Source organism: Giraffa tippelskirchi, chromosome 8 (assembly GCF_054371585.1).
Source record: "Giraffa tippelskirchi isolate mGirTip1 chromosome 8, T2T-mGirTip1v1.2.pri, whole genome shotgun sequence".
Lineage (NCBI taxonomy): Eukaryota > Metazoa > Chordata > Mammalia > Artiodactyla > Giraffidae > Giraffa > Giraffa tippelskirchi.
This window is the reverse complement of record NC_137282.1, coordinates 6,198,103-7,351,535: the sequence shown is the minus strand read 5'-3', so window position 1 is coordinate 7,351,535 and position 1,153,433 is coordinate 6,198,103. Positions and strand designations below refer to the sequence as shown.

The following is a 1,153,433-nucleotide window of genomic DNA, read 5'->3' as shown; positions in this document are numbered from 1 at the left end:
AATACATAGCAGAAGTTATGTAAAGTCTTCAGAAAGCCCCTTCTCAGTGAGAGAGCAGTCTATATTCTCTGCCCATCAAGATAAAAGCTCTGTCTGGAGGGAAGTGCTGTTTATAGATCCTGGGACTGTTCGTCTTCCAAGATGTTGGTAAAAAAAAAATTAAGAAGGAGTAGTGTCTGTTCTATGAGAAGGAAAATAAACAAAAAGCCCTCTCTGTTTCGACAGGTAAACACTGTTAGATGACTCTAGTTGTTGGCTTAATAGTTTGAAAATAAAGGATGCTGACTGTCACCTCAACTGGAGTAGAAAACATGGCATCACGTGACTAAAGAATGAAGCAAATGACGGACAAAGTAGATCCATTCATTAAAATCTTGTTTAACTTTGCATTGTAATACTTGACCACACTTCCTAAAAGCTCTGACCAGGTATATTTATTATTTTTTAATTTTTTAATTTTTTTTTAATTTTTTTTTTAACTTTTTACTTTGTATTGGGGTGTAGCTGATTAATAATATGAAAGTTTCAGGTGAACAGTGAAGGGACTCAGCCATACGAATACCTGTATCCGTTCTCCCCCAAACTCCCCTTCCATCCAGGCTACCATATAACATTGAGCAGAGTTCCGTGTGCTATATATACAGTAGGTCCTTATTAGTTATCCATTTTAAACATGGTAGTGTGTACATGTCCATCCAATGGACACAACTCCCTAACTATCTCTTCTAACCCCATGCTTCCCCCTGGCAACCATAAGTTTGTTCTCTAAGTCTGTGAGTCTCTTTCTGTTTTGTAAGTTCATTTGTATCATTTCTTTTTAGAGTCCACATATAAGGGATATACAATATTTCTCCATCTCTGTCTGAAACTTCACTCAATCTCTAGGTCCATCAATGTTGCTGGAAATTGACCAGGTATATTTAGACTAGGGGTCCCCAACTTCTGGGATCTAATGCCTTGATGACCTGAGGTGGAGTTGATGTAATAATAGAAATAAAGTGCACAATAAATGTAATGCTCTTGAATCATCCTCAAACCATCCCCCCTCAATCCTGGTCCGTGGTGAAATCGTCCTCTGGGAAACCAGTCTTTGGTGCCAAAAAGGTGGGGGACCGCTGCTTCAGACCATCAGAAGGACTCGCATGTTGGAATGCGAGTCAGGTGGGCTAGATCCCACATCTGGATTCACCTTGTCCTCAGAGGGGGCCCTGGAGAGATGGCTGGTCCCCAGCTTTTCCACCACAAAGAAACTACTTTATAATTTTTGCCCTGCAGACATGAAAGATTTTGTTAGTTATCTAAACAGTTATTAATACATCAGGCTAAGACGCGGGACCCCAGATGTGTGTCCATTGGAAAAGAAGCTGTCTGGGCATGAATTCTGGCCCCGTGGCTTACCAGTTATATGATCTCAGGAGAGCTATATACACTCCCTAAGCCTGTTTCCTCATTCGGTGTGGCGAGCATGTAAATGTATATAACGTATAACAGCTGAGAGCAGCGCCTGCAGCATGGTAAAAGCCAAAATCTTAACAATGATAATGATAATAATGACATTATTATTATTATTACTTGAATTAGCCAGACAGAAGGGCCAGTCCCCCCGAGAGTTGGTCAGCAGCCCCACCCACACTGCCCAGAGGGACACAGCAGACTTCGGTCCGAGTGATGCTGCTTTATCTTTAAGGGGGTGTGGTGTGCCCAACAGGAGTTCTTGTGCACCAGGTTGGGGGGGGGTCCTGTTTTTCAGGGGCAGGGGTCTGAGCTGACTCTGCTTGGGTTGTCCAGGTTGGAGCAGGATTCGGTTAGGGAGTAGTATCGTAGGTGGAGGAAGTGAAACTGGAAAGAACAAAAAACAACCAAGAAGGGATGAGGGTCCTCCTGGTCAGAGAACCAGACTTCAAATGGTGGTTGTTCTCAGAGGAGGACTCAGACCTACACGAAGGGGAGCGGATGCAGCTGGTGGGCAGTGGATGCTCACGGTGGATACAGACTGAAGGCAGCAAGGCCAGAGACGCTGCTGCTCCCCAGTGGGGCTGTGGACCCGAATGTGTGTGTTCCTACAAGGTCGCTGCAGTTGTGTCCGACTCTTTGAGACCCCATGGACTATAGCCCATCAGGCTCCTCTGTCCATGGGATTCTCCAGGCAAGAATACTGGGTTGCCATTTCCTTCTCCAGGGGATCTTCCCGACCCAGGGATCGAACCCGCATCTCTTATGTCTCCTGCCTTGGCATGCAGATTCTTTACTGCTAGTGCCATCTGGGAAGCCTGTGGGCCCAAACAGGTTAGGACACATTTAGGGTTCAAACACGGCTGGGTCTTTAGATTCAAGGTCTTGAGTGCCTCTAACAAAAATGACGTTTCCCATTTGTAGTCACATTATTTTTCTATTTCATCTCTGATCCATTCCAGATTTTAACCAAAGATTCACCCTTATCAAAGGGATAGAAGAAATTTACCCAGTGGCTTGAATTACAGATATGGTTGTGATGCTAGAAAACGGTCAGGATGAGTACACATACAGGCAGTTACGTTTTTAAGCCAAGGTGGACGGCTCGCTGGACCCTCTGTGCAGTGACAGGGTCACAATCCACATCCCCAAAAGTCCTGCAAATGTCATCAACAGGAAATCTGATGGATTTACTGTGAATGGATCCATTGTGAGATGTCAGTGTAATTGCGCTGATTTCAGATGATTCTAGTAGAAAAAAATACAGGGAGACTTTTTGTGCCTAGTTAGCTGATGCTGACCCACTGGGGAGAAACATATCTTTTCTGCTGAGTTTTTGAAGTGATGATAATGTCTTACCTACAGCTGAATAGCTTCTTGACAAACCCAGTAGATGCTACAGAACTTCATGCTCACACCCCTACCCCACGTCTTGAAGCCCTCTGGCTCCTAAGATGCCTGGTTCCTGTCTTTCTCACCGTACCGTCCAGTTTCCTTCATAGAACCTCTTTTCTTTCTTTTTTTTAAATTAGTTTATTTATCTATTTTTTAACTTTACAATATTGTATTTGTTTTCCCATACATTAACATCAATCCACCATGGGTGTACATGTTTTCCCCTTCCAGAACCCCGCTCCCACCTCCCTCCCCATCCCATCCCTCCGAGAACCTCTTTTCTTGTCCAGTTAATTCTAACGTCCCCTGGATTGTGCTCTCAGTCAGCTCCTTTCACTGTATATGCCTTCACTCTCATTTAAATGATCCCATGTTGTACGTGGAGGTCTCAGCCTGAGTTCCAGATCTCTGGTTCTGATGGAAAACCAGACCTGTCTGATGGGTCCCCCGGATACTGTAAGCTCAGCCATTTGCACACTGAATTTCCTGTTGGCTTAAGGCAACCACAATTCACGCCCTCCCTCCAGCCCCCGCAGAGCGGGGACTGTGTGGACCTCCCTCTTAGGGCCTCACAGAGGCCTTGGGGGGAATGTGCTCTGAACAGCTAGGAGCTCTTCCAGCCAGAAAGGCTGTGATTAGGCAGCTATCACTGCCGGCCCGCATACCCAATTTCCTGCTCATGAAAATCACATCATAAATTCCTTATCTGGCATTCAGAGTCCCCCGTGGCCTGGACTCAGGCCACTTCCGGACTCTTACCCCGCTCTCTGAACGTGCCCTGAGTTCTGAACCATCTCAGGACGTATGCAGCCCTTTCTTTTCTGGCCTCACCGCTCACTGCTTCTCAGTACCACCCTCCTATCTTCTCTGCCCATCAAAAGCCTACTCTTCTCTCAAGACCCATCTGGAAAGCTACTTCTAACACGAAGCCGTCCACGGGCATCTTGAAGGGCTCTCTTTTTCGAGTTCCTATAATACCTGCTCCATCTTTCCTGTGGCTTCCCTCATAGCTCACTCAGTAAAGAATCTGTCTACAGTGCAGGAAACCTGGGTTTGATTCCTGAGTCAGGAAGATCCCTAGAAAAGGAAATGGCAACCCACTCCGGTATTCTTGCCTGGAGAATCCCATGGACAGAGGAGCCAGGCGGGCTACAGTCTGTTGGGTTGCAAGAGTCAGACACGACTCAGCGACTAAACCACCAATCCAATCCTACTAGATTAAAAGGTTAGGGTCGTGCTTAGTCGTTCCATGTGCCTGGCACACCCTAGCTGCCTAACTTACTGGTACACTATGAAAAGCGATTTGCCTAAAAGATTTTGGTTGTGTTTACATAAAAGCTAAACGTGTCTCATACAGCATGGAGGGCAGCGCTGGCATTTTGGGGTTTGAATAGCACCTCTCAGAAGCACGTGTGCGTGAGTATACACAGCAAATCCCTTGTGTGCCTGGGTTTAGATATGTATGAAGAAAGGGAAGGAAATACCCTTGCTCCTAAAATCGGCAATGCTAGCTTGCTGCATCACCTCTGCCTTTCTGTGTCTTTTCTGTCAGTGGTGACTGCACTTCTTGGGCTTCCCTTTACCAGTGATAACGGAGCTCTAATGCCAGAGGTGCGAGAGACTCAGGTTTGATCCCTAGTTCAGGAAGATTCCCTGAAGGAGGAAATGGCAACCCACTCCAGTAGTCTTGTCTGGAAAATCCCATGAACAGAGGAGCCTGGTGGGCTACAATCCATGGGGTCACAGCGTCAGACATGACTTAATTACTAAACAAAAACAGGAATTGCACTTATTGCTTCTCCTTTACGATGAATTATCTCTGACCTATTGATTTTGGCTATCCTTGCCCCTCTCATCACCAAGTGTTAATATTTTACATAGTAGCTTTCCTGTCCTAACATCCTTGTTGTTTAGTTGCTAAGTCGTGTCCAACTCTTTGCGACCCTGTGGACTGTAGCCCGCCAGGCTCCTCTGTCCATAGGATTCTCCAGGCAAGAATACTTCAGTGGGTTGCCGTTTCCTTCTCCAGGGGATATTCCTGACCCAGAGATCGAACCCGTGTCTTCTGGATTGGCAGGCAGATTCTTTACCACTGAGCCACTAACATCCTTGAGTACACCTTACACAGCCTATGTCTATTGTCAGTAATAAAGATTCTTACAGTAACGTCTGTTATTGAAACACATTCTCTTTTTAATGCAGATCTTATAACATGTATTTACAGCAGTGACAGGGCTTAGAGTAAGGCCTGGAAGTTGGACAGGACTTTGAATTTACTGACTTAAGTGATAAATGATCTATTTTTTTTAAAAGATGCTAATAATGCTTGGAAAGAAGCAATAATACTTAAAATAATGTATCCATCAGAGTTAAAAAGGTTGTCTGCACAGAGTTAAAAGGGCTGTGTTTACAGAGTTGTTTGTACACTTTAGAGACCCAGGGTGTCCAAGGGATATGTCTACAAGCTGGTATTCCTGCTGTCCAAAAAGACAGGCCCGGGTGAGCTAGATCTGTATAAGGGTGGATTACCGCGACTGCTGCAGAAATAAAAGGCTCCGTCTTGAGCTCATCTGTGTTTAGATCCCAGGATTTTATGTCAGGCGGATGCAGACCACATGTGAGTTAGTCTCTGGTGCTGCCCCGCTCTAGTTTTTTTCTGTGATTCCCCCTGTAAGGCGTTTCTTGTCTCCTGGGGTTGGTGGGTGGGTGGGGGATGCTGGGTGCACAGAAGCAGAATGGCAGCGTCGCCGGCGAGCCGCTTGGCGTGCTAGATGCTTCTCGGTGAGGTCTCGCTGATCCTGTTGACAGCAGGGGCCCACGGAACTGCTCCAGCCGTCTGGCACTTGGGGAAGAGTGCTCAGAGGAGGCCCAGGATGGGAGGATATCTTGTCCTTCTTGTCCTGCTCCCGGACCGACCTGGGGGGAAAGGGCACAAAGAATGGAGGGTGTAGGATTGCAGATAATACCAAGCACCTCATTGAGTCTGATGCCTTATGTTAAGTTATTACAAAAGGAGCACCAGAAATAAAAAGCATACTTTTCCTTCCCTGGTGGCTCAGCTGGTAAAGAATCTGCCTGCACTGTGGGAGACATGGGTTTGATCCCTGGGTTGGGAAGATCCCCTGGAGAAGGGAAAGGCTACCACTCCAGTATTCTGGCCCGGAGAATTCTACAGACTGAACAGCCCATGGGCTCACAGAGAGTTGGACACGACTGAGTGACTTTCACTTTCCTTCCTACCTAAAACTGGGACCTCCCCTAGTCCCCACCAACTCATATAAACATTTGCCCAAGTCACCGTCTTGGAGTTACCCTGAGTTACTCCCTTTTTGTTCCTCCCTCTGCCCTGCAGCACGACCACCACCCACTCCATCAGAAAATGCTCTGTGGTTACATTCCAGTTTATATCCTGAGCCTGCCTCCTCTCCCCACCTTTTCTGTTGCCACCCTGGGCCTGGCCACCGTCACCCTCTGGACTATATACTATACCGTGCTATAGCACGGTTTCCTCACCAGCCTTCCTGCTTCCTCACCTGCCTTGCCGAGTCACTCTTCTACATGACAGAGTCATCTTTGGAAAATGTAAACCAGATCGCATGGTTTCCAAGTTAAAACCCTCCAAAGACTCTTCATCGCCCTTGGCATGAAATCCAAAACTCTCACCAAGGCCTCCCCCAATTTTTTTTTTTTTAAAAGCGTCCCTTACTCAGTCAACACATTTTATCTTATTATTTTAAAAATACACTTATTTGGCTGCACCAGGCCTTAGTCGTGGCATGTGGAATCTAGCTCCCTGACCAGGGATCGAACCCTGGCTCCCTGTGTGGGGACGGTGAGTCTTAGCCACTGGACCACCAGGGAAGCCCCAGTCAACACATGTTAATTGCCCCTCCACTCTGTTTGAGTTACAGGGCTTATGGAATGAGGTCTTCAATGTGTGTGATATTTGGTGTAGAAAAACAAAGCTCGCCTTTTTAGGTCACACGTTATTTTCCTCAGTTTAAGTGAAAATCTACTTGGCAATACACTGCATACGTGTGAGATGCTATGGACTATAATTAGACCCAATCTGAATGACCGCACCCCCCACCCCCTAGATCCCTGCTTGAGCAGGACAGACCTCGCCCATCAAATGAGTCCCTCTGCCTCCACAGAACAGTTGCTGTGATCTAAGAAATCAGATAACCCTGATGATTAGAGCTATTTAAAGGAAGAGTCAACACACTTGAGTGACCCCCTGACTGCGTCTCTTAGTAAAACAGTAATTGAGTTTCAATGAATGGGCTTCACCACTGTTCCCTCTGCTCCTGGACGGCTCTGGGTCCGGCTTCTCGAGGATCCTGGCGAGGCCGAGCAGTCTGACCTTGAACTGGGTGAAATATTTTTGTACTTTAAAGCTTAGTATCTATGCAGTATACATCTGAAACGGTTATTAAACAAATTACATATTAAACTATATATAATTTGTATTTTCTAAGTATAAAAGTTTGACATCGTATGTATTGTTTTGCAGTATATGTATTTTTATTCATTTTAAAAATCTGTTACTTTTCCCATATAAATTTTTAAGTTGATATGTTGTATATTCCTTTTATTTAAAGAAATCTTTTTTTGGCTGAGTGGCATATGTGTAGCATCTATAGTATCTTAGTACAGTATGTTTTTATATGACTAGTTCCACCCCCACCCCCATGAGGATAAAATCACTCTGGCATCACGAACTTCCTCATTTCCAGAACTTTCTGTGTATTTCTGTACTTTTAACAACATTATCAGGACCTGTGAAGGTGGTAGCACTTTTATAAATAGGTTATGGAAATTCACATAACATATTTTGAATCCTAAATCACTATGTTTGTGAAAGGCATTTACATAAGAACACGTCAGCTAAAAGCTGAAACCCACGTAGAAACTATGAAAGTCTAAGGGAACCCATTCTTCCACTGCGGTCACTGTCTCAGGTCCATTTGTCTATGTCCATTGTAGAGAGCGGAGTTACAGGGCTGAGCGGGGATGCTCTTTCCCTTGCTCTGTTTCTGTCCCTGGGAGAGACTGAGGATGACCCACACCACCTCATACCAGTGCCCCTATCAAACAGTGCTCCCCAAATAACCTGTATAATCAAATAGTATCTACTACATAATAGCCAAAATAACATCTACTTCCTTTCTGGGTAGCACACCCACAAAAAGTATTATGTATTCTCACACTATGCTAGGACTTAGTTTTGTAGTTTTATCATTTTTCAGCTGTCTTATTTTCTCATTATTGTACTAACTATTGTGAAAATGTACCTTAGCATCAGGTACACCTTAGCCAGCCCTTCATGACTCGAGACATGTGTGTCAGTGTGAAACATATTGATACCTAGATCACTGTGCTGATCCACTAGTATCGAACTGAGAAAGACTGGAAAACTTCTTCAGATACCTTGACAGGTGTGTTACAAGCCGTGGAGAAAAGGTGACTAATCCTGACTTGATCTCCCTTTTCCTTGTGTAGGACAGGGAAAGAAACAATTGTAGCCACGGGGGGTGCCCCCTATCTTCCCCACGGCCAGTCCCCATGACCTAGAAGCTGAGTCCCCTGGAGTCCGGCACAGCAGCCCCTGCTCAAGTTTTTGGTCCATACTTCAAACCAGATTCTGCACTTAAACCCTAGTAAATAGAAATTCCGGAGACATCATTGAACAGAGCGATGGCAGACACCTCAGCAGAGGAAAGAAAATCAATGCTTTAACAATCCTCCTATCACTGCCTGGAGCGGGGGATGCCGGTGACAGCTGTAAGGCTCTGAAGAGGTTCCTTATTCCCCAGAGGGCTTGGTGGTGCTGGCTCTAATCTTTACAGGACTCATCACTAACCCAGCCTCCATGGGGGCCTCCATCTGCCCAGTGGGGACTGTCACATGACATGGATGGAGGAGGCTTGACCAATGACTTGTACCTACATATGTGTGGATGCCCGGTTAGCTATTTATTGACCATCTCCATTGCTTGGCCACGTTTGGGGAACGCTTGCTTCTCCCCCTCTTTCCCAAGTCACAGTTGAGTTCCTGTGGGGACCTCATCACGAGATAACTCACTCAAGGGTGTGGGGGCTGGGAGCCGAGCCACCGAGGTCTCAGGGCCTCCTTGGAAGAGGGATGACCTCGTCTGGGCTGGGGGCCGACGAGGTAGGAAGCAGGCTGGCTGCGGGACTGCTGGCTCCTGGGGGTGCTTCCTGCAGGCAAACAGGTGCCTGCCTCCGGGACTACTGCCCTGTGCCCGCAGGTCCTCGGCCTGCGGACTTCCAGCGCTCTGCTTGGCCAGGCAGTGGAAGGGGCACCAGGAGCCAGAGGGCTGGTTTCTAGCTCTGGTCCTGCCTTGGCACAGCCGTGGGGCCTCTGCAGACGGGATGGCAGGTGGAGAGGTGGCCTCCTCCAGCGGGACACTGGCCCTCCCGAGTCGCCTTCATTATACTGGGGTTCAAGATACCCCCAAACTCCGCCTCCCGCAGAAAACCTTACAAGTCCAGGGCACCCGTGGCCCCGAGGGCATGTGTGTGTCGGGGGCTTTCTCGTCAACACCCTCCCGCCTGCTTTCCACCCCCCCCCCCACCAGTTCCCTCCGCGGCCCCCCAGCGGCCGTCAGGGGTCCATGCAGACCTCACTCTGCGCAGCGGCTGGGCTTGGGACTCACTGCTTTCCGACCTTCGCGCGCGGCGAGTACACGCTCTCTCCGGGGCGGGCGTCCTGACCCCCCCTCCCCCCGGCCGCATAGACGGCGACTACGGGATTCATTTTCCTCAGCGCCGTCTGCAAAGTTTTGGTGAGTGAGTCGGCCCAGGGCGGGGAGGGCCGCCCAGAGCCGCGAGGGGCCAGACGGGTGGGAGGGAGGGGGTCCGGAAAGAGGAAGGATAACCCTCGCCGAGGAGACACCGACCTTCTCTCTCTCGGCCGGAGCCCGGCTGCCGCCGCGTCCTCGCCCCCCTCCCGCAACTTCTCTGGCCTCGGGCGCGCGCGGAGCCGCCACCTGCGGGGTGGTCTCGGGCGCGCCCGGCGCCCGGGGAGCCGCTCGGGCCGGCGCGACCCCCGCCCCGCCCGCGGCTCGCCGCCCCCCCACCCAGCCCCGGCCCCAGCCCCGGCTCCGGGCTTGGCGGCGGCCCCGCGCTCCCCGCCCGCGGGTCCCCGGAGGCTCGGCGGCCGCCGGAGCGGGAGGTGGAGCCGAGCCCGCGGCGCCGCGCAGGAGGAGCGGCCGGCAGCGCCCCGCGGTAAGTCGGGGCCGGGCGCGGGCGCCGCGGGGGCATCGGGGGCGTCCCGGCGCCCCCAGGCCCGCCACCCTCTGGGGGCTCGCGGAGGGCAGGGCCGCGCGCAAGGGGGTCGCGCCGCAGGGAGGGGAGGGAGGGGAGAGGGGCGAGGGCGGCCCCCGGCGCAGGTGGGCGCGCGGGGTCGCCGGCGAGGCTTCCCGAGAGGGGTCAGGGCGCGGCCGCGCCGGGGTCCCTTTGGCTTCACCAGCCTCCGGCGGCGGCCTTTAGCTATTTAATGACTTTATCGAACATGCACTTTAAAAGTAGCCTCTGCACGTGCCCGCGTGACCCCTTTGCCGCTCCAAACCGAGTCGTCTTCGCTGGGATGGAGAGGGCGCGGGGGGCAGCCGGCCCTCTGGCCTGGGACCCGGGCCGGGGGCGATCGCGCCCGAGGGTCGCCGCGATCCGGGGTGCTGGGAGGAAGTGCCGTGTGCGGCCCGTGGAGGGACCACTCGAGGGCACTGGTCTGGGGTGGGGCGGAGGGCGGGGCTGGGCGAGGAAGGCGCTACAAAGACGCCCGAAGTTGTTGTTTCCGCGGCGCTTCCTGCACCTGCACTGGCGTCGGGGACTTTGAAGTTATCTTTTCATCGACGAGCGAAGGGACGGGAGAGGAGGAGGCCAAACAGCGGTGTGCAAGCCGAGACAGCGAGCCCTGGGAAGCACCAGCTCATGATAGAGAGGGTGTTTCGCAAACGCCAGTTTTATTCTATTTCAAAGCCTCGGAGAGGTTTTCACTTCATGTCATTAGAGAAGTCTAGACAATAAAGATAATTAGCTGTTCTTTCACGTCTTTTTTTTACTAGAAATTGAAATTCAGTTCTGCCGATTTCTTGGAGTTTGTTCACATTTTCATTCCAGAAAGTCGTAATTATCCTAGCGTTACTGGCCACAATGAACGTTATGAACAAGCCCTGCGCAGTGCTGTCGTGTTGCTAATTGGAAGGAGAAAAGTCTTTCAAACTTGGATATAGAAGCATAAAGCGAAAACATGAAGCTTTAGTTTTAGAAAGTGATTTGAACACGTGTGATGGTGTTCAGCCGCTATGTCGTGTCCGACTTTCTGAGACCCCATGGACAGCAGCAGGCCAGCCTCCCTGTCCTTCACTGTCTCCGGGAGTTCGCCTAAGTTCATGTCCGTTGAATCGGTGCATAATAGGATGTGGGGTGGCCTGTTGTGCTTCCAGAGAAGGTCGGTTCCTGGAAAACCAGAGATGGGCCACTACGTTTGAAATATGTGATGATTCTTTCCATCCTGTATGTGGTCTCAAGTGTACGGTATTGAAATGCTTTAATTCTGTTCATCTTTGTGTTCCAAACCGCAAACTGTGTTAATGAAGTTCAAAGCAAAATCTCTAGCTTTTGAATTCACCAGATTATACTGAAGTGATGGGAACTTTGGCTTTGCCATCTCAGACTCCTGGTCTCCAAGCAGCCTCCCCTTTGTTAACTGTATGACCTTGCACAAGCTCATAGCCTTGGTTTCCACTTTGTTAAAAGCCAATAATATCCCTCACTTTATGGAGCTGTTAGGGAAAAGGAAATAACAGTGAGGGACTTATCCTAGCGTCCGGCGCACAGTAACTGCTCTGGAAAAGTTGTCTCTTGTCTTGCTTGACTTCTAGGAACCCGCAGGTGTGGCGTGTTTCAGCGTAGTTGTTGTTTTTCATTTAAACTTCCTTCTGCCTTGCCATCTTCCTTCCTGTCCATTCATTCAAGCGCCCTTGATTGAAGAATCTCAGATGCCGCTCTGTCTGGGTGTTTGGAAACAGTGGGGGTGGGCGATACTGCAGGTTTTTCCTGTTGGTGAGATTTCATCATGAGGTCACAGGTGGATGACTTGTACTTCCTAGTCTTCATGGTGCTCCAGCTCTGTCCTGGTGTAATGTTGTCACGTTGGAAAGAAAGCACAGGAAAGTGCACGGTGCTGGCTTGTGTCTCCAGGCCAGCTCGGGGCCTGGCCGGGTGGGGCTGCATAAATATTTGTGGATTTGAAAGACAGGATGTAATGAAGTTATTCTTCAAGTCACATTTTTTTTTTTCCTAGTGAAAGGACTTCTGGTTTCTAAATGATGGCCCTACTGTATATTCGGGCAAATGGAGGTTATTATGGAAGGCAGCTCAGGTAGACTTTATTACCTATCGATTTACCCTGGTGGTGAAGCAGTCTTGGAAAAACTGCAAAGGCTAGTCTGAGCAGCGGCTCCACCACTAGGGGCCCCCTCTGCATAGTATATCAGCCAGGCTGTTGTTCTTTGCCATTATTATGTCCTTTAATGCAGCTGTCCCCAACCTTTTTGACACCAGGGACTGATTCAGTGGAAGACAATTTTTCCACGGACTGAGGGGTGGGTGGGGGATGTATTTGGAATGATTCAAGCAGATTACATTTATTGTGCTCTTTATTTCTATTCTGATTACATCAGCTCCATCTCAGGTCATCAGGCATTAGATTCTGGAGGCTGGGGACCCCTGCTGTAATGTATCAATAGCAAAGGAACTGAACTTCTCTGGTTCTCCACATGGAAAAGGGCAACCTGTGTGAGAAGCATTACTGAAGGCCTAAAAAGTATGTGCAGGTGGTCTTAAATATCAGATTCAGTACCATTTTAGAATAACTTTAAAGGTTTAAAGGAGATTTAAGAACTGGATTTTTTGCTTTGTATATCCTTATATTCCAATAGATGATTTTAAAAGCTGTCTAAAAATTCAAATCTATGCTTTTGGCTTAGTATTTTCAGGGTTTAGGGAGAGTATGTTTTTGGTTGAGCTTATTTTTATCTTTTAATGTGCTTAATATTGCTTTGTTTCCTCAGTTGGTACTTGGAGCACTAATTACTTGCTTCTCAAGGAATTTTTCCGGCCAGCAGAAGCTGCTGGTGTCTTTTTTAAAAAAGGGGCCGCATGAAATTTCACACATAAAAAGTATGCTTTATTATGTTCTGAGAATGTATCATTGAAAAGCATTTTTCTTCTGGGAAGTTTTGAAAAACCCTCTTATTTCCAGATTCTAGCCTGAATGAAGCTAGTCAGGCTTGACACTATTGGACAACTTGAAGATGTGCTGGTGTTTTTTTTTGTCAGATGAAATTTGCTATTTGGTAGGAAGAAACACTGACAAGGTATGTAAGCAAACATGATGACTGAAAATATTGACATTGTTTGTGAGTGAAAAGGAGAATATTGTGGTTTCAACTTTTCAGCAAAATTATAATTACAGTGACAGACTAAATACCAGTAATCGGTGAAGTTAAACTAACAACAGTTACAGAAGCATTCAGTGCATTGCAGGCCCCAAATCATACTGAGGGGTTTCTTCTCAGTTCAGAAAGTCAGCAGACTTCTGATTCTGATTTTCACATGATGGAACTTTTTTTTTTTCAGTATTTTTAATGGACGTGTAGTTGATTTATAATGTGTTAATTTCTGCTGTACAGCGAGGCGATTAAGATACATGTTCTTTTTATATTGTTTTCCACTATGGTTTACCATAGGGTATTGACTATAGTGCCTTGTGCTATCCAGTAGGGCCTTGTTGTTTATCCAGTCTGCATAAAAGCTTACCTCTGCTGACCCCAACCTCCCACTCCATCCCTCCCCCAACCCCTCCCCCTTGGCAGCCACCAGTCTGTTCTCTGTGTCCGTGAGTCTGTTTCTATTTCACAGATATGTGATCATTGGTGTCATGTTTTAGATTCCATCTATAAGTGATATTATATGGTATTTGTCTTTCTGACTTATTTCACTTAGTGTGATGATCTCTTGGTCCATCTATGTTGCTGCAAATGGCATTATTTCCTTCTTTTTTATGGTGGAGTAGTATTCCACTGTGTGTGTGTATATATATATATATATGTATATATATGTGTGTACCACAGCTGCTTTATCCATTCATCTGTCGATGGACACTTAGGTCGCTTCTGTGTCTTGGCTATTGTGAATAGTGTTGCTATGAACATAAGGGTGTATGTATCTTTTTGAGTTGCAGTTTTGTCTGGAAAATGTCACGTGGCGACCCTTTAAAACCAGGCAGTCTGGTCTTTGCTGCCTTTCTGTCAAAGTCTAGATTATTACTAAGAACTGGGAAAGAGGGATAACTGCTTCGTTATCTTTGAAGGATCTTCGAAGGTTGTAGATCATTCTTATTATCCCTTCCCTACGAGTAAGCTAATGTCTGGGGGTTATGTTTAGGATTCTGAGCACATCACAGAGTCACACAGACCCTGTTTGCACAACAGCTCTTCTCTGGAGCTGGGCGAGTGGTGCGGTGGCCCTCAGACATCCAGCAGTGAGGGCACCCCATATTCACGCCTCCCACTTCCCCCCAGAAGGTGGCTGAGGTCAGCCACAGCGATGTGTGTGTAGAGCTGCATGCAGAACGTTTGAGTTTGGACTGGAGCCCCAGAGCTGACCAAGATGATGGCTGCCTGGGGTGGGAGGAGACACCTGTTTACACCTGGGAGTCTTTTTTTAGGAACTTGCGCCTGGGTGGTGCTGGGTGCTAGAGTTGGCAAAGAAAAGTTTGTTTGGATCCTGCGACTTAGTGACACGTTGCTTTGCTGCACAGATCATTTTAGTCGCTGTTTTCAGATAGTGGGAAACAACCTCTGGTTATCCCGGGGTCATGTCTGATCCTTTGTTTCCTTTTCACACCCAGGGGTATTTGAGTTGGTGGAGGAAGAGGGCAGCAGGAAACAGGGAGGAGGGGATGGGAGTTGTCTGTTTACACTGGACACTGAGAGGCACGTGGGCACATGCCGTGCAACTTGCTAATAGCGGCCGTTCAAAAGAACCCGCCTGGCAGTGCAGGAGATGCAAGAGATGCAGGTTCGATCCTTGGGTCGGGAAGATCCCCTGGAGGAGGAAATGGCAACTCACTCCAATATTCTTGCCTGGGAAATCCCGTGGACAGAGGAGCCTGGCGGGCTGCAAAGAGTCGGATACAACTGAGGGACTGAGCACAGCACAACACCCTGGTGCTTGGGGGAAATCCACATCTACTCCATTAATGAACTTACTAAGGTGACGGCCTTTGACCTGGGTGCTGCGTACTCGCAAAGGTGACCTTCTGCTTCTGTCTCCCGCCCTTTAGAAACTTGCTTCAGTTGGTGTGTCCGCTGACATCGGTGAACAGGCTGCTGCCAGCCCAGGAGATGCCCCTGTGAGCTGAGCATCCATGCCAGGTTTCGCAGCGTGGGAAACAGAGTGTAACCTCAGCCCCCTCACCTCCCGCAGGGCACTCTTGTGGGGGCACAGGTTGCACAACTGTGTGTGAGGCTTACACCTGTACAAGCGGTTAGCACAGTGCCGGGCACCTGGTTGATGAGAGATGTACCTTCGCTGATGCTGGTGGTTACTATTATTTATTCCTGATAGCATTGCTTTCAGGGTAGAGCATACCGGTAGGGATAGCAATCTGGAACAGAGGGTTCAGGTGAGCTTAGTGCTTTATAATAATGTCTGAGGAAGCAAGTGATTCATTCATTTCAGATTTCTTGCTGCATTTCCATTATAGTTCTTCTCTTCATGTGACAAAAATGGCTCACACAGAGCCCTTAACCACGTGACAGCCTCTCTCCTAAATGTGGGCCAGGAGTTGCTCATGTGACCAGCACAGCAACCTTAGAAAGACACACTCTTATTATCTGCATTTTGCAGATGAGAAAACCAGGATGTAGCGAGGCGAGTTACCTGCCCAAGGTCAGCTCAGAGGTGGCGGCCTGGGCCTTGGGTCCACGTCTCCCACCCTGTGCTGTCTTTTCCAGCATCAGTACTCCTTGAATTGGTAGCTCGGAAAACGTCTTAGTGTCCTGAGGGTTAGCAAAATGTGAAAACATTGATTTTTCCTTAGATTCTTCTGTTTGTATCCTTTTCTAGACACGATGGAGCAAGATGATAAATAGACTGTTATCAGTGGGTCTGCTTCAGCACTTTTTATTTGTAGATCTTTTTATATGGCTTTTTCTAGTAGCTTGAAATACAATACAGTGTGGTACGACTTACTTTTGCACAAGATTTAACGTTTTAACAAGGTGCTTTGTAGGCATGTTATAAGCGGAATGTATGAATAAAATCCAGCGCATGGGTTGCAGAATATTCAGGTGTGAAGGCTGGAGTCAACCACTCATGCATTCACTTAACAGAAATTTCCCACCTCTTTTCTGAAGGTGCTCTGCCAGACACACGGAAGAGACGGCAAAGGTGTGGAAGGCTGCAGGGCAGAGGAAGGCTCCAGGCCTTGAGCGGGGCATTGCTGGGGTTTGAATCTCAGCTCTGTTGCTCACTGACCAGGGGTCTGGGTCCCATCAGTAGACATCTCTGAAGCTTAGTTTCTTGTATGTGCGTATGTACATAATGAAGAATGTATGTATGTATGCCTGTATGTACACAATGGGGAATGTATGTATGTATGCATGCATGCATATACATGATGGGAAATGTATATGTGTATGTACATAATGGGGAATGTATGTATGTATGTATGTACATAATGGGGAATGTATGTATGCAAGTATGTACATAATGGGGAATGTATGCATGCATGCATGTACACGATGGGGAATGTATATACGTATGGTACATAATGGGGAATGTATGTATGCAGGTATGTACATAATGGGGAATGTATGCATGCATGCATGTACATGATGAGAAATGTATGTGTGGATGTGTGTACATAATGGGGAATGCGTGCATGCATGTATGTATACACATAATGGGGAATGCATGTATGCATGCATGTATGTACACAATGGAGAACATATGTATGTATGTACATAATGGGGAATGTATGTATGTACATGGTTGGAAATGTATGTATGTATGTACATGATGGGGAAGGTATGTGTGTATCATAATGGGGAATGTATTTATGTATGTATATATCATAATGGGGAATGACAGTACTCTGTTGGCTATTGCAGAAATTAAATGAGATGCATGGGGAAGGCATGAGACTCCTAGAAGTGGGGAGTCCTGACCCACAGTGGTGCCTGCCTCTTTTCCTTTCCTACCTGTCTCTTTTCCCATCCCCAGTTTCTGGGGGTGGTAGAGATAAAGATGCTTAGCATTCTAGATAGAATGATTCAAAATCTTCCTTTCTGGCTCTCCTCGTGGGGCTGGGACAGACCGGGTACCTAGTAACACGGGAGCTGGGCCCAGTGTAGGGCTTCTGCCACGTGGGTCTGCTACCCAGGAGCCCAGAGGAGGATGGATTCCAGGGAGCCAGGGCAGCTTGGAGCCCAGGATAGGCAACTAGGGGTCCAGGGATGAGGATGAGGGTCTTTTGGGGGAGCAGCCAAGAACTGGGGTCTCAAGAAAATTGGAGCAAGCCACACCTGAATTTGAGAGTGGCTCAGTGGAAGGGGTCTGGGGTCTGGGTGGAGGGGAGGCCGACACGTGAGCAGCTTGTTTTCGGGGGCATGAGGGGGGTCAGGCGGCTCAGATGTGCGGGCTGGCGGCTGTGCGAAGGCACGAGGAGTGGCCTGCAGCCCCCCGGACCGCCCCCCGCCAGTGCTGCAGGGCCAGCTACAGACTCCGAGCTCCCTGGCCTCCCTCTACAGGGTTTTTCCAGAAGCACCGCAGCCCCTCCCAGCAAACAGCCAAGTCAGGATGATTAGTTGTTGCCAGTTTCCACTCCAGACCTTCAAGGGCTCGCTGGTATATCACAGGAGAATAAGCCTTTGCTTATTCCAGTTGGAGATTCAGTTAAACACACCCGGATCTGTTCTGGCGAGGCAGGGCGCCAGGCCCAAGGGGCGCCGTTCAGGGTCCCCCTGGCGTGTCTGTAGTGTGGGCTGTGTTGTAAGGTCGGGGGTGTTTTCGGGGAGATGTTCCCAGTGGTTTTATGATAATGGGCTGCCTTGTTTGGTGTCCGGGGGTGGATGCCATGTGTGGTAAGGATGGAATGCAGGCTTTGCAAAATCATTATAGCCTGGGAACAGCACCTCAGCCAGGGAACAGGAGGCCTGACTCATTTGTCCTGCATTGGCACGTGGTCATAAACCAGCCCGTCTGTGGATAAGCAAACAGAACCTGCCCAGGTGCAAGAGAAGCTTGATTCAGGGTTTCAAAAAAAAAATGCAAGAATGTTTAAAAAGGTACTGAATCAGGGAACTGTTTGTTTAAAGCAAGCTACTGTAGTTTTCAAAAGCCCATTTAATAGAATTAATAGTGTGTATTAAAATGAAATGAACAGGCAGACTTTAAAAAAGCTACAGAAGGTTAGCTTTGTGGGGAGCAGGGGAATCCTGCTCATGAAATCCAGGTTGGTTCCCAGGTTCTTGGAGAGCTGAATAGAATGGATGTTTCCTGATTGCTGTAGTAAGTGAGACCCAAGAGATGCGGGTTCAGTTCCTGGGTCGGGAAGATGCCCTGGAGAAGGAAATGGCAACCCACTCCAGTATCCTGTGTGGAGAGTCCCATGGACAGAGGAGGTTGGCGGGCTACAGTCCATGGGTTTGTAGAGAGTCAGACATGACTGAGTGAGTGGGCGTGCATGCACACACACACACACACACTGGTAAGTGACAAAGTCTGGGAGGAAGTAGACTGAGCGAGGAGGCAGCACCTTGGGGGTGGGCCTGGGCTTGGAACCTGTTCATCCGGGTTCACACTCCACCCTTTCTCAACTGTGCTCCTGGGCAAGTCACTGAATTTCTCTAGGTCTCAGTTTTCTCATCTGTAAAATGAAGATAATAGTGCCCATTGCATTGGGCAGCTGGCAGATTGTTTTAGACAATGTCGGTGGACTGCTTGGCACGTGGTGGAGATGTAGTGGCATCAGCTGCTGTGACTGCAGAGCTGCCCAGGGAGGAAGGTGGGAGGGAAGATGGGGACCAGGAGCTCCTGCATCCGCCTGGGCCTGCATTCTTCAGTTCCACTCTTGTCTAAAGTTCTAGACGATTCTAATCCAGTGTGTCCTGAATGTCCACTGTGTATATGTCCTGATGATAAGGTGTCTGGGGGTAGACTCTGATCCCATAAAACTGCCCTTGATGTCTTCATGTAGGTCATGGTCTTAGGCCAAGAGGGGCAAGACCGTGACTGCGTCTTGTTAAAGAAGGAACACCTGGGGACTTCCCTAGTGGTCCAGTGGTTAAGAATTCGCCTTGCAGTGCAGGGGACGCTGGTTTGATTGAGGTTGAGTAACTAAGATCCCATGTGCCAAGGGACAGCTAAGCCCATGTGCCACAACTACCGAGCCCTTGCAACACAGCTGGAGTCCATGCCCTGCAATGAAAGATCCCACATGAAGCAACTAAGACCCAATGCAGCCAAGAAAATAAATATTAACAAAAAGGAAAGAATGGCTAATGTCTCTCAGCTATTTCAGTGAGCTGCCCAGATGATAGTAGCAGGCCCTGTCTTATTTCCTATCTACTCTACATACAGATGGGTAGAAAATAAGTACTTCTTGGACATCATAGACATAAATCACTCAAAATACCAAGGGTACCTTTGGCTGTCTTCTTTGTGTAGAAGTGAGATTTATTTACGGATGTGTATGGCTACATAAGGGGCTTCCCAGGTGGCTCAGTGGTAAAGAATCCACCTGCCAATACAAGAGACTCAGGAGACGTGGGTTCGATCCCTAGCTCGGGAAGATCCTCTGGAGGAGGAAATGGCAGCCCACTGCAGTATTTTTGCCTGAGAAATTTCATGGACAGAGGAGCCTGGCGGGCTACAGTCCATGGGGTTGCAAAGAGTCGGACATGACTGAGCAACTGAGCAGACATGTGTGTGCCTATGTAATGAGAAGCCAGCAGAGGAGGTGTGTTTGGGGGGATATTTCTTTGGATGTACCTGTGACATGCAAACTCTTGTGTCTGAAGCGTGTTCTTTGGTTGGGAGGGTCCTTCCTTGATGCTGGGAAGAATTGAAAGCAGGAGGAGAAGGGGACGACAGAGGATGAGATGGTTGGATGCCATCACTGACTCAATGGACATGAATTTGAGCAACCTCTGGAGTTGGTGATGGACAGGGAAGCCTGGCGTGCTGGGGTCGCAGAGAGTCGGACACGACTGAGCGACTGAACTGAACTGAACTTTGTATGTCTTTTCACTGAACTTGTGGCCCATAGGTTTCTGGGCCAGAGTGATGAGAGAGCTCAATTTACAGTTTTTCTTTGTTTTGTTTCTCTCCTCCACATGGCATGCAAAGTCGCTTCAGTCGTGTCTGACTCATTGTGACCCCATGGACTGTAGCCTGCCAGGCTCCTCTGTCCGTGGGATTCTGCAGGTGAGAATACTGGAGTGGGTTGCTATCCCCTCTTCCAGGAGATTTTCCTGACCAAGGGATCTAGCCCAGGTCTCTTAGGTCTCCTGCGTTGGCAGGCGGGTTCTTTACCACTAGCACCGCCAGGGAAGCTCTGTGTACACAGGTTGCTTCAGAAGGAGTCTAGATTGACGGAGAGAGGTTCCCCCAGCTGACTGACCCTGTGAGTCATGTTCTTAATCTCTAAAGTAGGAATTTGATCATTGAGACTCAGGGGCCATTTGAATGCGAAGCAGCGAAGTGGATGGACTGTGAATGGCTCCATCAGTCAGATTGGTGGCCGAAGCCAGAACCCGAGCTTAAAACTAGTTCCTCCCTTGGACCACGTGAGTTGATTCCACATCTTGGGTCTTGGTTTGTCTCAAAACTGAGTTTTCTTTGTAGAGAGGGTATTATTCACTGATGTAAATAAAAATCCTGGGTGTGTTTTCTATGACTATCCTTGAGTATAGAGGAGAATTTATCCAGCTTCACTGGAATTACCTTGTTCTCTTCCTCCAAGAGTGAGTCTGGACCAGTGCCTGGGCTGTCATTAGCTTCCTCAGGACCTTTATGCCGAGCACGAGTCTCACGATCTGATGGAAACGGGGCAGAGGCAGGAGGAGACACAGGATCTAAACATGTCTGGTCGCCTGAAAGCACCGGGAGGTGATGGTTGGGTTTGTGGGGAGGATGCTGCCTGGGCTGGAGGTGTGTGGGAGGCACCAGCTTTTAGAAACTCTCTTCCCTGGTCTCTGTAAGTGATTTAGTGATCCTGTCGTTATTTTGGGGAGGGGAGGGGCAAATGTAATGCCAGTGTGAGGTGGACAGGCATAACTGCAACTCTTAATCACTTAGGAATGAGAGTCAGAGAATGAATGGAGAGGCTTTGACTAAAGCCTAGCTGTCCACTATGTGAATAATGCCTGGCACCAGTCTGTCTACATGAACTAAAAATCTTTGAAATGGCAAAACTGTGCATCTGAAGGGAACACTTGGATTCTGGAGGATTTGTCGACTTCATTTAACAGTCTTGTTGGTGACTTCTTGGAGTTGAAAGTCATTGGGGGTGTAGGGGGGAAACACCGCTTAGCAAGCATACATCAAAAGAAATGTTATCTCTCAGATCAGTTAGAGCAACAGTATTTTGCAGAACTAAGAGCGCATTTGAGATCATTTGGACTGTCTCCTGGTTTTCGGAACAGAAGGAAGCCCAGAGAGGGGACGTACCTTGTCTAAGATGAGGCAGGTGCTAAGTGGAATGACACTGTTGGGAAGGGAGCCCAGGTTACTCGTTTCCGTCTCGCTGCTCTCTATGGGCCGTGCAGTCTCCTTGGGTACCAGGCCGGCTGGCAGGTAGTGTTAGGTGCCCCGACAGTGATGCCACCTGTACAGCTCTCACGTTTTCCTGAATTTGGTTGGGGAGCTCCCTTTGAGTGCCTGGCGCTGTTCTCGGTGCTAGAGATATACGTAGGTAGAAAGACAAGGTTTTCTGACCTCAAGGAGCCCACAGTCACGTTGAAATATGAAGAAGAGGTATATTGTCAAGCTGTGGCTTAGGGACACGTGGGACATTGTCCCTGGGATGGTGAGCGCTCAGTGCCTACCTCAAGATCAACAGGATTTGTTTTTATTTCCTGTTGATTTTACAACGTCGGAAGTGGGAATGATGGCCATACGTTTCGTGAATCAAATTGACTCTGAATGATTCCAGCTTTGTCTGGAGTCAGTCTGTACACATCCAGCGAGAGGTTTAAAATTTGAAACCCTCTGTCCTCTGCACTTGAAACGCATGGTCTTTCTGGAAACACATGGTAAGAATAGTTCCGGATGAGTTTGTTTATGGACACAAGTTAAAAATCGGATTGTTTATGCCAAAGAGAAATAAGATGTGAATATGGGTGCCACTGAAGCTACATCAGGTTGAATAATAGTTTTTAAAATTAAATCCAGGCACATTTTTTCCCCCACCGTGAGTGCAGAAGCTTAGGAAGAAATCTACTTAGGTACTCAGTAGTATCCGAAGCACTTTATTTGTGGAAATTTTTAAAACGTCTATGAAAATACTGGAAGAACCAAGATTCAGGTAGACCAGATGCTGTGGCAGGGCAGGTGGCATGGCAGGGAGACCCTGTGTCCAGGCGTGGCACCCCTGTGGTACCAGGCCTGACACAGCAGAGGCCTTGTGTCATTTTTGGACGAGACCGCAGACCCTCGGGGCGTGGGGACTGCAATTCACACAGTCATCTGATGCCCTGCGAGCAGCGTGACTCTGTGTAGACACAGAAGGAAGGTTCTCTGTAAACACGCATGGAATGAACAGAGACATCAACTTCAAATCCACAGGGCTGGGAAGAAACTGTGTTCGCAAACAGGACAAGTTACCTCCCAGGGTCCCTGCATGTGCGGGTAAAGCTGACCTTGGAGAAACCAAACAAATGACCCGCCCTTAAAAATCCTTTTCAGTATCACATGCTGTTCACAAGCATGCCCGTTTCTAACTCGGTTCCCACATACTGTTTTCTATCTTGGTGTTTTTTTCCAAGCTACCTGTAAACCAATTACGCATTCATAATCTTGAGGCAGGCTGGCTGGATTTAATAGAGTCAGGAAGGCTTCCAACACATTAAGTGTTCTTGAAGGTAATAAAAAGGAGGACTAATTATCTCACTGAAGTGATTATAAGAGAGACGTTGGAGATCTTGACTCATGGGGATTTTGACAGCAGTCAGAGTGGTTAAGACGCTTTGAGAAATGGCAGAGCTGACTTGTTTCAACCAAGTGATTTCCTTGTGTCTATGGTGTGGGTGTATCTGTAGTCCACTGAGCAAGTGGGCAGGCTAAGTAATGCATGGTGTGGCCGGGGCTGGAGCGGGGATTGGACAGTGCGTGCCTGGTGCCCACCGTGGGAGGCTGTGAGGTTTTACCTTGAATGATGGTACCTCTCCTGCAGCCATCTGTCTTGTTCTTTAACAAGCAGTATTCCTTACCAAGCCTGATTTGTGTACATTGATTACACCATTACACTCGTTAAATATTAAAGTGTTTTCCCCCTTGTGTGAAGTCTAATTAGGCAAAGTGCTCTGCACAAGCCTGGCATTATCATTCAGAGTAATTGCCTGGTCACTACATGTGACATACCTCAGCTTCCCAGATCATTTGTCTTTTCTTTTTCCCTCCTATCAGAGTGCCCATGTACCAGATATAATGCAGCAAAGTTTGATGGAGGGTTCAGCACCGTCAGGCCATTAAGAAAGGTCCTGCTGCAAAGGTTATGAGATCTTTAAAAAATGAGTGGAATGATGTATTGTCTAGAGTTGGCATTTATTCATGAGTCAGGCTTCTGGACAGATATTTCTGATGAAACTAATTTTTACTAAGTTGATGAATTGTAAAATAGCTTTAAAGGCTAAAAATACAAGTGACAGTGTTGTTTGGAAGAGAAAACCTGTCAGTAAGTATTATAGTTGCACTTTATACATGCTGCAGATAAAAAGAATAATTTTAGGTGTCAAACCAGTATCTCCTGATAGTCCAGTGGGGTGGTCCGTTAGTTACTTTTAAAAACATATTTATTTATTTGGCTGCACTGGGTCTTAGTTGCAGCTTGTGAACTCTTTATGTGTGGCATGTGGAATCTAGTTCCCTGACCAGGGGTGGAACCCAGGCCCCCCTCCATTGAAATTGTGGAGTCTTTAGCCATTGGACCACCAGGGAAGTCTCCATTACTTACTTTTTCAGCTTATTTCTTCTGTGCAGTCTTAATTCAGAAGTTAATTTCGTTGTGGATTTCCTAGCAAACATTTTGTTCGTATGAGGCCAAAGGTAAGATTATGGATCAGGCTAGTGTCTCTGATAAGTTGTCCACATCATTTTGAGATCCCTGTAACGAATGTTGTCATTTTTGAAAGTGTTATGGTACTTCTTCAGTATTTACTTTTCTAAAAGAATCCACAGTCTGTTGTGAGCATGTGCACACATGGGCACACACATGTGCAAAGTGTAATCTGGGGTTGATGGGCGTGAGCCAGCTTAGCAATAGGCCTGGTTTATTGCTTACTGTTCTCAGGGAGAAAAGCTTTTAAGGCCTGTTTCATGTGATGTGCGATTACCAGGCTAATAGATTTTTCCTTCTCTTGGTCCCAGCAGCTCATGTAGGAGTTTTGAAAGCATCTTTTCCCCTTCACAGTTGCAAACAGCACTAGCACTGCCTGCCCTTTATGCATTCTGGAAAGAAAGCAGCCTGTATCGCCTTGAAGTGAGAGTTACTTTGAGTTGTTTTTGAATGCGGTCAACTCCAAATGAGATTTAGCTGCGAGTTAAAATATGGATATAGAGATCAGAGAACAGAAGGGAACTCACAGATTGTCTGGTCTAACTTTTCTGCTTCCTGCGTGGGGACGCCGGTGCGGAGAGGTCTGCCCTCCTTAAGGTCACGGGGTGTTAGCAGGGGTCCCGCGTGCCTGCACTTGTCTCCAGGCCTGATGACAAGTCTCCCAAGGTGACTGTCAGATCAGGTCCCATCTCCTTGCCCTTCATAGGTGTGGTATACCTGAGCTTCAGGTTAGAAAGGTCTTGAAGGAAAGGAAAGCTTGCTGCCTTTTAACGAGCTCAAGGTAGAACCTGTCTGGGGTTACAGAAGAACGTATATTTTGTATCTGCTAATTGCCATCTTCCTAGAAATGGAGAACTGGGTGCTGTGTCTCCCTCTGAGCGGTTCTGAGTTCAGCGGGGGGTGGGTAGGGACACAGCTGTCTGCTCTCCTGGGATGATGGTCCAAGGGAAGGTGGCTTGCCGCTCGGCCAACCTGGGGCTCAGCTGGAGAGTCGGGTTCTCTGTTCCAGAAGCCCAGGGTCTGGCCTTTGTCAGCCTGCGGTGGCGTCACCAGGGCTGAGTAAGTCATTTCACCAACATGCCAAGGCGCAGAGCTTCGTTTACCTTGACGAGTGACTGTCTCGGTGGTTGGTAGGAAGCCTGGTGGTTAAGCACTTGGGGTCTGAGGCCTAACGTACTTGAGTTTGACTAGCTGCCAGGTACGGGGCTTCCCTGGTGGCTCAGAGGTTAAAGCGTCTGCCTGAAATGTGGGAGACCTGGGTTCGATCCCTGGGTCGGGAAGATCCCCTGGAGAAGGAAATGGCAACCCACTCCAGTATTCTTGCCTGGAGAATCCCATGGACGGAGGAGCCTGGTAGGCTACAGTCCAGGGGTCGCAAAGAGTCGGACACGACTGAGCGACTTCACTTTACTTACAGGGTTTAAGCAAGTTACCTTAGCACCTGAGCCCCCGGTGTTTGGTCTGTAAAGTGGGAGTCGTAGCAAACATTTATATTGTACTCACTCAGTGACATCTGCCGTCTCAGTGGTTCGTGACCATTAACTCATGGGGTCTTCACAGCAACCCCAGGAGGTGGGTACTACCGTTATTCCCACTTTACAGGTGAGGAGACTGAGGCTCAAAGAGGCTCCGCGAATCGCTCGTGATGACCGCTTTTAAGGGGTGAAGCGAGTAGGATTTGAATCTTGGGGCCGGTTGCTCTGTGTCTCCGTCCTCTGCTGCCTCTCCGTCAGGTTAACCTGATTGTGAGGATCAGGTGAGATAAGCTGCCCTCGCTGATGGTGAGAGATCTGACGTCGCCTTAACAATAGCAACAGGAAAATCTCCGTGGTCAGCACTTTCTTTGCCCTTCAAGGAGCTCCCAGAAACCAGATCATAATCAGAAGGTCGCTTTGGCAATTACAAAAGTCACGCAGAGAGAGGAGCCTTGACCGGACGTTCCTCGGTGTGGACGGTGTTGGGGACGGCAAGAGCTGGGGGGCTGAGCAGATGAACCAGACTCCTTTCCAGCTCGCGGGGCCTGGGGACCTTCTCCCCTCCGGTGGCTCTGGGGTTCCAGACAGCAGCTGTGATCTGTTTGGTCTCATCTGTCACTGCTGCAGCACTGACCTCCGCCACTGAGGTTGGCGGTGACACTCACGCCTCCGGGGCCACCGCTGGAAGGCTCATACTCTGACCGGCTTGCTCCACTTGGTATCAAGTTCATAGGCTCGTTGTCAAGTGCAGGCTCCTTTCCAGATTGTTTGCCGTGGAGTTTACATATTACGCTGTGTCTGCTGTTTCCTTTTAAATTCATTAGTCATGGTAAATACATGCACATGTAAACATGCGTGTCTCTTTTAGCTTATTATAACCAAGCAAATGGCCGTCCAGGGAGCATCTAGTACTTTCCCTCTGAAGCCCTCATGTGTGCTTCTGGGTCACATTCCCTGCCTTCCTCCCCCACCCAGGACTAACTGAGCTTCCAAATATTGTGTTAATCGTCTCCTTGCTTTATTCGAGTTTACCGCCGACGTGCATCCCCACATGAGTTACTGTTTTCTTTAAATTTATTTATTTTTAATTGGAGGGTAATTGTGTTGGTCTCTGCCATCCGTCAGCATGAATCAGCCAAAGGTATACATCTGTCCCGCCCTCTTGGACATCCCTCCCACCTCCCACCCCATCCCACCCCATCAGGTGGTCACAGAGCACCAGGCTGAGCACCCTGTGCTATACAGCAATTTCCCGTTAGCTATCTGTTTTACGTATGGGGATGTATATTTATTTCATTGCTACTCTCCCCATTCGTCCCACCTCTCCTTCCCCTGCTGTGTCCACATAAGATTTATTGTTTTTGCGACAGGCTGTTGAATTGGAAAACTTGACTAAAGCCCCCAGATGTATCAAATAGCAGTGACAAAAATAAGTTGTGAGAAAGGCCAAAATGGGCATTTCAGAGGCTGTGTCTGAACACGAGGTTCACAGCTCTTGAAAATCCTCCTTACTCTGAGGGTATAAAAAGCATCGTTCTATTTGTGGAGAAGCCTCTGCTGTGAGTCTGCACCAGCCCCTCCTCCGGGAGGAAGTGAGGTTGGGGGTGCTGCCCTGTGTCCCCTCAGCTGGGCGCCTGGGGGGCCGGCTCTGAATCTCGTGAGATGTTTTGGGGGCGTGGAGAGTGAGAGCAGCTGGGACAGGGTCGCCCACTGCCACATGTGTTGGGGTGATTGTGAGTGCTTCCCCTGGACCAGGTGTGGCCCCTGCAGGGAGGGGGACCAGCCTGGACCTTGACCCCTAGCCAAGAGCACAGTCAGAGGAGAGCTTGTGGAGTGAGTCTCAGGGGCTGGGTCCATCACCCATAGCACAGGATTTGAGGGGAGCCCCTGTAGTACCTACAGAAGTACCCGTGAGAGTCAGAGAGTCAGGTCTGGGTATCTGCTGGTCCAGAGAGTGCAAAGCCTTCTGTACTGGTGAGGAGTTAAGTGTGCCGGCATATAAGTGAAAGAACAATGGTAACACAGTAGAAGTTAATTTCTCTCTTATGTACAGTCAGTAGGAAAGTGGGCAGTTCAGGGGCTCCACAGAGCTGTCAGGATCACACCTCCAAGTTCACTGCCCCATGGCCCAGGCTCATGACTGTGATCCTTGTGCTCAGGGTCAGAGGGGCTGTTGCAGTTCCAGCCATCACATTATAGTTCAGGCAGACAGAGGCAGGATCTGTTCCCTCCTTTTTAAGGATACTTTCAAGATACACACCCAGCATTTCTATTTATGTGTCACTGGTCAGAGCTGAGTCACGGGGTCATGCCCAGCTCTAAGAGATCTTTGGAAATATGAGCTTGTTGCTGGATCACTATGGGCCCAGCTTAAAATTGGGATTCTTTTTGTCAAGAGGAAGGGACTAGTGGATATTGGGAGGCACCCGGAAGTCTGTGCCACTTCATTTTCATGGTATTAGCAGCCAGGTGGCTGTTCCAACCCTGGAGGGGAGGTAACCACAGCCAGGAAGGAGAGGTGGGGAGGGAGGGGGAAGGCAGAAGCCGATGCTTCTTACTTGTTTGGCTTGACTTAAAGGATGGATAATGTACTGACTTGACATTTTATTTTCTGAATCATCATTGTATTTTTGACTTAAAGTAACTTTAGGAGTTTCTGTTACCTACAAGTAGCCAGAGAATTATGGGACCTACTGAAGTTTCCCTTGGGTAGCAGGGGGAATACATACTGCTTGAATATTATATTGATTTCAACTGAATAATGTCTTTATTATGCAAGACCTCCATGCCATCTTCACACCTAAAAAATTAATAATCATCCTTTAAAAGTTGCCTAATAGCCAGGCCATGTTTAAAATTTCCTCATTTTGTAACTAACTGTGGTGATGGACGTTAACTGGATTTACTGTGGTGACTGTTTTGCAATTTGTACAAATATTGGATCATTGCATTATACATCTGAAACTAATTATATTGTGTTAGTTGATACCTCAATTAAAAAATGCATATTCTGGGACTTCCCTGGTTGCCCAGTGGTTAAGACTTTGCCTTCCAGGGGAGGAGGTGTGGGTTCGATCCCTGGCCAGGGAGCTAAGATCACAGATACTTTGAGGCCAAAAAGCTAAAACACAGAACAGAAGCAACACTGTAACAAATTTAATAAAGACTTTCAAAATGGTCCACATCAAAACATTCTTAAAAAAATTCATACTCGAACCTCGTAAATCTACTTACAAGGATTCATCCAACAGAGATCATCAGACTAGTATCCAAAGGTATGTATGTAAAGCATGTTCACTGAGTCATTATTTATAGAGAAGAAAATCCTAAATATAAATCAATGGGAAGTGGTTAAGATACTCTGGTGTCTCCATTCAGAGGAATTCTTATTAGCCTTTAGAAAGAATGTAGATGGTTAATGATGTACAAGTAATAAAATATATTGATAAGTGAAAAAAATTTTTCCTTGATTGTCTCAAGAAATATCTCTTTTTTTGTGTGTGTCTCATTTTCAAAAGGTGAACGTGAGCGAGGTGTATTCAGACAGTGGAGAGCTGGCATAGATTAGCCCACAGTATTCCCCTATCAGTAGAAGGACCTAGACCCCTCTCAGCACAGAGGGGCTTTGCTGCACTGCCTCTATGATCCCGTTTTAATGAATCTGGAGGAGGTTAGCAATAATCTGGGTTTCCTTGGTGGCTCAGTGGTTAAAAAAAAACCACCTGCCAATGCAGGAGACTCAAGTTCGAGCCCTGGGTCAAGAAGATCCCCTGGAGAAGGAAATGGCAACTCAACCCAGAATTCTAGCCTGGGAAAATCCCATGGACAGAGGAGCCCGACAGGCTTCAGTCCATGGGGTGGGAGGCTACAGTCCGTGAAGTCACAAAAGAGTCAGACATGACTGGACAACTAAACAACAAGTAAGAAGCCACATTGGCATGGCTGACTCTGCAGTTAGAAACTCTGAGGCAGTGCAGTTTGACTTGCGGCTTATCCTGGACACAGAATCGGTTTATTCTTACTGATGGAAAGTATAGGTCTTCATAGTGGGAAATAACGGAATCTGTTTTACACTTCAATAGAATTTCACATTAACCACTGGTCAAGTGTGGCCTTGAGTGTGATTTGTAATGGTAACATAACCACAGGGAGTGTGTTCCAAACTGGCAACGGTGCTTTATAAGATGGTGTATTTAAAATCTATGGATAGGATTATATTTTTATTTACCTTAAATTTACTACACACCTTCCACATAAAGCACTGCTGTGTCAGACAAAAGCAATGGAAAACAGTGTCTATTCTTAGGTCATTATTGCCTATTCTCCCCTATTCTTGCCAAATGTTTTACTCTTGATCAACTTACTAATTCTCAGAAATCCTCTTTCAGTGCTATACCATTCCCAGACATTTCAATCTAAAGGACTGGTTTAGGAGTATAATCCTTTGAAAGTAAAGATTCTCCAGTTTTTAGGTTCAGTTTAGTTCAGTTCAGTTGCTCAGTCTTGTTCGACTCTTTGCAACCTCGTGGACTGCAGCACGCCAGGCTTCCCTGTCCATCACCAACTCCCAGAGTTTACCCAAACTCATGTCCATTGAGTCGGTGATGCCGTCCAACCGTCTCATCCTCTGTTGTCCCTTCTCCTCCCGTCTTCAATCTTTCCCAGCACCAGGGTCTTTTCAAATGAGTCAGTTCTTTGAATCAGGTGGCCAAAGTATTGGAGCTTCAGCTTCAGCATCAGTCCTTCCAGTGAATATTCAGGGCTGATTTCCTTCAGGATTGACCAGTTGGATCTTTTTGCAGTCCAAGGGACTCAACAAGAATCTTCTGCAACACCACAGTTCAAAAGCATCAATTTGTTGGTGCTCAGCTTTCTTTATAGTCCAGCTCTCACATCCATACGTGACTACTGGAAAAACCACAGCTTTAACTCGATGGACCTTTGTTGGCAAAGTAATGTCTCTGCTTTTTAATATGCTGTCTAGGTTTGTCATAGTTTTTCTTCCAAGGAACAAGCGTCATGGAATTTCATGACTGCAGTCACCATCTACAGTGATTTTGGAGCCCAAGAAAATAAAGTCTCTCATTGTTTCCATTGTTTCCCATCTGTTTGCCATATTTTATCCTCATACTTACAAATGAATTTAAGATATCTACATGTTCTACCTTTAAAAAGAACAAATTAAAAACGATAAACTCAGTATCATTGAATTTACAAAACATTCAGTTCAGTTCAGTTCAGTCGCTCAGTCGTGTCCGACTCTTTGCGACCCCATGAACCACAGCACGCCAGGCCTCCCTGTCCATCACCAACTCTCAGAGTCAACCCAAACCCATGTCCATTGAGTCGGTGATGCCATCTAACTGTCTCATCCTCTGTTGTCCCCTTCTCCTCCTGCCCTCAAGCTTTCCCAGCATCAGGATCTTTTCAAATGAGTCAGTTCTTCGCATCAGGTGGCCAAAGTATTGGAGTTTCAGCTTCAACATCAGTCCTTCCAATGAACATCCAGGACTGATCTCCTTTAGGATGGACTGGTTGGATCTCCTTGCAGTCCAAGGGACTCTCAAGAGTCTCACCAACACCACAGTTCAAAAACATCAATTCTTCGGTGCTCAGCTTTCTTCACAGTCCAACTCTCACATCCATACATGACTACTGGAGAAACCGTAGCCTTGACCAGACGGACCTTTGTTGGCAGAGTAGTGTCTCTGCTTTTTAATATGCTGTCTAGGTTGGTCATACTTTTCTTCCAAGGAGTAGGCGTCTTTCAATTTCATGGCTGCAATCACATCTGCAGTGATTTTGGAGCCCAGAAAAATAAAGTCAGCCACTGTTTCCGCTGGTTCCGCATCTATTTGCCATGAAGGGATGGGACCAGATGCCATGATCGTAGTTTTCTGAACGTTGAGCTTTAAGCCAACTTTTTCACTCTCCTCTCTCACTTTCATCAAGAGGCTCTCTAGTTCCTCTTCACTTTCTGCCATAAGGGTGGTGTCATCGGCCTATTTGAGGTTATCGATATTTCTCCTGACAATCTTGATTCCAGCTTGTGCTTCCTCCAGCCCAGCGTTTCTCATGATGTACTCTGCATATAAGTTAAATAAGCAGGGTGACAATATACAGCCTTGACGTACTCCTTTTCCTATTTGGAACCAGTCTGTTGTTCCGTGTCCAGTTCTAACTGTTGCTTCCTGACGTGCATACAGGTTTCTCAAGAGGCAGGTCAGGCGGTCTGGTATTCCCATCTCTTTCAGAATTTTCCATAGTTTATTGTGATCCACACAGTCAAAGGCTTTGGCATAGTCAATAAAGCAGAAATAGATGTTTTTCTGAAACTCTCTTGCTTTTTCGATAATCCAGCGGATGTTGGCAACTTGATCTCTGGTTCCTCTGCCTTTTCTAAATCCAGCTTGAACATCTGGAAATTCACGGTTCATGTACTATTGAAGCCTGGCTTGGAGAATTTTGAGCATTACTTTGCTAGCGTGTGAGATGAGTGCAGTTGTGCGGCAGTTTGAGCATTCTTTGGCATTGCCTTTCTTTGGGATTGGAATGAAAACTGACCTTTTCCAGTCCTGTGGCCACTGCTGAGTTTTCCAGATTTGCTGGCATATTGAGTGCAGCACTTTCACAGCATCATCTTTCAGGATTTGAAATAGCTCAACTGGAACTCCATCACCTCCACTAGCTTTGTTTGTAGTGATGCTTCCTAAGGCCCACTTGGCTTCACATTCCAGGATGTCTAGCTCTAGGTGAGTGATCACACCATCATGATTATCTGGGTCATGAAGATCTTTTTTGTACAGTTCTTCAGTGTATTCTTGCCACCTCTTCTTAATATCTTCTGCTTCTGTTAGGTCCCTACCATTTCTGTCCTTTATTGAGCCTATCTTTGCATGAAATGATTGGCCAAAAAGTTCCTTCGGCTTTCAAGTAAAAATAAGACACATTTTTAATTTTTACCAAGAACTTTATTGAACAACATATTCACCGTTTTGTTCTACTACCTTCTGCCATTTTTTAAGCAGCTTCATAATCCATCTTTCCAAATCTTTTACGTTTTTGAGCAGAGAACTCTTCCAAGTGCCTATTACAGCCTTCCAGGGAATGAAATTTTTTCCATTAAGAAAACTTTCTAAGACTGAAATAAGTGAAAATCCCAAGGTGTAGTGTCTGCTGAATGCCTCGGATGAATCAGAACTTCCCAGCTAAGCTGTGATAGTTTTTGCCTGGTCATCAAAGAAACATGGTCTCATGTCATCCTGATGGAAGATTATGCATTTTTGTTGACTAATTCTGGATGTTTTTTGCCGAGTGCTGCTTTCATTTGGTCTAATTGGAAGCCATACTTGTTGGAATTAATCATTTGGTTTTCTGGAAGGAGCTCATAATAGAGGACTCCCTTCCAATCCCACCATATGCACAGCATTACCTTCTTTGGATGAAGTCTGGTCTTTGGTGTGGTTGGTGGTGGTTCATTTCGCTTGCCCCGTGATCTCTTCCATTCCACATTATTGTACAGTATCCACTTTTCATCGCCTGTTGTAGTCTGTTTTAAAAACGTAATGTCTTGTTATGTTTACGTAGAGAATCGTATGCAGAAATACGGTCAAGAAGGTTTTTTATCACTTAACGTGGAACTGAAACTTCGAGGTGACGAACATAACCATGCTGGGGCAAATGATTTTCGACACTTGATTTGGCTGAGTATGTTGGCTGCTCTCAATTAATGTCTCGATTTGATTTCTATCAACTTCAACTAGTCTACCTGACCATGGAGCATCGCCTAATGAAATATCTCCAGCAAGAAACATTGCAAGCCACTTTTGACATGTTCAATCAGTCACAGCACCTTCTCCATACATAGCACAAATTTTTTTTTTTTTGGTTTCAGTTGCATTTTTACCTTTCTTGATATCAGTTCAGTTCAGGTGCTTTACCCTCTGAGCCACCAGGGAAGCCCTTTTAAGGGAGCCCTTCTGTTTCCTAGGTGGCGCTAGTGGGAAAGAATCTGCCTGCCAATGCAGGAGACACAAGAGATGCTGGTTCGATCCCTGAGTTGGGGAGCCCCCCTGGAGAAGGAAATGGCAACCCACTCCAGTGTTTTTGCCTGGGAAATCCCATAAACAGAGGAGCCTGGTGGGCAACAGTCCTTGGGGCTACAAAGAGTCGTATACGAGTGAGCGACTTTCACTTTTCCATTTTCCCACATTCCCTAATCCCAGTAGGAATCCCAGTCAAATTTAGTTCTGCTACTGAGTCCAAGCCCATACTTCCCCCCACATGACACATCAGGTAAATCTAGTGACAAGTGTTGGGGCAGGGAATAATAACTTTATTTGGAAAGCCAGCAGTCAGAGGAGATGGTGGACTGTTGTGCCAAAGAACCACCTTACCCAAGTTGGAATTCAGGCTTCTTTTATACTGAAAGGGGAGAGGGTGTAGTTGGTTGTTGCAAACTTCTTGGTACAGGAATCCTTTGTTCTTGCAGCTGTCTACAACATCAGATCTGGTAACCATGTTCCTGTAAACCTCTAACAAGACAGAAGTTACTCTCTGTTCTGCAACTTTTTATCTCTGGGTGAGTAGAAAAGGGTTATTTATACCTTTAAAAGTCAGTGCCTTGAGAGTGGGCTTCCTGTATATTTCAGGCCATAGACAACTTTTAAACTGGTAACAAGAGCCACAAGATACAAAATTAAAGTAATAATGAGTCTGATTTGTTCTTTCCTATTACAAACTTCTGATGCTTCCACTCCTCTCCCCACTCCTCCTTCCAGGGATATTTGCCCCAAGTCCCTGCAAGCCTTAGACTGTGTCCTGGTGGCTGAAGGATGAAGGAAGGTTGTGGTCATGCAGGCATGGTGCAAGAGAGCTGCCTGTGAGCAGCCTTTCCAGGTTAGTAAGGAGGTTCTGCCCAGTGGCAGTTGGAGTCTGGTTTGCAAGATGATCAGAAAATGGAAAACACGCCAGTTACTTCATTGTGGCTGACAAGCACCAGCAACTTAAAGGATGCACTGTAGGAACGCAGTCAGAGTTCCTGCCGCTCCCACTCAGCAGCCACTGGCCGGGGCTGGAGGTCCAGCTGCCGGTGGCCAGTCCATGGCTCTGCACACAAGGAAGATGGCAGTCCGCTCAGAGCAGAGACCTGCTTATTTCCTCCTGTGGGTCTATCTTATAATTTTACTGTTTTTTTTAAAGTCTTTACTGAATTTTTTACAATGCTGCTTCTGTTTTATGTTTTGGATTTTTTGGCCAGGAGGCATGTGGGATCTTCTCTCCCTGACCAGGGGTCAGACCTGCACCCCCTGCATTGGAAAGTGAAGTCTTAACCCCTGGACCTCCAGGGGGGTCCCTCATTTAACTTCTATGCTTATCCCCTCACCCTGTTTTTTGGGGTACAGTCCATTCAGAAGAGCTGTCACTTAAACATGGTTATTCTCAGCATGTACATAATACACGTTTAACAATGCAGAACATTTTTAGGCATCTAGCGTGAGCAGTTTCTCTATTAACGACTTGATTGGAGGGCCTCCAGTATGCAGATTTCTCAGTGCTGTGTTTCAGCCCTTTCCAGAGCCAGGGTCTGCACCGGGAGCCTAGCCTGCTTCCCAGCAGTCCTGTCTCTGCCTTCTTAATCCTTAGGTTGGCTGAGATTTGGGGATGGTGATCCTGAGAGTCTAAAGGAGGGAAGATGGTGACTTGTGATTTTGGCTTCGTGATCTTTCTGCTTTTCTGTCACGGAGGCAGCTGAGAGTTGGGGTTGCAGCCTGGAGATCTTTTAACTCTTTCATGGGCACCATCAGAAAGATTGGAAGGTTTTACCTGGGAGGTCTCTAGTCTGGTGGGCTCCCCTGGTGCTCTTCCCTGTGATCCCCTCTCTGCCCGAGGGGGTGGCCTGGTCCTGGTTACCTATGTTTCTCCTGGGTGAGCTCTTGGGCGCTCCCTCCAGGGAGGTGTCCCTCCCCCATCGAGGAGCCTGGGATCATCTCTGTGGGACGCACTTTGACCCTTCTTCCTCATTGCTGATTAGCATCTCCAGGAGGAGCCCAGAGTCACCCAGGCACTGGGTAGTGGGGATTACCCTTCCCTGGGAGGTCAAGGACTGGGAAGGGAAGTCTTCTCACATTGTAGGTGTGCTTCAGCACTCCTGGAGCTTGCTTCTCTGGGGCTGGGCAGTTCACGAGAAAAACATCGTTCGATTGAAGTCAAATGCCTTGGTGAGGTCCTGGGCTGTTGTTGATCTGAACCTCGATCGAGTCTAGATCTCTATGGAGTTTGCTAGTGTTCTCATACTGAAGCTTCTCTCAAGATCCTGGGCTGTCTAGTCTGTTTGAATACTTCTGGGGGTGGCAAGCTGACTGCTTTACAGTAGGGTCCATTCTGAATCTGAGAGGCCCAATTGGAAAGTTTTCCATATATTTTCTATAGCTCCTACCCATTGGTCTTAGATTCTGCCCCTTAGAGACATGAAGAGCAATCGGATGAGAATGGGTCCGGTTTGCAGGTGAACCCTGTCTGGACCTGTGAACCCTGTCATGTAACGAGTAAACACACATGTAAATACCAAAGTATCAGAGTGAGGGGAGCCTCCTTTTTGAATCCATGTCTTATTAACTCTCTTGGGTTAATATGCCCAGAGCATCTCAGTGCATGCATTAGCTTTCAAAAGACACTTTCTTAGCTGGTAGCAGTGGCACATTTCAGCCACACTGGGCTGCATCTGGTAGGCACAATTTAACCGCTTTATGCTGTTATGGAAATATCCATGGAATATTTTGTCAGAGGACACAGAGGAAATTTGTGTTAATTGCCTTGGGTAAATATATTCAGCTTAAAAAAAGAAAGGGAACAGTTAAAATTTTCCTTAGTAAACTCACCAGTAACATGACATCTGTAAACTCACAGGTCCTTGCCTAATGGACAATTTTATTTTCTTCCTTTTTTATTTCACCTTCTTGAAAGGCCCCTGGCTGGGATGAGGTTAGGTCTCCCAGGGTCCAGGAAAGGGTTAATTTCTTTTTTCCGCAGTGCGGTCATACACACCTAAAACCACTCCAGAGTTTTGGGGAGAAATTGTAAGAAAGTATTAAAACTTGAGAAATGAATTAACAAGCCACCTTTTTATGCGGCAGCAACGTGCCTCTTCACTGAATGAATAGCACTTTATCCTCCACTGCAGAAACCATGGGCAGAAATGTGGGGCCAGTTCTGTATCGAGGCGGGTGCCTGTGTGTGAACGTGTGAGTGTGTGCTTGTGTGCTCACGTTAGAACAGACTCATGCAGAGAAGTCTGACTTAAACTCATAGGACCCTGAAAGAGAAGGATTCAGAATAAATCTGTATCTTCAGCTCACACCACTGAGTTTAAGCCTCTTAAACTTCATTCTTACTACAGTTCTAATAATTCCTGCTGTACGCATGGAGAATGATCCTTATTCTGTTACTGAGTACAAGTTTGTGTGCCCAGCCCGCAGTGAGGCCAAACAATCTGAAACATCAGAGTTTGGAGCAGAGAAAGGTTTATTTCAGGACCATGCAGGGAGATGGGTGGCTTGTGCCTGCCAAACCCCTCAACTCATTGAAGGGTTTCAGCAAAGCACTTTTAAAGGCAAGGTGAGGGATGAGGTTGACTCTCAGACTTCTTGGTGTGGGAATCCTTTGTTCTCGCAGCTGTCTACATAGGTCAGATCAGGATATTCAGGTGAACCTCCAAGGAGACAAATGTTACTCTGGATTCTGCAACTTTTTATCTCTTTGTGAATGGAAAAGTGTTATACCCCTAAAGGTCAGAGCCTTGAGAATGGGCTTCCTGTATGTTTCAGGCTACAGGCAACATGCCTTTACAAAAGGTGCAGAGCCAGCATGACTCAGCACAGGCCACAGGGCACGAAGGTTCAAGTAAAAGGAACAGATCTAATGTGTGTTCTTACCTATTTACAATTCTAGCTTTCACCCTGTTCATGGCTTATTTTTAAGGCTAATAGATGTGTTAATATTTTTCCAAATCAGACACCTGAAATATAACTGTAAAAAAAAAAATGAGTCCTTTTGGAAAAATGTAGAAATGTAACATCCCTTTGTGCAGTCAGGTGTGACGTTTTACACAGACGGACTCCCTCAGTCCTCAGGACAGCCTGATGAGGTGGGCACTCCCACTAATTCCATTTTACAGACTAGGGGGGTTGAAGTGCTAGAGTCTCCCCAGCTTGTCCAGGCCTCAGTTCTGCTCGGGGAGCCCAACTGGAGGCCCTGTGGTTTGTTACGGGTGTGGCTCCCGGAACTCCTACCCACCCTGTAGTGACATCTGCACGGTTGAGCCAGGGTGAGGCTGAGAGGTTCCAGCAGGGGGACTCAACAGTTCTTTTGGTGGCTGAAGGAGAAAGTTCTGGGCTCCTCTCGCGTGATCTGAGGGGCTCCCGTGAGCAGGGCCGTTTTGCTGAGATTCCCGTTCCTCCCGAGTCAGGGCCCCGTTGCCTTCAGAGCACTGCTGTCACCTGTGTGTGGGGAGCAGGGTGGTGGGACGGGGGAGGAAGCCGCGGTCGCCTGCCCTCTGTCCGAGGCCGCCTCCACTCAGGCGTGGGTACCTCTGCCCGCCCTCCGGTGAGGAGGACTCGGTCACCCCTGCTGTGGTGACGGCGCCGCGGCTGTCTGCAGGGAAAGACGTCATCCAGCCATGGTTTCAGGAGAAGGGGGAGACGGATTCTCATGGGCCGTCAGTGTCCACCCTGTGTTAAAAAAGAATATAATTATCTTGGTAAAAATAATATTTCATCTTCATAAGGAATCTTAACAAATAAAGAAAGTATTTTAAAAAGAGAAAAAAAAATCACTCCTGATTCCACTGAAGCAGACCTTTTTTTTTTTTTTTTACTTTATTTCCTAGCGTAAGGCGAGTGCAGAGAAAAAGAGAGTGAGAGCCAGGCAGTCAGGCAAGAAAAGGGAAGCTTATTAGAGGGAAAAGAGAGGGTGACTGCCCCCTAAGGAGAACCAGCGTCCTCCCTTTCTGACGGAGTCCTCCTTATACCCCACCAATGAAAATTCCCTGAAGGGAAGGGAATTCCAGCCCGAGGTCTGGAATCCGGTGATCTCGCAGCTTTGAGAAGACAGGCATCAGTGAGATAACAGGATACCATTTGGGCAGTTTGGTCCGTCTCACAGATCACTGTGATTTTATTCTTTGCGAGGTCGACATAACGAGCCTTCCTATCACTGAGACCCCATGTGGGCCCTATCACATTTAAACATTTTATTTATGTATCTGACGGTGCCCGGTCTTAGTGGCGGCATATGGGATCTACTTCCCTGACCAGGGATGGAACCTGGGCTCCTTGCATTGGGGGCGCTTGAGTCTTAGACACTGGGCCTCCAGGGGAGTCACAACTTTTTATTTTAAACTATCACCCACTCCTTCCGTAAAGCTCTCTGATCTCCTCTGGGGGATTACACCTCTCCCCACCTGGTAGAGTCTGGGGGGGCTGGTGGTTGTTAAGAAGAGGCTTTGCCCCCGGGGTAGGCCTGTGACCTAGGTAAACAGTGTTCCTTCCCAAGGATTTGGGGAAAGTGACAAAGTTTAAAACTACCAGAGCTCGAGCGCATTTATTCCTGGTAGCGGCACCTGAGTGACTGCTCCTGGGTGAGGACTTGCCCGAAGCGCCTTCTTTCTTGCTTGTTTGCCAACTTGCCTCCCCAGCTCCCAGGATCGTAGTAGAACTTCTTTGGGTCGAGTTAGTCAGAACTGTGGTTTGCAGTTAAAGATCTCTAACAGATACACTTGCTTTTTTTTTTTATTGTTGCATATGGTTTTATTTTCTGTTCAAATCCCATCAAATAAGATTATAAAAATTAATTTTCAACTACTTAATAATGCAATCATTTGAAAAATTAAAGTAATACATATGCATTGTAGAAAAAATTTAAAAAAAAAACAGCCATCGTTATAATCCTACCCTCTTTTTTTTTGTTTTGGGGGGGCTAATTACTTTACGATATTGTAATAGTTTTTGCCATACACTTGCTTTTTAAGAGGAAATTTCTGCCAGCGTTCGATATACTTTCCTTCCGTTGTCTCTGAATGTGTTTTTATAGACACAGTATTTATATTGTTCATGCTTTTATGCCTATCCTGAAAATAAGTCTTTTTCCCATTTCACAAAAGTAGCTATCCAATACTGAAAGTGTGGATGTTTCATATTTACTAAGGTAATTAACATTTTTGTGTTAAATAAATGTCTTTTTCTTTATTATTCATCATTTTAGGAACATAGGGCTATTTCATTTATTCAGGGTCCTGAAGATACTTGTGTTAACATTTAATTTTCACTTTCCTTAAAGTTTGTAACTATTTACAATACCTTTTTAAAATTCAAACATGCAGATTCAAGTGTATGCTTTCTAACATACAGGGGATTCAGGCAGGATTGCCAGTATCTTAGCAAGTCTCAGGCCCGTAACTTTTCCAGGGTAAATGGCCATGGTTACTGGCCATGGTTACCAATTTATGGTTTTTGCAGAAATTCAGATTTATTGGTGCATTGTCATGGGCTCTGGTTTATCTAGTTGGCTTTCAAAGCCACTCTGGACACTCTCTAGGGTCTTGGGCAGCCGGCAGGCAATGATTCTGAGAAGTTTGTGTCCAGAACCGCCTGGCTTTGACTGTTCTAGAGGGTCAGCTGCCCTGGAGATGCTGGCCGAAGACAAGAACTTTCGAATTCTCCACCCATCTGAGAATGAGCTTTCGTCCATGCTGTCTGAAAAAGATGTGTGTGTGTTCCTGGTCTGACGTGGCTCGCTGGGTAAGGATGGAGTCAGGCTCAGGTTAAACCTCAGGGGTCATGGGTAGGTGACGGTACAGGCCAAGGCTGATGCAAAGTGCCACAATGCAGGGAGGCATGAGGGGACACCAAGAGGGGGTGAGGCATCGCCTCTAAGGCCCTACCGTCCTCTAACCTCCCGAAAAGTCACGATATCCAGGGACACTATGGAGCCCGAGACCCTTGGGCAGAGTGGACTTACTGGTGCCTTGCTTTGAACTCCCTGCAGCTTCGTCACCCTTCTCATTCATGAGCTGCGAGTGCTGTGGCAGCAGAATAATGACCTGCAAAGATGCCCACCTCCTCATCCCTGGAGTCCATGGTATCTTACATGGTAGAGAAGGCTTTGCAGCTGTGATTGAGATCAGGGGCCTGGAGATGGGGAGATTATTTGGATTATCTTGGGGAGGGACAGTGTAATCGCAGTGTTAAGAGACTCAGAAAAAAAGATGTGATGGAGAGAACAGAGAACCCATTGACACGACACCAAAAAAAAACCACGACCTGCCATTGCTGGCCTCAGAGGTGGAGCCGGGAGCCACCAACCAGAGAGAAGGCGGCCCCCAGAAACCGGGAAGGTGGAGAAATGGTTTTCCCCCAGGAGTCTCCTAGTGCTCAGAAGGATCCAGCCCGGGAGACCCATTTTGACCTGTGACCTCCCCCAGGAGTCTCCTTGTGCTCAGAAGGACCCAGCCCTGGGATGCTGGGGCCAGCCCAAGAGACACATTTTGACCTGTGACCTCCCCCAGGAGTCTCCTTGTGCTTAGAAGGATCCAGCCCTGGGATGCTGGGGCCAGCCCAGGAGACCCATTTTGACCTGTGACCTCCCCCAGGAGTCTCCTTGTGCTCAGAAGGATCCAGCCCTGGGATGCTGGGGCCAGCCCGGGAGACCCATTTTGACCTGTGACCTCCAGACCTATAATGCAATAGACTTGTGATGCTTTAAGCCATCACGTTGGTGTAATTTGTCACAGTGGCCGCAGGAAGTGGGTGTGAGGTTGGTTTCCCCAGGGGGCGCCTGGCTCAGGGCCTTGGACACCGAGAAGCCAGGGCAGAGGTTTCATGCAAAAACCCTGAGCTCGGGCACAAATGTACTCGCCAGCCAGGAAGTCCTAGGGTTTTAGAAATGGGCTATTTGAAGCCCCTATCCTTAAAGAGTGGTGATAAAGTTGGTGATAAAAATAGAGTAGACTACTTCTATTGATAGAAGAAAGTCTCTGATCTTTGAAAGACAGACATTTTAAGAATGGAACTATAGATCAGAGCTCTATTTCAATCCCACTATTTTTATTTTCACTTAGATTTGGGACCAGGACAGTTTACAAATTATAATATAACCAGGGTGTTTATAGACTGTTCTCACGTACAGTGCCATTAACTGGTGAAGGTGTGTCATTATGCTTCATTTTGAGCTTCGAGAAGGAGGCACTTTTTCCAAAGTGCAGGTCATGTAGTGTGGGAGGAGCTGACCATGACCTCTGTGCCCTGAACTAGGAAGTAAGCCTGTCCGCTTACCTTCCTCCCCAGCCTTCATTGCCTCTTTTTATTCCGGTAGCATTGCCTCCTTAGTGGTTACTTTCATACATTCCATTTCCTTTTTTTTACTGTTGCTAACCTGAGAACTGATGCAGTTAGCCACCCTTGAGGTCTGAGATAAACATTTCTTCTTTTTCCAAATAGTCCCTGTGTCTGGAGAGGATGCATGTGATGTGACATATCCATATCACATATGGATGCGAATACCCAGCGCTAATGTTGAAGTGAATACATAGTGTTGTAATGCTAATGTGGACTTCCCTGGTGGCTCAGCGCTCAAGAATCCACCTGTGAAGCAGGAGACTCAAGTTCGATCCCTGGGTCAGGAAGATCCCCTGGAGGAGGGCATGGCAACCCACTCCAGTATTCTTGCCTGGAGAATCCCATGGACAGAGAAGCCTGGAGGCTACAGTCTATGGTAGTCTACAGTCTATGGGGTCGAAAAGAGTCGGACACAACTGAGCAACTTCATTTTCTCTTTCTTTCTCTTTTTGGATGGTGAGGTGGGATTTATGCCCGTGTGCTGCCCTCTCTGGGACATGGCCTGGTGACCTTGGACTGATTGGCAGCAGGCAGTGTCTCTTCCCAAACAGACGGTGTGACCTCCTGCACCGTTGGTGGGAGTGTAAATTGGGGCAGCCACTATGGAGACTTGTATGGAGGTTCCTTAAAAAACTAAAAGCAGAAGTACCATATGATCCAGCAGTCCCATTCCTGGCATATATGGGGACAAAACTCTAAATCGAAAATTTGCGTGCACCCATACATTTGTCACAGCACCATTTATGATAGCCAAGACATGGAAGCAACCTAAGCGTCCATCAATGATGAACAATGAATGAATAAACAAGATGTGGTTCATGTATACAGCTGAGTATTACTCAGCCATAAAAAAGAATGAAATACTACCATTTGCAGCAACATCAGTGGGCCTAGAGATTGTCATACTAAGTGTAGAAAGTCAGAGAAAGACAAGTATCACATGGTATCCCTTGTATGTAGGACCTAAAAAATGATACAAATGAACTTATTTACAAAGCAGAACTAGACTCACAGACATAGAAAATCAATTTATGGTTACCAAAGGGAAAAGCAAGTGGGAGAGGGATAAATTAGGAGTATGGGATTAGCAGATACAAGCTACTTAAATATAAGATAGATAAACAACAAAGACTTACTGTATTAACACAGGGAACTATATTTACTATCTCAGGCTCCGGGAGTTGGTGATGGACAAGAAAGCTTGGCGTGCTGCAGTCCATGCGGTCACAAAGAGTTGGACATGACTGAGCGACTGAACTGAATAACCTATCCTGGAAAATAATTTGAAAAAGTATATATGTATGTATATATGGGCTTCCCTAATGGCTCGGAGGGTAAAGAATCTGCCTGCAATGCGGGAGACCCAGGTTTGATCTCTGGTCCAGGAAGATCCTCTGGAGAAGGGAATGGCAATCCACTTCAGTAGTCTTGCCTGGAGAATTCCATGGACAGAGGAGCCTGGCGGGCTACAGTCCATGGGGTCGCAAAGAGTCAAACCAGATTGAGTGACTAAAACTTTCACTTTCTTATATGATTTGCTGTATACCGGAAACTAACACAAGCCTGGGTCTCCTGTGTTACTGGAAGATTCTTTACCATCTGAACCACCAGGAAAACTCAAATCAAACTCTACAATTTAAAAAAACAAAAGAACCACCCCTCAAATCACAAGGGTGTGGCACTAAAGAGCATCTGTGGTTGGGGAATGCTGACAGCCCAGAGCCTGTGTGGAATGCGGTTGAGGGGTGGAGGAGGTGCCCCGTTTGGGACTGGGTGAGCCAGGGCAGGGGGTGCAGGATGGACCAGATCTGCTCCGGTAGCAGCAGCGGGCTGTGGAGATGGCGGTGGCAGGGGACCCCCAGGAGTCTGGGAGGAGGAAGACGCTGGAGACCATCAGGGGGGTCGTGAGCCCTGGCCTCGCGTGGAGGACCCGGTGGGGATGGTGCTGGGTGGCCGCACAGCGGGGTTCCTGTTTCTGGCGGTGCCCCGTGTACGGCCCCGGCCTCGGGCCGTCTGGGAGGACAGTGCCGCGAACCCCTGGGTGTGTTTTCCGGGCGCCCTGACTGGGCAGCTGAGCTCAGACAGCCTCGGGGTCTCCCAGCCACTGCAGCGCTGCCTTCCCTGCAGGCTGCGGCTCAGGGTCCTCATTGGGGCTTTTGCTGCGATGGTTTGAAACACGGGACGGAAACCTCCTCCTTCAGGGATCCACTCTGCCAGGGTGCCCCAGCTCATCTGGAGAGGACAGGGGTAGTCTGGGCCCCTCTGGGCCCTGAGAACACGTACTTGGGGCTCTCTCCGTGGGCGGAAAGGAGGGGGAGGAGGGAGTCCTAGACGCCCAGCAGGTGCCTCTGGCTCCTCAGCTCCACCCGTCTGGAAGGGGAGTCTCCTCTGTAACTCACCAAAGAGGCTCAAACCCATGCAGTCCGCTGGTAGGGAAGTACTCTCTTGGATTCAACAGTATCTCTCCAGGTGGGATAAATGTGGTATTTTAGTGTGAAGTGGCTCAGTTTAAATGCTTTTAGCCAGAAGCCTTCTCTCCCTACTCTGAAACCCTGTGAGCACCCCGGCTGTGGCCCACGTGCTGGTCATGTCCCGTCTGGTGTTAGGATTATTCCTCTGAGTTTCTCTCTCTCCTGATACATTATCACTATTGACTGCTGGGACAAAGGCCTTACTCATCTGTTTTATTATCAAGGACACCTCTTCCCTAGCACTTCTGGATTAAGTTTGGCTGCATGTAATAGAAAACCCAAGGGTCTTCCCTGGTGGCTCAGTGGCAAAGATTCCACCAGCAATGCAGGGGCTGCAAGGAGATGGCAGGTTCGATCCCTGGGTTGGGAAGATCCCCTGGAGGGAGGGCATGGCAACCCACTCCAGTATTCTTGCCTGGAGAATCTCCATGGACAGAGGAGCCTGGTGGGCTACAGTCCATGGGGTCGCAGAGTTGGACACTACTGAAGCGACTTAGCACACACGTAATAGAAAACCCAGACCTCTGGATTGAAATGTAGGGGTTTGTTTTTCTCCTGTGGCAAGACATGAAGAGGAGGTAGTCGTCCAGGCTGGTGTCCAGGAGGTAGTCGTCCAGCTGGAGTCCAGGAGGTAGTGGTCCAGGCTGGTGTCAGGAGGTAGTGGTCCAGGCTGGTGTCGGGAGGTAGTGGTCCAGGCTGGAGTCCAGGAGGTAGTGGTCCAGGCTGGAGTCCAGGAGGTAGTGGTCCAGGCTGGAGTCCAGGAGGTAGTGGTCCAGGCTGGAGTCCAGGAGGTAGTGGTCCAGACGGGGCAGCATCTCCATCCTTAGCTTTCTGCTCTGCTTTTCTCTCCTTCTCAGGTCTAGAAACAGCTCTGGTACCTCTGTCCTTACGTTGCCTTCCAAGTAGTAAGAAGGGTGAATGGTGAGGTCGAGGGCGTGGGCTAGCTGAGCGTGCTTCTCTCATGCTTAGAGAGAGGGCAGCTTTCTTCTGCCCACACCTCCTTGGCCAGAAGTAGGCCATCCTTAGCCACAAGGGATCTGGGGAAACAAAGTTCCTTTGTTATGGAGAGTACATTACTGCCTGGAGCAAGATTGGAGTTGTAATGGTTCTAATTGAGGGACTAAAGAAGAAGGGAGAAGTAGGCAGCTAACTCCTACGTAAAAATGACTCAGATCAACACTTAGCAAATGAGTGGTTTTAACAGTGGACAGGAAGCTGTGTGGCAAGAGGCAAGATGAAGGTCTAGATCCCGAAACTCAGGATCGTTAGTGGGAGGCTGCCTTGACGTACTCCTTTCCTGATCTGAAACCAGTCTGCTGTTCCATGTCCAGTTCTAACTGTTGCTTCTTGACCTGCATACATATTTCTCAGAAGGCAGGTAAGGTGGTCTGGTATTCCCATCTCTTTAAGAATTTTCCAGTTTGTTGTGATCCACACAATCAAAAGGCTTTGGCTTAGTCAGTAAAGCAGAAGTAGATGTTTCTCTGGAACTCTCTTGCTTTTTTGATGATCCAACAGATGTTGGCAATTTGATCTCTGGTTCCTCTGCCTTTTCTAAATCCAGCTTGAACATCTGGAAATTCATGGTTCATGTACTATTGAAGCCTGGCTTGGAGAATTTTGAGCATTACTTTGCTAGCGTGTGAGATGAGTGCAATTGTGCGGCAGTTTGAGCATTCTTTGGCATTGCCTTTCTTTAGGATTGGAATGAAAACTGACCTTTTCCAGTCCTGTGGCCACTGCTGAGTTTTCCAGATTTGCTGGCATATTGAGTGCAGCACTTTCACAGCACCATCTTTTACGATTTGAAATAGCTCAACTGGAACTCCATCACCTCCACTAGCTTTGTTTGTAGTGATGCTTCCTAAGGCCCACTTGACTTCGCATTCCAGGGTGTCTGGCTCTAGATCAGTGATCACACTATCATGGTTATGTGGATCATGAAGATCTTTTTTGTATAATTCTTCTGTTTATTCTTGCCACCTCTTCTTAATATCTTCTGCTTCTGTTAGTCGATACCATTTCTGTCCTTTATTGTGCCCATCTTTGCATGAAGTGTTTCCTTGGTATCTCTAATTTTCTTGGAGAGGTCACCAGTCTTTCCTATTCTATTGTTTTCTATTTCTTTGCATTGATCACTGAGGAAGGCTTTCTTATCTCTCCTTGCTATTCTTTGGAACTTTGCATTCAAATGGGTATATCTTTCCTTTTCTCCTTTGCCTTTCACTTCTCTTCTTTTCTCAGCTATTTGTAAGGCCGCCTCAGACAACCATCTTGCCTTGTTGCATTTCTTTTTCTTGGGGATGGTCTTGATTGCTGCGTCCTGTACGATGTCACGAACCTCCGTCCGTAGTTCTTCAGGCACTCTGTCTATCAGATCTAATCCCTTGAATCTATTTGTCACTTGTTGAGACCCGCCTGTAATTCAGAGCCAGCCCTCCACTCCTCATACACACGGTACTCAGGATAAGAGTACTGTATCCACAGAACTCAGCCAGCCTTGGATCCTGTAGTACTGAAGCATTTCCTGTTGAAAACAATCTGAGTATTAAGTGGACCAACGCAGTTCAAACCCATGGTTGTTCACGGGTCAACTGTATCCTTCCTTCTTTTGGGTGGATGAATCAGTTTCTCTGGTGTGTGCATGTGTGTGAAGCTGAAAAGCAGTCCTTTTTCCGGAGCGGAGCTCTGTTGTGGGAGGCAGTGTGGGCAAATTTAGAGATGGCTAAATGGTTTGGACTTTATCAGATAAGTGATGGCACACTGTGAAATGTTTAGGGCCAGGGAGGTGACAGCATCGCAGCAGTGTTTCTGAAAATTACTAAGTGCTCATGATGGGAAAATATTGCATGCAGTAATTACCAGCTCATATAAAATAAAAACAGTACATTGATGGCAAGAAAAAAAGATAATCTCTTCATTTCGAGAACACAAAGGCACTTCTTGCCGCCACGCATTTCTATCGATTGAGCATAGCTCTGCTGGGCTGTGCTCAGTCGCTCAGTCGTGTCTGACTCTTGCGACCCCATGGACTGCAGCCCGCCAGGCTCCTCTGTCCATGTTGATTCTCCAGGCAAGAATACTGGAGTGGGTTGCCATTTCCTCCTGCAGGGGGATCTTCCCGACCCAGGGATCACATCTTTAGAACTCATAACCCTCCAGACTTGTTTCAGTGGAGGGGCCGGGAGAGGCCACCCTGACCAAAGGGCTGAGTCCGGGGTGAGTGGTTCGGAAGAGGAAGGAGTAACCCAGGCTGCTCTTAGAAGGAGATGAGAGGGTGCGGGTGGGGCAGGGGAGCAGAGTTTTGGGAAGTATCCGCGGTTTGCACAACAGACAACAGAACTGTGAAATTATTGGAGCAGGGTGTTGACAGGAGTGGAGGTCATCAGGGAAGGTTCTAGGCGCAGCGCTGCCTTTGAAGCAGAGTGCATTCATGCTAAGTTGTTTCAGTCATGTCCGACTGTTTGCGACCTCATGGACTGCAGCCCGCCAGGCTCCTCTGTCCCTGGGACTTTCCAGGCAAGAATGCTGGAGTGGGTTGCCATGCCCTCCTCCAGGGGATCTTCCCGAACCAGGGATCGAACCCGTGTCTCTTAGGTCTCCTGTATTGGCGGGTGGGTTCTTTACCACTAGCACCACCTGGGAAGCCCCTCTGGAGGAGCAGCAGCAGCTCATTTTTAAAGGACAGGCTGAAATGGGGGCGGGGAAGCCACAGCCCTCTGGGTGTGAGCGCAGCTGCTGAGACGCCTCATTCAGAGTGAAGTGAGTCAGGACTGGTCTCCTGAGGCCAGAGGAGGGACTCTCAGACTTGTCCTGTGGTTTCCTTTGTACCACCTCTGCCTTCTCCCCTTTCTTCCACCCTCTCACTGCATGCGTTTCTTAGTGCTGCCGAAGGAAAGTGTCACGCACTGGGTGGCTTCAAAAACAAATATACTGTTTCAGTGCTGAAGGCTAGAGGTGCAGCCTCGAGGCATGGTCAGGGCCAGGCTCCCTCTGAGGCCGTCAGGGTGGCGGCCTGCCTGCCTCCTGGTCCCAGCTCCCAGCCAGCATCCTCAGGGCCCTGGGCTTGTAGCCGCATCTCTTCCATCTCTGCCTCTGTCCCCACGTGGTGTCCTGTCGGCGTGTCTCCGTCCTCCCGCAGTCATCTGCTTGTAAGGACACCAGTCATCTGGAACCAAGACCCACTCAGCTCCGTGTGACCTCAGCTTAACTCATCACACCTGCCACCATCCTGTGGGGTGAGGGTGGGGACACAGTTCAACTCCGATACCCACTACGTCTTCATCCTTCTTTACCAAACCTTCTAGGGAAGTGTGGTGTGCAGCATCTGGCGTCCCTGAGCAGCTGCCTTCCACCTGCACCCTCTGTGGACGTCCCTGCCCGTGACCCCTCTCCCATGCCCCCTGCCATGTGGCTTGTTATCCCTGTCTACTCAGCTTGCCCCCCGCTCCTGCGAGCAGAAGTCACCCACTGCTCTCTGGACCCTTCAGAGACTCGAAAGGAACCTCCTGGGAAACACCTTAGGAGCCCACAGCCCAGCACAAATTCACTATCAAGGAGCCATTGGAGTGGATGGTGACTTGGTGGGCGAGCATTCCTGGAAGACGCGGGGTAGGGTGTCAGGGATGGGAGAAGAGAGCGCTGGAACCTGCTTCTGAAAAGACTGCTCTTTGTCTGGGGTAGGCCCGGGGCTGGGCTTCCCGATGAGGCTGTTTCTGGATGCTCTGCACCGGGCTCACCCACAAGTGCATCCAGCAGCCAGTTAAGGTGACTGGACTCATTGCCATGGTTACACCTTGGGGTGCTTGCTGCCAGGCTCCATCCTCTGCATAGCTTTGGACAACCCCATCCTGTGTTAGGCCTGTGCATTTAGGTATCTCAGTGAGATGGTCCTCTGCCTTTAATAACATGACTAGAAACTGTACATCCATGCAACTTCGGGGGACTGTTATTTTGGCCAAGGAGGCAGTTTTTAAAAATGCAGAGGTTGGCTCTTCTGTTTCTTTGATGATGGTGCTTAGAATGGAGAGGCTTGGTGAAGACGAGGAGTAGCTTGGTGGGAAGGTCTTGGGGGCGGGCTGATTGGTAGTTTAGTAGAAGCAGTTCTAAGACCACGTGGGCCCTGGGAGAACAGGCAGAGTGAATTTCCGGAAGCAGAGTGCCCACGACTAGAGGGGACGCTGTGGATGGACATGGCTGCCATTGCTACCTTTCCTTGGCCCCAGTGGGCACACGTATTCTCTTGCGCTTCCTGTGTCATTGGGTGGATGCTCAAGGAAGGAGGTCTGGTCTTGGATAGCTCTGAGCTCTAACCCTGGTCTCATGGCTTCATCACTCCTGCCATCTCGGGCATGCAGCTTCCTCACCCGCAATGTGGAGGGGACACCACCTTTGAGGCTGTGGGAAAGAGTCAGTGAAGTAAGATATTTGAGAAGTGGCTGGCCCAGAACTGCCGGGCATGGAGGAGATGCCACATGCTGTTCGTTTATCCCCTTCTAGGTTTGAGGAGCGTGGAGACTGCAAAAGACAGGAGGGAAGTGGCAGCTCTGGGTTTGCCAGGGCCAGCCTGGAGCAGAGAAGTACACTGTCTGCGTGACCCTCCGGTCAGTTGTGAGATGCTAAACCAGGTTAAAAATTCAGCCGTGGAAGCCTGTGGGCTCTTAGGGCTTTTCCACTCTCTGTCCTTTGTTTTAGAGCCGAAGATATGTTTGGAGATTGAACGTCTGAAAAATGTTGATTTTTTAAGAGCCATTTTAAAAATTGAAGTGTAGTTAATTTACAGTGTTGTGTTAGTTTCAGGTACACAGCAAAGTGATTCAGTTATACATATATATATATATATATATACACACACACACACACATATACACACGTATATATTTTTTTCTTTTCCAGATTCTTTTCCATTACAGGTGATTTGAAGATATTGAATAAAGTTCCCTGTCCTTGTTGTTTGTCCCTTTTATGTATAGTACTGTGTATCTGTTCATCTCAAACTCCTAATTTATCTCCACCTCTACCCCCCCACTATCCCCTTTGCTAACCATGAGTTTGTGAGAAATATTAATTTGTAAATGTAATGATAGTGTTGCTTTCGGACTTTATACTGTAAAAGCTTCCTTATAAGCTGAGGTTTTGTTTGTGATGTCCCTTTAAACGGACAACACTTGGGATATATTACTTCTTGCCACTCAACACACAGGATTTGCTCAACCGTATTTTCTCACCAGCGTGGATTGAATCCTGTTAACATTTATTGTTGAACTTGTTAGAATCTCCTCTGTCTCTGTTTCTACCTCCTCACCCCCCCACCTTCCTGCAGGAGGGCAGTGTTTTCAACTGCTGCAAAACTGATTGATTGAACATTTCAGGCTGCAAATATCAGTTCTAAAACTTTCAGTTTCTGTATTTCCTGCCCTCCCCTGCCCTAGCACTTACTCAACTATCATTTTGATGATTATTTACTTTTTTACTGGGTCTGACTTAACCCAAGGACCATGAGTTATCCTTTTAAAGACATGTAGGAAAGTGAAGTTGCAGTCCCCCTGAAATAGATTTTTATTGAAAGTGTAAATTAAGGAAAAAAAGACTATGGAAAGATTGACCCAAATCTCTGGAGAAAGTGAGCCAAGGTCAGTCTTCCTAGGAGATTATAGGGGCTGTCTGCAGTACTTTCAGGAAGAATGGCCAAGAGACGCTTAGTCTGTTGAATTAAAGAGGAGATGGTGAAATAGACACTCTACACAGCGTTGAGCAGATTCTCCTTAGCCCTCGTGTATAAATATAACAGGAGGGCAAATGCTAATGATAAATTCAGGAACATTGCCTCAGCAACTGGCAAACAGTCATGCTAGGAAATAATTACAGGGTTTCAGACAGTTTAACACATTATTATGCAAGAAGTGTTAAATGAAGAATGTTTTTTTAACCCTTCAAATGTTCCTTCTCTCTTCCTCCTTCTTACAGAAAGTATAGAGTACATGCCACAAGCACTCAGGGTCCACTCCCTGGAATTCATAAATATTGTGCCATGCTTGCTTCAGATTTTTTTTTTTAAATGAAAGGAGTAGGATGTTTCCGATGGATGAACTCTTTGCTGCCTCCTCTCCCGTCCCAGAGGAAGCTGCTGTGGTGGGTTTGGTGAGCTTCCTGTCACGGGGGGTACGATTGTTTGATGACTGAGGTGATGATCCTGTCCTACAGGAACCGTCCTTTGTGCAGATGACTTTCCTGCCTCTTGTGTTAGTCCCTCAGTCGTGTCTGACTCTTTGTGACCCCAAGGACTGTAGCCCACCAGGCTCCTCTCTCCACGGGGATTCCTCCTCCAGGGGATCTTCCCGACCCAGGGATCGAACCCGGGTCTCTCGCATTGCAGGTGGATTCTTTACAATCTGAGCCACGAGGGAAGCCCAAATCCTGCTTCACCATGGGCTTTGAAAGTCAGCGGGGTGCCGGGATGCTCAGCGGATCATTATTTCTTGACATATGGATTATAAACCCTGTTCACTCCCCATGCAGAGTCATGCTGTGTTCATTTTTAATTATGCATTTTATGGAATGACAGAGACAACCATAATGAATTTTTGCCATTTTTTTTTTTTTAACACTTGAAATGAGAAGTGGCAGATAGTTTCCAGGGGTATGGAGTAAGCTGATTTAGTTGTCATGTTTTCCAGAGACATGGGGTAAGCTGGTTTAGTTGTCATGTTTTTCCTAGAAGTATTCCTTAGGGAGGAAGAATCAAGCCTCCAGGGAGTAAATGCTTCGTACGTACCATGTTGCCCCCCTCTCGGCTGTGACATGAAAATAAGTCATTACTCCTGGACATAGCCCCTTACCTGGCCTTCACTTGGGTTTGGTTTATGTGCTATTGGAGCAGAGGGTCTGAAGTGGAAGGCCTTAACCCCCTGGTGGCCCATGGCTCTGTCCCGAGCTTACCTACACACTTACCTGGGTAGTTCTCAATTCGGGCTCTGCTTCTGAAACACTTGGGGGGCCTGGAGGATGCCAGGCTGCACCCAGGTGGCCACACCCCCAGGGCTTTGGACTCACCAACTGCCCTGCCGCCGCCCCCCCGCCCCCCGGCTCCAGGAGTTCAGCTGACAGTACCTCTTCCGATGGGCTTTCCTAGACCAGCCTTTCTAGAATAAACACCCCCCCGCCCCCCGCCCAACCAGCAGCTGGACTGAAGCGTGGCACCCAGTGTGTTTCCTTCCTGGCGCTAGAGCCATCGGAAATCGTCTGTGAATCTGCTCCCTGGCTAATTGTCTCCCCTCTCCCCACTAGGAAACGGGCCCCTTGAAGGCGGGCCCTACTTACTGTTTACACCATGTTCCTCTGCCTGGCACGGCGCCTGGCATAACACATACATGGGAAATGGTTGTCAAGTGAGAATGTGAATTCTGATATCAAAAGGCATTGAAGGGCCACTGGGCGTAAGTTTGTCCTTTTACTAAGACCGGAAGAACGCTAACTTCTTTGCTGAAAACAGGCACCAGTCTCTTGGGGAGTGTTTAATTGGAACGTTGGGCAGTGTGTCCTGGAGCCCTGTCCTGGGCCTGTATCCTGGCCTTCCCTCATTATTTCCTAATGAATAGTAATAATTATTATATAATAAAGATACAGCCTCAAGCATGTATACAATAATAATAGGCTCTAAATGTTAGTCATTCAGTTGCGTCTGACTCTTTGTGACCCCATGGACTGTAGCCCACCAGGCTCCTCTGTCCATGGGATTCTACAGGCAAGACTACTAGAGTGGGTTGCCTTTGCCTTCTCCAGGTGGTCTTCCTGGCCCAGGGACCACACCCAGGTCTCCTGCATTGCAGACGGATTCTTTAGCACCTGCGCCACCAGGGAAGCTTCGTCTGACCAGATCCTTTCCTCAGGGGTGGGGAGATCACATACAGGTGATGAAAGAGGCTCAGAGCAGGTAAGTAATGCGGCTGATAAATTAGGATGTTGGGATTAACAGACACATGCCGCTGCTGCTAAGTCGCTTCCGTCGTGTCTGACTCTTTGCGATCCCATGAACTGCAGCACGCCAGGCCTCCCTGTGCATCACCAACTCCTGGAGTCAACCCAAACCCATGTCCATTGAGTCGGTGATGCCATCCAGCTATCTCATCCTCTGCCGTCCCCTTCTCCTCCTGCCCTCAATCTTTCCCAGCATCAGGATCTTTTCCAATGAGTCAGCTCCTTGCATCGGGTGGCCAAAGTATTAGAGATTCAGCTTCAACATCAGTCCTTCCAATAAACACCCAGGACTGATCTCCTTTAGGATGGACTGGTTGGATCTCCTTGCAGTCCAAGGGACTCTCAACAGTCTTCTCCAACACCACAGTTCAAAAGCATCAATTCTTCGGCACTCAGCTTTCTTTATACTCCAACTCTCACATCCATACATGACCACTGGAAAAACCATAGCCTTGACTAGATGGACCTTTGTGGGCAAAGTATTGTCTCTGCTTTTTAATATGCTGTCTAGGTTGGTCATAACTTTCCTTCCAAGGAGTAAGTGTCTTTTATTTTATTTATTTATTTTGTTTTGTTTTGTTTTTTTTCAGTTCTACCAGTTTATTGCTACCAACCCATCTCCCTCCACCCTCATGCACGCGTGCTCAGTCATGTAACCCCATGGACTGCAGCCCCCCAGGCTCCTCTCTCCATGGACTTTTCCAGGCAAGAATACTGGAGTGGGTTGCCATTTCCTTCTCCGTAAGTGTCTTTTAATTTCATGGCTGCAGTCACCATGTGCAGTGCTTTTGGAGCCCAGAAAAATAAAGTCAGACACACTACTTACATGTAAAATCCTGGAGAAGGGAATGGCACTCCACTCCAGTACTCTTGCCTGGAGAATCCCACGGGCGGAGGAGCCTGGCAGGCTACAGTCCATGGGGTCGCAAAGAGTCAGACACAACTGAGCGACTCACACACATACACGTAAAATAAATAATCCTCAAGGACCTACGGTATAGCTGTATAGACTGTACAGGGAACTCTGCTTAATGTTCTGTATAACCTAAATGGAAAAAGAGGCTGAAAAAGAAAATACATATATATCTGTGTGTGTAACTGAACCACTTTGCTATATACCTGGAACTAACGCAACATTGTAAATCCACTATACTCCAATATAAAATAAAAATTAAAAAAATAAAATTGAGGTAAAAAGTAATAGGTAAATAAGTAAATAGCGTGACCTTGTCCACATGGTGGTACAAGAGGACGGGGCTGGGTGCCCGCTTGGGCGCCGTGGTGGGGTTAGGGCCCTGGGCGCTCGCTGCCCCTCCACCCCATGCTGACGCTTTCCTGCGGCTCCTCTCTGGCTGACGGTGAGGACCGGGCGGCTTGGCTCTGCTCCACAGGGAACCCTCCCTCCTGGGTGAACTACTGCGGACCCTCATCACGGCTGACCATGAGTTTCAGGAAGAGATCCGAAAGCCTGGAGTCATCACGGATCAGTGCACCAGCATCTAAGCGCCTGACTAACAGAGGTGAAAATCCATCACCTGGATGGGCCTCTGTGCGGTGTGTGGGGGTGGGTGCTGCCCTGGTGCGGAGGCAGTGGGTGGAGGGTGGGTCATGGGTGCTGAATTGACTAGCTGGTTTCATAGCTTAGTGTGTGCGCTGCGCGTGTTCCTCTGCACGTAGAAACATTGGATCGTTCAGGCATTAAAACGTGAGAAATAAAACAGTCGTGAGATCGGTTACCATGACCTCGGGACTGGACTAACCTGCATTTCTCTGGTTCCACCTCCCGCCTTCTCCCCCAACTTTGTCCCTGTCTCTGCCAGCTCCTTGTCTTCGCTCACAATGGAGCTGCCGAGTGGTTTTGCTGTTTACTACGTTTAACAGAGTTTGAGGGTGGATTTTAAGTGATGTCAGTTAAACCTTTGATCCCCACCATCGATTTAATTTGAATGTGGCTCCTGAGGATGGTGACCACACGCTGGGCACCCAGGATGCCCTGGGGGGGTGTCTGCTGTCCCTGCACAGTTATCAGCAGTGGTGCCCTCACTCTCCAATGTGTGCCCCCTTGGATGATAAGTTACAGAGGCCGCCTTCTCCAGAACGAGCTTCTCCCAACTTCCCGTGTTTGATGAGCGACTTGAAGTAAATGGTCTCCACCTCTGACGCCGCATCACTTACAGCGGTGCTGGTCCGGCTGTCATTCTCCCTGCTGCTGACCTACCCACAGGTATTGGTTGCTGTTCAGTCACTCAGGTGTGTCCGACTCTTTGCGACCTCATGAACTGCAGCACGCCAGGCTTCCCTGTCTTTCACCATCTCCCGGAGCTTGCTCCGACACATGTCCATTGAGTCAGTGATACCATCCAACCATCTTGTCCTCTGTTGTCCCCTTCTCCTCCTGCCATCAATCTTTCCCAGCATCAGGGTCTCTTCTAATGAATCAGCTCTTCGCATCAGGTGGCCAAGGTATCGGAGCTTCAGCTTCAGGGTCAGTCCTTCCAGTGAACATTCAGGACTGATTTCGTTGAAGATTGACTCGTTTGAGCTCCTTGTAGTCCAAGGACTCTCAGGAGTCTTCCCCAACACCACATGTCTTCCTCTAAATCAGGCAGCTTCATAGGAAATAATTAGTAAGCGGGTTGGCATCTGCAGTATTAACTAGGCCCCTTAGTTAGCATGCATGCTTAGTTGCTCAATCGTGGACTTAATCCGTGGACTCCTCTGTCCACGGGATTCTCCAGGCAAGGCTACTAGAGGGGGTTGCCATTTCCTTCTCCAGGGGATCTTTCCTACCCAGAGATTGAACCTGGGTCTCCTGCATTGCAGGTGGATTATTCACCCTCTGAGCCTCCAGGGAAGCCCTTAACTGGGATTCAGAGGTTGGCGCTGGCTCTGTGTAATTGTGCGTTTTGGACACACAACTGCCTGAGCTCTCAACCAAGCAAGGATTTCCTGCCTTCAGCAGCAGAATTTCCACCGGCAGTGCTGTGTTCTCAGATCCTGTTGAACCTCACGCTGCTTCTCCCTTGAGCTGCCTTCTGGATTTCCTGGCCTCGGATGGCTTTGGTCAGCGGATCAGAGAGGCCGCCTGCTCCTGTTGGCTGGACCCCTCGGCTCTGGGACAGCTTCCCCAGGGCCTCCCTGCAGGCCCCTTTCTCAGATATCCTGAGGGTCACGAGTTTCCCTTCTGTGATGTATTTTAGCCTGAGGACTGTCTGTGGTGTTGATTTTTGCTCAGATAGGATGTGGAGGGAAGTGACAGCCACCACACCAGGCCTTTGCTTGGCGTTGCCTTCGCCCCCCGCCGGGGGACCGCATCCTGGGGGGACCACACCCTGGGGGGATCTGGCCTCCAGACACCTGGGGTGCGGCCATAGACGTTTATTATCCCTGTGACAGCGATCCCCCTCCTTCCCTGGAGGCTAGAGACGTAAGAAAGAACTCTTCTGGGGGCCTGGTGGGCTTCAGACGAGGGACAGGCATCCCGAAGCCCCGCGTGAGGGACAGGCACCCCGAAGCCCCACGTGAGGGACAGGCACCCCGAAGCCCCGTGTGTTCCTCTCTGCCCCTGACTCTGGTGCCTGGGCTCACATTCCTGGCACCCTGAGTGGAGGCAGCCCCGACAGCTCTGGTGGGTGTGCTGGGGGGGTGGAGGACTGTCAGCCTCCCTCCCTCCCTCCCACAGTTTTCCTTTTAGGAAGTCAAATTTCCTTTGCGGATGTTGAGGAAAACGCTGGTCCCGACGAGAACGCAGATACGGCTGAGCCGGACTTTGGCTCACACTCTTGGCTATTTTGTGAAATCTGTTAGAACCGGAAACAGAATTCTTCCTAATTTAATTGGAGGGGTTCTGGGGATTCACTGGCAGACAAAGAAAGAGGGGCATAAACACCTCCCCCCCTACTGTGGTTTACTCGGTAAGGCCAGGTGTGATTTGGGGAGGAGAGGGATTAGATGTATTTTAAAATAAAAAACCAGCATTCGTGATGCTTTGGAAAACTCCATCTAAACCCGGCTTAGCTGGGGCTCCAGAAGCACGCAGCACTCAGGGGCACTTTGCTTCTCTCTCTGGCAGCATGTTCACTGGGTGATGTTTTCCAGGCCATGGGGGCGTGGGGGGGGAGGGGAGGAGAGAAGGGTGTGAAAGCGACCCACTGAATTGCCTAATTAACCATAAAATGCAGCCAATTTGGAGCATTTTCATTCTTCATTCAAAACCTTGAAAAGCTCTCCCAAGTACAGTACGGATGTTAGTCTGAGAGGCCAGAAAAGCACATCGGAATGGATGCTGCCCTCCAGGTGTGTGTGTGTGTGTGTGTGTATGTGTGTGTGTCTGTGTGTGTGTTAGTCGCTCAGTCGTGTTCGACGCTTTGTGACCCTATGGACTGTAGCCCGCCAGGCTCCTCTGTCTGTGGGATTCTCCAGGCAAGAATCTTGGAGTGGGTTGCCGTGCCCTCCTCCAGGGGCTCTTCCGGACCCAGGGATAGAACCTGGGTCCTCTGCATTGCAGGCAGATTCTTTACTGTCTGAGCCACCAGAGAAGTCTCCGCCCTCCAGGAGCCCCCAGCTACTGGGAGGATGCGCTGTCCAGATGCCCACACACCGTGTGTGTGACGTGAGGAATCTCACAGGGTTGGGAGGAGCGTCCAGGGTCCCGTGCGCAGAGGACCCTGCTGGCCGCCGTCACCCTGGGGAGAACTGCAGTCAGTCACAGCCAGAAGCCCCAGGCTTGGCTCTTGTGCATGTCTTGGTTTAGAACATGTGGTTTTGAATGATTGAATCTGATAACTTTTATCCATCAGTGAGACCTCCAGCCCCAGGAGGATGCTCTGTATTTGACTGAACTTGGTTTTCCTGTGCAAGATGCTTTGCTGTGAGTGGTAATCAACCCTCCTGTTGGTCTCAGGGGAAGTGAGCCCCTTCTTAGGGTGTCCCGGCCTTGGGCCAGCTGCCTTCTGCATTTCCTTGACTTGGATGATTTTGGTCAGTGGGTCAGCAAGGCAGCAGCCTCTTGTTGGCCGGACCCCTCGGTGCTGGGAGAGCTTCCCTGGGGCCTCGCTCACCCCCCTTTCTCAGACATCCCGAGGGTTATGTGTTTCCCTTTCGTGGAGTATTTTTAGCTTGAAGACCATCCAAGGTGTTGATTTTGATCCGATGACAGGAAGGAAGTGGAAAGGATGCTCAGTGGGCAGGGGCCTGAGGAGGATGAGTCATGCAGGAAGAGATCCCGTCCTGGCCCTGCTCTGGGTGGGGGCTGCTGCCAGACTGGGCTCCCCTTGTTCTCTTAAGGGGAGACTCTGAAACCCAGAGTTTCCCTCCCCAGACAGATCTATGGCTGCTCAGCCCTTGTCTGGAAGGGAGCCACCACATGGCATGTGAGCCGTTCAACTTGGTCTTAAGGGTGAGGTCTGGGGCTGAAGGTGGAGCTGGGGGAAGGTGGGAGAGGACGTGCGTCCGTGTGCACGTGCCAGGGTCCCAGGTGGCAAAGCCCAGGTGAACGCAGGGCACACTGGAGGGCATGGAGTGTGGAGGGGGGAGGTGGGAAGGTGGGGGGAGTCTGGGAGCACAGGCAGGCCACGTGGACCACGGAAGGCTTGTGTGAAGGACTGTGATGAGATCAGAGGCGTTTTCAGGAGGTGAATCTTGCCATGGTGGAAGGGGGTGAGGAGGGACTTCTGGAGGAGACCGTGGTCATGGTCTAAGCGGGATTCAAGGCAACACGTAAAGCGGCTGTGAAACTGGTCGAGTGCTTTGTGAGACTTACAGGGATCTCAGTTCTTGCAGGAAACAGTGTCTCAGAGGAGTAATTTAGGGGGTGACTTGAGATAAGAATTTTCCTTCATGAATCAGCAAAGTTTCTTGAAGATTAATGTATCTGTGGAGGTTACTTTGTGCAGTGTATGTTAGTATGTCGTGTGTGATATTATTGTCTTGTCGAAAGCATGTACTGTGGATTCAGAGCCCAGCCTCCAGCTTATTAGCTTCGAGACCTTGGGTGAACTACGTTAGCCTTCCTGTGCTTCAGTGCCTGCTCCCTCACAAAGGTTAATATCACCATCATCTGTAACATTTATAATATTTAGAAAAAATGTCTTATCACCGAGATACAGGATCTTTTTGGGAGCCTATGTATTCCCCTTTAAGAACTGCCTTCGGTGGAGAGTTAACAGACACTCTATCTCACCGTGATCTTAAACTCCTAAGGGTTTATTTTCTTAACTAGAAGGCTACTGGTAGACAGTTGCTGACACTGCTTTGATGTCCTCAGGACACCTGAGAGTCTCTTGGCCTCCCTCCTTCACGGGCTCAAGAAGGCTGCTGCCACTCAAGCCATCATGTCTGTCTCAGTGAAGGACAAAGAATGAAGGGGGAAGGTCAGAAGGGTACCTGCAGGTTCAGTAAGCTAGAAACCCTGTCTAACGACTTCCAGTAATGTCTTATTGGCAATCTCTATCTTCAGGGGATTTGGGGAAAGGTAATTTTCTCCAGGCACTTTGCTCCCCTCAAAAATACAGATGTTCTGTTGCTAAGAAAAAAAAGAAGGGTGGATATTGTATGGGCAACTGATGGTCTCTGCCACAGTGGGACCTCACTGCAAGAAAGCTGCCTCAAGGGCTTAAAATAATTTTGCCTGTTTCTGTGTTAGCAGTTGATCGCTGTCTCCCAAATGGACAGTTTCTGGTAGTCTAATCAGTTAAGTTTTTAGCATTTATAAGTTTTTGCTTGTAAGAAGTTTGTTCAAAATAGAAAAGGCAATTACAGAAAGAGATGGGAACATAGGCTGTTTTTAAGCTCAATTAATTGTCAGTACAGGTGTAGGGGGGAGTTGTAGTTTTTACCTAAAATCCACTCTGTGGGTTGAATAACGAACGATGCTCTCTGACTAATGGTGAGGAATCTTTGTTATCTGGTCAATCCCCTGCCTATCATATTTCTATACTATAGTCAGGCTGACGGTGACATAGAAGCACTTCAAATATCATAGGAGATACAAAGAAGGAAGGTAATTGGCCTGATTCTGTAGATAAGAAAGACTATCAGGCAAGAGTTACACATAAAGAGGGACCATGGCAGTGAGTTATAAGGACCTGCCTAACCTCAAGGCTGAGTCAGAGTTGAAAGCAGGTCCGTGAGCCCAGTTTAGAAAGACACACGTCTGGAAATAGGAGGTTTCAGCTCTAGGCTCAGAGCTGCAGTAACTGATTTATATAACTGAAAAAATAACCTAAGGACTTCCCTGGTGGTCCAGGGGTTCAGAATCCACCTGCCAATGCAGAGGACATGGGTTCAGTCCCTGGTCCAGAAGGATCCCACATGCCGAGGGGTCATGAAGCCCGTGTGCCTCAGCTGCTGAGCGCTCAAGCCCTAGAACTGCAAGAGAAAGGCTGAACACAGCAACTGGAGAGTAGCCCCTGCTTGTGGCCACCAGAGAATGCGCACACAGCAACGAAGACCCAGCACGGCCCCCAAAATAAAAACAAATAAATGAAAATGTTTAAAATAACTTAGGCCATTTGTGCAGTGGTGAAGTACTCGTAACATAAACTTCACCGCCTTAACCATTTCCGAGTGGGCGGTTCGGTGGCACCGAGGGCATTCAGATGGAGTCACCATCACCACCATCGTCTGCAGAACTGTCTCATCTTCTCCGACTGAAGCCCTGTATCTGTTAAACAACACCTCCTCCTTCCCTGCCCCACCCCAGCCCGAGGCAACCTGCCTTCTCCTTTGTCTCTGTCATCTTGACGGTTTCAGTTAGCTCAGATAACTGGCATCATACAGCGTGTGTCCGTTTGTGAGTGCCTTCCTGCACCAGGAATAGTGTCTTCAGGATTCATCCACGGTGCAGCCCGAGTTCAAACCTCCTTTCCTTATAGAGGCTGAGTAATACTCCATTTTTTGCCTACCCCACATTTTATCAGTTCATTTGTCGATGGACACTGGGGTTGCTTCCACCTTTTGGCTGTTACAAATAGTGATACTGTGAACATAAAGTCTGCAAATATTTCTTTGAGACTCTGCTGTTGATTCTCTTGGGTATATATCCTGAAGTAGAATTGCTGGATCTGTTTTTAATTTCTGAAGCACAGCCATACTGTTTTCCATGGTGGCTCCACTATTCTGCATTCCCGCCAGCGACCCACAAAGGTAGTCGTTTCTCCGCATCCTCAGCAACACTTGTATTCTGTATATTTGATGGTAGCCATCCTAAGAGGAGTGAGGTGTGAGCAGTGCTTCCAGTTAACTTCCTTTTGAATCACTGCTTCTCTGCTTAATCCTCCGGCGAGTTACTCTGAGAGCTTCAATTTCATTTTCCACGCAACATAAATGCGGAGTGGAGGGGTCGGATGGATATTGATGAGATAAAGCCCATTCAGATATTCATTTTTCAGCCCTGCTGCTGCTGCTAAGTCGCTTCAGTCATGTCTGACTCTGTGCGACCCCATAAACCGCAGCCCACCAGGCTCCCCTGTCCCTGGGATTCTCCAGGCAAGAACACTGGAGTGGGTTGCCATTTCCTTCTCCAGTGCATGAAAGTGAAAAGTGAAAGTGAAGTCGCTCAGTCGTGTCTGACTCTTAGTGACCCCATGGACTGCAGCCTACCAGGCTCCTCCATCCATGGGATTTCCCAGGCAAGAGTACTGGAGTGGGATGCCGTTGCCTTCTCCTCTAGTTGAGGGACTTCAGGCAAATATCTGGCTCTTTATCTGTAAAGAAAGGCGTAACTGTGGGCACCTCAGCGGACTAGACACTTACACTCACCTCTCCCTAGCTCCTCACAACAGCCTGAAGTTTCTTCCCAGCTTTACTGAGATGGTGTTGACATGCAACACATGCAGGTTTAAGGCTACAGTGTGGTGACCGATACAGCTGCACGCTGCGACGTTCGCCGCAGTCAGACTAGCTAACGCCTCCTTCCCCTCAGATTGCTATTCTTCTGTTACAACGTTTAAGATCCACTCTCTTGACAATTTTAGAATAAAGCATACAGTCAGTTATAGTCACCGTCCCTGGAATGTATGCATCTTACGTTTGGAGTTTGGGAGTTTGTACCTTTGAGCACCATCTCCCTATCGCACCCCCCACCGGTCCCTGGCAATCACTATTATACGCTCTGTTTCTCTGAGTTTGACTTTTAAAATTCTGTGTATGAGTGAGAACATAAGGTACTTAATGTCTTTGGCCCATTTCCCTCAGCACAACTCCCTCAAGGGCCGTCCACGCTGTGGCAAATGGCAGCCCTTCCTTCTTGCTCATGCTGACTAAGGTCCGCTTGTCTGTATCTGCACACGTGACCCTTTAGGCTCGTGTCCACTCCTCCCCAATGGATGCTTAGGCCGTGTCCGCATCTTGACTGTGGTGAGTAATCCTGCACCGAGCCTGGGAGGCAGCTGTCTCTTCAAGACACCGGCTTCATCTCCTTCGAATAAATGCCGGGAAGTGGGATTCCCACTGCCCCCTTCCGCTGCCACCCGTGACCGCCCATGCTCCCCTTGCGCCTGGCAGATTCAGGCTGCTCTCAGCTCTCTCGTGGGGGCGCTGCTCCCCAAGTCTGGACAGCTCGGGGCCTCTGAGCCTTCTCAGCCTCTGGCCGTGTTTTCCGCTCTGTTTGTGATCTTCGTCCTGGCTTCCTGGGACACCGCTTCCCTCTGGTTTCGCGTGTCCTTTAGAGAGTCCTCTTTGAGCACCCTCTCTCTCCCCTCCTCCTAGTCCTCCTCACTTTCTCCAGGGGGGCGGGCAGGGGGCACCCTCACCATGCATTTTCAGATGACCCTTGGGTCTGTATGTCTGGACCTCACTTTCTGAACTCCAGGCCCCTCTTTACAGCTCCCTCCTGTGGTCCTTCTGGTCAGTGGGTCCCCAGGTGAGCTCCTTATCCCTTCTCCACTGGCCTGGCCCCGGTGAGAGCCTGGAGAATTGCCTTGCAGAGTATGGTCACCCCCCGCCCCGCGGCCCCAGGGGCTCACCTGAGTCACTGCTGTGTCCGGACCCCTCTCTGTGTTCCTCCTCCTCCCCTGGAGCTCCCATCAGGCCATCAGTCAGCCCCTCCATCCCCCTTTTTCCGAGGCCAGCGATCTGGCTGTCACTGGGGACTCCCTGTTGTCCCTCTCCCCATGACCCACTGAGGCTCCCTGAGCTCCCGCATCCTCACCTCTACATCCTCACCACCGCTTCCTTTTTTGGGCTGTGGTCACCTCTCCTTGTCACTGTTGTCTTAGCCCTGTTCAGTCGCTCTGTCCCCATCCTGGCTTCCCTGGTGGCTCAGCAGTAGAGAATGCCTGCCAATGCAAGAGCCCTGAGTTTGATCCCTGGGTTGGGAAGATCCCCTGGAGGAGGAAATGGCAAACTGCAGCAGTATTCTTGCCTGGAAAACCCCATAGACAGAGGAGCCTGGTGGGCTACAGTCCATGGGGTCGCAGCGTCAAACACGACTGAGCAACTGACACTTCACTTCACCTGCCCCCTCCTAGGCATCCTCCACTCTGCCACTAGACCCTCTGGTGCTGCTGCCCGCAGCTGCTTAGAACTCGTGCCCCCTGGCTCGGAGATCAAGACCAGTTCCTGTGAATGGCACACGCAAGCCTCTGCCATCTCTTCCCACTGTCCTCACCTCCTGCCCACCAACCCCTTCCCTTCTGAGCTACAGCAAAGCACTCAGGGTTGCTTTTCATGCTGGTGTGTGTTTGGATGTGTTTTTCTCTGCTGGAAATTCTCTCCCCACCTTGTCTTACTGGGAAATTCCCGCTCACCCTTTGTGACACAGCTCCATCCTCGTGGCCTCTGTCGTAAGGAGAGCGGTCAGCACTTGTGTGCTCATTCTGCGTGCTCCGTCACTGCCATACATCCTCTGCAGGAATTAATTTGCTGAGTCCTCAAAACAGCCTGTAGGGTCACCACCAATATTATCACCCTCATTTCACAGCTGGGAAGCGGGCACAGAGGGTAAGTGTCGTGCTCAGGGTCACACTGCTGGCCCAAGGGTCACACTGCTGGCCCAAGGCTGGTAGCAATCTGAGGACAGGCAGTCTCACCCTAGACTTCAGGCTCTGAACCACTGGGGCAGCGCTGGCTGCATCAGACAGAGGCGGCCGCTCGCCCTTGGGCTGCTCCGCCCCCGCCCGACTCACACACATCTCTGTGATGGCATTCGGTACGCTCTCTTGCAAGTACTCAGGGAGCCCTTAGTCCCGTTTATGTCTTTGGCACACAGCAATCAGAGAAGAAAAAGAAACAAAAGGAATCCAAATTGGAAAGGAAGAAGTAAAGCTGCCACTGTTTGCAGATGACATGATATGTAGAAAATCCTAAAGATACCACCAAAAAACTGCTAGAGCTCATCAATGAATTTGATAAAGTCACAGGATACAAAATTAATAGAACTCTGTTGTGTTTCCATACACTGTTATGAAATATCAGACAGAAATTAAGGGAACAATCCTATTTACCATACCATCAAAAAGAATAAAATACCCATGAATAAACCTACCTAAGGAGGCAAAAGACCTATACTCCAAAAACTGTAAGACACTATGAAAGAAACCAAAGATCACATAAACAGATAGAGGCATATATCATGTTCTGGGGTTGGAAGAATCAATATTGTCAAAATGACTATACTACCCAAGGCAACCTACAGATTCAGTGCATTTCCAATCAAATTACCAATGACATTTTTCACAGAACTGGAACAAAAAAAATTAAAATTTGTATGGAAACTCAAAAAACCCTGAATAGTCAAAACAGTCCTGAGAAAGAACAGAACTGGAAGAATCATACTCCCTGACTTCAGACTATACTATAAAGCTTCAGTCATCAGAACAGTATGGTTATTGCCACAAAAACAGACACATAGATCAGTGGAACAAGGTAGAAAGCCCAGATATAAACCCATTAACTTATGGTAATTAATTTACAACAAAGGAGGAAGGAATATGCAACGGAGAAAAGACAATCTCTTTAATAAGTGTGCTGGGAAAACTGGACAGCTCCATGTAGAAGAAGTTTTGAACACTCTCTAACATCATATACAAAAATAAACTCAAAATGGATTAAAGACCTAAATGTTAAGACCAGATACTATGTAACTCCTTGAGGAAAGCAAAGGCAGAACACTCTTTGACATAAATCACAGCAATATTTTTGGATCTGTCTCCTACAGTAATGGAAACAAAAGCAGAAATAAGCAAATAGGACCCAATTAAATTTAAAAGCTTTTGCACAGCAAAGAAAACCATAAACAAATCAAAAAGACAATCTATGGAATGGGAGAAAATATTTGCAAATGATGCAACTGGAAGAGTTTAATCTCCAGAATACACAAACAGCTTATACAGCTCAATATCAAGAAAACAAGCAACCCAATAAAAAATGGGGAGAAGATCTAAGTCGACATTTCTCCAGAGAAGACATACAGATGGCCAAAAGGCACATGAAAAGATGCTTGACGTCACTAATTATTAGCGAAATAAAACTGGAAACTACAACGAGACAGCACCTCACATGGATCAGAACGCCGCACCTGCCACTCCAGTCGTGTCCGACTCTTGCGACCCCGTGGACTGTAGCCCTCCAGGCTTCTCTGTCCATGGGGATTCTGCAGGCAAGATTCCTGGAGTGGGTTGCCATTTCCTTCTCCAGATCAGAATGGCCAACATCAAAAAGTCCACAAATCATAAATGCTGGAGAGGGTGTGGAGAAAAGGGAACCCTCCTGTGCTGTTGGTGGGCATGTAAATTGGTGCAGGCACTGCTGAGAACAGTATGGAGGTTCCTTAAAAAACTAAAAATAGAACTACCATATGATCCAATAATCCCACTCCTGGGCATGTATCCAGAAAAGATGGAAACGTCTGTATCCCTGTGGTCCAGTAAGGCACATGGTACATACTCATCAAATCTTTTTTAAAAAGAATACCTGAAGGCATATAATGAAAATTAGCTGAGTGAATGATTAGTGAAAACATTCTGGGTAAGTTGTGGGTAAGTTGTAAAGCAGGGATCAGCCAGCCACAGGCAGATCTGGCCTGCTGCCTGTCTCTGCATTGCCTACCAGCTAAGAATTTACAGATGAATATTTGCAGTGAGGGTGGTGATAGGGAACCTTGGCTTTTGGAGATGAAAGCCAATTAGATAAAATGTAAATCTCCCAAGATTTCTGTTCTTCCTTGTTTGTAGATCTGTTATATTCAGTTGATGTTACTATCTTTAGAATTTGATCAGTAACAAATTTGAGAATATTTGTGTGTGTTCCCTTGTTATGTAAGTCACCTACATAATAGCCTCAATTTTGCTTCTTGGCCTGCAGAAGCTAAAATTATGCGCTCCGGCCTTTGATTGCTGACCCCTGGTCAAAGTTCTATTTAAATAGTAGTGTTACTGTTATCTCATCATGTATTATGATGGGAAAGGGGATTAAAAACTGATATGTGGGGGGCACATTTGTCTGATTGGGTGGGATGCAGTTTGTGAAGCTCTGGACCGAAGTGCTAAACACATGTGATTGTTCTTTCTCCTGCTCCTAGACCCAGTGTAAGGTAGTGCCTGGTTGGCTGGTTTGAGGACAAGTGACTTAAACAATATGGGGCACGGTGTCATGCCCCACTCAGCTCTACGGGGATCAGTCAGTAGTGTTCAGGACAGATTGTATACAGTTTGAGTGGGAGACAGAATCTTTTTCACATTGGCAGGCCCCAAATTTCTGATGAGTGACCTGGGAATGCAGGATATCTGAATTACTCATGATGCCAGTGCGAAAAGGAAAACTTGGCAGGAGCCACATACAATCCTATATACATATAGAAGAAGGGACTATTTATAGGCCTATGTCAACATATATATATATATATATATATATATATATATATATATATATGCTATTGGCCTTGAATCTTTAAAGTCTTTAAAAATTTATATTCAGAGTGTTTTTCTGTTCGTTTTTCATTTTGTTTAGAAGAAACTCGAAATAAAACGAAACAATACCACCATTTTTCCTTAGCTCTAATGGCTTTGTGACAGGATGAAAGCTCGCATACTGTAATATTTGATTTTTCTCTTCCTCACATGCTGTCATTTAGAAATACTGCAAACTCTTCTGTAGCAGAGGGAAAAGCTTTTGACTGCAAATTTATTAAAAAAAAAAGTGTGCATTACATCATGTGAAACATAGTAACGTTTGGAAACCATTCTAAATCACACGCGTTCCTTGGTCTTTTTCTTGTTGTTTCTCTTATATTATTAATCTCAGCCCTAGGCTGCAGTGTAGTTTCCAAAATGGTTTTAGAAATCTAAGAGCCAGTGTTTTTGTTTCATCGGGCTTCAAATTTACCTTGAATGAAAACTGCCTTTCTTGGGTTATTACTCTGGAGCTGATTGTACATTGTAATCAGAACATTTTTAGGCCTAGAAGGGGCCAACCACCTTGTTTACAAGAAAGAAAGATGAGAGAGATTATGAAATATACTCACAGTCATATGACTAGACGGGTGGAATGAAGGCAAGAAGCAAGACGAGACCCACACGCTCACATTTCCTAGTTGAAAAATTTCCCTTTTGTAAGTTTTCAGAGATGAAATCATCCAGAAACTGGGGTGGGAAAAAATAATAAAAGTCCAAGTTCTTATTTTTTAACTTAAGCTGTTATGATTTAGATGATTTCCAAAGCTGTAGAAACCTGAAAGTAAGTTGGTGGTTTTAGAAAATAATAGCAGTGCACTTTGGAAAAGCTCTGAGTTTCACACTGATGTTTCTATGGGCACATTTGCTTGGGATTTTACATCCTCACGCACAACATTAGGTGATGTTACTACCAGACTCTAGGCAGATAAAGCGAGATGGGAGCTCTGTGCTGGCCTGAGAGCGTTTGGTCGGGTCTCCCAGGCTTATTTGACCTGGAGGGGCTCTTTTGCAGACACAGTGCTCCTGTGTCTTTGCGTGGGTAGCGTGGCATAAACGTCTGGGGACCTTGTCCATTTGTGCAGGGGCTCCTTTTAGAACATAACCTGTACGTCTGTGCCTGTTCTTTTCTTCCTTCTTTGTATTAATGTGCTTTTCCTTAAGATAGCCCCCTGCACAAGCTTCAGGGCAAACTGGGAATAGCCGAGTTACGCCAGAAGGGCTCAGAAGCACGTATTAAGGTAGTCAGTGACTTCTTGCAGTTGACTTAACATTTAAGGAAACCCGTACCCTTTTCCTATTCTAGAAGCTCTCACGGACAAGAGCTGAATGTTTCCAAAAGCTGTAGTGCAGTGTGCAGCTCTAATAAATATGGTGCTTGTCTGCCCTGGAAAGTCACAGCCTTTGCCAGTCCTGGCTTCAATCCCAGATCAACACCATCATAGTCTTCTTACATGCAGTTGTCTGGTTTGGCTTTTTCCCTCTTGAGCTTTTTTGAGAAATCAATTAAGAGAGTGGAGCTCTAAAAGGTTGGCCATTAAGGCTCATTCAGTGATTGCTTTTGGATGCAGAAGTTGAAATGGGGTAGAACTCTTACCAAACAAGAGGCATCAGGCAAGGCTGGTCATTAATACAGTACTTACTGCTTTTACGTGGGCCATTGCCAGAAGCATCCTCATTTTCTGGAACACCGTGTTCTGACTCTGGTTCCTACAGCTGCTGTATCTTTCCAGCCAAAAGAAAGCGGAATGTTGTGAAAACATCAGGTGAGTTTGGGGCCAGTTACATGGTTATCTCAAGTTATAAGTTGACTTTTGCCTGTTTAACCTACTCAGTTCATGGTTGGTGTATAGTTGCTCCTGGAAAGAGTTTCAAATGTGAAATATTTGTTGAGAAACTCAGTGTGCCTGTTAGCTTAGTTACCGAATACAAGGAGAAAGTTTTAGTTGCTCAGTCATGTCCGACTCTTTGCAACCCCATGGACTGTAGCCCACCAGGCTCCTCTGCCCACGGAGTTCTCCAGGCAAGAATACTGGAGTGGGCTGCCATTCTCTTCCCCAGGGGGTCTTCCAGACCCAGGGATCGAACCCAGGTCTCCTGTATTGCAGGCAAATTCTTTACCATCTGAGCCACCAGGGAAGCCAGGTGGCAAATGGCAGTCTTCAAGGGAGCTGGAGTTAGATGGGCATCAAGTCTGAGTGATCAAGACTGGGGTTGGTGTCAGGGCTCAGTTGCAAAGGCTGGTATAAATCTGGTTGATCCCAGACCTAGATTGCAACAGGAGCTTCCCACCAAAGAAGAGAGCCCCAAGGAGAGTCTTGGTAAGGAAGCTGGGTCATTTGGGCAGGCCTCAGGAAAGGCACGATCAAGGCTGACGATGAAAGAGGAGGCTGCTTTAGTCGTGGCCCATGTAGCCAGATAGGAGCCGTCTGATGCAAGGACTTAGTTATGAAGGTCTTTGGAAGATCTGAAACCTGAATGGAGGGTGATGCGGTCACCCAGAGATGAGCAAATAGCAGAAAGCCACTGCCACCCTGAGGCCAATGGAACAAAGGGGTCAGGCGTTGGGGGGAGGTGGTGGTTGGTTGTCACCAGAGGCCACAAGCTGCAGCTCCCTGGAGGCTCCTGTGGCAGCTGAGGCCGTGGAGGGAAGGCCTGTCTGGTGCCACTGCTGGAGGTGCATCCAAAGGAGAGAGAGGACAGGGGAGAAATCCCCTGACTTCCACCTCAGCCCGTTGGCGGATGGCTCTGGAAAAGGTGGTTTTTAGCAGAAGGGCAGGGAAGGGACCAGCGGTAGGCCTGAGGCGGGGGCCAGGCTGGAGAGAGATGCAATCCCAGTGGGATTCCTGCTCACCCAGTGGACCTGCTGGAGCAGCCGGGCAAGCCTTCCACGAAGGGCGATGAGGCCCGGGCATTGGGCTCCCCTGACTTTCCAGGCTTGTGCCCCTCGTGGTCAGAGACGATGCCTCTTCTCCAGCCCATTGGGAGCTCAGCCAGGTGTGTGTGGGGGGGCCGGTGGCGCCTTTTCAGGCTGTGGATGATCTTCTTGGATTCCGACCGCCACGTGAAGGCGCAGCAGCCAACCCTCCCCCAGGGCCCCCCAGAGCCCCCCGGATCGACGATGCAGAATTCCATGGCAGCCAGAACTGACGTAAAGTTCTGTATAAGGGGCTCCCTTCATGCCTTTCTGTCCTCTGGATGGCTGCACAGGCGACACTTTTCTGAGTTAGTCGTATAAATTCTCAGCCATGAACTAGGATGTCCTCTGTCTCTGTCTCCCTTCCAGCCCCTCTGGGTAGAAAAGCTGCCACTTTAAGCCTCTCTGTCACTATCATCACCATCGCCATTGGCATCATCATGGAAATTTGACAACTGTTAGTAGAACCTTGTGTCACCTGCATTTCTGGGAAGGGACGAAGTAAGCCGAGTTCGGCTGTAACAGTGGTAATTGTCACTTGTTGAACGGTTAACACACCAGGTACTGTGCAGAGTGCTGTAAGAACAGCTGGGCCATAAATTAGGAGTTCGGGATGACCAGATCCTTTGTTGTTGCTGTTTAGTCACTAAATCGTGTCCGACTCTTTTGCAACTCCATGGACTGTAGTCCGTCAGGCTCCTCTGTCCATGGGAGTCTCCAGGCAAAAATGGTGGAGTTTGGGTTGTCATTTTCCTACTCCAGGGAATCTTCCCCACTCAGGGATGGAACCCACATCTCCTGCATTGGCAGGTGGGATCTCTACCACTGGACCACCTGGGAAGCCTGAACAGATATATACTGCTGTCTATAAAATAGTTAAAAAACAATGACCTGCTGTACGTATAACACCGGGAATTCTACTCAGTGTCTTGTAATAACCTATATGGGAAAAGAATTTGGAAAAGCGTATATACAAATAGGTACAACTGAATCCCTTTGCTTGAAACAAACTTGAAGCAAACACTTGAAACAAACACAACATTGTCAATTAACTATACTTCAGTTTTTTAAAAAAGCAGTTAATGAGTAAAAAGAACAGCCTGGGCATGGTTCTCAGATCTTACTGTGAATCAGAATCACCCAAAGGGCTCGTTAAAACTCAGGCAGCTTCCCTGCCTGACGGGCGCCCAGTCTGTTTCTGGCTCAGCGGACCTGGGTGGGGCCTGAGAATGTGTGTTTCTCACTTGTTTCCAGACGAGGCCGAGGCCACTGGTCCAGGATGCGCTTTGAGAACCACCGCATCAGTGCTCCTCAGAGTTACGGGCAGGTGTCTTCCTGTCCGTCCTGCAGAGGAGGAGCTGAGGCTGGGAGAGGTCACGCCACTACTTCAAGGCCACGAGACTGAGAAGCGGTGTCGGGGGGTCCTTGTGCGGGTCAGGCGCTGGTGCCCCCGGCCCTGACCACGATCAGGCCTGGACCATCATTAGGGCATTGGTGCTGCAGGGCGGGGCGGTGCCACTCTGAGTGGCCACCCATGGAGTTTGTAGTTCGGTCATACAGCCCTAGTGGGACTTCCCAGGTGGCTCAGGGGGTAAAGAATCCGCCTGCAATGCAGGAGACTCAAGAGACTAGAGTTCGATCCCTGGGTCGGAAAGATCCCCTGGAGGAGGGTTTGGCAGCTCACTCCAGTCTTCTTGCCTGGAGAATCCCATGGACAGAGGAGCCTGGCGGACTACAATCCATAGGGTCGTGAAGAATCGAACACGACTGAGCACACACACGGCCCTAGTGAGTTTCTGTCTCAAATTTTATTCTGTGGTGAAAGTGGATTGATGGGTTACATTTTTTGAAAAATTGAAGTACAGCCGATTTACAATATCGTATTAATTTCAGGTGTACAGCACAGTGATTCCATTATACATATATCATACTTATCTATTCTTTTTCAGAGTCGCTTCCCTTACAGGTTATTACAAAATATTGAGTAGAGTTCCCTGTGCTATATGGTAGGTCCTTGATGGTTGGTGGGTTACATTTCTGCAAACATTGGGTCCTGTTTGGATTGGTTAGTGGACTTTCACTTTTGGTACAAGTGCCCCTGTTGGGTGAGGCTGGCTGGGTTGTTTGGGGCTGTGGGGCCTGGGAGCCCTATTCCACATCCCTGGGGGGAGGGCCCTGTACATGACCGGCTGACCTCTGGGCTGGGAAACCCCTAGGGGCCCAAGGCCTGCAGTGTGGACATTCACCACAGAGCTCAGACCTCTTCCCTTCTGTCTCAGGGTGTGGACTGTTGCCTGGCATTTTGTTTCAAAATAACAGAGGATATTTTTGTAATAAAATCAGTTTCCCTGGTGGAGGATGCTATGACTCTTCCTAGTGACCCTCACAGAGTCCTGAATTCTCATCTCCCATCTCGGATACAGCAACTCACAAACTCTGCCTGACTTCCCAAGTCAGTCCCTGAGCTGACCCGCCGGCAGGAAGACCCAGGGTGTGAAGAAGAAAGAGGTTGGGAGCTTGTGCCCACATGCCATCTCCTTCCTGCTGGATCTAAATCACGTATGAATTATTAATTCCAAGTATCTTTATTGTTCCATCTGCAAACTGCAAATGTGAATTCCAGACATGTATTTTTAAACAGCTCTGTTACGATCAAGCAGATTTGAATATCTCATGTAGTTTATTACAAATGGGCTTTGGTTATAAAAGAGAAAGCTGTTTTAGAAATGGTTTCTATTTTTTCATTTTCGAGAACTGTAGCCAAATTGTGAATTAGGAGAAATGTGAGCTGTTGGCTGTTTAATAGTTCTATATATCACATTTGTAGAAGCTTCCATCATGTTTCCTGTGCAGAAATAGCAAGTTAGGACCCAAGGTGGAGAGATCAACATCCTGGGACCTGGGTTAGATTAGAAAGATGGATGAATTTATAACAATGTGGACAGTTCATTTGGATGATAGAGACTTAAAAGCAGCTTTATTTGGCTGTTAATGTAACTAATGCATTGAGCCTTCTGGAAAGAAAAGATGGAAAAGTATATTTTCTGTTACTTTAGAAAGCACTTCCAAAAGTATTTGTGTATTAATTCCTGATCAATATGAGGCAGTCTCTTAGAAAATAACTACTTGTGACTTTTTCTTCAAAACACAGTTTTCTTCAGACTCCTGCAAATTTGTACCTTCAGTTTTCCAGTTATCTCTAGAATACAGAATTGAACTTTATGTAATGGATTTAATACATAGGAGGTTCCCACCATCTTTCATTTAGAATTTGTAAGTAGAAGTCGAGTTTTCTGCAGTCCCGTGTAGGTTATTTATTTTCACATGGCAAACCTTCCTCAAACATAGCGGCTCAAACAACAGTCATTTATTATTTACACGCAAACAGGCAGTTTGGGCAGCGCTTGGCGTGGGAGGCTCGCACACCACGCCAGGCACGCCAGTCATGCGTTCAAGGAGTGGGAGGGGAGGATGTGGAGGAGGGAGGTGGGGATGGGGTGGGCGGGGGAGGGGAGGGGGAGCGTGGAGGATCCTCTTCCGATACTCCACGTGCAGGGCTGGAGGTGGGGTCCAGCCGTGGCCTGGGCTGGGATGTCTTCCTGCTGCCTTGGGGGGTCTCCGAGCATGACTTCTGGGCTCTGTTGGTTTCCCACACTGGAGGTGTGGGGACCGCAGACTCTCCCTGTTGACAGGAGATGGGCCACCCCCCTAAAGGAGCCTCTGGTAAACATTTAGCTGTGGCTTCTAAATGGAAGACTTAAAACACATTTTTTAAAAAAATGGCAGTCTAGTTGATTTACAATGTTAGGTTCATTTCTGCTGTAGAGCAAAGTGATTCTGTTATACCCATGTATATACTTTTCCATAGTCTCTTCCATTGTGGTTTATCACAGGATATTGAGTATAGTTCTCAGTGCTGTACAGTAGAAGCTTGTTTATCCACCCTATGTTTAATAGTTTGTATCTGCTAATCCCAAACCCTGAACGCTCTTCTCCTCCCAATCCCCTCCTCCCTCTTGACAGCCATAACCCCAAGTCTGGTCTGTTTCTGTTTGGTAGATAAATTCACTTGTGTCATATTTTAGAGTCCACATTTAAGCGATATCGTATGGCATTTGTCTTTCTCTTTCTGACTTCACTTACTTCAATTAGTACGGGGCTTCCCTGGTAGCTCAGTTGGTAACAAATCGGCCTGCGATGGAGGAGACCCTGATTCGATCCCTGGGTCGGGAAGATTCCCTGGAGAAGGGATAGGCTACCCACTCCAGTATTCTAGCCTGGAGAATTCCATGGACTGTCTAGTCCATGGGGTCACAAAGAGTCGGACACGACTGAGCAACTTTCACTATCACTTGGTATGATCATCTCTAGGTCTCCATCCATGCTGCTGAAATGGCATTATTTCATTCGTTTTTATGGCTGAGTAGTATTCCACTGTCTATATGTACCACATCCTCTTTACCCATTCCTCTGTTGATGGATACTTAGGTTGCTTCCATGTCTTGGCTGCTGTGAATACACAGTAGAAGACTTCTGATCGCTTGTGCGTTGGGAAAGGCTGCCTCGCTTCCCATGATCACAGGCTTGACTGGGCTCGGTATGGGTATGGGAGGCACTGCTGAGTGGTGTTCATCAGGGCTGCACCTCCGTGGGCCCAGGTGAGCTGGGTGAGGCCATCCTGTCGGGGCAGTCGGGACGGAAGTCATGCTGCGGGCACCGGAGGGGGGGCCACAGGTGCTGCTGCTGCTGCTGAGACAGCGGGTGGCCGTGGGCCCACGGCGCTCAGCCCAAGTTTGGAGAAGACGCTGATGGTGGGCCAGGACGGCTTTTGTTTTTCCTTTTCTTTTTTCTACTTTTTCATGGCTGGGAGAGTTTGTAGGGTGGAGGGAAGGAGCCGATGCCCAGTGTAAGGCGTGTCCCCGTGCACCTACACGTCTGACTTCCTCCTCTGTCTCCTGAGCACAGGGGACCTGGCCCGGTGCCTCACACCGCCTCGAGACCCTCGCTCGACCTTTGCTGTAGGACAGAGGGGTCCCACCTGGAGAAAAGCGTTGTTCACAGGCTGGCTCAGCAGCCGCGGTGACCCCTCTCCTTCCCTTCAGGGCGTGGCCCTTTGCCTGCCATTTTGTTTCCCAGTAGACCGAGGAGATTTTATTTTTTTTAGCATTTAAAAATTTTTAAAATTTCTATTTATTTATTTGTTTATCTTATTTACGGCTGCACTGAGTCTTCGATGCTGTGCATGGGCTTTCTCTGGTCGTGGGGAGCTGGGGCTGCGCTCTAGTTGTGGAGCCAGGGCTTCTTATCGGGGTGGCTTCTCGTGTTGCAGAGCACAGGCTCTAGGGTGGATGGGCTTCAGTAGTTGCAGCGCGTGGGCTCAATAGTTTGGCGCTCGGGCTTAGTTGCTCCACGGCACGTGGGATCTTCCTGGACCAGGGATCGAACCTGTGTCTCTTGCATTGCCAGGTGGATTCTTTACCATTGGACCCCCAGGGAAGCTCAGACCACGGAGATTTAAAAGAAAAAAAAAAATCAATCTGCCACGTTAATGGAAGCTGTTGCCTGCCGGTGACCTCCACTGGAATTCATAATGACTTTTTCTCCTCCCTGTGACCTCAGAGAGCTCACCAAGATCCCCTCTTCCCAGATCATCCCCCGAAGCAGAGCAGCCCGTAGGATGACCTGGGGCTTGGAGGGCTGAAGCCCTCCGCAGCTGGCCCCAGGACCAAACACTGTTCTGGTCGGAGAGTCGTCTTTTCAGAACGTCAGCTGGTCATCTATAAAATGGGGTGTGAACACCTACTAAAGGGGTTGTTGTAAGATTGATCACTCTTGTAAAAGTGCTCTCTGAACTGTAAAAATTGTAAACTGCAGAGTACTATACAGATGTAAGGGAGCAATTATTTGTAGTCCCGTAGGCCAGTGTGGGTATTTACATTTTATGAGAGACCTGATATTTTTTTCTGAGGGTCGTATACTATCTCTTTCGGTCATTTCCCCATTTTTGACTTATATAAGAAATATACCCGGAGATGTCAGCAATTGAAAAATTGCAGTGACTTTCTGCTTCATGATCTACAGTTGCAGTGGACACAGTAATGAGAGTGCTCTCTCTAGGTAGTCTTTTTCTTTCTAAGGGGTAAAAATCATGGACTCGAGTAGGTAATAGGGCTGTGGCTTTTCAGCTCTGGAACCTCATGTCTTCAGAAGCCAGACCACAGAGGTGTGCCACAGAGTAGGTGCTGTTCTTCACGTTTCTGCTTACCTGATCTCATCCAGTCCTCCCGACTTGTAGGGGATTATAATCTGCATTTTACATAGAAAGGAACTGAAGCTCTGGGTCTGCCTGATTCTGAAGGCTGGGTTCTAACCGTAACTCCACACTCCATGTTATAAAAGTGCAGTTATTCTCATCAAGGGTCTCCTCCCAGCTATGTTCCTGCCGCAGTGAGGTCCTTGTGCAGAGTTGTGGGCAAGATGTTTCAGGAAAGTGTTGGGCTGCCTTGGTCCAGGTTTTGCAGAGCCTGGAAGCTTAGGCAATGTTCAGTTCAGTCGCTCAGTCGTGTCCAACTCTTTGTGACCCCGTGGACTGCAGCACGCCGGGCTTCCCTGTCCTTCCCTGCAATGTTGGTTTCTCTTTAAGAAAAAGAATATAAAAATGTGAATACAGAATTAGGTACAAAAGTGAACATTTGCTTAGAACAAGAAAAGGAGTCATAACACATTACTAGAGCTTTGGAAATACAGCTCCTTTTTCTCCTGGGCTCTCTGGGGGCAGTTGGCCAGAAAAGCTTCCCCTTGAAAAGGCTTCCTGACCAGATTGCAACAGTGATTCTTCTTCCCCGGGGCCAGGGTGAGGGAGGGTCCAGCTGCGCACCCTTCATCCATGCCCCCGGGAGCGAGGCAGGGCAGAGGATGCTCTGGGTCCCAGGGCTGGGACCAGGGACGAGGTTCTGCTTCTGAGCTGATACCCTGGGGACCCTGGGAGTCACCCAGTGGGAATGGAACAAGTCCTCTCCCACCCTGAGATAATGCAGGTGTTTGCTGGCCTTTTCTTTTCAGGATTTTATGGTTCCATGTTTTGTCTTTGTCACATCTAGTTTGATCTGGTGAATGTTTCGTGGTGGTGGTTGTTGCTCGGTCGCTAAGTCGTATCTGACTCTTTGTACCCCATGGACTGCAGCACGTCAGGCTCCTCTGTCCTTCACCATCTCCTGGAGTTTGCTCAGATTCATGTTATTGAGTTGGTGATGCCATCCAACCATCTCATCCTCTGTCATCCCCCTTCTCCTCCTGCCTTCAATCTTTCCCAATATCAGGGTCTTTTCCAGTGATTTGGTTCTTTTGCATCAGGTGGCCAGTATTGGAGCTTCAGCTTCAGCTTCAGCATCAGTCCTTCCAATGAATATTCAGGGTTGATTTCCTTTAGGATTAACTGGTTGGATCTCCTTGCAGTCCAAGGGACTCTCAAGAGTCTTCTCCAGCACCACAATTTGAAAACATCAATTCTCAGCCTTCTTTATGGTCTAACTCTCACATCCATACATGACTACTGGAAGAACCATAGCTTTGACTAGATGGACATTTGTCGGCAAGGTGATGTCTCTGCTTTGATCTGATGATGCTTTGTGGTAGGGATCTAATTTATTATTATTTTTCCAGGTTTTCTCTAGATGCTTCAATCCATTTGTTTACTAGTCTGCCTTGCCCCACTGATTTGAAATGCTACTTGGACTGTGTATTAAATGATTATTTATACTTGGATCTGTTTCTGGGCTTTCTGTTCTGTTGCATTGACAGAGCTGTTTATTTCTGGGCTGTTAACTTCCTCAGTCCTTGAACTTCAGTGTATGTTTTTATAGTTGGAAGGTGCAGTCGTATCCTGTCCCTTCAATAGCTTTTTTTTTTTTTTTTAAAGTTTCTTGACTCTTCTCACATGTTTTATTATTCCAGGTGACGTTTAGCATCATTTTTGCCAAACTCCAGAAAAAAATTCTGTTGGGATTTGATTGAATTCGGATTAATTTTAGATTATTTTCTAAAGACTTGAAATCTATCTTATATTGTTACGTTTTTCAGAAATGTGGAATTTCTCTTTATTCCATTTTCTTTTTTTGTGATTGGTGTGGGTTTTGCTTTGTTTTTTTTGGTCTTTCTGGTAAAGTTTTGATGTTCAGTTCTGGGTAATTGTTTTTATTTTGAAAGGGATCTTCTGTCACTCTCCCATCATCTCTTCTCGCTGGCTGTTGTTGGTATGTAGCAAGGCTTTTTAAAAAAGAATTTGACTCCTCATCTAACCCATCTTTGGAGTGGTTCCTGATGACTTTTGATTCATCAGAAACGCTGTCATGACTGGCCCCTGTGGGAGGAGGTCAGGGCCTGGTGACCTCATGGGGCAGGATTCCTGATCATAAATGGTGTGAGGGAGCAACAGCTGGACGAAGGTTGGGATGCACAGAACTAGGGGATTTGAAATCCCTGAGAGCCTTGGCAGAGTGTGACTCAGCGAAGTGTCTGTTCCGCTGTAGCACAGATCGGGTCTCATATCCTGAGCTGGCACGGGACTGGGGGCTCGTGGCCCTGACGCTGCCCGGCCGCTTCCCACTGGCCCTGTCTATGCCGTCTGATGACCCACGTCGGTGTCCCCTGGTTCTGCTCCCTCCTGGTGGTGCAGGATGGCACCTGCCAGACTCGCCCCGAGGCGTGTGGCCCTGGGGTCCCCCTGCCGTTGGACTGGGGGCCCTGCAGCGGGTGTTAGCACGTGCCCGTGCCATAGGATGTGAAGGTGGGCAGCCCAGGTCCCCAGCCGCGCTTGGGCTGTGCTGGGGTGGGAGGGGCCCCACACCCACCCGCTGCCCATCTTTCCACTTGGCTTCTGCTCTCATTTTCTGTGCCTCTTTTTGCCTGAGAATTTCCTTCTCTCTGGCACTTGGCGGCGGTGGCCGTGGTTGGCAGGGGGTGGGGGTTCCTTGGGGAGATGGTTGAGCCTCCCTTGCACTCCAGTGAGCGGAGAGGTTATGGTCGTAGTATAGTCAGGTATTCTGCAAGTTAATAGGCTTGGGTAGGTTGACATGGAAACCTAACTATTCTAAAATTATTTCTATAGAGAACTACATTCCCAGTTTCAACTAACTAATTTAGAAATGAACTTTCAGAACAAAATGTGTGGGTCATTGTGCCTGTTAGTTTTAGAATTTTGGATCTAAAAGATGCTCTTTGAACATCAGTAAGTAAACCCAATCAAATCTCCACTGATGTGAGAGCTCTGGAGGGCTGTGATTTGAGTCCATTGGCTTGGTTTTTAAGGGGGAGGAAATCTTGATCAGAGAGTGTGAAGCTGAACAGTTCCTTGTCTGGAGTCAGGCCTGGGAGCCCACCTTGCTGCCGTCTCTCACCCCTGCCTGGATGGAGGAGCACTGTTTTGATTCCTCGGGGACTTGGGTCCCAGTGCCTGTTTGGGGTAGAGAGCTGGGTGGGGTGCAGGGGAGCGTCTGCGTTTCCAGGACCCTCAGCTCCACCATTGCCCGTCAGATTCCCTACTTGTGACCTCCTTAGAATGAGAGAACATCTGAAGAGCGGCAGCAAGTCATAGCTTTTTAGAATTGACAGGTGGCTGCTGGGCATCCTGGATCCACCTTCTCAGTGGCCTCGTCCCTAAAAGTCTACAGACAGTAAATGCTGGAGAGGGTGCGAAGAAAAGGGAACCCTCTTGCACTGTTGGTGGGAATGCAAATTGATACAGCCACTCTGGAGAACGGTGTGGAGATTCCTTAAAAAATTAGGAATAAAACTACCGTATGACGCAGCAATCCCAGTACTGGGCATACACCCTGAGAAAACCATAACTGAAGAAGACACATGTACCCCAGTGTTCACGGCAACACTGTTTACAATAGCCAAGACATGGAAGCAACCTAGATGTCCTAGATGAATGGGTAGAGAAGACGTGGTAGACATACAGAGTGGAGTATTACTCAGCCATAAAAAGGAACGCGTTTGAGTCAGCTCTCATGAGATGGATGAGCCTAGAGCCTGTTACACAGAGTAAGTCAGAAAGAGAGAGACAAATATCGTATATTAACACGTAAATATGGGATCTAGAAAGATGATACTGATGATCCTGTTCATAGGGCAGCAAAGGAGACTCAGACTTAAAGGACAGACTTTTGCACTCAGTTGGGGAAGGAGAGGGTGGGATGATTTAAGAGAGTAGCATTGAAGCATATACATCACCATATGTAAAATAGATAGCCAGTGGGAATTTGCTGTATGACACAGGGAACCCGAAGCCCGTGCTCTGTGACAACCTCGAGGGGTGGGATGGGGTGGGAGGGGGGAGGGAGGTCCACGAGGGAGGGGACGCACGTATCCCTGTGGCTGATTCTTGGTGACGGATGGCAGAAACGATCACAATGCTGTAGAGCAGTTATCTTCTAATTAAAAATAAAATAAAAAATTGAAAAACGTCATTGATCTGCCCGTGAGGTTAAATTGCTGGAATTTTTCCCTGGCTTTGTGGCAGTCTGGAATTCCTTACCTTTAAGAGTTCTAGTAGGAAGAAGAATAGCTACTGGTTTTCAGAACTGGATGAAGTTTGTTTTCTCTTGTATCAGTTGCGTAACACATGGGTCTGTTCCTCGGCTGTAAAACAGGGATCATGACGGGTTGCGATGACCTGGCCTCATTCCCGCTGGTGGTAACGGGGCCCCGACTGTGTGCTTCCCGTGTTGTCCTGGGTCCCTGCAGCTGGGGGTGCTGTCTGTGCAAGAGTCTCTTCCTGTCTGTTCCTCGCCGGCTTTCTGGGCCCTCCCTCCTTATCTGGGGCTCTTCTCTCACTCCAGAGAACCCTGATTCGTATTCTGAGAGCTCTCCTTCATGGGTCAAGAGGTGTAGAATTTCTGTTTTAAGTTTTTTAGGATTTTTGATTTGTTGCCTTCCAGAAACCAGTTTGGATTCCTCTCTGCTGTCTCAGAGTCCTTTCATCTTTTTTTTCTTGACCTTTTCCTGTACGGCTTCTTGGACCTTCTTTTTTACTTTACTAAATGCCCATTTAAATTATCTTCAATATTTTTATACATAAAAGCCTATTAAATTATATATTTGTGCCATATATTCCAAAGGAGACAATGTGTTTAAAAAATGTGTCCCTGTTTGGGTTTTCTCAGTCTGAATCCTGTAGTTAATGTTCTTAAAACCATTTACAAACATTAAATGATTAAGTCACCTCCGCAGTCCTCTAACACATCAGTGCTGTAAGGGGGAAACTCCTTCACTGCTCTAATGCAGACTTGTATTTATTTTTTACATTAAAAAAACTTGTTTTATTTTTTAGATTAAAAAAATTCACTTAGGGAAACTTTGGGCATTAAAAGTCAGTTTATAGTAGATTAAACCATTAGTGTATCTAAAATAGACCAGTAGCAATGTTACACTATGTCTATTCTTAGGACCTTCTTTTCTTAATAATCTGGGGATGGAGGGATATTCCGCGAGCTCGTTTCCTTTCCGTGTTGGGTGCCTGCTTTGCAGTTGTGTCAGACACCATCAGTTTCTGCTCAGCTGTGAGGACAAAAGGGACTGAACTTTCTTAACTGAGCTTCTCTTTGTGCAGCTTCTCCTGGGATGGTTTTCTCTCTGTTGCTCATTATTTGAAGAGCTCTCAGTCTGGAGTTTTCCGCTCCCTCTCCGGACTTTTGTCTGGTTGTGAGGTGTCAGTATTTCACGTTCATTCCCACCGACCTGTCTCCTTGAGGCCACAAAGCAAATATACAGACACCTCTTTTTACCCCAGGCCAGTGTCTGAGCCCTGGAGGGCTGGGTGTTAAGGTTGGTGGGATTGCCTAACAGTTGGGATTAGTCCCTGAGGACATGACTGAGGAAGTGTGTTTATAAAGGGGCTGAGGTGGCCTTTAGTGGGGTTGTTTTTCAGGTGGTTTGAAAATTCCAGTCATCTATGACTTCCCAGCTTGCCTACAAAGGAAGCCTCCTCACAAACCTGCTGAGCTCTGCTTAGTAATTTTCCCTGGTTCAGATGTGCATCCATTTACTCTTCAACATGACTTTTTTCCACACCTTTTTTTTTTCCTGCTCAAACCTCCAACATCTCCCACTATTCCTTAATATCAGCTGGTCATCTTGCTTCTTATTTCACTTGAAGTGGATCCATTTGGAAGACAGTGAATCTGTCCTTTCAGCTAAAAGTACCAACCCACCACACCTGTTCTGGACTCTGATTTCCTCCCCATTGAAACACACACACTCTTACCCCAGCGCCTGCCCCAGGCCTGCCCTCCCCGTACTGGGTTCCAGCCCCTCTCACTCACTCAGGGATGTCTCTCCAAAGCTGGTCCTTCTCTCCTGCATCATTAATTTCCCCTCTTTTCTGGATCAACCCCCTCAGTATTCAGAAATACCTTCCATCTGAAAAAGATGCACTCTTGAATTAGAACCAAAATCGGATGATGTGAGATAAATAATAACTGAAATAGTTAGAAATATATTAATAAAATCTGATACAATTAAAAAAGCATAATACTTTATTGTGAAACTACCACCTGCCCAAAGAATTCTCTAGGATCTGAGTTACCTGTTTCTTTCTCTTGACAGTTCTGTACTATCCTCACTAGTTAAAGGGGTTTATTATTTTTTTTTAATTCAAAACAACAATGTGTCTTCTGAAAACACACACACGTGAACCCACTCTGTCTGTACAACCCTCTACTTTCTCCTCTCCTTTCCTGCAAGACTTTTCAGAACAATTATCTGCGTTCTCTTCCTTCCTTGCATCCTCATTATTTGGGCTTTCATCCCCATCACTTTACTAAACAGGTCTTACCAAGGTCACTGCTAACTCTTACGTTGTTCAGCGCAGCGGCTGGCCCTCGATCCTGGTCGCGCCTGATCCACCAGCAGCCTTTGACTCCACCCTCCGCTCCTTCCTTCCTGGCTTTCTTCCCTGTGGTCCGGGGCCCAGCCTCCCAGTTCCATCCTGTCTTTTCCCCCTTTACCTCGTGCTGATGGCCTTTGCATGTTACTTTTCCAAGTTCGACTCTTTCTTACAATCTGCCTGTTTTTTCCCCAAATTTTTTACTGTGGTGAAATACACATAAAGTTTGCCATCTTCTCTATCTTGAAGTTTACAGGTCAGGGGTATTGAATGCATTCGTAATGTTGTGCAGTCATCACCGCTGTCTATCTCCACAGCTCTTTTCATCTTATTCAACTAATTGTCAAGAAATATGTGTTGAAGGAGCAAACCAAAAGACAAGCAACGTAGTTAGAACATTTCTTCACAGAAGGGAATTTGATACAGTGTATCGAGAGAAGGATGCAGACACGGTTAAGGTGATGCCGGCATCTCCCAGCCCACCCTTGGGGTGCAGAGCGTCAGTGCCCTGATGGAAGCAGATGAACGGACTCTGACTCTCACACGCTTGGAACGAATGCTCAGCTTTCCCTCTGTGTTCCGAGTGCATCTGGACACAGCAGTGCGGAAGCCAGCCCCAGGCACACTGCACTCAGCCACTTTGGCCTCGTTATCCCTCATGTGGTTCTGCTGTGTCCGGACCCCTGATAATGATGACAGACTGACAGCTCTTGTCAGAGAGACAGGCGCAAAGCTGAGAACCTGAAACAGTCACTGGCTGCTGTGGCCACAATCCTCTCCTCCCGTGTTGACGTCTGCTCTTCTGAGACTTAGCCAGGTGGGTTGTGAAGACGCTGTAGTTACGGAGCTCAAACACGTACACTCGTAAACCGGTGAAGTCTCAGAAATCTGCATCACCTCTGTCCTTTGCATCCAAATCCGTTTGCGGGGCAGTGGTTGGAGGAGCATGTGGGTTATCTACAGAAAAGACAGTCGTCACCCAGGGCGTGTGTTCTCACTGCCGGTGGGCACGTTGGCCTCTCGTTTTCTCTAAGCCTGCATCATAAATTGGGAGCTCTTCTGAGATGGCTTCCTAGACTCACTTCTAACTTCTGAAAGTGGACTCGAGGAAGGACAATGTCAAGGTTGTTTTTCTAACAGTGAGTATGGCGCTTACAACCCAGAGTCTCCATTCCCTCGACAATGGAACTGTTACTGCTGATCCGTGGCCCCTAAGGAACCAGCTCAGGGGAGAAAGAACTGATGTCTCCTCTCGTTCTTGGTTTGCTGCTTTTGAGTTGCTGTATTTTCTGGTTTGCCAAGATTTTTAAAAAGAATTTATTCAAGTATAGTTGATTTATGATATTGTGTTAATTCCTGCTGTGTAGCAGAGATTCAGTTATACATATGTATACATTCTTTTTCATATTCTTTTCCATTACGGTTTATCACAGGATATTGAATATAGTCCCCTGTACTTTACAGTAGGACCTTGTTCTTATCCATTCTATATATAATAGTTTGCATCTACTAATCCTGAACTCCTAATCCATCTCTCCCCACCCCCTTAGCAACCACAAGTCTGTTCTCTGTGTCTGTGAGTCTGTTTCAAATTGTTTGCCAAGTTTTTATACACATCATTTAAAGGCTTTTCCTCTTTCTTTATAAGTTTTTTTTGTGTGTTTTAATTTTTGATGAGGGTAGCAGTAGCAGTTTATAATGCTATGGTTGGCATTTAGGATCAATAGTGGCTGATGAACTATTAAAAGATACATTTCTCATTTACGTTTCAAGAGGAGGGTATTATATAACTGTCATCTTTAAGTAACTAGAAAGAGGGAAAGTATTGGCAGTGTTTTGTGCGTAGTCTCTCTGTGCTATTTAGTGTTTCATTTCGATGGTTAATGGCATTCTCTGGCTGCCCAGGTCGAATGGCAGTTTCCAACATCTGAAAGGCATTACGGGAAATACTTTGCAGCCCTATTAGGAAGGTGCTGAATGTGTCTGAGATATGACTCACTCCTTAGTGGGAGGGAACATTTCTCAGCAGCTTCCCGGCTGTGTGAAAGCCAGAGTGATTGCTGAGTACTCATTCATTTCTCTATCCATTTCTTAATCCAGTAGGTGTTGATTACATGTTCTGCTTCATACCGGTCATGGTGCTAGGTAGGCACCTGCCTGGGGTAGAGTTCATCTCATTTAGACGGAGCAGCGATGGTGGAGGGATGCAGCCGCCAGAGCTTTTCTGGGAATTGATGGCAAGGTCGTCAGGTGGGGGCGGCAGGAACCTGGAAGGGAAGGAAGAGTCAGGCACGTGGCCTGAAGGCGCTGAGCACCTTTGCCGTGACGGGGTGCCGTGGGCCTCAGCAGTGCCCTGCTCCATCCTGGGAGATTTCTCTTCTTTACGCTTCTCTTGAGAAGGAAATAGAACCATTACTTATGATAGTTAAAAAAAGAAAATCTCATTGCTGCATAGAACAGAATGATGAAATTAATTGTGGTACTTACATTCATGAGATGGAGTTCTCTGCAGTCATTAAAAATTATTTTGCTAAAGATTGTGTAACGGTGGAGGGAAGCTCTCACCATGTAATATGTGGGGAAGGAAGCCTATAAAGCCGGATGATCTCACCGTGGTAACTCTTGTGTTCTCAGTCTGGGCCGCCCTGCCCTGCTCTTGACCTTTCTGTGCGAACAACCTGTTAGGGCTTCCCTGATGGCTCTGTGGGTGAAGGATCTCCCTGTGGTGCGGAAGACACAGGAGATGCAGGTTTGATCCCTGGATTGAGAAGATCCCCTGGAGGAGGAAATGGCAACCCACTCCAGTATTCTTGCTTGGGAAATCCCATGGACAGAGGAGCCTGGTTGGCTACAGTCCAAAGGGTCTCGAAGAGTTGGACACAACTGAGCAACTAAGCAAGCACGCAGCGTCCTGTGCAATCTACTTCTTCACGTTACTGCTCATTGTCTTTCTCTCCTGATAGAATTTAAGTTGCAGGAGGGCAGGGAGTTTTTTCTGTCTTGCTCTCTGATATGTCTGGCACATACCAGATCCTAATAAATACTGTGATTGTTGAATGAATGTTGAAGGAAATGGGTTTGGATTATAATAAGATGACTGTTATTGACTATCCCCTTTTACTTTTCAGAACTTTTCATATTTTCCATAACAAACATGGATGACCTCTATAATTAGAGAGAAAAAGCTTTAAGAAGATATTATTACTTATGAATTCTTCGTTTCGACCTAACTAGTTTATCTGGGGATGGCTGAACGGATGATTGGAGCCTCAGAGCCTTCCAGCCGTGAGCAGTAACCATCACCTGGATAGCTCTCCGGACCCTGGCGTCCAGCCTGGCTTTAGAGCATGACTGTGGCGGGGTTTTGAGCCTTGCTTGTTCCATTTCCCCGTTTCCCCATCACACCCCCGGCTCAGGGCTGCTTCCAGGTCTCCTCCTGCTTTCTCCTTCCCAGGCTGTACTTTTCCTGGTCTCCATTTCAATGCCATTCATGGCTCTCACTCTCATCTTTGGGGATCTCTTGTTTGCCGCTGACATTAACCAAAGAGGCCAGAGCTACCACAGTTGGGAATCACGTGGAGTCTCTTTAAGAAACAACTGTAGAAACACCGTAAACACACATGGTATTCTTGCCTATGGGCTATCTTTTCTCCGCAGGCAAATGACAAGCTATTGGAGAAAAAGGTTTCTACTTTCTACTTCTCTTGCTTTCACTAGTGCATAGACAGTTCTGGTTTCAAAGCTGATATCACGTCCTTGGCTGCTTGTATATAAAATAAATGTCATTTCTGACCTTCCGAGATTGCATGAGGATAGTACGGGGGATGTGCCTCAGGAGGCATCATGTGTGTGTGCACGTATATATTTCATGACAATTTGTTATTAATAATTCAAAAAGCTGATAAACTAAAGTGAAAGGTCCAGGATCTAACTTGATTGCTGTAACCTTCTGCTATTAAAATTGTATGGTTTTTAGGCAGGACATACAGATCAATTTTTAGGAAGCAGTTTATTACATAACAGATAATTCAATTCAGTAAATGTTTATTGAGATTCTACTCTTTATAAGGTAATTCAGTAAGCACTGAAGGGGATTGTATAAGTCAGCTGAAAATAGTCTATGAAGTGAGATACTAAGGGCATAAACAATGCCTAAGAGAAAAGACATATTGTTGGGGGTTTAAAGGAAGGAGACATCACTTGAGATCTGGGTACAGGTGAGGGTGGATGGAGTAGGGGACATTATATATGGGCCCCAAATTATGACTTTTGTTAGGTGGAGATCCTAGACATGGGGGAAATAAAGGATTCCAGGTGGAGGGAACACAGCTGACAATTGATGGGAGAAGGTTTTGGGTGAAGAGGGACCTCCTGGGCAGGGAATGTGCAGGTGAGCGCTGGCGGAGGAAGCCGGCAGGTAGATTTGGGTACCACGGGGAAAGCCTGCCTGCTGGAATGGGAACCTCTTGTTTTCAGCCTCGCAAAGGACCTTTGGATCTTCTCCCACATTAGAAATGGGGTTTGAAAGGAAAGGTTTTCAGTTGGTTTGATAAATAGAAGTGGAACCATGTGCTTTTGATATTTGTCAAATTTATGGCACTGCCTTTCATCCTGAAATGAAATTTATTAAGTGAAAAGACATAAAATCAAAGAGAAAGTTGTTTGCTCCCAGAGACATATTTTTTTTCCCTCCGTGGTTGCACAGCCACTGGATTGGTCTAGTGCTAGAATTTGCAGATTTACTCACCAGATATTGGGAAAATGGAGGTAGATTTTACATGGCTGAACTGTTTCCTCAAAGCTGTATAGCAGGTTATTACAATGCTTTTGAGTCCTATCTGTGTGCCTGGACTTGCAGAAGCCTGCTTAATCAGAGACCGTATGAAGGTTATCAATATGATTGACACCATTATGTGCTGTGAGTGTCCTGATGTTTATGCTATTTCTGTCTGTTGCTTTATGCAGCATTTGTTTCGGAGTCAGTAAATGATCGTCTATGACAGGTTTTAAAAGCATTTTGGGTAGGAATTCAAGCCATGATCACTGGAAATTCATAAACTATTTTCTCATAGTATTTCAAAGAGTTTAACAAATTTACATTCTGAATCCTACACAATTTGTATCATCTTTTTTGTTTAAAAATAGATGTACAGTTTGGAAGTACACAGCTAGGAATCTTTAGATTTGAATTTACTCATGAAGTTGGTGATCAGTTCCTTACCTTTTTTGGTATTACTTTAAAAAGATTCAACTTGTTCCTTTTTAAAAAAATTTTTAAATTCTAAAATATATTCAGAAAGCAGTTTGAAGACTCATGTGAAACATTTGCCTATTTTTGTAAAGTTCTGAGTGTGTGTATCTGAGTAGGGCTGTGTGTGTGTCTGAGCTGGGGCTCTGTGTGTGTGTGTTTGTGTGTGTGTATCTGAGTAGGGCTGTGTGTGTGTCTGAGCTGGGGCTCTGTGTGTGTGTGTGTGTGTGTGTGTGTGTGTGTCTGAGTAGGGCTGTGTGTGTGTGTCTGAGCTGGGGCTGTGTGTAATTGTGTGTGTGTGCGTGCCCCTGTGCTGAATGAGGACTCTGTGTGTGTGTATGTGTCTGAGTGAGGGCCCTGTGTGTGTGTGTGTGTGTGTGTGTGTGTCTGAGTAGGGCTATGTGTGTGTGTGTTTCTGAGCTGGGGCTCTGTGTGTGTGTATGTGTGTCTGAGTAGGGCTGTGTATGTGTGTGTGTGTGTGTCTGAGCTGGGGCTGTGTGTAATTGTGTGTGTGTGTGTGTGCCCGTGTGCTGAACGAGGACTCTGTGTGTGTGTGTGTGTGTGTGTGTGTGTGTGTGTGTGTGTGTGTGTGTCTGAGCGAGGGCCCTGTGTGTGTGTGTGTGTGTGTCTGAGCGAGGGCCCTGTGTGTATGTGTGTGTGTGTCTGAGCTGGGGCTGTGTGTCTGTGTGTGTATGTATGTGCTGAGTGAGGACTCTTTACAGAAACAAGCTGATGAGTGTGTGGCCCTCCACTGCGTCTCTGAAGTGGCTCCAGGGGCGAAGGTGTGGTTGGAAGAGTGGGGAGGGGACAATCACTTCTTTATACAATTTTTAAAAAATGATGAGAATATATATGATTTTTACCTTTTGCGTTTTTTAATAAAAAATAGAAAAACTTGTCAAAGCTGTTTTTTTCCCTGTGTAGCTGACTGTGTTTTACATTTTGGAGCCAGGTTTTTTGTCTCCTATTGGAATAGTTACAGGATACAACGTATGTGGTTCAGGATTTTACTTTCTTAATCCATTTCCAGCATCTTTTTCATATTTGAATTTTTACAGTTCCTTCTGTTCAACTACCTATCCTCATTTGCAAAAGAGTTGTAATCTGCACTTTAATTACATTTCCTTTGAAAATATTTAGTTGAAAGCAGTTTCATGATCTTCACAAAGTTTAATACTTTTTTCATACACTCTTTCAGGTTTCTGAATTTCTTACCAATATTCAGTGCTCATAACGGAAACATGTCCCTGGTATAATCTTACATTCCCTTCTCTGTGGTGTAACTTTGGGTGATTTACAGCCTATGATTTCACATTCTGTCTCTCTTGGAGCAGCCGGCGATCTTCTCTGCTTTCTGGAGGTCCTCCTCATTCCAGTGAGAGACATTAGGTTTTGAGTTGCAGATGGTGTTTCCTGACAGTCATTCTGTGGTCATGTTGGATTTAGGGTCTTAACCTGTCCACACTCTAGGCTTCCCTGATAGCTCAGTTGGTAAAGAATCCGCCTGCAATGCAGGAGACCCTGGTTTGATTCCTGGGTCGGGAAGATCTGCTGGAGAGGGGAAAGGGTACCCACTCCAGCATTTTGGCCTGGAGAACTCCATGGACTGTATAGTCCATGGGGTAGCAAAGAGCCAGACATGACCGAGCGACTTTCACTTTCCTTTTCAAACTCCAGTCCTGCTTGTTCAAAGGGATTCCCGACCCATTCCTCTCAATTGTTGTGTGAAGGAATCCTTAGTACACATTTGTTAAAATTGAAGTATAGTTAATTTACAATATTGTGTTAGTTTCAGGTGTATAGCAGAGTGATTCAGTCAAACATATTTATATATATTTTATGATTCTTTTCCATGATAGGTTATTACAGGATATTGAGCAGCATTCCCTGCACTGCACAGGATTGTTGCTTATCTGCTTTATAAATAGTAATGTGTGTATGTTCCTGTCAAACCCCGAATGTCTTTCCCCTCTGTGTGTCCCCTTTGGTAACTGTAAGTTTGCTTCTATGTCTGTGGGTCTGTTTCTGTTTTGTAAATAAGTTCAATTTGTATGGTTTTCTAGAGTCCACATGTAAGAGATCACTTCACATTTCAAGGTTGAAAAGAAATTGTCTTTGGGGTTAGTAGGGCTTCCCTGGTGGCTCAGACAGTAAAGAATCTGCCTGCAATACAGAAGACACGGATTCGATCCCTGGGTTGAGAAGATCCCCTGGAGAAGGGAAAGACAACCCACTCCAGTATTCTTGCCTGGAGAATTCCATGGACAGAGGAGCCTGGCGGGGTACAGTCCATAGCGTCTCAAAGAGTCGGACACGACTGAGCGACTAACTCCTTCATTTTGGGGTTAGTAAGTTAGTAAGTGCCTTGGGTGAAATAGCTTGCACAGAAGGAAGTAAAAGAGATGGAGGTTTCTTCCTGGGACCTGGAGCAAATAATTGAATCTCTCTGGGTTCCATCCCTTAGTTGTGAACGGGGCTAATGCACTGGACACTGTGATTCTCTGCAGCACTCTCACTTTATGGTCTGATTGCACAGGGCTAGTGACATGTGTCTGTGGGGTCGCACAGAGTCAGACACGACTGAAACGACTTAGCAGCAGCAGCAGCAGTGACATGTGCTTTGGGGCTCCAGGAGGTACACTGATGGTTGTCTGGGTCCTCTGCCCCCAGTATGTCTGCCTAGTCCTGTGAGCATAAGGAAGACGTGGAACATCCTGCTTCTACCTACCATCTCACACCAGTGGAGGGAATGGTCTCTCTCTAAGCTTGCCTGGTATTAAACTAGACAGACGTCTGGAAGTGACTGTCATGTGAAAGTAGACCATCATGTGAAACCTGTCCTGAGGGGAATGTAAAGAGAGAGGAAGCTTGGACCAGAAAGATCCAAGTAAAAGTAAGAAGTAAAAATAAGTAAAGTAAGAAGTCTGGCACATCTTCAAGGATGGGGTTAGATGACCCCATTCATGACGGTGAGACCAGGGGGTCGCCTCTTGTATGCTGACGTGTTGAGTTTAAATGGATAGAGGCTGTGGTTTGTGACGGGAAAACACGTTTTTAGTTATCCGTTATCCCAGGTAACCAACGCACACCCTTCCACAGTGTGTTAAGTTTGGGGGAAATTCAGGTCCTTTGGGAGGTTTATTGCGGGAGGATCATATCTTCCCAGGTGACCATCCATCCAGGTCCTGATGGCAGAACCGAAGCCCCTGAGGACTGTGGCTCTGCCCTGAGCTGCACGTCCGTGACGATGGGGGTGAGGTCCACGCACCCCGGGCTGCATGCTGGGAGGAGGAGGGCGTGGGGTGACTCATCTCTGCCGGGACACTTCAGCACAGGCTGTGAATATGAGCATTTATTCCACCAAAGTCCACCCAGGGCCTCAGGACCTGTGAGATAGTCGCCCTTTCTCGATCCTTCCTCCTGAGTTCTGGCTCCTGTGTGTTATCTTAGGAGGCGAGCTGGTTATTAATAGGCATTTGGTAACTATTTTAAACACTGTGTGAAGAGCCTGAAAGAACCCCACGGCATTTAACACAATTCAGTCGTGAATACTTTTACAAACAAGTTTCTCTCTTATTTTTTATAAGTCCCAAATTTATCCATCAGGATAGTTTGAAGCTGAGTAGAAATGCCATTTCTTTATGCAGCAACCCTGTAAAACCAGTCATGTCTTCATCCTGCTCCTTGATTTACAGCTTTAGAAAATGTTTGCAACAGAAAATAAGCCTGGGGAGCATTTGGGAGAGAGGACGTAATGACGGCAGAATCACTAGGTTTCCAAGGGCATCACCTGGTCAAGGACTGCTCTCTTCAGCAGGGGTCCCTCTGCGGATAATTGGAAAAGTCTCTGAAACCAGTCAGCACTAAAGAAAATCAACCCTGAATATTCACTGGAAGGACTGATGCTGACGCTGAAGCTCCAATACTTTGGCCACCTGATGCGAAGACCTAACTCATTGGAAAAGACCCTGATGCTGGGAAAGATTGAAGGTGGGAGGAGAAGGGGACGACAGACGATGAGATGGTTGGATAACATCACCCACTCTATGGACACGAGTTTGAGCAAACTCTGGGAGATGGTGATGGACAGGGAAGCCTGGCGTGCTGCAGCCCATGGGGTTGCAAAGAGTCAGACAGGACTGAGCGATTGAACAGCAACCAGGACAGAGTCCTCTTTAGTCTTGCACAGAGAGGGACATCTCCCTGTTGTCTTAACATCGCCAGTGTCTGCTCACACCCTGACCCGAAAGTGGGTTCAGGATCAAATCAAGCGTTGGGAACAGAGACTTGTAGGCAGTGGGGGCAGGGGCTGGTTTGGCTCCCTGGCTCTTTGCAGCGCTCATACCTAAGATTCTCTCACGATGAGCTGGCACTTTTTGCACCATGGAAATGTAGCGTTATGTTTCCCCTGGGTTGTTTCAGGTAATACATCTGTCTCTTTAAGTCTTCCGCCCTGCTCTCCTCTCCCAGCCCCGGTCAGTAAGCATTCTTCATACCTTCCTCCACTGTGTGGGTCTGCAAGCTTGAGGCAGCCACTGCCATCCGGGCCACGCATGCCCGGCATGTGAATCACGCCTTCTTTGCAGCCTCCTGGACGGTCTATTCCCAGTTCGTGAAAGCCTGAATTCACATTACCTGGAAGGGAGCCCACTGGAGGGACCCCTCTTTCTCGGAAGGCAAGGCGGATGGGGTGGTGGGTCATTAGTTGTATTCAGTGTCAGATTTGCTCTGGAAATCTTTAATCATAATGAATGATATTTCAATAGGTTTGGCGTTCAGATTTTCTGGGCCCTGGGGGAGAGGTTTAAAAGAAAAATAACCACCCAGAGGAAACAGGGTTTTCACTCTGCTGGCCTTGAACCATGGTAGGAGCTGAAAAACATACAGAAGTGCAGACCTGACCCTGAACGATGGAAGATGGAAAAATCCATTGTCAGCATGGTTATCTTTAAATAGGTTGATGCTATTCCAGTGTTTTCCCAACAGTAACGGGGTGTGGGGTTGGGGATTCGTGGCATCTCAGAGGCCTGCTTGATGGGGAGCCTAATAGATACATGGACGGGCCCCTAGACACCGCATTTTGCATCCTCTTCCAGGTGGGTACAGCCCCGGCAGATTTTTTTCTTTCCCTTTTGTGGTTACAGATGTTTGCCTGCGTGGGGTTTCTGCCTTGGGGGTTGGGGGTCTGTGAGGGGAGAGCCAAGGAGGAGGGTTTTCCTCTCTGGGGGAGCGGAGGCTCAGGGTGGCTGGACACACAGTGTGGCCCCCCCGTGTTGGCCGACCAGGACGGCTCTGCGGAGGCCATCGCGGGTGGACTGTGTCTCCTTGTGGTTCCCTTGTGGATGGCGGGGACGCAGCCAGGCAAGGCCCCTGTCCCCCGAGGAGTGAAGCCAGCGGCTCTCCTGCTCTGAGATGGTGATTGCCTGAGCCTCAGCGTCCTCCTAGCAGACGGCCTTTCCGTGCGCGGGGCCAGTGCTGGGTTCCACTTTCGGACTTAAAGGCTTCCTATCAGGAAAGAGAAAGTGGAATAGCGAGAGGCCTTCTTGTGAGGAGCATATCTGTTTACTGATAACATGGTTGTTAACTGTTTAGATGGCATCTAGTCTTGGACGATGCAAACCTTTTTAAACAAAGCGTCACCTTAGTCTTTTAACTTTGATTTTTTTTTAAATTAGTAAGAGTGTTGGGAACATATATTTATGTTGCCGAAAGGGCAGCAGCTGGTGAATACGCAGAGGGACGGCTTTAAACGGTAGGTGGAGGAGGAGTCAATGCTGGCTGGGGGAATCTACAGATAAAGAACCTCTGACTCCCAGAAGAGTGAGCATTAAGAGGGGGAGTGGCTGAGTGGACTGTGACTTTGTTCCCCAGATCTTGACGTCTTAGGATGAAAGCGCGCTCTTGGGTCAGAGTCAGGCTCAGAAGATGCTGGGCTTCCCTGGTGGCTCTGTGGTAACGCATCCTGTCAGTGCGGGAGACACGGGGTTCGTCCCCGGTCCGGGAAGATCCCACGTGCACGGGCTTGCCACAACCAGCGAGCCTGTGCTCTAGGGCCTGGGAGCTGCAGCTCCACAGTAGCCCCTGCCTGTTGCAACTAGAGAAAAACCCATGCGGCGGTGACGGTCCAGCGCAGCCGAAAACAAACATAAAAGAGAAGATACAGTTCACACGTGAAATTTACTGGGGCGGCAGAAAGGCAGGATAGCCATAACTGTGTGTGCCAGCGACTTCTCTTAGAAACTGACATATACCTGACCTTTAGGGTTCATGGAAGGGAAAGGCTGGAGCCTCCCACAATAACAGAATGTTCTAGGTGTCTGTCCCATTATTTTACAGGGAGCATAACACAGATAGTCATGAAATAGATCAGGGATGAATATCCTCCTCTCTCTTCCAATTCAGGCTACATGTTATCTGTGTTACTTAAAAGACTTTATAGCAATAATAGTGCCGTATTACAGAACATTTGAAAAGTCTCAAAAAAAAAAAGTGCGAGCCATGAAACCAGAAGCCTCATACAGACACTGTTTGGTGCATACTTCAGATTTTAGATAGTTTTGCATTGTGATTTTTGATTTTTAACCTCCGTTTTGTACACAGCTTTGCTGGCCGGTGCGTGGTGAGTCTGTGGAAGGTTTTTGCAGCATCCTGCTGAGGACCTGTGCTGGGTGGTGTTAGCCTGAGGTACTCCCCGTAGTGACTCGCCTTCACGAGGTCTGAGCAGAGTGTTGCTGGCTTCCTGGGCCTTCGAAGGACCAGCCCACACACATCCAGAGTGAGAGGGTTGAAAGGCCCCTTCCCCATAGCAGGAGGTCTGTCTAGGAGCTTTTTGGGGGGTGCATGCTCTGTTTAAGAACTTTTGTTTGAGAACCTTATTTTTTTTTCCAGTGTGTTGTTCTGGGCAGGTGCTACGATGCCATCACTTTTGACGTTGGGGGTGACATGGAGAAGGGCTCTGAGAACACTCCCTTAGCTGATGGAGCTGTTCACGAGGAAGAGGATGGCTTTCTTTGCTGGCAAGCATGTCTGTGTGGGGCTCTCTGGTTCACTCAGAACCCCAGACTGTAGACATCATGGGACCAGGAAACTCTGATTCGTGGTATGGTTGCCTCCAAACCGACAGGCAGCAGGAAGCCTCGCTGTTCCCCATAGTTTTGAAAAATTAGAATCTTCTGGAGGATGTGGCAGCATAGCATTATGGAAAGATTATGGGCTGAATACTGCTTCTGCCATTCATGAGCAGTGGTAGAAGGTGTAATTATCCCCAATTTACAGGTGAGGAAATTGAGGCTTAGGGGGATTAAGTAATTGGCCTGAGGTCACGTAGTTAGAAGAGTTGGGACTCACTCAGGCCTGTCTGGACTCAGCCTGCACTCTGAAATCTGCTGCACGCCCTCGACGTCTCTCTCCATCCCTGCCTCACTCTTACTCTCCTTTCATTTCTCTCTGTCTTCCTTCCCTCTCCCCTCTTCTCTTTTCCTTTCTTACCCTCCGTCCCTGCCTCTCTCCCTCCCTTCCTCTTTTCCAGTGATCTGTGGCCAAGTGTAGGGGATGGTACAGAACACCCTTTATTCGTGTGTATATGAAATTGTGGTTACACACGTAGACCGCAGAGCCTTACTAGGTTCACATCAAGGCCTGGCCGCATCCTAGCTGTGAGCCTGAGCAAGCTACTGAACTTCCCTGTGCCTCAGTTTCTCCATCTGTGAGCCTGAGACAGCAGCACGTCCTCTGTGTTGTTAACATAATAAATGCATCATCCCCTAGAAAGCATTTGGGGCAGAGTCTAGGATATGACGGGCATTCGCTGCATGGGAGCCGTTACTGTTTTGTCATGATTTTGCCACTGTCTCTTCAGGCTGGTTAAGAGGTGGATACCTTGTGGCTGGTGGGACACTCAGCCTTGTCCCCATGCAGGTGCCTAGATGCCCGGGGTCTCTGCAACGTTCTCAGCAACAATGCTGCTGAATGTTCTCAACAACTAAAGCAAAACTGGGTGATCAGCCAGTCTTAAACTAATAGTCTTAGCAGTGATTAACAGGGTATATGTCCTATACTCTTACTGTGCAAAAAAGTAAATGAGAATTTAAGATGATAGGTGATATGATGAAAAACACTCTCAAGGTAATTTCTAGGTTCTGGGCAGATTCAGTTTAAATACTTTCGGAAGCAGTACAGAGATACGAGCTCTGGGGGGGGTTGATACGACTGACTGCTCCTCAGGAGACTTCAGTTTTGTTGGAAACATACGATGACTTGCGGACGGCTTTGTGGGAGTGCTGGATTTGGGGATGAGAGTTCATGTTTTGGGTCCATGTGTGGAAGACATCATCCTCTAGGATGATGACCTCGTTGGGGTGAAGAAGGAGATGCTTAGAGTGTTACAGACGAGAAATAGTGGAAAACACGGGCACAATGGGTCTGGGTTACAGAGTTCTGTTTTTCAGTAGGAATTTAAGAGATAACCATTGCACCCTCTTCTGAGAGATGTCTTGATAAACCTGCCCGGAATATATATGTCCCCCAAAGGGTACACTGGACATTAAAATGCCAAAGTCATCCTGCAGAAAACGTAAACGACAAGGTCATGCAAGTTGGAAAAACCTTTACCTTTTCAGTGAAAGATGAACCAGTGATCTCATCACTTAGATGAGTAGAAAAATCATTTATGAAGGTAGTTACTCACAGCTTCAACAAATGTAACTAGCCAACAGGTACTGATTTTGACTGTCACATTCCACGGACCTGTTCAACACAAGGTGTACAGAGTGGAAGGTGAACATAGTGTGTTAACGTTTTAGCCTCAAAATCCCCCCAAAGGAGCTGAAGCTTGCCGTAATAAATGACTCGAGTGCTGAAAATCTGGTTGCACAGAGAATTTGCTTGGATTTTGGAATTCCTCTTGACTTTTCCTGGTAGTTCCGATCTTCTGAAATATATCTTAATAAACTATGGTTGGGGCTTCCTTGGTGGGTCAGTGGTAAAGGATCTGCCTGCCAGTGTAGGAGACACAGGTTCCATCCCTGATTTGAGAAGATCCCATGTGTGGGAACAACGAAGCCACAACTGTTGAGCCTGTGCTCTGGGGTCCAGGAGCCCCAACTGCTGAAGCCCGCGTGCTCTAGAACCCCAGCTCTGCAAAAAGACAGGGCACCGCTAGGAGAGGGCACCGCTAGGAGAAGCCCCCGCACCTCATGTAGAGAGGCCCCCCCACTAGCGACAACTGGAGAAAAGCCAGAGAAACAGCAAAGACCCAGCGTGGCCAAAAAATAAAAAAGTGTGCTTGGTTGAATAATAATTAACTGTATTTTCTCTATCATTGTTCTGCCTGAATAAAATTTCAGGGTTGAGGGGAACCAAAAAATCAGCCAAGAACCACCAAAAAAGCTGGTGTCTAGGTCTTCTGTGTATCAGAATCTGGTTGGATTCCCAGCAATGCACAAAAGACTCAGACAGGGAGGCCAGTTGGACCCTCCGCTGACTTTGCCATCGACTTTTTCAAGTTTGCCGCACAGACCCGTATTATCTGCCCCATACAATTCCTTTTGTCTTCATCTCCCAGCTCCCTCTTCGGTTACTCTGCCCATTACACTGGCCTTTTCCCAAAACATCCTAAGCGTGTACTCACCTTTGTACCATCTACTTTCTGTCCCCTCTGTCTAGAATACTCTTTCTGTGATACATTTCTTTCGCCCCAGCTCTTAAGATGCTCACTCACCCTGTCTGGTGCTAGACGGACCTTTATTTTCTCTCCTTACACTCAAAGTGGTGTTCTCCCGGTTTCTGACTTGCATTGTAGCTCTTGAGAAATCTGTTAATTGTTGTTTCTTAATTCCTTAGTCAGCTAATTGCTGTTCCAGTGCAGTTAGATTGCACATCTGAGGGTTCAACCAACTTTGGATTGAAAATATTAAAAAAAAAAAAAAATCCAGCAAGTTTCAAAAAGCAAAACTTGAATTTACCTCATGCCAGCAACTATTTATATAGCATTTACAGTGTATTTACAATTATTTACATAACATTTGCATTCTATTTAGCATTATAAGTTCTCTAGGAATGATTTAAAATATGTGGGAGGATGTGCATAGGTGCAAATACAATGCCATTTTACAGAAGGGACTTGAACATCTGTGGATTTTGGTATTTGCAGGGCGCTCCTGGAACCAATCCCTCTTAGATATTAAGGGATGGTTATAATCTATCTTTTCATTCTGGCTGTATTTAAGATCTGTTTGTCTCTGGTGTTCTCTCGTGTCGCTGTGATATGTCAGGAGGTCTTTTGACGACTCTGTACGGAATTTATTAGGTCTTCTGAATCTTTGGATTGATGTCTTTCATCAATTCTAGAAATGTCCAGCCATTCTCTTCATTTGCTGCCTCCAGTTCGGTCTCTTTCTTTTCTCATGGGAATCTAATTAGATTTGTCAGAGGCCTTCAACATTATCATGTCTTTTAATACTTCCTTCAGTTTTCCATCTGTGTCTTTCTCTGCTTCATTCTCAATAATTTCTTCAGTTTGGTCTTCAAGATGTATCTTCACTGGTGTCTAATCTCCTAATAAACATGTCTGTTGCATTTTAAGTTTCACTTTTCTTACATGCTTTGATTTCCAAAAGTTCTATTTATTTAAAACACCTGCTTATTTTTATTTTTGAGTTTTCTGTTTCATATTTATCTTATCAATTGTTAATTTTATTTCTTTAAACGTAATTGCATTGTATTTTGTGTTTGATGATCCTCATATTTGAAAATCTTTGCTGATTCTGTGCGTGTGTGTGTGTGTGTGTGTGTGTGTGTGTGTGTGTTTTCTGCTGATTCTTCCTCCTGTATATTTGTGACTTTTAAGTGTGTCACAGTTTTTTGAAAATTTATCTGTGGAGGTTCTTTCAGGCCTAGACTAAAGATGGATTCTTCCAGCGAATTTGTTTGCTGCTGCCTGATTTTTTGGGGAAATCACCAACCTGGGAGCTCCTTAAAACACATTTTTGTCTCGAGATTTACCAGGTCACCAGGCACTGTGAACTTAGACTGCAGGTCCCATGTGAGGGCTAGATCTTGATAACAGATTTTTAGGGGAGATTGTTTTCTCCATGAAGTCACAAGGTTTGAGAAGTCAGATTTGCTTGCAGTTCCTTGGAGGCAGCCAAACTGCTTGTTATGTGATGACATTGCACAAATTAGTGTGTGTGGGGGGCTCCTGTTCCAAGGTACTTTATCGCTATCATACAGAAAATTTTCATAATTATGTTAAAATCAGAGATGACTGTGGAATGAGGCATCTCAGATCCCTGGAGGTGTGTGATGCACAGGTACCCCCACCTCTGATTAAAACATGTCGCTGACCCCATCCTGCCCATCTGTTACCAAACGAAACTTCATGTGCCCAACTCATAGTGAGGCCACGTTGAAACACTGGAGTTTGGAGCAGAGAATGATTTTTTGTGAGGCCATGCAATGAGACAGGTGGCTCACGCTCCCTGAAAACCCCTTAAGAAAACGTTTTTAAAGGCAAGGTGAAAGAGGGGCATGGTTGGCTGTTGCAGACTTCTTGGTGTTGGAATCCTTTGTTCTCGCAGCTGTCCAGGTAGGTCAGGTTACAATTTCCTGTAAACCTTCAACAACACAAATGTTATTCTCTGTTCTGCAACATTTTACCTCTATATGAATGGAAAAGTGTTATACCTTTAAAGGTCAGAGCCTTGAGAATGGGCTTCCTGTGTATTTCAGACTATAGGTAACATTATTACCTTGAGGCAAAGACATAGAATACAAAGGTTAAAATAAAAGAAACAGACCTTCTATGGAGTCAGGTTTGTTCTTCCCTATTACACATCCAGGCCTGGCTCAAGGGCTCCATCCTCTGTGAAGACGTCCCTGGTTTCCCATGCTAACTCCAAAGGCATCTCCTCTTTGGAATTATCTTAGTACGGTGTGCATTTATCACAAATTCACTCTTATCTCCACACCAGGCTGAGAGCCCCATGTTTTATTCACATTTTTCTGTTCCGTAGCACTCAGTGGAAGGCCTTAAGCAATAGTTGGAATATTTTGTTCAATAATTAAAGGAAAGGATTTAATTGAGTAACAGGATGAGCACCTACTAAACACAGGATTACAAGAGGCTTGCAATTTGAATGGTGCTTAAAGATTCTCTAAATCTCCCACTTGTAGTTCAGAAAGGTTGTTAAAGTGGGTGGGGGCCTTCTCTGGGTGATGGCACCCCCCCATCCCAGAGAGCCTGGGTTTTTTCGCACTGTCTCAGTGTCTGGAGCTTGGAGTGGTTTGGCAAAACTCTGTCCATGGTAGAGTCACAGATGTCCGTTATAGCAGAAAATCTTTGTATCATTCTAAGAAAATGATTTCTGTCCGTCATTGTTTTTTTCAGAGAGAGATTAGGCCAGAATGTTCTACAAAAACTACTGCCCTAAAGTTTATTTGATTATTACTCAATATATTTGACTTGATTTTTAAAGTAAATGAATGCCTATTGCAATTTTCCTTCCTTTCCAATTCTTTTCTAATATCGGGTGATTTTAGATTTTTTTTTTTTTTTCAGTAAAACTGGAGAAATGTTTTTTTCAAGTCTTGAGTTTGCTTTATCTGATTCTTCAGGAAAATTTGCTTTGTACTGAGAACTTTTGGCAAACTACCTGATCTAAACTTTGAAGATCATACAGGACCCTCGTTTTAAAGATGGGGAAGCTGAAGTGAAATAACTTGTCCTGGTCACTCACCAATTAAGAATGGCACTGTTATGATTTGCTTCACCTGAGCTCGGAGCTCTGCTTTCTTCCTTGGACTCCATACACTCACAGCTTCAGCTTAATACTAGGATTTGGTCTGGTTTTAAATGTTAGCCATTAAACATGTTTAAATGCCTTGTCTTCCCATTTGAAATTCAAAGCTAATTGTGATAGTCTCAGGATGTGACCTCACTGGAAAGTAACTGGGCATTTCTAGTTCTTGTTGTTTACTTTGTATTAATATTTGCGGGAAACAGCAGGAAAATATTATCTGTCCAGTGACTACTACTGACAGTGACTAACGCTTGTGTCTTAGTGCGAGGTCCGAACACACTCAAACGTTGTCCTGGGTGTGTTCTCAGTGATCGTTGGACAGGGCACTTGATGCAGTGGGCACTGCGAGGGGGTTGCAGGGCTCTGATTGGCAGGAGCAGTGGGGACACAGGCTCCTGTGTGGACCACCTGGGACAGCTTCCTCCATAGGAGGAGGAGTTCCATCACGGGCTGGGGTGGGAGATGTGAGGCATGCAGGCAGTCCGGAACTGCAGCTGATATCGTGCGCTTGATGATGATAACTGGAAAGGTGGGTGGATGGTTGGATGGAGCCGTCTGACACCCTAGAGAAATGTACAGGTGAAAATTCTGACTTGGTGCTTAAGGCTCTTGGAAGGGATTAAAGCCGTGGGGTTGGATCAGGACCGAGGGCGGGACCTTGAAGCACACAGTGGGCCAAAAAGCAGGAGCCTCTAGGTGGTAGCAGGAGCAGGTGCCCTCGGAGCGGGGGTGCAGGACCTCTACACTGGAAGGGACGGTTGCCATCCGAGGGTGTCCCAGCAGTGCCGAGGGAGATCAAGTCACGATGAAATTGAGCAGGGCTCACTGGATTCATCTGGCAAGGTGTGAGGACTGTGAGAGAATGAAAACTGACAGGAGAGGACTGTCTGTTGAAAACAGGGCTGGAGGAGCAGTGGGGAAGGTAGTATTGTGGTTGGGGGAGCGAGGCGGATGCAGGTTCTGCCCAGGGGGGCAGCAGACCTTGTGGGCGCAGCTCTGAAGAGAAGGGGATGGGTGCACTTTCATCAGTTCATCCTTCACCTCCTTGGCTCTCCCACTTGTGCTACGTACATTGTTGGAAATGCCGAGAGGTGGTTCAAAGCAGAAACCTGGTGAATGGAGACATCGGGGGGGGGGAAGAAGAGAGGCCAGTGAAGAGGCCGTGGGCAGGAGAGGCCCGGGCAGGCTCGCCAGCCAGGTGGGGAGGGGGTTTGAAGAGGGGCTGGCCGTCAGCAGTTTGCATTGCTCGAGTCAGATCAGGAAAGTTAATGGCTTAGGAGTGTCTACTGATTTTGGCAAAGACTATTATAGATACGTGGTGGGATCAAAGTCCAGTAGGCACAGGAATGCTGAGTGGAAGCGCTGGCAAGTGGGCAGAGCTGGTGCAGGCCTCTGTTCCTGAAGCTGCCAGATTGGGCATAGAGAGGAATGTGGTCTAAAGGGTGGTATTGGAGGCCAATAGACTCGTGCTGTCTGTAAGCTGACGGAAGGAGGAAATAGAGAGAGCGGTGAAGCTCTGGAGGGGAGAAGGTTTAAGGAGCGAGGGCCCGGAGGAGGAAGGAGGTGGTCGGGAAGAGACACCTTGCCCGGTGATCAGGAGGGACGGGGGTAATGAGAGGGACCTGGATGTTTCCAGATGGACCCCAACGGCTGTCGTCGATGGCTGTTGAATCCCAGGGTCACTTGTAAGTTGCATCAGCTTCCCCCCCTCCTTGATCTTTACCCCAAGCTTCCTAATATTAAGGGAAGTTGTTACCGCCGCCTACCTTGCAATTCAGGAGTGTTGCCAAATCCAGCCTGCCTGCTGCCTGTTCCGTAAAATAAAGTGTTATTGACACGTAGCCACGTTCATGCACTTACGCATCATCTCAGGCTGCTTTTGCACAACAGCAAAGCCTAAAATAGTCTCTGTCTGGCCCTTTTCCGAGGAGTGTGTAGACCTCTGTACAGGTGGGAAAACCGAGGCGGACCGAGGATGCTGACTTCAGAGGCCCCTCTCCCCCCAGCGCTGGGGGCACTTCTGCATTCTCCAGACGCTGCCTGCTCTGAGAATTACCCGCTGACTCCTCTCTCAGGAACTTGAACTGTTCCGATTGGAGATTCGATCAGATGTGCACGAAACCTGGCCACACCCGCAACGATACCTGTCCGGGTGCTTCCGAAGGAGCCCTGCTGATGCCGGCAGACTCTGCCTGCCCTGCTCTCTCCGGGACTGGGATGTGCTGCCTTATTCTGCTTCCGTTGGATGGCTTTTCTTCACTTTTTCTGAGAAGCCAAGACCCATTTCCTCTCCAGAATCATTACCGGAAGCCCCACGTCTTCCTCACCCCGTTGGTTTTGTTTCTCTGCCTTGAGTCTCCCCAGCGGTTGCGTGTGTTGTCTCCACCCTTCTTGTGCGTTTCCGGTCTCGTCTGTGTCCTGGGAGAGGCTTCGTTGTGGTGGGGCTGCGGCGTGCTCTGCTCCAGCCCGGGGTACGGGGACCACTCCGACCCTGAGTCCCACAGTTGCTCAGCAGGTACGGATGCCCAGCACATGAATTTTGATGAAGCTGAAAACATCTGAAGTGCCGCAGAATCACGCTCTTATGCACGAAGTGGTGCTAATTGCTGACCCTTCTCAGCGACTCTTGAAGCCAGATCCTCTGCTGACTCTTTCGCATTCACTTTGACTTGCTGAATACAGTGCAAGCAACGTGTTTGCAGGCACGTTTTCCCTGCTACCCTGCTCTGTTTCCAAGAGAAAATACACCTCCATTCAAGTCTGGGTCTCTGTTGGATTTTGAAGTGCTTCTGAAGGTGAGACAGGCTGGGGCCTGGGACCCTTGGCTGCAGTGCTTGCATCTGGACAAAAATATGGGGAAACTATAAGGGACTGAAAGTCACTGCGTGCACGTGCAGTTGGGGCAAATTATAGACACAAGATACAAAAAGACCCCAAAGCCCAGCTGCCACTTCTGAAGAGCTGGAAACAAAAGCAGGGGTTTGGGGGCAAAAGCAAGGTCCTGCACATGCCCGCTGCCCTCAACACCACCCAAGGGTGTGGCCGACCGCCTAAGCCATACCTCTGGCTGACCTCTGGGCCTGCTCCTACCCTCACCCCATAGGAGGAACCAGCTTGTCCCCGCTTGGGGAATGAGCCAGCAAGGGAACCTATTACTTGCTTTTCCCTCCCCACTGCTGCAGCAGGAGCCCCAATAAAACCTTGTCTGAATTTCTTGTCCGGCCTTTTATCAATTTCTATTGATTGGGCAGGGCCAAGAACCCTGGTAGATAACAAAGGGACCGAGATGTGAATAGCTGCAGTTTAGTTCTTCAACTGAAAATTTATCAGGTTGTAGCTGTATCTCCTTAGCCCTATTGTCTAGAATCTTGTTCCACAAAGTGTGGTTGGCCCGCCTCAGTACAGGTGGCCCTTGGGACTGCCTTAAAGATGTGGAGTCTTGGGTTGCCCCCAGACTTACTGATCCGAATCTGCATTTTAACGAGGTCCCCTGGGATGCGTACACACGTCAAAGTTTGAGAAGCACTGCTCTGGCCTATTGACCTTATGTTTCAGACGAACACACAAAATCCAGAGCCCTACCTCATAGATGTTTTATACCTTTTTTATCTTGTAAGAATGTGGTTTTATATCTTATGATGAATGTTTCCCCTATCGGAAAAAGTTTGCCATTTTTCTCAGTTATTGTTGGAGGTAGATCATAATTAAGAGACTGAGTGTGCTTCTGAGTATGCTTTTACTCTTTCTGCATTTAATTTCTGTCCTTATGTAGAAATAAAGTCTAAAATCCCTCCTGCTGCCTTTGAGGATACTTTGCAGCAAGTGAACAACCTCTACCCTCAACCGTAGACTTAATGCTGTTTTGTTTTATTTTCAAATCTGTATTGAATTTGTTACAATTGCATCTGTTCCATGTCTTTTAAAAAAAAATTATTTCATTTATTTAAATTGGAGGATAATTACTTTACAATATTGAGTGGTTTTTGCCATACATCGACATGAATCAGCCCTGGTTGTACATGTGTCCCTCTGTCCTGAACCTCCCTCTCACATCCCTCCCCATCCCACCCCTCTGGGTGGTCCCAGAGCACCGGCTTTGAGTGCCCTGCTTCATGCATCGAACTTGCACAGGTCATCTAGTCATATGGTAATATACGTGTTTCAATGCTATTCTCTCATATTATCCCACCCTTGCCTTCTCCTACATAGTCAAAAAGTCTGTTCTTTACATCTGTGCTTCTTTTGCTGCCTTGCATATACGGTCGTTGTCACTGTCTTTCTAAATTCCATATATATGCATTAATATACTGTGTTGGTGTCTCTTTCTGGCTTACTTCAGTCTGTATAATAGGCTCTGGTTTCATCCACCTCATTAGAACTAACTCAAATGTGTTCTTTTTTATAGCTGAGTAATATTCCATTGTGTATATGTACCACAGCTTTCTTATCCATTTGTCTGCTGATGGGCATATAGGCTGCTTCCATATCCTGGCTATTATAAAACAGTGCTGCAATGAACATTGGGGTACACGTGTCTCTTTCAATTCTGGTTTCCTCGGTGTGTATGCCCAGCAGTGGGATTGCTGGGTCGTATGGCAGTTCTATTTCCAGTTTTTTGAGGAATCTCCACTCTGTTCTCCATAGTGGCTGTACTAGTTTGCATTCCCACCAGCAGTGTAAGAGGGTTCCCTTTTCTGCACACCCTCTCCAGCATTTATTGTTTGTAGACCTTTTAATGGCGGCTGTTCTGACTGGCGTGAGATGGTACTTTATTGTGGTTTTGATTTGCATTTCTCTGGTGATGAGTGATGTTGAACATCTTTTTATGTGTTTATCAGCCATTTGTACGTCTCCTTTGGAGAAATTTCTGTTTAGTTCTTTGGTCCACTTTTTGATTGGGTTGTTCATTTTTCTGGTATTGAGCTGCATGAGCTGCTTGTATATTTGGGGATTAATTCTTTGTCAGTTGCTTCATTGCTATTATATTCTCACATTCTGAAGGCTGCCTTTTTACCTCGCTTATAGTTTCCTTTGTTGTGCAAAAGCTTTTAAGGTCAATTAGGTCCCATTTGTTTATTTTTGTTTTTATTTCCATGTTCCCTGTCTTGATTCTTTGGCACCATGCATGTGGGATCTTTCTTAGCTCCCCGAGCAGGGGTTGAAGCCGCACCCCCTGCTCTGGAAGGTGAAGTCCCAACCACTGGACTGCCAGAGAAGTCCCTTAATGCTGTGTGTGTGTGTGTGTGTGTGTGCGTGCGTGCACATATCATTCCCCCTTGATGATCTTGGAAATTGCTTGTATGCTTAACTGTGAATTCTATACTAAGTGAAGTTTTGTCATTTTTCGAGTCCTTGAAAAAAATGAGGAACTAATTAAATATAGGAACAAGTCAATAGATGAATAAAACTACCTTTCTTTAAAAGTGCATAATTCATTCATAACACTAATTGTTATTGTCCTTCCCACCGGTTAATCCAAGCAGGCAGAGTAAAACATTATAGCATTTATTGATTTTTGGACAAGTCATGCACACGTACAGAATTCAGACCATCTCATTCCCATCCTCATCTCCCAGCTGGGCATCTCTTTGTACAAGTTTCTTGGGGACACTCTAAGAGGTAGCATAAATATTAGGAGGTTCAGTGTGATTTGGCCAAGAGGGTGAGCTCTGACGCCAGACAGAGTCTGAAACTCAGTCATTCACTTTGTGACTTTGGGCAACCTCACTGTACCTCAGTTTTTCTCATCTGCAAAATGGGTATATGAATGAGGTCTCAGAATTACTGAGACCAACTGATGAGATAATTCATGTAAAGTGCTAAGAACAATTCTTTGCATGTAGAGTACATGCAACAGGTAATAACGATTAATATTAAACGGGAACACTTTTTTTTGTCCTTATCCTGTACATAACTAGTAGCATATGGTGTGCACTTCCACATCTTGGTTTTTTTTTTTTAACTTAATGGTATGGGGATTGGTTCATTTTATTACATATAGATCTGCCTCATTCTTTTTAGTGGGTCCACAGTATTCTCTTCTGCGGATATAATTTTATGTGTCTAGTCCCCTATGGGTGGACATTTAGGTTGTTATGATATAAAGAGCCTTGATATTATATTGGTATTATAAAGAGCCTTAGTGAAATGGCATGTGTACATGTACTAGTGTGTCTGTAGGATAAATTTCTAGAAGTGGAATCTAGAAATGGTTGAAGTACAGGTTTTTGTTTTGCTGGATACTGACAAATTGCCCTCCGTAGAATGATGTACCCCTACCAGCAAAATAGTCTCATATACTTGTTTTGACAATCAATGTTTAATTTTTAAAAATACAATTTTGTATTAGAGAAATGCAAATCAAAACTACAGTGAGGTTCCCTTCACACCAAGGATGGCCGTCATCAAAAAGTCTACAAACAGTAACTGCTGTAGAGGGTGTGGAGAAAAGGGAACCTTCCTATACTGTTGGTGAGCATGTAATTTGGTGCAGCCACTATGGAAAACAGTAAATGTGCTCAGTCATGTCCAACTCTTCGCAACACCATGGACTGCAGCCCACCAGGCTCCTCCGTCCATGGGGATTCTCCAGGCAAGAGTACTGGAGTGGGTTGCCATGCCCTCCTCCAGGGGATCTTCCCAACCCAGGGATCGAACCCAGGTCTCCCGCATTGCAGGTGGATTCTTTACCATCTGAGCCACCAGGGAAGCTGAAAACAGTATGGTGTTCCTTAACAAAGTAAAATAGAGCCACACGTGGTTGCTGTGGTTTGCCAGGTCCAGTGTGGGGAATGCCCGGGCCCACAGAAGGTTTGTGCTGATTTAGGGGCCCGTGGACAGTTGGGGTTCCCGGGTGCTCTGCAGTGGGCTTCATCACCGCTCTGTATGCTTGCCTGCTGCTGGGAGCCAAGGAGACCTTGCAGGCGTTCCCTGAAGCTCTGGACCACAGATTCTTTATCAGCATGGCACTCGTCCCTTCTCAGCAACTTGACAAGATCTCCGCTGGAGGAACGTGTCTCCCCCACCCCTTGGGAATTTAGCCCAACGCAAGAGATGCTGTTAAACTTCGCAGTCAGTGCCATTCCTGTGGCTCTTACTATGGGGCTAGTCTTTTTGTCAATTGTTAATTGTCACCAAGACCCAGTGAGACAGGTGAAATACTGAAGCTTAGAGAGATTAGCTGACATGTAAACTGGGAAGGGCGCAGAACTGAGATTCTTGTCCGTGTCTTTTTCATAGTGAAGATCGTCCTTCCTCGTCCACTGTGCCATCCTGCCAGCTAAAAATAGAAGTGCCAACACCAAGGCCAGGAGCTGTCACATTTGTCTGACACAATAGTTTTTTTCTAAATAAGGGCTTATTATGACCCCTGGTTCAACTACCTGTAAGGTAATTACAGTCAATTTTAATGTTGCTAATGATTTTCAATATCTCCTCTAATTATCTTTATTACTTCTCAGAGGACTAAGGCCTTCATTCATTGACAGGTTGTCAGAATTGCCCTTAACTTCCCAGCGATCAGCAGTACCACCCAGGGTCTCTCATCACTGGTGATGAATAGAGCTCTCTTTTTGTCTCTCCCCCTCCTGGCGGCCCAGCAAGGTCATCATCCACTTCTCTTAGGATCCTCAAGAACACCAGGCAGCATTCTTATTGCACACATATCTGTATCTGCAGGATTTTCCTGTCTTCCCACGGAGTGATATTGATAGTTCTATCTTCATTAATTCCTCCCATCGCTGCCCATTTTCTTCCTCCTTTGTGTACACCGTCTCTTTTGAAGTGTTCTATAGGCTTATTGAGATTTGTCGATTTCTCATCCTTCATTTATTTCTTGTTATTCTTCTTTTGGTTATAAGGCTTACTGTATTCTGTGCCTTCCCTGGGCATTATTGTTGCTGTTTTCCTGTCCCTTTGCCCCAGTTCTGATCGAGGCCGTTCAGGGTCTGGGTTGGGTTGTGGTGGAGCAGGGCCAGGCCAGCACTGCCTGGGGGAGCCCACAGGGACTGTCTGGGCTTCTAGACTCAGAGCATCACTCAGCTCTGCCCATCATTCCCTTCCTAGCTGCCCCAGGCCCCCGCCAGTGCCCAGCTCGGCTTTTCCCAGGGGCCACAAGCCAGCTAGGAAAGAGAAAGCAGTGCCTCCAGCATCGGGCAAGGAGAGGGTCGTCTCTGTGGTCTCTGGTCTTTCCTGAGTGGGTAGTGGGTTCCACGCATGGCTGGGCACCCTGGGCTTTGATCCAGGTGTCTGGGACCCACTACCTCGAACCTCACACCAAGGCTGTAAGGGTCGTTACTCTCTGTGTTTGCCGGTCAAGGAAGCTGATGCTCTGAGAGGTTGAGATCTCGCCTGTGGGTGCTCCGGGGTTCTAGCCGTGTCTGAGCCTCCACAGTCTGCATCAGTTCCACTGCAGCACATCTTTTCTCTCCAAAGGCACTTGATACTTGAGTGTTTTCTGCACTTTCTGTCATCTGCATTGAGTTAGTGCCTTCATGTCCTCCTTAGAGGGTGTCTCAGTGGGTATCTTAATACTACTGCGTCATGCTCCCTGGAGTCATTTATTATTCCCTGTCTGACTCATGGGGTTTCCCTGGTGGCTCAGTGGTAAAGAATCTGCCTGCCAGTGCAGGAGGTGCAAATTCAGTCCCTGGGTCAGGAAGACCCACCCGGAGGTGGAAATGGCAACCCGCTCCAGTATTCTTGTCTGGGAAATCCCGTGGACGGAGGAGCCTGGTGGGCTACTCCATGGCGTTGCAAGAGATCGGACACAACTTAGCGATTAAATAACAACATTTGACTCATTAATAATCTCAGTACATCATTTCCCTTGTTCACTATGTTAGAATCAGTACCTGGTGAACCCCGTTTCCCAGGCTCCTGCACAGTGAGAGCAGGCCTTAAAGTAATGTCACATGGGGCCTTGACCATCTGATAATGTCAAATCAAGGTCATTGATTATTTTCCTTTTAATGAGTTAAACTTTGATGCTTAAAGGATTTTTACATGGATTTTTCGCTTTTATCGGCCCTGTTTTTTTACATTTAGACCCGGGTCTTGCCTAAACAGAGCATTCTGTAGGTGTTTACACAGGAATTTTATTATAGGTAATATTGGGCTGACTGCAGACTGGGTAAGACCTTGAAAAGTCTAGGGTATGTCTCAGTTTCATAAAATTCTTATAGTGAGTTTTAATCTGCAGTGGAAATTTGCATTGAGGTACTTTTTAGTTCTGTAATTCCGGTTTCTGATAAGTTTTGATTTGGTAAAGATCAGTATTTTCTTTCTCACTGTCTTTAGTTGAGGGGTCTAAGGATGTCATTAAAGTGTATTTTTCCTGGGTAGGAAGTGAATATATATTAATTATGGGAAACGTAGAAAGTGCAGAGGTATATAATGAATAAAATATTAGCCACCTGTAATCTCACTTTCTCTTGACCATTTGGGATTTTTTCCCCCCAGTCTTCGTGTGTGTGTGTGTGTGTGTTGGGGGATTTTTTTCCCCCCAGTCTTCGTGTGTGTGTGTGTTGGTGGGGGAGTTTCCCCCCAGTCTTCGTGTGTGTGTGTGTTGGTGGGGGAGTTTCCCCCCAGTCTTCGTGTGTGTGTGTGTTGGGGTTTTTTTTTCCCCCCCAGTCTTCGTGTGTGTGTGTGTTGGTGGGGGGGTTTCCCCCCAGTCTTCGTGTGTGTGTGTGTTGGGGTTTTTTTTTTTCCCCCAGTCTTCGTGTGTGTGTGTGTTGGTGGGGGGTTTCCCCCCAGTCTTCGTGTGTGTGTGTGTTGGGGTTTTTTTTTTCCCCCCAGTCTTCGTGTGTGTGTGTGTTGGTGGGGGGGTTTCCCCCCGTCTTTGTGTGTGTGTGTGTTGGTGGGGGGGTTTCCCCCCAGTCTTCGTGTGTGTGTGTGTTGGTGGGGGGGTTTCCCCCCAGTCTTCGTGTGTGTGTGTGTTGGTGGGGGGGTTTCCCCCCAGTCTTCATGTGTGTGTGTGTTGGGGTTTTTTTTTTTCCCCCAGTCTTCGTGTGTGTGTGTGTTGGTGGGGGGTTTCCCCCCAGTCTTCGTGTGTGTGTGTGTTGGTGGGGGGGTTTCCCCCCGTCTTTGTGTGTGTGTGTGTTGGTGGGGGGGTTTCCCCCCAGTCTTCGTGTGTGTGTGTGTTGGTGGGGGGGTTTCCCCCCAGTCTTCGTGTGTGTGTGTGTGTGTTGGTGGGGGGTTTCCCCCCAGTCTTCATGTGTGTGTGTGTTGGGGTTTTTTTTTTTCCCCCAGTCTTCGTGTGTGTGTGTGTTGGTGGGGGGGTTTCCCCCCAGTCTTCGTGTGTGTGTGTGTTGGGGTTTTTTTTTCCCCCCAGTCTTCGTGTGTGTGTGTGTTGGTGGGGGGTTTCCCCCCAGTCTTCGTGTGTGTGTGTGTTGGTGGGGGGGTTTCCCCCAGTCTTTGTGTGTGTGTGTGTTGGTGGGGGGGTTTCCCCCCAGTCTTCGTGTGTGTGTGTGTTGGTGGGGGGGTTTCCCACCAGTCTTCGTGTGTGTGTGTGTTGGGGGTTTTTTTTTCCCCCCAGTCTTCGTGTGTGTGTGTGTTGGGGTTTTTTTTTTCCCCCCAGTCTTCGTGTGTGTGTGTGTGTGTTGGTGGGGGGTTTCCCCCCAGTCTTCGTGTGTGTATGTGTTGGTGGGGGGTTTCCCCCCAGTCTTCGTGTGTGTGTGTGTTGGTGGGGGATTTCCCCCCAGTCTTCGTGTGTGTGTGTGTTGGGGTTTTTTTTTTCCCCCCAGTCTTCGTGTGTGTGTGTGTTGGGGTTTTTTTTTTCCCCCCAGTCTTCGTGTGTGTGTGTGTGTGTGTGTGTGTTGGTGGGGGGGGTTTCCCCCCAGTCTTCGTGTGTGTGTGTGTTGGGGGGGTTCTTTGTGGTTTGTGTGGAAGTGGTGTGACTATGTGTCTGTGTATTTTATCAGATCCGAGATCACACCACATGCACAGTTTTGTATTCTCCTTTCTCATTTAACATAGATAGATTCTCTATCATTAAAACTCTTTATGAGAACAATTTTAATGGCAACTTAATATTTCATGGTATGTATATGTCATCACTTACTAGCCATTCCCCAGTGGCAGGCATCGAAATTGTTTCCAGTTTTATGAATAATGCTCTCAATAATACATCTGCTTTGTCCTTGTCTGGATCTATGATTGTTTCATTTAGATTGATTTTTTTTGAAGTGAAATTAATAGATCAAAGACTATGATCACTTTATTTTTTCCTCTTTTTTATTTTTTAAATTGTGAAAATGTGATAATGCATTTATAGGAGGTTTGGAAAATGCAGAATGAAGTTACATGTAGTTCCACTAAATATTACTACTGTTTTTTTAAGTAGGGATAAATTAAGATTTTTAGTTGGAGTTTCAGTATCAAACTCTCAAAAGTTAATAGAATGAATAGACAGAGAAGTAGAAGGACATAGTAGGCCTGAAAAGCACTATGAACCAATTCAACATAATTAAGGTTTATACAATTTTCACACAAGAGTTGGATAAAAATTCTATTCAAGTTCCATAGACTATAAACCGGGAGACACTAGACTGTATCCAGGAACGTAAGACCATGTGCAAAAATTTCATGGTCTAAAGGTATTGAAATCATACAAGAGTCTGTTCTCCTATCACTGTGGAATTATGTTAGAAATCAATATCAAAAGATATCTGAAAATAACCTACACATTTTTCAAGTGCAATGTGACACTTACCAAGATAGATCTTTGACTTAGCCATTGAAAGCCTCAGTAAAGTTAGAAGCCTGAAAACCAGAAGGTGATTGCAGAGAAGAAAGCATTTAAATGAGAAATCAATATCAAACTGAGAAATTAGTATCAAAGATACTTTAACAATTCCATGTGTGTGTGATCACTTTAAAGGTATGTGATACATAAGTTGAAAGATACATAATGCTGGCCAAATTATTTCCCAGTTAGCATGTGTAAGTTATTATATATGGAATGGATAAACAACAGGATCCTACTGTATAACCCAGGGAACTATATTCAGTACCCTGTGATAGAGCATGATGGGAAAGAATATAAAAGTGAATGCATGTAAATATGTGTATAACTGAATCACTCTGCTGTACAGCAGAAATTAACACAACATTGCAAATCAACTACACTTCGATAAAAAAAAAATCAAACACTAAAATAAATAAAGTTTTCCAGAGTGAATTTCTATGCAGTCAGCAGTGGGAAGGGGGAGCTAGAATTCATAGCCCCTTCAGGCATCATGTGCTGACCTGGCTGATGTGAGAAGCAAAAACTCATGGTATTTATTTGCCTTTGTTTGATTGCCAGTGAAGTTAAACATTTTTATCTGTATATTAACTTTCAGTTCAGTTCAGTTCAGTCGCTCAGTTGTGTCCGACTCTGCAGCCCCAAGGACTGCAGCAGGCCAGGCCTCCCTGTCCATCACCAACTCCTGGAGCTTACTCAAACTCACGTCTATCCAGTTGGTGATGCCATCCAATCATCTCATCCTCTGTCATCCCCTTCTCCTCCTGCCTTCAATCTTTCCCAGCATCAGGGTCTTTTCAAATGAGTCATATTATTTAATACGCGGTAAAAAATGCTCTACTTTTTAAGCTGTTGAAGTATAATATATTCCTAACAGTTTATAGTGTAAGTAGGTAGGTGTTAGTCACTCGGTCGTGCCTGACTCTTTGTGACCCCATGGACTGCAGCCCACCAGGCTCCAATGTCCATGAGATTTTCCAGGCAAGGATACTGGAGTGGATTGCCGCTTCCTTCTCCAGGGGATCTTCCCAACCCAGGGATTGAACCCCGGTCTCCTGAACTGCAGTCAGATTCTTTACCGACTGAGCTACAAGGGAAGTCCTAACAGTTTATAAGGCATCTTTATAAAATAAGGTTATCGATTCTTTCTCTATAATAGTTTTGAAAGTATTTTCCTAATTAGTTGCTGCCTTTTATTAATATTTTTTGATGTTCGTGTGTATGTGTGCTAAGTTGCTTCAGTCATGTCCGACTTGTTGCGACCCTATGCCCTGTAGCCCGCCAGGCTCCTCTGTCCTTGGGGCTTCTCCAGGCAAGAATACTGGAGTGAGTTGCCTTGCCCTCCTTCAGGGGATCTTCCCAACCCAGGGATCAAACCTGAGTCTCTTATGTCTCGTGCATTGGCAGGCGGGTTCTTTACCCTAGCGCCACTTGGGAAGACCTTTTGATGTTTAGGTGTGTTTAATTTGCTAATTTTTATTTATAATGTTAATTCACTCTAAGTGTATAATCTTTAGAATATATCATTACTATGTAAAAATAAATTTACTAATTTTAATTTTTAAGAAGTCAATTTTATCTTTTATGGATATGTGACTTCTGTCACAGTTTTAAAAAGTCTTTCCCTACAGAAAGGAAATAATATACTTAGCTATTTTTTTTATAGCTCCTTGAATGGAATTTTTAAACTTTGTGAGTTACTTGGAATTAATTTTGGAGTATATCTTTCTAACTTGATTTCCTCCTGTAGATAATCAGTTGACCCAGCAATTATTTGTTGAATCAGCCATTGAATCCACCACAGAGTTTTGTCATCACTTCATCATGTATTCCTGTTTTGTGTATCTTAGAGTCTGTTCCTGTGATATTTTGTTTTACTGATTTGCTTCTGATTTAGCCTAAAATTATATTTAAAAAATATTTTTTTGAAATCTAGTTGATTTGCAGTCTTGTGTTAATTTCTGCTGTACAGCAAAGTGACTCAGTTATTCATATATACACATTTTCTTCCCTACTCTTTTCTGTTGTGAGTTATCCCAGGATACTGAGTATACGCCCCTGTGCTGTGCAGTAGGATCTTGTTTCTCCATTCTCTGTGCAACAGTTTGCATCTGCTAACCCCAACTTCCCGTTCCGTCCCTCCCTTACTCACCCGCCCGCTAGGCAACCCCAGGTCTGTTCTCTCTGTCTGTGAGTCTCTTTCTGCTTTGTAGATAAGTTCATTTGTGCCATATTTTACATTCTTCCTGGAAGTGATAACATATGGTATTTGTTTTTGTCTGACTTGCTTGACTTGGTATGATCATCTCTAGGTCCATCCATGTTGCTGCAAATGGCATTATTTCATTCATTTTTTCTGACTGAGTAATAGTCCGTTGTATATGTGTATATACCACATCTTTATCCATTCATCTGTTGATGGACATTTAAATTACTTCCATGTCCTGGGTACCGTGATTAATACAGCTATGAACTATAGAGGTGCATGTACCTTTTTGAATTATAGTTTTGTCGAGATATATACCCAGGAGTGGGATTGCAGGATCATATGGCAACTCTATTTTTGGTCTAAAATTATACTTTTAATTATTGTAGATCTATAGTATGTTTTATTATTTGAGAGGTTGTATTTCTCCTTCTTATAGTGATTTGCCAGAACTTTCTTATTTTAACCTTTTAACTTTAAAAATATAAGTCAAAGAATCACTCTGCCAAAATCTTTATCCTCTATCTCCCTTGACCTCTCTACTCCCACCCTCAAGCAAAAACAGACAAAATGGAAACCAAAAGGAGACACAGACAGCTCTGGGATTTGTAATTGCAATTGTGTAGAACCAAGAAAATGCTTTTAGGCAGAACTGAGCTCATTTAGTGACTATCTGGAAAGGCGCTTTCCCTTTGAACAAAAGCTTCTTAGTTTTCTGTGCTTTGCTTAATCTACAATTTTGTCCTGTCAGAGGTAGTTACCCTGTGTCTCGGTCTGAGCTCCAAAGATGGTCTGAGTCTGTGACTACAGCCTGATAATGGCCAACAGTGGCCAAAGGCTGCTCATCCACGGCTCTCAAACTGGCATGGTTTTTACACTTTTATAAGCTTGTAAAAATCAAGCAAAGAAGGGTATATATGACAGAGACCCTTTGTGGCCCACAAGGCTCAAAATATTTACTGTTTAGAGCTTTACAGATAAAGTTTGATGAAGGCATCTGCAGCGAAACACTGGCACGCAGACAGCCCTGTGAAGGGCTTTTGTTTGCTTGTTTAAGGCATTTAAGTTGATCTTATGTAAGGAGATGGGTGAACGACTACAGGTTTTGTTTCGTTCTTCCTTTGTTTTCTCCCTACATTTCAAAATGTTTTCATATGCTTTCTTTTTTATTTTTAAACTTTTAATTTTATATTGGAGTATAATTGATTAACCACGTTGTGGTAGTATCAGGTGGACAACTGAGAGACTCAGCCATACATATCCATGCATCCGTTCTTCCACCAGCTCCCTTCCCATCCAGTCTGCCACGTCTACATATACAGTTCTATACAGCAGAACCAACTGTTATACGGTAGGACCTTGTTGGTTATCCATTTCAGATACAGCAGTGTTTACTTGTCAGTCCCAAACCTCCCAACTATCCCTTCCCCCAGTCCTTCCCTTCTGGCAACCATAAGTTCTCTCCCTAAGTTTGTGAGTCTGTTTCTGTTTTGTAAATAAGTTCATTTGTAGTACTTCTTTTTAGATTCTGCATATAAGGGATCCAGGCTTCCCTGATGGCCCCATGGCAAAGAATCCGCCTGCCAATGCAGGAGGCACTAATTCGATCCCTGGGTTGGGAAGATCCCCTGGAGAAGGACCTTGCAACCCACTCCAGTATTCTTGTGTGGGAAATCCTATGGACAGAGGAGCCTGGTGGGCTGCAGTCCATGGGGTTGCAAAGAATCAGGCATGACTTAGCGACTAACCAACAACAACAACATATAAGGGATGTCATACAGTATTTCTCCTTCTCTGACTTACTTCACTTAGTATGACAATCTCTAGATCCATCCATGTTGCTGCAAATGGCATTATTTCATTCTTTTTGATGACTGAGTACTATTCCATTGTAGGTATGTACCACATCCTCTTCGTCCATTCTTCTGTTGGTGGACATTTAGGTTGCTTCCATTTGTTGTCTTGGCTATGGTAAACGGTGCTGCAACAAACACAAAGTGTTTTCATACACTTTACACTTTAAAAAGTGCCTTGGGACTTCTCTGGTGGTCCAGTGCTGAGGACACGGGTTCAGTCCTTGGTTGGGGAACTTAAGATTCCGCATGCCATGTGTGTGGCCAAAAAATAAAAAGAAAACTTTTTTTTAAAGTGCCTTGAGTGTTGCGAATTCTTTTAAAGAACTTCTTTTGGAAGGCTCAATCTGCTTATAAGAACATCCCATTTTTATACCCTGTGTTCCGAAGCAGGGCTGTTGAGGTCAGCCACTGCCCACACGGGAGTATCTGAGGTGCTCCAGGCAGACTCCCAGGCCTGCCCCGTGCTCCAAACCCCAGCAGCAGTGCTGTTTCATAGACCTCTCCTTAACTAGAGTAGGGCCTTTCATTAACCTGATGTGATCTGGTTTATTTATCCAATTAACTTCCATCTACAACTGACCCTCCATCTCCATGGGCTCCGCATCTGAGGGTTCAATCACTGCAGATTGTAAATATTTGAGACAGGAGCATCCAAGGAATTTCCAGAAAGCAAAACTTGAATTTGCTGTGTGCCAGCAACTATTTACATAGCATTTACATCAAACTTACAACTATTTACATAGCATTTACGTTGTATTAGATATTAGAAGTAGAAGTAGAATATCTGGACGTATTGTAAAGCAAAGGAGAATGTGCATAGGTTTTAAGCAAATACTGCAGCAATTTACATAAGGGACTTGAGCAATCCTGGATCCCAGAACTGATCCCCTGCAGATATTGAAGGATGACATACTGGAGACAGCTCAGACTGCCCTGGGCACGGGACTGGTTCAGGTGGGTGTGTAGCCCTGCGGAGGCTGCGGGAGTCCTGAAGGAGCCTGAAGACTTTACAGGGTCTTGAGGATGAGAGATGGTTGGCAGGAGACAGACGGGGTCTGCAGGTCACTGTCAGTGGGAACACGGGTAGATTCCATGTCCCAAGAGACCTGGAAACCCCGAGGAAAGAAAAGCAAGACAGCAAAATAATACCAGTTCTGCCTGGTGTTCCAGAAGTTTCCATCATTGGTGAAGAAAGGCTGGAGAGGATCAGTGAGACCCGGTTTCGTGTCTGAGCAGCCTGAGCCTCACAGCTGGGACCAAGTGTAGGGCTTGCCTCCCATGTCTTGGAAAATGTGATCGTTCAGGCATTGAGTCCAGCCTTTTGGATAATCTGAAAGGAAAAACAACCAAAGTTTAAGTCTTAAGCTCCTAAGCGTACTTTTTGAAATATAGAAGGTGTTTGCTAGATGTTTCATAATCATTTCTTTTTTCCCTCCAAATGTAGCGTTGTTCAAGAGGAGTGTAAGGCCCTGCTGAATTTGGTTAATAGAATTTACAGCAGGCAAGTCAGGCAAAGACCAGATTTCATGGAAAAATTTCTAAAGCAAGGTTGTTGGGAATTTAAATTAGATTTGAGTGTGGCTGATCGCTCCTGGAAAATACAGTCGTGGCTCACTAAATTAGAATTTAAAAATTCTGCCGGGATCTGCCTGCGGTTAACAGTGTTGTTTGCTGATGCTGTGGGGGACCGATTTTGAGTTTTCATCCCAAGTATATGCATTTTCCAGATGTAATCATTGTCCCCACATAAATGAAAACATGACTGTATCTGGAGCTCAGAGCTCTTACTTTGAGAACATGCCCCCCGGCAATTGGGTATTCAGTCAGGAATGCTCAACCCTATCCCTGGTGTAATTTTCAAGTTAATTGCTCATAGTCTCACTTTACTAAAGTGTCTCCTATCTTTCCTAATAATGCATTAACTGATTCATCAGGTCTTTAAATCTTTAGGAAATACTCTTTACTAGAAGCTTATGGCAAAAATTTCATTATGCTATCACAAGTCTCAAAATAATACTCTTTTGTATATGAATGAAGCTGTTGTTTTTAACATGCAGTGCTGCATGACTTTAAGTTATGTGTAATGAACATAACTGATTTTGTTTTAATTGTAATTTGTTAACTTCTATACATAGCATTAAAAATTTGAAGTTGGAAAAACACACCCAAAACTCCAAGGAGTCTTTGGAGAAGTTCCCTCTCAAGAAAAGTATAGTTTTAAGAATCGAGGAGACAAAAAAAAAAAAAGATTAAAATATTGGGAGATTTGTCAGGATCTGTCCATTCAGCTCACATATTTCGTAAAATGAGCTGTGTGTCTGGCAGGTGCTGTTGGATGTGACGTGAGATGGTGATGTAATAAGTTGTTTGTTCACTACAACACCCTTGATGGAAGTCAGAGCTCTGTCCTTGCAGACCGTGTAGACCAGGCGCGTTGACGTTTAGTGCCCTCATCAGCACGCAGGAGGGCTCGGTGAGTCTCATGAAGGGGAGGGGAGGGGTCAAGACCTTGGAAGTGTCCTCGGTGGTCTCTCTGATCCCTCAGATCCTTGCCAGGGCAGGAATTCACTCCTCTGCAGGTCACTAGGACATATACCCGAAGAGTTGTGCATAATATAATCAAAGAATTGTACATGTACATAATCATGAAGAGTTGCACCTAAACTCCCTCAGAAAGGGGTTTCTAGACAATCTTTAAAGATGTGCACATTTCTTGGGGGTATATTCCACTCCCAGCAGAGTGCCTGGCACGTGGTACTCTGCAAACATTTGTAGAGAGAATAAGTGGACTGTAGAGTAGGTGTCTTGAGACTGAATCTGGGGTCTCCCTTTTCACCCGTGCAGGTCTATAGGTGGGAGCCGTCCTTTGTTGGTTGGTGACTGTACAAGGCATTGTGTTAAGAACTTCCTCTGCCGTTGCGTTTGATCGTCACAAGAAGGGGCATGAGGAAGGCTTAAGCTGCGATCTGTGAGGTGGTGCGGTCTTAGGTGACTCGGTGGTCTCAGCCCAGGGCTGGGTACCAGAGAGGCCACACAGCATTGTGTGTGCGTGGGCTCCTCACTGTCCACACCTGGACGCCACAAGCCTACCTCTGCTCACACTTGATTTGTCAGAGCTGATCATGTGGCGCCGTCCAGGTGCAGGGGGTGGAGAAGTGTGCCTTCTGTGCACTGGGAAGAGGGGGAAGACTGGAAACTGATGTATCACGACAGTGGCTCCCATAGGCCCATTGTACAGATGGTAAAATGGAGTGCAGAGGGGATGGGTTACGGTCCAAGGTTATATCGCTGGAATGTGGCGGAACAAGGCCTGGGACTGAGATGTGTTTGTCTCCAAAGCCCATACTCTTAACCACAGATGCAACACCGCCTTTCTTAGGGAGATGGATTTTCTTCCTCGGAAAACTTGACCTTAATGAGGGGCTGAATAATAAAAGTACTGGATTGGGGGCTAGGTGCCTGGTTTCTGGGACTGCTTCTCTCACCAATTCTCTTTGCCACTTGTCTGGGTGACTTCCTCCCATGGGCATAACAGCTGCTAGGATGGTGACAAAGTGCTTTGTGTGCTGCCCCTGGAGAGGTGTGAGGATGTGATGCTGTTGTTGCTGACGCTGCCGCCTGCACTGCTCTTGCGTGGGCTTTGCACATGTAACAGCTTCATGATTCCTACAAGGAAACTTTTTAAACAAGCTTGGTACATTTAGTTGTTTCCATTGTATGAAAATATATCTTACAAAATAAATTTAAAGGTTTCAGGCATTTCATTAGACTGAAGTGATGCCAAGTTGCAACTAAAATTATAAACTCGCAGCTTTTATTCCCCCTTCCTCCCGTTTTTTTACTGTATCAATTTTTGAAAAACTATTCTGTTTAAAGAATTGTTTCATTGAAGGAAAATTGTTTTACAGTGTTGTGTGAATTTCTGCTGCACAACAAAGTGACTCGGTTATTGTCGTTCAGTCACTCAGTCATGTCCGACTCTTTGAGACCCCATGGACGGTAACACACCAGGCTTCCCTGTCCTTCACCATCTTGCAGACTTTGATCAAACTCATGTGCATTGTCCGTGATGCCATCCAACCATCTTGTCCTCAGTCTCGTCCTTCTCAGTTATATGTGTATGTCTGGTGGTTTATTTGGAAAAGGCAATGGTAACCCACTCCAGTACTCTTGCCTGGAAAATCCCATGGATGGAGGAGCCTGGTGGGCTGCAGTCTATGGGGTCGTGAAGAGTTGGACATGACTGAGCGACTTTACTTTCACTTTTCACTTTCATGCATTGGAGAAGGAAATGGCATCCCACTCCAGTATTCTTGCCTGGAGAATCCCAGGGACAGGGGAGCCTGGTGGGCTGCCGTCTATGGGGTCGCATAGAGTTGGACACGACTGAAGCGACTTAACAGCAGCATGGTGGTTTATTTGCTAAGTCGTGTCTGACTCTTGCGACCCCATGAACTGTAGCCTGCCAGGCTCCTCTGTCCATGGGATTCTCCAGGCGAGAATACTGAAGTGGGTTGCCATTTCCTTCTCCAGGGGATCTTCCCGACCCAGGAATCGAACCCGGGTCTCCTGCATTGCAGGCAGATTCTTTACTGACTGATCTGTGAGTGGAATATATGTGTATGTGTGTATATATATATACACACATACACATATATATTCTTTTTCATATTCTTTTCCATTATGTTTTATCCCAGGATACTGAATATAGTTCCCTCTGCTGTACAGGAGGACCTTATTGTTTCAAGAACTATTCTTTTAACAGCGAATGTTCCAAAGAACACTTGTAGATAATACAAATGGCTATGTCCCTGTAACTCCAGGAAGCTGTAATACTTTGCCATCTGTCGATGGTGAATGGAGGGGGTCAGAGTGGTTGTGTGTTGTCTGTGGCCTAATTAGGAAAAGCAGCCCTATTCCTTTGTGGGAGTGGAGGAGAGGGAAACTTTTTTTTTGTCAAGTGTTAAATCACTGACGTGGCTTCCTGTTGCCTACACTTGGCGTGATTGTAGTTTTCCACACTTGCTTGCATCGTGGGGAACTCCTGAGCTCATTGCTTTATGTACATCTCTCCTCTTGACCCCACACACCCGATCCCAGCTCATCCTGGAAAGTGGAGCCCCCGGGGACCCCGATTGTAGGTCACATCCCTTCAGATGTGACATCATGGATTTTTACAGTCCTCTGACTTCTTCCTGGCAGTGGCTAAAACTGCAGTGAATAATCAGAGTAGAAAAGAAAAAGCTTTCTGTGGAAATTTGGGAGCAGAATTCCCATTAATTAAAATAAATACCCAGCATATTTTTCTCAGAGCCCTTCATATAGACATGTTTGGCCTTCATTGTTTAAATATAACCCTGCTAACCCAAGGGCAAGTTATCTGTGCCCCCTCCTCTCCCGTTTGGACATAAAGCCTGTGATTGTTGATTGTTCTGGTTGGATCATTTGAAAATGAGATTTCAGTTTAGTAGAATATTTCCATTTCAGGGTAACAGGCCTTTTTAATTTTGTACTTTTATAAGAGCTAGGAAAACATTTACATTTGCTCCCGGTTTTCCCTTTGCAGAGTCCTGAATAGACAAGGTGGATTCATTAGAGAATACATCATGAAATGTTGCATCTCTTTATTGGTGACTCATGAAAGTTCAGGGAAAGAGTACAAAAGTAGGCATTTATAGTATGAAACAGCCTTTGTCAAATTATGTATGTGGTGGTTTTAGCTGACCTTGAAAGTTACATAACGCTCTGTATGTGCTTTTATACCCCCACGTGGTCTATAAAGGTGATGATAATGCATCGGCATTACAAAATACCTTCGTGAACGCCCAGCTCAGCTCTTTCCCTGGGTCTCTCAGCCAGGGGAGAGAGATCACTGCGCCCACCCCCCCATCCCTGTTCTTTTCTGTCCACTTACATAATCACTTCTTGCAGAGATCTCCTTAGACTGTTTAAATTCCAGGTGAATCAGTCTTTTGTGCATTTAGATTTCATTCAATCATAATACATTTCAAGTACCCCTTTCCCTTTTATTATTCTTTTTTTTTTCTATTATTGCCTTTCAGTTCCTCCAGTTTCTTTTACTTCATTTTGGGATAACATTTTTTTTTTTTTGGCCACGTGGCATGTGGGATCTTAGTTCCTTAATCAGGGATCAGGAATCAAACCTGCGCCCCTTGCATTGGAAGCACAGAGTCTTAACCTCTGGACTGCCAGGGAAGTCCCTAGGAATAGCATTATTGATACTTTTGAGGGTCATCAGTAATTAGAGCAATGAGCCGTGTGAGAGCACAGACCTTACAGGGCGGAGAGAAGAAGGGTAGGTCTGGGGTCAGGTTGAGCTCAGAGACAAGTGGGCATCCTTGGGGCGTGGCTGCCATGCCGGGCAGGTCACGTCATTTCTCCCCTGCAGGTCAGCCTCACCTGTTTTTCGTTTCTCTTCTGCAGTCTTGGTAGGCAGCACTGGGGCAGGGCCTGGCCAAGGTGCCCCCCTGAGGAACTGACGTTGGAGCTGAGGCCTGAAGGGTGGAGGGGCCCAGCGATGCTGAGAGGTGGGGAGGGAATTTCAGGCACAGAGAACAGTTCAGCACAGGTTAGACGTTACTAGAGAGAACTCTTCCTCAGTGCCTGCTCTCAAGGTACTGAGAATTTAGGCTGGTTGTCAAGCCGGTAAGCTTGCTTCACTGCTACTTCCTGCCTTTCTGAAACTGATCCTTCCTGTAACCCCCAACCTCCGGCTGCTGTTAAACTAGGTGTGTCTTCAGCTTGCACTTGGGCTCCAGATTACCTTGAAGAACCTGTTTAACTGATGCCTTGGGCCAGCCTCAGCTAATGTCTGCAAGAGACACCAATCTGGTATGTTTGTTAACAAATAGCCACACAAAAAAGGGTCAGGTCGAAGCTGAATCTGGCCTCTGTACCCCTACACTAAATTAAATTTAAGACAGAGAGTTTTGGGTGAAGTAGAAAAGACCCTGATGCTGGGAAAAACTGAAGGTGGGAGGAGAAGGGGACAACTGAGGATGAGACGGTTGGATGGCATCACTGACTCAATGGACATGAGTTTGAGTAAACTCCGGGAGTTGGTGGTGGACAGGGAGGCCTGGCGTGCTGCAGTCCATGGGGTCTCAAAGAGTCGGACACGACTGAGCGACTGAACTGAACTGAACTGAAGAAAAGAATAGCTTTATTGCTATGCCAGGCAAAGGGGGGAAACGGTGGGCTAATGTCCTCAAAGCCGTGTGTCCCAGTGTGGAGGCGCTAATGAGTTTCATAGCAGTGGTTCGAAGAGGGCGTGGTCAGCTCGTGGACATTCTTCTGATGGGTCGGTGGGGAGTTAAGTGGGAGTCAGCATCATCAACCTTCGCTTCTAACTGGTCTGGAATCTGTGTGCTTGTGGGCGGCACCCCACTCCCACCTGGACGGGCTTTCCATGTCTGCAAAACAGCTCAAAGATACTCTCGTGTGTACTGATGGGGAAGCAAGACCCTGCCCCAAGACTGCATGATTGTTTCTCTTGACTGTTTGTTTCTCCCTGGTTTTGTGCTTGAATCTGACCAGTTGGAGCTCAGGGAAGGTCATGGAGGCTGAATGAAGGTTATTTCCTAAAATCAAAGAAATGAGGGACACAGAGAAGCTTTGTGCCTAGGACCCCACAGGGCCCTCGTCAGTATCAGTGTTAATGTAGACTAGATGCTCATCCAGTGAGCGTAATTCTTAGGTTGTGATTTTCTCTGTCAGATGCAAATGATATTCAGACGTCAGCCCTGCAACAGAAGTTGACAAGCTGATTCCTAGTTATTTGCTCTCCTTTTTATTATCTTTTTAAAACTTTAGCCTCAGTTTTACAATTTAGCTCAGCCCTGAAGGGAAGCTGCTTAATATATGTGCCAAACGCTTTAGACTTAATTTGCATGGTATATTATTAACGGAGTCTGTAGGCTTATTTGCCCATGTATGCATGTGACCACATAACCATTCTGCTAACATTAAGTTTTAAATGTTTTCATTTAAAATATCAGCCTTTGAGGGGAATATCCAAGACTTAGCCGAAGAGAAAATTAGGCTTATGACATTATCATACAAAAAAGAGAGCATTATCATAAAATGGAAAGAAAAATAGTAAAATAAAAATCTTGCCAACTGCATATGGTAAATAAAAAAGAATGATTGTGGCTATTACTAAATATTAAAATCACCAACTCTAACTTGCAAGAATTAAGGTTTTTCATGGAAAAGAATAAGATGATTTGGTTGCATATGAACTCAGGAAGAGAGCCTTTAAGGCAGAACAATTTTCTTAAGACATTTTAATGAAAACAGATGATGAAATGTAAGTCATTGCTTTCTTTAATGAATGATACATCTGAAACCATTGTCTCAAGGACTCTGATTCGCCTATGAAAGTATCCATATCCAAGTGGTATAAAATGATGCATTAAGTAATCAAGGTAAAAAAACTTCATAAAACCTCTGAGAGGAAGTACTCTTATGCTATTCTTGTCGAATAGAGAATTCTAGAAGGATGTTACAAAGATCTGTCTAAAGTTGAGGAAAGGACTGTTGGTTATGCATATATGGTCCCGATGAACCTCAATTATCATGAACACTGATTTTGGCCAGACAGGTTATGTTGTGCAGGTGTATTAAAAATAGCAAACCAGTGTGTCTTTATGGACCTGTTAATACTTTTCAGATTCAAAAAAACATAGAACATAAAAAAAGTCAGCCATTTTCTATAAAGTGGCCCCAGTATTGTGCAAAACTGGTGCTTATTTCAGAGGCATTTTCTCTGGGGTTCTGGCATTTCTTATACATCCTTCCTGGGAATAATATCATGAAATTTGAGAAATTGTGTGACAGGCCTTCTAAACTGGTTGAACGAACAGGGGAGTGAAAAGATGAGGAGGAAAGTGGAGAGATTCTGATGCCTCACAGCTGCTCCCTTCTGCCCATCCCTTATTTATTTGTTTTTATTTATTTGGCTGCACTGGCCCTTCGTGGGGGCATGCGGGTTCTGTAGTTGTAATATGAAGGATCTTCTTCCCTAACCAGGGATCGAACCTGGGCCCCCTGGGCTGGGAGTGTGGAGTCTTAGCCACTGGACCACCAGGGCAGTCCCCTTTCTGCCCATCCTTTAATGAAGTGACTCCAATAAGCCACGGACATGGAGCTGATCTCAGAGGAGATGGGGGCAGTGGGGAAGGAGGCGATCCCCCTGGTGCTCTGGACAAGGCTCAGCACCAGGGAGGTGGGCAGGGAGGCAGCCTGGTTCATCGCAGGCCTGTGACTCTTAACGTGCCATGGCTTTGTGCGGGCATCACTAACAGGGAGGAGGCTCAGACAAGGGCACAGGCTCAGGCCCAGGTGTCCTGGGGAGAGGACAGGGGGACCCCCTTCTCCCTCCCCTCCTCATGTTCTGCTTTGCCCTGAGAGCCGACCCCTCGGAACAGGGCTGTGCCATGAAACACAGAGTCAACAGGTCTTATTTGTTACTGAAAGCAGAGGAACACGGCAACTTAATTGACACACAGTTATTTAGACATTAGTTGTACTGAGCGCAGCTGAGGGCTTCCCTGATGGCTCAATTGGTAAAGAATCCTCCTGCAATGCAGCAGACAGGGGTTCGATCCCTGAGTCGGGAAGATCCCCTGGAGAAGGAAATGGCAACCCACTCCAGTGTCCTTGTCTGGGAAATCCCATGGACAGGGGAGCCTGGTGGGCTATAGTCCATGGGGTCGCAAGGGTTGGACACGTCTTAGCGACTAAACTACCCCACCACCAAAGCAGCTGAGGACTTCCAGGGAGGGAGTTCTGACCCAGCTGATGTCTGACTACCGCTACAGAACTTGAGGTGTTTTCACCATTTCATTAACTTGTGTTCTCACTTGTGTATGACAATGGTTTTAGTCAACTCAGGCTCCCATACAAAACACCATAAACTGGGAGGCTTCAACAAGCAAACATTTATGTTCTCACAGTTCTGCTGGCTAGGGGGTCCACGTGCCAGCACGTGGGTTTCCAGCAGGGACACTCTACCTGGCTTGTACTTCTGCCTTCCTGCTGTGTCTTCACATAGGTGGGTGAGGGAGAGACAGAACAGACAGACAGACACACACTCACACTCCAGGCTTTTTGGTGTCTCTTCTTACAAAGGCAAGAATCCCATTATTTAGACTCCACGCTCATGACCTACCTCCTAACCCTAAGGAGGTCCTTTCCAAAGGCCCCATCTCCAAATACCATTACACTGGGGTTGGGGTGTCAACATATGAATTTTAAAGTGAAAGTGAAGTCGCTCAGTCGTGTCTGACTCTGTGTGACCCCATGGACTGTAGCCCACCAGGCTCCTCCATCCATGGGATTCTCCAGGCAAGAGTACTGGAGTGGGTTGCCATTTCCTTCTCCACTTTATATGTATAAAAGTAATATATTTTTAAGATTAACGAAGATGACATAAAATAGCCTCCGTGTATTTTAATTTTAAGGTAAAATGAGTTTCCCAGTTTATTTTGGGTTTATTAAATATCAAAGAAACAAAAAACAGACTCACACATCCCTGGAGGCCCCCGCCCTCCCCCCCATGAATTCTGATCGCAGACCTTCATCTGGGTGGTGTTGCTGGAGGGCGTTTTCTTGCCAAAGTGTGGGTCCAGGAGCAGGGCACTGACTGTGGGCCTGGACAGGATCTGACCCTTAGGGAGGGCTCATTGTAGCAAGACTTACCCAGAGGAGCTTTGAATGCTGTGAAAGTTAATCCAGACAGCAGGGTTTGAACCATTATCTGACTCCTGAACCCATTTTTAACAAGGTATGTGTGCTAGCTTCCTTTTTCAAAACAGTTTTTAAAATGTTTATTATTTTAAAAATTTATTTAGCTGCACTGGGTCTTAGTTATGGCCTGTGGGATCTGTTTCCCTGATCAGAGATTGAACCTGGGCCCCGATGCATTGGGAGCACAGAATCTCAGCCGTTGGACCACCAGGGAGTGCCAGCTGTCTTTTTTCTGTTGATGGCTAATTTTGTTTTTATTTCCCCCCAGCTTTATTGAGATGTAATTGACATACAACACTGTGAAAGTTTAAGGTGTACAACATTTGATTTGATGTATTTATATATGGCAAAATGATTGTTACCATAGTATTAGCAACAACTCTGTTGTGTTACATAATTGCTATTTCTTTTTTTGTGGTGAGAATATTAAATATCTATTCTCTTTGCAGTGCTCAAATATATGACACAGTATTACCTGTAATCATCATGCTGTGCCTCAGATGTCTAGAACTTGTTAATCTTATAATCTTAGATATATCACATCTTATTTATCCATTCATCTGTTAATGGACGCTTAGATTGTTTTCATATCTTAGGTATTATGAGTAATATTGCAAGGAATATGGGATTGCAGATAGCTCTATAAGGTCTTGATTTTTAACTCTCTTGGGTAAATACCTAGAAGTGGGATTGCTGGATCATATGGTAATTCTGATTTTACTTTTTTGAGGAATTGCCAGAGTGGCTTTCATAACGGCTATACCAACTTGCATTCCCACCAGTGGTGCATTAGGGTTCCCTTTTCTCCACATCCTCCCAACATTTGTTATTTGTGTTCTTTTTGATGATAGCCATTCTCACTGGTGTGAGGTAATACCTCATTGTGGTTTCAGTTTGCATTACCCTGATGATTAGTGAATTCAAGCACCTTTTCATGTAATTATTGGCCTTTTGAATGTCTTCTTTGGAAAATCAGTTCTTCCGCTGACTTTTAAATTGGATTGTTTGTTTTTTGCTGTTGAGTTGTATGAGTTCTTTATATATTTTGAATATTAAGCCCTTATCAGATAAAAAAAAAGTGAAAGTGAAGTCGCTCAGTCGTGTCTGACTCTTTGCGACCCCATGGACTCTAACCTACCAGGCTCCTCCGTCCATAGAATTTTCCAGGCAATAGTACTGGAGTGGGTTCCATTTCCTTCTCCAGAGGATCTTCCTGACCCAGGGATCAAACCCAGGTCTCCTGCATTGCAGGCAGATGCTTTACCATCTGAGCCACCAGGGAAGCCTCTTATAAGATATATGATTTGCAAATATTTTCTCCCGTACAGTAGTTTGCTTTTTCATTTTGTTGATATGCAGAAGCTTTTTAGTTTGACGTAATCCTACTTTCTTTTTTAAATTTGGCTGCAGGACATGTGAGATCTCAATTCCCCAACCAGGGATTGAACGCATCCCCCCTGCATTGGAAGATCCAAGTCCTAACCATTGGACCACTGGACAAGTCCCTATTCCCACTTACTTGTTTTTGCTTTTATTGCTTGCGCGTTTGGTGACATGTCCAGGAAATCACTGCCAAGACCAATGCCAAGTGGCTTTTCCTTCTGTGTTTTCTTCTAGAAGTTTTATATCTTAATATCTTGTGTCTTGTGGTATAAGATTTATATCTGATATCTTGTGGTTTTATATCTCAAATTTAAGTCTGTAATCCATTCCAAGTTCATTTTTGGGAGTGGTTCCCATTCTTCCACTTGTTGTTATCCAGGTTTCCCACTACCATTTATTGAAGAGACTATCCTTTCCACATTGTATATACTTGGTATCTTGTCAAGTATTAGTTGACCATATATGCATAGATTTATTCCTGGGCTCTCAATTCTGTTCCATTGGTCTCTGTGTCTCTTTTTATGCCAGTATCATACTGTGTTGATTCTACAGCTTTGTAGTACAGTTTGAAATCAGAAAGTGTGGTCCAACTTTGTTCTACTTTGCCATAATTGCTTTGACCATTTGGAGGTCTTTTGTGCCTCCATACAGATTTTAGGGTAGTTTTTATATTTCCATGAAAAATATTATTGGAATTTTGATAGGAATTGCTTTGAATCTGTACCTGGTTTGGGGTAATAGGAATATTTTAACAATATTAATTCTTCCAATCCATGAACATGGACTATCTTTCCACTTGTTTGTATCTTTTTCAATTGCTTTCATCAAAGTCTTATAGTTTTCAATGTACAGATCTTTCACCTCTTTGGATAAATTTATTACCAAGTATTTTATTGTTTCTGATACTACTGTCAATGGGCTTGTTTTCTTTATTTCTTTTTCAGGTGTTTTATTGTTAGTATATAAAATCACAACTGTTTCCTATATTTTGATTCTGTAACCTGCAATTTTACTGATTTAGCTGATTACTTCCAGCAATTTCTTCAAGGATTTTTAAAATATAAAATCATGTTATCTGCAAACAAAGACACTTCTACTTCTTGCTTTCATTTCTTTTTCTTACATGATTGCTATGGCTAGGGCTTCCAGTACTAGGCTGAATAGGAGTGGTGTCAGTGGACACCCTTTTCTTGTTTCTGTTATTACAGGGAAAGCTTTCACCATTAAGTATAATGCTGGCTGTGGGTTTATCGTATATGGCCTTTATGTATGTTCTTTCTGTACTCAGTTTGTTAGGAGTTTTACCATGAAAGCATGTTGTATTTTTGTCAAATGCTTTTTCTCCATCTATTGAGATGAATCTGTAATTTTTATCTTTCATTCTGTTAATATGGTGTATCACATTGGTTGTCTTGTGTATGCGGAACCATCCTTGCATCCCAGTAAATAAATCCCACCTGATCATGTAGTGTATTAGTTTTGGAAGAATGCCACAAAAAATTACCACAAGCTGGGTGGCTTAAAACAACAGAAATGTGTTGTCTCACAAATCTGGAGGTCAGACATGTGAAATCTGTGCATCTGAAAGCATGGGCAGGACCATACTTCCTTTGAAGCCTGTAGGGAACAGTTCTACTTTCCTCTTCCTGGCCCTGGCTGTGGGTTTTAATTCTTGGCCTTTCTTGGCTTGCAGCTGCAACTCCCACTCTCTCTAATATCTGTCTCCATCATCGTGTTCTCTCCCTGTGTCTTCACATCATCTTATAAGGACTCCAGCCATATTGGATTAGGGACCACCCTGTCCCATTGACCAGTTGATTCCAATGAGATGGCCTCATTGCATCTGAAAATACCCTGGTTCCAAACAAGTCACACTTTGATGTTCTGGGTGTTGGGACTTCAGCGTATCTTTTGTTGTTGTTGTCATGTGTGTGTGCTTAGTTTGCTGTTGAGAGGGACACAATTCAACCTGTAACGGTATGCTAGAAAATTATCCATCTTTGGTGTGGATGAGAGTACTATGTTTATCAAGCTGTGGGTGAAAAAGGAAAGCAGCGAATTACCAAAATCCTCTAGTTATTTGTACTACATTAAACATCTGTACCTCTTGTCCTGGAGGCTTCCCAACATGATTAGTGAGGGTGTGTGGTTGACCTGGCAAAGACACCTTCAATTCAGCGTGATAATCAGTATCCTCTGAGTCAAAAGTCCCTCTCTGGAAATTTTAAAATAAGTTAGAGGATAAGGGGGTGACAGGAGATGAGATGGTTGGATGGCATCACCGACTCAATGGACATGAGTTTGAGCAAGCCTAGCGTGCTGCAGTCCATGGGGTCGCAAAGAGTCAGACATGAGTTAGTGACTTAACAACAGCAAGCCCCCAAACTCCCTTTAAAAAAGCTTTCAGCAGAATGTGTAGTCACTCTGGTTAGGTTGACAGCAAAATAATGGGGAGAATTTTCTTAGCATTACCAAAGTGTGGGTGTTTCAGTTTTTTGCTTTGAAGGATCTTACACTAGGGGATGCTGCTTTATAAAATACGGGGATACCTCGCCTCAATTCTTGTAGGTAGCCAGAGGTCAAACACAGAAGTATTTGAATGTATCCTCCAAAAATGTATCCTCAAGAATGCAAAGGAAAGGTATTCCAAATGTTAGGTTTATTCCTGGCAAATTCTTTTTTGATGCTTCTCTTGAATGTTTTGCCATTTGGTTTGGGAAAGTGTTCAGGCATCTTTGCCACCTCATTATGGACTGTTTCCAAGGCTTTTGAGGAGCTGCCATAAACAGCAGATCCAGAGCTGAGGATAAAGCAGTTGTTTCATATGGGTTATATCATGCCGGCTAAGAATGGGAACGTTAAATGGGCTGTTAAAAAATTTAAGATGCTTGCCAATAATTTTTCAAGGTAGATGTGTTATATGACTTTTGATTATGTTAAGTTTCATATAGCAAGTTCACATCGATGCAAAAAAGAACATGAAATTGAATGACTTCTTTCAAGAATTATTTGCACTTTATTGCCTGAATCTTTGTTGAGTTAATGAACCTCAAAACCATTGTATCAACATGCAGGTGTGAAATGCTGCTTCGACATAAATATAGTAAGAGAATGTCTTTATGAAAATTCAAGCCATGGCAGGTGTAATAATAGTGAAACCTTTCTTCCCATTATTCTGGTGCTCTAGTTTCCATAAAAAGTGCTAGAGAACATCTGGACAAGCTATAGAAGAAGGAAAAAGCCCAGCCCTCCCTCCCCTCCCCGCTGTTCAAGTTTTAGTGCCTTAGAAATGGTACAAAGCAATTTAGGAGTGCGCAGTGTTTAAATCTGAGAACGTTGTCAAAGCAAATCCAGGAACGTCAGAGAAAATGCCTCTACGTGGCCAGGGGTCACAGAAGACAGTTTTTTTTTTAATCTCTCAACTTCAGGTGTCCAACTGCCTTTGAAAGTTTATAGTTTAGCATATTAGTGATGATGGGACAAATTTTGATTTGTTTTCTTCAAGCTCAGTGTATTTCAGGTTCCAAATCATATCAACCTTGCCGTCAGCAATGGGAATGAATTGTTTTAAAGATAATTTTTTCCTCTCTCAACAGAGCCTTCTTTTGTGATTGGAATTTCTGAGAATGACCATTCAGAGCTGATTCCTGGCAGTTTATTATGCAATTTATCAGAAGTTGCTTTTTACTTTAGGGAGTTGAACAATGTACTTTTAAAAATATATATACTTGGGTTAAAGCGACACTAAGATATCACTCCAGACGACTGGAATGGGTGAATCTAAAACACTGACAGCACCAAGTGCTGGCGAGGACTGTGGAACAACAGGAACTCTGATTTGTTGCTGGTGGGGGTGCAAAATGGTACAGCTGCTTTGGAAGACAGTTTGCAGTTTCAACAAAGCTGAGCATATTTTCACCGCACAATCCAGCAATCATGCTCCTAAGTATTCTTCTAATCAATTGAAAACTAGGTCCATACAGAGCCATGAATGCAAGCATTTGCAGTATAGCACTTTTATTCGTAATGGCTCCAGATGGGGACAAACCCCAAAGTCCTTCAGCAGTAAATGGATAAACCATGGTACATCCACATCATGGAATATCACTCAGTGATGAAACTGATGGGCACACACATCCTTATCCACGTGCCATAGCCTGGTGCTTAATCTCACAGTGTGAACTGCAGTTCGTAATAATGTACCAACAGTAGTTGACCAGTTATAACAAACACATCACACTAGTACAAGTTGTAAACCTTGAGTGTGTGCAGAGAGGGAGTTTGGGGGCATGGTCTGTACTTTCCGATCTATTCTGCAAACCTAAAACTGGTCTTAAGAAAGTGAAAGAAAGTGTTAGTCACTCAGTTGTGTCTGACTCTTTGCAACCCCGTGGACTGTAGCCCACCAGCCTCCTCTGTCCATGAAATTCTCCAGGCAAGAACACTGGAGTGGATAGCCATCCCTCCTCCAGGGAATCTTCCCAATCTAGGTATTGAACGTGCGTCTCTTACACTGCAGACAAATTCTTAACCGTCTGAGCCACCAGGGAAGCCCTGGTCTTAAAAAAGTCTATTAAAAAAATCTCTCAAGTTGTGAAAAGACGTAGAGAAAACTTAAATGCACATGGCTAAATGGAAGAAGCCAGTCTGAAAAAGCTGCGTACTGTGTGATTCCAACTTTATGACATTCAGCAAAAAGTAAAACTCTAGAGGCAGTGAAAAGATGAGTGATTTGGGTGCAGTGAATTGCACTCTACCTACCGGTGCAGGGGACACATTCGATCAGATTCGATCGAATTCGATCCCTGGTCTGGGAAGATCCCACATGCTGCGTAGCATCTAAGCCCATGTACCACGACTGCTGAGCCCGAGCTTTAGGGCCTGAGAGCTACAACCACTGAGGCCTGCATGCCCTGGAGCCAGTGGCCACAGCCAGAGAAGCCAGTGCAAGGAGAAGCCCAAGCACCATGGCTCGAGAAAGCCCGCGCAGAGTAATGAAGACCCAGTGCGGTCAAAAATAAACAAATAATAAAGATCCGTGGTTGCCAGGAGTTGGGAGGGGGAGGAATGAACAGGCAGAGCGCGCGGGACTTTTAGGGCAGTGACACTATTCTGTGTGATCTTGTGATGCTGGGTACTTGTCTGCATTTGGCAGAAACGATAGGCTGAGTCACCAAGAGCGAACCTTAATGAAAAGTGTGTTAGTGCATTACTGACCGGGGGATTTTTTGCAGTAACTGACGCTGTGGCTGGCGATTTGTTATGTAAGTGAAAATTGAAATATCTCTGGTCAATAATATTCGGGTGACAAAAGATGTATCAATAAGTCTATCGTCAATAACGTATAATTAAGTATCTGTATTAGTTCATCAGTTGTAATGAACATTCCAAAGGAAGGAAAGATGTGAGTAATAGGGGAACTCCCGTGGGGTGGTTGGGAGTTCCTGGAGACTGTACTTTCAGCTCAGTTTCTCTGTACACTTAAAACTTCTCCAAAAATTCACCTATTAATTTAAAAAATTAGCAAAAAGTGAAAGGAAATTCAAATTTCAATCTCCATAAATGAAATTCTCTTGGGGCACACACACATACATACACATCCGGGACACTTTCGTGGGTGTCTCTTCCGACCTGGTAATTGTGGCTGCATCACTGTCCACACGGGCCAGATGGGCGGAGTCCTGCCAGGGGCATTTGCTCTGTGCTGAGCACTGGTTCTGTTATGAAATCTTCAGGGAGTTCCCTCCTCACCTGTCCTGGAGTCGCTTCCCAGCCACCTACCCGAGTGGGCAGCCCAGGTTCTTATCTGTCGAATGAGGGTCATTGTTCTTCCCCTTTCTCTTTTAAGTTTCTTCTAATTCGACTGGTTACCTCCACAGGGAGGTTGTTGAGAGAGTGATAATCAGAAATGTGGGTTAACTTACGGGATGAATGAGGTCCCACAAAAACAGAGATCGGGGGAGGTGGAGCTGATGTCAAACTGGGTTAGCCGCACGGCGATGAATGGAAGTTTTTGCAACTGGAAAGGAACATCATTGATTTTTTTTTTTAAATGCCAGCAGGCAGAGGACGCATCAAGCCCTTACATCTTTGAACTTAGCAGAGTGTGTCGTGTCGGGGGAAGTCTGGGCTTGAAGGCTGGAACTTCACACGTCCACCCTGGCCCCCGAGGGACTTGGCTTGGAGCTCAGCCCCTCTGCAGCTCGGTTTCTTTGTCTGTAAAATGGACCAGCTGACCCAGTCAGATAATGCGCTGCACGCCCTCCACCGGCCGGTGCAGCCCTGGAGGGTGGGGAGGGGTACTCACCACACAGGTTTAATTTTGAGTCGAATCAACTGCCAGTTTCATTCATTCTTCTAGTTCCTCTGACTGGCACTCCTTTGACAAAGCTCCTTCCGTCTCTCTGGGTCCTCCTCAGGCTTTAGAAACACGTGGATCAAAAGGGACCCCATGTCCTCCTAGGGACACGTACAGAGTGGCCAGGGATGACCACCCCCCGGTCTTTTCTCTGGTGGTCATGGTTCTCTCTTTTGTGTCCTTTTTCTTTTCTTTCCATATTATTAACTCCTGCTCTGACATTTTCTTTGACTTGCTGGTTTGTTTTTTTTTTTAATACTACTTATTGGCTAAGACTCTGGGGCTGGTCATCCTGGATTTACCAACATCCGTGCCCAAATCGCTTCGCTTTTCTGAAACTCAGTTTCCTCATCTATAAAATGTGATGAACACAGTGTCTACTGTAAAGATTTGAGTATTCAATATGTGGATAACCATAAAGTTCTCAGAACAGTACGGCTACCTAGAGAGTACTCAACAAATGATCAGCTGCTTTAATTTTTAAAGTATGTTTAGTTATTTATTTGCCTGTGTCGGGTCTTAGTTGCAGCCTGTGGGATCTTTACTTGCAGCATGCTAACTCTCCGCTGTGATCTGACCAGAGATTGAACCCAGGTCCCTGCACTGGGAGTGTGGAGTCTTAGCCACTGGACCACCAGGGAAGTCCTGATATCAGCTGTCTTTAAACTTTTTACTTGGAAATCATTTAGACTCACAAGAAGTTGAAGAAACAGTAGAGAAAATTCTCCTGAAACCATTGCAGCTTCATCTAATGATGGCATCTTCCGTGAGGACAGTGCTTCATGAAACCCAGGAAACTGCCCTTGGTACAACACTATTAAGCACAGACCTTATTGGATTTCACTCTTTTTCATGCCATCTTTTGTGTGTTTGTGTGTGTGTGTGTACAGTTCTATGAAATTTCAGGACACACCTTCCTGCAACCACCACCCCAGTAGGATGCAGGGTTGTTCTGTTTGTACAAAGGCTCTCCCGTCACGGTCACCCCCTCCCTCCACCCTCCCCTGGCCACCGTGGGTCTGTTCTCCATGACTCTTGGCGAATGTCGTGCAAGGGGAATGACACCTTTGGAGATCGCTCTTCCACTCCGTGGGATGACCTTGAGATCCGTCCAGGTTCGTGGGCAGCAGTCCTTGCCTTTTCCCTGCTCGGCAGTGGCCCCAAGTTGGTTCATCCGTTGACTGCTCGAAAGACATTTGGGTTGTTGTCAGTTCTTGGGCTGTTACAGACAAAGCTGCTGTGAAAACGTATGTCCACTTTGTGTGAGCGTTTTTTGTTTCCTAAAATGGTGATTGCTGAGTCATGTGTGAAGTGTATGTTTAACTTCAACACACAACCCGTCAGGCTGTTTCCCTGGTGGCTGTCCTATTTTACATTCCTGGCAGCAGTGTAGGCCACCTCCAGTCTCTCTGCGCTGCTGCGTTTTATTTTTGCCATCCTGAGAGCTGTGAGGCGGTATCTCACTGTGACTTTAATTTGCATTTCCCTAATGGCTAGTGGTCTTGGACATCTCTTCGTGAACTTATTTGTCCTCTGTATATTCTCTTCAGTGATGGTCTGTTTTTTGGATTGTTTTTGTTCTTACTATTGAATTTAGAAAGTTCATATGTTCAGCGTACAAGTCCTTTGTCAGATATGTGACTTGCACACGTTTTCTCTCTTTATGTAGCATCCTCCTTGGCTGGATGTTTTTTAGAGTGAAAGTTTTTAATTTATTGAATTTTTTTCTTTTATTGATCATGCTTTTGTTATGTCTGCAATTTCTTTGCCTAACCCTGAATTATAAAGATTTTCTCCTCTGTTCCTAAAAGCTTTATATTTTTACATTTTACATTGACATCTAGGATCTATTTTGATTTAATTTTTGTTTAAAGTATGAGGTTTCAATTGAAATTCTTTCCTTTTTTTTTGAGTATGGATAAACAATCATTCTGACACCATTTATTGGAGACACTATACTTCCTCCATTCAGTTGCCTTTGTGTCTTTGTAAAAAAGATTCATTGGCCATACTGATGAGCTATTTCTGGGTTCTTAAATCTGTTGTATTGATCTATGTGTCTATGCCTCCGCCAATAAATACCCTGCTGTCTTGATTACAGAGTGAGTCTCAAAACGGGATACTGTGACTCCTCTCTCCTTATTCTTCTTTCCCCAGGTTGCTTTTAGTTATTTTAGTTCTTTTGCCTTTCCCTATACATTTCAGAAGAAGCTCGTCTTTGTTCAACAAAAAGCGCTTTGCTGAGATCAGCTATTATTTTCAATACTGTTATTACTTTTCTCACTCTGTGTTTGTTTTACTGTCTCACTTATAGTTCTCACAATTTCCTAGAACCAAAGTGGGCTTAGAGATCATTTAGCATGATTCCACTGATTCCTCTGGAGACAGTGTCATCTTCCTTCAGAATTGATTCAGCGCTGGTGAGTGCTCCTAAGATCACTCAGGGGGTTAACTGGTTGAGGGCCAGGGTTCTTGGCTTCTGAGTCTTTCATCTGAAGGATTTTCAATTTGTCACAAGGCCTCTCCCCTCCTAAACCTAACGAATCTCTTCTTTTTCCCTTACATTGTTCTGCTTTCTTGAAAGACATTATTTTAGAATTTGCTGTTGAGTGCTAAAGATAACACGATCAATGGTATGGAGCCCCCTTCTTAAAAGTGCAGGTTCCTGTAACCGGGGGTTCTTATTCAGTAAATGTGTGTGCGGCTCTGGAACCCACAATTTTTTGTTGTTGTTTGTTTGGGTGTTGTTTTTGACGTTTTGTTTTGCAGTGGGGTATAGCTGATTAACTGTGTTGTAATAATTTCAGATGAACCCTGAAGGGACTCAGCCATACATATACATGGATCCATCCCCTCCCCGACTCCCCTCCCGTCCAGGTTGCCATAGAACATTGAGCAGAGTTCCATGTGCTATACAGTGGGTCCTTGCTGGTTTTCCATTTTGAATATAGCGATGTCTGCATGTCCATCCCAAATTTCCTAACTATCCCTTCCCCCAGCAACCATAAATTTGTTCTCCAAGTCAATGAGTCTTTCTGTTTTCTAAGTTCACTTGTATCATTTCTTTTTAGATTCCACATATAATGGATGTCATAGAATATTTCTCCTTCTCTGTCTGACTTACTTCACTGTATGACTATGTATCTCTAGGTCCATCCATGTTGTTGCAAATGGCATTATTTCATTCTTTGTAGTGGGTGAGTAATATTCCATTGTATATATGTACCACATCTTCCTTATCCATCCCTCTGTTGATGGACATCTAGGTTGCTTCCATGTCTTGGGTGTTATAAACAGTGCTGTGATGAACATGGGGCTACATGTATCCTTCTGGATCGTGTTTTTCTCCAGATATATGCCCAGGGGTGGGCTTGCAGGGTCATATGGAAGCTCTGGTTTTAGTTTTTTGCGGAACCGCCGTACTGATCTCCATAGTGGCTGCACCGATTTACATTCCCACCATTGGTTTTGGAGGGTCCCCTTCTCTCCATACCTTCTCCAGCATTTACTGTTTGTGGATTTTTTTGGTGATAGCCTTTCTGGCTGGTGTGAGGGGATATCTCACGGTAGTTTTGATTTGCATTTCTCTAATAATTAGTGATGTTGAACATTTTTCGTGTACCATATGCCATCTGTGTGTCTTCTTGGAGAAATGTGTATTTTCAGTCTTCTGCCCATTTTTTGAGTGGGCTGTTTGTTTTGATGCTACTTAATGTCATGAGCTGTTTGTAAATTTTGGAGATTAATCCCATATTGGTCACATCGTTGGCAAATATTTTCTCCTGATCTGTGGGTTGTCTTTTCTTTTTGTTTATTGTTCAGGATCCCACAATTTGCAGAGGCACCTCAAGGACTCTGATGCAGGGAGGCTGTGGGCCACACTTGGATCCACCTAAGACTGAGGTTGATTGAGAAGTCATATGACCTTGGAGTCATAGTTGTGGGGTCAGCTTCTTACTCGCCTATTTATTAGCTCTGTGCTTTGATTTCTTCATCTATAAAATGGGAATAACACATCTGGTTCCCAAGTCTCCTTTCTGTTTAAACACGATGTGTGTGAAGTTGGTACCCACATCAGTGAAGACCACTTCCTTCCTCTTTAACGAATTGGGGAGTCTGATGTGCATTTGAGGCAAGAACAGTGTCAGCTGTTCAACAAACCACTTCACTTTCCTCGTGATCACTGGGAGACCACCCTCGCCTGCCCCTTGGCATCTGGGTAGGGTCACATGACTGGTTCTGGCCAATGGAATGTGAGCATGGCCAGGGTGTGTCCCTTCCGGACTGAGAGGCCAGGTCTGAGCTGGTCGGGTCCGACCTCCCTGTGTGCGCCTGTGTGTGCGCCTGTGTCCCTCTGGCCGCGTGACACCCAGATGACATTGCAGCAAGAAGGCGATGGCAGCCTAAGGCCCTGAGTCACTGTGGCGATTTGGAAGAGAACTAAACCTTTGTTGTTTTAAACCACTGAGATTTAAGGGGATGGGTGAGTGGTGATTGCTCCAATTAATATACTGATGGATATTTAAAAGCATAAAACAGAATTATCTTTTGAATATTATATTTATTATTACTACTGTAAATGCTTCATTTTTATTGAGCTACAGGAAATACATTATTATGAAGCGTGCAGGCAATTTCATCAGAGGCTGTAACACAAGATCTTCATTAGTAATTATAGACTTTCTTTTCAAACCGGAGTATGTGTGAGAGTTTTACCTACTGGTAAAGAAAGAAAGTGAAGTCGCTCAGTCATGTCTGACTCTTTGTGACCCCACGGACTGTAGCCTACCAGGCTCCTCCATCCATGGGATTTTCCAGGCAAGAGTACTGGAGTGGGTTGCCATTTCCTTCTCCAGGAGATCTTCCCAACCCAGGGATTGAACCTGGGTCTCCCGCATTGTAGGCAGGCGCTTTACCGTCTGAGCCACCAGGGAAGTCCAAGTGTATGCATTGGTGGCCTTATGTAATTCTCAAGCACCAGAAGGCAGCTCAGGTGTCCAGGTGAAAGTCAAGATAATCGTCTCTTAATGATAAGGGCCGGAGAAGGCAATGGCAACCCACTCCAGTATTCTTGCCTGGAGAATCCCAGGGACGGGGGAGCCTGGTGGGCTGCCGTCTATGGGGTCGCACAGAGTCAGACACGACTGAAGCAACTTAGCAGCAGCAGCAGCAGCAATGATAAGGGCCATCGGGAATTAGAATGGCGGAAGGAACAGTCTTGGAGGGTCTCCTCTGCTGAGGAGGTGGTCGGACAGTCTCGTGCGGGCAGGCGTTCTTCTCCTGGGAGAGACGTGCCGGGCACTGGGAGGAAGGGCGGCACCATTTCTCACTGTAAAACAGAAGGTTCTTGTTTCCATGGAGTGGCTGCCCAGGGTCTGTGTCCAAGGCATTTAACCATTTGCTTCCAGTGACCCCAGTGTAGCAGGGAGGCGGGCCCCTTCTCAGGTGGAGGCTCAGAGCGTAGTCTGTTAATAAAAGTCACGGATCTTAGGACAACAGGTCAGGAGGGAAGCAGACCTGTTCACCACTTTCAGGGGACGGATCAAAAGATGACTTCTTGACTTAGAGGTTTTTCCTTCTGGAAGGATTTATATTTTCATTATCATTCAGTTCTAAATAATATTTGATGAATGAATTGTTTAAAAGTTTATTGGTTAATATCTAGGCACTGGAGGATTTTTTTTCAGTTCTGTTAATTGATTCTGGCTTGATTTCACTGTGATCAGTGAATGCACTCAGTGTAATTTCCATCTTTAGACATTTGCTGAGACTTGCATTCTGGCCCAGCAGGAGGTCAGTTGTTGTAAACATTCTGTTTACTCCTGAAAATGAGGCGTGTTCTACAGTTGTTGAGTGTGGAAGAGTGTTTGTAGTATTGTTCAGTTAAAAAGTGTGTCAGACCAACTTTGTGCTGCTTATAAGAGACACTTCTTACATTAAGGACATAGAGATGTTAAAAGTAAAAGGATAGAATATTTGAATTTTTTCAGTTCGTACTACTAGCTTCTGAGAGATGTGTGTTGGAATATTTCACCATGATTATGGATAAGTGCTTATGTTTACCTCTCCCTCATTTCCTTCACTTTTTGCTTTGTATGGTTCAAGCAATATTACATTTATTACATTTATACAAAATATAAGATTGCTATATTAGTCTGATGACAGTGATTTTTCCTGTAAAGTCTGCTTTGATTAACATAGTCCTTCCAGCTTTCTTTAGGTTAGTGTTGGCATGCTCTAACTTTTTAAAAGCCTATTACCATCAACCATTTGCATCCTTATGTTTAAAGTACCTCTCTTACAAGCAGTATAGTTAAGTTTTATTGTGCATCTAATCTATCAATCTGTCTTATAATTGGACTAGTCTTTTTGCCTTTAACAAAATTGCAGATCTATTTGGGTTTCAAGCTACCATCTGACTGTCTGATTTTCCATTTGTCCCACCCGTTCTTGTTTGTCTTTCTCTTCTTTCTTGCCTTGTTTTTAAGCAAGTATTTATTACTTTTCCATTTTTTCCCTCTCTTCTTTGGCTTGTGGGTTACACATTCTTTTATGTTCTTCTAGTGGTTGCCTTAGACAAGGGTTGACTTCTTAAAGGCTGATGCAGATTAGTACTTTTACTGTTTCCTGGCCAATACAAGGACCTAGCTGTTGTTTAGCAGCTAAGTGATGTCTGACTCTTTGCCATCCCACGGACTATAGGCTGCCAGGATCCTCCGTCCGTGAGATTCTCCAGGCAAGCATGCTGGAGTGGATTGCCATGCCCTCCTCCAGGGAATCTTTGTGACCCAGGCTTGAACCCGCATCTCATGTGTCTCCTGCACTGGCAGGCGGGTTCTTTACCACTAGTGCCATTTGAGAAGCCCCTAGATGGATCATAGACCTAAATATAAGAGCCAAAGCTATAATACTTCTAGTCCAAGTTCTGGGAAAACTCTAGTAAAGAAATGTACAAAGAAGGGATTGCTGTATTTAGATCAGTAACATCTGTCCCCTTTCATCGGAAGATTGCTGAGTCAGCAGATACAATTGCGATGCTTTTAACTAGTTTTGGAGAAAGTGGTGATGTGCTGGGAACTGTTAACAACCAGTGATCTGGTGAAAAAAGGAGTTGCATATGTATCTATACCTATGTACGTAAATTACTTTAAATGTTACTGGTGTAGAGAATTAGTACACAATTTACAGATAACAATAAAATATACAATGCTCTTTATCATAAGGTGGAGTAGCAATCTTATCACCTCTGTCAAAACTACTCTGGTCTCACTCAAGATTTTTCTGCTAGTTTTACAACATTTTTTTTTAATAGCATTGGGTTTCTCTGCTCGTCTGCTCTGAAGTAGGTAATTCCTCTCCTTTTCGGTGACTCTGTCTTCTAAGCGTGCACTCCCCGCATACTGCTGGCGGATTTTGGGTGGGAGCACCTCACAGTCCCCACCTGAGCACCTTCACTTGAAATCGAGAAGGAGCATCTGACTGTAGCCACCTGCTGTGGTGTCCATGTTCTCTTTCTTGCCCAGTGCACAGAGCTCAGGATGTCTTAACAGTAAATGCTAATATTAAAATGAAAAATTCTATTCTTTTCTGGGCCTGGGAAATCCTCTGTGCTGTGTAGTGGTAGAGATTGTGTGATGAGCGCTCTTTGGGGGCCAGGTGCTGCCTTTTGCACTTTCTCCTTATAAAAACCTCCCGGCACAGCTCCTTAGGTAGGTTACATCCTTATCCTCCTTTTAGAAGTGAGAAAACTGACATCCAGTTAGGAAAACTTGCCTGAGGTTTCAAGTGGCCAGCCTGGGATTCGAACCCCAGTTCACCTGGCTACAACCGCTTGCTGTCCTGTGCCTGGTCAGCGGTCTGTACTGCTTCTCCTTTATCTTTCAAGTAACCTCGCTGGCCTCTGCTTCCCTTTCTATTATCGAAATTTAGTCAGTATTCCTTGAAGTTTAGAGGCTGAGGACAGGGCCATTTTGTTTGGGTCACGCATGAACATGTAAATGATACGCAACGTGTGTTTTGGAAAAAAAGAAAGCTACAAGTTCGAGGAGCCTCCTCGTTTCCCTCACCTGCATGAGAACCACCACTTGTCCTGAGTGCCTGCCTGTATGTCCCCCCAGCCCCCACGCCTGGAGCTTTCTGGAAGGTTCCACACCCCAGCCTAGCTGCATCATGGCCTTGCAGTGAGCATTTTAAACACAGATAGGACCATTTCCATCTCTCAACTGTTTTACTGGCTCCATGGCCTTTTGGACATGGTTCCTTCCCTCAGGGAAACTCCCAACCTTCTCACCCCCCTCCTCACCCGCTGTTGAGGTCTCTGGGAGTCTGCACTCCCGGCCACATTCACGACTGTCTTCCTCTCTCCCATTTCTTCTCTCCCTTCCCACCTGCTTGTCGTGGCTCAGGTGTAGTTAGATGCTCCTGCAGCCCCTGCGATGCCCCCAGACTCCACAGCCTTCTGAATTCAGGGTGGCGGGGAGCTGAGGGAGGTGAGGTGGTGGGGAGCTGAGGGTCTGTGAGCTCCATGAGGGCAGGGGCGGCAGCCTCATCATAGAACTGGGCCCTGGGGGTCAGTCGGTACCTTTCTGTGGCATGACTGGGAAATGGAGGTTTGCCTGTTTCAACCACCGGCTCCCCACCCGATTAAACAGTTCACTTCTTTTGAGGTGAAGAGTTCAGCGTGGAAGAAAATGGGTGGGGGTAATAATTACATTATGTAGATCCAGTGGGAAGGAAAAAACCAGGAGGTGTGACGGATGCGGCTATGCTCGGACAGAGTGCCAGTCACGAAGTGGACAGGTCATTCCCTGCCTGGACCCTGGTTCCCAGGAGGAGGGGATGCTGGGCACCATGAATGCTGCAGTTCTTCCAGGGCTGTGGCCCTTACGGTCGTACTTGATGGCCGATGGATTGTGAGGTTGGGGTATATATTGTGCAGAGATACAGAACTTCTCAAAACATCTGGAATTCTGATTATTTCCTAATCATGATGTGAGGACAAATCTCATTGTAAGCGCATAGGAATGTGCTGACAATAAAAGCTTGTCTATTCTTCCTTCATATTGTTGAATAAATGACATGGTAACATAAATCAGTACAATTTTATTTTAAGACACCCTCGCATGTAAAATATGTACATCAAAATGAATGCAAAGTAATTCAGTGACGATATCCAGGAGGCTGTTCCCAGGAGACTGCCTTTGCTTAAAATACGTTTGGAACTGCTGTTCAGAATTACTCTTGAGAACTTGCACATTCTCATTTCTAATGCAGCAGATCTGTCTTTGCAGGACAGATTTGTGAACCAAGTGGGTGGTTGAACTATGTTACTGCTTTGGTTATTGTTTACCAGCTTGCTTATTTTATGTTCATTTGGAGAACCTAGAAGAAAGAAGAAAATCAACCCAGCCTATATCCTAGTTAAAAACTAGTCAGTCCTTGGAAGAAAACTTGGAACATCATGGTTGTAGAGCCAGAAGGTGCTCAGAGTCTCAGGCTTCTCATCCAGTACAAGAAGCCTTTATTCTGACTCCCTTGCTAGTGCCCTGGGATGGGGTTTTCTGTATCAGGAAGTTGGGATGTCTGAATTCATTTCAGGAAGCAAAGTCCTCTCATGCCATCTTTTCCTTTATCTTGGACTTCAGACCCTCTTTTTTTTTTTTTTTTTAAATAGGGATGTGCTTAGTCTCGTCTGGCTCTTTGCAGCCTTTTGGACTATAGCTGCCCAGGCTCCTCTGTCCATGGGATTCTCCAGGCAAGAATACTGGAGTGGGTTGCCATTTCCTCCTCCAGGGGACGTTCCCAACTCAGGGATCGAACCCACATCTCCTGTTTATCCTGCATTGGCAGGTGGATTCTTTACCACTTCACCACCTCGGAAGCCCTCAAAATCTGTAGAGGATGCAAGATGCAATAGAAAGAGGAAGAGCTTGGAAAGAGCTTGTTTGATTAGGTCTCATGAACTGTGCTAACACACTCAGGTGGGTTTACCTGTGTAAACCTATGTGCCTTGCTTGTAAGAGCAAGGTCAGCCTCTCTGTCCAAGCTATTGTAGGATTGTAGGGACTATTCATTCCTTTGTTCAGTAATAACTATATTTAGATGCCATTAGACCCTGGTGGTGTTAAAAAAAGAGATAGAGTCATGTGAGAGAGTGATTCTGGGGGTGCGTGCATGTTGATGTGCTTGCTGCTGCTGCTAAGTCGCTTCAGTCGTGTCCGACTTGGTGCAACCCCATAGCCGGCAGCCCACCAGGCTCCGCCGTCCCTGGGATTCTCCAGGCAAGAATACTGAAGTGGGTTGCCATTTCCTTCTCCAGTGCATGAAAGGGAAAATTCAAAGTGAAGTCGCTCAGTCGTGTCCGACTCTAAGCAACCCCATGGACTGAAGCCTGCCAGGCTCCTCCATCCATGGGATTTTCCAGGCAAAAGAGTACTGGAGTGGGGTGCCATTGCCTTCTCCTGATGTGCTTGAGGAGACAAGAAATTCCAAGATATGTGAGCTGAAATAATACTGAGAGAACAGTTGCTAATATTCAGTTCAGTTAAGCAACATTCTGTTGAGCAAATATTTAGGAGTGGGACTGCTAAGTCAATGGTACATGAATCTTTGGTTTTAGTTCAGTTCAGTTGAGTCACTCAGTCGTGTCCTACTCTTTGTGACCCCATGGACTGCAGCACGCCAGGCCTCCCTGTCCATTGCCAACTCCCGGTGTCCACTCAAACTTGTGTCCATTGAGTCAGTGATGCCATCCAACCATCTCATCCTCTGTCATCCCCTTCTCCTCCTGCCCTCAATCTTTCCCAGCATCAGGGTCTTTTCCAGTGAATCAGTTCTTCTCATCAGGTGGCCAAAGTATTGGAGTTTCAGCTTTAGCATCAGTCTTTCCAATGAATATTCAGGACTGATTTCCTTTAGGATGGGCTAGTTGGATCTCCGTGCAGTCCAAGGGACCCTTAAGAGTCTTTTCCAACACCACAGTTCAAAAGCATCAATTCTTCAGTGCTCAGCCTTCTTTATAGTCCAACTCTCACATCCATACATGACCACTGGAAAAACCATAGCTTTGACTAGACGGACCTTTGTCAGCAACATATTAGGCACTCAAAAAGTTTAGGTGTTTTATCTTTGCAAATGTCCCAGTTTTGTCCCCATATATCTTTCACAAATAGCTAGACAAGATAATAAAAAAAATCTTAACCAATTTTCGCACGAAGACCTGGTTTACAGAAAGCTTTATTAAAATTCAAAGAAGAAAAGACTGTGAAGAAGGAACTGACAGTTTTGAAGAACACACTATTACTTTTCATGCTGAAAACAAACCAATGAGGTCAATACTGTTGGTATTCCTATTTTAAAACTGAAGCTCAAAAAAGTTAAATGATTTCCCTAAAGTCATGTAGCTAATATGTAGTGATACCGGTGTTTGAACATGCATATGTCTTAACTCCAAAGTCTTTTCTTATCAACATTATCACCAGAGATGAGATTACCGTGAAAAAGTGATATTTAGGCTTCTGGACCCCATAACCACCGGAGATTCTTGAGCGTAAAAAGTAACTCCCTGGTGGTCCAGTGGGACTTCAGTGTGGGGGTGGGCATGTGGGTTCCATCCCTGGTCGGGGAACAAGGATCCTGCATCCTGCACAGTGCAGCCAGGGGGGAAAGAAAAGATAATAGTTGCCACCTCTTAAGACTTGTTCTAAGGGTTAAAATAGATGACATATATATAGTACTTGAGTTCTGGACACATTAAAGAAAAGTAGTCAATAAATTGTAGCAATTACTATTTTAAAAAAGTAACTAAAGATCTACCCTAATTTAGCATGAGTATTATTTTGGTATATTTTTTCTAATTTTAAAAATATCTCACATGTATATTTTACTTAAGACAAATTGAGATCCCACTGCCTCTTTTACTTAGTACTGTATAAGAAGTGTATTGCCATTCATTAAATTTTTAAAATCTGACTTTTTGGGGTTACATTTTATCCCATCATATGTATCCATTCTGTATTCACCTTTTTCCTGTTGTCTTCTTAATAGCAGTTTCTGGATGTGTTTATTTGTCTGTACACTCAATGATAGAAATATTTACCAGTTTGATAAACTAAACCGCTTCTTACAAGTGGAATTTTTATTGTTAGTGCAGTTGAAAATTTTCGCATAGTCTTTTTTTATTAAATGTTCTTTTGCTCCAGTTTCTGCTTTATTTGGTGTAAATATTGCCATCTAACCCTTCTTTCCATTTGTATTTTCTAGACACGCTTTGCTCTTCTTTTTATGTTTGATTTTGAGTCATTCGGTATTAGGCCCATTTTATAAACAGCATATAATTGGATGATAAAAATCTTTTCCTTTTTTGGGGTCTGTTTAACCCATTCACATTTATTGTCATATTTCATAGATTTGCTCCTTTGTTAAATAAATTTTTTTTTTAACATTTTATGCTTCTTGTTCTCTGTGCTTTTGTGATACGGATTGTATTTTTGTTTTCTTTCTAGTGATTTGAAAGGCACACATCCGGTTTTTATTCTGTTGTTGCCAATTTTATAGATTTAAAAATAAAATGGACTCAAATTAGCTCTAAAAGTTCTTGTGAAAGAGAGTGTTGGAATGAAGTCATGAGCAATGGAGCATGATTGGAATAAGTGTCTACCCCTCCAAGAGACTGCTGTGACATGCAGTCTCACTTGACTTCAACTGTTGATACTTTTATGTAAGAAAAAAAAAGTAGTGTTTTACAGTAAGGTCAGTGTACTGTGATTCGACCCTTTGGTTACTTGAAGACTCATTTAAAATAAAGAAAAAAAGGCAAAACTTCTGTCTAGGCCCTTCCTCTGCTGTGCACCCTGCTTCTCGGTCACCTTACCTTGCCTTCCGTGTAAGGGGTGGCACGCCGCCGGCCAGGCCTGCGTGGACAGCGTGGTAGAAACAGCTCTGTGTTATCAGATGCTGGAGAAGCCTCTTTCCTTCTGGCTTGTTTCCACATCTGCAAGTTTAAGAAGTTGGGACACATAACCTCTCAGGTCACTTCTACGTTTCAACCTTCTGTGATTCAGCAGTTTATTAAACAGCTGTTTGCATAGCTTCAGTACCAGGGCCTATGTAGATGAGAAGCACAGAACCAATCTGTGTTGAAAAAGCAGAGAAGAGATCTCAGGTTGGTAAAAGATTCTGTGTTTTGATCTGGGTTGTGGTTACACCATGTATGAGTCTTCAGTATGCATTGGCTGTACCTTTAAGGTGAAGGCAACTTCATCACTTTACTTGCGTGTCTTATGCCTTGATACCCAGGATAAATAAACCAAAAAGAGAGAGAGAAGAAAAACAAGGAAGATGTTTAAAGGTTGTGGTTGTGAGACAGGATGGTGTACGGCGAATTCACAGGAAGTAGATAATGAAGTTGAATCCTGTCATCAATTACCAGTGTTGAATCTTGTGCGCATTATTTACGTTTTTGAGAGTCAGTGTCTTTAGTGCAAATGAAATTTCCAGTGTCCACTTTATGAAGCAGTCAGGGGTCCTAAGTGAGTCATAAGGCAGAGGAAGCACCTGGCATGTAGCAGGTGATCAATACCTATTTTCAAGAAGGGGTAGTAAGAGTATTAAACAGACATACGACAGATTCAAAGAGCTAAAAGCCTTTACATCCATCTTTTGAAATCACCCCAAAATAAATAAAACCCAGAAAGCCTAGTGTTAAAGAGACTATGAAGGAAAAGCTAAACTCCTATTTTTCTGGTGACTTTGCAAATTGCTAATACCTCTTGAAGAGAGCCCTTGGCAACTTGTAATAAAAGTCACCCAGCTGATTATGGTCTTTAAGATGGTAATCCCACTTTTCAAATTACAGCCTGAGAAAATAGCTCCAAAGGATAAACAAAATTTATTTATTTAAAAATGCTTGACTGAATTATAACAGTGGAAACAACTAGCTGAAAGATGGCTTAATTAAACCGTTTTAGTGATACAGTGGACTATTTGTCCTTTTAAAAAGACAGATACCAGGACCTAGTAGATATATGGAGAATTCGGGCAAAAAATTAGAAAATGGTGTGCATATCCAAACACAACCATGTAAACCCTTGCTTGTGCAGTGACAGATGTTGGAAGTGAGCTTTGTAGATCTCAAGTTTTGTGTGGGAAAGAGAGTATCTATATTTTTTTGTTAATTAATTTATTTTTGGCCACGCTGGGTCTTTGTCGCTGCCTGGGGGCTTTCTCTAGTTGCAGCGAGTGGGGGCTACTCTCTAGATGCAGTGAATGGGCTTCTCACTGCGGGGGCTTCTCTTGTGGCAGAGCTCAGGCCCTAGGGCACAGGGGCTACAGCAGTTGTAGCGCGTGGGCTCAGTTCAGTTCAGTTCAGTTCAGTCACTCAGTCGTGTCTGATTCTTTGCGACCCCACAGACTGCAGCACTCCAGGCCTCCCTGTCCATCACCAACTCCTGGGCTTACTTACCCTGCCGTATGTAGAATCTTCTCAGACCAGGGATCAAGCTTGTGTCCCCTGCATTTGCAGCTGGATTCTTAACCACTGGACCACCAGGGAAGTCCAAAGGTGATCTCGATTTTAATTTCTGGTTTATTGTAGTATAGTGATTGCTAAATGGGTCCATAAAAATATAAACTATATGTTCTGAGATAGAACAGGACATCTATGAAGAGTGTATGAGCCACAGAATAAAAATATGGGGCAGAAACACAGGTGGAATTAGAGAAAAATAGTCATTATGCTTCCTATAATTTTTAAGTTTGCCTCACCAATGAATCAGGACAGTAGTTATCACGCTTGAGAAGTGCTTTTCCCAGAAATAATGGTCAAGGCAGCTGAAGCCCTCGATACCGAGAAGAAAGCTCACCGAGAAGTTGTTTTCAGGGGCATCTGGTTTCTTGTCAGTTGCATTCTTTTTCCAGCCGCTTTTCCTTCTTTTCTTTTGTGACAAAGGAGACGGTTTTATAGATGCTGAAATGGTTTACAATTGCCTTATTTAGTTGCTCTTATTTTTTATGGCTCCCCAGAGGGTTACAAAAATCCTTCATTTAAAAAGAGAAAATGATGTATTTTTAGTGCAAAGAGAGACTGGCCACTTTAGAGAACCAAGGGGGATGGAGATAAATGCAGTCTGGCCCCATGGCCACAACAGGCCCAGTACTTTGGATCATCTCGGATGTTGGAAGCTTTACAGGGAGAATGGAATGAGCTCTGGGCAATCGGATGCCTCCGTTTCACCACCTGAAAGCCCAAACCAACTTTTAAAAAACTGTATCTTTTATTTTTTAATTGAAATATAGTCAGTGTACAATATGATGTTAGTTTCACAATCACATAATGGTTCGACGTTTGCATCCATTATGAAATGGTCACCATAGTAAGTGCAGGGACCATCTGTCCCCAAATACAGTCATTACAGTGTTATGGACCATCTTCCATATGTGGTGTATTACACTGCTGTGACTTATTCATTATATAACTAATGTAACTGGATGTTTGTACCACTTAATCCTTTTCACCTGTTTCACCCAATCCCCCACCCCCCTCCCTCTGGCAACCCCCCGTTTGTTCTGTGTATCTAAGAGTCTGGTTTCATTCTGTTTTGTTTGTTTATTTTGTTTTTTAGATTCCACATATAAGTGAAATCATGTAGTATTTGTCTTTTTCTGACTTATTTTATTCAGCATAACACTCTCTAGATCCATCCACGTTGTTGCACATGTCAAGATTTCAGTTTTTTGTGTGTGGTTGAGTAGTATTTTGTATTGTGTATACGCCACACCTTCTTGGGCTTCCCTGGTAGCTCAGCTGGTAAAGAATTTGCCTGCAGTGCAGGAGACTCCAGTTCCATCCCTGTGTTGGGAAGATCCACTGGAGAAGGGGTAGGCTACCCCCTCCAGTATTCTTGGGCTTCCCTGGTGGCTCAGCTGGTAAAGAATCTGCCTGCCACGTGGGAGACCTGGGCTCGATCTCTGAGTTGGGAAGATCCCCTGGAGAAGGGAAAGGCTACCCACTCCAGTGTTCTGGCCTGGAGAATTCCATGGACTATTCCATGGGGTCACAAAGAGTCACACACGACTGAGTGACTTTCACTTTCACATCTGCTTTATCCATTCATCTACTAATGGACATATAGGTTGCTTCCATGTCTTAGCTATTGCAAACAATACTGCAGTGAACATAAAGGTGCATATATTCTTTGGAATTGCTGTTTTTATTTTCTTTGAGTAAAAACCTGCAGGTGAAATTGCTGGATTATATGGCAGTTCTGTTTTTATGTTTTCAAGGAATCTCCATGCTGATTTCCACGTTGGCTGTATCGACTACTTTCCCTCCAGCAGTGAGCAAAGGTTCCCTTTTCTCCACCTCTTGTTACTTCGGGTCATTTTGATGATGGCCGTTTTGACGGGCATGAGGCATGACCTCACTGTGGTTTTGGTTTGCATTTCCCTGGTGATCAGCGATGTTGAGCATCCTTTCTTGTGTCTTCTGGCCGTCTGTATATCTTCTTGGAAAAATGACTTTTCATGGCTTCTGCTCATATTTTGGTGGGGTTTGTTTGTTTTGATGTTGACTTGTATGAGAACTTCATATATTATGGATATTAACCGCTTATCAGATTTATCCTTTGCAAATATCTTCTCCCATTCAGTAGGCTGCCTTTTCATTGTATTGATTGTTTCCTTAACTGTGGAGGAGTTTTTTAATTTGCTGCATTTCCATTTGTTTATTTTTACTTTTTCTTTTTTTTTGCCTGAGAAGACGTATCAAAAATACATTGCTGAGACTGATGTCAAAAATCATACTGCTTATGTTTTCTCCTAGGAGGTTGACGGCTTCATGTCCTACATTTAAGTCTTTAATCATTTTGAATTTATGTTTGTACATTTTGCAAGAAACTAGCTCAGTTTGATTCTCTTGCATGTCATTGTCCTGTTTTCCCACTACCATTCAATGAAGAGGCTGTCTTTTCTTCACTGTATATTCTTGACCCCCTTGTCATAGGCTAATTGACCATGTGAATATGGATATAAGTCTGAACTCTTTTCTGTTCTTTTGAACTCTGCGTCTGTTTTTGTGTCAGTTCCATACCATTTTTGTTACTCTAACTTTGTAGTGTAGTCTGAAGTCAGTTCTGTGAAAAGTATTCTACTTCTTTGAAAAATGCCATTGAAATTTGTTATAGAAATTGGGTTGGATCTGCAGATTGAGCAGCACGGTCTTTTAAACAATATTTTTTCAGTCCACGAGGATGCGTATCTCTCCATCTGTCGGTGTCTCTTCAGTTTCTTCCGTCAGCGTCTTACAGTTTTCTGAGGACGGGTGTTTCACCTCCTTGATTAGACTTATTCCTGGGCATCTTATTCTTTTTGATGCAATTGTGAATTGGATTATTTTCTTTGTTTCTCTTTCTGATAGTTTGTTATAGAAATAACAATGGGTTTCCGTATATTAATTTTATATCCTGCAACTGTACTGCACTCATCTATTAGTCCTAACAGCTTTTTGGTGGCATCTCTAGGATTTTTTATATATAGTATTATGTCATCTGCAAACAGTGACAGTTTTACTTTTTTTCCAATTTGGGTGCCTTTCTTTTTCTTTTCTGATTGCTGTGGCTAGGATTTTTAATACTACGTTGAATAACAATGGTGAGTGTCAGCATCCTTTTCTTGTTCCTGATATTAGAGAAAATACTTTCAGTTTTACACCAATGCATATGATGCTAGCTATGGGCTTTTTGTATATGACCTTTATTATGTTGAATTATGCTCCCTCTACGTCACTTTGTTGAGAGTTTTTATTGTAAATGGATGTTGAATTTTGTCAAAAGTTGTTTCTTCGTCTGTTGAGATGATCATATAATTTTTATTCTTCAATTTGCTAATGTAGTGTATCACATTAATTGCTTTGCAGATATTGAGCCATCTTATATCCTCAGGTAAATTCCACTTCATCATGGTGTATGATCCTTTTAATGTATTGTTGAATTTGATTTACTAGTATTTTGTTGAGCATTTTTGCATCTATGTTCATCAGTGATATTGGTCTGTAATTTTCCCTTTTGTTGTGGTATTTTTGTCCGTTTTTTTTTATCAGGGTGATGTGGGCCTGGTAGAATGAGTTTGAAAGCATTCCTTTCTGTTCAGGTTTTTGGAATAGTTTGAGAAGGATAGGTGTTTGGTAGAATTCGTCTGTCAAGCTGTCTGGTCCTGAACTTTTGCTTATTGGGAGTTTTTTAAATTACCAGTTTAATTCTCTTGCTAGCAATTGATCTGTTCATATTTCCTATTTCTTCCTGGTTCAGTCTTGGGAGATTTTACATTTCTAAGAATTTGTCCATTTCTTCTAGGTTGTCCATTTTATTGGCGTATAGTTGTTTGTAGTAGTCTCTTATGATTCTTTGTGTATCTGTGGTGTTGGCCATAACTTCTTTTTCATTTCTGTTTTTATTGATTTGGACTCTCTCCCTTTTTTTTCCTGATGAATCTGGCTAAAGGCTTATCAATCTGTTTATATTTTCAGAGAATCAGCTCCTACTTTCACTGATCTTGTCTGTTTTTGTTTTTTAGTCTCTATTTCATTTATTTCTGCTCTGATCTTTTTTTTTCTCTCTCTCCTACTAACTTGAGGTTTTGTTTTTTCTTCTTTTTCTAGTTCCTCTAGGTGTATGTTTAGGTTGTTTATTGAGATTTTTTTTTCCTTGTTCTCTAAGGTAGGTTTTATCACTCTAAACTTAACCTTTCAGAACTGCTTTTGCTATATTCGCTGATTTTGGATCATTATGTTTTCATTTCCATTTGTCTAATTTTGGTCTTTTCTCCCTGGAGAAGTTTAGCATTTCCTGCAAAGCCAATTTGGTGGTGGTGACCTCTTTACCTTTTGTTTGTCCATAGAACTTTCTTTCTCAGACTTGAATGATAGGCTTGCCAGGTATGCATGCTACATCGCTTCAATCATGTCCAGTTCTGTGTGACTCTGTGTGACTCTGTGGACTGGAACCCACCAGGCTCCTCTGTCCGTAGGATTCTCCAGGCAAGAATACTGGAGGGATTTGCCATGCCCTCCTCCAGGGGATCTTCCCCACCCAGGGATCGAACCAGTGTCTCCTGCACTGGCAGGTGGGTTCTTTACCACTGGCTGCACCTGGGAAGCCCCTACTGGAGGGGGTTGCCATGCCCTCCTCCAGGGGATCTTCCCCACCCAGGGGTCGAACCAGTGTCTCCTGCACTGGTGGGTGGGTTCTTTACCACTGGCCCCACCTGGGAAGCCCCTGCCAGGTACAGTCTTCTCTTCTCTTCTTACGTTTTGAATAGATTGTGTCACTCCCTCTGACCTGAAACATCTCTGCTGGAAAGTCAGAGGACAGTCGTAGGGAAATTCCCTTCTATATAACAAGTTGCTTTTCTCTTACTGCTTTTAGGATTCCCTCTTTATCTTTAATTCTTGTTAGTTTAACTATAGTATGTCTTTGTGCGGACCTCTTTGGGTTCATCTTGTTTGGGACTCTCAGTGCTTCCTTCCTGGACTTGGACGTCTATTTCTTTTCCCAGGTTAGTGAATTTTTCAGCTATTATTTCTTCCAATAAATTCTCTGTCCCTTTCTCTCTCTTCTCCTTCTGGGCCCCCTAAAATGTGAGCGTTAATATGCTTGAGTTGTCTCAGAGGTCTTTTAAACTGTCCTCACATTTATTTATGTATTTATGTAGATTTTTAAAATTTTTTTTCATTGAAGTATAGTTGATTTACAAGGTTGTGTTAGTTTGAGGTGTATAGTACAGTGATTCAGTTGTAAATGCACATGTGTCTATTCTTTTATACAGGAAGTGTCCTGGGGAGGGGGCAGTGTGCTCTGGAGCACCCCTGTGTTCGCTCTGGCGGCTCTTCTGCTGTGATGAGGCCGGCTTCTTGGGGTGTGGCTGGTGGGCAAGGCTGTCTTGGTTGGCTGCCAGCTTTTCCCACATGCGCCCTGCTGGCCTTCAGAGCCAGGTGTTCTGGGGGGCTTGTCTTTCCATTGCAGGACTCCTGGCATGAGGAATGCAATGTGAGGCTTGGACTCCTCAATTTTGGGGGAGAGCCTCTGCAGTTGTGGTTGTCCACCAGGTGTACAGGTCTTGACTATACCATGTCTCTGACCCTTGACCCATCTCCTTGAGGTTCTTTTGTTGTATATTTAGTTGTGGAAAATCTTTTCTGTTGCTACTTAGTTCATTCTCATAGATAGTTGCTCTGTAAATAGCTGTATAATTTTGGTGTGTCTGCGGGAATAGGTGAGCTCAGGATTTTCCTACCCTAGCGTCTTGGCCACACCTCCCAAATCAACGTTGTAGAGTTTTCGAAATGAAAAAGATTGTTAGTGTGTATAGGAGAACATGGTGGGCTCTAATTTGGGGACCCTTCTCCTTTTCCTTGGCTTTCCCTTAGGGTGGTCCCTTGGGAACAGAATACCTTTGGGAAATAAGGGATTTGCGAGGTGTGGGAGAGGTCCAGGTATCTTAAGGGATGGAGGAAGCTTTGTATTGGAAATGTGTTTGTGTCATGGAAAATTTTTTACTCAAGTTACAAAATGCAAGGTGTATTACCCCAAAGAGAACTGGCAGAATCACCAAGCTGGAAGGAGTCTTAGGAATCAATTAGTCCAAACCCTTGATTTTACTGAAGAGGAAATACACTCCAGGAAGAGAAATGGCTTGCCCGAGTGTATAGTCATCACCGAGGACATGGCCAAACCCCAATCTGTGGATTTCTGGGCATGATTTCCCCTGCTCCCCCACTGCAGTTCCCCTACCTCCCACCACTGCTTCATTACTGACTTTTCTGTGCTGCCATGAATAGCCTTCAGACTTAGAAATGTAGCTGTTTCATGTACAGAGTTTCTTTAAGCCATCACAGGTGTGAGTTAGCAAATCGTGACCCACAGCATCAGTCTAGAATCCTGTGTGTCTAGCAGAGGGAGAGATGTAGTTTCAGAAGCTCAACCTGGGTTCATACCTAGCTCCACCTCTGGGCTGGTGAAGGACGTGAAGCAAGATACTTAACTTCTCTGAACGTTGATATCCTCATCATGATAGGCAGTGCCTGTGTCTTAGGTTCCTTAAGGGAGGAGCAAATGGCTCAGTGTGTAAGACTGGGGCCTGGTCTATAGTGTATGTGTGCTCAGCATGTCCAGCTCTTTGCAGCCTCATGGTCTGTAGCCTGCCAGACTGGTCTGTCCATGGAATTTTCCAGGCAAGAAATACTGGAGTGGGTTGCCACTTCCTACTCCAGGGCATCTTCCTGACCCAGGGATCAAACCTGTGTCTCCTGCATTAGCAGAAAGATTCTTTACCTTTTGTGCCACCTGGGAAGCCCTGGTCTATAGTAAGTGCTCAATAAATGTTAGCGATTGTTACTGTGACTCTAAGGGTAGTTAGAACTATTTCTGTCAAAAATACTAAGGAAATAAAAAACTATGTATGTATGTGTGTATATACAAACAACAACCAGAAGTCTTTCTTCTGGAGGCTTTTATGGGTTCTAGTGTGGCGTGTTGTTTTCTATAGCTTTGCATCCAACAACTACCTTAATTGCCTCAAAATATTACTACTCAGTCTTTAAAAAAATTTTCCCTATTTTTGTCTATTCAGTAATTGCTCTACAATAAACTCACATATTTAAACTCTACATGGGCTTCCCTGGTGGTTCAGTAGCCCCAGTGCTGGGGACCCAGGTTCCATCCCTGGTCGGAGAACCAGATCTCACATGCTGCAACTAAGAGTTCTCATGTGATGACTAAAAGAGCTCACACGCTGAACGGAGATCGAAGTTCAAAGATCCCATGTGCAGCAACAAAGACCTGGTGCAGCCAAGTACATAAATATTTTTAAAAAGATACATTCCAACTTCAGAGATATATAAAAGAATTAGGTATACAACTTGATTAGTTTTTTAAAAATTTTGTTTATTTATTTTAATTGGAGGCTAATTACAACATTGTCGTGGTTTTTTCCATACATTGACATGAATTAGCCATGGGTGCACACATGTCCCCCCATCCTGAACCCCCCTCCCACCTCGTTCCCCATCCCATCCCTCAGGGTCATCCCAGTGCACCAGCCCTGAGCACCCTGTCTCATGCATCGAACTTAGGCTGGTCATCTCTTTCACATATGGTAATATACATGTTTCAATGCTATTAGTTTTAATATGCACATGAAACCATCCCCCAAAGCAAGACAGTGATCATATGTACATCACCAGGAGAGTTTTCATCTGCCCCTTGGTGATCCCACCATCCTACCTCTCCCGGCCCCTGACCCTCTATGCCCACCCCTAGGCAAACTCTGACTCGCTAGAATTTTATATTATGGAATCATACATTATATTTTCTATTTGTTTGGCTTCTTTCCCTCAGCATGATTATCATTATTACTCATATATGTACCAATAGTTCATTCCTTTTTACTGCTGATTACTCCCAATATTTTTTTCTTTGTTCACTCTTTACCCCCGTCTTGCTTAACTGGCCATGGCATGGAATGAAAACATATTTTAATGATTTTAAAAATATTTATTGGTTAAATATCTGTGTTTCTCATTCTTATTTTTCATTTTGTTGTTATCTGGTATGTGTAGTAAGTAGTATACAGAAATTGTAGATTTCTTGAGCATAACACCCATTGTACTCTGTACGCATATTTTAAAAAATTGATATCTATAAACAGTATTGCTATTTCTTTGAACATTGAGATTGAAATGTTCTCCTGTCTTATGGACTCTCAGGTACAAAAAAAAGCATCCTTCCCTTGGCCTGACCCAATAAATTGAATAAATTCAGTTCTATAAATATTTACACATAGTTTTCATTTGCATGGTGAAATATTTCTTCTGTTGATGTTTAAGTCTTTTTCTGAAAATGTGGACAGTATGTTCTCAATTTCCTTGCAGCTGGAGCATAACATGAAGTAAACTAAAAAAAAAAAAAGGCTACAGCAAAAATAATATATTTGCAAGATAATAAGAGATCATTTGGGAGGCAAGTCCATTTTTCTAATGTTCTTTACCAACACCATAGTATCTCTCAACTGTTGACATTTCTGCATCTGGGAAGGGGCAAAATAAAAATTACCATTCAGAATTCCTGTTCAAGTTTGGTGAGAGATTTAATTTCTTCATCTGTCACTGTGTCACGAGCCCTGTGAATGCTATAGATCAACCCTCAGTGCCAGAAGTGCTAGAGACTTGGCAGCGGCGTGGGTTGAATTTAGCCAGAGGGAATTGTAAAGAAGCCAGAAAAAACAAACTTCACCCATTCTGCACCTCGGCCTTGTGTTCTGGGTGGTTGTCCTGGGAGACCAGGGAATGCAGCAATTTAAAAACTGAGCCCATAAATGGAGATGTATATACTGACCTTAACGATGCTGCAAGGATTCTAGGAGCAAGATAGACTTTTATGGAACACAATAAAAAGTAATTCAGTTACATTCTGTGCTGGAAGGTACCTTAGAGATGATCTGGTCCAAACTTTCATTTTGTTGGTGACCAGCCCAAGGTCACACAGTAACTTAATGGCAGAACTGGGGCTGGACCAGGGATTTCTGAGCCACGCACGCATGGTCTACGCATGCCCTCTCAGTGTTCCTGCCCCTGTTGTGTTGGGGCTGGTGTGTTGAAGTGTTCGGTGCTGGAAGGTGGAATTTGCTCTCTGAGCTGCCCCGTGGAGGGGCCCGTGTTCACTGGGGCACTGCATCTGAGCACGCTTCTTCCTGAGTATCTTGTCTTCTTTGGGGGTGAGTTTATTCTGCTGAATGGAGAGCTGTGCTTCCGGCTCTATCCGTTCTGTGAGGTGTGACGTTTGGTTAATGGACAAACCCATGCTTTTGATGGTCAGATTACCCGTTATCAACTAGTCTGGTAAAATTGTTATACTCAGGAGGCTGTAACTTTAAGTCTTCTGCTTTTTAAAGCTCGTTCCCTCATCTTCACATCCGAGTCCAGGTGCTGTCCTGCTCATCTTCCTTCATCTGTGCTGTTTGCTTCTCTCTGTGATGTATCTCCCCCACCAATGGAATTCTAGTGGGGAAGGGAGGCAGCCGATAGAGACCACCTGCCTTCACTGAGAACCCCTGGCCCGATCCAACCAGACCTGGAAATACAGACTTAAGACATTACGGACTTGCCTAAGGTCTCACAGTAACACGTTTAAGATGATGACTTAGTCCCGGCTGCTATAACAAAACACCCAAACACACACTGGGAGGCTCATCAACAGCAGTCGTTTGTTCTTCACAGTTCTGGAGGCTGGAAGTCCAAGATCACAGGGTGAGCATGGTCTGGTTCAGATGAGGGCCTGTTTCCTGGCTGTGGACAGCTGACTTCTCACTGTGTCCTCACAAAGAGAAAACAAAGCAAGCCAGCTTTCTCGTTATATCTCACAAGAACACTCATCCCACTCAAGAGAGTTGCACCCTCATGACCTAATTACCTCCCAAAGACCCCATCTCCAAATACCAACGTATTGGGATTAGAATTTCAACACAGTCCATAACAGATGAAAACCTGAATCCTGCCCTGTGCCCAGGGTTGAGTGCTACAGGTCTCCCTCAGTGGCATCTGTGATGTTGTCAGCACATGCCTGGCAGCTGCAGCATCTCAGAGGGACAGGGCCAGCCCGGAGGGGTTTCAGAGAGAATGTGTGAGTGTAACTGCAGACTCGGCTGAGAAAGAGCTCTTTTTATAAAGGAGCATCAGCTGTCTCAGGTTCAGTCCCTGGGTCAGGAAGATCCCCTGGAGGAGAGCATGGCAACCCACTCCAATATTCTTGCCTAGAGAATCCCATGGGCAGAGGAGCCTGGCAGGCTACAGTCCATGGGGTCCCTAAGAGTCAGACTGAAGTGACTTAGCACACACATCAGCTGTCTGTCTGTATCCCAGCTGACGTAGGAGAAAGATGTGTGATTGGTCTCACCATCAATGGCAAACAGAGCACTTTAGTCTCTTTTCTAGAGATTAGCGGTAACTCTGATTCCCTCCACTCCTAGCCTCTCTTTTCCGATGCTCTAATGGCATATTATTTATGACTCTGTTTAGCATATGAATCATTTCATTCTCCCTTGTATTAGTGGTTTTCATGTTGACAGTATAGGAGACGGCGCACACAGGGCCCTCACAGGGACCCCACAGCCTAGGGTAGGCGGCACTTTGTAAATGCTTGGAATTTAAGGAAATATACTTGATACTCTTTAAGGCAACATTAGACCCATACATTTTAAAAGAGCTTTCAAATAATTTAGCAACATAATCTTGCTCATCGTCTTGGCAGTTCTGTTCATAGCATAGTAAGTAATGCTCAAAATTCTCCAAGCCAGGCTTCAACAGTATGTGAACCGTGAACTTCCAGATATTCAAGCTGGATTTAGAAAAGGCAGAGGAGCCAGAGATCAAATTGCCAACATCTGTTGGATCATCAAAAAAACACGAGAGTTCCAGGAAAGCATCTACTTCTGCTTTATTGACTATGCCAAAGCCTTTGACGGTGTGGACCACAACAAACTCTGGAAAATTCTTAAAAATATGGGAATACCTTACCACCTGATCTGCCTCTTGAGAAATTTGTATGCAGCTCAGGAAGCAACAGTTAGAACTGGACATGGAACAACAGACTGGTTCCAAATAGGGAAAGGAGTACATCAAGGCTGTATATTGTCACCCTGATTATTTAACTTACATGCAGAGTACATCATGAGAAATGCTGGGCTGGATGAAGCACAAGCTGGAATCAAGATTCCCAGGAGAAATATCAATAACCTCAGATATGCAGATGACACCACCCTTATGGCAGAAAGCGAAGAACTAAACAGCCTCTTGACTAAAGTAAAAGAGAGTGAAAAAGTTGGCTTACAACTCAACGTTCAGAAAACTAAGATCATGGCATCTGGTCCCATCACTTCATGGGAAATAGATGGGGAAACAGTGGAAACAGTGAGAGACTTTATTTTTGGGGGGCTCCAAAATCACTGCAGATGGTGACCTCAGCCATGAAATTAAAAGACGCTTGCTCCTTGGAAGAAAAGTTATGACCAACCTAGACTGCATATTGAAAAGCAGAGACATTACTTTGTCAACAAAGGTCTGTCTAGTCAAGGCTATGGTTTTTCCAATAGTCATGTATGAATGTGAGAGTTGGACTATGAAGAAAGCTGAGCGCTGAAGAATTGATGCTTTTGAACTGTGGTGTTGGAGAAGACTTGAGAGTCCCTCGGACTGCAAGGAGATCCAACCAGTCAGTCCTAAAGAAATCAGTCCTGAAAATTCACTGGAAGGACTGATGCTGAAGCTGAAATTCTAATACTTTGGCCACCTGATGTGAAGAACTGACTCATTGGAAAAGACCCTGATGCTGGGAAAGATTGAAGGTGGGAGGAGAAGGGGATGACAGAGGATGAGATGGTTGGATGGCATCACCGACTCGATGGACAAGAGTTTGAGCAAGCTCCGGAAGTTGGTGATGGACAAGGAAACCTGGCGTGCTGCAGGCCATGGGGTCACAAAGAGTCAGACATGACTGAGCGACTCAACTGAACTGATCTGTGCTTATCACCGTTTATCAGAGTGATAAATCGAAGTGAAGAAAGTGAGGATGGCTGCTTCACGGGCGGGATTAGGAATGAGAAAGGGGCATCATCTCTTTACCTGGTGGCTCAGCAGTAGAGAATCCGCCTGCCAATGCAGGAGGCCCGAGTTTGATTCCTGGCTTGGGAAGATCCCCTGGAGGAGAAAATGGCGATCCACTCCAGTATTCTTGCCTGGAGAATCCCATGAACAGAGGAACCTGATGAGCTACAGTCCAGGGGGTCACAAAGAGTCAGACACGACTAAGCGAATGAACAACACATCCTCATCTCATTCGGTCTGCGTCTTTACACACAAGAGCAGGACGCGGAGCCTCTGTTGTTCGTTTCACAGAATAACAGAAGACAGCATTTTGGGGGAAGAACTCATGACTTTTAAAGTGTTTCCTAAAATGTACTGTTTTCAGTAAAATTATTTAATGTGGAAGGAATCTTGTCAAGAATATAATAACATGCCATTTGTAACGTGTAGCATCCAAGGGCACTTTCTTTTCTGAAACATTCTCGAGAAGGATAATTTTAGAAGTTGGCTGCACACTTCCCGACCCTAAGTCTGCCCTGCCTCCCAGTGCTGTTAACCCAGAGGACTCTGTTGATTAATACAAATGAAAACACTACCATCAAGATTTTAAAACATGTATATTATTATCCACATGTGCACAAAAAACATCCTACTGGGCAGCTTGAGTTGGCCGATATGTTTCTAGTCTATTGGTGCTTTGGTTTGTTATGTTAGGCAGGCTTTTTTGTCTTGTCTTATTTTTCACATTTCAGGAATCAATATGTCTGATACTGATGTGGTTTAGATGGATTCAAGATTTAGTTTTACATGTATGAATGTGAGGAAGCCTTGGAACTTAAGGTACCTGGATGATTATAGTCAGGCCGTTGGACCGGTCGTGTCTTTGATGTTCTTTGGAAGTCCTGGGAACTTTCACTTACTCGTTGTACATTGAACAGCACGGCTTCCCAGATTATTATCAGTGTCCTTGTTTTCAACTGCTCTTTTCCATAGTTGATTTTTGGCGATCTCCTTTGGCATGATTAAAAGCTGACTTATTTATGGAGTGCTGCTAATTGATGGATGTCAAACTCTGTTACTGTAGGGGGCAGGGGCAGGGTTCCCAACCTTTCGAATCCCAACTGGGAAATTTCCAAAACCTAGTGTGTGGTTTTCCCATGGAGCCTCTCCCAGCCACGCTCATGCACATCCTGCCTTCTCCTGCTCACTTTTTACCAAAACCAGAACTTGAGAGGCCACGGAAGCCCTGCCATAATCCTCTCTCTCTATGCCAAACTGAGGAGAGCACCAGGGCATCAGATGACTGGAGAGGAGCCCTCAGACCTGGACTCAGCCCGAGGGATGTCCTCGAGAACTATTTTCTGAATTCGACAAAGCAAGGTAGTTGTCTCTGCTCTGTACCTGCAGTTGCTTTCTGGATTTAGCTTTTATTTTTAGCACATTCTTATTGTCTCTCTCTTAGATACTGTGATTTCTTGTGAAGAATGAGGGATTCAGGAGTCTGGGGAGGGTCTTCGGATTGCCGGCAGCATGTCTATCAGGTTACTGCTGGTGGCAGCCACCCACCTGTTGGAGGACCACCCGTGAGGATCACCATGTTGCATCCTAGAGGAAGTCAAGGCTTGCATTTCTTTTTCTTTTTAGAGCTTTGGTTTTGAAGTCAGAAAAATCCTGGCTTTACCATAGATCTGTCTGAGAGGCTTCTTAGCACCTTTGAGCCTCATTTTCCCCATCTGTAGAATGGGGAGGTTATTGCAGACTCCCATGGCATTGCTGTGGGGATGGCAGGAGCGCACCCTCGGAGCAGCTCTCGCAGTGCGAGGCAGGCACACGGCAGGCGAGTGGGTGACGACCCTTCCCGTCCTCCTAACGGGAGAAGCCCAGCTGCACACACCCCTGTCCTCTGTGTATCTGTGGCTCACTTCCAGTGATTTTCCATGATGCCACCTCCCCTTTCATCCTGATCTCTAGGGAGTCTTGCCAGTGGTTCTGCCTTCCTGTGTCTTTGCTTTTCTATTACCAGCGAGAGGTGACCACCTTCTTAGGGCACCTGATGTTTGGAACTGCAAGGAGACAGTGTGCTTCCTGGAGCCGAGGATCCGAGCGTTCGTGTGTGCTTTACTACGAGGCAAGGAGAAGAAGGCTGTCCTGTAACTCCTAACCTGTAGTCTGGCGTTGCCAGGACAGGCACTCAGGGACTGGACGGATGAATGGGGCCTCTGTGTGTGGATGAAAAAACCCAGCATTTCTCTTCCAGTTGCTGCAGTGAGAAGAACAAATTAGATTATTAATTTGATCATGTGGTAGCATGAGCCGACAGCCTATTTAGTTTCATTGTTAAAACAAGTGTGGTTTTGAATGATATGGACTTTCCCTCTTACTCAGATGGCAAAGAATATTCATTACGGATATCAATAAAGACCATGCTGGTGATCCAGCCTCCAAAGCTGCCCCCCTCCCCACCCCACGTGCAGAAAAGGCAGAAAAGGACATTTACGTGGTTGAGAATGAGAATGGGAGACTGGAAGCCAAATTATAAACTCATTTCAACTCCTGGCCCGCAGGCCCTAGAGTGGCGTTATTTGTTGTCAAGGATGGAAAACAACTCGGATTCAGGTCCAAGTGATTATTCGACTTTGGCATTGCTGCGGGGCTGCCAACTGCAGTTCCATTTAGACACAGATTAATTAGCCAGGCAGGGACGGAAGTGGGCCCGGAGAGAGAAGCCGGGAGAGGCAGCGCCGCGGGGGGCTGGCGGGGCCGGGGTGGGGGGGGTGGCCCCGGCCGGCCCACCGCTTCAGCAGTTAACCCCCAGGAAAGCGGATCCAGATGGCCCCTTCTGTGGTGACACACCTCACACCGTCCCTACTGATTCAGTGCTGCAGAGAAAACTTTCAAACTTGGGCGCAGGAAGAAACAGCACATGACACCCCCAGCTCTGGCACGGGGAGGCCGACCCCGCGGACCTGGGCCGCTTTCAGTCTTGTCTTCGTCCCCCTGCAGCCACCCTGGACCTTTTTATTGTTATTATTCCTGCATGTGAAACGGGAGCCATAGAGTATTTTCGTGTGTGTGTGTGTGTGTGTGTGTGTGTGTGTGTGTGTGCGCTATGACTTGAATTATAAAGACAGATGCGATGAAATCACAAACTCGGAAAACACGACTCTGCGTAAAGGAGTTGGAGATGCAATTATTCGCATCTATTTAATCGCGGGGGCGAGTCCTCCCCGGAGTGTTTCCCCCGGTGCTGTGCTGGTACCTCTTCTGCGTCCGCGTGGATCTCCGTGGACACAGGGGCAATCGGTGGATTCCTGAAAGGCCGGGGGCGCAGGGCTGGACGGAGCGGGCGGAGGGGGGCGTCCGGGCAGGAGGCGGTCCCGCGGGCGGTGCTGGGGGCGTCCGCGGGGGCGGCGGGGGCGCGCGTCCCGGGGAGCTGGGCTCTCCAACTTCCCGGGGGTTTGCTGTTTTGTAACATTTCTTCCTTCCCTACGACCGACCATTAGAAAAAAGTGGCGGCGCGGCGCGCGGCCCCCCGACCCCACCTGAACCGCGGCTTCGCTGCCGACGCAGCGCCCAGGCCCCGGCGCCTTCGGGAGCCAGCGGGCACCCTTCCTCCTTCCGAGGTTTGCTTTTTCTGGGTTCTTTTCCAAGAGTGTGACTCTGCTTTGCTTTTACACACGTATCTACTGGCTCTCGGCATTTATTTTAAACCTTGATCTTTTTTTTTTTTTAAACAAATGCTTTGGATTTTACCTATTAAAATAGAAAAGGGGAAAATACCATCCTGCTTTTTGGGGCAGGACTTTGGATAAATTGTATTTTAGATCCTAAGTGATTTAAAAATTTGTAATATCATCTATATTTAAGACGTGGAAATTCCCAGAAGTGACTCCTATTTTTATTTTTTAGATTCCTTTCCATTTCAAGGAGGAAAGTCAAGATATTTTTACTCAGTGGAAGAATGATGTAGTTTCATCCTAGCCTTCTTTTCTTATGCTTCCAGGTAAGTGAGTCTGTTAATCATGAATTACTTAAGAAATGAATCTTTGTATGGTCTGAGTTTATTCAGTATTCTGGCTATGTTTGAAATGTGCTGAATTTCATTTTACTTCCAATAGTTCCATTAATAACAGATTATTATTTTAAGATATGAGTACTTTTTCAAGGTAGTATAATTACTTGGCTGCCTTGGAAAATTCTTTTATTCACTTGTGAAGCCTGTAATTTAACTCTGCCAGCTTCTTCAGAATTTATCTCTTCTCGGAATGGCAAATGCCAATAATGTAGTTAGAGGGACTACATAATTTTTTAAAAATTCACCTGAATAGGATCATTTGTTCTTCTTTTGGAAGTTGTGACGAAATGTTAAGCTTTCTCAAATATTTAACCCATAATCAAAAGGGCATCATAATTTTTACCATGCTACAAAATAATTATTTAAATAAAATAGGAAATTGAAGGATGATCTTACTTTCTGACTTATAGCATCTCAGGGGAAAGTATTCTAGAACTCTTGGAGAATAGTACCCTGACAGATTATATGGTTGGTTTCAGATTTGGGGGCACATGTAAATCTCGGGGATGTTTTAGTCTGCTCTTCTAAGCAGTGATTTTGAATTTCTCTACAATAAGATATTTTATTACCTCTGGCAAGACTAAACTTTGAAAAAAACTAGAACTTCAGGGACATCATTAGTTGAAATGGAACAATATGAGATGGGAAGTCATGTATGTGGTTCTTACCTTCAGCAGAGCAAACCTTTATTTTAGTTTTCTATGGAGATGGGTCTATAAACGTAAAAATGAAAATAGATAAGCTGTGCTCACCATCTGCATACCTTCAGGAGAACCCCTTCACTGGTCTTCTTCATTCAACACATTTCTATAGAGGTTTTGTTTTGATTTTTAATTTTTACTTTTGTTGTACTGTTTGAGATAAAAGGCTGAAAGTCAAAACACTGGATGTGATTTTGCTTTAATGAACTGCTTTATACTCAAACAGTGAGAGTGATGAGTTAAAGGGATTGTATCTGAGTTACCAGTAATGAAAAATAAAAACAACTTTGACCAAAGTTAATAATATGTACAAAAATAACCAAACAATAATTCTTCACAGATTCTTTTCTGAGTAGAGACTTGAGTGGCTGAGAGGCCTAAGTGATCCAGGCTGCTTCGAGGATCACAATGGAATTCTTCCAATCTGAGGTGTTTCAGTGTTTAATGCTTTTGAGAATGACTTGGATGATGTGGAAGAGAGCAGTGTCGTTAGAACATCATGATATCGTGATATTAAAAGCTTGAGATGACTGTGGGAAAGAGCCAGAGTAAACTGTACAAAATAGAAAAGTAATGAGAAATAATCCAGTTAAGATGTTCATACCCCAGGGTGAAGCGATGAGGGAGGCCCAGCTGGGTTTTGGTGAAGGTCTGGTCTCTGTATGTCCTGCTGCAGAGACAGGGTGTTGCTGGGGAGTCAGCCTCCACTTGTTTTTCCAGGAACTGTGGACTTCCCAGGTGGTGCTAGTGGTAAAACAACCCGCCTGCCATGCAGGAGACGAAAGAGACATGGGTTCGATCCCTGGGTCGGAAAGATCCCCTGGAGGAGGACATGGCAACCCACTGCAGTATTCTTGGATAGAGGACAGTATCTTGGACATTGTCGCATGGACAGAGGAACCTGGTGGCCTATACTCACTCCATAGGGTCACAAAGAGTCAGACACGACTGAAGCGACTTAGCATGCATGCATACTCCTTATAATCTGAGTTCCTTATAGATGCAGGGCTTTGAATGTCCCTCAATAGTGGACCTTCAGCAGACCTGCAGGGGGCAACCGTGTAAACTGGGGAAAGAGTGACTGGTTGGCAGATGTACCTGCCCTGTGCATGGTGGTCCTGGAGTCCCAGCCGGGAGAGGTGGTTGGTTCACTTGTTCACCAGCTCGAGGTGCTGGAAGGCTCCCCCGGGGATCTCCTGGTCTCCTCCATGTCCCCCTGGTCCCTTCAGTGCCACCCGACCTTCTCCGTGAATTGCTGCCCACTGAGTTTGTGCCCCCACCCCGAGCCCCATCTCTCCACATTGTCTCCCACCGGGAACTCTTCCTTCCCTGCCAGCACCGCCCCGCCCCCCGCCCCCAGGGAACGTTTACTGGTCCTTCCGTGGCAACCCGCCTGTGGGGCTTCCGGCACTCAGACACAGGTCCTGGCACCTGGATATGCTGAAAGAGGCATTGCCTGGTTGATGAAAGCATAGGAAGGGAATATAGGGGTGTCTGGTCCTATGGGAACCACGCCCCTCTGCTTCCCACACCTTCCTGAGCAGGCACCTGGCACTGCCTTCTCATCAGGGTCCCACGACGGCCGCCTGGACCCCCGAGCAGGATGCTGACCCAGCGGTTCTCACTTCTGTGATACAGTTAGTTCCTCAGCTGCTGTCTGCGGGGTCCAGGCTCTGTTTGTGGATAGATCCCCCTGTAGTTCTTTGCAGCTCTGCAAGCCCATGCATGATGTGTGTCTATCAGATAACGTGAAGTAGTAGCCGATGCCGTTTCATTTTGGAACGAAGGGGTGTTACAAGTAAATACGAATATAAAACTATAATGGAGTAACTTGGCAGGTTGCGCGTATTTGCAAAAGTAGAGAATCAAGTAGAGAAGTTTGTATCGATGTTGTACGAAGTGGCCTTCTTTGGGACACGTTTTGGGCTTCCACAGTCTTTCCACTTAATGGAATGAGGCATGAAGAATGTAAGCTTGTTGTGAGTGCCAGTGTCTGCTGCTGCAATTTTAATTTATCCTCCTGAACCACAGTTCCTTTTCCGCAGATGGGGCTTCTTCTCCAGGCCAGGCCAGGAGAGTCACGCTGGCCTGATGCGGCCTGCCGCTGGGCCGTCGTCGTGTCTGTCTGCTGATTGTCACCTCCTCAGGCCCGGCTTTTGCCTTTTCTGCTCTGTTCCCGGGCTCTGCTCATTGAGATTCTCCTTCCATCAAGTGGGTTTCTTGCGTCAGCCTCTCATGGCCGAGTCTTGCCCTGCCGGCCCCTCACCCCCCAACCCCCCACCTCCTCCTTCCTCTGTGCCCCTCCTCACTGCGTTCCTGCTCTGGACTCAGCGCTGGAAATCCATCCTGGCCTTTGCCAGGGCTGGGCCCTGTCGCCCCCCACGCCCCCACAATTCTGCATTGTCTGCAGTTGTTCACCTGCTGGGTGTTGGTCCTGTGCCCGTCATTGTCCTCAAAGGGGGCCCTGTGTCTACGTTTGCAACACCCAGCATGTTTGTCCATATGCATGTTCACAAGCAGGTGTTTGGATGAATTTCCCGTATCTGAAAACCCTCATCAGAACCAAGCATTGTCAGTATTTTAGTTTGCTGAGGGCTTGACTGTGTATAGTCTGGGTAACTGAACACGTGTGCAGTGACAGTACACCTGTCTTTTCTCTGCCTTCTTTTCCCCTCTGTCTTCTTTCTCTTTCACATTTGTGTTTTCTGTGCTACCATGGATAGGAGGACTGTGAACTGATGCTCTAACTCCAGCACCAGCGCCTGCTTAGGTTAAATAAATTCTTTTATAAGTAAGTCACGGAAGGCTGGAAGCAACCCAGATGTCCATTGGTGATGAATGGTTAAACAAAATGTGGTCTGTGCATTCAGTGGGATAGTACTCAGCCTTAAAAAGGAAGGGGATTCTAACACCTGCTACCACATGGATGGAACTCGAGGATGTTATACAAAGGTGAAATCAGCCAGTCACAAAAAGGCAAACACTGTGATTCCACTTTTAGGAGGCAGCTGGAACAGTCACATTCATGTCAATGGAGAGTAGGATGGTTGTTGCCAGCGGTTGAGGGAGCAGAGGATGGAGTTGTTTGATACTGTTTAAGTTTTTAAGACGAAGAAGTTCTAGAGAGTGATTGTACAACAGTGTGAATATACTTGAAAATTGTGAAGAAAATAAACTTTATGTTATGTGGATTTTACCATAGTTAAAAATAACAAAGTAAGTCGAAGACCTGACTTTAAAAAAGAATAATAATCCTTTAAAAGTAAAAAAAAAAAAAAAAAGTTGAAAGGGATTTTTTTTTTTTTTTTTGCCACTTTATTTTTTTAATGAAAGGGATTTCTTTGGTTTAGGGACTTTTCCTTCCTTGAGCTTTATTTTTCATTTGTGTAGAGTTTTAAAAAAGTTTATTGATTGATTTACTTTTGGCTGTGTTGTGTCTTTGTTGCGGTGCTTGGGCTCCTCATTGCAGGGGCTTCTCTTGTTGCGGAGCACGGTCTCCAGGGTGCTGGGGCTCAGTAGCTGTGGTCCACAGGCTTAGTTGCTCTGCGGCAAGTTTTATCTTCCCCCAACCAGGGATGGAACCTGTGTCTCTTGCATTGACAGGTGGATTCGTAACCCCCGGACCACCAAGGAAGTCCCACTTGGATTTTTGAATCACTTTTCATTAAAAAAATCGTATTGTGTAAGAAAAACAAATTATCTTTCCATTGATGAGACCTCTGGAATTTACTTTTAACTTTGTTATTCCTTTCCTTAGCATTGCCTATATTTTCAGTTAAAATCTGGTTCAAAATTACCCACTTCCTCACCTGTTTTTCTTCAGCAAAGGTAACAGGATCTTATTGCTCATCTGGAAATACTTGTATGACACTGAAAATCAATATGAGGAGCAGGAATGCTTTTTCTGTCCTAAGAAGAGGGCATGATAGACTCTTGGGTTTAATTTGACTGCTCATGAGGAGACAGCTGGGCTTTCCAGGTGGCTGAGACGGTAAAGAATCTGCCTGTGATGAGAGAGATCCCGGTTCGATCCCTGGGTCAGGAAGATCCCCTGGAGGAGGGCATGGCAACCCACTCCAGTATTCTTGCCTGGAGAATCCCATGGACAGAGGAGCCTGGCGGGCTACAGTCCACGGTGTCACAAAAGAGTCGGACACAACTGAAGCGACTAACTCTAACACTTTCAAGGAGACAGCTACTTTAAATCTTGCCTTTTTATTTTATTTTTTTCCATTTCACTAATGGCCCTTTCAAATGGAAAATCGTGACCCTACAACTGTAAATAAAACTCTGGTGCTTGAAAGGGCACAGTTTCACAAGGTTCAGCTGACACTTAGGAAGCAGTTGTCTCAAAGGTTCTGACCCATTAGGTAGTATGTTTCCTGAAGAATTTAAAATGAAACTTGAATCCTTTCAGCCTAGGGGCACACTGCCTGAGAAGGGAAGGTAGAGATTGGGTGAGGCCGTGTGTGAAGGTTTGAGGGGAAAGTGGGAATTAAAGTCAGAGGTGGAGGGTGGGAAAAGAAGGAATTAGGATCTCATGGAAACTTCCAGCTCAATTGTTACTGAGGTTTTTAACGTTCCAAATGTGATCCTATGGTCAAGGCCTCTAGAAAAAATGAAATTCATCTCTACTATTGGGAAACTCATTCAAATTGATATTGTAAACTTTTTTGTAAAGTTTTTTTTAAAAAGTTGGTAATTAGGAATAATAGTGTTTATACTTGAATGTTGTGATAAAGACATGCATATTTTCAATTCATTTTTACCCTGTAAGATGTTTCTGGTAGCATTTAGTTCTTTAAGTTCATTCAAAAATTGTTAGATTGTATTGTGACAGCTATCATATCAGCATGCATTTTAATACCAAGTTTGGTGAATTGTTGTGTAGCCATTTGAGTATTGAAGATGGAAGAAAAAAACCCAACATATTATGCTTTATTATTTCAAGAAAGGTAAAAATGAAAATGAAGTGCAAAAAATGATTTGTGCAGTGTATGAATAAGGTGCTGTGACTGAAGGAACATGTCAGAAATGGTTTGCAAAATTTCATGCTGGAGATTTCTTGCTGGACGTTGTTCCATGTTCCTGTAGATCAATTGAAGTTGATAGCAATTAAAACAAGACATTGAGAACAGTCAACATTATACCACATGGGAGATAGGCAGCATGCTCAAAATATCGAAATCAAGTATTGAAAATCATGTGCACCAGCTTGGTTATGTTCACTGCTTTGATGTTCGGGCTCCACATAAGTTAAGTGGAAACACTGTCTTGACCGTATTTTTGCATGAGAGTCTCTACTTAAACATAACAAAGACATTACCTGTTTTTAAAACAAGCTGTGAGGGATGATGAAAGCTGGATACTGTATAATAATGCAGAAGAGAAGAGTTCACAGGGCAAGTGCAGTGAACCTCCACCAACCCCACCAAAGGCCAGTCTCATCCAAAGAAAGTAGTGTTGTGGATACGGTGGGCCTGAAAGGGAGTCCTCTATTATGAGCTCCTTCTGTAACACCAAAAGATGAATTTCGACAGGTGCTGCTCCCAGTTAAACCAACTGAAGGCAGCACTTGATGAAAATTGTGTGGAATTGGTCAACAGAAAGCGCATAATCCTCTACCAGGGTACCATAAGACCACCTGTTTCTTTGATGACCAGGCAAAAACTGTTACAGCTTGGCTGGGAAGTTCTGATTCCTCTGCTGGATTCACCAGACATTGCACTTTGGATGTCTTTGGATTTTTTTTTTTTTGTCTTGCAAAATTCTCTTAGTGAAAAAAAAATTTCCATTTCCTGGAAGACTGCAAAAGGTACCCGAAATAGTTCTTTGCTCAAAAAGATAAAAAGTTTTGGGAAGATGAAATTATGAAGTTGCTTGAAAAATGGCAGAAAGTAGTGGAACAAAATGATAAACATGTTCAATAATGTTCTTGTTGAAAATGAAAAATGAGTCTTTTATTTTTACTTAAAAACTGAAGTAACTTTCTGGCCAAACAAACGTATGCTGGACTTGAACACTTTTGGCTACCAAGTGCCAATTCTTGGATTGGATCCAGTTGCTGGTGAAGGTGTCAGTCACCTGCAGAGAAATGAGAAAAATAAAGTGATGTTTTCAAAGAGCTAATATTCACTTTAAAGGAATAATGTTTACTTTGAGCTTCTGGTCTTTTTTCTTATATATTAAAATGTAAAATATTTATTCTTTTAGAATATAATGATAGTTAATATTTAAAATTTCTATTTCTTGGCAAATTAAAATGTTGGATATCATTTGGGATTCTTGGTTACAAGAACCAGAAATGAACTAGACTACCTTAGGAAAGGAATCTGTTGGAATTTGCACGAGGTCATGTGTGTGTGTGCTAAGTCCCTTCAGTTGTGTCTGACTCTTTGCAACCCCATGAACAGTAGCCCTCCAGGATCCTCTGTCCCTGGGATTCTCCAGGCAAGAATACTGAAGTAGGTTGCCATGCCCTCCTTCAGGGAATCTTCCCTACCCAGGGATTGAACCAGTGTCTCTTATGTCTCCTGCATTGGCAAGCAAGTTCTTTACTGCCAGCTCATATCTGGTAAAACTTCCAACCAGGGCTACTAGTATCATTAAATGTGTTTTCTAAGGTTATAAAACATGTGACAGCCTTGTCCCAAGCCAGTGGGGTATATACCAAGGGATAGAGGTCTTGATGGCTGGAAAATAATAGTTTAAATTGAAATTAAATTAAGTACCATCACATGACATATACCATTGGCATTTTTTGATGCTTTTCTGCAGCAAGGTGAAATGTAACATTACCTGTAGCCTTGACCTAATTTGAGTCCTGCCATTGGAATGGGAGCTGTCTCTGGGTGTGGATTAGCTACTTGTATGTGGGCAAGTGTGTTGTTTTGTGTTAGGCAATCACCTAACTTTTCTTCCTCTGAAGTTCTTGCTGTGTGTTTCAGTCTCACTGTTATTATTGCTCATCTCACTGTAATTTGATAAGGCACGTTAACTTTTAATTTAGTGTTTATTTGGGAAGCCAGATTGTGGAGGTGTGTGCAGCATCTGATGCTCTGACCACTGTTCTAGAAACTCTCACTCGGCTTGGCTTGTATGGTGACGTCCTCTGGTTTTCTCCCTCTTTCTGTGCCTGATCCTGGGTGGCTCCCTTCCCAGTCCTTACAGGTCCGTGTTCCCCAGGCTCCCATTCTCTCCGCCCTCTCGTTCTGTGTCATCCGCGCAGTCTCCTCGGCTCTAGGTGGTGACCTTGTGCTGACCTCACGTTTGTTTCCCCAGCTCACTCTGCCGCCTGGTCCCCCCAGCACCCTGCACTCACTATGCTCCCCCAGGCTCCCCCAGTCACCAGCCAGAACCCCCAAGATACCCTGACTTTGTTACTGTCACTCAGGGGGCTTACGTGGTCCATCGCCAAGTGCCTGCACCCTGCCCATCCTCTTCCTTTTTAAAACAAAATTAACTAATTAATTATTTTATTTTTTGACTGTGCTGGGTCTTTGCTGCTGCGTCCTCCCCCCGGGACACCCTTCCAGGCTCCTCAGCTGGGCCGGTTCCTGCTGGTTCTCCACGACGTGACTCAGGTGGTCTCTTTATCCAGGCTTCTCCCCTCCCCCTGAACCGACCTGTGGGTTCCCCTCTCCTTTTATGGCACCTACTGTATGGTGGTATTACATTTGATTTTCTTGCCTTTTGTTTCTGTTACTGGTCCGTGGTGTCTGGAGGGTCCCAAGTACTATCGGGACCACTTGACACCCCCAGGGACTGGCGCAGAGCGGGTGCTCCGCAGGATGAATGGTTGGGAGGAGTTTCAGCGGCCGGGAGTGGGCCCGCCTGTTCTCCTGCCGAGGAGGGTGGTGCAGAGGACTCGCGCTGTCAAGGGATTCAAACCAGCATCTTTCTTCCCACCTCTTCTCCTGGTCCGTGCCTTCTCCTCTAAGAAGGGCTCTTGTTTTTTCCGGAGTCAAATCATGGGAGAAGCTGAGAATGAAGAAGTACATGAATGAAAGAAAATAGTGAGTCAGAAGGGCACCAGAGAAATCGCTTCTGTTTTATTCTACTGCACTTCTCATCTCCTGTTTCCAGTTGTGTTGCTTTGGTTTGGGGAACACGAGTACACGGCCACCAGCCTGGTAGCTTGCAGGCTGCGTGCCAGTGTTTCTCCCCATTAGAAGCAGACCGAAGGTGTATGTAGGCATCTCCTTTCTCCTGAATTTCTTCTTTAACTTAGGGCACACATGGCTCTCACCCTGGCACTTCTGGTTGTGCAGTTGATTGGTGTTGGAGTGGGTGCTTCCCTGTTTCTAGAGGCGAGGTGGTTGGCTTCACACTGGCCCTAGAATTGGGGTTGGAAGCTCAGCTCCATCGCTTACCAATGCTGTGAGATGGACAGGTTTCTGCACCCCTCTACCCTTCATCTGGAGAATGAGACAAACCTTTTAGAGCTGTTGTGAGGATTGAGATGGATGTTTGTGAAGTACCTGGCACATCCTAAAGGAAGTCAGTCCTAAAGGAAATCAACCCTGAATACTTATTGGAAAGACTGGTGCCGAAAATGAAACTCCAATCCTTTGGCCACCTGATGGGAAGAACTGACTCATTGGGAAAGACCCTGATGCTGGGAAAGATTGAAGGCGGGAGGAGAAGGGGACGACAGAGGATGAGATGGTTGGACGGCATCACCGACTCGATGGACATGAGTTTGGGGAAACTTCAGGAGATGGTGAAGGACAGGAAGCCTGGTGTGCTGCGGTCCATGGGGTCGCAAAGAGTCGGACACGACTTGAGCCACTGAATAACAATAACAACCTGGATCTTAGCAGGGAGGCAGGAAATTACCAATATTAACTAACACGATGTAAACATTTACATTTTTCCAAAATTGAAAATCAAACTGTGGTCCCTGCTCCTCCCTTTCCCTTTCCCAGCTTCCATAATGGAAAGAATTCGCTTGTTTATGGGCTAATTAGTTAGTAAATTGAGCAAACGTTGGTTTGGGTGTCAGCCGGGAGCCCTCCCCTGTGAGACCCTGGAGGTTTGGGGGGATGGAGAGTCCTGGCTCTATAGGAGCCCATGGGGTGGTCCCTGAGCCCCTGCACTGAGTCCTCTGGGATGCTGGGGACCCAGCCAGATCCCCCGGCTTCACTCGAGATCAGAACCTTTGGGGAGCTTGGTTGTTTCAGCTCTGCCCACAGGAGCCTCAGAGTGACGCTAAACTTCACCCTCTCGTGGTGAACCTCGCGCCCAGGGCCCCCGAAGGAGCCGTGATCTCTGCTCCGGGCTTGACGTCTCGTTTTCTGCTGTTCCCGCGTCCGACTTACTCTGGAGCCTCCACCAGACTGGAGCCTCCACCAGACTAGAGCCTGGAGAGCCTCTTCCACGTGTGCTGGCGTCATCACACTTCATTTATGGTGAACGTCTCACCGCGTAGACACTTCCGATCCACACATTCTTCAGCTATGGTGCAGGTGTCCTGTTTAGTTACTTACGCAGTTGCCTTCTTGTGCCCAAACGTGGTTCAGCACTTCACTGGTTGAAAATACTTTATTTGGAAATAATTTCAGCTTATAGAAAAGTTGCAAATGCAAGACTAGAACCAAAAGCACATAAAGCCTTTACCCAGATCCTCCTGTTGTTAATATTTTGCACCGTTTGTTTTTCATTTGTGTCCTCGTTCTCTCCCTCTATCTAGTATTATATACATAAAATTATTATACATCATTTTTTCATGAACCATTTGAGAGTAAGTTCATACAGCATGATGAACTAATAAAGTTTATACATCATATGGGCTTCCCTGGTGGCTCAGCTGGTAAAGAATCTGCCTGCAGTGCAGAAGTCCTGGGTTCGATCCCTGTGTCAGGAAGATCCCCTGGAGAAGGGAATGGCAGCCCACTCCAGTGTTCTTCTCTGGAGAATTCCACGGACAGAGGAGCCTGGCGGGCTATAGTCCATAGGGTTGCAAAGAGTCGGACATGACTAAGCAAGTAACGCTTTCACTCTTTCATAGATCATAAATGAAGTGAAGTGAAAATTATTCAGTCATGTCTGACTCTTTTAGACCTCTTGGACTACACAGTCCATGGAATTCTCCAGGCCAGAATACTGGAATGGGTAGCCTTTTCCTTCTCCATGGGATCTTCCCTACCCAGGGATGGAACCCAGGTCTCCCGCATTGCAGGCGGGTTCCTGACCAGCTGAGCTGTCAGGGAAGCCCCATACATACCCCATACATAGTCCTTGCTCTCAGATAGTTTGATGTGTATTTCCTAAGAATAAGCATATTTTTCAACATAACAGTGCAGGCATCAGTCAGTCAGCTTGACATCTATTTCAGTTTATCTTCTTAGATAACAGACTGTCTACACTCTGACTCTGTAAAGTTGACTTATAACGTCCTTTATGGTGTTTTGCTCTAGTACTACGATCGGGCATTGTGTTTAGTTATTATGCCTCTTTGTTCCTGCCCTCTGAAACCTTCTCATAGTTTTTCTTTTTGTGGGTGATGTTTGTGAAGAATACTGTCCTTTTCCTTGTAGAGGATGTTCATTTGGGGTTAGGTGACTGATCTCGTGGTTGGATTCAGGCTGTGCGTTCCTAGCTGGGATTCTGCACAGGGATGTGTTCTTACCGGGTCCCACCTGCCTCTTGTCGGCGATGCTGCTTTTGATGACCCTGGCCAGGTGACGGTCCATTTCTTCACTGTATGGCTACTGTCTTTCTCTTGGTAACTAATAAGAAACGCCTTACTTTTATCACCTTTTGTTTTGATACCTGTTCATCAACTCATTTCTCACCTGTAATGAAATGAGCATTTTAAAGCCTGCTTTGTACAAGTTCATAGGCTTGGCTTATGTGGAGGCTCCCATCCGATCTTAATTTTATGGCGAGCAGTTGGATGGATTGGAGATTGATGGATTGGAGACCTGGAAAGTAACTGAAGTAACTGTCACTGATTTTTTTACAGATGCTCATGTGCTGATTTATTCTGAAGAGCTCACACTCCTCAATTCATGATAAAAAATTGCAGTCTGGTGACGGTGTAGAAATCTGTCTTTAGCTTGTAGGCTGTTCACTGTATATGTCAGTCGTTCTGACCTCCAGGGTTTGAGGCCCAGAAACAGAAGTGACAGTGGCCATACAGTGTGCAGAGCTGCTGACCTGGTCTTGCCAACCCTTCCCCGGGGCCACCAAGGTGATGCGGTCACTGTGATGCTTGAGGAGGCGACCTCGGAGTGGACCTCTTCTTTCGAAGATCTGCTCTTTAAAGAAACTTTGCTGTTCTCTGCCCTGGAGCTTGACCAAGAGGCTTAGGTCAGAGGTTCACGGTGTTGTTAGTGTTCCATTCATTTTCTCAACACCCCTTGACTAAGAAAATGGCTCAGAGGGTTTTTGTGTTTTTTCCACTAAGTAGTTACAGCCATTAGCTTGTGAGTATTTATGTCCTAACAACCCAGTAGCTGTTTGAAAACATAACACAATAGATAGAAAGAATAATAAGTTTTATCTCCTTTTTAACCACAGTTACCTTGTAATGGGTTGTGTGCCTCCCTTGGGAGCTGCACAGCGCCACAGATCTTGGAGGCAGATGGGCCGCTTCATCTTGTGTGGCCGTTGCTTTTTATCATAGTAACTGCTCAAAATGTAGTTCCACAAAGATGTGATCTTCAAAAGGAATGTAGCTCAGAATGAAGATGAAAATGTGAATTACCTGGAGCTCGTAGTTTGCACAGCGTCCAGCACAGTCTAGTATCTAGAGCTTTGCTTGAAAATTTAAAATATTCGGAAGCACAATTATACAGTCCCTTTGGTACCCTAGGGTGCCTTGGCACACAATTTGGGAATCATCGAGTTAGGTATTAAAAAGTTTTCTGGGGGTGTTTTGTAATCCTTCTGTAGCCTTTAGCCACCCAGATATGTGCCTCCAAGGTAAGTTAGGGGTAAGTAACTGTAAGGAGCAAGATTATAATTTCTCAGCACACTGACAGGAGGCAGAGATGTCATGTCAACTTAAATAGCAAAAGCCGAAAATTGCGTCTTTTATTTACGATATGGCTCATGTGGGAGGCCTGCTCCTTGCCCCTTGGATAGTATTACATAATACCCTGCTTACCAGTGAATAAAAGAAATTTGATAGGATTTTCTTACTTGACCTTTTTGGTTTGGTGCACATGTTATTCTTCCCACAAGCTGATAATTTTCTCTGGATTAATGATTTCCTTGACAAATATTTTAGCAGTGTCCCCTTTAGGCTTTGGAAGAACGCTGTAAATCTTCTCAAACCCAGGCTTGTCATTAAGGTTTATATCTTTCATAAGAGGGTATGACAGCTGTGTGGATTAACTAGATCCTAGTAGAAATTAGATCTGGTTGACATAATAATTTCAATTGTACGTATCTGAGCTTCAGCCGTGAAGAGATTTTCCTGTTAGGAAGGGGGATGTTTTGAACATCAGGGTAACGAGGGACACCCGCTCTTCCTGGTGTGAGGCTTCGGAAGATCATGGCAGATGGCTTCCCCATCTAAGGCGCTGCCTCAAAGGAATGGGAACTTGGGAGCATGTCACCATAGATGATCCTTGTAAGAGTGGAACGGCTTGGTGTCCAGGAGGGACCCCAAGCTGCACGTAGCGGATGTTGCTACACAAACTCCGTGGCCCGGGTGAGCGCGTCCTGGGATCTTCTGGGTGTTCAGCATTCCTGGGCCCACTCCATAGTGTGTGAGCCAGGTACCACCCCTCCCCCGACATTTCCAGACACCCTTGACTACCGTGCTTGAGTCAAACGCGAACCCCGCCCTTGTTTAACAGATGAGGAAGCGGAGGCTCAGGGCAGGGAAGGGGTCACCCGAGGTCACAGATACGAATATAGCCAGGATCTCAATCCCTTGCCCGTCTGCCTGGCATCCAGGCACAGAGCTGCCCGGGTCATTTCCTCCAGCTCTGATCATCCAAGATTCTTATGATCAAAGGAAGATGGGAGGTGTTTTTTTTTTCTTTTTATTCAAGTATGGTCCATTTGCAGTGTTGTGTTACTTCCAAGCATATAGCAGAGTGACTTTTTTTGCAGATTATATTTCTTACAGGTTATTACAAGGCACTGAGTCTAGTTCCCTGTGCTATACAGTAGGTCCTTGTTGTTTATCTATTTTATGTGTAGTAGTGTGTATCTGAATCCTGTGCTCCTAATTTATCCCCCCTCCCTTCTCCTTTGGTAGCCACAAGTTTGTTTTCCATGTCTGTTTCTGTTTTATAAATAAGTTCATTTGTATCATTTTCTTTTCTGCTGCTGCTGCTAAGTCGCTTCAGTGGTGTCCGACTCTGTGCGACCCCATGGACTGCAGCCCACCAGTCTCCCCCATCCCTGGGATTCTCCAGGCAAGAACACTGGAGTGGGTTGCCAGTTCCTTCTCCATTGCAAGAAAGGGAAAAGTGAAAGTGAAGTCGCTCAGTCGTATCCGACTCTTCGCGACCCCATGGACTGCAGCCCACCAGGCTCCTCTGTCCCTGGGATTTCCCAGGCGAGAGTGCTGGAGTGGGGTGCCATCGCCTTCTCCGTTTCTTTTCTAGATTCCACAAACAAGTAGTATCGTATGATATTCTTCTCTTACTTCACTCAGTATCACAATCTCTAGGTCCATCTGTGTTGGTGCAAACGGCTTTATTCTGTAATTTTTGTGGCTGATTAATATTCCACTAATCTGCCCATGGACATTTAATTTACTTCCAGATCTTAGTGCTGCTATGAACATAGAAGAAAACTCCCAAATAAACACTTTCCATGTGCAGAAATCATCCACTCAGGTCATACTCATTGAACATCAGAAAATCACAACAGAACTGCAAAGATGTGAGCATGCAGGAAAGTCTTTATCCATAAGTCATAGCTAACTGGAATTAGAGAAGTAATAGAAAAGTGAAACAGGAGCACTCTAAGAATGTTTTGGGCTCCCTAGGTGACTCAGTGGTAAAGAATCCACCTGCCAAAATAAGAGACACAGGAGATGCGAGTTCGATCCCTGGGTAGAAAAAATCCCCTGGAGGAGGAAATGGCAACCCACTCCAGTACTCTTGCCTGGAAAATCCCGTGGCTGGAGATGCCTGGAGGATTACTGTCCATGGAGTCACAAAGAGTCAGACGAGACTGACCACACACATGAACACTGGGGTGCGTGAGAGATAGGAGTTTAATAGTGAACAAACCTTGGAGGAAAATGGAAGTGACAGAAATCCAGTTTACGTGCTAAATATTTAGATTCCTGGATCTAGAATGAAAACTACAGGAGGGCAGGGATTTTTATCTCTTGTTCGCTGCTGCATTTCCACCTCCTGGAATACTGCCTGGCGAGTAGGAGACACTCTGGAAATTTGTGGGTTGGGTGCAAGGGCATGCTCTGAACTTGTGTGTAATGTTTGTGGGTAATGTTATACCTAAAGTATTTGGATAGGATATGAGTTACTGGATTCTTTTAAGTTTGCTTAGGTAAACTGTTTCATGTTACAGTCAAATAATCTACAGAAATGATAATTTTGTGCTGAGTTCTCAGTGTCTAGAATATGATATTCAGGGCGCTATGATGACGTTAGTATTTTTGTCATCGCCGACAGAGTATCCTGCCTGTGACTTTGTTCTGTTGCGTATTTGCAGTGCTGGCCACACAGTGGGCAGAGGTGTGATCTGATCACAGCTGGCATCTCTTGCTTCTGCTGAGTTTAGAACTCTGATCCCCAGGAAGGGACACAGAGGAAAGCCAGGCCTGTATCTAGCCCAGAGCTGGATAGGTACCTGCCTTTTAAGGATCCCTCGTGTGATACAGGGTGTTTATGCCCGTGGCACTAGCTGTTAGAATGACGGCTTATAAGGCTTCTATAGCATCATCTTTTCAGAAGGAGATCTGAATGGTTTTGTAGTATCACTGAGAACGTGGATACACGTGGCCCCTTTATTCAAGAAATTCAGGACTGTGTGCACAGGCTCACTTTCATTCGTGACTTAGGAGTTATTATTTATTACTTATGTGTGTTTATATTGGGACCAAATCAGGAGGGTGTGGAGCTGTGTAGAGCAGCATCGCAGGTGGGGAGGCGTGGGCATCAGGGTCCTCGTCACCCAATTTCGGACTGATCGCCACCTGGAGTCCTCATTGCCCCTCCTTGTATTCCAGCCTTTCCACCATACTGTCCTTTTGGAAACTTCTAGAGAAGGGGGACGACAGGGGATGAGATGGTTGGGTGGCATCACCGACTCAATGGACATGAGTTTGAGTAAACTCCAGGAGTTGTCGATGGACAGGGAGGCCTGGCGTACTGCAGTCCATGGGGTCGCAAAGAGTCGGACCATTAATAGAGGATAGTATGCCAGACTGATGCTTCCCAAAGTGTTGCCTGGAGATCACTGATGTTATCAGATGCTTTTCAGAGGAACAGTTTGCTGATCAGATAAGTTGGGAAAATACTGGATACCGCTTTCTTCTCTTGCGAGTAACGATGCACCTGGGCCTATTAAAGTTCTGGGAGCTTTAAAAGGAGGACTTAAATTTGGATTAACCTTGTGGGTCCCAGCCTTCTTTTCCACAGAACCCTTTCCCAGCGTGACAGTTCTTAACCTTTATAAGAACAGTGTTCCACCCACCAGCCTTTAAGACGTGTTGCCCATGATGGCAAAACCTGATTTTGAGTTTGATTTGGCCCTCGCTAGCAGCCATAGACTCAGCCAGTGTTTCTCAGCCTTCTTCTTGGAGCTTTGAAAAAATAGAGATGCCCAGGCTCACCCCAGAGTTTATGATCCTGAGTGTCTGGGCTGGTGCGCGTTGCCTGCGTTTGTAAGATGCTCTGCAGGTGGTCTCTGGTGTCCCAGAGGCTGAGTTACTCTTCTTGGAGGAGGTTTCTGTTTCTCTCAGGCTGCAGTAGTAGTTGTCTCCACTTCAAACCCTTCTGGATGTTGGGTGTGTTTCCTCAAGGGAATTCGTTTTATGTTGAAATAGATCTGATGTGACGTGTGGCTCGGGAGTCCTCAGCTGCTGGGCCTCCACTGGTGCATTCGGGGTCAGGGGTGGCTGGGTCCTTTGCGGGTGTGGTCCCGAGGCTGCCGGATCAGGAGGGTGGGAGGAAGTGGTGAGGAGGAGGGGGCATTGAGGGTCATGCTCCTGACCCCCCAGGCGCTGCTCAGACCTCGAATTCTGCCCATCAGTCAGCTGGTGACGTGGAGACACGGAGGAGGGTCTCAGGCTCTCTCGGAGAAATGTTCTGTTGGGTTCGCCTCCTTTCATCTCGGGGCCTGCCTCCCTGTCCACTCTCTGTGCCTCCCCGTCCACTCTCTGTGCCTCCCCGTCCACTCTCTGTGCCTCCCCGTCCACTCTCTGTGTCTCCCCATTTACCACGAGAAGCCGAGCGGGAACAGCCTGTGAGGTAGGCGGACTGTAGCTACTGGGGAATCCGCACCAGGGTAGGGAGGTGGGTCCTGCTACAGCAGGTGCCCCCTGGGGGCTCTTCCAGGGAAGGGCCCTGGTGAGAAGGACCACCAGGCCGCCTCCCCCGCCACTTCAGGGGGCGTGAGACAGCCCCCAGCGACTCAGTCTTTGATCCGAGGCAGGCGCGTCAGGCTTGTCTTTACCTGGTTGATGTGTGGTCACCACAGAGTTGACGCCGGGCTCACCAGAGAGCATAAACTCCGGTGGAAAGTGACCCCTGTCCTATGAATTTATGGGTGGAGGGAAGAGCCCTCACTGGCCTCTCTGTGGTGCTGGGCAGTGACCCGCTGGAAGGAAAGGGGCCGCTTTCTGCGTGGCGTTCACGCGCTGTGTCCTCCGCTTCACACCTGGAATGCCCCGTTTCTTCCCTGCCGCAGTCCTGGGAAGCGTGCTTCTTGACTGACTCTCCAAGCGGAGATGAGAGATGCGGAAGCTCAGAGATAAAACTGTCTTGTCCAAGGGTGGCTTGAGAGTGTGGGGCTGGAGTTCGAACTTAAATCTGTTCCATTCCCAAGTGCACTGGGGTGTCCCCCGGCCCCGTCCTGCGGTCTGTTGCTGGTCCCCATTGTCAAGGTTGCCATCACTCTTGCTTCTGAATATCTTCTTTGAGGCTGGGCTGGGTAACAAGCTCTTAAGAACATAACAAGATGCTTTGTGGTGCTTTATTACCTATCAGATGCTGCTGTAGTCATGGGAGAGAGTGCTTTCTGTCACCTGTTGTTCCGGGACAGATTTTGAAAGAAAAGAACTCGGTGGCCGAGGATTCAGCCACTTTCTCCACTGAGTATGTTTAGATTATGCTGCTTTTGATTTTATAAACGGGTGATTGGTTGTTGGATAAGCCGTTAATAGTGCTCACTGGCAGTGTGCCTTACATCTAGGATTTGTGGCATTTGCTAGAATTTTATAATGACATAAAAAATTTCCTGGAGGAAATAAGAGTATCACCTTGTGATATAAAACTAACATTAGTAAAATAAATATTAACCCGAGGTTAACTGTTAGCCTAAGATTTCTCTTAATTCAGAATCCAGGCTGAGCCTTTCTGTGTTTAAAAAATGAGAGAGAAAAAACTTATTTCAGTTCAGTTTGAAATTGTGATGTGAAAATCACCATGGGCTTGAAAAAGCACAGTGTGAGTAATACTAACTGTGTCCATAATTTCATTCCAGAAGGCGGGTACCACTGCCCAGGAAGTGTGTGGCTGTGCGCTTCTGAGTTCCCAGAACAACACAGATTTCTCAGATGTTAGCTCTGGAGGGTGATCGGTTAGTTTGACTAAACATAAGTCATAAGGACCTAAGTGGATGGAAAAGCTACAGAGGCGAATGATCTTCTGAAAGCCTCACAGCTGGGGGGTGGCAGACACCACTTCTGATTTTGTCACCATAGATAGTGCTGTCTTTGCTGCTGCTGCTGCTGCTAAGTCACTTCAGTCACGTCCGACTCTGTGCAACCCCATAGACGGCAGCCCACCAGGCTCCCCTGTCCCTGGGATTCTCCAAGCAAGAACACTGGAGTGGGTTGCCATTTCCTCCTCCGGTGCATGAAAGTGAAAAGTGAAAGTGAAGTCGCTCAGTCGTGTCCAACTCTTCGAGACCCCATGGGCTGCAGCCTACCAGGCTCCTCCGTCCATGGGGTTTCCCAGGCAAGAGTACTGGAGTGGGGTGCCATTGCCTTCTCCGGTGCTGTCTTTAGTTGCCGTATTTTTAAGAAAAATAAAGTTGGCCAGCTATTACAGTAGCCAACTGTTCGGCTTGGCCCAGTGTGTGTGTGTGTGTGTGTGTGTGTGTGTTTGCGAGGGGTGGGGGTGTTTTCCACTGGGTCTTCATTTGCTGCCTCTAGGCTTTCTGTAGTTGTGGTGAGTGGGGGGCAGCCCTTCGTTGGGGTGCACGGGCTTCCTTTGTTGGTGAGCACAGGCTCCAGGCACACGCGCTTCAGTAGTTGCAGCCCGCGGGCTCTACAGTTGTGACTCAACGGGCTCCAGTTGTCCCTCGGCATGTGGGATCCATCATCCCGGACCACGGATCGAACCTGAGTCCCCTGCGTTGGCAGGGGTATTCTATCCACTGTACCATGGGGAAGTCTCAGTGTGTGCTTCCTCTGTGATCCTTAATGGGAACCGAGCAGTGCAGACCTTGCCCAGCATTGCCGGCTGCGTGGAGTGACATCTGTCAGTGTCCGTCAGTCCTCCCAGGCCCAGAGGAGGAACGGATGGCTCACAGACTCTGGAAGCCTGGTTCAGGGCAGCAGGCAGATGACACTGGAGTTTAAATAAGCTGAAACAATGCCTGCAAGGGAGCATCCTTCCAAACAAGGCCTGTGGTCAAAGAAATTGGATTTATAGTAGTTGGTAATTTTAGTGAAAATTGAAATGTAAGTCTTTCTGTTGCATCATGCTAAATTATACTTGCTTATCATCATCAGAAAGGACTGAGAGGTTTAGTAGCCCGATTTGTTCTGGGAAAAGGTCACTTAGCATAGAATCAAATGACCTTACTTTTATTTTAAACTTAGAGGCTGGTCAGATACCATATAAATTCCAGGGCTTCACATTGGGTTCAGTGCAGCTTATAATTTTTTTCCAGTCCTGAATATTCATTGGAAGGACTGATCCTGAAGCTGAAACTCCAATCCTTTGGCTACCTGATGCGAAGAACTGGCTCATTGGAAAAGACCCTGTTGCTGGGAAAGATTAAAGGTGGGAGGAGAAGGGGACGATAGAGGATGATGATTGGATGGCATCACTGACTTGATGGACATGAGTCTGAGCAAGCTCTGGGAGTTGGTGATGGACAGGGAGGCCTGGTGTGCTTCAGTCCGTGGGGTCGCAAAGAGTTGGACACGACTGAGCGACTGAACTGACTGTGTCCATGTCAGTGTCTGCCCTCTCTGGTCTAACTCAGTCCCCAGAGCTTCCAGCTGAGAAGTCCTTTGAGGCATCACATGGCGGTACCTGTTGGAATGGCTGCCTTTGTGCGGAGTGAGCATATGGAGATTCATTCTACGTCAAGAGATAGAAATCCCGGTGCATACTGGCTCGAGCAAAAAAGAAAGCATACTGGCTTCTATAAATACACAGGGCAGCTGGCTTCTGGGATCCCCTGGTCCAGGGACTCAACTTTCTCGGGTCTGCTCTCTCTGTGTGCTTTGTTCAGATCATGGGAAAGGTGAGGCACCTGTAGGTTTAATTCCAGCTGAAGAGGCAGGTGGTTGTCTCTTGGTCATCCCTGCAAACCCCAGGACATACTCGCTGACCTTGATGGGGCACATGCTGTCTCTGAACCAGTCCTCATGTCTAGGGGCTGAGTTATTCATTGACTGGGTCTTGGCAGTGTGTATCAGCTCTTGAAGCCTGGTGATTCCCTTCGCATTACAGGCTGGAGAAAATGATGGCTTAGTAGACGCTGGGACTTTGAGGGCACACGAGCATTAGGGTCTTTCTCCTCGATCTGGAGGCTACAGGTGTCACTTGTGGTCTCAGTGGTCAGTGTTCCTTCTTTCTAAGGTTCTTGTCTTGGGTCATCTGTGAAAACTTGAAGCATATTCTTCTATCATGGTACGATTTACCAGAACAGTATCTGAAATCCCAGTGGAGGGGGACTTAGAGTCAGCAGTATTGCGTATTTAGCAGCCATGGCCTTCTGGAGAGAGGGCTAAGGGACAGGAGTCTTTGTCTTTTCAAGCCTCATTTTTCTGTCTTAGCGTTTCCGGGACCCATTTGGGTAAGACAGATACTCAAACAGCTTGGGTGGGTAAACTGTTATTGCAAAATTATCTTAAAAAGTTTTTTTTTTTCTTGTTGTAGAAGTTTCAGGTATACAGCATAAATATTTGATATTTGTGTACCACATGAGTGAGCCCCATCCCAAGTCTGGTTACCATCCATCACCATACAGGTGACCCACTTCGCCCATTTCTCCTGCCCCCCAAACCCCTTCCCACACATAATTATCTTTAAGCTTTTGTGTCTGCTTTCTTTTCCTGTGAACTAAGGTGAGTAACTTCCTAGGTTGTTAGAAAAGTCAGACTAAATTTCTGAAGCCTTTGAAATTATGATGAGCTCAGTGCTCTTTTTTTTTTTTTAGAGTATAAATGCCTTTTGAACTCTTTATTTCTGAAAAAATTTATTGAAGTACAGTTGATGTACAATATTATGTAAGTTACAGGTATACTCACCACTCAAATTTATCTACAATAGCAGCTTCCTGTCTTCATGTTAAGAAATCAGTCTCACCACAAAAGAGTAATAACTCAATTTTATTCTCTACATTATGGGCCTTGGGTTTCCAGAATGTGAAATTATGAGTACTGTTGATACCCCGTAGCTGATGTGATTTTGTGTTCATTTTAGGAGGTAAAGACATCTCAGACTTCAATGAAAATCTTTATAGAGTAAGTGACAGATTTTAAAACTAAAAAAGAAACAGAAAAAAAAAGAATTTATGTGTCATAATTGATACCTTACAAAATTCTGCCCCAAGTTAAAAGATTCTAACCTTGAGGCTTTTATCCTTAATAGCGAAGTGGGTGAGAGAAGCTATGAAAATTCCATTAATTGAGCTGAAATTATGAGTCCAGCTTAAATATGTGATTTATATCTGCATTATTACCCTCCCCCCCAGCCCCCCAGCCAGTATCGCTCTCCTAATTGGTGGTTCAGGGAGCTTATTGGGTTTGTGGCTCCTTATCTTTAATTTGTTTTGGGAAACTGCCAGTGATTATTTCTGCACCTATTGCTTCTTTCTCCTCTTTCTCCTGGGGATTCCAGGTTGTGTTGGCGCTTTTATCCATGTCTCAGGTACCACTTCAGCTCTTCTCTGTACTTTTATTCCTCTGTTCTCACGGTGCTTTTATACGGACATTTTCTCCTTGCATCCCTTTTATGTGGACATTCTCTCCTTATACCCCATTTACTTTAGAAAATCCTCCTTTTGCTGTGTCTAATTTACTGTTAAACCTGTCTGTTGCATTTTAAATTTCAATGATTATATTTCTATTCAGTTCTTTTGCGTAGATTCCAGGTATTTGATAAAATCGGTCGTCTTTAATCTGTTTTCTTACACACAGCAATTATATTAAAATTCCTTTGTGATAATTGTAGTGTATCACATAGGTGGTACACTTAGAATGTATGTATTATCCATCCTTTCTCTCTAGTTCTTGTCATTGTCATTTGTTCTTATCTGTTTCTGAGCTTAGTGATTTATAAAGGACCTGACATTGTGTTTGAAAATTGCAAGGTCTCTGGATGCTGTTATCTTCCATCAGGGAATACCTAATTTTTTTCTGGTGGGCAGTAGAATAAACCTGTTCACCTAGATAACAGTCAGCAGTCACTGTGATTGAGGTGGAGTTCAGGCAGGTGTGTTTCTCTTGACCTGATTCCTAACGTGTTGGTCAGTCAGGGCTTTGGAAGCGAGCTCAGGGTGATCTCAAGAGCGTCGCCCTGATTCCAAGAGGTCTGGATATGGGAGCCAGAGCAAGGGACCGAGGGTGAGACCCCAGGGCCAACACTGTTCTGAGAAACTTGGCTTTGCATTGGTATTCACACACATGCTTGAATGTAAGTTCATAGACAGTACAGGGGTGGTAGGGTCTGCAGTCTTGTAGCCCAGAGTCTCTTCAATTTCTATGTGTATTAGAGTCTGGGATAAGCAACCCCCCTAAGCCGTGACTTAAATAATAGTTAATTTTTTTCACGTAAAATCCAGAGGTGATGATTCACCCTAAATGCAAGAGATTCTGGGAAAATAACTGTGTTCTCCGAGTCTGTAGGATTATAGGGTTGATTCTGAAGTGTGGGAGGGGTGTGTGCAAAGCCAGGGGCGTGACAGGTGTCGCCTCCACTGGCTTATCCCAAGTCCTCTCAGTAGCTGGGTGCTGGCTTAGCTCGCATAACTGGGCAGGGCTTTGGGGAAAGAGAATATTAGGAATCACGATGAGCTGTTATCTTCAACGCCAGTGGCAGAGTGAATAGCCAGGGGAGTAGACTCTCTGGATGGCGTCTGCAGCCTGCCTGCTGCCTTGTGCCTCGGGTGTGGACCGTGCACACCGCCTGCGCCTGGACCAGGGATGCGTCTGCTGAGGACCCTGCGCTGGTCCATTGGCTGACTGCATGCCCACTGGGTCTGTGGCACAGTGTCTGTCATCGCTCCATTCAGAGAGCCACACCAACAAGGCCATGTGTTGTACGCCAGCCAGTCTTTACGTTTGAATTAACAGAGGGCAGGCATCCCTCGATGCAGCGGCTTTGCTTGTTCTTCTGCAGGGCCCCAGGTTCGAGAGTCACCTCGACTGCCTCTCCTTTCCTAGTGACGGATGCAAAGCCTTCACGGTGTTGCCTCCAGGGTCTTGCTCAAAGCAGAGCCCCAGGAGCTGGTGAGTCTGGTGCCCACCTTCACTCCCTGTGATGATGGAGGGTCCCAGTGGGGGCGGGTCTCACTTGCCTTCAGATCGCCTTTGCCTGACCTGGACGCCTGACATCCGAGGATGCGGCAGGGTGGTGGGGGCTGCCAGTAGAGATCTTTTGTGCCACCCCCTCCGCCACCCCAACAGCAGAGCTAGTTACCTGTAGAGAACAGGTTAGGTTCTAGGTTCTCCCAAGGCCCAGAACAATCCCAGTTGATTTCCAGGTACAGGAAGGGAGACTCCTTTGTCAAACAGCTACCAGTGGCAGATAAAAAGCGGGGCTTCTGGCTACAACCTTGGAGAATCCAAGCTGCTTCTTCTTGGTCCTTCCCAAAGGAAAGCAGGGAGGCTGGGCGTCAGGAGGGCCCCGCGCTTCTGAGCTGAGGTGGAAAGAGGGACAGGGAGGTCGCTCTTCGCTTTCCTGGCGTCCACAAGAAGGGAGGGCCACCCGCACCCTGCCTGCGTGTCTGCTGCCTGCCCCAGGCTGGCGCAGCACAGAGCCGAGCGTGTGATGGAGGGTGTTGGGGGGGGGGTGTCCCTCGCAGAGGCCAGTCAGCCCCCTCGAGGTCAGGGTCCCTGAGAAACATTCACGGAGACTCCTGCCATGAGCAGGCTGGCATCTTGGCCCCACAGAAGGAAGACTAGCTTGGGCTGTGCTGGGCGGAGGGAGAAGGCTTTGTATCAGCACAGGCCGGCGAGATGCTGCCGCCTGGGGGCTTGGCTGGAAGACGCGGCCGGGTCTCCCAGGAGGCTGGCGAGGCCCAGAGCGGCTGCCCACGGCGGAGACCCCGCCGGCGAGGCCCAGAGCGGCTGCCCACGGCGGAGACCCCGCCGGCGAGGCCCAGAGCGGCTTCCCACGGCGGAGACCCCGCCGGCGAGGCCCAGAGCGGCTGCTCAGGCTGGAGACCCCGCCGGCGAGGCCCAGAGCGGCTGCCCAGGGCGGAGACCCCGCCGGCGAGGCCCAGAGCGGCTGCCCAGGGCGGAGACCCCGCCGGCGAGGCCCAGAGCGGCTGCCCAGGGCGGAGACCCCGCCGGCGAGGCCCAGAGCGGCTGCCCAGGGCGGAGACCCCGCCGGCGAGGCCCTGAGCGGCTGCCCAGGGCGGAGACCCCGTCGGCGAGGCCCAGAGCGGCTGTCCAGGGCGGAGACCCCGTCGGCGAGGCCCAGAGCGGCTGCCCAGGGCGGAGACCCCGCCGGCACGGCTCGGGCGCCCTCCTCCGTCCTGCCGTCGAGTGGGAGAGCCGGAGGTCGACCCAGAAGACAGCTGACCTCGGAGGGAAGCGCTCTGTGGCCGGAGGAGCGGACTCCGGAAGGGAGGGTGTGGGGAGCGGAGCGGACCACCCCTTTTTCTGCTTCTGCCCGCCCACCTCGTCCCTCCTCAGCCTTTAACTACCGGCTTGGCCTGCTTTGCAGGGAGGGAGGAGTATCTTAGGATCGAATGCGAGATGGACGAGTTCCATGTCTTAAACCCTTTTCATTGGAGAAATCTCTCAATGCACACACAAGAAGAATAGAGTGAACTTTAATGAATCTGTCACCCAGTCCAACCACTGTCAAGGTTTTGCCAATCTTGTTTCTTCTCTCCTTTCCATTAAAAAAGCCTGGGGGGAGGGGTGTGCTGTTTTTTTTAAATTAATTATTTATGTTTGGCAGTGCTGGCTCTTCATTGCTGCACGGACTTTTCTCTAGTTGCGGTGGTCAGGCTTCTCATTGCAGTGGCTTCTCTTGTTGCGGACACGGGCTCTAGAGCACCTGGGCTCAGTAGTCACAGTTCCCAGGCTCTGGAGCACAAGCTCAGTAGTTGCAGCGCATGGGCTTAGTTGCCCCAAGGCACGTGGGATTTTCCCAGACAAGGGATGGAACCCAGGTCTCCTGCACTGACAAGCCCTTTAGCACTGAGGCACCAGGGAAGCCCCGTGGGACTATTTTTAAAGCAAATCCTAGTCATGTCATTTTATGTGTAAATACTCTTGTTTATATTTCTAACACACAAGGGCTTTTTTTTTTCCTGCAAAACCATTATGCCATTATTGTTTACAACAAAATTAATATTAATTCCTTACTTAATATTATATAACACTAACCCTATTCAGATTTCCCTAGTTGTTTCAAAAGAATCATTTCACAGTTGCTTTTCAAATGTGTGTATAAACAAGGCCCATGTTTTGCATTTGGTGACTGTGTTTATAAATCTGTCTTATTATGTAATTGTTCCCCTAGTGCACTTTCTGTTTCTCCTTCCTAACACTGCTTGATGGTGAAGTGTGCCCATCTGTCCTGTAGAAAGTGTCACGCCCTTGACTGATTTCTTCCTCATGGTGACATTTAACTTGTTTCCCTATCTCTGTTATTATTATTTGGAAGCTGGCAGGTAGAATCAGAAACTTGACTAGATTCAGGTTCAGTGATTTTTAGACGAGGTACTTCATAGTGGTTATTTTAACATTATTAACATTAAATATCATTAATTCTTAATATTATTAATATTTTAATAGCCAAAGGACACTAAAACAATTGAAGATGGACTTGAGAATAAAAGTCAGTTTCTCGGGGGAGGGGGCACAGTGTGCAGTCTGCTGTCACTGGAAAATTAAAACCATTGGCTATTAATCAGATCAGCCTATTAAAGCACAAAAATTCAGCCTGTTAATTTGAAGATCTAATTGGCTTTACTAAGCTACTCATGAATCAGGCAGCTTCCTGTTCGGCAAGTAGAGAGATTCTCCAAGGAGTTGTGTGAAATGGTTTTCCTAGGCAGAAGGAGGGTGGGGCAAGGAAGTTATTAGCAAAAGTAAGGATTATTTCAGGCCAGGACTACTTCTTCTGGGGAAAGGAAATGGCAGGAGCCTTATCATGTAGACCATCTGTTTGGTGCAGACCCAGAAACCCCAGATGGATCGATTGATATTGCCTGGGGAAGGTGGGAGCTGCGGTTGGGCCGGGTGTGAAGTCTAGGTTTAGTGTCACAGGCTGCAGCACAAGTGACTTACGGGGAGGAAGTTGTGTATTCTATTTCTTTATTCTTGTCTATGGCCACACCACCCTGAGTGTGCCCAGTCTCGTCTGCTTCTTTATTCTTCTATTTATATTTTAATTTCTTTATTGAAGTATAGTTGATTTACAGAGTTGTATTAATTACTGCTGTACAGCAAAATGATTCAGTTATGCATATATATATATATTCTTTTAAAAATGCTCCTTTCTATTATGGTTTATCATAGGATATGGATTATAGTTCCCTGTGTATATAGTAGGACCTTGTTGTTTATCCATTCTCTATATACTAGAATAGAATTAGTTTGAAATAATTTTTTTTTTTTTTTGCTGAATGTAAACTTTTCCTTTGTGAGTAGTGTGCACACATAAAGTGATTCTTTCCTTTGTGAGTAGTGTGCACACATAAAGTGATTCTTTCCTTTGTGAGTAGTGTGCACACATAAAGTGATTCTTTCCTTTGTGAGTAGTGTGCACACATAAAGTGATTCTTTTGCTGGTCAAAGAAGTTTTTGTCCATTTGATATTTGGACCTTAACCACTCTTAATACTAGTGTCCAGAAGGGACTCTTGAATCTTACTGCTTTTTGCTTTCTTGACTTCCTTGTTAACCTGTTCTGAATATTATCATGATTTTTTTCCCTTAGACTCAGTGTTAAGCCTAAAACACAACTCTTCTTTCACTGCATCATATCCTTGAAGAATGACAAGAACAGGAGCAAATTAATGATGTGGATTTAAAATTTATCCCTTTCATCAGAGAAGATGAAATTTTATAGATAGATAAACACTTAGGTCGTTTAGGAGGAAGTGACTCTATAACGTTTTAAGGGAAAATATTTCCATTTTTGTTGCTGTTGCTGATGTTTTTCCAGTTGACTGACAGATTTTACTGTTTTCAGTATGAAAAAGATGCTTGATGGTGAATGAAATTCTGTACCCATTTAAAATATGCAATTATGAGATGACCTATGATAAGTGGTGGAGAGTCAGCTACAGGGAAAAAATTATGTAATGACTTTTTCATGGATGAAAATGAGGCTGGCAGTTTTAACCTAAATATTTTGAAATGAATGAATGAATTCAGCTTATCCACTGAAGACGTAGAGCATCGTCTTAGAATTCAGAGGTATCGTACGTGAGCTTTTCAGGTAGCCAGTTCTCATAGCAGAAAGGGCAGAGGTCTCCTTTCCATCATGCTGATGGACTGTAGATTTGCTTGAAAACGGGAAGTCAGCACTAAAATAGCTGAGGCCATCTTCCTTGCGCTTTGGCTGTGGAAGCTGAAGTTCATGCCTTTCTCTGTGGCTTTTCAATTTTTTTTTTCCCAAACATTGGTTATTTTCGTCAGGAGTTACTTAAACGATAATGACTTGTTTAGTTGCTGAGTCGGACTCCTTTATGTTTAACCATTAGCTTAAAACATGTTTAGCACCTTTTTTGGGCAAATGACACTTTAGCCACATGAGTTAATGAGAAAGAGGTGGCGGCTGACAGAGACCCTTGCCCTGGTCCTGATTTCTGACTGCTCTCCACTGCCTCCATAGACACATCAGGCTCATGTCAGCAGTCTTTCTCCTGCACTCGTTTCTGTGACTCCCTGACTAACAGGTCCCTAGTTGGGGACCAGCTCACGTAAGACAGAGCGTCTAGTGCATGAGTATCTATGCATCTCAGAGGTAGAGCTTCAGGAACCAGGGGCATCTTTGTACATGCCTTATTACTTTAGGAGGAGCCCTCAGGATAGCTCGAGCCATGCCCTGAGCCCCTGGGACCCGTTGGTTGCCAAGTTGAAGACGCTCCTCACTTTGGTGCCTGTCCTGACTACCTCTTGCTCTCCATGGATGTCTGGATTTTGATTAGGGCTCCTTTAAGATGTTAATGAGGATCAAAATATTTTGAGACAATTAGAACCACTTAAATGTCTGCGTTGGGAGAGAGTCCTGTTTTTTGATTGGCTAGAAGTTCCTTTCAAGTGTTTAGACATTCATATTATAGCCAACAGCAAAAATACGTTTAAAGAACATTGGCTTCTCATAATTAAAGTGATTAAAACAAATATTCAGCGTTGATAAACAGCCAATGTTTTTTCTTATTTACCATTTTATTTTATTTTATTTTTTTAATTTTTTTATTATTTTTTTTTTATTTACCATTTTAATGATGTGTAATTTGTATAAAGTACATGGCATCTGGTCCCATCACTTCATGGTAAATGGAAGAGGAAAACGTGGAAGCGGTGACAGATTTTATTTTTTGGGCTCCAAAATCACTGCAGATGGTGACTGCAGCCATGAAATTAAAAGATGCTTACTCCTTGGAAGGAAAGTTATGACCAACCTAGATAGCGTATTAAAAAGCAGTCTAGATGGACCTTTGTTGACAAAGTAATGTCTCTGCATGTATGGATGTAAGAGTTGGACCATAAAGAAAGCTGAGCACTGAAGAATTGATGCTTTTGAACTGTGGTGTTGGAGAAGACTCTTGAGAGTCCCTTGGACTGCCAGGAGATCCAACCAGTCCATCCTAAAGGTGATCAATCCTGGGTGTTCATTGGAAGGACTGATGTTGAAGATGAAACTCCAATACTTTGGCCACGTGATGCGAAGAGCTGACTCATTGGAAAAAACCCTGATGCTGGGAAAGATTGAGGGCAGGAGGAGAAGGGGACAACAGAGGATGACATGGCTGGATGACATAACCGACTCAATGGACATGGGTTTGGGTGGACTCTGGCAGTTGGTGATGGACAGGGAGGCCTGGTATGCTGCGGTTCATGGGGTCACAAAGAGTCGGACACAACTGAGCAACTGACCTGAACTGAACTGAACCCGAATCTTAAATGTACATACAGCTCAATGAAGTTTTACATAAAGTATGCCCTCACAGATCACCACCAAAGAGGCTCCCTGTCCACGCCTCTCTCACACTTAACACCCCCACCCTCATAAATAACTGCTAGTCTGTCCTCAGATCTAATCTAGCATCTTGGATTAGTTTTGCCCATTTTTGAGCTTCATGTGAGTGGCGTCATAAAGTCTGTGTTCCTTTGTGTCTGGCTTCTTTGGCCGTGTCTGTGAGATTGATGCTGTGATTTGTTCTTGTTTGGTGCTGTGCAGTATCTGATGGTAGGAATATACTACAATTTACCGTTTTACTGTTGATGGACAGTTTGTGTTTGTCACACAATGATTGTTATAAATAAAGCTCTGGTGGATACATCTGTTCTTGAATCACTGGATCCCAGGATCTCTACTTACCTTTAGAACAACACACTCATAGACAGTTTTCCACATTGTTGGTGTCTGTGTAAACCCCCACCAGCATTGTATGTGAGTTCCAGTTACTCCACATCTTTGTCAATACTTGGTTTTGCCAACAGCTAAGAAAATGCTATCTCTGATTGAAAGGTATGGTTTTTATATCCCCAGAGCTCAGAGGATGAATTTTTATTAACTCCCTAAATGGTATTATTGAGGGCTTTGTTGTTCCTGAGGGTCTGTGAGAGAATAAAACATGAATCCTTTATTCACGGACCGCACTGCGGTCCGGGTGTCACAATGCACCGTATTCAAGTCTCTCCAACACGCCTTGACGGCAGGGCTGTGTCCTCTACGTTATCACGTGCGTTATGCTTGTCTCTGGCGTCTTTTCACTTTTCCTTCTGCGCTGTCACGTTGCCCACTTTGTTCTTTCCGGCAGACTCACGGTGCCAGCCCGTCTGGCTCATGGCAGCACCGTGTGCTCCCTGAAAGTACTCTCTTTCTCCTCTACATTGTCAGACTTGATTCCCTAAAATCTTGCGTATGAGTCAGGTAAATTAAGTTTTGTATTAAAATTGGATAATGACTCAGATATGCTACCTCCTCCAAAAAGTATTTTTCTTTTAAAAATAGATCCCAGGAGACATAGTGTCTTAGCTCAAAGGAATTACCGTTGATACTTGGATTTCTGATGTTTTCAGGCTAATGGGGAATTTTGAAAAGTCTGCTTTATAAATATCACATTAAGGGAAGCTATCCATTCCACCTACATATAAAGGTTGCTCTAATGGGAATAACTAAAAACACAAGACAGAGATTTCTTCCCACTTAAGGATGAATTGGCCTCGTTCTATATACATTGGTTTGGAACACTTACTCTAAATGGGTTGGAATAGAGTAGATGGCATAGAACCTCAGATGTGTTGAAATATTATACATATCTGTAAAATGCCACTTTAGATCTTATTTTTCAGAGTTTTCTGTAATTGTAAAATTAAAGGACTTAAAGTCTTTTTGTTTTTCATAGTTAATATAGTACTTAGTGTGGAAATTAAATGTTTCTTTGATGTTTACTCAAAACATGGATAATGATAAGAATTCTGGTCTACCATCAGAACCTACCTTGTCCCTGTCTGAGCAGAATTCTTAAATAAAGCATCAAAATATCTCTAGATTTCAAAACCAGTTTTGAATGAGAAGGTATGGTGATAATCATATCCAGTTTATTTTTCTTTCATTTGTTACGACTAAAATCTATGCACACACCTGAGTTACTTTTAGAAAACTCAGTAAACTTGATGCTTTTCCTAGTATAGGTTTTTCACATCTTTTGTTAAACCCATTTTTAGATACTTTATATTTTTGATTATATAGTCCATGCTCTGTATCTTTTAAATATTTCGTTTGCTAACTCTTTGTGTTGGCATGTGAAATATAGTTTATTTTTACATGCTAAGTTTTGTATCTAGCAGCTTTGTTAAACTTGTTAATTCTAATATTTTATCTGTGTTTTCTGTTGTGTTTCCTACATATATAATCACACATCAGTAACTAATGACAGTTTTATTTCTTCTTTTCCGTCCCTTATGATTTTTATTTCTTTTTCTTGCTTTACCGCATAGGCTGGGATCTTGAGTACAGTGTTGGAGAGAAGTGGTGCTGGGCGTCTTTACCTTATTCCTGGTCCTGAGGGGAAATCTCTTATCATTTCACTGATAAGTGTGATGCTTGTTCGAGGGGTTTTGTAAACATTCTTCAAATTAAAGAGGCTACCTCCTGTTCTTAGTTGTTAAGAATTTTTATCCTGTTTGAATGATGAGTTTTATCACACACCTTGTCTCTACCACACGGTCTCTTTAATGGGAAAATGGCAGTACTGATGACTCACTCATTAAAGTGGGATCTTCTGGGCTTCCCTGATGGCTCAGTGGTAAAGAATCCAGGAAACACGGGTTTGATTCCTGGTCCTAGAAGATCCTACATGCCGCAGAGCAACTGAACCGGTTGCTCCTGGGCCCGGGAGCCACAACTGCTGAGCCCACGTGCTGCAACCTCTGAAGCCCTGCACCCCAGAGCCCATGCTCCACAACAAGAGAAGCCAGCACAATGAGAAGCCCACCCACAGTAACATACAGTAGCCCCCGCTCTGCGCGACCAGAGAAAGCCGGTATGCAGCAACAAAGACCCATGACAGCCAAAAATAAATAAATAGATAAACAGCAAAAAAAGAAAGATGTGATCTTTTGGATTGCTTATTACCTGGGATGGGTTCCAGGCAGATCCTTTCACTCTCTTTCTTGGCTAATTAATGCTGGAAGAGTTGATGTTTGCAGTTGCCTTATACCTTCTTTTTGTCCTGGTTCTGTGTGGGTCTTGGTTCGTTGTCTTCAGAATACATTTTTGGTTTTCGTTTTGTTGCTTTTCCCCCATCAGACCTAGACTAGAGTCTTTTCAGTAGGAGCAGTCTGTGTCCCAGCCCCGTATTTTGCCATGAACCCTAAGGTGACCGAGTGTTTGCGTTGAATCAGAGGAAACTAGAGGAAAAGCAGAACACGGGGGAATTGGGAATGTCACCCTCGTCCTTCTACGGGTGGTACATTGCTGTGCAAAGGCTCTTGGCAGAGTCGAGGTACCTGGGCGAGGTACCTGTCGCAGGGCGAGGGCCTCTGCCCGTGCACTCTTGTGTTCCCCTCCCTGGATTGAAGTTGGGACTGACGTCTTCTCGAGCTGTTGTAGCTCTGTGACTCCGTGAACCTGTGAGCGGTTGCCTGCCATCATCCTTTTTCTCACTATCCTTATTACCCTTAGGGGGTCAAGAATTTTAATCCTGTGTTTTCAGGTGGAAAACTACCTTCCAGAGATCAAGGGATTGGCTTCGAATCATAAGGAGAACACAGCACCATATTCTACATCTGCCCTGCAAACGGAAATGGAGTATATTCAAATTATACTTGTTTAAATCCCATGGACTGTAGCCTGGGGTCGCAAGAGTCGGACACGACTTAGTGACGAAACCACCACCACCAAAATGTAAACGCTGAAGGACAGGGAAGCCTGGCATGCCGCAGTCCATGGGGTCGCAAAGAGTTGGCCATGGCTGACAACAACAGCACAATGTAAATGGCAAATTTATTTACCACGAAACAAAACCTTTTTTTGATAGCTATCAAACTTCTCGTGGCATGCTTCTCATAGTGCCCAGCACATTTTAATGATCAATTGTAACAAATGACCACAAAGTGGGAGGCTTACGACAGTAGAAATGTGTCGCCTCACAGGCTGGAGGCTGGAAGTCTAAAATAAAGGTGTGGGCAGGGCTTTGCCCTCTGCAGGCTCCGGGGAGAATCTGGTCTTCGAGTCTGGTCACTTGTGTTAGTTTTTGGCCACATCACCCTGGTCTCCGCTTCCACGTTCACGTTGCCTCCTCCCCTCTGGGTCAGAACCCCTCTGCCTCTCTCTTCTAAGGATGCGTGAGATTGCATTTAGGGCCCAACCAGATGATTCAGCCTAAGCACCTCCTCTCAGGATCAGTAACTTAATCACATCTTTTACCATGTAGGGTAATATTCACACTTTTGCCATGTGTGATGATACTCACAGGTTCTAGAATGTAAACGTATCTTTCTGGAGACCACCACTCAGCACTGAAAGTAAAGCTATTTTTGCATGGCGATTTTCTCAGTGTAACTGGAAATGGGCACTTAAAGACCAGATCAGCCTTGAATTTCTTTAAGCTGTGAATAGAGGTGCCTCTACTTTTGGTACCCCCAAAATGGAGCTAGAGAAAATAACATTTTTGAATATATCTCCCGTTTCTCCTTTGGACTTCCTGTTTATTTCCACTAAAATAGACTATTAAAGTACCCTGAGTTTGAGATATCTCTACTAACCTGATTATGTGAATGAGTGTCATAAATACAGAGTAAAAGACTTAATTTAAAAACTTACATGATGTTGAAGAATGTATGTAAGCAGTCATGCTACACTGCCTAGAGAGGTAACAGCTGATGCCAGAGGAAGTGGGAGGAACGCTTCATTTTAAATGTACTCACTCTGGGAGTCAGACCGACTGGTAATTTTTTGTATGTTTATCAATTTTAGAACTTTTCTGAAGGATGGATTTTAGTCTTTAATATTTCATTCTATAAAGATAAGAGAGGGAAAGGATATATTTTTGCATTAGGATGACTGTAACATTTAAAGTTTGGCTACACTTGTAATATGGGCTTCTCTGATGGCTCAGCCTGTAAAGAATCCGCCTGCAGTGCAGGAGACACAGGAGAAGCAGGTTCAATCCCTGGGGCGGGAAGATTCCCTGGAGGCGGAAATGGCAACCCACTCCAGTATTCTTGCCTGAAAAATCCCATGGACAGAGGAGCCTGGCAGGCTACAGTCCAAACAGTCGAAAAGAGTTGGACATGACTGAGCCATTAAACACCCACACTTGTAATACAATGGTGATTTTCAGTGAGGCATGGTAGATAGAGGTGACCTGGATTATTATTTTGTTTATTGTTTATCACTCATTCAGTCAGCAGATGTTTGCTGAATCGCTGCCGTGTGCCAGGCATTGCCCTGGGAGCTTGGGAAGCTGTGATGAACAGCACAGCAAGGACTTTACTGTGGTGGAGAATAGACGATAAACAATCGAGAGAGATTTAGAGAATAACAAGTACCCTGCAGAGTGTTGAAGTAAGAAATGCTCCAGAGTGACCAGTGGCGTCTTGATTGGGTGACTGGAGAAGGCCTCTCCCGGGAGGTGGTGTCTGGGATGAACTTCAGTGGGACAGGAAGGAGCAAATCTGTGGGTGTGCTGGTGACGGTGCAGGAACACGAAGTGGGAGCACCTCTTGCAAAGGCCTTGACGCAAGAACGAACTCAGTGTCTCTGAGGAACCAAGACAGGAGCAGAGTGCCGGGTTTCTGGGAGGAAATGAGGCTAGAGAGGCAGTGCAAGCCAGTTGGGGGGCCTGGGGGGTGACCCTGAGCGAGAGTGAGGCCAGGGGGGCTCCGGGCTGCTGCGGGGACCTGCAGGCAGAGAGCGGTGGGCCGTGGGAGGCCAGTCACCCAGGGGGAGCTGGCAGGGGTGATGCAGGCCGTCTGGGACCCACCAACTGCTTCTGTAGCTGAAAATGACTTTTTCCTTTTGTTCCTAAGTCACTACTCTTGTGTGCAAGGGGACCTCAAAATAATTTTTTGTGTGTGAGTGTAAGAAAGTGAGGAAGTCAGCCTAATTGGACGTGTGTGTGTGTTCTGTCGCTCAGTCGTGTCCGACTCTTTGCGACCCCATGGACTGTAGCCCGCCAGGCTCCTCTGTCCGTGGGGATTCTCCAGGCAAGAATACTTGAGTGGGTTGTCATTCCCTTCCCCAGGGGATCTTCCCCACCCAGGCATTGAACCCAGGTCTCCTGCATTACTGTCTGAGCTACTAGAGAAGGCCTAATTGGAAGACACACTTTAAATGACCCGGAGTGGTCTTTTCAGGGTTGAGGACTGAGTGAAGTGTCTTGAAGCTGAGGTCCCTTGGTGCAGCTCCTGACTGGGCTGTGGGGAGGCTCCGGAGTGGGGAACGTGAAAATGCTCCGGATTCGGGAGTGAGGAGGGGGGAGTGGGCCTGGAGCTGGAGTAGCGGCCCCTCCCTGCCCATCCAGCCCCCAGGTGACTCAGCTCCCCCGCCTCCTCGGCCCACAGCCCTGCCGCAGGCCTCATCCCGGGGGTTCCCTGCCAGGAGACGGAGCTTCGGGGGGTGTGCTCTCTGCTCCAGGCCTCGTGATCGCTCCTAGCGTCAAGGCCATTGTGGGCATCTCGGCTTCTCTTTCGTGGCCCTGTGCCTTCCGCCTGCTTCGGTCCTCCGCCCCCGTGGAGGCAGACTGGGAGTGCGTGTGTGTCCTGACCCCTGGACCACAGCTACCCCTGGACCACGTAGCCCTGGGTCACTGCTCGCAGAGATGGATGCAGCACTTGGACATGAATTTTGTTCCTGTGGTTCAGTGGAGGGAACACAAGGGGGAAGCCCATGGGGCTGAGAAGGGGGAACAACCCCCACTCTTAGCAGTAGCCTGTTTCTTGTCATTTTTCTGTCTTCCTGTACTTGCTCGTGAGAATGAAACTTTAATAGGTCCAAATCAAACTCTAGAGGTGACATGTTTATTTTCAGTAATTTTCATTTCATTTCTTACACCTTCTGGATCCTGATTGTCTGTTGGGTGTGCATATGCCTCATCTCTTTTCCCATCCCTGATGACTTTCCCGTGGTGTTTCTTAATAAGCAGAAAATTTTAACTTCGATGTAGTCGAAATTTATAAATTATTTGCTTTATGGTTTGTGGCTTTTTGGACCTTGTTTAAGACATCCTTTCCTACCCCGCTGTCAGGAAGTATTCTTTTTTTTTTTTTTTTTTTTTTTTAGGAAGTATTCTTAAGTTCTATATTTAATGCATTTTCTATGAGAAACTCAAGTAATTGGATTTTTAACCTCACGTAACACATCAAAATTAATTTGTATATTAAATTATTTTCCATATTTAGCCTTTCACATTTCAGTCTGAAGTTCATCTGCAGTTAATTTTGATGTGTTATGTGAGGTTAAAATTCCAAATTGATTTCTGTTCTATGAATATGTATTAGTCTCAGTTTGGTTGAAAAGACTATCCTTTCTACTTCTGTGATATGTTGCATATCAGTATGAGTGTGAGTCTATTCTGTTGGTCTATTCTATGTCCATACCATGCTTTTATTTTTTAAAAAATCTTGATTTCAGAGAGGACATTCTTCAAGAGGGTCTTAATGTGTCTTGGCCATTTAAAATTTTAGAATCAACTTAGTGAAGTTCCACACTCCCCAAATAAAGTTTGGGGATCTTGAGTGGGATTGCATTGAATCTATGAATTAATTTGAAGAAAACTGATATTTTATAATATTGAATCTTTCTCTAAAGTCTTTTAAAACATCTTTTAAAAAATTCTGTAGTTTTTTTCTTAGACATATTACATATCTTTTGGCATTTCACATATTTTTATACTGTTGCAAATATTATTCTTAAGGTTTAATTTTCTGTTTGCTGTTTGTATAGAAATTTAGTTGGTTTTTCTGCATTGATAATTGATTATTCTACATTGTTTAACTCTCCTAACAGCTTATGTGTGAATACCTTTGGATATTCTACAAACAATCATATCATTTATGAAGAGTTCAAATATATAAGACTTTCTTTCCAAGCCTTATACCATTTATTTACTTCCTGCCATTACACTGGCTGGGGTCTGTTAACTTGTCCAGAAAGGTGGACAGACTTGTTCTTCTAATTTCAAAGGGAAATTTTCTGCACTTAACCATACGTGTGAAGTTTGCTGTAGCATTTTGGGGGAGAGAGTAGATAATTTAATAAATAGAAAAGATATGGTTTCTATTCCTGCTTTTCTAAGGGTTTTGAATCATGAATATTGAATTTTACTAAAAATATGTTCTGTATTTATTAAGAAGATTATACTATTTTTCTGTTTTTAGACTGTTAATGTGAGAAGTTAGATTCCTGATTTTGGCATGTTAAACCAGCTTAGTATCTGGGATAAAATCAACTTAATATTTTATGTATTAGTGACTTCAGTTTGGTGATGCTTTGAGTGAGAGTTTTTGTGTTTTGTGTTCGTGAAAGCTTAGTTTGTGATTTTTTTCCCTTTTCATACCAACTTTGTTGTTAAGACCTTGAAAACTTTAATTTCATTCTGAGGTTCCCTGAGGAATAAAAATTAAGCTTTTTGATGTGAGAGCCACTGTTGCATTGAAATAGGACTATTTACCTATGCATATAGTGCATGGAATATCAAATATTTGGAATTGATTTCCCTTGGAAAATTTCAAATCATGTTCAGAATGCCTCAGTTTGGTTAATGAGAAAATTTCTTTATAACAAATTGTTTCACAGATGAAAAGAGTTCTTTTCAAAATCACTGCAAGAATGTTGTTGACTTGTATGTAATGGGCTCATCCTTTGATGAACCATTTTTAAAAAGATAATTAAATTTAAAACTTGCCCATGATTCCATTTCAGTCTCTGAATGGAATGTCAGTGTGGAAAGAGCTTATCTTTTCCTGGATGACCTATGATGCTAACAGTTTGGAGACTGAGTCAGTAATTGAGGGGTATATTTTTTAAATAAAAAGAGTTTTTGAAAGCAAATGACAAGTGTTGTAAGTTTAAAAAGTAAAATCTAGATAAAAGCCACATGATGTAAAATATTTTTAAAATTTGATTAATTTGGCTGTGCTGGGTCTTAGTTGCAGCTCACGGTGGCTTCTCTCTCGTTGAGGTGTGAAGCCTTCTCTTGCTGTGGGACACGGGCTCCAGAGTGTGCCAGCTTTAGTAGTTGCAGCACATGGACTTAGTTGCATGTGGAATCTTACCCCACTAGGGGTTGAACCCATGTCCCCCACATTGGAAGGTGAATTCTTAACCCCTGGACTCCCAGGGAAATCCTAAAGTACATGTTATAATCTTGGTTGGCGTTAATTAACTCTCCAGGGTATATATATCTTTCTCTATATCAACATGTTCTTTGTGAGAGTGTGCAGAAACTGCCTGGCAACCCTGATGCTGTAACTTGCTCAGCTCCTGGCACCCTCACATCCCTAGTTATTTCTGAGATAGTCTGGGAAAGGACGAAGAGCCAGGTGCAGGTGAGTAAATGTGTGTGTGTGTGTGTGTGTGTGTGTGTGTGTGTAATCAACGGATGCCACTGACAGTTGAAGCAAATTGGATGTTAAGGAGCCTGAATCCATAAAAAAGCAAAGTGTGCTAAGCGGTGGCTTTCGTGAACACCCGGGCTATTCGTATCCTTTACTGCAAACATGATGCGCTACTGATCAGACGGTAGCCTCCCCAGGTTTCGTGGTGGCTATGAGCTGGTACAGGAAATATCAGCATTTTCGAATAAGAGGAGACATTAGCTGCCATGCAGGATAATGTTCATCCCAAGGATGAGACCAGTGGCGTGCCTGAGATCCGGAAGGCATTTATTAGAGTTGGGACTAGATTGGTTTGTTTCCTCATTCATGTATTCAGTACACATTTACTGAGGACCTAGTGTGTGTGGGAAGTTGTTCTACCTACTGGGAATATGGTGGTGAACAAAATCCTTCCCTCCCAGGACCTGTATTCCACAGGAGGAGGCTGGCGGTGAGCAAAGTGACCGGCGTGGAGAAGCGGCCAGAAGGAAATGAAGTGAGCGGGGAGAAGGTGATGGGGTGCTGTTGGGTGGGATGGTCCCTGAGGAGTGACCTTTGGAATGAGGGCGCGAGCCTGTGGTCTTGGAAAGGGGAAGAATGTTCTAGGAAGAGGGAACAGGAAGCCCAGGTGGTCAGTGCTCCGGGCACCAGGTCAGGGGGCGGGCTGAAGCGGGTTGGCCGGGGAGGTGGGCGCAGAGGTGGGGCCCGGGCCAGGTCGCCAGGGCTGGAGGCCTGGGGAGAACCTTCGGGAATTACTGATCAGCGTCGGAGGACGTTGGAAAGTTTAGCCCGGGAAAAGGACACAGGCTGACGGCAGGTGTGCAGGATGCTATCTGGATGCTGTTGAATCCCCTGAAGAGAGACCAGTGTGGAAGGAGGGTTGGGGGGAGGTGGCTGCGGTTTGACGGTGAGAAGCCAGGAGAGGCGAGTGAGAGAGACTGCGGGACGACTTCTGATGTGTTTTAAAGGTTCAGCAGCGGGACCGGGAGCAGCTCTGGGAGCAGGACGCCAGGGAAACCCAGGCTCCTCACTGTTCCGCCTGTCCCCTTCCACCCCGCTGCCCTCCTTGGAAGCCTTTGCCGGGATGCGCCTGTGCATCCTGTCTTTCCCAGGCATGTTTCGGTCACAGCTCTGGGCCTTTTGCTGGGCAGACAGCCTTCTTGTCTGTGGTGATGGACCTTTTGTGTACAGCACACCTGCCCACGGGGGTCACTAACTCTGCCTCAGACTGATTTGAAATGCCCGCACTTGGTGCAGTTTTGGTACCTCTGGAGACGTTACGATGTTTTCCTCTCATCTCTGCGCTGACCTGAAAATCCGCTACGTCTTTTTGAGGTGAGGTTTGGCTTCGAGATAAGACGGGGCATTAATATGGCAGTGGCAGCGCGGCGTGTTGGCAACTAAAAGAAATCATCCTGGAAGGAAGAGGGAATCTATTGGTTTGTGTTCGCTTGCTGCAGAGAGGTGTCTGCATACAGAGCAGCCCAGATAATGCACCGTTGCGATGGTGCCAGCTCATTAAATGGACCAGAGGACAGGGCTCCGGGAGGCAGCGTCCCTCGACACCATGCAGTGGCACCAAGTCTCGGCTGAATTGATGCCAAGGGCAGATCCGTTCAATTTCGTGAATGCTGATTGCCGGCTGTTTTTTTTTCCCCCCTCCTCCTCAAATGCAGGGAACACGTGTTCAGGCAGGATTTTGCCACTAATGAAATATTCCTTTTCATGTCGGCTGTTAACGCAGGATTTGTTCATGCTTCTTATCGCAACTTTCAATGTCATTGGTGTTCTTTGAAGGAAAAATACAGAATAGACAACCCAGTGACTGGTTTTCCAGCGGGATGAAATGAGCATTTTTACGTCTCCCATTTCGGATTCTTCCCCTCCGCTGAGTTACCAAAGGGAAGAATGCGTGGAGTTGGTGTGTTTCCAAAACTGGCTTTATCAGTAGTTTACACACCAGGTTGAAGATTTCTCACAAAGCAGACGTCCCATCTTTTTAGGCAGTCTATGAGGGTCACAGTGCGTTTCATTCTGAGAGCAAATATGGGTGGAAGTGGATCTGTTTAGTTGCCGTGGAGCCCAGGGCTTGGAGCAGCATGTGGACCGCGGGCGTGGTTTCAGGGCTCAGAGATGTTCCCAGGTGAGTCAGGGTCAAGGTTCCATGTTAGCCCCTGATCAGCTTTGTGCGAATTATGCGCCGGTCTGTGCATAGACTTCAGATCCTTAGATCAGAGTACCCGCATGTGACCTAGGGAATCTCACCAAGCGTGGGAGCCTCGGCCTTCTAAAGCGACCTCTCGGGTGCATCTCATCCGTTTGTCAGCTTCCTCCTTCAGACTCCACCCCTCCGACTTCCTGGACGTCAGACCTGGCCAGGTCTCTTGCAGAGGCATTCCCCGGAGGTGAGGAAGTGAGGAGTGTGTGTGGATAATTCTTTAAAAAGACTTGGCAGGGTGGAGAGAAAAAAACGAGAGACGAGATGGGAGCGAAGAATGATGTTGTGTACAGGTAGGTTTCTTTCAGGCGGGAGGGGAATGAGAGGCAAAGGAGAAGGAGGCTGAGAGCAGAGAGGGGAGAGGATGACCAGCTGGGGAGGCTGGGGCAGAGGGGCTGAGCTCGAGGAAAGGGCCCTGTGTGCAGCCAGACCTCCTGCCCGGGTGCAGGCTCCTCCCTCCGTGTCATCCGGCCGTTCTGCAGAATTTATCCTTACCCACTCCTGCCCTTAGCAACCAGTGGACAGATGACCGTGCACCGCCAGCCCCTCCCTGCAGGTCTGACCTGCATCTCCGGGTCTCCTTCGTCCCGTCCTCCTGGTGTCACCCCGTCCTTGGCAGCTTCCCCACCGGCTTCTTCTTGCTGCCCCCATCCTGCTCTGCTCTCTGCGGGCTGTCTTGGTTGGTCGGTGGTCCGCCGTCCTGTCCCCAGGGCACTCCCAACCTTCCCTGCAACAGCGCATCAGTTACTGGTGAGAATATAAAGACGTTTTCTAATGAAATTTCTTTTTAAGTTCTTTTTACAGAGTAACTCATGCCCATGGTTAGAAAGCTGAGTTGTGCAGAATGGCTTAGAATTAAAGAACTCTGTCTTCCTGACCTCACCTCTGTGCTCCCTCCCTGTTCCCAGAGAAGGGATCCCTTCTCGCGCCTGTAACTGCCTCTTCTGGTAGCCCTTGCTGTGTGTCTGAACTCTGCTTAAGCCGATGTTTCCTCACTTGGTGGCATGGACAGTGTCTGCTGGTTTCCAGCCAGGCTTTCTGCCTCTCCACCTCCTTGACCTAGCGTCTCTGTGTCAGTGTTCAGTTCTCCTGGTTCAGAAATGTCAGTCACATAGTTAGATTGTGTATCTTGCCTCATCCCTCCAGGCGAGTCACCTGGTCGCTGACTTGCTGGGACCTCACCGTCTCTCCCTGTTCCCTTCGGTCCCTTCCAGCTGACTTGCCAGCTGCCCGGGTAGATACCATGCACGTGATACGTTGATCCAGTGATTTCCCCTCGGAGCTTTGAGACGCTGCTCCACGTTGGAGTCCAGTGTTGTTGAGAAGCCTGATCTCAGCCTAACTGTGTTTCCTTTGCAGGTGACCTGTGCTTTCTCTTTGGAGACCTTTAGAATGGTCTCTTTACTTTGGGGTTCTGAAATTTCTCCATTGTATTCAGGAGTGTGTACTTGTGTGTGTGTGTGTTTTATTTCCCGAATTTTCCAATTTTCCCTAATTTTCTCCCATTTTCTCTGTTCACTTTTTTCTAGAACGTCTGTTAGATGATGGACAATTAGACAAACTGGAACTTACCTTGTAGATGCCTATATTTTCTTTTTCTGTATTCTGGATGGCTTTCTCTTTTTTATCTTCTAATCTTTTATTGATTAAAGAGCTTGTGAGAAATATGCTCACCAGCCCAAAACCAAGGGATGGACTTGGAGACATGAAGCACAGCGAAAGCGAGATTTTTAAGGATGGTCTTGCAGGATGGGGTGTCTGGTGGGCAGGCACTCCCCGGGCGGTTGCAACAAGCACTGTATTCCCTAACACGCAGGTGCCCCCCACCTGGCTCCTCTTTGGCTGAGTACTGTGGGGTGTACAAGCTTCCTGGAGGTCACCTGTCTCATTATTTCCTTATGGGGTATCCTTTTTTCTCCCTTCCTGACTTATATCCACAGTTTTCAAGGAGGACTTTCTTGCTAGTCTATCCCTTCACCCAACATCCTGTTTGCTTGGGGCCCTCCAGGTGCATGAATTCTGTCTCCTCTGCAAGTCTTTAGGCAAGTTTAGAGCCTGGGAACAGGCAATGGGCGGAGTCCTGTCTCTTTCGAATCTCCCTCCCCCAATCCTAACTTTAAAGAGTCCAGACCTCAACTCTATCTAAAGATGCCGGGCTTCAACTTTGTCTTGAAAATGGACCACTTCAAGGAAGTTTCTGTTTCTCACGAGGTTTTTTTTGTGGGTGTATACTTCTTTTTTGTTCTGCGATTGATTTTTTCATAACATCCTGAACTTATTTATGGATGCAGTGTTTTTTGAGCTCTTTGAAAATAATGCTACTGCTAAGTCACTTCAGTCGTGTCCGACTCTGTGCGACGCCAGAGACGACAGCCCACCAGGCTCCCCCGTCCCTGGGATTCTCCAGGCAAGAACACTGGAGTGGGTTGCCATTTCCTTCTCCAATGCATGAAAGTGAAAAGTAAAAGTGAAGATGCTCAGTCGTGTCCGACTCTTAGCGACCCCATGGACCACAGCCTACCAGGCTCCTCCATCCATGGGATTTTCCAGGCAAGAGTACTGGAGTGGGGTGCCATTGCCTTCTCCGTGAGAATAATGACTGCATTTTAAAAACTTCTTTTAAAGGTACAGAAACGTCTCATGTACCCTCTGTTCCCATGCATGAATAGCCTCGCTGTTGTCAGCAGCCTCACCAGAGTGGTAGACATGGAATATCTGATGAACCTCGATTGACACAATCACCCAAAGTCTGTAGTTTATGTTAAGATTTACTCTCGATGTTGTATATGCTGTGGTGGTTTAGTCACTCAGTCGTGTCTGACTCTTTTGCAACCGCATGGACTGTAGCCTGCCAGACTCCTCTGCCCATGAATTCCGCAGGCAAGAATCCTGGAGTGGGTAGCCATTTTCTTCTCCAGGGGATCTTCCCTACCCAAGGAATGAACCCATGTCTCCTGCATTGGCAGGCAGATTTTTTTTTTTTTTTTTTTTTTTTTACCACTGAGCCACCCATGGGTTTGAATAAATGTATACTGACGTGTTTTCATCTTTACATTATCATACAGAGTATTTTCACTGCCCTAAAAATCCTCGTACTCCACCTCAGCATCTGTCCCCCGACTCCATCTCTTGCAGCCACTGATATTTAACTGTCTCCACAGTTTTTTTTTCTTTTTTGCAGCATTTTTTTGTAGTTGGACTCATAGTACAGTATGTAGCCTTTTCAGTTTAGCTTCCTTCCCTTAGTCACATGCACTCAAGTTTCCTCCGTGTCTTCCATGGCCTCAGAGCTCATTTATTTTTAGCACTGAATAGTGTTCCATTGTCTGGATGTACCCACAGTTTGATTATTCACACATGAAGGACACCTTGCTTGTTTCCAAGCTTTGACAGCTATGAATAAAGCGTCTATAAAAATCCACGTACAGGTTTTGTGTAGACAGACGTCTTCAGCTCCTTTTGTTAGATACCAAGGAGTATGACTGCTGGATTCTATGCTAAGAGTATAAGTAGTTTTATAAGAAACAGCCAGACTGTCTTCTAAAGTGGGCTCTTCCATTCTGCGTTCCCACCAGCAGGGAATGACAATTCCTATTGCTCCACATCCTTGCCAGTATTTGGTGTTATCAGTATTTGGAATTCTAGCCATTCACATGGGTGTATAGTGTTATTGTTGCTTTAATCTGATGTTGAGCATCTTTTCATGTGCTTATTTGCCGTCTGCGTGGTGGTAAGGTATCTGTTCAGTGAGGTGTCTGTTAAGACGTTGGCCTGTTTTTTAACAAGCTCTTTTTGTTTTCTTGAGTTTTAAGAGTTCTCCATATATTTTGAGTAACAGTCTTTCATCAGATGTGTATTTGCAAATTTTTTCCCCAGTCTGTGGCTTGTCTTCCTGACATTGTCTTTAGCAGAGCAGAAGTTTTTTAATTTTAATGAAGCCAGCTCACCAACTTTTTCTTTTATGGATTGTGTCTTTGGTGTTGTAGCTAAAAACTCATCTGTGTTTTCTCTTATGTCATTCTGTGAGTTTTATAGTTTTGCATTTTACACTAAGGTCTGTGATCCACCTTGATTGGATTTTTGTGAAAGATGTGTCTAGATTCACTTTTTTGCATGTGGATGGTCCAGTTGTTCAAGCATCATTGTCAAAAGACTCTCTTTGCGGGCTTCCCTGGTGGCTCAGTGGTAAAGAATCCACCTGCCAGTGCAAGAGAGGCAGATTTGATCCCTGGTCTGGAAAGATCCCACGTGGCATGGAGCACCCAAGCCCGTGCGCCACGACTACCGAGCCTGTGCTCTGGAGCCCGTGTGTCGCAACTACTGAAGCCTGAGCATCTGGAGCTAGTGCTCCGCAATGAGAGAAGCCACCGCTATGAGAAGCCCGCGCACCGCAACTAGCGAGTAACTCTGCTCCCCGCAACTGGAGGAAAGGCCACACAGCAGTGAAGACCCAGCACAGCCTAAATAAATACATAAATATTCAAAGAAAGACTGTCTTTGCTCCATTGTATTATTGCCTTTTGCTCCTTTGTCAAAGGTCAGTTGACTGTGTTTAGGTGGGCCTATTTCTGGACTCACTATTCTGTTTCATTGATTTATAGCTCTATTCTTTGATCGAAACCTTACTGTCTTGATTACTGTGGTTTAGTCACCAAGTCTTGTCCGACTCTTGCAACCCCATGGACAGTAAGTCTTGAAGATGGGTAGTATGAGTCCTTCAGTTTTGTTTTTCTCCTTCAGTTTTGCACGGGCTATTCTGAATCTTCCACCTCTCCATATAAATTTTAGAATCAGTTTGTCAGTATGGATAACATAACTTGTTGGGATTCTGTCTCGAGTTGCACTGACTCTGTAGATCAGGCTGGGAAGCAGTGACATTTTTATAATATTGAGTCTTCCTCTCCTTGGACATGGGCTTCCCTGATGCCTCAGTGGTGAAGAATCTGCCTGCCACTGCAGGAGTCGTGGGTTTGATTCCTGGATCGGGACGATCCCCTGAAGGAGGTAATGGGAACTCATTCCAGTATTCTTACCTGGGAATCCTATGGACAGAGGAGCCTGGTGGGCTAGAGTCCGTGGGGTCACAAAAGAATCCAACATGACTCAGCAACTAAACAGAAACACATATATATATACACACACGCACACACACACACATATATATATGTACACACACGCACACACACACATTTATATATATTTCAATGCTGCTCTCTTAATTTGTCCTACCCTCTCCTTCCCCCACTATGTCCATAAATCTATTCTCTATGTCTGTGTCTCTATTGCTGCCCTGTAAATAGGTTTATCAGTACTATTTTTTCTAGATTCCATATATATGTGTTGCTGCTGCTGCTAAGTCGCTTCAGTTGTGTTAATATATTTGTTTTTCTCTTTATGACTTACTCCACTGTGTATGATAGGCTGTATGTTCATCCACCTCGCTAGACCTGACTCAAATGCATTCTTTTTTTTTTTTTTTTAAATGCATTCTTTTTTATGGCTGAGTAATATTCCATTGTATATCTATATCTATATATATGTGTATGTGTGTGTGTATATATATACGTATATATATGCACACACACATACATACAACAACTTCTTTATCCATTCATCTGTCAATGGACATCTAGGTTGCTTCCATGTCCTAGCTATTGTAAATAGTGTTGCAGTAAACATTGGGGTACATGTGCCTTTTTCAATTAAGGATTTCTCAGGATATATGCCCAGTAGTGGGATTGCTGGGTCATATGGTAACTTTATTCCTAGTTTTATAAGGAATCTCCATACTGTTCTCCGTAGTGGCTGTATCAGTTTGCATTGCTGCCAACAAAAAATGTGTGGAAGCACATCTGTTAACACCAAGTTGCTAACAGTAGTTACTTTGTCATTGTGGGGTGAGGACCCAGAGTACTGTGTCTACCTTATGTAATGCTGTATTTATTTTCCCTAACTATTTAGAAGCCTGCCAGGCTCCTCTGTCCTTGGGATTCTCCAGGCAATAATACTGGAGTCAGTTGCCATTCCCTTCTCCAGGGGATCTTCCCAACCGAGGGGTTGAACCCAGGTCTCCTGAACCACAGGCAGATTCGCTACCATCTGATCCACCTGGGAAGCCTCAGTAAAGAGAAATACATAAAATCCTAACTATGCCTCAGAGAATTATTTAAAGTGGACACCCATGTGACCACTGTCCAGATCAAGACATAGGACCGCCCAGCCCCACAGAAGCTCTGCTGTGTCCTTCCCTCACTCCAGAGTAACCACTGTCCAGATTTGTAAGGTTATCACTGCCTTGGATTCTTTATAGGTTTACCTCAGTAGTGACTTTGGCATTGCCCTTCTTTGGGATTGGAATGAAAACTGAACTTTTCCAGTCCTGTGGCTACTGCTGAGTTTTCCAAATTTGTGGGCATTTTGAGTGCAGCACTTTCACAGCATCATCTTTAAGGATTTGAAACAGCTCAAATGGAATTCCATCACCTCCACTAGCTTTGTTCATAGTGATGCTTCCTAAGGCCCACTTGACTTTGCATTCCAGACTGTCTGGCTCTAGGTTAGTGGTCACACCATCATGATTATCTGGATCATGAAGATCTTTTTTTGTATAGTTCTTCTGTGTATTCTTGTCACCTCTTTTTAATATCTTCTGCTTCTGTTAGGTCCATACCATTTCTGTCTTTTATTGTGCCCATCTTTGCATGAAATGTTCCTTTGGTATCTTTCATTTTCTTGAAGAGATCTGTAGTCTTTTCCATTCTATTGTTTTCCTCTATTTCTTTGCATTGATCACTGAGGAAGGCTTTCTTATCTCTCCTTGCTATTCTTTGGAACTCTGCATTCAAATGGGTATATCTTTCCTTTTCTCCTTTGCCTTTCGCTTCTCTTCTTTTCTCAGCTATTTGTAAGGCCTCCTCACACAACCATTTTGCCTTTTTGCATTTCTTTTTCTTGGGAATGGTCTTGATCACTGCCTCCTGTACAATGTCACAAACCTCCGTTCATAGTTCTTCAGGCACTCTGTCTATCAGATCTATTCCCTTGAATATGTTTGTCACTTGCACTGTATAATCATAAGGGATTTGATTTAGGTCATACCTGAATGGTCTAGTGGTTTTCCCTACTTTCTTCAATTGAAGTCTGAATTTGGCAATAAGGAGTTCATGATCTGAGCCATTGCTGGGAGAAATATCAATAACCTCAGATATGCAGATGACACCACCCCTATGGCAGAAAGTGCAGAACTAAAGAGCCTCTTGATGAAAGTGAAAGAGGAGAGTGAAAAAGTTGGCTTAAAGCTCAACATTCAAAAAACTAATATTATGGCATCTGGTCCCATCACTTCATGGCAAATCGATGGGGAAACAGTGGAAACAGTGGCTGACTTTATTTTCTTGGGCTCCAGAATCACTGCAGATGGTGACTGCAGCCATGAAATTAAAAGACGCTTGCTCCTTGGAAGAAAAGTTATGACCAACCTAGACAGCATATTAAAAAGCAGAGATATTACTTTGCCAACAAAGGTCAGTCTAGTCCAGGCTATGGTTTTTCCAGTAGTCATGTATGGATGTGAGAGTTGGACTATAAAGAAAGCTGAGCACCAAAGAATTGATGCTTCTGAATTGTGGTGTTGGAGAAAACTCTTGAGAGTCCCTTGGACTGCAAGGAGATCCAACCAGTCCATCCTAAAGGAGATCAGTCCTGAATATCATTGGAAGGACTGATGCTGAAGCTGAGACTCCAATACTTTGGCCACCTGATGTGAAGAGCTGACTCATTGGAAAAGACCTTGATGCTTGGAAAGTTTGAAGGCAGGAAGAGAAAGGGACAACAGAGGATGAGATGGTTTGATGGCATCACCGACTTGATGGACATGAGTTTGAGCAAGCTCCTGGAGTTGGTGATGAACAGGGAAGCCTGGTGTGCTGCAGTATGTGGGGTTGCAAAGAGCTGGACACCACTGAGTGACTGAACTGAACTGAAGTAGTGACTTTTTGGAAATTTATATAAGATTAATCCTGATTTAGAATCATGCTTAAGTGGAGTCGTTTGGGGGCTTCTGTTGTTTTCGTTCATTTGTGTGGGGTCCATTCTCACGGTTACCTGTGGCTATAGTTCATTCATTTTCATTGCTACAAAATATTCCATCATGTGAGTGTAGGGTGGTTTATTTAGCCAGTCTATCATTTATGGACATTTTGACTTGTGCCCACTTTTACAGTATTGTAAATAGTTCTGCTAGAAACATTCTCATACAGATATCTTGAGAAATGTGCACTCATGTTTCTGCCAAGTGTAATAGATAATGGGGAGTGGAATGCTGGTCATAGAGCATGTATGCCTTCAGCTTTGCTTGATAACTGCCAGCAATTCTAAAGGGGTTACACCAATTTATGCAACATCTGAGAAAACAGTGTCAGATTTTAAAAAATTACCATTCTGGTGGGTATAGAGTGGCATCTTATTGTAGTATTTCTTTATGTTTTCCTGATGGCTGAGTTGAACTTTTTTTTACACATCACATGGATATTTGTTTTTCTTCTTCACTGTTCAGTTATCTTTTTCTTTTTGATTTATAGGGTGTTTTTAAAAATGTGTTTTGGATTCAAATTATCTGTCAGTTTTATGTGTTACAAACATCTTTTGCCACTCTGTGACTTGCCTATGTATTTCCTTTGGGGTATCTTTTAATAAACAGATTTTTTATTGTGGTCTAATCAGTATTTGTGGTTAGTGCTTTTTCTGTCTTGTGTAATAAATCTTTTCCTAATCAGAGGTCAAGAAGTTGTTATCTTATACTTCTTTTCTAAACCTTGCTTTTTCTTTCACATTGAAGTCTTCTGCCTGGAATTGACTCATGTGTGGTGTGAAGTCAGGCTCAAATATCTGTACTAAAAACAAATAGACACAAACCTATGTTTCTTTAGCAATGATGATTTTTGTGATACCCACATTTTGAATATAGTCATGCTTTTATCATGTAGAAAGTCTGTCTTTAATTTCACCAAAAATTATTTCAACTTGGAAGTGTGAATCTTGAAATGGAACTGAACTTGCTTTAGAAATCTTTCTTTTTTCCAGGAGAATGTGTCTGTTAGCAAAAAAAGAAGCAGCTTAGAATAGCAGTGATTATTTTCTGTGAGCAAATCTATTGGAAAGGAAAGAAGCAGGCACCTGGAAGAAATTTAAGATGTCATCTAGTGCAGGATTTTACCTCTAAGAAGTGAACTATTCTCACTTTTGATACAATTCCAGAAAAGAAAATTCTATACCCTCTACTGGTAATATTTGCTACGCTTTACTGTCATTGAGTTTTCCTTATGTTATGTCTTAAATTCATTTTCTTACTCCGTTTCAAATGAAAAGAGAAGCATTGGGCCAACATCTTGTGTCTATAATAACCTTTCACTCACCTGATGGCCATTGCAATGTCCCACATCAGTGTTCTCTTCGTTTTAAATCCATTTGTTTAGCTCTTTCTTTTAAGCCAGTTTTCAAATTCTCTAATTACTGTTTTTTTCCTATCTAAATTCTCTCCATGTCATCTGTAAGTTATTATTTAGAGGCTCAAAAATTGAACGTAATACTTTTGCCAACGTATGACCAAATGCTCATTAACAAATGAGGATGTTACTCTCTTTAGAGAGTTCTCTAGCCAAGACTTCTAACCTGAATTCTTTTTCACGATGATAAGATATTTGGACTTAAGGCTAATACCTGGCAGCTTGAGCACACTTGTTTGTTTCTGCTTCCTAAAGTTACCCCAAATGCTAGGCAGCAAATAAAACAGGCATAAATCCACATGGACAGGGAAGTTAGGAGATGAGCCTTGGAAGGGGAGTGGAGGGGTAGGAAATGAATTAGTAGGGGGAGGAGACAGCCAGGCTTGTATGCTCCATCCCTGGATTAGGGGCCTAGAAGGTTCTTCTCTGGGAAACTATCCAGTTGAGGAGATAAGACGTAAGTTCACCTTTTTGGATTCTACATGCAGAGCTGAGGATCACGATGCGTTGAGGGTTGTCTCCAACAGGAGAGGGACCAAAGCAGATACATGATCAGGGAAAACAGAGGGAAATATGGAGAGGAAAAAAGGTCAGCAAATTATAAGTGGTATTCTTTGAGAGATTAGAGAATCTATTGCATCTGTGAGATAGGGCTTGGAAATTGATGGCCAAAACCCTTCAGTGAAGAGTTGGAATGTTGATGACAGAAAACATGAGAGAAAAGAGAAGGAAACAGAGGCTCCTCTTAGGAAGTCCAAAATCTGATTAATAGGAGTCTTAGAAAGAAAAAAAAATATGGGAGAGAAAATTAAAGGAGAATGATAGAGAATACGCTTTCAAAATTAAAGGACATAAATTTCCACAAAGAAGGTGCATTAAGTGCAATGTATAAGAAAAAGGATCGATTCCAAAACATAAAGTCTGTGAATAAAAGACATTTTTCTTAAAAGTTTTAAGGGAAAAGTGGGTCCTTTACAAAGCATCAAGAATCTCACTTCTCAGCTGCAATAGTGGAACATACAAGAAATAGAGCTTTTACCCCTAAATTTGAGGGAAAATAGCCTCCAATCTGGAGTCCTGTACCTGGCTGGATTGTCAGCCAAATGCAAGAGTAGACTAAGTCTATTTTCAGACAGACATGAAAGGTCTCAAAAATTGGCCTTCCATGACTCTTTCTTGGGTAGCTGCTGAAGGAAGTGCTCTACCATGGTGAGATAATAAGCCGGACATGCAGGAATCCGGGGAAAGTGAAGGAATTCCCCCCATGGGAGGTGAGGAGACGTACCAGGTGACACCTAGATATCACCTTTGTGAGGCCCAGAGAACAACCTTTCAAGATCAGACAGGAGGGTGGAGTGATCAGGAGAGGAGGAAACAGGAGCAGGTCAGAGAGATCACTTGGTGTTGACCTGTGAGGAGATGAGTCTTCTAGTTCTGTACTGGAGTCTGGGGAAATCAGTGTTAGAGGCGTGAAAAAAATCAAATGGAAAACGGAGCTCATTATTAACACTGGGTAAAACAAATGGTTGCATGAGAAAAGCAATATCATTATAGTACACCTGGGACTCGACTTTGAACAGTACTTAACCAAATAGTGTAGTGCCAACGCTGAGTAGTATTGCATCTCAGAACTGATATAGTTGAGAAGATTTGGTGGGGGTGAAGGGAGACCCATGTGCAGAAAGAAGTCAGGAGACCTAAATCTTCGACCTTCTATAGTAGAAAGCCCGGAGACAGTAAAAACGGTTCAGAAACAGCAGTTTGAAGGGTATATGTTAAAATATGCATGTAAATACTAAAGAAAAACAGCTAAAAGGGTGGAAAGTGATTTCCTTTGGTCCCCGTGAGTAAGGAGTGGGAGGTGGCAGAGGTCTGGCATGTTTAACTGTGAGCCTGTAGTGCCATTCGATTTGGGAATTACGTGTGTGCAATTCCATGGACAGAGAAGCCTGGCAGGCTACGGTCCGTGGGGTCGCAAAGACTCGGACACGACTGAGCGACTGAGCACTGAACACATTATTTTGACAAAAGTGAAATAATCCATATACATGAAAGTGTCCTTGCACATGTGCGTTTTTTTTTTTAATGTATTTCACAAACTTTTTTATTTAAGACAAGGTAACCGCAGTGAGTTTTTGGAATCTATTGAAAAGGTATCATTTTTTAGTTTGTGCACCCTGGGTTCAGAGTCGTGGTTGGTTTGATATTGGATGTTGGAATCTGTGAGAACTTAGCTTTATTATTCACACATGTAGTGTTCAGTTTATTCTTTAATATTTATTAAGCAGTAGGAAAAGGTGCCAGATTCATTGGCATTCAAGTCTGCCTTCCTTGAGGAAAATTCCAATTATAATGAAATGGGCAAGTTGCCTTTTTCCGAGTTTAAGGATTAGTGTTGATTATGGTTTGGCTGAAATATACTCCATATGTACTATTTCTTTTAAACATTTAATAGTCAAGCCTATAGGCCTCTCCATCCAACTCTGGAAACTTTCAGACGTTCAACCTCCCAGAGTTAGGTGAACGATGTGTTACATCACGGATAGGATTTCATAATAAGGTGCTTGGAACAGGAGCCAAGAGACAGCTGGTCTCTGCCCTCCCTGCTCCCCCACCATGGAGCCCACCCCTCCACCCCGTCCCCAGAACACACCCTGTGCCCCCAGGACCAGGCAGCAGCCTTCTTAGCCTGTTTGCCTTTTATGTAAGTTTTGCTCTTGCCTTCACCTGTGAATATTATTTATTGGTCAAAATTTATTTTCCATATCAGTGATCTCTCTCTTTTCCCCAGGAATCTCAGGTTATTATTTTTTTTCAAGTTTTTATTTATTTTAATTTTTGGCCACACCCTGGGGCATGTAGGGTCTTAGTTGCCCGACCTGTACCCCCTGCATTGCAAGGTAGATTCTTCACCATTGGGGAAGCCCGGGAATTATTATTCTTGATGTAAGTTGAAAGTCCCTACGATATGCTGGACTGTGTCGTCTAAATACCTAAGTGCATTCTGATTCCAAATGACCAGGCCTGGACCATAAAATAAAAGATTTTTCTTCTCTCCCTCAACATATTATATAACCAAAATGAGTTATATAAAGCCTCAAAAAAAAAAAAAACAACCCAGCAAGTGATGGACAGATTTTTGGTGAAACAGTGGTTTTATTCTTGCATCATGGAACCATATACCTCTTGGCTAATGTATATTTTTTTTAGCCAGTAAGACTCCGGGCGTCTTTCTGTATCTGTCACGTCGGGTGTAGAAATCCAGATTCTACTATGAGGTACTGGCAAGTTCTCAGAAGGTGTTTCTGGAAAATCACTGTCAGGTATTTGTGGGGGAGAGGCTGCTGACGATTCAGCTGCCGTCAGCCTTCTCAGGGAAGAGCACCGTGGCAGTTCGCTGGCTGTGTGAAGCCCCAGGAGTGCTTTGCACCCTGGCCCTTAATGTGACACTGATTCAGGAGCCTCAGTTACAGTGGCAAGACCTCCGCTTGGTTAACGTTCTTTGCAAAGAATAGTTGGTTTCGTTTCTAGTTTTCATCTGAGTTTGGGTGGAGATCAAGACTGCTTTAGATATTATTTTACTAGCAATTTAGCGGGACTGTATAAATAACTGCCTGGTGAAGAAGGAGGGGGTGGCAAGTCAAGCAGAGAGAAGCATGAGGCTTTGGCCGTCCCTGTAAGCGGCCTGATTCTGGTCATGTATAATTACCTGCACCATCTGGTGTCAGGACCAATTCATTAAGCACAGCACGGTCTCTGTGGGGGACCCTCAGTTGTGGTTGATTGAATTAAATTGGGAATTAGTCGTATTGGATGGAGAAGGAAATGGCAACCCACTCCAGTATTCTTGCCTGGAGAATTCCACGGACAGAGGAGCCTTGCGGGCTACAGTCCATGGGGTTGCAAAGAGTCGGATGCAACTGAGCAACTAAGCACAGCATAAAGTCAGACACAAGTGAGCGATTAACACACAGTCATATTGGAAAGGCCAAGTTCGTTTTTTTTAAAACAGCTTTCTTGAAATATAAATTTAATACTGCACAAAACTATTTAAAGTACATAATTCAATGACTTTTTATATTGTAGTATTAGCTTTTGAAAGAATATGGTAAAAATGTTTATAACAAATTGTCATTTAAACTATTTAAACTTTTAAAAATTAAAATATTTTTAATATGCATAACATAGAGTTTGGGCTTCCCTGGTGGCTCAGATGGTCAAGAATCTGCCTGCAATGCAGGAGACCTGGATCTGATTCCTGGGTTGGGAAGATCCTCTAGAGGAGGGCATGGCAACCCGCTCCAGTATTCTTGCCTGGAGAATCCCCTCAGACAGAGGAGCCCGGTGGGCTGCATCCACGGGATCTCAAAGAGTCAGATGTGACTGAGAGACTAAGCACGGCACAGCATAAAATGTGTCATCTTAATCATCATTAAGTGTACCGTTCCCTGAAGTTCAGGGTCATAAAGTCCATCCACGTTGTTGTGGAACCATTGCAACCAGAACTCTTCATCTTACAAAGCTGAATCTTCAGGCCCAGTCTCGCCTCCCCCGCACCCTGTCCCTGGAGACCACTGTTTTGCTTTCTGTCTCTGTGAATCTGAATACTTTTAAGTGCCCCCACATAAGCAGAAGCACACAGTATCTGTCTTTTTGTGTGTGTCTGGCTCATGTCACTGAGTGTCATGTCTTCAGGTCTGTCCATGTGGTAGCAGGTACCAGAATTCCCTTCCTGTATGAGACTGAATAATCTGTTGTATGTATGGGCCACATGTTGTTTTTATCCATTCATTTGTCAATGGACATCTGAGTTCTCCTTTTTGGCTAATGTGAATAATCCTTCTGTTAACATTGGTGTACAAATACCTGTTGATATCCTGAAGGGCCAATTTCTGATTTGCAGGTCCCTACAACTTGGTAGCTTAAAAAGAATTTGACTTAAGTTCTGAGAGAATTTCTTTTGCTGTGCATTGTCAGAGGATATTCCAAGTGCTTATTTTCTAAATGATTTAATGGCACATTTGGTTGAGGAAATCCTGGTTGTCTCTATGACCTCCTCTTAAGTCTTAATGATGCTTTCCTGTTTCAGTGGAAAGTGATGAGGGATAGTTGCTCTAACAGCTCTTTTGAGGTTCACAAATTTCTTCAACAGAGGTAGAGGCAGGGCTCTTGTTAGAAAGGATAATGTCTAGTAATTCATGTGTGGTCAGTAACCTGCACAGAAATCGATTGTCGTAGCAGGGATAAGATGGACATGTAGACATCTTCTCGTTTTGGGGAAGGGAACAATGCAAACCCGAATATTAAACACAACCCCTTAGGCATACATTAAAACCCTATTTAGGGACTTCCCCAATGGTCCAGTGGCTAAGACTCCCCTGCTCCCAATGCAGGGGGCCTGGGTTCGATTCCTGGTCAGGGAACTATATACCCCATGCTTCAGTTAAAAAAAAAAAAAGATCTTGCATGCCACAACTAAGACCTGGTGCAGCTAAATAAAGAAATGAAATAAATACAAAAAACAGAAACCATACTTAATTCATTTCTCAAAATATGCATAAAGAAATATTTTCTTATATTGGTGTATTTGATATATAGAAATTGGGTAAAAATATTAAAAGTAAATTTTCTATTTTACTAAATTTATCTGTGTACACCTGTTTGTAATTGACTAAAACATGTCAAACATATTGAGCCTTTTCTAGTTTCCTTGTAAAACTTTCTTCCTTGTGTTAAGTGAAGAGAAAAGCTCCTCTAGTGATTTTATCCGACGCCATGGAGACCACACGTCCTGAATTTCAAAGTCATGCCCCGCTTACGTGCTTTTTTCCATTTTGTTTTGTTGCCTTGAAAACTGGGGTTGTCATATTGGTTCCTCAGCCTCTCCCATCCATGCCTGTGAGGGGACTTTGGGAGGAAAAGCGCATCGTAGTTCAGTCTGATAATCTGATGATGTCTTCATGGCTTTTTCTTCTCTGTTGTCCAACCACCTTTCTTTAACAAACTCATTTCATTTATCAGGAAACATTTATTGAGCTCTCGTTACGTTTGAAGCCTGGGCTAGGCATGAGGAGGGAAGGAATAACAGAAGGCAAATCCTTGCAATCAGCGAGCTGACGTCTGGGGAATATCAGCGGTGGCATTTTATGCTCTCTCAGCATCCGTTATTATCAAAAGGGAAAATGTCATAGGCCAAGGGCTGCTTTTCCAGAATGCATCCATGAGAAAATTCTCACAATCTCATCTTCCATGAGAGGCTTGTCTGTGAATTTAAGTCTTCAATTAAATGCGAGTTGTTCTTTAGAAACATTTTTTTCTTGAGATTTAATTCATTCAGACTCTGTTCATCCTCTTGTAGTAGAGAAGGTGTCACAGCTGGCGGCCTCATAAGTGCTATGAACAGCCCTCCTGGACAGGCCAGATGTGGCTTTGGGTCAGTCAAGTCCAGAACTAGGACTTGAGCAGTTTCACTGGAGAAAAGTGCATTTGTGACCTCAGAGCTGACCTGGGAGTGACCCTGCCGAGTTCCAGCCCCACCCCCAGGAATACCTGTCCGCTTGTGGGGTCACCCTCGTCCTGGGAGCTCAGCTGTTGAAAGTGCAAAGTGTCTGAAAGGATGGACTGGTTTCTCCCGTGGTTCCCACTCTTGTCTTTAAAAGCTTCGCTGTTTGAAAGGAAAGAGGCCCAGAGTCTCTTCTATAAACCATAGTTTCTTTCTTTGTTGTCTTCTCAGGAGGCTTTTCTCTTTTCTTAGACTCACAGCCTCCTTTGGAGGATGAGGTTGGGTGTCTGAAGTTACCTAGTGGGATGAATGCAGATCAGACCTACTGTATAATCTACATACATTTCTGTGTAAGCTCCCAGTGTGGCTGTGGGGCCGTGTCCCATATTTCTCTAGAAAGAAAAAGAAATATTTGGACAAGCCAGCTGCAGATCTTCTCCAAGAGTTTGTTACGTCAGAGTGGTTAAAAAAGGAAGGTCTTCCAAGCAGGTGCATGTTTATTCGTGGTCAGCCTTGGTTTAGTTCTGGGTCTTCCTAACATAATAAAAACAGAGCATTCTTCATTCAGAGTTATCAGGAAGCTCTAGGCTTTTTAAAAAACTATAGTTGATTTACAATATCATATTACTTTTCGGTATACAGCATAGTTATTCAATATATTATAGATTATACTCCTTTTAATGTTATTACAGAATAACTGCTGTATTTCCCTGTGCTATACAATATATCTTTGTTGCTCATCTCTTTTATAAAGCTCTATAGTTTTTTCTTTTCACTATTTGAGAAGAAAATTAAAATCTTACGTTCTTATTTTGAACATCTGAATTTTCATGTTTGTTGTGTATGTCAGTGATAAAAATTAGTGATGATTTTTTCCCATTATCTTTTAAAGTGTAAATTTAAAAAGTAGTGGAGTTGAGTCCTATTAAATTATATTTTTCTTAAGACTGAATTAGAGAAATAAAGTCCTAGTCTTCTTGGTGGAGGCCCACAGTCCAGCTGTATGCTCTGCCTTATTTTGTTGCCTCTGGCAAGGAGCAGAATTATTATTTGGGTTCTGTCTAAATCTGTAGTTTGACATTCATGTCCTTGTGGTCACCAAACCCTTCTTTTTCCATAAACTAAAGGGCAGCAAACAACCTGTAAAAAGTTACAGTTGTGTCTTCATCATGAAAACCCCATTAATTAGCATCATGGGATTATTAGGTTGGCTGGACTTGACAATGGCGGTGTATTTTCCCCTTTAGAGAAATGAACCAATAAAATCTTTACTTAGTAAGGGCTCGTATTTTGTTTTAAGCCTTTGGGAGGATTCCCCCAAAACATCCACGAGTTTGGTGATTTGCCAAATGCCCAAGGGCTCACAGCATGAGCACCTGACCACACTTAGCCCGGGAGCCGGTTACAGTGACTGGGAGAGGGTCGTGGGGGCTTCTGTGCTGTCCATGAAAGATAGCCAGGCTCTGCCTCCCAGACAGCAAACACTGCAGCTGCCTGCAGAGCCTTCTGCCCAGAGAAGCCCGCTGCAGTCTGAGTTTGGGGTTTCATTGTGAGAATGGTCAGGAAGGCCTTCTCCGCCGAGCAACCGCACTGAAATTCCAGCCTCCCGGAAAGCAAGCAGATGTTCACCATAAATCACATTGTTTGTGCAAACAGCCTGGACACCAAACCACCTTATCAGTTAGGAGACGCTTCCCACTGGTATAGGGAGCCTTGTACAGTCTCGGATTCCCGGACACCAGCCAAGGGCCAACTGTTCAGGCAGGCCTGCTGTGTGAGCACTTCCCCTCACTGGCCTGCATTTCATTCTTGTAAATGGTCTGCAGCAATACACCAAGCTCTGCGAGACAGCAGTGGGCAAAGCCATGTGATCGTTCCTCTGAACTGTCATCGGGATCAGACTTGGCCTTTGATAGAGGTACCTGGAGCCAAAGATGAGAAAGTGCGAGGGTTTTCTGTGTAATCGACTTCTATTTTTAGAAGTCTCGTGAGCCTAATATTTTGAAATTGCAGTTCGGTCTCCATCAGGGTTCTGTTTTGCAGATGCAGGCTTCTGAAGTGCTCGGGGTTGGGCGTCAGTACAGTTTAAATCGGTTTTATTGCTGGTAGTTTTATCTCCGTATTCCTGAAGGATCACACCTGTGGGTGAATATTCTAGGAATAGCTCTTACCTCTCTGATACTTTGTTATTGAAGCTTGCGGGCTAAATTTCTCAGGACATAGAATTGGAATGTAAGGAAGAGCTTCACAAAGTGCTTACCGTGTCGCTTTTATAAATTAATCCAGTAGCTTTAGAGCCAGTTAGGCAATTAAGAAAACTTAGAAATGTTTTCTTCTTTTTTAATTCTAAAAACTCAAGTGAATGTCAAGGTTTTAGGTAGGTAAAGAAATAAAAATGATGGAGTGATGAAGAAATGGGGGGCAGGACACTGCCCGTTGCCTTCCTGTGAAAAGACGTGGAGGTGTGCTTTGCTCCTGCGCACGGATTCCCTTTACTCCGTTAGTATAGTTTCACTGGGTGTCACTCAGACCGAGGACTTGAGAAGAGGGACTGCAGCCAGCGCTTGTGAGGAAGGGATGAAGCATCCTTCTTCCTGGGGGCATCCTCAGCAGTCACCCGCCAGCCTGGGGCCTGAGTGAGCGAGTGAAAGTCACTTAGTCGTGTCCGACTCTTTGTGACCCCATGGAATAGTCCATGGAATTCTCCAGGCCAGAATACTGGAGTGGGTAGCTGTTCCCTTCTCCTGGGGGTCTTCCCAATCCAGGGATTGAACCCAGGTCTCCTGCACTGCAGGCAGATTCTTTACCATCTAAGCCAATAGAGAAGCCCAAGAATACTGGAGTGGGTAGCCTGTCCCTTTTCCAGAGAAATCTTCCCAGCTGAGGGGTCGAACTGGGGTCTCCTGCATTGCAGGTGGATTCTTTACCAGCTGAGCCACCAGGGAAGCCTGGGGCCTAAGAGTCAACAATCTCTTTGCCATGAACACTGTTTCCATCTTCTGTAAAATGGGCGGTCTTCGCTTCTTGCTGTGGCTGAAGTGACCCAGCCCTGGTTGGGCTGACAGTGTTTTCTTTGTAGGAAATATCAATGGTCTTCCTTTGGCTTAACCGGTCTTCGCTTGTGGCTCAGCTGGTAAAGAATCCGCCTGCAATGTGGGAGACCTGGGTTCCATCCCTGGGTTGGGAAGATTCCCTGGAGAAGGGAGAGGCTACCCACTCCAGTATTCTGGCCTGGAGAATTTCATGGACTGTATAGTCTATGGGGTCATAAAGAGTTGGATACGACCGAGTGACTTTCACTTTCACTTTGAGAGGCTTTGGTGAATGATTACACTGTGTGTGTGTGTCTGTGCGTGTGTGTGTCTGTCTCTGTGTGTGTCTATGTGTGTGTTTATCTGTGTGTGTATGTATGTGTATATATTTCTGCATGTGTGTGTCCATGTGTGTCTCTCTGTGTGTGTCTGTATCTGTGTGTGTGTGTGGGTCCTTCTGCCTTGTTTCTTCTTTCTTGCACATTTAAAATCCTTGTTGAAATCAAGTGACTCACAGAAGGGTGCCCTCAGTTCTTTGGCCTTTAAATACTCACTTTCCTGCCTTCCACCCAAAACTGGACAATCTCCTTGGATAGGAAACATTTTCCGTGATAAATCTACCCATGCCAGAGTTGTTCTTCTGGTCTTGTCTCCACTCCAGCATTTGCTGATAACTGAAGACCTTTACTGTCAAGTGTTGTGGGATTCCTGTGCAAACTGCCAAGAGTGGTATTTGACAGGAACACGAAAGGACCTCATCTATCCAGACACTCACTGTAGGGGCTGGGGACATGGAAACATTCAGGAATTATTTTTACTTTCTACTACAAAAATACATTTTTTATGAAGATAATATGGAAAGCCTGTAAGAGCTAAACTAAAAACAGAGAAAATTCTTTATCACCCTTCATGTGGCTCAGTGGTGAAGAATCCACCTGCCAATGCAGGAGACACAGGAGATGTGGGTTTGATCCCTGGGTTGGGAATATCCCCTGGAGAAGGAAATGGCAACTCACTCTAGTACTCTTGCTGGGAGAATGGCATGGATGGCGGAGCCTGGAGGGCTACAGTCCATGGGGTTGCAAAGAGAGGGACTGAGCATGGCCCCATACATCCAGACAAGATACACGATTGTCCCATGTCTGCTGCTACAGGCCTGATTGAGGGCGGAGGCAGCTGTGAATTGGACAGAGCTGTTTCTTTCAAGGACCTGCAGTATGAGGACGGGGTGGGGTGGACAGGCCACCACAGGTCAAGGTGAGGGGGACTGGATCAAGTGACCATATGGGATGGTGTTTAACGGGGGATCTCACAAAGGTGCCTGGAGGCCTAAGCTGATGCTGACGGATGCACGGGAATGATTCACACAGAGGGGCTGGAGCGAGAGGAAATCCTTCACAGGCAGAGGGAGCAGGACGGACGGAGCTGTCCAGGCAAGGAGAAAGCGTGAGGAATCATGATGTAAGTCTGTGTGGCTGCAGCATCGCATCCAGAAGTGAGGGCTGAGAGGTGAGGTCTCCAGTGGAATGGTTCAAGCAGAGTTGGGTACAAGGCTGGGGCAGGAGTGAGCTTGAGACGCTGGAGATGACAGAGGCGGTCAGTATGGGGCCTCGGGGAGCCAAGAGCACAAGGCGGGAAGACCTGCCCTAGAGCCCTGATCCCAGTAGACAGAGAGGGCTGTAAACCCTGCCCTTCCCACTGACCTCACGGCCACCTCCAGCCTGCCCAGCCTGAAGGACAGCTCGGGTTTTTCTCCAAGCCTGTCCTGCTTCCCGTCCCCATCAGCCTAGGAAATTAAACTGAAACTGCTAGGTGGCGTCTCGGGACGGGGTGGCTTTGAGGCCCTCCAGTCCTTTATGGCTCAGAGCAGAAAGAATTCAGTGAGAGGCAAAGTAATAAATAAGGAATGATTTATCAGAACAGGACACTTGGGAGGCTTCCAAGAGGGTGATGCCCATAGAACATAGTGGGCTACAGTTTTATAATCAGAGGGAAAGTGGGGATGGGGAGAAGACCACCTTCTTCCTCATTCTTGAGTAGATATCACGCTTCCATCATCAGTTCCTCCTCCATGTTGGGTAGGGGAGTTTTGTCCCTATACGGTCAAGCCAGGATTGTCATGACACTATGGAAAAATCATTTCATATCTCAGTACAGTGAGGGTGTTTCACTCTGAAATGTCACCTTTCCATTAATTATTGTGTTTTATGTGTACAGACTTCCCTTGTAGCTTAGTTGGTAAACCATCTGCCTGCAATGCAGGAGACCAGAGTTCGATCCCTGGGTCTGGAAGATCCCCTGGAGAAGGAAATGGCAACCCACTCCAGTATTCTTGCCTGGAGAATCCCATGGGCAGAGGAGCCTGGCGGGCTACAGTCCATGGGGTCGCAAGAGTTGGACACGATTTAGCGACTAAACCACCACGACCACCATGTGTACAGAGAGTGTGCGCTGGGCTCTCATCAACCTACTGAGCTCACTGGGCAAGATGTGGGTCTTATGCCACCATGGTTTTATCGTTTGGGGGCATGTCTTGTGCTTCTGATCCACGGTTTTGCTGCTCAGCAAGCCTGCTTGGTTTTGTGCTTAAGCAAACCTGCTTTCTTGAGTGATCATTAACTTACAGGGGTCTCCCATACTTTTTTCTATTTACAGTCCCCTCCTGTGACTAACTCCCTGGAGGAGGTAATGGCAACCCACTGCAGTATTCTTGGCCTGGAGAATCGCATTGACAGAGGAGCCTGGCAGGCTACAGTCCATAGCGTCGCAAAGAGTCGGACATGACTAAAGCTACTTAGCAAGCACTCACTGGGATTAACTATATAATCACCTACTTTGTCCCTTTACTCTGTTCCTATCAAAACCATCCAGTGGCTCCCACGGATCCGTAAGACTTCCTCCCTCCCATGTTCCCATCCAGCTGTCCAGTCTTCCAGTCCTGTGTCCAGCGGAGAGCTCAGGTTCCTTCCCTCTGCCCTGCTTGTTCCCTCATCCTCATCCACACCACCGTTATCTCATGATTAGATCACTGCCTTGACCTCTTGGTTGATTTCCCACCTTGAAAAATGTCTGTTCATGTCTTTTGGCCCATTTCCTACTTGGACTATTTGTGTTTCTCACTCTTGAGTCTTGAGAGTTCTTTGTATATTCTAGATACTAGTCCTTTGTTGGATATGTGTTTTGCCTATATTTCCCCACTCTGTAGCTTATCTATTCATCCTCTTGACAAAGTCTTGTGCAGAGCAAAAGTTTTAAATTTTGATGCCATCCAGTTTGTTCATTTTTGCTTTTATGCATCATGCATTTCACCTGTTTCTTTTTCTAAAAATGCTATAGTTTAATGAAGTGAAGTGAAGTGAAGTGAAAGTTGCTCAGCCATGTCCAACTCTTTGCAACCCCATGGAATGTACAGTCCATGGAATTCTCCAGGCCAGAATACTGGAGTGGATAGCCTTTCCCTTCTCCAGCAGATCTTCCCAACCCAGGGATGGAACCCAGGTCTCCCACATTGCAAGTGGATTCTTTACCATCTGAGCCAAAAGGGAAGCTGTGTGATACCTTTTGAGCTAATTTTTGGTCAGTGTGTTTTGGGGAAGGTGGGCTACGGATGGTCAATTGCTGTGGCACCTTTGTTGAGAGGACTGTGTGTCCTGCACTGAATTACTTTTGCACCTTCATTAGACCCCCTTGCCACATTAACTGAGTCTGTTTCAAGTTCTCTATCTTGTTTCATTGGTTTGTGTGTCTGTCCCTGTGCCAGTATCATACAGTCTTGATTACTGTAGTCGTGTAATAATTCTTGAAATGGGTAGACTGAGTCCTCTCATTTTATTTTTTACATTATTTTAGCTATTTTTGTTCCTTTGTGGCCTTATATAGTTAGAATAATCTTATATGTATGTATAAAACAATTCTGCTGAAATTTTTTTTACGGGAGTTGCAATAAATCTGTGTATCAGTTTGGGGAGAATCGGTATCTCTCATATGTTGAGTCTTTGAATCCGTGTATATGTTTTCCAGTCCTTGCATCCATTTACTTAGCTCTTTGAATTCTTTTATTAGTGTTTTGTAGTTTTCAGCATATAGGTTGTATATACATTTTATTAGATTTATACCTAAGTATTTCAGTTCTTTGAATGATTGTAAATGCTATTGTATTTTAAGTGTGTGTCCACTTGTTCATGAATACAATTGATTTTTGTATTTTCTAGAGATGACAATCATGTCATTTGCAAATATGGACAATTTTATTTCTTCACTTCTAGTGAAGTCTGTCTGCCTTTTCTTGACTGTTGTACCAGCTAGAGTTTCCAGTACTAGAGTCAGTCAAATTATGAAGGTGGACATCCATGCTTTGTTTCCAGTTTAGTATTTCACCATTAATACAATATTAGTTTCTGTAGATATTCTTTATCATGTTGATGAAGTTCCCTCTATTCTTAGTTTTCTGAGAGTGTTTTTTTTTAAATCATGAATGGGTGTTGAATTTTGTTTTTTTCATGAGGTTTTTTCATGAGGTGGTATAATTTCTGTTCTGTAGCCTGTTAATATGATGTATTACATTAGCTTAAATGAATGGATTCAATCTGCTATTTTGCAGTTGGAATCATGTTTAGTTTCTAAATTTCCAGACATTGAACTGGAGTATTATGTTTCCCTCAGTTACAAAAAACAAAACCTCACTTTTCAGTTGTTAATCTGGGGATATTAATCCTTGTTTAAATGATTGCAAATGTTTAAAATGTTAATGCTATTAATGGACATTCAGTTGAACCAGTGATTTTGAGGTTGAATGTATATTTTTCTAAGCCTTCTAATCAGGAGAGTTTAGTTGCTGAATCACCCATTTCAAAAAGGTCTGTTTTCAGTTAATCATCAACTTCTATCCCAGTTTTTACTGCTGTCATGGGAACAGAAGTTGTAAATTACTGAGTTATCTTGGACCCTTGAGATTGGAAACGTTTAAGGAGCAGTTTAGATGTCGAATCCTTCTTTGAGGTGCTGGGAAAGCATCCTGAAATATTTTTGCAAGCCCTTAGCTGGAAGACTTCACTAATTTTTCCATAAAATTAAACATAGGAGAGAATGCTTCTTTTCTTATTTATAGTATGATCTAATTTACTCATGGATAACAGGCACAGGACTTATAATTTAGAAACAGGCCTGACATTTTTTAATATACAGAGACACCTGTCTCTTTTCACATTCTTTCCCTCACCACATATGGCTTTGAGCCTTTGCTGTTCTCCTTTATAAGCCCTTTGTAACATGAGAGTTTCGAGTTATATTTTATTGGGGGCAAAATGAAGACTATAGTTTGGGAGATAGCTCCTTAGCTATCTCTGAGAAACTGCTCCAAAGAGGTAGGGGTGGAATCAGTATATATGTGATTTTGATGAAGAGGGAATACATGAAATCAAGCAAATATTTTTTGCAGATTTCTGCTAGTCGTGAGAAACAGTCATCACCATAAGGATTTCAGTGCTTTTCTAGATAGGAGGAGATACAAGAATTGAACTCATAAAATCAGCTCCTGAGAATATCTATCTGAAGACCTATCCTGCCAGTTTTCCCAGCGCACAGAGTGCCTCATTCCTGCTCTCCACCCTGAACTCCTTCAGGGGGTGTCGAAGGTCAGCAGCTGCAGCATGTGATCTAATCCTTGTAGAGGTACATGGCAAGGGCCAATTTGTAGCTGACAGCTCCTCTGCAAGCTTGCGGCCCTCACTTGTTTTAACCAGCATCTTGTAGCTAAGTCACCCCAGACATATTTTAGCAGCTTTCTGTGATCAGAAACTTCTTCTAGGAAGAAATATTGTGAAGTGCAGTGGATAGACACAAAATATATTGTCATAATCACCAAAACTGTTTGGATTGCCAACTCTCCACTTGACTCGAGGAGGAAAAAATATTGTTGCATGCTGGATTTGTCCTAATCAACAGCCTATTACTACTATTTGATGTCTTTAGTCATTTTTTATGCCTCTAAAAATTAAACTGTCATTCCCTATGAGAGAGTTTGGTCACTTGGGGCTTTTCCATTTCTGATTCAGTTTTCTATTCCTTCTGCCGTGAGTTGTGCCAAGAAATGATTCTTTTTGGATTTCATTTAATCTTCCCGGCCCCTGGTGTAGCAGCCTCTGCGGGGTCGTGATCCATGTTTTTCTCCTGCTCACAGTCTACCATCTGCAGCCACTCAGTTGGCTGGCATTTGATTTCCCTGCAGTTCTTTCCTTTGTTATGTAACGGCTGTCCTGCAGCTGAACATCGCACCCAACTCTGAGCTTGATAATATCAAGTATGGTTTTTTTCAGACTTTATTCTAATTTTCACACCTCACTGAATAGGATTTATTCCCATATTAAACTTACGTTAATTCAGACCTTTTTGGAAAAGAAGGGGGACTTTCAGTGGCTCAGTGGTAAAGAATCTGCCTGCAGTGCAGGAGACACAGGAGATGCAGGTTTGATCCCTGTGTCGGGAAGATCCCCTGGAGGAGGAAATGGCAACCCACTCCAGTAATCTTGCCTGGAGAATCTCATGGACAGAGGAGCCTGGCGGGCTACAGTCCATGGGGTGGTGAAGAGTCAGACACGACCGAATCGACTTAGCAGCAGCAGCAGGCTTTGTTGAGAGGGAAGAAAAAGAAGGAAACAACCCAGTAACAAAAAAGGATTCATGCTTTCTTAGAAGCCCAAGCTGACAGCCTCAGTGTAGAATTTGCAGTAAACCAGAGTGTTGACCTGGGACGTGCCATCGAACTGTTTTCCTGGGAATGAAAAGGAGAACTCGGGCATCAGCAGGAAGCAGAGAGGTTCCAAAGGGCTGGCTGTTCCACTCCCTCCAAGAGAAGGGCAGGGGCGGCTGGAAACCTTGAGTCACCGCTTTCTGGAGGGGTGCACGCAGCATGTTCAGGGGTGCAGGGGTGCAGGAGCTGAGTTGGCTGCAGCCAGTCCACAGAACAGAGGGATTCTGAGGTCTGCTCCCTGCAGACGAGGCCCTCAGAGCAGACTGAATTTAGTTGCAAAAGACAGAGTTCTTTTTCTTCCCAAGAAGTTACTGTTGATAAAGTTTCACCTTGGCTTCACTTGGGCTTCCCTGAGAGCCCAGTTGGTAAAGAATCCGCCTACAATGCAGGAGACCCTGGTTTGATTCCTGGGTCAGGAAGATCCGCTGAAGAAAGGATAGGCTACCCACTCCAGTATTCTTGGGCTTCTCTTGTGGCTTAGCTGGTAAAGACTCCATCTGCAATGCAGGAGACCTGGGTTCGATCCCTGGGTTGGGAAGATCTCCTGGAGAAAGGAAAGGCTACCCACTCCAGTATTCTGGCCTGGAGAATTCCATGGTTTGTGTAGTCCATGGGGCTACAAAGAGTTGGACACGACTGAGTGACTTTCACTTGGCTACACTCTCAGGAGGTGAGATGTTCAGGCCTGTAGCCAGAAAACCTGGGGAGGCTGGATTTTGGTTGATACTAAGGATTCTCTTTTCACCCTTCCTGCTTTTGATCATCCTATCTTGATGTTTTTTAGCAGTTATATGTAAGCTTTGTTTTCCGTATATCTTAATTTTTTCCCCTCAGATTCCATATTCCTTGAAGAAAAGGATCTTTAAAAAATTCTTCTGTACTCCTATTGCAAGGAGCATTCTCAATATATTTTTTACTTTGTTTTGTGTAGATGTGAATGAATATTCTGGCAGGCTGGGTCATTATTTTACATTCATCTAGAAAGCTTGTGATTTGGGGATTTAAATTTTTCCCTCTCTCAAATAAAAATAATAGTCTGATCCGTTAGTAGCATGTCATAGGGATTAAATAATCTTGTCTGTGATGAGTGTCCCTGGAATTAATCAAACTGGTCACCGTCTTGTTTTTGTTGAATGGGAACAGCAGCTTCACCGAGTGACCGCTGGCAGGGGTTCTTAGAGCCCAGAGTGCAGCCCAAGTTCTGGGTTTGACCTTGAGCCCCGCCGACCTCTGTGGTGAAGGAGCTGCTGTGGGGAGAGGCAGAGGTGTGGCTGCAGCATCCGTCATCCTGGAGGGGATGTGGGGTGCTCCGGGTAGGCCCCCCCGAGGGAAACCCTGTGCTGAAAAGAACTCTGTGGCTTGTTCTGGGAGGCTCTTCTTGGCACCAGCCCCGTTCTCATTAGAGTGTCTGTGTGGTGAGGGCTGAAGTCCTGACACTTTGTGGACAGTTGCTTTTCTCTGCTTGGTTTTTGGGCTTCCCTTGTGGCTCAGCTGGTAAAGATTCCACCTGCAATGTGGGAGACCTGGGTTCGGTCCCTGGGTTGGGAAGATCCCCTGGAGAAGGGAAAGGCTACCCACTCTTTGGAAGCAAGAGTTTAGCCTCTGAATTACAATAACTTCTATTTTTGTTCAGTCGCTCAGTCGTGTCCGACTCCTTGCGACCCCATAGGCTGCAGCACGCCAGGCCTCCCTGTCCCTCACCAACTCCCGGAGCTTGCTCAAACTCATGTCCATCGAGGCAGTGATGCCATCCAACCATCTCATCGTCTGTTGTCCCCTTCTCCCACCTTCAATCTTTCCCAGCATCAGGGTCTTTTCCAATGAGTCAGCTCTTCGCATCAGGTGGCCAAAGTATTGGAGCTTCAGCTTCAGCATCAGTAACATCTATATATCGTGGTTACAATTTTCAAGTATAGAAACTGAACTATAAATACAAAGTCTGTTACTTACCTATGTTAATGAAGGAAAGAGTTGCAGTACAGTCTTTCTGTGCCCTCCTGTTTGCGATATTTACTAGTCAATAGTGGGGAAGGAGCATGTGTGGTGATGATCAATTGAATGTTACTCAGAAGCCAGATCCTAGGGTCAGAGGAAGCCGCAGGAGGCAGAGGGTGTTTTTTACTTGGCTCCCACCCTCCAGCCGCTTGTCTTGAGTGGAAGTCCACAGATCTCATCTGCCACGTGACGTCACGGACTGCCTCTGTCACGCACCTTTTCAGCTCCCTTCTCCTTTGCAGCTAAATTAGAACACATTTTCTCTCCTCATTGTCTCTATCTCCTTCCTGCTCTGTAATCCGCTCTAACCCACCTTTCACACTCATCAACCTACTAGGCGAACTTTTGCTGAACAACCGTGACCTCCTTTTTTTAGTTCTTTTAGCTTGACAGCTCAGCAGCAGCTGACATTATTTTGCATCCTTCTTCTTAAAAGTATATTGTTAAAAATTTCAGACTTAAATATTTTATTAAGCATATGACAGCCCCAGTATACTCACCACCTACTTTGCGTGCGTGCAGGCGTGCTAAGTCGCTTCAGTCGTGTCTGACTCTGTGGGACCCCATGGACTGTAGCTCACCAAGCTCCTCTGTCCATGGACTTCTCCAGGCAAGAATATTGGAGTGGGTTGCCATTTCCTCCTCCAGGGGATCATCCCAACCCAGAACTCGAACCCTGGTCACCTCCGTCTCCTGCATTGACAGGTGGGTTCTTTACTGCTGGTGCCACCTGGGAAGCTCCAATGCCTACTTTAAGAAACAGCATCTTGACAATATTGACTCTTGATTCCATATAGGCTTCCCAGGCTCTCTACTTTGAGGGGTAACTGCTGTCCTGACTGGGTATCTATGGCGCCCTAGGGCTCAGCTTATTCATCTTCCTCACCTAAGTTCCATCAGTTTTCTCCAGACACAGACAGGAAGGCATCCTTGGTCATTCTGTGTCTTTTTTTTTAAATTAATTTGTCTATTGTAATTGGAGGCTAATTGCTTTACAGTATTGGGGTGGTTTTTGCCATGCAGTGACGTGAATCAGCCATGCGTGTACATGTGTCCCCTCGTCCCGAACCCCCTCCCACCCCCACCCCCATGCCATCCTGCTGGTTGTCCCAGTGCACTGGCTTCGAGTGCCCTGCTTCGGGTCATTCTCTGTCTTCTGTTGCAATGAAGACATGCTGGGGAGACGCCAGGCTGTGTCAGTAAGAGGCTGTCAGAACCTCGTCTGTGGATTTGGGTTTCGGTTGGATGACCTGCAGGCGGGTCTGAGGGGGGCGGGGGAGGTTGGTCCAGATCCGATGCTGTCGGAAAGCGGAGGTTGTTCCTCTGATGAGGCACCTCAGTAAATCTTACCTGTTGGGGTGGTAGCTCAAGCGAGGAACTGGGAAAGAAGTAGCCATCCGTCATTTTGGCCAAGAAAGGGGGTGTTTGGTATTTCGTGGGTGACTCTGTTTTTGTCTGTGATTAGACAGAATTAGGAAGTGGCCTTATTTTTTTCTAATCCTGATCTCAGTGCCACCTTGTGGGCGACTGGTATTCTTGAGATGGTTTACGTCCAGAACGAGCGTACATGGCCTTGCTGGGGGCCCGGGGCCCGGGGTGGGGGGCAGCTTCTTAATGTCAGGAGTTGCTTTCTTTTTTCTTTTTCTCGGTTCTGAACAAGCAGAGAAACGGTATTCAGGCAGATGGAGACTGCGAGATCAACTGTGTTACAAGGTTAGTTTGCAGGACATGGTTTCTGTCTTACGTGGCAGAAATGGCTGGCCCGATACTGAACCTCGAACAGGCAGACCCCCACCGACTCGTGGATGGCAGGGGAGGTAGGAGGGGCCCGGGTCCCAGGCTCCGATGGTAACGGAGCCCCTTCACAGCTCCTGCGCAGACTGCGGTCCGTCTCCTGGCCGCCCTGTGCTGGGGCTCCCATCCTGGCACGGGGACCAGGTTTCCTTGCTGTTCTGCTCTCTCCCCATGTTATCCTCTTCATCCTCAGGGTGTGATGACGTCTGTATACTGATGGCCTAGACGCTGTGCCGTCTCTGGGCTAGACTTCCTCTTATTCGCCATCGCCCCCTGAAAGTTTCCGAGTCAGTCCACCTTAACTCGTCCAGGCCACATTCATACTCCCCTCTCTAAGCTCCCCCTTCCCAGGTTCTGCTCAGGGGCCCGCTCGCACGGCCCCACGCCCGCTCCAGACAGCCCAGCAGCCCGCACAGCCCATGGGCAGTGTTACTTCCCGCCCCCAGCCCTGCCGTGGGGCTGTTTCCGCCGAAACACTCTTTCATCCTTTCTCTGCCTTGCCAAGCACCCCCCTTAGAGCCCTGGCTCAGGCGTCACTTCAGGCAGAAAGCCTTTTCTGAGCCTTCCAGGCCGGGCTGGCCGCCTCTGTCAGTGTCCGTCCGTTCTTGCCTTGCTTCTCTAGCCCAGCAAAAAGCTCACGGGTTGGCCTCCTGCGGGAACTCTAGCTTATTCATCTTTATGTCTTGAGATGTGTCTGTCCATCTATACTTCGTACTTAACGTATGTGCACTTACGCTTATTTCTAAGTGCAGACACGTACATCCAGGTCTGTGTGATACAGGTAGCTGATGTCTTGAACTTGGCTTGCCGTACGTAATTCGTTATTCATTAGGTTCAGTACATGCTTGTTAAACAGCTTGTTGTCTAAAGATTCCGTTAGCATCTTGTCCAGTCCTGGAATGACCAGAGCTTTGCTAATTTTAGTATGAGAAGAGTGAGCCAAGTATTTTTTATCTGGGTGTACTTTACTCAGGATATAATTTAGAAAAGTAGGATCTAGATTGACGTTTGTCAAGTACACAGTTTCCCCCCCATTAAATTGCAGGATATTTTTGAGAATGCTGTATTTTCATTTCTAATTGACATTTCTATAATCTAATTGACATATCTAATTGGGTGATGACTCCTGAGAGTGTAAGTAATCTCTTTATCAGTCAGATAAGCATTTTTCTTCTTATCTATATATCTTACATGAATCTAAAAGTTCAAAGTTAAGGGTCGGTAAACAGTGACTCTTCTACCCTCCGAGTTAAGAGAGTGCAAGCTTCTGGGTAGAACCCAGGCTCCAGCCCCTAATCCCGTGTTCTCGTCTCTTGACCCGGTTGGATCTCACGGGCGGGGGTTGGGGGTGGGATTGGACAGGGGGCAGCTCTATGGGACTGGACAGCAGTCCCTCCACAGGCAGCAGAGAGGAGCTGCCACAGCCTCCCCCATCACCGGGGTCTGACCGGGCAACTCAGGTTGTGGGCTGGCAGCTCTGGATTCGTGGGACTCAGCCGTGTGTCCTGGGCCGGCCGCTCGGGGTTGGCAGCTTGTCCCCAGTCATCGACTATGACCTCCTGAGCAAGGTCTCTGGTAGTCTGGGCTCACCTGTTGACCCAAACCACACACGGAGCCGTCTCTCCAGCTGTCTGTCTGTCTGTCTCTAGGGGAGGGGAGGCCTCTCTGAGCTCACCTGGTGCCAGGTGAGGGATGGGCAATGTTGGGGTGGGGGTGGGGCAGGATGAGAGAGGAGCTGGGAGCCAGAGGTGGGTGCCAGTGATCTGAGAACAGACTTGGCCTTGAACTTCCTGTGGAAACCAAAATTTGTTTCCCTCTATTATCACCTCCTAATGCGTCGTTCTCCAGCATTATTCCTTTGACATTTCTGCAAGTTCTTTGTGTCAGTCACAATGAAGATAAAAGCAGCGATGATCCCACCCATTGTGAGTGTTTCAGTTTGTACCCTGCAAAGCATCTCCACATTTGTTTAAAGAAAACTGACATTATTTTTTCATGAGCTCTGCAGCTGGGATTGTGTGCCCTTGAGGGAGACCTTGACCTTGAAAATGAATGAGATGAAGAATAGGAAGCTTCTGTGCTGAAGTGGGCAAGGGGGCGGGGTGGGGCTCCCTTGTTTGAATTACTAGAGAGAAACAACAGTAAATTATATGTGCTGCTAAGGCCTGAAGGTGTGGTCTGGTTTGTGCTTTGCCCTGTTTCTGGATTCCCTGGTGCTGCCCAGGGCCAGGTGGGGGTGGGATGGCCCCGCCTTTCATTCTTTTCAGCATCTTTCATCTGACTCTGAAGCTGAGGTTGTGGAATGTTTGACAGAGGTGCCCTTCGTTTTGTTATGTTTTTGCTTATGTCAGTCCTATCCGGGAGCCAGAAACTTGGAAATAAATATCAGCCAAAGGTAGGCAAGCAAGCCACACGTTCAGCTCTGTAGCTCAGGAAGCTCCTTAAAAATCTCACCTCATTATAGGCTTTTAATAGAGATGAAGCAACACTCATTAAAAGTGGAGCTGCCTCAGACTCACTTCTCCACGGGATAATTGCCTTTGAATCAATCTTGAGACCCATTAGCTTGGTTTCAAGAAAAAAAAAAAATTCAACTTTTTTTTTTTTTCTATGTGGAAGGAGCTAATGTTAAAAAAAAAATACACACTGCTATATTTAAAATGGATAGCCAACAAGGACCTACTGTCTAGCACGTGAAACTCTGCTCACTATTATGTGGCAGCCTGGATGGGAGGGGAGTTTGGGGGCGAATGGGTACACGTATATGTATGTACGGCTGAGTCCCTTTGCTGTTCACCTGAAACTAGCACGACATTGTTAATTGTCTATACTCCAGTGTAAAATAAGAAGTTTAAAAATAAATAGGGACTGTGACAAGGTCATGGAGTTTTCACCTTGTCTGGAGCACGTGAAAGAAAGAGGTTTGAACACCCAGAGGCACGCTCAGAGACACAGTCCAGGAAGGGGAGGGTAAATCATGAGTTTGGGATGAACGTATACACTGCTGTGTATAGGAAATAGATAATTGACAAGAACCTGCTCTATCGCACAGGGAACTCTATTCAATATCTTGTGATAACCTGTGATGGAAAAGTATCTGAAAAAAAAAATCTAGAAAAAACTAGGCACTGTCAATGGTGTATCTTTGGAATTCTTTATCTTTTCCCCATTTAAAAACTAAGACAATGGGCATTACTAGTGGAGCTGGAGTGGGAGTGGAAAACCTTAACTAAGTCTGCAGGTCGCGGAGGGGTTCTCAGCTGTGCCACGTGGAATCGTCCTCTGCAGGAACCGCGTGGTATCCCTTGTCGCTACTAAAGATGACTGACCGCATCCCCTGGCAGCCGTTGGGGGCCTCAGCCCACCCCTCCTCTGACCCTGTGGTCGTCCGAACGGTCTCACTCGATACACACTCAATGACTGGGTGAACCAAGTTCATGTTAATCGTAACCTTGTTGCTGAATTTCAGGAGCTATTTTCTGTCCCCTTGTTACTGTGGAGGAAATGGTTGTCATGAGGGTCCCATGTGCCACCTTCTGGTGGGACCAGGTGGGTGGGTGGGATAGTCTCAGAGCCCCACATGCGTAATCAGAAGGTTTTATTGTTGTTTAAAAATTTTTTTTTTAAACAGGAATAGCTCTAGTACCAGCAGCTAGAACTAGAATGCTGCTGTATCAAATCATGTCTTTTCAAGCTACTGGAAAATTGCCTTTCAGAAATTCCTTAGGAGGATCAGAGATTTCTTTCGAACGGTACCAGCTGGCCTTTGACCAGGGACCTGGTGGGTGCCACTTTGGTTGAGCTGTGCCTGTGGTCCAGGTGGACAGTCTGCTGGTCAGGCAGTCTGCTTCCTGCTTAGCCGGGAGGTATACTCCCCAGTACCCGAGTGATGTCCAGGAAGTGTGCAGGCCCCCCCGTGCTGTCCTGATGTTGGGGTGCCATGCTGAGTCTTCACATGCGATGGCTTTTAAAAGCCCCCTGAGAACCTGCCCGGGGTCCCCACCTCTCTGTTTAAATGCAGTTCGGGGAAAACTTTGCAGATACACGACAATTTTCTTCTCTTTTAAAAAATAAACCAGACTTTGGGGGATGACAAGGATGTGAGGGAGCTACTTTGATTTACAGTGTGGGCTTCCCTGGTGGCTCAGATGGTAAAGAATCTGCCTGCAATGCTGGAGATGCAGGTTCGATCCCTGGGCCGGGAAGATCCCTTGGAGAAGGGAATGGCAACCTACTCCAGGATTCTTGCCTGGAGAATCCCATGGACAGAGGAGCCTGGCGGGCTACAGTCCATGGGTCACAAAGAGTCAGACACAACTGAGTGACTGACACTTTCGCACACTTGAGGGTGCAGGATAGAGGCGGGGAACGGGCGTCCCGAGTCCAGGGTTCTGCTTCTGACAGTGCTTTATGCTGGCCCCGTCACTTTGTCTAAACAGCAGCTGTTTCTTCCAGGCTAACCTTAATGGTTGGTGAAACGATGGCTGTGCCAGACTGACCGCCCCCAACCCCACGGCCCCCACCTCAGCAGCCGGGCATGTCCAGAACGAGACCCCTGTTTCTGCTGGATCTCCCCATAGCCTGTCCTTTCCCAGAGCTCCACCCGCCACCCTCCTCCTCCGTGGACGCTCTCTCTCCCGTGCCAGGCCGGTCTCCAGTCCAGGTCCTGGAGATGGTACCCGACAGATCTTTCTAGAACTCCCCTCCCCCACACTGAGTGCTGCTGCCTCCACTTGCCTTACCCCACCCCCGCAGAGGTGTGCTGACCTCCGGCCCATCTGCCCAATGCTGATCGCCTTGTTCCAGGGCCTCTCAGCATGGCCCGTTTGCTGAGATTCAGTTCAGATCACAGGACTCCTGTTTAAGAAAGGTAGCCGGCTGGCTGACCATTGCCTGTAGGCTGCAGTGCAGATGCCCTGTGGCGACAGGAGGCCTGTCTCCGCACAGACCCCTGTTATGACTCCGTAGACCAGGTGGCTCAAACAGCACGTGTTTACTTCTCACAGCTCTGGAAGCCGAAAGTCTGAGGTCAGGGTGCTAGCCTGGCCAGCTCCTTCTCTTCGGGTCCCCTGATGCACCAGCCTTGCTCCCTGGCCAACTTCTGTGCTTTCCCTCTACAGTGCCCATGCCTCTGTTAAAAGCGCGTAGTAAAGGGTAGAGAAGGGCTCCCCAGGTGGCTCAGTGGTAAAGAATCCGCCTGCCAGTGCAGGAGACATGGGTTGGATCCCTGGGTCAGGAAGATCTCCAGACACAGTACTCACTCCAGTATTCTTGCCTGGAAAATCCCATGGACCGAGAAACCTGGCGGGCTGCAGTCCATGGGGTCACAAAAGAGCTGGACACGACTTAATGACAACAGCAGCAGCAAGTGGTAGAGAAGCCACAGGGCCCAGTGATGGAGAGACAGACAGCAGGGCTGTGCTGCTTGGGCTGGAAACCCATTTCTACCCTTTCGTTGCTGGGTGACCTGAGCCAGTGACTAACCTCTGCCTCTATGACCTTACCTGCAAAATGGGTATGATGTTAATAGAACTTACCTCATCGGAGACATCAGAGAAGCAGGAAGAAGATGCAAGTAGAGTGCAGTCCTAGACAGGAAGGTCTCCAGGAGGGGCAGGGGATATTTTAAGAATGAAGCAGAAGGATGTTAGTGGAATATTGAGAAGTATTAAACTGAAAAAGAAACTTGGATTAAATAAGCACCCTGTGTCATTTATGTCGTGTAGAAATAGGATAGTTTTCATTGCTGGTAACTTTCTTTCTAGAAGTGATATCTGCAAATGCTTTTAGCTAGTCCCCTAGTGATCAGTTGGCCCCCTCAGTGGAAATAGTGGAGGCAAGAGAGGCTTGGTGTCCGGGTACAAGCCAAGGGACGGCAAGGGATACCAGTGGAGGGGCTTGTGGTGTGGTGGGCCGCAGCTGGACTTTAAATATGGTCTGTGATCAACCCTAGGTTTTATTTTTGTGAAAATAACGCTACATCTTTCATTTATACGATATTGGACTAATAGTATATTTTTCGGCATTGCTGGTTCTTTCTACACTCGTACGGCCCTGCTGACCTGGCTCCATGGGATTCCTAAAGCCTGTGCAGCCCTTGCTGTCTCAGTCCTGTTCGGTAATGACCGCTTTCTGGAAGCACGCCCGTTTGTGTGCTGATGCCTCCTTGTCGGTGGGAGAGGAAACGGAGACCCAGGCAGAGTCAGGTGGTCATTTTGTCTTGACTCAGGACAGGGGTTTACTCCTTAACCCTCTCGCTTCAAACCAGCCAGCAGAACGCGTTGCTGGACTCCACAGGGTGGGTCCCAGCACTTGATTCAGGATGTGTCCAGGGGTTGCCCCTTTGGGGCCGTGGCAGGGTTGGGGAGCTGCTGTGCTCACCTGCTTCTTTCCGGAGACCTGGGGCAGCCACACTCAACACATCACATGGCTGATGCCCGGGGAATGAGTGCCACCCGGGGAGGGGGCGGCTCACTTGGCCACAGGCTGACCACGAGGCGAGAGGAAAGCCGTGGGTCGCTACTGACGTGGGGTCTCCCCCAGGGGAGCCCAGGGTGGGGAGGGGAGAGGCCCCGTGCACCCCTCCCCGTTCACACCTCCAGATCCAAGCCCTGCTGTCTCGCACTCTCCGCGGCTGTTGATCCTCCTTGGAGAGCTTTCCCTGGCGCACGTGTTCTCCGCCTGCCTGCGCTTCCCTGTGGCCCTGCTCCTGGGCGTCGCCGTGGTCTGGTTCTATAAGTGTGGTCGCTCTGTCTGTGCTCTGGGGTGTTGTGCTGATGGGTGTTGACACCTTTGGGGATGTGGAGGCTCCCGGCCGTGTGGGAAAGTCTCGGATCTCCCCGAAGTCCGGTTTCCTACTCTCGAGATCGGGATCACCAGCTCACGTGAGGTTCAGGGGAGACGGCAGATGATGCTTGATGAGGGGCAGTGATTCTTGGGATGTTCTTGGGGGAGCCCCTGGGCTGCCTGAAAGGCCCCCAGTTCACTGCCTGGGACTTGTCACTGCTTGGTGTGTAGGTACTCCGTGTCTGGAAGTGCTTTCAGGACGCGGGCTGGGGTGTGGTGGAGGCATTTGGTGAAGCTCATTTCTCATCCTCCTCTTCCTCCTCCGATCTGCTAATAGGTGCGCGAGAGCTCAGCTTTCCTCCTGTCTGCTGACCTCCCTGTGAGCATGAGCCTGCCCCCACCTTTGGCCTCCTCGGCCCGGGGAGGGTGACTCACGCCTCCCACCTCCACTGGGAGCTGGTGTTTACCACCCAGCGACTCTGCCCCGCATCTGCGTGGGGGCCCTGCTTGCCTGCCGCTCGGCTCAGCTCGGAGGGCTTGGCACGGAGCCCTGCTCACTTTTAATTAGTCCTCTCTGCGTTCATCCCAGGCACGCCTTTCCCCGGACGTTGGACTGTGTGACCTCAGGACGTGGTCTCCCCAGGGGTGCACTTCCCTGAGTCTCCAGGGATGTCACTTGCCAGGGTGGTTTCTGCCTGCACAGGGGCACCTTAGGTGACGTGTGGTGATGGCCATTGCCTGGGCAGCTCCTTCACCAGCCTCTGGAGGACGGAAGGGAGAACTCGGTGTTTGGCAGAAGAGAGCTCATAGTGAGTCCAGCCAGCGTTTCAATTAACTGACCAAGAGATGTCCTGTTTTTCTCCTTTCGAAGAGGAAATTCCACTTGCCGGGGTACATTTTTGTTGCGCCGTCTTAAACCTGATACGTGGGGATGGGCTCCCGGCACCTGCTCAGAGGCGTATGGCTGTTGCAGTCGTGTTCTGTCCCCGGCCCCACTGGGGGGCCCCAGTAAGACTCGCCCCAGGCACGCCTGGGATCTCCGCTATTTCCAGGGACGCTATGAGTTTGCAGAGCTGCTAAGGGGATGCGGACATACAAACCACAGCTAAATGGGGAGATAAAACATGATAAGGAAAAATTACTGCTCTGTACCACGTCTGAGAGGCCAGGCAAGATCCACTGGGTGCTCAGAAGCAAGAAAAATTGGACAGGTCCGGTGCAGGAGGAGGGGCAGATCTCAGCAAGTAGTTCGGGATTCGTGAGGGTGGTGAACGGCACAGCCTGGTGGGTACAAGCAGGGTTTAGCATCCAGACTGAGCCGGATTTGACGCGTGGCTTGGCTGCTTGCCAGTTCTGCACCGGAGGTGAGTGACCTCACTGCTGTCAGCCTCGGTTTCCTTATCGTTAATGGGATAATGAGAACCAGCTCGTAGGATTGTTTTGAGGATTAAGTGAGATAATGTTTATAAAGTGCTTAATCTGGGGTCTGGCCCAGAGCAGATGCTTTCTAAGTGGGTGTGACTGTAAGCACCAGGAGGGGCTGGGACGCGGGTTTCTCAGGCGGCCCCACCAGCCCCAGAAACCCGGCGGGACGGAAGGGCAGACGGAGACAGGACGGGTCTCTTTGGCAGCTGACTCAGCCCTGCTCTTACGGTTGGGGCATCTTCCTGCCAGGAAGAGGTTCTTCACAGGCTGGAGACCAAGCAGCGTGAGCCCTGCGTTCTCGTGTGGAGCCCTTCTCTCTCGTCACCCTCGCCTCCAGGTTCCACGGCCCCCACCTGTACCGACTGACCCCCTTAGATGCTCCTGAAACAAGGGCAGAGGTGGCAAGGGGGTGGGAAAGGAAGATCTACGTGTATTTCAGGAAGACCCTCTCTTTCAAACATTCACCGGCAAATTAGAAGCCAAAATCAAAAGAGATCAGAACAAAGGGCTGGCCTGTTTCCTGGCTTTTCAGCTTTCGGAGTTGTGATTCATCTCTGCGCATTCATTTTCTGGTTAGCAGACCCTAGTTTCTTTTCCCGTATTTCCCTGTCTCTGCTACAAAGTAGGGAAAAGGGAATCCTTCCTAGCAGTGTGGAGATTTGGGGCTGGAGGGGTGCCTCCCAGCAAGGGGCTCTCCATCCCTCTGGGCCGTGGGGAGCCCCCTCCGGATCTGGTTACAGAGGGGACCCTCAGGGCATCTTGAAGGCCATGAGGTCCAGGTCCTCCAGGGTGGAAGGGAGGGAAGCATGCTCGTGGTGGGGCCAGGCAGGCAGTGTCCTGGCAGTTGGTGTTGGAGACCCTCGGATGGCGCCAGGGGTCCAGAGGCAGGAGGGTCACCCTGCGGACTGGGAGCCTGCCCTGGGCCCTGGGTGGGTGGGGCTGCAGTTTTGTGTCCCGGGGACACCGGAATGAAAGGTGGTGAGGAGGGCAGTTACTTGGGACCCAGAAGCAGGTCCCTGGGAAGCCCAGGACGGTCCACTGGGGTGAGAAGACATTCAGAGCATTTTTTATGATTCATTGTTGTCGGGGTGTTGTTTTGTGAGCATGTAATGCAACAGTACTGTAAGACTGGTGCATAGCTTGTCAGTGAATCCATTAGACATTTGGTCCTTGCCCACTGGTCACTTCCTGCCGGGCATGCCATGCTGTTTATGTCCATCAGCTTGGAGACCACCCATCTGAGGGCAGAGGAGGAGCGTGGCCCTCAGAGCCTGGTTCTGTCGTGAACAGAGCCTCTGGCCAGGCAGCCTGGCGTCAAGCTGGGGAGGCCGCGAGGATGCTCCCTGACCACACTGATGCTGTGATGTCAGGGGCAGGCTGTGCCCCGCTGGCCCATACCTGGTCCTGTGTGGACAACTACACTGATCTTCCCTGTGCTCCTCAGCTGCTGTCAGAAGCACCCTGAGGCTGACAGCGCTTGGCACAGGATGGGTGCTGACTCAAGCCGCCTGGAGAAGAGATGCTTGTGTTGCAGAAAGATGTGCGATGCCTGAGAAGTGTGGCTCCGCAGCTCCCAGGGGTGTGATTTGGGAAGAATATGCTCATTTTCCAGCCATTTTAATGTCCCTGCAACATTTCAGCCCTAAAGTGGCGGATGTGCACGAGAGGCAGCTTGCTGTGGTCCGCAGGATGCAGGCAGGAGTTGCTGGTAGATTCGCATCTCTAAGAGACCAGGTGGGAAAGAGTTAGAAGTGTGTCCACAGGAGGCAGGGAGGTGGGGCTGAGAGCTGGCGTCTTCAGCTCCCAGAGTGGCTTTGGTCTGCCTTTTGCTGGATTCTGCAGAATTCCCAGCACCCCTGTGGGTGGTGTCAGCCCCTCACACGTGCCCCAGGCCGACGGCGGGGCAGGGATGCCAGGCCGTGCTGGGAGCCGCCCGGTGCACACGGGAGCTAAGTGGAGGCGGAGAGAATTCTCCGTGCAGCGCTGAGGTGGGCCGAGGGTTTGTTGTCGTTCAGTCGCTCAGTCGTGTCCGACTCTTGGCGACCCCATGGACTGCAGCACGCCAGGCCTCCCTGTCCATCACCGACTCCTGGAGCTTGCTCAACTCATGTCCATTGAGTTGGTGATGTCATCCAACCATCTCATCCTCTGTCGCCCCCTCCTCCTCTTACCCTCAGTCTTTCCCAGCATCAGGGTCTTTTCCAGGGTGAGGCTTACAGAGTCACTTTGTATATGTTTCTGAGAGCATCTGAAGGCTCTCTGAATAAGCATTCTTGCAGGATGCCTTCTCCACACACATTCAGGGTGGTGTGCTTATCCAGGAGATGGGACCTCGATTTATGCTCCATTAGTACAGCTAATCCTGCCACTGAGGGTTGGCTGCACCTCTGCCGTCAAAGAGCCGATTGTCTGTGCCCCCGAGGAGCCGCTGCGCAGGGCGGCCTGGGGCCCTGGCCCCCCGCTTCCTAGCTCAGGACACAGGGCTGGTTTTCTTCCCCTCCCGCCCTTCTGGCTGGGTGTGTGCGCAGGGTGGAGCTGTTCCCTGGGCTTTATGGCCACTCCCTGAACAGGCTCCTCTGTCACTCAGGCCTGTCATTGTGCTGAGTAAGGCTGCCGAGCCCCTCCAACCTTTCTGCCTGCTGCCGCCCCGGTCGCGTCTCCCAGCCGGGCTTGTCCTGCGGTCCTCAGCATGTGTGAGCTGCTCAGGGACACTCCTAGAGGCCCCTTGGAAGGCTCTCTCTGTCACAGGCCAGAGCCCTGCTGACCGAAATGTCCACTGGGGTCTGTAGAGTGAAACTGGGACACGCATCTTAAGAGCGCCTCTGTCCTGGCTTTGGAATTTTAATGTCTACTGTCCTCACCCTGGACCAAACTTAAGACGTGTCTTTATTTCACTCTCAGAGTTTCCACTCTAAGATGAAATGATAAGCAGTCCCTGTAGCCGCTTGCCTACCTTAATGAATGTTGTGGATGCCTAACATTCATTTTAAGCTTTTGTCATTTTGAAATTTATTTTTTTGTACTTCTCAATCGCTATCCCCCATACATTTGGTAGGTGGGAACCTGGCATTAACGATGATGTCTGTCTCAATGTAGTTTGCCGGTTAAGGGCTCATGTTATATTTATTGGCAAAGGGCTTCATTCCTCTACAAGCTCATGGAGTTGCTGCTGGAGCTTGTGCTTGGTTCCCTTTTCATCTCCTGTAACTTCTTGTCGGCACTGTACTAGTAGGTGCTCAGTAACAGCGGGGATGAATAGTGACAGCATCCTGGGTTCTTCCCCCTCTTGGGCCCTTGCTGTGCTGTCTTGAGGCCTGGGGCTGCCCCGGACGCTTGCTGGTCAGGCAGGATGTCAGGGCTGTCAGATGGCTTGCAGCTGGAGTCTGAGAAACCCACCCCATGGCTGAGCCCCTTGGCTTAGGCCCTTGTGTCTTTCAGACCCTCCACCTTGAATGTTCAGAAAGAAATTCCTTAAGCAGCCCCCTGCCTGCATACCCCAGGGCAGAGCCCTTAGGGTCAGTCTGTCTGTCCCGAGAGCCCTTGTCCAGCTCGAGAGTTTGGGGAGTGACCTTGCGTCAGGTGGGCTCAGCCCTGGGTGATCTGGCGAGCACTGCTCTGCAGCATGGTCTGCCCTCACAGCGGACCTTGGAGGAACCTCCGTCTGCCCTTTTGTTGCTCAGAGGTTGTAAAAACAGCAGCAAAGCCACTGTGTTTGGATGTCCCTTCAGTCTAATCAATAAGTGCAGGGTTTTTGGGACGGTGTGCATCACAGAACATCCCTGGGGATTTATTTGGCTGGGGCAGGGAAGCCCTGGGGGAGCTCTTGGGAAGGATGGACATTTGAAATGAAGGTGGCAACAAAGTAAAAGGGCTTCTTCCCTGGTGGCTCAGATGGTCAAGAGTCTGCCTGCAATGCAGGAGACCTGGGTTTGATCCCTGGGTTGGTAAGATCCCCTGGAGAAGGGAATGGCAACCTACTCCAATATTCTTTTCTGGGAAATCCCATGGACAGAGGTGCCTGGCGGGCTACAGTGCATGGGGTCGCAAAGAGACACGACTGGGTGAAGTGAAAAGAAAAAAAGTATTACTTCTCATGTGGACTTTTCTCTAAAATACTGTATTTGAGTCAAACTTTTGCTTTAAAGCTATATTCACTGTTTATTCTCTTGAACTTTTCTGAAAAACAGACATAAAGTGTATGCTCTTGCTTGAATTCACAGTGATCTATCATTACTTTATGTCTACTTTTAATCAGGATTTTTTTAAAAAAACCTAGTATTTGGTTATTTTGTAAAACAGTATTTTGAAATGTCTGGTACATTTATGCTCTTTTCTCTCTAAACAATGAACAAAAAAATCATCCTTAATCTTGCTCTACTAACTAGAGTACAAGAAAAATCTAATGCTAATTGCAATGACAAAAAGGTAAAAAAAGATAAAAAAAAAAAAGTAAAATGTAGCTGGCAAGCGGCAATGAGCACAAGGATTTTTTTGTAGTTAAAAAACAGAAACATGCACCTCCCTTTTACTCGTCCTAAGGTTGGTTACTGACAGGAGTTTGTTGTTTTTCAGTCGCTAAGTCATGGTTGACTCTTTGAGACCCCATGGACTGCAGTACAACAGGCTTCCCTGTCCCTCAGCATCTTTCAGTTTGCCCAAGTTCATATCCACTGATGCCATCCAACCATCTCATCCTCTGTTGCCCTCTTCTCCTGCCTTCGATCATTCCCAGCATCAGGATCTTTTCCAATGAGTTGGCTCTTCCATCAAGTCTTGCCCCTAACTACTCCAAAGATGGAACTCCTGTGAAATCTGGGTGCCTTTTCTAAGTTTTTTAAATAGTAGCACAATGTTACTGGGATGGTACAGCTGTATTTTCACTGTCACTGATGATAGTGTCTGGTAATTACATGGTGGGCTCCATCTGCAGCTGTAAACACAGTGTAAACATTAACTGTTTCATTCTCCCAACACCTCTGCAGAGAGCAGGAGAGGCTGGACCTCTGTGGTTTGGTTGTAGGTTTGGTCTGGGTTTGGTCGTATCTCATCGAGGCGTCCTGTACACGTACAGGTATGTGGTAGAGCTGGGAAGGTAACAACTTTGCTGCAGATGAAAAACACTATGTCTCCATAGAAGCAGGAGTGGAGAGGGTGAGCCTCCTGACTCCAGCAGGCAAATGTGGAGTTACTATTTTGATTACAGGATAAATGGCTAGAAACAGCAAACACCACTGTGTGTTGAGAGGTGCGGAATTTTGTTTCTGATGTACCTTATCTGCTCCTGACCTTTAAAAGGAGCAATCCATCACTGCTCCCTTGGCAGTAGTTTTTATGGCTTTTGTTTCTTTTAAAAAGTCATTTCTTACTAGGCCTGGTTTTTTTCTCCTTTTATATCTCAAAGAGTGAAATACCAAATAACTTTGAAATTTATACTAGTGAACTTCAAAAGCTGGGCTAGACTTTCAAGAGATTTATGGACCAAAACAAAATAATTATTGTACAGTTTAAAAAATTTTTTATCCATTGCTTTAATGCACTGCTTCAGTTAACCAACATGATTTCAATTTATTATGCAAATGCAACAATTATTCCATTCGAAACGTTAGAAAGATTGCATACTTTGTTTCCCCAGCACAATAAATGGTGTTGAATGTTCCATTTTTGTTTTGTTTTTGATTTGCTTCTTTGGTCTTTAGTGACAATCCATTTAAAGTAAAAGTCTTTAAAGTGGCCGAATAACATGGTAACATGTCTTCACTGGTAATTTAGTACTCGCATATAATGAGTTAATCCAAGGGATGTCATTAAAAACAGCATGGTGCCTGAATACCCAAGCTGAGATGTTTTTAATCACAGAATTATAGTAATTACATAAATCCTGGTATTTTCATCAGACAGGAACATGCCCTAAACATGCACTTTAAACTCAACACTGATAACCATGGACTGTGCTAAAGTACAGGCTGGAGAATCCTCAGGCCAAGGGGAACATTGGAGAGAATGTTATGTGTTGCATCTTAGCGGAAAATTGGGAAATGAACTATTTTGATAGCATAGTAATATCTGTAAGAGGCACATCACCTGGGAAGTAGGAGAGAAACTCCCAGCTGTGGCTGAAGTACAAAGGGGTGACTACTCAGACTCAGTGAGCCCTGCTGTTCGCTGCATTTTCAGCACACGGAGGGTGCAGAAGGATCACCTTCTCCTTCTCCCAGGAGGCCAGAAGCTGCTAATTGCCTAGAGTTCTTCTGGTCCATCAGTGAGACAGCCCACCGGTAAATGAAGCGAGAATCTGGATATCTAGGTCGAGTGAAGACTATGTGAAAAGTAACTTTGCTATCGCGGGGATTTTTTTAAAGTGTTGAATTTTTATAAAATGACCCAGACACAGTACCCTCAGGGATCTCCTTTCAGAGAAGTGATATATTGAATAAGAAGATGCATCTAGGAAAATTTATTAAAATCTCCCCAAACAAGAAATCTTATTTGACTCACTTATTCTTTCTTTTTCCTGGCTCAGATGGGCAAGGGAGTTGAGAAAAGGGGATTGAGGAAGAGAGGAGGTGGAGGGGATGAGGAAGAGAGGGTCACTGATGGGTGGATGAGGAAAGAGGTGCCCGGGAAAGGGGGGCAGAGGGTCAGAGCCAGGTAGCTCCGCATTTGTTTGGGGGATGGTGAAGTTGAGGTGCAGAGTGTGTGTGAAAGGCTCTGTGCTCTGGCTGGGTATTCCTGGTGAGCCACCAGGACAGGGAATTCCTCCTGGAGGGTGGGCAGAGGCATCCTGGGTTTGAGTTCTGACCAAGAAGTATTTCAGGTCTCCTTCTCCCAGCCTCATCCTTTTCTCTGTAACCTCATCACCCATTGCCCTGGAAAAACCATCTGCTCATTCTGCACGTTACCATCCAAACTTAGCATTTGCATATTTGAGCCTCCAGGTGCTTCCGCGCTGCTCAGCAGAAAGGGTGAGGACCACTCTGAGCTGGCTTGAAGCTCTGCCCTGGGCGTGTGCCCTCAAGATCACAGATGCTCACTGTTTGCATCTAGCAGGGCTTGGGCAGGCCCTGTCTGCAATCCCCTTGTCATTTAAGTTTTGCTTTTTCCCTTTTAACCACGAAAATAATACGTGCCATTGTGGACAATTTACACGATAAAGAAAACTCACCATTAATCCTACTCTAGTAAGAGAGAGCTCACATTTCGCCATCTTTTCTTCCTATTTTTTTTTTTTGCATGCTTTGTTTTTTGTGTGCACTCCTCTGCAAATGGGTATCTGTATGCTGATTCAGAAACACCAAACAATATGTAATCACCTGTTGTAAGCATTTTCGTTTTTCTTTTTGCCACATTGCATGACTTGCAGATCAGAGTTTCCTGCCCAGGGATGAACCCGGCTCTAGGGCAGTGAGAGTGTAGCAGTCCTAAACACTGGACTGCCCGGGAATTCCCAGTATTTTCCATAAACCCCACTGCATATTGATTATTGATCGTCATGGTGAACACAAGGAGGTTACTGTCTCCAGTGAGTGTTGTCCTCTTCTCTCCCCAGATCCCCTCTGGAAGGTTACGATGGGAATGAGCCTGACCACTTGGACGGTTTCCCCGACTTGTTGCCTCTGCCCGCAAGTTCGTCCTTCAGAAGTCAGGAAAGTGCTGCGCGTGGTGGCGGCCTCCCAGGAACAAGGCGTGGCGGTATAGACAGGAATGGATGAGAGCGGCCCGGGGGGCCTCGGACGCGTGCTCCCGGTGGTCTAGTCTGGGGACGCCCCTCGCGGGCCGGGGCCGCATGGCCGACGCCTGAGCCAGGATGCTGCGCCGGGGGCTGCTCGCCTGGGCCTCCCGGGTGGTGGTCTTGCTGGTGCTTCTCTGCTGCGCGGTGTCCGTCCTCTACATGCTGGCCTGCACTCCGAGGGGCGACGACGAGCGGCTGGGGCTGCCCAGGGCCAACGGCCCCACGGGCAGGGCCGGGTCCCAGGCGGCGGTGCTCGGCTGGGAGGAGCGTCACCGCGACCACGTGGGGAGCCTCAAGAGGCAGATCGCGCAGCTGCAGGACGAGCTGCAGGAGCGGAGCGAGCAGCTGAGGGCCGCGCAGCAGCTGGCGGGGGAGCCCGCGGGTGCCCCCGCCAGGGCCCAGGCCGACCTGCTGGCCTTCCTGCGCTCACAGGTGGACAGGGCGGAGGTGCACGCCGGCGTCAAGCAGGCCACCGAGTACGCCGCCGTGCCCTTCGACAGCTTCACACTGCACAAGGTGTACCAGCTGGAAACCGGCCTGACCCGCCACCCCGAGGAGAAGCCCGTGCGCAAGGACAAGCGGGACGAGCTGGTGGAGGCCATCCAGTCGGCCGTGGAGGCCCTCAACAGCCCCGCGGAGAGCAGCCCCGACCAGCGGCCCTACACGGCCTCGGACTTCATCGAAGGTTGGCCGGCTCGCCAACGGGGTGGGAAGTGGTGGGAGGGGCCGGGGTCCGGGCCCAGGCAGGGCCGGGCTGCGGAGGTCCGCGGTGGTTTTGGAGATGGGGCAGACAGCTCTGTGTGAGCCACTTCAGGATGACGGATTGCGGTGGCTGTGACCTGCAAGACAACTCAGCGTGGCCAGGGAAGGTGCAGAGTCAAGGAGGGAACAAAGGAAGCTGAGGAGAAGCTGACCAGGGCAGCACCCCAGCCCCTCTGTCCAGGAACAGACAGTACGGTTGACTGAAGCAAGCACAAATCCACCATGATCCCAGGCCTGGACCGACTTAGACCAGTTCAGACTGGTTTGAATTCGCTGAGACTTGTTTAGACCAGTTTAAAAAAGCCTCTGAGACTGGTTTAGACCTGTTTGAACTGGCTGAGACTTGCTTAGACCAGTATAAAAAGCCTCAGATTGGTTTGACCTGTATGAACTGGTTGAGGCCAGGTTGAACCAGCTGTTGAACCAGGTGGAACTGGGTTAGACCTGTTTGAACTGGCTGAGACCAGTTTAGATTGGTTTAGACCAGTTTGTACCATCTTAGACTGGTTTATGCCGGCTTACCCAAGAGGGGTTTTGAGTATGACAGGCAGTTTTCGTTTTATGGCTTCTTACAGGCACTTCTGGAGACAGGGTCCTTTCGTCAGGCCACGGATAGGACAGTAGTAGCCAATGTGTGCCTGTGGCACTTATGCTGGTCCAGCTCTGTTTTAGCGTTTATACTTGCAGTGACCCCTTTGGGGTGGGGAGTGAGGACATGGAGGCTCAGATTAAGTAAATCACCTAAAATTGCTCCCTTACCAAGTGACAATGGGATGTGAACCCAGAATTCTGATTCCAGCATCCAGGTCCTTAACCACTGGGTCACACTGGGCAGGTAGTCGGAGCACCTGGAAACTGAGAGAGTGAATGGCTCTTTTCTTTGGGGATGCAGAGCAACCTAGTATTAACTTGTGTTTGTGCCAGTTTTAGAAGAAAGCAGCCTCATCTTGGAAGTTTCTTGCAGGCTCTTCTTACCGATTTTTCCATTGTTACCGATTCAAAAATCAGCTAATAATTTGGGAGAGGAGCTGCCTTGGAGGGTGCCCAGCTTTTCCTCCTGTTTCTGAATAGGTCGTACTTCCCAGACACGTGGCTTGTCCACTCACCCTGCTCCCTACTGGTTCTGTAATGACCATCTCATCAACCTACAGGCAGGACAAACTGCCTTTAGTCGTATCAGAAACGCTCTCTCTGTTCCTCATGCCTGTTCTCTTTGGATGCCTTCCTGTCTTACTGTTTTTCCTTTTACAGGTGAACCGTAAGTTAATGCAGTTTTGATATATTATCTGTTTTCATATACCTGGAGCTTGGTAAATAAATCTTACACAAGGTCAAGCTTCTGATGTGTCAACTGGAAAAAAAAAGCACAACCTGTGAATTGTGAATTAAGTTTTATTTTGGTGCAAAATGAGGACTTTAGCCAGTGAGACAGCATCTCAGACATCTCTGAGGATATGCCCCACCAAGAAGTGGAGTGGAGGCCAGGCTATATGTGATTTTGGTAAAGAGGGGTCCATGAAACAACACATTTTGGCAGAAGGTTGCTGCTAGTCATGAGGAGCAGATGTCATTGTTCGTGATTTTGGTACTTTTCTACATACAAGAAGATACAGGAAATAGGGCTCCTAAAATCTTCTCTTGAAAGTATCTATCTGAGACCTGTTCCACCAGTTTTTCCCAGAGAATTGAGTGCCTCGTTTTTACTCTCAATCTCAAACTCCTTTCAGGGTAAGTAAGTTGAAGGTCAGTGACTGCAGTAGCTAGTGACTTCATCCTTGTAGAGGCAGATGACAAGTGTCCATTTTTCATCCACAGGTGTCAGGATTTTTTTAACTTATTTATTCTGAGGTATTAAAATGCTCAGCATACCGGGAAGCTAGTAAACACAGGGTGAGCACTAAGTAAGTGTTTAAAATATTGTGAGGCTGTAGCCTCCCATTTTTAGAGTGCTTGAGAGCTTATGAAACATTTCAACAACTATTGTTTGCCTCGCTGACTGCCAGGGAAAATCATTATAAACACCCTTTAAAAGGAATTCCTGGTTGCCCCTCACACAAAACCGTTTCAAAAGAACTTTATTATAGATCTGTGCCTGCACTTGGGCACATTCACCCTTGTGGCTTTAATCTGCATTCATGTTTAAAATCTCTGCTTTTCTGTGCACAGTATCTGAAGTGTAAGGCCTGTGGTTCTCCGTCAGGAGAGACCCGGACCTCTGGTCCCTGAGCTGATGTAGCATGGCTGACTTCCTCTCAGAGACTGCTTGTCACGCTGCCTCGTGTGGTAACACCCTATATGAGAAGATAGGTCGGTCCACACATGCCTTCCAAACTTGGGGAAGGTCTGCTCAGCTATTTCGTACGATGATAAATGGACACAAGCACTTCAAATATGTTTACACATATTTAACTGTCATACACATAGTTCATACCACTTTTTCATTCTTATCACAAAAGACTATGGAGGCAGTTTTTACTTTCTCAGTAAATGGAGTGTCAACAAAAGACTCCGCTGGCCAGAAACTGCAGGAAGGCAGAGTTAAATCCAGTGCAAGGAGTAACTATCAGACAGAGACATTTCTGAACAAAGTGGGGTTTCTGTCTCTACAATGATTCTGTCATCAGCTGGATAGCTGGGAGGTTGTAACTGATGATTCTGTCATCAGAGAGGTGGTTGGACTGAATTACATATGAAGATCTTTGGAATCCTGGTTCATGATTGTTTGATCTACACCCAGTGGAGGAGAAAGAAGGGAAGAGAAAGGGTCTGATTTGAAATCTTTTTTCTATAGTAACTAGAACAAGTGACGGAATCTTGTAAGGATGAAGTCTGTCTTTGCAGTAACATGTTTAGATTTGTAAACTGGAAGTTTGCAACTCCCCTGGTGGCTCAGATGGGGGAGACCCGGGTTCAGTCCTTGGGTCGGGAAGATCCCCTGGAGAAGGAAATGGCACCCCACTCTAGTATTCTTGCCTGGAGAATCCCGTGGACAGAGGACCTTGGCAGGCTATAGTCCATGGGGTCGCAAAGCGTCAGACTGAGCGACTAACACTTTCATACTTTCACTTTCCACGGTAATTAGAACAAGCGGCAGAACCTTGTGAGGATGAAGTCTATCTTTAAGAGAATGTGTCTGGGTTTGTAAACCTAACCTTGGACCATTTTGTGTTTGGGTGTCAGCAGGCAGTTGAGTGGGAGTCTTCGGGCAGACCTGGGCTCCACACCCCTGTAGGGGTGTGGCTGAACCCTGAACTCGGGTGATAAGGATGGGAGTTCTTTGTGTTTAGACGAAGAATAATGAAAGTCTGAGAATGCTTCTGGATGATAATGGTTGTGTAGACTGAAAAGCCAGCCCTGGGGCAGGAGGCATGATGCCAGGGCAGGGGGCTGGGTGACCCTGGTCCAGACCCCGCATACCTCCCAGCAGCTGGGTCTCGTCTTTCGGTAAGAGGCTAACTTTCACGTCCCCCAAGGCCCACCCAGCCCAGCCTCCTGCAAAATATGAAGCACGGCTTCAGCTTTGTTCCTCTCGGCTTTGCTGAGGGACCATTCCTGATTTGCTGAGGGACCATTCCTGAGGGGTGCCTCAGCTCTGCAGATCCTGCTCTCTGGAAAGGGGGGATTCGGACAGAGTCTTCTCTGACGGTGGCCACTTCCTGCAGTTCCGTGGAACCTGCGGAGGGGGAATGCCCGCTGATGACCGTCTAATTTGTTATCCACGCTGATTGAGCTATTATCTATCTCTAAAACACAGAGGAAGCGACGTTGACCTTCATTTCCAGATGTTTCTTCTGGCACTGATTTTTGCATCGGATTCTCACATAATAACATGAATCTTTGGTACAACCATCTGGGAAAAGAAGATAAAGGAGAAAAACACGATCAGATCCTGTGCGTTCGGAAGCCCAGCTGTTTATCTCAAGTGAACAGAACACTGCCCTTTGTGGCTTAATGCCTCCTGTTTAGGTCTGAGTGGCATGACTTTTGGCTTCGATGGCATTTTTTAAATAGAGCTCTCGGACCTGCAGTTGAGATCAGCCATAAAACAATTTGTTGTTGTCCGGTTGCTCAGTTGTGTCCAACTTGCTGTGACCCCATGGACTGCAGCACACCAGCCTGCCCTGTCCTTCACCATCTCCTGGAGCTTGCTCAAACTCATGTCCATTGAGTCGTTGATGCCATCCAACCATCTCATCCTCTGTCTTCCCCTTCTCCTTGAGCCCTCAATCTTTCCCAGCATCAGGGTCTCTTCCAGTGAGTCAGATCTTCTCATTGAGTGACCAGAGTATTGGAGCTTCAGCATCAGTCCTTCCAATGAATATTCAGGGATGATTTCTTTTAGGAAAAAAGTGTAGCCTCCTGAATTACTATTGTCACCATCTAAACACCGGATACCGTGAGTCCTGTGTGAGGTGCTGTGTCTGCCGTCCCTGCGGGGTGGTTCTGAACCAGGCTGGGCAACTCGCTTGCTCCAGCCTTTCTAGGGTTAGTGGAAGCAAGAGTGGGTCAGATGCCGAAAGACTTGATTTTAGGGTGAGATGGAGCGGAGCCAAGAGTCACGAGAAAGTGAAGATTTTGATGGTGCCCTGAGACCTGTTTTAAAACAAGGGAATGTGGAAGTGGCTCCAAAAGCTTAGTAGTCACTGCATAGTGACCTCCTGTGCTCTGCAGCCAAGACCGGGGAAGGGGTGGTTCCCAGGAGGCTGAGGTGGAGTGAGGATCCTGAGTGTTCCATGTTCTTTGTTGATGCCTCAGCTTAACCTCCAGGGGTACCCTGTGGACCACGAGGCTAAGTTTTGCTAGACAAGTCAAGCCCAGTCCCAGGGCCAGGTGTCTGGAGGGCTGGGTGCTTGAGGCCATGATGCTTGGCGTGTCTTTTTGTGACTTTGGAGGAAAGGTAAGATAGGTGTTCGGGTGCATTTCCGGCCACTTGGGGGGCCTCTGGGGGTCTTGATGCAGAAATTAGGAAGAGCGGATTCTGTGCAGTGGGCGGGGTGTGGGGGAAGAGCAGATGGTTCGGGGAGGTGGCTGCAGGCAGGACAGGATGGAGGGCTTGCAGCTTGCGGGCTTCTCGTTGCAGGGGCTTCTCTTATTGTGGAGCGTGGGCTCTAGAGGGCTGGCTCAGTCGTTGTGGTGCATGGGCTTAGTTGCCCTGTGGCATGTGGGATCTTCCTGGACTAGGGATCGAACCTGTGTCCCCTGCATTGGTAGGCGTAGTCTTATCCACTGTACCACCAGGGAAGTCCCTGCACATACACTCTTGAACACAGCCCTTTTGTAGAGAGCTCCCCCCTCCCCAGTTCCTTTGCACTGTAAATGTCTCTGTCAGCAGCAGCCAGAGTTTCCTGCATCACTAGTCAGGCTCTATCCAGTTCACTCAGGGATGGGAGCTTTTGGGCGGCAGTAGTGAGATTACCTCTTATCCTTTGCTTAGCGTATTAGCAGTCCCTGGGGTCTGTAAAGCATCTCTCGTCCATATCTGTCTGCTTCCACTGGGGCTGCTGGTCAGAAGTGGACGGGGTCTGCAGGGAGGTGGGCTGCCCAGGCTGCTGAACCTTGGTCCTGGTGGCTTTATCCTCCTTGAAGGACCCGAAGGAGCTGAGGTGCAGGAGGGGTGGACCCTAAGGGGAGTGGCTCCATCGTGGAAACGCTGGCCTGCGTCCTTGCCTGGCTGTCCTTCTGCCCTCAGCCCCATCTTTGCTGTGGACATAGATGAAGGGAAGAAATAGACTTTTTCCATCATTGGAGGTTCCATTGGCTTATCAGTTGGTCTGGAAAACACAATCTGGAGAGGTGCCTTCATGTTCCAGGTGGGTGTTTGTGGGGAGGATGCTGATGGTGGAGGACAGAGTGGAGGGGAAATGAGATTCCAGGAGAAGGTGGTTGGGTTAGGTGTGTCTGGGAGTGTCAGAGCTTCCTTTTTAATGTTTGTTTATTGCATCTGTTGGCTGCGTTGAGCCTTGTTTGTGGCACACCGGCTCTCCATTGCATCACGCGGACTCTTCAGTTGTGGTGCATGGGCTGAGTTGCTCCATGGCGTGTGGGATCTTAGTTCCCTGACCAGGGATCAAACCCGAGTCCTCTGCATTGGAAGGCGTATTCTTAACCCCTGGACCACCAGGGAAGTCCCACAAAGTGTCATAGCTTCTTAACTGTAGGGCTAGATGAGTAATAGGAGAGTTAAGCTCTGAGGTTTTTGAAGGCTTGGATGTTCAGTCTGTTCATTCATTGAGGGGCCCATGTGCCAGCATCATCCATGCTGGGGGCAGGCAAAGTCACACACACGACCCCTGCCCCTCACAGGTGATGACAGCAGAGTCACACCTTAAAGTGGTCCAGCGGGGAGAGAGTGGCCATCCATGGCAGGGTAAGAAAAATCTTCATGGAGAAGGCTCAGGCCGGGGGTTGCTCTGCAGAGCGGGAGTGACGAAGGCAGAACCTAGAGGTGTGTGAAAGCCTGGGATGTTCAGGGAGCTGGAGGCAGGATGCTGGAGTATTCAGTAAGAGGATGTAGCTCTGGGTAGGAGGAGGTGTGGCAAGATGGTGACCCTGAAGAATTAGTACCAAGATCATCACGGGTTTATGTGCATTTTAGGGTTTCTAGTTTACCCTGCAGGATGTGTGCCATTATTGACCGTTTTTAATTGTGGCTACATTGGTTCTAGCCTGGTCACTGTGATAGCAGGGTAGAGGGAACATTCGAGAGGGCTGAGAGTTTGGGAAATAGTTTGGCAGTTCCTCGACATAGGAGACATAGTTACTGCATGACCCAGTGGTTCTGCTACAAGGTAAGAATATAGAGAAAGGAGAATGTACATTCACATAAAAACTTGGACACATATATTCATGACAGCTGGATGGTGAGAACAACCCTGATGTCCACATGTGGATGGACTGATACACACCATATAACTTCCATGCAAAATTATTTGCCATAGAAAGAAACAAAGGACTGATACGCCCTGCAAAGCATATGTCCCATGAAAACATGATGCTGAGTGAAGAGAATCCACATACAAAAGACCACATGTTGTGTAATCCACTTACGTGAAATGTCCAGAAGAGGCAAGTCTGTAGCGACAGGAAGTAGATTGCTGGTTGCCTAAGACCTCAGGTGGGTGGGTGGGGAGTGAGGTGAGGAGTGACTGCTAATAAAGCTACAGGGTTTCCTTTTAGGGAGATGAAATGCTCCAAAATTAGATTGTGGTAGTGGCTGCAAAACTCTGAATATAGTTAAAAAAAAAAAAAGGTGACTTGTACAGTTGAAACAGTGAATTGTTTGGTATATGAATTACATCTCAGTAAAGCTACTTAAAAATAAATATGATATAATCTCTGTCCTTTAAAAAAATGCAAAGGCTGGGAGATTAATGAAAAAGCTTTAAAAATAGTTGAGGTGGCAAAGGCTCCTGCACCAAGGCTGAAGCCATGGAACAGGAGGGCGGGGTAGGGCTCAGTACATCAGGAGGTGGTAGCTTTGGGGTCCAACCAAAAGCTTAGCGACTGAACAGCAACAGCAATAGAATCCTGGGCTTTTTTTTTTTTTGGCCATGCTGCAAGGCAGCAGTATCTTAGTTCCCCAACCAGGGATTGAACCCTTGCCCCTATGTGGAAGTACGGAGGATGGGGTGCAGTGGACCCCCAGGAAGTCCCCTGGGCTTTTCCATAGGCATTTCTCCAGAGTATGTAATGAACAACCTGCCAGGAACATACTTACATCATGCTTCTTCCAGAGGGATTTTAGGCAGCAGTGGTATTTATTGATGTCAAACCTCTTTCCCTTTTATGTAAGTGCTAAATCATATCGTTCTTATGAGACACCAATACGGGCAGAGACTGGATGGGGAAGTGGGGCAGAGGCTGGAAGAATGAAGACCCATATCTTACTACTATAAGATTAATTCAACAGACAGAAATATGAAGAATCCCTGTTTACATGTTTCTGACCGTAGTCAACTGACTGCCTTAACAATGAGTTTCCAGTTTGGAAATCATCTTCCAAACACACTGTCATTAGCCCGAGGCCAAGCATTCAAGCGTAAGAACCAAAAGCCTACGTGCCATCACTGGTCGGTGACCATTGGCAGAGGCCTAGGAGCTTGGCTGCAGGGTGGGCCAGATGTGAGGCAAAAACCCAGCTGGGCCTCCAGCTGCTGTTGAAGGGACAAAAGCTTTGAGGGCAAAACCCAGTCCAGCGGGTGTCAGGCCCCGCAGAGGCTTGGCGGCATATGGCAGGTGGTGCAGAGTTCAGGGGGCCCGACAGGGATGGGGTGAAAGAATCAGCTGGACACAAGGAAGAGTCGGGAGACACGATCTGAATCAGGTCAGGAGGAGTGAGCTCGGCACCCTTTGCTGTTCAGTCGCTCAATCATGTCCGACTCTTTGCGACCCCATGGACTGCAGCACGCCAGGCCTCCCTGTCCATCACCATCTCCCAGAACCTGCTCAGACTCATGTCCATCGAGTCAGTGATGCCATCCAACCATCTCATCCTCTGTCGTCCCCTTCTCCTGCCTTCAATCTTTCCGAGCATCAGGGTCTTTTCTAATGAGTTGGTTCCTCACATCAGGTGGCCAAAGTATTGGAGTTTCAGCTTCAGCATCAGTCCTTCCAATGAACATCCAGGACTGATTTCCTTTAGGATGGACTGGTTTTATCTCCTTGCAGTCCAAGGGACTCTCAAGAGTCTTCTCCACTACCATAGTTCAAATGTAAGTTCTTTGGCATTCATCCTTCTTTATGGTCCAACTCTCACATTTGTTCATGACTACTAGAAAAACCATAGCTTTGACCAGACGGACCTTTTTTGGCACCCGGGGATAGGTGTTTATTCAACAGACATTTATTGACTGTCTACTGTGCATCGGGCATGGCCCCGGGGGCCGTGCTGGTGGGCCTTGAGATGAAGGCTGTGGGCTTCGCTGGAAGGAGCCCCCGCAGTTCTCGTGTAGGTAATATTTTGTTACTGAAATCCTCTGAATTTCCAGCCATTTCCTAAGAGATTCTCACTAGTTGCCAATGTTCCCAAAAGGCGATAGTTTGAACTTTTTATTCGTTTTCAAGTTCATGGTTGAACCTCCTCAACTTTTGAATATGTAGAGTTTATTAATAGTGTGGAGTATGCTTTGACCTTCTCTCCATGTTTAATGAAATCATTCATCTCAGTAACCTCTATCCACAAACTCAACGGCACTGGAATTCATGAAAAATAGCAGACTGTGTGGCCTCACATAAAGTGTGTGAATATAAAAGTATGTCTCATACTCTCTAATTATGTGCCAAATTAATTCAGAATCAGTCATGTCCTTTGCAGACTAGTGAATAACAGAGAGACATACATCAAATTCTCAGAGTGAGATCTAAACAGACCCTACTTTCTATGGCTAAAGGTACAGTGAGCCTGATTGCAGTTTTTGCTTAAGCTTGAAGTCCAGACAAATATTATGAAAGATAAATGGGCAAAAGATACAAACAGATCATAAAGAAGAGACATGGGTGCCTGAAAATCATATGCAAAAGTGAGAAGTAGGTAAAAATTAAACAAAAACTGAATATTAAATTGCCATAATAAAAATGACAGTCCATGACATTGGTAGGGTGAGGTGAAATGAACATTTATACCTAGTAATGTGAATATAAATGGATACAGCCATTCTGTAAGGCAGTTTGTGACAAGAGCCACTAAAATGTTCATACCTTTTCCCAACGTTTTTATTTCTGAAAACTTGTTCTCAAAATGCCCATGAATGTTTACATCAAGAATGTTCACCGTAGAAATGGTTGTAATAGTGAAAAAATAGAAACAACCCAAATGCCTGACAGTAGGAGACTGGTAAAATCATGTTGTTGTTGTTAAGTCACTAAGTTGTGTCCGACTCTTTGCAACCCCTTGGACTTCAGCACACCAGGCTTCCCTGTCCTTCACTATCTCCCGGAGCTTGTGATGCCATCCAAGCATCTCATCCTCTGTCACCCCTTCTCCTCTTGCCCTCAGTCTTTGCCAGCATCAGGGTCTTTTCCAATGAATTGGCTCTTCACCTCAGGTGGCCAAAGTATTGGAGGAGCTTCAGCGTCAGTCCTTCCAATGAATATTCGGGGTTGATTTCCTTTAGGATGGACTGGTTGGATCTCCTTGCAGTCCAAGGGACTCTCAAGAGTCTTCTCCAACACCACAGTTCAAAAACATCAATTCTTCGGCACTCAGCTTTCTTTATGGTCCAACTCTCACATCTGTACATGACTGTTGGAAAAACCATAGCTTTGACTATCTGGACCTTTGTTGGCAAAATGATGTCTCTGCTTTTTAATCTGCTGTCTAGGTTTGTCATACTTTGCTTCCAAGGAGCAAGTGTCTCTTAATTTCATGGCTGCAGTCAGCATCTGCAGTGATTTCGGAGCCAAGAAAATAAAGTCTGTCACTGTTTCCATCGTTTCCCCATCTATTTGCCGTGAAGTGATGGGACTGGATGCCAAGATCTTCATTTTTTGAATATTGAATTTTAGGCTGACTTTTTCACTCTCTTCTTTCACCTTCATCAAGAGGCTCTTTAGTTCCTCTTTGATTTCTGACATTAGAGTGGTATCATCTGCGTATCTGAGGTTGTTGATTTTTCACCCAGCAGTGCTGAGCCCAGCTTGTGATTCACCCAGCCTGGCATTTTGCATAATGTATTCTATTGTACAGAAACCAAAAGTCATTTATTAACTACTAATAGAATGGGACACAGCCTGTGTCATGGGAAAAACTGTAATTTTAGCTGTGAAAGTACTGATAAAGTTTATATCTAACTATAAAAATTAAGAGGATGAAAATACTATATCAAAGCATTTATAGTTTTATTCGCAAGTGGTGAAATTGTAAGTGATGCTGTGTTTCCAGACATCCTACTTTGACAATCTGTTGCTCTTATACTTTGCAAAAGGATATATGATGTGGACATGATTAAAAAAGAAAGTAGTGTCTGATCTCCTCAAAGTGACAGAATCTGATGTTTGGGACAGATGCAGAATCCAGGCTGGTGGCGTCTTTGCATTTCTGTCCTGCTTCTGGAGCCTCAAGACAAGAGAAAAATAACACTGTAGGTCACGTTCTCAGTCTTGAGCAGTCTTGACCCTCAATAACAGGGCTGGAGGAGGCTGCCAGCCTGCAGAGGTGAGGGTCGTTCTTAGGAAGGCGATGGCCAGCCTCTTGGAAGAGGCTTGAGCACAGCTTCTTTGTGTCTGCCCTCATCGTGGTGGGTGGCAGGTGTCTGGCTGGAGGGCAGGACCCGGCAGAGAGCCGTGCGGTCACCCTCATCAGCTCTGTGGGACCCTGCCCCTGGATCCCTGGCCCCTAAGCAGCAGTTTGGTGGAGGCTGCGTTCCACTGATGCCCCGCAGCTCTGATGCTGCCTGCCTGAGTCCTGGTCCCTGCAGCATCTGACTCTCTTTCTAACTTTCCTTAAAGCCTTCCCGGACTTCTATAAGAGGAACGGGAGCTTCAAATGTCAAGAAAGAGGAGAACAAGGCACCTCTTCTTCCTCCTCTTGGAAAAAGATCCTACTGTTGATGGTGCCTTTTTTTAAAGCCTGTCTCTCCCCTTTCCCTTCTTTTCCAAAAATAGGTCTTGTGAAAGTCAGTGTGAGCTGCAGCAGCCTCGCATATGTGGCTTTCCATCTGTAGCTTGGTCTGTACAATGCGCCATGTATTTAGCTGCCTAAATTGGGACTGTTCCGCCTGCTGATTCAAGAGGAGCTGGGCAGTCACATGGGTGAACAGGCCTGTTTGTTGGTCAGGACTGGCTGCTGGATGCTCTCGGCTCTCACCCGGGGATTCAGAAGAGGGAGATATTTGGGGACATCAAGAGAGCAGATGGCCCGTGAAAGCAGCTGGCCCAGGCAGTAATTAGTCCAGGGAGGCGATGGGTCATTTTCTGAGCTTGGAGCAGAATTTCGCGTCTGTTTGTGCCATTCAAGTTGCAGAGAGAGGTTTCGGGTAGAACTGGTAGGGCTGGAAACTGTGTGTCAATGAGTCATCACAGCTGAGAGATGACAGCTCGGCTTTGCTTCCCAAGTGAAAGGTTCCTAGCAAGAAGATAGAAGGGGAGAGGTTCTGTTTGTTTTAGATTTAAAATTCGAGGTGCTCAGCTCTTTCTTTTTTTCATTGAATGGGCTCTTCTTCTTTAAATTTTGTTGATTTGTTGTTGGCTGGGCCGGGTCTTCGTTGCTGCAGTCTGTTCTCTAGTTGGGACTGGGCTCTGCTCTGCAGTTTCCGTGCTGTGGCTTCTCGTTGCAGAGCACGGGCTCTGGGGTGCTCACACTTCGGTAGGTGTGGTCCTCGGGTTAGTTGCCCTCGGCCTGTGGAATCTTCCCGGACAAGGGATCGAACTTGTGTCCCCTGAATTGGAAGGCGGGCTCTTAACCACTGGACCCCTAGGGAAGTCCGGGACTCCTTCACAGGGCTAGAGAAAGATGAATTTGTCGAGGGAGCTGGCGAAAACCCAAGATGGGGTATTCAGCGCCAACCCCATGTCCTCCTCTTTCACGGCACTTGTGTCCTGTGATGCTAAGCTTTCTGCGTCCCCCCCTAGCCTGAGTTGAGGGACCACTTCTTACATCCCTTTGTAGCCCTGACACTTAAGTGGACTGTCTGGTACATAGGTGCTGGCAATGTTTGTTGAATGAAATACATGAATGCGTAGCAGCACAGGTAGAGGGATTGGCCTGCACAGGAGGAAGGAGAAAGCTTCCTTTGAAACGGAGAAGAGGGTGGCTCTGCAGTGTGATGGGTCAAGTTTTGCTCATTTGATTTTTTCGTCTGAGAGAGTGACTAGGAATTTAAGGTCGGAACATAAAAATAATCACAGTACTTACTATTCAGTAAATGACAGCGATGATTTCATGTGGTGCTTTTATTCATCTGTATCTCTGTGTGTGTAGAAAGCTAATTTAATGTGCGTTTGGCATTTCTCTCGTAGTAACCATCCTAGTGCAGGCCCATGGTCCGACTTCCTTCTCTTACAGGGACACCTTACCCTCTGCTTCATGGCGCTCTCTCTGTTGTTAACCCATCTCCAGGGCCATGGCCCCCATCGCTCATCTCTATGCTTCACCTGTAGGAGATGCATTTTCTGCCTTTTAAAGGGGAGTCAGTGTCTTTTCTTGGACCTGTTTGCAATCACAACTGCATATAATTAGTTTTTACTAACTTGGTCTATGTAAAGTGCAAACCCTCCCATTCTGCTGTGATTCATGCGCAGGTAAAAGAGCTCTGCACCAATTACAGTGTGTGTGTGTGTCTTCCCCACTCATGCAGCAGGCACTTCTCCGACACCAGCTGGGTGTCCTGCAGTTCAGCTGAGTTCTGATACTTTCTACCTGGAGGTACATCGGATTCTACGGGTGTAAAGGGCTCAGTCCCACAAGACTGCCCCCTTCCCCCACTTCAGACTCCCGGTTATCACCTGTGCTTCCCACCGACCAGCTGTAGGATGGAGGTTCCAACGTCCCCTTCTGGGTTCAGTTAATTTCCTAGAGCAGCTCACAGAACTCAGAGAGACATTTTACTAGATTGCTGGTTTATTACGAAAGGATGTGACGGAGGTTGCTGATGAACATCCAGATTGGAGCCATCTGTAGAGCAGGCATGTGGGGAGCGGGGAGCTCCCCTGGTCTCTCCGGGTCCCACCCTCCCAGCATCTCCACCTGTTCACCAACCTGGATGCTCTTGGAACCCCCATGCCTTTGGGATCTTTATGGAGGCATCATCACACAGGCCTGATGGATCGTTAACTCCACTCCCAGCCCTTCTCCAGAGAATGTGGGGTGGGGCTGAAAACTCCAAGCTACTAGTCACGACTCTGTCTTTCCAGTGACCCGCCCCCAACCAGCAGCCCACCCAGAGTCACCTCAACAGAACAAAAGACGCTCCTGTTACCCAGGACATCCCAAGGGTCCCAGGGAAGCAGGGCCCAGGCCAGCATACATTTTCCACAATGTCACAGATGGGAACGTGTATTAGACTATCCCATCCTTCTGCTGGCATCTTTCATGAGTTTGGCTTGGGAGCCAGGCTGCCTGGATTTAGATCTCAGCTGAGCCGTTTAGCTAATGCATGGGAGATGCCGTGAGCATGAAGCTGGCTTTCCCAGGGCGTGAGGCTTATCCGTGACTTTCCGGTTGTGCTGACCCCTGTGAGTTCCCCAAATGTGGGAGGCTCAGCTGCATACTTTGTGGAGGGGGGGGGGACTGTGTGTGCACTTTGCCCTGTAAAGAGAAAAAAGAGTGACTTTCACTCACTCTGTCTGCACAGTGAGTGAAAGTCGCTCAGTCGTGTCTGACTCTTTTCGATCCCATATACTGTAGCCCACCAGGCTCCTCCATCCATGGGATTCTCCAGGCAAGAATACTGGAGTGGTTTGCCATTGCCTTCTCCAGGGGATCTTCCTGACCCAGGGATCAAACCTGGGTCTCTTGCACTACAGGCAAGATTCTTTACCTCTGAGCCACCAAGTGGACATTACTAATACCTCATGGGATTGTCTCAAGGAATATATGGGTTCATACAGATAATGCTTTTATAGCATCCCCTGGCACAGTAAGTGTTAATTATTACTACAGTTTTTGTTATTTGTTGGTAGGCCTGGGGGAGACATTTTTATAGCCCCAGACACTTTTTAGACTCCTTCCCTGGCTTCTTACACCCTCCTGAGTTATAATTAATCTTCCCTAAGACACCACAGTTGTGGTAAGTTCATTTCCCTTTCTTGACTCATCTGCAAAATGCCATTTAATATACGCAAAGTTAAAAGTTTTCCAGGGAAGAAGTTTTGAAAAGTTCTCACAAAGTTAGAGTTCGGTTCTAACCCAGTGTTAATATTATGGTTATCGGCGATCACGTTGCAGTGTCTTTGTTAAGTAGACTAATCATAGTTTTGTGCACGCTGTGTCTGTTGATGGAAGAGAGTGTCTCTTGGGCAGTGTATAATGCAGAGAATTTTGAACCTGGGATGACTGTCAGTATTTGCATTTATTTCAGCACATCTTAGAATGTGAGTTTTCCTTCTTTCTTGTTCCTGCCTTGGGGCCGCCGTGTTGCATTCTCAAGCCCCAAGCCTCCTGTGGCTGGGAGTGCAACGATTTCGCGATCCTTGCAGTGTCTTCCTGATTCGAATCATCTCGGGAGATGGAGGCAGGGGCAGGGTCTCGTGGTTGGCGTGTGAAAAGGCACTTCTGTGTTGAGAACTCCGAGCAGCAGACAAGGACCACGCCCCGTGGCTGAAGCTGCAGTCTCGTTTGTTAGCGCTGTGACTTCGTGCCTGCTGGTGTTTAGGAGTAGCGGAGTCCTTCAGAGCCCGCCCATTTTTCTTGTCTGAGATTTCACCCATCATTCTTACTGACTTTCCACTCATCATGTTAACTGCAGTTTAGATGCTTGTTTCTCTGGCCCCAGGCTCACTTGTTCTGCCTTTGAACTTGGTACAGACTCTGTCATGACCTTGCCACGTGGTGGTCCCTCCTGCCTTGCTGGGGTGGGGGGACTGTGTCCTCACTCCCATCACAGAAACTGGATGTCCAGTGCTCTTGGGACCCAGGACCGGTGGGACCGAGCAGGAGCAGAAATAAAGGAAACTCATCCTTTTCTTTCTGGGCCCACAGCTACTGCTGGGAGGTGAAATGGTCATCTCTTTGGGAGTGTCAGTTGGAGTGAAATTGTTTGTCTTTCTAAAGCAATACTGTGTTTTAGGATATAGTTGATTTCATAGTGCTTTTCAAATATCAACACGATAAATAAGCCTCTGGGGGCAGATCGTGAGTAAATCTTAAAGCACAAGCTTTCAGGAATAAAATTTAAGCTCTTTAGAGTTGTCAGCTTGAGGGGAAAAAAAAAAAGAGATAGTCCTCTAGAAAGGAAGTGTCATACAGAAGTGTGAGTTGGCGCCTGAATGTAGGTTACCTTTCTTCCCCAGAAATAACGGTGAAAGGATGCCTCTTCACCGCGGCTTCCTGAGAGGACGTGTGGTGAATCCTGAGGCAGTCACATGGGCGTTAGCAGCAGCCTCTCAGCTCCCGCTCCGTGCCGGCCGCCGTCCCGGGCGTTGGGGCCCGGAAGTGCAAACCCGGACAGAGCGCAGCTCGTGGAGTTTACGTTCCATTTGGGGAAGAGACTAAATGTAAACCTAAAGGAGCAGATCACACAGCAAGAGGAAAGATGGGGTCCTTTATCAGAGAAAAATAAAAATGCTGTGGCTCAGATGGTAAAGAATCTGCCTGCAATGCGGCAGAACCTGGGTTCAGTCTCTGGGTCAGGAAGATCCCCTGGAGGAGGAGATGGCAAGCCGCTCCAGTATTCTTGCCTGGAGAATCCCATGGACAGAGGAGCCTGGCGGGTCACAAAGAATCGGACCCGACTGAGCAACTAACATGCACACACAAGTTGGGGGGCTTCTGGGGCGAATACTTCAGTCTGAAATACAATGATCAGATGAGGTCGTGCTGGGGCGTGACAGGTGGACAGAAATGTGGAGAAGGCGAGGGAGCTGGGCCTTCATACTCCTGAAAGGGAAGAGGCTTCCAGAGAGGAGAGGTGGGGGCACTGGCTCGTCCCGGGAGCCTGCCTGGTGCCCGGTGTGGGGACAGCTGTTGGGGAAGAAAGGGGTGATGGAGCCGGCGGTGGGTCGGTGGGGATGCATATCTCATGGACCATTGTGGGGACTTACTTTACATGCCTCGGTGAAACGGGGAGATCCTGGCTGGTTTTGAGCTGAGGGGGTAACATGATCAGACTTCAATTTTGGAAGCGTGATTTTGGGTGCTGTGTTGGGAGCAGACCGTGGGGCGGGTAGAAGCCGGGAGACCTCTCCAGGGCTGTAACAGGGACCGTGCACAGGTGGTGTGGCTGGACCAGGGTGGTGACAGGGGAGATGCTTGGCAGTGGTTGGATGCTGGGCATGTTTTAAGAATGGAGCCAGGGTGTTTGCTGGTGGATGGATGATCAAGATAGGGGAGTCAGGGTTGATGCTGGGGACTTGAGCCTGAGCATCCAGGGGACGCGTTGCTGTCAACAGAGGTGGGCAGATTCTGGGCAGAGCGTGTACATGCCTGTGTGTGCGTGTGCACGCACGTGTGTGTGTGTGTTTTGGGGGGGTGCTAGCGGGGTCTATTGTGTGCCTTTCTCATGTCTAAACTGTATGAAGCTCATTTGTTGAAAAAATTGTAAGTTCTCTGATTAGATTTCCTGAACACGTACACACACTTGTGCACACACACATGATATCCTCAGGGAAAGTGGGTCCCGTGTAACTGATGGTGGCCGTCACCGGTCCCGGGACTGCAGGGCGGGCACCATCGATGGGGGAGGCGCTTAAACAACAGACATTTATTTTCTCACAAATCTAGAGGCTGGAAGTCCCAAGATCAAGGTGTGGGCAGGTTCAGTTTCTCGCGAGCACTTGATCGTTGGCCTAAAGACGGCGGCCCCCACCGGGTCCTCGCGTGCTCTTCCCCGCACACGTGTATCCCTGGTGCCCCGTGTGTCCTGACCTCCTCATCTTACAAGGGAACCCGTCAGATTGGATTAGGACCCCCGACAGCCTCACGGGGACATGATCACCTCTTTAGAGCTCGCGTCTCTAAACATAGCACCTTCAGAGGTGCTCGGGGTGGTTAGCCTGTGAATTTTTGGAGGGCAAATTTCAGCCGCTAATGTTGGTCCTCTTTGGTTTCCGGAGTCTGAAGGGGTGTCGTGAGAACGGTTTGCGTGTGTGCACTTGTTTGTGCTCCGTCCCTTGGTCGTGTCTGACTCTTTGCGACCCTGTGGACCGTAGCCCACCAGGCTCCTCTGTCCATGGGATTCTCCAGGCAGGGATGCTGGCGTGAGTTGCCATTTCCTCCTCCAGGGGATCTTCCCGACCCAGGGATTAAACCTGCGTCTCCTGTGTTTCCGCATTGGCAGGCAGGTTCTTTACCACTGCTCCACCTGGAAATGACTCCTGAAATGAGATTGTCGATAATATTCCTCACGTTAAAGGACAAAACTTTGAAATAGATGCTCTTGCTGTGTACATTCATTTCATTCTCTCGGGACTCTATTAAGTGCTTATGATGAATTAGGCTTTGAAACAGAGAAGAGTGAGATGGTTCTCCTCGTCCAGCTGCGCAGCCACGTCCACAGGTGACCCGCGCGGGAGGCTAGAAAGGAACAGCTAGGGAAGCTGGCAGAGAAGCAGGAGAAGGTGGTACCTTGAAAGCCGAGGAACGGAGGTGTTTTCAATGGAGAAAGTTGACATTCACAAGCCTTAGCTACTACAGCTGAGACGTGAATGAGGGTGAAGACAGAATAAGTGAGAAAACCAAAGTATCCCGATTTTACAATACAGGAAGAATGGAAGAAAGAGGAGAAACCCAGTTGTATCAGATTAGTAACACTGACAAAACCAGAGGCCAGCCTGCAGGCGCCCGCACGGCTGGCCCACATGCCAGCCTGACACCCAGGCTTTCACCACGGATGGTCTTCTGGTCCCTAGAGACCATTCCTCACACAGAGGAGGGCAGAGTCTGGAGTCTTCTTCTTTGCAGCCATGGCCCTTGAGGTGTCTCTCTCTGGGTCAGTGATAGTGGCGGCGACTATTCCATCCTTACTGGAACAAGTGGGGCCCTGGGCCTGGAAGGCAGCTTCTGCCCGAGTGTTACGGATGGCCGCCGTCCCGAAGGCTGACATTTCCTCGTGTCTGTTCCCAGCTCCATCTCCTCGCCATGACAGTCTGCATCCCATAGTGATGTCATTCCTAAGACCATCACCCTGCAGGGTGGGTGTTCACAAGCTGAGTTGCACGTTGTAGACACGTCGGATGCGCCATCTCCTGACTTCCATCGTGTCCTCCTGCTCCCAGAGCTCCCCCTCCATTTTTTCTCACAGAAAGGTCCACCATTCACTTGCTGACAACCCAAAGTGGAGTTTAATTTTATTTTTTAAGATTTTTTTTTATGTGGACTATTTTGAAAATCTTTATTGAATTTGTTGCAGTGTTGTTTCTGTTTTGGATTTTTTTTAGCCATGGGGCATGTGGGATCTTAGCTGCCTGACCAGGGATGGAACCCACAACCCCTGCATTGGAAGGTGAAGTCATAGGCACTGGACTGCCAGGGAAGTCCCCTAAAGTGGATTTTATGAAACGGGGAAAACGGGGCATCTCGAGACCCTTACTGGTACACAGTGCTCTGCCCAGCCCTTTTAAGGACACATTTGTGGGGCTTGGCCCCCCAGGCCCCCAGCATGTTCGACAGGCCCCGAGGGTGGGAGGCTTCTTTGGTTTCAGGCTTGTTCACAGGCGTTCACCTCTGTCACACCAGGCCTCTGCAGCTGGGATGCTGTTTTCCTGGTGCCGCTCAGAATGAAGCGTCAGAGTGCTTCAGGGTGGAGGAGGTCTTCCCTCACCTGCTAGAACCGCTCTGCAGCGCGGCGCTGGGATCCGGTGACGGCCTCGCGGGGTGTAGGAACCCCTGGGTGTGGAAGCGTTGGGACTGCAGTCTCTAAAGCATGCTTCCTGGCCTCCGCTGCACCGTGCGCTCTCTCGGGGCATCCCGGCCGCACTCACTGAATCAGGATCTCTGGGGCCAGGCCCAGGGCAGCCCCCGGGGGATGCCAGTGAGCAGTTGCGGATGTGAGCCGCTGCCCTGATGGAGACGCCAGCCCTAGAGCTGAGACAGCCTCACAGGTAGTTCTCAGGGCCGTGCCTGCCTGGGCGCGGGTCTCTGGAAGTTGTGATTCTCCAGGTGGAATATTATGAAACGTGCTTGACCTTCACTCTGTAACCAGCACGTGACCTTCATCTGGGGGGAACTGAAGTTGTTCTTCCTTTCCTTCTCCCCAAATAATATTCTGGCTCATACTCACTAAGCGCTTCAAGGGCTTTGTTTATTAAGTGCTATATATGTACTTCAGTCCTCACGAGGACCCTGGGAGATGGGTCTTGATTGAAATCATGCATATTTGCAAGCGAGGACACGGGCAAAGAAAGCTGCAGCCATCTGCCCAGAATTACACGGCTGGTGCTTGAACCCAGGTGCCCTGGCTCCGGCGCCCTGCCTCTCAGTCCACAGAGAGAAAGCCAAGTGCCGATTCACTCAGCAGGTATTTGTGGGCCCCTGTTGCGTGCCAGGCCCTTACTCACACTTTCATTGTGGATTAGGGGCAGCTTAACAGATAACAGGCCTGCGTAATGCTCTCAGAAACACATGACTGAAAATCAATTTCAAAATAATTATTCTTGGTAGATGTCCTATAACACTTAACTATTTAATTGATTGTGTTTTGTTTTACTCTATGAGACGCCCTCTTTAGCCCATGGATTACTTAGATGCGTGTTGTTTGATTTCTAAGTGTTTAGAGATTTCCTTGTCTTTCTGTTACTCGTTTCTACTTTGAATTCATTATGATCAGAGAACACACCCTATATAATTTCAGTTCTTTTCAGATTGTTGGTTTGTTTATGGCCCAGGATATAGCCTATCTTGTTGAAAGTTCAGTGGGGTTCAAAAATACATATGTCATGCTTTTGTTGGGTGGAGTATTCTGCACATATTGGTTGGATCCTGTTGGTTGATGACTGTGTTGTTCACATCATCCGTATCCTTTCTGATTTGTGTCTAGTAGTTAGGTTAGTTGCTGACAAAGGGACCAAAGTCTCCAACCATAATTGTGGAATTGTCGGTTTCCGTTTTCAGCTTTCCTGGTTTTTGCTCTACCTGTTTTGAGACACTGTTGTTTTGTGCATATGCATTTAGGATCATTGTGTCTTTCTGATGGAATTATCCCCTTATTATTTGATAATGTTCCTCTTTGTCTCTAGGAAGTTTCTTTGTTCTCAAGTCTGTTTTATCTTTTTAAGTTAATTAATTAGGCTGTGTTGGGTCTCAGTTGCGACCCGCAGGATCTTCGCTGTGTCATGTGGGATCACTCACCGCGGCACATGGGCTCTAGTTGCAGCGTGGGATTCAGTAACTGCAGCAAAAGGGGGGCTTAGTTGCTCTGCAGCGTGCGGGGTCTTAGTTCTCTGACCAGGGATTGAACCCACATCCCCTGCATTGCAAGGCGGATTCTCAGCCACTGGGAAAGTCCAACCGCTGGACTTTCTCACCAAGAAAAGTCCCCCTACTTTATCTTACATGGCCCCTCCTGTTTCACTAATGTTTGCATGGTATGTCTTTCTCCATCCTGCTCCTTTCAGTTTATCTGTGTCATTTGTCAAATTTGAAGTGAGTTTCTTATAAATAGTTGTACTTGTGTTTTTTTTTTAATCCAGTCTACCAATCTCCTTTTTAAAACTGATATATTTAGGCCATTTAGACTTAAGGTAATTATGATATGCTAGAGTTTGTCTCCCAAGTTAACAGCATAACAGTTTACATAACATACATAACCAAGGTACATTTTCTTTCGGAGAGTTCACCAAGAGATGAAATTAAGAACAGCTGTCACTGGGTTCTTGCCCAAGGTATCTTTATTTGTGTGATTTTTATGCCCAGGTGTCATAGGGGGACGTCAGTAACACCAAGACACAGCGGCTGGCAGTGCTTGCGTCTGCTCGCGGTGACCGGCGTGGTGTGGTTTTGTGTTTACAGGCCCGTATTCCTTGCTCTCACTCCACTATTACTGCTGTGTTGCAAACAGTCCTGGAATTTAGTGGCTTTTGAGCCCCACTTTCACATGCTAACACTCTGTGGGTCCACAGTTCAGAAAGGACCCCGTGGGGACAGCTGTCCCTGTCTTAGCTTGCCTGTGGTCGTATCTGGGAAGGCAGGAAGGCTGAGGGGACTCACCCTGGGGAGATAGACACCTGAATGCACCTTCCCTTGCAGATCTGGCAGTGCGCTGCGCTGTGGTGGTGTGAGCACCAGGACTGTCCTTGGGCCTGGCCGCTGCGGGGCAGTCAGCCTCTTATGTGACGGTCTGGGCTCCACGAGCAAACATTCCAGCAAACCAAGTGGCTCCTGCATCACTCTGCTGTCCTCTCTTGGGTGAAGTACTCACAGGCCCACTTAGATTCCAGGGGACAGGCCCTCTCTTGATGGGAACCTTTTCAAGCAATTTGGGGGTCATGACATACTTGGGGAAAAATTATTTAGGGGGTGTGTGTGTTAGTTGCTCAATCGTGTCTCACTCTTTGTGACCCTATAGGCTGTAGCCCTCCAGGCTCCTCTGTTCATGGAATTCCTCGGGCAAGAATACTGGCGTGTGTTGCTATTCCCTTCTCCAGGAGATCTTCCCCACCCAGGGATCAAACTCAGGTCTCCTGCATTGCTGGCAGATTCTTTACCATCTGAGCCACCAGGGAAGCCCTAAATAAGTTAAGTAGTATTGTTTTTCTTTTAAATTCTCTAAATTGAAAAAAAATTTATATTAAACTATCATCTGAAAGGTTTTCCAGGTGGCTCAGTGGTAAAGAATTTGCCTGCCAATTCAGGAGATGCAAGAGACGTGGGTTCGATTCCTGAGTTGGGAAGATCCCTTGGAGAAGGAAATGGCAACCCACTCCAGTATTCTTGCCTGAAAAATCTCATGGACAGAGGAACCTGGTGGGCTACAGTCCAGAGGGTCACCGAGTCAGACACAACTCACACACACAACAGCCATCATGTGAAAACCGCATATCCTAATAGGCTTCCTTGTGTTGATATCTGGTAGAATTGCTTTTATGCTTGAAGTAGGTCAGTCTCAGACTGAGTGAGTGAGGTTGCTGTAGGAATTCTCTAACTGCTTGTGACTCTAAGATCACAGTGTGTTTCTCAAGATTTATTGTGACTTCACAAGGCACAGTGAGTCATGTGCTGTTTAGCGTGTGTCCTGTACAGTTGGAGAAACCGAAGCCTTGAGAACTGACTTTGTGCAAAGTCACAGAGCAAGTCAGTGCTTGAATGGAATTAAATGCGGTCTCTCTCTGTCCTGGGCTGGTGTCTCTGTGAGTGTGTTCCCTGGCTCTGTCATCTAAGACAACCTCTGGGATCTAATGCCTGATGATCTGAGGTGGGTGGAACTGGTGTAATAATAGAAATAAAGTGCACAATAAATGTGATGTGCTTGAATCATCTCGAAAGCATCTCCTCCTTCTGTGTAAAAACTGTCTTCCAGGAGATTGATCCTTGGTGCCAAAAGGGTTTGGGGACCGCTGATCTAAGGTGTCCTTTAGAATGTGCCACCTCGTGGAATGACTGACCCATAACTCGGCGTCCTGATTAGGTTGTTCTGTTGGACGGGATGTTCCTGCAGGTGACAGGCCTCACAGCCCCGACAATCAGTGCTAACTTGTTTCTTCGTGTGCTCCTCATCTCAGAGGAGAAGTGCTTTCACTTCCTTCCTTACTGTGATCAAGCCGAGGCACGTCCATGTCTGTTTCTAAGGATTGGGAGGAAAGTGTGTCTCAGGATGAATTCTTCCCCCCAAAAGCTGATCTCAGCGGGTTTTCCTTCAAAACATGATGGTGATGAGAACATACTTTTTTTTAAAGTTTAAAACTGTTATACTTTAGCTCTTGAGATTATCCAAAAAATAAAAGAAAATCTACAAACCACGATCCAAATAAACCCAACTCCCTGTGTGGTGGCAACTAGCCCACCCTTGGTGAGAGTCCCAGGCATGGGAGACCCATGACCTGCCTAGCCCCCGCCCGGCCTCAGGACCATCCAGTTTTCTGCATGGACACTTCCTCCCTCCTCCACGTCCCCCGGGCGCTTGCCTCTCGGGCAGTGTCCCCACATCTCCTGGCACAGCCAGGGGCTTCTCGCCGCACCCCTGACCACATGTGCTCCAGGCAGCCCCTGGTGTTATTCATCTTCACGGTTCCAGTCTGTTTCCGTGATGGAAGGTGCATATTAGGGGGCCATGGGGAGAAGGAGCCGCAGGATTGATGGCTCTCAGAAGCATAACCCATCACTCACTAGCCTTCTGCGCCCGTGGCCCTGGAGTGTTTGCCAGAAATGATTCATTATTCAGATTTCATTTAAAATGCTGCCAAAGTTTGGGCCATAGCTCCAAACTTTATCGCATAATGAAGAAGAGGTTCGAAGAGAAAAGCAAGAGCATTGAGGTCTGGGGAGTGCTTTCTGTGTTGCTTTTCCAAGCTGCTGAGGTCCCAGTTCCTGCCTCTTTCTGTGACCCTGGAAGTAGCCGGGGTCACAGGCCAAGCACTTTCCTGGGGTCTCTGAACATGGCCCCCTCCCAGCAGAGCTCCATCGACTCCAAGGTAGTTCTGATTTTACTGTCTCACGCTTGTACCAGTTTCAGGTAAACTAGTAGTTTCGCAAGTTAATAGGCCTGGTGGGGGTGCCCAGGAACCTGTTTCCCAGTTTCTACCGGCAAAAACAAATACAGGCCAATCAATCTCTGTTTTGTAGAGAGCGGTGATTTGTGTGCCGGCCTCTTGATTCTTTTACTCTTCAGCTCGCTGTGGTTTATCTGTCATGAGGAAGCCCCACGTAAATATACATATTTCCCCCGGATGTCCAGTGGTTCAATGTCATAGCCTCTCTGTGAAGTTAAAATGAATTCTTGCCATGGACTAATCAGAGGAGTTAGCCCAATAAAATAAATGCATATAGGAAGTCCAACTTCAGACTTGCCTTGAAGCACAGAGCAGTTGGTGTGGATGCTTTGTACATTGTGATTTGATTTTTAAGACCAGGAAGTAAGAACTCAGTGTCATGAAATAGCTTAAGGTGCTACAAAGTGAGTGGTGAAGCCAGGGTTTAGGAAGGGGGTCCCTGGCTTAGGTGCCGCCAAGCACAGGGGCTGTCAGGACAGCGCGGGGCCTGGGCATGTCTGTAGCGGGAAGGAGGCTGTTGTAATTGTGTTAATGGTGATTGACGTTATAGGTGTGCCATGGCACAGGGTTGTGCTAACCCTGTTGGGGGTGTAGTCAGATAAACGATCGTAGTATCCAATAAATACAGGTTAGTTATTTGAAAATTCCGGTTGATATTAGAAATGTTTTTTTTTTCCAAGCAATAGCTAAAAAAAAATCCTATTGAAATATTGCTAAAAAATTATCTTGACTCAAATAGTTATCCATGTTAATTTGTGTATCACCAGACTTTTTAGCAGAATATCATATATGATGCCCAAAAGGCACATGAAAAGATGCTCAGCATTGATAATTGCTGCTGCTGCTGCTAAGTTGCTTCAGTCGTGTCTGACTCTGTGCGACCCCATAGATGGCAGCCCACCAGGCTCCGCCATCCCTGGGATTCTCCAGGCAAGAACACTGGAGTGGGTTGCCATTTCCTTCTCCAGTGCATGAAAGGAAAAAGTGAAAGTGAAGTCGCTCAGTCGTGTCCGACTCTTAGCGACCCCATGGACTGCAGCCCACCAGGCTCCTCCGTCCATGGGATTTTCCAGGCTAATTGCTAGAGAAATGCAAATCAGAACTACAGTGAGGTATCACCTCACACCGGTTAGAATGGCCATGATCAAAATGTCTACAAATAATAAATGCTGCAGAGGGTGTGGCAAAAGTGGAACCCTCCTATACTGTTGTTGGGAATGTAAATTGGTGCAGCCACTACGGAGGGCAATAGGTAATTTCCTTAAAAGTTAAAAAGAGGACTATCATATGATCCAACAATCCCACTCCTAGGCATGTATCTGGAGAAAACCATAATTCAGAAAGATACATCCACCCCTGTGTTCATAGCAGCACTGTTTACAACAGCCAGGACATGGAAACAGCCTAAATGTCCATCAACAGAGGAATGGATGAACAGGATGAGGTACATATATACAGTGGAATATTACTCGGCCATAAAAAAGAGTGAAATAATACCATTGGCAGCAACATGGTTGGACCTAGAGATTATCATACTAAATGAAGTGAGCTAGACAAAGACAGACAGATATCATATGATATCACTTATATATGCAATCTAAAAAAAATGATGCAGAAGAACTTATATAGAAAAGAGAAATGGACCCACAGACATAGAAAATGAACTTACGGTTACCAAAGGGGAAAGGAGGGGGAAGGGATAAATCAGGAGTTGGAAATTAATACATACACACTGCTATATATAAAATAGATAACCAACAAGGACCTACTGTATAGCATAAGGAACTATACCCAGCATTTTGTAATAACCTATAAGGGAAAAGAATCTGAAATATATATATATATATATATTAATATATAAAATACATGCATATATAAAATGGAATCACTTTGCTGTACACCTGACATTAACACAACATTGTAAATCAACTTACTTCAGTAAAAAAAATTTAAAAAGAATCCTGGTCTCTGGATCCACAGTGACTTTAAAAAATGAGTGATTGGATCCAGTTTACAAGTATATTTGATGTCAGTGTATATAGCACAGCAAGAGGAGGGCTTGCCCAGAGCCCTGACCCCTGTGACCAAGAGCAGTGATGCAGAGACTAATGGAGCAAAGTGGGATGATGCCACAGTAATGAGTAATGATGTCATAGGAATAAGAGGGATTATATTGTTGTCGTAATTACTGTTGCTGGCATCACCGAGTGCTTCCTGGGTACCAGGCATATTTGCGTGTGTTAATTTATTTATTTTTCACAGCAGCCCTATAAAGAAATAGGTACTATTATTGGTCCTATTTTTTAAAAGACTTCCCTAATGGCTCAGTGGGTAAAGAATCTGCCCTCAGTGCAGGAGACATGGGAGATGTGGGTTCAATTCGTGGGTCAGGAAGATCCCTGGAGGAGGAAAATGGCAGCTTGCTCCAATATTCTTGCCTGAAAAATCCCATAGACAGGAGTCTGGTGAGCTATAGTCCAAAGGGTTGCAAAGAGTCAGACGCAACCGAGTGGCTGAGCGTGCACACATTTCTTAAAGATGAGGAAATTGGCGTCAGGAAATCAGTCTATGTTACTTCAATCTTCAAACGTGAGTTTTTTTCTTTTTTAAATTATAAAAGTATGATAAAATTTACAGAATATTTGGAAAATACAGAACAACATTACATATAGTTTCATTGCATATTACGATTTTTAAAGTAGATTTTTAGTTGGGGTTTCAATATCAAACTCAAAAATTAATAGAATGAATAGATAGAGAAGTAGAAAGATAATAGTAGACCTGAGAATCACTATGAATCAATTCAACATAATTAAGATGTATACAATTTTCACACAACAGCAGGATACAAATTCTCCTCAAGTTGCCGTAGACTGCAAACCAAGAGACACGGGAATACATCCAGGGACATAAAACAAGGTGCAAAAATTTCATGATCTCAAAGTATTGAAATCATACGGAGTCTGTTCTCTTGCCACTGTGGAATTATGTTAGAAATCAATATCAAAAGATATTTGAGAATAACCCACATATTTTCAAGTGCAATATGACATTTACCAAGAGAGATCTTTGACTTAGCCTTTGAAAGCCTCAATAAAGTTAGAAGACTGAAGAAACACAGAGGGTGATTGCAGAGAAGAATTTAAATGAGAAATTAATATCAAAATGAGAGATTAATATCAAAGATACTTCATAAATCCCATGTATTTGGAAATTGTCTACTTTTAAATGATAGGTGTATCGAAGAGTCCATAACAAGGAAAATTAGGAAATATTTGTAACAAAAATGAAAGAGAATTTCTAAGAATTTGTTGCATGTAGCTGAAGCTGCTCAGTGCAACTAAATACAATGTAGAGTCTTGAATAAGATATGAAAACAAATAATGGACACGCATATAAGAAAATTGAACAGAATCTGTGCTTTAGTTAATAATACTGTATCACGTGTTAAATTTCCTATTTTTTTTTTTTTTTGCAGCATAGTATTTCTTTATATTCTCAGAATTGGATTAGAAGTTTCAAGCCTCATTCAAGTTTTTTTTTTTAAATCAGTAAAATAATAAGCTTTCTAACTTTTAGCAGTAATACTAAATGCCAGAATAAATGAAACTATATCAAAGTTCTGAGTAAATATAAATTAGAAATCTAGCATTCTTTTCATACTTAGTCAAAGAGTTGGAACCAAAATGTCATGGACTTTTAGCTCAGCAAAAATTCATGTTTTCTTTTATACACATATATATTTATATATATGTAGGTATATATATACCTACATATATATAAATCCCATGAACGGAGGAGCCTGGCGGGCTGCAGTCCGTGGGGTCACTGAGTCGGACACGACTGAGCGACTCCACTTTCACTTTTCACTTTCATGCCCTGGAGAAGGAAATGGCAACCCACTCCAGTACTCTTGCCTGGAGAATCCCAGGGACGGGGGAGCCTGGTGGGCTGCCGTCTATGGGGTCGCACAGAGTCGGACACGACTGACGCGACTTAGCAGCAGCAGCAGCAGGTATATATATATATATATATATACACACACACACACACAAAAGCTTTTCTGCTACACTTAATATTAGAAAACATAAGCTAAATAAAATGGGAACACTGATTATGAAATAGAAAAAGTGAAACCAGATAAAAGTTAAAGGGCATCAGATGGTCCAGTTGTTTTTAAACGTGGTTACCCTCTAGAATCACATCTGGAGCTTTGGAGAAAAAAACAATACCTAGGCATTTGTATTTTTCAAAAAATTCCAAGATAATTCTAATGTGCATGTGGGTTTTGAAAAGTGATTCCAGTTTTTTCTATTAAAAGTAGTAGTTTAGTATACAGAATTCTCTTATTTTCTGTCTACCAATCATTATGCAGTGGTATTAAAACGAATAATTGTTACATAATCAAAATAGTATAAAAGATGTTTATCAGTTTTAACAATCAATAGCGAGACAAAAAATAGTGTGACAAAATAGCAAGTCCCAATGGAAACATGATTAATCTAATAATATGAAATAACTGCATATGATTTGGGGGGTTAAGGAGAGTGATACGGTTAGTGGAAGTGCATACATACGCATGTTTCATCCACCTAGCCTCGTGTATGTATTTGGTTGGTGCATTTAATCCATTTACATTTAAGGTAATTATCAATATGTATGATCCTATTAGCATTTTCTCAATTGTTTTGGGTTTATTTTTTGTAGGTGTTTTCATTCTCTTGTGTTTCCTGCCTAAAGAAGTTCCTTTAGCATTTGTTGCGAAGCTGGTTTGGAGGTGCTGAATTCTCTTAACTTTTGCTGGTCTGGAAAGCTTTTGATTTCTCCATCAGATCCGAACCAGAGTCCTGCTGGGTAGAGTATTCTTGGCTGTAGTTTCCTCCCTCTCATCACTTTAAATAAGTCATGCCATTCCCTTTTGGCGTGTAGAGATTCTGTGGAGAAGTCAGCTGACAGCCCAGTGGGAGTTCCCTTCTATGTTGTCTGTCAGTTCCCCCTTGTTCCTTTTAATATCTAATCTTTGTCTTTAGTTTCATTACTGTGTGTCTTGGTTGTTACTCCTGGGTTATCCTGCCTGGGACTCTCTGTGCTTCTTGGACTTGGCTGAATGCTTCCCTTCCCATGTTAGGGAGGTTTTCAGCTATTATCTCTTCAAATATTTTCTCAGGTCCTCTCTCTTTTCTCCTTCTGGGGCCTCTATAATGTGAATGTTTGTGTGTTTAATATTGTCTGAGAGGGCTCTTAGGCTGTCTTCATTTCTTTTCATTCTTTTTTCTGTATTCTGTTTTGCAGCAGTGATCTCCACCATTGTATCCTCCAGGTCACTTATCTGCTCTTCTGCCTCAGTTATTCTGCTATTGATTCCTTCCAGTGTATTATTCATCTCTGTTTGTTTGTTCTTTAGTTCTTCTAGGTCTTTGGCAAACATTTCTTGCATCTTCTCTATTTTTTTTCTGAGACCCTGGATCATCTTCATTATTATTATTCTGAACTCTTTTCCTGGAAGTTTGTCTGTCTCCACTTCATTTAGTTGTTTTTCTGGGGTTTTGTCTTGCCCCTTTATCTGGGACATAACCCTCTGCCTTTGCATTGTCATTAACTTGCTGGGATGTGGTTTTCGTTCTGGCAGCTATGGGCTCGTAGTTCTTGCGTCTTCTGTCTGCCCTCTGGTGGAGGAGCCCTCGAGGCCTGTATAAGCTTCCTGATGGGAGGACTGGTGCTGGGGAAACTGGGTCTTGCTCTGGGTGGGCCGGGCCATGCTGAGTAAAACTAGACTCCGGTTGCTGATGGATAAGGTTGTGCCCTTTCCCTGTTAGTTGTTTGGCCTGAGGGGACCCAGCCCCGGAGTCTGCAGGCTCTCTGGTAAGGTAAATGGTGACCTCCAAGAGGACTCACACCAAAGGCCACCTCCCAGGACCGCTGCTGCCAGCGCCCTGTCCCCTTGGCAAGCCACTGCCACCCATGCCTCTATAGGAGACCCTCCAGCACTAGCAGGTAAGTCTGGTTCCATCTCCTGTGGGGTCACGGCTCCTCTACCCTGGGTCCTGGTGCATGCAAGATTTTGCTTGTGCCTTCCAAGAGTGAATTCTCTGTTTCCCCCAATCTTGTAGAAGTTCTGCAGTCCAGTCACCTTGGCCTTCAAAGTCAGGTTCCGTGGGGATTCCTAGTCCCTTTGCCTAATCCCCAGGCTGGGAAGCCTGATGTGGGGCTCAGCAACACAATAGTGTTCTCTTCACAACAGTGGGAGAGCTTGTTTGGTATTACTGTTCTTCAGTTTGTGGGTCAGCCAGCGGCAGGTGTGGGATTTGATTATATCGTGACTGCACCCCCCAGCCCCCGCCCTGTACCATCTTGTTGCAGCTTCCCCTGTCTTTGGACGTGGGGTGTCTTTTTTTGATGGGTTCCAGCGTCCTCCTGTCAGTGGCTGTTCCACAGCTAGCTGTGATGTTGGTGCTCTTGCTGGAGGAGATGAGTGCCCGTCCTTCGCTGCCGTCTTTCCGTGGAATGTTCTGATTTTGCACACGCCCACTTGGTCTCCAGTCCTGCTGAAATGTCGTCTGTCAGCCTGTCCACACCCTCAGCAGATGGACAGTCCCTCCTTTCTGCTCCCTGCACCGTGGGAAACTGTTAGGTGCTTAGCATGCTGTGTGTGACTGTCTGGTGCACCTGTCTGCCTTCCTCTCTAGAATGTGCATTCTGAGAGCGCGGTCATTTTTTTTCATGTGCCTCTTCATATCTCTGATGGAGAACACAATCCACAGTAAATGATAGTCGTAGGGAAAATCAGTAAGCATACAAATAACCATGTCAGGTGACTGTGAATAGTGTGTGTCTTGCGGGGCACCTGGTGAGGAGCCCATCGCCCTGCTGCACTGGGAGCATAATGTGCCTGTGTGTGTGTGTGTGTGCGTGTGTGTGTGTGTGTGTGTGCACGCGTGCGCACATGCGTGCTAAGTCACTAAGTCATGTCCGACTCTGCGACCCCATGGACTGTAGCCCTCCAGGCTCCTCTGTCCATGGGATTCTCCAGGCAAGAACACTGGAGTGGGCTGCCATACCCTCCTCCAGGGGATCTTCCCTACCCAGGGATCGAACCCACATCTCTTGTGTCTCCTGCATTGGCAGGTGGGTTCTTGACTGCTAGCACCACTTGGAAAGCCCTAACGTGCCTTTGCTTCCCCCTTTAATATCAGATACCCAGTCGCCTTCATGGAGCTGATATGTAGTTTTGTAGGGAAAATATGGCTTTGAAAAGAAAGTCAACTGTTAGTACTGGTGATGAAATCGGGAGGAGCCCTCAGTAAGTGATGTTTTCAGAAATTCCTGATAGATTAACAACCAAGTGTTGAGTCTGTTGGCACGGATGTATGGCATGAACAAATGCAGTGAATAGGAGTAAAAAGATGATCTGTGAATTATTTCAGCAAAGACATCAGCGCAGCCACGTATCATCAAAGGAGAGATGTTTAGTGAAAGTTAATGGTGATGAACCTGAGTCAGGACGTATCCAGAACCGGCTGTGAGCTGATGTGGTGAGATGCAGGAGAAAAGAGGTGTCTGCAGGGGCCCCTGTAACCTGGCATGGGAGGCAAGCCGGGAAGCCTTTTTACTGTTTTTAGTGGGGAGAATTCTTTACATTGTAGGTACCTGAGCATTTGAGGACTTGCGGCAGTCTTTCACAAATATTAAACATCTGCTGCTTCCCCTTAGAAAATAGAGCTGATGACAGAGGGCACTGTGGTGATGTCTTGTCGTCCTGTGTCCCCGGGAGTGAGACATCCCACCTAAGTGGACTTCTCAGGATAACAGCAGAACCACAGGAGTCAACAGTTATGTTGTGGAGGAAAACCCTACACAGGAGTGTCAGCCTCTCCTTCTGAACAGACTAAGGAGGATATGCTCCTATAGGGGTGTGTTCACAGGCAGGTTACAGGGTAGAGGGTTTTTTTTTTTCCTTTGTATTAGATGATCCCAGACATTTCCGATAAATTAAAAAGTAATAACAGCATATGACTGTCCCCTCCCCCCCCAGCTGTCAGGAGGTGACCTGTTATTATTTACTACTGTCAGCATTTCTGCCTGTTATACATTTTCTTTCCACATATACTCTCTTTTTTTCCCAGAAATATGTATTTTTAAATTTTTATCCATTTATTTTGTTGTTGTTGTTGAGTCACTAAGTTGTATCCAACTCTTTTGTGACCCCCTGGACTGTAGCCCACCAGATGCCTCTGTCCATGGGATTTCCCAGGCGAGAACACTGGAGTGGGTTGCCCATTTCCTTCTCCAGGGGATCTTCCTGACCCACGGGTCGAACCCATGTCTCCTGCATTGGCAGGTGGATTCTTTACCACTGAGCCACAAAGGAAGCCTGTTTATTAATTTATGTCTGTGCTGGGTCTTTGTTGCTGAGCGCTGGCATTCTCTAGTTGCAGCAAGCAGGGGCCATTCTCGAATTGCAATGTGAGGGCTTCTCGGTGCAGTGGCTTCTCTTGTGGAGCACGGGCGTGCAGCCTTCAGTAGTTGTGGCTCACAGGTTTAGTTGCTCTGCAGCATGCGGGATCTTCCCAGACCAGGGATTGTACCCGTGTCTCCTGCGTTGGCAGGAGGATTCTTAACCACTGGAGTATCAGAGAGGTCTTGAAAATTTTTTTTTCCCTTTTCATGAAAATCTCCTCCTTCAAAATTTACTACTTGTAATGTGTGGTAGGCTCTGAATTCAGGTAATTGTTATTTAACAGCTGTTACAGTTGTGGGCAAAAGAAAGGGTTAAAGCTCTGGGGCGGGTGGAGGGGAAGTAAGGATTATCGAGGATGTAGGAGCTGCCGGCCGCCTGGCGGCTGGCCGTGGTTTTCACTGCAGACACGATGTTGTTCCTCTGACCTCCCGTGTTCCTGCTCCTGTTTCTTCCCCTGCTCTGAGGGCTCAGCGCTGGGTCTGGAGGGGGCCTCGAGGGAGGAGACAGCTGCCCTCGGTCTCTGTCCGCTCGTCTGTAAGAGGAGACGGTGGACTGGACCATCCCCGGGGCACACGTATCACGTGTCAGGAGAACAGCTCCACACAGAGGGGCTCAAGCTCTCAGGCCCTCGTCTCTGGAGGAGCGAGCGAGAGAGAGAGGACTTTGGATTGAGAGAGTCTCAGAATCTTCCCAGGGGAGGAGGGTCCAGTTTAGAAGGGTGAGGGGTGAGGGGGGGTGGCGGTGGGGACCTGTGTCTTGAGAAAGTGCCTGGCCTTTTCACAGGACAGCGGTTTTGTTGTTCAGCTGCTCAGTCGTGTCCGACTCTTTGCGACCCCACGGACTGCAGCACATCAGGCTCCTCTGTCCTTCACCATCTCCCCGAGTTTGCTCAAACGCATGTCCATTGAGTCGGCGATGCCATCCAGGCATCTCGTCCTCTGTCATCCCCTTCTCCTCCTGCCTTCAATTATAACCTTTTTTTTTTTTGCTGCATTGCATCGCTTATGGGGTCTTAGTTCCCCAACCAGGGATCGAACCCAGGCCCTCAGCAGTGAGTGTAGAGTCCTAACCACTGGACGGCCAGTGGAGTTCCCTGTTTGAACCGTTTTTAGGTGTACTGTTCATTGGCATTGAGTACACTCACATTGTGTGCAACTGTCATCACCTCCCATCGCTAGAGCTTTCTCATCGCATCAGACTGAAACTCCGTGCCCAGTAAACACTGACTCCCCTCCCCCTGCCCCAGCCCCTGGTGCCCACCAGCCTGCTTCCTGTCTCCTGGGGCTCCTCTAGAGACAGTGTGCGGGTGGAATCATACAGCAGTTGTCCTTTTCTGGCTGACTTAATTCACTTAGCACGTTTTCAGGTTCCTCCATGTTGCAGCATGTCTCTGAATATTATTCCTTTATAAGGCTGAGTAATATGGCCTTGTGTGTATGGACCACACTTTGTCCATCCATTCATCTGTTCGTGGAGATTTGAGTTGTTTCTGTTTTTGGCTGCTGTGAGTGTTCCAGGACCTGCTCAGGTCTCTGTTCTCAGTTCCTTTGGGTACACACCCAGAAGTAGAATTGCTGGATCGTATTATAATTCTGTGGTTAACCTCTGAGGGCAACTGCCAGGCTCTTCTCCACAGCTGCACCACTTCACATTCCCATCAGTTTCTCCAGGAGGAAGAGAAGTTGTATGTGCTCGATATAAATCCGATTTCACATGAGGTGGGGCAGGACCTACCCTCAAGTCATTAGGACAGGAGTTTGGGGCGGGTGAGGGAGGGTTTGGGGCTTCCCTGGTAGCTCAGTTGGTAAAGAATCCGTCTGCAATGCAGGAGACCTCAGTTTGATTCCTGGGTCAGGAAGATTCTCTGGAGAAGGGATAGGCTACCCACTCCAGTATTCTTGGGCTTCCCTAGTGGCTCAGCTGATAAAGAATCCACCTGCAATGCGGGAGACCTGGGTTTGATCCCTAGGTTGGAAAAATCCCCTGGAGAAGGGAAAGGCTGTCCACTCCAGTCTTCTGGCCTGGAGAATTCCATGGACTGTATAGACTATGGGGTCACAAAGAATCGGATACAACTGATCAACTTTCACTTAGAGGGAGGGTTTGGAGGCCTGGCTGTGTCCTGGGACTTTGGGCTGTAGGAAGCCGGGGGCCTTCTTAGCTAGGGCAGAGCAGAAGCAGGGTGGTGCTCTGGGAAGCTAAGGGCCCAGGGTACGTGCAGCGTGGACCTGGACGTGGGGCAGGGGTGTCAGAGGCCCGGAGGGATCCAGCTGGGGGGTCTGGGCTCCACGCAGCAAGGTCGGAAGGGCAGGGATGAAAGTGGAGCCATTTCTGGGCTCAGCCGTGAGGTGCTGGCTGCCGCCACGCCCGCTCAGACTAGTGAGGGCATGGGGGAGGGGGCTGGCGTGTGGCGGCCAGGGACATTTGGCGTCGTGACTTCTGAGGCCCCAAGTGGAAGGCAGGTCGGGGTCACACAGCCGTCTGGTGAGCTCCTCGCCCACTGAAGGAGCAGACGTGTGTGTCGCAGACCTGGGACCTGCACCCTGGACTCCTGGAGGTGTCCCCACCTTGTCAGTGGTCCTGGGGCCTGGGCCCCCCCGGAAGGATGAGAGGATGAACACGAGTCTGCCTGCCCTGGGAGCAGAAACACCAAACTCAAAGTCAGCTCAGCTCCTGTGGGTGGAGAGAGGGAAAAGGTGCTAGACTAAGCTCTCAGCCAGCTCCGGTCCTTATTTTGATCTGTAATTTTGCAGAGTGGATAAGAATGATACTGTCCTATAAAATATGATTAGCGAGGGCCTTGTGCAGCCGAGTTGCTTTGCATTTGCCGCTGTGCACGCAGCTCATTGGCTGAAAACCCAGTCCTGCCCCAGAGAGCTTCAGCTCCTTTCCCTCTGAGAGAGGATCTTTGGAGTTTCCACCACTGAAGGTTTTTCCAGGAGGCACCGGGTGGGGTGGGTATGCTCGTTAGATACTGACCTTCTGTCATGAGGACTAGGGGGTGGGGGTGGGGGAGTGCCTCTGGGGGGCTGTGGTAGACCCAGGGCTGGGATTTGGTGGACACAGGCTGCAAGAGAGTTTTAAGTGATTACTTAAAATAGATGGGATTAGGGGATCCAAAACCGGATTTATAAGACAGAATGAATTTAATTAGAGTATGGGGAAATAGGCTAAAGAGTGGACGTCTTAGCTGTTTCAGGGCACAGATGTGGGTGGTGCCAGGAGCACAGATGGAGTTGTGGGTGAGAGCAGCCTGGGGCACTGAGGGCCTGGGGTGGAGTGGGGTGGGGGGGTGCCTCCGGCAACCAGGACCACGGGCCCCTCCTGTCCCCCGGAGATGCTGGCACTGCTGCCCAAAGGCATGGTTGTAGGAATCATTAATGATAAGAAATGCTGCATTCTCTGGTTCTTTATAAATAGATGCCTACCTCTTGAAACAAGCGTGTACCAGTACCTTCTGTGGATTTAGATTTTTAAAAGTTAATGACTGCGACCCCGGTGCGGAGAAAGAAGATGACTCTGTTTTGAGAAACCTTGTTATCTGCAGGTTCAGTTCTGTAGCAGCCTTGCCCAGGGGTGGCTTGCTGGGTCACAGGTCTGTCTCCATCCAGCGGAGATGCAGTTAGCCCACTGACTCCTTCCTGACTCAGTCCCACCTCCTCCAGGCCCTGGGAGCTTGGCTTCCCACTGCACCAGGCAGCGGAGGCGGAGGGGAGGGAGGAGCCTGCGGACCAGTTGCCTGAGAGCATGAACAGTCTTTGCAGGGAACCGCTTCGCATTTTCAGAGACCTCCTTCGAGGCTCCTGAGCGGTGCCTCCCTTCTCCCATGAGTGGTCCCTGCGGGGAGGCTGCATTCTGTCCCAATGGGAGCTCTGCACACCTTCTCTCGGCCTCCCCTACCTGCACCAGGAGCCCTGGGGGCTTCAGGAGGGCCCTGCCCCGTCCGTCCTCACCGCCTGCACTCAGGTCCGCACAGGGAAGCTCCTGGACGAGTCACGGCCCCAGGCTCCTCTCTGTGGCTCTAGAGGGAGTTGATAGAGGCCGCCCCACTGAGACTATAGGGTGAGCAGCTCCTGGAAGGCAGAGAACAGAGACGCTGTGCAGCAGACCTGCAGTCCCCACAAAAGGGGGGGTGAGGACAAAAGGAGGAGGGGTCGCGAGCTGCCTGGAAACTGATGACCCCCGGCGGATGCCTGCGTTCCCCATTGTTGCCTTGTAGATACTCGGCCCAGGAGTGAGTCCCGGCCAAAGTAGGGACTCGGAGGGAGGAATGAGAGGGGAAGGGCTTCCCTGGAGGCTCAGCTGGTAAAGAATCTGCCTGCAATGCAAGAGACCCTGGTTCAATTCCTGGGTTGGGAAGTTCCCCTGGAAAAGGGATCGGCTACCCACTCCAGTATTCTTGGGCTTCCCTGGTGGGTCAGACGGTAAAGAATCTACCTGCAATGCAGGAGACCTGAGTTCAATCCCTGGGTTGGAAAGACTCCCCTGGAGGAGGGCATGACAACCCACTCCAATGTTCTGGCCTGGAGAATCCCGTGGACAGAGGAGCCTGGCGGGCTACAGTCTCTGGGGTCGTAAAGAGTCAGACACGACTGAGTGACTAAGCACATCACAGCACACAGGGGAAGGAAGGACGAGGAGGAGAAAACCCAGCAAATCGCAGAAAAGAGGAGGAAGCCTGTCTGGTGATTCATTGGATTTGATATATTTTTTCTGATGGTAGGAAAATGCCCATGAGCCCAGAGACCCTGAGGAGGTGTGGAATTGAGGCACCAGGGGATGAAAGGTTCACTCACAAAGTGGGGACGTTTTGTGTGGTCTGGCCCAGGAGCCTCACCCCACGGTTGAGCGGAGATGCTGGGGCCTGTGGTCAACCCAACGAGTGATATGGTGGAGTTTCAGTGACAGCGGTCCTCGAGGGGCCCATTGTGGCCCCAGTAGGCTGGCCCTGCCATGCTGGCTGTGCTGCTTCTGCAGGTGAAGTTACATAAGATGTGTGCCTACCCCTGAGCTGGTCCCACAGGCTTCATCTACTTCACTGCTTCCAGAAGCTTCCGTGGGGCCACGTGACCCACGTGATGGCCCCAATGCCCCGCATAAATCATTATGGTCACTTCTTCTGAAATGGCTGTCGTTTCTAAGAGATAATTTTAACACACTTCTTAGTAAGTACAATGTTAAAGTGTTTAATCATATGGCAGAAAATGTAGATAAATAGCAAAAAAGAAAAACCATCACCCCAGCTAACATCACAGCTGATCTTATTTGGCATATTTCCTCACCGTCCTTTTTTTAAGACCCCTGAATAAATACAGTTTTCTATCCAACATTGCACATTTTTTTGTCATGGTTTTTCTAGAGTCTTCATTAACTGTGATTTTTAAATTGATGGTATTTTCATTTCTTTGGGGATTTGAGTGGAAGCATTTTGAGTTTTCTAATAATTATTCGACGTGGAGATTTGGTCTGAATTTTAAATAAAAACGTCTCGAGCTAGCTCCCGGCTATACGCACCCCTTGGCAGCTGAGTTAGTTCTTCGAGCTCTCCCCTTTTGTCTGTTCACAGGGATCTACCGCACAGAAAGGGATAAAGGCACCTTGTACGAGCTCACGTTCCGAGGGGACCACAAGCACGAGTTCAGACGCCTGGTCTTGTTCCGGCCGTTCGGCCCCATCATGAAGGTGAAGAAGGAGCGGCTGAACATGGCCAGCACGCTGGTCAACGTCATCGTGCCGCTGGCCAGAAGGGTGGACAAGTTCCGACAGTTCATGCAGAACTTCAGGTGTGTGTGACTCGCTGGGGGCACCTCCCTGCAGGCCCCTGTTTCTCCCCGCCCGGCACACAGGCCCCTTTCTCTCCCTGCTCAGCTCTGTTTTCTTCCTGTAAAGTTGATTGTTGTATCTGCCTTTCCCTGGAGCAATTAGACGGGTCTTCCCTGGTGGCTCAGATGGTAAAACGTCTGCCTGCAATGTGGGAGACCTGGGTTCGATCGCTGGGTGAGGAAGATCCCCTGGAGAAGGAAATGGCAACCCACTCCAGTATTCTTGCCTGGAAAATTCCATGGACGGAGGAGTCTGGTAGGCTACAGACTATGGGGTCGCAAAGAGTCGGATACGACTGAGCGACTTCATTTTCAGAGCAATTAGAGGGTTGCCCTGGTGGCACAGTGGTAAAGAATCCGCCTGCCAATACAGGAGATGAAAAAGACATGGGGTCCATCCCTGGGTCAGGAAGATCCCTGGAAGCAGGAAATGGCAACCCACTGCAGTAATTCTTGCCTGGAAAATTGCCTGGATAGAGGAGCCTGTAGGGCTACCGTCCATGGCATCATAAAGAGTCGGACACGACTGAGCACGCACACACTCAGAGCAATTGGAAAGCGTCTACATTTCCCTTCAGAAGTGGGGGTCAGGAGGGCTGGGTTTTCATCTGCGGAGATGGCCGGACACCTGGGGGATTCTGTTCTGACTGCAGTGGCTCAGGGTGGGGGCCACAGGGCTGTGCTGTCCTCACAGTGGCCTGGGCCCTCTCCCAGCCCCACAAAGACCTCCGCCCTTGTGGCTGTGGGCCTGTGCGTCTGGCTGCAGCCTGGCTTCCAGCTGTGGCCGGAATGCACTCAGAGTCTTTTTTATTTAACCTGTGTCTCTTCAGAGGTTAAGTGTAGAATTATGCTGAGAAGTTTCCCGGCCTTCATTCTTGTAGATACTTGAGAAGACTTAAACGGGTTTTTATTCGGATGTGGTGGTAGTTTTCACACGTGTCTTCAAGCTCCTGACTTGTAAGTGCCGTGTCGAATCTTACACGCTTGTGGGCAACACTCACGCTGCTTGAGGTCAGTCAGCAGCTAGCTTGGCCAGCTTATCTTAAAGATAGAAAGTCGTACGTGTCTAATGATACATCTTGGAAGATCAAGCTTATTTTTCATCTTTTATCACTAAATGCACATTAAAGTCGCTCGGTCATGTCCGACTCTTTTCGACCTCATGGACTGTGCAGTCCATGGAGTTCTCCAGGCCAGAATACTGTAGTGGGTAGCTATTCCCTTCTCCAGGGGATCTTCCCAACCCAGGGATTGAACCCAGGTCTCCTGCATGGCAGGCAGATTCTTTACCAGCTGAGCCACAAGGGAAGCCCATGGATCCTGGAGTGGGTAACTTATCCCTTCTCCAGTGGATCTTCCTGACCCAGGAATTGAACCGGGTCTCCTGCATTGCAGGTGGATTCTTTACCAACTGAGCTATCAGGGAAGCCCTATTAGAAGCCAATAATGCTCAATATAAGGATGTGGTTGATACTTCTCCACTTTCAGGGTCGTGACCACATTTGAAGAGTAACCCCCCTCGACAACCTGGCTGGGTTTCAGAGATGGGAGTAAACAAAAGCCCATCGCTGTGCTGGATCCCGGGAAGCCCAGCACTTGTGTGCCAAGATCCCTTGCTGTCTTGTAACCTCAGTCTGAATGTGTGCCTCAAGCACAGGTGACCACTCCTGTTGAGATGGCCCTCCCCTCGAGATAGTCTCATTCCAGCTTCCAGAACCTTCTCCACTGGCATGTCCAGGCCTAGAGATGCGCACAGCTCTGCAGGCACCAGGAGGGTGCTGCCCTCATCCCTGTGTCCTCCCTACATCCGTCATTAAGCTTTGTAAAGTGAAAGTGTCGGTCGCTCAGTCGTGTCCGACTCTTGTGACTCCATGGACTGTAGCCCGCCCAACTCCTCTGTCCATGGGATTCTCCAGGCAAGAATACTGGAGTGAGATGTCCTGCCCTTCTCCAGGGGACCTTCCCGACCCAGGGATCGAACCTCGGTCTGTTGCTTTGCACGTGGATTCTTTACCATCTGTGTCACCAGGGAAAAGGCTAAGCTTTGTAAATGAGTCCTTAATAAATTTTCTCCAACTTTAAAGAGAAACCCTTTTCTAGCTAAATGTTAAGGTCACAATCCAAGAGTCTTTGGGGGTCCTCTGGCCTGATCTTCCCTTCATTCAGAATCCCTCGTGGCACTCCTGACACCCGGTTCTGTGTGCACTGTGTGTGTCAGGTAACTGCCTGTACCAGGTGTGGACCAGGCGTATGTGCAGTGTGTACCCGTGTGTACACAGTGTGTACACAGTGCCAGGTCACTGCCTGTGCCCCAGGGCAGGCTGCAGCTCTGGAGAGAAAGCTGGCGGTTGTTTGGCCCTGAAGTTGCCTCCTGGTGATTTCTGCCCAGGTCTCTGGTTCTGCGCTCCCTCTGTCTTCTCCGGTTCAGGAGCTGCCTTCAGCCGTGCTGTCCTGAGGGGCTGGCTGGGCTGACCTCCCCTTTCCTCCTCTGAAGAACACCCTAGGGCACACCCCTTGCCTGTCAGCGATGCCCCTCTGGCTCCAGCCCTGAAGTGGCTGGAGCTCGGCTCCCTTCAGCCTCCCCGGGTGCGGCTGTGGGCCTCTCTGCCTTCTCTTTGGACCGGCCCAGTGAGCTGGCGGAAGCATCCATGCTGCGGGAGGCTGACCCGGCGGGGGGCACCAGGCTGGAAGGGAAAGCCAGCCATTGCTCTCCGAGGCCAGTGTGCCCACTCCCAGGGCGAGTTTACAGTGAAATCCGTGGGCCAGGAAGCCGCCTGGAGCTTGCAGGGCCCTGAGGCTGGCTTCAGCACGCAGGCCTCTCCCTGGTGAACTGGACTGGGGAGCTGGTGCTCACCCTGGAGCGCTGTCTGCTTGGGGGCTGGTCGAGCCCTCCTCACAGAATTTTCCTGGGAAAGCCGTTTAGTTACTGCCTTGGTGTCATGAGGATGGCCAATAATTAACAGTAGGAGTAACACTGGAAGCGAGATACTGTTGAAAAAAGTAAAACTAGTACCTTAATGAGTCTCCAAAGTGGAGGTGGCGAAATGAAAAGCAATTCTGGTTAATGCTTTAGAAACAAAAATTCAAGGGCCCTTTCTCTTGCCTGTCACTGTTCCCTTTCCCGTTGTCGCACATGGGCAGTGGGTTCCTTGGGGACCAGGGGGGCCTCTGTGTGCACCAGGCCCTCGACCAGACTGGGGGGAGATGAGAGGAGCCTGGCTTCATGCAGAGGGAGTGTAGTCACAGAGATAGAAGTAGAGACCAGGAAAACAGGAAGAGAAAGACTTCCTTGACAGAGGGTGCTTGAGCAGAGCTGACTACAGACTCTGCTCCATGATCCAGCGGCTTCGGAGCGCGTTGAGGTCTCAGAAAAGTTGGGCTGAGATGGGATACTTAAACCTATGCTCAGACACTCGGGCGTGTCCAACTCTGTGTGACCCCATGGACTGTAGTCTGCCAGGCTCCTCTGTCCATAGGACTCTCCAGGCAAGAATACTGGAGTGGGTTGCCATTTCCTCCTCCAGGGGATCTTCCTGACCCAGGGATCAAACCCAGGTCTCTTACGTTTCCTCCTTTGGCAGGCAGATTCTCTACCACTGGCGCCACTTGGGAAGCCCAGAACCTTCTTGTCCTTGTTGTTCAGTTGTTTAGTCGTGTCCTGCGATTCCATGGACTGCAGCACACCAGGCTTTCCTGTCCTTCACTGTCTCAAGGAGTTTGCTCAGACTCATGTCCATTGGCTCAATGATGCCATCCAATCATCTCATCCTCTGTTATCTCCTTCTCCTCCTGCCCTGGAGCATCAGGGTCTTTTCTAATGAGTCGGCTCTTCACATCAGGTAGCCAAAGTATTGGAGCTTCAGCTTCAGTATCAGTCCTTCCAATGAATATTCAGTGTGGATTTCCTTTAGCCCCGATGCCTGGGGCTATTTAATTTTGAGTCACAGCTTGGTGAAGGTGACATTTTGAGTTGGCCAGCATGAAATGGATTGATCATTCAGCATATGGCTTTAGGACAACTAACCAAACAGCAGAAAAAATTTCATTCTGCCTTCGCACCAAAACCCAAAGTGAACTCTGGTCAATTAAATATTTAAATGTAATTAAAATGATCATGAGAGTATTGGGAGAAAACACAAGCTGATGTTTGTTCAGTGTTCGGTGTGGTCTCTGTGAAGCCACTTCCATCCAGGAGTGGAAACTGTTACTACTGATTCTGAACCGTTCTGTCATGGAAGGTGGAACCATGAGTGATCTTTCTTCTTTTGGATTCTCTCTGTCTTAGACATTTTTATCTTGTTCTGGAAATTTTTATACTGTTGCCCTATTTTTTATGCTTTGTTTAAAAATTTAATGGAAGTTTTTTTTTTTTTTCGCTTTTATAATTTTAAACCTGACTTTTACATTTGTGAAAGTGATACATGGCTATAATGAGATGTTTACATGGTAGAACACAACCAGGAATAAGTTATTTAAAAACTCATGTTTGCCCTGCTTCCCTAAATTAAGCATTTTAAACATTAATTGAACATTCTTGGCACCTTTCTTTGCATGTCTGCAGATAGAAAAATAACACATTTGAAATGTCATTCAGCATGAGAGGTGCTGTATGTTCTGGTTTTAATGAAAGAATTAAATTCTTCCTTACCTAAACTTACAGAAAAGAATCTGCATTGTGACAGAAGAAATCTTTGAGAAAATGTTTCTGTGCTTTAAGAGATATTAGTTCCTCGGACTTCCCTGGTCGTCCAGTGGATAAGAATCTGCCTGCCAATGCAAGGGACGTGGGTTCGATCCTTGGTCTGGGAACATCCGCTATGGAGCAGCTAAGCCCGTGTACCACACCTGCTGGGCCTGCGCACTCAGGGGCCGTGTTCCCCAACAAGAGAGGCCCCCACGGTGAGAAGCCCACGTCCCAGAACTAGAGTAGCCCCCACTCACCACAACCAGAGAAAACCTACAGGCGGCAGTGAAGACCCAGCACATCCAAAAATCTAAAAGAGAGAGAGAGATTCTGTTCTATTCTGTCTAATTAGAGGTCTAATTAGAGATGGCTCTGAAGGTAAAACATATTTTACGAAACTGAGCCGATTGAAATCATTATGTATCTCTATCCCATGTATTAATGTTAGACTAGATGGACCGAAAAATTCCGGTAAGAAGAGAGGAGCACGGTTATTTCCCCACTCTCTGGGGCCCATGTCCCCATGTCTCAGCTGTCTGTTATTTTTACCTTGACGGGGCTTGCAGCCCTGACACTCTGTGTCATAACCATGGCTCCTGTGTGTCTGGATTTAGGGCCTTCATCAGCAGTGCTCCGACAATGACTCCTTCACTCCTGAGGTTTAGGGTGCCTGGATTTCATGGTCAAGATGTCTCTTCAAGAAGGGTCCTGAGTGCTTGAGAGCACAATGCTTGCTTGTTATCTGCACAGCTTAAGGGTGCCTTGACTGGGCCTAAAGCTCTTGGACACATTTCCTTTCCTTGGGAGGTTGTGGAGGTTCTTCTGCATATGACGATGCCGTGGAGAAGTGTGAGGCCAGCTTTGCTTTGTCTTTCCTGAAATTGGCGGAAGAAAGCCTTTCTTTACCATGAGTCGTGGTCACTTAACCAGGATGAATCTCAGCTCAGAGTCTTGTTTTTCTGTCTCCTGTAATTCACTTTCCTTGTTTGTGAAAGGTTGTTGCTGAACCGTGAAAGATGCCAGGATTCTTGGCTTCCAGAAAAGAATTCAATTGGGGGCCAGAGACGAGGCTTGATCGCTCAGAGCTTTTGTGTAATGGTTTTATTGAAGCATAAAGGAGATAGAGAAAGCTTCTGACACAGACATCAGAAAGGGGCAGAAAGAGTGCCCCCCTTGCTAGTGTTAGCAACGGAATTAATATACTCTCCAATTAGTTATTACAGTGAATCAAAAGAATGTCCGGAGGTTGCAGAGATCTTACTAGACCCACTCCCACAGTACACATTTCAAGATGACAGGATTAGCTAGAAGGCCCCCAGGAAGGAGAAACTGTCCTCAGGCAGGATACATCAGTACAGAGTCCAAACCCAGTTGTTAGTTGTGTAATCATCAGTTCCAGGCTTAAAGATAAAAATGTTTTATGTGACTGAGACTAAGGAATGTAGAGGGAAAAAAACGTTTGTCCTTTCCTTCTTGAGAAGTCCAGACCCCTATCTCCACTTGGAGAGCCCCAGACCCCTTTCTCCTCCCTGGGGACCCTGGACTTCGTATCAGTCTGCCTGGGAAGTGGCTGTCTCGTTGTCTCAGTGGACTCTTCATTTCGGGGAACGTTTTTGGTGCTCTCATTTTGAGCCCTCTGCTGCTTTGTTACTGATTTCTCTGCTTCTCGGACCTCCTTATGGATTTCGTAGGTTTTCTCAATGTATTCGCTGCTCTCTGATTTTTAATGCTTTCGTCTTTAATCTGCTTTCACACAAGCCTTTCCTTTATGTGAGGAATTTGATTTTCAGATAGAAAGCCTCCTTTGCCTCAGCCTCAGTGGCTAATGAAAAGGTAGCTGCTGTTTGTTGGGTGAGACAAAATCTTCCTAGCACGAGACCCTCAGGGCCTTTATTGCAGAGGCCATGAACGGAGATGGGGGGTGTTCCTGGACGGACAAGAAGTGATGCGGCTGAAGCTCCAGGGCTGTCCCCGCCCTGAGTGGGAATGACACCGGCGTGTACCCTGAGGAGACGTATGGACCGCCCGGGTCAGGTGCACTGGGGCTGCTCCAGGGCCTGTGTGCTCTGGGACTCCACTGTTGCTATGGAGATGAGATGGCTCTTCACTCCAGCAGGCGCCTCCTCCCTTGCTTTCCGGGGGCCCTGGTCCCTGGAGGAACCTCAGAGTCCACGAGCCGTCTCCCCTCCCATGAAGGCCCCAGATGCCTCCACTCCCAGGACGTCTTCAGCCTGGCCCAGAGTAGAGGGGGTGCACCCAAGAGAACTTGCTTCAGATTCAGTTCCCTTTGCCTAGCGATGTGTTGGCTGAAACCGACCTCCCTGTCCTTTTTTTTTATCACCTCATTCTGCCTTTTTGGAGACTCTTCTTGCATTTGCTTTTCGGCTTCCCTTGGCTTATCCGTTTTAAGTGCATCTGTCGTTTCGTTGTGTAGTTTGTTTGCAGTTGCAGGAGGAACCTCACTGTAACAACATTGTAGATGGTCTTTGTCTCTGAGCCTCTCCAAGAACAACAAAAAAAAGAATTTTTATGGAAATGATTTTTTTTATGATTTTCAAAGATTTTTCTCATTTGTTTTTTTAAAATTTTCCAATTATCCATCTTTATTCACATTAATCATATTTTCCAATTTCTTTTTTTTATTCTTTATTTTAATTGGAGGCTAATTACTTTACAATATTGTGGCGGTTTTTGCCATACATTCACATGAATCAGCCATGGGTGTACATGTGTTTGCTCGATTTTTATTTTGACACCTTCCAGCTGGACTGAGGACCTTTCCCCATGTTGCTCTGAGCCTTCTCAGACTTTGCTGGTTATTTTTGTTTAATGTTCTCCCATTTCCCTTCCTCCAACTCTTCTCTCATCCCTTGCAAGGCATTTATGACATTTAAACATAGTATCAGGGACACCTTTTACTTTAATTTTTGCAGCACTTTTAAAAATCCTCTTCCTGCTTAGCACCATTAAGATGTTTCTGGACATTTCTAGGTCTTCAGAAACCAGTGACTGTGGACTCTCTGAGATGGAGGTGGGGCTGCAGCATGGGCTCTACTGGGTGAGCAGGGGACCAGCCCAGCCCTGCCGTGCATGCGCTTTGCCAGGCCGCACACGTGGGCCTTGATCCGAGAGGCCCTTTGTCTTCTTTGTGTTCCCAGAAGGAAAGCTTGCGTCGCTCACCCAGCCCCGTCCCCCACCCAGCCTCGCTCCCTACCTCTCCCTGGGTGGGCGATTCTCTGATCAGACTCCGATGCTGTCCCCCGAAAGTTTCTGGTACACATGTGTGAGAAACGGTTATCTACATCATTCGCCTTGTTTCCATAAAGGTCTCTCCGGGGCCTGATAGAGGCTGTTTTTAACTTCATTGGAGCCACAGATTATGTAGAAACATCTGTTCAAGAGAAGAAAACCGTCAGTTGTCGGTGGTCTCATTTGCTGTCCTGAAATGGGCCCCCAGGAGAGCGGGTCCCTGTGGCTGGGTCGAGGGTCACTACTGGCTCTCACACCTCAGCTCCTCAAGTCGTGGCATCCAGTTGTGAGTCCTTCAGCGTGGGGTGCGGGAGGGGAGAGGACCCACCAAGCTGGAGAAGGTTGCTTTCTGAAGCCCGATTCTGATGGGCCCCCATCCCTCTCTATTCCCTGTGTCTCCCTGGAGTCCTCGCTGACCACAGGGAGACACTGGAGCCTGACGGGCTGTTTCATGTTTTTTCATTCGCACGGGACGTGATTAAAGCCTCGGTAGGTTTTCTTCTCATCCCCGATGTACCTGAAGAGCAGACTGACTGAGACAAGAACTGTGACATGATTTCCTTGCCTTTGCACCTTCTCAGCCAGGAGAGCCCTTGCCCCAGTCCTCTCCACCTGCGGGGCATCCGCTCGCCTGTCTAGCGATGCTGCCTTGACCTTGGTACCGGTCCCCATCGCCCATCAGAAATCGGCCACATCCCCGCCGCCCTCCTTGCCTCACTAGACCTGTTACTGCTGTTTTCTGACCAGCTGTGTCTCCCGCTCTCATTCCTTCCTGTCAAGTCCCTGACGTGGGCAGGGTGACCAGTTGTCCCAGTTTGCTCTGAGGCATTTACTGGGCAGTGGACTTTCAGAGCTAAACTGGAGAATCCCAGGAAACCTGGATGGTCCCTCTATGGAGTCACACATGGTTATTCTTTTACAATCTGACTCCAGTGAGAACTATGCATCGCACAACAATGGGACTCGGTGTTTGTCCTCTCGTCTTTCAGGGGATGCAGTTCAGGGAGACCTGCTTTGAAAAATACGAAAGTTTATAAAATTATCAGACAGATGGTGATGGTGTTTCTCCTTGGGAGGCAGCGTGTGTTGGCCGCTGTGTAGATAGCTTTAATCATGCAATCTCCCATCAGATGGAGACTTTTTCAAGGGCAGAAACGTCTTACTCGATTTTTAAGACTTGTTTGCTGAATGAAGGCAAGAAGGAGTAATGAATGAATGGAGTGGGGCCTGGAGGTGGCCCTCAGAATAAACTCTGCTTTGCCTTTTCAGGAAGCTGGAGCTGGTGAATGAGAAGTACAGGTCCAATGTGTCTCTGTTTTATTCCTTGAAAACAGGAAGTCCTTTGATGGATTTTAAAAAGCCAACAAAGATGTTGCTAGAAAAAACAAGGATGCTTTTTATTCAGGCTCAGTGGGTGACCCTCTCCTGATCCATCCGGGATGGATTTTTCTCCCGAGTGCGCACACTTTAAAGCACAGTTTTTCAGGCGCCTGATGCTGTGTGTGCTTTTATTCTGGCCTAGCCAAAGGAGTTGCACTATTCTCTGGCAGGTTTGCAGAAGGAGCCTTTTACGTACAGAGAAGTTTGTCCCCTGTGGGTGGTAGCTCGGTCTGCAAGGGTGGGGCCGGGAAGCTCTCAGTTTTGAAGCACGAACAGCACCCCAGACCCATTCCTGGTCCCTTGTCTGCTTCTCAGAGCACCAAATTCAGTCTGGTTTCATAGTCAGATCTTCTCTTCCTTCCTCTGAGACGAGAGAGAATTCGCAGAAACAAGGATCTGAGCCGGTGAAGCCTGTGCCTCTTGCCCGGGTCAGTAGAATCTTCCCTGGTACTTCTTCCCTCTGGAATTCTCTCCTCCTCCTCTCTGCACCGCAGTGCTACATGTCCCTCACGGTGCCAGCCATTCCAGCCCGCAGGATGGTCATCCTTTCTGAATTCCGTGTACTTTTTCATCAGTGCCACGAGCTGTCTGATGATTTCATTTGAACTCATTTATTTCTTAAGTAAGTTTTTGAGGGCAGGAACCATGTCTTCTCTGATATTTCCAGCAACCCCAGGTAGGTAGTCCCTCCACCTCGATGTCAAGATAAAAATCACTGGATAAATTGGCCTCTGCAGTTAGAGCTCGGAGACTCTGAGACTGACGTGGGTGGTTGTCTAGTGGTTCAGGGAAGCTGCAACACAAAAATGAAGGAATGAAACGGAAGGACACGGGAAGTATCAGTTCAGTCGCTCAGTCGTGTCCGACTCTCTGCGACCCCATGAATTGCAGCACGCCAGGCCTCTCTGTCCATCACCAACTCCCGGAGTCTACCCAAACCCATGTCCATCGAGTCGGTGATGCCAACCAACCATCTCATCCTCTGTCGTCCCCTTCTCCTCCCGCCCCCAATCCTACCCAGCATTAGGGTCTTTTCCAATGAGTCAACTCTTCGCGTGAGGTGCCCAAAGTATTGGAGTTTTAGCTTCAACATCAGACCTTCCAATGAACACCCAGGATTGATCTCTTTTAGGATGGATTGATTGGATCTCCTTGCAGTCCAAGGGACTCTCAAGAGTCTTCTCCAACACCACAGTTCAAAAGTATCAATTCTTCGGCGCTCAGCTTTCTTCACCGTCCAACTCTCACATTCATACATGACCACTGGAAAAACCATAGCCTTGACTAGACGGACTTTTGTTGGCAAAGTAATGTCACTGCTTTTAAATATGCTATCTAGGTTGGCCATAACCTTCCTTCCAAGGAGTAAGCGTCTTTTAATTTCATGGCTGCAAGCATCATCCGCAGTGATTTTGGAGCCCAAAAAAATAAAGTCTGACACTGTTTCCACTCTTTCCCCATCTATTTCCCATGAAGTGATGGGACCAGATGCCATAATCTTAGTTTTCTGAACGTTGAGCTTTAAGCCAACTTTTTCACTCTCCTATTTCACCTTCATCAAGAGGCTCTTTAGTTCTTCTTCACTTTCTGCCATAAGGGTGGTGTCATCTGCATATCTGAGGTTATTGATATTTCTCCCGGCAATCTTGATTCCAGTTTGTGTTTCTTCCAGCCCAGCGTTTCTCATGATGTACTCTGCATATAAGTTAAATAAGCAGGGTGACAATATACAGCCTTGACGTACTCCTTTTCCTATTTGGAACCAGTCTGTTGTTCCATGTCCAGTTCTAACTGTTGCTTCCTGACCTGCATACAGGTTTCTCAAGAGACAGGTCAGGTGGTCTGGTATTCCCATCTCTTTCAGAATTTTCCACAGTTTATTGTGATCCACACAGTCAAAGGCTTTGGCATAGTCAATAAAGCAGAAATAGATGTTTTTCTGGAACTCTCTTGCTTTTTCGATGATCCAGCGGATATTGGCAATTTGATCTCTGGTTCCTCTGCCTTTTCTAAAACCAGCTTGAACATCTGGAAGTTCACGGTTCATGTGTTGCTGAAGCCTGGCTTGGAGAATTTTGAGCATTACTTTACTAGCATGTGAGATGAGTGCAATTGTGCGGTAGTTTGAGCATTCTTTGGCATTGCCTTTCTTTGGGATTGGAACGAAGACTGACCTTTTCCAGTCCTGTGGCCACTGCTGAGTTTTCCAAATTTGCTGGCATATCGAGTGCAGCACTTTCACAGCATCACCTTTGAGGATTTGAAATAGCTCAACTGGAATTCCATCACCTCCACTAGCTTTGTTCGTAGTGATGCTTTCTAAGGCCCACTTGACTTCACATTCCAGGATGTCTGGCTCTAGGTGAGTGATCACACCATCGTGATTATCTGGGTCGTGAAGATCTTTTTTGTACAGTTCTTCTGTGTATTCTTGCCACCTCTTCTTAATATCTTCTGCTTCTGTTAGGTCCATACCATTTCTGTCCTTTATCGAGCCCATCTTTGCATGAAATGTTCCTTTGGTATCTCTAATTTTCTTGAAGAGATCTCTAGTCTTTCCCAATCTGTTGTTTTCCTCTATTTCTTTGCACTGATCGCTGAGGAAGGCTTTCTTATCTCTCCTTGCTATTCTTTGGAACTCTGCATTCAGATGGGAATATCTTTCCTTTTCTCCTTTGCTTTTCACTTCTCTTCTCTTCCCAGCTATCTGTAAGGCCTCCTCAGACAGCCATTTTGCTTTTTTGCATTTCTTTTCCATGGGGATTTTCTTGATCCCTGTCTCCTGTACAATGTCACGAACCTCTGTCCATAGTTCATCGGGCACTCTGTCTATCAGGTCTAGACCCTTAAATCTATTTGTCACCTTCCACAGTATACTCATAAGGGATTTGATCTAGGTCATACCTGAATGGTCTAGTAGTTTTTCCTACTTTCTTCAATTTAAGTCTGAATTTGGCAATAAGCAGTTCATGATCTGAGCCACAGTCAGCTCCCGGTCTTGTTTTTGCTGACTGTATAGAGCTTCTCCATCTTTGGCTGCAAAGAATATAATCAATCTGATTTCAGTGTTGACCATCTGGTGATGTCCACGTGTAGAGTCTTCTCTTGTGTTGTTGGAATAGGGTGTTTGCTATGACCAGTGTGTTCTTGTGGCAAAACTCTATTAGCCTCTGCCCTGCTTCATTCTGTACTCCACGGCCAAACTTGCCTGTTACTCCAGGTGTTTCTTGACTTCCTACTTTTGCATTCCAGTCCCCTATAATGAAAAGGACATCTTTTTTTGGGAAGTATCAGCATTTCCCAAAATATCATCCTGCCAGTAGAATTGTATAAAGAGGAGTGAGGGTCAAAGAATTGATGCTTTTGAACTGTGGTGTTGGAGAAGACTCTTGAGAGTCCCTTGGACTGCAAGGAGATCAAACCAGTCAGTCCTAAAGGAAATCAGTCCTGAATATTGGAAGGACTGATGCTGAAGCTGAAGCCCCAGTACCACCTGATGGGAAGAACTGACTCATTGGAAAAGACCCTGATGCTGGGAAAGATTCAGGGCAAAAGGAGAAGGGGATGACAGAGGATGAGATGGTTGAATGGCATCACCAACGGGATGGACGTGAGTCTGAGCACACGCCTCGAGATAGTGAAGGACAGGGAAGCCTGCTGTGCTGCAATTCGTGGGGTTGCAAAGAGTTGGACACGACTTAGCAGCTGAACAGCAGCAAAGTAGAAATGTGTCTTTAAGCTGCTTTCAGAAATCTGCTGAAATGACACACAGACACATAACACGTACTGTCAGCCACATAGAGGGCCGTGGGGAGCAGGGGCGGATCCACCTGCCTGGGGAGGGTGCCGTCCAGCAGTGGTGCTTCTGGCCTGTCGCCCCCTCAGCGCTACGATGCTGGGTGTCCCCAGGGTTTCTGGAGCCCTCAAAAGAATAAATGTCTCTTAACCTTTGCTTGTTTAGTCTCTAAGACTATTTTGTGTTGCACACACAAGAAGAGGCAAGGACGAGGAGTCCAGTCTCACCCTTGCTGGACTTCGGCATTCTCATCTGTACAATGGGCTCTGTGTCTTCCGTCCTTTGTAGACTTCTTGTGGCCAAAAAAGGGACGGCCCCAGCGCTGTTCTGGACATTGGATCCCGGCCCCAATAGGCCGGACCTGAGGCAGGTTGAGCCTGCAGCCTCTTGCATCTTGCGTTTTCATTGCAGATCTACATGTTTAAATTCCATGGTTTTCTTGGTAAGAGAAATAGGAATACAGACGCTGGGACGAGCCAGCCAGAGTGTCCTGTCCCCTGCTCTGCTTTCCTGGCGGCTCATGCCCGGGGAACCCTTTCGCACTTTACAGAATAGGTATTTGTTTGGGCTTTGCCTATCGTTGTAGACCCAGAACCAGACTTCCGTGTTTTGTTTTCCAGGGAGATGTGCATCCAACAGGACGGGAGAGTTCATCTCACTGTCGTTTACTTTGGGAAAGAAGAAATGGATGAGGTCAAAGGAATACTTGAGAACACTTCCAGGTGAGTCCGAGGTGGAGCCGTGGTCGGGAGTCCGGCACCTGAGCCCGGGAGGAGGTACCTGAGCTCGTCCAGGCTGTTTTATGTCCTTAACCGCTGCCGGTGACCCGACCCGGAGAGTGACGGGCTGGCCTTGTGTGTTGGGGGGGTTAAGGGCTTGGCTCTGCACCCTCCTTCCTGGGGACCGCCCACCTCACACCCGTCCTCGTAGTGTGGGGCAGCGACTCGTATGGGGGGCGGATAGCAGCCCAGAGTGGCCTGGGTCGGAGACAGGGCTTCTTCGGCACACCCTGTGAACGGCAGGTGTGGGGACTACACTCGGCAGGATGGAGTTGGGGAGCACGGCCGTGTGGGGAGCTGCTTCTCAGCCCTGCTCATCAGGGCTCCGCCTCATCCACTTCACAAATGGGCTAACCCTCTGACTGTCTCATTCTGCATTTTGAGATCAGTGAGGGGTGGGTGGTGATGACTGGGGAGGGACCCTAGATTCACAGAAGCTGTTGAACCAGCACCTTTGGACGGAGGGTTGTGGGTTTCTACCTCATTCATCAGTTACGTGGGGAATAAATGTATTTAAAAAAACAACAGAGAGGGTTTTTTTCCCCTACCCAAAGAAACTAACAAACATGTATGTAATGGGTACATATGTGTGGCATTTTCTGCTTGTGAGGAGGCTGGTGGTACTGTCTGCTCACCCCTCCTGGTTTGCAGCTGCAGGTGAATGACCAGATGGGTGGTTTCTCTGTAGGGACGTCTTAGAGGGTGGTCAGAGGTACTGGGAGCGGAAGTCATCTGAGTAGGTTCATCTGGTTTGAGTATAAACAAGTCCCTCTGTTTTGAGTCTCTGGTAATTGGTAATAGGATGATAGTCAAAGCATAAGATGCTGAGACTAACTGTGTTTTTTGTGTTTATTTTCAGGCGTTGTTACTAATTTTGTATTACCGAGCAAAGGTCAGAATGGTGGTAATTATTCAGACATCTAAAGCGGTGCACTGATCAAATTCTATCCACACTTACTTTTGTAAATGAAGTTTTATTGGCTCGAAGGCTTGCTCATCTCTTTCTGTATCATTTATGGCTGCTTTCATACTCAACTGCAGAGCTGAGTAGTTATGACAGAGACAGCGTAACTCACAAAGCTAAACTTTACTGTCTGGTCCTTTATAGAAAAAGTTTGCCAACCTCTGTTCTAAAGCAATAAGGAGTTAAAAGAGTTTGAAACTAGTACCAGTTTAAAGCCGTGGCGCCTGCCGAAGGGAGATCAAAGGGAATAAAATAATTGAATATCCTAAACGTAAATGAAATAGAAATCTCTCTACTCCAATGCATTGCAGTATCCTTTTCATCTCTACTTGGGAGTGCGGAGCGGGAGTTATTAGGATTCATGTCCTCTGCCCGGTGGATAGGTTTTAACATCTCTGCAGGTAGCCACCCGAGGTGTGGATCTTTTTCACACCTTCCAGATGATTCTCACATGCAGCCAGGATTGAGAACGATTGTCTAGGAAAGTGGAGGTCCCTCCAGGGGCTGCCTGAGCTACCTCCTTTTGGAGTATTTTAAGTAGAGATCCAGCTGACTCTAAAGCACAGTCAGGCTGGATCTGGCATCTTCCAAGGACATCAGAAGGCGATCGGACATTTGCTGATAGATACTTCGGGCCGAACTTAACATGAGTCTGATGGACAAATGGGAGGCCCCTGAGGCCGTGTTACAGGAAATACTCTGTCCAGTGGCCGGAGTGCCCAGGACTCTATCAAGGCAGTTTCTTCCGTATCACATTACCTGGCGGGCTGAATTCACAATCAGAGGGACAAGGAAAGTACAATCATTCCCGGGGTAGGGATGGTTTGGAAAACTCCCAGAGACGAAGCTAGCCCTGAGGGGGACTTTGTGCTGGAGCCTGAGCCAGTCATTGAAGCAGTGCTGCAGAAACTTCCTGCCTCCCCGCTCTGATCACCAGTGATGCTGCAGTCTTGATGTCATGGAGGCCGTGGGGCGTGTTCTGCCCCCTCCGGGGTGTTGCTTTAGGAATGCCCTGCCCTCTGCCGCCAGCCTGAGCTGGTTTCCCACGGCTGCTGCCTGCAACCCCACAGAACAGAAGAAGTTGCTCGTCACGCACTGTACCCACTTGGGTACCCAGTCTTGTCCCCAAGCCGGCTCTTATCTCTCACCTCATTTTGATGGCTCAGTGCCCCGCAGCCGCACGGGGGCGCAGTTCACCCTTCGTCCTCACTCTCCGTGTTCCCTTAGGTCTGGCGTTCCCTCCGCCCTCCTTCCTGCTTCCTCTGACCCTCTGTCCATCCGCACCCAGATCCCCACTCTGGAGCTCACCCTGCCCTGTCCTCCCCTCTCTGAGCTCTGAACAGCCTCTGCCTCAGCATCTCTTATGTACGGTACCTGGCATGTGATTTGCCTGTTTACATTTCTATTGTCCTCACTAGGTTATCAGGCTTCCGTGACTCCAGCCCTTAGCATAGGGCCTTACTCAGTTTTAAAATGTTCAGTGTTTGTCCACTGGGAGAAGGACAATGCCCACTGTGTAGCAAATTTGTACATAGTAATCTGTGTAAAACACATAGAAGAAGCTTTACTTAACTATCATTTCTATCATTCCCTTAAGATGCTAAAACTTTCATTAAAATGCATATCATCTTCGAATAATATTAAACAGTTATTATTAAACTATTCAATAAATTATTAAATAATATTAAAACCATTATTGTTATTAAACTGTTGTTATTAACATGAATGATATGATTTAATATTCTCACCAACCTTATAAGATAGAAGCTGTTATTAACCCCATTTTTTCTTTTTTCTTCTGCACGGCATGTGGGATCTTAATTCCCCTGCCAGGGATCAAACCCATGCCCTCTGCAGGGGAAGCATGGACTCAATCACTAGGGGTCCCTGACCCCATTTCTTAGATGAAGAAGTGGACGTTTGGAGAGGTTGGTACTCATGCTGCCACCCCTGATCTGGGGGACAGGCAGGTCTGAACCTCGTCGGTAACTTCCAGATTCCCAGTCTTAACATCACTGCAGATTCTCACTCCAAAAAGCCATAGCTGTTCATTGAAAATAAGAAGATTCGAAACCAGTTTAAATGAAATTTGTTTCACCTGGCTATCAGCATTGTGATAAAACTATTCTAAATCTAGCTAATATATACATATTTTAAGAATATCTTGAAAAAGTCTAGCTTAGTGACTAGCGTGCAGTGTTTATATCTCTCGGTTTACGCTTACTCCGCCGAGCTTTACATTTCAGTTGACAGCTGCATAGCAGTGTTTTCCAAACTACCCTTTGTGCTTCATTAGAGTGTTGTGAAATTGATTTGATATTAGTGGATTGTGTGCAGTGTTTTCAAAAAACCAAGGTAGAATGGGATAGAAGATTATCAAAATGTATCACAAGTAGTAACGATTAAATATTGTTTCATGAAACTTTGATTTCAGAGAGTGTGTGTGTAGAGGGGTTCCTGTGTCATGATGTGTAATATATACTTTTGTAAGGATAAGCACTCTGGTCAAAATATTTAGAAGCCACTGACATAGAGATCCTATTAGTTTGAGAGAGGATCCAGGCATAAGATCTCAAGAACCATTTTCTAGTCTCCCCTTGGGCTTCCCTGGTGGCTCAGTGGTAAAGAATCCACCTGCCAATGCAGGAGATGTAGGTTTAATTCCTGGGTTGAGAAAATCCCCTGGAGAAGGAAATTTCAATCCACTCCAGTATTCTTGCCTGGGAAATTCCATGGACAGAGGAGCCTGCGGGCTACAGTCTGGGGTCACAAAAGAGTCGGGCACAACTTAGTGACTAAAAAACAACAACAAAACAACAACAAGTTAGTTCTCAATAGATGATTTTATTCCATAGAGGTTTTCATACTTGTTGTTCAGTTGTTGAGTCATGCCTGATTCTTTGTGACCCCATGGACTACAGCACCCCAGGCTTTCCTGTCCTTCCGTATCTCCCAGAGTCTTCTCAAGTTCATATCCATCGAGTCGGTGGTGCCATCCAACCATCTCATCCTCTGTCATCCCCTTCTCCTCCTGCCTTCTATCTTTCCCAGCATCAGAGTCTTTTCAAATGAGTCAGCCATTCGTATGAGGTGGCCGAAGTACTGGAGCTTCAGCTTCAGTGTCAGTCCTTCCAGTGAACACCCAGAACTGATCTCCTTTAGGATGGACTGGTTGGATCTCCTTGCAGTCCAGGGGACTCTTCAGAGTCTTCTTCAACACCGCAGTTCAAAAGCATCGATTCTTTGGTGCTCTGCTTTCTTTATAGTCCAGCTCTCACATCTGTACATAACTACCGGAAAGACCATAGCCCTGACTATACGGACCTTTGTTGGCAAAGTGATGTCTTTGCTTTTTAGCACTACGCTTCAGCTAGTCTCAAATTACAGCCTAGCTCAGTGGTTCTCAAATATAAATGTACTTTGAATAACCTGGAGTGCTTTTAAATATGCAGATTCCTGAGCTGCAGCCCCAGAAATTCTGAGTCGTTAGGACTGAGATGAAGCCTAGGAATCGAGGCTAAGAATGAGTTCAGCCTGCGATGCTGATGTGAGTGGTCCATGGCCCGTATGGGGAGTTCTAGCCTAGGGGACCCACTCCCACGCCAGTATTCTTTCCTGAAGAATCCCGTGGACAGAGGAGCCTGGAGGGCTACAGTCTGTGGGGCTACAAAGGGTTGGACATGACTGAGCGCCTGACTTACACACACGCAGCCTAGGGGACATCTGCTTGGAGCTGTGTGTTAGAAAATTTTAAAAAACCATACTGGTAGATGGATTTGCATGAGTTTTAATTTACTGTGTGGCATCTCTGTCCAGTCGTGAGGGCAGGAAGGCATCTTTCAGAAGAATAGTCTCTGAAATAGAAGCACTGCAACTGAGAGCACCCTGTCCTGCAGCCGGTGCCCGAGAGGGCCTCGTGTGTGCTGTCGGGAACCAGCCTTTGCAGCCGGTGCCCGAGAGGGCCTCGTGTGTGCTGTCGGGAAGCAGCCTTTGTGGCCGTGGTGGTGTCCGAATTTCACGCCTCTTTGAAGGGACCTGTTTGACATGTATCTTCAGGAGCAATTTATCAGAATGTCCCTAAAGAAAACTGGGGAGAAAGTTGTCTGAAATTGAGTGTAATTGTTACTTTAATAGTCTTCATAAACGAGGAGGTTTCATTTTATTTATTTACTTTTTAGTATTTATTTGCCTGCGTCACATCTTGCCTCACATGGGCTCTTCGTTGCGGTGTGCGGGCTTCTCTCTAGTTTTGAGGTCGGGGCTTAGCTGCCCCGCGGCATGTGGGATCTTAGTTCTCTGACCAGGGATCAAGTCCCGCGTCCCCTGCGTTGGAAGGCAGATCTGATCACTGGACCACCTTGTTGGGAAGTCCCAACAAGGACGTTTTAGATAAGAGTCTCATCTGCTAAAATGAAAAAGGCTACAAAGTGAATTCATTTCTGGAAGATAAAGAGTCCTGGACACTGGGAAGTGCCTCACAAGTGAAGGCAGCATCTCAGGCCTGTAGTCGTCTCACCCGGCATCTGCCAGAGAAGGGACTGAGCACGACTATGCATGACTCTGTTTGATGACCAGTTCTTTGTGCAGATGTGCCTGTATTTGTAGGTGTTTCAAGTTGTTCTTTGGGGGATTTGAGCGTGGCATATAGATTGTAGTATTATGATAGTGTTAAATTTCTTGAGCATAAGTACATCACTGTTATGTTATAAAGGAAAATGTCTTGGTCCTTATTTTTGAAAGTGAAGTTGCCATGATGCCTGTAACCTCAAATGGTTCAGAGGAAGGAAGGAAATACAGCCAAATTTTAACACTTGATGAATCTGGGTGAATGGTATATAGGTACTTTAGTATGCTTACAAAATTTCTAATGGTTTAAATTTTTCCAAGTAAAAATTTAGAGAAGATATGCTATGGAAAAAATTAAATGAAATTCAGTTCATACAATGGAATATAATGGAATAGTTTTTTTTTTTAAAGGCTATATCAGTGAAATGGTGGAATAAAGACCTTGCAAAATTCTCCTCCATAAAAGCAATGAGAAAATAAGTAAAAATCGTCAGAATCAACTTTTTTAAGAACTGTGGAAAGTAAAGCTTTCAACAAACTAGAAAGTGCCTCTCTAAATAACTGAATCTTGGTGTGAAGAGAGAGCTTTGTGAACTTTAAGTTGCCCCTTTTCCACCCCTCCCCCCGCCTTCAGCTCTTCAATAACCTTGAAGGCCAGCAACCCACAGGAGTCACAGCTTGGCAGCCACTGGGAGCCAGGATATGGCTCTTCTCGAGAGCATTATTCTCAGAGAATTGTCATTAGTTGACCTGCCTGGGGATTTCCTTGGGAGATCCTCCTCACAAGCTTGTCTTCATTTGACCTGACTCAGAGCAGTCACAGTAGAACCTGTTATCCAGAGATGTTTGTCAGAAAACAGTTACAGGAAGTCTTTAACATTGTGGCTACTGGCTACCTGAGGCGGTAGGAAAGAGCTGGGGAAAACAGCAGACTAACCAAAAGGCTCAGGAGGTGAATCTGAGGAGTGGGACCTCCAAGGGACTGGGAAAGCTCCAGCACCTTCCTGGGGATCCAGAGGCTGTGCTCATACCTAGGGAAGACCTGCAGTGCTATTAAATTCATTTATTAGTTCTTAATGGGTTTCTGGTGAAGTCATTAGGGTTTTCCACATATAGTATCATGTCATCTGCAAATAGTGACAGTTTCATTTCTTTCTTTCCAAGATGGATGCATTTTATTTCATCTTCTTGCTTAATTACTTTGCTAGGACTTCCAATACTATGCTGTATAAAAGTGGCAAGAGTGGACGTCTTGTCTTGTTCCTGACCTTTGAGGGAAGGCTTTTAAATTTTTACTGTTGATTATGATGTTAGTGGGCTTTCCTGGTGGCTCAGACAGTAAAGAATCCGCCTGAAATGTGGGAGACTTGGCTTCAATCTCTAGTTTGGGAAGATCCCCTGGAGAAAGGAATGGCTACCCACTCCAGTGTTCTTGCCAGGAGAACTCTATGGACCGAGGAGCTACAGTCCATGGGGTCACAAAGAGTCGGATGCGACTGAATGACTTTGAGAGAGAGAGTGATGTTAGCTGTGGACTTACAGTATATGGCCTTTATTATGTTTAGGAACATTCCTTCTGTTCCTAATTTGTTAAGCGTTTCTATCATAAAAGGATGTTTGAATTTTTTCTCTATCTATTGAAATAAGATTTTTATTTTTCATTCTGTTAATGTGGTGTATCACATTTTACTAATTTGCAGATGTTGAACCATCCTTGCATCCTAGAGATGGACATCTCTTGATCATGGTGTAGGATCCTTTTAATGAACTCTTGAATTCAATTTGCTGGTATTGTGTTGAAAATTTCGCACTATGTTCAGGGATGTTGGCTTGTAACTTTCCTTGCTTGTTGTGTTTTTGTTTGACTTTGGTATCAGGGTGACGCTGGCCTCATAAAATGACTTTGGAAATGTTCTTCTCCCTTCAGTATTTGGAACAGTTTGGGAAGGACCGGCATTAATTCTTTAAATGTTCAGTAGAATTCATCTGTCAAGTCAGCCAGCCCTGGGTTTCTATTTGGGGAGATTTTTGATTACTGATCCAATCTCCTTATTCATTATTTGTCTGTTCAGATTTTCTATTACTTCATGATTCAGTCTTGATAAATTGTATGTTTCTAGGAACTAATCCATTTCTGTTATCTAATTTGTTGGTATGTAATTGTTCACAAGTGTCTCTTACGATATTTAGTATTTCTGTGGTATCAGCTGTAATGCCTCCTTTTTTGCTAATAATTTTGTTAATTTGAGTCATCGCTGTTATTTTTCTAGATAATAAGCTGAAGGTTTGTCAGTTTTGTTTATCTTTTCAAAAGAAACTTGTTAAAACAATTGTATAAGCAGGCTTGTATATAAGCTCAGAAACTAGAGAACTCTAAATTGTTTCAAATGCCTGCTATGGAAAACTAGCTGGGAATATGTTTAGCTTTAAATTATTTACTGTACTCAGATCCCTTTAGTAAGTAGAAGTCACAAGCAATGTCAATATTCATGGATGTTAGATTTAAATTTTTAAGTTATACATTAAATATATATTTGTATGTAAATTTTTAAATGGTTTTTTTTTAATGAAGGGCTCTTGTGGGAAGTGTCACATTAAGATAATTTCCTTGCAGTGGTGGGAAGATATTGATATTAGAGTAGATCACATCAGACAGCAAAATCTTTTATCATTTTTAAGCCAGCAGTTCTGGGAAATGCAAGTCAATTAGAGAAATTAAGTCTCCGTTGAAACAGTAGCTTCCTCAGGTCATTTTAACCTCTGTCAGCATGACTGCATCTAACCTGGAGGAGACCCCGTGCATCGGACTCACATTAAGAAAAAGGAATTGAAGGAGAAGCTCAAGAATTTTGTCAGTTGATAATTACAGTTCACGAAGAAAAGAGAAGAAATAATTATGAGTAATCCCGGGGCCATTTGGAACTGCAGACTCTGATTCATAACAAGAAATCACATAGTAAAAAATGCGATGCTGTGGAAACCCCCGTTTCTTACAAGGCGGTTACCCTTGTTGTTTGTGTGTGTGTGCGGTTGCTCAGTCCTGTCCGACTCGTCGCCACCCCATGGACTGTAGCCCACCAGGCTTCCTCTTGTCCATAGAATTTTTCAGGCAGCAGTACTGGAGTGGGTTGCCATGCGCTCCTCCAGGGCATCTTCCCGACCCAGGGATCGAACTTGCATCTCTTGCGTCTCCTGCATTGGCAGGTGGATTCTTTACCGTTAGCACCACCTGAGAAGCCCTTGTTACTCTGGACATGCCGCTAGATATTACATTTCTTTGTATGGGTAAATGAAATATTTCAACCCAAATTACATCATATTTTCTTCAGCGCTTTTTTTTTCTTTTACTGACATATCTGTAATCTTCTGTAAAGCTTGGGTTTGTGCCTGAGAAAGAGTTGACTGGGGCCCCTTCCTGACTGGAGAGGGAGACCCACTACAGAGGACCAGGCGGTGTCCTGGGGCAGCGCCTCCCACGGTAACAGGTCTGAGTGCATGGACTCATCTCCTGACTCATCCAGTGTTTACGGAGCTGCTCTGTGTCCCGTGGGCGCCGTTTACTGCAAGCGCTGATAATCCCTGAAGACAGAGATAAGGACAGCCCCTGTCCTGCAGGGTTTAGAAGACAGGCCAGGGGGGTCAAGTGCACAGGGCAGGAGAGAAGGCAGTGGATCCCGGAGGATGGCGGAGGGACTGGCCCCAGCGCCTGGGGGCCCAGAGAGGACACCTCGTCCCACGGGAGGGTGAGAGGGGATGCCACTCAACAGGGACCATGAGGATCAGGGGGGATCTTCCCTGGAGTCCATGGAGGAAGTGGATCCTCTGGGAGGAGACCACCGAGCTGACGCAGGAGGTCCCCGCGTGCCCACGCCGTCGGTGCCCGTCTTCTGGCGGAGGGGGTGAGGATGGACAGAGCTCAGCATGGCCCCCTGCCTGTGGGCCTCTGCATCGAGGGCGCAGCCTTGTGGTCGTGTTGTGGATACTCCCACACCCACGACCCCCTGCAGCAAGTCGGTGTTCCGTGTTGAAACGCGTCCTTGCTTTTGCACAGCCTCTTACTGCGCGGTCCCCGCGTCATTGGCAGGCGCTGCACCCAGCGGGCGAGCCCCTCGGCGGGCAGGTCCGGGCCGCCGGTGTCCCTTCAGCCCGAGCGCCCTCGGCTCTCCAGCTGGTGCCGCTGCGTCTCAGACGGGAGGGCGGCCCACCTCCAGCCCAGCTGCTTCACCGTGTGCTCACCTCGCTGTCCTAGACAACAGAGGAAGGAAGTCATTCTGATTCGCCATCTGGTGTCCCCAGCTCAGCCCTCGTTCTCAGCAGAGAACCCGTGTCAGTCATCAGAGGCCCTTCCTGGTGGCAGGAGAGGAGAAGGAGGGTGCTCTGGGCGCTGGTTAGTTAGAGGGGTGCTGGGCTGGGTGATCTGGGGGGAGGCACGGATATACACCTGCAGACAGGTGTGTAACCAAGTGCAGTGACCTCGCAGCCCTTCTGGGAAGCAGAGATGCCGACAGAGTCGCCCTGCCTGCCTAGTGCCCAGGAGCGGCCGATGGGGCTTTCTGGGCCAGCAGGGACTCTGTCCCCACCCTGCCTCTGTGTGCACCCTGGTCCAGGTTCCTAATGTCCCCTGCCGGCCGGCGCTGGCCAGGGTGGATGGGGAACCAGGGTTCTGTGGGGTGCAGGGTGGGGGCTGGGGCCGAGGGGCCGCTACGTGCACAGGGCAGGCAGGAGCTGTGTCCTGGGGCTTCCTGTTGGGCATGCAGACGCCAGACAGCGGAAAGCGGGTTTAAAGTGCGCGTTTGGACGGGGCGGTGCCATGGGCATCTCGTCCTTGTGGGGAGGCTGAAGGGAAAGGAGGCCGATTGCCCTGTGCATCTGGCCACGAGGGGAGGTCCCAGCAGCCGTGTGCCTGCGTTCTCTTTCTCTTCACACAACACACTGAAGCAGAGTTGATGCTGTGACTTAAAAAATAATTCTTCTAAGTCCGGGCCATTTCACGCGCAGGGACGGTGACCTGTCCCCACCCACTTTGCTAAGAACCTTGACTAACAGGCAAGCGCCTCCCCTCCCACCCCCACTCGCCAAGGCCGAGCAGTGAAGGCAGTCCTTTAGCAGAGCTCAGACCAGAATCCGCCTGCAATGCAGGAGACGCCGGTTCGATTCCTGGATCGGGAAGATCCCCTGGAGACGGGAACGGCTACCCACTCCTCTGTTCTTGGGCTTCCCTGATGACTCAGCTGGTAAAGAATCCGCCTGCAATGCGGGAGACCCAGGTTCGATCCCTGGGTTGGGAAGATCCCCTGGAGAAGGAAACGGCTACCCACGCCAGTATCCTGGCCTGGAGAATTCCATGGACTGTAGAGTCCATGGGGTCACAAAGAGTCGGACACGACTGAGCAACTTTCACTTTCACTTCACACCAGGATGAGGCTGAGCTCTGTGGGGGCACGTGTGTCCCCCCAGTCACCGTCCCCTCAGGCCTGTGGCCGTTGCTCAGTCGTCTCCCTGCCACTTGCTCAGCCCCCAGGCTGCTCGTCCTCCCTGCTGTTAGTTCAGTAAGAAAGTGAAAGTGAAGTCGCTCAGTCGTGTCCGACTCTTTGTGACCCCATGGACTGTACCCTACCAGGCTCCTCCGTCCATGGAATTTTCCAGGCAAGAGTACTGGAGTGGATTGCCATTTCCTTTTCCAGGAGATCTTCCCGGCCCAGGGACTGAATCCGGGTCTCCCGCATTGTAGGCAGACGCTTTACCGTCTGAGCCACCAGGGAGGTCCTTCTATATATAATGTATTTATTTTTGGCTGTGCTGGGTCTTCGTTGCTGTGAGGGCTTGTCTCTAGCTGTGGCGGGTGGGGGCCACCCTTCGTTGCGCTGTCTGGGCTTCTCACTGCGGTGGCTTCTTTTGTTGCAGAGCACAGGCTCAGTAGTAGTCACACATGGGCTTAGCTCCTCTGTGGCGTGTGGGGCCCTCCTGGATGAGGGATTGGACTTGAGTCTCCTGCCTTGGCAGGCGGATTCTTTACCCCTGCGCCACCAGGGAAGCCCTGGGAGTTCAGTTTCTCATGCTGCCTGTATTCTTTTAACTATTCACCGTGACTCCACTTTGTGTAAATGTTTGATATTCTACACAGTAAGTAGCAAATATACTATTTGTGTAAATATTTGGTGTGTCAGCACCAATAAACTGTAGGCTGTTTGGGAGGAAAATCCTGCATGTCTTTTAACACCACAATTTAGGGACCTGCCTGCCTCTACTCTTGGCAAAAGTTACTTGCTGTTGTTCAAATAGGAAGCGTTTTTCTCTTTGAAACCTCTACTGACAGAACCTGGGAAGCCTCTGGGAGGAGGCACCTGAGTCATGGGTCAGATACATCTGAACCGGGATTTGATGTTTGAACAGGCCTGCCCTGCCTGCCCTGGACATCAGCTGACCGATGTCCCTGTGGGCTGGGCGGGCCTCACAGAGTGTGGACTGTGAGACTGTTGAGAACAGAGACCTGCTGCAGCTCTGAGAGGAAGCTGGGCCCCCAGGTGGGGGACGCGTCCTGGGAGGCTGGCTCAGATGAACTGGTGGAGATTCAGGCATCTCTCAAGGGTAGAACCGTCCTGGAACCTGACCAGGTAGGGCAGGGGGAGGTGGGCTGCAGAAACCTCCGGGGGGTGGGAGGATGGTGCAAGGGCCGCAGGTCACCTGGACGTCTTCTCTGGGGACAAGGAGGTTGTGCCATCCCTTTGGGAGGAAGCCTTGGGATGTAACCTCAAGGCGCACCTCCGAAAATAGGATCCCGGGGCCACTTACCGGAGAGAAGAGTCGAGACGGAGTTCTGAAAGAGGAGAGTCCCCCGCACGTAGAGTGGGTGCTGGGCTGAATCACCCAGCAGTAGAATCTTAGCTTGTGAAGGGCCTGAGCTCGTTCCATGAGGCTGGGCAGCAAGGAAGCAGACCGGAGAAGTGGAGTGACTGCCCCAGGTAACGCGAGGCGGGGCTGGACGGGAGTCATTCATCTGTAGACGTGTTGAGTCACCAGCATCGGCCGAGCACCCAGTGGGGCTGGGAGGCTCCAGAGCCTGGCCCGGCGCTCCTGACTCACCGTCCAGTGCTCCACCAGGCACCAGGCCTCCTGCCATGTCTGGCCTTGGACTCAGACAAGGTTGGGCCCAGGTTTCCAGGATAAAAACAACCAAGCTCACGCCCAGGTCTAAAGGGAGGTGACAGACCAGGAGGGGGTAGCAGAACCAGTTCCGCTGATTAAACTGCACGTATAAAGCTCATGACTCTGGATTTGTGTTGACCTTCGCCCGAGATAGTTACAGACCTCAGACAGTGGGTATGGATTGTTGAGGGGCCTTCGCTGGTGGCTCAGATGGTAAAGAATCCACCTGCAATGCCGGGGACCCAAGTTCGATCCCTGGGTCGGGAAGATCCCCTGGAAAAGGGAATAGCAACCCACTCCAGTATCCTTGCCTGGAAAATCCCATGGACAGAGGAGCCTGGTGGGCTACAGTCCATGGGGTCGCAAGAGTTGGACACGATTTAGTGACTCAACCACCACCACAAGGGTTTTTGAACCTCTTTTGGGGCATCGAGATTAGAGAGAACTTGGGGGGGTGGGATAGGCTGGGTTGGGGGAGGGCTCAGACCCAGGGGCGAGGAAGCCATCAGGCAGGAAGGGTATGTCCAGCCAGCAGGACAGGGTGCTGGCTGGATGTTCGGCCTGTGCAGGTGGACTTGGGAGCTCCAGTAGGACCAGAGTTGGTCTCTGGTTCTCTCTGGGAGAAGACAGTCCCTGTCCAACTCGGTACTGGATGAATTCCTGGAATTTTTGTTCAAGACATGCCCCATTTCAGAAGGTTCTGGGCAAGAACCGCCAAGTGAAGAAACACCTGGACTCCATTACCCAGCCCTGTGCTGGTAACAGACTGGCTGATGCTTACCCAGTGCTTTTTGCTCTTGGCCATGCTTGCCTCACTAACTATGAGCAGTTAAGGAAGGTGTCGTTATTCCTATTTTGCAGATGAGGCAACCGAGGCTCCAGGAGATTGACGGGCTTGCTTAGGTCATAGTCTTAATGCACAGGAGAGCCAGGCCCCAGAGGTCCCAACCTTTTGAATCCCAGTGTCATGTCCTTGGCATGTTTGGCTGCTTCACCTGTGGGTGGGAAGGGGGTCCAGGTGTGTCTGGGGACAGACCCAGACCATCCTGCTTGGCTCCTGGACTTCAATGCTGATGAGGAACTGCTTGGTGGGGCCATGGCAGCGTGGCTGTATTTCCTTGGCCAATGCTTTCATTGGCTCCAGGGCCATGGGGCTGTCCCAGGTTCTCTTGCCTGGTCTTCACTGGCTCGTGTTCTCTCCCTCACATTAGCCATGACAGTTGTTTTCAATACGGGAAGAAACAAGAAATAAATTGGTACCTACCCTGGCTCAGACAGTAAAGAATCTGCTTGCAACACAGGAGACCTGCGTTCCATCCCTGGGTTGCAAAGATCCCCTGGAAAAGGGACGAGCTACCCACTCCAGGATTCTTGCCTGGAGACTTCCATGGACAGAGGAGCCTGGTGGGCTACAGTCCACAGGGTCACAAAGAGTTGGACATGACTGAGCATCAAAACACGTCAAAACTTCACTAGATATTTTCATGCCCTAATCCCAGCGCCCTCGGGTCACAGAGGGCCCACGGCGAGATGCCGTGGGCCTTGGCCGTGTATTTTCCAGGGAGTTCTGTCCTGCAAGCCTGGGCCCCTGAGTGACCGTGTCCAGTCTTCCTTTCAGAGCCGCCAACTTCAGGAACTTCACCTTCATCCAGCTGAGCGGGGAGTTCTCTCGGGGGAAGGGGCTGGACGTGGGCGCCCGCTCCTGGAAGGGCGGCAATGTGCTGCTCTTCTTCTGCGACGTGGACATCTACTTCACCTCCGAGTTCCTCAACACCTGCAGGCTGAACACGCAGCCAGGTGGGCTCCCCTCCCGGGCACCCTTCTCTGCACAGCTTGCTCTGACCCCCCGCCCTGGCATCAGCCTGCAGCCCCCCAGTGACGGAGACAGGGGAGCCGTCTCATTGATTCCTCCTCTGGTGTCGCACTGGGGGCCTGTCGGCCACCGTAGCTCCGGGGCTGTCCGTCCCAGGGCCGTGTTTATAACCCCTTTTCCGTTCTCTCCTGGGAGGTCAGCTTCAGGGGACGACCATGAGCAAGTGTGGTGGGGAGGAGGTGGGCTGAGAAGCTGCTGAAACCACAGGAAGGGCATGCCTGTGGGCAGCCCCCACGGCAGGAGGGACCCTGAGCAGAAAGAACCCACGACCCCAAAACTGTTCTCAAAGCTGGGACTCAGGCAAGGCCAAGACTCAACTGCTAGCCTCTGGAATGGCTGTGTAGGTTGTTAAAAAACCTGAAATGCTTCTGTGTCGGTGGAAAAAGAGGAGCCACCTTGGGCTCCCTGAGTCTGTTCCTGCTGCCTGAGGTCACCCTGGCCGATTGCCCTGAGAGCCAGTAGTTAAAGGGTTAAGATCTGGCAGAGCAGGGGGCATCGGGACCCTCGTTTACACTCATTCCCACTGGTGGTGTCCAATGCTGGAGCCACTGACCATCAGCGCTTGGAACATCCATCACCTCTATGCTGGGAAGTCAGGAATCCAAGTCTGTCCATCTGGTCTACCTGCCACAGTTCTAAGATCTGTCAGGGTCTAGTGAAGGGAAACAGGGAAGTGCATGCAGACGCCAAGGGTGTGTGCGAGGGTTGAACATAAATGAATAAACCTAGTAGCTTTATCTGTCCCTTTAAGCAAATGTTTGTTTTCTGGTTTGCAGGGAAGAAGGTGTTTTATCCCGTCCTTTTCAGTCAGTACAATCCGGGCATAATATATGGCCATCACGACGCAATCCCTGCCTTGGAGCAGCAGCTGGTGAGTGCTCCCCTTGGGGCCTGGGTCGGGGGTGCTCTGTTTCATGTCTGTCGTCCCCAGGGGCACCTGGCCACGAGTGGAGGTGAGTGGAAATCTGGGGATTGCTTCCTTAAGTAATTTGTAAGTTTGGCAGATGTTCTGGCCTTTGCTCCAGCACCTCATCCATTAAAAAGTACTTGCGGTATTTAAAAGTGGTAAGTAAATAGCAGCAACACCTTACGGAAAGGTAGTTTCACACCTTCATAGCTTTCTTCTGGCGTTTTGGACACCAGTATCATTGTATTATGGGCGAAGCACATTTTCCCTTTATTATTGCAAAACACTATGCGGTAAGAAAGCTGAGATGCAGGCTCCGATGGACAGGTAGAAGTTAGGAAGAGGTGGCTGACCCCCTGGACACACAGTGAGTTAGCGACGCGGGGCCGGATCACTGCTCCCGGTTACCATTCCATTAGCATCGGAAGTGGCACCGGCCAGGTGGCTTTCACAGGAGTGCGGGAGGGACTTTGTGCTGAGATCCTGGTGCACAGGTGATGGGTAGGGGCCTGCACAGCACCCAGGCGCTCCTTAAGCTGAGATGTCTTCGTTGGTCCTTTAAGCAGAGAAGCAGTGTAGGTTTCAGGAAGATGGGTGAAGGCAGCAGAGGGTCCCTGTGCCGCCAGAAGGCGTGCCTCCCCGTGTTGTTGTCACCTGGCTGCCATCGTCTGCAGGTGATGCAGCGGGCTTGTCTAAAGCCGATGCCGGCTCAGGCTGCGGCGGCGGGGGGGGGGGGGGGGGGGGGGGCGTCACTGCCTTGGGGCCCCGTCTCTTGTGGAGGTCAAGCCACGTTCTGTCGCCTGTCAGGGTGGAGAACGGAAGCCGCCCTGTGACCCTGAGGAGTGCTGGAGTCCCCAGTGCTTTCCTGCAGCGGGAGAGGAAACTGATTTTATTGAACACGTGTTCTAAAGAATTCTTTTGGAGGGCCGATTCTGTGTTGAAGCTTCCAGATGTAGGAAAACCTGTTGTCTCCCATTCCCCCCATCCTGGGTCCCCTTCCTGTTCTTCCCTGGCAGCTGATATATAATGACCTTTTCCAGAAAGTTCCACCTTGGGCTGCTCCAGGCTGGACAAGGGTGATTCTGCACCCTGTCCCAGTTGGAGCCTGACCATCATCCTCTCTTCCCCCCCAGGGAAGTTTTAATATCGCAGCTTCTTTGTCCGACTCTGTGCTGTGTGCATATGCAGGTGCTTCACACAGCAACACTGTAAGAGTTCTTCACTCCCTAAGAACCATTTTTTACCTACTCAGAGGTGATAACCACCCTTGTTGAGACAGAGAAATTTCACATTTCCTTTCCATGGAGTTCTTAGATTGTCACAGGGCTCCAGTGGGAATCAAATTCCCGGTTTATTTTCTTTCAACCATTCAGAATAAAAGTTCCTCTGATTTTAAACAGAGTACTGCTTTACATTTGACGCTGAATGGGCTTCATGGTTCAGCTTCAAATCAAGGCCTTACTTGTTTGCAGGGAATTCATTTCCCAATTTAGAAGTGCCATCCTTTTGTTGCCGTTCCTGTGGGGAAGCTGGAGGATCAGGTCAAACCAGTTTCTCGGATCCTCAGCATCAGTGGTCAAGTCAGAAGCAGAACTCAGACTGCTGTGTCCACAGCTCCGAGGCCTCTGAGCTATCCTGCAACCGTGACCACGTACCTCCAAGTACACCTGAGACCTTCACTTCTTTCTCCTAGACTCGACCAGGGTCACATAGCCAGCTAGAGCTCAGGTCAATACCGGGATTCACTTAGAATCCCAGGGACGGGGGAGCCTGGTGGGCTGCTGTCTGTGGGGTTGCACAGAGTCAGACATGACTGAAGTGACTTAGCAGCAGCAGCAGCAGCAGTGTGGTGGAAACAGTTTTGCTCAGGATCTAGGTGAGAACAGAAATAGAAGGGAAATGTCAGAGGAAAACATCAAACCTCAGAAGTTAATACGGTGGAGAGAGGACGTGTGGGTGCAGAGAGGGGGTAAAATAAAAGGTGATGATTGGAGGTGGGCAAATTAGGAAAGACTTCCTGCCAGCGGTTCGTTTTGGCTCAGTCTTGAAACATCCGACACATACATATTAATAAATTCTTGAGAGCCCTCACTGGAACATGTCAGTATCAAGGGGAAGGCGAAGCTCAGATGCAGAATTCGGCTGTGACAGGTGATGGCCACGTTCAGACAAGAGGCAGGCTTTGCCAGCAGCCCTGCTGATGTGACCTGGGTACCAGTTATCACTTCTGGCTGTTGCCTCTGACATTTGATGACATTTGATACCATTTGCCTGCAGACAAAGGAGAGAAACCAAATTTAAGGGGACTTCTTTTGTGTTTGGGTTACTTCTTTTTGTACATTTGAGTATAGTTAGTAATAAGCATTAAGTGAAATCATGGGATTTCATACTATTGTTTGACCTATCAAGTTTTAAACCTGAGATGAACCTTGCTGATGCTTTAGTGTAGAAACAGCCTTCCAAGAAAGGAATAACCCTCATTTAAATAATTGCTAATTTCAGACTTCTCCTTTCCTGGTTTGAGCCTTGTCAGTTCCTGCTGAGGCCCCAGGCAAGAAGCTGTCAGGAATCCTCTCCTTATGCTCCAGTTTCTGTCACCTTAGGCCAGAGACACTATTCCAAAACACAGATAAATTCTATTTAAAAAAAAAAAAAAATCTTTGAGGACTTCGCTGATGGTCCAGTGGTTAAGATTCTGCACTTCCAATTCCGGGTACATGGGTTCGATCCCTGGTCAGGGAACTAAAATCCCATATGCCATGTGGTATGCTCCAAATGAAGTGTTTAAAGCCCCGTCTATGAAGGGAGAAGGAGCTGCCTGTCTTCCAGACGTCAGTCCTCCCACAGGGCCTGCTTTAGGCGCTCTCTGATGTCTTGGAACAGAGCTGAGGAGAGATTTCCTTGCTGGTCCCGGACACACCAGCACATCCCTGACCCCTGATTCCTTTGGGGATGAACTGCCCTCCACAGTCTGACCCTCAGACTGATTACAGAGGAGTTGTCTGCAAACCCTGGCACCTGGGTGTGACCTGCTGCTCTGCCAGGCGGGCAGCCCTGCCCGGGGTTTCCTGAGCTGTACCGCCCCGCCCCCACCAGGGCCATCTCCTCTCCAGCGCTGAGGCCACGGTGCCTGGCCGCTCCCTCTGCCACGTGGTCCTGCCCCCCACTGTCTGACGAGTGGTCAGCATGTGCCTGGTATGCAGGCCCGTCCTCAGCTCTCTCTGGTTAGACCCTTCTCTCTCCTTTCATGCAAAGAGCACTTTGCCACTGGCCCGAATTTCAGTTTAAACTAAAAACTGATAACGGGCCTGGTCCATCCTTCTGGTCTGTTTCCGTTGGTTCTGCTAGCAGACTCTCCCTGAGAACCGAGAGTCACATTAACACATGCTGGGTCCGTGGCCTTGGGGCAGCTGGCATTCTCTGCCTGCGTTGTCCTGTGAAGAGGACTGTCATGCTCACATCACAGGGAGAACCTTGCAGCTCAGGGGCAGGTGCCACTTGTTCAGAAGCCTCCACGCGGGAGGGCAGGTCGGGGACTCAGTGGGACCCGACTGCAGCCGCGGAGGTGGGAGCATGTTCTCGGTTCCATGTGCTTCCAGGGGGCAGAGGGTCTGACTCCCAGGGCTGAGTCCCGATCCAGCACAAAGTCCTTCAGAAGAGACTTCATTTTTTAATGCATATAAAAGGAGACTGGTGGGAAAGTGTGAGTTAGTGCAAGTCTTGGAGGAGGTGGCAGTTGAGTCCATTCTTAAACCCATTCTTGGAAAGCCGTGGCTTGCCAAACACCTTCCTTCTCGAGAAATGGTCTCCGTCACAGCCACGCTGGTGCTGATCAGGGCTGGGGCCCGATTGGATGAGTGATGGTGGGCGAGTCATTCTGTCTCCCAGCCCGAGGCCCGTGCACATGCAGTGCAGCCTCGGGGCCCGGACCCCCGGGGGCCTACGGCGGGGTGCGGGGCAGCCTGGCCCCAGGACCCGCAGCCCAGGGTGTCCACCGCCCACTGCACAATGCCTGGCCCGGGGCAGGCCCGTCCCGGAAGGTGTTTACGGAGGATCCCGGGACGTCAGCGGAGCATCGCACCAGGCAAGAGGCAGGCCTGCAGACCCCGGGCCCGTGGGGTTTCCGGTGACATGAGGCCAGCCAGATGCAGCCTTGGTTCTGGGAAGCCTGTCTCTGACTTAGAGGAAATACTCTGCCTGAGTATTTGTGATTTACTTTCTGACCCAGAGTGCTTCCCGCGGGACTGCGGGGAGCCACCTTCCTGCATGTGTGGGGAGAGGCCGATTTGTGCTTGGCGCTTGGTCCTGATCAGAAGTCGTCACTCCCGTCGCGTGACCGCCGTCCCACGTGGTGTGGCCAGCATGGGCAGTGCCTGCTGGGCTCGGGGCGTGGAGATGGGGCTGGCGGAGGGGCAGGCGGCCTTGTGATGAGCAGGGCGCTGGAAACGGGTGTGATCCCGGCCGGGCGATGCTGCCCTTACAGCCTCACCGTCGTCTGCTGTCTCCTCCTCCTCTGACATGGTGGACGTCACCCGTGTGTGTCGCTGTGCCCTGTCCGGGAGCCGGGGGCAGAGGTTCTAAGAAGTCGAGTCATCTGCTTGGAGCCTAGGAAGGCGAGAGTCTCTCTATCTGTGGGTCCAGAGCCCATGGCTCTGGGGGTCTCCTCAGTGGACGCCTTGGCCTTGGGCTGAGCTCCTCGTGGCTAAGCATTCCCTACCCGAGCTGTGTCTGTCTCTGGCGGCCAGGAGCTCTCCTTCACTGGCGGAGGAGTGACTGAGGGCCCGCGCGTGTGGACAGTGGTCGGGGGGCTGCAGGTCTAGTCATGAAGCAGGCCCGGAGCCTGTGTTTGCCAGTGGTGGTGGGTGGGTGCAGACGGCAGACAGGAACAGCCCATCAGCAGGAGAGCTTCTAGGAGCCACGGTGTTTCAGGGAAAATGTAAATTGGCTGATGGGATGAGAGCGGGGAGCTGACGCTGGCAGGGGGTCAGGGTGACCACTCTCAGCAGAGCCCCATGGTGGGCGACCCTGGCTGGGTGGTGTCCGGCGGGTGCCCAGCCTTTGGAGGCCTGTGAGCCTGGCATATTCGCCAGGAGACCCGAGACGGGCAGGGCAGGCAGGAGCAGGTCACCCGGGGCCTCTGGAGGCCCTGGAGGTTCCCCGCAGGTTTTATTCTGATTGCCTTGGGGGGAGGGAGCTAACCCACTGCAGGGCTTGGATGGGGCCGGGCTGTGGTCTGACGCACGCTCAAGGCCCCTCGGGCTCCACTTGAAGCGCGTGGACTCGGCCAGCGTGCCCATCTTGCCCCCCATGGCACCTGCTGAGGGCACCACCAGGTCCATTCCCACGAAGGGCTGGATGTCCACATGCTCTTCCGATACTGGCTTTTCGTGGCCTGCTTGCTTCAGAGCCCTCGTTGAGAAGTGTTTGTGTAGCTCATTCCTCACTCACAGGTCACCTTCCTCTGTCCCACTGTCCCCAGGCGAGGGTCACACCTTGCCAGGCTCTGCATCCACTCAGCGGGTCCTGGCTGGCTACCTCCCTAACCCCTCTTTCTTCCTCAGCACTGGCCCTTGTTTTTCCCGCTTGAGGTTTTCTCTCAAATTCCAGGGAGACCTCCGCCACATGTTTGAAGTTGGGGTGCTGGCACGGCTCTCTGACTGCATTTTTACCCAGGCCTTGTCCCGACCGCCAGAAAGGACAGGAGCCATCAGCTGCGGGAGAAACAGTGTTCCTGCCACTGCTGGGATGGAGCAGAAGCCATTTCTAAAAAGGGACTCAGTGGAGATTTTCCTAGGCTTTCCTGCCCTGTGAAATCTCTCCAGCTGATACTGATAAAATTGTTGCTGGGGGCTTATCCTGCAGCAAGCCTTTGTTCTGGAGTCGAGCTGGGAGGACACAGGCCCCCTCCTGGCCCTTCTTCTCCTTGGTCTGGTTCATGCCAGGCGGAGGGCCGATGGCCTCTGTGTGTGTAGATTGCAGTGGAATAAGGTGGTCTCATTGGTTGCAGAGTAAAGGGAATGTTAGGTCCATCACCGCTTCTGCAGGCCATTTGTTGAGGGTAGTTTAGCCTGTGGAGTGGATAGAGTAGAGCTTCCCTGGTGGCTCAACAGTACAGAATCTGCCTGCAATGCAAGAGTCCCAGGACACGCGTGTTTGATCCTGGGCTTGGAAGATCCCCTGGAGGAGGGCATCGCAACCCACTCCAGTATGCTTCTGGAGAATCCCATGGACAGAGGAGCCCGGTGGGCTACAGTCCATGGGGTCACAAAGAGTTGGACACGACTGAAGCAACAATGCACGCACCCATGAATAGAGTGAGCCGTCAGGAAGGTGGGCGCGGTAGGGGGCGGGTGTTTGGGTGCTGGGCTGGACAAGCCCTCGGGGTGACTTGGCTCAACCTCCTCATTAACGAAGAAGAAACAGAGGGGCCGGGGGGCCTGCGGGAGGCAGATGTGCCGGCCGGTGGGCTCGTGGGTCAGGACGTGCCGTTTCCAGTTAGCAGGGACCCAGGCCCAGCGTCCCAGGTGGAGACTGAAGGTGGGAAGGGGCCCTGCTGGGGGGCCTCCTTTCCTCCCAGCACCTACGTGAGGTTCCAGAACGAATCCGGAAAAATAACCAGTACAGTCACAAATCTGTTTCCAGGTTTACCGCAGCCACAAACATATAAATAACAAAAAAACACCTTTGAAGTCTTGCTGCTTCAGCAAGTGTGTTGGAAATGGACTTTTGAAGTGAGACATGCGCAGGGCCTGGCCTGGCTTTTCACAGATGCGTCCTCACCCGGAGGGGACCCGCCCCTGCAACTGCTCAGACCAGAGGAGCAGAAGGTGCTAAAGCAGTCTGTGGATGAATGGACAGAGTGTGTCCCCAGGACCTGGCCTCACAGCGTCCTCGCCCTGGGCCAGCAGTGCAGCCTCGGGTTTTCTTTTCATTCCCCAAGGGAGTCCTGTTCACACCCTGGGCCAGGATGGCTGAGTTCCAGGTCGTTCTCTCTCCTTCTTTCAAACATCCCCAGCCCGATGCTGGGCCGGACACACAAATGGCTTTTCCATGGTGCTGCCCCACACCAGCCGTCCCTACTGGTCTCTGGGTGTGTGCGTGTGTGTGTGTGTGTGCAAACCTACACCTAGAAACGCCCCAGCCAGAGGTGCCAGAAGTCAGCGGGCCTGTCGGGGACGGGTGGGTTTGCCGTGCCCGGTCGTCCGCGTCCCCACCAGGGGGTGGCTGTGTCAGCGACGCCCCCTCCATGTCCACTCGGTCCTCCTCTGTCCAGTGATGGCGCTCTCCCTGCAGGTCATAAAGAAGGAGACTGGATTCTGGAGAGATTTCGGGTTCGGGATGACGTGCCAGTACCGGTCCGACTTCATCAACATAGGTGAGCCCAGAGCCCGTTCCCCAATGGAGACCATGCGGGCCCCTAAGAAGGCCGCTCCCCGGGAGGTCACTGCATAAACGTCGCTCCAAACCAAGTCGCTCAGGGCCCCCTGCAGCCAGGCCTGGCCCTGCGCTCTCCACACAGAGCATCCTCCATGGCGAGGGGATCCCCCAGACAGAAGGGCTGGAAGGGTCCCAGTTTCTCTGTGCTGAACCTGTGAAAACCCAAGACATCACTTCGGGTCTCCAGTGTGCAGTCACTGTCAACAGGCACACGTGCACACAGGCACACATATGTACACCGATGCCTACACGCATGTGCATGCATGCACACACATCTAGAACCCAGAGAGGAAAGGCCCCCCGGTTGTAGATGGGGGGCCGAGTCTCTGAGAGGCAGAGGGACCTCACAGCCAGAGAGCCCCGAGGGTGTCCTGTCCCCGGGGAGACAGCACATCACTCCCCAGGGCAGCACCCACTCTTGAGCCTCTAGAGGGAACAGCATGGATTGTACATGACCAGGGGGCAAATGAACAGGCCAGAGCCGTGATCTTGGGCCCAGGGGCTTGGGTGGTCCCCCGGAGTCCCATCCTCGCTTGGAGACCCCCACCTATGCGTCTCCTGGGGGTCCCCAGTCTTGCTCTCCCCTCGCCGCCTCTCCTCCTGCCCAAGGCCTTGAGCTTTTCCTTTTAGGGTCAGTGAGTTGATCTGAGGAGTTCCAGTTTCTTTTTTTGGAAGTTTGGTAGACAGCAGGGAATATAAGACCCTCAAAAAAATCACCAAGTTAGAAAGATTAAATAAAAGCCCAAGGGACTTCCTGGAGGCCCAGTGTTTAAGATATTGAGCTTCCACTGCAGGGGGCACAGGTTCGATCCCTGGTCAGGGAACTAAGATCCTTCATGGCATGTGGCACAGCCAGAAAATAGAAAAAAAAAAAAAACAACATCAAATGCCTTGAAGTTAAGTCCTGTAAGAAGTACAGAACCACACAGGACAAGGGTCTCTGGTGAATGTGCTCAGATTCCCAGCAGGTCACCACGGGTGTTCTTTGATTTCTCTATAAATGGCCTAAATTATTATGTGTAAATCTAATTTCCAAAAATAACCTATTTTAAAACTCTTCTGAAGGACATTTCCATTTTGAGAAACTCTTGTTTCCTTGCTCTGTGTGCAAGGAAAAGTGATTCTGCGATGATGTACGTTTATCGAATTTGGCCTTAAGAGAGGCACAGTGGCTGTCGGTGTGACAACCAAGACTTGAGCTTGGGTCTGGACCCAGAATCCTGCGTGTTTCCTCAACTGCCCAGCGGCCCTGCTCACAGGCAGGGGTGTGTTATGGGCCCCTGCTTCTGGCTCCATCAGAGCAGCGTGGCCTGGAGGCTGCAGGGAATCCAGCTAAATGACAAAGCCACTGAGCATCGATTCACTGTTTCTTCTAAGAGGCCAAGAACTCTAGGGGAGCAAGGAGCACTGACAAGCAAGAGGCCAGTGCTTCCTGGTTCTGTCCGGACGTGGTGGCTTTAAGTTAAGAAAAGATGTGGGGAGGGGGACGCGTCACCATTCACGAAGGTGTGAAGGAGCCACTGTGATGTGAAGTAAAATGTCTGAAGTAAAACTTCAGAACTGTGAGGCCAGTCCTTTTAAAGGGACTCCTCTCACCGGCTTGTGGGGGCCACTCACCGGCTTTGGGGCCTCCTTCAGTCCGCAGGAGCGAGGGCGCTTTTGTGGGACGTGAATTTTTCACACTGCCAGGCCCTCCCTGGTCTCTTCTCTGCAGGGTCGGGAGGGGGCCACGTTCGAACAGAGTCCCACGAATTTCCGTTCACAGGTTTGGCTTAGGACGTGGAGGGCGCTGCGGGCATAGCTGAGCGCCGCGTTGCTATGACGACAGCCCAGCTGCTGCTACCCAGGCTTCTGGGAGCCGGCGGCTAGGCGCGGGGCGAGGGGGAGGGTGCGGTCTCCCGGCTCCAGGAGCTCGTGCTGGGCCAGGGGGGATCCTGAGTTCTCTGACCCCGCAGACGTGCACCACCCGGACCCCCCGAGGACTCGGGGGGTCGGGGGGAGACCTCCCCAAGCTGCTGCTGAGCGCGCTGGTGCTGGGCGGGGCCGGGCCCCCCCCCCCCCCCCCCCGGCGCGCGTTCAGCCGTGTCTTCTCCCCCGCAGGCGGCTTCGACCTGGACATCAGAGGCTGGGGCGGCGAGGACGTGCACCTCTACCGCAAGTACCTGCACAGCGACCTGGTGGTGGTGCGCGCGCCCGCGCGGGGCCTCTTCCACCTGTGGCACGAGAAGCGCTGCGGGGACGCGCTGGCGCCCGAGCAGTACCGGATGTGCATGCAGTCCAAGGCCATGAACGAGGCCTCCCATGGGCAGCTGGGCATGCTGGTGTTCAGGCACGAGATCGAGGCCCATCTCCGCAAACAGAGACACAAGACTGGCAGCAAGAAGTCATGAGCCTCCCCGCTCCCCAGGGAACCGGGGGTGCGCAGATGCTTTATTTTCTTTTTCCTTTTGCAGTTGTAGCAAGGAAAAAGATTGCCCTAAAAGGGCAAGGAAAGCATTCGACCGGTTAGTAAAATGGACGAGGAGGGTTTCTTTCTTCCTGTTTAGCTTATGCAACAGGCATCAACCGCCCCCCACTTGGCCTGCAGAAGCAGCCCAAATGCACCAAGCTGCGGCGACCGACAGAGACGGCCTCATTGTGAGCCTGATGGCGCGGAGGTTGTGATCATGTTTACAGCAAAGTGAGAGCTGTTGTTCTGTGCTCATTGAAATATTCATGAACGAAGAGCAGCTGTGTAAAAAGTTCATTAGGATGGAAGGCCAGCACATGCCTCCCCGTCTGAGGGGTGATCAGCCCGTCTCTGGGGTCTGGGAGCTGAGATATCAGGATGCCGGCAAGGAGACCGTGTGAAATTCAGAGATACACTCATCGTGATCTTTGTGAATATAGTAACCAAAACCAAATGGACTAAAAATGAGAAAACAAAGAAACTCGTAGCTATTGTATCATCTCCCCCAGGATTAACCAAAAGTAATCTGCTCATCTTTTTGGTTGTAGTTTTAACCATCTCTGTTAATTTTATTTAAAAATGCACTTTTTTTTGGCTTATGAGTTATATTCCGCTTATTTAATTACCCATTTGCAAGCCTTATGAAGAGAGCACAAGTTAGCTACATTTTGATATTTTCTAAGAAGATACTTTTCGCTGCATTGGTTCAGTTCAGACCATCAGATTGTGACCCACATCCAAGGACGTGGCAGGGGACTGACCCGTGGACTGACCCTGCGGGGACTGGCCGGCAGACGGTCATCAAGGGGAAGGCGTGGCTTGCGGCTGCTGACCCATTGGGCCACACGGATACTTGTCTGAAGAGTATTTCCAAAGTGGAGCAACTGAACACTGGAGGGAATGGAAAAATGTACTTTTTACCTTAACAGAGAAGGAAACTCATTCAGACTGGTGATAAAAGTCAGAAAACACGTTTTCTCCTCAGGGGACCTGGGGACCACTTTCTTACCTGTTGAAATAAACCAAAGCATTACTGTATGAACCAAACACTCTCTTTTCTAAGCAGGGTGCTCTTCCTGGCTTCTGGCTTCCATGAGAAGAAACACAAGAAAACGTCTTTTGTAAAAGGTCACTCCACCTGCAGCATCCAGTGGGATGGACGATTGTGAGGTGGGTTCCTCCAACTCAGCCGAGGGGCAGTGACTTAATTGCTTTTTCAATTACGCTGTTCTACTCAGTCACCAAGATGCTTCTGAAAATCTCATTTTATTACATTTTACAACTATTTAAAAAAAATAAATGCAGTTAACATTTAGTGGTTTCTATGTTTTTGTGAAAATTATTTACTTATTAACCAGCACCAGATACAGGAGCTAATTATCTCTCAGGTTCCTTGCCTTCTGTTTGCCCACAATCAGCTCATTGTTTAAAAGCTCCAAGAACAGTCAAGCTGTTGGTGGGTAAAAAAACAAAATGCATTGTACTGATTTGTACTGGTAGTTCATAAAATCCAATTAGAACCCAGGAAGTGAATGGAAGGTGGCATTGGACAGCTAATAAAATGTGATTTGTGGGTCCGATTTCTTCTTGAAGTAAGAACACCAGGTCTTTTGTTTCTGGAGATGGGTTTCCTGAGTGTCAACCAGCTCCCCTTGGCTCTGTGGCATTTCGGGGGAGGTCATTCCCCGATGGGGGATGTCCTGTGTACCCAGCATCTCTGACCCCTCCTCCCGCGATGCCTGGAGCACCTCTCACCCTGGGGACACCTAACCGTTCTCTGTCACCTCCAGGTGAGGAGGGCACTGATCTAGCAGGAGGAGCGAACCTTGGTGGGAAACCTGGTAGTTAATAAAATCTGCTCGTCCTTTATAAAATTTTTTTTTCTTTGTTTAGTTTTGGCTGTGCTGGGTCTTGGTCGATGCCCAGGCTTTCTCTAGTTGTGGTCAGTGGGGGCTTTCTCTAGCTGTGGTCAGTGGGGGCTTTTCTCTAGTTGCGGTCAGTGGGGGCCACTCTAGTTGTGGTGCACAGGCTTCTCCTATGCTGGCGTCTCGTTGCAGAGCACGGGCTCGTGGGTGCTTGGGCCTCTGTAGCTGCCGCTCCCAGGCTCTGGGGCACAGGCTCAGTCGTTGTGGCACTTGGGCTTAGTTGCCCCCCACCAGGAAGCCCTGCTCATCCTGTTTGATTAGAAGTTGAGGAGTGGTTTCCAAGGGCCCTCTTATTTCCACAGACATGGGGCTCCTGGAGGAGACTCAGGCCCGGGTCTGTCTCCCCAGTGGGTCTCGGGCTTGATGGGGCTGACCCTGCCCCCTCCAGCCTGTCTTCTTCAGGTCCAGAGGCTGCTGTTCAGGCTGGCAGCGGGGTGTGTATCTGCCTGTAACCTGAGGTCTGAGTATCCCCTAGTGGGGCCTCCAGGCCAAAGTCCATGGGTGATCAGCCATTTGTGCAGATTTGAATGGCACAACACAGGTGCCTGAGGCAGAGGTTGAGAATTGGATTTTAAAAGACGCTGAGAGTGGATGAAGCATGTTAGTTGCTCAGTTGTGTCCAACTCGTTGCAACCCCATGGACTGTTGCCTGCCAGGGTCCTCTGTCCATGGGATTCTCCATGGGTCTCCCGCATTGCTGGCAGATTCTTTACCATCTAAGCCACCAGGCAAGCAATAGGAGAAGAGACAGCAGCATAATGTCAAACTATATGCTGCTGCTGCTGCTGCTGCTAAGTCGCTTCAGTCGTGTCCGACTCTTCGCGACCCCATGGACTGCAGCCTACCAGGCTCCTCTGTCCATGGGATTTTCCAGGCAAGAGTACTGGAGTGAGGTGCCATTGCCTTCGCTGGTCAAACTATATATATATATATATATATATATCCCTCTTTTTAAAGCTTCCCTTATGGCTCAGCTGGTAAAAAATCCACCTGCAATGCGGGAGACCTGGGTTTGATCCCTGGGTTGGGAAGATCCCCTGGAGAAGGGAAAGGCTACCCACTCCAGTATTCTGGCCTGGAGAATTCCATGGACTCTATAGTCCATGGGGTCGCAAAGAGACACGACTGAGCGACTTCCATTTTCTTTTTAAAGCTTAGGTAAAGGGTTTTATCAAGAGGCAAGAAGCCTCGTTAAGCACATCCAGGAAGGGTCTGTCCTAGCTGGGGCTGTAACACACACCACAGACAGGGTGCCTTTGTCACCGAACGCTGATTTCCCAAGGTTCTGGAGGCTGAAAGGTCCACGGTCAAAGCTCCGGCAGATCGGGTGTCTGCTGAGAACTTCTCATGTGTCCTCATGTGTTCGGGGGCAGACAGAGGGCTGGCTTCCCTTCCTGTTCTTAAAAAGACACTAATCCCGTTAGGAGGCTCCACCCTCATGACCTAGCACCTCCCAAAGGCCACACCTCCAAATACCATCTCATCCGGGCTTCAACCTGGGAATCTCGTGGGCACATTCAGTCTATAGCAGGACCTTCCCCCGCTCCTGCCCAAGACACTTATTTATAAAAGCAGGGTTGCTGATGCCCCACTGGAGCACGATGGTCAGGGACTCAGCACTCAGCCTTAGACAGCAAAGGCTGGCAGCGATGACCGGTGTCTTCTAAGGAGGAAGGATGCTGCCAGGGAAGCGCTGAGGCTTGGGCTCGTCTGGGGTCCCTCCCAACACTGCCTCCTTCCCCCCCTCCCCTGTCCTGACTGTATGTAAATTTCTCAGGAACTGGCCTCAGTCCCCTTGCTGGAGCAGGACCCCAGTAGAATCTGGGGTCCCGTGATCAGCCATGTGTGGACCATCCTCGTGAGAACCATCACCCACACCTCCTCCCTCTTCTCCTCGTAAGCTAAAGACACGTTGGCAGCCAGGGACGGTCCTCCGCTGCTGTCCATGGGAGCTGCTTTTGTGCAAGCTGCTTACTTAGGTAGATGCGTCATACTTGCTGTTTCAGTTCAGCATGGAAATTAGTATCCAGGCTTTCCCAGCCACTCACCTGGATTCAAAGTCAGGCCTTTCACTTCCAGCCTGTATGATCTTAAAAGCTGACAGTCTCCACCCCACTTTCCTCGTTCCGGGTCATGGATGACATCACATTTGTATCATAGGACTGCCTGTGGAATTAGGACACGTCAGGAGATGGCACTCCACTCCAGTACTCTTGCCTGGAGAATCCCATGGATGGAGGAGCCTGATGGGCTACAGTCCTTGAGGTTGAAAAGAGTCAGACACGACTGAGCCACTTTGGCACACATGCACGCAGCAGGCATTCATGTCCGATACCAGCTCCACATTCACAACCATGTCTGCTGTTCTTCCCAGCGCACCCCGCCCTCTTGGGTATAAGCAGACAGTGGGTCTCACAGGAAACGTCATCAGCCCATCATGCGTGCAGTGCTGTCTTTTATTTCTGTCATTCTGAAAACCATTTCAGTCTATCTGAAGATGGGTTACTAGGAGTGTAAAATACAATGAATGGTTTCTTCCTAAAATTCTGTGCTCAGTAATTTGGAGTTGGTGACTCCCTCGGCAGCTCAGAGGCATAGAGGTTTTTGAAGTAAAAAGCATAGCTGCACACTTGTCTAAATGCCAACTAAAGCAGCTCATTTCATTACTTCCGTTTTTCAGGTATAGAAAACCAAGGCTCAGAATTGGCCGGGAGCTGACCCAGAGGCCCTGCCAGAGAGTGGCCTCATGTGTCCTCCCAGGACCAGCTCCAGAGGGGCTTGGTGGTCTCAGGACGGGGGCAGGAGCTTTGGCTCCCTGTGCCTCAGGCTCCCACTGTTTCTCTGGCCTCCAGCCCCACCCGAGGGTTCCCCCAGCAGTGGATGAAAACTGGTCAGTGGAGGCCCAGGGACCCTGAGCAGGTGGCCACTGCCCCCTCCAGCTCTGGGCCATCACTGGACGGGTTGGAGGCCTCGGAAGCTGGTTGTCCAGGAGGCCCCCAAGGTGTTAAAGCTGGCCTTGAGTTGGAGGAGAGGAAGGTGGGAATTCTTGCTTTTTGGAAAAGATTTGACATTGTTTCTGAGGATAGCTGATCAGAGAGTGTCCTTGTGTGCTAAGTCACTTCTGTCATGTCTGACTCTTTGCGACCCCGTGGACTGTAGCCTGCCAGGCTCCTCTGTCCCTGGGATTCTCCAGGCAAGAATACCAGGGTGGGTTGCCATCTCCTCCTCCAGGGGATCTGCCTGATGCAGGGATTGAACCCAGGTCTGTCTCCTGCATTGGCAGGCGGGTTCTTTTCCACTAGCGCCACCTGGGAAGCCCTTGGGCGGTTCTTTAAAGAGTGGATGTGTTTTACTCCCAACACTCATCAAATAGTTGGCAGGATGTGTCATATGTGTGGTCCGTATTCTGATTAGCTTTATACTTGAATTCAAAGCTGTTTCTCCTGGCAGGACTTAGTGCTTTGCTGTTGCTGCCAAAAACTCAGGCCTGTGCCAGTTGGTTGGGGGGTGGTTTTTCCAACACAGAAAATGTTCTTTCAGCTGAGGTGCCTTCAAACATCTCTGCATTACTGATCCTCTGAACACACCCTCTGGAGTAGCCAGCCTCGTGCCCTGGCTGTGTCTGCCTTGTCTGCTCTTCCAAGGGGAGGGGATGGGGAGACAAGTGATGCTATGATGCCTCGGGCTGTCTCTCAGCCTCTGTCTCTGTCGTCACCCAGAGGTTCAGAGAGGGCCGGGCCACCTTCATGACCTCTGCCCAAGACTCACCAGGTGCCTTTTTAGCCCGGAGGCTGGCTGTGCAGATGGCCTGCCAGGCGCTGCATGCAGGCAGAACCTGAGTGGGGGTGGGGATGCTGGGTGAACTGGACTTACTCTTCACCTACCTGAGGGTCAGACACGTTGGCTTGAAACCAGCTGAGTACAGCGCTGCCAGCAACTCCCTGCCTCCGTCATGAATCCCACAGCCTCTAACCTCACGACTGATCCCCTGCCTAAACCACCTCCAGCTCCAGGGTTTATAGATCTACAACAGCTGACATCACCTCTCCGGCTGGGATGGCTAACCTCATTTGAAAAGAATAAGAAAAATAAATGGAAATTGAAGACAAACCCCACAAAACCTGTCTTGATAAATCTATGAGGGTTGAAATCATATCAAGGATCTTTTCTGATGACAAAAGTATAAAACTAGAAATCAGTTATGTGAAGAGAACTGGAAAATCACAAATATGTGGAGATTAAGCAGCATACTACTGAATAACCGCTGGGCCAAAGAAGAAATCAGAAGAGAGATTTAAAAAATACTTTGAGACGAGAGCAGAGGTGTAATATACTAGAATTTATGGATGCAGTCAAGGCGGTTCAAAGAAAGAAGTTCATAGCGATAAATGCCCACCTCAAGAAACAAGAAAAGCCTCAAAATAGCAACCACACTTTATACCTCAAGGAACTAGAAAAAGAAGGATGAAGCTTAAGGTTAGTAGAAGGAAGGAAATAACAAAGATCAGAATGGAAATAAATAGAGACCAAAAGAAAAAAAAAAGACAATAGAAAAGGTCAATCACATTAAGAGCTGGTTTATGGAAAAATCAACAAAATAGACAAACCAGTAGCTAGCCTCTTCAGGAAGAAGAGAGGACTCAGATAAAATCAGAAATGAAAGAGGAGGAATTACTACTGATAGGTTAAAAATACAGAGGATCACAAGAGATTACTGTGAATGATTATGTGCCAACAAACTGGGCAATCTAGAAGAAATGAATAAATTCCTAGAAACATGTAACCTACCAAAACTGATTCATGATGAAACAGAACATTTGAACAGGATGATTAACAAAGAGATTGAGTCAGTAATCAAAAACCTCCCAACAAACGAAAACCCAGGACCGAATGGATTCACTGGTGAATTCTACCAAATATCCAAAGAAGAATTAATACCAGTCCTTTTTGATGAAAAAACAGAAGATGGGGGAGCTCTTCTGAACACATTTTACAAGGTCAGAATTACCCTGATACCAATACGAGACAAAAGTGCCACACAAAAAAAGTTACAGGTCAATATGGTTTGCCCAGTGATAAAGAATCTGCCTGCAAAGCAGGAGACGTGTTCAATCCCTGGGTTGGGAAGACCCCCTGGAGGGCATAGCAACACACTCCAATATTCTTGCCTGGAGAATCCCATGGACAGAGGAGTCTGGTGGGCTATAGTCCATAGGGTCACAAAGAGGTGGACATGACTGAAGCATCTGAACACACACACACACACACACACACACACAGACAGGCCAATAGGCCTGATGAACATAGATGCAAAACTCCTCAACAAAATATTAGTAAATCAAATTCAACAATACATTAAAAAGATCATACACTGTGACCAAATGGAACTTATTCCAGGGATGCAAGGATGCTTCAATATCTGCGAATCATTCAAAGTGATAAACCATATTAACAAAAAGAAGGATAAAAATCATATAGTCAACTCAATAGCTGTAAAAAATAATCTGACAAAATTCAACATCCCATTTATGATAAAAACTATTGGCAAAGTGGATATAGAGGGACTATACCTCAAAATAATAAAGACCATATATGATAAGCCCACAGCTAATCTCATACTCAATGATAAAAAGCTGAAAGCATTTCCTCTGAGATCAGGAAAAAGACAATGATGCCTACTTTTGCCACTTTTATGCAGCATAGTATTGAAAGTCTTAAAGCAATAAGGCAAAGAAAAGAAAGAAAAGGAACCCAAATTGGAAAGGAAAAAGCAAAACTGTGATTTTCAGATGACATAATACTATATATAAACCCTAGATATTCCACCAAAATAACTGTTAGAACTAATAAATGAATTTAGTAAAGTTGCAGGGGGCAGAGTTAACATATGGAAGTCAGTTGTGTTTTATACACTAATAACTATCAGAGAAATTAAGAAACTGTCAGAGAACTATCAGAGAAATTAAGAAAACAATCCTATTTACAATTGTATCAAAAAGAGTAAAACATCTAGGAATAAATTTAACCAAGGACATGAAACACCTGTATATTGGAAACTATAAGACATTAATGAAAGACATTGAAGAAGACATAAATAAATGTAAATATTGTCTGTGTTCATGGACTGGAGAATTAATGTTGCTAAAGTGTCCATATTACCCAAGGCAATCTACAGAGTCAATGCAATCCCTATCAAAATCCCAATGGTATTTTTCAAATGATAGAACTGACAATCCAAACAAAAAAAAAACCCAAATAGCCAAAGCAATCTTGAAACCGAGGAACAAAGCTGGAGGCATACACTCCCTGATTCCAAACTATATTACTGCTGAATCTGCTTGTCAAGGGCCAGCTTTGGGGTAGAGGCTAGTGATTGCTCACTTGGTGGATGTCAAAAATGAGGCAGCAAAGAATTGCCTTTCAAATCCAAACTAACCAAACCTCTTCTCTGCAAGTCGACTGGCTGATACATTGTGTGATTCCTCATTGGATCCCTCTCTGTAAGTTTCCCTTTCCCCCTCAATTCATCTCAGAAACTAGCAAATGGGCCGTTAGGGTACACAGCCCACTGACTGTCTGAGCTGATAAAGGGGGAGGTGGATTCTGGATTCAGGACCCACCGGATGACCGCCATTTGTGGAGAACTTCACACATTATACATGGTCCACACACTTTACACATTTCTTTTTTAAGGCTCAGAACCCCCAGTGTGACTTTATAAAGCCCTGTTTCAGAGACGAAGCTGAAGATTCCGCACTGCTGGTTAAAGAAGTAGTCAGGATCCAAACCCAGACCTGCTGGGCTTTCTGCTGTATCAAGCTGCCTCATTACCAAGTAATGTGTTTTCACCACCCACACAAAAAAGAGGGCAGCTGTATGGTTGAAGCCTCCTGGTGGCTTTCAGTCTGGGGCAGCGGCAGGGCGTCTAAAGCTCCCTGAACAGGGAGGTGATGAGGCAGAGCCAGTGGGGTGGAAAGGCAAGTGCTAACATCCAGGCTGCAGGCTGCCCAGGAGCGGAATTCACACTGCAGAGCGTATAGTCTGCGAGTGGAAGGGAAAGAGTGGGCAGTTCTAAAATACAAGGAAGGGGTTAGAGAGGGGCAAACCGTCAGGAGGAGATTATAACCGTGGAAGCAAGGGACGGACATCTAAAGCGAGATGCACAGCTCCTCCTGAGGGTGGGGACACGCAATTCCAATGGAAGTGTTTAAAGATACAATTGTAGAAAACTTAGGTTCTAAAACAAAAACCTTGTGCAGTGCAGTCTGGAAGGAAAACATTTACCACGTTCTTGACAAAATGAAAGCAAAGAGGCCCCCTGGAGACACATCTGAGCATCCCCTGGACATCACTGTGTGTCCTCTCTGTACCAGGTGCAGGAGCCCTGGGTACATGTGTGTGAGGCCGTAACCTGTGTTAGGATGCGTATGCATGAAGGAAAAAAAATAGACAAAAATTATTTTTAATCTAAAAACAGACCTGGTGCCACAGCAGCCATGACCCTACACTAACAGGATGGTTAATTCCAAAGCGTTAGCTCAGAAGGGCAGTTTGGGGTACAAATGCTCCTGAGTGATCTGCCCATGCCCTGGTTTCACTTTCTCTCCTTTCTCTGGATTCTTTTGTGTCCCTGTCTTTTCCTCTTCCTGGTGTGAGGTTTGAGCCTGTTGACACTTACTTTTTCATGTCACTTGGCCTCCCGGCGATGCTGATGGGCAGAGCGACTCTGGTGCACCCTCCTCGGCCTGCTGGAAGTTTGGTGGGGATGCAGGTGCTGGCAGGTGGAGGGGCAGGGAAAGCGGCAGCGGAGGGTCTGGGGTAGGAGGAGCCCCAGGATCTCCCAGAGGGAGGGCTGAGTGACGCGTCAGGGAGCGGTATTTGGCACGGTCCCTCCGAGGTGGGTGGTTGCAGCGCCTGGGGAGGCCCCCAGACCAGGGAGCCTTGGCAGGCAGGTGCAGGCGCTGGCAGAACCAAGGCCGTGGGAGGGTGAGACCAGGCCGGAGTGGACAACCTGGCCTTCGGCCATAACCAGGCTCAGACACTGGGAGACTGAGTCTAACTGCAGAGCTGGGGTGAGAACTCAGGTTTGTCCAACCCCACTGAGTCGTGAACAATTGCTGAATTATGTAAAACGTTCCCCCTTGGAATATCAAGTGTTACTCTTGGCCGTCATATCATCAAACACTGGACGGTTTCTCCCTCTGAATATCAATAACCAACAGAGTAAGACTATGAAGAACTCACATCCGCTCCCCCTGCTGAGAGCAGGTTCAATCAGTCAATCATCCCCTATTTTCCAAGTCTTCCTCCAGCGGGATGTCACTCAGTGTAGTGCCTTCTGGATGTGACTTCCTTACTGCCTCCAAAATAACTGTCAGCAGAGGGTGATGCCAACATCTTATCTGGCTTCATAATTACTAGTGACTACAGGATATTTTTCTATTCACTTCAGAACTCCGAGATTTCAGAGCTGGGTAAAAATAAATAATGACCTGGTTGTCCCACCTTCTTTTGTTAGAAGTGAAAAACTGAGGTTCAGAGAGGTAGGGGGGCCTGTCCAAGGTCATACAGCTAATGGTGGGAAGAGATGGGAATAGAAGTTTCTGACCCCGGCCCTTGTGTATCTCTGCAGTTCTGTAATGTCATGACTGCCAAACTACTGTTAGCATGAAAGCTAAGAGACACGGTCTCTTAGACAACTGAGGCACGGTCTCTCAGGTCCAGAAACCACATGGAACGTTTTAAACAATACTTAACAATAATCTGTTTAAAAACTTTCTCATTAAAGCACACGTACCCCCATGCATACTCACGCACATACACGTACCCCACCCTCTTCTCTGACTATACTTTACACAGTGAAGGTGTGTTTTGCACAACCAACACCCTCACGGACAGACTGCTACAGCCCTACGCTTCCTTTAGGAGAAGAGCTGCCCCAGGAGTCAGGCCTGGAGTACCAGTCAGGGCCCCCGCTCCTGGGACGATCTCGCTGGGGCTCATCCAGGAGCCGCTGGAGGCTGGGGCAGGAGACGCCTGATCCAGTACATCTACCAGAATTGCCAGGGGAGGTTATCTCCTGCTTTCCCTTCATTAGGAGGCGGGCAGGCTGAACAGTGACCAGAGGTACAGAGTGCACGTCAGCGTCTGTGATGATGTAAACATCTGTATTCGTTTCCTGGGGCTCTCCCATAATACATTACCATAAACTCAGTGGCTTATGAAAAAGGACGTTTATTCCATCGTAGTTCTGGAGGCTAGAAGTCTGAAGCTGAGGTGTCCCCAGGGCCCTGGGGAGGAGGGGCTCCAGCCGCCCTGCGGGCTTGCGGCTCCTCACTCGGGGCTCTGCCTAGGCGTGCCTCCGCTTCCAGAGCCCTCTCTCCTTGTCGGAACGCCAGCCGTCGGCTTCGGGCCCCCCCCATCTGGTCTGACCTCAGCCCCAAAGACCCTGTTTCCAAATAAGGTCAGGTGCAGGTGCAGGGGGTCTCCTCCCAGGACACGCGGTGTCCGGAGCGCTCCCCCAAATGCCCTGGTCCATCTGCCAACACCAGGCACGCGCGGGGCTTCCCCCTTCTCTGGGGTCCTGGCTGGGGCCCTGCCTGCTCCCCCCAGGGCTGGGCAACCACCTCACACACGGTCCCTTGCCTTCTGCCTTCGTCCGGGGTATTTGTGTACACGTGAAGCCCCTCTTCCGACATCTTCAAACAGCTCACTCAGTTCACCCCACCTCCATCTCGTGTTCCCTGTGCGTCTTGCACCCTGGCTGCCACACGCACGGTCAGTGAGGGGGGTGGGGACCGTCGGCTCAGCCCCCCGTGCCACCTGAACTTCACGTGAGCAGGAGCCTGAGACCTCCCCGTGAGGCCGCGGGAGAGTCTGGTTTTGAGGTGTCCCTTTGTTCCGATGAGCTGCGCTAGTGGTAAAGAACATGGCTTGCTGATGCTGAGGATGTAAGAGATGCAGGTTCGATCCCTGGGTCGGGAAGATCCCCTGGAGGAGGGCATGGCAACCCACTCCAGTATTCTCGCCTGGAGAATTCCATGGACAGAGGAGCCTGGCGGGCTACAGTTTATGGCGTCTCAAAGAGTCGGACACGACCGCAGCCACTTCGCTCGCACTTAATTCCTACGAGGTACCGGTTTCTTGGTTTGTTTCACATGTTGTTACTGTCGTAGCCTTCATGTTAGGAGCTGTGGAAATGCGGGTTCATCTCCCTTTACCGCTGGAGCATGTACAACATGGAGGAGGCAATTCCCTCTTGGCGTTAAACTCCAGCACGCGTGCAGAGGTCTCTATGGAACCTTAAGGGTCCTTTCGCTTGGTCGGGGTCAGCCCGCTGTGGCGTCTCACCTGTGTCCACAGCCGCGGGGTCTGCTGGCTGCAGAGCTGTCACTGAAACAGCTCCAGGTAGTCGGGTGGCTCCTGCTGCTGACCGCAGGGGTACAGAAGTAGCTCCTTCCCCAGGGAGGTGATGGGCTCCTCCTGTGAGGGAGACAGTACAGGTCAGGCTGCAGCCCAGCGAGAGCGGCACAGGCATTAGCACAGGCTCCTGCGTCTTATTTACAAGACACTTTCCTAAGAAGCCCTTCCTGCCTTGCCGGAGCACACAGCTTCTGCTCTCCCCTCGCTTTACACTAAGCTTTCTTGGCTTAGGCAACCCAAAAAGAGAGATTTCTTGTCCATAAACTGCCCTGTGGTCTCACTTAAGGGTGTTCTCATATGGAGAAGAATGTGTTTTTAAAAAGAATGTGTGTGTGTGTACATATATAATGGAATTACTCTGCTGTATAGCACAACAGTGTAAATCAACTATACTTAAAGTGTTCTCAGATGTGATGGGAGTGCACAGATTTTGCATCATCTCGTGCATTCTCTGCCCCAGTCGGTTCTCCCTGAGTATATGAGGAGGGACCAGGTTCAGTGATAAAGGAAATGCAATTAACAATCCTTGTTATCGCGAAGGTTACCCACATGACTCAACGGTTAAAAGAATTCGCCTGCTAATGCAGGAGATGGAGGAGATGTGGGTTTGCTCCCTGGGTCGGGAAGATCCCCTGGAAGAGGAAATGGCAACCCACTCCAGTATTCTTGCCCGGAGAATCCCACGGACAGAGGAGCCTGGCGGGCTACGGTCCACGGGGTCACAGAGAGTCGGACACGACTGAGCGTAAGCACTGTTATCAGGAGGAGTTATCAAAGCGGGGGGGCCGATCTCCCACGGCTCGTCTCAGCTGTTTTCCGTGTCACCGTCAGAGCAGCCGCAGGACACCCGTCACTGAGCGAGTGAGGCGTGTGCAGGGCCGCACCTTGTGGTACTCCACCAGCTCGGCCAGGCTGGCGTGCTGCAGCTGGTCCACGCCCAGGAAGCTGTAGGAGTCCGAGGAGGCATCTATGAGGAAGTGTTTGCAGCCATCCTCGGACTGGTAGGACAGGGCGTAGCCCTTGACCTTCTCGTTGACCCGGATCAGAAAGCTGCCCGGCACACAGGTGCTCAGAAGCTCGTTTGCTCTGTTTACAGTGAGGATTCCTGCGGGAAAGAAGGGCAGGGGGTTCAGCCACATCATTTCCAAAGCTCCCCTCCGCTAAACACAGTTGTGTGGATAAAGCCAGTAACAACCTGAGCAACCCTAAGTCCACGTTGGGCTTCCTTGGAGCAGTAGTGTGGTTGGTCATCTGGTATTTGGTACCTGGACTGGGGTAGGTTCCATAAGCAAATGTGTAGTACAAAAGGAGGGCTTCCCAGGTGGCACTAGTGGTAAAGAACCCGCCTGCCAATGCAGGAAGCATGAGACCTGGGTTTGATCCCTGGGTGGGGAAGATTCCCCGGAGGAGGGCATGGCAACCCACTCCAGTACTCTTGCCTGGAGAATCCCATGGACAGAGGAGCTTGCCGGGCTACAGTCTATAGCGTTGAAAAGAGCTGGGCACCGCTGAAGCGACTTGGCACGTATGCAGTACGAATGGAACATCTGCCCCTCAGAACACGTTTCCAGGTGCACACCCAGTGACAGCTGCACGGGCGTCATGTGGCTTCTGAGAGGTAGGAACCTTGACGGTCATCCTGGGAGGGTGAGCTCTCCCAAGTTGACTGCCGGGGACCCTGTGGCCTGGGAGTGATCCTACGAGATCTGGAGCAGGAGTTCTCACCGGGGCGAAGTCTGGAAATGTCTGAGACACTGGGGCTGGGGGGTGGGGGTGGCTCTAGTCTCCTCCAGTGCACTGAGGCAGGGAGGCTGCTAAACCTCCCTCCGCGCACAGAACAGCCTCACTACAGACTGTGATCCAGTGCCAAAGGCTGACAGTGCCGAAGGCGGGCACCCTGGTCAGGGGTCAGCGAGTTAGTGACCGTGTCCTCTGCTGTGACTACCCCTAAATGAGGCTTCATTTAAAGGAATGAAGCAAGAGATGCAGGTGTATGCACGTACGTGTGTATATGTGCTGTTGTTAGTCTCCTAGTCATGTCTCTTTGCGACCCCGTGGACGGCAGCCTGCCAGGCTCCTCTGTCCATGGGGATTCTCCAGGCAAGAGTACTGGAGTGGGTTGCCATGCCCTCCTCCAGGGGATCCTCCCAACCCAGCGATCAAATCCAGATCTCCTGCATTGCAGGTGGATTCTTTACTGTCTGAGCCAACAGGGAAGCCCAAGAATACTTGAGTGGGCAGCCTGTTCCTTCTCTCAGTCAAGTGAGAGATGTCTCTCTCCAGGATAATTCTGGCAACCACTGCCACTAGGCTGAGAGCCATTAACAGGGACCAGGGGTGGCCTCATGTTTCTCCGAGGCGCCCCCAGGCCTGAGTCACACGCGCATCTGAGTGACCTGCTTCCGGCAGCTGGAAAAGCCGTGTTTAATAACCAAGCGAGCGAGAACTCAGCACCAGCAGCACTCAGAGCTCTTCGTGTCTGCGTAGCCCTCACCCAGGTGTGTGTTCCCTCATCTGAGCCTCACTGAGGCCTGGAGACGGGGTGCTGTCACGGCCCGCCGAGCACAGAGGGGAAGGCCCACGTCTCAGAGGCCCCAGGGTGGGCCGGGAGCGCTGGCCGGAACCAAAGGCCCGACCCGCGCCCACCCATCCAGAACACCTGCCCCTGGCAGGTGCGTCGGGCTCCATAGGCTCCTACTCACTGTGCTTCTTCCCCAAACAGCTTTAGAATAAGTAGAACCATGGCCATTTGGGGGGCTTCCCTGGTGGCTCAGCTGGTAAAGAATCTGCCTGCAATACAGGAGACCTGGGTTCGATCCCTGGGTTGGGAAGATCCCCTGGAGAAGGAGATGGCTGCCCAATCCAGTATTCTGGCCTGGAGAATCCCATGGACAGAGGATCCTGAAGGCTACAGTCCACGGGGTCACAAAGAGTCAGACACGACTGAGCAACTAAGCAACCAAGTAGTGGCTGTTTTACAGATGGGAAAGCTGAGAAAGAAAGGTATGCCCCCACGGCCGCAAGACACATTAGTGGTGGTTTCAGGCTCTCGTCTCCTGCTCTAGGGCTTGGCTTAGCCCAACCCACCGGGCTCATGAAACTTTCCTGGCGTTGGCTGAGAATTTAAAATAAGATTGATTTCACAAAGAGGTGTTCATTTCCCACCTGGGCAGCCTAATGAAGATGTGTTTTTCAGTGATTACTGAGGGCAGTCCCTGTATGTGGGGACGATGCACCGTGACCCCTGTGACCCCCTTCAGCTCAGAGTTCGGCAGTTGAGGACAAAGAAGCCCCAGCCGCGCCTTTGGGGCTCGCCGATCTCATGGGGGCGTCTGCTGGGGGCGGGGGAGCCCTAGATGCCGTCTCGACCTCTCCCTTCTCTTGTCATCTGTCCTGTTCTCTGCCCCAGACAGTGGTGCACGGAGGTCGTGGCACCGAGTCGACGTTCCTGATGGAACACAGCTCTGTTTTCAAGGTGACCTCAGAGCCCCGCACTGCCACCTGCCCAGGGTCGGGTGGACGAGAGAAAAGCCGGCGATGTTTTCCAGCAGAACCCTGCAGACTGAGAGCATACACGTCACCCCTGGCGAGTCACACTCGGGAGAGAGCTCTCCCTACCTCACCCTCTGATCCTTCAGCACGTACAGGCTGCAGGTTCAGAGAGGCTCTGGGTCCTGCCCTGGTCCTCTGCCCAGAAGGAGATGCACTGCGATGCTGACATGTACCCTTGAGCGCTCAGGCACTTTGGAAGTGCAGGTGTTAGTCGCTCAGTCGTATCTGACTCTCTGAGACCCCATGGACTGTAGCCCGTCAGGCTCCTCTGTCCGTGGGATTCTCCAGGCAAGAATACTGGAGTGGGTTGCCGTGCCCTCCTGCAGGGGATCTTCCCGGCCCAGGAATCGAACTGGGGTCTCCTGCACTGCAGGCAGATTCTTTACCAGCTGAGCCACCAGAGAAGCCCCTCTCAGGCACCTTAGGGATGAGGAAAAGTGGTCAGAGCTCTTAAAATATTATTCATAATGTTTCCCTAGTAACTCAAAGATTAAGATGACATCATTTGTTCTCACTTCATCACCTTAATGGCCAACACTTACTAACTGTGACTGAGCATGCGTCTCACACGGTTCTAAGTACGTTGCATGTCATACCTCACCGAGTTTTCTGACCAGCCTGGGAGGCAGGTAATGTATTATCTGCATCGGACAGATGACAGGCAAGTGCAGGAGTCGTGCGACTTGCTGAGGCCACGCAGCCGGCTGGTGGGGGACGGGAAGCTGGGTGCAAGCAGCGTGGCCCCGGGGATGCACTTGTCACCAGCGAGCTGGCTCCTCTCCCCACCCTCCCCACCCCCCAACCAGAGTCAAGGAGCAGTGTCCAGCCTGCTCTGACTGTGACAGCAGAAATCCAGGACACAGGCATGTGACAATGAAGAAAGCGTGACAGCAAAAGCATGGATTTAAAGCTGCTTCTCCATAGAGTATAGACTCCCTCTTTCCAGAAAAATATCCCAAGTAAAACCCCCAAGCAGAACTGCTCTCCTTAGTGGGACCCACCCGCTCCCCTCTCTCTCGCCTCTCAGGCCCCTCCAAGAACATGGCGGGAACCACAAGCCCGGAGCCCCCCGGCAACAATGATGGGAAGCATAGGGCTCCCGGCACAGGCAGGCAGTGACCCCCATGACCGGCAGCGTCAGGGCGAGGACTCCACGGCAGCATCTAAAAAACTCAAGGGAGGGTTTTGAGGTTCATGAAGTCCTCTCAACATTAGTGGGAAAAGATACTAAGAGTTTTGCAGCAAGTTTGCTGCACGGGGTAATGTCTGAAAAGAGTCAGGGTCTCCCAGGCAATTGTGTAGTATTCGCTGCATAGAAGCCAGCGCTTCTCAAATCTGTAGGAGTACTCTAGCTTTCACGTCTTTATCTTCATCTTCAGTTATTTCAGAACTGAGCTAAGACTAGGCAGGCACAGGGGAACACTGTGGATAGTAACGTGGACAAAGCGTCCTGAGGCCACAGTGTCGATGAAGCTTCGGAGCTGAGCGGAGGTGATTCCTCGGGCTCGTGGCTCAGGCTCTGCTGGTCCCTCCCAAGGTCAAGGCTTCCCGTGCCCTTTCCTGTCTCACACAGGCACCCAGGTCCTCCTGCTGCCAGCCACAGCCTCTCCCACTCCATGAGGGAGATGAATCGCAGGTGTCAGTGAGGCAGGATGGATACATTAGTGTGACTTTGGAAGGTCACACCAATCAGTCATTTGTGCGTAAGTCAAGACAAAGCTTGAAAATCCCTTTTGTGAGAGATGGGCAGAATTTTGATGTCCCCACAAGTAAGAAATCTCCAAGCCTCAGGAAAATGGCTGGAGGACAGATTATGGCTTATGGGTGCCAGTGTCCAGGTTCATTAAGGTTTTAGCCTGAAAGAAATCTTGGGAGGCTTCTGTGAGATTGTCTCAATGCAACCCCTCCAGGTATACACACTCAGCCCTGAAGGACTGTGCTGAGGGAGCCTGGATGGCATACTGCAGAGTAAATGAGAACAGCAAGACTGACTCCATATTGCATCAATTTCTTTTTTCTATCTAACTTTTGTGCCCTGTGGCCTGTGCTGAGTCATGCTGGGCTCTGCACCTTTTGTAAAATGAATGTTACTCATAGCCTGAAATATACAGGAAGCCCATTCTCAAGGCTCTAACCTTTCAAAGGTATAACACTTTTCCATTCACATAGAGATAAAAAGTTGCAGAACAGAGAATAACATTTGTCTCTTTGGAGGTTTACAGGAACCTTATGACCTGACCTATGGAGACAGCTGCAAGAACAAACGATTCCAACACCAAGAAGTTTCCATCAGCCAACCACACCTCTCTCCCCTTTTAGTATAAAAGAAGCCTGAATTCTTACTTGGAGAAGATGCTTCTATGGGACATTTGTCCACCATCTTCTTGATCTTCTGGCTTTCCAAATAAAATTACTATTCCCTGTCCCAACGCTTCATCTCTTAATGTACTGGCCTGTCATGTGGCGAGCAGTGAGCTTGGACTCAGTAACACTGGGAGGACAAAGACATAGGATTCTTCCTGGACACTTCTCTCTAGGGAACCTAGGTTTGAGAGAGTAACTGCCTCCACAGAAATGGACAGGATTTACCCGCCTTGGAGAATGAAAATTTGAAGGGTGTAGTAAAAAATGGAGGGGCTTCTAGGGTAGCTCAGCTGGTAAAGAATCCACCTGCAATGTAGGAGACCTCGGTTTAATTCCTGGGTTGGGAGGTTCCCCTAGAGAAGGGGTAGGTTACCTACCCTAGTATTCTTGGGCTTCCCTGGTGGCTCAGATGGTAAAGAATCTGCCTGCAATGCAGGAGACCTGGGTTCGATGCCTGGTTTGGGAAGATCCCCTGGAGGAGGGCCTGGCAACCCACTCCAGTATTCTTGCCTGGAGAATCTCCATGGACAGAGGAGCTTGGCAGGCTACAGTCCATGGCATCACAAAGAGTCAGACATGACTGAGCGACTAAGGACAGCACAGCAAAAATGGAAGCAATCAAAATAGCTGCAGTATAAACTCTGTTAGTATCCTGTAGATGTTAAAGGGATTTACTTTTTAAGTAGCTTAAAATACAAAGGTTATTAAAAATATAAAGCGTTTGGAGGGCAGGTTCGATCATATGCCACAACAGCAAAGACATTCAAAAGAAATAAATCAGGTGGAAATATTTCATCAACCGTCTAATCACTTCCATATTTGCATAAGAAAGTGTAAATTACCTTTCAGAGGAATAATGATCAACTGTTGATGCATAAAGCAAGCATGTGGATTCTCCTAACAACAACAGAAGCAATTAGAGATCTCCCAAATCAGAAATCTGTTTGTGCATTTCCCTCCATCTTTTTCCCGTCTTCCCACTCGCAGCCTCTGCTGGCTCCTCAGCTCCTGACACTGCTGCATGTTTCACGAAGTAGGAAAATGTTGACGGACAAAGTGAAGAAATAGGTCTGCAGGGTTCTGAATGGATGGACCTTCCAACTTCAGTTTTACTTATCCCTGGCCCTTTTCTTCAAGAAGTGAGTACAGTTAGTTATATACCTACCTACTTCGGAGACCCATAGCAAGAGACAGAACGAGTGAAATGACCGTGTTCAGTGGGGTGTTAAGTTAGCCGAGACGGCTTCTTGACACTTATCGCCAGCTGCACAAACAGTCCAGACCGGAAGGTGCTGTAACGTGGTGGCTACTCGGGAGAATGAAATGGATAAAAACACAAATCATATTTGACGATCAAGACAGTCCTGAACACTGACGCATGAGAGGAGGTAAGGGATGAGGACAGAGAGAGAAGACAATCCTTCTTGAGGAAACAAAACCAGACTGCAACACTCAGGTTATAAACCTATAAACCTACAAAAGAGACAGTACTGTTCAGCAACTCCAGGACGCACTGCCGTCTCTCCACACCCTCCCTGCTGACACCACACGCAATCGTAACTGCCTGGGATGATTCCAAGCAACTTCATTCCCTGTTTGCTGAGTGGCTCTCCTTTGGTCCTTCCAGATTATCGCTGCCTTCTGGGGTGACCTCCTGGGCTCTGGACTTTTCAAGGACAGGCCCTAAGTCAATACTTGAGGAAAGAGCATAGGCAATAATTAAGATGTCTTACTGAAGTGCTGCCTCATCCTTGTACGTGATGCTGCTACTGAAGACAACACTTTTTGGCAGGGTGAGGCTGATGAGGAGGAGAAGGGCAGAGGGGGCCGGAGGGGTAAACCTTCTGTTACGCTGATCAGTTACAACAGAAATGCTGCACCAGGACCTACGCCTTCTCAAATGTCAGCTGACTTACTTGAGAAACAGTGCTGTGGTGTAGATATTATTCCCCCCATTCACAGATGAGAAAACACAACTCAAACCCAGTGATCCATCCTGGAGTCTGGTACTAAGCCTGCATCACACTACCTTTCCAAGCTGTGTGTATTAGCTGCTCAATCACATCCAACTCTTTGCAACCCCACTGACTGTAGCCCATGACGTTCCTCTACCCATGGAATTCTCTAGGCAAGAATACTGAAGTGGGTTGCCATTCCCTTCTCCCAGGGATCTTCCCGACCCAAGGATCGAACCCTGGTCTCCTGCATTGCAGGCAGATTCCTTACTGTCTGAGCTACCAGCAAAGCCACCTTTCCAAGCTAGGAGCTAAGAAAATTCTGTACTGCCCTGGGGCATTGAATCAACCAGAAAGAATGGTCAAATGATTACAAGGAATAACAGAAGAAGACACCCACCTATCTAGGAACCCTGAAAAGCTAAACTGATAACAAATCAGTGCGAGTTAAAATAAGGTGGTTCCACTGGTAAGATTAACCACGTGTCAAGTATGTAGGAAAACCAACTCTCAAGTACAGCTGGTGGGAGTATAACTTTGTTTAATCACTTTGGAGGACATCTGGCAACACTTAATATATTAAAGAGGCTCATATTCTACCTCCCAGCAATTTCACTTCTAAATACACACCCTGAAGAAACGATCACAAATGTGTTCAAGGAGACATGTTCAGGGTGAATACCACATCATTTACAGCAAAAAAACTACCAAATGTAGGAGAAGAGATGAATGAGTAATGACACATGACACGTGTATATGTGTGAATATGTGTGTAATGAAACATGTATCATCATTAAACACAAAAGATTATGTTTTATAGTATGTGTATCATAAATACATAAATAACATATCATAAAATACTGTACTGCAAGTAAAAGGAATGATTAGTCTACATTTATAAACAAGGAAAAACCCATTTAACATAATATTGAGAGAAAATGCATGTTTCAGAAGAATGTCTACATGATACCATGTTATACGTTAAATGTTAAACACATTATTCTGTTTTGTAGAAACATATGCATACCTATGTTTCATATTTTTAAAATATGTTTTACTGAAGTACCCACACATGCATACATGTAATAAAATGTAAATATGGATGGCAAAGACAGCTTCAGAAGCATGGTTCATCCTTTGGGAAGGAGAGAGGAAACAGCATCAAAATGTAGTAGAAAAGGAGCCTTAGTTCTCTCTTTCAGGGATTATTTCCTAATAAAAATAGGTACAAAGTAAATATGGCTTTTAACATTCCCTGTATCTGGAGAGTAGCTATAATATTTGTTACATCATTGGCACTGGATTTATTTTCCCTTGTACTGTTTTTGTTTAAAATATTGCATAATTAGAAAAACCATGTTCAAATGAGGAGAGAAAACCCCTCCATGATGTGGGTGGGCCTTGTCCAATCAGTTGAAGGCCTTCAAAGCCTCATCTTTCCTGAGTAAGAAGGAATCAGGTGGCAGTGGATGGTCTCTGGACCTGAGCTGTCCGTCTGCTCCTCTCTGCCACTGTGCCGGGGGCTGCCTGGCGCTCCCTCAGCTTCTGTGCCTTGTCTTCCTCTCTCACCACCCTCCCAGCTCACCCCTGGAAAATCCCACGCCCTCCATGCTTCCAGTTACATGATGATGATCAGTCTATTATCTCCAGCTCTGATCCATTAGTCTGGCTGCCCCATGGACCGTTTCACACAACGGCCCCAAAGAACCTTCAAACTTCATCACACCCCAAATGAGTGTCCTGCCCCCTCCCCTAAGTTCCCACATCCTCTGGGGTCCTGCCTCATCCTCTGGGGTCCTGCCTCATCCTCTGGGGTCCTGCCTCACCAGCAGTGTGCACCCCCCCGCCCCCGCCCACCCCACAAGCTAGAGGCCCAGCTGCCCTCACTTCCCTGGTCCCTGCCTTCTCACTCCCATCCTTACTCAAAGCTAATTTACAGAAAGGGGTGAAATACAGACTCCTACGGGGGAAAATTAGGTGGCCAAAATAGTAACTTACGGAGGGTGATTTAGAGGGTGTGAGCCAATGAAAGGAAGATGGCAAACCAACAGCGAATTGCCATTCTGTTATTTCAAAATACATTTCCTAGTAAGCAGTTATGTTTCAAAAAGATAAGCTGTGGTCTCTCTTCTCTGTATCATAGAAATGCAAAATTTTTTCTTCTTAAAACTAAAGATAATAATTTACATTGACTACATGGCTGTGTATTTATTATTACATCACTATATCATATCAGATTATTTACTTTGCTTACAACGGGCTTCCTAGGCAGAGCTAGTGGTAAAGAACCCGCCTGCCAAAGAAGGAAATGTAAAAGACGTGGTTCAATCCCTGAGTTGAGAAGATCCCCTGGAGTAGGAAATGGCAATCCACTCTAGTATTCTTCCCTGGAGAATCCCGTGGACAGAGGAGCCTGGCGGGCTACAGTCCATGGGGTCACAAAAAGTCGGACACGACTGATACAACTATGATAAATATTTGTATAAATAAAAATAAATCATTAAAAATAGCAATTAATAAATGACAGGTAAAATTCAAGAGTCTTATATTTCAACCAAAGCTTCAACTAAATTCTTAGCTCAACTGTGTCTTCCTAGCTCATAGCAACTGTTTCAAGTAGAACTGCCTGTTAAAGTATCAGGATTTTTAATAACATCAACACTTCGAATGTCTCACTCCCTGCAGTTAAAAAAGCTAGCACCCTTGGAACCAGGGACAGCAGCATCTTCTGCCCAGTGACATGGAGATTACAGAGAGGCCAGTGTCCTCGCTACTTATCTTACAAAGGAAAAAACAGGCAATGCGAGATGGTGGAGGTGAGCATGACAGACGGGTCACTGACCATGTTCTTTCTGTTTATCTTTTGACGCCGTGGTCACTCTCTCCCCCCGTATCTTCAGAGGAGAGCAAAAAGGAAGAAGGCTTACGACCCAGTCCTGGGAGACAGAGGGGCTCCTCTGGGTATGGACAGTTACTAAACCTCAGTCACCAGAGAACCTGCATTTTCAGGGAAAACTAGATGGTTCTGCCACACCTGTAAAAGCAGCCCCTTCGCAGAGAGCCTGCCACAGACAACTTAGTTCTTTTTCATAGGAGTTTGCCATCCTATGGGTTTGGGAGCTTATTTTTGTGGCTCTATTTCTACATGAGATGATCCTACTAAAAAGAGAGTAGCCTTAAACACAACTCAAACCAAGACACCTGTTAGGACAAGCGTTCTCTGTGAGAGGATGTGATTTCTGTCTTAAAGCTTTTGTTGTCCACAGAACCAATGATAATCCAACCCAACCACAGAGCTCACAGAGGCAGTAGACAGAAAGTCATGCCTGTTCTTGAAATCCAAGAAACTGAGAGGTCGGTGAGGTGGGTGCAGGGTAAATAGACGGTTTGAATGAGTCCAGTTTCGAGCATCAAATGAAGACATGCTTTATGAGCTGACCTCTGCTTAGTCGCCAACAAGCCCATCTCGCAGCCTTAACTGCAGGGATCAAAACCACAGAACTTCTAATTAAAGCTCACAACGCTCAACCCCTTCAATTAATGCATGAGGAAAATAAGGCTTGGATAAATGGATTCACTACAGAGAACCAAATCCTAAAAGAAATCAACCCTGAATATTCATTGGAAGCACTGATGCTGAAATTGAAGCTCCAATACTTTGGCCACCTGATGCGAAGAACTGACTCATTTGAAAAGACCCTGATGCTGGGAAAGATTGAAGGCGAGAGGAGAAGGGGACGACAGAGGGTGACATGGTTGGATGGCATCACCGACTCGATGGACATGAGTTTGAGCAAACTCTGGGAGATGGTGAAGGACAGGGAGGCCTGGTGTGCTGCAGTCCATGGGGTCGCAAAGAGTCAGACACAACTCAGCAACTAAACAACAAGAACAACAAGAGAGAAGGTGATCTACTCAAGGTCATGCAGCCCGTGCCCTTCCAACCACATCTGGTGGCCCCTCCCTGGTTGGGGGAAGCGTGGACCGACGGTGCTGCCATCTGCGGGGGTCACAACCAAGTGCCCTATGCAGGTGCCCAGGGGTCAATGCCTTGCCAGTCACCCCATGGTGTCCATCTGGGGTGATAAACCAACCTGTGCTGGCAGCCACCAAGGCTTTGGGCCACTTGTCAGGAACCAGCTGCTTCCTGAGAAAGCTGGGAAAATCCACTTTCTGAGAACAGTATCAGATTCTGTCTGGGGCAGCTCAAGCGGAAGGGAGCCTTTATCCTGCCCTCCTGCTGGCTCACCCGCTGCCAAGGTCGGCGCTGTGCACTCACCGTGGAACCAGGGGGCAATGCTGTCCGAGTCCGCCAGGTAGCCCGCCCGCAGAGGAATCTGCTCCTCCCGGAACCAGCGCCTGATGTCCTCCTGGGCTGGGCTGGACGCCGGCCTCGTCACTCTCTGATTCCTGACATTCGTAAAAGATTTGCAAGTTAGATTCACCGGATTTGAAAATAATGCCTTCAAAACCCGCGCACGCTCACACACACACACAAATAGAACACACGTCTGAAGATCACACGGCTGAGCTTGTGGGGTGGGGCCCTGCACACAGCCGTCACAGGGCTCCTCCAAGGCAGGGAACAGGGTGGGGAATGGATCTGCCCTTCCAGTCCTGTAGACTACTCATGGGTTTGAGTTAACACCACAGTATTTAATTCATTTTTGATATGAGTGAGAAGCTCCATTAACTCCCAATTAAAATTGGAGAAAAGAGCACTAAAAAGTGAGCTATTCCGCCCCCCCCAATATTTTCCTGGAGAGCAAGTGCTTGCAAGCAGAGGAGCCCAAATGCCACAGAGTAAACCTCCCCAACCCTTTCACCATTCAGTGTCCTCCTCCTGTTTCCACTAACCTCCCTGACTTGCTTCCTTCTCCGCCACACTTTCAAAAGTTCTGCTAAAGGGCAGTCTCGAAATGGAAAGTAAAAGAAAGAAGTGTTTGAAGGTTGGTTAACAAAAAGATACAGGCAGCAGCGTGGTTTTGAAATAAAAATCAGTAGCAGAACTTAAGTTCTGGAACCTAAGTCAATTTCCATTATAAAAAGCCACGCTGCAGTGTGTTAATAATAAATGTATTTCCAAGTCCAAGGCCCACTAATTCTGAGCAGAATTCAATGTAAATACAACAAGTCTGAATGAGCTACTGGATATCATGTAAATCAACTTATGTTCTTTATACGTCTTAATGGTAACACATGCTACCGGGAGTTACATGTGACATACATGTCAGCTTGTACATATATACACATGATGTACATGCAAGTACATAGGAACATAGCAGTTTGGAGAAAACAGCCTATGATACTTGACCTTCTGGGGGAGCGGGCACTGCACGCACGAGATTGCATGCCAATTTCTCCTCCCAACCTTCAGATTAGGTTCTTTTCTTCAGGAAATCTTTGGCGATCAAAGAGAAACTCCACGGACAGCCTGTGTTTGTCCTGCCCTGGGCTGGCTCCTAGCTGACCTCGGTCATCTCTGTTTGAAGTCCCAGCCCTGACACCATCCAGTCTGGCCACCTCACAAGAAGCACTTCATGCAAGTGGCTTAAGTTGGAAAAAATGAGCTAACTGAGCTTAAAACATCATCTTAAAACCCTCGTGAAAGGGCACTTCACTGCCGTCAGTCGCATGGGCTGTGCTCTAAAAACACCCTGGGCGCAGACATATGACGGCATGTTCCCACCCTCGGGGAGCCTGGGGGAGCGCCCAGCCCGCGGGGACCCGGCCCGACATGGCCACAGGCAGGAGTTCACGCTCTGCGCCCCGTCACAGCACTGTGGGGTCTTCCCTGTTTCGTTATCCATAGGGAAAAACTCATTCCCCAAACAGCCAGTCTGTAGAACACAGTCATTTCGTGCTGGCCCGCAAGTCCCCAGGTGGAACCTTTCAACGGAGTAAAGAAATAATCAGAGGAGAGGAGACTCCCACCCCCTGCTTCCTCTGAGGTCATAATTCCCGGTAGGAAAAAATCCTGAAGATAACTACTGACCTCATACAAAAGGAAAGCTTTGTTCTTTATTTTCCCATACTCCTAACAGAGAAGGGTTTTTAGTTTTTATGTCAGAGAGGACAAGGCTTTAGACAGTTCTATTTCACTAAATCAATATGTGATTTCTCTCAGTTATTTTAAATATCATCTTTCTACATACCAAATCATATAATAGCAATAACTGGGAGAAAATAATTTTATAATCAGTTAACGTAAGGTCATGTGAATGTATGGCAAAACCACCACACTATTGTAAAGTAATTAGCCTCCAATTAAAATAAATAAATTAAAAAAATATATATATAAGATATGGGAGTTTCTGCTGTGGTACCACTGTATATTTCGTTAAGGGGCTTCCAAAACAAATTGTTCTGCCTAATACCCCCAAAGCTAAGGTAATCGTCATCATCAAATAAAGTCTTCATTTAAAAAAGAAACATTTCCGAATTCTCAACCTGTGCGCTTAGCTGTATATCCCAGAATGAGTACATGTGTTCAATCACGTCCGACTCTTTGCGACCCAATGGAGTGTAGCCCTCCAGGCCCCTCTGTCCATGGAATGTTCCAGACAAGAATACCGGAGTGGGTGGCCATTTCCTACTCCAAGGGATCTTTCTGACCCAGGGATCAAACCTGCGTCTCTTGCATCTCCTGCACTGGCAGGCCGATTCCTTACCACTGTGCCACCAGGGAAGCCACCCCAGAATGAGAACTGTCACTAAATCTTTCATCCTGACCTGTGGAAAATGGAGTTCTGCTGGTGACATGAAGGCCAGCACCCCCGGGTTCCCACTGTGACGACCCCTCAATGGTCCCCCTCCCCTAACTGGCTGTCATCAGGGAGGGGCCGGGCTGGGGGCATGCGAAGTCACTAACCTCTCTAGGTATCTTTGCAAAGTTACTGGGCCTGTTGGTGGTACCCACCGTGGGGATTTTACAGGCGAGGAGGGATGAAGGTCTGCCCAGGTGTCTCAGCATCGTAGGCTTGGAGATGGGGCCGGACTGAAAGGCACCAGCAGCCTTTGTCCCTGAAGCGGCCACACAACTTACCTTAAACTACTTACGCTTAAAGCCGCCCGCCCGGCTCCTCACCTGAGAGGTGTGTGTGGCTGTCCTGCTGGGCTCAGGAACTGAGGCTTGGGTGGGAGAGGGGGCCTCCTGAGTTTCTGGGGGCCACCCTGGGGGCTCTGCGGCCCCTTGCTGCTCTTCCCCTGCTGAGACAGCCGCTTGTAGTCCTCCCGGGCCTGCTTGGCCAGGGAGCGCCGCTTCTCGTCAGCTGCTTTGGATTTTCGCACTAGGACAGACAATGGGGTTCGAGACAGGCCCCGTCAGAGTCAGCGCCGCAGACGGGGAGCAGAGAGGCTCTGGGGTCAGGGCACGGCCCCCAGGGGTCAGGCCCAGGAGCCTGCTGAGAGGGAGACGGGGGTGGGGAGGGAAGGGGAGCCCCAGGGACGGGGGAGGGAAGGGGAGCCCCGTGCCTGAGAACTTCCTGCAGCGGCCAAGGCGGAGAGGAGCCTCAGCCCGAGTGAGGGTCCGGTCAGCGGGGTCTCAGGATAATAGGAGGTGAAGCCGCAGTCTCATCCTCGAGCCCAGAGCCCCCCTCCCCACCCCACAGACCGTCAGGGGCTCCTCAGTGGCTCGTGGCCGAGGACGGAGTGGCTGGGCAGCGAGGCCACGCTCAGAGTCCGCGTGGCTGAACCACGAGTGATTCGGCCTCCCAGACCGAAGAAGGAAACGATTCTTACACAGCCAGTCACAGCCTCTGTGGGTGCATGAAATCATCCCAAGGCAGCCTTTTACAATTGCTTTGTAACACAGAGGGCTGTTGGTTTGGTGGTTTTTATTCCAGCAACCAAGCATCAAGGACTTGAATGCAGGATGTAAGAATAAGCCTTATGAGTATATCTGCATTTCAGGCATTATTGCTCAGAATCTGTTATGTCTGACTTCAAAGAAATGCCTAAAATGTTCCATTACACTAAGATTTCATGGCATAGAAGTGATCGGATCTGGTAAATATTTTCATTTCACAAAAACTGTCATTTTAATGGTGTTCATTGTACCAGAATTTCCAACATTCTGCAAACATGCCCATCCCTGGCTCCTTCCACTGCCTCAAGGGATGACCGGGCAGTTAGGGCTTCCTAGTCCGAGTCAGATGGAAGCCCTAATCCTGCTTCACACCCGAATCCTCCCAGCATCAGCCTCGCTCACCCTCTGCTCTGCCTTCATTGGCACTGGCCTCTCCCCAGGAGGACCAGCACTGGGCAGTGCTAACTCAGAATGAAGCAGGGTTCAGCCACAGGTGTGGCAAGGATGCGGACAACCCTGCCTGTTATCCCCGTGTCTTCTGATTACAAAGTTTAGATGTGCTCACTGTTGAAAGCTGACAAAAATACAGAAAAGCAAGAAGTCCAACAAGTAACTTTGAATCCCGCCTCTCCAAGAAAACTAATGTTAATATGTTAACCTTCCAGGTCTTTTCCCTCATATACTTAGACATTTTAAAATAGGGATGCTTTTCATACTATTTTTATAATCATTTTTCTTCTCCAAGTTAAAAAGATATAAATATATTCCAAGAACATTAAACACTCCTCCAAAACATTTCTCATAGCTAAATACCATTCCATCATTTAGATACATCATAATGTTGATGGTACAAAGATGAGCTGAGAAACTTTCTGCAATTCAAAAGGTGGCCCTTAGCCTTTGAGTAATAATTTAGTGTTAAAAATATCTCTTAACAGCCGTTCTAAGTGTTTCCCAGATTGTCATATTTTTAAGTGAACAAGCTGGTTTAGTGTCACTGTTACAGAGGCCTCTGGGTACTTACAAGAAGCCTGCCACTCCGAATCTTCTTTCCAGTTTTTGTAAATCTGCTTGGTTCTCTCTTCATCTATTTGTTTTATTTCTTCTTCTTGTGTTTTCTTCACTGATTCTTTCTTCTGTTAAAAAAACAAAAACCAACACTCGTGAGGAACTCAAGCAGTTTCCTGCAATGAGGCAGGTGCTAGGTACAGTGTGGGCACAAAAATGAGCATATAGATGGATGGAAGAGAATAGAAAGCCCAAAAATGAAAACGCAAGCTTACATTATCTATGGAATGCAGGAAAAGCAGTTCTAAGAGGGAAGTTCATAGAAATACAGGCCTTCCTCAAGAAACAAGAAACAAAATCTCAAGCAGCCTAACTTACCACCTCAAAGAATTAGAAAAAGGACAAACAAATCCAAAGTCAACAAAAATAAGGAAATGATAAAGATCAGAGAGGAGATAAGTAGAATTCAAAAACAATAGATCAATAAAACCAACAACTGGTTTTTTTTAAAAAAGATAAACAAATTTAACAAACCTCTTGCCAGGCTCACGAAGAACAGAGAGAGAGAGAGAACTCAAGTAAACAAAATTAGAAATGAGAGGATAACAACTGATACCACAGGAATATAAAAAACTCATAAGAGAACACTATGAACAATTAAATGCCAACAAGGTGGACAACCCAGAGGAAGTGGACACATTTCTGGAAGAATAAGGTCCACTAAAGCTGAGTCAGGGACAAACAGTTAATTTGAATAGACCAGTTACTAGAAGTGAAATAGAATCTCTAATTAAAAGAAAACAACTTCTTGCAAACAAAAGTCCAGGACCAAATGGCTTCACTGGGGAACTCTACCACACACACAGTGAAGAATTCATACCAATTCTTCCCAAACTCTTCTGAAAGACTGAAGAGGAGGGAACACTCCCAAAGTCATTCTAGGAAGCCAACGTCACTCTGACGCCAAACCAGGCAAAGACACTACAAAAAAAGAAATTTACAGGCCAATATCTCTGCATAATATCGATGTGAAACTCCTCAACAAAATATTTGTAAACTGAATCCAACAACACATAAAAAGGATCCTATACCACGATCAAGTTGGATTCATTCCACGGTCACAAGAATGATTCTACATACCCCAAATCAATCAATGAGGTACACTACATCAACAAAAGAAAAGACAAAAACCACAAGGTTATCTCCACAGATGCAGATAAAGAATGAGAAAGAGCCAAACTCTCATCAATACGTGTGTAGAGGGAACATATCTCAGCATAATGAAGGCCATTTACAACCAACCCACAGCCAGTCATCACCATCAATGGGGAAAAGCTGGAAACTTCCCAAGGAACACGGCACAGATGCCCACTCTTGCCACTTGTATTCAACACAGTATTGGAAGTCGTAACGATAGCAATCAGACAGGAAAAAGAAGTAGAAGACAAAGAAGAAATTGGAAGGGAAGAGGTAAACTGCCACTATTTGCAGATGACAGGATACTCTATATAGAGAACCCTAAAGTCTCCACATGGAGAAGGAAATGGAAACCCACTCTAGTGTTATTGCCTGGAGAATCCCGGGGATGGGGGAGCCTGGTAGGCTGCCGTTTATGGGGTCGCACAGAGTCAGACACGACTGAAGTGACTTAGCAGCAAAGTCTCCACACAAAAAATATTAGAACTAATAAATGAACTCAGCAAGGTAGCAGGATACAACATTAATATTCAGAAACCTGTTGCATTTCTTTAACAAAGAAATTTAAATGTGATTTTAAAATCACATCAAACAAGACAAAACAAACAACAAAAAAACCTCCTAGAAATAAGACCTTTACACTGAGAACTATAATAACACTGATAAAGGAAATTGAAAATGATTCAAAGGAATCATCATGGGAAAAATATCCCATGTTCTTGGATTGGAAGGGTAAATATTGTTAAAATGGCCATACTACGCAAAGCAATCTACAGATTTAATGTGATCCCTATCAAAAGACCTATGACATTTTGCACAAAACTAGAACAGATAATCCTAAAGTTTATATGGAACTGCAAAAGACCCAGAATTGCCAAAGCAATCCTGAGGAAAGATAACAAAGGTGGAGGCAAAATACCTCCCAGACTGCAGACTATACTACAGAGCTACAGTAATCAAAAACAGCATGACGATAGCACAGAAACAGACATGTAGATCAGTGGAGCAGAGTACAGAGCCCAAAAATAAACCCCCACACTTACAGTCAGCCTGTGACAAAGGAGGCAAGACTGTCCAATGGGGCAGAGACAGTCTCTTCAACAAGTGGTGCTGGGAAAGCTGCACAGCTAATGTAAATCAATGAAGTTACAAAACTTCCTCAAACAACACACAAAAATAAACTCAAACGGTTTAAAGACCTAAATGTAAGATACGTGTGTGTGCTAAGTCGCTTCAGTCGTGTCTTGACTTTGTGACCCCCATTGACTGTAGCCCACCAGACTCCTCTGTCCATGGGATTCTCCAGGCAAGAACATTGGAGTGGGTTGTCATGCCCTCCTCCAGGGAATCTTCCCAACGCAGAGATCGAACCTGCATCTGTTACATCTCCTGCATCAGCAGGTGAGTTTGTTGTTGTTGTTTTTTTACCACTAGTGCCACCTGGGAAGCCCAAATATAAGACACAATCTCATAAAACTCCTAAAAGAGAACATAGGCAAAACATTCTCTGACATAAATCATAGCAATATTTTCTTAACTCAGTCTCCCAAGGCATAAGAAATAAAAACAAAAATAAACAAATGGGACCTATAAGCTTCCGAGCAGTAATGGAAACCATCAACAAAGTGAAAAGACAACCTATGGACTGGGAGAAAATATTTGCAAAAGATGCAATCAAAAAGAGGTTAATATTCAAAACACACAGATAGCTCATATACTCAATATTGACAAAACAAACAACCCAATCACAAAAGGAGCAGAAAGTCTAAATGGACATTTTCCTAAAGAAGACAGACAGATGGCCAATAGGCACGTGGAAGGATGCCAAACACTGCTAACTGTTTGAGAAGTGCAAATCAGCAACAAGGTGCTACCACCTTACACCAGTCAGAATGGCCGTCATTAAAAGTCTACAGATAAAGGCCGTAGAGGGAGCCCTCCTACACTGCTGGTGGGAATGCAGATTGGTGCGGCCACAGTGGAAAACAGTATGGAGGTTCCTTAAAACATGGAAAATGGAGCTACCCCACGTTCCAGTGATCCCACTCCTGGATGTATATCTGGAGAAAACGCTCATTCAAAAAGATACAGGCGTTCCCAAGTTCACTGCAGCACCATTTACAATAGCCAAGACACAGAAACAACCCAAGTCCCCATCAACAGATAACTGGCTTAAGAAGATATGATATTTATTCACCATTGAATATTACTCAGCCATAAAGAAGAAAGAAACACTTGCAGCAACGTGGGTGGACCTAGAGATTATTCACTTACTTCACTTACTTAGTGAAGTAAGTACAACAGAACAAGACAGCTACTGTAGGATATCATGTATATGTGGAATCTAAAAAATAATACAAATAAATCTATATACAAAACAGAAACAGGCTCACAAACATATAAGGGGAGAAGGAAGGAGGGAGGTATAAGTTAGGATCAAACTGCTATATACAACAGATAAACAACAAGGACTTACTGCAAAGCACAGGGAATTATACTCAATATCTTACAACAACATATAATGGAATATAATCAGAAAAAATTAGCTGAATCACTGTGCTGTACACCTGAAACTAACACAATACTATATATCAACTGTACTTCAATAAAGAAAATTAAAAAAAAATAAAACATACAAAAATATCTTTTAAAAGCATCCTTTTTGAGAAGGAAAAATATAAAATAAGAAACATGAGTCTTACTTGGAATGGAAATTTTTTTATTGAAGCATAGTGGACCTACAATATTACTTACTGTGGTAAAATACCCGTTACATAAAACTAACACTATAACATTTTAAAAATTGTGGTAAAATTTACATAATATTATGGAGAAGGCAATGGCAACCCACTCCAGTGCTCTTGCCTGGAAAATCCCATGGACAGAGGAGCCTCGTAGGCTACAGCCCATGGGGTCGCAAAGAGTCGGACACGACTGAGCAACTTCACTCCACTCACTTCACTCCATACTTTATCACTGGAGAAGGAACTGGCAACCCACTCCAGTGCTCTTGCCTGGAGAATCCCATGGACTGAGGAGCCTCGCAGGCCATGGTCCATGGGGTCGCAGAGAGTCGGACACGACTGAAGTGACTTAGTAACTTACATAATATTAAGTTTGCTATCAACCATTTTGACGTTTACAGTTCTGAAGCATTAAGTACATTCAAGGGAATTTGTTTTTAACCAGAGAGAAATCTAGCACGCCAAATCACTTAAAAATCCCTTCATTTATTTGAGGACAGCCTTCGGAGTGCTCATGAGAAAACTGAATTTACAACTCGGTGTACGCAGCGAGAAAAAGCCTGTCAGCCGAGTCATGAAAGAGGCTGAGAGTCAGGGACTACTGGCTGTGCTTTGCTCTGCACAAAAATGATGGCTTTTTTCTTTTGTGTTTTCCTGTAGAAAAATAGACTTTCTTGTGGTTAAATGATTTCACCACAAGTAAAATACACGCTGTGAAACTGGTTTCAATCACCATTAAATCACAGTTAACACAGAAGATGGTGATAATTCAGAAATTGCACTTCACCTCAGATGTCTCGAAACTTTTGTGGTTTGACTGTTTTCGCTTTTTTCTTCTTACACTCTTTTCCTGCCTAGAGCTAAGCCCCTTTCTTTAGTCAATATTACAAAAACCAAAGAACTGCTTTTGGTGTTTGGAATGACTATTAAAATTTGCCATTGCCTGAAGGAAGCTGTTGGCAAGCCTGAAATAAATCTCAAGTGCCGGTCGCAATTTCTAAGCTCAAACAGGGAAAACGTCATAGTGGAGCTTTGTTTGTCTGCCACCTGCATTTTTAAAAATAATTTTAACTAACTGGAAAAAAAAATGTAACTACAATACTAAACTATGGTATCACGCATGTTGTTGCTTACGAAAAACAAGAAGTTTGCAAAGTGGGTCTCCCTCAGGAAATATATTAAGTAAATAATAACTCAGGCGGTGCTGGGTTGCTGGGGTGTCTGAGAGTGCTGTGTTTAGGAAGCCGCATTCCTTTTTCACCCGCAGCATCACTGTGTCGGGGCACAGGGAGGAAGAAGACAGAATTAGTGAGTTTCACAGTGACAGCAGGTGAGACCTGGCCTTGGCCGCTGTGTTTACTCAACCCAGCTAGAACACTCGACAACCCGTCCTGCGTCTCTGTAAGGATGCCTCCAGAAAGTTTACTTTTAGGAAAGGCTTTACAAGTTGATCTTTACTTTCTCTATTTAGAAAACCCTCATTTCCTCTTTAGAAGCAGAAATGTCTGTCTGTCCACTGAAGACAGGGAACCTGTCTGTGTGCCGAAGCCCACAGGTCCAGGATGAAGGGAAGTGGGGGGGCAGTGGGACACCAGTCCAGATGTCCAGGGGCCATGGCACAGAGCTGGAGACGGACAGAGGGGCTGTCAAGGGTCCCCAACACAAAGCCACTCATCCCAGACTGATGCAGACAGTCCCACCGGCTCCCTCCCCGGCCCCTCACTCCATCTCATCCACCCATTCCTCTGTCTTTCCTCCACCGTGTCTGACAGCTCTTGCCTCTGTGCCCTCCTACATGTGGTTCCCTCTGCCTGGAACGTGCTTCCCCAGCCAGCCGCATGGCCCCAGCCTCAGTCTCCAGGCCTCTGCTCCAATACCCACGTCGCAGAGCGGGCTTCTCTGGCCTGTCCTTGGCTCCCTTATCCCGCAGTTATTTTCCTCCAGAGCTCCTAGGACCTGACTTCACACGTCGGCTTATCATCTGTCTCCTCGTCAGAAACAGCAGCTTTCCGAGGGCAGGACTCGAGCTGTTTTGTGTAGCAGAGGCCGGCACTCAGGGGGACCTCAACACAGGGGTCTGAACGAACAGGACAGACCTTCTGACCTTTCTTCCCCGCCCGCCCTTGTGTAAAATGACATCCTAGTCAGGGCAGTGTCCCTGGAAAGTTCCTTTAGCGACTATGGCTGCCATTTTTGGAAAGAGGCACCTATTACAGCAGCAGCTGCCCACCATGCCCATAGCTCCAAAGGTCCCCGTGACTCAAGTCTACGACGTGCATGCTCATGGGTCACGTTCAGCCCCGCGGAGGAGAAGGGGCCTGGGTCACACGGTCCATGGGAACCGGGCCCAGGCCGTCCTCACCGCAGCCTCCGTCCCCGCCACGCCACCGGGGCCTGTAGATCCTTCTTTTCACAGCCTCATCTCTTACTCCACTTTTTCAGATCTTCCGTGGGTCAAGCCCTGCAAGGTTCCCAGTCTCTGCCTCAGTTATCCTGAGAGCATCTATGGGACCAAGACAGCAGGATGAGGGGGCCAGGAGACCCCCATCCACACAGACCCAGACAGCTGAGAGCCTGGAGGTCCCGTGAGTTCTGTGGACACAATGACACAAGAGGTCACTCGGCGCAAAGGGACAGGCTCGAGAGAGGGTGGACGCTGGGGAACCTGATCTGAATTCACGACTCGGCCAAGTTTCATGCCTCCTTTATCTCTGAAATCAGTCTCCCCAGGGCTGGCCACCGCCCGCTCTGACTGTATCAGGTCTTCAGGGAGGGGTTCAGCCGATATGTCCTGGCACCTGCTGTTTCCGAGATACTCAAGACTTTCCCACTCCGGATCAACAGGTAAATATGAACAGTTGTGTTCACGCGCTTCTCAAGAGTTCACATCCTGCTGCTTAATTTCATTTCTGCGTGACGCTAATAAACCAATTTGTGAAACGTCAGCAGAACTGGCTCTGCACTTAGCCCCTGAGATGGAAGGTGAGTCTTTTACCTGGTGAAATCCGAATTCCTTTATACGACTGATAGAATCTGCCAACATTTGGTGAATATTTCTTGAGGAGCTGGAGGACAACTAAAAATCAAACGAAACACATTTTTATGCCATTTAGAGCTGCAACGCAATTTCAGAAGATCATCTGTTAATGCTTCCCTTGTGTCAATGTTCCCAAACACGGGCCCCGCCCCCACCGCTGGACCCACGCATTTCCCAGCAACAGGTGAGCTTCTGACTCCATTCTGACTGAGGTCAGGTGGGTACGTGAAGCCCCGGCGCCTGCACTCGGTAGGGTCAGCAGTGAGTTACTGCTCAGAAGCTGAGGGCTGGTGGTTTGCTTGTGTCTTGCTCCTGGCTGGCCCCCAGGACCCCTGGGATTACTGTAATAAGACATCAACACTACTCCTTAATCTCAATTCTTTCTCTCTCAGTCCCTGATTGGCCTCACTCCGTGTTTTAGGTCAGACCAGAGAAACACGTTAGTTGTGACCACTGAACCATGTTCGCCTCTCTCCCCATCTAGGGCTGGGGACACAGCTGGAGAACTTGGTGCCTGGGGGGCCCTGCCCCTTCTCCCTGGCGCACACAGCCTCCCAGGGTCCCCGCTGCCCCCACGCCCCAGCTCAGAATCTGGGCTTCTGCCACTCCACGCGGGTTTCCCAGGAGCCGGCTCCTGCCCATGAGGTTCCCATTTCCACTGCGGGGATCCCCAAGCCACCCCCTGGGCTCTACGGCTGAGTTGGCATAGCACCCCAGGCGCCTCCTAAGACCAGGTCAGTCACACCGTTCCCGTCACCTGCTCCCTGGTCTGAGCGTGGAGTCCGGGCCATGGCCAGCCTGCAGCCACGTGACCGGTGTGGCTGAGACAGTCACCCTCAACCCATGGGACCACCACTTCCGAGCCTTGTGCCTGAGGACTCCATCCTGGGTCCTGGCGTAGGTCAGAAATTGCCTGCAAACGTTTCAGCCGGAGGTCAGTATTGGCGCTAAGATTCAGCGCGGAGCTTGGGTGGACTTAGGGTCACTTCTACGTCATAAAACAAACCCACAGGGCCACCTCAATCCCGCCCCTTTCCCACCACAGCTGGCACGTGGCTACCTGCGACACTGCACTTCCCAGCTGCCAGAGCCGTTCAGTGCCCACGTGAATAATTATCTCCAGAATAACACGGGTGATAACTGGCACTGGCCATCTCTATGTGCATGAGTGTGTGCTAAGTCGCTTCAGTCGTGCCCGACTCTTTGCAGCCCTACGGACTGTAGCCCACCAGGCTCCTCTGTCCATGGGATTCTCCAGGCAAGAGTACTAGAGTGGATTGCCATTTCCTTCTCCAGGGGAATCTTCCCAACCCAGGGATCGAACCTGCGTCTCTTATGTTTGCTGCGTTAGCAGTGGGTTCTTTACCACTATCGCCACCTGGGAAGCCCCTTAGGCCTGTTACTTGGCAAATGAATGAATCCTATAGGTTTCACAATCGCTACCTGCCACCTTCTCTTTTTCTCTTATTTTGATATTATATTAATAAGGATATAATATTAAAAAGGATGCAGCTCCCTGCACCTAAAGCACAACAGGACGATAACCAGTCCCTCTCCTGATGAACAGATGAGAAGGCTCCCAGCAGGCTTTGGGGACGTCGGCCTGTTCAGAAGCCTGAGATGGCTTTGAAGGGCTCAGGCTTGTGGTCTTTGAATGCATTTCCACTAAAAGGACTGTGAACCTTAAAAACAAGTTCATTCCCCTTCCCTCAGTGGTATAAGATCTGTGGGGCATCATTTTGCAAAAAGGATCAGTTTCTTCTATGCTGAAAAAGAGGAGGCAGCTAACTGGGCTCCCTTGATACCTCCACAGCTGCTATGGACAGTCCTGCAGCCCCGACCCTCCACTCATGGCTTTCGGAGGGACTCGGGCCCTTGTCAAGCACAGAGCTTTGGACCAGGGTTTCACCAGTAGCACCTCCACCGTGATCAGCTCCTCAACAAGCCTGCAGTTGTTTCCTGAATAAGCATCAGGCTATTTCCCGGGTGGCTCAGCAGGTAAAGAATCTGCCTACAGTGCAGGAAACCCCGGTTCAATTTCTGGGTTGGGAAGATCCCCTGGAGGAGGGCACGGCCACCCACTCCAGGATTCTTGCCTGGAGAATCCCCATGGACAGAGGAGCCTGGCAGGCTACAGTCCATGGGGTCGCAAAGAGTGGGACACGACTGAGCGACTTTCACTTCACTTCACTCAACACGCGTCTGATGCTGCTCTTCCAAGTCATGCGGTACAGGGTGTGCTCTACATTGTCAAGCATTTCCCCCCAGCACCTGCCAATGACTGTCGTCTGCTCAGACGCAGCATCTTCAAAACACTGCAGGAGTTATTCTTTGTCTCTTAGAAGTGTTCCTTCAACTGCGCTACCCGCCTCACGTACACACACAACAGTTTTCTCACCACTTGCTTTTTAAAAATTCACCATCTGAATTTCGTCTGTCATCATCGTGTTCCCCTTCTCACTAGCAACATGCTCACAGCTTCTGCACTTGTCAGATATTACGGCATTATCAGTATTCTTAAAATAAATCTAAGCGTAGAAGCAGGAACTGGTTTCCAGGACTTGGTGCTGGACGGCTGGTGATTGTCAGTGCCACCTACTGGTGCCACTCGGAACTGACAGTCCTTTCCTTGTCTGAAGGGTTAGGTTTTGTTTTTTGTACCTCAGAGCTCACAAGTTGGTTCTTGAGTAGACAAGATTTAGCATAAATAACTGATTAATTTAACAACCACCTCAGCGATCGGTACTTCTGTCTAAATCCTTCCATGTGTCTAGGACATACTGTCAACTCTAAAACTGTTCACACGTGCTAAGAACCACGTTTATAAAAATTCTCATTTTAAAGGTGGGCCAAGATTCGCTCTTATTCCAAAGTGTTAAAATAATGTAAAGAAGTTACCAGTCTTGCGTAGAGCACGCTCATTCAGATACACGTCCGTGCTTACAGATCCATGAAACACATCACGTACAACGGAATAGACTGGCGGGAGTGTGAGGCAGGAGATCTCCTTTACTGAAAAACAGCCAGATGCAGGGCTCAAAAGCAATGATTCACGGCGCCGGGAGCAGAGGGAGGCAAGCTGAGGACGGCGCTCTGAGCACCCCCAACCTGAGGATGAAGAGGCGTCCTGCAGAGGAACAAGGCTTCTCGAAGCTTCCATCTGATGCTGTGCTCCAGGGAACAGACTGTTGTTATCCAATCTGTGGGGCTTCCCAGCTGCTGCTAGTGATAAAGAACCTGCCTGCCAATGCAGGAGATGTAAGAGACCCGGGTTCGATCCCTGGGTCGGGAAGATCCCCCGCTGGAGGGCATGGCAACCCACTCCAGTATTCTTGCCTGGAGGATCCCATGGACAGAGGAGCCTGGAGGGCTGCAGTCCCTGGGGTCACAGAGAGTCAGACACGACTGAAGAAACTTAACATGCACGCACACACACATTCCAATTTGTAACACAAGAAAGGCTGGGAAACCACCTACCTCCCAGCATAGATTTTGCTTACAAAGAACTTTCAAATCCATACATCCTTTGACCTCCTGAACACCATAAGGATGTCAAAGCAAGTGTTATCCCTTTCCTATAAAGGTAAGGCCACCTGATCACAGGTAGGAAAGAAGGGACTGACACCCACGTTCTCTCATGTCTACGGCCTGCTTCTTCCGCAGGGCATCCCAGAGAACACCCATCTGCTCTGGCAAACATGCACCTGGACAGTGCCCTCCCATCTTCGGCATCACAGAGACTTCTGCAGCTGCTGAAAGTCTATGGGCAGAGTGAAAGCAATCATGTCTGCTTCTTATTTGCTTTATTTAAAACCAAAAACTGTCACGCAGTATTTATGCAAAAGTTCCGGAAAATAAGGAAAAAGCTTGGAAGCCAATGACCTCAGGAGATAGCTGACTTTTTGCAGACACCAAGTCAGAATGGTCCTCTCCAATCAGTGTGGACCAAGATCTGGGAGTAGAGCCCCTCCACACTGACCAAAGGAGTTTATAAATACATACAAATACGTTAAAATCGGAAGTATGGCCATTCAAATCTACAGAAGCAATGTGTTAACAAAAGACTTTGCCAGCAACATCACTATTACACGGTTACAAACTGTATCTCCTCCAGAGACTGTATGTCACACGAAGATTATTCTAATTATATTCCCTTTTTAAACTGGTTTGAAAAGTGGTTCATTCTGGCTTCTAGCCAAATATCTACTCTGTTTAAAAGTACGATTATGCAATCAAACAAACGTCAAGAGACTTTAATTCCCAATAAACCAAAAAGCTCTAAAAGACAGAACATTTTCAACACTTGCTTTTTTATAGTGAAGAAGGAAATGATGAATCCGGGAGTTAAAATCAAGAGTTTACATTTGAAAACAAACCGCTGGGTTAAGTATTCGCTCCTCCTATCCGTACGCCTCTTAAATCCACGGTGTTCCTTCACAGACTGATGGTCGCAATAATAACCTCTGTGAGGGCCAAAGCCACGTTGGCTTCATTAGCTCACTGATGTCTGGAGCCTCAGCAAAGAGAACAGTGACCGGGCTCTTAGTAGCGCCTCAATAAATCCCTGGTGACTGAGTGAACACACCATAAATTCACGAGCACTATCTGAAATCATGAAAAGATATCCCGTCTAGTTTCTTTTTAATTTTACTTGTTTGGGGCTGTGCTGGGTCTTTGCTGCCGACTGCCAGCTTTCTTTGGTTGCAGAGAGCAGGGGCCGTTCTCAACTTGTGGTGTGTGGGCTTCTCGTTGCAGTGACTTCTCTTGGGCTTCCCTCATAACTCAGTTGGTAAACAATCTACCTGCAGTGCAGGAGACCTGGGTTCGATCCCTGGGTCAGGAAGATTCCCTGGAGAAGGACATGGCAACGCACTCCAGTTCTCTTGCCTGGAGAATCCCATGGACAGACAGCACGTGGAATCTTCCCAGACCAGGGTTCGAACCTCTGGTCCCCTGCCTTGGCAGGCAGATTCTTAACCACTGGACCACCAGGGAAGTCCCAGTCTAGTTTTAATACCAATAAGAGAGACTGAATTCAAATCCTCCAAAAAAATCGATGGTTTGTCTCCCCACTTTGCTAACCAGGTCACTGGAATAATCAGATTCTTATTTCTATGCCCAGCCATTTTAAGTAAAAAGAGAATTTCCTAGTGATGACTCTTAACAGAAAGCTTTTCAGCGCACTAGGGTTTAACTTCTTTTTTTTCTTTCTAAAATAGTGAAAAAGGCAGAACAATAAAACTGCACTTTGATAAAGTGACAAAGGATAATGATATAGAGAAAGTGGAGGTACATTCAAAACGCCAACTAGACTAACAAGAGGAAAAAAGGACAATCAATTTTACTGCTGAAAATACGGCGTGGTCCTTGTGGAGCAATCTCACTGGAACATGAATTAGGACAACCGAGGCCCTGGAGAATCTTTTCCCCATTTCTCTAACATTGCTTCTAGCGCAATCTATACATGGAGACTTCTGGATAGCCTGATTTCAAAATGCAGTGGTTTTGATGTGTAATGTTATGGCACCTCTTTAAATAATGCATTGTCTTGGCGCGCTAAGTCGCTTCAGTCATGCCCGACTCTGTGTGACCCTACGGACTGTGGCTTGCCGGGCTTTGTCCGTGGGGATTCTCCAGGCAAGAATACTGGAGTGGGTTGTCATGCCTTCCTCCAGCGGATCTTCCCGACCCAGGGACTGAACCCGAGTCTCTTACGTCTCCTGCATTGGCAGGTGGATTCTTAACCACTAGCGCCACTTGGGGAGCCCATTGTCATTAGTGTCTGAATTTATTTTGAGCAGAGCTGAGCATGGAACGGTCATGCTGCATGGTCTGCCCACCAACATCGCACCTTACCCACGACTCCTCCAAGCAATGTGCAGACAGCAGGACTGGAAAGTAACATCCTCAGAAACACAGTCATCAGAGCTAGTCAGGGTTGTTAGGGCAATGAGCTTCAGATATGCAAGCGTCTCAGAGGCCCCCTCTTACATTCTCACCAGGGAGATACCCGATATATGACCCACGAAGGCCAAAAGGAAGACAGCAAGAGAAACAAAGTCATTGCTAAATATAAAGTCTAAGGACATGTAAATATAGTGCCATGAATATTTATGTATTTATTATATATAATATAAACATAATATACATAAAGATAGTAACAAAGAATTGTTAAGAGAGTAGTCAGAGCCTTCAAAACATGGTTGATTTGGGAAGTCTTGACATAAAAAAGGAACCCACCAATAAATAATAATAGAAAATTGGGGCTTTCCTGGTGGCTCAGTGGTAAAGAATCTGCCTGCCAACGCAGGAGACACAGGTTTGATCCCTGGTCCAGGAAGATCCCACATGCCCCACAGCAGCTGAGTCCACGAGCCATAATGACTGAGCTTGTGCTCCAGAGCCTGGGAGCCATGACTGCGGAGCCCAAGCACAGCAAGCAGAGAAAAGCTCGACCAGCAATCAAGACCCTGCGCGGCCAAAAATAAGTGAGCAAAAGTATTTAAAAAATAATAATAGACAAGAGACAAAAATAATGACAATACTAGACAATAGACAAAGTATAGACGTTTGCCTACACTTTACAAAACACCTCTCTGTACGTTATTTCATCTGATTGTTACGGCCAACCCAGTGACTTGCAGCTACTTCCACTTTTCAGACCAGGAAACTGAGCCCCAGAGAGGTCCCCTGACCCGAGGTCTGTATTTTTCTCCCCAACATACACTCTCCCAGTGAGGTTGATAAATGAATCAATGCCAGCATCCCTGGCACAGCCCAACATGAAACTGTGTCACCGATTTCATAATGTACAACTCTCAACACCAGAACTGTTCTTCTCTTTTGTAATTCACTTTGTATTAAGTTCTTTATATAACATACTTCTTTTAAAACTCCAACAGCATAAATGGCTTTTGGGGCTTCTCTGGTGGCTCAGATGGTAAAGAATTCGCCTCCAATGCAGGAGACCCAGGTTTGATCCTTGGGTCAGGAAGATTCCCCTGGAGAAGTGAATGGCTACCCACTCCAGTATCCTTGCCTGGGAAATCCCATGGACAAGGAGTTTGGCAGGCTACAGTCCATGGGGTCATAAAGAGTTGAACACGACTTGGCAACTAACATTTTCACCTTTTACTTTCAAGGGCTTAGGATTCTGTGAGTCTAGCTTAGACAAAATTTTATTCTACAAACTACCATGAAATTCTATTACAGTTACACAAAATCAGCTTGGGAAACTGTGTAACTCTGATTATGACTCCACTCTCGAATTAATAAAATGGTCCCAGTTAATTCCTCAACTGTTTTTACTTGGAATACTCAATACTTGCTCACAAAAAAATAATATTGAAATGCTTCCTTCATGTATACTAGGAGGGAACAGACATCAAGGGAAATGGTTAGTGGTTTGGGATTTTATCTCTCTTTTTTGTTCACATCCAACTCAACCCTCAAAATTCCACTTGCATTTCAGGAGTACATTTCCCCTCCTGTTTGCAGTGGTTTCGTCATTATTAATCCCTCTGGGAGACTGGGAACACGTCTGTCTGCAGACAAGAGCCAGCTGCCCCACAAGGGCTCCACCGAGCCCCGGTACAGGGAATCGACCCCTCGGTGGAGGCGGGCTCTCCACCTGCACACTACCTTCCAAGGTTAAGCCACCGAGGGAGCTACGCTAATACACTTTTCATCCTTCTTTTATCATTGTATTTATTTATTTTTGGCTGTGCTGGGTCTTCGTGGCTGCACAAGCTTTTCTCTAGTTGCAGCGAGTGGGGGCTACTCTCCAGTTGCAGTATGTGGGCTTCTTACCGTGGAGGCTTCTCACTTCAGAATGTAGGCCCTCGGGATTCAGCAGCTGTGGCCCCCGGGTGCTAGGGCACCGGCTCAGTAGTTGTGGTGCACGGGCTTAGTTGCTCCTCTGCATGTGGTATCCTCCCAGATCAGGGATTGAACCCATGTCTCCTGCTTGGCAGGGGGATTCTTTACCACTGAGCCAGGAAAGTCCTACTTTTCACTTTCAATAGAAAGCCTGTGCCACAGAGAACCCCAAACTTTGGTTGCCAGACAGCAGCGCCTCGAGATGGATAAGAGTCCAAAAGTTAAAACCAAGCATTTTCTTTTCCATTCAACATCTTGTTTCTGAATCTCTCCTTTACGAAGACAAGCAACCGAAATCCAGCCTCAGAGAATTACTGGCGACAGAGCAGACAGCAAGCTTAACAACTTTGCTCTGGGAGGGACGAGGGAGGTAAGGAAGAAGGGAGACCTGAGAGGAAGCTTTTCGTCACGTCTGAACATCATCTTACAGGTACTGCTTCACTGCTCTCTACGGAAGGGAACATCACCTACGAGTCAGAACACCTCAGAACACAACTGGACACCACACCGTTTCAAGGCCAACCTTACAATCCAAGCACACATTTTAGTGGCATGTTTTTTTCATCGGTTGCTTTAGTGAAATGACAGATGTAAAAGCAGGTACCAGAGCCTTGGGCAGTGTGGGAGGTGTGTGTGTGTGTGCATGTGTGTGTGTGTGTGTGCACGGTAGGAGTGGAAAGGCAAGCGGTCTCATCTCCAGCTCCATGTGGTTAAAGAAGATACAACATATGACAGGGAAGAGTCTTGCTCAAGGATTTTTAAATGCTAGCTTCGAGGTCTTTTTCTATTTTTTTTTTGGAATGCTTTGAATTCCAGATGTTTGTGTTTTAATTTTTTTTTAATCTCCTGTTTTGCAATATGGTCCACTTTGAAGGCCATTTCTGTAAAAACAAGTAATTCTCTGGAAATAAAATCTAAAAGTGAGCAGATAGTTTTATTCGAGGTCCTCTTTGGGGCAAGGACAGTCAGTCTATGGATGGAGAGTCAGTCCCCAGCCTACAAATCACCTGAGGCAGACACACACAGGGCTTATCTTTGAATTAGCATCCCAGCCACCCCTCTCCTGACCACACTCAGACCTGTCCTGCTCCCTCCCATATTCTCCTGCAGGAAGGGGTTACGCACTGACTGCCTTGGGGAGATGGGAGGCTGTCAACATGCAGGGTCCCTAAGGGTCTCTGCTCAGCAGAGGGGTGCTCCTGGTTCTACCTAAACTCCCCCGGGGAGGGTGCCTGTTCACACGGTACAGCTCCTGCCATTTTCTCGGGCTGCCATTAAGTCCCCATCAGACTTGTCTCTGCCTGAGAACAGCCTCTGCTTCCCAACCTGCCTGTCTCAGAACCTGGCTGGGTGACAGCTAAGTTCTGATATTTATCATCACCTCCCGCTCAGCAACAGACTCCGAGCAATGCTGGAGTGCTTACTGTCCTCCACCGAGAACCACAACACTCTCACTAAATGTTAAGCAGACCATCAGTTCTGAGTCTCCCAAGTGCTACACCACTGCCAAGAACAAGGGGAGCAGGTATTCTGCAGAAGGCAACAGCTTTCAGAATACACGCCACGTAGTCAGCTCTGATCTAGGCATCTTTGCTGCCTCCTCGTCAACTGCGCAAGCCACACAGCCTCCACCTGCCTCCACCCTCTCCTCTGAAAAATGACAAGGACCACGTCTGCGCTCGTGGTGAGAGCAGCATCTTATAACTGAAGGACTTCAGGGGACAATTCTTGCTGCTTCCATGAGATAAGACTAGGAAAGCATCTGCATACATTTTTTTCAGCTTCCTTTGTAAAGAGACAATATTGCTTATTTAATTCCTATTTTATGGCGGGAACTGACTCCTTTGGAGTGACCGAGCTGCTTCAAAGGGTGGGAACCTCCATTCCCAGACCAGCAGTCTTCTATTGTGTCAGCTCTACGGTTTCAAGGAATCTGGTACTTAATCAGCCAGGCTTACTTTTGGCCATCCATTTATTAAAATGAAAATTTTAAGTTGACATAAATATATTCTTAAAGACCGGTTTTTAAAGATTATCTTGAGTGATAGAGATACTGGACCCCAAGTTTTCTAAATCCTGAAGCAGAGATCAAACAACTCTTCTCAAATCCCCCAGATTTTTTTCTTGCTTCCCTGGTGGCTCAGCTGGTAAAGGATCTGCTTGCAATGTAGGAGACCCGGGTTCGATTCCTGGGTCAGGAAGGTCCCCTGGAAAAGGAAACGGCAACCCACTCCAGTTCTTGCTGGGAGAATCCCACAGATTGTAGCCTGCCAGGCTCCTCTGTCCATGGGATTCTCCGGGCAAGAATACCCAAGTGGGGTGCCAGCTCCTGCTCCAGAGGATCCCTCAGAGGGTAAGCATTTCAAAAATATCTCTTGTTCTAATCCATCCTTGTGCATTTAAAAACGATTTTCAGGGTCTTAATTTTTAAATTTGCTTGTAATCTTCAAATTTGTAAATTTGTAGTCATGAGGTAATTTCCTAAAAGCAAATTTGTTATGGGTGAACTTGATTTAATAAAAATCAAACGTAAACGTTTGTATTTACACTCAAAATATCCGAAGTAGACTAGTCAGTCATTATAAAATGTACCATATGATGCTATTAAGTAACCAGTCAATACAATGTATATTAGTTTATATAAATAGATGGGTGAATAGGTAGGGAGGCAGGTCAGATGGATGGATGGATAGATAGCTTTTGGATGATTAACACATGCTTATATAGAAAAAAAAAAATCATTGCTAATAAATACTACATGTCCGACTCTGCGGCCCCATGGACTGTAGCCCACCAGGCTCCTCTGTCCATGGAATTTCCCAGGCAAGAACATTGGACTGGGTTGCCGTTTCCTTCTCCAGGGGATCTTCCCAACCCAGGGATCGAACCCGGGTCTCCCGCCTTGCAAGCAGATGCTTTACCATCTGAGCCACCAGTGATTTGGATACATTTTCATTAAAAAGTTATATTTTTCAAATATTGAGGGGAATAAGCCTCTCACTTTACGGAGAAGAAAAAACAAAATCCTGCAGACACAGAGTGGGAATGAAAGCCCAGTTCTTCTGAGCACATTTACCATGTTTGCTCTCATTATGTTACCACAGCACGAAAGTCTGCTCCAATGCCACAATCCCTTATTAACAATTCTGAAATCCAACAAGTTCTGAATGTACACAGCTTATACTGAGGAGAAAACGTGACTTGGACTACCATGAGGCCATTTACAGTATTTACCGCCGCTGATTAGAGCGTAACTAAACCCTACTGGGGACACGACATATTACACAGTATAAACAGCATTTCCTTAATAAAGCCTGAAAAAATCTGAAATCTAAAACGCATCTGGCCCAGGGGTTTGGATAAGGGAGGGCAGGCCAGTACTGCTGGGCCCACCGCCTTCAGGGTGTGGTGAGCAGTGAAAGTCAAAGTCGCTCAGTCATGTCTAACTCTTTGTGACCCCACGGACTATACAGTCCATGGGATTCTCCAGGCCAGAATACTGGAGCAGGTAGCCTTTCCCTCCTCCAGGGGATCTTCCTAACCCAGGGATCGAACCCAGGTCTCCCACACTGCAGGTGGATTCTTTACCAGCTGAGCCATCAGGGAAGGAAAGGTATGCTTTTAATTTCTGGGGCTGAAAAAAAGGCAGGTATTTTTAATTCCTGGGGCTTCCCTGGTGGCTCAGTGGTAAAGAATCTGCCTGCCAATGCAGGAGACATGAGTTTGATCCCTGGGTCGGGAAGATCCCCTGGAGGAAGAAATGGCAACCCACTCCAGTATTCTTGTCTGGAGAATCCCACGGACGGAGGAGCCTGGCGGGCTAAAGTCCATGGGGTCGCCAAAGAGTTAGTCACAACTTAGCGACTGCAGAGCAACAATTTTTAATCTCCCGTTTTTATGGAGGAGAAGACAGAGGCTCCAAGAGGTTCTGAGATTTGTCTGCCGGCCCTCGGGAGAAATCAGGTCACACAGACTCAGCGCTGCCTGGTGCAGGGCAGACACCACGCGGTCTGGCCGAGGCCGCAGCAGGGCTGGGCTGTAAGCTGTGGGGATGCCGCCTGGATCCGCCCTCCACTCCCTGCTCACTCCCTCCCCTTTCTCTTTCTCCCTGTTTACTTACAGAAGAAAGTCTACTGTTTAATTTGAAAGCCAGCAATATCTGGATGTAAAGCATTCCTGCTTTAGGAGGAAAAAAAGCCAAATCTCTAATCCCCAGGGTGTGATGGTGGGGGTGCAGCTCGGGTTTGCCCCCAGCAGAAGAAAGGGGGGGCCCCGCCTCTAACACAGGCCCTGCACAGCCACGGGCCTGCCCCCTCCACTCCGAGAACACAGCCGGTTTCACATCCCCGACGGGGCTGTGAGGATGGAGTGGGATCCCTGGCAGCTGTCCAAGGGTACCTGCACATAAAGGGTCAGACTCCTCACCCCGGCCATGATCGCCCCAGTTACCGGCACAAAAGCAAACCTGTCTTTTCACCAAAGAATATCCCGGGCTCCTGCCTACACCCTTAGGATGTGCTGTTTTCACCTCTTGGCATCCTCCTAAGGTGATTTCATCTTATTCAAAATATTAGTGGGTAAAGAGAGCAGATGGGGCTTCTCTGGTGGCTTAGAAGGTAAAGAATCCGCCTGCAATGCAGGAGACCCGGGTTGGATCCCTGGGTTGGGAAGATCCTCTGGAGAAGGAAATAGCAATCCACTCCAGTATTCTTGCCCCAAGAATCCCGTGGACAGAGGAGCCTGGCGGGCTATAGTCCATGGGGTCGCAAAGAGCTGGACACGACTGAGCGACTAACGCTTTCATTTTCAAAGAGAGTGGATAATGAAGGATTAACAGTGGGATTTGCCCCGAGTCCTACACAGGCCCAAAGAGGCCCCCGACTACATGTCTACCACCATGTCTACCAGCTCCATACTTTCATAAGACAATCACAGCAGCGCTGAAAAGGCACTGGCTGGTATAAATGCAGAGGCCCAGTCCACTCCTGTTGTTCAGTCGCTAAGTTGTGTCCAACTCTTTTTCACTTCATGGACTGCAGCACACCAGGCTTCCCTGTCCTCCACTGTCTCCTGGAGTTTGCTCAGATTCTTGTCCATTGAGTTCGTAATGCCATCCCGCCATCTCATCCTCTGTCATCCCCTTCTCCTGCTGTCCTCAGTCTTTCCCAGCATGAGGGTCTTTTCCAATGAGTCAGCTCTTCTTACCCAGGTGGCCAAAGATTGGAGCTTTTTATGATTCTGGAAAACCAACTGTTCTTTAAATCCTCCCATGGTTATTCAGATAAACATTATGATCACAAACTTCAATAAAAATGTTTGATAGTTTTTCTTTTCATAATAAATTTTAGGCCTTGTGTAGACAATGAAATTTTAAAGACATGACGATATCCTTGTATTGATAGATACTATGGTTAAATTTATATACTTTCTTGGGCTCCAAAATCACTGCAGACAGGGACTGCAGCCATGAAATTAAAAGACAATTGCTCCTTAGAAGAAAAGCTATGACAAACCTAGACGGTGTATTAAAAAGCAGAGACATCACTTTGCCAACAAAGGTTCCTATAGTCAGAGCCATGGTTTTCCCAGGAGTCATGTACAGATGTGAAAGCTGAACCACAAAAAAGGCTGAGCACCAAAGAACTGATGCTTTCAAACTGTGCTGCTGGAGAAGACTCGTGAGAGTCCCTTAGACTGCAAGATCAAATAAGTCAATCCTAAAGGAAATCAACCCTGAATATTCACTGGAAGGACTGATGCTGAAGCTCCAATAATTTGGCCACCTGATGCGAAGAGCCAACTCATTGGAAAACACCCTGATGCTGGGAAAGATTGAAGGCAGGAGGAGAAGGGGACGACAGAGGATGAGGTGGTTAAATAGCAACACTCACTCAGTGTACATGAATCTGAGAGAACTCTGGGAGACAGTGAAGGACAGGGAAGCCTGGTGTGATGCAGTCCATGGGATCACAAAGAGTCGGACACAACTTAGAGACTGAACAACAATGGTTAAGTTACAGCTGCAACACAGAAATCTTTACAGCGCAAGTCTGGACTGCATTTTGGAAACATTCATTGTCTCGGTTTCTCACCAGAGTTCTTTCCCAAGGAGCAGATCTGGAGAAGACAACGAATCTGTTTTAAGTACATCGGAATTATGACGGGAGTGGGAGTTAAAGCAGATATATGAAAACGAGGACTTTCAGAGATTCAGGGGCAGATTAGTCTCTTTGGGCATTAGTTTGTGCAGGTGTACACAGAAATCATACTCACGTCGTAAAATGAAATAATTCCATGAGAAAAGCCTTGCAAACTCTAAATCAAAACGTGCGTATTTTATTCTTTTATATAAAATCAGCTTCCCTGGTGGCTCAGATAGTAAGGAATCCGCCTGCAATGCAGGAGATCCGGGTTCAGTCCCTGGGTGGGGAAGATACCCTGGAGAAAGAAATGGCAACCCACTTCAGTATTCCTGCTTGGAGAATCCCATGGACAGAGGAGCCTGGTGGGCTATAGTCCACGGGGTCACAAAGAGTTGGACACAACTTAGCAACTAAGAACACATATAAAATCAACTTACATCTCCACCTCAAGGGGCATGAGACATCCTTGATGTTTCTAAACCAGACTCAGACTAGTCTTCATGGCTAGTGCATGTTGATATATGGCAGAAACCAACACAATATGGTAAATATGGTAAATATCCTTCATTTAAAAAAAAAAAAGTTGGGAAAACAAACAAACCAGCAACTCCTCCAGCATTTGGTCCCTGTTTATGCTGATGACACCCTCATGCCCCTAGGCGTCCAAATTTGGAAACCCGTGCTTGGAAACTTAAGAGACCTGGATCCTCCACCAACTCTGACGCAAGAATGGTCAGTTCCTCCCAAACAAATCTGCTCAGGTCAGCCCCTTGCTCAAAAATCATTGACAACTGCCAACCGTTCTTGCACAACAGGTCACCCCCAAGACCCTCCCCGTCTGACCCCACCCACCGTTCACTCCATCACTGCCTCTGCACACCAGCCACCCCAGCCACACAGCTCTGCCCAGAGGTCTCTCTGCTGGAACCTCCAGCCCCAGGCACCCTGTGTGGTCACCTCCAGCTCCGAGTCCCCTGCAAAGCCGTTCTGCCTGCTCTGGTGATGCTCACGTCCCCGGGCTAAGAGCACAGAAACACATCCCGGTCCTTGGACCACTGCTACTGCTTGAAATGACACTTGTGAAGTCTCTCTTGCTTCCTCAGTTATGAAGTCCACAATAGCAGTGATCCCATTTTCACTTCTACGGTGTAATCTCAGTCCTGGTACGTAACAGTACTTGTTCACTGAATGAGTAGCTCAATCCATCTTGGGGTCTTCTCCTCCATGCACCCCTCCCTGCTCAACATCCTCCAAGAAGTAAAGAGCACACACAACGGCAGAGGCCCGGAGCCCTCACAGCAGCCAGGCCGCTGCAAGTCCCCTGCTAGCTCTGCGGTAAGTAAGCTCTTGGCAGAAGAAATAACTTCATCATATAGTTTTACTACTCTTCCAAACCACAATCCCAGAAGCAAATTGCGTTTGAGCTCTTGTGAACCACCTGACACCTCAGAGAATTCCTTCGAGCTCCGAGTACAGAGCTCTTGCTGTGTGGAGTCCAACAGCCGTTCCACAAACCAGGCAGACGCCGTGAAACCAACGGGCCCTGACGCTTCGTCCTCAACAAACGGGGTCACATCAGCCCCTTGCTGAAAAATCACTGACAACTGCCAACCGTTCTTGCATAACAGGTCTCCCCCATGACCCTCTCTGTCTGGCCCCATCCACTCTTCACTCCATCACTGGGGTGAAGCGGGGGGGTGGGGTACTCATGAGGACACAGTCTAGATCCCGGAGGAGCCGGTGTTCCAGGCCCAGCAAACCGCAGCCTGAAGCGGCAGACCCGGCCCTGCCCGCCCTGGTGAGGCGAGTTGGCCACGGTCTGCACAAGCCAGTCCCAGAGGCCACGGAACCAGGGGATCTGCAGTCCACCAGCCGGCCCTTCGAGAAAGACCCTGCAGACCCATTACAGAAAAATGTAACAGGAAAAAAATAACCCTGAGGATGTCTTAAAAAATGCAAGCTTTCTGTTTAGAGTTCTCGGCCTCACACCTTTTCTCATGCAAAGGAGGCTTTGTGAGGAAACAGGTGAGCCCATCCCCCCTCGGGAATAACCGCAGGGCCTTCAAGGCGGGAGGAACCTTTCCCGGAAAGGCCATTTAGGATCCTGATGCTCAGGGGCCCCGACACTTCTGTCTCCCCCTCGTGAAGTTCCGCACAGTTTACAGACGTGAAAGACTCACGGGCGCTTTCTGCTCTGCGGGGGGTGAAGCTGGCCCGCAGCCTGGGCCCGGCGTCCCCTCCTCCGCTGCCTTCTCGGTACCCCCAGCACTGGGGGCCCGCCCCTCGGAGGACGTTGGCTTTGGTTTCGAGCTGCTGAACTCTCCGGGCAGAGCTTTTCTGAGGAGAAATAAACGTGGAATTATCAAAACACATCCTGCAGTAAAGACAGCTTTCCCCCAAGTGGATGTCTAGGTTCAAACGACGTGAACAGCGCTGGTGGCAGGCTGAGCCCTCTCGAAGTATTTAAAGACATTAACCAAGTCCTCACAGCAGCCCTGTGGGGAGGGTGCGGTTACCCTGGCTTTGCTATAAGAGGCTCAGGATAACCGCTATCCCTCATCCAAGGCCCAGCGGCGGCCAGGACTGGAATCCAGGCCTGCCCGGCTCCCGAATCAGAAGCCAAACAGCCTTCCTTCTGGAACAGAACAGAGCAGAACAGAGCACGCAGCCTTCGTGTCCTCAGCAGCGGAGTCCCTTTTTCTTTCCTGTGCGCCCATCTGCAGCTGTGAAGTCACAGCTCTGGGGCACGGGACAGAGGCCCCCTGCCTGCTCCTGTTTCTCCACTCATGTGGGGCTGCCCGCACTCGGGGGTGGGGGCCCAGAAGCCACCCTAGCACCCGGCAGAGGGGACCCACCCCCTGCCCCATGTCTACCCCCCAAGGGACCTCCCTGTGCCTGCAGTTGATTCTGTCACTTCCTCATCCAGCAGCTCCTCACTGTCCACAGAATGAGATCCAGAGCCCTAAATCTGGCCTTCGAGGCACAAGAGAGCACGGCCCCCAGCATCCACGTGCACCCCAAACACGCAGAAGGATTCACCATCACCCCGCGTATCAAATGCACTCTCTCAAGGGGTCCTGATGACCTCCTGCCTGCCTTCTCCCACCTGACCTCCTGCAGCTGGACAACTGCTTACCTTTCAAGGTTCTCCCCCTGGAATCACGATGGGAGCCCTTGCCTGGCCTGAGTCACAGCACACACAGCCTGCGTGGCCACCCATTTCTCCTCCTGCACTGCAAGCTCCTGGTCCGTCCCTGAGCGCCCAGCACGGACAGACCCCCTCAGGCCTGCTCTCCTCGGCGGCCGCCCTGGAGTCTGAAGCCCGAGGGGGTCCTGGAGCCTCACTCACTCCCACGACTGCGCTGCCCTCGCTCAACGTTACGGAAGCCCAGGGTCACGGGGGAACCTCATCCACAACATCCCAATGGGGACGCGGAACAGCCGACGTGGTGGCGTCGTGCGTGAAGCGGGTCCCCGAGGTCGGAAGGGAGAACTTTCCAGAAACTGGAAGCCACCGCATGCCCTCGAGACCCACCTGGCCCCCCCGCAGGCTCTATCAGCCAAGAAGCACGGCTGCCCCCTCCAGCCTGGCTGGGCCCTCCCGGGCCCGCGGGTCCACACCTGAGCTCCAGCATCTCCTGCTCGGCCTTCAGCCTCGCCCTCTCGGTGAGGATCTCATCACAGATCACGTCGTAGGGTTTGTCCAGGTGGTGTTCGCCCATCACCCAGACCCAGACCTCCTCGTCGGCTCCCAGTTTCCAGTGAACGGATTTGCCGTTGTCTGCAAGCAAAACAGAATCTGGTTTGAACAAGTATCTTCGGCCGTGGGTTAGGAGGTTTTCCACCGTTCAAGTATTTGAGGATCAGATGAAGCGAAGCACGTCCAACGTGCTCTGAGCAAGCAGCCTTCCAGGGTAGTGGCTGGATTGTCTGTTTTAAATCATGATGAGTGTGGGTTCTGCACATGCCCTTTTTATAAGTCAAGACCCGAGATGGGGAGACCACTGTCTGCGTTATCTCTAGGGTAATGGAGCCAACATCAGACACCTGAACCTCTGAAGCCTAAGAATCTCCCTGCGACCTAGCTGCTCTAGGGCACGGCATGTCCACCATCTTCCTAGGATTCACTGCTGGGTCCAAGGCATGCGTTTTAGAGTCAAACCAGCTTTGGTTTAAACCCTAGCCCTGCCACTTAGCCATACGACTTGGACAAATCATTTAATCTCCTTGTCCACACAACGGGAATGCTAACATCCGCTCCGGAGGACAGCCGTCGGGGGAGGCAGCCGTGGGGGCAGGTCCCTGGGTGTCTGACACACGACGGCGCTCAGCAGAGGCGGGTGCAACCGCCCCTCTGTGCTGCTGATGGGCGTGGCAGCTGAGGGACTCACACCAGCCGTGAGAGATGACACGCCCGGGGTGTGAGACATGGGGAAGCTCCTAGAATAACCCTGTTCACTGCTGGTTGCAGGGGCTGAACCCAGGGAGAGGGGTCATTCTAGTAAGGGGAGTGTCAAGACAGGGAGGGCTGTCTCCCGTGACATTCCCACGGCGTCCCTAAGGCTGGTGGGGTGCAGAGCTGGGTGCTGCGGGGTGAGACACCCTCCTGCAGATCAACAGGGCCTGGGAGAGGAGGACAAGGCGGCAGGTCACCGACTTCAAGAACTTCGCCACCTGTCTACTTCATGCCAGGCCCTGAGGTGGATGCGCTGCAGACACTTGCAAACAAGACAGACCAGTCCTGGCTCTCAGGGACTCACGTTCCAGCTAAAGGAGGCAGGCGCTGAACCACTAGTTAATTACGAAAGTAGCAGGACTGAGACGATGATGTTAGTCACTCAGTCATGTCCGACTCTTTGCGACCCCATGGACTGTAGCCCACCAGGCTCCTCTGTCCATGGGATTCTACAGGCAGAGAATACTAGAGTGGGTTGCCATGCCCTTCTCCAGTGGATCTTCCCGGAGGGGAGCCAGGGATCTAATCCAGGTCTCCTGCATTGCAGGTAGATTCTCTACCGCCTGAGCCACCTGGCTGACGGAGGGGTGTTAAAGTTCTAGAGATGGGGGTGGGTGGGCAGGGGTACACACTCTGATCAGGAGAGACTACATCCAACGAGGATTCAGAGAAGGCAGGGAGCTTTGAAAGGACAGAGAAGAAATAAGAAGTTCCTGGAGTTCAGCTGGGGAGCCTGGGTATGGAATTTAGACAGAGAACAGAGTGGGTTTGGTGCTGGGCATGAGGAACAGCAGGACCGAAGCCCAGAGATGGGAACCAGCGAGGGGGCACGTGGAACCGGGGTCTCCGCCAGAGCTGGCGAGGCTTGAGAAGCCTCCTGGCCGTGGGCTGACGTCACAAGGGGAGCAGGGGCCCGCCTGGCACAGGCCCCGGATGCCCGGCGAAAGGGTTTACACGGAGGGCCTGTGTTGCATAACTCCAGAAAGCTGTACTAAAATCCCAGTGTTTACGTCGCTTTATTTCTCCAGTCCAAGTTTCCTCTTTGATAAAACAGAGGCGATGAGTCTGAACTCACAGGCAAGTGCTCAAAAAGGATTAATTCCATGTTCTTGGTCTGAGGGACCAACCAAGAATCCACAACTGTCAGACATGACACCACAAAACTCCCAGAAGAGAACATAGGCAAAACATTCTCTGACATAAATCCTAACTATTTTCCTAGCTCAGTCTCCCAAGGCAAAAATAAATAAAAGCAAAAATAAACAAATGGGACCTAATCAAACCTAGAAGCTTTTGCACAGCAAAGGAAAACCATCAACAAAGTGAAAAGACAACCTATGGATCAGGAGAAAATACTTGCAAACAATGTGACCAATGAAGCTTAATTTCCAAAATAAACAGCTCATACAGCTCAATACCAAAAACAAAACAAAACAAAAAACCACCCAATCAAAATGTGAGCAGAGAACCGAAACAGATGTTTTTCCAAAGAAGACATACATATGGGCAACAGGCACATGAAGAGATGCTCAACATAACTAATTATTTCAGAAATGCAAGTCAGAACTACAATAAGGTATCACCTCACACTGGTCAGAACAGCCATCATCAAAAAGATTACAAATAATAAATGGTGAGAGGGTGTGGAGAATGGGAAACCTGCCTACACTGTTGGTGGGAACCAAAGTTGGTACAACCACGATGGAAAACAGTATGGAGGTTCCTTAAAAAACTAAAGCTACCATATGACCCAGAAGCCCCACTCCTGGGCATATATGTGACTTCTACCGACGCTGGGCTGTAGTGTCCATATGCTGCCTGAACTCACAACACCCCAGGAACTGCCCACCACTCTGGCTGCTCCTCGTGGTCACCCATCTCTGACCCAGAAACCAGAGGGCAATTGCCTAGCAGGCAGGGCCTCCGGGATTTGGGTGCTATGGCCACGTTCCTTCTGACCGATGCCCGTGTCAGGTGTGCCTTGAAATACGTAGAGCATCACCAAGGCTGTTAGCAACCCTACTCGGCCATGAGGAAATCAAGGCTCAGGGAGGGTAAGTTACTTGTCTGGGATCGTAGAGCTGGTGCAATGGAACCAGAGTTCCTTACCGGCCTGTGAGGCAGTAAAACCTGTGTTTAGAGCCACCTCTGATGCACTGCTGGGTATGTGGTCACCGTCTCGGCCGTGCAGAGCAGGACAGCACCAGCCCCACGTGGGTTTTAATGAAGACCAAGGCCCAGTCACGGGCTTCCCTGGTGGTTCAGCAGTAAAGAATCTGCCTGCAATACAGGAGCCGCAGGAAATGCGGGTTCGATCCCTGGGTTGGGAAGATCCCCTGGAGGAGGGCATGGCAACCCACTCCAGTATTCGTGCCTTGAGAATCCCATGGACAGAGGAGCCTGGAGGGCTACAAGCCATAGGGTTGCAAAAGAATCGGGACATGACTGAAGCAATTTAGCACAGTAAGGCCCAGCCCTATGGGGACTTCCCTGAAGGTAGTGCGGTAATAATTCTGCGAGCCTATGTTTTAAAACTTTGAAAATATTTATTCTAGAGACTAAAGGGACAGAAAGGGAGCTGGAGAACCCACAGGGTGCCACCATCCCGGGCAGCAGGTGGTGGCACAGACAAGTGAGTAGGTCACTCGGGAGGGAGGCCAGCTGGTCCACGGCTCCAGTGGGTGAGAGGGAGCATCCAAGTGGGCATCCGAGTCCAGCACTAAACACGTGAGACCCAAGGCCGTCACACTATCCAGCCCAGAGAGAGCCCAGAGCAGGCTGGGACGAGCGGCTCAGAGCAGACTCAGATCTGACGTTCAAACCCGGACTCCACCGGTGACCCGCCCAAGTCACTTTCTCCACGTCTGTTTCCTTATTTGTAAGAATCAGGTGGCGGGCCACGTTCACCTCCCTGGATTCTTATAAAGATTAAATGAAATGACACCAACACAAGGCTTCTGCCTGGCACTTGCTAACAGCCCTGCAGGTTGGTAGGGAGAACCTCCATGGGATGGAGCAATGGGAGTGTGCTGAGACAGGGAGTAACCAGGGGACTCCCAGGCTTCCAGCTCTGGTGACTCAAAGGAAAGCCGGCCACAGATCATGGTGGAGACTGAGAGGCAGGAGCAGGCCTGGAGGACGAGGGGGAGAGCTGGGATGATGCTGAAGAACCTGGCTTTGCATCAAGGGCCCAAGGGTCTTCTGAGAGGAGATGCTCGTTGGGTAACTGACATGAGACCAATGCTCAGATAAGAGGTCTGGTTTCAGAAATACAGGTGTGAGATTCCATAAAGAGAAGAAGAGATCTCCCAGGGAGGGAATACAGAGACCCTGACCTTAACCTGGTCAGGGAGTCTGTGAATGAGGCTCAGGGAATCTGTCAACATTGGGAAACTCTGCAGCAAATGTCCTCTGTACGGATTTTCCTGGTCCAAGCTTTCAGTAAGTTTTGCACGGAGTCTAAGGGACCCTCAATCCCACCTGAAGGTTACCAACCACCAGGGTAGAGTGAGGCTCCCCTGGGGAACACAGGTATTCAGCGTCAGGCAGAGATGTAAAAGAAAACAGTCATGGAGACAGCAAGAGATCACGACGCGAAGAGACTCTGAGAGGCAAGTCACTCGGCTGAGGAATCAACCGAGCTGAGAACTGAATCCAGCAACAGAGGTCACTGTGCTGAGTCAGGAGGGAAGGGCGGGGAGGAAGTAGACATGGGAGATGGCACACACCAGGGCCTTGTCATCATTTCATTGAAACGGGAAGGCTCTGCATAAAGGAGCTCGTCTGAGAATCCTCAAGTGAAATTTCACAAGCCCAAGCCTGTTTCAAGGATGCACACGGAGCCTCTCAGTCACTGCCCATAGTGACCAGAGCCTGGCTTCTTCTTCTTCACCAGCTGGAGAGGTGTCCAGTGCTGGGCAGCCTCTACCAAGTAAAGGTCTCCTCTTTGTGCATGACCGGAAAGAAAACTCACGGAATAAAGGCTCCTCGGCAGGACACCCACATAAGCACACGTTCAGACGTGTGCAGGCCACCTGCAGACAATGGCAACTGTTACCAAGCTCCAGGTAAGCTCGAAGTGCCAGGTAGGCTGAACAAGGAACAACGTTGGTTAACAGTGCCAGCTATGGGAGAGTCAGACTCAGGGTCACTGACCAGCTGCTGCCCTGAGCAAGTCAGTTAAGGTCCCTCCGTCTCCCTTTCCTCACCTGTGAAATGTGAAAGTAACTCAGCTCCAGGCTTGGCTGCGGTTATTTCATGAGATGATAGATTTAAGCACGGAGTTCAGGGTCTAACACACCAGCAGCTCAATCGGCTCTGCTTGGTGCCACGTTTACAGTCTAGAGCAGTGCTGTCCAATGGGAGCGCCGCCTGTAATTATACATTTTCTAGCAATCCTACTAAAAAACCAACAGGAGACTGTGCAAGATGATGGAGCAGAAAGGCCCTGAGCTCACCTCCTCTCACGAGCACACCAAAATCGCAACTATCTGCAGAAAAACCGTCCATGAAAAAGACCAGAACCGTCAAGAAAAGATCTTCTCCAACCAAAAACATAGAAAAGGAACCACGATGAGATACCCCAATGAGACAGATACCCCAAGGTGGGTGAGCCACAGACTGGAGCTTCTCCTACCGGAGTGAGAGTTCTGAGCCCCAGGTCAGGCTCCGCAGCCCAGGGGTCCTACTCTGGGAAGATGAGCCCACAGAACATTTGGCTTTGAAGGCCAGCGGGGCTTAATTTGGGGAGTTCCACAGGAATGGGGGAAACACAGACTTCACTCTTAAAGGGTGCACACGAAATCTCACACATACCAGGACCCAGGGTGAAAAGCAGTCATTTGATAGGAGTCTGGGCAAGACCTACCTGTTGGTTTTGGAGAGTCTCCCAGGGAGGAGGGGATGGCTACGGGTCACCCTGAGCCCATAAATACTGGAGGCAAACATATTTGGGGACCTTTGATCGTGAGGACACTGCTGCTGGCAGCTGCCATCTTGGCTCATTAGTGCCAAGACCTGGCCGCACCCAACAGCCTGCATGCAACCCGTGCTGAGATGCCTCAGGCCAAACAACTAACTGAGTAGGAATGCAGCCCCAGCTATGAGCAGGCCGTAAGGACTTCCTGTGCTCACAGCTGACTCTAGACACGCCTCTGGACTTTGCCAAGCCCACCAGACGGCCAAGACCTAACTCCACACACCAGCGGGCAGACACTGGCCCTTTCCTCCAGGAAGCTGCACTAGTCTCCAGACCAGCCTCACCGACCAGGGGCAGACACCAACGGCAAGAAAACTACCATCACACAGCCTGCAGATCCAGGCCACCCACAGCAGGGCACACCCTACCCAGGGACCAGCCAGGCCGTGGCCCCTGCCCACTAGAGGCCAACACAAGCTTCAGAACACCCCAGACGCCATACCCACTGTGTCGGGAAACAGCCCCCCACCCTCCACCCCACCCCTGCCCAATGATTTGAAATGAGTTCTGGGATCCTGGGCCCTGTGGCCAGATTCCATGATCGGACTCTGCCTGCCAATAATCCAGCACTACCCTCAGGACCCAATGTCACCTGTCCGTGGGTGGGCAACCCCCCTGGAGTCCTTGGGACCCTGATTCCACCTACCAGTGAGCCAGCACTAGCTCCTGGACCCCCTAGGATTCCTCAACCAGTCATTTTGTGACCAGAGCCACCTAACCAACAGCCAGGAGCATTCAGACAAGGCAGGGCCTGAGAATCAACCGATGTAGGAGCCAGCCAAGCCAGCTGATGGCCCACGGGCTCAGCCTCCCACAAGAGAAGGGCCCACGCAGGCCTCTTAGGGAAAATCCGTAGAGCATACGGCTTAAGCATCTAGAGGGGTGAGGGCTCTAAGACACACAGAACATCTTCAGAGGGGCCCTTCTTTAAGGTCAGGAAACGTAACTAACCCACCACACACATAAAAATACAAATAACAGTTTAGAAAAAAAGGAAAAAAAAACAAGGCAGCAGAGGAACACGTTCCAGATGAAGGAAGAAGATAAAACCCCAGAAGAACTAAAGGAAGTGGAGATAAGCTTTCTACCCAAGAAAGAGCTCAGGGCAGTGCTTGTAAAGATGATGCGAGAACTCAGGAGGACCGCAGGTGCACAGAGCGAGAAGTCAGAATTTTTAAACAAAGAGTTAGAAAATATAAAGAACACCCAGAGAAGAATACAATAACTAAAATGAAAAATGCACCAGAAGGAATCAAGAGTAGACTAAATGATACAGAAGAGTGGATCAGCGAGCTGGAAGATGAGGAGTGGAAATCACTGCTGCTGAGCAGAAAAAAAGGATGGAGAGACATGAGGACAGGTCAAGAGACCTTGAGGACAACATCAAGGCACTAATGTTAGCATTATAGGGGCCCAGAAGGAAAAAAGAGAGAGAATGAGCCTGAGAAAATATTTGAGGACATAATAACCGAAAACTTCCCTAGCCTGGGAAAGGAAATAGTCACCTCAGCCCAGGAAATGCACGTAGCTCCAAACAGCAGGGGTCCCCAACCCCCAAGCTGCAATTGCTCCCCATCACTCACACTACCACCCCCCACCATCCCCATCCGCGGAAAACCCGTCTTCCCTACAACCAGTCCCTGCTTCCAAAAAGGTTGGGGACCACTGCCACAGAGGATGAACCCAAAGAGGAACATACCAAGACTCACTGTAATTAAAATCACAAAAAATAAAGATAGAGAGAGAATACTAAAAGCAGCAAGGGAAAAGCTTCCCAGGTGGTGACAGGGTTAAAGAATCCACTTGCCAATGCAGGAGACGCAAGAGAGACGTGGGTTTGATCCCTGGGTGGGGAAGATCCCCTGGAGAAGGAAATGGCTACCTACTCCAGTACTCCTGCCTGGAGAATCCCATGGACGGAGGAGCCTGGTGAGCTACAGTCCATGGGGTCGCAAAGAGTCGGACACGCCTGAAGCGACTGAGCACGCAGCACGGGAGAAGCAACAAGTAGCACACGAGGGAAGTCCCATGAGGCTAGCAGCTGATGTTTCTAAAGGACAGAAGGGAGTAGCACAGTACATTTAAAGAGACGAAAGGGAAAAACCTACAACCCGCAAAGGAAGAATTTGAGCAAAGAACTTCATCTTACATCACCAGGAGGAGACCAACTCAGCAAACATGAGAAACCCAAAGTCTCTCAAAGAGCTCCAGGCCACCGATTCCCGGGGACAGAGCCTCTCTGCTTCCCCAGTCTTCACAGTCACCCACCACGTCTGCATGTCACGTTCACAACTAATATGGTGCCAAGAGGCCCCATTATACTTGGTTAACTCAGACCAAAGGATGCAAGGAAATGGAGAAGCCAGATCAGAAATATACAGGCTCATGCTTCAGTATGGACATGTTACCGCTAGAAGGAAAACCAAGGATGTCCTTGGAGAGTGTAGAGTACTGTGAAGCCCAGTAGACCTGGGTACCAACTGGGGTGTGACCTTGCATTGATTACTGCACTTCTCCATGTGTAAAATAGGACAACTGATACCTGTTTTGGAGAAATATCATGAAGATGACATGTAATGTATGTAAAAGTGCTTTGCATGGTGTCTGACAAAACAGGGGTTTAATAAAGAGCTGCCATTGGTGATAATAATAATAATAAATGAAGTACTCATATTTATTTCCATATCACTATAAAACCTTAATTGGAGAAAGGTTTTAATAAAAGACAGTGCAAGGAAAAGGTCACTAAACTGACTTCCTTTTTGAGTCTGTGCATACAAGGGAGATTAATTTTCTCAATCTTTGAAACCCTGAATGGTTTTATCAAATTTATTTTTCCTGGCTTAATGAAAAATGAAGAGAAATTGATCTTTGAATGCCTCTCTAAGTGACCTTGAAAACTGTTTTTTTCGAAAACCACGGGTATTTGTCCATAACAGAGTGTGTGTGGGAAGGTGTGTGTGTGCACTAACATGTGCTTTCCCACGTCTCTGTGTGTATATGCTTTAACCCTGATGTACAAGGAATTCCTTCTCGTCCATGGTCCCAAAGACACCATCAAGCTACCAGGGATTCCTTGGGTCAGGAAGAAGTAGTACATCTGAAAGGTGAACTCACACTAGAAAAATTGGCACTATGACCTTTTTTCCTTTTAGTAGTATTTGCATCTTGAAAGTGAATGTCCCTAAAAACAGAAAACTCAAAGAAACATCTCTCAGAGTCTACAGAATGGAAACAGCATCTCTAGAGAGATGCAAACATAAAGACTTTGCATGCTGGCATCAGAACACCAGGCAGGGGCTTCCCTGGTGGCTCAGCTGGTAAAGAATCCGCCTGCAATGCAGGAGACCCCGGTTGGATTCCTAGGTCGGGAAGCTCCCCTGGAGAAGGGATAGGTTACTCACTCCAGTATTCTTGCCTGGAGAATCCCCACGGACAGAGGTATCCGCCGGGCCACAGTCCATGGGGTCGCAAATTGTCGTACACGACTGAGCGACTAAGCCCAGCAAAGCAGAATACCAGGCATCTGGGACAAGAGGAGGTGGACCCCTCCTGAATGCCCCTCAAGTCCAGCTCCACGTGACTTTTTACTGCAGCTGAAGGTCAGTCCAGTTTCAAGAAAGACATCTGCTCTCAGCCTCGCCACTTGAGTACTTCTGATCGTGTGTGTGTGTGGTGTGTGTGTACTTGTGCATGTGCGTGTACTTGCACAAGCATGGAGACTTCCGGTTCATCAGTTGCACCATGAAAAGCTCAGTAACACTGAGAGTCCACCTGCCAAACCAGACCTCGAACCCGGCTAGCTGCTGACCAGTGTGAAATGTGAAAAGGAGCCGGGAGGCAGCCTGCCGCCTGGGCTCCCAGGAGAAGCAAGCTCCACTTACCTTTCTTGGGTCTGGGTTTCACTGGCAAGGACTCCTGTTTTTCCATTGCTGCTTCTCTTTCTTTCCAGCGGCGGACCTGCTCCTCCCTCATCTTGAAGAACAGGATCTGCTTCTGTTCCTCGTTCAGCTCTGCCAGCAGATCAGGATCTATGTACATCTCTGACAGGATCTGTTTCAGCATCTTCACAGGGCTGGAGTCTTTTACACCTGGGGCAAAAGTTCTTGAGAACGGCTTCCAGGGCTGCCTCCCCTGGGCTGGCACGGGGGGGCACCCACAGACCTTCCCGGACGCTCGTGGGGCTGGGGCGATGGCAGTTCAGCACACCGGCTCTGGGCTCCCACGCCAGGCCCCCTGTCCAAAACGCCACTCGTGAACCTGCAGAGAGCAACAGCCAAGACGCAAGCATGTTAAAAGGTGCAAAGGCCAGGACAGGCTCAGGAGTAAGCCTGGCGGAAACACAGATCTGCTTTTATTTCAGGCAAGCTTTGTTAAGAGCTTTGTGTAACCTGTATCTTGTAATTTCCAAAGATACTTTAACAAAAGCAACAAAAAATAAACCCTAACTTTTTACCGGTCAATTTCAGGGAAACAAAAAGTTAACAGAGGTTTGGCTTCTCCGAACTAAGCAAACACGTGATTACCTCCGAGCGCAACAAACCATCAGGTCCACAGCTAAAAACAGTTAAAGAGACAAAGGCAGGGATGAAATGAAAAGCTTCTCTCCAAACAATGTATTTCAAAAGAAAACACTGTTTTTGAGATTTCAGAGAATTACCTACCCAAGCCCAAGCGAAGCTTAAGGAAGGAAAAAGAAGAAATAAAAATTAGACCATAATGCAATTTTCCCATTTTCCCTTAAAAGTGGCAGTTAATACACATAATTATGTGCTGTCATCTTTACAAAAGGACAATGCAGTGTTCAGGCAACTCACTAGAACCATGAAAACAGTGCAGAGGCAGGAGAGAACATTCATGTACATTTTGGAAGGTCACCAGGTTTTAGGTGTACCTCTTCCAGATAACCTAATTCACAAGATCTAAATTTACAGACCAGATAAACTGGGGGAGCCATGAAATTAAAAGACTCTTGCTCCTTGGAAGAAAAGCTATGACCAAGCTAGACAGCATATTAAAAAGAAGAGACATTACTTTGCCAACAAAAGTCCATCTAGTCAAGGCTATGGTTTTTCCAGTAGTCATGTATGGATGTGAGAGTTGGACTATAAAGAAAGCTGAGCGCCAAACAATTGATGCTTTTGAACTGTGGTGTTGGAGAAGACTCTTGAGAGTTCCTTGGACTGCAAGGAGATCCAACCAGTCCATCCTAAACGAAGTCAGTCCTGAATATTCATTGGAATGACTGATGCTGAAGCTGAAACTCCAATACTTTGGCCACCTGATGCGAAAAACTGACTCCTTGGAAAAGACCCTGATGCAGGGAAACATTGAAGGCGGTAGGAGAAGGGGGCAACAGAGGATGAGATGGTTGGATGGCATCACCGACTCGATGGACATGGGTCTGAGCAAGCTCCAGGAGTGCGTGATGGACAGGGAGGCCTGGCGTGCTGCAGTCCGTGGGGTCGCAGAGTTGGACATGACTGAGCAACTGAACTGAACTGAAGAGGTGACCAGGCCCATCACAAAGGGTCCTCGCTCTGTAAGACAGTTTCTCAGAGGGAGGAGCCTTGGGCCTGAGCACATAGGTGGGTTCACAGGGGTACCTACTCCACAGAAGGTGTGCTCTACTTTACACATTTCCATTTGGTCTATTTTCAAAAATATAGCAAACCTTCATATTTTTGTCATTAGAAGGAAATGATGTACACATTTCCATTCTGGGGGGGGGGGATGTTTATTTTGTTCCAATGTAATAAGATATGCACAAATAGCTTATTTATTTCAACTCGTCAGGATCACCTATGTTCTAGGAAACGGACTAACAATCCCACCATCTGGCCATGCCCTCTCAAATATCTTCTTCCTCCAAACTAAGTTCAAAGGCTCTTAAGCTTCAGACTAGTCACTCAGCCACATGGCGGCCCTCCCAGGCCCATGGCCGGTCAGTCCAGGCCCGTTGCCCGGTCACTCCCAGGCAGGCCGTCTTGCTCCTCTCACCGCAGGGTGGCCTCTGCAGCTTCACTCCTGCTCTGCCTGCTTGCGCAGCTGTTTCTCCATTTACACCAGCTTTTTCAGAGAAGCAGGAGCAACAGCCCAACAGCCAGGGTACCCAGGGTGGTTTGCATACCAACAACACGTAGTTCCATTCACTAATGTGTCCTGCTGTAGCAGGGACTTTTACTGAGGCTACCACGACCCCCGCTATCTGCATCCTACCATCTGTAGCATTCAAATCCCGGGGCTCAAATGGAACACAGTGTTAAGAGAAATTTTTAAAAGAATTAAAGGCACCGGCTGACTCTAACTCAGTCAGCCATGCCCACCCCAGGCTTCCTGGCTAGCTTTGTATTTTGCTTTGAGGCGACCCTCAAAGGCTGTAACGGCCACACCACTGATGTCCTGTGATGCTTTCCTGACTCTGGGGTCTCCAGGAGGGGGGCTCAACTAAATCTACACTCGAGGGGGGTTTCCAGAGGCTGAGCTCTTGTCTGTAGGTGTCAGAACCGCAGGAAGAAGTAAGTCCTCAGCTCACTGGACTCCAGCGCTCGAGACCAAGTGCTAAGAAACCAAAGTGAATGAGTCCTTGACATTCCGGTAAAGGTCCCTATGCTGGGACATTTCTTGACCAGGGGCCGACTTTCACACAAATAAAACACGGGGACAGGAACTGCCCAGGGAAGCTGGAGGCTTCCGCTCTATTCCGCAGTCGGGAACTAGGCGACTCCCAGCAACAGGGGCAGGGCGGGCAGCGCCTAAACAGGAAAACCCTGAAAGGGCTGAATCCACTCTCCCTTCCCCCACCTGGCACACTCCTGGTCTCCGACGCTGACCCCAGCCACGTGGCCACGACCTTGAGCAGTGAAGGCAGTAACTGACGAATCTTCGTCACAACCTGGGAGTTCAGTTCCTCACCATGCCCATTTCCTACAAGACGATGGAGGGGTTGTGCCCGGCGGTCTGGCTCCAAGTCAGGGGCGTGCAGTTTGCTGGGAGCCCAGAATCAGGCTTTCCTGGTGGCTGGAAAAGTTGGTAAAGAATCCACCTGCGATGCACGAGACCCTGGTTTGATTCCTGAGTCGGGCAGATCCCCTGGAGAAGGGACAGGCTACCCACTCCAGTATTCTTGGGCTTCCCTTTTGGCTCAGCTGGTAAAGACTCCACCTGCAATGCGGGAGACCTGAGTTCGATCTCTGGGTTGGGAAGATCCCCTGGAGAAGGGAAAGGCTACCCACTCCAGTATTCCGGCCTGGAGAATTCCATGGACTGTATAGTTCATGGGGTCGCAAAGAGTCGGACGTGACTGAGCGACTTTCACTTTCACCTTTCAGAATCAGAGCATCGCCAGGATGGGGAACCAGAGGTGATGTTTCAGAAGCAAGTTCTGGCAGCAGCAGAAACGCTGAACCCAAAGTCCGTGAGGCAGGGTCGGCCCTCTCGGGGGGCAGAAGCCTCATCTCTGCAAGTGCAGGCGCCCTTAAGGGAGGGCAGGTATGGAAAAGCCCCCACCCCAGGAAGGACAGTGGGAAGTGACCGACACGCGGGGCTCACGGCGTTCACACGGAGCACTCAGTCTACACAGCGTCCACCCGCAGCTCCAGCCACAGCCCCTGGGAGCAGCAGGGACAGGGGACGACAGGTCCAAGCTCTCACAGCTTCAATCTTGTGCGGTTTCCCCCAAACATGCTTTTTATTTTCTTTGCATTAAAGGTAATTAGTGGACCTTCAGGGAAAGACACTGGCTTCCCCCTGTCCTCACAGAAAACTTAGGGGTCCAGCTGACAAGAATCTTGTGGGGCGAGGCTGCTGAAATACAAGCACTGCCTGCCAGGCTGAGGCTGCGGCCCCGCCGGTATGAACTAGCTCCTTCCTCAAATACAGCGCCGGCGCACCCGGGAGGCCAGCCCTGCCTCTGCCGGGCTGGGTGTCACTTCACATACCCGCGCTGGCTTTCCGTGCCATGAAAGGAGCCTGAACTGTGACTCTGTAACCTGAGGTCTGTGCCACACCATCTAGCGGGGACTTACAGAGGCAAGTGGAGCCAGGGTGGAGGAAGCAGAAAGGAGGAAATCAACTGGTCAGGATTTCCCCTATTTTACCCCCTGACAATCAGTGCTGCAACTGAGTCTGGCACAACGAGTGCAGCGGGCTCCCCCCTGTTCAAGTTCCAGTAAAAAGGCAAGCTGGGCTAACTCAGTTTCTTCTTGTGCAATACTTTTCTTAAAAGACAAAAATGACAAGCAACACATCCACGTCTGCTACTTTTTCCAAAAATAAATTTCTAATGGGTCACAGTCGTCTTCCAGGCCTCCCATAGGTGTGGCCTGGCTCTCATACTTGCTCATACTTTAATGGGGTTTAGGGCCACTGTCCTCTAAACAATGATTTTTTTTTTAAAGGACTTTTTGTATTTTTAATGACTCTGAGGCCTTACCCAAAAGGGTGGTGCAGTGGTAAAGAATCTGCCTGCCAATGCAGGAAATGCGAGAGAGCCGGGTTCGATCCCTGGGTATGGAAGATCCCCTAGAGAAGGAAATGGCAACCCACTCCAGTATCCTTGTCTAGAAAATTCCCTGGATAGAGAAGCCTAGAGGGATACAGTTCATGGGGTCACAAAGAGTCTGACACGACTAAGCACCAAAAAAAAAAAGAAAAAAGCCCAGCCTTTAATTAATCATAAAAATATTGTGATATGGACACTATAACTTTAATGGTAAGAATATCATCTGAATTATAATTCTTTTCAAACAGCCAGCTGTTTTCAGACTTTCAGTTATCTTATTCAACTTTGCGTTATTAAGCTATCCGCACCAAGGTTATCTTTGAGGATAAAATGAATTGGGGGGGGCAGCATCAATTTAGTAAATTCTGTAAAGATTATGTACCACTCTTCAGAAATTTGAAATCACTGCACACAGGTTTATCTAGAAATTTCACTATGCCAGATCTATGCCGGCATTGATTCCACTTACTTCTTCACTGAAAAAAAAAACCAAACAAAAAACCTGTATCCAAGTCTTTGTTTCTATTAAGCAGGCATCCAACAAAGCTTTTAGGGTTGAGCGGACTCTTAGGTTTAGAAAGAAAGGGGCGCTCCGTCGCCTCTTTCCTGTGACTCTTGGGAAGAGAAAGACCCTCTGAGCGAACCTACAGAGACTCCCCGGTGCCCCGGGCGCCTCCCCAAGGGCGCCCTTGCGAACCCTAGGGCGGGGGAAGGTCATCGCGCGACCGCCTGCGGCCACCGTCGGGGCCAGCCTTCGGGCGGCGCGCCCACCGCGGCCCCGCGCGGGCCCCCAGCGCACGCCGCGCCCACGGCATCGGGGACCGCCCCCGGGCGCCCGGTGCGCGCGCGCCGCCTTCCCCGCCCGCGACCCCCAGGCGCTCCCTCCCTGGCAGGCCCGGGGCGCCCCCCGAGGGACCCGGCCCGGAGCTGCCCGCGCGCCCCTCACCGCGACCACCGGCCCGCTCTCTGCGCCGCCGCTCTCCTGCCAGCGCGGCGACACCGGACACCCGACACCGGACACCGGCCCGCCCGCAGCTGAGCCCGCCGGGCGGAGGAGCGCGGGACCGCCCCCCGCGGGGAGAGCCCCGCGCTGGCCGCTCCTGCCGCCTCCCGCCCGCGCGGGGTCGGGCCGCCCGGGCCGTCGGGCGCCGAGGGCGGGGAGGGCGCGGCCGGCTGCACAGACGCGCGGCCGAGACGCGGGCCGAGGGCCTCCCCCCGGCCCGCTGCCAGCCCCCCAGCCCGCCGACACCTGCAGCCACCGGCGCGTCCCTCCGTGCGCCCCGCGTGCCGGGCGGGGTCCGGCCGGGCGTCCGGGCGGGTGGGGGCCCGGGGCCGGCAGCCCTTCTCAGCTCCGCCGGACGAGCCTGGGCTCCAGCGTCTCCGAGCTGCCTTTTTTCCTTTTGTTGACCTTAAGTCAATTATCAAACTCCTCCCGGGCTCTGGTCCGCAAGAGTGTGGTTTCGTACGAGGCCAAGGCCCGGAGGAAAAAGGCTGGGAAGATGGAGACTGGAGACGGTCGGTCCGGGGGGTTGGGGGGAGAGAAAATGAAAGAAGCGCGGAGAAGGGGAGAAGGCAGGAGGGTGAAGGCAGGCAGTGAACTGCGCCCGCCCGGGGCCAGCACAGGTCTGGGTGGCGCCCGGGGGGAGGAGCTGCGGCCAGAGGAGGAAATCTGGGAGGACAGCTCATTGGAAGCAGAGAGGACCCGTCCGAAGGCATTTTGCATTCAGAGGACCGTTCTGAATGTGTGGAGCAAGGAGCCTGCTGTCGTGACCACCCCCCGCCCCCCCAACCTGGTCGCAGGTGTCAGGGAGAAATGAGGCAAACAGCGAGTGTAGACCTGTCTACACAGCCTACCTGACTTGCTCCTTTCAAAAATGAAACCTTCCCATTTCTAGCCTCTCCGAACCTCAAACTTCGGAAGATAACTGGAGAGGTAGAACCTGGGGGCGGAAGACAGGCCTCCAGAGTAGCTATTTGAGAGCTATTCTAAGGATCCCATCAGGGCAGAATTTCTGGTTGGGTTTGGTTCCCACTGCTTATTAACTGAATGGCCTGTAGGGTGTTTCTGGCTGGAGTGTCATTTAACCTGGCTGGCTGCTGGCACCGGCTCAGAGGGAACCCTAACACTCCGCGGTGAAGCAGTTGAAGAACTACCAAGTCAGTTTAATACAGTCCCCAGAGGCATTTAATGAGCGCTTGCTGGGTACCAGGCTGGTCATGGTGAAGCCAGACATGCAGAGAGCAGACAGCCGGCCCCACTGGAGGCAGCACTGCCTTGTACAGTAGCCACGTTAATGTTTCTGCCTCCTTGAAATCATGAACTTGTTGCCAGGACTGATCTCACATCAGTGACTCTGTGACTTAACTATGAGGCTCGCATCACTTGCGTCTGCCTTTGGGCCACGCTCCTGGTGGGAAACATCTCCCCACCCAGTGATCCAGCATGTGTTGTGGGAGGGTTGCCTGCCTTCACGTGCCTGTCGAGTGTGAGGTCTGGGCCACCACGCCTTGCCGGGGGATGGTGCTGAGCCTCTTCCTGCTGGCCACTGGCAAGTCAGGGACACCTGTGAGCGGTGTCACCAGCCGTCTTGCTCTTGAAGTTCTGTTAAAAGCCCTTACCAGCATCCCGGTATCCTCAGATCTTCCCAGGCAGCTTGGACTAGGTCTCCTAGTGCAGATGAAACCAAAGTCTCGTCTCTTGCTTGGACTAGATTCAAAATCAGGTATTTCCTAACTTCTGTCTTTCGTGCCATCGTTTCAAAAAGTACACAATTTCATTTTAGTTTTATAAAGGTTTACTGCTGGTGATCCCAGAAGTCTTTCTTAAGCACAGCTTACAATAACCTGAGGAAGGTTTAAAGTTTGCCCCTTTGTTCCCCACCTCCCCAGGAGTTATTTTGTTGAGATTGTGATGGAGCACAGACTACATTTCCTCAAAGCATCCTAGGAGGTCCTAATGTGGCCAAAGGTGAAACCGCTAAAATATATGGGAAGTTGATACGGGAGATTCTGAAACGTTACACTACAGGCCCTGTGTGGTGTGCATGCTCAGTTGCCAAGTCACATCTGACTCTTTTGTGACCCCAAGGACTGTAGCCCGCCAGGCGCCTCTGTTCATGGAATTCTCCAGGCAAGAATACTGGAGTGGGTTGCCATTTCCTCTTCCAGGGGATCTTCCCAACCCAGGGATCTAACCCTCATCTCTTGTGTCTCCTGAATTGGCAGGCAAATTCTTTACTGCTGAGCTACTGGGAAGCCCAAACACAGCCCCTCGACTTTACTGACATAAACATGGAGCCACTTTTCACCTTGGTTCTGATCCTGAAGTCGCGTGTGGGGATAGACAGCCTCTCGTCTCATAAATGCAGGGCGTGAGACCAGGGCTCTGGCTTATCACCACCTTTCCTTCCATTCACTGCTTCCTGGTTGTGAACCCAGATGTCCCCTCTGGCCTTTTAGTTAAGGCCAGAGCTTTGCTCTTTGAAATCACTGCCCCCCCAAACACACACCCGGGCTCCAGGCATTCCCCGTCACTTCCTTGACTTTCCTGGAGGCAGCCCTTCAGCTCTGCCCTCTAGAACCATCTCCCTCATTACACTCTGTTTGCCTGAAGACTCTTCTTTAACCAGAAGCAGAGTCTTGACTCTACTCTGGGGTAAAGGAAGACACTTCACCTCTTCCCCTAAGTCTGTGTTTAAATAAAAGCCAGCTTATGGCCTCAGCGTGAGTGCTGTTGTTTGAGACAGAGAGTGAGTTCTATTGGCATGTCAGTATTTTAACAAGGACACTTGTACAGCATCCAGTATAATGGAAGGTTATGGCCAATAAATGACAGATCATGCCTTATAAATAGGGAAATATGAACACGGACAGGCTCCCTTTGGAGAAAGGAATCTGTATGCATAGAGTTTATATAGCCACCCCAGGAACCCTCACTGGGAGTAAATGCTACACCTCTATCCTTATTAAAACAGGGCATCACACAGTTTTTAGGGCTGGAAAGAATTTGGGCATTATCCGGACATCATTTTGCAGCAAAAAAAAATGGGGGAAAAGTGAGGTTCCCCACCATAGAGCTCTAGTGGTGAAAACAGAATTAAAACAGAGTTTCTGACTTACGGTCTTTACAGAGTTATTATAGTGTGTTAACCAGATCATTTACCTTACTGAGTTCAGGAGTGAGAATGAAGGGAACCATCACCTACATTTCTCTTCCAACATAAGCACCTCTGTCTGTTGGTGAAGAGCAGACGGAAGCCGCCTTTGGGACCACATGCCTTGCGGCCAGCTGTGGGCACAGGCCCCCATCCAGGCTCTGCTGGCCGCTGCCAGTGCTCAGCAGGTGCTGCAAGCTTCCCAGCCCCTCTGGAGAAAGCAAACCTGAGGCCATGACCTTCTTCACTGCAATCAGCAGGTACTGATGGAACCGCCAGTCAATTCTCAGTGTTTCCTTGGGTCAAATTCTGCACAAGGGAGGAGGCAGAAGGACGTGGAGCAGAGGAATCAAATCAGAAGAATAAAGAGAACAGGAGGTTATTTTTTATGAGTTCTTAAGTGAGCTTTCCTCCTTTTGGTGCTGCCTGTGGAGCCTCAAGTCTGCACTCCTTCCAAATTTGGGAGGGGTTCACAGACAAGAGGGGGAGAAGGCACCTGACATCCAGAAATTACTCTTGAGTTTTTAATAGAAAAGGAGGGATTTCTGGTCAATACTGGGCTTGCAAGCATGAGCTTGATTGGCTAATTTTGCCAAACCGGCTGGATAAAAACTCTAATCAGGAACTTCCCTGGTGGTCCAGTGGTTTAGAATGTGCTTTGCAATGCAAGGGACACAGGTTCGATCTCTGGTCAGGGAACTAAGATCTTGCATATTGTGGATCAGCTAAGTCTGAGAACCACGACGACAGCCCGATCACTGCACCAGCATGAAAGATCCCACATGCTGCAACTGAGACCCAACAGAGCCCAAAAAAAGTCTAATCAAATGCCTGGGAACAAGACTCACATCCTATTGTTTTATTCTTTAAATACTATTTCCTAGTGAGACTCCAAGGAAATAATATATGTCACTAAAGGTGACACTTAGTGGTCAGATGGAAATGGTTTCTAGTCCCCTGAATGTACTTTAAGTCATTGTGACCCCATATATCCGTACAGATCAACATTTCAGAGCATTTTCAAGCTATTGTTTTGTTCAGTCCTCACAACGTGTTTTGTGAGATAGGCCTTTGTATCTTAACTTACAAATGGGGACACCTGGGTTCAGGGAAATACCGTGGCTTGCCTTTTCATACTGTTCATGCAATCAGTATTCTTACCTGGAGAATCCCAGGGACGGCGGAGCCTGGTGGGCTGCCGTCTATGGGGTCGCACAGAATCGGACACGACGGAAGCGACTTAGCAGCAGCAGCGGCAGCAGCAGCATGCGATCCTCTGGGCAAGAACACTGGAGGGGTTGCCGTGTCCTCCCCCAGTAGACCACGCTTTGTCAGCGCTCTTCACTGTGACCCGTCTGTGACCCAAGGGTGGCCCCGAACAGTGTGGTTCATAGCTTCGTTGAGTCATGCAAGCCCCTTTGCCATGACAAGGCTGCGATCCATGAAGGAGAAAAAGTGGAAGTAGTGACAGATTTTATTTTCTTGGGCTCCAAAATCACTGCACACAGTGACTTCAGCCCTGAAGCTCAAAGACTCTTGCTCTTTGGGAGGAAAGCTATAACAAACCTAGACAGCATATTAAAAAGCAGAGATGATGTCTCTCTGACCACTGTCCATCTGACCACTAAGTGTCACCTTTAGTGACATATATTATTTCCTTGGAGTCTCACTAGGAAATAGTATTTAAAGAATAAAACAATAGGATGTGAGTCTTGTTCCCGGGCATTTGATTAGACTTTTTTTGGGCTCTGTTGGGTCTCAGTTGCAGCATGTGGGATCTTTCATGCTGGTGCAGTGATCGGGCTGTCGTCGTGGTTCTCAGACTTAGCTGATCCACAATATGCAAGATCTTAGTTCCCTGACCAGAGATCGAACCTGTGTCCCTTGCATTGCAAAGCACATTCTAAACCACATTGCCAACAAAGGTCCTATGGTTTTTCAAGTAGTCATGTAGGGATGTGAGAGTTGGACCATAAAGTAGGCTGAGTGCTGAAGAATTGATGCTTTCAAACTGTGGTGCTGGGGAAGACTCTTGAGAGTCCCTTGGACAGCAAGGAGATCAAACCAGTCAATCCTAAAGGAAATCAACTCTGAATATTCACTGGAAGGACTGATGCTGAAACTGAAGCTCTGATGCTTTGGCCACCTGATGCAAAGAACTGACTCCTTGGAAAAGACCCTGATGCAGGGAAAGATTGAGGGCAGGAGAAGGGGGTGGCAGAGATGAGATAGATAACATCACAGACTCAGTGGAAATTAATTTGAGCAAACTCCGGGAGTTAGTGGCTTCCCTGGTGGTTCAGATGGTAAAGCGTCTGCCTACAATGTGGGAGATCCAGTTTGATCCCTGGGTTGGGAAGATCCCCTGGAGAAGGAAATGGCAACCCACTCCAGTACTCTTGCCTGGAAAAATCCCATGGACAGAGGAGCCTGGTGGGCTACAGTCCATGGGGTCGCAGAGAGTCGGACACAACTGAGCAACTTAACTTTCACTTTCTTTTCCGGGAGTTAGTGAAGGACAGGGAAGCCTGGCGTGCTACACTCCATGGGGTTGCAAACAGTCAGACACGACTTAGCGACTGAACAGCAGCAGCAAATGGTCTGCCTGGTTTACACAGTGGAGTGGGGGGCGGTGGACCAGGGCTGGGACCCGGGTCTTCCCATCCCCTGGCCGAGGCCCCCTCCCCACACCTGCTGCCTCTGTCACCCCGTCCTTCCACCTGTGTGCATGGCATGGCTGGAGCTTTGTCTCATGATTTTGCATTCCCAGAGCCTAGCCCGGGCTGTGAGGTAGAGTAGATGTTTAATCCGTGTTTGTTTAAGAGCTGAATGAATCTGAATGTGGGCTTGCCCACAGAGAATCAGTACCTCCCTGAACAGTCTGGTAAGCTTATTTTTGGAAATTAAGGTTAAGTAGCTTTGCAGCCTAAGAATTTATCAGTATGTTTTGAGGGATTATCTTAACCCCAGGAATGGCTCAGTGGTTTGAATGTTCCGACTTAAGATGCTATTCATATGAAAAGGAAGGGATAAGGTCAGGGTGATTATATTATTATCCTGCCACAGAGTTATTTGCCTTGATTTTATTTTCCCTTAACATTGTATTATTTTTCAAATTATTATTCATTACATGCAATGAATGACGTAAATCTTTTATCCCTGCAATGTGAATGACACACGTGTGAGTAACTATTGTTTTGAAATCATAGCATTTCCTGACCCAGAAGGATTATTATTCACATAATCAGTTTTGCAATTTTAGGAATGCACCATCTTGAATTATTATGCAACTGTTTCATTGATGTTGGTTCTCCAACTAGATTATAAATTCCTTCAGATAGACTAGTGCATTTTATGTATTTTATCTCCCTCACACCCAATGAAGAATTGACTCACAAAGACAGATTTCTGAGTACACAAATCAAGGCAAACAATGCAGATTCCCTTGATGGAGCTCTTATTGTAGTCTGACAGCTCTCAAGAGAGAATTTTTTTTTTCGTCTTGATCCAACTTAATACTGTAGTTGGAAGGCAATTCTGTTTTATTAAACTCATAGTATTTCCTAAGAGTTACATATTTTTATAATGAAACTTTCTGTTGGTAGGGCGAAAAATGTAGGCAGAATGGAGGGAACTGCTTCTAGGATATTTGCATTAAGAAGAAAACTCACATGTGGTTCCCCGTCTCTTCCCGCTTTTTCCTCTCTTCCTTTTCAGATAACATGTTAGAACCTACAGGTGTGAGTTTCCACTGCCAGATGGAAGGGGAGGTAAATGGTTGCATCTGCTGGCTTGTCAAACATTTGGTAAACCTGTGTCACTGGGGGTGAGGGGTAATGAGACCGTCCCTGATGGCAACGAGCAGGTACCTAAGAGGGGGAGCCGTCACGGATAAAAACAGTCAAAATAATTTTAAGAAAGACATTGAACATATACATACTACAAAGGTCACAGGGACAAAGTTGCGAGCATTCAGGAGAAGACAGATTACAACCAGGGGCATCTCGAAACTCCAGTGGTTATCAGAGAACTCATCTTCCACCTCTCCTCCTGCCTATAATTTATTGGTGGTTGACGGGCAAATTCGTGGGGCAGTCACAGTGGCAGTCCAGGTTGTCAGTGAGGCTGAACACATACTACGATTTCACGGCTCTAGGATTTTAGGAACGTTTTCTTAATGAGAAAGTTTTAGTCCTCCGGTCTGATCTTTCCATTTTGTATCAGATATCTCTTGCTGCGTAACAAATACCAAGCACGTAGTGACTTCAAACAATAACCTTTCACATCCTTCACGGGTCTGTGGGTCTGTGGGCGAGAGGGTTACTCTGCTGGTCTGGCATGGGCTTGCTTGCATATTGGGGCAGCTGGACCCTGGGGCAGGCGTGTAGCCTCTGAGTCTCATGGGGTCCAGTGAACTTCTCCTCCAGCAGCAGCGTTTCAAGAGGACACGTTCCAGTGCGTCACAGCCTGTGTGCTGGTGTCCTGCTGGCTGGGGCAAACCCAAGGGCACGTCCAGAGTCAATATAGGAGGGGCTGCCCCGCGCAGACTGTGGGGAGGGTGACTCACCGGGACCATTGCTGTCACAGTGCACCTCACAGTCCGGCACAGAGCTCTCCGGAACGTGGACGGCTTGCCCAGGGAAGCACAGTGTTGCACAGGAGTTTGTTCCCCCGGGCCCTGCGTTGGCTTGTTTCTGCCAGTGTCTCCTGTGGAGTGTCGGGACAACCCCTAGACTGGGACAAACCACCGGTGACACTTCCTCCAGGGACCCCTTCCTTGTCCTTCCCTCTCTCCCTCCGTCTTTCCTTCCTTCCTTCCTTCCTTCCTTCCTTCCTTCCTTCCTCTCTTCCCCCTCCCCTCCCTCTCTCTCTCTCCCTTCCTTCTTTGCCTGCACTAACTTAGGGAGTGTTAAAGACTAGAATTCAGATCTCAGTTTAATGATCTTTGCATAACCCACCTCTCTCCCTCTCCAGCTCCTGTGGGATATGTTGTCTCTAGTTCTATTTGCTTTGCAACATTTCAAGACTTCTTGCCTAATATTTCATGTGCTTTTCAGTGTCTATAATTAATTTATTGGCTATTTCCTCTGCTTTTCCATGCTATCAGTCCTCCATATCATCTCCCAATCTCGCATTAATTTCATTTTTACCATGTTTAACATTAACTAATAGAGATACTGCAGAGGAATGACCCCAAACCAGATCCTGCAGTCCTGAACCTTACATTCCCCACACTGTTTCCTCCTGTTTATTATTAACTTTGATTTACTTTGCTTTAGCTGGTAGTCTGACCATGAGATTATGGTCTGATGTTCGATAACTTGGCTTGTTTTTCAGAAAAGAGGTGATATTCCACATCAAACACACCTCAGCTTGTAACTTGTAAGTGAATTCAGAGCACATTTCTTACGGGTTTTCTTTTTCGTGAAGCCTTGAGGGTTTAATGTAACAAACAGCAGAGTGCCGAATGGGATGCTGGGTGCTTCTTGGCATACGCCTTTTCTCTGAGTCAGAGTGCCCAGTCGGCCAGCCACTGTCAGGGACAGGTGGGCATCGCCAGGAGGCACAGTGATGCTTACCATGCTCCAGACTCCAAGTGGGAAGTAACTGGGATTAGGATAGCAGGTCCCTGAGCGAGTCACATGTTCTGTGTTCTACACGTAACAGGTGCAGGCTAAACAAACAGACGAAACCAAACCTATCGTGGTTCTGGGAGTGCTGCTGCTGGTGGGTCGCTTTGAGCTTCGTCATCACCCCCTTGTCATTATTCACGTCGTTCTCCTCACTTGTCATCGGCGGCACTTTCTGTTGGGGCACAAGGGCAAGTGAAGGGCGTGGAGAGAAGATGAGGAGTCACGGGAAGTGAGGTCAGGGTCATTCTTTTGGCTCAGCTTCAGGCTGGTGGGAGGACACGTGGACAGTTTCACTGGAGCCTGCTATAGTCAGATTGCCTTTGGGAAATTCCGCTTGAATTTGAGTCCCACGGTTTATGGTGACGTCAATCACAACCAAGTTTTTCCAGGGAAGAGTGGATACATCGAGTGAGGTATAGTTAAAGGAACTGGGAGTGATTAGCCTGAACCAGGGAAGGCTTGGGGTTATGTGGGGACATCCTCAAATGTCTGAAGGAACCTCACATCCTGGAGGTCCCTGGACAGATTAGGGCATTTGAAATTTGAGGTCAGTTACCACTTACGACATCTCATCTCTGCTAGTAATCGTCACTTACCAGATGAAGGACAATGGAAACTGACCGCCACCTTCACCCTGTCCTGGTCCATTTTCTTATTTGTGGCTGCTACACTGGGTTTCCTAAAGGTCAGTTCTGGCTGTGTATCCTTTCTAAACACGTTCACCCACCACTGCTGTTTCTGGTATGTTTCCAGTGTTAAAGCTCAGTCCACAGTGTCAGAGCATCACATTAAGCTGTCCCATTGCATCCTTTTCACCGCTGTCACCTACACAGCTCCCAGGCATTGCCCCCACTCACAGACCTTGAGACCCGATACCAAGGTCTTCCCCTCCACTCCCATTCCTGCCAGCGACCTGGAACATCTCACCGTCCACCTTGATGGAGGATCCAGCCCACGGCATAGCTCAGCCTCCACTCCTCTGACTCTCTCCATGGCTTAAATTTTCTCTACCTCTTAGGTCTAATATTTGAACGTTGCAACTTCTGGCCCCAGCTTGCTTGCTTGCTGTTCTCCCAACGTTCTCACGAGCTCAAGGTATCTTGCTCTTTTAGCTCAAAGAAACTTTTATTCCCTGGTTCCTTTCATTTTATTCTCTATCGGCCGCCATCTGCCCCTTCCTTTTCTCCCCAGCCATCCTTCTTTGCTGATTTCCCGTCACCCCTTGCATTCCCTTGCTCCCCACCGTGTTCTGCTGGAGAAGGAAAATCACACAGTGACGAAGATGGGGGCTGCCCAGAGTCATGGCTGCAACTCAGCTGGACCCTCGCACTTCCCATCCGCTGCTCCAAACTGTTATCACACTCCTCAAGCCCCCTGCTTCTCAGTCTCAGCAGGTGACCTATCTCCTCTCTTGAGAAAATTCATGCTTTTAGATATGATGTCTGCATCAGTCACAGGTCTTTGTTACAACAACGGAATCCAATCTCCTGGTTGAATGCCATGTTTGTTAGAAGTTATTTTGCAGTTCAGAGTATCTCTGGAAGGACCTGAGGGCCCTTGGAATCTCGGCTCCAACCAGGCCACGGGGGCTGTTGTAGTAAACACTGATATTGGGACCCGAACCTTAGCGCACCCCATGTACTAATGATGCTCACAACCGGAAGTCAGAAGTTCTGTTCCTATGGTGTTTGAAGAGATAAACACTCCTCTCTTTCATGTGTCAGAACATGGAATCCGCATGTACCTACCTCCTTATGCTGCTCCCTTCCAAGTCAACATCTGGTGCAGAAGCATCTGACTGATGGGAACTAGATTCACATGCCTGTATCTTAGGAGCAAGGGGTCCCAGGAGAATGAGTTCTGGTTTCTACCTTGTGGAGGCAACACTCATCATATGGGGAATTCCCCAAACACGGGAGAAATGATCAGAAAAGATACTTGGCAGCCACAAACAGGATAAACGGCCCTTGTGATCTCTTTCACCTTCTTATCCACCTACCTGAAAATTTATCTACCTCCAGATCCATTCATATCTTCCTTCTCGCAATCACTAAGCCTATAATGCCCAGTATTCCCAGGTGGTCTCCCATCCAAATACTAACAGGCCCGACCCTGCTTAGCTGCCAAGATCAGATGTGATCAAATGCATTCAGGGTGGTATAGCCCTGGAAGGGCCTCTGGTTGTGAAGGTCACCTTTATTTCTACACCTAACTGCACCCCTTTCTCCTTTTCCTGTGTCCTCTATCTAGCATACCTTCTCCTTTCTATGTTCTGAATCTGCCTCGATTTGACAATTACCTTAAATCAATGAATATATTCAAGCTTCTTCCATCCCCACATCCACCCTAGACACCCTCAATTTGCTCTCCCCTACTTGTCGACCTAAATTCTTTAGATAATGAATCAATCATTTCCACCAACTATTCCCCTCACCCTATTGCTGTCAGGCTCTGATCCACTCCTGGAGTGAAACCTGCCTTCACTGAAACCGATCTTATTATGGTAAACAAATGTCCACCAGTTTAAGCCCAAACGAACACAGATTAATCCCTGATTCACAGTGCCAAGCTGCTGCTTCTGACCCCAGAGACACTTCCTCCTTCTTGAGACTTCCTGCTCCGTTAGCGCCTGTGGATGACCTGCTTTCCTGTTCTTCCTTCTCTTTTTAATCCGTCTTTCTCTGCTTTTTCATGGGCTGTTCATCTTCCCCCTTCTATTTAAATGTTGGGGTTCCTAAGTCCCTGAGTCCCCTGATTCTAACAGCTCTCATGGATTCTGCTTGGGTAATCTCAACTACGTGCGTTTTTTGAACCCACGTGTGTGTGGCTGTCTCCTAGTCTGTACTGCCAGTCCAAACCTGTTCCCTGCGATTTGGACTCTTGACAGTAAAATGCCCGATGCCTGTCACTTGAATGTACACCTGATCTGAGCTCTCAGCGTACACACAGGTTAACATTTCTCTTTTATCCTTAACCTCTTTTAGTTGGTGACTCCAACCAGTCCCTTGAGTTATTCTTGCCATTTCCCGCTCCTTTACTGCCCGCCCATCCTCTTTTAATCCTGATCGGGTCATGCCAGTTCTGATGCCTAAGTAGCTCTAAAGTTCATCACAGCCTGTCCATCTGTGCTGTCATTGGTCAAGGGTCTCATCATCTCTTTCTGAGCATCTAACTGGTCTCCTTTCTCCCCATCTCATCATCTCTTAATCCATCCTCTATGTAGCCACAGAAAAGGATATGTGAACTAACAGTGCCCCTACACCTCAAAACCCATCGCTGACCCCCAGGGCACTTCCTGCCACTCCAGCTGCACCCCTTACACTGTGTCCCATCATTTTGGCCTCAACAGCACTGATGATTTACCTAGTGTTTCTTGCCTTCCTGGTGGCTCAAATGGTAAAGAATCTGCCTGCAATGCAGGAGACCCAGGTTCAATCCCTGGGTCAGGAAGATCCCCTGGAAGAGGGAAGGGCTACCCACTCCAGCCTGGGAGATCCCATGGACAGAGGAGCCTGGTGGGCTACAGTGGTCCACAAAGAGTTGGACACGGCTGAGAGAATAACACTTCCAACTTTTGTATTTTATGCCAGTTTTGGCTTTTCCGTCTTTGTATACACCATCTCTTCTGTCTGGAGTGTTCTTTCCTTTGTCCTCTCTATGCTGCCGCTTCACCCCCACCCCCCCCACCCCCCCGAAGACCATCGCTGAAATCTTCCTCATCCTTTCACGCTCAGCTCAGCATCCACGCCTCCACAAAGCCTTTTGGGCCTCTTTCCTCCTCCACTGCAGAGTTAGGGCCTCTTTGCCTGCTCGCATAATGCCCGTGTATGCTTCTCAAAGCACTCAATTGATGTTTTACACCTTCAAGCTAGAATATGACTGTAACTTTCTTAAGGGAAATATTGGTCTCCCTCTTTGTTGTAACTGCAGAGCCTGGTTAAAGTACCTGACAGCTAGTAGGTACGTCATTAATGTCTGAGAAATCAGTGATCTAATGGATGACCTGTACACACCCTAGAGTTTTGGTGCCAAGTTGTTAACATTCTCACTGTCCTCATCACCACCCTGATAGCATATGAAAAATGGCTCTACATTTGACAATCTACGGTTAAGATTTACCATGCGATCTAAACACACCTCTGAAGGTACTTTAAAAGCTGAGTTCACACAAGTGCCCCATCAGCATCATAGCACGGCAGAATGAAACCACTCTCGGTCTAAAATCACAAAGCAGACCTAATACTGACCTTTGGGCACAGTGGATGTTCAGAGGATGTCTGAGGTTGTAAGGCAAAGTAAGAAAGAAGACTCGCTAAGTGAGAGGCAAGTATCTGATGTGTTGCAATCCTTGGGCTGAAATCAGAGCAGCTGAGAGCTTAAGAGATTAACTGGCTGCTCTTGAGAAGAGCTGCGACCATCAGCCAACGATTTCAGGATCTTTTGATCTCAGCCTGTGGAATGACACAGGTTCTTACTGTTTTGTTAAACTCACTGGGACCCCCAGTGGAGCCACTTCCTTCCCCTCCCTGGGGACATACCAGCTCTTGGAGGCCACCACTCCCACCCTCCCGCACTGCCACCATGGGCTGCCCTCTGCCTGGCTGATGGCAGCTGTATTCCCCGTTGCTAGGAGTCCCCCTTCTCCCTCAGGTGGGTCCCAGGTGACAGAGGTGCCCCTGGGGCTGGCACCTCATTGGCTGTGTCTTTGGCAGGGAACTGACTTCATCAGAGGACGCAAGGCGCTTTTCCCCCTTTCTGGAAGTAGCGAGCGAGTCATTAACTAAAGCACCTATGTTTCTGGGAATGACTCCTGGCAGGGTGAATGCTATTCTCTTGAGAAGTGGCCCGTGATTGAAAGAGGGGCGACAACTGGGAGCAGAATAAAGACTGACAAGTGGAGAGAGGCGTGGGACCCTCATCTTGGCTGTAACAGAGGCCAAGGGCCCGGCGTTCCTCTCTCCAGCCTGTCCTTACCTATGGAATGAAAGGCTTGTCAGGGAAGGAGCCCAAGAGTCCACGATTCTATGGAGCCATGAAACTTGAGAAGTAGACAACTAGCCTGAAAATCTGAGTTAAATGTGATTAAGGGCATATGCGATGAATTTGCAAGTTCTGACAAACATCTCCACAGATTTACAAGAAAGATTTATAAGATTTATAAAGAAAAGAATAGATGGGGAAGAATCTGAAGATACCGATCACCCGGTTTTTCCAGCCCATGACAGGGTTTATCCAGTTATCAATCTAGTTCTTTTTCTTTTCATAAATCAGACACCTAATGGTTTAAGGTTCAAGTGTGGAATGATTCAAGCCTAGAAATACCAGTTGTGTCAGTTGGACCAGTGCTGTGTTCCTATAATCACTTAACATTTTTTTCCTTCCTAAAGATCAATCTGAAATCCAAAGCCAGGCCAGTTATACTGAGCACTGATGTTTCAAATAGTTGCTTATCGGCAACAGCAGTTTGCTGGAGCCTATGAACAAGGGTGGGACTTCCCCAGCGGCTCAGCGGTAAAGAATCTGCCCGAAATGCAGGAGGCACAGAAGACAAGGGTTCAGTTCCTGGGCCTGGAAGATGCCCAGAGGAAGGCATGGCAACCCACTCCAGGACTCTTGCCTGGAGAATCCCATGGACAGAGGAGCCTGCTGGCCCATAGTCCATGCAGCTGCACAGAGTTGGAATGATTGAAATGACTTAGCATGCACATACAAACAAGGGTCTGGGCGGATCTAAAGTCCTCCTGCAGTTTCTTGTGAGGAGGCACCTGGATCAATTTCAGAGCTCCTCTGATGTCTGCCAAAGTCAGTTATGCCAGATCGAGGCCCCATGGCACAGCAGTGATGAGCAAGAGGCTGGTGATGGTGCGGCTTTGGGGACCAGATCCCCTGATGGGTTTTTGACACTTGAGAAGCCTTCTCACAGCCACTGCCTGTCCCCAGCACATCCCCTAGCCCTTCCCAGGGGAGAGCTGCAAATGCACAGCACCCATGTGCCACTGAACTATTTGAATGGTTCTGTTACAGGTTCCCAGGATCTGATCCAGCAGTCAGAACCTATGTGCCGAGTGCTAGCCTTTCCTAAGCACGGTGCCAGGTAGGGGAATAGGTAAAAAAGCAAGAAGACAAGGCTTCTGCCCTCAGGTTTTCAGAGCAGTGGGAGAGGATGTTGTTCCCCAGCTGAACACAACAAAGATTCCAAGTAGATTTCTACAAGGCTCCTGTAGCAGACAACCAGGATTATTGGGGTAAAAAGATCACTCAGGTTTTTCTTATTTTTATTTTATATCAGAGTATAGCTGATTAACAATGTTGTGATAGTTTCAGGTGGATAGCAGAGGGACTCAGCCATACCTATGCATGGATCCATTCTCCCCCAAACTCCCCTCCCATCCAGGCTGCCACATACCGTTAAGTAGAGTCCCCTGTGCTCTACAGGAAGCCTTCTTCATTCATCACTCAGGGTTTGTTCATTTGTTTTTAACTTATTGATTTGATAGATTTATGGCTGGGCTGGGTCTTCACTGTTGAGCAGGCTTTTCTCTAGGTGTAGAGAGTGGGGGCTGCTCTCTCTTGCAGGGTGAGGGCTTCTCATTGTGGTGGATTCTCTGCTGCAGAACACAGGCTGTAGGGTGCGTGGGCTTTGGTAGCAGCCACTCGTGGGCTTAACAGATGTGACTCTCGGGCTCCAGAGCACAGGCTCAGAAGTTGTGGCTCACGGGCTCAGCCGCCCTGCGGCACGTGGGATCTTCCTGGACCAGGGATTGAACCCATGTCTCCTGCACCAGCAGGTGGATTCTTGACCACTGAGCGGCCAGGGGAGCCTCTCGCTCAGGTTTTCAGTGTCCCGCTCACCAGCTGCTCTCCTAAAAGGCCCACTGGCCACAGAAACGTCGCAGGGTTGATTTAGGAGTGCAACACCCCGGGGAGGCGGCGTGTCTCTCCGTCTCTCTCAGGCCCCCGACCCCCTCCTCCCTCCCCCTGGCTCTGTCCTCTGTGCACGGAGACTCAGAAATGGAGAACCCTGACTGCGGTCTGTGCCCTCCATCCTGGAGGCAGTCTGCCTTGAGGGGGTTGTGGTTCTGGGTCACACAGGGCAGGAAGAGAACAGATCATAAACGCGTGTGGACAGAAGTGGCGTGTCCGGGGATGTAGCAGATGCTTACCAGACTGTCACCCCTCACCTTTTCTTTTCTCCAGCTGATTTATTCAACTGGATGTGTCTTGTGGAAGAGGGTCCAGAGACCACTGTCCTGAGTGGACTGGTGTATTCTTTAGTATTGTTTGTTTTTTTAAGATTTTTTTTTTTGATGCAGATCATTTTTAAAGTCTTTATTGAATTTGTTACAACATAGCTTCTGTTTTATGTTGTGGTTTTTTGGCTTCAAGGCACTTGTGGGATCTTAGCTCTCCAACCAGGGATCCGACTCTCACCCCCCTGCGTTGCGAGGTGAAGTCTTAAATGGACCACCAGAGAAGTCCCTGAACTGGTGTGTTCTTTAAGAAACGATTCGGATAGTCTTCAGATAGCATGTGTACTGTGTGCCAGGCCCCACACGTCTCATAGCTGAACTCTCTGCGGTCTCCACGTTACAGGTGACTAAACTGAGTCAGAGAAGTTTACCCAAGAACACGCGGCTGGACAGCGGAAGAGCCAGGAAACTGGTTCAGCACAGACTCCTGAGTCTGTGTCCTTAACCATCACAGGTTCTGCCATCCTGGCTGGGGTGAAAAAGGATTGGGTGTCCTCTTTGTTACATTCCTCTTGAGTCTGTGTCAACCACCCGGCCATCTGAAATATGCTTGGCGTCCACAGGAACCAATCGAGCTGCAGCCGTGGCCTCCCGGCCACAAGTCAACAAGCATGACCCTGAGCCAGTCATGTGTGAGCATCCGGTGTAGCGTGCACCTTCCCGGCCTGCGAGTCTGCAAGCGAAGTTGTCCAACTGGCTTATCCACTGACATGGCACAGGCAAGCAATTTTTAAGGTGTCTCTGCGCTTTTCTTAGCTTCCTTGAATAACAGTGTAATCTCAGTGGTTATGAAACATGTTTTGAAAATTATTCTTTGATTTAAATCCTTTAAGACGTCATGAATGAAGCCAGGTGAGTTTTTAGAATCATTGCACAATGTGTTGCCTTCATTAAAGTGCACTTCATGATTTGGATTGTGGGACAGTCCATCAGTATCATGCTTTTGATGGAGAAGGAAATGACAGCCCACTCCAATGTTCTTGCCTGGGAAATCCCACGGACAGAGGAGCCTGGAGGGCTACAAATCCATGGGGTTTCAAAGAGTAGGACACAACTTAGCGATTAAACAACATCATGCTTTTTAAAGGGAAGCCAGTCTCTGAAAATCATAAGCAGATTTACATAAAAATCTCCTGCTTCTTAACCTCCATGGGATGCAAATCTATCCATCTGAAGTTCTCATTTGATCATTTTAGATGCATCTGTCTTGTTGCTACATCTAGATTTTAAACTCTTTAAGGATACATCAAGACAGCTGGGGATGTAGTATGTGTAATACCTAATAAATATTATTGCAAAACTGAACAGAAAATATATAGGCACTAACTAATCATTAGGCACTAAAAATCAAGGCTTCAGTGATAAAAACTGCAGAATTAATTTCAAAAACAAATATTCTCTTTCGCTGCCCAAGGGACCACAGATCTCCTTTTTGATTTCTGTTTTACAGTTAGAATTAGATGACCCATCTAGGTGAGCTATATTGTGAATATAATGGAATAGTTATTGTAAAAAGGGACCTTTTTTTCTTTTATAATTTTATTTATTTTCGGCTGTGCTGGGTCTTCACTGCTGCGCGGGCTTTTCTCTAGTCATGACAAACGGGCTACTCTGTAGCTGCTGCCCGCAGGCTTCTCACTGCAGTGGCTTCTCTCGTGGTGCCCCGGCTCTAGGGCATGCGGGCTTCAGTAGTTGTGGCCCGTGGGCTCCAGGTTTTCAGAGACTGGTTTCCCTTTCAAAAGCATGACACCTGCTGGCCTGCCCTGTGAGGTCCCTTGGCGGAGGAGCGGGCAGAGCGAGTGCTTCCTGTGGGCAGCGGGCTCCAGACAGGGGGCAGAGCCAGGCCTGGGGGCGCCCTGCACCTCTCCCCCGCCACGCCCCCACTTCCCCGGTCAGCGATCACTCCTCCCCTCTGAACTCACTCCCTGTGCTATGCTTGGTCCCTCAGTCGTTCCCGACTCTTTTCGACCTCATGGACTGCAGCCCGCCAGGCTCCTCTGCGCATGGGATTCTCCAGGCAAGAATACTAGAGTGGGTTGCCATGCCCTCCTCTGGGCATCTTCCTGACCCAGGGATTGAACCCAGGTCTTCTCCTGCATTGCACACGGATTCTTTACCATCTGAGCCACCAGGAAAGCCCGAACTCACTCCCTACTGCTACATTATTATTTATTTACTGAATTCCTTCCTATTTGGATAAAAGGAGAGTTTTGTCGCACTTCCCCAACAGAAGCAGGGCAGAGATGGGGACCCAGGAAGCAGGTCCTATGTCACATGGCTCCATATGTCCCACGTGCAGCAGGGCCAGGGTCCCTGGGTTCGGAGCTCTTATAACTACTATGGCACAGCCCCCTTCTCCATGCTGTCTAACCTTTTGGATAATGTTGTTGTAGGTCCTGGGTGCTATGACGAGTTTCCCACCAAAAACTTGGAAATTAGGAAAACTGCTACTGTAAGAGATGAGACACAGTCTACGGCCATAGCACCCCGAACGTGTCCAATCTCATCTCATCTCGGAAGCTAAGCAGGGTCAGGCCTGGTTAGTACTTGGATGGGAGAGATGAGACACAGATACATCGTCTCAAAGACAAAGAACTACCAGGCCAGCAGTAAGCCCTGGGTTGTCCAATATGGTGGCCATATGTGGTGGTTTAAGTCAACATTAATTAAAAGGCAAAATAAAATAAAAATTTTGGTTCCTGGTTTCACTTGTCCCATTTCAAGTGCTCGAGAGCCCACATGGCCCGTGGCCATTACTTTAGACAGGGCAGATCAAGGGTGCTTCCATCATCACAGAAGGCTCTGATGGTCAGCGCTGACCGGGAAAGGCCTCCGTGAACTGGTCCAAGAGCTGGTCGACTGGCGGACCTGCAGGCAGTGGAGTCTCAAGTTAAACGTTGGCCGCGAGGCTGCGTGTCTCTGGGTCCTGGGAGAAGTCAGACGGCCTTTGAAGGGTTAATGGAAGAGACTTCAGTAAACAGATTATTGACAAAGATAGGGCTACGCTGACCTAAGAGTGAACCAACAGAGCGGGTGAAGCATCCAGAGCGTTCGTACAGCAGGGAGCTAGCACCACACTTCTGCGGGGAGGCCCGTGAGGAGAGGACGTTGTTAGGCCCCATAGCCGCTGCCGGACTGATGATGGCCCTGCCGTGGGCGGTTTGAGGAAACACTGGGCTCTTCCTGCCCTTCATCTGTCTTGCCAGTGCCTCTGACTGGCATCTGACTGGAAGCCTGCAGGCATGAGAGCCTGGGGGTCCAGGCAGGCTCGGGGTCAGAGCAAGGCAGAGAAGCAGGAGAAGGAAAACGGGGGGCCAGGAGCGGGGCCAGCCTTCCCTGCAGTGCTGCCTGGGTTGAGGCGATGGGACCCGGCCCCGCGTGTTCCAGGCTCCAGGTGGGGTCCTAACACCAAGAAGGATCCCGGAGGGCTGTAGCCGTGCCCCACGTGGGTCTGGCTATGGAGGAAAGACCATCCACAGCCTGTGGTGCTCATGCCTGTTCGTGGGGCAGCTTTTTCTTCTTGAATCTTTTAAAAAATGTATTTATTTTTAACTGAAGGATAATTGCTTGACAGCGTTGTGCTGGTTTCTACCAGATATCAACATGGATCAGCCATAGGTTTGCCCATGTCCCCTCTCACTGCGGTGCGGTTTCTCTCTCGCAGTGAATGGACGTATCCGCAGTTTGAAACACCTGGCTGAGTGTCTACGCAGCACCAGGGCCACAGTCCTCAGGCCAGGGGAAATTTACCAAGTGACGGGCACTGCCCTGTGAAAGCTGTTGGGAAACTCCCCTGAGAAGAACTCCAAAACATCACGTGGGCTTAAGGACAAACACTTAAATTCCTAAAATAGCATCTGCCCCGCGAAACTGCTGAGAGGGTTCTAACACGTGACTTACGCGAGGCACCTGGCAGCCAAGGAACACAGACGGGCCCTTGCTCACATTCACCTGATGACACCTGGTGACCATCTGTGATGCCTGCCAGGTTCTGGGCTTGTTCAAGGCTTCAGGGATAGAGCAGGAGCTAAACAGATGACATGTCCTGCCCTCACGGGGCTTTGCAGGGGAGAAGGATGGTAGCAATGTAGATAAATACACCATATGCTCTGATGGACAGCAGTAAGCACTGAGGGCAAAAATAATGCCAGGAACAGAAATCTGAGGATGGGGGGTTTATATAGAGATGGGGTGGCCAGGGAAGGCCTTCCTCGGACTGTGGAGTCGGGGGAAAGCCAAAGGAACGTGAAGGAACAGTCACACAGACGTCTATGACAGTGGGGGAGCTTGCACGGGGCCCTGGCGGGGGGGGGGGGCACTCCTGACAGGCTGGGGAAGGGGGGAGGGTGTCAGAATGATGGGGGCAGGTGAGGGGCTGGGAGGATGAGGTCAGAGCCATGGTGGGAGTCGGGTGGAAGATCACCTGGCACTTGTGACACATGTCAGCTCTGATCCACCCACCCGCACACGCAGAACTGGACTCCCAGTCTTTACTTTGTGTTCCCTCTGATCTAAAAGACTCGTTCAGAGCACTCTGGGAGCTGGGCTCCTGTTGTGTGTGTGTGTGTGTGTGTGTTGTGTATGTGTAATATGTGTATGTGTGTGCACATGTGTGTATTAACCTGTTTTGCCTGCATAGCAGTATCAAGCATAGTATCAAGTTGATACCCTATGGATGCTGACTGATGGACGCAGAAATTCCCATGTGGTCTTCAGTTCGTTTTTTAAGAAAAGAAAACTCAATGATGTCCCTGTCCCAGTGTCACATGACCTCTTGGAAAAGATAGCACAGCTTTTTAATTTGATAGCAGGAGTCACTTATCTGCATAGTAATAAAAATCCAGGCCATATCCTTCAGGAGTGATATCTTAGTTCATCATTCAAGCAATAAAAGAAGACCAGAATAATTTTAGCGTCCGTTTAAGCTTTCAAGTAATCTTTGACCAGGGCCAAGGCCATATGCAGCAGCCTGACAGTAGAAGCTGAGCATGCCAGCTGCCCGAGATTGATGGGCTCGGAGCGGGCAGGGCGGCGGGCGTGCAGCGGGCAGAAGGCCTCGACTCCGCTGCTCACCTGTCCCCCGTTTCTTTCGAAGAAATGACAGCCTGAGTGCTGCGCTGTCCTAAGGACGTGATTGAAATTTCTCCATAAACCAAAAGGAACAAGAAGTGTTTGCCCTTGGATCAAAACGGGGCTTCCTAGTTCCCCAAACAGAAAGCAGGACCATGAAGCCAAACCAAAGCTCAATTTGGTCTCCAGTGATGCCCTTATGTCCCTGGGGGCTCTGTGGTCCATGGGCCCCTGTCTTCCCAGGATGTCTTTTTCATGTGGGTGTCTCTCCCTGTGTCCTCTCTTCTCATCTTCTCCTCCTTTGTCTAGTAGAACTCTGGTCTCCATTCATTCATTTCTTGGTTTACATTTATCCCCTCATCTGCAGTCTCCCAGACCAACGTGAGGGCAGGCTCCTTGTTGAAGAGTCTATACACATCTTTGATAGTGCCGGACATACAGTAAATTCTTCTTGTTGTTTAAATCTAGATGTCTTATTTTTATAGATAATCATCTTGTTCAGTGGGAATTTGGGGTGACTTATAGAAATATAGAAAGGGCTCCCAGGTTGCTCAGTGGTTATAGAATCTGCCTGCCAATGCAGGAGATGCAGGCTTGATCCCTGGATTAGGAAGATCCCCTGGAGAAGGAAATGGCAACTCACTCCAGTTTTCTTGCCTGGGAAATTCCACGGACAGAGGAGACTGGTGGGCTACAGTCCCTGGGGTTGCAGAGAGTCAGACACAACTCGGTAACTAAACAACAACATAAAAACGCACAGAGTTCAGCAGGATACTTTTGATGGGGACTTTGTGGAGGCAGATTGGAAATACAGGTCTTTATCCCAAGTAGGGCTCTTCCACGAGCATCCTCTCGTGATCCAGCAAAGCCTCCGATCCCTTGAGGCCACCTGAGCCCTGCCCTCCCTGAATCCACCCTTGGTGGGAAGGCAGCTCACCCCACGCCCCCTGATGCTTGACCAAAGCCCCGTGGGCGTGCAGCCCCGGCTTCTCTCTGCAGTGGCTGCTTTGAGATAGAATGTTCCCTATAATTTAATCGGTTTGGTTTCCAAGATGTTCCAGAAACGTTCAAGAATTTTTTTTTCTTCTTCAGCACTGTGTCTGCAATTAAAGAAAAAAAAAACTAACACGTGAATAGTGATAGCTAGCAGGCCAAACCTTCTTGCCTTTCATTTTGATGTAGTTACTTCAGTCACAAAGATCAAAGTATACTTTTCTAATTCAACTTTGCCCTGGTTTTAATTTGTCTTATTATAGCAGGAAAAGTGTAGCATATTCCGAAAGGAGATAGCCACCTACTACCCCAACTTGTAAAGTATAATTTTTTGAACTTTTATCTTCTGAGATTTTTACCTGTTGTAACAATAGAGACTTGAATTGTGCTTTGTTCGTTGAAGTTATTATGCAGTAATTCTAATATCTGCATAATATTCTTTCCATAATGTACCATCATCACTTAATTAGTTAGCACTCAAATTGCTTCCAATTTTTCATCGTTGTAGATACTGCAGTGAGCAACTGTGAGCATCCGGTTTTTCTTATACTTTGGATTATTTCCTTAAGATAGATTCCCAGAGGTAAGATTACGGGCCAAAGGGCTTTAATATTTTTATGATTCATTATAGATATTGCCAAATAGCTTTCCAAAGGGTTGGACAGCTTTTCAAAGCCACCATTGATACAGGAGTTAGTTGACCTCATAGCTCCCTGCCAACTCTGGAATTGTATTAAATCTGTAAATTAACAATGGGAGAAAATATTAGTAAATTCAGACTTGTGGTGAAGTAGTCTGTCTATTGCTATATTGGTTGCTGTGCAGTTTTTTATTTCTTTGTGTGTATATATATATATGCCTAAGTGGTATATATGTATCTAGGTACAACTGGATGTAGTAAACAAGACTCTGCTTTGGAGTACGAGTGTCCAGAGTGTCCCCCCAGGAGCCTGGCCACTCATCCTGGAGGGGAGGGGCGCATGTACAGGCCTGTCCCCCATGCCTCCCACCTTGGGAATCCGGTACCTCTTGGCTGTGCACACAGGAACCGAGCCAGCCCAGCGGGTGACACCCTGGAGCTCAGCGCAGAGTGGGGAGGTTGATCGGGTCAGAGCCCAGTTACCTGGCAGATCTCCCAGGTAACTCTCACTGAAGGGCTTCCCCGAATCACTCCCCAGAGGGCCCCCAAGATCTGGCATCGGGGGCTCCGGTACCCCTGTTTTGGAGCCTGGAGGACCCTGGAGCGTGGTGGCTTTGCCGAGAGACCCCAGAGGTCCCTACCTCTGGCCTGGCCCATCCCCGTAAGTCCGAGCTTTGGAGACCGACTCCAGGAGGCCCGGGTGCTGACTCACAGCCTGCCCTTGGGCACCGTGGACTGCAGGCCTGTGTGGACAGGAGTCGTCCCTGACCAGCAGCCGTCTTCTGGGCACCAGAGCCTGGCACAGGCTTCTGATACGGAGTCAGGAGAGGGCCTCCTGGTGACCTCTCCTGGCCCTGCCGGGAGAGGCCTTTCTGGGCTCCGGCCTCCCCAGGAACTCCCGTGCCATCCATAGTCCTGTGGGCATCACAGGTTCCCTGATATCCTGAGATACACGTTTGGGTGAATGGGCATCTCTGTTTGGAGCAGGCTGGACCCTGGCAGTGCAGTGTGTCTTCCAGGAGCCCCTGCCTGCCAGCTCGCCTCTTCCGGCCCGCCCCAGGCTCAGGCAGCTCCCGGGGAACAGTGCACTCTAGTTCATCCCTGGGAGCCCCTGCCCCGGGGCCCATGCTCTCCTTGTATAACCGGATGCTCACACAGAGAGTCCCTGGGGCCACGCGCCCCTCCCATCTCCTTGCCTTCTAGGTGTTCCCTGACTCTCCTCCTGTTGTCTTCAAGTACGCCCTCCACGGCAACAAAGAAAACACAGTAACCCAGCGGCAGAGGTGAGATTGCTAGGGGCTGATTGACGGGCACACGCGTCTCCCTTTAGGTCACACCCACCTGGAATCAGATGGGAGGGGGTGTCAGATTCGCAGCATCAGCTGGCCGTTGCACACGTATGGCGTGTCCTCAGGGAGGCATCCCATAGGACCTGATGAGGATCCGGGTCTCCCTGACGTGTGTGCATGGCCCATGGGTGCTTGTGGGCGGATGAAAGTGAACGAGCTTCCTCGAGCCATGCCCTAAACCCTACTCTGCTGGCTGCTCTGGACCAAACACTGCGATGGGGAGAGGAAGTCATTACCTAGACCTGAAGGGGTCGCTCTCCAACCACGGGCTTCTTCCCTCGCTTCATACAGGGCCTCCAGGTGATGGAGGAAGCTTTGAGCAGGGAGTGATGCAAAATGTTTCTACCCCTAAGAGCGCCGGTTATTAAGCTTGGGGGCACCCTGAGGTTGGGAAGCCACCAGGAGAACAACACACGCAACAGGAAGCCAGAAAAATAACAGAAACCATCTTATGATAACGAAGATAACAGCCAAAATGCTGGCACTCATTTAGTTATTACCGTATAATGTGCTGTGTTGAAAATATATCACCTGACTTCATCCTGCCAACAGCTCTGTGAAATCATTATTCTCACTGCGCAGGCGAGCACCCCAGCCTCAGAGGGGTAAGTGATCCACCCGGGGTCCGCGGCTGGGCCGTTGCCCCTCCGAGTCCCGTCCTGAGCAGCCAGAGGAACTGCCCTGGGCCTGGCTCTCACCGCTCACCCCTGTGCCCTGGACAGGAGACTCCATTCACCACGTCCCATGCGGTGTGCGAGGTGCCTGAAAGGATGAGAGGAAGCCGGGGGTCCAGTGCTGGCCGCCAGATAAAGGATAAAGACCCCATCCTTTATCCTCATCTGGGACCCTTCAGATCTTGCACTTTTTGAACCTGTCTTTCCCTCCACCTCTTCAGCTGCTGGCCCAGTAAGCCCATGGGGGTAGAGGCCAGACTTCGGGGCAAGGCGAGAGCTGCTGCCTCCAGGGAGGCACCCGGAGGAGGCTCAGGGCTGAACAGAGGGGGCGGTGTGGGCCCAGGTACCTTCCAGGGCTGGTGGCGCTCTGGCTGGGTAGGTCCATGGGCCCCAGAGTGTCTCTTGACCTCTCCCGCTTCCTTGGCCATATCGCCCAGAAAATCAGGAGAAGAGCACTGCCAATTTCCACCTGCTTTCCTTGGCTAACCCTGTATCCTTAGAACAGATCCCATCCCCCTTCCGTGAACCTGGTACCAAGCTCCGCATATCACTTGCTTTCTCACTGATGTCCCCAGCTTGGAGACCTCCTGAGGCAGCCATCATATTTTTCCCATTTTACATGTGAGGAATGATCATGTTCAGAAAGATTAGCTAGTTTTGCCTGAGTTGGTGGTGGTTTAATTGCTAAAGTCGTGTCCGACTCTTGCGAGCCCATGACTGTAGCCTGCAAGGTTCCTCTGTCCATGGATTTTTACAGGCAAGAATACTGGAATGGATAATTTCCTTCTCCAGGGGATCTTCCTGACCCAGTAATTGAACCCAGGTCTCCTACATTATAGGCAGACTCTTTACTGACTGAGCTACAAGGGAATGTCCAGCTGTTAAATGTCAGAACTGGGATTTGAACTCAAATCTCCATGACTTTCCTTGGAAGAAAAGCTATGACCAACCTAGACAGCATATTAAAAAGAAGAGACATTACTTTGCCGACAAAGGTCCGTCTAGTCAAAGCTATGGTTTTTCCAGTGGTCATGTATGGATGTGAGAGTTGGACCATAAAGAAGGCTGAGCGCTGAAGAATTGATGCTTTCTAACTGTGGTGTTGGAGAAGACTCTTGAGAGTCCCTTGGACTGCAGGGAGATCCAACCAGTCCATCCTAAAGGAAATCAGTCCTGAATATTCATTGGAAGGACTGATGCTGAAGCTGAAGCTCCAATACTTTGGCCACCTGATATGAAGAACTGATTCATTAGAAAAGGCTCTGATGCAGGGAAAGATTGAAGGCTGGAGAAGGGGACGACAGAGGATGAGATGGTTGGATGGCATCACCGACTCAATGGACATGAGTTTGAGCAAGCTCCGGGAGTTGGTGATGGACAGGGAAGTCTGGCGTGCTGCGGTCCATGGGGTCGCAAAGAGTCAGACACAACTGGGCGACTGAACAACAACTCCCTGACTTCCAAGCTCACGTCCTTCACACTACCCCAGGCTGAGGTTTAGACCCGTTCAGGCTGAGAGGGACAGAGGAAGAAAAGGAGCACAGTTACACGTGAACCCAATCTTTAAAGTTATTGTCAGTGGTCTGCCCTTGCCTTTGCTTTCAAGGCTGAGATTACCCAGCCACCAGAAATAGGATTTATTCTATTTGTTTCTTTACCATGAAAAAAATTGATTTATAGTTAATTTACAGTGTTGTGTTAGTTTCACATATACAGCAAAGTGACTCGGTTATATGTTTCTTATAGATCTATTCTTTTTCAGATTCTTTTCCATTACAGGGCATCACAAGATATATAGATCCCTGTGCTATACAGTAAGTCCTTGTCATTTATTTTATATATAGTAGTGTGTATCTGTTCATCTCAAACATAATTTATCCACCCCCTCCTTCTCCTTTGGTAACCATAAGTTTGTTTTATATAATGTTTGTGTTTGTCTGACTTACTGAGTTTGATCATCTCTAGGTCCATCCATGTTGCCACAAATGGCATTATTTCATTCTTTTTTATGGTTGAGTACTATTCCATTGTGCATATGTATGCTGCTGCTGCTGCTGCTGCTAAGTTGCTTCAGTCGTGGCCGACTCTGTGTGACCCCATAGACGGCAGCCCACCAGGCTCCGCCGTCCCTGGGATTCTCCAGGCAAGAATACTGGAGTGGGTTGCCATTTCCTTCTCCAGTGCATGAAAGGGAAAAGTGAAAGTGAAGTCGCTCAGTCGTGTCTGACTCTTAGCGACCCCATGGACTGCAGCCTACCAGGCTTCTCCGTCCATGGGATTTTCCAGGCAAGAGTACTGGAGTGGGGTGCCGTTGTCTTGTATAGTTGTTGTTATTTAGTCACTAAGTGTGTCTATATATATATACACACATATTATATATGGTTGTTTAATCCAATATATTTAATATACAATTATATTTTTATATATTATAATATAATTTATTTTATTTATATAAAATATAATTTAAATTATATGTTATATTTATATATTATTAATAAACTATATTAATATTTAATTATATATATATATATATAGTTGTTTAATCATTAGGTCATGTCTGACTCTTTGATGACCCCATGGACTGTAGCCTGCCAGGCTCCTCTGTCCATGGAATTTCCCAAGCAAGAATACTGGAGTGGGTTGCTATTTTCTTCTCCAGGGGATCTTCCTGGACCAGAGATCGAACCTGTGTCTCTTGCATTAGCAGGATTCTTTACCACTGAGCCACCAGGAAAGCCTCTATCTATCTATCTACCTATCTATCTATCTATCTATCTATCTATATACACACATACTACATCTTTATCCATTCCTCTCGGACACATCTCATCAAGTAATGCCATGGAACCTGAGGGAGGTTCCTAATCCTTCTGGAGAAATGAAGTGGTGTAAGTAGTCTGGGAGGAAGGGGAAGGTATCCAGAACACAGGGACTTCACAGGAATCCCAGCCTCTGTGGAAACTTTCAGTAACCGTGGAAGGACCTTAGATTTCCCAAATGTTCATTTGAGAGCCAAAGATTCTTTGTTTTGAAGAACTCTAACACTTTCCCTCCCCAACCCACTGTTCTCAGCAGCGTTCTCAGCCTTGCGTTTCGTGGAGATTTTGTTATTGTTGCTGTCCTTAGGAGATCCATGCTACTGAAAAGGCTAACTGGAGCAGTACGGAGTGTGGATGCGGAGGTCAACACCAGCCTTCAGCCCCCGCGCGGGGACCCAGCGGCAGCAGGGAGTAACCGGCTGTTCCAGCAGGCCGCGCTGTAGGACTCCGGGACCAGGTGCGCGCCCGGCAGTCGCGAAAGAAATCTCCGGGTTTGTTCAAGGATGGGGTCGCTGTCCGGGGGTTTATCCTGGGACCCAGCAGCGCAGATGTGTCATCCTTCTACAGACAGGGCACTCAGTACAGGCCCCGCGGGGACGGGTGCCCGCAGCCCTCCTGGGGCTGCCGTCCTGGGGCGGGAAGGGCAGGTGAACCCTTCCCTCCTCTGGTGCCCCGAGAATAATCGCCGGGACTCCAGAGATGCTGCGTGGGCAGAAACTGCACTAACGGGTAAACGACAGAGGAGCCGAGTAACCCAAACAGCTTCAGTGCGAGCGGAGCCCCTGGAGATGCAGAGGTTCTTGATCACAGGTCCGCTTCAGAGTCACCCTGGGAGCAGAATTAGCATCCCCGGCCCGCGCCCCTGCGCGCTGGGGGGCGGTCTGGGTGGGCTTCAGAGTCTGTGTCCTCAGCCTCCAGGGCGATCCCAGGAGGACTCCTGGCAGCTCTGCAAAGGTACCCTCCGTGGTGTCATGCTTGGCCCTCGGTTAGTGCGGAAGACAGATCACAGCTAGTGAGCTTCCTCTCTCCCGAGTCAGTTTCCTCATCTGTAAAATGGATCAAGTGGCAGAGAAGGGCTAGTTGCTCAAACCCAGAGACCAGACTTGAGCTACAAGGAGCGCCCAGAGCTCCTGGCGTTGCTCCCGCTACCCCTCACCTCCATTCCCCCAAAGAGGTTTGGGGACCTAGTGGAGAGACATGTCATTGCTGTTGAGAGCCACGCCTTCCTCAGTAACAATCATAACATAACGATGTCAGCAGGATGAGCTTGGTCCTTTCTTCGAGGCTGGATTAGGAAAGGGAGCCTCTTCCATTTTACAACTAGACATTTGATTTCCAAATACATAGGATTTTGTTTAAAGTACCTTTAATATTAATTTCTCACTGTGATACTAATTTCTCATTTAAATGCTTTCTTCTCTGCAATCACCTTCTATTTTTTTCAGCCTAACTTTATTGAGGCTTTGATGGCTAAATTGAAGATCTCTCTTGGTAAATGTCACATGGCACTTTAAAACATGTGGGTTAGTTTCAAATATCTTTTGATACTGATTTTCAACATAATTCCACAGTGATAAGAGAGCACTCTGTATGATTTCAATACCTCTAGGCTGTGAAGATTTTGCACCTTGTTTTATGTCCCTGGGTATGTTCCAGTGTCTCCTAGATTACAGTCTATGGTAACTTGAATAGACTGTATCCTACTCTTGTGTGAAAATTGTATAAATCTTAAATTATGTTGGATTGGTTCATAGTGCTTTTCTGGTCTACTATATTCTTCTACTTCTCTGGATATGCATTCTATTAATTTTTGAGAGTTTGATATTGAAACTCCCACTAAAAATTTTTGATTTATCCACTTAAAAAATAATTGTAATATATAGTGGAACTATATGTAGCCTTGTTCTGTATTTTCTAATGCTCCTATAAATGTGTTATCATAGTTTCCTAATTAAAAAAAATAAAAAATGACAGAGACTGAAAAAAGGATAGCCTAAATAAGAAGTTAGAGAAAAAAATAAGCTTATTAATGCTGTATCTTGGTGTCTCTTTGGCGTTTTCATTTCCCAAAGGAGAAGACCAGATTGACAGGAGTGAACGACTGTCCTCAAGGTTGAACAGGGAACTTGTGACAAAGGGGGACCTGGGAACCTGGGCGCTGGGGCTCCACTCCCCCAGCCCCACAGAGCTGTGTGGGCTCAGAGGAAAGGCCTAAGGGGAGGAGACCACGGGGCCCTCAGCAGTCAGCTCTGGAGACCGAGATCCTCGACACGCCCTTTCATTCTGTCTTGTTTGAATCTGTTCCAGTTATAAGCAACACAGATAGGTTACCTGAAATCCTCCACTTCAAATACTTCACTGGACGGTACTGCCTGTTACTAACGGTCCTTTCAACACAGAGCTGAATGTGCAGAAAAGAAAGGGGAGGCTTGGGTGCTGAAAACCAAATGGCTTTGCCTGTGCCTCATTGCCCTGGGGGTGTTGGCCTGAGTGGGGGGTGGGGGGTGATGCTTCTGGCCCCACAGTGAGCAGAGATCTGGGTGAGCCCCCCACACAGGCAGGCCTGGGAGGGCTGAACCCACTCAGGAAGAGGAACATCTCCCTGAGAACTTGCTGCCCATGATTTATTCAAGTAGAAATTCTAACTTATTCAGTAAAATTAGAAATTAATAGCAAAGTTATGTTTAAAAATCCTCTATGTGTGGAAATCTAGTAACCCATTACTAAGTAAATCTTGGTTAAGAGAAAATAAAGGAAATGAATAGATGCTCATAATCAAAGGATAATGAAAATACATGTTAAAATATGTGGATGAGCTAAAGAAGTGCTTTTAGGTGAAATTATAACCTTAAATGTGTTTAGTAGAAAATTTTAAAAGGTTAAAAATTACAAGCTAATTGTCTGACTTACGAGTTTGGAAAAGGAGCAATGGAATAAATACAAAGAAGCATCATGAAAGAAAATAAAAATAAGGACGGAAATGAATGAGCTAGAAAAGGAAAAATACCAGCAGAGACAAACAGAAACAGCATCTGGTTTGTGAAAAAGATTAATAAGAAAGGTATCTGAAGGGGACAAGGGAGAAGATGCAAGTATGCAAAACATGTAATGAAAGGGGAGATAACCACATACAAATGAATTTGAAAAACTACCTGAGTCAGATAAATTCCTAGAAATGTACAACATGTAAAAATTGGCACGAGAAATTTAAAAATTAAGTAGACCACTACGTAAGCAAGGTTTTCAAACAGAATTAGCCAACTGTCCCTTTCAAGGTGCATTGCCCACGTGCGTGCACGCATACACACACACACACACACACACACACACACACACACACACAGTGGAGGGCAGCCTCTGAAGACTCTCTTTAAGGAATCAGATATGGCAGAGTCGCTAGGCGACTGCCCGCACGGAGACCACGACCCTGCCCTGCCCTCCTCCTCCTTTCCTTCCCATTCCTGCTCTGGGGAAGCCAGGAGCCTTGTCAGGGGTTCCCCGAGTCTCCTGCCAACAGGCCGTGTGAACCGGTGGCTCGTAAACAGCGTGCGGCTGGGCTGGAACGTGGATTTCCCAGGCCGGCGAAGGCCTACGCGGCTGAGACGCAAAGCAGGTCCTCCCCCGGGGGGGTCCGTAACTACCTGGGAGACCTGGGTGAGAGGCCACGGGGCTGCAAACGCGTGAAGTAACTAATGCGTGTGGTTTGAAGCCACTAAGTCCTGGGGTAGTCTGTCACATGGGGAGACAGACACACACAAAGAAAACACACCCGACTGGTTTTACTGGTAAATTCCACTAATGTTCAGTAAGCACTAATTTTCTGTCTTGTAAAAGTTGTTCCAAAAAATAGAGAAGGAAATAATAATAAGACTCCAAAACAGAAAAGATTAAACCCTGTTGTTTCATGTATAAGTAGTTCATTGTTTTTTATTACTACATTCCAAAGTAATTTGTTTATCCGACTGCCTCTTACACACATCTGCATTGTTGTCATATTTTGATCCTGATGTACAGAGCGGCAGTAAGCATTCCTGTGCAAGTCTTTGGGCAGAAATGTGTTTTCATTCCTCCTGGATAAATTCCTAGGAGTTGAATTACTGATGGACGTGGTAGGTGTCTATTTAATTTTACAAGAAATTGCCAAAGCTATCAGTTTTCTAAAGTGGGGAAACCATTTTGCTCCAGCCAGTAAAGTAGCAGAGATTTGTGGTTCTTCAACTTCATAAAACATTTGGTGTTGTTAGTCTTTTAAATTTTACCCACTACCATGGGTATGAAGTGGTACATAATTGTGGTTATACTCTGCATTCCCTGGTGACTAATGATATTTAGTATCTTTTCCTGTGTGTATTTGCCATCCATAGATCCTTCTATGTAAAGTTATTTCAAGTCCTTTTCCCATGTTTTAAATTTGGGTTGTTTTCTTTATATTCTTGACTTATGAGTATTCAGGTCCTTTGTATATGGATATTCTCCCTCAGTTTGTGATTTTCTTTTTCATTTTCTTAACAGAGAGCTAAATTTAAAAATGTTTGTAAGTTCAATTATTTATTTCATAAAGGTCAATATCTATTTACTAGTTGTTTTTTTTTTACAGTAAATTTTGAATACAATAGAATTTCTTTACATTAGTCAAGGTTAAACCCAAAACATACAGCAATAATTACATTTAGTGGAAAAACTCTGGAAAAAAAAATCCCTTCAAGATAAAAGTCCACAATACCCAGTATAGTTCTGGCCAAAACTGAAAGGAAAAAAGAGGAAGTATAAACCTGAAAGAAAAAAGAGATAAATTTTTGCTATTCAAAGATTGTATGATCATGTATTTACCCAGTGAAAACCCACAGAATCAACATACAAATTAATAGAACCAATAAGAGAGTTCAGCAAAAGCAAACCGCAGTAGACACTAGGTTCTTTACACCACTGATACAGAACTGGAAAGATATAATAAAAATGAAGTGTCAGTCACATATTAACAAAGATGGGTGAAGGGTCCAGGAACCAATCAATTTATTCAAACAGGGTCCCAGAAGAAAATAGATGATACTGTCAAGTTTGATAATAGAGAACGAATCAACGAAATGATGGTCTATCAAAGTTGGGGTAGGGTGTGGGGAAACCCCAAGGCTTGGTAATACATTTTGGAGCATGTCACATCAGTAGGCACGCTATTCCTATGCCTACTTCGAGGCTGCAATTTTGCTTTTTGTTCCTGATATGGTTCAGGGTGATTTATTCCCTTGTGTGTTTTGTGATTTTTGATTTTACATTAAGTGCCTTAGAAATTTATTTGTGAAACTTGTAAAAGACCAGGATTTGACAATGCTTTGTCCTTCAGCGCTTGTTTCTGGCGGGCACCCGTCACACCGAGGCGTCTTCAGACTAAATTTGACTTTTCTCCTCCCTGAGCAAAGTGGCTTCTGGCCCCAGAGCCACTGTGAGCTGCTGTGGTTTGAAACTCTGAGAGCAGAAACGTTTTCTGTTCGTTTTCTCCTTCCCATCAGAGCCCTGGCAAATATTCCTACCCTTGCTATAGTTGTGGCCAGTACTGTGTATTGCATTTTCTAGTTTACCGCCTGCAGGGTGGCCCTCTGCTGTGAAGGTGCCCCGATGTGGCTTTCTGATTCAATGTCTCCCTTGGCGGAGATCAGCCTCCTGGCTCCAGGCTGTCCACGCACATGTGCGGCCTCCTCTTCCTGGACGCCCTTTCCCGACTCCTGCTCCTTCCCATCCTCCTGAACCCTTTCAACGATCTGATCCTGGTGCTCCAACCTGGCCTCAGTCTGGCAACCAGTTTCCTTTCTTCTTCTTTCAGGCAACAAGGATCTCTAGCCAAACACAGGCAAAAGTTTTACAGACAGGATGCCTCATTTCCCCGGACTGGAAACCAGGAGGCATGGTGAGAGCGGGTGTGCTCACGTCCTCCCCTTGGCTCTCAGACCCGTGCCTTCTGGCTCACTGCTAAGGAACAGCACCTTACAACGGCCTTCAGCCCAAAACACATGCCTCATCTAGGAGAGCAGGTCCCCACCCCCAACCTGATGCCTTAGCTGCATGTTTAAGAGACATTCTAACATTCTTTCAAGCCAGCATCTTCTGCGTGCAGTGATAAATGATAAGTCCAGTGGATTCCACAGTCACATATACATTGCAACAACTCATCTGCCATAAAGTAGGCCCCTTGGTCTGAGGCAATGTCAAGTGGAACCTATTACATTAAATTACGTTAAATCAGATACTCTCTGAGACCTCAGTGGCCTGGTCAAGACACTGATCTGTTCCAGTTTTGCTCTTACTTCCAAGGGTTAAATTCTTTTCTTAAAGAGTATGCCTTACTCCAGAAAAGAGAACTTATAAATGAAAAACATATCGCTGACACTAAGAGTAAATTAAAGAGGGGAAATCATCCAATGTAATTATTTGCCATCAAATGGCTGATTGGTCACCTTGAGAGATGGAGCTGTACTGCAGGGACTGAAAATGAAAGAGGTATACCGGACTTGCACAGCAGTAGGAGCCGGATCAGCCCTGGTGTGCTAGAGTGCCACCTTCTGGAAGCAAACGAGAGGCCTCGGCTTCCAACCTGTTGTATCTGAGAATGAAGGAAAAGCAAAAGCGTTACCTAAAGAAGAAAAGGTGTTTGCAACGTCAAATGCACCAGCAGAGGAACAATGCATCAAGCACCATGAAAAATTTCAGTAATACTGTCAAACAAAAACAAAAAGACAATTTTCCGGAAACTAAACTTAAAGTCATGGGATATTGCAATGTAATGGATAGGGAATTCAAAGTAGCTGCTGTGAAGAAACTGAGTGAGCTATAAGGAAACTCAGAAAGGCAGTTCAACGAGCTCAGGAATAAAACTTATTAATAGAAGCAAAACTTTAACTAAGAGAATGAAAATCAAAAAAAGAACCAAACAGAAATAGTGGACCGAGAGAACTCAATAAACAAGGTGAAAAATGCATTAGAAAGCTTCAGAAATAGAGCAGATCATATGGAAGATAGAGTTACTGAGTTTGAAGATAGAAAACTACAAGTGATACAGAGAGAAGAGGAAATGGAATTAAGATCTAAAGTCAAAAATTAGGAAAGTCTATGACAGCTATCTGACACTTTCAGGAAGTGCAACATTATAATAATGGGTATCCCAAATGAGAAGAAAGGAGAGGACAGAGAATTTATATAAAGAAATTGTAGCTGAGAACTTCCCAAACCTGGGGAAGGAACTGATATATAGGTCCATAAACTTAAGAGAATAACTAATTATCTCAATGCAAAAAGATCTATTCCAAAACACGTTATATTAATATTGTTGAAAGTTGAGGACAAAAAAAAGAATTTTAAAGGCAACAGGAGAAAAAGGATGGTAACTTACAAAGGAACCCCATTAGGTTATCAGCAGATTTTTCAGCAGAAACCCTGCAGGCCAGACGCGAGTGGAATGACATTCTCAAAATCCTGAAAGATAAAAATGATCACCCAAGAATACTCTGTCCAGTGAAGCTGTCATTCAGATATAAAGACTTTCCCAGATAAACAAAAGCGGAAGGAATTCACCAACACTCACCTTCCTTATAAGAGATGTTGAAAGCTCTACTACCAAAAACAAAACAATCAACATATATAAACCTTTGAGAAAGATGATAAATAGAATCAGAAAATTGAAACTCTATATTAGAACAGGTTTTTAAACACCCAATTTTTATAGCATAAAGATTGAAGGCAAAAAAGTAGGAAAAAATAACTGTAACTATTTCAATTTGGTAACAAAGTCACAACATTAAAAGAGATAATTTGAGGAAACAAAAATGTAAAATGGGAAGAGAAAAAGGATGAACCTGTATAGGGAAATGAAGATAAGGTACCATTAGCCATAAAAAGGTCTATTTCGGGACTTCCTTGGTGGTCAGTGCTTAAGAACCTGCCTTCCAATGCAGGGGATGTGGGTTCAATCCCTGGCTGGGAAACTAAGGTCCTACATGCAGTGGGACAACTAAGCCCATGCACCACAACTACTGAGCCTACAGCTAAGACCTGATGCAGCAAAATAAATAAAGAGATATTTCTTTTAAAAGGACTATTTTATCTTTGGGATATTTTATACAAACCTCGTGTTAACCAAACAAACAAACAAAACACATCAAACTGGAGCAGAGACAAAAATGATACAAAAGAGGAAACTGAGAAAAATAATATAGAAAAGCCACCCAACCAACTAGAAGACAAAAGGTTAAACGGGAGTACTAAATCTCCATTTATGACTAATCACCCTAAATGTAAGTGTTAGTTGCTCAGTCGTGTCTTGACTCTTTGCGACACTATTGACTGTGTCTTTGCGACCCATGGACTGTAGCCCTCCAGGCTCCTCTGTCCATGGGATTCTCCAGGCAAGAATACTGGAGTGGGTTGCCATGCCCTCCTCCAGGGGATCTTCCTCCAGGGATTGAACCTGGGTCTCCTGCATGGCAGGCAGATTCTTTACCATCTGAGCCTCCAGGGAAGGCTGGATTTAATTTACCAATCAAAAGACACAGAGTGGCTGGCTGGAAATATGCTGCCTCCAGAAGACTGATCCCAGCTCTCAAGACAAACACAGGCTCACAGTGGGTGGATGGAATATGAGCACAGGGCAGTCAAAACAAAGTCGCTGCAGCAGCACTACTGTCATAGCAGACGAAATAGACTTCAGCCAAAAAGAGTTAACAAGTGACAAAGACAGTGTATGATGATAAAGGGAGCAATTCATCAAGAAAACAAACATGATATATGTGCATGAAACATAGGAACAGTCTCAAAAATGACAGAACGATCTCTGTTTGTTTCCAAAGCAAACCATTCAACATCACAGTAATCCAAGTCTACGCTCCAACCGCTAATGCTGAAGAAGCTGAAGTTGAATGGTTCTATGAAGACCTACAAGACCTTCTAGAACTAACACCAAAAAAAAAAAAAAAATGTCCTTTTCATCATAAGGGATTGGAATGCAAAAGTAGGAAGTCAAGAGATACCTGGAGTAACAGGCAAGTTTGGCCTTGGCGTACAAAATGAAGCAGGACAAAGGCTAACAGAGTCTTGCCAAGAGAACACCTTGGTCATAGCAAACACCCTCCTCCAACAACACAAGAGATGACTCCACACATTGACATCACCAGATGGTCAAAACCGAAATTAGATTGATTATATTCTTTGCAGCCAAAGATGGAGAAGCTGTATATAGTAAGTAACAATAAGACCTGGATATGACTGTGGCTCACATCATGAGCTCCTTATTGCAAAATTCAGGCTTAAATTGAAGAAAGTAGGGAAGACCAGGTATGACCTAAATCAAGTCCCTTATAATTATACAGTAGAGATGATGAATTGATTCAAGGGATTAGATCTGGTAGACAGAATGTCTGAAGAACTATGGACGGAGGTTTGTAACATTGTACGGGAGGTGGTGACCAAAACCATTCCCAAGAAAAAGAAATTCAAGAAGACAAAATGATTGTCTGAGGAGGCTTTCCAAATAGCTGAGAAAAGAAGAGAAGCAAAAGGCAAAGGAGAAAGGGAAATACACACCCAACTGAATGCAGAGTTCCAGAGAATAGCAAGGAGAGATAAGAAAGCCTTCTTAAGTGAACAATACAAAAAAGAGGAAAAGAATAGAATGGGAAACACGAGAGATCTCTTGAATAAAACTGGAGATACCAAGGGAACATTTCTTGCAAAGCTGAGCACAATAAAGGACAGAAATGTCAAGGAACTAACAGAAGCAGAAGATATTAAGAAGAGCTGGCAAGAATACACAGAAGAACTATACAAAAATAGATCTTAATGACCCGGATAACCATGATGGTGTGATCACTCACCTAAAGCCAGACATCCTGGAGTGTGAAGTCAAGAGGGCCTTAGGAAGCATCACTACCAACAAAGCTAGTGGAGGTGATGGAATTCCAGCTGAGCTATTTCAAATCCTGAAAGATGATGCTGTTGAAGTGCTGCACTCAATATGCCAGCAAATTTGGAAAACTCAGCAGTGGCTACAGGACTGGAAAAGGTCAGTTTTCATTCCAACCCCAAAGAAAGGCAATGCCAAAGAATGTTCAAACTACCGCACAGTTACACTCATCTCACATGGTAGCAAGGTAATGCTCAAAATTCTTCAAGCTAGGTTTCAACATTACATGAACTGAGAACTTCCAGTTGTACAAGCTGGATTTAGAAAAGGCAGAAGAACCAAAGATCAAATTGCCAATATCCACGGGCTTCCCTTGTGGCTCAGGTGGTAAAGAATCCACCTGCAATGCGGGACACCTGTGTTTGATCCCTGGGTTTGGAAGATCCTCTGGAGAAGGGAAAGGCTACCCATCCCAGTATTCTGGCCTGGAGAAGTCCGTGGACTGTATAGTCCGTGGGGTCACAGAGGGTCAGACACAACTGAGTGACTTTCACTTTCCACTTTTCACTACTGGATCATAGAAAAAGCAAGAGAATTTCAGAAAAACATCTTCTGCTTCACTGACTGTGCTAAAGTCTTTGACTGTGTGGATCACAACAAACTGTGAAAAACTCTTGAAGAGATAGGAATACCAGACCACCTTACCTGCCTCCTGAGAAACCTGTATGCAGGACAGGAAGCAACAGTCCAGAATCGGAACCTCATAAAAGAGTTCCATCAGAATGGAACAACAGACTGGTTCAGAATTGGGAAGGCATATGTCAGGGCTATATATTGTCACCCTGCTTATTTAACTTATATGCAGAGTACATCATGTGAAATGCCAGGCTGGATGATTCACAAGCTGGAGTCAAGATTGCCAGAACCAAGATATCATTAACCTCAGATATGCAGATGACACCACCCTATTGGCAGAAAGTGAAGAGGAACTAAAAAGCCTCTTAATGAAGGTTTAAGAGGAGAGTGAAAAACCTGGCTTAAAACCCAACACTTAAAAAAACGAACATCATGGCATCTGGTTCCATCACTTCATGGAAAATAGATGGGGAAAAAATGGAAACAGTGACAAACTTCATTTTCTTGGGCTCCAAAATCACTGCAGATGGTGACTGCAGCCGTGAAATTAAAAGATGCTTGCTCCTTGGAAGAAAAGCTATGAAAAACCTAGACAGCATATTAAAAAGCAGAGACACTACTTTGCCAACAAAAGTCCACATAGTCAAAGCTATAGCTTTTCTGGTAGTCATGTACAGATGTGAGAGCTGGACAAAAAACAAGGCTGAGCACCAAAGAATTGATGCTTTCTAACTGTGGTGTTGGAGAAGACTCTTGAGAGTCCCTTGGACTGCAAGGAGATCCAACCAGTCCATCCTAAAGGAGATCAGTCCTGAATATTCATTGGAAGGACTGATGCTGAAGCTGAAGCTCCAATACTTTGGCCATCTGATGCGAAGAACTGACTCATTGGAAAAGACCCTGATGCTGGGAAAAGAAACCTGAATGGGACCCAGCAGACTAGAGAAATGGTTGAAGCCACCTCCATCTACACCACCTGGGTCTCCATTCCCACCTCACCTCTAACACCGCAGTGAGGACCACCAAGGACCTCCATCATTCCAAAGCCCATGGCCAGTTCTCTATTCTATTTCCCTACTCCTCCCCTCGCCCACCCTCTGGCGCATAAGCTCCTGGGGAACAGGAATTCTGTCCTGCCCGCTGCTGTGACCCGGAGCCTGGACAGGGCAGACTCCCAGCAGGTGACAAAGACGTGTTCACTGCTGGCTTTCCTGCATCTCTCCCTCCTCAAACAGACAAGAGAAATCACGGCACAGGGTAGACCATGTTGTTTTCCTCCCTCCATGCCTTCATCCTGCTTCACAGCCTAGAAAAATCCCTGTTTTTCTGGACTCAGTTCAAAATCTAGACACCAGAAGGTTCTGAGTTCAGACAACAGTAGCATTAATGGAGTCATCTTTGCTGAGTAGTATTTATGCCATTTCCTTGGCTTTTATCAATGAATTGAAGGAGAAATTGCCATATAAAATCTCCTATTACATTTGGTATACTAGCATTACAGGGGGCATTTTTTCTATTATGGTTCTCAGTGGCATTCATAAAACTCTTACTTGAAACTTTTATTTTAGAACATAGCTTGAAGAAATGCTCATTTTCCCCTCGATGAACTGGTTTGCTTTTCCCTTTATGACAACAAACTTTATGCAATTGCCCGTGACTCTGTCTTCTCTCTGACTACCAAAGAGCTCAGAGCACAGTCAGATATCAAAGTATGGTGGAATTAAACTGTTCCATGGGGACTAAATCTATTTTTCCTCTGGTTTTGATTTCTGTATGATATTTACATTTTCCTTGGTCTTGATCTACCATTTCTGTTTTGTCATTGCATTAATGTGTTCATTGTTGGTGTTAGCTGGCTCAACCTCTTTCTGGAAGGGGGTGGGACAGACAGAATAGAGTGATACTGTCTCAGTGATGTCATTTCCCCTGGCTCCAAGCTGATTGACAGTGTCCTTTATGCTCCCAGAAGACTTTGTTCTCATCAACTCAGCTCTCTTCACATTATCAAATAATGTAGTTAAGGATGTGCTGGTGGTTCAGTTACTGGGGTCCACCGAGCTATGTGATGTTGGAAAACCACCTCTGTGGTTTAGCTGTGGAATGAGGATACTGTTGACCCCGTGCAACTCAGATTGGGTCTTGAACTCAGGTGGACTGGACTCAAGTCTGGCCAAAACCCAGACTTGGACTTGAACTGACAGTGTTTTAACTGAGATCACACCTGGGACTCAGGACTTAATGAGGCTCAAGTTCTTGCTATCTCATTTCAGAAAGAGTTCAGTGAGAGACAAAGTGATAGGTAAGAAGTGGATTTATTTAGAGAGAAACACACTCCACAGATGGAGTGTGGGTTGTTGGAGAAGGTGAGAATGGCCCCAGGGTATGGGGTTGTCAGTTTTTATAGGAGTGGGTATTTTCTTAGACTAATAAGTGGGAGGAATGTTTCACAATTTGGGAGAAGGGGTGGGAATTTCCAGGAATTGGGCCACTGCCTGCTTTTCTACCTTTATGGTTGGCCTTGGAACTGTCATGGCACCTCTGGGTGTGTTATTTAGTGTGCTGATGTGCTATAATGAGGCTTCCCAGGGGGCACAGTGGTAAATAATCTGCCGGCCAATGCAGGAGATCCAGGAGACTCGGGTTCGATCCCTGGATCAGGAAGATCTCCCAGAGGAGGAAATGACAGCCCACTCCAGTATTCTTGCCTGGAAAATTCCATGGAGAGAGGAGCCCAGCACACTACAGTCCATGGGGCCTCAAAGAGTCACACACGACTGAGCACAAACACTGTATGTACGAGTGTATATTGAGACTCAAGGTCTAGTGGAAGTCAACTCATTCAATGTGTCCACCATCTTGGAATTATTTTGTTCTCATCAATTTATGTAATGTCCTTGAGCTACATTACTCTTTTAAAGGGTTGTTCCCTGCCCCCTTCCCTCCTGTTTCACTGATGATACCTACCTGGTAGGTGTACTTTAAGAATTAAAGGAATGGATGTATTCCATGTTCGATGCATGAGACAAGGGCTCAGGGCCGGGGCAATGGGATGACCCAGAGGGATGGGATGGGGAGGGAGGTGGGTGGGGGGTCCAGGAGGGGGAACACATGCAAACCCATGGCTGATTCATGTCAATGTATGGCAAAAACTATTACAATATTTTAAAGTAAAAAAAAAAAAAAAAAAAAGACAAAAAAAAAAGAATTAAAGGAATGGATGTGAAATGCTTAGAATGGCTTCTGGACTATATGAAGCACTCAGTAAAGTTACTGATTATTTTTACTGCGATTATGTTATAGTTACTTATGTGTTTGACTCTCCTGATGTGTCCTGAGCTCCTTTAGGGTAGGGACTTTGTCTTATTTATTTGTAATACATATTGTAGTGCCTGGGGAATTCAATAAATATTTGTAGAAATGATTTAGACTTAAATCAGACTTTGATTCAGGATTGTAGAGTATTAGGAGGTGAATTTAGAGAGCCACCATAGGAATAGATTTTGGAAGGCTTTAAAAGCTAAGTCACACTGAAATCATGCAACTCAGAATGGGGCTTGAACCCATGTGGCCAGGACTCAAACCTGCCCTTCTCCAGGTCAAACCTCAGAATGGGACTCGAACCCCTAATCTTTTAATTAGATTCACTCACTTGGTGTCTGGACTTACTGAGGCTCAGAATCTTTGTGTCTCAGCACAGAAGGAATTCAGTGAGGCACAGAGACAGGCAAGAAATAGATTAATATAGGATGCTTGTGAGATGGGCAAGCAGGCAGGTTGGGGCTCAGCCCTGAGACTAAAGTGGGCTACAATTTTATAGTCAAAGGAAAGTGGGGAGAAGAAAAGACCACTTTCTTTGAGGAGACGTGAGGCTTACATCACTAGTTCCTCCTTCATACCTTGTAGGAGAGTGTCTGACCCTCTGAAGTCAAACCAGGATTATGATAGCACTTACTCAAATCAGTGGAAGGGTGGTGACATTTTTCTTCCACCTAATGATCTGGGGCATATCTCATGCTTTTATTTATGGTTTTATAGTTAAGCAGGCCTGCTTCCTTCCATGATATTCTGATAGCTTTCTTGAACGATCACTAACTTACAGTGGTCTCCCAAAGTCTCCTAGGTTTCCCTCTCTATCGATAGTCCCCTACTGGGACTTCTACAGCTGCCTGTATGTGTGCTAGCTGTTCAGTTATGTCTGACTCTTTGCAACCCCCTTGACTGTAGCCCACCAGGCTCCTCTGTCCGTGGACTTCTCCAGGCAAGAACACTGGAGTGGGTTGCCTTTCCCTTCTCCAGAGGATCTTTCCGACCCAGGGATAGAACCCAGGTCTCCTGCACTGCCGGCAGATTCTTTACCTCTGAGCCACCAGGGAAGCTCAGATGCCTGTATAACTATCCTATCAACATTTCCATTTAATGTTTCAGGAAGCAAGATCCACTGGTGATCTTTGAAACCCTGGTAGGAAAACGCAGTTTACTAATGAAGACTAATCTAACAAGGCGTGTGCATATCTGGTTACTCAGGGCGTGGGATGGGATCACCAGGAAAAAGAGCTACAGTCCTTCTTGTCCACGAGTTCCCCGTGGTGGTTCCGGGGTTCACTTTGGTGTTGTGCTAAACTTAGCCGCAGGGTCTTGGCTCCAGTGAACTAAAGTGATGTAATTCTTTTCCCAGTGGCATCAGAGCTGTCTCTGGAGGTTGGAGGGCATCAGTCAGGGGTCAGGGCAGTGAACTGGCTTGTAAGGGAGTGCCTGCCTCAAATGGACTGTACGCTGATGAAATCAGGTTTAAATCATCTCCTGGGGCAATGCCGAGGGAGAAGAGAGGCCGCTCGGGGAGGAAGGCTAAAGTCAAGTCACTCAACCCTGAGGGAGGGCGGGGAGGCCGCCCCACGGCTAGGGCCGTAGGTCCGGGTGTCGGGGAGGCCTTCTCTTCATCCGCTGAGATGCTTTTGCCTTGGAACTGGTTCCTTGGATTTACTGCCGGGTCTCTGGGATCTGATTCCTGTGGGCGGGCTGGTGGGGTCGGGGGTTGGGGGTGGGACAAGGACGAGGTGTGCGCAGGTGAGCCGAAGGGTGACGGACTAACCGGCTAACGTCCGGCTCTGGAGGGCTGGTGATGGAGCGCCCAGGCGGTTTGGAGGAAGAAGGGAAAACCTGAGTCAGAATGAGAAGGTGGCGGTCAGCGCCTCCTCCCTACGCGATGGTTCTCAGGTGGTCAGGAGGCCCGAGGAGCGCATTCCTTCCCCTCCGCCCTCCCCCTCCCCCTCCCCTCCCGCCTTCCGCCCTCCCCCTCCCCTTCTTCTCCCCTCCCCCTCCCGCCCTCCGCCCTCCGCCCTCCCCCTCTCCTTCCCTCCCCCACCCTCCCCCGCCCCATCCCCTTTTCCCCTCCCCGCCCCGCCCCCGCCCCCGCCCCCTCCCCCGCCCCCTCCCCTCCCGCCCTCCGCCCTCCCCCTTCCCTCCTCCTCCCCTCCCCCTCCGCCCTCCCCTCCCCTCCCGCCCTCCGCCCTCCCCCCTCCCCCCCGCCCCCATCCCCTTTTCTCCTCCCCGCCCCTCCCCGCCCCTCCCCTCCCCCGCCCCCCGCCCCCGCCCCCGCCCCCATCCCCTTTTCTCCTCCCCGCCCCTCCTCCCCCCCAGCCCCCGCGCCTCTCCAAACAGGTCCGGGCTCCGTCTCCGGGCTCGGGCCTCCGGGCGCGCTGGCTCCCCGCGCCCCTGGGCTCTTCGGACGCGGCCATCTCCGTGAGGACTAGCGGCGGGTCCCGCGGCGCGCGCTGAGGCCGGGCTCCGGTCACGACTCCCGGCGAAGCGCCCCTGCGGCGGCGGGTTAGCTTCCGCCGGCCACCGCCCCCCTCGCTGCGGCCGCGGCCATGGGCATCACCGTCGCCATCACCGCCGTCTCCTTCGCCCGGCGCCGGCACCATTGCCCACGTGGCGCGTTCCTAACCTCCTTCCCTTTTTTCTCCCGCGGCCCCCAGGCTTTTACCTGCACCCCAACGACTCCAGTCGTTGGCATTTCCTACCCAAATGGAAGTGCCCCCTTCCAGTTCTAGATCCCCCCGCCCCGCCGAGTCCTGCTTCCATCACAGGAAGCAGGGGGGGACGCTCCAGAGTCACCCCGGCGTGAAATCCACGGAGACCCCACCACCACCACCACCACCACCACCACGTGAGAACACGCGGAGCTGGCAGCGGCGCGGGAGGGGCGCCCACCCCTACCTTAAGGAAGCTTGCACACACGGATCCACATCCTCCCCATCGGGCCTGGTTGCTGGAGGGATTGTGGGTCAGTTCAGTTCAGTTCAGTCGCTCAGTCGTGTCTGACTCTTTGCGACCCCATAGACTGCAGCATGCCAGGCCTCCCTGTCCATCTACCAGCTCCTGGAGCTTGTTCAAACTTGTGTCCATCCAGTCGGTGATGCCATCCAACCATCTCATCCTCTGTCGTCCCCTTCTTCTCCTGCCCTCAATCTTGCCCAGGATCAAGGTCTTTTCCAATGAGTCAGTTCTTCCCATCAGGTGGCCGAAGTATTGGAGTTTCAGCTTCAGCATCAGTCTTTCCAGTGAATATTCAGGACTGATTTCCTCCAGGATGGACTGGTTGGATCTCCTTGCAGTCCAAGGGACTCTCAAAAGTCTTCTCCAACACCACAGTTCAAAAGCATCAATTCTTCTGCGCTCAGCTTTCTTTATGGTCCAACTCTCACATCCATACATGACCACTGGAAAAACCATAGCCTTGACTAGATGGACCTTTGTGGTCAGAGTTCTATATTCACGTAGTCTGGCCAGGATCCCTTTGTATACTGGCTCCCACCTCTCATCTGCTTCTGCTTCCTCTGACCACAGACAGACACACACAGCTTCCCAAGTGGAAGCTGTTAGTGGAAGTTCTCAGTAAGCCCCCCTGTACTAAATAAGGGACTTCCCAGGTGGCGCTGGCAGTAAAGAACCCTTGGGCCAATGCACGAGATACCAGAGACTGGGGTTCCATCGTGGATTGAGAAGATCCCCTGGAGGAGGGCATGGCAACCCACCCGGTGTTCTTGCCTGGAGAATTTCATGGACAGATGAGCCTAGAGGGCTATGGACCATAGGGTCACAAAGAGTTGGACACAACTGAAGCGACTTAGTCGCACGCATTCTAAATAAGGGTCACCATTTTCCTAAGAGAGAAAGCTTCAGGTTGTAGACGTGTGCCCAGGGCTATGTCTCCTGGGCCTTCAGCTCTGTAACGCACATGGCAGCTGAGTTCTCTGATTTTAAAATTGTGAACACAGAACTCCACCCCCCTTTAGTTCTGTTGCAGTGCAGATACCCAGAGGTTACAGAAAGGTGTACTGTCCATAGAGTCATCATCTTTTCACGAACATCAACTAAAAACCACACACCAGGCTCCCTGCTACACGAGTGGACAAGACAGGGTATGGTGGGTGTTCTGTGGCCACCAGTTTGGTATAAATCGGATTCTGTATTCAGCAAGCCTGCCAGCGTCATGTTTGCTGTGGTCTGCTTCTGTGCCCGAGCTTTCCCTGGGGTAAGATGTGCAGATGTCCTTCTGCATGGAGCTTTGGAGCTTCTTGCAAAGCCGCTAGCAGTGAGAGTGAGTTTTTGTCCCCATCTGCTCGCCCCTGTGTCTAGTTAACAGCAACTGAATGGTCAACTGCTGATTCACTGGATGCTATTTAGTTTGTTCTGTCAGCTGTTTATTCATCTGTAACTTCCTGTTAAGATGCAGGGTGTGCTTTTTAAAGAAACCTTGCACAGCATAAGTTTTATTTTGGGACTGGATGTGCTAGTATATAAAGAGGATCTCCGGGAGTTATTTAGCCCCGTGGGCTCTTTTCTTTCAGCGAAATTTTGTGGGCATTCCCTGGGTGCCAGTCGTGGTTCAGGACACCGGTGGAGCAGCAATGCATGATACTGTCTCAGCTTCCAGAAGCTTGCCATCCACTCCTTCGAGACAAGCGTAAGTGTGAGTGCAGTGAAGTGTGGTACATGTGCAAGAGGTGCGGGGTGCAGAGCAGGGCTGAAAACTCTCAGGAAGCAAACTGAGGGAGTCCCCACGGCAGAGGCTCTGGGAGGGAATTTAGCAACATTTCAGCTGCTGGTGGTAATGGTTTGTATAGTCGCTCAGTCGTTTCCAACTCTCCCGACCCCATGGACTATAGCCCGCCAGGCTCCTCTGTCCATGGGATTTCCTAGGCAAGAATACCACCATGCGTTGCCATTTCCTTCTCCAGGGGATCTTCCCGACACAAGGACTGAACCCTGGGTCTCCTGCGTTGCAGGAGGATTCTTTACTGCTGAGCCAGCAGGGAAGCCTAATGGTCACATGACAATGATGTCACATGTGCTGAGAATGTGAGGGGAAGAGCTTGAATGTAGGAAAGTTAACAGAGAGCTATTCAAGAGGCTGTTGCAATGATTTAAGCAAGAGATGATAAGGGCCTAATTGAAGATAGAGGGGATGCCTTGGAGATCTGAGAATTTCTGCAACAGGAGGGAATGGTGGGAGGTGAGGAAAAGCGCTTGAGGAGGCTTTTGCTTTGGATCCTCAGTTAATGGTGTTGCCACTGAGAATGGAAGAGAAAGAGAAGCCAGTGTGCTGAGTGAAGGCAGTGGAGACAGGCTCACTTTCCAACCAGTTGCGATTTGACTAGAAATCCAACTTGGTAGTTTGAGAAAGAAATGTGGGCTGGAAATGCAGATGTGAGCCACATCGAGCAATTTGGAGTGTGATTCTAGTGATATAACAGACTGTGTTTTCTGTTTATGGTGCTTGACAAATGACTAGCTCTTCAAAAGTATATGGGGTTTATTTTGAAATGCAGTTTTCGGGTAAAGTGTAAGTGGATTCCAGATCACAGCTTTCTTCTTTAATGGTGTCAGCTTTTCTGGTAAGGGTTCAGCAGATCAGGAGGGGGAGAGGACAGTACAAACTGGACACCATCTACAAAATGAACTTCGAGGTGTTAACAATGACATTAAAAGTGGTACTTGCCTTTTCAGCATTGCTAGTTGCTCAGTTGTGCAACCCCATGGGCTACAGTCTGCCAGGCTTTTCTGTTCATGAATTCTCCAGGCAAGAATTCTGGAGTGGGTTGTCATTCCCTTCTCCAGGGGATCTTCCTGACCCAGGGATTGAGCCCAGGTCTCCTACATTGCAGGCAGATTCTTTACCATCTGAGCCACGAGGGAAGCCCTTTTAGGATTAGAGAGATTTAACCTTCCCTCTACAGCATTCCAAGATCAAATGCAATATACAGTTTTTCAGAGTTCACCAGAGGTTTTATTTTTTTTAATTTTCAGGATTAGAGATTTAAAAAACGCTCTGATGAACTATGGGACACTATATTGCATTTGATCTTGGAATGCTGTAGAGGGAAGGTTCTTTCTAAAGGGCTGTACTAGTTCCTGGCAAGTTGGTAAAAATGTGACCTTAACCATACAAGGTAGAATTTTAAAGCACAACTTTTACTAAAATCGTCCTTTATATCCAGGAAAATATTAGAAAATATCAATGAATGGAATAAATCCTGGGACATGGCAGAGAGGGAGAGGTGACCTTCATAAGAAAAAGGGAATAGAAGGCTGAAGAAGAGAAAATACTGCAGAAACAGAGAGAGACAGGGTATGCATGCCTTCACAGAGAGGAAATCAGAGTTCTTCTCTGTGAGGTAGTCTGAACTTTGGAAGCAGTTTACAGCTCAGATAAATACAAAAGCAGATAAGAATGTAATTAAGTCACAATTGCAAACAATGCTTCATTGTGAAGTATTTCATTAGGTTTCAAACCTCCAGGAGATATTTGCCAAAATTCCTCTTGGTTTTCCACCAGGCCTGCAAAATGTTTTCAAAGAACAACCTGCATTCAGGCATAAATAAGAACTGACCATCCAGTGATATCATGAAACATTTATGTGTTGAGAACGGTTTATGAATTTTCATGTAACTAAAATACTTCTAGGAAATTAGACCATAAACATGCCCTGAGGAAAATAATAATTGAAAACCAATAGGATAATTATCTTAGAATCTTGATATCGATCCATGAAGATTCCTGGCTTTGTGCTTAGTAAACAGATAATGAGGTGTTACCACTGGCGCTAGTGGTAAAGAACCTGCCTGCCAATGCAGGAGATGAGAATCGGGTTTGATCCTTGGGTTGGAAAGATTCCCTGGAGGAGGACATGGCAACCCAACCCACTCCAGTATTCTTGCCTGGAGAAGCCCATGGACAGAGGAGCCTGGCGGGCTACAGTCCACCGGGTTGCAAAGAGTCAGACACGACTGAAGCGACTGAGCACGCACACACACACACACACACACACACACACACACACAAACCAAGATAAGGTAACATGACAGGGCTACTGACTGGAGGCAGCCTGAGGGGTAAAATGGTCCTTGATGCCAAGTCTTCTGCTAAATGTGCTCCCTCACATGACCTTCTAATAGCGCTTAAATAGAAAACCTCAGCAGTCAGCTTTAACAGGTAAGTTTCTGACAAGTAGAGCCTTCCTTGTGGCTTATCTTTGAATTTATTTTACATTTACTTGTGTGTTGTTTTCCACCAAAGGCATGCTACTCAAAGTTCAGGGACCTCTCCTCGATATTTCTTCTCCTGCCTACTATTACCTTGGCTTTGTCCTCTCGGCGTCTGTTGTGGAATTCACTCGCCCTTCTCACAAGTGGGCGTGCTGGGGGCTGCCTGGTGGAGAGTCAGAGTTCTCTAAACACAGAGTTCCCCAAGCCCCAGGAAACGCCAGATCTGAAGCGGTCGGGGGCAGCCTCTCTGCCTGGTTTTCTTTTGGATCAGCTTGTTACTAATTTCCTGGCTGTGCTCACATTTGTAGAAATGGCATAAAAGAAAATAAGCGAACATAGTAGGGATAAGGATTGGAAGAACCTGAACTTCTCACTACCACTCACCATCTGTCTATATTTTGTGTGGCAAGTGGGCAAAACTGCTCTGGGGAGAGATGGGAGATTTTTTTTCCCCAGTTGTAAGATATTTTTCACATAGAGGTTGTCAGAGTAAACACTGTCATATATCTTTTGCTTATGATATCACTGTAGAGAACGCCAGAACATTAGGAGAACAAAAATTCACGTCAGTATTGATTGTTTAAAAGTTAAACCTCATTAGAGTATGTTTACAACGTTAAAGTGTCTGTGAGGACAAAGGTAACACTTCGGGGAAGAAAAGATAGAGGATAAGAAGAGAATGGAGCTTTTGGACTTTATAAAATGAAATAATTAGGCCTGAGATGGCTTTTCAGTTGGGGCCCTCTCGTTCCGTATGTTCCCTTGAGTGACTGTCGGGATAAGCTACCAGCTTCCACACCGTGTGTAATCAGTGTGACATCTGGGCTCCATCAGAGGCCACTGTTTCTCCAACGTTAGCTAAACCGGTGCACTTCCTGTCACTGGATTAATTGTCAGAGCCGCCGGGTCTGGTTACCCTCCGGCTATTTTCTCTCGGCTGGCAGGAGTGCCCCTGCCCGCACTTGCGTATCATTCTCGTTTTGAAAAAACTTACTCCTTTGACAAATACTCACAGGCAAAGAGCTGCGGGGTTACCACAGCTGCTTGAGGGAGCTTCTACTTCCTTTTGCGGTCGATGACTCCTACTGTGCTTGACACATGTACCTTTGACACCTTTTCCTGCACAAGTAAACTGGAATTGTGTGGTTTTCATCGTGGCCTGCAGTGAAGAAGAGGAGAATGAGGGAGAAAATCGTTTGAAGACTTTGCAGAAAGGAGGGATTGGGGTTCCGGCCTGTCATGGAGTCACGGGGGTAAACCAAGTCATAAGACCAGGCAGTGGAACTGGCTGAATTTTATATTTTAAGTGTCAGACACAACCTCAAAACAAAGGGGAGCCTCTCCAAGGAGCTGGCCAGATGCAAGCCTGGTAAGTCAGTGCTTAGGATTGAAACTTTCTGGTGAAGCAAAACACCAGTGGGAATACGCTTTAGGAAGACATGTTTGAGCCTTTGAAAAATTTTATCCTTTCTATAACTACGACTGTGGAAAAATAAGAATTCTGACATGGTGGGGCCTGTTATTTGGGGTGTTTTGCTGGGCTGCTTTGGGGTATGTTTTCCTTTGGAGGAAGAAGAGTCAGAAAGATATGCTTGGCTTTACCATCTAAATCTCTTCTAGCACAACATCAAATTGCCAGAGACTTGGTGTTTGAGGATCTAGGCAAACTGATGACCTTGAGTAATGCCCTTCTTTCAGTATGTTCTGAAATGTCGACCGATTGAATGGTTAGAGCTCCCACGGACGTTCACTGAGGGAAGGGTTTATTGGAAAACTCAAGTCTATTCTCATTTAAGGAGCTCTAGTTCCATAAAAAAGAAAGCAAGAGAGCTTTGCTTTTTGCCCTTTGTTTAACAACATCTTTATCATTAAAGAGATAAAACCATAACCAAAGCAGTTGATGACAAATGCATTATGAAGAAAATCTGTGAACAGCAAAAATGTTAGGATAAGATCATATATTTCCAAAGAAAAGTTGAAGATGTAAATTTCCAAAAAAATAAATAAATAAATAAATAAAAGCCAAGTAAAAAAGATAACTTTTTACTTTCTGCTTATCCATAAAAAATTGCCTCTGTAATTGTCTTCTAAGATGGCCTTTATATGGTGCTTTGCCCTCATTAAGTGCGTGGGGGAAATAACTAAATGTGAAATCACTGCAGTTTATTAAATGTCAAAGAGGAACTTGTTAACCAGACAGATCAGATAACCAGCTGCTGCGCAGAGCAGCTGCCAGCCACGGGAAACGCCAGTGCCCGCTTTAGAGACAGCTGATGACTACACAAAACGCATAGCCCGTAAATAATTAGGAGAAAAGAAAAGAAGATTAGAAAGCGTGCCACTTATGTTAACCTGTATGTTCCTGAGAAGAATAAGTATTAGAATGTGTCGTTAGTAACAGTGATTACATGTGATTGAGTTAGAAGCAGAGACTGTCAACTTGCGGCCTGATTCCACAGTCTCAGTCAGATACACGGGCAGGATACTGGCAGAGCGTAGCAGTGGGATTTCGAGGACACATCTTGCAGGCGGGGAAGGCTGTGGGGACATGTGGATATGAACTGAAATGACAAGTGTCCCAGGAAGGGCTCTTTGTCACGAGATGGGGCTTTCCCCTTCTCTGTCCCGGGAATTTTTCTTCCCTGAAATGAAGGCAGATGGTGTGTTGGGTCTGCTTTCTGAAAGCTCTCTCTTTGTCTTTGGAAAGGAAGAAACAAAATTCCCATGGAAAAGATCCTGGACAAGTTAGGAAACCCTAGGAGGGTCCATGGAATCCCTTAAGAGGGCCGTCCTCGGCTGGACCTGAGAAGGCCCATGACCCTCTGCAACTTGGTGTAGAATTGCTGGCTGAAGAAGCACTACTTTGTGCACGCGTGGTGGAGGAGAGACGTCGCCTTGAGAGCTGGGCTCGCCCTGCCCCAGCACCACGCCCGGCATCTCAGGATATTTAGGAGAAGAGCCAGCCCCATCCAAGACCCTTGTGCTTTGTGTGTGTGTGTGGGAGGGGGGGGGTGTCTGTGTAGGAGAAAGGGCAGAAAATGCTTCTTGCCCTGTGCAAGCAGAGACATGTGAGATGCCTGTGACTGGGTTAGTCTTGCCCAAGTGGTGGTAGAGAGGTAGAGAGGGTCCGGACCATGGGAAACACAAGGCTTTTGGAGGTAGCCCTGACCTTGATCCTGGAGGGCTGAGATGGAAATGGAGACGGGGATGCACGCGGGGAACCAGAATCTGGAGCGTTGCTGGGCTGTGCTTAGTTGCTCAGTTGTGTCCGACTCTTTGTGACCCCATGGACTGTAGCCCGCCAGGCTCCTCTGTCCGTGGGTATTCTCCAGGCAAGAATACTCGAGTGGGTCGCCGGCCCTCCTCCAGGGGATCTCCCCATCCAAGGATCGAACCCAGGTCTCCCTCATTGAGGGCAGATTCTTTACCAGCTGAGCCACCAGGGAAGCCCATTTGTAGGTGGGATGGGCCTATTTTAGTTCAGATGCCCACGTTGCTGGAACCAGGACTCTGTCAGTTAATATCCTATAGATCAGGGGTCCCCAGCCCCTGGGCCATGGACAGCTATTGGTCAGTGGTCTGTTGGGAAGCAGGTCACGCAGCAGGAGGTGAGTGGTGGGCAAGTAACTGAAGCTTCATCTGTGTTTACAGAGGCTCCCCACGGCTCACATCACCGCCTGAGCTCCATCTCCGGTCGGATCAGCGGTGGCATTAGATTCCCGTAGGAGCATGACCCCTTCTTGGAACTGTGCTAGTGAGGGATCTAGGCTGCATGCTTCTTATACAAAAAATCCCAAACCAACCCTTCCCTGTTCCGTGGAAACTGTCCAACTTTTTGCAACCCTATGGAATGTAGCCCGCCAGGCTCCTCTGTTCATGGGATTCTCCAGCAAGAATACTGGAGTGGGTTGCTACGCCCTCCTCCAGGGAACCTGAGCTGAGAGTCTCAGCCCAGAGCCCTGGAATGGGATGTCTGCACTGCTTGGGAAGTGTTGGATTCTAACCAGCAGCTGTGGTCAGGAGCTTTGCAAATGGCAGACAGACTGTCCCTGACTTGTTCTAAACCTTGGTAGATGTCCCTGATGGACCGTGGTGTTATCTTCCTCTAACACTTCACAACCTGGAGCTCCAGGGAGACTTGACTACTAAATTGGCGTAGGCTTGCTTGATGAAACCGACCTGTTGTCCCGGCTCTAATCTTTTTTTTCCCAGCCTGACATTTTCATTGGATGGCATCAAATGAATCAGCTTGAGGAAAATTCAGCTCTTGTATGAGAGGACCACGCTTTAATTAGGGCTTTAAGTAATTAAAATCCTTAGGCAACAGTCTTTGCATTTAAGTATTATATTAGTGAAGAAATTTGTTCTCATAATTTAGCGCTGGGTAAACAAAGATGCAGTTCCCAGGGAATCGTGGCTTGTGGAGAAAGAAGGAATAAACGTGTGTCCAGACATTGCTTTAGCCCCCTGGAAGAAGCACAGTGCAGTTACTCATAACACATGCAGTGATAATATTGTTTTTTCAGTTCTAAGTAATGGTGTTATTTGCATCTCCTTTGGGAGATTTCCATAACCTAATGGAGCTTCACCACATTTGGCCCTAATTATCTCCACTTAATTTAATTCGTTGGATTTAATTTAGATTGCTTGGCACCAAGCTAAGTTATTCCTCCCTTTCCTGCGAATAGACAGCAGTTATTGGAAGGCAGCTATGACATACGTCTCAAATGTCACAACTGGGTTACAAATTCTTCGAGGTTTGCATTACATCATCTACGCTGATGTTTGCAGCTCTTCCCAGAATCGCATGCAGCGTTATCTACATTAGGATGCATCACATTATGTAAAGAAAGTTGAGTACATTCTTGTCTCTTCGTCAACATAAAAAGTTTGTGTAGGTCCTTTGAATTTTGCCTGGAAAACCTTGTTTAAGTTTTCACATTCTTCTCTTCATGATAGTCTCTTCCATAACTCAGAGCAAGGACCAAGGGAGCACAGGTTATGAGAACAGGCCAGGAGGAGACGTGCTTGTGTGAAGATGCAGCAGACCGCTGTGGGGACGCTGAGAATGCCTGGGGCTTCTCCGCTCTGGTTAACGCTCCTGAACGTGAGGAAGATGAAAGCTGCCCGCGTCTGGGTAAAGAGCACAGTGACTGGCGTGGGATGCCCTGAGCCAGGGGAACATTGAGGTGTCTGGGCCCGTCCTGGAACTGGCTCGGGCTGACCTCAGAGTAGGGGGCTGACTCACTGCAAAGCTGGTAAATCTTATGTGTCAGGGACCCTCCCTGTGTGGGGCTCTTCCAAGACCTTGGGAGGGGCCCCAGCAATGTGCTCATATGGTCAGATGTTCTTGTAAAATATGCCTCCGAAAGGGAAAATCAGCAAGCTTTGGCACTGGTGGTCCAGCCCTCTGTCTCAATGCCCTCCCGGGGTGCCTCTGTGCTTTCTCTCGTGTCCAGGGTGTGCCGAGCACGCGTGGAGTCTGGAGGCTCCATGAAAGGGGAAGCTGAATGGGGGAGGCATGCAGCTGCGGTCATGGGATATGTTTATGAGGCTCAGAATCACATTTGTGCCGGGTTAAGCAACCAGGAGCCGTCTCATGTGGGGTTCCCTGCTTCCACCCTGACTTGCCTGCTGCAATGTGAGGGTGCGGGGCCAGGGTCAGGTTGTGACAAGGGCATGTCCCGTGGAGCCCACACTGGTACAGCCAGGTAGTGGAGCAGAAACTAGGATTTAAACATGTGGAGACAGAAACTGGTCCTTAGAAAATCTCCCAATTACCAGACATGTAAGATTGTAGAGTATTCCACTTGCAGTAGCACCTGGTCCAAAGAGAATGTTCTTTTCTCAGCAATAGACACAATAATTCAGTGTATAAAATGAGAAAATCCCCGGGCGGTATTTTTCTCTGTTGGTAGAAACCAGTGGGATGCATTGATCAGACTTCTTGAGTGTGAGGACACAAACCCCCCTCGGGGAAATGCCTGTGTGTGAAGGCTACTGCTCACGCCTCGCAACAAACCACACCCCGTGTGCAGCATCTGCTAAGGTCTTGGTCTAGCAGAGTCTGGTGATGACAGAGGAAACCATGTGGCAAATACTCAAGGACACAAGTGGTCCAGTGACAAAACTCCTGAGCTCATCCATCAATCAGTCGATGTCTTTGGCAGAAGAGTGATTTGGTTAAACTGTTATGCAGTTCAATATAACAAAGCAGCACCATAAGCATTTAAAACTGCGTTTGAATTGCTCTAGTGTATGCCTTGATTTCAAATAAATCAAGCATATTTCTTCAGATTTATTGTTCACACTGAAATTCAAATACAGTAAGAAAGAAGTAACCCAGTGGAAGCCCACATTGTAAGAAAGAAAGAAAGACGGATGGAGTTTAAAAGGTCATTCATTCATTTCAGCTATTTTATATTTCAGTTCTGGAATTTCCAAATTATTCTTTAGATTAATTTGGATTACTTTAGATTTCAATTCTCTGATGAAATTCTCCATTTTTTCCCATTGATTTTCTCAAGCATATTAATCAGATTTTAAGGTTCATAATCATTCCAATGTTGGTGACCTATGGATTTACATTTGTGATTTTTCTTGGCTTGTGTGAAATTGTTTTCTGGTGCACCTGATAATTTTGGAATAAATGATGATCATTGTGAAGAGAAAGAAAACTCTCCAATACAGTTTTTGGGAAACTAAAAAACTTCCAAAACTTTCAGAGTTAAAACTTCTGAAGATAAGGATATGTTAATAAAGACAAGAAAATAAAGATAATGAAAATGACGGAGAAGAATTTTTAAAGATAAAAAAGGTCAGGACACTTAAATGGGAAAGAAAAAAAGCAGAAGGAAGATGAAAATAAGAACAAAGTGAAACTATTTGTACAAACAGTACGTAAAGGCCAACAGCTGCTTCATTTTGATGAATCCTTGACTGGGATAAATTCTATGATCTCAGCTTGTTACATTGAGCAATAATTTTGGATTCCATCTAATGAAAACATTGTTGTTTCCCCCCAAACCCGAATTATTATCCCAATAATATTTACAGAACACCAGACAGCACACAGGAGCACACACACGAAGATGTTTTGGAAACAGATATTCTGGGAAAAAGTGTTTTTAAGGTTTTATACTTCAGAGGATATTTTTCAGTTATTTTCTTCATTTATTATTGGTTTGTTTATTTATCTGGCTGCCTCCAGTCTTTGCAGCATGCGGGATTTTCGTTGCGTGCAGACTGTAGTTGTGGTGCGAGGTCTTAGTTTCTCTGAAGCATGTGGCATCTTAGGACCCCAACCAGGGGTTGAACCAAGACTCCTGCGTTGCAAGGCAGATTCTTAACTACTGCACCACCAGGGAAGTCCCTGGAAAAAAATTTTAAATCAGCAAAACTGGCACAAGATTCTGGTGGGCTATTCCAAGACTGCCTGTGTCATTTTATTTCTAAGTTCCTTTCAGAGAGGCAGATATTCCTTATGTGAGATCAGTTTTTAGACTAGATGTATATGTTAAGCACCTTCAAAAGTCATAAAGATTCTATAAAGCACTAGAAGGCTGTGTTTACTTGAATTACACATTAATCAAACAAAAATGTTCTATGTCTCAAAGAACAAAGTAATACAGTATTACTTTGACTGCTTGAAAGAGTCGTGTTTATTATTTTTTCATAAAAAGTTTGTTTTTCTGATGTTGCAATGAAAAGTGGCTTTCCTCAAATAATGGAACTTCAGGGAAACTGTCGAGCTAATTACTGAATTTGATTGACTTTTGTAGGAGCAATTGACAGTACAAATTTTACAAAGTGACTTGCTTATCCAAAATAGCTTATGTAATACGAACAAAAATAACTTGAAATGTGTAAAAAAAGAGGTAAGACAGTCAAATAAATAAACCAGAAAACAAACGGACTCTGTCATTGTAAGTTCTCCATGGGAGCTCACAGAAGCTGTATCAGTCGGTGTGTTGCCCTTGTCATAGAAAACCAGATGCATGATTTTTAGCTTTTTTTGCCAACTGAAAATCACTTATCTGTGACTTTATTTGATAAAGTAAAAGAAATGGTCAGACAACGCACAGAAGGAGAATGCAGCGACTGCAAGCGCTGCTTCAAACAGTGCGGCTTCCCCAGTGGCTCAGCGGTCAAGAGTCTGGCTGTGAGGCAGGAGACGTGGGTTCGATCCCCAGGTTGGAAAGATCCCCTGGAGGAGGGCAGGGCAACCCCTTCCAGTATTCTTGCCTGGAGAATCCCATGGGCAGAGGAGCCTGGCGGGCTACACTCTATAGGGTTGTAAAGAGGGGGACACGCCTGAAGTGCCTCTGCACACACACTCAGTGCCCGCGACATACACAGCTGGCTCCCTCACCCCTCCAGAGGAAAGGCTGCTCCAACAGTGTGAGTTCCTAAGGACGGCGGTATTCTTGTAACAGTAAATCTGTGTGCTTGGCAGGTTTGTCTGGTACAATGTGAGCCACTGAAAATATCACATGAGCTACAGTAAAACGTTTCCATTAAAACAAGTAAAAAAAAAACAGTTCAAGTTTTTAAATGATATATTTTGTTTAACCTATGAAACATGTAACCAATAAAAATATATTTGAACATTTTATTTTTCTAATTTTTTAAAATACTTTATTTAGCTATTTTTGGCTGTGCTGGGCCTTCATTGCTGCAAGCAGGCTTTTCTAGCTGCAGGGAGTAGAGGTTACTCTCTAGTCGCTCTGTGCAGGCTTCTTACTGCAGAGGCTTCTCTTGGGGCAAAGGGGCTCTAGGTGCTTGGGCTTCAGTAGTTGTGGTGCTGGAGCTTAGTTGCTCCAGTAATGTGGGATCTTTCTGGACCAGGGATTGAACCCACGTCCTCTGTATTGCAAGGCAAATTCTTAACCACTAGACCACCAGGGAAGCCTATGAACATTTTAAATTCTAATTTTTTTTTTTTTTGTACTGTCTTTGAAATCTGAGATGTATTTTACTTCACAGCACTCTCAGTTCTGACCAGCCCCATTTCAAGTGTTCACAGCCTGTGAGGTTAGCGGCTGCCCACGGGGTAACACCCATACAAGGGGTGTTGTGTTTTAAGCACAAATGACATCTCGGATTTTTCTTTAAAGGGTTTAAATGCAATGAAATTGTTTTCTCAGCATACACTTGCAACAGGAGTGCAAGATGGCAGCAAACTGCATGCCCTGCAGGCAGAGCCGGCAACTGACTCTTGGGTCTGGACGGCCCCCCACCCCCAGTGAAGCCAATGGAAAAGTGCAGCTCAGCGGGGTCCTCGGAGGAGCGGCCAGGGGCAGGGGCAGCCACAGGGGGCCTAGGGAGAGCTGGCAACCCCAGCAGTCTGAGCTGCAGGCTCTCAGAGGGTGCCCGGGTACTGACAAGTGACCAGGCCAGGAGGAGACGCTGGGCTTCCGGGGACCAGCCCACTTAACCTTCCTGTCGCCAGTGATGGAGCCCTGGGGTCCTGGGTTCTTCATGGGTGTGACAACTCCCGAGCCTTAGGAAAGCCCGTGTGAGGCGCCATCATCCTGGATTGATTTTTGAAAGTCTATTTTGTCTTACAGGAGTATTGCTTTCTTTCCTTTCCTCTTTGCATGAAATATCTTTTTCCATCCCCGCACATTTAGTCTGTGTATGTCTTTAGACCTGAGGTCTATGCGTCGGTGTAGGGTGGATTCCATGTGTCCAAGGGAGGAGGTGAACTCAGAGTCTCCCTATGACACCGGCCCTTCCCAGAGGACTTAACTTAAGCTGATTTACATAACATTCTGCTTAAGAAACATCAGTTTTACACACCAAAGACTAGGCAGCGTAGACTGACAGAAACCATAAATTCTGCTCCTGAACTGCTGCTGTGGCCACAACACTAGGTTCTATAGAGAATGTATATGCACGCCTATGTAACTACCCTTGTGCTAGGAAAGAATAAGGGATAACACCACCTTTAAGAACCCAAAGTGGACCTACAAATAAATCAAGCGGTAGGAGATTTTCCGAAGAAAAGAACTTACCCAGCACTGTGGCAACTTGGCGAGGGAGCTGACAACGTTTTGGAGCTGGCTTCAACATCACAGATGTCATGTTTGAATTGAGTCTTATAGGATATGTAACAATATGCTAAGTGAGAAACGCAGTGTCAACCAAGCAAAGGAAACAGCGTGAACAAAGGCCTGATGGCATTTAAAGGACTGAGATGTGCCGGAAAGGTATGGCTTCTTTGGTAGCCTAGGAGATTAAGAACCCTGCCAATGCAGGAGATGTGAGAGACGCTGGTTCTATCCCTGGGTTGGGGAGATCCCCTGGAGAAGGGAATGGCAACCTGCTCCAGTATTCTTGCCTGGAGAATCCCATGAACAGAGGGGCCTGACAGACTACAGTCCATGGGGTTGCAAGAGTCAGACACTCTTAGAGACTAAAGCCCACTCAGGAAATGGAAACTCAGGGAAAGACTTAGGAGTCAGTGTGACTGCAATTTAGGTTCTAGGTTGGGGGACAGAACACCAAGAGATCAGCCCACAAGGATAAAGTGAACCAGATAGGCTGCTGGGGTAAAGCATTTGGACCTCACTATTTAGGTAATTTTTAAACAAGGAAATACTATGATCAAGTCGTTGTTTTTAAAAATACAAAAAGATCAAAGTATAGTGCCAGCTGAGAGAATCCATCCAACTGTATTAGTCAGAATATGCTGGATTATGCTGCAGTAATAAACCCCAAATTTTAAAGGCTTAAACAAACATTCAGTCCTCTCTGTCACGTGACATGCCTCACATGAGTCAGCAAGAGTTTTGTGACACGTAATCCCTCAGATTCTGTCTCGTAGCTGCACCGTCTGGATGGAAGTCCTCCTTGTCCGCAAGGAAAGAGAGAACTAGTCACACAGCCTTGCTTAACTGCAGGAAAGCTGGGATTACTGGTGAGCAAACAGAATCCTTGGTGACCCTGCCTGTCTCTGCCCCACCAGAGACAGCTTAAAGGGAAATTTAAACCTGTCTAGATAGGGCAGCATAAGAGCCCCTGGAGCGGTGGCCAGGGGGTTGGGAGTAACACTGAGGACTTGCAGAGCTCAGCCAGGGCCAAGGAGCCACAGAAAAGTCAGCCCTTCTGTATCTACATGTTCAGTTCAGTTCAGTTGCTCAGTCGTGTCTGACTCTCTGTGATCCCATGGACTGCAGCACGCCAGTTTTCCCTGTCCATCACCAACTCCCGGAGCCTACTCAAACTCATGTCCATTGAGTCAGTGATGCCATCCAACCAGCTCATCCTCTGTTGTCCCCTTCCCCTCCCGCCTTCACTCTTTCCCAGCATCAGGGTCTTTTCCCTCCCTGCTCACAGATGGGTGTCCTCTAACCTCTACTGAGATAGTTGTGGGAAATTAACAAGGAAGCTGATCAAGATTCTAGGTCCCTGGGGCCAAGAGCATGTGGTGTGTGGAGCTCCAAGGCCAGGCGTGTGGATCTCATGGGACTTGTTGCCCTTTTCACCCCCCTGTCTCATCTATGAGGGAAGGTGAACGAGACGACCTCTGGATGAGAGAGGGAAAGAAGGGGACAAAGAGAGAGGAGAAAGCAGGAGAAAGAATGAAATAATTACACTGGGGAAAACAGCATGTTGATAGTGGTTGTCTGTAGGTGGTGAGATTACGGGTCACCTTTTACATCTCTGTAACTGCCGTCCTTTTCTGTATTTTTACATGTTAGGCACTTTTACATGTTTTCATCATTTAAAGGTAACTTGATTTATTTCAAGGGCTTCCCTAGTGGCTCAGATGGTAACGAATCTGCCTGAAATGCAGAAGACCTGGGTTAGGAAGATGCCCCGGAGAAGGGAACAGCAACCCACTCCGGTATTCTTGCCTGGAGAATCCCATGAACAGCGGGGCCTGGCGTGCTGCAGTCCAGGGGATGTCAAAGAGTCTTCAAACACTATATAGAAGTTTTCCTGTTTATTCTGACTGTGGCTTGTGAGGTTGACACTCTCAGCATTTTGATTTAATCATTTACACTCTGCAAGTGAAGATTAGAAGAGATTAGCAAAGAATTCTCTCAGCTTCTCTGTGAGTCAAGTAGTAGATCTGAGCAAGGATCTCAGGACAGTTTGCACCACTGCCTGGGAGGAGGGTCTCCAGGGAGGGGCTGGAGTCTGGCCTCAGCATGGAATTTGCAAGTCACTGACTGAGGTGAAGATGTGGCTGAACCTTCAGTGACAGAAATAGCCTTTCCTTCCCCCACCACCACGAGGAACACGTTTCTCAGAACTGGGTCGACACCAAGCCCTCTATTATGTGGAGAAAAGCCCCTCCCCTCTGCTCATGACTGAATAATCAAAGTCCTTGGTTTTGACTGTTAGAAACTTTACATTGATATGAATACTTCAAAAATATCTTTGTAAAGCCAAAAAGGATATTAGTCCTGTAATAATTAGCACCGTTGCAGGAGTTGGCCACGTGGAGCAATATTAATTTGAACAGACATGAAGCTGAGACGTGCTTCCCAGGTGGCACAGTGGTAAAGAATCTGCCTGCCTGTACAGGAGACCCAGGAGACGTGGGTTCGGTCCCTGGGTGGGGAATATCCCCTGAGGAAATGGCAATCCACGCCAGTATTCTTGCCTGGAGAATCCCATGGACAGAGGAGCCTGGTGGGCTATAGTCCGCGGGGTTGCAAAGAGTCGGACACGACTGAGCATGAAAGATGAGAAAGTTGGGGTTTGTAACTCAGTTAATGCAGTTTTTCCCCGTGTGAGTCAAGCCAGGCTGGTGACTTGTGGTTCTGTCACTTGAACATTCTTTCCCTCTGCATCACTGGAGAGGTTACGCAGCCGTTTTGATCTTCCATCTGTCTGTAATCAAATTAAATGAGAACTTGGAAACAGGCTCTGAATGAACCCGCATCGTCTCCAAACAGGTCTTGCTTCAAGCAACCCTGGGGGAGTGGAATCTTCTTATCACCTGTTTACATGCATTTGTTTCATTCCTGACGCAGAGGAGAACATACTTAGAGCCCTTAACTAAACAGAAGATCTGCTCTACTCGCTGCCTGGCCCCCAGGCCTTTGTAGGTCTCTCCAGAGGGTCTGTGTACCAAGACCATTTGAAGCTGGCCGGTCAAAGATGATAACTAAGGCCTCGGGAGACACTGCCAGAACCTACATGTGGTTCAAACACCAGGGTTAGGAGACACGTCTGCAAGGAAAACTGCACCGCAGCCTCACTTGTGAAGATAGCTGCAATTCAGTTCAGTTCAGTCGCTCAGTCGTGTCTGACCCTTTGCGACCCCATGAATTGCAGCACGCCAGGCCTCTCTGTCCATCACCATCTCCTGGAGACTACCCAAACCCATGTCCATCGAGTCAATGATGCCATCCAACCATCTCATCCTCTGTCGTCCCCTTCTCCTCCTGCCCCCAATCCTACCCAGCATTAGGGTCTTTTCCAATGAGTCAACTCTTCGCATGAGGTGGCCAAAGTATTGGAGTTTCAGCTTCAACATCAGTCCTTCTAATGAACACCCAGGATTGATCTCCTTTAGGATGGATTGATTGGATCTCCTTGCAGTCCAAGGGACTCTCAAGAGTCTTCTCCACCACCACAGTTCAAAAGCATCAATTCTTTGGCGCTCAGCTTTGTTCACTGTCCAACTCTCACATCCATACATGACCACTGGAAAAACCATAGCCTTGACTAGACGGACTTTTGTTGGCAAAGTAATGTCTCTGCTTTTAAATATGCTATCTAGGTTGGTCATAACCTTCCTTCCAAGGATAAGCGTCTTTTAATTTCATGGCTGCAATCACCATCAGCAGTGATTTTGGAGCCCCCAAAAATAATGTCTGACAATAAACGTCTTCAATAATATAACAAAAGTAAAACCATGGTGTTTTGTGTATTATAAACCAGCATAAGTGTAATTGGCAAGACCACAGGAGAACTGATGTCCAATCCCAGCTTCATTTACTGGGCGCCTCTGCACAAGCAGTTTCCCCTCTGAATATCAGTTTTCCCATCTGCATAATGGGAGCATACTCCTCTCATTGCAGTGCCTGGTTTATACCTGAGGAAACAGAGGAAGGGAAATCCTTACAGCCGGTTATGGGCAGAACCAGAATTCTATTGTACCTTCACCGGACTCAGAACCTGGATCTTCACATTTAAGCTGTAAGGGAGCCAGGAAGCAGACATAAAATATATATATATCTATATGGCTTCTCTTCTGAACTAGGATAGAAAGAACTTTTTTAGACAGATGCAGAAATCATAACAGAAAATGTGCAGATTTAACCACATGAATTTTTAAAACTTTTTAATATAAAACACTTTTTGTTTAAGAGGCTAATAACAAACTGAGCAAAACATTCACATCATATATTGGTTAATATTCTAAGAATATTAAAAAGCCGAGTGTTTAAAAAGATAAATATTCAATTTTAAAAAAGACAAAAAGCATACAATGAAAATCCAAAAAATAAGAAATGCAACTGGGCAATAAGCATGTAGGAGAGCACTCTAAGACAGAATGACTCCCGGATGGTTTCTAGGTCAAGACAATGTCCACATGCCAAGAGTTCTTCTCTGGTCCCGTTTGTCCCCAGGCTCTCCGCTTGTGTTCAGGGGGGCACCTGAGTCCTTTCAACAGGTCACAGCAGGGACACAGGGGGCTCACGTGGCCCCTCGTCTCACTTTCCTGTGCTGTTGGGGCCACTCTGCTGGGGCTTGAATGTGAATCGCGGTCGTCTGGCTGGTGGCGAGCCTGGTGGATGCTCACATCCCAGGAAGCTGTGCTTCTCTGCTTCCTGCTCCTTGGGTCTTCATACCTCACTCGCAGGAAGCAGGAAAAACTCCTTCTGCAAAGGGATCAAGAAAGAAAGAACTTAGGGTGATGGTGAAAGTGAAGTCACAGCGTGGAGGTCTCAGGAAGCTCTGTTTTCGTGGTCAGAAGGAGAAGAAATCTTCAGTGTAAAGCCGACCATTGTGCAGCACCTATTAGGATATTCACAGATAACTCTAGAGGCTTCTGGACTTACCCCTTTAGCATGATAAGGGGTCTGCAGACGGCCCTTCCCCGAATGCAAGTTCCCTCAAGAGTCTTTCCTGTTTTCACCCGCCTGGCTTCCCTTCCTCAGCTCAAGGCCAAGCCCAGGGCACGTCCCCTGGAAGCCTGCGGGTCCGGCAGGCAGAGTGGGGCAGGTCCTCTCTTTGTCACACTTTGTGTCCGCGCAGTGTCACCAGGGCGGAGCCGCACGGGCTTGTGTCCCAGGCTGTCCGCGCTCAGTCCCAGCCCCTCAGCGGGTCAGCTGTGCCATCACCTGTTGCATCACCTGGGTGTCTCCGTCTCCTCACCTGCAAGAATGAGAGTAAAAACAGCATCACCTCAAAGGATTGTCTAAGCCTTGAAGGAGTTAACGATGCTCAGAGCTCAGGCAGTGTCAGACAGGCAGCCACCTGTCCCGTTACTCCCGTTTAATACTCCCCAAGCTTCACTGTGGTCATCTGTTTACATGCAGTGCATGGCTCAAAAGAAAAAACCACGGCTCACATGGGCAGATAAAGTGTAATTTCTTCCATCTGTTCATAGATTTCCCTGGACTTCTGCATGAGCTGGCCACCTCTACCTGTCTTGCTCTGGGAGATAAAGCAAGCACATTTATTCCAGCTTTGTACACTGGGTTTGATCCAATAATTTAAACAGCCTGTTGATGATGTGGTTTGGGGGGGGTAGCTGCCTAGACTCTGATTTGTGGGTCTCCAAACCCCATCCAGCTCCCCTGGGAGGGAACGGGGCTTCCTGTCTCTGATGGGGGAGCACGGGGGCCTCTGATCCAGGCTGTGCTCTGTGGTCCCAGGCGAGAGGGGGAGTGCCCCCTCCTGCCCCCCGAGGGGAGCGGCTCCCACTGACCTCGTTGCCTCTCAGCTCAGGAGGACCTAGAGCCTCTTCCTGGGAGTCCACTCAGGTGTGGCTTCTCCAGGCCGCGGTCTCATCTTCCGTCCTGTCCCCTGTTCCAGGCTTTGCCCCAGCTCTCCTGCTGGCTCTCAACTCCCCTTCCCTGCCACAGCAGTCCACACCAGACCCTCTCTGCCTGGACACGTGCTCTGCCCTTTGATTAGTGCTGGGACACCCAGATCCCGACCCCCTCCTGCCCACGATGCGGATTTCCAACATCCACCAGACACACAGCTGCCTCTGTTGGCCCTGTCATCCCCACCTCACTCCGGAGAAGTCCGGGGGGTTATTCTTGTTTCTTCGTGACAGTCCCCGCCCCCAGGTGGACACTGGGCTAGACGCCAGCCGGGCGCGAATCCATCTTCCCTCCCCTCATATCGGATCAGCCTGTCTTATAATTGAAATAGTCTACTTGGAAAGTCAGCATCTAAATGTTAATCTTGTCTTTTCCCTTTGACATTGTGTTGCAGCTTTAAATTCCCTCAAGGCAGATGAAGAAAGAGGGTTAAATGCAGTCACCCCACCCTGCCCCCTACAATTCCAAACATCAGCCCCACCCCGTGGTTTGAGCTTGTCTCCAAGTTCATCCTTGAGCTCCAGGGACAGACTTTTCTGTTCATTGGGCTGGGCTCTGTTTAGATTCGAATCCCAGCCCTGCCATTTACCCTGCAATCTGAGACAACTTACCTATCCTGTGTTTTCATCTGTAAGAATATTACTTTGTGAGGTTATTTTGAGGATTAGTTGATTCACGGGATGTTTTCAGGACAGTGTCTGGCACACAGTAAATGTTCAAGAAAATTGTACCCAAACACAGACTACCAATGCTGTTATTTTTTAGTCGCTAAGTCACATCCTAATCTTTGCAACCCCATTGACTGTAGCCCACCAGGCTCCTCTGTCCATGGGATTTCCCAGGCAAGAATACCGGAGAGGGTTGCCATTTCCTTCTCCAGGGGATCTTCTGGAACCAGGGTCTCCTGCATTGGCAAGTGACTTCTTTACCAGTGGGCCACTAGGGAAGGCCACCAATACTGTTACCTGCCCCAAACTCAACCCTACCTTTGAATTTGCCTGTAAAGCTCTGTCGGAATAAAAGGATTAGGCAGTAGTCTGTACTTCTCTTCTGAAATGTTACTGCTTCTCTTCCTGACCCCCCGGACTTCCTTGAGGCTCAGCTAGTAAAGAATCCGCCTGCAATGCGGGAGGCCTGGGTTCGATCCCTGGATTAGGAAGATCCCCTGGAGAAGGGAAAGGCTACCCACTCCAGGATTCTGGCCTGGAGAATTCCATGGACTGTATAGGCCGTGGGGACACAAAGAGTCAGACACCACTGAGCGACTTTCACTTTCACTTTCTCTTGCTGATGGAAAATTCTGCTGACTCTCTCTTCACACAGGGTAAGACTTTTCCTTACTGAGTGACCTACAGTCACCTGTGACCTACGAGGTGGAGTTAACTGATCCAAGAGGCAAATTTGCAGAGGATGGCATGGTTCCTCCAGCACTAACACCCCGTTTGTGTGTGTTTAACTATAAAGATAAGTTCTGAATCAACCTGTAGGAAGATGAATAAAATTAGCTCCACTGGACTTCGATCAAAACATACATTATTAGGAGAAAAGTAGTTTTCAGTCTGCAGAATTCAATTGTGCAGCTATGAATCTAAAAATTCTACGGAAAAAAAAAAAGTAAAATCAAAGAATGTGGCAGCTGGAAAGGGCTCAGAGGTCACCCAGAGCCCACACCTTTTAAAGATGAGGAATGAGCTCGGGAGGCAGGAGGGGGCTGGCTGGAGCCCCAGGGAACTCCTGGTGCAGCCCAGAGCAGACCCAGGGCCACCCGGGGCCCCCACAGGAGCTGCTGCAGAGGCCAAAATCAATCTCCTAAACCCGTTAATGCAGGATTGTACTGAAACCTCCTGGAGACCTAGAGATTCTCCTAAAATCGACTGAAAGAAATTGCAGAACATGCTTTCCTATTATTTTGATTTCATGAAAATGTTCTGAAGTCAAAGTTAAACTTCAGACTGTCAAAAACGTCTGTGTAATTTCACTGGGTGTGTGTGGTCTGTTTCAGCATATGGTGGTAAAGGTGCATTCAGGTTTTCTTTTTCAAATGCACCTTTTTCAAAAAGCGGAGTGTGTGGGTAGGGATGTTTGGGAGGAAATTCCTCGTTTCCAAAGCGAGGCTTCAACATAGAAAAAAGCAAGGGTGTTGATTTTTCTTTGGGGTTTGATGTTTCTCCTTGGCACTTGGTCATCGCGCCGCGTATGGAAAACTTGTCAGCTTTTTTTTATCAAATGGAGTAAAATGGAATAGTTATCTAAGGGGGCAAGACATCTGGTCAGGAACCCAAGCCCCTGGCTCTCTGAGATTACGCTCGTTTGGCAGAGCTGTTCCCTTCATGTGTTCAGTGTGATACTCAGGGCCCGGAAACCTAACTGCCTATATTTTCCTATAATTAAAACTCAAGTCTATCTGAGCCCTCCATTCTTCCCAAATCTAGAAAATTTAGTCAGTTTCAACTAAAGCTATCACCACAGGGTTGCTCCGGTCAGTTCAGGATCTCCCTGCCCACTTCCTCCTGCTCAGAGAATGATGTCAGCGCCAGAGGCTCGTCCACTTCGCAGCCGGGGCAAAGGGCACATCTGGGGAAATCTTGAGAATTCCAGCTGGTCTTCGATTGCAGTAGCATCCAGGGAGGAGCACGATTTGTATACGACTGGGCTTTCTTCTCCTGAAGTAACTGATTATGGAAATGTTCGTTCCTTCTAGACGTTCTGTGATTCCTCTGAATCAGAAATTATCTCTTTCTGCACTACAGCCCTTGTATTTTGTATTTCTTGTATCGCTGACCACATATTTTGTATTTGGTTGGTGTCTTTTTCCATTTTACCTTTTAGATGCAAAGAGAAAAGATGGTCTTGTTCATTAAAAAAAAAGCAACCCACAAAATCCAACGCATGGCAGTGCTCTAAATACGTTTTCTGAGTGAATAAAGTAATGATTGTATCAGTCAAGTTTCACTGTGATAACGCTGTGTAAGAAAATCATCAGCAACTTACAGCACTTATTTCTCCCTTGGAGTCACGGGCAGTCAGGTACCTCTGCTCAGGCTTCTGTTGGCTTCCGTTCTGCCCCACAACCTCCATCTGATGGACTCGGCTGAGGGAGACACTGCCTGGAAGGCGTAGTCGTCAGAGGGCCGGCGGGAAATCCCTGTGATTCTTCCAACACCCACTTGAGATGAGCAGAGCTACTGCTTCCTGCACTCAATTAGCCGCAGCAAACCAGCCAGCCAAACCCAGTTCCCCGGGGAAATACACTTCTCCTGGTGTAGGGAAGGAGCGAGGTAGGACAGACTTGGAGGCAAGAGGGGATATCTGCTGAAAAATAATGTGACCTACCGCAAAGACACCAGTAACATAGAATGGAAAAGAAGCAGATCCATAGGAGAAGTTCCTGCTAAAGCAAAGCTACCAGACAGCCCTGACAAGGGTTTTTCACATTAACTTCCCATACACATGCAGCTCTAGGCTGAATGGAAAATATACGCTGAGGACATAAGAGACAGCTCAGCTGTCAAATGACACTCAGGCTTTCCCAGGACTAACACTGAGCAGCTCCTTCCCACCCAAGAGACGAAATGGATGAAATGAAGCCCATTAAAATTTTAAAAACATTTTTATTGAGATATAATTCATATACCATAAAATTCACCCATTTAAAGTGTAGAATTCAATTCAGTGGCTTTAATATATTGTAAGAATTATGCAACCATCATCACAATATAAATTTAGACCATTTTGCATCACTTCAGAAGAATCCGCTACTCGTTAGCCGTCTCTCACATCAATCATCTCTCAATCCATGGCAACCACAAGTCTGCTTTCAGTCTCATTAGATTCTGGACATTTCCTAGAAATGGAATGCTATGATATGTTGTCTTTTGCCTCTGCCTTCTTTTGTCAAGGCTCACGCATGCCGTAGCATGTATCCATGCTGCTGCTGCTGCTGCTAAGTCGCTTCAGTCGTGTCCGACTCTGTGCGACCCCATAGACACCAGCCCACCAGGCTCCCCCGTCCCTGGGATTCTCCAGGCAAGAATAACGGAGTGGCTTCACATTTTTGTGGTTAAATAATATTCTGTTGTACGGATGGACCACATGTTGTTTATGCGTTCATTGGTTGATAGACACTTCGGTTGGTTTCACTTTGGGGGCTACTGTGAACACTGTGTGTAGATTTTTGTGTGGACAGATGCTATCATTTCTCTTGATTGCATATTCAATGAAGGGTCGCTGGGTCGTATGGTAGCTCTATCTTTAAACTTTTGAAGAACTGAAAACTTTCCCTGAACAGCTGCACTAATTTACGTTTTTAGTGGTGGTGTACGGACACTACTGAGCGACTTCACTTTCACTTTTCCCTTTCATGCATTGGAGAAGGAAATGGCAACCCACTCCAGTGTTCTTGCCTGAAGAGTCCCAGGGACAGTGGAGCCTGGTGGGCTGCCGTCTATGGGGTCGCACAGAGTCGGCCACGACTGAAGCGACTAAGCAGCAGCAGCAGCACAGGTTCCTAATTTCTCCCCTCCTCATGGACACTCGTAATTATCTTTCCTGAACTTTGCGTCCTAATGGTTTTGATCTGCATTTTCTTAGAGGCAAAGGATGTTGAACATCTTTCCATGTATTTATTGGCTGTTTGTATATCTCCTTTGGAGAACTATCTATTCAAAGACTCATTTTAATTAGGTTATTTATTTTTTTATTATTGAGTTCCAAGAGTTCTTTGTGTATTCTGAATACCAGTCCCTCATCAGATAAGGGATTTGGAATTATTTTCTCCCATCCTCTGGGTTGTTTTTTTACCTTCTTGGTGGTTTTACAGAACAAAATCAGTTTGCCTTAGGTCTTAGGCTTCTTTCATGCCAACACCTCTGAACTTTCTTAACTGGACTTCAGTGTTGCCAGAGCCTTTCAGCTTGAAGTAGAAGTCTCCCTGCTAGTTCTCCCCGGGGTCACAGCACCATGAGAATTTGTTTTCTGCTGTGTTAAGGAATGATTTAACTCTCCCTCCAGCCCCAGATCATCTCACAGGAAAGACACATATCGAATGGACTTTAAATCCAGGGCCTCCCTTAGAGTGGTTCCCAGGGACCCCAGAAACTGTCATCAGTCCTGATAAATGTTCCATGACCTCACCTGCATGTTCTCACTGCTCCTGATCTACCACCTAGAGATGAGAGATGACCTAATTGAAAAAGCTAAGCCCATAAATCTCCAAGCATAAATGTGCCTTTGTAAACCTGAACTCTCCTGAGAGCCCTTTGTTTCTGACATGCAAGAAGAGGGCTCTGGTGCGCAAAGCCTGCTTTTAGTGTCAAGAGGGCTGTCAAGCGGGCTTTCAACCGGGCTTCCCCAGTGGCTCAGTGGTAAAGAATCCGCCTGCAATGTAGGAGTTACAGGAGATGCAGGTTCAGTTCCTGAGTCGGGAAGATACCCTGGAGGAGGGCATGGCAACCCACTCCAGTATTCTTGCCTGGAGACTGGCGGGCTACAGTCCATGGGGTCGCAAAGAGTCGGACCCGAATGAGCGGCTTAGCAGGCATGCGTGCAGGCTTTCAATCAGCAAATTGTAGGCGCGACAGAGCTCTTATAGGTCAGGTGTTCTTCAGTTCACTGATAAACTGACCTGTAGCACAGAGGGTGCAGGTGTTGGCTGTGGGGCCCCTGAAACTGTCCATCTGCCGGATGGATTCACAGGTGTCAGTTTCGCCATACTCGCCTCCCCGCTTCCTTTTTTAACACATGGAAACTTACTCAAAAGCGTGAAGAGGTACGTGAGTACCCAGACTCCATGGACCAGTACGCACTGTCTTAGGTAGCATTTCCCTGATGGAGACCGAGCCCCCAGAGGGAGGTTTGTAGGGAGTCCCTCAGGGGCGGCTACCGGGAGCCGTGGTCCCGTGAAACCACAGGATGGTGAGGGATGTAGGTTCACGCTGTATCCTCAGGGCTGAGTTACGCGGAAACACAGTCACAGTTATAGGGTGAGGGGTCAGGAGGTGGCAGTGGGGTCTGAGGGCACTCGTGTCTTGTGGGTGGAGGTCTCTGCCCTCCCTGCAAGCGGGGTGGGGTGGGGTGCTGCTCTTCATGGGGGGGTGGGCTCGCTTCTGCGGGCCCAGAGGGTCTGGGGCACTAGAAGTTTCAGGCTGAAGGGGGAGCTGAAATCAGCCCAGCTGTCCTTGGCGGGACGTTTCCCCTTCTTGGACTCTGCTGGTCTGGCGGTTAGGTCCTGGTGGTCGTCTTCCTGTGCCTTCTCCCTCTGGGAGGTGGGACCCTCACTGTTGCTGTAAAGATGTCCTCTGGCTTCTCTGACTCTCAATCACTGTAAATTGCTTGCAGGTTTTCATGACCTTTTTTAGAGGGTCAGCTGATCTCAGCTATTGAATTCCGTTATTTCAGTTGCTGTTTCCCCGGAACTTGTCACACATCTGGCACCTTCACAGTCTCCATCGTCACTGGCAAAGTTTTCACAACGAGATTAGTTTCCCTGGGCAGCGATGACAAACTGGGAGGCTTACACAACAAATGTGTATTATCTCACGCTACTGGAGGCCAGCAGTCTGAAATCAAGGTGTCAGCAGACCGTGCTTCCACCAGGGGCTTAGGGAAGACCCTCCCTCAACTCTCCCTGTTTCTCGTGGCTCCTGGCATCCCTGCCTCTGGCTGCACGGCTGCAGCCTCTGCCTCCATCTTCACATGCCTTCTTCCTTATGTCTCTCTGTCATTGTGTTCCCCCTCTCCCCCTTGGCAAGGACTCCAATCACCGGATTTAAGGCCAATCCCAAATCTTATTTTGAGGTCCTTAGCTAATTCCATCTGCAAAGACAGTGTTTTTAAACAAGGTCCTGTTCTGAAGTTCTAGGTGGACACGAACCTTTGGAGACACTGGTCAGTCCACTATCAAGAGCCACTTTGTGGCAGGGGCTGTTGGTGCTTAATTTACCACCAATGAGGGGATGGTATTTGCCAGCCAGGTAGCAAGTGAACCAGTTCCAAAGCCCCATGTTCTCTTTGTCAGCCCACTTGTGATACCAGCTTCACAGGTTGGGTTCTCCAGGAAATGGGCCCTGAGCAGAGTTCAGCCTGTAGATTGTTTATTCCTGAAATAAACTGATATTCAGGAAAGGTTATAATGCTGTGCATGTGTGTATACTAAGTTGCTTCAGTCGTGTCTGACTCTTTGCAACCCTATGGACTGTAGCCCGCCAGGCTCCTCTCTCTGTGGGATTCTCCAGGCAAGCATACTGGAGTGAGTTGCCATGCCCTCCTGCAAGGGATCTTCCAGACCCAGGGATCAAACCCACGTCTCCTGCACTGCAGGCTGCTCCTTTAATTCTGAGCCACTGGGGAAGCCCTATATAATGCTACATGACTATAAAAATGCACCTGTGAAGAAAATGTAATGACATGGAAATAAGTTAATGATAGAATCTTAAGTGAAAAGGCTAAACTGGTGTATATATAGCTTAATATTATTTTAGAAAAAATAAAATAATCTAAAAAGTTATTCACCAAACTATTAATGGTCATGAAATTATGAATGGATGATTTTATCTTCTTTTCTGCAGTAATATGTTTTACCTTTTATAAGAAAAAAAGGAAATTATTTGACAATAATCATTCCAAGGATTGATTTGTGTGTGATTAACGAGAAATAAGTCATCTTTGTCACCTGGTACTACAGTTAGAAGATCAAAAGCCCAAAATATTAATGACAGAATGAAAGGCAAACACCCTCCCCACCACCCATCTCATCCCAGTGTAGGTCAGAGGATGTGATTCCCATTTCCTGGGGGTTATGGGTGCAGAGGCCAGCTCAAACCACATGGAGCCTCAAGTTTAAACCTTTAAACCAGGTTTATTTTTACACAAAGGGGAATCAAACTTGTGCTGACCACAGTAGTTTGGAGGTAAATGTAGGTGTTCTGGCAGCTGTGAAAGATGTTATCTTCTTGGAAAAGAGGCCGGAAGCTTCTTATTGCATTAATTCAGTTCAGTTGCTCAGTTGAGTCCAACTCTTTGCGACTCCATGGACTGCAGCACTCCAGGCTTTCCTGTCCATTACCAACACCCGGAGCTTGCTCAAACTCATGTCCATTGAGTTTCTGATGCCATCCAACCATCTCATCCTCTGTCATCCCCTACTCCTCCCACCTTCAATCTTTCCCAGCATCAGGGTCTTTTCCAGTGAGTCAGCTCTTTGCATCAGGTGGCCAAAGTACTGGAGCTTCAGCGTCAGCATCAGTGCTTCCGATGAATATTCAGGACTGATTTCCTTTAGGATTGACTGTTTTGATCTCCTTGCAGTCCAAGGGACTCTCAAGAGTCCTCTCCAACACCACAGTTCAAAAGCATCAGTTCTTCGGTGCTCAGCTTTCTTTATGGTCCAACTTTCACATCAATACACGACCACCAGGGAAGCCCAAGAATACAGGAGTGGGTAGCCTATCCCTTCTCCAGGGGATCTTCCTGACCCAAGAATCAAACCAGGGTCTCCTGCATTGTAGGTGAATTCTCTACCAGCTGAGTGACCCAGGAAGCCCTTGTATTGCACAGGGAATGTCAGGTATGATTTGAGGACACTAGCTGCTGAGTGATGCACTAAGTAAAAGGCCCAAATGAACCAGGTATTCTCAAAAGCCAAATAAAGCCTGACCTCTGGGTGGCTCTTCCTGGGAGATGCTCTATTTTTTCATCACCAGCAAGACACACATACAGGATGCTTTGTGCAAAAATCATAATCCTGAAAATTAGATGTAGAATTTTAATTTTTATGTTATTTAAAAGTTCAAAAGTTATTTTTGCATGACATCTTTCCACATAAGAAATAAAACACTGTGAACAATGTTGAAATCTCCTTGTTTCTCTCCACAGATCCATCTTACCTTCCTTCTCCAGAGACAACCACATCAAGAATCTTGTGAGTATTCTTCCATTACACTTTTATATTCTTACCACGAATATGTAGTCAAAGGAATACACTGTTATGCTTTGCATACTCTCAGTTTTACCAAGTGCTATCATATTGTACATATTCTTCAACTTGTTTTTCTCTCTGGTATTCTATGTTTTTGAAATTTATTTATGCTGATGCATGTAGATGCAGTGTATCCATTTTAAAAGTCGATTGTGCTCAATTGTGTGAAAGTATCACAACTTATCTATCCCCTTATTCCTGGACTTTCAGACTGTTTTCAATTTTGCTAATAAAAGTGAGGTTGGAACCGCCGCACAGATGGTCTCCATATGTAAGTTTACTGTCCCTAGAAGGGAAATGAAGGCTGTAGAGGTGTTCATTGTCCACATCAATAATATTGACAAATTGTGCTCTGAATGGTTGTACCAATTTATGCTCCTGGCAGAACTATACGTGGGTTTCCTATTTCCCAGAGTCTTGACAATTTTTAGTGTCATCAGACTTTTAAAATGTCCCTAACCTTAGGGTATGAGATGGCATCTCCTTTTAATCTGAATTTCCCAGACCACTAGTTGGGTCAAACTTCGTGTTATTCAGGGTGAAGTTAAGCTGATGGAACAGAAAGGCCCGGGTCCAGTTACTCTTTCTTGTGTCACGACCTCATGTTGGCGGTCAGGCTAGTGGGGTTGGGGGCCCTGCCCCTCGCTTTAGTCAGGGGTCCTCCCCATTGTCACGTTGCCATCGCTTAGGTCATCCTCCTCATCCCAATGGCTGAAGTTGGGCAGTTGCCACATACTAACTTTTGGACAAAAATTAGAGAATTTCTCGGAAAGCAATTTTCTTATTGGCAAACAAGGCAGAAGCTGCACACATTCTTTGTGCTACTGTTCCACTGGCAAAATCTCGGCACATCCTTAGATGGCACGGCCAGGGAACCATGGTCTCTGGCTGGGCAACCATGAGTCCAGGAGGACGCGGAGAGAGGGACTAGCTTTTCTTCTCAAGTAGACACTTGCTTGGCATCTGGGCTTCCTTTTCCATGACTCAGCTAGTAAAAGGTTTAGTCCATTTTATTTTGTTTGCCTTTTCCTGTTGATTTCTGGGGTTTCCTTCCATATTCCAGTTTGCTTATTTAAATTACACAATAAATCGGATCATTTAAATGTACCAGTGTACATACGTCATGGCATCCGGTCCCATCACTTCATGGCAAATAGATGGGGAAACAGTGGAAACAGAGGCTGACTTTATTTTTCTGGGCTCCAAAGTCACTGCAGATGGTGACTGCAGCCATGAAATTAAAAGACGCTTACTCCTTGGAAGGAAAGCTATGACCAACCTAGATAGCATATTAAAAAGCAGAGACATTACTTTGCCACAAAGGTCCATCTAGTCAAGGCTATGGTTTTTCCAGTAGTCATGTATGGATGTGAGAGTTGGACTATAAAGAAAGCTGAGTGCTGAAGAATTGATGCTTTTGAACTGTGGTGTTGGAGAAGACTCTTGAGAGTCCCTTGGACTGCAAGGAGATCCAACTAATCCATCCTAAAGGAGACCAGTCCTGGGTGTTCATTGAAAGGACTGATGTTGAAGCTGAAACTCCAATCCTTTGGCCACCTGATGCGAAGAGCTGATTCATTGGAAAAGACCCTGATGCTGGGAAAGATTGAGGGCAGGAGAAGAAGGGGATGACAGAGGATGAGATGGTTGGATGGCATCACCGACTCAATGGACATGGGTTTGGGTGGACTCTGGGGGTTGGTGAGGGACAGGGAGGCCTGGCATGCTGCGGTTCATGGGGTCGCAAAGAGCTGGACACAACCGAGTGACTGAACTGAACTGAACTGAACTGAAAGGAGTTTGCTATTTAAATAAGTCATATCATATTCTTTTGATAAATTAAGATTCTTTTTATAAAATAAATAATTACAACTTTATGGAAAGGACTTTGGGTTAATATAAGTTACTCAAAGTGAAAACTTAGAAAAAACAGTTTCTCAGATTCAGGTGAACCTCTTGAGCCTGTAAGAGAATCTGATGACACGTATGACACTGTGGTCAATTTCATAACCACATGGAGTTTCCATTTGCTCAACAGTGAGGATGATATTATTTGCTCTTCTTCCTATATGAGGTTTCTATAGATCAAGCAAGATAATGTAAGGAAAATGTCCCAGAGGGTGCAAAGTTTATATCATTGTTAGGAATCAGAATTATATTGAATAGTAGACGCATTAGATTTCATCTGATGGCTCCTGAATCTAGTTTCCAGTTCCCTTGACACTCTCTGTGCACTGTCTACACTTTACTCTCTACTCCAGACCAGGGTCACTACGGTCCTGGGTGTGTGGACTGATGGTCACTATGGTCCTGGGTGTGTGGGCTGATAGTCACTATGGTCCTGGGTATGTAGGCCATGTGTTTGGAGCATCTGTTTGAGATTTGACCCCCCCTGAGAGGGGCTCTTCTCAGAGCCACCACTTCCTAAGGGCAGCCTGGCTTTCTCACCTTCTTGCAGTTTTCAGCTAAGCCTCTCATTCTAGTGGGGCCATGGAGCTTCTTTCTCTCACTGTTCAAGCCAGCCCAGCTTGTCACCCATTACTGCCATCATGGGGGCAGGACTCAGTTTCCCAGCATTTTGCACCCAGCCTCGCACACAGCTTGGAGCCCCACCCACTGGTCCAGCAGCGCCTCCGCCTGACTGCCCAGCTCCCTGCCCAGGTCTCTGTCCCAGCTCTGGCCTGCGTGGGGGGCCTCGTGCTCAGCCAAGGGAAAGACGGGGGAGAGGGCAGAAAGAGAGAGAATAGAGAATGCCTTGGAAAGTGATTTTGCTTTATTCACGAAAAGTCAAGTTTTAAAAGTGAGAAGGGAGAATTTTAACCATGTGTGGAAGAAGTGAGTATATAGTAAAAGTCTTATTCTTTTATTGCTATACTTGAATTTTGTTTTAAAAATGAGAACAGTGGTGTTTGGGGGACAAAATGCAAGACATTGATTTTTCACTGTGCAACCTATACCTGCAGGTGTTAGGCAGGCCCAGGGGGGCAGGGGCTGTGAGCTGGGGTGACCACGTGGGGACCGAGGTGGGGAATGAGCAGCGGGAGGGTCTCTGCCCCGCACCCCTCTGTCCAGGGTGGGGTTACTACTCACTCACTGCCTAAGAGTTTGCTGGGCGGCTCCACAGGCCAAGTGATGTCCCAGGTGCTGAGACTCAGGTCCTGCTCTCACGGAGCTTAAATTGTGGGGCCAGAGACAGACAAAGACACACAGGATAATGAAGATAAATATGAGCACGTCAGTGAGTGGTAAAGACTCTGGCGAGATCTTGAAAAGAGGGATGAGGCAGAGACTGGGGTCATCAGGGAAGGTCTTTGTGAAAAAGCAACGTGTGAGCTGAGATATGCTTGATAAGAAGGGGCAACTCCGGGAGAGCACAAGCGCAGAAGCTCAGCTCCTGCGAAGGACCAGAAGTGGGATGAGGAGGAAGGCCAAGGGGCCTGGAGTGAGGGCAAAGGGCCAGGAGATGCTGGGGCCAGACCACCCAGAGCTGTCGGGCAGGCCTGACTCACAAGTCCAGCAGTTTGATCCAGGAAGGGGGTCTGCCTTGGGGAGCTTCTGGGGCCACGAGGAAGCCAGGGTTTTCAGAATCAGGGAGTTTATCCAAGTTGGTTCAAGGGCTAGCCTTAGGGGTAAAGGGCAGACACCGAGGAGGTAGAAGCTCTCACAGGAATTGTACCCATGTAGGAGGAAGAGATAGTAGGTATTGGGTGAGAGGTGATGGGCTCAGGTGACTGAAGTGACCCCCAGGACAAAGCAGGACAGACGGACTCACCCTGGGTGAGGGCTGAAGCGGGAGGCCCTCACTCCACGAGCATTCTAGAAGCATCGGCTCTGCCCCTTGCAGCCCACGCCGAGGACCCGGGGCAGCACACCGGCACCAGAGCCCACTCGCTTGAGTGTGGAGCTTCAAGTGGACCACCAGCTATGACCCTGGTGGGTTTGCATCCTTGTGGGGCCAAGCCTGAAGTTGGCAGGTCACCTTGGCAGGGAGGCGGCAGCGAGGCTGTGCTGGGCAGACTGGGAGTCACAAACAAGATGGAAGGAACCCTGCCTTGGAAGAGTTAGGATCAGATTCAGGGCTCTACACCTTTGGGTCGAGGCACCACCCGAGACAAGCCTTTCACATCCTTTAAGGTTGCAGAGCAGCCACCTGGTCAAGGGTGACTGGTGGATTTGGTCAGGCATCTCAGGAAACGGAGCCTTCCATGCCAGGTAACATCCCAGGATTCCGGAACACATCTCTGCTTCCAAGGTGGCACCGTCTAACTGCAAGGTCTGGACTTCCTGCAGCCAGGAAGAACTCCAGGCAGACCTGAATAAAGTCCATACTCTTCTTACCTGACTGTCCTGTTCTCCTGAGTAAGCATGACCCTAATCTTTTTCTTTGTAGTAAAATTAGACCATGATCTAGGAGCTCAAATGAGGCATCTTTCATGGAAAGAGACAATACAACATTAAATTCAAAGTATGTTCCTGTTTGCTCCATGGAAACCACACAGATGATATACGTGACTGTGACATCACATCAGGGATTCTCTATAGACAGTGAACAACACAAGTGTTACTTCTGTTAGCAGCTCTCCGCTCTCGGAGCCTGTGTTCCCGGCGCTGTGCTGAGCACGCTGGACACGAGCTCACTCACACTCCCTCTCTCGGGCTGGCGTTTCTGAGTGAGAGTTGTGTACTCCAGGAATCCCTGGGCTTGGACGGCCATCTGGTCTGGTTACATCATTGACTTAGAGCAGATTTTCCATTAGTGCAATCTTCTGCACCTCTTGGGACTTGGGTAATCACTTATTTGTGCTTCTTTCTTTTTCTTGGGAGGATGAGTGTAATCACAAATTAACTAAGTGCTTGGATCGTAGGCTAGAAGGGGCCGGGAGAAGGCCCAAGTTGGCTTTCTGCCTTCAGATAGTAACCGAGAGTGGGGTCCGGCTGCTCGTCACACAAGAGCCATTAAAGAGGCCAGATTGGTGGGAAGGAACTTTTGCTTTATTTTGGATGCTAAAACCGGGGTCGGGGGGGCGGGGGTGGGGTAGGACGGATGCCTGTTCAAAGGCCGACTCCCCCCACTGCCGACCAGTGGACAGGAGGTTTTATAGTGGGGGGAGGGGGCTACGTGCTGAAACAGCATGGTCAGCTCTGCCAGCCATCTTGAAATTGGTCACCAATGGTTTGACCGGCATCATCTTGATTGTCTCAAGTAGTTAATCTTCAGATCCAGGGTCAGTTTGTTCCCATTTCCCTGAGGCCACTTCTTGGAATTGGGGCAGCTTATGTCACGGCTACAGTGTGGTCATCATGAAATTAACTTCTTCCATGTGTTCAGCATCTATGACAGCTCACAGGATGTGGCTAAGAATAGTATCTATGGTCCTTGAGAAGGAACTAAAGGTCCTTGACTTTGCTTAATGACTAAACTTATTTTTTGGTCTCCTTTGACTGTTTCCCTTTGCTTTTGGATGTTCTCACTTCTCTGATTAAACGTATTCTTTGGCTAACGTGTTTCCATAGACAAAAGGCAGGTGGAAAACATGAGGGTCAAGGACCGCAGGGGACTGCTCCATTTCAAGATGCGCCTGCGGGGCAGGGGTGGTGAGCAGGAGAGGTTAACTCACCTCCTCAAGGCCGCAGTTGGCTCTCCTCCTAAGATCCAGGCTCCTACTCAGACCTTCTTCCCCTAAACTGAGCTTCCATGTGGTGGCAAGTGTTAATGTATGTTGGGATACAGCACAGCTGTGCCATTGGTTCTCCTTGACCAGCTGCACTTTCAAAGGATGGATTGAAGACGTGGGGATGAAATGAAAAAATGATTGCTGCAAATGGTATATTGTGCTTTTCACTGGCCAACTTGGAAGAATTTAGGAAAGGAAAATTAAACCCATGGCTCAGAATGAGCATCACCCGAGGGAGAGGATCATAGCCATCTTCTTCCAGCCCCACCTGCAACAACATGCTACCCAGATGATGCAGGAAACACGCTTCCTCCCGTGTCACTTCTCCTCAAGCATGTTGGCTCCCATCTGCTAATACCCCAAACCACAGGCCAGGATGCAGCGCCAGATTCAGGAGGGAAGGTGCTGAGGGGACCTTTCCGCCAGCCTCACGTGGCTTTTAAATTGCAGAAATGGTATTTGACATCGAGAGGGCTCATTTCAATGTGGGTGTGGGTGTGGTTGTGTAGGGAGAACGCTCTCTGATGATTGCATCTAAAAGCTTTCCTAGCCTACTAATGAAGTTTCCTGAATGGCAGAGAAGTAGCCTCTCCCACCACGAAAAGAGCCAGTCCCAGAAAAGTCTGGCGAGACAGAAAGGTCTGAACAAACACAGACCAGACACTGATTTAATGCAGATGCCGACTCCACAAGGAACATGAGGAGAAAAGGACAATTCGGGGAGAAACAGCAGCATCTCCTGAAAGAAGGGAGAAAGCAAAAGAATCCAAAGGGCCAACAGTTGGCAGCACAGAATTTATCTCGTATCATTCTTAACCCTGTCAACCAGAGCGCACGAAGAAGTAACTCCGGAGGGGGAAGGAGAAGGGTGGGGCTTTAGCAGAGGACAAACAGCCCACCCCAAACCTGAAGTCCACTCTTCCCCAGGCTGTGTGAAGCTGTTGTCTTCCTGCTAAGAAGCAAAGAGGCTCAAACTGCACTCATGCTGGTGGATTCATCTATAGATAAATCATATCCCTGTAATTAAGCACGTGGGGCTTCCAGGTGGCGCCAGTGGTAAGGAACCCGCCTGCCAATGCAGGAGACATAAGAGACAAGGGTTTGATCCCTGGGTTGGGAAGATCCCCTGGAGGAGGGCATGGCAACCCTCTCCAGTGTTGTTGCCTGGAGAATCCCATGGACAGAGACGCCTGGGGGCTGCAGTCCATGGAGTCTCCGAGTTGGACACGCGTGAAGCGACTTAGCACCCACAGCACACACAATTAAGCACACAGACTAAACTGAAATCTGTAGTCACAACATTACACATCCAGGCTTGATGGATTATACTTAAATGACCCCTCTGCATTTAAAGTGCTGTTAGGGAGCTGGGTAGTGGGGCTGGGGGGAGGTGGGGATAGAGACTCGCAGGGATGAGCTGCATTCTGTCCAGTGAAAGGCCATCCTAGGCTGCGTCTCTTTAGCAGCTTGCTGGTGAGCAGGGTGGGACTGAGTTAACTTCTCGCATGGAAGTTCCATCAGCAGGTCTGGGGGTGCACTGGGGGGCTGAGTCAGCGGGTGAGTCACATCCCTGCTCCACCCTGGAACAAACCCACAGCAGAGCCTTTCAGGGCAAAGGTGTGAGTCAGGCCTGAGCGTGGAGCTGGCAGTGTACACCGTGATGTCATCTCTGCGATCCTCTTGGCTCCCCTGATGACTGGGGAGAAGCGATTGAATCTGAATCAAGCTCAGCTCTATTAAGTGAACCTCTGCAAAGTCGACATCTGCTACTCGCTTTTTGGCTAGCCAGCAATCGCAAACTGAGTGTGGATGGCTTGGTTAATGAGGCTTTGATAATGGAAACCTGGGACTTGATTAATTTTTGCACAGCCTGTGTTTGTGGACACCAGTGTATCCTGCTGGGTTCCTCAGACTTGTCAATTATACATCAAAAATCATAACAGCAAATGCCCTTTTAAAAAGTATCCTACAGATAATTAGCATGGAGCCTATATATGAACACCTTTGTGTATATATACATATATATACCTATATATACATATACATACAAACACATAAAATAATGTGTATGTATACAAATATATACGGTACTTAACGATAATGTAATGTGTATGTATATATAGGTATATATATATATATGTGTGTGTGTGTGTGTGTATACATTCACCAAGTTATTCACTGTAGCATTTTTTTATGGCAACCATCCAACCATGAATACTCAACAGTAGAATGTCTTAGATTACGGCTCATGTATACAGTGTGATGTTATGGAAGTGCTAATGAGAAAAAAGTATACTGACTTGTATTAGTTATAATTGTATGTTATTGTTACATGCTGTAGCTTTTTAAACAAGCTTAAGATACATTAAATTAAATAAAACTATGTGACAGAAAAAATATGCAGTGAAGTGAAAGCCACTCAGTCGTGTCTGACTCTTTGAGGCCCCATGGACTGTATAGTCCGTAGAATTCTCCGGGCAAGAACACTGGACTGGGTAGCCATTCCCTTCTCCAGGGGATCTTCCCAACCCAGGGATCGAACCCAGGTCTCTCGCATTGCAGGCAGATTGTTTACCAGCTGAGCCACCAGGGAAGCCCAAGAATACTGGAGTGAGTAGCCTATCTTTCCCAGCAGATCTTCCTGACCCATGTGACAGAAAAAAAATAATGCAGCAGGGGCCCATTGGGCCCTTTTATGTAAAAAAAAAAAAAGAAGATGGAGGATGGACATAAACATATGTTAGGGCTAAGCTCTGAAAAACCAGGAAATGCAGAGAAGAACTGGTGGGCTGGTAAAGGTAGAGAGGTGTGGGGTGGAATTTGGTAAAATGAGTTTTTTACTTTACGTTCCTTTCAAAATATGCCAAACATGAAAGAAGGACATAATAAATGCATCCAATACTCAGAGGCCAAGCTATCATTACTAACTCAGTGGCTGCTAAAAAGAAACTACAAAATGGTTCCAATTTTCCAGGAATAAGGCTTCAAGGGCCCCCAACCAAATTCACTGCTCATTGTTTATACTGCCATGTCTTCTCTTCAGCACCATTTTCAAGGAATTGGCGCATTCCCTTTCCAAACAGTCCCTTTCTCAAGAACTCAATCATTGATCTAATAAAGAAAAAAAAAGGAAGCTATTGGAGATTCTGTGTGCCAGATATTACTCATGCTTGATACATCACATGCCCAAGGGAATATGAAAAAAGCACACCAACAAATGTAGAATTCAATTCACATCGATTAAAACGATGTGTGCCAAACAGCTCTTTTTGTGGGAGAGAGAAAATAGCAACCTGTATCAAGAAATCTAACAACTGAACGTAGGAGACTATGGCCCCGAGAGACTTGAATTATTCGATGGACTTTTCCTAATTATTTCTTTGGTATCAGGCATTATGCTGAGGATGAGTAGCAGGACAGCGAGGTGAAAGGAAGAGAAAAGATGACAATAATTACAGTGCCGTGCAATAAGAGGTACAGTAAAGGCCAGAAAGATAGTGCATTTAAACAAGCGCAGAATCCATGCAAACACGAAAGATCGCGGTCAGGAGGGAAAGGCTAGAAGGGCACTGTTGCTGTGTGGAGGGGGCACACGTCGAGCTGCCTCTTCAACATGCCTACCAGGGGTGTCTCAGACCTGCTTTTCTGTGTTCGTCACTCAGTCATGTCCGACTCTTTGTGACCCCACGGACATATCTCGGTGTCTCTCCTGAATCCCCTTTGTACCCCGTCTCCAAAGTCTCAGCAAACCCCTGTGGCCCCCCTGAAAGGATCGTGGATAGAACCCTATCACGTCTTACCAGGTGTGTTGCTTCCAGCCTCATCCAAGTCACCGTCATCTATCGCAGGGCCTGCTGCTGCTGTTCTGTCTCTAAGCTGTGTCTGACTCTTTGTGACCCACGGACTGCAGCAGAGCCCTCAGTCTGTTCTCAGCTGAGGGAACTGGGTGATCGATCCGTGTTTATGCTAAGACAGGTCATGGTGAGACAGCTCAAACCACCCCAAGCGACCCTCATTTCATTGGGTAACTGCTGAAGTCCTCGTGTGGCGCCCAAGACCCTGAGTGCTCCGACGCGCTCCCCCATCCCTCCTGCCCCCTTCGACGTCCCCCCCTGCCCACTCCCCCCCAGCCTCCCCCAGGGCACACTTCTCTCCCTCCAGTTTTTAGTCAATGACCCTAATCCTCTTACATGAAATGGCCATCTCTCCTCTTACACCCCATCTTTATTTATTATTTTCTCATATCACATATAACGTTCAAACACTCTATAGTCTATTTAGTTTATTATCTGCCACCTACGGCCCATCCCCAGAATAGATGCTCCAAAAGACTAGATGTTTTCGTTTGTTGTGTTCACTGCTGTGTCCTCAGAACCTAGGGTAACACTCAGCGTATCACAGAGGTTCAGTAAAAATTTGTGAAAATCATGAATGAATGAGTGGAGTCTGAACAGAGTATGATAGTATCAAAATTCGCCTGCCAGTGCAGGAGACGTGGGTTCTGTTCCTGGGCTGGGAAGATCCCCTGGAGAAAGAAATGGCAACCCACTCCAGTTATTCTTGCCTGGGAAATCCCACGAACAGAGGAGCCTGGCGGGCTACAGTCCACGGTGTTGCAAAGAGTTGGACGTGACTGAGCATGTGCACATTCAATAGAAAATTGAGGTTGAAGGAATAAGCAAGGACCCAGCTCTCGAAGGTGCTGTGGTAAGAGCTTTGAACTGCATCAGACAATAGGAGATCACAGGAACTAGAGAGGTGTTTATACCATTTGTTTGTATGTAAATATATATTCGACGTAAAGAATGCAGTGGGATGGGGGAAAGCACATCTGATATTTTCACCATAAGCATCTCTGCTGCAGGCAGTGTCACTGCATTGGCTGTAGGACAATTTTGCTCTAAAAGATAAAGCAATTGGTTCACAGTTTGGTTTCAGTGCCATAAAAGACGACATAAAGGATTCAACTAGTAATTCACAACGGTCTTCAAGGCTGATTGATTCTTTGGCCGATTTAGATAGACCTGCCTGTTCTCTCCTCTGCTTTTTACAAAATTTATCAATATTAACAATATTAGAAGTTGGAGGCAAAAGAACCAAAGTCCTCCTCCTCACTCAGAAGAAAGGGTTATATGATTCCTGATGAATGTAAGTTTCTGGAAAATTAACTTTTTTGCTATTTGATAATGTAGAATGTGATGTAGGTGGAATTTTGGTGTTCGGCACAGAATGTGACTTAGATGATTTAGTGAAAAGGGGTTTCCCAGGTGGCTCAGTGGTAAAGAATCTGACTGCCAGTGCAGGAGACATGGGTTCAAACCCTGGGTCAGGAAGACTCCTCTGGAGGAGGGCATGGTAACCCACTCCAGTATTCTTGCCTGGAGAATCCCATGGATGGAGGAGCCTCCGTCCCATGGGGTCAGAAAAGAGTCAGACGTGACTTAGCAACTAGACAACAACATGGACTGGGTAGGTGACGAAACATTTCAATGTAGCCCAGATACATTCTAGCAGTTATATATGTTCCATATACTGATGAGAAATAGCAGTGTCCCTGTTTGTTTTACTTCCAGGGAAATCTGGAGAGACTTGCAGCAGATTTTTTTACATGGTAAAGAAATTATGTCTAACATTAGATCCTGAATCCTTAATGATCAAATTTGAGAAAGAATCACTGCTTTCTCTAAGGTATACCCCCAATTCAACTATAACCTTGAATCTATGCATTTTAAATGTATTCAAATATTTTTCATAATTTTATATTTTCATAATAAAATCTTTAAAATTTTATTATTATTTTTTCATGTTTCATTATGTCCTTTTAATCTTTTTTATTATGGCCTTCTCTTTTGCATCAAATTTGTCTTATGGCCAATTAGTTGTACAGCAAAACTGTTTGCAGCGAGGAGTCTTACCACAAAAATGCCTGGAACCAGGGGAAAGGCAGGAAAAAGAAAAGTTTAAAAATTATTGCAATGATATTTGACAGTGAGGATGGAAAATGTGACAGACCCCAGAGACATTTCAGAGTAGAACTCATGGCACGTAGTAGCTAAATTAACGCAGAAAGAGGACCCAAGACAACCACATTTCTAGCCTGGGTGTTTGGAAACGTGTTTAAATGCCATTAAGTAAAGGTAGAGCACGTGACCTGCAAGGAAGGTACTCAGGGCTAATCAGGAGGAAATGCGGGCTGACTGGCCTCTGGACTTTACAATTGATCTCATACTCTGAATCAATTTTTACGTCTTGCATTCGTGGCTTCCTACAGCAGATGGTGGACAGCTGTCTGTCCTTCGGGTTGTTAAAGTCATATTCCCTAATATGAACTGGAACCTAAGGCTGGAAATGTGGGGAGATTAAAAATAAGCACTTCAGGAATTTCCCTGCTGGTCCGTGGTTAGGACTCCATGCTTCTACTTCAGGGGGCATGGGTTAGAGACCCAAGATCCCACATGCCCTGCGGTAAGGCCAAAATGATTTTTTTTTTTTAAAGGTAAAAGAAAAAAAAAAGTAAAACATTCATACTTAAATTGGAGAAACTTGAAACATTATATACCACTATGCTAGGTGACTCAGACAGTAAAGAATCTGTCTGCCGACGCGGAAGACTCCAGTTTTATCCCCGGGTTGGAACGATCCCCTGGAGACAGGAATGGCAACCCACTCCAGTACTCTTGCCTGGGGAATCCCATGAATAGAGGAACCTACCTGGTGGGCTACAGTCACGCGGTCACAAAGAGTCGGACATGACTGAGCAACTACCTTGAAACTGATTATATAACACTACAACATGTTGTGATAAAGGGCTTCAGGGTTACAAAAGGATGCAATGATTGTAAGAGCAATTCCTATCTTGCTAAGTAGAGAGGACAGGAGAAATAATAGATGAGGAGCTGCTGACATAATATCGCTCCCACTGTCTGACATGTGGAGTCGGGTCATATCCAGGCTGGGCTTATTTCATAAAGGCATCTCAGGACGTGCTTTGAATACAGATAGACTTGTTTGCATAGAAAACATGTAAACATAAGCTTCTGTAAAGAAAGTTGCTTCTTCTCATTTTTTCCAAGCCTTGCAACCCTCTCAGTCTGTCTTTTTCTAGCTTTTGATGAAGATTTGAATCTAAGAAATGCTTCACTATCTCTTCACTGTATCACAAGAAACATCCCAATGGAATAAAAGACAAGAGGCCGCCCGGTTGTGAGCGGCAGCCGTCACCCGGTCTCCATGGCAGGTGGGCTGCCCTGATGCTCCTGCTCCCGGGAATGTCAGTCCAGGGCTGCCAAGAGGAGACGGAAATCCAGGTTCCGTACAAAATCTCCTTTCTAAAAAGGTTCAGTCAGTCAGTTCAGTCACTCAGTCGTGTCCGACTCTTTGCGACCCCATGAACCGCAGCACTCCAGGCCTCCCTGTCCATCACCAACTCCCGGAGTCCACCCAAACTCATGTCCATTGAGTCGGTGATGCCATCCAACCACCTCATCCTCTGTCGTCCCCTTCTCCTCCTGCCCCCAGTCCTTCCCAGCATCAGGGTCTTTTCCAGTGAGTCAGCTCTTCGCATCAGGTGGCCAAAGGATTGGAGGGAAGCAGGGAGGGCGGCACAGGGGTGGAGCATTAAGAGGTTCAAACCGCTGTGTGTGAAATAAATAAGCTACAAGGACACCTTGTACAGCACAGGGAATAGAGCCAACACTGCATAACTATAAATGGAATATAGCCTTTAAACAATCAGTTGTGTATGTATAATTTCCTTGAATTCACCTTATAGATTATAAGAAAAAAAAATAGATTAGTCATGAAGGATGCAGCAAAGTTTACTATTCTTCAAAATCCTAGATAACTTGATTGGTTACGCGCTTGCTATTCTTGTCATTGGCCCCAAGGAGGCAAGTTCAGTCTAATCTGAGGTGAGTGATGTGTGTTTGTCTCTTCCTGTAACTTAAAAAATAAGCACCAGAAAATTAAGGTATAGACCTATCTATAGCCTGTCAAAAAGGCGAATGAGAGACTTCATACTACATTGCACTTAAGATGTTATAAACCCTTTCTACATACATGATCGTGTTTGATCTCGCTGATCCTGTGTGAGGGTACTGCTGTCCACTAGTGTTAATTGCACTCAGTCGTGTCCGACTCTTTGTGACCCCATGGACTGTAGCCCACCAGACTCCTCTGTCCTTGGAATTCTCCAGGCAAGAATATTGGGGTGGGTAGCCATTCCCTTTTCCTGGGGATCTTCCCAACCCAGGGATCAAACCTGGGTCTCCTGCATTGCGGTCAGATTCTTTACCATCTGAGCCACTAGGAGAGCCATGTCCTCTGTTGCAAGTTGAGGAAGGTGAGGCTCAGATACATGTGTCTGCTGAGTTCACGCTGCTTATGGGCAGAGACCAGGAGTCCAGCCTCCAGGCTCAGAGTTTCATACAAGTTCTGCCACTAAGTAGCTCTGTGACAGAGGTAAGATGCTTTTCTCTGGGCTTTAGTCCCCTTTTAAATGAAATAAGAGATCATAATGATACAATCAACAAGCTTCTTCGAGCGCTGACGGTGCAGGTTTCAACCACCAGAACTAGTTCCTGGTCCAGCTCTCTCTCCACCACCCTCTCCTGCGATCATCACTCCAACCTGACAGGCTCTTATTCAGCTAGGAGAGCTGCTGTGTCCCCCACCAAACCTGGACCCAGGGCACTGTCCTCACACCTGAGGAGCAGGGAGGTCGGGCCCATAGGAGATGGCTTCTCCACTGGTTGCTGCATCTCAGAGGAGATGTAAGTGAGATCCAGAAGAATAAGGGAGCAGCTAAGAACACTGGGTTGTTGTCGTGTAGTCACTAAGTTGTGTCTGACCCTTGTGACCCCATGGACTGTAGCCCACCAGGCTCCTCTGTCCATGGGATTTCCCAAGCAAGGACACTGGAGTGGGTTGCCATTCCCTTTTGCAGGGGATCTTCCCCATCCAGGGATCGAACCTGCATTTCCTACATTGGCAGGTGGATTCTTTACCACTGAGCCACCAGGGAAGCCCCAAAACACTGGGTCAGCAGCAGTCAAAACAAGACAAACGCTGAACACCAAAGATCCTCAGCTAAGGCCGATGGTTCTGGGGAGCTGCCAGCCAGGAGCTGGACAGGGGTCAAGAAAGAAGAGGGTCACGCAGAGAAGCAGCCATGTGTCCCAAGTCAAGAAAGAGAAATGGCCAGATGGACGCCAGGTGGAGAGCTGACCTGTGGTGTCAACAGTTAGATGTGGCCTGGCTGAGTCAGATGCCAGATCAGGACAAGAGTGGTCTCTCTGGTCCTTCATATTACTTTTCATTTTTTAGAGTGCAGGGTATAAACTAAAGTGATCGTGGTGACCTTGGGAGCCCAAACTTTCTGGATAAAGGAGCTTAAGGTGGGAAGAGGACAGGGATTGCTAAGTGATAGGGTTCTTCTTGCTTCCCATGCCCAGGCACCCCAGCCCACAGGCGCTGTTACAGCCTTCCCGTGGTGGTGGTGGTACGGGGGTGGCGGGGAGCTGGCTTGCACTCTGAGCTGAGCGGAGCTTGCTGAGGGTTTAGCACTCGGGTGACCAGCCTCTGTGACAAAGACAGTCTTCCTTCCATTAAAGCCTGTTTCACCTAAGGTAAGCAAGTGTGGAGAAAGGACCTGAGAATTCAGCACCTTGGGTTTATGAAGGAAGATTCGCAGAAGTGATTGTGCAATTACTTATTTATGAAGTCTGCTTTTTTATGGGGACAGGGGAGAAATATCCCACATCCACTGGACACTATAGGGGCGTGTGGTGCCCGACCCAGGTCCCCAGCCCCATCTGTGGGCCCCTTCCGTCTGGGATGGATGAGCTCAGCCCCAAGCTGAGAGCACCGTCAGGGGTGGCTCCAGGAGCTCCCTGCCCAGGACCACCCGCCTCTGCGGGGGCAGCCTCATCCCAGGTCCCGCTGCCTGCGCGGGGCAGCCTGTGTCCAATGATCGGATGCTGGGAGTATAAAGGTCCAGTCCCCTCGCTCCAGCTGGGGCCAGTGTATGCCCAGAGTCCACGCTGCTCCTCCCTGGTCTGTAGAACTGGCCGAGGCCTCGGGGCCCTCGTGTTCCCAGTCTGTCCGGCTCTGCCACGTTGATTTCCGCATGCAATTCTGAGAGTAATTCCAGCACGTGAATCCAGTAAGTCCGGCATGTGAATCTCCACCTCAGCGCTGGCTTCCAGGGTAACCAACCTGCAGCAGACACTCCAACATGTGAAAAACAATGATTTAACAAAATGATGATTCTTGGTCTGGGATTTATCCAGTAATGCAACAACAACAAACAATAGTAATAATAAGTGGAAGTGAAAGTCGCTCAGTCGTGTCCAACTCTTTGCAACCCCATGGACTGTAGAGTCCATGGAATTCTCCAGGCTGGAATACTGAAGTGGGTAGCCTTTCCCTTCTGCAGGGGATCTTCCCAATCCAGCCAACATGGGTTCGATCCCTGGGTTGGGAAGGTGCTTTAATTGAGCCCTTACTACGTGTCGGGCGTATTCTCTTATCCCATAAAATCCTCATAACAGTGCTATTAAATAGAAATTAGTATTCCCATTTACAGATGAGAAACTGATGTCCAAAGAGGTTGAAGTAACATTCCCAAGGTCTCAGAATTCATAAGACCTGGAATTTGAGCTCAGGTCTGCTGGTCAGAAAGCCTGGACGATTCTAGTGTCCACACCGGAAGCACTTCCACCATCAGGTAGAACTGTGACTCCAAACAGCTGTCATGCAGTGATCACCTCAGTACTCAGAATTACATTCCCTGGGAAAGCAGGAAGGGTAGGAGGAAAACGGAGGGTAGGCAGTGTTTCCTGGGCTTCATTGTAATTGAAATCAAAGGTAACAAAGAGATCCTAAAGGAAATCAACCTTGAATATTCATCGGAAGGACTGATGCTGAAGCTGAAGCTCCAATACTTTGGCCACCTGATGCAGAGTCAACTCATTGGAAGAAACCCTGATGCTGGGAAAGACTGAGGGCAAGAGGAGAAGGGGATGACAGAGGATGAGATGGTTGGATGGCATCATTGACTCAATGGACATGAGTTTGAAGAAACTCCAGGAAATAGTGAAGGACAGGGAAGCCTGGCGTGCTGCAGTGCGTGGGGTCACAAAGAGTCAGACACAACTTAGCAACTGAACAACAACAAAGAGATTTCATTAAGTAAGATCTTACAAGGAACCTGGCTTAACTCTATTCTTTGTAATAACAAGGAATTACTAAATTGTTATGAGTTGAGTCATGTCCCCTCAAAAGATGTGGAAGTTCTAACCCCCAGTGTGTGACCTACTGGAAATAGGGTCATTGCAGATACAAATAGTCAGAGTGAGGTCACATTGAAGTGAAGGGGTCCTTAGTCCAGCACGGTTGGTGTCCTCAAAAGAGGAGGATGCGAAGGCACGGGGGGAGGGGACACACCATGTGACGACAGAGACAGATGCAGCTCCAAGCCTTGGAGCCCCAGGGACCAAGAGTTGCCACCAGAGCTGGAAGAGCAAAGGAAGGATTCAACCCTGAGCCTCAGAGGGAGCAGGGCCCTGCTGACACCTTGGTCTCAGACTTCCAGCCTCCAGAACTGTGAGAGACGAAGGTCTGTTGTCTTCAGACACACATTCTGTGGTCCTTTGTCACAACAGGCGCAGGAAACGAACACAGTAATCATGTAAATGCAGATTAAAAAGGACAAGGATGTAGCATTTTCTGTCCATCAAGTTCATGTCCAGCAAGCATTTTAACTGGCAAAATTCATTTCTGATAAAACCACCATGTCCAGCAAGCATTTTAACTGGCAAAATTCATTTCTGATAAAACCACCACAAACAGTAGTATATCAGTAAATATTTAACAACCAGCCTGAAAATAAAAATGTGTTTATAGGTATGTGTATGTAAATATGTTTATAGCTGATAAAAAAGAATATTTAACACATAATTTGAATATAATAAAATATAGAATGCTCTTTTTTTTATCAAATCCATATAGCTAAATGATACGGAAAACTTCTTGTTGGTTTTTACCAAATTCCAAATCCGTTGTCAGACCAGAGTTACAACTGTTGCATGAGACATGACATCAATGTCACTGGTAAGATTGTATTTCATTCAAATTCTAATTCGTAGGCATCTTTCACTGGAATGACAAGGGTTTTAATAAATGATCACTGTCGCTACTCTAAGATAATAACTGGTAACACATCTGAATATTTACCATGTGCTGATCTCCATGCCGGGCACAGAGCATGCGGCAGCCCCCAGACACAGTTCGTTCCTGCTTTGTGGAGCATAGTCTAAGAGAAGACACACACTAAAAGTGTGCCCGAGATGCGTGGCACCATTCAGTTTAGGATGCTAGAGGTGCTGAGAGTTTCCTCCCCAGCTGAGGACTAAGTCAGGAGACTGACACTGCAGTCCTTAGGAGGAAGGATGGTTTTGAGATACGTTCAGTGGGTTTTGGGGACATAATTTGATGATTGGATATAAACACAAAGGAAAAAGAGGAAGGATTAAATCCTCAGCCTTGTGGCTTAAAGTACTTTCCTTCAATTATCAATGCAACAAATATTTATTGAGCAACTCCCAAGGGTGCGGTGCTGAGCCAGAAAAGGCACACGTGGGCTGATGTGAGATGCTGTATGTTTGGAGGCAATGGGCAGGTGAACTTTTTCCTGAAGCCATGCTCAAATCTGCGGCTGGTGTAAAAACTGGGAGATGGGAGAAGAAGAACAAGACTCCTGCTCCCATGGTAGTTCCACGGGGCAACAGAGACCAACCTGTCCAAAGACAGGGGGGCTTCCAGAAAAGCAGCGTGAGGGTGGGTGTCAACATCCCTACTAGCCTGCTGTCAGTAGGGCTGTATTCAAGTGTTGACTTCCTGGGATTGCAGAGTGGCCCCGTCAGTAGGTACCCTTGTCTGGATTTTCACGGCATTACTAAGATAATCCATGCAGGTGGGAAGGCGGAGGAAACGCAATAGGCTGGCAGGTAGGACTTCCACAAGGGACATAGGGTTTGAAAGGCATGTCGTGTCTTGTGTGTTACCTAGGCTGACAATCCCAGACTTCTGAGTTTATACTAAAGCAACGATACTCAGGAGCAAACAAATAGTAATTTGACAGATACATGACTACAATCATTGCATAGTGCAAGCTATATATAGATTTACATATTTACACTTCCAGGGAGAAAGGAATGGAAAGATTTCTTTAAAAAAAAAGTATGATTTTTTGATTAGTTTTCTCATGTTCTGTCTTCATGCAAAATGAAATTTATGTCCAAAGGCAGTAAACAGTAACAAACATGCAACTTCCATCTGGGGTGGGATACGAATAGTCCCTAAGTAAATGTTTCCAAGAAAGAAACCATAAATGCTTTCACCAAAGCCAGATAATTAGAAGTGTTGTTAAAGAAACAATGTAGGATTAAGGGGAAAAAAAAAATCCCTGGTTAAGGTAAAGCAGATTTGATTATATTTTTGTTGCCAATGTTCATTCCAATCCTTAAAATCTTTTATGAAAATGAATTAAAATCATAATTCTTCATAGGAAATTTGAGAACAATCAAGCTCTCTCAATAGATTGGAATGTCGCATAGTTTCTGAGAGTAATGTATAATCTTAACAAGAACACAACATGTCACACATCAGTCTCTTCTCCTAACTCACAGGATGCTTTTTCTCTTTGCAGTTATACTAAAAAAGATCCTCTATATCTGTTCTCTGTTTTAGTCAGTTTAGAGAAGGTAAATTTCATTTACTGTAATTTCATTTGGACTTGCAAAAACTGGCTCCCATCAGAAAGAGAACACACACGTTACCCCGGGGTGTCTGAAGCGTATCTGGCCATCATGGTTATCCACCAAGGGTCCTTTGAGTTGGGAAGGTTTAACTGAAGCCCAGAAAGGAAAGGTAACCCCGGGGTAAGTGCCCGGGTCCAGAGAAAACCCAGGTAGGGGAATGCTCTGGGGTTCTCTTCCCTCTGGGCTGTGGTGCCCACAGGCAGGCTCACAGTCCCTTCTCTGAAATTTGCAGGGTCAGATGTGTTTCCAAATTCCAAACATCTGGGGCTTCATGAAGGTAAACTATTTCAGATGTGCTGCGACATACGGGGTACCACCCTGAGGAGGCTGGGGCAGCGGCTCACAGCCCAGCACATCAGCACATGTGTCGTTTCTGTATGTTCATCCCAGTAACTGAGATAAAAAGCACGGAGAATAGCCTCACGTTGGTTCAGATCAGCTTTCACCTTCAAATGAATTCTGAAAATCTTCTGGCTTTCCGGAATTGCTTTGAGATTGTGGGTGAAATACTGTGCATGCGTGCTAAGTCGTTTCAGTCGTGTCTGACTCTGCGACCCCATGGACTGTAGGCCGCCAGGCTCCTCTGTCCATGGGATTCTCCAGGCAAGAATACTGGAGTGGGTTGACATGCCCTCCTCCAGGGGATCTTCCCAACCCAGGGATCGAAGCCACATCTCCTGCCTGGCAGGCAGGTTCTTTACTCTGAGTGCCGACTGGGAAGCCCAAAAGACGGTGAACCTGTAATTCATGAAGAAGCCTGTGTCCTCTTCCTCTGCACGGAGGGAAATCCTCTCTGAGCCCTGGGTGGGAAGTCCTCTGCAGCCGCTCCTGTGTTCTGTCCCCCTTGAGCTTCACAGTAGAGCTTTAGCAAGAGACCCAGAGCCCCCTCTGTGGCCCAGGCTGGACCATCATGGGTCTTGTAAGATATACACTTTACCTTTAGTCAACGCACAGATACGTGTTAGTTACCTCCCAAGAGGAGGATGTTGTATTTGTTGGATCTGGTGCATGTGAGTGTATATTATTTATAATTTATTTATAAATATATTGATTATAAATAACCTTGGGGAATCTTTCACTCTATCGCTCACCTTTACCTAAATTAAGTGTATCATTTTTCTACACAGTGCAAGATAGTCTGATGAGTAAAACATCTTAGTTTCGGGAATTCCCCCGTGTTCCAGTGGTCAGGACTCTTGCCTTTCCTGCAAGCCATGTGGTGCAGCTGGAAAAAAAAAATCTTAATTTCCTAGTGAGCTTAGCTTGCTGAGGATCCTGTCTGTCCTCCTTCTGTCTGCTGCCTTTGTCTCCCCTCTGAGCCCTCTGCCCCCAACCCAAGTTAAATGAGATTAAAAGTAGAGCCGATTCTGAAATACCTTATTTGCGGTATTGAGATAACTAGCAGTTTGCTTTCAAGCTTAACAGATGTAGTCAGTATGAATTAAGGTCATCTTTTTGTCGTGAACCAGTTTTTAAGTTTGAACTGACCAGTTAACTGGTCAGTTTAGGAAGGGAAAATGCCGTTTTCTTGGTCTTCAGACCTACTCAGTGAAGGCAACCAATAAAGGAAACATAATGTGAGCTACACTTGCCACTTAAAAGGTTCTAGTAGCTGCATTAAAAATGTAAAATAAAGAAAGTGAAATGAGCTTTAATAATACATTTTATTTAAGCTAATCCCTGGTGGCCCAGTGGTAAAGAATCTGCCTGCAAGGCAGGAGACCCTGGTTGATCCCTGGGTCAGGAAGATCCCCTGGAGGAGGGCATGGCGACTCATTCCAGTATTCCTGCCTGGAGAATCCCATGGACAGAGGAGCCTGGTGGGCTACAGTCCATAGGGTCACAAAAGAGTTGGACATGACTAAGTAAGTAAACAATCCAGAACATTAACCATCTGGGATGTAATCAATATAAAAATTAACAATGAAATTTTTTTACATTGTTTTTATCACACCAAATATTCGAAGTCTTGTATTTTTTACCTAAAGACCCCTCGATTGTCCCAGCTGCATTTCAAGTGTTCAGTAGAAGCATATGACCTTCTGCTACTGGGCAGAGGATGCGAAAGTTTAAAAGACAGAGCTGGCACCCAACCTCTCAGCAGTTTGTGATCTCCTGGGGAAAGAATGGCTCCCACTTTGATTTCCTTTCACATTTATCGTATCACAGACAGAAATAAAGACTGATAACCAGTGAAAATAATTCCTAGTACTTCCAGTAAACACAGGATTCAGACTGTAAATCACGTGTCACTGCTTGACTAAGCAGAAGTCACAATTTGATCCCCAAACTGGAGGAAACAGTGCAATGGAAAAGTTCACCCATCGATTTTTTTTTGCAAAGAAATTTGCAGAACCCGATATCTCTGTTGACTTTAACCCTGAACTTCTGCTGATAGCAACAGTAAACCACTATGAGGAAAGCAAACATGAACATGGTAAATAAGTGTTGCAATGGTTCCAATGTAACATTCAAGCAGTGTTTATGTACTTGGGCTTCTTCCCCTCTGGAGCCAGGGAATGGTTCCAAGGTAACATTTAAGCAGTGTTTAGGTTGGTTCCAATGTAACATTCAAGCAGTGTTTAGGTACTAGGTACTTCCGCTTCTTCCCCTCTGGAGCTGGGGGGATTTTGATTTTGCAACCTTGTTTTAGAGCAACCAGTTGCATCTAGATTTTCACCACTATAAAATGAGAGTGGTATCCAGTGTTTGTTACAGGCATTGTTCTTGGTGTATGGTATGCACTAATTTGTTTAATACTCACAATAATTGTATAAGGAAGACAGTGTATTTTATTCCCATTTGAAAGATAAAGAAACTGAGACCAAAAATGTAAAGTAACTTCTGTAAGATCACACAGCTGAGGAGAAATGAGTTAGAATTCAAACTCATGTTATTAATCATTATTCTCCAACCTACTGGATTTACGAGGTGAAAATAAGGTAAAATGTCAGTATCTTAAATAGAAATGTAAATGTAATATATCAATATTCAGAAATAACTCTATTAATGAAAATGACCTTTGTTAAAGGGAATCTTATTTTGTTTTATGTTTAAATTATTTATAGTTTGTCTCATGTTGTACCAAGACAGCTAAAGCTTAAACTCACTCATTCATTTCTTCTGTTCGAATATCAGTTCTCAGTGAGACTTTCCCTGATCACTTTAGGTAAAATAGTAACAAACTCCCAGTTGTTAGTAATCTCAGCCTTCCTTAATTATGTTTATACATATAGATTTCTTATTATAAATATATACATTATATATTTGTACATAAACTTTTTATTATAAATTTAGTTATATGTCTGCACTGTCTCTCTCCACCCTTATGATATAGGCTGCACACAGCAAAACTTTTCTTCTGTTTTGTTCACTGCTATATTGCCAGTAACACAGAACAATGTTTGTGTGTGTGTGTGTGCTAAGTTGCTTCTGTTGTGTCCGACTCTTTTGCGACGGTGTGGACTGTAGCCCGCCAGGCTCCTCTGTCCATGGGATTCTCCAGGCATGCATACTGGAGTAGGCTGCCATTTCCTTCTCCACAGAACAATGTTTGTATCTTAGTAAATTTTAAATAAATATTTATTAATTGAACAAATGACTGATTTTTATATGTATCCATTCATTTATGCTGAAACAACACATATAGCAATTATGTGCATAGACTTATGTGCAAAATATACTTGGGTTAGGGTTATAGCTGCCATTTACTACTTGTAAAATATACATATAGTAATAAACATACTGACTTTGTAAAGTTATTCAGAAGATTACATAGGATACCATTTTCTAAAAGTGACATAGAGGCTGACACAATAAATGTGGCTGTGCTGTTGTTTTGTAACATTTTATTACTTATCTATGCCTTTCATTTTATTTAAAAAGTCTTTTCAGCTACTCTTTGTTGCGATGTGTGGGTTTCTCACTGCAGTGGCTTCTCTTGTTGCCGAGCACGGGCCCTAGGTATGCAGGCTTCTGTAGTTACTTCTCCCGGGCTCCAGAGCACAGGCTCCATAGTTGCGGTACACGGGCTTAGCTGCTCTGTGGCATGGAGCAGCTTCCCCAACCAGGCATTGAGCCCGTGTCCCCTGCATTTAGCAGGCAGACTCTTTACCACTGGACCACCAGGGAAGTCCTATCCACTCCTTAAATATAGGGCCAAGCTCTATGCTGGAGGTTGAAGTCTGAGTTAAAGAAGACATCCCTTTTGAGACAGATTGTAGCTGTGATGTCACTGCTGGATTTCTAAGAAGTAAAGGAACTCTTCAGGACTCCACAGTCCACAGGCTAGAGCCCCCACTGCAGCTCCTACGCACAAAGTGAGCTGAAAACAGTCAGGAGCTGGGAGCAGTAGGCAAATGAGAAGTGCGGGGTTCCCCCGGGAGCAAAGGTGAAGAGCTCTCCTGCCGTTGGGAGCTCCAGGGGGTGACTGACATCAGCTGGGGTCTTCCGAGGGCACTCTAGGAGCCAGGGCCAGTTTCAGTGGTAGCAAAGGCGGGCGCAAGTTCTCTTGGAAGAAATTTGCTCTCAAGCAAATATGAGTTCAAAAAGCTCACCAAAAACATAAATAAACATTATAGAAGGAGATAAACAGATTTAGACCCCAAAGAGTTCATATTTTTAAATTATCAGATAAATAATACATAATTCTTAAGTATGACGCATTTATGGAAATAAAGGATAAGATCATAAATTTGATCAAGAAGCAAAATGATGGATAAATTTACAAAACCATCAAGTGGAACTTTTTTTCTCTTTTTAGTTATTTACAGTGTTGTGTTAGTTTAGGTGTACAGCAAAGAGATTCAGTTATATATATAAGTGGGCTTCCCAGGTGTTGCTCGTGGTAAAGAACCCGCCTGCCAATTCAGAAGATATAAGAGACGTGGCTTCAATCCCTGGGTCTGGAAGATCCCCTGGAGGAGGGTATGGCAACCCACCCCAGTATTCTTGCCTGGGAAAGCCCATGGACAGAGGAGCCTGGCGGGTTATGGTCCATAGGTTTGTAAAGAGGCAGACACAACTGAAGCTACTTAGCATGCATGCACACCTATATAAAAAAATATATATATACTTTTTTAGATTCTTTTCCATTATAAGTTATTACAAGCTATTAAATATAATTTCCTGTGCTATACAATAGGTCCTTGTTTATCTGTTTTACATATAGTAATATGTATCTGCTACTCACAAGCTCCTAATTTATTATCCCTCCTTCTACCTTTCCCCTTTTGTAACCATAGATTTTCCATGTCTCTGAGTCTGTTTCTGTGTTGTAAATGAGTTCATTTGTATCAATTATTTTTGATTCCACATATAAGTGATATTGTGTGATATTTGTCTTTATCTGACTTCACTTAGTATGATAATCTCTAGGTCCATTCATGTTGCTGCAGATGGCTTTATTTCATTCTTTTTATGGATGATAATATTCTGTGGTATATACACACACACACACGTCATCTTTCCATCCAGTCCTCTGTTGATGGACACTTCGGTAGCTTCCATGTCTTGGCTGTTGTTAATAGAGCTGCTATGGACACTGGGGTACATGCATCTTTCTGAATGAGAGTCTTTGTCTTTTCCAAGTAATATGCCAGCAGTGGGATCGCCAGATCATATGGTAGCTCTTTTTTCAGCTTAAGCCTCCATACTGTTCTCCATAGCTGTTGTTCAGTCGCTCAGTCCTGTCCGACTCTTTACAACCCCATGGACTGTAGCACGCCAGGCTGCCCTGTCCATCACCAACTCCCAGAGTTTACTCAAACTCATGTCCATTGAGTTGATAATGCCATCCAACCATGTCATCCTCTGTCGTCCCTTCTCCTCCTGCCTTTAATCTTTCCCAGCATCAGGGTCTTTTCTAATGAGTCAGCTCTTCACATCAGGTGGCTGAAGTATTGAAGCTTCAGCTTCAGCATCATTCCTTTCATTGGATATCCAGGACTGATTTCCTTTAGGATGGACTGGCTGGATCTCCTTGCAGTCCAAGAGATTCTCAAGAGTCTTCTCCAACACCACAGTTAGAAAGCATCAGTTCCTTGTGCTCAGCCTTCTTTATGGTCCAACTCTCACATTCATGTGAGACTACTGGAAAAACCATAGCTTTGACTACATGGACTTTTGTCAGGAAAGTAATGTCTTTGGTTTTTAATATGATGTCTAGGTTTGTCATTGCTTTTCTTTCAAGGAGCAAGTGTCTTTTAATTTCATGGCTGCAGTCACCATCTGCAGTGATTTTGGGGCCCAAGAAAATAAAGTCTGTCACAGTTTCCATTGTTTCCCCATCTATTTGCCATGAAGTGATAGGACCAGATGCCATGATGTTCGTTTTTTGAATGTTGAGTTTTAAGCCAGCTTTTTCACTCTCTTCTTTCATCTTCATCAAGAAACTCTTTAGTTCCTCTTCACTTTCTGCCTCAAGGGTGATATCATCTGCATATCTGAGGTTATTGATATTTCTCCTGGCAGTCTTGATTCCAGCTTGTGATTTATCCAGTCCAGCATTTTGCATCTCTGAGTATACGTTAAATAAAAAGGGTGATAATATACAGCCTTGATGTACTCCTTTCCTGATTTGGAACCAGTCCATTGTTTCATGTCCAATTCTAACTGTTGCTTCTTGACCTGCATACAGTTTTCTCAGAAGACAGGCAACGTGGTCTGGTATTCCCATCTTTTTAAGAATTTTCCGCAGTTTGTTGTGATCCACACAGTCAAAGGCTTTAGCACAGTCAATGGAGCAGAAGTATTTGTCTGGATGTTCTCCACAGGGGCTGCACCAATTTACATTCCTACCAACAGTGTAGGAGGGTTCCCTTTCCTCCATATCCTCTCTAACATTTATTGTTTGGAGCCTTTTTGATGATGGCCATTCTGACCAGTGTGAGGTGGTATCTCGATGTAGTTTTGGTTTGTAATAGAACTTTTTAAAAGTGAAAACTATAATTGTTGAAATCGAAAACTCAATAGATAGATTAAATAGTGTGTTAATAGTAGTTGAAAAGAGCATGTATGATTGAAAACAAGAAAACCGTGGGAAAAAGACAGAGGTTGTGGAGGGTAGAAAGAGTACAAGCGGAGTCCCAGGGGAGAAAACAGAAGGAGGTGATGACGGGGGAAAAGGGGATTCTGATAGGAGAAGACTTACCGAACAGGACAAATAAAAACAGAATTATCTGGGCATGCCATATCGAACTATAAACTATCTAAACAAAGAGAAGACCTGATAAGCAGCGAAAGAGAAAAGGCGCGGCTCTCAGAGAGGAATGACAGCTAAGCGTAGAGCAGAAACTTCAACACGCAAAAAGGAAGCCAGAACGTGGAGCGATATCGATCGCTGAAAAAAAACATAGAACAACTGTTTTAAGACTAAAAGTGAAATAACAACCCTTGAAATAAAGGCCCAGTGTTCCCAGGAGCAGGTCTTTACAAAAGAAACCCCTAAAGAATCTACTTTAAGATCAAGGAAAGTGATCCCAGAAGGAAAATCGGAGACACAAGAAAGAATAGCAGAAACATAAATTAGAAAACATGGAATTTTTAAATAAAAATGATGCCTCATTGTGGAATAAAGCCTTCCAAAATTCTTATATTTGCGGGGTAAGAGTAAGATATTGACTACAGTTAGTCTTTGTTTACTCAGGAAAGATCACCGACAAAAATAGTAATAGAATATTTAGCTTCCAAACCAGAAGAAGAAAAAAAGAGAATAAGAAAGACAAATAAATAAAAGCTTTGTTAGTCTTTTTTAAAAGGCAAGGAATGGGGGAAGAGAGGCACACAAAAAGTAAGACAAAAATAACAACATAAGATGGTATAAACAAGTCTAAACATATCAATAATCACAATGAATATAAATATTATTATCCTACAAGTTAAAACCAAAGTAAACCAAAGACAGGCAGAGGGGAAAAATTGCAAGTATATGTTATGTATGAGACATGCCTAAAACACAGAACACTGAAAAGCTGAAGTACAAGAATAGACAAGAATATAACAGACAAACACTAATCTAAAGTAATATTATATTCAAAAATTTTTTGAATAAAGAAAACAAAACACTACCCTATGTTCAGTTTTATGACTCTATCTTTTGTCCCACGCTCCTATATTTTTCTATTACTGTATTTGTGATATGCATTTAATTTTAATTCTTTTTTTTTTGTTTTTAAAATCACAACACCATAATCTCCCAAGGTTTTACGTAGTTTGTATAATTTCATAACTATTTTGACCTTTTTATAATTCAATTACATTTCCTGCACAGCCTTTCTAATAGTTAACTTTATAAGTAATAAAACAACTCAGGGAAGTAAAAATTCATTTTATTTGTTGCTAAATCTTTAAACTTCAGAATTGAGACTTCCCTGGTGGCGCAGTGGTTAAGAATCCGTCTTCCAATGTAGTGGATATGGGTTTGATCCCTGGTAGGGGAGCTAAGATCTCACACTCCCCAAAGCAACTAAGCCTGTGCGTTTTGGGGCCCACGAGTCACAGTGAAAGATCTCCCATGATCCAGTGAAGACACGAGGTATCCAAATAAATAAATATTAAAAAACAACAACAACTTCAGAATCCGTGTGTCTTGTGAACATGTCTAGATTTGGGGAACCCATGTGCCTCTTACCCAGGCCGCTCAGATTTTGTGGTCCCTCACGCAGGCTGAAGCCTTGCCTTCTTTTTCACATCCTCGGTTAGCACCACCTGTCCTGCTGATCATCTTATCTGACTCTTCCTGTTCTTTTCGAAGAGGGAAAAAAGCTGCTCAGCTGGTTGGAAGTTAGAGTGGGGATACCAGGCCTTTTGGACTCGCCGGAAAAGACCCTGATGCTGGGAAAGATTGAGGGCAGGAGGAGAAAGGGGCGACCGAGGATGAGATGGTTGGATGGCATCATCGACTCAACGGACATGAGTTTGAGCAAACTCCGGGTGATGGTGAAAGACAGGGAAGCCTGTGTGCTGCAGTCCATGGGGTCACAAAGAGTTTGACACAGTTGAGCGACTGAACAGCACCAGGCCTTTGGACAGAGTAGAGACTGAAGCAGAGGCACTCAAAATACCAACACAAGAGACAACAACGAGTGTTATCTGTGCAGGACTTCTTGAGTGCCAAGCACTGTTTAATCACTTTAGTGAGCGTTGCTCAGTGTGAGTCCACAAGCGCCTTGAATACTTGCCTGAGTCCTTTCTCCTCCTCACTTCTTTGTTTCCCAAGAAATCAGAGCCAACTGACTAGGCATTCAGGCCTCTTGCCTGTTCACAGACGCTGTCAAGTTGGCATCAATACTTCCATTCATCTGCCTCTCTTCTGGGTCAAGAGGGCAGGATGACAGTGTGGATTATGCAACAAAGGGATGTTAACTTGGGGGCAGGAGGCCAAAAAATATTCAAATAAATAAACATAGAGGTCAATGCTAATGAGTAGAGGACTGGCTTGTAACTAAGATCCTCCCAGGCTTTGAGGAACTTAATAAAATTAGGTTATGTTTCAATGACTGGCGTTGCAGCAAAGCTAAATAATGATAATACAGTTAGTGCAGCACATACAAATCACTTGTGTGTATAATTATGGATTTACAAAAACTAATGGACCAGCTGAACTCCTCCCTCATCTCTGACTGCAAACCTTTGTTTTTTTCCTGGGAGTTGGAAAAAAGTCAATGTGTCAGCAACTCCTCTCTTTATGCCTGTTGGTTCATCATGCAGAAATTAAATGCGGTGCATAATGTGAATTTAGATGTCAACATTCTGTTGAATTCTAGAAAGATGCATTAAGATGTTTAGTTTGCATTACATTTTAACAAATTTGTGTCATTCTGAGCTTGTCAATTTTGGATTATGGGACACTGAAGATTTGGATAAATCTAAATTCTACTAGGGACCCTGGCTAATACCTCCTTCATATAATTTTTCCACAGAACAAGCTTGATCTGTTCAATCTTTAAAACCTTCATTATATACTCTGAAAAGCAATAATCTCTTCAATCTCAAGTACGCCGCCATTAAATCAATCTTGTGAACTGGTCTTGATAGTTTTCTCTGGCAGGGTAATCATTTGACAACAACGTTATCATGATATAATAAAAACCAAACTGAATCAAAGCAGAATAACAAGAAAAAGCTAGGTTCAGGCTGCCAATCATACTGTTGGGCTCTGCTAGAGTCCCTCGGGGCCTCCTGATAAAGGAACACATCTGAGAACAGAGGCTGGCCAGGCCAGAGCCCTGGAGCTCAGCCACAGACAGGCTCATCTGAGTGGGCTGTCCTGGGCCCTGCCCAGCTGATAACGGCAAGCATCATGAGGACTATGTACAGCAAGCGCGTTTCAATGTTGTGCAACGCGATGTGCAATGCTGGCTCACGAAAGCAGCCAACAGAGTGTGCTGCATGTGGGCTCATGAATGTAACGCTTGCCTTGAAACGGGCCCCCCACCCTCTTCACGTTCCCACCCATCTAACCTAAGCCCCAGCCCCTGCCTGCAACCCTTCCCCCGATTTCTGGCTTCAGCCTCATTCCAGCTCACCTGCATTCCTACAGGAATGCTACTGTCCTGTCCTGTCCCAGCAGAACTGCTGGTGTCTGCATGACCTCCTGCTGACTCAGGTCAAAGCACCTGCTTGGCTTAAGTCGCTCTCCCTCCCTTCTTTCCTCTCTCCCTCCCTTCCTCCCTCCCTCTCTTCTTTCCTTCTGCTTTACTGACTGACGATCTACACCCAAGAGTGGACACATCAGAAGGGTTTTACAGCTCAGGGTATTCCCGCAAGCTGGACACACCCAGGTAACTCCCAGGCCAGGCAGAAGAGTCTGCCTGTGGCCCCCAGAAATCCTTCTGGCCCCTCCCAGGTGCTCCCCACGCAGCCCAAAGGGAACCACTGTCCCACCTCCCAAGAGCTGCTGTGAATTCGGTCAGGCTTCCCTTCACTCACCTTCCCACACACGAGGACTCGGGGCACACTCTGACTTGGGGCCCCCAGGCCTTGCCGCCTGTGGCTGAGTCTAATCCGAGTCCCCGCTCTGATGGATCTGGATGTCCTGTCACCTGCCTTCATCAGGAGGCGCTCCGGGACTGCCAGCTGGAGGTGTCGGGTGACAGCTGGTGAGAGCTGGGCAGGGAGGGGCTGGTGACGGCTCCAGTTTGATGAGGAGGAGGAGGAGCTAATGTCATGTGCAACGCGACCCCCTGCCACCTCCATCCCTGCTCCTCAGTCATCTCTCTGCCTCCCACACCATTGCACACCCACTAATGAAGTCACAAAAGGTATCTGCCACAGTGGCATGGAACCCCTAGAATCCCCAGCTGACACCTAAGAGCTTTGCATCCCCAGGGGAACGCCTCCAGCGTGGGGAGAGGGGGCCTCCGATGCTGCTCCTACCTCAAGAACTATCTCCCTGTCTTCTGGGAATAGAGACAAGAAAAGGTCATTTACCTGTGATTCTTTTTTTTTTCTTCTTTTTTATAAATTGGGGGATAATTGCTTTGAGGAGGGCATGGCAACCCACTCCAGCATTCTTGCCTGGAGAATCCCATGGACAGAGGAGCCTGGCAGGCTACAGTTCATGGGGTCGCAAAGAGTCAGACACACCTGAGCGACTTAGCACGCACACACGCATAATTGCTTTATGATGTTGTGATGGTCTCTGCCGCACATCAACACAAATCAGTCATAATTTATATCCCCTCCCTCTTGAGCCCCCCACCGCCATTCCACCACTGTTTACACTAGCCAGGACACGGCAGCAACCTAGATGTCCATCGACAGAGGAATGGATACCTGTGACTCTCTTTAACAGCAATTCAACAAATGCTATCAGTTGTCATCTCACTGTACAGTAGAGATTTTCTTAGGCATCTATTGAAAATGCAACATAAAAGTAATAAATACTGAAAAAAGGTCAGGGGTGAGGGGTGGGGTTGGTTACTCATAATCCCAACCTGCCTCTACAAACACTTTCACCTACAGACCACCTCCGGGTCCTGTCCACACTCACGCCCACCACGTCCTGTGGTTACTGTAGGGTTCACACGAGGAGATGGTCTTTAAAAGGCCTTTTGCTCATGCGAACAAAATGGATGCTTAACGGAAAACAGGCTCTTTACAGAAAGGATCATTTTAATACAGATCATTTTCCTTTAATCATAAAATTCTGCGTTTGTTTTCTGACCTAGCCTCAGCCTCTTTGTTCGGGGAAGCCCGCGGAGCTGAGCGAAAACAGATGCAGTGACGCTGGTCGCTGCAGAGGCAGAGCCTGGAGTTTGTCCCTTGTCAGTTACTGTTGAAGTAAACATGTGGCTATCAGCCTAACCGTGTCATGCCTCAGAATCTCCAGGAGTAAAGGGCCGAGGATGAGACCTACCCCCGTCCCCCACGCCTCACTGGATGTTTTCTTCACTCGGGAAACCCACACGGCGTCCCTGCCACACACGGGCCAGGCCCCTCCTGGGGACCACGGGCGCGGTGGTCCTGACACCTGCATCCCTGATGGACAGGTACCGGCTCCGGTCCAGACGGGCGATGCCCCTCAGGAGGGCAGTAGTCAGCCCCTGCCCACCCTAATGCCGGTGTTCTCTGAGACCAGCTCCAGGCCACAGGGCGGACGCAGGGGTCTGAGCTCTCTGAGGGACCCCCGTCCTTTCCTCGGGTTTCCCCTACTGCCCGCCCCCCGCCCCGTTCCCCTCACAAGTCCTCAGCTCTCCTTCACCCAAGCCTCGAGGGGGGCCAGCGCTCCCTCAGCCTGGAACCCCCATCCTGGGCAACACAAAACACATTTCCTTCCCTGGAAGGGAAGTGTGGTGGGCCTTAGAAGCACAGGGCCCCCTTGAAGATGTCTGCACAGAAGTGCACAGAAAAAAAAAAAACAAAACGCTTTTCTGCTGAGCAGGGGAAATTGTTTTGAAACACTCCATTTCGAATTCCGCATCTCGTTCCCCTGACATAAATCCAGAGGCCGGAGCGGCTGTTTCCGATCGGAAGCGTCTTGCAGGATTCTGCAGAAACAGCGGCTTTTGCGTCAGGCGTTGAAGACGGATGGGACTGAAGCAGCCGTGGGGGCGCTGGGGGCGCTGGGGGCGGCGGGCGGAGGTGGAGGACCCGGGGCCTCGGCTGTCGGGTCTGAAGCCGGTCCTCAAAGAGGCCAGCAGCTAGTGGCTGTACCCCCGTGTGCGCCGGCCCGCAGCCCGCCCCCCTTCCCTTGAGCGTCACCCACAGCTGTCTCAACAGGCCCTGCAAGACCGAGTCTGCCGTCTGCTCACGGGCTCTCCCCTGAGATGCAGAAGATCTCTGAGACCACCCCCCACCCATGGCACCCAAGCTCTTCTTTTCCTCCGCATCCCTCCTAATCAGGGCTGCTGGGGGGGCAGGGGTGAGCCTTTCCCTGGTTTGCCACCTCCGCTCCGCTGTGCCCATTTTCCGGCCTGACCTTTGCCCCCACCGTTCCTGTGACTTGCACACGCTTCCCCGCTGTCCCCAGCCTCTCCCCCGTTCCCATCATCTCTCAGTCCTGGGCTTCCTTCCACCCCAAACTCCATCCTCACTGTGGCGTTGATATCTCTCAGGAGGCCGTCTAGGTTCCCCGGCACCTCATTTTCTTCACATCTGTGTCTCAAATGATCTTTTCTTTCTTCTCCTGCAGCCGCCCCCCCTCCCCTCCGACAGCTGTGCCCCGGACGCCGCACCCCCTGGAAAGCTCAAGGGCCGGCCTTCAGCCCCCAGACCATCTGTGTCCTTCGAGGTGTGCTATTCAAGGGTCCCTCCTAGCGGGCTTCCCGTCTCATCAGGATTCACACGTCACTGATCCCCACTTCCTCCACGTCCATGAATAGCCTCATAAATCTCTGCCTTCCTGCTTGGAGTCAGCCTCATACTCCACCATTCTAATCACCGTTTACCGATGCCTGAATCCCTCTCTCTGTCACAGCTCCATGTACCTGCCGTGGGCAAGGATCCTAGCAGCGGTATAAGGGTGGGTTAAATTAGAAAGGAACTACAGGAGAGCTGCTGGGAAGGAAAAGTAATTCAGCAGATGAAGATGTAAATACATATTCATGTATTATATATTGTCTATTTATATACACATGTATTCTTTGAGTGAGACTGAAACTGTTAGTCACTCAGTTGTGTCCGACTCTTTGCAACCCTGTGAGCTATAGCCCGCCAGGCTCCTCTGTCCATGGGATTTCCTAGGTGAGAATACTGGAGTAGGTAGCCGTTCCCTTCTCCAGGGGATCTACCTAACCCAGGGATTGAACCTGGGTCTCCTGCATTGCAGGTAGATTCTTTCCCATCTGAGCCATCAGGGAATCTTATTCTTTCTCTCTCTCTCTCTCTCTCTATATATATATATATATGTAAATACATACATACACACATATATGTATACACACACACACATATCACTTCATGTCAAATAGATGGGGAAAAAGCAGAAACAGTGACAGATTTTATTTTCTTGGGCTCCAAAATCGTTGCAGATGGTGACTGCAGCCACAAAATTAAAAGGCACTTGCTCCTTGGAAGAAAAGCTATAACAAACCTAGATAGCGTATTAAAAAGCAGAGACGTCACCTTGCTGACAAACATCCATGTAGTCAAAGCTGTGGTTTTTCCAGTAGTCATGTACGGATGTGAGAGCTGGACCATAAAGAAGGCTGTGTGTGTGTGCTAAGTTGCTTTAGTCGTGTCTGACTCTTTGCGACCCTATGGGTTATAGACCACCAGGCTCCTCTGTCTACGGGATTCTCCAGGGAAGAATACTGAAGTGGGTTGCCATTTCCCCCTCCAGGGGATCTTCCCGACTCAGGGATAGAACCTGTGTCTCTTGCGTCTCCTGCATTGGCAGGTGGGTTCTTTACCACTAGCGTCACCTGGGGAGCCTAAGGAAGGCTGAGTGCTGAAGAATTTTCTGATGCCGGAGAAGACTCTTGAGAGTCCCTTGGACAGCAAGGAGCTCAAACCAGTCAGTCCTAAAGGAAATCAACCCTGAGTGTTCATTGGAAGGACTGGTGCTAAAGCTCCAATACTTTGGCCAGCTGATGTGAATAGCCAACTCATTGGAAAAGACACTGATGCTGGGAAAGATTGAGGGCAGGAGGAGAAGAGGATGACAGAGGATGAGATGGTTGGATGGCATCACCGACTCAATGGACATGAGTATGAGTAAACTCTGGGAGATCATGAAGGACAGGGAAGCCTAGCATGCTGCAGTCCATGGGGTTGCAAAGAGTCAGACACTTAGAGACTGAACAATCACACTTACACATATATTCTTTAAAAATGTAAATGGGCTATGCAAATATATGGTTGAATTAACTTATATATCATAATTAACTACATTCATCATTAATAATTAACAATATTTGGCTTGATCAAATAGTTCAGCCTTGGATTTGTCATGTTCGAAAGATCAGTCTTTGAACAACTGTTTCAAATTATTTCAGAATATATTTATGCCCACAAGCTGTAAGACATATGTAGTTTGTGGTCTGGGGGCTAATGGGGCCTGAAAGTATCTTTCCACAGTAATTGGAAAAAGCCTCCCATATTTGGCTGGCTATTTTTAAACACAGACAACCTCTCACTCCTTCCAAATCAGATCGCTTTAAACTTGGAAAACAAGGGCTGTTATTCAGGATGTGTGTGTACCAGCTCTACAGCCCAGTTCCTTCAAAGTATCTGGATTGAAATAGTGCCCGGAAAAAGTGATTAAGGCAGCTATGAGTTTTGAAAACGTCAAAAACAGCCATACAGATTTTAAAGATGTATTTAAAAACAAATAAACAGAAACTAATTCTACCCAAAGTACCTGGAAAAAGAAAGAGGCCAGAAACAGCATTGCTCTAAATACAAGAGAAATAAGCAGTGGAGAGGAAAGGTGTCACTGAGCTGAGTCAAAGCCAAGAGGCTGCCTCTGGCAAAGGGCTTTAGGTGGATATTTTATTTCTAAGTTGTCTCTAAATCCAAAAATGTTCAGTGAAGCCAGTGCAGCAGGAGGGTGCGGTTCTACGTGGCGTGGCTGAGGATGAGGTGCCGAGGGCAGAGCTTGTGGCCTGCTGCTAGGGGGGCGTCAGGAGCCCACCTCCAGGGTGAGACCGGGTGGGTCCTCTCTCTTCTCACCTCCCGGGCATTCCCAGCCCAATGGGGACCAGAGAAAGTGCTGGAGAAAGAACAAAAGTGATGGAGCTCTTGTGAAAGGCAGCTGAATAAATTAGCTTTTGTTTTGTTAGGACAGAAATCATTATCTGAATCCCTGGTAGTTGTAGGACTGGAGTGGTTTATATGAAGGAACTGGAGTGAAGAGAAAGGGAACAAACTAGTTCTAGTAAAAAAAAAACCAACATGACCCATCTCTACCAACAGATATTCACGATTTCACGATAAGACTGGGTGATTCTGTGCCGGTCTAAACACTGTTCGAGGATATGCCTCTGCCAGGCACTCTGCCTAGGACCACCTTCTGGGGCATCTGGATGGCAGTGGGTTTGAGCCAGACCTCTGCCTCCTCTGACTCTGGGACCGGGGATGGGCAACTTCCGTCCTGTGAAAGTTCTTTCCTATCCTTAGACTGCTGTGCGGCCCCCGCCCTAGGAAAGGAATGTGAAAGTCACTCAGTTGTGTCCGACTCTTTGCGACCTCATGGGCTAAAGTCCACAGAATTCTCCAGGCCAGAATACTGGAGTGGGCAGACTTTCCCTTCTCCAGGAGATCTTCCCAACCCAGGATCAAGCCCAGGTCTCCCATGTTGCAGGCGGATTCTTTACCAGGTGAGCCCCAAGGGAAGCCCAAGAATACCAGAGTGGGATCTTTCCGACCCAAGAATCAAACCAGGGTCTCCTGCATTTTAGGCAGATTCTTTACCAGTTGGACCATGAGAGGAAAGAGGAACGACATCCCTGGAACTAACTAGGAAAGAGTCTGCAGGCGTGGACGTGTCAGGACACAGCTGAGGGCCGGCCCAGCCTGACCTCGTCCTTTCTGGATGCTCGTTCACTAAGAAGCGGGGCCCACGAGAAGAGAAAGTTTGGATGGAAGTTTGCAAGAACAGAGGGCCAAGAAAAGCTGGCAAAGCACAGACATGCAGAGAACCCAGTGCCAGCTTCCTGAGGTGGCTGCATCTCCCAATGCGTGGAGCTAGAAAATGGAAACCCTGGAGCGGCGGACTTTCCAGGGAGGGCAGGGTCAGATAATGAAGACATACAGCAGAGTGCTGGCCCTTACTGAAGATTCACGGAGCACCTTAGCAAAGTAAGTGTTAGTCGCTCAGTCGTGCCTGACTCTTTGCGACTCCCTAGACTGCAGCCCACCAGGCATTCTGTCCGTGGGATTCTCCAGGCAAGAATACTGGAGTGGATTGCCATTTCCTTCTCCAGGGGATCTTCCCTGACTCAGGGATCAAACCCAGGTCTCCTGCACTGCAGGCAGATTCTTTACCGACTGAGCTACGAGGGAAACCCTAGCATAGTAAAGGCTCTGACAAGTCCTGCAGGAAAGAAACAGGATTTCCTCTTTCATTTTGAACTGGCTGAACGATGGAAACTTGATGTTTTAAACTTTAAACCATGTGTTTGTTAACATTGCACTGAACACAATAGATAAAACGTTATGCTAGGGAATAAAAACCCAAGCTGCCCAACAGGGCACCAGATGCCCCGCAGGGTCAGCCCCCTCTGCCGCCTCACCAGGGAGCCCAGCCCCCGGTGGCTCATCTCTGCGCTGACCCCACACAGTCCTCACACTGCACACCGCAGGCCTCAGGGTTTCGGGGGGTGAGTTTTGCTGACGGCAGACACTGTTGCTGGCCCTCCTCTTCCGCGTTAAGGGTGGTGTGAGACTCACGCGGGGGAGATGGCTGCCAGGGCTGTTGTGTAACCTCGAGTGGAGCCGTCTACACCTCGGTCCCCAGCACGGTCCACCTTCCACACTGCTTCCTGACACAGCACCTCGCTTAGTCCTCGCTTCTGTTCTGCTCACTCCCGTCATAATTTTACCAATGAGAAAACCAGGACCACAAAACCCAGGGGCTCTCCCGGGATCCCTCGTCAGGGCCGGTGCGGGGGGCGGGGGCGCGGGGAATGCCTATCACAGTGGGGTGCCTCCCCAGGCTGTAAACCCTCGGCCCCCAGGAGCCGCTTCCATCCTAACTCAGGAAGCTCCTCGCCCAACACGACCCTGCCAGCACCGCAGCGGCTCTGCTGATGTGGAAGACAGACGACAGAGTCTCCAATGGAGGGAAGCTCCTTTGTAACCGTTGCGCACGTCCTTCTCACAGCAGCTGCTGTTCCCAATTTTCCCCTTGGCTGGAATATTTTAGTCTTAAATGTTTTTTTTTTTCCTTTCGCTAAATGAAAAACAAACAAAAAGCGTAGTCACGTGAGTGTACACATGCGAACGTTGTTTCTTTTAGAAGCAAATATTTGTAATAACAAAGAGCTGGAAAGGATGAAACGTCTTCTTTTTTTTTTTTTTACATCATTTTCACTGTTTTAAAACAAGAAAGTGACTAAGGGAAGAGCCTCCGACTGCAGCTGGAAACACTGAGCTCGTGAAACCTCTCTCTTTCTCAGCTGCCCGTGTCCTGGGCTTGCCCGGAGCTCCCTGGCAGAGAGCTTGTCCCCCCGCCCCAGCTGGTACCCATGGACTGTCCTATGGATGCAGCTTAAGAAAGACTCTTGTGCCTGAGACACCAGAGGATGGTGGGTTTGTTCCTCCCAGAGTGATTTGTGTTTTAACGGAGAAGCTACCCTGACCCCCCACCCCAAGGCGATGATTATCCCCGAGAAATGAATCCATGTGGGTACGTCTCTGGAGTCTTTGTCACTCAGATTAAGTATAACTTTCAGGCCAATTAGGCCTTCCTGGCGTCTTCAAGTTGCTTCCTATGCAGGACCCTTTTCCTTTCTCCTGATGACCAGAGGGAGATGAGCGAAGCAAAGTTTTGAAAGGGTCTTAATGCCTATGTGTGTTAAATGGAATAAACAGTAGTCATTTTCCATTATTTGAGCAGCTGCACCGACCTAATGAAAAGCATTCTATTTCCAAACAGTTGCACTTTTAACTGCTTCTTTCTGCCCTCTACCCCTCACTCTTCTTGTACTTGATGTGGCCTCTCAAGATAAATAAGGCCTTTTTTCTGCTGTTGCAAGAATTCCTCCTGAAAGGCAGAGAGTGTGTGTGAGAAGCAAACCCACACGTACCCAGTCGGGGCTGCTGATTCTGCCTGGTGCTCCAGGCGAAGGCAAAGCAGACCTGCAGGCCTGCATCGTCCACACCTGCCCACCTGGCAGGGCTGTGCGTCCTCCACACCCTGGGGTTCCTCACTGGCTCTTAACTATTTCATACTCCGTAGTTTGTTTCTCTTAATCCCTTACCCCCGTCTCCTGCCCCTGGTAACCACTAGTTTGTTCTGGAAGTCCGTGAGTCTGTTTCTCTTTTGTTACGTACATCCATTTGTTCTATTTTTTAGATTCCATATACAGTAATGTCTTCCTCTGATTTATTTCTCTAAGCATAATACTCTCTCGGTCTATCCATGTGGTTGCAAATGGGAAATTTTCATTCTTTTTTATGGCTGAGTAACAGTCCATTGTGTGTGTGTGTATGTACATATGTGTAACACACCACATCTTCTTTATCCATTCATCTGTCAATGAACACTTAGGCTGCTTCCGTATCTTGATCACTGTAAATAACGCTGTCATGAGCATTGGGGTGCCTGTACCTTTTCAAATGAGTGTTTTCATTTTCCTTGCATATGTACCCCAAAGTGGAATTATGGGATCATATAGTAGTTCTGTTTTTAATGTTTGAGAAATCTCCAGACTGTTTTCCATAGTGGCTGCACCAATTCACGTTCCCACTGGCTGTGCACAAGGGCTCCCTGTTTTCTCCACATCCTTGCCAACATTTGTTATTTGTAGACTTTTTGAGGCTAACTATTCCGACAGGTGTGAGGTGACGTCTCACTGTGGTTCTGATTTGCATTTCTCCAATGACCGGTGATGTGGAGCATCTTTCCATGAACCTGTCAGGCATCTGGGTGTCCTCTTTGGGGAAATGTCTGTTCGGGTTCACTGTGATGCTTCTTATGTGCAGTTCACACTCATACTAATCTACTTATCAAACAACTGCCTGGCCACACCCTGGGTTCCCTCTCTTCCAAACACTCTCTATTTTTTTTTTTTTTTTGTAATATGAGATTTTTTTTCTTTTTTTGGTTTATAAAATATTTATTAACATAGGAAACTGGGGGATTCCCTGGTGGTCCAGTGGGTAGGGCTCTGAGCTTCCACTGAAGCAGGCATGGGTTTGATCCTGGATCAGGGAACTGGGAACTCACAAGCTGTGTGGAGCAGCAGCCCATAAAGAAGCTTAAAATAAATTGTTTGATTTCTATCCCATAAGCATCCATCCAGTTGTCTGTCAACTGTTAAGATGTTCGATTGCTGTCATAAATGCCCTTGAAATCTTCAGGGTAACAGAGTATCGGCCTTTGCTTAGAACTTCTTCACACTTGCAGAAATTTAATGAAACTTAATAAGTTATAATAGGTAGATTCCAAAATACTGTTGGCACTGTTAATCTTCGAGTTGTAGTTCCTTTTTGTGTAGTAATTCGATCTTCAAGCCATTTTTCTCTTCTTACTCACATTTTACTATAAAAAGTCAGAAGGAGCCAAGTTGCTCCTACAACATTTCACTTAGAAACCTCCTCAGCTAAGTATCCAATATGTCCTACCTCACATGTCCTACCTCCCACAAAACACTAGGGTAATAACACAATTCAACCAAGTCCTTTGTTGACTTGTAACAAGGATTGCCTTTTCTCCATTGTTCAATAATTCTTTCCATTTGCATCTGAGACCTTGTCAGAATGTCCGGTTCCATCCATATTTCTGCTGACATCATACATACATATGATTATTTATGTAACCTCTAAGGAGATGGACGTGGAACAACAGACTTTTTCTAAATTGTGAAAGGAGTACGTCAAGGCTGTGTACTGTCACCGTGTTTATTTAACTCATATGCAGAGTACATCATGAGAAATGCAGGGTTGGATGAAGCACAAGCTGGAATCAAGATTGTGGGCAAAAATATCAACAACCTCAGATATGCAGATGATACCACTCTAATGGCAGAAAGTGAAGAGGAACTAAAAGTCCTCTTAATAAGGGTGAAAGAGGAGAGTGAAAAAGCTGGCTTAAAACTCAACATTCAAAAAACTTTATGGCATCTGGTCCATCACTTCATGGCAAATTAGAAGGGGAAAACATGGAAATGGAGGTAGATTTTACTTTCTTGGGCTCCAAAATCACTGTGGACAATGATGGTGGCCATGAAATTAAAAGACATTTGCTCGTTGGAAGAAAATCTATGACAAACCTAAACAGCATATTCAGAAGCAGATACAGGAGGAGAAGGGGGCAACAGAGGATGAGATTGTTGGATGGCATCACTGACTCAATGACGTGAATTTGAGCAATATCTCCCAACTCTGGGAGATAGTGATGGACAGGGAGGCCTGGAGTGCAGCAGTTCATGGGGTCACAGAGTTGGACATGACTTAGTGACTGGACAACAACAACAAAGGAGATGGAAGCTTTCTCTACAGCTCTCCTTTCCCTTCTGAACTCTCACCAGAACTGCCTTTAAAAGTTCCTTTATTGCCCAGCTTCAGAGCTGCTTCCACATTTTCAGGTATTTGTTATAGTAACACCCCATTTTGCCTCCGCTCAGGCTTTTGTCACCAAGTACTATAAACTGAGTGGACTATCAACAATAGAAACATTTCTCAGAGCTCTGGAGGCTCAAGGTGCCTCCAAGCTTGAGCTCTGCAAGCTCAAGAGGCGGCCAACTTGCTGTCTGGAGAGAGCCCGCTTCCTGGGTGTGTCCTCACATGGCAGAAAGAGTGTGAACTGCCCTCTGACCTCTTCTCGTGAGGACACTAATCCCACCAAAGGGGCTCCACCCTCATGACCTGATTACCTCCCAAATGCCCCCCCTCCAAACACCATCCCACTGGGCCTAGGTTTCCACGTGAATCTCGGAGAGAGACACACGTTCAGTCCATAAAGGCCAACTTCCATTGACTCTCCCTGCTTTGAAGTCCCTTCTTCTGAGCCCTGGGGCCTTTCGGCTTCTCTGCCTCTAAGGACGCTTAGTTGCTTGTGTAACTCGAACTCCACTGGGTCTAAGCTGCTTTGGGCATTGATGGTGCAGACTCACCTCTGTGGTCCCTGGCATGCAGGAGACAGACGCGTGGTAGCATTTGTTAAAACAGGAAACTTACGCCACTTCCTGGCATTGACATGTGTGCCACTGATGTTAGACACAGCAGTTGTTTGATCGATTTGTCTTATTTTAAAGGAAAGCATCAGGATTTGAGTTCTCCTCCGTGGTCCTAACATGGTAATTATTTAGTAACACCCTACAGTAAAATATGTTCAGTAATGTTCTAAAGTTAAAAGTATAAAACATTGTAACTTTTTACACGCAGGAATTAAGCCCTCACATCTGTGCTCCTGGTAAGGAGTGAGGCAAGCACAGCAGTCCAGTACACGGCTTTTCCCTGTCATTGCTGTCTCCAAACCAAAGCCTAGGTCTTTCTCTGGTGAGGGTGGGGGGCGTTCCTTCAGCTTGAAGCTCTCGCCAAGAAGTACAGCAGAAGCTGGGAAATCCCGAAACAGAGGCAGAGAATCTGTTCTGGACAAGTAAGGATCCCCAGTATTATCCAGCCTCACTAGATTCTAGATTTCTCCTCCCTAAGTCTTAACTGATCACATGCTGCCTTTGTGGAACAGAGGTTCTGTTTAACACCAATCCAGGTCCCTGGTCCTTGACTTCTGGATCATCCTACCCTTTCAAAAAGGAATTAGGGAGTAGAGGACCACTGTGTTTTCCCTTCAAAGCCTTCACGCAGGGCCGTTACTGGAGGGAAAAAAGAGGGTGCTCATCATACGGATGTAATCGTTCCTTTTAAGATCTGATACAACCTCCTTCACTTCTAAGTAAACGGTGCCTCACTGTGCAAATATAGCAGACACACAGCTTTCCAAACTCACTGCTGAATTAGTCATATTTTGGTAGCATCTCAATACATTTTACAGCCTGTATCCATTAAAAAATGACCATTACATAGTTCTGATCTCAGTTTACAATTGAGCCTACTATTTTACTTATGAAAGAAGAGTTGCAACATTAAAATATTTTGAATGACTTTGGAGACTGTGTCAGGAGTTAGAAAAAAGAAATTTTCTAAAGCCTTTTGAAAGTGTCTTTCTTTCCTTTTTCTTTCTTACTTCCATCGTTGGCGTCAGAATGCATGTAATTGGCCGAAAGTGCTAGAAAGGGGAGGATTACTGATGGCCACAGTGTCTGGCGAGGATGTGGAGAGATGGAGGGATCCCGCTGGGACTCCAGGAGGCGACTGGTTTGCACAGGTGGGGAGGACAGGGAAGGGAGGGCTCAGCCAGGGTCCAGGCGGAGGCTTTGCATGGTGGGCTTGGGGAGCTTGTCCTGCCTGAGTGGACCCCACAGGGGAGCAGTGGGAGGAAACTCTGGAAAAGCAAGGATGGTGCAGGCAAACCGCTGGCTGTGGAGTCAACTCGATGTTGGAGACAGTGGCGACCACAAGTCATCAGCGTGCAGACCTGGGGGCTTGGAAGACAAGGCAGGGCGCTGGTGCACAGTCAGCTGACTGGGACAGGGTGGGCACCGCCGGGACACAATGGGGTGGCTGGGAGTGCAGCCTGGGTGTGTCTGGGAGGCAGCTGGTGCCCTCGAGGCCCTGTGTGCAGTTAGAACTGAAGGGCTGAGGACCGGCTTTGCCTCTGGTCGGTGACAGCAGACAAAGTGACCCATCTCCCTGGGCCTGAGCTCTGCATCCCGAGGGGTAAACAGGAGAGCAGACGGGAGGCCCTGGGCACCCGGGGCCCCAGGATCGTCAGGATATTACAAAATGTGCACTTGATGTCATCCCTGCTCAGCGGATCAAGCTTCTGGGAAGGCTGCTCCCGGTGAGGACGGCCTCCCCGAGGGACCATCAGAGACCGGGTGAGGTCTGTCCAGCCTCTGGCTCCAGCATGGGCCCCAGTGAACGCAGACCCCAAACCCACTCCTCCCCCTTGCTTCCCCTCCCACGCAGCCCGGCCCCTCGGGGGAGAGGCCCTGCCCCCTGCAAGGACCCCCTCTAACAGCCCAGCACTCCGTGGCAGGAAGGGCCTCAGAGCCATGAAGGAGGAGACGGCTGTCTGGGCTAGACACAGGACAGAACGATCTCGTTTCTCATGGCCAGGGCTCTGATCTGTTCACGAACTTTTTCCTTTACTTCAAAAGCATCAGCCTGTGTGATCAGATGCCAGGGTAGACATGAAGCAACTTAACATACAAAGAACCGCACGGCACACACCATGTGTGTCTGGGGCCTGGTGGCAGGCAGTAAAGGAAACAGAAGCAGGCTGGAATGAAAGACTCTTTCTAATCGGAGCATTTCCCAAGTGTCCCATCTGGTTCCTCCATAAATAGTCATCACAAGGGGATGCTGACATGGTGTCATCTCCTGAAAAAAAAAACGAGCTTGGCTTGCTTCTGGAGGAGAGAAAAAAATAGTCACGGGGAGAGGGTTTGGAGGAAGTAAGGGGTGGAGGAGTTGAGGGGACCATGTGTCCTGGAACTCAGGGAGGAGACAAGAAAAGTTTTCTTTTTTTACCTCTCCAAATCTCAAGTCTTTGTCTGTAAAGTGGAAGATAACGTTGTCCTCTAAATATATTAGTTGGAAGGCAGTATGGCATCTTGAAACAGGCATGGGCCTGAAAGACCTGGGTCCACCGTTGCTGTGTTGTTTTGAGAAGGTCACTTAACTTCTGCAGATTTCATGTCCCTGTCTTTGAGACAGAGTCTAATATTTGCCTTATTCTGAGGATGTGAAGTCGCATATATAAATTGCCCTCGGCCATGTCAGACATATAAGAAACAATCCATAAATGATAACTCTCACTGTCACCACCATCAAGCTCACTACTAGGCAAACCTCTTTATAGTAATGGAGGAAACCAAGCTATGACAGTGAAGGTGCATTTCTAACCAGAAGACAGAATGTCCTGGAAAGTCCTGAAGCCTTATTTGTATGGCCCGAGCAGGAAGGCTTGGTGCAGATTCCCAGCATCGCTTCCGGTCTGGCGGCTCATAGCTCAAAATTCAAAACCCAGCGAGAGGCAGTTGCTGGTAGAAAGGGAAATGCTTTAATTAGAAAAGCCAGCAATCTGGGGAGAAGGTGGACTCATGTCCCAAGACCAACTCTGAAGATTCTGCTCAGCCATGACAGTTTTTAAAGAGGAAAAGGGGTGCATGATCTCAGTTAATCACTGAGATGGGGGGGTCAGCTTTGTCACCATCCCACATCGTGTGCAAGCTTGTCCACTTCTTGTGAGTTTCCTTAGACACCATCTTGTTCACACAGTCTGTTCATGAGATTACTGGAGGGGAAGCTAGGTAAGAGAACTGGCCACCTCTTAATTACTTATTCTCCATTTCTACTTCTTTGAACTACAGAAAAAATCAACAAGTTAGCTAGGTATTGTGTGATCAGAAGATCTGGAAAGTGTCCTTGGACTGGAGATGAGCAGAATATGGGGGCACCTGGTTGAAAGTTAGCTACAATGTAGCTTTGCTAAAATGACAAGAAAGGGGGTTTCCTGCTGAGGGCAGGTTCCTGCAAAGAGCTGCTTACAAATACCCCCTGTTAGATATTATTTCATTTCAAAGGGATTAGGGACAAAGGTGCATCTTCTGTAACATCTTCATTCTGAGAAAGGGTATTGAGGTCTTAGAGTGGAAGATTTCGACATGGGTCTGTGGCATCCCTTTGCTGACAATTTTAGTTGCTTGCTTATGTATATGAGCAGAGCAAGCTACAATTACTTTGAGGCCCACAAAAATATAGATGATCACGAGCAACAGTGTTAATCTCATTCTCTTGAGGCCAGTTCTTGGAACTGTGCTGGTCATAGACTTAGTACTGTTCAAGACAGAGCAGCATGTGTCATGAGTATAGTCTGGTCATCATGTAGCCAGCTTTTTCCTTCCGGCAGCAGTTACAGTATGTGTAAAACAACTCAGGAGTGTGCAACACACACACACACAGGTCTGTGACTCTATTGTCCTAATCATTAGCCACTTGTGTGCATGCTAAGTTGCTTCAGTCATGTCCAGCTTTCTGCAACTTTATGGACCATAGCCTGAGAGGCTACTCTGTCCATGGGACTCACCAGGCAAGAATACTGGAGTGGGTTGCCATGCCCTCCTCCAGGGGATCTTCCCGATCCAGGCATTGAACGTGTGTCTTTTGCATCTCCTGTGTTGGCAGGTAGGTTCTTCACCCCTGGTGCCTCCTGGGAAACCCCTGTTAGCTGCTTGAGCCTGCTCTCTAATGACTCAGGGAAATGTAGGAGACTTGAGATCTTCAAACAAGAGGCAGGTGACATGGAGGGGCCTTTGTACTTGGGGACCCCACAGAGCTCTGCTCGGTTCCACTCTGGCTCTGGTCAGCAAAGGCAGCACACATGGGAAGAGGGTCTCTCCAGGAGCCCAGGTCTGGAGAGAGGAGCAGAGGGGCTGGGCCCGCTGGGTGCACTGACCACTGGTTTAGAAGGGAGAGCAGGGAGCCGGGCTCAGATGAAACCTCCTGCAGCTCCTGAGCCCCAAACTTGGTCTCAGCAAGTCACCCCACCTCCCGTCTCTTTCTGCATCTCCAGAAGGGGGCTCAGCTGCCGACTCCACGAGGCCGTCACAAGATTGGAGCGAGAGATGTCCTGACATCGCTCCCCAGTCCCCACTCCCCTCTCTGCCTGCACTAAGGTTCTAGAATCTTTTCCTTTCTCTCTAGAGGTGACGAGAAGAGGTCATTAGCAGAAACAGAATACAGTTTAAACTATCTGTTATTTGCATTCACACCTTATGAATCTTGAAGGTCAGTGGTGGTGGAGAAATATGAAGTCAACTTAGAATCCTTTCAGACAAAAGTCCTGATTTTCACAGAAATCAGAGACAATGGTTTAGAGTTGATATTCATGCTACTGTATTATAACAAGCAGGCTGACATCCATGGGGTCGCGAAGAGTCGGCCACAACTGAGCTACTAAGCACAGCACTTCCTGACTTAAAGACTTAATTAGTATTAATTTTGTGTTTACAGAGTACATTTACAAAGATAATCCCACTTGACCTGAAAAACAATTTTGTAATGCAGGAAGGGCAGAAATGAATTTTGCTCAGGTAAGTCTACTGAGGGTCAGAAACTTGCTATGAGTCATACCTAGTAAATGACCACATCAGGACTCCAGACCCCAGATTCACTGCTGACTCTTCCTTCATCCCGGTGACTTCTTCAGTTCTTACCCATCAGATAGAAAGAATATAAACATGCATCTGACTGCCATTACAGGTTACAATAAAAAGATAACACACAACAGCCCAAATTGTTCCATTGGGTCAACCTGGTTTTCTTTTAGACCTCAAAAGTGTGTGTGTATAAATTCTAAGACTTGCTAACATTTATCAAAGAACCTTTCCATGCAAGATACTATGCTAAATAAGGTGTTGACAGACACTTCCACTTAATCTTCTCAACACCTCTATGAAGTGGGTATTGTTAACGCACCTTAGAGAAGAGGACACATTATCAGAGAGGTTAAGTAACTTGCTTAAGGTCACACAGCCACGCCGTGGACTCAGAGAAATGTCTGCTTGGCACCAAAGCTCAGGCTCTCAGTCCCTGTGCTATTTTACATCAGAGCAGACACCCATGGTTTTCTGGAACCTGCCCCTATTTCTCACACAACCCCAGCTCCCTAGAGCACCACCAGTACTAAGGAGGTGACTTATACATGTCCTCAGGTAAATCCCGCAGCCCTCTTGTCACTTGCCCAGTGGCAGCCCTGCCATTTGTTTCAGTTCAGTTCAGTCGCTCAGTCGTGTCCGACTCTTTGCGGCCCCATGGACTGCAGCACGCCAGGCCTCCTTGTCTATCACCAACCCCCAGAGCTTACCCATCCTCATGTCCATTGAGTCGGTAATGCCATCCAACCATCTCATCCACTGTCATCCCCTTCTCCTCCTGCCCTCAATCTTTCCCTGCATCAGGGTCTTTTCCAGTGAGTCAGTTCTTCACATCAAGTGGCCAAAGTATTGGAGTTTCAGCTTCAGCATGAGTCCTTCCAATGAATATTCAGGACTAATTTCCTTTAGGATGGACTGGTTGGATCGCCTTGCAGTCCAAGGGATTCTCAAGAGTCTTCTCCAACACCACAGTTCAAAAGCATCAATTCTTCAGTGCCCAGCTTTCTTTATAGTCCATCTCTCACATCCATACATGACTACTGGAAAACCATAGCCTTGACTATACGGACCTTTGTTGGCAAAGTAATGTCTCTGCTTTTTAATATGCTGTCTAGGTTGGTCATAGCTTTTCTTCCAAGGAGCAAGTGTCTTTTAATTTCATGGCTGCAGTCACCATCCGCAGTGATTTTGGAGCCCAAGAAAAGAAAGTCTGTTCGTGTTTCCATTGTTTCCCTATCTATTTGGTATGAAGTGATGGGACCAGATGCCATGATGTTCGTTTTTTGAATGTTGAGTTTTAAGCCAGGTTTTTCACTCTCCTCTTTCACTTTCATTGAGAGTTTACTCTCCTTTTTTTTTTTTTTGCCATTTGTTTGCCTTTTTTTGTTTGTTTGCCATTTGTTTACTCTCCTCCTAGTCCAGTCCCTACTATATAGTGATGAAACATTGGCAGTAATCACCTCTGTGGCAAGGCTTGCAAATAGAAAGTCAGAAAAGTGGCCCAAAGTCATCACCTCCACCACAGTCCTTTGAGATATTGTTTTATTTGCAGGTTGGAGTTGAAGTGAGACTTCTCATCTGATGGTTCCTGAAGCCCCTGCCCATCTGGGGCAGTTGTGGTAAAAAGGCAAATATTTCCCTACCCTGGTGGCTCAGACAGTAAAGAATCTGCCTACAATGCAAGAGACCAGGGTTTGATCCCTGGGGCCGGAAGATCCCCTAGAGAAGGGAATGACAGCCCACTCCAGTAGTCTGGCCTGGAGAGTCCCATGGACAGAGGAGCCTGGTGGGCTACAGTCCATGGGGTCGCAAAGAGCCGGACACGATTGAGCGACTGACACTTTCACTCCCTTCTCTGTGCTCCACCTCCTCACCTGCACAGCGGACTATGTTCAACTGCAAATGCTGAGGCACGCGGAGCACCTGCTGTGATGCCCATCCCCCTGAGAGCTAAAACAAGACAGTGGTCCTTCCTCCCAAATCTCTGTTCTGTAGGGAGACAGAGCTTCTCCCCTCACTAGCAGTACGTTAGTTGATGAACTAGCACTTGTTAAGTGATTGCAACGTCCAAGCAAGCTCTTTTATAGGAGAGTGAGCGAGTTACACAGACATTGCTCACACGGGATTTTTGTTGAAATTAAGTGTAATCAGATCAACACATCATTCTTTCAATGGATGAATCTGAGACATGGATGCATCTTTGGCTGAAATTCTCTCTGTCACAGTGTCTGTTATAAAGGGGCTACAGAGTTCAGAGCCTGGCCAGACAGCTCTGGACACACATAGACTGAGTCATTTGTCAGCTTGTCTGGAAACAAGGAGAAGCCTCCATAAACTTGGGAGGAAAAGCTGTGCGAAGACGTTTAAGGAGGAGAACGAACACCCAGCCACCTGCTCTGAGAGTTTCCAAGCAGCCTCGCCCAGGCAGCGGTTGTCAGCCAGGGTGGGGGCCCCTGGCCCCTGCAGGCGTGCCGCCCCTGTGATGTCAGGGGGCTGTGGCTCAGGCCCGGGCACTGCCAGCTCTCCAGGCCCCTGCCAGTTTTTCTCGGAGGATGGCTTCCTAATCCCCTTTCAGTCAAGCTCAAACTGATAAAGAAAAGATCTTTTCCACCCACTGTAGTTCTCTTCCCATGGTCAAGGCCAGCGGGCCTTTCCTTTGTGAGGGGTACTAAGCCCGTTCAGTTCAGTTGCTCAGTGGTGTCCCAATCTTTGCGACCCCATGGACTGCAGCAGCCAGGCTTCCCTGTAGTAACCCTCTTAATCTGAATTAGTGGATGCATTTTCAGGTGATTTCCTATTGTTCTCAGAGTGTAAGAAAACTAATTTTAAAAAATAATGTAACAAACCTCCTGCCTGATTTGTCCCCTGGATAGATTTTCTTATTTCATCTTTTTCACTTCTTTCTTATTTTCTCCTTTTCATCTTTAACTACTTTTGTGCGTGTACGGATGCCTGGTATTTTGCTGTGGGACTCCGGGGCTGCCCTGGGGAATTCCTGAAAAACCACAGGATTTAAAGAGGAGGTTGATGAAGACGTCAAAGTGGTTGACAACTGTGCGTCACCGACGCAAGAAAGGTGGATTGAAAGTGAGCTTCTAAGTGTTCTAGGCTCATCTTTCCATCACACCGGCCTCAGGGTCAGACATCAAGCAAGAGGTGTCGCTAATATGCAGGTTAGGATAGACAAGGAAACCAGTAACTTTAGTGTCTTCATTTCAAACACGGGGAGGGGGCCGGATCACAGGACAGAACTCCTCAGATCCCCAGACAGAGGGCAGCCCAGTCCCCACCGCTCCCTGCCAGCCCGACTGCCCCCAGTCCCGTCTCTTCCTGTGATTCTGGGAACTGAGTGCAGAGCCCAGACCCACGGCTGGCTCAGCCCCCTCCCCACTCCCTGAAGACCCCCACTGGGGCTGAAGGTGTGTCCTTTGCTTCCTTAGGGTCAGGCCGTCGTGGAGCCATGAGGCCAGGTCACGCCCGCCCACCGCTGCCGACCTTCGCATCCCTGGAGGCCTGAAGCCGGCCCGGCGGGACCCAGCCGAGCCCCCGGAGGCCATGGCCGAGCGGCAACAGCAGATGAAAATGTCCTTCCTCTTCGTGCAGCTGCGGGCGCCCCCTGCGCGCGTGCGCCCCGCCCCGGCTCCAGCCCGGACCGCGGCCGCGGGGGGCCGGGAGGAGGGCCGCCCTTTCCCGGGTCCTGGGACCGGCGCCTCGGCGGGCGGGGCCCTCGGGCCCCCTCCCCGGGCTGGCCCTCCCCCGCCGAGGCCGGGCCGTGGGACCGCGGCGCCAGCTGCCCCTTGTTGCTCAGCTCCCGCGCAGGGAGAGGAGAAAACCCGGGCCCTGGATGCGCGGAGGGGGCGCGCTCGCGGACCCCCCGGTCGCAGGCGCTGCCCGGCCCCCGCCTCCGGCGCGCGTGGACGGCGGCAGCCCCGGCCATGCAGACCCCCTAGCCCGGCTCCCGGCATGGGTGACGGCGGCCGCAGCCCCTCGGCGGGCTGGACTCCCTGGCCGGACGTTCCTGCCCGCCGGGACGTGTGGAGCAGCGGCCCGCGGGCTCGGGACGCCTCGGGGTGCTCCCTTCCGCAGGCCCAGGCTGCCGACGGCGCTCAGAGCCCGGGGTCCCGGGGCGGAGCCGAGGCGCCGGCCCGCAGCCCCGCGCGCCCGCGGAGCGCTCAGGGAGCCGGCACCCCCGCGCGGGCCAGCCGCGCCAGGCTCTGCAGGCACCGTGCGCCCCTCCAGACCAGCAGGAGCTGTGCCGCCCCGCCTGCCGCCCTGCCTCTCAAGGTAAGAAAGTGCGTGCGGCCGAATCCCTGAGACCCGCGCTCTTCCCAGGGAAGACAAGAGTGGACGAGGCACCCGATGTCCCTCAGGGCCCCCGGCTCCTCGCGCTGGGGTCTCCTGTCCGCTGTGCGTGCCGGGCTCCTTCCCCTTTGCTCTGCCTGCACCAGGGGCTTATTGTGTGGAAGGGGAGAGTGCATAGCGCTTCCTAAGATTCTGCCAAGGATAAGAGCAGGAGAGTTGGGTATGGATGTGCAACCTTTATGGGGAACCGAGAGAAAGGGTGGAGGAGGCACAGGGACACTTGTTGAGCCCTGGGCCGTGCCAGCCTTATGCTGGGCGTTTTTGCCTATATCCCACTTAGTTGCATAACCTCCTGGAAAAAATGCAGGCTCCTATCCCCAACTTCAGATGAAGGAATTGGGAAGTGGCTAGGCAAAAATCCTCCTCTTCCTTCTGAAATGGAAAAGACAGAAGCAAAACCTATTCTCCAGAATGGGCGTGGAGCCTTGGGGAGGCTTCAGGGGGATGGTGGAGGTGTCCAGCCCCTCTGTACCTACAGGACCACCTTCCATCCCTGCTGGCAGGTGGGTGTTTGCCCTGGGCGTTCAGCCTCCAGCCCCCGTTTTCCTTCCCAACGGGAGGGAAAGGGTAGCCCCAGGTGGTTTCCAGCATGTCCGCCAGTTCTAGTCCTGGCCAACCCTCCTGTTTGCTATTAGCATTTTATTCTCTGCGTCTCCACTCAGCCTCCTCAGCAAGCTGGTGTCTGAGCCCATCTTCCCGGCTCCACCCAGCTCGGGTGTCCCGATCCCAGAATAGGGGGACAAAACTGAAAGGAATGCTTTTGTGTTTCCTTTCCTGATAGCCTGGACGACCTGCTATACTTTGCACACGTACACGCAGTGAGGGTGAGGGTGAAGAAGAGGGTCGGGAGACGGGGTGGTGGGAAGGGGTGGTGGAGGGGCGCTCCTGGTGGAGTGTGTGGATGGTCCCCGTGGAGGGGGCTCCCGGGGAAGTCACGGGAGAAATGGATGAAATTCACATCAGGAGGGAACCTCCCCCAAGGCTTGGCCTTCATCTGGAGCCCGTGCCTCTCTCCCATGGGACTCTAGGGGCTTCTCCTTGCCCCTTTCCCCTTAACAGGCAGCCTGTAGAGTCGTGGTGGAGAATCGGGGAGAGAGGATGAGCTCAAGTTCTCTTTGGAGCGAAACTCTCGGAAGAAGAGGGATGCTAGCGTGCTTCCTTAAGAAATGGTTTACATTCCATCCTAGTGCTTGTATCATGCATTTCCTACAGGGATTTAAGAGGAATGACATACCCCTGCGTCAGAGCCCAGGCTCTGAATCTGGGGTCACAGGGAGTTGTTTGTGTCCTTAGAGGCCGCTCTGATGACTTGAGAACTCCTCCTCCCCTCCCTTCTCCTCCATCTTCCGGGTGTAAGAAAACCCCAGAGCTGTTGCCAGTTCTCTCGGGAGAGGCACTGAGGGAGCTGGTCCAGATGGGCAGGAGCTGCTCCATTTAGCCACGTGTGCTGATGGGCCCCCAGACATCTGGTCCATCTAAAGCAAGGATGGCAAGATTCCTGGCAAAAAAAGGGGAAACCCCAAGTTCAAGTCCTAACCTTGAGCAAACCACCAGAGCTCTCAGTTTTCCCATCAGAAAACACTGTGCACCCACCTGCCTGGCCGTTGCTGTGGGGCCAGTGAGGGTCTCTCGGTCGCCCTGTCTTAGGGGAGAGAAGAGAAGCAGAGTCCGTGGGACCAGGTGGGACCGGGAAGCATGGAGTCAGAGGGGACAGTGAGGGACACCAGGGTCAGGGGACAAAGCAGGGCTAAACCTAGCCTCGACCGAGCCGGTCACATGGTGTGATGCTCTCTGCCCCAGGGAAGAAGTGAAGTGTGAGTCGCTCAGTCGTGTCCAACTCTGTGTGACCCATGGACTGTAGCCCCTCCAGGCTCCTCTGTCCTTGGGATTCTCCAGGCAAGAATACTGGAGTGGGTTGCCGTTTCCTTCTCCAGGGGATCTTCCCAACCCAGAGATTATACCCAGATCTCCCACATTACGGGCAGATTATCTACCATCTGAACCACCAGGGAAGCCCGGAAGTCAGCCTTCAGAACTACAGGTCCTTCAGATGCTTGGGGCTGTTACCAGCCAAGTGACTCTGCCTGGTCTTGGGTGTTAGAGAAGGGAAAAGTCAGCAGAGAGAGGTTTCCACCTGCCCCACCCTGGGCACGTGAACACGCCCTTGGGTCTGACAGATTAGCGTCTGAGCACTGCCCAGTCTGAATGCATTGGAATTTAGCTGTTCGGGTCACAGCAAAGTGGCAGCAGATTTCTTGTAAGCCATCGGTTGAGAGGCCTTTCACTCGATACACGCATAGAAACGTGATCAATTACTCCATTTATCGGGAATTCCCTGGTGGTCCAGCGGTTAGGACTCTGCCACCAGTGCAGGGGACATAGGTTCAATCCTTGGTCAGGGAACTAAGACTCCCTTATGTTGGGTGACACAGTCAAAAAAAAAAAAAAAGATTTACTACATTTATTAAAGTGAAGTGCTGCTTATATGGAAGCAAAAATCTTTTCCCACGTGTGTATCGTAGGATGGAGGTCCTGGTATCAAGCAGACAAGTCTGGATCCTAAGTGACAAGCTTCTTCCTCACTGCGCTCTAAATAGCCGAGTCTATTTTTCCCAGGTGGCACTAGTGGTAAAGAACCCACCTGCCAATGCAGGAAACACAACAGATGCGGGTTCGATCCCTAGATTGGGAAGATCCTGGAGGAGGGCATGGCAACCCACTCCAGTATTCTTGCCTGGGGAATCCCATGGCCAGAGGAGCCTGGCAGGCTTTGTCCATAGGGTTGCAAAGAGTCGGACACGACTGAAGCGACTTAGGAAGCATTCTTTCACTGTTGAAACAGATGGAGTCCAGAGTGAGGGACTCCCATCCTCCCATCCCTGCTGACTTAGATCTTTCCAAGTGTCGTAAGGAGTGGCTGCAGCAAACAAATCACTTAGTTCTTCATTCAAACCATGACTGGGCTTCAGTAAAAACACCTGCAGCTCTCTGTGCCCCGTGGAGGGCTTCCAGAACTGGCCCCCTCTTTCCAGAACCTCACAGTGCCGTGAGGTTGTACTTTTTCACTGTGCCTGCTTCTTGGATGAGGAGACAGAGGCTTGAGCATTGTCAGTGACCCAAGGCCAGAGCTCCTGGGGTCCCTGCAGAGGTTGGAGCCCCACTCTCCTTGCCTTCCTTGGCAGGCAGCCCACCGCCCCTGGGCCTGGGGGGTATGGACTCAGTCCTGGGACTTGGGAGAAGGGGCCTCGGGATCCTCAGGTCTAGTGACCTGGCCTTGCTGACGTGTGACTCAAGTCTGGGGCTAACGATATAAAGACGCAGAAAACAGACACAATTCGAACGAAAAGGGAAAAAAAAAACTTTCTCTACAGTCATTTTGGGAATTTTCCATGCTGCTGTTGTTGTGTTTTACTAAGTCTTCCTGTCTTACCTATTTTATGCTTTGAGATAACAATGACTTTTGGGGTGTAGATGACATTAGAAAATTAGTAGTAAGTAATATTAAAAATTTGCCCCTGAATGTCAAACCCCACGCCTACAAACCTCACCTGTAGCTTTAAATTTTCCAGGAAATTTACCTCTTTATTTTGGTTTTCCTCTTTCTCTTCCTCTCCCCTCTCAAAAACAATCAGCTTTTTGAGTTTTCCTCGCCAGCTGCTAGGAGTGTTCCGGGTTCAGAAGGGAGGGTGAGAATGAACAGGACAGACAGGGCCTCCTCCGGGGCTGGGGGTCAGGGCCTGGGGAAAGGGGGACAGTCATTCCCTGAGGTGCTGAGGGCAAGGAGGAGGGGGCCCATTTATACACAGCTGACTGGGAAGAATAGCTTTAACCCTCTGTGTCTCGCCTTGAAACAAAACCGGGGTTTGAAATATGTCTGTGAAGTATATTGCATTTTTGATCGAGAGTTCTTATTTAGAGCAAAGGTCCCTGGCACTGAGATTCAGGGAGTGAAATGAAGCTCTGGTTCTGCCAACCAACTGGCTAAGCGCCCTGACAACTCACTGAGCAAAGCGAGGCTGCCCCGTCTGACCCCTGAGGCCTTTCCAGCTCTGACCTTCTAGGATAAGTATGAATCGTCAGATCCAGAAAGGGAATGAAGTGAAAGGATGAAACTAATCTAATTTCATCTCATCTCTAAAGATTATTTTGTCAAAGGGCTTCACGGCAGGGAAGCTACGTGCAGTGGACTTGTACGTCTCAGGCGATGTGGAGTTTTAGCCAGGGCTTGGGACGCTCTCTACAGGATCAGCACTTCACAATCAGCTGAATGAATGAACTCTGGGGGTGGGGTTAACATCCAGTGATCGAGTCAGCGCCTTCTTGGGGCATTGACACAAATTCCCCACAAAATTTAGGGCCATTGTTTGCTGCCTCTCCCCTAAAGACTAATGTTTCTTTCTCTGACCAGATGAAAGTTGAATGAAACTCCCTTCTGAAGCTGAATACTGACCCCCAGGTATACCTCACCTCCAGAAGGAGTCACTGATCTCATCTGGAGTTAATGTTTAATTCTTCAAGCCTGTTTGACTTTTCTGTCCTGTTGTGAGTTTAGAAGCTGTTCTGCGCACAGAATGATAAAATTCTAGATAATCCTGTCTTTATATTCATCATTCTTGGTGAGGAATTTAGAATTTTTTTAAAAGAAGCTAGAACAGAGAGCTTACACAAATGCCATATAGTAATTTGAACAGCGATGTAGATAAGTGTGCAGTGGTGTCCCTTTTAAAGGGGGATTTTAGTGTTTAGAAGACTGTACTGATTGGAATCAAAAGCTTATCTTTAGTCTATTTTACCCTGCATGGCTGTTGACATAGATGTCTTGATTTCTTACTTGGATAAACAAAGCCTGAGATAGCAGAATGGGTTTCAGCTCTGTTTCATCTTGTGGTTTGCCTCCGCGTTCCCATGACAACATTCTCACTCTTTTTCTCTCCTTACCCCTCCCTTTGACGTTCGCAGGGAAGTCCTGTGGTCATTGTGTGGGGGCCACTCTCATGGAACCACACCCACTCTTGCACTTTGATGGGAGAAGAGGGCAGAGAGCACGTGGACCACTTAAGGTGGTTCACCCCGAGACTTGGAGGGAAGATTTGCAGTGGGAGCTGGGACCCAGGGTCTGGTTCAAATTACCGAAGTAATTTGGTTCACATTAGCTAAGTAAAGGTGTTCTTTTCAGTCTGGGTCTAAATTCCTGAAACATGAAGAGCTCAGACTCTAGTTTCCTACTCTCTAGCTCAGGATTCTAAATTCTTGCCAATCCATTTGCACCCGTGTTTGTGAAAAATCCACCAAAGTACAGCTTTTGATGACGAATCTCTAAAAGGCCCTCATATTTAGAAGTCCCCACTGTTGGGAAATTCCTTTGTTGGTAAAATTAGATGCCTCTCCAGTATCCAGAGGATAAAGAGGAGCTAAAAACACATTTTAAAACATTGTACGCCAACATATACCCTATTTTCCAATCTCAAGTGTTAAATTTTTTTTAGTAGCACTTGTCAAGTATTAGGTTTGGCCTGAGAGTATTTGGAGAAAATATTAAAGTTTTTTTTTTTATAGCCATACAAAAAGGAGTTGTGTTTTGCTTTCCTCCCATGTTTAAGGGAAATACTTTTGCTGAAAGGGATTGTTTTGTGTTTTTAGTCCCATGAGTCAATTACTCAGCAAAGGGAATACTGGAAATCGATTCCAAAACTGAGACCCAGAATGACGAAGAGGCTGGTCCTCACTCAGCCAGTTGGAATCTGTTCCAGCCGTTGCCTCACTTTAACTGTCGCTTTTTGTGCCCTTGAACAGAAGTGCTCCATTGCTTGGGGATTAGCTAGGATCCTTGGTTGTGTGTGATAGAAACCCTCAAGGCCACTTCACCCCCGAGAGAGGAATTCATTAGCAGAAGCATCCTTGCCTGCAAGTGTCGGGCGGGTGGACCGGAGTGGAGGTGCAGCTGGGTCTCAGACCCCCTGCCCGAGGGCTCCGGAGGGTCCAGCTGTCTTTTCATCCTGCCGGCTGCCCTGTGCACCCCCTGCCCTCTTCTCTGGTTCTTCCTCCTTCTGCACGTCTGCTCCCTCTCCTCCCTACTCCCCGGGGAGGAACACGGTCGCCCGCCATTTCCAGGTTTATGTCCCCTCTTGTTAAAGACTGGGGTCCTCGGGCCTGCCTCCCTGTCCCCCCGTGAAGAGGCTTCTCAGTCCAGGGCAGGTTGGGGGTTGGTGCCCACCCAGCCTGCTACGTGGGCGCAGGGGCCGAGGCAGCTCCCTTGGTGAGGCCAGGTCTACTGAGAGCTGAAGCCCGTTACAGCCCCATAAACCTGTGAGAGGGACGGTCCTAGAAGCTGACCTGCAGAGAAGGGGCCGCTGTTGCCAGCCAACCCGGTAGGTGACAAAGACACTCTCAGGGAGTCTCACCTACAACTTATAAAGTCACTGCTTTGTATAAATGTCCTACTTCAGCCCACTCAGATTTTAGGGAAGGCAGTTTTTAGAGCTGTTAGAGACATTTTTTAAAAGAATCCCTGAAGTGAAAGTGAAGTAAAAGTGTTAGTCGCTTAGTCGTGTCTGACTCTTTTGCGACCCCATGGACTGTATCCCGCCAGGCTCCTCTGTCTATGGAATTCTCCAGGCAAGAATACTGGAGTAGGTTGCCATTCCCGTCTCCAGGGGATCTTCCTGACCCAGAAATCGAACCCAGGTCTCCTGCAGGAGATCCTGCATTGGCAGGATTCTTTACCATGGGTTCTGTGCCACTTGGGAAGCAACAGAATTCCTGAACAAACAATATATTAGATTCAGATTACTGCCTGATATGGTTTATAAATAGATTTATAAATTTATAAGTCTATAAATGTATGCTACTGGGCATAATATGGCAAGTTTTCTCTTTCAGAGACTTTTTTTCCTTTTCCTTTGGATTTAAAAAAAAAAATCCAAAGATTTTTTTTTAAAGAATTATGTACTTATTTATGGCTATGTTGGGTCTCAGTGAGGCGGCCTCTTTAGTGGTGGAGCACAGGCTCCTGGGGTACAGGCTCAGTAGTTGTGGCTCAGGAGCTCAGTTGCTCTGCGGCATGTGGAATCTTCCTGGAAATTGAACCCGTGTCCCCAGTATCGGCAGGCAGATTCTTAACCACTGGACCACCAGAGAAGCCCTTCTTGTGGGTTTTTAGAGAATGTAAGATGCTACGAGATTCACATAAACCTAAGTCCTTAGGTGAAAGTGAGGTTAGCAGGGTTCCTTAGCCCTTCAGGTTCTGTGTGTGATTCAACATTGCAGCAACTCCCTGGATGCCCACAGGACCTGAGAAGCGAGCACAGTGGGGAGAAGTATGGTTCCTTGAGCTGAACTGTGTCTGAAGAATACAGTTCTGGGGAACTGTGAGCTGGGGAACTGCTCCGCAGGATCCCCACCCCCTGCCCGGTGAGGAAGGCCGCTTTCCTTGGTTCCAAAGGAATCAGCTGCTGGGGCTTTCCTGGCTGCCCTTCGTGTTGTGCACATTTCCTGTCATTATTTTTTAGTCGATTTTAACTTTTTGGAATCTAACTTTCAATTTTCAGGATGTGCGATTTTGCATTAACCTTTCAATTACCAGTTCCAGCAGATTATGAGCTAAAAAGCCCCAGGGCCCTATTCAAGCACTTACCTTGTTCTGTTATTTGAAAATTCCATTTTATCTGCAGGGAGCTTGGTTACCCTTCACTGAGTTCTCAATCTGATTGTATGACAAAGTAACAATTAAAATGTCACCCCATCCATCCCATGCGGAAAGCAGAGAGATCTCACTTAATCTTTGTCCATAAAGGATTTACAGTGCCCTACAACCAGAGCAGGGTGAAGAATTTGCCTGCAATGAAGCAGACCCAGATTCGATCTCTGGGTCTGAAATATCCCCTGCAGAAGGGAATGGCAATCTGCTCCAGGATTCTTGCCTGGAGAATCCCATGGACAGAGGAGACTGGAGGGCTACAGTCCATGGGGTCAAAAAGAGTCAGACACGACTGAAAGACCAACACTTTCACTTCCACAATTAGAGCACACAAAATGAAAATGATGGTGAAGGTAAATTAGTGACAAAGAATCAGTTCCAGGAAAATATAAACAAGTGTCAACATGAAGAAAAGATCAAGTCGAGATCAGGAAAAGAACCCAAAAGAACATGCCACAATGGCAAGGAGAGCGCCGTGTTTGAAAGTCACATTTGGTCGTGTGCTTTCTAGCTGCTCAAACTTAAAGGGACGTGGTTAGCTGCACAGCTATAACTGTGGGAAGGGACGGGGGAGGGAGGCGAAGGGAAGAGGTCCTCTAAGCTGTTCCACAGAAATCAGTTCTCTTAGAAAACCGAATTTCGCTTGGCCTTTAAAATAGCACTTTGGATAAAAATTTTTCCGAGGATCACTTAACATTTCCTGTTTCCTTAGACACATGTACGTGTGTACAATGTAATTAATTTCCTTGATAACTTGGGCAGTCACTGTGACAGCAGTATTGCTTGCTAGCAACTTCAGATCTGTGAGATCATTTGCTTCTATACCTGATGCCCCAGATCTGCTGGCTGAGTTCACTTTGCTTTTTAGTAATGTTTCAATTTCTTCCATGCTGGCGTATCCCTTCTTGCTGCTATTAGCGTCTACCTCTAATACAGGGCTTCCCTGATAGCTCAACTGGTAAAGAATCTGCCTGCAATGCAGGTGACCCCGGTTTGATTCCTGGGTCAGGAAGATCTCTTGGAGAAGGGGTAGGCTACCCACTCCAGTATTCTTGGGCTTCCCTGGTGGCTCAGATGGTAAAGAATCTGCCTGCAACTTGGGAGACCTGGGTTCGACCCCTGGGTTAGGAAGATCCCCTGGAGGCGGGCATGGCAATCCACTCCAGTATTCTTGCCTGGAGACTCCCATGGACAGAGGAGCCTGGCGGGCTACAGTCCGTGGGGTCACAAAGAGCTGGACACAACTGAAGCAATTTAGCACACACCCTGTGTACTTTTGGGGCCATCAGGGGCATAAGTTACTGGGGAACTTACTCAGAGCCATAGGTAGGCAGGGCCAGAGGACACAGGGTCTTTAACTTTTCAATAAGGAGTTTGAATTTTATTCTAAGTACAGTGGGAGACTTTGGTGAGTTTTAAGCAGAAGAGAAACAAAGAAATTAAGGGAAGCCTGTGTGTGTTTATGAAGTGACCTCACTACAGTTACTCTGCGGGTTATAAGATTGAATACCCGTTTCCCATTTCCTAATCTTGTCAAAGAAGCCTTGAGGCACACAGCTTAACTCCCGCTGAACATTGGGGTCTCTATATTTTTTTTCAAAGTCCTTTAGTTCTGAACTGTAGAGGTTTGATGAGGTCCTGGGGACTTAGGTGGAAAAAGGTCCAGTTACTCAAGGATTTGAGATTTCCTCAAAGGAAGCTGCATTCTAATGACAGACAGTAGAGCAGGTCTTTTCCATATTTGTAACCTCAAAAAGTTAACTTGTTCTAGTGCATAGTGTTTATGATTTAAATAGATACTCCCCTTTGTTGAACATTACAACATGTGTTGCACATAGTAGGTGCTCCCGAAACATTTCTCAACTTCGAAATTATGACAAAACCACACTAAGTGAGCTTCTCTTTGACCAGTTCTTTCTGTTCTTTCCTTATGTGCTCTCACCCATCCCGTTCACACCTGCAGGCAGTGAACTAGGAGGCGTCCACGCCAATGACTCAGCAAGCAAGGGGTAGTTGTCAATGTTGGAGTCAACCCAAATTAGAATAAAATTTCCAACTATCTTTGGGGTCATAAATTTAGCATAGTGGTGTTTTTATGAAAATATATTTATCTTGTGACTTAGACTAATATTTAAGGAGTTCTTGGGTGGGCCCATAGCCAAAGAATTACAGTAATATTTCTGGCTGAGCTTGGTGACCTAGTTTTCTGAATCTATTTTGTGAATAATGACCGCCCCCCCCCCCATAGCAGTAACTGTTCTCCTCAAGAACTAGGTTTACTCCATGCTTTAAATAACCTCTAAGATTTTCAACTCAAATAAGTCAGTCTGCTTTTCAGGCCATTTTAGAAAGCTCATGGCAACATCTTTCCCTTCTCATCCTCCGTCTGTTTTAATAAGTGAGCTTTTCCTTAAAGTTCTCTGCAAACTGCTCTCCAGCCACCTCTGTGCCGTTTTGTGAGCCACTGAGGATCAGCCACCTTTGTTCATTGTGTCAACTCGTTCATAGCCCCTAGAGCCCTTTGAGGAAAAAGCACCACACAAATCCAATTACAAGTAATGGTAGGACTTAAACTCTTGACTACATGTAACCTATTTAAGCATCATTAAAAGAATTGACTAAATGTTTCCATAGGTCCTTTATAAAACACGAAACAGAGGCAGAAGTTTCTTTTCCGACTTTAAGCTTAATGTTTGAGGCAGACAGATGTATATGCAAAGAGGCGTTTTTAGACATATATGTATATATACATGCAAGAAACATCAGAATAAAGGTTTACTACTTCGTGTCACACTCAGTGTAGGTCGACAGTAGGGGAATAGCTGAATAGGCAAGCTGTGCAAGTTAATATTTGCACACCATAATTTGAGGAGAAAAGTCACCATCTCTGTTCCATTTACTCAGGAGAAGATTCTTGATGGAGATGGGCCATCTGAGTGAAGGGAGGAAGACTTGGTGGACTGATAGAACTTAGAGAGGGTTTGCGTTTGTGGTTGCTCTGAGTCCGGAGTGAATTTTAAGATGCATTATGAAGGAACATAACAATTATGTGGTCATATATATAGAGAGAGGGCGAATGTTTTCCAAACTGAAAAATTGAGATTTTCGGCTTGTTAGTTTATATCGTCTATTCGAAAGTATAAAAAATAAATTTAAAATAGTCAACTCTATTTACTGAAAAGAATAAAATATCCGTGAGAGAAGCACATATTCCAGCATCAAAACAAAGGTAGGCATCATTTAATGCAACTTTGGAGAATTTGAAAGCAGAACCAGAAAGTCTGGACACAGAGTGCCATGTCTGTGCATTAGAGGGCTCCTAACCAGACCTGGCTAGTTCTTTTTCCCAGGAGGCAGGCTTGATGGCAACTGAACGGGGCAGCTTTGGGAGGCGTTGCTAAGAGACGCAGAGACGCAGGAAGGGGGTCCCGTGTGCTGGACCAATCAGTGAATAGGAAGCTCTTTCTAGTAGGGAAGCCGGGAGAGGAATGCCTCTGGGAAGGTTCTGTGAGTGGACCAGCGTGCGGGGGCTGCACCTGCTGTTGGCAAATCAAAGCAGGTGATCCAGGCTGGGAGAAGTCCTCTGTGGCTCCTGAACAAAAATGACGTTTAGAAATTTGGGGCACTGACTAACGTCCCTCACAACAGTCACCCGCAGACTGGCTTTCCCGCCTCTTTCCCTCCCAGACAGAATCCTCATGGTTATTACGACCCCTCAGGCCTCTTAGTCCCAAGACCAGCTGGAGCACCATTCCGCTGCCCCCGCAGTGTCCCTGGCCTGCTTGAGCTGCTGGTGGAACAGTCTTCGCCTGATGAGAAAACCGGCTCCTAGTCCAGTGTTCTTGCCTGGAGAATCCCAGGGACGGAGGAGCCTGGTTGGCTGCCGTCTATGGGGTCGCACGGAGTTGGACACGACTGAAGCGACTTAGCAACAGCAGTCTGTTAGCAGCAGGAAAAGAACAAAAGAAGTTATTCCTGACTGTAGCAGACATCAAAATCCATCAGCATGCTCAGAGCGAGAACCATTTCATTCTGTTGTTAAAATCACACTAAAAGCCAGCTGCAAACCCCCATGCTACCGGCCCTCAGGGGTTCTCAGGGCTCCCTGTAGAGCTGCCCCAGGAGCCAGACTCTGGTGAGAGGTGGACTCGGCCTGCGCCTTCCTCCGGGTGGCCGTGGTGAGTTACTTACCTAGTCATTCTGTACCTCCGTTTCCTGGTCAGAATACTGGAGTGGGCAGCCTTTCCCTTCTCCAGGGGATCTTCCCAACCCAGGGATCGAACCCAGGTCTCCCGCGTTGCAGGCGGATTCTTTACCAGCTGAGCCACCAGGGAAGCCCCAAATGGAGGTTAAAGGAGGACCTGCCTGATAGAAAATGAGGATTAAGTGCCGAGGAGCATTTAAAGTGTTTGGGAGCATACGTAGCGTGGACTTTGCAGACGCTGGGGGACCCCCCCCTCTTGGACTAGTTCTCTGTCTTCCAGAACCTTCTCCAAACTGCGTCTTCCCCAGCAGCGCCACCCCCACCCGTACTGCTTCTGTGCCCCAGGCTAGGGAGGCTGGACTCTCTGCTTCTGGAAGAGTGATAGCCCAGAAGTCACTCCCTCCCACGGAGGGGGATGGGGGCTTCCCTCTCTCTCTGTAGCCCGAATACCCTCCCCCCATCTCTGCCTAGAAAGACAGGGGTTATGTGTCCTTTGTTTAATCATAATTTCTGTTGTATATACACTCAACATCTGAATTCCCTATGATTTCCTCACTCACTCTCCAGAACCGGTGGGACCTGGAGAAACAGAAAATTATCTAAGCTTAGAAATGTAGGAAACAGGAGCGCTCTCTGTAGTTGGGAGAGTGACGTCAGGAGCCTCAGGATCCTAGAGACAAGGCTGGGAAGTAGCGGGCAGAATAGAAAAGCCTGTAATATCCTGGCGAACAGTTTCCTGGCGTCGTTTCAGAAAACACAACCACCTCCGCTTCATCCCCGCCCCTTTATTCCCCTCCCGCCACTGAAAACGCCCCTCCACCCCGCCCTCCGCCCGGGGCTGCCCCTCAACCAGCCCCCGGGAGACACAGGGTTCCCTTCTTCCCAGTCCTCTCCCCAGACACCCGGTGCAGCTCCTCAGAGTGTCTGACGGATGGGAAAGTCCTGACAGGACCTGTGTTCCCAGCACAGAAAACTCCCGGGCACAAGTCCTTGTTAACAAAGGATCCTGCCCCTCAAGAATGTTTTGAAGAGGTTTTCATTGTCAGACTACATACTCAAAATAAAACACTTAGGGCAGGTCTACCTAGAGTTAAAAAAAAAGAGTGAAAGAAAATTTGGATTTTACACAAATGCACTGGATAACACTCTGTTGGTACTCTGGGTTCAAGTCTGCTTAGTTAGTTCCAGTGTCCTTTTTATTTATTTATTTATTTTATTTATACTTGGGTTCCAGTTCAGAGGTATCTTAGAATATATGGTGAAACAGGAAGAAGCACATACGCTGTGATCAGGGCTCAGATTCCAACACAAGCATATTGACTGTGTGACAGCAGGCAAATGTGGTCCACAGTTTCTTCAGTAAAGTGGGGGTGCATCACCCCTGCCTCCAGCAGCAGTACACCTGCCCCCCCCAATACCTCACAGGCAGCCCGGCTGTGAGAGCGCAGCTCTGCAAGTCTCAGCTGGTCAGAGTGGGGCACAGGGGCTCCCTGAACCTCTGAAGTAGCCCCTCACCCCACTGTTCACCAAAGGCAAATAGGGGCTTGTGAACTGGTGCGAGGACCCCGGAAGAAAACTGCATGTAGATGTTCACTAAGTCTTAGTTATTATGAGTCTTGAGACTGTCTAGCTGTGTCCAGGGCTTACCTTATGGTATGTCTGATTCTTGTTCATGTATGACAGAAAACCACAAAATTCTGTAAAGCAATTATCCTTCAATTAAAAAATTAAAAAAAACAAGAACCCACCGGCAATTCGGGAGACCTGGGTTCAATCCCTGGGTTGGGAAGATCCCCTGAAGGAAGGCATGGCAACCCACTCCAGTATTCTTGCCTGGAGACTCCCCATGGACAGAGGAGCCTGGCAGCTACTGTCCACTGGGGTCACAAAGAGTCGGACACGACTGACCACAGCACGGCAGCAGTGTCCAAAGTGGAGGGGCGGGACAGCTACTGGGTATAGAAAGAAGGAGGTGGTACTCCTCCTGTATTTTTATATCTCACCTTTAAAGTTTTTATTTTGTGTTTCAAAATGTGCAAGGTGTATTAATATGAACACATTAACACATCAATCATATACAAATATGTATATTTGGGGAACAGATGCTGAAATGATTTTGCTGATGGTGTTGAGGAGAAAGATTTAAACATTACAAGGCTTACCACCCTCAGAACCGTCAAAAAACAAGATTCAATTTAGTAAATTGTAAAAATCTTAGTGTTTCGTTCAACGATTTCATGAATCAGGCAGCATCCCGTCTAAGCAGATAGACAGGGTCTCCAAGGAGCTGCAGAAAATGAAGACTTTTACAGGCACAAGGGGGTGAGAATGAGGAAGTTAGACCAGTAAACCGTGGGCTGCGTGTGTCACGGTCAGTCCTGTAGGGGGTGCAGGGGTCCCTCAAGCAGATGACCTCACTAGTGCTGACCAGGTGATCCTGATGGAGTAGTTTAAGACTCCATTCCTGGGAGAGGCTGAGACTGCAGTAAAGTCTGGGTTTGGTGATGGGAGGCTCAGCCTAAGTGATTCCACTTGGGGCCCCTTGCCTTGTGTTTAACAGAACAAATGTTAAAAACAAATATCTTTTATATGACAGTTTTGTCTAAGCTTTATGCCTCTTGTAGCCACCATGATTCATCTAAAACAGGGCTGGCACACCTATTTTATTTAATAACAAGGTCTACCTCTGCTCCAAATTCCACTGCGGGGAGGGTTTTCAATTTAATATGAACGATACGTCTTTTCATGCGGTGGGACCTACTGGCCTATAAAAACTGAGCAATTCTCAGACACCAGCTGGGTGCCTACAATTCAGTTCAGTTCTGACGCTGCCTACGTGGAGATGGCATCAGATCGCACAGGTTAAGCGATGGCTCCTATAAGACTGCCCCTGCCTTCCCTCGGACAGCCCTCACAGGTCTGGACTGTCACTGGTGCCTCTGACCCACCAGCTCTAGGCGGGAGGTTCTAGTGGGCCCCTGCCCCGGGTTCAGTTAACTTGCTCAGGCGGCTCACAGAACTTAGAGAAACGTCTACTTCCTAGATCACTGGTTTATGATAAAGGACATAACTCAGGATCAGCCAGGTGGAAGAGATGCAGAGGGCAAGGTCCGGGGAGAGGGCGTGGGGCTTCCATGACCTCTGGGAGTGCCACTCCCCCAGACCTGCAAGTGTTCACCAACTTGGAAGCTCTCTGAACCCAGCCTTTTGGTGGCAAAGTGCAATTGATTAAATGATTGATTGAACTCAGTCTCCAACCCCTTTCTCTGCCTAGGTAGGGTGCGGAAGGGACTGAAAGTTTCAACTTTGATCTGTCGGTTCATCTGACACCAGCCCCCTCCTTAGGAGCACCTCCAGGATCATCTCATTAACATAACAAAGGACGCCTCCTTGGATCTTCTCCTTTAGGAAATTTCTTAGGCGCTCTGGGCCAGAAACAGAGCAAGACGGAAGGAAGATAAATCACAATCTCACATATCGGCAACAGGCCTTATCACTCCTAACCAGAAATCCATTGTACCTAACAGTAGCTTTCAAGGATGAGATTTGGAGAAGGGTTGCCAAATTTAGCAAATAAAAATAGCAACATCTGAGACATACTTAACACTTTTTGGTATAAATATTTGCTGTTTATCTGAAATTCTAAAAGAGCTGTAAAAGGGCTTCCCTGGTAGCTCAGATGTGAAAGAATCCACCTGCAATGAGGGAGACCTGGGTTTGATCCCTGGATGGGGAAGATCCTCTGGACAAGGGAATGACAACCCACTTCAATATTCTTGCCTGGAGAATCCTATGGACAGAGGAGCCTGGCAGGCTGCAGTCCCTGGGGTCGCAAAGAGTTGGACACTACTGAGCGACTTTCACTTTATCTGAAATTCAATCTTAAGCGGTGTACTGTGTTTCACCCAGCAGCCCTTGATTGGAGTTGGGGCTGGTGTTGAAGTCCACTAGCTGAGTGACTTTGGGTGAATGACTTCGCTTTTCTGACCTTACTTTCTTTGTGCCCTCTGTTGTTGTGAATTTTCTTTTTGTGGTGTCTTCTTATAGTGGATATCAGCAGTTAGCATGGTTCCTGCACAAAGGAGATACAGGTCTAGATTACAGGTATTATGATAGACGACTCTGTGACTTGCAACTCAGATTCAAGTATTTATGTACGAATCTTACGTCCTGTACTTGAAGGTGGGATCCACATTTGCACAGCCTTGCTCTTAATGTGTGCATAATTTGTTGCATTTTGCATAAGTCCAGCTTCTGCCCAAGCACTTCCATTGAGTCTGGCTGGCTCCTTGGCTGCCCTCTCTTCCTAATCGCTTAGTCCCCTTTCCTTCCCCCTTGGGAAGAATGAAGCTTTGTTCTTAAGTTTTTTCAAGCAGGCTAAACCCTTGTGGAAATTGCTTCACACGGTTTTCACAGGCCGGTAGGTCCCACAGCATGTATAAGAGGTATCATTCATATGAAATTGAAAAGCTCCCCTGTGTAATTCTTTGAAGCTACAGATGAAAATGAATGGCATTGACTACAACCGTAGTAAAGATTTAATGATATTTGCATTCAAGCTGCTGAAAGTAAATAATTATGATGCCAGTGGCTATTCTTTTTGCTGAGTTTAGACCGTTTAGAACAATTTGCCCAACATTAGCTTGGTCTTAATTCAGGGTGTGTGACATGTCCCCCCTGGGAGCTGTGGGCTGAGTATGATGGAAAATTGGACATTTCTACACAGTTATGAAGCATATCCAGGACTGGGGGCAGGGAACTCAGGACAGCGATACAGAAGGTGGGAGAGACTTCCTAGAATGCTCAGCGGTCCAGAGCAGCCGTGAGAGGAAGCAGAGGTGCCGCCAGAGAGGAGAGGCCAGCTCCGGCCTCATGGTTAGAGCAAGTCGGCCCAGGGGCTCCGTGTGTGGCTGCACTGAGGCACTTGGACCGCCTTCCACTTGCTGTCCAAGACTAAGTTCAGCTGCTCAGTGTTGTCCGACTCTCTGCGACCCCGTGGACCGCAGCACGCCAGGCCTCCCTGTCCGTCACCAACTCCCAGAGCTTGCTCAAACTCATGTCCGTCGAGTTGGTGATGCCTTCCAACCATCTCATCCTCTGTCGTCCCCTTCTCCTCCCGCCTTCAATCTTTCCCAGCATCAGGGTCTTTTCACATGAGTCCAAGACTAAAGTGAGAGTTAAAGACTGTCTGAGTCTGACTTTATTTTTAAAAAGTCCCTGCCCTTAGTGCCTCCCATTTCAACTCTGCTATTATTGATTCTAAACATCCCCCTGGGGCCACCCACTCTGCTCAGGTGTTCTGGGGGCTCTGCCAGGTTGGTGTCAACCATCTGAGGCCGCAGAGGAGCCAAAACTGGGGCACCTGTATCCCCAGCGTGTGGGCCTGAGTCATGAACGGATGGACCCAACGTTCAAGCGTGGGGAGGCTCTTTCTCTTCCACATGATTTTCAGAAGGCATTTCCTGTGTGCCAACCGATGGAGGGATTTTCCTTCGGACCCGGCTGTTCCACTGGGAATCTAAAGGGAGGTGTCTGCAGTGGACAGAAGGGATAGATTGCTGGACCCGCTTCTCCAAGCTGGATGGACAGTACACAGCAGGCCAAGTTGGTGGGCCCAGCAGTCACCCTCTGGCTCAGACAGGGGAGATGAGCCGCCCACTGGCAACTGCTGTGGGTCCCTAGAGGGCAGCTCTTGCCTGCAGGGCCCCGGGGGCTGTGGTTCACTTCAGCATAAGACAAAGCTCTCACCCTGAGCCTGGAGTATCGCCACTTGTCTGGAACATCGAAACTGTTGTTCCACCTTCTAGCTCCATCTGCCCGTTTTTGTGCAATTTCTTATCCCCTCGTGGGCTTCCCCAGTGGCTGAGCTGTAAAGAATCCACCTACAATGCAGGAGACGCAGGTTTGATCCCTGGGTCGGGAAGATCCTCTGGAGGAGGGCATGGCAACCCACTCCGTATGCCTGGAGAATTCCACAGACAGAGGAGCCTGGTGGGTTACAGTCCCTGTAATCGTGAGGAGCTGGACACGACTGAGCAAACATGTGCAATTATCCCCTCACAAGTTGTGTTTCAAGCTTTTGAATCATGGAACACGTGGTGAGAGTCCAAGGGCTTCCCTGGTGTCCTGTCTGTCGCAGCCGTTTGGAGGATGTGGTGACTCTGGGTGAAGTGACGGCTTTCTGTTTCCTTAGCTCTCACAGGAAGCTTTGGATGAGATGGTCTGTGAGCCTCTGAGGTGGAGTAATAGGTATGAATATACTATAAAGCAGAGAGGGTATGGAAAACTTAGGTACCACTACTGTTATTAATTTTTTTCAAATTATGTCACAAACTGAGGTGTGGCACACTACAAATTTCTCTCGATTCCTGCAAATTGACCAGTTTTTAAAACTGATGATTAAATGTCTGCCCAAAGAACTCATACAGCTCACAGCTTCCTCAATCAACTTTCACTCACTTAACAAATTTTCAGTTGCAGGCTCTGTGCTAGGCGCTAGGGATTAAAAAAAAAGAAAAAAAGACCTACCTCTGCAGTGTATATAATCTAGCTGAAAAGACAGGCATTGTATGGGTCGTTAAAACTCTGGTACGTGTTGCTAGGAAGGTCAAGATGCTGTAGACATGTGTAGTGGGGGTACCCGACCTGGTCTGAGTGGGTGGGGAAAACTTCTTGCCTGGAGGGCTCTCCAGGGTAATAAGAGCTAGCATGTACTGAGCATGTATTATGTGTCATCATATATGTCATTATACATGCACAGGTGTTATGTGGATTGTTTTATCTCATCTTTACAAGAACCCCATCAAACTGAGAGCTCAGTCACTCAGTCCTGTATGACTCTGCGACCCCATGGGCTGCAGCCTGCCAGGCTCCTCCGTCCATTGGATTTGCCAGGCAAGAAAAGTGGAGTGGGTCGCTCTGCTTACAGACAAAAGACCTCAAGGCACAAGAGGTGACAGCCATGCCCTCACAGCTAGTTAGGGAAGCCCTGGATGTGGGCGCAGGAAGCTGTACCCCAGTCTCGGCTGAGTCTGTAGGAAGGAACCGGAACGAGCCAGGAACAAAGGTGGGAGGCAGGCCCTGGGCCAGCTCACGGGCTTCCTGAGCTGACGCGGCAAGGACGCTCCAAGGACGCGCCAGTGCTGTGCTGTCCCTCTGTCCCAAAGATGGTAACGTGTTTGTGAAAGAAAAACTGCTTTCTGATTCACGAGTGGTTGTACAGTCAGAGGTTATTGGGGACTTATGAGAAATAAAGTCACCTTCAAGTCAACTTTTCTCAGAAGTGGGATGGGTTGTGCAACCTAATTTTCTAATAAGCCTCGAGTAGGAAAACCCTGTAATGATTTTAATGCAATTCCACCTGGTATCAATTGGATGGCAATAGGAGTAGATATTTGCTGTTTTAATAATAGAGAGTAATTCTAGCCAAAGTCACAGAGGCATGGCTTATAGCAAGTTCTTTTTCCTCAATTCTCAGAATCACATATTTAGGAGAAATGTAGGAATAATGAGGAAATATTGTAACGGCGGGAAGGTGGACTTTTCGTCCTGACACCATGAGCAGTTGTATACGGTTCGCCTGGACATTTCTTGGCTCAGGAAGACTTCAAAACATTCAGGAGAAGAGTCTGCTGGGCCACCTTTAGATTCCTCCAGTGTTATTAAAATGTTTCTACCTTAACTTCAAAAGAAGCAATTTAAGCATGACCATGTCCAATATTACTTTTTCTGAGCGCACATAAAAGCATCTTTAATCATTAGGAATTACATACTATTAAAGCTTAATTAGCTAGAGTTCAGTCACCTGGAGTTCTCAATGAACTCGAATTACTTTTTGTATTGTCTCTAAGGCTTAAGGGAAATTGGCAGATTACAAAGTGTTAAAAGAAAAATAAAACCCAACTCAGTCATCTTAAGTCGAAGGAGTGTCACATAGGCAGTGCACCTCAGGCTGGGTGCTGGGCAAGCCCGTTCCGCTACACTTGGGATTAAGAGGTGAATTTCGAAATCAGATGGGCGTGGCTGAGAGTCCCTGCCACTTTTTGTCTCCAGTCGAGTTATTGCATTTCTTGATGGCTCAATTCGTCCATCTGCATAAAGAGGATGACAGCACCTATCTCGCTGTAATGCGGGGATTGCAGAATGAAATCCCGGCAGTAAAGCTGAGGGCCACTCAGAACAGGTGCTCAGGAAATGGAGATCATTGAAATGGTTTAGCCTGGGCCCCCATGGTATCACAGATCATCAGAGAAACATAACAGAAATTATTCCTTCATATTTTCAAAAGTATTTTTACCAATCACCATTAAAATTCAACTATTGTCTGGTAACACTTGGTAAGCTATAACTAGAGTCAGCCAACTAGAATACCCAATTTAGAAAATTCTCAGATTAATAAAGACTTCATTTTTCCTGTACTCAGAAACTATTGTTTTTCGGTTTTTGCTGAATACCTATTAGCACGTTTACTTTTATAGGGCTCATAGACTTTTTTCTTGACCAATTTTGAATGGTAGAGAATTTTCTTTTCTCTGACATTTGAGGCAAAGCAGATCAAATCAGATAAACATGACTTCTTCAGAAAGATTGATTTTTCAAATGTGGGTCCCAACATAGGTACAGAGTAACATCTATGTGAAATACAGGCTAATCTATCTTACTGGTCAGTGTGGATTTTGATGTAATATGATGTTTCCCAAAAGTGTGGACCTTAGGTAGTAACACAACTTTATTATTTTCATTTTAAAAGTTATGTATTAATATTTTACAGAATATTAGCATATGCCTTCTATTTCCAGAAAATGACACTGGTTTGCCATTTATTCATAGTAATTCTAAAGATTCCCTTTAAAACCATTTATGTTAAAAAATGTTAAGAATTGAACAGATATTATTCATATGCAACAAAAACTAGGCAGATGGTGTGAAAGGGGGTAAAGCTGGGGAAACAGCAGTTCGTTGCTGGTCTGTTGCTGCATCCTGAGGAAAGAGACCACCTTCTACCATCTTCCCCTCCCACCTGCCAGCACAGAGTGAGGACCGCCACAGTGGAGCTCGAGGCAGGACTGTGAGATTCAGCACATGAACTGGCCCCACCCCGTCTGCTGTGTGAGGGACCCCTGTGTCTAGGGTCACCAGCACTTCCATTTGATACATGGCGTAGTCACACGCTTGAAGATTTAACAAATGATTGGGTTTGCTTGTGCCCTGGATGTGCGAGGTGCGATGAAGGCAACCGGAGAAGTGTCAGGAATGGTGACTGTCCCCACCGAGTTTGCAGGTCTCTTGGGGAGACACTTTGGAGGGCAAGTTAGGCATGTAGGTCAGCCTACATCACTGGATGCAGTGAATCTTACCTGGGATCGGGGAGAAGTTATGTTATTGGCAAGTTTGGGGAGGAGATGGGGCATGACTTTGAAGGAAGAGGTGTTTAAAATAAGGGATAAAGTGACTTCTCTGGTGGTCGGTGGTTAAGAATTCACCTGCCAATGCAAGGGGTAGGGGTTTGATCCCCGGTCTGGGAATATTCCATGTGGCACAGAGCAACGAAACCCATGTGCCTAGAGATTGTGCTCCACGGCAAGAGAAGCCCCCCCGTCACATCTAGAGAAAGCCCAAGCACAGAAAAGAAGACCCAGCACAACCAAAAATAAAAATAAAATAAGGGGTGGGAGACCATTCTAAGTTGGGTGAGCATTTTGAGTAAAGTCTGCAAAGTGTTATTTTTAATGCGTATCTAACAAACTCACCAGCTGACAAGCACAATAGTAATATGTCTCCTCCTGATTGAAGCCAAATATTTGTGATCTAACATTGTTGTTGTTCAGTCTCTAAGTCATGTCTGACTCTTTGCAACCCCATGGACTGCAGCACGCCAGGCTTGTCTGTCCTTCACTATCTCCTGGAGTTTGATCAGATTCATGTCCATTGAGTTGGTGATACTATCTAACCATCTCATCCTCTGCCACCTCCTTCTCCTTTTACCTTCAGTCTTTCCCAACATCATGGGCTTTTCCAGTGAGTTGGCTCTTTGCATCAGATGGCCAAAGTACTAGAACTTTAGCTTCAGCCTCAGTCCTTTCAATGAATATTCAGGGTTGATTTCCTTTAGGATTGACTGGTTTGATCTCCTTGCAGTCCAAGGGAGTCTCAAGAGTTTTCTCCAGCATCACCATTTGAAAGCATCAGTTCTTTGGCACTCAGCTTTCTTTATGGTCCAACTGTCACGTCTGTACATGACTGTTGGAAAAATCATAGCTTTGACTATACGGACTTTGTTGGCAAAGTTATGTCTCTGCTTTTTAATACGCTGTCTAGGTTTGTTGTAACTTTCCTTCCAAGGAGCATCTTTTAATTTCATGGCTGAGTCATCGTTCGCAGTGATTTTGGAGCCCAAGAAAATAAAATCTGTCACTGCTTCCGTTTTTTTCCCATCTATTTGCCACGAAGTGATGATTCAACCAATAAGTATGTGATCTAATATACTTATTGATTGAGTCATTTTGTTAATTTTGTCTTAATTAAATTATTGGCCATGTTCTTTTTTTTCCCCCCTAAATATTCTGTATCTATAAGGCTCTTGACCAACTAGGTTACTCTGTCTCTTTGGCTTGTTTGTTTTGTAAGCGTGGTATGGTTGTGTGTGTGTTTATTTATAAAGACTGCCAGCTGTGATTTCACTTATTTTTTTTAGGAAGTTCTATGCTGTGATGGAAACTTGGGGGCAGTGAGGACAAAGGGGCTGAGCAAATGCCTGGTGGGGGCAGGCAGATTCCTGGCTGATGCCTGGGAAGCCTGCCAAGGCCGTGGAGAAAGCCCAGGCTGATGATTGTTGCCTACTGTGCTTCATGGCTGATTGAAACGGACCAAAGAAAGTGCCAGTCAGAGCAGGTACAAGAGAGGAGCCTGCAGCAAGGGGCAGTTGTTGCCTTGCCAAAGAGACATCTAGACGCTGGGGTGGGCACCTCTGAGCCTCTTGCCATTCCTCAGCCTCTGGTCTTTGCAGGCCTGCTGCTTCCGTTTACCACCTGTCCTGTCCCTCTTTCCTCCGGTAGTTGACTTTATAGTTGAAGAGTCGTAAAGGAGAATCCCATCCTAGAATCTAGTGAAAAATGGGAGTGAGATGAAACGATGGTCAGTGGGCTTCAATGTGGACACACATGTGACACTGACAAGCTCTGCTGGTCGTTGTAATAGACTGCTGTTGAGCTGCGCATAAAAACCCAGGTCTCTGTGATGACAGACATGGGGAATCAGTAATCCTACATGTGAAGCTGTAGTTTTCCACGTATTAATAAAAAAGAGATAGTGACAGCAAAATCTGGCTTCCCCAGTGGTTCAGCCGTAAAGAATCCAGCTGCAATGCAAGAGACCTGGGTTTGATCCCTGGGTCGGGAAGATCGCTTGGAGAAGGGAATGGCTACCCACTCCAGTGTTCTTGCCTGGAGAATCCCATGGACAGAGGAGCCTGGCGCGCTATAGCCCATGGATTAACCAAGAGTCAGACACGACTGAGCAACTGAGCTTGCACACACGACAGCAAATTATGTAGATGTGCCTACACCTCTTGGAAACTCCAATTTTAAACTTTTTTAAAAAAAGTTTTCCTCTATTCACCTGAAACACGTATTCTTTAAATCTTCAAACATCAAAACTTGGGCACTTCCTTTAGCCACCATTATTCACAAATAAAGTGGAAGACGAACCCCATCTCCACAAAACCTAAGGTTGCAGGAAATCAGGGCCCCCCCACGCATCACCTGGAAACATAGAGGTTGTCACCTGAAGTCAGCGACATGGAGGTCTTCTCTGGTTGAAGGCACTCAGGTCAAGCACAGGTGAGACACAGCCCACGTACACTCATTCACCCATCGGCTCTCAGGGCGGTGGCTCGGGATACGGCACTGGGCACAGAGCAAGGCCAGAAGTTTCCATGGTTACAGGAGACAGAAGCTGGCCAGGTGGGTACCTTGGACGGAAGGCCAGCCATGGCGGGCTGCCAGGGACCTGAGCAGGCTGGAAACGAGGAAAATGATCCAAGGGAAACAAAAATGGGCGCTTGCCATGACTGGTCGTTTCTTTCCGATCTCTCGCTTTTTGTTTTCTCCAGAATCTCTTTCCTAACCTTTCTTCTTTCTGTCGTGAGAGTGATTGAAGATCTCAACTCGGCACTGCACAAGCACAGAACGTGTTTAGTGGTTTTGAATACCTGATCATAAACTTGTTCTCCCATCCAAGTACTAACCAGGCCCGATCCTGCTTAGCTTTCGAGATCAGATGAGCCCGGGCGTGCTCAGGGTGGCATGGCCATAGACTAAACTTGTTCTCATAATCTCGCTAGGTACTGGGGCAGGCAGGGAGGGGCTTCTGTTTGATCTCACTGAATAAAGGACTTCCGTCTCATCTGATCCTGGTTTAAATCCTGAAAGCTTCAGTCTCTCTCATCTTGTTCAGGCTAGTTTTCTGTTCTGGAGCAGCTGCTGCTCTGTGTGGATAGAGTCTCAGAGCCTGGCCTGCCCTGCTTTCCTGTTTTTCCTTTGAGCAGCACCGTCTGCAGAAGCAGTGATAGAGCTGGACCACCTTCCTACAGAATCCAGCAGCCTGGGTGGCCGCTCCTCCGTTGGCCCTGCTCTGGGGCCACATTGCCTGGTCTGCTTCTCGGCAGGGCATGCAGACTCAGCCACATTGGGTACCGTCTGGGTGGAGGGACATGCCCATGACTTAGCCCGCCATCATTCTGCTTTTAATGGCCTCTGCTAAAATGAAGATTTCCGTGTAGGTGGCATACAAGGTTTTCAGCATCAGCATTCAACTCCGATACAGTGAAACCCAAAAACCCTCGGAGGGCAGTCAGACTTTCCTGCGGCTCCTGCCAGCAGTACACGCTGTATCCTTTCAGGCTGGCAACTCTGCTTTGCAAAGGGATCACAAGGGCAAGCTGTTGGCTCCCATCCCTCCTTTAACCTCGCTTGGGTCACAGACACTAGCTGGGTTTTTGCCTCAATCCTCAGAGCCATGGCGAACTGGGATGGCCACGTCCACACTCTGCCTTTCCCAAGTTGCTCCACACTGCGTTCCCCTGCCACCCTCCTGATAGGCCCGATCAGTCAGATACTGATCAGGTACTGATCGGTCACTCGCCATCAAAAATATGTAGGTAGGGAGCCGGCACCATTCCTTAATTTCCAGAAACATCTCCAAACTTCAGAGACATTTTATAACAATGTGCTTAACACTTCAATTCAGGGAAAAAGGAAGCGGTACTGGTGGTATTTGAGTTGGTCCTTGATGCTGGAGTAGGCAACACTTAGAAAATTATCATAAAGTAAAATTAGCACATTTGCATGTGTGTGTGTGTGCGCGCAGTTCTATGAATTTTGACATACATGTATATAAGGGCTTCCTCGGTGGCTCAGTGGTAAAGAATCTTCCTGTCAGTGCAAGAGATTTGAGTTTGATCCCTGGTCTAGGATGATCCTCTGGAGAAGAAAATGGCAACCCACTCCTGGAAAACTGTCTGGAAAACCCCATGGATAGAGGAGCCTGGCAAGCTATAGCCCATGGGGTTGCAAAAGTCCAACATGACTAGTGACTAAAGAGCAACAGTACCTACATAACACACACACATACACGAGTAATTATGCAAACACACTCACAAAGCACATGATGTCCCTTTATACTTACACCTTTCTCCACCCCTAGCCCCTGGAAACCATTTATCTGTTCTTCAATACAATAGTTTTGTCTCTCCAAGAACAAAGTGTCTCACCTTCTGAGACTTGCTTCTTCCACCCAACTTGTCCACTTCTAGGTTGCACAATTTGCTGCGGTATAATTATTCATAGTATTCTCTTATGGTTTTTTGTATTTATGCGTTTTGGTTGTTATTTCTTTTCTTTCATTTTTTGTCTTGTTTATTCAAATCCTCTTTTCTTCTTGGTGAGCCTCACCAGAGGTTTGTTGATTTTGTTTATCCTTCCAAAAAACCCAGCTCTTGGCTTTATTGTTTTGTTTAAACTCTGTTTTATTTGTTTCATCTTTGATCTTTATTATTTTCTTCCTTCTGCTGAGTTTAGGTTTTATTTGTTCTTTTTCTAATTCTTTTAGGTGGTTTGTTAGGTCGTTTATTTGGTACTTTTCTTTGAAGGACTGCATTGCTATGAACACCCCTCTTAGGACTGCTTTTACTGCATTCAATAGATTTTGTATGGTTGTGTTTTCATTGTCCCTTTTCTCAAGATATTTTAAAATTTCCTCTTTGATTTCATCATTGGCCCATTGTTTTATTTTAACCACTTTAAATTGTGCATCAAGTACATTTACGATGTTATACAACCTGCGAAGACCTGACTCATTTGAAAAGATCCTGATGCTAGGAAAGATTGAAGGCAGGAGGAGAAGGGGACGACAGAGGATGGGGTGGCTGGATGGCATCACTGACTTGATGGACATGAGTTTGGGTAAACTCTGGGAATTGGTGATGGACAGGGAGGCCTGGCATGCTGTGGTTCATGGGGTCGCAAAGAGTTGGACACGACTGAGGGACTGAACTGAACTGAATAACCATTAGCACTCTCTATTTCTGAAACTTTTTATTACCCCCCAAATAAATGGTGTTGTATTTAATAGTTCAGTTTTTTATATCGTACATTTTATGTAACACTTTATGTTATACTATATGAAAATATGGACTTGTGTGTGTATACTTTGTTGTCTTGTGATCTTCCTAAATTCCCTTATTAGTTCTGAGAGTTTTATTATCAACTTGGGATTTTCTACATAGATAATCATGCAGCATACAAAGAAAGATAGTTTCATTGATTCCTTTCTGTCCATTGAGTTTTTTAATTTAGATTATTTTACTTTCTTTTTTTAAATCCTACTTGATTCTACTTTATATTTTCTGATATATTCAATTTAATATTCCTTTTGAGAATATTTGCAATTACTTATTTGAGCACTTTCATAATAGCTGTTTAAAGTCTTTTGTCAAATATTCCAAGGTCTGTGTCATCTTATTGTTGTCATTTGTTGATTACAACTTAAGATTTACTTGCTTCTTTGGAGATCAGGTAATTTGGGGTTGTATCACGGGCATTTTGAATATTACTTTATGACACTTGGATTTGTTTAAATCATATGAGGAACATTAGTTTTGTTTTAACAGATAACCAACCTAGTTAAGTTCAGTCTGCAAATTCCTCTTTTTATGGTCTATGGTTGCAACGTCAGCTTAGTTTTCAAAGCCTTTGCAGTGATGCTGATTGAATTTGTCCAACTTGTGCACCACTTGTATCAGTGTGGCATCTGGGTAAACTCTATCCTTTAAGTCAGTTCTCAGTCTTTGATATGCTAATTAGCACCAAACCTGTACACAGGCATGGCAGGCTGAGCCTGAGCATTTGTAAACAACCTTTGAGGTCAGTTTCCCAAGATGCTCCCTCTCCACTATCTCTCTGCTATTTTCCAGTTCACTAGTCTCCTCTTTTGGTCCCCTAGCCAGAAACTCTCCACTCCCACAGCTGCACCACATCTGGGGCCAGGCGGCAGGGGGAATGAGGTGGGGTCAGGGGAGCCCTGGATTTGGTTCCACCTCTAAGAGGGGGCTCAGTGGTGAGGAATCCACCTGCCAGTGCAGGAGACTCGGGTTCAGTCCCTGGGTCTGAAAGATCCCACTCCAGTATTCTTGGATGAAAAGTCCCGTGGACAGAGGAGCCTGGCGGGCTACAGTCTATTGGGTCGGAAAGAATCAGACACGACTGAGCAGCTGAACAAGAGCACTTAGAGCCACCACCCCACTGAGCAGAGAGCTTCCTCTCCTTTTAAGTCTTGAAGTTCTTCTCACACCTGATGCAGAGGGCGTCTCCTAATCGTCCCGTCTGCATGCGTGCAGTTCCGGCTACTTCAAGTTCAGGGTTGGGCGGGGGTTGCTGAGGGGTAAAGAAACCAAGCTCACCAGCAGCCCAGCTGTGCAGTGCTCAGTCGCTCAGCTGTGTGTGACCCCAGGGACTGGAGCCCGCCAGGCTCCTCTGTCCATGGGATTCTCCAGGCAAGAAGACTGGAGTGGGTTGCCATGCCCTCCTCCGGGGGATCTTCCCAACCCAGGGATCAATCCCAGGCACTAGTTTGAATTCTAGCATTTTTGCCTGATCTGCCTGCTAGTATATACTTCCTTTGTAAGGTCGTCAAACATCTGAGTCAGGCAATCTGTTTAGGTTTACTAATTGCATTCAGTGAGAGAAAGGGTGGCGTGTGCTTACTCCATCACGCCTGGAACCAGAACCTCTGGCAATTTTTTTTGCATGACGTAATTTTTTGTTTAACCCAACCAATCTTGTTTTGAAGAAGTATTGTTAATAAAGCATCATTATGTTGAATCAAAATAAAAAAAACCACTAGATCCAGCTGGAAGGAAAAAAATTACTTGATCTACAAACTCTCCATACCTCAGCTTTCTCCTATAAAGTGGGGATAATAGTAATTAGAGTTGCTATAAGGTTTAGATGAGATAATGTATGTGCAGTATTTAGAACTGTAGCTTAAACAATGTGGAAAAGACCCTGATGCTGGGAAAGATTGAAAGCAGGAGGAGAAGGGGATGACAGAGGATGAGATGTTTGGATGGCATCACCGACTCGATGGAAATGAATTTGAGCAAGCTCCAGGAGATGGTGATGGACAGGGAAGCCTGGTGTGCTGCAGTCCATGGGGTCACAAAGAGTCAGACATGACTGAGTTACTTAACTGAACTGAGCTGATAAGTAGTATCATGTAGACACTAGAAATCATCATCATACAGCATTAATCAGAAAGATATTAATCATTTTTGTAAAATGAGATCTATCTTTGATATTTCAAATATATATGCAATGAGAGATAAAAAGACAAATTTTAAGCAATTAGGTTACAATCTATATAAAATGTAAAACAAAAAAATGTCAATTTTGTACTTATGTGTGAAAGCTAAGCAGGTAAAATACAATGAAAAGTATATGTGAAAGTTAAGCAACTAAAGCATCAATGAAAATGTGGAGTTTTTCCTTTATAACAGGTGCTGATTTATAAAAACAAACCATGATTTCCCTTGAACCTTGCTGCAAGGGTGAGTTTTCTTATTAGATGAACATATAAATTCCCATTGTTTCTCTGAAGAATAGTTTAACAAGAATCCGAAAATCATTCAATTCTAAATGCTGAAAACATTAGGATCCCCTGTAATCTCTCCCCTGATGTGGGAAGGCACTAACAGACTTACTTTTCAAACCTCTGACAGTCGTATCTGCGTAGTTGTGTCTCCCTAAAGGCGTTCCGTCCCTCCACCGTGCGGTGTCCAGCTCCCTCCGCCGATGCCCGCGTTGCACCTGGACACGGTCTCAGCGACAGCTCTCTCTCCTGTCACTCCACCTGCCGCTCTCCTGCTTACCTGGGCGTTGGTCTCAGCCGAGAGGCAGAGCACTGATTCGCTGACCCATTAAATCTCCAAACTGTGCTTATAGTGTGCGGTCGTAGTGGGAAAACATGACTGATAATGGCAAAAATACCCAGACACAATGTAACTTTGGAGTCTGAATGGAATGCTTGCTGCCTGTTGAAATTTGAAAATGATAAGCAAGTGCCTTGCTAACCTGGACTCCACTTCGCCGTAGCTTGGTCTACTTATGCATTTCTCTGTGCCCCCTGGATTGCATACTTGGAATCTGTCTAGTCTTTGCATCAAGAGTTTTCTTTTTACCTTGTAATTGTACAGTGAGTCAAAATGCTGGCTTACTTCTCTTCTACTGAGAGGAGCAGTTCCAAGACACATTTTAGTTTCAATACAAATATTCTCAGTAATACAAACATGCAGATTCTGCCTGGTCTGATTAATGATGGCAGATGAGGGTCATGTTTCTTTCTGTCTTTCTTTGCAAAGCTGCAATGTAGCAAACTACCCAGAGACTGGAAAAGGTTTCCTTTGTGGCTCCTGAGTTTTAGATTTTGCGTTGAAATAACATCTTTTGTTGGCCTGCATTTGAAAAAGATAAAAGGGAAGGAAGTTATCCCATGAGAAAGTTGCTGTAAAGGATCACATTTGAATGAGATTAAAACTCAAAGTACAGTCACAAGAAGTACAGTATTTAACGTCAAGGAAGAAAAAAGTCAGACCAAGAAACACAGATTTTCAAGATAATAGAACTGCCTTTCATAGACTGTTTCTTTAATAAAACAATAAGGTGAAAACAGTAAGGCGTGTAGCAGCCTATTTAGGAGAGCAGGCGATTTAGGGAAACAGTGTATTCTCTTGCCACACTCATTGGCATGGAGACTGAGGTTGAATTGTGTTGCATTCTGTGTCTGCCTTTGTTTGGCAGAACGGCTTTCCAGTCATGTTTGGTGTAATCTGAACACAGAACAGGGACCATTGAGACGATTAAATCTCCGTGCCCACAGGTCACAGAATGGGATGTGGATTCCTAATTGTGTAGTTTTGCCTTGTCAACACCCTTTACCCTGAGCACCAACTACACTTAACCCTTTCTGAACCCTTGCCTTTGCTTGCTATCTCGAGAGTGAAATACGTAGCTTGGTGCTTTCAGCACAGGATGAGGGCTGTAGGTCTGTGGACAAGGCTGTAAGTCATCCAGGACTGGGGTCCCCATCTTTCGGATCTAGTGCCTGGTGATCTGAGGAGGTGCCGATGTAATGATAATAGAAGTAAAGTGCACAGTAAATGCAATGCGCTTGAGGAGCTTCCCTGGTGGCTCAGTGGTAAGGAATCCGCCTGCCAGTGCAGGAGACATGGGTTCGATCTCTGGGCCGGGAAGATCCCACATGCGGCAGAGCAACTGAGCCCATGCACCACAACTCCTGAGCCCACACCCTAGAGCCAGGGCTCTGCAGGAAGAGAAGCCACTGCAATGAGAAGCCTGCGCACCACATCTCGAGAGTAGCCGCCAATCGCCACGGCTGGAGAAAAGCCCAGGCAGCAACGAAGACCCAGCACAGCCAAAAACAAATAAGTACATGGAATGCACTTGAATCATCCAAAAAACTGTCCCCTCCGTCACAGCCCTGGGCCATCTGTGGGAAAATTGTGTTCCGTGAAACCAGTCCCTGGTGCCGAAAAGGTCGGAGATCCCTGATCTAGGATGTGGACACATGTCCTGGGTTACGTATGAACGCCCTCTTCAGCTGTTGCATTAGTTAGGCCAGGCTAAGCTGTTCCTTGGCAACGCGGCAACCCCTGAATCTCAGTGGATCCACACATCCGAGGTTTACTTCTTGCTCATGCAGAAACCAGTAGGCAAAGGAAAGAGGGATCAAGAGGTCAGGCAGAGGCTTTTCACTGACACACTCCTGGGAGGGACACACAGCTCTTCTGCCCACGTGACCTGGGGCTCTTCACCCAGAACTGCCTCCCTGCCAAGGAGCTGCATGGGGCATCTTCCACGTGCCCAGGAAGGAGGTCGAAACAGGTTAGAGAAGCTTCCAGTGTAAATATTCCTTTGGCTGGCAATGTATCACGTGCATCTACCATGCACGATATGTATAATATCACATACATCTATCATGGACAAGGTACATAATATCATACATCTACCATGCACAATGTGTATAAAAGCACATACATCTGTCATGGACAAGGTACATAATATCATACATCTACCATGCATGATGTGTATAATATCACATACGTCTATCATGGGCGAGCTACATAATATCATACATCTAGCATGCATGACATGTATAATATCACATACATCTATCATGGACAAGGTACATAATATCATACATCTATCATGCACTATGTGTATAATATCACATACATCTATCATGGACAAGGTACATAATATACATCTACCATGCACGATGTGTATAATATCACATACATCTATCATGGACAAGGTACATAATATCACACATCTACCATGCACGATGTGTATAATATCACATACGTCTATCATGGACAAGGTACATAATATCATACATCTATCATGCACAATGTGTATAATATCACATACATCTATCATGGACAGTTCAGTTCAGTTCAGTCGCTCAGTCGTGTCCGACTCTTTGCGACCCCATGAATTACAGCACGCCAGGCCTCTCTGTCCATCACCAACTCTTGGAGTCTATCCAAACCCATGTCCATCGAGTTGGTGATGCCATCCAACCATCTCATCCTCTGTCGTCCCCTTCTCCTCCCGCCCCCAATCCTACCCAGCATTAGGGTCTTTTCCAATGAGTCAACCCTTCGCATGAGGTGCCCAAAGTATTGGAGTTTCAGCTTCAACATCAGTCCTTCCAATGAACACCCAGGATTGATCTCCTTTAGGATGGATTGATTGGATCTCCTGGCAGTCCAAGGGACTCTCAAGAGTCTTCTCCAACACCACAGTTCAAAAGCATCAATTCTTCGGCGCTCAGCTTTCTTCACCGTCCAACTCTCACATCCATACATGACCACTGGAAAAACCATAGCCTTGACTAGACGGACTTTTGTTGGCAAAGTAATGTCTCTGCTTTTAAATGTGCTATCTAGGTTGGCCATAACCTTCCTTCCAAGGATAAGCGTCTTTTAATTTCATGGCTGCAATCACCATCAGCAGTGATTCTGGAGCCCAAAAAAATAAAGTCTGACACTGTTTCCACTGTTTCCCCATCTATTTCCCATGAAGTGATGGGACCAGATGCCATGATCTTAGTTTTCTGAACGTTGAGCTTTAAGCCAACTTTTTCACTCTCCTCTTTCACTTTCATCAAGAGGCTCTTTAGTTCTTCTTCACTTTCTGCCATAAGGGTGATGTCATCTGCATACCTGAGGTTATTGATATTTCTCCAGGCAATCTTGATTCCAGCTTGTGTTTCTTCCAGCCCAGCGTCTCTCATGATGTACTCTGCATATGAGTTAAATAAGCAGGGTGACAATATACAACCTTGATGTACTCCTTTTCCTATTTGGAACCAGTCTGTTGTTCCATGTCCAGTTCTAACTGTTGCTTCCTGACCTGCATACAGGTTTCTCCAGAGGCAGGTCAGATGGTCTGGTGTTCCCATCTCTTTCAGAATTTTCCACAGTTTATTGTGATCCACACAGTCAAAGGCCTTGGCATAGTCAATAAAGCAGAAATAGATGTTTTTCTGGAACTCTGTTGCTTTTTCGATGATCCATTGGATGTTGGCAATTTGATCTCTGGTTCCTCTGCCTTTTCTAAAACCAGCTTGAACATCTGGAATTTCACGGTTCACGTATTGCTGAAGCCTGGCTTGGAGAATTTTGAGCATTACTTACTAGCATGTGAGATGAGTGCCATTGTGCGGTAGTTTGAGCATTCTTTGGCATTGCCTTTCTTTGGGATTGGAACGAAAACTGACCTTTTCCAGTCCTGTGGCCACTGCTGAGTTTTCCAAATTTGCTGGCATATCGAGTGCAGCACTTTCACAGCATCATCTTTCAGGATTTGAAATAGCTCAACTGGAATTCCATCACCTCCACTAGCTTTGTTCGTAGTGATGCTTTCTAAGGCCCACTTCACTTCACATTCCAGGATGTCTGGCTCTAGGTGAGTGATCACACCATTGTGATTATCTGGGTCGTGAAGATCTTTTTTGTACAGTTCTTCTGTGTATTCTTGCCACCTCTTCTTAATATCTTCTGCTTCTGCTAGGTCCATACCATTTCTGTCCTTTATCGAGCCTATCTTTGCATGAAATGTTCCTTTGGTATCTCTAATTTTCTTGAAGAGATCTCTAGTCTTTCCCGATCTGTTGTTTTCCTCTATTTCTTTGCATTGATCACTGAGGAAGTCTTTCTTATCTCTCCTTGCTATTCTTTGGAACTCTGCATTCAGATGGGAATATCTTTCCTTTTCTCCTTTGCTTTTCGCTTCTCTTCTCTTCCCAGCTATCTGTAAGGCCTCCTCGAACAGCCATTTTGCTTTTTTGCATTTCTTTTCCATGGGGATTTTCTTGATCCCTGTCTCCTGTACAATGTCATGAACCTCTGTCCATAGTTTATCAGGCACTCTGTCTATCAGATCTAGTCCTTTAAATCTATTTGTCACTTCCACTGTATACTCATAAGGGATTTGATCTAGGTCATACCTGAATGGACTAGGGGTTTTCCCTACTTTCTTCAATTTGAGTCTGAATTTGGCAATAAGCAGTTCATGATCTGAGCCACAGTCTGCTCCCGGTCTTGTTTTTGCTGACTGTATAGAGCTTCTCCATCTTTGGCTGCAAAGAATATAATCAATCTGATTTCAGTGTTGACCATCTGGTGATGTCCATGTGTAGAGTCTTCTCTTGTGTTGTTGGAAGAGGGTGTTTGCTATGACCAGTGCGTTCTCGTGGCAAAACTCTATTAGCCTTTGCCCTGCTTCATTCTGTACTCCAAGGCCAAACTTGCCTGTTACGCCAGGTGTTTCTTGACTTCCTACTTTTGCATTCCAGTCCCCTATAATGAAAAGGACATCTTTTTTGGGTGTTAGTTCTAGAAGTTCTTGTAGGTCTTCATAGAACCGTTCAACTTCAGCTTCTTCAGCATTACTGCTCGGGGCATAGACTTGGATTACTGTGATATTGAACAAGGTACATAATATCATACATCTACCATGCACGATGTGTATAATATCATATACATCTATCATGGACAAGGTACATAATATCATACATCTATCATACACTATGTGTATAATATCACATACATCTATCATGGACAAGGTACATAATATACATCTATCATGCACTATGTGTATAATATCACATACATCTATCATGGACAAGGTACATAATATCATACATCTACCATGCATGATGTGTATAATATCACATACATCTGTCATGTATAATGTATATAATATTGTATATATCCACAATGTACAATGTTTCTGATATCATGTATATCTATAATGTATATACTGTTACATTCATCTTCCATGTAAAATGTATGTATTGCATACATCTACAATGTACAGTGTGTCTGTGCTCAGTTACCCGTGTCTGACTCTTTGCAGCCCCACGGACTATAACCCACCAGGCTCCTCTGTCCATGGAACCTCCCAGGCAAGAATTCTGAAGTGGGTTGCCACTTCCTACTCCAGGGATCTTCTTGACTCAGGGGTCAAACCCGCATCTCTTGTGTCTCTTGTGTTGGCAGGCGGATTCTTTACCTCTGGGCCACCTGAGAAGCTCACAGTGTGTCTAATATCACATATCTCTATAATGTATATATATCACATACGTCTACAATGTATTATGTATGTAATATTCTTGCTTTCTAAATTATTTAGTTCCAAAGTACCTCAAGCCTGGAACTGCAGGTATATCAGGATTAAATATTGTTTGCATTAGCATGCATGCATGCACTGGAGAAGGAAATGGCAACCCACTCCAGTATTCTTGCCTGGAGCATCCCACAGATGGAGGAGCCTGGTGGGCTGCCGTCTATGGGGTCGCACAGAGTCGGACACGATCGAAGTGACTTAGCAGCAGCAGCAGAAGCATTATTAGATGCTATTAAGGGGAAAATTTTATTGTTGTGATTCCTGTTTGAGAATAGGCCTTTTTAAGATCCTGTTTTTATAAAAAAGCTTTAGAGTCGTTGAATTAGCTCACGGGTATTAATACAACTAAATATACCAAAAATATGAATTCTCAGGCTGCATTTGGCCAGTTCCCAGGTGCAGATTCCCACTGCTTTTTTCAGCATAAAGAGAAGTGAGGGGAAGCCAGCGGACTCATAGGAGGCAGAAAAGCTAGATCCATGAGAGGTGGTCGCAGGGCTCTGGACGCACAGTTTCCTCGCTCGCCCCCTCCCTCCTTTTCTCCTTTCCTTTCTTTCTTCCTTCCTTCAACAGATGTTATTCAGTCTCTGCCACATGCCCAAACTCTGCCAGGCACCAAGGAGACACTCACAAACGAGTAATCATCGTTCCTGGATGAGTTGGGGTAGGTAACACTGGGTGCTTACTAGATAAATCCCCAAATCCTAGTGACTCAATCACAATAACATTTACTTTTAATTCGTGTGCAGTCCAGAATATACATGCAGGGCAGGGGGAGGCCGTTGTCAGTCATATAATCCGCTCAAATGGCTCCTTGAATATTACATGAAACTTCCAGATATTACATGCGTGATTGCAACAAGCCAGCAGAAAGGGGAATCACATGGAGAATCCCAGGTAGGAGATTTCTGCAGGCCTGGCCCAGCAGGACTGCACGCCTCTCCCACGTCCCAGCGCAGGCAGGAGGGTCAGAGCAAAAGACACACCCCGGAGGAGTTCTCTTTTGGTTTTAGAGAAACAAAGATAAAATTTTATTCATTCACTTGTCCAGCAAATAATCATTTGCCTTTTTTCTTCTCCCTGCCTCCCTCTCCCTCTCACTCTCTCTTTTTTTTAATAGCATGTTACTTATTTGTTTTTCCATTTATGTATATATTTTTGGCTGCACTGGCTTTCTCTTGCTGCGTGTGGGTTTTCTCTAGCTGTGGAGAGTGGGCGCTCTGTCTGGTGGAGTGTGCTGCTCCCACTGCAGCGGTTTCTCTTGTTGTGGACCACCGGGTCTCGGTGCGGGCTTTAGTAGTCTCGGCTCTTGGGCTCAGTAGTTGCAGCTTGTGGGCTTTGGAGCACAGACTCAGTAGTTGTAGTGCGAAGGCTTATTTGATTCGAGGCATGTGGGACCTTCCTGGACCAGGGATTGAACCAGTGTCCCCTGCATCGGCAGGTGAATTCTTAACTGCCGGCCTGCCAGGGAAGTCCCTCTTTCTCTTTCTTTCTTTCATCTCTTCCAAGCAATGCTCTCGGTACAGGGGCTACTAAAATGAATAAAACAGACCAAATCTTTCTACTGTTCTTCACCTCAAATTCTACTCTTAGATCTTATATCTTTTAGGAAATCTTATACATATAAGTGAAGAACCATGTACAAAATGTTTATGACATTATTGTTTGTAAAAGCAAAAAACAAAAGAAAAAAGGAAACAAATGGCCATCTATTGGGGGGAAAATGGATAAATAATAATGTTTTCATTTTATAGAATAATACTACAAAGCAGATAAACTGAAAAAGTTGTGCTCCAACTATCAACATCTCAAAAACGATTAAAAAGAAATCTCAACTCTGAGGGAGAAGGTGAGGGTGGGACGTTCTGGGAGAATAGCATTGAAACATGTATATTATCATATGTGAAACAGAACACCATTCCATGTTCGATGCATGAGACAAGGGCTCAGGGCCGGGGCAATGGGATGACCCAGAGGGATGGGATGGGGAGGGAGGTGGGTGGGGGGTCCAGGAAGGGGAACACATGTAAACCCATGGCTGATTCATGTCAAAGTATGGCAAAAAAAAGAAAAAAAAAAAAGAAATCTCAAAACAAATCTGAAAAACCATCTCAAAGAAAAATTCGAAACCAAAATATTGTGTGAAAAAAAGCAAATTGCAGAATGATTGGTAATAGACCCATGTTGTGTTTTAAAAAGTTTTAAAATCCCCAAAAGCAATATTGCATCCTCTTTATGGATGCAGATGTATATTAAAAGTTAAAAGCACACATGAGCAGTATGAACACAGAATTCAGGATAGTGGCTGTGCCTCTGAGGAGGAAGCAACAGAGGGAAATGCATGAGGAAGAGATACGTAGAGGGTCTTAGGTTGTATCTATAAAGTACGATCTCCCTTAGAAAAACCCGAAGTAAATATGGCATAATGTTTTGACTGGATAAAACTGGACATTGGCATGTGATGTTCACCATACCACTCCCTAGTCTGTTACTACATTGGAAATGTTTTTGGTACCCTTTTAACTAGACTCATTTCCTCCTAGCCTCTTCCCAGAGTCACCCCCTCCCCAAACAACATCCTCTGTATCTCTTGATTGCAATTGTGTGTGTGCCTAGTCGTGTCCGACTCTTCACAACCCCATGGACAATAGCCCGTTAGGCTTCTCTGTCCATGGAATTCTCCAGGCAAGGATACTGGAGTGGGTTGCCATGTCCTCTTCCAGGGGATCTTCCCAACCCAGGGAATGAACCTGCATCTTCTGGGCCTCCTGCATTGGCAGGCGGATTCTTTACCACTGAGTCGCCTGGGAAACACTTAACTACTGGTCCTGACCAGGTGAGGCATTTCCCCTTCTTGCCCTCAGGGGATGCATCTGAGGCCGTGCAGAGAGGCGCTAGTGAGGGGGAATGGGGAGAGACAGAGAAGAGGGGGACACTGGCTTCCAAGTGGGTAGATGGGGGAGGTGGGAACAGAGTCAAGCAGCTGACCTCCCTGTCTGGCTGCGAAAAAGACAGCTACCAAGGTCTTTGATGCATTTGTAATCCATCACCCAGCACTCTCAGTGCTTCTCAGTTCAGTTCAGTTCAGTTGCTCAGTCGTGTCTGACTCTTTGCGACCCCCATGGGCTGTAGCACGCCAGGCCTCCCTGTCCATCACCAACACCCGGAGTTTACTCAAACTCATGTCCATTGAGTTGGTGATTCCATCCAACCATCTCATCCTCTGTCGTCCCCTTCTCCTCCCGCCTTCAATCTTTCCCAGCATCAGGGTCTTTTCAAACGAGTCAGCTCTTTGCATCAGGTGGCCAAAGTATTGGAGTTTCAGCTTCAACATCACTGCTTCCAGTGAATACCCAGGACTTATCTCCTTTAGGATGGACTGGTTGGATCTCCTTGCAGTCCAAGGGACCCTCAAGAGTCTTCTCCAACACCATAGTTCAAAAGCATCAATTCTTCGGTGCTCAGCTTTCTTTTATAGTCCAACTCTCACATCTGTACATGACCACTGGAAAAACCATAGCCTTGACTAGACGGACCTTTGTTGGCCAAGTCAGTGCTTCTATAACTCGTCTAATGCGAGAGACCCCATTTATTTTATTATTTTCGAAGGGATTCAACAAATTCAAACCTCTGTGACTTTAAGAGGAGCCATGCACATGCTTGGGTTCGCATCACCAGGCTCTTCTTAGAATATCTATCTTTTCTCTGGGCAGGTGCCAGACCACCAGAGTCACCTTGACTGGAGGTTAACTCTTGTACCAGCAAAGTGAGTCTAGCTCCCCATCTCTGTCACATAACTGTTCTCCTTGAGCCTGGGACACCACACGAACAAGCCAGGTGACCGAGGTAAATTTGCGGGCCGATCTCAACTTACTAGCTCCAGCTCCAGACAAGTGGGCTAGACTAGGGTCAGACAAGAAGATCTTGGTTGAAGCTGCTTCTTAGTAACATGGTTTCAGCATGGGATATGTTCCCACTGATTGTGCTTTGGGTGTTTTCCATTTTACCGTGTATATATTTTAAAAAACTTAATTAATTTGTTTGGCTCTGCTGGGTCTTAGTTGTAGCATACAGAATCTTTGATCTTTGTATGCAGAATCTTTAGTTGTGGTATGTGAGATCTAGTTCCCTGAGCAGGGATTGAACCCAAGCCCCCTACATTGGGGGATTGGCATCTTAGCCACTGGACCACCAGGGAAATCCCATTTCACCGTATATCTCTTTATATCCTGACTTCATCTCTTAATCTTATAAGAAACTTGCCTTTCTTTATATAAGTCTGTCCCAGGATTCTCTCCCTTGAGGACATATGTTCTCCTTGTTCTCTCTGTTGGAGAAGACTCTGTGTGTGTGCATGTATGTACGTGTGTGCATATGCCTGGGTGGACTCCTCCCACTTCCATGGACCATCTCTGCCCTTCGGGAGTCACTGGACCCCTTCCCCAGCTTGGATCCCTTGATGAGCTGTATTAACCCTGAGACTCCACCCTGCTCATCAAGCTCTGAACCGAAGCACAGCTGAAGAAATCCCAAGAAACTGTACACATATAGCAAACCAATTCTCAGCTCCTGACACTTGCTTTCACAACTGTCTATATTTTTTATGAACTTTCTGGCTTTCTTACTGTAGCTTTCCCAGACGGTCTCTGCTCTCTTCAAGCCTCTGTCTTTCCCCCTCCAACCTCACTCCTACTGAGGGTCTTGCCAAGGAGAGGCTGGAATGAGGAAAGGTGGGTACCTGGAGCAAATGCCCCGTGCCCCTCTGCGCTTCCTTTTATTTCTGCATTTGTTCTCTCTTCTTCTGTTGCAGTATCAGAGGAAGAGACTTTTCCCATTCCTTTCTGGAGTTAATCCAGCTACCTGTGCTCGAAGTTTCGTGATATCTAAGCTGAGAGACCTTACTCCTGTATCGCACCATTTCTTTCAAGCACCTCGTGTAGCTGCCATTTGCAGTTAGCTCTTTGTGTTTTTTCCTCCTTCAGCAAATGTGTGCGTGCCTGCGCTGTGCCGGGCGCAGTGCATTCTCATAAAGGATGAAATATGGCCCCTGCCCTCACTCAAGTAGGGCAAAATGGGAATGTTCTATTCCGACCGTAAGTCAGCGTGACAGAATGACAAATAGTGCAGGCGTTCCCAGGAAGGAGCAATTATTCCGGTGGGGGATTTTAATTTCCTCAAGCCCTTCAACTACTCCAGAGCCAGTCTCCCTATCCCAGCAGCAGAATATATAGAAAAGGAGAAAAATGAACACAAATGCACTCATTAATCCATTCATAAATATTTATTAAGTGCCTCCTGTGTGTCAGCACCACTGGGGTACTGGAGGCCCCCCTGATGAGTGGAAACAAACAAGGTCCCTGGACTCTTGGAGTTCATACACAATCGAGGAAGACTAGTCTTAATCACACATATAGGTATGAGCTGTGGAAAGTGCTGGAAAGGAGCAGCATAATAGAGGGTGTGAAATGGAACCTATGGTCCGTCCCTCCCCACCCCCGCACCCCCTCCATGTCCTCTGCCTGCTTTGTCTTTAGTCAAAGAAGGCTTAACACTTTAGTTTTAAGTCTAGTCAAAGAATAAGTTTAATCAGAGAAATGAGAAATGCAGAAACAAAGGAAAACAGTCAAAGGAGACCAAATGATAATAATGTAGTCATTAAGCATAGTCAAGGGCCTTTAGTTCTGTCTCAAGGGCTGTAGATAATATTCTGAGCCACATCTTGTGAGCTGTCTTAGAGACCCTGAAACACCAGGGTGAAGAAGTTAACTCTGTGATGACCTGACTGTACTCACGACATACGCTGCCACAATTCTAAGAATTGGCCTCAAGGAAATGGGAACAAACTGACCTTGGAACTGAACATTAATTGTACTTAAAACAATTAGGATGATGCTGGTCACACCACCGATGACCAGTCTGCAGATGACTGTCAGGGCTGACTGTGCTGTTTCTGCATGTCACCTCCTCCTTCTGTCTATAAAAGCTCTTGCCCCACTGGTTGCCCGGGGTAGGGGGTGGGGTGGGAGTCAGCCTTTGGACAGATGTCCATCCTCCCCCCATACCAGTTACCAGCATCTGAAATAGAGCAAACTTTCCTTTCCACCAACCTGGCCTGTTTATTGGCTTTTGGATGATGAGCAGCCAGACCCCAAACACCTTTCCATAACAGGTGTGGTTTAATCCCAGGAAGCGGAGAAGTCGGCCCTGGGCCTGGGACAACAGAATTAAGACCTGAAGGATGAGTGCTGGTCGTCGAGGCAAAGTGGGAGGCCAGATGGCTGGCCTGCACAGAGCTCTTGTGCAGGAAGGGGGTTAGGAAGGGGGTTCCACAGGCCTGGGAGGAGGCCAGTGAGCAGAGGGGTGGCAGAGAAGACAGGGGGTGCAGGCATGGAAGGTGAGAGATACCATGGAGGGGGACCTTGCGATCAGGACAAGAAGCTGTGTGTTTAGTCTTGGAGCTATGGTGCTGTTGAAGGGCTTGAAGTGAAGAGGAGGCTTGATCGGATGTGGGTATCAGTGAGCGTTCCAGCTGCAGGTGGGTAGAGGGTGGGAGGGTGGCTTGGGGTCAACTCTGGTGACATTGAAAGAGCACTGGGCTTGGAGTTGGGTGTCACAGGTTGTATCCAAATCTTATTAGCCAATGTTGTTGTTATTTAGTCCCTAAGTCGTGTCCCACTCTTTGTGACCCCATGGACTGCAGCACACCAGGCTTCCCTGTCCTTCACTATATCCCAGAGTTTGCTCAGTCTCATGTCCATTGAGTCAGTGATACCATCCAAACATCTCATCCTCTGTCACCCCCTTCTCCTCTTGCCCTCGGTCGTTCCCGGCATCAGGGTCTTTTCCAGCAAATCGGCTCTTCACCTCAGGTGGCCAAAGTATTGGAGCTTCAGCTTCAGCATCAGTTCTTCCAATGAATATTCAGGGTTGATGACCTTGGGCAGACTCTTCTGGCCCGAGGCTTGGTTTCATCCTCTGGACAGAGAAATGGTTGGGAGAGGAGGTGTTGGCCTAGGTCCTGGCTCACAGGAGGCCTTCAGCCCATTTGTTTAATCTTTTGCCTTGTCCAGTGTTTCCTAAGCCTCAGAGTCATTATTCATCTGCCAGGAGGGGATGTAGGTAAAGGGTGCGTTTCTGTCCGGTTCAAAGAACACATCCAGGCTCATCTCACAGGCCCGGGGGTGGCGGGGTCACTTAAATTAGATCACTTTCTTTTTTCTCATTTGCAAATTGCTGACCTCGAAGACTGAGCTGACATGGCCTCCTTGACCTGCATGCTAAGTAACGAGCTCTTGATCCAAGAATTATTGTGGTCTCCATCACACATTGGCTGGCTCCTGTGAAGTACACTGCTATGTGTTCAGAGTCCTGGCACAGATCGAGAGTTTCGACTCTCGGCTTGGTGCTGGCTGGAGCTGGGGATGTTAGCTGGTCCATCCCTCCCTGTCACCACTGTTCTTCCTACAACGGGTTGGGTGTTAGGGATGGGATTCAAAAGTGGGCAGTCTGGCTTCATGCCCTGGGTTTTGCCAGGACACCCTGCTGTCCCACTATTCAAAGCATGAAGGTTTCCACCTTTAATTAGATGAGGAGATAAAGCTGCCTTTGCCACTGTCTTCTCTCAGAGATCCTAGAGTCACAGGAAGGTCTTAGAAGCACCAGTGGACCATCACGTACTAAGATACAGGTGTAAGGGGTTCCTGCTACAGTGATGGGGGTGTTCTCCCTTCTCCTCAGAGAGTGTTCCCTGCTTTTAGGGCCTGAAGTATTTCCCCCCCCACCCCCCCACCCCCATGTTCACATGGTGAAGCCCTAACTCCCAGTGCCTGAAAACATGACTGTATCTGGACACAGTGGTAATTAAGATGAAATGAGATGATGTGGGTAGACCCCAATCCAGCTGGTGTCCTTAGAGGAAGAGGTTAGGGCACAGACAACACGGAAGCCAGGGGCAATCTTAAGAGGACACGGGGAGAAGGTGGCTATCTCCAAACCACGGAGGGAGTCCTCCAAAGAAACCAACCCTCTGAGACCTTCATCTGGGGCTTGCAGCCCCCAGGACTGTGAGACCAGACCCGTCTGTGATGTGAGGCGTCCAGTCTGCAGTGCTTTCTCGCGGCAGCCCTAACTGGTACAGAGCCTAAGGCAGCTCTGCCGAATCTGTGGAAAGTGGGAAAACCTGGCTGTTTCCGTGCTTCCCTGCTCGTGTAGACTCTGCCCGTGTAGACCTGACTGTCGCCGTGCGTTTTCTCTATGTTGTGAAGGAGGCTGCTTGCGGGCTTACAAGCCCCTTCCAGCCCAGCGTCTCACAGGTCTCACGTTTACCCACCACGTGGATGATATGGCGTCTCCTCCCTTCTTCCTCCCTTCTCCACGAGGATATATGAGGACATAGAGCATCCTGGCAGCTAAATTGCCTGGAGTACATAAAGTATTAATTCGGCAGCTGAGCACCTTTCACTATTTTATCCATTTATCTCTGTACGCTAAATGGTTTTCACATGCCCAGGGCTATAAACCATTTCTCCAGGAACCTGACTTTCAAAGGCGTGGGCTTTAAGTGAGGAGAAAGTACACTCTGCCCTCATAAAAGATCCCATTAAAAAAAAACGTCTCCAGCGTGACAGGTCTGCCAGGACTCTGTGCCCATGGGAGAGGCTGGGGCCGCTTCTCTTTGAAGAGCCGAGAGGGCGGCTCCATCATCCCACCTGGCCCGCCGGTGTTGACTTGGGTCCATCTCAGTCCCGGGGAGCGGCCATCAAGGGTGGCCTAATCCTGGCCGCCACTTCTGGCGAGGCTTTGGGGGATGAGTTAGAGGCCATCTGCCCTGTTCTGTGGAGCCTCTGTGTGTGCCCACGCTCCTTGTCTCCTGGGGCAGGCTACTTGTCTCTTTTGGGGCAGCCAGGGGTTCTGCCAGGTCCTTCAGTGGAGAGGTTGTGTTAGCAAGGATAAAAGGCAAATTGGCATGAAGCGTCATTAAAAGGAAAATCAAACCGCAGGCACTCAGTGACACCAGGCTGTGAGTAGATGTCACCCGACAGCAGGAACTACAGAGAAGGGGGCCCACCAGGTCATAGCATCGGCCCCAGGGGAGCTTCTGTGCAGAGCGTGGGCACTGTGGGTCCTTGTTCTGGGGGGCTCCTGTTCTTAGGCAGGAGAGGGCTGTTAAGTCACATTATTCAGCCCGTGCCTACTGTATACCTCCCTTGTGCCAGGTAATATGCGGGGGAGTAGCTGATAGAAGTGCTCCCTGCCCCTTGGGCTCAGCAGCGAGGTTGTTCGGGCAGCAGAGGCTGTATTTCCTTCCCCCACGACACTCCGTGTCTCCCTTTTCTTTGCCCCTTCACCCGTCCCCTGAACACCCCAACTCCCGGAGGCCTGCATCAGAGGAAGAAGCCGCAAGAAGGATGCTTATCTCGGGGCAGGAATCCCTAACGGCAGGATTATATCATCTGGCTAGGAGATATTTTACTGTAAATGACCGTCTTGTGGCCTCTCCAATGACAGGATCCTGAATCCCTTGCTTGAGATGAAATCTGCACAGTGCATCTTATTGCCGTAGCCTGGAGGCATATGGGGGCTACCCCAGAGGGCCAAGAACTGCAGAGTTAGAGAGAGACCTCCAGGCTTGCAAATCAGCAATGCATTTTGTCATTAGCAAATAAACAGCTAAGTGGCACTGAGCTGCTCTTCATCCACTCAAGCACCTAGCTTAGTTCCTGCTTCCTGCAGATTTATGTCCCCACATACAGGGCAATAAGAGGCCTGCTGGCAGTGAGCCCCAGAGAGGTAGTGGGGTTGCAGAGGATATGCTGACAAATGTAATTGCTGGCAGCTGTTGGTCCCTGGGCTGCCAGCTCTAGAATTTAACCCCTAACTCACCAGGCTCTATGTGAGTTGAGGAGGGGCAGAGAGGATGCTCACCTGAGGAACTGGTCTCTGTTCCTATACAGTTTAATGCCTTTTCTTCTATTGCCCGACTAACCAACCATTTCACTTCCAAGATTTGAACAATAGTAAGCTTCACTATTAAATACTGTTTAGCAGTGTCAGCAGTATTTCTTTGAAACTTCTTTTGTCAGCTTTAACAAAACCCCATATAGGGATGCTAAAAGGAATGGCATCCTGGTGTTTTACTTGGGTAATTCAGTATTGCTCAAACTTGGAAGAAAAAAGAGGTTTAGCTTAGCTTGCCTTGCAAATTCAAGGCAAGGTTATACTTGGGTGTCTTAAGAGACAGAAATGACAAGGGGTACACTGCCAGGACTGAGTGAGAAAGAGCTGGCATGGCCCTTTGCTAAGTCTGACCTCAGCCAGATGCATGGTGCCAGAAACTTAGCTCATATTTGCTGAGTGACTAAGTGATATCCCAAGAAAGGAAATTGATACGATGCTAAAAATCAGAGTCCCTATCACACCTGAAAGTGGAAGATCTAGTTATTTCATCCTTGTTCTTCACATATTTTCTTGTTTCCTGTTGGATAATCCCAGTAAAAGTTTGTACCCAAACCAGACTTGAACAGAATGTAAAGGATGATGGTTATGGACAAAAAAGAGGATTAAAGGAAAGTATTTGAGAAACTAGTTGTTAGGCTGATAGTCCTGAATTCAACTGGGAATAAAAAATGCCTACGTGGCAGGTTATTGTGAGGATTAGATGAGATCGTGTGTATAAAGCATCTGGCACAGTGCTGACACCTAGGAGGTGCCCAACAATTGCTAGCTGCCTCTCTCAAGGCTCCCCCCGCCACACACACACCTTAGTTGATTTGGGGCCGAATCAGATGACTGGTTTCTTTTACTGTCTTCCATTTCTAGGATTTCCTTCCCCTCTTAATGGAGAAATGTTACCGAGGTAAGGGATCATTACCTTTCTCTTGTTCTGTAAAGGGACCTCACTTTTGCAAGAGTGAAGAATTTTCTAATCACTTGGTGAACTTCTGTTGAATCGGTCCAAGAAAATAGCTTCTGGGAGCTACTATTTTCAAGAGCTTTGTACTGTTGCTTAGAAATACTTATTATTTTTCCAGGAAAGGTACTTGGCTGTGTTCAAGGGAGGTTGGCTACTGTCAGTCTCAACTCCCTTAACATTTCCAATATATTCAAAATAAAAGATATAGAAGAAAAATATCCACACCCTTTGGTGAACTTTTTCCATGAAACTCTTGTTTTCTGTGAATCTCTTGTTTTCATGTCATTCTCTGCTTAAAATGTTCTCCTGATTGCCTATAAGAAACGGAGTCCAGTAGCTTTATAATGGCATTCAAGGGTTTTCACAGCTGGGGCCTTGACTTCCTCAGAAGCCTCATCTCGCTGTCTCCCGGGAACACACCTAAGCCTCTAGTTTTCCTGTTCAGTCTCCCCCTCTCTCCACCAAACTCCTGCTGGTCCCTGGAGAACCTCTTCTGTGAACCTTTGTGAACCACGGAGCAAGGTTCTCATAGAACGTCCAAAATTCTTTTTCTCTCGTAGTGTATTTCATGTTTTATTGTATTTCATGTTGATATAGTGGGCTTGTACAATATCTAGTATCCAGTTGACACTAACTCCATGTTTGTTGAATAAATGTCTTGAATTTGGTGAAAAAGAGGGCAGATACACCCTTTTTTTTTTTTTCTGTACTGTTTGTACCAGGCTGCAAACTCCTGGAGACCAAGACATGGTGTTGATGACTAGATTAAAGATCATGGAATGAGTTGACAAAAGACAGTAAATATAATGGAAAAAAAAAGAAGAGAGCTGATAATTTACATTTATCTGATATCTGCTATGGGCTTCCCTGGTGGCTCAGATGGTAAAGAACCTGCCTGCAATGCAGGAGACCCAGGTTCAACCCCTGGATTGGGAAGGTCTCCTGGAGAAAGAAATGGCAACCCTCTCCAGTATTCTTGCCTGGAGAATCCCATGGACAGAGGAGCCTGGCGGGCTACAGTCCGTAGGGTTGCAAAAGAGTTGGACAATGACATACAGACTAAACAACAGCAACAAATATCTGCTATAAACTGGGTGCTAGATTCTTTCAAGGATATACTTGATATCATCTTATTTAATCTATTTGATTACCATGTGGGGATTTACACACTTACAGATTAGTAAATGGGTTTAAGGATAGAGTGACTTGGTTAGAGACTTAATTAAGCATGGAACCTAGATTTGAATCTCGTCTGTCGCTCCAAAGCCCAGGCTGTTTGCCTGACACCAGTCTGGCTCAGAGAAGGGAAATGCTACCATTGAAGCAATCGGCTGACATTACTGGGCAGCATGGGTTTGAGGGGCAAGGGAAGGCAGCTAGGAGAGGAGTAGAATAATTCAATCGGGAGGTCATGAGGGCCTGGGTGAGCGTAATAGACAGAGAGCGATCAATATGGGTGATTGACAAGGAGGAGACAAGCAGAGGAGAGCATCTTACCCGTCTGAATGTGGTTGTTGGGGGTGGGGGAAAGGGGGGCCTACAGTAGGGGCCAGGCACAGTCCTTGGCACAGATCCCCAGATGCAGCTGCTCTGGGCCCTAAGTGGGTGCCTGGCCAGCAGTGTGTGGAGCAGGAAATGAAAAAGACTCAGGTCCTACAGAAAAATAATAATGTACTTTATGCTTACATGAGTGTCGAGCCCTGACATAGTGGTCATTGTGGTCCCCCCAACTATGAACCTAAAGGTGGCCTGCCAGAGTAATAGGTTGGATCCCCTATTTTCCTCCTAGCCGGGAGGGATTTGTCAAGTCCACCGTCCCACAAAGACATAGCCAGATGACAGGGCTGTGTGTGAGCTCTGTTCGCCCAAATAGCACAGTATATGGAAAGGTTTTTGACCTTGAGCCTCCACTAAAACTGCTTTGAAATCTTGTTTACGTAGCATGATTCCACATGTGTGAATTCTTGGCACAGCCTTTTGGGCCAAATATGCTGTTTGCCAGCCTATGAAATTTGACGAAATGTGCTATCTGATGCTGGACATAGAATTGGCCTCCTGGTTCATGTGCTGATTCAAGTCCTGGGTCTTTACTCTTGTTTTTCCTACTCTTTTTTGTCCCATCTATTTTCTGTAAGGTCAAAGCTGTTTACACATCCTGGGGAGAGGCTGTAGGATAAGTAAGGACACATCTTTCTGTGACTCCCTCCCTCCTGCCTGCGTTCCTGGCCATCTTGCTGGCAGAATATTCCTTTACTCAGTTTTACCAAAAGATGGAAGTTTATTTAACTGCAGATGGGCTTCATCATTCTTCTCTTGTAAAGTTGTGCTTTCTGTTTAGGAAGTATGATTCCTTTACAGGCATTTCATTCAATCAAAAAGAAAGAGAAGATCGAACTTTTGGCAGCAACATCAAGTATTATGAATGAAGTTAAAACACCCAAGCCAGTGCTCAAGCCTAGTATGTGGATTTATGGTTCTCCTTTGAACTCTTCATAAATTCAGTGATTCTGAGTTTCAGTGACCCAAGAAGAAAACGCTTTCAAGAGGTGCTTTTATGTCCCAGACTCTTTTAAAGAAAACTGTAGAAATTCTACTGGTGTCTGAATGTGATCAACTTACAGACAACCTACTTTGGTGGCACTGAATGGAAGGTTTTTGATGTTTCAGTCATTGATGCTCTGCTGTGACATATGATTTTCTTCACTTTATATATTATAGACCTAGATTTATCATGCCTGACCTTTTGGTTTTGAACTATACACCTGGGTTTGCTTGGAGAAGAACATCCTGGGGGTTCACTCATCACCCCCCCTCACATTTCAGGAAGCGTATGGAGGGAAGCACATTTGCAGAATGTAATCCTAGGAGATGGGTCATCTGTGAAATCACTTTAGAATCTGATACCCTTTAAAAGGAGGAGTGGGGAGTGCTACAGGGATGGAAAACCATATGTTAGGTGCACTGTGGGAATCTCAATCTTTTCCTCTTTGATTATGTAACTGTTTTGAAGCCACATGTTTCTCCAGCTGTTTCTCATCAGATTTGTTTTGTTCCCATATAAACACATACACACAAAACAAAGCCATTTTCATGAAAAGAGAAATTCTCTTTTTCCCTTAAAGTTTCTTTGATGATGAAATTCACGTAAAGCTCTGAATTATGAAAATGTGCCAGTGAAAGAATTCAAAAGAGAATTAGAAGAGAAGGCAGTTTTGATTGTCTTTTGTTTCCCCTTTTCAAACTTGTTTCTTCACTCTTTTTATTCTCTATAAACCCACATAGGAAAAGCCCAACTTTGAAATAATATTAGTAATCATAGTTTTTGGTTTCTTTCTCATGAGAGAAGATAAAATGGCAGAAAAATTGTGCTGATGACATCCAAACAGAGGAATACTGGTTGTTCCGAATGTGTTGGGACACCTTACTTCTTACTTACTCTTACTTTCGTTTCATTACTGAAAAGTTGCCTGGGTGCATAGTCCAGTGATTTATCTGATACATATTGACTTTGTATACAAAGCTGTCTTTGGGTCTGGCCAGCAAGTTCAAGAGTTGTAGCATTTCCAGAAGTTACAGCTTTACAAAGTGACAGAGCACATTATAAAACATCTTATTATACCCTTTGTGTTTAATTTCATTTAAATAAGGATAGTAACTTAGGTTTCTATAAAACTATACTTTTTAGTAACTTAGATTTCTATAAGCTTTATAGAAGCTTATGTTTTATTTTATTTTATCCTCTCATTTAGCCTTCATAATTTATACTCCTTTAACCATGAATTTAGGGCTCAGGGGATTCTAACTCCATGTAAATAACTAAAATATGTGTCATGCAAAGAGGCCCATTCGCTATGGCGACACATCCTACTACACCAGGACCCATGAGCTGGATAAAGGTAGGATAACTTGCTAGACCAGCTCCAATTAGCTCTGACCTCTGTGTTAATGCCTATGCCTTTTTGGCTTCTGACTTACAGGGTGTATGGGGCCATAAAAAAGTAGATAAGAAAATAAAAAGTAAGAAAAAATAGTGTCAAGTCTCATAGCCTGTAGATTGTTGATATTAATGAAACCTTCCCTACCATGTTGTCCAAGCCTGACTCGTGGACAACACCCCTGATTCCCCACCTTTCTAGGATACTTCTAGTAATAAGGGACACAGCCTCATACAGGTAGCTTTTTTAGCAAGCTAATCACCTGCATGGATATTCTGGTCCAAGCCACGAGACCCTCTTACCTGACAACCGAATCTTACAGGTCTTCTGCCATCACTCTGGTCCTGCTCCAAACCCCATTTTCCACCTGGCAGCAGGTGATCTTTTAAAATGTCCTCAGGCCCAGTTATTCTTCGTGAGGTCAGGACTTTGCCTTGTTCATCCTCCACTGTGTTTCCCAGTGTTGTCATCCAGTAGGTATTCTATAAAATTAATGAGCTTCAAATTAATTAGTTATTAGAAAAATCTCCTTTCCACTTCAAGACTGAATTTATGTAGGGGTGAAAGGTGACACTAACGTTCCATCCCTGGGTGCCTGGAAGAGTGATGGTCGTGGGAGGTGAAGAACCGAAGGAATACAGAGTGGATGGAATCTGATGTCACCACCCCACCCACTTTGGAGATTCGGTTGGATGATGACCTCAAGCTCACAGCCAGTGTGACCAGGGTGGAACCCATGTCTTCTCATTTCCCTGCCTTGTGTTCTTTGCAGGACATGACACCATCTCATCAGCAGGAAGTGAGGTTGGGGTACAAATGAAGGAAAGATGATGAATTTGGCTTTGAACATGCTGAGCTTGAAGTATTCCTGAAACTTCCAGCTGTTAGAAGTAATAACTGAAACTCAGAAATGAGCTCAGATACCTGATTGATTTTGTAATGGAAACTTATGGGAAAGGATGAGATTACCAAGGTAGATAAGGAGCAAAAAATCAGAAAAGGGAGAGAAGAAGAAAAAAAAAGGTAGCAAAGGCCAGAGCCTATGCATATGGAAGAAGTTTGCAGAGGAAAAAAGGAACCACCTGGTCTCATGAAGTAAAGGAAGAAAGAAGGTCAGCAGAGGGAAGGTCAAGAAGGACGAGGCTGAGGCAGGAGGAGGGGCAGTTTTAGCAGTATGGGGTCAAAGGTCAGAGGTCCTGAGGATGAGGCCTTAGTGGTTAAGAGCACTGGAGTTAAACTGCCTGAGTTGGCACCCAGACTTCAGCATTAACTGAAGGTCCTCAGGTAAGATTTTTAATCTCGCTAAGCCTTATTGCCTCATATATTAAATAGGGATAAAATTATCTATCATATGAAAATATTATAAGAAATAAATGAAATAATCCACAATAAATTGTTTAGCCCAGTTCCTGATACATAGCAACTGCTCAATAAATTTAGTTATTATTTATTTTGGTAAGAGTTTAGAATATAAAGGAGGATTAACTGAGTTCGGGGAGACCTCTTAAGTGAACAAAATCCTGTAACAAAAGGAAAAGGAATCGTAAATTTAGACATAGGACTTAGTGTTAGGGAAGAGAAGATAGACGTTGAGATAGGAACACAACATGGGTGGTAGGGCTGAGAAGAGAGACGGGTGTTTGGATAAACAGAAGGTCTTCCACTGTCTCCTCGTTGGATCGGTCTGTGGCCCCAGCGAGTTGAGACCTTGTGGGTGCCTCTTTCTCACAGTGCCACATGGGGCTGATAATTCCAACTTCCCGAACTTCTACAGTTCAATAAGCACTGCCAGGGCTCAGGATGGCACTCTGCAGGCACTAAGAAAGCTTCTCCCAGTGGCCAATGCCCAATTATGAATCAAGCTGCCTTTCACTCAACACAGTCTTCAAGAATCTCAGGGCTGGAGGCATCTGAAAGGCCACCTGGCCCAAGGTCACCTGAATCCCCTCCATGGTATCCCAGCAAGCAGTTACATATAAGCTGCATTTGAACAGCATCCCATTTGGTATGTTGCAAGCCAGACCTTTCTTTCTCAGGTTAGATTCTTCAGCACAGGAAATTCTCCTCCTGATCTGCCGTAGACTTGAAATTGCCATTTTCAATCGCTCCTTAGGCTTAAGGGACTGAAGGATTTTTTTTTTTTTTTTTAACAGTGACAAACTTTATTTTCTTGGGCTCCAAAATCACAGTGGATGGTGACTGCAGTCATGAAATTAAAGATGTTTCCTCCTTGGATGGAAAGCTATGACAAACCTGAGCCCGCATACTCAGTCATGTCCGACTCTTTGTGACTCCATGGACTGTAGCCCACCAGGCTCCTCTATCCATGAAGTTTTCCAAGCAAGAATACTGGAGTGGATTGCTATTTCCTTCTCCATGAAGGATTTTTTTTTAACCGCAAATACATAACCTGGATATGGAGACCCTGGTGATGCCTTTCCTGTAAGAGTCCCCTGTCAGTCGCAGAAGACGACTCCCAGGAGGGGCAAATCGAATGTGCGGTGGGAGGGCAGCAGATGGTAACATCGGAGGAAGCTTAGAGATCGTGAGACACTGCTAAAAAAAAAGGCAACATGCAAGCACAGAGATCTCAGAGGAAGTAAAGTATTGAAGTCAGGTTCATCCTTTGTCTCATTCTGGCCTCACAGAGACACTGGGGTGAGCTCTTCTTTAGGGGAGCCCAGGCCTGAGCATTCATTCCTTGCCCTCATGTTAAAGAGGACATTTCAATTACTGGCAGTGAAGTGGTCTATCCAACCCATCTAGATAGACCCATGCCTGCCAATGCAGGAAACACAGGAGAGGTTGGTTCGATCCCTGGGTCGGGAAGGTCCCCTTGAGTAGGAAATGGAAACCCCCTCCAGCATTTCTGTGTGGAAAATTCCACAGACAGGGGGAGCCTGGTGGGCTGCAGTCCACGGGGTTGCAAAGAGTTGGACACGACTGAGCCACTGAACAAGTCGAGCCAAGAGATTCGTGGATCAGGTTTAAGCTGGGATAGCCGAAGGTGTTCTCTGTCTGCCTTGAGGGGAGGACTTCAACCCAGCCACATAACCTGACCTCAATCCAGAGACAGCCCAGCCCAGCACCCTGGGATTCAGCTAACTCTGGGCCTTGTGTTTCCTCACCTGTGAAATATCTTACCTGTTAGAATGCAGGGAGCTGAAGTAGAGGGCCTTGGCAGGTCTTCTCATTTCTGAATTCCACGATCGTAGCTCAGCTGCAGGAGAGGTCATGGCAGGAGGCAGGTAGGAAAGGAACAACAGCAGCTCCAGAATTTCAATCTAGAGCAGACCTGGGGCCCATCTGCTTGGCGGTTTGACAGTCTGAAGAGCTTGTTGTGTATAATAGCTCCATCTGTGTGGCAAGTGGCTGCTTTTACTTCAATGGCATAAGCATCAAGGGGAGATAGGGGAGGTTGACAAGCTGTCTGCAAACAACCACTTGTGCCGTTTTGGAAATAGTCCTGGCAGGGGTTGTGACCATTCCTCCCGCTCCCACTCGGGGTGAGCTCCACCCTGCACTCAGCTATCGGACATTGAAAGGCTCAGCAGTGGCATCTGAGCTTTGTCACCTCCATCAGAAGATATTTCATTTTCATCAGAAAACTTTGGTTATCATTACTGCATTAGTTTTCTCTTCTGCCTGAGTAATGTGAGTTGGTTAGGATTTGGCCAAGAGAAGCATAAAAGAGCGACTAGACAATTTGTTAAAAATAAGAAGGTGATAAAATTCAATGTTGAAATTATGGTGGTTAAAGGAAAATGAATTGGTCTACTCCAGCCATAAGCACTTTGTTTTGATGTTTATCACACTAGCATTAATACCAAACTCTGCGAATCTATTAATAGCAATTTTCATCTCCCCGGTGCTTTACTAACAACTAATTAATTAAGCAAACCTATTTTAATTGGTTACCATGGTAGTGGAGATGCACAGAAATGGTTATATCCATCAAATACACTCTTAGTTTCTGAAATATAATTCAGTTGGGGAGTTAGTAATCATTATGTGGCACTATAATGTGTTTAGAATGATAATTGCTATGTTAGTAATGAAAAGGTTTCCATGTACACATAAATATGTACAATAGCAAATATCCATAAAGATAAGTTTTGTGTTTGTCACCTCTAGAATCTTTTCCTTTACTGAATCTGAGAGCCAAACATGAGAATTGCATCTGAAATTATCACTCTGTTTATACCTGATCTACTGTGTCTGTTCCTTGGTGCCCATCCTGAGAAGATGGTCCTCTGGAGGAAAGAGGCTTCCAACACTTTGCTGTTGAATAACAGTGAGGACCGGACTGATGGCGGAGGGAGAGGAGAGGACCATCTCCACCTCCACGTGTCTGAAGGCTGTTGGGGTGGAAGGGGACTGGTGGATGTCCTCTGGGGTCTGGACCAGAGTGAGCGGTGGCGGCTGCAGGGAGCTGGCGTGACCTGGGGCCCCGTGGCACAGGGGTGGCGTCAAATGCTCTGGGGTCAGACGGGACCTACATCCAGACCTCATCCCTGCTGCAGTGGGGGTACCTGCTCTGAGCACGGAAGGGCCTGCACCGGGTCGTCTGGGGATGCCCAGCTACTGCACAGAGGCCTCTGCCTGGCACAGAGTAAGCAGAGAGTGAGCGTTTGCTCTGTATTAGGGGAGGACTTTTGTCTACAAAGTGGTTAAAAATAGAATGGGCTGCTTTGTGAAGCCGTGACTCACTTTTCTGTCTGCGGAAGTAATGAAGCAGAAACTGGATGACCACCTGTTAAAACTGTTGTGTAAGGGCTTCCTGCCTTGAGGGTGAGGTTGAAATAGATGATTTCCAGGTCCATGATGCCATGAATCTGGGGAGGAGGAGAAGGAGGAAGGACTTCGATTTTCATCCTTCAACCTTCACTGTGCTGGATTCTTGCTATGATGGGACATCTGGGGGACCTGTGTATGTGACACAGTCGTCAATATTAGTGGTAAAAGGCATCACATGGAGCAACCCCCTCTCTCAGACTTTTGCCCTGAGTTGGCCTTAATTCCAGGAAAAACAGTCACTAATTTTGACTGTCTAGTCTCAGCCAAGTTTTCCTTTGAGACTTCTTAGGTCCTTTTCAAACGGAGATTTTTTTTTTCAACCAGTTTCCTTATGCCTTTGGCTCCTGTGTTCTAACGTCCGGGTATCTCCCTTATGCAGATTGTTGTCTGTCTATAGTCACGTTTCTCTAAATATTTATATCTATCTTCACTTTGTCCTTTAACTCCTCATCAGCGAGCAGGCAATGAACCAGTCTAGTTTTCAACAGCGTGGGACTTCTTTCTCGTTTTTCTTTCTTTCTCTCTAACAACATTGTATGGTGACAGCTCCGGCCCAGTTGCTAAATGTGTGCAGAGAGCTGCCGAAATCCGCACAGTCACAGGCTGGTGTGTGGGACCTGGTGTCAGGGCCATCTGGGCCACTCAGGAGACTGCCGCTCCTGGCAGTGTGACTGTGATGACAGGCTGAGAAGCCGGGGGACAGACTGGAGCCTTAGAGTGAGGCTGCGGGGAGCCCGGGGAAAAGGAGAGAGAAGATGACTCCTAGGGAGGCCGCCAAGGCGAGGGTGCAGGGCTGGGTGTGAGCAGTGCAGGGGGAGAAAGGAGACGGAAGGAGAATGGCAAGAAAGAGGAGATTTAAGATCTGTCCTGGTTCTCACTTTTAAGCCCTGAATCTACACAGATCCTTCAAATGAAATAGAAATACCACTGCTTCTAGGAAATAGAAATTAAGCTTTGAAAAATGAAACGTATTCTAAAAGAGAAAAGAAAAACGTTCTTTTATAGACAGCCATTCTAGGATCAATTGTTTATTGTAGAAGCACTGTAATAGCATCAGCAGTATCAACTAGTATGGGAGCTTTTTTTAAAAAAAATTCTTTCTTTCTTTATTTATTTGGCTGCACCAGGTCTTAGTTGCAGCTGAATCTTCGATCTTTGTTGCAGCACGTGGGATCTTTTGTTGAGGCATGTGGGATCTAGTTCCCTGACCAGGGATTGAACCCAGGCCCCCAGTATTGGGAGTGTGGAGTCTTAGCCACTGGACCACCAGGGAAGTCCCAATAAAACACAAAGGAGAAAAAAAATTAAAAAAGAAAACTATCTCATATCCAAAAATATGATTATTGTGTATCTCTTTTAAATAACTTTTAAAAAGCACATAAAAAGTCTTCTTATCTGAACAAAATAGATGGGAAGATAAGTCCTGTTGTTCTGTTTGCGTGTGACATCAACATCACTTTTTACCAAATGACAAACTTTAGAGTGCTAAAATCTTGCTCCTTCTTAATGTTAAAAGTTTCAGAAGTTCTTTAACTAGAATATGTGCATATTCAACTTATAGTCACAACAAAACGAGAAGCGAGTTCTACAGTCTGCCATTAATGTTGAATATCCATCAATTACAAATTACTAATACTTTTTTTGGAGATAGTTTTCAGCTGAAAAAGATCAGCAGCAGATTAATGTAGCTTATATCACAAAGGAAATCAGCTTGGTTTTCAATTTTGTTTCTAAATATTATGTTTAACAAATAAACATAAAGGATAGATAAAGCCACATCTCATTTCTGATGTATGTGGGTTTGGGGTTAGTGTAAGAGGATGAAATGTTGATTTTTATTTTTTTAAAGAATATCCAATTGCTCTACAAATCTGAAAAGCATTTTTTTTGTAACTTATTTGACAAGTGAAGACAGTGGCCGGAGTGAAAGGCCCAGACGGGACCCACTGGCCCCAGGTTGGCCTCCTCCAGTGGTCCCCTTCCCCAGGGGTCTGGTGGCCTAAGCGTCCATCCTGAAGTCACGCTGAGTTGGCAGGAAGGCCCCCCCTAGAAGGTGACCACTGCTCCAAAATAGAGCAGATCATGGGCTGTGTCCACCTAGGACATTTGTAGAGTAAAATACTATGATGACTGTCCTCAAGCAAGTGTCTCGCAACCTGTGCCAAGAGTCTATGAAGGATTTCCTCATCTGTAAGGTAAAGAGGTTGGTTTAGACCATTTCTAGTGTCTCTCCGGGTCCCGTCTATGAAGCTGAGACTTCTGCTCATGGTTTTATTTCCATCCTTATTTAGTTAACATGCAGAAAACAAATTTATCATCAGAATGTTACCCACGTTCCTCACAGGTAGCACCCAACTGCACTATGGTAAGTCCAATATACTTGCTGTTAATAAACTGTCATCCTAAGTCTCCATTTTGGAGAGCTTTTCAGCCCGTTTGCCTGTCAGGAGAGAATACCCTCACCCACATACGTGTTTGGCACATAGTCAGCTGGTTCTTTTTTAAAACTTACTCATTTGGCTGTGCTGGGCCTTCGTTGGTGCACTAGAGCTTTCTTTGGTTGTGGTGAGCGGGAGTTACTCTGCTGTCATGCCGCGTTGGCTCTAGGCGCACAGATTCGGTAGTTGTGGCACATGGGCTTAGGTGCTCCTCGGCGTGTGGGATCTTCCCAGACCCGGGATCAAACCCGCGTCCCCTGCATTGGCAAGGCAGATTCTCATGCACTGGACCACCAGAGAAATCCAGTACTTTTTTAGCTTGTTCTTAACTTTGCTATGTCAAAAAGCAAAGGTCAATTCAGCAGAGTATAAAAGAACGACTTGAAATTTGTTGTTTTATTATTCTGTTTGCTGTGGTGCTTTTTCTCCAAAAAGTAGTACCAAAACATGACTAAGTTGATTGCTGTTTTGGGAATACATGATTCACATCTCTTTGAACAGCAGAATTCTCTTCCAGGTTTTAAAATAACATGCCTATTATTGGTACTTGATCGTGTGTAGTCTGAGGTAGGCGTAAGTGATGTTCCTACTGTAACAGAATAATCCATACATTTCAATAGCTTGACAAAATACAAGTTGATTCCTCACTTACTTCACACAATGTGTGTTGATGAAAGTTCCAGTTGCTCTGAGCATTGGTGACTCTCCAGAAAACAGGGAGAAGAACATGGAAAGTGTCCTGGAGATTTTAGGTGCTGGGCCTGGAAGTGGGCATTCCATTGCCCCGAACTAGTAATATGCCCCACCTACTGGGAAATGCAGCCCACCTGCTGTGCCCAGGAGGAGGTCAAAATGGTCTGGCAAATGCATAGAAATGTTTCTGCCATGTATTCTATGGTGATGAGCCATGCTTAGCAGGGAGCTGAAGAAGAGAGACCGGACGGAGAAGCAGCCCATCCAGGTACATTCTCCTAACAGACACTAGGACTGTCCTCAGGGATCGTGACAGTGACCATGGTGAGTTTCTTCTGTTTAAGTGATTCAGAAATGAAAGAGTGGTAGAAGATGAGAAACCAGGTTGATAAGGCAGTAGAGAAGAAGAACGCCGAGTTGGGAGAGGGTACATTATTCTTCAACGTGTGTGTGTATTGGAGTATTTATAGAATCTGGAGGTGTTATCTGCCAGGCTCCACAGCTTTTCTGGATGTACCACATCTTTTCCATAGTCTAGAGTTGCTTATAATCTACCCTATCTTCTTTGCCATTAGCTTAAACTTAAGCTCTTTCTAGGCTGCAACCTTAAGAAGCTGGAAGCAGAAAATCAAAGTAATCCAAAGGAAGCAGAAATATGGAAATAATATAAGAACAGATATCAATAAAATAGAAAATAGGAAAACAATATAGACAATCCATGAAACAAAAAGTTGATTGTTTAAGAAGATTGGTAAAATTAACAAGCCTCTAGCTAAACTGATGAGGAAAAAATAGAGAAGACACAAATAATCAGCATCAAGGGTGAAAGCGAGTGCATCACCAGAGATCATAAAGACATCGAGGGATAATATGGAAATACTGTGGAAGGCTTTATCCCAGTAATTTTGACAACATAGATGCAATGAATGAATTCTTCAGAAGCTCACTCAAGCAGAAGTAGATAACCTGAATAATTGCATATATGTGTATATTTTGTCTTATTATTGCATAGACTTATATACGTATTTTTTAAGAAATTGAATTTGTAATTAAAAACCTTCTCACAAGAAAACTGCAAGTCCAAATGACGTCAAGGGTAAATTATACCAAACAGTTAAGGAAGAAACAGTATTGATTCTACACAAACTTCTTCAGGAAGTAGGAGAGGAGAAAAAGTTTCCCAGCTCATTTTATGAGGTCAGCATTACTTTAATATTCAAACTAGAACAATACATCAAGAGGAAAGAAACCATAGACATAAGCATAGGTACAAATATAGTAAAAATAATTACCTAATTGAACACAGTAACATGTAAAAGGAATAATTGTTATGAACTGAATTATGTCCTCCACCCCCCAAATCATATGTTGGAGCCCTAATTCCTCAATTCAGTTCAGCTCAGTCATGTCTGACTCTTTGTGACCCCATGGACTGTAGCACACCAGGCTTTGGGCTTTGGACTTTGATAGCTCAGTTGGTAAAGAATCCCTTTACCAAGGGAAAGGCTACTTGCTCCAGTATTCTGGCCTGGAGAATTCCATGCACTGTATAGCTCATGGGGTCGCAAAGAGTCCGACATGACTGAGCGACTTTCACTTACTCCTAATCCATCAGTGTGACTATATTTGTAGATGGGGACTTCATGGAGGTAATTAAGGTTGAGTGAGGTTGTCAGAATGGGGTCTAATCCAGCGAGACTGGTGTTCTTATAGCAGAAGAGATACCAGAGATGTGTGCACGCACAGGAAAGACCATGTGAGGTCACAGCAGGAAAGTAACTATCTGCAGGCCAGGAAGAGAGGTCTCATTGGAAACCATCCCTGCTAGGACCACATTCTTGGACTTCTAGCCTCCAGAACTGAGAGAAAATAAATTTCTGTTTTTTAAGCCTCAAAGTCTGTAGTATTCTGTTATGGCTGCTTTAGCAGGCTAATACAATAATATATCATGATCAAATGAGGTTTACCTCAGGAGTGTAAAATTGGTTTAACATTTGCAAATCAACCAATGTGATTTACCAAAATTACAGCATAAGATAGAAAAATTATATAAATATCTTAATAGATGCAGAAAAAGCATTTGACAGAATTCAACACTCATTCCTGATAAAACAAAAAACAACCAAACAAAAAAAGCACCTTTCTACATACCAGGAATAGAAGGAAACTTTTCTCAACCTGATAAAAGGCATCTACCAAAATCTTACAGTTAACTTCCTACTTAATAGGGAATGACTGGATGCTTCTCCCTGGGGCCAGAAACTAGGCAAGGATATCTGTCTTTATCAGTTCTGTTCAATACAATACTAAAATTCTGACCAATGCAATAAAGCAATAAGTAAAATTGTCTTTATTCACAAATGACATGATCAGCTATGTAGAAAGTCATAAGAAATTTGTTTAAAAACTAGTAGAATTGAGGTCACAGTAAGAACTGGCAAGGTCATAGGAGTCAAGACCAATACACAAAAGTAAAATTTATTTCTTTATATTAAGAAATTTGAAAGTATAAGAAAATAATAACTTTTAGAATAATATCAAAAAGCATGAAACACTTCTGTATAGAACTTAATAAAATATGTGCGAATTCTATACACTGTAAACAGCATAACTTTGCTGAAAAAATCAAAGAGACTAAATAAACGGGTGTAAGCCACATGTTTATGTTTCAGAATACTAGATGTTGTTGAGATTGCCAGTTCTCTCCAAACTTACGTATAGATTCAATACAATCCCAGTTGAAATCCTAGTAGGCATTTGAAAAGAAACATTACTTTGCTGACAAAGGTCTGTATAGTCAAAGCTATGGTTTAGTCCAGTAATTATATATGGATGTGAGAGTTGGATCATAAAGAAGGCTGAGTGCTAAAGAATTGATGCTTTTGAACTGTGGTGTTGGAGAAGACCCTTGAGAGTCTCTTGGACTGCAAGGAGATCAAACCAGTCAATCTTAAAGGAAATCAACCCTGAATATTCATTGGAAGAACTGATGCTGAAGCTCCAATACTTTGGCCACCTGATGCGAAGAACTAACTCATTAGAAAAGACCCTGATGTTGGGAAAGATAGAAGGCAGGAGGAGAAGGGGATGACTGAAGGCAAGATGATTGGATGGCATCACCGACTCAATGGACATGAGTTTGAGCAAGTTCAGGAGATGGTGAAGGACAGGGAAGCCTGGCATGCTGCAGTCCATGGGTCACAAAGAGTCAGACACAAGTTAGCAACTGAACAACAAAATATACATCAATAAAGCCGATTTTGAAGGAAAAAAAACCCCTTTTCTCCAGGGTTACTGACTGTGAATTTATATGAATAACTAGACCAAAATAGCTCTGCTCACAGGACTCAGAAATGAAGTGATTTAAAAAGAGCCACTGTCAGAATTCACCCTAAGAACTTGTCACCTCTTGCAGGTAATTAGGCAGGTATGTCCAGAATGAGAGTCTTTAATAGGAAATAGAAAGGGGAGGTTTCTCACTCTTCGCAAACACGGTTACGGAAATTTTCAAGTGTTGGAGTGCAGAAAGCTGGGGTTTTGTGATGAGAGCTCTATCAGAAGTCCCTAGCTGCTTTGTTGACAGTGTTCACAACACCTCCTTCTGTAGAGCCACTGAAATCAAAGGACTCCCTAAACACATGCTAGTCCCTCGCAGGATGAGGAGAGAGAATTCATTCATTTGTGCATTCAGGGAACATTTGATGGGCATCTCCTCTATGCTGGGCAACGTGCCCTGGGCAGGAGGCAAAAAGGAAGTCAAAAAAGAAAGTGTGCTCGCTGCACCTGAGGGGCAGTATGGCCTGAGTTTCTTGGGGTCACAATTCAGAACATTTACAGATCCAGCTTCTGGGATCTGCCGTTATCACTAAAAGCTTGCCAGAAAGATTGTGAGAACTGTGACAATAGAGACTGCTTTTGAACGCCAGGGTGGTTTTGTCGTTCTTGTTTTCGACTGTGCCAAGTCTTCTTCCCTGCGGGCAGGCTCTCTCTTGGTGAGGAGCACGCACTCTAGGCGCATTGGCCTCAGGAGTTGGGCACGTGGGCTCAGTTGTTGTGCTGCATTGACTGAGTGCCTCCCAGCATGTGACATGTGTGATCTTTCTGGACTGGGGATTGAACCCGTGTCCCCTGCGTTGGCAGGTGGATTCTTGCCCACTGAACCACCAGGGAGGCTCACCAGGGCACTTTTACAAATGTGAACACACGTAGGCATCGGTAATTTCCATAGGTCATTTCTACTCTGGAAAAATACTACACCTGAAGTGCTTATTTCAGCAAAGTGGTTTTTATGTGGAATCCCCCTTCAATAAAAACACCGCTTTTTGCAACAATTCCTTTTCACTGGAATAATTCTGAAAAAGTAGTTTGTTTTTTGAGGGAAGTGGGGACTTTTTCCCAAACATTTTCAGTGGTTATTTGTATGGTAAAGCATTTGCTAGTGGAGTGCATGCATGCATGCTAAGTCGCTTCAGTTGTGTCCAACTCTGTGGGACCCCATGGACAGCAGCTCACCAGGCTCCTCCATCCACAGGATTCTCTAGGCAAGAATACTGGAGTGGGTTGCCATTTCCTTCTCCATGCTAGTGGAGTAGGAGGATGCAAATAGGTTTTCAAGGGTGAGATAGAAAAGCAGCCACACCTATGTACCTTAGTTTTTGTTCTTGATGGTGGAGTCAGTACCTGGTACTATACTAAAAAGCTTTATGTTTTCAGAAAATTAAACCAGGGCAATTATATGGTATTGTTAGGGAACTGTTGACTGAAACCACCCACCTCGACCAGGCATGATGCTAACCACTTGCACGAGTTGTCTTACAATAGGAGGTCTTGATAAGGGAACACGGTGCTGCCACCTAAAACTAACCAGGAGAATTTGGGAGGGGCCAAAAGGAGCGAGGAGATGCCAGCCCATAATATGTCCCACCAATTTCCCAGAAACCCTCATGCTGGAAACCATCTTGTCTGAGAGATGCGTGTGCCATCAGGAAGGACCCTGAGTCAGACCAAATATGGGCACAAGCAAGATGACTGGCCAGAGGCAACCCCAAAAGCTGATAACCCCATCACCATCAAGCCTGAGAGACTGTGGGCCACGTGGCAGAACAGTCCTCCTGGGTTCCCTTACCCTGCTGCTTTCTGCCTGGGCGCTCATTTCCAATACACTCTTCTGCTTTGTCACTGTGTGTTTCTCCTCGGGCAGTTCATTTCTGGTGTTAGACGAGAGATCACTCCTGGGTCCCCCCTTCCAGTAACAGCATCTTTGGACCAAACTTTGGCTTGTCATTTATTCAATGCCTCCTATATGCCAAACCCCGTGTGAGGCAGCGCTGTCCAACAGAACTCTGAGATGATGAAAATGTTCTATGTCTGCTGAATAACTATAGTGGTCAGGCTCAGAAACTGGGTTTTAATTTAGTGTAATTCCTTTTACATTTAAATGGCTACATGTGGCTAGTACTCATCAAATTGGACAGGACAGGTATGAGGAACAGGTCATATGAAATATCACAGTACTCACAGTGCAGTTGTGATGGGTTGGGCTAGGTGTGGATGGAGGAATTTTTCAGTGATTTCTGTCCACAAGGGACCCAATCTTTCAGAATCATCACCTTGAAACATGTGAACCTACGATGCAGGTGATTAAAAGCTATATCCAGAGATACGATGTGTAACGTATATACTTAAATGTCCATGTAAATATATGTACTCATGTATTTATAGCAAGAAAAAAAGCCTTTGACTCTTTCAAGTCAAGAAGTACAAGAAGATGATAGGTAGAATGGAGCTCTTTCTGTCTCAGGTTCTGTACTGAGGTGTCAACGCATTACATGTGAAAGTGGATCAAAGTGGATGTGAAACAGACCTCCACCCCACGTGCAGAATTCTAAGGAGATGGTTCTGGGATCCTGCCCCACAATCTTGGATCCCACAGTCAGATCAAGGCTATAAAAGGAAGTGAGGGTGAGGAGACTGGGCTTTCCTGGTGGCTCAGATGGTAAAGAATCTGCCTGCAATGCAGTACACCCAGGTTCGATGCTTGGGTTGGAAAGATCCTCTGGAGAAGGGAATGGCTACCCACTCCAGTATTCTTGCCTGGAGAATCCCATAGACAGAGGAGCCTGGCGGGCTACAGTCCATAGGTTGCAGAGTTGGACACGACTGAGTGATTAACAGTAACGCTATGAAGAGATTGAGAGGAGATGGTGACTAGAGCTGTCGCCTGGTTCTACTCCCCGTTAGAGGAAGGTGGAAGATTCTACTCTGTGACCCTAAGCCTAGTGAAGGGACTTCAAAGAGACCCACTGGAGAAATTTGAAATTGTTCCCTGTAGCTGGAAAGTGCTGAGGATGGTGGTCTCACTCAGACCAGAAAGCTCACGGAGACTGTTGCCCCCCAGGAAACTTGGTGTGAGGGAGAGCTGAGTGCTCTGCGGGCAGGGCTTGAGACCCCCTGCCCTGTGGTTGGGATTAGCTTGAGCTTCCAGAGTTGCTGAGCAAGGGCCACGAGTGTTCTCCTGGACAAGACGTGGCCCACATGCGAGAGAGCTGGCCTGGGGTCAACCTTCTTGGGGTCTCTCCAATGGGGCGGGCTGGAGTGTCTCAGTAAGAGGTGTCCTGGGGGTACCCAGAGCTGAAGAACAGGAGCAGAGCTTGTCACCCACTGTTTCCTTCCAGAGCACACTTCCAGGTGAGCAGCAAAGAAGATCTGGTGCCAGGCCAAGTCTGGGCACTCCAGGACTGGACAGTTTAATTACTGAATCGACCCCATGTCTAAAGTGAGCTGGACTATTTCTGGGCCTGCCAAGTTTTCATTTAATGGAAGAGAAGAGTGTCTCCCACCGAATGAAACAATTGTGGAGGACAGACAGTTCTGGTCACACCGGGATGGAACTTGTTCAACAACCTGGTTTTAACGTGAATATTGATTCCATTAGCTTTTCCTTGTTATAATTCCTAGAAGCTGTGGTTGGCAGTTCTTTTCTTTTGTAACAAAAATAAACAAATTAATTACAAAGTAACTAATAATTAATTTCTATCAGCCTGGAAACCTCTGCATGGATCAAGTATCTTTTTAGTGAATTCTAGAACAATTATTTTTATACAAAAATAGCAAATATTAATTAACTAGGTCAGGTATAACAAATTAGCTTGAGACAAGGAGAGAAACTGCTAGAACTATAGGTATAAACACTCTTCCATTTTTCTTGAAAATGATGGAATGGGCATGGTGATGAAAAAGAGAAGTGATGATTGCAGGGTGCAGAGAAACTACTAATTGAAAACTTGAGAGAGGAAAAAGTTTCATGTAAAAATTGCCTGAAAATATTCCTCTGAAGAACACCTGTTTGCTTTCCTCCTACTTTGTCAGCCTCCTCTGCTGGTTCTTACTCATCTCTCTAATTTCTTAGCTTTGCATTGGACTCTCCTCTTTTTTCTCTACCATTTACTCCTTTGGTAATCTCTTCCCATTTCATGGATGTAGATACCATTTCTACTCTAACTTCCAAATAGCTCCAGCACCAACCTCTTCCCTGAATTCTGATCTCCAGCTGTTTCTGCAGCACTGCTGCTGGATGTCAGTCTGAAAGGTGCCTGTAACTCACCCTGTCCAAAGCTGAGGGCTGACCTCCCCTGCCCAGTCCTGCTCCCCCTATAGTCTTCCCAGCTCACTTCACCAAATCCATCTTTTAAGCAATTCTCTCCCAAATCCTTGTCGTCATTCTTGACTCTCTTTCTCTTCCACCCTCCGTCAGCCCAACCTTCAAAAGATGACAGAATCTGAACATTTCTCATCACCTCCTCTACTTCCACCCTGGCCTCTGCCACCCTCATTTGCTTGGATTTGTTGCATTAGCCTTCTAATCCTTCCCTGCTTCCAACGCCCCATATAAGATAATACTTGTTGTTGTCCAGTTACTAAGTCGACTCCAACCCTTTTCGACCCTTTGCGACCCTTTGCGACCCCACGGACTGCAGCATGCCAGGCTTCCCTGTCCTTCACTATCTCCCAGAGTTTGCTCAGATTCATGTCCATTGAGTCGGTGACGCCATCCAATCATCTCATCCTCTGTTGTCTCCTTCTCCTCCTGCCTTCAATCTTTCCCAGCATTAGGATATTTACCAGTGAGTCGGCTCTTTGCATCAGGCGGTAAAAGAATTGGAGCTTCAGCTTCGGCAGGCATGAGTCCTTCCAGTAAACACTCAGGACTGATCTCCTTTAGGATGGACTGGTTTGATCTCCTTGCAGTCCAATGGACTCTCAAGAGTCTTCTCCAACACTACAGTTAGAAAGCATCAATTCTTCGGTGCTTGGCTTTCTTTATGGTCCAACTCGCACATCTGAACGTGACTACTGGAAAAACCATAGCTTTGACTATATGGACCTTTGTCGGCTAAGTGATGTCTCTGCTTTTTAAATGCTGTCTTGGTTTGGTAATCCTGGTAAAACACAAATCAGATTGCACTGCTCCTCTGCTCAAAAGATTCCAAAGTCAGTTAAAAGCCCGGATTCTCACAGTGACCCGTGAGCCCGCACACATCACACCCCCAGCCACCACCTGTCACCCACACAGCTCTTGGCACACTGACATCATTGTGGTGGTCTCTGCACCGGCAGTTTGTCCCCATCTGCAAGGCTGGCATGCTCGGCTCCTTCTGGTGCTCACTGAGACTTCCCTTTCTCAGCATGTATAGCCTTCCCCAAACACCCTTTGCAACCATCCACTCCCCACACCCACACTCCTTACCCGTCGTTGCTCTTCCTTGTTTTATTTTTCCCTAAAATGCTTATCGCCATGTAACGTCCTATAAATATTAACTTATCTTGCTTATTTTCTGTCTTCTCCAACTCATGAGACTGTAAGCTCCGTGCGGACAGGAATGTTTCATTTACTGCTAAAGTCCATGAACTATACCTACTAAAGTACATAGTAAATGTTCCAGAAATACTGGTCATATGAATGAATGAAAGAATAGCTGTCTGTGAGAAAGATAATAAAAAATAAGCTGAAATCTTTGTTATTTGTGTTTCTTCTTCTTCTTCTCAGATATAGCTGACCTATTTGGATCCTGGGGAAAAGGTGAACTGGGTCCAGCCTGTGAGCTAACAGGTCTGTGCGTGCACCACAGGGGGTCCATGTCACTTCCCCTTTGACTGTCCTCAGATTCTCTGCTCTCTGAAATCACCAAAGCATACAGACTGCATTTTTGTTCTTTGCTTCTTGTCTGCCAATCCTCTTATCCATCCAGCGTCCACTCAGTATTCATTAGAGTCAAATGCTTGGTGAATTTTGTCCTAGACATACCCTCTTATTTTCACCTTGGGCTACTAAAATTCAAGGACAACATGATTTTAGGTTGTGTATTTGAGATGAATATTTGTTGTGTATGTGTAATTGAATAGTGCATAAATAACTGGATATTCTACCTTGGATAATGGCAAATTTTAACTCAATGGTTATTCACTGAGCCTTTACTATGGACCACACATAGTGCTAGAAACTAGGAATTTGACAGTAAACAAGGTAATGTTCTTCAATCTAACATATCCATTATATGTATACAATTGATATATCAACGTATAAGATGTCTTTTAGTTGAAAATACTGTAGAGGTTAGAGTTGTTTCTATATTTCAAATAAAAACAAAAACATGCATGTTCTAAGACTCTTTGATTGTTTGAGAATTCAAGTAATAAAGAGGAGTGAACCATAGATCACAATGAAAAATTTTCTTTTGACATGAAATAACTGACGTCTATGAAATGAAATAACACAATAATATTAATAAAAATGGATTTAAGAGCACTTAATGTTAATCATCGCCTAAAAAACTTGAAATGTCCCCAAATCCTACAGATCATATATGAAATAAATGTGAGATGTTTTCTTAAATTTGACAACACACGCACAAATTGTGCATGTTATTTTCAGTAATGAATGTGAGACAGGAACTTTTAAAATGTAAAAGAAAAAAACCCAACAATATTTGATCAACTATGCTGGAGAAAATACTTCTTATTTTACCCATTGAAAATGTTGTTACAGGATTATTCTACTACTCCACACCCACTAGAATGGCTATAATCAAAATACAGACAATAATCAGTGTTGGCTTAGGATGCGGAGAACTTGGAACCCTCATCCATGGGAATACGAGATGGTGCAGCCACTGTGATGCACAGTTTAGCACTAAAGTTAAACAGAGTTACATATGACCTATGAATTCTACCCAAGAGAAATGAGAATATAACATCCATACAAAAACTTGCACAGGAGTGTTTATAGCAGCCGTGTTCATGAAAGCCAAAAAGCAGAACAACACAAATGCTCATCAGCTGATGAATGGGTAAATAAAATGTGGCCTAGCCTTACGGTGAAATATTATTTGGCAACAAAAGGAGTGAAGTTCTGATATATGCTGATCGTGGATGAGCACTGAAAACGTTAGGCTAAGTGAAAGACATCACTCATGAAAAGACCACGTAGTACATTATTCCATTTACATGAAAAGTCCAGAAGATGCAAGTCCATACAGATAGAAAGAGGCTTAGTGGTTGTGTGGGGCTGAGGGAATTAAAAGAAAAGAGCAGTGACTACTGAGCATATAGCATTCTTTTTGGGGTGATAACATTTTTATAAAACTGCACAACTCTGTGAATCTACTAAAACACATTGAATTGTACGGCTTAGGTGGTGAGGTGTGTGAGCTATATCTCAATAAAACAGCTAAAAAAAAAAGTCATTCCAAAGAAATGATCAAGAGTATGCAGCCAAAACACATGGGGAAAAAGTACTGCAAAGGTATTTTAGGAAGTTAGTTAATAAAAATATGTGACTTTTCTGGATTTGGTGGTGTGTGTAACTTGTCAAGTTTTAGAACTTTGTATTGAAGTTTTTTTTTTCCATTCTAAATAACTCTTCACTTTTGTACAAAGAAAAAAGAAAGAAAAAATATTCTACGATCTGATACTTCATACTGGCCTTCAGAAATAGTGGGGATTAACTGTATGTATGAATCATGCATGAGAGAATTTCAATTTCCTTTTCATTTCTTCTTCTGGCCTCCAGTACCTCATGCCTGGCCTGTTATCTTTTCTCTTTGCACAATACACCGCGGGGCTCATGGGCAGAGTTGGTGGAGGAATACAACATAGGGTAATGACAGGGCAGCTCACGCCTCTTTCCTGCTGCTCCCTGGCCGGGTCCCTCCTTCTACTTTTACAAGGTGGATGTTTGTGTATTCTAATAATGAACTTGAGCACAATTGTGAAACTTTGAGCTGGGTGCCTGGGATCTCTCGGGGCTAGAGTAGTGGAAATGGGAATTCATACTTTATTCCCAATCTTCCAAGAAGCCTAACAAAACATTTACACACAAAATACAGTCTGGCAAAAATGAGATGTCAGCCTTTATTTGATTTGCTTTGGACTTTTATCAACTCAGAAGTGGCAACACTGGCTAATTTCTGCTGGTCAGAATCTCCAGCCGTTATGTCTTTGATCACTTAAGGTGGGAGAAACGAATGATTAATAGATGTGATCAACTTTGTAAGTAAGATCTTAAAGCATGTTGGATTCAGGGAGAAAAAGTTTCCTTTGCGATGACAATGTTTCTGTTGCTTAACTTTGGAAATGCTGCTTTTAAAAATAATTTAATGATTAATTTATTTTTGGCTATGCTGGATCTTCATTGCTGCATGGACTTTTCTCTAGTTGTGTGGGAGGGGGATGCTATTCTCTAGTTGTGGTGTGCGGGTTTCTCAACATGGTGGCTTCTGCCATTGCAGAGCACAGTCTCCAGGGCGCACGGGCTTCAGTAGCTGCAGAGCGTGGGCTCAGAAGTTGTGGCTCCCCAGCTTTAGAGCACAGACTCAATAGCTGAGGCCCATGGGCTTAGTTGTTCCGCGCACGTGGGCTCTTCCTGGATCAGTCAAACCCACATCTCCTGCATTAGCAGGTGGATTCTTTACCACTGAGCCACCAGGGATGCCCTGAAATGCCTCTTTATTTAACATTTACCATGAACCAGGAACTTTACATAACTTGTCATGCTAATAACAATTCTTCATGTTATTATCACCCTCTTTCTATAATTGAGGAAACAGTCTCTGATTACGTGTGTCTATCCCCAGTTCCCTTAACTCAAATTCCTGCAAATCTATGTCTACTCTGCCTTTTCTATCAAGTCATGTCTGTGTATAGTTGGCATGGTTTTACATTCAGCTCGAAATCCTGACTGTCTTCCATTTATGAGTGTTGGTTGATTTTCCAGGTAAAGGCCACCAGGTCAGCACTCATGCCCAGGTAGCAACTGCATTTCTTACTTGGCTTTACACCTGATTCTTTGCCAACAAAATCATCAGACCTCAAGGTTCAAGGAAGGTGGGAGTTTATTGAGAATAGGCACACAGGTAATGTCTTGTGTCATTCTGTAAGAGGGGAGGATCCATAAGAGAGAAATACGTCCAAGTAAGTGAAAGCGAAGTGAAAGTCGCTCAGTCGTGTCCAGCTCTTTGCGACCCCATGGACTATACAGTCCATGGAATTCTCCAGGCCAGAATACTGGAGTCGATAGCCGTTCCCTTCTCCAGGGGATCTTCCCAACCCAGGGATCGAACCCAGGTCTCCCACATTGCAGGCGGAACCTACACATCTGACCAAACTTCTGCCCTAGCAGGGGAACATGGACTAAATCATTTTCAGACGCTGGAATGGACTCTGTAAATGCACGCACCCCCTCATTCTGGTTCCGCTGGTGGGTGCCACTGGCTGACTGGTGGCTGTGGAAGGGGCGAGGCAAAGTAGAGGACGCAGGGGCCCCCTGCACCCTGACCTGGTGGGCGGGCTCCTCGGGCCACCAAAGAACCTGATCCTCCACGTCCGACTCACAGCTTGGCCACTTTAGTCATTCCCCTTTCTTTGCGCATCTTCTACCACCTCAGAAGCCAGACTTTAAAGCCCTAAGACTCGTACAGAGCTCGGCCCGAGACCGACCTCCGTGGCCCGAGCGCGGGATCCGCCTCAAGGGACTGACTCGGAAAGGGTCGGCGGGTCGCCGGCAAGCACCCCCCTACACTGACCCCCGAGGTCCCCCGCCCGGCGGCTCCGACCCGAGGGGGCGCGGGGGCGCGTCGGGTGCTACCGCCCGGACCGCGCGAGCCGCCGCCCCCTTCGCGGCTCCCCTCACGGCGCCTCCTGACAAGAAACTCCGTCGGAAGCGCCGCTCGCTTTCCTCAGGGAGACGGCGAAGCAACAGGCAGGCTTCCGCTGGAGGCCGGCGACCGCGAGCGCCGCGCGGGGCCCCCTCTCCTCCCGACCCCGCTCTTCTCCCCCTTCCCCACTTGTCTCCCCGTCTCTCCGGACACCGCCCGCCTCCCCGCACCCGTACCCCTTCCCGCCGCCCCCCGGGCCTGCCCCTCCCCGGGGCACGCCCACTTCCCCGCCCCCGGCCTGCCCCTCCCCTTCCCGCGTCCTTGTGGGGCCCGCCCCCACCTCCCACGCCCCTCCCACCGTCGGCCCCACCCCTTCCCGCTCACCCCCTCCCCACTATCGCCCCTCCCTCTCCTCCCCGGGGCCCCGCTCCCTTCCCTTTCATCCCCTCCCTCTCCTCCCCCAGGGCCCCGCCCCCTCCCCTGCCCCCGAGGACCCCTCCCCCTCCCCGGCTCTCTCCCTCCCCTCCCCCGCCCCCTCCCCCTCCCTGGCCCTCCTCCTTCCCCGGGCCCCGCCCCCTCCCCTCTCATCCCCTCCCCCTCCTCCCCCCAGGGCCCCGCCCCCTCCCCTGCCCCCGAGGACCCCTCCCCCTCCCCGGCTCTCTCCCTCCCCCTCCCCGGCCCTCCCCCTTCCCCGGGCCCCGCCCCCTTCCACCCTCCCCCCTCCCCCTCCCCCTCCCCCGAGGGCCCCCGCCCCCTCTCCCGCTCGCCCCTCCCTCTTCTCCCCAGGGCCCCGCCCCTCCCCCGCCGTCCCCGGGCCGCTGACAGGCCGCAGCCTCCGCCAGGGAGCGCGCTCCTCGCCCGCTGTCCCCCGGCGTCCCGGGAGCGCGACAAAGAGCGCGCCGGCCGCCCGCCCTCTCGCCGTGGCGCCCGCGGCTCCGGCGGCTCGGCGGGCCATGGGAGATGGAAGGAAGAGACGCCGCGGTGAGGCTCGAGCCGGCGGGCGGGCGGCGGGCGGCCGTCGGTCGGGCGATGCTTCGTGGCGGCTGGGTCACGGGTCCCGGGAACGGCTTCCTTTCTGCCCCTCTTTGTGAGGGGCCGGAAGGCTCGCCGTGTGGGGTGGCGGCTCGGGGGCTTCACGCCGAGCCCCGCTCTCCAGCCTCGAGGCCGGGGCGGCGCGGGAAGCGGGAGGAGCCGGTCGGCGGAGCGCGGGGCGCTCTGGCTCGCCTCGGTTGCGGGGAGCCCAGCCGCGATCGGCGCGGGACGGGGGCGGGTTCCGAGCCTCGGAAGGCGTTGCGGCCCTCCGGTTTTCCTCGCCTTTAACTTTGCCCGCGGGTTCGTGCCGGGAGCTCCGGTAGATGATGCTGCGAGACGTGAAAAAACCAGGCGCCGCTCGGAGGACGTGGGTTTAGAGTGCTGTCGGGGGCCCTGGGGGGGTAAATGTGTGTTCTGTCGGTCCGCCTTCCACGGACACGGGGGTTTCTACACCGGACTCACTCCTGAGTGGGTCCAGGCACTGGTGTAGGGGAGAGGAGGTCTGAAAAATGCCCCTCCGTGGGACGGATGCTGGCAGCACACGCTTCCATTCAAGAGCTGTACCTGGATATCTGCAACGGATTTTGCAGAGCCCTGTAGCCGGGTGAGCGCGACTGGCTCTCTGCTGTCAGGGAGCTTGCTTTCTAGGACGGGAGGCTTGGGCGGAGATGTGAAGGAGGAAGCTGGAGGAAGGCTTGGTTCTGGGAGCCGAGGGCCTGGACGGCCTCTGCTGGCAGCTCTGGGTGGACCTTGAAGGGGAGGGTGGAGTAGAGGCGAAAGGATGCTCCTCGCCGGAGGAGAGCAAATGCGCTCTCCGGCTTCTTCCAAGAAATACTTGACTATCCTTCCTTAGAGTATTCACAGATCAAGGGATATTCTTTTAAAAAGTCGTTGATTTTGTCCTCACCACTTAGCGCAGCATGCTCAACAGAAACAACAGAGTAAAGCAAAACAAATGAACGCCTCCCCAGACAATTTTTAGAAGCTCTGTCCTTTATATTTTTCTATATCCACTCATGAATCATATCACAAATCTATATGAGATTGTTTGTCAGATACTTCATTAATATACACTTAGTACTGAATGGAGCAGACTGGGTGTGGTGAAAACTACTTAGACACCTGGCTTGTAGATTTTGTCACTGACATGGTGAGTTTCAGCCTCTGTCTAGGGCAAATCGTTTAACCTCTGGAGCTGAAATTGCCTCCTGTGTAGGATAAGAGGATTGGGTAGATAGATGCTTTCTCAGAGCCTTCCAGCCCCAGCATTTTATGGTTTCATGCCTAAACATGTACATGCATTCCTTATTCAGTGATGTACTCTCAGCTCCACCTCCGAACATCTCTCAGTTCTGTGAACGAATCAACACTCATCCTAGTCATTGAATGAGGGAGATATTTTAAGGCAAAATTCCACAGTTGAATGTTGTTTTTAAAAATGCAAGTGTAAGAAGCTCTATTTGCGAATCTGAGTGAGTGCTGGCTTTATAAAAGGTTTGGTTGACACTGTTCATTTCGTTAATGACCAAAGAATAATACATGCTTTGCTATCTATGTTGTATTAAGAGGTTAAATTTTGCTTTTCATTAAATACCAGCCCTTATAAAAGTGAGATACCTTGGGAATTTGGAAATAAAAATAATATAAGACAGTAAATTACCTCATTGAAAAAGAAAAATTCAGAGAAACTTTCCATCAATGGCTCTATTCACTTTCTAAAACCTTGGTATTTATCTGTTTGCTGACCATGGTGGAAAATATGAGTGGGATTTAGCCTGGCATTATATTTAAAAAAACGTGTCTAAGGCATTACTCCTTTTAGAGTTGATTTCCTGCCCACCCCCCCCCCCAACCCCTTTGGAAATTCTGGAGTCATCTGACATCATTCATAAACTGACTCCAGTGTGGTAATGGATTAATCCCAGTCTTGGTTAAGAAGTGCCGAGGCAAAATCCGTGTGAATGTTAAAATATGTATGTACTTTGGCCTCCAGACTGGTGTGTTTGAGGTTTATCTGAGGTGATGTTGTCTTTTGGCAATTCTGAAAAGATTATTTCTTTGGATTTCGGTTGGGTTAGGAGGTGAGTAATGGATGGTGATCCTTCTCGACTTTTAGAAATGAATTCAGACATGACTGAAGTTTAGACAGTCTGAGAAATAATCTAGTGATCAGGAGGTGACCAAATCCCCCTCACCTGAACATGTGATTCAGGCTCATAGACCTTTGGGTCCAGTCTCACCTCCCGTCACTGCTGCTTCTGTGGTTCTCAGCATTTAGGACTCCCCCCGTGCAGTCGTGGAAACCCGCTCCAGTATTCTTGCCTTGGGAATCCCATGGACAGAGGAGTCTGGCGGGCTACAGTCTGTAGCATCGCCAAGAGTCGGACACAACTGATGCAACTTAGCATACACACAGCGTGCAGCTGCGATCAGGCAGAGAGGTCCTTGGCTTCCCTTTGCCAAAAGTGGAGGCGTTTCCACGTTGAGTACTGCCACTCAGCTCTTCTGGAGTTCTTTCACAGTTAAATCGGCTGACCCTTAGTGTCGGGTGGTGCATGATCCAGTGAAACGGCCCAAAGCATTCATTCCTAGTGTCCCTGCCTGGACGGCTTGTGTGTTTCGTGGTGTTCTGTGCAGTTTCAGAGATTTGATGGAAAGGATTTTAGCAGTAGCATTATTTCTTTTTGAGTGTGTGTCCCTTTGTACCTTTCCGTGTTTCTGAGTTATATGTCCATCTTCCAAAGACGTTTATCACACACTCCGGTTTAAATAATGTTGAATGTAGTGGTTGCAGTGATAATGTGAACTGCTGTCACACTTTGCAGAGTGGGGTGGTGGGAAGAGGAGAGAGAAAGGTACTTCCAGCATGTAGTGAAGCTATTCTTAAGCTCATTTACTGGATTTCCAAGCCTCATTCGAAAATAAGGCGTTAACTCCCAACGCCAATAATGAATCTTTGCTTCTGCTGTCTTATTTGTATAAAACAGTGCGTGTCCCCGCAGTCCTTGTTTTCTGCTGTGCCCAGAAGGTCAACTAACTGGGGCCCTGTTGGTGCCAGTGGACAGGATTTTGTTGACAGTCCAGGACACAGAGGTGGCAGGGCGCTTTCTCTCTTGGGGACACCTGTGACGTAAGGAAGGGAGTCGCCAGCCTCTCTCCCCTGCCTCCGTGGGAGCACCAGGCCCTGGCCATGGCTGACCACTCATTTCTCCTGGCTCGTTTAACTGGGAACAGCCATCTATTATTAATAGTTTGAAACTCACTTTTCTCTGGTCACAGACCAGTAGATGAGTCAGAATAGTTTGTACATGTTGATGGACATTATGGGAAGTTTAGCTTTGAGGTTAGGGTAAGTGGGAAAATGAACACTTTGACCTGAGCCGGAGGCTCTTTTCTTACATAGTAGTCTCATGTGGGTTGTCTGAGAAGCAGCATTTTCCTTTAAGTTTCAAATGATGGCCTGACTTTTGGGAAAGTGCTTATTTTATGTGATATTTTCAAGCATGATACATTGTTACAAAACAGCTAATGTTTACTGAGATCTAGGTGCTTGTTTTAACACAGTTTACCTCTAGTCCCCATGACAGCCCCATGTGGTCGGTACTGTCATTACCTCCAGTCTGAAGTCTGGAGAAGTTAAGTAACACAGCTAAGTAAGCGGCAGAGCTGAGATTTAAACTTGGCAGTCGAGTGTTGTTAACCACCACTCTGCCCCTATGTCCTCAGAGTTAGCATTGTGTGTTGCAGGATTTTGGCTCTCATATTTAGATTCTCTGGGTCTTGGAATCTGAAATTGGATGACTAGTTTGTCAGCAACCATTATTTTATATGTCTATTGGCTTAAATAGTGGGAGCGGGATTGTTGTTTGACTCAAGAGATGGAAATTGTGTATTTTTCCTTCAAAAACACAGTGTCTAAAAGGATTCTAAAGGGATTATGTAAGGAATTCCATATGGTTATAAGTACTTGATTGGAATTCAAATAAAGCAGATTCACCGTTTAAAATTAAATGTAAAGCTCACCCATTTTAACTTACAGTTACATCATATGATAGAAGTGACCTAGACTTTTCTATACGTGTGAGTATCAGTCTGCTTTCCTTTGTCTTTTCTTCTAGTGAGCTGGGATTTAGGTTGTTGAGAAAGGGGTCTGAAACAGTAGGAGGGGGTGGGGGTTGAGCCGAGGGCAGTCATAAGAAGATCACGTGGCAGCTGCTCCCCGTTTCTCTTGCCTTCGCTCCCAGACCTTTGCTGAGAAAAAGCGAATTATAGAAATCAAGCAGGTTGGTTCTTCCTGTGGCTCTTCACTCTGTGGACAATGAAAGTGGAAACGTTTAAATAGACGGAGCTGTAGTTTCTTTTGTTTGGCCTTCCTGTGATTATTAGTTAAGGACCAGTAGAACCGCTTTTCTCTGCATATGATAACTTACAGGCTGTTTTGAATTTCGTTTTTCAACAGCTCTTACTTTCCAAGAAGTTATTTGATAAGCACAGTAACATGGATGGAGTCACAGGACTCTGACGGGAGGGGAAATCTGGGCGTAACCGTCAGTGGCACAGACAATGTAATTGGATGATTGCTGCCTTTGTGATTATATTATTTTCTAGCAAAATTATAGTGGGAAAATACTGAGAAATGGCAGCAGCTTGTTCCAGAGCGTGGTCTCTGACCAGACCTTCGTGCCTCTAAAAGCCACAAGTAGTGAGTGTTTGAAGAAGCAAGATGTGTACTTGGGTCTGAAACTTTTCACTTGAATATCAAAGTTCCCTTTGGACAGATGTTTATGCTTTTCAGCTTCATTTCTTTGCTGCTGCTTCTTCTTTTTTAATGTTTTGGGTTTTTTGGCCACAAGGCATGTGGAATCTTAGCCCCCTGACCAGGGATTGAATCCACACCCTTGCATCGGAAGGCGAAGTCTTAACCACTGGACCACCAGGGGCGTCCCTCAGCTTCATGTCTATTGGCTCCAAAGGGTCCATGAGCAGCTACCCCATCTCCTGATGCTTATTTCTCCCCATAAAAATCTTCCATGGAGAAAAAAAAATTTCCATTGTTTTCCACGAGCATCTGTAAGTATATTATGGCAGAAACTGAAGTATGGATATTAATATGCTATTCATTCATTCATTCATGCAGCAGATATTAAGTATTGATACTTACCATGTGCCAAGCTCTTTGTTGGGCTCCAAAAAGCCTTGTCTACTGACCACTAAGAAAACCTGCCAAGAACATTTAGAGGTTACCAGGGCCATATTTCTGAGTGTCATACCTTGTAAATATTGAAACTACTGTATTTAAGAACTCTTTCATAGAATCCTCTCTTAGAATCAGTGAGTTGCCTCCAAATCAGTATTGTTCAACAGGGCTTTCTGCTGTGATGGAAATATTCGTTTATATCCGTACTGTCTCATATGGCAGTCAGTAGCTGCATGTCGCCATTGAGAGCATTTGAAATTTGGCTAGTGACATTTAGGAAATGAATTTTAAATTTGATTTAATTTCCGTGAACTTAAGTAGCCTCCTGTGACTCATGGCTAATGTACTGGGACAGCACAGCTCTGGAGCAGACATGCTTTACTCGGTGGCCGTGGTTGTCCTGGGCAGGCATCTCCCACTTGACCATCTGGTTGCTTATGGTATGTTTACTTACTGGGCTTTGCTAAGCTTTTACTTCTGTACATGTTTACCCCATCGAGTCTGATGGGTACCAAAGCAGGGAGAGTATACGGAGGCATGGGATTTTAATGGAAATGAAAGTGAAGACAGAACACTGGAAGTGAGAAGAAAAACGTATTCAACAGTAGGAACTATTCTTAAAAAAAAAAAAGAACAAATTGTGTAACAGGTAACGTGCAGTTGACAGTCCTCAGCAAGATGGAGGAAAAGTTCTCGATAAAAGAGAAAAATAAGGGCCTGGCTGAAATTCACGGTTATATACACTCAAGAGCTGGTTGTGAGTTGTTTGAGAAGGTAACGGATACTGAGAGCACTGCCACTGGCCTCTTTGTCGCAAGCTGTGGGTAGTTGCATAGCTCCCAGCCCGCTTTGAACCTGCATAGCATCACAGTGCGTGTCCCAGTGGGTAGTGCTGAATATCCAAGTGGCTAAGGTCTTTCCTGGGACCCCAAAGCTATCTTGGAGGTCCAATAGATTTTCAAAGTAGATAAAGCTGAGTAGGAGAGATTCTTGTATAGCATGGCAAGGAGTGTGCCTAGTTTTAAAACTGCATTGTTAGTAGAGGTGTTTCAGACCATAGACTAGAGAAAAAAAAATCTTACTTTTTTATCCCCAGATACTTTTCAGCCTGGGAGGTAGATAGCCACATTTATAGACGCTGGGGTTTCTCCAGGGTCAGGCATGTGGGAGGTAGCCTTGAGTATAACAGCTGGTGTGAAATCATGAGAGGATTCTCAAGGTTAGGCTTCTGTTGGAATACATGATTATTTTGAGTTTTCTAACTTGTGGTGAAAGCACAGTGATATCAAGGCATAACATTGCAAAAATGTGGGGATAGGAGGAGGAGAAAGAATAACATACTTACATTGTGCCAGACACTGTGTGAAGTGGGGTGTGTGTCTGTGTATGTGAATTTACATCTTCTTATATATTCTTTACAATATTGTAAGCTAGGTAGTATCCCCATTTTCAGAGGATGCATTTGAGGCTCATGGAGGTTAAATGGGATTCTCTTTTCAAAACACTCGTATTGAGATAAAATTCACATGCCACACAACTCATCCATCTAAAGTATATGTTCATTGATTTTCAGTACCGTCACAGAGTTGTGCATCCATCCTCTTAGTCAACTTTAGAGTACAGTAATCACCCCAAACAAACTTGGGATCCGTTAGCTGTTGCCCCGTAATCTCACTGGTGCCCCCATCCCCTGACCCAGGAATCACTGTCCTGTTTTCTGTCTGTATGGATTTGCCTCTTGCGCATGTATCATACACATGGAACCATACAATATGTGGCTGTTTGTGACTGGCTTCTTTCATTTAGCAAAATGTTTTCGGTGCTCAGCCATGCTGTAGCATGTATCAGTACTTCTTTCCTTTTTCTTGCTGAGTGATATTCAGATGAATAGCCAGAACATGTTTTATTTATTTATCAGATAGTGGTCCCTCCCCTCCTTTGGCTTTTAGGAATAATGTTGCTGTGAAGGTTCACATACGAGTTTTTGTGGGGATGTATGCTTCCATTTCTCTGGGGTATGTAGCTGGGAGTGAAATTGCCGGGTCGTATTGTGACTCCGTTTGACCCTTGGAGGAGTCACCGAACTGTTTTTCCCGGGGGCTGCACCACTTTACATTTCTATCAGCAGACTCCCAGAATCCCCCTTTCTCCACACGTATTATTTTCCGTCTCTGATTTTAGCCACCTTAGTGGGTTTTAAGTGGCGTTTCTTCATGTTTTATTCCCCTAATGTTGTTGAGCATCTTTTCATATGCTTTTTGGCCATTTGTGTATCTTTCTTTGAAAAATGTCTATTCTGATCCTTTGCCCTTTTAAAAAGTTCTTCATATATTCTGGATGCAAGGCTCTTGTCAGGTATATGCTTTGCAAATATCTTCCCCCATTCTGTGGGCTGTCTTTTCATTTTCTTGTTCCTGTCCTTTGGAGTAAGTGAGTTCTTTATCTTGAGCTTGGGTAGGCCTAACACACTTCTAGGTCCTCACATATTTGCTTCAGTCAGTCAACACAATAATTTATAAAGTGATTTGTGTAACGAATATCATTCTTCTGGGGTTTCTGGTTGGAAAAAGGGATGGATTTAACTTTTGTCTAAGCTACTTAAGGGGAAAGTAAAGCTCAGGATTTGAGACCTTTATGTGTATAGAAAGGAAATTTTGGAAGTCGTTTCTTTGGAGTTTTTTATGTACAGAAAATGGTGCTTTCCTCTTGGATTAGCAAATCGCTTGAAAGGGAAGGGACACCCTGCCTAGAAGACGCCTCTTGGTCTCTTTATGTCCTGTCATTTTATGGCCTGAATAGTGGTTCCCAAACTCGTCTGTCACAGAGTCACCCAGTTTTAGATTGCTAGGGCTGCCTGCAGGTCTGGTTCCATAGTTCTGAGGCGTCACTTTTCATAATCACCCCAGGTGATTAAGATTGGGACACTTGAGAAACTCTGATTTAAGCTGATGATAATCAGGACCTTTTAGTGGTTGCCCCTAGAGCTTAATTAGACTCTTCAGCGGGTGTGGTCCCCAGCGGCAAACATCCCTCACTGAGGGTGATTCTGGAAGAGCTGATCCAGCCTGTCTGACTGCTTTGCTTGCGGAATTACTGATCTTGATCCAGCGCAACCCACACTCTCTTCCCTTCCTCTCTCAGAGTAGAGATGGTTCCACTATCAAAATTTAAACTAGCTTCACAGACACTTTCAAGTCATAGGGTTGCCCCCACCCTCCCCTTTTCCTCCCCTTGAAGATGTGTTCCTGTTTCCTTACCACTGCTGAGTCCCTAGTGGCCTCCCATAGCCACACAGATCTCCATAAAACCCAGGGGGAGAAAAAGTCATGGAAAGAAAAATGGATCAAATTTTGTTGTTGTTTAGTCACTAAGTCATGTCCAACTCTTTTGTGACCCCATGGATTGTTGTCGGCTATGCTCCTCTGTCCATGGGATTCTCCAGGTAAGAATAGTGGAGTGGGTTGCCATTCCCTTCTCCAGGGGATCTTCCTGACTCAGGGGTCCAACCTGCGTCTCCTGCTTGGCAGGTGGATTCTTTACCACTGAGCCACCTGGGAAGCCCTAGATCTAATGTTACATAATCATTACTTACACTTTGCTTATTTTGCATGGGTGGTCAGGGTCTCCTAAAGGATTTGATGACTGTGAGATTGGGCTGGCTCTATTTATCAGGGGCTGGGGAGACTCCCATGCTTAGGTCACTAAGTGAGAGGCAGGGTGTGGTTAGACTGTGGCCTTAGTAATGCTTGAGCAGAGCTTAGTGCCTGTGGAAAAGAAGTAAGTGGACAATAAATGTGACCTGGATGGTAGGTTATATTGTCCTTACCTGGGTGTGAGGTGGAATTAATCTTCGTTCTTAAAAATCACACGGGTGTTAAATGATAAAACTGGTCTTTCTTGTTCCCTATATTGTGATTGCCTGTAGATCATGCAGTGTGGCAGCCAAGAGGAAAATTCTGGCACTTTGAATGGTGCTTTGGCCCATGGTAGTCACTGGATAAATGTCTGTTCAATGAATGAGTTAAACACCACAGGCGATTGAATTGCTAAGCCTAAGAACCTTTCAGGAATGTATGGACAGAAGAGGTGCTCTGATACTGACCCTGGTCACATGGCGGAGTAGAATTTCCAGAGTTGGCAGGTTTCTGACCTGATCATTGTTTCCTTTGCTGTCTGGTCTTGCTGCATCTCCTGCTTTGGGCAGGTGGAATTTTTCCCACTTTGCTGACAGCGGTCATGGGCTGCATTTAGTGCTCCAAGTGTGACTTTTATGACAGTTTCTTGCAAATAACAGCCTAAGGCACAGAAAATAAGAGCAGTGTGTAACTGACTTTCCTCACACAGCTCTTTCCCTTTTGGCAGACACGACACGTTTGATAGAAGTAGATTAAAGGTGTGGACTCGGTCTGCGTGGTGTGGTTATTAACGGTCTCAGGGACCTGATTCATTCATTCTTTTGATTTCATCATATTTGTTTTTCATTCTTGACTCATTTCTTCCTACCTTCCTTGTGAGGCTTATATGTCAGTTGACTGTCTTCTGTATTGATGAGTTCTATTTGGGGAAAAAAAATCTAATAAAATACAGCATAATATTCTAAAGCTGCAGCTTAAGTAAAGATATAGTTACTTTAAAAATACTTATTTTTTTTAATTTTATTTTATTTGTATATAAAGATATTTATATATTTAAAAGAACTTGATAGCTTCAGAATAGTTAAGGTCAATATTTTAGAAACTGTACTAAAATAAATATATCTGTGATTAGTTAGAAAATGTTTTAATTTATAATATCATTATATATCAAAAGAGTTCACAGGAGGATTAAAAGGATAATGGTAATAATTTCTTGGTATGCATGCTTGCTAAGTTGCTCCAGTCGTGTCTGACTCTGTGTGACACTATGGACTGTAGCCTGCCAGGCTCCTCTGTCCATGGGATTCTCCAGGTAAGAATACTGGAGTGGGTTGCCAGCCCTTCTCCAGGGGATCCTCCCAACCCAGGGATCGACCCCGTGTCTCTTATGTCTCCTGCACTGGCCGGCTGGTTCTTTACCACTAGTACCACCTGGGAAGCCCTATTCCTCTATTTAGTAAGAGCAATTTAAAAATAAACCATTTTTTGGTAGAATTCTCTTATGGTCATTGAATGTCTTATTTCTAAAGCTATTTAGAAATTTAGCTTTTGTGGAAACAACTCTTTGTTGTTATACACATACATAATTGCTTTACATACTATTTAATTAGATTACACAATATTGGCATAAATCAATTTGGTTCAATTCATTTCAGTTGCTTAGTTGTGTCTGACTCTTTGCGACCCCATGGACTGCAGCACACCAGGCTTCCTTGTCCATCAACAACTCCTAGAGCTTGCTCAAACTCATGTCCATTGAGTCAGTGATGCCATCCAACTATTTCATCCTTTGTTGTCCCCTTCTCCTCCTGCCTTCAATCTTTTCCAGCATCAGGTCTTTTCCAGTGGATCAGTTCTTCACATCAGGTGGCCAAAGTATTGGAGCTTCAGCTTCAGTCCTTCCTGTGAATATTCAAGACTGATTTCCTTTACGATTGACTGGTTTGACCTTCTTGTAGTCCAAGGGACTCTCAAGAGTCTTCTTCAACACCACAGTTCAAAAGCATCAATTCTTTGGTGCTCAGCTTTCTTTATGGTCTAACTCTCATATCCATACATGACTACTGGAAAAACCATAGCTTTGATTAATGGACCTTTGTCAGCAAAGTAATGTCTCTGCTTTTTAATATGCTTCCAAATCAGTTTGGAAACAAACACAGTTGATTTTTGGTAACCATCAGCTCAGTGATGGGAGCAGGATTTCAGAAGCTTGCCAAAGCTTAAGTCAATAACCGTGAGCACTGAGTTGTAACGGGTTTCATCGGGGATGTTTTACAGGTGCCTGGGCATCCCAGGATTGGCTGAGTGCAGGGTAGGGAAAGCCTCAGCTGTATATGTAAGTTTAGAAACAAAGGCAGACCTCATGGAGGATGTGAGAATTGATTAGGGAGAGAAATCACTTTTGGCTTTATCAGCCTCATACCACTTCTATTTGTATACAAACTTACTAAACTCATGAATAATTTATTTCTGCATCTAAATTTTTTTGAAATTATTTTTTTCCTTTTACCTGGAAGAAACTTCTAAGTACTTTAAACTGTGGTTTATGAAAATATGACCCACTAGTATCTATCTATTAACTGACGCATTGTCAAAGTATGGGCTTCCCTGGTGGCTCATACAGTAAAGAGTCTGCCTGCAATGTGGGAGATATGAGTTTGATCCCTGGGTCGGGAAGATTCCCTGGAGAAGGAAACCGCAACCCACTCCAGTATTCCCGCCTGGGAAATCCCATGGACAGAGGAGCTTGGCAGGCTACAATTCATGAGGCTGCAAAGAGTCGGACACAACTGAGCAATTAACACATTACTAAAGTACAATATAATAACGACAAAACTTTTTTCTGTCTCATCCCCAAGTGCAGAGGTTCACGGAAAACAGGTTACACCCAGATTTTATACATCATTAAAACATTAAGTGCTTTGTCCCTTTGTGTCATCGTTTCTCTGTCACTCAAAGAAATCAAAGTCCATTACATTGGCCTGGTGACTTTCACCTGCTTCAGGAAGAGTGTCCATGTTGAGACCCATCTTTCAAGAGGTCGAGTTTGTATATGAGAGTGTTTTAGGCTATCTCTCGGTTTAGAGAACTGTTTCTTGACAGTTATTCAGGTTTTGTATGAGGTTAATTTAATTATCAAGTCTCAGCAGCTTTGTTTTTTTCTACAGTATCTGAATATGTATATGCATACAAAGTGCCCTATTAAAATAAAACCCTTTTATAAGGCTACAAGATATACTATCCTAGATCATATGCAGCTCTGTATTACTGTTGTGTTTCATTCATTCACATATTCATTGAACAAATATTGGGTGCTTCCTATGTGCCAGGCATTATTTTCATTTCTGAGGATACTGTGGTCAACAGAATAGACCAAAAATTCATGTTCTTGCCGGGTGAGACAGATCATGTGTGTATGTGTGTGTGTGCGCACACGCTCCTGTATGCATGTGTGGTAATTTTGGGAAAAATAAAGCAGAGGAGGGAGGTTAGGAATCGGAAGGAAGTTGAATTTTTAAGTAGGATGGTCAAGAATGGCCTCCCTGTGTTGACTTGGGATGAAGGCCTGAAGAAGGTGAAGGGAGTCATGTGACTGTCTTGGGGGAGGAGAGGCCAGCAGCTGCTTGTCTTGAGGCCTAGGCATGTTTCCCACCTTCTGGGAATTTGCAAAACTAGAGTGGCTGGAGTGAAATAGGCAGGGAGGAGAGCAGATATCAATTCCTGTAAGGCCCCTGGTCCTGTTGGCTGTAGCAATGGCTTTGGCTTGTACTTGGAGTGAGCAGAGGAGCTGGTGGAGGATTTCACATAAAGATGCGACAGGATCTGGCTAATCTTTTAAGAAGATGCACTGCTATTGTGTCTCATGAGATTAGATCTAAGTGGAGAAGGGCAGAAATAGGCAAAGCAGTTAGACTGCTGTAATAATCTAGGTGAGCAATGGTGATGGCTTGGACCAGCGTGATTTGTTTTGAAGATAGAGTGTGAAAGATTTCTTGATTGAGTGGATGGGAGATGTGAGAGGGGTCAGTGATGATTTGCAAGGTTTTGGCCTCTGCAGCTTGAAGCATGGAGTTAGATTAACTGGGATAGGGAGAAGCTGATTTGGAGGGAAAGACCAGGAGCTCAGTTTTGGAGATGCCCAGTGGGCAGCAGTGATGCTAGTCTGGATTTCAGAGGAGAGGTCTGGGCTAGACATAAACATTTGGGGGAGCTCAGAATGTATGAAATGGATGAAACTGATTGAAACCCATTAGAGTGAGTGTAGATAGAAAAGAGGTTCAGGACCAAGAACCTGGGCTACTTCTGCACTGAGGTTGGGGAGATGAGATGGAACCAGTAAAGGAGAATGAGAAAAAGCTGCTGATGGGATAGGAGGAAAACTAAGAGAGTGCCGTGTCTTGAGAGCCAAGTGAAGAAACTGTTTCAAGGAGGATGAGTCAGATAGTAAAGAGGGAAGTACAGTGTCAGTCAAGGTCAAGAATTGACTTAGGGATTTAGTAATGGGAGGTCATCGGTAAGCTTGACAGAAGCAGTTGTGGTGGAGTAGTGGGGACCTGCAATTGATGGTGAGGAATCAGGAGAGAACAGGAGTAGGAAATGGAAACATCAACCGTGACAAATATTTCAAGATTCTTATAAAGGGAAGGTGATTAAACACAGCAGAAGGGAAAAATGAGGTCAAGAAAGGTTTTCAAATGGGGAAAGTAGCAGCAGGTTTGCTGATAGCAAAGACAGTGAAGAGGAAGAAAGGAATGATCTTTCATGTAATAGCATAATTTTTATCCAAAATCAGTCAGTTCAGTCTCTCAGTCATGTCCAACTCTTTGTGACCCCATGGACTGCAGCACACCAAGCTTCCTTGTCCATCACCAACTCCTGGAGCTTGCTCAGACTCATGTCCATTGAGTTGGTGATGCCATCCAACCATCTCATCCTCTGTCATCCCCTTCTCCTCCTGCCTTCAATCTTTCCCAGCATCGGGGTCTTTTCCAGTGAGTCAGTTCTTCGCATCAGGTGGCCAAAGTATTGGAGTTTCAGCATCAGTCCTTCCAATAAATATTCAGGACTAATTTCCTTTAGGATTGACTGGGGACTCTCAAGAGTCTTCTCCAACACCACAGTTCAAAAGCATCAATTCTTTTCCTTATAGTCCAACTCTTACATCCATACATGACTACTAGAAAAACCATAGCTTTGGCTAGATGGACCTTTGTTGGCAAAGTAATATCTCTGCTTTTTAATATGCTGTCTAGGTTGGTCATAGCTTTTCTCCAAGGAGCAAGCTTTTCTTCCAAGGAGCAAAAATTAACTCTGGTTTAATTTAAAATGGCTAAAATCGTTTGGCTTACTGTTGTAAACACCAATATTTGTTAATACAGTCTGTATTTTCAACATACAAAGTTATCTTCCTATCTCCATCAAAAATCAAACCTTTTTCTATTCTTTAAATAAAATTTTTTTTTGGTATGGATAGTGTCTGTTCTTCTTTTTCAGCCTAAGGGAGTTCCTAGTTGTGCACCAGTGAGCATGGGCTTGAGGTACACTCTGCTCACACACTTCAGTAACTGCTGACTTTTTTTTTTTAGACTTCATTTTTTTAAGAGCAGTTTTAGGTTCACAGCAAAACTGAAAGGAAGGCATAAGAGATTTCCCATGTACTTTCAGCTCCCACACATGCATGGCCTCCTCATTACCAACATCCCCATCCCGTGGCACACTTGTTACAAGTGATGAACCCACACTGACACATGATCACCCCAAGTCCACAGTTTACATTCGGGTTCACACCTGGCGGTGTGCGTTCTTGGGTTTGGAAAACGTGTAATGACATGTACCCTTCATAACAGTAGAATGCTTTCACTGCCCCAAAAAGCCCTCTGTTCTACCTCCTCATCCCTCCCTTTACCACAGCCTCTGTTAACCACTGATCTTTTTACCATCTCCATGGTTTGGCCTTTTCCAGAATGTCATGTAGTTGGAATCATGCAGTGTATAGCCTTCTTCAGATTGCCTTCTTTCACTTAGTAATATACATTTAAGGTTCCTCTGGGCTTCCCCTGTGGCGCAGCTGGTAAAGAATCTGCCTGCAATGCGGGAGACAAGGGTTCTCTCCCTAGGTTGGAAAGATCCCCTGGAGAAGGGAATGGTGACCCACTCCAGTATTCTGGCCTGGAGAATTCCATGAACTGTATAGTCCGTGGGGCAGCAAAGAGTTGGACACAAGTGAGCAACTTTCACTTTCACTTCACATGTCTTTTTCATGGTTTGAGTGCTCATTTATTTTCAGCGCTGAATAATATGCCATTGTCCGATGTACCCAAATTGATATATCCATTTACCCAGGACAGTATGGTTGTTTCCAAGTTTTTGGCTTTATGAACAAAGCTGCTGTAAACATCCTTGTGTAGGTTTTTGTGTGGACATAAATACCAGGGAACATTGCATGGATTGCTGGATTGTTTGGTTAGAGAGTGTTTAGTTTTGTAAGAAAACTGCCAAACTGTCTTCCAAAGTGACATTCTGCATTCCCATCCGCAGCGAACGAGAGCTCCTGTTGCTCCATAGCCTCGTCAGCATTTGGTGTTGTCAGTGTTCTGGATTTTGGCCATCCAGATAAGTGAGTAGTGACGTCTCACTGCTTTACCGATTTTATCTCAGACACAGGTTTCCCCCATCCTTTAAGCAGGTATGGAATCCCCTGGGTTTTCCAAGAATATGTTTAGTCAACAAAATAGTCATTGCGCCCTCTGTTTACAGATAACAACCACAGGGCTGCAGATGGGCGATAAACAGTAAGAATTTAAGGAGACAAGGGTTGGGTTGGTAGTGGCTTCTGTGCCTGCTGTGCAGATCGGCATGGACACTGTTGAAAGACAGATTTTGGCTCTTTAGGTTTGGGGTGGGGCCTGGGACCCTGCATTTCTGATAAACTCCCAGGGGATGACCGTGGTGCTGATGCATCTCATTTTGAGTAGAAAAATATCAGAAGCATTGCGTCTGAGCCTAAGTTTTTTCCTTAGGTCTTTGTTCTCTTCTTCCTCTCTAGTGGGAATTCTCAGAATACATTTCAGTATCTTCTGCCTTCTGGCTTTGCATTTTTATTGATCTCTGCAGGAAGGCTACTGGCTTCTGGGTGTGTGTTTAGTAATTGGGTAATAATGAGGCAAGTATCATTTGTTTTATCTGTGGAAGGCCAGGCTCCCAGTCTAATGTAAACCGGGAGGCCCTTTGCTCCTGGGCCTGTGAACATTAGCTTTTGTGCTTTAAAGGCCCAGAGGCTGGGTCCAGCACTGGCGCCCAATTGCCAGGGCAAATGTGTTCAGCACGGTCTGCTCTCTGATGCTCCGGACACGTCCGTGCTTCGTCTAGCTCCCCTGATGAAGGTTAGTTGCTAAGTGTGTTATAGAAGTAGATTTTGTCAGCTTGTGGAAAATAAAGGAAATCTTTTAAATTCAGCACATGCTGATGAAAAAGCTTCTTAGATGGCTCTAGAAATGAAGAGTCACTAATCAAAGGTAATTTGTGAGCAAAGCTGGGGAAGAGTTTGAAATTAATTATATATAAACTGAACATTTATTTAAGTTCTACATTTAGTTTATGCTGTAATTTAGATCATAAATCTTGTCCTGAATTTAATTTTCATGAGGCATATTCTTAGGATCATCTATATCAGTGCTGCCCAGTAGAAATACGATGTGAGTCTTATGTGTATAATTTAAAATTTTCTAGTAGCCACCTTAAAAAAGTAGAAAGAAACAGGTGAAATGAATTTAAAGAATATATTTTATTTAACCCAGTTATCCAAAATATTGTCATTTCAATATGTAATAAATATAAAAATTATTGAGGAGATAATCTGTTTTCTTCTTCTTTCTATCCTAAGTCTTAGAAATCAGACGTGTATTTTATATTCATAACACATCTGCCATATTTCAGGTGCCAAATGGCTGCACGTGGTGCTGTACTGGACAGTGCTAATATGCGGAGCAGCTGCTGGTATAATAAGTGCAGTTTTGTTTGTACCTTTACTTCATCATTCCCTGTGAATATCAGCATACTGTTTGCTATAGTGATAGCATTTGTGGCTAGCTAAATATTAAAATTAGGATGGAATTTTTTATATTAATTTAAAAAATCTACCTTAAAATGCATAGATAAATGATATATGGAAAATAGAAAATTATAAATATGCAAAAAAATGCTAACTTGCTTACTGACTTGTGTGTCAGTCATGTCCGACTCTTTGAGACCCCATGGACTGTAGCCCACCTGGCTCCTCTGTCCATGGAATTTTCCAGGCAAGAATACTGGAGTGGGTTGCCATTTCCTCCTCCAGGGATCTTCCCCACCCAGGGATCCAACCCACATCTCTTGTGCCTCCTGCATTGGCAGGCAGGATGCTTTACTACTAGGCCACCTGGGAAGCCCATGAACAGAGGAGCCTGGTGGGCCATAGTCCCTGGAGAAACAGAAGAGCTGGATACGACTTAGTGACCAAACAACAGCAGAGGTGAGGGGCTACATCAGTTAAAATGGCTGAAACTTTCAGACAATATGTTTAAGCAAAACTGTTTAGGATAATTTGCTTCTTCAGATAACTTCTGAGAAGTAGTTATATCAGCAACATCAGGAAGAGTTGTGAAGGTGAAAAGCGCCATTCTGAACATACTTCATTGCCGTTTTCATTTGGTTCCCACAAATCCCTATGGTATGTATTGTGATGACTCCCATTTTACGGATGGGGAACCTGAGCCCAGAAAGGTATAGTAATTTACCCCAGGGCACCTGGTAGCTAAATTGTGGATCTAGGATTTGAACTCTAGATAGTCTGAGACCAGAGCTTAACTTTTTTTCAAGTCTGTGCCAGACAGTTTCCTCAGCGTGTCTCAATGATGCCTCCTTAAATGGTGTGATTCAGGGGTCAAGAGTGGGGATTGTTTGATTTGTGAAATCCTTGTGTTCTGAAAACTTGAGTATAAATTAACTGTTTAAATAAATCTTTTGCCATTACTTTGATTTAGTTTCAGAATTGCTTTATCTTGACTTCTGACTGATCTTCAATTTGAGTTGAGCCTCAACACTTTATTTCTCTGCTGAACCCTGGCATGGAGGGAAAACAGCTAGTGATGAATGAAGCTGCCATGTAGGAGAGAACTAGAGCTTACGGCTTGACTGGGGGGATTTGGTTCTAACATTCTAATAAAAGGTTATTGTAACTTACTGTTAACTGCAGTCTCAGCAGCAGTCATTAATTGAGTGATTATTACATGCCAAGCATTGTGCTAAGACTTTATGCTCATTATCTTTTTTAATCATTAAAATGATGCTGTAGGGCTGGTTTTATCTTCCAAGATAAATAAGTGCCAAAAGCATTGCCATTTTATCTGAAACAGTGTATTCAATTCTGGCTGTCACTTTTTAAAAGAGACATTAACAATGAAAGGACAGCTAGGTATCTGAGTGGTGGGTGAATGGTCAGAAAATCATGTGATACTAGGAGAGATGTAGAAACTCTATTCTTTAATTTAAGGAAAGAAGATTTAATGGACAGAATAATTGTTTTTAAGTATTTGGAGCAAGGATTGTGGTCTAAAGAGAAACCTGACTACAGAAAAGGAATATGTACACTTATTCCATCTTTCTCCAAAGCATTAGAGAAGTTTACAGAAAAGCAGATTTTTACTTCAAAATGATAAAGAACTTTTTCACAGAGCTGTTTGAAAAGCTAAGCTCCTTTCTGTTTACATGTGTTTGGACAGAGACCAGGCCTCTAACTGGATATTTAGATTAAATGCTTACATTTGGAAGATTTGGGTTATAGGAATTGGCTATTCAGTGAGTTGTCCAGTTGGTCAAATGCGAGACCCTTTAGGTTCTTTCCAGTATTTGGGGTTTGGAATTTGTTATAAACTGTGTTCTAAAATCTGATTTTTTGTAATGTAAATAATTATTATCTCAGTTGTTTTGGAAATTAAGTTGGAGATTGTGATTTACTAATAGAATGTCAGGGCTAAGAAGGTCCTTATTAGAAATCTTGTGGTCTAACCTCATTTTGCAAATTAGGAAACTGAGAAAGTTAGAGAAAATAAAGACCCAGTTAGACAAGTACTCAGCTTGTCAGCTGCACTGTGTTTGTTTTTATTTTCCTTTTTTCTCACTATATTGCTAATGTGTAGGTGGAATAGACTGAACGACCAATATCACATTTTTAAAGGTTCTTTTTCATCTTCTCTAGCGCTAATAGAATGAAGCAGCCTTAAGTTCATTTTGTTCTAATTGGGGCACATTTGAGTCCTTTTTTTTCTTATCTCATCTGAACTTGAAGCTCGGTGCTTTTCCTGCAGACAGGCTTTCTGTTTCTTTCAACTTATTTAATGCCACGGTGTTTTATTTCCCTGAAAACATAAGCATCTTTCACTTTGAAGGCGGAAAGAAAGCATACAGTGGCTCTGATAATGCATCATTCCTTAAACACATGTTTACTGAAGGCCTCCTGTGTGCCACATGCTTTCCTAAACACAATTATAGGGTTTTACTCTGAGCTGGGAAGTCATCAGATAGTGTGGAACAGAGGAAGAGGGGATCTGTCGTTCTTTTTTAAAAAGTATCACCAACAATCTAAAAGGATTCTCTGGGAGTTTCAGCCAGCTGTAGTCTGCTTTGATTTAGGAGAACACACACCTTTTGTCCAGTTGGCACAGATTGGAATTACTGCAGTTACAGCTTTGATCCTTGTTAGTTATATAAGCAAGTTATTCTACTGTTTACTGATTTGGAAAACATCATAACTTCATGATGGAATCAGACAGTCCTGGCTTTGAATCCCAGCTCTCAATGGTGCTCTGATTTTGAACAGATGTGTTAATTCTGAGCTTCAGTTTTGTCATTGGTAAAATGGTGTTAAAACTGTTTTTTTTTTTTGGTGGGACTTTTTTGATGATGAAAAGATTAAAAGGAGACCGTGCTTATGAAACGCTCAGCTCAATCATTGCCTGTTGTAAACATCCAATAAAAGCACAGCGATTACTATGATAATTTAGAAAAGGGGATTTTAAGAATGGGTAAGTTATTTTAAAGGTAGATTTAGGGTGCTAACTCAGCCTTAATTTATGTTTAGTTTAGACTAAATGTCTTAAATGCCTTTGTCCAAAAGTCCTGACACTGAAACGGTACTTAACATAATACCTCTGTCTTAGCACTGTTTGTTTTACATGTGTATGAATTAATTCTTTTAAATGTCACTGACTGCTTTTGTAGTGTCATAGTTTGACACATTCTCAAACTCTCTTCCCATTCCACAGGCATTATCAGTTTTGGACAATTATGGAAATTTGACTGTTGATTAAAGCAGGTGGAGAGGTTCCTGTCTGTGGGTCACCCAAGGACACCCATTAAATGGTTCACTGTGAAGCCTCCCTGAGTTTTAGGGGCATGCTTGTTTGTGTGTGGTGTGGTGTGTGTGTGTGTGTGTGTGTGTGTGTGTTTGTGTGTGTGTGGTGTGTGTACTCTGTTACCCAGAATCTTTGTCCTTCCAGAGTGTGAACATAACACCTTTTGATTCTGTAGACAAGTTCACCTCTGATGTTTTTTGTTTGCGTGTTTTTATGCTTGGAAATTCAGTATGACTTTTATTTAGTTTAGCATCATATCTAATAGCAGTGTCTGGTTAAAAGCATTACAAAGTTGATTTGCCAGTCTTCAAGTGATACCAGGAGACAGTCCTATGTGTAACTGGATTGGACCTCTCTAAAATTTGTCTTTATGGTGCCCTACTTTTTTGCGTGATGGCCTGCTCATTTCTGCATCGCATTTTCCTGGGGCTTTAGGTGTCCCTAGCTGATTTGAATACATCTAGGTTATTTGGAGAGGAATAGAGGACCATGTGGACATTTTAACTGTCCGTGGAGGCAGTATTTTATTTCCCTCCCCTCAATTATTTGAAAGTACTCTGGCAAAATAAGGCCACTCTGTTAATGTGATATTTCAGCATTATTTTCAGTTTGCCCATGAGTGAGTGTGAACATTATGAGAATTCTAGATCATGGAAAGGGCAGGCCTCTGGTGAAGATGTGGGCATGTGCAGCTTTCTTTCTTGGATTGTGTAATTAATTTTTTAAAATCCCTCTTAAAATGTAAAATTTGAAACATTTTTCTGATTATGAAAAGAGGTCTGGTAACTGTAAACAGATTGAGATATACAGAAATATCCAAAGAAGAAAACAAAAGGCATCTATAATTCCTCTCAGAGATAAAACACTGTTAACTTTTTGTGAGGCATCTTTGTTTCTTCTCTTATTCCGAGCATATGTGTTTTGTGTTTGTATTCATACAGTATATATAGTTTGCATGTTGTTTTTACTGTGCTTATTATTGTATAATGGACATTTACCCATGTCCCTAAAACTGTTTGCAAGTATGCTTTTTAAATGGCCATCTAGTATTTAATGTTAGCGCTCTTCAATAACTTATTTAACCGATTTCCTATTGTTGGCTGCCTAGGATATTTCCAGGATTTCATTGTGGTTTTATTTCTACATATACGTATATTAAACACGCGCGCACACACATACACACTCTTCATATATAAACTTTTGTCTGTATTTCTGATTGTTTCCGTAGAATTTTTTCATGTAAGAGGACTTTGAGAGCCTTAGGTGTGAACTTTTAAAGTCCTCCACATCTGTATTTCTTTCTGTAAAGGTGGCACCATTTATATTTACATTTTACCCACCACAGTATAGCCTCAGAAAAAGACTTTTGTGGTTTTCAAGTGATACAGGTTAGGACTAGCTTTGTTGTAGCCATTATCTAAGTTCACATCTTTAAAAGGAGGTTGTGGAACCACCGAGCGGAAATCTTGAGATCTAAATCTAGTACAGATTGAATCCTAGTTTGATATTTTGCAGATGAGGAAAGTGAAACTACAATAGTTAATTAATTGATTTCCCCAAGTTCGTGTAGTCGGTGATTGGCTGAGCAGGTTACAGACTTTGACTTCTTGTCCTGAGTCTTTTTCATCTCGATCCTGATGCACCAGAGATAGTTGGCCCCCAGGACTGAATTAGAGGGGAATAGGGCCTGTTGCCAAACACTTTTTTGCCGCAGCACAGCCTCTGCTGGGTGTATGGGCCCATTCGTTACCCATCATCTGGCCCAGCAGGTGCTTCTTCCCTGTATCTCCCCCCAAATCTCTGGGCTTCCTTTTGATGGGCCTGGCTTGAGTTATGTGTCTGTTCCTGTGGCCAGTGCCTTGGCTGAGGCTGCGTCACATGCCCAGATGCTTGGCCCTGCGTGGAGTTGAGGGGAAGATGTCAATTTAAGCCTCACACATGGAGTGAGAATGGACGAGAGATGATTTAAAGAAGAAAGAGGTCTGTTCTAAGAAGAAAGAGTGCTGGGCTGGCAGAAACAACAGCTGTCCGAGGCTGATGAAATGGGGCTGGCCAGAAGAAGCGTATGCCGTATGGAGGGTTGGCCGTGTACAGGCCAGGGGCAAGCAAGAGCTGAGCGCGGGAAAAACCAAAGAGGCCTGCGGCCCAGCTAAGAGAGGAGGGAGGAAGGGAGGACGGGGAGAGAGGGAGGGGAATTGGAAAGGTGAGCTGAAGCCAGACTGTGCAGCGAAGTAGGCTGCTTGGATTTTGTCCTACAAACATGGGTAGTCAAGTCATTGCAGGGGTTTAAACAGTTTGTGCCTGTGTGCATGCTCAGTCACCCAGTCATGTCCAATTCTTTGGGACCCCGTGGACCCTAGCCCACCAGGCTCCTCTGTCCATGGGATTTCCCAGGCAAGAATACTGGAGTGGGTTGCCATTTCCCGCTCTGAGGGATCATCCCGACCGACCCAGGGATAGAACCCAAGTCTCCTACTTTGGCAGGCGGATTCTTTACCACTGCGCCACCTGGGAAGCAGTTTAGCCTTTAAAAAAGATTGTGCTCCTCTCCTTTCTCCCCGGCGGGAAGGAAGAGGGAGAACACTTAGGAGGCATTTGTGGGAGAGACATGGAAGTTGTTTGGATGGGAATACAAACAAGTGGAAAAGTGAGGGAGCCACGGTCTGTGTAGGTCAACACAACCTGCTGAGTGGTGGGATGTAAAGAGAGGAGGAAGGACAGATTTCTGGCTTCCTTAGCCCAGCGGGTCGAGCTCCTGGAGTTGAGATCCAGCTCTCCCATTGCATAGTGCTTGGTGTTACCCGGTTCTTCCCATCCAGACTGTAAACTTCTTGAGAACAAGAATGGACCTGTCTCCTTTTTCTTCTTGATTGTAGCATAGTCCTGGCACGTATAATAGGCACTGGTTGAACATATTAATAGATCAGGGGGAGCTGAGCCTAAACCCCACTCCCAGGGTGGGCCTCAAGAGGAGGCTTACAGGAGTAACGGATCCTGTTTGTTAGGATATTTTTTGTTACTGGTTTTTAAACTTGTTTAAAATGATATAAATTATGTGGGAAGAAGGTACCACAAATGGCATTTCATAGATACATTTTTTTAAACTTTATTCTTTTCACTTTATTTTTTAATTAATTAGTTAATTTATTTTTGGTTGCACTGGGTCTTCATTGCGGCTAGAGGGCTTTGTCTAGCTGCGGAGAACAGGGCCACTCTGTGTTGTGGTGCAGGGGGTTCTGATTGTTGTGGCTTCTCTCACTGTGGCACACAGGCTGAGTTGCTCCTCCGCATGCGGACTCGTCCCAGACCAGGGATCGAACCCGTCTTTCCTGCGTTGGCAGGTGGACTCTTATTCACTGCACCTCCAGGGAAGTACATACCCTTGGTAATTTTTTGATAGAGGCTTAACATTTTCTAATCCTTGGTTGTTGTTGTTGCTCAGTCATGTCCGACTCTTTGTGACCCCATGGATGCAGCATGCCAGGCTTCCCTGTCCTTCGCTGTCTCCCGGAGTTTGTTCAAACTCATGTCCATCAAGTCGGTGATGCCATCCAACCATCTCATCCTCTGTCGTCCCCTTTTCCTTCTGCCCTCAATCTTTCCCAGCATCAGGGTCTTTTCCAATGAGTCAACTCTTTGCATCAGATGGCCAAAGTATTGTAGCTTCAGCTTTAGCATCAGTCCTTTCAATGAATATTCCGGGTTGATTTCCTTTAGGATTGACAGGTTTGATCACTTTGCAGTCCAAGGACTCTTTAAGAGTTTTCTCCAGCACTACAGTTCAAAAGCATCAGTTTGATGCTTTCAAACTGTGGTGCTAATCCCTGGTATTCTCATTAAATCAGCTACCCTATTTTTGTTCTTCCAGGTAATTTTTTTCTCCCTAAAGCATTTCTTTTTTCTTTGATGTTATTTATTCCAAATAGTGAAACTACAACAAAATGTCAGATAACCAGCCATGTCCTCTCTTCTGGTGTCTCTGCACCTTTGGTGCTGCTTTGTCTCTCAGTTCCTTGGTCTCTCTTTTTGTTTCTCCTTTACTAAAGATCTTTTTCTGAAGTGCTTATGAAAAGAGGCCCAAACTGCGAGAAATCAGTCCAGTGGCCCTGCTCTCTGAGGTTACAGGGCAAACAAAGCCTCTTCACAGAATGTGCTGCTGGCCTGGAAGCCCGGTGCCTCACTGGGCTCAGGAGACGCTCGGCGGTACCGGTCTCTCTGACTCCGCTCGCCGGGCTCAGGAGACGCCCGGCAGTACCGGTCTCTCTGACTCCGCTCGCCAGGCTCAGGAGATGCCCAGCAGTACCGGTCTCTCTGACTCTGCTCGCCCAGCTCAGGAGACGCCCGGCAGTACCGGTCTCTCCGACTTCCCTCATTGCTGTGTTTGCTTGGCCCAGCCTGGCAGGCGGCTCTGCTGGCCAAATGGCCGGCTCGGCCCCAGCACGTCCTGGCCACCTGGGCTACAACGTGCTTTTTGTTCTCTGGTTTCTCCGTTTCTACAGATTTTAAAAATGGTGATTAAAAGATTCTCAGAAACCAGAGTTATTTTCCATACTCTTATGTGCATGCTTCTGGAGGCCTATTAACTCTTAGTCTGTTCCTTAAGTTTCTAAGGAAAAAAGTCCCCACACTTTGCGGTTACTTTTCCATCAGTCCTTGTGTTTAATATGTGGTCGTGTCATTAAATATTCCCAAGACAGAACTGTTTAAGGAACTAGAGCTGTGGAGGGGCTTGGCATATGGGGGTTGGGTGAACATTCTTGACTTGGGTGATTAGGCGGCTACAACCATGTGGAACAGAAGTGGTGATTAGACTAATTAGTTAAGCCATTTTGTAAATGCCGTGTCAGCCCAAGGGTAATGGCCTAGAAATGCTGCCTTCCCTGATTTATTTGATTGGTGAAAAGCAGGCTTTACACTTGGGGATTTATTTTTAAAATTACAGATTTTTTTTTTTTTTTTTTGCCTGAGTTTCATGTTTCAATTTCGTTCCTCTGATAACAGAGAGGCAGGCTGACTTGGGAGTGTTGGGACAGCGCTCCCCTGCTTTTGTTCCATCTTCACACACTCTTCTAGTGGGGCAGGGTTAATAGAGAACCTTTAAGTCAGGTCTGTGTATCTAACATTCCTTGTTGCCTGTTGTGTGTCAGGCACTGTTCCTGCAAAAGGTACAGAGATATCTAGCAGTTAAAGACTTCTGTTTATTCAGTGTTACTGCCCCAGCTGCTTGGTGCATGGTAGGTACTATGTAAATAATTTTTGAAAGAATGAGAGGGTTTTGTTTGTATGCTCAGATTTAGCTCATGCAATGGTAGCTCATTTTGCAAAACAGATTTTTTTTTTTAAAGAAAACATCCTGTAAACTTAATCCCATTTCCCTGTAGTTTTAAAATGTAAACTAAATCTCTGCAAAGAATTTGCTTCTAAAAATACTTCATAATAGCAGGAATGCTATATAGATCCTTCAAAATAAAAATATGAAGTGAAAATGTTTTGCCAGATTTTAATACGGTGCTAAGTGTAATCTCCCAAGTGCTTTTACACATGCTGTGATGTTCGATCCTGCCGTCGGCTCTGAGGTAGGCAGGCTGAGCCTTACCGCCCCTGCCGGGGCATGCGTGTGGTGGACACGTCATGTGGCTTCAGGAGAGTTAGCTGGTGTCCTCAAGTGTCCGCAGCCAGTACAGGATGGTGACATTGCAGCCCCTCCTCTTCTCACTGCTGGCCCCATTCTCTTCCCTTCAAGGAACAGCCTCCTCTGTGCCAGCTCACAGACGGCTGGATCAGGCCCACTGGGGCTAAGGAATCCTTTAAAGCAGGCATTCAGCAGTAAGTAAAGCGTCTAACTCTTCAAAAGAGCGTTATGTCTGTGTGTGTGCGCACACACTAATCAGATAAACGGAATATTTAAAGATGGCTTTTGAGACTTTTTAAAATGTTGACTATTCTGTGATGATTTGACTATTCTCTTTACCTCAGACAAGAGCTGATGGGCTTGATAAAAATGTATAGTGAGGTAAAGAGCCAGAAAGGCCTTTCTGAACCCTTTCATCCCTGAGTATATTTTATAATGCATAATGCGGTAATAATACCAACCTTGCTGAAATGTTCTGAATGTTAAATGAGGGAATCCATGTAAGCATAGTACTACTGTGTACCATAGGCGCGCAGTATCTGATAGCAGAAACAAAATACGACAAAAATAAGAAAAGAATCTAAATACCAAAGGAGAAAATAAAGCTATTTCCAGGTGCCTTTGTATATGTTGCAGTTAAAATTTTAATTACAATAACTTTTACCTATTTACTAATGCAGTTTCTCCAAGGACCTCCACTGTTAACCTAATTTCAATTAGTCTATGTGTATGAAAGGATCAAAATAATTTTCTTTTTAAAATAAAAACTCCCTGATTGTGTGACTTTTCACAGTTAATTAGCCTTTATTACATTATTATGAGTTGAATATTTTAAAGACCTATTGCTGCACCTGCCCTGCATATCATGGATTACGGTATTAAGACGCAACTGGAATTTCTTCATCTTTAAAAGAAAACTTCGGGTAATAAGATGAAGTAGATTATCAAGAACAAAGCTTGATAAAATGTGATTATTAATTCAGAGTCATAAGATATTCATTAAATCAAACTAATTAGGAAATATTTAATTAAATATTTGATTAGGAAAAATAGAAGATGTAATAGAGCAAATTGTCATCCAAATTCAGGAACAGAAATAGAATTGATTCTGAGACCTTTGCATGCTACTGAAACACATCATGCTAATATCTTATTATTTTAGAGAGAAAACTCCAGAATAATTCTTTAATTGTCATCTGGTTCAATTCCTGGGTCAGGAAGATCTGCTGAAGAAAGGATAGGCTACACACTCCAGTATTCTTGGGCTTCCCCTGTGGTTCAGCTGGTACAGAATTGACCCACAATGTGGGAGACCTGGGTTCAGTCCCTGGGTGGGGAAGATCCTCTGGAGAAGGGAAAGGCTACCCACTCCAGTATTCTGGCCTGGAGAATTCCATGGACTGTATAGTCCATGGGGTCGCAAAGAGTCAGACATGACTGAGCGGCTTTCACTTGTCGTCTGTCTTATGGGATAATAATGAGTAATTTCACTATTTGGATAGTATTTTTGAATAATGTAGAAATTTTAAAACACTTAACACTTTTTATGGGTTTCCTTGGTGGCTCAGATGGTAAAGAATCCGCCTGCAATGCAGGAGACCTGGGTTCCCTCCCTGGGTTGGGAAGATCTCCTGGAGGAAATGGGCAACCCACTCTGGTATTCTCACCTGGAGAATTCCATGGACAGAGGAGCCTGGCTGGCTATAGTCCATGGGGTCACAAAGAGTCGGACATGACCGAGCAACTGAGTATAACATAGAGCATAACACTTTTTATAGCTACAATTATGGAATTATAATAAAATTCAGTAAGACTACAGAATTCACAAACATATTATCATCTCAATAAAAAAATTGAAACGTGTTCCTTCAAAAGCTCAAATGGTTCCTTTAGATCCTATTTTGATGGAATTCTTTAAAAGATAAATTATTACTCCCTTTTTCTGTATTTTTAATGCATGTACTTAATGTTGTCTAACTTTTTTAATGATCTGTGTTGATTGTTTTCCAGTACTGAAATACAGTGATATTGTCCTCATGGACTGTAGGTCTGTGCCTAATCATGTCAAGGCATTATGGTAAATTAATATATGAATAATCAGGTTTTAAATAAGAATCTAATAACAGTTTTAGTTAAATTATGCTGTTTAACAACTAGACATTCAACCTCTATTGTAAGCATGCAGACAGAATCTTAACAAAAAGTGTTTTAAGTGCTTCTCAAGTATTAGCTTATTTATTCCTTATACTAAACTAATGAGGTTGTTTATTGTTATCTTCCTTTTCCAAAGTCACAGGGAAGTTACGTACTTGTGGAAGGTCACCTACTAGTAAGCAGAGAGTCAGAATTTGAATTCTCTCTGTCTGGCACCAGGGCCTGCCTCTTTATCACCATGGTAGTCTTTTCATTCTGCAGTGAGTGGACTGTTTTTCATCTGTGGCCTGTTTTGCTTTCCTCCTGATTTTTGTATGTTTGATACTGTTGTTCACTTGTTTGTTCGTTCAGCAAATATTTCCTGAGCGCCCGTCATGTGGTGCCCAGCGAGCCGGGCGGCCCTGGTCTGCTGGGCCCCGGGGTCCAGCAGTCCTCACGTTGTACCTTAGTGTCTAGGAGGGAGGGTGGGTGGAACAGAGTGAAGCTACCATGTTACTGAGAGACAAGCACCCAGGAGGTAAGCAGGATGAAGCCAGACTGGGAACAGGTGTGAGGAGAAGCAGGCTGGGGCGGGGGCGGAGGGGCATTCCAAGTAAAGGGAGCAGCTGAGTGCAAAGGCCAGAGGGGCTGTGTAAGGTCTTCAGGGACCTGCAGGCAAATCCACTATGGCTGAATTCCAGTGTTTGAGTTGGAAACGGAGTGATGAAGAATGTGTAAGTAGTGTTAAAAGTGTTCCAAGATCAGATGGAAGAAAGAAAGGATTGATGAACTTTATATACTTTATTGTAATTTCCGATGATAAAAGCATAGAAACCAAGTGTATAGCTTTCAAACTTGTGGGAACGTGGGATAATTTGCTGTAGTTGTTCAGTTGCTAAGTCATGTCCGACTCTTTGCGACCCCATGGACTGCAGCCCGCCAGGCTTCCCTGTCCTCCACTGTCTCCTCGAGTTTGCTCAAGTTCATGTCCATCGAGTGAGTGATGCTGTCCTGCTATCTCATCCCCTGTCTTCCCCTTCTCCTCCTGCCTTCAGTCTTTCCCAGCATCAGGGTCTTTCCAATGAGTTGGCTCTTGCATCAGGTGGGATAATAAATCACTTCAAAAAGAGGCCAGAAAGGAGATTAAAATAAAATAGATGGGCAGATAGCACAACATACGTTGATAGATATAAACCCGTTGTGTTTGTAATTACTTTAAATGTGTATGGTCTAAATTCACCAAAAAAAGGAGAAGATTTTCAGACTAATAAAAACCAACCAAACAAATAAACAAGGCCCTGGTTTTACCTGACAGAAAATACCACAATACAAGAAATGACCAGAGTTGACCATGAGATCATATGCCCCCATCTTCTCACCTTTCCCTTTATCCTGACGCCACCTCCTTCCTAGAAGGGCACTGGACTTGCTGCTGTGAGTGCAATGGAGGTTGTACTGAGAGCTGGCAGGCTAGATGTCCCTGGGCACGCGGTCCTGGTGCCCCACCAGCTTGTGAGAGTGTTATGGCAGAGGTGGGGTCTTCCTCACATCCCTAGTGAATTATGTAGTGTTTGGCAAACATAAGTATAAATACATAACCTAGATTTTATTTTGTGTATATTGATTTTCCTGTGAGACTGTAAACTCTTTGCAGGCAGGGAACCTGTTATACTTTTTGACTTTTCCCTAATATCTGCCAAACCATATATGAATAAATAATACGTATTTCTTATTTAATTAGTTGAATCAAGGCTAAATCTGATGTCTACATAAGGACATTGTTCTACCTCTAGTGCTTTGGAGATTTGTTTTCATAGCAGAGAAAAAAAACTTTTTATACAATTAAGGACATAATGACCTACTTTCTTCATAAATGAATTTTATAAGGTAGAAGAGAGTTGTTTTGTACTTTGAAAAGCGTGATTTATTTAATATCAAAGAAATACTTTACTCATAAAAAACTCATAAAAAATATTAGTAGTAAAATAATACAAATATTTTTCTTGGAAGAAAAATTGGACAGAGCATATCAAAACAGTAGTTTCTTTTTGTTGGAATGAAAGGTATTCTTGATTCTATTAGTCCAAACGCCTGAAGTTCTCTTGTTGAGGAAGAATATGCTGCTGAAGAAAAGACTCTGTTGACCTCACATAAGAGGTTCTCATTATGAAGAGAAAGAATGACAGAATTCTGTTTTTACTTACAATGTATAAAAATTAGAACATGGAGCCAGGGTCTAAATGGATATTCTTCTTTGCAGTAGGCATTTTGGAAACATGTAGTGAGAAATAAAGACGCTTTCAAACTGTGGTGCTGGAGAAGACTGTTGAGAGTCCCTTGAAAAGCAAGGAGATCAAACCAGTCAAAGGAAATCAACACTGAATACTCTTGAAAGGACTGATGCTGAAGCTGAAGCTCCGATCCTTTGGCACCTGATGGAAGAACTGACTCTTTGGAAAAGACCCTGATGCCGGGAAGGACTGATGGCAGGAGGAGAAGGGGACGACAGAGGATGAGATGGTGGGATGGCATCACTGACTCAATGGACGTGAGTTTGAGCGAGCTCTGGGAGATGGTGAAAGACAGGGAAGCCTGGCGTGCTACAGTCCATGGGGTTGCGAAGAGTTGGACACGACTTGGTGATTGAACAGCAACAAAGATGCTGAATGCTTTCCCCTGGTTGGTTCTCCTGTTTAGTGATCTTAGTGAGCTGTGGTGGAATCACAGAATTTTGAAGGTGGGAAAAGATCTCGGAAATCTCTTCTCACCATCTCATCCTCTGCAGGAGAAAATAGGCCCTCAGGTGTGAAGGGACTATAGGGAGGGCGTACAGCTAACTCTGGAAGGAGTGAGGCAGGTAGAGAGTCAGTTTCAGTGAGTGAGACGAGGGATTGAGAGAAGGAGAGACAGAAGACACTGTGGAAAGCAGATGCCTGCTTTGCTCCTTCCTCAGAAGTGGCCCCAGTAAATGCAGCAGTCTGAAGCCATGTCTGTTGCATTATGCGTTGAGGGAAGGCTGGCCATCCTGGGACCTAGGAGCATCCTTTACCTGCAGGATAAACACCACCCTGACCTCCTGTGTCTGCAGGCTTGCTGGCTGTATCTCAGTGCAGCCCCTGGAGGCAGCCATCTCAGGTTACCTAGAGATGTTAGGGGGAGAAGAGGAAAATTGAAATTTGTGTGGGTGATTTGTCAGTTTTCAGGTTTTTCTTAGCAAAGGGGTTTATGCTCACATTTCCCTTTCTACTTTCAAGCATGAGCAAAATCCTCTTGCTTAGTTTGTTGGAGTTTGACTTTTTAAGAGAAGTCAAAATGCAAAGTGATTTTTCAAAAGGTATTTTGAGTGTGCCCAGTTCACTCAGTGTCTGTTATGGGTTTGCTGGTGTGAAACAAGTGTTGAGGCCCCAGTGTGTGGTGTGTGGCCCACAGTGCTCCGTGGACTTTCAGCAAGCCTGTGCCTTGCCCTGGGGCCAGATTCCGGCTCTTGAATCCCAGCACACCTTGCTGAAATCAGGTGGAAGCCTTCTGGCCCGATGATGGCTACCAGTACCAGCGACTGGGTATCAGTTATGGTTTCTGGTATTAACATGGTATCTGACTCACAGGTCCTGAGGAAGACATGTTCTATTCACTTGTTTTTACTCTAAAGTCAGTCTCTGGTTCACTTCAGTTGAGTCACTCAGTCATGCCCAACTCTTTGCAACTCCTTGGACAGCAGCACACCAGGCCTCCCTGTCTATCACCAACTCCCAGAGCTTGCTCAAACTCATGTCCATCGAGTCGGTGATGCCATCCAACCATCTCATTCTCTGTCGTCCCCTTCTCCTCCTGCCTTCAATCTTTCCCTGCATCAGGGTCTTTTCTAATGAGTCAGCTCTTCACATCAGGTGGCCAAAGTATAGGAGCTTCAGCATCAGTCCTTCCAGTGAATATTCAGGACTGATCTCCCTTAGGATGGACTGGTTGGATCTCCTTGCAGTCCAAGGGACTCTCAAGAGTCTTCTCCAACACCACAGTTCAAAAGCATCAATTCTTCGGCGCTCAGCTTTCTTTATAGTCCAGCTCTCACATCCATACACGACTATTGGAAAAACCATAGCTTTGACTAAACGGACCTTTGCTGGCAAAGTAATGTCTCTGGTTTTTAATATGCTGTCTAGGTTGGTCATAGCTTTTCTTCAAGCAGCAAGTGTCTTTTAATTTCATGGCTGCAGTCACCATCTGCAGTGATTTTGGAGCCCAGAAAAATAAAGTCTGTCACTGTTTCCAAAGAGTCAGACACGAATTAGCGAGTAAACAGCAACAACAACAACACAACATAGTGATTTGATATTTCTATAGATTCCAAAATGATCACTATGATAGGTCTAGTTACCATCTGTTGCCATACAAGCATATTACACAATTATTTACTATATTCCCCGCCTGTACATTTCATCCCCCTAACTCATTTATTCTGTAACTGAAATTAATATCCCTTAACCTCATCTGTTTCACTCACCCTTCTGCCTCCCAAATGGCAGTCAGGTGTTTGTTCAGTGTGTCTATGACTCGGCTTCTGTTTTGTTATGTTTGTTCATTTGTTTTGTTTTTTAAATTCCACATTTAAGTGAAATCATATGATATTTGTCTTTCTCTCTGGCTTATTTCACTTAGCATAATGCCTTCTAGGTCCATCCATGTTGTTTCAAATGGCAAGATTTCTTTATTTTTTCATTACTTATGAGTAAGGAATATTCCGTTTTGTGTGTGTGTGTGTGTGTGTATGCACCACCTCTTCACCTATCGACGGGCACTTAGGTTGCTTCCAAATCTTGGCTATTGTAAGTAATGCTGCAGTGAACAGGAATTTATTTATCTTTGAATTAGTGTTTAATTTTCTTTGGATAAGTACACAGAAGTAGAATTGCTGGAGCATATGGTAGTTCTCATTTAAATCTTTTGAGGAGCTTCTGTATTGTTTTCCATAGTGACTGCACCAGTTCACATCCCCACCAGCAGTGCACGAGGGTCCCCTTACCTCCACAAGCTCGCCAACTCTTGTTTTCCTTGTCCTTTTCACAGTAGCCATTCTGACAGTTGTGAGGTGGTATCTCACTGGTTTTGGTTTGCAGTTCTCTGAATACTAGTGATGTTGAGCATCTTTTCACACACCTGTTGCCATTTTTATGTCTTGTACAGAAAAATGTCTACTTGGTTCCTTTGCAGTTTTAGAGTAGATTGTTTGTTTTATTGCTGTTGGGTTGTATGAGTTCTTTATATCTTTTGGATACTAACCTCTTAGTAGATACATGACTTGCAAATAGTTTCTGCCATTCCACAGATTGCCTTTTCATGATTGGTTTCCTTTCCTGTATGGAAGATTTTTAATTTGATATAGTCCCAGTTGTTTATTTTTGCTTATGTTTTCAAATCCAAAAAATCATCACCAGGACTGATGTCAGGGAGCTTACCCTCTATGTATTTTTCTAGGTTTTTTATGGTTTCAGTTCATACAGTCCAGACTTCAATCCATTTCGAGTTTATTTTTGTGTATGGTATAAGATAAGGATCCAATTTCATGGATAGTTTTTTTTCTTAATGATTTTTATGAGCTCTTCATAAAATAAGATTATTAGCCCTTCAGCTTCCCTATGCGTTGCAAATATTTTTCCAACATAAGCATTTTTAATGACTGTGTATTTTCCGTTATATGGAAATACTGCAATTTACCTGAATGGTGGGCCTGTAGCTTCCAGTTTTTCATTACAGTTCTGTCAAGAATATTCACTTAGTAGTTTCTTAGGAAATTTCCTAGAATTGTAAGTGGTGGATGAAGGGAATCCACATTTTTAAGGCTTTGATTCATATTGTTCTGTTTGTATAGACAGATTGTGTGTACACTGACAGCAAAATGTAGAGTGCTGTGTCCCAATAACTGATGACAGTACTTGGTGTGATTTAAAAAACTTGCCTAAAATATACTCCTTTGATTATGAGTTAAAGGTGCGATATTTTCTGTTTGATTATGAGGATTATCGTTATTATTTCTTCTTTTGCGAATTGCCTCTTCATGCCTTAAGGAAGATTTTGACCTTGTATGATTTTTTCAATTCTGTATCTACCAGTGGTGCAAGCTGCCTTCCCTTCCTATCTCTAATGGTAGTAGAGCAGACATTACAGATATTGGAAATGTTTAAGGCTGGGGAATGAATATTTATAAACTTAAAATTAAAGTCAGCCTTTAGGCCTGTCCCTTCTTTCTGTTTTAATCTTACAGATAAAGAGCAGGCTTGGATAGACCAAGTAACTTACCCAGGCTCCCCCAGTTGTACACGGCAGAAAGAGGGTGTGTTCTGCCTGACCTCACAGCGCAGGTTTCTCCCACTCTGGGGCCTACCTTGGCTAAGAAGATATACTTACTTTCAGCAGAAAGTTAGCTGGTTGAAACCAAAGGTGCGTTTTGACCAAACAGACAGAATTTTCAGAAAATATCTAAGTAGAAATGTTCTAATGTGATATAGAATACTTCAGAAAATTGGTGGTTTTTTTTTTTTTTAATCGGAGAATAATTGCTGTACAACCTTGTGTTGGCCCCTGCCATGCATCAGCATGAGTCAGCCACAGGTAGGTGTGTTTTTATTTTTACTTTTCTGCTGACTCGTCCATTAAGCACTCTGGTCTACTAGCAGCGTAGACAATGAGCAGGGATTAGGCTGAGACCTTTTCCTTAGTAGTTCTGCCCTCTCCCCCGTCCCCACAGTTCCAGCTCCTGTGACTTTTCAAAGCTTTCCTCCCCGCCTGCCGCCCACCCCGGCCCTGAAACCTCTGTGCCTTTTGTCCTCTCCTGCTTCTGTGTTTCGCTCTCCTGGTGGAATGCCTGCCGCTCTCTGTTTCCCCAGCACCATGGCAACAGTGCGCTGATAATGCCTTTCCTTGCCTTCAAGCAGAAAGGCTTCACACTTTTCTTTCTCTTTGACCCCGCAGTTAGCGCTGTGGTCCACCCCTTCCTCCAGTGAAAAGCAGGGAAGTACTGAACTGGAGTCCGGACGACAGGACCTGCTGGATGTAACAGCTCGCGGGCCTGCTGCGCGTCAGTTTGTTTCGTCTTTCCCCACCCGGATGAGGGTCTCGGTGAGCGGCATTCACTCTGCTCTCTGCATGTTCCCGGGAACGAGCCCGAGCCCGGAGCAGAGGCTCTGTTAGTATTTGTCACGTGGGCCATAGGACCTGGTGCAGGAAAGCCTGACTTTGTTGCCTAGGACTTGCTCTCCTTGGCTCTCTTGGCCTTGAAGGCAGGTTTGGATGGTACTCGCCCTCCCTGTGACTTGTGGCCCAGCCCCCCAGGTCTCAGGGCTTGAGCCAAGGGAGCGGATTACAGTTGACGTAAACGATTTGCATGTGCAATAGCCTAGGCTTTGGTTTGAATTCTGACCCCAGATGTTCTTAGTCCCGGTACAAGTTTGAGGAAGGCTTAATACCACCTGCCTCCTTGGTGTGTGGTGAGATGAACTCTGACCCTGTAAGGAAACAACTGGTCTCTAGGGAGAAAAATAAGCCCAGGTAGTGGTGTGGTTGCTAGTGTTTAGCTCTCTTCTGTGTGATTTTCTGTTGATCATTGGAGTTATTTCCTCAGTTGTACGTACTGTCTTTTACTAATTTAGGGGAGCTCTTCAGTTTAATGTTCAAAGCTGAGTGGGTGACTTTGGCATTGGACTGCCTGGGATCCAGGGCTCCTTCTGCCCCTTGCCAGCTCTGGGACACAGGGCAAGAGTGAGTCTAGTTTATAAAGAACAACAAATGGCCATAATAACAGCAGTTACCCCAGAGTGGGTGTAAAGGCTCAGTGAGATGGCACTTGGCACAAAGTTTGGCCCATCAGAAGTGCCCAGTAACTTACCCTGTAAATAATAATTATTGTCGTAGTTGTTAGAGTTGAGAGAAACTTAGACTCCATCTAGTCCAGCTCGAGTAGTCTTGCCCTGTTTCTCATTTTGCCTTTTAGAGAAATAAAGAATAAATCAGTATCCTTTTCAGTTAGTCTTTCATATACTTGAGGTTGGACTGAATGCGGTCCCCTACCAAATTCATACGCTGAAGCCCTGACTCCTTACGTGACTGTATTTGGAGACACAGCCTTTAGGGAGGTGATCAAGGTTGAATCATAAGGGTGGGCCCTAATCCTATAAGACTGGTGTTCTCAAAGAAGAAGAGCACCAGAGATTTCTGTCTGTCTGCAGGGGCCTTATGAGGACAAAAGTGAGAAGGTGATTAACTGCAAGCCAGGAATAGAGGCTTCACTAGGAAGCAACCCTGATGGCACCCTGATCTTGGACTTCCAGTCTGCAGAACTGGCAGAAAGTTCTGAAGCCTGGTTCTTAAGCCCCCGAGTCTGGTATCTTGTTACAGCAGCCTGAGCGGACTCACACACATCCTTTTTCTTTTCTTGCATCGTCATCCTTGTCTTCTCTTGGATCTCCTCCTGTGACGGTTTTCATATCTTCCCATCCTGGTCACTACTGTCCAGACACTTTCATGTGTGCACATATCCTTTTAAAATGGGCAACACCATGGTGAACTCAGGACTCCCGTGTACTGGACTCTACCCTTCTAATGGAATCTAAGACTGGGTTAGGTAGTCCCCTGAGCAAGCCTTTAATACTCACGTCTACCCCATCCTGCATTAGTCACTCAGTCGTGTCCAGCTCTTTGCAACCCCATGGACTGTAGCCTGCCAGGCTCCTCTGTCCGTGAAATTCTCCAAGCAAGAAACTGGAGTGGGTTGCCATTCCCTTCTCCAGGAGATCTTCCTAACCCAGGTCTCCTGCATTGCGGGCAGACTCTTTACCATCTGAGCCACCAGGGAAGCCCCATCCTATATTTGGTCTGTTACTTTAGTACAAATTCAGAATTTTATCTTGTTAATCCCACCCCTACCCCCTACCCCCGAGACTATAGAAATCATTTTTTTAGCACCCAAGTTGGATAGGACTTTAGAAGTCTGAGCCAACTAGCCTGCCTACTTAGTGCTGGCAGTTTTCATGACGTTTTAGTCATTTTAGTCTGTTATAACGAATATCTACTAGGTGGCTTAAACAATAAGCATTTATTTCTCACCTTCCTGGAGGTTGGAAGTCCCAGATCAAGGTGATTATATGGTCAGGTTCCAGTGAGGGCTCTTTAATTGGTTCACAGGGCTGTTTCTCTTGCTGTGTCTTCATGTGGTGGGAAGGGAGCTGCCCAGCTCTCTGGCCTCTTCTTATAAGGGGACTAATTCCATTCCCGAGGTCTCTACTCTCATGGCCTAATTACCTCCCAAAGGCCCCACTTCCTAATACCATCCCATTGGGAATTTGGGGAGGATACAACATACTGCGTTGCATTCCTAACAGTATCTGTCTAATCTGCTCCTATACTTCCAGTGGTTGTGAGCTTGCTGGTTTGCTATGGAACGTATTCATTCTGTCGTTGGCTTCCTTCATGTATTTGGAGGGATTATGAATGTTGAGTCAAAATCTGACTGTGTGGCTTCTATCTTTTGATTCCACATTTGTTCTCTTATCAGAAAATGTCTGTTCTGTTTGCACATGACAGTTTCTTATAGATTCTCCCCTTCTCTCCTGGTGTTTGCTCTAAATATTGTAACGATATTTGACTTGGTATCATTGGGGAAAGTCAATGCACTTGGTTTTCACATGCCTAAGTTAGGTAGATAAGTGAATCTAATAAATACATAAATAAAGTAGGAGCCTCAATGACAGAGGAATACTGTATTTCATTTGTTTTAATGAGTAGCTTCCATCAGATCATTCTTTATGAAAACAGGTTGAGGAAATAGGCTATTCATTGTTTATTTTTTGTATCAGCATGATTCATAACGTTTCTTCTCTGTTTAGTGCGATAAGCATTAAATCTTTATTGTAGCTCTTCATAGTACGTTAGTACTGGAAGACCCCCTACACATAATTTCTTCTGGACCCTTCTGTGGCCGACATTTATCTTTATGTGCCTGGTCTCCTTCCCTTTTTGTGAGAATCAGAGGCAGGTGAGAAATTGGCTGGCAGATCCTCCCGGGCCTACCTCTAGCCATCGGGTTGCACGTGTCACCTCACCCAGCATGGGGTTCTCAGGAGAGGGGTGCCAAGCTCTGGCCTGTGAAGCCTGTTGGGCAGCTGGGCCAGGTGATGGGGCAGTATCCTGCTGACCGAGTCTGTGATACAAGCCCGGGTGAACGAGGTGACTGGTCACTGTGGTGAAGCAGGGCTCCATAGAGTTCCCCAGGGGAGGCTGCTCTGTGCTGGGACCTTGGCTGGACTTTGCCTTGCATGGTCCCAGCCTGAGCCTGAGTTTGCAGCCTTCCTGCAGGCATTAAGCTACCCACAATCTTGCTGGTAAACAAATACTTTTCTGCCTAACCTAACCTGAGTCAGTTTCTTGTTTTTAACCAGGAACCTAGACAGGTACATCCTTACTTGACTGTTTTCAAGTCGTGGTAGAGGATTCTGGTGCTCAGTTCTTCCTACCCAAGCACATCTGAGATTTGTGGGTTCTAGTTAAGGGACACACTCCCTTGGGTGGGTAATGCTATATATGTGGCATTTAGGAGTTATTTCTTCACATCCTTAACTGATTAATTTTCAGAGGACTCTTCCAGGAAAGATTTAACTTTTGACCCTTTCAAAGCAGGGTACTGTTAAAAAAAAGTTTAGACAAGGAACTCACCAAAATGTTGAAAGCTAGAACATGGAAAATGTTTATGAAAAGATAAAATCATCTCTGACTGGCTGATAGAAAGGTTAAAACCTAATTAGAAGCTGAAGGTTTTCTGAGCCCCACAGAAGGCCTCTAATCCCAAAAGAAAGTGAGAAGTACTGGCTTATCAGCGACTGGCTATATTGGGAGAAGAGGGTGGTTTTTCTTTTTACTTAGCGTGTATTTGTATTTCTCATTTCAAAAAGCTAGATAGTTATGAATAATTAGGCATCATGCATATATATACATACATACATATATATGTATGTATGTATATATATATATAGTATTAACAATAATAAACTTAGAATTCTTAAAGATCTATATAATTTGGAGTGTTTAAAAATAGTTTCTTGTGGGCCATTCCTATGGAGACTATATGTCTGTGGTGCCTTTAGATCCATAATAATAATCCACCCTTTCTACTTGACTGTTTATTCCTTGTGACTATAATTTTCAAATTTTGAGGGATCCCTGGGTTTACTTTAAATTACACCCATCTACTTCAAATTATGGGCTTCCCAGGCGGCCCTAGTGGTAAAGAACACACCTGCCAATGCAGGAGATGTGAGAGATGTGGGTTTGATCCCTGGGTCAGGAAGATCCCCTGGAGGAAGGCATGGAAACCCACTCAAGTATTTTGCCTGGAGAATCTTATGGACAGAGGAGCCTGGTGGGCTACAGTCCATGAGGTCACAAGGGTCAAACACAACCGAAGTGACTTAGCGCACACACACACACTTATAATTATAGGTAAGTTAACAGGTATTCAGGTCTATTACAGCCCATGGAATTATCCAGGCCAGAATACTGGAGTGAGTAGCCTTTCCCTTCTCCAGGGGATCTTCCCAATCCAGGGATCGAACCCAGGTCTCCCACATTTTACCAACTGAGCCCCAAGGGAAGCCCATGGAGTATTATAGCCAAGACTAGTAGTAATTAGAGAGCCCTTAAAATTAATTTGGATATTGAATTTTCCTTAAAGATGAACATTCAGAATATCAAAGTCATTTGATTAATGTGTTCTTTCATTATATTGCTAAAAAATCTTAGCAGGAATTTTTCTTGCTTACTAGTCCATTTCTGTGAATATCACACACTGAACAAATATAGTGTGATGTTTCTTTAGAAAAGGCCACCAATAAGATACCAGTGGTATAAAATAAATTTTAAACAAGGCCTAAAGCAAACATGGATAGTTTGTATTTCATTACTGAGTCTGCCTCCACCAGGAATTGGTAATGTTTTGTGGACATCCCACAAATTTACGTTGTGCTCTGGATTTCTATGCAGTTGAAGATAATACTGTAGTCATTTTTTTTTTTTTTTTTAACTGACTGCCTGTTGCATCTAAATTTAGCTGTTTAGTTTTCAGGATATAATTAAGATAGTGTACTTCATGGAACACTTGAACAAAGAATATTCATGGGGAAGGGATTTTTAAAAGATTGTACAACTGTGATGTAACTTAAAAACTTAGATCTGTTAATAAATGGATCCAGTAAGAGAAGCCATTCTGGAAGGCATTGCACCCCCTCAAGTTTATAAACTAAATAAATTTTATATTGGAACTTAAAGATTTAAATGAATGTTATCCTTTCCAGAGTAGGCACTTTGGGAGACTGTGTACTTATTTTTCTGATGTGGTAGTAGCTCAACATGTTATTGATCTTTTCCCTTGGGAATTGCATTTATATCCTCCATTACATTTTAAAGACTTATCCTCAGTGGTGACAGACCTTTAATTTTTTTGTGGGTGGATTTTATTTTTGAGTCAGGCCATAACTTTTATTTATTTATTTATTTTTTTTTATTTATTTTTTATTTTTTTAGGCCATAACTTTTAAAGCTTGCTCTGTAAGCCATGTGATAGCAAGCTGGGAAAAGTTTTTCTTCAGTGAGACATGAGGTGTGTCTATTAAGAAACTTCCTGTCTTATATGATGTAAAAACTGGTTTTGGAAGTTATTTCAGGATAGGATTTCTAAATGACTTACTCCGGGGTCCTTGTGTGGTTTTCCTAGGGTGACTGTTTGAACGAAGACAGTTCATTTAGACATAAACAGTTTGGTTTTTAGAAATCAACTTCTGTACTTTATTGTCTTCTTGTAAAACCTTCCTGCAGGTCTGAGTATCCTCATTGGTTTCTCTGAGTTGGAATGGAGAAGGTGATCTTAGCTGAGGACTGTGGGAGTTGTGCTCGCTTTCCTGGCCCCTGAGAAAGGGACTGTGTGTCTGCCACCTTCTCTAAGGGGCCTGGGTGCTAAGGCAGTTGAGGACCTAGATTTTCTTCCTTCAGTTTCAGAAACATGGACGTGTGTTTCTGCCTCCTGGTCTCTCATAAATCTAGACCTGTTTTAGTTAAGGAGCCCAGATATCCATCTCCTGAGGTTACACTTGCTCAACTAGTTCCTCAAAGGGGTTTTCAGTTTAGTTTGGGTGATTCAGGCTTAGATCGTCCACTAGCTTCCTGCTCAACTTCTTGGATGTGAGAAGCAGCTCCCCCGGAGCTTCAGGGAACATCTGAGTGGGCCCCTGAGACCTAATCCTGACTGCGTTTTCAGGCTCCTTTCACGTGCCTTCATCTTTGGTTACTAACCTGATGGAGTGACTGTTCGGCAGTTACTGGATGCTTTTAGTCGGTGTAAAGGAATTAATTGCTACCAGCGTATGTGCTCATTTGCCTTCCCTTTGTTTGCTAACTTTCCACTTGACATAGAACATGGCCCTGGGAGTCGAAGGCCTTGGCAGGTGAACCTGGTGTACGTTAGGCATTTTGAAAATAGTTAAGTGAACCAAATAAGTGGCTTTTAATGTCTGGGTTTAATGTGGGTAAGCACACATCACTGGTAGTCTTAACATACTTTTATGAAGGGCTGAGGTGGAATTCCCCTCCAAAGGTCTTAGAGTCTGTGTGAAAAGAAAGCCAAGTGAAGCCTTTGTGGAAAGATGTCTTCCCAACGACCTGGCATGTTTAGGCCAGGCAGATAGATTTGGACTAATTTTTTTTTAAGTCTCTTAGTTCTGTTTTTCAGAGTTTCTCAAACATTCTTCCTGAACTGTCCCTGTTAGCAAGATACCAGTGGCATCCTCCCACCCCTCCCCCAGCCCTGCTCGCCGAGAAGCCCTGAAGCAGTGTTCCTAAGGGCAGTGTGTCTTGACTCATTTAAGAGATTCTTGCCAATCTGGTATTCTATTTCCAAAAATATAACAATCTTAACATAAAAATCAGGTTTTAAGTGACCATCCGTTCAAACGGAGCTCCAAGAAAACGTGCCTGTTGGTCGAGGCGTCGCATACCCCTTGGCACGCTGCTGAGTAACCCTGAGGGTCTGAGGAATTCCTGATGAGAAGCACAGTTTAGGGCCTAACTGCAAGCTGAGCGGTCTGAGGAAGTGTGCCTGTTTAAAAGCTACTTTGAGAGTCCAGGAGAGAGTGTAAACACCTTGTGAGAAGTGGAACAGCAGTAGTTTGGAAAATGTATAGGATATAGCTGCCTGATTAGGAAACCCATCTTCTCTTAGGGAGAGGCATGTCCTCTGAAGTAACCCAGTATACTCCAGCCACTACTGAGAGTCACGTCAGCGGTTCCCCAGACTGAGGGGCTGTGTGCCAGCTGTAATCCTGGGAAGAGTTACACAGTATGCTTTTCTTGTTTTCTCATTTTAACAAGGAAGATTAAAATACTTGCTGCCTCCCCCCCGTCGGGTGGTGTGAGGATTAATGAGATCACGCTGGTAAGGTGCATTCACCTCTTTGAGAGAAACAGGCATGGAGGACACCAGGTGTTCAGTCACCGGGAGCTGAACCAGTCTCGGCCGTCGAGCTTCCGTTTGTTCTGTTCTCCTGCGGTACTACACCGTACACTGCTATATTAAGCTTGAGGGCCACCTATAGGCCACAAACATCCATGTGTCAAAACGCAGAGTAGGCCTTTCAGCTTTGCATGTTTACACTTGCCACCCAGCGTCCTGCAAGCCTGACTGCTGCGTGTTGGACCGGACACTTTCCCCGTAGACCTCTCACTGCATCTTCCAGCTTCGTGTCTGTGGGGACTCAGTTTCTTCAGTAAGTATGTGTGTGCGTACTAAGTCGCTTCAGTCGTGTCCGGCTGTGCGGCCCTGTGGACGGCAGCCCGTCAGGCTCCTCTGTCCATGGATTCTCCAGGCCAGAATACTGGAGTGGGTTGCCCTTCCCTTCTCCAGGGCATCTTCCTGACTCAGGAACCGGGCTCACGTCTCTTAGGTCTACCTGCTCTGGCAGTTGGGCTCTTTACCACTAGCGCTACACGGGAAGCCCCTCAGTAGCTATATAGGTGGTCACAATTTTTTAAACTGTAGTTTATTCCTGTGCCATCCCTAGGTTATAAGTTGTCATTCAGACAAGGTGAGGATCATTCTCATCAGGGGGTATGCCGCTTGCTGTCACTGCAGTGCGGGAGAGGACCAAGCCTTGCCAGTATAGCTCGTGGAGCTTCTGTCAGTGGCCGGCTAGGGATGGTGGTTCCTGAAGGGCATGGCCGCCTCAGAGGTAGATGTTGCCTGATTTCAGTTGGAAAAGCTGCCCTTGGGCTTTGGCAGGATGTGGTGAGTAAATCCTGACTGTCATAACTGAGTTTAAAAGTCAGATGCTAGAGTGTTCTGAAAGACAGTATTTCTGAAGGACCAATGAATGAAGCTTCTGTAACAGAAAACAGCAAAGTTTAAAATAATGTTGATACTCAGGATGGCAGAATTGGGGGAGGTGGAAATGAGATGGGAGAAATATAATTTTAAACATTTAAAAGTCCACTGAAATATAATGCTTAATTGTCAGTGGACTCTAAGCAGTGAATTAAGCACATTTAAAAATAGCATTTTAACATGAATGAACCTTTTTATGAGCTGAGCTTCAATGATGAATAAGTTGGTCATGCAAACTGCTTTTTAGTGGTCTGCTTTAAATGTTTTAGGGCTGGGATTTAAAAGAAATATTTTGAAGCAAAGAGTCAGACCTACAAGCAATACTAATTATAATAATAGTTATGTTATGTAGCCCAATGAAGAAATATGCATCATTTTGTAATGTTATGTTTTCTTTGCTTTTCAAAATAAGCAAAAGGGTGGCCTGGGTGTAAAATGGAGACCTTTGGCCCTGAGTGAGTTGAGAGTATCATAGACACAGGAGTCTTTTGTGCCTCTCTGGAAAAAAACAGCCAGTTCTGAGCCAGTCAACACTTGGGCAGCTTTGGAGATCAAGAGACTCCTTGCTTAGAGAAGTTAAGAGTAGCTTGTTGCTCATGAGGTAGTTTTAAGGAGAAGCCCATGCTGTGACTTGTTTCTGAGGCAACCCAATCTTTGAAGTAAGAAAGTAAGTAAGGGCTTCAGGTTTTAAGGAGTAAAGCACTCTTTTGTTCAGTGCAAAGGAGTTATTAGTTAGAATTAGAAAATAATGTTTTTTACAAGTAAGTCAGAAAGAGAAAAACAGATATCTTATATTAACACATATAAAGGTCAGTCTAGTCAAAGCTATGGTTTTTCCAGTAGTCATGTATAGATGTGAGAGTTGGACTATAAAGAAAGCTGTGCTGAAGAATTGATGCTTTTGAGCTGTGGTGTTGGAGAAGACTCTTGAGAGTCCCTGGGCCTGCAAGGAGATCCAACCAGTCCATCCGAAAGGAGATCAGTCCTGAATATTCTTTGGAAGGACTGATGCTAAGCTAATGCTCCAATACGCTGGCCACGTGATGCAAAGAATTGACTCATTGGAAAAGACCCTGATGCTGGGAAAGATTGAAGGCAGGAGGAGAAGGGGACAACAGAGGATGAGATGGTTGGATGGCACCACCGACTCGGACATGAGTTTGAGCAAGCTCCGGGAGTTGGTGATGGACAGGGAAGCCTGGCCTGCTGCAGTCCATGGGGTGGCAAAGAGTTGGACATGACTCTTTATGTAAAAAGAGTCACAATATATAAAGAGGACACAATTCTATGTATATATAGAACCTAGAAAAATAGTACTGATGAACCTATATGCAAGGCAGCATTGGAGATGCCTCAGCGGGTAAAGAATCTGCCTGCACTGCAGGAGACACAGGAGATGGGGCTTTGATCCCAGGGTTGGGAAGATCCCCTGGAGGAGGGCATGGCAACCCACTCCAGTATTCTGGCCTGGAAAATTCTATGGATAAAGGAGCCTAGTAGGCTATAGTCCAAAGAGTCACAAAAGAGTCAGACATGACTGAATGATTGTGTGCATGCACGTGTGCGCACGCACATACACACACACACGCGCACGCGCAGGAGATGCAGACATAAAGGACAGACTTGTGGACACAGTGGGGGAAGGAGAGAGTGGGATGAATTGAGAGAGGAGGATGGAAACAAAAATTACCCTATGTAAAATAGATATCCAGTGGAAATTTGCTGTATAACACAGGGAGCTCAAATCTGGTGCTCTGTGACCTAGAGGGGTGTGATGGGGCGGGAAGGAGGTTCAAGAAGGAGGGGACATATGTATACCTATGGCTGAGGCACGCTGATGTTTGGCAGAAACCAACACATTAAAGCCATTATCCTCCAACTGAAAATTTTTTTAAGATGAAAAAAATACTTCTTAAACTAATTTTGAGTTATTTTGCCTGTAAATACAGGCAAATAAGGTAGAAGCTATGCATATATGTGCCATCTTCTCAATGAGGTATTTTTTCTTTTTTTTTTGGTAGAAAGTACTGAAATGGGTAAGTTCCATATTTTCTGTAACTTTCTCTCCTCTGTACATGCAGAAGGCCTACTTAATGGGGCTGATTTACCTGAAGCAGGTCCCAGCATCCGCACAGAGACAGCAGGCAGACAGTACAGGTCTGGAATACCTGGGCCGAGGGGCCCCTCTGATGGGGCAGCTTGACCTCTCCTACTCTTTCCAGTGACACGTGCACTTCATATTGCAGTCATGGGGCCTTTGTGTTTCAGCTATAAGCAAAGCCTTAAAACGACTGCTATCCCATTAAATTTGGAGTGCTATTAATGAATTATTTATGCCTGGAACATTGCTACTGCCTGTTCATTTCCCTCATCCCCTATTTCTTATAAATTCCTGGGCAAGATAAATGTAACGAACTAGTTGCTGCTTCTGATTTTTAAATGTTTTGATGGCCTTTAATTACCTTTCTGAATAATTTTGAAAAAAAGATAATTGAGTTTGTCTTGTTGATGCTTTGCCCTTTGTTTGCTGCTGGTCAGGTACATATAAAATAAGAAGAAAACACACCTAAGGTTCATAAACTGGGAACCCATAGAGAACGTGTTATGTTCCTAAGAAAAGCTTTGAAGGAAATTTTTTGTTTCAGATGCAGAGTTTTGGGGGTCAAATTCCCTGTGGTTTGTAATGTATGGGAAAACATACAGTGTCTAAGCATAGCTCTTTCAAAGATCATGCAGATCTTGGCTCCATTGGTTACCTGCAGCGGCCTTTAACCCTTTTATGGCTTCTTGTCTTTTAGACAGGAGTGACAGTAGAACTCAAGGGTTTGTGAGGGTTAAGATGATAAGACATTTAAAGTTATTAAACAGTGCTTGGCTCATAGCTTGCAGTCATAAATAATTTTTTTTATTTAAAAAAAATTTTTTAACCAATAAAAGCTGCGTAAGCTAGTAAGTTCTTCAGCATTTAGAGGTGTTTGAACTTCAGGATGCTGTGGAATGGTTCAAGCACCAACTTGATAGTCAGATTGGAATAACTACATCACCCAGTTTTTTTTTTAAAAGACATCTCATCGGGGATCCGTTAAGCAATATGACTTGCCACTTTTTTCCATGACAACATTATTCCTCACCCCCATTCTGCCCTCATCCCTTTTGTTATATGTCTCGTATTGTCACAGATTCCCAGTTTGAAAGCAAACCCAAGATTTCTACGTTTTTTAATCTTGGAGGGTTTTTAAAAGGGAATTCCGGCTAGGTATGGTGGTGTTTTCAGGATCGTAGTTGACCTATCTTCATTTCGAAGCTAATATAAAATGTTGGCGGAATGAAACTTAGTGTCGTCAGTTTTACCTGGTTTCCTCCGGGCAGTGGGCCGCGCTAGTGCCTTGAAGGCGTGAGCTCAGGGCGGCGGAGTGGCCGTACCCCACTGCTGGGACTTAGAAACCGTTCTGTGAGGCAGATACCTGACTTCTCATGCTGTTTGACTCAGAACAAATAAAACACCTTTCTGGCAATTTTAAAGACCTCTCCAAAGGACTGTTTATACCTACAGATACCGTCCGTATATATATGATTTTTAGGACTCTTCTGTCGTGTTTTTGTCTTTAGATAGTTTAAATTGTAACCTTCTCTATCTTATGTTGCTGTTCCACTGTGGTGACCACCATGCAAAGGCGTTGACTAATTAAAAAGGATGGTGTTGTTTCTATCACCGCTTCATTAACAATGCTTACCCTTAGAGAGTTCCTCCTTCATATTTAGCTGAAGTTCCTTTGTTGCTGAATTTTTCCTTTTTTGAGTAGAGTTGTAAAATGTCTGTTAATATTTACTATATTCTCTCTAACTTCTAGTCTTTAGGAGTGTGATTACCACTCAGAATTTTTTTTACAGTTGCTTAAATCCCTTTACTCCCCCCAGAAGTCTCATTTTCAGCTTCTTAAATCTTCCTTATTCTTTTCAATTAGGCTTGGAGCTCTAATATGGATCTAACTGCTATCTATTAGTTACATATGTAGAGTACAACAATGACTTACCACCCTCCGTTTGTAACAGCCCTGTTATGTTAGCAGTGTCATGGAAGCAGCATTTTATTGTTAGCTAGTGATCAACGGCGATCCGTAGCGTATATGTGCATTTCCTGATCTGTGTTCATGATTTGTCTTTATTCAGGTTAGTTGTTCTGTATTGGACAGCTTTCCATTATTTTATGATTTCCCTTATTTTATGATTACTCTGATATCTGAAGAACCTTTTCCAAATCACATCTGCACTGCTGCCGTTTCCCTCCAGGGTCATGACCTAAGACTCCTTTGCCAGTGCATAGGTCGCCGAGTTTCTCAATCATGCTGGCTGTACCTACTCTGTGTCCACGTGCCAGCGCATTCATTATTAACCGTGTGATCTCACGAGCTTTGGCAGGCAGGGATTTCCTGCTCGAGAGCCTCAGGGAGCCTTGAAAACTGCTGGGTATTCTGAAGTGTTGCTGTGAGGATGAGGACGTCCCCCACAGTGGCTGAGACCCCTATTGAGTTCAGCCTACTTCCCCAATTCCGTCTCCTTTACAGCCCACCGCCCCCACCCCACTCTGTTCCCAGGCCGTAATGGAGGAGTGGGAAGAAGTTCTGCAGGAGCTGGCTTCTGGCCCAGTGCTTGTGATGGGGGGAGGGCAGAGGTGGATGGGCCGGCGTGGGAGGAGCGCTGGGGGACTGGGACTCCGTTGAGGCCCTTCTTGCCTGTGTGTCCCCGAGTTAGAGCCGTTTCTCTTTGGTGTGCCGTCAGTCACCCTACTGTCCTGAGTCGTTGCTCAGAGGATTAGGCATGTTGAGGCGATTGATTTGTGCTCCGTATCATTTCTTACTGAATGGCTCTCATCTCTCACTGCATCTGAAGTAGCTGGAGCTGTAGTCGCGGTCTGGGAGTGGGGACGTGGTGGGGGAGACTTGGCTGTTGGTAACTCCTGTGTCAGTTTTGTAAACAGGACCCCTTGGTTGCCACCAGAAACAGCGATAAAGCAGTGATCAGAAGCTCTAGAGGTATGTCCTCTGCTGAACGGGCCAGAGAAGGTAGGGGTGGGGAGGTCAGGGAAGAGCAAAACCCTTATCCTTTTGTTTTTATATGTTGATTGTCTCTTCCATTATTAAAAAATAGTCTAGAGAGGGATATATGTGAAGCACTGATACTTGGCCAAAATCATCTCAAGTTTGTACACAATATCAACCAAAGTTGAGAAAATATTAAAGTGACAAAACAGAACAAGCCATCTCCTAAGAAAGACTTGGTAGGTAACTGGCATCAGGACTTTTCTTACTTGATTTTCCTCTGGTCATTAGATCTCTCTTGCTCAGAATCTTCTAATATATCCCCCCACTTAAACTGACGATCGAATAATTGAATACCAAAGTCCACACTGCTTAGCTGGACGTTTGAAACTCTTGAGTGCTAATCTACCTCTTCAGTGTCATCTACTTCTTTCCCACTGAGGTACAATCCGTGGGCCAGCAGCATCGGCATCACCTGGGAGCTTGTTAGACGTGCTGACTCTCAGCGCCTACTTGGATCATGGAATCAGCACTAGACTTGCAGCAAGATCCGCAGGTGTGTGGAAGCCCACTGCAGGGGGAGAACCTCTGATCTGCCTCATTCTCCTTAATCTCCCTTTTCGTCCTGCAGTCAGGCTAGCTGGACGCGTTCTGCACTTCCCCAGTGGCCTGCCTTTCTTCAGATGCTAACGTTTTCCCAGAAATGTCATTTTTCTCAACTTCCATTCATCTTTACTCTCTTTACTTCCATTCATCTGATTTACCAGGTGTCTAAGTGTGCCAAGAACTAGTTTGGATTTCAGACATGACTGGACACATAGGCCCTACACTGTTTGTACAGGCTCCCTGGAAGACAGCTCCTTTGACCCCCAATTCCACTTCTAGGAGATTTTCCTGAACTAATTATCAGAAAAGAATGTAAAGAAATGTGTAGAAAGTTGATCACTACAATATTATTTATAATAGTAAGAAATTGATAAATTAATAAATTGTGTTATAGTCATGATATACTATTGCATATTCAAGATGATAGGACATATTACTGAAATGAGAATATATCAACAATATCTTTGAATAACAATTATGTTATTTAAAAAAAACACACTTAATTCCTGTGCTCCACAGGCTTATAGTTGAACAAGAGAGGTGTAAACTAAGTAGTACAGAAATAATATAGTAATATAGTAATAATGATAATGTTAACAGTGGCAACTGACATCTCTTGGACACCTAAAATGTTCCAGACATTTCTAAGTGCTTCACCTGTTATCTGACTTTATCTTTTCAAAAACCTTATAAACTACTATTGATTCTACGTGAGGAAATTATCTTATTTTCACATATTTTAATCTTTACCATTATGATGGGTAAAGTTTGGTAACGTTTTAAAAATTGGTATTTCACTGATTATTACCAAGGTTTGTTCAACATCATTGAATGTATATTGATCATTTTTAAATGTGTATTTCTTAAAAAGGCTGTTTTTGTCTTCTGCCTGTTTTTCTGTTTGCCTTTGACCATTCTGAAAAATCTGCTTTCTGTCTTTTGAATATATGTTTGCTGGATTATGGTGTTCCAAATAAAGGAAGTGTTAATATGATCACTCCTTATGTTTTTAATTAATTTGTTCTTATACAGAAAATGATTAATCTCAGCAAAATTAGGGATCTGTAATCAGTCACATCAGTAGTCTTTGTTCATAAATTGATGTGAGCTATCAGCCTCAGGTAAATGTGTCGTTAGATAGAATATGTAGGTAATCTCTCACTTTTATATATGAATTTCAAAAGTTTGCAATTATTTGGAACTCTACTTTTATTTTTCCACAGAAACAAGTCAGTTCCTAGGTTTCTGGCAAGCCCAAACAAGCATTCTTAAAACTAACTCTTCATAATAATAAAGCACTAAATGTTATTCGAACTCAGCATAAATACCACTTATCACATTAATTTTATATTCCAATTATAGATGTAAAAATAGAACAAGCCTCTAATCTTCAGAAGCTCTGGTGCTCAGACTGTGGGATACGTGGGTGGGTGGGGAGCAGGGTGAATGTCTTTAAAACTACGAAGTGCAGAAACCTTTGGTGAATCATTTATTCTCCAGTGTTCTGTACCTAAGAACAAGAACAAAGGTAATTTACATTCACTCATTATTCTTTAGCTCACGCGCTGTCTGTTGAACATCCAGTGTTTGTGAGGATGACTTGGCCTATTTCGTGTAGTGGGAGAATTTCCCCATGCTGTATTCCTTGCATCCCTTGGGTCCGAAAACAATATTGTGACTTTATTGTTCTTACCCACTGCACAAGTTTAAAACTACTGTTAAACCAGCAGCTTTAACATCGGTTGTAAAATGCCCACAACAAACCAGGAAGCCTACGAGTGCATTTCCCCAGGTATTCGGTGCTTGTGGTGTGTGTCGTAGGGCTGGTGGGGGTGGCCTAAGAGGAATGGGCTCTGTTCTTTGCTGTCAGCTGTCCTGCTGTTCCTCGGTCTTTTTGAGGGTTCACCTGTATACCCCACTGAGCTCCAGAACAGTAGCTCTCACACTTCCACACACCTGAGCATCCACTGGGGGCGTTAGGTACCAAGTCAGCTTCTCCTGCACCCCTTCAGGAGTGTGACCAGAGGCCTGAGGAGTTCAGCAGCCTGCGGTGTATCCACAAGCACCCCGGGGACTGTGTTGCAGGCGCCCCTGGTTCTGCAGAAATGCCGCTCTAGAGTCTATTCTCCTCCGTGTTCTCTCTCTCGAGTGTGAATCAGACTAGACAGTTCTCAGACCCCTGGCTCCTGTGAGCGAGCTCTCGCTCTGATGGACTCTGTCAGGATACTGCATGCAGCTCCATGTCCCTGAAGAGGTAATTGACCTAATGGGACCTAAAAGTTCTAAAGTCCTGGAAGAAATTGTTTACTTTGTCATGTTTACGTAAGCAGTTGTTTCCGAGAAGTTTAGTCATGTTCGCTTATGATGAACAGTTTATCTTTGTAAAAACTAACTAAAAAAACGTAAGATGAGCACATTTTAGTTAGTGTTACAGATAGTGTGGATATCCTGACAATGTTTAAGTTTAAAGAGTGGAGATCTTCTGAAATGAAAATCCAGATCACCTTGTCAGTTTGTGCCTTTTACCTGTTGACTGTCCATCAGACTTGCCTGAATCTGGGATGCTGAGCAGTCTGGAAAATTGGGCAAATTCCTTGTCAGGACACTGAAAAATGGCTCTACTGGTAATTAACAGGGCTATTAGGAACGTCCATAATGTATTTCACTTTTCTGTATCATTTTAAAATGAAAAATTTCTTTAGGATGATTGAATAACTAGTATTATTTGTCTGAAATTGGACTTGGAATTTTTGTTCAATGTCTGTTTTTAGGACTTTATTCTGTGTTCTCTTTGATGTTCTTCTTTACCTCGGCCTGACAGAGACACACTTTGTAGATCCTTGGACCTCAGCGGGTGTGCGTTTCTTCACGGTGGGCATCTGTTAACACCAGGCAGGAGATGCTCGTGTCATCTGGTCGGGGTTTATGTCCTGCAGGCAGAACCAGGTGCTGCCCACAGGGATGACATGACTCTTCTAATTTTCTCTGTGATGTCAAACTCATGATCATTCAGTGTCTTTTAAGAGGGGCCCATACTTGGAGATGGCTTACTTTGGTAAGATTTTGGTGGATCATATATTTTCTTGTAGAAATTAATGCAGTGAATATATCATTAGTCTATAATAAAGGCTATTATTCCTAATATTTCATGTGCTAGTTAAGCTTAAATTACAGGCCAGATTTTTGACTTTCAGAATATTTGTATTTGCCCAGAGACACTTTTTTCTCCATACATGCAGTAATTTTCTATATACATACAGACATAAATGTATTTATTGGGTAAATGACTTATGCTTTGTATATAGAAACTAATGTATCTGATCGCTCACATACTTTTTTTGAGAAGAAAGTTATGGCTGGTTTTCTTACCTTAATCAAGAACAGTCTTTTATATTGCAAGACCCAGTTCTAGATATTACATGTTCCCCTAAAATACATAGCCAGCATCCAGGGGTGACTTTCTACTTAAGGGAAATAAAGCTATAGCAAACCAGGTGAGAAGATACTTACTCTTCATGATCCCCACCCTGAGTTCACAGTTAGCACCTATTTTTCCATCTTGTCAAAGTGCCAAATGACATGTTTTTTAAAAATTGGAGCGAATTTCATTTCATTTCAGAAATTAGTGGAAAATTTGAAATATCTGAAGATACCCCCGTGTTTCTGAAGCTTAGTTTTGGTGATGAGGCTGATACTTAGTTTTCATTTACGTAATTTGTGGTTATTTCTGCCAAGGTTTCAGGGCTTTTTTGAGGTTGCTGCGTTTATAAGGACTCAGCAAAAATATTTATGAACGCTCGCTGTGAGCCTGTAGTCTCTGACTGCTTTGCTACCTGCTGTGATTGTCTCAGTACCGAGCCTTCCTCCGCTGTGTGTTCCTGAGCCCACAGAGGAGCGTCTGTGAGGGCTGTCATTCAGAGTCTGCTTGATTTCCTCCCCGGGGTCCCGATTGGGCTGGGCTGACTTTGAAAGTTCTCTGTGGCTTTCCAGCTTTCCCTCTTGTCACCCAGCCTGAATCCCGACTTGCTGTCAGCGTGTGGAAGGTGAGACCTGTAGCAAGTAAGAACGTGTGTTCTGAGGCTTACCGTGTGTTTTTCTTTTTAAAACCTGGACCTTTGTGTTGTCTGTTTTGTTTATTAGCTTTAAAGATTATCAGGAGCACGTAGACCTGGAGCCTGAGAAGGGCGGGTAGGAGTCAGCAGAGGAATGAGAAGGCAGAAGGCAGACTTAGACCCCGGGGTCTGCACACCTGCCATCGAGGGTCTCACCCTCTGTCATTACCGATTATAAACTGGTGGGAAAGGCAGAGGGTGTGCTGTGAACATGTACTGTTTGATTGCTGGTTTTCTTTTAAATTCTTTCTTTGAAGTTCTCCAACACCTTAGTTACGTGGTGCCTTCGTGAAGAAGCAGTCAAGAAAACTTGATCCCTGTGTCTTATTTTAGTTTTATGGAGGCTGTGTTACAAATGAAGGTTTATCATCCTAGTTTCTTAGCCCCTGACTTTCTACATCACATAAAAAAAAAAAAAAGGCACTGTTCCCATTTGTAATAAATCATAATATATTGTGGATAAGCCAGGACAGGCTCAGTTCCTAGAAGGGGCATGTCGTCTTTCCGTTTGGATAGAAGACAACTGTAAGATGGGGCCCAAGAGGCAAATTATCAAGGGAAGAGTCCTTTGTGTTGGCCAACGCCTTGCTTGCATACCCTTCCCTCTGCTTTAGTTTTAGTTGCAGGCGGGGTGGGGACTCTGCGTCTCTGTGATGGAGCCTCCTCTCCCCCCGTCCCTGCCCTTCCCAGGGGAGTGTGTTTTCAGGAAGACAGCTGAGTAGGTGGGTAGCAGGTGGTGGGAAAATGAGAATGGGCCTCCAGGGGCTTTTAAACAGGCCATGGATTCAGCTCTTCCCTCTGCGCTCACACAGTTAAAGCAGGCTGACAGCAAGTCTGCCTGGTGATGAAGTGAGTCCTGCTCCCTGCACCTCCTCAGTCTTTTTCTTAGCCTGGTGGTCCATGCCTGTTTTGGCTTCTGGTTTGGATGCTCTTTCTAACCTTTCAGTTCAGTCGCTCAGTCGTGTCTGACTCTTTGTGACCCCATGAACCACAGCACGCCAGGCCTCCCTGTCCATCACCAGCTCCCGGAGTCTACTCAAACTCATGCCCATCGAGTCAGTGATGCTATCAAACCATCTCATCCTCTGTCATCCCCTTCTCCTCCCACCTTCAGTCTTTCCCAGCAGCAGTCTTTTCCATTGAGTCAGCTCTTCGCATCAGTATTGGAGTATTGGAGTTTCAGCTTCAACATCAGTCCTTCCAGTGAACATTCAGGACGGATTTCCTTTAGGATGGACGGGTTGGATCTCCTTGCAGTTTAACCTTTAGAAGGTTCTGTTGTCCCAGTTGTTTCTTGGCTGTTTCTGGCCTCTTTCTGCTCTTGAGGGTCTGCCAGTCCCACTTTTCTTTGATTACCTTTCCTGGCTTTTGGAATATCTATCCTGTTAGCTTATCAAGGGAGGAGGAGCTGGTTGTAGGGAATTGCAAATTACTTGGGCAATTACTTCCTCTGAAACACTGGCGTTTTTTCCACTTGCTTTTGTGTAGGCATATGTCAAATATATTTTTAAAGGGAAAAATGCTGCACGTGACAGGATTTGAACCTCTCGCTGTATAGCCTGGCAGGCTGAAGGAATGGATGATTTTGCTTGTTTGTCTTGCAGCTATACAACTCTCTTAATTATAGTGGAAGAGCAAAATATGTTTGAGTGAACTTCAGTTTAACAGAGGACAGTATAGGTGGAACAACAATTACTCATTAAGTCTTTGATTATTTCATTAGTAACTCATTTGTAAGTGAAAGCATCAGAGATATACTTATGGTAAACATGTCAGTGTGAACTCATGGCTTTTTATTAGATATAGAAATAAACATGGACTTCCCTGGTGGCTCAGACAGTAAAGCGTCTGCCTACAATGCAGGAGACCTAGGTTCAATCCCTGGGTAGGGAAGATCTCCTGGAGAAGGAAATGGCAACCCACTCCAGTATTCTTGCCTGGAAAATCCCATGGACGGAGAAGTCTGGTGGGCTACAGTCCATGGGGTCGCAAAGAGTTGGACACGACTGAGCGAATTCCCTTCCCAGGTGGCTCAGTGGTAAAGAATCTTCCTGCCAGCGTGCAAGTTTGGTCCTTGGCTCGGGAAGATCCCCTGGAGGAGATGGAAACCCACCCCAGGATTCTAGCCCGGACAGAGGAGCCTGGCTGGCTACAGTCCGTGGGGTCGAAAAGAGGCGGACATGACTGAGTGAATAAGCACATCAGTGTTTCTCTTGGATCGGAAATTGGTGATTATCATCAGTAACATCTTGAGACTTGGGTGATATTAGGTAAAAATTGTTTGTAGATTTGAAAAACTGCGTAAAACGTAAGGTTGAGATTTTTGTTTTGTCCTGTCCAATTAAAGGTGGACTGCTAACTTTAAATGTAGGTGGGACATGTTTTGGTGACCACATCATTGTAACTGGATCACAAGACAAAGATTTGTGTTATTCCTCTTAATGAAATACCTGTGAACGTGGCTCAGAAATGTGAAGAATTATTGTGCTTCAGAATTAGAAGGGGCCTTAGAGATGAATTTGAATAACTCTTTTTATGAATAGGGGAGCGGAAGTCTAAGACTGAATGTTAATGTGATTGAGTGAAGTCTCACTTGGGATTCAAGCCTGGACAGCTGACAGTCTGTTTGCTTAATGTTATTTCATTTCCTATCCTGCTTAATGACATTTATGTTTCTAAAATGGCTGTGATAAGGAATGTATATCATTCAGTTAGTAAAACAGAAGAAAAAGTAGTGCTGAGTACGTAAACTTCTTTGACCTGCAGAAATTGTTGTGGAGGTAGGCGGGTGAAGATTTGTAACCCTTGACGTGGGAGCAGGATATGTCAGTGGGGCACCGAGCTCTAAGAATAGCTCATGTAAGCCAAGTACGTTTTGTTTCAATGGGCAGGTCAGGGGAATGTTGGGTTCTGGGGTTCCCCACAATTGTCAGAGTATGTTGTGCTTAGTTAGAGGGGCGCCCTGGTTGGAGCATCCTTTTAACAGGTGTTTCTCTTCGGTGAGAGTCTGAGCGTGCTTTGAACACCACTTCACCTCCAGGCCTTAGCACAAGTGTGCCCTGTGGACCAGTATCAGCATTCTCTGGGAACTTTCTAGGAATGCAGTCTGAGGCCCCATCCCAGACCTGCGTGATCTCTATTTTAAGATTCCCAGGCAGTTCTTATATACAGTAAAGAATGAAAAACACTGGAACTGAGGCTAAGCGTGTTGCACAAGAGGAACCTCTCTTTGGAGAATAGTTCGCAGGCTTTTCGTTGAGAATGTGTCAGAAACTTACCTTCCTGGAATTTCTTAAAGCTGGTGCTTCGTCAGTGGCATCTCTTCCTATTTTCCAGCACCACAGTAATGGAGTTCTGTTTTATTTTTTTTCCTCATCAGGGTAGGTGGTTTCCCTTTTCTCCACATCCTTACCAACATTTATTATTTGTATTCTTTTTGGTGATGAAGGCCATTCTGACAGGTGTGAGGTGATACCTTGTTGTGGTTTTGATGTACATTTCCCTGATGTAGAAGTCAGCATTTTAAGATTTGATTTAATTGAAATTTTTTTAAATATAATTTTAATTTTATATCAGAATATGGTTGATTTGTAATGTTGTGTGAGTTTCAGGTGTATAGCAAAGTGATTCATTTATACATATGTCCATTTTTCTTTTATTTTTGGCTGCAATGCACAGCTTGTGGGATCTTAGTTCCCTGACCAGGAATTAAACCTGGGCCCTCGGCAGTGAAAGCACAGGGTCCTAGCCACTGGCCCCCCAGGGAACTCCCCACATAATCCATTGTTTCACAGAATCTTTTCCTAAGTAATAGAGTTTTTAAAATCTTCTTCTCTGTTGTTTCCCTGAGGTTGCCTAGGCCCAAATTCAGGCTATTGATAATGTTTTTTCTCTAGTCTCCCCCATTCTAACACCACCCAGCTGCTCAAGCCAGATTCCTAGGTATCATTCCCTGGGCCAGGGATTCTAGATTCAGGACCTGAATCTGGGATCCACAGTTCACTAGCTGTGTTGCCTTGGACACATGACTCACCCACTCGTGGCCTCCCTTTCTGTGGCTGTGAGGCTGGGACGGCAGTGTGCCCACCCCACAGGACCGACCTGAGCGTTACACAAGACACCTCATGTTCTGCATTGGAACAGCCTGGCCTGGAGTAAGTGGTTAGTAAATGTTAGCCTTACAGCTGTGCTTGGCTTCTTCCTTTCCCTTATTCCTTAAACCCAATTTATCAGAAAGTTTACATAGGTTCTTCCTACAAAATATGTTTCACATTTATCTACTTCTGTTTCCATTGCCATCATCTGGCTTGAAGCGCTCATAAATTCTAGTTTATACTTCCAACTGGTGTCTATGATTCCTCTTGACTTACTCCAATCTATTTGCCTTATTTGTTGTTCAGTCCTTCAGTCGTGTCCGGCTCTTTGTGACCACATGGACTGCAGCACGCCAGGCTTCCCTGTCCTTCACTATCTCCCAGAGTTTGCTCAAACTCATGTCCACTGAGTAGGTGATCTACTCCAACCGTCTCATCCTCTGTCATCCCCTTCTCCTCCTGCCCTCAATATTTCCCAGCATCAGGGTCTTTTCCAATGAGTTGATTCTTCCTATCAGGTGCCAAAGTATTGGAGCTTCAGCTTCAGCATCAGTCCTTCCAACGAATATTCAGAGTTGATTTCTTTCAGGTTGCCTGGTTTGACCTCCCTGCAGTCAAGGGACTCTCCCGAGTGTTCTCTAGCACCACAGTTCAAAAGCATCAATTCTTCAGCGCTCAGCCTTCTTTATGGTCCAACTTTCCTATCCGTACATGACTACTGGAAAAGCCATAGCTTTGACTATACGAACCTTTGTTGGCAAAGTGATGGAAAAATTTCCCTTATAACAACCATATAATTTTTTGAAAGTATAAGTGAATGATCTTTTGAAAACATTAATGAACCACCATGGGTCTAAAACCTTCCAGTGACCTCCTTTCAGGCCTCTCCTTGGCCTGCGCATCCTGTGGTTTTGGTCGCTGCCTCCTCTGCAGTGCTCGGTCCTCCTGTGCTGTTCCTGGTCCATCTCTCCACGTGCTCTGTGCTCCACACCTGCTGTTCTGTGACTGCGGTGGCCTCCCTCAGTTGTTGGGGTAACCTGGTGCTGTCATACTTAGAGGCCATTGTGTGTGACCCTCCCTCTACCTACATGTATGTTTCTGTCCTTTCCCGGCTCTCATCCTTCTCGTATCTGCAGGTATTGGTTCCTCAGAGAGCCTTTTCTAACCACCCCCGCGTAAATGAGGCCACCAGGTTCCTCCTTTATGAGTCTGAGGCTCCCTGAACACATCCAGAAGTTCATATTGCCTGTCCACTGGGAAAAGGAGAATTAACAGCCTGTGGTTATAAAACACGCAGCTCCAAGAGGGGCGTGCACCTTTTCCAGAAAGAATAGTTTTACATGTTGTGAACATTAAGTGATTATAGAGCTATTTTAAGAAACTGCTATCTTGAAACTGTTCGAGAAGGTCTTTGATGTTGGTATTCCAGGACAAAGAAGGTTGCCCACTGAAGCTGTCTGCAGAGGGTGAAGGTGCGCGCTAAGTCGCTCGGTTGTGTTTGACTCTTTTTGACCCCATGGACTGTAGCTCGCCAGGCTCCTTTGTCCACGGGATTCTCCGGGCAAGAATACTGGAGTGGGTTGCCATTTCCTCCTCCAGGGGATCTTCCTGCAGAGGGTGAGGAGGTATTCATAACCTAGCCATAGGCCTCCTCACTGCTGTCAGCCATTTCTGCTCCAAAGGATAAAACGGACATCATGAAACTCCCCTCTTTGAAGTAGCTGCCTGGTTTCTGATAAAACTCTTTATGCTCCTCTCTCCTAAAGTGAGTGGTCAGTTGTTGCTCGGACATGAGAAGGAAGATGTCTCAGAATTAGAAGACAGAGGTCAAGTGTGATAATATCTGTATCCTGGTTAATTTTTGAGTTCAGCATGAAGAGGCAGAAAGATGACTCCCTGATCGGCCTCAGTCTCATTTCTTTGTATTTTGAAATTGCTACCTTATTACTTATTTTTCATTAATTCTAGACCAGAGAAAGGAGGCACTCCTGAGTTTTGGCAGCTGCTTAATGCAGCCAGGAAGAGAGTGATGGGAATTGAGAATCATGATGTGAACCACTTTCAGTCACCTTGTAGTTTTTCTTTCAAATAAGGAACATTTAGGATTCCAGAGAGCACTGGGACAGATGCTTAAATTTAGGATAACAAGCATAAGTGGGATGCTTGGTACTCCTGTTTGCCTAAATTTAGGCAAAAAAGACCCAAATGTGGTTGCTTTTGGGGAAAGACTATTTTTTGTTGACATACTTTAGCAGAACCCATTCACAGAAATATTCCTGCTATGGGCATTCCTGTTATGGGCTGTGGGTGATGATAATCATTTGGAAAATGATGTGCCTAAAAATAAAATAGTTTTCTTATTGCAAAAAAGTTATTAATAACATATACTTAATTAAAAAAAAATTCTACCATACTTGTGCCCTCCCAATCAAGCCCAGACTTTTGAAGTTTCTCTTGTTCCCCTATAGATGTTTCTATGCTTCTCTTTTTATGTGCTGGTAACCTTGCTTGTATTCTGATTTATGTCCTGTTATGCTTTTCATGTTTCATTTTTAATGGCCATATAGTATTCTCTCCAGTGGATCTGTCATAACCATTCTCTTGTTGGTTGATTTGCTTTGCGATGTATTTTTTATGACGTATTTTTAATGATGTCTTTGTTTTGCTCTAATTTTGCAGGCAGAGACATTTGTTTGGGTTAACAATGCATCAGCACATTCCCAGAGTGTTGCCAAGGCCAAATATGAATTTTTATTTGGCAGATCTGAAGAGAAAACTCCAGATACTAGTAAGTGTTCCCCCGCCTTCCTCTTTCAGGTAATAGAGAGGGAGAGATATGAAAATTTCAAATCTCAGAAGCTGAGAATTCCTCAAAGCAAGAAGTGACTTGAAATCACCTACCACAGGCTACTAGAATCACATCCTGTATTTCTGAATTCTACGCTTCGAAAGATGTAGAATTATTTGATGAATAATGAAAGCAAACAGGTCTCACAGAGGCAGGAAGGCAGCGGTGCAGACGGAGAGGGGCTCACTCAGTCGTCGATGGGGAGGTGTTAGTCCTGGGAGCGAGGCAGCGAAGGGGTACTGCGTGCAGTTAAGACCCCAGGCTCTTTAGCGCGCCTTCTTCAGTGTGAACCTAGCCTGTAACTTATGAGATGCATGGCCCCGAGTGAGTTGTCTAAGCTCTTTTTGCCTCAGTTTTCTCAACTGTCAAGTGGGATTATAGCGATACATATCTCAGAATCCTTCTGAGGATTAAGTAGATTGATGCATGTAAAAATCTCAGAACCATACTTGGCATGTAATAAATACTTTACGAGTGTTTGCTGCCATTATTATTTATTGTGATCATCATCCTATTCCTGACCTTTGAAGCTGATGTTTAGAGAAAGTACAGTCCTTACTCTCCTCAGCTCCATCACTGTCTGATACTGATTTCTGTTTTGGGTAGAGAGGGAATCTGACCTATTGTAGCCATTGTTCAGTTGAAGAAGTCAAATGATAGCTATTCATTTAGAGTTATATGTTAGATAAGATTATATAATGGGCTCCATAATATCTGGAGATAGCAAGAATGCAGTGTATATTAATAATTCCTTTTACCTTAATAATGAATATTTGTTAGATATTTCAGTAGTTGGGGACTCGAAAGAAGTCTAAAACAGCTAAATTATTTTAAAAAAATTATTCTGTTTTTATTATGTAGCATAAATACCTGCTATTCTAGGTTTGAGGTTTGGGATACTTATTATTTCTCAGATGGGAAATACTGATTGTGATCACCCCAAGACTGTTTAGAACTCCTTTTTGGCATAGCCTTAACTTTTTGATTTTGTGCTGACTAAGCATTTTTTTCTTTTTAACTTTGATAGAACATTTTTTACCTCACTATACAGAGATAATATCAGACCTCTACATAGTCCTTTGGCTTATTGGTGGGTGAGTTTGGGTCTTCCTTACTCATAGGTTTTGAGTAGTTTTCCCAGTTTGTCACAGGTATATCAAAATGACATTTTAAACCTTCTGTTCCTTATTTGCCTTGGTAAAAATGGTTGATATTGTTAGTTTCTAGTGTGATGTGATGTTATTTTGCAGGGGTATTAGTATGCATGCATTTATTAAACACATCTATGTAATGAACACTCCTTTTGTGCTAGTCACCTGTGCTGGGCACTGTCAGGGTGCAGAGAAATAGAAGAGAGTCCTTGCCCCCTGGGGGCTAATTCTTTGTTCAGAGTGAAGCAGTGATCACTTCAGCTGTGCTGGTGAAGGCTTCATGGAATAGGTGGAAGCTGCACTGTTCTCCGAGAATGATTAGTATTCTGATTAATCGAGGTTTGGGGGAGGGCATTTCAGACTGGGGGAATGATGTGAGCAAGGGTGTGGTGGCACAAAATACAGATTGTTTGTGGAACAGAGAGGAAACTGGCCGGGTTGGTTTGCAAAGCTTATCAGTGAGAGATAGATTTAGAAAAATAACCATTTAGAGAGGGGCAGAATCATGGAGAGTGAAGAGTTTGCATTTCATTTTGGTATGCAGAGACAAAATGCCAAGTACTGTTTTAGAGAGATAAATCCAGATGATTGATCTGGAAATTGGAAGGGGCAGCAGAAACTGTTGCTTATTGTATCAGGGGTGTAAGATGCAAGTTTATGTTGACTTTTGAAAAGTACTTTTAAAAGTCTTCAGAAAGAAATGGCACATTTTTATCACTTCAAGAATACTCTTGAAGTTTCTTTATATTGACCGTTCATCTATCATCGAAACATGTCCCAAACTCAAAAGACCATAGGGGGACTTCCCTGGTGGTCCAGTGGTTGAGACTCTACCTGCCAATGCAGGAGACATGGATCCCATCTCTGGTCTGGGAAGATCCCACATGCTGCAGAGCTGCTAATCCCGTGCGCCACAACTACTGAACTTACATGCTGCAACTACTGAAGCCCATGCCCCCTAGAGCCCGAGCTCTGCAACGGGAGAAGCCACTGCAGTAAGAAGGCTGTGCACCACAGCTAGACAGTAGCCCTTGCTTGCAGCAGTGACAACCCAGAGCAGCCATAAATAAATAAGAAAAATTATTCTTTAAAAAAAGACCATAGGGAAAGGTAGTAGACAGAATAAGACAGTGATTTTATTTGAATTTGATTGATAGACATACCTTTTCCCGCTTGTTTTTTGTTTTTCCAAGTGGATTAAATAAGTGGCTAAAACTGTCTTAAGTGCTGCAGAAGCAGCCTGCTGGGGAAACGGAAACGCTGACAGTGCCTGCTGAATGCATCCCCGGTAACAGTCAGGCGGTCTCCAGTAGTGATGCAGCCAGGTCAGGGGAGGTCCGTTGGTTCAGGACCCCAGTGAGGCCCAAGGGAAGTGTCCCTGCTCTAGCACAGGGGGCTTAGGCTTTGTCACTCAGCCGAGAGTTCACGTGGGCTGTGGGTGGGAGGGTCCAGAGAACAGTTTAAGACAGTTTGCACAGTGTCACTTAATGCAGGGGTTTTGCATCTGTGACAAGAGTTTAGGGTGTTGGATGGGGTATGGGAGAACGTGTGAACAGTAGGAGGAGTCCCTTGGCTGGGAATTAAGATCTGGATTCTGTGATCTGTTTATCAATATAGTGAAAGAAGATAGTTGACCTTGCTTCTCTGGCATCTGTTCCCTGCCGCTTTCTGGGAGCTGGCGCAACTTCATGAGCTTTTCAAGGGTGAGGCCAGAGTGGATGATTGCTGAGAGGCTTTGGGCTACATGTGACATCCTTTGTGCTGTGGCTCAATGAGGGGTTGGGGGTGGGAGGTCACCCCAGAGGTTCCCCTGCTTCTATTCCCGTCAGCTGTTGGAATATTTGTGGAGCTGCCCTGAGCTGCAAGGACAGGAAGAAGAGGTGGCCAAGGAGCCCACCCGCGCCTCCCAGACTTCCCTGGTGTCGCTCGTCTTCTCGTACTGGATGCAGGGGCTTCGCTCAGCCAGTCACAAGGGCTCCACTCTGACAGGAGGGGCTTCAGTTTGGGAAAGTCCATTCTTTGCAGTGTTCCTGAAGCGGCATCAGATGGCCGAGGGCGGTCAGTCTTTTGGGGGAAAACCAGCGGGAGGAAATGCTTGAGAAGGTCTTTGAAGAAAAGGGAGACTGATTTTGGCCTGGGGGGAGGACAGGGGACTCGTGGAAGTGTGTGAAGAAGCGAGGGGCCTGTGAGATGCTGAGAGCTGAAGCGTCCAGCAGTTGGGAGGTGACCGAATGCAGTAAAATAGAGACATAGATGTGTGTGCGTTTCGATATCTCTGTCTGCGTGTATCAGATATGGGTGTGTGTGTTTGTATAAAGTTGTTTAGGTCAACAGCATGATCTGAAATGATCATAATGACTGTTGAAATCACTAGGGGTAGACAGCTGCTGACCTCTACGTGTGGGGTTTGCTTGCCCTGTGTCCCTTCCCGCTTGGCACTCACTTTGGACTTTTGTCACTGTGACAGGACAGTAACTGGGTCTCTCAAACTAAAATTGAGTATGTACTTACTGCTAAGGGAGAATTTTTTATGGGCACGACGGGGGGAGGTATTTAATTCAAGGACTAGCATGCCTTGAGCAACAAGATAACGGTTTAAAAAATGTGAGGGCTTCCCAGGTAGCTCAAACGGTAAAGAATCTGCCAGCAATGCAGAAGACCTGGGTTCAGTCCCTCAGTCAGGACGATCCCCTGGAGAAGGGAATGGCAACCCACTCCAGTATTCTTGCCTGGAGAATCCCATGGACAGAGGAGCTGGGTGGGTTACAGTCCATAGGGTCACACAGAGTTGGACACGACTGAGGTGACTAACACACACACACAGAATGTGATGAAATTAGGCACCCGGCTGCCACTGTTCACCCCCTTCTTTGAACTTCACCATTAGGCATAAGTGAGGCTGGGAGGCTGCTCAGGACAGCAGCAGGCCTGGCCAGGTGGAGCTGGACCTGGTGCCCCTTTGTTCCTTCTCGGGCAGTCCTGCACCCAAGGGTGCAACAGGTTCTCTGGCACAAGTGATACTGAAAGTCGCTCAGTCGTGTCCAACTCTTTGTGACCCCATAGACTATACAGTCCATGGAATTCTCCAGGCCAGAATACGGGAGTGGGTAGCCTTTCCCTTCTCCAGGGGATCTTCCCAACCCAGGGATTGAACTCAGGTCTCCCATGTTGCAGGCGGATTCTTTACCAGCTGAGCCACCAGGGAAGTCCTTGAAGATCTTGAAAGGTGGACCATATTTTGATATCATTTTAACCTAATTATAGATACCTCATGGCAGATTTCTAGGTTTTTCTTCAATTAGTTTATATATATATATATATATATAAAATTTTCCTGAAAGCTTGGAAAGAAGTTCAAGTATGAAGCTATAGGTCTGAGTTCTGTTAATAGTTAAACACCTCCCTCTGCTGGATAGAGTGTGTAACACATTTTAGTAGCAGTTCTCAAATTGTCAAGTGCTGTTTGCTTTTCCTGCTACAGATTTCTTTCAGATTTGTTCTGGAGGTCAATTAGTATGCCTTTGTTCTTTCTGCTTAATCTAATCTGAAAGTTTATAAAAATTCCAATGGTGTACAAATATACCTTAAATCTGTGGTATTTTAATCTCATTATGATGTTATGAAATTAAAGATTTGGAATTTTCATGGTAAAAACATTCATGTTTTTGAAATAGAAATATTAACCAGCTATATTCTCAGATGGACACGCTCTGATAATAATAATGCTTGAATATAAGATGCATTAAATAATATATGAAAGCTAGTCTGGTCTTTTTTTTTTCTCATATATAAATTTTGCAAAAACTTTTGAAGACCTCAGTACTGTTGTCGTAATTGAAAGACTAATATGGAAGATCCTAAATTGGCTGTTTCTGATAACTTTTTAGTTGTTGCCTCGTTTTGTCCTGTGTTAAATTATGACTGACAAAGTGAATGGGATATTTTCCTTAATTTTTTGGTTCAATCTTGAGTTCTGTGTTTTACGTGTGTATGTTGTGTGTGTGCTCAGTCACTCATTTGTGTCTGACTCTTTGTGATCCCATGGACTGTAGCCATGCTCCTCTTTCCATGAGATTTCCCAGGCAAGAATACTGGAGTGGGTTGCCATTTCCTTCTCCAGGGGATCTTACTGACCTAGGGATCGAATCTGCATCTCCTACATTGGCAGGTGGATTCTTTACCACTGAGCCACCTGGGAACACACACCCATTATGTAAAAGATACTCTGCCAGGAAATTTTTATATTGGTTTTTCTTTAACCCTCAGAAGAGTCCTCTGATGCTAGTTCTCCAACCCCCTTTATTTCACAGGTGAGGCTCAGTGAGGTTTAAATAATTTAACCTCAGGTAACACTTAAGTCATGGAACTGGCATGTCCATTTGAGCGTAACTTCAGAGCCCATGTCTTCCCACCCCATCCTATAGCATCACAAAGAATCAGAGTGTGATGTCCCTGTACCCCAATTGCTAGCCTACTGACTTCAGATGAAAGTGGACTGTGATTCTGACTTTGTCATTAATCAGTAATATGATATTGAGTAACTGACTCTTCTGGCTTCACTGTTTAAAAAATCTTTAAGCCATGGTCTTTGTGTTTCCCTTAGCATTGGGAAATGGGGTGATGGTGGTATGAATCCCTGCCCTACTCCAGTTAACCAAAGGCACCCCCTCTTTTTAAAAAATGTTTGTTTATTTTTGGCTGCGCTGGGTCTTCGTTGCTGTGCGAAGGCTTTCTCTGGTGGCAGTGAAGGAGGCTACCCTCTAGTTGCGGTGCTTTGGCTTCTCATTGCGGTAGCTTCTCGTTGTGGAGCATGGGCTTCAGAGTGTGGACTTTAGTAATTGTGGCACACTGGCTTAGTTGCCCCATAGCATATGAAATCTTCCTCAGCCAGGGATAGAACCCATGTCCCCTGCACTGGCTGGTGGATTCTTAATCACCAGGCCACAGGGAAGTCCAGCACCCCCCCTTTTACCTGTTTTACATATTGGGCTTCTATGGCAACATCATTTTGAAGGCATAGTTTTTCTGCTTAAAAAAATGAAGCTGTTGGTTGATAGGATTTCCTGCTCATTCTTTCTTTAGGGATGTCGATCAGCACAACAGCTCCTTGTAGTTTTCTTCTGGCAGGGAAAGCAGGTGTGGCCTGAGGCACTGGATTGCTTAGTAACTGCTCCTTTCGCTTGGCAGCATTAGGGCAATGAAGTTGGAGGAAAGCAGACTCCAGAAGAGCAGGGTACTGAAACGTCTACATTTTTTACCCACTGTAATCAGAGCACCCAGCTTGCCTCCTTTCCTTGCAGTGTAATTTTCAACAACCCACTTCCTACATTTCAGCAGAGGGAAATTAAAATGCGAGGAAGATGACAGAAGTAAAGAATACATAAAACACTGAAACATAAATTAAAATTTCTATTTGCTTTCAACATTGTAGAATTAGAGAAGGTTTCTTGGCAAGATGCAGAGTAACAGTGAGCAAGACCCGGTACCCTTTTCCATGGCTGCCTTGTCTGTGCCTCCCCCAAACATTTCTTTTCCTTATGTTCTTCATATATTGCAGTGTGCCGTCAGCCTTGGTTCACTGATAAGACAGTGGTGTCCTTGAGGCCAGGGTCAACTCTTAAACTTTTATTTCAGTGCATCAGGAACGTTGCAAACTGAAAAAATGTTTCCATTGGTTAAAAAGGGAGTAGGGACCACTCAGCGCATAGCCCAGCTCTACCGGGAAAAGCAGTTTAGAGAGCTACCCCTTCCAATGATGGATTGTTAAACATGTTAAGTATGGCCCCTCAGCTGTCCCTGCAACAGCTGTGTGGTGAACTCGGAGTTAGTCCTGTCAAAATGAATAGAATTGAGATTGAGACCCTGTTTTCATTTTCTGGTTAAAGAAAAAAAAAAAGATTAGAGACTTTGTTGTGGTGGGAAGTTCCCCAGAATTCTTTGGGAGCTGAGGTTTGTATAGGCTTGGGTCTTGTATCTAGATATAGTGGGGGAGAAGAGGAGGATCAGGAAATGAATTTTTCTTGTTTAATACATTTGGTTAATTTCTACAAATAGTTACTGAGCATTTGCTATGTACTCGACACTGCTAATTGCTGATTATGAAAAGCTAATGAACTTTACAGGCAAGATACATTCATACTTGGAGCCATTAAATAGAAGATGTGTGATTGAGTGCCAGATAGTTGGTGTGCATCTCAGGAGCCAGTGACTAACTCCACGCTAATGATCCTGCATGGAGACAGACATAGGCTCTTATCAGGGGGCAGACTGTTGAGGGCAGGAGCAGCCTGGGAGGTCAGGGTGTGTGGTCCTTCTACTGTGTACAGTAGAGGGAGAGCGCAGCAGGGCGTGACGGTGCGCGCAGAGGCTTCTGGGAGCGACGCTCGTTCGTTCTGTGCCTTGGTGAGGGCTCGCGCAGAGGCTTCTGGGAGCGACGCTTGTTCGTTCTGTGCCTTGGTGAGGGCGCGCGCAGAGGCTTCTGGGAGGGACGTTCGTTCGTTCTGCGCCTTGGTGAGGGCGTACGCAGAGGCTTCTGGGAGGGACGGTCCTTCATTCTGTGCCTTGGTGAGGGCGCGCGCAGAAGCTTCTGGGAGGGATGCTTGTTCATTCTGTGCCTTGGTGAGGGTGCGCGCAGAGGCTTCTGGGAGGGACGCTTGTTCGTTCTGTGCCTTAGTGAGGGCGCGCGCAGAGGCTTCTGGGAGGGACGTTCGTTCGTTCTGTGCCTTGGTGAGGGTGTGCGCAGAGGCTTCTGGGAGGGACGCTTGTTCATTCTGTGCCTTGGTGAGGGTGCGCGCAGAGGCTTCTGGGAGGGACGCTCGTTCGTTCTGTGGCTTGCAGGCTCGGTAGTGTTTGAATATATGGAAAGAATGGGGAGGATGTTCTGTTCTTGGGAGGAGATGAGAGTGAAGTTTTGGAGGACGGCGGAAAGGGGCTCGGATAAAGTGGATTAAGTGGTGATCGTGAAAGTGAAAGTCGCTCATTTGTGTCCGGCTCTTTATGACCCCACAGACTATACAGTCCATGGAATTTTCCAGGCCAGAATACTGGAGTGGGTAGCCTTTTCCTTCTCCACGGGATCTTCCCAACCCAAGGATTGAATCCAGGTCTCCCGCATTGCAGGCGGATTCTTTACCAGCTAAGCCACAAGAAATGCCCAGAATACTGGAATGGGTAGCCTATCCCTTCTCCAGCGGATCTTCCCAACCCAGGAATCGAACCGGGATCTCCTGCATTGCAGGCGGAGCTGTGATCGTGGAAGGCCTTAAATAAGTTCAGCAAGTCACCGCCATTGAAAGTGTATATCTTGAGAAGCTTTATATAACCCCTATCAACTTGACTGATGACCTCATTCTTTGGTAGGGGGTCCCCACTGTACCTTACAGTCTGTCTCTGTCATTGAACCAGTGATTCTGAAAGGCTCCAGTTTATGTACGGGTTTTTCTTTCACTAAATGTTATTGAGATCATACCTGGTTACCTTGATTGGAGTCTGGTTGCTTTGGCAATTCCAAATTCATAAATTTACCTGTTCAGAGTGGGTTATTACCTCTACAGACAGTTTGATTTTAACCGTTTTATAGTGTAATAGTAATGGTGTTACTGAGTCCAAGCTCGCTCCGCTCGCCGCACAACAGGCCAATAGAGAGGAGGTGTTGAAGCAAAGAAGAGACTTTAATCAGAGAGCAGCTGACGGAGAAGATGGCAGGCTAGCGCTTAAAATAACCATCTTATTGCGGTCTGGATGTCAGGTTCTTTTATAGATCAGAGGGAAAGAAGCAAAGACGAATTAAAGTTGGAAGCAGAATAGAGAGGGAGAGGCAGTGGGGAGGTAAAGTAAAAGAGTCTTCAGTCTTGCAAAACATCTCCAAGAGAATGGCCTGCCTTTGAAAAGGGTGTGTTAATCTCTTCTATTCACAGGTGGGTAGGGACAAGCTGTCTCTGAGCTGAAGAAAGGCTAAAACTTTAGTTTACATTCAAGCAGAGGGGCAGGATCCTCCAGGCAAGGCATTAAGTATGATTATAATAATAAAAGCAGCCAAAAGCAAGTTGAAGAAACAGTTTTCAACATGAAGTCAGAATTGAATTGCCTTCCTCCCTGCATCAATAGGGCGTGGCTGAGGGCAGACCTAAGAACCACCATTGCTACGTGTCTTTAACCTCCACCCGCACCTCCCCTTACCAGGTAACACTTATGTATACATACTGCTCAGTCATGTCCGACTCTTTGCGACCCCATGGACAGTATCCCGCCAGGCTCTTCTGTTCATGGGATTCTCCAGGCTAGAATACTGTATCAGGTTGCCATTTCCTTCTCCGGAGGATCTTCCCTACCCAGGGATTGAACCTGCATCTCCTATGTCTCCTGCACTGGCAGGCAGATTCTTCACCACTGAGCCATCTGGGAAGCCCCAGCTATTTTATGTTCAGTCTTAAAATTTAGATTTTTGTGACATCTTGCTGTCATTGTCGTGTGCTGAGTGGAAAAGATATAAAAATTAAATCCTGTTTAGCAAAGCATTTAACAGATTGGTCTTACTTAAAAGGGAATTAAGTTCAGCAGCTATGTATGTATCATTAATATTATTTACAATGTGTGTGTGCGTGTTACTCCATTGGTGTTTATTTTAAGAACTCATTTTTATTTCCGAATTTGAATTTTAAAGAGACATTTTATAATTAGTTGCTCCTGCTGAGTTTCTCAGCATGGGTGTTTTAGGAGGTGGAATTGCCACTTCTGCTGTGCAGGGTCTTGTGGTAACGTGTTGCTCCTCCTGAGTGATGTGTGTCTAGTCACCACGCTTTCCTTGCAGGCAGTGAAGTGAAATGAAATCTCTGTCATTGCTGTCATTTCCCCTCTCTCCTCTGACATCTTCTAATTTGGGTATAAGAGTTCTATAAAAATGGGGGAAAAAATTGGTGCCAGGTCTTCTTGGTGCATTGAAATTTGAGTAACTTGAATTAAAAGGAAAATTTCTTAGGTGAGTGAGGTCTGTGAGTGCCTAACATGAAGGGGGTTTCTTAACTTCAGAGGGTCTGTGAGCCCCCAGACATTTAATGCAAAGTTTGTATAAATATTTATCTGGATGTTTTATTGGGAGAGGAGCCATACCTTTCTCAAAGAGATCCGTAATGCCAAAAAAGTTAAGAACCATTTCTCTGAGGATTATATTTTCCTAGTCCTACAGATTCAACTATTATCCTAAATCAACGACATTAAGGGGGTGTTTCTCATAAAATAAGCTCTTTTAAGTACTTGAATTAGTGAATTTATAGTCATTATTGTTTTTGCAAGAAGTACCTCATACTGGAAAAGTCAAAGGGAGCTTACACTTTTAGTTTCTTTCTCCATTAAATTGATATATTTACTATACAGAGACCACCTGGTATAATCTTTATAAATATGGGGTTTGATGAAAATTATTTTAGGTCCATATATCCATGGATTGCCTTGTAAATTAACATCATCATCCTAGTAAAAAATGAATGAATATCTTTTAACTTCTAAACACTACAGTACTTACCTAATCTATGAAAATGCAACATAAGTAGATGGGGAAGACAGTATGAAATCATGAATGTTTTGTTGTTCAGTCGCTGAGTCATGTCTGATTCTTTGTGACCCCATTGACTGCAGCACCCCAGGCTTTCCTGTCCTTCTCTATCTCCTGGACTTTGCTTAAACTCATGTCCATTGAGTCGGTGATGCCATCCAACCATTTCATCCTCTTTCGCTCCCTTTTCCTCCTGCTTTCAGTCTTTCCCAGGGTCAGGGTCTTTTCCAGTGAGTTGACTCTTCCCATCAGGTGGCCAAAGTAGCTTCATCTACTGGAGCTTCAGCTTCATCGTCAGTCCTTCCAATGAATATTCAGGGTTGATTTCCTTTAAGATTGACTGGTTTGATCTCCTTGCCGTCCAAGGGACTCTCAAGAGTTTTCTCCAGCACCACAGTTTGAAAGCATCAACATATGAGGACCCAAAGAAAAGAAGCAATACGTGCTTTAAGAATGGATGAGAGGGAGTGGTCAATGTGAGTTGGGTCAAGCCTGGAGGACTTCAGTGAGAAGGGGGATTTGAGTGGGGACATAACAGATGGTCAGAGAGAGTCTGGGGAGGAGGGGATGAAACAAAGTCTGCTGTGATTTTGCCCTTTTGGGGGGACACTGAGTTGACCAACAGAGAGGCAGCAGTAGGTTGTGGCTCTTTTCCTGGCTTCTGGTCCTGGCTGGAAGCTGCTTCACCACTCTGTTCTCAGTGTTTTAATTTGTGAAACTGTACTTTTCTTATAGCATTCTTAATTTTACTTGCTGTGTGTTTGTTATGGGTCTTTCCTAGTGGCTCAGTCGGAGAAGGCAACGGCACCCCACTCCAGTACTCTTGCCTGGAAAATCCCATGGACGGGGGAGCCTGGTAGGCTGCAGTCCATGGGGTCGCTAAGAGTAGAACACAACTTAATGACTAAACAACAACAACAACAATGTGTTTATTTTAAAAGAAAAATCTGATACACAGAGCCGTCGAGATGGCAGTATGGGAATAAGATGAGGGTAGTTAGTGGCCAGGTTGCTGAGGGTCTTGAGTGACAGGATTTATAAAGCAGGAGTTGGTAAACTATGGCCCTTGGGCCAAATCCTGCTCATCTCTTATCTTTGTTTTAGTAGAAGTTGTTTTATTGGGACACAGCCATGGGTTAATTTAAGATTGTCTCTGACTGTTTTTGCTATAATGGCAGAATTGAGTATTTGCAGCGAGACTGTATGGCCCATGGAGCTCAAAATATTTGCTGTTTGGTCCTTTACAGAAAAAGTCTACCAGTTCCTGAGTTGAAGAATTACAGCTTTAGTTTAGTTGCATTGGGGATCCATTTAAAATCTGTTTTGTTTGGGAGAAGGATTAGGTATATAGGGGACAGTAGTAACAACAGTGCCATAGGAAAAGCGTGTTAGGAAGATTAATCCAGTGAAGTTGCTTAGAGTGTATTAGACGGTATGAATTCGTGTTGAGGTGGGTAGGCTGTTTAGGATCAGTAGTTAATTCCTGAAGTACTCTGGAGAAGAGATGGTATCTGTTGTAGGAAGAGATAGTAATAAGAATGTAAATGGAGGGATAGATGCATGAGACTGTAAGAAAATAATAGTCTTGGGGATGAAAGATATGGGAGAGACGAGGGGAATATACGAGGATCTGAAGTACAGCACTAAAGTGACTGGAGGGGAAATGGTGAAAAAGGAGAGAAAAAGGAATTCTCTCACTGGAGCTAGATTTATAGGGACGTTCACTGGTTTGGGCATGCTGGGTGTGTAACATGGGACATCCGTCAGGTAGTTAGATGTTATCGACTCCGTTTTTTTCTGCTTCTCTGGACAGACCCGATTTCCTGGTAGCAGTAGGCACAGTTCAGAGAGTAGGCTGCCCTTGATTGCTCATACCCCTTGCAGGTCCCTGAGAAAGAGAGAATCTGTGTGCTTAGTCCAGGTAGTGCCTTCCAGGAGTGACCGCAGCAGGTGAGGTGGCTTGTGAATGGCAGGGACTTGACCCTGTCTGTGGGGAAGGGCGAGACAGTTCCCAAGGGCTCTCTAGAGCCTGTTGGACAAAACTCTGACTCTTCCCTCCCACTCTCAGCCTGAGACTCTCATCCCTTCTGGACTCCTGAAACCTCCACCCAGGTGAGCCAATTAGACTGTATGGGACCTGCTTCTAGCTGTGGTTTACGTGGCATGTTTTTCTCACTATGTTATCATTATCATAAGGTGGGTAGTCTTTTTGCCAACACAGATGGGAATGTAGCTTTGTTGACACCTTTTACTCGGTTAAATTTACTTAGTTTGGCTTTCTCTCTGTTGTAGTTAAAGAATACAAACTGGCCTAGAGTTACTTTGTTTTTTCTCCTTGTTCTGTCATCCCAGTCCAGCTCTAGACCTTTGCCTCAATGGTCTGGTTTCTTGACATCTTTCCCCTTTTCTGTACGTGTGAACGTGTGCTCAGTTGCTCAGTTGCGTCCAATTCTTTGCAACCCCATGAACTGGAGCCCGCCAGGCTCCTCTGTCCATGGAATTTTCCAGGCAAAAATACTGGAGTGAGTTGCCATTTCCTTCTCCAACCCAGAGATCGAACCCAGGTCTCCTCTGTCTCCTGCATTGGCAGGCGGAGCCTTTACCGCAGCATAACCTGGGAAGCCCCCTTTTCCTGTCTGGTAGTCTCCATATGATGAGCATTTCTACCCAGCGGAAGTGTGAGATGGACTGGGCTCTGGGTAGATGTCAGATCTGGACACCATCTTGTAGTTTTCAGTTAACTTTTCCAGGCAACCTTCTCAGTTTAATCTTACAGCACCCCTTGAAGTAAACATCTTGTTTGTCCACAGTCATTAATTGTTCAAATCATGTTCAAAATTAATTGCAAATTTTTACTTTATTGAATACAAAAGGCTGGAAAACTTGACTTTTAACGAGATATTTTAAAGTAATAGGTGAAAACTGAGGCTCAGGAAAGCAGAATTCCTTGTCCAAACATGGTGAGCGTTTATGAACAGTATCTCTTACTGAAAGAAAGAAAATAAAAGAAATGGGAAATAAGTAAAGGAGTTTCCAGGAGACAAAAGTACAGTCCTAATTTGACTAAAGGCTAGCCAGGAGCCGGCTTGATGAGTGTGGATCCTAGGGCCCTTCTGGCTACTTTAGTTACTCACTTAAATGCCATTTGGATAATTATTGGCTTTTCTACTTTGAGGAAGATTCAGTTCCTCCAAGAATTTGCTTTCAAGTTCTACCTTTGGTGCAGTCACCCCTTTAGCCTGACTCTGAATCATTCCTTCTGCTCCATGCTGTCCTGGCACCTTGGGTCCTGTTTCCATCCCAGCCCCAAACATGAGGAAGGCAGTTTCCCGACTGACCATAGAAATTCTCCTTGTCCACCACATAGAAAAATTCCCTTGAGTGTTTTGCATCATGACCTGACTTTGCAGTCTGACGTTTATACTTCCTAGATGTCTCGATGACATGGGAGTACAGGAGTGAGCAAGACAGACACAAATCACTTACTTTGTGGAAGTTGCCTTTGGGTCAGTGAGGCTTATATTTTGATTATATTCTGAGTAATATTGATTAGCTGGTGTTCATGTAAGAATCTACCTAAGATAGTACTGGGAATAATCAGACTAGTCAACGATAACTGAATTATATTCCTATTTATAAACGGCATGTTGGATGCTCATTATAAATGATGTTTACATGGTTTAGGTAATAAAAAAGAAGATAAGTATTATTGTAAATAAACTAACGGGAGCAACAAGAGGAAAATGTTTAAATTTGCACCATGTGGTAGAGGAACAGACAAGCGTAAAATACAGCCCAGTGTGAAGCAGAAGCTCTGTTTCCTTCCGCCCCTCGCGTACTCACGTTTGGGCTGCCAGCTAAATTCCTTTTCCTTCCTTTTTTTTTTTTAAAAATTTTGGTCTGAGGGGTATTTCTTATCCTTCTTTTATCTTCTGATTGTGTGTTAACTGGAGGCTTAAACTCTCTCTGTGCTCTTATCTGTAAAAGGGAGTTCATATCCTCTCTATCCTGAGAATCCTCTTACACTGTACCTGGGACTGTAAATTGGTGCAGCCACTGTGAAAAGCAGTCCGGATGTTCCTCCAAAAACTAAAAGTAGGGCTACCGTATAATGTAGCAATCCCACCCCTGGGCGTGTATTCAGGCAAAACTATAATTTGTAAAGATACATGCTTTCCTGTGTTCACAGCAGCAATAATTACAATAGCTAAGACATGGAAACAACCCAAATGTCCATCGACAGATGAGTGAATAAAGAAAGTGTGGTATATATATGCAATGGAATATTACTAAGCCATAAAAACAAATGAAATGATGCCATTTACAGCAGCATGGATAGACCTAGAGATTATCATACTAAACAAAGTATGTCAGAAAGATAAAGACAAATACTGTATGATATCGCTTATATATGGAATCTGAATGACACAAATGAACATATCTATGAAACAAAACCATACTTACAAATATAGAGAACAGACCTGTGGTTGCCAAGGGGGTAGTGGGGGAAAGGGAAGGAATGACTGGGACTTTGAGATTAGCAGATGCAAACTATTATGTTAATGTGTAGGATGTTTAAACAACAAGGTCCTACTGTATAGCATGGGGAACTATATCCAATAGGTCTGATAAACCGTAATGGAAAAGAATATAAAAAGAGGATATTGCAGCAGAAATTAAACACAACACTGTAAATCAACTGAACTTCAATAAAATTAAAAAAAATTCTGTATATCCCCACACTAGAGTAACGATGTTTTCCTTAAAAACTTATCAGAAAAGGAGTGGCTTTATATTCAGGTTTTTACCATTTCTGAATCAGGGTTTTTCTGATTGTTTTTGAGTAACAAAGAACTTTCGGAGAATACATACTAGCTTGAAATAACTACAGATAATTCCCGTTGGGATGCTTACAGAGATCACTAAAATAGGTTTAAAAAAAGAGGAGCAAGCAATCTGAACACACAATTAGCAATTATACCTGAAGAAATAATCCTGGAGTTGTAGGTGTTGGATGTCACTGTAAACTGGCTTTTAAAAGTGACTTTTATGGGCCAGACAGTGAGTTTAGCACTCTTAGTGAATGGATTCTGTGCATTAGGATAGAATTTCCAGCTGTATCATCACACAGATTTAAAAATGGCTGTGTATCAACTTAAGGCAGAACCCAAGATGTGATGTAACTCAAAATGATACTGTAACAAAGATTCTAATGACAAATTGCATGTGAAAAGCTTTACTAAGATAATTTTCTGAAACATAAGTGAATAAAAGCAAGTGTTTTTATTTTATGTAGTATTTGATTTTGTATAGGTATACTATTAACATAAAATATTATGGGAAACTACTTGGTTATTTAATCTACATCCCTAAAGTGTATATATTCAGTGTAGCCAACAACTTTTTGTCCTTTGGATTGCCTTATATTTAGATATACCTGATCTCTACTTCTTAGCAGATTTTAAGGAGTAAATGAAACAGTTAATTGGGTGTCTGCTTTGTAGTAAAGGGCTCCCCAGGTGGCACAATGGTAAAGAATCTGCCTGCCACTGCCAGAGATGCAAGAGACACTAGTTCGATCCCTGAGTCAGGAAGATCCCTTGGAATAGGAAATGGCACCCTACTCCAGTGTTCTTGCCTGGAGAATTCCATGGGCAGAGGAGGCTGGTTGGCTAATGTCCATGGGGCTGCGAAGAGTCAAGACACGATTGAGCGGCTGAGCACATAGCAGGAACAATAGACTAATAGGTAAAAACTAAAATTTTATAATCCTGAAATTGTCATGAGTATTTTTTGTAACATCTAACAACCAGAATTAAAAGATAAATAACTTGAGGTAGGAAAACTGGCTTCTTATTTGTTGAAATTTGCTAAATAAAAGAAAGTTATTTCAAATAAGGAACTATTGTTACCAGTTCTGATAATCTTATTGACTCCTCATGGATTTAGTAATTAATAAAAACAAATAATAAAATTTCATATGCTGTGGTGATAAGATTGGCATTATACGATTTTTTACAAGTCTTAATTTGTAAAAATTTTTACTTCTAAAATCTTGGACTAAATTGGATAACAATTAGTTTGCTTGTCTATGTGTATTGCTTTGTTAGAAATTTTTGAGAAATGACACATTATATCAAATAGCACTGTATTACCCAGAGCTTATCAGCACTAGTGACAATGAAGTCTAGACATACATTGGACTTACTTGAAATTTTGTTACTCAAGAATAACTGATTATTCATTTCTCCTGAAACTTTCTTATAGGATTTGTACTTAGGATTTCTTTGAAGTCAGGTATGGTAAGTCACAGGGACACATGTGATTTCAAGGGTTAAGGTCTATAGGGGTGCTTCCTAGTTGTCCAGCTCCAGGCCCTGGGGTGATTTAGAACAGGGAGTGACTCATGAAGGAGAGGCTGGGGGAGGAGATGCTCGGGCTGTGGCTCTGGGTTGGTCGGCTTGTGCATCAGAAGTGCGGTTACTCCCAGGGGAGTCCTTCGCAGTCTCCAGGAAGTAGCTACCCTGGGAGAGGCTGCCTTCCAAGACCAGAGCCCAGAGTGCCAGAGCATCAGTATAGAACATAAGAAGGTAGAGTCAATATCAACTTGATGTTAGCACTCAAAGTACTCTTTATGATTTACATTTCATTCTTCATTAAAAAACGTTTGGTTGTGGTTGGCTCATATATACTTTTATTCAATGAAAAAGGACATTTTATAAATTTAGCTTTCTTGATTTTGTCAGTGATGTTTCTAGAAAAATAAGTTGCTATCTTATAGAAGAGATTTAAACAGAATATTGGTTGATAAACTTTTTTTTAGAAAGCCTGTATAGTTCTTATTTTTTCTGTAAATTTTTTAGTGATGCTATTGTCTGAATATTGTTGATACTATCTGTCTTTCAAGGGTAATGGCAGCTTTATTAGATTGCATTTCAGAAACAGATCAAAACCAGACCGTTGAGGACATCAGCCATCCTCTCTCTGTGCCCTGGCACTGCCTCCCACTAAACCCTGCTGCCTTTCCTCTCTCTGCGGCTGGCACTGCCAGCCCAGTTGTAGACTCAGATGCTGTTTCCATATGAATATTTTTTAAAAATAGTGTACACGAGAGACTAGGGAACATGTAACATGTTTATTTTCGGACTTTACTTTTTTACTAATAAAACTGTGAGTTTTAGGATCTCAGTCAAAGATATCGTTAATTAAAGCCTAATGTGAAATGCTAGACACTTGGAACTGAGGCCTTCACGTGGATGAGATAGTTGCCCTTTCCTCACGGTCACTGGTAGTCCCATTCAAGGGGATCGTCTTAGTTATGTTGCCTTATATGACCACAGTAACTTTATTAAGCACCTTCATTCATATATTTGAGTTTCTTCCCCTTGTAAGGAGCTTCCTTGGAAAGCTCACCCAGCAGCTTCGGGTTGTATCTCGCAGGGGGTGGTGATTCATGGGTGGGTTAAGGTTTGTATAAAACCAGCAACAGTTGTCCTTTCTTGCTTTTCCTACCGACTCGGGAAAAATTGCAGCCCTTCTTGGAGAAGTTTTTGAAAAGGGAGGAAGCTGCCAGTTGTAGTTTAAAACTGCGATAATAATGCTAAAAGTAATGATTATAGTAACAATAATGATAATTAATCTTGAGCTTTTATTGTATGCTAGTTACTATTATGGATGCTTTATATATTTATATGAATAGTTAATCTTCAGGACAACCTCATTGTTTTTCGTTATTTTTTGGATGAGGAAACTGAATCCCCTCAGAGTAGTTAAATAAATTGCTAAGAAGAGGTAACTGGAAAGTGATGGAGCCCAGACTACAAGTTTGGATTGTACGCTGTAACTGTGCTTTTATAACTTAAAAAAGAAGTGAGGAAACCAAAGCTGAAAGGTTTAAAGCCAGTGGCCCAGGGTCACTGGAGCAGCGAGCACTGGAACTCCTCTCCCGGGCGTCGGGTTCACTGTCTCCAGTGCTTACTCGAGGAGTTCCTCTACCTCTGTCCTCTCATATTTGAGCCAGTCTTCTTGGTGTTTTTGACTTGCTGTGGTTCCATATCCTGAAAACTGTTTTCTTCCTTTGGAATCCTTTCACTTGACAAGGACACCCTGAGGGGTCAGTGCCGCTTTAGATCTGAAATCAGTGCCGCTTTAGGACCCGAAAGAGCGGACTTTGCATCCTTAGTGTCTGCGAGTGTCTGCGTCTGAATCCTGCCTGTGCCGATGTTAGCCACGTGACCTCATACAAGCTGCACACCTGTGTCTCAATGGTCTTATCTGTACAGTGGGTTAGTTATGGTGGCTCTCCCACAGGGCAACTGGTAGGAATAGAGGAGTTAATACAATAAAGCTGCTTAGTGTAGTGCCTGGCACTAGGAAGTATTTGATAAATATTTTCTATTTTGGTTATATTATTTATCAGATATATATACTCCGAATTAAACTCAGCACATTATCTCGCACTTGTTAGGTACTCAGTAAATGTATATGGAATGAATGAAAATAACCATCAATTGCTTTGTATTATTGGCCTTTGCTTTTTCAAACTGGTTGGAATATTAAGGTTATAGAACGTGAGATACTTTTAATGTTTGTGTTATCCTCCATTACAAAGACCAAGGGCCAGTATTATTACATTATGCTATTTACCTTGTGCTGTTTTTCACCTTGCTTTTCTCATCTGTAGAACTACTAGTTTTTACATTTAGTATTTTTATTGAGATTGAAAGGTACTGCGTCCATCTAAGATACCATTAGTGATGTAAAAGTTTATGTCTTCATATTTAAGATTAGATGTTAATGTACTCGAATTTTATCATGTCACATTTTCCAGCTGATACCAATTACCCGTCAAATATGAATTTAATCGCAGGAATGGTAATACGGTCATCAGTAAAATGACTTTAGTTGGCAGCGTCATTTAGCCCTGAGCCGAGGAGCAGGAAAGCGGGATAGAAATCTTCCCACGCAGTCGTCCCACATGAGGTTGGCTTTTGCCTTTTCTGTTGAAGTAACACAAGAATTAAATCCTTTCAAAGGGAGCCCGTCCATCCCCTTCCACGTGTCACCCTCGCATCCGAGAAAACGCTGCGTGAGCCCGATGACAGCCCCACCTCTGATGTCACGCGGGATGGTACAGTCCTCTCAGCCTCTGCCGGGCTTCGTGCGGCTGCACCGGGAAATGGTTACGTTAAAGCTCACTCCCGTCAGCTCCATTATCTCCTCGGAAGTAGTTTTCACAAATATAGAAAAGCCCTACGGTGCTTGTTTTCGGTAAGCTACCAAGGCAGAGAGAGCGCAGAGGCCGGCAGGGAGAGCGAGAGGGCAGGCTGCGCGCCTTTGTGAAGGGAGCGGCGGCCGCGGGCTCAGCCGGGCTCCTGAGCTCAGAGCGCCCGTGGACACCACCCCGCGCGGTGCGGGGCCACGGGGCTGCCAGGACCTTTGAAACTCACTTGCTTCCAGTTGACTAGAACGGCAGATTTTGAATTAGCCAGCTTCTCTTCTAGCTAACTTTTCTCAAGCGTTAAGCTGATGAACGGGGCATTTTCTATGATCAATGGGTAACTGCTGGAGCTACAGTAACCTCTGTGAGTAATCTCTATTTGTAGGTCTCTGCAGGCAAATTGATTTTATATATCGCTCTCTTGTAAAATGCTGCTGTAAAATGATCCATCTGTATGGTTGACTGCTTTTGCTTGCTAGTCTTGTCTTTCGACCATCCCAGTGCGAGACTGCTGGGGCTGGATGAGGTTCTGCTGAATCCCGACCAGAGAAGCACATTCCGCATTTATTCCGGGCTGCCTACGCCAGCTGTTCTTGAATTCCCCAGCAGCCCGAAAGACACCACCTGCCCTCCGAGCGCCATCGCCCAGTCCCTCCCCTGGCTTTCACCTGGAATGTTTATTTTAGCATCTGACATTGGATTTTTCAAATTATTTTTAGGTAGAAAGCAGAATATTATGCTTACCTGTAATTTTATTTCCTTTCATTGTCCCCCCGCCCCCCGGGAACACAGAATTCCATCCCCCGTTTCTCCCCATTTTTGGACGTATTGTATAGAAAGAAATAGGGACCGGCTACCCCTGTAGTTTTAGAGACCTGATGTGGAGGCTCCGGATGGGAGTAGGGGCGGAGCTTCTCTTAAAGAGCCCAGACTGCTTTCCTCCTGTTCCGCGTGGGTGCCCGGACAGACGCTGGCTGGCTGAGCACCGGGGCTGAGGTGGTTTCTGCTGGGGGTTTATTTTTCCTCAGTGTACACACCGGGGTGTGTTCTTCTAATCTGTTGAGAGTGTCACCTTGAGAATAATTCAAGATTTATTCCTCTCTCATCGAGGAAGTTGACTTTGCTGAACTTTGCGTTTTCAGAGATACTTGGAACCATTGCTCATGTTGACTTGCAGCCTGAATCCTTAGTAGAACTGTGGGATGCTCTCGTTGAGCATGAGACCTACTGAACGCGGATATGGACCTGCCGGGGCTTGGGGCAGGCCGGAGGCTGGCTGGAGCTGTTGTTTTCCACTGCACCAGGCGTCTGTCTTGACACACAGTGGTTCATCACTGCTGGGCACTCCAGCTGCTTAGCATTTGTGATTTTAAAACAAGAATTAGTATTTAAAATGTCAATGTCTTGAGTATTAAATTTCTTTAATAGTTTCAATATTAAAATATTTAATAAAATATGTAAGAATTGATATTAGTACTACTGTACCATATCTGTGTTGACTTTGGCAGAAGAGAGCCTGCTATAAACAAGACTGTAGAGTTCTTTAAAAGTTTAAAGTTTATTTGCTTTTAGGAATAAAATTAAAAAGAAATGAAGGTCAGAGAAATTTAAAAATCGGGTTTCCAGAAAGTAGAGTAGTGGTGACCAGGGGCTATCCGGTGGGGAAAATAAGAAGGTGGCCCAAGGGTGCAAAGGTTCAGTTAGAAGATGAGTAAGTTCTGGGGCTCTAATGTACATCATCGTGATAACAGTTAGTAATATTGTATGATATACTTTGAAGCTGCTAAGAGAGTCGATCTTGAATGTCTTCACCACAAAAGAGAAGTGGTAATGATGCGATGTGACAGAGATGTTAGCTCAAGCTGTAGTGGTGATCGGCTTTCAATCTGGTGTGTCAAACCGGTATGCGTACTCCCTTGACCTACACAGTGCCCTGCATCAGCTACATCAGTAAAGCTGGAGAAAATGAAAACATAAAATTGGGTTTTTAGAAGTGTGAATTCCCAGCAGGAAGAAGTAGGACAAGGCTAGGACGTTTGCGGTCAGAAGAGCGCGGTGAGCAGAAGCGGCAAGTCTGGAGGCACAAGAGCAGAGAGAAGAAGACGCAGACGAGAGTGAGCGGTGGGTCAAGGTGGAGAAGCCCGCTGCCTGAGAAGAGGAAACCAGCTTTGGAAACCAGTGATTTTAAAGACAGACCTGAATTCAACTCCTGCAGCTTAGGATTTCATCTCCGGGGTGAGAGCCAGTGCTCTGCACGCTGACGGAGACCTGGGGTTAGGATCAGTGGGCTGCTGCTTGGCTCACGTTTTTCCCTTCCCGGTGTGGTGAGCTGCCGTTCCCAGCTCACAGAGCTCCTCTGCAGTTGACTGGAATGGGAAGCTAGTCTCATTTCCCCAGGGATTAGAATCGAAGGAGAAAAACTGGGCTCTGATTCATTAGTATGTGAAAGTGAATTTGTGGTGAGCACAGCTGTAACTATTAATCACTTGGGGAGAAGTGTCCAGTTAATGGAGCAGTCTCTACTTGTGTGCACATGCTAATAGTTTGTGTAGTGGTTGGCTGACCTTTTCCTGGGTCTTGTAGTGCATAAATACCTTCTATATCTGTACTTTATAGAGTTACTAGTGACCAGATAATAGCCAGCACCCTCAAATACAGCCTTCTCCAAAGTGTGACTTTTATTAGAGTGAAGAGTATGTACTGAAATATAATGTACTTAGATTACTCACTTACCAAATTATCATTACTCATACTCATCTTATGTCACTTTATCATGCTAAATGTGTTTTCTGTTGCTTAGTAAAAATAGGTTATTCTTCTGTTTTCTTTTTTCAATAGAGCTTTTTCTATTGCATTGAAATTCAAAATCCTAAATGCATCTCTGTATTACTGGAGGGGTTTATTGATTATTAGACACAAAAGCATTGATCATTATTATTCACAGTTATGGATTATAATTTGTTGTTGTTGTTCAGTTGCTAAGTTGTGTCTGACTCTTTGTGACCCCTTGGACTGTAGCCCCCTAGGTTTCTCTGTCCATGGGGTTCTCCAGGCAGGAATCCTGGAGTGGGTTGCCATTTCCTTCTTCAGGAGATCTTCCCATATCAGTGATGGAACCTGCATCTCCTGCATTGGCAGGTGGATTCTTTACATTGAGCCACCAGGGAAGCCCAAGGATTACGATTATTTATAGGTAAAATGTATTTGAGATATTTTACTCTGCAAGGCTTATTATGTTGCTTTGTAAATTGGACCTCTGTCTTCAACTTTTTTAATTGATTTATGAAATTTCAGACTAAAAATCAGTCACCCTCTGTCTATGGGATTGAATTCTTCCTTGACAGGCCAAGGGCAGTGTGTCTTTAAGCCTGAAAGTTCTGTCAATTTTCCAATGTTGAAATAACTTAAGAATTTATAGTTCTTTTATCATACTGACTGATTTTATAAGTTTTAAGATGTTTACTAACTGATATTCATTAGGGAACAGGGAGCACCATGGATGTTATTGCATTTATGAACAACCTACAGGGAAAGGAGAGAAACAGACTTCCAGTGGCTAGGTTAGCCATGATTTAGAAAGGACTGAAAATCTGCTGAACCATACTTACAAAAAATAGTGTTCTCTTGAAAGTGCTGTATGAAAGTGAATTTGCCCATACATTTATATTTTACAAATGATCTATGCAATGTCATGAACATTGAAAGTCTGGGAAAATATCCCAGTTTGTAAAAATAGAAAACCTTACCTTTCCCTCAGTTCCTTTCCTTTAAGCTCCAATGTAATTTCTTTAAGGCTACATACAGATGTTAATATACGGGCATTTACTAATGCTCACATTCGCATTTGTAGTCTTTTTTTCTTTTAGGACTTTATGGTCTTCTGTGTAAGGGTAGAGTCGTTGACCATCATTCACTGTGAGAGAAATTCTCTGTGAGCTGTAAACTAAAGACAGGATCCCATCACAGTCTAGGTGGTTCTCTTCCTCGGCTGAAACGATGCTGGATCAGCTGGAAAACAAACCCAGATCAGAAGGCACAGCCTTTCTCTGGGCAGGAAGGAGAGACTGCCTCTTTTCTTTCCTTGTTTACTTAACTGAACACTTGGACCTTTCAGTTAGGAGGTAGGAACTCTTGAGATTATCGGTTAGAGTAAAAAACCTGCTATTTAAATATAGTCAACACAGTTTATAGATATTGTTGTAGTTCTCTGGAGAAGTGCTTCTGTGTTTTAAATGTATGCAGATCACCCGGGTTCTTTTTAGAAATATGGATTCTGATTAGGAAGGTCTGAGGTGTGATACCTGAGTCTGCATTTTGAACAAACACCTGGGTGCTGCTGCTGCTGCTCCCTGGCCACACTTTGAGTAGAAAGGTTCCAGGGCAGTGCTTTCAAATAGACTTCTTATGAGCATGGAAAAGTGCTCTATATATCTGCTGCAATGTCGTAGCCAGCTACATATGGAGCACTAGATTTTCAATTTTATTTAATTTTAATTAATTTAAATTTAAGTAGTTTTATGTGACTGTGACTGCCATATGGAACAGCATAGCATTTGGAGAGTAAGATAATCAATTGAGAAATTTAAGTTTAGTAGTAATAGCCCATGTAGGATTATGGTGAATTCTAAAACTATGGCCAAGGTGTCCCCACTTAACTTGACCACGGCTTAAACTTTGTCTGCAGTAGACAACACGTGTAGATGGAGTTGTTGGACTGCAAACTCCTTGATGGCCTTGCTTGTTGCTCTGTTTTTTGGTGTTCAGCATATTCTTGGCGCAAAAAATGTTGGCTGATGAAGTGGAAGAATTAGGTAGTTCCAAAGTTAGGAAGGACCTCCCTGCCACCCACAGTGTTTCCAGCATTCTGTTCAGCCTGTCCTTGGGAGTAGGGGACAGAATATGGATGGCATTGGCATATAGTATTTTGCTTATGTTTTTGGAGGCATCTTTCTGTTTCTCTTTTGAGATTCTGTTAAACAATATCCTGTTGGTTATAGGACATTCTTCATTCATTCATTGATTCAACAAATATATCCATTTTGCTTAGTACTGTTATTCTAGGCTCTGGGGATGTAATAATGGTAAAGATATTAGACAGAGTTGTTTTGGAGTTTATATTCTCGTGGCAACACAACAAGACAGAACAAAGGAAGAACCTTTTCCTAAAAATGAGTGGGCCCAGTTCCTAGGGAATGTATGATTTGTAATTGCTGTTTTATGGACATGGCCATCATAGTCTTTTGGGAAGCCTACATCCAGTTGCTCAGAATCCCTCATGATAAACTTTACTTCACATTTCTACTGTGAAGCTGTGACCAAGTCTGCAGTAGACTTGCCAAATAGTTCTTTTTCTTCCTCCGCCCCGCCCCAACCATTTCAGCCCTTTTCTTTAAAGGAGTTTGTTACCCAGAGTAGAAAGAAATCCATTTCATTTGCTGATCCTCAGACAGGATCATTCGTAGAAGGGCCATGGCTTTTCTGAAGCTCATCTTTTGGAGCAGGCTTGTTTCCCTATCATTCTGAGAATTTTTTTGAGTTATAATTGACATACACCATTAAATTAGTTTCAGATGTACAGCATAATATTACATATTGTATGTTACATATTGTGAAATGATCACGATATGTCCATCACCATCCATAGTTACAAAAAGTTTTTTCCTTGTGATGAGGACTTTTAAGATTTACTCTCTTACCTACTTTCAAATATGCAATACTCTGTTATTAACCATGATCCCCATGCTATATGTTGCATCCACGTGATTATTTTGTAATTGAAAGTGTATACTTTTTGAACCACTTCACCCATTTCACCCACTCCTCACCCCCACCCCTCTGGCAACCTCCGGTCTGTCCTCTGTATCTATGATCTTGTTTTTCTCTTTCTTTTTAAGATTTCACAAATAAGAGCAATCATACAGTATTTGTCTTCCTCTGACTTATTTCATTTAGCATAATGCCCTCAAGGTCCCCTCCTGGCTCAGCTGATAAAAAATCCGCCTGCAATGCAAGAAACCTGAGTCTGATCCCTGAGATGGGAGGATCCCCTGGAGAAGGGAATGATGACCCTCTCCAGTCTTCTTAGAGAACTGTAAAATCCCATGGACAGAGGAGCCTGGCAGGCCACAGTCCATTGGGGTCCCAAAGTGCTGAAAAAACTGAACACAAATGAGTGACTAACACTTTCTGAGCTTCCTTGGTGGTTCAGTCAGTAGAGAATCTACCCACCAATGCAGGAAACCCGAGTTTGATCCCTGGTTGGGGAAGATCCCCTGGAGAAGGAAATGGCAACCCATTCCAGTATCCTTGCCTAGGAAATCCCATGGACAGAGGAGCCTGAAGGGCTATAGTCTATGGAGTTGCAAGAGTCCGACATGACTTAGTGACTACACCACCACCTCAAGGTCTAATCACGTGTTGCAAATGGCAAGATTTCATTCTTTTTTATGGCTGAATAATATCCATATTATTCCATAATAATTTCCAATAATATCCTTTTTATTTCTAAATTAATATATTAATATTAATTAATATGTTAATACTATATTAACATATACTATATATAATACACACCATAGTTTATTTATCTGTTCATCCATTGATGGGCACTTAGATTATTTCCATTTCTTGGCTGTTGTAAAAAATGTGAACATAAGGGTGCAGATATCTTTTCAAATTAGTGTTTTTGTTTCCTTTAGGTAAATACCCATAAGTGGAATTGCTGTATCATATATAGTTCTATTTTTAATCTGTTGAGGAACCTCTACAGGAGGTTGCACTTTAATTTACGTTCCACCAACAGTGTATTAGGGCTCCCTTTTCTTCACATTCTCACATTCTTACCATTTGGATTATAGTCATTCTGACAGGTGTGAGTGATATACCTTATTGTGGTTTTATTTTTTGGCTTTTTGTGATGCTCTTTATTCCTTTGTATCAGGAATAATAAGAAGCAGAGGTTTGGATTAAGCCAGGCCAAACAAAAATGATTTGTGACAGGAGAACACGGGAAGACTGGGACCATAAGGTTCTCTAGAGTTGGTTCACACCATGATTATTGAGGTTTTAATTTGCATTTCCCTGAGAATTAGTGATGGTGAGCATCTTTGCATGTAGCTGTTGGTCATTGTATGTCTTCTTTGGAAAAATACCCATTCAAATCTGCTCATTTTTATTTATTTATTTAATTTTTTTCCTCCTCATCTTTAGATCAGATTTTTTTTTTTGCTAATAAGTTATATAAGGGAGTATAAACAGGGAATAAAAATAGATATAAATTTAAATAGTTCTTTATACATACATTTAACATTTTTATTTATTTATTTATTTATTTTTGTCCTGAGTCTTCACTGCTTTGTGTGGACTTCCGTTAGCTGTGGAGAGCGGGGGCCTCTCTTCACTGCGGTGGGTGGCTTCTCACTGTAGTGGCTTCTCTTATTGCCGAGCCCTGGCTCTAGGCATGGGGGCTTCAGGAGTCGTAGCATGCGGGCTCAGAAGTTGCGGTGTGCGGACTCTAGAGCTCAGGCTCAGCGACTGTGGGACATGGTTTAGTTGCTCTGCAATATGTGGAATCTTCCTGGACCAGGGATTGAACCTGTGTCTCCTGCATTGGCAGGCAGGTTCTTACCCATTGCACCACCAGGGAAGCCCTCTTTATATATTTTGGATATGAACACCTTATCAGATAGATGATTTGCAAATATTTATTCCCATTCAGTAGATTGCTTTTTCATTTTCTTGATGGTTTCCTTTGTTGTACAGAAGCTTTTTAGTTTGATGTAGAAGAACTTGTTTTAAATCACATTGCATTTTATTACAGTTCTGTATCTGTGTTCCAGAAATGGATGGCTATTTAATATACAACTCAAAGCACTCCTGAAATTGTTCTTGTTAACTTTCAAAAGTATCCCATTTTTCTCTATATTAAATCAAAATGGAAAAAACTTTAAAAAAAGTGGATTTTGTGCATCACAGGAAAAGCATCAGGAAATAACAGAAAATAATTTGTTAGGAATCTAACCAAATACACAAAGCAGCAGATACAACTCCATAGAAAAGGGAATATAAATAGATACCCCTCCCTAAAGTGTATGTATTTTACATGAGGGTGACAAGCTCTTCTCTCTCCCTTCCCTTCCCTCCTACACACTTTACACTACATTTTAATTTCTTTAAGGGGGGAAAATAAATGCAGAAAAGCTATAAAAACCGTTATTAATTCAGATTCTACTAGTGTGTGGTTTATACTTAGGTAAGTGCTAAAACCTTCTTCTTCTTTTTTTTTTTTAGTACTTAGCAAATCCCATTGTCACAGATATGAGACTAAATTTGGGCAGGCCTAGTTCAGCAAGACTTTCTAGAGGAGAAGCAGCTATTTCGCTTTTCAGCTATATTCTTACATTAGTAGTAGATGTACACTGACAGAAAGCAGGAGCTTTAAAGAGTGAGGCCTCGAGCCCACAGCAGCGGCACAGGCTGAGCAAGGCCTCAGGGCAGCAGATTGACAGTACGAAGGGGAGACGGAGGCTGGGAAGGTGGTAGCCTTTGCACCTTTGTTCTGTCCATTTGCCTTTGTCCTGGCTGCAGGGCACTTCAATTTGCCCATGCTGGCACCCGTGGTTGGTTCTGTTTGTGCCCGTACTTTACCCTGCTCATCCTTCACACATGGCCAGTGTGAGCTTTTAAATATGCGAAAGAGACTAGTCACCCGCTAGCAGTGTTTAGTTCTGAACACCCTGTGTTCAGTACCTAGCAGGTAATTAATGAATGTTTGCTGAATGGATTTTGGAAACAGTGGTCATTTAATGGCAAATATCCATGGCCTGGTTTTAAAAGGGAACAGAGAAAAAGTCTTAGAGTAAGAGAGGAATTTGGTCTTTCTTTAAATCCCCCTAGCATAAATAGCTGTATTTTTTAAACATAAGGAAGACATCAGAAATTCTAAATAAGAAGGTCAAGATTAATATTTTATGAAGCTTCATTTGTTGTTTTTTTTTTTTTTTTTTTTTTTTTTATAAATTTATTTATTTTACTTGGGGGCTAATTATTTTACAATATTGTAATAGTTTTTGCCATACATTGACAAGAATCAGCCATGGGTTTACATGTGTTCCCCTTCCCGAACCCCCCACCCACCTCCCTCCCCCTCCCATCCCTCTGGATCATCCCACTGCCCCGGCCCCGAGCCCTTGTCACATGCATCGAACATGGAATGGTGCTCTGTTTCACATATGACAATACACATGTCTCAATGCCATTCTCCCAGAACGTCCCACCCTCACCTTCTCCCTCAGAGTCCATAAAATTGTTCCATGCATCTGTGTCTCTCATTCTGTCCCGCATATAGGGTTATCGTTACCATCTTTCAGATTCCATATATATGCATTAGTATACTGTATTGTTGTTTTTCTTTCTGGCTTACTTCACTCTGTATAATGGGCTCCAGTTTCATCCATCTCAGTAGAACCGGTTCAAATGTATTTTTTTTAATGGCTGAGTAATATTCCATTGTGTATATGTATCACAGCTTCCTTATCCATTCATCTGCTGATGGACATCTAGGTTGCTTCCATGTCCTGGCTATTGTAAACAGTGCTGCGATGAACATTGGGGTACACGCGTCTCTTTCAATTCTGGTTTCCTCGGTGTATATGCCCAGCAGTGGGATTGCTGGGTCATATGGCAGTTCTATTCCCAGTTTTTTAAGGAATCTCCACACTGTTCTCCATAGTGGCTGTACTAGTTTGCATTCCCACCAACAGTGTAAGAGGGTTCCCTTTTCTCCACACCCTCTCCAGCATTTATTGCTTGTAGACTTTTGGATAGCAGCCATTCTGACTGGTGTGAAATGATACCTCATTGTGGTTTTGATTTGCATTTCTCTAATAATGAGTGATGTTGAGCATCTTTTCATGTGTTTGTTAGCCATCTGTATGTCTTCTTTGGAGAAATGTCTGTTTAGTTCTTTGGCCCATTTTTTGATTGGGTCATTTATTTTTCGGGAATTCAGCTGCAGAAGTTGCTTGTATATTTTTGAGATTAATTGTTTGTCTGTTGCTTCATTTGTTATTATTTTCTCCCATTCTGAAGGCTGTCTTTTCACCTTGTTTATAGTTTCCTTTGTTGTGCAAAAGCTTTTAATTTTAATTAGGTCCCATTTGTTTATTTTTGCTTTTATTTCCAATATTCTGGGAGGTGGGTCATGGAGGATCCTGCTGTGATTTATGTCGGAGAGTGTTTTGCCTATGTTTTCCTCTAGGAGTTTTATTGTTTCTGGTCTTACGTTTAGATCTTTAATCCGTTTTGAGTTTATTTTTGTGTACGGTGTTAGGAAGTGTTCTAGTTTCATTCTTTTACAAGTGGTTGACCAGTTTTCCCAGCACCACTTGTTAAAGAGGTTGTCTTTTCTCCATTGTATATTCTTGCCTCCTTTGTCGAAGATAAGGTGTCCATATGTGCGTGGGTTTATCTCTGGGCTTTCTATTTTGTTCCATTGATCTATATTTCTATCTTTGTGCCAGTACCATACTGTCTTGATGACTGTGGCTTTGTAGTAGAGTCTGAAGTCAGGCAGGTTGATTCCTCCAGTTCCATTCTTCTTCCTCAAGATTGCTTTGGCTATTCGAGGTTTCTTATATTTCCATACAAATTGTGAGATGATTTGTTCTAGTTCTGTGAAAAATACCATTGGTAGCTTGATAGGGATTGCATTGAATCTGTAGATTGCTTTGGGTAGAATACTCATTTTCACTATATTAATTCTTCCAATCCATGAACACGGTATATTTCTCCATCTGTTTGTGTCCTCTTTGATTTCTTTCATCAGTGTTTTATAGTTTTCTATATATAAGTCTTTTGTTTCTTTAGGTAGATATATTCCTAAGTATTTTATTCTTTTTGATGCAATGGTGAATGGTATTGTTTCCTTAATTTCTCTTTCTGTTTTCTCATTATTGGAGTATAGGAATGCAAGGGATTTCTGTGTGTTAATTTTATATCCTGCAACTTTACTATATTCATTGATCAACTCTAGTAATTTTCTAGTAGAGTCTTTAGGGTTTTCTATGTAGAGGATCATGTCATCTGCAAACAGTGAGAGTTTTACTTCTTCTTTTCCTATCTGTATTCCTTTTATTTCTTTTTCAGCTCTGATTGCTGTGGCCAAAACTTCCAAAACTATGTTGAATAGTAGTGGTGAAAGTGGGCATCCTTGCCTTGTTCCTGACTTTAGGGGAAATGCTTTCAATTTTTCACCATTGAGGATAATGTTTGCTGTGGGTTTGTCATATATAGCTTTTATTATGTTGAGATATGTTCCTTCTATTCCTGCTTTCTGGAGGGTTTTAATCATAAATGGATGCTGAATTTTGTCAAAGGCTTTTTCTGCATCTATTGAGATAACCATATGGTTTTTTTCTTTCAATTTGTTAATGTGGTGTATTACATTGATTGATTTGCGGATGTTAAAAAAACCTTGCATTCCTGGGATAAAGCCCACTTGGTCATGATGTATGATCTTTTTAATATGATGTTGGATTCTGTTTGCTAGAATTTTATTAAGGATTTTTGCATCTATGTTCATCAGTGATATTGGCCTGTAGTTTTCCTTTTTTGTGACATCTTTGTCTAGTTTTGGAATTAGGGTGATGGTGGCCTCATAGAATGAGTTTGGAAGTTTACCATCTTCTGCAATTTTCTGGAAGAGTTTGAGCAGGATAGGTGTTAGCTCTTCTCTAAATTTTTGGTAGAATTCCGCTGTGAAGCCGTCTGGTCCTGGGCTTTTGTTTGCTGGAAGATTTCTGATTACACTTTCGATTTCCGTGCTTGTGATGGGTCTGTTAAGATCTTCTATTTCTTCCTGGTTCAGTTTTGGAAAGTTATACTTTTCTAAGAATTTGTCCATTTCTTCCAAGTTGTCCATTTTATTGGCATATAGCTGTTGGTAGTAGTCTCTTATGATCCTTTGTATTTCTGTGGAATCTGTTGTGATCTCTCCATTTTCATTTCTAATTTTGTTGATCTGATTCTTCTCCCTTTGTTTCTTGATGAGTCTGGCTAATGGCTTATCAATTTTGTTTATCTTCTCGAAAAACCAGCTTTTAGTTTTGTTGATTTTTGCTATGGTCTCTTTTGTTTCTTTTGCATTTATTTCTGCCCTAATTTTTAAGATTTCTTTCCTTCTACTGACCCTGGGGTTTTTCATTTCTTCCTTCTCTAGTTGCTTTAGGTGTAGAGTTAGTTGATTTATTTGATTTTTTTCTTGTTTCTTGAGGTACGCCTGTATTGCTATGAACCTTCCCCTTAGTATTGCTTTTACAGTGTCCCATAGGTTTTGGGTTGTTGTGTTTTCATTTTCATTCGTTTCTATGCATAATTTTATTTCTTTTTTGATTTCTTCTGTGATTTGTTGGTTATTCAGAAGCGTGTTGTTTAGCCTCCATATGTTGGAACTTTTAATAGTTTTTTTCCTGTAATTGAGGTCTAATCTTACTGCATTGTGGTCAGAGAAGATGGCTGGGATGATTTCAATTTTTTTGAATTTACCAAGGCTAGATTTATGGCCCAGGATGTGATCTATCCTGGAGAAAGTTCCATGTGCACTTGAGAAAAAGGTAAAATTGATTGTTTTGGGGTGGAAACTCCTGTAAATATCAATTAAATCTAATTTGTCTATTGTATCATTTAAAGTTTGTGTTTCCTTGTTAATTTTCTGTTTAGTTGATCTATCCATATGCGTGAGTGGAGTATTAAAGTCTCCCACTATTATTGTGTTATTGTTAATTTCCCCTTTCATACTTGTTAGTATTTGCCTTATATATTGTGGTGCTCCTATGTTGGGTGCATATATATTTATGATTGTTACGTCTTCTTCTTGAATTGATCCTTTGATCTTTATGTAGTGTCCTTCTTTGTCCCTTTTCACATCCTTTATTTTAAAGTCTATTTTATCTGAAATGAGTATTGCTACTCCTGCTTTCTTTTGGTCTCCGTTTGCATGGAATATGTTTTTCCATCCTTTCACTTTCAGCCTGTGTGTGTCCCTAGTTTTGAGGTGGGTCTCTTGTAGACAGCATATATAGGGGTCTTGTTTTTGTATCCATTCAGCAACCCTTTGTCTTTTGGTTGGGGCATTCAACCCATTTACATTTAAGGTAATTATTGATAAGTATGATCCCGTTGCCATTTACTTTGTTGTTTTCAGTTCGTGTTGAAACATCCTTTCTGTGTTTCCTGTTTAGAGAAGATCCTTTAGCATTTGCTGGAGAGCTGGTTTGGTGGTGCTGAATTCCCTCAGCTCTTGCTTGTCTGTAAAGCTTTTGAATTCTCCTTCATATCTGAATGAGATCCTTGCTGGGTACAGTAATCTGGGTTGTAGATTATTCTCTTTCATTACTTTAAGTATGTCCTGCCATTCCCTTCTAGCCTGAAGGGTTTCTATTGAAAGATCAGCTGTTATCCTTATGGGGATCCCCTTGTGTGTTATTTGTTGTTTTTCCCTTGCTGCTTTTAATATTTGTTCTTTGTGTTTGATCTTTGTTAATTTGATTAATATGTGTCTTGGGGTGTTTCGCCTTGGGTTTATCCTGTTTGGAACTCTCTGGGTTTCTTGGACTTCTGTGACTATTTCTTTCCTCAATTTAGGGAAATTCTCAACTATTATCTCCTCGAGTATTTTTTCATGGCCTTTCCTTTTATCTTCTTCTTCTGGGACTCCTATGATTCGAATGTTGGGGCGTTTCATATTGTCCCAGAGGTCCCGGAGGTTTTCCTCATTTCTTTTGATTCTTTTTTCTTTTTTCCTCTCTGCTTCGTTTATTTCCATCATTCTATCTTCTACCTCACTTATCCTATCTTCTGCCTCCGTTATTCTACTGTTGGTTCCCTCCAGAGTGTCTTTTATCTCCTTTATTTCATTATTCATTCTATATTGATTCCTTTTTATTTCTTCTAAGTCCTTGATAAACATTTCTTGCATCTTCTCAATCTTTGTCTCCAGGCTATTTATCTGTAACTTCATTTTGCTTTCAAGATTTTGGATCATTTTTATTATCCTTATTCTAAATTCTTTTTCGGATAGATTCCCTATCTCCTCCTCTTTTGTTTGGCTTTGTGGGCATTTCTCATTTTCCTTTACTTGCTGAGTATTTCTCTGCCTTTTCATCTTGTTTAGATTGCTGTGTTAGGCGTGGCCCTTCTGTATTCTGGTAGTATGAAGTTCCTCTTTGTTGTGGAGGTTCCTCACTGCGGTTGGGGTTGGACAGGTGGCTTGTCAAGGTTTCCTGGTTGGGGGAGCTTGTGTCGGTGTTCTGGTGGGTGGAGCTGGATTTCTGCTCTCTTGAGTGTAATGGAGTGACCAGTATTAATTTTTGAGATGTCTATGGATTTGGTGTGCCTCTGGGCAGCCTGTATATTGATGCTCAGGTCTATGTTCCTGCGTTGCTGGAGAATTTGCGTGGTATGTCTTGCTCTGGAACTTATTATCTCTTGGGTGGAGCTTGGTTTCAGTGAATTTATGGAGGCTATTGGATGGTCTCTTATTAATTAATGTTTCCCCTGGCTTTCAGTCTTATTCTTGCAGTAGCCTCAAGACTTCTCCTTCCATACAGCCTCAATAATAAAACTTTTAGGTTAATGGTGAAAAGATTCTCCACAGTGAGGGATACCCAGAAAGGTTCACTGAGTTACATGGAGAGATGAGGTGGGGGGGGTGGGTTGAAGTGACCAGGAGGGGAAGAGGGGAATTCAAATGTGGAGAGAGCAATCTAGCCAGTAAGCACTTCCCTCTGTGCTTTCCACAGTTTGGAACCCTCAGAGTGATTCACAGAGATACATAGAGAGGGGGGAGGAAGGTAACAGAGGTGAGCATGAGTAGAAAGGGAGGAATTAAGAGGGGAGAGAGAGATCTGGGCAGTATCCTGTTCCTGAAGTGTTCTCCGGTACCCAGAACACCCTCAGAGATTCACAGAATTGGGTTGAGAAGAGAAGGAGGAGGGTGGGAGATAGAGGTTCCCTGGGGGAGAAGAAAGAGCATCAATAGGGGGAGAGAGTGATCAGGCCAGTGATCACACTCCTGAGTAAAAATGGGTCCTAAAGATTGGGTTCTTAAATGTACAAAGTTGATATCAAATATGTAAAACACAGATTAAAAATCTAGAGTAGAGGTTAGACTCTTATAAAACTTACAATCTAAAAAAAAAAAAAAAGAAAAAAGGGAACAGTGTAAAAAAAGAAAAAAAAACAGTAAAACAGTAAAAAAAGAAACAGTAAAAAAATGTAGAACAGGAAAAAAACATTAAAAAAAAAAAACACAAAAGGTATAAGATATATGTATGTAGTTTGCTTCAAAAATAGGGGTTTTTTTTTTTTTTTTTGCAAGTTAATAGTGGGTTATGAAAATGAAAGTTAAAGGTGTAATAGAGGACTTGAAGAAAAAGGAAAGAAGAGAAAAAAAATTTTTTTAATTAAAAAAAAATTAAAAAAAAATTAAAAAAAATAATAATAGTAAAAAATATATATATCCCGGACTTTCTCTGGAGCTGTTGTGAGCAGTGTGGGATCTGCTCAGTTTTAGATAGATCCTTATTCCTGCTTATACTTTTCAAGATCTGTAGGTCCTTTTTAATGCAGTCGGTATTAGCTACAGGGATCTTAATCTGTTGGCCTGTCCCTTCCAAAGCACTTCCCTCTGTTTATTTGGCTTCTGTTTGGAGATCTCTTCAGTATCTAATTTCCGCCCTGCAACAAAGCGGTGGAGGTGATCTCTTTAGGTTCGCTTGTTCAATCGTGCTGTGGGGAGGAAGGAACACTGCAATTCTGGCGTGTGTGTGGTAAGCTCGCAGTGTCTCGGCCGCACTGGGTTCGCCCCCGCTCACGGCGTGTGTGCTTTCCCCGTCTACCCTGCTCAGGCTTCAGGTTACTCGGCCGGGGAGCGGGCCCTGAGCTGCGTGCACTTCCCAGGTCTAAGCCGCTCAGGTTCAGGCTCCCGGTTACTCCACAAAGGCGCAGACTCGGTTTTGCCCGCGGCTTGTGCCGTTCCCGGTCGGAGCTGCCCAGGCGGCCAGGAGTTTGGCGAGGGCGCTGTCCCCTGTTGGGGCGGTGCGGCTTATCACCTCCCTGGTCCCCGCCTCGGTTTACGGGCGCGCCCGGCTCCGGTGTGCTTTGTGTCGGTTCTGGGGAGCTGGTCTCTGGCTGCGACCCTCCCGGCTGCTGTCGACCCTCCGGGATCTCAGGCAGTCTTTGCTTAAAAACTGGGAGCCTGTTTGCAGTTTGGTAGGGGGTGCCCTCTCTGGAGCCGAGTTTGCCCCTTTCCGGCTCTGGCGGGCCCCGCCTGCCCGCTGTGTCCGGCGGGGGATGGCGCAGTCCGCAGCCGGCTAGCTCTCCTCTGGTATCGCTCAGTCCTTTGTTCTGTGAGCGGGCCGGCAGTGCCTTAGAGTTGGGCTTTTCGCGGGATAGTTCTCTCTCTCTCTCGCTGTCCCACAGTTTAGGTTACTATCTCACGTTAGCTCCCTCAGATTGCCCTCGGGGCACTCGGGCCCGGTCCTTACCCTAGGCAATGCCGCCCGCTCCTCTCCGTTCAGCCCCCACTTGCTGGTGGCGGATGATGCGAGCGTCTGGGGTTCTTTGCTGGGAGTTGCTTTAGGCACGTAATCTGTCGATTTTATTTATTTTTTCCTCCCAGTTACGTTGCCCTCCGAGATAAAAAATCCTCCCCCACACCCGCCGGTGAGAGGGTTTCCTGGTGCTTGGAAATTCCTCCTCTTTTACGACTCCCTCCCCGGGACGGGTCTCCGTCCCTAACTCTTTTGTCTCTCTTTTTATCTTTTATAATTTCTCCTACCTCTTTTGAAGATAATGCGCAGTTTTTGTGAAAGCCTGACGTCCTCAGCCAGCCTTCAGAAGTAGTTTTGTGAAGTTTGGTCAGCGTTCAGATGTTCTTTCGATAAATTTGTGGAGGAGAGAGTGGTCTCCCCGTCCTATTCCTCCGCCATCTTCTGCTCTCCCCTCATTTGTTGTTAAAGACAGTTCAAGTGGTGAGAAGAAATGCAAACAGCAAAATTAAACCACTGTGTATGCCAACATAGAGGTGCCTTAGGTGAAAGGAAAGATTTGATGTTATGCTGAGTTCTGTAAATGCTAGCTAGGATCAAGAGCCACCTGACATTTAAGGCTATTTCTACCCAAAACCTGCAACTAGAAGATTTTTTGCTTTTTATTTTTTTATGCTATTAGAAATGACAGTCCGACAATTTAGATACCTCTTAGTTTTCCTTAGGAATTTACTCCTGAGAGATAAAAGACCAGGAATCTAGTTCTGACTTTTAATTGTTCTAAAATACCTTCTTGAACATCAGTTCATTTACCTTGGTCATGTCACTTAGCCTCTCAGAACATTTACTCCCCCTGGTCTGTACTAGTCCGTATCTAGGTGAAAAGTGAACAAAGCTGATTAGACAGACTAGTTCTGTAATGCAGGGCCGGAGGGCTGGTTGGAGTAGTAAAGCCGCCTGCCACTCTCCCTTTCCTCTCTGTCTTTGACCAGATGCCAAGCCGCTTATCAAGACATCACAGGCTCAGTGGTTAAAGAATCCGCCTGCCAGTGCAGGGGACATGGGTTTGATCCCTAGTCTGGGAAGATTCCTCATGCCTCGGAATGACTAAGCCTGTGCGCCACAACTACTGAGTCCGAGCACCCTTGAGACTGTGCTTCACAACAAGAGAAACCTCCTCAATGAAAAGCCCACCCACTACAACTACAGAAAGTCTGCCTGCCTCATCAAAGAGCCAGCGCAGCCATAAATAAAATTTAAAGAGACATCATCATTGGCATTTGCCCACAATTAATGCCAGTACAACTTAATGAAAAGTGTTAGAATGGGGTGGAGAAATTACTTAATTTCTTTGATGTCCCTTTTTTTTTGAATTTGTATTCACTTTTCTTTGGGCCAGCGTGCCTATGTTTACGTTAGTGGTTGTTTTATAGATGGCAATTTAAACTGTTAGGGACTAAATGGGGTCTTAAATGATGAAATTTAACTTTTCTTCCTTCTGGTGAATGGATTTCATGATAGTATGTTTTGATGTTAAATACACATTTGACTTCAGGAATAAATGCCACTTGATCATGGTGTATAATCCTTTTTGATATATTGCTAGATTCAGCTTACTAAATTTGGGTTAATATGGACAGCTTTCTTAGAACACTTCATGATAGGTTAAAAATTGTAGCCTTTTGAAGCTTTAAAATCTGAACTAATATCCTGATAATTTATTTTATGTGGGAAACAGTGGCTGACTTTATTTTTCTGGGCTCCAAAATCACTGTAGATGGTGACTGCAGCCATGAAATTAAAAAGACACTTACTCCTTGGAAGGAAAATTATGACCAATCTAGACAGCATATTAAAAAGCAGAGACATTACTTTGCCAACAAAGGTCCGTCTAGTCAAGGCTATGGTTTTTCCAGTAGTCATGTATGGATATGAGAGCTGGACTATAAAGAAAGCTGAGCACTGAAGAATTGATGCTTTCGAACTGTGGTGTTGGAGAAGACTCTTGACAGTCCCTTGGACTGCAAGGAGATCCAATCAGTCCATCCTAAAGGAGATCAGTCCTGAGTGTTCATTGGAAGGACTGATGTTGAAGCTGAAACTCCAATACTTTGGCCACCTGATGTGAAGGGGTGACTCATTTGAGAAGACCCTGATGCTGGGAAAGATTGAGGGCAGGAGGAGACGGGGACGACAGAGGATGAGATGGTTGGATGGCATCGCCAACTTGATGGACATGGGTTTGGGTGGACTCAGGGAGTTGGTGATGGACAGGGAGGCCTGGTGTGCTGTGGTACATGAGGTTGCAAGGAGTTGGACACGACTGAGCGACTGAACTGAACTGATACCAGATATAATATAAAGTTCCTTGACATTTGTAAGCAGGTGAATTCTTGCAAAGGCTGGTGATTAAGGGAACACTTAGTTAAGAGAGCAGATTTAAGTTAGATCTTGAAAGATGAAAATACTCTGATCATATAGAAGTGAGAAGAAAAAGTGTGTCATATTCAGAGAAGAGATGGAGCGAAGCCAAAGGAATAAAAAGCTCAGAGTGTTAGCTTGATTTCTGGTGTATATTAGAGAGGACCTTTCAAGAGTGTTCATGTGCTGCGACACCCTCAGAGAAGCAAAGGTATATCCACAGGGTTGCTGAGTGAGATGAGAGAGTAGATGGGAAAGATAGATCGGGGCTGGATTACGGATCTCAACTCCTGGATGAAGGAGTTTGAATTTTAGACTTTATTCTGTAGGCGGTGAAAAATTACTGAAAGCAACTGAAGTTTTTGCTTTAGGAAGATTATTGTATATAAGATGAAGGGGAGATGAGGCTGGACTTTGGATAACCATTTCAGAAGATGTTTTTAAATTCCAGGGAAAAGACTGAAGACGCATACTAGGTCAGCTCACTTCCAATAAAGATGGAGGGAAGAGGGAGATGTAAAGCTTAGTAGAGGCAGATTAGATAAGCTCTGGTTTTTGTTATGTCATGTTGGCAAGTCCATCATTCTGATGGGCCTGTTTTCTTGCTACTTATGTAAGGTAAGTGAATTAATTCTTTGATTCCTTTGACTTTTGCCATTTTATATTGTATGATCTTCAAGTTTTTGTAGAGGCATTTGTTATTGTTTGGTCGCTAAGTGGTATCTGACCCTTTTGTGACTCCATGGACTGTAGCCTGCCAGGCTGATCTGTCCATGGGATTCTCCAGGCAAGAATACTGGACTGGGTTGCCATTTCTTTCTCCAGGGGATCTTCCTGACTGGGATCAAACCTGGGTCTCCTGCATTGGTAGGCAGATTCTTTACCTTTGAACCACCTGTGAAACCCCTTGTAAAGACATACTCGAACTTAAATAAAACATCTATAGGAAATATTTCCCCCTGTGAACTAAGTACTTCTCTAATAATTTAAAGCTATTTTACTGTGTTAAAAAAGCCCATGCTTTTGGATTGTATCTTTTTTCTTTCTTTGTATCTTAGCAATAAATTTATAGCTTTTAAACTGCCGGAAGAATTTTAAGTCCCCCATATGATTAAGTAAGAAAAAACTGTTAAAAGCCTAAAAAAGTGTAAAATATGAAAAATGTTTTTAAAAACGTGTACAAAGATGTAAACAAATGCCAATACTTCCCAAATTATTTTATGACGCCAATGTTACTGCCCAAACTAGATAGCACAAGACAATTACAGACCAGTATCGTTTATGAATATAGGTGCAAAAACACTAGAAAGCTGAATCTAGCAACATGTAAAAAGGATTCTACAGCATGACCAAATGGCATTTATTCCAAGAATGCAAGGTTGGTTCAGTATATAGAAGTCTGTTAATGTAATATACTGTTACTAGAATAAAAGACAAAATCCACATGGGAATCTCAACTGACAGAGAAAAAAAACATTTGACAAAATTTGGCACCTTTTCATGATAGAAACACTTGATAAACTAGAGATAAAAGGGATCGTCCTTATCCTGATATAGGGCATTTGTGAAAAACCCACAGCTAGCATCATACTTCATGGGGGAAGACTGAAAGCTTTCTTATAAGACGTCTGCCTCTTACCACTTCTGTGCAGCATTGTACTGGAGGTTCTGGCCAGTGCTGTTAGGCAAGAAAAAGAGATAAAAGGCATCCAGATAAGAAAGAATAAAAGTAAAACTTCCTCTATTCACAGATAACATGGTCTTGTACATAGGAAATCCTAAGGAATCCACACAGAAACTAGTAGAACTTGTAAGTTCAACCAGCTGTATTTCCATATGCTAGCGGTGGAGGATCCCAAATGGAAAAAATTCTACTTATAATAGCATCAAAAAGAAAATACTCAGGGGAATAAGTTTAACAAAAATAATGTAAAACTTGTACATTTGAAGCAAAAAGATGTTAAAAGAAATGAAAGAAAATTAAATGGAGAGACATCCTATAGTCGTGGATCAAAAGACCTGATAGTAGTATTGCCAAGATCCAATGCTCTACAGATTCATCCCAGCCTCTATGACAGTTTCAGCTGTCTAGCAGCTGATCCTAAAATTCATACGGGAGATGCCAAGGGCCCAGAGTAGCCACAACAACCGGGAAGAGGAAGAACAAAGCAGGAGGACTCACACTTACTGATTTTACTTCTGCACAGCTACGGTAATCAAGATGGTGTTACACTGGCTTCAGGCTCAATGGAGTAGAATTCAGAGTCCAGACATAAACCTTCACGTTTATGGTCAGTTGGTTTTCTTCAAGGCTATTATTGCAGTTCAGTGGGGGAAATAATAGGTTTTTCAACAGCAGTGCTTGGACAGGTGGATAGCCACATGCAACAAAGTGAAGTTATATCTCTACACCCTAAAAAAAGTTAACTCAGAATGGATCGAAGGTCTATATGTAGTAGCTAACACTGTAAAACTCTTAAAAAAAGAATAAATCCTTGTGACCTTGGATTAGACAATAACTTGTTACTTATGACTCCAAAAACATAAGCAACAAAATAAAAAAAAATAGATAAGTTGGATTTTATAAAAATCAAAAAAAAAAATTGTGCTTCAAAAAGGCACCGTAAACTAACTGGAAAGACAACCCACAGAACGGAAGAAGATATTTGCAAAGTGTATGTCTGATAAGGAACTTCTGTTCAGAATATATAAAGGACTCTTACAACGCAATAATGAAGAGAAGTTACCTAGTTATAAAGTGGGCAAAGGATTTGAATGGCTATTTCTCTGAAGAACCCATACAAATGGCCAACAAGCATGTGACAAGATTCTCAACACCGTTAACCACTGTGCGTGTATGTGCTAAGTCATTGTAGTCGTGTCCGACTCTGTGCGACCCAGTGAACAGTAGACCACCAGGATCCTCTGTCCATAGGGTTCTTCAGGCAAGAATACTGGAGCGGGTTGCCATTCTCTTCTCACTAGGGAAATGCAAATCAAGACCACAGTGAGGTAGCATTTCACACCCAATATGACGGCTGTGATAAAAAAATATGGACAGTATTAGAACCCTCAGACTTTGCTGGTAGGAATGTAAAATGGTGCAGTTGCTTTGGAAAACTGGCGGTTTCTCCAAACATTAAACACAGAGTTACCATGTGACGCAGAATCCACTCAGAGGTATGTATCCAAGAGAACTGAAAATAAAGGTAGACACAAAAACTTGTACACAGATGTTCATTATTCATAATAGCCAAAATGTGGAAATAACACCAGTGCCCACCAGCAGATGAGTGGAAAGAAGGTACAAGGATGAACCTTGAAACCACCGTGCTATGTAAAAAAAAGACAATGTCACATATTGTGTAATTCTGTTGATACGAAGTAGAACACGCAAATCTATAGAGTCAGAAGGTAGGATGGTATTTACCAGGGCTTGAAGAGTGACAGTTAACAGATAGAAGTTTTTTGGTGGTGCTGGGAGGTGATGAAAATGTTCTGGAGTTAAGTAGTGGTGATGGTTGCACAATTTTATGATGTATTAAAGATAACTGAATCTTAAAAGGGAAAAATTAAAAGTCCTATCACATTCTTCACTGAAATATCTTAAAGTGTCAATATACCACAGGAAGAGAAATCTTTATTGCTTTTAACTCTGTTCCTTTTCAAAATCAGAGTTTGAAAGTTACTTCCTCCTCAGATTTCAGCAAGCCACATCCTCTGAGGTCTGTCTTGTAAAGGTGTTATAAATGCTACCATCACAGAGAAGTGCTACGTGGATCCCATCAAGATTGATTCAAATTTAATTGAAAAATATATTTTAAATTATTAAAAAATAAGATATGAAACAGAACACACTCTAAGATGTATTACTATTTATCAGTTTTCCGTACTGTATATACCAAATGTTAACTCATGTTTCCAAGTTACGTCATTTTGCATATATGCCTTGGAATCAAGTCTTTCATTGTATATATTCAGACAGCTGTCAAATGTTTCACTGAGTAGGAAGGTTGTCGCTTGCAGGGCTTGAAAAGCAGTGACAAAAGCAACAGGTGTCCTCTGTCATAAAGCCATCCAGGTGAGGACACTGCATTTCCAGTGCATATGAGAATATTCTCTATACGAAGTAACCAAAACCAAGTTCAGAAGGAAACTGAATCCTGGGATGATAGGACTGTAACTGTTATCCAGAAATCCTCAATTTACAATTGTGTTTGTCAGAATGTCTTCATTTTTTTCAGTGACTGCCATTGTAATAAGGAAAGGTTGTTAATTGGATCCTATATAGTAAATATATACTGTTGTTTTTACTGCATGGCTCGTGTATTGGAGTTCTGCATAAGATGCTGCTTAAATTTCATGCAGCTGGGATCCTAGAAATCTTTCTTTATACATTAGGTTTCCTATTCCATTTTGACTTCACTCTCATTCCCCAGAGATGTTCTGAAAGCATCTTTTCCCCCAAGAGAAATCCAACAGTGCAGGGGAAGTTTCCAGCTGAAAAAAAATATTTACTGACTCTAAATAGATCATATCTTTTTTCCTGGGGCTCCATCTCAGAGATTACACTGCAGCGATCCTGTTGGTTCTGTCATAAGGCAATTTGTTGCTGTGCCCAGTATAAATATTTTAGTTGCTATTTATGAGCAATATTTGGAAAGGGATACATATCCTTATTTTAATCTGTTTTTGCATATGCAGCAACCAAGTTGCATGTGTGGGAAAGAAGCTGGGTTAAATAGGGCATGTGGCATTGGATTGCCTCTGTCTATGCCAGAACCTCTGTGGGTTCCCGTGTGCAAGCCCAGTGGCGGGGACCCCCTGGCAGGGCATTGAGAAGCTTGTGTTGCAGAGGGTGGGGGAGGAGCCAGTGAAAAGGTCACCTGAGGATGACTGAGCACCTGATATGTGTGGGAATTGATTCACACACACGGGAATGTGCCGTTCAGAATGAGTCATGTGTCTCTTCTGTTCTCTTTGTAGGTGATCATGGAGGAAGCACTTTACTCCCCCCGAACGTCACGAATGAGTTTCCGGAGTATGGGACCATGGAGGGAAGTGGAGAAGGCCTGAGAGCCTCTCTCGAGTTTGATGCCGAGTCTCTGCTGTGCGGCCCGGAGGGGCCGCAGGGGGCCCAGCCCCTTGCCGGCCATCACTCGGGGCCTGTCAGTGTCACCGGAGGACCAAAAGATGTCCGAGGGCTCCCTACTCAAAGTCACTTCAAGGAACAGAGTTTACAACCCATTGACTCTCTAATTTCAGCTCTGAAAGCCACAGAAGCCAGAATAGCTTCCGGAACGTTGCAGGCTACAAAGGTACTGGATGGAGCTGCGGTTTCTACTTTTTCAGCTCAGCAGGGGGGACAGGAGCCAGACACCGCCAGTCATAAAGCACGGAAAGCCCACGCGCTGTTCCCTGCTGGCTGCGAAGAGTCACCCGATATACCTCTTTCAGCCAGAGTTCCAACTGAGGAACATTTTTATTTGAGCATCCAGGAGGATCTGACTGCACTATTAACTGGAGAGATTCAAGCAGAGCTATCCCTAAGAGCTAGTAATGAAAGAAAGGGGGCTGTCCGCGTGCAAGAGCCAGCTGGTCCAGCGTCCTCGGGGGGGAGCCCAGCGACCCACAGCTCAGTGGGCGATGCCAGTTTGTTGAGAGACGGGAGATCTGACCAGAGACAGCACCCCGGGCAGTGTGATCGAGGACGCCCAGGCCAGGGCAAGCATGTGGCGTTTCAAGGAGTGGAAACACTGAGGACCGGAGGGGAGAAGAGAGAGACGCGGCACCCTGTGGACATTCAGACGTCACCAGAATGGACAGCCCCTCCTGAGAGCAAAGAGTTTTCCGAAGTGCCCAGCCGCCTCGTCTCGTCTGCCGCTCGGTGTAACTCAGCTCCTCCCGAGAGGCCGTGTCCCCCTGAGCCTCTGCTTGAGCCTGCAGAGGATGAAGTCTTCCTAAGGGAGGACAAGGAACACCTGGAGAGGAGACCTGAGCTGGAGAGAGATGGGGAAAGGTGGGTTCCCAGGGTCCTGCTGTCGGTGTCGTCTGCTGTGCGTGCTCCCCAGTGAGGCTCACAGCCTCCTCCGCAGAATGGAAGAGAAGTGACCGTGTGCTGCGTTGCTTCTAAGGTTCCAAGATGTTTAAAGTGGTTGCTATAAAGTTGTCCATATGGGGAGACCGTCAACCCTAAACTGGGTGGACCCATTTCTGATTTTTTTTTTTGTATTTGACAGGTTTCGAGTTCTCCAGCATCACCGTAACTAAACATCCCATAATTACCTTTCATAAAGAAGGATAATTGTGGAAATGTCTGGACTCTTTTGACACATCCTGTAGTCATTGCAGACTAGCTCAGGCACTTCTTCTGGGTACAGCCCCGTTGTCTGTGAACAGCCCCTGTATGTGTAGGAACGCAGAGGCTCTGGCTTGGGATGCCTCAATTTTTTAGGTTTAGAGAGGCGATCAGGAGGTCAGAGTTCAGTTGTTCCATAGCACTGGCATGGGACTCCCTTCTCTCAAGCAGCTTGTTTGGATTATGGCCCTGATGACTAAACCTGGCATCATATGGTATTTCCCAGACTCTCTACATTTCTGGCATCCATACCAGCTGAGAGCCTGGAGAAGTGAAAGCTGTGCCCATCCATCTTCACTTCCTTAGCTTGTGGTCTGACCGTAGAGTGCTCCTTTTGGCAAAGTCATTTCAAATGTGTGCCATCTCGTCTCCTGTCACATGAACTTTGGTAGTGCACGTGGGAGAACGTGTGTCACGCCCGAAGGGTTTTGCTTGTGTGCTGTAAGGAGATGCCTTTTGCTCCGCAGTTGACTAACAGAGCCGCTGTCCGGACTCCTCTCCCTGCCCTCCCCACCTCCCGACAGAGAAGGCCTCCAGGCTTCCCTCAGAAGGTGCCCTGCCATGTGGCACATGGCTCGGTGATTACCCTCCCACAGGGGTCTGCGCTTCTGCGGTGTATTCATTCATTCCTCCTTTCCTTCCTGTCCTTTCGCAAATGGTTTTCCGTTGTCTGCTGTGTCCTTGATATGGCTAGAGATGCTGGGCATAAAAGGAATGTTCAAAGTGGACATGGCCCTGGGGATTCCCTGGTGGTCCCTGGAGGCCTCTGTGCCTCCTCTGCAGGGGGCATGGGTTCATTCTCTGGTTGGAAACTCAGATCCCATAAGCTCTGCGGTGTGGCCAAAAAAAGAAGCAAACAAACATGGAAAATAGACATGACCTCTGGTCCCTGACCTCACGAAGTTTGCTGCTGAAGATCAACACATTAATAATGATGGGGCCTCCAATTGTGTTGGGTTCTATAAAGGAAAAGAAGGGACACATTGAATGCAGGAGAGAGGCTGATCCAGTTGATGGCTTGGGGAAGGCCTTTCTGCGTAAGTGGTAATTAGGCTGAGACTTCAGGATTCAGTAGGAGTTTGCCAGGCAGCGAATGGGGAGAAGAATAGTCTAGGCAGAGGGAGCCACATGGGCTGGCACAGGAGGGCTGCTGTCGCTAAGGGAGTGTGCTTCCTGGGACCTATGACACAGAGGCCTCCAGGCTCCTTTTAAGGTGTAACACTCCACCCGTGTGGCTGGACCCTCCTAGCTGGGGAAGGGTGGCGGGGGGGGAGTGAGCAGGGGTGGGGTGAGGGCTTCATCCCTGAGCTTCCTGCTTCACTGCCAGTGCCCTGAGGAGCCGTGAAGACTTGGGACCCAGAATGCTGTTTGGTTTGGGGTGGACCAGTAATTTGGCTTCCCTGGTGGCTCAAACAGTAAAGAATCTGCCTGCAAGGCAGGAGACCCAGGTTCGATCTGTGGGTCTGGAAGGTCCCCTGGAGAAGGGAATGGCTACCCACTCGAGTATACTTGCCTGAAGAATTCTATGGACAGAGGAGCCTGGCGGGCTACAGTCCACAGGGTCACAAAGAGTCGTACATGACTGAGCAACTAACTTTCACTTTGCCAGTAACTTAAAAACAGCAGAGACAACTGTACTGTTGAATGTGAATCCTGGTAATACCTAGGAAGGTGGGTTACTTACCAAGTAGTTTTATTCCTGTTCTCTTATTTTGTTTCTGCTTACACATACCTGAGGCTTGGCTAGTCCTTGGCACATCCAGATTCAGCTCCAGGATTTTCTATTTCTTGTCTTCTTTCTCATACTGAGCTTTAAAATTTTATTTAGTTGTCTTAATGTTCATTTTTAATATTTGAAAAACAGGCTGCATATTAATTAATGTCCCAAGGATATTAACTTGTATGTTTTTCCTAGGTTTTCACTGTTTTGTTTATTAGCCTAGTAGTAAACAAGTTTGTTGGCTTTTTTTTTTCTTCAAGGTCACTCACTGGTTGTTTCTCAACCTAACTCTCTCTGCAGTGTTGTCTTATTGGCACCAGGGGGCAGCCCTTGAGTTCTTGAGGGCTATTGGTCTTATTTAATCAGAAAATATTAACAGGACTTATGAAAGCTTAGCGTATGTATTTTTGGGGCCTCCCTGGTGGCTCAGACGGTAAAGAAACTGCCTGTAATGCGGGAGACCTGGGTTCGATCCTTGGGTTGGGAAGATCCCCTGGAGAAGGGCATGATAACCCACCCTAGTATTCTTGCCTGGAGAATCCCCATGAACAGAGGAGCCTGGTGGGCTGCAGTCCATGGGGTCACACAGAGTCGGACACGACTGAGTGACTAAGCACAGTATGTTTTTAGTCCGCCAAGTTTACACAATATATTTATCCTCTGTTAAAATTAGGACTAATAGTAGTTGTTAATTTGAATTTGTGGAGTTCAGTTGGCTAAGTGAGAATTTAATATTTTATTCAAATGTTTGTTGAACTTGGTGTGTTCACATACTAGAAGCTAGCTTGAAAGTATATTAAATTGTATAGAGCATAGCCCAGCATGTGTGTATGCCAAGAGTTTTTTCAACCTGAACATGTTTCTATAATATCTTCCTTCCCAAATGTATTGACATTTTGTTGTTGTTGTTCATTCACTAAGTTGTGTCTGACTGTTTGTGACCCCATGGACTGCAGCACACCAGGCTTCTCTGTCCTTCACCATCTCCCAGAGCTTGCTCAAACTCATGTCCATTGAGTCAGTGGTGCCATCCAACCATCTCATCCTCTGTTGCCTCCTTCTCCTCCTAGCTTCAATCTTTCCCAGCGTTGGAGTCTTTTCCAACAAGTCAGCTCTTCACATCAGGTGGCCAAAGTATTGGAGCTTCAGCATCAGTCCTTCCAATGAATATTCAGGACTGATTTCTTTAGGATGGACTGGTTGGATCTCCTTGCAGTCCAAGGGACTCTGGAGAGTCTTCTCCAACACCACAGTTCAAAAGCATCAATTCTTTGGTGTTCAGCTTTCTTTATAGTCCAGCTCTCACATCTGTACATGACTACTGGAAAAACCATAGCTTTGACTATATAGATGTTTGTTGGCAAAGTGATGTCTCTGATTTTCAATACACTGTTTAGGTTGGTCATAGCTATTTTTCCAAGGAGCAAGAATCTTTTAATTTCATGGCTGCAGTCACCATCCACATTGATTTTGGAGCCCCAAAAATAAAGTCTCTCACTGTTTCCATTGTTTCCCCATCTATTTGCCATGGAGTGATGGAACTGGATGCCATCATCTTCGTTTTTTGAATGTTGAATTTTAAGCCAGCTTTTTCACTCTCCTCTTTCACTTTCATCAAAAGGTTCTTCAGTTCCTCTTCACTTTTTGCCATAAGGGTGGTGTCATCTGCATATCTGAGGTTATTGATATTTCTCCCGGCAGTCTTGATTCCAGCTTGTGATTCATCCAGCATTTCGCATGATGTGCTCCATCTGTAGGTTAAATATATTGATATAAACCAACTGAATACAGGTGCTAGCTCTACAGAATGCTACCTCTTTCATATAGTTGGAGAGGAAAAAATAAAATGAAAAAATTAACCTAATATTGAGATTCTTCACTTTGATGTGCTTTCCAGGATTCTTGAGCAAGCGGAGCGCCTGCGGGGCGGAGATGATGACATACTTGGGTCTGGATACGCAGAGGACTCCACTGACGTGTACAGCTCCCAGTTCGAGACCATTTTGGACAACACCTCTTTATACTACAGTGCTGAGTCCTTGGAGACTTTGTATTCAGAGCCTGATAGCTACTTCAGCTTTGAAATGCCCCTCACTCCAATGATACAGCAGCGCATTAAGGAAGGCGGGCAGTTCCTCGAGAGGACGTCGGTGGGAGGACAGCAGGACATCCTGAGCATCTCGGCAGACGGCGGGATAGTGATGGGCTATTCCAGTGGGATCACCAACGGGCTCAGTGGCTCCAGTAACTCCATCTACGTGAAAGACACCCCAGAGATCGCTTTCTGGGGAAGGTACTGGTCCCAATCTCTTAATTTCATGCTGGCGTTTTTTGTAGCATTTTTTTTTTTCCTTTGGAAAATCTGAGTGTGGAACCTATTTGGAAAGCATTCGGCTGGTTTCCGTGGATATAAGTGAGTGACGTGAGTGAAAAGTAATTTGGGTTTTTGGGGCAGGTAGAGTACAGTTTAGTGGTTTGCCAAATTGGCAACCTCTGGACATTCTGTTTGGTGGTATGTCTTGTATTCCCACAGGTAAACTGGGTCCTGAGCAGATTCTGTGGGTGGTGAGTGGGTGTTAGTGCCCAGCATGCAGCTTTGGTGGCCACAGCCCGGCCTGGTACTAGAAGGGGTGTCGGGAGAGCTCGGCTTGCCTTCTGCCTCTGGCATTGCTTGATGGCTTGGGGCGGGTTTTTGATTGGGCCAGAGATTCCTTGATTGTCAATTGAGGGTGTCGGTTTAGAAAGTGACTACAGTCTCTTTGGGCCCTTGGCTCTTTGAGGCCCCATTCTGCTGGGACGTCCTCCTGAGACAGTGCAAGAGGATCTGATGATAAGGAGGCTTGATAGGTTTGATCCCTTGGTCAACGCCATATTTGTTTTCTCTCTTTACTTTATGTTTTAAGTCTGCTTGGAATACAAAATGACAAGTTACATAGGATTTATGTGTTGTGCTATCCTTTAGTGATTCCGTCTTTTTATGGATTATCCAGCATTTCAACTCTTTTTGTTCATCACTCTGGGGTCATTTACCTGTCCTTCAGCATCTCTATAAGTGGGCAGAGCGTGCTAAACTTCCTAATGATTTTATGAATTTAGTTTTATTATCTTTTTCCTGATTGGGGCGGTGAAGGGGAGGGTAAATGGGGATAAACTATTTTAAAGTTGTATGAAAAAATGTCAGTGCTTTTTTTAAAAGTCAGTATTCATATTGCAGGTTTGTGTTTTGATGATCAGTCTGTCCTGTGTTAAGCATTTCCTATTAGCAGTTTATAGGTTTATAGTTCATTGGATGAGCACGTTCAAGACCGGAACCTGGTAACACAGCAGCTATGCGTTGCCACGTGAAACAGACCATGGGTGTTCGTTGTCTTCTTGGGTCACACAGTCTGAGAGGCAGAAGACCGTGGTCTGAATTTCTTGGATAAGCTGCTTATTGTCTGAAACCCCTTTTGTCTATTTGCGTAGCGGGGTCAATGATATTTAGTATGCTGTGTGGCCATGGGATTTAAAGAGTTAATATGGATTAAAACGCCAGCAGAGCACCTGGTACAGAATCGAAGCCGGAGCAAATGCGTGAGTTAGAGCTGGCTGATGAGCCGGTGTTTACACTTCCTGGATCTATAAGAGGGCGTGTCCCTGAGGGAAGGGCGCATCTCTGAGGGGGGTGTTTCTAGAAGGGGCCTGAGAGAGGAGTGTCTCTGAGGGGACCTCCTTGAGAGGAGTGTGTCCTTGGGTGAATGGTGCCACTTTAGTCCTTTAGTTTCACCATTGTCTCTGGTAACTATAAGTTGTGCTAAAATGCAGATAATTTCATTGAAATTCCAATCCAGCTTTCTGGAGTGAGTTGAAGTTGCTGATATTACAGGTCTGAAATAGGTTGGACCTGAGGTATTTTGGGCTGAGAGGCTTTGCTGCAGAAGCCACAGAGAGGGTAAGCTCTGCAAGGAGATCCAACCAGTCCATCCTAAAGGAAATCAGTCCTGAATATTCATTGGAAGGATTGATGTTGAAGCTGAAACTCCAATACTTTGGCCACCTGATGTGGACAACTGACTCCTTGGAAAAGACCTTGATGTTGGGAAAGATTGAAGGCAGGAGGAGAAGGGGACGACAGAGGATGAGATGGTTGAATGGCATCACCGACTCAATGGACATGAGTTTGGGTAAATTCCGGGAGTTGGTGATGGACAGGGAGGCCTGGTGTGCTGCAGTCCATGAGGTCACAAAGAATCGTACGTGACTGAGTGACTGAACTGAACTGAAACTCAGCAAGGGCTTCCCTGGTAGTTCAGCTAGTAAAGAATCCACCTGCAATGCAGGAGACCCTGGTTTGATTCCTGGGTTGGGACAATCCCCTGGAGAAGGGTTAGGCTACCCATTCCAGTATTCTTGGGCTTCCCTTGTGGCTCAGATGGTAAAGAATTCACCTGCAATGCGGGAGACCTGGGTTTAATCCCTGGATGGGGAAGATCCCCTGGAGGAGGGCATGGCAACCCACTCCAGTATTCTTGCCTGGAGAATCCCAGGGACAGAGGAGCCTGGCGGCCTACAGTCATGGGGTCGCAAAGGGTTGGACACCACTGAGTGACTAAACACAGCACAGCACAAACTTAGCAAGGCAGTGGTTTGCAGAGACCTGGAATAAGAAGCAACCATCATTGGCTCCAGCAGGAGTGCCAGTCATTAGTACAGCAGAGCTGGGTGGTTAAGAGAGAGTATTGGGGTAGGTTCTATTATTTTAGCACCCCAGATTTAGGCAGTACTGTTCTTTAGGCCAACTTGAGATGAAGTTTCAGCCGCATCACCTGCATTGTCAGACTATGAAATCTTGCCCAGCGGTGAGACCCAATTCCAGTACTGAATAAGAAGCGTGTTAGAGGTGAGCCCTGGCAGTGTCTCGACTTCCTTGAGCACAGCTAGCAATGTGGACAGACCAGCTTGCCAGGAGGCTTTTTGTTTGTGTATGTGTGTGTGTGTGTGTGTGTGTGTGTGTGTGTGTGATTCAGGGTTAAAAGGTATGATGGACTCAGTGATTCTAAGAAATTTTAGGAAATCTGGAATAACTTGCCTATGTTTCTTTACTTTCTCTGCCTTCTTGGTGCTTTGGAGAAATTGTAGCACCAGAGGAATCATGGGTTGAAGAGTTATAACGTTTTCCAGCTTGAAGGGGGCCTTAGCTGGCCCTGTTTTACGGAGAAGAATCTGAGTCTGAGTCAGGTGGGGTAGCATTAGCTGGTGACAGATCTTGTACCAGAATTCAAATCGCCTGACTCCTAGTCCAGGTGCATTCACTTTCTAGACTGCCTGGTTTCATATGTGTATTCTTTCTAATTTCCCTAATTTCTCTCACGCCATATGTTTAGGGAGCCAGGAGTCTGAGTTGGTAGTTATAGACATGGTGGTAGTGGTGGTGGTGGTTCCAGATCATTGATAAATGTGTCTCCATAAATTTTTAAGGTAATCAATGATCAGGCTTTTAAAAATTTCTTCTGCATTAAATATCCCTCCACAGAGGTAAGGCGTAGACAGAGACATTGAGCCTGTTAAGGAAATCCGGACCAGGATGCTGACAACACAGCTGTCACCCCAACTGACTTTTCTTAGTCAGGGGAGTCAGGGCTTCAAGGAGAAAAAAAATTCAAAATTTATTCAGAAATGTGTGATAAAACAACCCAGCAAAAGTGATAAATAAAACAAGTGTGTGTGCCCAACTTTCCATCTCTACTCGCTGGCCTCGCCTGTTTCCTTGGGAGCGGACTGGGGGATCTGACTCTGTTGGATAAAGTGAACTCTGAAGAAGGCAGAAAGGAGAGGGCCTGATAAGACTAAGCTACACTGATAATGCTGCTTTGATGCCAGCTGGACTTGAACCAGAAGAGTTAAGCCCGTTCCTGTTGATGTATTGATTTCGATATATAAAGTGTTAGACAGTATTGCAAGATTACTTTAGGTAGTCTCTAAACACCGTCTTGTGTGCTGTGCATCATATGTGTGCCATAGGTTTTATTTCTTTAGTAAAGAAAAGGTGCTTAATTCTCATAATAAGCTAAGAGAAAGGAGCATTAGCTTCCAGAGAAGGACACTAAGGCGCAGAGCAGTTGGGTAACTTGCTGTCACACAAATGGTCAGTGCCACGCCCAGGATTTCAACCCAGCCGGTCAGGCTCCAGAGACCATTTATTTTTGGTCTCAAAACAAAAGTATTTTTGCTTGACCTTGCCTGGGTATATTTTTAAATACTTTTCTGTATCAGCGTATGCCTTTCCTCTGTCAGTCACGATGATTTCAGTAGTGGTCTCTGACAGTGATTTCTCCTTCTGAACATTGGATGACACTGCTCTCTGCTGTTTTGCTTCCTGTAGGAGGTGGCGTGGTTGGGGAGGGTGGCCGGGACACCCGGCACTCCAGCCAGCTCGGTGCCCTCTCTGGATCGCTGCCCCAGGCCTGGGTTTAGCCTTGCTTTGTGGCCAGAGGGGGACTGAGCTCCACTTCAAAGCTGTAATCCTCTAGAATCAGGTTGGGAAGGTTTTTAGAGTCTGTGTGCTGACTCTTTGTCTTTTAAAGGATTACGCACCTTTGTGTTATCAGATGGATCTGAAAAGGCCCCTTGAGATCCTGGAGTCACCCTGGCAGGAATAGTTAAATCCTCCCAGGCGCTTGAGCACTGATGTTGACCAGAGAGCCGCATGCCCATCAGGAAAGAGCTCACCCTGTGAATGGAACATGATATTTTGGTGAAGGAGCAAAGCATAGCATCTCCTCCCCTCGTGGTCCAGCTACGGAGCACTCGGGCTGACGGGGTCAGCGGTGCTGTGTGGAGTCCAGTCACTCAGCTCCAAAATCAGAAAGGACAGTTAGAGACTTTCAGTTACACGTGTCCGATGGGTTCCTGTGTGTCTGGGTGCTTCTCCTTCGCCGGACCATCCCCTGAGGGCTGCAGCTCCCGTCAGTAAGTCCTGATCCGAGGCCTGCAGGGCGCAAGCGTGGCTGCTGTGACCATGCACAGGGCTGACTATTTTTTTATTTCTGTTGAGCTTGGGATCAGACAGAGGAAAAAAGAGATAGCAAATACAGCCATATGGCAGGAGCTTCTCTTTTGGATCTCTGAAATACACAACAGAGCTGCTTTTAAAATTACATTTTCGGTGTAACAGGTACGTTAGATGCCTGGCGTCCCAGCTGTTTTTTCAGGTGGTGCTCAGGGTCCCCAGGAGCCCAGCAGGGGGATGGATGACATCTGTGTGCAGCTGTTATGCCTGGGGAATGCTCGGTCAGTCCGTCCACTCCAGCCAGGGGCTGTGGGTTTTGCCTGCTTCTTTTCTCCCCTTTCTCAAATGAGATGCTGACACTGGAAGTGTGTTTTTCTTCCTCCGTTTTTCTTTTTCTTTAGTGTCTTTCTGTCTAGGAAAAGGTCACATGAAACAGTGCTTAGAGAAATTTGTTGAAGTAAATTTCAAATATTTTTTGACATTCAAACTTAAAACCTGCAGGTATTTAACTAATTAATTAATATTAGTTTTGGCCGTGCCATGCTGCTTGTGGTGTCTTAATTCCCCAGCCAGGGACTGAGCCTGGGTCCCGGCAGTGGAGGGCTTCCCTGGTAGCTCAGTCGGTAAAGAAACCAGCTACAGTGCTGGAGACCCAGGTTTGATCCCTGGATCGGGAAGATCCCCTGGAGAAGGGAACGGCTACCCACTCCAGTATTCTAGCCTGGAGAATCCTACGGACAGAGGAGCCTGGCGGGCTGCAGTCCTTGAGGTCGCAAGAGTCGGACACTCCTTCACCACTAACCGAGCCTGGCAGTGAAAGTGCTGAGTCCTACCCACTGGCCTGCCAGGGACTTCCCTGAAGGTATTTTAATATAATGTAAAATATTAAAGTCACGTGACGCTAGTTAAGCTGGTGACAGGAAAAGATCTTGATCTCGTGAACTTGTTTTGGGGATCCATGTGGGGAATCCCTGCCTCACCCGTTCATTACTCCTGCTCTAGTGATGTCTTCAGACTTTCCTCTCATGTTTTAAAAGTTGGTCTGTAGAAAGTGGGTTTTCATTTTCTCTTTGAGCCTCCTGAAGCAGTTGTGATGGTGAGTTTTTTGTTTTTTCAACTCCAAAGGAGTCCCTGCTCCATGCTGAGGATGGACGGTCTCCAGGGTTTCAGAGCCGGTCATATCTGGGTTCAGATCCTATCTCAGATACTTACTAGGGGTGTGACCTTGAGTAAGTTACAGAGCATCAGGGAACCTTTCCAGCTATAAAATGGAATGAATAACACCTATTTAAAAGCAAATGACATTAAGTGAAAAAAAATCAAGAATAGATAATTAGGTGGCTTCACAATGCCTGGCATATAGCAGGATGTAAATGTAGAATAATAATACTGTCAACAGTAATAACCTGGAGAAGAGCTGTCTCGCCAGTCCACCGCCTCTGAGCTGTCTGAAGCGCCTGTTAATGGGTGTCCTGAAACTTCACTTTCTTTCATAAAATTCAGTGTACAGTGGTGGGCTGGTGTAACTATGGGGATTTGGGACCGGAAGACAGATCAAGTCATCCTCTCTGCTGGCTGCTTGGTCCTGGGCAGGTTGTTTCACTTTGATGAGCCTCCCATTCCTTATTGTTAAAATGGAAATAATCTTGCTGTCCAATTTACAGTTCTCTTGTAAGAATTTGCTAAGTTGTAGTTTGTGGATATTCATTTTAAACCTGTCATGAGTTTTGCAGTAGTCTGAGTAGTAGTCTAAGGAATATAAGAAGATAAATAAGCAAAAGCCTGAAAAATAAGGAAAAGACAAAAGAATTTGGTGAATGTTTGAATCTAGGATGTGTGGGCTGCATGTCAAAGTGATTGTGAGATTTCCATTGTGGATGAGATGGTTGGATGGCATCACCGACTCGATGGACATGGGTTTGGGTGGACTCAGCGAGTTGGTGATGGACAGGGAAGCCTGGCGTGCTGCAGTCCATGGGGTCGCAAAGAGTCGGACACAACTGAGCCACTGAACTGAACCTATGTGGACGACTTACGAAGTCTGGAGACGGCAGGAGTTGGGGAGAGCAGCAGGGTTTGTAGGAGGGCTCCTGGCAGTGGGGTCCGTTGACACAGATTGTTTGAGGAGAGGGAGGACCCTCGTGTGCAGGGACTTGGAGTCCCATCTAGAGGGAGGCTCGCCTGAGCTCAGGAAGGCGAGGGCGGGGAGGCTGGGCCGGAGAGGGGCTCACAGGAGCCCCGGTGCTGCCCATGCGGCTTTCTGATGCCCCCTGGGCAGAACGTATGCCTGCCTCCGGTCCCCAGAAGGGTCTGGTTTTCAGGGAGCTGGCATAGCCGTCCTCTCGGCAGGCCTGGGCCCTGGCTCTGGGCCTGGCCTCTCCCTGCTTGCTGGGGCCGCTTGTGTAGATCGGTGATGACTTCAGGAAATGGTCCTGGATTTGAAATGGGGTTTCCCAGAGGTGTTCTAGGTCTGTAGTTTAAACCGTGTGACATACAAACTAACGTCCCGGGTGTTGGTGTGAAGAGTGCTGGGCGGTGCTGGCTAAGTGGATGACCTTTCATCAAAGACTGTACTGAAAGACTTCGAATGATAAAGGACATTGGGGTTACATGTTATTACACAGAGAATTGTAGCTTGAAATAGAAACTGGATTGGCAGCTAGTTTAGCTGGTCAGGGTGATAGAGCAATCTATTCCTATACCAGTACACTATTTCTCTTTTAAAGGAAACAATAACATTTTCTCTCAGCAGACCTCACTTAACACAGGATTTGCAACATTGGATGAGAAATTTTATCCATTGATCCAATGGGGAAGAAAAAAGACAGAAACCTTTTCCAAACAAAGTCCGTGGAAAGCATTTTACACACGAGTACCCGTTTCTCGGAGCCCCTCACGGGTGTGCTTCCCGTGCTTTGATCTTGTGTTTCTTTTTCTCCCCTGGGTCTTAGAACCTGTCTGTAAACCGCAGTACAGAGTCTTCGCTAAACTGGCACAGGCTCCTGGCAGAGCCCCACTGTTCAGCCTGAGTGGCCAGGGGAGGTGTCATCTTTCTCGTGAGTGCTAGTGAGGATCGATGTAAACCCCATCTCAACCACCTAACACCTGAATGTCAGAGCGATGCTTGGACTTCGTGATGCCCACACCCCACATGGTACTTCATGTGTCTGTGCGTGAGCCTCCATCCCCGGGTACTTCTCTCTGAATCTAGAATTGGGGAAGGTAGGAGCTTTTTAAGGTGCCGACTCCCCACGCTTTACCTCCCCAGATTCTGATTCTGTTGGTTTAGGGTGGCACCCAGGCAATGCTAGCTTAGACCAACACAAGATTGTTGGTCCAAAATTTAAAAAAATAGAGGACAATTTTAAAAGAGAGAGAGAAAGAAAAAAAAAAAGAGTCCCTGGTGATTCTGATGTTCAGCCTAAGTCGTCAGCCTCTCATCTTGGAGCTTATTGGAAATGAGTATGCAGACCTCACCTCTGAGCTACTCAATCGAAGTGTGTATTTGAACCAATTCCTGTAAGCACGGTACAGTTTGAGAAGCGGGAGAAATTATTCACGGCAGAATGCAGACCCGAGTGAGATGGTCCCTGTTTTCAGGGGGACAGGCCTGCTGTAGGTCACCACGCTGCTGGCGGGGAGAAACCTCTCAACAGAGGTTCATAAAAGTGAGCGGTCCTGGCTGTGAACCTTGAGATGATTTCTGGTGTCACCTTTGGGGTAGTGATCGGTGCCCATCCCTGCTCTAGAAATACAGAGGTTGACCCATTTTCCTGCTGGGAAGCAGTGTGGTTTCCTAGTGAAGAGTGTGGGTTACATCAGACTGCTTTGACTCACATTTTGTGAATTATCACTACTAAACCTCAGCTTACCCATTTGTGAAAAGGGGTAATAATTTACTACCGCTTAATGGCTACTCACAAAACGTTGGCTATTATTATCAGTAATAACACTGCTCAAACTGTTGTCTTTAAAACTTCCTCAAAGTCACCTGCTGTGAGTGTGCCTTGGTCAGATCAAGGTAGGATGCTGTTTATCTGTAATTCTAAGAGCCTTAGATTACTTGAAGGTGAGGAGCTTTAATGATAGTTTATTGTCTGTATAATTACTCTATCTAGCAGCCCCACCTCGAAGCAAAGAAGGTAACATTTTCCAGTCAAAAGTAGTAATATGAAGTCTTCATTGCAGAGAAATTAAGAGGTATTGAATAATGATTATTGTGAAACAAAATTATACATGTTCATTATTCACAGTCCATTCACTTAGCACCCATTTTATGGTTCATCATATAATATTATACTTAGTCAGCACAGACCTGTCTCTCCTGTCAGTCAGTGAAGTTGGCAGGTCTTTAGATTTAAGACTCAGAACCTCTGTAACAAAGTCCAGCACATCCTGGGTGACCAGTTCTGTCCGATGAAGAACTTAATTAGTTTTTCTGTACTAGGTACTAGATGCCTCTCAAAGAGGAGGCAGACCGCTTGACAGAGAATGCTGCATGAGCCAGACAGCAGGGCTCGGGGGCCGGGGCTCCCAGTCTGGGCTTTGGAGGACCCGGTGGGTGTGTGGACGTGGTCGTGGGCAGGGGGACATGCCAGATGGAGGCACAATTAGGAACAGCTGCTCGCGTCTGGGGACTTGGGAGTTGAGGGGCTTATTAATCTCTTTTCCCCCTGATGCGTTAATTTTCTAGGCTGAGCCTACTGAATACACTTGAAAGGCAGTCACGCAGTTGACTTTCACAACCTCTGCATGTCCGAGGCACACGCAAAAGTGTTAATAAGCACCTTTGATCTCACCAGCCAGTTTGAGAAATAAAGCATTGCAGTACGTGCCTCTCTCTGGTCCCATCCCTCTTGTCTTCTCCCGAAGAGGACCACGGCCTGTGGGCGTGTATCATGCCTCATAGGTGTGAATCCGTAAACAGTATCGTGTTCATTCACATGTTTCTGAGCTTTATATAAGTGCCATCTTGTTTCCTTTTGTGACTCACTTATTTGTTCAATATTTGAGATTCTTTCTTACTGATTCATAAGGCCCTAGTATATTAATTATTTGCTAAATAGTGCATGAATATGCACCGTAACTAATTTTCCCATTCGCATAGTATGAACATTTTGGCTGTCTTGTATTTTTGTTGTTTAAATGGCATGGCAGTGAGCATTCTAACTCGTGGCTCCTCATGCACACATGGAGTGTTTCTTTAGGTTTATATTTAGGAGTGAAATTGCTGGACAGTAAGTGATAATCATTTTCTGGGTGAACCAAAGAATTCTTGAAAGGGCATATTACATTTTCTTTGAGAGTATGTAATTGTATCTACTTCCATTTATAAAATAACTTTTAGTTATTTTACTTCCCGATCCTTATAATTCCCAAATCCCAACAAAAATAGCAAGAGCCCAAATAAAGAGCGTGGGAAATGAAATGCAGCTAAACCAGCCTCCTTTCTCTTCAAGAGCTGGGATGCGGACTCTGTCATCCACTAGTCAGGTCTGGTGCCTGTCCATTCTGTCTGTCCCCAAGTCCTGTAGGTCCCAGTTTCTCAGATGCCTTGGTGTCAGTTGTTGCCTGCATCTGACAGCCGCCAAGTGTTACCTGTCCTCTCCTGGCCGTCTGAAGCAGGGTTGAACACAAGGACAAAAGAATATTTTCACTTCACAATAGCAGAAAGACAGAAATAAAATTGGAAAATAGGAAAATGCAAATCGCAGAAAATTAAGCATGAATTTAATGAGTTTTATTAACACAGCTGAGTTTTACATAATATAAGTGAATCAGATCTATTTATTGCTTATTTCAGTGATTCCTTGATAGCCAGAATGTGTGCTGTAGGAAATGATGCTCTTGCAAAATAGGACCTTAGAAACCCGTAGCGCTGTTTAGGAAAAACCATGCTGAGATAAGCATTTTTTTCTTCTTTTTTTCAAACACAAACTCTCTCACAGAAGCACCGGCCACTCGGAGGAGGGCAGCACAGCTGTCCTTTCCCCCTGCAGTCCACTGGCCGTCTGGCTTCCAAAGAGTTAAGCCGGCGCTCTGTGAGGTCATAGTGACTTCACTGGCTCTGGACTTTTGAAGCGGTCTTGGAGGGAGAGGGGAGGCAGGGCGAGGGGAAGTGACTCCTGCAGCTTCTTCACATTCCCAGCGCAGCCCTGAGGGAGCAGCGTCCTCCCGGGAGCATGTCTCCGCGGAGTCGGGGGGCTGCAGCCCGAACTCCCAGAGGAAGCAGCTGGAGACAAGCCCTGAAGAGGCCTGGCCCGTGATGAGGGTCTGCTGAACAGACGGGACCCGAGAATGCCCTTCGCGTCCCTGACAGCATTACGGGCAGGCTGTGTGCTGGCGGAGGTAACTGGAATCCACTTTCTGTTCTTTGTCTGGTCCCAGGCAGTGCTGGCTTACGTGTGGCTGTTCGGGTTCAGTTCAGTCGCTCAGTCAGTGTGTGACTGTGGTTAACAGAAAACTCCTTGGATCTTCAACTGGTTTACTTCGAGTGGAGAACATTGTAAGCAGTCTTAGAAACTTAGGGAAATGGGAATCCCTGGATATTGTTCTGTAAACGAGGACGACTGAAGCACCCAGGGTGGAGGGTGTGTTCCTGCGGGGCCCTGGTGCTTGGGCAGTGAGGGGCTCCCTTGATGGGCTCTGCTGCCCTTTGGGGCTGGCAAGCATTGCTCTGCGCTCCTGCCCCCAGGGCGCTGCCAGCCGCCTCCTACTCAACTTCAGGTGCTTCAGCAGCTTGAGCTTTGCCATTCAGACGGCCGCACAAGGCGGCCACACTCATTTCTGGGGTATCATGCTCTGAAGGGAAGTTGGCTGTGCTGTTGGCGTAGAAACACGATCTGTCTGAGAATTCGGCATTGGTTTTGAAACTTCAAAGGCCAGTCAGTTATCTACAGAAGAAAATGTAAAGGGAGGTTTTTTTCCTGGAGCTGAGGGAACTCCAGCTCCACAGTTCTCTCTGGGAAGGTCTCTGTTCACGTTAGGGGCTTCCCTGGTAGCTCAGATGGTAAAGAGCTACCAGTCTTCCGAGTCCCGGGTTTGATCCCTGGGTCAGGAAGATCCCCTGGAGGAGGACATGGCAACCCACTCCAGTGTTCTTGCCTGGAGAATCCCATGGACAGAGGAGCCTGGAGGGCTGCAGTCCATCTCGTCGCAGAGTCGGACACTGAACAACTAAGCGCTTACCCACTGTGCAGGTTCAGGCCGGGGCACGTGCAGGACGCCTGTAGGGTCAGATGGTGGGCAAAGGCCAAAGTCAGTGTGTGGACGTGATTTCCATTTTTGAGGTGCTTGGAGTTGAAGGGTTCATGGACACCCCTGAAGCCGGTGAGAACCCCAGTGCTTGGATGTCTGGGATAATCAGCTGACTATGACAGGTGTGTTGGTGAGTGTATATTGTGTAAGCTGGTATTTTTTGCCTTGAGTACAGATAAATCTTAAATTTTAAGTTCATATTTCCAACATATTATCATGTCATTTATCTTACATAGCCTATCAGCATAAAATTTTTGCCTCTTTCTAAGTGGATATTTGGGGCTTCCCTGGTAGCTCAGCTCCTAAAGAATCCACCTGCAATGCAGAAGACCCTGGTTCTTTTCCTGGGTCAGGAAGTTCCCCTAGAGAAGGGATGGGCTACTCACTCCAGTATTCTTGGGCTTCCCCAAATGGACATTGGTTTCATAACTTTAATAATAAAAGAGAAAGAGAATGCTTGATAAAAAAGGATGTGAAACATATTTTGTGGAAGGCATATAAGCTCAGTGGTTATGAGCCTGGACTTAGGTTTAAGTTTTACCTCCTTTTCTTACAGGTTGACCTCTAGTGAATTGTGTAGCTGCATTTGAACCTCAGTCTCTTCATGTGTGTGGTAGGCATGATGACAGTACTGAACAAGGTGGGTGGGTGGCGATTGTGACTGTTAATGGAGGTGCAGTGTGTGGGAGCATTTAACAGCATTTCTCCTGCATTAATAAAAGCTCATCAAGTGTGAATAAAGCATGGCTGTTATTAGATGTAGTTATTCTTCCTCACATCAGCACACGAGAGGACTTGGCCTCGCAGACTGGTGGTCATGCATGTGGCGTGGTGGTTTGCTCGCACAGGAAGTGTCACGACTTCCCTGTGCCGGGTTCCAGGCAGCTCCTCTGCAGCACCTAGACCCCTGCCCCTCCCTGCCCCTCCCGGCAGACCCCTCCCATGAAGCCTTTGGTGGAAGGATGGCTGAGGGGGGAAGATGGGTAGTGAGTACAAAACCACCAGCGCTTGGTGTACACATCTTCGTGCTCACGTCCTTGCAGCGAGTGTGTGTTTTGTTGTGTTAGGACGTGGAGAACAGAGCTGCACACACAGGGGCCCGTGTCCCACGCTGGGGGTGCAGCTGAGACATTGTCGGGAGCTGGCCGCTCTCTGGCTCTTTCCGCAGGTCGGGTCACGCGTGGCCTGCGGCTCTGCCTGCCCTTTCAGCGTTCTCCTGTGCTCCTGGTTGGCCCGTTCTCTATGCTCCAGGAGTTAGTAGCTGGGCAGTTGTGTGAAGCCGCTTAGCTTATATTTCCTGGGCTGTAACTTGTGGATGATATCTTTTTTCCCATGGTTATTGAAGAGATTAAATGAGATAAAATATGTGAAAATGCCTAGCAATTTTTTGACTCCTTTAAAAATTACTTTTTTTTTTTTCTGTTACTATGATGGGAAACATTCATACAATTCGTAAATGAGTCTCTTTTCCCCATTTTACTTTTATGAAGATTTTATGTCTAGATTACTTTTTCTAAAGCTTTATTAACTTAAAAGTGCCAGTTCCCATTTGCCTCCATGATTTTCCAGTGCCGTCTACTATCCTTATAGCTTTTAAACTTAATTTTGAACTCGTTTTCAAAAATATGAAAGGGATATGTGGTGATGGCAATAATTTACACTGAAATCGCTTTGGTCCCACTTTGCTGAGGGGACCTCCTGATAGTTCCGAGTGGATTCTTGCAAGGCGTGGTCTGTGCAGCTCTGTGGAGACTAATTTTAAGCTGCCTTGCAGTGTGAAAGGACAAAGGACGGAAAGTTCTGTGGGATTCGCCAGCTCCCCGAGCGCACGTCCTGTCTCCACTCAGCCCTGGTGTGTTTGGAAGCCCCTCGAAGGGCACCCACCTGCACAGCTGGGTTTGTCACCAGAGCTGAGTCAGGCGACAGGGCCGGCTCTGGCCACACCGTGGTTCCTGCCATCAGGTCAGAGTTCCTGCGGGAGACCAAGCCACGAGGGCCCTCTCAGCAGAGGCCAGGCTGACCCTGCTCCAGAAATGCCCAGGCCTGAAATTCCAGGGGAGGCAGAGCCTGTGTTGGGTTCTAGTGGGGATGTCAGTGATCCAACGGGAACGTTCGCTATTGTGTAGCTGGCCTGAGGGTGTGGTTCAGTCACCCCTCTGGTCTACCTCATGGTTTGGCTTTTTGTTATTAGTAATGTTTGGTGGAGGCGGCGTAGGAGAGGAAGATGTGGGCTCAGCTGCCATGGTGGCTGCTCACCAGCTGTGGGCCCTGGCAGAGCGTCTCGGGCCCCCCGTTTCTTTACTTGGGAAATGAGACTGATATGGGGGTGAAGTAAAACCACGCAGGAGAAAGTGCTGGGGGGCTGCAGGTTGCTCCGTGGATGATTTACGTCCTCCCCATGTTTGGTGGGTGCCCGTGACCTCCCCCATCCTCTCTGTGAGCCCCGTGTGTTCCCCCAGCTCCTCAGAGGTCCCGGCGTGCCTGCAGCCTGTCTTCAGAAGCAGGGCGGGCAACAGAGTGTCCATGCTCAGAACGTGCTTCCGCCGGCCGCTCCCTTTTGTTGATTCAGCTGGTGCTCTGTGGAGGCCCTGCCTGTCGGCCAGGGGAGCCAGGCCCGAGGCCCGAGCGCCTCTGCCGGGCCAGCCCTGCGCCGGTCCCGAGACCCAGTCGCTTCCCATCTTGCTTGTCCATTTCCTTGTCTGCAAGACATTTGCATTTGACGTGGAAATGATGGCTCTTCCTTTTTCTGTCATTTCTCCACCTTGCTGTATCCACCATCCACTGCACAATTTCTGCTCCCTCTCTTAAACAACTTAAGACAGTTATCTTCAAGAAGGTAAGTAAGTAACGAGGCTGGGCACCAAGCTGAGGGGTGCTGTGTTGACGTCCGAGTCCTAAATGAGGAAAGGGTGACCGGGGGTGGTGTTCAGGGTAAGTATCAAATTGCCCTGCCCACAGCTGCTGACCTTGACATTGGTTTATTTGGTATTCATCCAGCCCTGGTCACCTTTGATTACAGCTTCCCCATCTCAGACCTGTTGTTATGGGAGCTGTGAGTACCTGAAGGGGTGAGAAAAAGGATGCCCCAGCACCTGATATGGAGATCCCCCCCAGAGATGACCTGGAGAGAATGTTCTAGGGGCAGGAGGCAGTCATACCAGCGGGGCAGGGAGGGGCCTGTGGCCAGACTGTGTGGGAGACGTTCGCATCCTGTGGTTTAGTTCTCCTTGCTGTTCACCCATCCTGGTTTCCTAAGTCCTTTGTCTGAATATCGCTGAAGAGAGGAGCACAGCTACCATGTGTGGACATTTTAGTCTGGCTTTCCCAGGACAAGACTGTGGTTCCAGGTGACAGAATGACAGGGAAACATTTATATTTCTTTAGTATTTCGATGCTTAGAAGGTAAACAAAAAAGACAATTAAAAACTGTCTCTGCAGCTTACAAATCAGAAGGCTCAGGACTGGCCGGGCAGTGGAGATGGTCGCTGACCACTGGAACACGTGTCTCTAGTTGGCCCCTGGGGGGACTCATCAGATAAAGCCGGCTCTCAGGCTCGTGAGATGTCCTTCTGGTTGAAACAGTTCACCCAGAGAATTCCAGCACTCCTGGCTCCCAAGGCAGTGGTCGATGAGAGGAACACAGATTTGTGTGTGATTGGTGCAAAGATCTGAGTGTGTGACCGTGATGGAGGAACCACCTCTGGACCCTTCCAGTTACAATGTGAGGGAGGATCCTGTTGCTCAAGGTCTGACCCTGCTCGCTGAAGTCCACAGGGTGGGGTCTCAGATGCTGACCCGGCATCAGCTTTGTGACAAGCAGGTCAGTGTCTGTCCAAGTGTCAGGTTCAGGATCCCGGGTGTGCACATGGCCCACAGGTGTAGCAGGTAATGGGGAGTCAACTGGAGGAGGAAGTGGGTGGAAGGTGGGCTTTGCCTCGGATTTTCTGGCGTCTTGACCTTGAGGAGCCAGGTCAAGGTCCAGGGTGTGGTAAGCAGTCCAGGGTGTGGTCCCATCCTTGGCTGCGACTTTGAGCTCACCATGGAAATTACAGAGCTGAGCATTTTCCGAAGCTTGAGAATGAGGGAACTCAAAAGTCTCCACCTGGAACACAACCAAAGAATGCCAGTTGCCGCATTTACCGTAGAGACCAGCTGCCGAGTCCGCGGCCCCGGCTTCTCTGTGGGCTTCTGTCCTCCGGGCGCCGCAGGGTAAGCAGTGCGGACTTCACAACCCAGTGCTGGGAAAGTCACCTCTTCTTTTCAAAGGAAAGCAACATTTTTGCTAACAAACTGTTTCACTGGGAACTGTAGATTGAAATGTGTACAACACACACGCGCGTGCACACACACAGACACACACATGCTGCTGTGTGCCCTGCTGCTCCTCCTGGGAGCTTCCCCCCGCCCCAGATCAGAGGAGCCCTGCCTGTGGCTCTTGTCAGAAGCCCTGAGGTCCATCTGCCGGAGCTGCCCAGGGTGTGGTAAGGATCTGGACCCACCCAGGGCTGGCTGGTGTGGAAGTAGTGTTTAGCCTGTGTTGCACTCAGCTCTAGGAAAACAACTGAGAACACAGCAGTCTGCCATGTAACCGAGTTACACCAACTTGGTTAAAGATGGGCGGCATTGGGAAGGAAGGGACAGGACTCAGGGGTCTTTTTTCTCGCAGTACTGCATGTTATGTGACGGGAGGGTCCCTCCTGTGCTTGGAGGCCATTCTTTTCAGGTGCTGTCCTCGCCCTCTGCCTTCAGGGCTGCTCCACTCGTCACGGACCTTTTCCCTCCCCCGCATATTTCTCCAGCCCCTGTTCCGTCTTGCTGGGCAGCTGATGGACAGGACCTTTGAGTGGCTGTGTTGCCATGGCCATTGTGTGTGTAAGGCCAGCGTGACTCTGACGAGCCCGGGGAGGCCTCCTGACCTGTCTGTGGAGAGAGGCCTCTGCGGTTGTCCCACGTCTGCTCGTGATGCCCAGTGCCGTAGGAAGCAGGGTGGGCGCTGGCCCTAGTTCTGTTTACATTCAGAGTCTTAACCTCATTCCGAGGCCTTTATTTACTCTTCGGGAAAATGAGATTAAAGTAATTCACAAAGTGTATTTTCAACTCCAAATATATTTTCAATTCATTACTTGGCCGTATGTTAAAGTGTTAGTCGCTAAGTCGTGTCTGACTCTTTGCAGCCGCATGGGCTCCTCTGTCCATGGGATTCTCCAGGCAAGAACACTGGAGTAGGTAACCATTCCCTTCTCCAGGGGATTTTCCCGATCCAGGGTTGAACCCAGGTCTCCTGCGTTGCAGGCAGATTCTTTACCGTCTGAGCCACCAGGGAAGCCTTGGCTCTATGAAATCATACTAATTCTGGCTCCTTAGGTTAGCTCTCTGTGACCAGTTAGGATCTTCTATACAAGAACAGGATGAAAAGCAGTTAGGGGACTGGAGTTGGAGCAGGTAGAAGAGCTCAGGCTGAGCGGCCATGGGTGCTGCTGACCGGATGGAGGCTGGATGGATGCAAGTGGCTTGAGAGAACCGGTTTCATTCTCCCACTGTCTGCCTCGGGCTGTTTCCACAGCCTGACATCCTGCCCTATAATTCTGTGGAGGCAATAACCACTGGTTACCTTTCCTCAGCCTGAACTGATTGAGAAGAAGCACTTATTTTGAAACCCAAATACACCTCTTCCAAGAAGGCGAATGCAGAGCTGGCAGCAGACTATAATTCTTCTTCTCTTGGCTGCAGTGACTGAAGGTTGCGTCTCCTCCACCCCTCATCAGAGGGTCCTTGTTTCTCACCTGAAAGCAGAAGTGGGAGCCCCAGCAGCTCACGTGAAACCCGGATGGAGGAGGTCCCCGTTCACGGGACCCTCTCCTGACTCCCAGCGTCCGGCTTGTGTGTGTGTGTTGCAGGCGTGTACTCAGGGGCATGTTCCCACCCTTTGGAGCTGAAGGGTGTGCAGGGGGCTGTCCTGAGCCTGGGCTTCGCCCTCCTTCACTCTGTGACTCTGGGCATGTCCCTCATTCCTTTCTGAGCGGACCTTGTGTTTCAAATGAGGGAGTTGGGCTAGCAGGGCAGTATTTAGGGCTTGTTCCAGAGCCGGTGTGTGCCAGGAACTTGAGATGCCCCTCTTCATCTGAAGGACGAGGGAGGGGGCGGCCGAGTGGGGAAGGAGGGAGCAGCCAGCCTGTGCAGACGCCTCACGTCCAGCCCGTTACCCAAGGGGCTGTCTCCTGACTTTTGTGCAGCATGAAGTCCCAGTCACCACAAGGACTCTTAACAGTGGACGGTGCCTCTGGTCAGTGTACTGGTTTTGGCATTTATTTAGCGAGGAGTCGTAGCCTGAGGCACCCTGTTAGGAGCTGAGCCGCCCAGGAACAGGAGAGGCCTCCCAGTCTGAATGGTTCCCTCATGGCCTTGGTGCTTTGAAACTCTGTCCCTTCACAAGGAGTGTCTCCCTCCAGGGGTGGCAGAGACTTTTCTGCGCATTCCTCTGTTTCTGTTGTTTTTCCTGCAACAGAAGCCTCAGGGACACTCACCGCCCAGCCCATGTTAAGTGTCTCTTCACATTCAGGTTGAAGACCCGCTAGTGCCTTTGAGCCTTGAGGGGAGGTTTAGCAGGAACATCTGTGCTCCTCCAGGGGATCGCCTGCCTTCCCCTTCTCGTTTTCATGATAGTGCCGGAACATGGAACATTCCTATTTGATCTGTAAGCCCCAGCGCATGCATTGAATGGCTTATTGAGGATATTTTGTGCTCATGAGGGGATCTGAAAAATCTCCATTTCCCATCCATATTCATTCAGTCCTGCAGGGCAGCCTTAGAGATGCTGAATTGCCTTGTTTAAAATACATCCCAGCTTGGTGAGGGATGGCTCTTCCCATCCTGGAGAGGCTTTTATTGAGGCTCATCCCACTGACTTCAGTGAAGGGGTTATAGCTGCTTTTAGTTATCTAGGATATAAAAGATTTCTTTACATACGTTTATCTCATTCAAAACAATAGTTTCAGTATTTCCTCCTGTTACAGTTTTAGACAAGGAGATAGTTTGACTTCACCTGAGTTCCCGTCTTCAGACATTTCTTGGCCGATGTGGCGATGACACCTTGGAACTCGCACCTGTGGGAAAGCAGGGAGGGAGTCCGGGGATCCGGGGAGAGGTGCCCCCGCCCGCCCCGCGGGCGCGGCTGGCAGGGAGCCGACGTGGGGTTCCGGAGGAGGCCGTCAGCTTAGAGTGCTTGTCCCCTGCAGCCCTGTCCTGTGACCTCAGAGGTGATGGCTGAGGAGAGAGCTGCCACCCTGCTCACGCCACTGCCTGTGGCTCCACAAACAAGACGGCGTCAATGGTGTGTCTGCCCGAGGAGATGGCGACAGTGCTGGCTCATTCCCACTGTGGGCCTCTCCTCTCCCGTCCTCGTCAGGATAACGTCTGCCTACAGGTGGATGGCATCACTGACTCAACGGACATGAGCTTGAGCAAGCTCCGGGAGATCGTGAAGGACAGGGAAGCCTGGCACGCTGCAGTTCATGGGGTCGTAGAGTCAGACATGACTTGGCCACTGAACAGCATCAAGAGGTGCCAAGCTTCTGCAAGTACTATAACCTCCAGTCAGAATGGTATGAGTGGAAGACACTATTTACTGTTGAGGAAATGTGCTAATTAACTAAATACAGTATTTTTTTCTTGTGCTTTTTTTCCCTTTTGAACAAACTTACCCACGAGTTAAAACTTTACACAACAAGGTTTTAGAAAATCTAGGCTAGTTTGTGAACTCGTATGACATGCTTTGAGCCTCCTGTGGCTGTACATTCTTAGATTTGAGTGCAAAGTTTTCCCCACCAATTTGGAATGAACTGGGCATTGTAGCTGGTTCTGTATGAAGCAGTTGTTTTGGATCTCGACTCTGTAACGACGTCATTTTCTTTATACCCAAAGTAAATGCTTTTCAGACTAGATTATTTTGGAATTTGACTGCTCTATTTTTCTCCTGATTAAAATCTTCTGTTGCAAAGGAGCTCTGCTAGTTTCCCTTATAAGTTACTGTTTTTGTGCCTCTAACTTTTTTAGTAATAAATCTTATTTTTCCATGAGAAAGCAGCCCATGCTATTTAAGGTGGAGTAGGGGTTGTGGTTGAAATTGCAAACACATCCAGTGTTCTGTTTTGATTTTCTAACTTCGGAGTGTCTTTTCAGTGGAAGTGATCCAGTCTCAATCGTTACTATCTTCAGCCAAGATAAAGTATACTTTAAGTTGTTTACATGCAAGGCCCTGAAGCAGAGAGAGAAAAAGTGGTAGAGCCCCAGAGAGTCTTTAGTAGAGTTTGCAAGTTTCTAAGGGAAGACAGAAGTGTATCCACTTTAAATTTTTTGTGTGGGCATGAAAAAGAATAGTGGAGAGATGGACATGTAGGAAATTCCACCCACCCTAGAAACCTCACAGGCCGGATGTAGGGCTATTCCTTTACTTTCTTTGTATGACATCTCCAGATTTCAAGAATAATTATTTATATAGTTTTTCCCTGTGCAGATTAGCTTAGCTCTTAGGTGATTATAGATAATTTATATGATTTAAAGGGTATTAATGCAAGTCTTAGGGCTTCCCTGGTGGCTCAGATGGTAAAAACTTTGCCTGCAATGCAGGAAACCCAGGTTCGATCCCTGGGTCAGGAAGGTCCCCTGGAGAAGGAAATGGCTACCCACTCCTGTATTTTTGCCTAGAAAATCTCATGGACAGAGGAGCCTGGTGGGCTACGGTCCATGGGGTTGCAAAGAATTGGACACGACTGAGCGACTAACACAGTGCAAGTCTTACTGTGATTATGCTAACATTTGTAATCCCATCAAGCGAGCTACTGGACCTCTTTTAGGGCCAGAACTACTTCTGCGGTGGGTAGCATTGTGTATAGAGTTAAACGCCTGGTTCTTTACCTGTGGACTTGTCTTCAGAGCCTGGCCTGGCCATTTCCTGACAGTGTTGCCTTGGGCAAAAAGCCCTCCTTTCTGTCCTTTATGCAGAGGTCACAGCAATACTAACTTCCTAGAGGCATTACCAGGATCAGTTGAGACGATGTTTTGAAGTGCTTGACACAGTGCCCGGAGCTAGGAAGTGTGCAAGAGATGTCAGCCCTTGTCAGCACTTTGCTGTCACCTCCCTGCCACGTCCTCCCACAGTGCACATGCCTCTGCTGCACCACGCCTTTCACATTAACCCCATGAAGCCCAAAGCTCAGCTCAGCAACAAGAGGCAGTGTTCCAGGCCCATCCCCTTTCTACTTTTCCGTACCTTTTACCCTTTTTGGTGCCCTTCTGTCTGGTGGCTCAGTCAGTAAAGAGTCTGCCTGCATTGTGGGAGACCTGGGTTCAATCCCTGGGTCAGGAAGATCCCCTGGAAAAGGAAATGGCAACCTACTCCAGGATTCTTGCCTGGAGTATCCCCATGGGTGGAGGAGCCTGGTGGGCTACAGTCCATGGGATCACAAAGAGTCAGACACGACTGAGTGACTAACAGTTTCTTTCAGGGGTGCTAGGTGAGCATTGAGGTTATATTTTAAAGCTGTTATTAGAAGAGGAAAAAGAACTACAGATCCAGAAGACAGAATCTCTGCAGTATCCTTCCAGGATGAAGAAACTTAAACATACCTTTTTATTGTACGAAGAAAAGAAAAGAAAAGAAATTCAAAGAATGTCTGAGTTTCTTCCTCAGATTTTTCGATATGGTGATTCTGATTCTTCATCCTGAAAGTTGGCTTATAGAAAATTAACTTTTAATAACAGACTCCTATGGGACTTCCCTTGTGGCACAGTGATAAAGAATCTGCCCACCAATGTAGGAGATGCAGGAGACGCGGGTTCGATCCCTGGGTCGGGAAGATCCCCTGGAAAAGGAAATGGCAACCCACTCCAGGATTCTTGCCTGGAGGATCCCATGGACAGAGGAGGCTGGCGGGCTACAGTCCACGGGGTCTCAAAGAGTTGGACACAGCTTAGCAACTAAATCACCAACCTCATCTTTAAAGAAAACTAAACGAAATATCCCGATGGCTGTGAAAAAGAACCGACAAAGTTTTTTCCACTTAAGCCCCTGGTGGGAACATTTTTATGTCAAAAATAAACTACCTCTGCTAGATGGCCTCTAAGCAGTCTCTGCAGCCCAGAGGGATTACAGAAAGGTCTGTGCCTGTGGAAGCACATGGCCTGGAGCAGGTTGGGGTCATGGGGATTCACACAGTGATGCTGCAGAGAGTAGCCATGGTTTAGGTCCAGGGAGCCCTGGTTGTGGGCTAAACACTAGCTGGGTGATCCTTAGTCCACCGGCTCAAGACTCCTTGTGTATCAGCAGTGGACTCCAGGTACTTCCCCCTTTTTAGAGTCTAAGAATTTTTTTAAAAATCAATTTTAATTGGAGGCTAATTACTTTACAATATTGTGGTGGTTTTTGCCATACATTGACGTGAATCAGCCACGGGTGTGTCCCCCTATCCCAAACCTCCCTCCCACCTCCCTCCCCATCCCATCCCTCTGGGTCGTCCCAGTGCACCAGCTTTGAGTGCCCTGTTTCATGCATCAAACTTGGACTGGTCATCTGTTTCACATATGGTAATATACATCAGTTCAGTTCAGTTCAGTCGCTCGGTCGCGTCTGACTCTTTGCAACCCCATGAACTGCAGTACGCCAGGCCTCCCTGTCCATCACCAACTCTTGGAGCTTCCTCAAACTCATGTCCATTGAATCGGTGATGCCATCCAACCATCTCATCCTCTGTCGTCCCCTTCTCCTCCTGCCCTCAATCTTTCCCAGCATCAGGGTCTTTTCAAATGAATCCAGCTCTTTGCATCAGGTGGCCAAAGTATTGGAGTTTCAGCTTCAACATCAGTCCTTCCAATGAATACCCAGGACTGATCTCCTTTAGGATGGACTGGTTGGATCTCCTTGAAGTCCAAGGGACTCTCAAGAGTCTTCTCCAACACCACAGCTCAAAAGCATCCATTCTTCAGTGCTCAGCTTTCTTTATAGTCCAACTCTCACATCCATACATGACCACTGGAAAAACCATAGCCTTGACTAGACGGACCTTTGTTGGCAAAGTAATGTCTCTGCTTTTTAATAAGCTGTCTAGGTTGGTCATAACTTTCCTTCCAAGGAGTAAGTAATATACATGTTTCAACGCTGTTCTCTCAATTTGAAGTTCTGGCTAAACTGGGAGAAGGAAGGTGAAGTCCATTGGGTTGCTGGAAGGAGCAGGGGAGGAGCCCTGTGCTGCCCTTCTGCTCCTGGACTAGTAGTAGGCAGGTTGCTTTATCAGATCTACCTGTTCTGCCCCTGTATTGGTCTTGAGTGCTCTGCTCACAAATAGAGTAGGTTCTGGTTAAACAAAAGAAAGGACAGGTACTGTTCATTTTAAGCTTTTGAATTCGTTCTTGACCCTCCTACACTGAATCAGGCAGGGCTTTTTCCTCCTGGTGCTGCGGTTCATTTTGGTAGACGGCCTGCCCTGCTCTTTCTGAGACTTCCTGAGAAGAGCGGCAGACAAGGGTCTATCAGAAACTCAAAGAATTGTGTCCTTCTTCATAGTTGAGTCATCCAGGCATGACTGGTTGATACCAGCTGGCTGGATGAAACTCAGAAGAGCCCACCTGTTTGCCAGCATCCTTCCCCACCCAGTTCAGACAACGCCTGCACTGCTCTCTTCTCCACACCTGGGATCCAGGGAACTCTTTGTCTTTATGGCAGATGAGGACCGTGTCTCCACGCTGGTGGACGTGAAGGCTCGTGTGTGTGTGTGTGTGTGTGTAAATAGATATAAATAGATAGGTTTTTTTTTTTCTAAACTAAGAGATTACAAAGAACTCCCAGTTTTATCAATGGTTGAAACGAGATCTGCTTTGTCAGAAGCTTGATTGGGGTGACACTGAGCTGTACTCTGGGTGTCCCAGCACTCCCAAAGGGCTGCTTTAATGGGTTGTCCTCGCTAAGAACACCCCATTTCCTTGCTGGGCCGTGAGCGTGCACACACACAGGTACCAGCAGGTAGGACATCCAGCTAGTGTGCGTCCTACCTGGCTGCCCTGGGCATGGGCAGGGGTTCACCAGGCCGTTTAGGTAGTAGACTTGATTTTTATCTGACAGAAATCACGAGAGTTATTTTACTTTCTATTCCCTTCTTAGGGGCTTGACTATTGCTTTCTAAATGTCACATAGTAATCTAGTAACTTTATCAGGTCTAGTAGACTGCTGTGGAATTTCAGAGGTAGAAGGGATATTCATCTCCCCCTCCCCCGCTGCTGCAGATGAATGAATGTACTGAAGCCAGGGAAGTGAGAGGTACTTGCCCCAAGCCTCACAGTTAATGACGAGAGCCAAACAAGATCTCACCTCTCTTGGCTTCCGTGCATACCTGTGCTTCTCACATCTGACCACTCTTGGTGAGTGTGTGTGCGGTAGTGCACTGGACCACAGGCACCCCCAGGGGGATGGGGCGGTGAGGTCCACAGGGTGGCGTATGGAGCCAGGCCGCCTGGACACACATGCCAGCTCTGCCACCCTTCTCGCCCGTGTCCCAGCCACGCCCTCTGTCAAGGGGACGTATTAATGATACCTGCTTCGTAGGGTTTTTATGAAGATCAAATGCACCAATGCCTGTAAACATCTCAGAACCGTGCCTGGAGCACTGAAAGTGAATACATGCCGACTGTTGTCTTGGTCTGAATGATTTGAATGGCAGTGGAGAGGAATTACGCAGAGGCCATTATGGCCCAAACACAGAAATGTTTAGCTCAGCCTGGCAGACCAATGGGGGATCATTTGGTTCATTTAGTGGCAAAATGTGCCCCGGCCACCCAGGTCAACTCTGGGAGCCATTGTGTTTGTCACAGTGTCTTGAGACATTTTGGCTTAGCTTGCCCTCCAGCAACCCCCTCCGAGCCTGTTACTCAGGAGCGATGGGGGAGCATGTGGATTCGCTGTTAGCATGATACTGTGGGACATTTTCAGGCAGAAGGTAGTCCTCACCAAGTTGTTCTGGTTCATTCCCTTGGTAGTCACAGTCCTTTGAAATAACGCAGGTTGATTTGTTCGTGACCCGGAGGATGAGGGGATCTGCAGTAGGATTCTTCAGGGTCCACGGGATGACTGGTTTCTGCTAAGCTTCAACCCCGTATTTTGTTCCTCAGTGTAATAATGTAAATTATGATGTGGAGTTTAAGAGCATGTGGGTGGAGAGAGAAAAAAGTTTTATGGAACGATGGCCCTGGATTGTCTGTCTGTGTGAATGATGTGGGGGTGAGATAACCACAAAGTATTGCTAAGTAACCAGCACGTCTGTCAGTCCACCGCCACAGGCCGTGTGGGAGGCCGGGCGATGTCCCCGCCGAGTCACGGGCGAGCTCCCCCGGGCTCCCGTCTCGCTTTGAGTAAGGTCCTCGGGGACAAGCCGGTTGGTACTTGGGGCTCAGCGTTGAGTCGATTTACCGTGGGTGATACCTCTGAAAGTTGGTGTGTTCCAGAACCACTGGAGCTGCAGAACCTTCTCAGGAAGTTGTTTTTTCTCCGGGTGAGTCGTCCTGGTTCCCGCTCCATTTGCAGAAGTGAGCCTCCTCACGGCGGGCCTCCTCCGTGTTGGCGTAGCCTGTCGCCCTCCTTGCCTTTCCGTGCCAAGCGGAGGCGCCTCCTTTAAGGGCCCGGAGTTGTGTGAGGAAAAGCAGGCTCAGGGGGTGAGGCGAAGAGGTGATTCTCTGAGAGAGGCCAGGGGACTTTGCCTTCTGACAGAGGCTCTTTAAGAAGGAAACCTCTGCTCTACTGTGTTCGGTCTTTTTTTCTTCTCTTTCGTGCTTAAGAAAATATTTTCCCTTAAAAGTGCAGTTAGACTTGTGTGTAAAGTTCAGTGGAGAGAACGTATTTGGACTCAGAGGTGTCTTTTCTGTTTATGCTCTGATAAAATAACAGTGTCAGGAACTGATGAATTAACCTTTGGGATTTGTGTTTCTTCTCCTGGTAAGAAGGTTGTTGAGAGAGCTGAGCGCAGGAAGTGGTGTTTTGAGATTTAGTTCCCTTTTCAAGGAGCTCTCCCTTCTGTTTGTTTTAAAGTGGGTTTTCAGTTTTCCATTTCTATGATAAGGCCATTTCCTCCAGGTCATTAGAATATTCAGAGACAGATTGAAATTACTGGAAAACAAACAGGGCCTTGAGTCAAAACATTTTTGAAATGCAGTTAACTGAAATAGGTTGTCAGCCACTGAAAGCTTACATTTGTTTTACTGAACATTATTATTAAATAAAAAAAGTTGAACTTAGGCTTCTACATAAAGTTTCCCTAAGTCTTTAGTTTTGTTTTTTTTTACAGAGGCCAGGGCACGTTTATCAAATAATGATGTTTAGACTTAATGTCCAGAAGTGCTTGTGGAGAACATAGGAACTGAGGAAGGGAGGGCCAGACCATTTCCTTTCCAGGAAACTCACGTTCTCTCACTCGTTCGGAATGGTTAGACAATGCAGACCTTTAGGTCATTTTCACACTTAATGTTTCTCAGTCATACCATGAAATCATAGCTCTATGTGAAATCAGAACTAAAGCCCTAATATTATTTGCAAAAGATTGTTTTAGAAATGAAAGCCCTGCTCAGGGCTTCAAGGGGGTTCCAGGGGTGAGCTTTGTCAGATGACGTTACAGGATTAACTAGTTGGGCTATATGATTCATCTGATGCCCGAGCCAACTTAAACCCATTCATAATTGTGCTCCTTATCAGAGAGACGGGAGAGCTGCGTCTGAACACGACAGGCACGGAGACCAGTGCCCTCTCACGTCTTCCCCAGGGTGACTCTCCCGCCCCAGCAGCCACCTGTCTGCCCAGGTACAGTGCAGTGTCTGCAGACGGAGCCAGCTGTGGATCTGACTAGGATAGAGAAGAAGTCATCGCAGCTCTTCAGCAACGTGGAGCATTACTTGAAAACCTCAGAGCTTACCAGAGCCCTTTTAGTCTCATTTCATTGACTGTGTATGTTTGTGGTCTTCTGCGAGTTAATAGTAAGAGTCAGGAACAGTGTGACGCTTTGGTAACCCAACTAAGCGGTGTGACCTAAAAGCCTTCACTGAATCCTAGTTACCTGTGAAACTACACCCTTGGGGCAGAGATGGAAAGCCATATTCAGTTTCTTTTAGAGCCCATTCTGATTTTTATTGAAATTGCTCTATTCCTCTTGAGGTCTGTGTATGCATAGTTATGTTTATTTCACCTGGGTAATGTTTTAGATGACATTTATGTAGAAACATTTGAGCAGTTTATTGAAATAGGCTGTCATGGAGTTAAGATGTTCCAAGAAAACTTGTCTACCACAGAGCAGTGGTGTCTCACTGGAGCGCTGGTCCCTGGTCCAGTGAGGGCCCAAGAACTTGCTCGTGGCTGATTCAAGAGCGCCTCACAATTTCTAGTTTCTGCTTTCTGGATCTTGATTTTCATGTGTTGCATGCTAGCCACTGGGCTTTTAAGGTTTTATGTACTATCTGTGTCACTGCTGTCTGGGACTCTGTTTTTGGTTTCTGAGCATCTTTCTTCATTCCTGCCTGTAGGTCTCTATTCTCTACCTTTCTCTCTTTCTGAATGTGTTGTTAAAAGCCTTAGGTCAGATCAAACCAGAAACTAAGAACTTGATTGAAACTAAGAACTGGAATTGACCCTTGAATAGCAACGGTTTCTTCCCACTAAATGTGTACTGCAGCACTAGATGTCCCGCAGTTGGTTGAATCCACGACTGTGGAACCATAGATACGTAGGGCTGACTATGAAGGGTATATGTGGATTTTTGACTGCTTGGAGGATTGAACCCCTGACCTTCATGTTGTTCAAGGGTCAACTGTATATTAAAAAAAAATCCCATCCACTCAAAGAGGAGTCTGGTTATAGAATTAAAATACATATTCATTAAAGACAATTTGAAAAGCACAAAAAGTAAATAATCTAGGAACGATCACCTGGACATCAGTTACTGCTGCCGTTTTGGTATCTGCATTTTCAACCTGTGTGTGTGGGAGAGGGAGAGCGTGCAGGCACAGACACAGATGTGTCAGATTTATTTGAAGGAGTGCTTCCCAAAGGGTGGTGCAGACACTACTGGTGGCACATGAAATAGTTTAGGAAGTATGTGAATGAGCATGTTTTGGTAATGGTTCTATATTGTAATATGTATTATAAAATGATAACAACACATCAGACCTACGGTTTTATGGTAACAGTGCCTCTGGACGACCTTCAGAAGTTTGGGGTCCTCAGCCTCCCTTCAGCAAAACACCTCATTCATTAGGTGATTTTACTGGGTCTTTGGTATCCAGCACATCAGCAAACTGGTCAGCTCTGCCTTCAAAATATGTTCGTAATTCACCTCTTCCCCACTCCAAAAGCCACCAGGATTCAAATGACCCAGGTTACCATGGTTTGTATCCTTTTAACTAGCGTCCCAGTTCAGCCTTCTGTCGGTCTGCTGGTTTCCCATCTCAGCATGAAAGCCCTGGTCCTCACGTGGCTGGGAAGCCCCTGCGCACTCTGCCCTGTCTCTGCCCGCCCCGCGACCTCGGCACCCCCACCCCATCCTACTTGCCCCTCGGCTCTGTCGCGCTGGCCTCTGCCCGTCTTTGAACACGCCGAGCCTGCTCCCACCTCGAGCCCTTTGCCCCTGCTGCTATACCTCCCTGGATGCTCATCCCCAGGCACTCCCACAGCCGGCCCCCAGCTTCAGGTCTGCAGAGGTGCCTTTCCAGCGTTTTGTTGTCTTCTTCCACTCACTCAGTTGTGTCCTGCTCTTTGTGACCCATTGGACTTCGGCCACCTGATGCGAAGAACCGACTCATTGGAAAAGACCCCGATGCTGGGAAAGATTGAAGGCAGGAGAAGAAGGGGACGACAGAAGATGAGATGGTTGGACGGCATCACCAACTCAATGGACATGAGTTTGAGTAAATTCTGGGAGTTGGTGATGGACAGGGAGGCCTGGCGTGTTGCAGCCCATGGGGTCGCAAAGAGTCGGACATGACTGAACGACTGAACTGAGTTGGACTGCCGCCTGCTAGGCTTCCCTGTCCTTCACCATCTCCCAGAGCATGTTCAAACTCATGTCCATTGTGTTGGTGATACTGTCCAACCAGTTCATCCTCTGTCGTCCCTTCTCCTCCCGCCTTCAATCTTTCCCAGCATTGGATCTTTTCCAATGAGTTGGCTCTTCCCATCAGGTGGCCAAAGTATTGGAGCTTTTTCAGAATTCTGACTTCTTCGCTCACAAAGCCACAGGTCCTTTTGCCTGTTTTATTTTTCTCCCTAACCATATCATTAATACGGTTATCTTATTATTGTCTCCCTACTAAAATATAAGCTCTACCATGCCAGGGATTTTTTTTTTTTTTATTTTAATCATTACTGAATCTGTAGCACCTAGAATAGCTCTTAGGCATACATTAGACACTCAATAAAAACTTGTTAAAATATTAGCTGAAATCCTCTAGACCCAGGGATTGAACCCCCATTTCTTACATTAGCAGGTGGGTTGTTTACCACTAGCACCACCTGGGAAGCCCTGAAATAAAGGTAATGGGCTGACTTAATGAGTGATATTGAGTAAATGAGTACCTATAGTACAGGGATATGCAAAAGTCATGAAAGTGATGAATGAATAATGTTTGATAAACACTGATTTAAATAGTTTTTGAGTCTGTTTCTTTTATTATAAATTGCACTACAGTAAATATCCTTTAGTAACTTTCTTGTATATATTTGTGATTATTTCCTTACAATAAATGGTTAAAAGTTTTTATTTGCTGCTTCTTAAGATCTCCGTAATTTTAAGACTTACAAAATTACGGAGATCCGAAGAAGCAGCAAATAAGACTTACTGAAGCTAGGAATCTTAGCAGTTTACACCCCTCTCCAACCTGTAAGTGCCTGTATTTCTTCCTAACCTTGCTGTGCGCCATCTCAGTGCCTGTTTGTCTTTGCCAGTTTGATAGCTGAAAACACTGAGTGCCTGAGCTTGTGCTTCATTGTTAATTTACATGTATGAGCATTTCTCCACATGTTTAATTTTGATCTTTTTATCCTTTGTTGTGACTTGCTTGCTCTTGTCTGTTTGGGCTGGGCCTCTGATTGCAGGGGGTTGAAAACCTACATGCGCTGGTTTTACTGAATGCATGTCACAGGTGCTCAAGTTCATGTCCAAGGACAGGCAGGCCTCAGAGACGGGAACGGGAGGGTCTGCTTGCTGGCATGTCCACTGTCCTGCTTTTCCTTGCCTGCTGGGTTTCTCTCTTCTCGGGGCCTCTGCTCTTCCATAACCGTGTATCCCACCTGGCTCTGGCTGGCTGTGTGCCTCAGTTCAGATACCCATCATCGTCCAGGTGCCATGGGCACCTGAGACCCCGATTTCCAAGAGTGAGCGGTCGGTCGGTTGGTTCTGTTAACTGGGTGGTCACTTCTCGTCCATCCAGCTGAGATTAGGATGGGAGGTTGAGGCCCTTGGGGCCTGCTCTGTCCAGGGGGCGGGGACAAAGCAGCTTTTCTAGGAAGGATGCAGTGACTAGAATGTTCAGTAACATATCTTTTGACCATTTTTTCATATGATGTGTTCATCTTTCTCTAAAGGGTACACAGAAGTCCATTACATGTGAAGACTCGTTTTGTCTTTCGTTTCATGGGTGTTTTTCCCTCCAGTTACCATTTTAATTTTGCTTGATATTTGTGCCATGTGATTAAACCAGTCATTTAAATCATAATTTTTTGCTCCTGTAAAGTTTAGAAATATCTTATCTATGGGGAAGCTATATTTTCAGCTATACTTCCTTCTAGTTCTCTTTGGTTTTATTTTTTATGTGCCCCTTGAATTACATTAAAGGGAATTTGAGAGAGAAATGACATTTTTGCCTAATTCATTAGTATTAACTTCTTTCAGCAACAGTTTTATAGTTTGCTTTATTCTAGTTCTGAACATTTCTTAAGTTTATGCCTAGATACTTTATAAATTTTATTCTTATTTTGAGTAGAATTTTTCTCAACATGCTCTCTAACTTGTCCTTCATGGTTTATTAAAGCTGTTGTTTTTATGTTTTTATTTTGTTACTGACCACCTTACCAGTTCTAATAACTTTTTTACTTAATGCTTTTGAGCCTTGTATGTAGACAGTTAGAACATCTGCAAAGAATTATTTTTGCTTTTTTCTGTCTCTTCATTTTTTTCTCATTTTATTGTGGTGGATCTTTTAGAAAGAGGAAGATGGTGATTATAATGGAATGCAGGGCATGTCTCATACTGTTGTGATTGTTAGGAATAATTGTTCTGATTAGATAGTCAGAATATTTGGGGACGTAGAGGTAAATGAAACTAGTGGAAAACTGGTCTTTACCCAAAATGTTATCTCCACTGGTTCGTCTTGGAGCCTGAATGTTTCGCTTGTTACTCCCTTTCTGACCAAACCATTGCCTCCAGAAAGTTCCTGTTAAAATGCCCATGTGATCCCTCCCGTTAACACATTAAACTTGCTAATACAGCATATCATCGACGTGGTTCTCTGATTTTCTGGTAATTGATACATACTAGTCTACTATTATGGAAAATGAGAACTAGACCTTAAACAGATGGGATAGAGAGTGTTTGGGTGATGATGGCAGCATGAGCCTTTGTAGTTAGCAGTTGTTGACTTGGAGCTGTATCGTTTTTTGCTGTGTTCTGTGCCCCTCCCACTTCTACCCCATAAACTCAGCCACGGTGAACTTTGTTTGTTTTCTTCGATGTGTTTTATTCTTTTACTTTGGGCTTTCTTGTTCTTACTCCCCACACTTGGAATCCTTGTCCTCAGGGTCAACTTAAGTGTCACTTTCTCTAGGAGGCTGATTTCCTTAGAGGAGCTTATGGTCCTGCCATGTGCTCTGGATGTACCCTGTATTTTCTTTAAAATGACATTATTATAATTGCTTTTAAAAGTAATCTGTCTTAAAAATTGTTACAGCTATTCAACTATAACCTCAAATTGCAGTGCCAGAGAGTGTGTCTCCCTTACTGATCATTGTGTCTGACACCTAAGTAGTCGCTCAATAAATGCTTCTGAAATTAATGATGAACAGGGGAATGGAGGACAGTGAGCCAGGGTGAGACTGCAGGAAGCTACCTTGATGAGCAGAAGTGGGAGCAGAAGGGAGTCAGAGGAGCTGGAAGGGAAGGTACACGGTGTATGCCTGTGCCAGAAACGCTTAGTTTAATCTGGAGCTGAACCTGTATTGAACTGAAAGGAAGGCCTACCTTCTGTTACTGAACTTGAACAGGGTTTTGAAGGATTTGAAAAGGCAGTTTCATACATGGATGAACTCTTTGGACACAGAGAAAAATACAACCCTATACTTTATGCTTTTACCCTTTAATTTCGTTGCTTTCAGGGTTGAAGTAGTAGAGCCACTAGGAAATTTTTACAACATCTAAACTGGCATACTGGCTCGTAAAGTTTACAACCCCACCTACAATAAAGACCATATTTAAAAAGCTGGAGTGAAAAAAGGCAGTAGGAGGAAAAAACAGGAGTCCGTACCAAAAAAATAGTACTGGGTGCTTTTCCATTGGCAAAAGAAAGTTTGCTTTTGTGAGCCTGGATACTATCAGTGTATAAAAATATTTCCATTAGTAAATAAAGAATTATCATACAGTTTCATTGTTTCTCAAGTTAGAGTACACTTGCATTCCTATACTTCTATTTTTATATTACCATTCTCTTATAAATTATGAACTGTGAACTCAGAGCTGAATGTAAATAGGAGACCAAATACATTTTTATTATTATTTCCTTTATCTCATTTATTCATACTATTTATTCCTGAGGAAAACTGCTCCTTGATATGTGTTAAAACGAGGGTTGAACTTTGGGTGCTAATACTTGGAGTATTAAAAACAAATCTGTGGCAGCTGAGCTGATTTTACGTGAGATTACTGTATGACTAATGATTAAGGTTGAGGTGCTAATTTTGGCAGATTGGGTCGTACTGATGCTGTATTTAAGTGTAGAGCAATCTGGCCGTTTTTCATCCACTTGAAGTCTTCCTCTGCCCCCCTGCCCAAGTACTCACACTCCTGCCATTTTCCTTGCACCCTGAAAGACGACACTGGCCTCACGCTTTGACCAAACCCTGGGCTCTTACACCCCTGCAACTTGCTGTGCGTCCCCTCTGATGGGAGAGCCTTTCTGTCATCACTGCCTGCCTGGCGTACACCTCCTTCTGGTTTAGGATTGTGCAGGATGTAATCTGTTAACTGTTGGAGCCTGAGTGCTCTGTGATTTCTGTATTGTTTGTGGTTATCTCCACAGAGTTTCTCTGCACTAACCTAGACTTTAAAATCCTTGATCTTGGGAGCTGTGTTTTGGTCCTTATTCATCTTTATATTCATTTTACCTACTGTGAAGTCTGGGTGCTCAATAATTGATTTCAGGGAGGGAACTTTGTAGGTGGTTAGGCATCTTTGTCCCCTTAAGCCTCTGCTCTTTATTTATTTGTTTAATTGATGTATAGTTGGTTGACAGTGTTGTGTTAGCTTCTGGTGTACAGCCAAGTGATTCCATTTTACATATATACATATATATTATTTCTCAGATTATTTTCCATTATAGGTTATTACAAGATATTGAATGTAGTTCCCTGTGCTATACACTGGCCCTTATTGTTTATTTTATACATAGTAGTGTATATCTGCTAACCCCAAACTCCTAATTTATCCCTCCCACCTTTCCCTTAATCATATGTTAGTTCTCTAGGTCTGTGACTCTGTTAATGTTCTGTAAATAAGTTCATTTGTATCAGTTTTTAGATGCCATGCATAACTGATATATGACATATGTCTTTTTCTGACTGATTTCACTTAGTATAATTAACCTCTAGGTCCATCCATGTGGCTGCAAATGGCATTATTTCATTCATTTTTATGGCTGAGTAATATCCATTGTTATATATGTACACATCCTCTTTATCCATTCTTCTGTTGATGCACATTTAGGTGCTTCCATGTCTTGGTTGTTGTGAATAGAGCTACTATGAACATTGGGCTGCATGTACATTTTCAGATTATGGTTTTCTCTAAAAATGTGCCTAGGAGAGAGATTGCTGAATCATATAGTAACTCAGTTTTTGATTTTTTTTTTTTTTTTAGGAATCTCTTTACTGTTCTCTGTAGTGGCTGCACCAGTCTGCATTCTCACGAACAGTGTTGGGGGCTTCCCATTTCTCCACATCCTCTATAGCATTTGTTATTTGTAGCCTTTTTGATGATGGCCATTCTGACTGGTGTGAGGTGATACTTCATTGTAGTTTTGATTTGCATTTCTCTAGTAATTAGCAATGTTGACCATCTTTTAATATGCCTGTTGGCCATCTGTTTGTCTTCTTTGGAGAAATGCCTGTTTACATCTTCTGCCCATTTTTTTGATTGGATTGCTTTTTTGATATTGAGCTGTTATGATATGTTTATATATTTTGGAGATTAATCCCTTGTTGATTACATAATTTGCAAATATTTTCTCCATCATGTAGATTCTTTTCAAGTTGCTGATGCTTTCCTTTGCTGTGCAGAAGCGTGTAGGTCTGATTAGGTGCTATTTATTTTTGTTTTTGTTTCTTTGTGTTGGGAGACTAACCTGAGAGAACATCGATATGATTTATGTCAGAGAATGTTTTGCCTATGGCCTCTTCTGGGCATTTTATGGTGTCATGTCTCATATTTAAGTCTTTAAGCCATTTTAAGTTTATTTTTATGGTGCATGGTGTGAGAGAGTGTTCTAATTTCATTGATTGACATGAGTTGTCCAGCCTCTGCCGCACCACTTGCTGAAGAGACTTAGCTTTTCTATACTGAGTATTCTTGCCTCCTTTGTTGAAGATGAACTGATTATGGGTATGTGGATTTATTTCTGTACTGTCTTTACTGTTCCATTGATCCACAGTCAGTGCCGATTGTTGTTGTTGTTGTTTGGTCCCTAAGGTGTGTCTGAGTCTTTTGTGACCCTGTGGGCTATAGCCTGACGGGCTCCTTCTGTCCTTGGGATTTCCCAGGCAAGAATACTGGAGCGGGTTGCCATTTCCTTCTGCAGGGGATCTTCCTGACCCAGGGATTGAACCCATGTCTCCTGCGTTGGCAGGCAGGTTCTTTACCACTGAGCCACCAGGAGGCCCAGTACCACAGTGCTTTGATTACTGTAGCTCTATAGTATTGTCTGAGGTCTGGGAGGGTTATGCCTCCAGAATTGTTCTTTGTCCTCAGGATTGCTTTGGAAATTCTGTGACTTTTATGGTCCCATATAAATTTTAGGATTTCTTGTTACAGTTCTGTGGAAAATATCATGGTTAATTTGACAGGGATCGTATTAAAACTATAGATTGCTTTCAGTAGTGTGGCCATTTTAACAATAGTCTTCCAATCCAAGAGCATGGGTTATCTTTCTGTTTCTTTGAATAATTGTTAATTTCTTTTATTAGTATTTTATAGTTCTCAGCATGTAAGTCTTTCACCTCCTTGGTGAGGTTTATTCTGAAGTACTTTGTTTTTCAATGCAATTTTAAAACAGATTGTTTTAATTTCTCCTTCTGACATTTCAGTGTTACTGTAAAGAAATACAATAGATTTCTGTACGCTATTCTTATATCCCGCTACCTTACTGAATTTTTAAAATCAGTTTTAGTTTTTGTGTGAAGTCTTTTGGGTTTTCTATATGCGGTATCATGCCTGCCAAGGCAGGAAAAGCAAGAGACACAGGTTCAATCCCTGGGTCAGAAAGATCCCCTGGAGTAGGAAATGGCAACCCACTCCAGTATTCTTGCCTGGAAAATTCCATAGACAGAAGAGCCTGGCAGGCTAAAGTCCATGCGTTGCAAAGATTCGGACATGACTGAGCACACACGAACTATACTGTCATCTGCATGTAATGGCAATTTTACTTCTTCCCTTCCAGTTTGGATACCTCTGTTTCTTTTTCTTGTCTCATTGCTGTGGCTAGGACTTCTCGTACTGTGTTGAAAGAAAGTGGGTAGAGTAGGCATCCTTGTTTTCTTCCATATTTTATTGGGAAGCTTTTCAGCATTGACTATTGTGTTGGTTGTGGGTTTGTCATAAATAGCTTTTTATAATGCTGAGATATATACCCACTTTGGCAAGAGTTTTTATTGTGAATGTATGTTGAATTTTATCAAGTGCTTTTTTGGCATCTATTGAGATGATCATGTGATTTTTATCTTTTTTTGTTGATGTGGTTGATGCAGTGTATCACACTGAGTGATTTGTATATGCTGAACCATCCTTGTGACCCTAGAATGACTCCAACTTGACCATGGTGGATGTATGTTTTGTTTTTTTTTAATGTATTGTCAGATTCAGTTCGATACGTTAGCATACTCATATGGGAAGAGGGTGACTCTTGGTCCTTGTTTGTGGCAAGCCTTGGTTAAAGAGCTGGTGTTGGACTGGTGTAGCCAAGGGCGCACTGCGTGTTACTGGTGGGTGCTCGGACCTGGTGTTGGTTTGTTTTTTTCAGGTGTCCACATTCACAGTCAGATATGTGTGAACAAAACCATCTGGTTCTTCTTTTTTTGTGAACTGCTGCCTTCAAACACTGCAGCTTTCTTTGGCACATTTATCATGGATAATGAAGTGTGTGCTTTTAGGCATTGGTACTTGGACCCTAGATTTATTCTGGGGAATTGTGGGGAACTTTTTTCCTATTTTGTCAAGTTAAGGATTCTGGAAAAGAGAAACCCCGAAATCTTTTAAAAAATTTAATAGTAAACGCTATTTTTGAGTGCCTGGTTTTTAAGGCAGGTATTATGATCTTCATTATTGGCAGATGTGGAAACAGAGGCTAACAGAGGTGAACACCTTGCTGGGGCTGAGACCTGAGTCTAGGTCTTTTTGAAACTCCAGACCCATAATTTTTTTCCTTAATGGCTTTGCCTTTCAGTTTTATTCAAGGTTTATATTGGTACAATGGATTGTTTACTGTGGAAAGTACTTTAGGATTGAAGACAGGTCTTGGTTCAATTCCAGTTATATATATAAGTATCTTTGTGTCTTTGGGAAAGTCATTTAGTCTCTCTCAGCCTCACTTTTTTTTCCTCTATAAAATTGATAATGTAGTGGTTTCCCGGCCTTATCCTCAGATATTAGCAGACATTTTGAATACGGGTGTGTGTAGTATAGAGCACCGTCTGTAATTGTTAAGAGAGAGGGCAGGTATCCTCATCTGTAATAATGAGCTTTCCCCAAACTTTGGCATGTTTTAAGTGGTATCAATAGGAATTACTTCTGCAGGTCTTTTGGTTGCTATGAAGTGACTAGCATGTGACAGCACTGTGACAGGGTGCAGAAACCTCAGCTCTTGGGTGACTTGGAGCTGGGGGCATTGCAGCAAATTGCAGAGTTTAGGAATTCCTGTGGTGGCAGGACCAAAAAGCCAGGCTGATCTCCAGTAGGGCAGGACCTTTAACACCTCTGGTGGGTAAAGGGGAGGGGAGAAGTCACACCTTTGCTGTTATTGCTACCTGACTGATGTTTTCTTTTTTTAAATGGTTGGGGTAAAGATCTTTTGAGAGGACTGGCAAGACTGACTCAAAATGTATTTAGGTTTTATTTTATCAGCCCTAGTTTTGAGGATAGGAATTCAAAATGTGAAAGTAAAACCACCCAGGTGATTTGGCTACAGTCGAAAGACAAATTTTAAAATGAATTGTAAGAGTGGTGCCAAAGGGCATTCTTTTTTCTGCAGACCCCAACGGAAGGAGTGTATTGTCCGAATGGATGCCCCAGACTGGTAGGTTGGTTGGTTTGTTTTTCCTTTTAGGCTTCTTGGGAATTTTTTCTGGCTACTGGCTTAGTCTTTCTTTTCTTTGTCCTTCTCCCCTCCCTCCTTTCACCTTCCCTTCCTCTTTCCTGCCTCTTTTTTTTTTTTTTTTTTACTGCTTTATAAAACCAGAGTAATATTACTTATCATATCCCTCAGAAATAAAACTAAAGAATAAAGCGTAAATAAAACTTCATAGAGCTGAGTAACTGGGTTGAATGATCGTCTTTGAGTGAGTGTATATGCTGAGATAGGAGCCAAGAGGTGCCAGGACTCAGGAGACGGGTGGGTGATTGATCACACGTTCTTGTTCTGTAAACTTTAAAATATTTGAACTTGGTCATCTGACATGTGTTTTTTTATTTTAGACAAAACACAAGATCTTTACAGAGTCAACGTACTAGGGAGGACTGTATATATTATATTTCCACAGTGAATTTCATTCTGAAATGGCTGTGTTCTCTGAAAGTCACAAAATGTGAGTGCCTGCTGCTCCCGGGTTCATCTCTGATGTGCAGCCTCTTGCAGCACAGAGTTGCAAATTGCTGCGGGCACCACAGCTGCCCCGCGTGGTCTTGGGTGAGGGAACCGAGGGACTGTTGCTGGGGGATGCTGGCCCAGGACGTCACAGCTGGGCCATTCCCTCTCGCCACTTTACAAGTTGGATTTGAGGCTGTTCCTGCCTTTTCTTCTACACTGTGGCATGGGGTGTTGCTCTTAAGAGCCTGTATGTCTGACTTGGGTTGGTGCGAAAGAGCAGTAGGAACACACTCAGGGGGATGGACTACGGTGTTTGCCCCCTCCTGTCAGTGGAGCCCTTGGAGGACCTGGGCTGGATAGACAGGTGCGGTCTGGGCTCTGCGCGGCGCTTCTTTTGAAAGGAGGTGTGTATATGACCAGATCATCTCCTTCCGTTTGCTTTTCTTCTTTGAAGTCTAATCCTCACTCAGTCTGGGCCACCTGGTGGATTCAGGTCGCTGAAGACCCTCTCGTGGCCCCTCCTGAACCAAAGCTTCTCTGATACAAAAGCGTCTTAATTTGTAAATCTAATAGCTTAGTGGAAGTTTGAATGCATGTTTCACAGTGTGTGTCCCATGTAGGATAGATAGTAAAAGTTTTATTGTAAACAAAACAACAAAAGTGATTCTAATAAGGTTAAACAAAGTAAAACTCTTTCTGAAGAACTTCTAAGTCTTTAGTATTCAGAGTGCTCACCTGCACTGTGAATCTACAGAGGGTGGGTTTAGAAGTTTAGAATGCTTAGCTTACTTGCCGTTCCTGTTTTTATACTATGAAGTGTATTTGTCCTTGAGAAGAGTTTTCTTTTCCTGCTATCCCTTTCATGAGACAAACATTTGAAGAAATGGCATAGATTATGGTTCAATAAAATATTTGAAGCCATGGGTATGGAAGTTCATAAGCCATATGGAGTTATAGCTTTATTTGTATGTGTGTGTAGCAGAGGTATTTGTTTGAGTGTATGTGTGTAGAAGTCAAAATTTTTGATGTTAATGCAGCGTAAATATTTAATATCTAGAGCAATGTTTGAATTACCTGGGGAAATATTCTTCATTTCCACAGAAACTGGTCAATGAGTGAGAGAAGTTATTAACAGTCAGTTATTTTAAAATTGAATTATAATTGGTTTACAGTGCATTAGTTTCTGGTGTACAGCACAGTGATTCAGTTATATTCAGTTATTTATTTTTTCAGAGTATTTTCTGTTACAGGTTATTATAAGATATCGAATACAGTTCCCTTTGCTATACAGGAGGACCTTCTATCTACTTTACATATAGTAGTGTGAGTCTGTTTTTTGGGGGGCCTTTAAATCTATTTGATTTCTTTACTTTTGGCTGTGCTGGGTCTTCATTGATGTGTGGGCTTTCTCTAGTTCTGGGGGCTTCTCTTTGTTGCGATGCGCGGGCTTCTCATAGTGGTGGCTTCTCTTCTTGCAGAGTATGGTCCCTAGGCATTTGGGCTCAGTAGTTGTGACTCACAGGCTTAGCTGCTTCGCGTCATGTGGGATCTTCCCGGACCAGGAATCTAACCCATGTCCCTTGCATTGGCAGGCGGATTCTTAAACACTGGAGCACTAGGGAAGTCCTACTATGACTTTTTTACTCTTTAAATTATCTCTCCTCCTCTTTCCCCTTTGGTAACCATAGGTATGTTTTCTGTGTCTGTAAGACTATTTCTGTTTTTAATTAGGTTCATTTATATCACTTTTTTAGATTCCACATCTAAGTGATATCTTGTGATGTTTGTCTTTCTCTGACTTCCTCCACTTCATATGATAATCTCTAGATCCATCCATGTTGCTGAAAATGGCTTTATTTCATCCTCTTTTATGGCTGAATGATATTCCGTTGTGTGTACACACACGCGCACACACACATATACATCATATGTTCTTTATCCACTCCTCTGTCAGTGGACCCTTCAGTTGCTTCCATATCTTGGCTGTTGTGAGTAGTGCTGCCATGGACATTGAGGTGCACATATCTTTTCAAATGAGAGTTTTCATCTGCGTATATATGCCTAGGACTGGGATTGCTGGATCATATGGTAACTCAATTGTTAGTTTTTTAAGGAACCTCCATACTGTTCTCTATAGTGGCTGTACCAATTTGCATTCATGCCAACGATGTAGGGGATTTCCCTTTTCTCCACATCCTCTCCAGCATTCACTGTTTGTAGATGTTTTGATGATGGCTGTTCTTACTGATGAGAGATGATACCTCACTCTAGTTTTTATTTGCGTTTCTCTGATAATTAGCAATGTTTAGTATCTTTTCTTGTGCCTGTTGGCCATCTGTATGTCTTTGGAGAAATGTCTATTTAGATCATCTGCCTGTGTTTTGATTGAGGTGGTTGCTTTTTTTCTTTTGTTTTCTTTTTGATATTGAGCTGTCTGTTTTGAAAATTAAGCCTTATTGGTCACATCATTTGCAAATATTTATTCCCATTCAGTAGGTTGTTTTTACATTTTGTTTTTGGTTTTCTTTGCTGTGCAAAAGCTTATAAATCTGATTAGGCTCTATTTGTTTATTTTTGCTTTTATTTATTTTGTGTTGAAAGACTGACCTAAGAAAGCATTGGTATGATTTTTGTCAGAGAATGTTCTCTTCTAGGAGTTTTATGGTGTCTTGTCTTAAACTTTAGAGCATTTTGAGTTAAGTTTTGTGTATGGCGCGAGGGAGTGTTCTAGCTTAATTGATTTACATGCAGCCCTCCAGATTAACATTCAGTTTTGTTAATGAAAAATCAAGAGTTTTTATTTGATTCTGTTTATTATTGAGTATAAATACTGGTCTTAAATTCACATAAGCTCTCTTTAGTTTATTATTTTTCTCATAAAGAATATTTACCTATAATCTTTAAGTTTAGCATTTGGAACTTGGCATGATTATGTTTTCTTGAAATTGGAGAAGCGAAATTTTTTATTTATTTATTTTTTAATTGAAGGATAATTGCTTTACAGAATTCTGTTGTTTTCTGTCAAACCTCACCATGCATCAGCCATAGGTGTACATATGTCCCCTCCCTCTCGAACCTCCCTCCCGTCTCCCTCCCCATCCCACCCCTCTGGGTTGATACAGAGCCATACAGCACATCCCCATTGGCTATCTGTTTTACATATGGTAATGTAAGTTTCCGCGTTACTCTCTTCGTACATCTCACCCTCTCCTCCCCCTCCCTGTGTCCATAAGTCTGTTCTCTATGTCTGTTTGGAGAAGTGAAATTTTAATACTAATTATCTTAAATGTTTTCTTGATGCATTGGGATTTAGCAAAGTTTTAAAAATATTAGGTAAACTTAAAAGTAGTATTATAAAAGGTTAGAGAGTGTGTCTGTGATCTTTTGAATGGTGATATTTGGGAAGTTGGCCATAAATTTCTAGAATTGAATGTAAAAACCAGGATTAAAAAAAAAAAAACTCTAGTCTTGTCCAAAACAGAGGGAATCCAAAGCAAAGAATCTTGTGCCATCCTTATTTTGCTACCAGCCATGTGGTGGGCGTGCTGGCAGGAGAGAGACCTGGGGGCAGATATGTGGTTCTGAGCAGGCTGGGGAGGTGCTGCCAAGCCCGGCACTGATGGGACAGTGGGGACGGGTGTTTGTAAGGATTTGAAGAGAGGGCAGAAAGCATAACTAGAGATGGTGAAAACTCGACAGTATCTAACCACAGAAAGTATCTGTAAAGCGTCTTGTCCTTCACAAGATGGAGGAGTTGGAAGAGAAAGGGAACAGAGGAGAGCGGAACCCACACTTTCTCTGGCTGGAAAATGTTACTTAGAACTTGATGTGCATGTGATCAAGCTAACTTCACGCTTACAAGTATACTTGTAATGTTTAGTTTAAGGATAGAATACTTAAGTTAATGAGCTAATTGTTTACCCCTAATGATTACTGTGCTGTGCTGTGCGTAGTCGCTTAGTCGAGTCTGACTCTTTGCAACCCCATGGACTGTAGCCCATCAGGCTCCTCTGTCTATGGGGATTCTCCAGGCAAGAATACTGAATGGGTTGCTATGCCCTCCTCCAGGGGATCTTCCCAACCTAAGGATCAAATCCAGGTCTCCCACATTGCAGGCAGGTTCTTCACCATCTGAGCCACCAGGGAAACCCGTGAATATTGGAGTGGGTAGCCTATCACTTTTCCAGTTGAATCTTCCCAACCCAGGAATTGAGCCGGGGTTTCCTGCAATCCAGGTTTCTTTACCAGCTGAGCTACCAGGGAAGCCCAATGACTGCTATTCTCAGACAAATTAAATGAAAAGAAATAAGTTCTAAGTTGAGACTTCTAGGCTGCTGCTGCTGCTGCTAAGTCACTTCAGTCGTGTCCGACTCTGTGCTACCCCATAGACGGCAGCCCACCAGGCTCCCCCGTCCCTGGGATTCTCCAGGCAAGAACACTGGAGTGGGTTGCCATTTCCTTCTCCAATGCATGAAAGTGAAAAGTGAAAGCGAAGTCGCTCAGTCGTGTCTGACTCTTAGCGACCCCATGGACTGCAGCCTACCAGGCTCCTCCGTCCATGGGATTTTCCAGGCAAGAGTACTGGAGTGGGGTGCCATTGCCTTCTCTGGAGACTTGTAGGCAGGGATTGATTTAAAAACAAAACAAAACAAAAAAATGCACACAGCTTGAATTAGGATATGCTTCCAACTCTTCGACTACCGCTTGCAAGGTAGGAGAGGCCATTTATCTCTTTACTGGCTTGGGTGCACTATGACCTATGTGTTCAGAAGGAAACAGGGATTCACATGATGGATAGGTATACCAGATATGACACTATCTAACAAACCATTCATGGTATTAACGTTGTAGTCATTATCCATAAAAGCATTATCTGCTTTGTGGAGTATCTGTTGCCAGTTATGTTGGTTCAGACATCCCTTCATTGGCCAATCCTGGACCACGTTCTGTTGCCCAGCTCTGATGCCCAGTGACTATATACTAATACTAATTCAACTCAGCAAAAATGTGGACAGAAATTTTTGCATAAAAATTATTCATTGCATTCTAAAATGTATGGAACATCCATTAAATGTAAACATTAATAATTAGAAGATATTTTGAGATCTGATGGAAGGTAATTCAATGCTTCTTATTGTTTAAATTGAAATTGAATATTTTTAATCCCCTTGGGGTAGGAAGGTCCAGAATATGGTACTTTAAAACCATTGTTTAGTCACAACTTTCTCTCAATAATATAACCATAGTGATAAAAAACTGATTATTTCAAGTATCAGATAGTCACATATGAAAAAAATCTTAAGAAACCAGGAAATTTTAGATAATTAGGATTTAACCAATAATAAGGCATGTATTGAGTTTCTAAATGGCTGTTTGGGAATTTATTGTTCTTGAATGACTTTTTTAAATGATAGATTAAACTGGGAAGCTTCAATGACCAGCATTGTTGTAAGCATCACAGCAAAACAACCCTTGTCAGTAGTTTTCTTATATAGGAATTGTATGTGACTGTTACTTGTCTGTATATTCCTCTCTTTTTATTTGGTAAGGATTTCAGAGAGAAAAAACAAAGAGCAGCTAGCCTAGGCATTTTTTACTTTAAAAACCTGTGATAAACCATAATGAAAAAGAATATGAAAAAGAGTGTATATGTATATATACATGTGTACACGTGTGTGTGTATAAATGTGTATGTATATATATGTGTGTGTATATATACATATGTGTGTGTGTGTATATATGTGTGTGTGTGTGTAATTGAACCAGTTTGCTATATAGTCGGAATTAACACAGCACTATATACAAATCAACTATACTTCAGTAAAATTTTTTAAAAATTTGGCATTTCTTTCTATTAATTTTCTTTGGAAGTTAAATTTGATCTCATTCTGTGTTACAGTGACTATTCTGCCTGAGGGTATTAAACTGTCTTGATAATAGTTGTATTGAATTAGGCAGCAAGAGGCAGCTAGGACCTCTTGCATCCCTTTTTTCTTGTGTTGTGAGGCCAAGTAGCATCTCCTTTTTTCCTTCTGATTTGGAGGAAGGAGGTTTTTGGTGACTCTGATTAATTGATTGACTGGCTAATTTATTTATTTATGAATAATAAATAATGCCTTCCTTTAAATAAAATATTTTAAAATTAGATAATTTGAATTGGAAGAGACAGGAAGGGATGTGATATCTTGATCTGGATAAACAAGTGTTTTCCTGTGTTGTCTAAATTCAGACTGTTTTGTTTCCTGCAGAGTATGTAGTGTATTTTAATCACATTATTAAATGATATAATCAACTTCAGACCATCTGCTTATTAATTTACAAGGAAATGAAATTTAATTGCCTCTTTATTTTCTTTTGTCAGGGTGGAGAGTGATATGGTGTCATTAGAAATTTTAATACCATATCAAGGCCTTGAAGTAACATAGCCAAAAGCTGTTTTTTATGAGCATTATAAACTTAGAATTCCAATTACATTTCAACAGTATTCCAGGAAAACAAGTTAGTCTCTCTGCAAGTGATTTAATCTTCCTTTCCTGTCCCCTTGGATTGAGATTTATTGATCCCACTTTGTACAAAGAAGCTCCTGTGCAAATAGTGAATGTGTAAAAGTTTTTGTATTTTTTCTCTAGCTTAGTCATCAAGCTCAACATCTAGAAATAGTTGCTTTACAAATGATTCATCTCATATTTTTATAATATGGTTGTATTAAATTTGACTTGATAATATTACAGATACTTCATGCTCAGTTAAGAGCTAGCCGGCCCAGAAAAGCTGCAGTTTAATATGGAAAGGCAGCAGGAAACAAAGAACCCCCAAAAAGCAACATGTGGAAACCCGTATCTTCTGGATCATGCCCCTAGATGAGTCTGAATCTGTGGAAGGATGAAGAGTCCAGTTATTTACCGAAATCCGTGTTGCTAAGGCAAACTCACCCTCTCTGTAAACCGCCTTGCACAGTGCTGCCCTCTTCTGGAATACTGAACGCAGGGCTGAGTAAAGTGAACCAGAGAAGTTCTGAGGAGGCACCATCTCTCTGTGACACTAGAATTCTTCACTGGTCAAGACTTAATTTTGGCCTTTGTGCTGAAGAGAGAAATAATATTAAGGAGTTTTGATTATTAGGTTCTGTTTATGGTTCTCTTATAAAGGCCCCTAGATCATTTATATAAGTAGGTAAGAGGTAGTTCCATCTAGATAATTATATTCTACATAAATGTCAAAAATGGGTTCATTTGAAGCAATTTTCTTTAGAAAAATCAAGTATTCATTTCTACTGAGAGCCAACATTTATATGCTATGCTGTGCTATGCTAAGTCGCTTCAGTCGTGTCCGACTCTGTGCGACCCCATAGACGGCAGCCCACCAGGCTCTCCCGTCCCTGGGATTCTCCAGGCAAGAACACTGGAGTGGGTTGCCAACATTTATATATGATTACAAATAGCACTTTACATTTAATAAAATACTGTCAAATGAAATCCTCTCATGTAGTAATCTTAATGATGTGTGTGGGGGGTGTTGTAGTGATAAAAATGAGCCTGATGATGGCAGCTGACATTTATTATTTACTGTGTACCAGGCCCTGCACTGACCATTTACGCAAATCTCATTTAATTTTCATAGCCCCTCATTCGCTTCACTGTGCAGATGAACAGACTTCAGTCTTACGGAGAATAATGAACTTGACCAAAACTGGTGATTGCTGGAACCTGTGTTTGAACCGCTATTCTTTCCTGGAGAACCCCATGGACAGAGGAGCCTGGTGGGCTGCTGTCCACAGGGTCACAAAGAGCTGGACACGACTGAAGCGACTTAGCACAGCACATACACAACACAATCTGCGGGAGCTTTGCAACAGATCCTCACTTTTAACATCTTCTAAAGATAGTTTTTTGGGCTCCAAGATCACTGCTGATGGTGATTGCAGCCATGAAATTAAAAGACGCTTACTCCTTGGAAGGAAGGTTATGGCCAACCTAGATAGCATATTGAAAAGCAGAGACATTACTTTGCCAACAAAAGTCCATCTAGTCAAGGCTATGGTTTTTCCAGTGGTCATGTATGGATGTGAGAGTTGGACGGTGAAGAAAGCTGAGCACCGCAGAATTGATGCTTTTGAACTGTGGTGTTGGAGAAGACTCTTGAGAGTCCCTTGGACTGCAAGCAGATCCAATCAGTCCATCCTAAAGGAGATCAGTCCTGGGTGTTCATTGGAAGGACTGATGTTGAAGCTGAAACTCCAATACTTTGGCCACCTCATATGAAGGGTTGACTCACTGGAAAAGACCCTAATGCTGGGTAGGATTGGGGGCGGGAGGAAAAGGGGACGACAGAGGATGAGATGGTTGGATGGCATCACCGACTCGATGGACATGGGTTTGGGTGGACTCCGGGAGTTGGTGGTGGACAGAGAGGCCTGGCGTGCTGCAATTCATGGGGTCGCAAAGAGTCGGACACTACTGAGCGACTGAACTGAACTGAACGGAAATATAGTTGTACCCTACTGGGAAACTGATTGTTTGCATGGGGAATCTCATTAATAAATTAATGGAACCTCCTAATTCTTTCACTGCACTGGCATTGTATTCAGATGAATACTCTGCTAGACCTTTTATTTTTTTTAATGTTGGCACATATCCAGGTTCCTTGGTCATATGGGTGACTGCTGCGCCCGTGCTGAGTTCCCATAGGTCACGCTGCGTGGATATGCTGTGGGCATATGATGCAGATCACGTTTTCAGGTCTCTGAAGCAAACTCAGTATCTGTTCTCCTCTGTCTCTGGTTTTTCTCCACATGCTTATACACTCTCTGCTCGCCCCCCCTCCCTTCTTATCCTTCCCACCACTCCCTTCCCTGCTCCCTTCCCTGCTCCTTCCCCTCTCTCCTCCCCCTCCCCCTAGTATGCATTCCTCCTTATTCTTGAGGGAAGAAGCCCTTCCTGAGGGAAGAAGAGTGCTAAGGCCTGTCTCAGTTTGCCTGAGACAACCTCTGGGAAGCACTACTTCCAGGCTCAGCCGGAATTAGATGCTAGTAGGAAATAGTACCATTGGAGATGCTGTAGCTGTTCTGAATAATCTTACTGACATTTCCCTTGAGATTAGATTAGGTGTACAAAGCTCCTAAAGCTCAGCAATGAATTGCAGGATACAGAATAAATAGATAGAAATCTCTTGCATTTCTATACATTAACGATGAAAGATCAGAAAGATAAATTAAGGAAATAATCTCATTTGCTTTCACATCAACAAGAATAAAATACCTAGGAATAAATCTACCTAAGGAGGTAAAACTCAACATTCAAAAAACTAAGATCATGGCATCTAGTCCCATGACTTCATGGCAAATAGATGGAGAAACAATGGAAACAGTTACAGACTTTCTTTTCTTCGGCTCAAAATCACTGCAGGTGGTGGCTGCAGCCATGAAATTAAAAGATGCTTGCTCCATGGAAGAAAAGCTATGACAAACCTAGACAGTGTATTAAAAAGCAGAGACATTACTCTGCCAGCAGAGGTCTATCTAGTCAAAGCTATGGTTTTTCCAGTAGTCATGTATGGATGAATGTGAGAGTTGGACCATAAAGAAAGCTGAGCACCAAAGAATTGATGCTTTTGAACTGTGGTGCTGAAGAAGACTCTTGTGAGCCCTTGGACTGTGAAGAGATCCAACCAGTCAATCCTAAAGGAAATCAGTCCTGAATATTCACTGAAAGGACTGATGCTGAAGCTGAAACTCCAAATTGCAGCAATATGATTTTTGGATTCGTCTCCTAGAGTCACGAATATAAAAAAAATAAGAATGGGATCTACTTAAACCCAAAAGCTTTTGCACATCGAAGGAAACTGTAAACAAAACAAAAAGACAACCTGTGGAATGGGAGAAAATGTTTGCAAATGGTGTGGCCAACGAAGGATTAAACACTAAAATATACAAACAGATTATGTGCCCCAAATCGATAGAACAAACAACCCAATTAAAAATGGGCAGGAGATCTAAATACACATTTTTTAAAAAATTTTTATTATTAGTTGGAGTATAATTGCTTTACAGTGTCGTGCTGGTTTCTGCCATGCATCAACATGAGTCCCTCGTGGGTATGCATCTATCCCCTCCCTCACGAACATCCTTCCTACATCGTTCCTGCCCCCACCCCATCCTCCTCTCTAGGTTGTCACAGAGCACTGGGCCAAGGTCCCTGTGTCCTGCAGCAAATCCCCAGCGGCTATCTGTTCTACACAGGGCAATGCCTATGTTTCAGGGCCACTCTCTCAGTTCGCCCACCCTCTCCTTTCCCTGCTGGGTCCACAAGCCTTTTCTCTATGTTTGCCTCTCTACTGCTGCCCCCCAGATAGGTTCATCAGTAACATTTTTCTAGATTCCATATATGTATTTGCTAATATATGATATTTGTCTTATGACTTGCTTCACTCTCTGTAGCAGGCTCTGGGTTCATCCACCTCACTAGAATTCACTCAAATTCAGTCATTTTCATGTCTGAGTTAATAGTCCATTGTATATATGTACCACAACTTCTTTATTCATTCATCTGTCGATGGACATCTAGGTTGTTTCCATGTCCTGACTATTGTGAATAGTGCTGTAATGAATATTGGGGTACATGTGTTTTTTAGAATTGTGGTTTTCTTAGGGTATATGCCCAGTAGTGAGATGGCTGGGCCATATGGTAGTTTTATTCCTAGTTTTTAAATAAATTTCCACACTGTTCTTCATAGTGGCTGTATCAATTTACATTCTCACCAACAGTAGAGGAGGGTTCCCTTTTCTCCACATCCTCTCCAGCATTTATTGTTTGTAGATTTTTTGATAATGGGCATTCTGACCAGTGTGAGGTGATACATCATTGTAGTTTTGATTTGCATTAGTCTAATAATGATGTTGAGCATTTTTTCATGTGTTTATTAGCCATCTGTTTGTCTTCTTTGGAGGAATGTCTGTTTAGGTCTTCTGCCCATTTTACGATTGGGTGTTTTGTTATCCTGATATTGGCCTGCATGAGTTGATTGTATACTTTGAAGATTAATCCTTTGTCAGTTGCTTCATTTGCAGTTATTTTCTCCCATTCTGAGAGTTGTCTTTTCATCTTGTTTATGGTTTCCTTTGCTGTGCAAAAGCTTTTAGGTTTAATTAGGTCTTCTTTATTTTTGTTTTTATTTTCATTACTCTAGGAGGAGGTGGGTCATAGAGGATCTTGCTATGATTTATATCAAAGAGTGTTCTGCCTATGTTTTCTTCTAGGAGTTTTATAGTTTCTGGTCTTGCATTCAGGTCTTTAACCCATTTGAGTTTATTTTTGGGCAAGATATTAGGAAGTATTCTAATTTAATTCTCTTACATGTAGCTATCCAGTTTTCCCAGCCAGCCCCATTTATTGAAGAGACTGTCTTCCTTCTCCATTGTATATTCTTGCCTCCTTTGTTAAAGATAAGATGCCCATAGGTGTGTAGGTTTATCTCTTGGCTTTCTTTCTTGTTCCATTGGTCTATATTTCTGTCTTTGTTCCAGTACCATTCTGTCTTAATGACTGTAGCTTTGTAGGATAATCTGAAGTCAAGAAGGTTGATTCCTTCAACTCCATTTTCCTTTCTCAAGATTGCTTTGACTATTTGGGATATACTGTGTTTCCATGCAAATTGTAAAATTTTCTTTTCTTGTTCTGTGGAAAATGCCATTGGTAGCTTGATAAGGATTGCACTGAATTTGTAGATTGCTTCGGGTAGTATAGTCATTTTCACATTGTTGATTCTTCCAATCTAAGAACGTGGTATATCTCTTCAACTGTTTATGTTGTCTTTGATTTCTATCATCAGTGTCTTACAGTTTTCTGTATACAGGTCTTTTGTCTCCTTAGGTAGGTTTATTCCTAGGTATTTTATTCTTTTCATTGAAGTGGTAAATGGGACTGATTCCTTATTTCCTCTTTCTGATTTTTCATTGCTAGTGTATAGGAATGCAAGGGGTTTCTGTGTGTTGACTTTGTGATCCTGCAAATTTGCCAAATTCGCTAATTAGCTCTATTAATTTTTTGGTAGTATCTTTTGGATTTTCTATGTATGATACCATATCATCTGCAAACAGTGAGAGTTTTACTTCTTCTTTTCCAATCTGGATTCTTTTAGTTTCTATTTCTTCTCTGATTCCCATGTCTAGGGCTTCCAAAACTATGTTGAATAATAGTGGTGAGAGTGGGCACCGTTGTCTTGTTCATGATCTTAGAGGAAATGCTTTCAGCTTTTCACCATTGAGAAAATGTTTGCTCTGGGTTTATTGTATATGGCCTTTATAATGTTGAGTTACCAGGTGATGCTAGTGGTAAAGAACCCGCCTGTCAGTGCAGGGGATGTAAGAGATGTGGGTTCAATCTCTGGATGGGAAAGATCCCCTGGAGGAGGGCACAACAACCCACTCCAGTATTCTTGCCTGGAGAATCTCATGGACAGAGGAGCCTGTCAGGCAGCAGTCCACAGGGTCACACACAGTCAGACACAGTTGAAGTCACTGAGCACAGGACACGCACACAGGTCCCTTCTATGCCTATTTCCCGAAGAGTTTTTTTTTTTTTTTATCATAAATGGATGCTGAACTTTGTTGAAAGCTTTTCTGCATCTATTGAGAGTATCATATGATTTTTATCTTTTAACTTGTTAATATGGTATATCACATTGACTGGTTTGTATATATGGAAGAATCCTTGCATCCCTGGGATAAACCCAACTTGATCCTGGCATATGATCCTTTTAATGCATTGTTGGATTTGTTTGCTAGAATTTTGTTGAGGATTTTTATATCTATGTTTATTAGTGATATTGGCCTGTAATTTTCTTTTTTTGTGATGTCTTTTTCTAGCTTTGGTATCAGAGTGATGGTGGCCTTGTAGAGTGAGTTTGAAATTGTTCCTTCCTCTCCAACTTTTTGAAAGAGTGTGAGAAGGATAGATATAGCTCATCTCTGAATGTTTGATAGAATTCATCTGTGAAGCCATTTGGCCCTGGACTTTAGTTTTTTGAGAGATTTTTGATCACATTTTTCAGTTTCATTACTTGTGATTTACTTGTTCATAATTTCTGTTTCTTCCTGGTTCAGTCTTAGAAGGTTGAACTTCTCTACAAATCTGTCCATTTCTCCCAAGTTGTCCATTTTATTGGCGTATAGTTGCTCTTGATCGTCCATTATAATCCTTTGTGTATCTGTGTTGCCTGTTTTAATCTCTCCCTTTGCATCTCTAATTTTCCTGATTTGAGTCTTCACACTTTTTTTCTTGATAAATCTTGCTAATGGTTTGTTTGTCTTGTCAAAGAACCAGCTTTTAGTTTTATTGATCATTGCTGCTGTTCCCCTCATTTATTTATGCTCTGATCTTTTATGATTTTTCCTTTTAATAACTTGGGGTTTTTTGGTTCTTCTTTTCCTAGTCGCTTTAGGTGTAAGGTTAGGTTGTTAATCTGATGTCTTTCTTGTCTCTTGAGTAGGACTGTGTTGCTATAAGCTTCCCTCTTAGAACTACTTTTGCTGCATCCCCGTAGGTCTTGAGTTGTGGTATTTTCATTGTCATTTGTTTCTATGTATTTTTTGACTTCCCTTCAATGACTTGGTTATTTAGAAGCCTATAGTTTAATTTTCATGTGTTTCTGTTTCTTATACCTTTTTCCCCCTGTTTTTGATATCTAATCTCATAGGTGGCTCAGCTGGTAAAAAAAAACCTGCTCTCCAGTGCAGGAAACACAAGAAACATGGGTTCGAACCCTGGGTCAAGAAGATGCCCTGGAGGAGGAAATGGCACCCCACCCCACTCTTCTTGCCTGGAAAATTCCGTGGACAGAGGAGCCTGGTGGGCTACAGTCCATGGGGTCGCAAAGAGTCTGACACAACTGAGTGTGCACACACACACTCATAGCATTGTAGTCAGAAAAGATGCTTGATATGATTTCAGTTTTCTTACATTTACTGAGGCTTGATTTGTGACCCAATATGTGATCTATCCTGGAGTATGTTCCATGTGCACTTGAGAAGAAAGTGTATTCTGCATTTGAATGGAATGTCCTGAAGGTATCATTAGGTCCATCTGGTCTAAATGTGCCATTTAAGGCTTGTGTTTCCTTACTAATTTTCTGTTTTCATGATCTGTTCATTGGTGTAAGTGGCTTATTAAAGCCTGCTATTATTATTATGTTACTGTCAATTACCCTTTTATGTCTGCTAGTGTTTGCGGAGAAGGCAATGGCATCCCACTCCAGTACTCTTGCCTGGAAAATCCCATGGACGGAGGAGCCTGGTAGGCTACAGTCCAGGGGGTCGCTAAGAGTCGGACACGACTGAGCGACTTAACTTTCACTTTTCCCTTTCATGCACTGGAGAAGGAAATGGCAACCCACTCCAGTATTCTTGCCTGGAGAATCCCAGGGACGGGGGAGCCTGGTGGGCTGCCGTCTATGGGGTCGCACAGAGTCGGACACGACTGAAGCGACTTAGCAGTAGCAGTAGTGTTTGCCTTATGTATTCAGGTGTTCCTTAGTTGAGTGCATAAATATTTATAGTTGTTATGTCTTCTTGGGTCAATCCCTTGATCATTATGTAGTGTCCTTCCTTATCTCTTGCAATATTCTTTAAGATCTAGTTTGTCTGATATGAGAATTGCTACTCCAGTTTTCTTTTGATTTCTGTTTGCATGGAATATCTTTTTTAATCCTCTCACTTTCAGTTTATATTTGTCTCTGATTCTGAAGTAAGTCTAATATAGACAGCATATATGTGAGTCTTGTTTTTGTATCCATTCAGCCAGTCTTGTTTGGAGCACTTAATACATTTACATTTAAAGTAATTATTGATATGTATGATCATATTAACCTTTACTTTATTGTTTTGGTTTTATTTTTGTAGGCCTTGTTTCCTGTGCAGGGAACTTCCTTTAGCATTTGTTGTAAAGCTGCTTTTGTAGTGATGAATTCTCTTAACTTTTGACTATCTGTAAAGCATTTGATTTCTCTGAATCTGAATGAGACCCTTGATGGATAGAGTGATCTTGGTCGTAGATCTTTGTCTTTCGTTATTTTAAATACATCCTCCTGCAGAGATCTTTCTGCTGATAGATCAATGTTAACCTTATGGGGTTTTCCTTGTATGTTACTTGTTGCTTTTCTTTTGCTACCTTTAATATTTTTACTTTGGGTTTAATTTTTGTTAGTTTGATTAATGTGTGTCTTGGCATGTTTCTCCTTGGGTTTATCCTGTATGGAACTCTCTGCACTTGTTGGACTTGATTGACTCTTCATTTCTCATTTTGGGTAATCTTTTGGGTATAATTGCTTCAAAAAATTTCTTAGACCCTTTATTTTTCTCTTTTTCTTCTAGAACCCCTATAGTTAGAATGTTGGCGGATTTAATATTGTCCCAGAGGTCTCTGGGACTATCCTCAATTCTTTTCATTCTATTTTCTTTATTCTCCTCTTCAGCAGTTATTTCCCCCATTCTGTCTTCTACCTCACTTATCCTTTCTGCCTCCATTATTCTGCTATTGATTCCTTCTAAAATATTTTTAATTTCAGTAATTGTGTTGTCACTGTTTTTTCTTTATTTCTTTTTAGGTCCTTGTTAAATGTGTTAAGTGATTTTTGCATTTTTTTTTTCCATTCTATTTTCGAGATTTTGCAACATCTTTATTGTAATTACTCTGAAATCTTTTTCAGGTAGTTTGCCTATTTCCTTTTCATTTATTTTGTCTTGTGGGTTTTTACCTTATTCCTTCATTTGCACAATATTGCTGTCTTTTCATTTTGTGTTTGAGGTCTCCTTTCCCCAGGCTATAGGGTCATAGCGTCTCTTGCTTTTGATCTATGCTCTTGGTTGGTAACATTGGTCCAGTGGCTTGTGTAGCCTTCGTGTTGGGAGGGACTTGGCCTGCATTCTGGTGGAAGGAAGTGAGTGTTTTTCCCCCTCTGATAGGCAGGACTGTGTGAGGTGGTATATTTTGGGGTGTCTGTGGGAAGCCTGTTTGCTGATGATTGGGCTTGTGTTGTCTTGCTTGTCTGCATGAGGCATCCTGTGTGGGTGCTGCTTCCAGTTGGATTCAGGGTCTTGGATACAGCTGGAGGCCTTGGTGGGCATTCTCACTGATTAATGCTCCCTGAGGTCAGGAGTTCTCTGGCAGTCTAGTGTCCTGGACTCAGCGCTCCCACCCCAAAATCTCATGCCTGACCTCTAGTTGGGGAACGTAGACCGCACAAGCTGTTTGTTATGTCAATAAAGGGCAGTAAAAGAAACAAAAAACAGAAAGCAAAATAACTAATAAAGTAAGAAGTTAAACAGTAAACTCAAGAGACAAAAAATAAAGCCCAGACAAATGGTAAAAGCAAAATCAGACAAAGGGAAACAAAAAGGAAGGAACATACACCCACACAAACCCCGAACAGACCAAAGTAAATAAGGCACAGGAGAGTGGCCCAGCGAGCAAAGGAAAAACCAAAAATGATAGCAGCCAGTTAAAAGCAAAGCTGCCAACAACACAAAACAGAAAACAAGACCAAAACATAGTGCCAACTGGGAGGAAAGCGAAGGAACCAAACAACCAAACACGGTGGAAAAACAGAAAAGCATCGGAAAGCAAAGTTAAATAGAAGCATATAAAAAGATCTGTATTTATTATAAGGAATATCCACAAGACTAGAACAACAAAAAAAGAAAACAAATACACAAAACTGCAGAAAGCCAAAGTAGAGATATATAAAGAAAACAAAAAGTGTGATTAAAAAACAAAATAAAAAAGTTCTCAAAAGCCAAAATATAGATAATAATCATAATGAAAGCAGCAACCACAGCAACAGAGGGAAAAAAAGAGGGGAAAAAAAATCCAGAACCAACTACAGAATGAATCAAAATATAGGAATAATAATAAATGTTTTTCTCGGGTCTCAGCTCTCAGCGTCCTTCCCCCACTTTGAGCCACAGCCCACTTCTGTTTCCCTAGTAAACCCTCCAGTACTGAGGAGTCTGGTCTCAGGACTTGCTGTAGGGACAGCTCAGACCCTACTTGGTGCAACTCCTGTGTGCCCTCACCTCAAATGTCCACAGCTGCCAGAGCTAGGGCTTTTTTTTTTTTTTTTTTTGTGAGAATACTCCTTTTATATATTCCATAAACATAGAGTCCACCTAGCTGATGGTGCGGATTTAATCTGCAGCTTGCACAGCTAGTGAGAAGGTTTTTGATCCTTTTCCTCAATCACTCTGCCTCTGGAGCTCAGCTGTGGTTTTATCCCCACCTCGGCATGAGGATCATCCCTAGGAGTTTGGTCCTGAGGCTGCCCTGGAGGGCTTGGGTCTGCCGCGGTGAGGACTGGGCCTGGAGGTGGTACAGCTGCTCAGATCATGGGGGCCCCGGCTGAGCCAGATATACAGGGAAGCGCGCACGGGCACTGGACATGTGGTGCTGTAAGTGCTCTTTCCTAGTCTCTGGCAGCTCTGCCCCAGTGAGGACCTAGTGTGGAGGTGGCATGGCTGCTCGGATCATGCAGACCCCAGTGGTGCCTGGTGCACAGCGAAGCCAGCAGCCATGGGTGCAGGAGATATGACGCTATAAATATTCTTTTTTCGCCTCTGTCAGCTCTGCCCCCGTGAGGACCAAGTGTGGCACTGTTGTTTGGATCGCAGGGACCCAGCAGCACCAGGTGTGTGGGGAAGGCAGTGATCACAGGCATAGAAGATACGGCCCTATTAGAATTCTCTTCTGTCCTCTGGCAGCTGACACTCAAAGGGCCTTCCTGGCTGGTCCTTCTCTATTGCTTGACAGAGCAGGTGCTCAAGGGCACCCCTGGCTGGGGTCCTTCTCTACTGCTCCGCAGGTCAGGTGCTCCAAGGGCCTCCCTCTCTGGGGTCGTTCTCTATTGGTCAGCTGCCTGCGCCGCATGTGGAGAGAGAGGCCAGTGATGGCTCCACCCACTGTGTGTGACTCAGCAGTAGCGCCCTGTCTCCTTGGCTGCCCAGCGTTCCTTCAAAGGCATTCTGTGCAGGCTTCCTCCCTCCTGTCCCCTTGGGCCATCATCTTCCCTCAGCTAAGAGCAGTGCTGGCCCTGGGACTGCTCTCCACTCCCACGCTCCAGCTCCCAGCCGCCGCGCGTTCAGGTGGGCTTGCGTCCTTGTCCGGGTCATGTAGGACCGCAGCGCGGATTGTCCGTGTGGTTCTCGCTCCCTTCAGCCTGTCACCGATGCGCTGCTTTTACTCTGATGGCCTCAGATGCTTCCTTCTGTCTCAGCCGACCGCCCGGGATCTCACCCTTGCTTCACCTCCCCGACTCCCTGGTGCAGGTCGGGTCCTGCTCACTCTCCTCCTCTTTTTCTCTTCCTTCCTTCATCCTAGTGAGTTCTGCGTGGAACTGTATATTCCCTTCTGGTGGTCAGGGACTCCTGTTAGTTCTCAGCTGGCTCTCTGTGAAATCCTCCGAACCTGCAGATACATTCCTGGTGCCTCTGTGAAGACAGATGCACTCCACTTTCACCTACTCCTCCGCCATCTTGTGTCTCTTCTAGTCTTTTCTCAAAAAAGACATGCAAATGGACACCAGGCACATAAAAAGATGCTCCACGTTGGTGATCACTAGGTACATGCAAATTAAAACTACAATGAGACATCAGCTCCACAGTGATCAGAATGACCATCGTCAAAAGCCTACAAATAATCAATGCTGGAGAGTATGTGGAGAAAAGGGAAGCCTCCTACATTGTTGGTAAGAATGTAAATTGATACAGCCACTATGGAGAACAATATGGAGGTTCCTTAAAAAACGAAAAATAGAACTACCAAATGATCCTGCAATCCCACTCAGAGGCAAATATCCAGAGAAAACCATAATTCAGAAAGATACAGGCACCTCAATGTTAATTGCAGCACTACTTACAATAGTCAAGACACAGAAACAATCTAAGAGTCAATTGACAGAGAAGCAGATAAAGAAGATGTGGTACATACATACAATGGAATATTACTCAGCCATGAAAAAGAATGAAATAACGCCACTGCAGCAACATGGATGGACCTAGAGACTACCATACTAAGAAGTGAGCCAGGCAAGGACATACATAATATCCCTTATATGTGGAATCTAAAAAAATAAAAGTGATACAAATGAACTTAAAATATGAAACAGAAATAGACTGACAGACATACAAAACAAACTTATCTTTACCAAAGAGGAAAAAGCAGAGAGGGATAAATCAGGAGTTTGGGGTTTATATATATATATATATATATATATATATATACTACTTTATATAAAATAACTAAACAACAAGGACCTACTGTATAGCACAGGGAATTATACTCAATACTTTATAATAAACTATGAGAGAAAAAAGTCTGAAAAAGAATAGATATATATGTATGTATTACTGAATCACTTTATTACCTGAAACTAATACAACAGTGTAAGTCAACTATACTTCAGTAAAAAGTAATTAAATTTTTTTTGATAAAGAGTTTTTTTTTTTTTTTTAAGATGCTACCTCTGCTCTTCCTGAGAAATAAATGCCATAGATAATGGAAGCCAAGAAGACTTTCTTTCCTTTCTTAGAGGATGCTTATGCTTCTGGGTTTTAAGTGCATCTCACTCGTGCTATTGTCCGGAGAGCCCTTCTTGACTACCTTCATTCTGACTCCCCTGAGTCTGCTAGCTTCAGGCCTCTGTGACTGCATCCTCAGCCTACATGGTCACAGCGCTCCCTCTGGCCTTTTATTCCACTTGTGACTGGAGTCATTTCCTCTTCCTCCTTGGGATTCTTCTGACTTGCCTCTGACTCGCTTACATATGAAATTGAGGTTGGTGACTGTTCATTGTTGTTTTCTAAATGCAGGAGGTGTACCTTAGCCTTCTTAGTTTTTTTATCCTAGTTTTATTATCACAATTATATAAACATCTAAAAACATTTAAAAAACTTAAACTCAAAATAAGTATGAAATGAGATAGTGTATGTGGTACCCTCTGCTGATATCAGTCCCCTTGGAACTTTTCGGGATCAGTTATATTGAACAGTTAGGTTGGTGCAAAAGTAATTGCGTTTTTACATTGTTAAACTTTGCCATTTGATGTTGGAATACGTTCTTAAATGTGGTTATGTTATACATCATTTTAATGTGCAGTTCTCGCTTTATGTTTTTTTGCTAATGACTTATTACTTGCTGTTTATTTTATATTTATTTTAGACTATAGAAATGATGCTAGACAAAAAAAAAGCAAATTTGAGCGATATGTTTATTCGAGTTCAAAATGGGTCATAAAGCAACAGAGACAACTTGCAACATCAACAATGCGTTTGGCCCAGCAACTGCTAATGAACATGGTGGTTCAAGAAGTTTTGCAAAGAAGAGAGCCTTGAAGATGAGGAATGTTGTGGCTGGCCCATGGAAATTGACAACAACCAATTGAGAGCATTATTGAAGCTGATCCTCTTACAGCTACACAAGAAGCTGCTGAAGAGCTCAGTGTCAGCCATTCTATGGTCACTGGCATTTGAAGCAAATTGGGAAGGTGAGAAAGCTTGATAAGTGGGTGCCCCATGAGCTGACCGAAAATCAAAAAAAAATCATTTTGAAATGTTGTCTTCTCTTATTCTACACAACAACAAACCATTTCTCAATCAGATTATTACATGTAACGAAAAGTGGATTTTACATGACAGCTGGTGATGACGAGCTCAGTGGTTGGACCGAGAAGAAGCTCCAGAGCACCTCCCAAAGTCAAACTTGCACCAGAAAAGGGTCATGGTCACTTTAGTGTTCTGCTGCCCATCTGATCCACTACAGCTTTCTGAATCCTGGGGAAACCATTATATCTGCGAAGTATGCTCAGCAAATCGATGAGATGCACTGAAAACTGCAACACCCGCAGCTGGTATTGGTCAACAGAATGGGCCCGATTCTTCTCCACGACAACTCCCGACCACACGTTTCATAACCAACGCTTCAAAAGTTGAATGAATGGGGCTACAAAGTTTCGTCTCATCTACCATTTTGCCTGACATATTGCCAACCAACTACGACTTCTTCAGGCATCTTGAAAACTTTCTGCAGGGAAAACGCTTCTACGACCAACAGGAGGCAGAAAACGCTTTCCCAGAGTTCATCAGATCGTGAAGCATGGATTTTTTTTTTTTGCTTTATTTCTTGATGGCAAAAATGGGTGGATTGTGATGGTTCCTGTTTTGATTAATAATGATGTGTTTGAGCCTAGTTATAGTGATTTAAAATTCATGGTCTGAAACCGCAGTTACTTTTGTACCTACCTAATGAAACTCCAGTACTTTGGCCACCTGGTGTGAAGAGCTGATTCACTGGAAGAGACCCTGGTGCTGGGAAAGATTGAATGCCGAAGGAAAAGAGGGGACAGTGGATGAGATGGTTGGATGGCATCACTGATTCAATGGAAATGTACTTGGGCAAACTCCAAGAAATGGTGAGGGGCAGGGAGGCCTGGCCTGCCACAGTCCATGGAGTCGCAAAAGTCGGTCAGGATTTGGCAGCTGAACACAATAGAAAGTTAGTGCCCCATGTTGTTCCTGTCGGAGCATAGAAGCCATCAGAAGGCGTGGATACAGTTGGTGGCTCAGTTCTGCGTTCTTTTAAAAGATGGCTGTTGACTAATTTCAGCCCACTCTTGTGGATACAAAGTGAAGTTTAAGATGGTGGTAGGTGAGAGAGGTGGGACTTTGAAAATGCAGAGCTGTAATAAAGAAATAACTAGGTGCTCTGAGAATGCAGCCAGGGAGTTGGAGTAAGATTCTTAGAATAGCTGTTATTTCCCTTGGGCTCTTGTAGGATCATGAGTTTGCAGAATTTGTGAACTCCAGGATTTTGGGGGTAGGGGTGACAGGAGTGGCAATGTGAAGGACAGGGGAAAGGGGTGTGAGCACAGCTGATGTCTCTGTGTGGTCCAAACATGAAGGCAATGGAGGTGACCAGTGTAAATGCGCAGTGGGGGTCGGCGTGTGAAGGGCCTTACCAACCTGCCACAGGATATGGCCTTTCGTCTTGTGCAGGATATTTATCAAGGGGGGATTTTATCACACGCATGGTGGCCTTGTGCAGGCTGGGGAAGAAGGGTGGTGGTGCAGAGAAAAGAGGGTTTTCCTTTTGTATTTGGAGGACATTAGGGAGGAATCAGATCACAGTCAACTGACAGAAGATAAAACAATAGAAAAATAGTAGGAATAAAAATTAAATCACAGAAGCCAGTCAAACAGACCTGGAAGGAATCTGATTTAGAACAGGCATTCATGAGATAGGGTTATCAGGTAAAATCAGGATGCCCAGTTAAATTTGAATTTCAGATGAATAATGAATTTTTTTTTTTTTAGTGTCCATATGCCCCATGAAATGATCAAGACAGACTTTCAGTGAAAACTATTTTTTGTTTATTTGAAATTATGATTTAACTGGGTGTGCTATGAATTTTATTTGGAAAGTGCTTTAATCCTCGTATGCTAAAAAGGCTGTGAGAAGGCTTGGAGGTCAGACTCAGTGATCTGGTCCTTCTTTGGATGATATTAATGTTAGGGTATAACCATATCTGTTTTGAGGTGTGCATTTATATATATCACAGGAAGAACCTTTGGGGAGTCTTTTCTATATTTAAGTGACTGGTAAGGATTTTACCTTAGGAGATTTAAAGTTACTTGATAGAGAAGAAAAGGGGAGCTTCTAAAGAAAGGAAAATTCAGACTCCTGAAAGCATCTAACACTCAGCAGACTAGATGGACAATGTCTTGTGTATTCCAGGAAACAAACGGGGGTGTCACCCCCGCCGAGAGGGCTCATCAGTTGCTTCGTCGAGTATGAACAAGGCCGAGCTGCCATTGTTGTTTATGCTCTTGATGTACAGTGGCCTCTGTGTTCTGGCTTCTGTTTTTATTAGGACTGTAAAAGCATTACAACCCCCCCAACAGTAAACACTCCCAAGAGCGTGAGGTCATAGTAATATGACCTCATAGGGAGCCAGGTCCTTGGAAGCCCTGTGAACCAGCAGACAGTGGCGCTGCGGGGGTGGAGAGTCCTGTGGAGGGACTGGTGACAGGAAGGATGGCCTGGGTGCACCCTCAGCTCCAGAATGGCTGCTTGGTGTCTGTCATACTGCTGGTGAGTCGGCACCACCATCACACTTCCAGGCTTTCTGAGTCAGAAAGCGCAGCATCTCTGCTTGTTCGAGTTCTCCCACTAACTGGGAATGGGGTGGAATGAAGCCATCTAGGACTGCAAATGCTTATCTTCATTTTTTTTCTTACTTCCCTCTTCTCTGAATTTTTTTCAAGAAGATTCAGAAAAGTCTGATTGGTACAGATTTTTAAATTACCTCCTCCTGGTGATTGTGAGGAAAATATGGTGAAATAGACTGGCCAGGACAGGAAGAGAGGGAGTTAACATGAGAAATGAGAAACATAAGGAATAGGAATCAATACTGCATTTTAAAAATTCTTGTATTTTTAAGTACATATAATGAATATATTTGTTACGATAAGCCTCTTGTATTTGAACAGCATCATTGCAGTACTATGTGTGTAGTATAATTACTTTGTTTTCATGGAGTGATTAAACGCATGCCATGAATTTACCCTGAGAAGTAAGCCATAATAAGTAGCAGTTTATTTGAGAAGAAAAATCCTTTCTTTGACATTGTTTTTTTTCTACACAATCACTAATATGCAGAGTAAGAGAATGTATGGGGGCACAACTCCAGGGGTTTTCTTTTCATAATTATAAAGACTGCTTGACTGTAAATAAAAGAGTTCTTAGAGTAAATGTTTTACACTTCCACCATTTATTTGGGAAAACACAAAGGGTGAGGTGACCTTTAAAAGAAATAATTTTCTATGAATTTGCTTACAGGTTTGCTGTATATAATAAATAATTCAGTTGTCTGATGGGATAAATTTCACAAAACCATTTGGTAATGTGAACTTTATAAAGGAAGGTTTATGATGAAAGCAATATTTAAATGTATTTACATGAAGATTTTATTGTAGTAAGGCAATTTATTTTAATTGGTGAGTCTTTCTGTTGGAAAATTGTTTAAGGTGGCTGATTGTTTAGGGAGGGTTACCAAATGTCTTGGTTTGCCTGGGTGGATTCCAGTTTGTGTCTGTTGTCTTGGCATGGACCATGGTTTAGCATTTGACTTTGACTTTAGCAAAATGAAGCATTATTATCAATGGTTACAGTAAAAGAAGTCAGCGCAGGTTTGCACACCTTCACATTGAACTTCCAGCTTCTCCACAGTTGTGTCTGGAGTGTGTGAGCTGATGTGTTGAACAGAAATTTCACATGGTTTGGGTGTAAAAGACTTGTGCAGTGCGTGCTGATAAGTGGGCTTGGAGAGAGGCTGTGAGGCTCAGTAACCACTTCAAGTCCGGCAGTGGCCGGGGGCGCCGGAACCCCGCAGCCCCAGTGCAGACGCTGCCGCTCAGATGGTGGGTCAGTGCGAAATGGGATACTGTGACTTAGGTAGATAAGTGCCAAGGTACAGCTTGAGCAGTTCTGCTTAAAAATGTCTTCCCTTTGCTATAAGGATTTTTTGTAAGTTTACAACTAATTTTTGTTTTTCTTGATAATGCTTTTTTTCCCCACATTGTAACAATTGTAACCACATATTTAATGATCTTACCACCTCTGTTTCCTTCTCAGACTGTCCTGGTTTGTACAGTCAATGATTCTCTGCTTGTAATTCAGGACAAGTTAAAGAGCTGTGGAGTAGGGCAAGGGAATGCCGACTAGGATTCAGGGTGTCCTGCAACGGTTTTCACATTATTGAAAGGCTGTGTAAAAACAACAAAAACAAAAAAGCATGTGCGACAGCGAGCTTATGTGACCTCCAAGTCTGAAATATTTACTCTCTGGTTCATCACAGAAAAAAAATCTTTGCTTTAGAGTCCACAGTAAGTGTGCTGGAAGGCTTCTTAAGCACAGCTGTTTACCACGAGCACAGCTCTGCTTTGTTAGAAGTCCAGATGAAGGCCTGGGAGTCACAGTGTTCTCGCTGTTGGTGTTACAGGGGCGTGCCGTGGCACCCAGCTAGAGCTGAGGTTCTCCAGGGTGGTTGTGCAGCTTCCTGAGACCCTTTCAGTGCGTTTGTGAGGCCAAAATTATTTTGTAATAACAGTGCAGCACTGTTTTCCTCTTTCTCTCTGTTGATACCAAAGTTGATAGACGCTAATTGTACAAAAGCAGTGATGGAAGCCCCAGTACCAATCAAGGCAGTGCCACCAAGCTGGTCCAGGTGTTATATTCTTCTCTGCTGTGCATTCAAAATAAAAATGAAGGCCGGTTTCACCTCATGATGTCCTTGATAATGCAGTGCCAATTAATTACTTTTCAGCCCTTGGCTACCTGCCGTTTAATTTCACGTGCAATGAAATGGAAACTATACTTGAAGCACTCTAGGAAAAACACTCATGGAGTTTGAGTTGTGAGCTTTATGCTAGTTACTTTTTTCATGGAAATGCCATTTTCTTGCAAAGTCTAACTGATAAACTTGCTTTGGCAGACATTTTCTTGAAAACTAATGGAGTGAGCCTATTTAAGGAAAGCAACTGTCATTTTTTTGTTGCCAGTGATAAAATTTAAGTTTCAATCAAAAATTAGCATTTTGGGAAACTTTTATCTACCACCAAAAGTTTGGCAGCTTCCCAGTACTTAGCAACTTTTCTGTGGATGTTAGTGGTAATGTTAGTAAATGGGATTTCTTTTTTAAATAATGAAATGTGTCAACAAATATTCTTCAATTGACCAATTCATGTTGCAGAATCATGCCTGGGTAAGATGCATTCAAAGTGTGGGACATTTTTAAGAGTACAAAAAACTCATTGATACAAGTTTAGATTCTATCAGTATATTACAACTAACTTTTAAGAAACTACCACTTGTTTTATTTTGGCACCATATCAAAAAGCAATATCCACAATTAAGGATATTAAAGTACTCCCTATTTTTCTATTTCTGTGGAGGCCAGATTTTCTTGATATTTTCAGCCACAATGATGTATTGTTGATGATCTAATGTAGAAGTGGCTGTGAAGTCCAGCTGTCTTCTAGCTGCACCAGACATTCAAGAAATTTGTAAAAGATGCAAATTGCTGTTGCTTGTCTCTTTACAATTTATGCTATTGTTTTAGAAAATATAATTATTTTAAAATAATTTTATTGTCTATATTTGTGAAATTGATTTTTTATTATTAAGTGAATATTTGAATTTTTCCATTTTAATTACTCATGCAGTAAATATCAGTAGACATAACCCACATACACAAAGGTCTTTGAAGTCTTCTATACTTCTAAGAATATCAAGGTTTGAGACCAAAAGGTTTGAGAACTGCTCATCTAGGGTTTAAGCAATCACTTCCCTAGTATGTCAAAATACAGTAACTGAGAATATTTTTATTAATAATTAAGCATAAGATATATCATTTAAGATAGTTTTTCATTTGTTCTATAATATTGTGATAATTTCCTTAGCTATTTTCCTTTTTGCCGTACAAGAGCAATCTTTTCCATTCTTTTGTTTCCTCCTTTATCAATTCTTACAGCAATGCTGGGGTGAAGACAGCCCTGCTAGAGGCTCATTCTGAAATGGGGAGCACTGAAATTCTGGAAAAGGAGGCCTCAGGAAGTCTCAGTAACGGTACCAGCAGCAACATAGAAGCCGCCAAGAGGCTGGCCAAGCGCCTTTATCAACTCGACAGGTTCAAAAGGTCGGACGTGGCAAAGCACCTAGGCAAGAAGTACGTTCCATTCCAGGGCTGGCGTCTGAGTGCATCCTTATAGGCGTGTGTGTGTATGTGTGTGTGTGTTCTGGTGGCTTCAGTTTTAATAACCAAGTCTATTTTGTTTTCTTACAGCAATGAATTTAGCAAACTAGTTGCAGAAGAATATTTGAAGTTTTTTGATTTTACAGGAATGACACTGGATCAATCTCTCAGGTATGATTAAACATCACCTGTTGTTTGCTTCTAAATAATTAATTCTGAGAATAGAAAATGATGTGCTGAAGGTAAAGTCTGATTTTTACTTTTTTAGACCCACAGTTACTTTGTGACCTTAGCTCAGAGTATATTACGGAGAGTAAACATTGTGGAAAGTGGGGAAAATGTATTGTTTTTGTGAAATTACACATGAACCCATATCCTGCACCAAGTATATGACAGAGTAAAGAATGCTGGCAAAGTAAGGCTTGGGGAAATGGAACCTGTGGGAATTTGGTTTTTGAATGATCAAATTTTTTAAAAAGGCACAGTTTATAGACTGCAGAATTAAAGACTTTTTTCTCTAATTATTTGTTTACAATAGCCTAATAGCCTTTTCAAAGAGTACTTTGAAATTACCTAATGAATGGGATAAAAATCAATATCAGGATAATCAGAAGAAAGTATCTATAAAACTAATTTAGTCAGCGTTACTTGTTGCTGATCTGTTCAAATGGGTTTGGAAACACACTGACCCTCACGTCTCACACCATACTGGACTGTCAATTTCTAAGCGCAGCTGAAGGTGAAACCCAGCCAGCATTTAATCTTATAAACTCTATGATGTGTCAGAGCCTGCAGGAGCTCTGAGATGGTCTTGTGTAACACTCTAGTTTTACAGATCAGGAAACTGAAGCCTGGGAGGTGAAGTGAAGATGTTCAGTTAGAATGCACAGCAGTGACTTAGTCTCCAGCTCTTTGCATGAATCAGGGGTACTTAGAGGTTTTCTGATGAAAACAGGTAGAGGTAGGGGAAAGATCTATATTTTTGCTTCCCTTTCTCATGTGGTTTATAAAAAAAAGTTTAAGATAAATTAAAGTTAGGTCAATATAATTTAGATTAACTGCAAGTAAAGAAGATAGCAACATTTTCATAATCAAATATGGTTTATGATATGTTTTTTTTCAAAAGCAGGTTTTCTTAGGACATTTTAAATAATTTTTTTCTTTCTCATCTCCTGTTTAGGGCAATGCATTACTTTGTCGATACATCTCTAATAGACAGTACTCTCAGTGACTCTGATCTAGATTGGCATTCCTAATTCAAAAAATAAATTAGGGTTTTATTTTCCAATCTCTTCCTCATGTGGCAAGTTAAAGATAGACTGTGGTGATAATAGGCAAAATAAAATTAACAGAAATCTACTGTGCATAAGACAGTATAATTCTAATTTTAATAGTGGGTCAGTGGTGATTACCATCAAGTAACAAAATGACAAAGAAACCTTGTGATCTTTGTCAAGTTTAAGACAGAGATCCCATGGTTATGCATCCAGGCTCCAGTGTTCCTTAGTTTTTTCTGACTCATCTTTAAAAATGGCATCTCCACATCATCTGTGGAAATCACTCACCTTCCCAAGCCTGTTTTTTGATGTATTGGCCACCATGCTGTTGCTCTGTCGTCTTTTATATCGACATTTCCTATAATATAAACATCAATATAAATCTAGTGATTTTTAAAAAATAACTGTGAAATATCTTACCTTGTGTTATTAGTTTCTTATGTTTATATGAATTAAGTTTAACTGTCAAACAGAGTATAGTCACATTTTCTAAAAATTCACCTTTTCCCTTTTACCTCTTTTTTAGGTATTTCTTTAAAGCATTTTCTCTTGTGGGAGAAACCCAGGAACGAGAGAGAGTTTTAGTACACTTCTCCAATAGATATTTTTACTGTAACCCAGATACCATTGCTTCACAAGGTAATCTGATGGAAATGCTTAAATTTCTTCTTTATAACAAGGGCTATTTTTCTCAATATAAAGGTTACATTTTATTGTGGGAAATATGGAAAATTATGCAGAAGAAAATGGAAATCATCGAGTTATGTCTAATTACCTAGAGATAACTGTTAACAGTTTGATTTACTTCCTTCTAGTCTATTTGTACAATACTTTATGTCAAGTTGGAATCATTACAGAATTTTGTTTCCTATTGTCCTTCCCTTGCCTGGTGGGCATGTCTCATGTCATCAAATATTCTTTAAAAACCATGATATTTAATGACTGCATGATATTTTTTACTCTTGTAGTTTCACTGTATTTTCCAGGTCCATAGTATGACAGTATGCTTTCTTTAAATCGCTTATGCTTTGTCACTGAGATTTTAATGTCCATGCACATTGTAATAAATGAAATGCTAGCTTTCCTCTTTCTTCTTCCCATACACCTGATTTCTAAGCTTCTTGATGAAGTGCTTATGTAGTTTTATGGTTAGTTCCAGAAACATTTGCAAATCTCACTGGAGCGCGTGGTATATCTCTAGTGCTTTCTTTAGACATTCATTATTACAACGCTGACCACTGACTCAGGTTTATGATTTTAATGACCTATAATTGTGTTTACTATTTTAAAAAGCAACTTTAAGCTATTTAATTTTTGGTATACTCTATGAAGAGAGAGGAGAAGGCAATGGCACCCCACTCCAGTACTCTTGCCTGGAAAATCCCATGGATGGAGGAGCCTGGTAGGCCACAGTCCGTGGGGTTGCTAAGAGTCGGACACGACTGAGCGACTTCACTTTCACTTTTCCCTTTCATGCACTGGAGAAGGAAATGGCGACCCACTCCAGTATTCCTGCCTGGAGAATCCCAGGGACGGCGGAGCCCGGTGGGCTGCCGTCTATGGGGTCGCACAGAGTCGGACACGACTGAAGCGACTTAGCAGCAACTTAGCAGCATGAAGAGAGATAATGTCTCCATTTCAATTCTTATAATAAGGCCAAGTTTTCAGGGTTTAAAATAAAAAATATTCACTTCCAATTGGAGTGTCTTTCATAAACTGAAGAATTCTAGACGAAGTCACTGAGGCTAGATGCACTAGGAATTATAATTGTCTCTTAACTTCTGTATTGCCAGTTAACATTGTGCCAGTTAACAAAGTGATTGCTCCTGCTGCCTCTGCCCTGCAGGCTGTAGTTAAATTAATTGTCTGATTGTTAAAGTCATATTCTCATCTGTAAAATGGAAACTGTCTTCCTTTATTCTTTTGACTCTGCTAAGACCATTTATTCACCGTATCACTGTTAGTCTTGACAAGAAAATAAAAGGTATAGAAGTGAATTGTTTTTGTTAGAACCTTCTTCAAATCTAAGAAGACACTGACATTCCTAAGTGAAGCAGGGACTATGGATTTGTGTACTCAGTTGGCTGTTGATAAAGATATTTGAGAGTTGGCTGCAGAGTTTTATAAATACTTTCAAGAACTCGTTTTTATATGTATTTAGAATACTGGAATAAATGAACTTTTAGGCATTTAGCAGCATCTGCTTAGAGATATTCTACTTAGAGAAATCACCTACTGAACTCAAAGGTATATTTTGGAAAATAAGGCATCTTTAATTCATGAACTCAGCAGTTGGACAAACTTTTTTGTACATTTAGTATAAATTAATAAGATTTTTCTCCCATCTGCAACTGCTGTACTGTACTTGGATTGAGAATTGCAGGGAGAGAATAGTGCTTTTTCATTCCCTTTATAAAATAAGAAGAGAAAGTAATGTTTCCATGTAAGTGTGAAATGATCTTGCAGGTTTGGGTAACTTATTTCCTTTAAATAGTTAATTTTTAAATCTTCAGTGATTATTTCAGTATTTCACTTTTGTCTGATCAATTGTATCCTGGGCCAGTCAACCTAAATGTTGCCTTAAAGGAGTGGCAAGTGAAAGGATAACTATTCCTGTCTATATATTTTTAGCCAAAGAACTGATATCCAAAGAGTAAACAGTGGAAGATGCACATCTTGGTTTTCTTTAACCTTTGCTTTTTTCCTAATTCACTTTCTTTCTAGAAAATAAAATTTAAAAAATAACAATATTAAATAATTTATTTGCTTTTCCATATCTTATAGAAAATTGAGAAACCGTAAGTAAAAAGAGTAAAATTATAATTTTATTATCCAGAAATAATGATATCTTTTAATATTATGTTATAGATCATTCTAGATGTATTATATTTAAATAGAATCATACTGGATATAATTATTGTGAAATATCTTTCCACTTCAACCTGTGTTTTTGGACCACATTTTTAATGACTTCAACGTAACAGAATTGTGTTTTAGGTGGGTCATATTCACTCACTCCCATTGTCGGCAAGCTTCCTTTAGATATTATTGTATTTTGGGTAGCTCTTTTATTTCATTAGTATTAATATGAAGTCCTTGAAGTAGATTTGCTGTGTCAAAGGACACTGTTTCAAAGCTTTAGACATTTACTGTCAAATTGTCCTCCAGAGGTAGGAATAATTGACTTCATCACCAGTAGAGTTCCAGTCTGTGCACTGAGATTCTTTTAATAATGTTTTCTTATCTATTTTCTATTTCCCCAAATGAATATGATTAATTGTGTCTAGCCACAGGATTGTGTTTTCATAAGTTCTTAATTAAGCATAGGTATGCTGTTTTAATAATATTGAGTCGTCCAACAGGAACTAGTGAATTAATGCTTTCTGTCCTTGTCTCTTCCATTAGATGGAGTCCATTGCCTCACCTGTGCAATGATGCTTCTTAACACAGATCTCCATGGCCATGTAAGTGTAGGGGTGTGGAGCTGTCTTAGAGAGAGAGCTCCAGAATTTCCTGGGCTTATCTTTGCTTTTCTGTTCATACATGTTTACCCTCTGCCTTCTTTTATCTCATTCTCTACATGGCAGGTAGGTAAACATAAATCTTTGGGAAAAGATAGCTTTTTTACTTGCTAGCACTGAGCATAATTTTAAGAAAGTACCACATCGTCTACCTGTCTGGAGTTGTTCTAGCTATAATGCTCATGGACTGTTATCTTCTTTGTCCACTAGATGGCAGACACTGAGCTTTTACTTTTGGTTTTGGTTTTGTGTTTTGGTTAGCTGCAAGGGTTGATAACAGGATAGCAGAAAGAGGATGTTGAGTTAGATCTGAAAGTGTTGACTATGTTTTCATTAAATATAGTAGCAAGTGTTAAGAGCTCAGTTTTTTAAACATCCCTCAGCTTACCTGGTCTTTTGCTTGTTGAAATATCAATATAATCTACTTAAAGTATAGGATGAACTTCTTAAATTTATAATTATAACTAAACTTTCACCTTTCACCGAGGTGGAATTTTAGCTTAAACTGTTTAAGCTAAACAGTTTAGCTTAAACTGTTCATATTAGAGAAAATAAGAAATGTTTCAGTTAAATGTAGATCAAATATAGATCAACATGTACATAGCACAAAAATTATTTCATAGTCCCACATCCATTTATTTTGAAAGAGAAAATCATGTTTCTTATAAGTGGTCTACATCATCCCTTGATTTGCCATATGGTTTTTACCATACAATTAAGAAATCACATTAAAAGAACTGAAACTTAGATAATGGCCCTAATTTGTTCTTCTGTTCCAAAAGGTCACACCTTATTTTAAACAAGAAAAAGGATAACTCCTTTATTGTTCTCCTCTTTAAGAAAGGCAAATGGAGCTGAATGGGGTCATTAAGACAGACTGAGGGGGACAAGCCTCAGTAAAATGTCTTGTGGAAATGAAGGTACTGGGATTCCCACAGCGTGAGCCTTGAAGGGAGTGTCAGAGTCTGACGTTAATTCAACTTGACGTGGAGCTGGCCGGTCAGCATACCGTCCTAACCTGTTTTCCCGTTTCCAGTGAAGCAGGTTTTCACTGCTTTCCAGTGTTCATCCTGCGGTAACAGCTGCGACTCTGTCCCTTCTTTTCCCCTCACTCCGTCTCTTAATCTAACTATCAGCTGAAGGAGACACTTTTGGTTATGCTTGTCCACACGTAACCCTGACCCAGGCCAGTGGGTCCCAGCGTGGGGGATCTTTTTCTCGTCGGCTATCTCGCGGTCCTAGCCACATACGGTAGTTGTGTGTTTACTCTGTTCTGGCTGAGAAAATGTGTAAGGATGAAGAAACGAATCTAGTAACAGTTTGATTCTTTCTTGAAGGTTGAGTACGTCACAGAACCTCTGTAGAAGTAGCTGGATGTGTGCAGGCATTGTTTCCATTAGGGGGCCTCCCTGGCGGTTCAGTGGTAAAGAATCCGCCTGCGGTGCAGGAGACGTGGGTTCAGTCCCTGGGTTGGGATGACCCCCTGGAGAAAGAAATGCCAACTTGTTTCAGTATTCTTGCCTGGAGAATCCCACAGACAGAGGAGCCTGGCAGGCTATACAGTCCATGGGGTCGCAAGAGCTGGACATGACTTAGCAATTAAACTACCACCACCATTTCTGTAAAAAACTGGATTGCTTTTTAAAAAGCTAATATTGTTTTAATAATACTTCCAAATAAACATGTATCTTATTAATCACAGTAATTTGAAACATAGCATTACATAAAGGTGTGAGGTTTGTTATTTATTCAGATAACTCTACACGCTCGACACACAAATGAGACCCCCGGGGGTGTCTTGTGCACAGGTTCAGAACCACAGGTCTTGGATTCACTCCTCTTCCATGTTTGAGAAACTGAAAAGAGATTAAGTGATACATCACACTTCTTTTTGGTAACTGGAATATTAGAGAGAGTTTATATAAGTGAATGGTTTAGTGTTAGCTTGATTTATGCCAATCATACGTAATTAACAACTGATTATAGTGGCAGAATTACATATGAGGAAGCAAATTATGAATACAAATCTCTCTGTATCTTCAAAATCATGTTTTTAGTGATTATTAGTTCTCAGCTTTGTTTTTAAAAGCATGTGCTACATACTGGAGATTGTTGTTTAAGTTTTGTATATTAGACTTTTTTATTCTTGTATACAATGCATGCTGTTACAAGACTGTTGAATATATAGTAGCTGTCATAAAAACTAACCATGTGAAAATGTGTTTCTCTTCTTTTCCTCCTCTGGATTCTTTTTAAAAATAAATTTTCTTTCTAGGTGGTAAGTTTTTAATCCATAATTTTGGATGTAGCTTCTCTTGCATCATGATTGCCTGAATTATGGTACAGTGTCTGACTTACTAGCATGGCTCCTATGAAAGTGAATCATTCATAAAGAATGTAAAGTGAATTATTTCTAACATCTCCCACTTTCACCCTCTCCTTAGACTATACTGCTTAGGCCTCACCTCTCATCACTTAGTCCAGAGCCAGAGTAATCCTCTTGGGAAATGAACTAATAAGCCACCTTCTTTTTCTTCCCTGCCACTGTGCCGTAACAGCAGTGTAATAGCATGACCTTTCTGAGAAGTGCTGAGACAAGCTTGCCCTCACGCTCTCAGTGGGGAAGGTGTAACCTGGGAGGTTCACTTCTTAAGGCTGGTCTTTGAGAATCTTCCTGTGCTATGGAATGATGTGTTGAAAATGCATTGGCATGGGCCTTTGTTCTTTCTGCTAATCTTACTAATAAAATGGTAGAAGGTATACTAACATAGTAAGTCTAATACAGTGTTGTATGTTGGAATGCCTTTCTAGCTTCCCTGTTTCTAGTTTATTCTACCATTAAACAAACACTTTGGTGTTTATGCTCCACTCCAAGTTCGCTGCCATCTGGGTAAGGATCAGAAGTCAGAGCGTGTGGTGTTGGTAAGCTCACCACCCTCAGCCAGGTTACCTACAGAGGTGGTGAGAGGTAACTGAGGAGCTGCGGTAGAGAAGCCCTGGGGGAGGGGTCTCTTAATTACGTACATTTCACTAAGTGGGCCGCAAAAAAGGAGTCTGCAATATATGCAGTATTTTAAATTCACTCAGATGTTATAGTCATTTCACTGGAACTAAAGAATGGTGATTCCCTTCTGTACCTACTTTAAAAAATATGAGTGATTTTTACCATTATTATAGCAATAATGGGGACTTACTTTTACTTATCTGCAAGTGGTTTACTAACCTTCATTAAATAAGTATTTTATAATTGTGGTCACATTTACCAAGTAATTTCTTTTATTTTTAAAATGCCCCTTCGTCTATGAAGTCTGTGTAAGTTAGACTTTTGTACATACAGATCAATTTCTATCAAAACAATAAACAGATTTATTTTTCTCTTGCTCTGTTGGAACTAAGTTGTACTGGGTATTGTTACTATCAACAAGCAGAGAGTTGACACACTATTTTTTAAAGCCTTGCATTTTATTGGAAATAGTGTGAATAAAATGATTTATCATGTTAGAATAGATTCATACCTTTTCCTTCTCTGGGCTAATCTGCAGCTGTGCTCCGTTAACTTCAAGGATCTCTCTTGTACTCCAGTCATATTCACAATCCAGCCTCTTGAACCCAAGACTGAAGACAGGTAGCAGGGCCGGACAGCGGCCAGGAGAACTGGGCCCTGAAATGCAAGGAAGTTTTAGAATAGAACTGAGTTGCAGTAGAGAGTGGGGTAGGTGGAAGCATAGGAGTCGGCCAGTTTCACAGCTAAAAGTTGGAAGGGATCCACAAGACAGTGCCGTCCAGGTCAGGCCATGGTCAGAGGCAGTAGCCAGGGCATTGTTGTAAATCAAGATTTTGTTACAAAATCTGCCCTTTAACACTGAGGCTTGGGATTTTTAGCGACAATTGTATCTGAAGTGTGTCTGTGCTTTCTGGCAGAGCCGGGCTCCTACCACCCCACTCCACCCCCGCCGCACCATGCGTGGGGTGACCGCGCATGGGGGTGGGGAGGGGAGGTGTGGTCCTTCTGGAGTGGTGGCTGCCTGTCTGGGCCGGGCGCTTGCAGGTGCTCTGTCCTGGGGATCCTTGGCCTGCTGCTCATTATCTTCAGGTTTGTTGCACAAGGGAGGACCTTACTGGTTTTTTGGGGGGTTGGGTTATAGGTTGGATAAGGGGTAAAACCAAGGCAAGGACACTGTACTGGTATAGGAAAGAAAGAAGTCAAGGAATACAGTACAGCTTTTGTAACAGGATAATGTTAAAATGTTGTATAGTTCCATTGGAGATAGATCTTAGGAACTCATTATTTTTCAATTTGTAAACTGCGTTGATAATTGTGATAATTCAAAGATGGGCTCTCTAGGACACTGAAATTTTGAAGACTGGGTTAAATATTTGGTTATTATCAGAAGTGGAAAATGACTATTGTAAGACTTGTGATTGAAGAATTTTAATGCTTTTCCTTTTCATGTCGTGCTATCTCGTCTCTCCACCCTGAGGAGCAGCACAGATCTCTGTGAGGTTGCTAGGTAGTCATTTAACACCTCAGGAAACCTCTGTGGGCGCCTGTGGTTGTTGTCCTGGTAACTGACATCTGCCCCCTCCTGCGGCGCTGTGGTCTCTGTGGACCCCTCTTCGTGTCCCTGCTGCCCCGTTTCCTCGGCCCCTCTTCCAGGAGAGCCAGCCCTGGTTGCAGTTTCTTTTTTGATCTGACCCCTGCCCCTCTGTGGACCTCCAGCCATGGGTGATATTTATTTCCAGTAAGCCTCCTCCCCTTGAAGTCCTCTTTTACACACCCTTGGTGCTGCGTCCTTCCTTTTCCGGTTGGACTCTGCAGCCACTCTGACTCCTCCAGACTCTCATCACTGTCAGAGTGGCAACTGCCCAGAATTTTAGTAGGAATGCTTACTTAAACGAGTCAGAGTCAATCACGCACAGGTGGAATTTCCTGGCTTTCATCACTCCTCAGGATGACAGCCTCCCTTTCCTTTTTCCTTCCCTGCATTCCTTCCTCCCTGTCCCTACCCTCTTCTCTTTCTTTTTGGTAGTTCTACTTTTCTTAGGATCTAGTCATGCTTATAAAATACAGCAGGTATAGCTTTCCAGTTGAGTCAGTGCGGCTCATTTAGGGACCTCAGATCCTCTCACTGATTCATTATTCAGCCGCTTTGCCCTTCTCTTTCTTACCAGTGTGTGTTTTTCACATTTGCACAGATCGTTAGTACCAGGTGATAAAGGAAAGCAGATGAAACTCTTATTAAGGCAGGGTTGGCTCTTTCCTCCCGCAGATAGTTTGGGGAAGAGGGGGAATGAGGCTGAGGAAGGGGATAGGAACCACTGACCTCTAACCCTCTTATTTACTTTAATGCCTGTCTTTCTAGACGATCATGTTAGAAGCAGAGATTAGTCTTTGTAATTTAAGAATGAGTCTTTTCCTTTATCTTCTCAAATTTTAGAGGAACTGCTTTTTATGAAGCAGTAATAGAACCTGCTGCTAAACACTTCTCAAGCTTTTTGTCCTCAGGATCTCTTTATACTCTTATATTTTGAGGGCCACCAAAAAACTTTCACTTATATCTGTTAATATTTACCATATTAAAAACTAAATTTGATGATTTAGAAAATTTATTAAATCATTTTAAAATAGCATTAATAAACCAATTAAATGAATAATATACTTCTACCAGACCACCTGACCTGCCTCCTGAGAAATCTGTATGCAGGTCAAGAAGCAACAGTTAGAAATGGACATGGAACAACAGACTGGTTCCAAATCAGGAAAGGAGTACGTCAAGGCTGTATATTGTCACCCTGCTTGTTTAACTTATATACAGAGTACATCATGAGAAATGCTGGACTGGATGAAGCACAAGCTGGAATCAAGATTGCCGGGAGAAATATCAATAACCTCAGATATGCAGATGACACCACCCTTGTGACAGAAAACGAAGAAGAACTAAAGAGCCTCTAGATGAAGTGAAAGGGGAGTGTGAAAAAGATGGCTTAAAGCTCAACATTCAGAAAACTAAGATCATGGCATCTGGTCCCATCACTTCATGGCAAATAGATGGGGAAACAGTGGAAACAGTGACAGACTATTTTTTGGGCTCCAGAATCACTGCAGATGGTGACTGCAGCCAGGAAATTAAGACTCTTGCTCCTTGGAAGGAAAGCAGCTATGACCAACCTACTGCTAAGTCGCTCAGTCGTGTCCGACTCTGTGCGACCCCATAGACGGCAGCCCACCAGGCTCCGCCGTCCCTGGGATTCTCCAGGCAAGAACACTGGAGTGGGTCGCCATTTCCTTCTCCAACCTAGACAGCTTATTAAAAAGCAGAGACATTACTTTGCTAACAAAGGTGTGTCTAGTCAAGACTATGGTTTTTCCAGTAGTCATGTGTGAATGTGAGAGTTGGACTATTAAAGAAAGCTGAGCACTGAAGAATTGATGCTTTTGAACTGTGGTGTTGGAGAAGACTCTTGAGAGTCCCTTGGACTGCAAGGAGATCAAACCCGTCCATCCTAAAGGAGATCAGTCCTGGGTGTTCATTGGAAGGACTGATGTTGAAGCTCCAATACTTTGGCCACCTGACGTGAAGAACTGACTCTTTTGAAAAGACCCTGATGCTGGGAAAGATTGAAGGCAAGAGGAGAAGGGGACAACAGAGGATGAGATAGTTAGATGGCATCACCGACTCAATGGACATGAGTTTGAGTAAACTCCAGGAGTTGGTGAGGGACAGGGAGGCCTTGCGTGCTGCAGTCCATGGGGTTGCAAAGAGTCAGACACAACTGAGTGACTGAACTGAACTGATGAGTAATAATTATACTTAAAATTTAGTGAAAAAAATAGCATTTAAAATTTTTTGCAAATTTCTTTCATGTTTGGTTTAATAGTAGACTGCTAGATTCTCTGCTTCTGTGTTTTGTCTGTCACAGTATATCACAAGTCATGTAGCTTCTAGAATACTCTACTGTAACTTATGAGAGAGAGACTGAAAAATGTTTTTATTGTTATTATGAAAATAGGTTTGACTTCATGGACACCCTGAACAGAATCCCTGAACCATACTTTGAGAATCACTGTGTTACAATATTATTTTCAGTTGCCATATATATTTTTTTCTTCATGCTATTTCTGGCTCCTTTTTCAATGGCAATGTATTATAGAAGTGCTGGGGAAAATCCCAGTAATATTGCAGATATCTCTAAAGGTTGAACTTTTAGCACACTAGCTTTGTGTTTGGGGTTTATGAAAGAGTACTTTGAATATCACAGTTATAGCTTCTTGGTTTGTAAATTTACACAGGATCCTGTTCTGCCAGCTGATCATGTGTATTAAAAAACTGGACACCCGAGGGCAGCAGAAGACAATTAAGCTTACTTGATAGCAACGCATTCAAAACCAAAGCAAAGTAGGAGCTGTCAGCAGAGCTCCAGAGCTGAAGTCATTACCAAGTCAGTAGTATGCTTTTTCAGCACTTACTGTAGCATGTTGGAGGAGGTGGAGTTGCCATGTGGGAGGGTATGCCTGCTGTGTCTTAATATCTCAAGATTTATGAAGCCAGATTTTACCAATGGATCATGAGAGCCTTCAGTTTCTCCGAAAGCATGTTTTCGACAAAGCTTCCAGAGTTTACACTAATAAAAATGAAAAATTTGAGGATTATTTTGCCAATTCTTCAACCTTTCGGTCAGAGTGTAGACTGGGGGCTGCTTCCTGGTGAGTGCAGAGTTGAGATGCCACTTTATCAGCAGCTCACCCGCAGGCCTGAGCGAGGGTCAGGTCTGGGCTGGAGCTCCATGCTCCGAGTGTCGGGGAGGCGGGCTCAAAGCAAAGACGTGGTCACATTTAGGCTCAGTTTGGGCCTGTAGCTTGTATGGTGTCTAAGACGTTGCTAAGAAAGAAACGCTCCATCTTACCTTTTCTCCTTCACTCTCAGTTGACCTCTGAAGTCCGGAGCTGATTATCTCCTGGGGTGGGGAAAAAAATGCCGCCACTTTAACAGAGGGTAAACCTGAAATTAAAGTCCAGAGTATATCGGATGCCGGTGCATTTGCTCCCTCGTGACGTGTCCTCAGTACCGGGGCCACCTCCTTCCAGTTTCTTATAGACTCGTGCTCACGTGTGCAACTCTCTGCAACCCCGTGCACCTTAGCGCACCAGGCTCCTCTGCTGTGAGATTCTCCAAGCAAGACTGCTGCAATGAGTTGCCATGCCCTCCTCCAGGGAGTCTTCCCAACCCAGGGACTGAACCTGTGTCTCCTGCATTGCAAGCAGATTCTTTTACCGCTGGCCCACTGGGGAAGCCCTTCTTATCGACTAAGGGCCTGCAAATTATGCCCCACAGTCCAGCTGGCTTTCCTGAACACGGGCACACACATTTGCAAACTAAAATGACAGTGTTAAGTAGCTGTAACAGGGATCTTACGGCCTGTAAAGCCTAAAATATTTCTTATCTGATCCCTGACAGAAATTTACAGAACTTGTCTCTCCCAGACTCTTGCTCTGCTCTATGAAACCTTCTACTTCCTCCTAAACACAGTAGGTAAGGCTGAGGAGGATCCTTTTACCTAACATTCTAAATGAGAAACGTGTTTACATCCAAGTTACATTTTTCAGACATCATAAATTCATCAAATACTTTATCTCTAAAAGGAAACAAATGGAGAAAACAGCTCTTTATTTTTAAGAAAATATATTTTAAAATGACTATATAGTCATTTTGGGAGAATAACCTTAAATTTGTCTGGGAGTGTGAACCCCCAGTTTGGTTTTTTTTTAACTTTTTGACTAATATTTTCTCTCCTTAAGGATAGTACCTTAATTGGCTAAATTGTCAAGATTCGGCCCTGACTGGTCTTTTGGGATTTCAGATAGAATTCTTTTTCGTGGGTTCTCCATTTTAAGTTTGATTAAAAATGCCTCCTGATTTTAAAGATATGATCTCCAGATTTATATTCTTTGAACATCTCAGATTTGATTGGAAATACTGTATTGATTTCAAAGAATAATTTTTGTGACTTTTGGTGCATAGGAGGCCTTTTCAAATTTCTATGCTTTATTCATTTAATGGGAAAGAATTCAGAATATCAGAAAGTTCTACGAAAGTGCTGCCTTGGCATGCAACTGCCAGCATTTGTTTCAAAGCAGGCTTCCTTTTTCCCAAAGTCGTGATTCAACTTGAAAAGAAAACAGAATAGAATCATGATGCCTATGAACTGTTGAGATACAAAGTCAGTGATTAGAGTAAGCTTTGACAGTATTTGTTTACATAATAGTTTTTCAAATTAACTGATACAATTTGGTATAACAAGGTCTCATAAGTACTCATGAGGACTGTTTCTTGATGGCAAAGACTTCATTTTCCTTTGACTCCCTGATAAAAATAGCATAAAGACTTGGGGAGTCTTTAAACATAGATGTCAGCAAGACGCAAAGTGGACTGATCTGACCCTTTGCTTTTGCTCCTAGACCTCACCTGGAAGAATTACTAGTGGGTCAGAGGAGGACAGTAAGTTGCAGATATAAACAACCTTGACTATTCAGGAAGTTAGCTTACAGAAATAAGAGGATTACAAGAGAATACGATCAACAATTGTATATTAACAAAAGATCATGCAGGTGAAATGGACAGGTTCTTAGAATGATAAATACTGTTGCAACTGAATCAAGGAGAAATAGAAAATCTGAATAGACTTATAACAAATGAAGAGATTTAACTAATAATAAATAAAACTTTCCTCAAAGAAAAGCCCAAGACCAGATGACTTTATTTGTGAATTGTACTAAACACTTGAAGAGGTTTTGATATAAACCCTTCACAAAATCTTCAGAAAAAAATAAAAGGGGAGTGATTACTTTTCGAAGCATTCTATGAGGACTATACTATCCTGATAACAAAACCAAACAAAACTATCACAAGAAAACTAATATCTTTTATGAATAGCCCTGTGAATATAGACTCAAAATTCTTAGAAAAAGGAAAACATGGTCTAGCAGTATATAAAAAGGACTATATATTCTAACCATTTGAGATATATTATAGGAATGCAAGATTGGTTCAACATATGAAAATCAATCTAATGTCCTTATTAATGGAATAAAAGAGAAAGGCCATGATTATGTCAGTAAACACATAAGCATTGTCAAAATCCAACACCATTTTATAACTAAAAGGAAAATATCTAATATGCCAGGAATAAAAAGGAATTTCGTCACTTCCTGAAAATGAGCATTTATGAAAAACTCACAGCTAACATCATACTTTCTGGAAAAGTTGGAAGAATTTTTGTGCCCCAGATCAGAAACAAGGCAAAACGTCTACCCATGCCTCCTCTTTGTTACATACTGAAGATTTTATCCAGGGTGAGTAGGCAAGGAAAAAGAAATAAAATGTCATGATTAGAAAGAAATAAGTAAAATTTTCTCTGTTTGCAGAAGACTTGATCTCTTATATAGAAAATCCTAAGGAATCTACAAAAGGAAAAAAATGATTAGAATCTAAAAACCAGTTCAGCAAGGCTGTAGAATAAAAGTTGAATATACAAAGATCATTTGCATTGCTGATACTAGCAATGAACAATATGAAATGTTTTGTTTACAGTATCATCAGAAATACTAAGATCCTTAAGAATAAACTTAACAAAATAAGATGAATGCATTGACACTGAAAACTACAAAACATTGTTGAAAGAAACCAAGTAAGAGGAAAGTAATTTCATTGTATTGGATTGAAACCCTTAGTGTTAAAGTGCCCTGCTCTCCAAAGTGATCTTCAGATTCAACACAGTCATCCTCAAAATGCCAGCTGGCCTTTTTTTACCCCCACAGAAATTTGATAAGCTGCTACTGAAATTCAATTACAATTTCTAACCAAGTCCCAATGGAATTTTTTGCAGAAAAGAAAAATTCATCCTAAAATTCACATGGAATCTCAAAGGACTGTGAATAGCCTAACAGATTTGAAAAACAACAAAACCAGAGAACTCACACCTCCTGATTTCAAAACATATTACACATCTACAATAATCTAAAGAGTGTGATACTGGTGTCAAGACAGGCAAATAGACAAGTGGGATAGAATACAGATAAATAAACTCTTGTATAAATACTTTTTAATGGTCTTCAGCAAGGGTGCCAAGACTACTCAATGGGGAAAGGACAGTCTCTTCAACAAATGGTGCTGGGAATAAAGGACATCCAAAGCAGAAAGTGAAGTTGTACCCTTATGCCATATAAAAGATTAACTCAATGTAGATTAAAGTCCTCAAATGACAAAACTATGAGAATAAAACATAGAGAAAAAGCTTCATAATGTTGGACTTGGCAATGATTTCTTGGATCTGACACCCAAACCATAGGTAGCAAAATTAAAAATAGACAAATGGGCTTACATCAAACTTGCAAACTTTTGTACAGAAAAGGATACTACAAAGTGAAATGACAACCTACAGAAAGGGAGAAAATATTTGCAAATCATATATCTGATGAGTAATTAATATCCAGAATATGTAATGAACTCCTACAACTCTGCAACAACAGTAAAATTAATTACCCCAATTAAAAAGAGGGAAAAGGATTTGAATTAGACATTTATCTGAAGATATTATACAAATAACAAGCATATGAAAAAATTCTCAACTTTCACTAATTGTCAGAGACATGCCAATCAAAACTACCTCATACCTATGAGGATGGCTACTATTTTTTTAAAAAAGCAAAATAACAAAAGGTGGCAAGTATGGGGAGAAATTGGAATCCTTGTACACTGTTGGTGGAATTGTAAAATGGTGCACCCCTATGGAAAGTAACATGGCAGTTCCTTAAAAAAATTAGAAATAGTACATGATACCCCTATCCTATTTCTGGCTATATATATAAAAGACTGGAAAGCAAGATCTCAGGGAGATATTTGCATATCCATGTTCATAGCAGCACTTCACAAAGCCCTGAACTGGAACACCCCAAATGTCCATCAGTGGATAAAGTGTTGAACAAAATTGTGGTATACATCTAACGAAATCCTCAGCCTTAAAAAGGAGGAACTTCTGACATACGCTGCAAGATGGATGAACTTTGAGAACACTATGATTTCACTTTCATGAGTTACCTAAATATTCAGAGTCATTAGAACAGAAGGTAGAATGATAGTTTCCAGAAGCTGGAGGGGAGGTGGATGGGAAGTTATACAGAGTTTAAGATTTACAAGATGAAGTAGTTCTGGAAATCTGTTTCACCACAGTGTGAAAATACATAACCCTACTGAACTGTGCACATAAAAATCATTAAGATAGTAAATTGTTTGTGTTTTTTAACCATAACAAAAAGAATGCAGAGGTGAAAACACCTTGCTACAGAGCTATGAGAGTCAAGAGAGTGTTACACTGGCATCAAACCAAATATCTAGATCCGTGCAATAGAGTTAAGAGTTAAGGAGTAAACCCTTACTGTTTACTGTCTGTTGATTTTTGACAAGGATGCCAAGGCCACTCATTGCAGAAGGAATACATATGGTGCTGGGACAGCTGGATAGTCATATGCAAAAGAATGAAGTTAGATTTTTCCTTGCTACTCTGTACAAAAATTAATGCGAAACGGATCAAATATCTAAATGTAAGAGCTAACAGTATAAAATCTCTTAGAAAACATAGGAGTAAATCTTTGTGACTTTGGATTGATTTGACATTAATTTGTTACATATGACACCAAAAGCACAAACAACCAAAGGAAAAATAAGTTGAAATATCATCTATATTAAAAACTTTCTCTGCTTCAAAGAACACCATCAAATGAGAAAACTCACATAATAAGAGACAGTATCTGCAAAGTACATATATGATAAGGAGCTTGGATCAAGAATATATAAAGAATACAACCCAAGAATAAAAGACAATAATAAAAGGACAAAGGATTCGAATCAGCATTTCTCCAAAGAATATGTACATGTGGCCAGTAATGGATGAATGTACGCTGAACATCACCAGTCATTAGGGAAATCCAAATCAGAAGCACAGGACATTCGTTTGCACCCACTAGGTCAGCTTAAATAAAAAGGACAGATAAGTGTTGGAGAGGATGTAGAGAAACTGAAACTCTTCGCACGCTTTTAGTGGGTATGCAAACTGGTGCCAGCAGTTCCTCAAATGGTTAAACACAGAGTTAACATATGACCCAGCAATCCCACTGGATTTACACATAGGAGGAATGGAAACAAGTCCACACAAACTTGTATGCGAATATTTTTAGCTACATTATAGTAACCACAATGTGGAAGCAGTCCAAGTAGCCACCAGTTTCTGAATGGATAAACAGAACTTAGTATGTTCATATAATGGAATGTTGTTTGGCAATAAAAAGAAGTTAAATACTGATTAATGCTACAATATGGGTGAACCTTGAAAGCGTTATGCTAAATGAAAGAAGCCAGTCATAAAAGACTGTATTTGTATGATTCCATTTATGTGAAATGTCCTGCATAGGCAGCTCCACAGGGCTTAGTAAATAAGAAGTTTATTATTGGTGTTCAAGAGAATGGGTAGTGAGCATGGAAGAGGGATCTGAGAGTGATGGCTAATGGATATGGAGCAGCTTTTTGGAGTGATAAAAATGTTCTCAGTTTAGACTGGTGATGGCCATAATGCTTTAACAATATACTAAGAATTATTGAATTGTATAGTTCACAAGAATGAATGTTATATGAATTATATTTTGATAAAGCTGGTGTTTTTAAAAAAGTTATAGTAAGTTGACACTCCATCATATTTGAAAAAATCTTCTTTTTTTGCTCCTGGTATTTGTAATTTGTCTACTTTTTCATAGTTTTATTTTTGTTTGTATAACGTGTTTTTATATTTGGGAGTCTTGATATTGTTTTATTTGATACTTATTTTAACAAAAATTATATCAATTGAGATGAAAGTTTCAGTTTCTTATTACTAAAAGACTCAGGAGTTTCAATATAATCATTCTAAAACAAGTTTTATCATTATTAACATTGCAAGGATTAAAAACAGATAACGTCATCAAGTGACAGTGAAGTCGCTCAGTCATGTCCAACTCTTTGCGACCCCATGGACTGTAGCCTACCAGGTTCCTCCTGGTAGTGGGTTGCCAACTGGGTAGGTTACCCTTTCCTTCTGCAGGAGATCTTCCTGACCCAAGGATTGAACCCGGGTCTCCCGCATTGTAGGCAGACGCTTTACCGTCTGAGCCACCAGGGAAGCCCACTGACAGGTCGGTATAAACCCCCGGCAGGTTTCTGCCATGAGCCGTGTGAGGTCACCGCGGAACCGCAGAGCAGGGCTCCTCGCTGGCTTCGTGCAGGGCGTGTCATTCATTCACGTGAGCACACTGTAGAGTTAGTCAAGTAGAGCAGAACACATGACCGCCGGGAGAACAAAGAACTGGAGCTCCAGGCATCCTTACCTTGTCCTGAAGAATCCCGGACGAGCCCCCGAAATGAAAGGTTGCTGCTGACCCACAAAAGACGCCAGGATTCTTGGCCTCCAGAGGAGAGGAATTCAATCCGGGGCCAGTGACAAGGCTTGATAGTTCAGAGCTTTTGTGTAATAAAGTTCTATTAAAGTATAAAAGAGATAGAGAAAGCTTCTGACACAGACATCAGAAGGGGGCAGAAAGAGTGCCCCAATGTTACCAAATCACATATTAAAAAAACATTTTTGTTTTTAAGTGATGATTAAATTATGTCCTCTTTTAATTTTGTTAAAAGCAAAGAATTGGAACCACCTAACTTGGAAAAGAATTTTTTTACCTAGTCATTATTCATTCATTTTCTCAAATCCTTGAAGCATATCCCAGAAAAGCCTTGCCAGGTCATATCAAAATGACTATTGATCATACTTGCTAGTTTTTAGCTTGGGTGGCACCCTGTTTGATCTGTTGCATTTGATAAGGGAAAATTGAGCTATTGTCTTCTTCAATATAACGTTAGGAAACAGTATTTTCTATTAAGGTTCTTTTCTGTGCTTTAAATAAATTTTCAGCAAAACTTGGGACTGCAGCTACAATTTATTCAAGTTATAGGAAATATCTACCAAATACATTAATTGGCAAAGACAGCTCTCATTGTTAAAACATTTATGCAGTCTTTCCTCTAAGTGTGACTATCTATGCTGTCTTTCCTGATGGAAGAGGCAGGGTTTTTACCAAAAGTTATAATTAATTAGCAAGCACTGGAGAGATTGTTTCATGTTTTAAGGTAGAAGGGCAGTTGTGGAAAAGGAAGTGAGAAGCGATGACTTGGAAGACACACAGGTGAATCTGTTCTCAGGCAGATGTATATTTTTTAAGTTCTGTATAAATACTCCCTTGAAACTGTCTATGGTTTTTCATTCCTTTTAAAGTCTTTGTCTCCAGAACATTCTGCACCAACTTGCAGACTACTTACTGTTCTACCCTACTTCTCTGAATAAAATCGCCTTGTAGAGCATGCATTGTATTTGCCCACATATTGTGTGCAGGGCTGCACTGTGTTGGTACACTTCGTGTTCACTTGGACCACATTTGCCAGAGGGCCCCTATCTGTGCACTTTTTTCTTCGTCTCTCCCCTGCTCATGGGATGGGTTTCTGTGGAGTCCAGACTCAACCTCAGAATCCTTCACAACCGGCAACTTTTATTAGCCAGTTGGAGCTGGCATTGGAGGCAATTCTGTGTCATAGCAATTTTATTAGTTTTCTCAGCATATTTGCATCTTTTTTCTTTTTACAGTTTGCATTTTCTGTGTGTTTAGTCACTCAGTCATGTCCAACTCTTTGCGACCCCATGGACTGCAGCCTGCCAGGCTTCTCTGTCCATGGGGATTCTCCAGGCAAGAACACTGGAGTGGGTTGCCATGCCCTCCTCCAGGGGAATCTTCCTCACGCAGAGGTGAGCCCAGGTCTCCTGCATTGCAGGTGGATTCTTTACCGTCTGAGCCACAAGGGAAGCCATCACATTTTCTAATTTTTGTCTATTTTAATGAGGTCATCTTTGGTTAAACTTATTATCCTTAAGTCAAGTTGGAAATGAGTTTGGAAACAGTTCTCCGAGGATCTCTTGCTTTTCTTACATTTTGTGAACTGAAGTTTGGTTGCCTTTGTTCTGGTCTGTCTTTTCAATATTATTTCTGTGGTGAGCAGCATTGGAAAATTGACTTAGTGATTCCGAGAGCAGTGGTTACATTTGTGTATGGCCTTGAAAGATACAAGCTGGTTTCTCTCTTTACAGCCAAGGGGTAGATACGCTTAACTGTCCCGTTGCGAGGATTCAGGTTCCCAAACCTCAGAGCTCCTACTGTGTGTGCAGGTGTCAGCTGGCCCCACTCAAGGTGCTCTGAGTACTGGGACTCAGGGAAGTGGAGGAAGAAAGCGCTGGGGTTCTGGCCACTTCTGTTGTGATAAATTCCTGCGGTCCTGCTTCTGACTGCATTCAGCAGCCTGTGATAGGCTAACTTCTTAGCTTGAAGTAGCAGCCTGAAATCTCAGGTCCTTCATCATTCTTGGCAATAGGTGGGAAATACAAATAAAGAAGCAAGTAAATAGCCATCAGAGTTCAGCTAAGAAATGTCATTTTATTCATGCTCTTCCTGTAAAAACTGCATTGTATGTTCTTCTCATAAATGTAGCAAAGGTTTTTCAGATTTTTTCTTAGGCTAAAATAAAACTTTGACATAATTTTGCTATTCATATTTAACGACAGTTTTCAAAGCATAATAAGCCATCTGTTTTTTTCATATGCGTATAAACTTGTAGGTATATATATATACACATACATATATTGGGGTGTTCGTGTTTGGTTTTGAAAAACCAAATCAATCTTATTTTGTTTAATAACATTTTCAAGAAATAATCTTAATTCCACCTATGTCATTGTGATGTGTTATTTGCCTCTGTTCCAGAATATTGGAAAGAAGATGACCTGCCAAGAGTTCATTGCAAACCTCCAAGGGGTAGATGAAGGTGGTGATTTCTCCAAGGATCTACTGAAAGTAAGCATTGGAATACTGATATTTATGTATTTACTTACTGAAGTAGAGTTGATTTAAAATATTATGTTAGTTTCAGGTATATAGCATAATAATTCTATATTTTTATAAATTATACTATCAGTTGAAGTTATTATAAAATATTGACTATATTCTCTTTGCTGTACAATATATTCTTGTAACTTATTTTTTTATATGTAGTAGTTTGTACCTCTTAATGCCCTACCCTGAAATACTGGTATTTAAAATATGTTTATATTTTCTACTTACCTTTTAATGTAAAATAGGCTAAGATCACTTAAGTCTTTTGTTGTTTTCTTTTAGTTTTTCCGGTGAGGTTTCTGTTGGACATTGTCCTTGATGTGTCACACTGCAAAGTACCCTTCAATTAATAATTCCTAGAAGTCCACGTTATAATTTATAATACTGAGATAATCAGTTTATTTGACTGTCAGAACTTGAGAAAGATCACAATAGTATGTTCCCTATGGAAACAAAAGAGCATTTATCAGACAATAAAGGAAGAGTTCTGACTATTCAGTCCTCAGAAACCCACTCAGGTCACCTTTGGAAAGAGATTAAATTAAAATCTAAGTAGTTGTGGAATGCCTGAATTACTTGCACTGAGCTTTATTATTGACAACAATTAGCATGTTTTCCCTCTAATCAACTTTGGAATTCATAACATCCTGCAGCAGTATACATGAGATGTGCATTTGATTCAAATACAAAATAGAGATTGATAATGGATGTGGATATTTTTGAAGTTCAGGATAAGATGTGTGTGTTGAGAATGTGATTTTTACAGATTTCTATTTGATTCAAACTTTCTTTTTAAAAACTTTGTACACATATATATTTATTTTGACTGAATTTGCTAAGAAGGGCAGCACATTTGAATCGTGGTATAATATGGAAATGTATGAGTAGAAAGATAAGACCTTATGTTTTCTATGACTTTTAAACTATATAATATATAGAATTGAGTTCTGCCAGATTTGGAAAGACATATATACTCTGAAAAATGAAAAAAGGTGTAAAAATGGTATTACAAGATTCTGAGTCTTACTGGCTTTAATTATGGCTCATTAAAAAATTATATTATGAGAAAAGCAAGAGGAAATGTATCTTCGGCTTACTATATAAGGAAGGTGTTTTTTAAGTCCTTTCTTTATGGAACAAATGCTGCCATTTCTGAAGCTACAATTCCAAATGGGAATGGAAAGTAAAAGATGGTGGCTTGGGACTTGATATATTCTGTGCATCCATGGAAGTTAGACAGCAGACAGATGTAAGGAGGCCTTTTCTCATTCTAGTGGTGTTAGCATGGAATGTAACAGTCTTTCTAGGAGAGGATTTGTGAGGTTTTTATCAAGTTATGCCAGAAATGAAAATTGACAGGTAGAATTTTTATAGTAGCTTTTAGACTTTTGTGGTAGGCTATGGTAGCATGCATGCCTGTGAGTTCATTAGTGGGCAGATTTAGAGCATGTTTGATGGAGCTTTCCAAACCACATGCAGTTAATGTTCAGTCCAGTGGCTACCATTCACCTTGGGCAAGCATATGTTGTTTGATTTACTCTGCCAAGAATTTGCTGGATGATTTGTTGCAGTCATACAATTGAGATCATGCTTAAAAATCTCAGGGGGAAAAATAAGTGTTATACTGTTTTTTATTGTGGGAAGCTGATAGTGAAATGATACTGCAAATGACAGTGGTATTTACATGGAAACTGTCAAGTAAAATATCGATTTCCTTTTATAACAAACCCCAGCCACTCACCCACCCGAGGGTTTTCTGTGTCAGTAGGAATCTGGATTTTACTGCAGATTCCAGCAAGAAAAGATTCTCTTCAAACCGTTTGTTTCATCTCACTCTTCTCCATGGCGGCCCTCTTAATTGCTTTTCCTCCTTTCCTCTCTCCCTCTGCCTCCCTTTCTCTTCCTCTCAGTGTCTTTTTAATTCTACCTTTGACTTTCTCATTTGTTTTCTCTTAGTCTCTTTCTTATCTTTCTTTCTCTCCTCCTCTGCCACCAAAACACACACTCTCTCTCTTGATAGCTACCTCTTCATTCCCTGTTGAGATAAATTATTGGGTGGAATATGAATTGGCCTTTAGGGGGACAGTATTACACACATGCCACACTGACAGATACATATGTCCAGATAAACACACACACATTTGCTATCATCTTACAGGTTCTAGATAACTCCTTTCTCTCTTCTACCACCCCTTTCCCAACTTAAAACTTACAGGCATTTACTCCATTCAGTTTAATCTATGAAGTGAGCTGTTTAAAGTTATATGGACAGAACTGATAAATGGTTATTGCTGCATATTGACCTTATTACTTTAAGATTTCTTTGGCTCAGAGTAGCATTTGGTTTTTCTTTTTGTACCAGAAGTAACATTCTGACCTGTATCTGTTGTTCAGGGTAGTTGCATAGTCAGGAATATTTATTGAAGACCCACTGGGTGTTCAGGTGTGGACTTGGAGAACATATCAGAACCAAATGGGCCCCTCTTCTCAGAGACTGCAAACTACTGAAAAATATGGAGGGTCCTTTCTCCCTTAAATAGACAGTTATTCCATATTAAAATAAAAATATAAAATTAATTCTGCTTGTTATTAGTAGAAATGATAATAAAAAAATTGACCTTAACACACTTAAAGCTATACACCATGAGGGACTTGTTTCAAACCTTTAATTCAGACACTTGAGTTAATATTTAGCTGTAAATTTGCCTTAGATTACATGAAAAGGATAGATAGTGGTATTTTGAGCCCTTTTTCACACTTTACAATTGACTCCTATTTCTCTGCTATTTACTCAAATGACCTAAACAGATACATGAGTGTATGAGTGCTTTGTGCAAATAAGAGTTTACCCCAATAAGTTGCTTAAATGTTTATAAGTAACAGATATCTATGGTATAAAATGGAACAAGTTGGGTACCAAAAGACAACCAGTGATAGCGACCCCATGGACTGTAGCTACCAGGCTCCTCCGTCCATGGGATTCTCCAGGCAAGAATACTGGAGTGGGTTGCCATTTCCTTCTCCAGAGAATATTATTTAGGTTCTTTAAACTTGAAATCTGGTTGGGAGGACGTGCTGTTTGAGATAAGCCTCCATTTGAAATATAGGTACAGTTTTAGTAGGAAGCTGATTTTGATCTCGATTTAGGTTAATGTTCCACTTCAATTCCCATCCCCTTTCTTCTCCATAAGCATTAATGCTCTTTCCTCCTTCCTTCTTCCCTCCCTCTCTCTCTTTCTCTCTCTCTCCTTCTCTGTTTCTTTCCATCTTTCTTTCTCTCTTTCCTTGTTTCTTTCCATCTCTCTCTCCCTCCTGCCTATTTCCTCACCAAAACAGGACCAAACTCTGCCACACTATCTGATGTGTACATGGCTGCACCGGGCGTGCCAGTCCCAGTGCTTGGATGTGGTTTGCCTTCAGGCGTCATTGGGGGTGAAATGGAAGAAAGGGGAAGAGGGAAGATGTGCTTTTAGTTCTGATGATTTAATAGGACATCCCTGAGATTCTAATAAATAATAAAGCTCTCAGGACTTAAATAGAAGGAGATGAAAATATGAAATGCAGGCCAGCTCTGGGTTGGAGGATGAAGTTCCTGAGAGACATGATACATGAGGATTATGACTATAGTCTTGGGAACTCTACTGACTGGGTTCCAATCTCAGCTCCCCTGGCTGATTAGCTGAGGGGTTATGAGCAAATTCACTTAAACACTGTCCCCTGATTTCCTCATCTATGAAATGGGAGGCTTTATTAACACCTACCTCATCTAGTTGTTTTAATAAGTTAATATATCTAAAGACTTCAGAGTTCTAGTATGTGTTAGCTGTTATAACTTTTTAAACTTAAAATGAAGTCACTCAGTCGTGTCCAACTCTTTGCAACCCCATAGTCTGTCACCCGCCAGGCTCCTCCATCCATGGGATTCTCCAGGCAACAGTACCGAAGTGGGTTGGCATTTCCTTCTCCAGAGGATCTTCCTGACCCAGGGATCGAACCTGGGTCTCCTGCATTGTAGGCAGACACTTTTACCGTCTGAGCCACCAGGGAAGTCATTATAACTTTTTAGTATTGTTTTATTCTTTACCTATCTCAATGTGGACTGGACAAGGACTCCACCCCTTCCTGCGAGTATCTGGACCCGAGGTATCTTACACTTCCTGGGCTGAGTGGGAGTAGTGTCAGTGGACAGGACTTCTGTCCCCCATCCCTTTTTAGCCTAAACATACCTATCATTTTGTTCTTAGAAGGAACCATCTGTGACTTTGACCTTGAGCATTTTCTCCTATTGTGGTAAGATTTTTAATCCTCATCATTTGTGGCTTGTTTTCTTTCTAAAGACTTGCTGGTTCCAAAGAATGGCCGTTGAAATCCTTCACAGAAGGCATTTGTGCAGTGTTGCCTGTCTTGACATTGTATAGGCACCTGACAGTGAACCTTGGTTAATCCTATATTTTCTACCTTTTTAACCTTGTTAAGCAACAGTGCCTCTTATCCATCTTGCTGCGTTTTTATATCTTATCTTTGGTTTGGGTCTTTGATGCTGCAAGAGTGCAGGGACCAAGGAGAATTTGGTCTTAAACTGGTCCTGAGATCATGAAGAACCTTCGAGGAAGCAAATTAGTTCTGGTCCTCTTTAAAGATCCCAAGAAAATCCTGGGATATTAATGGAGATGGGAATTATTTGAAGTGACTACAAACCCTGGGAAAGAAGTATTGCTGGGTGTCTCCCTACTCTATATGTTCTCCAAATGGGGAGCTCTGGGTCAGAAGGCTCACGGGTTTATTGGTCAGCTTTTGTAGATTCTCGACTGTTATCCTGGGAATCTCTTCCACACAGAAGACTGGAGTAGGTTGCCATTTTCTTCTCCAGGGGATTGTTTCCTTAATTTCTCTTTCTGATCTTTTGTTGTTAGTGTGTAGAAATGCAACAGATTTCTATGTATTAGTTTTGTATCCTGCAACTTTACTGAATTCATTGGTGAGCTCTGGTAGATTTCTGGTGGTGTCTTTAGGTGGTGATGATGTCTTTTCTATGTATAGTATCATGTCATCTGCAAAGAGTGACAGTTTTACCTCTTCTTTTCCTATTTGGATTCCTCTTATTTATTTTTTTCTTGTCTAACTGCTATGGCTGGGACTTCCAAAACTATACTGAATAAAACTGGTGAGAGTGTGCATCTTTTGTCTCTTTCCTGATCTTAGAGGAAATGCTTTCAGCTTTTCACTCGTGTGTATGATGTTAGCTGTGAATTTGTCATATATGGTATAATCTTTATTATGTTGAGATATATTCCCACTATGCCCATTTTCTGAAGAGTTTTTATCAGAAATGGCCATTGAATTTTGTCAGAATCTTTTTCTGCATCTATTGTGATGATCATATGGTTTTTACTCATTAGTTTTTTAATGTAGTATATCACATTGATTGATTTACAAATAACTGAAAAATCCTTGTCCAGAAAACTGGACAGCTATATGTAAAAGAATGAAATCAGAACATTCTCTAACACCATACACAAAAATAAAATGTATTAAAGGCTTAAATGTAACACTGGATACTGTAAAACTCCTAGAGGAAAACCTGGACAGAACACTCTTCGACATAAATTGTAGCAATATTTTTTTGGGATGAGGGGTGGAATCTATCTCCTAAAGTAAAGGAAATAAAAGTAAAAATAAACAAATGAAACCTTTAAACTTAAAAACTTTTGTGTAGCAAAGAAAACCATTGAAAAAATGAAAAGATAGTCTACTAAATGGGAGAAAATATTTGCAAATGATATGATCAATAAGGGGTTGATATCCAACCTTTGTAGACAGCTAATACAACTCAACATCAAAAAAACTAACAACCTGATTAGAAAATGGGTGGAAGACGTGAATAGACATTTTTCTAAAGAGGATATGCAGATGGCCAATAGGCTCATGAAAAGATGCTCAATATCATAAATCATCAGGGAAATGCAAATCAAAACCAAAATGAGCTATCACTTCACACCTGTCAGAATGGCTGTCATCAAAAATAATACAAATAACAAATTTTGGCAATTATGTGGAGAAAAAGGAAATCTGTGCACTGTTGGTGGGAATGTAAATTGGTGCAGCCACTGTGGAAAACAGTATGGAGGGTCCTCAAAAATAAAAATTAGAACCATATGACCTAGTACATTCACTCCTGAGTATACAACCCAAAAAACAGTGATTTGAAAATATATATACACATCATTGTTCATAGAAGCATTATTTACAATGGCCAAGATAGGGAAGCAACTTAAGTGTCCATCAACAGATGACTGAATAAAGAATACAATGGAACACTACTCAGCCATAGAAAGAATGAAATTTTGCCATTTGCAGCAACAGGAATGGACTTTAAGTGAATAAAAGCAGACAGAGAGACAAATCCAAACACTGTATGATATCACTTACATGTAGAATCTAAAAATAAAGTACAGCAAAGTAGTAAAAAAGCACAAGAGAAGGAGATTCACAGATTCAGACCACAAACAAATGGTTACGGGTTGGGGGTGGGGGGCCACAGTGTAGGCGGGGGGAAGTGGGAGGCACAAGCAGTTGGGTTTAAGAAAGACTCAGGGATGTTTTACACAGCACAGGGGATATAGCCAATGTTTAGTAATAGCTGTAAATGGAAAGTGACCTCAAAAATTGTATAAAAATTTTTTTAGAAATTAAAAAAAAATTGTTACATATTCTATCAAGTCGAATCCCAGTGAATATTCTTACTCAGATGTGTGTGTTTTCCCTTGCTTTCCCCCAAACCAGAATTTAGATGTGAGCCAGATTTCAGAACTTAAAAAAGTTTATGAAAATGCATATTACCTGTATCTATCACTTAACATATGTAGTCAGCTGAAACCATTGTATGTTTTATTTCAAACGTAACTTTCTTATTTCGTATTCTTAGGCAATAGTAACCTGTGAAAATGATGGAGAAGTTAGCCAGGAGGGTAACATTTAAATAAACAGATCCAAAAGATTGACAACAGAAAAACACATTTTAAATAAAGATTAATGTATCTTGTAAAAAGAAAGAAACAATAATTAGGAAATATAAGAATCACGCTATGCAGGTGCATGACCATTAGGTTTTTAATCAATCACAGTTGTATATAGGGGTGAGCAAAAAAACAAAAACAAAACGCAACAACCCAGCCATTAAAGATTTAAGCAATCTGTTAAAAAATGGAACTCCGAAAAGTGCCTGTTGGCACAAAGTGACATCAAGAGTTGTAGGCTTTTTCTTAAAAAGAGAGCAAAGCCAACTCAGCTTTCAGGGTTCCATTGACCTATCTAATTTGACCCTTTCAACCAGGAAGGAGATTAAAAATTTTAAACTGACAGTTGCACTTCTTTTCTTTTTACCGAAAGGCTGACCTTAAGCAACATTTCTCCCCCATTTTGCTCTCTCTTCTTTCATCTTTGCTTCCAGTATTATCAAATGAGGACGAGTATAAGTGGAGGAATCTGAAGAGGGTGTTCAAAGTCAGTGTTGTGGTTGTAATATACTATGATATACTGTAGTCTTGCAAATGTTACCATTGGAGGAAACTTAGTAAAATATATTAAAAAAAATCTCTTGTTTATTGTAACTGCATGTGTTAAGTGTTCATTGCTCAGTCATGTCCGACTCTTTGCAATCTCATGGACTGTAGCCTGCCATGATCCTCTGCCAATGAGATTTTCCCAGGCAAGAATACTGCATTTCCTTCTTCAGGGTATCTTCCCAACACAGGGATCAAACCTGGGACTCCCACATTGTAGGCAGATCCTTTACTGTCTGAGCCACTGCATGTGAATCGACAATTATTTCACTAAAACTTCCAATGAAAAGGAAGTTCCATTTCTCTGCATTCAGCCAGAGATTTAAGCATCATGTAATAACGAGTTTAATGACGTTTTCATACTCTTTCAAACTTTACTACCCTTTGATTCCTCTTCCCAGCAGTGAATATCATGATTGTTAAGCTCAGCTGCAATTGCATAGGAGCAGTGAAAACTGTTGTTTTAAGAAAAAGGCAATGGGAATCATTTTAAAGAGCTGGAAAGCTAGAAAGTCACATGAGTCCAAAAAGGTGGTTATTGTTACTCTGAGATCTGTGGAGAATTTTTTGGAAGGAAGTACTAGTGGAAATGAGGAGACGGTGAAGAAATGGTTGCAGTTGTGCATTCAAGAAGGGACGAAGGCTTGGGCATGGCTGGTGACAGTTAATAACGGAATGATTTCAGATTGTTTTGAGACATTGGCTTTTCTGATGCTAAATTATTTTCCAAATTGCCCTACTGTCCCTTCCTATACCACCTGGGTTCTAAACTGCATGAAATGGAAGAGCACTAAAAAGTAGGAACACCCTGACTGCTTCTTCCAAGTTAAGGCCTGATCTTGGTGTCACTCTGTGCCACTGGGCAGGCCACATGTGTAACATGGGTAGTAATGCCTTCCTCCAAGAGTGCCCATGAGGACTGGAGAGCGCATCCCAGCGTTGGGGGTCCTGGGTTCCACGCCCGTCCTCTCGCTGCTGATAAGTGACAGCGCCTCAGTTTCTTGGAGTAAAATGTGGACCATGCCCATCATTTTCAGGTTTTCAGTTCAGGCTCCTAAAGCCGACAGTATCTGTTGCCCCCTTGCCGTGTCCCCACTCTCTACCAGGACCAGAACTACTTGCTCTGTTTTTTCTATCGGGCTCAAACTAACTCATGTGTGATTTCTTTTGAGCAAAATATTTTGTGGCAAAGAATAAGCTGGATCAAAACTATGCATGGTCTTTACGGATCCTTTCAGTCTAAGTGTTAGGAGTATTCTTGATATCATTTTTTTCTTTGTAAACTCAAATTGCATCTCTCAAGTTTTCTGATGTATTTATTGGTTAAGGCAAAGAAGTATGTGCTTAGTAGTGAAATATCAGATTTAAATCCAAGAAAATTAACCTTTGTTTTGTCAGTGTCCTCAAAGGATTACTCCTAAAGAATTATGTGAGAGGAAGAGACGGGCCACAGTCTGAAAAAAGTCAGCATTTTTTATAAATGAAAAGCCTGAAGTTAATTCTCAAAAATACTTGATCTGAGTTATATTTGGAGTCTGCAGTTGAAAATAGGAACTGAGGGGTGGTATTTAAGTGTAGCTAAAAAAAGAGCATCAACTGTTGCCTGGAGTAGGTGAGCTCTCTTCAAGAGAAGGTCCTGGAGACCTGGTAGCAACAGTCTCTATGGAGGAAACTGGCTTGAATGCTTATCCTGGTAGAAGCAGGCAAGCCTTTCAAGAGAAAAGCTGCCTTAGCAAGCTTTTAAAGAGAAAAGCTTTAAAGGTCTTGGCTTAAAATATGGGATGCGGCTTTGTTGAGTAAAATGCACCAAGCTGAGTTGTGATACGAGGTCCAGGTCCGTGTGTGTTTCTGCTCTGCTTTCCCCATGGAGATCCGGATGCAGGCTGCTGCTTCTGGTCTGGTTCCAACCTTGAATGAAGACGGTGACGATGAGAAAGAGCATACTTGGAAATAGCTGAAGGTCTACATGTCATGTTCATGCTCTAGGAAAAAATCTATCAGAAAGAAGTCTGTTAGAACATTTTGACAGAACAGATGCTGATTAAAGAGTACAAACAGATTTTTAACCAAAAAAAAAAGAAAAGAGTTTGAGTAGGAGAAAGGGAAGGTAGTAATCATTACAGGTCCTGTAATGGAATATTAATGATTCCCAGATAGAGTTCATTTTAATTTGATCATGAAGAAGTGCTACAGAATTTCATATTCAGGTGCATCCACGGAGGTTAGAACGTTCATATGTTTGGAAGATTTTTTAATTTCATGATACAGTCCACCAGGGTCTGTGCTCTTGTCACTCGGGCATGGGCCTGTGGTATTGATATGAATGTCGGCGGTCACGTTGTGAGTTTAAACTGTCCCCCTTTGCTCATGATGTACCAGATGGGGATGGCAGGGATGGACTTCTTTCAACAGGCCTGCAGCTCAGTGGCTAATAAAGTATCACAGCGGATGGTCCATCCTCAACACAGAGACGCATATTTTAATTGAAAGACATTTGTAGCTGTACAATAAAAAAAATCACAAAGGAAAACAATTTGATTTGTGGCTGTATTAATGCTTCACTTATGTAAATGTCTGTTGTCTGAAAAAGACCCAAAAGTTGAAAATGCAAAAAATTTAAAAGAACTCTGAACGGCCAGAATAAATGGGTGTTGTGGAGTCTGTGTAACACACATTACAAATTTTACTCAGGTCCTCATTTATGGTCTCTTTTAATAATAACCAAAATTGTTTCTTTGAAATTTTGGCCTCATCTTCCTCCCTGGCTTTTCCAAGCCAATGGCCATGTGGATGTCATTTTACAGATAGGTGCCTAAAACTGGGGATCTGGACCTGGGCACCTCCCACTGGTCATCTCAGAGCCAGCTCACCCTTCCTGAAACAAAGTTAATAAAACAGAATATTCAGGTTGCTATTTAAATTTTAAATTGAACTTATTTTGAAGAAACAGTTGTTTTTCCAGTTTAGCCAGGAACTAGAAGGATGACTTGCAAGGAGTGCTATCAGTGAGGTAAATGGACCTTACCAAGTAGTGACGATAATGAGGCCAAGAGAAAGGGGAAACCCCAAAAGCCTGGGTCTCCACCTGCAGCGGCTGGAGTTGTTTTGGTGAAGGCGCAGGCCGAGGTGGGTAGTCAGCAACTTCTCAGAGTGTGCTGTAGGGCGGCGGGGTAATGGATGGGCTGAGTGAGTCATCTGAAACATTACATCATGTTTACTTAGTTTGATTAAGGACACCAGGAGTGTGAAATGGATTTGGGAAGATTGCCAGCAACTGTTTTATAAAGATTTTGCCATTTGAAGAAATTAACTTCAATCAGAAAATCCATTAATATAGAATAATTCACTTCTCTACCAGAAGACATTCTTGAACTCCATTCTCTGTCAGTGTTGGATTTTTATTGTTGCTGTTTTAAAGTTTTTGTTTGCTTTAGCTGTTTTAACATTTACCCTTCTCTTCGCACCTCCCACAGACAGCAGCGTCATTTTTGTGCCTCAGACACACTGCCGTTTGAGGAAGCCACCACAGATGATAGTCCCATCTCCTGGGGCAGGTCATTTCACCACGAGGTCCCTTAATGCTAGAAGCATTTATTCCTCAAGAATGCAGCATGGGTACATTGTTACTCTTCTTTCCCTCTTTTTCTTTCACTTGAATTGAAACACAATTCAAAGGTAAATCTCTTATCCCCAAAGTATTACCTTGAAGGGTTATCTGTGTTTCAGTTTGTTGGTCATATGTTGTAGACTTGGGCAAAAAAGTCATCTTTAAAAACAGTTGTCTGACTTTGGATTAGATGCTACTGCTGGTCACTAGTATGTGACCATCCCCCCCACCTCCCCACCCCTATTCTTTGACAGAGACTCTTGCCATTATACATAGTGTTGTTCCAGGACAAATCAGATATTCAAAAAAATATTGGTGAAAGAACTGACTGCAGTTTTACAAAAAACCCAGGGCTATGACTTTTGACCATGTGAGCACTATGTGACCAACTTGATATGTACAGAATTATGAATGTGTGTGGATGTATACATGCATCTGTCTTTTTTGGTCTTTTTTTGGTGGGGGGGGATCCATAGTTTTAATCAGATTTTCAGAAGGATCTTTATTTCCCACCAAGATTGAGAGCTGTAGACCTAGGACTGTCCCAGAGTGGAAACTTGTAGCTTATTTTAATTAAAATAAAAAACTTAGAAGAAAGGGTTTTTTTCTTTCCCCTGTGCACTTTATTCATTCATAGAGGCCCTGATACGCGTCTCTGTGCTGGATTCATGTGTGCAGCCCTTAATAAGACAGACACAGGCCACGCCCTCTTGGAGCTCGAAATTTGGTAGAGAAAACAAGTATTGGACCCATGATTATTCAGATAAGGAAATACTTTACTCAAAATTACGCTAATTGTATTTAGTTATGGGAGATGAAAAAATGTTGGCCTAAAACTCAGGATTCAAAAAACTAAGATCATGGCATCCAGTCCCATCACTTCCTGGCAAATAGATGGGGAAACAGTGACAGATTTTATTTTCTTGGGCTCCAGAATCACTGCAGATGGTGACTGCAGCCATGAAAGTAAAAAACGCTTGCTCCTTGGAAGAAAAGCTATGACCAAACTAGACAGCACATTAAAAAGCAGAGACATTACTTTGCTGACAAAATTGCGTCTAGTCAAAGCTATGGTTTTTCCAGTAGTCATGTATGGATGTGAGAGTTGGACTATAAAGAAAGCTGAGTGCTGAAGAATTGATGCTTTTGAGAAGACTCTTGAGAGTCCCTGGGACTGCAAGGAGATCCAGTCAATCCTAAAGGAAATCAGTCTTGAATATTCATTGGAAGGACTGATGCTGAAGCTGAAACTCCAATCCTTTGGCCACCTGATGCGAAGAGCTGACTCATTGGAAAAGACCCCGATGCTGGGAAAGATTGAAGGCTGGAGAAGAAGGGGACAACAGAGGATGAGATGGTTAGATGGCATCACTGACTTGATGGACATGAGTTTGAACAAGCTCTGGGAGTTGGTGATAGACAGTGAAGTCTGGCGTGCTGCAGTCCATGGGGTCACAAAGAGTCAGACATGACTGAGTGACTGAACTGAACTGAACTGATGGAATAGTTACTTAATAAATTTGCCATATATGGCAAAAGTCAGAAGCTGGATCAAGATGAAATCTGATAGGATTCATGAGTTCCTGCTTTGCTAAAGACTATGCTAAATATATTGAGGAAAGCTAGGATGAGTAAGATATGCATCCAGCTCTGGAGGAATTCTTAATCTAGTCTAGTGATTCTCAAATCCTGCCACACATTCAGATCATTTGAGACAGGACAAAAAGTGCGCCGACGTATTCTCACTCATGTAGAAACCCTTAAAATGGCATAGACACTTCAGAGAATGATCTTTAACTAAACATACATTTACCCTATGATCCAGCAGTTCAAGGGAAATGAAAGCATGTCACCAAAATATTCATAGCAGCTTTATTCATAATAGCCCCAAACTGTGAACCACCCAAGTGTCCATCAACCGGGAGCAGATAAGCTATAGTGGAGTGTTACAGTGTGTGATATTCAATAAAAAGGAGTGGAGTGCCTGTATACACAACAGCATGGAGAAGGAGACCTTACAGCAGCATATGCAACGCACGGCTCTGTTACAGAGGGTCCTAGTGCAGGCAAAACTAACCTTCAGTGGAAAACCGAAATCAGAACTGTGGTTAACTCTGGGCATGTGAGGGTGGGAATTACCTGGAGATGGACTTGCAGGAACTTCATGAAGTGATGCTAGTATTACAAAATGTTAGGGAAAATGTCAGAGAGCGACTAAGTAAAAATTTGATATTTTCTCCCTTTCCTGGCCTCATCTCCCTCAGCAGTTTTATCTGGGAATAGATTATGTGCATTTGAAAAGCTTCTCAGGTGATTCTGATCTGATGTCCACTGAAATTTCGACTGGTAAATAGGATAAAGGACAGAAGAAGGCATTTTAGTTTTCTATTTCTGTTGTTAATGAATTTCCACAAATGTAAACAACACAGCTTGAATATCTTAACCATTCTGTAGGTTGGAGGTTTGGGTTGGCCTGTATTCTTCTGGGTTTCACAGGAACAAAATCAAGTGCAGGGAGGCCCGTGTTGCTGTCCGTAAACTCTGAGGGCGGATCTCCTTATAAGTTTATTCAGGTTGCTGACGGAAGTCAGTTCCATGTGGCTGCAGGACCGAGGTCCCAGTCTCCTTGCTGGCTGTGCCCAGAGGGCTGTCACAGCCTCTGGAGGCCACGCACAGTCCTTGTCGTCCATCTTCAGACCCGCAACCACGGGTCACGAGCTTCTCACTCTTCGTGTCTCTCGCTGCACCTTTGGCCCCATTTTCCTATTCTCTTCTTTTGGCACATCTCCTAAGTGATGGTTCTGCCTTCCTCTTTGCTTTGAAGAGCTTGTTTAAATACTGATGCATGAACCCCTCCCTTCCCCCCGGCCCCATGTAATCCAAAATAACCTTCCAGTATTAAGGTCAGCTAATCAGCAGCCTTAATTCTACCTGCGGAGTTCCATCCCAGTAGCACCTAAGTGAGCTTTTAGCTCAGTATCCAGGAAATGAGAATCTTGGGGGCCAGTGTCTTTTGAATTCTGCCTGTAGTAGAGAGTTACATGGAAAATGCTATGGGTTTTTAGAATAAAGAAAAAAGACTTCCAACAGGAGAGCATCCAGGAAGCCTCTTTCAAGGAGGGAGCACTTAGTTGTCATTCAAGGCAGTTCTAATGGATGCTGCGGAGCCAGAATAAAAGAGAGAACTGGGGGTGGGGCGGGTGGGTAATGGTTTAAGTGCTGGAGTGGAGGCAGGAAGCATGATGACCACCTGTCACGCCCTTGGCGCAGCCTTTATCCAAGAACTGCATTCCGTGTGTGTTATTGTTTATGCTGAGTCATTCAGGCCACTGTCAGATTAACAGGAGATATTTTTAGATCAAAGTAGAGAAATAGGAGGAATGTCAAAAAGGTACACGCTTAATGTATACAAATATTTTTAAAAGGCCTGGGGCAATTTTGTAGTATGATTTTTGTATCACCTTCTATCTGGCTATCATAAGTAGAATTACATGTGAAAGTCTAAAAAGTTATTTAAGTATTTCTAAATTTTTTTTAAGACTTCAAATCTGACTGATGAAAACCAGGGGATGTGGCCTTCCTTTGTACGTCACCACAGTGGACCATTCTCAGTGGACTTTGTATTCTGCTTGGGTGGACAGTGACCTCAGTAACATTACAGCTTCTGTGGAGAGTTGCGGTGGGCCTGCGGCATCTATCTAAAACCTATGGCCTGTTGACTGATTGTTATAACCACCCACATAAAGGAAAAATCCCGTTTACAAGGACTAACTACTCTGTGATACTTATCTTCTTTCTTTCTTTCTTTTTTTACCTATTGGAATTTAATTGTTTTGCAATGTTGTGTTGGCGTCTGCTGTACAACGAAGTGAATCAGCTACATGCATCCCCTCCCTCTTGGGCTCCCCCCCCCCCGCCCCGCCCCATCCCAGGCCTCAGGTCATCACGGAGCAGCAAGCTGAGCTCCCTGTGCTAGGCAGCAGCTTCCCCTGAGCCGTCGGTTTTACACCTGGGGGTGTATATATGTCAGTGCTTCTCTCCCAATTCATCTCACCGTCCCCTTTCCGCTTTGGGTCCTCGAGTCCATTCTCTACCTTTGAGTCTCTGCTCCTGCCCTGCAAACAGGCTGTTTTAGAAAGGATTGTGTTTTTGTTTTGAAAGGAAGGCATGCATCTCTACAGAAAGTCTTAACAATACTTCCTGCCAGCCTTTTAAAAATACAAAGGTTATAACTGCCTGTGGTCATTTTTATTCACCCTTCGAAAGCATGTGTACATAAGGGCTGACATACTGAAACCAGCAAGCTAGCTGGTATTTTTTGCCAAAACTGGGTGGGAGATATAGAATGCAAATGGAACGTCCTGGTGACAAAAAGCCAAGAGGTCTTTTCATGGGGATCAACAAGTTAGGCCTTTCTCTGTGATTCACAGTTCGCTCTTTAAACTTCTGGTGGCACAGAGCCTTCCAGAGTCTTTCCAAACCTGTCTTCCTGTCCTTTGCCAGCTTTTGCTTCTTTCCTTCTTTTCCCATCTTGGCCCCACACCCAAAGTGTTGGTCGTGATGATCAGAGGTCTGCTAGGGGAGGCCCATCCTTTCTGGGAGTTGCTTCGTGTGTCCTGACTAAGCAGTGGACCCAAGGGCGGCTGATGAACCGTCTGCGCCTGCGCGGGAATGCTTCCTTTCCACACGTCTATTTTGCCATGATCCTGAGCCCCTGTGCTCTGATTAAAGCTTTATACTTTCATACTCAAAGATTCCCTGGAACTGCTTCTGATTTCATCTTCTTCCATTCATTTTCCGCTTTAATATGCTTAAATATATTTTCTGATAGCTCTAAGAGATTGCCACTGCTTCACTGATTTCTTCCTCTTCATATTTCTACAGTACTATTGACTTTGAGGAGATATATATATATATATATATTTTTTTTTTTTTCCTCCACCACATCAGTTTCATGTTTTTCATGTTTTTCTTTAGGAAAAACTCAATTAAAAACATATCAAACCAAACCTTTGGAAACTCCCCTACACAGATTGTTGAGGTTCTTGTATTTTCTTTGTTTGTAGTACTGAGTTAAAAGCTTAATTTAAAGATCCTTCTATTAAGTGGTGTTAGTACTCCTAAAGGTACCCACCTATATTTTTATGAAAAGGCCAAACTCAGATTTATGGTGTTTTTATGTTATTATTAAAAAGTAGAGAATTATTTAGCAATATTTTCATTTGAGGAGAAATTCCCAATCTTAAAAAGACAATAAAACTTTACATTATTTCCTGTGAGCAAAGGAGGCCAAGAGTTGGCAATTGAGACTATAACTCTCTGCATGTACTAAGATTAACACATAAGCAAATAAAGTGCATATGATAAGAGCCAGGTATCTCTCTATATATTCAGTCACCAAGTTGTGTCCAACTCTTTGCAACCCCACAGACTGCAGCGCACCAGGCTTCCCTGTCCTTCACCATCTCATGGAGTTTAAATTCATGTCCACCCCCTTCTCCTCCTGCCTTCAATCTTTCCCAGCATCAGGGTCTTTTCCAGTGAGTTGGCTCTTTGCATCAGGTGGCCAAAGTATTGGAGCTTCAGCTTCAGCATCAGTCCTTCCAATGACTATTCAGGGTTGATTTCCTTTAGGATTGACTGGTTTGATCTCCTTGCAGTCCAAGGGACTCTCCAGAGTGTTCTCCAGCATCACAATTCCAAAGCATCAGTTCTTCAGCGCTCAGCCTTTATTGTGGTCCAGCTCTCACATCCGTACATGACTACTATAGTTTTTAATGTATAGATGGATGCAGCTGGCATGTAGGCATAAGTTAGAGATTTCCTAGCTCTGCCTGCTAAGGGTTCTAGAATCAGTGACCCCCAGTAGCCATGACTAGTCTTGTAGCTAGACCTTGGTTTTTAAATATCATTTACCAGTAAAAGGACCAGGTCTCTTTGGAGAAGTGTTTGGCTCTCCGCCTGGGGCAGGGAAAATACAAGAGTCACAGAACATCTTGTGGTGCCAGAAAGGGGGTGGCCTGTCAAAAGGGCACTCCAGCCAGCTGGAGGGGCTCTGAGTGGCCAGCCCTGGGCAGTCAGAGCAAGAAGTGATAGTCTCAGATTATGCCCCACAGAGCAAAAGAAATGTCCACCAAATGTGTTTAAATGGTACAGAAGAGGCAGCTTTTGCTTACAGAAAAATTTTAGTTAATGCCTGTAACAGCAAAGAGGGAAACTGAATATCATCGTTAGGCAAATACCACAGTGATTGTTGCACACGAGGATCATTGATGGATGCTCAAGTTTGTGGGTGAAAGTTTGAGGAGAAACAGGATATTTGCATAGTCTCAAATTGTCTCTCTCAGGTATTAACTACAAAGGGCAAAATAGGAACTTTGCAGTGTAGACACCAACGCATAGCACCTTGACCAATTGATCAGGGTTAACCTTGCCAGTGGTAAGACATGGATGTCACAAAGCCTGTGGTGTGATGTACTGAAAAGGACACAGCATCACATCTGTGCCGTCCTTCCCCAAATGCCTGAACTCAGTGCGAACGCAGGAAACACTGACCCAGCTCCTACTGAGGAATATTCCACACTATAGCCAACCAGCCCTCCTTAGAGTGTCACGGCCATGAAAGACTGACCAGCTATCACAGACTGGAGGAGACCAAGAGAACACAACTGCTAAATAGAGCACAGGACCTTGGAATAGAAAAGGGCAGTAATGAAAAACCAGTGAAATTCAAATAGGATCTGTAGTTTAGTTAATAATACAGTACCAATGTTAATTTCCTGGTTTTGATAATTATAGTACAGTTATATAAGATGTTAACATTAAGGGAAGGCTGGGTGAAGGGTATACAGGAGCTCTGTACCATTTGTACAACTTTTTTGTAAGTCTAAAATATTTCAAAATAAAAAGGATGCTGGATACTTAAATGTACAGAGATACATATGCAAGGACACTAATTGCAGCGTTGTTTACAAGAGCAAGAAATTAAAAATAACACAGATGTCCATCACTTAGAGATTAGTTATGTTATATTCATATAATTAAGAGTTATTAAAAAGAGCTGGATAGCATGATGTGTAGTTGATACGGTTTTCACAGTGATGAAATGGGTACACAGTGTGACCTCACTTGGGCTGCCTGGACTCTCATCCCATCTCCAACACCTCATGTGAATTCTGTGACCCTGGGAAAGAATTATTCCTCCTCTCTCTGTTCATCAGTTTCCTCATTTGTGAGTTGGGAATAATGATAGTGTCAACTTATGGACTGGCTATGAAGATTAAATGTGAAAGCCCATATAAAGCACTTGGGATAATACTTAGCATATAGTATTGATAAAATATTAATACTTTATTATCTTCTAGGAGCAAATGGGGAAAACCCCCAATATAACATGAAACAACAAATGATGCCATTTCTGTTAAATTTTGTATATATGTATGAATCTTAGAGATTAGATAATAATGTGTTTAATGATGGTACTGTTGGGGGGCAGCAAATTAGGGAACTTCACTTTCTGAGTTAAATATTTAAAGGTTTATTTTCCATAGAATACACAGAGCAGTATATATGGCAGTTTTTAGAAGAAGCCTGCTATTCAATAGAAGTTATTAAGAAATAAAATGGTATCTCTAAGGCTAACAGAATTGAATGGTCATCCCAAAAGAGTGTCCAAGATCATATGACTTAGTGGAAAGTACAGGGCCTGACTCTCCCCTTGGCCAGCATCTTTAATCCCCTGGAACATGATTCTTGATTTGGAGAAAGACAAACTTAATGACTCGAGCTTATAATTCTAGGCTGTGAGAGGTTATTGTGAGAAAGGGTATAACAAGCTCTTTGTCTTCATGGGAGATAAACCAAAAGGCCTAAATTGTAGATTAGTCAGAAACAAGTAAGTCTGATAATTTTCGTTAGAAGAATTAAACCCTGGAGTAGGTCACCAACTTGATGTGCTCTTCAGGCTTACAGTCGTAAACAGGAGAGAGATCAAATGCTTCTTGACCCCTGGGGAGTGGGGGCCCACCTTAGTTATGATGGGAGCACTAATATCTTAACAAAAGCCATCTGTATTTAGGTATAGCATAAGATAGAATACGTGGAAATATATATGTACATGACTGCATATTTTCAAAGATATGCCTGTATTCTTAATTTGGTTATGACATCAGTTACTTGATGATTATAAGGTCTTGTTTTGTTTTTCCCATGCTTGCACTAGTGCCTGTGGTTCTTTGTAGTGCTGGAGCTCTAAGCCTGACCATCCTGATTTAAGTGTGTTGAGGTGGTGGCTCAGACAGTAAAGAATCCACCTGCAATGCGGAAGACCTGGGTTCAATCCCTGGGTTGGGAAGATCCCCTGGAGGAGGGCATGGCAACCCACTCCAGTATTCTTGCCTGGAGAATCCCCATGGACAGAGGAGCCTCGCAGGCTACAGTCCATGGGGTCGCAAAGAGTCGGATGCAGCTAAGCACAGGTCCCTGCAGTGGATTTCAGGCCCATCTGTCTGTGTGATTTTGAGCAGTACAGGGTTTCTAAAAGGACCGCAGTTGGAATAGGATGCAATGTCAAAAGTAAGTGTTTGCTCGGGATATAGGAAAACCATTCCAAGAATGAGGATAAGAGGTGAAAAACTCTTCTGTTCTCTTGCATTTGTAATTCTCTTTCATATCTTCCCTATTAATATACTGCTCAAAGTTGAATCACCAAAGCTTTCCAAGGAAAAAAGTGATAATGTTGAAAGCACATTTTCTTCACTTGACTCTTGATAATGTTTTTACACATTATTTATCCTTTTTTCCCACAATACTTTTGTTTAAATATATAATACTGATTGACCTATTTTTTAAATCATTTCAATTTCATTTAAGTTTCACATTCTCCTTTGGGACTCCACCTGCTTTTTTCTTCTGTTTGCAGTCTTGACTGTTTCATCGTTAGTAACTGGATGTCAGAACATTTGCCTTTTATGACTGAGTTAGATGCAATGCACTGAAGCCCATATTGTTATTCTGTAATCTCTGGAGAGCTTACAGTAGATGAGAGGGGGGCATTCCAACATTTATTGTGCTACTAATGCTGCTAGATAATTTTAGCACAAGATTGAATTTTAGGATATTTTATTTTAAAGGTACCGCTATATATAGCAAGTGCCAACATGCAAGTGTAGAGTCTGTACATTGCGCAGCACAGTTCCAGGGTTTGTGGAGTTTTTCCAGACATCTTAGTTTCTCAAATTCTAGGATTTTAATATCAGATAAAACCGGCGAGCTTCAGTGAGCACTGTTCTGAAGGTGGGTCATGACAGTAACTAGCCCTGGGAAAAGAGCAGTAGACTCTGAGCCTGCCGCTGGTTGGACAAATGAATGAAGCATACTCTGAGGCCCTCCTCTCCAGCTGCAGCATGGAGGTGGCATTACCTCCTCTGAACAGCTGTTTTAAGGATTAAGTTAGATTGCATATGTCAAAATGTTTAGCACATCCTCTGGCTTATCACTAGCACCTATAAGTCTTTCCCCTTCCCTAACTTGCTCTAATCTACTTTTTGCCCAGCGTCTTCTAAGATTTAACAGACAACAGAGCACATTCTCTCATGTTTTTGATTATGAACCTTTTTAGGAGCTTTTACTCTTCCTTTCATTCCTTTAATTGTTGTTCATTGTGCAGAACATCTTTCTAGAGGGCGGAGCCAGGCCTCTGCTGAGGAAGCACCTCAGCATTTGTTCACACTCAGGAGACACTGTGGGGGGGTGTGGCAAGCAGGAGAGCTGGACCCCACGGGCGCCTGAAGGTGTGGGCGCGTTAGGACCAGCTGCACAGGGGAGGTGGAAGTGACGACTGAGCAAAATCAGGAGGAGTCGGAGACAGAACAGCAGGGATGGAGGAGAGTAATTTGTTCATTGGTTTGGGGGCTGTATGGGTGAGAGGGTTTCTGGGTGACTCCTGGGACTTAGGTGTCTGGTGGGGCCATTTCTCTGAAGTCAGTAATTGTTGTTATTGCTTAGTTGCTCAGTCATGTCCAATTCTTTGCAACCCCATGGGCTGTAGCCTGCTAGGCCCCTCTGTCCTTGGGATTTTCCAGACAAAAATACTGCAGTGGGTTGCCATTTTCTTCTCCAGGAGATCTTCCTGGACCAGGGAGTGAATCCACATCTTTTGCATTGGCAGGCAGATTATTTACCACGAGCCACTAGGAATACAGAGCCCTTTTATTAGAGCTGGAGGTAATGTTAAAAAGAAACTTCCCTGTGGCTCAGGTGGTAAAGAGTCTGCCTGCAGTGTTGGAGACCCGAGTTTGAGCCCTGGGTAAGTACTCTCCCTGCTTTAACAGTTCAGTGATTTGATTGCTAAAAGAGACCCTGAAAAATAGGACTCAAGATGTGCTGCACTCTACTTGAGAATTGTACAGGTGAAACGGCAGGGTGTTTCTGTCTGGGTAGCAGGAGAAGGTCACTGCAAGCTGTCAGAATTGAGGGGAATAGTGAAATGGAAGAAAAAGATACAGCTGAGGTCAGATTCTGAGGAGACAGTGACTGGGTGCCAGAACCTGGTCCTGGCAGCAGCCGTGTAGGGGACCCAGGCCGAGTTAACACAGCAGGAGCCGTCAGAGATCAGAGCTGGGAGCAGAAGACAGGCCAGCAGGGGCCTGCTGTGCGGATGAGTCAGGAGCCGGTCCAGAGAACGCCTGGACTGGACGGCAGCTGGGCGTGGCCTGAGGCCCCCGAGAGCTGGCCGCCTCCCTGACACTTCCTTCTTTGACTCATAGCTTACACCTTGCCCTTTCGTTTCTCTGAGTTTTTTCATGAAGAAGAAAGTTGCCGAGCAGTCTATTATCCCAGATTTGATGTTACATCATGAGTGGTGTCTTGAAATTTCTTTTGGAAAGAACCTATGTTCTAAAATTAACTGATAGCATTGACTTCATCTCATCTTTTATATTCTTTAAAAAGTACTTGGTTTATACTTTTGCTAATAAAAATGGAATAACTTAAGAGTTCTGTGACCATGTTTATTAATAGCGCAAGATACGATATTTATAAAATGGAGCTCTTATCTGTAGGTCATTAGATGCATGAAAAATGAAAGTTTAAAAAATAAATTTCAGGGTCTTCCCTGGCAATCTAGTGGTTAATCTACATTGCACCTTCCAATGTAGGGGACATGGGTTCAATCCCTGGTCAGGGAACTAAGATCCCACATGCCATACCACAACTAGAGAACCTGCATGCCCCAACTACAGAGATCATGACATGCTCGAGAACCCACGCCCCACAACTAGAGAGAAGCCCACGCACTGCAGCTAAGACCCAACACAGCCAAAAATAAAGAAATATTTTTTAAAAATAAATAAATTTCAAAGTATATAATCGTCTTCTTCATTTCCAACCCTGTAATAAAGCACAGATGTTTTTATGGTTCCATAGAGTTCAAACAAATGCAGTGTATTTACATTTGATGTTTTCCAGGTTAGCCCAACCCTTTGTTTCTTTAAATACTCATGGTATTTCAACAGTGAGCCTGTAACTAATAATTAAGCATAGGAACACCCATTTTTTCCTTTTATATCTTTGTCTTCTTTCTTCTACACAGATTTGTTTATTGCCTAAAGCTTTTATTTCTGCTGAAGAATCATGTGCCTCTTTGTTACTGTTTATAACTGAACATGGTTTTCAATTTAAATGAATTTTTCAATTGCTTAATATTTTCTTTCTTAAAGATATTTATCACTAAATTTTCATCCATTTGAAAATTTCCTAGTTTTCCGTATATGTCTTGCAAAATGATTTTTGAAAATTGAACTTGTTTATTAATTAAACCACCAGATAAAACCAGCATTTAGATTGCGCTGTTCTCAATAATCTATGATATTTAGGTATCTAAGGACCTTCTTAAAAGGAAAAAAATATTCATTCTCAGGGTAGTTTTCACCTTGTGTGCATGCTTAGTTGCTCAGTCGTGTCTGACTATTTGTGACACTATGGACTGTAAGCCCACCAGGTTCCTCTGTCCATGGGATATCTCAGGCAAAATTAATGGAGTGGGTTGCCATTTTCTTCTCCAAGGGAACTTTCCCTATCCTAGGATCAAACCTGCATCTCCTCCATTGGCAGGTGGATTCTTTACCATTGAGCCGCCTGGGAATCCCAGTTTTCATCTTTCAAATACATTAAAAGACACAATTTTAGAAAAAAATGACTAGCATCTCTCATAGAACACTGTTTTTTTTTTTTTGGCAGGGGTAAGAGGATAGTCAGAGTTCCTGTTTTGAGCAGAGCTTAATATTGTCTGCTTTTTAGCAATCCAAGGAAACCATTTCTGAGAAATGACTAGATCACTAAAGGCTAACCATGTGATGTTCATATATCTCTCATGGAGCCATCCTTCTAGCATCTAACGTAAATCTTCATTTGGGAGCTATGAGAAAGGTGCCTTTTTGTCATTCAAACCTGTTCATGTTATTGTTTACTCTGTGACGGAATTTAAATTTTCAAAATTTAATCTGCAGTATGTGTGGCAGGTACCCTTTATAGTACGGGATGCTCTAGATGGATTTAGATATATCACCTGGTGGATTGTGTCCCCAGAAGAAGCAGCTGTATGCACTAGAACATCCCAGACCAGCCCTGCTGATCTCGATAATGAGGGCTCCATCGTTTTCTAACAGTGAGCTCTAATTTTCCCATTTGGGAGCTAATACAGTGTTTCTCAACTGTGGCTGCATGGTCGCATGTGGGGGAATTATAAACAGAACACAAAGCAAACTAGTGAAATAGTGCCAGCTCACTTCAGAAAGACCTGGTTCTACTTGATCTGAGTTGGCACTGGGATTGTTCTTAAAACTCCCCAGACTATTCTGATGAACTGTGAGCCACTAGGCCAGATAACTTTGAAGTCCCTTTAAAGATCTAATATTCTGCAATTTTGAGAAGTTTTCATGTCATTTGATCCAACAGCTCACTCAGCATAACCATCTCTGGTTATTTGAAAGGCAGCCTCTTTTTTTTATGTCAACATTCATGTTGAAAGACTACTCATTGTTTTCAGAAATCTTATATTCTTTAAAAGTTTATTCTCCAGCCAAATTTGTCCTTGGAGAAACAGATAATAAGTCTGATCCCTTATATGTTTGATGACCTTTCTGATATTTGAAGAATTATTTTATGATTCAGCCAAGTTATCTTTTAGGGCAAAATATCCCCAATTTCTCATCTCTGTAATATTATTTCCATATTCCAGCATCCTGCTTATCCTGCCCTGGGGATAAACTGCGTTGCCATCACATCTCTATGAAGTGTGTTCCCAGAAGTGAACGCAGTCTCTTGATAATCAAAGTTGAGGAGCCCGGGGGGCTTTGGTGATTGAGGAGCCCGGGGGGCTTTGGTGATTGTCCTTCTGTCAGTCCAGCTCTTACTGAGTCCTTAATTTTGGTAAATAGCTACTTACTGACCAACAGTCACTGGTCTGTAGCTACATCCACTGATAAATACAGTTGATGACATAATTCCTAGCATTTTTGAATTCTTATTATGTACCAAGCATGGTTCTAGTGTTTAAATATATAACACATTTGATTCTTGCAGTAATCCCATGATCTAGGTACCATTATTATCTTCATTTTAGGGCAAAAAGAAGAAGCATGCCAAGGAGCAGGGCAGGTAGGTCTCTTGCCTCTGATGTCCCAGTGAGTGGAGGGCTAGAGTGTGAATGATGTGAAGTATCCTACTGCAGAAGACGTCTCCTCACCTATGGAATAAGAATGTTCATTTCTAAATTCCTTGCCACGTCCAGGTCCTTATGATTCTGTGTAAATATTCCAATAATAGTATGTTTATACCAGTCACTTTAATGTACTATATCCAAATAAAACAGTCTTCAGCCTCTTGGGCCTGTTTCTAAAGTAATAACAAAGCCAGGAGCTTCTTATTTATTTTATTCTAAATTACAAATACTATTGAGTGAATTTTCACAGGAAAATAGCCTTTTTATTTTATAGTGGTGCATACATGCATACAGACATAAAATAACAGAATTTAGGTTCTGTTCATTCATCTGTCATCTCAAAGTCTGAGGGAGTCTGGTTTGAACGTTGATATATTTCGTAGAATTCTAGAACTCCAGCGTTCAAGCCTTGTGGCTTGTGAAGTCAGTCACCATTGGTGCATATGAGTGGAAGTTGGGGGTTGGAGAGATTATTTGGAGGAATAAGGTTTATTATGCTTATGCTTAAATAGGTAAACTAGATTGTAGGAGATGTGCTCAAGTTTGTTATAATTACATGCTGTTTTAAGAAACCTGAAAGTATTATAGAGGCTACTTTCCATAAAAACAATTTATATGCTAATTTTGTTATTGTTATTTATTCTTTAAAGTAGATTTTTTTAATGAATTCTGCTAGACAATTTTATTTAATTTGCCAAATAAATTTTCTAAAGCATAATTTTATTATTCAGATGGGTGTTTCTTAAATTGACTCAAACAGAAAGTGTCTGACTATATCATTGAAAAATCATTTGAAGAACCCTTGTTGATATCCAATAATCCTTTGTGTTCTCACAGTTTCACCAGCCTGAAAAATATGCATTGATTCTAACTCTTCATGAATATTATTTCTTAGTCCTTGTCTGGTTCATTCTGAAAGGTCAGTCTTTCTGTGTAAGACTTCTACACTCTAGGTTGCCAGCAAAAACCATGCTGCAGGGAACATTTCAGAGAAGAATTGACCTGGTGGACCCTACTTTCCATCTGATTGCTTTTAGCTTCAGATATGTTTCTATGACTGATAACAGAATGTAAAGTATACAGGCTGCAAATGAACCATGTCTGTCCTCTGTGAATCTTAGCCTTGAGGGCAGTGTGTCTGCCCAGACTCATCTGTGGTCTGTTTGCCAGCTCGGCTCTGAGCCAATGTTGTGAGCAACTCAGCCATCAGCTGTGATTGTGTATGCTGAGGCTTAGTGGTCAGTATTGCTCTCTAAATTACTGGCTTTATGAGTTTAAAGAATAGCATAGTCTTTGATATGAAGATCAGATTTTCCCTTTAACAGCAGTGAGTTTTCCCTTTAACAGCAGAATTTTAGGTTTTCATTTCGAATGAGGACTGTTGCTTTCATGGTACAGACTGACTTTGTAATGACACTGCTCTTCTTTGGAAGTCTTTGATTTTTAGTTTTAGGAAGGATGATTTACCATCTTACAAAACTTCAGAATGAGAAATTATGACCGTTGTTTCTTTTTGTTGACTTTCACTGTTACAGTCATAGATTCATATGCTTGGGAGGAGGGTTCGAGGATCTCTACCCCAGCCACCTCATTCTATAGATGTCACTGCCCAGCACTGTGTGAGTGTCTCTCTTACATCTCCCCAGGACAGGGAAAGCTCTGTGAGGGCAGGGACTTGCTTTACCTTGGTTGCTGCTGTGTTCCCAGCAGGTACCCGGTCAGGATCACCAAGCTCTGAAGAGCCTAGGACTTGGGGAAGGAATAGGCTGAACCAGGATCGTCCAGCCAGCAAAATCTGACCCCAAAACTTTATCTGCTGACTACAAACTTTGTGGCTTTTCCATGATTTAAAAAAAAAAAAAAAAAAAAAGATGTTTACTTGGGAATCTTAATTATTTGGGGGCTTTAATCTGTAAAAGATGAGCATCATATACAGTTTATATTTATTAGGTACTGTTTTCAGGCATATAAACTACTTACTGAACCCACATAGTCTGCAACTCAGTTACTAAAAATATTTTTAATCCATGTTTTTTATAGATGAAGGAACTTGGGCTTTGAAAGAATAATTTACCAGGGGTTACACAGAGTCAAAGCCAGGATTTAAATCTGTTTTTTCTGCCTCCAACTTTAATGATCTTTCTACTTTTGCCTTTTATGTGTGGATTGATGTTTGTCAATATGAAGAATTATCCAGGCCCATAGTTTAACACTTGCTTAGCTCAGTGCGTTACATGTTGCAGACTTTGATGCCTGGAGGGTTTAAGTGGTACTGGCTTAGCATGGAGGTCTGTGTTTGAATGGCAAAGAGGAAGCATCACTTCCCACTTTCTTTCACTGTGGTGATCAGCCTTGGCCCCCTGTGTGGTGTTATTTTGAGGGGCATTTCTGCTACCTTATCTTTTTCTCATTTTTCCATAATTGGACTAGGATTTGCTCATCTTGGTCCTAAATGATTTGCAGACTTTAAAGTTTTCCTGCTAGATTTTTAGTGGATAGCCCTGAGATGGAATGATATGAAAACTTACTTGACAGTCTCTAAGACCTAGTATGTCATACAGGGTGAAGTAAGTCAGAAAGAGGAAAACAAGTATCCTATGCTAATGCATATATGTGGACTCTAGAAAAATGGTACTGATGAACCTGTTTGGAAAGAAAAAATAGAGACGCTGAAGTCAAGAACAAACATATGGACTCCAAGAGGGGAATGAAGTGGAATGAATTGAGAGATTAAGATCATCCTTTCTCCAGTGTGTGTTCTTTGCTTCTTTGTTTTAAGCTAATTGTCCATATGTGTGGGTTTATTTCTAGGTTCCTAATTCTGTTCCACTGACCTGTGTGTCTGTTTTTGTGCCTGTACCATACTGTCCTGATTATGATAACTTTGTAGTTTAGTTTAAAATCAGGGCATGTGATGCCTCCAACTTTGTTCTTATTTCATTTTTTAATTGTGGGTATTCCAGTGCTTTGTTTTGTTTTGTTTTCTGGAAAGATATGTTAGAAACTTTGACCTTTAAAAATTGTGACCCTTAAGAAATGGAACTTTCAGTTTTTAGCAGAAGCTTTTCTTTTTCCTAGCAGTATACATATATATATGTATTTATATTCTTTACCTGATACTGAATCCTTTTATCGTTCTGTGTAAAGTATACATTTAGCTAAAGGTACTAAGAGATTCAGTGGTGGTTTTATTACTTCATTCTTTTGTTCTTTCTCTGTATATTTTTAAAGAATCCTAATGAGATGTTGTCATCCAGGCTGCTCTCTAAGAAGGTACAGTCCTCACTGCATCTTCCGTTTTGTTCTTTCTTTTCTATTTTTCATTGGTTGAAGAGTCAAGGTCAGGAGAATGGAGTGTATTGGCAAGTAAAGGCACTTAATCCTGATCACCTTTTCTTTTCTTTCTCTTGGCTTCTTCTGTGTTGTTGTGGTTTCCAGGACTGGGGTTTGTGGGAGATTGTCTGCAGAGATGGTCACCTGTAGTTCTTCCATCCCCGTGTGAACATGCTGTCGCACCCATCAAGAGGATGGAATTATCCCCGCCCCCACCCCATGAAGGCAGGGCTGGCCTCTATGACTGAATGTGGCCAAGGTGACATCATTAACAATTACAGACCTTAAGAAGGGACGGTTCTGAGCCTCCATGTTAGGAAGGAAGTGCAGGCTCTCCTGCTGGAGGGTGAAGCCTGTCGTGGGAGCACCGAGGCACTGCAGCCAGCACCACTCCCCGACAGGGGAGCAAGGCCCGGGAGCCTCCAGCCCCAGCAGAGTCCCGCCAGCGCCATGGAGGTGTCTCCTGAGCGTGCCCCCCAGAGTCACAGGCAGACACGGTAGGACTCAGTGTAAGCTGCTGACTTTGGGGCAGCTTGTTGCAGAGCAGTAGGTGAGGGAGACAAGGCTTTCATATCTTCCAAGTCTTCCTCCTTTCCTTCTGTCTGGTGTCTGTCCAGGTAGACCAGAGACCTTGTCTGGGACCTCCTAGCTGATTGGTATTTTTTGTTATGGTAAAAATTTATCAGCTGTTTCCCATTTTGTTTTCACCAGCTTTGTATTTGTCCTTACTTGGAGCAGATTCTTTGTCTCCGGAAAAGTCTCTGGAGGTCAGTTCTCTGGGGCATGCAGTGACACTGCTTTCTAGTAGGTGTTTACAGGAGACAAAAAATTGCTCCTCTCTTGCAAAAGAGAAACAATGACAAATAATCTGACTCTTGTTCTCTGAAGAGTAAATTTCCTGCTGCCAGAATAGAGCGTTCTCAATTCTCAGACTCTGCGTGTAGCTGGTGGACAAGCAGCAAAACAGAAGGATCTGAGATTAAAAAACTAGAGCAAAGGCCAAGATCCAGCGTATGTTTTCTGTTCAAATTCTAAGTTTTCTGAAGATAGTTATTTAGTTTTATTTTAAATGTCTGGTAGGATCTGAAACCATTATTTTTAAACGTACAACTTTTAATTTCCTGACGAGGATGAATGCCTGTTCTGAGGCCCATGTATCAGCCTCTATATGCAATTTCCTTTGAAAACTCAAGGTAGTATTTTTCTCATTTTGTTGTTAGTTTTTTATACTTTAATTAAAAGTTTATCATCTTTCCTGTTGTCTTTCTACCTAACAATTCCTTTCCTCAAACTCAGTTGAATAAAGAAGTGTCTGGGATGATATTTGATGTAAAGTTTAAGTATCAGATGGGTAGAAGATGCTGGCTTTAGAGGATCTAGTTGCTTTTCTTCACAGGACTGCATGAAGCCCACCTTAAAGCCCTGTTTACTGTTTCTAAGCTTGTATCATTATTAGTGGCACTGATTCCTAAAGTCAGTAGTCAGTGCTTAGAATACATATTTTGCTGTGTAATGAAGATGGTTTTTGAGAGGTTGCGGGGAGGAGACCATTTTCTAGGTAGGACAGAGGGGAGTGATTTTTAGGAGCAAATTATCTTTCCTTAGTTTCATTTAAAAACAAATATTATCTTCAGCCGTGACTAGGTTTGTGCCGGGGGTCACGTGCTGCTCAGCCTTCCGTACTGTGTGGTGTCCGGCCCCACACAGGGGGCGATCAGTACGTGTCTGCGAATGGGTGGCGAGAGGCCAGCGAATCTGACGGTGGAGATGGGGTGTTTCTTTCTCTTCCTTCTGGGAACCGAGAGTGGGCTTGGTTAAAGATCAAATGCTAGTTCAGATGTGAACTGCGGCAGTCTTGTTAATATGCATGCATACAGGATCTTTGCATTTCTTCCAAACAATGACAGAGGTCAAAGCTGGATGCGTTTTTAGTTGTGTTGTGGAGTGTCGCGTTTATGTAGGAGAATACATGCCTCTTACGGGCCTGAGAGAGACACACTAACAGACGAGGAGCAGGGTGAGGCTGGTGATCACACCACCCCTAAAATGCCAGGCCCTTGTTGTGTTGTCCTGTGGTTGTGGAATTAATGTGATTTTCTAAGAGTTGTTCCAGAGTAACATTCCATATTAAGAACATCTCAAAAGAAGCGGTACATTTGGGGAAAAAAACACAGTGTACTACTTGTAATTAGAAAAAAACAGCACTTTATTGTATTTCTTACTTTTCAAAGTCAGGAGCTAAGATTCTAGATGAGGCCCCTATTTTAGCAAAAGGGGAGCTTCTGTGCTTTATGATGCTTTCTTTTCTAGTCCCCATGGAATTCAGGTTTTGCTGTTTTATGGAAGAGGAAATGAGTAGTAAGTGAGATTAATAATGAGAGTTGTTTTTACTGGGGGGAAGCATCGTTTAATGCAAGGTAGTAACATTACTAAGAAAAATTGCATTAGCACCATCCTCACAAGGAAGGGTTAGCAGGGTTCTATTTCCCTCTCCTGTGGAGCAGGCTGGAGACAGGGTATGAAGGGTTTCCCCCAAGAATGGCATTTGTGGTTTTTCTTAGTGATCTCTTCTTGTTCATGGCCCAGAGTGGATGCTGATTGTTTGAAGGAAGGACAGTGTTTAACTGTAATGTATGAGATCACGCTGGTGGCTCTTCTTAATGTACTTTACTAAAAAATCACCTGAATACTCATTGGAAGGACTGATGCTGAAGCTGAAGCTCCGATACTTTGGCCACTTAATGCGAAGAGCTGACTCATTGGAAAAGACCCTGATGCTGGGAAAGATTGAAGGCAGGAGGCGAAGGGGATGACAGAGGGTGAGACGGTTGGATGGCATCACCGACTCGATGGACATGAGTTTGGGGAAACTTTAGGAGATGGTGAAAGACAGGAAGCCTGGTGTGCTGCAGTCCATGGAGTTGCAAAGTTGGACACAACTTAGTGACTGAACAACAACAAAAAAGCACCTGGTTAAAATCCATGCCTTTTCGAAGCCATACTTAGAAAACTAATTAATTTGAAGCAAAAAAAGAAGGGAAATCAAAACCAGTTTGAACTATTTCTTTAGCTCATTCCTTAAACTTTACAAATTGCCTGGACTTACAGGGTCATGGATTCTGAGGGGAGTCCAGTTCAGAAATCTTGGCTGTTTAGCAGAGGAAGTTCAGAGTCTCAAACGGAAAAATAAAAACTCAAGGTTCACATGGTTGACTAAATCTGCACTTAAAATTGTTTGTGGTCGCTGTTTAATGGCTACATTTTAAAATTACTCTTTTCCTTTCCTTTGGGACGGGAGAGGGCAGGAAGAATCAGAGTTTTCAGTCAACTTTTTGAACGCTGCGTCTTTTCAGCAGAGAGGTAAGGAGTGTATCCTCTGTCTTTCTTATAAGGAATTTATTCTCTGCACGAGAGACAGAGCGGGCACATAGGCCCTTTCCTGCACCCCTTCCCAGCTCCCTTCTCATAGCTGTTTTGATGGCTCGTGCTTTTCTTCTTCGCCTGGGGACGGGTCACCCAGAGGTGACAGCGGGCCCTCAGACTCTGGTCCGCAAAACCTCCCACTCTCCTCCGGCTCTTCACCCGCGCTGTTCCGTCCGCTTCCCAACTCCTCCCTGCCGCTTGCCCAACTCACACTTGCCCTGCACGCCCTCCCTTAGCTGGCCCGTCCTCTGAGAAGCCTTCCCTGTTGAAGGTCAGCTTAGACAGAGGCCCTGTGTGATGGGATCGCCACACCCCCAGTGCCCGACACAGAGCCTGGCACACACCTGGCCCCCGGCTCCTCACTGGGCACTTGGAGTGAGCACTGAATTGTGCTGAATTGTGTGACCAGAGAAACCAGTGAAGGAAGAAATGACCCGTGAGAGTGGGGACTGACCTGGGTGGTGAACGTCTTCATGGGATTTCGATACACACGCTACCTCTTCCCTTCTGTGTGTCTCTTTTTCTTACAATAACTGATTCATTCATCCAGCAAATACTTTTTGAAGGTCTGATACATTTCAGCCTTATTCTTAGTGCTAAAGATGAAGCAGTGACAAGTCCCTGCCCTTGTGCAATCTACATTGTAAATGGACTCAGTGGATAAAAGTGGGTTAAGGTGAATATAGACATTAGTTGGTAGGGCAGTGAGGAGGCCAGCTTGGTGGGTAAGGTAGGTTGCAAAGTCAGACTTTGAATGGTTCCCCGTAAGAACATAATTTTACTTTGGAAAGTAGGTGGGTAATGAAGAAGTATATATAGCTTTGAGCAAAGGAGACTTTTAGTCTCTAATTAGTATGCAAAAACTGAAAGCAAAAAGACCAGCTTACACAAGATTGCCAAAACAGGGGAAATGATATCTAGCTTGGAACAGGGCAGTGGCAGAGGTGAAGAGGACTGGGCGGGGGGTGTGTGGTGTGTGTGTGTGTGTGTGTGTGTGTGTGTGTGTGTGTGTGTGTGTGAGTGAATTTCTTTTAAATTCAACAATATAGTTTCTAAAGAAAATTTCCTAGGTGGTGGACTGTCTGGATAGAGGTGATGAAGGAGACATAAATGAAGACTCTTTAGAGCCCAGAGGAGCAGCCGCAACACCAAGAAAGACAGGGGCAGTAGTTTTGGATGGAATTAAGATATTTTGTGTAAGTTGCATCTGAGATTACATCAGAGTACATTCATTCAGTTGATGCTTACTAAGCTCCTGGGAGCGCTCTCTCAAGCTCTGGAGTCGGAAAGACACTGGACAGATGAGGTCCCCACTGTCATGAAGTTTGCATTCTGATGGACACACAGACGAGGGGATGGGCCAGCAGGTCAGAGTTGGGAAATCTTCTATGACAGCAAAATTGGAAGTCATGGGAATGGTTGGGGGGTTTGGGACTATGTAGCAGATAATCCTGTATGTGTAAATTGTTATATCTAGAGTTTGGTGTAATCCAGCAGTCACTGCCATCCGTTATATAGTAGTTGATAGCAAAATAAAGAGGTAAGAGAAGATCAGGGAGTTGCTGTGGATCTTTTAACCAGCTATATTCCTTTTCTGCATGTGGTAGAAAAAGCTGATTTCTTTGTCTTTAAATTCTAAGCTGTCATTTTATTAAAGTTCAGTAACTTAATGTTTCTGCCTGCTTATTACTTGGCAACATCTCACTAACTCATCGATGTCAGTTTAGGCTGGTCTCCAGCAAATGCATGAAGGGAACAGAGGCCAGCAATTGAGATGATTTTTTAAACAGGTTTAGCCTGGGAGAGCCTCTGTGGGTTCAGGGAGGTGGTGCTGGAGTCAGGGGAGACTGAGTCGAAGCTTCTCCGATGGTCCCGGTCTCAGTATCGGTCGTGAACTGCGAGGTTAGCATCTTGGCTCAGAGGTAAGGATGATTTGGCATCAGCTCCTCTGTTGCCATCTCAAGCTGTTTTTTTTCGTCCCCAAGAACAGCACTTTCAGTGGGTGTGGAAGTGGGTGGGCCGTGAAGCAATGGTTTGCATCGCATTGCCTGGCTACCGCTTGGCATTTCTTCCTTTTTTCTTCCTCTCTGCGTCATTGCCACTGGTGGCACTAATTTTACTTTCCCCTCCACCGTTGTTTCACCAGGAGTAGCCCAGAGTCTCAGCGTGATATTTTCTTTGGAATTGTGGCAGTAGCAGTGTTCTCAAGCTATAACCTGTCCCATCTTACAGGCTGAATGCTAGAGAAATTCATAAAAAAAAAAGTCCCTCTCACTGGAACCTACTTTTGAATATATCCTAAATGAATATGCACCAGGTGCCCCAGTCACAAAAGTAGGGGTAATGGAACCTAAGGTAGGAGGGTGAAGGAAAGAGTGCCCACCCCATGGCCTCCAGTGATTCCAGAAATCAAAAGCCAGCCTCCTCGAAGGAAGTATAAAGGCTTTTACCCCCTTAGGGCAGCCTGTGATTGAGAGACCTGGTTTTCATCTTTCTTCAGATCACAACCGAGGAAATATGTAATGTTAGTTTCTTCCAAGCTCTGATCCTACTTCCATCTCCTGCTTTATCTATTTCTGTCCCTTGTCTGTTTGTAGTGTGTCTTTTCAAAGCTGACTGTTTTCTGGGTTTCCTAAAGAAGAAAGAGTTATTGGGGCTTGTGTTGAGTTAGGCCTTAAAGGACAGGTAGGATTGGGGTAGGGTGGAGGCTTCTGCCAGACGTGGTTACAAAAGAAATGACATGATTGGGAGCCAATAAGTAGAGCGTGTTTTGTGTCTTGAAAGCTTAATAAAAGGTTATTTGGCAGAAAAGAACTAGGAAATTAGGTTTTGCTTGAAGATCTCCTGCATGGGAGAATTCAGTTCACTTTGTGTCTCCTATGATTTTTTAATATACGTCTCCTCCGCCCCAAGCTGGTACCTTTGCCCAAGCCCACCTGCCCCCTCCAGGTATTACACTGTTCCTGTCTGCTGATCAGGCTGGCTCTTTTCTATTTACTCCCCTTTTTCTCAGGAGCTCATACTACTAGCCATTTGTCCCCTCACTTCTCATTTTATCCACGTATTCATTCATTCCTGTCTCCATTCATCCGTAAGTTCATTTGTTCTAGAGACACTTGTCAAGCAGTATTTATCTTTCTCACATTATCCTTTTTATGCCTATTATTATTAGCTTTCATATCAAACTTTTACATATCAAAAGAATGATTTTCTGTGTAACTTTCTTTACATGTATAAGTTACAGTCCTTTACTTGTGTCAATGTGGTTGTGGGAACCACGAGCATCCAGAGATGTTCTGGTATGTAGACATAGAAGTTGCCTTTCAGATTAATTCCTGCCTCAGGGAGCATGAGAGGAGATTTAAAAACCAATAAATGGTTTTTCAGTGACAGTGTGTGGGAGAATCAACTCTTCTCCAGAAATTAAGTTAGGAGAAAAAAACTTGTTCTTAAAATATATTAATTGATTTTTATGTACTTGGCTTTAGTACGATCGTTTGTTTATAAAGGGCTCCTGTGCTTTGCAGTGTTTATGCCTAGAAATTTCATTATTTCGTAAACAAAACAGTGCCCCGGACACACTGGGAGCTATTACTGTACCTGCAGCACCAGAGGGAATGGTGCTGGACACGCAGAAGGAGGAGACTTTGTTCCTTTCCTCGAGAATTCTGGGTGTGTGTGTATGTGTGTGCACACGTGTGTGTTTAGGGGTATGTGTTTGTGCTTCTCTGCTGTATGTCTTGTATATCTTTCAGGCTGTTGCTTGGTTGAACATTTAATAGATCTTCAATACAGAAATGCCTATGGAACTAACTTGTATTACACTGAAACAGCTGACTAAAGGATCCTCTAAACAGCCTTCTGTAAAATCAGAAAGTGCACTGGATGATGAAATCCAGGAAAGACGAAACATCACCTCCATTTACATACAAAAGCATCTGAGGAATGTGCCTGGCAGCTCCTGCCTAAGTGTTCCTGCCCGCACTCAGCGTTCTCTGAAGATGAATAACAGCCACAGTCATGTTGATGACTGTGTCTAGTCTTTTCCAAGGGGCCGGAGCACAGAAGTCATTTATAGTCAGATACCTTCCACTTGCACCTGAGATCGTGCACAAAAGAAGCGACGTTGTGGGTCGGTTCTGAGAGGCAGGGCTCTGCGTGGATTTGACGCAGCAGGGTTTTTTCCCCTGAGGGCCTATTTGTCGTCTTGCATGCCAGTGCAATGGAAAACATTTCAGAAGTATGAGTTCTGGTGTATGCCCTTAATCTTACAGTTTGAGTGGGAAAACAAAACTGCCAACATATATACAGCAACTAGCAAAGGACACAAGACATAATTGGTGGAAATTATGGAATTTGCATAGCAGTGCTTAAGAGTTCAGAAAAGGAGAGCTTGGCGGGTGTACTGCAGCACTCCAGGGAAGCGCTATGAAGGGCATACATTTGGACTGGGCCCTGCAGATAGCCGGGTTTAGACAGAGGGAAAGGCTGCCTATGGCCAGGAGGGAAGAGAAGAGCAGGGTGGGGAGCTGTGAGCTCCCCGCGGCCACCCAGGGGATATGGTGGGACCCTGGGGACCCTGGGGACCCTGGGGCGAGGAGACTGACATGGTCCTGCCCTGACCACTGCTGCTACTGCTTGCTCTTTGGTGCGTGAGACTGAGCACTGTCTCATGATTTTTAGGTACATTTATTCACATCTGTAAGCTCTCTGGGGGGAGGGGTAAGGAGGATGGAGGAGGAGGGGAGGGAGGGAAAGATTTAACATTTGTCCATTTCTTAAAGATCAAGTTAATTCTTGGTGTAACTCCATTCTTACCCCACTGAGGGGAAGCCTTTTAAAGGCCATCTAGAGGAGAGAAATCTCAGGTTACCAGCTGTGACTAGTGTTTTTATTGTGCTGGAAAGAGAACATATGAGAACATGTACGTTTTAAAATTCCAATTAACTTTTTAACTGTACCTGCCAGCTCTACAAAGTCGACCAAGCAAAAGAAGAGTGAGTGAGGCTTCTTTAAAAGAGGGAACAGCCTGCTCCTTGTCGAGTTAGAGCATCTCTAAGAGACTGCCACATATATCTAAGTCCCCCTGACATATTACTCCCACATCCTTGTGGGTAGTAAAGTTAAATTTTTAAAAATGTTCTTTGATCTTCCACCCACTGATCTAGTAGACATTTAAGTTCAGTACTGCAGCTGGGAGAAAGGGAGGTTGAAATATAATTTCTACTGTAAAAAAAAAAAAAAGCTTCAAAAATCACAGTCTGTATGTCTGCACTGGTTTAGAAATTATAACAATAAAGTGGCTTCCGTTTTAGAAGGTGTTATTAGTCATCATGCTTTAAATTACATGGCGTTACTATTTGTGACCTACTTAAAATGGTTGTCCCTGCAGTGGGAACAATCAGTCTGCAGCCCTGGGTTGACTTGTAGGCCTTTTTTTGAAGCCGTCTTTTAATTGCAACCAAGAGGCTAAACACACATTGCTATAATTTTCTATGGGCTGGATTTTATTGGGTGAAGACATGGAGTAAGTCTTAGTCCAAGAGAACCACTTAGTAAATAGTTACCATAGTAATTAAGTAGCTCCTCCTCAGGATCTATCCTTAAGATAGGACCCATTGTCCAGAGGGATCATCTGTTTATGCAGGATGATTCCTGAAGCAGGAATCAAGAAATCCAGGCCCTGTGTTGACCATGCAGATGCAGTGCTCCATGGCCTCACATAAGTCACACACAGCTTCACTTTCCTGGTATAAAATGAGACATTGCATTATCATCTTACTAAATGTCATATTGTTTTTTTAACTTCTAAGGTTTTTATGGTCCTAGCTATGCTACAGAACTTGGAGGAATATAAAAGGATAAATACAGTGGTCCTTGGTCTCCTGGTTACCTAGGGTACCATTGATTCATCCAGGTAGATCTTTGTAGGCATATCTCAAAATGAATCTTGTATCAAATAACACTGTTGCTTCCCCTAACCCCTTTGGAGCCCCTGTAGAACTTTGGCAGATTTGATTCAGAAATAATTGATCCTGAAAAGAAATACATTAAGTTTACTTGAAAAGCATATCAGAAATTGTGTCCACCTTGTTTTACCAGAGTGAGTGTTCTGAGAGGGCGCTTGCTGGCGGGTGGCAGCAATATGATTTGCTGGGACTCTCGGACCAGGAGGGCTTTGCCCTCAGAGGGTCATGGGGAGTGAGCAAGGGCTTCCTTCCCCAGGAAAACCAGGGCAGGTAGTAATCATATGTGTGTGAGAGTACACTACATGCCTGTGTTTGCACCCCTGCAAGGGGTCGTAAGCCATCTGCAGAGAACTCCAGTACTTTGGCCACCTGATGCGAAGAACCAACTCATTGGAAAAGACCTGATGCTGGGAAAGATTGAAGGCGGGAGGAGAAGGGGACGACAGAGGATGAGATGGTTGGATGGCATCACTGATGCGATGGACATGAGTTTGAGTAAACTCCAGGAGTTGGTGATGGACAGGGAAGCCTGGTGTGCTGCAGTCTATGGGGTCGCAAAGAGTCGGACACGACTGAGCGCCTGAACTGAGAGCACTGGGTGGGTGGTCAGGTAGGAGGAGGGTTCTGCACTCAAGGCTGGATTCTTCCGTCAGTTTTCCTAGCAGGTTTAACATGTACTTCCTTGAGTCTTTCACTGTTCATTTCTTCTTTTGATCAGGTTGCATATGATGTTTTATATTTCTCTCCCAATCAAGAGCTGCTGAGTCTGGCTACTTTTTGTCAGTTGTAAATAGCTGTAAACACATGTAGTTCCAGGTAGTTTGAGGACGTGGATATAGTTTTTTTTCTTTTTTCTTTTTAAAGTTTGCTTCCAGCATCGCTTGTCCTTTGCCCAATAAAACTGTTTTCCCCCCTTGATGTCTTATTAAACATCTGGAAATTTAGAGTCTTCTTAGGAGGTCATAGAATGCCTTTGTGCCCAATTGTGTGATCCAGTAAACACCTGGTATCTCAGGTAGGAAGGAGTGAGAAGTGTGTGCCTGGCTGTTCGATGCCTGGTCCAATGAAGCATGGTTTTGTTTTTGTACCACACCCAGAACTTTGAGCTCCCTGGGGTTCTCTGGCACAGAGGCCCATCTCTGCAGGTTTTCTCTGTACATAAGAATTCTGCTGTGTGGGCATAGTAGTAGTCCTTAATGGACGTGTCATAGTGTACAGTCATAATTGTTTGTAGGTTTCTGTTTTACACTTTTGGGCATTGAGGACAAGAAAACTTACATAGCTTTGTTCTTCTGTGTTTCAGTGAGACTAAGGTACTACTTATATCATTATGAAGTAAAGAAATATGATTTGTACTTTTTAATCCTGTGTGTGAGTATACAGTTTATGGTATATAAAATACTTTCTTAGCTTAAAAATCTTTGGCAAAACAAAATATAAAATATTGAGTTTTGCTGTGCACGTGTGCTAGATGCCTAAAAGGCTATTTGGTTAAAATGAAACTACTTGACCACAAAATTGTGGATGTAGGCAGTTTTAGGAATGAACATAAAACATCTTGGAATAAGAAAGTCAGTCTTTCTAGAGCTGGAGATGTCCGTAGATGAGACATGATTCCCTGGCCTGCAGGTGTCCAAGCAATAACTAGGCAGTTAGTCTGGATATTGAACAATGGATTCAGCTAAAAGAATATTTGGACTAACTGACTTTTAAAGTTTTGCTCAAATGAGCTTCTGTGATATGTATTTTGTTATGATTTAGCACAGATAAGAATGTTGTTTTAAAGCAAGATGACCAGTAGCATATAATAAAGGCGATGTCTTTGAAGATGTCTTCTGCTTCTGCCCATGTTGTTATGTGGCTTGAGAAAGTGCTTTATCTTTGTCATTGTGGTTTAGTCACTAAGTCATGTTTGACTCTTTGCGACCCCATGTACTGTAGCCTGCCAGGCTCCCCTGCCCATGGGATTTCGTAGGCAAGAATACCGGAGTGGGTTGTCACTTCCTTCTCCAGGGAATCAATGTATCTCCTGCCTCGACAGACACATTCTTTACCACTGCACCACCAGGGACTCTTAAAAATGAATAACATAAAGGCCTGTATTTGGTCATTTCTTCTGGCCAGACACTTGATTCCAGATTTTTAAATTTTTCATAATTTGTCTTGCAAACAAATTGTCTTTCAGACTTTGTCCGATACCCAATATGGTCTGGTTCAGAGGAACTTTAGAAATGCTACACCTCAAACTTATCACTTTGACAGTCTCCTTGGAGCCCACTCGTATTCGTCATTAAGTCCTTCCAGACGCTGGTTGACCAGGGAGTACAGGGCAGCGGGTGTGAAGCAGGCTGCTCGACTCTCGAGAGTCGCAGCCACTTAACTTGCAGTCTCTGTCTTCATTCTTCCTTCGCCGCCTGCTCCTCCTGACCTAGAATAACTCTGTTATCACTCACGCTCCTTCATCCTTTATGCTCAAGGATCTTCACGTCAGCTGCCTGACAGTTTTACAGATGTCTGTGGCAGTTGGGTGGATTCTGAAGTTCTGTGATATCTGTTTTTGCACATTGTCTAAGGATTTGTGCTAAACTCTGCTCTCCTCACTTGGCCTTTTTTCTTTAACTGCTTTTCCCATTTTAGTTTTCGTGCATCAAACCCCTTTACTTTAAAGCTCATTATGTCTCTAAATGAGAAAATTTCTCTGACTTGGTATTTTCTTGTCCTGTCATTTCCCGTTTTCCTCTCACCATCATGTCTCACCTCCTCAGGGCTTTTAGGGGTTTTTATTCAGATGGAATAACAGTTCAGGTCCTGGAAGAACTTATGCCCGAGAGCAAGGCTAAGACATCGATACATGCCATAGCCAAACTGTCTTTCTGTTAATATTTTTTCTGGTTATGAAATTTATTAAATGTTTGATAAAGAAATTCTTTACAGTTTTAAAAATGGTTTCAGGATTCCTATATCCCCGTGGTAATTAATATCTTTGAATATTTTCTTCTAATCCTTTTTATCTGTCCGTGAAGCTAAATGATCTGACCTCTGTAATCCCTGTCCCTGCCTGCTTCCTACAAAAGCAGGAACGAAGCACACATAAACAGTATGCTGCAGCTAAAGATCTTCTTTTGTAATTCCTTGTGGGGGAGCAGGGGAATGTGAGCGTGGAGCGGACGACATGGGACACAAGTAAACACTGCTGTGTGATTCTGGGGAGATGGACACGCGTGAACGGAGGAGCCGAATAGGAGAGTGAGGGTGAAAGGGTGTTACCTGCAGAATAACCTGTGAGGCGCTCCGTTACGAGACAGAGGTGGCGGTGTGGGCCCCTGCAGGTCAGGAAACGGCCCACACCAGCCCACAGCGGAAGACACGTCAGAGCTGCTGGAAAAGAGGTGAAGCAGATCTCCTTTCTGCCAGATCCACTTACACAGAGTCTGTCTGTTAAACCTGCTGCAGCAGCGGGGAGGGACGTGCAAGGATGGAGTCCCCACTGCAGGCTTCCTGGGTACCTCTTGGAAGCTGACTGCCACTCACCCCTCTGAGCTGTCTCTGGCATTTAATCCACCCCTATGGAATATTACTTGGTGTTTTTTGTTTTGTTTGTTTACTGGATCTCTTAGGGGAGCTGAAGCAGGTGAAAGTTTGTGAAATGGAAAGAGAAGATTTGGTTCTGATTTTATTTATGTGTAAAAAAAAATCATCAAGGAAGTCTGTATGGAAAGAAAGCAAAGGAATTAATTTAAAAAATCTTTTTAATTCAGTCACAATGGTTGTTGTTGTTTAGTCACTCAGTCGTGTCCGACTCTTTTGCAACCCTATGGACTGTAGCCCACCAGGCTCCTCTGCCCATGGGATTTTCCAGGCAAGAATACTGGAGTGGATCTTCCCAACCCAGGGATCGAGCCCGTGTCTCCTGCATTGCAGGCAGATTCTTTACCACTGAACCACCAGGAAAGCCTAGTCCTAATGGTAGGAATTCATTAAATCAGTCTGTGGCTGCTTCAGAGAAAAAGGTAAAAGAAATTACAGAAATAACTAATATACAAATACTTAAAGTAGATAATAGATCGAGTATATTTAATGCTGACTCCCTTTCTGCAATTTTGCTTTATGTTTTCTTTTAAAATTGGGGTAAAATATGTTTGGCTCAAAAGTGCAAAACATTATTACTGTGAAAATAAAAGCACAATTAGAATGTTGAGACCACAGTTATGATGTGTGACCTTCAATCTGGCAGATGGCAATTGCTAAACTAGGTTCTATATTCTCACCACAAGCTCCCCTTACTCCTGTTCTGGAATGTTTTTAAAGATTTTCTTTTAAATGTCTCCTTATAAAAAGTAAGTCTGTTGTAAATGGACAACATAGAGTGAAATGCTTACTCTCTGAAGAATAGTAGGGAGAAAATGGTTTCCTTTGGTGATTTGTAGCTCAGTTAGTAAAGAATCTGCCTGCAGTACAGGAAGGAGATCCTGGTTCGATTCCTGGGTTGGGAAGATCCCCTGGAGAAGGGAAAGGCTCCCCACTCCAGTATTCCGGCCTGGAGAATTCCATGGACTGTATAGTCCATGGGGTTGCAAAGAGTCGGATATGACTGAGCGTCTTTCACTTAATATTGTTTTAGTTTTAAATTATATATTGGAGATGAATTAAAAAAAAATTCTAGATCTTGGGACTCTTTTTTAAAAAATGCCTGATTTCAGTGCTATTGGCTAACTCTCATTTTCTTTTCTGACTAACAGCATTTTGTTCACATTTGAAGACCCTCAGATTTTCTAGGTCCAGAGGTCTGAATTTATTTATTTAAAAATTTTTTAAATTTAGTTTTTGGCTATACCTCACAGCATGTGAGATCTTAGTTCTTGGATCAGAGATCAGACCTGTGCCCCCTGCAGTGGAAGCACAGTCTTAACCCCTGCACCACCAGGGAAGCCTCTGAATTTTGTTTATAGGAGAAGGTGCATCTTTGATCGGCCTCATCTGTTTGGAGTCTGGAGGGAGATGTGTGCCTGTGGCTGGCCCCCCAGCTGCGTCCTGCGGAAGGTAAAGATGGTTGTGTTCACACACTGTCTGCGCCCAACACGGAAGCGAGAGATGTTACCTTGCGGGCCTTTCTTTTGATTTCTACAGTTCTCATCCTGTACAAGAGCACATTAGCTGTTTTAAAATTGTGTGTTTTTAAGCCATTGACTCAAATCGGATGAAGAATCGTTACTGTAACTAGAATGGCCTGTTACAAAGGTTCATCTGATCATGCTTCTCCTCTGGTTAAAGCCCGTCACCCTGTAACTTGCCTCAACACATAGACAGGTAAACGTAGACTCTCCATCCAGGGCTGCGAGGCTCACGGGCTCTGCTCCCCCAGCGTGCCCACCCCGCTCGGCTCTTGCCCGCTTTTCCCTCGGTGCTGGGTGGGGCCCCAGCCCTGTCACTGGTCGGTGAGTACCCCCCGCTCCTTCTGCTCGCGCCGCTCTGTGGGGCGCACGCCCGGGCAGTTCTCCTTTCACGCTCTTCCTCCTAGTCTGGGGCTTGCCCCCGTCGTCCCTGCATCTGCGCCACCGCAGTGCCTGCCTAGAAAGATGAAAGCCACTTCCCTCACCCCTTCCGCTGCGGTTTCGGTTTGTGATTTAGGTTCCGCCGTCAGACACACCGTGTGAAAGGTACCAGGCATACGCGTGGGCCACAAGGAGGCCGCGTCCACTTGGGCTGACTGCTGTCTCTGCCGGGGTCCCACCTCTCTGTGGCTTCTGTGGCAGATGTCTGTGTGCATTTCCCAGGTAGGGTGCGGGCTGCAGGCTGTGTTAGAGGCCAGGTGCCTCGGGAGGCCTCTGCATCCTGGTCGCGGGCTCCCCGTCCTGGTTGTGGCGGGGCGGGAGGCCACGTCTGCACTACAGCTTCGGGAATATTTCCTGGACAAGCTGCCTGGACTTTTCCTGTAGCCCTTCTGGCAATCTGTCAACTATTTACTGTCTGATAAATCACAGTCTTGAACTAGCTAAGCAGGTCCTGTTTTTCCTGCTGACACTCTGACCAGCGTTGGTGCCCCGTCTCCCCTCCCAGCCAGCCCTTACCCCCCCACCCCACCCCCGGCCGTCTCCCCACTATAGTTCTTCATAACACATCAACAGCCCAGAGTGAGGGATGTTCTTGCTCATTCTCTTGTGGGCTGTCTGCTTCCCTAAAATTGAGGCTCTCTGAGAGTAGATGCTTTGTATTTTTACAGCCGTGCCCTGCCAGACCTAGAACGCTGCCTGCACCTAGTAGGGTCTTAGTACGTATTCACTGAATGGGCTATGCACCTGCTCAAGCTTAAGGATCGCCGCCCAGAGAAACGAGATGGACTCTGCAGACGGACTGCCTGGGGCCCAGAGGAGAACGGGGTTGTCGGCAAGCGGCCCAGTCCTGCACTGTATAGCAGCAGCTGGGCCGATTGCCAGCACGGAGGCAGGGGACTGACACCTGTGTCCAGAAGCGCCTCCAGGTGGTTTTCCTTTTTAAAAACGTTGTTATGTTTAACATCTAAGACTGAGACTAAACAGTCTCTAGAAACAAGTGGCATTTAAAAATTACTGTCATTTTACAAGCTAGGTAACATAGAATTTTCAGAGTGCTTACAAAGTGCCTGCCTGCAGTGCGGGAGACCCGGGTTTGATCCCTAGGTTGGGAAGATCCCCTGGAGAAGGAATGGCAACCCACTCCAGTCCTCTTGCCTGGAAAATTCCATGGATGGAGGAGCCGGGTGGGCTACAGTCCATGGGGCCTCAAAGAGTCGGACACGACTGGGCGACTTCACTTTGACTTTACCTTTACCTTTCTTGAACAATCTGAATTAGAGTGATTCAAAGAATAACAAATTATTATCTTTCCTTGAAGTGTTAGAATTTGTAGATGGACAGTAAACACATGCACGAATACATTAATAAAACAAATGTCTTGACCTGAGTTTTTTAGATCTGATTAATCTAAACCAGTGCTTTCCAAGTGACAGGTCAATATCCATTATTAATGATTCATTAAATTGATCTAGTGCCTTGTGGTTAGCATTTCTTTTATTAAAGTAGAATAGAAAAAGCTGTCGTCTACATAGGACAGTTAAGTAGTATTTCCTGAAACTTTCATTTTAGATACATAGAAAGTGAAGTAAAAGTTGCTCAGTCATGTCCGATTTTTTGTGACCCCACGGACTATACAGTCCATGGAATTCTCCAGGCCAGAATACTGGGGTGGGTAGCCTTTCCCTTCTCCAGGGGATCTTCCTGATCCAGGGATTGAACACCAGTCTCCCACATTGCAGGCAGATTATTTACCAGCTGAGTCACAAGTGTGTATCTTAAATGTACTGGATGTGTGTATCTTAAAGATACTGAATCTTGGTGAAAATGTTATTTCTTACTGAAGATTGAAGTAAAAACTTGAAAAACATAGAGATACAACCGGATGATCTACAGCTCACTAGTCTTGTCTCCACCCAGTACTGCTGCTAAGGCTGAACGTCAGAATTTTGTCTATGGAGAGACCTAATGTATTGTTTTTTAAAACCCTGGGCCTAGAGCCAACACCTGCAGCCCTATTGGACACCCCTATAATCCACTCTAAGAGAAAATATTTACTTAATGTAAAACACTAAACATTAGAAATAAACACACTGCATTTGAAGAAAATGCATTGACAGACCTTGACAGACTGATGTGTATATACTTTTAAACGCCTCGGAATTTATTGTGCTCTATTTGGAAGACATTTTTTTTTGCATCTTTCTACTGACTTTATTTTTCTGGGCTCCAAAACTACTGCAGATGGTGATTGCAGCCATGAAATTAAAAAATGCTTGTTCCTTGGAAGGAAAGTTGTGACCAACCTAGACAGCATATTAAAAAGCAGAGACATTACTTTGCCAACAAAAGTCCGTCTAGTCAAGGCTATAGTTTTTCCAGTGGTCATGTATGGATGTGAGAGTTGGACTATAAAGAAAGCTGAGCGCCGAAGAATTGATGCTTTTGAACTGTGGTATTGGAGAAGCCTCTTGAGAGTCCCTTGGACTGCAAGGAGATCCAACCAGTCCATCCTAAAAGAGATCAGTCCTGGGTGTTCATTGGAAGGACTGATGTTGAAGCTGAAACTCCAATACTTTGGCCACCTGATGCAAAGAGCTGGACTCATTTGAAAAGACCCTGATGCTGGGAAAGATTGAGGGCAGGAGGAGAAAGGGACGACAGAGGACGAGATGGTTGGATGGCATCACTGACTCGATGGACATGGGTTTGGGTGGACTCCGGGAGTTGGTGATGGACAGGGAGGCCTGGCATGCTGCAGTTCATGGGATTGCAGAGTCGGACATGACTGAGCGACTGAACTGAACTGAACAACAAAGGACTTCACTCACACGGTGATGACATTAGCGCACATATATTCGATTTAACTGGACAGTAATATCAGTGATCAGCTGTACTCTACTGATAATCATTATGATTCTCTTTTGTCCTGTGTGGAGGTTCTTTGTGATATGCTAGGTTTTCATTGTGGTCCTCATATCAGGGCTTATTTAAAATAGGTTACTGTACGTGGGTTTAAAATTGATAGCAAGCTGAAGGAACCTTGTTTCGTTATTAAAATTATTTATGCCAACTTAAGATCTATGCCATGTCCTCTGACCTAAATCTCTTTTTAGTTCACTATTTAAGATAAAATGTATTAAATAACTTTATGAAATCATAGAACTTGAAACATAGTGGAGGATCGTTGCTCACAACACTGTGTTAGTTTCTGCCGTACAGCAACGAGAGAGCTTTACGGATAAACATACCCTCTCCTTGCTTGGATTTCCTTCCCATTTAGGTCACCACAGAGCACTGAGCAGGGTTCCCTGTGCTGTGCAGTAGGTTCTCGTTAGTTACCTACTGTATACATGGTAGTGTGTATATTGTATCCATAGTCGTGTCAATCCCGATTGCCCAATCCCCCCCCACACCACCTCCCATCTTCCTTTGGTGCCCATACATTTGTCCTCTGTATCTGTGACTCTCTTTCTGCTCTGAAAATGCATTCATCTGTTCCATTTTTCTGGATTCTGCATGTAAGCAATATTATATTTTTCTCTTTCTGACTGACCTCACTTTTGTGACAGTCTCTAGGTCTACCCACATCTTTGCAAATGGCCCGATTTTGTTCCTTTTTATGGCTGAGTAATATTCCATTATAGATATGTGCCGTAACTTCTTTATCTGTTCCTCTGTTGATGGATACTTAGGTTGCTCCCAGGTCCTGGCTGCTGTAAACAGTGCTGCTGTGAGCATTGAGTGGATGTGTCTTTTCTGAGTTATGTTTTTCTCCAGGCAGCTGCCCAGGAGTAGAATTTGCTGGGTCATATTGTAAATCTTCACATGTCAATATATATTTTAATAGAATGTTAATGCTTGCACTGTATTTCATTATATATGCTATAAGTCATTTAACTTATAAGTTGGGATTTTTATTTTTTCTAATTAATGTCTAAAATTTGTACATTAAGGATAGTTTTACTCTTGACTGCCATATATGCTGCTTATAATTTTTTAGCTTGCCTTTTAACTTTATCTGTATTATTTTAAACACATTCAGCTCTTAAATATTAAGCCAGACGGAGTTAGGGTACAATGGAAATAACGGAAGCGGCAGAGTGGAGGTGGAAACTCAGAGAGAACAAGGAATCATGGTGAGATGCTCTGACTTTCCTTTACACTTTGTGTTAAGGTTTCCCGCTGCCGAAGTTCATCTTCCTGTAACTGGTCCTCTCATAAAGAGTAATTCTGCATTTGTAGCCTAGTAAGAGGAAAAAATGATCAGGATAAAGCGAACGATCAGGACTTCCCTGACGGTCCAGTGGCTAAAACTCTGAGTTCCCAGTGCAGGGGGTGTGGGTTCCATCTCTGGTCAGGAAACGATCCCGCATGCCACAATTAAGACCCAGTGCAGTCAAATAACGGAGAAGGCGATGGCACCCCACTCCAGTACTCTTGCCTGGAGAGTCCCGTGGGTGGAGGAGCCTGGTAGGCTGCAGTCCACGGGGTCGCTAGGAGTCGGACACGACTGAGTGACTTCACTTTCACTTTTCACTTTCGTGCATTGGAGAAGGAAATGGCGACCCACTCCAGTGTTCTTGCCTGGAGAATCCCAGGGGCGGGGGAGCCTGGTGGGCTGCCATCTATGGGGTTGCACGGAGGAGTCGGACACGACTGAGGCGACTTTTAGCAGCAGCAGCAGTCAAATAAATAATTTTTTTTTAAAATTAAGCAAACGATCTTTATTTCAGTGGCAGTAAAGTCAGTGTTTGAAGAGAAGACAGGAATGTATCTGTTTTCAGCTGGGAAGCAGCATTTTGGTACATGATGCTTTGCTTTGCTTTTTGCTTTTTCATCTTTCTGGCATCTTTGTTTTAGATCTTATCTGCCAGGAGGTTCCTTTTTGATGAATCAGCTGCTTTTTGAAGTCATTGCCACAATTTTAAGAACAGACCAGTGATGTTGCAGTATTTTCAGGGTTAAAAGCACTTTGATTAATGTGAAATTCATTGTCAGTATACTTCAGGCCAAATTCTGAAAATGATTGCTTTGGTTCAGTTGAATTCTTTTCTATTCGTGTAGTTTTCAAATGCAAGGTTCACTTACTAATTTTTAGGCTTAGTGTTATATATTCTTACTAGAAACACATTCATGTTATTTTACTTTTTATATTTATAAAAACCCCTGAAGATTAGCAACTGACCTTTTAGAAACAGCAGCCATTGTACTGTAGTCACCTGACCTTCTCTGGAAGTCATTGCATGTTGTTTATTTTAACCAAGAATTCTGCTTCCAAGGGAATTCTCTACGTGGGAGTCTATTTTCTGTGGGTGACTACTTCCACCAACAAAAATGGCACACAAATTGTTTGTATTATTAGAGGTTTGCTTTAAACTTTTCCTTGAAGTGTGTATGTTTGATCCCCTCCAAGTTCAAATATTCTAGTGATAATGAAGAATTGAAGGAAAACAACTTTGATTTCAGTCTCTTGAAGGTCTGATGAAGCACCTTCACGTGCTAAGGTGAGGCCTTGCTGAGTCAGTGGTCTGTGTAACTGCAGGGTCATTCACATGTTGGTCAGTGAGCATCACTCTGTCTTACAGGCCGCAGAATGTGCACCAGAGAAACCAATGCCTTGGTCCATTCTTCAAGGGGAAAGACCCTGTAACCAGGGGAACAGTGAGGGTGCTTAGGCCCTGCGGTGGTATGATCTTCTGATTGGTGCCGTCCTAGCAGCAGAGAATTAAAGGACACTTCACCCAGCTCTTGACACTGGCAAATACAAGAGTTTCTCCAGCTAGGATTTCTCCTACTTCCTGTCCTCAGAAAAACACCAAAATTCAAGACAGTCTCAGAAAAGAAAGACATTTTAGCAGAACGTGAAAATTGCCCTGGCAAGCAGTGCATGAAATAAAGTGCGTCTTGTGAAGAGTACCACCTAAGGTATAGGTGTACACCTTAACATTTTACGTGATTTCCATCTTGTAACTCTGAGAACAACCCATACGTACGTTACATACATACCCATATGTGTGCACATAAAATTTCTCTATTTTGTAGAATTGAAAACTGAAGCTTAGATGGTCTAAATAGCCGGAGGTTCCCCAGACAGTAGGTGGCACGACCCCTCTCCATCTTTCATCACTGCTGTACTCTGTGGCCTCAGGATAGTTTATTGAACTCTCTAGGTCATGTTTGGAAATTACTGGGAAGAATATGGATCAGAGAAGGAGACTTACTAGCAGTTCCATCTTTTTCCAGATGATCGTAAATAGGTAGAAAGAACGATTGGTTACAGGCTGGTTATCTCAGCTTCCTCTGCAGATGGATGAGTGACGGGTAGCACAGTGCCTGGTAGAGGTCCCTGTCACAGAGAGGACTGGAGATCAGCCTCAGAGCCCCAGGAAACCCTCTGCCTCGGGGAATAAAATGCTAACCCTAATGGGATCTTAAAGAGTTTGTCTGTTTTTGCTTTTATTTTCAGTTCTTTCACATAATTTTCATACAATTTGTAGGCAGAAAGTCTCACATACCATAAACGGTCCTATGAACATTGTATTTCACATCGAAGTCGTCTTCATGGTTGTTTTTTTTTTGGCCAGATAGAAATAGATTGAGGTGAAATTTCATTTATAAGTTTCTACTTTGTCAGTAGATTTTTACACCTTTGGGAAAGCTGTTGGCTATGCTATTGTAAAAGGTGTTACAGTTGGTGAATAATTCGACTTTAAGAGTAAATATAGACTTAAAGATACACACTAAACATTACCAAATAAGCCCAGTGCATTTGAAGAAAATGCACCTTGACAGATTGATGTGTATATTCTTTTAAACATCTTGGAATTTACTTGTTGTAAATTCTATTTGGAAGCCACTTTTTTGTGTTTTTCTACAACAAAGGACTTCACTCACATAGTGCTGTCCTGGAGTAGGAAATGGCAACTCACTCTGGTATTCTTGCCTGGAAAATTCCGTGGCCAGAGGAGCCTAGCAGACTACAGTCCATGGGGTCACAAAGAGTCAGACCCGACTGAGCGACTGAGCAGACACCTGGTGAATGACATTAGCACACGTATATTCGGTTTAACTGGACAGAAGTATAAGTGATCAGCTATGCTCTGGTGACAGTCATTATGATTCTGTTTTGTCCCATGTAGGAGGTTCCTTGCAATATGCTAGGTTTTCTGTTGTGGTCTTCACATAGGGGATTATTAAAATAGGTTTGTGGGTTTAAAATTTATAGCAAGCTGAATGAACCTTGTTTTGTCGTTGAAATTATTTATGCCAACTCAAGATGTATGTCATTTCCTGTGACCAAAACATCTTTTTAATACAGTATTTAGGATAAAATGTAATTTTATGGACTTGTAGACCTTGAAAGCTGCAAGGACCTTAGAGCCCGTCCATCGGCACAGGTGAACACGCCGAGGCCTGGCGACCTGCAGGGACCCTGCAGGCTTGTGCCACACAGCGGTGGCGTGGCTACGGCCTCAGCAGGCGTCCTGTGTCTCAGGCCAGCACCCTTTCTGTTGTGCTGTTTGCTCAGACACAGGCAGAGGGAAAGGCAGAAAAGAAAGATGGAAGGAAAGAAGGGTGCACTCCAACGTGCTGTCCTGAGGTCCACTGGTCTTGAAGTCCAGCGGTCTAGAGGCTTGGCTTCTTCCCTGTTTATGTCCTTGTTTTAGTGTTGTGGAATAATTATTTAACTTTTTGTTCTGTTTTCCTCTTAAATAAAAATGAAACTGCTTTTTCTGCATCGTATTATGTGTCTAGTCTGTTTTTGTCTTTGTTTTTCCGGTGAGGAAATGAGACTTTAACCATCCTTGTTCTATGAAATGAAGTTTCTTTAAGTCTTTATGCTCCAATGTTCAAGTAATTTATGAACAGGTAACTATGTCTGGTGATAAAATTACAGACCTGGAAGATCTCATTCCGTCCTGCAGGACTCGGGGGACTGAATGACCACTCTGTGCTTCTGCTTACGATTGGCTCCCAGAGCACATTGCTGATTTTCCCAAGTGTAGCAGAAAGGTTTAAGATGACAGATGTGGGATATAGCCTCTAGGCAATGTTCACACTGTCTATGTGGTGTTTTATATCTTTAAAGTCTTGATCCGAAATAAAACCATACTCTAGAAACTACACCATGTTTCCTATTATTAATATAAATATATACTCTTTTGATGCCTCATTCATGAGAATATAAAATAGGCATACTTCTAACAGCGTATAATGAATTCTTGGATTTTAGGTACCTTTTATATCTAATTAAATGCTTAAATTAAGAAAACTGTTTCCAAAGGGAAAGATGGAGAGTTGCTGCATTTTATCTTTTTTTTTGAAGAAGTTATATTATGTTTAATGTTAATAGGAAGCCCAAAAAGATGGTGGTTGATTTCAGGTCCCATTTTTCTAATTCTTGGTCTAGGAAAATGATGCAAGTTTGACTCAAGCAAGATTCTATCAAGTGCCCTTGCAAATAATGAAGCCTCACAATATTAAAAGTTTCCAGGAATTTGGTTGTTCATTAACTGCCTGCAGGGAAAATTTTATTCTTGGGAAGAAGTCTGAAAAGTTAACCATTTGCCAGTGGGCTTAGTAAAGAAAGGAAAGAATTAAAGCAAAATCTATAGCTTGATTTTTAAGGTGTGCCTATAATTTTGTTCAATCTGTAGTCCTGGGAAGAACTTTGATTTAAATAATGGAAATAATATAAAATTCCACATATTGCTTTTTCCCTGTCTTACCGTACACACACTCTGTATCTCAGTATGCTTACCCAAAAGTTTATAATTAATTTACCTTTTATACCATTTGAATTCCTTTTAGTTTTCTCCTATCATCATATGTTGACCAGTAGCCTTGACACTATCTGAAATCTTTATCAGGAATTACAAACATCTCAGCAAACATTTTCTGAGGAAACTCTGCTTCATATAGAGTAATTGACCCAGTAAGTAGAAGATTTAGTCAGTTCACTACCTACAAAGCTACGATTTTTACCACATACCGTGAATTATCACCAGGGCAGTAAACTCAAGAACCAAGTGCTGGGTCGTCTTTCTTAGTGGTAAATACACTTGTCGGTCTGAGTGGGCTACAGTTGCTGTAGTAAATGATCCCAGGCTGTACTGTGGCTCAAACACAGTGAGATGGGTTTCTTGCCTGTCCAGTTGGCGAGGCAGACATGCCTGGTCAGCAGGTTGCTTCCTTCCCTGTAGAAATGTGGCAGCCACTCTCCATTCCGTGCCTTCCTCATCCCCAGAGACTTCTTCATTGTTGTGAGTCTTGCTTGTAAAAGGAAGGGCAGGGGTTCTGTCACTCACACTCTGGTGGCAGGTGGGGCTGGGAACAATCTTTGCAAGATGTCTTCCCAACGGCAACCTTGTACCTGCAGAAGAAGAGGGGTTTGGGTTGACAAAAGGATCTCTCTGCTGTTCCCGATAATCTTTTTATCCATTTCCTGACGAGCCTGTTTGAGTGAGGTTTTTTGGGGGGAAGGGTGGTGGGCATGGGGATCTTCAGAAGCTCACGGATGCCTTGGCTTTAATATAGACTTGCTGTCCTCATTAATGGTAATTTAAAATTTTAATATTTCTGCATATTTTCCAGAAAGAGAAAGTGCTATTTTTTTTTTATTAAAACTTATATACTGTTCTTGTTCTCACATATAAGAATCAACATAAAACCTTTCAACTCTAATGAAACAGGAAGGTGAGTTAGAAATCAGTACATCTACTCCTGACAAAGAAGGCACACGGGATGCCATCTGGGATGATGCTTGTGTGGTACGTAGAGGTGTTAGTCTCGAGCTGTGCTGTAGCAAATTATCCTAATCCCAGTGTCTTAAGACAACACAAAGGTGGTAAGCCCTGCCTCTGTGGTTACGTGTCCTCTGTCTCTGACCTCCTCTATCTTTCATGTAAGAACGCTTGTCATCCCACTGTGCCTACCAGGATAATCCAGGGCAGTCTCCCCACCTCAAGATCCTTAACATAATCACACCTTCAAAGTCCCTTTTGCTGTGTAAGGTAACACATTTACAGCGTAAATGAACATCTTCTAATCCAGGGATTAGGAAGGGAACTTTGGGGACCAATATTTAGTTTAACACTAATAGGTAAATAATGTGCAACTCTTTCTCAGGAAGAAGCAGGACAACAAAGAAATGAATTTTGGGTTGCTTTTCAGAAGACAGCTTACTCATCAGACTCTGCCAAGTAGTCACAAAATGTTGGTTCTGGAAGGAACAGTAGAGATTTCTCATTTAACACCCATCCCTCTTAGGTGAGGATTGCAGATCCCTAAAGAATGGAGACTTGCTGAAGGTTATTCAGATCTCAGAAGCAGAGCTTTGGGATATTCTGAGTATTTTAATATAAAGGAAGAGAAAAGGGACCTTGTTTCTATCTTGAAACTTGAAATGCCATTTAAGAAGTTTTTTTTTTTAAATAATACTAATACTCAGATGACAAAGCGTTCCCAAGTCTACTGATGGCAAAGACGTGATGTCTTAGTTTATCATGGACTCCACACCTCAATAATATAAATAAAAGAAATATCTCTCTTGTTTAAATAGATCAACAAGGAGACAGGCTTCAGGCTTCATATTTGAGAGAAGAGTTTTCATGATGAGTCTTACTGTCAAGTACTTTTACTGTTGCCTAGAAAGGAGTGGATTGTATTATAGAAACACTGGAAACTCTCACCTCTCATCACCAGCCCTGTGTTTCCTGCTTTTTCCCCTTTGTTTGTGCTGAGCACTCAGTACGTGGAGAGGCTGAGTGCTCACCACGTAATCTGAATGCTGAAATGCTTTCAGATTTCAAAGACTTGGTATACAAAGAGGATTTTAATTTATTACAAATTTTTGTATCGATTATATGTTAAAATGATGATGTTTTAGATAATGTCAGGTTAAGTAAAGTATATTATTAAAGTTAATTTCACCAGTTTTCTTTTTACGCATTTTAATAAGGTTACTAGAAAATGGTAAATTATATATGTGCCTTTCATTGTATTTCTATTGAGCAGGACGGCCCTGAACTTTCCCATGTAACTAATGAGACTGAACAGCTCCCCTTCATCCTGATCAGAATGAGTAAAAGCGGCACAGCCAGATTTTTCAGAGCTCGCTCAATAAAAATAAAATATTTCTTATTTAATCTTACACTCAAAACCAGTAGACTCACCATGACTTGGTGAGTGAGTGTGATGCTGTATTACTGTAGTATAGTAAAACCTTGATAATTCTGGGGGGAAATTACAATTAGGACTTGACTCAAAGAATGCTTTAAAAGAAATACACATTTCTTTGCTTCTAGGAATGTATAAAAATACAAGCTAAGCTCAGGACACACAGAGTAATGGTAAAAACATAGTTTCCAGGAAACTCAGTAGATTCAGCAGTGACTTCAATTCCTGATTTCAGCTGAATGACTTTAGGCAATTCAGCTAACTTCTCTGAAACCCATCTCTACAATGAGATTGATAGTATCTATCTAATAGGACTTATCCTAAGGACTATACGCGAGCGATGCTGTAAGTGAAGTGAGGGCCCAGGTCAAGATCCCTGGGTAGCAAACTCTGAGTCAAATATTAACTCGTGGGAAGGTTAGTGGGGAGTGACCTGCAGATCATGCCAGGGAGGGGTGGGGAGCACTGTGGAAGAGAGAGGGAAAGAAGCTGGGCTCTGATGCAGTCGCTATGGAGGCCTCCGTTGACCTTCGCGGAGGCCTGAAGTGGAGAGGTGGCCCTGCGGAGCTGTCCTGCAGGGCCTGAGGGAGCAGGCAGCTCTCCTCAGCTCTGGGCAGCTCTCAGAGGGGCCGACGGCCGAGGCCGACGCGTCCTTCCTTCCTGAGGGGCCAGCGGGGCGGCCCAGCACAGAGTCCGCCAGGGCTGTTCCTTGCCCTTTCCCTCGCAGTAGGAAGACATGCTGTTGTGTTGTACGACGTTATCATAATTAATTTAGCCATTTGAATGGTTTCCCATGCTCTCCTGTTACAAACAACGGCAGGTTTTGAACTCATCTCCTGGAGCATATATATATATATATATATATATATATATATATATATATATATATATACAAGGGCACTGCCAGGTCACATGGTGACAAACTCTACTTGGCAAGATAACGTCAGATTGTCTCTCAGGACATTTAGATGGAGGAAGAGCATAGCAGGTGAGATGGGACCCCAGGAAGTTTTAATGGCCCTGTTACATTCTGTTTTACATATCGGGGGTGGGGATTTGAAAGGTGTTTATTTTTTATTATTATTAGTTTAATATTATTCATAAACATTACTTTTCTATTATTTTGTACATCAAGTAGTACTTAGTAAAAATACCCCTTGGAGACAATAGACAGCAGTTGCCCACTAGGTCGGTGAAATCCCTCAGGGTTTTTTCCTAAAGTTTGTGAAGAGGACTAATAGTGTGTTTTTAAGTTATTCGGTGTCTCACCCGGTTGTATTTCTGACCCGTTAGGGCGAGAGTCGTGAAAGATGCTGTTACCCTCTTTCTTTCTCACCTCACACCTGCGCGGGGGCTGCCAGGAACCAAGGCGGAGTGTCCCCACTTCCTCTGAGAGACGTTAGGTTTGCGTCAGACTGTCACCCCAGGTGGGGACCTCAGCCTCCCTGTCACGCTGACTCTCCTCAGCCCTTGGTTGCTGCTCTTCTTTGTGAGGAGGTGTCTTCCTTCTGCTAGAGATGTTTAGTCTTCTTGGGGTGGTTTTGTCCTTGGAGAATTTGAGAATTGCACAGCCCAGCTCTGATCCCTTTTGAATGCTGTTTGTCTTAGATTCTGTTAGATGTCCACTTACTGGTTCCTCTGACATAAAAATGTGTATTGGACTGTTTTTAACATCCCAGAGTTAGTAGCATTTTTATGGGGGATGCTATAAATTTCTAGCGCGTACTTGACCAGCACTGAAGATCCCCTGAATGAGCACGGCTTAGTTGAAAACCATTTCATTTATCAGAATAATTTTAATTTATTATCTGAGAAATAAAAGATTTCATCTAGAGGAGGGACCTCACTGTTTAGTTAGAGTTCTGTAGAATGTTTTCTCCAGAGACTTAGGGAGCAGTACGGTGGTGGGGACAGAGCAGATGTGGGAAGTGGAGGTGGGTTGGGAGCAGTAGAGAGAGGTTTAAGGCACAGGAAACATGAATGTTTTATTGATGACCATTTACTATTCGGTGGCTCGGGCTTAAATAGGAACCAGGATCATCTTAATCTTTGTTACGGAAGCGAAGCTCCAGTTGAGCTATTTTATTGTTCATTTTGTGAAACTTTGGCGGGAGTATTTCAGATCTCAAAATTACAAGTCTCTTAGCACTCTGGATCTAGCTTTACTCCCCAATTATCACAAATATGCCACTTATACGTCAGCTGCTGCGCTAAGTGCTTCATCGGTGTTTCTTCTGCACCATCACCAATAATGTCATTTCTTGCAGCTGGGATTCTTAGCTACAAAATAAATGGAAGCTGACATTGGATACCTGAAGGGTAAAAGGAAACTCCTGGGAAGTCGTCAGGTAGCTCACAAACTGGAGGAAGCTATTTGAGAATCATAGTGGGACGGCAGGGTCCCCCCAAGGAAGGCTGACTGCAGAGGAAATGCCAAGTGGCTTCCACGGGAAAGGGGAGGGCAGCCACCACAGCTGCCACCACTTCCGCAGCATGGATGCTCTGAGCCTGTGTCTCTGTCCCTCCCTTGGGAGCATCAGGTGGCCGAGCTCAGGTCCCACGGCCCCCGATGCAAACTTACAGGGACCGGGACGATTGGTCCCCTCTCTGGCACACGGTAGGATTTCCCCTTAAATAGGAAGTTGTTTTTAGTGAGTAACCTGAAATCAACAAATGGCCATTGAGTCATGTTTTCCCCATTTTTCCTTGAGATCCGGAAAATTTAAGTAACTTACCCAGAGGCGTATGTTCAGTCAGGGACAAAGCCAAGATGTGAACACAGTCTGCTTGGCTCAGAACCGCTGCATTTTGCTGCCACTTTAGTGCTGTTAACCTTGAAGATGCCGCCGCTACAGTCTCGGCCACCCTGGAATTTGGAGGAGGCAGAGAGTGTTAAGTAGAAATCTACTGGGTTGGTTTGTTTAGTTTTTTAGTGTGTTTTTTTTTTTTTTAAGGTTGCACATTTCCAGCTGATCTGGTTCCACAGAAACCGTGCAGATGTTACTAAGGACTCCTTTGGGGGTGTGGTGATAATATAACCAACAGTTTGGGGAAAATATGTTTGAAACAGTCCTGTATCTTCCCAACATCAAAAAGTCTGACTCGGTTTGTGAAGCTAATTGTTTGATACCCTGTGGTATGGATAGTCCAGCCTGTACCTATTTTAGAATGGACCAGACTCCTAAATTTGCTCCAAGATTTTTCTAAATCCTTCAGGAGTTCACTTGAGGGTAAGCTGCTGCCACTCCAAACTCTTCCCTAGACCTTCTGTCCCTGGAAATGACCTTCTGAAGACATGGAGCACAGCTTTGGTCTTACAGGGATTTACATGGTTCCTTTCTGTGTTACTTTTTTTTTTTTTTTCCCTTTGGTTGGAATTCCAGAAAGACCTTGCTGATTGAGAAGTTTAAAATAATATTCGTGTGGAATGGGCGGTTTGGTGTGCTGTTCTTTCGAGAATGAAAGGCAGCGGTGAGTTTGGAAACACAAGCAAAAATGTCTCCGAATGAGCGTGTTCCCCTGGTGAGCCACATAACCACCGCGGCCGCCCGGAGGCTGCGTGTGCCCCTACCCTGGCCCCTTCCTGAGCACCCTGCGGGCCGTGGCCCAGTGTGGTTCCCGCAGCGCTCAGGGAGGCCTCCCTCAACTCCGGACGACCAGGTCTGAACCTGTGGAGACGCAGGGTTCGTCATGATGGCACATTACTGTTTTACATTTGCTCGTGTGATTATTGGACTATTTTTGATGAATGATTCTTTGGTTGCCGTCTATCTCAGTGTAAGCCCAGTGGGAGAAGAGATCTATCTGGTTTGGTTTAACATTGTATTCCTAGTGCCTGACATCAGAAATGAGGGAAATCATTGTGGTGAACGGAATTAAATGGGTGTTTTCTTTTGCACTATGGAGCTTATAGTTACTCTCGTGTAACACCAAGCGGTGACCATTTTTGGAGAAATTAAGTATGATTTGAAATTATTAAAGACTGATAGACACTGATAAGAGACCCAGACTACTAAGTGAACTAATCAAAGAAACAGAAAATGAAAATCTGTGGGTTTGCAGGACTTCCTGATAAATGAGAGTGAGGCAGCAAAAACTGGTGCTCTCTCTGCACCAACCATTTTTGGGTTTTTTTGGAAAAACGCAAGTAGAGCTATGTACTGTGATTGGCTCTGTTTGTTACTTAGAGAATAATTTCTCCTTGGTGTGAAGCTCCACAAGGGCAGCGATGACTGACCTTTTATTTCCTCCTGGACACTGTGCCTGGCCTGCCTTAGGCACTTAGGGGATATTTGTTGAATTGACACTAAATGTTATTAAGAGATTATTATGGGCAGGTTTATTGGATTGGCTCCTAGAACAGCATATTTTCTCAGCACTGACCATTGCATCGATCGGTTTACTCACTAGAATTGGTTCGCAGACTGGCCCCCTATGAGGAGGACGAGGAGAGACTGAAGGAAGGCTGGTAGGGGCTGGTTTAATACGCAAGGGCACTTACCAGGCTTGTCTGGAGTGGCCGAGAGACAAGCCGATCTCTGCACCTGCCTCCAGGATCTTAAAGCTTATAAGGAGACTTACCTGAGTTCCTCAGGCAGGCCGTCCAGATGGTCCCAGCACCAGCTGCTGTCTCACGGCCGCGTCCTGGGGCAGCTCCGAGCGTGGGGAAGGCAAGCGGAGGGCACATCCCGAGGGCGGGGGCCGGGTGAGGAGCCGCTGACCGCCCGGGTCCAGCCTCAGGGTCAAGCCAGTGGACATGTGCTTTTGATGACCTCCTCCAGCAACTAGAAGAACAGCTCTGGGGGCTCTGAACTGATACCACTTCTGTACCTGCATTTCATATGCACTTTGAGTTGTAAAGAAGACCTCCGTTCCCAGGGTTTAGTGTCTTGGTTACACGTGGTGGGTGTCTGCCCCTCCGGCAGCTCTAGTGGCTTCAAGACGAAGTGCTGTGTTTCTTCTCCCTGTGATCGTTTGAAAAGGTCCGAGCTGAACGTGGCAGCGTCAGCTACACAGAATTGTGTCTTAAGAACACAAAGATGCAGCTTTCCAGCTTTGTTTTCCTGGGCTTCTAAATAGAAAGTGTAATAGATGACTCTTGTCTAAATGTCTTACGTGACTGGCTTTGGTTTATGAGGGATAAATATTGGTTTTTTTCAAGGTTGGAACTATTTCATGCTTACAGGGTGCTATCCCCTGCCTGGCAAGAATGTTATTTAATTTTAAATGTAAGAAGTTTCTGTGGAAAGACTTTTCCCCATCCTGTTGCTTTGTATGTTCGCAAACCAGATGGAACTGAAGCCTGTGACTACACGGGCCGGGCTGAGGGCCGGGAAGGAGGCAGCTGTCCTTGAGGGTCAACAAGTCAGAGGTACTTGGACCTCCGGCTGCCCATCCCCAAAGACAGCAATTGTTCATTAAGTTCGGGCCTAGTTAACATTCCAGATAATGACTTACGAATGAAGGAAATCTCTAGACCCGCTGCTGGACAGAACTTTGCGCTTTTGTGTCCACCTGAAATGGGGAAAGGTAAGCACTCATCACACTTTTATGAAAAGAGCTGGTGGACAAAAGGAAGGGGCTGTGACGCCAGCTCCTCAGGCTGGGGTTGAAGGACAGAGGGGCCGGAGATCAGGTCCAGTGTGTGTTCCAAGGGACGCGGTCTGTTCTGTCCGGGGGCGGTCTGGGAGGTGTGTCTCATCTGCTAAGGTGGTAGATTGGTGACACGTGGAAGCAGGGTTCGGGCTCAGACTCAGCCAGGCGGGGGGCGGGGGGCCTGCCGGAGGCCTCTTGTGGCTGGACCATGGGCCTCAGCATCTGATCCTGCCTTGCAGCGCTAGAAGGCTGTCTCCTCTGCTGGGTTCCGAATTGGTCCTCAGACTGGAGGAGGATCAGCTGGAAAGCCTGGAAGAAGATGGGAGAAATAAAGCAGGGAGCAAGTTTTTATCTAATTTATTTCTCTTTACTGTTGAAAACCATTTGTTGTTGGCAGGTACTCTCAGTGGCTAGGGTAAAATGGATACCGTTCTCTGCGGGGTTCCCTAGCTTTGTGGTCATGTTGCTGAAAGGGAAAGAATAGGACCCAAGGATGGGAGGATGCTTCACTCCTGCCATGTCAGGGGCAGGAAACTTCCACACATATTCCAGAGCCAGGGTGAGCTCCTGAGCTGCTGGGAGAGGTGATTTTTCAAGCCTCCTCTCTGTACTTATCCCATGAGTGGGCTGACCTCCATTCACTTCTAGAGTCAGTCTCCTCATACTGGATTTCCCATCTCAAGGTGACCGTTTTAAGCCTTATGGCAGTGTGAAAAGATGTGTGGTTGTGGAATGTTTAGTATCAAGAAGCAGATGGCACAGCAGAAAAGCGGCTTGTATTGGACAGAAGTCTCAGTTCTGTTACTTAGTTATGAGGCCCCAGACAGGCCAACGTGATGTTTCCTGGGTCTCAGGAACCTCCATCTATAGAATGAAGTGACTGAAGGGGATCGTTTCTAAGGTCCCTTCCAGCTCTCCCGGCGACATGAAGTGCACATGAATGGCCCAGAAAAGAAATCATTTATCAGCACCTTCGTGACAGTAGCACCAGCCTCTTGAAGGTGTTGGACCCTGGGACCCTGACTCCCAGGTCAGCACTTCATGCTTTACTCTGCTCCGAACAGGCCAGTGTGACCTGAAGACCCCAGGGGAGCCCAGAGACCCTTTCACATCCATCACCCTGTTCAGAAAACAAGCCCAAGCCGGTTTCCTTTTGTACCTCCCTCCTCTCTTCCCTCCCCAGCCCTTCTGCGGGTTGAGGACAACTGGGATGTAGAGTCTTTGCCACTTTGGCTTCTCTCCAGAGCGCATAAGTCAGCCTGCAGCCTTTTCCACTAATGTTTTCGCAAAGAGGAAGGCGCACTGGCCCGATGCCAGTGTCATCGTCCTGCCTGTCTCATCGGAGGTCTGAAAGCCCCCTGCTCGCTGACACCCCGAAGGTGCTCACCGCTGTGCTTATGGTGATAGAATTTCCCATTGTTCCTGCCTCACACCCCCGACTGTGTGCTGTATGCCAGGGACCTGGCAGCATCGGTGCCGTCTACACCCCTGGTGCCTGGTGCCTAGCAGGCCAGGTGAGCAATGTAGTGTTGTTGTCGTTTAGTCGCTTCAGTTGTGTCCGACTCTTTGAGACCCCTGTGGACTGTAGCCCACCAGGCTCCTCTGTCAATGGGATTTCCCAGGCCAGAATACTGGAGCGGGTTGCCATTTCCTTCTCCAGGGGATCTTACCGATCCAGGGATCGAACCCGCGTCTCCTGCACTGCAGACAGATTTTTTACCACCGAGCCACCTGGAAAACCTGAGCAATATATTAAATGGAGTTAAATTCTCAGGGGCTCTGCCTTTTAAGAGGTTTAGAGTTTTTCTGTTGACCGTTAACTGAGACATTTTTTAGAAGTCTGTTAGAACTTATGTACCAAACGGTGTCTTCGGTCAGAGAAAACCTCAGAAGATTCCCAGCCTTCCAGTTAATGGACGTAATTAAATTTCTCCTACAATTTCTGTTTGCTGTGGAAGTCACCTTTATTTTCTGCTAAAGCTTTTATGAAAAGCTGTTTTGTACTTTATAAACAGCTGCTGCTCTCCAGGAGGCCTGCCTCTATTTCATGGCAGGCAGGATCCTCTGAGAGGCTGGCTGACGTCTAAAAACAGTCAAGCCTTCTCAGAGCAGGATGGTCAGGACAAGGCCAGAGTTAAACACTGAATCTAGTTGTGAACCCCATGTGTGCCCAGCACCACGACTGTGGGTGATGTAACTGTGAGGGGAGGAAAAGTAGGCTTGTTCAGAAAACAGTTGGAAAACCACGTTGTTTAAATGGTATTCAAGATGTGCTACATTCCATGTTCACTGTGTCCTTATTTATGGAGCAAAGACTGTGAACGAAATGCCCAGTCTGATGCATCTGTATGCTGGAATACTACGTAGCTCTGAACCAGGGTGAGGTCGGTTTATGTGTGCTGAAGTAGAATGTTTTTTGATGACCAGAAAAGATAAGAAACAATATGTATTGTGCTTCCATCAATATCTATAGCCCATAAGAAGAAAAAGGATGCAGACACACACTCCACGTGCACAGTGGACATGGATGAGTTCTCTCTGAGAGGATGTGTCCGAAACCCATGACATCGCTTGTTTCTGGGCAGAGGGACTGGGAGCTAGTGTGGGAAGGAAACTTAAATTTCACTGCCTGCTCTATTTTACCTTTAGGCAAGAAATCTGTTTTGCATCAACTGTATTTATTTTTCAGAAAAATTATGCTGAATTTTCTTAAAATGGCATGAAATACAATGGAGAAGGGAAACTCCCTGTGTATTTAAGGAGTATGTTCGACAAGTAGTCACGGAGCGCCTGCCCTCTGCAGATGCTGCTGTAGACTCTGCGATGCCAAGGGTGCCCTGCCGACAGGAGACAGCAGTCACGATGGACCCTGATCGGGTGCAGGGCGGGGCTGTGTTAGGAGGGTGGCCAGAGAAAGTCCCCTGGAAAAGGTAACGTTTGAGCTGAACCCCGAATGGTGAGGGCCGGGATCGGGGTGCAGCAAGAGCATGCCCCGCGGGAGGACACCCGTGGGGGCCGTTTGGGAGAGCCTTGGCCAGCGAGAGAGCCTCAGCCTGCGGGATGAGGACCCAGCCTGACGGAAGGGCTACGAGGCGCTGGGCAGGAGCGGGGCGGGGTCCCGGTTGGCAGGTGGGGCTGAGAGCAGGGGTCCCACCAGCTTGCACACACGCCTCCCGGGTGCTGTCCTGAGGCTGCGGAGGCGGGCCTCTGTGCTCTGCCTCTGTCCCAGACGAGACCGGTGGATGTACTGGGGGTGCAGGGAGGGCAGAGGAAGGCTGTTCTCTCCAGACTCAGTGAAAGCACCCACCAGGCTCCTCTGTCCATGGGATGCTCCAGGGGATCTTGCCACTGAAAGGACCTGCTAGGTCTAAAAAGCAGCCCCAGTGTGAGGAAACGGTGTGGTTGTGGTGGGGAGTCTGCCGTCACCACCCAGGCTGACCTCTCCCACCAGTGAGGTGGGGGTTCTAGAGCCCCCAGTGACCCGGCCCCTCACGGAGTGGTCCAGAACCGAAATGAGGTAACACGGACTGCCCCTGTAAAGCAGAAGGTGTTCAACAGGAGAGGGTGGTTCCTAGGAATGAGGTTACAGGAGTAATAATACCAGCTGGGCTGCCTTTGGATAAAGGTGACATATTTGGGCTGAGATAGGATATTTCTGCTAAACTTCCCAGAAATCAGGTTGTATTATCACACATTCCATTCCTGTCCATGCTAGCACATGGTTCTCGTTGTTTTTATGTAACCTTTTCAGTGGAGCAAAGAAAAGGAAGTTCATCAGGAGGAGGCGTGTTCTAACTCCTTATTATGCTGCCTGGCAAACACCCAGACCATGTGCTGCTTTTACCTCCCGCTCCGGGCTCGCATTTGTGACGCGTTGCAGCAGGGTCTTGTGCCTTCCACCAGCACTTTTAGACTTTACAGTGTGGCTCTGCTGTTAGTTCCTCCGTGGGTTCCACCTCAAGCTTATTTGTGTTCAACGGAGACATTGGTCTATAGACTCATCATATGCTTAAGTTGGAATTTTGCATGTTCTAAACGAGCGACTTTATCATCACTTTTTATATCTCAGGAACACGCTTCGTAAAGTATAAAGTCACTGCAGTATGTTTTTAATTTAAAGGATTCAGTAGCTTCAGATTACCTGGGAAGAGAGGAAAGTTTTCCTTAAAGTAGCCAAAAATGATGTCATAGGCTCTAAACTTGGTGTTATTCCTGAAGGAGAGGAGAGCTCCACGATCTTCCGAAATCTGTTACCTTATTTTAGACCAGATTCTAGCAAGATTCTCTGATGTCTTTGTTTTGCGTATAGCAGAGTCAAAGCATCACGTGCTTCCAGGGTAGGAGATGGGGAGTGAGGAGGCCTGAGAGGGCGGCAGGGGGCGCTGCCGTGGGGCTCGATCCGGACAGCACCCGCCTGCCTCACTGCCACTGGGGGCGGCAGCCCCCAGCGGGAACAGCGCTCAGGCGCCTTGGGGCTCCACCATGTACTGGACGAAATTTGTGTCCTGAGTCATCAAAGGAAAGATCAGACTTGAGGAGGGGTGTCGGTTGAGGCAGCACTGTCTTTCTAGATCGGCGTTTTACAGACTGTATTAAAATGGCATTTATACTGATACTAGCACTGAGACCTCCTGTATACGGAGGCTTCTGTGGCCGACCCTCTGTACCCCTGGGGCGTCAGATAAGTGAGTCGTTGCAGTCCCGAGTATCATACTCAAAACTTCACGTGTCCAGAACTAACGTTCTCCGGTCTTCTGTTGGCTTTGGGGGTCTCTCATTTGGGGGGCTGTGTGCATTTCTGTGCCAATGGCATTTCTTGCTCTTGGGAAGGCCTCTTGCTTCTTATTGATCAGAGTTGGCTTTATCTGTCTCGCCCTAAGCCATATTTAAAGCTAACCTGTGCGAACCAATTGATTTTTTTTTTTTTTTTTTGTAAACTTTCCAGCCTGAGAGGGAGGTGGCATAGCATCTTTATTCTGGCTTTCTCGTACAGGCTGACCACATTCCTAGTTAAATGTCTGGCTCTAGTAGTAGTCTGAGGCTGTGAGAAACATTTAATTCTTCAGAAAGCAGTGCAGTTTGAGTTACTGTGAAACAGTGCGTGGCTTGAAAGAGGGAAGAGAGGAAAAGCAATGTTTGTTGGGATGGCTTTGTGGCTGTCGTCCTTGTCCTCGTCTGGAACTGACTGACTGAGCCGCTTGATGCCCAGCGTATTCTCTTTTTTTTTTCTTTCTGGAAATTCATCTCTGTTACCACCCCACATGGTGCCTCACATTACTCGAGACTTTGATTTGTGGTCTCTCTATTTTGTTGTTGACGTTAATGAGCTTGCTGCACAATCGCAGGAGAAATAGTGTTGCTATTTGGAATGTTAATGAATTGCTTGCCTGGCCAGTTGCCATTTGTTCTAGTGTGTGAATATGAAAATGTGTGTGTGTGTGTGTGTGTGTAACGGGGAGAGACGAGTAGCAAGGCTGGGACTGCATTTTTTTTTTCCCTGTTCGCAGCCAGTGACGTGAGCTGTGCCTGGAACAATCAGACTCGCTGCAAACAGGGTAGTTGAAGATGCTGGGGGAGGCAGCCTGGTGTTTCTTAGGCTGAGGCGATCTCGGCGCTCTGAGCTGCTCAGGCACGACCCGGCGGAGCTCCTCCAGCTTTCAGAGCCGTGCAGCGGCTGGCAAGTGCCTTTGTATTTCTCCAGACCCCTTCCCCAGGCAGCCTTCGACATGATTGGCGTGAACAGTGTTCAGAGTGCCAGCAAGGTGCGGGTGAGGACCTCGGGCTCTGTGAAATACTCCCGCGAGGATTCCATCCGGCGGCAGTCACACCGCTCAAAGTCCATGAAAATTTCCAACTCCTCAGAGTTTTCCGCCAAGGAGACCAAGGTAAAGACACACCGCGTTCAAGCGTGCGGACGGTCGCATGTTAGGATAAGGAAACCTGCTACAGGCTCTGCCAGCGTCTAATGCGCCGTGACAGACTGAGAAAGTAAGGTACCCAAAATGGCTCTAGAACGATCAGGTGAGATCAGGTGAGGGGACAGGTGTCTGGCATGGAGACGGGGGCATGGGTCAGTTTGTGGAAGATGAGGGTGAAGCAGAGCTCAGAATGAAATGAGATGGGGAAGTGCTGGTCAGCAGATCGATCGTGGTTTCGTCTCAGAAAGGTTGCCTTGATAAATGACTTGTCAGTGCAGGGTATTTTTAGAGCATCAGGAAGACAGAGGCAGCGTGTGAGATTTCATCGTTCAGACAAGTCCTCCTGCCCCCCCACCCCCGGCATGTGGAGGGCAGACCTGGTCCTCTTACTCTCCATCCTGAGCTCGCCCAGGGCCTCAGGTGTGTGTAATAGGGAGGAATGTCCCATGTTCCTTACACACATGTATGCTGATGCTGCGCTGCTATGGATCACTTGTCTTTTTGCGACTGTCTGTAATCTAACATCATCTCTGCTCGGCTGAGATGTGAAGGGGGTGATTACGTAGTGAGATGGGCTTTTACTACATGCAGTATATTCTTGAGAGTCTTCCCACCACCATCTGTGTGAGCAGGGTACTCAGAAACACTCCCACTCCACAGGTTTAAAAATGGAATCATGGAATCATGGGATTTCAGAACTCTGGCTGGAGCTGTAGATGGTTCTGTGGGGGACTCAGAGGTTTGAGGTGTGCAGGGGACGCTTCAGGGCAGAGCTCAGTGTCACTGGGTCCCCTCACAGTGCCTGCCAGCCCCCGTCTATGACATTTACCTTCTGAAAGACTTTAACAGTAACAGGTTCCCCTCCACATATGGCCAGGGTGGAGGGAGGGGGCGGAATACCTCATGCAACTTTAAAAATCATGTTGGCTTCTTAATGCTCCCCACCTTAGACTGTGGCACAGTGGGCTCTACCCCATCTATCATCAGGAGATTTTCTAGTTAGAATGTCTTCAATGTAGCTCTCTCCTCCTCCGTATCTTTTTAAAGCTCTAGCTTTAAGTAGTAATGTGTCTTCACCGTCGTGTTAATGTGACCTGCATGGGGATGTATTGGTTTCCACTGGAGCTATTAGGAGACCTCTTTTGGGGTGATGACTCCTGTTTCCTGCTGAGACAGACCTGGACAGCTTATTCTGTTGTTAAGTAACTTAATGTATGTGGGCAGGTATGTGATTCTTGACAAGGCTCTAAGACTGGCTTCTAATTGAGAGTGTTAAGAAGTACCTCTAGGTTTTGTTTTAATATGGACGTTACCCGCAGTATCAGGCCGTCGTCATCTGCCGCGAGTCCCGGTGATGATGTAAGCATGGAGATAGTAGTCTGTCTGCCCAGAGCTAAGGCTGTGTGCCGTCGTGTTGGCGTCTGGCATACGTGCCGAATGGAGGGACATGCTGTCATCTCCGTGTGTCACACCGAACAGGTTCTCCTGTGTGATTTGATTCCAGGCAAGAGAAAGCCAAGCATTGTTTTTTTTTGAGGGGGTGGATATTGCAAGCATTTCAAGAAGTGAAAAGTATAAACGAGATCTGGTAAAACTGTATACCAGCACATTGTACTTTGGAGATGATAGTCAAATTTGTTTAAATTATGTTTTTTGAGGAATATGAAGTTCTGGAGAGTGCATTCAAGAATGTTCCCACTATCTCACAAGAGATATTTTTATAGCATTATGTAGTCTTTTAAAATTGAGCCCCAGAAGTAGGTGGTAGAAAGTCATTAGAATGGGAAATTAGATAGATGAAACTTAATCTTTCTCTAGCCATGTTTTATTCCCTACATGAAGCAAACTGAACAACACTATAGGCTTATACCCTAAATATACTGAAACAGACTACATTACAGATGTGTATACATATCAACATGAATTTCTGTCCACAGTGTACTCCAGGGGTTAATAATTGGAATTCTCATCCACCTTACTTTTTTTTCTTAGCACTTAAAATCAAATCAGTGTTTCTTCCTGCTAATCATGTAAATAGCACCTTTTCATTATCTTGACTTCCTCATCCAAAAGGCAAGATGTCTAATCTAATAATTAGAAGAAATACCATCAGTTCTGAAAAGCAGCCCGTAAGGCACCATCAGCTTGTGCTATGCTCCTGGGATTTACCTTTGTGTCTCTGGGACTCAGGCTATTTCTAGAATCGGTGCATCATTGTCGTCCCTGGTCAGAGAGTTGGAGCTCTAACATATTTGTTGAAAGCTTTAGGAAAATATATATGCATTGTGTGGAGAATGCATTCATTAAGTGTCCTAGCAAAGTCCAGCTTGAAGCCTGTTTCTCCAGGAAGGGCCTGCTATTGAGAGATAACTTGCGAGGCTCCAAGCCACAAGGAGGCAGTGCAGGCCTCCCAGCTGTCAGCCCAGCTGGTTGCTCCGCTTCTGACAGCAGTAACGTTTTGGAATTAATTTCTTAAAGGCAAATACTGCAGAATTTGGTGTGTGCCGTGAAAGATGATGCTGGTGAAGCCTCCACTTTGCCAGTTATTTCCACATTTCCCCCTGGATCCAGTTAGACCTCAAATGGAAATTATTTCACTATTGCTTAGTCTTTAACTGGAGTAAGTCAACCCTAGGCTTAAAACAAAATCTGTAAAAGCTCATGCTAATAATATCACTTTTTTCCTTCCACGTCTCTTGCCAAACTACACCATACATCACTGTGGTTGTGAGTGAATTATGCAAGGTTGAGCTCCTGAGGCATTTTTTGACAAATAGAATGAGGCTGGAGATTAAACCAGGAGTTCTCTGGTTGATTATTGCCTGGATTCAAACTAATTGTTTAAAGCTATTCAATAGTACGGCAAAGAAATAAACTTCTCCAAGAGTGAAACTGCTTAGTAAAGCCCCTAGTCCTTTGGGCGGTGCCAGCTGAAAACGGGAGCATTTGCTCTGTGCTGGGGGCAGCGTCCCGGTGGCTGGCTGGGGTTTTGCTCACTACTTAGCAGTGTGCCCCTGGAAAGGTCACTTCTCTTCCCCAACACATACCCATGAGGAGCAGGGGTTGATGAAATGGTACCCTAGTGCTGAGCAGTGTCAACTTTTGAAACCTCATGGACATTGCTGAGGGTTCTTCCTCTGAACAGGGAACCTAAAGACTGAGTTAGATGTAGGGAATAAACTTCTCCCTGTGCTAGGAGTTAATCATAAAGGCATGGAAGGAAAATGGAAGTGCCTAACTCGTTGCTTTGTGAAACGCACCGCAGTGGCATGAGAGGCGTCATCCGGCCCGTCCTCTCGGTTCTGCAGAACCTTTGTTCTGGTATCGTTAGGTAGATGTAAATGTTTGTCACTTCTTCCTCTGGGAGTCAGATCCATGCACAAAGGAACCTGTAAAATAATCATCACAGCGCCCCTTCGTGACCTGGCATTTTTCTTGAGAGGCTTGTGGATGGTTGTCATTCTTCACCTGCTCCTTTTTCGTTCTTTAGACTAAGGCTTAGAGCCTTGGGAAGGAGATTCTGGTTAAATGGGCCATTTATATCTGTCTATTCAAACATGCAGTTCTCATATAATATGGGGAAAATCCTTACTCAGTTTGAAAATTTTCCTGCAAATGTCTTTTTATATATTTTTTTTCTTATATGGAAGTAGCACATCTTTTGACCTTGTAGATGCATCCTTTAGTTGGATCCTTTCAGAAGGACAGTAGATCTAAACTGTCAGAATTAGGGTCAGAATATGAGTAACATCACCCGTTACTAGTTAGCACCTTGGCACGTGAAAGAGTCCGGGAGGACACGTCGTTTGCAAAGTCAGTCTGATTGTCCAGAAATAAAAACAGCTTTGTCTCCAGAGTCTCTTTTTCTTATATTGGCTCTACGATCTTCATGCCAGAGTCACTTCTTGTGATCCAAGAAGTTCTGCTTTTCCCTCAGGTGCGATTCTGCCAAACTAATACATTTTGACGTTTTAATGTGATCTTTACTCAAAGGAGGTCTTAAAATACCCGGCGTCTTCTGGAAAGTAGTTCTGCAGACTACATAATTATCAATGGCTGTTTAACCTTTTAAAAACTTGAGTCAACCTTGCCCCCAGATAGAAACTTCTACCACCTTTAGTTTTATTTTAAATTATAAAGCTAGCACCGTGATATTGGTTTTTGTTGTTGGGTTTGCTTTTTGGGTTTTCTTCCAGCCCCTACCTCTCCCTTCCATAAGCCCAAGTTGTTTCTAAATTCCTCTGATCCTGCCAGTACTGTCATGTAAATTAATATCTTTTTAAAGGATGGTTATTTAGGATTTTAAGCAAACTGTGCTCATGATGGGGGAACACTTGTTGACCTTTGAATGAAAAGCAGATCTTCACTATTCTCCTGTTTCCCAGATTTCACTTGTTCAAGGTCCCGGTGGTTTGGGCTTGGTTTGCACGTCATTAGAATAATCCCAGTGTCACACCACATTCTTGCTGTGCTGCGTGTGTGCCTTTCTGTTTGCACACATTCTCCCAGGGATGGAGTACTCAGCAAGTGTTTCAGAGCCTCCAGGCAGTATCTGAACATTGTAAATGAGATGCTGGTCCATGCCGTCATTCCTGGCAAGCTAGTGTACACTCCTATCAGAATCAAGGGGAAGGAAAAAAGAAAAATCTATGATATAGTGTTACGATGGGGGTTAAGGGAGACAAAAATGCTTGCATTTTTAAGATAGTCTTTGCTGAAGATGCACAGAGGTTAGTAGCATGGTGGTAACCTGAGGTTAACCATCTGGAGCTCTTGTGTGGGAATGTGCATGGCAACCGATGTCCTCCATTCTCCAGGACCACGCCTTCCTTTATTGAAACCTGTTGTTAGATCCTTCTGGTGACCTGCTTTAGATGTCAGGGGTTGCATTCAACTTAAGGACTAATGGGGAAGTTTTGGAGAATGTTTTTATTTACTCATCCATAATGATACAGAAACCATGAGCAGCCAGCAAGGTAGCTCCTCAGTAACTTATTATGGGAGTTTCTCTTCTGTCTTGGACTTGGACTTTTAGTTAAGGTTTTAGAGCCTTATCTTATCCTTCAAGCAGTTCACTTTTTAAAAAAATCTGATCTGCCATGTTCTGATGGTACAACCTTTAGGTTCGCACACAGATCATCGAATTTCAGTGGGATTTGTTTTTCTAGGTAGATTACTCCGAACACTTCATGCCACAATTTTTAGGGAAGTAACTGGACGGGGCCCTCTCCATAGCCTGGCTCATCCCGACGTGACACTGGTTGTAGCTGGCAGTTAACTGTTAGAATGTGCGGCACCCAAGGCAGCTGAAGACACTAGTATTCTCCTATATTCCAATCTGGCAAGCCAAGTTTTTGTTTGATTCTGGTAAATCAGATAAGATTCTATAGCCCTCCCAAACACAGTCAACGATCTCCTCCTTGCATCCAGGTGCAGTGTAGTGGGTCAGCCTCAGCTCCACAGCTGGGGAACCAAGGGGATGTCTGGGGGCTGACAGTAGGCAACAGAGCCCCCATGGACCCTGCAACCCCAGCAACCGTGACAGGAGAGTTCTGCCCGTTGAGCTTTTATTAGTGTTTTCTCCTAAGACGTCGCCGCATAAGTAAACCAGGAGGGTTGAGGTCTAGGTAACAAACTGGACCTAACAGACAGACAGGGGATGTGCTTTGAGAGAAGAAGCTCCTTTCTGCCACTTAGGGGCACTGATAAAGTGCCAGCTTTGTTCTGATTTATGACAGTTCTCTTCCTCAGAACGCTTTCTAAAAAGCAGGCGAAATAGAAAGGCTCCGCAGAATGCTTTTATTGTGATTGGGCAGTGCTTTGAGGGGGTTTTGTATGCCTCATCAACCCCCTGCTGTGATCTCTGAGATCGTGATTAAATGGTATTTATTTGCTGCAAAAGCGTAACTCTTAAAATTTAAGATAACAAGGTGCTTTTATCTCTATGCCTACATAAACCCCACTAAAATGACAGTAGAACTGGTAAATCTTGAAGGCCACAGGAAACGAACGAGATTCTCTCAAGATGTCAACAAAATTCAAAGGATGTGGAGCAGATGAAGACTTGTTAACTGCAGCAAGAGCTGAAACTCAGGGCCTACAGACCTGGAAGCCCCATAGGACACAGGGAAGGCGTAGAGGTCAGAGTCACTTCTGAGGGCAGTGGGTCAGACAGAAGGATCCCTTTAAATCCTCCAAAATTAGTAACCAGACCCTCTAGACCCCTCCTGCATCTTTGTAGAGCCTAGTGACCATATCCCCCATCTTCTGAGGCTCCTCTCTGAGACTCTGGGCTTGGGAAATCGGGCTCAGTTGAGCTCCAAAATCACTGCAGATGGTGACTGCAGCCATGAAATTAAAAGGCTTGCTCCTTGGAAGAAAAGCTATGACCAGCCTAGACAGCATATTAAAAAGCAGGGACATTACTTTGCCAACAAAGGTCCGTCTAGTCAAAGCTGTGGTTTTTCCAGTGGTCATGTATGGATGTGAGAGTTGGACCATAAAGAAAGCTGAGCGCCGAAGAATTGATGCTTTTGAACTGTGGTGTTGGAGAAGACTCTTGAGAGTCCCTTGTACTGCAAGGAGATCCAACCAGTCCATCCTAAAGGAGATCAGTCCTAGGTGTTCATTGGAAGGACTGATGCTGAAGCTGAAGCTCCAATACTTTGGCCACCTGATGCAAAGAACTGACTCACTGGAAAAGATCCTGATGCTGGGAAAGATTGAAGGTGGGAGTCAAGGGGACGACAGAGGATGAGTTGGTTGGATGGCATCACTGACTCGATGCACATGAGTTTGAGCAAGCTCTGGGAGTTGGTGATGGACAGGGAGGCCTGGCATGCTGCAGCCCATGGGGTCACAAACAGTTGGACACGACTGAGCGACTGAACTGAACTGAGGCCAGTAGTGGGATTCCCACACTGAAAATAGGAGGGTTAAGTGAAAAGTACACACATTTCACAATGTGCTGCTGCTGCTGCTAAGTCGCTTCAGTTGTGTCCAACTCTGTGCGACCCCATAGATGGCAGCCCACCAGGCTCCTCCATCCACGGGATTCTCCAGGCAAGAACACTGCAGTGGGGTGCCGTTGCCTTCTCCATCACAGTGTGCAGTGTCCTCCTTCTCTCCTCACCCATGTTACTTGAAGTTACTTGAAAAAGAGAAGGCATGGTATCCAGCACACAGGAAATTTAATGGCAGAGAGACAGAGGGGACCCCTGGGTGATAGTAAGGGAAGCCTAGAACAGCAGCTGTGCGGGAGACAGACACCCACCAGTGAGTTTGGAATGCAGACTGGAGGGTCCCCAGGATACTCCCAGCAGGGCCACTCCAGTCTAAACTGGTGGGTTTCTGTCTCCTGCAGAGCTGTTGTACTAGAGCTGCATGGAAAAGAGATTCCTCTAGGCTCTTAGAAAATGAAGTCAACCACAACAGCAAAATGAGGTGATCATTAACTTCAGGAAAACTGAAAAGTTCACAAAGAAGCAAATGTAGCCAAGTGCATGCATAGCTCTAGAGTGAACTGTCTCTGCATAGTCATAACAAGGTGGGCTCTGAAAATCGTTATACCTCTAAATTATGATTGTGATGTTATTTTAGTGGGAGGATTGGCGATGGAGTGGGGAGGAAGAATGTCCTGTGTGTGTGAGAGAGAGAACAAAGAGCTAAATGCTCTTTTCCAGGGCTCCACAGTTGAAAGTCAGTAGTTCATATTGAAAATAGAAAAACAAAAAAGGAATTGAAAGAGGTTAGCCCACAAAAATCTAAAGTAAATAAATCAAAGGATTGTTATTCATTATCTGTTATTGTTTAGTCACTAAGTCGTGTCCAACTCTTTGTGACCCCATAAGCTGAAGCATGGCAGGCCTCCCTGTCCTTCACTATCTCCTGGAGTTTGCCCAAATTCACGTCCATTGAATTGGTGATGCCATCCAACCATCTCATCCTCTGCCGCCCTCTTCACCTTTTGCCTTCAGTCTTTTCCAGCATCAGAGTCTTTTCCAGTGAGTCAGCTCTTCACATCAGGTGGCCAAAGTATTGGAGCTTCAGCTTTAGCAACAGTCCTTACAATGAATATTCAGGGTTGATTTCCTTTTGGATGGATTGATTATATTCATTGCATGCTTTTTGGTAATTTTGATTATGAAAATGATAAAAATTTGAAAATGAACAAGTGAAATGGACAACCTAAGTAAGTACACATGAGACTGGAATAGTTTTCATTGATTAGAATGATTTATGTATCTCACCTTTGTGTTTAGCGAATAACAAATAACAGGGACTTCTGTTTTGAAAAGTACATCTTTCCCCAGAAACTATATTCTAGCAGTTACAGAACTAGACCATATTCTATTGGTTGCTACCAGAGTTTTCACTCTATAGTGGAAATGTTAAAATACGGTCCTTTCTTGGAAAACAGTGCATTGTCTTGAGGTTGTCCTTGTTACTTATTTTTATGCAATAATTTCCATAGAAGATGTATTTTGTTTTAATGAAAATCCCGCAGTTTTAGGTGGGTTTCCAAACCTCTTTTGAAAATTTTCCTATTCGTGAAACCCCAAAGCCTGGTAGCCAGTACATTAGATTATTTAATTTGCCTGTATTGATTGTTTTGGATGAAATCTATTTCCATTTGGTTTGTCTTCATTACTTTGTCTAATGCATGGAAATGACAGAGAACAAATGCCATGCCTGGGGTTCTATCTAAATGTCACAGTCCCCCAGAAATCATTTTTACGAGCCAGTTATAAAAAGAACTCTCCATGTTACTCAGCAGTTTTTAAACTGCATTCATGAACTTTATCATCGTGTCCATAATCATTAAATATAATTGATCATTTCTCAAGTGTTTAAAAACATACTGCATGTAATTTACAAGGTCACTTAGAATTTATATTTTCTTTATGTTGGAAAATGATGAAGCTTCCTGCACTATGGTGTGTGCCTGCCGCTTCCCAAAAAGTAAGGCTCACCAGCAAGGGGGTCCAGCAGCAGATCTGGCCAGTACCATCCAGAATCCTCTTTGAAAATATTGGTTATTGGTACATTTTTTCAAAAGCGTGGCTTGGCTATCCAAACTCCAGACAAGTTTTTGAGAAGTAAATCAGAGGATTAGAGTATAGGAATTAAAGCAAAATCGGGAGATGGCTGTGAAGGCAATGAATTTGTAAATCATGGTACTTAAACAGATCAGAGTATAGTTACAGATGCTGAAGAATACTTTGGATATTAACCTAAACTCTTGTGGAAGAAGGTGGTGATTTACTAAGACTATCATTACATTAACTTTCTACATGCCATAAGACTTTAAAGATTGCTACATTAAATCACACCTACATAATGTTTTTGGTCGTTCGTTTTTGTGGCTTTTTCACTTTTTATTTTGTATTGGGATATAGCTGATTAATGAACAATGTTGTGATACTTCCAGGTGACTAGTGAGGGGATTCCGTGGTACATACAGGGGGGAAGGGGTAGTTAGGGGGCTGGGGATGGACGTGTATGCACTGCTGTGTTTTAAATGGTTACGCAGCGAGGACCTATTGTAGAGCACGTGGACCTCTGCTCATGTTATGTGGCAGCTTGGAAGGGAGGGGAGTTTGGGGGAGAAAGAACGTTAGTTTTTAATGCCCATGTTGGTTTGAAGATGAGGGTCTTTTCAGAGTATATAGTATAATCTTCCCATTTGGACTTCAGTGAATTCTGCTTGTGATACAGGTCCTCTTTCCAGCAGGATTTTGATGTTGTCACGGCAAGTCCATCTTGGGAAGGACACGAGTGTAAAGCAGTGAATAAAAACTTGGGCTCTGGAGGCAGGTGGTCCTCCGTGTGAGTTCCAACTTTACCGCCGGAACTCTTTCACTGTGGAGAATTCACAGATTCAGCAAATAGAAAATATGAAATGCTCAGTTAAACTTGAACTTCAGATAAGTAATAAATAATGTTTAGTATATGTGTGTGTGTATACACACACTGATGCATATATATATATAATATATACACACACACACACATATATATGTATATATGCTGTATATGCTCAGTTGTATCTGACTCTCTGCGACTCCGTGGACTCTAGTCCTCCAGGCTCCTCTGTCCATGGGATTTTCCAGGCAAGAATACTGGAGTGGGTTGCATTTTCTACTCCAGGGGATCTTCCCGACCCATGGATTGAACTTGCGTCTCCTGTGTCTCCTGCACTGGCAGACGCATTCCTTACCACTAGTGCCACCTGGGAAGTCTCATGCAAAGTTTGGGGACATACTTATGCTTGAAGAAAGTAAGTCATTGTTTATCTGAAATTCACATGTAACTGGCATCCTACGTTTGATCTGGCAACCTGCAGCTGGCAGCAATGTGCCTAGTCTAGAGCGTTGATATCGCTGAGATGGAGTAAATCAGACATTTCATAGGTTGTAGAGAGTTAAATAGTTAACGTAAATGCTCAGCATGTTGGAGCTCAATAAATGTCATCTGTCTGGGTGGTGTCCTCTCGCTTGTCAGACACCCAGCCTGGCATGTCTGAAGCGGGACTGGCACTGCAAAGCAGTATTTGCCGTCCAGACTGGAGTTCTCTTGGGAAGAGAGTCTTCTAGCCTGAATGGTCAGAGGTGTGTACTCCTGTTGTTCTAGGTTTTGGAAAAAGAATTATATAACTGAGACTAGTTCCTCTGTCCCTAAGTGGAGACAGGAAATGAAAGCCTAGATTTTTCAGGGGAAAGAAAGGTCAAGGACAAAATTTTAAAGGCTCTGGAATTATATTTTGGAAAAAATTTAGAAGACTTTACAACCACCCACCTAATAACGCTGTCTTTACCCTCTCTGCACACTCCCCTCCTCATCCGTAAAGTAGGAATAATACCCCTGGGTGGTAGTAAAGAGTAAACAGTGTAATACAGTGCACAGGTCCTGGCACTTGGTAACTGCTCAGTAAATGTTGGTTTTTGGCATATCTGTCTGTATTATCAAATGGCCCATTTGATTCAAAGCAAGTGATCTCCCCAGGCCCCATGTGCCCAGGGTGGGAAGTGGATCCGATGGATTCCAGGTGCTTACTCCGTGTCCTGTAAAGCTCAGCGGGACAGGCACCCGCTGCGCGTAGCAGCATTCCTTTCCCTTTGTGCCGCTTTACGAAGTGCAGATGTGTTCACGCTGACGGTTTCATCTCATCCTCATGATTCTGTGAGGTCGAGTGTTGCTATCTTATTTTCACAGATGAAGCAACCAGAGTCCTCAAGGCCCACAGCTGATGGAAGGGGCCCCGGTTCTGGGCGACTGTTCCTTGCTCTGCGCTTAGCCTCCCATCATAATCACGGTGTCAGGGTCTTCACCACTGAGCTCTTGTCGTCTCAACACCTGTTCTTAAAACACACGCTGTGGTCAAGACAACCTATGAGGCCTTGCGGGGACTAAAGAGAGGCAGAGACTTGACCGCATGTGCAAGGAGTACAAAATACAGTATCATCTAGGTTTTTCCTCTTCATGTATCAGAGCCTTATTGTGGTGAAGGGGCTTGCATAACGCAGTGAATATATGGCCATGCCATAGGGCCAGCCAAGGTGGACGGGTCACAGTGAAGAGTCCTAACAAAACGTGGTCCACTGGAGAAGGAAATGCAAGCCACTCCAGTATTCTTGCCTGGAGAATCCCATGAACAGTATGAAAAGGCAAAAAGATACGACGCCGAAAGAGGAGTCCCCCAGGTTGGAAGGCGTCCAGTATGCTGCTGGGGAAGAGCGGAGGGCATTTACTAATAGCTCCGGTAAGAATGAAGCGGCTAGGCCGAGGCGGCAACGGTGCTCAGGGGTGGGTGGGTCTGGTGCTGAAAGTAAGTCCAATGCTGTAAAGAACAGTATTGCATCGGAACCTGGAACGTTAGGTCCATGAATCGAGGTAAATTGGACGTGGTCAAGCACAGGAGATGGCAAGATTGAACATCGACATCTTAGTGAACTAAAATGGACAGGAATGGGCGAATTTAATTCAGATGACCATTATCTCTACTCCTGTGGGCAAGAATGGAATAGCCCTCCTAGTCTGATGCTAAAGGTGAAGCTCCAATACCTTGACCACCTGATGCTAACTCAATGGAAAAGACCCTGATGCTGGGAAAATTGAGGGCAGGAGGAGAAGGGGATGACAGAGGATGAGATGGTTCAATGGCATCACTGACTCAGCGGACATGAATTTGAACAAATTCTGGGAAATAATGGCGGACATAGGATCCTGGCATGCTGCAGTCCGCGGGGTTGCAGAGTCAGACATGACATAGCAACTGAACAGGTTTTTAGTTGAAGAAGTAAAGCGTTCGTGGTGTGGTAACCATTCAAACAGTACAGCAGGTTACTCGCTGACAACGCTCCCTCCCGCCTTGCTCCCCAAGTTGACTTCCGCACAGGAAATCACAGGCAGTGGTTCCTTCTGTATCTTTTCAGAAACACTGCGAGAGCAAATATATACACATTTTTCCCACACAGTGGAAGCATAGCAAACAGACTGTTTGCACCTTTTTTCCTTTAACAATATATTCTAATATACTACCCTGTTTTTAGCTTAAATGACCCAAATACTAATGGATAGCAGTCTATCTCTGGTGCCCCTGTTGAAACTGTCTCACCCAGTTTTTTATTTGTGCTTGAGGTGTGTGAAAATGGGCCATCCTTCTCTCACAATTCAGGGAGACGGTCTGAAGCATCCCCAGTCTGCAAGCCGGCCCCCCAGGCCCGGTCGGCCCGCCCTCCCCAGACACCCCAGCCTTGCTACAGCTCCTGTTGCTGTCTTCAGTCCTTCCCCCGTTCAGCGCCCGGGGGCACTGTGAAGTGCATGAGTTAGAGCGGTCACCCTCCTGCTAAAATCTCCCAGCGGGTGCCCGGCACACGCAGAAACAACCCTCGTTTTCTGATCGAAAACCGTGTGCGACCTGATCGCTCTCTGCCCAGGGTGCCACCCCCGCCCGGCCTGGCACCCGGGCCCCGCCCAGCTCAGCGGCACCAGAGCGCCTTCCCTGTCTCCCCACGGCTGCTCTCTGCCTCTCACACCCTCCATTTCCTTGCGGGCAGGCTTTTTTAGCTATCTCGTCTAAAGCTCCTTTTTATGTTACCTTATTGTAATTACCTTATAATTACCTGGCAACCCACCAGAAAAGGAGAGAATCGTTGTTGTCTTTTTGTTTTCTTATTCTCCTCTATTTCTACCCTCACTGAATCTAAGTCCTATGCCTGCGTTGTTCCCACTAGGCTTTCAGTACCTGTGTCAATATCTGACGACCTGACCACCTGACAGGTAGTAGACACGCAGCTGACTGAATATACAAATGAATGAGTACATAACTTTTTTTCTTTTTCAAGATGAATGCTTCTTTAAAAAAAAAATCCTTGTTGCATATCTATTTTATTTGTTTTTTCAACACTTTCTGACCATATCACAAGGCATGTGGGATCTTAGTTTCCAGCCCCCTGGGAACTAATCAAATCTGAGCCGCCTGCATTGGAAGCGTGGATTCTTAACCACCAGACCCTCAGGAAGTCCCAAGTGAATAGTTTTAAGAGATTTATTTATGCAAGATCATTACCAGTGTTACAACTGTTATGTTATATTGTACTATTCATGTGGCAAACAAGAACTGGTCTTCTAATAGTTATAAAAAGTACTATTCTGTAAAAGTCCTTATGGTACACTACATACAACACTATTGTAGAAAAAAATGCAATCTTATCATTGTCTAGTAGTTATAAAAAATACTTTCCCCTGACCGACCAGCGCATGTTAGGATAAAATGTTTGCTGTGGTTACTGCACCCTGGAGCCCTACAATGAGTACAGGTCAAGCAGGCATGCCCCTCAGCCGTTGACGACACAGATGACGGATGCGCGGCAGGTCAGAGGAGGTGGGAGGACCGACCGTCAGCGCAGGTGCGCCGCAAACCTAAGTTTTCTCAGCTAAGAACGTAGGATCATGGATATCTTTCCTGGTGGAAACATCACTTTTAAATGAACTGAATAACAAGTCCTGAGCTAATATAATCGACAGTAAAAGGCTGTGGAATGAAAGAAGGTGAATAGCGTTGTTTGTAAATTGGTAAACTCTAGTAAGTTTTTAACAACAAAGCATTTATCAAAGTTGTAAAATATATTTCTCAGTTAATTTGTATTAACTTAAAACATTACATGCCATATATGCTGTTCTGTAATATGTATGAATATGTCAGTATTGCATTGTGATTGGGGTAAGTACAAGCACGGACTGGCTTCAGACGGGTCTGTCTTCAGACCCCCAGCTCTGCCGTGTGATCTGTGTCAGGATTGCTTAACCATTAAGAGCGTTCGGTGTGTCATTTCAAAAAGTAGGGATAATAATACCACATTAATACAGTTGCTGTGAGATTAAATGGAAGCAGCTCTCTTAGCTCGGTGCCTCACGAAACACGGCCTCACAGACAGCTGTATTATCATCATCACTGGGGCATCAGTGTTGAGAAATAGCTTGAACATTATCACAGACGTACAGAAGTCTCACCAAGTGAAGGATCACGTACTCGAAGAGTCAGTTTCCAATCACAAACCAGGACATTTTGCTGTATCTGTTCTCTATCTAGGACTCTCATTGTCCCTTCCCTGCAGTTTTCTAATAATTTCATTCCTATCTGAATTTCAGCCCCAACGTCCCGTTGGATAACACACCTTTAGTCTGGCCTACAGCGGGCTTCAGCGCCGATGTCCTGTTGGGTAACACGCGTTTAGTCTGGCCCACAGCGGGCTTCAGCCCCTGTGTCCCATTGGATAGCACGCGTTTAGTCTGGCCCACAGCGGGCTTCAGCCCCGATGTCCCGTTGGATAACACGCATTTAGTCTGGCCCACAGCGGGCTTCAGCCCCGATGTCCTGTTGGATAACATGTGTTTAGTCTGGCCCACAGCAGGCTTCAGCCCCGACGTCCTGTTGGATAACATGCGTTTAGTCTGGCCCACAGCGGGCTTCAGCCCCGACGTCCTGTTGGATAACAGGTGTTTAGTCTGGCCCACAGCGGGCTTCAGCCCCGACGTCCTGTTGGATAACACGCGTTTAGTCTGGCCCACAGCGGGCTTCAGCCCCTGTGTCCTGTTGGATAGCACGCGTTTAGTCTGGCCCACAGCGGGCTTCAGCCCCTGTGTCCTGTTGGATAGCACACGTTTAGTCTGGCCCACAGCCATCTTCAGCCCCGATGTCCCGTTGGATAACACGCATTTAGTCTGGCCCACAGCCGGCTTCAGCCCCGATGTCCCGTTGGATAACACGCATTTAGTCTGGCCCACAGCGGGCTTCAGCCCCGATGTCCTGTTGGATAACACGCATTTAGTCTGGCCCACAGCCGGCTTCAGCCCCGATGTCCCGTTGGATAACATGCATTTAGTCTGGCCCGCAGCGGGCTTCAGCCCCGACGTCCTGTTGGATAACACGCGTTTAGTCTGGCCCACAGCGGGCTTCAGCCCCGATGTCCTGTTGGATAACACGTGTTTAGTCTGGCCCACAGCGGGCTTCAGCCCCTGTGTCCTGTTGGATAACACGCGTTTAGTCTGGCCCACAGTGGGATGTTGTTGTTGTTGCTCTTTTTATCGCCACATTTGAAAATTTGTGAGGCTTGTATAATTTATACTTCTAGCTACTTCTGAAAAACAATCAGAGCCAGCCACAGTGAACCCATATGCCCACCTGGGTGAAACTGGGCTACAGCTGCATGTCCCCTGCCCCTCGGGGTGTCTCTCCCTGGCTCCTGCACTCATCCGTGTGGCCTGCTTACAGATGAGGCTTAGTCAGGTTTTGATATTGGACCAGCGTTTAGACTTGATATTCAAATTAATGCATTAGGATATGTTCACAGGATTTTTGTTAAATTGATGTGTGACTGACATATAATATTACATTAGTTTCAGAACCACAACACGATGATTTGATCTCTATATGCATCGTGAAATGATCACTGTTATAACTGTAGTTAAAAACCCATCACCTTAGTTATCAAAATACTTTTCTTCTTGTGATGAGGACTTTTAAAATCTACTCTGTTAACAAGCTTTCAAATATACAATACAGTATTATTAACTCCAGTCACCATGGTGCACATACATCCCCATGACATTTATGTTATGACTGAAGGTTGTGCCTTTTAACCCCCTTTGCTCATTTCCCCCAGCCCCCATCCCTACCCACTCTCTGGCCAATTCTACCCATCTTTTCTCTGTAGGAACTTGCAGGGTTTGGGTGGTTTTGTTTTGTTTTAGTTTCCACGTATATGACATCACATGGTATTCATCCTTCTGACTCATTTCACGTAGACTAATACTCAGAAAGTTCATCCATCTTGTTGCAAATGGTGAGATTTCATTTTTTATGGGTGAATTCTTTTCTGTTTTGTGTGTGTGTGTGTAGATATATATATAGTTTTCCAGGTGGCTCACTGGTAAAGAATCCATGTGCCATCACAGGAGACACAGGAGACCTGGGTTCAATCCCTGGGTCAGAAAGATCCCCTGGAGGAGGAAATAGCAACCCACTCCAGTATTCTTGCCTGGAAAATTCCATGGACAGAGGAGCCTGGCGGGCTACAGTCCATGGGGTCATAAAGAGTCAGACAGAGCTGAGCACACATGTGTGCACAGACACACACACACAGACACCCACACACACATAGGGAAAGAGAGAGAGTAGTTTCTATCCATTCATGGGCATGTACATTGTTCCCATATCTTCAATATTATAAATAATGCTACAGTACACATAGGGGTCCATATATCTTTTTAATATATGTTATAATTAGCGTTTTTGTTTCCTTCAGTAAATACCCAGACATGGAATTGCAGGATCATCTGACAGTTCTAGTTTTACTTTTTCTCAGAAACTCCATACTGTTTTCCATTGTGGCTGCCTCAGTTTACGTTCCCACCAGCAGTGCACAAGGGTTCCCCTTTCTCCACATCTTTGCCACCACTTCTTATTTCTTTTCTTCTGATAATAGCCATTCTGACAGGTCTGAAGTGATGTCTCACTCTGGTTCTGATCTGCATTTCCCTGACGATTAGTGATACTGAGTATATTTTCATTTTTTTAATTTTCATTTGCCTGTTGGTCATCTCTACATCTTCTTGAAAAAAAAAGTCTATTCAATTCCCTGCCCACATTTTAATTGAATTCTTTGTTTCTTTGTGATTGAGTTGTGTGAATTCTTTGTATACTTTAGATAGTGACTCCTTATCAGACATACGGTTGGCAAATATTTTCTCCCATTCAGTACATTGCCTTTTCATTTTGATGATTTCATTTGTGTGCAGAAGCTTTTTAGTTTGAGCAATCTCACTGATTTACTTTTGCTTTTGTTGTCTTTACTTATTGTGTCAAATCTAAAAAATCATCACCAAGACCAACATCAAGGAGTTACTGCCTATGTTTTCTTCTAGGAGTGTTATGGCTTTAGGTCTTACATTCAGCTCTTTAATCCACTTAGAGCTAAATTTTGCATCTGATGTAAATAATTGTCCAGTTCCACTCTTCTGCATGTGGCTGTTCTATTGTCCTAACACCATTTATTGAAGAGACTGTCCTTGCCCCATTGTATAGTCAAGGCTCCTTTGTCACAAGTCAGTTGACCATACATGTGGGCTTATTCTGGCTGGCTGTCCTATGCCATTGATCGGGATGTCTGTTTTTATGTCACTGTCATACCGTTTGATTACTGTAGCTTTGTAATATACTTTGAAATCAGGGGGCATAATGCCTCTAGCTTTTTTGTCCTTTCTCAAAATGGCTTTTGCTACTTGGAGTCTTTTGCAGTTCCACACAAAGTCTAGGATTGTTTATTCTATTTCTGTGAAAAATGCCACTGGAATTTTGATAGCTAGTGCATTAAATCTGTAGATTGCTTTGGGTATTATACCACATTTTAATGATATTCATTCTTCTAATCCGTGAATACAGAAAGTCTTTCAGTTTATTTGGTCATCTTCAATTCTTTTCATGACTTTCTTATAGTATAGGTTTTTCACTTGCTTCATTAAATGTATTCCTAGACATTTTATTCTTAAAGATGAAATTACAAATGGGATTACTTTCTTCATTTCTCTTCCTGGTAGTTCATTATTAGTGTTTAGAAATCAACAGATTTTTGTATATTGATTTGATATCCTGCAACTTTATTGAATTTTTAAGCTAGTTTTAAAAATTTAACAGGGTTTTTTTTTTTTTTGGTAGGGTCTAAGGTTTTCTATATATAATATCATGTTATCGCCAAGTAGTTACAGTTTTACCTCTTTTCCAGTTTAAATTCCTTTTATTTCCTTCTCTTGGCTAATTTCTCTGGCCAGGAATTCCAATATGATGTTGAATAAAAACAGTAAGAGTGGACATCCTTGTCTTATTCCTGATATTAGAACAAAAGCTTTCAGTTTTCTGATGTAAATTGTTGCAACCACTATGGGTATTAGCTGTAGGATTGTCATATATGGCTGCTTTTGTTGAGGGATATGTTTACAGTATTAACAGGGGAAAACTATTTCTACTTAAGTTTTTGCTCACCAGGGAGTTTAGTACGAATAATAAATCATTATGTTGTATACTTGAACCTAATGTTATATGTCAATTCTACTGTTGTTGTTCAATCACTGTCATGCCCGACTCTGTGACCCCATGGACTGTAGCACGCCAGACTCCTCTCTTCTCCATTATCTCCCAGAGTTTGCTCAGATTCATGTCGGTTGAGATGGTGATGCTATCTGACCATCTCATCCTCTGCCGCCCCCTTATCCTTTTGCCTTCAGTCTTTCCCAGCATCAGGGCCTTTTCCAGTGAGTCAGTTCTTCACATCAGGTGGCCAAAGTATTAGAGCTTCAGCTTCAGCATCAGTCCTTCCAATGAATATTCATGACTGATTTCCTTTAGGATGGACTGATTTTACCTCCTTGCAGTCCAGCAAACTCTCAAGAGTCTTCTCCAACACCACAATTCGAAAGCATCGATTCTTCGGCACTCAGCCTTCATTATGGTCCATCTCTCACATCTGTACATGACTACTGGAAAAACCATAGCTTTGACTATACAGACCTTTGTCAGCAGAGTGATGTCTCTGCTTTTTAATACATTGTCTAGGTTTGGCAATTATGCCTCAATTTTAAAAAATAGAACTTAGTGGCACCCCACTCCAGCACTCTTGCTTGGAAAATCCCATGGACGGAGGAGCCTGGTAGGCTACCGAAGAGTCAGACACGACTGAGCGACTTCACTTTCACTTTTCCCTTTCATGCACTGGAGAAGGAAATGGCAACCCACTCCAGTATTCTTGCCTGGAGAATCCCAGGGACGGCGGAGCCTGGTGGGCTGCCGTCTATGGGGTCACACAGAGTCGGCCACGACTGAAGCGACTTAGCAGCAGCAGCATACTTTGAATAATGTTATTCAACCGTCCTTAAGACACAGCAACCATATATGTAACTGAAACACTTTGCTGTACACCTGAAACTAACACAATATTGTACACCAACTATATTCCAAGATAAAATAAAAGTTAAATTTAAGAAAATAAAAAGACACAGCAGTCAAGTGGAAGGTGATCTTAAGGTGTAGAAAAGACATTTTAAGAGGAATGTGCTCCGTATAAATACTCATGACACCTTATTGACCAATTCTACCCTCAGAATGAATGAAATGAAAAAATACGTGTGCGTGTATGTGTGTATATATTTGTGTGTATTTATGTATCTATGTAAGAGTTTGGAGTATTGTGTCAGCATAAATGATAATTAGAGGTTGCATCTTCATTCACTTTCAGGTTTGGTTTAGTACACCTCCAGAGCTACTCATCAAATCTTGTGGGAGGTGTGTGTGTTTAGTATTATCTTTGGCTGCATTCCCCCCACCCCGGCTTTTGGTGATAATGAAGTTTGATCAGGGTATGTGAGTGTTGGTTGCATTTTCAGAACAGATTTTCCTTTAGTAATCAATTATCGTAAAGCATTAAAAAGATTCAGGGAAATCCCTTTGTAATTTTGCCATTGGAAAGGATAAGGATTAGATTTGTTGCGTTATATATATATATCATATTATAATATAATATGATATATATTATATGATATAAATATAATATATTTATATTATAGAAATAATTATGTATTTAATATATATAATTATATATAAATTAATTATATAATATATAATTAATATAATATATATACATACATACATATTCACATACAAAGAGTACTTTGCCTTCTGGTATAACAGGTTTGTTGAATTTTACGAGGTCCTCTATAATAAATTTTTGTTGTGTGATGTACAGCTGACAGAGTAACATGAATATTCCAACTTGAAACTGAGTTATCTCTTCAAGCAAAATATTCTCAAGAGCAAAACATTTGAAAAAGTTGATCTAGGGCAGAATTGAATTTATTTGACATTTTCTAGTTGCCTAGATATCATTTTCTACCTCTATGAATAGATAGTTTTTTATCTTTAATAATTGTTAAATTTCTCTGATTAGTATTGTGTGTGTTAGTATATAAAGAACCATTAATGATCTGTCTCTTCTCAAAAACCCACTATTACCTGTGGGTTCAAGGTGGCTCTTACAAGTAATAGAATCCACTTAAAGACACTTACAGCAAGAGTCTCCTGAGGCTGGAGCTAGACATTGACCCTGGACTTCTGTACGGGCAGCCTCCAGAGACATTCACTATATAATAGGTTGTCCTACTTCTTCAGTAAATTTGCGTTCTTCCAAAAGAGCATTCAATTTACAACATGGTCTCTGTGCCTTGATTTACCCCTTATTTTCTTTTGCTATTTTGCCATTTCTATATTTGATGATATGATAATTTCTGTATATGATGTCCTGATAATGATGAAATGTGTCCTACATTTTACTAGCTACCCAATAGTTAAACTGACTACTAGAGCCACACTGAAGAAATCCCGTGGAGTCTGTCAAGACATGGCTAAAGATCCACGTATTGCGTCTTAAGTAACATAAAATCTGTAACAAAGCATCTTTGTCCTAAATTGCAGCAAGTTTCTCTAGAAAGGGGATTCACTACCTGTGTGCAGTCTTTCTGATCACACACATGTAGACTGCCTCTCACACTTGGGCCAGACGTGTTAAAAGGCAGGAAGAGTCTACAAGGCAGTTCTGCTCTGCTCTGCTGGGTCACCCGGGGAACATTCTGACCCTGCCATTTCCTCATTTGGAAGATGAGTCATTTGATAACGTCTCATCCGCCTTTTCCCATCTTAAAGTAAATGAGATGAGTCTAATAAGTCCAAATCTCTCTTTTAAAAAAAATGCTCCAACTCCATCATACTGTTATTTTGCACATAGTTATCCTTTCTTCAGTGCAATCTGCAGTTTTGGTTTTATGTCTTAGAGATGCACTTGTGTTTTCTTATGTTATAAACATCTTACTCAAAATTAGGAAGCTAGAGGTGTGAGGTAGTTTTTTCCTAGGTTAGTCGTCTTAGTGGAACAACTTGATTACAAAAGGTTTATGTGTGATACCAGAGCTGGGAGCCTGGTGAGGCGGTCTTATATGCTGTCTTGTCTGTAGCATTGTTATTGTCAAGGCTCTAAGAGAACTTTCTGTCTCCCTCTCCCCCACCTCACACACATCAGGATAACACTCGCTAACTGTAAGGCAGAACTATGAGGTGAGATCAATAAAAGCTGCCTAAGTCATTGATGTAGAAACTCTGGAATTACTCTGAAATAGTTTCCCGTGACTGGGCTTCAGTCTCCCTTCCGTTCCTCTTGCTCATTAAGTTGTTATGAGAACTGTTATATCTAGTCCATTAATGAAAAGGTATGAATTGCATCTTAAGTAATGGAAAATCTGTTACCAAGCATTCCAAAGGCAATTTGGGAATTGCAATTTCCAAACTAGTGAAGCTGTATGACCATATTTTGAATAAGAAAAATAGACCACATGATGTAATTTTAGTTCGTCCTGTTTCCCTGTGGTAGAATGTAGCCCGGCGGTGTGTGCTGTAGTTATGAAAGACGTTTTCTGCTTCGTGGGACGTCTCTGTGTATCTCTGAGTGCTGCCTGCCCTGTGTCTTTAGCTCACCTGTGTCTTCCTCTTTCCTGCAGCACCAACAGGATGACCTGCGGGGGCCCTGGGAGCCGCTGGCTGACTCAGTCAAGCCTTTCAGCTTTTGTCATTTGCTGAATTACAAATGTAGAACAGGATGAAGAGAGTAATTCCATCTTGTTTTCTCTCTTTCCAGGCTCTGTACAACTCAATCAAGAATGAGAAGCTCGAATGGGCGGTGTGAGTATGCTGCGTGTCAGCCTGTTAGGAGATGGGCTGCGTGCCCTTTTCTTGCTGTCTTTCTTTGTGCCTCATCAGTGTTCCTGGGGAAGGATAAATTGCACAGCCAGTTCTCATTTTACACCACCAGTGTCTTATCTTCTCTGTATAAGACATGTAAACCCTGAGTATTCCACGTCTTTTTCTTGGTACCAACATGCTCCTATTCTTATTTCAAACTGTTTGCTATGCTTATGTACAATTAATTATCTTTTTATTAGAAAAAAATGGCATTCAGAAAGAAAATATAAGTTAAGTAGGTAAAAAACTCCAAAATTTTTTCTAAAATCTAATACACATGATGCAGGTACCATACACTTATTCTAATTATCTCCTTCTTATCATTATAGATCAAGATTTTCTAATTCTATTTCCTATGACACTAATTATACCAGGATATTGATAGATAAGCTTTGAGGAGTATAGTACTTGTATGTAATGAAGTCCACATAAAAAGTCCGTAGAAAAAATAGCAATAGCAATGCAAGAAGTAGCATTTCCTAAAAGATTTCGCACAATTGTGTAAGTTTAGACAGTAGTTATAGGAAAGGTGCTGCTGTAAAATTTGTAGGGTAATATTCACTTGCATAGGAGGAACCTTGATACTCTTTTATTTTTATTGAAGTATACTTGATGTCCAGTATTATATAAATTACAGGTATACAACATAGTGATTCACAATTTTTAAAGGGTATAGTCCATTCATAGTTGTTAAGTTCTGGCTATATTCCCTATGTTGTACCATATATCCATGTAGCTTGCTGCTGCTGCTAAGTCGCTTCAGTCGTGTCCGACTCTGTGCGACCCCATAGATGGCAGCCCACCAGGCTCTGCCATCCCTGGGATTCTCCAGGCAAGAACACTGGAGTGGGTTGCCATTTCCTTCTCTAATGCATGAAAGTGAAAAGTGAAAGTGAAGTCGCTCAGTCGTGTCCAACTCTTCAAGACCCCATGGACTGCAGCCCACCAGGCTCCTCCGTCCATGGGATTCTCCAGGCAAGAGGACTGGAGTGGGTTGCCATTGCCTTCTCCGCCATGTAGCTTAGTTTGTACCTAATAGTTTGTACCTCTCAATCTGCCCTTGTATTGTCCCTACCACCTTTCCTCTCCCCACTGGTTCATTTTCTACATCTATTAATCTTCTTCTTTCTTGCTGTAGTTAATAGTTTGCTGTATGTTTTAGATTCCACATTTAAGTGGTATCACACAGTATTTCTTTTTCTCTCTCTGACTTATCACTTAGCGTACTGCCCTCGAGGTCCATCCATGTTGCTGCAAATGGAAAATTTCATTCTGTATATGGCTGAGTAGTATTCCGTTGTGTATATACATCACATCTTCTTTATCCATTCCTTGCTTGGTAGGCACGTAGGTTGCTTCCATATCTTGGCAGTTGTAAATCATGCTGCTAGAAACATGAGGGTGCATACATCTTTTTGAATTAGTGCTTTTTCCCCAGATATTTACCCAGCAGTGGGATTGCTGAATCATACGGAAGTTCTACCTTCAGGCTTTTGAGAAACCTCCATACTGTTCTCACAGTGGCAGCACCAATTTGCATTCCCACCAACAGTGTCTGAGGGGTCCCTTTCCTCCACATCCTCACCAGCATTCGTTGTTTGTGTTCTTTTTGATGACAACCATTCTGACAGCTGTGAAGTGATATCTCATTGTGATTTTGATTTGCATTTCCCGTTTGATTAGTAATGTTAACCATTTATTCATGTGCCTCTTGGCCACCTGCATATTCTCTTTGGAAAAATATCTATTCAGGTCTTCCATCCATGTTTTTATCATTTGCAAGTATTTTCTCCCATTCAGTAGGTTGTCTTTTTGTTTTCTCAGTGATTTGTTTTGCTATGCGAAACCTTTTAAATTTAAAGGCTTCACTTGTTTATTTTTGCTTTTATTTCTTTAACCTTAGGAGATGGGTACAAAAAAAATATTGCTATGGTTTATGTTAAAGAATGTTCTGCCTATGTTTTCTTCTAGGAGTTTTATAGTATCTAGTCTTCCACTGAGGTCTTTAATCCACATAGACTTTATTTTTGTATATGGTGTTCAAATGTTCTAATTTCTTTCTTTTACATGCAGCTGTCCAGTTCTCACAACACCGCTTACTGAAGGGACTGTCTTTTCTCTATTGTGTAGTCTTACCTCCTTTGTCGTAGATTAACTGTGTATCTGTACACAGATCTGTACACCCTGTCCTTCCCCCACTATATCCACAAGTCTGCTCTCTATGTCTGCATCTCCACTACTGCCCTGCAGATAGGTTCATCCGTACCCTCTTTCTAGATTCCTAATACACAATATTTGTTTTTCTCTTTCTGACTTACTGCACTGTGTTTAATAGGCTCTAGGTTCATCCACCTCATTAGAACGGACTTAAATGCATTTCTTTTTGTGTCTGAAAGCCACATACTCTTAGCAAGTCTTTGCTAGGCAGGGATCACATCTGGATGTATATTAAGAGAGATATATGTTAAATTTATAGTCTCATGAAATGCTTCTAGAATTACTGTTCATCTATCCCACAAACAACCTTTGAAGCAGCTGTTTCTGTGCCTGGCCCTGTGGTAAAACCTAGATACACATTTGAAAAAGACAGAGGTTCTCTACCTAATAAGAACGTAGCATGGGAGCAACTGGAGGGGGTGGGCTGTATCTGGACAAACACAGGAAAGCAGTAGTGAGGAATACCGTCAGCCGGGTGCCTGTGGAAGGTCCTGGCTCCCTCCTGCAGTACAATCACCATTTCTTCCCCACTTCCTTGGTTAGGTTGTTCTTTATTCATAAAGCTTCTTTGTACTAGGCAGTATGCTGGAAATTTACAGAAAAGAAAAAGCATTAAGACATTTTCCTTGGCCTTAAGAAATCTTACAGTCTGATAGACAAACATGTATTTATTTTTATTTGTTTACTTATTTTTTTAAATAAGGGGTGGTTACTCTTTCTGATTGGGATAGGATGGTAAGGTGAGTTGAAGTGGATAAAAGGCACTTATAACTTAAGTTAGAATTGCTTAAAATTTAGCTACCAGTAGACCTTCAGAGAATACAGCAATTAATAGAAAAAGGATAATAAAATAAGTGCAGTATCATTCAGAAGGAAAGTTAATGGTGGTCTTCTACTTTGGACCCTCATATGTACTGCTCTTATTGTATTTAGGATTAAATATGATATTTAATTGTAAGAAGCATTAAAAATTCATGTATCCAGCTTCGTTCTTAGAACACACAGCAGAATTAAATGTAAATAATATACTTTTGGGCCCTCGACTCTCCTGCTTCCCCCAGTGTCTGGGTTGCAGCAGCACTGACCTTGCTTTCATTATGTGTAGCTGTTCTTTAACTCTGAATAAGCATTTTTACAACCTTGTATCATGGGATAATCTATGCTATTTTATGTTGCTCTATAACTCAATTTACCAGAATAGTTCAATACCTTTGTTTTTGCTTATAAATTAAATTGTTTTCTGTCTACCCTCCTATATCGGATTGTCCTGGCTGACATATGATGCCCTGGCACATGGACCTTTCTGTCTGTCGGATCCTGTGTTAATGGAAGCCTTCAGCTTTCAGAAGTGCGGTTTTAAATACCAATAGGCCATTGTTTGGCCTCTTTATCCTTTTTTAAATGAGCTTTAGTTTGGCTAGTGTTCTCTTTAGGCATCACAGCCTTGGCATGGCAGAGGGGCTTGTGTAACTCCGTGAAGCTCTGAGCCATGCTGTGCAGGGCTACCAAGGTGGGCTGGTCATAGTTTAGAGTTCTGACGAAACATGGTCCACTGGAGAAGGAAATGGCAGCCCACTCTAGTATTCTTGCCTGGAGAATCCCCATGCATAGAGGAGCCTAGGGGGCTATAGTTCATAGCATCACAAAGAGACGGATATAACTAAAGCAACTTAGCACCCACACACCAATAAGAAAGAAGTGACTGGGCCAAAGAGGGAATCAGCTGTGGATGTATCTGGTGGTGAAGGTAAAATCCAGTGCTGTAAAGAGCAATACTGCAAAGGAACCTGGAATGTTAGGTTCATGAATCAAGCTAAATTGGATGCAGTCAAGCAGAAGATGGCAAGAGTGAACATTAACATCTTTAGGAATCAGTGAACTAAAATGGATGGGAATGGGAGAGTTTAATTCAGAATACCATTAGATCTACTCCTATGGGCAAAAATCCCTTAGAGGAAATGGAGTAGCCTTCAGAGTCAACAAAAGAGTCCAAAATGCAGTACTTGGGGGTAATCTCAAAACTGCAGAATGATCTCGATTCATTTCTAAGGCAAACCATTCAGTATCACAGTAATCAAACTCTGTGCCCTAACCACTGATGCCACTGAAGCTGAAGTTGAATGTTTATATGAAGACCTTCTAGAACTAACACCAACAAAAGATGTCCTTTTCATCATAGGGGATTGGAATGAAAAGTAGGAACTCAAGAGATACCTGGAATAATAGGCAAGTTTGACTTTGAGTACAAAATCAAGCAGGACAAAGGCTAACAATTTTCTCAAATGAACACGTTGATCATAGCAAGTACCCTTTTCCAACACAAGAGATGACTCTACATATGGACATCACCAGATGATCAATTACTAAACTCAGATTGATTATATTCTTTGCAGCCAAAGATAGAGAAGCTGTATACAGTCAGCAAAAACAAGACCTGGAGCTGACTGTGGCTCAGATCCATGAGCTCCTTAGTGCAAAATTCAGGCTCAAATTGAATAACATAGGGAAAACCACTAGGCCATTTGGGTATGACCTAAATCAAATCCCCTATGATTATACAGTGGAAATGATGAATAGATTCAAGGAATTAGATCTGATAGAGTGCCTGAAGAACTGTGAACAGAGGTTCGTAACATCGTACAGAAGGCAGTCACCAAAACCATCCCAAAGAAAAAGAAATGCAAGAAGGCAAAGTGTTTGTCTGAGGAGGCTTTCAAATAACTGAGGAAAGAAGTGAAGCAAAAGGCAAGGGAGAAAGGCAAATATATACCCAACTGAATGCAGAGTTGCAGAGTATACTAAGGAGAGATAAGAAGGGCTTCTTAAAAGAACAATGCAAAGAAATAGAGGCTAACAATAGAATGGGAAAGATTAGAGATCTCTTCAAGAAAACTGGAGATATCAAGGGAATATTTCATGCAAGGATGGGCATGATAAAGGACAGAAATAGTAAGGACCTAACTGAAGCAGAAAAGATTAAGAAGTGGCAAGAATACACAGAAGAACTATACAAGAAAGATCTTAATGACCTGGATGACAGTAGTGTGGTCACTCACCTAGAGCCTGACATCCTGGAGTGTGAAGGCAAATGGGCCTTAGGAAGCATCACTACAAACAAGGCTAGTGGAGGTGATAGAATTCCAGCTGAGCTATTTCAAATCCTAAAAGATGATGCTGTTAAAGTGCTACATTCAATATGCCACCAAATTTGGAAAGTGCAGCAGTGGCCATAGGACTAGTAAAGATCAGTTTTCATTCCAGTCCCCAAAGAAGGGCAGTGCCAAAGAATGTTCAAACTACTGTACAATTGTGCTCATTACACATGCTCAAAATCCTTCAAGCTGGGCTTCAGCAGTAGGTGAACTGAGAACTTTCAGATGTACAAGAGGTGTTTCAAAGAGGCCAAGGAACCAGAGACCAAATTGCCAACATTTGCTGTATTATGGAGAAAACAAGGGAGTTCCAGAAAAACATCTGCTTCATTGACTATAATAAAGCCTTTGACTGTGTGGATCACAACAAACTATGGGAAATTCTTAAAAAGATTTAAAAAAAAAAAGATAGGAGTACCAGACTACCATAACTGTCTCCTGAGAAACCTGCCTGCAGATCAAGAAGCAGCAGTTAGAACCAGACATGGAACAACAAACTGGTTCAAAATTGGGAAAGGAGTACATCAAGGCTGTAGATCGTCACCCTGCTTATTTAACTTAGATGCAGAGTACATCATGAGAAATGCGGGCTGAATGAATCACAAGCTAGAATCAAGATTGCTGGGAGAAATACCAACAGCCTCAGGTATGCAGATGATACCACTTTAATGGAAGAAAGTGGAAAGGAACTAAAGAGCCTCTTGATGAAGGTGAAAGAGGAGAGTGAAAAAACTGGCTTGAAATTCAACATTCAGAATCTAAGATCATGGCATCCGGTCCCATCACTCCAAGGCAAACAAGAGGAGAAAGATTAAGCAGTGACAGATTTTCTTTTCTTGGGCTCCACCATCATCACTCAATTTGGTCACCCTTACAAGCCTAACTGAAGAATACTAATCATGCTGGAATCTTAATAATAATTCTAATGTTAATATTAGGTGGAACTCACAAATTTAGAAGATAATCTATGTGACCATTAGGTAAAAATATAAAGGATGTTATTGGTTTGATTGTTCTGTTTATCAGTGAAAATGGTTTGAGTATAAGATAAGGAACAAAAAACAGCAATGCCTTAGTTATAAAAAGGTGATAATTAACTTGAATTAGATTTTGAGCTGAAGAGTTGATTTTGCTTAAAAATTCGTTGGCTAAAAATGATACTGAATGTGGATCCTGGATTTTGGTATTTAAAGGAAGATCTCAGGGTGTAGAATTAGGGAAAGTTCTCTCACTTAACTTTTTGAAGTATAATTTTATGAAGAATCTGAATCATAGCTCGTGCTTAGCATTTTATCTGTAAGTAGCTGTTTTTCTCAGCCAGCTCAAATATGGTGAACTCAGGTAGACAGGAAACTGGACACATTTGTCACCCAACTTTTAGCTTTAAAATTAAGAGCAAGTTAAAAAAAAAAAAGAGGTCAGCTTTCTGTGTAAGTGGCATCTTGATGAGATTGAGATGGATACTTAGAATTTTTAAGAATTTTATTGTTATAACAGCTTTAATATCCAGAAGAATGAGATGAAAGCGATATAATTTACAAACATTATCTTTAACTGCAGAATATGCTGAGCAAACAGGTTGGAGAGCAAATGGAATGTGGCTGTAATGTCAGTAGCCCACTCATTCCAAAGCAGCTTTAAATCCCTGAGATACAAAAAGGTTTAGAGGTTGGGATATAAGGAAAGTTTTTTCCTAATATGCTGATGATGTAGAATTTTATATCATCTATATCAATTGCTAAGCCTTTGCTTAGAAGAAAATACAATAAATATAATTTCTACATGAATATGCACACAATGGCTAACAGTACCTGGTCCATTTTAGACCATAGTTGTTTGGATTCCACTGAGCATTTTGTATGTGTTCATGGTAATATACACACAAAACCTACATTTTCCTAGGTGAAAAATTTAGCCTGATCAGTAATGAGAAAGTTATTTTTAGTTGCCCATTAAAGTTTTCATAGTACATCTTTTGAAAACATCTAACATCAGTCTTGACCCCAGTATACTTCCAACAATGTTTTTTTAAACTGTATTAATATCTGCAGTTAATATTTTCTTAGTTTGGAAAGCATGCTATAGTAATTGTACATGTAGTCAGATCCTTTATTTCAGAAAACCTACCTCCTCCTCCCATCTGGCAGCATTCTTGTTAGTGTTAAAAGGCTAATGATGGAGCTTGACATTTTAATATAAGCATATTCTCTTTTTTACAGGTAAGATATCTGTGTCAGAATAAGGTAATTTTAGAAAATAAAATGTATTTCCCATTTTCATCAGAATGTTAAAATTGACCTTAATTTTTTTATTTTTTTTTTTTGGTCAGTGACAAAGACAGATCCATTTTAAACTCAACCTGCCTGTGCCACATGATGTAAATTAGAAGCCCCATGACAAGTCAGCACATTGTTTATAATATTATTCTTCACTTTATTTTCCAGCAATGACTTGATCACAGTATTGGGTTTATATTCAACTTAATGTTCTGTGCCTGCACTCAACCACTATATTCATTTTCTAGGAATGGATTTACTGAGGTGTAACTTTGTTGTTCATGGTTGCTCAGTCACGTTTGACTCTGCGACCCCATGGACTACAGCACGCCAGGCCTTCCTGTGCTCCACCATCTCCCACAGTTTGCTCAAGCTCACGCCCATTGAGTCGGTGATGCCATCCAACCATCTCATCCTCTGTCATCCCCTTCTCCTCCTGCCCTCAATCTTTCCCAGCATCAGGGTCTTTTCCAGTGAGTCAGCTCTTCACATCAGGTGGCCAAAAGCATTGGAGCGTCAGCTTCAGCATCAGTCCTTCTAATGAATATTCAGGGTTGATTTCCTTTAGGATTGACTGGTTTGATCTCCAGTGTAACTTATATACTGTAAAATTCATCCATTTAAGTGTCCGATCTCATGGTTTTTTATAAATTTACAGAGCTGTATGGTAATCACCACAGTTCCATCACCCAACTAGACTCCATACAGATTCCTTTTGCTTATTATTCAGCGTGTTTGATATGAACTCTTCCCTTCTCGCTGGTCCTACACTGGTTTATGCTCAACTCTATCAAAATGTGTATTATAATACCCCTTTTTATAAAAACATACTACCCATTATCATTTGTATTTTCCCCCCTGCTGGACTATGAGTCCTTCAAAGGCCTTAACTGTTTTGATCTTCTCACTGCCTAGAACACTGCCTGGCAGCTAAAGGCTCCTTGGAATCGTTTCTGAGCTGGCAGTGACTCCCTCCTGGAGACAAGCAAGGGCTTGGCTGCCCGCTGCCTTCTGTGCTCAGCAGGCATCCCTGTAGATGGTGACTTTCAAATCTTTTTAATCAGGGAGGCCCCCTGCTACCTGCCCATGTGAGGCTGACCTGTCTGAACCTTGATTTTTCGCTGTGTTGATAACCTCTATCTATTTTGGGTGGTTGTGGGGTTAAGAAATTAAGTTAGGATGATGTTCATGGTAACGACTAGATGCTCAAGGTGGAGGACCTAATTCATACCCCACTCCTGTTTTTAATGTTCTGGCAAGAGAAGTACGTACACAAAATACTGAGTCAAATGAAGTGAGTCATCCCCTTTATAACCCTAAGTTCAAGGCACCCTAGAAAGTTAGATTGGAAATGCAGTGGGGATCTGGGTGACTGCCGGACATGCGAGGCTCAGTACCCCTAACTTGAATACAGGCTGAGAAACCAGAACTAAAGGAGCAGAGGCAAACCTGACCCTCTGGGTTTGCCGAGGGATGCTGGGGGTGGGTGCTGAGAAGCACAGTGAAGTTCACAATTCAGAGACAGGCTGATGAAAGACCGAGACCAAATCCGAGAGCTGTGGAATGCCTCCCTTCCCCATGATAGCCCTATTTGTAGCAGTTGCTTTTACTCGGTACATTGATTCTGACTTTCAAGAGAAAATTATAAGCCATACTAAAAGGTGCATGGTTTGGAAAGACAGAGCTATCATCAAAACCAGAGTCAGGCATGGCTTGAAATTTGGAATCATCAGACCAGGAACTTAAAACAACAATGATGACTATGCCATGGGCTCTAATGAATACAGTAGACAGCATGCAGAGCAGATGGACAGTGTGAGCAAAGCAATGGAAATCTAAGAAGAATCAAGAAGAAATGCCGGAGATCAAAAACACTGTAACAGAAGTAGAGAATGCTTTTGATGAGCTCATTAGTAGACTGGTCACATCTGAGAAAAGAATCTCTGCGAGCTTAAGAATTTGTCAAGAAAAGCTTCAAAAACAGAAAAGCAAGAGAAGAAACACTTGGAAGAAGAGAAGGAACAAAATATCCAAGAACTCTGGGGCAACTTCAAAAGATTAAAAACATACGCATAATGAGTGCCAGAAAGAGAAAGAGAGAGGAGGAGAGAGAGAGACACACGCAAGGCCTGGGGAAGAGGGACCAAAAATACTCAAAGCAGCAGTGGCTGAGAATTCTCCCCAAGCCAGAGTCAGACACCAAGCTATCAATCCAGGAAACCGAGAAAACCAAGCGGGATAAGAATTACAGCTGTGAAAAAAAAAGTGCAGCCAGGCATTTCATTTACATCCTGCAGAAAATCAAAGATAAGGAAAACAGTGTTTAAAGAAGCTGGATGAGAAAAGCACCTTACCTTTGAAAGAACAAACCCAAGAACCTCTGACTCAGACTATGTAAGCAGAGTATAGTGAGACAGTTAAAGTATTGAGAGAAAAACCTCACCAACCTAAAATTCTGTGTTCTGAAAAATTACTAACTCAAAAAGACGCATGCTGCCCAGTGTGTGTAGCCGCACTGTTCACAATAGTCAAGGTATGGATACAACCTAAGTGAACATCAGCAGATGAACAGATAAAGATGTGATACACACACACACACACACATGCAGAAATATGCACACTGGAGTAGGACTCAGTCACAAAAAGAAGGAAATTTTGCCATTGGCAACAACCTGCAAGGACTTGGAGGGTACTATGCTTCGTAAAATAAGTCATACAGAGAAAGGAAAATACTATGTCATATCACTTATTGTGGAATCTAAAAAATAAAGCATACTAGTCAATATAACAACAACAACCAAAAAGAAAAAAAAGCAGTCACAAAGAGAACCGGCTAGCATTCACCAGTGAAGAGAGAGAAGCAGGGGAGGAGACAGAGGTAGAGGGTTAAGAGGCACAAACTACTCTGTACAAAATAAGCTACAAGCAAACATGGTACAGCATGGGGAGTATAAGCAGTATTTTATAATAACTATAAATGGAGTATAACCTTTCAAATTGTGAATCACTATATTGTACACCTGTAACTTACATAATGTTATACATTAACTATACGTCAGTGAAAAAGAAATAAGGACGTCATCCAGATGGCAGCCCAGGCTGTTCCTGACTTTACTCCCCCTCCTAAGAACAAGTAACAAAAGAAAGACACCCCTGAGAGATTCCTGGAACACAGGGAGGAGTCAGCAGCACCCCTGTACCCCAGAGACAAAGCAGCCTGCACCAGAAGGGCAGGAGGAGAGCTGCGTGCTGACTGCACGACCCCTTCCCCAGGCCAGCGCCCCACCCACCGTGCAGAGGGCTCTCCCTTGAGCCTGTGGTTCCCCCCGTGAGAAGGGAGAACCAGCCCCCAACCTGAACCACCACCCACCCACCGCACTCAGCACTGTGTGTGTCTTTGTAGGAGTCCCTGCTCTGATCACACCCTTGGGAATCACCTGGGAGCCCTGGGGCTCGGTATGGGGTGTCTGATTGAGACGGGGGAGGAAGAGGGGCATGGCAGACCGCGTTCCTACCTGCAGGGCCAATTATTAACCCAACCAGCAGCTGTGCTCATCTGCTGACCCAAGTCAGTGGCCCAGTTTGACCAGGGCAATTGAGCAGGGTGTACGTCTGCCTAAATGAGGTCCCTGATGAGGAATTTCTGCAGCCCTGGAGCCTGGGTCACTCCAGCCCAGACAGAAGAGCAGTCATAGTCATCCCTGTTGCCGAGTGTGGCCCTAGCCCCATCTGACAGGAAGGGCTGCCGAGGACTCCTGGAAGTTCCATCACCCAGCGGTGCTCAAGCTGAGAGGAGGGGAAGCAGAGCCGATCGCCCCCTAGAGCCAAAGCTGTCTGGCCAGGGAACTTGAGCCACAGGTCAGCTGGAGTCAGGACCGCACACAGACAGCATCAGTTGCTCGGAGCTGCTCTTCTTGCTGAGTTCAGGAAGGGGGACTAATTCATAGCCCCACTTTTGCCACATGTATCTTGCACCCACCCAGCCAGGGAGCCTTACCAGAGCACACAGGAAGCTGTGCTGCCCATCAGCAGCACTGTTTACAGTGGTACTGAACACCGAGCACAGCCCTGGCTTCCTCCATCTGCAAAGCAAAACCAGTAAGTTCACCTAACTGGGACGTCAGGGCACACTCTCGACTGATTCAGGGTCCCACACAGTGAGCCTTGCAGACCCTGGGTCCCATCCAGGCAGGCAGCATCACACTTCCTAATTTCAAGCTATACTATAAAGGTAATGTAATGAAAACAGTGTGATAATGGCATAAAAACAAATAGATCAATGGAACAGAACTGAGATCCCAGCATAAGCCAAGCATATATGGCCAACTGATATCTTACGAAGGACCCAAGAATACTCAATGGAGAAAAGTCTCTTTAATATGTTGCTGGGGAAATTAGATATTCACATGTAAAAGAATAAAACTAGGTACCTATCTTACACCACTCACAAAAATTAAGTCAAAGTGGGTTAAAGACTTGAATGTAAGACCTTAAACCATGAAATTTCTAGAAGAAAACATGAGAAAAAAATCTTGATGGGGGTCTTGGCAATGATTTTTTAGATATGACACCTAAAAGATAACCAACAAAATCAAAAACAAGTGGGAATACATCAAACAAAAAGCTTCTTCACATCAAAAGAAATAACCAACAAAGTGAAAAAGCAAATATAATACGGTAAATCAACTATACTCAATTAAAAATAAACTTTAAAAATCAAAGATGCTAGAGTGAAGAACAGAGATTCAGCCACTTTATTTAGTAACTTGTTCTGAAGAGATAGAAGTAAAATAAAGTAAACCAAAAAAAAAAGCAACCTGTGAGAGAGGAAGTATTGTATATTTTCTGATAAGGGGTAGTATCCAAAATATATAAAGAACTCATGCAATCCAATAGCAAAAAAACAAATATTCCATTAACAAATGGGCATAAGACTTGACTAGACATTTTCCCAAAGAAGTTGTACTTAAAAGGCCAACTGGTACACGAAAAGATGCTCAACATCACTAATCATGAGGGAAATACAAAACCACAATGAGAAATCACCTCATGCTTATTAGGGATGCCTATCATCAAAAAGGCAAGAGACAATAAATGCTGACAAGGATGTGGAAAAAAGGAAACCCTTCTGCCCTGTTGATGGGATTGTAAACTGGTATAGCCACTATGGAAAATAGTATGGAGGTCTCTCAAAAAATTAAAAACAAAACTACCATATGATCCAGCAATTTTACTGCTGTGAATACATCCAAAGGAAATTAAAATAATAATTCAAAAACTATTTGCACTCCCATGTTTGAAGCGGCACTATTTATGATAGTCAAGATATGGAAACAACCTAAGTATCCATCGTGGATAAATGGATCAAGTTGTGGAGTATATATAATGGGATGTTATGCAGCCACAAAAAAAATAAGAAAATCCTGTCATTTGTGATAACATAAGTGGACCTAGAAGACATTATACTAGGTGAAATGAGCCTGTCATCGAAAAACAAATGCTTTCCACTGATATGCGGTGTACTTCGAGTCATCCAATTCATAGAGACAGAAAGTGAAAGAGTGGCTGCCAGTGTTTGGGGTAGGGGGAATGAGAGTTGCTAATTTAATAAGTTTAGAATTTCAGTTTGAACGGTGAAAATTTCTGGAGCTTATCTTTATTGTCCAGCTCCATTATCATAGTCTTTGTGATTGTTTCTGAATGAATTTAAGTCAAGTAAATATTCCAGTTCTGCTCTGGAGAATGTTTTTGTTTTCTTTTCAGCTATTACTCCATCCCTTCCCCAGACACAAACACATACACGTCCATGAAAGTCCCACTAATTTATATATAAATTCAGAATTTAGATTTCATATAACTGAGTCCCTTCAAGATAGCTTAATTTTTGAGTTTGGTGCTAGCGTAACAACTTTGATACAGCTGAAACACCACTATGCTGAGACTTGACAAAATGGAGTAGTTCAAAATCTGTTCAGTGGCTGGGTCAATGTAATGATGTTCAGCTCTTGCCAATTCTAAGAAGCAATTGTTCCAGTGAAATATAAGACTTGGGTGGACTAGTATGATTCCTTCTCTATCTTTTTTGTTTAAAAATAAAAGTCATAAGTACTATAGGATACAGGAAATTTGTGATTTACACTTGACCTTAGAAAGAACAGAGAAATAGATTTATCTGCCATCAGCAACACAGCTTTTGTTGTTCTCAAAATAAACTGCATCTTAAGTCCTGAACTTAGACCACCCAATGGCTCATACATGATTACACAGAGGATAGAATGAAGAATGTGTTGGGGAATTTTTGTAGGTTGTAAGATGCTGGAATGTCTGGAATCTCAGTAGAATGTACTCTACCAGGGTCTTTAAATATGCACAGTATTCATGTATGAATCATTCATCTCACAAGTAAGACAGAGAGCCCTGCTACGTCTCTTCTTATTTTAACAAAATTATCTGTGTGTCTTAGTGGCTCAGTGTACACAGAAAAGTCCTAGTTAGGTGGGCTGTTTTCTGTAGAAATGAGTTCACTTTCCCAACACATTCTTCATTCTGTCCTCTGTGTAATCATGTATGAGTCATTGGATAGTCTAAGTCCAGGACTTAAGATGCAGTTTATTTTGAGAACAACAAAAGCTCTGTTGCTGATAGCAGATAAATTTATAGAATTCTTTTATCAGTAAATTGGATTAATTTATATCTGCTCCCTTACACAGTGGAAACAGCCTCCCTTATGGGAAAACACTGAGATTTATGATACCTGTAAAAGCAATAAAACCCTGCAGTGACACAATAAGGAATAAAGCAAATTTAACTGTAAGGTGCCATGGTCTTTTCATTAACTTTTGTAATATGAAGAATAGCTGTTTTGCAGTATTGAGTACTTTCAGCCCTCATTTTACTGTCAGGGTTTTACTGAGCAATATTGTGTTGAACATTTGTCAATTATCATTCTCCTGTTTTTGTTTTTGTTTTTAATATGTCTTAGGATATACAGGCCTCTCTAACAACAGCCTTTCCAAAGGAAATGAGATGCATGCTACATAAGTAATTTAAAAAACTTCAGTAGTTGTATCATAAAAGTAAAACAAAAATGGTAAAACTAATTTTATAAATTATTTTCTATTTAGCCCAGTATATCTAGAATATTATCATGTCAATATGTAATAGGTATAAAAACTGTTGAAATATTTTCCTTCTTTATACTAAGTCTTCTTGAAATATGGTGTATTTTCTTTTTTTTACTTACTGTACATCTCAATTTGGACTACCCACACATTAAGTTCTAAGTAGCCATGTGTAGCCAGTGTCTCCCATATTCGTGTAACTACTTCTTTTGCCTGATGTTTATGTAGAGGAAAATGATAATTTCATCCAAAAACCTCACTGTATATGTGCTAAGTCACTTTAATCACATCCAATTCTTTGTGACCTCCTGGACTGTAACCCGCCAGTCTTCTCTGTCCATGGGATTCTCCAGGCAAGAATACTGGAGTGGGTTGCCACTTCCAAACAAGACTGCATATGGACTGAAGTAAAGAGGACTCAAATAAATTAGAAATGAAATAGAGATTATAACTGATTCCACAGAAATGCAAAGAATCATAAGAGACAAATTGGACAAAGTAGAAGAAAAGGATGAATTCCTAGAAACATACAACGTGCCGAGAGTGAATCAAGAAAAAACAAAACATAAAACTGAACAGACCAGTTACTAGTAATTACTTGGACAGGTATTTGATTACTGATAAAATAAAAAAAACAACAAATAAAAGTCCAAGACCAGATGACTTCACTGGTGAATCCTACCAAACATTCAGAGAAGACTTACTGGCAATCCTTAAGCTATCAAAAAAAATGAAGAGGCGTATCTCCGCCAGACTCATTTATGAGGCCATCTTCACCCTGAGACCAAAACCAGACAGCGACACTCCGGAAAAGAAAATCAGTGAGTAGGATTTCTGATAAACACAGATGCGAACAATCCTCAACAAAATATTAGGAAGCTGAGTTCAATAATACAAGCAACATACGTCAAGATCCCTGGGATTTATTCCAGGGATGCAAGGATGGGTCAAATCTGTAAATCTATAGATGTGACTCACCACATTAACAAAACAGAGGATAAAAATCTTATAGTCTCAATAGATGCAGGAAAAGCATTTGACAAAATGCATCATCCATTTCTAATGTATACGTGTGTATTTGTCTCTCAGTCACGTCCAACTGTTTGCAATCTGCCAGGCTCCTCTGTTTGTGGAATTCTCCAGGCAAGAGTACTGGAGTGGGGGTAGCCATTTCCTTCTCCAAGGAATCTTCCCGATCCAAGGGAACCTGGGTTTCCATTTCAGGCAGATTCTTTACTGTCTGAGCCACCAAGAGAGCTGTTTCTAATAAAGACTCTCAAAAAGCTGAGTGTAGAGGGAGCATACATAACATAATAAAGACCACAGTAAACATCATGCTTAACCTTGAAAAATATTTCTTCTAAAATCAGGAAGAAGATATGGATACCATGGCAATTAGGAGAGAAAAACAAAAGGCATTCAAACTGAAAAGGAAAGAGTGAAGTTGCGTTTATTTATAGGTGGCAAGGTAATATATACAGAAAACCCTAAAGAGTCTACCAAAACCATTAGAATTAATAAATTAAGTGAATAATATAAAATCAATATACAAAAATCAGTTACATTTCTATATACCAACAGTAAACTATCAGAAATAGACATTAAGAAAACAGTCATTTTTACAGTAGCATCAAAACAATGAAGTGCTTATGGATAAATTTGACCCAGGAAGTTAAAGGTGTATACACTGAAATCTGCAAGGCATTGATAAAAGAAACTGAAGAGAACACGAATGAAAAATATTCTGTGCTAATGGATTTGAATAATTAATATTGTTAAATGTTCATAATACTCAAGACAATCTAAAGATTCAGTGCAATCCTTATCAAAATTCCAATGGCATTTTTCACAGAAATAGAACAATGCTAAAATTTGTATGGAACCACACCCCCGAATAGCCAAGGCAGTCTTGAGGAAAAGAACAAAGTTGGATGCATCACAAATTCCTGGTTTCAAGCTATGAAACAATCAAAACAGTATGGTACTGACGTAAAAACAGACACATAGGTCAATGGAATCCAGTAACCCAGATATTAACTCCCAAGGCAGTCAAGCATGTACAGTGGAGAAAGGATTGGCCCTTCAGTAGTGTTAGCAAAGTGGGTATCTACATGCAAAAGAGTGAAACTGGACCTCATCTGACACCAAACACAGAAATCAACTCAAAATTTCTGAAAGCCTTGAATATAAGACCTGAAACCATTAAACTCCTTGACATTGGTCTTGACCGATTTTTTTTTTCTTTTTTTTTGGCAGCAAGCAAAAATAAACAAGTGGGGCTGTGTCAGACTAAAAAGCTCTGCATAACATGAAACCACTGACAAAATGAAAAGGCAGCCTATGGAATAAGAGAGCACTTGTTGCAAATCTTATATCTAACAATTGGTTAATTATTCCAAAGTATACAGTGACTTTCTATAATTCATTAACATAAAATCAAATAACTCAAAAAGTTCGGAAGGACCTAAGTAGACATTTTTTTCCAAAGAGACATGAAAGAAGTTGACAGGTATATGTGAAGGTGCTCAACATCACTTATTATGGAAATGCATCATGAGATACTGCCTGTTAGGATGTCTGTTATCAAAAAGAGAAGAGGTAACAAATGCTGGCAAGTATGTTACAAAAAGAGAACCCACAAAAGCACTATTGGTGGCAATGTAAACTGGTATAGCCACTATGGAAAAGATTACAGATGTTCCTCAAAAAATTGAAGATACAACTACCATATGATCCAGCAATCCTACTTTTAGATATATAGCCAAAATAAAGAAATTATTTCAGAGGTTTCTGTATTCCCATGTTTAGAGCAGCATTATTTACAATAGCCAAATATGAAAACAACCAAATGTCCATCTATGAATGAATGGATAAAGATATCACACACACAGAAAGAGATATACTATGCAGCCCTAAAATAGGAAAGGAGTTCTGTCATTTTTGACAACCTGGATGAACTGGAGGGCATTATGCTAAGTGAAATAAATCAGATAAAGGTAAATACCGTAGGGAATCACTTATATCTAGAATTGTTTTTAAAGTTTCAGTTCAGTTCAGTTTAGTCGCTCAGTCGTGTCTGACTCTTTGCGACCCCATGGACTGCAGCACACCAAGCCTCCCTGTCCACCACCAACTCCCGAAGTTTACTCAAACTCATTTCCATCGAGTCAGTGATGCCATCAACCATCTCATCCTCTGTCGTCCCCTTCTCCTCCCACCTTCAATCTTTCCCAGCATCAGGGTCATTTCCAATGAATCAGCTCTTCGCATCAGGTGGCCACAGTATTGGAGTTTCAGCTTTAGCATCAGTCCTTCCAATGAATATTCAGGACTGATTTCCTTTAGGATGGACTGGTTGGATCTCCTCACAGTCCAAGGGACTCTCAAGAGTCTTCTCCAACACCACAATTCAAAAGCATCAGTTCTTTGGCGCTCAGCTTTCTTTATAGTCCAACTCTCACATCCATACATGACTATTGAAAATAGCATAGCTTTGACTAGATGGACCTTTGTTGGCAAAGTAATGTTTCTGCTTTTTAATATGCTGTCTGGGTTGGTCATAACTTTTCTTCCAAGGACTAAGCGTCTTTTAATTTCATGGCTGCGTCACCATCTGCAGTGATTTTGGAGCCCCCCAAAATAAAGACTGTTGCTGTTTCCACTGTTTCCCCGTCTATTTGCCGTGAAGTGATGGGACTGGATACCATGATCTTAGTTTTCTGAATGTTGAGTTTTAAGCCAACTTTTTCACTCTCCTCTTTCAATTTCATCAAGAGGCTCTTTAGTTTTAAAGGTTAGTTAAAAGTTTTAAAGTTAAGTTTAAAGTTTAGTTTTAAAGTTTGACTTATGGAAAAGGAAGGCTTCCCTCATAGTTCAGTTGGTAAAGAATATGCCTGCAGTGCAGGAAACCCGAGTTCATTTCCTGGTTGGGAAGATCCCCTGGAGAAGGAGATGGCAACCCACTCCAGTATTCTTGCCTGGAGAATCCCATGGACAGAGGAGCCTGGCAGGCTACAGTACTTGGGGGTCACAAGATTTGGACACAACTTGGTGACTAAACGGAAACAGAGTAGAAAAGTGATTTCCAGGGCCTATGGGGTGGGGGAAATAGGGAGAGATATTCAGAGGGTACAAACTTGATGCTGAAAGATTAGTAAATTGTGAGGAAATAATATAAAGTATGGTGACTACAGTTGGTAACAGTGCATTGTATAACTGAAATTTCCTGAGAGATATACTTAAGTTTCTTACCCAAAATAAATACAGCTGTAAATATGTGAGGTATTGAATTTGTTAATTCGATATTGGGGAACCTTTCACAATGTATGTGTATATCAAATGATTAGGCTGTATACTTAAAATACCTTAGTAAATTAGGTGCTTCCTGGTGTTACAGTGGTTAAGAATCTGCCTTGCAATGCAAGGTACACCAGTTCGATGCCTGGCCCAGAAAGATTCCCACATGCTGTGGGGCAGCTGAGCCTGCGTGCTACGGTTGCTGAAGCCCGTGCACCCCAGAGCCCTGCAACAAGAGAGACCACCGCAATGAGAAGCCCTCACACCAGAGCTACTGAGTAGCCCCCGCTCACCACAACCAAAGAAAGCCCACATCCAGCACCAAAGACCCAGTCAGCCAGAAATAAAATAATAGATGTTAAAAATAAGTAAATAAATCAGTTTTACCTCAATAAAGCTGGAGGTCGGATAGGGGAAAGTAGATGCATAAATAAACTGTATGTCTAGAAAATAAAATAGTACTCAGCAATAAATGGGAACAAACTATTGATTCTTGCAACAGTATGGATGAACCTTAAATATGTTTTGCCAAGTAAAATAAACCATTTATGAGGCATTTTAAGAATGCCAAAACTATTGGAGAGAATTGGTCAGGGAGAGGAATTGACTAAAAGAAGATAACAGAGGGAATTTGGGGGTGAACGAACTGTTCTGTTTGGTACTGTGATGGTGGACATATGACGTGTTGTGCATTTCCACCGAACTGTGCATCTCAAGGAGTAGTAGATTTTGTGTCTGTTCATTTCTTAAATATTGGCCACAGTGTGGGGAATGCAAGATATAGTTCAGACCATACCAAATTAATTTGTTTTCCAAATGACTTGTGTAACCATTGTTATATATATTTATTAAGGTTGAACATATAAATAAATAAGTATATTGTAGATAAGAGAGCCAGGTTTCTCACTGAAGAAGTACAAATAAGCAAAGGGCAAAGGCTGGAATGAATTTTGTCTTGCTGGCTTGGGTTGGAGATATCTATGTGTTTATATGAACTCATGAAAGGGAGGGAGGGAGGGATAGATAGCTGGATGTATATATATGTATGTTTTATATATTTATATATATGCATATGTATATATATATTACACACACATTTCCCTAGGTGTTTCTGTTGAGAGGACCTAGAGGCAGTGAGAACACATAACATTGATTTCTAAATAATTTGGTTTCTAAATACCATTCTCCAGTAAATAGGACTGGACTCCTTAGAGAGTGGTTTCTTCCAGGACTGAGATAAAGAAAATAGAAGATGAGCTTGGAGGTTGAATCTTCTGGTATCTGAAAGAAAGGATCTACTTACAAAACAGAAAGGAAAAATGATGAGACATGTTGCTAGGACACAGAAGCCTGCTTTGCAGGCCATCCAATGACCAAAGCTGGAAAAATTTGAACAATATGTGTCCATACTCACAGAAGAATGCTACTTAGTAATGAAGAAGAAATTAGGAAAATAAAAAAAATCACCATTAGATCTCTACAATATTATTGTCATAGGCAAGATCCACAGATGAATGCTAAAATTAGTGGTCAGAAGCTTAAGGAGAAACAGGATGTTTTCCTAGTCACAAGGTATCTCCCCCAAATCATTTACAAAGGAAAATAGTAACTTCACAGTACAGAAACTTGCCCCAAACCACCTTAAGCAAGTAATCCAGGTACATCTCCCTAATGATAAAACACGTACCTCCTGACGTGGTGGGCTGAGAGAGTGTCACCCATGAGATCCTTCTCAAGAATGCATAGCCCCAGTCTAATCATGAGAAGACATCAAAACAGACCTACAGAACCACTGAGGAGCACTCTTCCAGGTGTCCAGGTCATGAAGGACAAGGGAAAGCCTAAGAATTGTCACCGTCTGGAGGCGACAAAGGGCTCATGGCAGCCAAGTGCACTGTGGGGTCACGGATAGGATCCTGGAAACGAGAATACATTCGTGGGAAAAAAAGGTGAAATCTGAATGACGTCTGAAGTTTACTTCTTAGTATTGCATCATTAGCTTCTTGATTTTGACAGTTTTATTTTGGTTATGTAAGGTGTTAACGCTGGGGGGAATTCCATGGGGGTCCGGGGGTTAGGACTCCGTGCTCCCCCTGCAGCGGGCCTGGGTTCTGTCTCCGGTAAGGGAACTAAGATCCCCGCTGCTGCATGGTGTGACCAAAACAAAAAAAAAGTGTTAACACTGCAGAAACTGCTTGGTGAGCACAAGGGAACTCTATCTTTGCAAACCCAAAACTGTGTATTAATAAAAGTTAAATTAAAAGTAAAATATAGTTACCTGAGTCCGGTGTTATCACAATTATTAATAAAATACCAATGGAGGAAAAAAACACTGTTTTTCTCTGATAACCAAACAGGCAATTTTGATGATTGTTAAGCTTGTGGTTTATTTTAAATATATTTTGGTGGTGGCTATTTTGGTTGAATTTTTTATTATTAGTTTTTATCTTTAATTAGAGGATCGTTCCTTATCATATTGTGTTAATTTCTGCTGTATAACAGCATGAATGAGCTATACATATATCGGCTCCCTCCCACCAGCCCAGCCCACCCCTGTAGGTTGTCAGAGGGCCCTGCGCTCAGCTCCCTGTGCTATACGGCCTTCCACTAGCGTGTCTATGTCAGTGCGTCCCACCCTCTCCTTCCCCTGCCGTGTCCATAAGTCCGCTCTCTATCCCTGCCCTGCAAGTAGGTTTATCAGTACCGTTTTTCTAGATTCCATATTCTAGATTTCCATATTTTGGTAGACATTTTGGTTAAAAAATTCAATATTCAAAGTGTAAGAGCAGTGAATCCAGAGGTGAGTCAGGACATTGAAGCAGGTGAACTAGGACAAATGCTCTTATCCTGGATAAGTGTTTCCCAGCGGTGTATCGGGGCTGATTAACTGTCTCCTCCTCTCCCCGTCTGTATTAAGTGATTCTGACCGCCTCCTTCATCCTTAATGTACATTGTAACGTCAGAGTTAAACTTGCCCTGCTTGAAGGAACGGGGGTTCAGAAGGCAGGGCTGGGCAACTAGGGGCTTCCTCAGTTGGTGATGGGATGTGTGGGAAAGCAGCAGCTGTGAGATGCCAAAGCACTGTACGTGGCGCCCCATCCGAACCCACTGACAGCTGTACCTGAGGTGTTATTAGGAGAGATTGCCGGTTATTGGCAGACATAGTCTAATACTGTTCACTGCACCTAATCTCTCCCTATCGTATTCTGTGTGTTTGGCACTATCTTAAGTTTCGAGTCTGTTTCCGTACCTGCAGTATAGGATGCTAACGTCAGTCTTACAGGACTGCCATGCTCACTAATACCTCACACACAGGAGATGTTCAGGGAACCGCAGCTGTTCTTATCGTGGTCATGGTCATCAGGACTGGTAGACCATTAGAAAGTATGACCATTTCTTACACCAGATAACTCCGTTCAGTGAATATTGTGTTACTCAACCTTTGTGTCCCATCTTTGTTTTATCCTTTTAGAGATGATGAAGAGAAAAAAAAGTCTGTGTCCGAAGGTACGGATGAGAAGGCTAATGGAACACATCCAAAGACCATCAGCCGTATTGGGAGCACTACCAACCCATTCCTGGACATTCCTCACGACCCCAATGCTGCTGTGTACAAAAGCGGATTCTTGGCTCGGAAAATCCACGCAGATATGGATGGAAAGAAGAGTAAGCTTCATTTGTTGACATTTCCTGTTTCATTTATTTCATCTTTAAGATAAGCTCAAAATTAAAGTGAATTTATCTGAAGTAAAGGAATAAAGAAAAATGATATTTAGAGAAATATTATTGAAATTTGATAAAACCTCTAACCCTAAATCATAAATCCCTTATGTACTTGATCTTCTGTGAATAGAATTTTAGAACTTCAGAACCAGAAGACTCAAAGATTATTCATTTCTAACCTCTTATTCATCTATTTATTCCTGCCTTCAACAAATAATTTTGAGTACCTGCCATGCGCTAGGCATCAAAAATATAGTAGGATATAGAAAGGACAAGGGCTCTATCTTCATGGAGTTTCCATTTCTGGTGGTTGAAGGAAAGGTTCAACTTACAACGCATAGAATAGTAAATAGTGTGAGGCCCTGGAGACAAAGCAAGGAGGGCTGGAAATGTGATCCAGGCACACGTGGAGTGCGGACCTCTGTGGAGGGGGGCAGGTGTGTGTAGGCAACACGTGTGCTTAGCCCTGGAAAATGTAAGGAGGCCCACGTGACAGGGTTGTCTGCTGACGCGTGACGTTGCAAGTCCAGGTGGGAAGGAGTATGTCTGTGTCTGGAATGGCCTTTGCGGAGGCTGAAGTGGCAGGTGCAGTAGACAGTACAATGGACAGACTGAGATGGCTGCTGCGCATGCTGAGCATTAGGCGGCTCCTCCAGACGCAGGCGTGCAGTGCCGGGATGCACAGTCCCGCTGCTTCCGTCTGCGCTGTGCACACTTTCCTCCATGAATTAGCATATTCTAGCATGTTCCCCACCACCTTTTCTAGGCACCCTGTGCGCTAGCCCACCAGGCTACTTCGTTTTCTCTAACAACGTTGTGTCTGCACGCCAGTTGCGAGTGAAAGTGAAGTCTAACAGCTTAGGGAGAGGGGCAAGGGAACACCTGAAGACGAAGAATTGTCTCCAGGGCATTTCCTGCGTTTCTCTCTCTTTATTATTTTGCGTATCATATTTATTCTTTTCTTATTGAGGTGTAATTGATTTACAATATTATCTTCAGGTGTATAACATAGTGATTCAAAAGTTGTATAGGTTATACTCCAGTTATAGTTATTATAAACTATTGGCTGTAATTCCCTGTGCTGTACAATGTATCCCTGTAGCTTATTTTATACATGGTAGTTTTTACCCCTTAATTTCCCACCCCTATATTGCTCCTCCCCCATCCCTCTCCCCAAGGTAAACACTAGCTGGATCTATATATCTGTGAGTCTGTTTCTTTTTTGTAATATTCACTCATTTGATTTTTAGATTCCAGGGATAAGTGGTGAAACACAGTATTTGTCTTTCTCTGTCTGCCTTTTTTCACTAGCCATGATACCCTCCAGATCCATTCATATTGTTGCCAATGGCAGAATTTCATTCTTTTTCATGTCTGAGTAATATTCCTTTGTGTGTGTTGGGGGGTATATCTCACATCTTCTTTATTCATTGATCAGTTGATGGACACTTAGGTTGCTTCCATATCTTGGCTGAAAAGTTAGCTGATGGCCCTATAGGAGCTCCTTTGTAAGTAACTTGTTGCTTTCACCTTGGTGCTCTTCATATTCTGCCTTTATTTTTAATTTTTGCCACTTTGATCACAGTGTGTCAGTGTGGCCCCCTTTGCACTGATCCTGCCTCGGGCTGTGGATTTTCAACCAAGAGCTCTGTTTCCTTTCCCGGGTTGGGGAAATTTTCAGCTTTTATGCAGCCAAGTGTGTTGTCTTCCACGGTCTCTCTTCTCCTTCTGGCGCCCCTCTGTTGAGAATCTTATTGCATTTAGTATTGCCCCCAGCGATCTCTTAAGCTATCCTCATTTCTTTTTATTCTTTTTTCTGCTTAGCGACAGTGATTTCCACTACCGTCTTCCAGTTCACTGATCCGTTCCTCTGTATCATTTAATCTACTGCCAATTCCTTCTAGTGTATTTTTCCATTTCAGTTATTGTATTCTTCATCTCTGTTTAGTTGTTGTTTGTATTTTCTAACTCTTTGTTAAAAAGCCCTAACTTCTCCCTCTGGTCATTCATTCTTCTCCTGAGTTCTTTGGTCATCTTTACAATTGGTACCTTGAACTCTTTCTCAATAAAATTGCATATCCCCACATAGTTCTTCTTCTAGGGTTTCTACTTGTTCCTAGATTTGAAACACGTTCTCCTGTCATCTCGTTGTACCTTATTTGCTGGTTTCATTTCTGTATATCCAATAACTTGGTTACATTTCCTGACCTTGGAGAATGACCTTGGGTAGGGACTTCCTGCATAGCCCAGCAGCGCTCACCAGGGCTCCGTGCTCTAGGGGTGCCTCATCGTAAGACGCCTTTGTGGGTCCTCCCCTTGTGGTGGGCTGACTACTATGGGTAATCTCATAGGCGTGGCTGGCCCCTGGTCTGGTTCCTTGTGTAGAGGTTGCTGGTCACTGGTTGGTGTGCCTTAGTCACAAGGTGGCTGGCTGCCTCACTCCTGGTGAGCCCCAGGGTTTATGCTGGCCCAGTGATGGGCAGAGCCAGGTCCTGGGCTCTAACTGCAGGATCCAGGGGTGCCAGGGGTACCTCTGTTGCATGGAACTGGATCCTGGGCCAGCTGGCTAAGGGACCCAATGTCTCTCAGAGCTGGTGTTGGCCTGAAGGTACGCAGGCCAGGGCCCAGCTTGTGGGTGGGCTCAGTCTGCAGGCTCCAAGGCCACCGTTTTCCTTGGGTGTGTCTCTGCCTACTGGTGGGTGATGCTGGTCCCAAGGCTAGAGCAGGCTCCCTGGGGAGTGGGGCCAAGGCCCAGGAGATTCTGGGGCTGGTGCCTCTTCACTCTGTGTGGAGCTAGGTCCTGGGGTCTATGGCTGCAGGACCTCGGGCTCCCAGGTCTGGGTCCTGTGTGCTGGTGTGTGCGGCCAGGTCCTGGGCCCTCTGGTGGACAGGGCATGTTCAGGGCCAGCTGTTGGCTCAGGGAGGTCTTAAGGCAGCCTTCTGGTGGGTGGGACTGTGTCCTCACCTAGTTAGCTGCATGGCCTGAGTTCCTGGCTCCTTCAGGTCGGTGGGCGGAGGTGCGGCTGGGTCCTGAGGCTCATAGGTCAAGGGGAGGACCTGCAAGGCACTTGCCAGCCCAGTGTCCCGAAGTAGAGCGGGCGTCCGCAATGGCTGGCTCCTGTGTGTCCCCAGGAGGGCTGCAGTTGCCCCCAGCCTCTCTGAGAGGTTCTCTGACATCAGCAGGTGGATCTGACCCTGGATCCTTTCAAATGACTGCTTCAAAGCCTTACTTATCTCCTTTGAGAATTTCTGGTTGGTTAGGGCAGTTTTAGATGTCACAGGCTTTTTCTTTTTAGCAACATAAGAAGTTCTGCCTGTTACCTGCCTCTGCTTCAATCTCTGTTTCTGATCCTGCCCCAGAACCCAAAACAGGTGGGAAAACAGATGGCTCAGGTAAGATGGGGCCGATTGGGCCCAGTCTCCAGACTTCACTCCTACGCATGTGGTATCACTCAGGGCTCTTCACTTCTGCCTTTGAGACAGGGGTTGCGGGAGGAGCCTTGAAGTTTCAGGCTTTAATCCTCAGGCTCTTCCTAGATATTCCCAATTCAATTTTTCATGGATTTTAAGATCACGTTAGTATGGACAAGATAATTCAAATTTTTCAGTACAGGAAAGTGCATAATTTCTAATGATAATTAGATAATCAGTCGTGTCTGATTCTTTACAACCCCAGACTCCTCTGTCCGTGGCATTCTCTAAGCAAAAATACTGGAGTAGGTAGCCATTCCCTTCTCCAGGGAATCTTCCCAACACAGGGATTGAACCCAGGTCTCCTACATTGCAGGCAGATTCTTTTACCAGCTGAGCCACTAGGAAAGCCCAGTGATAATTTATATACACTAAAGTTTATCAAGAAGCAACAGTTAGAGCTGGACATGGAACAACAGACTGGTTCCAAATTGGGAAAGGAGTATGTCAAGGCTGTGTATTGTCACCCTGCTTATTTAACTTATATGCAGAGTACATCATGAGAAATGCTGGACTGGGTGAAACACAAGCTGGAATCAGGATTGCCAGGAGAAATATCAATAACCTCAGATATGCAGATGACACCACCCTTATGGCAGAAAGCAAAGAACTAAAGAGCCTCTTGACAAAAGTGAAAGAGGGGAGTGAAAAAGTTGGCTTAAAGCTCAACATTCAGAAAACTAAGATCATGGCATCCGGTCCCATCACTTCATGACAAGTAGATGGGGAAACAATGGAAAGAGTGAGAGACTTTATTTTTCTGGGCTCCAAAATCACTGCAGATGGTGACTGCAGCCATGAAATTAAAAGACTCTTGCTCTTTGGAAGAAAAGTTATGATCAACCTAGACAGCATATTAAAAAGCAGAGACATTACTTTGCCAACAAAGGTCCATCTAGTCAAAGCTTTGGTTTTTCCAGTAGTCATGTACGGATGCGAGAGTTGGACTATAAAGAAAGCTGAGCGCCGAACTGATGCTTTTGAACTGTGGTGTTGGAGAAGACTCTTGAGAGTCCCTTGGGCTGTGAGGAGATCCAACCAGTCCATCCTAAAGGAAATCAGTCCTGAATATTCATTGGAAGGACTGATGCTGAAGCTGAAACTCCAATACTTTGACCACCTGATGCGAAGAACTGACTCATTGGAAAAGACCCTGATGCTGGGAAAGATTTAGGGTAGGAGAAGAAGGGGATGACAGAGGATGGGATGGTTGGATGGCATCACCAACTCAATAGGCATGAGTTTGAGTAAACTCCGGGAGTTGGTGATGGACAAGGAGGCCTGGTGTGCTGCAGTTCATGGGGTCACAAAGAGTTGGACACGACTGAGTGACTGAACTGAACTGAACTGAAAGTTTATCAACTTCAAGTACATCGTCTGAGTTCTAAAAATGTGTACAGTTGTGTGACTACCATCACAACCAAGACATACAACATTTTCATTAGCTGAAAAAGTTCTAGTAGTTAATTCCTTCCACCTTTACTCCCAATGGCAACCCTTATTTGTCCTTGGGCACTGAACTTTCTCTTTCTTATAATTTCAGTGAATGGAATCCTGCATACCTTTTTGTGCTTGGCTTATTTTGCTTGGTCGTGTTCTTTGCAGATTCATTCCGTTGCTGGGATATCCCACAGTTTGCACATGCACCAGTTGGGCTTTTGTGTTTTCAGTTTGGGGCTTTATAAATAAACTTGCTTTGGATATTCTCAAACAAGTCTATGCATATAGAAATGTTTTCATCTCTTTTCAGAAGGGACCTTAGGGTGAGGGAGTGAGCCTGCTGGGATGTATACTAAGTATACATTTAACTTTGTAATAAACTTACAAACTTTCCAAACTGTACTGTTTTGCATTCCTGAAAACTGTGTGTTTTATGTTGCCTTGATAAAATGATCCCTTTGTCATGAAAAGACCTGCCTTATTCCTGGTCACATTCCTTAGTTTGAAATCTACTTTATCTAATATTAATATAGTGACTCTAGCTTTCTTTTCAATTTTTGCATAATATACAGAAATCTTTTCTAGCTTTGTTGTCTTATTCCATGATCTTGTCTTTAAAATTGTTTTATACAATGTACTGGTGGGTCTTTTCAACCAACTCTCTTTTAATTGGAGTGTCTACATTTATAGTAATTACAGATATTGTTGACTTTAATTCTGCCATCTTGCTCTTTGATTTTATTTTTTCCTCTTTCTCTGCCTTTTATGGGATTGTGTGTGGATGTGTGTGGTTCAGTCTTTATTCACTTGTTGGCATATTAGTTGTACATCTTTATTTAATATGTTTAGCGATTGCTGGAGGGTTTACAGTATAATCTTTAACTTGTCAGTCTGCCTTCAAATGTTACTACTTTGTGTGCACTTTGAAACCTTTATAACAGGTTCGTCCCCTTTCTCTTTACTAGGAATGTGCTATTACCATACATTTTAATTATGTTTATTAAACTCATACTACATTATTATTTTTGCTGTAAAAAAGAAGTGTATTCTTTACTTTTACTCACATACTGACCATTGCTGGTGTACTGGGTTCCTTTTTGCAATTTCACATTTCTGTTTAGTATCCTTTTTTTTTCCTGCCTGAACAATTTCTTTCAATATATCTTATAGTAAACTGCTGGTGAGAAATGTTCTCATGTTTTATTGGCTTTCAAAATAATTTGTGCTGCACCTTAACTTTAGGAATTTATGTTCACTGGTATAAAATTCCTTGACAGTGCTTTCATTTTTGTTTAAAATTTTAATATGTTGTTCTGTTGTTCTCTGCCTTGTGTGGCTATTATTTTTTGTTCCTCTGTACGTAGTGTGGGTTTCTACCCTTCTGGCCACAATCAAAATTTTTCTCTTTATCTTTGATTTTAAGTAGTTTTATTGCGAGGTGTTTTACTTTATGTTTTCCTTGCCTGGTGATTATTTTTAAGTTCTTGGATTCATCGGTTTATGTTTTTCACCAATTCTAGAATTTTTTCAGTCATCATTTTTGTAGTACCCACCCTTCTTTCTGGGAACCTAGTTCCCTATATATATTACACCATATTACATTTTTTTCCAACTCTTTTTTTGTTTGTTTCTTCAGTACTTTATTTTAATAATTTTTATTGCTTTTTCTTCAAGTTTACCGTAGTATTTTTATTCCACCTATAGTATTTTTATCTTAGAAACTGCAAAGTGAAGTTTTTTGTCCTCTCTTTCTCTCCTTATCAAGTTTGTATCTTTCTTAATATCCGTGAGCATATTTTTCATGTTTACAATAGCTGTTTTAAGGTCCTTCTCTTCAAATTCATTCTGTCTTTTCTGGGACTGTTACATTCTTTGCATTCCTAGCAATTTTTATTTGGATGCCAGACATTGTGACATTTTTCAGGGTGGATTTGGTTCTATTCCTTTAAAGGATGTTGGATTTCATTCCATTGTCCAGATGAGTAACTTGCTGATTAGCTGAACCCTTTAAAGGCTTGTCTTTACCCTTTGTTATGGTAGAGCCAGGCTTCACAGGTGGTGCCAATGGTAAAGAACCCACCTGCCAATGCAGGAGACTTAAGAGACGTGGCTACAATCCCTGGGTCGGGAAAATCCCCTGGAGGAGGGCATGGCAATCCACTCCAGTATTCTTGCCTGGAAAATCCCAGGGACAGAGGAGCCTGGTGAGCTACGGTCCATAGGGTCACCAAGAGTTGGAAACAACTGAAGCGACTCAGCACGCGTGCACACACGATGGGTTCGGAGCAGCCTTTGTTTGGGGACTTACTTAGCTCCGTTACTAAAGCATTAGTACTCTTCTTTAGGTTCTCTTCAGTGCCCTGGTGTAACAAAGTCTTTCCAATCTGTCTGATGAGAACACAAACTATTCTTAGCCCTGTGTGAGCTCTTAGACTACTCATCCTGCTCCTCATCTGTGATGCATCCGTCCATTTCCTTTCATGTGTGTGCAGATCAGTGCTCTGGCCAAGAGCCTTGGATTCCTCCGCAGATCTTCAGAGCTGTCTCTCTGCGCAGCTTCTTTCTCTCTCTCTGCTCCATAAATTACAGCCACCTCAGCCTCATCAAACTCCCTCTTCAGCTCATCAACTCAGCACACAGCTCCAGGCACCCTCTTTACCGCTGGACCTTAGTTAGACGCCTCCTTCAAGCAGTGATCTGGGCTGACCTTACTTGTTTCTTTCTCTTTAAATTTCTCTTCTTTCCGCTCAAATCTGCCTATTGTACAGTGTTTGAAAACTATATATATAGTTTTATATTGTTTATATTGTTTTATCTATATATAGTTCTGTTTTCTAGTTGCTGTGACCTAGTTTCTGCAGTGGTTAGTCTTTAATGAACATAGCTAGAACTACACTGATTATTGATCCCTGTTGTTAGGAAATTTCTTCCTAGTTGCCTCAGTCCTCAAGACCTAGTATTTAACTGAGTTAAGAAAGTGACAAGGAATTCTAGGTATTTGAGTGTGATCAGGTGTTTGCGTGAAGTGCCAGAATGGGATTTGTCCTTTTCCTAGCTGATCTTTTCCGTACTCCCCCATCTCTTTTGTTGGACTTCTGGTCATATTTGCTCTAACTGGTTAATCTCACTGCTGGATGTTTACTGCACCATCACCTGACATGCTTCTGAACACATCCTTCTGTTTTGAGAGCTGGTCACCATAAACAGATTTAAAATATGTTTTATATTACTCATATCTAATGTGTTTTAAAATATATCACTTTCCATTTCTAATATCTTAAAAGAGTGAAAAAGCAGTAGTGGAGCTTTCTTGGAATGGAAGATCCAAGTAATTTTTGAGAAGTTTGCATAATGACACCTCTTGGGCACATTATTCTTCTAAGTCTTAGAAATTTATTTGGATTCATCATATTCACTACAGCCATCTCAGATGGCCTGTAACGTCTTTGGAGCAGGGCTTGGCTCCCACCCACAGATGGAGGCCAGGTCATTGCAGTGAAAGCCCCAGATCCTAGCCACTAGACCAGTGGTCAGTGACAAGGGCTCTGGCTCTTCGGCTTTGCACAAAAGAATTTCCACAAAGACAGAAATAGTGAAGCAAGTGAAGTAATTATTAAGAGGAAAGAGTCCAGTATGTGTGGATGGACACACGGGCAGACTCGGAGCAAGAGTCCCTGAGTTGCACCCTCATAGCAGTTTAAATCACTTACATGGGGCATTTCTTTCGGTTTTGCTTTGGTAATCATTCTGATTTGCCCAGTTCACAGTCCATATCTGGTGTATCTCAGGATCCACCCCTGTGTGCATATGCGTCTCTTAGCCAGGATGGTTTCTACCGCAAAGGAGTGCAGGTAACTTGGCGTTAGCTGACATCACTCCCTTTGACCTCCAAGGAGCTTTTCCGCGCACTTGTGGTTGAGGAGATCTCCTGACTTCAGGAATGAGAAATATGTGGGCCTGGGCAGGGCACAGCCTCCTCCTTTGATTGTCCTGCTATTCTCATTTTGGAGTTGTCAATAGGGAATGAATGTCCATTCCTTTACGCTGAGGGGTGCCCGTCTGCCTCCTGCCTCAGGACTCTATTGCATTTGTAAGTATGTGTGCATGTGGGTGGGTGCTCTGGGGAAAGTTTTTCATAACTGAAGGTTTGGGTCAAAAGTCTGTGGAAAGATTAAAACCTTGGTTAACTTGTCTATAAAGGACCACCTGTCCAACTCAAGATTTATATCTTTCATTTTTTAAATTAACTCTAAAGTACTGAATTTGTCAGAGTATTTCAATTCCTCATATAAACATTTTTTTAAAAAACTTGGAGATTTTCTCTCCTCTTATTTATTTATTTAGTCTTTTAAAGATATGCTTAGCTCGGAAATTTGTCCAGGAGACAAATCATGATTAAAAGCAAATGTTCTGTCTCATAGAAGTATATGTGCTCACCAGACCCATTAAATCTGACATTAAGGGCAAGCTTTGAACAGTCAAATTAAGAAAACAAAGTGTATCTTCTGGATTTTGTCAGGTAGAATGAAAAATAAAGTTCAATATATGCTCTTAGTTTTATTAACCAATGCAAGATATTTGTGGAAATCAAAAAAGTAGAAACAAGGTACTCTAAATATGCATGTGCAAATGATGATGAATAAGAAAGATAATCAAGTGATTACTCAATATTAGTGCTTTTTCCTAAGCACTTCATGCATCACTTCATTTAATCTTCACCCTCTGAAGCAAGTATTACTATTATTATCCCCATTTCACTAAGGAGGAAATTCATCTTAAATTTATTAGCCAAAGCTGTAATATAGAATGTCAGGAAATCTGGTGGAACTAAAATTTGATTATACCAAGCTAACTATGGCACTTTATTAAAAGCAGTGCCCATGAGAAAATATGCTTAGAAAACATTCAAGTTATCCACGTCTGTGCCATCAGGACCATGGCATGTATTTAGATGACTAGAGGTCTCAGCCTGGGGCCAGCAAGGTGTAAGCATTTCTTTTACTTGGCCAACCCAGCACTTTTTTGTAAATTGGATTGTGTGAATTTATCTGCATTTTCTGGCTGGCCATCCTTTCCACAAGTCCCCGTCTCTTTGTGCCAGGCCTCCTCACACACGACCGCTGCTTCTCTGGCCCCAGAGTCTTCCGACATTGTGGACCACCCCCCCTGACCCCCACCTCCCGCTTAGACTGACGCCGCCTGCGGGGACAGGGACAGACAGAAGGGCACAGGCCCCTGCCTGGTACTGTGCTTCCACGTCAGTGTCAGCGTGGCAAGAAATGAAGTGCTCGGCTAGTTTTATTACCACACTCTACTTCAGTTGACGTGCAAGAAATGAATTTTTTTTCCTCCATGAATTGAACACTCCTCAAGCACCTAAAACTATACATGCACAAAGACTATCTTAAATATAGCCTCTCTCCGCTTAGGCGCTTACCTTTAGATGTATGATACATACCATACACGTAATTACAATCTAGAGTCCACAGCACAAATTTTTAAAAATGTATATTGTTAGCTAAGATACCACATAAGATGTTCAGAACTGAGAAGTGCAGCTGGGCCATGCTGACGTTCTCCCAGATGTCAAGATGACCAGAGGAGAGTGGAGTAGATAGGAGGGTCCAGAAGTAGCCGTGTTAGTGTTTATGGTAACGTGGTCATGAAACAGAGGCAGTGACTGAAATAATTCAAAGGCTACAGAAGTGTTTCAGTAAATGGTGCTGAGGGTGTGGGTATGTGTGGAAGGTGAGTGGGTGATGTGTGTGATGTGAGGGTATGTGGTTGTGTGTGGAAGGGATGAGATGTGTATGGTGAGTGTGTGCATATGGAATGCAGGTGGGTGTGGATGGGAGCTGTGGGGTATATGTGTTTCTGAGTATGTTCCCCCACATCAGCCCAACCATAAAAATCAGTTTCAGGTAGATTAAAGGTAAACATTTGAGAGACAAAATCTAAAGTGTTTAGAGCAAAATGTGAAACACCTTAATGATCTTTGGGTAAAGAATGCTCCGTTAATGGCTGAGTAATATTGCAGTGTATAGGGACCACATCTTCTTTATCCGTGCATCTGTTGATGGACATTTAGGTTGCTTCCATGTGCTAGCTGTTGTAAACAGAGCTGCAATGAACACTGGGGTGCACATATCCTTTCAGATCGTGTTTTTCTCCGGTATATGCCCAGGAGTGGGATTGCACGGTCATAAGGTAGCTCTGTTTTTAGTTTTTTTAAGGAACCTCCATACTGTTTTCCATAGTGACTGTACCAATTTACATTCCCACTTGCCATGTAGGAGGGTTCCAAGAAAGCTCTCTTAAGATTTAGAGAAACAAAAACAGTGAAAGGATATATTGTTACAGTGGCTCAGACGGTAAGGAATCTACCTGCAGTGCAGGAGACCCAGGTTTAATCTCTGGGTTCAGAAAATCCCCTGGAGAAGGGAATGGCAACGCACTCCAGTATTCTTGCCTAGAGAATTCCATGGGCAGAGAAGCCTGGCGGGCCACAGTCCATGGGGTCACAGAGAGTCAGACACGACTGTAATGGCTTAGCATGGCATACATAAATATATGAAGAGATCCTCAGCCTTACCAATAATAATCCTCAGATTACCAAGGATCCTCAGATTAAACACAGTGAGATATCATCTCACATGTCACATTGGCCAGAATTTGGAAGAGTAATAATACCAAATGTTGGCAAGAATTTTAGAGCAATGTGAGTGTTGGTGGCCTCCTCACTTTGGAAGACAGTTGGCAACAATAAATAAAGTTGGAAGAACTACACCCGTGTCTCAGTTAATCCAGTCCTAAGTGTGTATCTACAGAAACTCTCGCTATTTTACATGAAAGGGATTGTTCATAGCAACCTTACAATAGCTCAAAATAAAACAACAGCAATGGCCCTTGAAACATTGGAAGGGTTTCATATATTTATATAATAGAAAACTATGTAACTGTGAAAAGCAAACAACTAGAGTTACAATTTTTAACATGAATGACTCTCACAAAAGGTAGTGTTTAATGAAAAATTTAACTTGCAGAGAAACGTGCACATATGGTAACATTCTAAAGCATGCAACACAGCACTGTTTTTAATAGGACTACATTTACATACAGAAATCTATTCTGGCAAGGGGAAGAACATGCCGTCAACGAGGAGTACACAGCACTTCAGCTGTAGTGATAATTCTTCAACCTTTGGTACTTGTGTGTTTATTGCTCTTGACAACCTTCTGACCTCTTAATGTTTCATCATAAAATTTTTAAAACTTTATAGCATACCTGATTGAATGGGAAGTTTAGAAACAGTTGGTATTTTTCTTGAAACGTGTGCAAGAAAAATGACAATTATAAAACCCAAACCCCCAAATTAGTATTCACCAGTGTAATACTTTAAACCTTCAACACAATAATAAAATTGTGTTAGCTTTTCACATTTAGGAATGTAAAAGATTTAATTATATCAGTGAGAAATCATTTCACATGTCACATTGGCCAGGATTTGAAAGAGTCACATACCAAATGTCGGCAAGCATTTTGGAGCAATGTGAGTGTCGGTGGTCTCCCCACTTTGGAAGATAGTTGGCAACAATAAATAAAGTAGGAAGAGCCTTTATACAATGGGATGTGAATGTGGTTCACCTTAACCCTGTAGGATGCAGATGAAAGAATTCGGGATAGGAAAGCGGAGAGCAGAGAGCCCAAGGGACACAGGAAGAGAACCAGCATGCCGCTCTTATTTTTTTTAACATAATCAAATGATTTTATTCATTTATCTAAGCCTATACTAGATCAAGTGGCTGCTGCTGCTGCTGCTGCTAAGTCGCTTCAGTCGTGTCCGACTCTGTGCGACCCCATAGACGACAACCCACCAAGTTCCGCCGTCCCTGGGATTCTCCAGGCAAGAATACTGGAGTGGGTTGCCATTTCCTTCTCCAGTGCATGAAAGGGAAAAGTGAAAGTGAAGTCGCTCAGTCGTGTCCGACTCTTAGCGACCCCATGGACTGTAGCCTACCAGGCTCCTCTGTCCATGGGATTTTCCGGGCAAGAGTACTGGAGTGGGGTGCCATTGCCTTCTCCGAGATCAAGTGGAGAAAGGTATAAATTACATTTACAGAAATAGATTCTGTACATGACTGCACATATATATGTATATATATATATAGTTATGTGTATGATAGAGTTGTACACACAATTCTATACATCATGCTGCTCTTAGAAAGAAGTAGAAACAGGCTGCCTAATACCCAGGACATAGGAAATAATGCATGTGCTTGAAACTACTGGGACGACATATGGTGGTTTCGTCACTAAGTCATGTCTGACTCTTACGACCTCATGGACTGCGGCCCACCAGGCTCCTCTGTCCATGGGATTTTCCAGGCAAGAATACTGGAGTGGATTGCCGTTTCCTCCTCCAGGGGATATTTCCAACCCAGGGATAGAACCTGCATCTCCTGCATTTTACCCTGAGACTCAGTAAATGTTAAAAAGTGGTTCCTTTTGGAAAATGGGATTGGAAGAATTGGGAAAAGTGAATTAAAAGAGGCTAATTATGTGAACATATAGCTTTAATAATTTTGAAATATTTTAATCACATTTCCAATATAGATTCTTCAGTGATTTTACCCACCTGAGATTTGTTTCTGTTTGAAATATGGAAATGTTCATTGCTTTTTAAGAGTGTGGGAGCCATATTTGTGTCACATTTTTTTTTTAGTCTCATTTTAAACACTTTGGATGTAAGGAGTGCTGGGAAGTGTCTTGAGAAGGTTAGGGGATTCCACTCACTTTAGAGGGGTTTACACATTGCCTATCAGCAAAGGTTTTGAAAATTCAGTCCTGCATGTCAAATTTGAGGGAGCAGATATTATGCTGAGTCACCCATACTGAAAATAGAGTTTATAATGGCAATACAGGCAGAGATCTTTGCTATTGTGTAACATTGGGAACAGCGACACTATAATTAAGAGCTAATAAAAGTGGGTTTTTTTTTTTCCTCCCAGAAGACAGTGTCTCCTTCTGTTAGAGGAAGACTCTTGAAGTGGAGACAGAGCAAAGCAATCATTTTAAAACTAGGCTAAGGTGCCCCGCCCCTCGCCGCTTGGCTGATGCACTTGGGCATGGGGACACAGCAGTGCCATGAAGGCAGCCGTTCGAGTCCTCTAGCAGGAGTTTGGCAGCAGTCTAGTTCTAGGGACATTTTATCTGTTTTCAATGAGGAATGCCTCTTCACAGTTCTACATTTAGACTAAAAGAATAAGGTTTAGGTTTTTAAGTTCCATTTCATGGGTCTTGTCTTTCATTTACAATCCACCCTTTCCTGCAATAAAGTTGATTGAAACAGGTTACCCACCATTCTCAGAAGCAGTACTTTTGACAAGGACTGTGGAATAGAAAGTATAATAATCTTTTAGCACCAAAAAAAATCTATTTGGAATCTGCATATTTCTTTCTGAAAGAATGCAGTTTTCATTATATCTGATTTTTAGAAATGATTCTGTGTGTACTATTGATTCATTCTGTTTATATTTTCAGTATAGTTGACATTTAGGAGAAAGAAGAAAATAATCTTGGAGTCTCTGTGTTTATATATTATAGTTTATTAAATTCCTCAGCAGCCTGATGAAAATTTGAAATTAAAGGTGCGATATTGATTTCCTCAAGGAAATAATTATGGTGATAGAAATTTATGTACAAAAATTGTATCACTGGATAGTACAGAATTAAGAATTTGAGCTTTGAAACTAGATAGATCATTGATTCATTTTAGAAATTCTTTCATGCACCAGCTGTGTGCCAGTCCATTCACTCTTGATGGGGAATAATTTATGGAGAGGAAAGGGATATATCTGAGCAGATGTCACTCGGCTAATGACAAAAGGAAGTCCATAACATCTCTGGACACAGAGAGCTTGTGGAAGAATATTTCAGGAAGGGAAATGGGTCATGCAGAAGCCTCACAGAAAGAATGGCCACCTGTACAGATGCTCGTTAGTACAATGTCTGGCACAAAGAATGAACCTGATTGTTACATAAGAACTTAATTTTTTAAATGTTGTTTATTTCTGTTTGGCTGTGCTGGGTCTTCGTTGCTGCCCGCAGGCTTCTCAGTGCGCTGGTCTGTCTTGTTGCCGAGCCTGGGCCCCAGGTGCGTGGGCTTCAGTAGTCACAGCACGTGGATTCTAGAGCAGGGGCTCAGCAGTTGTGGCACATGGACTTAGTTGCTCTGCGGCATGTGGGATCTTCCCAGACCAGGGATCGAACCCATGTCCACTGCATTGGCAGTTGGATTCTTAACCACTGGACCACCAGGGAAGTCCCTAATGACTTAATTCTTATTTTAGGGACAGAATGTTAGCAGCAGCAGCACCATCAGTATCTTGGAAACAGCTTGATGACCTTACCAAGAGCAATATAGTGTCACTCTTGCAATCAGTTTTTAAATGACATATGATTATATAAGTAGTGGTGTTTAAAGGAAACAAGTATGATATCACAGTTTTGTGGCAAATGTGTAAAATGATTAGAAGCTTATATACCAATAGTTTATACAAACTGTTCTCTCTGGTGTTTACATTAGTGATTTCATATATTTTTTTCTGTGTGAGTGCGTGTGTGTGTGTGTTTTCTGTTATTTTCCTTATTTTTTTATTGACTTAAAAATTTTTTTGCCCTTAATGAGGATGGGTTGAATTAGAATGGCAGTGATGGATTCTGCATATAAGTGGCATCATATAAATGAACTTATTTACAAAACAGAAACAGACTATCAGGCTTAGAGAATGAACTTAGGAGTACCAGGGGAGCAGGCTAGTGGGAAAGGGTAGATTGGGAGTTTGGGATGGACATGTGCACACGGCTACATTTAAAATAGATAACCAACAACGACCTACTGGGTGGTACAGGGAACACTGCTCAATATTCTGCAATAACCTAAATGGGAAAAGAATTTGAAAAAGAATAGATACATGTACTAATATATGTATAACTGGAAGAAAATAAAATAGATAACAAACAAAATTTTTGTGTGTGATTGACACTGGACAAATAAAACTTACGTTATCAGGAATAATCAATATTTTATGTTAAACATTTGTTACTTAAAAATATAACATTAATACAATAGAATATTTAAAAGCTTAATGAAATATACTGATGTCTGAAATACAGAAAAATGTTTGCCAAATAAAGACAAATTGGAGAAGGTACAACAAACACGTAAAATGATTTTATCAGTAAAAAAACAATGACTGTTAAATAACAAAAATACAACGAAACAAATTTAAAGGTATAATTGGCTTTGTTAAACCATTGGTCAGCTGGGCAGCATTCCACCTTGCCAGCAGAAAGGAGCTCAGAGGAGCTGTGCAAAATGGAAGGCTTTTCTAGGCAGGAGGGAAGGGACGAGGGGATGGTGGTCACCTCATGTTCCTCTGGGGGATGGAAAGGGCCTCTGTAGCAGATTTCCTGTTGGGGCTGACAAGAAGCTTCCAGACTAGGTGGCGAAGACCATTCCTTGGGGGAGGTTGTATTAAGCCGTGGTCTGGTGAGGTGGGCTGAGCACAAGCGACTCCATTTGGGGCCTGTTGTCTCTTTTTAAAGATCACTTATGATAAGGTGGTGGGCATTACACCTCCCTTTGAAACCTCTTCCCATCAGTGAGTTGCGGGTGGAGTTAGCTGATAAACGCTGTTTGACGTTGTTTTAGCAGCACGTGGTCTGCCTGTTGCAGTCCTTGTCGGCAGGCAGTCCTGTTGCCCTTGTAGAGTAAGGTGGGAATCAGGGAGGCTCTTCGAAGCACTGGAGTCTAATCGAATGGAAGAGCTAAGAGCTAAACACGTGGCGGCATCACTTCCGATGCAGTCCGTGGCAGGGGCTGCTTGCTGGCGTCTGTGTCACAGTCTTTAGGGAGGCTCAGGGACCGCCTTTCAGAAAGAGGAGCAGGCAGCATCTCCCGAGGCTCTCAAGTGCGGAGAAAGAGTCAGACAGCTGTCCCCCTGAGAACAGACTCTGCAGGCTGCTCTTCCTTGCCACTGGGAATTATTTTTGTCTGACCTGCAGTAGCTTTTGCCCAGGGGCACTTTCAAGGTGCCAATGGGGCTTGGGCTGTTTTACCATTACAGTAGCCTATTTTAATTCTACTTATAGAGATATACTCTCAGCAGAGTCTTTGACTGAAGTTTCTTGGTCAGAAGGTGCTTGTGAAGTTGAAGAAACTTGATTTGGTGTCACCTGATGAGCCAGATTCAAGCTTGTCTGATTCAGCAGTTACCTGTGCTCCTCAGATAGACTGTAATAATTTACCCTTACATTTTATCTTTTTATCATTTTTTAAAATTTATTTTTCATTGGATAATTGCTTTACAGTGTTGGGTTGCTCCTCAGATAGACTGTAATAATTTACCCTTACATTTTATCTTTTTATCATTTTTTAAAATTTATTTTTCATTGGATAATTGCTTTACAGTGTTGGGTTAGTTTCTGCCGTACATCAGTGTAAATCAACTACAAGTATAACATGTCCCTTCCTCTTGAATCTCCCTCCCACCTGCTTCCTATCCGTCTAGGTTGTCACGGGGCTCCAGGTTGAGCTCCCTGTGTCATACAGCAACTTCCCACTCTCTGTTTGCTTATGGTGATATATATATTTCAATGCTACTCTCTCAATGCATCCCACTCTCTCCATCCCTGGCTGTGTCCACGAGTCTGTTCTCTATATCCACCTCTCTAGTCCTGTCCTACAAATTAGGTTCATCAGTTCCATTTTCCTAGATTCCATATATATATATGTTAATGTATGATATTTGTTTCCTCTTTCTGACTTACTTCACTCTATAGAACAGGCTCTGGGTTCATCCACCTTAGTTCAACTGACTCACATTTGTTCCTTTTCATGGCTGAGTAATATTCCATTGTATACATATACCACAACTTCTTCATCCATTCATCTGTCAATGGACATCTAGGTTGCTTCCATGTCCTAGCTATTATAACTAGTGCTGCTATAAACATTGGGGTACATGTGCCTTTTTTTAATGGTTTTCTCAGGGTATATGCCCAAAAGTGGGATTGCTGGGTCATATGGAAGTTTTATTCTTAGCTTTTAGGATACATTTTATTTTAGTACATTGGTTTATATAAGTTTGATAAATGAATTCTGTAAATTGTGCAAGAAATTGTGAGAAAAACATAGTATGCTTGATATTTCTTGGAGTTCAGTGTTCATACCTTTCACATATAATGAAGTTATTGAACTACAGTAACATTTTGCTGTTGGCCAAGTTTTTAAGATGGCCAACTATTTATTAAAAGTAGTAAGTTCTCCAGCATCTTCCTCCAGTTGATAAGAATTATGAGCATGGTGACTGTAGTTAATAGCATTGTATTACATATTTGAAAGCTACTACGAGGGTAGATCTTAAAAGTTTTCATCCCAAGAAAAAACAGCAGTGTATGGTGATAACTGATAAGTATCCTTATAGTGTAGTCATCATTTTGCAATTTAGACAGATATCGAATTGTTATATTGTATACCTGATAATCATATATTATCATTAATTTTTGTTGAGTTGTATCACCTACATGCCTGTTTAGGACATCTGATTCTTTTCTTCATCTTTTTTGAGTTTTTAATCTTCTCTCTGGGCACAGTAATAAATCAGAGTACTTGCTTGGAGATCCCACCTGCCTGGTCCCACTCAGGTACTTGCTTGGAGGTAGTACAGGGGAAGCTCAGTGATAAACATCAGTAGTGGTATTTCAGGCGACTGTTGAGTGGCCGAGAGGACGGTAAAGCCAAGGTGGGGAGACAGTGGAGGAAGTGGGCAGCTGCGAACTGCAGCGTGCATAGGGAGGCTCTGGGGAGGTGGCGTCTGAGCAGAGACCTGACTGAGGCGAAGGGGCTGGTGCCTGGAGCAGCTGGAGGAAATGGGAGGTATAGTTCATCCAGCAAAATCCTAAAGAAGTGTATGTGACTCCAGTGTGTGTTTGTCCTGAAAGCATAACTGTATTCCGAGTCCTTTCTGTCTTTGCTGCCCGCACCCTCCCCTGTAACCGTCAGCTCGTGAGCATGCGTGCTTCTGAGTCCTGCCCTCTGCTCCATCCTCATCAGCCCGAGGCCCTCACGTCCTCCCTGTGCCTCTAGGGTCCGGGGAAGCCATCTCCTACCCAAGTAGGGAAGGTATTTGTTTGGAAGCAGGGTTTGTGCATTTTTACAGCTTTTTATTAACACTTGGGTAAAATTTCTCCATCAGCTTTTGCTCCTCCTCCCATTGTTCCCTTTTACTGTTGTCATTCATGTTTGATGTCTCCAGTGTCAAGACAGGACAGGACCTGGGACAAAACAGAAACCATAACTATGTTAATGAATATGCTGCACTCCCTCCTCGCCCAATTAAATTAAGGAGAAAGGGTACCCTTTTCTATTAAAAATGTGTCAGTAATGTCTGGGGCAGAGGATTTCTTCTCAAAACACTGACTCTAACAAAGAAAAATTTCTGAATACATGAATGATATTTAAAAAAAATTAAGTCTTTGTGTTTTAGCATGAAAATTGGGTGCATTTTCTTTTAGCAGACATTATCCCTGACAATAAAAAAATATACTTTAAAAAGATTCACATACATTAACTCATCTAACTTTCAGAATACGCTTATGAAGTAGGTATCGTTTTATTATTATTTTACCGAGGCAGTAAGTGATGCATGGAGAGACTGACCTTGACCTGCCCACAGTCACTCCGGTGAAATCATGTGCTCTCTGTGAAAAATACTGTGCTGGCTTTTGTCCAGAGGTCATCCTGATAAAGGATGGTGGGGATCAGTGTTATAAGACTTATGTAATTGAGATCTATGCTTTGATTCAGTGTTTTAGTCCAAATGTACTGTAGAGAAGGTGGAGGTCAAAAGAAAACTCCTTGTTTTTCCCCTTCAAAGTCTTGCTAAAAACTAAAACCTCATTTAAAGCCTTCTCTGACTTCTAAATTCTACTCATTTGTAGAATTAGTGACTTCCTCCTCTCTTTACCTGCTGCAAACCCCTGTTGTGATTTTTTTGGGTTAGTGCCATGCTACCATTTGGTTTATATGGCTTATCATGTTGTATTAAGTTTCACTGATAATGTGGACTCTTTAGGGGTAGGGCTTGTGTCCTTAATAACCTTAATGAACAACATCGTAAAGTAATTATGGTATATTATAGTGTCATTTTAGATTTTATAACCAGAGATGTTAGGCAACTTGTTGAAAATCAGACAAACAGTAGACATAAGAGTGTGAACAAAATCCGGGTTTCCAGGCTCTTGGTCCAAAGTACTTACTGCCATTCCAGAAAGATCGATCTAGGGTAAGAGTCTTGACTTCTTAAAGGAGTAGAATAGCATCCAGAGTCAACCTCAGCCTGACAGGGGCATCCTGGGAGCCTATTCTTCCAGTGCTCGTGTTTCAGGTTCTGTTCTCTACCAGTAACCTAAACCTGTTTCTGTTATGAAAAGGAGATATTTTTTCACAGAAAAACCATAGGTATATGTTGTACTTCTGGTTCCTTTAAGGCTGCCCCGGTTTTTCCTTCTATAAAATAGAGTTGATGGCATACAACAGCTCTCAGTCGTAAAGAGAAAGATTATAAAGATTAACTGATGTTTTTGAAATGAGTAAATTGCCTTAAATGTTTCAAAGGTAAATTATTTAGAAATATAAGATAGTAATAGCACTGTTTTATTTCTACCACTCTGTTATAAACCTGGGTATAAATGACACTGCTGCTGCTGCTGCTAAGTCGCTTCAGTCGTGTCCGACTCTGTGCGACCCCATAGATGGCAGCCCACCAGGCTCCGCCATCCCTGGGATTCTCCAGGCAAGAACACTGGAGTGGGCTGCCATTTCCTTCTCCAATGCATGAAAGTGAAAAGTGAAAGTGAAGTCACTCAGTTGTGTCTGACTCTTCAAGACCCCATGGACTGCAGCCTACCAGGCTCCTCCGTCCATGGGATTTTCCAGGCAAGAGTACTGGAGTGGGGTGCCATTGCCTTCTCCAATAATTAACACTATCACTTGATTAATACTGTGTGAGTTTTCTCCCAAAGGTGACTTCTGTTGTGCATAGCTGGGATTCATTGCTTTAAGTAGAAATCTGAGTGTCTGAGTTACTCAATTAAGATTTAATAGTACTTCTTGTGGTTGGAGAAGGAAATGGCAACTCACTCCCGTATTCTTGCCTGGAGAATCCCATGGACAGAGGAGCCTGGTGGGCTACAGTCCATGGGGTCGCTAAGAGCCAGACACGACTGAGCAACTAACACACACTCAGAAAATAAAGTGACAGACTATTTTCTTGGCTCCAAAATCACCGCAGATGGTGACTGCAGCCATGAAATTAAAATACACTTTCTCCTTGGAAGCAAAGCTATGATAAACCTAGACAGCATATTAAAAAGCAGAGACATTACTTTGCTGACAAAGATCCATCTAGTCAAAGCTATGGTTTTTCCAGTAGTCATGTATGGATTTGAGAGTTGGACCATAAAGAAAGCTGAAGTGAAGTGAAGGTCGCTCAGTTGTGTCTGACTCTTTGCAACCCCATGGACTATACAGTCCATGGAATTTTCCAGGCCAGAATACTGGAGTGGGTAGCCTTTCCCTTTTCCAGGGGATCTTCCCAACCCAGGGATCGAACCCAGGTCTCCCGCATTATGGACAGATTCTTTACCACCTGAGCCACCAGGGAAGCCCAAGAATACTGGAGTGGGTAGTCTATCCCTTCTCCAGTGGATCTTCCCAACCTAGGAATCGAACTGGGGACTCCTGAATTGCTGACCGATTCTTTACCAACTAAGCTATCAGGGAAGCCCAGCTGAGCACTGAAGAATTGATGCTTTTGAACTGTGGTGTTGGAGAAGACTCTTGAGAGTCCCTTGGACTGCAAGGAGATCCAACCAGTCCATCCTAAAGGAACTCAGTCCTGAATATTCATTGGAAGTTCTGATGCTGAAGCTGAAGCTCCAATACTTTGGCCACCTGATGCGAAGAACTGATTCACTGGAAAAGACCCTGATGCTGGGAAAGATTGAAGGCAGGAGGAGAAGGGGACGACAGAGGATGAGATGGCTGGATGGCATCACTGACTGGATGGACATGAGTTTGAGCAAGCTCCAGGAGTTGGTGATGGACAGGGAAGTCCACGGGGTTGCAACGAGTCAGGCACGACTGAGCGAGGAAAGTGACTGAGCACAGAAGCAGTACTTGTTGTGGTGCCTGAGGGTGTGGTATGAAGAGAAATTATGGATTAATGTAAAAGAGTTACCCTTAACTTCACATAACGGTTTGTAGGGAGGGCTGTCATCCGTGAATTTATCTAAATCCTTTGCACACCCATCATGGAAAGCAACCGCCCTGCCCCCACCTGGGTGGACCTCCAGCTGCCTCAGTGACATAGAGCAGAACTCTGTGTCAGCTGGCTTCCTGCCGAGGTAGCATATCTCTTCATCCTGTAAGAGAGATATTTTAAGAATCTTGCCCAGTTTTCAGATAGTCACTAGGGAATGAAACTTTAGAAATGTCTTGTACCTTTTACAAATGTCCTACAGATGTGTCCCAGTGGTACAGTGTAGAAAGGCTTTTACTGAGCACATCTTTGTTTCCAAGTTCAGCAAGGTACTAGATTTATTTTGGAATGGCCTCATTGGTATGGCATTATATGTGTGTGTGTGTGTGTGTGTGTGTGTGTGTGTGTGTGTGTCTATACATATATATATATATATGAACTTAATTTTTTTTTTTTTAATTTTTACAGTGTTGTCTTGGTTTCTGCCATGTGCTCAGTCAGTTCAGTTGTGTCCAACTCTTTTTGACTTCTTGGACTGTAGCCCACCAGGCTCCTCTGTCCATGGGATTTCCCAGGCAAGAATACTGGAGTGGGTTGCCACGCCCTCCTCTAGGGGATCTTCCTGACCCAGGGGTTGAATTTGAGTCTCCGCGTCTCCTGCATTGCAGGTGTATTCTTTGCCATTTGCCACTGAGCCACCTGGGAAGCACAAGAATGCAAATCAGCCATGGTTATACATACATTCCCTCCCTCCCTATATTTTCAATGTACTTCTCTATTGCCATACAGAAATTAAAAATATTTTATATGGAACTGTTACGTCCTTAAATTTCCCTTGTGTCCTAGCCTGGCGGGATCTGCATTGTTATCCTTCAAGCCATAACTTAAGGAATTCTTTCTCATCAATGTGGATATGGCTTATTGACCTCCTCTACCATTTGGGGGAAAAATGATATTTTTGTCATTTTACTAGGGCAGTGGAAGAATGTTTTTCAAGCCAACAGACAGGAAAGAAAGGTTAAATGTGTTAAAAGAACTGTACAGACAATGTCTTTCTATGCTTCTCTGTTATTAAACTTGAAGAAAAGAAAAAAGTAGATAGTCAGGGAACCCGCAGTGAGGAGTGGTCAAAAACAGGCCAAGATTTTGATGAAAATTGAAACATTGTAACAGTAAGATCTTAAGCGCAATCTGCTCCCAGTTGAGTTCAGAAGAACTGAAGAGTTGGAGAGAACAGCATGCAGATAAAACCTCTGCATGAAGCTTATACCTTTTGGTGAATTAATAAAATAAGACAATAAATAAAAATACATAAATACATAAATAATATAAAAATACATGAATAACAAATAACTTTATCTACCATCATTAATCGTGACTGAATATTTCACCGCTCGGGAGTATTTCATACCTTCCTCTTCATGAAAAGAGGATGACAGCTGTGCTTTCATTCTCAGTTGTACATTTAACTATTTTTTACAGATCAGTGGTAATAACTGAAGCCAAAATATTGTTCATTGTACTTGGTATTTCCAAGAAGACTTCTTCAAATGTAGAATAAAGATGAGATCAGAACATTAAGAAGAACTGATTTATAATGTTGAAGATTTAATGATAGTTCCACCACCACTTAGGTTTGGACCAACTGCCAGTTTCTCTTTTGCAGAAACGTGTAGTGTCTGTGTGTGTATGAAAGAGAGAGAGAAAGAGATGTAGAATAATCAGAGGCCTGTTGACTCTTTTTGTTTCTTGTTTTAATTTGAATATCACCCCTGTATCTCAGAGTTAATCAAGTCGCTGTTGCTGAGTCTGGTTTGACTGGTCTTTCCCTGCATACAAACCAGAGTAAAAGTGGCCAGTGCGCTGGGGCACCTAGTGCTACAGGTTAGTGAAATCTCAGAGTCCACGTCTGCGAAACGAAGAATATAGAAGTGGCTCCTCATGGAGCCATGGTCTTTAGTTTGGGACGGTTTTAACACACATCCAGTTTTGGAGCAGTGCTCAAAACAATCACCTCAGCAATGTCAGCCGCTGCTCTTGCTGCTGCTACCGTTGTTACCGCTCTGCAGAGTGCTGGCTGAGTAGCGTCCAGAGGGCAGACGCAGGGTCCTGCCTCCAGTCTGAGCTTCATCGTGGTGAGCCTAGGTGCCTCTGAAGGCGTCGGTGAGCTCAGAGAACACACCTGACTTGCACCCCCCACCCCCCGTCCTATCTTCTCCTTCCCTCCCACTGTGTTTATTTCACTGGAGTAGCAGGCCCCACCTTGCAAAGGATTTTCACGTGGAGTTTCCCCTGAATGTATCCATAGAACATGCTTCCTTGTCTGAACCTCGCTGATTGGTTGCTCTGAAATCCAAACAAAAGTAGCCCCTTCAGTAGCTTCCTCCACCTCTCAGAACTGCAAATGTAGTTAATAATGGAAACCTCAACGTAGAATCGAGGCAGGGAAACCTAACTGAAAGGACTATTTGGATCAAATCGGTCATTTATAGTGCTGGCCCAGTGCTCAGAGCACCGTGGTACAGGCGCTCAGGTATCACTGCCGCCTCCTCTCTTTCCAGTTCTTCATCTTGACTGTGTACCTCTGTCCACCTTGTGGGCTTTTTCTCTTATGTGGGTGGTTGGAGTAGCCTCCTCACTGGTGTTCCTTGTTGCAGTTTCGCTCATCTGGTCTGCACCTCTTATCTCCTTATCCTGCTACAAATGAATTCTAGATTATAAAATTAGTGAATAAATTCTTTAAAAAAAGAAAGAACTAGAAAGTCCTTTTGCTAATATGATAGCCTAAGAATTCCAAAACTCGTACATTGTAAAACATCTAAAAGTGATTAAAACATTTTTAAACACCTTTTAAACCGTAGATGAGCCAGTAACAACAAGGAGGAAATGAATACAGATCTAGCAGGTGAGCTACCCCTGGGGCGGCTGAGCCCTCAGGGCCTCCGTGGATTTGGGTTCCCCAGGAGGACTGGCAATAAAACCAGCAGCTTGTGGCACAGAGGACAAAAGGATTGGGAGTGGGAAGATGCCGATGGGATAGACTGAAAAGTCAATGTAGCAGAAGTTTCAATAGAGGAGACAGTGAAGAGACAGTGTTCAACATATGATACTGCAAGTGTTTGGAGATGATAAATGCGAAGCCTAAGCAAGCTGAACCTAAACATGACATTAAGTAATACCTTCATAGGAAAAAGTTAATTGTCCACCTAGAATATGTAATGTAAGAAAGACATTTTTATATGAAGAAAAATAAAAACTATTTACCACCAAAAGACTCTCACTAAAAGAACTTCCAAGTATAGATTTCAAGAGGTAGTTGAAAATGACCTCCAAAACCAACAGAAGTAACAAATTAAGGTAACAGTAAACATGAGGGGAAATCTAAAGAGACAGTGGCCATTTATAGAAAATGTCTGTTAAAGTAGCCTTAAACAAAAGTAATAGACAATGTTTTCATGTTAGGCTGGAGGCAGTTGATGAGAGTTATAATATGCCATAATCCTTTTATTTTTAAGAAGGAAAAGCAGTCTTTGGACTCCAAGTATGCATGTTAAAAATAGCCTTGAAAGCATAGTCTAGTGCACAAAACAGTATCTTTTGATCAAGTTCACACACACCTTTTCACAGTAGGCACCCAAATATTTGCTAAAATACATCTGACGTTAAAATATACCTGCTGACTGTCCTAATGTTAGAGTCTATCAGCAGGACTCATCCGGGACCCAGTCAGTAACCTCACTCGTTCCTCCCACCACGTTCATTCCAAAACGAGTTACGACTCTTTCCCCAGCCTTCTGTACTTAATGTGTGTTGTGACATCAGATTTAACTCTTCTGCGGTTGTCATCATGAGGAACAGTGCTCCTTGTGAGGATGCGAAGCCATAGCCGCACTGTGTGTGTGTGTGTGTGTGTGTGTGTGGCTTTACAATCAGGGCCACTGAGGCTGCTTCTACGCCTTTCCAGCCTGTGCTCATGCACAGGGGTCCCTTTCTTCCCTGAATTCCACTCATTTGCACCCATATTGTTCCAACTGTAAAATGGAAATAATAATAGTGTCTTATTCTTAGCATTGTGATATGGATTGAACAACTAAGTCTTAACTGACCAAAAACAGGATGAAGTTTTAAACCTCTGTGGGATCTGGAAGAGTAGAGCATGGAATACGGGGTTAATGCTCCCTGACTTAGCATCTGCCACCCTCAGGTGACTTTCGATCACGGTTTAGCTGGAGAGATCTTTGGAGTCCATTTCTACCAGGCTTAGTGTGGTAATGATGAAGACCTGTTAAAAGTTTTTGTGAACATGTACATGAATTTGTTACCAAACTGGTGCGCTAGACCCACACTGGGTCCTAACCCAGATGGAGACTCTTTGTCTCCATCAAGGAGGTTCTTTATCTGCTCGGATTCGCACAGCCGTTAGGACGTTGGGACGGCACAGACTTTATTCAATGGCCAAAGAATGGAAAGAAGCCAGAACTTGGTTAGCAAACCAACTTCTCGACCCCATTCAGGCAGACACGATGTATATCAGAGAGTCAAGGTTAAAGATAAGACTGGGAAGAGAGGGAGGAGTATTCATGAACAGGGGTGTGGTTTGGATCCGAACCTGATGTGGCCCTCCTTCTCTGTCCTTGTAAGGGCTTTGCAATGGTTGTTGTTGTTAAGTCTTTCAGTCATGTCCAGCTCTTTGCGACCCCATGGACTGCAGCAGGCCAGGCTTCCCTGTCCTTCACCATCTCCCAGAGTTTTCTCAAACTCATGTCCATTGAGTTGTGATGCCATCCAACCATCTCATCCTCTGTTGTCCCCTTCTCCTCCCGCCTTCAGTCTTTCCCAGCATCAGGGCCTTTTCTAATTGCAGTTGTTGTCATGGCAATTGTCAACTGTCCTGGCGCCGATGGGTGTGTCATTTAGCTAATGTGGCTCAAAGGCATAGAAGTCAAGTCTTCCGCCATCTTGGGTTTACTTGGTTCTAACTAGTTCTTTTTTTTCTCTTTGGAGACTCCTCCTGAAACTTAGATAAGAGGAGTTGGTTTCCATTTGAGGGAGGGGCAGAGGTATGATTCTAGGGCAACAACCTTAGTAACAGATTAAGAGATTTCTACATGAAAAGCAGAAAAATTGATTTGTAAATTTTGAACGGAAGAAATCTCAAAATGACACTAAATTAGTTTTAGGGCTTTGGGAACAGCCTTTCAAATCCAGGCCCTGCATTCTTCCTATACGAAAAAGAAGGATTTCTCTGAGTTCTTTTCCAGCATTAGCCAGTGTTTTATCTTAAGTTATATGAATTATCCACGTTTTAGAATGAAGCGGCTGAGGTCCTGAGAGGTTGGGGGACTGGTCAGGAGTTACCGAGTGAGGGCTGGTGGGTGAGAGGAGAGGTCTGAGACAAGGGCCGTGGACCAGCTGGTCAGCCTTCCAGCCGGACGCCCCACCGCACCAGCCGCCTCTCTCCCGAGCTGCAGCAGCTCCTGCAGCCCGCGGCCGCTTCCGGCTGCACCGCTCCCACACGGCCTGGTCAGAATCTGACGTCTGTTAACAGTGCACTCAGCCTTCACTTCATGGATATGTAGAGTATCTGTGACTTTCTTTATAGCAGCCACTCTTTTTCCTTTATAAAGAAGATTATGGTATACATTTTTTGATCATTTTTTTTGAGTGAACATTTTTAAACCTTACGTAGTGGAGACATATGGGATGATTTTTTTTTTTTTTAATTTCCCCTGGAAACCTGCAGAGCGGATGTTTTGAGTCCTTTTTTTTCTTTAATTTTGCCAGGTGGATATCTCAGTATGATATTGGCAGGAGCATCTGTATTCTGTAGGTGGCTGTTCACCTAGTTTCCAAGCTTAAGGTTTCTTCAGTCAAAGGACATTTAAAAGATGTGGTTGAAAATAATGCGCTTTCTAATTTGTTCAGGCATCCAGGTTAAAGGCAGTCAAATATTTGAAAACAGAAAGAATAAATGCCCTTCCTACATGTCAAGTAGACACATTTAGAGAAATAGTGTTCAGGTAATAACCTTTTCTGGTTACAGATTTTAATTTTATTAAGATTAAGAATAAATAGTAAGCTGTTTTGCTAATATGTGCTTTTACTTTAAGATAATCTGTGAAGTTTTATGTAAGTCAATACAGACATTCTACTTTATACTTCAGGAAAATACAAAGATGGGGATTGTAAGGACTTCTGGAAGAAAATTCGCTTGGAGAATTTTTATAAAGGTGCCTAGTGTCTGCCTTGCATTATTCTAGATTCTGTGAATTCTGAAGAGGAAGGATGCTTGTTCTCAGGTTATTCACAGCCTACTCAAAGAGACTTTTAGACAAAAAAAAAACTATGTTACAGTGTGGCAGCACCTGCTGCAGAGGTCTTACAGGTTACCACCGGAGTAATAATTGAAGTTACAATCCGGCTGGTGGATGTGTGGGAGAAAGGCCAAGAGGAGTCCTTTTGTATTCTGAGACTCTTTTCATGTGTCTCTCAGAAACTCTGATGAAGCCATGAAGGCGCTGGTTCTTGAGCCCTTAGATTAACATGTGTTTCCAACATGCCACTTGCTTTTCCAGTCGTTATCTCAACCAGAGCACAAACCGCAGAGCCTCACCGCCTGGGTTCAGATTCCTACTTCTCTGCCTAGTCATGTGATCATGAGCAGGTTACTTCTCTGTGCTTCAGTTTTATAGAAAGACAAGAGTAGTAGTACCTACCTCCCAGGGCTAGTGTGAGCATTAACTGAGATAATACTGCCTGTTACACAGTAAGGCTCAAGAAAGTTTTAGTTATTATTAGTTTCGTGCGTGGACGCTAAGTCGCTTCAGTCGTGTCTGGCTCTTTGGGACCCTGTGGACTGTAGCCCGACAGGCTCCTCTGTCCGTGGAATTCTCCAGGCAGGAAGACTGGAGTGGGTTGCCACGCCCTCCTCCAGGGGATCTTCCCAACTGAGGGATTGAACCCGAGTCTCCTGCGGCTTCTGCATTGCAGGAGAATTCTTTACTGCTGAGCCATGTTAGTCTCAGTAGCAAATAAATCAGGAGCATTGGAGAACAGTTACCATACTGACCTTCCAGGTTCTCTTTCTAAAATGCAAATTTCTGTCAAATTAAATTTTTCCATTTGTTTTCCTTTTCTAGCTCCAAGAGGCAAGCGAGGATGGAAGACCTTTTATGCTGTACTAAAGGGAACAGTGCTTTACTTGCAAAAGGTAAAAGTAGATACATCAGAAAGGAAGCCCACAAAACTTTATGGAGTGATAATTAGACAAGTTACCTAGAAAATATTCACTTTGTACAAAGAGGTCACACCAAACATAAAGACTGTTTAATTGATGTCTAAACTCTTTCTTAGATTTTTTTTGTTTCTGGTGAAAGAAGTTGTTTTGTAAATTATTTATTTATATGTGTATATATTACATTTTATAAATATAAAAGATTATATACATGTATATATGAGTGTGTGTGATCAGAGGGAATGGATGAGCTATGTTCTAATTACATTCAATTAGAAATGTTGAATATAAGTTGATATGTTAGACTTCATACTGTCTGTTCAGGTACAGATTGTGGTAACACTTGTTTCAGTGGATAGTTATAATGTGAAGTTACACCACTCGTGTATTTAGTTATTTATCTTCGTTTGGATCCTACCTAAACCTAGAAACACATTTTCATTCATGTCCTGATATTTAACAAGGCAAGTGTATTCCAGTTACCTGGGTAAGTGTTTGACCAGACCATTTCCTGGCAGGATCCTTCCTTCTAGTCTCCCAATCTGGAAGTTAGTTTGGTATCCAGTTTGCGTGTTCTGGCCTCTGCAGGGTAGTCCTGGAGCCCTCCTCCCTAGTTCTGTGTGTGGAGGTGGGGAAGTCGAGTCTTGACTGGGAGAAGGTGCACCCCCTCCCAGGGCCCAGCGGGACTCTAGCTCCGCAGTGAAGGGAGGCTTGGAAGTGTGACAACACTGCTCTCGGTGGTGACTGTTAGGAAATATTTTTTCTTTTTAATGTGATTAAAAAAACAACATGAGATCTCCCTCAATAAAATTTTAAGTTACTAGTGCAGTGTTATTAACTTTATAAGCACCGTGTTGTGCAGTAGATCTCTAGACATGTTCCATCTTGCGTGACAAACAGTACCGGAGAACAGCCCCTGGCAGCCACCTTTCTCCTCTCTGTTTGACTCGCTCAGATGCTTTACACAAGTAGCACCAGGCTGTGTTCACCCATGACTGGCTGATTTCCCCTAACGTAACGTCCTAAGTGCTCATCCAGCACATGACAGGATTTTCCTCTTTTTTATGACTGAACAGTTTTCCACTGTTTACAGATATCTCCTTGAGATCCTGATTTCAGTTCCCAGAAGTGGAATTGCTGGATCATATGGTAGTCCTACTTTAAATTTTTCAAAGAACCTCTGTACTGTTTTCCACAGCAGTTGAATCATTTTAAATTTACACCGACGATGCCCAGGAGTTGCAGTTTTTCCACATGCATTTCAACATGTGTTATTTTCTGGGTTATTATTAAAAATTTTTTTTTTTAACAATGGCTATCCTGACAAGTGTGAAATCATACTTGATTGTGATTTACACTGTGATTTATACTAATCCTAATGATTAGTGGGGTTGAGCATTTTTTTATATATATCCTTGTTGACCATATATGTGTTGTCTGTTCAGAAATATTTGTTCAGATCCTTTGACCATTTTTTAATCAGATATTTGGTTTTTTGTTATTGAGTTGTAGGAATTCCTTCCTTATTTTGAACGTTAGTCCCTTATCATGGCTATGGTTTCAGGTGTTTTCTCCCGTCCCATAGGCGGCCTTTCCTCGCTCCATTGTTTCCTTATTTTGAACGTTAGTCCCTTATCATGGCTATGGTTTCGGGTGTTTTTCTCCCGTCCCATAGGCGGCCTTTCCTCGCTCCATTGTTTCCTTGCTGTGCAGAAGGTTTTTAGTTTTATGTGTTCCTTTTCTCTATTTTTGCTTTTGTTGCCTGTTGTTTTGGTGTCATATACCAGAAATCATTGCCAATATCAATGCCAAGAAGCTTTTCTTCTGGGTTGTCTTCCAGGAGTTTCATAAGGTATTAAGCATTTAAGTTCACGATGCGTTCCCTGTTGTGTGTGGTGTATGTTAAGGATGAACTTGCATTCTTTTTCACGTGGATACCCAGTTTTCCTGGTATTGTTTTTTGAATAGACTCTCTTTTCTCCTTGGTGTGCTTTTGGGACCCTTTGGAAGATCAGATGATGGCATTGTTTCTGGGCTCTCTGTTTTGTTACATTGGTCTACATGTATGTCTTTATACCACTACCATAATTTTTTTTTATTATAGCTTTGTAGTATGTTTTGAAGTCAGGGAGTAAGAGGGTTTTAAATTTGTTATTCTTTCTCAAGACTGAGTATTTAGGATCCTTTAGAGCTCCATATCAATGTTAATGTAAATTTTGCAGTTTCTTCAAAAACTACCATTGGAATTTTGATAAGGATTGCATTGAATCTGTAAATGACTTTGGATAGTATAGGCATTTTGACAATATTCAGTCTTCCAAACCATGAACATGGGATGTCTTTCCATTTATTTTTGTCTTTAAATATTCTCAGCAATGTTTTGTATCTTTTATTGTTTAAGTTTTTCATATTTTTCATTAAGCTTATTCCTAAAGTATTTTATTGTTTTTGATGCTGTTATAAATGGAATTGTTTTCTTAACTTCCTTTTCACATTGTTCATTGTTAATTTACAGAAGTGAAATTGATTTTTGTATCCTGCAACTTTGTTCAATTCATTTCTTATTTCTAATAGTTCTTTTGTGGAATGTTTAGAGTTTTCTGTATTTAAAGTCATGGAATCTGTAAACAAAGATAATTTTACTTTTTCCTTTCCAATTTGGATGCTTTTAAGTTTTTTTTCTTCTCTGATGGCTATGGCTAAGAATTCAGTACTGTATTAAATAGAAGTACCAAGAGAGGGCATTTTTGCCTTTTTCTTTTATTAGAGGAAAAGCCTTTAGTTTTTCACCATTTTGAATATGATGTTAGCTGTGGGCTTTTTATATATGGTCCTTATTATAGTGAAGTAATTTCTTTTTATTCCTAGTTTGTTGAATGTTTTTTATCACATGAAAGGTTGTTGAATTTTTATTAAATGCTTTTTCTGTATCTATTGAGATGATCATATGATTTGAACATTTATTATGTCAATGTGATTTATCACACTAATTAATTTTCATAAGTTGAAGCATCCTTGCATTCCAGGGGTAAATCCCACTTGGTCATGATGTATGCCTCTTTCATAATATGATGTTGGATTTGGTTTGCTGGTATTTTGTTGAGGATTTTTGCATCTATATTCATTAGGGATATTGACCTCTAGTTTTCTTTTCTTGTAGTATCTTTTTCTGGTTTTTATATCAGGCTAATGCTAGCCTCATGAGATGGTTTTAGAAGTTTCTCTCTGCTTGAATATTTTTGAAGAATTTGAGGAAGATTGGTTTTAATTTAAATTGGTCCCATTTTAAAAGTTGGATAGAATTTATTGTGAACCTGAATGAATGGTCCTAGACCTTTCTTTGTTGGTGAGTTTTTGATTACTGATAAATCTGCTTGCTTGTTATAGGCCCGCTCTGACTTTTATTCATTCATGATTCAGTTTTGGCAGACCGTCTGTCTCCAGGGGTTTGTCCGACTCCACTCAACGGCCCGGTTTGTTGGTGTGTGACTCTTCATGGTTGTTTCTCTTGCTTTTGTTTCTCTGATGCTTGGTGTAATCTCTCATTCTTCATTTCTTATTTTATTCGTGTCTCCTCTCTTTTTGTTAGTAGTCTAGCCAAAGGATTGTCATTTTTAATGTTATTTAAAAAAAAACTCTTAATTTCACTGATTTTTTTCCCTTCTGTTTTCTAGCCTCTATTTCATTTATTTCTGTAATAATCTCTTTTTTTGAGGGAAATGAATTTTATTTAGCTGCTGGTATTTTGAAGATTTACTCTTCTTTTGCAAAAATGTGTTTAAGACAACTTCATGAAGATGGACACTCTTGAGGTATGATACTAAAATTAGTGTTTTCACATTTAAGACATTATTTGTAAATCAATAAAAATTACCACTTTAATTTTTTTTTTAATTTTAGCACATAAAGATAGGTTTTTGTTTGTAGGACAAGTTTTCTCAAATGCATGTTTTAAAAATTTAGTTCTACTTTATACCAAACTTGAAATATTTAGCAAAAATTAGCATAATGATCAATATCCCAGCTTATTATGTCTTCAGAATTTCATTCTGTTGGTGCAAGATGTTTATTATTTTTCTTAATGTTACGTTGATTTTTCTTAATGTTACGTTGAGATGAATCCTTTATGTATATGAAGCCCACTTGCTAACAAGGGCTACAGTGAAGCTATGTAAACTCCCTAATGATTGCATCTGTGTCATCGTATTTGGCACCAACATTTTATAGAAGGGTCTCTGAGCAACTTTGACAAATATTGGTTGCTATCCTAATTTTTTTGCAGTTCTCCCGCTTATTATTTTTCTTTCTTTGTTTTATTTTTAAGTATGGTTGACCTACAACACTGTTAGTTTCTAGTATTCAACATAGTGAGTTGATACTTTCTATATATTGCAAAATGAACACCACAGTAAGTCTAGTTTCTGTCACCATATAAAGTTATTATATTTTATTGACTGTATTCCCCATGCTGTACATTTGATCTTCCTGACTGATTTATTTGGTAATGAAAGTGGTACCCTCTTAATCTCGCTCACCGGTTTCACTCATCCCTCCACCCTTCTCCCCTCTGGCAGCCACTGGCTTGTCCTCTGTATCTGTGACTCGCTTTATGCTTTGTTATGTCGGTTTTGTTTTTTAGATTGTACATACAAGTGAAATCATTTGTCTTTTTTGAAATATTTCAATTAGCATCATAGCCTCTAGGTCCATCCATATTACTACAAATGGCAAGATTTCATTCTTTTCTATTGCTTAGTAATATTCTGTTATGTATGTTTTTATATATGCCACATTCACGTGTCAGTGCACATTTAGACTGCTTTCATATCTTGGCTATTGTAAATAATGCTACAGTGAACCTAGAAGTGCATGAATCATTTTAAAATGGCCTTTTTGTTTTCTTCAGAAAATTACCCAGAAATGGAATTGCTGGATCTTACGATAGTTCTAATTTTTAAATTTTGAGGAATGTTGGTACTGTTTTTCATAGTGGCTGCACCAGTTCACATTCCCACTAGCAGTGCCCAAGGATTCTCATCTCCACACCCTTGCCAACACATATTTGTTGTCTTTTGGCTTCCAGCCATTCTGACAGGTATGAGGTAATATCTCATCGTGGTCTTGATTTGCATTTCCGTGATGATTAGTGATGTTGAGCATCTTTTCATCCATCTGTTGGCCATCTGTATATCTTCTTTGGAAAATGTCTTTTTAAATCTTCTGCCCATAATTCATTCAGTTTGTTGTTTTATTTTGTTTTGGTGTTGGGTTATATGGAATCTTTATATATTTAGGATATTAACTCCTTATCAGATACTATTGCTTCAGAGATCTTTTGTAATTCTTTTCTGTTCATTTTTCTTCTTTTGCTTTCTTCCCTTGTCATTTGATGACTACCTTTGTGTTATGTTTGGAGTCATTTCTTTTTTGTGTGTGTATATCTGTTACAGATTTCTGCCTTGTGGTTACCATTGAAGGTCATAAAAAACATGTGTGTGTGTGTGTGTGTGTGTATGTTTATTTTAAGTTAATGATCACTTAAGTTTGAATACATTCCAACAAACCTGCAGTTTTAGTCACCTCTCACCACATTTAATGTTTTAGGTACCATTTTACATCTTTTCGTGTGTGAATCCCTTAACTACTTACTGTGGATACAGATGATTTTACTACTTTTTCTTTTAGCATTCCTACTAGCTTTATAACTGTTTGATCTACTACCTTTACTATATGTTTGCTTTTACCAATGAGAATTTTCCTTTCATAAGTTTCATATTTCTAGTTGTAGTATTTTCTTTTTTCACTTAGAAAAATCTCTTTACAATTTCTTGTAAAGCCAGTTAAGTGGTGATGAACTGTTTAACTTTACTTGTCTGTAAAACTCTTTATCTCTCCTTCAAATCTAAATAATAGCCTAAAATATTCTCGGTTGTAGGGTGTTTTCTTTTTCCCCTTTCATTACTTTAATTATATCATGCCACTTCCTTCTGGCCTGCAAAGTTTCTGATGTAAAATCAACTGATAGTCTTATGGGAGTTCCTTGATAACTGGTGGCTTGTCTCTCTCTGATTTTAAGAATCTCCCTTTATCTTTCATTCATGCCATTTTAATTATGATGTTTCTTGATGTGTTTAGGTAGGTTGGCTACATTTCTTAATTTTGGAGAAGGGCCTTATTTAGAAGATGCTCTTTGGGGCCCAGCAGCATACTCCTCTCGTCACCAGAGCTGTGTGGTCTAAGGGTGCCCGCTCTGTGAGCTGTTGGGCCCTTCTTTTGTCGCAGTCAGGTCCTGTGGGTGAGCTGGAAGGCAGGGCTACCCCTGGCCTGGATGGCTGCCAGCCCTGCCTCATGTGGTGGCTGCCTAACTACTGGTTTGTGTGGCCAGGTCCCCGTGCAGCTGGCTGGAGGGCTCGGAGGTGGTCCTAGGGATAACGCCAGCCTGCTGCTGGGGCTGGATCTCGGGGGGCTGGCTGTGGGACCTGGGTGGCCTGATTTTTTGCCCTAAACTTAATGTTTTCTTCCTTCTACTAATTTGGCCTTAGTTTGTTTTTTTAATTTCTTGACATGGAAAGTTAGGTTGTTTGTTTTTTTATCTATAAAGTTGCTTATACTATAATCTCATAAATTTTGTTATGTTGTATTTTCATTTACCTTTGTCTCAAGATATTTTCTGATTTTTCTTATGATTTCTTTTTTGACCCATTGATTATTCAAGAATGTATTGTTTAATTTCCACATATTTGTAATTGTGCAGTTTTCTTTCAACTGTTAATTTCTAGTTTCATCCTATTGTGATTAGAACACACTTGGTATGATGTCAGGTGTCTTAAATTTGTTGAAACTTATTTTATAAGCTAACATGTAATCTGTCCAGGAGAATGTTCTGTGTGCACTTTGGAAGGACATGCATTCTGCTACTCTTGGATGGAGTGTTCTTCGTATGTCTTTGAGGTCCATTTTGTCTACAGTGTTTATCTTATTCTGTGTTTCCTTGTTCATCTTCTGTTTGGATTTTCTGCCTATTATTGAGAGGACTGTATTGAAATTCCCTAATATGATTGTATTGCTATCAGTTTCTCCCTTCAGTTCTGTCCATATATGCTTCATATATTTGAGTGTTCTGGTATTATATTATGTACTTTTAATTATTACAGCTGCCTGGTAATTTGATTCTTTTATCATTATATAATAACCTTCTTTGTCTTTTTTTGCAGTTTTGTCTCTAATAAGTATGACTCTCTTTTGGTTACATTGTGCATGAATATCCTTTTCCATTTCTTAATTTTCAGCCTATATGTACCTTCAAGCATAAAATGAGTCTTACAGACAGCATATAATTGGGTCTTTTTTTTTTTTACATCCATTCAGAGACTCTGTATTGATTAGGGAATTTAGTTCATTTACAGTTAAAGTAATTATTGATGAAGAAGTACTTACTATTAGCATTTTGTAAATTGTTTTCTCTTTCGTGGCTTTTTTGACCCTTTTCCTTTGTTATTCTCTCCCTTTGTGTTTTGTTGATATTTTATAAAAGCATAATTTGATTGCTTTCTCCCCTTCTTTCGTGTCTCATCCATTGGTATTATCTTTGTGGTCACCATGAGTCTTACGTAGCACATGTTACAGTTCTAAGTCGTCCTTTGTAAGCTGATAACAACCTAAATTTAATCACATATAAGAACTCTACACTTTCACTTTTCCCTCCTCACACATAATTTATCTTGATGTGAGAATTTATTTCTTTTTATATTGTGTTTCTGCTAGCAAGTTTTGTATTTATAGTTGCTCTTACACTTTCCTATTTTAACTTTGTGCGACAGTTGGATGTGATTTGCTCACCGCTACTACAGCATTTCATTACCCTGTATGTGTCTATGTTTACCTTTGCCGGTGAGATTTATATCTCATCTTCTTTCTCTTATATTTCCAGTGTTGCTGTTTTGTGTCCTTTCATTTCAGTCTCTTGTTTTCATTACACTCTTCTGTAAGTCAGATCCAGCGGTGACACATCCGCTCAGTTTTTGCTCACCTGGGAAATTCTTCATCTGTCTTTCACTTTTAAAAGGAGCCATTTGCTGGGCACGGTGCTCCTGGTTTACAGGCACCCCCGCCCCCCCCACCCCCCGCGTCTGATCTGCAGGGCTTCTGCTGACCAGTCCTACAACCATCTTAAGAAATTACCTTGAATATGACAAGTCTGTTTTCTTGCTGCTTTGAAACTTCTGTCTTCACTTTTTCCTTGACAGCCTGATTGTAATGTGTCTTTGTGTAGATCTGCAGGTGAGGATATCTTAATGTGAGACTATTGGACTTCTTGGATCTGCATGTCCATTTTCCTCCTCAGATTTGTTAAGTATTTGGCCACTGTTTCTTCCAGTAAGTTCTCTACCTGTTGGCTTTTCTCTTCTCCTTCCGGGACTCTGCTAATAGGTATTTTGTGCAGCTGACAGTGTCCTGTAAATCTCTTAGGCTGCTTTTACTCTTTTATGGTTTTTTTCCCATTTGTTCCTCTGACTGCATAATTCCAATTGTTCTGTCTTCAGTTACTGATTCCGTCTTCTGTGGTTAAGTCTGCTGATGAATGAGTCTAGTGAATTGTTCAGTGTGTCATTGTATGCTTTAGTCTCAAATTTTCTGTTTTAGATTTTTAAATATTTTCTTTGTTGATATTCTCGTTTTGTTCATGCATCATTTTCTTGAGCCAGTTGAGACTCTTTATGATGGTTATTTTTAATTCTTTATTAGATACATTATATACCTTTCTTTTTTATGGGCAGTTTCTGGAGATTTATTTTGTTCCTTTGATTGGGCCTGGACAATGATTGGACAGTGTCCAAATGACTGGACATTTGGACAATCCTTAGACAATGATTTACTTTTTCTTTTACTCTACTTATTAACAGAAACATTTTAAAATTAAAAGTTCTTCAGAAGCTTATTTTTTGGTCAGTCTAGTATCTGATGACTATGAAATTAAAAGTCAAATGGTTTTATTTTTTCCTCTTTACAGAATTTGCAAAAACATTCATTTTTAATTGCTTACAGTATTTTCCATTAAATAGGTTTGTCATAATTTAATTTTTCCCATTTTCAAACATACCCTCATTTCAACTTTTTACAGTTATAAATAATGATATACTGTGCACATCTCTGTTTATTTCTTAAAAATAGATTCTCAGAAGTATCATTGGTCGCAGGGACAGAATGGGAACTGTTTAAGATTATTGAAACCTATTGCTAAGTTACTTCGCTGAATACCGAACAGCTTCGTCTCTCGAAGTAATTTATGACACTGTCTGCCCCACCACAGCCTTTCCTCGCCGCGCTAGTTATTAGCATTTGGACATTTAAAGGTACAGGCCTCATTTGTTTCAGGCTTTTTGTTTTCGGTGCACAAACACATGCCCTTGCACACTCGCCACACTCCAAAGCTGCCTTTCCACACTTGTGTCTCACTGGGGAAGAAAATAGACTTGAAATAATGTCGGTTCAAAACTTATTTGGGTGGCAGCCTACGCGAGGGCATCCGCATTGCACCACTGAGATAGTAAACCGCTTGGGATGGAAACAGAAGTGTTGGGGAGGGACATATGTGATTTATTTTCATTTTAAACATTTCAAAATGGTATCATAATGACCTATATAATAAAATTGAAAGCATTATTCTTTTTTCAGACCACTCTATCTTAGGAGTCACCCAGATCAATATTTAAAAGGACCTTGACTATCCTATATCAACATTTTACATATCACCAGAGCAGCTTTGTAAGGAACACTATTGTAATTCTCTTCTATTGGCACTTTTTTCCAATGTCTAGATTGAGAACTATGTCTAATGTTAACAAAACCTTTTGTTTTCTTCCTTTTGGGCTAGATTAGGTAAGGAATATTAGACTATGGGATACTCCGCCTTGGACTGGAGCTCTTTTCATGGTTAACTTCCCTTGCAGAGATAGGTATGGAGACAGCTGAAACCCAAAGATTGTAAAGAAAGTGATCTGGGACATCCTTCTAAAATGTACACATTACTTTGAGGGATCAAACAACTAGAGGAATGGAGACTTTGATGTTAGGTGATTATTCATGTTCTTAGGCGGCCGGATATCTTGTACTGTCTTTGTTTCCCTATGAAGCCAGCACAGCTTCTAATTTATAAGTCAACTGCTTTGGCCTTTGCCAAAGCACCATGTGTATACATGCTGGGCCCACATTGGTCCTTTCAACTAGATTTGTCTCTGTAGGGAATGGCCCTTTGAAATTAAATTTCACATATCACAGCTGTTTCCCCAGCATCAATCCTATTCTCTTGGCTTACTTTGTCATTTTCTCTAAAACCTCTATGAGGGGTCGAGTTGTCTTTGGCAAAATCATTTCATTCAATACCTAGTCACAGGATTTCCGCCCACTCCATCCCAGGGTGAGTTTGGGAAGAGAGAGAAGCATTCTTGCATTCAGCATTTGACAGAGGTGATGCACAGAGAGAGGCTGTTTCCAAGTCAACAGCTCTGCCTTTCTCGTCCTCCCCCTTGGATAAGGGAATGGAATTGTTTGCCTCATCCAGACATCAAAGAGAAAGGGCTGTGTGTTGACAAGGGACTGACTTTGTCAATTCTGAAGTGTCAGCATCAGTTGGATTAAAGCTACAAAATTATGTTGCACCTCCATATTTATGGTACCTCTGGAGTGTGGCAGACGGGCACTTAGGGAAAACTGGGTGAGATTCCTCTCGTAAAGTGAAAAATGGGATCCAAAGGAAGCGATGCATTTGTTTAGGAGCGTGTGGGTAGCGCTGCGGCTGTCTCTCGGGCTGCTCCTTTGTGCTCGGATGGAGAGTGGCCTGAGAAGGGGACCCATGTGCCGTATCCAGGCCGGACTCCCTTCTTATTGTTGTGAGTGCTGTTTAAAAGAAAAGGAGGGGCTGAAAAAATGGGACAAGTGTTTAAAGTCTCGGCATAGCAGTCATCTAATATCTATTCCCAGAACTTTGCATAGATCCTAGAGCCTAGCTCACCAACCAGTGGAACCTTCATCATAGTAGACCAGCTTCTTGGATGGATATATCTACTCTGGTGTTTTAATTAGTTTCTTCCTAACTTGTAAGATTTAAAAAACAAAAAGAGAGGCTATACAAATGTGAAGACCCAATGGGCCTCTACATCTGAAAATGCCAAGCACTGTTAGGTTAACAGGGAGCTGTCTGCTGTCCACTGCCCCAGGGGCACCCCCAGGGCACTGAGCTGCCTGCCCGCATCAGCAGGCGCCAGCTCCTAGACCTGTTCCTCTTTAAGTTACCTCCAGAGTATAGAGTGTGTCGGACGCTCCACACTGATACAGCCCGTGTCCTACAAAGGGCTCCTCCCGTCCCACTGCTGGCTAATCCTTAGCCTTGCTGGAGTCCTGACCTGCTAGTACATGATGGCAGATGCTGCATAGAAAGAAAGTTATATGATTGCAGGGTAATTGGGGGTCTATACAGTTTGGGGGTTACGTCTTCACAGAGCCGTTTAGAGCTGACCACACAGCAAGTACTCTGCTAAATGCTGGGCTTCCAGTGATGATGAAGATACAGTCTCTGCCACACAGAACCCACAGAGCAAGCCAAGAAACAGGGGAATTGAACCTTCACCAAACAGCGTATAAACTAACAGAGGAATGCAGAGTCTCACCAAATAAGGCCCCTGACCATGCTTGCAAAGGTCAGAGAGTGCCTCCCTGGGAAGTTAACACACCTTGAACCCACCATACCTGAAGGATGATCAGGCATTTGCTAGGCAGGCAAGGTTAAAAAAGGCAAGGGGGGGGGGGCTGCATTTTTAACCAGTGAGAGGGAAATAACAGTTTTGAGAGAATTGGCGTGGTCAGAGAATGGCAAAAACAGCTTTTTTAAGATTTTTTTTTTTAACATGGACCATTTTTAAAGTCTTTATTGAATTTATTTCAGTATTACTTCTGCTTTATGTTTTGGTTCTTTGACCGCAAGGCATGTAGGATCTTAAGCTCGCCCACCAGGAATCAAACCCCCAGCCCCTGCACTGGAAGGCAGAGTCTTAACCACTGGACCACGTCCCAAAACAGCTTTTGGCATTTGTTTTACAGGCTGGACAGAGGGTATCCAGGAGTAGAAATATGATGAAAAATTATGTTTCCAGTAGCTAGTGAATCATGAGAGTGAAAGAAACGGTGTCGCAGTTGAGTTTATGAACTATTTTACCAAAGAAGCAATTTTCTCCCCCAGAAGAATGTCAGACCCTTTGAGGGTGAGCTATGTGCTTCCCTCCCCCACCCCCTGGCCCCCAAAGGATCCAGACGGCATCCTGCTGTGTGCCAGCCAGTCCCCCTGGCAGGACCTGATGGGTGACTGTGCTCCCAGGAGGCATGGCTCAGGAGGGCTGTGCCAAGTGGGTGGTGTGAAGATGGAGCGTGTTCTCCAGGGTCTCGCCAGCACACACATTCTACCAGCATCCTCTTTTTCCACGCCTTGCTTGCCCAGATCAGTTTCTCAGCATCAGGGCTTCCCATCCCAAGGTTCCCAGGCACTCTTCTCCCCACCTCCCATGTTCTCCCAGGTGGCAGGTGCTGCACCCCTGCCTCCGCCCACCGTGGCTGCCAGACCTTGGCTCCTAGAAGAGGGGGACAGCGTTGTGAGACCAAAGGAAGCAGGGCCTCTGCTCCCCTAACTAAAGGAGTCAAATGAGTGTCCTGAAGACATCGAAACCCACCCTCCTTTCACTCTGAGCACATACACGCCACACACATACACACAATGCCTCTGCCACTGCAGGGCGGTCGGCTTGGCGTCCCATTCCATTATCGATTGCTCCATTATCGATTGCTCATCAAGATTTCTCAGCTAAGAAATAGCCTAGGGACCTCCCTAGTGGTCCAGTGGTTAAGAATCCGCCTCCCAAGGTAGGGGAGGCGGGTTCGATCCCTGGTCAGAGAACTGAGATCCCATGTGCTGGGGGGCAACTGAGCCCAGCAGCTGCAACGAAAGATCCCGCATGCTGCAGCTAAGGCCCTACGCAGCCAAAAATAAATAAATATTTAAAAAAGAAAAAAAGAAAGAACCTAATGATTTTTACCCAACTAGTATTTCTGCATTAAGAGTGAGAATAGTAGTAAACACCACCAGTCCCCCCAAAAAATCCACAGCCACCAGAAGGAAAACCAGGCACAGCTGAGCCCACACCAGGCAGATGCTCTGAGGCTCTCCGCCCCCACTCAGCCAGGCTTCCCCTGCTCCCGTCCCAGCACAAGGGAGGGCCGTGCTGGGACTCATCACGAGGTTTTCAGGGACTCCTTGGGAAACCGAAGACTTAGCAAAGATCTCATGCCTCTAAGGTACATATCCCTGCCTGTTTACCTAAAACTGTCTCTGTTGCATGCCCCCTGAACACACAAAGACACACACACACACGCATCTTTACAGGGCATTGCTTTGCATATAATATCTATGGGAACAGTCATCCCAAATCAGAGCATCCCGCCTCATCATGGCAGGAAGGGACTGGCAGACTTATTGAGCCCACTTACTGCAGTGACCATTCAGCCAGAAATAACATGGGTTTGTTAGTATGATGTAGTTTTGGGGATACTTTTTATATCTGAGCCCTACAACTTTATAGGAGGATATTGTCCCCATTTTTTATATGAAGAAGCTGAGGCTCAGAGGTTGGTTTGCCTCCTCAGGCTTCTGAAGGGTGGTCGGAACCATGCTAGTGTTTTTTCCATTAGATTATTCTTGTATAAGCCGACTCATTGGAAGAGACCCTGATGCTGCGAAAGATTGAAAGCAGAAGGAGAAGAGGGTGACAGAGGATGAGATGGGTGGATGGCATCACCAATTCAATGGACATGAACTTGGGCAAACTCTGAGAGATGGTGGGGAACAGAGAGGCCTGGTGTGCTGCAGTCCATGAGGTTACAAAGAGTCGGACACGACTTGGCAATCGAACAACGAGCAATTCTTATATAAACACATAGCTCTATTATATGTCTTTCCTAACTACTAGAAGTTTAAAACATGTGATTTTGGAGAACTTTTTCTTAACCTTTACTACGTCAACCAGTTTCCACTAACTTCTGGCTTCTTATTATTGTTTAGTTGCTAAGACATGTCTGACTCTTTGCAACTTCATGGACTGTAGCCCATGAGGCTCCTCTGTCCATGGACTTCTCCAGGCAAGAATACTGGAGTGGTTTGCCATTTCGTCCTCCAGGGGATCTTCCTCAACAAGGGATCAAACCTATGTTTCCTGCATTGGCAGGCCAAATCCTTACCACTTGAGCCATCAGGAAACCCCTAACTTTTGGCTAATACACAGCAAGTATGTACAAGCTTCTTCCTGAAGGCAGCTTCCTGCTCTGGTCAGGATCAGTGATTCTCCTCTATCCGTCACGGCACTTGCCTGATGCCACCTCTCCTCTGTTGGAATGTGAGGCTATCTCTAATTACCTTCCATACTTAGTGTAACTAACCTTTTAAGATTTTCTAGTTCAGACCCACTTTTCAGATAGTCTTCCTTTTTGTTACCAGGAAACATGAACAATCATAGAAATGTCAGCATTTCAATCATTTCATGATTCCCAGATTGGCAGTTAAAGTCAAGCGTCTATTATCAGCTGAACTTAGGTTGACAAACTGTCATCCTGACTCAGACCATCACAGAAAGCAAACCAGTAGTGCATGCATCTTTAGGTCAGGACTGCTGTAGTTTTCTAGAATGCTGTGCATTGCAAATATGCCTGAGAGCAAAATATAGCCTCTAGAGGAGCTTACAGAGCTTTTCAGCTCTGTCTGAAAAGGTCAACAAATAAAAAGCCATTTCATACTATTCTCTCAATTCGTCCCACCCTCTCCTCCCCCCACTGTGTCCACAAGTCTGTTCTATGTGTCTGCATCTCCATCTCTGCCCTGCAGATAAGTTCATCACTATCATCTTTCTAGATTCCATACATATGCATTAATATATGATATTTGTCTTTCTCTTTCTGACTTATTTCACTATAGTAGGCTGTAGGTTTATCCACCTCATTAGGGCTGACTTGAATGCATTCTTTTTTATAGCTGAGTGATATTCCATTGTATATATGTACCACAGTTTCTGTATCCGTTCTTCTGTCGATGGGACATCTAGGTTACTTCAATGTCCTAGCTATTGTAAAAGTGCGGCAAAGAGAATGGTATAGAAACATATATATTACCATATGTAGACAGATAGCGAGTAGGAATTTGCTGTGTGACACAGGAAGCTCAACCAGGTACTCTGTGACAACTCCAGGGGTGGGGTGGGCTGGTAGGTGGAAAGGGGATTCAGAAGGGAGGGAATGTGTGTTTACCTGTGGCTGATTCAGGTTGATGTACGGCAGAAGCCATCACAATATTGTAAAGCAGTTATCCTACAATAAAAAAAAATTGCAAAAAAATTAATGAAAGAAGTAAGCGTGGGCAAAAAAAGAAGCTACTTCAGTGCAATTCAGTATATGCTACAAAGAAGGCAATGTGCCGTGGAAGGACAGTTCACTGGACCTCAGGAAGAGCAGAGAAGATTCACAAAGGAAGTGATTCAGGATTCACAAAGGAAGTGATGTCTAGACCTGCCCTGAAAAGACACATAGAGGTTAGTGACGTGCAGGATTCTGGCAGGGAGAAACATGTATGGATGCCCAGATGTCAGAGACCACGGCGTGTGCAGGGAGCTGCAGGCGCCCCACAGGCTGTGCTTGGGAGTTGAGCTTTTCCCCTAGAGCAGTGTGGGAGTATCCAAGGGTTTTTAATGGGGTGTGACACAGTCAGATGTACATTTTAGAAAGATCAGTCTGGCTCTAGGGTGGAGTGTGGGTTGAGGGCAGTGTCGGAGTCACAGAGACCAGAGTAGCTTCAACTATGGTAGGAGTCGCGGGAAGGGGGAAGCACACTGACTGGGCAGTCCAGTACCTGGTGCTGAAATCGGGGGTCTGACCCAGTTATGGGTGTGCGTATCGGGCCGGGAAAGGGTCTGGAGAGTCCTCCAAAAAAGAAACATGGAGAGGTGAAGTCACTCAGAGTTTGTAAAGCGGGGAGAACAGTGGGACGCAGACGTTTCATGTGTGCCTGCGAGGGAGGGCCCGTGAGAGGGGCCCGGCAGTGTGACCAGACCCGGGGGGACAGAGGAGGGCGGCGGGAGGAGAGAGAGACGGGGCGGGGGGTGGGAGGGGCAGGCTGCCGCCGACCTCAGGGCCTGGAGCTGCGCTCCGGGTTGAAGAGGTGACCTAAGGTAGGGATCGGAAAGTCCCTCTGGAATCCAGCGACGAGGAAGTTACTGACGAGGCAGCCCCAGTGGAGCGGCGGGCTTGGAAGCCAGACAGGGTGAGTGAGGACACGGGCGGAGAGCATGCAGACAGCTGCTTTTAGGAGGTTCTTCCCTGATCGCCCCTCCGTGCCCCCGTGACACCCCCCTTCCTGTGACCTGCAGATCCTGGATCCCCAGCGTCTGTTCTCTCGCAAGGTAAACAGGTCTGTTTCTTTCTTTCTTTCCCCTAGACAGTTCCTGACATGGTCCCGAGCCCTTCTCCTGTTTCTCCAGCTTATACACGACCTGCCAGCCTCATGACCACCTCCTTCCCTTTCTGGCCCCTCCCCTCCCCCTGCTTCATCATGTTTGCCTCTCACTTTCAAGCAAAAAGGAAATCCACAGAAAACTGCGCTAGTGACATCAGAACCATTTACAAAACGTCATATTGGGAGGAGCAAGAAACTAACCTGGTGTCTACTCCGCAAAGAGCTTGGGCTTACGGTGATAGAGGTTTTATGCAATGAATGGCAAGTGACTCAATAAAAACCAAGTGAATGGGTGAACTGGAGAAAACATCAGCAGAAAGGGGAAAAGGCTGTGTGAGTAAAAGCACTGCGGTTTCTAGGCCTTCTCTTCGGCGGAGCACAGTGCAGCATCTGTGGTGAAGCAAGTGGTTTTGTCTGCTTTCCAGCTGAGCAGAAACGCACTCCTGTCCGTGTCTGGCTATGGTACTTGCAGTGCCCCTGAGACCAGGCTCAGGAAATGTATTACCCGATGGAGAGCTATTTATTTTTATTGGAATATGAAGTGTTTGCAGCAGAGGAGTCTAATATTATTTTAATATAACAGTTTATATATGCTTTGAAATTTTGAAATTGCCGGGCATTGATGATAAAATGATTAAATTTTTGGTGGGGAAGATCCATCACTTGTCGACATACAGGTATTGGCTTTCTACCGTGTTGTTATCCAGGAGTGAGTCATCTGCTGGTCAAATGCTGAGATGCGTCTTTGCTGTCACACAGCTTCAGAAGATCTCTGTTGGCTTCAGTCAAGGGCTGTGTGTCTGACCCTACTAGTCTGTCCTTTTCTTGCAAGTCTTTTTTGGTAAGCTTTATGATGGTATTTTTGTTACAGGTCTGATTGTGACAAAAGTGAATTATGTTATCCTTAAAATAAATTGTCAGGTGATTGATGGAATGGTTGAGACAGAGGGGTGTGGGTGGCTGGTGAGTGCGTGGCTCTGAATTACTTGACTATGGTATCCGCTACACCAGGCTCTGGAGAATGTTCTCTTTTAAAAAGAAAAAAGCATCTGTTTATTTATTTGGCTGCACCGGGTCTTGCTGTGGCCCCTGGAATCTTTGTTGCCTCACGTGGGATCTTTCGTGGCAGCGCTTGGACTCTGTTTTCAGTGCCTGGGCTCAGTAGTTGTGTTTCGTGGACTTAGTTGCCCTGTGACATGCAGGATCTTAGTTCCCCAGCCAAGGATTGAACCTGTGTGTCTCTTTTATGGCAAGGCAGATTGTTAACCGCTGGAAAGTCCCTAGACAATATTCTAATGTCTTTTATCTCTAGAGTCTAGAAAACACGTATTCAGATCAGAATATATTTGCCTTTGGCATGTCTTTCAAATGTTAAAAAATGTTGGTTAGCTAAAAATTTAGTTTCCTGTCTTGGTATACTGGGAACTCTCTGTTCCTGATGCAAAATCTTCCATTGTTTCCTTGAGAGAGAGAGATTAGTTCCAACTGCATGTAAGCCTTTTGGACTGGGAAGGGAGTTGTTTGCTGTAGTGTCTGAAGTACAGGTGGCAAGTGCAGAGTGGGCCTGGGCCAGGCAGGAGGGGGCCCTGAAGACCAGGCCCCCGGACTGATGCCAGGTGCTGGGAGCTGGCCGACCTGACTGGGATCCGGATAGCAAAGAGCTGTCCTTTGTGCTCAGGGCACATTTATTTATTTATTTTTGGTGAAACTGCTGGTTCTGTGCCCTCTCACACCCTGAAAGGGCCATATGGAGCCCTCTCTCATTCTCTGAAACAATGGAAAGTGCATGAAACAAAAGTTAACTAGGTTTTGAGGCGTTACATGATCATATCTGAGTCTTCATTAGTTATAAGTCAGATGAATGACCCATTTCAACAGAGCAGTGTGACCATTACATAAGGCACATTTCAAACACAATCAGAATTTTTTAGGACCATCAATTCATAAAAAGGCATTGCAACTGGAAACACATGGTATCTGGAGTTCAAGACACACGGGCTGTGCTCTGAAGATTTGTTTAAAAACACGTTCAGAGGGTCTCACGAACAGAAACGAGTTTACCCCATCAGTTGGTTCGTGCCCACACGGAGAGGGGCTGCAGTGTTCTGTGCCCTTTGTCAAGCTGCTCGAGTGTGAGACGGGTCCAGAACGCAAACCTCTCCTCCTGTTTGCTCCCTGGGGGCCTAGGCGGTGCCTGTCACTCCCTCCCCTCCTCCCTCCCTTCCTTGCAGTAAATATTATACCCACACCAGTCATGTGAAAGTCATAGCAGGAAACACATATTCGACACTCTCTTGGTTTCCAGGGCTCTACACTGAGTGGTAGTGGGTGGGTGACGATGGGCACACATCACACTGTCACAGACAGTGCCAAGTGCAGCCTTAGCAGGAACCAAGAGGAAACCCTGGTCACGTGTGAGTTAGAAATATTCAAGGGGTAAGGATGGGCTTCCCTGGTAGCTCAACTGCTAAAGAATTCGCCTGCAATGCAGGAGACCCCAGTTCGATCCCTGGGTCAGGAATATCTGCTGGAGAAGGGATAAGCTACCCAGCCAGTATTCTTGGGTTTCCCTGGTGGCTCAGCTGGTAAAGAATCTGCCTGGAATGTGGAGACCTCGGTTCGATCCCTGGGTTGGGAAGATCCCCAGGAGAAGGGAATGGATATCCACTCCAGCATTCTGGCCTGGAGAATTTCCATGCGGTCGCACAGTCAGACATGACTGAGCTACTTTCACTTTCAAGGAGTAAGGAAGGTGCTGAGATGTTTCTTCTTTTTAAAAATGTTAAGACCTTTTAAGTTTCTTCAGATACTGAGTCACAGAATCCTATATGCTTTTTCAAAGGGCTGTTGTTTAGTCACCAAGTCTTGTCCAAGTCTTTTGCGACCCCATGGACTGTAGCCCACCAGGCTCCTCTGTCCAAGGGATTTCCCAGGCGAGAATACCAGAGTATGTTGCCATTTTTTTTCTCCAGGGAGTCATCCTGACCCAGGGATGGAACCTGCATCTCCTGCATTGCAGGCTGATTCTTAACCTCTGAGCCACTTAGGAAGCCCTTTCAAAGGGCTGCTCATGGCTATCTGTCTGCTCTAACTCTCTTCCAGTTCAGCTGTGTGATCATCAAAAGACAGATCCTAACTTCCTGGTTCACTTAGCAGATTTGTCCTAGAAATGTCCTGTGTGTCCCTGAAATCAGAGACCTGACTGAGAAAGCCTTCCAAGTCCTTCCAGTCCCACCATGTCTGTGAGTGCCCCCTGCTTGTGTGCACCATGGCGGGTCCCGTGCAAACAGGGTCAGTCCTCTGCCAGGGTCCATGTGTCCACATCAGCACAATGTGGAGATGGTGCAGTGTCCACTGTAACCGAACAAACTAATATGAACAAATATAATCCTTTGACTTTAACTTGCTTATTTCCTAATTCTCCTTACAGAAATATAAGACATTTTTCTGACTTTAAAACTGCTTATCTAACATGAGAAAATTAGTTGAAATGATCCTTGAAGCTCCTTGCCGTCTTAACGTTCTATGAAGAAGTGACTTTCAGGTATCTGATTATTTGAGTGATGGGCTAGAACCTGCCTTCATTTGATTTCCTCCCAGATTTGTGGGAACACACTGTGCTCCCTGGTAAAAGAAAAATGAAGCTGAATAATTTTTAGAATGACATCTAACCAGAAATACACAGAATTTTTTTAAAAGATAATCATCAAATTGTGAAAAATGTTTGTAAAGCCTTTTTAAAAATCAAGAATTAATACACAGCTTAGGATCCAGTTTAATTATCGACATTTTTGTTAAATCCTCATAGGCTCTCAAGAACGTCTTCACTTCTCTCACAAGTATATTCTCTCAGTGGAAATCAAGACTATTTCAACTTTATTTTAAATTGTTTTAATGAGGTAGAGCACTTGCGCCTTATACTCTGTAAACTAGAATCTGAGCATTTTAAAATTGACATTGGTGAATATCAGTTGACATTTGGTCACTTTCCAAGTTGGACTTTATACTCACCTGAGGGTACAGATTTTCAGACTTGACACCAACCTATTGTTTGTGCATATGTAGATGATCTTTGCGTTAGTGTGTTATGATCCAACTTCACATGACATTTAATTAACAGACTTCTTAAGAAAAAGGAGAAAGCTTCTCATTTCATGCTTTAAATGCATTTTAAATAAACAGCATTGTGAAACCACAAGCTTGGTGCTCATTAGGGTGGTAGAGAGCTCCAGTGAGTCATCCTGGATAAAAGACGTAGATTGCAGTGAACACAGAGGAGAGTAATGTGTTTTTAGGCATCATTTTCACCCTTCATTTGTTTGAGAAAATAGCTAGTAATTATTAGGTGTCATAGAGCATTTTCTTTTTTTGTAGAAAATTTCTTGATTGAATTTATCTTGTTCTCTTTTCTCATTTAGTTTGCATAGCCAAGAGTCTTAGGTTTGAAATGGTTTGATTATGATAATTTATCCTTTATTTCTTCTTTCCCAATACCATCATTAAACACCATCTTCAACTTTAAGCAGTGAAAAATAAAGATGTCAGAATGAGCTCTGCAAAATAAAGTCTCTTCTTTTTATTCCGTTGTCAGCTCTAACTTTTCTAGTCTACCCCGAGTTTTCATTTTGTATGGACTTATAGCTACAGTTTCTAGTAGGAATTCAGAATGCCAAACATGTTTTGTTTGTATTTTGCCCTTTTTTAAAATGATAAAATGATATTACTATTAACTAAAAGAGTGGAAGCCGATGTTAGACTTAAAATTCCTAGACTTTGGTTTCATCCTAGTTATATAGATCTTATCTTCCATTTCTGTCCTGGGCAGTATCTTCCTTCCAGTATTAGAGACCTTAGGATTTAGGAAACTGCCTGAGAATAGAGTCCTCCTCAGAAACCGTGGTGCAGTCCTCCCAATTGATAATTACTGTTCACTTCTACTTAGAGCTGTGATAAATGTTCATTTTAAAACTCTTAGCATTTTTAGAGAACTCTAGGAACATCGTCCTTTAAGCTTGGTTTTAAGCTTGAAGAATGAGGTCAGAGAGAATACACCTCAGGAGTTGCTCCAAAGGTCCAAGTCACCCCGTGCTAATGGCTAAGGGTTGGTCTTTCTTTTCCTGTTCACCCGCAGCGGTGTGTCAGGTGTTGTGATACAGATAGGACCTACGCTGGTAAGAGTAGAGTTTAACCCTGAACAGCACAAGTTTGAGCTGCACAGGTTCAATCATTGGCGGAGTTTTCAGCCGTGAGCACTACATACTGTGTGATTCACAGACTGAATTCGCTAACGTGGAACCGTGGACACAGGAGTGGAAGATGGCAAGGAACTGCATAAATGGGAGGCAGACGATAAGTCTCGTGTGGATTCTCAGCTCCCCCCGCCATGTGACGTTCCAGGGTCGCCTGTGGTTGTGGTCATTCCAGGGGGCACCTCCGGGATGAGAAAGGACAAAGGCCAATGGCAGAGCTGGCACCTAGTGGACAGGCGGACGAGGAGGTGCCAAGTCATGGTCAGAGTGGAGGAGACATGCAGGAGGGAAGTGGGAAGGGAAGCTGTGAAGAATTTCAGGAGAATTGCTGACTTCCTTGGTTGCTGTGAGATGAAAGCTGTAAAGACTCTATAAAACTTTGCAGTCAGGAAGTCATTGCTGATCTTTGCCAGAGCAGATTCAGTGAAGTGTAGAAATGGACTACAGACTCCAGTGGGTTAAAGGGTAAACTGGAAATTAATGTATAAAAATAGTCCATGTGGACTCCTGACTAGTTGTATATAAAGGAAAAAGAGAGGTGACGGCAAGAGGAGGAAGTGATTCTCAGGGCGGACTATTACAAATATAATAGAGACCCTGAGGGTGTTTATAGGCTGTGGGGAGGAAGCCCATAGACAAACAAGGGTTTAAAATATAGTGGAAAGATAATAACCGGGAAATGAGATCCTAGGAAGGGTTGGTGGAGGTTGATCTGGAGTACAGGATCAACCCTAAGCACGATTCCTCTGTGTAAGGAGGAAAGACGATAAAGGTGGTTACAAATGTGTGTTTATAGGGTATGTAAGCAGAAAGTTTAATACTCACAAGTTTTTCCTTATGAAATACAAGTTCAAGCTATATGCTGCTAACAGTTATTATTAGAAACCATATCAAGTAACATCTAAGTGCTTACTATCCGCTTTGAACATTATTTAAAGTGTAAAAAATAGTATCTCATGGAATCTCATCCTACAGCTCTATGAAGAAGATATCACTACTTCTCAAAGAAAATGAAACTTAATGAGTGAATTAATTAATCCAAGATCATGGAAATGTTGAAGAGACGGGTCCGGCTCCAGGCACCTCCCTGCGCTCTTAACCTCCGGTGTGGTGGGACAGGCATCCGGGAGAGAGTGGGGGACGTTTGGCCGAGCGGAGCAGAGAGGTTACTGTGGACGGGAAACCTTGACTGTGGGCAGTGGCCGCAGTTACTGTTGACGTCAGTTCTTAATCTCCGAGGCTTAATAAGATAGAGTTGTAGCAATCTTAAAGTAGTAATTTTATCATTTAGTGTTATAAATTGTGTGATTTTTATGTTGCTGTTGGTATTTACTGAGTATCTTAGGTTTTTCCCCCCTTGGCCTCAGCACTGTCATGGAGATCAGCAGCTGCTGTTTCTTTCTGACTCACTTTGAACTGATGGCAAGAGTACCCCTGAAAAGCTTGGTTTGTGCTGGGGCCACGGGGAAGAGAGGAAGAGATATGGGAGAGTATAATTACTTTTTTGAAATTTGTAAAATGAAACTGTGATAACAGAATAGACTATGTCTTCCTTTTACTATGAAAAGGCTTTTGCTACTAATTAGAAGGTGAGGAGTATGTGTTCTTTATAGAAGAAGTGCAAGTTTATACCATCATGTTTGATATTGTAAAATATGGGAAGAGGAGAGAGGAACTTAATAGTAAAAAATATCTCCTATAACAGTTTGTAATGTCTACCATGCTTACATTGGTTTTCGGGCCTTTTTTATTCTTATGGACCCACGGAAATGACTAGATATAATAATAATAGTACGATAATAATATCACATTTTTCTACTAGTTGGGATTTTTTTTAGTTATGTTTAGGGGGAAGCTATACAAAAGAATTGTGTCTGGATCATGCTCAAAGATAAGATTGCATCTATCCATGACACCCTCCTTTTTATGTAATTTTACTCATTTTTCAAATTTATGATAATAGAGCTAATCTTTCTCCTGACTTAAGATTAAGCTGATTTTTTCTCTTTTCTTTCAGAGAACAACTGGAGAAATTATTTCATTGTACTGTTCATTTTTTCCTTCATATTATTAGCCTCAAAAGAAAGTAGCAGGAAAATGTAGAGTCTTTAGAGCTGACACAATGGCACAGTTGTCACCATCAGTTCGCTTCTGCTGATGGTGTCCATTTGTTTCTGAAACCAAATTGCCCTGTGAGACCTCGCTTCATTTCAAATCACTGTTAAACGTGTATGGTAGATGTTTTATCTTTGACCTTCCTTAGCTCTTTAATTATTATGTATCAGCTTTTGCAAAAGTGAGCCTTTGGTAAATGTGGATTTTCTCATTCTGAGAATCCTTTTCACAGCACAGGGTGTCTGGCGGCTCTTATGACGTGGCACGGAGTTGTTTTCACCCACCACTCACTTCAGGTTGCTCATGCGCCTTCATGGACTTTCCAAACTGTTTCTTGCAGTTAGTAGGTTTTAAAAAGAGAAGAGAAGATGGAGTCTGAACGTGTCTTTGCTTTCTTCGTATCCGCTTGCAGGACGAATATAAGCCAGAGAAGGCCCTGTCGGAAGAGGACCTGAAAAACGCCGTGAGCGTGCACCACGCACTGGCGTCCCAGGCCACCGACTATGAGAAGAAGCCCAACGTGCTCAAGCTGAAGACGGCTGATTGGAGGGTCTTGCTCTTCCAAGCCCAGTAGGTTTCGTTGGTTGGTTTGGCTTGGATTTTTAGTTTGCACAGCACCACTTTACACCCAGAAAGAGAATTGGGGTCTACAGGGGACACTTGCTGAGTCAGTCATTAACCGGCTACAACAGAGAGACAACTATCTAAGGAAACTAGGAACCCCTGGGGCAAGCTTTCTGCTTCCGCGGAGTCCCCTGCGACCCTCTGTCAGCCCCTTCCCAGCTCTGGAGTGTGATGTCCTCATCAAGGAGACCGGGGGTTAGTGCCAGTCCCGTCGCACAGTGAGGGAAGCAGACCTGGACTCAGATGACCGACCGTTGCCTGGCTCTTTGCCACGGCCCACAGGTTAACCTCTGAGCCTGCGCTTGTCCCTAGCGTACATCTCACAGGGTTCTGCTGAGAAGCAAATGGGAGCAGGTATGCAGAGAGCCTCGACTCCGTGCCTGGCACATAGAGGCTGTGCAGGAAGTGTGGATTTCATTTCCTTCTCTCTCTCTCCTCTTTCCTTCTGAGCTCCAAGAGTTTGTGATTAAACTGGAAGGAAAAGATAAAACCATACTGTGGGCAAGGAAGCAGGGTGGGTTGCCTATGTCATAAGAAGTCCGTGACAGCCTTCAGATGAGGGATGGAACACTCCACGTGCAGAATTCTGGATTTATGAAGTGAGAAACTTTGGATTTTTAGAACTGAGCCTCGCGAACAGGCAGTTTAGTCGCACACGTGGCATCGGTGTCCGTGGCAGGCATTGTTAATTATTCACGGTGTGCCTCTTACAGCCTGAGCTTGACTTCAGATCCACTTTCAACCCAGCCCTGCCAGGTGACCGCATTTGGCACTGGCATGACATTTGACGTCAAGATAGTAAAAACGGGTGTCCGCGTGCTTGTTGATGAAAACAGTGGAAGATGAGAAAGGGGAATGAGAACAAGAACAGGTTCCCTGGCGATCTGTGGGTGCTGAGCTTGCAAAGGTGTCAAACTGCTGACATCCGGTGAGGAGGAAGTTGTAAGGAAACCCAAAGTTACACAGGATATTTTTAGTGTGGGAGTAAGACAGTTAACACCCAAGGGAACCACAGCCAGATGCATAATTACGGCTATTAGTCATAAAAGTCCTTCAAATTATTCTGTTCCCCAGCATTATTGTTTTTAAATATCTAAAAGTGCTGAATATGATAACTCAGGAGATCTGATTACCCCAAATATAACTGATGCAGAATTTAGTCCAATGAAAGAGAGGCGTGCGGGGCACGGTGAGGGAGACCCCTGGTGGGCTGTTGGCTCAGCGTGATTGCTTTCAGGGGAATCCTGCAGAAAGGGATTTTTAGATTGGCTGACTTTTTGTCCATCTTTGTATTGATTGTATAGCCGGTGGGTATCTCACCTGGTTCCGATCTGTTTCTTCCATTCGTTTATGAGTTCACAAGCGCGGTCAGTGCCGGGCTCCACAAACATGGCGTGCAAGTTCACGGTGTGACACTGACCTCAGGAGATTTCCACGTTCTCTCAGTTGGGTATTTTTATGCCCTATCGAGGTGCACCTCACATACTTCGAAGTTCACAGTGACATTTAGTAAATTTGCAGAATCGTGCAACCCTGTCCAGCTTTAGAACACTGCCATCACCCGACAGAGACTGAGCCCCTGTGCCGTTCTTACCCCCAGCCCGGACACCACTGGGCTCCTCTTTGTATGCCCTTCTCTGGATTTTCATGTACATGCAGGCGTAGAGTGTGTGGGCTTTTCTGTTACTCCGCGTAAAGGTCTGGGGTCATCCACATGGCGCCTGTCTCCGCTCTCCCCGCCCCTGCTGCTGGGTGGCGATGCTCTGTCTGGATTCAGACTCACTGTGTCCATCCTTCACTAGTTGATGGACATTTAGAGTGTTTCTCCTTTTTGAGCCTTATAAATAATGCTACTGTGAATATTCACATACAAGTCTCTTAGTGCCTGTATGTTTTTATTTCCCTTGAGTAAATATATACCTAGGAGTAGAACTGCTGATAAATTTATAGTTAATTTTGTAAGAAACTGTCCAAATTACTTTCCAAAGTGGGTGTATATACCTCTCTATATTCCCTCTATCAGTTTATCCCTCAGTTGTATTTTAAAATCACATTACGTGATTAGAAGACATGAGTTAATTTTTAAATTAATTTCTGACTAGCCTAGTATCAGCATCAAATAGAAAGTAGGGGGTTTAATGAATACTTGCTGTGGAGTTTTTTGCCTTGTTTCCTCTATATCCTCGGGAGGTAGTCACAGCCTAACTCTGTGATGATCATAGGTTCCAGGGCCTTTTGTTGCCATAGTGCTGTTGAAAATGTTACTCTCCAGTGAAGTTTTGCCAGGGATTATTCGTCCCAAGAAGAATGAATGATTTTATATGTCATTTTAGATCAGTAATGAGAAATGGGCAGGATGTCATACACTTAGGTGTGGAAATATCCTGACAGAAGTACACCTGTGTCTCCCAGGAGTCCGGAGGAAATGCAGGGATGGATAAACAAGATTAACTGTGTCGCCGCTGTGTTTTCGGCACCACCGTTTCCGGCAGCCATTGGGTCTCAGAAGAAGTTTAGCCGCCCACTGCTGCCTGCCACCACGACCAAATTGTCTCAGGTAAGGCCTTTTGATCTTTACACTTTGTCATTTTACACTTTGTAAAATAGTCTTACCATTTGTATTTGAATAATGCCCCATATTCTGGGGGCAAGGATGAGACCTCGCCCTGGAGGCCTTGCTGTCAGGGGGGCAGAACACAGCGTGCTGGTGGCCTCTATAATTTGTGTGGGAAGCAGACACGACGGACTCGAGGTGGGGTGAACACACGCTTTGAATTTGTTTCTAAAATGAGTTTACTACTCAGTTACACCGGCCTCACTTTTATTTTTGTTTGTTGTTTGGTCTTATTTTTCCTAACAGTTCATATTTTTTAAATATTTGGCTAAGGGTTGATGTCCTGCCTTGGAAACCAGCTTTTTATTCCTTCATTCATTCAATTTTTCATTTTATTGAGCTTTTCCCATATCCCAGACGGTGTGTGATGCTGGAAACATTCCCAGGGACCCACTGTTCACAGTGCAGCGAGACAGGGCCTTCCCCACCCTCGGGCAGGAGCTGGTTTTCCCAGAGAATGCAGACAGAGCACACGAGAACTGTCTTCGGAGGTATTCACTTGAGCTACTCTCCTTTTATCAGGTCGATGTTTCTGAAGGTCACATTTTATGGCGTTCCTTTCCTGCTTACAACTCTGTTCTGAGGACACTGCATACAAGCCACATCTACCAGTTTTAAACCTGTCTGCAGGGCCACTATTTCCACTCACCTGTTAAGGATTTTGGAAGCTACTTTGACATCTTTGTGAATTTCTTATTGGTGCAATGATAGAGTTTCATCTGGCTGTGATCAACCAGGTCTTGATATCAACTAGCTCCTCTACACACCCAATATCATGGTTATCAATGGAACATTTATTAATAAGTACATATCATGTGCCTGTTGTACCTCAGAGACTATTTTTGGCCCTGGAAATAGAAAGGCAAGTAAAACCAAGGCAGTCTCTGGGATCCAATTGGCAAATATAAACAAGCAAGTAATTATAACACCGTTTGATCAGAGGCACATGTAGGATAAGTCCAGAGGACCGTGAGGGCTCCAGACAGGGCCTGGCCTTGGGGGTGAGGGAGACACTCACAGGATGGGCAGCAGGAGAGGTGTGGGAAAGGGGGCTGCCCAGCAGAGTGAGGCCAAGAGGGCAGAGGAGACAGCGCTGATGTCGGAGCCACGCATATGTCATCAAGTGTGACTCCAGTACAAAGTGTTGTGAAAGGCAAGAAGCATTCCACTGTGGAGCTCTGTGTGTGTGTGTGTGCGTGCGTGCGCATGCACGCTAAGTTGCTTCAGTCGTGTGTCTGACTTTTCAACACCATGGACTGTAGCCCGCCAGGCTCCTCTGTCCATGGCATTCTCCAGGTAAGAATACTGGAGCGGGTTGCCATGCCCTCCTCCAGGGGATCTTCCCGACCCAGGGATCAAACCCCCACCTCTTTTTTTTTTTTTTAATTTATTTTAATTGGAGGCTAATTACTTTACAATATTGTAGTGGTTTTTTCCATACACTGACATGAATCAGCCATGGGTGTACATGTGGTCCCCATTCTGAACCCTCCTCCCACCTCCCTCCCCATCCCATCCCTCAAGGTCATCCCAGTGCTCCAGCCCTGAGCACCCTGTCTCATGCATCGAACCTGGACTGACGATCTGTTTCACATATGATAATATACATGTTTCAATGCTATTCTCTCAAATCATCCCACCCTTGCCTTCTCCCACAGAGACCAAAGTCTGTTCTTTACATCTGTGTCTCTTTTGCTGTCTTGCACATAGGGTCATCGTTACCATCTTTCTAAATTCCATATATATGCGTTAATGTACTGTATTGGTGTTTTTCTTTCTGACTTACTTCACGCTGTATAAAGCCCCACCTCTTGCGTCTCCTGCACTGCAGGCAGATTCTTTTACCTGCTGACCCACCAGGGAAGTCTCTGCAGCTGGTGCTGAGCAAAGGCCAAGTGATGAAAGGTCTCCTTTGGTCACGTGGAGGATTTTGGATGCCTCACCATCCCCAGCATCCTTAGGAAAGTAGTGTAAGCAGGGAATTAACGTGATCAAATCTGTGCTTCAGAATTTTTTCTTTTTACAATAGGAAGAAAGCATCGGGGGGAGGAGGAAACCACTATAAGCAAAGGGTGCTTTCAGTAGAAAGGAAAAGGGAGTGAGTTAGAGAGGAGACGGGTGGAGGTGGGCGGGAAGAGGGAGGGTTCGGGACCCCCTGGTGGTCCCGTTTGCTCCGTGAAGTGAGGAACGGGGCTGTCCTTGGGCGTGGGCTCTGGGCACTGTGGTGTCCCCTCCAGCTTTGAGTAACCCCTCATCTCCTGCTTCCCTCTTGATGCTTCTTTCCAGAGTCCTTTCCTATGTCCTTTCTCTCTTTTTACCTCCAGATATTGCAAGGCGTGCTCAGAAGCAGAGACAAACAGGTACTTGAGGAACAATAGTGTTTAAGTTAGTCAAGAAAAACACAGGGAAACTGTCAGGCCAAGAGAAGGGGGAAAGATCAGGTACAAACAGGACAAAAAAGATATCCGGTGAAGTGGCAGGAGGTGACTGGCTCCTGCGGTGAGAGCAGCATCAGGGGTGCTGGTTGGAGCGGCCATGATGGGCGCCCTCAGGGGGATGAAGGCAGTGAGGACGTGGAGGAGGGACGTGTGGGGGTCCTGCCCAAGTGCATAGAGACAGGCTGGTGCAGAGAGCAGAGGAGACGTGGTTTCAGGAGAGATTCTTTTGTTTCTGTAAATTCATCATTATTATTAACATGGTTTGGTTGATGCTGCCCATGTAAGCACTGCTATTGCTGTCTAGTTCATGGACTAACTACCAAAAAAACTGTTAGGAATAGGAAGGACCAAACAGCTCACTTTACAAGGCAAAATGGCATTTAACTTTCAAGGATAATAAATATCCTAAGAGAAAAGGAAGGCTTTACTGCTTATTGGCCAGACTTCTTCATCCACCCAACTAAAATACGAGCTCTCAAACCAAATGCATTTTCCCACTTTAATTTTGGGTGCTTAACATAAACAGTAAGCCACATTACACAAGGTTCAGTTCAGTTCAGTCACTCAGTCGTGTCTGACTCTTTGCGACCCCATGGACTGCAGCACGCCAGGCCTCCCTGTCCATCACCAACTCCTGAGGTTTACTCAGACTCATGTCTATTGAGTTGGTGATGCCATCCAACCATCTTATCCTCTATCATCCCCTACTCCTCCCACCTTCAATCTTTCCCAGCATCAGGGTGTTTTCAAATGAATCAGTTCTTCTCATCAGGTGGCCAGAGTATTGGAGATTCAGCTTCAGCATCAGTCCTTCCAATGAATATTCAGGACTGATCTTTAGGATGGACTGGTTGGATCTCCCTGCAGTCCAAGGGACTCTCAAGAGTCTTCCCCAACACCACAGTTCAAAAGCATCAATTCTTCGGCGCTCAGTTTTCTTTATATTATTATATTACACAAGGTAAGAGGAGAGAAAAACAGTTGAACAACAGGCAAAAATACTTTCAAAACTTGAGTTTTATTTTATTAGTTTCACTAGGAGTTTTGCAGTTGGTATTTTTCAATAGATTGGTCTTTCTTGCCATTACTCCTGTAAAAGATCTAGGATGAAAGGTGATCTGAAGTTAGAGGAACATTAGTAATTTTAGAGCAACATGAGAGCTTTTCCTTGCTCTTTCCTCACTGTGGAACCTACATTTCTATTTATTTTCTACTTGGAAAAATGTGAGTGAGTGAAAGTCGCTCAGTCATGTCTGACTCTTTGCAACCCCATGGACTGTAGCCCTCCAGGCTCTTCTATCCATGGAGATTCTCCAGGCAAGAATACTGGAGTGGGTACCTGTTCCCTTCTCCAGGGGATCTTCCCAACCCAGAGATCAAACCTAGGTCTCCCACACTGCAGGTGGATTCTTTACCCTCTGAGCCACCAGGGGAAAATGGGCTTCTGTCCTATTTGTGTATGGGCTATACATTGGTAGGGTTTCCCAGGTGGCGCTAGTGGTAAAGAATCTGCCTGCCAGTGCAGGAGACACAAGAGACGCAGGTTCATTTCCTGGGTCAGGAAGATTCCCTGGAGGAGGGCATGGCAACCCACTCCAGTATTCTTGCCTGGAGAATCCCATGAACAGAGTAGCATGGTGGGCTACAGTCCATGGCGTCTCAAAGAAGCAGACACGACTAAAGTGATTATGTATGCACATACATTGGTAAGTCACTTATATGTGAAAATGAGTGTGTTTATTCATTTGTGTATTTTTACCACAAGACCCCACCACCTTTGTCATGGCAGAGTCTCTTATTTTAAACAAATGCCCTACATTGGAATTTAAAATGAAAGGCATAACATTTTTGATATTTTTCCTCATTTTGAACACAGAAGTGTAAAAAATACATACATAATGTGATCAAAATGGTGAGTTCACAATTTTAAACAAGCAAGTATTGACCAGCAAGAAGTATCCTCTGTGTCACATAAGATGACCAAACCCTTTCAGGAATTTTATTTCTTTGTTAAAAAAAAATACAGTGATGCCCCCCTCCCCCACCCCACCTTCCCCACCAGAGAAGTGAGTCACTGAGACTTTGTGGGCCTCAGTTTTCCTCCTGGAAAATGAGGAGATTGTCCAGAATGTTGTTTAAGATTCTTTCTATCACTAGCTCTGTATATTTTTTGCCCAGGTCATCGTGTTTGTTGACTACCTATGGAAAATGTGCCTTGCCCTTGAGAGTAATAGGAGAATTAGAAGCAAATATGTGGAAGCCAGCTTGTGATAAAGAGCAGGTTAGAGAGGGGGAGGGCGCTGGGGTGCAGACCGTCTGCTCCAGGCGTCTGGGCACCTTCCGCTTTGCTGAGTCACAGTCGCCCTTGGTGAACCCCGGAGGTGTGTCTGGATGCCCCCGCAGGCCTCCGCGCCTTCAAGGCGAGGCTCCCCCTTCACCTCGGGCAGGTTCTCGGTCTCAGCCCTGCTGACCTGGACCCTGAGTGGTGCATTATTGTGGATCGTAGGGTGCTGAGCTGTATTCGCAACCTCTGCCCACTCGATGCCAGTGTCACCCCCCTTTGTGATAACCAGGACTGGCTCCGGGCACTGCCCAGCACCCCGAGGGCCACAGCCCCCGCTGTCCGCAGCCTCTGCTCCGGCCCAGACATCTTTCCTTCCTCCACAGCCTGCTGCCCCTCCCTGACACGCCGGACCACTTGGATAATTTCAATCTACAAAATAGACATACACCAGGGTGAGTGCCCTGCTGGGAAAAAAAAAAGTTAAGCAGTGTTAGGAAAAAATGAAATATTCAATTAGAAGGTTGTTTGGTGCTTTTAAAGACACACTGTTCATCACCCTGTCATTTGCAAGCTTCTCTTTAATTTATTCTTGTCTCCTCTCCAAAGCATATTAGCCATCGTTCCTGAAATTGATGATTGTCGGTGCAGCATGGTTCTTTCTGAGCAGCTCTGCTGTGTGGGAGGAGTTGCCTTCTTGTAGTTGTTTTTGCGGCCGTGTTGCCAGAGCACATTTCTCTTCCTGTTGCAGGTGGAGAGACTGGTGTGAAAATGTTTTAAGTTTTGCTTCTCCTTCTGTGTAGCACTCCAGACTTAGGACTTTGTGGCTGGCCGTCTTTAGGATCTATTGGGCCTCCTTTTCTACTCATCGGATAGTCATTTTCAGACATTAGCGCACATAAGAATTACCTGGGGACTTATCTAAAATGCACCTTTCTCATCTCCGCCCACTCCTCCATCAATCAGGTCTGGGCCAGGGTCCCCAGGAATGTGTGTTTCTAAGACCCACCCTGCGTCCAGCCGCCTGCTCTGCAGATCAGAGACCCTGCCCTGCAACACACCTGCCTCCCTCGCACGCGTCCCCTGGAGACCGCGCCTCCTGCAGGGGTCGTCTCCTCCGCTGCCTTGTCCTGCTTCCCTCTTTGACCCCCAGCCATTGTCCCGTTAGAGGCTGACTCCGGATGGCCACCAAGTGCTCCCTGTGGAGGGCCGGGCCTTCGTTAGCGCGGATCACAGACAGGAGAGGGCTGTGTCTGCTTCCAGCCTCGTGTTCTCCATCCCGTGGTTTGACTGTGGGGCAGCGGTGCCAAGGCCCAGGAGAGTGGGCAGTGTTGGTTCACAGACTGGCTCCACGTGAGGATGGCCAGGAGAGGCCAAAGACAGGGGCAGCCACTGCGGGCTGGTCGGGGCAGGTTTAATACGCAAGGGAGCTTACTGACGCGTCTGGAGTGGCCGAGAGACAAGCTGACCCTGCACCTGCCTCCAGGATCTTGAAGTTTGTGAGGAGCCTTGACTGGATTCAGTCAGGCAGGCCATCCATATGGTCCCAGCACCACCTGCTGTCTCAAGGCCACAACCCGGGGCAGCTCCTAGCGAGGGGAAGGCAAGGAGAAGGCGCATCCCGAGGCTGGGGGCTGGGTGAGGAGCCTCCAATGGCCCAGCTCCAGCTCCAGGGTCACCAGCTGACCCGCCCTCTCAGGGACCTCCTGCATAGCAGTCATGAGGAGCAGAGACCCCCGAGGACGGCGTCCTTCTCCAGGCTGGGCCCTCACTGGCCAGAGGCTCCACCCGCCCAGCCACTCAGGGTCACATTCTCAGTCCAGCCACTCCTCCTTCTGAAACATCTTTCTGTCCTGCCCACATCCCTCAGTCCAGACTCTGGTCATCTTGACCTCAGATGTCCTGATTTTTTGGATCCTTCGCCTTGTCAGTACTAAATATTTGAGTAGGTATCCTTCAATATATGTATTGAATCTTTTTAATAAAATATAACATAAGAAGTGCTGAACATCATTAGTCATTAGGGGAATACAAATCAGAATCATGAGATACCATTAGGATGGCTATACATTTTTTAATCTTTTATGAAAACTAATGTAGTGGTGAGGTTACAGAGAAATTGCACCTCTCATATATTGCTTCTAGGAATGTAAAACACTTTGGTGGTTTATCAAATGATTAAATATAGAGTTAACGTGTTTAACAGCAATTTCACTCCTACTTTGATAACAGGAGAATGAAAACATGCACTCACATAAAAACTTTTACATGACTGCTCACAGCAGTATTATTCATAACAACCTAAGGTGGAAATGGGCACCAGCTGATGCTTGGATGAATGAGATATTACATAGCCACACAACAGGGCTTGATTCAGCCATTAAAGAATGCAGCTCTGACACATCCCAATGTGGATGAGCCTTGGGAACCTTGCTACGTGAAAAGCCAGTCACAAAAAGAGCGTGACATGTGATTCCATTCCAAAAGGTTCCTTTTAGGGGAACTAAAATGTCATAAAATTAAATGCAATGGTTTCACAGCCCTGGGAATATATTTAAGAGCTCTAAATTGTACATTTCAAATGGGAGATTTGTGTGGTAAAGTGTGAATAATGCCTCAATGCTGATTTAAAAAATTTCTCCCCAGTGGGTCACCTTGCCTGGGGTGCACACACCCCACTTTGGAGAGCTCTGGCAGCCTGTTCCTAGTCCCTCCTGTCCGACTCTTGTTTCTCTCCAATTGTTCCTGCACAGTGCTGGCTAAAACAGGATTCCTTCAGTATCATGTAACCGTAACTGGCTCACTGTTACCAACAAGACACAGTCTAGACTCCTTGGCATGGACGTGGATTACAGTGTTCCACACCTTTTCAGAATAGACAGCTTTCATATTCATTTATTAGAGAGTTGTATGTAATGTATGGGTGGGCTTCCCTTGTCGCTCAGTAGTAAAGAATCCGCCTGCCAGGAGATGCAGTTTTGATCCCTGGGTCAGGAAGATCCCCTAGAGTAAGAGATGGCAACCCATTCCAGTATTCTTGCCTGGGAAATGCCATGGTTAGAGGAGCCTGGTGGGCTATAGTCCATGGGGTTGCAAAGTTTGATACAACATAACGACTAAAACAATAGCAACAATGTAACAGATACTAAGTACTCAAGCAAACAATTACGTTGTTAGGCTGAAGCTCAGTGAACACTGCTTAAGGTCTTTAAAACCATCTTCAAAGTGAATTGATTAAACAAAATCTTTCTGATGGGGCTTTCAGCAATAGTCCCTTTGGACCACTTTGAAGGCAGGTGTTCTTCAGTCTAAATTCCTGCAGCTCAGGTTTGATGAAGCTGCAGTATTTAGCAATCTGAATTGTTAATTGCCAGGCAGATTTCTAGAAATGCCATTATCTCCTAAATCATGTCTGCTTTAAAACAGCACAAGCAAACAGTCTGAGGTCTCCCTCTCTACCTTCCCCCTTTAAAAAAAAAAGTCCACTTATTCAGCTCCTGTTTCCTAAGGGGACCAAATGTCAGGTGCCATGTGAGATGTGTGGACATTATAAAAAGAGCTAAGACTCATCTTCGACTCCTAGGTGCCAGATGTTGGTCAGGTGACTTCTACAAGCCATAACCATGCCTCTTGCTCTCCCCCGGCCCAGCACCATACTAGACCCCCAGGAGCTGAGAGAAGGAGAAATGACCTCTCTCTGCCTTCAGAGAGCTTGTAATCAGTAAGGAAGATAAAATTTACAGAGGTCCCGGTATATTTTGTTAATAAGCATATGGTGTGAACATTTAGGGCTTCTCTAGTGGTTCAGTGGTAAAGAATCTGCCTGCAATGCAGGACCCATAGGAGACACGAATTCGATCCCTGGGTCAGAAGATCCCCTAGAGGAGGGCATGGCAACCCACTGCAGTATTCTCTCCCGGAGAATCTCCATGGACAGGGGAGCCTGGCAGGTCACAGTCCTTGGGGTCACAAAGAGTCGGACACGACTGAAGGGACACGCACACACATGGACATTTAAGTGCTGTAGATACAGACGTGGAAGAGGCTGTGACATCTGGGGATTCTGGCTTTGAATGGAATTTGGAGAAAGGATCTGGGTTAACACTCAGGTGTCTGGGAGCCGTGGGAGAGAAGGCAGATGAGGACAGATGAGTTTACTGACAGGCTTGATGGCTGAGGTCAGCGCTGATCCAGGAGGGAGCAGATGGTTTTGAAGCTCCTGTTTTCAGCAGCTCTTTGGTTTTGAACAGTTGCCTGGAGGCTCAGAGTTGGGAGAATGGGGCTGCTGCTCCTCTGCCTTTACCTCTGGGGCCTCCAGCAAGGACTTGACCTTTTTGGATCTCCACGGCCTCCAAGAGGAAGAGGTTAGAGGGGTGACGAAGGGTCTCTTTCACTGTAGAGTTCCTGGGGCTGTGTACTCCATAGCAAAAAAAAGCACTGGTCACAATGCAGGAGACGCAAGAGATGCAGATTCGATCCCTGGGTCAGAAAGATCCCCCAGAGAAGGGCATGGCAACCCACTCCAGTATCCTTGCCTGGAGAAACCCATGGATAGGAGCCTGACTGGCTACAGTTTAAGGGGTCACTAAGAGTCAGATAGGACTGAGCACATATGCGTGCACACACACACACACACACACACACACACACAGGGCCTGTCGCCTAGTAGGTATGCAGGTGGACAGCTGTGTCCACCTCAAGCTTCCCTCCCCTCCCTGAGCCTTGTGCTTGGTTTAAAAGTGTGTGGAGCTGACTTGGGCCTGGCTGGCTTTGGAACCGTCCAGCTGAGCCTCGAAGGGGAGGCTTTGGCCCTACCTCAGCCCTGGACTCACTGCGAGGTCGTGAACAGCTAGCTTACCTGTGCCTATCGCCTCATCAGCTAAGAAATCTCTCCATGAGATTAGAGTTTGGTATTTTAAAGGAAAATATGAAATTTTCTTCAAAGTCAAATTACTATATAAGTAGGAAAAAATTCGATATTAAATGACATCATTTGAAACTTGCCTTTTGGATAAAATTTCATTGTATGTGCAATCAAAGGTACTACCAATGTACATCTATTGACAGATAGCAGTAGTTTTTCCTGCATCCCTTATTTAATGCCAATATTTAAGTTGTGACTTTCTAATATGAAACTGTTTCAACAGGTACCTGCCATTTGCTGTCTGTTCCTTTCTGTTGAACTTTGTCTGGTGCATTTCTGCCTTCATGAAATCCCTTTCATTAGTGTTGTCCCATGAGAGTGGCCTGCCCACTCCCCTAATGGGAAGAAAACAGGGAGGTTCCGTTTTCTGGTCCGGAGGTTCTGCCGGTCTGTCTTCCCTGTGGGTATTACAGATGCAACTGTCCGTGTGAGGCTGGGAACATGCTGCATCTTGTGCTGTTACCTTCCTGCTTCTCTGCTCTTATGTCTGTTTTTATCAGGAAAATCTGTGTGACTCCTCTGCCGTGGGATTCTAACCTTGGGGTAATTTGCATAGTCTGTACCTATCTATACCCATAAGAGCCACTTGGAATTTTTATTTCATTAATCAAAATAGATTTAAGAAGTATGATTTTCTTTTCTGCTTTTCCCTTGACTTTAATGATCTTGACATTTTTAAAGATTACAGGCCATTTATTTTATAGAATGTCTCTTCATATGGATTTGACTGATATTTCCTCATGATTCTATCTAGGTTTTGCATCATTGGCAAGAAATGTGATTTTAAAATATTGTTATTTTGAGATTATTTCCTTGATTCTTCATGAAGTCAGTGAAGTTGGAATAAAGCACTGCACATTGAATTTTGACATTTATTTGACTGTGAATAAATTATACACTGGCTTCCCTTGTAGCTCAGCCAGTAACAAATCTGCCTGCAATACCAGAGAGAGACCCAGGTTCGATTCCTGGGTTGGGAAGATCCCCCAGAGTAGGAAATGGCAACCCATGGCAAACCAGTATTCTTGCCTGGAGAATCCCATGGGCAGAGGAGCCATGGGGTCGCAAAGAGTTGAACTCAACCTAGCAACTAAACCACCACCACCACCCAAACTATACACTATAAGCTATAAACTACAGAACACTATACTTTACAAATCTGGACTCAATAGAAAAATGGGTCCAATATGTCAGCAGCCAGATCACAGAAGAGGAAATCCTGTAAACATATGAAAGTTCGTTCTTACTTGTAATCAGGAAAATGTAAATTCAAATCATTTTATTACCCATGAAATTAGCAACAATTTGCAAGTTTGATGTCACATCAAGTTTTGGCAAGGGTGTAGAACAATGGGAATCTTCAAGCCTACTGTGGAAATGTAAGCTGGTGGAAACACTTGAAACAACAGTTTAGGATTATATTAAAGATGTGCATTTTCTAAAATGCAGAAACTTCACCTCTTGGTGATCACAGATTTCAGAGACATTGTGGATTTGGTTTCAGACCATTACAATGAAATAAATATCTCAATAAAGCAAGTCACACACTTTTTTGGTTTCTCAGTGCATATAATGGTCATGCTTACACTATACCCCCACCTATTAAGTGTGTAATAGCATTGTGTCCAGAAAAACAATGTATCTGCCTTAATGAAGAAATGTTTTATTGCTCAGTATTAACCATCATCTGAGCCTTCCATGAAGTTGTAGTGGTATCGTATCAGCAAGGATCACTGATCTCAGACCACTGTAACAAAATAATTATAATGAACAGGTTTGAAATATTTCAAAAGGTAACAAATGTGGCACAGAGACCGAAAATGAGCAATGTTGGAAAAATGGCATCAGTAGGCTTGCTCCACACGGGGTTTCCACAAACCTTCAGTTTGGAAAAAACACATTATCTGCAAAGTACAATAAAACGAGATGTGCCTGTATGCTATAGGAACACCTTGCTCATATTCACTGGATAACATCTATAAGGATGTAGCATCATTTATAACAGCCCATAGAAACCGGAAAACAAGTTAAATGTGCCTCAGTAAATTTGTAGTTGAGGGACGTCAGAACCTCTATTTGGGAGGGAAAAGCATAGGTTACTACAGTTTTTAGAATAACAGCCTTCAGAAAATTATTCTTGAAGGCATTGCTTGCCTCAAAAAGGAAAATATCTGGGTAGGTCTTCAGCCATACTGACAGACAGGACGGCTCTGCTGAGGTCATGGCTTGGAGAAGTCCGATTGTGCGGCCCTTAGCACGGTGCTCGGTGCCGTGCCTGTTGGAGTCTCTCAGGAGACCAGGCGCCTGGCTGGGGAGGCTGGCCTTGGCCCTGGACACCATTTTTCAAAGTGAGAAATGAAATATTTCCTGCCCTGTCAGTAAACAAGGATGTCATAGTCATCAGCCCTCCAAGGTGAGCCCAAGGATACTCGGGAAAGAGAAGAATGCCTGCCATCTAACAGCCATCAGACTACAGCCACTCCCTATGGGGAGCCCAAGGTTAGCTCAGGATGTGAGAAACCCAGGACCCTGGCCCGGGATAGCTGAGATGCTCATGAAAGGAGTGATGTCAGTGAGCCGAGACCCTCGCATGTTCCCATACCTAGAGAAGCGCTAAATTCCTTAACTTGGGATATCTGCTTTCCTTTGACAGTAATCTTTTGATGTTAAGACTACCTGCCCTTTGTTGCAAAACTTCCATATGACCTGACTCCTCCCCTCACCTCCTCCGAGCGGTTCTCTCAGGGTCCCTTGAGATGCTGTCTCCCGGGCTTGGAGTCCTAAAAATTCCCACTGAATGAAACATAGTTCTCAACTTTTAGGTTGTGACTGTCTTTTTCAGTCGACAGAAGGTACACGTGGACACTGGCTGGGAAAGCTGGTGGGACGTGGCAGCAGAGGCACGTTGGATGAACGAAAGCCATTCATCACGAGGGGTCTTTTAAAACTGCACTGCGATTGTTTCCTGATTTCATTTCATGGATGCTCAATGGCTTCATGCTCCCCTGCAGGAGGAGCAGCTGAAGTCTCACGAGAGCAAGCTGAGGCAGATCACCACGGAGCTGGCGGAGCACCGCTCCTACCCGCCTGACAAGAAGGTTAAAGCCAAGGAGGTGGACGAGTACAAGCTCAAAGACCACTACCTGGAGTTTGAGGTGCGTTGAACCTAAATGTCACAATGCCTGTTGCCTGAGCTATCTTAGCGTGTTTCCAGGAGGCAGGGTTTTCTATAGCTTCCGTATCTGTGGGCAACGCGCCTTGACCCTCCCTCTCCTGGAGCTCCGCGCAGGGTCTCGGCCGCGGGGGCCCCTCATGTTCATGGTTCTATTTAAGCATCAGAGAACTGTCCGTTTTTATGCTTAAAAGCAAATCGCCTGCTGGTTGGAATAGCATGTGCTGGCTGCGAGACAAAAAAAACAACAGTCGATGGACATGCCGGGGTGGGCAGCCGCTTTCTCTATTTCTGCATCTCTTCCAGCAGAGTCTGAGTCAGAAAAAGTACCACGGAGAAAATGAGCTGCGGGGTGCCGTGGCGCGTCTTCCGGGTGCGCTTTCGCTGCTAGGCAACAGATGCAGCTCTCCTCTGCCTCTCATGCCCTTCACACGCAGGCTGGTAAATCAAGTCATGGCACATCCAGTACTCCAACACGTGTGGCCACTAAACGGGATGGGGAGGATCCATACAATCTGGAAAGACAGAAAATCTAAAAACGAGTTGAAAACACTGTGATCAGTAAATGTTACCTTTGGCTAAGGGGCTTCCCAGGGGGCGCTAGTGGTAAAGAACCCACCTGCCCATGCAGGAGACAAACGAGATGCAGTTTCAATCCCTGAGTCGGGAAGACCCCCTGGAGGAGGGCGTGGCAACCCACTCCAATATTCTGGCCTGGAGAACCCCATGGACAGAGGAGCCTGGCGGGCTACAGTCCATGGAGTCGCAAAGCCATGACTGAAGTGACTTAGCACGTTCACACCTTCAGCTAAATCTTCCCCCCTGTTAGTGTCAGGGTTATGTTTTAACTGTGACTGCCCCACCAGCTGCTGCCTGAAGACACTGAAAGGATCCTCGAGGTTAAGTACATGGGCTTAGTCCAAAATAAAGAACAATTATCTTTTACTTTTTATATAATTTTTTTCTGCGGAGTGTGTTGAATCTGTCTTTAGCTATTCTTTTGCTTTGTAGGTCTGGTCTATTCTTACTCATCTGACAATCATGTTTCTGCCTTGGGCTTGAAACACAGCATCATCTGAGCACCCTCACCCTGACCCATCGCCCCCAGACCTAATCGGACACCAGAGCCCAGCGCCCTGCTCTGATGCCTCCCCTCCCCCTGCTGGCCACCAGCTGTGCCTTTCGGGCCCCTCTGCCCAGGGCCCAGGTTTTTTCACCTCTTCTGTCTTCAGCTCATCCTGCACACTCCTGACGGTTTTCTAAGGCGTGCTTCTGTGAACAGCTGCCCTTGGTTTTCCCCTTCACCTCCCCCAACAATTTACCTTCAAATAAAGTCCAGTCCTTAATCTGAGAGGATTTGGGTTCCTTCTGTCTGTCCACAACACAGGTCTTCCCACCATGACCTCCATGTAGATCAGTCATTTTTCTGCTACTTTGCCCTCTCCAAACTCGCTGTTATGCCTTTGTTCATCTACTTTGAAAAGAAAAAAAAAGAAAGTTAGCTGCTCAGTCGTGTCCTCCTCATTGTGACCCCATGGACTGTAGCCCGCCAGGCTCCTCTGTCCATGGGATTCTCCAGACAAGAATACTGGAGTGGGTTGCCATTTCCTTCTCCAGGGGATCTTCCCGACCCAGGGATTGAACCCCGGTCTCCTGCATTGCAGACTGTTTACCTTTTGAGCCACCAGGTACTTTATTCTACCCCAGCTGCTCTTCCCTCCTGTCATTTCTGAGAGTCCTGTTTGTCTTTCAGTGTACAGCCCAGGCCCCTCCTGTGAAAAGCCTGCTCTCAGCCTGCTAGTCTCCATCCTGCTCGGGGGCTCCTCTTGAGGGGGTTTCAGGGTCTTTGCATCTGTGGCTGGTCCCACAGCATCTGCCCCCCGAGGCTGTGAGCCCTCGAGAGCAGGGGCCTCAGGTCCCCTTCCCATCTCTGGTCTGTGCTCACTCGTTGAATTGGACAGGGTTTCATGGAAGCTTTTAAAAGTCTTAGATTTTGGAGTTATAAAATGTGGCATTTGGTGCCGTGAAGATCCATGTACCAGTTTTCTTCGTGGTTAAGCAAGTCCTTGCTCTGTGCAGATGAAGAAAAATCTTCCTTTTATTAAAGATGAAAGTTTGTTAGCTAAAACTTTGGAAGCCTCCCCAGCCAAAGACTTCTTGAAAAAATGCTTTTTTTAAAAAAGCAAAATTAAGCGGCTCATCTTTGTCCACACCTGTTCGTTCTTGGGAAATGGGAGTCCTCAGAAATCTATCACAATTCTTCACACGTCTGGAGTGGCTTTCAGCTACCAGCCTGTTAGTTTCACACATGCTGATTAATTTCCCAGCTCCTCAGGCCCCTGCTGCCAGCCCGCAACACCTCACTCTGAGCCCTTGGCTCCAAGGCCGCGAGTCTGCACCCAGGAGGCAGGGGTGGCTGCAGGACCAAGGAAGGGTCACCCCTGCTAGACGCTCCCCCTGCTTTGAACCTCCCGTTGGAGCCCCTTTTCTGGAAATGTAACCCAGCCAAAGCCAGCATTTCCATTTCCTGACATGAGCTTAGACCAGCCTTTGTGCGGTTAAGTCTTGCTTTCATCAAATCGTCACATCAAGGAGCGCGAAGGTTGCGTTCCAGGACTTTGGCTCATTAACATCTTCCCATATGGTAACACATTGGGCGTGTTGGATTGTCTGTCGAACCTCATTGACCTGTGTACCAGAAAGGCGGATGGTCCCCTCGCTTCTTAGAGGTTATCTAAAAAGGTTTTTGTGAAGTAGTCTTTTTTTTTTTAATGAACTGTTAGTGTTCAGTAACTGAAAGTTGAAGTAGTGTATCTTGTGGGGTCCACTTTGCTGTTATTTCAGCCACCAGGCTTTGTCTTGTGTGTGTACCTGCAGTGATGCCCTCAGAGCATCCAGTTTTCCAAGGCTTCCCTCGCAGGCTGCCCTGTTCCCCTGATGGGGGGCTCTGAGCGCGACGGACCATCCCCGCGGGGTAGGGGCAAGGGTGTCTGAACGTCAAGGACCTTCCTGTCTACTTGTTCATTGTTCTTTCCTCAGCTTCTAGAAGATGAACTGAGTGCTCATACATATTTGTTGAGTAAATAAATGGAATAAGGCAACATCAGAGGAAAGCTTAGTAGCTCCCCTGAAAACAAAAGTGATGAACAGACAGCAGTGTCTGCAGTTCCCTGTGATGGGCAGGGGCAGGGACCGGAGGGCATCTTGAGTCCCACCTGCGTCCCTGTCTCAGGGAGGAGCCGCCGGCCAGGCCTGCTCTCTCAACGGCTCCTGTGGTAGGGACTCCCTGCGGTTTCAGAGCAGCTCTTGTAATTTTCACATCTTGGTAAGAAAAGCACCTTCATTTTGTTAGAATATTAAGCTGTTAGGTTGCATTTCGGTTGTTTATATCCCAGGTTGCTCGGAGTACAAACAGTTCTTCGGGTGGGCCAAATCCGCAGCACTGAGAAACTCTCTTAACTCTGACTGACTGACAGTAAATAATTAGGAACTCAGGTAAATAAGAAGGTTCGGGGGTGGTTTTTGTTTGTTCGTTTTAAGTTGAACTTTACTGAGTTACGTGATTTATGTATTTTTGGCTATTCTGGGTCTTCAATGCAATGCATGGGCTCCTCTCTAGTCTCGCTGCACGGTCGTCTCACTACAGGGGCGCCTCTCGTGGTGAAGCACGGGCTCTAGGGCACGCGGGCTTCAGTAGTGGTGGCACCTTGGCTCAGGAGTTGTGCCTCCCGGGCCCTAAGCACAGGCTCAGGGGTTGTGGCATGCAAGCTTAGGTGCTCCTCGGCATGTAGGATCGCCCTGGACCAGGGATTGATCCCATGTCTCCTGCCTTGGCAAGTGGATTCTTTACCACTGAGCCACTGCTGCTACTGCTGCTAAGTCACCTGGGTCATGTCCGACGCTTAGCGACCCCATGGACTGCAGCCTACCAGTCTCCTCCATCCATGGGACTTTCCAGGCAAGAGTACTGGAGTGGGGTGCCATTGCCTTCTCCGCACTGAGCCACTAGGGAAGCCCTGTTTATTTTTGAAGTCTATAAAAAGTCTGCAGAGAACAAGGAGACTTACATCAACTTCAGCCTTAGCCTGTAGGAAGATGGCATGCTATTACTGAAGGCAGCAAACTTCGCTCAGAGTGGCTGTAGTTAACCAAGTTCATGCCTCTCTCTTTACTGCCTATGCAGCGGGAGGTTGTGGGGGAGGGGGGTGGCATTGCTTTGTTCTTGATTGAGTTGGTTCCCGAAAGTTGTGGCTGTTGATTGTTCACAAGGGTTCACGTGGAGTCTAATCTCACCTTTGAAAGAGTTGTTAGGCATCACAAGTCTGTGTAAGAAACTCACCATCATTTCCCAGTTTTCAAAAAAGAAATAGCAGAAATAGCTCCACTTCCTTATGACTTAACTTATTTCTACTCTATTCAGTACCCTTTTCACTTAAAAATGTTGAATCGATCTCCATGTTTCTGGTACATTTGGAAATGTATCAGGATGTGGGACAGATGAGTAGTGGTTGTCACATAAAAACTTACAAAGCTCCAGCCGCTCGAAGCACAGGAGCCTGGGCTCTGCCTGATGCCCCTCGGCCCTTAAAGGAACAGCCCTGTTTAAGGAATTCCCTCGCTAGCACTGAACTTGGCCCCAGAAATCTGTCTTTTTGTTTCTTCGAAGTTGAAGTGAAGATACTGTTTGCTCCAGGATGTTTTTCAAGTGACATTTAAGATGTTTTCAGTGGCATAAGTTATTAATAATTCTTAGACATGAGTAGGGAAAGGGCAACTCTAGCAGTTCAAACCTATTAGAAGGGCAACTGGGCTATCAGAGGCTGACTGAGGAGGGAGTGCTGAGGGCAGGCTCCCAGCAGCTCCCAGGTTCGCTGTGGCGCCATGGAGACCTGGCAGGCAGCACAGGGCACTTCACGAGCCAGCAGACCTAAGGTTGGAACATTTTCTTTGGCCTTCGCAGTGCTGAATTTGTTGGTGCTGAGATGTGAATGCGTTTAGGGAAGATCAGCAGGGTCCTCCCACCACCCCCTAGTATACCCAGCCTGGCAGGGTCCACATTTGTGTTGTCAGCCTGGCTCCTGAGCGTGGTTGAGTTTTCTGTTCCTATATAGATGCTGCAGATGCTTGGATGTGCTTTGTGCCTTAGATCTTTGAATATGGGCTTTGAATCAACTGTCTCTTCATGGTTAGAAAATGGATACTTCCAGGTACATGTGTTCTCAGGTTCCAGTCCAGCAGGAAGAGAAGTCCATGTTCCTGATGGCTCAGCTTTGTTTTGCTCAAGTGCAGAACAAAGGCCCCTTGCTGAATGGGCCAGAATTCAGCCTTGTGCTCACTCCTGAATTTCAGCCTGGAGCAGAAAGTGCTTATGGCTTAAGGCAGGCAGGACCCACACCAGCCACATGGCTGGAAGTGCAATTTTAGCAACAACAAATGTCCATTCTAACAAGACATGTAAATCTCTCTAAATTTTAGATCAAAAAAATCTAGGACATTCTTGAGGCATGCTGCATCTTTTTCTGAATTTCTAATTTTTGGTGGCATGTGAAATGGCATGGTTCCTTCTGAAACTGATGTACTTGAGAACAAGAGCACATTCCATATAGTGCAGTTAAGGAGACTCAAGACAGCTCGTAGAGAGAAGTGCACATAATATACATTTCTGGTTGCAGGCCCTCAGTTTTATTGTGGGGTTATTTGTTGGCATGGTGGGCGGGTGGTTTGATGTATTTCTTTTTGAACAGATTCTCTGACTGTGATCGTAGCTCTGTTTCTTCAGATGGCACATTTTTTATCTGTCAGCGTCACATAAGTAATTTTCACATTATGGACCACTTCTCCTCTCCCAGGAGCAGTGAGTGCAAGGACATATCTCAAGCCACTGCCAGCTGTCACCAGGCAAATCTGTCACTGAAACAAGATGATCTAGCTGCTAATTTGTGAGTGGACTTGGTTGTAAATGTACAAAGATAGCCATAATCATCTGCTTCCTCCGGAGTGAAAGCAAGGGAAATTTCCCCACCTTCCTAGGAGATTAGCAGCCAGTCTCAGTCTCAGGAACAGAGTCTAGCCTAAATCCAGTGGCGTCTCCTTTACAGAAAACAGCACAAAGGTGATTATGTGTGGATCTGAGAAGCTAAGATGTGGCAGGTTAATTGACTTCTTGCGGAAGTTTAGGAATTTTCTTTTTGTAGTAGAAGACTAAGTGTTAGAGTCCACAGCTAGAGACCCAAGTCCAGTAGCTGCCCAGACATATAAGTCCAGTTCACATCAGAGGCAGGGGTTTTGCACTGCCGTTTGGAATTACATTTTGTACGGCACGGTGAGCGAGGGCTGGGTTTTCATCTTTGAAAGATGACGCACGCTTTTGAAGAGAGGAGAAGCTTGGCAACAGGGAGCCTTTGAATCACATTTTAAACAGATGATTGAGAAGTAGAACAGAGAGTCAGTCATGGGCCCTGCAGTGACTGTCCTTAATCCATCCTCATGCCTAAAATGTCTGCTCTGAGGAGCGTCACTGCTTGGGGTGAAGGTACTGTCTGTGAGAAAAGGGCGCAAAACCTTGCAGTTATGAAACAGTGAAATGAGGAAAAGGGATGGCCTGGAAGTTAGGCCACTTCAGTCTCATCCTTCTCTGGACCTCGGTTTCTGGCTATGAAGATGAGATGGAATTGGGTGAAGTAACCTATAAGGACTGGAAAAGGTTGGTTTTCATTCCAATCCCAAAGAAAGGCAATGCCAAAGAATGCTCAAACTACTGCACAATTGCACTCATCTCACACGCTAGTAAAGTAATGCTCAAAGTTCTCCAAGCCAGGCTTCAGCAATATGTGAACCGTGAACTTCCAGATGTTCAGGCTGGTTTTAGAAAAGGCAGAGGAACCAGAGATCAAGTTGCCAACATCCGCTGGATCATCAAAAAAGCAAGAGAGTTCCAGAAAAACATTTATTTCTGCTTTATGGACTATGCCAAGGCCTTTGACTGTGTGGATCACAATAAACTGTGGAAAATTCTGAAAGAGATGGGAATACCGGACCACCTGACCTGCCTCTTGAGAAACCTGTATGCAGGTCAGGAAGCAACAGTTAGAACTGGACATGGAACAACAGACCGGTTCCAAATAGGAAAAGGAGTCCGTCAAGGCTGTATATTGTCACCCTGCTTATTTAACTTATATGCAGAGTACATCATGAGAAACACTGGGCTGGAAGAAGCACATGCTGGAATCAAGATTGCCGGGAGAAATATCAATAACCTCAGATACGCAGATGACACCACCCTTATGGCAGAAAGTGAAGAGGAGCTAAAAAGCCTCTTGATGAAAGTGAAAGAGGAGAGTGAAAAAGTTGGCTTAAAGCTCAACATTCAGAAAACTAAGATCATGGCATCTGGTCCCATCACTTCATGGGAAATGGATGGAGAAACAGTGGAAACAATGTCAGACTTTATTTTTTTGGGCTCCAAAATCACTGCAGATGATGCTTGCAGCCATGAAATTAAAAGACGCTTACTCCTTGGAAAGAAAGTTATGACCAACCTAGATAACATATTAAAAAGCAGAGACATTACTTTGCCAACAAAGGTCCATCTAGTCAAGGCTATGGTTTTTCCAGTAGTCATGTATGGATGTGAGAGTTGGACTGTGAAGAAAGCTGAGCGCCGAAGAATTGATGCTTTTGAACTGTGGTGTTGGAGAAGACTCTTAAGAGTCCCTTGGACTGCAAGGAGATCCAACCAGTCCATGCTAAAGGAGATCAGTCCTGGGTGTTCATTGGAAGGACTGAAACTTGAAGCTGAAACTCCATTACTTTGGTCACCTCATGGGAAGAGTTGACTCATTGGAAAAAACCCTGATGCTGGGAAGGATTGAGGGCAGGAGGAGAAGGGGACGACAGAGGATGAGATGGCTGGATGGCATCACCGACTTGATGTACATGAGTTTGGGTAAACTCCAGGAGTTGGTGATGGACAGGGAGGCCTGGTGTGCTGCGATTCATGGGGTTGCAAAGAGTCGGACACTACTGAGCGACTGAATTGACCTGAACTGAACTGAATCTATAAGGCCCCTTCTACCTCTGTATTTTTGCTATGAGTAATATACTGACCCTGATGCTGGGGAAGACTGTGGGCAGGAGGAGAAGGGAGCAACAGAGGACAAGATGGTTGGATGGCATCACCGACTCAATAGACATGAGTTTGAACAAACTCCCAGAGATGAGGGACAGGGAAACCTGGCGTTGCTGCAGGACATGGGGTCACAAAGGGTCAGCTACGACTGAGCAACTAAACAACAATATACTAGCATCAATTAATGTATTAGATTAACTCAGTCTCCCGATATCTCTAAGAGCGTTATTAAACATGAAACAAGAATATTTCAGTTTGGGGATATCAGGGGATCTAGACCAGCACTGTCAGAGAGATACAGTGAAAACCACACATGTAATTTTACATATTTAGTTCAGTTCAGTTCAGTCGCTGAGTCGTGTCCGACTCTTTGCGACCCCATGAATTACAGCACACCAGGCCTCTCTGTCCATCACCAACTCCCGGAGTCTACCCAAACCCATGTCCATCGAGTCGGTGATTCCATCCAACCATCTCATCCTCTGTCGTCCCCTTCTCCTCCCGCCCCCAATCCTACCCAGCATTAGGGTCTTTTCCAATGAGTCAACCCTTCGCATGAGGTGGCCAAAGTGTTGGAATTTCAGCTTCAACATCAGACCTTCCAATGAACACCCAGGATTGATCTCTTTTAAGATGGATTGATTGGATCTCCTTGCAGTCCAAGGGACTCTCAAGAGTCTTCTCCAACACCACAGTTCAAAAGCATCAATTCTGCGGTGCTCAGCCTTCTTCACCGTCCAACTCTCACATCCATACATGACCACTGGAAAAACCATAGCCTTGACTAGACAGACTTTTGTTGGCAAAGTAATGTCTCTGCTTTTAAATATGCTATCTAGGTTGGCCATAACCTTCCTTCCAAGGAGTAAGCATCTTTTAATTTCATGGCTGCAGTCACCATCAGCAGTGATTCTGGAGCCCCAAAAAATAAAGTCTGACACTGTTTCCACTGTTTCCCCATCTATTTCCCATGGAGTGATGGGACCAGATGCCATGATCTTAGTTTTCTGAACGTTGAGCTTTAAGCCAACTTTTTCACTCTCCTCCTTCACCTTCATCAAGAGGTTCTTTAGTTCTTCTTCACTCTCTGCCATAAGGGTGGTGTCATCCGCATATCTGAGGTTATTGATATTTCTCCCAGCAATCTTGATTCCAGCTTGTGTTTCTTCCAGCCCAGCGTTTCTCAAGATGTACTCTGCATATAAGTTAAATAAGCAGGGTGACGATATACAGCCTTGACGTACTCCTTTTCCTATTTGGAACCGGTCTGTTGTTCCATGTCCAGTTCTAACTGTTGCTTCCTGACCTGCATACAGGTTTCTCAAGAGACAGATCAGATGGTCTGGTATTCCCATCTCTTTCAGAATTTTCCACAATTTATTGTGATCCACACAGTCAAAGGCTTTGGCATAGTCAATAAAGCAGAAATAGATGTTTTTCTGGAACTCTCTTGCTTTTTTGATGATCCAGCGGATGTTGGCAACTTGATCTCTGGTTCCTCTGCCTTTTCTAAAACCAGCTTGAACATCTGGAAGTTCACGGTTCACATATTGCTGAAGCCTGGCTTGGAGAATTTAGTAGCCTCATGTAAGAAGAAGAAGAAACAGAATTCATTGTTAAGAAGATTTTTCAGTTTAACACAGTATGTCCCAAATATGATCATTTCCATGTGTAATCAATATAAAATATTACGATGTCTGACACATCTTTTTTTCCTAAGCCTTCAGACGCTCAGGGCTCAGGCAGCCGCGCGGCGCGTGCTCCCCGGCTCCGGCGCCCCTCTGGCCGTCTAAGAGCCAGCAGGGGCGGGGGCGCGCTCCCGGGGTCGCGCAGGTTTCTGGCCTAATCGAAGAGGCCGGGCTGTCGGGCTCACGTAAGACTCTGTCCGCCCCGGGCTGGCCGCGCCTTGCTTCCTGTTTCGGTCGTTGCTTCTGGGTGGGGCTCTGGTGTGAGCGGTGTCACCAAGCGACCCGGGAGAAAGAAGCCCCCTTCAGTCTCCCCACAAAGCAGTTGTCACGGGAACAGTGTGAGCGGCCCGCTTCCTGGTCCCCTTAGACCCTTTGGTCGGTGACCCTCCCGCCTCTCACTTCGCCGAGGGCTGGTGCTCGGGGCCCTTTCCTGTGCGAACTCCAATTTTTTTCTTTTCTTTTTACCCAGAATGCTTTATCTCTGTCTGACTACATTAGGCTTCTTCCCACTGTCGCCTATAAGAGTCTGTGCGCTTTCCATGTAAGAGTTTTAAAAACTCATTTGCTTGGGTCCCCAATCTGATTCAGGGGCTTCTCGGAGGGAGCAGGCTTCTTCAGTCCTTTTGGTGGATCTAAGTTCAGAATTACTCAGCAGACTTATAATGGAAACTAATGTTTTCAGAAATGTTTTTCTGAAAATATTAGAGAAAACTCAGATGCAAAAAAGCCTGTGTCGATAACGGGACTGTTAGCCCAGCCCTCCCTGCAAGGCTGGGATCCATTGCCCTGGTCTGCCCCGGGCAGCTCCCGGGGGCTCGGCTCACGCACAGGACTGACGCGTGGGGGCTCTCACGGGAGGTGGTCGGGTCACCACGCCTGATTTCCACGTGCTTCCTCCGCTCCCTGGAGCGGGACCGTGTCCCCCTCCGTGTGTCACGACGCCCTCCTTAGGGTGGCCCGGGAGGTTTCCTGCCGCCGCCCCTTCCCCACGTGGACCGGAGGCTGGAGGGAGTGAGGGGCCTGCGGAGGCCTGGTCACTCGTCACTGGGTCCTCTGACTCCGCGGGACGAAGATGCTTGACCACGACGACAGGCTCACCATTGGCCACGGAGCCGGAGAGATGGTAGAAGGACATTTGAACCGGGCCTGCAGAAGGTGCAAAATGGCTTTAAGCTCAAAAGCCATCAATATATTTAGGGATGACGTGTCCTGGGAAGTCGATGGGGAAGGTGGTTTACCTTGGAACTGCCTCAGATCCTACTTTAAACATTTCCTAGAAAGACTGGCCTGTCCTCTTATGACTGGCATTGGCATTTTGGGAGCCGTGGTGTGACAGGCTGGCTACCGCAATGATTCCCACGAGCGTGCTTTTGAGGGGAACCGTGGGCGATGTTAGGGAATCCCAGGACAGCCAGAAACACAAACGGAACAGAAGCCGAAGGTCAGGAGCGCGGCCTGCTCAGGAATGCTGTCATAACAGACTAAAATTTTGTTTTAGATGTGAGGTCCCGAAGGAAAAGCTTAGAGACACACTTTTATCCCATGGAGTTAAATCTAGCCTCTTATCCAGATAAGTTGTGTTTCTCCAGCTCAAATTACTTATCTTAGGTTTGTAGAAACTCGACTTCACATCTCTGTGCTTCAAAGGGCAGATTTTTTTTCTTCCATTTTGCTGAGCAGTAAATTTGTTAATCCCACGGACGCAGAGTAGATTTTCTTCTTCCAGTTGATTTCACACTCAGCTGTTGTAAAAGCCCTCACACAAGGTCATGCCAGGCGGGGCCCCTGGGGCCGGAGCCCGGTGCACAGCCAGTCTGCAGGACTGAACCACGGCTGGGTGGGAAATGGACGATTAAATTAAATTTTCCACCAAGAAAGCAAACCGCGTTCTCTTTGCTAAGTGAGCTCTGTGGACTTTTAAACTGAGAATTTGGGGTTTAATTTCTAAGAAGAGAAAAAAATCTGGGTACTGATACAGACTGGGTTTATAGAAAGGGTTTCGAGAGCTCGAGAAACCAAGTGTGAAGAGTGAGAAAGCAGCATTTCACAGGTTAGCTTTCGGAATCGGGGACGCGCTCCTTGACGCCCGAGTCCTTGATGCCCGAGTCCTGTCTTCTCACAGAGATGGGGCTGCTGCAGAGGTAAAGTGCTGCAGGGAGACTGCGTGCCCTGCCTGGGCCTTGCAGCTGGGGAGGGGTCCTGGGAGGGGGAGACAGGACAAGGGTGGCCATTCCGCCCTCGTTGCCCCGCCTCTGAAGGGCCTGCAGGAGCTCTGGGGGCAGAGGCCTGGGGCTCACCTGCCACCTGGCCGAGACCAGGCACCTTAGAATGGAGACCAGGACTCTCCCCAAACGCTCTCTACAATCCCGCTGCTTTTTGTCTGTATTAGAGCTTTTCTTTTTTTTTTTTTTTTACCTCTTCGGCTTATATTATTATTAGAAGTAAGCTTTTTATTTTAGTTTTGTTTTTAATTGAAGTCAGAAAGTCCATTTAGAGAACAGTTGAGCCAGAAGGCAGACTGAAATGAAACAGTAGAACTCACAAAGCCTCAGGTTTTTCCAGAAACCCATGAATACAAACTATACAACCTAAGAATGTGTCTATTTGCTCTGTCTTGGCAGTGGGTTACCACTGCATGCAGAAGCCTGATAGGGGAATGGCAGAGGGGAAAAACGTTGATATTTTCTATTAAAAATGTAAATCCTAGCATAACTTTCAGGTAAGAACTTATCAGAAAGCTCTGTTTTGAATGTATTGCTTCCTTAAATTAGTGGGTAGTAGAAGGTGAGCCAGCAAGTTAGGGAGAAAGTCTGCAAATCCATTCAGCATTGTCCTATAGAATGCAGAGTCTTTATTTGAATAATCAGTTCCTTCAACAGCTCCTTCTTCTGTTGGCTTGTTTTAATTGTTTTGGTTCTTTGTTTTCCAGTGTGAAGCTCTAGGAGCAGAAACTGTTTTGCTGTGTGTACATGACATTATCGCTGTTCCTCTCATTTCATCTTAAGCTGGCCTTTTACCCTGCCTTCATGAGAAAGGGAAATGTCAGGAGGAAATGTATTCAGAATTTGATTGCTGGAGCAGCAAGGTCTGAATACTGATGGCAGTGCCTAAGTTAGGATTGCCATCACAGTTTTCATTTAGCCTGTTACTATCATATTCACATATCAGAGGTCAGAAGAAGATAGCCTTATATTAAATGAAATGAAAAATGGTATGCAGAGCTCAGGAGAAAAGAAACTGCTCAGTCAGATGCATGTACATTTATATGTAGATGTGGTTAAACTTCTTTTCAAATAATAATGTTACTCATATATATATATGTGTGTGTACATATGTATATGTATGTGTACGTATATATATATATATATATATATATATATTTTTTTTTTTTTTAGCACTTAACATTTAACCTAAGCCATAACTCGTGTGGCCTTAGACACTGTATTTTCATTCCCCTCTAGTAGGCATTGCTGCTAGTGAAAGGGATATGTTTCCTACCTGTTGGAGAAGCATTCTTACAGGTGATTGAAGACCAACTTAATAAATTTACATTGCACAAAATGTAGTAAGGAGGTTTCCAAGTGAAGAAAGAACTTGATTTTAAGAAAAAAAGAAGCTGTTTAGCATTTGAATTGTCTTTGGCTCTTGATGATCAGGGACAGCTTCATGGAAAGAGCAAATCTTACGAAGGAAATTAAGGGCAAGAGCTTGCTGAATGGACAAGGCCTCAGAAACAGTGTTCAGGTGCTTCTCTGCAGAGAGTAGCCACTGAGCTTGGACTTGGTCAAGTCCCATCTCAAGTTTCCTGATACTGGGACCAGCTCACACAGCTATCCTGCTAGAAATCCACTCACACTGTTGGAGAAGCCTGAGCAAGGAAGCTGAAGCACACAGCTCTGAGATTTTTAAGAACTGATCTGAGAAGGAATACACAGTGACCACAACAAAACTTTTAAGGTGACCAAAGGCAGCAGTTGTCCCCAAGACATCTGGCTTTCTCAGACTCCCTCTGTCCTTCCATGAACGACACGCCCCAGAAGAGCCACGTAATGACCACTAGCAAGGATTTGGGAAAGTGAATCAGTGCCATCCTGACCCCAAGACAACGCTTGTCATTGCCAGCTCGCTTCCCATAAACCCACTTTCTGCAGCCTGTCTCACGGTTCATCTGGAGCTGTGTTCACTCTTGCACAGTGGTTACTCTGAGACACGAAATGGTATTAAGCATTCATTTTTAGTTAATGAATTTTTTGTTGTTTCTTCTTCCCTTTTTACCATCTGGTTGTGAACACGTTTGTCGGAGCAAAGGTGTAACACCTCCATAGTGTTATTACTTTATTTGTTTTATTTGTGTATGGTCAGCAGCAGATTGAAAGTGAAAGTCGCTCAGTCGTGTCCGACTGTTTGCAATCCCATGGACTATACAGTCCATGGAATTCTCCAGGCCAGAATACTGGAGTGGGTACCTTTCCCTTCTCCAGGGGATCTTCCCAACCCAGGGATCGAACCCAGGGCTTCCCTGTAGCCAAGCTGTTAAAGAATCTGCCTGCAATACAGGAGACCCTGGTTCAATTCCTGGATCAGGAAGATCCCCTTGAGAAGGGCTAGGATACCCACTCCAGTACTCTTGGGCTTCCCTGGTGGCTCAGCTGGTAAAGAATCCACCTTCAGTGTGGGAGATCTGGGTTCGATCCCTGGGTTGGGAAGGTCCTCTGGAGAAGGGAAAGGTTACCCACTTCAGTATTCTGGCCTGGAGAATTCCATGGACTGTATAGTCCATGGGGTCACAAAGAGTCAGACATGACTGAGAAGCAGATTAGTTCCCATAATAATATTGATGAGACTACTGCTCTGAGCCACAGAGCTCAGAGTCTTGGGGGAGCGTTGAAGGATTTACCCAAGGGTGAATGTGATCCTGTAAGTCACATGCAAGAGTCATCAGGCAAAGAAATTTACACACAAATTACCATTGACAAACGCTTGTCTTTTTAAGGGGTGCTTTTGTTAGAAGGTTATTTAGAGGCTGCCTTTCATGTCAGAATGAGAGCTAGTAACTACCAAACACACTCTACATACACTGATCCAGTTTCTGTTTTGTTTTTTTTTTCCAAGGACAATGCTTTTTAAAAAAATGTTTGGCTGTGCTGGGTCTTAATTGCTGCACAGGGTTTTCTCTAGTTGCAGCGAGCGGAGGCTCCTCGCTGGTTGCAGAGCGCAGCCATTGCAGTGGCTTTTCGTGGAGCACAGCTCTCCAGCACACGGGCTTCAGGAGTTGTGGCTCCCGGGCTCTGGAGCACAGGCTCAGCAGTTGTGGCACGTGGGCTTAATCGTCCCTCAGCAGGTGGGATCTTCCTGGACTAGGGATTGAGCCCACGTCTCCTACATTGGCAGGTGGATTCTTTACCCTGCTGAGCCACCAGTGATGTGGTATAAGCTGCTTTTCTTTCTCTGCAGAGAAAGAGCCCCAGTCTTCAGTAGGCAGCCTCAGCTCACTCTGCAGGGTTTGCATGGGTGGCGTCTTGACAGCCTTGGTGGATGTGTGTGGATGAAGGGCATAGACGGGTCTTTGCTGAGTGGTGTCACTCAGGGCCAGGGCATAACATATTTACAGAAAATACGGGAATGTGGAACACTGGAGGTGAGAGAGTGTCCCCAGAGGCAACCGACGCAGGGCTCATCAGGCGTCTACCTCTGCATCTGTATCCATGGTTTTATTTTTCTAGAATTTGCCACACTGAGAGTTCCGAGTGTTTTCATTGGATAGGAGAAGTGTTCTTTGTTCCTTCTTTCCATGTATCCTCTCACCAAACGTTTACTCCGCGTGTCCTCTGCGTTCTCTGTGCTGCGGATGTATTAACAGACAAGAGCCAAGTCCTTGCCCCCGTGTGGCTGCATTCTAGGATTAGCAGGGGAGAGATGAACAAGGTCGTTTCATAAGCAAACTCTGAGGCTTATGGTGAGAACGCTAAGGGGAAGAATTCCATGTCCGGCGATCAGAGCAGATGTGGCCATTTTCGGTCTGGGTGGCCAGGGAAGGCCCCCACATAAAGGAGCCATTTGAGTGAAGGTGGAAGGGGGTGAGGAGGCCAGGGGATATGGCCTGTGGGCTCCTGGGGGCCATGCTTCTTGGGCAGAGAGAAGGTACCAGAGGTCTGGAGCAGGAGTGTGTCTGCTGTGTTCAAGGACAGTCAGGAGGCAGGTGACCTGCGCACAGCGTTCCCGGGGGGAGCAGACCCCAGACGGACAGAGGGGCGGGGTCGGCACTGGTGGAGGTCTCCTAGGCCAATGTAAGAGTTTGGGGGTTGGAAGCATTTTTAAGAATGAGAAGCCATTGGAGAATTTTGAGCAGAGATGACACATTCTAGCCTGCAGTTTAGCCCATGACTGTCTTTCGAGAAGACTTTTCCTGGAGCGGGGCAGAGAGGGGCAGGGGACAGAGAGATAGCTGTCACAGTAACCCAGGCACAAGATGATGGTGCTTGGTCCAGACTGGAAGTGGTGGAAGCAGAGAAATGGTGCAATTCTGAATTTATCCTGAAGACAGAGGGACAGGAGAGCTATTGGAGAAAGAGGCATCAAGGAGCCAAGTTTTTATTGTCAAGTTTCCTTCCTCAGGATTGTAGACCCATCTCTAGACTGCTCCCCTAGTCATCACTAGTGTACTAACCGCTACCCAGACCCAGAAACTGCTCTAGGATAAGTGCTGGCTGATTAACTCTTCCAATATCCATATCCTCCATGGTATAGGGGAAGACCTAGAGACCTGTGCTTCAGCACCATGGAGAGTAAACACTGGTATAAAACTGTTCATGGAAATAATAAAATAGTCAATGATTTAGTACTTATTATGTGACCACAGTATGGCTTAGAGTGACTAACATCCATCATTAATTTGTTGAATATTCAGAGAAAACCCAACAAAACTACATTATACCAAAGCCTATTAATTAAGTGTATCTTTTCCTAAATAACTGAAGTATTTAGTTGAGCAACTGAACTTTCCTAAATAAAATTATGACAGGAAGTGTATACACAGCTCAGTTGGGATATTGTTTTTTATTGAAGTACAGTTGATGTGCAATGTATCCATTTCTGGTATACAGCAAAGTGATTCAGTTATAAATATATATACATTCTTTTTCATATTCTTCTCCATGATGGTTTATCACAGGGTATTGAATATAGTTCCCTGTGCTATACAGCAGGGCCTTGTTGTTTATCTATTTTATATATAGTATCTGCTAATCCCAGCATCCTAATACAGCCTCCCCCTTTAGTAACTGTAAATTTGTTTTCTATATCTGTGAGTCTGCTTCTGTTTTATAACTAAGTTCATTTGTATCATATTTTAGATACCATATACAAGGTGAAGTTGCTCAGTCGTGTCCGACTCTTTGCAACCCCGTGGACAGTAGCCTACCAGGCTCCTCCATCCATGGAGTTTTCCAGGCAAGAGTACTGGAGTGGGTTGCCATTTCTTTCTCCAGGGGATCCTCCCAACCCAGGCATCGAACCCAGGTCTCCCTCATTGCAGGCAGACGCTTTACCATCTGAGCCACCAGGGATTTTGTTATCGTATAATAGCATTATTTCATTCTTATGTTCGGCTAAGTGATATTGCAGAGTGTGTGTGTACCCCATATCTTTTTTTATCCATTCCTCTATTGATGCACACTTAAATTGCTTCCATGCCTTAGCTCTTGCAAATAGTGCTGCATTGGGGTGCATGCGTCTTTTTGAATTCGAGTTTTGCCTGGATATATGCCCAGGAGTAGGATTACTGGACCATATAGTAACTCAATTTTTAATTTTTTATGGAACCTCCACACTGTTCTCCACAGTAGCTGTACCAATTTACATTCCCACCAACAATGTAGGAGTGTTCCTTTTTCTCCACATGCTCTCCAGCATTTATTATTTGTAGACTTTTTGATGGTGGCCATGCTTACTGGTGTGAGGTGATACCTGATTGTAGTTTTGATTTGCATTCTCTAATAATTAGCAGTTTTGGTCATCTTTTCATATGCTTGTTGGCCATCCCTGTGTCGTCTTTGGTGAAATGTCTGTTTAGGTCTTCTGCCTATTTTTTGATTGGGTTGGTTTTTTTTTTTTATTATTATTATTGAGTTGTATGAACTGTTTGTCTGTTTTGGAAATTAAGCCCTTGTTAGTCAAATGGGATATGGTTTCTACAAGTGAATCCAAGCTGAGTGTGGACCATTTTATTTGTCTGCAAATAATAAAAAACTTGACCAATTATTTAAACAGTATAAACATTCTTTATGTCACTTAAGAAAACTGGAAGTGGATGGTCACTGGCTGCTTGAGAGTTGCCACCAAAGATACATGACCTTTCTAAACTCCTGATTTGCTGTCCTTAGCACACTGACTTTTTTGTTTTCATGCTTATCGTTTCGTGGTTTCAAAGTGCCTGCTGTAGCTCCAAACGTGTCATCTCCAACCTTTGTCAGAGCCCCAAAGTCCGCTTCCACAGAAGCACCCTGGTCCGCTCCCCTCGTGTGTCATTGGCCAGGTCTCGGCTCAGGACTGCACGGTTGACTGGCAGGTGGCTGAGAGTTGGATTAGTTAGAGTTGGGTCTAGCCATCCGGGTTAGACCGCGATTCCTGTCCTGGAGCTAGGCTAGAGCTTGACGCCCTCCGTGAGAAGCACAGCCCCGTTGGCTAAAAGTAGAGCTGCTCCATCCTCTGGCAGCTTCTCTGGCTGAGACTGACCCCTGGAACATGACCCCTCAGGTTTTCAGTCTCTGCGCTGGCGCAGCAGGTTGACGAGTGACTGACAAACACACCTCCAGCTGCTTTTCCCTACACACCAGCTCCAACCTGAAAAAAATTTCACGACTGGTCTTAGAAAAAGGAGTCACGTCTTCTCTGAAAGGAAGAATGGACATAAAGCCTCCCAGAGATGCCACGTGGCTGCGTTGTCAGGCAGAAGTCCGCGTGTCCCACCCAGAGGGAGAAGCCGGGAGCGGGCCTGGAGCCGGACTTCGAGGGCAGCCCAGCCCCTCCGCTCCTGGGCTGCGTTCAGCTCCCTGTCTTGGCTCAGAGGCAATCTCTCTGTGGCCCCAAAGTGTCTGAATAGAGGTTCACAAATTCGGTGAGTCTGGAATCCCAGAAGAATGTGGATTACAGTCCTTTGAGTAGTCCTGGAGAGTCCTGAGATTTAAAGGTCAGTTTTCCTAAAATATTTTGAAGAGCATTTGACTTGGCCGCAGATACTGGTAGAAAGCAAAGCCGCGTTACTGGCTTCAGCAGCCTCTCTCCTGTGAGCCCGCTGACCTCAGAAACAGCGCGCAGCCAACTGGAGGGGCCTAAACAAGCCCACGTTGTTTTTTCCTTATTTGTCTCAACATCCGAGCAGTCCTGGTTCCCGGCCCCCTCTCACCTTCCCTCTGCTTTCTCTTTTCTGCTCATCTGATGAGATGTGCAGGGCCCCTCCGCTGTGCTCCGCCATTTGTTTGTTGATTGACCCGCTTATGTAATTTACTGGGAGGAAAGGAAAGTGTTAGTAGCTCAGCTGTGCCTGACTCTTTGTGACCCCATTGACCCCATGCACTGCCGTCCATCAGGCTCCTATGTCCACGGGGATTCTCCAGACACAAATACTAGAGTAGGTAGCCATTCCCTTCTCCAGGGATCTTCCTGACCCAGGGATCAAACCTGGATCTCTTGCCTTGCAGGCAGATTCTTTACCATCTGAGGCACCAGGGAAGTCCATCTTACTGGGGACAACAGCTTTGCAGCTGGATCTGTAAAATGAGTGGATGAAATGGCTTTTCTTCATGTATTTTTAGGTGAATTTCCCCAATAGTGTCAATTTCTTCAAAAACTAGTAGAAAATAGCCTAGTCACCTTTTCTCCTTTTGTCCCCTTTCAAGTCATCTCAGAGAATTGTCCTTCATGCCCCTTTGATTGTATAACTGCCCTGGCTTTCTGAAACAGTATGCCTTACATTGATTTTCTGAATCTATTTTTAAACTGTCTTTAGATCATTTTATTAAAGCTTGTTCATATCAGGAGTAGTTCTTTTTTGCATTTTAATCTTGCCACCAAAGCAGTTTATAGAGACAGATTAACTCTCTAAGTTCCTAGAATGAATAGGACTTTAGATTTCACTGATGATAGGCTACTGTGTAATAATGATGTGTTTTTATTAGCAAATGACCTTATTAAACCCTTTTGTAGCTTTCTGAGAAAAGAGTAGTATTTTGTTCCTTTGTTATTTCTTTACTGAAATTGGAATATGTATCAATTAGTGATGCTTTCATCTGCAATTAACAGTACCTGATGCACTTTAAAAGGTGCTCAGCATCACTAATCATCAGGAAAATGCACATCAAAACCATAGTGAGACACACCTCACACCTGTCAGAATGGCCATCATCAAAAAGAACACAGATACCAAGCATTGGCAAGGATGTGGAGCAAAGGGAACCCTCCTATGCTGTTCAGTTCAGTTCAGTTCAGTCGCTCAGTCGTGTCCGACTCTTTGCGACCCCATGAATTGCAGCACGCCAGGCCTCTCTGTCCATCACCAACTCCCGGAGTCTACCCAAACCCATGTTCATCGAGTCGGTGATGCCATCCAACAATCTCATCCTCTGTCGTCCCCTTCTCCTCCCGCCCCCAATCCTACCCAGCATTAGGGTCTTTTCCAATGAGTCAACCCTTCGCATGAGGTGGCCAAAGTATTGGAGCTTCAGCTTCAACATCAGACCTTCCAATGAACACCCAGGATTGATCTCTTTTAGGATGGATTGATTGGATCTCCTTGCAGTCCAAGGGACCCTCAAGAGTCTTCTCCAACACCACAGTTCAAAAGCATCAATTCTGCGGCGCTCAGCTTTCTTCACCGTCCAACTCTCACATCCATACATGACCACTGGAAAAACCATAGCCTTGACCAGACGGACTTTTGTTGGCAAAGTAATGTCTCTGCTTTTAAACATGCTATCTAGGTTGGCCATAACCTTCCTTCCAAGGAGTAAGCATCTTTTAATTTCATGGCTGCAGTCACCATCAGCAGTGATTCTGGAGCCCAAAAAAGTAAAGTCTGACACTGTTTCCACTGTTTCACCATCTATTTCCCATGAAGTGATGGGACCAGATGCCATGATCTTAGTTTTCTGAACGTTGAGCTTTAAGCCAACTTTTTCACTCTCCTCTTTCACCTTCATCAAGAGGCTCTTTAGTTCTTCTTCACTTTCTGCCATAAGGGTGGTGTCATCCGCATATCTGAGGTTATTGATATTTCTCCCAGCAATCTTGATTCCAGCTTGTGTTTCTTCCAGCCCCGCGTTTCTCATGATGTACTCTGCATATAAGTTAAATAAGCAGGGTGACAATATACAGCCTTGACGTACTCCTTTTCCTATTTGGAACCAGTCTGTTGTTCCATGTCCAGTTCTAACTGTTACTTCCTGACCTGCATACAGGTTTCTCAAGAGACAGGTCAGATGGTCTGGTATTCCCATCTCTTTCAGAATTTTCCACCCTACGCTGTTAGTGGGATTATACACTGGTGCAGCCAGGGGGGAGGGATAAAGTGGGAGTTTGGGTCTAATAGGCACAGACTATTGTGTATAAAATAGACAAACAGTAAGGACCTATTGCATAGCACAGGGAACTGTATTCAATATCTTGTAATAACCTATAAAGGAAAAAATATTTCTATAAATATATATAAAGATATTTATATGAATATATTTAGATAAATATATAAAGATATTTAGATAAATATATATAGATATTTTGGTAAAATTTATATAATCACAGCTCAGTTGGTAAAGAATCTGCCTGCAATGCAGGAGACCCAGTTTGATTCCTGGGTTGGAAAGATCCACTGGAGAAGGCATAGGCTACCCACTCCAGTATTCTTGAGCTTCCCTTGTGGCTCCGCTGGTAAAGAGTCCCCCTGCAATGCGGGAGACCTGGGTTCAATCCCTGGGTTGGGAAGATCCCCTGGAGAAGGGAAAGGCTACCCACTCCAGTATTCTGGCCTGGAGAATCCCATGGACTATATATAGTCCATGGTGTCACAAACAGTCAGACACAACTGAGTGACCTTCACTCATATAAAGATTTATATAAAATATTTATATGAAACGGTATCACTTTGCTATAGACCTTAAATTAACACAAGATTGTAAATCAACTATACTTCAATTAAAAACAGTGAGTGCAGCCACTGTGGAAAACGTATGGCAGTCCTCAAAAAACTAAAAATAGAGCTACCACGTGATCCAACTCCCACTTCTGGGTATATATTCAAAGAAAATGAAAACACTAACTCAAAAAGATAATTCACTCCAATGTTCATAGCAGGATTATTTACAACTGCCAAGATAATGGAAACAACATCAGTCCACCAACAGATGAATGGGCAAAGAAGATGTGGTATATGACAATGGAAGACCACTCAGTAATAAAAAAGAATGAAGTCCTACCATTTCTGGCAATATGAATGGCCTGAGAGGGTGTTACACTTAGTGAAATAAGTCAGAAAGACAGATACTACGTGATTTCACCCGTAGGTGGAGTCTGAGAACATGAACCAAATGAACAGACGCAGAGGACTAGCAGGTGGTCACTGGAGGGGAGATGGAGACACAGACCTCGAGGTGCAGAGCGTGAGTCAGTGGTTACGTGATATCTGTACCCGGAGACAGACGGTAGCCAGACCGATCATGCTGATCATTTTGAAATGTACAGAAATGCTGAATCTCTGTGTTGTATAACAGGAGCTAACAGTGTTGTAGGTAATTTCTACATAGAAAACAAACAAATGAATAGTTCAGTTCAGTTCAGTTCAGTTCAGTCGCTCAGTCGTGTCCGACTCTCTGCGACCCCATGAATTGCAGCACGCCAGGCCTCTCTGTCCATCACCAACTCCCGGAGTTTACCCAAACCCATGTTCATCGAGTCGGTGATGCCATCCAACCATCTCATCCTCTGTCGTCCGCTTCTCCTCCCGCCCCCAATCCTACCCAGCATTAGGGTCTTTTCCAATGAGTCAACCCTTCGCATGAGGTGGCCAAAGTATTGGAGCTTCAGCTTCAACATCAGACCTTCCAATGAACACCCAGGATTGATCTCTTTTAGGATGGATTGATTGGATCTCCTTGCAGTCCAAGGGACTCTCAAGAGTCTTCTCCAACACCACAGTTCAAAAGCATCAATTCTGTGGTGCTCAGCTTTCTTCACCATCCAACTCTCACATCCATACATGACCACTGGAAAAACCATAGTCTTGACTAGTCGGACTTTTGTTGGCAAAGTAATGTCTCTGCTTTTAAACATGCTATCTAGGTTGGCCATAACCTTCCTTCCAAGTAGTAAGCGTCTTTTAATTTCATGGCTGCAGTCACCATCAGCAGTGATTCTGGAGCCCAAAAAAGTAAAGTCTGATACTGTTTCCACTGTTTCCCCATCTATTTCCCATGGAGTGATGGGACCAGATGCCATGATCTTAGTTTTCTGAGATGAATAATGAATGATCTTAGTTTTCTGCGATGAATAATGAATAAACAAACTCTTAACAAAAGAGATCAGCTTTCTGGAGATCCGTCAGGGGAGAGGGAAATTAGATGAAGGCGTTCAAAAGGTACAAACTCCCAGTTATAAAGTAAGTAAGTGCTGGGATGTAATGAAACACGTGATAAATAAAATAGCACTGCTCTATGTTATAAATTAAAGTTGTTAGGAGGATAAATCCTAAGAGTTCTCGTCTCAGGGAAAATCTTTTTTCTTCTATTCCTTTAGTTTTGTGTCTGTATGAGATGATGGATATTCACTAAACTTCCCGTGATCACTCTTTCATGATGTATCGACATCATATCCTTATGCTGTATACCTGAAACTTACACAGTGCTGCATATCAATTATATCTCTAAGAAACTGGGAGGAAAAAATGTGGGGAAAAAAACATTCCCTGATGAATAGTGGAATGATGATTCATGCTTAATGAGACAGTCAGAGGTAGTGGGGACAATGATAGCTGGCTCCGGCCACTTTGTGCTCAAGAGCCTGGGCTCTCTCTGTCTTTGCCTCCCCTCGGGCCTTGCATACTGCCCCTCTGCTTCATGGCTGCTGCCCATGTCATGGGTTGCAGCTTTAGGAATACGAGGGAAGGGCTGACACCAGTGATTCTCCTCTAAGTCCCTCTTTATCAGAAAGCAAATCGCTTCCCCAGGAGCGTTCTCCTTATATCTCAGTGGCCAGAGTGTCACACAGCCCATCTTAGCTGCAAGAGAGTCTGGGAAAGTAAGTGTTTGGTTTTATCAACCTTTGTAGTGGGAGGGACGTAGGAGAGGAGGGGTGTTGAAAGTGGCTTTTGATTGGCCAAACCTTCAGTGTGTGTCAGAGTTGTCATCCTAAAGTACACACTCACGCGTGTATTTTCATATCCAAGGAGGACATACAGCTTCAGAGTGTGGGTTCTAAAGTCAGGTTCCTGAGCCCAGATCCTGACCTCACTTCTTTATCTCCTGGGCTTATCGCTGCCTCTCTTCCCTTTACTGTAAAACAGGGATAATAATGTACCAGCTGTATATGATTCTTCATTAATAACCTGCAGTTAGCTTCTGGGTACCTCATAAATGTCATCTTCACCAACCAAAGCTTGGCATCCCAACATGGACGCTGACCAGACTCAGAGCAAGCCTAAGGGCTAGCGGCTTTGCCTACTTTTGAACAAAACAACTTGAAAAAACTAGCCTCCAGTAGCTTCAGCTTCATAATTATTAACTTAAAACTGAGATATACAAAATCTCAATCTGACCTGACAAATCACTAAAAGATTTATTGTTGTAACAGACTTTGCCTGCCTTTGTTGAGACAATTTATAACCGATGTGTTCTTTTGTTTAGAAAGAAAATACGTTAGGCCTCTACAAATCCTTCCTGTGTTGAATTACTGTGATGGGAGACTTATTTGGACTACAGTCTATCAAACTGAGAATCCAAGACCCTTCTATAATTTGCAACATATATATAAAATAGCTCTATATAGTGATTTGGATACACACTTAAAAAGCAACATCAATTAGGGTTAGAGAAAAAAAAAATCTCTACAGTGTTCTTCTCAATTATTCTTAGAACAAGATACTCAGAGACAGGAAAATCAAGGAATCGTTTAAAACATAGTAGACACTCCATGAACAGCTGATGAAAAAAATAATAAATGTGCAGAATGAAGAAAAGCAGCAGGAAATAATTTGAGGTTTCACAAGAAGGCAACTCTGAGAAGTTGGTAATCCTAGCAGAAATGCAGTCACAGGAAACCAGGGCAAGCTTCTAGGAAGTGTGAGTGGTCCCGTCGGGTCAGGAGTATAAGTCCATCACCAACTGCTTCCTCAAGCTGGGAGTGGAGAACCGGGCGCCCACACTAGGTTCAGGGGAGGCCTCGGCCACAGCCCGCAAGGTGGCCCCAGTGGCTGCAGGCCTGAGCACCTTCTGGCCCCCAAACCAGAGGCCACATTGTCTTGTGCTGAGTGTTGAGGAAGCATGCTTCCTCCACTGACACGCCATTGCTGCAAAAATGCAGAACAAAGGAGAGCCCGCGTTCTCTCCTCGCATCGGTGAACCCCTCGGTCAGTCTCCCGAGAGCCAGCCCTTCCCCGGGCCACGGGCTGGCTGGTGCCTTGCGCTGTGACAGTGTCCTGACCCCTCTTCTCTGACTCCCCGCAGAAAACCCGCTACGAGATGTACGTCCGCCTCCTGAAGGAGGGGGGCCTGGAGCTCCTGAGCGGCGGGGGGGGCCCCGCGGGCCTGAAGAAGTCGCACTCCAGCCCCTCGCTGAACCCAGACACGTCTCCGGTCACTGCCAAGGTCAAGCGCAACGTGTCAGAGAGGAAGGACCACCGACCTGAAACGCCGAGCATTAAGCAAAAAGTTACTTAGGATCCACCTGTGGCCAGGAAGTGCTGGTCGTGGAGCAAAACAAGAGGTTTTCAAGATCTTTCTGGTAAATCCGTGAATATATTTTAAAAAAAAAAAAATGTCTGTGACTAAATGGTGCATTAGTAACCTTTCCCATTGTATATTTTTGTTAGTTTCTGTACAGGTCATCTCTTTGCTCTTGATTTCTTTGCTTTGATGACTTCTGCTGCCTGATGACCAAGGCACCTTTTGTCGGGGGGGAGCGCGACCTCAGAACGGATTGTGCGTCACTCTCCGCTTTCTCGTTTGCACTCGGCTCAGTTCTTCTGTGTATTCTCAGATCAGCTGTTACACTTTTTTTTTTTTTTTTAAGGTTAAACATTGAATCCATTGTGAAACACTTAACTGGACAAACTTTGTAGTTTAGAAAATTCTAGCCAGAGTTGGTAGGAGCCTTTCCTTGGGAAACCTTGCCCAGTCACAGAGGCGGAATCACGCTCACAAGTTCGCTTAAGAGTTACTGACGAAGGAGGCGCCGCTGCCCTGTGACCCCGGGGCCTCTGAGCACTTGGTGTTGAGTCCGGCCGGACGGAGGGCAGAGGGCGAGGGCCTCAGGACGGGGAATGCAGGAAGCACACTAGCTCGCTGAAAGTGTGGATTCCATTTCAGCCCAGCAAGGAGGAGGGAAGTGGAGTCTCAGAGGCTGAGGCAAGACGGCCGCAGGTCCATTGTGTTGTCCAAACACAGCGTCTCAGTGGCGACAACGGACTCTGGGGGCTGCAGCAGCAGGCGTGTGTTTGGTCCGCAGGAAATTGTTACCTCACTCCCGCAGGGTCCAGACGAGGGATCCAGAGCCATCTGCGATGGACAGCCTGCCAGCCGGGAATTCAATTCTTTTATATACATGAGCACGGCATTATCTCCTGGTTGTAAGAATTTGGGGTCTTCCTAACAAAATAATATCAAAATAGAACTCTTCTCTCGTTAATCAAAGCATAATAAGAAAGGAAAACGTAGTTTTTCCCTAGAGTTCCTTGGCAATAGGATGTTGATTCTCCATAGTTAAATCTGAAAGGAATAAAATCTGAAGGAATTATGGTTGCAGAGTCGAGGACTGTCTCCTGCTGTTGAACGCAGCATCCCCTGGTCTGGTCTTGCCTCTGCCCCTGTGACCACCGCTTTGCCCTCTGCTCTGAACCGTCCCCAGAGTAAATCCTTGATTCTAAATCGTTTTTTCGCCTCTGCTTGGAACAGTCATAAGCTTGTTCCAGGGACAGTCCCTTTGACGATCAGGGCGATAAACAGAACAGTATGTTATTGAGGAGGAGAGAGGGATGAAAAGCGAGCCCACTCTGAGTTAGAAGTTTCTGATTTCGAAACTTGAAAACTTGGCGATCCTTAAACCTAGAATCTCCACAACTTCATAGCTAGTAGAATCACCTTGAATATTCTTCTCTCTCCCGCAGACATTTGCTCTGGTTGTACTTAGTTTACTAGTTAAGGTACTATGACCAAAGATTCAGGGACTCTGCGCAGATAGCACAGTTCCAGGGAATCAGAGAAAACCCACTTTTGAACCCTGTAGTTTCTAGCGGTATCTTGTCCTGAGGCACCAGCGTTTACACAGGACTATTTATTCGCACTTCCGTCGGCTGTAGAGATGCCCATGTCTGCTGGTGCCCAGGAGAGAAACCCCTCTCCAAGGTTATAGCTGCTGGCTTTGTGGCATTTTTGCCACGTCTTTGAAAAGCTCCCTCTAACCCTCTGTCTTGTTTAGGCAAAGGCAGTAACTGAATTTGTTTCAAGACCTAGAAACAAACAGGGTGGTTACCAACATGCCCCGTGTGCCTGATTCTTTCTTTGTAGTGCTTCTGACTGAATGCACCGATTTCTGCAAGGAAACAGTGTTTCTTCTGAGAATCAGAATCACAGGTGTGTGTGTTTTCTGCCTAGATCTTTATCCTAAGCAGAGGGGAGAGAGGTACTGAGACCACGTCATCTCTTCAATAACTGAAGAAAAATAAACATCCTTGACTGGCTTGAATGTGTGTGCTCCCAGTCTGTGTGTGTCTGTGTGTGTCGAGTGTCTCCGTGTGTGTCCCTTAGAGTCTGTACCGGACGTGGAATGGTACTTTCTGCGCCGTTTAGGCAGCATCGCGGCTCTGAAATCCTGGTCAGCATCGGCGCTCACTGCGTGATTCGCTGATGGCGTCTCCAGAGCTCCTGGACGTGCTGATGGAGAGATGGCTGAGGGGGCGCTTTGCAAGCTGCTGTATATGCTGTGTTCCCACAGTCTGTCCCAGGAGACAACTGCAGAGGTCATGTTGTGGGCTAGGATCCCAGACTGCCGTCGCTCGGTCAAGAGCTGAGAGCCGCCCCCCACCCGCCCTGAGGCCTCTGGACTGTCTGGCGCAGGGCCCCTCGCAGGCCAGGAGCTTGTCCTGTGGGAGGCAGGGCCTCTCCTGAGACGGGACGCTGCGAGCCTTGCCCCTAGCCAGCTGTGACTCCTCTGCGAGCTCTGCTTCCCTGGGTGTCCAGTCAGGGGACACTGAAGACCTTGCCCCTCGCGGCTCCCCATTCACGGTACAGGGGGCCTGCCTTCCCTCCTGAAGGTCCTGCCCCCAGCCCTGACCCATCCCCCAGTCCCTCAGCACCAGAGCCTTGAGGTCACCCTCCATCTAACAGGTCCCCTTTACAGAAATACACCTCATATCAGCTTTTAGTCTAGAAAACCTTGAGAGTCATCAGTATACCTTGGTGACAGTCGTGTGGCAGAATTGCCTATTTTAGAAGCGGCTGTCTCAGGGTGTACCCCCACCTCATGTGTTGACATTTCCAGGGAAGGGCCAGGAATTCTCTTTAGCAATCAAGACTTAGTTACTAGGGTACAGGGTCCTTATTTTATTGCCAGCCGTAGACATCATTTGAAGTATGCGTTTTTTTAAAACCATCATCTGCTGACTCTTAGTAACACCTGATTAGACCAAGCAACCCCTCTGTGCGTCTAATTAACCTCAGTAAAACCAGCGTGCGGAGAGGCGCCTGGGGGCCTGCAGCCCTGTGGACCTTTTCTGTTGCTCTCAGCTAAAGAGGATGGCGACTGTGAACGGCCCTCTGTGCTTCTCCAGCTGTAACCCTCGTTCCGAACACGAGGCATGTTTCCTGGTCAGAGGGCAGTGAAGGGGTTGATTCTGGGAGAGAAAATCCAGCCGGCTCCCCAAGGCCAACCGAGGCTCAGTCTCCAGAGGGTGTGTTTCACCCTGTGGCCAAAGCAGGGCCCCCCGAGCCTGGAGAGGGGGGCCCTGCCGAGCAGAGAAGGCTCCTCCTGCTGGCCCTGGCCTGCCCGCTCCCCTCCCGCCACAGAGACGAGGGAGGCACGCTCACGTCAGGCGGGGCTGGCTTTGGCCGTGCACTGCACCTCTTTCCTGCCTTCACCCCTAACCGTGGACAGCTGGGGAAAAGTTGACCTTCGAGAAGCTTCCCCATGGTCTTACTTAGAACACTTGCTTGGGTTTAGTTAGTAGGTCACTGGAATTGGATTCTTTTGGTGTTTTTCCTTGTAGTCACCCGTTAAGCTTTCTTAAGCCTGAGTTCACAGGGCATTTCTCAGCCTTGAGGGTCCAGAGCTCCATGGTGGAGCTTCTTGGGGACCCGGCTGGGGCTCAGCGGTCGGGGGAGTCAGCTTCCTCAGCTGCACCAGCGGACAGCCTCTGATCCGCTCGCTTTTCAACCGACAGAGTCTTTGCAGTTGTAACATTAGCGCTGTTAAGCGGGAACCAGAGTGGCAGCGAGGACTTGCTCAGCGTCGAGCCTGGCTAATGACGAGGGTGACTGGGCCTTAACTAGCACCCGCTCTTCTTCTCGGAGCGTCTGGGTTCCTCTGACAGAAGATCAGTCAGCGTTGTAAGGAGACGGGCCTCCGCGCCTTCCCGGTTCCAAGGCTCTCTGGCTGTCTGTCTCCCAGGCCAGCAGTCCGCCCCGGGCAGTCACCCGGAGGCCCTCCGAGGTGAGCGGTTCACACTGTGGAACAACCCCACGGCCGTGAGGGGGGCTCTGCTCTCTCACCAGCGTCTCACTCAAAGGACTGAGGTCCAGAGCCGTTGCCGTTTTCCTCCTGTGCCCAGAGGACCCACAGCCCAAGTGGGCAGCCTCTGCCTGGGACCGTGAGCGGCCAGGGCCCGCAGGGAGGGCGTCTTCAGAGAGCGAGGGAGAGTCAGGAAAGACGTGGCTCTTCAGGGCAGGCTGTGGACTTGACTGCAACGGCCCGGCAATACCACAGGCCAAGTAGTTGTATATACGGTAGGTTTCTTAGGTCTCTTTGGCTCATCCTCTGTGATTTACATGCACCTCTGTTGTGTCGCAGGCTTTTGGAGAATGTTTATATTAATAGTATGTCAGACATGCTTCCTGTCACCCGCCAGTGTCGTAATTGTGGGTATTTATAGTTGTACGTACCTATATGTATCAATGTGTAGAATGTACATCAGTATACAGTGTATGTACATCAAATTTATTTTTGTCCTTAACCAGTGTGATATGAAAAGCAAGTAAAAACCTCATAGGATTGAATATATAATGCAGTTTTTTGAGAGTCTATATAGTGGTACTGTTTTATTAAACTTAAATTCAAATGATATTTTGATTAATTTTTTTTAATAATAAGATTTTATGCTAGAAAATTTCATCTTTGAGCTTTGACTCACCAGAGCGAAAAGGACTCTGAACTAACTTTGTTAAACTATTTCAGTGTACTGTGTACAATACTGGGGTGGGGGTAGCTCATTATAATTTGAAATATACAGCGAGAAAGAAAAAACAAAAAAACCACAGGCAACCTGTGAAGTCTTAGCAACTTCAGTATTAAGAGCACTTAAAGTCAAACTGACAATTTGGGGCTTATTACAAAATGTGATGCTTGACAGCACACGTTCTTTATTGTTGTAATTAGTCCAGAAAAATAGAGCTTTCAGAGGAATTAGCTAAGTGCCCGGCATATCATTCACATACCTGTGACTATTTTACAGCAGCTCAAACCACCCTCCTAGCCCTGTGTCCTCACCCTCTTCACCTTGAAGAACATCACCAACCCTGCAGTAGGTCAGGCTTCCCGAGACCCAGGACTGCCCTCCGGGTCTGCGGTTGCACCAGCTAAGCGTCAAGTCACAGGTAAAAGAATGTCAGGACAGACTGTGGACCAGGTTAAAACTTTAATATTTTTATACTTAGGTCTCTTTTCCTGCCTCTCCCCAAAGAAGAGCCGCTGGCCTTAGTTGTCTGAGCTTACTGCTTATCTTAACGATATATAAATAGATCACTAGAGAGTAAAACTTTATTAACCAGCATGTTGGTGTAATTTAAAGCAAAACTGAGTGTGTGTGAGTGAGTGGTTGAGTGCAGTGCATTTGTCTACACACGCTTGCCTGTCGTCCCGCGGGTCCGATTCAGAGCGTGGGAGCCGTGGGCTGAAAAGCTCAGCCTCAGCCCGGACTGCAGTGGTGGTGGTTACACTTGAGTTGTTTTCTTAATTAACTCTGTAGTCTCAAACTATTTTTGCAGTTGTATCCTATTTCCTCATCTGTCTTTGACGTGTGGGGCACTGGCTCTGCATCCCTGCAGGGTCTCTGTTCCACTAGAGTGTGTTTCCTCCTGAGAACTACAGTGATTTGCAGAAGCATCCCTTTAATTCAGAAACCACATACAAAAAGGAGTAGCAAACTTTAAAATTTTAATGTGGGGTCTTAGTCATCTGAACTGTTGGGACTTTTAATATAAAGTCAGGTAACCCTTTGGCATGGATAATAACATCTCCTGCGTGGAGAATATGTATGCACATTGACTCTAATGCCCTTAGGATACTTTTCTAAGCTGTAGGAACAAGAGTTAAAGGGGAAGGTGTGAGCCGCAGGCCTCTGCCTGGGGGAGACCCGCTGTGGCCTGTCCTCTGCCCTGAGGGCTCTGGTACACAGGGGCCTCCGGCATGTGTACACACGCTTGCACACGTGTACACAATGAGTATCCCGAGTCATGTAAACTCAAGAGGCAGAGCGCCGGAGTGTTGCTTCAGGTATGGACCGAGGTGGCCACGGCCTGCAGGCCCCCCAAGGCAGGCAGGACTTGGAGAGACACTGTGCGGGGAGGGGCTGGCTGGCAGGTGGGGGCCCCTCGCTCCCCAGCGTCCTGGGTGGTCGGGCGGCTGCTCTGTCACTGGTTCCTTTGTGAGGGGGTCACGGGGAGGAGCACAACCCTCCGCCACCCCTGAGCTGGGAGGAGGGGCTGGACAGGGGAGGAGCCTGGCTGTGACGGGTTTCCCTTTGCAGGCTGGAGGCTCAGCTTTCACCAACAGTGTTATAAAAAAGAGCACCTTAGTGTCAATTCCTGAAAATGTTGGTTACTAGGGGGAATTCTGGAGTTTCCCCGGGAGCCCCTGGCACAAGCTCGGTTCAGGTACCACTGGGGCCTCGGCTCCTGCTCGGACCCCGCGGAGGCTGGCAGGTGACTCTCGGCAAAGAAGGGCTTCTCGGAGCCCAGGGCTGGTCCACGGGCGCCTTCCTGGGCTGCGGGGACCCAGCTGTCCTCCCAGCTGACCCCGCCGAGGGTGCCCGAGTCCCCGCGGTGACACGTATCCGAAGCCAAGACCATGTCCTTTGTCTTGGCAAGAAACAAGGTGGCACTTTGGCCTGTAACCAGGGATGGATGATATCTTTGCCTTTGCACCTGGATTTCTGGAAGCGGATAAGGTTTCGTTTCCGTGGAGGGGTCAAGGGAGGGAGCCCTCTGTGGCAGGTCCCGCCGGGGCCCCGTGAGAGCTGCCAGGCAAAGGCCCCAGCACAGTCGTCCCGCGTTCTCTTCTGCCTGGGTTCTCGGAGCCTGTTTCCAGAGCGGAATTGACAGAAGCGGAGAGCTGATACCGCAGCCCTGCTTCCTGTAGGGCAGGCAGAAGGGCGGTGGTGTGCAGCCTTTACCACATGAAACGAGCCTTGAACTTTGCCAGCCTATGAACTGGGCTGTGTTTGCTGGGGCTCAGATCCTCCCTTTACCGTCAAGGTTTCCACCCCAGTCCCTTCAGCTTCACTGCGGTCCTGGTGCCATAGGTCCCTGCACGTTGTGAAAAGTCGTGATCAGATAGCAGCCCACTCCTTTTCAGTGGCCAGACTGTCACGCCGGCAGACTCGGGTGAGCTCGCGGTACCGACCCTTGTAGGAAACCTGTTCCTGGTCGCCCACTAGACTCGAGAAACGCCGTCTCCCCGAGAAGCACAGCGTTTGTACTGGTCACCTTTTGAGGGGAACAGTGATTTATGTGGATATTGTTAAAGTGTTGGAAGAATATTTTGAAAATTAAGTTTACATTTTACAATCGGTTTATTTTTTATTAAAGTAGTTGTATATAAATATTGCCCTATTTCACTGTTGTTGAGGTAAAGCTAACCCATGCAGACCAGTGAGTCACCTGATGTGTATAGAAGCTGTGATGTATAGAGTACATTTCTCTCCTGTGTAAATGTTCATGAATACAACTGTTCCTGTGTTTTTATAAGTTGGAGATAATTTGTTGTTTTACAACAACAAAATTTATTGCATTTAAATGGTTTTTATGTAATAGAAATCATGCAAAATAGTGAAGGATTTCAAATATGTATATGATATATGTAAATGTACAAACTTTAGAAAGAAATAAATCCAACCAATTTCAGTCATTTTGGAGGAATGTTATTTGCTTATTCAGTAAGCAGCTAGAATAATAACTCTAACAACTAACACAACACAACACACCCCGTCACATGAAAAGCCAACCACAACCCCACAGCGAGAGCTTTGGCCTGGGTAGCTGGCTGGAGGGGTAGACTGTTCACCCTGCCACGCCTCCGCTGGGCTCTGTGAAAGTGTGCTGAGAAGGCTGCTGCCTTCATCAGGGGCTCTGAGGAGGGCAGGATGAAGCTTTCTGAAGTAATTTCAAGAATGCGCATGTCCTCCCTCTCACGCCAGCACTTCTCATCAAGGCCGAGGGGCCAGGAGGTGACTGTCAGCCTCCCAGGCAAGAGGCTCAGATGTGCATGTGGGTATGGGAGCCTACCTATGCCCAAAATAACATCTGTTGACTTGGAGAATGAGAAAAATAAAATTCCACCCCAATCACTTCTGAATATTAGAAATATAGGAGGAGTGAATCTCAGAGGGATGGATGGCTGGGGGCGGGAGAGGGCCTTGGCTGCCACCGAAATTCCTCCAAATGTGAATCCTCATGTACAAATACTGAGTCATATCGTACACATGAAAGTAACACGTTGTATGTTGATGATATCTTGATTTTTAAAAATCCAAGACAAGGCAAGAATCCTCATTGCCCAGCTGGGTGTCTTCTGGAGGTAGGGGTTTTGTGTATCTTGTCATATTCTGGTTATTGCACAATTATGTTAGAACCAAAGGAACTAGAGAGCTCACTTTTGAAAGATGAACATATATGAGAGGAAACTATAATGCAGGGCCAGTTAAGATATTATAATGAAAAAAGCAACAACTCTAAAAACATCTCTGGATTAAGTCTCTTCCGCACTGTGGGCCTGTCCAGAGAGACTGCTGAGTCAGCCTTTATTGAGCACCCATGAGCAGCAGGAAGTATGCAAGGCAGCCCCAGACGTCTTTCCTGCTGGAGCCCAGCCTGAGCTCTGGGTGCCCTGGGCAGTGAGCTGGACTTTAACTCTGCAGTGCCTTCAGAGTGGTAAGGAAGCAGCAGTTCTTGGATGCCAACAGGATTTGCCAAGAACAAACCACTTCAGACAGATTCATTTCGGATTTTGTATTAATACGATTAGACAGATTAGAAGAATACAGTAGGCAGAATATCTGAGCCCTAACAAAGAATTTAACAGGGTCTTTAATGAAATATGTCTGGGCAAAATGGAGAAGTCTGATCCGGACCTTAGTACCGCTGGTGTCGTCACTTGAATGGTGCTAATTAAAGACAAGAGCACCTGGGGGGTCCGGCTGCAAAGCCTGCCTTTTTGCCCCATCTGTTCAGCATTTTAATGAATAACTTGACAAAAGCTACAAAAGGCAAGTTTATTTAAAATGTGTGTGTCTTAAGGCTGGGAGAGAATGATTATACTAAATGACAGAATTCAAAAAAAAATCTCACCAGGCAGGGAAATGGGGAAGATGTACTATGTAGAATGTAAGACTGTAAGATCTTCAGTTCAGTTCAGTTCAGTCACTCAGTCGTGTCCGACTCTTTTTGGCCCAATGAACCGCAGCACACCAGGCCTCCCTGTCCATCACCAACTCCTGGAGTCAAACCAAACCCACTTCCATTGAGTTGCTGATGCCATCCAACCATCTCATCCTCTGTCGTCCCCTTCTCCTCCTGCCTTCAATGTTTCCCAGCATCAGGGTCTTTTCAAATGAGTCAGCTCTTCGCATCAGGTGGTCAAAGTATTGAAGTTTCAGCTTCAGCATCAGTCCTTCCAATGTAAGATCTTACACTGAAGTTATTAAAAAAAAATTGTACAAGGTCAAGATAGACCCTGGTGTTGCCTCCTGTAGAAACACCAGGGAAAGGAAGCCTGCAGCCTCCGTCCCAGCAAACTGGGTGCTAGAGCCTGGGTCTGGGGGTCTTGAGGTCCTGTCTCCCGGGCACCCTGTGAGGAGACAGCGTGGTTCCTAAGACGCTGCCCTAACCGGGAGGCAGCACAGCAGAAACTGCCCTGAGACTTGGGAGCGGTCGCCGCAAAAGAAAGGGTGTAAATGCATCAGGCGGGAGGGCAGAAGCATGAACAGTGAAGCGAGAGGAGCCGGGGACGCGGACGAGCTGCGGGCGGCCGGCCGGGCAGACCAGGCCGCTGGTTTACAGCGTTTAAGTGAGGCGCACTTAGGAGAGAAAGGAGCACCAGGCTGTAGCAACCTGCAGAGAGCGGTGTCCAGGGCTGGTGAGTGAGCCTCCGGGAGGAAACCCAACTGCGCACCCAGAGAGAGCTTTCCACGCAAAGCTGCCGTGATGGACTGGTCCTCAGCCCTCAGGTGAGTGGGGAGGTGGCCTGGGGGGTCGCGGGAGGCACTGGGGCCCGAGAGAACTGCCCGCAGAGGCCGGCCCGTAGCGGCCAGAGACTTAACACCGTTGTTCCGAATCCCCGCGCTCAGACACCCGAGGCCCGCCCTCCTTCCGTCCCCCCGGGCTGGGGGCCGAGCGCCGCTGTCCAGGGGACGAGGGCCCACCTGGCGCCCAGCTCCGCCACCGCGAGGCCCCAGGCGCCCCGATGGTGCCGCACAGCCGGCTTGAGAACCGCCTTGCCGGCCCGGCCGCGCGAACAAGCCTGGGCTCCGACCCTCCAGGCCCGGGGGTCCCCGGGCTCGGCGTGCGCTGGGGCCTGCCAGCCCTGAGGCCACCCCGGAACTCAGCGCCCGGCCGAGCCCAGAGGCCGGCCCCGAGGACCGCCGTCGCGGTCACCCACCAGGCTGCGCAGGCCCCGCTCCCCCGGGCCCGGCGGTCAGCCGCAGCCTGCTCATGGAGTGCGGCCTGGTCCGCGCACCCTCTTCCCCTTCCCCCCTGAGAAGGGAGGCCGCCGGGCTGCACCCCCGCGAAGGGAAAGGTGTGCCAGCCGTCAGGGGGCCCCTTGGAGGTGGGCGAGGGCCCTTCTCAGCGCTGGCGGCCTCAGACCCAGCCTGAGGCCCGCACCGACCTGAGCCGGGCCTCCCTGTCCCTCTGTCAGTCCCCTTTCCCACTCGACCTGTCAGGACCACCGGCCCCTCCTGCATGGACTAGAGTTAGCCCCACCTCAGCCAGGACAGGGTTCTGGCTGTGCCACCAGCATCCTTGAGAGGCGTGTGGCCTGGAAGAGGGCTTCGTCGGGGGACCCTTCATCCCCCCCGGGGTGCGGTTGCCGGATAGAATAGAGAATGCCCGATGATATACGACTTGCAGATAAATAGTGATACTTTTGGGGTGTTAGCATGTCCCATGCAGTATTTGGGACATACTTAAGCTGTAAAATGTATTGATTGTTTACCAGAAATTGAAGTTGGAAAAAACCCTGATGCTGGGAAAGATTGAGGGCAAAAGGAGAAGGGGGCAGGGGCAGAGGATGAGAGGGTCGGATAGTGTCACTGACTGTGTGGACATGAATTTGAGCAAACTCCAGGAGACAGTGGAGGACAGAGGAGCCCGGAGTGCTGCACCCGTGGGGTCAGAGAGAGTCAGACACGACTGAGCGATTGAACAACAACAAATAGACCTCAGCATCCTGTTTTTTATCTTGGCAGCCCTATCCAGGGAGTCCGTCTGGGTAGCATTTCCTCATGGAATTTACCCTTTCTTGGCCCAAAACAGGATCTCGCCATTATCTTTGAGTTAACTGACTTGTGGAAACTCGTTCACACTGACCAAGCTCATGAAGGTCAGAGGCGTAAAGCCGAGTGCGCAGGCACTGCGTGAGTGAAGATGAACCCCACGGCTGGAAATGTCGCTGGTGTGGAGACAGGGCTTCCTCACTCGCGGATCTGCTCTGGAGCCGGATTATAACCCTCCCTGCACTTTGTTCCTCAGGAGCAGGAAGCTGTACCTTGCTCAGCTGCCTGCCAGGTGCTGGCCATGAACCTGGCATCCCGAGCAGCTGTTTAATGAGTAACTACATGTCAGATGGACTCAAAGAGAGAGGCAGTGGGTGCCCTTAGGTGTTCTCGGCCATGGCCTCAGGCCCAGGTCATTTTCAGCACTTCTCCCCACTAAGGGGCCATCTCGCCAGCATAACCACAGGGTCAGAGGTGGACGCTACCCTGGGCAGTGCCTCACAAGACCCCTGCTCTTATACGGATACCAACAGGGATTCTGAGGTCCAGAGGAGCTTTAACTCCCTTGGTTGTTGTTGTTGTTGTTTAGTTGTTAAGTCATGTCTGACTTTTGCAACCCCATGGGCTATATAGCCCACCAGGCTCCTCTTTCCATGGGATTCTCCAGGCAAGAAGACTGGAGTGGGTTGCCATTTCCTTCTCCAGGGGATTTTTCCGACCCAGGGATCGAATCCACATTTCCTGCATTGCAGGCAGATTCTTTAGCACTGAGCCACCTGGGAAGTCCCTTGGATGCCCTCCTCTGCCACTCACTAGATGTATGACCTTGAGAAACTGGCCCAGGGACAGTTATGTTTTAGCATATATCTTGGTTCCTCCACTGTGTGCTGATTTTGTCTTGTAACTCTTAGAATTTTTGAGAGGGCTGCTTAGACGACCCCCAGCCTGCATGTAGAGGTCAGCAAGTGTCGTTTAGCACGCATGTGTTATGTCTCCATCCTTTAGAAGAGTGGCTCCTGATGTGGTGGCCACTAATCACATGTGATGAATTAAATTCAAGTTAAATGCAATTAGAAATCCTGTTTCTTAGCTGCATGACATACATGTCTCAACATTTCCGTCATCTATTGGACAGCACTGCTCTAGACTCATATTAAGTTGAGATTTTTCCACACGTTCACACAGCACGTGATAGCGGATCAATGAAAACTCATTTACAGGTCAAGTCTCCAGCACACCAACCACCCAGAAGTGATTCATTTACCCAATAAATATTTTTTCTTCTGACAATAATAGCGCTTCCCTGGTAGCTCAGCTGGTAAAGAATCCTCCTGCACTGTGGGAGACGTGGGTTCGATCCCTGGGTCGGGAAGATCCACTGGAGAACAGATAGGCAACCCACTCCAGTATTCTTGGGCTTCCTTTGTGGCTCAGCAGCCGGCAGCTGCTCTGCCGGAGACATGGGTTCAATCCCTGGGTTGGGAAGATCCCCTGGAGAAGGGAAAGGCTACCCACTCCAGTATTCTGGCCTGGAGAATTCCATGGACTATATAGTCCATGGGGTCACAAAAAGTCAGACACAACTGAGCGACTTTCATTTTCACTGCCAATAATACCCACAAACAAACAGTCAAGTATTACTTTAACCTGTATATTTAAGACAGTTCTGCTGAATAGCTTCAGAGAAAAATTCCAATAAAAATAATAAAAAGTATGACAGGGAGCTAATTGAAAGTTAAGAATTAATTAAAAGAGTGTATGGTTCAACCCAAAGAGCAAGTCTGTGCTGAATTTTTGTTTTGGCTTCTTCCTTTGAAATCAGGGTCTTAATTCCTCTCCCTGCTCCCCTAGAGCTGTTAAAAGCAAGGTGATGGGATGGCAGCCTGGGTTTCCTTCCTGTTTGTCCCCTGGGAGACCTGGAAACAAGACTGCCCACTGCAGCCCTGATTTAGAGTTTACTCCATGAAGAGGTTGGCTGCTGGGCAATCTGTAGCTGCCCGATGACAACCTGTAGATGACCCCAAGATTTCCAAACAGGCTCTACCCCCATAATAAGGGATATGCCCACGGACAGGAGGCTTCCCCAGAGGCTCAGTGGTAAAGAATCCAATGCAGGAGACACGGTAGACTCTGGTTTGATCCCTGGGTTGGGACGATCCCCTGGAGGAGGAAATGGCAACCCACTCCAGTATTCTTGCCTAGAGAACCCCATGGACAGAGGAGCCTGGAGGACTACAGTCAATGGGGTCACAAAGAGGCAGACACGACTGGGCGACTGAACTGAACTGAAAGCATCCAGCATCCCAGGCAGCATATTCCCCTCAAAGCCCTACTCGATTCTATAACTAGACAGTTGTATCTGCCTGGATGCCCATTTACCTAACAGGTGCTTTCAGTCTCAACTTCTGAGGCTCAGTAAGCTTGTTGGATAAAATAATGGTGCAAGTAACAATGGTGAAAACTAGCGTTTGTTGGAAACAATCTGTGCCAAACATTCAGATGCATTATTTTATTTAACCCTGACAAATGACTTGCCCCAGGTCACACTTAAGTGATGGAACCAGGTTGTGAACCCAAAGGTCCATGCCCAGAGCCACAAGGCTAATTATTGTATCAGTTAGGGTTCAATCAAGAGAGAAACCATATAGTAATTCCATCAGGGAGAATGTAGATTAGAAAATGACTAACTGTAACAGAAGGTTGGAATAACACGGAAAAGATAAGGAAAGCTCAAAAGAAAATAAAAGTAGCAGAGGCAAGGTGCAGCCACTACCCTAAGGCTGAGGAAGGGCACCCGGGGAGGAGTCCTTCTCTCCCCCGGGATTTAAATCCAGACCTTAGGGAGATACAGTGGTCTGCTCTGCGCCCTTGGAAACTCCTGGACTTGCGTCTCTAGAACGTGCTGGACATCTGTCCTTTGGACGAGCCAGGGAGAGTGTCTCATGGGGCAAATGGCCCAAGGGGATTCTCGAAGAAGCTGCTGCCCACTGCGTACTGTGACCACCGTGGCTGTAAGAGCCGACACTGACGAGCCACCCGTCCTGCAGGGGCCAATGCATCCACCCCCCGAGCCAGGCTTCCGCGGGAACCGGGAGCTGGCGGGGGTTCCAGCCATAGGAGGCGGGCGCTGGGACAGCGCGTGCGCCCGGCCTGCGGAATCCAGAAAGGATCGCGTGGATCCAGAAAGGGTTCGTTCTCATCTTCCTCCAGCTCCTCCACGGACAAAGCTTCGTGCCACCTGCAAAGAAAGCTTCTTCACAGAGCAGGCAGTGAAGGTTCACTCCGAGCTGGAGCCCATGCGCGGATGACTCCCACACTGCTGGGTCAGAAACCATCTCCACCGAGAACAGAGTGACATGGCGCGGGGGTCAAGAGCTTGAGCTCGGAGCCTGAGAGACCCCGGCCGAATCCGGCCTCCACTGTTCTCTGTACCCGCTCTATGACTCCGGACAGAGCACTTTCCTATTGCTTCAGATTCTTTTTTTCTCCCAACATTTTTTTTTTTTGCTATAAAGACTTATATCTTTGAAAAATTTGAAAAATTAATACAGTGAACCCCTATCATTTCTTCTCCAGTTTTTATGCTTCTAATCGTTTTCTCTTGCCTTATTTCATTGGTTAATACCTACGGTTGCAAGACTGAGCAAAGAAAAATATAGGATGCATAATTAAATTTCATGTAGCTGATAATTTCTCAGGGTGGGCACGTCCCATGCAGTGTTTGGAGAATTCTAATCGAAGTGGGTGTCTGGTATCTTACCTGGCAGCTCTGCGTCCTAGAACACGGTAGGGCTGTCCCTGGGCACCTTCGACTTTCCCCTAACAAACGTTCCCACAATAACTCAGACTTTGACTTCAATACCAAGGTGTGTGTTTTCTATCATGTTAAAGTTTCTGCAGTTTTATTTTATTAAGTTGTTCTTATCAGCAAGAAATTTTGTTTGCCTTTTGTGTAACCATGGAGATAGTCATAGAATTTTCCTCCATAACTTTATTTACATGTTGTATTATGTAGACAGATTTGCTAATTTGTAATCATTTTGTATTTCTAGGTCAAACCTAGAAAACTTGGTCACAATTCATTCTTTTTAAATAAGTGGTTAGTTTCTATCTGCTAATAATTTTATCAATGTTTAGAAGTGAAATTGGTTTGACTTTTTGTGTTTATTCATTAGTGTTATTCTTGGTTCACAAAAATAATTTGAAAGTTCCTTTTTTTTATATTTTAGAATATTAAAATTATCTGGACTTTGAAAAATTCCTGATAGAACTATTTGGTTCAGTATTTCTTGTGGAATAGATCTTTAACAAATTCCTCTATTTCTTTTAAGACACTGGTTACATACAGTGTTGGGATCAATGTCGATAAATTCCATATTCCTAGGAAATTATATATTCTGTCTGCATCGAAAATTTTATCTGCATAAATTCTACAAATTAAGTTCTTACAGTTTTTGTTTACTGTCTTTAATGGCTTTTTCCCCCTTAACACTTCTTATTTTATTTGTGCATTTTCCCAGGTCTACCTTGATTAGGTTAGATACTGGTTTTTATATTTCATTGCTCTTTTCAAAGAATTTGTGACCTGGTGTATGTTTTTCTGTTTATTTCTTCTTTAATATTTTATTACCATCTTTCTTTTGCTTTCTTTTGATTAGTGGATTTTTCCTTTTCTACCATTTTGAACTGGAGATCTAATTACTTTTATTGACAAACATTTACCCTTATTTATTAAGTATTTAATGTTATTACGTTTTCCTCCTATCACTATTTTAAGTGTGAAATACAGTGATATATACTGTTTCCATCATCATAATTTAAAAGACATTTTGCAGTTTTTTCATAGACATGTTCATTTGTGTTACATTTTAGATTACCCATAAAAGTGATATCATATGGTATTTGTGCTTCTATGTCTGACTTACTTCACTTAATATAATAATATTAGTATATTAATCTAATATACTTATCTTAGTATTATCTTAGTATAATAATCTCTAGGTCCATCTGTGTTGCTGCAAATGGCATTATTTCATTCTTTTTTATCGCCAAGTAATATTCCATTGTATATATGTATCACACCTTCTTTATCCATTCCTCCAACAATGGATACTTAGGTTGCTTCCATGTCTTGACTATTGTAAACAGTGCTGCCATGAACATTTGGTAATGCTGTTTTTAGTTTTTTATTAGAGTGTAGATTTTGATATATAGCTATGCTTTCCACCTGATTGTGGCTCATTTTGTTTCAGTTCTTCTGAATTTTTAAATGTTTTCCACTCATGATCTGTCTTGGGCTATTAAAGTAGCATATTAAAATCGCTGATCAGTGTAGTTTCTGCTTTGTGAAGGTGGCTGCTATTTTATTGACGTACAGTTACTAATAACCATGTTACTTGTGCATGTCATAGCATTGGCTTTGTTTTGTAAGCCACTTGGAAACCCTTTTTCTTTTAACAGATGAGCCCATTCCATTTATATTAGTTGATGTGACTAGTATCTTTGGTGTCAAATCTGTCATATTATTTTAGGTTATATTTTTTGTGTGTATGGTATTATATATTTACTGTTTTGATGTGATCTGTTTCTTTGATCATTTTAGCATTTACTTTACAGGTGCTTTTAAAAATTGAGGTAAAACTCATATAATATAAGCTCAGCCACTGGAAACTGATGGTCAGGTGGCATTTAGTGCCACCACCACCTCTGCCCAGTCCCAGGAGCTTGCTCCCTAAAGGAAGCCCTGAGCTCGACCAAGCGCTGACTCCCCATCCTGCTCTCCCTCGAGTCCCTGGCAACCTCCCACCTGCTTTCTGTCTGGATTTTAAGTTGCTTCTGTGAGCACCTGGTAAAATTCATATCAGCAGAGAAGTTGCCTAAAGTGGCTTTTAGGTGTGCAGCTCAGCGGCATTAGTTGATGACAGTGCTGTGCAGCCCTCCCCACTCTTTCTGAAGTTTTCTCAAGTCCCAGACGAACACTGTGTGCCCTGGAAGCAGTGGCTCCCCTTTCCCCTCTGCCCCAGTGCCCATTAACCTCTGCCTCTGCCTCCGTGAACATGCCCATCTGAGCACCCATGTGAGTAAGTCACACAGTGTCTGTCCTTCTGGTCTGATTTATCTCACTCAGCACAGTGACTTCAGGCTTCACCCTGCTGTAGCCTGTCAGAACTCCATCCCTTTCTATGGCTGAATACTGTTCCACTGTATATATGCACCACGTTTTATCATTGATTTCTTGATGGACACTTAGGTTTTTTCCACTCCTGGGCTGTGGTTCACTGGCATGAACATTTGCATGTGAATATCTATTTCAGTCATTTAGTTGCTTTCAATTTATTTGGACTTCCCTGGTGGTTCAGATGGTATAGAATCTGCCTGCAATGCAGAAGACCCAGTTTCAGTCCCTGGGTTGGAAAGATCACCTGGAGAAGGGAATGGCAACCCACTCCAGTATTCTTGCCTGGAGAATCCCATGGACAGAGGAGCCTGTTGGGCTACAGTCCAGGGGTCACAAAGAGTCAGACATGACTGAATGATTACACTACCTAACTACTACTAACTACTATGGTAATTCTATGTTCAGCTTTTTGAGGAACCAACAATTTCTACGGAAGCTGCATCGTTTTTATATTCTTGTGCTTAGTCTCTCTGGAGAAGGCAATGGCACCCCACTCCAGGACTCTTGCCTGGAAAATCCCATGGATGGAGGAGCCTGGTAGGCTACAGTCCATGGGGTCGCTGAGTCGGACACAACTGAGTGACTTCACTTTCACTTTTCACTTTCATGTATTGGAGAAGGAAATGGCTACCCACTCTTGCCTGGAGAATCCCAGGGATGGGGGAGCCTGGTGGGCTGCCGTCTATGGGGTCTCACAGAGTCGGATACGACTGAAGCGACTTAGCAGCAGCAGCAGCAGCAGCTTAGTCTCTCAGTCATGTCTGACTCTTTGCAACCCCATGGACTGTAACCCACCAGGTGCCTCTGTTCATGGGATTCTCCGGGCGAAAATATGGGAATGGGTAACCACTCCCTTCTCCAGGGGATCTTCCTGACCCAGGGATCGAACCCAGCTCTCCTGCATTGCAGGCAGATTCTTTACCATCTGAGTCACTAGGGAAGCTTTTGTTTCTATAGGATCTTTCATATAGAAAAATCCTTTAACAGAAAGATCCCTTAATAGAAAGCTTTGTTTCGATGGGATCCTTAATTTCTACCTCTTGCTTCATCCTCCTCCATCACAGCCAAGTTCCTCCCCTCTTCTAGAAAGTGCTTTCCCCAGATTTCTGTCTCAAACTCCGGACACTTTCATGTCCTTCCTTTCCTGTCCCTTTGAGCCAGCGCTCAGCTCCACCAGGTCTCGGAGCGGCTCTCAGAATTTCTGCCACCAGACAGGCCCCCTCTCGGGTGCTGGCTTTTCCATGTTCCCCAACAACTAGCCCGCACCCTGCTCCTCTCCTCTGTTTCCTGTGCAGTTTCTGATTCTCCCCTTCAGCAGGGATTCTACAGCTGTCTCACATTTGTTTCTGATACTTCTTTTCCTACTTAATGTGCAATTCACAGTTTCCGGACTCTTTTCTCCTTTCAGGGACAACATGCTGTATCATGTTTTCAAGGGTAGTTTCACTTGAACTGCCTTGTTATTTGAATGGTTTTGTAGGATGTGTGGATATACTCTTATCTGGACGGCTGACATTACCCCATGAGAACCAGGAAGGCTGTCTTCTTTATCCTTTATCTTGAAGCAAGGATGCTCAGAACTTAGCTCTCAGTGTTATTTCAGGGTCAAATGAGGTGATAGAAGAGACGGCGTCCCTAGCCTAGTACACAGTCTGTGAAGTGCTCAGCAAGTCTTCATTGCTATTATCATTGTTGTTGTTATTATTCTGATTCACCGCGTGAGTCCTCCCCAGAAAGGTTGCTTTCTCAGTACCCTCATGTGTCAAGGATCCCTGAAGAAGGAAAGTCTTGGTTTTAGTTCTTGATTCTCTCTTACTAGCTCATGTTTCCCTTCCTGATTCAATTTGAGCTTGGCAAACATCTACCATTTCTAGAAATGCATTTTTTTTTTTAATATTCTGATATTTTTTCTAGCGAGGCTAAAGGCTTCTCCAAAAGCAGTTAACTGTGAAAGCAGAGGGGTGGTGATGGGCACAAGTGCCAGTGGGCTGGAGGGGGAGGCCCACCCGCGCTCTCCCTCCCCCTCCCCCAGCCTGAGCCGCCTGCACGTGGTCCACAGCCCTTCGGTCTTTTGTAAGATTCTCTTTTCCAAACCGAGCAGCTTCTCCGGTCTTCCTCCTGACCTCCGGCCCTCCCGTCTCGCGATGCCTCCTCCTTTCCTTTCTGTCTTTCCCCTTCTCTCCTTGTCTTGCTCCCTCTCACACACAGGGGACTGCTCTGCCGCGCATCACCTGCATGAACAGCTTATACTTAGGACATCCCTCCTCCCAGACTGGAGTTAACATGGCCCCTCTCGCTCCGTTTCCACCTCGCTTTCCAGCTGCCTTCGCTAAACCCCAGGTGCGCTCTGTAGGACACGTGACACCTGCCGGCCAAAGGCCTGGCTCAGGGTGGCCCCCGGGAAACGCTGGCCCTTGGACCGCAAGCCTTGTAGGAGCAGCAGCGTTGATTCTCGCATCGCCTCTCAGGCTGTGACACGCGATACGTCAGGAGCCGCCGTGGCTACACAGAAATCAAGAATACCCAGTTGTTATGGCGCAGGAATCCATAGAAATCACTCCGGTCAACCTGCTGACTTCAGGGTGGGAGCGTCGCTCTTTCCTCGGATCAGAGGAGGGGCGCCCATGCCCCGAGTCCCTGGAAACGTGGGAGCTGAGTCACGGCCTCCGAGATGCCCTGTCCTGGTCCTGGGACCTGTGGGTGTCGTCTTACACGTCAGAGGAGGTTACTGCAGGTGTGATTAAGAGTCTGGAGACAGGAGATTATCCTGGCACTTGTGCGACCGAGGGGGCCTGATTGGGGGGGGGGGGTGCTGCGCTCAGACAGGAAGGAGAGTGTGGACAGAAACAGGAGGAAACGGTCACAGTGAAGGACGTGAGTGGCCTCCAGAAGCCAGAAAAGCAAGGAGACCGGTTCACCCCAAGGGTTTCTGGAAGGAATCGACCCTCAGTTCAGTTCAGTTCAGTTGCTCAGTCGTGTCTGACTCTTTGCATCCGACTCTTTGTGACCCCATCGACCGCAGCACACCAGGCCTCCCTGTCCATCACCAACTCCTGGAGCTTACTCAAACTCATGTCCACTGAGTCGGTGATGCCATCCAACCATCTCATCCTCTGTCATCCCCTTCTCCTCCTGCCTTCAATCTTTCCCAGCATCAGGGTCTTTTCCAATGAGTCGGCTGTTCACATTAGGTGGCCAAAGTATTGGAGTTTCAGCTTCAGCATCAGTCCTTCCAATGAGTGTTCAGAACTGATCTCCTTTAGGATGGACTGGTTGGATCTTCTTGCAGTCCAAGGGACTCTCAAGAGTTTTCTCCAACATCTCAGTTCAAAAGCATCAATTCTTCGGTTCTCAGCTTTCTTTAAGTCCAACTCTCACATCCATACATGACTACTGGAAAAATCATAGCTTTGACTAGGCAGACCTTTCTTGGCAAAGTAATGTCTCTGCTTTTTAACTTGCTGTATGGGTTGGTCATAACTTTCCTTCCAAGGAGCAAGCGTCTTTTAATTTCATGGCTGCAATCACCATCTGCAATTTAGCCCAGAGAGACTGGTTTGGGACTTTCCAGACCTCCCAACCTCAGACCTGTAAGGGATGCATCTGTCTTCTTTAAAGCCACTGAATTTTTGCTGATTCATTGCAGTGACCATGAAAAATAACAAAAAACGAATACTGACAGTGCTAGTTGCCTCTTAACAAAATGTGTTTACTCTGCACTTACCATTTCACCCCAGCAGTTAAGGGACTCGCCCAAGTTCACAGGCAAAGTGCCAGTTAGAACTAGGGTGACCATATATGTCTGCTGGCTTCTGATGCATAAAGATAACCCTGAACTTACTGCTTTAGAACAATGAGCCTTTGTTCAGCTGACAACCCTACTCAGCAGCCATAGCTGCCTCACCTGGGTGGGACCTCTGCTGTTGGTTGGACTGAACCACACGTCTCCCTGCCAGCCAGGTGAGGGGTTGGTGGGCTGGGAGGGGTCCCCTCTGTGCTACCCACCCCTTCAGCCTCCATCAGACCGTCCTCAGGGCAGCTGGGCGGGGCCCCAAGAGAAGCCCTGAAAATACACGAGGTGGGCTGAGGCCTGGGCTTGGAGTGCACAGGCCACCCCCACAGGAGGGGGTCTTCCCTGGTGGCTCAGACAGTAAAGCATCTGCCTGCAATGCTGGAGACCTGGGTTCGATCCCTGGGTCAGGAAGATCCCCTGGAGAAGGAAATGGCAACCCCCTCCAGTACTCTTGCCTGGAAAATTCCATGGACAGAGGAGCCTTGTAGGCTACTGTCCATGGGGTCGCAAAGAGTCGGACACAGCTGAGTGACTTCACTTCACTTTTTCGCTTCACTCCCACTGCAGCTTATCAGCCAAAGCTGGGTTGTATGAAGAGTCCAGACCAGAGAAGGGGAAGAAGGTTCCTCTTTTTGTGGAGAAGCTGCAAAGTTGCACTGGAAAGGACGGGGCAGACCAGGAAGGGGGGGGGGGGTTGCAGAGTATCTCTTGGTGTAGTTCCATCTTAAAACTTTGAAAATAAAAGGAGGTGCCTTTAGGAATTCCCTGGAAACAGCAGATGGAAACCAGGGCTGTGCCAGGTGTCAGGCTACTTGGGGACGTCACTCCCCTGTCACTCCCACCCCCGGGCCAGGGTTCTCCCCTCCCCCACACGCTGCGAAGGTTCAGATGCTGCTTTGCTGACCAAGTTGGGGAGGGGTTAGTGCAGAGGTCAGACCTGGGATCTGAGTCCAGGCCAAGACGAGCACAAGTGCTGTTCCTGGTGTCCAGGGCAGCACCCCTAGAGATGTCGTTTGCCCACCTCTCCCTGTAACCGGGGCGGGAGGGGGGTCTTCTTCTCCCCCGGGACCCCCACGTCCATGTGGTCATGAGAGTCACCGTCAGCGCCCTCAGTCGCCGCTGTCACACTCTGTGCTGGCTCCCGTGAGTGTGCGCACCCTGCAAGCATACATTTATAAAGAAAAACAATTTACAGAATCCCCGCTGGAAGCTTTTCCTGGAGGCTTGAATGTAGCAAGCTTACCTTGGGGACTTGGAACCTTGTCACAGATTTCTGTTGACCTGACCTATGGGGGATCTGGCCTCTTTTTTTTTTTTTTCTATAATCCTGCCAACCTTTTCAAAGCTTATTTCAAAAGCCCATTTTATGGCTTGGTTTATAAAAAGCTCTATTTTCCCTTCAAATAATATAATAATATCTTTGAAACATGAAGACTTTCTCCATCAAGTTTAGAAATGTTTGTCCTGTGGTTTGAAGTCAGGGGCTGGAGCATTTGGGAATGTATTTAGAAAGCTAACAATCCTAATATATGAGAGGTGGCTTTTTAATAACCTCCCAGCGAGCAAGCCATTCTTGGAGGTCATTCAGCCGATAGTGACTGGTCTGGTTCCATCTTTAATAGTCTTTTTAAAAACTTTCTTTACTTGGCTGTGCTGATCTTGGTTGCTGCACAGGCTTTCCTCTAGTTGTGGCGAGCGGGGGCTTCTCCCTGCAGTGGCTGCTCTTCTTGCAGGGCTTCTTGCAGGGCTCTAGGGTGCAAGCGCTTCAGTTGTTGCCCCGGATGGGCTCGGGAGTTGCAGCCCCGGCCGTTAGAACACAGACTCGGTGGTTGTGGCACACAGGCTTAGCTGCTCCTTGGCATGTGGGATCTTCCCGCATCAGGGAGGGAACCTGTGTCTCTGACACTGAGCCACCAGGGAAGCTCTGTCTGGTTCCCTCTTAACGTTCCCAGACTGGGTTTCTGGAAGCACTCCCCTCCCCCTTGGTGAAATCTAGAGCTCCTGTTTGGCTTTGCAGCCCCCCCAGAGCCATCCCTCACCTGCTGGTGCAGCCTCATCCTCGAAGCCCTGAGACAGGTAATCTGAGCTGTGCCTCTCATGGGAGAGCTGTTAGTACAGGTGACGTGTCGGCCTGGGATGGGTCTGGACTGCCTGTCTTCACAGCCCACGCCTGCAGGGGTCAAGCGGCTCCGCTCTGCCCTCAGGCTGCACTGGCCTTAGTGTGTCTGGGCCCCTCAGCTCTTTCCTGCCCTCTGCCTTCACTCTGGTTCCTGCCAAACCATCATCCCTACCCATTTCTCAAATGTTTGTCTTCACACCCCCTAATATACAATCTGGGCTTCCCTGATGGCTCAGCTGGTAAAGAAACCGCCTGCAATGCAGGAGACCCTGGATCAATTCCTGGGTCGGGAAGATCCCCTGGAGAAGAGATGGGATACCCATTCCAGTATTCATGGGCTTCCCTAGTAGCTCAGACAGTAAAGAATCCACCTGCAATGTGGGAGACCTGGGTTTGATCCCTAGGTTGGGAAGATCCTCTGAAGGAGGGCATGGCAACCCACTCCAATATTCTTGCCTGGAGAATCCCATGGACAGAGGAGCCTGGCGGGCTACAGTCCATGGGGTCACAAAAGAGTCAGATACAACTGAGCGACTACACACACACACACACACACACACACTGAGTAAGCTATGCACAGAGCATACAGATGTCATAAATGATGCCCCTTCCCATGTAAGCAGCACCCAGATTGAGAGACAGACTCGCGCTGGAGCCTGACACCCCCTCACCTCCTTTCCAACCTCTCTCTCCTCACCTCCAAAATTAACTACTCTGCTGGTTTCTGTGCTTCTGTCGGTTTTCCTCTTTCTGACATCGTACAGTCCATGCTCATTTATGTCTGGCTTCTCCTGTTGTGGTAATGCTTGTGGGCTGTTCATCTCCTCCCTGCAGGATGCTCCTTTGTGTAAATGCACTGCAATATCGGCTCTTCCTGTGCATGGCCTTCCCCGTGTGGTGGCTTTAGGGGCAGTGGTGCTGGGAGCGTCCATGTGGTGTTGATGGGCATGTATGTGCGTTTCTGGGGGCTGCAGGCCTACGGGGCTTCTGGGTCACCTGGGCTGTGTGGCTGCAGTTTTAGCAGATTCTGCCAACAGCTTTCCAGGGTGATCCTACCAATTAGGCAGCGGGGGTGGGTTCTGTGTGCCCCACACCCTACTGATACTGGGTATTTTCTCTTTATTACAACCACCCTGAAGGATGTGAGTGGTATGACATTCTGGTTCTAGTTTTCATTTCCCTGTTGACCTAGGAAGTTGGGCAAATTGAGCTCTGGAACCCATACCACCAGGCCCAAAGGGTCCCCTGGAGCCTTATGGGCCCAGAGCCTGCCAAGTCCCTGTCACGCTGGGGGCAGCCTCATGGGAGTGGAGAGGCCAGTCATCCAGGCTGAGCTGTGGTTGGGGAAAATTGAAAGTATTAGTCACTCAGTCGTGTCCAACTCTTTGCAACTCTGTGGACTGTAGCCCGCCAGGCTCCTCTGTCCATGGAATTTTCCAGGCAAGAGTACTGGAATGGGTTGCCATTTCCTTCTCCAGGGGATCTTCCTGGCCCAGGGATCGAACCCAAGTTTCCTGCACTGCAGGCACATTCTGTACCATCTGAGCCACCAGGGAAGCACCCATCCCAACTCTAGGACCCAGAGAGCTTCAGAGAGCCCTGGAATCTTAGAATCTTTCATGGCAGGTATGGGGGGAGGGTGTCAGTGGTGGCCGAGGGGGGGATGAGGGGGGAAATGAGGGGCGGTTGGTGTGAGGGGTGGGGGAGCTTAGAGGCTCCCTGTGGCAGGGGCAGCAGGGAAGAGCCAAGTCTGATTCCATGATAGATCTGTTTCTTTGACTTTAACTTTTGCTTTTCATTGCTTTTGTGATTATAATCATACATAATGACCTGCTTCAGGGAACCCTGCCTGAAGAGGTTAACACAAACCCTCCCTCAGGTTGGGGCTTCCCTGGAGGTTCAGATGTCAAAGAATCTGCCTGCAATGCAGGAGACCTGGGCTTTATTCTTCAGTCAGGAAGATCCCCTGGAGAAGGAAATGACTACCCACTCCAGTTTTCTTGACTGGAGAATCCCATGGACACAGGAGCCTTGTGGGTTACAGTCCATGGGATCACAAAGAGTTGGAACGGTTAACGCTTTTCCTTTTTTCCCTGAGGTTTGCCATTCCAGGAGATATTTGCAAGATAAGGTCTTTACTTCCTCAACTCCTCCCCTTCTCTGTCCTATAAGAGAGCCTGGCATTCAGACCCTGACAAGATGGTTATTTGGAGACATTGGTCTGCCATCTTCTTGGTCAGCCAGTTTTCCAAATAAAGTTGTATTCCTTGCCTCGACACCTCATCTCTAGGCTAAATGGCCTGTCCGTGCAGCAAGAAGACCGAGCTTGGACTCAGTAAGAGCAGGGACAGCAGGCCAGGAAGACCAGAGGCCATTCCAGACAGATACTGGGGCTACAGGTCAGGGTCCCCATCAAGGTTCCTACCCTCCGAGAGCCTTTGGGTTAGATGGAGACGGCTGCTAACCGAGACATCATGAGTGCAGGCTCTGCTGCCCCTGGAAACAGCTAGTTCATCCTCTCACCTCCATCCTAAGGCTCCCCTGCTGTGTGCCCTCAGATAGATTTCTTGACAATCTTCCTCATTTTGCAGAGGAAGAGACCCAGCTCAGAGGACAGACTCCATTTAGCTCTCAGCAGCCCCGTGAAGTAGGTGATATTGTTGTAAGTAGCCAGCAGACACAGCTCCTTCAGAGTAATTGCTACCATTCCAGCAAGGCTGCCATGCTCCAAACCCCGTCAGGCTCCTCCTTTGAAGATGGATGAGCAAACTGGATAATAGTCTTTGCAAGAGAAACTTGAAGTGCTGAGCTTGTTTTTCTTGGATGGGCCAAAAAGACCCCCCAAACTCTTCCTTATCCATGCTCTAACCACCCCCCCGCCCACCCACCTCCATTTCCATTGCTCTGGAGAGTGACTCTCTTGATGTTTAATGTCCGTATGTCCTTGGAAAGGCATCAGGCTCCCCCGTTCTGGGTAAATTGTCTTGTCTGGAAGCAGAGGCAGCACCTCCCTGCCAGACACCCCACGTGGCTGCTTTGTCCTCCTGTGGGTCAGACCTGAGCCCTTGATTGTTCACAAAGCCCTCGGCGACCTTCCCTTTTCCTTAAGGATTCGAATAGAACAGTTTAGCTCCCAATCGCCTTCTGTCCTGAGCACATGCCCATTTGTTTTCTGGTATTTGTCTTTATACAGCCAACACGAGATTATGAACCCTTGCGGGCTGGAGCATAGCACTCAGTCACATACCTGCACGGGTCACAGAATAGACAACCCTTTCCTACTGATTATTTCAGCTGTGTTCTCAATCTTATGAGTTAGAACATGTAGCTTTTACAATGTTCTGTTCCTTTGGCATGATCATTTGTGTGTGTGTGAACTGACTTTTTTCCTTACATAAAATCTTTTTCTCTGGGTCTTGGGGAAGGGGGTTCATCTTGGGGAAAGGGGGTTTCTACCGTAGTTCGATGTGATCTGTATTTTCCCTTTAACTCTGGACACAGCTCTAATTCTCCTTGTTTCTGGGTGTCTTCCATGCTGATGGTTCAAAGTCCTGAAAGCAGAACTTCACGTCTATTCTGCAGATCTTCAGCTACTCTGTGGGTTCTGAGGAATAACAAGTTTACACCAGTTGGAGTCAATTCACAGAACTGTCAAAATTCATGGTGCTATTGAAAAAGCAAACCCTCTTCCCCAGCTCTCCAGGCCCTTAATCAGAAAGGTTGATATCTGACTGATGTGCCCTGTGCATGGCTGTTCACCACCATGATCAACGAATTCCCCCAAACGTAGGCAGAACCAGGACGAGAGGCAAGGTCTGGATCGTCCAGCCCAGCCACTAGATCCTGGATATTTGAAAGCTAACTTCTCTACCTCTCTTCGGTTCAGTTCAGTCGCTCGGTCGGGTCCAACTCTTTGCGACCCCATGGACTGCAGCACACCAGGCTTCCCTGTCCATCACCAACTCCCAAAGCTTACTCAAACTCATGTCCATCGAGTCAGTGATGCCATCCAACCATCTCATCCTCTGTCGTCCCCTTCTCCTCCTGCCTTCAATCTTTCCCAGCATCAAGTCTTCTCAAATGAGTCAGTTCTCCACATCAGGTGGCCAAAGGATTGGAGTTTCAGCTTCAGTATCAGTCCTTCCAATGAACATTCAGGACTGATCTCCTTTAGGACTGACTCTCTACCTCTCTACTTTCTCTACCTCTCTCTTTCCCATTAACTGTAGTGATTGTTGTCATTTTTCAGACGTGTAAACCTAGGTGGCCCACGTCAGCTGAGGACAGTTCTGTCTCCCAAGCCCCTGCCTCAGGAGGGGAGCCCTGGGCCTGGGCCCCCAGACACCTCACCTCTGCCCACCCATCTCCGGAGCCCACGTCACTTCTCTTCCATTTGTCTTTTGGCTTTTTGCTTCATTATAAATTTCAGTTTTCTTTGCATTGAATTTAACAGTCACATTGACACTGAACTGCCACACCAAAGCTTTCCCAATAATTCCATTTCCTTCTGCCATGGAAGAGGCTGTCCTCAAAGTCACTCTGACCTTGAATAATCACCCTGTGATGGTTATTTGATTCTGTTTGCATGTGGTGATTTCTACCCAGACACAGTATCTTGTTCCCCTGATTATGTTTCCCTCAGGCTGATATTAATAACGTAAGTGGGGAAATTTTTAGATGTTCTCATCTAAGAAGAGGCCAGTTCTGTAGAATGAAAGCTGGCTACATCAGACGCCCCCACCCCACTTCATCTCTCTCTACTCCTCCCCAAGCAGCTTGCAGGGAGAGAGAGGGGTCTGAGCAAATTCAGTGCCTGGCCTTTGCTTTCTGAGGGCAGTGTGGCAGCTGGAGCAAGAGTGGAATGACTTTGGGGGTGATCAGAGGGGAAAAAATTTAGTCATTAAATTGTTAAAACAAAGTCAGACTATCACTTGTGAAAGATGGCAATGCAGACCTTACTCAGGGCTATCGCCATGGATATCGAGGTCCCTGTAATGGGACTTTATGGCGGGCAGACAGTGGGTTCCCAGGGAAATAACGTGGTTAGTTTACAGCTGAGGAGCAAAGGTCAGTGGATGGAGAATTCCTAAGAGGAAGCAGCCAGAGTCGAGGGGGTTCTTTCTCAACTGACCCAACAGGCTTTGGGCTGAAGGATGCTAGAGGTGACCACACATCCCTGGAAAGATGGGCAGTGGTGAGGTGGGGCAGGGGGATTCTGGCCAGATGTCAGAGTGGTCAGATACTGAGGGTGGGGCTCCATAAACGCCTGGGAAGCAAATAGTTTAGCGCTGGGTGTGACTTAAGGATAGGCACAGAGCCTGAGGCTAGTTAGGTTAAACCGCCTCCCCGCAGGCAGGGAGGGAGCACAGTGGGAGTCAGCCTGCCACGAGTGCCTTGCTGTCCCCGAGTGTCACCCGCGTGGGGTTCTGAGTCCCCTCCCTGTGGCCAGGGCGCGATGTGGGGTCTGACAGGGCCCCCCAGGGAAGGGTGCTCGAGCCGGGCTGGTCTTTGCTCATCCGACATGAATAGCCCGTTTCTGGCTGAGCCCAAATGGCTGGATTTGGTTTCTGTGACCTTCCTGCCACTTGCTTTGTAACTGTTCCACATGTGCTGGCCAAATGAAAGGGAACAATTCCAGGGCAGCGCTGGCCAGTGAGCTGTGGCCTGGATTCCAGTCTCACATGCGCAGAGCGCCTGAAACTCCACAGTGAGAGCCTGGAGGGAGTCGGGAGTGGGGGGGCTCTGAGACACATTTCTTGCGAGGCAAGTATGGGTGGCATGACCCTTAAATCCGGGCTCAGAGCAGCCTGGCACCCTGTCACTTTTCCACATTCCATCCAGCAACACAAGTCAGACCCACGGGGTGGTTCTCAGCCTCCAGCCTTGACAGGAAGCAGGGCAAAGTCACATAGCCAAGCGCGTGGCTCAGGAAGTGCTGAGAAACGGGGCCACTGAGCTGAGGAGCTGAAAAGCCCGGTCACCACAAGGATCTCAACCAACAGGATCATCAGAATTAGCCCGACGTGTCTTGGGGGTCCTGAGCCTTTCAGAGGCTCCTTGATGTCAATAAGGGGAGCTAAGCTTACGAGGGTGAACTAGATTCTGTCCCAAGATTCCTAGGGTATGTGACACCAAAGTTTAGCAACAGCACCTCTGTCTGACATTTTACCTGTAGCCCCTCAGGTGAACAGTTTTAATTACTCAATAATTTAGCCTTCCCTCACATTAAAACATTCCAGGTAGAACTAGCACCTTCTGGTGATGAACCAGCCTCACGGGTGGGTCCCTGAAGCCTGTTGCACAGTTCGAGGGTCAGGCTGTATGGTGTCAGGACCCAACTGAAAGTGGGAAACAATTCCCTCGTTTTTTCCCATAACTGGAGTAATACAATTATAATCACTGATTTTATATAGAACCATATGTTGCCTACTCATCATCTTATCAGAGAATCAGTCATATATTTGGTAATGTAAGAAAGAGCAGTCTTGTGAAACAGTATACAAGTTATACAGCTAGTAGCATTAGTAAGGTAAGAATTAATAGGATTTTAATCCAAGAGCTTCTATTAGGTGTGGCCCAGTATGTTCCCAGGTCATCTGCCCCAGTCTGTCCCATACAATCCCTGTCTTTAAGGGAAAGGATATATAGGCATTGTTCGTAAGAAAGCCAGTCCTATTTCCTGGTTTTGGTAGGCTGATTATCCTTAGTATGGCTTAATTGTTCTCAACATAAGGAGGGTGAGGTTGAATTGAAATGACTGTAGCTTGATGTTAACTATATAAATTCATCCCATTACTGAGAGAGGTTATATTCTTTGACTAAAATTTAGCACATTGCTCTGATTGAGCTTGAGTAATTTTAAAACAAAATTCACATTTATAGACACGGTCAGAGCAAGTGTGATTAATTAGCCAAGCAAGGGAGTCCCATCTAGTACTAGCAATAGTGGCCCAAACAGAACTGTAACTTTATTCTTCCAAAGTAAATTTCCTAAGGGCCATCCAATTAGAGCCTTGGAGAGGAGAAATCCACTAAGGTAACCCAGATGGACTGGAAGTAGGTACTTGATCATAAACCCAACAGTTGGATTAACTTTGATACTCTGCATGGGATTGTGCTCATGATAGAAAACATATTAGATTCATATGCAAAAGTTCAAGAAATTAAGAAAACACTATAAATTGTCGTCTGGCTCAATTCCGGCTTCTTGGGATCGCTCTCTACTCCTAATGCTGTCTTCTTGCTCTGATGTGTGTCTGCAGTTTCTGTTCTGTCTGAGCATTGTTTTAAGGTGATTTTGAGGTCAACAGTCCTTTCGAGATACCAGTCAAGGGCAGTCTGGCTTTCTCAATAGGAAATATGAGTCCAAGAGTCAACTCTCTTCAGTTCTGTTGTGCATAAGCTAGTTAATAGCACCCGGTCAGGGTCCTTCCGTGTAGTTTGGAGATAGTCTTTAAAAGATGTCTTTTTCAGTAGCCTGGTTACAGGCCATGGGATATCTAACCTTCATCCACAGATTACTGTGATAAACGTAAGAAACAACCTTTCAGTGTCTTTTAAATAACTCAAACTTTACAGTGATGTAATAGCAATAAGGAGCCATCTAAGAAGTGGGTCTTAGACAAAAAACACTACAATTTAATATCCACAAAGATATATTGCTGAAATATAATTTTTTCTCTCTAAAATTGCCCTGATTTTTACCAAATATAACCAAATTAAGACTAATTTGCTGCAAGTAAGTCTGGCTTCAAGAAACTTGGCCTGATCATTTACATTTGTTGTTGTTATTCAGTCTCTACGTCGTGTCTGACTCTTTGAGACCCCATGGACTGCAGCACTCCAGACTTCCCTGTCCTTCACTATCTCCTGGAGTTTGCTCAAGTTCATGTCGGTCAAACTCAACTTTGCTCAAACTTAAGTCGCTGATGCCATCCAAGCATCTTATCCTCTGCCTCCCCTTTCTGCTCCTGCCTTCAATTTTTCCCAGCATCAGGGCCTTTCCCCAAAAGTTGGCTCTTCGCACTGGGTGCCCAATGTATTGGAGCTTCAGCTTCAGCATCAGTTCTTCGAAGAATATTCAGGGTTGATTTCCTTTAGGATGGACTGGTTTGGTAAATAAAGCCTTAAAAGAGATTTAAGTCATGTGCTTCTGGAGCCAAACCAACTCCCAAAGTGACCACTGAGATTAAGAAATGAAACATTTAAGGTAGAAATCTGATTTTTTTTAATGTGTCATTAAATGCACGAGATCAGAGGATTCTTCTGGTATGAAAATGCAGCATTCAATCTGAATTATAATACAGGTGCCTCCTTGAGATGCTGTCAGGGTATAGAGGTCCATGTGACTTTGTAACGTAGCTTTCTTCGTCAAAGAGACCTCAGAATCCAGTAGGCTAATAGCCTGGTTACTATCATTTAAGGTCTTTTGGATGAATTCTGTTAAGGCTTCAATGTGGGCATGGATACATCCTTGTAAACACAGACAGAGGTCTCACAGGTTTAAGTTTAAAATTTAGTCATGAAGCGGGTGTTACAATATAAAACTCACTAGCTAATAAATACCAGTTTGAATAAGTTAAGTTTACATGCCTGAGTTTAAATTAAAAGTCACTCCCAGCCCCAGACCTGCCTTCCCCGCACAGTCTGAGGAATCAGAGTTGGCCTACATACCCTCTTCCGCAAAGTCACGTATATGCTGGTCTCTCCTTTTGTCCCTTGGCAGCAGTTCCCAGGGCTCTCTGAGAGGCCATCGCCTGCACTGTGGCCGTCAGCCAGTCCCCAGGAAAACTGAAACTCATAGCTCTCATTGCGGCTTTTTCCCCCTCAGTATCGATAGTTTATAGACCAAAAGTGTTCACTACGTTCCAAGTGAAAATCAACAAAGAATGTCCCAAATACGGTCATGCTGTGGTGAAATCTTTCCAATGTAATGTCAAACAAAAACTCCTGTAAGCATTTAGGCAGGAAAAATAGTTTTTCAATATATGAACAAAATCAGACTAGTTTCAGACATCTTTATAACACTTAGCACCTGAAAAAAATTATAATAATCAATAGTTTAAGAAGAAATTATACTTATCTAAGAATTTATTCCTTAGTCATGTGATGTGTGAAGGCAGTTAAAAGATGGACATGAAACCATCTTTTATTTTAAAGATGGAAAACAGTTTTTCTCCAATTAAAAAACAAATTAAAAAAAAAAAAAGATGAGCATAAAAAAAAACCAAGAAAAACAAAAATTGCTTGGAGACACACCACTTAAGGAATAGTTCAAAATTAGCTCAAGAACAGAAAAGCACATATAAAAGATGCATGGTCTTCTCTTCTTTAGTTCAAATAAAAACTTAGTGGATCGTGTTGTCAGGGTGAAGTCTCCCACAGTGCTTCTTTTGGGATTTTCTTTGATTGATTGATTTTGTTTTGCCATCTCTGCTTTCTTAATACAAGTAAATTTCTTTCTTTCTCACTACATTCAGTTGGAATTTTCCCCTAATATTTGATTACTATTTAAAACATTAAATGCTAAATGATAACACTAGGGTCGTCTTTCTAGCTTGTGCTTAAAACTAAACCTACAACCTTGAAATGTTTTTCTGGAGGAATCACTAATCAGAAAGATTAATGATTGGACTTTTTGCAGTATCAGAGTTCTCCACAACAATTTAATTTAACCTTGGGATAGGCCAACATTTCTTAAGACCCAAAGAGTGCTTAACATAAAGGAAATGATCAATGCAATGAACAACATTTAAAATCAAGAACCTGTTTTCATTGAAAAACACCATGAAAAGAATTAAAAGACAAATCACAGAGTAGGGGGAGAGTTTAACAACACAAATAACTGACAATGGGCACATATCCAGAACATACAGAGCTTTTATTTCAAATTAGTAAGTAGGAAACTGCCTAATGCAAAAATGGTCAAGAAAGGTGCACTGGACAGTTCACAAGAAAATAACCTAATGGCCAGTACATATATGAAAAAATGCTCTCCTTTATTAGTAATGAAGGAAATGGCAATTAGAACCACAGTAAATACCACCCCAGATTTGCAAGTACAGCAGCAACTGAAGACGACCTTGGTGGAAGTCTCCCACCTGAGAAGTGTGTGGAATCGTGGAGCACTCACGTCCTGCTCAGAGTGTGGAAACTGAGTATTTTACTGAAGATGAAAATGCAGATACTCTGTGGCTGACACTTTCACTTCGAAGTTATTGTGTTGATACTATTGGGTGAGAGATGCCAAAGACGTAAGAATGATAGTCTATGATTCCATTCATATAAAATCAGAAGACCAGAGTTCAAGTTGGGCGGGTAGGAGTTGGCTTGGAGGAGGAGGGTGTTGTGAGAGGGTTGGGGGAAGCTCCAAACGCTGTTGATATTTTCTTTCTTACACTCAGTGGTAGGTACAAAGTTGTGTTCATTGAGTTCTACACTTGGGATTTGTGCACTTTAATTTATAGCTATATTTCAATAAAAAAGCCAAAGAGTTACAAACCAAAGATGCCTAGAAAAAGTGATCCATTTTCTTCTTCATCTCTTATCCAAACATCACACTGGCTTCCCCAGTGGCACTCCTGCAGTGGTCATCTCTAAGAGGCACAATTCTAACCGGAGGGCTTCACTGCTCATCTGCCTTCAGGGACCTCCATTGCTCAGGGTCCTGGCTGTGGCCAACTGGGCCCTCCTCACGCTGACCCTACAGTGATGTACTCAGCTCCTTCCCCTTCACACTCCAGGGACCCCTAACACCTTGTCATGAGTGTACCCACAGTACAAGGCCTAGCTGAATCTTTATCATGCATGTGAAACTGTTCAGTTCAGTTTCTCAGTTGTGTCCAACTCCTTGTGACCCCATGGACTGCAGCACGCCAAGCCTCCCTGTCCATCACCAACTCTTGGAGCTTGCTCAAATGTCCATCAAGTCGGTGATGCCATCCAGCCATCTCATCCTCTGTCATCCCCTTCTCCTCCCACCTTCAATCTTTCCCAGCATCAGGGTCTTTTCCAAGGAGTCAATTCTTCACATCATGTGGCCAAAGTATTGAAGCTTCAGCTTCAGCATCAGTCCTTCCAATGAATATTCAGGGTTGATTTCCTTTAGGATAGACTGGTTGGATCTCTTTGCAGTCCAAGGGACTCTCAAGAGTCTTCTCCAACACCACAGTTTGAAAGCATCAATTCTTCAGCACTCAGCTTTCTTTATGGTCCAACTCTTACATCCATACATAAATCCTGGGAAAACCATAGCTTTGACTAGATGGATCTTTGTCAGCAAAGTAGTATCTCTGCTTTTTAATATGCTGTCTAGGTTTGTCATAGCTTTTCTTCCAAGGAACAAAAGTCTTTTAATTTCCTGGCTTCAGTCACCATCTTGGAGCCCAAGAAAATAAAGTCTGTTACTGTTTCCATTGTTTCCCCATCTATTTGCCATGAAGTGATGGGACTGGATGCCATAATCATAGTTTTTTGAATGTTGCATTTTAAGCCAGCTTTTTCACTCGCCTCTTTGACTTTCATCAAGAGGCTCTTTAGTTCCTCTTCACTTTCTGCCATAAGGGTGGCGGGTTGTTGATCTGAGGTTATTGATATTTCTCCTGGCAATCTTGATTCCAGCTTGTGCTTCATCCAGTCTGACATTTTGCATGATGTATTCTGCATAAAAGTTAAATAAGCAGGGTGACAATATACAGCTTTGATGTACTCCTGTCCCAATTTGGAAACAGTCCATTGTTCAAGAAGGAACACTTAGAACCGGACATGGAACAAGGGACTGGTTCCAAATTGGGAAAGGCGCATGTGAAACAGCTTCTGATAAACTGGGTATGTGCAAGTAATGTCTTTCAAGGTGTTTGTCTTTATGGTTTCATAACACTTGGTACCTGTTTCATGGCTTTCATCATGTTCTACAGTTATATTTTATTTTTTATCATTTTTAATTGAAGTATAGTTGATTTACAACATTTGTGTTAGTTTCAGGTGTACAGCATATGTTTATTGTTTATTCTGATTATATGATTATTATATCCCATTATATATTATGACAAAATATTGAAATAATTCTCAGTGCTAGAAAGTAGATCTTTGTTGCTTTTCTCTGTTATGTGTAGTAGTTTGTATCTGTTCATTCTATTCACCTAATTTGTCTCTCCCCACCTCCCTCTCCACTTTAGTTACACTTTAAACCCTCTGGTAGATTAAATACTTTTTATGCCCACGTGCTATGTCTTCTTTTTATTTTTAAGCCCTGAAAATTTTTGAATTTAATTTACAGAATTATGTATTTCTTTCTTTTGAGCCTGGCAAAATTAACTAATATTTTTTGTATCTGTCTACCCACTCCCAAGTCTCTTTGCAAATGGAAAAAGAAATCATTAAAGCCCTTTCATCAGGATGTAACACAGATATATAATTTCATTCAGAGTACTCCTTCAAAGAAAACAGTATATTTTAATTTAATTTAAATTTTAATCCTTGAGGAGACATTACATGTTACAGCTAATGTCACCCTCTGTGTAATTTATTTTCCAAAATTGATTTAACCATTTTACTTTCCTTGCTTTTAAGTTTTAAATTTTGCAAACATGATGAGTTATTGAGTTGTTTTTCAACTGCAGTAGCTATATTTCATTTCGGGCTCTAGTCATTACATGATCTAATCGCACATAAGCCCAAGCACTACGAAGACATTTGTTTTCTTGGACATTTGTCTTTAACCTAATGGCTATTCTAAACCTTTTGTGCTTTCTTTTTGGCTCCAAACTGGCCATTATCCCACTTGTTCTTCACAGATGACTTTGTCTTCTTCTTTCTTGAAGGGATCAATGCCAACTGTTTTGGCATCTCCCTGTTTCTAAACGTCCCAAACTTCATCCACTCCAGTATCCAGGGAACAATGCATTTGTCTAAGGAAGGGGTCCTTATCCCTGGCTGCACCGGAGAACATCCCAGCTCCCGAGTCAGAGCCCACAGAGACGCTGATCGCACGGACTGGAGTGGAGGTTGGAGATTTACAGCTTAGCTGTGTGATTCTGTGGCAGCCAGGGTTGAGAACGCAGGTCTGAAGAGAGCCATTCCACTCTCACCTGGACTTAGCCCACGGAGGACGTGCTCCACCTGATCGCTTGGCCTCCCGTCCTCTCCCAGACAAGAACCCTTTCCCTCCTCGGGCTTCTCTTTGAGCGATCATCTATCCCTGTCCTTTCCTTTTGCAGAAGCAGAAGAGGACACTCTTGCTACCACGCACGGACTCCCGGGTTCTTGCTAACGACTCCACGCCTCTCTAGTGAAAATGCTCCCTCAGAGCCGCCAGACACCCTCTGAGTCATCACTGATGCAGTGGTTCTGTTTCAGTCCTTACTCATCCTGTCTGAAGCCCTTCGTTAGTTAGTTAGCTCTTTTCCTTTGACTTCCTGGTGTTTCTGTCTTCTAACCCACTGACTTTGCATTCCATCTCTTCTAACTTACAGATTGGCTTTTAAACAAGTGTTCATGGCTAGCTCTAGGGATTCCTAAGTGCTTGGTGGTAATAGAATCTGCCTACCAATGCAGGAGCCACGGGAGACCCGGGTTTGAAACCTGGGTCGGGAAGATCCCCTGGAGGACGAAATGGCAATCCACTCCAGTATGCGCCCAGCAGTAAGGGTCTTTTTGGCCTTGCTAAATCCTCGTGCCCCTCCCAACCAGCAGCCTCGCTAAAGGCAGTGGGCAGGCACAGTCCACACAGGGAACCACACGTGGTCTCCTGACTCGGGTGCTCAAAGGGGCTTGTGCTTCTGGACCCTCTGGGACTGGAACAAGTGGAAAGATCGCCACACCCAGGACGCAACAGAACTCTTGATGTCCTAGAAGAAAGCTTAAGTGTTAATCTCCTCGATGTCAGTCTGTGATTGCTGTCATTCAGTTGCTCAGTCGTGTCCAACTCTTTTTGACTCCATGGACTGTAGCCCGCCAGGCTCCCCTGTCCCCCACTATCTCCCAGAGTTTCCTCAGATTCATGTCCATTGAGTCAGTGATGCTTTATAACCATCTCATCCTCTGCTGCCCCCTTCTCCTTTTGCCTTCAATCTTTCCCAGCATCGGGGTCTTTTCCAATGAGTTGGCTCTTCACATCAGGTGGCCAAAGTATTGGAGCTTCAGCTTCAGCATCAGTCCTTCCAGTGAATGTTCAGGGTTGATTTCCTTTAGAATTGACTGGTTTGATCTCCTTGTAATCCATGTTTCAGGAGTCTTGTCCAGCATCACGGTTCAAAAGCATTAATTCTTCAGTGCTCAACTTTCTTTATGGTCCAACTCTCACATCTATACATGCCTACTAGAAAAACCATAGCTTTGACCCTACGGACCTTTGTTGGCAAAGTAATGTCTCTATTTTTTAATACACTGTCTAGATTGGTCAGCTTTTCTTCCAAGGAGCAAGCATCTTTTAATTTCATGGCCGTAGTTGCCACCTGCAGTGATTTTGGAGCCCAAGAAAATAAAGTCTGTCACTACTTCCACTTTATTCTCCTCTACTTGCCATGAAATGATGGGACTAGATGCTAAGAATTTTATGTTGAGTTTCAAGCCAGTTTTTTCACTCTCTTCTTTCACCCTCATCAAGAAGCTCTTTAGTTCCTCTTCACTTTCTGCCATTATTGTGATATCATCTGCGTATCTGAGGTGGTTGATACTCCTCCTGGCATTAGGAATTGCCCTCCACTCTTTCCCAGTAGCATATTGGTCATCTTCCGACCTGGGGGGCTCATCTTCTGGTGCCACATTGCCTTGTCATACTGTTCTTGGAGTTCTCCAGGCAGGAATAATGGAGTAGGTTGCCATTTCCTTCTCCAGTGGACGACATTTTTCCAGAACTCTTCACTATGACCTATCCATCTTGGGTGGCCCCGCACAGCATGACTCATAGCTTCATAGAGTTATGCAAGCCCGTTCACCATGACAAGGTTGTGATCCATGAAGGGGGTTGTCGGTCTAGGTGATAATTTTTTTAAATCTTGATTCCAAAGGCAATGGTAATGAAAGCAAAAATAAATAAATGGAACCACATCAAACTAAAAAGCTTCTACACAGTGAAGGAAACCACAAACAAAATCAAGCTGCAGTCTCTTGAATGGGGGAAAAATATTTGCAAATCATATATATGCCAAGGGACTAATATTCAAAATATATAAAGAACTCATACAACCTAGTAACAAAAAGCCAGTCTGGTTTAAAAATGAACAGAATTTCCGAGTAGAGATTTTTTTTCCAAAGAAGACATACAGATGGCCAACAGTTACATGAAAAGATGTTCAACATCACTAATCACTATAGAAATGCAAATCAAAGTCATAATAAGATATTACCTCACAACCGTCAGGATAGCTATACTTTAAAAAGACAAGTGTTGGAGAGATTGTGGGAAAAAGGGAACCCTCCTGCACTGTTGGTGGGAATGTTATTAATCTGTCATAATAAAGGACATCTTACCATTTGTGACAACACATGGACGGAAGGAACTTAGGGGTATTATACCAAGTAAAATAAGTCAGTCAGAGAAGGACTAACACTGTGTGATTTCCTTGTTTGTAGAATCTTGAAAACAAAACCAAGAATAAATGAAAGGAAAGAAGACAAAACTCAAAGATACAGAGAATAGATTATCTGCTTCTCAGAGGGGAAGGAGCTCTTAAAGGATTTAAGGGGGTCAATTGTATGGTGGTGGGGCATTAACTAGACTTGTGGTGATTGCTGCGTAGCATGTACAAATATAAAATTATTATGTTGTACCCCTGAAACTAATTCTGCACTCCAGTTTTACCTCAAAATAAATAAGTAAATGAGAAATTATTTAGTGAAAGCATATTAGAAAGCTGTTTACAATTGGATCCACACACACACATACATACAAGTGCATGTCCTTATTTAGGAAAGTGATTTAAAAATCATCAAATGTTTACAGTGGTTTTCTCAGGATGGTATCATTATGGGTGTTTAATTTCAACACTAAACATATTTATAATAAGAATAAGTAGTATGAAATAATGGTGAATGATTCTCTCTTGCCTTCAAAAGAAAATCTCATCATCTTAACGTTCTCTCCAAACTTTTCCAGTGACTCTGAAGTGTCTTTTCCTACTACTAACTCACCCGCTCTCCACACTGGTGATAAACTGAGCCACTCACCACTCCTAAAAGCAGCCCCAGTGGCAGGCTGTTAATGGTATTTGTTTCTAAAGCGCCTGTCCTTCCCATCTCTGCCTGTTTAGAAAATGTCCTCTTGTCAATACCCAGCTATCCTGACACCAACTGTTCTGCATGCACGCATGCTCAGTCGTGTCCGACTCTTTGCAACCCCGTGGACTGTAACCTGTCAGGCCCCTCTGTCCGTGGGATTTTCCAGGCAAGAATACTGGAGTGGGCTCCCATTTCCTACTCCAGGGGATCTTCCCCACCCAGGGATCAAACCTGCGTCTCTTACATCTCCTGCATTGCAATTCAGTTCTGGCACTAAACACGAGTTGGTGTGGACCCCAGATGATAAAGTGTGTGCTCCCCAACAAGACTGCCTTATATCAGGCACCAGCCACACTGAAGGGGTTCCCAGGCCACCACATTTCTGACCAACGGGGCTCTAAAATCTGAGGTTCCCACAGGTTTGGTAATTTGCTAGAATGACTCAGAATTCAGGCAAGCACTGTACTCGGGACTGCAGTTTCCTTTTAAGGATATAAATCAGAACTGGGCAAACGAAGAGAGAGTCCTGTCTGTGGAGCTTCCATATCCTTTCTCCGTGCACGTCACCCTCCAGACCATCCAGTGCTCCTCTGAGCTCTGGTGTCCTGAGAGCTGAGTGCTGTCTCATCACACAGGCAGAATTGAATCACTGGCCGCAGGGCTAGACTCAGTCCCCAGCCCCACCTTCCCGGAGGCTGGGTTGGCGTGCCGTGGCTCAAAGCCCCGTTCCTCTAACCGTATGGTTGGTCCTTCTGGTGACCACCCCATCTTGAGTCAACTCTTTAGCACAAACGCAGGAGTAATCCAAGGGTCTAATTTAATGGTTTCATTTAACTATAAATAACATCACTTAGGAAATCCCAAGGGTTTTAGAAACTCCTTGGGGGAACCCAGGACAAAGACTAGACAAATCCTTTATGCCGTGATACCTGCTCAGAGGCCAGCCTCTCCTGCGCAGCGTCCCCGGAAACCCTCGGTCCAGTAGTGCTTTGCCCTCATCACCCTCTCTCATTTATTAGTAGTGTGTATGTCCTCCTTCCCTTTAAGCTAAAAGTTCTTTGAGGGCAGAAAACGTAACTTGCCCATCTTTCTAACTCCCTTAGCGCCAGTGCAGTGGCGCTGCGCTTTGCTTTTAACCAGATTTAACTTGGAGGCAGCATTTCTCTGAGAAACCTTCATCTTCTAAATTTTGTGAAGATCCATTCTTTTCCAGGGATGTTATGAGCAGACATGAGAGCCATTGTTTTTCATCTTCCTGAGGGTTACTTGTGGATGAGAAAATGTTCATTCATACTTCATACTTTGTCAATTATTAAGCTAGGTATGTAATCAAATGCTCAAATCAATGTAACTGAAGCCATTCTTGTGTTTCCTTTTGAAGGCAGGATCTTGACAGTCATATCCTTTTCATTTCAAAGCTTTTTGAGCCATTCTTAATTCTCCAGTTTTAGATAACTCTTTGTTTAGGCCTCTTGGATGAATCCCTAGATTTATTGCAAGGAATTTCTAGTCTTAAAAAAAAAAGATATTCTTGGGGTTCCCTGGTGGCTCAGTGGTTAAGAATCTCCCTGCCAATGCAGGGGACAGGGGTTTAATCCCTGGTCCAGGAGGATGCCACAAGCCCCGGAGCCACTCAGCCTGGGCGCCACGACGACTGAGGCCCGTGTTCCTAGAGCCAGTGCTGCAAAACAAGAGAAGCCACCGCGGTGAGCAGCCCGCACACCGAGACCAGAGAGTGTGTTTCTAGAGAAACGCTCACTCCAACTAGGGAAGACCCACATGCAGCAACGCAGGACGAGTGCGGCCGTAAACAGATGAGAAGATTCCCAAAGCAATATACAGCTTCAGTGCAGTTCTTATCAAGATTCCAACGGGATTTTCCAAAGAAATAGAGGGAAAAAACCATCCTAACATTTGTATGGAAGCACAAAAGACCCCAAATAACCAAAGCAATCCTGAGAGGTCTTGCCGCCTTTGTCCCTGTCAACTTGTCACTTCTCTAACTTAAAAGAGCTAGCCATAGATGATGAGAGAGGAGAAATTCCTGTGCTCTCTCCTCCAGATCATGTTCATAAATGTTAAGTATTTATTCTTCGTGCCTTGTTCATTTGCTCAAGACATGGGGAGCTCACTGAATTCCTACAGCGGCAGGAAGTATGTGAGGAGAGCAGTGTACGAAGTGGGATGGCGGGAGTGGGCAGGCCTTGGGGGCTGCAGAACCGGGGCCAGCCAGGCCCCTTCTTATTTTTCAAGACCAACCCAAATTCAATTTTTAAAATAATTTTTGGAATTTTTAGGATTCTGTCTGAGCCAAACTAACACATCTGCAGGCAGATCTGACTTGTAGTTTCCAACCTCTGATTTGAACAATTTCCTTATCCTTGACAAAATTTGCAAGCCCTATAATAATTTAAATGTTTAAATAGCCCTTTTTGATGAAATCCTATAACACATTTTTTTTCAAGGCTTAATATATTATGTGTACTTCTTTGCCAAGGTCTTCAAGGTAACTTTGAAACTTCTAATGAGGTGAAATTCCTTTTATCAAAACAACATTGCCTTTATTTTAATAGGTATGTTGCCTTGTTTTAAACATGTAAGTGTTTTTCAAAAGATAAATAGCAAGGATTTAGAAGCTGTCACCATCAAAGGGCTTGTAATTCGCTTTGGCTATGGCTGCAGAGACACAAGATTATTTTGCTCAACTTGACTAATGTAAATAAAAGGTATGAATCCAGTGTCTGTGTAGATGTAGCTGAGTGATAGATACCTTTTACATGATAAACCCAGCTAAAAATTATTTAGGCTCTTAAGTAATTGTCCTTAATCTAATGCCTTTTGATTTGTGGGTAAAATCACATAATAGTGGGCTATGAGAGAAAGTCGTTGAAATCAGTGCAACTCACTCACTTTTCAGCCGCAGAAAGTGACGTCCTGATGGGGACAATATGTTTATCAAATGATGGAGGCTAGTGCTAGGACCAGGCTAGAATCAGCCTGGAACCCAGGCTTCCTGGCTGTTTTGACTCTCATGTGTCTGAAAGTGAAGGCTTATATTTATGTAAAACATAAGCATATGTCATTCATAATTTTTGGAAGGCAGTTTATTGAGATGTGAAAGTGACTTTTTTCTGATTAATGCGCTTTGATTATTCCATTTAAAATTTTGAATATAAACTCAAGATATTGGGATCTACTGTATCTAGGAATGGGAACATTGGGAAGAAGTTCCAGTTCTGGTGATTCTCCAGTCCTCCCTGCTACAAAAACATTCAACAGAAAGCAGACTTTTATAGGTGGATGTCAGGGTTCCTAAATCAAAATTATTTTCACTCTGAGTCCTTCGTAGGCCAGAATGATTTTTTCCTACTGCTTTGAGTTCACTCTGCACTGTCATAATGCCCCTTGATGAATACAGACAGAACTGAACTGGGTAACTTTAAGGGTACCATGACATGAAAGAGAGACTGAGACGAGTTTAGAGGCATCGTGTGCTAATGCTGGTCGAGGGCCTTCTTTGTCCCAGAAAATCACTAGTTTCATAAGGAAAAGTCAAATAGTATGAGATGTAGAAGTATAAAAATCTTTCTGTTAAAGTTAATGAATCTCAGGGTCTTCCCTGGTGGCTCAGACAGTAAAGAATCCGCCTGCAGTGCAGGCGACCTGGGTTCAATCCCTGGGTTGGGAAGATCCCCTGGAGAAGGAAACAGTAATCCACTCCAGTGTTCTTGCCTGGAGAACTCCATGGACAGAGGAGCCTGGCGGGCCGTAGTCCATGGGGTTGCAAAGAATCAGACATGACTGAGCGACTAACACTTTCGCTTTTTTCTTTCAATGAATCTCAGGAGTTCTCTGGTGGCCTAGTGGTTAGGACTCCAGGCTTTCACTGGTGTGGCCGGGGTTCAATCCCTGGTGGGAGGACTGAGATCCTGAGAGTCACAAAGTGCAGGAAAAAAAAAAAAAGTTAATGAAATCTCTTTGGCATATGTGAGATGACAGTGAGCACAGATAGACTGGGACTGGGTGTAGAAAGTTGGGGCGCAGTTTTGTCCCCTGGACACAGAGAATGAGATTTTTCTTGTGTCCCCGTCTCTCCATCTCTCAAGCTCGCTCTCCCACCTCAAAATGAGCACGTGGGATTCAGGCTTCCTACCTGATCTCAGTCAGAGGCTTGGTCAGGTCTGAAGGTTTTGGAGCCGCTCCGCTAAGGTGGTTTTGCTTTCTCCCGTGTGTGCACATGGAAGCCTGCACTGGTCAGATTCCATTCTGTCTAAGCGTGCGTGGAGGTGCTGTTGGCAATGTAGTCTCTGCCTTGATGTGGAGCAGCACCAGCCTAAGAGGGTCCGGAGCAGAAGCCCAGTGCTGGGCTGGTCCTGGCCAGCTGGCCGGAGCAGCAGGCCATTTGCAATCGGCCGCCTTCATGCCGTGACTTGCAGCAAGCAGTTCTCAGTTCCTCACAGCCCTCCAGGAACCGCTCCCTGGTTTTCACACCGGGTTGATGGGCTTGTTTAGTGGATGTCTGACTCCAAGGCTGGATTGCCTAATATGTGGTTCAGATCCCTTAATCCTCAGGGAGACTCCCTGAGCCTGCGATACCCCTGCTCCTCTGGGTCACCCACAAGCGTGTGAGTCCCAGCCAGATCACTTCTCCTCTCTTCCTACCAAACTCTGTGTGGATTTTTCTTTACAGCTGTGATCTTAGGAGAGTCATTTTATCAGCCTTCAGGCCAATTTCCGTGAGAGTCGTTCTCCATACAGTTGTAGCTTTGATGAGGGCAGGTGAGCTTCACGGCCTCCTGCTCTGCCATCTTGCTCCCACGTCCAGAACAAAGATGAAAGTCGTGAACTAAGTACAATTAATTCCGCATGAGATTAAAAAACAAGAGTGCCCCCTTTCTCTTCAGTTTCTCAATATAGTGAGTGCATTGCTTCTCCTTTCTTCTGTCAAAATTAAGTCAAAAGCAGCATTTCTCCCGACTATTTATTTTCCTCTTTAAATCTGGCCCTTTGCCATAGTTGGTAGCTGAAAACATTCAGTGTTTGTGGACCTTATATTTACATTGGATAAAAACAAATCTAAAATATTGTCTATAAAATATTATCTGAATTGAAACTTGTGTTTGGGATTCTCGGAGCACGCATGATGTCTGCTAATGTCTAAGAATCTCTTAAGGATAATTCTCTTCACTGTTGTCTATGCTAAGACTCCCTACATTTGGGTAATGAAAAAGAATGTCAGTCAAACTGGGACAATGGACTTTCTAACGTCATGGCAAAAGCATTAAAAACAGACCTTTGTAATGAGAAGATTTTTACTTTTTAAATCCAGAGATCAAAGTACATTGAAGGTTTTATTTTGAATGAGCTTGATTGTGACAAACTTTTCTTGCATTTTGTTGTGTACTAAGTTTTTATTCTTTTTATTAAGTGACCCACTTATCATTCTGGATCCTTAGCAAACAAGGCCTATTAGAGAATGGTTTGGAATCAGCTTTGTGACAGTGATGGGGTGTTTCTGTGATTTCCTCTTTCCTGTGCCTCCCACATCCTATCTTTGTTGACTGTTTCCTTCTGATACACAGTGACTTAGTCAAAGTTTTCCAGTTTAGATGAGACAAAACAGTCTTTTAGATCTCTACTACTTAATGTCTACTCAGCACAGTATGACAAAGAAGAATTTATAGAGTCCCACTGTTTGCAAAATTCAGATAAATCTTATGGATCTAGAACTTAGTTTCTTTTAAAAAATGAACAGTCCTAAGTCAGTCAAGATTCTAAAGTTTCAAAGTTTTTATTTTTCCATGAATCTTTCCAATACTAGGAAATCTAGAGTTCTTAATGACCATCACCTCATATGCATAAAGGGAATGTTTTGATTACACCCTTGAGTCACTCTAGTTTTTCATTTTGGGGTGACTAGCGGGTCTGATCGGAGAAGGCAATGGCAACCCACTCCAGTACTCTTGCCTGGAAAATCCCATGGATGGAGGAGCCTGGTAGGCTGCAGTCCACGGGGTCGCGAACAGTCAGACACAACTGAACGACTTCACTTTCACTTTTCACTTTCATGCACTGGAGAAGGAAATGGCTACCCACTCCAGTGTTCTTGCCTGGAGAATCCCAGGGACGGGGGAGCCTGGTGGGCTGCCGTCTATGGGGTCGCACAGAGTCGGACACGACTGAAGTGACTTAGCAGCAGCAGCAGCGGGTCTAATCACTACATTTAAGTGAATGTGGCCTACTTGGCCAGATTGCAAAAGGAAAGATGGATTAAACAACAACCTGACTGGGAATTTGTAGTAATTTTTTAAAATTAAAATATAACTGATTTGCAATATTATATTTACTTTTAGGTATGCAACAGTGATTTTTACAGATTATACTTCATTAAAAGTTATTATAAGATAATGGCTACAATTCCCTGTGCTATATATTGTATCTTTATTGCTTATCTATTTTATACATAGTAGTTTGTATCTCTTATTTCCATACCCCTAATCTCCCCCTCTGTTTCCCTCTCCTTTTGATAACCTCTAGTTTGTTTTCTGGGAGAAGGCAATGGCACCCCACACCAGTACTCTTGCTTGGAAAATCCCATGGACGGAGGAGCCTGGTAGGCTACAGTCCATGGGGTCGCTAAGAGTCGGAGACGACTGAGCGACTTCACTTTCACTTTTCCCTTTCATGCATTGAAGAAGGAAATGGCAACCCACTCCAGTATTCTTGCCTGGAGAATCCCAGGGATGGCAGAGCCTGGTGGGCTGCTGTCTATGGGGTCGCACAGAGTCGGACACGACTGAAGCGACTTAGCAGCAGCGTAGCAGTTTGTTTTCTATATCTGTGAGTCCGCTTCTGTTTTGCTACCTACATTCATTTGTTTTATTTTTGGATTCCACATATAAGTGAGGTGGATAGTAAAATATCATCTGAATTGATACTTGTGTTTGAGATTCCTAGAGCATGCATGACCTCTCCTAATGTCTAAGAATCTCTAATGATAATTCTCTGACTGCTATATTTGTTTCTCTCTGACTTATTTCACTAAGCATAATATTCTCTAGGTCTGTCTATGTGGCCAAAATGGCAGAATTTCAGTAATTTTTACAGCTGAGTAATCTTCCATTGTGTGTATCTGTATATATGTGTGTGTTTGTGTGTGTGTGTGTGTGGCTTCCCCAGTGGCTCAACAGTAAAGATTTCACCTGTGACACAGGTTTGATCCCTGGGTTGGGAAGATTCTTGCATGGAAAATGCCATGGGCAGAGGAGCTTGGTGGGCTCCAGTCCGTGGGGTCACAAAGATTCAGACACAACTGAGTGACCCACCACCACCACTACCAATATATATATAACACACTAAGCAGAAAGCTGGACTCATAGACCTTTGAGATCTGTTCCAATATGGAGTCAATGAAAGCCATGTATTGAAACTGGATTATAAATCTGGTTGAATCCAATTGAAATTGGATTATAAGTACATTTCACCAAGACCAGAGATTTTTCCTCAGATGAGAGGGAATGTGGAAATGTAGTCATGGATTGCAATTTGATCTCAAATGGCTTCATGCTGGGGAAGAAAGAATATGTGAAGATGGCATGATGACAGTCAATAATCCTGGAGAGCAGTCCCACAGTCCTCAGAAAGGCTGTGGACAGTCACTATTCTCACCCTTCATGGGTTGGAGCAAGCTGGCAGGGCTGAGAGTCCCAACTTGCAGGGCGTTGTGTGGGTATGAAAGACAAGGCTTGCTATTGTTGCAGGAAGGGGGACACTTTCCAGGGCCCAGAAGTGGACTCTTGTCTAACACTTGGAAATGAATTGTCTGAGGAGGCACATGTGCTGAGAAAGCAAGAGATTTTAGTGGGAAAGGGTGCCCGAGTGAAAGCCATAGAATAAGGGAGCCCAGGAGGACTGATCTGCCACGTGGCTCGCAGTCTCAGGTTTTATGGTGATGCAATTAGTTTCCGGGTTGTCTTTAGCCAATCATCTGACTCAGAGTCCTTCCTGGTGGTGCACGCCTTTTTCAGCCAAGATGGACGCCAGAGAGAAGGATTCTGGGAGGTGGTCGGACATGTGGTGTCTCCTTTTGACCTTTCAGGAACTCTTCTGGTTGGTGGTGGCTTATTAGTTCCGTGTTCCTTACCAGAACCTCCTGTCTTAAAATCACTTATGCAAATGGTTGATACGGTGCCTGGCCAGGGTGGGCGGTTTCAGTCAGTGTGCTTCCCCTAACACTATGGTTTCCACAGTGACCAGAGGGTGTAATTGTGGATAGCTCTTCTTCTGATGTACAAATATCTGTTCTTTCTACAACCACAAGCAAGTTAATTTGCCTGGGTGTTCAAAATAGATTTTTACAATTGCACTCCAGGGCCCCAGACCCCTCATTTATAGGTTTTAGGGTTAATCCAGGGAAAGCTAATGATCTTGTCTGCCTGTTTTATTGATGTGGTTATCTTGGTTACGTATCTGTTATATTTTCCTGTGATTCCTTCTTTCCTCCCTTCTCTCCTCCTCACTTTGTTCTCTCCTCCCTTTTCTCATTCTAGGAATCAGAGAAGGATCTTTCAAAGGAGGGAATAAATAAGAGGATTTAATCATTAAAGTAGAAAGATTCTTGAGAGCAGGGGATTAGGTAACCACTTTTCAATTTCATTTACCGCAGTGGTGAAATCATGGTGGAACTGTCAGAAAGTGAAATGAGCAGGCACTATAAATTTCCTTGGTTGAATACGTTTAGATTTCTTATCAAGAAGCCATGATTGAATATATATGTGGAGGAGATATTGAGAAGAAGCAGTTAATTTTTAAATATCTTGAGAATAAAGGGAGCCTGACTTTGTCCCTCTTTGACACAGGACTATTGGTTGTTTGAGCTTGGGAGATGAGCTTCACAGATAGTACTCATTTCATAGGAATATTGTGAGGATGACATGAATGTGATGGTTAATTTATGTGTAAAATTGAGTTGGCCATTGGGTGCCCAAATATTTGCTCAGACTTTATTCTGAATATTTCTGTAAGGATGTATTAGATGAGATTAACATTTAAATTGGTGGTTTTTGCATAAAACAGATTGTTCTCCATAAATGTGAGTGGGCTTCATTTAGTCAGTTGAAGGCTGAATAGAAAAAGAATTCCTTTTTGCTCTCCTCCTCTGAGCAAAAAGGAATTCTCCACCAGCCTGCCTTCAGACTTCATCTGCAGCGTTAGCTCTTTAGTTCTACAGGCTCAACCTAGCACACTGGCTCTGCTGGGCCTCCAGCCTGCCAGTCCATCCTGTAGATTTTGGACTTGTCAGCCTCCATAATCACAGAAGTTAATTCCTTATAATTTCATTGTCTCTCTCTCTGTCTCTCCACACACACACAGCCTATTCATTCTGTTTCACTGGAGAACTCTAATACAATGAGGTAATATTATTATCCAGATTTCACAGATATGGAAACCAAGGCTCAGAGAGGACAGACAGCTTGTGGCAGAGACAGGATTCAAGTCCAGATGTGTCTGACTTCAGAACCGGGTACTTATCCACTTTTCTGCCTCATGAGAAAGGGAAACATCAGAGACCTGGTAGCTCCAGAATTATATAGCCAATAAATCCAGGTTTCGAGTTCTGGCTTCCAGTCCCGGCTTAAACTCCATCATGCAGTCTCTATCATCTCTTGCTGCCATGTTCCTTTTCCTCCTTCCTTTTGGTTCAGAGAGAACAGGAGGTGCCAGTTCAGTAAGGAAGTCCCAGGCGAAGGGCAACAGGGACAGTCCAGCCACACCATTATTGATAAGGATCATGTTTGTGATTGACTGCATCACCTGGGTCCGCTGTCACCTGTATAAATAAACTCAGTGGAAGTTCCTCTCAGGCATTTCAGTGCAATTTGCGGCCTCTATGAGGTTATCAATCAAACAGTATATTTGGTTTACAAATCAAGACATCTGTGAAAGCCAATTTGTAAGTCCAATAAGTGCAATTCTGAGTCACAAAGCCCTTCGAGAGAATTGGAGCTTTGAATTATTTTTAAGTGCTTCATCTCCAGCCCCCAGAGGAAAAGCCCTTTCCTCCCCCTCAAGGGTAAGATTCATATTCCTGTGATTCATATTCATCTTTCAAGATACAAGTTTTTTTTCATAGTTCTTTCCTTTTTGAAAGTGGGCGTCATTTTATCTCAGATTTAAACAATAACTGCATATCTCCAGTGCTTGACTGTTTCTGGAAATCTATTTAATTTCACAAAACAAGTTACCAAAGCATACAGTCTTGCACAATTTCCATTTTAATAATATTAACTCTACCTGAAATTTAAATTTAGATGAATATAGGCCAATGCCTGAAACATTCTGTCTTTTGAATTCTGCTCTTTGTGGGAGGAATACCTATTGGACTAAAATGCTTTTTTATTTAGGCTTATTTGGGGGAAATGTAAAGGGGAAAATATAAAACTTGAAAATCATTCTCACCCCTATTGCTTTGCATTTCTTAGAGAAATAGATGAGTAGAATCAAAAAATGACTGAAACCACAAGAAATTCATTTTGGGTAAAGAGTTATGCGTTCTGCTAAATCTTAAGAAGGAGCTAAAAGCCAACAAATTATCTGAGGGTTCTACAGCTTTTTTTTCCTGCCTCAATTGCCTTGCCTAAAATTCTTTCCAAAATCAACTATTCTTTTCAACTGTGTCTTAACCTAGATCACTTGTGTTCAGCCAGTCACCTCTCCCTTACTCCTTTAAAGAAAAAGGATCATTACTTGTCTGTAAGTGCATTTCTTTTCTGTTAGTAAGCAAATAACTTCTCAGAGAAGATATTTTAGTGATTTTGAAAAAGCATTTGCTTTTTTACACTGATGGGATCTCATGGATAACAGATGGATGATGGCATTTGCAATCAGTTCAAATTTTTGCTCTACAGCTTACTAATGAGGTACAGATTCAGTTCACCAATTCCGACTCTGCACTCAATTCCACCTATGGTCGTTTCCCCCACACCATCAGGCAAGTCTCTGATACCAGCTGGGCACCCTACAGTGCAACACAATTCTGACGTGACCTAACTGGAAATAGCGTCAGACTTGGTAGGTGAAGGCTGCCCTCCGCTTCAAATGTCAACTGCAAGCCCAGGTTGTCACTTGTGCTTCCGACCACTGACTGTAAATCAGACGATCCCATGACACCCTTTTGGGTTTGGTTAATTTACTGGAGTGGTTCACAGAACTCAGGAAATCTATTCACTCACTAAGATGCAGATTTATTACAGAGGATTGAAATATACAAATCAGCAGCTTGATGAAGAGTTACATGGGATGGGGTCCAGAAGAGAAGAACTTTTGTCCTCATGGAGCAGGGGTCGGGCATGGTGGCACATGGAAACATTGTTTCACCAGCCTGGAAGCTCTCCAAATCCAGGCTCTTGGGGGCTTTATATGGAGGCTTCATTACACAATTGACTAAATCACTGGCCATTGGCGACTGAGTCAACCTCTAGCCCTGCTCTCCTCCATGGAGGTCAGGGGAGTGGACTGAATATTCCCACCCCCTATTCACACGGTTGGTTCTCCTGGCAACCAGCCCCATTCCTTAGTGTTTTCCAAAATTCATCTAATTTACATAAACTCAAAGGTCATTGAAAGGGGTTTATTATGAATATTGAGACACCTTTATTGTTCTCATCACTTAGGAAATTCCAGGCATTTTAGGATGTCTGTGTCAGAAGCCTCAACAAAGACCTGATATACATATCTTATGGCCAACCTAGATAGCATATTTAAAAGCAGAGACATTACTTTGCCAACAAAAGTCCGTCTAGTAAAGGCAATGGTTTTTCCAGTGGTCACGTATGGATGTGAGAGTTGGACGGTGAAGAAAGCTGAGTGCCGCAGAACAGCTGCTTTTGAACTGTGGCGTTGGAGAAGACTCTTGAGAGTCCCTTGGACTGCAAGGAGATCCAATCAACCCATTCTAAAGGAGATCAATCCTGGGTGTTCATTGGAAGGACTGATGTTGAAGCTAAAACTCCAATACTTTGGCCACCTCATGTGAAGAGTTGACTCATTGGAAAAGACCCTAATGCTGGGTAGGATTAGGGGCAGGAGGAGAAGGGGACGACAGAGGATGAGATGGTTGGATGGCATCACTGACTCGATGGACATGGGTTTGGGTAGACTCCAGGAGTTGGTGATGGACAGAGAGGCCTGGCGTGCTGCAATTCATGGGGTCGCAGAGAGTCGGACACAACTGAGCGACTGAACTGAACTATTAATCACAGTACCATACCAGGTAATTTTAAAATTAAGGAAATGAGTCTTCTGAACCTCAGCCTTCTCAACTGTACAGTAGGTGTAATGATACCTCCCAGGATAATTTTGAGGAATAGATGGACTTACAAAGTGCTTAGTACAGTGGGTCTTAAAGAGAGGTACTTGATACTCCACAAAACACATTCAGACACATCATCTCATTTTACCTTGACAATATTTCTATAGATAAATGCCTCTTCTCCCATCATTCTTTTTACAGAGATAGGAAACTGAGGCAGAGTGGGTTTAAATGCATTGCTCAAGGCTACAGTAACTAACAGGTCTAAGTATGACATCCCAGCTTCTTCCTGGTTTATTTCTATGATTTCCTTCTGAGTCCTTTGAATTAGGAAAAGAGCCTGGCCCACTGAAAGAAAACCCATCAGTGCATCTTTATCCAGAAAGGTCTGTTGCAGGAAGGGGGACCCCTTCCAGGGCCCAAGAGTGGGCTCTTGTGTAACACTCTGAATTGAATTGTCTGCGTAAACACACATTCTGACAAAGCAAAACTCTTTATTGGAAAAGGGTGCTCAAGGGGCGAACAGTCAGATAAGGGAGCCCAGGAGATCTGCTCTGCCTCATGGCTCGCAGTCTTGGGTTTTATGGTGATGGGATTGGTTTCCAGGTTTTCTTTTGCCAATCACTCTGACTCAGGGTCCTTCCTGGCGGTGCACGCATTGCTCAGCCGAGATTGATGCTTGCGAGAAGGAGCACCTGGTGTCTCCTTTTGACCTGCCCCGAACTCTTCTGGTTGGTGGTGGCTTATTAGTTCCATGCTCCTTACTGGGACCTCCTGTCATAAAATAACTCACACAGTGGTTACCATGGTGCCTGGACAGTGGACAGTTTCATTCGTTGTGCTTCCCCGAACAGGTCCAATAGACACAGGTTTGTGCAAGTGAAACTAGCTCTAAATGTCTGTTAGGATTATTTTGTAATTTTTCCAGATTTCACATTTAACCAATTAAGTTCTGCTTCTCAGTTTCTTCCCTTAGTTTCTATGATTGTGTGTGTTTCTCTGTTCACCTTTCCCCCTGGATAACTTTCCTAAGTAAAAGTTTCTTAGTTATTGACCTTCATCCTATCTTCCCAATTCATTCCCTCTGTGAGAAGAAAATTGTTTCTTTGACACACAATAGGTACAAAATATTTGTGGACTAAAGCAATAAATGGATTGATCATTTAAAAAACAAATACAGGTAGTCAAGAGAAGAAGACTTGCAGAGGAAAATTGAGATGGAGAACGTGATGGTGTAAGAGTGAGACATGAATACCAACATAAATATGATCTAGTTCTTGCCACCAATCAATTTACAGTTCGGTAGGCAGAAGAGTCATAAATATTTAACATCTTGAATATCTTTTGCATCTTTACTCCTTTATTAAATACTCCTATATTAGACAGAGAAATCCAAAGAGATAGTTGTTATCCTGAAGGGGTTTATTTCTTAGTTGAGGCAGTATCTTGAAACAGCAGTGAGTATATTGAAAGTGCTTGCTGTTTTCAAGAAACTGGGTTTTTTGTTGTTGTTTATTCATTAATGAACATTCACATGACAGATACAGTGTTGGGTGCTCAGGATGCTGGGTGGCTTTTGGAGTTATAATCATCATCGTGTGGTGGTGGGCTCCCACACAGCATGGGTCATCTGGTGGGAATAACAGATATATGGCAGAGGATAATTTTTTTTTCTTTTTCTTTTTTTTAAGTAAAGAAGCTTCAAGCTGCTTTAGATGTAAGGATGAAGAGAAAATCTGCTTAAATGGGTCTTTGTTCTGGGAAGAATCATTTGCATTGCCCTTCTTAGAAATGCAAATGTTAGGCAAGTAGGCCTTGGGAAAAGATGTAATGGTTATGTAATTGTCTTGATAAATACTGTTTCAAAGAAAATCTCTTAGTAGGCACAGGAAGTCTGAGAGTTCAGCTGGTCATTTCTTCTAATACCTGGGGCTCTTCTGAGATGGTGGGACATAGAACCCAAACCCAGTGATTTGAAGTTAGTGAAAGCCAACTTCTTAGGTTGCATGGCCTTAGCCAAGACACTGAAGGTAGAAAAGGATGCTGAAGACCCTAAACAAAAGAAAGGGGAATCTGGGTTGGTGATCCAGATGCACACCAAAGGCCTGGGCTCCTGGAGGAGGAATGATTTGGGTACACACTTGGCTGACATTGAAAGCACCTGTGAACGTACCTTTTCTAACAGTGATAGTGCTTTGTGGAACAATGGCTGATCAAGGGAATGTAAACTGAAATAATCCAGTGTTCATATCATGAACTCTTTGTTGCAAAATTCAGACTTAAAGAAAGTAGGGAAAACCACTAGGTCATTCAGGTAGAAGCTAAATCAAATCCCTTATGATAATACAGTAGAAGTGACAAATAGATTCAAGTATTAGATCTGATAGACACAGTGCCTGAAGAACTATGGTTTGTAACATTGTACAGGAGGTAGTGACCAAAACCATCCCCAAAATAAAGAAATGCAAGAAGGCAAAGGGATTGTCTGAGGAGGCCTCATAATAGCTGAGGAAAGAAGAGAAGTGAAAGTCAAGGGAGAAAGGGAAAGATATACCCAATTGAAGGGAGAGTTCCAGAGAATAGCAAGGAGAGAAGGCTTTCTTAAACGAACAATGCAAAGAAAGAGAGGAAAATGTTAGAACGGGAAATACTAGAGATCTCTGCAAGAAAATTGGAGATGTCAAAGGACCATTCCATGCAAGGATGGTCACGATAAGGGACAGAAATGGAAAGTACCTAACAGAAGCAGAGGAGATTAAGAAGAAGCGGTAAAAATACACAGAAGAACTATACAAGAAAGGTCTTAATGACCCAAATAACCATGACAGTGTGGTCACTTACTTTAGAGCCTGACATTCTGGAATGTGAAGTCAAGTGGGGCTTAGGAAGCATCACTATGAAAAAAGCTAGTGGAGGTGATGGAATTCCAGCTGAGCTATTTCAAATCCTGAAGGATGCTCCTGTAAGTGCTACACTCAATATGTCAGCAAATTTGGAAAACTCGACAGTGGCCACAGGACTAGAAAAGGTCAGTTTTCATTCCAATCCCGAAGAAGAGCAATGCCAAAGAATGTTCAAACTTCGATACGATCTCACTAATGAATACAATCTTCACATGCTAGTAAGGTTATGCTCAAAATTCTTCAAGCTAAGCTTCGGCAATATGTGAACCAAGAACCTCCAGATGTACAAGCTGGATTTAGAATAGGCCGAGGAACCATGGATCAAATTGCCAACATTCATTGGATCATAGAGAAAGCAAGGAATTCCAAAAACAAATCTACATCATTGCCTACAAAAGCATTCAACTCTGTGGACCACAACAAACTGTGGGAAATTCTTCAAGAGATGGGAATACCAGACTACTTTTCCTGTCTCTTGAGAAATCTGTATGCAGGTCAAGAAGCAACAGTTTGAAATAGACATGAAACAACAGACTGGTTCAAAATTGGGAAAGGAGTACGACAAGGCTTTATATTGTCACCCTGCTTATTTAACTTGTATTCAGAGTGCATTATGCAAAATGCAGGGCTGGATTGATCACAAGCTGGTATCAAGATTGCCAGGAGAAATATCAACAACCTAAACTATGCAGATGATACCACTCTAATGGTAGGAAACGAAGAGGAACTAAAGAGATTCTTGATGAGGGTGAAAGAAGACAGTGAAAAAGCTGACTTAAAACTCAGCATTCAAAAAGTTAAGATCATGGTATCTGGTCCCATCACTTCATGGTAAATGGAAGAGGAAAACATGGAAGTAGTGATAGATTTTATTTTCTTGGGCTCCAAAATCACTGCAGATGGTGATTGCAGCCATGAAATTAAAAGACACTTACGCCTTGGCGGAAAAGTTATGACCAACCTAGACAGCATATTTAAAAGCAGAGACATCACTTTGCTAACAAAGGTCTGTCTAGTCAAAGTTACGGTTTTTCCAGTAGTCATGTATGAATGTGAGAGTTGGACTATAAAGAAAGCTGAGTGCCGAAGAATTGGTGCTTTTGAACTGTGGTGTTGGAGAAGACTCTTGAGAGTCCCTTGGACTGCAAGGAGATCCAACCAGTCAGTCCTAAAGGAAATCAGTCCTGAGTGTTCATTGGAAGGACTGATGCTGAAGCTGAAGCTCCAATACTTTGGCCACCTGATGAGAAGAACTGACTCATTGGAAAAGACCCTGATGCTGGGAAAGATTGAGGGCAGGAGAGTGGGTGGTGACAGAGGATGAGATGGTTGGATGGCATCACTGACCCAGTGGACATGAGTTTGAAGAAACTCCGGGAGATAATGAAGGACAGGGAAGCCTGGCGTGCTGCAGTCCGTGGGCTCTCAGTGACCTGGATATGACTTAGCGACTGAACAAGAATTTGTCAAGTGTTGTCCTAGACAGAAGCTGAGGCTATTCACGCACTTATTGAACAAGTATTTACTCGACACCTACTTGATAAGTGAATATGGCAGAGTCCCCGCCATCTGTGAACCTAGTCTGAACTTCCATCAGGAGGGAAGCTCCTTTCCCACTTAGAGTCTCCCCTCTTCACAATTCTCAAGTCATATGTGGACCAGTGTGTATTTCCTGAACCTCCTGGAAAACCACCTTTTCTCAGCATGCAACCTGATTCTGAACTCACAAGTTCCTCATACCTATTGTTGTGTAAAAAAGTGTCTTTAGGCATTTTATCGTTTTCCCAAATTTTTGTGCTTAAAATAGCTGTTCATGTAGTTTGGCCATATGTGTGGTGCCAGTCATAGAAGATAACTAATATCCGGGAAAATAATAAAATAAGGTAAAGAAGTCAGACCATTTGTCAAGGAAGAAAAGACAAAAAAAAAAGCAAAAAGGCACACTTGGCAACTCCTTCAAGGATTCACACACCCCTTTATTACAGGTCCAAGTAGTGCTGATTTATTTTAAAGCATTTGTCAGGATGGGCTAGCGTGTGCTGCCATAACAAACAACCTTGAACTTCAGCAGCTTAATAGAGTGAATGTTTAGTGCTGATGATTAAACTGTAATCGTCGTAATTATTCTGAAACAAATTCAGAAAAATATCCTGACAATTATTGACAGTGAAAGCAGCTGGGTATTGTTAGCATTACCAAAACAGCATTTGGACTCACTGTTTCTTAAAGCCCTGAAAAATAGATGAGGTTCCTTCTAGGTTCCTGTTTAGCAGTTCACGTTTCTGCTGTTAGAATGACAGCTTTGGTTCCATGGGTTCTCTGTGTGTTCATTTCCTTCTTATGCACGTTTATGCCTAGTGTTTACACATCATGAAACAACAACAAAAAAAGGTTAAACATTTATTCCAAGCCTGAATGGCTTCCCTGGTGGCTCAGATGGTGAAGAGTCTGCCTGCAGTGTGGGAGACCCAGGTTCAATCCCTGGGTCAGGAAGATCCCCTGGAGAAGGAAATGGCAACCCACTCCAGTATTCTTGCCTGGAAAATCCCATGGACGGAGGAGCCTGGCGGGCTACAGTCCATGGGGTTGCAAAGAGTCAGACACAACTGAGCGGCGACCAAGCATAGCACAGCACAGCCAAGACTGAATACCAATCCCGCTTGGCTGCTCTGACAATCTGGGGTAATCTGAGGGGCCCTGCCTCCACGCCCAGGCTGTCTTTATCCCTCCACCCAACACTACCATCTCTGGTAGTTTAGTTGCTAAGTCGTGTCCCACTCTTGCGAATCCTGGAACTGTAGTCTTCCAGGCTCCTCTGTCCATGGGATTTTCCAGGCAAGAATACTGGAGTGGGTTGCTGTTCCTTTCTCCAGGGGATCTTCCTGACCCAGGAATTGAACCCGGGTCTCCTGCATTGCAGGTGGATTCTTTACCAGCTGAGCTGCCAGAGAAGTACACCAGCATCTGTTCTCACATGTATACCGGGTATTGTTGCTTCTCGCCACAGGGCTTCTCCAATGACTGCCTGCAGAAACCCACTTTCATGTGGAGCCTGGACGTGCAGGAGGCAACACCTCTGGGGGAATTCTCAACCAATGGGAGATAAGAACCAGTGCACAAAGGCACTTACCTCTTGTTCTGTGGTGAAAAATTCTGGAGGGGGGAACGGCGCCTTCATACATATACTCTTTTGTGAATCCTAGTGGCTGAGCCCCTGTTGCCCACAGCAGCCATCTTAGCAAGCCCTCCTGCTGACTTTTCATTCATGACCTCACTGTTTCCTCTCCTGTTGACTGATGTCACTTCCCAAATGAACAAGTCTCTTCTTGTATACCGCTACATCTAACCCCCGGCCCCTGAAGATGCTTCTTTTGTTACCTAACATTCTTCCATTCTAGGTCCTCCTTCTAACTTGACCTCACCGTTATGGCCATGAGTTGAAGATAGGTCTAGTTTCAGGGGACCCAAACTGAGGGCTCCACTTCCTCCGAAACATCGTCCCAACATAGTAATGAACACCTGCATATTGAGCTGCGTAAACGCATACTCATCCTTCAAGTCGCACATTGTACTTGAGTCTAGGGTGTCTGGGTGTTTCTTGGGAGGCCTCTGGACAAAACTACCCTCACCCTGAAGGAAAATCCTTAGATAAAGATTTGTTAGCTCCCATGGGGCTGTAGTCTCCTTATATGAAAATAAGTTCGTTTTTTTTGTCAATTTTAACCAATATGAAAATCACAGAAGAGGCATGTGGTGAATCCAAAAGCCCAGAGAATAAAGGCAAGAATGGTGGAGACAGCGCCCACGAGATAGGACTGAGGCCTCCCCAAGGAACCGGCCACAGGGGCCCCCCCGGATGTCAGACCTACGATGGACCGAGGTGTGATGGCGCTCCTCGCTCACCCCGTAGTGAATGGAACTGTCCACAGCGATCATCTTTCACTTGTTTCACTGTTGCCTGTGGAGTATGTCGGGAAAGGTAATTTGTCACGATGGTTTACAAGGACTCTCATCAAGACGAATGATACTCAAAGAACTGTACTCACAAAACTGCACCTGGGAAGCCTCATTTGCGTCTGCCCTGACGACACGATCCTGGACTTCAAGGCTGAGCCTGACGCCATAATGCGAGGCAACTTGAATGTAAATTTTTGCCGTCAGAGGGTTGACTGTCAGATTATATTTTCCAAAGATGCCTATAAGAATATCTTTGAAACTTTCCATTTCTGCATCAAGAAGTAAAGTCTCGGGGCTTCCCTGGTGACTCAGTGGTAAAGAATCTGCCTGCCAATGTAGAAGACACAAGTTCGATCCCTGGTCCGGGAAGATCCCACAAGCTGTGGAGCAACTAAGCTTGTGTGCCGTGACAATTGAGCCTGTGCTCTAGAGCCCAGGGACCACAGCTGCTGAAGCCCTCAGGACGAGAGCCTGTGCTCCATGAGAGAAGCCACGCAATAAGTCTGTGTACCGCAACTAGAGAGTAGCCCCCCGCTTGTCACAACGAGTAGCAATGAAAACTCAGCACAGTCAAAAATAAATAAATGCATAAGAAAACTGAAAAAAAAAAAATGGTCCATGCCAAAAAGATCTTTAAGGAAAAAAAAAGTGAAGTCTAATTCTTGCCCCTTGAATCTGGAAGGCTTTGTGTCTTACTTGTAACCAACAAAATGTGGCACCAAAGAGGCTATGTGACTTTGATGCTAGGTCATGCAGGGGATTTAAACTGCTCAACGTATGTGGGGTTTTATTTGGGGGGAATGAAAATATTGTGAACTTAGATGGAGGTGGTGTTTGCCCAACATTGTGATTGTAGAGAAATTCCACTTCATCTGAAAACAATCATTCTTTTTTTTAAAGGTGCTTTAGTTTCCACCATATAAGCTAGAAGCGTCATACCTAGCATTCCGAGTCCCTGGCTGAGAACTGTGGCTGCCCTGAGCCTCCCGAGATGTGAGGATGTCCGGACCACTTGCAGAGGCCACATGAAGCTTGTCTCTTTGTGGGCCCAGCTCAGCAACACAGCGCCAGAGTAGGTGCTTCTACATGGTTCTAGCATGTGGCCATCAAATGACCACGAGCCACTGGAGTTCTCTCAGCTGAGACCGGACATTGGAGAGCAGAAGAGAACCATTCCTCTGTGCCCTTCCCAAAGTACAGATGCGCAGGATCTGTGAGCAAACCAAAATAATTGATTTAAACCACTAAGCTTCAGGGCAATTTGTGAAGCAGCAGTAGTAACAGGATCAGTAATCATTAATCCATAGAGAACACTCATTTAAATTTCCACTGGAGAGAAGTTAACATTGCACAGAAAGGCATACCTATTCAATCTGGAAGCTAAGTTTTATATCCCTAAGTATCTTTCAACTATTTTGCTCCCCCTCCCCCATGTCATCGATGTATCCAAGAAAAAACAAATGGGTTTCTGGATGTGTGCAGATAGGTCGTATCTGACTCTTTGCGATCCCATGGACTGTAGCTCCTCTGTCCATGGGATTCTCAAGGCAAAAGTACTGGAGTGGTTTGCCATTTCATCCTCCAGGGGATCTTCCTGACCCAGGGATCAAACCTGTGTCTCTTGCGTCTCCTGCATTGGCAGGAGGGTTCTTTACTACTGAGCCACCTGGGAAGCCTGGATTTCAGGATACTCATTCAATATGACTTTGACTCATTTGTATAAAATGGCATCTTTTTTCTTGAGCCACAGTTTGATCTGGGTAATGTAACTTGCCACCATCTCCTCCCTTGTCATTGTCTTTTCGAAATGTAAGAAAACCCTTTCTGCCCAAGAGTACCAGGCATGACTGACCCTGCTGCAAGATAAAGCGGCAGAGTTGAACGAGGCCCGTCGGGAGGGAGGGAAGCTGGTGCTCTAGGTCTGACACGTAGGTATCCAGGCAGTGGCCCCATTTTACCCCGAGGAGTGGGAGCCGCAGGTTCATCAAGTGATTCCCCCGGGGTCCACAGGATTGAACTCGGAACTACATACTTTGAAGCACATAGTCTTTCTCTTACCACAAAGAGTAAAAGGAAGTAAAAGAATAGAACTGGGAGACAAGAAAGAGGATTCAACGAAGACTCTACCACAAAAAAAAAAAAAGCCCCATTAATAACCTAACTTTTCAAAAAAACCTGAGACTGATATTGTATTGGCCAGTAACATTTTAATTAACATATTTTTCAACACCAAGATTTTACAGATAATACACATTTTTAAACTTTTAGTACTAGACAAAAATACCTAGTTCCAAAACTTGAAAATTCTAAATATCAGTGTTTGAAAAAAGATATTAAGAAAAAAAAGGTACATGAAAAAAGCTTACATGAAGAAAAAAGAAAATTTTTAAGAAATTAATTAAAGAAAAAAGGTATATGAAGAACTGTGGTTGCAAAAAGAGCCACATAAGAAATTATTGGCTGCATCAGCCTCTTGGTACTTATGTTAACAAGTATGGTTTATGCTTTGTCTTGAGAACTATTAGGTTATTTGGAAGCAATATCATTTCTCATTTTTCTTGGTTGAATTATAGTCCCATTATACATGTGATATTTCTGCTCAAATTTGACATTGGATATATGCTGGGAGAATTTAATAAAAATGATTTCCTCTATGTTCTAGTTACTGAATGATGGTTAAACATGTTCTAGGAATTCAACATTCAACCAACATGCAAAGTTTTCTAGCATATATAACTTTTTCCTCAAGAAAACCATAGGCCATCATTAAACGTTTTAAATCTTTGCTATTACAAATTTGGAAAAGGTTCAGTTCAGTTCAGCCACTCAGTCCTGTCCGACTCTTTGCAACCCCGTAGACTACAGCTCTCCAGGCTTCCCTGTCCATCACCAACTCCTGGAGCCTACTCAAACTCATGTCCATTGCGTTGACGATGCCATCCAACCATCCCATCCTCTGTCATCTCCTTCTCCTCCTGCCTTCAATCTTTCCCAGCATCAGGGTCTTTTCCAGTGAGTCGGTTCTTCACATCAGGTGGCCAAAGTATTGGAGTTTCAACCTCTGCATCAGTCCTTCCAATGAATAATCAGGACTGATCTCCTTTAGGATGGACTGGTTGGATCTCCTTGCAGTCCAAGGGAGTCTCAAGAATCCTCTCCAACACCACAATTCAAAAGCATCCATTCTTTGGTACTCAGCTTTCTTTATAGTCCAACTCTCAAAATTGTTTTTAAATGTTATCTAATGATACATGCTGACATCTTTAAAGGGTGAAATGATCAGATGTCTATGATTTTCTTCAATAAACTGTGGGAATGTTGAGAAAATATGATAGACAGGCCTCTAGTTCCTAGTCGATAAACTGAGTGATAAGTAAATGGAGATTTATTATTTCATTCTCTCTATTTTTATAGACAGGCTTTCCTGGAGGCTTAGTGAGAAAGAATCTATCTGTGATGCAGGAGAAGCGGGTTTGATCCCTGGGTCAGGAAGATCTCCTGGAGAAGGAAATGGCAACCTACTCCAGTATGCTTGCCTCAGAAATCCCATGGACAGAGGAGCCTGACAGGCTACAGTCCATGGAGTCACAAAAGAGTCAGACATGACTTAGAGACAAAGCAAAAACAATAACAGAAACAACTTTTATTGACATTTAAATTTTTTTGTGATTAAAAAGTCACAGCACTAGAAGTAATCAGGAGACCATTTTTACTGCTTCCTCTAAATGGTAAAAAATTTATCACCATGTTTGGGGACAAGCTTTTTCTCCAAGGAAATATTAAATATGTTTTTTAGATTTTCTTCTATTTCTTTTTCATTCAGTGTCTTAAACTCTACCAAATCTGTATTGTCCTTATAATTGAATCTCCTGTAGGTGAGGGTGAAACCCACTAAGCAGTGAACGCCTTCGGGGGTCTGCAAGGAGCAAAATGACTTGCTTGTAAACACAGATGCTGGAGATTCTTGAAGGTATGTATTCACAGACTCAAAGTCTTTAATTGTTCGAGGTTCAAGAGTAAAACAGTAGATTTTCCGATACTCATTCTTTTCCAAGAGGTCAGAATCCAGAAATTCTTGGTTTGGGATGTACTGTTCTCTTCTGATTTGGTCCAGGTACCAGGTTCCTCTCTCTTCGGTCAAGCGGAAGATGCAAGGCATCTGGGGCTGGTTCTTCCCAGAAATTAGCTCTAGAGGCTGCCACATCTGATAAGAGCGTCCAAATCCAGCGTCAGCTATGTAGTCCCTGCCATCGATGGTCACCTTCAGCAGGAGGTGAATCATGGCATTGCTGTATTTGTCAGTGAACGTGTTGTAAACACACCCTCCCAGTATGGTGGTCTCAAAACCAATCGTGGTCAGAGCCCAGTACAGAAGATGGTTGACTTGGAGACACCACCCACCCCGGTTCCTCCTCACAATTTGATCAAAAATGGCCTCTAAGTCCAATGCCATGGCTTCCCCACAGTGGATGTTAAGGTTCTCAAAAGGAATGGCTTGGATCTGGTGCTGAAGAATGTCAGTTAATGTGTCCAAGTCCAATTTGTCCCTCGAGTTCTTATAACCAATTCTTTCAAAATATGCTTCAATGTTCATGGTTCCTTAAGGCAAGGAAAACAAAAGCAAATATATTACTTTTCTACTTGGATTGCTTTGATTATCCTGATTATAACAAATGTATTTTAAACATGTAAATACAATGATTATAAATATCTAAAATTATCAGCCTTTTATGTGTATGCTTTTGCCGTTTTAATGGTTTTCATATGTACAAGTTCACAAATGGTGAAGAAAAGTATCACTTCTTCCATGTTTTGAGGATGAGAAGTTGGAAACCCAGATAAAGTGATGAGTAAAATGATAAAGAGCTTACATGTGGTTTTCTTGATGATGAGTAAGGAAAGATAAAATTGGCGTCAATCAAAATAGAGTTTACAAACAAATTTCTAATATAAACAGGAGAATGATATAATAAGATACTTGACCCACTCAGTTTCCTCTTTAGCTGAACTTGACAGAAATTTCCCTATTCGATGAGTTAGTGTGTTCACAAACTGATTTATTCATTTATTCAATAAATAGTTTGCTGGAATTTTATTATGTATAAATGACTAACCTAGTGGTTGCTTGTCTCAAAAAATCTTACATTTTATGGGGGCTGGTATGACACAGATAATGGAATGAATGAATTAAAAAAACACATGCAATTTCTTAGATTGTGATCAGTGCTCTGGAGAAAATAAAGCGAAGAAGGAAGATAAGACACGCAGAGAGGGCTTCAGTTTCCAGTAAGGTGGGCAGAGAAAGCTTCACTATAATTTTAAGGATGGGAGAGAAGGAGCCACATCCCTATGTGTGGGAGGATCACTCAGGAAGGACCAGAGAATTTTTAAAAAGTCTTAAGCCAGAGCCTGCCTAGAGTGTCCAAAGAACACTGAAGGAAGCCAGGAAGAAGGGAGCAGAGGGACTGAGAGGAAGCGTGGACTGAGATGAGGAAGGGCAAGGGGAAGCCTGCAGTTTGGACAAAGGGCACTATCGTCCAGTTGATGCGTATGGACAGTGACCCGCACACACGGAGCTCAGCCAGGAGCACCTCAAAGCACCTTTGCTCCAGGACCAGTGCTTTGCTCACGGAAGGCGTGTGGCCCGAGTCCGCTCTCTGAGACTCTGCTGCGGGACTTCTGCTGAAACCTAAGCAGGTTCTTTTCCTGCGGGGCCAGAAGCTGATGGATATTTGCCCAAAGCTAGTAGGAGATCTTGCTGGAGAATAGCACCCACCAAGAATTTAACGAGTTGAGGAATGAAAAGCAGAAGGAAAGATGAGAAAAGACATCAATCAAGTCTTAAGCTCTATCTTGCTTTTTTACAGTGAGTCAAAAAAAAAAAGTCCTTATTTTGTAAAATTCTATGTCAAAAAGGTTTCTGTCCACTAATCACTGATTGTAACAGTGGTGTATTACCTTAGGTAAGATGACATGGCCTGAGGTGAGAGACTTGAAAGGGTTAATGGTGATAAGCCATGTATTTCTGTTGTCCTTCTTAACGTCTTTTCTTTCAGATTCGCCTAGTTCTCTTTTTTAATCAGTTATTCTTCTCATTTTGCTAGAGTTTCAACTTTATTCTTGGTATCTGTAAACTGATCTAATCTCTTAAGCTTATTTCGTTTCTTCTCAGCTCTACCTCCATCAGTATCCTTTCTCAACATCTGTAGAAGCCAAAAACCCTACATCAGACACAGAACAACTGGTACTGACCCAGACCACCGCAGACCCTCTTCTGCTTCTATATCCAATCAGTACTGGGTAAGTTAGGAAGGCAGGCGACGTGGAACAAAAGAAATAGGATTTGGACCTGCCTAACTATTTCATTTATGGGTGGGTTAACCCATCTTCTTTTATTTGGAAATTAATGTATACTTTTTAAAGTTATATTTTGATTTTACAGTTTTTTTCTTTGTTCTTTCTTTTTTCAAAGATATGATGCTAATTTAGAATTTAGTAACCTCAAGTCCATTGAGAAGAACCCAGTACTGGAACCTGAATGCAAGCAGCATGTTATAACCAAATTATACCTCCATGACTAAATATAAGAATGGTGTACTGCTGAAGTTATGATCGAAGGTTAAATATGGAGGCACTAGAAAGTAGCTGTCAGGATAAAACTGGGTGAAAACACTGCAAAGTTTATACATTGACTTGTAACTTAGACGTGTGCTCATATATTGATTCATTTCACTTGATCATAAATACAAGAAAAGAATAAAAGGAGGCAGAGAGAACACACTTAGGGAGTCGGCTGAGATGCCTCAGAAAAACAAACCTTTCTATGGAAGTTCAATGTAGATGGAGTCTCAGTTTTACTTCAAAAGACTTGGAATGTTTCTTCTTCCTGGTTCACAGTCTAGAAATAATAGAAAAATAGTTTTAAATATATCATATTCTTCCTTAAGCTGACTCATTTGAAAAGACCCTGATGCTGGGAAAGATTGAAGGTGGGAGGAGAAGGGGACGACAGAGGATGAGATGGTTGGATGGCATCACCGACTCAATGGACATGAGTTTGGTTGGACTCTGGGAGTTGGTGATGGACAGGGAGGCCTGGCGTGCTGCAGTCCATGGGGTCGCAAAGAGTTGGACGTGACTGAGTGACTGAACTGAACTGATTCTTCCTTGAAAACAAGAGCAGTATTTCCGTTGGGACATGAATAGGAACAATTTTTTAAAATCACAAAACAGAAGGAAATAGAGTAAAATGGCCATCTGCATTGCACAGGGGACAGAACTGGATGTACAGTCACAGCAATGGGAGCAACATGGGTGGGCTCTAAGCCCACTTCCTGGGGTTTAAGTCACAGGAGGACCCGACCACAACAGGCCAGGCAGTCAACAAGGATGGCTGAGGCCTATCCCAGGCCCCTGATCGATACTACAAGTTTTTCCAAACACATCAAAGACCAACATGTAAGGTAGCACCTGTCTTCCTTTAGCTATAAAGTATAATTGCAGATGGCTTCCCAGTGGTGCAGTGGTAAAGATTCTGCCTGCCAGTGCAGGGCACTCAGGAAACCCTGGATCAGGAAGATTCCCTGGAGGAGGAAATGACAACCCACTCCAGTATTCTTGCCTGGAGAATCCCATGGACAAAGGAGCCTGGCAGGCTACAGTCTGTTCAGTTCAGTTGCTCAGTCGTGTCCGAGTCTTTGTGACCTCGTGGACTGCAGCACGCCAGGCCTCCCTGTCCCTCATCAACTCCCAGAGTTTACTCAAACTCATGTCCACCGAGTCGGTGATGCCATCCAACCATCTCATCCTCTGTCATCCCCTTCTCCTCCTGCCTTCAATGTGGCTACAGTCCACAGGGTCACAAAAGAGTTGGATGTACTGCTGCTGCTGCTGCTGCTGCTGCTAAGTCGTGTCAGTCATGTCCAACTCTGTGCAACCCCATAGATGGCAGCCCACCAAGCTCCTCCGTCCCTGGGATTCTCCAGGCAAGAACACTGGAGTGGGTTGCCATTTCGTCCTCCAGTGCATGAAAGTGAAAAGTGAAAATGAAGTCGCTCAGTCGTGTCCGGCTCTTCACGACCCCATGGGCTTCAGCCTACCAGGCTCCTCCGTCCATGAGGTTTCCCAGGCAAAAGTACTGGAGTGGGGTGCCATTGCCTTCTCTGGAGTTGGATGTAACTGAGTGACTAAACAGCAGCAACAGCCTACACATATACACTTACAGGGTTACCTCTCCATAGCCTGTGAAGATGTAAGTCAAAATGAAACACTAAGGAAGAGAAAGGCAGAATTGACTCCTTTTATTATAAGACAGAGTAGAAAACTTGTAAGAATTGTGGTAACATAGTTTGAAAACATATTTTAAAGGTGACTGAAGTGAAAGCCGTTAGACCCGTTGACCTCCGCCTCGGGTGCAGAGGGTAAAGAACAGAGCCTGCTCAGAGCGCCCTGTTCGGGCACAGGGCACTCGGGAGGACTCGGGACTGAGGCTGGCATGGGGGGAATGCTGTCTGTCGGCGACCCGGGTCCCCCCAGGTCTCTCTGACCACCTGGCTGTGCCCCTCACTGGCCTGGCTTCAGGACGTGCACGTGGACTCTTTGGCAGACCTCCTGGGGGCTCCTGGTGTGGCTCTGCCCTCCCGTGTGGAGAATCAGACGTGTTGGGGACTTCGTGTCCTGTCAGGACAGCCCTGCGAGGGGACTTACCGGCGAGCTGTTCTGAAAACCCCGCCGCCTTGCCTGGAACTGAGAAAAGACCCTGGAGTTACGATCCCCACCTGGGCTGACACTGGGACTTGCCCAGGCGCCCTTCCTTCGTGAGGCGCTTGCTCATGGGGCCTCAGTGTCTGAACCTGGGGAACCAGACAAGTCACGTCAGCGGTCACTGTGGAGAGCTCTGTGGCAGAAAACTAAGATGAACAGGATGAGGCAATTTCTAGAGGGCCCTGAAAGTCAGGCCAGAGAGACTTCTTCTGTCACCGAACAAATGCCTGTTGTTTCACCAAATGGACAAAGGCCAACAGTCACTTGGCTGCTGTGATGTGTCCCTAAGTGACATGGGAGCGGCAGCGGCCGAGGAGAGCTACCCCTGGAAAAAGCAAGAGAGTTCCAGAAAAATATCTACCTCTGCTTTATTGACTATGCCAAAGCCTTTGACTGTGTGGATCACAAAAAACTGTTGAAAATTCTGAAAGAGATGGGAATACCAGACCACCTGACCTGCCTGTTGAGAAACCTGTATCCATGTCAGGAAGCAACAGTTAGAACTGGACATGGAACAACAGATTGGTTCCAAATAGGAAAAGGAGTTCGTCAAGGCTGTATATTGTCACCCTGCTTATTTAACTTATATGCAGAGTACATCATGAGAAACACTGGGCTAGAGGAAGCACAAGCTGGAATCAAGATTGCCGGGAGAAATATCAGTAACCTCAGATATGCAGATGACACCACCCTTACGGCAGAAAGTGAAGAAGAACTAAAGAGCCTCTTGATGAAAGTGAAAGTGGAGAGTGAAAAAGTTGGCTTAAAGCTCAACATTCAGAAAACTAAGATCATGGCATCTGGTCCCATCACTTCATGGCAGATAGATAGGGAAACAGTGGAAACAGTGGCTGACTTTATTTTGGGGGGCTCCAAAATCACTGCAGATGGTGACTGCCGCAATGAAATTAAAAGATGCTTACTCCCTGGAAGGAAAGTTATGACCAACCTAGACAGCACATTAAAAAGCAGAGACATTACTTTGCCAACAAAGGTCCGTCTAGTCAAGGCTATGGTTTTTCCAGTGGTCATGTATGGATGTGAGAGTTGCACTATAAAGAAAGCTGAGCACTGAAGAATTGATGCTTTTGAACTGTGGTGTTGGAGAAGACTCTTGAGAGTCCCTTGGACTGCAAGGAGATCCAACCAGTCCATCCTAAAGGAGATCAGTTCTGCGTGTTCATTGAAAGGACTGATGCTGAAGCTGAAACTCCAATACTTTGGCCACCTCATGCGAAGAGCTGACTCATTGGAAAAGACCCTGATGCTGGGAAAGATTGAGGGCAGGAGGAGAAGGGGACGACAGAGGATGAGATGGTTGGATGGCATCACCGACTCGATGGACATGAGTTTGGGTAAACTCCAGGAGTGGGTGATGGACAGGGAGGCCTGGCGTGCTGCGGTTCATGGGGTCACAGAGAGTTGAACACGACTGAGCGACTGAACTGAAGTGACGTGGTTCTTCAGTTACCAATTACCCCTCTGATGTAGCCCCGGAGAGCGGGTTGAGGTGAAGACCTCATAGTTCAGCTCCCAGTCTAGGGTCTCTACATCTTTCATGTCCAGCAGTGGTTTCAATTTTTTAATTTTATTTTACTTTATCTTATATTTTATTTTTGAGCTAGAGAAATCCTGATTCTCTCCCCAAACAAAATTGTAAGCCAAAGTCTAAAATAGAATAATTGAAAACAGGTTGGTCCAGAGGCAGTCTGGCCCTGAGATGCTGCCCTCACGGCTCAGGGGTTCAAGCAGCAGGGGCGGTCACGTACTGAGGTGGAGTCTTCCATCCCAACTGCCCGCACTTCAGGCACAACCGCCTGGAAGAGCCTGAAACGGTGCGAGCGAGTGCATTTTCCTTCTGTGTGTGTTTCACACCCTGTCTGTTTCCTTTTCTCTGGCTCAGTGATGGCATCCCACTGGATTGACACTAAGACTCACTCCTGACCCCAGGGCAGAGGGGCGTCTGCTTGACTCCGGAATGGAAAGGGAGCTGCGAGGCCAGCCCTGCTCAGAGGCCATCAGACAACCCGCCTTAACACACCGAAGGCCCATGGCTGTGCCAGGGCTCCGAGCTGGGGCCGCAGAGTCAGGCAGGTACTGTGGGGACTGCCGAGCAGACCCCCCAGAGCCGGTCTAGACGGCAGAAGCCGAACAAAGCCAGACTCTGGGACAGAAGTACGAGGGAGTTGATAGTTTAAAAACACAACCCTCCTGTTGAGGGAAGGAATGGAGGAGGAACTAAAGTGAGGTCCCGGGGGCAGGGAGTGACGCGCCGAAGTCACAGTCTGGGCCACAGGCAGCGTCAGTATCTCCTGCCAGCCTTTCCGCCGTGAATGAAAGTGTTAGTCGCTCAGTCGTGTCCGACTCTTTGGACACCATGGACTGTAGGGGAGCCAGGCTCCTCTGTCCATGGGATTCTCCAGGCAAGAATACTGGTGTGGGTTGCCATGCCCTCCTCCAGGGGAGCTTCTGGACGCAGGGATCGAATCCCTGTCTCCTGCATTGCAGGCAGATTCTTTACCATCTGAGCCACCAGGGAAGCCCATCATGCCTGAACAGATTATTAAAAATTGGTGTGAAAATCACACAACCTAACTGAACCGTTTAAAGTGAACTCTTCCACCCTTTGGTGCCTTCCCAACTTGGTGCAACCACTCTTGTGTTTAGTCCGGAGCCCTCTCCTTTCCCCAGTGAGACCCCAGACTCCCGAGCAGGTGCTCCCCCACCCCTCCCACCTCTGCAGCCACCGGGCTCCTTCCTGTCTCTCTGACTGCTTCCAGCTTCAGCCGCTGCGAACACTGCTGCAGACGGAATTTGTGCCCAAGTGCTCTTTCCTGTATCTGATATCAGTTCACTGGGTGTATGCTTAGAACAGAGCCGCCCGGCTGAGCGATAGGATTGAGAGAGGCTTCCGAGTGGCCCTTCCTTCCCTGTGCTCTGAGTCTCTTTTCCTCTCCTTCCCATCCCTTCCCTTTGTTGTTCGGTCGCCCCGTCGTGTCTGACTCTTTGCAACCCCATGGACTGTACCCCACCACGCTCCTCTGTCCAAAGGATTTCCCAGGCAAGAATACTGCAGTGGGTTGCCATTTCCTTCTCCAGGGGAATCTTCCTGACCCAGGGATCGAAACTGTGGCTCCTGCATGGCAGGAGGATTCTTTGCCATGAGCCACCAGGCAAGCCCTCCCTTCCCTTTTCTTACCTGTTTTTGGCGTCGAAGCTTACTGCAAGGACCCGTGAGCCAGCCCAGTCCTAGGGGGCAAGTGGCCAGCCCAGTGATCTCCTGGATGAAAAAAAAGAGGTTGCCTGGCAAGCCAAGCCCACAGACCCTCTTCACAAAGCTGAGAGCACAGAAGGCCTGCAGAGCCGCCCGTCCAAGGAAAAAGCCAAAGAAGGTCAAATTCCGTCAGCAGAAAGGTCTGAATGTTTGTTTCGCTTTTTATTCCCTTTTGAGGAGAAGTAGAAAGTCAGATTTGTGGGTGTAATCTGCCTGTTTTTACAACTGGCTCTGAACTATTGAAACCTGTAAAGGCCAAACAGAATAAGTCTCTGGGCGGGATGGAACTGTATATATATAGTTGGCAGCTAACAACTTCCTTCTGAGTGCGAGAGGGTGGGGTCAGCTATTGTGTGGCTGAGAAACTAAAGGGTGACTCAAAGGAGGGGAAAGTTCGGTGATCAGAGAGCCAGCAGGCGTGTCGTTTCTGTGGACACAGGGCAGGACCGGGGAGCAGAGTCCAGGGCAGAGAGCTCACAGGGCCCCTGGCTTCAGGGCCGTCGGCCTCCACAGGCCCCTCTCTCCTGTGGAGCTCTGCGCATCAGTGCTCAGGGAACGCTGTCATCGGCCTGCCTGACGCTGAGAGAGTCGTTCCTGTTGTGTTTGGCCCCTGGAGACTCATTGGGGCCCTCCTTCTAGCCAGAGAAAACCTCCCCAAGAATTCTCTTACACTGTGCAGACAACGCAACCCAGACTCCCTGGGTGTTTTGGGACCAACAGAGTGTTTCTGATCCCTTAATGCCGGAGGAGCAGGGGTGATCATGAACTTGCTGCCTGCAGGACTGACAGAGCCCTTCCCCAAGGGCTCAGTTAGGGACAGAGAAGGTGGACATCGCTGTTGCAATTATCCAAGAAGAGAACCCTGTCCTCTGAAACAGGGTGTTTCAGAGCGTTTAATGTGCTGCACACATTAGCTATCTTTTATATATTCCTTTAGTCTTCACAACAGACTTCCTAGGTAAGCTCTCTTATTAGCTCCAGTGTTCCGAGGGATAAACTGACGTTTAGAGATGCTTCTATGTCCTGCCGAGTCTTCACAGCTGGGGTGTCGTGTGGCTATGACGCTAACCCTGACAGCTGCAGTGGGGGTCTGTGACCCCTCCATTATCCTGCACAGCAATTCCAGTGTAAACACGTGTCAGTCAAACTTCCTGAACTGTCCTGGGACCTGAAATTCAGGCCCGTGTAGTCTCCAGTCTCCTGGACTCACATTTGAAATAGGATCAAGCCCCAATTTCAAAGCATAAACAGGTCACTCACCGAGGTCTCTGGGGCCCACGACCAGGAACCAGGCTGAGGGCCACCCTCCCACTTCCTGGACCAGCCCAGGAAGATCCTCCCTCCTGTTTGCAAAGTGTTCCGCCCCCTGAGTCTAGTTACTATCATCCCGGAGCTCTGGGAAATGTAGTCCTGGGGACTTGGGTTGACCCTCTGCCCCTCCTGTTTCAATGTACTCCGGTGAGCCGAGGTCCCGGGGTTAAAAGGGGAGGGACCTTGTAGTCCATACAGTTCTTACTCTTAGGGAGCCTGCATATGGATGTCCTGTGTGTGCTGTGGGAGGTTAGGGTTTTGAGAGGATCCAGGAAGAGCAGATCCATTAGCCTAAAGGAGCAGAAGGACGTGGATGTTTTAAATCACTCCCCCAGGTTATGACAGCATTTCCTCATCAATTTCCAGGAAGCCCTTAAGTTTCTATTCTTCTTCCCCAAGAGGCACTGCGTAATGTGGTCTAAATTTGTCCACACAGAAGTTATGAGAGTGACATATATAATATGCTTTTGTTTCTGTGTTTCTAATTTATGTTAACGATATTAGCCTATCACTCTTTCTGTCTCTAATGCATTTCCCTGTGTGTTGTTGTTGCTTAGTTGCTAAGTTATATCTGACTCTTTTGAGACCCCGTGGACTTGTAACCTGCCAGGCTCCTCCATCCATGGGATTTCCGAGGCAAGACTGCTGGAGTGGATTGCCATTTCCTTCCCCAGGGGATATTCTCGATCCAGGGATCGAACCTGCATCTCCTCCATTGACTGGTGGATTCTTTACCACTGAGCCCCCCAGGAAGCTTCATTTCCCTCTACGCTTTATTTCTGTAACTGTCTTCATGACACAAACGTTGCCTTGTCCTGTCTCAGGCACTGAGAGTTCTAGTCCCTGCCTCTGGTATGACTCAGCATGAACTTGGGGCTCTCTACCTGAAAGCTTTCTCTTGGCCTGTGCTTGGGCAGGTCAGGTGGGCCTGCGACTAACGGCCCTGGAACACCACTCAGCCTGGAAATGGGAGTGGGAGCATCCGTTTCTAACCATAAACAGGGCCTGGCACCGATATTTCCACTGCTCTAGACAACTGCATGGATACTGTATCCAGAGTGTGTGTGTGTTAGTTGCGCAGTCATGTCTGACTCTTTGCGACCCCATGGACTGTAGCCCACCAGGTTCCCCGTCCATGGGGTTCTCCAGGCAAGAATACTGGAGTGGGTAGCCATTTCCACCTCCAGGGGATCTTCCCAACCCAGGGATCAAACCCAGATCTCCCACATTGCAGGCAGACACTTTACCCTCTGAGCCACCAGGGAAGCCCCCAGTATAATTAGCTTGCCTTAATTCAATGATGAATAATGGCTGCCCTCTCTACTCGTAGGGCTCAAAGTATGCAGCTTCTGTCCTGTGTGAGTTAACACATGTGGAGTCAAAATTGTTATAAGTGAAATTCTTTGTATTCATTACGTTCACTGGTCTCTTCTCCAGTGCACAATCCTTGTTATTGACAAGAAAGAAGAGACATTTGAAAAATCACTCACATAATATTCAGTCATTTCTCTACACGTGAATTCTAAGCGGCTCCTTCAGTGACGGTCTTCATTTGAAATCTCCCCATGTAAGTTTATATTCACAGGCAGTGTTACTTTGCTAATTCACATAGATTGTCTATCCAGTAGCTCCTCAGTGCTCATAGCTTTCTGATTAAGTTTTAGGTCTTCTTTATGTTTCAAACTCTTTCATATCCATGAGCTATATTTAATCAATTACTCTTTTATTGAAACTCAGGTTGCACTTTGACAAGAATCCTCAGATTGTTTCATCCTTCATTCAGTTCAGTTCAGTTCAGTCGCTCAGTCGTGTCCGACTCTTTGTGACCCCATGGACTACAGCATGCCAGGCCTCCCTGTTCATCACCAGCTCCCGGAGTTTACTCAAAGTCATCTCCATTGAGTCAGTGATGCCATCCAAACATCTCATCCTCTGTCGTCCCCTTCTCCTCCTGCCTTCAATCTTTCCCAGCGTCAGGGTCTTTTCAAATGAGTCAGTTCTTCCCATCAGGTGGCCAAAGCATTAGAGTTCCAGCTTCAGCATCAGTACTTCCAATGAACATCCAGGACTGATCTCCTTTAGGATGGACTGGTTGGATCTTCTTGCAGTCCAAGGGACTCTCAAGAGTCTTCTCCAACACCACAGTTCAAAAGCATCAATTCTTCAGCACTCAGCTTTCTTTATAGTCCAACTCTCACATCCATACATGACTACTGGAAAAATCATAGCTTTGACTAGACGGACCTTTGTTGGCAAAGTGATGTCTCTGCTTTTTAATGCGCTGTTTAGGTTGGTTATAACTTTTTTTGCAAGGAGCAAGTGTCTTTTAATTTCGTGGCTGAGGTCACCATCTGCAGTGATTTTGGAACCCCCCCGCCAAAATAAAGTCTGTCAGTGTTTCCATTGTTTCCCCATCTATTTGCCATGAAGTGATGGGACCAGATGCCATGATCATAGCTTTCTGGATGTTGAGTTTTAAGCCAACTTTTCCACTCTCCTCTTACACTTTCATCAAGAGGCTCTTTAGTTCTTCTTCACTTTCTGCCATAAGCATGGTGTCATCTGCATATCTGAGGTTATTGATATTTCTCCCGGCAATCTTGATTCCAGCTTGTGCTTTATCTAGCCTAGCGTTTCTCGTGATGTACTGGATTATTTCTAGGAAGCCATTTCTCTTATTTTCCTGGTGAGTCAGTGGAGCCTTGAAAGCGCCCTTTGAAAACGTGCAGCCAAAATGTTTCGTGAACTACCATGAGCCACATTATGGTCACCACCGCTAGGCTGAGTGTGCAACCAGCTGGTCCAGAAAGACTTAAAGTGCAAACTCTAGCTCTATTGGTGTCAGCCAAGTGACTGGGGCCTAATTTTGAGATAACGACACTGCCACTTGCCGACTGCTACTGTGGTGTCCGTGTCTCTTGGCTAACTGTTTCTCTGTGATTCATCTCATCTAAACCTGTGTCTTCTCTCATCTAGCCTGTGTCTGCTCTGAGAATACTCCTAGATTCTCTCTTTAGGGTCTCTGAACCTAATATTTAGGTCTTCCCTGTAGCTCCAACGATAAAGAGTTTGCCTGCAATGCAGGAGACCTGGGTTCGATACCTGGGTGTTGGGAAGATCCCCGGAGGGGGGAATGGCAATCCATTCCACTATTCTTGCCTGGAGAACCATGGACGGAGGAGACTGGTGGGCTGTGAAGGGGTGGCAAAGAGTTGGGACACGACTGAGCAACGAACACTAACCTGATGTTAATTAAGAGCATCCTGTCCTACCCCCTAAAGGGAGCCAACGTGAATTCAGTTTCATGACCCTGACGTACGGGCCTCAGGAAAATTTGAGAACTAAAAATGTTCCTGTTTTTAGAGGTAGGAGGTGAGCCATTGCGGTCTATAGGAAAAATTACTGGGCTGGGGGTAAGCAGCTGTATCCTACCTAAATCACTGTAGTTTTTTTCCTTCTCTTAAAACCAACTTCCAGTTTTCCTGTAGATCTTATTGAACAACCTCAATGTTAGAGTGATGAGTGATGCTACCCACCCTGGTGGTGTGTGGAGACAAGTTCCCACAGGCTGAGGTTATTTATCGCGAACATCTGAAGTGAGCCTGGCTGACGTCACCTGCATTGATCTAACCAGCGGTGTCCTCCCACTGACACAGGCTATTTGGCTTCTAAATCCGCTGTGGTAAAACCACTGGCCCAGGTCAACAAGGGGAATTTTAAAATGTTCTATAACAGCCCGTGTGGTTTGTCTTCAGTCAAGGTTTGACCCACCGGGGTTCAGACAATGCTTTCTTGCCAAGCTGTCCTTGCCTGTGGGGTAGGTCCAGACAGTTACCAACTCAAAGGGAACATTATCTTCTGTGTAGCCAACGCTTTTCACCTTCTGCTTTTACAGCTCTTTTCTTCAGCTGCTGATATGTGTCCAGCCTGGGTGCAGTGTGGGAGGAATCCTTTTAGACAACAGTAATAGTTTGCATGAAGTGCATAAAATAAAGAAGCAGTTCATTTTGTTAAAACTGTAGCATTTTTTCTGTATAATTATCATTTTACAGTGGATTTTAGTTGCAGTCTTTGAACCAGGACAGTTTGTAGATCAGTCTTCTTTACATAGTTTTAATTTAAAAATCCTCCCCTCGCCACTGTTTCCTCCTCTCCTAATAAATACACAGAAATAGGACATTCGTTTTACAGAAAGCTATGGGTAAAAAATTTTGTCGTATGTGTCAGTAGCTCAGTTGTGTCTGACTATTTGCAACCCCAATGGACTGTAGCCCACCAGGCTCCTCTGTCAATGAGATTCTGCTGGCAAATATAGGAAGGGGATTATAATTTCCTTCTCCAGGGGATCTTCCTGACCCAGGGATCAAACCTGGGTTTCCTGCCACTGCAGGCAAGATTCTTTACCATCTCAACCACTGGGGAAGCCCAACATTTTGTCACAGATTAAAGCTTTTTTAAATTGCTTTTTTGTGCTGGATTTTTTTTTCCCATAAAGTGAATGAAGAAAATAGTGTGTCAACCTTGGAAACTATAAAATTCATATACTTAGTCTTTCTGTTTGAAATTAAATGGGTTTGAACCTAAATGGGTTTGAATCTAGCAGGAGGAGAAAGTTGCAGACTGGTTCCTCTGTCTACTAGCGGGGCCCTCATCACTCAGGTCCCACAGCCCATAACCTGAGGCTCCTCCTGGACGACCCCGCCCAGACTCCTCACGTCCAAACACTGAGTCCTGTTGATGTGTCCCGTCTATCCACCCAGACAGTTTGCCTTCTGGATCTGCTGTCCTGAAGCCACTTTTCCTCCCTCCTCCCCTCTCACCCTCCCCTCCCCCATTTTCTCACACTCTTGTCTCCAATGTTGACCCTATACTGGGCACTGCCTGTTCTTCCAGTGCTTGTTATCAAAAGCATAGAGGATGTTTGTGGAAATGGTGCCAGACAGGAGACCAAGGTTTTGGTTAAGTTCCTTTACCCCCAGCTTTGGTTTGCTCTGTGGCCTTGAAAAAGTAAACACCTTACTAGACAAGATGCTTTTGTATTCGTTGGCCATTTCCATAACTTAGCCACAGGTCTGGGCCGTCCCAAGATGCGCTAGTGGTATAGAACCTGCCTACCAATGGAGGAGACTTTAAAGATGCAGCTTCAATCCCTGGGTCAGGGAAGATGTGCTGGAGGAGGAAATGGCAACCCACTCTGGTGTTCTTGCCTGGAGAATCCCATGGACGGAGGAGCGGGCTACATACAGTCCATGGGGTTGCAAAGAGTTCGGACACTTCTGAAGTGACTTAGAATGCATGCGCAGCATAGGTCTAAATGTTGACTGAAGTTGACTGATATAAACCGGACTTGGCTGGATTTGTGCATCTGCAGGTCAGCTCATCCAGGCCAGGCTCAGCGGCAGCATCTCTCCTTCTCCTGTCTTTGTCTTCCTCAGGAAGAATCAAGTTCTCAGGATTGATCTCTATTTTCTTACTTGTCGAATCCCTGACCTGGATTACAATGTCTAATTTTCCATCTCTGCCCACCCCGCAACGTTGTTCTCTCTGTATCCCCCTCCCAATCTATCCTTCCAACAGTAGAAAAATGTTACTTTTTAGGAATGAAAACCTCATCCTTAGTTTCTCATTACCATCAGGCTCAAGGTTCCTGTCCTTCCATAAACACTCTCTGCATCTCCCCACTCATCTCCCAGCCACCCAGGATGTTTTTTTAGCTCCTTGACAGCATGTGTTTCCCCTGATCCCAGGGCTTTGCATATGCTAATCCTCCCGCCTGAAGAGCTGTCTCCCTATCCCTAGTTCAGCCGCCTCCCCATCATATTTCTTCAAGTTCAGTAACACCCTTTCTTTAGGGGAGCCTTCCCTAACCCTTCCCATTGAAAGGTTGCTGCTGTGAGCCATGTGTTATGCCGGGATTCGTGACCTCCACAAGAGAGGATTTCGATCTGGGGTCAGAGAGGAGGCTCACGTAGACATCAGACGGGGAAAGAGTGTCCGCTTGCTAGGTTTTAGCAGGGCATTTTATGTTTGTTGGCGAGCTGCTAATCAGATAAGAGAGACCACAAAGCTGAGGGAATTTCACCTGGCCCTTCTCCCACAAAATGCATTTTTAAGACACGATGGCACAAAGTGTCCCCCAGCCATAAACAATTGACATGAACACTGGTCTGTTGAGCCATTATCAGTCCAAGGTTTGAGAAAAGAAAAAAAAAAAGGTTAGTCTTAGGCAGAACCAATTTCATCAATAGAGAAGGACATATAACGTCTGCCCCTTGCAATTTATTTCCTCCTGCCACTTGGGCACCTCTGGCTTTCCTGCCCATTTCACTCTCACCATCGGCTCCCAGAGGACCTCTGTGATTCACCCTCTTACATTCATCAGGCTTCCTAGGCGGCTCAGCGGTGAAAAGTCTGCCTGCCCCTGCAGGAGAGGTGGGTTTCTATCCCCTGGAGAAGGGAAGGCCATCCACTCCGTATTCTTGCCTGGAGAACCCATGGACAGAAAGACGTGGCAAGCTACAGTCCGTGGGATCGCAAGAGAGTCCCAGCGACTGAACAACAACATTCATCAGATTATCAGTTCCTATTTGATTTCTCGGCTGCACTGAACCCTTCATGAAAGCAGGGTTGGTGTCTGGCTCATGGTTCCTTCCTAGTACCAAGAGTAGTTGGTTTCCAGTCACTACTGAATGGATGATTGAAAGATGGTGGAAGGGGCCTGGCTCTGTGATAATCCCAAGATGCCGATATTTCCTCAGGATTTGGAGAAGGTCTGGACTGCAAGGAGATTCAACCAGTCCATCCTAAAGGAAATCAATCCTGAGTGTTCCTTGGAAGGACTGATGCTGAGGCTGAAACTCCAATACTTTGGCCACCTGATGCGAAGAACTGACTCCTTGGAAAAGACCCTGATGCTGAGAAAGATTGAAGGCAGGAGGAGAAGGGGAGACAGAGGACAAGAGGGGTTGGATAGCATCACCGATTTGATGGACATGAGTTTGAGCAAGCTCTGGGAGATGGTGAAGGACAGAGAAGCCAGGTGTGCTGCAGTCCATGGTCATAAACAGTTGGACATGACTTAGCAACTGAACAACAATCTCTAATGTCCATCAGCCCTGACTGACATGTTTAGTTAGTCTGTGATGATGTTCACGTGGGCTTCCAGGTGGCTCAGTGGTAAAGATCTGCCTGTCAATGCAGGAGACGTGGTTCATTCCTGGGTGTGGAAGATCCCCCGTAGGAGGAAATGGCAACCTATTCCAGCATTCTTGCCTGGAAAATCCCATGGGCATCAGAGGTGCCTAGCGGGCTACAGTCTTATGGGGTCACAGGAAGGCAGACATAACTATTGCTCGAAGTTTTAAGGAATTTGAGACAAGATTATAGAATATGTTAAAAAACCACAAAAAGTGCTTGATGGACTAGGCTTTATACATTCACTTTAAGGAAAATTCATCTCTGAGAAAATAGAAGCTTTTAAATTATAAATAAGTGATTGAGGAACATGAGATAGAAATGAAATATGAACCTGGATACGCTCATGCAGAATCATGAGGTTCTGAAGAAAGCTTTTTATATACTATTATAAAATTATCAAATAGCAGTGGAAAACCACCCCCCAGCACAGGACATAGTGACACCTCAAAGTCATACTATTGTTTAACAGAAGCTAAATATGAAACTGTGTGTAAATAAATGTGTATGTGATAATGTTTTTTAAAAAGATGGAGGAATAATGAGCCACATTACTTGATGATGGGTGTGAAAGAGAAATTTTACTTTCACCCTAAATTATCCAGTTTTTTATGTACTTTTAATGCAGGATGAACTTGATCAAGAGTGTATGTTGTTTGTATTTTAAAAAGTCACTTTACATATAGATTGCACAGAACCAGCTCATCATAAAGACTAAACAATATATTTCAGAGTCAAACAAATGATAAGTTATGTGGGAGAGAAGAACAGATCTCCATTTAAGGATTAAAGACAAACACACATGCCCCACAAATAACGAAATCCTAGCTGTACACTATTGTCTACTCCAGTCACTAGAACTTTCCTCGAGCACTCTCTGGGTTTAAGCCAGTCTGGAAATCAATTTGTCCAAAGCAAGTCATAATTTATGCCAAACTCATAGAAGAGACATGTTTTAATCAACTTGGCTGACAGTATTCTCTCAGGAGAAGAAAATGTGCATTTTATTCTCAAAAATCAGTCTGGGCCTGTTCTATCATGGATGTTCCATGAAAAACAAAACACCAAAACCATATAAAAAAAAATGAAACCATTTTTGCATACCTGAAAGTTTCCACTATTTTAGAGCTTCCTCTTTTTCTGTCACTGTTCCACACACTGTAGAATAAATAGTCAGGTCTGCAGTAGGAGCTGCCCTCAGGGCGCTCTGGGCTTCGGTCATTACTAGGAGGAGTTGAAGTGGCAAAGAGCATTTTTGCTCCAGAACCCTGAAGGCATTTTGGCCTTGGGTAATCCAAATCTAATGGAAAGCGCATTAACCGACACTGTCTTATAATTTTAAATAATTTTCAATGTTTTATTCTGTAACCAGAGACTGAAGCATGCCTGGAGAGAGCATAAAATATAACTACAAACAGACTATAACTCGGAAGATAATTAGATGTGAAGATAATTAGAGTCTAACTTGCCCTAACATCCTAGTTCCTCTGGCTCTCAGTCAATAAGGCCGGCTACATTCCTTGGGCATTTTCTACAGGTGGGGCAGTAGATGGCACCTTCAGCCTGTTTAAAAAACAGTTCACTGGCTGTTTGGCTGGTTTGCTTGCTTTTTTAACCAGACATGACTTAGTGACTTAACAGCCAACAGCAGCAAACCACACTTGGGCAGAAGACAAAATTGCTGCTATTTGGTTGTGTCTAAATAGACTGTAGCCCACCAGGCTCCTCTCTGTACCTGGGATTCTCCAGGCAAGAATACTGGAGTGGGCTGCCATTTCCTCCTGCAGAGGATCTTCCCAATCCAGGGATTGAACCAGTGTCTCCTGCACTGACAGGTGGACGTTACCACTGCGCCACCAGAGAAGCCCTAGAAAACAAAATAGTTTGGGGCATAAGTTCATAAAGCGAGGCCATTGTCATCAGAGAGTCATTTTAGAAGAGCGCAGAGCCATTTAAATAGAGCTGTATAAGGAAGCATTTACAAATAACAACAGAAAGAGACTTTGCCTCTCTGTAGATCCAAATTATCCAGTAATAAAATACTTTCAGGCTTCCCAGGTAGCTCAGGAGATGCAAGAGATGCAGGTTTGATCCCTGGGTGGGAAAGATCCCCTGGAGGAGGAAATGGCAACCCACTCCAGTATTCTTACCTGAAAAATCCCATGGATAGAGGAGCCTGATATACAGAGTCCATGGGGTTGCAAAGAGTTGGACACTCAGCAGTTGAGTGCATAAAATGCTTTCAGGGTTTTACAGAAGTCTGCCTTAAAGCAATTTGTCCAGTGACCCTGGCTGGACACATAGATTTTATCAAGTTGGGTTTTAGTGCCTGGAAACTACTTTACTTCTCACAAGTGGAAAACAAACTGTTGCTGTTCAGTTGCTCAGTCATGTCTGACTCTTTGCAACCTCATGGACTGTAGCACACCAGACTCCTCTGCCCTCCACTGTCTCACAGAGTTATTCATGTCCACTGAGTCAGTGATGCTATCGGACCATGTCATCCTTTGCCACCTGTTTCTCCTCCTGCCCTCAATCTTTCCCAGCATTGGGGTCTTTTCCAATGAGTCGGCTCTTAACATCAGGTGGCCAAAGTATCGAAGCTTCAGCTTGAACAACGGGCCTTGCAATAAATAGTCCAGGTTGATTTCCTCTAGGATTGACTAGTTGGATCTCCTTGCAGTCCAAGGGACTCTCCAGAATCTTCTTGGGCACTCAGTCTTCTTTATGGTCCAACTGTCACATCCATACATGACTACTGGAAAAACCATAGCTTTGACTAGATGGACCTTTGTTGGCAAAGTGATGTCTCTGCTTTTTAATACATTGTCTAGATTTGTCACAGCTTTCCTTCCAAGGAACAAAAAGCATCTTTTAAAACAAACTTCTGGATCTTAAAATGTTCCCGTAGAGTGCAGGTCAAATACTCCTGATTCTAGATACCCGATGCTGGATACTTGATGGGATCTTTTTAAGCCTTTTCAGCCATCAGACTCTCTTGATTCTCTGAAGGCTGTTTACTAACCACGTTGGGCATGAGGAAATCCTGCCACCCTGTGGCCACACCCCAAAACAGCAACCATAAAACTTTTTGCTCATCAGTACTTAATATTCTGAAAAATTGTTGAGCTCTAAATGACACGACCTCAAGAATTAGACATAGGAAAATCAAAATGACAAAATGATATATATCACCATAGAGAAGTCAAAAACATCACTCTCAAAAAATTTACGAACAAGAAATGCTAGTAAGGTGAAGGAAAAAGACACTTCAGGTGCTGGTTATTGGTAACAGTTTCCCACTCGTGAGGGTATACGTAGAGGAAACCAGATTTTCAAAAACTTATGCACCCAAGCATGCACTACAGCAGTGCATAAACAATAGCCGAGACATGGGCCAAGTAAGCACAGTGTACATGGGCTGATGAATGGGTGAAGAGAAAGCAATACATGGATACAGCAAAATACGACTAACTAAAAAAAATGAAGTCATGCCATTTGCAGGGACTTAAATAAACGAAGGAAAAAGTGAAAGTGTTAGTTACTTAGCCAACCTTTTGAGACGCCATGGACTGTAGCCCACCAGGCTTCTCTGTCCATGGGATTCTCCTGTTGAGAATACTGGAGTGGGTTGTCATTTCCTTCTCCAGGGAATCTTCCTGACCCAGAGAATGAACCCAGATCTCCTGTACTGCAGGCGAATTCTTTACCGTCTGAGCCACCAGGAAAATATAAACTGAGAGAAAATATTGTGCGATGTCATGTACAGGTGGGAAAGAGGTATTCATTATTTGAAGCTTGTTTTCATATGAAATAAATACACAGCCTAAGACAAAAAACTTGGATAGATTAGGAAGAAGGAATTAACTCATACCCACAAATACATGAAAAATAATCAACATGGAGCTACTTTGGAAAGGAGTGTACTAAACGTTCTATAACAACCTACATGTGGAAAAACTCCAAACATCAATGCTGCTGCTGCTGCTGCTGCTAAGTCGCTTCAGTCGTGTCTGTCTCTGTGCAACCCTGCAGATGGCAGCCCACCAGGCTCCTCCATCCATGGGATTCTCCAGGCAAGAGTACTGGAGTGGGGTGCCATTGCCTTCTCCCCAAACATCAATAGATATATAAATAAAACTGAATAAGATTGGATACCTACAAAAAAAACAACTTTGTAAATCTTTTATTTTAATACAAAATACACATTACTTTGGAGGAAAAAAAGTATGAAAGCTTTGGGTGGCTTCTTCTCACACATTTCACTCAAGTTTACAACCAGTAGTACTGTGCCTCGAGCCCCAGATACCATAGTAACAAGAGACAGCATGAAGCCCTTCTGTCGCCCTGGGCCCATTTCCGAAAAAGCAACATCAAAACCATTGTTCATGGTGACTTCATATTACAAGGACCGCTGGGCTCTAAATGATACCTGTACCTAAAAAAATTTTAAGGGAAGTAAATTGAAAATCATAAAAACTGGGCTGACAATCAAAAAGAAAATTTCTAAAGTAATTCAACTTATGCTGTTTTTAAAAAAAGAGTCCACGAAAAGTTGTAAACACTGTGAATTATGACAGAGATGCAAGTCACACCTTCCACAAGGCATGACTTGGCACCACTGTGAAAGGCCGTCATGAAAAATCTACAAAGAATAAATGTCCTAAAAGGACTCCTGTAATGGTGTCTGTGACATGGAAGTGGTAAAGGTCACTGGAGGGAAGTGTGGAACTGCCTTCAAGTGATAAAAATAGACCCACATGAAATCCTGCAGAACCAGCTGAGAGTGTTTGAGGGGAGGACAAGGCTTGGCAAAGGCTCATGCAGCCAAGTGTGAATTTGCAATATCCAACCAATGGAGGCACACAGAATACTTCTGGAGAGGTGAATGGATAAAGAAGATGTAATATGATTCAGCCACAAAAAAAGAATGAAATAATGAAAATTGAAGGAACACAGACAAAACTAGGGATAATCAAAGTAAGCAAAGTCAGAATCAGGCAAAGACAAATGTCATATTATATAGTTAGAATCTAAAAACACACACCAGTGAACTAACTGAGAAAACATAAGCAGGTTCAGAGACTTAAAAAACAAGCTCGTGCTTTCTAAAGGAGGAAGAATTGGGCAAGGGATAAAGTCAAAACCGTAGATGTAACAAATATGATCATTCCATGTAAAATCAATACTTAGCAAGGACCTATTGATGGAGTTCTATTGACAATTTATAATAACCAATATGAGGAAAAGTCTGAATGTGAATAGATATATGTATATTTAAATCAAAGAAGATATTTTGAAAGCCGATAACTCACAGTACCTTAGCATGAGCATTTAAATATATTTAATGAAAATTACAATTAGAATTTAAAGTATATTTATTAAAGAAAATTGAAAAAGGGACGCAACTTTTGGGTGTTTTTTCTGATAGACTCCACTCTATTAATACAACCCTAATGTTGTCTTTTCACTAAAGATCTTGTTGACAAAATTTGCTGGGCCCTAAAGGATAACTGCATTAAAAAGAAAAAACAGGGGTAACTATTAAAAGAATGTTAAATTGGGCAGACTATCAGAACAAAATATCAAAAGGTAAATAAATTTACAACATTTGAAAAAAAAGAGCCGATGAAAAGTTACTCAGGGAGGCAACTTATTAGAGATACAAAAGTCAAGACAATGAGAAGACCAATATCAAAAGAGAGTCACAAAGACCAATATCAAAAACATCTACATTCAAGAAATGCTGAGTTGGGTTGAGAAAAGAGGAAATGTTTATGATGCTGGTGGGATGTAGCTGGTAACAGGCATTATAAAAACAAACTTTTTTTTTTTACAAGACCCAGAGTTTATTTATTTATTTATTTATTTCTGTTTCACATATGATAATATACATGTTTCAATGCTATTCTCCCAGAACATCCCACCCTCACCTTCTCCCTCAGAGTCCATAAGACTGTTCTATGCATCTGTGTCTTTTATTCTGTCTCGCATATAGGGTTATCGTTACCATCTTTCAAATTCCATATATATGCATTAGTATACGGTATTGGTGTTTTTCTTTCTGGCTTACTTCACTCTGTATAATGGGCTCCAGTTTCATCCATCTCAATAGAACCGATTCAAATGTATTTTTTTTTAAATGGCTGAGTAATATTCCATTGTGTATATGTACCACAGCTTCCTTATCCATTCGTCTGCTGATGGACATCTAGGTTGCTTCCATGTCCTGGCTATTGTAAACAGTGCTGCGATGAACATTGGGGTACACGCGTCTCTTTCAATTCTGGTTTCCTCGGTGTGTATGCCCAGCAGTGGGATTGCTGGGTCATATGGCAGTTCTATTCCCAGTTTTTTAAGGAATCTCCACACTGTTCTCCACAGTGGCTGTACTAGTTTGCATTCACACCAACAGTGTAAGAGGGTTCCCTTTTCTCCACACCCTCTCCCGCATTTATTGCTTATAGACTTTTGAATAGCAGCCATTCTGACTGGTGTGAAATGGTACCTCATTGTGGTTTTGATTTGCATTTCTCTAATAATGAGTGATGTTGAGCATCTTTTCATGTTTGTTAGCCATGTGTATGCCTTCTTTGGAGGAATGTCTGTTTAGTTCTTTGGCCCATTTTTTGATTGGGTCGTTTATTTTTCTGGAATTCAGCTGCAGGAGTTGCTTGTATATTTTTGAGATTAATTGTTTGTCTGTTGCTTCATTTGCTATTATTTTCTCCCATTCTGAAGGTTGTCTTTTCACCTTGCTTATAGTTTCCTTTGTTGTGCAAAAGCTTTTAAGTTTATTTAGGTCCCATTTGTTTATTTTTGCTTTTATTTCCAATATTCTGGGCGGTGGGTCATGGAGGATCCTGCTGTGATTTATGTCAGAGAGTGCTTTGCCAATGTTTTCCTCTAGGAGTTTTATACTTTCTGGTCTTACGTTTAGATCTTTAATCCATTTTGAGTTTATTTTTGTGTATGGTGTTAGAAAGTGTTCTAGTTTCATTCTTTTACAAGTGGTTGACCAGTTTTCCCAGCACCACTTGTTAAAGAGATTGTCTTTTCTCCATTGTATATTCTTGCCTCCTTTGTCGAAGATAAGGTGTCCATAGGTGCGTGGGTTTATCTCTGGGCTTTCTATTTTGTTCCATTGATCTATATTTCTATCTTTGTGCCAGTACCATAGTGTCTTGATGACTGTGGCTTTGTAGTAGAGCCTGAAGTCAGGCAGGTTGATTCCTCCAGTTCCATTCTTCTTTCTCAAGATTGCTTTGGCTATTCGAGGTTTCTTATATTTCCATACAAATTGTGAAACGATTTGTTCTAGTTCTGTGAAAAATACCATTGGTAGCTTGATAGGGATTGCATTGAATCTATAGATTGCTTTGGGTAGTATACTCATTTTCACTATATTACTTCTTCCAATCCATGAACACGGTATATTTCTCCATCTGTTTGTGTCCTCTTTGATTTCTTTCATCAGTGTTTTATAGTTTTCTATATATAAGTCTTTTGTTTCTTTAGGTAGATATATTCCTAAGTATTTTATTCCTTTTGTTGCAATGGTGAATGGTATTGTTTCCTTAATTTCTCTTTCTGTTTTCTCATTATTGGAGTATAGGAATGCAAGGGATTTCTGAGTGTTAATTTTATATCCTGCAACTTTACTATATTCATTGATTAACTCTAGTAATTTTCTAGTAGAGTCTTTAGGGTTTTCTATGTAGAGGATCATGTCATCTGCAAACAGTGAGAGTTTTACTTCTTCTTTTCCTATCTGTATTCCTTTTATTTCTTTTTCAGCTCTGATTGCTGTGGCCAAAACTTCCAAAACTATGTTGAATAGTAGTGGTGAAAGTGGGCATCCTTGCCTTGTTCCTGACTTTAGGGGAAATGCTTTCAATTTTTCACCATTGAGGATAATGTTTGCTGTGGGTTTGTCATATATAGCTTTTATTATGTTAAGGTATGTTCCTTCTATTCCAACTTTTAAAAGTAAAACTAGAGCTGCCACATGATCTGGCAGTCCCATTTTTATGAATATAGGCAGAGATATCAGAATTTGAATAAATTATGCACCAGAAAGTACACTCACAGGATATCTACTTGCCAAGGAAAGAAAGGAATCAAAATGCACATGAACAGAGGAGTGGATAAAGAACAAGTCATACATGGACACAATGGGATAATGACTCTGCCAGGACAGAATGAACTAATGTCATTTGCAATGATAGAGATTAATCTAGAGATAATCATAGTAATTGAAGTCAGATCGAGGGAAAGAAATATCATATGATATCACTTGTAGGTGGGAATGAGAATTCTTCCTGAAGAACTCATTTACATATGAAATAACCAGACAGTCCTTAGGAAACAAACTTACCCGGAGGGGGCAGGTGGCTTCCTTGCTGGCTCAGACAGGAAAGAATCTGCCTGCAATGCAGGAGACCTGGGTTCGATCCCTGGGTCAGGAAGATCCCTTGGACGAGGATACAGCTACCCCTCCAGTACTCTTGCCTGGGAAATCCCATGGACAGAGGAGCCTGGCGGGCCACAGTCCAAGGGGTCGCAAAGAGTCAGACACCACAGAGTGACTAACACGCAAAGGGTGGGTGGAGGGTCTTCCCAGGTAACACTAGGAGTAAAGAACCTGTTTGCCAATGCAGGAGACATGAAAAGATGTGGGTTAGATCCCTGGGTCGGGAAGATGCCCTACAGGAGAGCATGGTAACCTAGTCCAGTATTCTTGCCTAGAGGAGCCTGGTGGGCTACAGCCCATGGGGTCACAAAAAGCCCACGGGGTCACAAAGAGTTGGACATGACTGAAGCAACTTAGGACAAGGGTGGGTGGAAGGATTAAGAGGTTGGGATTAAGTTATAACAATGAGATATGTAAAATATATTATCAACCTGGATCCACTTTTCCAAAGGTGTTTTACTAAACACCCTAATAAGCTAGTTGTGAAAAACAAAAATACAAACCTGGAAGAATATAAGTGAAAAAGACTCCATACCACTAGAGGAAACACAATATTGTAAGTCAAATTTACTCCAGTAAAGAATACATATTACTTAAAAAAAGACAAAGAAGAAGCGATGAGACCCAAGGTTTGGTGGCTTCTACTCTCATATTCCGCTCCAATTTACAATGAGAAGCCAGGACTTACCCAAGGCTCCGGTTACCATAGTAACAAAAGGAAGTCATGAAGTAATTCTGCCGCTCTGTGGCCCTTTGCAAAACAGCAAACTTCAAACTATTGTTCATGAGCACTTCATACTCACAAAACTCTGGGCTCTAAATGATATCTGCACTTAAACCTTCATGGGAAACAAATCCACGGTAATAAAAAAACAGGACAGACTATCAAGAAGAAATTTTTCTACAATAAATTCTACTCACAGTGCTTAAAAAACAGCCCATGGAAATCTGCCTAACGCTGTGAATTATGCCAGACATAAAATCAAAATCACAACAGGAGAGCATTCTGCACCAATGTGAGAGGCCATGATGATAAATTTAAAAGAAAGAAATGGTAGAAAAGGCATGAAGGAAAGGGAACCCCGTCATGGTGCTGGTGGCATGTAAATGATGAGTTGCTGTAGAGAGGAGTATGGACCTGCGTTTAGGAGAAGAAAGTAGGTGTCCCATACTTCCCTGCAGAACCACTCCAAACGAGCATTTGAAGGGAAAACAAGGTTTTTAAAAGGCTCATGCAGCCAAGTGCACCAGGGACTACACTTCATAGTATATAACAAATGGAAGCATACAAAATGTTTATGGAGAGATAAACGCATAACAAAGAAATGACATGGACGCAGTGCAGTGTGACTCAGCCAGAATTAAGAATGAAATAATGCAATTTGGGGGAACATAGGCAAAACTCAGGATGATCAAACTAAGTAAAAGTCAGAATGAGGAAAAATAAAACCAATTATCACATCACTTATAGGTGGAACCTAAACCTACACACCAATGAATTAGTTAAGTAAACCATAAGACTCAGAGACATAAAAGATAAGCTTATGCTTAAAAAAGGAAGATGTAGAGGGGAAGATACAAACTCAAAAATTTAGATGTAACTAGTATAATCACTCCACATAAAATAGATAATCCACAAGGAACTAGGTATACCAAGGGAATATTCCATCAACACTGTGTAATAACTTATATGAGAAAAAAATCCAAATGTGAATACATACATGTATTTTTAAAATTAAAAAAAAATTTTGCACACCCGCAACCTATGTCAACTTATATATCAAGGTTACTACAATGAGAAATAAAGTTATACTTAATTTAAAAAAAGTGGGAAGGAGACACAGCCTTTGGTTGCCTGTTCTAGTAGCTGCATGCTTGCTAAGTCACATCTGACTCTTTGTGACCCCAGGGACTGTAGCCCACCAGGCTCCTCTGTCCATAGGATTCCTCAGGCAAGAATACTGAAGTGGGTTGCCATGCCCTCCTCCAGGGGGTCTTCCCAACCCAAGGATAGAACCCAGGTCTCATTTATGTCTCTTGTATTGGCAGGAGGGTTCTTTATCACTAGTGCCACCCCATACTGACAATACATATAAAATACATAATCAACATGACCTACATTGCCAATGGTGGGTACTAACCGCGCTAATAACCTATATGAGAAAGAAACCAAACATGAACAGCCACGTGCATGCGTAAACAGGAGCAGGATTCTGTCCTTCCAGGGGAGGCACAGCTTTGTAAGTCACATTTACTCTAAGAAAAAGTGCGCATTAATTTAAAAGAAAACGAGTGTTCAAGAGACAAACGTTTTTGGCTTCTGCTCTCACAATCCGCTCTAATTTAATACCAGAAACTAGGACTAACCGTAAGACTCCGGTTATCATAGTGATAAGCGTAGAGATAGAAGACTTTCTGTGGCCCTTTAAACAGCAACACTATAACCATTATTCGTGGGCACTTCGTATTTGTAAGGACCGCTGGGCTCTAACTGATACCTGCCCTTAAATTTTCATGGGAAACAAATAGAAAATAACTTAAAAACCTGAGGACACTATGAAGAAGAAACTTTCTACAGTAAAGTGCGCTCACAGTGTTTAAAAATATAACCCATGAAAACCTGCTGAATGTTGTGAACTATGACAGGCAAGAAATCAAAGCCACAACGAGGGATCACTCTGTACCAGTGTGAGGGGCTATCGTGAGATATCTATAGAGAAGAAGTGGTGGGAAAAGCAGGGAGAAAAAAGAACCCTCTTCTGATGCTAGTGCATCATAAGTTAATGCACTAGCATTAACAGAGTTAATGCTATTAACTAGAGTTAATAGAGAGGAATAAGGAACTTCCTGTAAGAGATGAAAATAGACCTCCTGTAAAATCCTGCAGAACACAAAGAGTATTTGAGGAGAAAACAAGATTTTGAAAAGGCTTATGCAGCCAAGAATGCACTACACAAAAATTCACCGTATCCAATAAATGGAAGCAAGTAAAATGTTGATCCAGAGAGGAATGGATAAAGAAGGGACACATGTACTCAATGCAGTATGACTCAGCCAGGGAAAAGAATGAGTCATTGTGGCCTTCAGGAGCATAGCTAAAACTAGGGATAATTAAAGAAGAGAAGAAGGTCAAAATCAGAAAAAGACAAGTATCAGTTCACAAAGTAGAATCTTCTAAAAACACTCACTAATGACTTGGGAAATATAAGCAGACTCAGAATTAACAAAACAAACTTACACTTACTAAATGAGAAAAAAGGAGCAAAGGATAAGTTCTACGTTTTAGACGTGACGAATATAATCATTCCGTATAAAATAATCAACAAGGACCTAGTATGTACCATGGGAGTTATTCAACACTCTATAATAACCTACATGGGGAAAATTGCAAGTGTATGTCAATATATGTATATGTACAATTGAAAAATACCTTTTGTACACCTACAACCCTCACTACCTTGTCTATTGATATTACTATAATCAGAAATAAAAGTGAATTTAATTAAAAAACAGCAGGGACAAAGACACGAGTTTTGAATCTGTGTTGTCGTACTTTCCCCGCTTGATTTCAACACCGGATCGGGACTTTCACCGAGGCGCTGGTTGCTTCAACAACCACGGTTGGAGAGAAGAGATCCTGCCACGCAGTGGCTGTCTTCATGTCAACAACATTCACACCAGAGCTGAGGGGCATCTCACCTTCACCAGGCCTGCAGGACTCGGCATTACACCTGTTCTCAAGAGACGCCGTGTGGTAAATCAGGGATACAGAACTGAACACAGGGCAGGTTTTCAAGAAGCCCATTTCAAGAGGCAAATTTTATTTATCCTTCATAAATATAAATACATGGAGAGAGATTCTACATCACTTATTATTCAAAATACGCTAATCAAAATTACCATGAAGCATCACCATGACCGGTCAGATCGCTTGTCATCAACAAAGAACAGATGCTGGACGTGCGTGTGGAAAAGAGGACCCTCCTCCACGGGGGTGGGGGTGTTGTTTGGTGCAGCCTCTGTGGAGAACGGTGTGGAGGGTCCTTAAAATCAAAGCACAGAGTTACCATATGACTAGACAGAGCCGCTGCTGGGATTAGTTCCAAAGAAAATCACAACTCAGAACAACCCAAGGAGGAGGCCCCGGCCCTTCCTGCTCCCCCTCCTCGCTGTCTCCGAGCAGCACGCTCCTGCCTGGGTGGCCTGCCTAGTGGCTCAGCTGGTAAAGAATCTGCCTGCAATGCAGGAGACCCGGTTCCATCCCTGGGTCGGGAAGATCCTGAGAAGGGAATGGCAACCCACTCCGGTATTCTGGCCTGGGAAATCCTATGGACAGAGGAGCCCCGCGGGTTACAGTCCATGGGGGTCACAAGAGTCGGACTCGACTTAGCGACTAAATCACCACATAATAAGAAATAAAAGCTAACTCAATAAAACAAGAGGGAATGAGACACAAACTTTGGTATGTACATGGGGGTAGACACTATGGAAAACAGCAAGGAGGGTCCTTATAGAAGTAAACAGAGAGACCATGCGATCTGGCCGTCCCACTTCTGGGCTCAGATGTGGAGAACATCACAGTTTGAAATGACACGCGCACCCCTGTTTTCAGGGCGGCACTATTTACAAGAGCCAGACATAGAACCCACCAAAATAGCCAACAAAAATGTCCATCAACAGAAAAATGAAGACTAAGGGGTACATCTGTATGCTGGAATAGTGTTCAGCCATAAAACAAAGAAGCAATGCCATTGGCAGCAGCATTGATGGACAGCGTTTGTCATACTAAGTGAAGTCAGAGAGAAAGACAAACATCATACAGTATCACTCACAGTTGGAACCTGTAAATTCATACTAATGAATTAACTTACAAAACAAAGACTAAACGAACTTATGATTACCATAATAAAATGTTAGTGTGGAGGGGTCAAGTAAGAGACTGGAATTAACGTATGCACACTAGTATATGTCAAATAGAAAATCACAAGGACCTACCAAATAGCACAGGGGACTCTACTGAACATCCTGGAGTAACCTTTATGGGAAAAAGAACCAGAAAGAGGGTAGATAGGAGTCTATGCATGACCAAAATAAGTTTCTGTACACCTTAAACAAACGCAACATCAGAAATCAACTCTACTTCAACATACAATAAAAGTTACAAAAAGATGAAGAAAAAAGGGACATGAAATGCTGCCCCCTTGTGGCCATTTTCCATAACAACTTTAAAAGCTGTGCTGATGGGCACTCGATATTCTCAAGGCCTGTGGGGTTGTGAGTAAAACACACCCGCCCTCAAGAAATGTCCTAGGATGTTCATCAGAACAATTCAAAACAGGTAGACATCCACGAAGCCAACTGCAAGAGGTTAGGGTTCACACACACCCTGTAAAAAAAAATCACTGGAAATGATGTCAGTTTAATTCAGTTCAGTTCAGTCGCTCAGTCGTGTCTGACTCTTTGCAACCCCATGGACTGCAGCACACCAGGCCTCCCTATCCATCACCAGCTCCTGGAGTTGACTCAAACTCATGTCCATTGAGTTGGTGATGCCATCCAACCATCTCATCCTTTGTCGTCCCCTTCTCCTTCTGCCTTCAATCTTTCCCAGCATCAGGGTCTTTTCACATGAGTCAGCTCTTCGCATCAGGTGGCCAAAGTATTGGAGTTTCAGCTTCAGCATCAGTCCTTCCAATGAATATTCAGGACTGATCTCCTCTAGGATGAACTGGCTGGATCTCCTTGGAGTCCAAGGGACTCCCAAGAGTCTTCTCCAACATCACAGTTCAAAAGCATTATTTCTTTAGCACTCAGCTTTCTTTATAGTCCAACTCTTCCATCCAAACATGACTACTGGAAAGACTATGGCTTTGACTAGATGATGTCAACACGGCTAAATATTAGAGAAATGCTAATGAAAACTACAAACGAGGTTATCACCTCACACTGGTCAGAAGGGCCATTGTCAAACACTCTACAAAAAATCAGTGCTGGTGAGGGTGTGGAGAAAAGGGAACCATCCTCCACTCACACTGGGAACGTCAACTGGGAACAGACATTATGGAGGGAAGTGTACAGGGTCCTTAAACAGTGGAAATGAGAATGAAATTAGAACACTCCCATTGACTTAAATATTCATAACCTAAAAGTTGAGAGTCATGTTTTATTCAGAGACTGCAGCTGAAGATAGAGAAGCTCTTTATCGTCAGCGAAAACAAGACCGGGAGCTGACTGAGGCTCAGATCATGAACTCCTTATTGCCAAATTCAGACTTAAACTGAAGAAAGTAGGGAAAACCACTAGACTATTGAGGTATGACTTAAATCAAATCCCTTATGATTATACAGTGGAAGTGACAAATAGATTCAAGGGATTAGATCTGATAGACCGAGTGCCTGAAGAACTATGGATAGAGGTTTGTCACATAGTACAGGAGGCAGTGATCATGACCAGGCCCAAGAAAAAGAAATCAAAAAGGCAAAATGATTGTCTGAGGAGGCCGTACAAATAGCTGTGAAAGAAGAGAAGCTAAAGGCAAAGGAGAAAAGGAAAGATATACCCATTTGAATGCAGAGTTCCAAAAAATAGCAAGGAGAGATAAGAAAGCTGTCCTCGGAGAAGGAAATGGCAATCCACTCCACTATTCTTGCCTGGAAAAGTCCATGGACAGAGGAGCCTGGTGGGCTGCAGTCCATGGGGTTACATGACTGAGAACACATACATGAGGAGGGTGGAAGGAGATGAGTCGGTAGCAATAAACTTGCAGAACTAAAAAAGAAAGAAAGAAAGCCACCCTCAGTAATCAATGCAAAGAAATAAAGGAAAAGAATAGAATGGGAAAGACTAGAGATCTCTTCAAGAAAATTAGAGATACCAAAGGAACATTTCATGCAAAGATGGGCACAATAAAAGACAGAAACAGTATGGACCTAACAGAAGCAGAAGATATTAAGAAGAGGTGGCAAGAATACACAGAAGAACTATACAAAAAAGATCTTCATGACCCAGATAACCACGATGGTGGGATCACTCACCTAGAGCCAGACATCCTGGAGTCTGAAGTCAAGTGGGCCTTAGGAAGCATCACTATGAACAAAGCTACTGGAGGTGATGGAATTCCAGTTGAGCTATTTCAAATCCTAAAAGGTGATGCTGTGAAAGTGCTGCACTCAATATGCCAGCAAATTTGGAAAACTCAGCAGTGGCCACAGGACTGGAAAATGTCAGTTTTCATTCCAATCCCAAAGAAAGGCAATGCCAAAGAATGTTCAAACTACCACACAATTGCACTCATCTCACACACTAGCAAATAATGCTCAAAATTCTCCAAGCTAGGCTTCAACAGTACTTGAATGGAGAACTTCCAGATGTTCAAGCTGGATTTAGAAAAGGCAGAGGCGATCAAATTGCCAACATCCACTGGATCATAGAAAAAGCAAGCGAGTTAAAGAATAACATCTACTTCTGCCTCATTGACTACCCTAAAGCCTTGACTGTGTGGATCACAAAAAACTGTGGAAAATTCTTAAAGAAATGGGAACACCAGACCACCTGACCTGCCTCCTGAAAAATCTGTATGCAGGTCAAGAAGTAACGGTTAGAACCAGACACAGGACAATGGACTGGTTCCAAATTGGGAAAGAAGTACGTCAGGGCTGTATATTGTCACCCTGCTTATTTAACTTATATGCAGAGTACATCATGAGGAATGCTAGGCTGGATGAAGCACAAGCTGAAATCAAGGTTGCCGGGAGAAATATCAATAACCTCAAATATGCATATGACACCACCTTTATGGCAGAAAGCAAAGAACTAATGAGCCTCTTGATGAAAGTGAAAGAGGAGAGTTAAAAAACTGGCTTGAAACTCAACATTCAGAAAACTAAGTTCATGGCATCCAGTCCCATCACTTCATGGCAAATAGATGGGGAAACAGTGGAAACAGTGACAGACTTTATTTTCTTGGGCTCCAAAATCTCTGCAGATGGTGACTGCAGCCATGAAATTAAAAGACGCTTACTCTTTGGAAGAAAAGTTATGACAAGCCTAGGCAGCATATTAAAAAACAGAGTCATAACTTTGGCAACAAAGGTCTGTCTAGTCCAAGCTATGGTTTTTCCAGTGGTCATGTATGGATGTGAGAGTTGGACCATAAAGAAAGCTGAGTGCTGTAGAATTGATGCTTTTGAACTGTGGTGTTGGAGAAGACTCTTGAGAATCCCTTGGACAGCAAGGGGATCCAACCTGTCAATCCTAAAGGAAATCAGTCCTGAATATTCATTGGAAGGACTGATGCTGAAGCTGAAACTCCAATACTTTGGCCACCTGATGCAAAGAACTGACTCATTGGAAAAGACCCAGATACTGGGAAAGATTGAAAGTGGAAAGAGAAGGGGACAACAGAGGATGAGATGGTTAGATAGCATCATCAACTCAATGGACATGAGTTTGAGTAAACTCCGGGAGTTGGTGATGGACAGGGAGGCCTTGTGTGCTGCAGTCCATGGGGTCACAGAGAGTTGGACATGACTGAGCGGCTGAACTGACTGACATAGGGATGAGAGCTTGCCCCAGAGTGGGTGTTGCAGGAATCTGGTGTGTTCTGAGGATGAAGGGTAAGGGGGAGCAGTAGTGACTGGGTGTTTTTTCTGGTACATTCCACTCTAATTGACAATCCAGGAACAGGAATCTCCCTGGGCTTCCCAGGTGGGCTAGTGGTAAAGAACCTGCCTGCCCATGCAGGAGACATAGGAGACAAGGGTTCCATCCCTGGGTTGGGAAGATCCCCCTGGAGGAGGGCATGGCAACCCACTCCAGCATCCTTGCCTGGAGAATCCCACGAACAGAGCAGCCTGGTGGGCTTAGGGTCCATAGGGTGGCAAAGAGTCCATCCTAGCACACGCTGCATGCACTGATTGCCAGGTGAACCAGAGCTGGGCACGAAGAGATGCGGTCACCTTGTGGCCATTTCCCATAACACCGCCTGTAAAACCTGTGCTGATGGGCGCTTAATATTCACAAGGCCTGCCGAGCTGTAAATAAGAAATACTTGCCCTCAAGGAATCCCTGGCGTAAATCTCTGGCAAAGAATTCAAAGCAGGGCCAACTTGCAAGAAGCCAATTTCAGGAGGTAAGTAAAGGAGACAGCGAAAGAAAAGCACCAAATGACATCACTTCTAGGTCGAATCTATAAATGGATACACATGAATTTCTTTGCCAGAGACAAACAGACTCACAGACCTAGAAAAGATAGTTATTGTTACCAAACAAGAAAGGTGAGGGCAGGGAGAAATGAGCTGGTTTAGATGACACACACACACTGCTGTTTACAAGGGCTTCCCTGGTGGCTCAGATGGTAAAGAATCTGCCCGCAATGTGGGAGACTCGGGTTTGATCCCTGAAAAGGGGTCAGGACACTGGAGTGGGTTGTTGTTGTTCAGTTGCTCAGTCATGTCTGATTCTTTGCGACCCCACGGACAGCATCGGAAAGCCCCTGGAAAGTGACTCCACCTGACTCACTGTTATGTTCTCAGACACTTCAATCATTGCCTTTGTGACGCTACGGACTGTAGCCCGCCAGGCTCTTCTGTCCACAGGATTCTCCAGGCAAGGATGCTGGAGTGGGTTGCCATGCCCTTCTCCAGGGGATCTTCCCGACCCAGGGATCGAACTCTACTATCCTGAGTCTCCAGCATTGCAAGTGGATTCTTTACCCACTGAGCCACCTGGAATCAATGCAAATCAAACCTACAATGAGGATCACATCTCACTGGTTGGAATGGCGATCATCAGAAAGACCTCCAAGGAATAAATGCTGCAGAGGATGCAGGGAAAAGGGAACCCTCCTACGCGCTGGGTGGGTGTAAATAGGTGGAGCCACTATGGACAACCACATGGAGGATCCTAATCACCTAAACACAGAGGAACCATATGACCCAGCAATTCCACTTCTGGGCTGAGATTTGGAGAAAGTAATAATTCGGAATGATATGTGTCCCCCCTGTTTTCAGGGCAACCCTGTTTATAATAGCCAAAACATACAATCAACCAAGATGTCCAGTGACCGAAAAATGAAGACTAACTGGTACATCTATACATTGGAATACATCTCAGTCAGAAAAGAGAACAAAATAATGCCCACGGCAGCAGCATGGATGGACTGAGACATTATCATACTAAGTGAATAAGTCAGAAAGATAAATTTCATAAGATATCCCTTCCAGGTGGAATCTAGAAATTCATACAAGTGAACTAATTTAACAAAAGAGAAGCATACTCATAGACTTGGAAAAGCAGCTTATGACTGTCCAAAAAAAAAAAAGAAGTTGTGGGAGAGATAATGTAAGAGTTTGTGATTATGGGATTAATATATACACACTCTGTCTGTTTAGTTACTCAGTTGTGCCCAACTTTTTGTGACCCACGGACTGTAGCCCACCAGGCTCCCCTTTCCATGGGATTTCCCAGGCAAGAATACTGGAGTGGGTTGCCATTTCCTTATATCAACTAGATAATCAACAAGGAGCTACTGAACAGCACAGGTAACTCTACTGAACACACTGTAATAACCTATATGCTAAAAAAGCTGTACAAAGAATATTCATACATCTATGTATAACTGAATCAAGTTCCTGTATACCTAAAACATAACATCTGAAATAAAATCTGCTCCAATATAAAGTAAAAATTAAATGAAAAAAGAAGAGTTGGAGAAGGGAGTAAGGGAAAGAGGGCCAATAATATTTAAACTTACTTCACTTGACCTGATCTCCGAAGTGAAGCGAAGTGGAAATCGGTCATTCGTGTCCGGCTCTTTGCGACCCCACGGACTATACAGTCCATGAAATTCTCCAGGCCAGAATACTGGAGTGGGTGGCCTTTCCCTTCTCCTGGTGATCTTCCCAGCCCAGGGATTGAACCCAGGTCTCCCGCACTGCAGGCAGATTCTTTACCAGCTGAGCCACCAGGGAAGCCCAAGTCTACGAAGTCCTAGCCATATTAATTAGGTGAAGAAAAGAGTTAAGAGGAATTTGATGGCACAGGAAAATGTAACCCTGTCACTGACTCTAGACGACGTGATCCTAAAGATGAGGCTCACAGCCGAAGTGCTCTGGTCCCGCCCAAGTCACAGGGCAGTTCAGAAACAGATCTGGGGGCTTCGACTCCAACAGCGATGGAGCAGCCCCCGCCTCCAGCATGGCAGGGAGGAGCACAGAGCAGAGGGAGCCCCGCTCAGCGTCCAGTCTAGATGCTGATCATCAGAACACTGGCCACAGACAGGAGAAAAAGCGGCAGGCATCCGTGCTAAACAACCCTCACCCCCACATCATCAATCCACGCAGTCTTCACCTGGACGTTCCCGCATAAAAACAGCCCTCCAAGACCACAGGAGATCACTGGTTCTCCTAAACTCACAGAGTAAGAGAAATATAGGTAAAATAAAGCAGAGGAACCACTCCCAACTGAGAGAGCAAGAGGATTGTTCCAAAAGAACAAATGATGAAACAGACCTCTTCAGTCTAACAGTGAGTTCAGAAAGGAGATAATGAGAATACTGAAGGAATTAAGAAGGGCTATTTATCGAGATGCAGATTACTGTAAAAAAGCAACTGGAAACCATAAAGAGAAAACAAGAAAAATTGGAAAACTCTTTCACCGAGACAAAAGCTGAGCAATAGAGAGCAGAACAGCAGAATAGATGGCAATAAACAGCAGAATGAATGATGCAGAAGAGCAAACAAGTTATCTGGAGACAGGATATGGAAATCCCCCTATCAGAATAGTAGCCAGAAAGTTGATGTTATTTTTTTTTAAAAGATTGTAATGTAAGAGACCTATGGGGTAATATAAAGCTTGTTAATCAATATATAACAGAGATCCCAGAAGGAGAAGAATGAGAAAAGGGATCAAAACTGTATTTGAAGAAATTATGGCTGAAAACTTCCCAAACCCAAAGAAGAAAACAGATATACAGGTACAGGAAGTACAGTGGGCCCCCCAAAAGATGAACCTGGAAGGACCTACACCAGGACATAGCGGTTTTTTTCTTTCTGTAGAGTAATACTGCATGAACAAAGGCTTCTCTGACCACCACGTGAGCACATGGTGGAATATTTGGGTATTGTCTGTGACATCTGGATAACAGATGTACATATCAAGGGCCGTAAGAAATCCAGCCATTTGTATCCATCAGCATTCATTTTTTATCACAATATTTTCAACTGTCCTACCTCCTTTCGAAGAGAATGGGCTGCCTTTCTGGGTGCCTGGTGACCTCCGCCAGCGTTCAGAAGTTGTTTTGTGGAAGTTGCTCAGCATTCAAATGATCTTTTGATGAGTGTGTGGGGGAGAAAGTGGTCTCCCCGTCCTATTCCTCCACTATCTTGGACTGCAAGGAGATCCAACCAGTCCATCCTAAGGGAAATCAGTCCTGAATATTCATTGGAAGGACTGATGTTGAAGCTGAAACTCCAATACTTTGGCCACCTGACGGGAAGAACTGACTCATTGGAAAAGACCCTGATGCTGGGAAAGACTGAGGGCAGGAGGAGAAAACGACAGAGGATGAGATGGTTGGATGGCATCACCGACGGGATAGACATGAGTTTGAGTAACTCTGGGAGTTGGTGATGGACAGGGAAGCCTGGCGTGCTGCAGTCCATGGGGTTGCAAAGAGTCGGACGTGACTGAGCGACTGCACTGAACTGACTTTCAACTGTAGCAGTTAGTCTTGACGTTATATAAACTGTTACAAATGAGAACACTAGCTTTCTCCCCCACAGTTGTCTAATTCTCAGTCATAAATAAACGTTTTAGTTTCGAAAGATGTATTAGCGTTCTCCTGCCCTTCTTCACATACTGATACGCAAGTGACTCTCATGGTTTACTTGTGAAGGTTTTAAATAAAGCTGCAATTCATTGAGCCTGTAAAAATCGGCTGTGGTGTGTCTGTTAGTGCTCTGGCAAACACACACATGTGCAAGCATATTACCACAAGGGGGCAGCTTGATCATAGTTTATTTTCCTCTTGTGTTAGGTTTATTTACTCCCAGAAAAGGAGCACAGAATTGCCAGGTGATGTTTAAGCTGCATGAGACAAAATGTATTGAAAATGTAATCAGAAACAAAGGTCTATTCAGATCTGCCCATTATTAGATCGGACTGTTAGTTTTTTGCTGTTGAGCTGTGTGAGTTCTTTGTATATTTTGACCTTAACCCCTTATTGGATGTATGATTTGCAAACACTTTCTCCCATTTGGTAGGCGGGCTTTTCTTTTCTTTTTTTTTTTTTAATTTTGTTGATGGTTTTCTTCCCTGTGTAGAAGCTCTTTAGTTTGGTGATGTCCCACTTGTTTTTTGGTTTTGTTGCTTTGCTTTCGGTTTCAATTCAAACATTTATTCCCAAAACCAGTGTCAAGGAGCCTATGTTTTCTAGGAATTTTACAGTTTCAGGCCTTACATTCAAGTCTGTAATACATTTTGAATTCATTTGTGTTTATGGAGTAAGATAGAGTTTCATTCTTTTCCTTGGGGCTGTCCAGTTTTCACAACACCATTTGAAATTACAATGTTTAGATGCTTACATGTCAAAATGTTTTTGCTAACCCTCGTATTTGGTTGGTAGTTTGGCTAGATGTACTATCCTTAGGTTAATGTCATTGTCCTTCCAAATTTGAAGGTTTCACCTTAGTCTTCTAGTATCCAGTTTTGCTCTTAAGAAATCCAGGGCTGTTCCTGTTTTCATTGCTTGATGTGTGAGTTGTTTATGTCTATGAAAACTTTTAGTGTGTTTTAGGGTGTTCCCTTTACCCATTGCTTTGGGTGAAATAAATCTCTCTTTGTCTCTTAATGAGATAGGGGACTCAGTTGGCTGGTTTTGCTCTTTTCTTTCAAGGCATCTGGAACTAGATGTGCTCTTCCATCTGAAGACTTAAAACCTCGGTCCTGGGGATTTTTCCTGTGTTGTGTCTTCACTGCTTTTCTTTGCTCTGCTTTCTGCTTCCTCTTCTAAAATTTCTGATCATCTTAGGTGTGGTATATTCCAAATAATCTGATTTTTAAAATAATTCTTCTCTTAGTTTTCAGTTCTCAGTACTTCAGAGTTATTTTTGCAACTGTATCTTCTAGTGATTGTATTGAGTCTTTAACTTGGGTAATCATGTTTTGAATTCCCCCAATTTCCTTTGTTCTTATTCCATTCTCATGGGTTCTACTTTTATTCTCTCTCAGGATAGTGTATACTTGTCCCTTTAGCATGCTGCATTGCATCTGTATCTTCTGGGTCCTTCTCCCCCCCTACCGCCCCCGTTTCATTTGCTCTATATTTTTTATTGAAGATTTCCCTCAAATATCTGTTGATCTAAGCTGGCCCTTAATACTACTTATAAGGACCCTGAAAAGGCGGTTGAAAGCTCTGCGTGTTCCAGTTAAGGCTGTTATCTGGTGGACTTCATTAGAGTACAGTGGAGATTTTCCTTTGGAGACCCAATCATGACTTAAACTTTTTCCAGATAATGTACCCCCAATATCTTGCCTGAAGACCCTGATGCTGGGAAAGATTGAGGGCAAGAGGAGAAGGGGATGGCAGATGACATCATTGACTTGATGGACATGAGTTTGAGCAAACTCTGGGAGATGCTGAAGGACAGAGAAGCCTGGCTTGCTGCCATCCATGGGGTTGCAAAGGTCAGACACGACAGCGACAGAACCACGATATCTCGCCTGAGATGATGTCCATGTGTCGGCTGTCATTTGGTGTGGATGAAGGGGTCTCAAGGAGCCACGTTCAGCTGACAGATTTTTACTGAATTTCCACAAATTCAGCCTCACTCTGCTTGGTGTCTTTTTGGTCCATTTTTTTTTTAGAAAATAAATCTCTGATTTTCTCTTAATGACAAAGGGGACTGGGTCTAGTGGTAGCGCCATGTGTGGGTTTGGGAAGGGAGCTGAGGACTTGATCTTAATTTCATGTTTTCCACTCTTCACTTCTTTGGGAAACACCCTGGGCTCTAACTGGGCTGCTTTGTACCTTTCCGTTCGCAGACACTTGAGCTGGCAATTCTGCTCTTCATCTGTTCCCCATCTTCCAAAAATTCATTGGAATATCTCCTCCTCTGCTGTCACTGAGAATATTCTCATGGTCCCTCTGAGTAACTTTTCAATCAAAATTTCTTTTCCTTCATTTTAGCAAGGTTTTGAGAACTAGATGAGATAAATGCATATAGTGAAACTACTCTTTAACCCAAATGGCAGGTAAGTTACATTTTCAAGTCAACACGTTCAACTCAACAAAATATCCCACTTTCATGCTTACTCTCAAACATTAATAAAAACAATTTTATTTGTACTCAAATTGTAAAAACTTTCTATAAAAAGTTACTTTATTTTACATGAAAAAGCAAACCTTTATTTTGCTTTGCCTCTCATTGCTATTCTGCGTAACCTTATTATTATTGTTGTTGTTCAGTTGCTAAGTCATGTCTGACTCTGTGATCCCCACAGGACTGTAGCCCATCAGGCTCCTCCGTCCACGGGATTTCCCAGGCAAGAATACAGGAGTGGATTGCCATGTCCTTCTCCACCTTATTCTTCTTCTTATTTATTTTTATTGCTATTTTATATTTAGGGATTATTCACTTAAAATTTATTATCAGTTTTCAAGACTTTATGGCTTTAAGTGCGGCAGTATTTTTTTAGTTTCAAATAAAGAAGCTGCGATAAATCTCAGAACAGAATCTTATCCTGGTCCAGTTTCCCTCCACTAAAGCAGTTATGTGGACAGGGCATTGATGAACAGCTATTATTTTCAATGAGTCTAAAACAAGAAGATAATCCACAGAAGTCTGACATCATTATTTTTACAAGATTTTAAATAAAATAGTGATGAAATATGTTTTTCAGTGTCTATCATTATTGACACAAATGTAGACATCACAGACTCTTAACTTTAAGAGGAGTTGTGTAAATTAAAATCTTACAGCACTGATTTGAAACCAAATATTTAAGATTTCCAGATCTGATGGGAGGTTTAAATAAAGCTTAAATTTATAGACACTGTAAAAAATAGGCTGTGGTATGTGTGTGTGCACATGGGCACAAAAGCCTATCTCCACAAAGGGGCAGCCGTGTTATATTTTATTTTTCTTTTTCCCTGGGCTAGAAGATTTACTTATTCCCAGAAAAGAAGTAGAGAATTGCCAAGTGATGTTTTATCTGCATGAGACAAAATGTTTTGAAAATGTGACCCGAAAAAAATAATTTTGAAAAAACTAAAATTTCCCTGCTCTTTTTTCTCAGAGTAGGTAAAGTAGCTCTTTTAAGAGTAAGGTTAGTTTTGCAATTATTTTCATAGTAACTGTACTGGCTGGAGTTTGACCTCAGGCAGCAGAGGAGGTCATAACATCTTTGTGGATGTGTGGATTTACAGATATGGTATTTAACTTAATGTCCAAATATATTTTCCTTTAAAAGACTGTTTCTTTTAATGACTTGTGCTGTGAAGCTTACCCTGAATTTCCCTGCAGCCTGGGAGTCCATACAGAGGAATGGATCCTGACTGTGGTGCAGAGGACGCTGGCATGCTGGGCAAAGCAGAGTTTTCCCCAGTGCTGCCACCTGCCCAGTCCCGCCACCTGCCCAGTCCCATCATAGGGGAGTGACTCTGAAGGAGGGACTCTGCTGACAGTGAACTTGCTTCTGAACCCACCGATTTACATTCTTGATCTTTTCAAATACACGTGTTAATGTAAAACTTGCATGCTTCCTTTCTCCCCTGCTCCCAAATAAAAAAGAAACAGGAAAAAACAAAGCTTATTCAACTGCAGATAATAGACTTCACACATGAGCTTTAGCGCACAACTCAAGAGGTCACGTGTTTATCCTGCAACCAAACAGGTCGTGCATATTTCTAGGTGTTTCTCCAATGACACATGGCTGTTGCTACTGGTCATCACAACAGGGGCATACTCAAGTCAATGGAACATTTATCAAAGGCTCAAATGCTCATCAGATGCTCTTGTATGCCAGGCATATGAGGGTGGGCATAAAATGAAAAACGTGGTCTCTGTCCCCTGAGTTTTATGGGGAAGACTTTGAATTCTTCACTCAGAAATTACTTTCTGAGCTGCCACACATCCTACGGTGAGCAAGACAAGTGTGCCAGAAATGATCATTGTCTTCAAGGAGCTTATAGTTGTATCACAGGGTGATAAAGGCTAGAGCATTGTCTATGCAAAATACTGTTACATTAGACAGGATGGGCCATGTAATACTGTAGTAACCAGAAACTTGGAAATCTCAGCAGCTTAAAACAGTGACAAACTACAGCCTGTGGGTCATATCCAGCTGTGTTCAGAGACCAGGCTGGCTGAAGCCCCGTGTACCTGCTTCCACATCAGAGGCAGGGAGGAGAGAGCCTGGAAAAGCATACCTTGGCTCTTAAAGCTCTGCCCCCAGAACGTCACATGCTACTTCTGCTCAGGACTCAGTGGTCAAAGCAGGCCAAGTTTCCCAGGGTGAGGCTGTGTTCCTTCTTCAGAGAGAACGTGGGTGAGCAGTTAGACAGTCTCCCGTGGCTATTATGCACAGGGACAGACGTGACTAACTCTGCTTTCTGGTGTGGAGCTGGGCAGGACAGGTCACAGCGTTTTGGGTGTTGGTACAGCAGACGCAGAGGGTTAGAGCCCCGGAGCAGTACAGTGTGCCTAGGGACCAGCAAGATCCTCTGCAGAGGCTTGGTGGGTGAGAGCTGGGACCCTGGACTCTGTTCCAAGATGTAGCTTCAGGATTTCAGACTGGAAATTATGTGATCAGGTTTGGGAAAGAGAGATTGTTGTATGGCAGGTGGGGAATGACCAGAGACAGACCTCCAACTTAGGAGATATATCAGTTAGGATGCGTTTGGATGTGCAAAAAGCCAGGATACCAATGATTTCATCCTTGAGAACACGTAGATATCTCATTATGAGAGGACCGGAGCTCAGCAGCTCAGGACTGGCCCAGCAGCTCAAGGAGGTCAGCCACAATCTAGGTTTTTTAAAAATCATTTCTCTACATTTTTCTCCGTAAGTTGGCCAGATCTCCAGGTATCATTACCAAATTCACAGACAGGAAGCAGGGAGGCAGCTAGAAAGAAAAAAAGATTCTGTGCTTTGACTAACTACCCCTTTTATCATGAAAAAAAAAAAAAATCTTTCACAGAGGTTCCTGTGAGACTTCTTACATTCTGCTGGCCAAAGCCGAGTCATGTGACCACCCCGGCTGGCTAGAGACTCTGCAGGTGACCTCCCAGCCTCTGCAGCTGGAGATGAGAAAGGGAGGTGAGGGTGGCCAGCGGCTCTTGGAGAGTTTGCTCGTGGTATTTGCCACTAATGGCTCTTACCGTTGTCCATAAAGACATGGTGTAGGTTTTACCTATGGCAGCAGAAGAGGATATGGCAGGAGGATTAGATTCAGCAGTTTCTTTTTTGGGGACCCAGAATTAAGAAGATTTGCTGCCCAGTTAATGAGGTGTGAGAACAGTTGAGAAGGAAAGAGTCTGAGTTTGTGAGATTGTGATATTTTTGGCAGAGAATTGGGAGAGGAAATTTAAGGTGTGGGATTGTAGACATACTGATTTAGAAATCTCATTCTATCCATTCCTGGTTAAAGCTCTTCATGTAGTGATAGCTCCCCTCGACTTTTAAAAGAGAATTTAGATTCCGTAGGGCACTGAACGCCCTTTCTTCCTGATCTTACCTTTGCTCTGGATTCATGGAACAGATGGCTGTTTCCTGAACAGACCAGGCTGTGGTTGTATTCCTCTGTGGCATCCAACCTGTTGCTGTCTGTCCAGAAGGCCTGCTGCTACTCTCTATGAATGCCAGTCCTTCAGATGGCATCTTCCATGTCCCCATCCAGTAGGTTCTGAGGATGTGCTCGCTTCGTACACTGGGCTTGCCTTGCTCATAGCACAAAAGACATTGGTTTATTACCATCCCCTCCTTGAAGTAAGGGAAATCAGCTTCCTTGACACTCTCCTGTGAGGACACAGATTTCTCAGTAGCAGTTGAGCCAAACAACAACAATTCAAATTCTCTAAGCCCTCTAGAAATAAAATGCCAAAGGATTCTGGCAATATAAGACAGGTCTAATTTGATTATCCCTCTGAAGAAGTGAAGTGAAAGTCGCTCAGTTGTGTCCGACTCTTTGCAAGTCCATGGTCTTTAGCCCACCAGGCTCCTCCGCCCATTGAATTCTCCAGGCAAGAACACTGGAGTCGGTTACCTTCCCTTCTCCAGGGGGTCTTCCTACCCAGGGATCAAACCTGGGTCTCCTGTACTGCTAGCAGGTTCTTTATCATGCTTAATAAATATTTATTCAATAAATAGAAGAATGAATGAGTAAATGAACGAATTAAGTTTAAGGTCTTAATATTGATAGCCAAGGGGCTTCCCAGGTGGCGCAGTGGTAATGAATCCTCCTGCCAATGCAGGAGACATGGGTTCGATCCCTGGGTCAGGAAGATCTCCTGGAGAAGGAAATGGCAATCCTCTCTAGTATTCTTGCCTGGAGAATCCCATGGACAGAGGGGCCTGGCGGGAGTCTGTGGGGTCACAATAGTTGGACATGAATTTGCAACTGAATAACAACAGTAATAGCCAAGATTGCCTGAAGTGGGTGCTTTAATGCAAGAGGAATTGGGGATAAATGTGGAAATCAGGTCCATAAATGGAGAAAGATGCATGCAGTTCCCACTGTCATGTCAGCAAACAGTGTAACCCAAAGGTGTTTAAGTGAAAGATGTTACTTCCTTGAATACTCCAATGTTTGAGAAATTAGACCTTTCTTGTATTGTCAGAATCCTTGGCATTTTAATGGTTTCTAGAGGACTAGAGAATCTGAATTGCTGTTGGTTGGCTCCACGGCTGCTCAGAAATCTGTGTCCTCACAGGAGAAAGGAATTAGTTCTGCTCTTCTGATAGGGAACTCAAAGTCTTTATATGGATATTATCTACAGGCCTGTAAAAAATATCCTGGTAAATATATATATGATGACTTCAGCTGTGCTTTTTGTGGGTCTCTTGACCTACCTTGCTTTGAACCTGTTCTGTGGTTTACTTCCTATTAACCAAATACAGGGTCTACTTGAGTTCGAGCTGACACAGAATTTGGAGTGCTCTCAGAATACTACAGAATATTGAGTCACTTGTTTTGCATACCCTCAGAGCATCTGTTGTTGGAAGGGCAGCCACAGAATTTCTGGAACTTCTTTCATATTGCTTTCCTGTTACTAAAAAGAGCAAGTTTCCTTATATCACCATTGGGTCATATAAAACGAAGAAATGCTGACGCGAATTCAGTCAAGTCCAACTTCTAAAAATTCTGTGTAATATTCTCACACTGTTGGTGGGTCACTCTGGGATTTGAATAGCACTTGCTTCGAGGGAAAGATGAGAACAATGGTGAGGAGGAAGTCACAGCAGGGCAGGTTCCTAACCCTGGGCGAGTTGATTGGTGGGTTTTTCTGCTGAGCCAGTGGACTGAGAGAGAGAGTTGAAGGTACCAAATCTTCACCACCTCAGGAATAACTTGAAAATAAAAGCTTCCCAATGTTTGGGTTATAAAACCTTTTGAGTATATGTGGCCATATAAAAACACTGAAAATGATGGATAATAAGGCAGAGATTATTTCAGTGTTTTCATATGGGCATATTGGGATATGGTTTGTCCTCAGAGAACTTTTCAATGTAGGGAGTAGAATCTGATATGTTCTGGACACAATATTTTTTTTTTTTTTCATTCTGTGAATTTTCCCAAAGTGTGTTCTTTGAAGCAGCATGGTGAGTAGGTAGGAGTGTCTATTTTTACAGAGACTAATTCAACAATGTATGGTACTACACATCTGATTGTCTGATCAGTCTGCCCACCTTCATAAGGAAATAACCAGAATTAAATTTGCTGGACTGTATGACAGTTTAATTTTTAATGTTTTTGAGGAACTGCCGTACTGTTTCTGTAGTAGATGCACCAATTCACAATCCTGCCAAAAACGCGCAAGGTTTCCCTGTTCTCCAAATTCTTGTTAATGCTTCTTATCCTGGCAGGTATGAAATAATGTCTTTTATGGTTTCAATTTACATTTCCCTGATGACTATTGATGTTGAACATATTTTCATGTGCCTGTTGGCCATCTGTATGTCTTCTTTGGAAAAATGTCTGTTCAGGTCTTCGGCTCATATTTTAATGGGGTTGCTTGTTTTTTGATATTGAGTTGCCTGAGTTATTTGCATGTTTTGGATATTAACCCTTTATGAGATATTGTTTGCTTAGTCACTCAGTTGTGTCCGACTCTTTGCTACCGCATGGACTGTAGCCCGCCGGGCTCCTCTGTCCATGGGGATTCTCCAGGCAAGAATAGTGGAGTGGGTTGCCATGCCTTCCTCCAGGTTATGAGATATATCGTTTGCAAATATATTTTCCTATTTAGTCCATGGAATTTATGTTTTGTTGATAGTTTCCTTTGCTGTGTAAAATCTTTTTAGTTTGATGCAGCCTTGCTTGTTTATTTTTGCTTTTATTTCCATTGCCTGATGTGCTGTGCTAAGTCAGTTCTGTTGTGTCCAACTCCCTGTGATGCTATTGACTGTAGCTGGCCAGGCTTCTCTGTCCATGGGACTCTCTAGGCAAGAATACTGATGTGGGTTACCATGCTCTCCTCCAGGGGATCTTCCTGACCTAGGGATCGAATCTGCATCTCTTATGCCTCCTGCACTTTTTGTGGATTCGTTACCACTGGTACCACCTGGGCAGCCCTTTTGCCTGAGGAGACATGTAAAAATATATTTTTAAGACCAGAGTCAGAGTGTCCCGCTTAAGTTTTCTTCTATAAGTTTTATACTTTCAGGTCTTACATTTAAATCTTGAATCCATCTGGAGTTGATATCTATCTATGATGTGTGAAAGCAGTCAGGTTGATTTTTTGCATGTCATTGTCAAATTTTCCCAACACTATTTATTGAAGAGGCTGTCTTGTTTCCATTGTGTATTCTTGCCTCGTTTGTCATATATTAATTGACCATATAACCATAGGCTTATTTGTAGGATCTCTAGTCTGTTCCTTAACCTACTATTTGTTTTTGTGCAAGCAACAGACTGCTGTGATAACTGTAGTTTGCAATATAGTTTGAAATCAAAGGACATGATGCCTCCATGCTGTTCTTATTTCTCAAGATGCTTTGACTATTTGGGATATTCTGTGGTCACAAATAAGTTTAGAAGTGTTTGTTCTACTTTTATGAAAAATGCTTATAGTGTGTAGGAATTGCATTGGATCTGTAGATTGCCTTTCGTATGATTATTAATAAGAACACACTTGGATAGTATGTTAATTGATTCTTCCAATTCATAAGCATGATATATCTTTTCATTTGTTGGTGCTGTCTTCAATTTCTTTCATCAATGTCTTACAGTTTTCAAAGTACAAATCTTTCACTTTTTTAGTGAGATTTATTCCTAAGTAATTTATTCTTTTTGATACATATGTAAATGGAATTATGTTCTTAATTTATTTCTCTGATAGTTTACTATTACTGTATAAATATAACCAATTCATATATTAATTTTTATCCTGCAATGTTGCTGAATTCATTTTTTTAGTTCTATTAATTTTTTTTAATAAATTTATTTATTTTAGTTGGGGGCTAATTACTTTACAATATTGTAGTGGTTTTTGCCATACACTGACGTGAATCAGCCATGGGTTTACATGTGTTCCCCATCCTGAACCCCCCCTCACACCTCCCTCCCCATCCCATCCCTCTGGGTCATCCCATTGTCCCAGCCCTGAGCATTTGTCTCATGCATCGAACATGGAATGGTGTTCTGTTTCACATATGATAATATACATGTTTCAATGCTATTCTCCCAGAACATCCCACCCTCACCTTCTCCCTCAGAGTCCATAAGACTGTTCTATGCATCTGTGTCTCTTATTCTGTCTCGCATATAGGGTTATCATTACCATCTTTCAAATTCCACATATATGCATTAGTATACTGTATTGGTGTTTTTCTTTCTGGCTTACTTCACTCTGTATAATGGGCTCCAGTTTCATCCATCTCAATAGAACTGATTCAAATGTATTCTTTTTAATGGCCGAGTAATATTCCATTGTGTATATGTACCACAGCTTCCTTATCCATTCGTCTGCTGATGGACATCTGTTGCTTCCATGTCCTGGCTACCGTAAACAGTGCTGCGATGAACATTGGGGTACACGTGTCTCTTTCAATTCTGGTTTCCTCAGTGTGTATGCCCAGCAGTGGGATTGCTGGGTCATATGGCAGTTCTAGTCCCAGTTTTTTAAGGAATCTCCACACTGTTCTCCATAGTGGCTGTACTAGTTTGCATTCCCACCAACAGAGTAAGAGGGTTCCCTTTTCTCCACACCCTCTCCAGCATTTATTGCTTGTAGACTTTTGGATAGCAGCCATTCTGACTGGTGTGAAATGGTACCTCATTGTGGTTTTGATTTGCATTTCTCTAATAATCAGTGATGTTGAGCATGAAAAGATGCTCATGCTCATCTTTTCATTTGTTTGTTAGCCATCTGTATGTCTTCTTTGGAGAAATGTCTGTTTAGTTCTTGATAGCATCTTCCCTGATAGCTCAGTTGGTAAAGAGTCTGCAATGCAGAAGACCCCAGTTTGATTCCTGGGTTGGGAAGATCCACTGGAGAAGGGATAGGCTACCCACTCCAGTATTCTGGCCTGGAGAATTCCATGGACTATATATAGTCCATGGGATCACAAAGAGTTGGACATGACTGAGCAACTTTCACATCAGGAATGAGTAACAATTTTGCTTCTTCTTTTCCAACTTGGATGCCTTTTATTTCTTTTTCTTATCTCATTGCAGTAGCTATGACTTCCAATCTATGTTGTATAAAAATGATGAGAGTGGGCATCCAGGTCTTTTTCCTAAATTTAGAGGGAATGCTTTCAGCTTCTCATCGCTGAGTATGAGGTTGGATATAGGTTTGCCATATATGGCATTTATTATGTTTTGGCATGTTTCCTGTATACCCATTTTTTGAGAGTTTTTATTACAAATAGATGTTAAATTTTGTCAATAACTGTTTTTGCATATTTTGAGATGATCATATGATTTTTATTCCTGAATTTGTTAATGTGTGTATCGTGCTGATTGATTTAGGGATATTGAACCATCCTTGTGTCCCTGGGATAAATCCTACTTGTTTATGATTTATAATCCTTTTAATGTATTGTTGAATTTGGTCTGCTAATTTTTTGATGACCTTTTTACTTATGCTCATCACTTACATTGGCCTGTAATTTTCTTTTTTGTGTGTGATATCTTTGCCTGGTTTTAGTATCAGTATGATGTTGGCCTTGTAGAATGAGTTCAGAAACATTTCTTTCTCATCATTGTTTTGTAATAATTTGAGAAGTATAGGTGTTACCTCTTCTTTAAATGTTTTGTAGAATTCATCTATGAAGCCATCCATTCCTGGACTTTTGTGTGTTATGAAGCATTATTACTATTATTATTACTGATTCAATTTTATGACTAGTAACTAGTCTATTCATATTTTCCTCTTTTTCCCGTTTCAGTTCTGGAACATGGTGTGCTTCTAGGAACTTATCTATTAATATATCTTCTAGTTTGTCCATTTTATTGGTGTAAAATTGTTCATAGTTATCTTGATGATCCTTTGCATTTCTTACATAAGCTTCATAAACAGTGCCATGAACAGCAGCAATGAGAGAAGCAATGAGATGTCAATGGGCTTGCCTGCATGGCTGTTCCTCTACCTTAGGGCCCAACATAACATAGTACAGGCTGTAGAGCTGGACAGCCTTGGTTTAATCCTGACTCTATCTTCCTGTTTGGATTTGAATAACTTAATATTTATAAGCCTCCATGTTCTTACTTGAAACTGGGGACTTGGTGGTGATAATGATAGTTCCTACCTGATAGGGTTGTTATGAGGATTAAAAAGATAGATGGATAGATAGATAATAGAGATACATAGATAAAAGAAGTAGATAGCAATAGCACTGGAGTATAACAGTGATTCAATAAAGATTAACTGCTATTATGTTGGAAGCAACAGCCTCATTCTTTAGGAGAAAAGCTCTTCTGCTCCATACCAAGTAAGTCCCATGCTTCATAAACCTCACCTCTTGGGCCATATTTGCTTTGCCCGGATTCACACTTGTCCCCAGGTTGGCCAGCTCTAGCATTTCTGCACTTGTTGCCAGAGATGCCAGGAGTATTTCCTTCATTCAAGCAGATCTAATTAGAATACTTTCCCGAAAACGCATTTAGCAGGACTTAGTGAAAAAACAAAGCCGGAGGTTATAAGGCCCCCAGGGCTGTTTGGGGGCCATGTTTGTAGCCATGGAGGAGGCCCCCCGAGATGAGGAGGCCAGCACTCAGGCAGAAGAAGAGCGGGAGTGAGACCACGTGCTGCCCTAGATTCCATCCTCCTCCCCGAGACCCAGCTGCAGCTTTCTTCTTCCTGCACTGACGGAAGCCTCTCGAGACGTTTCTTTATTTGGTTGATCTTGCTAGGCTCCTTTCACTTGTCTCTTACTTCAGGATCCCCGCCCCCCCAGCACACTCAAAGATTCAAGTGGAAGTGGGTTGGATCCTAGAAAACAAGGATAAGGGAGTGGGACCCGAGACAGGGGAGGGAAGGCAGTCAGTAAGGAGTCTCTTGGGGCAAGCTACGACCGTGTGCTCAAACCTGCTGGAGCCGATTTAAATGCATAACTCAGCGACCCATCTAAAAGGAGAGAGTGGGGTGGTTGTACAACAACTCATTCCCCTCACTGGGTAAGCGCCATTTTAGGGCTACATGAATTTACTGACATCTCAGGCCTGCCGAGGGCTTCCTTGGTGGCTCAAATGCTAAAGAATCCACCTGCAATGCAAGAAACCAGGGTTTGATCCCTGGGTCAGGAAGATGCCCTGGGGAAGGGAATGGCTACCCACTCCAGTATTCTTGCCTGGAGAATCCCATGGACAGAGGAGCCTGGCGGGCTACAGTCCAAGGGGTCGAAAAGAGTCGGACACGACTGAGCAACTAACATCTTCAAGTCTGTCGAGCTGTAGACAGAGAAGGTCCAGAGAGAGAAAATCCTCAGACAATACTGCTAATGACTGGTCAGGCCAGTGTGCTCTGAAGCTGCGAGGGTAGAGGATGTGGGCAGGACACCTGCAACACCTGCTTAGCCAGGTGTAAAGCTCTGAACTGGTGCATTTCAGACATGTTGACAACATGGCCTCACAGCCTCTGTGTGAGCCAGGCAGAAGCTGTTTGTCTCACCCTCTTCAGTTCTCTAAACAAATCTAAACTTTCCCAAGTCCTTCTGGACATATTCTTCCATGTTGATAATTGGAAGTCATTAAAGAAACCCCTGACGATTCTTTTTAGAACTTCCTCATAGGTAGGTGGAGTTGAGAACTTTTTTTTTCAAAGTCTCATCCAGAGAAATTTTCGGCCTCCTATAGCTCTGGGCTGCCGCTGCTGGCGCTAACTTTGCAAATAAGATGGCAATATGAGCTTGATGATATAATGGTCATTTAAAAATAGATGTGAGAGTAATAACTGTAAATCACCGGCAGATAAGAACCTTCCCCCTGTGACAGCCTCTGCTCATATAAAGACTATCCATAGTTTACTTGGAAGTTGCCTGACTCCTTTATTAAAAAAAATCAGTGTTTTATTAAGGAACCAGAATTCACATTTTTATGTGACTTTATTTTTAGAGAAAGACAGTTGTAGACTGATGTATTGTAATTGAGAGATTATATTATCCTTCTTTGTAAGTCACCATAATTATTTAGTTATGTACTTGAATTTTAAAAGCTGATGATATTTAGTTTGAATACAGATACAAAATGTGTGACGTCAATCTATATGCTAGCTAGTTTTTAATACATTGTTAGAGATAAACAACTGGAAGTTGATGTACAATGAGAAATTTCAAAGCTGCTGGATCTAAATTTAATTTGTATTTGTGACTCAAAGTAGGCAGTGCCTGATAATCATGAAGGCTAGAGTGTAATCACTGGGTAAATGTAATCCATTTGTTTAATTGCCCAGACTCCTCACTGTATTTACAGTTAATTGGTTCCCATTATAGGCCTCTTAATAGAGACTATAAAGCAGTAGGATTAGAGAAACCTGAAAAAGATCATTTAATTTGTGCCCTCTCACTACAGATCCTCAACTTTCCCTACAACAATTGAGCTTCAGGCAGTTTGGAAAGAAATGTGGTTAAAAGTAAATTGGTTGTGGTGATAATGTAATCGAAATAAGGAAATTACTATAAATTAATATTTTTATCACTGATTTCTAAAATTTATTGGTAATTTGCAGAAATTCTTATTTTCAGACACAATCTTTTTTACTTATATTTAAATTTTCTTTCTGTTCCTCTGTGTCCTTAATATTTTATTCAATTCATTTTCAACTACTGTGGCTATTTTATAGTGAAATGGGAAGCTGATTAGGCTGATTAGATAAATAATGATAAAAGGTAGTATATTGCTGTGTTTGTTGATCTAGAAACATATCTGCAATACACTATTAAGTGAAAAGATAAGTTACTGGTGGTATATAAATTATGATCCTGTTAAAAGCAGAAGTATCTGAAAATATTTCTAGAGGCTTCATGGGCAAAATGTTAAATTAAAACTAAAGCATGATAGATAAACATAAACAAAACAAACTGAAAAGCCTCAACAAAACCACTATATCACAGAAAATTTCAAAACTTGCTGATTAAAGTTTCTTTTGTTGTTTCTTTCTTATAGAAGCAGTACATTCCATTGACCTGAAACAAACAGACTGCCATATGTATACCCAGCAAAGACAGATTTATTTAGAATCAGCAGAGAACTGTAATTCAGGGTGTGCAACAATGTTGAGCTCCATAAAAGTCCCCAAACAGCAAGGGAAGGAGAACACTTCTATAGCAGGGATGGGCTGGGGACAGGAAGGTGAGAGGGCTAAGGTAAACAAAGAGTCCATGGCTTTTCATGGGCTGAGACCTGGCCAGGCAGGAAGAGGAATCTTTCTTCTTCTTGTTGGGTTCTACTATTGCTGAAGGGTGTGAGTGTGCCCCCTTCTGGTCCTCTATTTTAAAATTTTTATTATTTGTTTATTTGTTATTTAGCCTACACATTCATTTTACTACTAAAGATACTCAGACCAAATAAATTAAGTTACTGTTTGAGGTCTCATCTTGGTTGGTTTAATCTACAGGGACTCAAGTCTATAATGAGAATAAATCACAACTGCTACTAAGTCGAGAAGTCATGTCTGACTCTTTGCAACCCCATGGACTGCAGCAAGCAAGACTTCCCTGTCCTTCAATATCTCCTGGAGCTTGCTCAAACTCATGTCCATTGAGTCGGTGATGGACCATATCATCCTCTGTCATCCCCTTCTCCTCCTGCCCTCAATCTTTCCCAGCATCAAAATCTTTTCCAATGAGTTGGCTCTTTGCATCAGGTAGTCAAAGTATTGGAGCTTCAGCTTTAGCATTAGTCCTTTCAGTGAATATTAAGGGTTCATTTCCTATAGGACTAACATATTGGATTTAATTATTACAATAATGAACACAAATTAATTGTCAAAATGAGGTATCACTGCAGTTTCTTATAAAATTGGGAAAATTGATATGTTTGTGATTCGTAATAAAAGCATGCAGTTGGCTAGCTCAATGGTTCTTTGCAAAATAAGCAACACATTACTATCACTTGAGAGCTTTTAATGAAGTCCTGACTCTATTTAATTGAGGTCTCTGTTTATTAACTTTTATAACTCTCATTGCCAAAAATAAGAAAAATGTTCAATTAAGAGAATTCACAATCCTACTAACCCAGAGTGTGGAGAAAACTCATGGAAACAACTTGGTATCTTAATTTCAAATCCTTTTCTATGCATACACACACACACATTGGTGTTAATAAATGCTTTCTTGTGTCTTTAGTTTTAATATCTGTATTAAGCTATAATTAAACTGTATTAAAATATTTGTATACATCAGAATTATTCAACCAGTCTCCCTTTTAAAGATATTCAAGTTATTTCTAGCTTCTCCATAATTCATATAACTTAAGATATGTATGATTGGCTAGAAATAAATTATAAATAAAAAGGCAAAAGTGTTTTTTTCAGCAAAATAATTAGCCATATGTGGAAAATCCAAAGGTTGTGAATATTAATTGGTGATCAATTTCATGTTTTCTTAAAGAAATTTTTATTTTTACCAGAGTTTTTTCTTGACCACTGAAATAAAAACAGCTAGCTCAAAGTTTCTATACATTTGTATGCATCATTTAAATGTATCCTATACATTTATATGTATCATTCAGAGTTTAAACTTAACTTGAATGCTTTTTGTCTTAAGTAGTTTTGACCAAATTCTTAGCCACTGGCAAAGTAGCTATCCCTCTGACACTTCAATTAACAAGGCCTCTCCCCCTAAAATTGTTCAGATACAATTAACAAAAGATTTTAATTATCCTCTGTCCTCTTGTCATATGAATAAAATTATGTTTTCTTAGTTATGGGTATCACCTACCTAGTGATAAATATTTTCAAGTTTTGTACTAATGAATTAATGGCAAATAATCTGTGTTTTGATGGAATCCAGTGTTTATCGCAACCCACCCTCTGCCAAGTTGATGGGGTGTGGAAGAACAAGCCTGGTGAAGATCATGAGTGGTTGAAGGGGCTTCAAGAGGTTAGTGAAATGGGAAATGTGTGCCGGAGGCTTGAGGGAAGGAGATGTTTGACCGAGGAAGGTTTGGACAAACAGCAAGAGGAAGGAGTTTCAGTTTTACCCTTTACACTAGTGACTGCTCCCTGCTTCACTGAGAAAGTGGGAGCTATCAGAAGAGAACCTCCGTGAGCTCTGGACCATGCAGCCCCAGCCACCTGCTCGGTACCCCCGGGTGCTCAGCGCTCCCCTCCTGGGTGCTCAGCACTCCCGCAGGCCTGGTGGGGACCAGCCCTCCTCCTGGGTCTCCGTTTCCTCCAGGCCGGCCCCGTCATTTCTGCATCACTAATTTCTCTGCCCACACTGACTCATTCCTACTAACTGGCAAGCATACTGTCACATTTTCCTTTTTAAACAAACAAACTCATCTTCTTCCCTTTCTGTTCCAGGTACTGACCCACTTTTCTCTGCTCTTTTGTAATAAAATTCTGAAAGAAAGGACTTGGCGCATAGGAGGTGCTTAGTAGACCAATTGCTCAGTGAATGAACAAATGAAATACTAGAGGGAGTGAGGCTTTTGTGATGACCCAGGTGAGGGCTGATTTAAGCCTGCTGTTAATGAGAACAAAAGACAAACCGAGCCTGGGGGCCCGGCGGTAGGGAAATCCCTACGACTTCCTTCCAATCTGTGGTAAACTAAAAGTGATCTAAAAATAGTCTTTCAAAAAGGGAGAGGTGGGATACAAACTCAGCAGGAAAAATTTTAAATCCATGGTGACTTATTTTATATACAGTTGACTCTGAACTACATGGGTTTGAACTGAATGGGGCCACGAAAGGGTGGATTTTTTTCAATAGAAAGTATTACATGACTACACAGTCCAAAGTTGGTTGAATCTGCTGATGTAGAATAGTGTATATGGTGGAATCAAGTATATGGAGGACCAATTATAAGTTATGTGAGGATTTTCAACTTTGTAGAGGGTCGGGCCCCTAACTCCTGCATTGTTCACATATAAACTATATATGGATGTGAGAGTTGGACTATAAAGAAAGCTGATCACAAAAGAATTGATGCTTTTGAACTGTGGTGTTGGGGAAGACTCTTGAGAGTCCCTTGGCCTGCAAGGAGATCCAACCAGTCCATCCTAAAGGAGATCAGTCCTGAATGTTCATTGGAAGGACTGATGTTGAAGCTGAAACTCCAATACTTTGGCCACCTGATGTGAAGAACTGACTCATTGGAAAAGACCCTGATGCTGGGAAAGATTGAAGGCAGGAGGAGAAGGGGATGACAGAGGATAAGATGGTTGGATGGCATCACTGACTCAATGGACATGAGTTTGAGTAAACTCCGGGAGTTGATGATGAACAGGGAGGCCTGGCGTGCTGCGGTCTATGGGGTCACAAAGAGTTGGACACGACTGAGCGACTGAACTGAACTGAACTGAAACTATATACATTGTAACATAGGAGAGGAAATATAGGAGAATTATAGGAGAGGGAATAACCCATAATTTAAAAATTCTGTGTTTAAGGATAAGATTAATTGGTGGTGCAATGGATGACTATACTTGATAGAATAATTCGTTTATTTGCTTCAAGTATTTTCATCTTTTATATATCTTTTCCTCCTAAGAACAAAAACCGTGTTATCTTAAAACGTATTTATTTATGGCTGTGCCATTTCCTGCTGCTGGGCTCTCTCTAGTTGCAGCAAGGGGGACACTCTCCAGCTGGTGTGCGTGGGCTTCTCACTGTGGGGGCCTCTTCTGGTGCAGAGCACGGGCTCTAGGCGTGTGGGCTCAGTAGTTGTGGTTCACGGGCCCAGTGTCCCCGAGGCATGGGGAATCCTGGACCAAGATTCAAACCGGCATCCCCTGCATTGGGAGGCAGACTCGTAACCACTGGACTACCAGGGAAGTCCCAAACCCCTATTATGTTAGCATTATAGATACTTGTTTAACCAAATAATCTAAGATTTCTCACTACTGATTCACGTTCAGAAGTGAAGGGTCCCTTGTCCAGGAAGATCTGGCGAAGCCCTCTTTACCGTATTTTACCACAAGTGGCCAAGTTCCAAAGCTCTCCAGCTGCACCAGCTCTTTTGCATTCCAACTCCTGACTCATAAAGGCTTGGCCAAACCCCAAAGCTGATACATTTTAGATGTTTGCCTCCTGTCTCCTTGTTGTCAACCTGTCAATAAAGCTTTTTTTTTTCCCCTCAAAATCTGGTAACATGATGTTTGCTTCTATGCATGTCCTTCCTTGGTAACACCGGGAGTTAGAATTTCAACATATCTTTTGGGAGACACAATTCAACTCACAGCAGATGCTATGTAATTAGGGAAGACATAGGGAAGGATTGGCAAAGAAGGGGAAGTGATTAATCTAGTTTTGAGTATGTTGAATTTGAGTTGCCCACCTTCCCAGGTGGCGCTAGTGTTAAAGAACCTGCCTGCCAGTGCAGGAGACTTAAGAGACACAGGTTCAATCCCTGGATTGGGAAGATCCCCTGGAGGAGGGCATGGCAACCCACTCCAGTATTCTTATCTGGAATACCCCATAGACAGTCATAATAACCTGGCAGGCTACATTCCATAGGGTCGCAAAGAGTCAGACATGACTGAAGCGACTTAGCACAAGGCCGTAAGGCTGTCATGCCCAATAAGCAATCCAAATCTGTTTGGGAGTTTCTGGCTGGTGGCGGGACATAGAGTCATAAGTAGCTAGGTGGGACTGGCTGTGAAACAGACAAGCGCTGAACAAGAGCCTGAGGGGCCCCAGCATTTAAAGGGCAGACACAGAGAGGGAACCCTGGGGAGACTTGCAGGGGGTAAGCGAAGAGGAGGTAGACGAAGAAAAAGCCAAGAGAAAACAGTGTCAGACAAGACATGAGAACTTTTTTGAGAAGCAACGCAATGCCTTTTTTTTTTTTTTTAGGTCAGCAGCACCCTGTACTGCAGAAAGACTTCATGAGAGTTTCCATTTTCATAGGATGATTTCGTGGCTCGGTGGAAAGGACTGATGAATATCCCTTGGATTTGCAGATAGGGATATCAAGAGTGGTTTTGGGGGAACAGCAGGGGCTGAGGCCAGACTTCGGAGGGGAGGGGAGGTGACAAGCCAGGGCAGACAGAACTAGGGCAACAGCGAGCAGAGAAAACTGTGCTGTGGGAGAATGTGAGTGCAAGAGGCATGGCTAGAAATTGGGAGGCGTGAGCAGGTTAGTGTTCAGAGGAGAAGGTAGAGGGGAGAGAGAACTTCGTCTGTTGGGGTAAAGAACTCAGAACTCAGCCTCCTACTTTCAACAAAATGCCTTCGTTTGGATCTCTTCTATACAGTAGGTTTTTACACATTATTTAATACGAAGAGAGTTCTGAAACATCTTTGAAAACTATTGAATTAGATGTTTCAGCTCTAAAAACAAGTCTATTATTAGCTATAGCTCTACTCAGGATAATTTATGGTAATAGCTTGAATGAACTCATTCAGACAATCTTGGTTTATTTAAAGTCATGTTTTCAAAAGGACCTTAACTACAGGAATAACTATTATAGCTATAATTATTTGCATTTCAGGTCCTGACTAGCACTGAAAATTTGGATATATGTAAATTTCACCTTTAAATATTGGCTTGCATTTAAAAACCAGCTGAGCTATTAAAAACACCTGTGAAGATTTAACACCGAAATGAGATTTTTAATAGTGATTTAACTTTTTTTTAAAGCCCTTTGTTTAAGTAAAGTCATTGGTCATGAGAGACTTTTGAAAAACATATGTATTCTTTATCATTATAAATAAAATTATGATGGTTGGAAGAAAAAAAGTTATAATTCTACCATCTAGCACTAACCAGTATTTCCATATCTTAAATTCATTTTTATTGTGAAATGTTTCATAAGTTAACAAACATCTGTTTATGCACACTGGCTTTGATACAATAATAGCTCTGTTATAGTTACTTAAATTTTTTTTAAGTGTTGAATTGAAGGCCCCTCCTCACTCTACTTTTCCTTCCTTCCCAGAAGTAACCACTATTGTGAGGTTGGTGTATATCATTCCTCTTTGTGTTTTTACGCTTTTACAGTGTGTAACTATTCACTAAGAGTGCGCAGAGAGTCACCAGCAGTGGAACATCCCTCTTCAGTCAAGGCTTCTCACAAGATGGTCTCCACTGGGGTTCCTGGCAAGTGCAGGAATGCAGCTGTGCATGTGAGCATGGCTGATTGGGGTTGGCAGGCAAGCTGAGCTCTTTACTGCATCTCTCTCTACGAAATGTCACACACTGGCAGGGCACCAAGTCTGGTGTGGGGAGGGCAGCTTCCTCCTAGGAGGTCTGCCTGGCAAAGCCTGTGGTCGGACCCGAAAGACCACACAGAGGATTTTGGCCTTGAGGAGCTTTACTTCTCAGTATGGTAACTTTGTGTTTAACATTTTAGGAGCTGTCTTCTGAAATCGCTACACCAATTTACCTTCTCAGCAGCAATATTTGAAAATTCCAACCTCTCCCCATATTTACCAACACTTGTTATTATCTGTCTTTTTGACACTAACCATCCTAGTGGATGTGACATAGTATCTTACTGTGGTTTTGATTTGCATTTCCTTGTGACTAATGACATTGAACAACTTTTTCTTTGCCCATTTACAATTGGATTATTTGTGTTGTTATTGAATTGCAAGAATTCTTACTAAGTCTGCATGCATTGTGCATGTTCAGTCACTAAGTCGTGTCCAACTCTTTGTGAACCCCTCCGTGGATTGTAGCCCACCAGGCTCCTCTGTCCATGGGGTTTTCCAGGCAAGAATACTAGAGTGGGTTGCCATTTCCTCCTCCAGGGGATCTTCCTGACCTAGGGGTCAAACCCGTGTCTCCAGCATCTCCTGCATTGGCAGGCAGATTCTTTACCACTGGGCTACCTGGAAAGCCCACTTATTCTGATACCAGACCCTTACCAGATATATGTTTTTCAAACATTTTCTCCTCCTCTGTGGATTCTTTTCTCACTTTCTTGGTAGGGATCTTTGAAGTGCAAAGGTTTTTAAGCTCAATTTGGATGCTGTGCTTAAGTGTCATATTTAAGAAATAGTTGCCAAATCCAAAGTCACAAAGACATACCATGTTTGTGGTTTTAATTCTTATGTTTTGGTAAAGGATCCACTTAGAGTTAATTCTTGTATGTGATGGAAAGTAGAGGTTCAATTCATTCGTTTGCACGTGGGTGTCCAGTTGTCAGGACACTATTTATTGAAAAGACTATCCTAAAATAAGCTCTGGAACTTGTGAATAGTTATAAGATAAAGTAAAATTAAGGTAGCATATGGATTTGAGACTGCTAATCCCAACATACAATAAGTGTTTTCAAATATGAAAGGGAATCAGTGGAGTGTCAGAGTGATATACTGTGATAAAGACTCAGATGGCCATTGTTGGCTTTAAAGACAGAAAACACCATAAATCAAGGGATGTGTACAGTTTGTACAAGCTGGAAAAGGAAAATCAAAGAAATGGATTCTCCTCTAGAGTCTCAGAATAGAATGTGCCCTACTAAAGTTTAGATTTTCGTCTACAAAGAAACATTTTTGAGTCATCCAGAACTGTAAGATAATGAATTTGTGTTTTAAGCCACTGTTTGTGATAATTTGTTACAGCAACAAAAGGAAAAACTAACCCAGCTATCTTAACAGTATTAATTCTTTCAATAATTGAACACAAGATGACTTTTTCTTTATTTAGGTCTTCTTTCTTTCAACACTGTTTTCTGGTTTTCTGTGTAAAGTTGTGTACTTCTTTTGTCACATTTATTTCTAGGTTTTATTATTTTTGGTGCTATTTTACATAAAATATTTTTCTTAATTTAACCTTGGATTATTCATTGCTAGTGTATAAAATATAATTAATTTTTGTGTATTGATCTTATGCCCTGCAACCTTGCTGAACTTGAATATTATCTGTAATTGTTTTGTGGATTTCTTAGAATTTTTTAATTCATCCTTGAATAGAAATAGTTTTTGTTTTCTTTTTTTCCCCAGTATAAATGCTTGTTTTTTTCTTTTTCCTAACTGCCCTAGAAACTCCAGTACAATGTTGAATAGAAATAGTGAAATCAAACATTCTTGTCCTATTCCTTTTCTCAGGGGATGTTAGGAAAATCTGGATTAAAAACAAAATTTGCTGCAAATCTAGACAAATGCTCAAAAAAGTAGAAGAGAAAGAAAACAATTTTATTACTGAATAAACATTAAACCAGAATGTGGTCTTCATCACAGATAATCCACTAAAGTGACTGCAAAGACAGAGAGAAATTTTTATAATTTCTTACAGCTCAGCAGATGCAGCCCATTACATACACGCTCTCAAGATAAATAACTAGTAAGAGGAAATAACTACCATTCGTCAAGCATAGTTCATTCTATATTCACTTGGTAATGAGGATAGTTACCTGTGTTGGCTAATTACCTTTGTTCCAAAGAGACCTCACAAATTTCTCATATCTTTATGACAGGAACTAGGTCTGTAACTTGGAACCAGGTGCCAGCCAAAGTTTGGCTCTTATACTCCTGTGAAAGCTGGGAGGGAGGGAGGTGTACTGCATTCTTTGATGATCACATTCAAAGAGATGTCTCCTGAGTCTTTAAGAAACAATTTCTAGGTTGTAAATATGTTGAGATGCTTATTTAAGTTTTAAAAAGATTTACATATCTTAAAAGGGTTTAGAACAGATTCATAATTACAAGTCTTCTAAGGTAAATGCACTAAGAAAAATGGAGGAGGGTATTGGAAAGTCTTTTTCCTGTCCTGCACCGGGGAAAATCCAATCTGTTTATTTAGATTCATATTATTTATTCATATGGGGGTATTTTCAGTCTTGTTCAATATGAAGCTGCTTTAGGATTGTACAGATACTTTTTATCAGGTTGAGGAAATTCCCTTATTCCTTGTTTGCTGAATGCTCTAAAGAGTCTCTTGATGAGAGTGAAAGAGGAGAGTGAAAAATTTGGTTTAAAACTCCACATTCAGAAAACTAAGATCATGGCACCTGGTCCCATCACATCATGGTAAATAGATGGGGAAACAATGGAAACAGTGACAGACTTTATTTTCTTGGACTCCAAAATCACTGGAGATGGTGACTGTGGCCATGAAATTAAAAGATGCTTGCTCCTTGGAAGAAAAGCTATGACAAATCTAGACAGCATATTAAAAAGCAGAGACATTACTTTACCAACAAAGGTCCATCTAGTCAAAGCTATAGTTTTTCCAGTAGTCATGTATGGATGTGAGAGTTGGACCATAAAGAAAGCTGAGTGCTGAAGAATTGATGCTTTTGAACCGTAGTGTTGGAGAAGACTCTTGAGAGTTCCTTGCACTGCAAGGAGATCCAACCAGTCCATCCTAAAGGAAATCAGTCCTGAATATTCATTGGAAGTTCTGAGGCTGAAGCTGAAGCTCCAATACTTTGGCCACCTGATGTGAAGAACTGACTCAGTAGAAAAGACCCTGATGCTGGGAAAGACTGAAGACAGGAGGAGAAAGGGACAACAGAGGATGAGATGGTTGGATGTCATCACTGACTTGATGGACATGAGTTTGAGCGAGCTCCGGGAGTTGGTGGTGGACAGGGAAGCTTGGTGTGCTGCAGTCCAGGGGTTGCAAAGAGTAGGACGCAACTGAGTGACTGAACGGAACTGAACTACATCACAAAAGAGAGTTGGGTTTTGTCAAATGTTTTTCTGCATCTATCGAAATGATTTCTTTCATCCTCTTCATCGGGTATATTATAGTTATTGTTTTATGTTTTGAACCAATCTTGTGTCCCTGAGATAAATCCCACCTTGTCACCATGTATAATCCTTTTAGATGTGGCTTAGTTCAGTTTGCTAGTATTTTGTCGAGAATTTTTGTGGCTACCTTCATAAAGAATATCGGTCTGTAGTTTTCTTGTTATGTCTTTGTCTGGCTTTGATATCATGGTATCTTATCTCAGGTGCTTCCCCGGTGGCTCAGTGGCAAAGGATCTGCCTGCAATACAAGAGTCGCAAGAGATGCAGGTTCGATCCCTGAGTTGAGAAGATCCCCTGGAGAAGGAAATGGCAACCCACTCCAGTATTCTTGCCTGGAGAATCCAGTCCATGGGGTCACAAAGAATTGGACAAGACTGAAGTGACTTAGCACGCTTGCACGAATCTTATCTCAGACAGTAAGATGCAAGTGTTATTGTTCTTCTGTTTCTTAAAACAGTTTGTGAAGGACTGGTGTTAGTGTCATCCTCCTCCCCCCCCTTCTCCATATTGTATAATTTCATTTCGTCTGTGCTGATAGATGATCGTTCCTGGGGTAGAGATTGATGAGGAAGGGATACAGTTGATCATGCAGCAGATTTTCTGAGGTGTTGGTAAGCTTATATCTTGGTTAGTCTTATATATTTTTAATGTGAGTGTAGTTGATTTACAATATTCTGTTAGTTTCAGGTGTGCAGCAAAGTGATTCAGCTATGTATATATTTTTCAGACTATTTTTCATTATAGGTTATTAAAAGATATTGAAGATGGTTCCTGTGTTATAAGTAAATCTTTGTTGCTTTCTATTTTGAGTATAGTCGTGTGTATCTGTTAATCCCATACTTGTAATTTATCCCTGCCTCCTTTCTCCTTTGGAAACCATACATTTGTTTTCTGTCTGTGAGTTTATTTCTATTTGGATATAGATTAATGTTTTTTTTTTTCAGATTACACATGTAAGCGATATCATATATATCTTTCTCTATCTGACTTAGTTCACTAAGTATAATATTCTTTAGGTCCATCCATGTTGCTTCAAATGGTAATGTTTCATTCTTTTTTTATAATGGCTAATATTCCATTGAAAATGTGCACCACATCTTCTTAAGCCAGTCATCTATGATGGACATTTGGGTTGCATCCCTGTCTTGGCTATTGTAAATAGCTATGAATATTGGGGTGCATGTATCTTTTTTTAATTTAGAGTTTTTATTATTTCTATATATACAGCTAGGAGTGGGATTGCTAGATCATATGGTGCCTCTATTTTTAGTGTTTTGAGGATGTTCCACACTGTTTTCCATAGTGGCTTCAACAATTTTCACTCCTATCAACAGGATACGAGGGTTCCCTTTTCTGTGCACCCATGTTTATGTTTCAGGATACCACTGCTGCTGCTGCTAAGTCGCTTCAGTTGTGTCCGACTCTGTGCGACCCCATAGACGGCAGCCCACCAGGCTCCCCTGTTCCTGGGATTCTCCAGGCAAGAACACTGGAGTGGGTTGCCATGCCCTCCTCCAGGAGATCTTTCCAACCCAGGGATCGAACCCAGATCTCCTGTGTTGCAGGCAGATTCTTTACCATCTGAGTCACCAGGAAGCCCATGATATGCTCCTATTCTCTGCTATTTCTTTTCTGGAAAGTGCCTTAAAAATTCAAGAAGTCTCAACAGATGTCAAGACAAGGGTGCCAGGTTTACTCACTTAATTTCTCTCTTTTTTTGGGTGTGTGTGTGGGGTATTTGAGTGCCACAAAGAACAAGGGACAGTGGTTCAGAGAAAAAATATGAGACATTATTTGGATTTTGTGGTGTTGGGCAAACAGGACCACAATTTGCTTCTGACAGTTCCCTTGGCTACTGGTCTCTACAACTCTGGGGCTAGGAGGTTAGTGAAAGTGTCAGTTATCAGCCTCATCATGAAAAGGTTAGAACATCAATTGGTTCTAGAATTGAGTTGATTCTAATCTCCACTCTTCTCCTCACCTTAACCTCCCCAAGTCCCGCTTTCCTCATGTATGATGTATGGGCTTGCTTTGAAGTCTAACTAAGATAATGCTTCTGATGCTCTTAGCATAGTACCCAGTGTGTAGTAAGCCCTCAATAACTTAGGTATTGTTAGTAACAATATTATCATTTATGGAATTAAGTATATTAAAAATTATGGTAAATGTAATGAAGGATGGTAAAGGAAGCAATGAAAGATTACAGCTTTGAATTTATCTCCAGTACTGAAGAGGGGACTGAGAGTTATTTGCAAGTTGAGATATAGTGAACATTTCTTCTTTAGCAAAAATCATGCTGCCTGATGCCCAGGAAAGACTGATGGGAATGAGAGGGGGAGGGAAGAGCAGGTCCAACTGTCCACTGAGAGATGACGGTGGCTTTGACTGGACTGGGGGTGTTGATGGAGAGAAGTCGAGTTGTTTCCACTGTGAGTTGGAAGGTGAGTCAGGTTTTGGAGTACAATCATAAGAGGGTTAAAAATAACTTCTGTTAACTGGGAACATTTAATGACATTAAAAATACAAAACAATTGAATTTATTAGGTGGAACTTCAGCAAATGGAACCAAGACCGTGCAGTGGAAGTTTTGGAGGTGGGGGCAAGCTCAGTTCACCACTAGGAAGTATGTTTCAGAATTAGAGATATGCACAGCAGAGCTGGCTACTGGATGGGTAATGCATTTCCTATCACCCGAGTGCTTAAAAGAATGAGTGATCTCTATTAGGGGACTCCAGAAGATATTTTTGAGTACACTCTTAACGCAAAATACTAAGATGACATGAGAAGTAAGAACTGGCAATTTAATTTTATAAATGACTAAAAATTAAGATTGTAGTGTTCAGTCTATAAAGATGTAGTTTTCATTTAAAATTATTCAAGACTCAATGTCTGGGTCTATATCACAAATAAAGTTTTATCTTTAGAACATTTGACAAAAAACCAAAAACATTCATGAGTTGCATGCAATTACAGATTTAATTTGCTCTGAATGTTTAGACTTTAAAAATTGAAGTTCCAAAAGAATTAGAGAACAAATTTAATTTCCTGTTTTCTTTGTTTCCCATCTTCTTCAGGAAATTGGTGCAAGGGACACCTAAAGGCAAAAGTGTTCTTGATAATCAGGTATGATTCAGCAAATCAGGCTCATAGCCAGTCACTGGTAATGTTGTAGAGCCTTTGAAATATAAGACAACCAATGATAGAGAGGTTCACTAGACTTATTATTAATTTTAAACTAGGTGTTGTCTTCAGTCTTCCATATCTTCTTTCTCCTTCTGCCTTACTATCTTGTCATTTATTTTTCTATCCTTGTCAGGTAGAGCTCACACGGTTTGATTTTCCAATATGCATCATTTTTCCTTCTTCCTATTTGTTCATGTGGTGTACAAGTACATTGTCATTGGAACTTTTCTTTCCTAGCAGGCTTTTAAATTGGGAGAATAACTTAGTAACCCTGAAGAGCTTGGGGCAGAAAAAATAGATTTTGTTGCCCTGCCTTACACCAGCATTACTATTTTTACCTTCCAGTACACTGTTAAGAGATTCTTGTCTGTTTACTTTTTAAAAAGAAAGAACATTACCCTTCATGCACAAAATATTCCCATTGCCTAATTTTTTGTGTCTGTGCCTAGTTGCATAAGCTGTCTGGCGCATTATTTCAGTGGCAGTCATAATGACTAGCAGAGTTAATGCTTTCAGCTAATTCTAAGAACAAGGAGATCTTTACATTTTTCACCCTACCTTTGACTCTTTGTTTCTTATGCAGCTGGACATTGTATTGCTCCAATTCTTTCAAAATGAAGTACAAAATGAGTACAAAATGAAGCAGGGCAAAGGGTAACAGAGTTTTGACAAGAGAACATACTGGTCATAGAAACACCCTCTTTCAACAACCCAAGAGAAGACTCTACAAATGGATGCCACCAGATGGCCAATACCAAAATCAGATTGATTATATTCTTTGCAGCTGAAGATGGAGAAGCTCTGTACAGTCAACAAAAACAAGACCGGGAGCTGACTGTGGCTCAGATCATGAACTTCTTATTGCCAAATTCAGACTTAAACTGAAGAAAGTATGGAAAACCTCTAGACCATTCAGGGATGATCTAAATCAAATCCCTTACAATTATATAGTGGAAGTGACAAATAGATTCAAGGGATTAGATCTGATAGATGGAGGGCCTGAAGAACTATGGATGGAGGTTCGTGACATTGTACAGGAGGCAGTGATCAAGACCATCCCCAAGAAAAAGAAATGCAAAGAGTCAAACTGGTTGTCTGAGGAGTTCTTACAAATAGCTGAGAAAAGAAGAGAAGTGAAAGGCAAAGGAGAAAAGGAAAGATATACTCATTTGAATGCAGAGTTCCAAAGGATAGCAGGGAGAGATAAGAAAGCCTTCCTAAGTGATCAATGCAAAAAAGTAGAGGAAAACAATAGAATGGGAAAGACTAGCGATCTCTTCAAGAAAATTAGAGATACCAAGGGAATATTTCATGCAAAGATGGGCACAATAAAGGACAGAAATGGTATGGACCTAACAGAAGCAGAAGATATTAAGAAAAAGTGGCAAGAATACACAGAAGAACTGTACAAAAAAGATCTTCATGACACAGATAACCACGAGGTGGGATCACTCACCTAGAGCCAGACATCCTGGAGTCTGAAGTCAAGTGGGCCTTAGGAAGCATCACTACAAACAAAGCTAGTGAAGGTGATGGAATTCCAGTTGAGCTATTTCAAGTCCTAAAAGATGATGCTATGAAAGTGCTGCATTGAATATGCCAGCGAATTTGGAAAACCCAGCAGTGTCCACAGGACTGGAAAAAGTCAGTTTTCATTCCAACCCCAAAGAAAGGCAATGCCAAAGAATGCTCAAACTACTGCACAATTGCACTCATTTCACACGCTAGCAAAGTAATGCTCAAAATTCTCCAAGTGAGGCTTCAACAGTGCGTGAACCAAGAACATCCAGATGTTCAAGCTAGATTTAAAAAAGCCAAAGGAACCAGAGATCAAATTGCCAACATTTGCTGGATCATAGAAAAAAGCAAGAGAATTCCAGAAAAACATCTACTTCTGCTTTATTGACTATACCAAAACCTTTGACTGTGTGGATCACAACAAACCAGAAAATTCTTCAAGAGATGGAAATATCAGACCACCTGATCTGCCTCCTGAGAAATCTCTATGCAGGTCAGGAAGCAACAGTTAAAACCAGATATAAAAAAAACAGACTGGTTCCAAATGAGAAAGGAATACATCAAATCTATATATTGTCACCCTGCTTATTTAACTTATATGCAGAGTACATCATGTGAAATGCTGGGCTGGGTGAAACACAAGCTAGAATCTAGATTGCAGGGAGAAATATTGATAGCCTCAGATATGCAGATGACAGCACACTTAGGGCAGAAAGTGAAGAGGAATTGAGAAGTCTTTTGATTAAAGTGAAAGAGGAGAGTGAAAAAGCTGGCTTAAAACTCAACATTCACAAAACTAAAATCATGGTATGTGGTTCCGTCACTTCATGGTAAATAGATGGGGAAACAATAGAAACTGTGGGAGACTTTATTGGCTCCAAAATTACTGCAGATGGTGACTGCAGCCATGAAATTAAAAGATGCTTGCTCCTTGGAAGAAAAGCTACGACCAACTTAGACAGCATGTTAAAAAGCAGAGACATTTCTTTGCCGACAAAGGTCCACCTAGTCAAAGCTATGCTTTTTCCAGTAGTCATGTATGGATGTGAGAGCTGGACCATAAAGAAAGCTGAAGGTCAAAAAATTGATGCTTTTGAACTATGGTGTTGGAGAAGACTCTTGAGAGTCCCTTGGACTACAAGGAGATCCAACCAGTCCATCCTAAAGGAAATCAGTCCTGAATTCTCATTGGAAGGTCTGATGCTGAAGCTGAAATACTTTGGCCACCTCATGTGAAGAACTAACTCCTTGGAAGAGACCCTGATGCTGGGAAAGATTGAAGGCGGGAGGAGAAGGGGACACCAGAGGATGAGATGGTTGGATAGCATCACTGACTCGATGGACATGAGTTTGAGCAAGCTCTGGGAGTTTGCGACGGAGAGAGAAGCCTGGTGTGCTGCAGTCCATGGGGTCACAATAATCGGACACGACTGACTGATCTGAACTAATGAACAATTAATTCTTAGGTGTTAGGCTTTCATTCATTCATTCTTTCATTCACTGAGTGCCCATCAGGACTTAGATTCCATTTTACATGCTGGGGAGATTATGGTGAAGGAGACACAGGTTCCTCAAGAAGTTTCCAGTTTCTAATGATGAAAGAGATCATTGCAATAAAGAGATCACAGTAATTTCAAGTACTTTAATGTAGAAAGTGTGATGAGAACATATAAAAGGGAGACAGGAAGTGTATCCAAGGCTCAAGAAGTCTTAGTGGAGACTTGGAAAAGAGTGGGAAGCAAATAAGGGATGTTGTTTGGGAAACGCAGATACAATCAGCACAAGCCAAATCCAGCAGAGGGAATAGAATGACCACGAAATGGGGCCAAGGAGAGCGGTGGGCTGTTGGGGAAGGGACAAGTAGGCGCATTTGCTGTGTTGCTGGTGGCGGATCGGAGGGAAGGTGAGGCTGCGGGGGGAGGTAAGGGCTAGTTCAGGAGGGGTTGTGTGGCATGCTGAGAGTTTTAAATTTGTCCTCTTGGGCCATGGGGCTTCCCTGGTGACTCAGGTGGTAAAGAATCTGCCTGCAATTCAAGAGACTTGGGTTTGATCCCTGGGTCAGGAAGATTCCCTGGAGACAGGAATGGCAACCCACTCCAGCATTCTTGCCCAGGAATAAACTGTGGATGGAGGATCCTGGCAGGGTACAACAGTCCATGGGGTGGCAAAGGTCAGACATGACCGAACAACTAATACTTTAACTTTGGGGCCATGAGGGGCTATTGAGGAATTCTGAGCATAGAAGTGATGTTGTCAGCTTTGGAATATTTTGCTAGTAGCAGTTTACAGTATGGATGAGAGATAAACAAAAGACACGCCTGTTATCTAGGACAATATTTCAATGGTCTAAGCAAGTGCTTATGAAATAGGCCAATAGCCATGGCATTAGAGGGGAAGGATATAGATTCAAGTAATATTTAGGAGGTAGAAGCTGGAGAAGGCAATGGCACCCCACTCCAGTACTCTTGCCTGGAAAATCCCATGGACGGAGGAGCCTGGTAGGCTACAGTCCATGGGGTCGCTAAGAGTCGGACACGACTGAGCGACTTCACTTTCACTTTTCCCATTCATGCACTGGAGAAGGAAATGGCAACCCACTCCAGTATTCTTGCCTGGAGAATCCCAGGGATGGTGGAGCCTGGTGGGCTGCCATCTATGGGGTCGCACAGAGTCGGACACGACTGAAGCAACTTAGCAGCAGCAGCAGAAGCCACAAAACTTGGTATTATTTGACATGATGGAGAGTATGGAAAAGAAACACAGTTGTGAATTTTCTTTTTAATTTATTAGGCTTTTACAGCATGCCAGCACTTTGCAGTCATGGCTTCATTTAATCACCAAACAAGCCTAATGTGGTAGATACTATTATTACTGAAAGTGAGGGTCTGGCTACCTGCCACTCTGAAGCCAATAAAGAGGCAAGGTCGGTGGAAAGGAAGGTTTGCTTTATTTAGGAGACTAGCTCCTGAGGGCAGGTGGAGAGTGGACTCCTATCCAAAGGGTGACTCCTCCCACTGAGAATCAGTGGACAAGGGCTTTTATAGATGGATGGAGGGGGTTCCATGTAGAAACAGCAGAGTCAGCTCTGAGAATCATCTTGAAGTTAGTCGTGTGGGGCTGTGACCAGTGTCATCTTGATTGTTTTCAGGACACTTACTCTTCAGTTCCAGGGTCAGTTTTTTCCCATTTCTTTGAGGCCAGTTCTCAAGACTGTGGCAGGTCATGTCATGGCTACAGTCTGATTATCAACTTCTTCCACTTGGTGGGGGTTTTAATATCGACAAGACAACTCACAGGATATGGCTCAGAGTATTATCTAAAGCTTTTGAGGAGGAACTAAAAGTCCTTGACTTTGCTCAATAGCTAAACTATCGTTATTTGGTTTTATTTGACTGTTTTCCTTTGTTTCTACATTTTCTCACTTCTCTGATTAAACTTACTGTTTGGCTAAAGTTTTCCCACAAGCAAAAGTTTGGGTGAGGACATTGTGGGGAGGGAGGACCCCAGGGTCCTGCACAGTTTCAATCCCACTTTTCTTTGATACTCCCCAATTTTGAGGAGGGACAGGTACAGAACGAGAAAGGGAATAAGGTTTTTAATAGAGAGGTTAACCAAACTTGGCAGAGGAACCTGGTTTTAGTTCCATTTCTGTTCCAGTTTTCCCCAACTCTTTGAAGGAATGGGGTGATGATCACTCTGGCTACTTCCTGCTGAAGTGGGGCACAGTCCTGCCTAATTTGGGGAATGAACAGAGAATTGAAAACAATCTCAGATTCCACACTTAGCGTCAGTATTTTGTATTATGAAAACATTACTTCTCTTTTTGATTACTTTATCATAGTACCTGGACATTTGAAAATTAGTGGTCATATTGCAATGAGGATAATAATCAAAATGCATCTTTGTATTGTTCATGAATGTATTTTTCCCCTTAATGGTTAAAGCAGTTTACAATGTATGTTTAAGAGGCCACAAATAAGCTGTCTTGGTTAGCCTAAAGTTCAAAATAAACCATGTATAAGCCAGAATGACTTTCACATACCTCAATATGTGAAAATTTCTTCCATCATTTTCCCATTTTATTGGCAAATCTTTCAACAGAAGACATTGATAATCAATGCATTTTTCTAATAATGCAAAAGTGGCTCAGTTGCCTGCTCTGAGTCCATTCATGTCCCTTAAATAGAAGTTTTTGTTTATATATTAGCCTAGTTATCCACATGAAAGGAAAAACTAATCAGATATAACAAAGAAGTACAGAGGTATGCTGATGTGGAAATATTTCATAGGTTATGCATTTTATCACTTATACCCAATTGTCACAAAAATATTAAAGCCAGTGGATATGTACTATGAGTAGTTATACTCTGTGAAAACCTCACTAGGCAATTTTTTTTCATCCTAAATATTGGCATCAAAAATATGGATAAAAATCAAGGTAATAAGTCTCCATTGGTATTTAAAAAATTTTTTTTGCTCAGCTTAGTAGTATGATCTGAAATTTATCAATAACCTGTATTTAATAGCTTTTAGAACATTTCTATTAAGGACAAGTACCCATACAGTATAACCCAAGAATGTTTAGTATTATCATTTAACAAAGTTTTCCATGTGATTCACTGTACCAAGTAATTCTAGTTACTTTACTATTTCTTCTGAGATGCCTCAGGGGCCTTCTGGAATGCTCTAAGTTAGCTAGAGAAGAAGCTTACAACCCTTTATCAGAAGCAATGTAGGGATTTTCCTGGTGATCCAGTGGCTAAGACTCTGCACTCCCAGTGCAGGGGGCCCGGGGTTCCACTCCCTGTCAGGGAACTAGATCCCACGTGCTGCAACTAAGAGCTCACGTGCTGCAGCTAAAAATCCCACCCGCCACACGCAAGATCCTACATGCGCAACTAAGACTGGAGCATCCAAAGAAATAAGTGAAAAACTTCTTTTTAAAAAAAGCAGTTTAATTTTCCAGGAAAACTGTTCTCTTGAGAGAGAAACCAAATTCCAGTCTTGTACTAGCTTATTAGTAGTAACAAAATTCATTTATTTAATTAAATTCAATCTAATCTTAATCAATGCTGACAACATACAAAATTCTTTTCTCAAAGTTCCTTTTTCATAAACCTTTTATTGCTTTTCTTTTATCACTTTCTGGATCCATATTAATTTGGCCCTTACTTCCCCCACACATAAACAAACAGCTCTAGGACAAAATTCTTCTCCTTTTCTTCCTCAGCAAAAATATCTCCAGTCTTTATACCTCCTCTTGCCGACAACTCGTACCCTACTTGCTTTACACACTGAAATGTTTCCCTTATTATTCTAGTAGCTTTAATTATATATTACAATTTTCCACCTTTAAAAGACCTTAACAAAACCGAGAAACAAGTAATTGCATTGTTACACCGGCATTTTTTAACTGGCAAACTTAAGAACACTAAGTGCATTAGCCTCTAAAAATATACATTTTTCTCATAGCACGGTTTCTCTTTAATGTGGTACAAGATGCATGGTTAGTGAACTCAAACATCTTGTATAGTCCTACTAATTAACCCAAAGCCAAAGTCTCAGGCAAAGTGGTCTGTGTTTATATTTCAAGGACATGATAAGAGTTAACTTCAAGCTTTCTCTTAGGTATATTTTTGTTCTCTCAGGATCAGAACTCTGAAAATAGTATTTGATCAAGCTAGCTTTCTTCAGTTGCATATGTGAAAGAACCAGTTTGGGGGCTTTAAAAGAGTTTCATTTTAACCCATTTGCTCTGGAGTCTAAAGAATACTGTCACCTTACGTTGTCTTAGTGAGTAGGCAATGGCACCCCACTCCAGTACTCTTGCCTGGAAAATCCCACGGACAGAGGGGCCTGATAGGCTACAGTCCATGGGGTCGCTAAGAGTCGGACACTACTGAGCAACTTCACTTCCACTTTTCCCTTTCATGCACTGGAGAAGGAAATGGCAACCCACTCTAGTATTCTTGCCTGGAGAATCCCAGGGACGGCGGAGCCTGGTGGGCTGCCGTCTATGGGGTCGCACAGAGTCGGACACGACTGCAGCGACTTAGCAGCAGCAGCAGCACATTGTCTTAAAAAATCTTTCTTTTTCTTTAGTCACAATTTTTCTAATGAATTGAACCTGAATTTCCCATTTTACAAAAGACGACAAAGATACCAATCACACGAATGAAATATACACTCACACACCAGAAGACAGAACTGTCACGGATCCACCAAGAGGATGAGTAATAAGGAGTCCCAAACAACTACTTCCCAACACAAAGGGTCCGCAACATCAGACGTCCATCAGAACCAACTAGGAACGTGCCCCAGTGACACTCAGTCCTCACAAATGGTCCTCAGTGGCCGACACACCTCTCAACCAATTGGCAAAATGCCCAAAGAGCACCCCCTGCTCCAAAGAGAAGTTTGCTGCGTGCATGCCGGAGGACTTACTTGGTCTTGGAGCTTCATCAGCTTGTCCAGATATATGTCTCTATTCCACCAAGGAAAAGCACAGATGGCAGCCAGGGGAGAAACAGAGGGGGATCCCCGAAACAAGTGGTTTTAGCAGCTGCTAGGAACATTTCCCCAAACCCCGGCTCTCGGGGCCAGCGAGCCACCTGCAGCGGGCTCCCCACAGCCATCCTGGCCAGCCCAGCATCATGGCCGTGGCTCTGCTGGAAGAGGGGAAACCCAGGAGGCAATATTGTGAGAGTACAGCAACCTCACATTGGGCACCAAAAAACTGCAATGGAAAGGGGGTGTCCAGCTGCCTCTTGTTTTTAAGCCGATAAAGAGGCAAGGTTGGTGGAAAGGGACGTTTGTTTTATTTCAGAGGTCAGCAACCAGAGGGAGGGGAGCTCCTGCCCAAAGGCCTACTGCCCCCACTGACAATCGGTGGGTTGGGGGAGCTTTCATAGATGGAGGAAGGGGCTGCATGCAGAAACAGCACAGTCAGGCCTGGTAGTCATCTCGAAACTGGTCCTGAGGTGGTCTGATTGGATGCTCACGTGGTAGTCATGACCAATACTTGATTAGCCAAACATTTTTTTTTATCAGCATTAATCCTTTTTGCTAATGAAGTGAAGGTAAAGAACCTGATTTAATTAGACAATGCAATTCAACACTCAGCTTCTTTGTGATTACGAGCCAAAGGAAGAAACTTTAGCACAGATAGGTCACTGTCACCCAAGACGGATTTGCATGCTATGAACAAAGCACAGGGGCGCTGTTCTCAGAATGGCCCTGTGCTTGCGGTTTTAGGCCTCTGCGTTTGAGCTCATGAATTTTTAGTAATTTAACCTTGGAGTCTGTGGTTTGGAAGTGGAGTCTGATGGGTCAGGGAGGATGTATGTAGGGGAGTTGGACTCTAGCCCATGCTTGATCCCTCCAGGGTCTTCCCTTCCTGGCTTAGATGCTCAGCAGACGGCTCCCAGCCCCTGGGGCCTCTTCCTGGCCTCCAGCTCCATCTCCCCATCCTTGTCTGACTACCTGGTGTGGTGATGGGGTGGGTCAGCAGGGGAGGCCTGTGTTTCACCTTACCCTCCTCCACCTGTAGATTAGGAGTGCTGGAGCAGAGAAAGTCAAGGTGGAGTGTGTGTCCTGGGTTGTGACATCTTGGGATGGGGCAAAAAGGCCATCCCTGAACAAGTTGGCAGCACCATGGCCCAATGGTGAGCAATTCAGTGGTGGCTTCTTGCCCATATCCTGCAGGCAAGGAGGTTGCAATTTCTTGGTGGTGGTGGGGGAGGTCTCTCATTTACTGCTGGTTGGGATGCTAGATTGTGGGAAGGGGAGACTATCTTCCCTATTTCCTGCTGGGGCTCCACATTTTTATTTTGCATGGGGCACCCCACAAATGTTGTAGCTAACTCTGTTTCCATTACCTCCTGCCTTACTTTGTATGTAATAAATGCATAGACTGAACTTTGTTAAATATGAATTCAGCAAAAGTAGAAGTGCCTGTTATAACCACGTATAAGCCTACTGCTTTAGAACATAAAAAGAAATAGCATATAGATAAAGCATGAAATGTTAAAATAATGAAAATCTGAAAATCTGATTATGTTGTGTATATTTTACTTATGGTTAGTTAACTTGAAAAAGAACAATTAGGAAATTAACAAGTTAGAGTCCTATTTTGACTTCTGTTATGAAGAGTAATTGTGTGTAATAATTCTTAAATCTTGCCTAGAGACATCAGTATAGGTGAAAGTCGTATTAACTATGGGTTGTGAAATGAAAGACGTGAAAATTAGATCTTTTTCTCAAAGCCCAAATATGTTAAATTTTATTGAGAAGTACACGTGACTTCAGTTAGAAGTTAGAGAATTTGAATTAAAAATAAAATAGACAAAATATTACAGCAGGTGCCCAAAGTATTTAAAGTATGATAACCAATGGTCTTGATAATTGTTTCTGCAGAGCTGGACCGAACAGCTGGGAAAGGCCAGTAAGTTGAGCTCCTTGCTCCCCCAGAATCCTTCCTTCCTTTTGGTGCATCAGGTGTGAGATCCCTCTTTGTTTTGCTCTCCAGGGAGATGGAGACCCACGCGCCCATCCTGAGCCTGGGAGCAGCCTGTAGCCCCTGCCCACCAGCCCAACTGCAAAGAGGAGAGTGCTGCTTCCTCTCCTTCGCGAGCTTTCCAAATGCCTTTTGAGAAGTCTTGCATTCAAAGCTGGGCTTGATGTCCATCTTACGTCAGATTCTCTTGAGTGCAGACACCCTGGTGGACACGCAGCACAATTTAACCTTGGCCCTTCACACCCTGTAGCCTGGTCTGGGCTTTGACCAGAGTGTTGTAATGAGCTTATCTTCTCTTAGAGGCTTCACTCCTGAAGCAGAAGTCTGCTCAGATATTGTAGAAGTCAGCTCCGTAGTATCAGACGTCATGATGAAGTGTGTAGGCAGTTCATCCGCATCACAGCCGCCCTTGGAGAAGAAGCTGGGATGGAAACAGGTGCAGATGCGGAGGTATTATATGGAAGCAACAGCCAGTTCTGCCGTCTCATGTAAGTGGGAACATTTCAGTCTCTTCAAGACGTATTCTGATAGGCTGTCTGAAGTTGTTCATGTTTGTCTTAAGGAAAATTCACCCTAAGTTAGAAAAATATTCTTTGCTATATGTAATATTTCACTATTATATAGTTACATATTTGCATTCATTCTGATATCTTATAATTAAAATTAAGTCAGTGTAAGTGATTCTCCAAAGAACTAACCCATAATTTATTGTGTATAACAAAACCAGAAGTATCAAAAAGATCTCTTAGAAATTCTTTGTTTATAATATGATCTTTGCATAAATAGCATGTGAATGCTTATATTTAATTTCTTCAGCGGTCTGAGTATCAAAATACGGATGAAAATACAGTATGCTAATTTAGAAGAAAAGGAAATAATATTTGCCTTAAAATGTTTTTGTTAGTGTAATTGCTTTCATTACTATCTGTGGTGGCAGTAATGTTACCATGCCTCCAATCAGAATATATGTTTTTATTGCCAGTAACCTCTATATTATTTTGATACTTAATGTTGTTTTGGGGCTTCCCTGGTGGCTTAGACGGTAAAGCGTCTGCCTACAATGCAGGAGACCCGGATTCAATCCCTGGGTCGGGAAGATCTGGAGAAGGAAATGGCAATCCACACCAGTATTCTTGCCTGGAGAATCCCAGGGACAGAGGAGCCTGGTGGGCTACAGTCTATGGGGTCACAAAGAGTTGGACACGACTGAGAGACTTCCCTTTCTTTCGAATGTTATTTTGAGGTAAACTTAGGAAAGGAAGGGGCTTCCCTGATAACTCAGTTGCTAAGAATCTGCCTGCAATGCAGGAGACCCCGGTTTGATTCCTGGGTTGGGAAGGTCCGCTGGAGAAGGGATGTCAAAGCTACACCTTTCCACATGTTCAGGTGGAGGTGCCGGCGATGCTCTTGTTGCCATGGTAATCTTCCTTCCTCTGTGTCCTTGGTGTTTCATGACCCACGACTCATCCTGCAGTCAGCCCCCGGCTTCCCCACAACAGGGATCTCACAAGGGGCCCTTCAGTCTGTACACATTCTTTTCTTCCCTCCTGAGGGTGGGGCCCAAGGCAATAGGGTTAATGCCATTCTTGATCAGAGTACCTAGTCATTAAATTCCTTTTCAAGATCCTAAGGACTTGTTCTACCTCAGCTGAAAAAATTATATAAGAATTTGGTGTCAAAGAAGAGCCATTCTGATATATTGAATAGAAAACTCCATTTTTTTTTTTTTTTTAAATAAGGAAAGCACTGCTGTTCAGTGGGTTTGTCTTGGCATACTTGGAACCCAGAAATTGAAGCTTCATATAGTTTCATTTGGGGGGAAAGCTCTTTTATCTTCATTGTCTTAAATGCTGAGCCCAGCTGTAATTTCACTAAACAGTCCATGATGATTATCCAAGACCCAGGTTTATGTTAGGAGCAGATAACTTGGAGTTTTAGCTCTTGCAGAGCTCAGTTAAGTATTAGACAAGGGGAGTCCGAGGGAACATTGCTTGTTATTTTACTCCCAGACTTTGTAAAAACTGGGCAACAATGAGAGGCACATCATTCTCTGGATGTCATGTTGCATTCAGAGTATAGAATTTCCAGTAAACCCCAAAAGCAAGAGACTTAGCTATTTCTACATCTGAAGCCTTCTATTCGATTCTGCACTGCAGAGCTACTTAGCAAATTTCCAGTTGGATATAAAAAAGGAGATTTATATTGGATTCATGTAGCTGATGTGGAAATGGGTAGAGTTAATCTAAAATCGAACAGCAGAAACCCTCTTATCTTTAGCAAAACACCTTGAGAAGGACTTTTGTATTTATTTATTGGTCTCAGCTTTTAAAAAAACTCTGTGTTGTGAAAAGTTTCATACATTTACAGAAGTAAAGAGAAATGCTTTGTGTACCCACCCTCCAGCTCCAAAAATTGCTACTCTGGACCAATCATCTATCATTGCCATCCCTAGATTATTGTCAAACAAATGCAAGATTTGTTTCATCCATATAATCTCATCCATCAATATTCCAATATGTATTTGCAGGAACATTTTAACCATAGAAATCTAGCCCCCAGGACTAGAGGGTGAGATCTACAGTCATGACAGGATATGTTGAGGTTCTAGAGGGTTTGTATTCATCTTTAAATTGAGGTGAAAATATTGCCTATTGCAAAGGGCACTAGAATTAAGTAAGTTGATGTGTTTAAATATACCATGAAAATTTTAAAATGACATAAACTATAATATAGCATCAATGTATAAAATGATCAGTGCATATGTTAGAAGAATAATTTTATTTATTTATTTATTTGGCTGTCCTAGGGCTTTCCTGGTGGTTCAGATGGTAAAGATTGTGCCTGCAATGTGGGAGACATCCCTGGGTCAGGAAGGTCCCTTGGAGATGGGAATGGCAACCCACTCCGGTACTCTTGCCTGAAGAATTCCACGGACGGAGGAGCCTGATGGGCTACAGTCCATGGGGTCGCAAAGAGTCGGACACGACTGAGCAGCTCACACAGGCAGACGTTTGTTCGGCTCTGCTAGGGCTTCATTGTTGCAGCGGCGGCTTTCTCGAGGTGCAGCCGGCAGGGGCGCCTCTCTCGCTGCGGTGGGCAGGCTTCTCACTGTGGGGGCTCCTCTCGATGCGGAGCGTGGGCTCCGGGGCGCGTGGGCTTCCGTAGGTGCGCTCAGGCTTAATTGCCGTGAGGCAGGTGGGATCTTTCTGGAGCAGGGATCGAACCTGTGTGCCCTGCATCGGCAGGTGGATTCTCCACCACTGGACCACCAGGGAAACCCCAGAATAGTTTGTTGATGCAACTTGATAAACTAGAAGTAACTGGCCCATTAGCACTAAATCTATGGTTTAAAAAGACTTCTTGAGCAGTGGCAACTGGTCTGCATGAATGCCTCATGGAATGTTCCCTCTTACAGGGACCCTAGAGGACTACTTTGCCTCAAAGAAAAATTTATATTCCTCTTCAAAAGAGTGGTAAAATACCTTCTTCTCTTGCACTATATTAGGTATACTGATAAGTTTTCATTTCGAGATTAACCGAATGTTTTCTAAAAGAATAAATGTAGCTTTATTAAAGAACTGAGAAGAAAGTATGATTACATTGTATCAGAAGACAGCATGTAGTTAATCGGTATTGTTTCCACTGAGTACCAATTACTTTTTAAAACTTTTATCTACACCATTGATGGCAGAAAAATTACAAGTATCAGATTTGATGTTTATTTTTTCTTCAGCCGTGTTATGGTATCATGATTATTCCGTTTCATGTAGAGTGGAATGTTCTCCCAGAGAAGTTCATATCAATAGTACAATTACATAATCCAATGATAAATACTAGACAAAAGGAAGAGAAGTTAGTGGATTCAGTGGAACTTTATAAATTCCCAGCACTGATAAGGAGATCCTTTAGTGGGTAAGCAAGCAATTGATAAGAAATTTTAAAGTCTTCTGTCTCATAGAAGGTATGCTATTAATTTTACATGTTATTTTATTCATAATAATAGCAATTTGCATAAAAGAGTAGTAAAAAAAATTAATATATATATATCTCAAAAAAAAGGACAGAGAAATTTTCACTAATAAACTTTACACCTGCAATACTGTGATTTACCCTCTACACAAGTGAAACGACTTTTATTTTGAAGAATGTTAAGCTTTCTAATTTTTATAATGCAAAATGAGAAATAATAAGGAGAGCGCAGAGTCAAAACTGATAAGAATATAGCAGAGAAAAGTGAGGTACACTTTTTACTTAAATGTGTAATGATAAAAGGTTATTGTAATAGAGACGGTCCTGTGACATAGTAGTATCAAAATCATGATTGGTGTATTGGCATTGTACACAACATGTTAAACATAATTTTCTTTTGGGTATTATCTTACAGTCCAGACAGTATAATTGGTTACAGACATTTCTAAAGAGTGTGCTACATGGAACTCTGCTCAATGTCATGTGGAAGCCCGGATGAGAGGGGAGTTTGAGGGAGAATGAATACATGTATATGTATGGCTGAGTCCTTTTGCTATCCATAGGAAACTATTACAACATTATTAGTCCACTATACTCCAATACAAAATAAAAAGTTAAAAAAAAAAGTGTGTTACTTAGATCTTCACCAGCAAATGCAAGAATGGGTGTTAAAAAAAACAACAACCCAGCCTGGATAAAGCATATTTCTATGTATACAAATGAAGCAGACTTGAATGTTCTAAGGAGGCTGGAGAGTGATTCTGAGAGAAGCGTGTTTCCCTGTGTGAGATTTGTAGGATTTACCACTTCTCTTCCAATGATGCTAAGAGATTTACTCAAGGTCACTGAGCTAATGCTAGTTAGTGACAGACCTAGGGCTGAGAGTAGGGTCTTCTGATTCACAATGCATGTTTTTACTTACAGTGCATTATGTATATATATATATATATCCAGGATGTCAGGCTGGTGCTAGATGGCAGATGTTTGTGAATGTCTAAATTAAGGCGTTTGGATTCAATCCTGGGTACTATGGACTAAAACCTTGAATTTCTCCAAAATACCGACCAACTAACTACGTTATCAAGTGAAAGTGAAAGTCACTCAGTCGTGTCCGACTCTTTGCAACCCCATGGACTACATAGTCCATGGAATTCTCCAGGCCAGAATACTGGAGTGGGTAGGGTAGCCTATCCCTTCTCCAGAGGATCGTCCTGACTCAGGAATTGAACTGAGGTCTCCTGCATTGCAGGTGGATTCTTTACCAACTGAGCTAACAGGGAAGTCCCCACACTATCAAACTGAAAGCTAATTCATCCTTCATACACCTTCTTGATTTTTTTTTTTTTTTTTTTTTGCTGTGGTTTCCACTATACTCCTCTATCCTGGTTTCCATCTTACCTTTCTGAATACACTCTTATTTTTTCTTTCAGCCCTGGCTTCTTAAATTTAGATGTTTGTTTCTCTTCCTGCTCTTCCTTTGATGTGCTCCATTCAGTCCAGTGGTTTTTCATTTCATATGAATTTGTGTAAAAACAGTTGTGCAAAATGGGAACTTTATTTTTATAATCATATATCATTTTGTTTTGAACTCACCTTCCTGCTGATGGCAGAAAATGATGAATGGAGTCATCATCACTTAATCACTTGTATTAGTCTCTTTGGGCTTCCCTAGTGTCTCAGATGGCAAAGAATCTGCCTGCAATACAGGAAGGGTTCAGTCCCTGGGTTGGAAGATCCCCTGGAGGAGGGCATGGCAATCCACTCCGGTATTCTTACCTGGAAGATCCCATGGACAGAAGAGCCTGGGGGGCTACAGTCCATGGGGTCGCAAAGAGTCAGACACAACTCAGTGACCAACACTAGTAGTCTCTTTTGGCCTAAAAGTCTCTTTCCCATTTCAAGAGAGCTCCTCTTCATCTCTTCCTCCCAAGATGGCAGCTGGTGCAACTCTTTGCCAAGAGTTTTAACTTTTATTTCAGGTTCCAAGGATTTGTTAACAAAAGAAACCACTCGTTATATACAAATAAATAATTTCACTGTTTAATAGAGAATTATCTAGCTTACTTTCAATACACAGTCATTAAGAGATAAGAGAGAAACAGTCGAGGAGAGTAACCCGCATTCGTTGTTGTTCAGTCGCTCAAGTCATGTCCGCTCTGCCGGAAGTTGCCCTCCATCAAGTCCTTCTCTCTCCCGGGGTGTTCTTTACCCTCTAGTTTATAAGCCTCACCCTCTTGGCATGGTCTCATAAGATAAAGGCTCTGGGAAGAGAAGTATACAACATTTTCTAAGAAAAGAAAATACATTGGGATGTGTTTTACCAACAATTCCGTACTCATATTCTGAAGACTTCCAAAGCTACCTGTCTGATCTCAACCTCCCCTGTGGGCCAGACCTAAACTTTGAACTGGATATTTACCTGCATGTCGGTACCCCATCCTCAGCAGCTCCCACAGTGGATGGCTTCTCTTAACCTAGTCATGGTCTACACCCCACCGCCTTCATTAGAACATTGACATCTTCTTCAATTCACTCTCCCGCAAACCCTCCTTCTATCTCACTAACAAGCTTTTTACCATTTCTGTCTTTGAAATGTCTGAGAATCCATCTTATCCTTTCAGTTCTCATTCTCACGTCTCATCTTGGGATCATTACAATGTCTACTTTGCTTGGAGTCTCTTCCTCATCCGTAGCAGGGATTCGGGGTAGCACTTCTGTACTATCCAAGAGGGATTGAAAGGAAATGGGTGCACATATTGGCAGGTGTCATTTTGTTTATCACAGGGACTTTGAATGGTGCTGCTACTTAAAGGGGCAGCAGCCATGGATGCTAATACTACACCTACTACACCTACATCGTGTAGGACAATCCTACATGAAACTTGTGAAGCAAAACCAGTAAGAGATGCATATTGAGAAATTTACTGCAAGAAATTGGCTTATATGATAGTTGGGGCTAGCTTGGTAAGTCCAAAATCCCTAGGGAAGGCTGGAACTTTGGGGAGAGGCTGAAACGGCTGTCCATGGGCATAATTTCTTTTCATCTAAGAGAAGCTTCTGTTCTGCTCTGAGGAACTTCCAAATGATTGAATCCATTCCTCTCAGTTATCTGGAATCATCTCCCTTCCTCCGTATGTGCCTACCAATATCATCTTTTAAAAAATTACATTTGATCTGGATAAATTGAATGTTTATATAGTGAGTCCTAGATATTTACTCTAAGGTTTCACTGAATTAAAAAAAAAAGACTTTTATGATAAGATAAGCTGATATTGTCACACTATTCAAATATAATAAAAATAATGATCATCTTAAATTCCATCAAATTTGGGGCACAAGGCAACTAATAGAGTACTTATCATCAAAGATTATTTTCTAAATTCACAAGCCCTTCATGATAATTTTATAATTTTTTAAAAGTTTTGAAATTCTGACTGTAGTGTTATAATCCAATTTATATATGTTCTTAGCAAACTTTATTCACAGGCAGTTGATAATTTTTCCTTAAGTTTTCAAAGATCCTAAAGTTGGCCAATTAAGAATTGAGCAAATATGTAAACACCTGATTCTCATGTTCTTAGTGCAATTTTTTAAAAATACATATTTTTGATTTGGCTGTGTCAAGTCTCAGCTGCAGCATGCGGGGTCTTTAGTTGCGGCATGCGAACTCTCAGTTGCTGCATGTGGGATCTAGCCCCCTGACCAGGGATCAAACCCCGGCCCCTGCACTGGGGCCATGGAGTCTTAGCCACCGGACCACCAGGGAAGTCCCTTTTAGTGCAAATTTTTAAAATGTTTTATCTACATTGCTTTGTTTTTATGATGCTATGTGTCATTTAAAATTGTTGAGAATCCTACTAAAGGCTTGTATCCGCAATTCTCTCCTAAGAGATTAAATTAAGCCATGTAGACAGTGATATATTTTAAAAGGACAATTTTTTTGTGAACAGCTTCGTTTTTATTGTCTGGTTGATTGTTGGCTGAATTTCCCCCAAGGCTGTGAAAATGCAACAAGCAATGATGCAGTCAAAGAAGTATCAGGAAAAATCATGATTTTTTTTTAGAAATGTTCTGTACTTGTTCTGTTGTAGAAAAATAAAACCATGCTTTATAGGCTCCCACACGGCTATACATACAATTCTCACATCCATGCTACACTCCCTTTTATTGAGATATAATTTATGTACAGTAAAATGTAAAAAATGGCTTCCCTGGTGGCTCAGATGGTAAAGAATCCACCTACAATGCAGGAGATCTGGATTCGATCCCTGGGTTGGGAAGATCCCCTGGAGAAGGGCAAGGCAACCCACTCCAGTATTCTTGCTTGGAGAATCCCGTAGACAGAGGAGCCTGGTGGGCTACAGTCCTCAGGATTGAGGAGTTGGGATGACTGAATAACTAAGCACAGCACACAAAATGTACAAATCTTACATTTTAGTTCAATAACTTCTGGTACATTCATAACTTCTACCCAAAACAGGATTCAGAACGTTTGCATGACCTCAGAAAATTCCCTCCTGCCCCTTCCCATACAATCCGGAGTCCTTGACAGACTGCTAATATTTCTGTCACTATCGATTAATTTCATATAGTTTGACTTCATGTAAATCCAACAGCCTGTACTCTTCAGCATCTGGCTTCTACATGACATAACATCTCTGAGATTCCTTTATGTTGTTGTGAATGTCAGTAATTTGTTTATACTGCTAGGTAGAATTACTCACATGACTGTATCCCAAACTGTTCATTTTCCTGTTGGTAAACAGTATGTTGTTTCCAGATTTGGGGTTTTATAATCAGTAAGATTGCTTTGCATTTTCTTCCATAAGTTTCTTGCGGATATTTTTTTTTTTTAATAAACTTATTTATTTTAGTTGGGGGCTAATTACTTTACAATATTGTAGTAGTTTTTGCCATACATTGACATGAATCAGCCATGGGTTTACATGTGTTCCCCTTCCTGGACCCCCCACCCACCTCCCTCCCCATCCCATCCCTCTGGGTCATCCCATTGCCCCGGCCCTGAGCCCTTGTCTCATGCATCGAACATGGAATGGTGTTCTGTTTCACATATGATAATATACATGTTTCAATGCTATTCTCCCAGAATGTCCCACCCTCACCTTCTCCCTCAGAGTCCATAAGACTGTTCTATGCATCTGTGTCTCTTATTCTGTCTCGCATATAGGGTTATCGTTACCATCTTTCAAATTCCACATATATGCATTAGTATACTGTATTGGTGTTTTTCTTTCTGGCTTACTTCACTGTGTATAATGGGCTCCAGTTTCATCCATCTCAATAGAACCGATTCAAGTGTATTTTTTTTTAATGGCTGAGTAATATTCCATTGTGTATATGTACCACAGCTTCCTTGCGGATATATTTTCATTTTTCTTAGATAAATACCTGGGAACAGAATTTCAGGGTCATAAGGTAGTCTATGTTTAAAAGAAACTACCAGACAGCTCTCTAAAAATATGCTGTTTAAAACCTTCAGGAACAATATATGAGAGTTCCAATTGTTTCACATTCCAGTCAACGTTTGGAATTGCCACTCTTTTTTATTTTAGACTTTGTAATGGGTGTAAAAGGGTATTTATTTGTGAGTTATGTTTATATTTATCTGATAATCATGGATGTGGAACACCCTTATTTGTGTTTATTGGTCATTTATGTATCTATTTGTGTGTGAAAGAAGTCTCTGTTCAACTCGTTCCCTCTTTATTTTTAAGGAATTATTTGTCTGTTTTTGTTGATATGTAGGAGTACTGAAGAACTGACTCATTGGAAAAGACCTTGATGTTGGGAAAGATTGAAGGCAGGAGGAGAAGGGGACAACAGAGGATGACATGATTGGATGGCATCACCGATGCAATGGACATGGACTAAACTCCGGGAGTTGGTGATGGACAGGGAAGCCTGGTGTGCTGCAGTCCAGGGGGTGGCAAAGAGTTGGATACAACTGAGCAACTGAACTGAACTGAGGAGTACTTTATATGTCCCAGATATGAATTTGTTGTCAAACATATGTATTGAAAATATTTTCCCCACTCTATGACTTGATTATTTATTTTACTAATGATATTTTTATGAGCAGAGATTTTGAATTTTGTTAAAGTCCAATTTATTTACTTTCTGTTATTGTTAGTGCTTTATGCATCATGATAAAGAAATTGTTGCCTATATCAATAGTTGCAAAGTCAGTTTAGTTCAGTCGCTCAGTTGTGTCAGACTCTTTGCGACCCCATGAACCGCAGAACGCCAGGCCTCCCTGTCCATCACCAACTCCTGGAGTCCACCCAAACCCATGTCCATTGAGTCGGTGATGCCATTCAACCATCTCATCCTCTGTCATCCCCTTCTTCTCCTGCCCCCAATCTTTCCCAGCATCAGGGTCTTTTCAAATGAGTCAGCTCTTCGCATCAGGTGGCTAAAGTATTGTTGGAGTTTCAGCTTCAACATCAGTCCTTCCAATGAACACCCAGGACTGGTTTCCTTTAGGATGGACTGGTTGGATCTCCTTGCAGTCCAAGGGACTCTCAAGAGTCTTCTCCAACACCACAGTTCAAAAGCATCAATTCTTCGGCGCTCAGCTTTCTTTATAGTCCAACTCTCACGTCCAAACATGACCACTGGAAAAACCATAGCCTTGACTAGATGGACCTTTGTTGGCAAAGTAATGTCTCTGCTTTTAAATACGCTGTCTAGGTTGGTCATAACTTTCATTCCAAGGAGCAAGTGTCTTTTAACTTCATGGCTGCAATCAGCATCTGCAGTGATTTTGGAGCCCCCCAAAATAAAGTCAGCCACTGTTTCCACTGTTTCCCCATCTATTTGCCATGAAGTGATGGGACCAGATGACATGATCTTAGTTTTCTGAATGTTGAGCTTTAAGCCAACTTTTTCACTTTCCTCTTTCACTTTCATCAAGAGGCTCTTTAGTTCTTCTTTCTGCCATAAGGGTGGTGTCATCTGCTTATATGAGGTTATTGATATTTCTCCCAGCAAACTTGATTCTAGCTTGTGCTTCTTCCAGCCCAGTGTTTCTCATGATGTACTCTGCATATAAGTTAAATAAGCAGGGTGACAATATACAGCCTTGATGTACTCCTTTTCCTATTTGGAACCAGTCTGTTGTTCCACATCCAGTTCTAACTGTTGCTTCCTGACCTGCATACAGATTTCTCAAGAGGCAGGTCAGGTGGTCTGCTATTCCCATCTCTTGAAGAATTTTCCACTGTTTATTGTGATCCACATAGTCAAAGTCTTTGGCATAATCAATAAAGCAGAAATAAATGTTTTTCTGGAACTCTCTTGCCTTTTCGATGATCCAGCAGATGTTGGCAATCTGATCTCTGATTCCTCTGCTTTTCTAAAATCAGCTTGAACATCTGGAAGTTCATGGTTCACATATTGCTGAAGCCTGGCTTGGAGAATTTTGAGCATTACTTTACTAGCATGTGAGATGAGTGCAATTGTGTGGTAGTTTGAGCATTCTTTGGCATTGCCTTTCTTTGGGATTAAAATGTAAACTGATCTTTTCCAGTCCTGTGGCCACTGCTGAGTTTTCCAGATTTGCTGGCATATCGAGTGCAGCACTTTCACAGCATCATCTTTCAGGGTTTAAAATAGCTCAACTGGTATTCCATCACCTCCACTAGCTTTGTTTGTAGTGATGCTTCCTAAGGCCCACTTGACTTCACATTCCACTGGCTCTAGGTGAGTGATCACACCATCATGAATATCTGGATCATGGAGATCTTTTTTGTACAGTTCTTCTGTGTATTCTTGCCACCTCTTCTTAATATCTTCAGCTTCTGCTAGGTCCCTACCATTTCTGCCCTTTATTGAGCCCATCTTTGCATGAAATCTTCCCTTGGTATCTCTAATTTTCTTGAAAAGATCTCTAGTCTTTCCCATTCTATTGTTTTCCTCTATTTATTTGCATTGATCACTGAGGAAGGCTTTCTTATCTCTCCTTGCTATTCTTTGGAGCTCTGCATTCAAATGAGTATATCTTTCCTTTTCTCCTTTGCTTTTCACTTCCCTTCTTTTTGCAGCTATTTTTAAAACCTCCTCAGACAGCCATTTTGCTTTTTTGCGTTTCTTTTTCTTGGGGATGGTCTTGATTTCTGTCTCCTGTACAATATCATGAACCTCCATCCATTGTTTATCAGGCATTCTGTCTATCAGATCTAGTCCTTTAAATCTATTTCTCACTTCCACTGTATAGTCATAAGGGATTTGATTTAGCTCATATCTGAATTGTCTAGTGGTTTTTCCTACTTTCTTCAATTTCAGCCTGAATTTGGCAATAAAGAGTTCATGATCTGAGCCACAGTCAGCTCCTGGTCTTGTTTTTGCTGACTGTATAGAGCTTCTCCGTCTTTGGCTGCAAAGAGTATAATCAATCTGATTTTGGTGTCAACCATTTGGTGATGTCCATGTGTAGAGTCTCCTCTTGTGTTGTTGGAAGAGGGGGTTTACTATGACCAGTGCATTCTCTTGGCAGAACTCTATTAGCCTTTGCCCTGCTTCATTCTGTACTCCAAGGCCAAATTTGCCTGTTACTCCAGGTATTTCTTGACTTCCTACTTTTGTATTCCAGTCCCCTATAATGAAAAGGACACCTTTTTTGGGTGTTAGTTCTAGAAGGTCTTGTAGGTCTCCATAGAACTGTTCAACTTCAGCTTCTTCAGCGTTACTGGTCAGGGCATAGATTTGTCTTACCGTGATATTGAATGGTTTGCCTTGGAAACGAACAGAGATCATTCTGTCGTTTTTGAGATTGCATCCAAGTACTGCATTTTGGACTCTTTTGTTGACCATGATGGCTACTCCATTTCTTCCAAGGGATTCCTGCCCACAGTAGCAGATATAATGGTCATCTGAGTTAAATTCACCTATTCCAGTCCATCTTGGTTTGCTGATTCCTAGAATGTAGATGTTCACTCTTGTCATCTCCTGTTTGACCACTGCCAATTTGCCTTGATTCATGGACCTAACATTCCAGGTTCCTATGCAATATTGCTCTTTACAGCATCAAACCTTGCTTCTATCACCAGTCCCATCCACAACTGGGTGTTGTTTTTGTTTTGGCTCCATCCCATCATTCTTTCTGGAGTTATTTCTCCACTGATCTCCAGTAGCATATTGGGCACCTACCGACCTGGGGAGTTCATCTTTCAGTGTCCTATCTTTTTGCCTTTTCATACTGTTCATGGGGTTCTCAAGGCAAGAATACTGAAGTGGTTTGCCACGCCCTTCTCCAGTGGACCACATTCTGTCAGACCTTTCCACCATGATCCATCCGTCTTGGGTGGCCCCACACGGCATGGCTTAGTTTCATTGAGTTAGACAAGGCTGTGGTCCATGTGACCAGATTGTCTAGTTGTCTGTGATTGTGGTTTCAGTGTGTCTGCCCTCTGATGCCCTCTCTCAGCACCTACCATCTTACTTGGTTTTCTCTTACCTTGGACGTGGGGCATCTCTTCACAGCTGCTCCAGCAAAGCACAGCTGCTGCTCCTTATCTTGTACTGTGTAGGTAGAACAGTCTTTACCTCTTATAGATAAGAAATGGTCCCTACATTTATTTCACAAGAAATATACCTGTTGATACTTTTATCTTCTAGTTTGCTTTTGGCAATAGTTTTGTTCTCACTATAAAAGAAATTTAGCATTATATATTGTAAAATAATTCTAAAAGAACTATAGGGAACCATCACAGAAGTTTTGGAAAATATACAGTCAGAAGTGATCCATAAGACCAAACCCTAACAATTCTATTGCTGCTGTTGTTTAGTCACTAAGTTGTGTCCTTCCTCCCCTGCCTTTACTATCTCCCAGAGTTTGCTCAGATTCATGTCCACTGAGTTGGTGATGCTCTCTAACCTTCTCATCTTCTGCCATCCTCTTCCCTTTTTGCCTTCCATCTTTCCCAGCATCCCAACAATTCCACAGGACATGCATTGTTGTTGCTAAGTCGCTAAGTTGTTCCTAGTCTTTGCGACCCCATGGACTCTTTTTTATAAATAACTTCTTTATAGCTATAATTTTATGTTTATGTCTATGATCCATTTTGATTTAATTCTGTACATAGAACAATAAACAGAGTATTCATGTGGGTATCAGGGTTTTCCAGCATCATTTCTTAAAATGTCTAATCTTTTTACATTGATTTTACTAGTCATCTTTGTTGAGAAAATAATTTGACTGTATATGTGGATCTATTTCTAAACTCTGTTGTGTTCCATTGATCTGTATGTCTGTTCTTAGGCCAGTTCCATACTGTCTGGATTATCATAGCTTTGTAATGTCTTGAAATTAGAATCTGTAAGTTGTCCAATTTTGTTTTTCTTTGTCAGGTTTGATTTAGTTCTTTGAGGTCTGTTGTTGCTTCTTATTAATTTTAGAATCAGTTTGACAACTTCTTTAAAACAATCATGCTATGATTTTGATTTCTACCTCTTGTTTTGACATGGAGAATATCTTTGCAACACTTTGAAAAATCAGTCTCTTATTCCCTTTATTCAACACAATTTATTGAGCAACTATTCCCTTCCGGAGACTATTATAGTTTCATGTTATAACAGTGAACAAAATAGTTAGAAGACCCCTACCTTCATAGTCAGGGGAGACACATAACAGGAACATAACATATATTTAAAGTGTTATGGGCAAAAATACTTTGAAAGATAAGGTAACAGAGCATGAGATTATTGGATGGCATCACTGACTCAATGGATATGAGGCTGAGTAAACTCTGGGAGATGGTCAAGGACCGGGGAGCCTGGCGCGCTGCAGTCCATGGGGTCACAAAGAGTCAGACACAACTTAGTGACTGAACAGAAATAGAAAGCAATTGGTAGACATGGAGAGACAGGCTATTTTACCTAGAAATGTCAAAATGAAATGGAAAAGTCTCTGACTATGTGACATTTGAGCAGAAACCGAATGCGTCAAAGGGGCAAGTCATGCAAATATCCAGATGTTCAACAATGATGGCAGATCCTAAGGGGTCACGGTGTAGACGAGGGATATGAGTTTAGAGAAAGGGTTGACATAACGTTTTAAAAGGTGCTGCTGCTTAGACTGCAGAGAGCCAAGAGTGGAAGTAGTGACCCTGGAAAGGAGATTACTCTAGACCAGGCGAAAGATGATAGTAATTTTAAAATTTTTCCATAATTTTTAATTCTTTCTCCATTGACAGTTAGATGTTTATACATCATGTACTATGTATGCAGTTTAACAAGATCTAGACCTCATGTAATTCTGTGTTAAAAATGGAACAGTAAGTGTGGAGTTCCTTTACAAAGCTCACGTCTAACTGCAGGCTAGTGAATGCCTTAAGTAAGCACTGCTGGTTTTCAGAGGCATTTGTTGTGTTTGAGCAGCCCAAATTAGAATATCTTAAAACTTGACCACTTGATGATTCTCTGCATATTGTTTCCTCTGTATGTTGAGAGGAATTACCTGCTTCTGGCCTCTTGAAATGCTCTTAGAAACATTAAGATACACATTCAGTTATTTCCCCTTTTTTAATGTGCAGACTTC

At 45.0% G+C, this 1,153,433-nt stretch overlaps 5 protein-coding genes, 9 long non-coding RNA genes and 3 other non-coding genes across 90 annotated transcripts; 5 read left to right on the top strand and 12 right to left on the bottom strand.

The window, feature by feature from the left end:
- Positions 1-5,019: 5,019 nt before the first annotated feature.
- On the bottom strand, positions 5,020-9,646 carry LOC145519110 (uncharacterized). The gene is made up of 2 exons (XR_014063539.1): positions 9,493-9,646; positions 5,020-5,763 (listed from the first exon to the last, which is right to left on the bottom strand). It is a non-coding gene; the product is annotated as an uncharacterized LOC145519110 (long non-coding RNA).
- Positions 9,457-332,457, top strand: CSGALNACT1 (chondroitin sulfate N-acetylgalactosaminyltransferase 1). 13 transcript variants are annotated; one of them, XM_081524356.1, is made up of 11 exons: positions 9,457-9,655; positions 34,186-34,275; positions 34,475-34,592; positions 166,121-166,214; positions 252,394-253,261; positions 291,657-291,873; positions 305,642-305,743; positions 320,095-320,273; positions 321,126-321,220; positions 328,550-328,631; positions 330,794-332,457. In XM_081524356.1, the coding sequence occupies exons 5-11, from the start codon at positions 252,652-252,654 to the stop codon at positions 331,081-331,083; spliced, it is 1,575 nt and encodes a 524-aa protein (XP_081380482.1). In that variant the 5' UTR covers positions 9,457-9,655; positions 34,186-34,275; positions 34,475-34,592; positions 166,121-166,214; positions 252,394-252,651; the 3' UTR covers positions 331,084-332,457. The 13 variants fall into 13 exon arrangements, with proteins under 13 accessions (XP_081380482.1, XP_081380479.1, XP_081380484.1 ...); XM_081524354.1 differs by lacking the exon at positions 9,457-9,655 and adding an exon at positions 9,736-10,097; XM_081524358.1 differs by lacking the exon at positions 34,475-34,592 and having other exon boundaries at positions 9,502-9,655.
- LOC145519111 (uncharacterized) lies at positions 101,459-103,583 on the bottom strand. Its single transcript, XR_014063540.1, has 3 exons — positions 103,414-103,583; positions 103,036-103,077; positions 101,459-102,378 (listed from the first exon to the last, which is right to left on the bottom strand). It is a non-coding gene; the product is annotated as an uncharacterized LOC145519111 (long non-coding RNA).
- On the bottom strand, positions 140,448-140,519 carry TRNAC-ACA (transfer RNA cysteine (anticodon ACA)). Its single transcript has one exon. It is a non-coding gene; the product is annotated as a tRNA-Cys (tRNA).
- On the bottom strand, positions 158,163-165,501 carry LOC145519112 (uncharacterized). The gene is made up of 3 exons (XR_014063541.1): positions 165,471-165,501; positions 162,251-164,471; positions 158,163-159,940 (listed from the first exon to the last, which is right to left on the bottom strand). It is a non-coding gene; the product is annotated as an uncharacterized LOC145519112 (long non-coding RNA).
- Positions 267,418-267,583, top strand: LOC145519205 (U1 spliceosomal RNA). The gene has a single exon (XR_014063630.1). It is a non-coding gene; the product is annotated as a U1 spliceosomal RNA (small nuclear RNA).
- On the bottom strand, positions 297,683-320,257 carry LOC145519107 (uncharacterized). 2 transcript variants are annotated; one of them, XR_014063537.1, is made up of 3 exons: positions 318,123-318,691; positions 308,517-308,808; positions 297,683-302,018 (listed from the first exon to the last, which is right to left on the bottom strand). XR_014063537.1 is itself a non-coding variant. In XM_081524365.1 (3 exons), the coding sequence occupies exons 1-3, from the start codon at positions 319,279-319,281 to the stop codon at positions 315,472-315,474; spliced, it is 333 nt and encodes a 110-aa protein (XP_081380491.1). In that variant the 5' UTR covers positions 319,282-320,257; the 3' UTR covers positions 314,648-315,471. The 2 variants fall into 2 exon arrangements, 1 of the variants encoding a protein (XP_081380491.1); XM_081524365.1 differs by lacking the exons at positions 297,683-302,018; positions 308,517-308,808 and adding exons at positions 314,648-315,575; positions 319,258-320,257 and having other exon boundaries at positions 318,123-318,327.
- LOC145519109 (uncharacterized) lies at positions 321,079-330,890 on the bottom strand. The gene is made up of 2 exons (XR_014063538.1): positions 330,311-330,890; positions 321,079-323,527 (listed from the first exon to the last, which is right to left on the bottom strand). It is a non-coding gene; the product is annotated as an uncharacterized LOC145519109 (long non-coding RNA).
- Positions 332,458-342,285: 9,828 nt separating the features above from the next.
- SH2D4A (SH2 domain containing 4A) lies at positions 342,286-400,898 on the bottom strand. Of its 4 annotated transcripts, XM_081524347.1 has the most exons (11): positions 400,361-400,775; positions 394,773-394,868; positions 394,493-394,699; positions 384,796-384,955; positions 383,355-383,511; positions 367,112-367,192; positions 360,192-360,303; positions 358,448-358,649; positions 355,640-355,770; positions 344,374-344,594; positions 342,286-343,549 (listed from the first exon to the last, which is right to left on the bottom strand). In XM_081524347.1, the coding sequence occupies exons 3-11, from the start codon at positions 394,671-394,673 to the stop codon at positions 343,457-343,459; spliced, it is 1,338 nt and encodes a 445-aa protein (XP_081380473.1). In that variant the 5' UTR covers positions 394,674-394,699; positions 394,773-394,868; positions 400,361-400,775; the 3' UTR covers positions 342,286-343,456. The 4 variants fall into 4 exon arrangements, with proteins under 4 accessions (XP_081380473.1, XP_081380474.1, XP_081380475.1 ...); XM_081524348.1 differs by lacking the exon at positions 367,112-367,192; XM_081524349.1 differs by lacking the exon at positions 367,112-367,192 and having other exon boundaries at positions 394,493-394,868; positions 400,361-400,898.
- An 88,227-nt stretch (positions 400,899-489,125) lies between these two features.
- LOC145517859 (uncharacterized) lies at positions 489,126-504,491 on the bottom strand. The gene is made up of 2 exons (XR_014062411.1): positions 504,181-504,491; positions 489,126-489,646 (listed from the first exon to the last, which is right to left on the bottom strand). It is a non-coding gene; the product is annotated as an uncharacterized LOC145517859 (long non-coding RNA).
- Positions 504,492-524,347: 19,856 nt separating this feature from the next.
- On the top strand, positions 524,348-1,064,912 carry PSD3 (pleckstrin and Sec7 domain containing 3). Of its 50 annotated transcripts, none has more exons than XR_014062388.1 (17): positions 596,785-597,013; positions 656,994-657,102; positions 701,038-702,070; positions 706,027-706,422; positions 771,244-771,438; positions 771,556-771,636; positions 773,269-773,381; positions 776,148-776,206; positions 793,146-793,235; positions 881,367-881,410; positions 904,005-904,198; positions 933,630-933,700; positions 958,041-958,198; positions 960,665-960,809; positions 973,521-973,664; positions 1,062,026-1,062,120; positions 1,064,323-1,064,912. XR_014062388.1 is itself a non-coding variant. In XM_081521120.1 (17 exons), the coding sequence occupies exons 1-17, from the start codon at positions 596,993-596,995 to the stop codon at positions 999,412-999,414; spliced, it is 3,213 nt and encodes a 1,070-aa protein (XP_081377246.1). In that variant the 5' UTR covers positions 596,875-596,992; the 3' UTR covers positions 999,415-1,001,432. The 50 variants fall into 50 exon arrangements, 31 of the variants coding, with proteins under 31 accessions (XP_081377245.1, XP_081377254.1, XP_081377247.1 ...); XM_081521120.1 differs by lacking the exons at positions 1,062,026-1,062,120; positions 1,064,323-1,064,912 and adding exons at positions 632,018-632,164; positions 999,202-1,001,432 and having other exon boundaries at positions 596,875-597,013; XM_081521119.1 differs by lacking the exons at positions 596,785-597,013; positions 1,062,026-1,062,120; positions 1,064,323-1,064,912 and adding exons at positions 524,348-524,864; positions 999,202-1,001,432.
- Positions 544,566-554,341, bottom strand: LOC145517856 (uncharacterized). Its single transcript, XR_014062408.1, has 3 exons — positions 554,097-554,341; positions 548,624-549,012; positions 544,566-547,943 (listed from the first exon to the last, which is right to left on the bottom strand). It is a non-coding gene; the product is annotated as an uncharacterized LOC145517856 (long non-coding RNA).
- On the bottom strand, positions 626,953-631,928 carry LOC145517857 (uncharacterized). Its single transcript, XR_014062409.1, has 2 exons — positions 631,857-631,928; positions 626,953-628,191 (listed from the first exon to the last, which is right to left on the bottom strand). It is a non-coding gene; the product is annotated as an uncharacterized LOC145517857 (long non-coding RNA).
- On the top strand, positions 784,720-786,094 carry LOC145517858 (uncharacterized). The gene is made up of 2 exons (XR_014062410.1): positions 784,720-784,794; positions 785,721-786,094. It is a non-coding gene; the product is annotated as an uncharacterized LOC145517858 (long non-coding RNA).
- On the bottom strand, positions 797,248-797,321 carry TRNAC-ACA (transfer RNA cysteine (anticodon ACA)). The gene has a single exon. It is a non-coding gene; the product is annotated as a tRNA-Cys (tRNA).
- Positions 1,060,338-1,071,509, bottom strand: LOC145517854 (arylamine N-acetyltransferase 1). Of its 9 annotated transcripts, XM_081521162.1 has the most exons (6): positions 1,071,448-1,071,509; positions 1,070,113-1,070,193; positions 1,066,857-1,066,895; positions 1,064,968-1,065,048; positions 1,064,109-1,064,353; positions 1,060,338-1,062,749 (listed from the first exon to the last, which is right to left on the bottom strand). In XM_081521162.1, the coding sequence occupies exon 6, from the start codon at positions 1,062,742-1,062,744 to the stop codon at positions 1,061,872-1,061,874; it is 873 nt and encodes a 290-aa protein (XP_081377288.1). In that variant the 5' UTR covers positions 1,062,745-1,062,749; positions 1,064,109-1,064,353; positions 1,064,968-1,065,048; positions 1,066,857-1,066,895; positions 1,070,113-1,070,193; positions 1,071,448-1,071,509; the 3' UTR covers positions 1,060,338-1,061,871. The 9 variants fall into 9 exon arrangements, with proteins under 9 accessions (XP_081377288.1, XP_081377285.1, XP_081377290.1 ...); XM_081521159.1 differs by lacking the exon at positions 1,066,857-1,066,895 and having other exon boundaries at positions 1,070,113-1,070,356; XM_081521164.1 differs by lacking the exon at positions 1,064,109-1,064,353 and having other exon boundaries at positions 1,070,113-1,070,216.
- A 54,677-nt stretch (positions 1,071,510-1,126,186) lies between these two features.
- LOC145517855 (uncharacterized) lies at positions 1,126,187-1,131,030 on the top strand. The gene is made up of 2 exons (XR_014062407.1): positions 1,126,187-1,127,814; positions 1,128,458-1,131,030. It is a non-coding gene; the product is annotated as an uncharacterized LOC145517855 (long non-coding RNA).
- Positions 1,131,031-1,153,433: the final 22,403 nt, after the last annotated feature.

Bases quoted from the DNA above. Each gene is read 5' to 3' on its own strand.
- LOC145519107 (XM_081524365.1), bottom strand. From the start codon at position 319,281: ATGGCCAAGAGCAAAAAGCACTGG. The intron at 318,328-319,257 runs GTAAGCATCAGC...ACACGTCTACAG, and splicing joins CCAAGAGCAAAAAGCACTGG to ATGAATGACTCCCGTCCAGC. The intron at 315,576-318,122 runs GTAAGTGGCCCC...TCTGTTGTCTAG, and splicing joins CGTCTCGACTCTTCTCTCCG to GACAGCGAGGTGAGCACACG.
- LOC145517854 (XM_081521159.1), bottom strand. From the start codon at position 1,062,744: ATGAACATTGAAGCATATTTTGAAAGAATTGGTTATAAGAACTCGAGG.
- CSGALNACT1 (XM_081524356.1), top strand. From the start codon at position 252,652: ATGCTGCGCCGGGGGCTGCTCGCCTGGGCCTCCCGGGTGGTGGTCTTG. The intron at 291,874-305,641 runs GTGTGTGTGACT...TTTGTTTTCCAG, and splicing joins CAGTTCATGCAGAACTTCAG to GGAGATGTGCATCCAACAGG. The intron at 328,632-330,793 runs GTGAGCCCAGAG...TCTCCCCCGCAG, and splicing joins GTCCGACTTCATCAACATAG to GCGGCTTCGACCTGGACATC.
- PSD3 (XM_081521119.1), top strand. From the start codon at position 524,544: ATGGGTGACGGCGGCCGCAGCCCCTCGGCGGGCTGGACTCCCTGGCCG. The intron at 771,439-771,555 runs GTACGTTCCATT...GTTTTCTTACAG, and splicing joins GCAAAGCACCTAGGCAAGAA to CAATGAATTTAGCAAACTAG. The intron at 881,411-904,004 runs GTGAGTATGCTG...TTATCCTTTTAG, and splicing joins GAGAAGCTCGAATGGGCGGT to AGATGATGAAGAGAAAAAAA.
- SH2D4A (XM_081524347.1), bottom strand. From the start codon at position 394,673: ATGCTGAAACAGATCCTGTCAGAGATGTACATAGATCCTGATCTGCTG. The intron at 358,650-360,191 runs GTAAGTACCCAG...TGTCTGTCCTAG, and splicing joins TTCGGAGTGGCAGGCTTCTT to TGCGAAAATCCAAAGCAGCT. The intron at 344,595-355,639 runs GTGAGTGCACAG...TCTTTCCCGCAG, and splicing joins CATTGCCCCCTGGTTCCACG to GAATCCTCACTGTAAACAGA.